Source organism: Sorex araneus, chromosome 1 (assembly GCF_027595985.1).
Source record: "Sorex araneus isolate mSorAra2 chromosome 1, mSorAra2.pri, whole genome shotgun sequence".
NCBI classification, from domain to species: domain Eukaryota; kingdom Metazoa; phylum Chordata; class Mammalia; order Eulipotyphla; family Soricidae; genus Sorex; species Sorex araneus.
Genome location: NC_073302.1, coordinates 233,354,076 through 234,507,508, shown reverse-complemented (window position 1 = coordinate 234,507,508; position 1,153,433 = coordinate 233,354,076). Strand labels below are relative to the sequence as shown.

Sequence of the window (1,153,433 nt, the reverse complement as noted above, 5' to 3'; positions counted from 1 at the left end):
AAAAGATATAATAATGTATCAGAAGCAATACATGAGGACAGGCTGACTTAACTTTGTAAAAGACAAAATGACATAAAATTATAGAGAAATGTTTCCAGAACCTCTACCAATGTTAAGCAAGTTTCAAAAATCCAAAAAGAAGTACATAGATGAGAGTAAAACTGTGAAAATATGAAGTCAGTCAGACAAGGCTTATTACATCCAGAGAGAAATATAAAATTTATGGTTAGTTTTTCAGTGGAAACTACAGACTAGTTTTCTAAAAGACAATGAAATGACGTTAACTATTTAAATAGAGAAGCTGCCAACCTAGAATCAATCCTATAGAGATATAGATTTCAAAAATAAAAGTTCAAAATACATTTCTTCTTATTCATGCCATACATAAAAATAAATTCTAAGTAAATTATAATTCTGAAAGTAAATTTTAACAGAAAGGAAAGAAGGAAGGAAGGAAGGAAGGAAGGAAGGAAGGAAGGAAGGAAGGAAGGAAGGAAGGAAGGAAGGAAGGAAAGAAGGAAGGAAGGAAGGAAGGAAGGAAGGAAGGAAGGAAGGAAGGAAGGAAGGAAGGAAGGAAGGAAGGAAGGAAGGAAAGAAGGAAGGAAGGAAACACCTTCTGGAAATGAGCATACAAAAATCTCTTCATGACTTTAATGGTAGGCATATTTTTCTTACACAAGAAGCAAAGGTTTCTAACTTAAGAAAAATACTTAAGAGTTAAATTTCATAAATTTAAAAACACGACTGAAAGTACTAAAAAACAAAGAATTCAGAATGGGAGAAGATATTTGCAGTAACAAAGGAATCATATCTATAACCATTAAAGAACTCTTACTAAACAGTGAGAAAAAGAGACAGAATAAAAATTTTAAATTGGGATCAGCAGACCTATTCAAGTATTTCACAAAAGATATCATCCAAACAAATCTAAATGCATTTTAAAAGGTTCTCAGTGTTGTTAATGATCAGGAAAATTGCATCTAAAATAGGAAGTTGAGGAGTCCGAGAGATCGTACAGCAGGTTGGATGCTTGCCTTGCATGCAGCAGACTCAAATTCAATCCCTGGAATCCCATATGGTCCCCTGAGCCCCATCAGCAGTGAAATCTGAGTGCAGAACCAGGCACAAGCCCTGAGCACTGCAAGGTGTGACGTTCATAAAACAAAGTAAAATCCAGTAAGATAAGAAGACTGGACAGTAAAAATGTAAGTATATAAAACATTGTGTTGAAAGGATGAATAACTACACAGAATTTGGAAAATTGGTAAGATGTTCTAAAGCTCAATGCATACATACATTGTTATCCAGAAATTCCACTTATAGGCATATACTCTAAAGAAAGACATGCCAAAAAAAGTTTAAGGTGTAATTATAATAGCATTCTCATAATAGTCAGCAAGCAGTAAAGTCCAACTATTGAGCTCTGTGGAGAGCCTCCACAGGACCGGGTGCTTCATAAACAACACCTGTTCTTGTTAATTTCACCGTGCTTTGAAAAACAGGATATCCTGTCATGCCCACAAGGTGTAAGAAAACAGGATGTCCTGTCACGCCCACAAGGTGTAACTAGCCTATCAGCTGCAGACACTTGGGCGTAAACAAGCAGCGAGAGGTATATAAGGAGGGAAGCTGCCTAGCTAGGGGGTTCCCCCCTGATTCCTCTTCCTTCGTTCATCCTTCGTCCAGTCTTCGTTCGTCCTCTTTCCCGTTTGCATGAGAAGGTTTCTTAATAAATCCCTGCAAGAAGAATCTCCGGGTTGCGTGTTACTTTACAACCAACAACAACAACAAAAAAATACATAAATAATTTGACCTTTACAGAATTCTATGGCTATACTCCCAATTCATTTTCATCTCACCTAATTCATATAACTTATATCTATCAAATAGAAACTGGTTGAGAAATTATGGTGACATTTAAGTTATTATATTGTATTGTATTGAGGGAGATAATTCCTAAAGACATAAATATGCCAAGTATAAAATAAGTGCTGAATAATAGCCAGCATTATTATTATTATGGTCACTTATTAATAACTGTGCTACCTGTTTTTAACCTTCCTGATATAACCTTGGGCTATTTGCAAATAGTAGATAAATATTTGTGGTTGAAGGTAATGAAATACATACCAGTATTTAGAGAAAACCAGACCTCTTTAACAAGAGAAGAAAGTATCTATTAAATCTCTTTATATGACAAAATATTATTTATTACATAAGTATATATCAATATATAATATGCATACTAGTTGTTTATGAAGAGTATGTTTAGTGCTATAACTATTCCTCAAATATCTTATTTAACCATATTTTATAAAACATAACACTTAAAAATATTCTCCATTAAATTTTATGCAAGTTTTCCTGATATTAATGAAAATTTGGTAAAATTACTTACACTTTGGAATTAACTTTAAAATATTGATTGAAATTAAATAAAAAATCAGACATTTTGAAAGGTTTGAAAACATATAATCTTTCCCAAATTTGTTATCATTCTGATGGGTCACTGAGTATTTAACTTGTGAATATATCTATAACAAATTCACATCAAACTAACTTAAATATGCTACTTAATAAATCTAAATATTTTATTATTAAAGCACATATATATGTACCACTTAAAATTAAAGTGGAATATTAGCAAACTAATATTTATAATGTACACATATCCTCTTAGGCACATATTATCCATGCCTTATAAAAGAATAACAAATAAAAGTAAGGAGAAAATTCAAAGGACTTGTTCAACAAGTTTTTAACAGATTGTAATGAAAGTCAACAGTCAAGGGCTAGATCTTCATGGCAACAACTACTCAGAGGACAATAAAGCAAATAACAGCATTTGAAAACAGTATTTGGGACTCATCATGTTTCAGGCCAGTTAAACCTTTCATACATTCCTCCTTTTCAGCTTCTCAAGAGTCTTAGAGTCATATTCCATTTGAAATATTTTAGGGTTTTGGTTTTTTTTTTTTTTTTTTTTTGCTTTTTGGGTCACACCTAGAGATGTACAGGGGTTACTCCTGGCTCTACACTCAGGAATTACCCCTGGCGGTGCTCAGGGGACCATACGGGATGCTGGAAATTGAACCCAGGTCCGCTGCATGCAAGGCAAATGCCCTACATGCTGTGCTATTGCTCCAGCCCCTGTTTTAATGCAATGAGAGGCAACATGAGTCCATCAGCTAACAATTTATATGAGGGGATTGGGGATGGATGGGGTTTATTAGCAGAAAAAAATTTCCCATTATTCTTATGTTAAATTTCTCGTTTTTTTTTATTTTGTGAGAAGTTAGGTTTTTCTATTCTAATTGCACTTTATTTACAGCCCTGAAATAACTTGCTTAACCAGAGTTTTATAAAAAAATTACACTTTAAAACAGTCTCAAACTTTTTTTATACCAAATGGTCTTGTCATTTTTTAATCTGAGAAGTTAAAATTGAATTGGTTCTTGAAGAATCTCAGTACAGAAAATGAAACTTCTAAGAAATCAAATAATAAAACATAAGCAACGACTAAGCAGTATCTATCAATGCCCCCCAAATGCCAACAGTATACACAGTGACTCTAATGAAGTGGCACATGTTATTAGCATTCTACAAAAGGGGAACCAGGGATGAAAATTGCCCTGTGATGCTTATACCTCCTTCATAATTTTTTTTTACAAATTATTTTATTTGTTTTTGTTTTGTTTTGCTATTGTTTAGGTGACTCCCCTCACTGTGCTTGGGGTTAGCTCCCATGGTGTTCAGTGGACATTTGCCTTCCTTTGTTTTTTATTTTGAGGCCTTGGTTACATAAATACCAGTGAATGTAATCATTCTCAATAGTACAGTGTTTTCCCTATACTTTTCCTCTCTCACCAACCTCGATGACTCTCATCTTGATGGGCCCCTGTTGTAGTTAGATGAATACTTGGCTATTTATTTATAAGAGAAAAGACATGTACTAAATATGAAAGTAAGCATAAAAAAATCCTCCCTATGAAATTTAGGAGATCAGAAGAACAGTCCTTATAAGAACAGCAGATAAAAGTTCTGGTTCTGATTTCAGAAGAGAGAAACTTCTATTTCAGACCTTTGAAATTCATCAGAAGCTATTTTGTAGAGTCATAAGCCTCCAAAGGAGGCTGCAGTGGGAAACGTGCTCTGGGGACAGAGTTCCTGGCGCACTATGACAATAGAGCCACGTGCACTCCTAATTGCATGAAGGGAGCAATAAACTGGCAATCAAATGTGTATCTAAGAAAGCCATCTTAATTTCAGTACAGGTTTTTTTAATAAACCAGGACATAAAGGTTTATCTTCCCCACCCCAAATAAAAAAAAGTAAATAACAGCAGAGGCAGTATAATGCCTTTGGTTAAGCTCTGCTTGAATTAAAGTATTGCCCACAGCACCATATCTTTTATGCTGGTAGATAGCTATGCTTCAACTCCTCAAGATCTTAGGCAACATACATTTAACAGCATGGCACGTTAAAGGGAGAACAAATTTCCTTTCTTCACAGCAGATGGGAATAAGAAACGTGAGTGTTGTGCACAATGAAACAATATCTATAAATCTGGCTTTTTATCATTCCCTTTCAGACTATAAAATTAGAAGATTCATCAGTCACACCATCACTCACGAAATATACCTGATGAAGTACGGGGTCCCTGTGGGAAGACTGATGTGGATAAGGCATTCAGAGGGGTGAAGTCATACATCAGTGAGCATCACGAGATTAGCAGGAACTGGGACCTCCTATCTGGCTGCTTTTGCGTTATGCTGTATGGTGTCAGAAGGATGCCAGAAAGCAGAATTATTAAGAATCTGCTTAAAACCAACTCTCAACGTCACGGGCCCCACTGAGATCTGATTTTATATCTTTTTCTTGAACAAAGAATTAAGATAAAATATTAAGGTAAAATTCAAAATATTAAGGTAAAATTCAAACATGATGGGAAAATAAAGGCTTTCAGTTATTTCTTTAGGGAAAGAAATAGTTTTCCACTTATTTATTCTATTTCTTCTTTTCTCAGTTTCTAATTGTATCCCTCAGCCACACTTTTTATCCTCATGATTATAACCATGACATGTGATATTTGTAAGGTGTTGAAAAATTTTAGAGCCTTTACTCCTTCATTATCTCTTGTGATCTTTGAGGAAAACAGGGAGTTTGAAACAGAAATGGTTTAATGATTAGACCAGGGTAAAAACACAGATTGTGAATAATTTTCTAGTGGTCTCTTTTTCTCTCTCTCAGTGTGCCATGTTACATCCCTCCACCTCTCCCCTTCTGTTGCAGTGAAATTAGCAAACTAGATAAAATGTCACATAGTCTTTGTTTTCTGTCCTTTTCCTTTTTTTTATTTCTTGACAAGTACCTGTAGGACACAAGGGAAATAATACACATTTCTCTCTTTAGTTTCTCTATCATAGTAACATGACATTATAGCTATTACAGGTATGGAAAGTTTACCTGATTTAATTGACTTAGTAGCACATGCAAATTAGTTACCCATACTGAATAAACAACTCCAAAGCCCACTCACTTACAAAAATTAGCAGGTATTATCTTTGATATTTATTGGGTAAAAAATACTGTGGATCAAACAACAACAGCTGGAAATTTGAACTTGGAGCTGTGCTGTGCATGAAACTATGGTCAGATATCAGCCACACTGTAATTATACAAAGAAGAAAATCACGGTTTCCAAAAAACTTCTCAAATGACTGGCATAGCAGTGTTGTCTCTTGTAAGAGTCCTCAATTCTTCTCTTCTTGCACTTTTTCCAGGGCTGCTTTAATATCCCTTAAAACCAGAACAAGTAAGCCATGAAAGCAAGTGGAAGTCACACTGCTATTTAGAGACCCAGCTTCGAAGTGATAAGCTGTTTACTTCACTGAGTTCTATTTTTCAGGCAGACCAGCCTAGATTCAACAGAGGGGAGGCCCACATGTCTAGTGAATTATGGGGTCAATTTGAAAGGCAGGATGATTACTACAGAATTCCCTGAGTAAGACACCAAATGCCACAATGAACACAGGAGACTAGAATGTCCTGGTGACAGCTGACAGAGCTCTAAAGTCAAATTGGTGTCTGGTTGGTACTTTCTTTGGACATTACCCTCAATCTTGCTTTCGTTTGGAAACTGTCCTCTACATACGGATGCTAGGGGCCTACCATGAACACTGTTATCACTGACTCATTGCAGTTTATAGGTTCAGGAGTAGACACTGAACAAAAATGGAGGGGGAAATTGGAAAAACTAAGATGGTCCAAATGGGATGTTGATGCAAACTTAATTTTGAAATTTATTCCAAACAATAATAATAAGAAACCATACATGCAAACTTAAGGGAATCTCTTTTCCCTAATGGTCAAAGTGTAAAAGAATACAAAAATGTTCCCACTTTGGAGCTGCTCAGAGTGAGAAAGTCAGTAGTGAGCAAAGCAGAGATTAATAATGAGGAGAGGAAGTTGACTTCCTGATTTTATTCAGTTAAGATAGTCTCAGTTTAGATGGTCTCCACAGCCTTTAGAATATGTCAGCCAGCAAGTCACCACCACACCCCTACCCCGCCCCACCACACCCATAAGCACCAGCACATTATTACAAATGAATATGAGTTATTAAATGATTCCCACTCAGATGTAGATGAAACTTTCATTTTGCTGAAAGAAATTGTTTTTTGCTTTTTATTTATTTATTCATTAATAGTGAATCACCATGAGGTACAGTTACATACTTACAAGCTTTCGTGTTTGTGTTTCAGTCATACAATGATCGAGTACCCATGCCTCCACCAGTGCCCATTCTCCACCACCAATGATCCCAGTATCCCTCCCACCACCCCTACCCCATGTCCCCCCACCTCACCTCTGTGGAAGGGCATTCACTTTTGTTCTCTCTCTCCTTTTGGGTGTTGTGGTTTGCAATAGAGGAATTGAGTGGCTATTGTGTTCAATCTATAGTCCACATTCGGCACACATCTCCCAATCTGAGCGAGCCCTCCAAACACCCTTTACTTGGTGTTCCCTTCTCTATCTGAGCTGCCTTTTGCCCCAGCGTGTGAGGCTGGCTTCCAAGTTATGAGGCAAACCTACTGGTCCTTACCACTACTATTCTTGGGTGTTAGCCTCCCATTCTACTACTTTATACTCCACAGATAAGTGCAGTCTTTCTTTGTCTATCCCTCTCTTTCTGACTCATTTCACTTAACATGATACTTTTGCTTTTTTAAACTCTGGGATAGTTGTTCAATCTTTCCTAAATCCTCAACCCTCTCTCCTAGTGCTGTTGGATTGAATAAGGAAAAGAGGTCTCACAGGCCCTTGTGGCTCAAGACCAGAGAGGTTTCAGAACTCCATAATGCTTCTGGCTTCTGGACTTCTATTCCTCATTTACCTTCTTATCCTGTCAACATTGACCAAGAATATGTAATTCCTGATCCATTCTCACTCTGCTAGCATTTCACTAGCCCCCAAAAGTCATGCCAAGACCTCACCTCAGGCCTTGCAGTCTCTAGGATACATTAAGTTTCTGCTGCATTCTCTTTGGGACTCTGAGAATATGAGGTCTGACAACCTCTTGTAGCTTCTGCATGTAACAACCAATAAACTGTCCCTCTCAGACATGCAGATCTTTTTCCATCCTTCCCACTTGACCTATAGCAGGTGGGGGTGGTTTCTCCTTGTATCTTCTCTGTGAGTTTCCCCTTACATAAAACTTGCATTAATATCTCCCCCAAACCTAAATTTTAAGCCCGTTATAATACTAAAACAGAATGACAAATTATTTTCCTCTTAAGCCAGTACAGAAAGGGTAACAAGGTTTTTGAGTAAGCTTTAGTTCTAGTACATCAGCACATGTTCCTAATTAATGCCACGACAAATAGTAAAATAATTAAGTGACAGCAAGCGGTGGCTTCCAGGAATCTGGTAGTGGGGTTTAGGAATAAGTAAAGGAGTCAATAAGTTGGTAAAGGACGGTTGACTAGACTTTATTCATGGATTTGGGATAACATGTCCAGTTTCCATGGTGAGAAACTATACACCAAAAGCCTACACAATTTTGTAAGCCAGTATTTCCTCAATAACATTATACAAATTAATTTTTAATGGATCAAGTGACATTCATTTAACTTCTAAATTTGTCAACAATCTCTTGAGTATTTGCTGAATTTGTAAACTCTGAGTACAATTTATCTCTATTCATTAGATTTTCTTGATCTAGAAAAATAAACAGGTATTTGTTAAAACAGAAAAAATAAAAATGTAATGTATTCAGCAACATCCCCTAAGAGAAGGATCACTAAGAGCTTGTTATCCTCCTCACATTTAATTACTGAGAAGGATGTACCCTCACCAAGTTGAGGAATGACTGAGCTCTATGAACAACAAAGATATCCACTCCACAGTACCAGATTTATTTATTAAATTTATTTGGAGGGAGGACACACCTAGCAGTGCTCAGGGGACTATACGCATATTTGAACTGTTGTCCTAGCTTCTGTTGCATGCAAGGCAAAAGCTCTAACCTCTGTGACTATCTGGACCTATTTATTAAATCTTTGAATAAGTTACTTCATAATCTCGAATCATAAGTGGGCCAAAGGTAGTAAAGGGTTGTAACACTCTATTTTTTTTACTATAAAAATGCATAATTAGTTGTGCAGCACAATTATACTTCTGATTCTTGTTTCTGTCCACTTCCAAGTAAAATATGAGTGAAATTATATTAGGATGTGTTGACAAGGGCTTCTGGACACATGTGTGCCACACACTCCAATGGCTTCAGGCTTCCTCTTGCATGACATTCATTACCGCTCTTTACATATTCAATGGCTAGTTATATCAGGACATGGTTGTGTTTGGCTTATTCACTGCTCATATATCTGTTTCGTAGCACAACTCTGGCGCCAGAAAGAGCAATTAAATAGAGAAGTTATGAAAATGGTATGATGAATGAATACAACTTTTTAGAAGAGTGATTTGATTCTATGTATTAGAAGTCTAAATTTTTATTAGGGATTAATCCTAAGGAAACAATGACACATGCAAATCATTTATTACAGAAATGTGGTTTAAAATAAGAGAAAATCAAGGGCCAGAGCAGTAGTAGGATGAGCAGGGTGCTTGCCTTAAATATGACCAACACAGATTCTATCCCTGGCATCCCGTCTGGTTCCCCAAGCACCTCAGGAGTGATTCCTGATCTAAGAGACTGGAAAAAATCTCAGAGCCAGAAGAAATCACTGATCATCACCAGGGGTGATACCAAAATCAAATAAAGATATCACGAATCAAGAAATCACAAAATCCTGTTAATCACCGATTTCTCAGGCAGGCTCAGTAACATCTCATTTTGTCCTTTCTCTGAGATCTTAGAAGTCCATCTCGACTCGGCCCTGCTAACAATGTTGCACTGGGGGCTCTTCAGGGTCAGGGGAATGAGATCCAGCTTGTTACTGGATTTTGCATATGAATACACCATGGGAAGCTTGCAAGGCTGTCCCATGTGGGCAGGAAACTCTCAGAAGATTGCCAGTTTCTCCCAGAGGGAGAAGAAGGCTAAAGGTATTGTGCGGGGCCGCATGCTTCTAAGAGCTTGCTTTTAAGTCTCTCTCTGGATATTGGCCGTTGATGGGATTATACACACCTGGGTTCCTCTACCGGTACCTTCATTCACGAGGCCTGTCCGAACGTGTGGAGAGGGGCCTCCAGCATGGCTGTAGTTAGGTTCTGGTGGTCTTTGGCCGCCGCGAGTTCTGCTCGGGGTGGGGAGGGAAGCTGGAGCCCATTCCCTCTGAGGGGCCCCGGGGAAGACAGCCAGGCGTGCGGGCAAGAGACTTTCTGCATCACTCTCTTCTGAGAGCTTGCTTTTAAGCTGGATCTCTGGATGTTGGCCATTCATGGGATTACACACACCTAAAGATATAAATAATAAAAAATAAACTAAGAAAAAATCATAAACAATAGAAATGCACGACAAAGGAGTGCTGTTTAAATAAATTCTTCCTGGTTAATGTCCCCAGGGCCCCTCTGAGGGGGTAGGCATCATTTTCCCTCCCCGCTCCAAGCAGAGCTCCCGCAGCCAAAGACCTCTGGAGCCTAGCCACAGCCATGCTCAAGGCTCTTCTCCACATGTTCGGATGAGCCTCAGGAATGAAGGAACAGGCAGAGGAACCCAGGTTTGTGAGACCCGGGACTGAGACCTCCAAGCCTGCTCGGATTGGGACCGGGCCTCTTCTGCCCAGATTCCCCATTTTCCAGTAGCTAGGCGGTTACACCCAGGGACTGGCCCTGGTGCTGTGTAATCTACCAATGGCCAGCATCCAGAGACTATAAAACCAAGCTCCCAGAAGCGATATCTTTTAGCCTAGTTCTCCCTCTGAAAGAACCTGGCAAGCTACCAAGAGTTTCCTGCCCACATGAGAGAACCTCTCAAACTCCTCATGGCATATTTATATACCAAAATCAGTAACAATAATGGGTCTCATTCCCCTGACCCTGAAAGAGCCTCCAGTGTGGCACTATTGGAAAGGATGAGTAAAGAGAGGCTTCTCAAGGCTACTAGAACAGATGACTGGTTGAAGAAACTCTGGTACATCTATACAATGGAATACTATGCAGCTGTTAGAAAAAATGAGGTCATGACGTTTGCATATAAGTGGATCAGCATGGAAAGTATCATGCTAAGTGAAATGAGTCAGAAAGAGAGAGACAGACATAAAAAGATTGCACTCATCTGTGGAATATAGAATAATAGACTAGGAGACTAACACCCAAGAATAGTAGAAATAAGTACCAGGAGGTTGACTCCATGGCTTGGAGGCTGGTCTCTCATTCTGGGCAACTCAGAGAAGGGAACACCAAGTAAAATGTGATCTCTATTTACTCACTATTATAAAGTAATGTAAACTTCTTTTGTTGTATGAGTAAAGAATGATGACGATAAAATTGTTTAACAATTTTTCAGCACATGCTTTAGACTGGTGGTTAACTAAGCTTGACTATCAATGTGTCCTCACTTCTTTATCAAGGCCTCTTATGTTAAAATCATATACAGTGTTTCTCCAAGTTATTTATAACAGAATTTATAGCATCTCTATTTTCCTTCCATCCTGCTTATCAAATCAGTTTGGTGGAAGTTTATCCAGCAAGATCCAAACAAATTTTTGGTAATCCTCCTTTTTATTGAGCCCAATATTGTTTTGAGCAAAAACCAAGCTAGAAATGCCTGGTACACACAAGTACCAAAATTTATGCATCATTCCTAAAAGAAATTTCAAAGAGATTAAAATAAGAACACTGGCTCATTTCTAAACAATTCTAATCAGGAACACAGAATTCCACATCTGTTAGTCTGGACCTGAAACTCACTCTTTCCAAGCTAATTGTTTTTATACTTGAAGGTGTGTGTGTGTGTGTGTGTGTGTGTGTGTGTGTGTAGTGTAGTGTAGTGTAGTGTAGTGTAGTGTAGTGTAGTGTAGTGTAGTGTAGGGAGAGAGATACTCAGTTGTGCTCTGAACTTACTCCTGGTTGTGCACTCAGATAATTCCTGGTGGTCCTCAAGGAATCATATGCAGTACTGGGGATCCATATGGCTGCCTAGAAAATAAGCATCTCTAAAGAGTTCTACAAACCATCCAAGTACTTGGTATATTATTTCAGTCATAAAAGTCACAGTATTCCAAAGTCACAAATATTAAACATCACACCGCTTTTCTGGGATGAAGGCAAAGGAAAGATGGCAAGGATATTTTCTCAGCAGAAGAAGTAACTATTTCAAGGGTACAGCCATAGATAAGAGATGCTCTATGTATGTACATTCGAAGTTCAGAATAGAACTCACCTAAGTCTGCGTCCTAGATAAGTGTAATTTACTTACACATTTCACCTTGCCCTGACCTCAAAGAGTTCTAACCTGATAACTCATTTTCGAGTCTATGCCTTCTTCTATAAAATCTATTTTAGCTCATCTTTTCCTAAGGAATTCATTTTTAGAAAAAAATAGCAATAACATTCCTAATGAAATGATTGTTTCTGTAAGTGATACAAATGAAATGCCATGACAAATTTGACAAGCTAATTGTTTCTTGGGTAATATTTACCATCATTACATATCCTGAATTTCATATGCTGCAGCTTTCACCCCCAGTACAGAACAGCACAATCAATATGATTAAAAGGGAAACATTTATAGTTACAAATTGCCTTCATCTCAGGTTATTCAAAGCACTCCATTAGTGATAACTTGTTCTGATTCACTCTTTTGGCATTGCTCATTACTAAGTGCCTTAACTCTTATTTATAGCTTTGGGGGTTGTGTGTGTGTGTGTGTGTGTGTGTGTGTGTGTGTGTGAAAACTGGGTTGCAAATTGACTGTTACAATAATGTTCCTTAGGATTTAATTTTTTTCATATTCAGCTTTCAAAATGATAACCTTATGCTGGAATCTTCACTGCTATTGTCCCTGTCAGAATTCATGAACAGTAGCACAACAAATAGAAAATAGAAATGATTTGGAAAGTGTTGAGGGGTGGAAAGAAGGAAAGATGTTACCAACTTAAAATCTGCTGTGAAAATTTTAGTTATATATTCTAAGTTTTTTAAAAAAAATGACTGACTCTTCTACACAAATACTAAAATGTAAAATACATACTCCAACTTAAACAATGTTGTAGAAATTTTACCCAATGCATAGTATCCTGACATTATTTTTCTTTTTCTTTTTTTTTAAATTTATTTATTTTTAATTAGAGAATCACCGTGAGGGTACAGTTACAGATCTATACACTTTTGTGCTTATACTTCCCTCATACAAAGTTCGGGAACCCATCCCTTCACCAGTGCCCATTCTCCACCACCCGTAAACCCAGCGTCCCTCCCACCCTCCCCAATCCCATCTCCCCCCCACCCTACCCTGCCACTGTGGCAGGGCATTCCCTTCTGTTCTCTCTCTCTAATTAGCTGTTGTGGTTTGCAATAAAGGTGTTGAGTGGCCGCTGTGCTCAGTCTCTAGCCCTCATTCAGCCCGCAACTCCCTTCCCCCACATGGCCTTCGACTACAATGTAGTTGGTGATCGCTTCTCTGAGTTGCCCTTTCCCCGGAACGTGAGGCCAGCCTCGAAGCCATGGAGTCAACCTCCTGGTACTTATTTCTACAGTTCTTGGGTGTTACTCTCCCACTCTGTTATTCTATATACCATAGATGAGTGCAATCTTTCTATGTCTGTCTCTCTCTTTCTGACTCATTTCACTCAGCATGAAACTTTTCATGCCCATCCACTTAACTACAAAATTCTTGACCTCCTTTTTTGTTCAGTCCTTCTGGAAAACAATTTGGACGATTCTCAAAAAATTAGATATTGAATTCCCATTTGACCCAGCAACACCACTGCTGGGAATATATCCCAGAGAGGCAAAAAAGTACAATCAAAACATCTGCACATGTATGTTCATCGCAGCACTGTTTACAATAGCCAGAATCTGGAAAAAACCCGAATGCCCCAGAATGGATGACTGGTTGAGGAAACTTTGGTACATCTATACAATGGAATACTATGCAGCTGTCTGACATTATTTTTCTTAAACGATACTTAATGCGTGATTGCCTTATTGCTGTCTGCTTGTCACACAGATTATGTTGTATTGAGTGTAAACAAAGTACTCATGAATTCTGTGTATTCATTCTATCCCACAGTACTCTCTGGGCAGTGCCCCTGTTCTCCAGAAGTTTGATTAAAATATTGAATTGAAAGCATGGACTAGAAACATTTCTTCTATACAAAAAGAATTAAAATAAATATCTACTATGCCCAGGGTACCTCTCCACACACTCAGGCCGAGCCTAACCCATGATTTTAATCTCTGAAAAAAATCAGGTATGCCGGACTTTGTGACTGATAACTCTGGGTTCAGTGGGATGGGGAACGGAGATCCTCCACCTGTACCCCCCTATCTCCCGCAACTCAGCAGTGACACTCATAAGCTACCTCTGCTGGAGCCAGATAATCTCATCATCAGCCACCATCCTAATCACATGTTCTTCTCTCCCAGAAGGGAGCATAACATGACTCTCACCATAACCAGCGGCCACCATGCCCACGACCTCTCTCCACATGCTCCAGCAGAGCATCACCCACGAGTGAATCTATTCCTGGACCATGCGGCCACATTTGTAGCAGTGTGATACTTCAAACCACACACCTTACCCACACTCCAAGATTACCACACCACATTTGATAGCGTTGAAAGTGGTAGGCAACCACTCTTAGAGAGAAATATACATATTTTTTTACAGATACATATATAAAAAAAAAGCACACAAGGCTCAACCTTCAACAACATGTTAGTGATCTCTTATAGAAGGGTTTAATGGACCCTGGGAAAATACAACAATCTTTACACTCTTTCCTCTAAGGATTCTTTTTTGTAGTGTTTTCAGTGGTTTTTCATAACAAACAATACAAAATATATTATTTCAGTTCTGCTCTAGGGCAGGGATTGGGGTTTGGGATGGAAACACCCAAAATATGGTGGTGGGAAGGTGTAATGGTGGTGGGATTTTGTTTGAATATCAAATGTAATCAAATATTGTGAACTACTTTATAAAATAGAAAAATTAAAAGCATTGTAAAATAATAAAATAAATATCTAAAATTAAGCAAACTTATTCTAACTCTCACAATATCTAAAATGATTTATATTACCAAATACTAACCACACTTTATGCCATGCTCAAAATCTTTTCCTAGATGAAGGAGAAATTCTGAACGATAAGGGGATAAGGACAGAAATGGATTCCCCTAGCCTGAAAGAGTCAGTACTGTGTGCAAGGAGCAAGTTTTCATTTTTTCTGTATGTGTTTCCTAATAGAGTTTGACTCCATTTCTCTTATGTCTTCTAATTAAAGAAGCCCAAATTAGCCAAATGTTGTTGAAACTTAAGTGGGATAATAATGTTCCCCAACAATTCTAAGGAAAAAAGAAAATGGCAGACTTCTTTTTCCAGACTTCAAATTATACTGTGCAGCTGTGCTGACCAAGACAGTTCAGTACTTGAAAAGACAAACTCTCAGACCATTGGGATAGCTAATATTTGATAAACTAAGAATATGTAGTGGACCAACGAAAGTCTCTTCAAGAAAGGGTATTGTAAAATCTGGCCATTTACACATGAAAAATAAACTTAGATCCCTATCTCACATCATTTACAAAGTTGTTAAAAATAGATTAACAACTCTATATCAGTTCTGAATCTATAAATTATTTTGACCTAAGCAGGCATATCCTCTCATGACATTGAATCTAGAAGCAGCTTCAATGATTCAATGTGTTGGCAAAGCAAACAGAAGCAAATATAAGTGGAACTAATCAAATTATAAACTCCTATAACACAAAAAGAAACAATGGCCAGAATAAGAACACACCCCACAGATGAGGAGAAAATATTAGTCCACCACTCATCTGACAAAATATTAATATCAAAGATAAATAAATCAATGGTAAAACTTAACAAAAAAGTTAACTCCATCAAAAAACAGGGAGAGGAGATAGAAGCTTCCTCAAGGAAGACATGTAGATGGCCAATAGGTATATGAAAAATTGCTCTGCAAAATTTATCAAGGAAATGCAATCAAAACAATAGTGAGACATCATCTTAGAACAGTGAGACTGTCACATATTACTGAAAGAAAGAAAGAAAGAAAGAAAGAAAGAAAGAAAGAAAGAAAGAAAGAAAGAAGGAAGGAAGGAAGGAAGGAAGGAAGGAAGGAAGGAAGGAAGGAAGGAAGGAAGGAAGGAAGGAAGGAAGGAAGGAAGGAAGGAAGGAAGGAAGACAGACATAGTTGGTTTGTCCTAAGACCTCTTTCCTGGGGTTTTAGATGACAGCTTTCCTTGAAGGTCTTCTTACATTTTCCCTTTTGTGTGTATTATGTCATAATTTCTTCTTATAAGAGTACTGGTCACTTTACATTAGAGTCACTTATATGAACTCAATTTATCTTAATTAATTTTTAAAGCCCCTATCTCCAAATATAATCACATCCTGAGGTCGAATAAGCTAGAACTTCAGGGACCATAAAGGTAGTACAAAGGTTAAGGGTTGGTCTTGCACATGGCCAGCCCTGGTTTGACCCTAGACACACATATGGTTCCTCATGCTCCACAAGAAATAATCACTGAGCACAGCTGGGTGTGGTTTCAAAAACCATAAAAAGAAGAGAAGAAGTTAGAACTTCAAACAAATGTGAAATAAAGGGACACACAATTCAACCACATCAGATTTGATCTCATTTTATAGCCTAGAAACTGAAAATTCAGAGGGAAAGAACTTTATTACCAAGTTTGTGTAGTCATTAGATGATATGGTTTAATTTGGATTACTGAGGATCTGATTCTAAATGCCATGTTTTATCCACTATAATCTGCTGTCCCTTGAATAGTTACCTTGCATTTAAGTATTTAACACTTACCTACAGCTCATTATCTCACTGAATCTCCGTGGGAAAACCAATCAGATATTACCCTAGGAAACCATGACCACTTTTTCACACACCTTTTCTTTGAAAAACATTGAGGGGCAATGGACAGAGGGTCATGGAGAATTCTCAAGCAGCTCACACTACCCACAGTCTCCCCATTAACCAGAATTTGATAATGGAATTCACCAAAGGGCTCTTTGACTAAAGCTTCATTCTCAAAAGTGCCCCAGGTTTGGACTGCATTTCTAGAGAAAATTTGTTCCAAGAGAGTAGAATGTAGATGTATCATTTTTCTCACTGATTTCAGCCAAACCTCGGGTATTAGCTAATTCTGAAACTAGAGTAACCAATCTAAGAACGAGAAATTGAAAAGTGTGCCAGCATTCCTGGTTCCCTGGTGGAATCAATTAATGATGAAAGAATCGGTTCCCATTACTCCACGGTAGCAAAGTTGTTCTTTACTTATAGGACTGAGATCACTCTTTCCTCAGAATGTGAAAAAAAAATATTCAATTCTCACTGACAGTTTCCTCAAAAAATAAAAACAATGTATAGTTTATTTATTTATTTATTTATTTTGTTTGCTTGTTTGTTTTCTTTGGTGGCCTGGTGCTCAGAGTTTACTTCTGACTCTTTGGTCAGGCAGTACTCAGGGACCAAACCAGAGTTTGCCTGCAAGCAAGGCAAGCCCTCTACTCTCCATACAATCTCTCCAGCCCCAACAATACAAACTTGAAAGTGTGTTGCTAGTGACTACATGTCTGGCATTTGATGTGAGTGATTTTTTTTCCCAGCGTGTGTCTCCAAAGAAGCCAGGTGACTTTAACAGAAATGTCTGGTGCTAGGATTGGTGAGGAATTTAGGAAATTGTTTTTGGCCCTTAATTCTCTCACAAGTAAAATTCAGGCTGGACTAGCTAAACTTAGGACTCTTATCATTTTAACATTTTACATTGGAACAAATTCAACTTTTGTTCTTCCCTCCTCCAACCCCCACATTATCTTCATCAACTCTTCAAAGATGTAATTTGTGTAATATTCAAAAACTATTTTTTTCCCTAGTACCAGTCATTATCATACCTCACCCAAATCTTCTATATCACTCATATGGGCAACAGGATCTGACCAAATAATGTAGAGGAAGGGAAAATTTCCCTCTGGAGCAAGGGCCAAGGCAACAAACACACATCCGGGGAGCTTATATGAAGCTGATATCTAATTTAGAAAAGATATGAATATCGGAGGGGCCAATTCTTGATTTGCACCAAATCACAACCAGGAAAATATTCTAGAATTCTGGAAATTCTAGGTTTCCACAAAGATGGAGATTTCTACAAAATTAAAACTAGGAAATGCCCACAAGCCAAAGCTTCCCCTTAGGATGAAGAGAGATGGAAGAGAAAAGAGGGGGCATGAGAGGTGTATTGCCTGAATGGAAAAGTCATGGCTTTGCTTTCTCTGCTTTTACAAGCTTTTTGTGACGCCTTGTACTTCCCCAAGGCAATGCAAGAGTGCAGGAGTCCTATTTCTGTGTGGCCTGTGAGGACGAGGTGGGTGTTCCTCTGTCTTCTCTTTGTCCAACAGCCTGCCAGTCCCAGGAGTCAAGGCAGCAGAGGAGAGGAGCTAGTAGGGGATTTAACATTCTGGGCTGGAGCTGCCTCCTAACAATCTGCCCTCTAGCTCGCTAGCAGTTTTTGGATTCTCTCAGCTCCCTCCTTCAGCCACCTGCAGTCTTAGGTCAAGAGCAGACAACTTGCTCTGCCCTCTCTGGGCCTTACTCAGCAGGCAGCAGCTCCCCGGCAGGGAAGGGGGCCCCAGCTATCAGCTCCTTAAGCTGACAGCCTTCTGGCTCCTTCTCACCCAGGGGGCGGGGGCCCTTCTGCCCAGGGCAGGCTGTCTGGGCTTATCTTCAGGGTAGCAGCAGGGAGCCCTCCCTCATATGGCTTTCAGAGCTTTCTGAAGGGGCCGCTGTGGATCTGGATTTCTTTCTGGAGTGGGGAAAAGGGAGTCCCGTTCATAAGCCCCAGGCACTGAGTTCATTGCAGGGGGCAGACACTATGGCACTGACATCGCTAGAGGCAGCACCCATAGGGGGCCACCTCCACAGTCTTAGAGCATTCACATAGAGGGAAGGGCACAGGCCGTTGTCCGCCCTCTGTAAACCTGGAGCAGAAAAGTACTAGCAGTACTGTGGTCTTGTTACTTTTCCCTCCGTCCCATCCCCAAAGTCCCGCCCACGCGCCTCCTATTTTCCCTAGGCTTAGCAAACGCACAGGAGCCATTGCGTAAGCAGACTCTGGAGGACTCACTGAGCCTGGGTCCTCAAAAACGCCATCAGGCATAGAGCCCTTTCAGGACAAGAGCTGTGTTAGTGTTGGAGCAAGGCCTAAATTTCTACCATAAGCCCTGCAAAGCCAGGTGACCTTGACCAAAATGCCTGGTATTTCCTATTCTGAAGCTTTTCTAGAAATGTGACACTGCCCTAACAGGAGATGCTTTCTACTACCTCTTTCCTTGATTAATCAACAGGTTTGTACATAGTTATAAATATCAGAACACAGAAGAAAGGACACGGTGATTTCTGAGATTCATAATATCCATGCGCCTTGCTCACTGGAACATTAACCCTAAAACTACCATGTCAGCTGCCACTTGTGCTTTCCATGTGACTAGGAAGCCCAAAAGTCACCTGTGTGAAAAGCTCATGAGAAACATTGGAATTTATGCTCTGAAACACCCAGTTCTCTGCGAGTTGGTCCAACATCCCTCCTTATTACAACTCCCACCACTGAAATCCCATATCAACAGCTAAGAAGGAACCTCGTTCCTTCCTTACTTCCCAAATCACAAAAATTTTCAAAATGAATAAGATGATTTTTAAGCCTCTAGGTCCTGTCGTGATTTATAATGCTTTCACATGATCCTTTATTCTCCACCTGCTCTCCCTAGTTCTGCTTCAAACGTGAGTGCTTAAAATTAGGCCTATAAACTCAGAGCTTTCCTCACCAGAAAAGGCCATGTTGTGTTGTCTCTCAAGAGAGAGAAGAATTAACTCAGGAGAACCAAGCTGGGAGAGTGAGAGATTTTCTTAGAAAAAACAAATAGAAAGAAAAATAGAGTAGTCTAGGAGGTGGCAGAACAGAATGACCTATGAAATAGGTCTTGCCAAATACTCTGCATAGGTTTTTATTTAACTATATTTCTTTGTTCGTAATGTTGGGTGTTTCCCTAATTTACCTTCCTGTGTTATTGCTTCCAGGGGAAGAAAGTCCTGGCATCATATGGTCTTGTTTCTGCAGGATCAAAGACTCAGTGAAGAGCAGCACACTCACCCCCAGGAAGCATTACCTGTATGGTTCCTGTGTGTTGGCATTCAGAAACTTAGAGATCCTACACGGCAGGAGGCTTTGTCTGGTTCAGCATTCCCCAGGGCCCAGGGTAATCTCTTCTGGTTGCATAACCCCAACCTCCTCACCCACCCACCCCACACCCCACACATTAACTCACGCCTGACTTCCTTCTCTATTATTCTCCCTTGATGGAAACATTGGAGTAGAAGCTGAAGCATCCAGACACACTGATCACGACTTAGTACCATTTTTGTACTCTTTTTAAGAAATAGATAACCCTAGCATGTTCATATCTATTCATGTGTATGTGAAAGTATTTTAAGCACTAAATTCATCCAGTGTTTACAATTGCATGCACATTACTCCAAACAATTCAAAATCCAAAACTATGAAATAAAAATCAGTTGATATATTAGCCTCAATTTTCTCTTCTCCCATATTCTATTAAACAGACTACATTATATTGAGTTTCTCCTTAGGAGGAGGGGAATGTTTATTTTGTTTTAACCTTTTTCTAATTTTGGCTATTAGAATGGATTATTTGCCAAATTGATAACTGACATCTAATTGCACTTCACTCATTAGAAAAGAAAAGGCTAAAATAATAATAGATCAGTCTGGGGGAAATGCAGTGTAGAAAGAATCAAATTTAATAACATCATGATCCTGTAAGTAGTTGATGTTGAATGTGTTTATCAAATCTTTGAATATAGATGAATACTTTCAAAGCTGAATTTTCAGACTGAGAAATGATGGCATATCCTTACTGATCCTGGGGAAACAACTGTATGTGTTTATGAAGAAGAAATAAGTGGGAGTGCATGTGCCATGTGACTCTTCCCTAAAACATTTGCACACCATTTCCATAAAAGCAATTACAATTATAAAAAGAAAAAATACCATTTAAAACTACCCATGTTAGATCTTTATAAAGAAAGGCACAATCATTTAATGTAGTATTTGTAGTGTCAAAAAAATTCTCAGTCAAGAAAATGTGCATTTGCCCTTGAAATTGTTTTTGCTACCACTACATGATGAATTCTGAGGAAAAGCTTGAATGTATTATTGAATCAGTGTTGATTTAAACATAGATCAGCCTCCTACATAGCCACTATCTCTGAGTTGTTTTGAGAACAGAGAGAAGATTGGTAGGAAATGATCAAAATTCCCCAAAAAGAATTGATTAGCCCTCTGCCCAAATTGCCTTGAGATAGAAAGATCTGTCCAAGCTCCAAAGAATGTCAAGTAATTTCATCTACAATGACCTATAAAATATTGCTCAGGGCACCTTTTCTAATTTTTAGAATTATTTTTACTTCTATCAAAACTCTCTGCTATAAGAAAAAGGACAAAGTTGTGCCTTCCCCTGCTCAGGATCTTTCTCCCTTGGCCTCGACATTTGGGGCTAGAGATACTATTTGTGGAATGAGGCTGAGGAAATGAGCCAAAATGAATTTCAGGCTTGCCAGAGCTTACAATCTTAATGCAAATTCAACAATTAGCAATGCCTCAGCTGTGAAAGCTGGAAAAATATCCACACATCAGATGGTGAGAAAGGCTGGTGAGGAAATCACTTCCATTTTACTGTTGCTAACCTGTCATCTTCTAACTTAAATCACAAAAAGCAGACCAGGACCCAGTGGGTCAGAAACTCACTGAGGTGGCTCAAGAAAGATAAACTTGTTAGTCCAAACTAGAATGAAAAAAATTGCAAAAGCTTTAAGTTGAGAAAATGTTTTAAAATATATGAAAAGCAGATTATATCATCAGCTTAATTTTTTTTTTGGCTAATGGATATCAATGAATGCCAAGGGAATCTGATTAAATTAAGACACTCATTATAATAAATAGCTAGTGTGTTCTTATTTACCTTAAGTATATGGCAGATGTCATTTTGTAATAAGGCATCTTGGTTATCTCCAATGATCTTGAGATGTTTGAACAGAGAACAAACATAGATCCATATCATAGACCTGGGTTCAATAAGTGCCTCCACAAATACCAGGATTACCTAGCAGTCATTTCCCCACCTTGATATTTAACTAAAAGAAAATTTGTAGGTATAGGTATACATGTGAATATTCTATTTACTTTTCTTTTTCTTTTTTTGTGAGGAAAAGGGGCACAGTTTGAAGTTTTTAGGACTCACTGTTGGCTTTGGGAGTGCTCGGGGAGCCATATGTAGTACCAGGTATTGATCCAGGACTGGTTGTATGTAAGGCAAGTATGTTACCTCCTTGCCATCAATCTCCTTGCCCTCTGCATGCAAATATTTTGATTAATCCTATTAGAAATAATATAAAATCTCAACTTTAAGGAAAGATCTAAAATTTTAAGGACTTCACAGTTACTGTTCCTTGCTGGATTTTCCAAAAACATATTTATTTTCTTTCTATTTTCACTGCCAATTATTATAGGTAACACATCCTTCAAAGTCTCCCCAAAGCTAAAAACCGTGTTCCAAGGCACATTTTCATTACATCATATAAATTATATCAATACGTGCCTGGGAGTAAGCTTCTGATTTTCTTCAAACATTCCTCTCATCAAAGTACTCTCAATTTCTATTAAAATATCACCTTCTAAATGATCTTCCGAATCAAATAAAATTGATTTTTTTTTTAAATTGTCTCAGAACTTTTCTGCATCAAGTATTTAATCAACACATATCTTGGTTTGGATTCTCCCCAAAGCAAGGCCTGAGAAAGAGTTCAGGGCCAAGTAGTTCATTTGAGATGTGATTCTGAGAAACTGAGTGTTCCTTTATAGGCAAGACAAGGAAAAGACAAAAGCAAATGCAAAGTGTTCTAGTGAGTGGTTACCTCCGGGGCAACTTCACCAATTCCAGTTAAAGACTTGCATCTCACATAGAGAAATGTCTTATGAAGACACATTTATCTACTAAGTCATATCCCCCATGGTTTGAGGTTCCCTCTAAGACTTGCCTAAGTCTTCATGACTTTTGACCTACAAAGTCCCCAAGCAGATTACACTCAACAATCTCTGGCAGAAAGACCTGAAAGTTCAAAAGGTCAAGTCTCAGGATAGGCTTCATCTGCAAAACAGATGGCCACTGACCTTTGGAGAGTAGTAGGCTTACAGGTAGGACCCCAACAACCAAGTTTGACACAGCATGTGGCTGAACTCTACACATTCACAGCTATTCACACAGTAGAGAGTTGGGCTTTAAATACATTTTAAAATAGTATCAGCCTTTTCATATTCTAACTGAATTATGATTTGTACCATTTCCAGGATATGCCTTGCAGGTTGTACCTTTTGCAAGCTTTGAACCAATCATTCATTTACACATCTTTTAATCTGTATAAAAACATCCTGCTTCCATTCTCCAAACACTTGTTTAAAATTCAATTATCTCAGTGCCCCTCTCTCTCTTATGAACTGTCAGAGCAATTTACTTCAAATGAGCAACTAGCTTTAGCTCTTAGACCTTGGCTTTGAATCTTAATTTGAAAAAGAAAAAGGAAAAAAAGAAAGAAACTAGAATATCTCTCTTAACCACAGTTTTCTTCCCTCTACAATTATAAAAAAAATCTTATTTTATATTAAAATTTTTCTTCTACTTCAGAAGTAAAAATTAGATGGTTCCTTTATAAATTAGCCCTGTATTCAATCAATGTGAAGACAATGATTTTCATTACAACAAATTATGATGACTTTATATTTAAATCACTGTTGTAACTTTGTAAAAGCACTCACAGTCTATTCAAAATTAGGGGACACTGAGCTAGAGCTATAGTACAACAGGTAGGGAGTTTGACTTGCACGCGGCAGACCTGAGTTCATCCCCCCACATCCCATATGGTCCCCAAAGCACTGCCAGGAGTAATTCCTGAATGCAGAGTCAGGAGTAGCCCGTGAACATCACTGGGTGTGAACCGACAAAGCAAAACAAAACAAAACAAAAAAGCAAAAATAAATTAAGGGAACAAAAAGTACCCAGATTACATATGTAAACTATTTTCTCAAAACTCAATTTATCTTCTACATTAGATATTGCCTATTAATATTTCTGTTTTTTCTGTTCTCTTTATCTTCTTTTTGTAATACAGGATGAATTATGAACAGCACTTTTGACAACTGTGCCACTGATCCTAAAAAGACTTTTCAACTCGACAGTGAATTTTACAATGTTCTTGTGATACCTAAGAATTTATGAGTGTTAGGGTTTCAGAGGTTAGAGGTTTATCACCCCGGGCATGACCGAGGAGTCACATTTTCTTGAAAGTAGGAAAAGTAGCCATAAGGGTTCTTGGTGGGAATATACTCTAGTGTCCCCTGTCTGACTTATATTTGTAATTAACCTGCTTTTGGATTGCTGGCAATAAAAAGGACATAATCTTTAAGTAGGTCTCAGAGAAGCTCTACTAATTTATGTGTCAGGTTTCAATCTCATGTGAAAGTTTAATTAGAGTCTCGAACAGTGAAAAGCTAAGCCTGGCATCTGTTTTTCTGAGCACAATTCAGGAAGATCAGAGGATTGCCTTGTGAAGAACATATATCCAGACTTTTTTAACTGACAAAAATGACTCAAATAGGGAATGAGGGAAATGGGAAACAACCATCACAAGCACAAAAACAAAAAACAGCAGAGAAAATCCATTATGCTTTCTGGTTACTGTAATAGGCTCCAAATGTTCCCCCCAAAGGAAAGCATGATGTGGATAATTTATGTGCCTATTGAAAGTAATCTTCCGAGCTTGAATGGCTGAAGGATTATCATTTCTTTCCCTTGATCATCATAGGTCTCCCAGAGGTCGTACAATAACCAGCATCCTTTCATCCCAGACACTACTAAGCCAAGGTTGAGATATGAGCCTATTAAAATTAGGTTTTAAAAAAGAATTTTATTTTGTCAATGATCTCATATATTAATTGCTGACTGCCTCTTGAAATCTTTGGTGGGAGACAAAGAGACCTTCAAATCTTTTCTTGAGAATAGAACTTTCATTTAAGGATTCCAGATGGACTGTATTTTAACTATTAAAGTTCAAATACTTTAACTACCAACAGATGAAAGGAATTTTATCCAGTTTTGTTCAGCAATTGCCACCCAGTCCTTCTTTAATCCTGGCCAAATTGAGCATCAATTCAAATTAGATTTACTCATGGGACCCCGGCAATCACAATCAACACAAGATATTAGGGAGTTTAGGAAATGGGTCTATTAAATGACAATTAAAGCTGTCAGCCTTCCAGAGCTTATTTTCAGTTAATTTTATCCCTAGTAGACAGTCTTATTTGACTATACTAAACAAAGAGGTCTGATTGAATACGCTTGCTAAGAGATCTGAAACTGGATGTTAGAGCCTTGGTGATGGTAAGGATCAGTGGGTCAGCGTTTTGCAACCTTTTTCTGACTATGGCCACTTTCCAACCTAATTTTCTTGTTTTATGGAATTTTTTCCTACTGGTTGTCCTTTATTCTCATGATGTGGTTTCTCAATTCTGTATGTTTTCACCATGGCACTCTTAGAATTTCCTGGGAATATCCTAAATGACCGCCCCTCCCCCCAACCCCAGTGAGGAACTCTTAAGGTGACTTCAACTGGTTCTCTGAACCCGTGACCTCAAATTTACTCTAATTCAACTGTGTAAGACCCTATGTAGGTGCTAATATTTACCAAAAAAGAACTTAATTGGCCTCCTTCAGGCAAGCTATCAATAAAGCACTGGAAAGCAAATAAAGAATTTTTATCCTTTTTATACAAATCTTATGGGACTTCTTTGGGCAGATAGCGAAAGGTGAAAATATGCCTGAAATAGACTATTAAATGTCTTAAACTATGCACAAACTTTGATACAGTATTTTTATTTCCAATGTCCTCACATTCTTCAGAAATAACCAGATAAGTGTGCAAAGATGAATGAGCAAGGAGTTTGCTACAACATGAAGTGTGAGCAGTATAGAAAGAAAATTTGTTTTTGCTACTTGTCTGCCTCATTCTCCTTTACTCTCCTTGTATTCCAACCATTTTCCTTCACTTTGAAAGAAGCATGATGTCATTGTCCTCTCAAATATTTATTTATCTAGAAAGTTATGCCCTCCAGGGATCAAAATTTTTAAGACATGGGCCTCTCTTCATTGGGATTCACATGTACATCACTATATAAATTTGGTTTTAAACTATGCCTATTAAAATTGGAGATCTCCTGGTATTGGAGATCAATGAGACTAATGATGGCCAGTCCAGTGACTCAGAGAGCTGTCACAGCCAACGCTTCTGAGGAAAGCTATGAATTCCTGAGAATCCATTTCTATCTTCCTGCCACCCTTTGCAAGACAGATGTGCTTTACAAGACAGTTCAGTCCCCATCCCACCCACCTCACCCAACTATTTGCTGTTGAGAAGGTGATTTCCAATCCAGTGGTGGCTGAGGACCACTAGGTACACAATGTAAGGTTAGAAAATTAGAGATATTTTTTAAATTTTTTTTAAATTTATTTATTTTTAATTAGAGAATCACCGTGAGAGAAAATTAGAGATATTTTTATACTGATGTGTTAGTGGATTAATATTACATTCTACTCTGTGACAATTTTTAATTTAAAACTAGATCCTGGGCTGGAGCAATAGTACAATGGGTAGGGTCTTTGCCTTGCATGCAGCCAACCCGGGCTTGATCTTCAGCATCCCACATGATTCCCCCAGAACTGCAAGGAGTAATTTCTGAGTGCAGAGCTAGGAGTAACCCCGAGCATCGCTGGGTATGACCCCAAAATTTTTAAAAAGCAACCTAGATCTTCTGAAGTCAATGCATGTGATCCAAAATGGAATTATGAGAATTCCTGACTTCACATAAACCCAACAGTTAGAACTTCATAGCTTAAAATAATTTTTAAATATAATTTAGTCTATGTACGTGTGTATATATGTGTCTCAGTTGATTATGTTTCATTATGAAAATAAACTCACACTTATTTTAGAACGTGTGAGAACTTTGAAAAGTGAGAAGTGGAATTCATCCATATTCCAACCTTGCTGAAATAATATTTTAACATTCTTTTGTGTACAAATTTTTTAAATCATAGTGGGTTATTTCCTATAGTATGAATTTTCTTATTTTTTTAGTTACCATTGCATTATGGGCATGATTTGCATTTCTGTTTTAGTTTCCATGATTTTTTTTAACTGTTAGTATATTTTACCCTCAAATGGCCTTTTATGGGGCCATACATAAGAGTAGTTCATTCTTTTCTTTACTGGAAATTTTTTTTTGCCTAGAATATTTTAAATGTTGTATCATCCAGGATTTCTCATCTGCTACAACCTCTAGTTTAAATCGGAAGCTAAATTAAATTAGCTTCCTCATAGCTAGCTGGTAAGTAAATATCCCAAGATAAAAGCACTCAAATTCAGGCCTAGAAAGGGTAAAGAACTGGAATGCGTTTAAATAATGTGACCCAGAACTGCTATAGGACACCAGTAGGAAGTTAAGATCGGGGTTTGTGTCTTCAGTGGTAGGGCTTCAGGGCCACAGATTTTCCACAGTGTGGGTCTCAGCCCTCACCCTAAACAGCCTGTACTTCCCTCTGCATTCAAGGGCATCTATTTTAGTTTGGTACAAGTACCAAATACCAGAATCTGTCATAGATTAGTTATGATGGCACACAAATAACAGTAACTTCCTATGTAGAGCAATGTGACAAAATATTTTTTAAATTTTTATTAAATCACCATGTGGAAAGTTACAAAGTTCTCAGGTTTATATGTCAGTTATACAATATTCAAACACCCATCCCTTCACCAGTGCCCATATTCCACCACCAGAAACCCCAGTATACCCCCCGCCCCCACCCCCTACCCCCTACTGTATAACTAATGAATTTCACTTCATTTTTTCTTTACCTTGATTACATTCCATAATTCAACACAAAACTCACTATAGTTGACATAATTCTCTCTCTCTCTCTCTTTTTTTTTCTCTTTTTCCTTTTCCCTTTTTTTTTTTTCTTTTTCCTCCTCATCCCCCTTCCTGCGCCTCATAGTATGGTGTACGCCACGCCATGTCGGCCAGCGTGGGGCTTTTGCTTAGTTCACAGTCCAGAGGTGGCTGCTACATTAAAAACCTTCAATATTTTCAACAAAAACTTACTGTTATTATTTGGAGTTTCCCCCCCAAGTCAGACCTGTTCAAATGGAACCAATTCACATTGCTGAACAATTATGGTTTTGGATTTCTGTATAAAGTCCAGGGAGAATTCTGCCAGAAATTACATAGCCCAGCTCACAGTCCCAGTGCATTGCTGTAAGAAGTCTCTGAATTCAAAGTCTTTAGGCGCAGAGGGTCCGATTCGTGCTCAGCGGCTCCGGGTTTATCTGGGCCGAGGGCGTGCCGGTTACGCCCCCTTCCCATGAGTTCCTGGGAGCCCCCAAAGTAAAATCCGAATACCTGTGGGTCTGGAATCAGAAGATGGCGCCTGCCACATGGTGCCGCCAGCCCGCCGCTTTCCATGCAGGAAGACAGGGTTGGGAGGAAAAAAAAAATCCACCCCCAGCAGCACCGAGTTGTAGCCCAGTTTGGTGTCCCAATGCATTGCTCTCGGGTGCTACGCTGGATGCCCGAATGTGTTACATCTTTGGAGTCAAAGTCTTTAAGCGCCGCAGAGGGTCCGATTCGCGCTCAGCGGCTCCGGGTTTATCTGGGCCGAGGGCGTGCCGGTTACGCCCCCTTCCCATGAGTTCCTGGGAGCCCCCAAAGTAAAATCCGAATACCTGTGGGTCTGGAATCAGAAGATGGCGCCTGCCACATGGTGCCGCCAGCCCGCCGCTTTCCATGCAGGAAGACAGGGTGGGGAGGAAAAAAAAAAATCCACCCCCAGCAGCACCGAGTTGTAGCCCAGTTTGGTGTCCCAATGCATTGCTCTCGGGTGCTACGCTGGATGCCCGAATGTGTTACATCTTTGGAGTCAAAGTCTTTAAGCGCCGCAGAGGGTCCGATTCGCGCTCAGCGGCTCTGGGTTTATCTGGGCCGAGGGCCTTACAGACAAAAGTGAAGGGGAGATTGACAGCTCTTATGTTTATGATTTGGTGAACACATTCAAAATTCTCCCTGAACTGTTTATTCCTAGTGTTGCAATTCACCATGTAACAAGTGGTAGCATTTACTTTATATAATCCTCTTTGGTTACTGATAAATCATTTTTATGGAAGCTCAAATTAAATAGAAAAAAAGTACAGCCAAAAGTTTTTATATGTGTTTATTGGAGTTGGGGAGTGATTTCTTAAGCAGTCCTCAGGAGTCACTTCCTGCAATCTCTGCAGAGTGGTTGTTTCAGGGTTCAACCTGGCAATGTGATGCTACTTAGGCCCAACAGTAGTCCTAGTGATGCCTGAGGACCACCAGGGTACACACAGTGATGCTAAGGAGACCCTTGCTATTCCCAGCTTACTCCTCATGTTCATGCTTCCTTTAGACGGGGCCTGGGGGCCACACTCGGCAGAGCTCTGGGATCACCCCTGGAGGGTGCCAGGGATTGAACTGCGGATGGTCGCCCACCTGGCAATGCCTTACCCGCTGTCCACCTCTGGTTCCCATGCACTGCTGATGCCCTCCCCAGGGCCTCTGTCCATCTGCCCTTCTGAGACAGCCTGGAGTGAGTGTGAAATGCTGGGCCAGGCCCAGTGACTGCGGAGGGAGAGAAACAGGTTCTCGGCATCCCTGTGACTCCCTTCTCAGCAGCAGCCTGAAGGAGAACCCGCTGGCCCTGCACCCGGGCAGACCCTCCTCCAAGATCCATGATGACGCAGCCTGATGCCAGGGACAGCTCCCTGCTCTGCCTAAATCCTTAAACTTTGGGGGAGTTGCGGGGGTGAAGTCACCCAGCGATGCTCAGAGATTCCTCCTGGCTCTGCACTGAGGAACCATACCTGACATTGCTCAGGGAACCATATGGGAAGCCATAACCTATGTCATACATACGCTCCAGCCCTTTGAACAATTATCCCTTTCCTCAATTGTCTTATGAAAGCAAGAAAAGAATTATCTAATAATGGTAGATCCATATCTTTTGAACATAATGCAATGTTCAAAATAACATTTAAAAAGTATATTAAAAGGGGGGAAAATAATGGGAAGGGATAGAGAGAACTATATAGACCCCAGATGTTGTGAGTATTAATTTGTAAATAGCATGCCATTTTGCTAATGGAGTTGAGCTTCATTTAACCTTTTTTATGAATATTGGTGTAAATTCAATTTAAGCAGGTTATAAAGATGCTTTTCCTCTTTTCAAACAAAGTAAGACTGCCCTATCTATTAATTAACACTTATGAGGAGTATTGAATTTCCAATAGCTGAAAATATGTTTACCTATCTAGAGATTCGGAAGGAACTACATTTATAATGTCTAATAACTGACATGTTTGCTGTCTTTCACAGGGACTGCTAAACACAGCACGTGATGAAACACCAGGGAAACAGTGATTGCTCACCTTCTCAACAGCAAATGGGTGGATGAGGTGGGTAGGGTGGGGACTGAACTGTTGTGTGAAGCACATCTGTTTTAAAAAGGGTGTTGGGAAGATAGAAATGGATTTTCAAGAATTCGTAGCTTTCTTCGGAAGCCTTGGCAGTGACAGCTCTGTGAGTCACTGGACTGGCCATCATTAGTCTCATTGATCTCCAATCCAGGTCCATTCAGCCTTCTAACAAAAACAGATAAAGGAGGTGGCCAAATCAGCATAGAAAGGAAGAAAGAGCTCAAATAGACCAGAATGTGCATTAGTATGCTCATAAATCATGTGACGGATATATAACTCAGCACAATAAAATTAATGGTATATTTCTTCTTACCATTATCTTACATAGAATAAGAATCAAAGCTCCACTGAAATAAATAACATTTATTCCATAGCATCTTTTATAGATATCCTGCATTGTTTTTTCCTGTTTCTGAAAGTTACTCCCCTGAAGGAGTTCCTGTTTAGAAATGTTAATATGTATCTATCAAAATATTATTTCAGTGTTTTATTTGTTCATACTCATAGGATAAAGTGACCTTTTCAGTGTAAACATTTTATAATGTATTTTATCTGAAAATAATGCTTTGAAAATGCATGAAGATATGCATCAAATTCCTTTTAGATATTCTGAGAAATGACAATTGGAGAAACTCTTTGAGTTGCCAAGAGCAGAAAAATCTATCATATACTGGTTAAAGTTGACTTTATAACTTAAGAGACTCTTTTGTTAACCATTTGTAAGGCGTAACATATTATCCAGTGCCTTTTCTCAACAATTGAGGTTTGTGTCCAGAGCAAACCTCTAATTATGACCCAGCAACATCAGAAAGGATAGTCTCCTAGCTCTCCATGCACTGACTCTCTGGGCACTCTCCCTCACAGCCCACGTTTGGTGCTCTCAAGCCGCTGTGTATGGACAGGATCGGGACAGCTGTAGGCAATAGGCAGGCGAAGGAAGAACGAGGACCAGGCTGGTTGCTGATTAGTTACCGTTTATTCAATCTCTCTCTCCCTCTCTCCACCTCTCTCTCCCTCTCTCTCCCCCACCTCTCTCTCTCTCACCTCGCACTCTTCTTTCCTAGCTTCTCATTCCTCGATCCCCGCTCTCCGGATTCTACCCTCTGGATCAGACTCTCTGGACTCAGACTCTCACTACTTCTCTTGGATTCTGACCCCGCCTTTTCTCTCCACGTCTATTTATATCTCTCCACTTTGTCCTCCAGGCCCAAGCTCCACCTGGTCTGGAAGCAAAAACAACATAAGAAAGCCCTTCCTGACGGCCCACAGGCAAAATACTACTTAAGGTATTTTTCTTCTTTACTTATTTTTGTAAAAAGAAAAGGGAGAGATGTAGGATAACATAGCCTCAGGTAGTTTAGGTTTATTGTGTTGTTCCCATCACAGTGCTCCCTTTCCTCTGCGTTTATTTATAACTTCTTTCTTTGTGCTCGGGTTGATTTGCAAATATTGTTTTTCTTTTCTCCTTAAGTTCTTAGTATATTATATCCAGAGCAATGTCATTTTTGTATGGGCACAGGGAGACAGTAGTTAATGCTATGCTTTTGTTATGTGGGAGTCAGTTGACTCTACATGATACTTTCCTCCTGGGCATCTGTTCTCTCGACTGCTCTTACTTCCTAGCATCCCTAAAATCAGGGTCCCGACGAGGGACTGGATGGACCCAAAGTAAGTGGTGAGCTATGTGCTACCCTGGCATCGAGATGGGCCTGGCCAAAGTGCCTAATGCTTAACTATAAGTTAAGAGCTTAGTCATGGACAGATGCTGTCATGATACAAAAGTAATAATTAAATTTGGACCCTGCTAGGGTTAGGAATCTGGCCTGAGCTTTGTAGTCTGAGTCTGTTGCAAGATGTTCCCAGGAGAACTGCCCTACAAGTTTCAATGTGTCTTTTACTGTGTCCATACAAAAAAAGACATTGCTCTAAATATACTATACAAAGAACTTAAGGAGAAGAGAAAAACAATATTTACAAGTCAACTGAGCACAAAAAGAGAAGTTACAAATGAACACAGAGGAAAGAGAGCATTGTGATGGGAACAACCTAATAAACCTAAACTACCTGAGGCTATGTTATCCTACACCCAACCACACGTGCATGCTATGGAATTTTCTGTGTCTCACAAGGAAACATACCTATGTGAACATGTTCATATTCAGCACATGTAATTTTTCTTTTCTTTGTAGAAACCAGAAACTCTAAAATCTTAACCAGAACCTATAGCAATAAAAGTCAGAATGCAAAATCTATTCATTTAAACCTCTGCATTGGAGCTGGAGCGATAGCAAGCGGGTAGGGCATTTGCCTTGCACATGGCTGACCGGGGTTCGATTCCCAGCATCCCATATGGTCTCCTGAGCACCGCCAGGAGTAATTCTGGAGTGCAGAGACAGGAGTGACCCTTGTGCATTGCCGGGTGTAACCAAAAAATAAAAAAATAAAATAAAAAATAAACTTCTGCATTAAACTTCATTTCTGTCAGATTTCAATCTTTATTCTAATTTCACTTCAAATCTTTGTAATGAGCGTTGGCTTCCATTTTGTAGTTTCCAGATAAATAAGTTTTAAGGGAACAAAACTTTTCCCATTGTCCTTCCAGGTTCTTGGCTGAGACCCTTGTAAACAAAGTGCAGGTTAATAGGGGCGAAAAGAAGTCAATTTGTTGTCCTAAGTTCCCATGAATATACAAAATGAACTGCACAGATGAACAAAGCTGTTAGCATATATATTCATGTGTTTATACATGCATATATATATATACACATGTACAAAATCTTTCAGACAAAAAGTCAAATAATTTGTGAAGAACTCAGACTGAAAATAAAACCCAATCCTTAAGCTTCTCTAACTACTAGCAAATATTAACTGTTATGTAACAACAAGTCTCACAATGGAGACATTACTGGTGTCCACTCAAGCAAATCAATGAACAAAGGGATGACAGTGATGCACAGTGATCCGCAGTTATGTTTACATAATTTGGGGTGAGCCAAATGCCCTTTCTGGAATAATAAAGCTATGTCTCTATCTCAAGTCCAGTGAGGATATAGTCTGCGTGTGGGAGCTTCACTATTCCTTGCGTCCAGGATAGAGGGAAGGACCTGAGTATATTCCTGCATCCATCACTTCTCAAGTTACTTTCTTTTTTGTGTGTGTGTGTCTTTTTTTTTTTCTTTTATTAGTTCACCATGTGGAAAGTTACAAAGCTTTCAGGTTTAGGTCTCAGTTATACAATGCTCAAACACCCGTCCCTTCACCAGTGCACATATTCCACCACCAAGAATCATAATATACCTCCCCCCTCCCCCCCACCTCCCCAGCCCCCCACCCGCATGTGTAACTGGTAAATTTCACTTTACTTTCACTTTACTTTGATTACATTCAATATTTCAATAAAAAATTCACTATTATTGATTTGGAGTTTCTCCCCCCTAAAGTCGATCTGCTGAAAAGAAAGCATTTGGTAATTTGTTTTCCATTGCTGAGAATGAAGAGATATGAGGTACGGAGGCCGCACTAGCAGCAGCATAGTTTTGGATTTCTGTATTTTAGTAACTAAGTCTAGTGAAATGTCTGCCAGGAATCACAACATTGTAAGCTTGTACCTTTCAGCTACTTTATATTCCACATATGAGTGCAATCTTTCTATGTCTGTCTCTTTCTTTCTGACTCATTTCACTCAGCATGATACTTTCCATGTTGATCCACTTATATGCAAATTTCATGACTTCATGTTTTCTGACAGCTACATAGTATTCCATTGTGTAAATATACCAGCAGGCTATAGAATCAATACCAAAAAGTCCATGGCTTTCCTATATGCAAATATTGAGAGAGAAGAAAGTGACCTGAGAAAAGCAATCCCGTTCACAATTGCGCCTCAAAAAATCAAATACCTCGGAATCAGCTTAACAAAGGAGGTAAAGGACTTGTATAATGAAAACTATAAAACACTACTTCAGGAAATAAAAGAGGACATGAGGAAATGGAAAGACATCCCCTGCTCATGGATTGGAAGAATTAATATTGTCAAAATGGCAATTCTCCCCAAAGCATTGTACAAATTCAATGCGATCCCTATAGGGATACCCTTGACATTCTTCAAAGAAATGGAGCAAGCGCTCCTGAAATTCATATGGAACAATAAGCCCCCACGAATAGTTAAAGCAATCCTTGGGAAAAAGAAAATGGGGGGAATAAACCTCCCCAACTTCCAACTCTACTACAAAGCGGTAGTCATTAAAACAGCATGGTACTGGAACAAAGGCAGAGCGGCAGACCAATGGAACAGGGTTGAATACTCTGACATACACCCCCAAATATATGATCATCTAATCTTTGATAAGAAAGCAAGAAATGTGAAGTGGAGCAAGGAAAGCATGTTTAACAAATTGTGCTGGAAAAACTGGACGGCTACATGCAAAAAAATGGGCTTAGACCTCCATCTATCACCATGTACAAAAATCAGATCAAGTTACTTTCACCTCGTATCACTTGTAGTCCCGTTGATCTTCGATTTGCTCAAGGGGGCGCCAGTAACATCTTCATTTTTCCCTGTCACAAGCTAGTGTAGCTCAATGATACCTGCTCGCTCCAGGAACAGAAAGAGCCTCAAATCGTTCATTCAGAGACTTTATGGAGAAATCTGACTATCTAGTTGGAGGGTGGCCATGGGGTCTTCTGAGGTCCCATGGAATCCAGTCTGTAACAGCTCTAGTCCAACGGTTGTCTCTGAATCGCATTACATGACCGGCCCATCTGATTTTTGATGCCTTGGCAAACGAGACAGCATCCCTGATTTTTGACCGTTGACGGAGGTCAGAACTCCGGATTCCTTCTCTCACTTGAGTGAGACATGATATTCCAAGCATAGCTCTTTCGATTCCTCTTTGGGATACCCTAATAGCATTTTCATCCTGCTTGCGTAGGGCCCAGGTCTCTGAGGCATATGTTAGTGCAGGAAGAATGGTGGAATCGAAAAGATGTGCCCGGAGTCAGAGGTTCTTCGTTCTCTTAACCACCTCTTCGACACTCTTGAATGCATTCCACACTGCTCTCTTCCTCCAGCGCAGTTCTGGCAGCAAGTCATTCCTCATGTTGATTTCTCGCCCCAGATACACATAGCTGCTGCATTCAGAGATGTTTGTTCCATTGAGAGCAAATGGAGCTTCAGGGACCGGTTCGTTTTTCATGAACATCGTCTTGTTGAGATTCAGCTGCAATCCGACCTTTCCACACTCGCGGTCAAAGTCGGCCAGCATTTGTGCCGCCTGGCTAATGTTTGGTGTTATGAGAACGATGTCATCAGCGAAGCGGAGGTGGTGTAATTGCCGACCATCTATCTTCACTCTTATTCCTTCCCATTCCAGTCATCGCATGATGTTCTCAAGAGCAGCACTGAAAAGTTTTGGTGAAATGGTATCACCTTGCAGCTTGCGGAGGATTTTGATATACTGAGTTTGAACGCCCTGTTTGGCCAGGACTTGATGATCGCCTCAGTCTCAACAGAATCGAAGGCCTTCTTTAAGTCGATGAACGTTAGACAGAGCAGGATCTTGAACTCTCACGAAACTTCAATGAGTTTGGTCACTGTGCGGATATGGTCGATCATGCCGAATCCTCTTTGGAACCCGGCTTGCTCACATGGTTGCGAAAGTCTCTCACTTTCACCTTAAGAAATCAATATGCAAAAAAAAGAAAAAGAAAAAAAAGAAATCAATATGCAAAGGAGCAACATGACACCCGCCATGGCCATGCCACCAGGCTCTATGCTAGGCTGTTTCACTCAGGGCACCCCAAAGTGTGGTGGGTGAGAGTACCCCTGCCCCAAGGCACCCAGCCCCAGCAGCTGAAAACCTCCAGAACCCAACTGCTGCCACACTCAAAGCTGCAACCCACACGCTTGGGCTGAGCCTCACACATGAGTGAATGTATTCCTGGACACCTCATAAAGCACTCTCTACCCATTCTCCATATGTACCATGCCATATTTGAAGTGGTGCAAATAGTAGGCAACAAATCATAGAAGGAATCATATCACACACACATCACAATATCCCGTTAATCACGGATTTCTCGGGCGGGCTCAGCAACATCACATTTCGTCTTTCCTGAAGATCTTAAAAGTCTATCTCGACTTGGCCCTGCTAACAATGTTGCACTGGGGGCTCTTCAGGGTCAGGGGAATGAGATCTAGCTTGTTACTGGATTTTGCATATGAATACACCATGGGAAGCTTGCAAGGCTGTCCCATGTGGGCAGGAAAATCTCAGAAGATTGCCAGTTTCTCCCAGAGGGAGAAGTAGGCTAAAGATATCGCTTCTGAGAGCTTGCTTTTAAGTCTCTCTCTGGATGTTGGCCATTGATGGGATTACACACACCTGGGTTCCTCTGCCGGTACCTTCATGCATGACGCCTGTTCGAACATGTAGAGAGGAGCCTCCAGCATGACTGTAGCTAGGTTCCGGTGGTCTTCGGCCGCCGGGAGCTCTGCTCGGGGCGGGGAGGTAAGCTTGAGCCCATCCCCTCTGAAGGGCCCCAGGGAAGACAGCCAGGCGTGCGGGCAAGAGACTACTATTAGCGGTGCAAACAGTAGGCAACAAATCATAGAAGGAATTATATATATACATATATATTTTCAGATATGTATTTACAAAGGTATATATATATACACATATACATTAAGACATCCTTCAGGATATCACTAACATGTTGTTAAAGGTTGAGTGATGTGAGCTTTTGTATATTTGCTTGGGACAGGGATTGGGGCTTGGGATGAAAATATCCCAATATATGTCGGTGGGAAGGTGTAATGGTGGTGGGAGTGGTATTTGATTATTAAATGTAATCAAATACTATAAACTACCTTATAAAATAAAAAAATAAATAAATGTGCCACTTTGACATGACCTTTCCTGACTCCAAAAGCCAGTACTTCTAGCATGCAATCTATGTCTCTGCCACCCCATTACTGTTAGCATTGCATTTCTTGAAATTAGGCCCATGCTTTACTCACTTTTATGTATTTTCCTGGAAAACCCTATTATGGAAAAAGAAAGAAAAGAAAATGGCTCTAGATATCTAGAATATATATACACATATATTCAATTTAACTTTGGAAATAAATAGCACTGCGTATACACTGATGTCCCACTGTTCATGGATTTGCTTGAGTGGGCAACAGTAACATCTCCATTGTGAGACTTGTATATCATTATTAATGTACCCTATGTTGGAATCTTTTTATACTCCCCAAAATAATCTAAGAAATATCAAAGATTACAGACAATAGCAGTGACAAGAACACGGGTCAATAAGAACAATATCAGAATGGGATTTGGACTCAAAACTTTGATGAGCCTGTAATTATTTACAATATACAAATTTTAAAAATTAATAAAAACCTAAGATCTAAACAGAATACATCTCTGAGTGCATCGGATGCCTTTCTGAGGAAAGGGAAAATAAAGACTGCAAAGTTGCTTGCATTTACTTAAATTACTGGGTGACTAGAGCATTTTGGCATTTTAATTAAAGAGAAAATGAGGTACAAGGAGCCAGAAAAGACAGTGAAAGAAATTCTAAATTCACAAGTCTATCTGATCAACGTACTGTAAAGAAGAGCAGGGCTTCATCTTAAAGTCACACAAGGTGGCCATTGCTGTTTCAGTCACATCTCCATCTGTGCTAGCAGAATCAAAGGCAGGATTTTCTCTGATTGGTTGGGTCAGGCTGCTAATAAGAGAAGGTCAGGGATTAGATCCGCTCTCTGGGCCAGTGAGTGCCACTCTGTCTCCTGGCGTTTTGCTGATCACAAAGGAGCCGGCTACAGAAGCTTCACTGCTTCCCTGTTATGAGTGTTCAACCACCGCGAGTTCAGTTCTACTTCGGGGAAATAATTAAAACACACACCTCCCTAAGGTCACCTCTAAACATAATGGACACACTTGCACAGAAGTCCTGTCACCAAAATATGCTTCTAAAAATAACTGTGCCAGGAAAAGCAACTCTTATTACATTCAAGGCCCCCGTTGGACCCCTAAGAAGGAGATCTGAAAAGGTGACCCTGATGGGCCTTTTGGACGATGGATGGACACCCTGAAATACTTGAGCGCTTTAGTCAAAGCATGTGGGAGCTCCGCAGAGCTGCTTGCGGATTGAATATCACTTAGGCAGACACGGAAGTCATAAAGAATGAGGCTTCCCACCTTGCCCCTGACAGACATCTTCGGCTTTCATGCTTCCAAATTATCGAGAAGGGGCTTTTTATAACAATTTCCCCTCACCCTCTCCCTGCAGTGCCATTTGTTTACTAGGAAGCTTCCCTGTGCTGGGAGACAGTATGAGACAGAAAATCCTCCACTCCAAATTTCAGTCTGTTTCAGAGCCAAGAGCAGCTAAGGAATTGGAATGAATTTAAACATGAGATTAATTTGGAATCATAAACAAACACAGCAATTTGAAAGTAAATTTGCATTTGTGATAAAGTGAAAAAACATTAGCAAGCTTCACACACTTCTTCCAACACTTAAAGGACTTAACTTTGTCCTATATGAGAGGTTGGCCCCTTAAGATTCAGTGTGAGGAGCTGGATACATTACATCAGGCAAAGTCCTCGGTGGCAATGCTCCCACACTGCCTGCTCCTTCCCTAAGCTGTGGATTTTGAGGCTCTCCCTCAGCACCTTCTGATCAAGATTTGGTGTGGGAATAGGCAAACAACAGCTACCAAAACTCCATTTCCATCACACACACACACACACTTTGCTTTTTAAATCTTTCTGCAAATCTCAGGGAAACAAGCTGTTTCACTAATTTGAGACTTGTCAGATGCTTCATGATCATAGAAATAAAATAAGAACTAGGAACAATCTTCATCGAAAATTTGTTAAAGTGCAGTCCACCTGTGATGAGAAAAGGTAAGGAGAGTGAGCAAAATCAATGTTAGAAAGCCATCAAGTGTGGAGTAAAATCTCTCGAGATTCCAGAAGCACTGAGTTGTAAATACTCTTAAACCCAGGTTTATAAGAGAAAGATGCCAACCCATATTACACTAAAACGGTTGTGTCATTTTTAGATGAAGCAATTCACATTCTACCACTCTATCTTGATCTACATTTTCCCTCAGGCCAACTTGAATAGACATCTTTGTGTTCCTTATAGATTTTTACTGTCTAAAGAATAGACTAATTTTACATTTCTATCACCTACATTCTTTCATTGCTATACCAGATTGAAGGAACAAATAGTCTGAATTACATTTCTCTCTGGTAATAGAGATAAAATTTATTTCATTGCATATATGCATTTTGCACAGGAAGGTGGGAGAAAAAAAGTGTACTGATGTCAAATTGATCCATGAAATGAGATAACAACAATGCTGTCTCTGAGAAAATGATAGAAGAAGTTAAGGAAAAAATTATTCATGACACTCATTACAGAGTGGTAAGGCAAATGGGTTTTGTTATAAGAAAGACTGCTTAGACTCAAGTCAAAATACGACAGGAAATCATAGGAATTTGTAACCAAGGAGCATGTGATAAGAGAGGGAGTCTTTACGTGTGTGATCATGCTTACTTGCTTCACTAGTTTTCAATCCCCAGTTTGTAGTCTGGCATAGGTGTATAAGGATTGGAAATAACTATGGAAGCTAAGGTAACAGTACTTTTACTGCTGTAGGCCACAGGGCTATAAAACCTAAATTGGCGAAGAAGAAAGCCCTGTCAGCTATCAAGGATGATCAGACATGGAGAATGGAAGCTCCTGGGAAAACTAATTTATAAACATTCTTGTTAAAATTGTGTTTTGGGTGCACTAGTACAGGGTAGGGTGCATACAAGTTTCAGTCCCTGGTATGGTACATCTCCCTGAGCATAGCCTGCTGTGCTTCAAGAGGTCCCTGAGCACCACTAGGGTGACCCTGATGGACCCCAGCACTGTGGACTGACAAGCACATGACTGACTCTTAGCACTGAACCATCAGCCAGCCCATCCAAGAATTACTGAGTGTGGCTCCTGGACCTCCTGAGGACTGCTCAGAAGGACAAAGCAAAAACCAAATCAGACCAAAAATTGTGTTATACAAAGAAGCTCCTAAAAGTCTCAAAGTTGAGTTTGGTTGGGAAGACCTGATGGAAGTTCAGTCGAGGAGAGACTCACAGTGAGGCCTCAGCCTCCCTGAGCCAACTAGGGTGCAGGGGAAATCACTTTCGTTCTTTGAAAGGGGGTACTGTAATGAGGATGTTCAATCAGTGCTAGAATCAACCCCTCTGGGTAACTCTCTTAACTCCCCACCACATCTCTTTTAGTCATTCATCCTGTGCTGGGAATCAAGAAGAATTTCTTTTTGCAGTTTATTCAGTACATTGCACAAATGAGCTCATTGAAAGAGGAGAGTGACTGCAATCTTACATAGGAGAAAGCAGGGACAAAGAGCCTGGGGTGACTATGGAGTCAGAGGCAAGCTAAGAGAACTGTGCCCTACTCCATGAACCCCAGATCACCAACTGTTTTTCTTTTTTTTCTTTTTTTTTTTTGGTTTCTGTCTATACTCAGTGGTGCTCAGAGCTTACTCCTGGCTCTATACTCAGAGATCATTTCTGGTGGGCCTCAGTGGGTCATATGCAATGCCAGAGATCAAACCTGGGTAAGCTACATGCAAGGCAAGAGCCTTGCTTGCTGTACTGTCCCTCTGGTCCATCCTTTGAGTCACATACCAGAGTTTTTCCAGTCAGAATCATTGTCATGCATTGTTTGTCTAATGTTTTCACTGTCCCTGTGTGCTTGCAACTTGCATCTCTCCTTTCCTGTCAAAATTCACATTTGCCCAAAGAAACCCTATCAATCCCACTAAACTATAGCCTTAAAATGAATGCAAAGTGTCCTTCGCTCCCCAAATTATCATATTAATTATATAATGACCTTGTTGAAGATAGAATTGATTTAGCAATCTTATTTTCAATTGTGAAATTTCAACCAGCTCAAAACGCACATATAAACACAGTGAATACATTACATATAAGCTTTGAGAAAAGCACCAGAGCATTAGAATTACAGAATAAATTTTTACTCCGAGTGGACAACCTCCATTATGTTCAAGTACTCAGGGAGCTACCACAGTATAAATAGTATCAGGCATCTCTGTGCAGAGATTACTCATACTTATTTCTTACCTCCTGGAGTAGCTCCCTGACCTAGTAGGATTTTATAGTTGCAGAGCCTAGACACTTTGCCCCATTTACTATCTCACACACACACACAAACACACATACACACACACATACAACTCGAATTTGTAGGACAAGCAAGTATAGGGGCATAGAAAAAACTCTACCCACCCTGCTGGATTATTCTCAAGATATTTGAAAAGCCAAATTAACACCAGAGCGGAAAAAAAAACAATTATACATGTATGGAGAATCAAAAGTAAATAGGACAAACTAAACATTTTCATCTTAAGTAAAGGAATGGTATAGGGCTCTGGAACTTCAAGAAGAAAGTATTATGTTATATGGCAAAAAAAGTAGCTGTTTTCTAGATATTTGCCCTGCCATATAGCTAGGTTTCTCTAATAGGAAAGCTAATTCTAGAGATAACCCTACATCTGGGTCAGAGCCCCAATTTTCATTCTCCTAGCTAATTAAGGGAGTGGTGATGGTTTCATTTGAAGCCTCCAGCAGTCCACTGACCTTAGCTTAAATAATCCACATGCAGGTGGAAGTGATACTGAGACACAGCGGAATCAGTATAGTCAGACTGGAGAAAAACTGGATATGAAGAAAATTACTGGATGTAAAAATGGAATGTCAGAGAATGGGCCTGATAGACAATGAATAGAAGATCATTGTTTCAGTATCCTGCTTTAAGCTTTTATAAGCTTTCCTTGTTTTAACAGAGTTCCTGAGTATTTAGCCCCCACAAAAAAAGAAAAGAAACTTCACCCTTAGCGCTGAGATAATGTGAGAATGTTGCTGCCTTAAATTTTTCTTCCAAGAAGTTTCCAGGCAAGAAAGAGGTTGACCATAAACATTAGTACTTTGATGAGGAATTGTGTTTTCATTGCCCTTCCCTATTACACACACACACACACACACACACACACACACACACACACTTATTCTGCTAATATACAAATCTTTGATTCTGGGAAGAGACATGCTGATATGGTACTTTTGGATGTCTGTGTTTCCTATTTATTTATCTTGCCAATCCCTTTAGCAAGGTTTTATCTTTTCCACTCCACCTGATTTGCTCTAAGAAAAAAATTTCCCCTTCTAGAAGTCCAGCATCACCAAGTCACTGAACCAAACTTAACTCCACTCACCACTAAGATTCCCTGTTATGAGAGAAGCAGTATACCTTCATTTGATTAAGGCACTGTGGGTTGAATATTCTGCAAAACAGAAAGGAGAGCTAACTAATGTATCCTGCTCATTCTCTTGAGCTAGCCCTCATGATCATTGTCACCCATCTTTCTGTACCAAACTGCTTATAGTTCCTTATAGGAAATTCCAGCAAACAGAATAACCTAGATTGGAGGAACAACCATTGAGACTCAAAACACAGTTTCTAGACCCCAGAAAAATTAAAGCAGAAAGGGTAGCAACATCTGATGTAATTTAAGTTTTAGCTCTCACCTAGCTCACTCCATAAGTCAATGCAAATCAGCTTCTCCCACTACTTTCTTAAATAGCTTCAGGCAATTCTAGACTAATCTTGTAAGACAAATAAAAAGTTGTTGTTAAACACTTTCATGCTTTCAAAAAGTTTTTTTTTCATTAAAAAAGCAGATATGAGAAATAAAAACCTACATGTTTTCTAATTTGATGACACTCTTCTCCAAAGTCTTGGGTAGTTTGGGGAAAGTTGGAGGTAAGGGACCATAAAAGATTAAAGGGAGAGGGAGCCATTGAGCTGACATCTCTTCCAGAGTCTGCGCAGGAGAGGAGGCAAAGGTGGGAGGGAGTTGAGCTGAGTTCTCAGTTAGTGACTTGAGAGAAGCAGGAGGAAAGGGTGGGAAACAGGGAGAACCACACCCAGACCTAGACCAGAGAGGGAAGCATTCCTCAACTGTGAGAAATTCAATGGGAAATTGAACTACAAAGCCCAAACCTTTAAATTAAGTCAATTCTTACAAGACTCTGAAAAAACATTCTTTTTTTCCAATCTAAATCTCAATATCTTCATCCACAAAATTAAAAGGGTGGGGAAAAAGTGGGTTTCAGGACTCTCTGAGATCTTATTGTTCTACACTCGGTCTTCACAAGAGGAATCTGGCCATGGCTATGCCTGTTAAATCCAATCTTAAAAAGAAAGAGTAGGAGTAAAAAAAAAAGAAGTTCTTAGAATAGGTAGTGCATTTGCTTCTTGGCCAATAATTGAGCCTCATAAATCAACAGCTTTGGTAATTCATTTTGTAACTTTTATGGAGCACTCACCATACATATATCAAACGCTGAAGTTGTACTCAGAATACAAAGTGATAAGACAGAACAGCTGCATTCAAGTTACATAGTTTAGCTCAAGGCAACAAGTCTTGCAAAATCTATTCCAAATTTTATCGACTAAGTAAGTTGGTATTGTGATGATTGGAATAATTTTGCTGAGAGGAAAATTCTTCTTCTCTGTCTTCACCCTCTAAGCTTGGTAACAGAAGGATAAATGTTTTTACATATTATTCATCTACATGCCTTGCATCCAGTATCCTAAAGTGAGAATGTAGAACAATGTTTGGTGAATACAAAATCACCAATGTATCTCCACATATCATAAGTGCTTTCTTGCCCAAATACTGCCAAAGACTTGTTGAAGAGTGAGCAGTTATTTGTTGAAGGATTCAGGAGTTTTCTCTAAATTGACAGTAGTGGAGAAATACAAAATTTTTACCCAGTTATTATGCTAATAGTCGCCTCCCTTTTAAAGTACCAAAAGGAAGAGAACCCTCCACCTAGTCCTTTCGAAGCTGTCCTACATGGATGATTCATTTTCTTTTCTAATTCCCTTTCTTCCTATAGTCTTCCCATGTAAATCTCATGCCCAATTAGTGACAGATTACAGCCTCCTTTTTATGCTAGGAATCTCCACCCCACCCCTTTATAAAATTAAATAATCAATACTTGGGACAATTCCTGTTTTCTTGGAGATTTTATAGCCTCAGACATCCATTGCATAAGTGATACTTTCTTCCAGACACAATTCCTGCTGATATACAAAATTAAAATGATGTTTTTTTTCTCTTCACCGTAGAAAATTCTGAACTCTTAACTTTTTCTTAGATGTAGGTAGGTTGTGAAAACAGTAGTGTTTTTTTGTTCTGAGCTCGAGAACTTTTTATCCTAAAGGATCTAAATATAAAAATAAAAATAGTCCTCCAAAAAGAAGTATAAGTGAGATCATTTCCTTCCACGAGCAGTGTGTATTCCTCCTAATAAACATACCTTTAAGAAATAATTAAAATTTTCCATTATGCTTGGTGAATAAAATGTACAATAAGGTACTAATAAACAGAGCAAAGTGACTACATTTGATGAGATTGAGGAAGACTTTATAGACAGTGCAATAGTTAACTTGATATTTGAAAGAAGTTTGCCAGAATAGAGAAGATATATGGGTAGAAAAACATAGGGTTATATTTCCAAGCAGGGGAAAATGTGAGCAAGGAACAAAGGCATGAATCTGTCAGGTGTATTGAAAATATTATTAAAAATTGACCATTCTAAGGCATTTTGGGAATCTTAGACCTATAGCTCCCTCCTTAATTTCTGTTTTATGAAAATATTTCTGAAGGCCAACATGACTTTTGAGAAATAGCAATGGGAGACTCCGAGACCATCCCCAACTAACTTTATAAAAATCCTACCAGTATTAAATGAAGCTGTTGAGAGGATAACAGATGCAGTCAGGACGGAAAGAACAAAGCCATGTGTAATGCTATTTGTTCATTCTATGTCCTAAATGGAAAACATAAAATCCAATTCCATCTGTCATTCCCTCTCTTTTTAAAGTAATTCACTCAGATCTTTATATTTTTTTTCTAAACTTTTACAAAGAGGAAGGTATCTACAACAGGAAAGAAAAAATTGTAGAAAGGAAGGTACATGTAAACAAAGAGAAGGAGTATGTAACTAGAGGAATCAGCGAAGTCTTCCTAAGAAAGCCAGCTCAGGACTGCTAGGTAGGCATTTGGCAGGTTAAAAATGTAGAAGACAATTCAAGCAGAAAGTGCAGCATATTATTGGAAATCCCTAGTCATGCATATGGTTGTCCAATAAAATTTTCTTAGATGATGAAAACGTTTCATATCTACACTGTCCAGTGAAGCAGCCACCAAGTAAATGAGGAGACCGAGCACTTACAATTTGATAGTGCAACTGAAGAACTAAATTTTTATTTGCATGACTTTAATTAATTTAAATTTATATAGTCACTGTGAAAATAAACAAAGACTAACCAAATGAAAATATGCTAAGACTATTTACTCAGAAGGTGCTCTAGCACAAGAATCAGTTGGTTCATTTGGCTTTTGGCAGAGACTCAAAGGCAGGCAGAAGAGAGGAAAAGCTTGATGGTAGAAAAAAGAAGACTCTCTGTACCCTGATGGCATAGTGAACCCAAAGTGGACCAATCAGAAGCAGGACATCAAACATTACTAGAAAGTGGTACATATTTGATTTTCTCTGATTGGTTGCTCCTAAATTGTACATATGGACAAAATTAAGAAAGTTGTCAATTATGAGTCTAGACCTTATCACTTTTGGATGATTGTTTCAAATGTTATTGTTTTGCTTCCAGAAATGTTCACTAGAGATAATGGTCTTGTTTTATACATGTCTGACTGCTCAGTGTGGGCTGGTTACTGTAGATTATGTTTTCTAGATTGCTTGATGCACCTGGTGGACAGAGATCTATTTTCAATTGTCTTAATTTAATTGTTTTACCTTAATTCTTTTAAGTTGCATGACCTATATATTTGTGCTCTAACTGCTCATAGTGACATTAGATGGTACTGCTCAATACTAATAAAAAACTCCAATTTGATGGAACAAATGCTGTATCTTAGGAAACAGTAGGAAGTAAACCTAAGAATAGAGATAAGACCCACATGCAGAAGCCACAGTGGTAATCTAATGAATTGTTTTGAAATAGACAAAGTAGAATTTGAAAGCAGGAAACTATATGATTACAGTTTTGCTGCTAAGGATTACTTTAATTTTAATACGTAAAATATACCTGATAAGGAAGCTACTAGAAATCAGGGGGACCGTGTTAACATATTAAAATATGTAGGCAAAGGGAAATTAGACTGAAGGCTGATGGAATGTGGATGGAAACAAGAGACAGAGTGATAATACAGCAGTAGTATACCTGCCTTGCATGAATGTAGCAGGTTCAGTTGAACACTGACACCACATTATCACATATGGTCCCCTGAAATGGCCCGAAATGATCCCTGAGAAGGCATAAGCCCTGAACATAGTAGTCATGTGGACTACTACTACCACATAGTAGTCATGTGGTCCAAAAACAAAGAGTTGGAAAGGGAAAGAAAGGGAATGGATGGGGAGGAGAAGATATGGGAAGGGAGAAGAAGGAAAGGGAGAAGAGAAAGGAAAGAAAAGAAGAGAAAAAAGAAAAGAAAAGGAAGAAATGAATGGGGGTAAAAAGAATTCAAATAATTTGTATATAGAATTAGAGTTCTTGGAATATGGTTGGATATAAGAATTTAAAAATGGTCTGTTAATGGCTTTTGAGACTGGTAGGTAGAATATCATAGATATTGTCAGGTTAAGGGAAGGAAGGAAATAGCAAGATTAGAGGACAGCACAAAGTAAGGAAAAATGAAGTAATAAGCTTCAACAGATTAAGAACAAAGAAAAAATGGAAATGCAAATCACAAATAGATTTATAAAAAGAATGCAAATAACAGGATTGTTTCTCAACAAATAACATCATTTAATTTATTTAAAAGCTGTGTATTCTACTTTGAATCATAGATTGTCTTTGAAATCTGCTTCAGATGGTCAACTAAATTTTAAAAGCTTTGTTCAACAGAAGTAGTAATACCAACTCTCTCTCTCCCTTCCTCTCTTTCTCTCATTTTATAGAAAATAAAGAGCCAACATTTCTCCCTGCTTTATCTGAAAATTATTAGTTAATTAGAATAAACAAAATCTAAACAAGGGTTCCTAGTAGCATTCTCTGTTTTTAATTAACAAAATCTTTTTAAGAGGACGCCCACTCTTCAAGAGATTGCAATCACAGTAATAGGCTCTGGATCATAGGACAGAATGAATGCTCATTAAGGCTTTGGGGTCCCCTAGTTTCTCTTATTTCTAGTTAATTAGCCTAACTTGTTTCACAGAAACTTTCTTTTCTCCTTTCTTCTATCTACCTTTATATGAAAGCTTTGTTTCCAAAGGTATTTAAATTCAAATGCTGAATCACACACCACTTCTTGTGTAGCAGTCAGAACCAAGACTACCTCAATCAAAACTCACAACTATCATCTCCCTGTGACATCTATAACAGAGGAAACCCAATCAATGAAGAACCAGATCCGAAAGGTAAGGGCTACTCTGACTCAATACCACCTGTAAGTCTTACCAAATGCTGTTTCAACCATCTTTGTAAATCAATTACTAAAAGGACATGGGAAGAGTAGGCTGCAAGCCAACTTGAAAACCTGACATATGCTACAAATGCAGAAAATCATTACATTCATTTGTTTAAATATTTGCTGAGTGCCAACTACATGTCATAGAGCATGTTACTCAAGTACTCCAATACAGAGATGAATGCTATACATAGCCTTGTACTCCAAAGTACACAGAGTCTTTGTTTTCTATAGCTTTATGTGTAAAGCACCTAATAGGCTTTATTCCCAGGTTGACATATGACATTAAAAATACATGTAGGGGAATAAGTCAGTGAAGCCCCTGTCTGGTTCTTCCTGTATTCCAGTTCTCTCATGTCACAGATTTTATTAAAAAAGGATTTGATTGAAAACATAAAAACACAATTCAGTTGTTTTAAACTCAGAAAGTAAAGTCATTGGTTTAGATAATATGTCTTATGATTCTCATAACAAAATCCAAGCAAGTGAATAAGCAAGTGTAAGTTCCTCATCTCACTAACTCTCTAATATCATCTCTAACATGATTTTTTCCTTCATTCTGCCTTGAATAAAGTTCCAATACTGGATATTTGATAAAATGTTATGAAAATACCCTTACTCTCAGAAAAAAATGGTTAAGGTATACTTATAAATGTTAAACAATAAAATTGGGATCATTTATTTTTGGTTGCCTTTTCTTTCAATATTCTGAATACTTTATAGATAGCAAAGATGTCATTATTATGATTCGCTTTGAATCTGTCACTATACATTTTTAGAGCAAGTTCAACTATCACTGGGTATAGTATATGATAATCTGGAGTTGAATATTGCCTCAGGTATTGTAATGTTCTTCTCAGCTTGAAGGAAAGGCTTATATTAACCAGAGTTCTGATTCCTAAGGGCCAAGCAGAATATTTCTCTGCTGCAATGGTCCAGGAATCACTGGATTTCTATCATTGCCTCTTTGAAATTCCAAAGGCGTCTTTAAAACTGATCACATTATAAATAATGACCCAGAATCACACTCAGTGGTTAAATTCTATAATTTTTGCTCATCCTGCAAGATCAATACAACATTCTGATATATTTATTTCCAATAGACAAATAACTCGTGTATGGGAAAGTCACTTAATGCAGTATTGAGCTTTCAAAGTTATCCACATCATTCAGGTCCTATGGACTGCGTTTCTTGGAAGCTGGACAGGCCTTAAGGGAAGTTTCTGATGCCCTTGGATGTACCTTCTGTGTCCTGTTCTTCACAGTATTCTGCTTTCAGACTCCTTGAGATCCCATCATAAGAATAAATGTTTATCTCTCCCCTTAAGGAATGAGGTCAGCACTTTCAGGAAGCAGCATGCCTGGGGAGGCCAAGAAAAGTGGACATCTGCTTCTTCGTTATTTCAAAGAAAATATCTACTGGAAGGTTTTTGGCAAGCAATGCAACACAACTCAGCCTAATGTAGGCAGAAAAAAGATTTAATCAAAGCCCACAAGCTCAGAGAGATCAGAAAGCCAGACATGAAGATATCCAGACAAAATAGTCACCCACTTTCTTGCACAGGGAAATACCTATGAAAACAGCAGTAAAGGGCATGGAGAGAAAACTCACTGCTGAATATGACTAGTTTACAAGGGCATTCATGAGTGTAATCCCAAATTAGGATGACTCTGATATCCACTACAAAAAGTACAGTGACAGCAAATATGCCCAAGGTGAGGCAGAGGAAGGTAGTTCCATAAAAGAAACCATAGACAAAACTAAAATAAAACATATATAATGACAGCAGCAGAACTGAAATAGTCACAGGCACATGGAGTCTGAGATAAAATTTAAAAGGCCGTTTATTCACAAACTTGCAACATAAGAAATAGTTCAGCCTTCATTTTCAATTCATCAAGATTTCCAGGTTACGTGCCTCATAATATCAAGTACTTTGGAATTAGTTTAACTAAAGACGTGAAGGACCTATACAAAGAAAACTACAAAACACTACTTCGAGGAATTAAATAGGACACTAGGAAATGGAGACACATCACTGCTCATGGATTGGGAGGATTAACATAATCAGAATGGCAATACTCCCGAAAGCATTGTACAGATTCAATGCAGTTCCTATAAGGATACCCATGACATTTTTCAAAGAAATAGAAAAAACACTCCCGAAACTGATGCACTGTAGCACTGTCCCACTGCCATCCTGTTGTTCATCGATTTGCTCAAGAAGGCACCAGTAACGCCTCCATTGTGAGACTTGTTGTGACTCTTTTTGGCATATTGAATACGCCATGGATAGCTTGCCAGGCTCTGCCATGTGGGCGGGATACTCTTGGTAGCTTGCCGGGCTTCCCGAGAGGAATCAAACCCATTTTGGCTGTGTGCAAGGCAAACACCCTATCCGCTATCTTTCCAGTCCATATGGAATAATAAATCCCCACGAATAGTCAAAGCAATCCTTGGGGAAAAGAAGATAGGTCGCATCACCTTTCCCAATCTCAAACTTTATTACATCTCAGCAATGGAAAACAAATTATCAAATGCTTTCTTTTCAACTGGTCAACTTTAGGGGGGAGAAACTCCAAATCAATAATAGTGAATTTTTTGTTGAAATATTGAATGTAATCAAAGTAAAGTGAAAGTAAAGTGAAATTTACCAGTTACACATGCGGGGTGAGGGGCTGGGGAGGTGGGGGGAGGGGGGGAGGTATACTGTGATTCTTGGTGGTGGAATATGTGCACTGGTGAAGGGATGGGTGTTTGAGCATTGTATAACTGAGACTTAAACCTGAAAGCTTTGTAACTTTTCACATGGTGATTCAATAAAAGAATAAAATTTTAAAAATTTAAAAAATAAAAGAACAGGGGGCTGGAGTGATAGCACAGCAAGTAGGGCATTTGCCTTGCACGTGGCCGACCTGGGTTCAATTCCCAGCATCCCATATGGTGCCCTGAGCACCACCAGGAGTGATTCCTGAGTGCATGAGCCAGGAGTAACCCCTGTGCATTGCCAGGTGTGACCCAAAAAGCAAAAAATAAAATAAAATAAAAATAAAAGAACACTTTTTAAAAAAAAAAACCTGTATTACAAAGCAGTAGTAATTAAAACAGCATGGTATTGGCCTAGAAGTAGACCCGCAGACCAATGGAACAGAGATGAATATTCTGACACAGCCTTTCAAATACGCGATCATTTAATCTTTGATAAAGGAGCAAGAAATATGAAGTGGAGCAAAGAGAGCCCCTTCAATAAGTGGTGCTGGGAAAACTGGACAGCACATGCAAAAGAATGAACTCCGATCTCTGTCTAATGCCAAGCACAAAAGTTATATCAAAATGGATCAAAGACCTCAATATCAGACCTGAATTCATAAGATACATGAAGAAAGATGTAGGCAGAACCCTTCATGATATTGATGGTAAAGACACCTTCAAGGATGAAATGCCACTGGCCAAGCAAGTGGAAACAAATATAAACAAATGCGACTACATTAGGGGCTGGAGAATTAGCACAGCGGGTAGGGCATTTGCCTTTCATGTGGATGACCCAGTTTCGATTCCCAGCATCTTGTATGGTCCCCGGAGCACCACCAGGAGCAATTCCTGAGTGCAGAGCCAGGAGTAACCCCTGAGCATCGCCAGGTGTCATGCCCTCCCCCCAAAAAATGGGACTACATTAAACTAGAAGCTTCTGCATCTGAAAAGAAACAATGACAAAATTACAGAAAGATCCCATGGAATGGGAAAAAATATTTATCCATTACCTATCAGACAGGGGCTTAATATCCAGCATATACAAGACACTGGTAGAACTTAACAAGAAAACACATACAACCCCATCAAAAAATTAGGAGAAGAAATGAACAGAAACTTCCTCAAAAAAGAAATTCAAACGGCTGAAAAGCACATGTTAAGTGCTCTACATTGCTAATTATCAGGGAGATGCAAATCAAAACAAGAATGAGATATCATCTCACACCACAGAAACTGGCACAGATCGATAAGAACAAGAAAAACCAGTTCTGGTGCAGATTCGGGGAGAAAAGGACTCTCATTCATTATTGGTTGCAATGACAACTGGTCCAGTCTTTTTGGAAAACAATACAGACATTCCTCCAAAAACTAGAAGTTAAGCTCTCATATGACCCATCAATACCACTCCTGAGAATATATCTCAGAGATGCAAAAACAACCCAGTAGAAATGACATCTGCACTTGTATGTTTATTGCAACACTGTTCACAATAACCAGAACCTGGAAAAAACCTGAGTACCCGAGAACACATGACTGGTTAAAGAAAACTTGGTATATCTACACAATGGAATACCATGCAGCTATTAGAAGAGATGAAATTGTGAAATTTGCATTTATGTGGATGGACATGGAGAGTATCATGCTAAATGAAGTGAGTCACAAAGAAACAGACATAGAATGACTGCACTCACTTGTGGAATATAAAGTATTGTAATATGAGACTATCATCTAAGGACAGTAGACATAAGGGTCAGGAAGATCAGTCCACAGTTTGGAGTGATCTCATGTGCCAGCCTCATGTGCTAGGGGAAAAGGCAGTTGGGATGAATGGAGAAGGGACCACGAAGTAAATGATGGTTAGAGGGATCGCTTGGAATGGGATGTGTGTGCTGAAAGTAGTCTAAGGACAAAACATGATGGCCTCTTAGTATCTGTATTGAAAATTACAAGATCCAAAATTAGAGAAAGAGGAAGAAGGAATGCACCTGCCACAGTGGCAGGGAAGGTGGCAGGAGGGACACTGGAAACAACCGGCACTGCTGGAAGAATGGGTGCTCAATCATTTTATGACTAAAAAATAATCATGAAAGTTTGTAACTATATCACATAGTGATCCAATAAAAAAGATAAATAAAAAATATTTCTAGGGTACTAGAATAGGAGCAAATTTTATCAAGTGAAAAAGGCCAAATAATGAGAGATGTCTGATTGGCAAGTGTTCCATTAAAGTGATATTTTGGGAAGTGGAGAGATTTTTCGATTTGATTACTTTGGGTGCATCTAAAAGTCCTTGCCCTACTGTAAGCACTCAGTCTGAGAACGTTTCAGAAGGAAAAGGATTATTTAATGCCAAGGGCAGAGAGGTTCTACACAAGTTCAGGGAGATCAGAAAACCAGTCATGAAGATATCCAGATTGAATAGTTTCCCACTCTCTTGCACAAGGATGGGCCTTTTTATTTGTATGTTTTGGTTGTGGGGACACATCCAGCTGTACTCAGGGCTTACCCTAGCTTTTCACTCAGAAATTGCTCCTGTAGTGCTCAGGGGACCATATGTGGTACCCGATTAGCCACATGCAAGGTAAGTGCCTTAACTGGGCCCTCAACACTAGTGGATAAAGTGGAGATCAATAAAATCAAAGTGGGTACTTTTCACAGCATGGTCTCAGGACAAGCTATCAGCTATCAGCTATCAGAATGGGCAGTTTCTGAAAATTTAAAAGAAAAACAAAGTCAGGAACCAAAGGAGCAAAGGCGCAGACATAATGAGAAACCAGGTGAGAGTGGTGCTGACAATGGTTTCCAGTCATTTTCTGCCATTTTGGAAGGACGTTTCTAGTCCTACCCAGAGAGCAACTATTCTCATAGTTGGTTTTGATCCTCACAGCTCCTGGATCCCTTGTTTCTTGCTGTGTTCTCAGTTATTGCCAATGCAGTATTCCCATACTTTGGAATTATGGGCTTCTGTTCGGCAAAACTACAGATTGCAGTTTCATTGCATTTCCTTCAGGCAAAAAACTGACTCAAAAGCTTGTGTTGTAAACTGAACATCAAGTCTCCTCAAAATTCATATGGTGTAACCTCAACCCCCACTGGATTAGCAATAGATGTGGTCTTAAAGGAGTTCATCAGATTATGGTCAAGAGCTGGAGTGATAAAACAACTGGTACTGTACTTGCCCTGCACGCTGCTGACCAGGCCCAATCCCAGCACCACAGACAGGCCCCAGAGGCTGCCAGGATCATCCCTGAGTGCAGAGCCAGGAATAAGCCCTGAGCCCTGCTGGTGTGCCCCCTCAAAAGAGGGGGGAGTTTGTCAGGTTTAAAGAGGTTATGAGGGTAGAACACTCACGAATGTCTCTTAGAAAAGACATGAGAGTATTTCTCTTCTTTCTCTAACCTGTCATTTCTGCACAGCAATTTGAATCAGAAAAAGTATTCTGGATTATCCTGAAACCCTGTTCTTGAATGTCCAACCTCCGGAACTGTGAGGAATTCATTTCTATTATTTTTAACTCTATGGTATACAACATTTCTGTTACAGAAGCCTAGATAGATGACAACAGTTTTGGGTTAATACATCAGTGAGGATACTATTAAAATGATAAAAGACATCCAATACTAGGCCAAGGTTCTAATAATATAACATTACCAGAACTCACTCAGTGGCACTAAAATTCTTCTGAGATAACAGTTCAGTTACTACCAACTCCACGAACAGGAGGAAATACCTAGAGGGAAAGTCTAAGATTTGTACATAGCCTGACTAAAGCCTCAAATTACCTGATGAAATAAATAAACTTGATTCCTATGTGGCTGTAAATTAAATCAGGTAATAAGTTTTCATTATCCTTCAAATACCATGAATCTTTTATTTTGTTCTTTAGGTTACACTCTTAAATACATTTAACATTCTCATGCAACACTCATGTTGAGTTCTTAGTACAAACTCTCTAAGTTCCTTGGGGCTGGAGTGATAGCACAGGGGGTAGGGCGTTTGCCTTGCACACGGCAGACCCATGTTCAATTCCCAGCATCCCATATGGTCCCCTGAGCACCACTAGGGGTAATTCCTGAGTGCAGAGCCAGGAGTGACTCCTGTGCATCACCGGGTGTGACCCAAAGAGCAAAAAAAAAAAAAGCAAACTTTCTAAGTTCCTCCTATAAATATAACAAAGAAAAATAAGGATTGTTCAATCTGTTCACTTCTTTACATTAACATTCAAATTTTTGGAGGAAATAAATATTTTTATAAACACAATAGAATTTTTAATAAATTTTAAACTATACTTGGGCTATGTTGTGATGACAGATCATATGGCTCATGTGTGGAATATCTGGGGACAATGCCTGACACCACAGTAAATAAATACATATACATATAAATATTAAATGGCACTAAGTATGAAATATCTTCAGAGAAAATACCAGAATGATTTCACATATGTATTCAGCAGAATTTAATATTCAATGTACAGTTTGAATGGCGTCTGTTTCTTTTATAATATAGAAGAAAATATTAATTTTTGCAAATACATCTTTCTTTGCTTACCAGCAAAAGTTCATTTGAACAAAGCAGTTTTTCATGTTCTTTTTTTATTGAATTCACATCTCTATAAAAATTGTCCTTCTCATTAGATTTGGTATTCCAATTATTGTTGCTTTTCCCTGGTTGTTTCACAATTCCACAATGTGATTGTTGCCTTGGTAATAGGAAAGTGGACTCAAATCCTTTCAAGTGATAGCCATCTCTATTCCATGTTATTTAATATATATCATTCGGGGATATTATTCTTTCTATTTTTTCTTTTTAATTTAAACTATTTTCCTCCTTTGTCATCCTGATTTCCATTTTCTAAATGCTTCTCAAATTGTAGACATTTCTTGCCCATCCAATTTTAATGAAAAATTAATGCTCTTACATGCATCTCAAGAAATTCACATTCAAATTTCAACTTATATTGTTAATCAGCACTATATTCCTCCTGCACAAAGTTTAGAGTCACTGTTTCAGTGGGATTTGCTTTTGTGGGATTCCAGGATTAAGGTACTGAATGCAGCACAAAGTGATGGAATGGAGTAACTGGTTAAGGGATTCATATAGTTCTCAGCCAATTGCATTCCTCATATGGGCATTGTTACTGGGAACAGCTAATTTCTGTTTGCAGGTGCCATGTGATTGGAAGTAAACTACTTCAGTGATAATATGATCTCGCCCTTTATCATACAAAACAGTATAAGGAGATTGCTCTTTAATAATGAAGCAATACTGGAGACAAGTATTTAAACTGAGGGTTGAAGAGTTATTAATGTGGGAATTATCCAGAATCAAATATACTAACCCATGATCATTAACACATTTACTGTATTTCAAATTTTTAGAAAGAACTTAGGGTAGTTTTGCCTAGGAATTCTTTCTCAGATCCTTAAATTAAATATCACAGATAATCAAAAGTAAGTTTATAGACTGCTTCATTTATATGTGAAATTTAGGGTGCATGTATATGAGAAAATCTAAATTTTCATTACATTCTCTTAAAAAACTTGGACAAGCAAAACACATACGAGAATTCATATGGATGGCTAATTTCTATGCTTGTGTCCTGGAATAATTATAATAATGTCTCATTTTACTCTCACAAAGGTAATTTATTGATGGTTTATCTGTGAAATTGTGTCCTTAGATTGTATGCCATAAAAGAATAGGTCTCCTCCACATTTGTTCTAACATTCCACTTATACACAAAAACTGTTGCTATATTGCCTTATCACAAAGAGTGTCAAGCTATAAGGGTTCATAAGATACAAAAGAATTATACATAAGAATTTATACTTAAGAATTCATAAGAATACCTACATAAGAATTCATAAGATACAGATGTATTTGAATAAAAAAGCAAAATTATGTTACACAGATATTTGAAAATTGAGCAATTTTTTTAAAACTTTAAGATAAACTAAACATTTTATCAGTATCATGATTATTGCAAAGTTTAGAGACACTTCTAAAAGTAAGCAGCAATTTGTGTCAATATTTCGGGATTGTTTAAAAATGATAGAAAGCTATAGAGTTATTTCATTAATTGCATTTCATTATCACTGTATCACTGTCATCCCATTGCTCATCTAATGCAAGCAGGCACCAGTAACGTCTCCATTGTAAGGCTTGTTACTGTTTTTGGCATATTGAATATGTCACGGGTAGCTTTCCAGGCTCTGCCATTCGGGCAAGATACTCTCGGTAGCTTTCCGGGCTCTCCAAGAGGGGTGGAGGAATCGAACCTGGATTGGCTGCGTGCAAGACAAACGCCCTACCCACTGTGCTATCACTCCAGTGCAATTGCATTTCATTAATTTCTCAAATTCCTTTTAATTACATTAACAATTTTTATTGTGTATATAGCTCTAAAAAATGACGTATTCACTGATTGGCAATAAGTGGGCTAATTCAAGTTAACATACACAAAATGAGTATTGACTATGTGCTAGATACTTGTGGAACATTTTCAAGGACCTTAAGGTCTATATAGTCAAAAAGAAAAAATATTACAATGAAACACAACAAATATTGTAATGTATGTTCACCCAAATTTGGAATAAAATTTTAAGTTATAGTGACTCAACAGGGTTACATTTTATTTTTTATACTAGTCAAAATATGGAATAAGTTCTAGAGAGATAATACAGAAGTTATTTGTCTCCCATATAGTTTATTGTCCTTGTTTATTGTCCAACACTATATGTGCTCCCTGAACTTCATCAGAAGTCACTCCTGACCACAGAGCCAAGAATACCCCTTGAGCACTGCTGGATGTGGCCTACAAATCCATAAAAATTAAGATAAAATATGGAATTATATAGGAAAAGATAAGTTCATCCTTGTGCTAACAGTAACATTATTTAAAATAACTTAGAGCTAAAATGACAAAAATACCCATAGACAAATGATAAAAGAAAATATAGTATATATACAAAATGGAGTACATATACGCAATATATACATAAAACTACATAGGTCCTCTTTGACTAATGATCATTACATTCCCATAAGCCCATTGTAAATTTAAAATATGTTATATCTAAAATGCATTTAACATATCAAACCTACCAAATATCATAGCTTAGCTTTGCCTATGTTAAATACATTTTGAACACTTGTATTAGCCTATTGATGAACAAAATCATTGCGAAGGCAATGCTAATTTTATAATGACATACTGAATACTGCCCTTCTCAGGGAGCCCAGCAAGCTATCGAGAGTATCCCGCCCGCATGGCAGAGCCTGGCAAGCTACCCATGGAGTATTTGATATGCCAAAAACAGTAACAAGTCTCGCAATGGAGACATTACTAGTGCCCACTAAAGCAAATCGATGAAAAACTGAACAACGGTATGACAGTGCTACAGTACAGTGTTATATTGAATACTGTATATTCATATATTCTAGAGTACTAGTTATTGACCTTTGTGACCCCTTGACTGCTGTGGCTCACTTCTGCCCACCATCATGATAGAGTGAGATATGAGACAACAGTAACTTGTGTTAAAACCAAACTTTAAATTTTGACATATCAATTTCAACAGAAACCATAGCTTTTGTGTGACTTTGTGACTGTAAAGTTGAAAACTGTAAGTCAAACTATCATTAAGTGAAGACTACCTAAAACATGGAATCTCAGGTATTTCCACTGTACCTGAGTGTATTTGTAAAGGGTTATAGACAAATGGAAGACAAGAATGGATTGAAAGTAGATTACAAATAGCCTTAAAGAGTTCATTAAGTACCTTGATTTATACTCTAAAGCTAGGCAAAAGCTTCAAAGATTTTGAGACCAAGGAACTATCAATGATAATTCTTGAAAAGATTATGTAGAGAGTAATTGTGATAATATATTGATGGGGATATTATTTGAGTTGAAAAGATATGTTAAAAGTCCTGATACCCACAACTGTGAATAGTGTTCTGGATTTGAGCAGAAATCCTGAAAACAGAGAGCAATCAATGCATACTGAAAGGCTAAAGTAAAAGATTTGTTAACCAGTTTCTTTCTTTTACAAAGGTTAAAACAGAGAATTAGAATATTTGAGTATTTCCCAAAAATGTAGATTTCATTTTGTTTTTCATTTTGGCTTGGGTTTTATTTGATTGATTTTGATTTGGAGAGGGTCCTTGAGCATGGCTGTGGCTAGGCTCCAGAGGTCTTTAGCCACCTGGAGCACTGCTCGGGGTTGGGAGGAAAGCTGGAGTCCATCCCCTCCGAGGAGGCCCTGAGAAAAACAGCCAGGCGCTTGGGCAAGAGACTCTCTGTCATGTGTGTGGACCCGGGGCTCAGCCTTGGAGAAGGCTGCTTGGATCGGGACTGGGCCATCTCCACCCAGATTTCCCATCTCCCAGTAGCTAGGCGGTCACACCCAGGGACTGCCCCTGGCGCTGTGTAATCCTGTCAATGGCCAGCACCCAGAGACTTAAAAGCAAGCTCCCAGAAGCTTTGAGGCGGCCGCAAGATATCCTAGAGTCTACTTCTCCCTCTGGGAGAACCTGACAAACTACTGGGAGTTTCCTGCCCACATGGGAGAGCCTGACAAGGTCCCCATGGTGTATTAATATGCCCAAACCAGTAACAAGCTGGGTCTCATTTCCCTGACCCTGAAAGAGCCTCCAACATGACTTCATTGGAAGGAAGAGTAGAGAGAGGCTTCTAAAATCTCAGGGCTTGGACGAATGGAGATGTTACTGAGACCGCTCAAGAAAGTTGATGATCAACGGGATGATGATGATGATGATGATGATAATGATGATGATGATGATGATGATGATGATGATGATGATGATGATGATGATTTTTATTTGGAAGCCACACCCAGGAGTGCTCAGAGATACTCTTAGTTTTGTGCTTAGGGCTCCCTCCTACCTGCTCACTGGGGACCATATGTGGTCTCAGGAGCTGAACCAGGGTTTCAGCTGAATGAAGCAGGTGTTTTTCTTCTGTACTATCTTTCTGGTCCAGAAATGCAGATGAGATTAATAAAAATTAAAGAAAAGTTTGATATGAAGGAAAGGTTTATTTTTCATATTCTCAGAGAGGAAATTTGGACTACAAATATAGACCATAGAGGCATGATAATGAGTTCTGACACAAGAGTAAAGAACTGGGAATTCAGTGGTGAGCAATTCCAAGACTCTGTTTCCATACTACTTATGTGGATTAAACAAGCAACAAATAAGTTTTAAAAGAATAAATCATAATAACATTAGTGTCTTATAAAGTAAAAAGGGAAAGTGATAAAATGAAGTTCCCCATGATGCCACATCAGATATATAAATAAGTGAATGTATGACATTCAAAGGTAACCTTTGCCTTGAGACTTCAAAATTAAGAAGAAATGGGGCTGGAGCGATAGTACAGTGGGTATGGAGTTTGCCTTGCATGCGGCTGACTCAGGTTCGATCCCCAGCATCCCATATGGTCCCCTGAGCACTGTGAGGAGTAATTCCTGAGTGCATAAGCCAGTAGTAACCCCTGTGCATTGCTGGATGTGACCCAAAAAGAAAAAAATTAAAAATAAATGGAAAAAATATTCCAATCCAAAGATGAAAAAAAAGCTCCCCAAACAATAAAAAGACCCAATGCATTTAAGCCACATAAGAAGATCTGGATATTGATGTTTACTTTGTATATAAATTGGAGAGTAAAATGAGGTAGAACTTTCTAAACAATAGCAATTAGGACTTCAAAGTCTGAAGAAGTGCAAAGTAGAAACAGTTAATCTGATTAATTTATGGTGTGTTTGTGTATGAGTATGTGTGTGTGTGTGTGTGGAGAGATAGAGAGGAGAGAGAGGATTAGGAAAAGACAAAAATGAAAGATCAAGCATAAATTATATTGGCAGGACAGAGAAATAAAATCTGTGACTCTTATTGATAATGAAACCAATAGTGTTGAAATACTGTTGAAAAAGGAAAACTAGGGAAGGAAAGGAAACAAGGGAAATTCCCACTTTTGAAGCTTAAGAACATCTGTGGATAAAGGTAACTCAACAAAGAAGAGGAAGATTGAAGAGGAAGCAGCTAAGCAAGCAGGGATACTGGGAACATAGGAAATAGTTTGAGCAGATGACTATCAAAGTCTTCATTTTTGAAATATTAATATTGAAAAGGATATTAGATATTTAAGTACAATTGTAAAGTAGGTGACTGTCAATATCTATAATTATAATATTGAAATATAGAATGGATTTAAGAATGTGAGTTAAACTGAGTAAGTTTGTAAAGCAGAAAGAGAATGGATAAGGGAAAAATATCTAGAATTGAGTTTCTAAAAGTAAACAATGAGTATTGTCATCAAAAAATCTTACAATGTATACAAAATGAAATTTTTACTTTCAAAGACTTGCTTTTGAAGAATTGTGAAAGAGGCATGACCTTAAGAATAAAACATATCAATTAAAAAAGTTAATAATGTTTCATATAACATTAAAATATTTTTGGATGACATCTTAACAAGTGAGTAAATGTACATTGAATTGGACTTAATATGAAAAATTCTTTTGTTTGTTATCTTTAGATGCAAGATTGAATAATTGAAAATGACATTCAAGTAAAATGCTAACAGGCTATGAAACAAAAGCAATGGGGATTATGAAGAAATTAACAGAAGTTATACTAACCTCAAAATACAAATAGTAACAAAGATAATCACGAGGTCATGAAATCCCGTTGATCATCAAATTTCTTTTTTTTTTGTTTTTTTTTGTTTGTTTTTGGGTCACACCCGGCGATGCACAGGGGTTACTCCTGGCTCATGCACTCAGGAATTACTCCTGGCGGGGCTCGGGGGACCACATGGGATGCTGGGAATCGAACCCGGGTCGGCCGCGTGCAAGGCAAACGCCCTACCCGCTGTGCTATTGCTCCAGCCCCCAGATCATCAAATTTCTTGAGCTGTCTCAGTAACCTCTCCATTCGTCTTATCCTTGAGATTTTAGAAGCCTCTCTCTACTCGGCCTTCCCAATGATGCCGCATCGGAGGCTCTTTCAGGGTGAGGGGAATGAGACCCAGCTTGTTACTGGCATATGGCATATGGCATATGAATACACCATGGGAAGCTTTCGAGGCTCTCCCATGTGGGCAGGAAACGCTCAGTAGCTTGCCAGTTTCTCCCAGAGGGAGAAGTAGGTTATAAGATATCGCTTCTGGGAGCTTGCTTTTAAGTCTCTGGATGTTGGCCATTGATGGGATTACACACACCTGGGTTCCTCTGCCGGTACCTTCATGCATGAGGCTTGTCTGAACATGTGGAGAGGTGCCTTGAGCATGGCTGTGGCTAGGTTCCGGAGGTCTTCGGCCACTGGGACCTCTGCTCGGGGTGGGGCGGGAAGCTGGAGCCCATCCTCTCCGAGGGGCCCCAGAGAAGACAGCCAGGCATGCGGGCAAGAGACTCTGTGCGTCACTCTCTTCTGGGAGCTTGCTTTTAAGTCTCTGGATGTTGGCCATTGCAGAGAGTCTCTTGCCCACATTCCTGGCTGTCTTCCCTGGGGCCCTTTGGAGGGCATGGGCTCCAGCTTCCCTCCCCACCCCAAGCAGAGCTCCCAGTGGCCGAAGACCTCCAGAACCTAGTCACAGCCATGCTCAAGGCCCCTCTCCACATGTTCAGACAAGCCTGAAGCACGAAGGTACTGGCAGAGGAACCCAGGTGTGTGTAATCCCATGTAAACAAAGATAATACCATATATTAAAAGACAGTTACTCATTAAGGTGAAAGAAATTTACACTAGGTGTAAAATGTAGATTTTTTAATTGCTTATAATACCATTAACAAAGAAGAGTAAATCTTAGAATAAATTGAGGCTTTTGCTATTTGGAAGGATATACTAATGATGTATAAGATAACAAAATTCTCATACTATCACATTATAGTGAAGATAATGGTAATAAGGGTATCATTTCAAGGTAATTATGATGAACTACTGCATAAAAAACTTGCAATGTCATAAATTCTTAGAGGGTACATAGTAAAGAAACTTGACATAATTTGCACAAGTTGATCATCCTAAAATTTTACGTGGTACTATCAATAATATGTTGTAAAGGTAGAAGAAATCACTAAATAAAAAATAATATAAAGTAATTTTGGTTAGCCAAAAAAATATTAAATTAACTTTCTAGTTTCTGCATAGAAGATAATAAATATTAGAGATTAATTGTTATATGTATATAGGTGGATGAAGATATGCAGCTCAAACAGTATTATCCAGTAATATAATACAGTTAATTTTGAAACATATGTTGCTGCTTTGGATTTCATGTTTATGGCAACTGTAAAAGTTGTAAAATTTGTTGTAACTATCTCATTCTCAATATTTATTGGGTAGATAATACTTGAATATTTTTTACTTAAATAATGAACTGTACAGATAAACTTGAGGACCTAAGGCTGGATCCACTTACATATTTAGATGTTGGATAGAGAAAGAAACTATAATATGTTGCCTCAAGAGGATCTTTAATCATGCAAAATGCTCCGAGAAGTGGAATATTGCAATGCTTTTATAATTCAGTAGCAAAGAGCATGCTTGTGACTTTGAGATGCACAGATTCACTGACATGAGGAAGATGAAGCCATAATGGAGGAGGTTGAAGAGAAAATTTATACCATCATGATTATTCTCTGATTTCCCTGCTGTATAAATTTCCTACACATCCCTGTCCTGTTGTCTCAAACAACAACATAGTTTGAGAATACTAACGTCTATCAATCACTTTTCCAACCATGCTGGTTTCCTTCGGATAGGCCAGTTGAGGTCCTGAGAGAAATCAGTTTGGGGCTGAACTCTATATATAACTCCTTAGCATATAACATGATAATATATGCTAAGTGTGGCCCCTCCCTTGTATACTGTGCTCTTTTCTTATCCCTAAGATGTAAGAAAAGGAATAGCTGCTAAGTCCAACTCTGTGTTCTTTAAGATACAATGTTGGTTCCCTTGACCTTTCCAACTCCTTTCTCAATAATTCCTCATGATATTTGATATCTCATTAAACCTTGAAATGGGGTTAAATGGGTCAAGTCGCTTTGCCAGGACCTGAGTGACTTACACAGGAACTCTTCTTTCAATCAATCACAACTGTTGGATGGGATATATTATTAAACAGACTGGCACACATTCTTCTGGTAGCCTGGGTTCAATCTCCAGCATCATATGATCCCTTGAACCCCACCAGAAGTGAGCCCTGAGTAATGAGCTTGAAAATAATTCCTTAGCAACACTGGCTGTGGCTCAAAAACTAGAACAAACAAAATAAAACAAACCAAACAAAATAAAGAAAAAGAACCTGAGAGCTAGCTCAATGGATTGGAGTGCATGCTTTGCATGCAGACCTGGATTTGATCCCTGGACTCACATGATTCCCTGAACACTGCTAGAAATGACAATGACCACAAAACACTGAGCTGGAGTAGCCCATGCACACCATGAGGAATCCTCCTCCTCCTCCTCCAACAACAACAACAACAACAGCAACAGAAACAACAACAACAACAACATAGTTTTATTATAATAACCAGTCTATGTAGCCTGGAGTTGCACAATGTTATGAGTAGGTTTTGAATTTTGCTACATGCTTAGACTGGAGTGATAGCACAGTGGGTAGGTCATGCAGCTGACCCGGGTTCGATTCCTCCGTCCCTCTCAGAGAGCTCGGCAAGCTACTGAGAGTATCCCTCCTACATGGCATAGCCTGGCAAGCTACTCATGGTGTATTCGATATGCCAAAAACAGCAACAACATGTCTCACAATGGAGACGTTACTGGTGCCCTCTCAAGCAAATTGATGAACAATGGGTCTACAGAGCTACAGTGCTTAGCTCTGAGACAAGGATAGTCAACTATGAGTGCTTAAAATCTCAGTTGGGGCCAAGGAGTAGGATTTATATTTACAAACCTAAGAGAGTATCTGATACTTTCAATTGCTACGATGACTCCTGAGATTTTATTCTCAAATTAAAAAGTTAGACATTATGACTAGGATCTGTATGGCTTTCATAAATTCCAGTTTTTACACTTTTTGAGGAATACATATATAAATATGTATATTTTTATTTTATGGATAAGTCAGGAACCGATGCCTTTGAATATATTTCTGTAATAGACTTGAGTGTACTCTGGAAGATAAATAATATTGCAGAAGACTTTTGTCTCAACAGCAAAACTCTCATTTGAAAACACAAAATTGCCATGCATGTCACTATGAATATAATCAACTCAGGTCATCCTGCCCAATTTTCTATCCACAGATACAGTTCTGTTGTCTGTCTTCTAGTGGATCAAATCAAATTCTTTCTAATAAAATTTTGATTTTGTCTACTATGAAGAGTGAGACCAATAGTTAAGTTAGTGTCTCAGGCTTGGTTTTCAGCAATCCCAAGTGACTAAAATCTCTCCACTGACAATGTTTCCTATCACAGCTGACCCTTTCGTGTACTCAAAACCAGTGATCAAATCATTTAATTGCAAAAGAATGAAACTGAACTTCTCACATTTTCACATACACTAATACAAAATGGTATAAAAACATAAATGTGAAAAATCTGAAACCATTAAATGAAACAAAAAATACAGAGAAATAAATTTGACACTGGTCTTGGCAATTATTTTTGGTATAAATACAAAAACACCATACAACACAAACAAAAATGAATCAAGTAGAACTATAACAAACTTAAAAGAAATTAGCAACATGAAAAGTCAACCAGCAGAGGAAGAGAACATATTTTCAAATCATGTATCTTATAAAGGTTAATGTTCAAAAGACCATGTACAATTCCACAGCAGAATAAAGAATGAGGAAAGAAAGAAGGAAGGAAGGAAGGAAGGAAGGAAGGAAGGAAGGAAGGAAGGAAGGAAGGAAGGGAGGGAGGGAGGGAACTGAACAGATATTTTCAAATATATACATTTTCATATTTTAATAAATATATAACACACTGATGGCTGAAAAGTTTCTTAAGTTTAGTCAATAGGCAAATATAAATCAAAACACAATTAGAGATAATGTCACACCTATTAACAAAAAGGTGTGAGGTCTTGGCTATTAACAAATATATAAGATTCTTAACATATTGGTGGGAGTATAAATTGATACAGGTACTACAGAAAACACCAACATTCAAAAGATTAAATATAGAACACCATATGCTCTAGAAATTTCACTTATGGGTATATAGAAGAACTGTTACTTCATTCTGTAAAATCTCTGTGCACGCCCATGTTCACTGAGATACTGTTTACAATAGTCAAGGTAAGGAAAATCTGAGATCACATATATAAACAAAATTTCTTAAAAAAAGGAAATTCTACCTTTTATAACAACATGGATAATCCTGGGGGCATTATGTTAAGTGAACTAAGTCAAACAAAGAAAGTTAAGCACTGTATGATCTCTTTATTTTTATGTGAAATTTCAGGGGAAAAAACAAACTTATTGAAGTTTAGTAGATTTTTGATGGCCAAAGGCAGAGGAAGTGGAAGAAATGGGCCAAAAGAGATGGATTTCATAGACTTTCAGTTACAAAATGAACAAAGACTGGGAATTAATATAGAGCAGGGAGATTGCAGTCCTGCCTTGCTAACCAATAGGAATCTATCTGAAAACTAAATCATATCATCAAACAACTTTACCTATAGGAAAACATTATAGAGGAAATGTAAGTTGGGTCCAAATTCTTGTTCAGCATCACAAACTTTCTTTGGTGAAAATTATCACTGAACTAAGAGAGATAGGTCGTTAATCTAGGTCATTAGAAGTTTTTCCCTCCCTGACATGTGATTTTCTCAAATTTTTGTTATTCTTACTGCCTTCAATGATTCTTCACTGGCTCTAGTCACTTTTTAATTGTTCTTCAAGATGGTAGTTATAGTGGAATGAGACCTGCTTGTGACAAGCAATTCCCAACACTGTTTCTTCTTTCATAGTTCTCAAAAATTTTTTACTTATTTTCTGTTTTTATATAGGGGTCACTCTCAGTGGAACTCAGGTGGGGAGAGGTTGTGTTCTAATAGAGCCATGCCTAATCTAGGAAGAGGTGGAATACAGATAGTGATGAAGATCTAACACAAGCCTCAGATAAACAAGGTACGTACTACACACTTTGAGTTCACTTGCTGGCCACTAATTTCTCTAGGTCATTGGTCAATGTATTCTTTTTTTCTGAAGAATTTTCTTTTATTCATTGTGTTATACCAAGTAGTAGCTTTATGTATAGTTATAATTCAGTTATATTTTATTTACTGTTTTTTTAAAACACACAACATTTTTTTTCTCTTCAACAGTCTCATCCTGTTGGCCTTGGTCCAGAGTTGAATCGTTTTCTCCTCAAAGCAGGAGGTCAGAGTCCACTAATACTATATTATCTTAAGACACATGACACAGTTGGCCCTTCTAAAATTCTTCGACAAACCAAGATTACACTATCTGAAATATGCAAGGAGCCATATCCTTTGTGAAAGCTTTGTTTTTAACATGGTCTATTCTAAAACAGGTAAGACTTTATTTGGCAACATTTGTGTGAATTGTGCATACACAGGAGCCATGATAAACTAAATGACACAAGGTTTCATCAAACATAAAGGAAAGTAATGTTTCCAAAAGTCATGGTAAACTTTAAATATATGAGATTGTTATCATAAAAATGTGACTATGACTTTAGGCCATAAGAATTTAAGAATCGCCATTATATATATGGTTCATCATGGACTGAAATGTCATTATGTGGTTTATGAAGATATATTAAATAGTTTACATGGCAGATGTTTAGTCTATACAATTCAATTATTGCTTATTATTATGGGGAGAAAATGGTTGATTTCTACAAATAGTTTCTACAAATAGCTTCCATTCTAAATATAATTTCCCTGCTAATGTCAGGAAGTGGTATGGTATAATTATTAATATAAAAATGGAAAATGTCATCCTTAATGTTGTAAAACATTAGAAAATGTAGCAGAACATTAGGGAAAATAAAGTAAAATATCTTTAATGTTTCCTGATACTTTCTCAAAAAGTTTCTTAGAAACAAGCTACCTTGTAACATCACTAACCTGATTTAAATCTTTCTCTTGTCGTGCAAAGTTTTGAGGCTTAAGTTTCTATTCTCTATTGAATATATTGGCTGTTAATCTCTAAACTCAGATCCCCTCTCTTGCTTCATTTTTTAGCATTTCTGATATGTCTTCAAAGTGTTCTTTCCCAACTACCTGCTTTATATCCTGATCTGCTGGGTTTGTTTTGCTTTAAATGATGCCCTGAATTTCCCAAATATTCTTTCTCCTCTTCTCCCTCCAAGATTCATCTCAAACCTTCATTTCTATGTAGAATGTCCCCTTTTTATCTGATGAATGATAATTAGTTCATTTTGATATTTGTGTAGCATATCTTAGATAAAGTCGTCATACTTAATTTTATATCAGTTGTTTGTATGTCTTTAATACTAGTCTGTCCATTTCTAGAGGAATTGGACATTTTTATATTTCTGGCATTTAATCACAATCACAATATCCCGTTAATCACCGATTTCTCGATTTCTCGGGCGGGCTCAGTAACATCTCATTTCATCCTTCCCCTGAGATCTTAGAAGTCTATTTCAATTTGGCCCTCCTAACGATGTTGCACTGGGGGCTCTTCAGGGTCAGGGGAATGAGATCCAGCTTGTTACTGGATTTTACATATGAATACACCATGGGGAGCTTGCAAGGCTGTCCCATGAGGGCAGGAAACTCTCAGAAGATTGCCAGTTTCTCCTAGAGGGAGAAGTAGGCTAAAGAGAGCTTGCTTTTAAGTCTCTGGATGTTGACCGTTGATGGGATTACACACACCTGGGTTCCTCTGCCGGTACCTTCATGCATGAGGCCTCTTTGAACATGTGGAGAGGGGCCTCCAGATGGCTGCAGCTAGGTTCCGGTGGTCTTCGTCCATTTAATACATGAAATAGCACTTTGAGGTAAACACACAATATTCATATGTAATTTAGTGTATATTGAAAAAATAAACGTATACATTTTTTACCAGAGATGTTAAAAGGAGAAAATGGAAATTGCAGGGAGGAGAAATTGCAGCAAAGCTATTAGAAAGATGAATATTTGTGAAGGTAAAAGAGGAAATTGTTCAGAATAATTATCCTAGAAAAGATAGGCTATAAGATAGCCTATTTTTCACTTAAGTAACACAGTGTCCCAGTTATAAGTAGGCATACTTAAAGAGATGTTCTGAAATTAGATCAAAAATATCTATTTATACAACAAAGGTTTTTTATTGTAACTGTTTCCCCAATACGTTTTTGCAAATAACAAGATTAAAATCCATCTTTTCTACTAGTTTGGGTAGTCATTTCCTGGAGGAAAAAATAGTTTCACATCATTTTAAAGCTGAAAATATAAACTAATACACCTACCTGAATAAGAACATCACAGAGATAAAAAGTGCAAACTTAGAAACTTAAAGAGCTGTTGACATCCTAATTTGTTACTTATTACTTGCTTTATAAGACTTGTTAGCTAAGTGGTTTCATTATCCTTAGCATTATTGTTACATAAATTAGCAAACTATAGGACTGGGAGATGCCACCAAATAACCGGTGTTGTATAACTAGTTACAAGTCAAACTGGAACTTGAACTGGCTATTCAAACCTTCATCTTCTATTCTTCTGATAATGGTAGGGTAATGAATGGAATCAACTGAATTTTTTATGCTTTTGAAGAATTAAACACTGAAATAACGTATTTCGGTATTACTGTATCACTGTCATCCCATTGCTCATCGATTTTCTCGAGTGGGTGCCAGTATCATCTCCATTCGTCCCTGTCACATTCAGGATCAGAGGAATGAAGCCAATGATTGTTACTGTTTTTGGCATATTGAATATGCCACGGGGAGCTTGCCAGGCTCTGCCATGCGAGATTCTGCATCGCTCTCTTCTGGGAGCTTTGTTTTATAGTCTGTGGATCTTGACCATTAATGAGATTACATGGCACCAGGAGGTGGTTTGTGGGTGTGGCTGCCAAGTTACTGGAAAACGGGGGACCTGGGTAGAGGAGGCCCAGTTCCAATACGAGCAGGCTTGGATATCTCAGCCACAGGTCCCACATACCTGGGTTTCTCTGTCAGTTCCTTCATGGGTGAGTCTCATCTGAGCATGTGGAGAGTGGCTTTGAACATGGCTGTGGCTGGATTCTGGAGGTTTTCGACTGCCTGGGCTCTGCTTGAGGCAGGGAGGGAAACTCAACCCGCCTGCCCTCTGAGGTGACCTGGTGAAGATAGCCTGGCACGGGGGCAGGAGATTTTGCCCTGTCTCCATTTGATCCTCATTCACTATGTATTTCAGTAATAAATGATTACTAGAATAAATATAACCTATGTTAATGAAAAGACTAAAGAACTATGTTTATTTGCCTTCATTTTTTAATTACAAAAAGCAACACACTTCTCCTGGCAGACTACTTAAACTGCTCCTTTCAAAGTTAAAATGTTAACATTATTTTCTTATTTAAAGCTAGTTATTTTTTAAGTCAATTTAAGTTGAATTGACAAGATGATCACCTAAGGAAAAGTGGTGAAAAATTTGACCTTCTGCAATTTATTCCTATAAAGAGGCTTCTACTATTATTTTGAAAGAAACTGTTGATGCAATGTTCCAGCTTTCAGCTTCCACCTGGATGTTTGATGTCAAGTAGATTGAAGAGAAGCCATGTGGCTACAATTTGTACACTCCCTTAGGAGATGTGTGCACTTTGTTAAGCAGCTGGAGGCCCTGAGCTAGGAGGTTTAGTATTTAATATTTTTCTTTTGCAGAATACATTTGGAACTTTGGATCATGGCCATCTTTCTAAATTTTACTTTTACTTTTAAGATTTTTTTCTTCTAGAAATAAAAGGTAGCTAAAATTTAACTGTAATATGAAAGTTCAAAAGATTACAACTAAAAAGCAGAGAGCCTCATGGAATAATCATCCCATTCATATTTATAGAGTTCTCATGTCTCTAGTATTTTTAAAATAATGATTTCCCAGAAAGTATGGTAGTTTCCACTTAGTAATCTCTGCCCTCGAAGATTCAATTCACAGTAATCTTTACCTTCCTACATTACATGGATTAAGTCTTCTCCACTAGTTGATGGACTTTTAAAAAAAACCTAGTGGCTAGGTGATTGCAAATATTTCTGCTGCTATCACAAATAACAATGCCTTATTTTTGCCTATATATTAAGAATTTGCACTGTGCTTGCCACCTATAATAGCTTTTAATGTCCACAATTGAATTAATGCCTTATGTTCAATCATGAACCATGAAATTATTTGGCATAACTAATCTTCTGCAACTTAGACTTCAAAAAGAAAATAAAAAATGTTGCAATACAAAATCAGAGAAAAAAATCTCGACTGATTTTTTTGTGCTTTGTGCTCTCTAAAGGTCCTGACTGCATCACTGACTCTGTCAAGACATAAAACCGAAGGACAGAAAATGAAACAACAGAAAATACATACTGTTTTGTATTATAAAAACAAAAAATTCAAACAGAGTAAAAATCACTTAAGGTGAGAGAATGTCACAAGCTTGTCTTTTTTTTTGGTTCAGTTTCCTAATGAGAGTAAAATTTTTGATTACTCACAAATGTCCGACTGTTATTGAGGTAAATTTTTGTTCCATTCAGTCAAGTACTCAATATTTCACCCAAATCACAAGCAACTATATAGTGATCAAAGAGATTACTTCAAAAACTGAGTTTAACTTGAAATCCAGCCAGTCACTGTAACAGGAAGGTTGACCAGTGACATTCTTCCTGTTACAAAAGCAATGACCATGATTTGGTTGTTGACTATTTAAGGGAGGTCTCTGGTATACAGACCTCACATTTCATGAACATGCATTGGAGCTTTTCTTCATGTTTCTTTTTTTTATTTTTTATTTTTGGGGGGGTCACACCTTTCAAGGCTCAGAGCTTACTCCTGACTCTGTGTTCAGAAATTACTCCTAGTGGTTCTCCAGGGACCATATAGGGTGTGGGAAATCCAACCTGGGTTGACTACAAGCAAACAAGCCCCCTATCCACTGTAGTATCTCTCTAGCACAATGGAAATGCATTGGAAAAAAACAACTTCAGGTCCAAACCCAGGCCTCCTGAAGCATAGATCAACATTTAGCCAAGATACTGGGTAATCAAACATATTTACCCAGGTTTGAGGAGCGTTTATTAAATTAATAGCTAAATGTGTTCCATTTTATCCTTAATTGCCAAAAATAATACTTATTAAGAAATTTTAGCAATACATTGGGGAAATAAGTTTATAGCACATGCAGAGTTTTAGACTTTATCTCATTTGATCTTCATTTAAAACCTTGCAATGTAGAATTTGTTCCATTTTTTACATGGCATGAATTAAGTATCTTGTCAAAGATTACACGGCTAATAATATTGGAGCCCAGATCCAAAACAAGGTCAGTCTGGCTCCAATGCTTCCCATCTCTTTTCCATTATAAAGCACCCTACACCTTATCTTGCTCATTTTTCATACTACTTAGAACAATTAAATGTCTTCAGTATGACCCTTCTAATATACTATACCACCAGAATGCATTTATTAAACTCACTTGATTTGTCACTTATATTTTTGCATTTTGTGTTAAAGGCTGCCCTGTGTTAGTCACAGCCTTGATATAACAAACTAAGCTATTTGGAACACTGTCTAGGTTTCATTGATGGTATATACTTCCCCTTTATCTAAGATTTATCTTTTCATTAATTTATTAATGTAATTATTTGTAAGGTCTATTAAATGTTAAATTATCTCAAACTTTTAAAAATTACATAGAATTCCTGGAAGTGTTTTACTAATTATAACAGTAGAATTAGGGGCCGGAGTGATAGTATAATCACTTGTATCATGTGTCATCCATTGTTTGTTGATTTGTTCCAGCAGGCTCCAGAGACATCTCCATTCGTCCCTGTCGCAGGCTAGTGTGGCCCAATGGCATCTTCTCACTTCAGGAACACGAAGAGCCTCAAACCTTTCATTCAGAGTCTTGACAAAAGAAGCAACCATCTGGTTGGTGGGTGGCCATGCGGTCTTTTGACATTCTGTGGAATCCATTCAGTAACAGCTCTAGTCCAGCTGTTGTCTCTAAATTGCATTACGTGTCCGACCCATCTGATTTTTGACACCTTGGCAAATGAGACAGCATCCTTGATTCTTGATCATTGATGGAGGTTGAAACTCCGGATTCCTTCTATCACCTGAGTGAAACATGATACTCCAAGCATAGCTCTTTCGATTCCTCTTTGGGATACCCAAATAGTGTTTTCATCCTGTTTTCGTAGGGCCCAGGTATTTGAGGCATATGTTAGTGCAGGAAGAATGGTGGAATCAAAAAGATGTGCCCAGAGCCAGAGGTTCTTCATCCTCTTAAGCACTTCTTCGATGCTCTTGAAGGCATTCTACACTGCTCTCTTCCTCCTGCGCAGTTCAGGTACCAGGTCATTTTTCATGTTGAGTTCTCAACCTAGGTACACATAACTGCTGCATTCGGAGATGTTCGCTCTGTTGAGGGTAAATGGAACACCAGGAACTAGTCCATTTCTTATGAACATTGTCTTCGTGAGATTCAGCTGCAGTCTGACCTTTCCACACTCATGGTTGAAGTTGGCCAGCATTCGTGCCACGTGGCTGATATTTGGTGTTATGAGAACAATGTCATCAGTGAAGCGGAGGTGGTGTAGTTGCCAACCATCTATCTTCACTCCCATTCCTTCCCATTCCAGTTGTGGCATGATGTTCTTGAGGATGGCACTGAAGAGTTTCAGTGAAATGGTGTCACCCTGTAGAACCCCTCTCTTTATGTCGATGATCACTTCTTTGTTTTTGTTTTGTTTTGTTTTGTTTTTTATCACAGTATAATTTTCCACTTCATTATTAGATATTTTTTAAATTTTATTAAATCACTGTGATATAGTTACAAGCTTTCACATTTGGGTTACAATCACAGAATGATCGAACACCCATCCCTCCACCAGTGCACACTTCCCACCACCAATATCCCCAGAATACCCCCCTTTCTGACCCTCCCCCTGCCTCCACGGCAGACAATATTCCCCATAGTCTCTCTCTACTTTTGGGCATTATGGCTTTATACTATAACATAGACAATGAGAGGTCATCATATTTGGTCCATTATCTACTTTCAGCACACATCTCCCATCCCGACTGATTCCTCCAGCCATCACCTTCTCTATACCATCTGCCTTCTCCCCTCCACTCATGAAGCAGGCTTCCAGCTATGGGGCAATCCTCCTGGCCCTTGTTCCTACTGTTCTTGAGTGTCAGCCTCATGTGATGTTATTCTATACACCACAAATGAGTGCAGTCCTTCTATGATGATCACTTCTTTGAAGAATGGTGAGATCCTGGTGGAGAATTCATAATACAGCTCGCAGAGGATCTTGATGTATGAGTTTGAACACCCTGTTTGGCTAGGGCTTCAATGACCGCTTCAGTCTAAACAGAATCATTGATTCTTTAAATCAATGAACATTAGACAGAGCGACATCTTAAACTCTCGCGAAACCTCAATGAGCTTGGTCTCCATGTGGATATGGTCGATCATGCTGAATCCTTTTCAGAACCCAGCTTGCTCGCATTGTTGTCCTTCATCTAGTGTTCTGCCAATCCTATTCAGGATGACTCGAGTGAATAACTTGTAGATGACGGACAACAGGCAGATCAGGAGATAGTTGCCGATGTCATGAATGTCTCCCCTCTTGTACAACAGGATGGTCCTGCTGGTTTTCCATTGGAATGGAAATTTGCATTCAGCAGGTAGCATTTGAAGAGCCAAGCCAGTGTATTAATGAGTACTGGTAGCAGATTCTTCAGGTGTTTGGGTATGACCTTGTCTGGACCAGGTGCTGTATGCTTTTTTTTGCTGACGAAATGGCATGTCGGATTTCAGAAGGGAGAACGCTGGGAACAACATATCAGTCCTGCAGAATTTGGTATGTGGGAAGGTGGACATGGCTATCAAAGAGATCTGAGTAGAAGTCATGGATAACCTTTTCCATTGCACTTCTGGAAGATGTGATAGATCCATCAGGATGTCAGAGGGCATTCATCTTGGTCCTATTTTTTTTTTTATTGAATCAGCATGAGAATAGTTACAAAGCTTTCTGGTTTAAGTCTCAGTCATACAATGATCAAGCACCCATCTCTTCACCAGTGCACATGTTCCACCACTAAGAAGCCCAGTATACCCCCCATCCACCCCTCACATTCTGCCTCTGTGGCAGATGATTTTCACTTTACTCTCTCTTTACTTGGATTACACTCAATTTTCAACATAAAACCCACTATTACTATTTGGGATTTCCCCCCAACAATCAGACCTGCCAAAAAGGCATTATTAGATAATTTGTTTTCTATTGCTGATAATGAAGAGCATATGATGCCGCACGGCTGCAACAGTGGTTGCACAGTTTTGGAATTCTGGTATTTTAGTAATTAAGTCCAAAGGTATTTCTGCCAGCAGCCGCTGTGTCCTGAGATTGGTTTGTGTGCCTCTGGGATCATGGCCATTCAGGAGTGGAGGAGCCATTCGTGAGTGGCCGCTTGGGGTCTCGTCTGGGTGGGGAGCAGGGCTCGTTCCACCTCCCCGCCACCATGGCTAGATTTCCCATGTGCTCCATCACTGCAAGCTCATATCTCTCTGTCTAGGCTCTGAAAGGTGGCGGTCGCCATACTGCTGCAAAGGGGAAAAGGCACCAAAGGACAAAAACCCTTCCCCTCCCGGGGCAGCACAGGGCTGTAGCTTAGTTGATAGTCCAGAAGCCTTTCTGCCAGCGGCTGCTGCATCCTGAGATTGGTTTGTGTGCCTCTGGGATCATGGCCATTCAGGAGCTGAGGAGCCGTTTGTGGGCAGCACGGTGTCTCTTCTGGGCAGGGACCATCTTGGTCTTATAGTTGGCAAAAGGACAGGGAGATGTTGTGAATACTTTTCCCGGCTTATGCCGCATCGGCCAACACTGTTGCTCTTGTCTCTTTGAGGTCTTCCTTTATCGTTTCTCTGCACAGCTCTGCAAGCTTGGACATTAACCTGTGATTGCTGCAGGCTCATGCCAGACCACGTTGGCAAATGAGCTCGAGTTTCCAAAGACAGGCGAATTTTTGTGTCTTTCTCTCTCTCTGCATTTCTTGCACAATCAGGGAGGTGCTGAACTAGTCGATCATATTCCTCGTCAATGTTGTCAACAACAGCATCTTACCATATTGCTGCAATAGTGCCAAAGAGCTCCCAGTTGGCCTGGGAGCCACGCTCCAGGACGCTTTCCAGACACATCATAAACACTTCCTACTCATTTTCCATCATTACCGCACCATATTTGATGTCATTCAAATATGGAGTAAACCATTGGAACACCTATAATGGTGATTGGAGGCTGCCCTAAAAGCCTCTATCCCTCTCTAAGAGCCCAGCAAGCTACGAGAGTATCCCACCTGCACGGCAGAGCCTGGCAAGCTACCTGTGGTGTATTCAATAAACCAAAAACAGTAACAACAATGGCCTCATTCCCCTGACCCTGGAAGAGCCCCCAATACGGCAGCATTAAGAAGGACAAACAAGGAGAGGCTGATAAAAATCTCAGGCGAAACTAGGCTGCCAAAACAAAGAAGGACTAAAATGGCTGTTTGCACTTTTAATGCAAGTACGCTGACATTGGAAGCATCTATCGAGGACCTGATGGTGCAAGTGCAGAAGATCAAGTATGATGTCATTGGATTGACTGAGATGAGAAGGCATCGAACACATCACGCCATTTTCAACACTGGAGAAGAACTGTTCCTCAGAACATGTGACAGTAGAAGTGTTGGTGGTGTCGATGACCTTGTCAACACAAACTTGGCCATGAGCATTGATTTGTTTGAGTGCCTAAAAATCCGAATCAGATGCTTACATTTGAATAGATATGGCTTGTTGACGGCAGTTTCTATCTTCGTCGTCTATGCACCAATATCCAACTATGACGAAGAAGAAATTGAGAAGTTCTACATGGAGTTGGAGAAATTCTATAAAGAAGACCACACCTTCTACAAGGTCATTGTCAGTGATTTAAATGCCAACATAGTACCTAGAAGGTCACCCAAGGAATTCCACATTGTGACCCACGGTCTAGAATGCAACGAACCAGGTGAGAGACTGTCTGAGTTCATCATGTTGGCCAAGACCATCCATGGTAACTCGCAGTTCTAGAAGGCCGGATTTAAACGCTGGACATGGGAGTCTCCCAGTGGACAGTTCCATAACGAAATTGACCACATAATATTCAATCGATTGTTTAGCCTGGCCGATGTTACTGTTGTCCCAAATTCCAAACAAGATCAGACCACTATCTCCTTCATGCTAAATTCTACTTCATGGAGTGGGAAGAAAGGGCTGCAAAGTTTAAGAAGAAAACTCCCAGAACAAAAGCACAATAGGCAGAATATTTGCCTCACATGTGGCCAAACTGGGTAAAATTCTTGGCATCTCATATGGCCCCCCAAGTACTGCCAGGAGTCAGGAGCACAAAGTCAGGAATAATCCCTCTGCACTACCAGGTGTGGCCCCAAAATGAGGGAAAACAAACAGGAATTAGTGGGGTTGGGCCATACCTGCTGGTATTCTGGCCTTATTCTGGCTCTGTGCTCAAAGATCACTTCTGGCAGTGCTCAGGGAACCATATGGGGTGACAGAGATTGAACCCAGGTCATCACATGCAAACAAGCAACTTACCAAACTGTACTATCTCTCCAGAATTATTATTTTTTTTGAAGTACAATGGTATGGCATGCAATATGGGTTAACCTATTCACCTGAAATGTCATTTTTCCTTACCATCTTCAAATAGTCATATTATCACCTACTAATTAGTTAATCTCTGAATTTGTTTTTTAAGAATTCTGAGTATATAAAATAAAAATTTTTTTTTTGTTGTTTTTTTGGGTCACACCTGGTAATGCTCAGCGGTTACTCCTCGTTTTGCACTCAGGAATTATTTTTGCTGGTGTTCAGGGAACTGTATAGAATGCTGATGATCCATCCAGGTCAGGCACATGCAAGGCCAGTGTCATACCCACTGTACATCAGGCTAGTCTGAGACAAGAAATCCTTTCAGAGAAAACATAGAAGATTTCCAGTAACTTTTTTGCATTTTTAAATCTCTGAGCTCATCATTTTATTTCTCAAAAAGCATCAAGTTCACTAGTGAGTGAACTTAGAAGCAACAATAATACTTTTTATTCATAATAAAATATTCTATAGGAATAAAAATGTGATGACCCAAAGGTTTGTCCTCTTTGTATAGGGACTTGATTACAAGAGGAAGTCATTTCAGTAATTGTTTTTCCCTGCAGGACATGACCCCTAGTATGCCCTCAGTTTACACATGAAAACAAGGTCATTACTGCCTTTAAATTTAATCAAGTTCTTACAACCCAGAGTCATTTGAGGCCCTTCCCTGCTTAAGGATTTTTTTCCTCTGGAAATAATTCTTGTACTAATTTCTGCAGCAGTTCTGCTTTAATCAGAAAAGCACAACCACTCAAATGATATACACTAAGAGATTTATTATAGGATGAGATCACGCAATTGTGGAAATTAATAGAGCAGTGCCTAAGAGTGGATTTTCTCTGCATCTAATATTGAAAGGAAAGGTTCTACAAGTCAGCCACCATAGCAGTTGGGAAAGAAAACTGGGTATGGATGAAAACAAAGCCAAGTTAAAACCCACAGGGATGCACATAAATCCACATATAAATCTAGAATTGATATTTCTAACCACTTCATTTTCAGGCTATGATACCTAAAAGAAAATTTGGCAACTGCTGGCAAGTGCATGAATGTGCTCAGTATTTGAGATACTCAATAGCTTTTAAAACTGCAGGTCCAGGTGCATCTAATTCCAGTAGTGATAAGAAAATGACCATAAATATGTGTTAACTGCCTGAGTATCTAGCTAAAACTAATCTTTGGAACAGTAAAAACATGCTTTCTCTACTTCCATCTTCCAAATAAGTGCTAAATGATTCTATTGCCAGAACAATACATGAAGGAAAACTTCTGGGAAATATAATTAATCTAAGTTCAACACTAAGAGTCAAATCTAGGTTCCATCTTAATTGACAATAAAGTTCAAGCCAGTAGAAATACGGGCCAGAAGGATTGGTCACAGCTAGGGGAGATGGCAGTTGGGATAGAGAAGGAATCACTATGACAAAGATAGCTGAAAATAATAACTCTGGATAAGAACTGCATGCTGTCAGTAGGTAAAGGAACAAACAGTATAATTTCTAAGTATCTGCATTGCAAACCATAATGACTAAAAGGGGAGAGAGACAGAGAGAGGGAGAGAGAGGGAGAGAGGAGAGAGAGAGAAAGAGAAAGAGAAAGAGAAAGAGAAAGAGAAAGAGAAAGAGAAAGAGAAAGAGAAAGAGAAAGAGAAAGAGAAAGAGAAAGAGAGAAGAAAAGTACCTGCCATAGAGTCAGGCTAGGGTTGAAGGGCTGGAGGACGTAAGGGAAACTTGGGAAAATGGTGGTGAAAAATGTACACTGGTGGAGGGATGGGTGTTGAAACATTGTATGACTGATATCCAAATATGAACAGTATTTTTTTAAATTTTATCTATTTTGCCTTTTTGGGTCACAGCCAGCAATGCTCAAGGGTTACTCCTGGATCTGCACTCAGAAGTTACTCCTGGCTGTGGTTGGGGCACCTTATGGGATGCCGGGAATTGAACCCAGGTTGGCCACATGAAAGGCAAATGCCCTACCGGCTGTACTATCACTCTAGCCCATGAACAGTTTTGTAATTGCATCACAGTGATTCAATTTTAGAAAAAAAATACAGTAACCATTTCTCAGTATTTTAAAAACTTTGAGTCACAGAAAAATGTTATTTTTGTTAAAAGTTTAAACTATCAAATAGAGGATTTTTTTCTCATCACACTTAAGAATAACAGAAGAAACAAGAATGACATTTATGGAGTAATTTCTATGTACCAAGAACTTTGCAAAATAATTTATAGGCATTATATCATTTCATCATCTGTATGATGGCATTGTCATTGTGTTCATTATGTAGTTGAGATAAATAAATATTTTTTAAAATAATAACCAATATACAGTGCTATGGCAGAGTCTCTTGCCCCGGCGCCTGGCTGTCTTCACTGGGACCCCTCAGAGGGGGTGGGTTGAGTTTCCCTCCCCGCCCTGAGCAGAGCCCCGGCAGCCAAAGACTGCCAGAACCCAGCCACGACCATGCTCAAGGCCTCTCTCCACACGTTCAGATGAGCCTCATGCATAAAGGAATCGGCAGAGGAACCCAGGTGTGTGGGACCCGGGGCTGAGATCTCCAAGCCCACTCTGAAGGACATCTCCAAGCTCTCAGAAGTGTGGCTGCAAAGCAGCTGCACGACATCTTATAGCTTAGTTCTCCCTCTCAAAGACCTGGCAAGCTACTGAGTTTCCTGCCCTCATGGGAGAGCCTGGCAAGCTCCCCATAGCGTATTCATATGCCAAATACAGTAACAATTATGGGTCTCATTGCCCTGACCCTGAAAGAGCCTCCAATGCAGCACTGTTGGGAAGGACAAGTAAAGAGAGGCTGCTAAAATCTCAGGACTAGGATGAATGGAGAAATTATTGGGCCTGCTAGAGCAAATTGAGAATCAATGGGATAATAGTGATAGTGGTAGTGATACAGTGCTACTGATTTTCAAATTAAAAAAAATTAAACTATAGCAAAAAGTCATTAGCTGATTTTTTTCTACAAATACTTAGAATGATTCACATATATTAACACAAAAGATTTTAAACTATTTTTCCCTAAATATGTTTTTAAAACCCTAGGTCTTGGGTATTTTCCTTGCATCATAATGCTTCCCAAACACTCCCATTTCCTTGGTATTCATTTTTAACTTCTTTGGGCTCTGCTTTCTCTACCTATTAATCATTCATTTCCCCTAAGCCGTTCCTGTGACTTGTAAAGTCAAATTTCTCAAAAGTCTCTGATTTTGTATTGTAATGTTCTTTTCATAGTTTACTTCAGAGCGATGTCATGTTCTTTTCATAGTTTACTACAGAGCAATGTCCTTTTTATATAGACACAGGAAGACAGCTAATGCTATGCTTTTGTAACTTGGGAGTTAATTGACCCTGAATAATATTCACTCCTGGCTGTCTGTTTTCTCCACTTAAGCCCCAGTTGCCCTTCATTCCTAGCTTCTCAAAAACAGGGGTCCCAATGAGGGATGGATGGACCCAGGGTAAGCTGTGAGCTGCCCTGGCATCGAAACAGGCCATGCCAAGCACCATAGGCTATATTCATGACCCTTTTCTTGGAGTGTTGCATTCGACATTAATTTATAAAAATTCTATGAAAACTTCATTGCAATGTCCATGATTTAACCCAGTGTCACCCAAGATTTTTGTCCATAAAATTCTTTATATTATAGCTTATAACATCTATGCATATTAATGCACTTCAAAAATGAACATTGGAAAAACTACTAAAGAGTTTTAAGTCATAGATGATAAAAGTTGTCTATCTCAAATGCAAATCTAACTCATTTATAGTGGGCCCTTGAAATGTGGGTGAGAAATCCTAGTAATCTGAGTGCAAGTTCAATTGGGAAAAATCATGATTAATTAGCTTTTTCCACAATGTCAATATTATACAATTAAATAAATATTAAATAACACTGACCTCAACTAGCATTACAATAATAGTGCCAAATCTTTAGCCAAAGGGAAATACTAAACTCCCATAAAACTTAAAAAATACATGTAGATTGTATATATACCATGTAAACTAGCTTTAAACTGGTTTACTATACCATATTATTCCTTTGTTCACTGAGTTAAGTTATAGCTAAATACTATATACTATTCTATAACAACCTTTTGGACACTTTCTAGTAAAACCATATTTTTGTTAAACTTACTTAAAGTTTTATAAAACTTTCAATTATGTTTAATTTTTAATTAATAAAATTATGTTAATTAATTATGCTTATTAATAAAAGTAATATGTGTCTCAAGTATTGACTGTGAAGAGATTTATTCAGAAATGCATTTGGAGCAAATATTTTATTTCTAAAAACAAAGTAAAACAAATTAGATTGTTTTACTTATGAAATTAAACAGGTATGTTTTATCTTCTACTATAATCAGTGCCAATAAAATTAATTTTAAGCAGTAATAAGTAACAATATTTGTATGGTACAAAGTAGTATATATGCTTCATCATATTAACATTTTAAGTACTACTTCACGTGTTTTATAGCTTTTTTATTTTAACTAGAAGCAAGTCTAAGAAGAAATGTTTCTACTTCAGTTCCCACATAGTAGAAATCTGAATGAATCTAAACAGACAAAAATATAAAGCCCCTCTGGAGCTATTCTAAATGAATGTTCACTTGTGCATATGACAGTATCCCTAATAAACAGATGCTGCTGCAGAACAATGAAACACTATGCTTGCCGCGTTTCTTCAAAGAGACACACAATTCTATTTTTCATCTTATTCAAAGTGAGCTCAGAAATTTAGATACAGATTAGAGCACTAAGAAGCCCTCTTGTTGTCCACTATAAAAGTTGAATTCGTGGACCAGAGCAACAGTACAGCAGGTAGGGCACTTGCCTTGTACATGGCCAACTGTGTTTAATCCCAGGCACCCATATAGTCTCCTGAACCCTCCAAGAGTGACCCTGAGCACAGAAGAAGTAAGCCTTGAGCACTGCCTGGTGTGCATGCCCTCCCCTCCTCAATATTTTTTAATAGAAAGTTGAACTCATTATGAGACATTGCAAGCAAAGACTCACACCAAGTTGAAAGCTAATGATCCCACAAATATCTGGTTTAGCTTCAGGTAATTGATCACCAAAAATTTAAGTTGCCCTATTTAACTTTGGATTTCTAAAAGCAATGGAAAAACAATATGGCTTTAGGAATAGTTCTTGACAGATAGCAAATAATTGCATCTTAACTAAACACATTGTTAATAACATAAATCACCTTTCATTTGCTTATTTATCACTTTAAAATACTAAACAACTTTGACCCTCCTCTTAATTATAAGAGGTACATACCTTAAGAAAGCAAATGTAGGGCCAGAGAGCTAATGCAGTGGGTAGAGGACTTGTCCTACCTGCAGATAGCCTAGGTTCAATATGCGGCACCCTGCATAGTACCCTAGTCAAAAATAAATAAATAAGTAAATTAGTATGATAAATCGCATCTTATCAAATTGATGTTTATTCTCTTCAAAGGACACTTAATAAAATTACAAGGAAGCCCAAGACTAAAGAAAATATTCTTGGTACATATTTCCAATTGAGAATAAATTGAGAATTCAGCATATACAAAGAGCTTGTGTTATGAAGAACACCTGATAAAATAATTGGCAAAAGATTTAAACAAATTGTTTTAATATATATGCATGTCCAGTAAGAACATAAAAATATATTCAGCAACATTGTCATTAAAAAACCAAAACCAGGGTTAGAGCGATAGCACAAAGGGTAGGGCACTTGCTTGGTACACGGCCGACCCAGGTTCGATTCCCAGCATCCCATATGGTCCCCCAGCACTGCCAGGAGTAATTCCTGAGTACAGAGCCACGAGTAACCCTTGTGCATCACCAGGTGTGACCCTAAAATCAACAAAACAAAACAAAACTGTAAAATATCATCAGAGCCTCCATAATAACTACTATTGAATATGTTCTAAGAATTGCAAGTATTTTTGAGAATATCATACAACTGGAATTCTCATATATTAAAATTGAGAGTGTAATTAGTTTTACCATGATGGGGAAAATTTTGTTTCTTATTAATTTAAACGATTTGCTTGAGCAAATCCATGAACAACAAGACAAGAGTAATGCAGTGCTATTAATTTAAGCATATACTTAAAACTGAAATCTATACAACTTTGTGTTTACTTTAGAAAAATCAAAACATTGTTTAAAAAGAGAAGCAATTTGAATGAGTTTACTTTACTTGAATTTTACTCAAAAAGGCCAACTGAAATTTTCATCAGTAAATGTAGGGGCCAGGATTACAGTTGATAAAAATGGAATACATTCTCTTAAGCATGGGGTCCTTGATTAATTCCCCACACCAAGAGTCCTCCAGCACTACTAGACATAACCTCTTGGTAGCTTTCCGTGTCACTGGGCCCAAGAAGCATGAGTCAGTTCCAACTGCATTGCCAATTCTAAGCACCAAACACTTGAGCCAACAGTTCCAGGTTAGTTCCTAAAAACAATTGAGAAGTGCCCCACCCCCCTTAACTCCTGATTAAATCTTGGTAAGTTTAAACCTAATGGAGCATACACATATATGAAGAATAAGATAAGACATAGAAGCAGTAGAAAGTTGATCCTTGTGTAAGTTGAATGATTGACACATGAGAGTTCACTATACTGTTCTGTTTATTTTGTATCTGGTTGAAAATTTTCATCGTAAGTTGTTTTTTTAATTTTCCACAAGTATTTTTAAAAATTGACAGTAATGACTTTGAAAGAAAATACAGGATCTACCTATTGAACTATTAATTTCTCGCTTCAAAATATGCTTAAGAAAGAAATGAGGAAGTAATATATACATAAAAATAATGACCTAATTTAAGTTCAAATGTTTCATCAAATGGAAAGCAGGCAGGAGAAATACTATAGAAGTTAAGGTGCATGCTTTGCATTCAACACATCAGAGTGGGTTTCTGATAAAACATGGTCTGATGGGTACCAAAGAGTACAACTCTGGGGGCCTGAGCATAGTCAGGTGTGGTAATAAGGTCCCTGAGTACTGAGGACCTTCAGAATTATCTGCATGATTCCCAGAATGGCAGAGGCCAATCAGTACCAAATCCTGGGGCTTTTGTGTTGGATTGCTAGTCTGGTTAGCCAGGAATCCTCAGGAGAGACTTACTGGAATCCTGAGCAACCTTCAGGAGACAACGGACCCTCTCCCAAATAATAAATAAAATTGGAAAGAATCCAACCATATAATAACAAAGAAATGTTTGAGGAGTAGTTTATAGACTATGTATCATTTTTATTATTATATGAATAATAGCTAACCTTATTGTGTACTTTTGATACACTGGTCCTACTATATGTACTTTAGTTGATATGATATATTTAATATAAGTAATATGTACTAATATTGTTCATACTAAACAAATATAATTTATTACACACACCAGGACTACCCTATGCACTAGGAATACAAGAGTGAGGCACATAAAATTTGCATATAAGTGGATCAACATGGAAAGTATTGTGTTGAGTGAAATGAGTCAGAAAGAAAGAGACAGACATAGAAAGATCGCACTCATATGTGAAATATAAAGTAGCAGAATGGGACATTTACACCCAAGAGATAAGAACCAGGAGGTCTGCCCCAGAGCTTGGAAACTGGCCTCACATGCTGGGGAAAAATGCAGCAGAGATAGAGAAGGGAACACCTAGTAGAGAATGTTGGGAGAACCCACTCGGGTTGAAAGCTGCGTGCCGAAAGTAGACTATAGACTGAACATGGTGGCCACTCAATATCTCTATTGCAAACTACAACACCCAACAGGAGAGAGAACAAAAGGGAATGCCCTGCCACAGAGGCAGGGTGGGGTAGTGGGGGTTGGGGTGGGGGTGGTGGGAGGGATACTGGGAACATTGGTGGAGGAGAATGGGCATTGGTGGAGGTATGTAAGCCAAATGCAAACATTAAAGTTCAGAAGTTTGTAACTGTATCTCATGGTGATTCACTAATAAAAATTTTTAAAAAATAATAATGTTGATAATGTAAGCCTAATCAATAAAAACACATTAAAATGGAAAAAATGAATATTATTTGTCATCTCATGAAGAAATAAAAATTTTGTTGAAGGACGTGTAAAAGACTAAATGTTTAAAAAATGCAATGAAGGGCTTCCCGCCGCCTGGACTCCCCGAGACCCTCCAGCCGCCCCAGCCCGTGTCCTCCGCGCCCCGGCTCCTCACCGGGCCCCCTAACTGCGGCCCGCCCTCACAGGAAGACACTGGGGGCGTGTCCCGTATCTTAGTGGGCGTGGTCTAAAAGTGGGCGTGGCCTCCTCTCAGAGCGGCCAACGCTAACGCGGCCGCAGTTTTTCTTTGTTACCTCAGCTCAATCGGTACTTGTATTTTTTTGAAAATTCACTTTTGCGATCTCAAACACGCAAAATAGCCATTAGCTTAGTCTGACACTATAAAAGCTGTCAGTTAATAAGGGAAGTTTAGCATGATCAGAAAACCTTCTTTCCACAAGAAGAAAAAGGAATAAATAACTACAAAGCTCCAACTCTATACTTCCGTAACAATATGAAGAAGCAGCGAAAATCCCCTCCACCAAGAGAGGGAGAAGAAAAAATTCCAGAAACATCAATGGGGGCTACTCACATCTACGACCTCTCAGATAAACAATTTAGAGAGGAGATCTGTAGGAGAGTCGACCTACTCCAAGCAACCATGGAACAGACATCCAATAAACTAAGGGAGGAGATGAATGGAGCACTGGAACGGTCCACCAAGAAAATACAGGAAGAAATGAGAACAGAAATCTCAAACCTACGAACGGAAGTCACACAAATAAAGGAATCGGTAGACGAATTAAAAATCTCTCTAGATGCCCTCAACAGTAGAATGACTACAGCTGAAGAAAGAATCAGCGACCTGGAAGATGAGCTGCAGAAAGCTTATAGACAACAACAAATCATGGCCAAAGACCTCAAAATGGCTATAGAGCGAATCAGAGCCCTGGGGGATGACTTCAAGAGAAACAACATAAGAATCATTGGAGTACCAGAACCACAGGGAAGTAACCCCAATGAAAAAAACATAGTCAAAGACATCATTGCTAAGGAATTCCCAGAGCTGGAGAAGGCAGGCATCCAGATACAAGGAGTCCGAAGAGTACCAGCAAAAAGAGACCCGAATAAAAAGACCCCAAGGCATATCATAGTCAGAATGACGGATGCTATGGATAGAGACACAATTCTGCAAGCAGCAAGGTCAAAGAAGGAAATTACATACAAAGGAGCACCCCTCAGATTTACAGCAGACCTGTCAGAGGAAACCCTCCGAGCCCAAAGACAATGGTGGGACATAGTGAAAAGACTCAACGAAATGAATGCCTCACCAAGAATACTTTATCCGGCTAAACTCTCACTCAAACTGGAAGGAACCATACACTACTTCTCGGAAAAAACAACAGCTCAGGTCCTTCATAGACTCAAAACCAAACTTGAAAGAAGGTCTAAAGGGGCTACTGAAAGACAAGGTGGAGCCACATAAAAACAACAAATACCACAGAAATATGACACAAAATCCTATCACAATAATCTCTCTCAATGTCAACGGCCTAAATTCACCCATAAAGAGACACAGAGTGGCAAAATGGATCCAGAAATTAAACCCATCATTCTGCTGCCTGCAAGAAACACACCTGAACAAACAGAGTAAACATAGACTCAAAGTCAAAGGATGGAAAACAATCCTGCAAGCAAACAACCCCCGTAGAAAAGCTGGAGTGGCCATCCTAATATCCGACAACATAGATTTCAGGTTGAAAAAGATTAAAAGGGACAGCGAAAGTCATTTTCTGTTTATCAAGCGATATGTACAACAGGAAGAAATCACACTCTTAAACATATATGCACCTAATGAGCGACCAGCTTAATATTTAAAACAACTCCTAGCAGACTTCAAAGAGGACATCACTAACAGCACAATAGTAGTCGGAGACTTCAATATGGCCTTATCGCCTCTACATAGATCAACAAGAACAAAACTCAACAAGGAAACACTGACTCTGAAAGAAGAAATTGAAGAGAGAGGCCTAATAGACCTATACAGGGCCTTACACACCCAAAAGAAAGAATACACATTCTTTTCCAGTGCACACGGAACATTTTCTAAAATAGACCATGTACTGGGCCCCAGAACATACCTCAAGAATCGGAAAAATAGAAATTGTATCAACCATCTTTTCAGACCACGATGTGCTGAAGATAGAAGCTAACCACTCACTGACACGGAGAATGAAGTCAAACACTTGGAAATTAAACAATTCAATGTTGAACAATGAGTGGGTCAGGAAGGAAATCAAGGAAGAAATCAAAAAAATACTTAGAAACAAATGAGAATGAAGACACGAGCTGCCAAAACCTATGGGACGCAGCTAAAGCCGTGTTAAGGGGAAAATTTATAGCTCTCCAAGCATTCCTCAGGAAGGAAGAAATGGCCCACATAGACAGCCTGACTTCACGACTCAAGACCTTAGAAAAGGACCAGAAAAAGGAACCCAAACCAGATCGAAGGAAAGAAATAATAAAAATTAGAGCAGAAATTAATGACATCGAAACCAAAAAGACAATCCGAAAGATCAATGAAACAAAGAGCTGGTTCTTTGAGAAAATAAACAAGATTGATAAACCGCTAGCAAGACTCACAAAGAAAGAAAGAGAAAGAACCCTAATAAATCGAATCAGAAATGAAAAGGGGGACATCATAACAGAAACCAGTGAGATTCAAAAGATCATTAGAGACTACTTTGAAAGTCTATATGCCACAAAACAGGAGAACCTAAAAGAAATGGATGGATTCCTCTATTCTACAATCTCCCAAGACTGAACAAAGAAGACTTGGAATACCTGAATAGACCCATCAATGTTAAGGAAATTGAAACTGTGATCAAAACCCTCCCCAAAAACAAAAGCCCAGGCCCAGATGATTTCACTGGCGAATTCTTCCAAACATTTAAAGAAGACCTGCTGCCTGTTTTCCTCAAACTTTTCCAGGAAATTGAAAAAACAGGAACTCTCCCAAACAGTTTCTATGAAGCACACATCTCCCTAATACCAAAAGCAAACAAAGACACCACTAAGAAAGAAAATTACAGACCAATATCCCTGATGAACACCGATGCGAAGATCCTCAAAAAATACTGGCAAATAGGATCCAACAACTAATCAAAAAGATCATACATCACGACCAAGTGGGATTCATCCCAGGGATGCAAGGATGGTTTAACACTCGGAAATCAATCAACATAATCCACCATATCAATAAAAGCAAAGATAAAAACCATATGATCATATCAATAGATGCAGAGAAAGCATTTGACAAGATCCAACATCCTTTCATGATGAAAACCCTCGCCAAAATGGGGTTTGGAGGAACTTTCCTCAAGATAGTCGAAGCCATCTATCACAAGCCTACGGCAAGCATTATCCTCAACGGGGAAAAACTAAGGGCCTTTCCTCTGAGATCAGGCACAAGACAAGGATGCCCACTCTCACCACTCCTCTTCAATATAGTACTGGAAGTACTTGCGATAGCTATTAGACAAGAAAAAGAGATTAAGGGCATCCAGATAGGAAGGGAAGAAATCAAACTCTCACTATTTGCAGACGACATGATACTATATCTAGAGAAGCCTAAAACCTCTACTAAGAAACTCTTAGAAACAATAGACTTATACAGTAAAGTTGCAGGGCTACAAAATCAATAGCCAAAAATCCATGGCCTTCATATATGCAAACAATGAGGCAGAGAAAAGGGACATAAAAAAAGCAATCCCATTCACAATCGTGCCCCAGAAAATCAAGTACCTCGGAATCAGCTTAACCAAGGAAGTAAAAGACCTCTACAAAGAAAACTACAAAACGCTACTCCATGAAATCAAAGAGGACATGAGGAAATGGAAACATATACCCTGCTCGTGGATAGGGAGAATCAATGTTGTCCAAATGGCAATACTCCCCAAAGCATTATACAGATTCAACGCGATCCCTAAAGTATACCCATGACATTCTTCAAATAAATGGATCAAGCAATCCTATAATTCATATGGAACAACAAACGTCCAAGGATAGCTAAAACAATTCTTGGGAAAAAGACGATGGGAGGTATCACCCTCCCCAACCTCAATCTTTACTACAAAGCAGTAACAATTAAAACAGCATGGTACTGGAACAAAGGCAGAGCCGTAGACCAATGGAACAGGGTGGAATTCCCTTACACACAACCCCAAATGTATGATCATCGAATCTTTGATAAGGGAGCAAGAGATGTGAAGTGGAGCAAGGAAAGCCTCTTTAACAAATGGTGCTGGCACAACTGGACAACCACATGCAAAAAAATGGGCGTAGACCTTGACCTGACACCATGCACAAAAGTCAGATCAAAATGGATTAAAGACCTCAACATTAGACCACAAACCATAACGTACATTGAAGACAAGGTCGGCAAAACCCTCCACGATATTGAAGATAAAGGTATCTTCAAGGGTGACACAGAACTAAGCAATCTAGTAAAAACAGAGATCAACAAATGGGACTACATTTAACTAAAAAGCTTCTGCACCGCAAAAGATACAGTGACCAGAACCCAAAGACTATCCACAGAATGGGAAAGGATATTTACACAATACCCATCAGATAAGGGGTTGATATCAATGGTATATAAAGCACTGGTTGAACTCTACAAGAAGAAAACATCCAACCCCATCAAAAAATGGGGCGAAGAAATGAACAGAAACTTTACCAAAGAAGAAATACGAATGGCCAAAAGGCACATGAAAAAATGCTCTACATCACTAATCATCAGAGAGATGCAGATCAAAACAACCACAATATACCACCTCACACCACAGAGACTAGCGCACATCCAAAAGAACAAAAGCAACCACTGTTGGAGAGGATGTGGCGAGAAATGGACCCTTCTACACTGCTGGTGGGAATGCCGACTGGTTCAGCCCTTCTGGAAAACAATATGGACGATTCTCAAAAAATTAGAAATTGAGCTCCCATTTGATCCAGCAATACCACTGCTGGGAATATATCTCAGAGAGGCAAAAAAGTATAATCGAAATGGCATATGCACATGTATGTTCATCGCAGCACTGTTTACAATAGCCAGAATCTGGAAAAAATCCGAATGCCCTAGAACGGATGACTGGTTGAGGAAACTTTGGTACATCTATACAATGGAATACTATGCAGCTGTTAGAAAAAAGGAGGTCACAAATTTCTTATTTAAGTGGATCGGCATGAAAAGTTTCATGCTAAGTGAAATGAGTCAGAAAGAGAGAGACAGACATAGAAAGATTGCACTCATCTATGACATATAGAATAACAGAGTGGGAGACTAACACCCAAGAATTGTAGAAACAACTACCAGGAGGTTGACTCCATGGCTAGGAGGCTGGCCTCACATTCTGGGGAAAGGGCAACTCAGAGAAGGGATCACCAACTATAATGTAGTCGAAGGCCATGTGGGAGAAGGGAGTTGCGGGCTGAATGAGGGCTAGAGACTGAGCACAGTGGCCACTCAACACCTTTATTGCAAACCACAATAGCTAATTAGAGGGAGAGAACAGAAGGGAATGCCCTGCCACAGTGACAGGGTGGGGTGGGAGGAGATGGGATTGGGGAGGATGGGAGGGATGCTGGGTTTACTGGTGGTGGAGTATGGGCACTGGTGAAGGGATGGGTTCCCAAACTTTGTATGGGGGAAGCATAAGCACAGATGTGTATAAATCCGTAACTGTACCCTCATGGTGATTCATTAATTAAAAATAAATAAATTTATTAAAAAAAATGCAATGAAGTATAATAAACATGCAATAGAAAAAAGAAAATGCTTATCCCTTGATTTAAACAACAAAATAAATGCATAATATAGTTTCTATTGATGGTAACTGTGTAAGGAAACTAGGGATTTTTTAAGATCTATTTCTTCAGTTAATAAAATTATAGAATCTTTTAACTTTTCATTTGAATTTCATTAATTTTGCTACATTACTTCAGTGTAATACAATAAAATCACCAATGTAACAAAAAACAATTTATAGTGAGCAGGGTTTGTTACATTTAAACTTGTCATATTTAAAATCTGTCTCAGGCCTTTCTATTAATCAGTATAATAGAAAAAGACACTTATTGTGGCATGTATAACCTTATACATAATGCTGTATATACTTATATAGAATCTAATTTCTCTGCTAAAGTGTTTCTAAACCTGGCTGCATATTAGAGTCTTCAGGGGAACTTCAAAAATGCAATGTTGTCTAGACCACACCCCAAGCCAATTAAATCCATTTCATTAAGGAAAGGACCTATTGATCGACAGAAAGAGCAATGGGTCACTTTTCAGCTTTTTCTACATCCTTGGTGATTTCTTTTTATTTAGAAAGTACAATATGCATAATTACAATATTTTTGGCTGAGAATACAATTAAATTTATTAACAACGACACTTCAAAACGTAATTAACTAAGTAAGACTTTCTTTCCATTTTATCATGGTTGGAAAGAGTGTGCTTTGAGAAGTGCACAGGTGCCAAGTACAATTAAGAAAACAAAATTAAGTTATTCTTTTCAACCAGTAGCTTCATCATTGCTCAACATACAGTAAAAGTATCACTTACAAAGTGAATGGAGAATGCACACATGCAAAAGGAAGTATCAGCACTCAGAGAAAAATTCATAAAAATTCAGAAAAAAGTCCAAGCTAAAGTGCATAGTCTTGTAAGTGAAATGATAAAATGGGCAAATCTCCCTGGGCAAGCCACTCCCTCTTTCTCTCAAAACTTGCAGTGTTTGGGGAAACTTAGGATACTGGTGCTGGGAAATTACACTGGTGGAGAGATGGGTGTTGGAAAATTGTATGACTGAAACCCAATCATAAACAGCTTTGTAATTGTGTATCTCATGGTGATTCAATAAAATTAAAAATTAGAAAGAAAAGCTTGTGGCGTATATAACCTTCCACATAAAGAATCTAGAGGGTTGGTTATGCAAAGGGGTAAATAATGCCAGTACTTCCTTGTTTACTGTAAGCTCCTTTCTTGGCATACCTTGGTTTTCTCAGCACTGGTTACACGGAAACCAAGAAACATGGAACCAGAGCTTCCTATCTCTCCTGCCCCTTCTACACGTTGTCATGGTGAGTTTAGGGTGGTTATTTCATAGACATAGACGCAGGAGTAATGTCTATTTAGCTTGCTAGATACAGTATTTAGCATAGTAACACATGCGTGTGGATGCCTAATAAGCCATGCAGTCAAATTAGCCTAATTCTGCTCAGATTCCTTGTTTCATCAGCCTTTGGGGAGACAATGATAATTAGCTGAAATAGCTGGAGAATAACACTTAATCATAGAAAACCAATGCAGAACAATTACCAAAAACAAATTGTCTTTGCCTAGGGTATATTTCTATCTAAGAAAAACAGCAAAATTAAACAATCTGGAAGTCTTCCAACCCATAAATGCCAAAATGTTGGGATTCCCCAACACCCCCTAAAAGTCTCTTTAATATACCTGCATGGGGCTGATATTTGATTCAACTTCTCAGCTGGGTCAAATTCTTCTCTGACCTTTCCAAATAATGAATGTGGATTTTTGTAGAAACCTTCACAGTTTATTATATTTATTAACATGAAGTAGAATTAAGTGCGTAGCAATGAGTTAACTAATTGTTTGATATTTTCAAATTCAGAGATAATCACTTCTTCTTATCATATACATACAGAACCATATTGTTTTTGACACACTGACTTGCATAACTTTCAACAAGGTCATTAAAAATAAAATGAAATAAGGTTGCAAATTTTACCTAAGGTAATAAAGCTTTCAGCTGCTTGAGATGAAATTAAGCACCTTTCTGGAAATAAAAAACATGACTAACTAGAATGTGGTTAGAAAGTGTGTGTGGTTACATAATTAGAATTGCATAATAGTTAGAAGCTGTGCCCTTCCTATCCTGGATAGCCCTTTAAAGCTTGTCAAATATCATTAAGGTGTCAATTACTAGAAAACTGACTCAGTGGCAAAATGTATATCCCAGGTAGGGAAGCTATTCCTTACACTTCAAAAACAATAGCTTTCTAAAACCCAAACCCAAAGAATATTACCCGTAGCACATTTGAAATAGCTCTTCTTTTTCATTTCCACGCTGTCATTTTGTAACAATGCAAACTTCCCAGGGCTGCTGCTCACAATCCCACACAGTGTAGGTGTGAGAATTCAGGCAGCTGTATCAGCTGACGCCCTCCACGGGTGTCACTTCTGTGGCTCACTTCTTCCAGAGAAGACCTGCCTGGCTTTAACTGCACATAGAGTTCTCTTTCTTTGGGGAAATGGTTTTAAAAGATTAACATCTGCTTTGGTCTAAATAGCTACGTAAATTCATGATTTTTGTTTTGCCTGTTGCCTTTTTAAAATCTTTATACCTGATCTGTAATAAAGTCATATACAGCAAAGATCAAGTCAAGGAAAGAGGTGAGGAAATGTGCTTCTAGAGCATCTATTACTAGGTACTTCTAGGATGCAAGATCCAAGAGTAATAGGAAGACGTGCAGGATGTAGAAAAGGAAATTAATTTTCCTCTTACAGAGAACTTGCAACCATCTCAACAGTGAGAAGTATTTAAGGAACACGGGCTGAAAATCAGCTATGACCCCTCAAGAACAAAGATCATCACCATTTCTCATTCTACAGCTAGTTCAGTGTAACCCACAAGATATGTTTTCCAAGTTCTATCCTCTTTATTTTGACTTCCCACTTTCTTTTGTCGTTGAGGTATGAAATATGCCAAACTATCGGAAGCCTGCTTTTTAAAGGAATGTGAATGAAACACTCTCTTCTCCAACCTCTCTCTATATATCTATATAAATATAGATATAGATATATCCTTTCTCTCCTCTCTCTCTCACTTTCCCACTCTTTCTTTTTCTCAGCTCCTTCATGTCTTCAAATTGGAAAACTTGCACTCTTTACTGTTGTCAGATTGCTATGGGAATTTGTATTTCATATTTAAGTTAACTGATTATGTGAGTATACAACGTTTTGAACTAAAAGCTAAAGTCTTAACTAATGGTACTGGTTCTGAAGAGTTTGCACAAAATCTGAAACATAATTGCAGACCAAAGTTTATTAATAATGAGTAAATAAATTACTTCCATTTAAAGGAACTTATCACATTCACCTTGCCTTACCATTCCTGTATGTTGGGTTTAACTTCTATAAGAAAGTTCCTGGTCTCCTTTTTCCTCTTCTATGCCCACGATAAACCTACATCTTTGTATTTCAGAATGTTTTTCTCCAATTTTTATTAACCTTCTCTCACACATTATATCTTCATCCTGTTTTCTAAGTTCTTAGGCTCCTTCCCCTGAAACCAACTGAGTTCACCTCACATAAATGCCTACAAAGGCTATTTAAAAAGTTGATCACCTCTGGTTTATCAGATTTTAATCAACTTAAATGATAAGGTCAAATCATAAATCATAGTTTCTGCCAGTGCTTGTTTCATTCCCAACCATAATTTCCTCTCTATTTTCACCTTTATAAAACTATTTTAACTTGCTTTTATAAAACTATTATATATATGGTATATATATAATATACATATATACATATATATATATATATATATATATATATACCTCCGCACGGGCTGATCCTGGCAAGCTACCAATGGCGTATTCGATATGACAAAAACAGTAATGATAGGTATCATTCCCCTGACCCTGAAAGAGCCTTCAATCTTTGGGAAAGATGAGTAAGGAGAGGCTCCTAAAATCTCAGGGCTGGGAGGAATAGAGACATCACTGATGCCCTCTCAAATAAATCAATGAACAACAGGATGACAGTGACAGTGACAGTTATTTATAAAATACTCATTTATTATTTGGGCATTTTTAAGTAATGACAGTATTTATCTGTGTAAACTATAATTTTAGTGATCCTTTCATTATTTTAAGAAAGTTATCTGTTTCCTGCGGTGTGATCCTAGTTTAGTGCTTTCAGAAGGGAGAGCAAGATTCCACAAAATATTATAAAACTAAATAAATAAATAAATAGAATCACTGTATTGAGACAGTTACATGAAAAGAGAGTTCCAAAAATTGCAGCTCAGCTGTCTTATTTATTTGTTTCATTTTGTTTTGGGGCCACACCCAGCAGTTCTTGGTGCTTACTCCTGATCTGCACTCAAGGATCACTCATGGTGGCCTCAGAGGATATGGGGTGCCAGGTATCAAACCCAGGTTGGCTGCATGCAAAGGTAGTGCCCTACCCACTGTACTATTGCTCTGGTCTCACAATTGAGCTGTCTTTTACATAATACATGAGCAGCATACTTTATCTTGATTGAATAACTGCTAAACCACAAGTGTAGGGGGACTGAGGGTAGGTAAGATAGAGAAGAGATGGTATGACAATAAAAACTGGGAATGATCGTGCTGCACAAGAACTGAGTGTTACAAGTAGGTAAAGGGATATTCTTGATAACTTTTCAGTGTTAATATTGCAAACCACAATGCCCAAAAGGGAAGAGAGAGAAAGAGACAGAGAGGGAGGGAGAATTAAAGTGCCTGAAATAGAGGCAGGCAGGGTGTAATGGGAAGGAACCTGGAAACACTGGTGCTGGGAAATGTACACTGATGGAGGAATGGGTGTTGGAATACTGTATGACTGAAATCCGATCATGAACAACTTTATAATGGACTATCTCACAATGATTCAATAAAAAAGTTAAAAAAGAAAAAGATTTTTTAATTTCTAATATCAAATCCTTCAAAAAATTCCATGGTTCCTTGTTCTCATTCTAATTTGAAACTAGCATCAAATAGAAGAATTTCTTTCAAGGCAATATTTTTTTTTTTGCCTCAAAATATTACTTGAGGGGCTGGAGCAATAGCACAGCGGGTAGGGCGTTTGCCTTGCACGCGGCCGACCCAGGTTCGATTCCCAGCATTCTATATGGTCCCCTGAGCACCACCAGGAGTAATTGCTGAGTGAAGAGCCAGGAGTAACCCCTGTGCATTGCCAGATGTGACCCAAAAAGAAAAAAATATATTACTTGAAAACTATGTCTATTCCAATGTCATTCATGGTTTTGACTTGATTGTAATTCCTCAGAAGTAAGCTAGAAAAGGAATAAGTGAAATAAGAAGGAGCCATCCTCATAAGCAGAGAACATGTATTGCATTTTCTGTGAGCTAAGAGTTTGGTATCCTAAACTTAGCTCTCTCTTTGACTCACAATTTTCAGCGCCCACTAACATCAGCAGTGTGAAATGTCCCAAATAAAACATAGGCATGTCCCAGCAAGGCTCCTAAAGTTAGAGTGAAACCTCAGGATTATTGACTTGAAGATTTGAGGTGACTTGGGCCAGATATAAGGAATAATGAAAACTAATACTTAGAGGAAATAGAGAGGAAGTAGGAGTACAGAAATTTGATGCAAAAATTAGAGGCCAGTCAGAGGAAAAGCAGTACATCATCTTAAGAGTCCTCAGACCAAACTTCCAGAGACTTAGCAAAAGAGCTTTGGTAAGAGACCAGATAAAAATGAGCAATCCATTTCCTTTTTGACTTCAATTTCATTTGATATTAAAAGGACAGTGTTATCTTTATATTTATGCCAGAAACTGCTACTTACATTTTCAGACTAGAAATTAATCCAAGCCTATAAAACAAGTATTATAAGGAGAATATTATTTGGCCATTTATGTAGTTCTAGGCAGTTTAATAAGCTCTTTATACATGGGTTTATTTAAAAGGCATAAACTATCTTGGACTTTCAGGAGTTCTTAGAATCCAGTAAGTTGTCAAACACAGCTTCTAAGTCTTGTTTTGGTTTATTTGGGAAGCCACAGGAGAAAGGCATCTTGAGTAAACATCAATAGCATGTATTTGAAATTTTAGTAGCCAGTCCAGGATAGTCTCCAATTATCTTCCTCCTCCTGCTATTCATGTCCCTGCCTTGAATGGGGTTCATTCATGCAAACCAGAATACTATTGCAGAGATCTTTACTGTTGCAATGTTTAATTGCTCAGAAAAAAAGTAAAAAAATAAATACTTTGCATATTCTTTCTCCTCTCTTGGATTATTTGCTTTGTGAAAAGCCAGCTGCTATGGGCACTCAAACAACCCTTAGGATAGGATACAAGGTAAAGAACTGAGAGTTCCTGCCAAAATGCAAGTAACAAATTGAGGTTTCCTGCCAACAACTTTGTACATGAATTGTGTTGGAGGCTTGTCTTCCAAACCCAATCAAATTTTGGTTGATTTCATCCCAAGCCAAAAAATTGACTTTAGCTTCATTAGTGATCTTCAGTCAGAATCAACAACTAACTTCTCTAGATTTCTGATTCACAGAAGTGATGGGACTATAACCGTTCATTAATTTCAGTAACTAGATTTGGGATAATTTGTTACACAGCAGCAGATAACCAATATAGATTTCAATACTTTGTTACTGGAAAGGGAAATAATCAGAGTAACAAATAATGAAAAATATGTAAATGGCTTTGGAAAATGCAGAGGTCAAAAGTTGCAAAACATGTGGAAGGAGTGTTAGATAAAACCTAAAGTATAGACCGAACATGAAGGCCACTCAATACCCACTCAATACCTTTATTGCAAACTACAACATCCAAAAGGAGAGAGAACAAAAGGGAATGCCCTGCTGCAGAGGCAGGGTGGGGGTGGTGAGAGGGATACTGGGATCATTAGTGGAGGTGAATGGGCACTGGTGGAGGGATGGGTAAACGATCAATATATGACTGAAATGCAAACACCAAAGTTAATAAGTTTGTAACTGTACATCACAGTGATTCTCTGATGAAAAATAAAAAATAAACCTAAAGTATAGTGAATATACTGATTTTGAGCAGGGTTTGAATGGGAGTTTACAGTGTGATACATGAAATGTTATCAAAATTGGAAAAAATGTATGCTCTTTTGTTGTGTTCTTATGTTCTTATATTCTTATGTGTTCCTATGTATGTTCTTATGTTATGTTGTGTTGTCACTTCCAGGAATGATCCCTGATGGCAGAGTCAGTTGTCAGCACTGAGCATCACTAGGTATAACTCAATAAATAAATTTAAAAAGGACCTAATAATAACAAAAGCCGTGGCTATAAACTCCTATGGAACCCTAGAAAATTATTGATTCCAATTAAGCTCTTTTTTTTCTCCACATCTCATTCTTAGGGAATTACATGGTGGAAGGCTTGCATTCAGCTCTTTGAACAATTTCCCCAGCTCAAATAATAGAGCTTTTAAGAAGCTTAGGGCTAAATTTTTTCAGCACAAATCAAAGTTAGAGAAGAACATATCTCCAAAAGATTTAAAGACATAACTTTGTAAACAACTATAATGACAGAAACATTGCTATATTAAACTGAATGGGAGACATAAAGCACAAAAAATGAGATAAAAGGTTTTTGAAGTTCAATTTACCTGGAACAGTCTTGTAAATCTGGATTAGCCTTTCATTGAAAAGCATTAGTGACTCAAACAATACAATTACGAGACTAGAGGGAAGATATAAGAACTATAGTGATGTAGGACAACATTCAAATCAAGCAAATTCCAAAATACATCCAGTTAGATTTCAACTATGCTTGCTTGTGTGTCTCCTTCTTTCCATAATGTAACCAGGAATCACAATAAAGTTATCTTATATCCATTGCTTCATTGCCTATTCAGTGAATATAGGGAAATCATTCCTATCTCTGTTTACTGGTGTTCAGATAAGAGAAGTTGTAACTCAAAAAATTGTACTTAAGAAACTTACACCAGAGGAACTCTTTGTGAGCCTGATATAGTTCATAGAATTCTCAAGTTTAATTTGAGGTTGTAAAGATAATGAAATTTCTAGAGTGCTCAAGAGGGTCTTATTTGCACGTTGGAGATATATATATATATCCAATTATATATATATATAATTGGAATCAGAAAGTAGTGAGTAGTAATGAGCCTCCAACTTAGGCCCCAGTATTGCTTGACATTCTGGAAATTATATCTTTACATACTCCTATGTTGAAAATGGCTCACTATGCAGTAACCAATATATTAAATGATTTCTAAGACCAGATTTATGAAAAACTGCTGCTTCCATTCTTGTCCTCTCATAGGATCACTCCCTGACTTAGAAAAAGTCAGCTTCCATATTGTGAGGGCACCCAATTAACCTTATGGAAAATAAACTGGGAAGTAGTGAGCTAATATGTACTAATATGGTTAATATTGGGAAAACATATATAAAAGTATACCTATATTTTATTAACATCAAAATGATCAACACAATATATCAAGTCCTAATTTCTGTGTTTGCTAATATATGTAATGTAAATGCCCTTACCATGATGATTCTAGTTTCAGAAATTACTTCTAAAACTTGTCAGTTTGAGTATAAAACATAGTTATAGCAAACCAAGTGTTAAATTTTAGAGCATAAATTATAATGCTGATAGAAATTCAAAATTTGCTAGTTTTATGTTAGTCTTTCTAGTTTGAAGTTAAAGGCAAGGAGATATTTAACATGAGCAAGTTCATATGGTCAATAAGTACAGGTAATGTTTTAAAGACTGATTAAAATTCTTGTTCAAAACCAAAATCAATTTTCTTTCTGGCTATTTCCAGTTTGACTCAGGACTAAGGAACTATATTAATTTGCATAATTGCCTTATGCATTGTTAATATATTTTCAAACTCTTCAAATTATTCACCTCAACAGCTTTTCACAAGCTCTTCAAATGAATAGTTACATGGCTTTGTTTCCCAGATGTTACTTCATGTGTCTGAATCATTCTACCCAGACATTTGTGATTACATCAATTCAGAATAGCAAGAACAAACACTAAATTTAACTTGGAACAATTTTAGCAAATTCTGTATTTAGTTTCTTCTTAAACTTTTACTATTTATATATTTTGAAACTGTAAGTTTAGTGATGGATGCTGCAGCAGAATATGAAAGACTGGGATGGTCTTTGGAATTTAGTTTGAGAAATACAAAACAAATGGCCAGAGAGAGCAAATACAAATTTGTGATGATAAAAGAAACAGGATGTGGGGCTGATTAAATAGTACAGCAGGTCAGGCATTTGCCTTGCAGGATGCCAATCTGAGTTCAATTCCTGGCATGCCATATGATCCCTAGAGAACCACCAGGAGTAATTCTCAAATGCAGAGCTAGGAGTGACCTTTGAGCATCAGTGGGTGTGGCCCAAAAAGTAGAGAAACAATATATGTAAAATTCACTCCCAAACCAAATTGTGACAATAATTCAAACTTAATGAGAGTATAATCTCAGGAAAGCATAGAAAAGCTTTGTGGTAAAAGAAATTACATCTAAACAATTTTCATGTAATTTGTAGAAGAATGATTCAACAAAACTGGGATGGTCATCACAAAAATCTGGAAAAAGAAAGTAACAACTCAGAGAAATTAGAGTATTGAAGGCAGTTTCTAGCATCAAATACACTCATATTATACATAATAATCTTTCAGCGTTTGTATTGCAAACCATAATGCCTAAAGTGTGTGTGAGAGAGAGAGAAAGAGAGAGACAGAGAGAGGGACAGAGAGAAAGAGAGAGAGAAGAGAGATGCCTGCAATAGAAGCAGACTGGGAGTGGAGAAAGGAGGAAGAGAAACTGGGAACATTAACATTAGTGATTGGAAATTACACTAGTGGAAGGATGGGTATTAAAACATTGTATTACTGAAACTCAATCACGAACAGCTTTGTAATGCTCAATCTTATGGTTATTCAACAACAACAACAACAACAACAACAACAACAATAATAATAATAATAATAATAAAATAGTCAGCAAATACATCCATATAACCCAGCAATTCCAATTTTTGAGTTCTATCCCACTGTCACTGTCATCCCATTGTTCGCTGATTTACTTGAGCAGGTACCAGTAACGTCTCTATTCCTCCTAGCGCTGAGATTTTTAGCAGCCTCTCCTTATTCATCTTTCCCAACGATTGAAGGCTCTTTCAGGGTAGGGGAATGAGACCTATTGTTACTGATTTTGGCATATCGAATACTCAAATACACCACAGGTAGCTTTGCCAGACTCTGCCTGTGTGGGTGGGATACTCTCGGTAGCTTGCTGGGCTCTCCGAGAAATATATATATATATATATATATATATGTGTGTGTGTGTGTGTGTGTGTGTGAAGTATATATATATACACACATATACATATATATAGATATATATGTATATATGTATGTATATATGTGTGTACATATGTGTATGTATATATATTTATTACTCTCTATGATTTGTTGCCTACTGATTGAACTCAGTTCTCACCCCGCCCCCCGGGACGCCCTGAGTGAAAACAGCTTGACGTGGAGTCCCCAGAGTTCTATCCTAAAGGTTCAAAATGCCTATTCTGAAAAGATATTTGACCTCCTATGTTCATTGCAGCGAAATTTACAATAGCCAAAATCTGGAAACAACCCATATGTCAAAAAAACCTAACTGTATAAAGAAACTATGGTACATATCACAATAGAATTCTACTTAGCTATAAGAAGAGCTATAAGAAATCATGCAATTTGCTGCTACATGAGTGGATCTGAAGAGTGTCATGCTGAGTAAAATTAGAATAAGGACAAATAGAGAATGATCTCTTTCACACGTAAGATTATTTTTTTTAAAAAAAAGCATAGTAAGGAAATAAATGTTCAATAGAAACTGAGTATTTTTCTTCAGTAGCAATCTTACCATGGAAGGGGAATCAAGAGGATTGGATGGGGAGTTCCACTGACACAGTGACAGAGGGAACTGAGCACTGTAGTGGAGGATGTTGGCACATTTTATGCATGAAACCCTACCACTAACAGTAATGTAAGTCACAATATCTAAATCAAAATTTGAAGGAAAAAATGTAAGCAAACAGAAGTTGACAAACAGTCCCATTCAAGAACGAGAATGATCCCACTAAATTTTTTATTAAGATAGCAGGATTTCAAAGTGTTAATATCTATGCATTTGAGACATAATATGGAACTGAACCACACCTACAAATTTCCAGCACTCTTCCACCACCATCTTATCCTTTCTCCTCCTCCTCTCCTTCCCCAACTCTCCATTTCTCAATCCTTGACCACTGCTCAATAACTTTAGTTCTATTGTCAGAGTATAAGGGTTGATTTGATTGGCCATTTTCTATTCACTTGCTTTTTTGTATTCCACATGTGAGGGAGAACATCTTGTACTTATTTTTCTCCTTCTGAACCATCTTGCTGAACAAATCACACTCTAGTGCAATCAAAATTACAGAGAAATGCTTGGTTTAGTCTCTTCCTATAGTTCAGTAGAATTCCATTGTGTATACCACAACATTTTTGTTTTTTGAGCCACACACTATGGTGCTCAGAGCTTACTCCTGGCTCCATGCTCAAGAATCACTCCTGGCAGGTTCAGGGAACACTATAGGGTACTCAGGATCAAATACAGATTAACTACATGGAAGGCAAGTGTCTTATCCTCTGTTCTATCTCTCTAGTCCCTAAATACCACATTTTTAAATTCACTCATCTACGTATATTTGGATTAATCCATATTTGGCTATAATAAATGGCACTGCACTTAGGTAAGTGTATTTCTTTCCAAATTAGTGTTTTTTGTTCTTGGGATATATGCCATGAAGTGGAATTGCTAGATCATATGGTAGCCTAATTTCATATTTAAGAACTTGCCATACTGATCCCATACAGATGGAATCAGATTACATCCCAACCAAGAGTAAGTGAAGGTTCCTTTCTCACCATATCGCTGCCAATACTGGCTGTTTCCAGATCTTTTTTTAGACACCATTCTCACTAGATGATATCAGTTAGATGACATCATATCTTTTTGACTTGCATTTTCCTGTTAGGGAAATGAATATATTTTTGAGACGAGGGCACACCTGACAGTGCTTAGGGCTTACTTCTGGCTCTTCAGTTAGGGATCAGGCCTCACCAGGCCTGGGGAACCACGTGGGTGCTAGGAATCAAACCTCATGAAAGGCTAGTACTACCTCTGTACTAGCTTTCTATCTTAGTAGGCAGTTTGGTCAGCACGTTTTCCTATTTTATTTTTCATTTTTGTTTTATTTTGGGGGCAGCACCAAACAATGATCAGGGGATACTCCCAGCTTCAGGCTAGCTATAGCAGAAGTTTTGATATCCTCTCTTCTTTTGTTGAGTAGCATTCCACTTGTTCATATATACTGCCATTTCTTTATCTACTTAACTGTTGTGGGATATTTGAGTCAATCTTGGATCTTCACTATTTTCAATAGTTTAGTGATGAACGTAGATGTGCATACACATTTTCAATTATTGTTTCCTTACATTTTTAATCATAGATTCCAAATAGCGGAATTACTAGGTCATATGGAAATTAGGTTCTACATATTTTTTAAAAAAATATTTAAATACTGTGGTTTATAAAGTTGTTCATGGCACAATTGTTATGGGCTTTCAATATTCCAACATCAATCCCACCACCAGTGTGACCTACTTTCCACCAGGAACAAAATAATTTATTTTCTATTGCTTTCTACAACAAAATACTAATGTAATTATTAAAAAATATTTAAGTAATAGAACTTTTTAAAAAATTGATTATATTACACAATGGTGTTATTGAAGTCACTGTGTGAGGATGTTCTAAGCTCTTTATTGCTAGTTGAGCCTTCTGTTATTGGTTTATTTGTTTACTTGTCTTCCAAGTTACTTTCCCATCTCATTTGGTGTGCTCCCATTGGAATTATAACACTGTGGAATTTGGTGTAGCACACCTCTATATGTGACTGTCAATCCAGAAACTTCAGGATCTGTAGAACTCAGCTGATGAGTTGACATGGCAGCAACTGGAGAAGGTGGGCAAGGCTGTGGGGGTTTCCAAAAGTGAAGGAGATGGCAGAAGTTGCCCACTCCTATTCCAAGAAAATCCCAGAGTTCTCAGCCTGAACACTGAGTACTTAGAATTTTCACAGTTAGGTGTCTCTGCAGAGATTATTGAAGTGTGGAGTTGGGTCATTGGCACGGTGACAGTGGTGGGTTGTAGGTGTGGCTGTTAGGGCTTTGGTGGTGTGGGTAGTTGGCCCACTACCCTCCCAAGGTTTTCAACTGTGTGAGTGTGTCCGTGAATTTTAGCTACTTGGCTTGTGTCTCTTTGGAAATTTAGTTAGTGAATCTGAAAAGCAGGGTCAGTGGGTGAGTGGACATGGCAGTAACTGTGGGAAGTGGGTGTATCTGTTTGAATCTGGAAGAATGGAGGGCAAGGGATATTTTGACACTTTTGAAAAATTTTCATACCATTTTCCAAAGATGCTTATCCAGATGGGCTAAAGCGATAGCACAGCGGGTAGGGCCTTTGCCTTGCACAAGGCTGACCCAGGTTCGATTCCTCCGTCCCTCTCGGAGAGCCCAGCAAGCTACTGAGAGTATCCTGCCCACATGGCAGAGCCTGGCAAGCTACCCGTGGTGTATTTGATATGCCAAAAACAGTAACAAGTCATCTCACAATGGAGACGTTACTGGTGCCCTCTCGAGCAAATCAATGAACAACAGGACGACAGTGCTACAGTGCTTATCTAAGTGACAGACCCATCAACAGTGAATAAATGACTCCTTCACCACATCCCCACCAACACCGGCTGCTTCTGGACTTGTTGAGATAGGCTATTCTCACTAGTGTAATATGATTATATATTGTCACTTTAATTTGAATTTTCTTGATACCTATGTTTGCTCTAAGATTTTATCCTAGAGTTTGTCACCGTCATCCTGTTGCTCATTGATTTGTTTGAGTGGGCACCAATGACGTTTCTCATTGAGAGACTTATTGTTACTGTTTTTGGCATATCCAATACGCACGGGTAGCTTGCCAGGCTCTGCCTCATGGGCTCAATACTCTCGGTAGCTTGCCGGGCTCTCCGAGAGGGGCGGAGGAATCAAACTCGGGTCGGCCAAGTGAAAGGCGAATGCCCAACCGCTGTGCCAAGTCTCTCAATGAGAGATGTTACTGGTGCCCGCTCGAACAAATTGTTGAGCAACGGGATGACAGTGATGATGATGATGATGAATTTTCTTGATAATCAGTGATAATAAACTCTTTCATATTCTGTTGTCCATCTGTATGTTTTTTTTGAGGATCTGTCTACTCAATTCCTCTCCCCGTACTTTGATGGTTGTTTATATTTTTGTAGCTGAGTACTGTAATTTTTAAACCTAATATATCAGCCCCTGTCAAATGTACATTGTGCAAATATTTTCTCTTATTAAGTATGACTTTGGTTTTAGCAACATTTTTTTCTGCATTTCAAAAAATTTCAATTTGATGTAGTTTGTTATTTTTGCTTTTGGTTTTTTGCTAGTGGGGTTGAATCATTGATGATAATTCTGAAGCCAATATCATAGAGTTCTTCATTTTATCTGATGGTGTTTTCTAGGAACACTTATAATATTGAGAACTTTTTTCCATTTTGCATTAACATTTGCACGTGATGTGAGAATAGGGATACAATTTTATTTATTTGCATGGCTTATCTAGTTTTTGTAACACTGTTTGCTGAAGAGTTTTCCCATTCTTCACTTGATGTGCCAAGCTCCTTTGTCCTAATTAAGTATTAATACAGCTGAGAGTTTGCTTTTGGGCTCTCAATTCTATTCCATGACGTGACTGCTTGTATGTATCCTAGCACCATACTTTTTTTTTTATTTCTACAGATTTATAGCATAGTTTAAGCTCAGGGTATACAATATCTCTGGTCTTTTTTCTCAAATTGCTCTTGGCTATTTGGGGAGTTTTATGGTTGTAAAAATTTTAGTAGCATTTGCTCTATGTCTTTGAAAATGTCAATGAATTTTGATAGGGATTGCCTTGAAACTACATAATGCTTAAGATAGGATGATCGTTTTAACAATATTAATTCTTCTGAGTCAAGATTCAGATTTTTAAAAAATTGCCTTGAGTACTCTTCTATCTCTTATAATAGTGATTATAATTTAAAACATATGTTTTCAAAACCTCTTACTAACATTGACACCAAGCTCCAATCTGTATCAATTAAGCCACACCCATGTGAGCCATCAGCGTCAATATGTTGATTCATGCCTTTTCACATAATTGTAAACTGCCTTTCCTTTCTCTTCCACATCATTGTTTTTCTATAAAATTAAAAACTAGTTCTGTGTATTGAATTTATAATCTACCACTTACAAATATGTTTCTAGAAGCTTTTGGTTGATCCTAGGATTTTCAGTGTATAATAATAACATGCCATCTAAAAATCATGATAATCCTTTCCACTTTTAATTGCTTTATTTTTATTACTTATTTATGTGGCAAGGACTTTATTTTTTATTTTTTTATTTTATTTTATTAGTGAATCACCGTGAGACAAAGTTACAGACTTATAGGTTTTCATGCTTACGTTTCAGTCATACAAGGATTGAGTGCCCATCCCTCCACCAGTGCCCATTTTCCACCATCAATGGTCCCAGCATCCCTCCCACCACCCCCAACCTGTCCCCTTCACCCCACCTTGCCTCTGTGGCAGGGTATTCCCATTTGCTCACTCTCTCTTTTTGGGTGTTGTGGTTTGCTAAGAGGTATTAAGTAGGCATCTTGTTTGGTCTATAGTCTATTTTCAGCCTGTACCTCCCATCCCTAGTGGGTCCGTGTAGCACCCTTGTGGCAAGGACTTTAAATACTATGTTTAATTATAATGGTGAAAATGGAAATCTTTGTCTTGTGCTTGTCTTAGAGGAAACACTTTCACTTTTTCACCTCTCAGTAATAGTTTAACTCTGTATAAGTTCCTTCAATAGCTATATTGTTGAGAGTTTTTAATCCTAAATGAGTACTGAATCTTATTAAAAGCTTTCCTTGCATCTATTTATATGATTTTTAACAATTCTTTCATTATTGTGATATATCACATGATTTGATTTTTGTATATCCAGCCATCCTATATCCCTAGATTAAATCATGCTTTATCATATCCCTAGATTAAATCACCCTTTATCATAGTGTCAGTTTTACAATGTATTGCTGAATTCAGTTTGCTAGATTTTGTTTAAGTTCTTTCCATCTATGTTCATGAATAATATTGATTTATAATTTTACTTTTAGCAATGTCTCTCTGATTTTGATATCAGAGTAACATTTGCTTCATAGAAATTGGAGGAATTTCTGTTTAAAATTTCTGGAGACTAAGAAAGCCAGGTAGTTGATTGTCTTTACAGGTTTTGAAGGATTTGGTAGTAGACCTGTCTGGACCTGAACTTTTGGTTTTGGAGAATGTTTTAGTTGCTTTTTGTTTCCCAGTCATATATTTGGTCTTCACAAATTTTCTACTTCTTACTGATTCAGTTTGAGGATATTGTAAGATTATCATCATCATCATCATCATCATCATCATCATCATCATCATCATCATCATCCCATTGATCGTCGAATTTCTTGAGTGGTCTCAGTAAGCGTCTCCATTCGTCCTAGCCCTGAGATTTTAGAAGCCTCTCTTTACTCATCCTTTCCAATGGTGTTGAATTGGGGACTCTTTCAGGGTCAGGGGAATGAGATCCATAATTATTACTGGTTTTGGCATATGAATACGCCATGGGGAATTTTGCAAGGCTCTCCCATGTGGGTAGGAAACTCTCGGTAGCTTGCCAGGCTCTCCCAGAGGGAGAACTAGGCCATAAGATGACTCAAGGCCGCAAAGCTTCCCAGCTTTCAGGAGCTTGGTTTTAAAGTCTCTGGATGTTGGCAATTGGTGGGATTACATGGTGCCAGGGGCAGTCCCTGGGTGTGACCTCTTAGCTACTAGAAGATGGGGAATCTGGGCAGAAGAGGCCCAGTCCCGATCCAAGCAGGCTCGGATTGTAAGATAATAAAAATTGTAAGATCATAAGATTATAAAACAATTATTCTTTTCTCTATGTCCTCCACCTTTTTAGCATAAAATTATTCATAGTAACCTCTTATGACCTTTTGTATATGTGTGTTATCTGCTATAATGTCTCACCTATTTTTCTTACCCAATTTATTAGAGTTTTATGTTTTATCATAAGTCTCACTAGAAAGTTTTCAATTGAGTTTACTCTTTCAAAACCATAGGTCTTGGCTTCATTGATCTTTCAAATTTTAAAATTTCTATATCATTGATTTCTGCTTTGATTCTACATTATATGTAATATTTACTGTTTTTATTTTCTCTTTACTTTCACCTACTTTGAAGTTTGTCTGGTTTATCATTTCTTAAATTGTGAAGTTAGATTAGTTGAACCTTTTATTAGCTCTTGATGAAAACCTGTATGGCTATGAAGTTCCCTTTTAGTAGAGATATCATGTGTCCCATATAATTTGCCTTTGTTCTCATTAGTTTATATAAATAATTTTATATTTTTTGTTCCCATTTCATCTAATAGTTGTTTAAAGCATGCTGTTTAGTTTCAGATTATTTGGACTTTTCCCAGCATTTTAAATATCTTTATCTACTATTAAATGACTACTACAAATGACTATTTCATAGCATAGTCATTTGAAAAGGTATTTGATATAATATCTATTTTTGTGATATTATGGGCTCTCTGTCCCAACACATCTTCTATCATGAGAATAGAAGAAGAATGCACTGAAGAAGTATGTGTACCCAGTTTTTGAGGACTGAAGGGTCCTATACTTGCCTATTAATTCCAATTATTCCATAGTTTTCTTTACGACTAATGTTTCCTTATTATTTTTTTTTATTTCTGGTTTGGTTAATCTATTCAGTGGTAAAAGGAGATTTAAGAAATCTCCTACTTTTGTGTTGGGGACAATATCTTTCTTCAGGCCTATTTGTAGTTGCTTTATATATGTCTATGCTCTTTAATTAGCATATATGTTAATGATTGCTAAGATTTCCTGGATATTGATTCATAATCATTATATAATGCCTATTTGTGTTTCTTACTACATATTTTTATTTAAAACCTACATTGTCTAACATAAGTATAGCTATACCAATCTTTGATTAGGCTACCATTTCCCTGTCTGATTGTTTTCCAACATTTGATTTGAGCCTGTGTTTATCTTGACAGTTCAAGTGTGTGTTTTGTACACAGTTAAAGGTTGGGTTTTGTTTCACCCACTCTGTGTCTTTTAATTTATGAGTCAGGCCATTGTTCTTGAGTAAAATTTTTGAAATAAGGGAATTCATTACTACCTTTTTATATAGATTCTGAATGTTAATTCTCATTATAATTTAGTTTGGTATGTCCTATCTTCATCATTTTAGGGATGGTAACATCAAAGGTTTAGATATTCTAGATCATTTGGCACATAAAAAAACTGAAATTTGAGTCTTTAATAATAATTACTAGAATAAATTGTAGCTGAATACATTATATTTGTAAAAATGGTACTCTCAAAACCCTATGTGTTTTACTTCCCAGAGAAATACTATACACTTGATGGCATAGTTAATTACTCACTTATTTTTGAGAGAACTGAAACAAACAAGTTGAGTGAAATATGCAGAACTCCACAGCACATAATTTTTAGGCCTTGAATTTTACTGAACCCAGACAAGTCTCAGTCTATATTCCACATTGTTTTTTTTTATGTATTTGCTTTAGCCACATTCAAAAAGGATTTATTTTTATGAAAAGGGAATGAAGAAAAAGAAAGCAAGGAAGATCTCAGATTATAGGAGGGTCTCCTTAAGCAAGAGTCAAAAGAAAGGCAGAAACCAATTCACTTTTGGATCTTTTTCACAAAGGGGAGGACGAATACTTTTCATTGTGTTTAAGAAGGCAGACCATAGGAGTTACAATGTTGACGTGATAAATTTTTGAAATCTCTGTCCTTAACGCCTAACTTCTTCCACTTCTCCACCTTACTCATTTTAAATCTATGCTCTTACCCTCTTTGTTATTGCCCCTGCAAAAGTTTTCCTAGTAAAGACTGCATAGAGAGGCACAGTCTTCTGACTGCAAAGTATGTACTAAGGCCAACAAGATACAATAAAATCATCTTCATAACCTCAATATATGTAAATAAAGCAGCAGTTAATATTTAGGAGTAAATACACAAAATATATACTTGTTCTAATAGAAAAATTATTGAGTAATTTTGAAAATGTATTAAGAAATGGAAAAATCTTGCAGAAAGATTGAATTTCAGAACCTAAGAGTTATAATAAAGTCATAGTTAAAATGTAAGTAGAAATTACAGATAGAAAGGAGAAATTGAATTTAAGTTGAGTTTTAATCTATCTGCCTCCATATTACCCAGGATAAATAATCCAAGAATTTGTCAATAGGAATAATTTAAGGGCACTTTTAAACCAACCCCAACCCTTCCAGAAGTACGGGTATCTTTGACAAGATTTTAAATGTCCATTTGTTTTATGGTGTATTTAAATTCTGAACATCTATACAGCCACTTAACTTTTTTATTGTGGGCCACACCAGGCTGTGTGAATGGCTTATTTCTAGTTCAGACTTCATTCCTAGCAGTGTTCAGGTGACCCTATGCTGTGACAGGGACCTAACGTGGGTCAACTGCAAGCAAGACAAGTGCTCTACTCACTATCTTATATCTCTGACCCCTTGACTTTTTTGTTTTGTTTTGTTTTGGTTTTTTGCTTTTTGGGTCACACCTGGCGGTGCAGAGGGGTTACTCCTGGCTCTGCACTCAGGAATCACTCCCTGGAGGTGCTCAGGGGACCATATGGGATGCTGGGAATCGAACCTGGGTCGGCCGCGTGCAAGGCAAACGCCCTACCCGCTGTGCTATCGCTCCAGCCCCCCCTTGACTTTTTTTTAATTATTATTTAGACAGAACTTCACATTCAGCGATGTATTTTATGGCTATATAATTTTTTAAGGATAGGAGGAAATTTTTTGAAAGACTTATTTAGTATATTGCACTTTGTTTCCACTTATATGGTTACTTAAGCAATTGACAAATCTGGTGGTTTATTGCTCTGAACTCTTGCTGAATGAAACTCCATTTCCATTAATAATAGTTCCACATTAATGTTTTTCACTGATGTTTGAATAGAAAGTTGAACTTAGAAGTAATTCCTTTGATACTCTTTAATAACTGTTTCTAAAATGGAAAGAATTCAGAATCAGTACTTTCTAACTGAAAAAAAAATAAGGTGGCAATGAGAACTGATTATACCTTCCTGACCTTCTATGACATTTAAAACTGATTCTTTCTGCTCAACTCCCTTTGTGTTAACAAGATAGAGACTTGGCCAGATTCGATAAGAGAAACCATGCTTCATGGCATTCATTGTAGCATTATTCACATGTAGCCTTATAAACAAAACAACTGTCTCCATCTTTTTCTCTCTTCCCTCCATTTTCCCCTCTCTCCTCTGATTTTTTGAAATTCCTGAATTTTGTTCTAATTATCAGTTAGATTACTGGTTATAGAAAGAAGTGTTCTGTTCTTATGTAAAGAGTGAAACTGTGAGTAGGATGATATCCTGGATACAACTAAGCCTATCTTATTTAACAATGAGTTGAATCCCTTTTGATGGGGTTTGGCGAACCATAGGTGGTACTGGGAATCAAACTTGGGTCTGCCATGTGCAAGGCAAGCATCCTATCCATTGCACTATCACTCTGATTCTTCATGTCAGTTCTCAAAAATAATCAGTGGAAACCAGAGGTATGGTTTAAAGGACCAGGGTGCATGCTTTGCATATGGGACTCCTGTTTCAGTCCCTGAATCCTGACATTGCATGATACCTAGATAAAAATAGGAAGAATACAGAGCATTTGATCAGGAGTAGCCTCTGAGCACCACTAGGTGTGGCCCAAAAGCAAAAAAGAAAAAACACAATCATTTCATCACATTCCAAGCATAAATGAGAAAATTCAACATGCAGATCGTATAGAAAACGTTCATTTCAAAATTTTAAATGGAGCTTGGTTGTGCAATTAATTATTCAAATGGCTGCAGCTGATAAACCCAGAATAGGAAAGAGTTCAAAAGGACCAGGATAAACATGTTTGGGTTTATAAATAGCATCTATCTTCTATTAGTTTTATTTCATGAATATAGCAAATCAACACATGTCCCTAATATGAGTTACTTTTGTCCCAAAATAACTCTCATGCCAAAGCACCTGGGTACACTTTGAAGATAAAGAGGCAGAGTGCATACTCTTAAGTGTTTAGTTTCTGAAGTTTCTCTATGACACTACATGATTCTCATATCACTGTCACTGTATCACTGTCATCCCTTTGTTCATTGATTTAGTTGAGAGGGCACCAGTAATGTCTCTATTCCCCTCAGCCCTGAGATTTTAGCAGCCTCTTCTTACTCGTATTTCCCAATGATTGGATGCTCTTTCAGGGTCAGGGGAATGAGACCTATTGAATTTTTGGCATATCAAATACACCATGAGTAGCTTGCTATGGAAAATGGGTAGGAAGTGTCTTATAATATGTCCAGAAGAAGGGCCAGAAAGTGGTCTGGAGCATGGCAGCAGTTGGGTATGGATAGTGGAGGTTGGCTTCTGGGTCTGGGTCCCTTGAGGCAGGGAAGGTTCTCACCCGCCCCATTCTGGGGCGCTCTGAGAGAAAACAGCCTGGCTTGGAGTCCAGTGGCATGGCTATGGGGGCCTCATTTTATACTCCCGTCTGGGAGGAGCAGCCTTTGAGATCTGGAGGGTGGCCGATGAGGAGATTATCTGGTGCCAGCAGGGTGTGGCAGGGTGTGGCTTATGGATGTGATCCCTGGGTCATGAAAGATTGGGGATAGCAGGCAGAGGATCTCAGCTTTCCGGTCCCTATGAGTCCAGAGTGCAAGGTCACAAAGTTCCGCATTTTCTGATTCTCATATCACTGTATCACTGTCATCCCATTACTCATCGATTTGCTTGAGCAGGCACCAGTAACATTTCCATTGTGAGATTTGTTACTGTTTTTGGCATGTTGAATACGCCATGGGGAGCTTGCCACACTCTGCTGTGTGGGATTCTCATATAACCTCAACAATAAAATTATAAGTGCAATGTGCCATTGACCAGCAATTTCCAACCTATAGGTTGACACTGCATTTTTCAGGCTGCTAGTGATACTTTACAGGGTTTCAGAGCCTGGGGCGCTTGGATGCCGTGGAACAGGTTAATGACAGCAGTGCCTGAAAAAGAACCAGTTGATTCCACAGCAGAATATGCTGTCTATGACTAGCAGGAAATTTATGAATGAAAGATTTGAAAAGGACTAGTGACACATGTTCTAAATCAGGGTCTTGCCATCCATTTTAGACAATGATTATGTTATATCTTTTTTAATCTATCCTTCACATTGCAACAAATTTTGTAGTGTTTGTTTTCTGCTTTAAAAATACTTTCAGAATAGTAACTGAAAGGTTAAATAGAAGTAAAATATATTTCTATCTATATTTCTGTGTTGAATTCAGTAGACATGTATGGGTACCATACGTAATCTAAGAAGCTAAGAATATTTTGCCAAGATGCTCAGAGACTAGCCAGAATACTAACATATTAATTATCCAGTTCTGCATAGCAATTTACCCCAAAGTTAGGTACTTAGTTTCTATAATCTCACAATTTCTATAGACCAGGAAGTTGAGGTTGGCTGCATCTGGTCTATATTATGTGAAAAATTTGCAGTGACACTATCTCTTGAGAATGCCCTTTCTGAGGTCCAAGGGTTCAATTAGGAAAGGCTTTAACTTCAATAACATCACTGGTGTCTGACCAGAGTTTCCCTTGACTGCTAACTCGTCACTTCTTACTTTCTGTCCCACTCCACACAAATTGGACAGTTGGCTTTCCTCACAGCAGGGATAGGGTTAATGGGAGAGGGAGAGAGACAGAGGAAGAGAGAAAAATAAAACCCCCAATAAAAGACAATAGCTGAAGTCTCTTACAAACCTGTGTTAATAGAGAAGACATATGCCATCTATTGCTCACACCCCTCTCCTGTGTGGAAGTGAACAATATGTGTCAAACCAAAAGGTTTGCACCATCTCAGAGTCTGGCAAGCGCAGATTTGTCTTTTCAAAAAGTATAAGTGTAATTCAGAGAATAATCCTTCTGATTAAGTGATTAAGCTATACAAAAATAACACAGAAGACTTGGACTAACAAAGAAAGGGTCATGGGGCTGACAAAGCTTCCAGCAAGTTTTGAGGGGTGGTTAGATTTTAAACAGATAAACAAAAGCTAAAAGAACATTCTGTTTAAGTAAAGGGCCTAAGAGGGTAGACAATTATCTATAAAACATTCTGGAGAAGCTAAGAAAGCCAACTAAGTTTGTTCTGACAGCCTTGCCCTTTGGGGGGGCCAAATAAAAATTTCAAGAGTGAAGAATGATGCGCCTTCCTGCTTAGAATTCTAATTTGTAATTTTTTGACACCACAAACCGCAAGCCACTGAAGTTCATGGAAAATCATGTTACAGACAAAAATGTGGAAGGAGCTGCCAGGAATTCTGGGATTCAATTCCTAGGATGTCTGTAACACTATACAGAAAAATTTCAACTTTACTGTTTAATAGGTCAGTGCTTGTATGAAGCACAGCATTATGTGACCAATGCTAAAAGAGGCCATTATTTTTCACATTAAAAATATTGTCCAAAATGAAATTAACAAAATATTTGTACATTGTAATAAGCTGTATTCTCATCAATTAGGTAATATTTAATACCTTTTCAATGATATATTCCTCATCTCATTTAGCCTTCAATTTATTTATGTGTAAATTAAGCAAAGGAAAATGATACATGTATACTGAACATTTTCTTTCCTCTTTGAGTTCAGTGTTTGATGGCAAAGGGAAGGCTTGGAAATTCTCCATTGATCTATTTCTTTTAGGGTTTGTGTGACACAACTGTAATTGGTATATGGATACAATAGAAAACATATAATAAAATTCCCTGTTATAACAAAGCATGGGCTTTGGTTATTAAGCAGAAGTGATATGTACCAACTCCAGGGTACTCACCCCATTGTAAATCTACTTAGTTGTGCTCTTTACCGTCTTTGGGGGAGGGGATTGTGGAATAAAATATAAATAAAAAAATTACCATTTCTTGTTCACAGTTCAGTGTCATTAAGTACCTTCATGGTTTTGTATTCCTATCACCTCGATTGAATCCTACAAATCTCTCATAATCCCCAATTAAATTGTACACATTTAAAACAATAACTATATGTCCCTCTCTCTCCAACTCCTGTTACTCACCATTATACTTTTACTTAATATACATTTTATAATTTTAAATACTTCATGAAAGCTAAATTATAAAACAGTTGTCTTTTTGAAGTATGGCTTATGTCATAGAGAATATGTTCAAGGTATACCTATTTCCGTTTTGCTATCTGAAATATACTTTGACAACAAAGGTCATGTTCTCTCTCACACATATAGAATTTGTTTATATCTTTATGTAAACTTAGACATCCTCATAGTCTGTTAATACAAAGACATCATAGATAGTGTGTAACTTTCTGATTAAAATAAGAGAAACAGGGTCTATCAGTTGATACTGCTTTCAATATGTGGACAAAAATTTGATAATGAAGTGCAAAAGTAATTTGCAGGATCCAGAAGTGAGCAAGTTGGTAGGTGTTTCCCCTTAACCACTGATTTGAAACTTCTTTATACGCTAATAAATAAGAAACAAAAATTAGGTTTCTTTTTCAATTGGAATGTCTATTGTAACCATATGAAATGATTTGCCTTTAGTCTTATACATTTGCTCTCATTACAGACCCTCTGCTCCTTAAGACTATGATCCAAGAGGTCTTTTAGCCCATTTTGGCACCCAGAGCAGCTTCTTACAGAAATGCATATAGACTGTGAGCTGTACTATGGCTATGTGCCACCTGGGGAGGGAATTTCCCTCTCCACCCTGTTTTTCTGCGCAGAAAATGGCAGCGGCAGCATCATCCACGTGGTGAGAGCCACCCCCTAAGACTTCCACCCAGAGGTAGGAACTTTGCAATATTGTGGCTTGTAGGAGATCATGGGAAGGGGGCATTACCAGCACACCCTCGGCCCAGATAAGATCCGGAGCTGCTGCTCGTGAAACAGACCCTCTGCTCCTTAAGACTATGATCCAAGAGGTCTTCTAACCCATTTTGGCACCCAGAGTGGCTTCTTACAGAAATGCATCTAGACTGTGAACTGAACTAAAATATCAGAAATACAAAACCACGCGGCTTTTATCGCGGCCACGCAAGCTCATAGAATCTTCATTCTCAGCAATGAAAATAAATGATTAAATGATGCCTTTTCAGCAGGTCTGATTGTTGGGAGAAAATTCCAAACAATAATAGTGAGTTCTCTATTGAAATATAGAATGTATTCAAAGTATAGAGAGAATAAAGTGAAGATTATTAGCTACTTAGGTGGGGGCTGGGTGGGAGTGGGGTATACTGGGGTTCTTGGTAGTGGAACATGTGCACTGGTGAAGGGATGGGGGTTCAATCATTATATGACTGAGACCTAAACCTGAAAGCTTTGTATTTTTTCATGGTGATTCAATATAATAAAATTAAATTAAAAAAAATCATTTGATCTGAAGCCCCCTCCCCGCCCCCTGCCCGCCGCGGCTCGGGGCTTCTCCTGAAGCCCCTGCCTGGCACCTTTCCGCCGCCGCCGTCGGATCCTGACCAATCCCCACTCTGCTGCTTAGGGGTGTGTCCTCATCTCAGGGGGCGTGGCCTAAAAAGTGGGCGTGGCCTCTTTCCGGAGCGGCCAACGCTAACGCGGCCGCAGTTATTTTTTTTTTACCATTCCATGCCTTCTCCTTTGGCCACAATTGATAGAATTCATTCCTTCAAAGAACTCCCTGAGGCCCTCCCTTTCCCCCACTTCCCGCTGCCGTCTGCATCTCCCGAGTTTCTGAAGTCACTCCCTGCTCGCCCAGCGGCGCACCCCGTCTCCCGAACCGGCTTGTAACTGCGCACATCCCCCCCATCAACAGGAAGACACTGGGGGCGTGGCCTGTGTCTTAGTGGGCGTGGTCTAAAGTGGGCGTGGCCTGCTCTCAGAGCGGCCAACGCTAACGCGGCCGCAGTTATTCTTTGCTACCTCAGCTCAATCCCTACTGTGTATTCCTTTGAAAACTCACTTTTGCGATCTCAAACATTTACCCAAAATAGCCATTAGCTTAGGCTGACAGTATAAAAGCTATCAGTGAATAAAGGAAGTTTAGCACAATCGGAGCCCCTTCTTCCCACAAAAAGAAAGAGGAATAAATAACTACAAGGTTCCAACTCTGCACTTCCGTGACAATATGAAGAAACAGCGAAAATCCCCTCCACGAAGAGAGCGAGAAGAAAAGATACTAGAAACCTCAAAAGAGTCTCCCAACATCTAAGACCTCTCAGATAAACAATTCAGAGAGGAAATATGGAGGAGAGTCGACCTACTCCAAGCAACTATGGAACAGACATCCAATAAATTAAGGGAGGAGATGAATCAAGCGCTGGAACGGTCTACCAAGAAAATACAGGAAGAAATGAGAGCAGAAATGAGAGCAGAAATTTCAAACCTTAGAACGGAAGTCTCACAAATAAAGCAATCGGTAGATGAAATAAAAATATCACTAGATGCCCTCAACAGCAGAATGACTACAGCCGAAGACAGAATCAGCGAGCTTGAGGATGAGCTGCAGAAAGCTTACAGACAGCAACAAATAATGGCCAAAGACCTCAAAATGGCTATAGAGCGAATCAGAGCCCTGGGGGATGACTTCAAGAGGAACAACATAAGAATCACTGGAGTACCAGAACCACAGGGAAGTAACCCCAATGAAAAAAACATAGTCAAAGACATCATCACTAAGAAATTCCCAGAGCTGGAGATGGCAGGCGTCCAGATACAAGAAGTCCGAAGAGTGCCAGCAAAAAGAGACCCAAATAAAAAGACTCCAAGGCATATCATAGTCAGAATGGCGGATGCTGTAGATAGAGACACAATTCTACAAGTAGCAAGGTCAAAGAGGGAAATCACATACAAAGGAGCACCCCTCAGATTTACGGCCGATCTGTCAGAAGAAACCCTCCGAGCCCGAAGACAATGGTGGGACATAGTGAAAAAACTCAACGAAATGAATGCCTCACCAAGAATACTTTATCCAGCTAAACTCTCACTCAAACTCGAAGGAACCATACACTATTTCTCGGATAAACAACAGCTCAGGAACTTCATAGACTCAAAACCAATCTTGAAAGAAGGTCTAAAGGGGCTACTGTAAGACAAGGAGGAGCCCCATAAGAACAACAAATCCCACAGAAAGATGACACAAAACCACATCACAATAATCTCTCTCAATGTCAATGGCCTAAATGCACCTACCAAGAGACACAGAGTGGCTAAATGGATCCGGAAATTAAACCCAACATTCTGTTGCCTGCAAGAAACACACCTGAACAAACAGAGTAAACATAGACTCAAAGTCAAAGGATGGAAAACAATCCTCCAAGCAAACAACCCCCTTAAAAAAGCTGGAGTGGCCATCCTGGTATCCGACAACATAGATTTCAGGATGAAAAAGATCAAAAGGGACAGCGAAGGTCATTTTCTGTTTATCAAGGGATATGTACAACAGGAAGAAATCACACTCTTAAACGTATATGCTCCTAACGAACGACCGGCTAAATATTTAAAACGACTCCTAACAGACTTCAAAGAGGACATCACTAACAGCACAATTGTAGTCGGAGACTTCAATACGGCCTTATCACCTCTAGATAGATCCACAAGAACAAAACTCAACAAGGAAACACTGACTCTGAATGAAGAAATTGAAGAGAGAGGCCTAATAGACCTATACAGGGCCTTACACCCCAAAAAGAAAGAATACACATTCTTTTCCAGTGCACATGGAACATTTTCAAAAATAGACCATGTACTGGGCCCCAGAACATACCTCAATAGAATCAGAAAAATAGAAATTGTATCAACCATCTTTTCAGACCACGATGCGCTGAAGATAGAAGCTAACCACCCACAAATACGGAAAATCAAATCAAACACCTGGAAATTAAACAATTCCATGTTGAACAATGAGTGGGTCAAGAAGGAAATCAAGGAAGAAATCAAAAGATACTTAGAAACAAATGAGAATGAAGACACGAGCTACCAAAACCTATGGGACGCAGCTAAAGCCGTGTTAAGGGGAAAATTTATAGCTCTCCAAGCATTCCTCAGGAAGGAAGAAAGGACCCACATAGATAGCTTGACTTCACGACTCAAGACCCTAGAAAAGGACCAGAAAAAGGACCCCAAACCAGACCGAAGGAAAGAAATAATAAAAATTAGAGCAGAAATTAATGACATCGAAACCAAAAAAACAATCCGAAAGATCAATGAAACAAAGAGTTGGTTCTTTGAGAAAATAAATAAGATTGATAAACCGCTAGCAAGTCTCACAAAGAAAGAAAGAGAGAAAACTCTAATAAATCGAATCAGAAATGAAAAGGGGGACATCATAAGAGAACCCAGTGAGATTCAAAAGATCATTAGAGACTACTTTGAAAGTCTTTACGCCACAAAAAAGGAGAACCTAAAAGAAATGGATGGATTCCTTGATTCCTACAATCTCCCAAGACTGAAGAAAGAAGACCTGGAATACCTGAATAGACCCATCAATGTTAAGGAAATTGAAACGGTAATCAAAAACCTCCCCAAAAACAAAAGCCCAGGCCCAGATGGTTTCACTGGCGAATTCTTCCAAACATTTAAAGAAGACCTATTGCCTGTTTTCCTCAAACTTTTCCAGGAAATTGAAAAAACAGGAACTCTCCCAAACAGTTTCTATGAAGCACATATCTCGCTAATACCAAAAGCAAACAAAGACACCACTAAGAAAGAAAATTACAGACCAATTTCCCTGATGAACACCGATGCGAAGATCCTCAACAAAATACTAGCAAATAGGATCCAACAACTCATCAAAAAGATCATACATCACGACCAAGTGGGATTCATCCCAGGGATGCAAGGATGGTTTAACGTTCGGAAATCAATCAACATAATCCAGCATATCAACAAAAGTAAAGATAAAAACCATATGATCATATCAATAGATGTAGAGAAAGCATTTGACAAGATCCAACATCCTTTCATGATGAAAACCCTCGCCAAAATGGGGATTGGAGGAACTTTCCTCAAGATAGTCGAAGCCATCTATCACAAGCCTACGGCAAGCATTATCCTCAACGGGGAAAAACTAAGGGCCTTTCCTCTGAGATCAGGCACAAGACAAGGATGCCCACTCTCACCACTCCTCTTCAATATAGTACTGGAAGTACTTGCGATAGCTATTCGACAAGAAAAAGAGATTAAGGGCATCCAGATAGGAAAGGAAGAAATCAAACTCTCACTATTTGCAGACGACATGATACTATATCTAGAGAAGCCTAAAACCTCTACTAAGAAACTCTTAGAAACAATAGACTTATACAGTAAAGTTGCAGGCTACAAAATCAATACCCAAAAATCCATGGCCTTCATATATGCAAACAATGAGGCAGAGGAAAGGGACATGAAAAAAGCAATCCCATTCACAATCGTGCCCCAGAAAATCAGGTACCTCGGAATCAGCTTAACCAAGGAAGTAAAAGACCTTTACAAAGAAAACTACATAACGCTACTCCATGAAATCCAAGAGGACATGAGGAAATGGAAACATATACCCTGCTCGTGGATAGGGAGAATCAATGTTGTCAAAATGGCAATACTCCCTAATGCATTATACAGATTCAATGCGATCCCTATAAATATACCCATGACATTCTTCAAAGAAATGGATCAAGCAATCCTAAAATTCATATGGAGTAACAAACGTCCAAGGATAGCTAAAACAATTCTTGGGAAAAAGATGATGGGAGGCATCACCATCCCCAACCTCAAACTTTACTACAAAGCAGTAACAATTAAAACAGCATGGTACTGGAACAAAGGCAGAGCCGTAGACCAATGGAACAGGGTGGAATATCCCTACACACAACCCCAAATGTATGACCATCTAATCTTTGATAAGGGAGCAAGAGATGTGAAGTGGAGCAAGGAAAGCCTCTTTAACAAATGGTGCTGGCACAACTGGACAACCACATGCAAAAAAATGGGTTTAGACCTTGACCTGACACCATGCACAAAAGTCAGATCAAAATGGATTAAAGACCTCAACATTAGACCACAAACCATAAGGTACATTGAAGACAAGGTCGGCGAAACCCTCCACGATATTGAAGATAAAGGTATCTTCAAAGGTGACACGGAACTAAGCAATCTAGTAAAAACAGAGATCAACAAATGGGACTACATTAAACTAAAAAGCTTCTGCACCGCAAGAGATACAGTGACCAGAATCCAAAGACTATCCACAGAATGGGAAAGGATATTTACACAATACCCATCAGATAAGGGGTTGATATCAATGGTATATAAAGCACTGGTTGAACTCTACAAGAAGAAAACATCCAACCCCATCAAAAAATGGGGCGAAGAAATGAACAGAAACTTTACCAAGGAAGAAATACGAATGGCCAAAAGGCACATGAAAAAGTGCTCTGCATCACTAATCATCAGAGAGATGCAGATCAAAACAACTTTGAGATACCACCTCACACCACAGAGACTAGCACACATCCAAAAGAACAAAAGCAGCTGCTGTTTGAGAGGATGTGGGGAGAAAGGGACCCTTCTTCACTGCTGGTGGGAATGCCGACTGGTTCAGCCCTTCTGGAAAACAATTTGGACGACTCTCAAAAAATTAGATATTGAATTCCCATTTGACCCAGCAATACCACTGCTGGGAATATATCCCAGAGAGGCAAAAAAGTACAATCGAAACAACATCTGCACATGTATGTTCATCGCAGCACTGTTTACAATAGCCAGAATCTGGAAAAAACCCGAATGCCCCAGAACGGATGACTGGTTGAGGAAACTTTGGTACATCTATACAATGGAATACTATGCAGCTGTTAGAAAAAAGGAGGTCAAGAATTTTGTAGTTAAGTGGATGGGCATGAAAAGTTTCATGCTGAGTGAAATGAGTCAGAAAGAGAGAGACAGACATAGAAAGATTGCACTCATCTATGGTATATAGAATAACAGAGTGGGAGACTAACACCCAAGAACTGTAGAAATAAGTACCAGGAGGTTGACTCCATGGCTTCTAGGCTGGCCTCACGTTCCGGGGAAAGGTCAACTCAGAGAAGCGATCACCAACTACATTGTAGTCGAAGGCCATGTGGGGGAAGGGAGTTGCGGGCTGAATGAGGGCTAGAGACTGAGCACAGCGGCCACTCAACACCTTTATTGCAAACCACAACAGCTAATTAGAGAGAGAAAACAGAAGGGAATGCCTTGCCACAGTGGCAGGGTGGGGTGGGGGGGAGATGGGATTGGGGAGGGTGGGAGGGACACTGGGTTTACGGGTGGTGGAGAATGGGCACTGGTGAAGGGATGGGTTCCCAAACTTTGTATGAGGGAAGTATAAGCACAAAAGTGTATAAATCTGTAACTGTACCCTCACGGTGATTCTCTAATTAAAAATAAATAAATTTAAAAAAAAATCATTTGATCTCATTGATATACAATGTGAAAAAGGATTGATAGAGTGCTTAGCCTTCAATATGCTTCACTGCTTATAAAAATATATGGATATTTTGCTATTAATGAAACCAGAGACTGGATCAATTATGTGTCACAGGTAACAGTTTTAATAAAATATTTTATGACCTCAGAGTTTTATATATTTAACTATTTTTAAATCACACAATACAAAAATGTATAAATCATATGTGCATGAACAAGAAGAATAGGATTTCTAGAGGAATATGAAGGACGATAAAATAGTAAGTGTCTAAGGAAATGTCTGATAACTATGACGAGAAAACTGCTCAATCTAATAATGTCTCTTATGTCCAATACCAAAAAAGCAGTAAGAGTAATATGGTAATTTCAGTAATCTTACCCCAAGATCCAGTACTCTGAAATATTTAAAAACATAGGTGGAGTGAAAAGGAGCTTTTAAAAATTCTTTGGAGAGATAAACTGGATTCTTTTTAATACTTTCACTATATGCAGGTAATATGTCAAAACTCCTTTTAAATGTATTTGGAACTGGGCCAAGATGGCTGAATAGAGAGAACCTGTATTTGCATCCTCTTCATCACAGCAAACCTACAATAAAATTAGGAAATTTTTACAGAAACCTGTGTGAACAAACATTTTATAGCAAGGAATTGAAAGAGAGACTCCAGTTTCACCAGAATGTTCCAGGAACACCCTCACAAAGAAAGAAACCCCACCTGACCAACAAGCTGCAGTCTTTCTAAGGGGTAGAGCTTTATCTGGGGGACAATGTAGTGGGTATGGATGTGCCAAACATCCTGGGAATATATCCCGGAGAGGCAAAACGGTATAGTAGAGATGGCATATGTATTTCTATGTTCATTGCAGCACTGTTTACAATAGCTAGAATCTGGTAAAAACCAGAGTGCCCCAAAACAGATGACTGGTTAAAGAAACTCTGGGACATCTACACAATGGAATACTATGTAGCTGTCAGAAAACATGAAGTCATGAAATTTGCATATAAATGGATCAACATGGAAAGTATCATGTTGAGTGAAATGAGTCAGAAAGAAAGAGACAGACATAGAAAGATTGCACTCATATGTGGAATATAATGGAACTGAGAAGTACAAGTTGGCAACGATGCAACTTCTGGCAGATATCTCTCTGGACTTAGTTACTAAAATACTAAATTACAGAAACCCAAAACTGAGAGGCCGCTAAGTGTGGTCACTCGACCTCATACCTCTTCATCCTCAGCAATGGAAAACAAATTATCTAATGCTTCCTTTTCAGCAGGTCTGACTTTAGGGGAGAGACTCTCCAAACAATAATAGTGAGTTTTGTTGAAATACTGAATGCAATCAAAGTGAAAGTAAAGTGAAATTTATTAGTTACACAGGCCGGGGGGGGGCTTAGGGTGGGGGGGCTAGGGGGGTGGGGGGGCTAGGGGCGTGGGGGGGGTTAGGGGTGTGAGGGGGCGGGGTGGAGCTATACTGGGATTCTTGGTGGTGGAATATGAGCACTGGTGAAGGGACGGGTATTCGAGCATTGTATAACTGAGATTTAAACCTGAAAACTTTGTAACTTTCCACATGGTGACTCAATAAAAAATTAAAAAATAAATAAATAAATAAAAATAAAATAGCATGCTAAAAATAAAAATAAAAAATAAACCTGTACTTACAATGCTGTGGTATGAGGCAATATATGGGTCAAAATCACTGTGTCACCAACTTGATGATGTATCAAATCTTTGCTTATAGTAGTATTGTTGCATAACATATGGGATACCATTTTTCATAATAAAATACTCTAGTAGAAAATCCCTCAGGAGAGTTTTATCCACCCCTATCAAACATCAGGGTAAGCTGGAGGATGAGAGACAAATGGCAATAGTGTTTGTTCTTCCCAGACATACAGACCCAGCCATGCAAGTTCATTTAGGATGCCAGCAAGCAAGACATATGCTTTAGAGAATGACAATGAACCCTCAGCATCAGTTGAGAGGTCTCCAAAACTGATCAAGTTTAAGTACATGTATTATATGACTAGAAGTATTGTTCAAAGAAATAAAAGACATGAGAATTGGGAAGATATTCTATACGCTTGTATTCGAGAAACCAACATTGTTGAAGAGATCATATTATCCATAGATTTATACAGATTTGGCACAATTCCTGTTCAAATTCTAATGCTATTCTTCAGAGAACCAGAACAAGTAGTACTGAAATATACATGGAACTACAAAAAAATCTGAATTGTTGAAGCAATCTGGAAAAAAAGTAGAATAAGAATAGAGGCATTACATTCTGTGATTTAAAACTATACCACAAAGTTAAAATAATCAAAACAGTATGGTACCCAAAAAGCAATCCCGTTCACAATCGTGCCTCAGAAAATCCTGTACCTTGGAATCAGCTTAACTGAGGAGGTAAAGGACTTGTACAAAGAAAACTACAAAACACTACTCCAAGAAATAAAAGAGGACACAAGGAAATGGAAAGATATCCCATAATCATGGATTGGGAGAACTAACATTGTCAAAATGGCAATACTCTCCAAAGCATTGTACACATTAATGCGATCCTTATAAGGGTACCCATGACATTCTTCAAAGGAAAGGAGCAAACATTCCTGAAATTCATATGGAACAATAAGCCCCCACGAATAGCTAAAGCAACTCTTGTGAAAAAGAATATGGGAGGAATCACCCTCCCCAACCTCAATCTCTACTAGAAAGAAGAAATAATTAAAACAGCATGGTACTGGAACAAAGGCAGAGCCGCAGACCAATGGAACAGGGTGGAATATCCTGATACACACCGTCAAATATATGATTATCTAATCTTTGATAAGAGAGCAAGAAATGTGAAGTGGAGCAAGGAAAGCCTCTTCAACAAACAGTGCTGGCAAATCTGGACAGCTACATGCAAAAAATGGGCTCAGATCTCTACCTACCACCATGTACAAAAGTCAGGTCAGTGAATTAAAGATCTCAGCATCAGACCAGAATCCATAAGGTACATGGAAGACAAAGTTGGCAAAATCCTCCACGACATTGATGCTAAAAGTATTTCCAAAGATGACACGTCATTGGCCAAGCAAGTGAAAACAGAGATAAACAAATGGGATTATCTTAAACTAAGAAGCTTCTGCACCTAAAAAGAAACAGTGATCAAAATACAAAGACAGATTCTGGCTATTGTAAACAGTGCAGCGGTAGAACAGATGACTGGTTGAAGAAACTCTGGTACATCTATACAATGGAATACTATGCAGCTGTTAGAAAAAATGAGGTCATGACGTTTGCATATAAGTGGATCAACATGGAAAGTATCATGCTAAGTGAAATGAGTCAGAAAGAGAGAGACAGACATAGAAAGATTGCACTCATCTGTGGAATATAGAATAATAGACTATAAGACTAACGCCCAAGAATAGTAGAAATACGTACCAGGAGAATGTTTCCATGGCTTGGAGGCTGGTCTCTCATTCTGGGTAACTCAGGGAAGGGACCACCAAGTAAAATGTGGTTGGAGGTCATGTGGGGGAAGGGTGAGGCGGATGGAATACAGACTAGAGACTGAACACAATGGCCACTCAACACCTCTATTGCAAACCACAACACCTAATCAGAGAGAGAGAACAAAAGGGAATTCCCTGCCATAGTGGCAGGGTGGGGTGGGGGGAAACGGTTCTGGGGAGGGGGGGAGGGATGTTGGGTTTACGGGTGGTGGAGAATGGGCACTGGTGAAGGGATGGGTTATTGAACTTTGTATGGAGGAAGCATGAGCACAAAGATGTATGGATCTGTAACTGTACCCTCATGATGACTCTCTAATTAAAAATAAACTAATAAAAAATAAAATAAAATAAAGATGAAAAGTGGAAGGGAAAAAAAAATACAAAGACAGTCTACAGAATGGGAAAGGATATTCACCCAATACACATCTGATAAGAGGTTGATATCAAGGATATACAACTTGAACTCTACAAGAAGAAAACAGCCAACCACATCAGAAAATGGGGGGGTGAAAATGAACAGAAATTTTCATTTTTTTAAATTTATTTATTTATTTTTTAGTGAGTCACAGTGAAGGTACAGTTACAGATTCACACCTTTTCGTGCTTGTTTTTCCCTCATGCAATGTTCGAGAGCCCATCCCTCCACCAGTGTTCATTTTCCACCACCAATGATCCCATTCCTGATCCCATCCCCCCCACCCCACCCCACCCCACCTCTGTGGCAGGGCATTCCAATTTGTTCTCTCTCTATATCCTTTTGGGTGTTGTGGTTTGCAACAGGGGCATTGAGTGACCATCGTGTTCAGTCTCTAGTCTACTTTCAGCACGCATCTCCCTCTCCGCGCAGAATCTCCAATCACATTTTACTTGGTGTTCACTTCTCTATCTGGGATGACTTTCCACCAACATTTGAGGCCCGCTTCCAAGCTATGGAGCCAACCTCCTGGCATTATATACTACTATTCTTGGGTGTAAGTCTCCTACTCTGTTATTTTATATTCCACAGATGAGTACAATATATCTATGCCTGTCCCTCTCTTTCTGGCTCATTTCACTTACATGATACTTTCCATGTTGATCCACTTATATGCAAAGTTCATGACTTCATCTTTTCTAACAGCTGCATAGTATTCCATTGTATAGATGTACCAAAGTTTCTTTAACAAGTCATCTGTTCTCAGGCACTCGGGTTTTTTCCAGATTCTGGCTATTGTAAACAGTGCCGCGATGAACATATAAGTGCAGATGTCACTTCAACTATACTTTTTTGTTTCTCCAGGATATATTCCTGGAAGTGGTATTGCTGGATCAAATGGAAGCTCAATTTCTAATTTTTTGAGCATCGTCCATATTGTTTTCCAAAGGGACTGGACCAGTCGGCATTCCCACCAGCAGTGTAGAAGGGTCCCTTTCTCTCCACATCCTCTCCAACAGCGGTTGCTTTTGTTCTTTGGGATGTGTGCCATTCTCTGTGGTGTGAGGTGGTATCTCATGGTTGTTTTCATCTGCATCTCCCTGATGATTAGTGATGCAGAGCATTTTTTCATGTACCTTTTAGCCATTCGTATCTCTTTCTTGGAAAAGTTTCTGTTCATTTCTTTGGCCCATTTTCTGGTGGGGTTGGATGTTTTCTTCTTGTAGAGTTCAACCAGTGCTTTGTATACTCTTGATATCAATCCTTTATCGGATGGGTATTGGGTGAATATGCCTTTGTATTCTGGTCCCTGTGCCTTTTGCGGTGCAGAAGCTTCTTAGTTTAATGTAGTCCCATTTGTTTAATTCTTGGACAGAAATTTTCTCAAAGAAGAAATCTGAATGGCTAAAAGGCACATGAGAAAATGTTCTTCATCACTAATCAGGGAGATGCAGATTTAAACAACAATGAGATATCATTTCATACCACAGAGACTGGCCCACATCCAAAAGAGCGAAAGCAACCGGTGTTGGCGAGGATGTGGAGAGAAAGGGACTGTCCTTCACTGCTGGTGGGAATGCCGACTGTTTCAGCTCTTTGGGAAAACAGTATGGACGATTCTCAAAAAATTAGAAATTGGGCTCCATTTTGACCCAGCAATACCACTCCTTGGAATATATCTCTAAGAGGCAGAAAGATATAGTAGAAATGACATCTGAATTAGTATGTTCATTGCAGCACTATATAATAGTTTACAATAGCCAGGATCTGGAAAAAAACAGAGTACCCCAAACAGATGACTGGTTAAAGAAACTTTGATACACTACACAATAGAATACTATGCAGCAGTTAGAAAGGATGAAGTCATGAAATTTGCATATAAGTGGAAAAGATCATGTTAAATGAAATGAGTCAGAAATAGACATAGAAATGATTGCACTCATCTGTGGAATATAAAGTAACAGAGTGGGAGACTAACACCCAAGAATAGTAAAGATAAGGACCAGGAGGTCTGCCCCACAGCTTGGAAACTGGCCTCACATGCTGAGGGGAAAGGCAGCTGAGATAGAGAAGGAAACACCATGTAGAGGATGTTGGGATTGCCCATTCGGGTTGAAAGATGCATGCCAAAAGTAGACTATAGACTGAACATGACGGCCACTCAATACCTCTATTGCAAACCACAACACTTAAAAGGAGAGAGAACAAACGAGAATTCCCTGCTGCAGGGGCAGGGTGGGGTGGTGTTTGATGGGGTGGAGGTGGTGTGAGGAACCCTGGGAACATTGGTGGAAGAGAATGGGCACTAGTGGAGGGATGGGTAAACGATCACTGTATGACTGAAATGCAAACACGATAGTTCATAAGTTTGTCACTGTACTTCACGGTGATTCACTAATAAAAATTTTTTTTAAAATCATCCCAAAAAAGAAAGGAAGCAAGAGTACAAAAGGGAGAAAGAAATTCTTTTTAAATAGTGTTAGAAAACTTGATAGCCACATGCAAAAAAAAAAAAAACCCACTAAATCACTCTCACTGTCTATACAAATTTAACTCAAAAGAGTACACAAGACAAAATACACAAGACAAAAAAACACATTGAAAAAAAATCTAAACATAACACCCCTCCCCAGCAACCGAAAACTCCTGAAGCCAGGCCCTGCCATATTCACAGAAGCTCTCCACATGCTAGGGCCAAGCCTCACCCATGAGTGAACTCCCAGATAAAACCAGGTGTGCAGGACTTAGTGGCTGAGAACTCTGCCCATCGCCCCGTGCCTCTGGCAACTCCACAGTCATGCCCATAAGATACCTCTGACTGGCACCAGACAATCTCATCATCGGCCACATGCAGATCGCAGTCCTTTACTCTCCAAAATGGAGCATAACATGATGCTCGCCATAACCATGCCACCGGACCCTACATCAGGCTGTTTCATTCAGCGCGCCCTGGGAGGGGCAGGTGAGACCCCTCCCAACCCCAAGAGACCCAGTCCTGGCAGCCAAAAACCTCCAGAGCCAGCTGCCACCATGTTCACGGCTGCTCTCCACATGCTCAGCCGAGACTCACCTATAAGTGAATCTATTCCTGGATCCAAAAACCTAAGCACACCCTACCCATACTCCAAGATTACTGCACCATATTTGGTACAGTACAAAGTAGGAGGCAAGCAATCTTAGAGTGAAATATGCATTTTTTACAGATATATATATATATATATATACACACACACACATATATATATGAAGTACACAAGTCTAGATCTTTAATAATATGTTAGTGATCTCTAATAGAAGGGCTTAATGCCCCCTGGGTGAAATATAACAATTTCCATACTCTTTCCTTCAAGAATACTATTTTGGTTCATTTTCAGTGTTTTTTCAGAAAAAACAATATAAAATATATTATTTCAGTTCTGCTTTGGGGCAGGGATTGGGATTCATGATGGAACATCCAAAATATGGTGGGGCGAAGGTGTAATGGTGGTGCAATTGGTGTTTGAATATTAAATATAATGAAATACTGTGAATTACTTTGTAAAATGAAAAAATTAAAAATCCAAGCAAAATATTTATATTATTGACTTCTCCACAGTATGACACTGAGCACACTCATGGACAAAAATGTTCTTGCTCTTCTTAGTATCACTCATCTTAGAATCTCTCTTTCATCGCATGTGACACAGGTGTCTCTGCTGAGATATCTGTTATTTTTGTCTATTTGAGGGACACACTTGGCTTTGTTTAGAGCTTACTCCAGATTCTGTGCTCAGGGATCACTCCTATTGATGCTCAAGGGACCATATGTGGTGCCAGGCATTGAATCTGAGTCAGTTTAATGCAAAGCAAGTATCTTACCTGTTTTACTATCTCTCAAGACTGAAAGCTATCGCTAAAGTGAAAAACTATTCTACTGAATGAAAAAAATTCACACATATTTCATATAAAGAGGTAACATCTAAGATGTATAATAAACAATTAAAATCAATTACAACAATTAGCCCACTAAAAATAGAAACATTGAACAGATCTTTTGCCAATGAAGGTCAAAAAGCACATGCAAAAATTCTCTAATTATCACTTATCAAGGATATGAAAATCAAAATGGCAGTGAGATGTAATGTCACACTTTAAATATAACCAATACAACCAATATCAAAATATCCTGAAAAGGGTGTGAAGAAAAGTGAACCCATATTCACTGTTAGTGGGAAATGTAAATTGGTCTAGTCTCTAAGGAAAAGAGTAAGATCATTTACCAAAAAAAGTGAAAATGGGCCTTTCACAAGTTCTAGCAACTTAACTCCTAGCTGCAAAGCTAAGAATGAACCAATAAATTTCATCAAGATATATGCTCACCATTGTTTACTACAGTGCTATTTATAAGAGTTGAGATCTAGAAACAACCCAAAAGCCAAATATAGATCTAGTGAAAAAAGACATTAAACAAAGAAGACATAGATGATAGATAGATAGATAGATAGATAGATAGATAGATAGATAGATAGATAGATAGAAAAATCATAGATACATAGATACATAGATGGATGGATGTCTTACCGTACAAGGTTGGGGAATGTCAGGCCCATGATCCTTATACAATACATAAAGTCTGGCCCTGGTGCATGACAAGACTGACATGCTTCTAGGCAGCTGCCTTTAGTCCATAAGTCCACAAATGATGTTATAAATGTCCAAATGGCCCTTAGCACACACACAAAAAAAAATGTTTTTCTACCCCTGTAACCATTACAATATATATAGCTGGTAAGAGTCATTGTAAATGGAAAAAAAAGTCAGAGAGAGAAAGAGAAACACTTAATGTTATCACTAATATGTGCTACAAAGATAACGGAACAATGTTTCATAAAACTGAAGTCATTAGATGCTGATTACAAACTAAAGTTACCAGTTGCCAGAGATGGTTGAAAGAGTGTAGGTGATTCATTGCAGTGTGGCTTTATTCTGATTGTTGGACTATACATTAAGTGCAATTACATACAGAAATTAGATTATGTATTATTTTATATATTTCTTTATTAGAGTTCCATATACTTTACTTAATTAGGGATCAAAATTTACTGTCCCACATTTTTCTTTCCATGTTGATTGAAAACATCACTTATTGTTCACATCTGAGTGTATTCTTAATTAGTCACTGTTTTGTTATCCTGGTTAACTGAAAACAACTGATACAATAGAACTCTCAAATCTTATTAATAGAAATATTTCTCCATAGATAAATTCCTATGTGGATTTAAGAGGCTCTCTTAGAGAAGCAAGATTCCCTCCATCTGTAGCACTGACATCTCAGACTTTCTTTATGACTGCAATTGACATTTCTTTTATTTCACAAATATTTCTTTGGCTTGATCTAGTCTATTGTTGATGCACTCAATGTAAAAAGAGAAGAGACTGATGGAGAAGATACACATTTTTGAATAGCCTTTTCCAGGTAGTGATTTTAAGTGGTGTTGGTGGTACAGTGGTGAGCATAGCTGCCTTCAAGGTAATAATTCTACTCAGCAGCTATTTTATTCATTTCTCCTTACAGTCAAATCCCCAAAATAAATGAAAAAGTGGTTGATAAACACATTGCAGCTTAATCTATATATATATACATCTGTACACATATATATACACAGATGATCTGTATACCTATACAGATGTGTATATATATACATACATATATATATATGTATATATATATAACTGGCTCATAGGTATCCACATTTCTCTCTCTCACATACACACACTCACACTCACACAAAGACACATATACAAACACACACACATACAACCTCTTGATCAGCTCTCTGTACATGTTACTCAGGACAAGTATGTTTAAAGAAACTGCAAAAGGCTATGAACCTGGTCAGAAAATTGACCCACATCTGTAGTGCAAGTATAAAGCACACAACATGAGCATTTAGTATTTCCCTATTCTAGTTTTGCAGGATCAAGAGAAACCAAACAGTCTTAAGAATATTCCTCTAAGAGACACCAAGTTACATCAAACAGATGTCCACTGACTAGGTTTTAGAATGTTTTAACATCTCTAGCAGAACAGGTAAAGGTCTTTCTTTCCTGAAATTCTGAAGTAAAGCCACAAGGATATAACTCACTCAACAAATATACAAAGAGCAATGCAAGATTTCAAAAGCATGGAAAATCTAAGGAATTGTGTAATAAAAATAACAGTAATTTTCTAGTAACTGATGATTAGTAAGTGTGATCTTCAGTTTTCTCAATAAGGAATATTTTTAAATGGTTTTAAAGAACTCAGTGATGGGGCTGGAAAGCTAGTACTGAAGCTAGGGTGCTTTCCTTGCATGCACTGACCCAGGTTCAATTGCTGGCACCACATAACCACATATGGTCCTCTGCGCATCATCAGAAGTGATTCCTGAGCACAGATGAGTGTGGCCAAAACGACAATAAATAAATGAGAAAGCTCAGTGAACTACAAGAAGGAAATAAAAGGCAATTCAACCTAATCAGGAAACCAACACAAGAACAAAATGAGAAAATTAACAGAGAGATCTGTCTCCGTCTCTGTCTCTCTCTCTCACTTTCTCTCTCTCTTTCACACACACACACATACAAAAACATAACAGATTCTAGAGTGGAAGAATGCAAGGAATAAAATTTATAAAGTACAACAGAGATTAACAGCAGACTGAATTAAACAATGTGAATGAAAATAAGGGTGAATTGAAATTATCCAATCAGAAAGAGCAAAGAAAAGGAAATGAAGAAAAGGAATAGAGATAGCTTGAACTATGGAATTCTTTTAGGAAAACATTCTCATCTTCCAGAAGGAAAGGAGATGGTGATAGGGGAAGAATGTTTTTCTAAAGAAATACTGGTTGAGTAGTATCCAAGTCTGAAGAAAGAGTGGACATACAAATTTACAAAGCTTGTAAGATCCTCCAAAATGCAACCTGAAATCATATTTTGTGATGACCATTCTAATAAATCTTTCTACAATTAAGAATTAATTAGCAATTTAAAAAACATTTAGGAACCATGGAGAAAGTTCAGTACATGTGCTAATCCCTATGTTTGATACCTGGCACCACATGGCACCTCTGAACACTGCCAGGCATAGCTGTAAAGATCCCTGAGCACCTCTGGGTATGATTCTATTGACCACCAGAATTGCTAGGCCTGAATATTTTTCTCTCTGTCCTAGTTGGCCAAATATCAGTAGACTGATGTCCCCTAGGCATTTCTTAGGTGACCCCCTCAACAGAAAAAAAAAAATCAAGAGCAATCAAAGCTCCTTATACTACAGGAATCCTAATAAGACTATGAGTTGAGGTAAAGAGAATAATAATGATGTAATTAAAGTATTGAAAGAAAAAAATCTGCCAACCTAGTATGCTTCACTTTGTTCAATTAATACAATTGAATAAGAGAAGGGGGTGGGACAGAGTTTGCTTTAGTACATACTAACAAATAATGAAAGTCTATACTCAGTTGAGAATGCTTTAGCTAAATTCTTCCATTGGCATAATTAAATCAGTGATCACTGAAAATACCCATCTAATCATTTACAAGAAAAATTCAAACACTTGGTCTATAGAACTCAGTTATAAATCAAAAACACAGTCAAGAACGTGATACATATAGTCCCTCCAAAAAGTCACTCATTTCACTTCCTCTCTTTGCCACTTCTGAGAAATGAAATTTACAGAAGCAAATAAACTATTTCAAAAGGATAACCCACAGACAAACAAAATTTTCTTTGAATACGAATTACATAACACTGCACAGTAGTGCTTTCATGTACCAAAGGCAAATGCTAATAGAAAAATGAGCTTTGGGACTTCAAAGACTCACACACACATCTGATGCATTTTAGGTTCTAATATCTCTTTGGTTGCTTCTCCCAGGAATCAAGGAATTAACTAGCCAAAGTGCCTCGAACCGAATCCTTTCCTGGACTTAACTAGTACAATACTAGTTAAGTTTCCCCCCTATTGAAGCTTATTTTAAAACACCACTTTATAAAGGTAGTACAGAGAACATGTTATATATATATTAATTAGGCACACACAATGGCTTACCAACGCTTTTCTTCTTTTCCACTTTAACTCCAGTTTTCACTTTATTGTTTTCCTTACTTCTCTTCTACCATCTTGGTTTAATGGACCCCCTGAGAACTATTCATGGATATTCTTAAATCTAAGAGAAAACTGATTACTAAGATTTATGAGGTTGTGATGATTTATTCAGCCCTCAAGGAGAGAGGTAATTCATCACGTTTTGAAAGGCTGGACAATCAAGCTCTGCCTGTATTTATATGATATCATAAAGCTGTTTATTTGAAGAATGACTAAGTCACCAACTTAAAGATGTGGATAACTTATTCTGAAAAAGACATTTTTAACAAGAATGTTTTAGAATACAGTGTATTTATTTGCCACTGAGGTCATTTTCAGTGGAAAAGAAGTGTTATACTGTAACTACTTTGACTCCACATTACATTGCTTTTAATAACATCATTTAGAATAAAAGTTTGCTAAATATATACTGTGGATTAATACTAGGGTAACAAGTTCTCTACCAACCAAGGGCTCACAGGTCTCACTGTTTAATAGTAAAAAACAAACTCATCACTACATCTCATTAGTTTTAGAACATGAAGCATTGTATTACTTTTAATTCTAAATCAAAATATTCTCTGTTTTTTATTCATTTTCATAATACAATGAGCCTTTATCAGCTGTATCTAGATCAAACTCTGGTCTTCTCCACTTAAGAAACAAAAATATTTAGTAGACCAGTTTTAAATCAAAACACTTGACCTCAATCAATCAGACTGGCTGGCTCCTGTTACCATAGGGTAACTCATTTTGTCTTGCCTTTTGATTTAAAGGAATACTTTGACCATCTGGAGATCTGCATATTGCTCTAGGCACTTAATTCTTAGTCTTTCTTACAGTCTATCTCATCAGGGTTTTGTTTTGTTTTGTATTGTTTTGCTCACCCTCCCCAAATGTCTCTTAACAACAGGAGTGCTGATCCAGTGTGTCCCCAAAGCAGCCTTGCCTAGAGGCATTTAATTCTAGCAACTCTTCACCAAATCTTGGCATTTATGTGGCTAAAGAAAAGGAATTTTCTTTCTTTTTTTCTTTTTTTTTTAAGTATAACAGATTTTATTTGGAAGTTTTGAGAAAAGAGCAGGTGGATTGGGAGAGAGAGAGAGAACGTGCTCAAGAGAGAACATGAGCTTCTTTAAGAGGGAGCTCCTGTACACATCCCAGCATTAGACATGGAAGTATGAAAGTTCCTATCTCAAGAGGGGTGACACGGGTGCTGGGACTTCACATGCACTCAGCAGCAACACATGGACACAGGCAGCATATGGGCTTGGGCAGCATATGCGCCAGTTTCCTTTGTCCAAGTTGGCTTTCATAGGGTTTCTCCCAAGCTGCCCCACCTGGGGCTTTCTATCTAGGTAAGAATCCATCACTATGGTGGTTGCCTCAGAGATGGAGTTAGGTGCAGCTGATGATCTTGTTTGAAATTCCTTTCCCGGTCTTTTTCCTGTGCCAGAGCTTCTCTGTGAGAAGGTTCCAGCCTTCTCTGGGTCTGTGCTAGTTCCAGGTAAAGGTTATCAGGCCTTATATACTGGAATCTGTGAAATAGCTTCCCAGTAATCAGATCTAGAGATGGTCTCTTCTTTTCCTTCCTCCATGGACCTACTGATTCAGGACAGCCAGGATTCTCCCACTAGTCCCCGAGTGGAAGAGCTTCTTCAACTTCCACGAGGCTCAATGAAGAAAGAAGACCATCAGATCCTGGTCAAAAAAGCAGAAGTGCAGAACTATGCTTCACAGACAGCTCAATGCTGGAGCCTCCAGCAACAAGAGCTTTCCGCATTCCTGAACCTTAGCTATGAACAGTGAAGATCTGGTTGCAGATCAGACACTGAACTATAAAAGGTGGCAGAAAAATAGCTGGCCTGAATAGTGACAGTGTTACTTAGATGATATATACAGGAACAGAATACCCTGGCCTCTGCTCTAGAGCCAGAGGTGCCTGGTAAACATACCCCTTAAAGTCTCCCAACATGGAGCATCCAGCCCAGCACAAGGCAGCCCATCAGGTTAGCATTCGGACATGGAGCAGTCAGTTCCACAGTTAAAGATTGAGCACACCCACTGCCTCCTTTTTTTATTCCAGCAACTTCTCATGCCAGTGATTTGTATAGCTTCTTGGAAACTTCTGAAAGTCAGAATACAGTCCAGCAGATTGAAGTACTTTATTACTCAGCAAATCATGGATGTTTACCCCAGTTACTTCATGACTCCATGAACATGAGGGTGGGAGATGTGTCAAGACAGGGATATTGTTCATCCACACTAAGACTGTGTTCTTTAATGGTTTTATTTGGGATTATTTTTTTATTACTTTGGATCCCTGCCTTGAGATTCTACATCTCAGCATTGCGTGCATTTGTGGAGGGTAGTGATTGAAGATTTTGGAACCTTGCTACCTAGCGCAATATAAAATATCTTTGCTGTGAATAGTTTCATAGAATACCTGCTTGGTATCTGTAATCTGGACTCCAACCTTATGAACAGGAAATAATAGCACAAAGAGGTGGAATATGAATGATTTCTATTTTCCAGGATCAGAAGGTTAATCTCAATTGATAAGGTGAATGGTTGAAATCTCTACAAAGTTTGGTTGCCTCTGTCACTTTTGTTCTGTTCTGCTAGGACTCCCAATTTCTTCATTATAATAATATTTTCAGAATTATGTTTGCATTTTGCTATGCTGTGATATCAGTAGTACCAGTTCCACTGGTTGGTTTATAAGTTTAAATACAAATAAATTTACATGTTTTCCTTTAAAAAAGTAAAATCAAAAAGTAAATCCAAACACTGGTGATATAGCACTTACAATTACAAAAAAATTATATGAAACTGCTCCATCAAAAATTACTCAGAGTTAAAATCACTCTCTCAGCTAAAATCACTATCTCTCTTTCTATATCCCTCCCTACCTACCCCTCTTTCTATGTGTGTGTGTGTGTGTATGTGTATAATGTATCTATATGCTCCCATATGTGTATATTTGTATGGATCATATCTATGCTTCTATCTTTTCATTTTTTCTGATAATGCTAAAAATAATTTTTTCTGAGAAAACTAAAAATAATTACACAACTTTTTTAAAAGCATGCCTTATAATATTCACATTCTTATATGATTATATGTTCACATGCCTCAATTAATTATAACCTGTGTGTGGTAAATTCTTACTTTTTAATAGCAAAGTATCAGACTGGCAGTGAACAGTATCTTATTCATGCACCTGTTATTAGTAAAATATTTAATAAATAAATAATAAGAATAAGCTAATGAAATAAAAACCATTATTTGATTTATAGACCAGAGTGGTCTGAGTACCACAAAAAATAGAAATTGAATTAGCAGGGGCTTACAGATCATTCAAGGCCAAGGGTTCTCTTAAAAAAAAAAAACATTCTAGTATAAAACAAAGATGAACTGAATAGTTTTTCTTCTGAAATATCTAAAACTTAGGCCAAGAGTCTAGGAACTTGACAAAGGTTGGAATACGTGGGTCAGAGTTGTTTAAACAGAAACATGGGGTTGATGAAAGAAAATTCCTAGGATAGAAGAATTTTAAATGTCTATATCAAGCAAATCACAGTCACGGACTCAAGCCCTGTAGAAGCCCACAAGATAATACAGCGGGTAGAGCATTTTTCTTCCACATAGCCAACCTGGGTTTGATCCCCGGCATTCTGTACCACCCCCACCTCAACACACATACACACACACACACACACACACACACACACACACACACCAGCACCACTAGGAGTCATTAGGAGTGATTCCTGAGTGCAGAGCCAAGAGGAGTCCCTGAGCTTTGCTGGATATGGCCCCAAAACAAAAATAAGCAAACAAAAAAATCCCCGTAAAAGAAATTGGTGTGTCACTCCAAGTACGAAGATTTGTTCCTCCAGGCAACAAAGCAAAAGTGTTTGAGAAAAAAGCTGAAACTTCCTGATATGTCTCTTAATAATGTTAAACTTTACTGCATGGGACACAAAAGAGCAAAGAAAGAGAAGATTTCATTAGAGGGAAGACTTCAACCAGAGGTTATACAGCATGTGTGTGCACTGTGGGGGCAGGGAAGGCTTTCCCAAATTAAGATATGGTGAGATACTAAGGGCAGAGGCTGAGAAATCAAAAGAGACACAGTGAATATTAAAGTGCTCTCAATGGTGTTCAATATACTTCATTTCCCAAAGTGCCAAATTATTTTGGTTTCACTAAACTTAATCCCAAACTCAAAGTTTGAGTTCATTAAAATAGCAACCTCTAATGCTCTCTAAGGCTAATTCAGCCTGTTCCAAACCTGCAGCAAAATCCTTTTAATAGTTTCAAGCAAATTACACATCAAAATTGCTATTTTTTAGAGGGGCTGCCTAGCAACAAAATTAATTGCATAACATGGACTCATTGCACACCCTTAGTAAAACAGTTCTTTTTTCAAATTATTAATGTCTCTCCCAGCAAAAGTATAATTCAACTGTGGATGATGTGGAAACATTAGACTTCTTTGTCTGGAGTGATATACTCAAATATGTGAAAACTGAACTGACTTGTGGAAAACCATTATCATCAAACATTTTACCAAACATTTTATTTTCTCCACCCCCTACATATTTTCTGATTTATTGACTGGACTTCATTACTTTTGGAACCTCTTAGATCCTTTGTGGCATCATCATTTTATGTATCCTCATAGTGGCCTAGTGCTACCAGCTTACTTATGGCAATGGAAAGAATAGAAGAGGTATTAAATTGCCAAGTCATATGCTTTCTGTATAGACTTATGAGAATGAAGACCACAGTCTTCTCTGTTCCAAAAGGTATTTATGTACATTTAACAAGATTACAAAAAATAATCAGGAAGAATCTTTAACATCCCATGTCTCTGGACTATTTTTTACACATGATTTAAATTAACCCTAAAATCTAATTAATTTTATCATTAATATGAATAGATCATTTTACACTAGTGATTATGCCTTCATAAATATCAAGTACATTTTAATGAATGTTCACCACCAAGAAAACACCACTAAAGTAGAAAACAAGATTTAATTATAGCTTTATATAGGGATATTTCAACCATAGATACTTCTTATATGAAAACTTTGAAGATTAGACATTTCTCTCAGCAGTGTGTAAGTTATTACTCCAGGATCTACATGTTTTTGAAATAATGATAAATGTCTATGAAGTTATTATGCTGAATATTCTTTAGTATTCAATAAACACAAATTGATAATATGTTTTGTCTTGTTTCTAAATGTCTCTAATAATTTCACTTATTTGTTATCATTAACTTAAAAAGAATTTGTAATAAATAAGTTTATTTTATTCATAATAGTTTCAATACATAAAAAATTAATTTTATTCTAAAACATGCTTTACAATTTGATGTATTGATTTTTCTGCATGCTTGTAGTTACTGTGGAACTGTTCACTCTACCTACAGTTATTTACTTATTTGCATAAACTAGTATGAAAACTACTCACTATGGTGTTCAATTTATTGTCTAAATCTGTAGTAAGATTTATCAAAATAACCTCATACCTTAATTCTGGCAGGCTTATACAAAGCTTCAAATAAGCAATTAGCAAAAGGCAACACTATACACCCAAGCAATGCTCCATGTTTTAGAAACAGTTATGATATGCAGAATCCAGAAAGTAAGATGTGTATCATTTCTAGACATTGCAGAAATCCCCAGTACATTACATTTTCTAGTTGATAAGCTAAATAAGGCACTTAAAAGACAATCACAAAACAACCTGATTAGATTATGAAGAGCCAAGATGACCATGAGGAGACAGATCACTTCTAGTAAAACTCAGAGGAACTCTTTTCAAACACAATGGTGGGAAAATAACTGAGCTTAGTAAGCAATTTAGAATTGGTTCAACAATTCATAGCTACCCATCTACACATACTTTTGAACACAATCACAATATTAAAATGCTATAGAAATTAACCTGGAAAGGCCAATATAAATGTCTATCATATTCTGTGGTGGTGACCACATAAGGTCAGAAACATTTTTTTTTTCCACTGATGAGAGTGGGTGTTAATATTTCATTACTACTGTGTTGCCAAATGGTGAAGGTCAGAAACATTTTTAAGTCAAAATAATATAAGACTGTTTCCGCTTTCAAAATAGTGGTGCCATAGTTATCATCATTCCAAACTATCACTCTGACAAATACAGAAATTGAACCACCTCACAGCTTCCTGCACTGTCACTTGAGCTTACAAACTTATAAAAACAAATATAAATTCTAAAATATTAGGCCTCTTATACATATTAAAAGTCCTTTATGTATAAACCCCATTTTGGCATAATACAACAAACTATATCAGAAGGAAATTTGCTCAAAGGCTATGAAAATCAACAGCACAAAAATCCACAGCATCAATCTAACAAGTGAAAAATTCCTTAATTACTTGAAAAAATCATGAGTAAAGGGACTTTTAAATTCAAGGAAGAGTTCTGTTTCTTTTATTTGTGGTTACTGATATATTATTTCTTGTACTATCTCTGCTATATGTTCAAGGACATGAAGTCAGTGGAAGCAGAGTATTAAATATTTAAGAGAAGTTCTTGATTACCTCAAGAAGAGCCAAAATATGTGTATTTAGGTACTATTATGTATAAAATACTTTAATATTATAAATAAAAATATAAGTAATACACAATGATAATGACCTTCAAAATGTATAGTTTTAAATAAAAAGACAGTGCTATCAAATGCTAATTACTTCATGAAAAATATGGATATCTTTATACATCACCCACTTCTTGATCATTGATTCAGGGAGTCTGGGATAGGGGCCAAAGGTCTACATTTTTGGCAAAATTTGCTGGACTGATTTCCTTAGAGCACACCAAGACAAGAGTTAGCATAGATGTAGCTCCAGGAACAAAAAGGAAAATTTCTGGGAAGATGATTCCTAATCTAACTGGGTAGGAGAATCAGTGGTGATTACCCAGCAGAAAGAGTAGCAATGAGGACATAATTATTTAGAAAGAAATAACCAGAATTGATAAAACTTTTGTTACATGAAATCAATTTGAAAAAAGAGAGGTTAATCATGTATACCTTAAAAGAAGTAGAATTAGGAAAAACAATACCTATACACAGGGGTTGGGCCTTGAGGTACAGAAGGTTTGGGAGCTAGGGGAGCTAGGGTCATAGTCAAAGGACACCTAGACAGTTTAGGATAACTAGAACTTTGACTAAAGAGCAAGTGGTATGAACAGTAGTTACTATCTCTAATTCCTATTATGCAGAAAATTATAAAAGTTTATTCCTGAATAATTAAATTTTTCTTGAAATAGCATGTTTCAGTTAAAATGTATCTCTAAGGAGGATTTAAACCATACCAGGAGCAAACTTCAATGTACAAAGCACATATTTTAAGATGAAATAGTGAATCTTCAAATTATATTTAAGTCAATATAAGATATAAAGCTAATGACAGTACAGCAAAGGCAAGACCCAATTAGTAGTTCTTAACCTTCTGTGCTTTGCTGTACTAAATCTGAAGTTCTTTTCCCTGGTGTATGTTGAGTAAATGTAAAATCATTATGCCAAAGACCTTGTCCTGCTTAGAAAACTCCTTAATATAAACCACACTTGATATTCCCCAGGTTCCAACTATTAAGAGCAAGTCTCTTACACCATGTTTTTTCCATTTTCCATTTAAATCAGACTCAGTGGTTTAAAGAAAGAAGTATATGTATATGTACATATGTACATATGTGTATATATGTATGTGTGTATACATATATATGTACGTGTACATATGTGTGTCTGTATATAAATCACTGTATCACTGTCATCTCATTGCTCATCTATTTGCTCGAACAGACACCGGTAGCATCTCCATTGTGAAACTTGTTGTTACTGGTTTTGGCATATCAAATACTCCATGACTGGCTTGCCAGGCTCAGCCGTGCGGGCAAGATATTCTCGGTAGCTTGCTGGCATATCTAGACAGATAAGGAAAATGGCATCAAAACAGAGAAACTCACAGTGTAGCATCAGTTTGATACTGATCTATAAAGAAAGACAGGGGGGCCGGAGCTATAGCACAGCGGGTAGGGCGTTTGCCTTGCACGCGGCCGACCCGGATTTGATCCCCGGCATCCCATATGGTCCCCCAAGCACCGCCAGGAGTAATTTCTGAGTGCAAAGCCAGGAGTAACCCTGAGCATCGCTGGGTGTGACCCAAAAAGCAAAAAAAAAAAAAAAAAAAAAAAAAAAGAAAGAAAGACAGAAGGCCAGACTTATCAGTCGAGAAAATGGAATGATTCACGTCAAATAAATGGGGATAGGCAAAGCAGCAGCAAAATCCAACTGTAGCCAAGGTTAGAAGGCTGTGTCAGTCTATTAAAGGAATCCTGTCAAAACCCTCACCCCATTAAGAAGGGTGATGAGGAGGAACCTGAGTGATCTAGTACAGTGGGAAGGACACTTTCATTGCACACAGGTGACCTGAGTAATATCCCTGGCACTACACATGGTCTACTAAGCCCACCAGTGGTGATCCCTGAATGTATCACCTGAGAGTCAGGAGTAAGCCCTGAACACAGCTACATTGGGCCCCAAGAACAAAAACAAATGGAAGGGAGGAAGGGAGAGAGGGAGAAACTTCAGAAAGCTAAAAAATCACATGACCAGTTTCTTCTGTGTCTCACAGTTTCTCATACATTAATTAATACTGACTTCTTTGTTTCTGGATAATTCTTTCTTTAGCAAGACTTGTCCCATTTGCTCTAAGATATTTGTAATCCCTAAAACATGCATACTGTCACTGTCACTGTCATCCCGTTGTTCACCAATTTGTTCGAGTGGGCACCAGTACCGTCTCCATTGTGTGCTTTCCAGGTGAGATACTCTCAGTAGCTTGCCAGGCTCTCCGAGAGGGGCGGAGGAATCAAACCCAGGTTGGCCGCGTGCAAGGCGAACTCCCTACCCACTGTGCTACCACTCCAGCCCAAACATGCATACTGAAAGACAAAAGTGACTTACAGTGACTTTGCTCTCCCAAACAATCATCAATTATGATGGAATTTTTCCCCCTCTCCCCAAATCACTCCCCCCACCCGAAAAAAAAAACACTTAGTAGCAATTCAACTTTCCCAAAGGAGCCTTAAATGTCACAAAGACTTCAGGGCTAGAGATAGTGCAGCAAGTAGATCTCTGGGTAGGTAGGGCTCTGGCCAATCCTGGGTCAATTCCTGCCATTCCAAACTCCACGAGGAGTGAACTCCCTCTAGGAATAAGCCTTGAGAACTGTTGGGTGTGGCCCAGAAGCCAACAATGAAAAAGAAAAGAGAAAGATGTATGACTTCACTTCACAATTTTGCAGACAGAGAAAGTGAAATCCATTCTAGTTAGTTAAGTAAGAACAGGTTTATATCCAAGTGTTTGTGTGCTTGAGATAATGACCCACAACTCTTTGGTGCTGCCACCTCTTTAAAAATGTTCCCACTCTGATTCTGACAGCTCTTATTTATCCCATCTAAAATCTCTTTTTTGACCACAAGGCAAATGGAAATCTCAGGCAACTTCATCCTTTAACAATATGTGTCGACTTACTTTTTCTTGGACTTAAGGTAGTACTGGCTGATACAAAAGAGCAGAAACAAGGCATCAATGTAGGGGATAAACCCAGGTATCCAATATTTTACCTCATGAAATTTCAGACTGTCAAGGACAAACCTGAATTTAAAAATTTCCAAAATATGAAAACATGATTTTCTTCAAAGGAAAGAAATCACACCGACACCATAATTATCAAAAACACTGAATTATAATACAAATAGTATCAGTAGACACTAATACCTGATAAATAAATAAACAAATCTTGAGAAACTTCCAGAAAAATGGAGGAACAGATACAGGCAGACACAAATTCTCAGTAAAACACAATCAGAAATAAACTACATCTTACAGGAAAACATCATTATTTCACAGCCTTATTCTTCTGAGAGATGCTTCTACCACTGGTCAGGCAGTAGCTATACAAAACTTGCAAGAAGGTTAGAGAAGGGATCTGGGGTACAGAGTTCAAATCCACCAATGTTGTTCTTCCTGAATGTGTAGGAGGAAAACAGAAATAGTAGAAATATTATGACATAAAATCTGACATTCCAGATAGGTATGAAAGACAGTGATACCAATGATAGAAACTCATTTATGAGACCAACTGACCAAACAAACAACAAAACTGAAAACATAGTACTTAGGTATTTAGGCCAGCAACTGGATCTCCGAGCCCACTCATACCCATTCCAGAGAATAACCTGGAGATCCAGCCATGGTCTGAAGGGCATAGCAGGATTTTATTAAGCTGTACACCAAAATCATCTTCAGTATCTAACCATGTTGGTGAAATATGGGGGCCAAAGATATGGATAATACAGCAGTTGAGTCACTTGTCTAGCACACTGACCAGGGTTAATTCTAAGTATTCAAGGTGAATTCTAAGTATCAATATTGTATAGATTGGATTTGGTTCTCAGCACTACATGTGGACTTTCTTGGACTTAAGTACTAGCTGATTCAGAAGCCAAGAGCAGAAACAAGGCTTCAGTTTAGGGGATAAACCCAGGCAATCAATATTTATCTCAGTGAAACTTAAGAATGTCAAAGACAAACAAGAGAGTGCCAGGAGTAATTCCTGAGCAAAAAGCCAGGAGTATGGCCTGAGCACCTCCAGATGTGACCCCCCAAACATAAGATAACAACAAAAACCAACCAAAAGAAATATGGCTATATTTGTTAACCACAACCACTGATGATCAAATAGATAGAAAAATTGTTGTATGTAACAACCATGGAGTATCAGCTGTATGACTCAAATATCTAGAAAAATGATGGAATCACATGCCTTTCAATTTCATTGAACTGACAGAAACTTTTAGGATGTGGCAAAGTCCTCCACCAAAAGCTAATACTGAAATGAAGCGAATGACTCAATTGCTGTTTTATCAGGATAATTAATTGTATGTATAGAATGGTCAGAGATTTAACAAACATGAAAACAGACCAGTTGTCAGGTTACTATGTCAACTCATATTAGAGTTGCTGATATTAATACTCATATGATAGTAGTTTAATATCAAAGATATATAAGGTACCAGTAGAATTTTGCAAGGAAAAAAAAACACCAAAACCCATCAAATGCTGGGAAGAAACAATGAACAGAAATTTCCTCAAAGAATAAATGCAAAGATCAAAAGACACAAGAAAAAATTTTCTGCATCACTATCACTATTTATCACAGAGATGCAAATCAAACAATGAGATATCATCTTAAGACCCAGAGACTGCACACATCAAAAAGAACACTAATTTGGGCACCCGATTGTTTCCAGATTATGGCTATTGTGAACAGTCCTGCAATGAATATATAGGTGCAGATGTCATTTCGACTGTGCTCTTTTGCACCCTAGGGCTATATTCCCAGAAGTGGTATTGTGGGGTCATAAGGAAGCTCAATTTCTAGTTTTTGGAGGACTGTCCATATTGTTTTCCAGAAAGGCTGGACCAATCAGCATTCCCACCAACAGTGAAAAAGAGTCCCTTTTCCCCCAAATTTACGCCAAAACAGGTGGTTTTTATTCTTTTGAATGTGTGCCAGCTTCTGTGGTGTAAGATATTTCATTGTTATTTTGATTTGCATATCCCTGATGATTAATGATGTGGAGCATTTTTTTCATGTGCATTCTGGCCATTTGTATTTCTTTTTTGAGGAAGTTTATGTTCATTTATTCTCCCCATTTTTTTTGATGGCATTGGAGGTTTTCTGCTTGTACAATTCTACTAGTGTCTTGTAAATCCTGGATATTAATCCCTTATCAAATGGATAGACATGGAGAGTATTATGATAAGTGAAATACAGTCAGAAAGGGACAGACATAAAAGGACTGCACTCATTTGTGGAATATAAAATAACATAATATAAGACTGACACCCAAGGACAGTAGACACAAGGGTCAGGAATATTGCCCCATAGTTGGAAGCCTGTCTCATTAGCTGGGAGAGAAGGCAGCTGGAAAAATGAGGGATCCTAAGTCAATGATGGTTGGAGGAATCACTCGGGATGAGAGATGTATGTTGAAAGTAGATAAAGGACCAAACATGATAACCTCTCAGTATTTTTAATGGAGACCATAATGCCCAAAAGTAGAGAAAGAGAGTATGGGGGAAATTTTCTGCCATGGAGGTAGGGGGAGGGTTGGAAAGGGGCAGTATACTGGGGACATTGGTGGTAGACAATGTGCTAGTGGTGGGATGGGTGTTTGATCATTGTATGATTGAAACTAAAACATGAAAGATTGTAACTGTATCACACAGTGATTCAAAAATAATAATAATAATAATAATAAATAATTTTAAAAAGAACACGAACAACCAGTGCTTGTACAATGCAAAGAGAAAAGGACTTTCATTCACTGGTGGTAGAATTGTTGACTGTTCAGTCTTTTTTTTGAAATTTGCAAAAAAGACATCTGCACACCTATGTTCCTTACCGCACTATCCACAATAGCCACTTTCTGGAAAGAATTCAAATGTCCAAGAATAGATGATCATATAAAGAAACTATGGTACATACACACAGTGGAATAGTACTATAGTACTTGGCAATAAGCTCAACATTAAGTCATGAAATTTGCTGGTACATGGAGAGACCTAGAGAGTATCATGCTCTCTAGGTGAGATTAGTCAAGGTAGGAGTGACAGAGTAATCTCATATGTGGATATAAAAAAATATAATGGGGGGACAATCGATACTCAAGTCAGTAGAAATAAAGAACATGAGAACTGATATTCAATAGAGAACGTACTACTTGAAGGGGTTGGGTTACGACAGCAAGTGAGCAATATCTATGGTGGATATCAGCAGGGAGGAGGAAGTGGTCCTGAACAGTGATAAAGTATTGGCTATTAAACCCTAACAGCAATAGTACAGCAAGTCACATTGTAAAAATGTATTTAAAACAACAAGTGCTTCTTAAGAGCAGGGCAGAAACCAAAGAAGACAGAGGATACTGATGGAGGGAACTACATACTGATAAAGGGATAGTTGTTGAAACATTGCCTGAAAAAAATCATGAATAACTGCAATTTTTTGGTGAATACATTTTTACAAAAGAGAGATGCTATTATTATAAAGTGTTTAGTAGTCATCAGAGTTTTAAATGGGGATTTGCAAACATTTTCTGCAGGACAGATGCTAGTCAATATTTTAGGGGTAGCAGGCCAAATGTCTTTGTTGCAGCTACTTCACTGCTGTAGCATAAAAGCAGCAGTAGACAATAGGTAGAGTGTGATTATGTTCCAATAAAATTTTAAGTCTCTAGAATTGGATTTTTCAGCTTGTGAAATATTATGTTTTAAATCGTATTAATCACCTGAAAATGTAGAAACCATCCTTAACTTAAAAGGTGAACAATTTTTTTTGCATGTGGTTGTCCAGTTGTGCCAGCACCATTTGTTAAAGAGGCTTTCCTTGCTCCACTTCACATCTCTTGCTCCCTTATCAAAGATTAGATTAGGTTGTGTGTGGGGATATTCCACCCTGTTCCATTGGTCTGTGGCTCTGCCTTTGTTCCAGTACCATGCTGTTTAAATTGTTACCGCTTTGTAGTAGAGTTTAAGGTTGGGGAGGGTGATGCCTCCCATCATCTTTTTCCCAAGAATTGTTTTAGATATCCGTGGACATTTATTGTTCCATACAAATTTCAGGATTGCTTGATCCGTTTCTTTGAAGAATGACATGGGCATCCTTATAGGGATCACTTTGAATCTGTATAATGCTTTGGGGAGTATTGCCATTTTGACAATGTTTATTCTCCCTATCCATGAGCAGGGGATATGTTTCCATTTCCTCATGTCCTCTTTTATTTCATGGAGTAGGGTTTTATAGTTTTCTTTGTAGAGGTCCTTTACCTTGACCTGACACCATGCACAAAAGTCAGATCAAAATGGATTAAAGATCTCAACATCAGGCCACAAACCATAAGGTTCATTGAAGACAAGGTTGGCAAAACCCTCCACGATATTGAAGATAAAGGTATATTCAAAGATGACACAGAACTAAGCAATCTAGTAAAAACAGAGATCAACAAATGGGACTACATCAAACTAAAAAACTTCTGCACCGCAAAAGATACAGTGACCAGAATACAAAGACTATCCACAGAATGGGAAAGGATATTTACACAATACCCATCAGATAAGGGGTTGATATCAATGGTATATAAATCACTGGTTGAACTCTACAAGAAGAAAACATCCAACCCCATCAAAAAATGGGGTGAAGAATTGAACAGAAACTTTATCAAGGAAGAGATATGAATGGCCAAAAGGCACATGAAAAAGTGCTCTACATCACTAATCATCAGAGAGATGCAGATCAAAACAACCATGAGATACCACCTCACACCACAGAGGCTAGCACACATCCAAAAGAGCAAAAGCAACCACTGTTGGAGAGGATGTGGGGAGAAAGGAACCCTTCTACACTGCTGGTGGGAATGCCGGCTAGTTCAGCCCTTTTGGAAAACAATATGGACGATTCTGAAAAAATTAGAGGTTGAAATCCCATTTGACCCAGCAATACCACTACTAGGAATATATCCCAGAAAAGCCAAAAAGTATAGTCGAAATGACATCTACACTTATATGTTCATCGCAGCACTGTTTACAATAGCCAGAATCTGGAAAAAACCCGAGTGCCCTAGAACAGATGACTGGTTGAAGAAACTTTGGTACATCTATACAATGGAATACTATGCAGCTGTTAGAAAAAATGAGGTCATGACGTTTGTATATAAGTGGATCAGCATGGAAAGTATCATGCTAAGTGAAATGAGTCAGAAAGAGAGAGACAGACATAGAAAGATTGCACTCATCTGTGGAATATAGAATAATAGACTATAAGACTAACACCCAAGATTAGTAGAAATAAGTACCAGGAGGTTGTCCCCATGGCTTGGAGGCTGGTCTCTCATTCTGGGCAACTCAAAGAAGGGAACACCAAGTAAAATGTGGTCGGAGGTCATGCGGGGGAAGGGTGATGCATGCCGAATATAGACTAGAGACTGAACACAATGGCCACTGAACACTTTTATTGCAAACCACAACACCTAATCAGAGAGAGAGAGATCAAAAGGGAATACCGTGCCATAGTGGCAGTGTGGGGTGGGGGGAGACGGGACTGGGGAGGGCGGGAGAGATGCTGGGTTTACTGGTGGTAGGGAATGGGCACTGGTGAAGGGATGGGTTCTTGAACTTTGTATGGGGAAAACACGAGCACAAAAATGTATAAAACTGTAACTGTACCCTCACGTTGATTCACTAATTAAAAATAAATAATTTTTTAAAAAAAGAATAAAATAAATCTAGACAGGCTAAAAAAAAAGGTGAACTAAAACAGGAAGGAAGGAAGATTAGACCAACAGGCTCTCATTTTCTAAGTTCTGATTTTAAAAACAAAGATGCAACACAAAAGATTTTATTGTTAATTATGGCACCTGAAGTAAACTTTATACACCTCAATGTAAAATAAATTTCATCATAATACTGTTTAAATCTAAGACCTTAAGAGGTGGACCTGAAATAAGCAAGAAACTTTCACTTGTGACTTCAGAATTAGATGGTATTTAAAGTTCCAAAAACTAAGAATAATTGCAGGTAATGTTTATGAAGTGTTTTGAAATCCACAGGACATGGAACTATAGAAACATTGAAAAGTGAATGATATCAGCATGATGTATTTTTATTAACTGAGTATACTGAATATGATGAGCTGTTATGGAATATTTATCAGAACTTTGAGATATCTTGCTTAATTTAAATGAAGTTCTCCTCCAACACATTCTAGATAAACAATAACAAAACGATAGAAATAAGAAGAGTATTCCAGGAGAGGGAGAGATAATACAGAAGTGAAGTTAAGGTACGTGACTTACATGTGTTTAATCCTAGATCTAGACATCTCGGGGTCCCCTGAGCCTTGCCAGATGTGCCTTTGGAAACTGGAGTGTCCCAGGTAATCAACAACACTGCAGGGCCCAAGAAATACCATGTCCTTAAACCTGCACATTGAACCGCAGACCTACCAAACCAACGATTGTCCAGAGTGATGGTCAGGCTTCCTGATCACTGTGTGGGAGGCTAACAACCCCTGTAAAATAACATTGGTTTGTCCTTTATGCCTTGCCATACAGAGCTTAGGTTTATTGGGTTATTCCCATCACAGTGCTCCCATTCCTCTGTGTTAATTTGTAACCTCTTTCTTGTGCTCTGCTTCCCTAAGTGGTCAATTACCTTTATCTCCTAATCAGACTATGTTAACTTGTAAATATTGCTTTTCTCTTCTCCTTAAGTCCTTTGCATAGTTAATTCAGAGCAATGTCCTTTTTGGACACAGTAAGACAGTTAATGTTATGCTTTTGTAACTGGGAAGTTACTTGACTCTGAATGATATTCACCCCTGGACATCTGTTCTCTCAACTTAAGCCTCAATTGCCCTTACTTCCTAACAACCCCAAATCAGGATCCTGGTGAGGGACTAGATGGACACATGGCAAGCACTAAGCTACCTTGGCATCAAAATGGGTCAGGCCAAAGTACCATAATATTTAACTGTAAGTTAAGAGCATGGTCATGGACAAATTATGTCATGATACAAAAAGTACAACTAGATATAACCCTGCTAGTGTTAGGAAAGATTAATCTGGCCTGAGCACTGTAGTCTGATATCTATAGTGAGATGTCCCCAGGAGAGCCACCTTACAAGCTTAATGTATCTCTTACTGTGTTCATACAAAATAATTAATATTAAGAAATAGAATTAAGATGTTAATTAGGTTATAAGAATAAGAAGAGGAGAAACACCCCTAGGTGGTATTTCCACCCTTACGTGGTGTCTACCCCCAATGCGGGAGGTTGGTGAGAAACTAAACAGAGACCAAGGCCAAGGCGGAAAGTTGGAGGCAGAGGCATGAGCGAGAGAGACAGGAGGAGACAGGAATGAGGGCAGTGTGATACTCTAATGAGGGGCTCAGTGAAACTGGAACAGGCACGTCGGGAGAACAGAATGGCCCTCGTTTCCTCCTTCCTCTGCCCATGGCATTGGCAGTCCCAGGTGGGAAATGGCCTGAAACTACTTAACGCAGGCAGCGAGAGAGAGTCACAGGATTTTTCTAGCTGCCTGAAGTTACACAAACCCTATCCCCAGAAAAATTTTTTAAAAAAAGAGAAAAAGGCATTCCACTGCTGCTACCTAAAAAAAGGTGTAATCTGGAAATCCTGTCTTCATTTCCATTTTATGTAAACCCAGAAATGGGATTGCTGCATCAGATTACAGTCAAGGAACTTCCATAACATTTTCCATATTGTTTGATGATAGTCCTTCAAACAGATATGAATGGACATCTCATTGTGGCTGTGAATGGTTAAAGGAGATGAACGATACACATGCAAATTCATAGAAATATTATCCTACAACAAGAGAAAAAAAATCCTGTCACTTGGGACAAATTTGATAGGCCTTGAGGGCATTTTACTACGAGAAATAAATCAGGCAAAGACAGAAATTGTATAATATCATTTTGTATTGGGAATTTTGAAAAGTCAGACTCAAAATAATACTAAAATGTTGTACAGAGTGTAGAAGCAGGGAGAATGCACAGGTGCTGAAGAAAGGGAACAAACTTCCATCTGCAAGACAGCAAAATTCTGGTAATCTAATAGATAGATACAGTGATTGTACTTAAGAAATACTGTATTCTGGGGCTGGAGCACAGCAGGTTGGGTGTTTGGCTTGCACTCGGCCGACCCAGGTTCGATTCCCAGCATCCCATATAGTCCTCTGAGCACCGCCAGGAGTGATTTCTGAGTACAGAGCCAAGAGTAACCCCTGTGCATTGCCAGGTGTAACCAAAAAAGAAAAGAAAGGAAAAGAAGAGAAAGGAAAAGAAGAGAAGAGAAAAGAAATGAAAAGAAAAGAAAAGAAAAGAAAAGAAAAGAAAAGAAAAGAAAAGAAAAGAAAAGAAAAGAAAAGAAAAGAAAAGAAAAGAAAAGAAAAGAAAAGAAAAGAAAAGAAAAGAAAAGAAATACTGTATTCTATGGGCTAAAGTCAAAGCACAGGAGCTAAAGTTCATGCTGACATCAATCCCTGGTCCCACATGGTTCTCAAGCATTGTTGAGCACAGCACTGGAACCCCAGGGTAATCCCACCCCCATGGAACCTAGGAACCCAGGCAACAAGACATCCACAGGCTTCACCCCCTCCAAAAGAAAGCAAAACTGTATCATAAAATTAAAAGTTGCTAAGAGAGATCTTAAATGGTGTCATAACAACAAAAGAAATAATTCTGTGATGTGTACAGTGTATTAATTAATGTTACAGTGGTAATTATTTTATAATAAATACATGTGTCAAATCAACACATTATGTACCTTAAATTTACATGGTTATATGTCAATTATATTCCAACAAATCTGGGTATGGAAACTCAAAGCATTCCAATCCAATGATTATAAAAATAGCAAGGAGTAGGGAAGCAAGCATAAGAGAGGAAGAATCAGAGTAACAGTTCCCCATTTGTGGGACTGGATTAAGGTCTTTATTGCCATTTCAAGAAGTCTATAAATATAGATGAGAATCTAGCTCCTGGGAGAGAGGATGGTACCAAATAACACACCCACACAAAAATAACATTAGTATTTTTCAAAGTGTATTAGGTTCTATTGTGATTATGCAAATATATATGTTAGGTACTATTTAATGCATTTATCATATTATAGTTTTTCAATGTGATAAGTATTAAAATCCTATATTGTGAGGCTCACTACTAAAATATTATGAAAATGATATTCCCATACTTGGAAAGTTAAGAACTTATTCTTGCTTTGACAGCACATATACTAGAGTCAGCAAGATAGTTCAGCAGATAAGGCCTCTGCCTTGCATGTGGCTGGTCTGCTTCAGTCCCCAGTACCCTATATCGTCTCCTGAGCACGCCCAGGTGTGATTCCTGAGCACAACCGAGTGTGGCCCAAATGCCTCCTCCAAAAAAAGGAATGTAAGGAAGTATTCCACAAATCAAATCTTAAGTAGCATTTTAAGAGAAGCAGGACAAATAAAACAGCCCAGCTAAACAACAGAAAATTATACATTCTTCTTAGAAGCACTTGTACTAAGAGAAAAATAAAACATAGTAAATAAAACAGAAGGAATATTTCATATAAAAACCACTAAAGTTTCAAGGCAGTTCATAGACTATACTGGGAAATAGAAATTGCCAGAGTTGATTTTTAAAAAAACAAAAGTAGTATTCTTTAAATACAGTTCTAGAATACACACTATAAAGGGTCTCCTCCTTCAAGGAACATATCATTGCTGCCATTTTCAAACTGTTACAGAATTGAAATAGATATTTTCCAATTTTTTTGAGACTACAATAACTAGACATCCAAACTGCATAAGAACAAACACAGGAAAAAATAAAAAGAAAATATACTACCTGATGCATGAATGCAATGCAAATGCATAGTGAATTAAACAATAAATTGTTTATTTCTCTATCTAAAATAATATAAAATTAAAAAATTAAGGTTTATTGCAAGCTATCTTACCATTAGAAAACCTACATAAATGGATGAAATATGGATAAAACCGTAGATCAATTTGAAAAATGACAAAAAAATTAAATGTTTCACCCTACTATCATGATAGAGAAATTATACCTAAACACTAATTGATTGAGAAAGTAAAAGATAAGACACTATCAATGAATTCAATCACACTTTTAAATGAGTTTTACTTTCCTTAATCATAATCGCTAATCTGATAATGGGAGACTGGCAGACAAACAACCTAAAGAACCAGAAGGGATGTTATTAATTTGGGGAGCAAATTAAGTACTCATATACCCCATGCTGTGCTGGGCTGAAAAACAGATCCACATATCTAAGTTGCTGATAGCATGCATATATTGTTCACACTTCAAGACAATTACTTGTCAAACACAACTTTGCATCAGATTGTATTTAGGACTCCACAGCTATATTTCTTTGATCTTTCTCATACAAATATCCCTCAGCAGCACAAATACTGTTGTGAGAAAATTACCACTGAAGCATCATTTATGATAACAAGATTTTGGAAACAACTTAAAATCTGTTCATGAAAAGCTTTTAAAATATGCTAAATGCCTATCTCAGCCTGTTTATCTTATGAATTAATGAGATTTGTGAATGCTTTACAAAAGGTTTGAAAGGGATGGAATATGGAAAATATAATAGAATGAATCTTTGGGCAGGTTGTAGAATTGAGAAAGTGTGATGAAAATGCTGTTTTCTTTATTTATTCATTAATGCACTTAAATTTATTATCTGAGAAGCAAATATATCTGCATTTGAAATTAAAATGTAAAATAGTCTATATTCTGTCTTTCATTCTCTTGCTTGTGCTCACACCCAGCCAATGCTCTCATACTATCTACATTGCACACAGAGTTCCTCCAGTAGTGCCATGCGCCACGTGGGACTCTGAAGCTCTGCCAAGCTTTAAATTCAGAGCTCCTGCCTACAGGACATGATAACCCTTCTTGCCACCTTTTTGTCCTCTTAATTTGAGTTATGATCTCCACTACCCAGCCACTGCCACGCTCTAGGCCTCTTTCCAGACACTTGGGCAGAGCCTCATGCATGAGTGAAGCTCCACAGAACCAGGTAAAGCAGAACTTTGTGACCCTGAACTCCAGGCTCAATGAGACCTGGAGACAGAGATCCTCTATCTGCCTTCCCCAATCTCCGGTGCCCCAGGGATAACACCCAGATGACCCACCCTACCGGCACCAAATAAATACCTCATTGGCAGACCTCCACTACTTCCACTACCCAGCCACCCCCACATTCCAGGTCACTTTCCAACACATCATAAGATACTTAATACCCATTTTCCATAATTACCCCACCATATCTGATGAGGTTCAAATATGATGTGAACCATGGAGACACCTGTAAGGGCAATTACAGGCTGCCCTAAAAGCCAACATCTCTCTCGGAGAGCCCGGCAAACTACCGAGAGTATCCCACCCACACAGCAGAGCCTGGCAAGCTACCCATGGCGTATTTGATATGCCAAAAGCAGTACAACAAGTCTCACAATGGAGACATTACTGGTGCCCGCTCAAGCAAATCAATGAACAACGGGACAACAGTGCTACAGTATTTTCTGTTATATTGTTTTTTTAAATGATGATGTCTTTGAGAATATATTATCATCGTACATTGATTCTCTATATCTGACTTAAATCTTTGAGAGTTGATTTCGTTTCAGAATTGCATAATGTCATTTCTGCTTTTCTTGTGATTGCATTTGCTGAGTAAATTTTGTCTCTCGCTGCATTTGTTCTTTTTTTTCTGTTTATTTGGAGTACTTCTCCAAGAAACTACACAACCTTTATTTTAAAAGTATAACCTGAGGACTGGATAAATACTACAGTGGGCAGGCTGGTTGCCTTATATGTAGTGGACAGAGATCGGATCCCCAGCACCATAAAATGATCCCCTAAGACCCACCAGGTATGATACCTGAGTCACAAAACCAGAAGTAGATCCTGACCACCACCACATGTGGTCAAAAAAAAGTACAAATGAAACCAGTCTTACAGAGTTAATGAACATTTTGTAGCAATAAAATATGGTTCAAATAGGTTTTCTGAAGGTAATGGAATTATTTTCTCACCATTATGCTTTATATGAGATGGGGAAAAGTTTAGTAAAATTAGGGAAATTAGCATAAAGAACTGAGTACAAGCTTTGAATGCATGAAGTTTGGCTTCAATCCTCTGGAACTGTTCACTCCCCCAAGCACCATGAGGAGTGACCCTCAAGAATCATCATCATCATCATCATACCACTGATAGTCAAATTTCTCGAGCGGTCTCAGTAACATCTTCATTCGTCCTAGCCCTGAGATTTTAGAAGACTCTCTTTGTTCGTACTTCCCAACAATGCCGCATAGGAGACTCTTTCAGGGTCAGGGAAATGAAATCCAGCATTGTTACTAGTTTTGGCATATGAATACGCCATGGGGAGTTTGCAAGGCTCTCCCATGTGGGCAGGAAACTCTCGGTTGCTATCCAGGTTCTCCAAGAGGGGAGCTTGGTTTTATATTGGTTCCAGGAGCTTGGTTTTAAGTCTCTGGATGCTGGCCATTGATGGGATTACACGGCGCAGGGGCAGTCCCTGGGTGTGACAGCCTAGCTACTGGAAAATGGGAAATCTGGGCGAAAGAGGCCCAGTCCTGATCTGAGCAGCCTTGGAGGCTCCCAAGTCCCACACACCTGGGTTCCTCTGCCGGTACCTTCATGTGTGAGGCTTGTCCAAACGTGTGGAGAGGGAGCTTGAGCATGGCTGTGGCTAGGCTTCGGAGGTCTTAGGCTGCGGGAGCACTGCTCAGGGAGGGGAGGGAATCTGGAGCCCACCCCCTCTGATGGGCCACAGGGAAGACAGCCAGGCATGCGGGTAAGAGACTCTCTGTGTCGCTCAAGAATAAGAACTATTAATCAGGGCTGTAGCAAAAGCAGAGTGGATAGGGCACTTCCTTAAATGCAGCTGACCCAGGTTCAATCCCCAGCATCACATGTGGTCTCCTGAGCCCTACCTGGATTGATCCCTGAGCACAGAACCAATCCTGAGCACTGCAGGGTGTGTCTGGTCCATAAAAAAAAAAAGAACAAGAGCCAGGAGTAGCTCTCCAAAAATTGGGGGGGGGGAAAGGAAAGAAAAGGAGATTAAGGTTCATGTACATTTTATCCCCAAATCTAATATATAGGTATAGATAATTCTTTAGGTTTCGTATCAGCCTATTTGCTAACAAGGGAAATTAACTTTTCTAATAAGAACATTTGTTTTATAGTTCTAGGAATTATTTGTGTGTCACCTTGACCCAGAATTTTCTATAGGAAACTGCCCATTTAAACTATTTATAGTTACAAAAAAAAAGAAAAAGAAAAAACACCGTGCTTTGTCATGTAGCAGACCACATGTTCATAGGAGGCTAATTTTAACTACCAGTTTTCTCATTATGATTTTACCAAAATAATGCTTTGGATTCTATGTCCTAAAAGAACTGTGCTGGGGCTGGAGCTATAGCACAGAGGGTAGGACATTTGCCTTGCACGAGGCCGACCCGGAGTTCGATTCCCAGCATCCCATATGGTCCCAGAGCACTGCCACGAGTAATTCCTGAGTGCATGAGCCAGGAGTAACCCCTGCACAATGCTGGGTGTGACCCAAAAAGAAAAAAAAACTGTGCTGATTTCTTAATACAAAACATACTAAAAGAATTGTTATGTGTGTGCAAATTACATTAAAATAAAACACAAGTGATCCTAATAGATTACAACACAAAGCATAACCTTAATTTGCTATGTCAATATAATATGTTGAAAGTGAAGAGCTGGAGAAGAAATCCCTTTAACCCCATTTCTCCTGGTTCCTTTTAGGCTGATAAAGCAATCAAATTTAACATCTTACAAATTATTAAGGTGAGATGAACAAGTTTAATTTCACACATAGGTAGATTCATAGGATAAATAATATTAATATATATTTTATTATTATATATGTGTCTATCTCTATCTGTACTACATCAACATCTATATCTACATATCCTAATCTAAGGAATAGGATAGAAGCTGGGCTTCAAGGAAAGAAGACATTCACGTGAGAAGAAGAGAAGTATTGGGGCTAAAACAATAGTACAACAGGTAGGGCATTTGCTTTGCACACAGTCAATCAGGTTCATTCCCCAGCAACCCATTTGTCCTCCAAGCAATGTTAGGAGTAATTCCTGAGCGGACACAGGAGTAACCCCTGAGCATTACCAGAAGTGGCTCAAACACACACACACACACACACACACACACACACACAGAGGAATTTATAGGATAAAGATCAGGTATCTATAATTAAAACTTTGTCTTGCCATAACAAAAAAGTCTTCTATGATAGAACTGTTATTTCTGATAAAAACTCTAACTCTGGGGATGAAGTAACACACACAAAATCAAACTCTGGGTAATATCTGATTTTTTTATCCTAACATATAATTAAGGGAGGAGTAAAGTTTTCTCATGAGTTTGTAGGGCCTCAGTTAATTTTGACTTGAAATATTTCATATGCTAAAGTGGATCACATTGAAAAGACCTACTTTGAATATTTTAATAAGACCTTTCCTTCAAAATAATGATTTAATAAGATTCTTTATATTATATGTCTAAACTTAATTATCAATAACTTTGTAAATCATGATCAATTAATAAAATTAATTTTTAATTGCTTTGTGAGTTCTTTTCAGAGAAAATGTAAAGAAGATGGGTGGAAATCAGCAGCAGCAACATATATCCATAGATAAACTTAGACTTCTTTCACCTCTAGACTTTAACCTGTCACCAGAGTAGCTGAGCTAGAAGTTTAAGTACACGAGATACATTCTTACTAAACATTGTTGCCCCTGCCCAGACAAATTAAAGTTTGATAGTCAAATCTGAGTCAATCATTAAGATTTAGATTTTTAAAAAAAAAGCCATTACTCCTCAAAGTTCAGATGCCATGAAAGATAATGAAAAATGGGGAGGTTTGGGAAACATGTAAACTCAGTCCCTGAGTTCAGTATATCTGCCTACTATTCAACTTTACACTGTCTAATATAGTACCATTGGCCACAGATAAATATTCATATTTAAATTAAACAGAATATAAATTTAGTTTATCTGCCTTGCTAGCCAAATTAGTGCTAAGGGGTACAATGATTCTAATCTAGTCCAATGAGTCTAGATCACACTAGGAAGTATAGATAATGAACTTTGTCATCATTATAAGACGTTCTATTGGCCAGTTACATTTTAAATGAGGTATTTGTGACTTGAACTAGATTTTAAAAACAACACTGATGGTGATAAAAAAAAGCTACACAGTGAAAGAAACATAGTTTCTAAATAATAAGCATTCAAGGCACTTCAGCTCATAAACCTGAACATTCACCTTGAAATTTATGTGAAAGAGCCTCACCATCTATGCAGGCAGTGAATTCTGGGATGCCTTTGTTACAGCCACTCCTCATCAGCTCTCAAATTCACATGCACTTAACATTTGCTTGACCTAATGAAAGCAATGCAAGGCCTCACTTCTGTCCACCCATCATCCCAGAGAATAGCCATCTATCAAAATGTTACTAAGTAATTTTAAAATATCTTCACTCTATCTGTTTAGCTTACTAATTTATTAATTCTTCTTGCCCCCCCCTTTATAGTGGTTGCTGTCACAATGCCTAAGGGGTCACACACATGCCCAGCCATGATGCCTGCACATTGAAGGTGTCATTTTTTTGGAGATTGCCCATCTGATTGCAGAATCCGCAACTCTGCTGGATTACACTCATTCCACTGTGTGCTCTCCAGGGTGTGGATGTGGTGCTCCTGCACATCCTGGCTGTGGCCACCACTGAGGTATCTGCAGCACACACATACACTACAGGGGTCACACTCCTGAACACTCTGCTCATATATCTTTGCAGTTACCTTGGTCTCTATAGTTGTACCGTTCAGCTGTGGCGTTCCAACACACTCGGTTTCAATGTTGCCAGAGATACCACCCTCTTGATGTTGCCAGGAAACAGACAGAGGAGTCTGATCCCATAGATGCTTACCACTCATGCTTACCACATGTGGCAGGCCAGGGAGCAAACTCACAGTTTCATGTTTGCAAGGCAAATGCTTTAAGCCACTTGGTCACCCCTGGTTTACAGATGTACTTATATATTTTGATTTTCAGAGCCACACTTGGCAATTTTCACACCTGGCTCACTCCCACTCTGTGCCCAGGGATCTCTCTGATGATTTCCAGGGCTTAGGATCAAACCAGGAGGCGGTCAGAAACAAGGGAAGTGCCTTAGTACTTATCCTATCTCTCCAGCCCCATGCTTTGGTTTTAAAGACTAGATTCTGAGTGGCTAGAATAGATTGTGTTATCCTCTCAGAGGATAATGTTCTTTGTTTGTTTTGGGTCATACCCATTGATGCTCAGGGGTTTCCCCTGGCTGTACACTCAAGATTTACCCCTGGTAGTGCTTGGGGGACCATATGAGATGCCGGGGATTGAACCCGGTTTGACGGTGTGCAAGGCAAATGCCCTACGCTCTGTACTATCACTCTGGTCCCCTCAGAGGATAATTTGATTCTAAAAGAGAGCTCGTCTACTTCCAGGACACAAAAACATTTATTCAAAATAACATATGAACACAATTATTCACTGCACACTTAGCACAATAGCTAAGATATTAAATCAACCTAGGTGCCCAATGACAGATGCGAGACTATAGGGAAGGCCACATTACATTAATACTCCGATTAGATCCATAAGAAATTTGGTTCATGCAGGAATTTTAGGTCTTTGTAAAACACAATACCTTGCATAAAAAATTGCTTCAAATGTGTTTGAACATACCCACAGGGTGTCTTATATTCTTAATTAGTCCAGATCTCAGGTAACCTGCTTTGTCCTGAGTCAAGATGTGCTGCCAACTAGCACTGTTTTCGTGAAGTCCCTAACCTAACCACGGTTATCGCTGATCTCCATCTTTACAAGTCCATTAGCTTACTTAAAGTAAGAAATCCCCTTGTTCTGTACTTTATTTGGGTGAATTGGAGGATTCCACACAGCAGGATTTTTGAAGTCCATTTGCTTTTATACTGAATTTGAGTCTGGTTATATTAACCACACCTTATGTGGGAGCTCTCCCTTAGGAATTTCATCATCCATTCCTGCAATCTGACTTCTGCTGCCCAGCTCTTAATCTCATACCCCCATTCCCTTCCTTAGATATACCCACTCTTTCTTCATGAATATGGCTGAAACTTGTTTTTCCCAAAGAAATTATTTATCTCCAGTGTAGGCCTTGCCTTGATTATATCTTAAAATAGCCCTTAGTCATTCGTGATGTAGTTCTTACAAACTTGATCAGAGATGTTCATGTTGTCATCAATTCATTTCAGTAATGTGTGCTACTATATTAACTACTGAGCTGAATTGCCCTTTAAAATGTTCTCAGGAGGAAGATGATGTCATGGTTTGGCATTGATGTGAAGATTATGATCTATAAACTAAGGAACATTAATTAGGTCTGAGAAGAGCAAATATCTGTCATTGAATAATTGAAATTCTGTATTTTCTTTATAAATAATAACCAAGATTATGTTGTAAGAACTAGTATTGTAAGAACTAGGAGACAGAAAACATAATTTCACATTATGCTCAAACCCATTAGGATGGATAAAAGAAATTTCAAAGTGATGAAAGTTTTCAGTGAACTGTTCACACAACCAATGAAATTAGCATTAAGGAATTGAACAATATCTTATCAGAGATACTAATCTAGCTTTGAAGAGCAGCTACTAAAATTCCAATAAAAGTGATTTACTTTTTGTTAAAAAGAAGCCTAATAAAACCCTAGCAGTATTTGTCAGTATTGTTTTAAAATTATATTGATAATGTTATAAAATCAAAAACTAAAAATAACTAGGTTTAATCAACCTAAAGCTGCCTGTCATTCTGATACCTACAAAATTACCAACGGCCAAAAATTTGATTCCAAATTTAATTGTAAGATACAGAAGTCTTAGAAAAAGACATTTTCCCCTCACCCTAAAAATTACTAACCCTACAAATAGTGAAATATAACTGGACATATGGAGGTCTGTAAGCTAAATTTCAGAGGCCTTAAAATATGACAAAACCCATGAAGATAATTAGTATATGCTTTTGAGACTTGTATAAAGAGATTCAGTAAGAACAACAAAATAGCATCAAACTTGTTTGTAGATTGAACAAAAATCCTAGAGAAAAAAGTTGTACTAAATCATTGAGGCTTTTAATGGCATAGATAGTGAAGGAATATAGGTATTGATGAATCTGAGTCAAAAGGCTCTTATGAAAGTTAGACCATGAATAAAAGAGTTTTAGGAATACTTTAACCATCTTGAATGCTTTTCCTCTTCAAAGAAGTAGTAATACATAATTTTTAACTATGTTAAATAATGACAAAAGAGACATTCAATACATTAAATATAAAATATATTTTTAAAAACCATACAGAAGTATTATGTTAAGGTTTAATTTTAAGTGTTTCATGTTTCTTATTAGTATATATGATAATGGTAAAAGTATTAGTGCATTGCCCAATAATAATCATCTTCAATTCATGAAACTGAATCACTTGGAATCATTCCTTTTCCAAGTGACTGTAATAGTTTAGGACATCATATCTATGCACAATGGGGGTAGTTTTTTATAATGGTGAAAATTTAACTTCCAAAAGGGTGTCACGTCCAATAGAACAGAGTGGAATATCCCAACACACAACCCCAAATGTATGAGCATCTAATCTTTAATAAGGGGGCAAGAAATGTGAAGTGGAGCAAAGAAAGCCTCTTCAACAAATGGTGCTGGCATAACTGGACAACCACATGCAAAAGAATGGGCTTAGACCTCGACCTGACACCATGCACAAAAATCAGATCAAAATGGATTAAAGACCTCAACATTAGACCACAATCCATAAGGTACATAGAAGACAAGATCAGCAAAACCCTCCACGATATTGAAACTAAAGGTATCTTCAAAGATGACACAGAGCTAAACAATCAAGTGAAAACAGAGTTAAACAAATAGGACTACATTAAACTAAGACGCTTCTGCACCACAAAAGACACAGGGACCAGAATACAAAGGCAATCTACAGAATGGGAAAGGATATTCACCCAATACCCATCCGATAAAGGATTGATATCAAGGGTATACAAAGCACTGGTTGAATTCTACCAGTCTAGAAGAAAACATCCAACCCCATCAGAAAATGGGCCAAAGAAATGAACAGAAACTTTTCCAATAAAGAGATATGAATGGCTAAAAGGTACATGGAAAAAAATGCTCTGCATCACTAATCATCAGGGAGACGCAGATCAAAACTACCATGAGATACCACCTCACACCACAGAGAATGGCACACATCCAAAAGAACAAAAGCAACTGCTGTTGGAGAGGATGTGGAGAGAAAGGGACCCTTCTACACTGCTGGTGGGAATGCCGACTTTGGAAGACAATATGGACAATATGGGACAACCCCTTTGGAAGACAATATGGACGATTCTCAAAAAATTAGAAATTGAGCTTTCATTTGATCCAGCAATACCACTACTGGGAATATAGCTCAGAAAAGCAAAAAAGTATAGTCGAAATGACATCTGCACTTATATGTTCATTGCAGCACTGTTTACAATAGCCAGAACCTGGAAATAACCCAAGTGCCCGAGAACAGATGACTGGTTAAAGAAACTTTGGTACATCTATACAATGGAATACTATGCAGCTGTTAGAAAAGATGAAGTAATGAACTTTGCATATAAGTGGATCAACATGGAAAGTATCATGCTAAGTGAAATGAGCCAGAAAGAGAGGGACAGGCATAGAAATATTGCACTCATCTGTGGAATATAAAACAACAGAGTAGGAGACTAATACCCAAGAATAGTAGTATATAATACCAGGAGGTTGGCTGTATAGCTTGGAAGCTGGCTGACCTCACACGCTGGGGGAAAGTCATCCCAGATAGAGAAGGGAGTACCAAGTAAAATGTGATTGGAGATCCTGCGCGGGGAGGGAGATGCGTGTTGAAAGTAGACTAGAGACTGAACACGATGGCCACTCAGTGCCCCTACTGCAAACCACAACACCCCAAAGGAGAGAGGGAGAGAGAGAGAGAGAGAGAGAGAGAGAGAGAGAGAGAGAGAGAGAGAACAAATTGGAATGCCCCGCCACAGAGGCGGGGTGGGGTGGAGGATGGGATGGGGGGTGGGAAGGATACTGGGTTCATTGGTGGTGGAGAATGGACACTGGTGGAGGGATGGGCTCTCGAACATTGCGTGAGGGAAAAACAAGCACGAAAAGGTGTGAATCTGTAACTGTACCCTCACTGTGACTCACTACAAAAAAATAAAAAAAAAATTTAGAAAAGGGTGTCATGTTCCTTCAGCACTGAACTATGATATAACCAAAATATTTTTCTTAAAGAATCAAAAGGAATGAGAATATATGGTTAAAAATGTAGTGAAAATGACCTTTATATTGACTACAAACGTACCCAAATAATTGATAAATGGTCTTCCATTCATTGAGAGTTTGAGTGGATGCTTACTATAATCTAGCTACTCCTATAGGTCGTCTCATTTGAAGGAAACTTGTTTTTGGTATGATCATGCTATTTTTTTTACTCTAATTAGCTATCATCAAAATATCAAACCTTAAGATGTTAATTAGAAAGACGTTTTCATAGTTTTATAATCTGTATTAGAACTCAGATCACATAAGGCATAACAAAATATAATCATTCTTTTATTTAATGTCATAGTACCCACAGAAGCAGCTTTATGACAAGCAAGATAGGGCTATCTTTAGCACATCACCTTTCTAGAACATTTGTGATTGTTAATTATGACCATTTGGAGTTCACAGATGGTATATGAAATTGAAGTGTTCTGTTTTAGATAATGAAGGTGGTGGTATAATAAATAAAACATTGTGAAATCAAAGGACATACTTGTTGCTCAGCACAACCTACTGGTTATTTGTTCACTGAATAACTTGATTGTTAATAGTACTTACAACTTTGTTACTAGTCAGTATTTCTCCAGTTACTTTGTTCTCCCTTTCAGATGACTTTCCTCATGTCAGCTCTCTACCCCAACCCTGTTGCATATACTGATATTGCACTGGTTCTGTCTAATGGAGATGTGGGGACAATTCCAAGGGAGAGATTTGTATCAATTAAAAAGATAACCACTTGTTTACAAAAACACTATAAACTGACATACAGAAAGGCAAAACCAGTTCAAAATTTGGTCGTGTGGTCACCCGGCTCAACCTTTAATAACATGTTAGTGATCTCTTAAGGAAGGGCTTTATGGCCCCTGGGTGAAACACAGCAATCTTCACACCCTTTCCTTTAAGTATACTTTTTTATAAAATTTTCGGTGGTTTTTCATTAGTAAACAACACAGAATATATTATTTCCATTCTGCTTTGGGGCAGGGATTGGGGTTTGGGATGGAAACATCAAAAATATGGAGGTGGGAAGTTGTAATGGTGGTGGGATTGGTGCCTGAATATTAAATATAATTAAATATTGTGAACTACTTTATAAAATTAAAAAATAAAAAACTTGATTATGCAGAAAAAATCAATTCACTTAAATAAAAAATTAACAGGATATCCTCATAATGTACCACTGAAATGCAGTGCAAATTTAAGCAACAAATTGAACCAATATGAGGGAACTTCTTGACACCAAACCCAATATTCCAAAGAATTCTACAGGTTTGGATTAAAAAGCAACTAGTAACTTTTGCTCTGAAAAATGAACTTTCCCTTCCCTGTCAAAAAATATTGTTAGGAATTCTCCAGCTTTAAGCATTACCATTCTATGTACTGATCACTTGCCAGGCCAAATGATCCACCAAGTGTCCATAACTTATTTTATTGCCAATAAAATTGTTTGCTTCCAGTGTTTTAATGTAAATACCTCATAATAAAATTACCCTTATTATATATAATTGGTTGAGTTGCCAGTGAAACCTTCCACTTTGGTAGAAGTCAACACTTCTGAGGTTCAAGCCTCAAATGACAAATCCATCTCTCTTTTTCAATCTTCCATTGATCCTATAGCTGCTAGATTCCATAACCAGCCACACCTACTGAATGAAATTCAACAAATTCCAACAATTTTCCTCCAGTTGGTATATTATTTTAATCTTTATTCCTTATAACTTCTGTTTATTGTCAGTCATTCTTCAGCTGATCATATTTACATAGATAAAGATATTTTTTTCACCAGGGCTGGAGACAGAATACAGCAAATAGGACAGTTTCTTGTACATGGCCAACTCTGGTTCTGTACCCAGCACCACATATGGTTCCCTAAGCAATGCCAAGAGTAAACCCTTAGCACAGAACAAGGAGTAATCACTCAGCATAGCCAGTGTGCCCCATCCGAAAAAAAAAATCAAAAAACTATTTTTTTCTTCTGTCTATCAATTATATTCCAATTGGAGCTAGAGTGATAATACAGTTGGTTAGGGTGTTTCCCTTGCATGTGGCCAAATGTGATTTGATCACCAACATCCCATTTTGTCCCTCGAGCCTGCCAGGAGTAATTGCTGAGCACAGAGCCAGTAGTAAGCCCTAAGAACCACCAGATGTAATCCAAAACAAACAAAAAATTATAATCACTTGAAATACAACTACGATAAAAGGTATACACAGAAGAATACCATTTTTTCCCTAAATTACAGGTACAAATATAGCATCATATTTTAAATGATTTACTACCTGATTATGCCACTGTGTAGGTCTTAACAAGATAGAAATATTGTAAGCAACAGAAAGTCTGACATGTTATTCACACCATCATATCAACTAAAGTTATAGGTAAGACAAAAACAAGTGATTAAAAATACATGCTCAATGACATTAACCCAGAAATTATTTCTAGAAAACTGTCCATAGATAACATCTGCAGATTTATTCTCTTAAAGAAGATGGAAGAAGAAAAGATGAATGTGAGAGCTTGGCTAGAAAGTTGATTTTGATCATGTGATTTTAAAATATCTATATATTTACCTGGTTCCATAAAACTATCAAGCATATCTCCAAGTTGAATGCCACAGGACTCTGAAGTTTTAAACCTCAAATAAGTAATTTCACACTTAAGACTTTACAGGCTGAAAAAAATTTGCAAATCCAAAAAGATCTATTTTTTATGACCCATTAGCTCTTTGTTAAGATATTCAGAGCTTCATTTCATGTTGACTCAAGTATTTAGCATAATGTCTCAATTATCTGTTATTTACAAACACTTTAGTATTCTTAACTACTAAAAGGAATGAAAATCATTTTAACATAATGAAATATAAAAAAAGCAATACTTAAGAACAAATTGTTAGGCGGGTTGATCAGCTACAAAATAATTTGAAACACATTTAGAAAACAAAAGTTAAAATCTAAGCTAATGGAGATTCAGGAAACCATATGAATGATCTGGAAGAAAACTTATAAATAAATTATAACATTTATCTGTGAATTGTTATGAACCATAATAGATTACCTCTCTTAATGACTCTAATTTTGTTGGTCTAGAAAAAATGTTCTATGGATGTACTTGCTCTCTTAGTGTGTTGATGCAGATTACTTCTTTTATTCTGAAGTTGGTAAAGAAGGTGAAGACTTACCAAAAAAATAAATATGATAGTTGAAGTGACAGGAAAAGTCAATGAAGCTTGTGACTACACAATTTTATTTCTTTAACGATTTTAACAGCTCACGTAAGTTCAAAATTTCCCAGATGATGGCTTTTCAGAAAAGTCAGTGGCAAGAAGGTAGGACCAACCTAAAGAAATCTATTCCCCATTGTATATGTTGTTTCTCTTCTCTTATGTTCTACTTCTATTTGTAATACTATTTTTACCCCAAATGACATGAGCATCTCAAAATAGAAATTGTTTTCTATTCCTTTGTCCTTGTCCTACAAAATCAGTACTTTGTCCTACAAATTGAAAATGTGAAACATAACAGTGATTGTTTCCTTAATAGAAATGAACAAATTGTGTGTATAAGGAAAATTTGAAAATTATCTTCCTATTGAAAATCTAATTACTTATAATTAGTCCCTAGCTGGAAGTCATCTTAAGATACCAATTTATTTGAGAAATTTGAAATTTTTCACTCAGGATCTCATATAGTGATGTAGATAACATATTTTATGATGGGTGTAATTTATTTTATTTTTATTTCATTTATCCCTTGACTATGTTGTTTTTTCATACTATCTGTGTAGGTATTCATAATATTTAGTTGATTTTTCTCAATATTCATACTTTTAGTTAGTTCTCGAGAAACACTGTTTAAGAATATTAGTTTAAGCACTACACATGGCAGTAACAAAATGGCATAAAGTGTCTTATATTAAGTAGCACTGGAGAGTTTGTGCGCAGTTAAACGATAGCAGAATTCTTCCTACAGGAAGCTGACTTCACGTAGAAGCATTTGATAAGAAATCAGGGCTGTTGAAATGTTATCAGTTTCCCATTGTCTCAAACTAACATTTTCCCATATAGTTCCAGTAATTCTTTAGAAAACAAAAGAAGACCAAAATGGAATAACAGGTGTGTAAGTGCGATGAGAATTATGTCCTAATAGATATTTCCTTTGCTATAAGATTTCTAATGATTAGGTTCTTGATGTGTGGTTTGTTTAATTACAATCAATCATTATCTCCTTGAAGTCATTCTGGTAAGTATCTCTGCCATTATATTTTGATCTATAACAAATCATGTATTCTGCATTAATTGAGAAATTAATATTCTACCCAATAGCTTCCTGAAAATATTATAAGCTTTATAAGAAAATACAAATAACAGCACAATTTGTCTTAGGAAAGTGTAAAAATCTTATTTAGTACCATAATTATCTGTAAAATGTCTGTTCAATAACTAGTGATTTTGAATATATAGAGCTAATCCTAAGGCTTAGTTCTATGTCAAAAAAAGGAAAATTAATTAGCACATTAAGCTATCAGTCAATGGTATTTTAAGGGTTAATCATTAAAAAGTCTATTTTAAGACACTGCTATTGGGAATAGGCCACATCTCCAAAATACCTCTCACACACATTTATTCTTTAATTTCTCAATAAAATGGTCTTTTCCCTGACCTCTTAGTTACATGCAAATTGTTCTGTACAATCTAAATTCACATCAAAGTAAAAATAATTAATATCAAATAACTCTTTCCTAAGACAAATTGTGCATTTAACTCTTAATGATCTGGAAAAAATTACCATGAAAGGTAGAAGGGACACAACTTATCAAAGATGCTGAGGACACCTTTTCCCTTATTTTCTATAGTTCCTACTGGTTAGTAACCTAGACTAGAACCTTAGGAGAATTTCTCCCAATATTCCCAGTCTTAAACCCAGTTGTTCTACCTGTTAAATTATTTGAGTTTCAGAGAGAAAAGTTCGTAATTGATATCAAACTAAACAGAAAAGCAAATTATTACAGAAACTATAGATTACCACATGCATACTTATTATAGACAGATAAATATAGAAGGTTTATAAAAGTTTAGTCAATAATGTAAATTCAATTATTCTCAACTCAATCACATTTTGATGAGCAAGGAAAGGAGAAATAGAACTACAAATGGTTTTGAACTCTGCTGCATAATTGGGCTTCCAAGTAATAGAGGCATTGCGATATTAAAAGATTATAGAAAAGAATATAGAAATGAACATTGGAAAGAAGTCATGTGGGTAGCAAAAATTTTATTTAGTACCATAATTCTCCAAAAGTTGACTGGTCGATAGCTATTGATTGTAAATATAACCAAAAGTTCTTTCTTTGCTTCAGACTTCTTCTTTTTTTTTTGTTTTTTGTTTTTGTTTTGTTTTTGGGTCACACCCGACGATGCACAGGGGTTACTCCTGGCTCTTCACTCAGGAATTACCCCTGGCGGTGCTCAGGGGACCATATGAGATGCTGGGATTAGAACCCAGGTCGGCCGCGTGCAAGGTAAACGCCCTACCCGCTGTGCTATGGCTCCAGCCCCCTTTTTTTTTTTTTTTGCTTTTTTTTTTTTTGCGGGGTGGTGGGGGATCACACCCGGCATTGCATAGGGGTTACTCCTGGCTTATGCACTCAGGAATTACTTCTGGAGGTGCTCAGGGGACCACACGGGACGCTGGAAATTGAACCCGGGTCTGCTGCAAGCAAGGCAAATGCCCTACCCACTGTGCTATCACTCCAGCCCTGCTTCAGACTTCAGACAGGCTTGCTAAGCTAAGACTCCCACCAAGCCACAAATGTCTAGGAGCAGGGATGGCATGCATTAAAATGGAAGAACTTCCCAATCATCTCCCCTAGTGGTGTGAGTGTGCCTGTAACCTGGCCTCCTGGTATTTCTCAGCCTTCTGGTTCATTGAATTGAGATTTGAGACTTGATGGGGAATGATTGATTGTGTGGTGGTGTAAGACATTATTGGAAAAGCACTCGTGCTTCATTGTGTTTGCTTTTACTGGCATGTGGAAAGTGAAAGCATTGCCCTTATGTGGTCCTCCTGGTAAAACCTCTCATTTCACAGAATATTTGTGTGTGGATTTCAATCAGAGGAGCTCCTGCTGAACAAGAGATGACTGCTCCGCATGACTTACCCTTGATTTACCATGTAAGGAATCAAGGTCACATTCTCCATAAAATACACAGCAGTTTTTTTTGCCAACTAAAGTTTATCCTACCAGACTACAACAAAATTTGATGAAATTCTGCCAGAATATTTTAGCAAAACAATTATTCTTGTCTGAGTTATTCAGTATAAGTGATTTATCTCCTTAAATAAATATTTTACCAGGCTATATAGCTCTATCAGAATTTCAAAGTAAGACCTTCTTTTAACAAAGACGAAAGATTTCAGAAAAGATCAAGTTTTAATTACTTAGAAAACAAAATGATTTAAAATAAAATAATATTTTAATTCAGTTATACAACACAAAAAATACTAATGATACAGATCTTTCAGTATCATAAAATTTTGAGAGGTACTAATTTACCTGAAGAATCTTTTTGTTATCACTTAAAAGACTTTTATGTAGTGAAAAATCAATCTCTCACACTCCCTTGGAGCATTTTGTTGATATTTGACAACCCATATATGTAAAACCATTTACTTAAAGTGACTAGAGAAGTGGAAAAAATTAGAGTTTCATGGTTTACAAATCGGAATTTATACAGGTTTTATGGCTTTGCTTTTAAAGAAATAAAATGTTTTCTTCAGTTAAGAAGTCACTCCAACAGATGGGCCTATCTTTTCTATTTTTATTTCTGGTTGGCTTATGGCTGAATTACCCTGGACATGGTTATAAATTTGAAATTATAGGAACTGCTGAGGGGTGATTTTTTTTTTCTTGCTATGAAATACAATGAGGACACAGCTGCAGTATCTAGAAAGTGAGGGAAACTAAAGCCATAAAAAATAAAACTGTTTCCTCTTCCTACTTTGAATGCAAGCCCTCAAAGAAGAGTAAGCCTATCTGGTTTCCCACTACTTATAATGATTTAATCTAAAACCACATACTCAGGAGAAGAGTGTGCCAGTGACTTCAATGTGAATCCAGCATTTCAGGTTAAGTGTAGCTTTAGAAGTATAGATTGTTGAACATTCAATGAACCTTAGTTCAAGGTATTCCTTCTACATTAAAGGGACTTGTGGGAGAAGGTACAAGTATGTACCTTCATAACTGACTGTTTGATAAAATTCTATTGGAGATGTCAGGACAATTATAAATCTCAGATTGAGCATGAGTCAGAGCTGAAATATTTTCTACATTTTTTCCTCTATATGTCATTGTTGGGTTTTATAGTGTGTTGTTACTATATGCTTTCATTTCCATTTGCTTTCAATTCAATATACAGATATGTGCTCAACCTGTACAGACACAATTTAATCTTGCCAGAGATTGCATTTGTAGGCTATTTTTCTATTTCACTTATGATATCCTATTTGCTGTTATATGATTGCTCATAAAAATTTCTCAAAATCTTTTTAATTCTTTAGAATTGGTAGCGATGTCCCCACTTTTAACTTTTAATTTAATAAATTGACTTATTGAATATTTTTTTTGTGTTCTGGGGTTAGATACCCAAAAGTAGAACTGCTGGGTAGTATGAAGCTCAAATTCTAAGTTTACTGAGAATCCTCCATAATGTTCCTCACAGGCACACCATTATTTATCTGCACATATTATATTGCACATAGGATAGTATAATAGTTTAGATATTGAATCAATGTAGATGTCCAACAACAGAAAAATGAATAATGAATATATGGTATTTATACTCAATGAAATACTATGAAGCTGCAAGGAATGATGAAATCATGCAATATTTGGATGAAACTAGAAAAGATGTCATTAAGTGAAGTAAGCCAGAAGAAGGAAAAACACAGTATAGTATCACTAATATGTGATTTAAAGAATAACTGAACATGGGAATGCAATGTTTTAATTGCATTGGTTATATGCAATGGTTATATCACCCTTGACTCCAAAGTATAGGGAGTAGAAAGGCAGAGAAGGAAATAAATCAAAGACAAAAGGGACAAGGTGATAATGGGTAATATTGGGAATATACGGGTCAGGGGGTCTCAGGCATACAGGTAATGTGGGGAAGTTGTATAGTATATAACAAAACACAGACTCAACAACACTGAGAAACTGAGGTCCAAATTACAACCACCAAATTTTAAAATGTGCCTATTTTGGTGACAGGCTATGGAGGAGAGGGGTGGCAGGAGGGAACATGAGAACATTGGTCCAAAGAAGTTGACACTAGTGATAGGATTGGTGCTAGAACATTGTATGCCTAAAATTTAATCAATAACTTTAAATCATGGTTCTTTAGTTTTTTAAGAAGAATAATACTTTGAGTAATCTCTCTAGCTCTTAGTCTTTCCTGCTCCAAGTTTGTCAATTTTGGTTTTTTTTAAAGAAACAACAATTTTTTTCTCTTCAGCTTTGCTCGAATTTTTAACATATATTCTAACTTCTTATTTCATGTTTAATTTATTATGTATCTGTCATCCCATTGTTCTTCGATTTACTTGAGCAGGCACCAGTAATGTCTCCTTTCGTCCCAGCCTTGAGATTTTAGTAGCCTCTCCTTACTTATCTATTTTCTCAAATTGTAAACTACCAATATTTTCTAAAATAATTAAATTTATAATTAAAGTTCTCACATTAAAATCTCTAGACATAGGTCCAGAGCAATAGTACAGCATATAGGGTACTTGCCTTGCACATGACGAGGTTTGAGCCCTAGCACCACTACGGTCCCTGGAGCCCAGAGAGGGTTATCCTTGAGTGCAAAGCCAGGAGTAAGCCTTAAGCATTGCTGGGTGTAGCCCTCAAACAGACAAAAACTCCAGGCCTAGATGATGAATTTTACCTAATCTCCAAAGGAAATAAAACTTTTTAAAAAATCAGACAGCGGGAACTAATTCACATCTCATTCTATAAGGTCAGCATTAGTCTGATACAAAATCTACCAATTTGTCTTTTTCTCCCCCTTCAGGGCTCACAGACACTGGAGATGACAGGTTTGCCATGACCCATGACATGACATGCTGAATTGAAGTCCCAGTCTTTTTCTTGCCTCCATTTTAAGACACTGAGTCATCTTCTAGGTCCTTCATGGCCAGCTGTCCCAAAGAGCAGTGCTGTCGGGATCATCCTTGACCATGAAGGCAGCATTGTGGGTTGACTTGTAGCCTTGCACTTTCCAGACAAAAACAGTCTTCCGATTTTCCCCAAATCCAACAAGTTAAAGCCACAAGATATAGCTCCTCTACAAATGAAAAATGGACTATGAAAAACTGAACTAAAATATCAAAGAATTAAAGTGTACATGTGTTTAGACCAAAAAAAAAGAAACCCTGGCGGCGACGCCCATGTCCCTTCACTGCCATGTAAGCTCATCTACGGGCTTTGTTGCAGAGACTCATGAATAAATCTCAAAAGAGAAAACCACCCACAAAAATTTCTCAGACAGCTGTTCCTAGCTGGGACCTCCAGCACAATCTCAGGAGGGAGACAGGCCAGCTCCCTCTCTACCAAAGGCTCAGCAGCTACACACTCGCCCCAAAGCCCATGTTTCTGGCTGGACTGTCCAGTCAAACATTTTGAATTTTCTGGAGCAATATCTCTAAACTCTACAACACTGACTCCTAGTAACACACCGGATTGGAGGGAATGTAACATAGAAGCCAGCCCATCTCAACTAACAAAAGCACTGACACAGAAGGCTTACCTTGCAACAACAGTTGAGTAAATCCTCAACAAGAACTTAACGTCTTCATGGTGAGATATAAAAATTTTTATACATCTTCTTCTACATAATATTTTTGTCATTTCGTTAGCTACTTCATAGTAATAAACAATAGAAAATAGATTATTTGGGGCCTTCTATGGGGACAGGCTTGAGGAGTGGTTGGGAAAATGTTGATAATGGTGGAGGAAATGTCACACTGGTTGTGGGATTGGTGTTGGAATATTGAATGCCTGTAACAAATCATTACAAACAACTTTGTAAACCATGGTGTTTAAATAAAGTGGGGGGAAAAATAAAATTCACATGTGCTTCTAGTGGAATGTAAAATTGTCAAATTATTTTGAATAAAATTTACTAGCTTATAACATATAATCCACCCATCTTATACCTAGGATTTTATCAAATATAAATTAAAGTATAAATCCATACTAATACTTCGATGCAAATACTTATAGTTTTATTTGAAAAAGATTAAAACTTTAAAGATACAAATATCTATCAATAGATAAACAAGCAAATTTTCATGTTGTGTAATTAAAAAAGGAATTAGTTTTATGTGCTTTGTATCCCTGAGACAATATAACTGAATAGCAAAATAATTTAAAAAATTAATGATATAAGTAGGGAAAAGTCAGATGCATAGATGATTATAATATATAAAATCTTAGAAAAGTCTAATTTACAATCACTTTAAGCAAATTAATGTTTGATTGAGTGGGGAGGCCAGGAAGGGGGAAGAAGAGGAAAGAATTATGAAAGAATACAAGAGAACTTAGACAAAGCATATTCTGATGTGGCTATTGTCTCAAAATTGAAATATGTGTCATTGATTATAATGAATAACTGAACAAACCTATAAAAAGTAAAGAACTAACTTAAAGAGGTTGGAATAATGTTAAAGATAGTATGATAGTCCTAAAGTCTTTTATGTTTTTAGTATACACAAATGCAATTATCTTTTTACTTTGTTTTTAAACAGATGACACAGTTAAAACACTTTAAATTTGCTATATGAGATAAATATGATTGATGAAAACAACTAACTATGTTTAGGAGAGCAGTTAGATTTTAAAACGTCACTTGTCACTTGTCTTCCTGTTGATCTTTTTTTTTTTAAATTTTTATTAAATCACCATGTGGAAAGTTACAAAGTTCTCAGGTTTATATGTCAGTTATACAATATTCAAACACCCATCCCTTCACCAGTGCCCATATTCCACCACCAGAAACCCCAGTATACCCCCCGCCCCCACCCCCTACCCCCTACTGTATAACTAATGAATTTCACTTCATTTTTTCTTTACCTTGATTACATTCCATAATTCAACACAAAACTCACTATAGTTGACATAACTCTCTCTCTCTCTTTTTTTTTTCTTTTTCCTTTTCCCTTTTTTTTTTTTCTTTTTCCCCCTCATCCCCCTTCCTGCGCCTCATAGTATGGTGTACGCCACGCGCGTCGGCCAGCGTGGGGCTTTTGCTTAGTTCACAGTCCAGAGGTGGCTGCTACATTAAAAACCTTCAATATTTTTAACAAAAACTTACTGTTATTATTTGGAGTTTCCCCCCCAAGTCAAACCTGTTCAAATGGAACCGATTCACATTGCTGACAATTATAAATGTTAAGTCGCGCGGACGCGGAAGCGTCAGCACGGTTTTGGATTTCTGTATAAAGTCCAGGGAAAATTCTGCCAGAAATTACATAGCCCAGCTCACAGTCCCAGTGCATTGCTATAAGAAGTCTCTGAATTCAAAGTCTTTAGGCGCAGAGGGTCCCCCTGTTGATCTTTGATTTGCTCAAGCGGGCACCAGTAACGTCTCCATTTGTCCCTGCCGTGAGCTAGTGTAGCCCAAAGATATCTGCTCGCTCCAGGAACAGGAAGAGCCTCATTCAGGGTTTTGACAAAGAAGTCTGACCATCTAGTTGGTTGCCGGCCACGCGGTCTTTTGACATCCTGTGAAATCCAGTCAGTAAATGTTCTAGTCCAGCGATCATCTCTGAATCGCATTACATGTCCGGCCCATCTGATTTTTGATGTCTTGGCAAATGAGATAACGTCCCTGATTCTTGATCATCGATGGAACTCCAGATTCCTTCTCTCACTTGAGTGAGACGTGATACTCCTAGCATAGCTCTTTCACTTCCTCTTTGGGATACCCGAATAGCGTTCTCATCCTGTTTGCTTAGGGCCCAGGTCTCTGAGGAGTTTAAAACGGAGATTGAAGTATACTTAGCTAGAGCTAAAACAAATTACAAAAGTAATGTTTTGCTTATGATACTGGGAGATATTGTTTATGTTACTGGGAGATACTGGGAGATATTTGTTTATATTACTGGAATGTTTTGCTTATGATACTGGAAGATATTTGGTTATGATACTGGGAGATACAGCAGAGCCTGGCAAGCTCCCTGTGGCGTATTCGATATGCCAAAAACAGTAACAAGTCTCACATGGAGACGTTACTGGTGCCCACTCGAGCAAATCAATGAACAACAGAGGACTGTGCTACCGTGATACTGGGAGATATTTAAATTTAAAGAGTACTTAAAAGACTCTGAACAAGGCTGTTTTCACTGGGATGCCCCAAAGGGAGTTGGTGAGAACCCTCCCCACCCCAAGAGACCCAACCCCAGCAGCCGATCTCCACTACCCAACCATGGCCACGCTCCAGGCTGCTTTCCAACACATTATAAGACACTTCCTACCCATTTTCCATGATTACCACACCATATCCATATTTTATGGAGCTCAGACAATAAGCAACAAATCATAGAGTAATATATATACACATATACACATATATACTTATATACATATATATATATATATGCACACACACATGCATACCTCTCAGAGAGCCCAGCAAGCTATTGAGAGTATCTCTTCCGCACGGGCAAATCCTGGCAAGCTACCCGTGGAGTATTCGATATGCTAAAGATAGTAATGATAGGTCTCATTCCCCTGACCCTGAAAGAGCCTCCAATTCTTGGGAAAGATGAGTAAGGAAAGGCTGCTAAAATCTCAGGGCTGGCGCATAAATAACTTGACTTCACAGCTCAAGACCTTAGAAAAGGACCAACAAAAGAAGCCCAAACCAGGCAGAAGGAAAGAGATAATAAAACTTAGAGCAGAAATTAACGACATGGAAACCCAAAAGACAATTCGAAAGATCAATGAAACCAAGAGCTGTTTTTTTGAGAAAATAAATAAGATTGATAAACCACTAGCAAGACTAACAAAGAAAGAGAGAGAGAACACTTATAAGTCGAATCAGAAATGAAAAGGGGGACATCGCAACAGAAACCAATGAAATTCAAAAGATCATCAGAGACTACTTTGAAAATCTGTATGCCACGAAACAAGAGAACCTAGAAGAAATGGATAAATTCCTGGATTCCTATAATCTCCCAAGGCTGAACCAAGAAGACCTGGAGTTCCTGAATAGTCCTATTAACATCAAGGAAATTGAAACGGTAATCAAAAGTCTTCCCAAAAACAAAAGCCCAGGCCCAGACGGATTCACTAGCAAATTCTTCCAAACATTTAAAGAGGACCTATTGCCAGTTCTTCTCAAGCTTTTCCGGGAAATTGAAGAAACAGAAACCTTCCCAAACAGTTTCTATGAGGCTCACATCTCCCTAATACCAAAAACAAACAAGGACACCACAAAAAAAGAAAACTACAGGCCAATATCCCTGATGAACACAGATGCGAAGATTCTCAACAAAATATTAGCAAACAGAATTCAACAACTCATCAAAAAGATCATACACCACGACCAAGTGGAATTCATCCCGGGGATGCAAGGATGGTTTAACATCCGGAAATCAATCAACATAATCCATCATATCAACAAAAGAAAAGATAAAAATCATATAATCATATCAATAGATGCAGAGAAAGCATTTGACAAGATCCAGCACCCCTTTATGATGAAAACTCTCGCCAAAATGGGTATAGAAGGGACCTTCCTCAATATAGTCAAAGCCATCTACCACAAGCCTACGGCAAGCATCATCCTCAATGGGGAAAAACTAAGACTCTTCCCTCTGAGAACAGGGACAAGACAAGGATGCCCACTCTCTCCTCTTCTGTTCAATATAGTACTGGAAGTACTTGCAATAGTGATTAGGCAAGAAAAAGATATTAAGGGCATTCAGGTAGGAAAGGAAGAAATCAAGCTCTCACTATTCGCTGATGATATGATATTATACTTAGAAAACCCTAAAACATCTACCAACAAACTCCTAGAAACAATAGACTCATATAGTAAAGTTGCAGGCTATAAAATCAATACTCAAAAGTCCATGGCTTTCTTATATGCAAATAGTGAGAGAGAAGAAAGCGACATGATAAAACCTATCCCGTTCACAATTGTGCCTCAAAAAATCAAATACCTCGGAATCAGCTTAACAAAGGAGGTAAAGGACTTGTATAATGAAAACTACAAGACGCTACTTCAGGAAATAAAAGAAGACATGAGGAAATGGAAAAATATCCCCTGCTCATGGATTGGAAGAATTAATATAGTCAAAATGGCAATTCTCCCCAAAGCATTGTACAAATTCAATGCGATCCCTATAGGGATACCCTTGTCATTCTTCAAAGAAATGGAGCAAGCGCTCCTGAAATTCATATGGAACAATAAGCCCCCACGAATAGCTAAAGCAATTCTTGGGAAAAAGAAAATGGGAGGAATCAACCTCCCCAACTTCCAACTCTACTACAAAGTGGTAGTCATTAAAACAGCTTGGTACTGGAACAAAGGCAGAGCCACAGACCAATGGAACAGGGTTGAATACTCTGACACATCCCCCCAAATATATGACCATTTAATCTTTGATAAGGGAGCAAAAAAGGCGAAGTGGAGCAAGGGAAGCATGTTTAACAAATTGTGCTGGCAAAATTGGACAGCTACATGCAAAAAAATGGGCTTAGACCTCCACCTATCACCATGTACAAAAGTCAGATCAAAATGGATTAAGGACCTCAACATCAGACCAGAATCACTAAGGTACATTGAAGACAAGGTCGGCAAAACCCTCCACGACATTGAAGCCAAAAGTATCTTCAAAGCTGACACTCCACTGGCCAAGCAAGTGAAAACAGAGATAAATGAATGGGACTATCTCAAACTAAGAAGCTTCTGCACCTCAAGAGAAACAGTGACCAAAGTACAAAGACAATCTACGGAATGGGAAAGGATATTTATGCAGTACCCATCTGATAAAGGGTTGATAACAAGGATATACAATGCACTGGTTGAACTCCACAAGAAGAAAACTGCCAACCCGATCAAAAAATGGGGTGATGAAATGAACAGAAGCTTTCCTAAAGAAGAAATCCGAATGGCTCAGAGGCACATGAGAAAATGTTCCACATCACTAATCATCAGTGAAATGCAGATCAAAACAACCATGAGATATCATCTCACACCACAGAGACTGGCCCACATCCCAAAAAACAAAAGCAACCGGTGTTGGCATGGATGCAGGGAGAAAGGGACTCTTCTTCACTGCTGGTGGGAATGCCGACTGGTTCAGCCCTTTTGGAAAACAATATGGACGATTCTCAAAAAATTAGAAATTGAGCTTCCATTTGACCCAGCAATACCACTCCTGGGAATATATCCCGGAGAGGCAAAATGGTATAGTAGAGATGGCATATGTATTTCTATGTTCATTGCAGCACTGTTTACAATAGCCAGAATCTGGAAAAAACCAGAGTGCCCCAAAACAGATGACTGGTTAAAGAAACTCTGGTACATCTACACAATGGAATACTATGTAGCTGTCAGAAAACATGAAGTCATGAAATTTGCATATAAATGGATCAACATGAAAAATATCATGTTGAGTGAAATGAGTCAGAAAGAAAGAGACAGACATAGAAAGATTGCACTCATATGTGGAATATAATGGAACTGAGAAGTACAAGTTGGCAACGATGCAACTTCTGGCAGATATCCCTCTGGACTTAGTTACTAAAATACTAAATTACAGAAACCCAAAACTGAGAGGTCGCTAAGTGTGGTCACTCGACCTCATACCTCTTCATCCTCAGCAATGGAAAACAAATTATCTAATGCTTCCTTTTCAGCAGGTCTGACTTTAGGGGAGAGACTCTCCAAACAATAATAGTGAGTTTTGTTGAAATATTGTATGCAATCAAAGTGAAAGTAAAGTGAAATTTATTAGTTACACAGGCGGAGGGGGCTAAGGGTGGGGAAGCTAGGGGCGTGGGGGGTTAGGGGTGTGGTGGGGCGGGGTGGAGCTATACTGGGATTCTTGGTGGTGGAATATGAGCACTGGTGAAGGGATGGGTATTCGAGCATTGTATAACTGAGATTTAAACCTGAAAACTTTGTAACTTTCCACATGGTGACTCAATAAAAAATTAAAAAAAAAATCTCAGGGCTGGGAGGAATAGAGACGTTACTGGTGCTCACTCAAGTAAATCGACAAACAACGGGATGACAGTGATGACAGTGATACTTAAAAGATAAAGAGAAATACTTAAAATATTTGCAAATAACTTTAAAACAAATAAAATTTAGAAATAATATACTTAAAATAAAGCAATCAGCTGACCTATTTTTCCCCCTTTCTTCCATTTATTCTTATTCTTTCTGGGAATAAGAATTGCACCTATCTGGGAATTGCACCCTTGATTGTGCTGCTAATGGAGAATCAAAATCTTCTTTTGGTGCTTCATGTGGTGCCCGGATTCATGCCAGGAGTGAATCCAGGGATTTTGCTCTATGATGCTGTGCCCTGGTGGAGATCTAACTCTGTCTCATATATGCAAGACAACACTGTACAGCTAAGCCACATCAAGGACCTTCAGCTGGCTATGATGATGTTTCATTTTATAAACATAAATTTATAAACATATAAACATATAAGAATGACTGAGTTACTGAATTCTACCATCAAAAAAATCTACCATCATGAATTCTACCATCATATTATATTCAGAAATATACTACTCCTTACCAACATCATAATACCCCCCCCACCACTCCCATTTTTATAGTAGTCTTATATCAGCTCTCCTTTGCCTGTGTGATAGTCAATTCTTAACAGAGCCTTCAAACCACCTGGGACATTTTTTACCTTAAGATTCACCAATAGAGGGACAGAGCAATAGGACAGAGGGTAAGGCTGTTTGCCTTGCATGAGACAGACCCAGGTCTGATCCCTGCATCGCATATGGTCTCCCGAGCACTGCAAGGAGTGATTCCTGAGTGCAGAGCCAGGAGTAACCCCTCAGTATCACTGGGTGTGACCCAAAAAGAAAAAAATTCACAATAGTTTCCTCCTAAGCACTCAAGCTCTTATCGTTTCTTTGACCACATTGTCCATACTCCAGACACAGGACTCCACATGCCAGTCAAACTCTTATTTCATGCTCTTTGATTTGCTCTACCAGGCAAAGTTCTACTCAACCAAGACCTTTTTTAAATTAAATCACAGTGAGATACACAGTTATAAAATTGTTCATGATTGGGTTTCAGTCATATAATGTTCCAACAATGGTCCCTTCACTAGTGTACATGTCTTTTTATTTCTTTATAGATTTAACTAAATGTCATTTCTCTCTATTCTCTATACCATTTTTTGCCTTGTTTTTCTGCATTCAACATTATTCAAAATGCTGTTTTATTTTTAGATTGTGTTGATTACACTGACAACCCCAATTTTGGCCCTATGTATTTACATATTAGTAAAGTGAATTAACAACTCCTCTACTAGGAAGAAGAATCTATCTCTCAACCCCCTGGAACCTGGGTTGTTTTGGTCATTTGTTTTGTTCATTTGGATGCAAAGGAAATCAGAGTAAGTCCATTTTAAGTCTCTAAGACACATTATGTTCTTGGGGTTTCTTGCTTCAATTTTTGCTGTAAAATCAAGTTTAAACTCAGATCAGATCTACACACAGGAGTAAAATTAGGTGGAATCAGGCAAGTTTAACCCTGGCAACCATTACATATATGAGGTATACTAATAAAGAGTGGTAGCTTCAAGCTTTTGGCTTTGAAGGTAGTTGTTACACAGCATTATTATCACAACAGACAACACATGTTTTCCTATTATCTTTCTCTTCCAAGAAGAATATAAATTCCATGGAGACAAAGATTTATTTCTCCTTTGTTCCCTGCAATATTCTCAGGGGCTAGAAGAGTGTCTGGCTCAGAATATTATATAATACATATTAATAAATTGATTTAACACAACTCAGATCAAATTAATTCAACTCAATATCCAAAGCTACTATGGGCCCTCAAGTGAGGAGAAACCAACTGAAGGACAGACTAATAAATTCTTTATTGTTCTCACCCAACTGGAAGACCTAATATTCACATGTTACCAATTGTTGGGCAATAAATTGCTTCAAAAGAAAGCCTCTTTAACAAATGGTGCTGGCACAACTGGACAACCACATGCAAAAGAATGGGCTTAGACCTTGACCTGACACCATGCACAAAAATCAGATCAAAATGGATTAAGGACCTCAACATCAGACCACAAATCATAAGGTACATTGAAGGCAAGGTTGGCAAAACCCTCCACGATATTGAAGCTAACGCTTTCTTCAAAGATGACACACAACTGACCAACCAAGAGGAAACAGAGATAAACAAATGGAACTACATTAAACTAAGAAGCTTCTGCACCGCAAAAGATACTGTGACCAGAATACAAAGACAGTCTACAGAATGGGAAAGGATATTCACCCAATACTCATCAGATATGGGGTTGATATCAAGAGTATATAAGGCACTGGTTGAACTCTACAAGAAGAAAACATCCAACCCCATCAGAAAATGGGCCAAAGAAATGAACAGAAACTTTCCCAAGGAAGAGAAACAAATGGCCAAAAGGCACATGAAAAGGTACTCTACATCACTAATCATCAGGGAGATGCAGATCAAAACAACCATGAGATATCACCTCACATCACAGAGAATGGCACACATCCAAAAGAACAAAAGCAACCACTGTTGAAGAGGATTTGGGGAGAAAGGGACCCTTCTACACTGCTGGTGGGAATGCCGACTGGTTCAGCCCTTTTGAAAAACAATATGAACGCTTCTCAGAAAATTAGAAATTGAGCTCCCATTTGACCCAGCAATACCACTACTGGGAATATACCCCGAAGAAGCAAAAAAGTATAGTAAAAATGACATCTGCACTTATATGTTCATCGCAATACTGTTTACAATAGCCAGAATCTGGAAATAACCCATGTGCCTGAGAATAGATGACTGGTTAAAGAAACTTTGGTACATCTATACAATGGAATACCATTCAGCCATTAGAAAAAATAAAGTCATGATCTTTGCATATAAGTGGATCAACATGGAAAGTATCATGCTAAGTGAAATGAGTCAGAAAGAGAGAGACAGACATAGAAATATTGCACTCATCTGTGCAATATAAAATAACAGAGTAGGAAACTAATATCCAAGAATAGTAGAAATAAGTACCAGTAGGTTGGCTCCATGGCTTGGAAGCTGGCCTCCCATGCTGGGGAAAAAGGCAGCTCAGATAGAGAAGAGAACACTAAGTAAAATGTGGTTGGAGATCCTGCCCAGGAAGGATATGTTTGCTGAAAGTAGATTAGAGACTGAACACAATGGCCACTCAATACCCCTATTGCAAACCAAAACACCCAACTGGAGAGAGAGAGATCAAAAGGGAGTACCCTGCCAAAGAGGCAGGGTGGGGTGGGGGTGAGATGGGATGGGGGGGAAGGATACTGGGTTTATTGGTGATGGAGAACGGGCACTGGTGGAGTGATGTGTTTGTGAACATTGTATGAGGGAAAAACAAGTACTAACATGTGTGAATCTGTATCTGTACCCTCATGGTGATTTACTAATTAAAGAATAAAATAAATTTTTTTAAAAAAGACTTAAAAAAAAGTTAGTGGCTAAAAATATATAATTTGTTGCTTAATGTTTTCCATGGATAAGAATCAGGGAATGCCTAAACTGGGTGTCTAAATTAGGGTGATGCTAATTTAGTTTCTTACAGAAACCTGTAAACCAGGTGTTGAACAAAAATGTTATATCAAGACTCAACAGGGAGAGGAGGATTCCCATTCTATACTCATGCACATGAGTCTTAAATAGGCCATGGCTTTATGCCAGGATTATTTGCCAGCTTCCTCCGGAGTGAGCAATATATGCGAGAACTAGAGAGGCTGGAAGAAAGCCCTAAGGGTTGGAGCATGGATCACGTGTTTTGCATAAACCAGGCACTGGTGGCCCTTAGCACTGAACTCTCAGGCCTACAGTACTAGGTTGAGTATTGCTGGCAGTATTTCCCAGGTCCCCTGAGTATTTCTTGGATGTTCCACTTCCAAAAAAAAAAAAAAACAATTAGAGGGAATATATGACTTGATAGTCTAGTTAGTCTCAGAAGTAAATCCCATCATGCTCTTTTGTTCATTAAATCTAAAACAAACTAATGGGGAAATTAACTCATGGCAGATATACTAAGAGGTGAGAATTTCTGAACCCTATCTTACAGACTATTTACTACATGTACATAGAGACCTTTAATTTCATTCTTAAGAGTATAAAAAAGCTATTAGTAATTTCTACGCTAGATTTTTTCAAGTTGCATTGTATAACAGTATTTCATTTAATAATCTTAATACCAAATGAACCTTTCCAAATTTCTGCAGATTGAAAAAATCTCAACACTAGATTTTTCTGCATGCCCAGACTATAAAGGAGATATTTAATTTAGGTATTATTGGAGGAAGCAATTTTATATAAAGATATCAAGTAGATTTTCTTGACAAAAATTTCTGCCTTTATTATATCTAAATTTTTGCTATTAGACATTTATTTTGTTCAGAATTCCTATTCATACTTAACTTTTTTAAGAGTCATAAATTTTATCAATTAATATTCAAGTAAATAATAGTGATTAGGTCTTAAAACATGAGTTAACAATACATTATTTTCCTCAAAAGTTTAGAAAATAAGACACAAGCAGCCCAACAGGGAAGAGGTCCAAATGATCTTCAACAAAGTACACCTTATCTGTTTCAAATAAAGGACTGGAACAGATATAAAATATATCTTATTCAGTTGAAAAGCAACTCTTTCATATATCTACTTTTTTCTAGATCCAGATTTAAGTGGTTCATGAAACAAAGATGTTTCTCTACAATAACTTCCTATTTCCACTGACTTGGCAGAGACAGCAGTCTATCCATCACCAGCATGTCCTCAGTGAGCTCAGGTTACCTGACTCAGAACTGTTCTACCACTGTTATCTTTAATTACACTGAATTCCAGAAGATTCAGTAGTGTCACTAGGACAAACATAAAAGAGACAGAGAGAGACAGATACAGAGCACAGAGGAAGAGGGGGAGGAAGACAGGAAAGAGGAGAGCAGAGAACAGGGAAGGAAGGAAGGAAGGAAGGAAGGAAGGAAGGAAGGAAGGAAGGAAGGAAGGAAGGAAGGAAGGAAGGAAGGAAGGAAGGAAGGAAAGAAGGAAGGAAGGAAGGAAGGAAGGAAGGAAGGAAGGAAGGAAGGAAGGAAGGAAGGAAGGAAGGAAGGAAGGAAGGAAGGAAGGAAGGAAGGAAGGAAAATAGGGAGGGAGGGAGGGAGGGAAGGGAGGGAGGGAGGGAGGGAAGAAAGGGAAGAAGAAAGGAAGGAAGAAGGAAGAAGGAAGGAAGGAAGGAAGGATGAAGGGAGGGAGGGAGGGAGGGAGGGAGGGAGGGAGAGAGGGAGGGAAGAAAGGGAAGGAAGAAAGGAGGAAGGAAGGAAGGAAGGAAGGAAGGAAGGAAGGAAGGAAGGAAGGAAGGAAGGAAGGAAGGAAGGAAGGAAGGAAGGAAGGAAGGAAGGGAGGGAGGGATGGAGGGAAGGAGGGAGGGAAGAAAGGGAAGGAAGGAAGGAAGGAAGGAAGGAAGGAAGGAAGGAAGGAAGGAAGGAAGGAAGGAAGGAAAATAGGGAGGAAGGGAGGGAGGGAAGAAAGAGAAGGAAGAAAGGAAGGAAGAAGGAAGGAAGAAGGAAGGAAGGAAGGAAGGAAGGAAGGGAGGGAGGGAGGGAGGGAGGGAATAAATGGAAGGAAGGGAGGGAGGAAGGGAAGAAATAGGAAGGAAGGAAGGAAGGAAGGAAGGAAGGAAGGAAGGAAGGAAGGAAGGAAGGAAGGAAGGAAGGAAGGAAGGAACAAGGAAGGAAGGGAGTGAAGCAAGGGAAGGAAGAAAGAAAGGAAGAAGGGAGGAAGAGAAGGGAGAGAGGGAGGAAGGAAGGAAGGAAGGAAGGAAGGAAGGAAGGAAGGAAGGAAGGAAGGAAGGAAGGAAGGAAGGAAGGGAGGAAGGGAGGGAGGGAGGAAGGGAGGGAGGAATAGAAGGGAGAGAGGGAGGAAGGAAGAAGGGAAAAAAGGAAGGAAGGAAGGAAGGAAGGAAGGAAGGAAGGAAGGAAGGAAGGAAGGAAGGAAGGAAGGAAGGAAGGAAGGAAGGAAGGGAAGCAAGGGAAGGAAGAAAGAAAGGAAGAAGGGAGGAAGAGAAGGGAGAGAGGGAGGAAGGAAGGAAGGAAAAAAGGAAGGAAGGAAGGAAGGAAGGAAGGAAGGAAGGAAGGAAGGAAGGAAGGAAGGAAGGAAGGAAGGAAGGAAGGAAGGGAGGGAGGGAGGGAGGGAGTGAGGGAGGGAAGAAAGGGAACGAAGAAAGGAAAGAAGGAAGGAAGAAGGAAGGAAGAAGGAAGGAAGGAAGGAAGGAAGGAAGGAAGGAAGGAAGGAAGGAAGGAAGGAAGGAAGGAAGGAAGGAAGGAAGGAAGGAAGGAAGGGAGGAAGGGAGGAAGGGAGGGAGGGAGGGAGGGAGGGAGGGAGGGAGGAAGGAAGGAAGGAAGGAAGGAAGGAAGGAAGGAAGGAAGGAAGGGAGGGAGGGAGGGAGGGAAGAAAGGGAAGGAAGAAAGGAAGGAAGGAATAAGGAAGGAAGGAAGGAAGGAAGGAAGGAAGGAAGGAAGGAAGGAAGGAAGGAAGGAAGGAAGGAAGGAAGGAAGGGAGGAAGGGAGGGAGGGAGGGATGGTGGGAGGGAGGGAGGGAGAGAAGAAAGGGAAGGAAGAAAGGAACGAGGAAGGAAGGAAGGAAGGAAGGAAGGAAGGAAGGAAGGAAGGAAGGAAGGAAGGAAGGAAGGAAGGAAGGAAGGAAGGAAGGAAGGAAGGAAGGAAGGAAGGAAGGAAGGAAGGAAGGGAGGGAGGGAGGGAGGACTTCAAATTTAGGTGCACCGCCTGTCATAAATAGTGAAATCAATGCATAGTAAGTGTAAAACCAAATGATGCGTATTACATTTCTTACTAGATAAATGTGAATTCTAATCTTACTTTTCTAATCAAATATGCTACTCATGAGGGAAATGTCGTGTTTATTTGTATCAATATCCTCTTCAAACAAAGCAATATTTAGTGGCTACAAGAGAAGACCCTGCAGTCTGAAGATTTATTATCCCTAGTGCAAACTCACCTCAAGAGATGTAGTCTTGGACAAATGGACAGTGACACAAGCAGATCTGGAGGCAATTAATCAAGACTCTATTAAGTTACCATACTGAAAATGACTTATTTTACACACACACACGAAAACACAACACAAAAGCATGCACATAAATTTTGCTGAACATTGAAAAAGGAGAGAATAATGTATACATTCTCTGGATGAAAACTACTTTATTTTTCTTAAGATTAATGGGAATTGGAACTGGAGAGATAGTATAGCTGGAAGGTTTACTATATATACTTATATATAAGGGTATACTATAGCTATACTTGCCTTGCATACAGCTGACCTGGATCCAAATCACTATGCTCCATATCATCCCTTAAGCATTATCAGAAGTAATGCCTGAGTGCATAGTCTAGAGTAAGCTCTAAGTACCACCAAGTGTGACCGCCTCCCCCCTCACCCACACACACACAACAGATTTAAGGGGGATTGATGATTCTTTTCATAGGACTTTAAGTTGTATAGAATCATTAGATTCCTGAATAATGCACCTATTATTTAGAACTATTCTTGCTTTCAAGTGAAATAAAGTATACTATACAATTAACTTAATTTAATCAAACACTAATTTTATGGTATAATCTACAGCATTTCCTCTTTACAGAAACTAGTATTCTCACCTCAATAGAGTAAAAGTGTAAGATTTTCTTACTTGTTACTAGAAATGATTTTTCACTTCCAGACAAAGTTTCTTGAGAGTAGAACAGAGAAGTAAGCTTTTATATATATATATATATATATATATATATGTAAACTGAAACAAAATTAAAACAACTTTACATCAATTTTCTTACCAGAATAATAACCAAAATTCTCACTTCATACCTGTGGTGTGTTTCTCAAGATATAAGATTTTAAAACAGGGAGTACGGTGTTGCCTAGCAGGTTAGCCTGTATCTGCAGGGCTGGTACAGGCAACTATACTATGTACTACTGTACTATGGTGACTTCAGGCTTACTGACACCCTGGATTGCTGCTGGGCCTCTAACTGGACTTCAACAACTTGGGACCAAGTTTCCTGAGAAATTAAATGGTCAAAACTTAGGTATGTGGGAGTTATGCCCACAAACCACCTCTGACTCAGCTATACAAGCTCATTTATCAGCCTTGCTTCAGAGACCCATAAGTAAATCTAGAAACATATCAAAAGCAGGCCATGTAAGACGATTAATGGCCATAATTCAGACTCACATACAAGTCTTAGAAAAGTGTAGCAAGCCACAGAGATATCTCCTCACCTTGGCATAGGCTGAGGCACTGGGGCACCTCGGAATGGGGCAGGTGTGTCCCTCCATCTATCCCAAATGAACCCCGGCCACTGCAAACCTCCAGAGCCCAATTGCTTCCACACTCATCACCAACCTTCACAGGCTCATCCCAAGCCCTCCACATATGAGAATGAAATTGCTGAAAAACCCAGGTATGCGGGACTAGTGACTGAAAACTCCAGGCTTCATAGAATTAGGGATGGGCGACCTTCCCCCATCTCCCTGCCCTTCCAGTTTCCTGGCAGTCACAGCCACGAGCTGCCTCTGGGCACCTGTTTATTTATTTATTTTTTAATTTTTTATTAGTGAATCACCGTGAGGTACAGTTACAAACTTATTAACTTTTGTGTTTGCATTTCACTCATACAGTGATCATTTACCCATCCCTCCACCAATGCCCATTCTCCTTCACCAATGTTTCCAGTATCCCTCCCACCACCACCACCCCATCCCCCACCAGCCCACTCTGCCTCTGCCGAGGGCATTCTTTTTGGGTGTTGTAGTTTGCAATAGAGGTATTGAGTGTCCATCATGTTTGTTCTATAGTCTACTTTTGGCATGCATCTTTCAACCCAAATGGGCACACCCAACATCCTTTACTTGGTGTTCCCTTCTCTATCTCAGCTGCTTTTTCCCCAAAATATGAGGCCAGTTTCCGAGTTGTGGGGCAGACCTCCTGGTACTTATGTCTACTGTTCTTGGGTGTTAGTCTCCCATTCTGTTACTTTATGTTCCACAGATGAGTGTGATCTTTCTATGTCTGTCTATTTCTTTCTGACTCCTTTCACTTAACATGATACTTTCCATGTTGATCCACTTATATGCAAATTTCATGACTTCATCTTTTCTAACAGCTGCATATATTCCATTGTGTAGATTTACCAAAGTTTCTTTAACCAGTCATCTATTTTGGGGCACTCCAGTTTTTTTTCCCAGATTTTGGCTATTGTAAACAGTGCTGCAATGAACATACAGATGCAGATGTCGTTTCTACTATACCTTTTTATCTCTCCAGGATATATTCCCAGGAGTAGTATTGCTGGGCCAAATGGGAGCTCAATTTCTAAGTATTTGAGAATCATCCATATTGTTTTCCAAAAGGGCTGAATGAGTCGGCATTCCCACCAGCAGTGTAGAAGAGTCTCTTTCTTCCCACATCGAGCCAACTCCAGTTGCTTTTGTTCTTTTGATGTGTACCAGTCTCTGTGGTATGAAATGATATCTTATTATTGTTTTAATCTGCCTCTCTCTGATGATTAGTGATGTAGAGCATTTTCTCATGTGTCTTTTAGCCATTCGGATTTCTTCTTTGAGAAAATTTCTGTTCATTTCCACACCCCATTTTATGATGGGGTTGGATATTTTCTTCTTGTAGAGTTCAACCAGTGTCTTGTATATCCTTAATATCAAACCCTTATCAGATGGGTATTGGGTGAATATCCTTTCCCATGCTGTAACTGTCTTTGTATTTTGATCACTCTTTCTTTTGAGGTGCAGAAGTTTCTTAGTTTAAGATAGTCCCATTGAGGGCATTGGTGAAGGGATGGGTTCTCGAACTTTGTATGAGGGAAACATGACCACAAAAATGTATAAATCTGTAACTGTACCCTCACAGCGATTCACTTATTAAAAAATAAACAAATAAATGTTTTAAAAAAGAAAAGAAAATCCCACAGGTTAAAGGTCAGTGCTCAGTACCCAGACTAAACCCAATTCAAAGCAATCTCAGTTACTATAAATGGATTCAAACATCAAAAAAAAAAAAAGATAGTCCCATTGTTTATCTCTGTTTTCACGTGATTGGCCAGTGGCGTGTCATCTTTGAAAATACCTTTAGCATCAGTGTTGTGGAGGGTTTTGCCAACCTTGTCTTCCATGTACCTAGAATAGATTCTAGTCTTATGTTGAGATCTTTAATCCACTTTGATCTGACTTTTGCACATTGTGGTAGGTAGAGATCTGAGCCCTTTTTTTGCATGTAGCTGTCCAGTTTTGCCAGCACCATTTGTTGAAGAGGCTTTCCTTGCTCCACTTCACATTTCTTGCTCCCTTATCAAAGATTAGATGATCACATACTTGAGGGTGTGTGTCAGGATATTCAACCCTGTCATTTGGTCTGTGGCTCTGTCTTTCTTCCAATACCATGCTGTTTTAATTATTACCACTTTGTAGTAGAGATTGAGGTTGGGGAGGGTGATTCCTCCCATATCCTTTCTCACAAGAGTTGCTTTTGCTATTCATGGGGGCTTATTGGTCCATATGAATTTCAGGAGTGTTTGCTCCATTTCTTTGAAGAATGTTATGGGTATCCTTACAGGGATCACATTGAATTTGTACAATGCTTTGGGGAGTATTGCCATTTTGACAATATTAATTCTCCCAATCCATGAGCAGGGGATATCTTTCCATTTCCTTGTGTCCTATTTTATTTCTTGGAGTAGTGTTTTGTATTTTTCTTTGACAAGTCCTTTACCTCCTTTGTTAAGCTGATTCTGATGTACTTGATTTTCTGAGGCATGATTTTGAGCGGGATTGCTTTTTTCATGTCACTTTCTTCTCTCTCATTATTTGCGTATAGGAAAGCCATGGACTTTTGGGTATTGATTTTATCACCTTCAACTTTACTATACAAGTTTGTTATTTCTAGGAGTTTCTTGGCAGAGGTTTTAGGGTTCTCTAAGTATAGTATCATACCATCTGCGAAAAGTGAGAGCCTGATTTCTTCCTTTCCTACTTGAATGCCTGGGCACCGTTTAAGCGCATTAACGGCCATGATTCAGAGACTCACAAATGAATCTCAAAAGAAAGCAACATGCCGCAAAGATGCTCCAAACCCTAAACTAAATTATTTAGCATCTGCCTATGGGGTAGTCTTGGGTGATGGTGGTAAAATTCTAATAATGGTGGTGGGATTGGTGGCGAAATGTTGAATCTAAATAAATTATTGTGAACAACTTTATGGAAATAAAATTTTAAAAATTAAAACCTTAGAAAGGTTTCATATGAAATAAAATATTTTCAAACAAATGAAGTATTAAAATGCCTCCCCTGGTGTCCAAAGGACAGCACAGAGATCAGGAGTACAAGCTTTGTAGGAGGAAGACCCAGGTTTCGTCTACCAAACACTGATAGATGCAAGCATCAAGTCGCTACTGAGCACTATAGGTGTAGCCCCAAACCTAAAGCTAGAAAACAAAACAGAGTAAAAAACACAAAACTCTATTTAACGGAAGCTTGTGAAAAGAAATACAATTTATATTTGAAAGAACATGCTTAGGTTTCCTAGAATTTGGCTACACTAGCTAGTTAACCCCATAGCTTGGTAAAAAATATGCCATGGGACCCACAGATGTAGTATGGGTCATTCAGAGATCAAGGAAAAATAGTCTTTTTCTCATTTACTAAAATTTCCTTCTGTAAAACTTCAGCAAACATATACTGAGCACCTTGTGTGGAAGAATCCTGATGTACTGTTCAAGAGAGATTACACACAAGTATTAAACTCAATTCTTCTGTGAGTTCCACTGAAAACCCTGGCTTTAAGTCACATGTGCAGAAATTCTATAATCCTTATATGAGAAAAAAATATTCTGCGCATATTAGGTTAGAAAAAATATACCCAGAAAAAGGAAGTTAATAGATTCGCTGAGCAGCAGAATCATAGAAGTTGAGCACAAGATTGAGGATAGCCAAAATGTGAAGGAAACTTCTAGGAAACAGCAAATGGTGAAAAATAGTCTGAAACAAAATGAACAGCATATTAGAAAACTATGAGATGAGTTCAAGGGGAACAATATAAAAATCAGTGGAGCACCTCAAAAACAGGAAGGCAAATTGTGATGAATACACAATAGTTAAAGACATGACCAATAAATACTTTCCAGAGTTGAGGATTATAGGCACCAAGATCCAAGACACTTGAAGGATTCCATTAAAAATAGACCCAGTTAGGAAAACTCCAAGATGTATTATAATCAAAATGACAAAATTCAAAGAGAGACATAATGTTAAATGTAGCACGTTCAAAAAAGCAACAGATACAAAGGAAAACCCGTAAGATGTACAGCTGATCAAATGAGACTCTACAAGCCAAAGAATATGTAAAGATACAACAAAAAATACAATGAAATCAACACCTCATCAAGAATACTCTATCATTCCAGTTTATCATTCATATTTGAAGAAACTAAAGAGAGCTTTATGGACAGGCAGCAACTTAGGGAATCCATCACCTTGAAATCAATTTTGCAAGAAGCCTTAAAAGAGCTCCTTTAAAGCACAGGAGAAACTTTCTATCATGTGGCATTGAGCATGGCACTCACTATGGTGCATGTGATTGTCCGCTACTAGATTAAGAAAGATAAAGAACACATGCAATTAATGGTCACAAGTTGACTTTATTGATTTATTGTTTGATGATTTTATTTGCCATCCTTTTAAATTTTATTAGACAAAGTAATATGAAATAAGTTTGTCATATTCTTACCAAGAAGGCAGGCTGAGGAGTGGGAGGGAACCCAGGGATATTGGTGGTGGGATTGTTATTGGAATGTTGTATGGGCTGAAACAACTCTATTATGAGCAATTTTGTAAGTCACGGTGTCTCAATAAACAAGCCTGAAAAAATAAAAGAAATTCTATAACCCTTAATATGAATAGCAATCAAAACTAGCACCTTTCATTAAACTACATATTATTGTAAAAAAGACTAGCAAATAATGATAATATTAATACCTTTTTTGATAATATCCTTGTTTGTAGTTATTAAAAGCAATCCTAGGACACTCTGAATGCTGTCTTTGAACCTCAAGCTTGAAAAATCTTTTCATACACCTCTAACATTAAACCTTAATTGGATACTGGCTAAAATTATGAATTTGAATAACCTGTCTGTGACACTAGGACATAGATCTTTCTGGCTATTCGAGGTTTCTGCCCATATTTCACTTTTATCAAGTTCTTCTATGACCACTGTGCCTTCCCTAACTAAAATCATAATTTTTCAACTCCTTGCTTGTTTTATTTTATCCATAATGTTTATTATCAACTCTTCTAGATGCTCTTATCTGTTTGTTGTCTTTTTTTCTGCATTAACATATAAACTTTTTGAAGTTAAAAAATGTGTTCTTTTTCTACTGTGGCCCCTAGTACAGAGAGGCATTCAACATAAAACTGCTGAATGCATTAATACAGATAAATGAGTAAGTGAAAGAATGAATAAATAATATGAAAACAGACTGGAAAATACATCACAACTATCCAAGGAGTTGTAGTGCTGGGATTTGCTTTGCATGCCACTGAAGAGGTTAGATTCCCAGCACTGTGTGTGGTGCCTTGATGATAAGTCCTGAGTACCACCAGCTGTGGCACCAAATCAAGCAAAAATAGAAGTGCAGTGTAAGCAAAGATTCTCCAATGGTCTTAAGAAGATTCTGATCTTGAAGCTGAGTAAGAGGACAGCAGGTAGCGCACTTGCCTTGCACAGCATTGAGCCAGGTTTGACACCTGGCACCACATATGAGCCCTGCCAGTGGTGATCTCTGTGAGCCAGTAATAAGCCAGAAATAAGCTCTGAGCACAATTGGGTGTTTCCCAAGACAAACAAACAAAAGTTTGATCTTTTTTTAGCTTTTAATCTAACCAGGGCTAAGTAAAAATTTTGCAGTAGGCTCTCAGGTACCTCTCTACGTCATATTTGTACATTCCAGACTGATGATCACCAATCTTCCAAGTGTTTCCCCCTGCATCCAATTGCCCTGCCTTTTTCCCTCACACTTTTGTCAATGAATCTTCCAGCCCCTGGATTCATACCCCTATCCAGGATTAAAAACCCAATGTAGTTTCAGAATCAGAAAGTTGGGGATGATAATGAGGACTACATATTTTATCCATGGAATGTCAGCTTTCAAGTATTCTTTCTGATAGCCTTATCATGCCACAAAACCCTGGTGTAGAGGTTGAAACTCTTGTAGATTGCCTGCCTACCTTGACCACCTGCAAAACCTATCACTCAGCACTCTGCCACTGCTTGTATAAATATCTAGGCCCTTGGTATCTGCAACATATGTCAATAAGTGTATTCATTGTTCTTTTGTTTCTTATTCCTCACTATCCTATGGTTTATGACTCTATAACAATCCCTGTGCACATACATTGGACAGAAATAATAATTTATTTATTATCCTAGACATATATTTGGAGTGAATACATTTCTATCCAATGAAACTGTGACATGATGGACATGTAACTTCTGAATACTCTAATATGGCATCAGTCAAATATGGGTATTGAACTCTGGAAATGTGGATGTGGTTAATACAGCTAAATTTACCAATGAAAGTTTTTAATTAGCTTCAGCTTGAATAGCCACATTTAACTATTGGCTATTGCACTGGAGAGTTTGACTGGAGAATTAATAAGCCAGCCTCACTCCAGCTACTTCACAATTTTTAGTACACTACCACTGAAGTCTGTGTTAATTTACCTGAGACACTAACTCAAAGTTTTTACAATACAAAGATTATCTGCATTTTGACAATGACTTAACTGATTCAGGGATGGAGGAAAGAGCAACTTTAGACTAAGCAAATAAAGAAAAACGGAATTATTTCCAATTATTGTAATCTTTTAAAAAAGTTATTAACTTTCCAATGAAATTTTATTTGCATCCAATTATTAATCATTGTCCACAAAAAGAAAAAATATTTTGTTTCTTGCTTCTTCTAAATATCTTTGCTTATTTTGAAAGTAACTAATCCTTTCTTTTTAATACTGACATTTTAATGCGTAAATTATCAGCACTTCAAACTTAAAGAAAATTGATCCAAACATTTTAAATGCAAAAATATTCATGTACAACTATTGAACAAAATGGACTGTCTGCACTGTAGCACTGTCATCCTGTAATTCATTGATTTTCTCAAGCGGGCATTAGTAATGTCTCCGTTGTGAGACTTGTTGTTACTGATTTTGGCATATGTAATATGCCATTGGTAGCTTGCCAGGCTCTGACATGTGGGTGGGATACTCTCAGTAGCTTGCTGGGCTCTCGGAGAGGGACGGACAAATCGAACCCGGGTCTGCTGCTTGCAAGGCAATGCCCTACCCACTGTGCTATCGCTCCAGCCCTTACAAAATGGACATGCAAATAAAAAGACTCAAAAGTTAATTACTAGAGGCAATATAAAAATTTACTTATATACTGAGAATGATTGCAAAAGCAAATCTTGAAATTTAATTTAAAACACATTCCAACAATTTGTAGTTTATCTTTATAAGATGTATATACACATATATAAGTGAATGAGTTGATCTGAACTGAGAATCAAAAATTCCTTAATGCATAATAGTATGAATAAAGATCAGGAAACTTAAAGCACATGCTTTGCATATATTAGTCCTGGGTTCATTTCCCAACAATGCAGGAAATGAAACATATGTGTGTAAGTGTATTCTCCGTTATACAAAAAATAAATAACTTCAACAATGAAGGGGTGAGATGTGGCTCAGCATAAGAGTACTTGTCTTGCAGGTGAGTTACCCTAGGTTCAATCTCCAGCTACAATACTTCATATTTATATTTAAAACCAGGAGATGAGGAGGGCTTCATTTTTTAAAGTCTCAGTGCCAGAGTGATAATATAGCAGATAGGGTTGTCTTTCACATTCATCCCTGGCACCCCCAATGATCCCTCACATCCCAACAGGGGTGATTCCTGATCTTGGAGCCAGAAGTAAGCCCTGAACAATGCTGGGTGTGTCCTTCCTACACACACAGACACACACACACACACACAAAGTCCCACAAACATATTGAAACTGGTTATACTCATAAAAACCATTATGACATAATAGCTATATAACTGGATAAGTTTATGCATTCTTGGTCAATTAATAAAAATTCATAATAATGAGTTATCTGTTTTCTAATCAGTACATAGCCCAAAGGTTTCTTGGAGGTTTACATTATACAGCATGACCAGCACTCCTACTGAGAGCCTCTCTCTCTCATCTCATCCCTTCCCCTGAAGCTACAATTCAGTGCTCAAAATATTAGCCTCCCTGCTCCCTGGAAGCCTAAGTCATGAAGGGCCTGCAGCCCATCATTACTTGAGATATAAATCCAGTTTTATTTATTTTTTTTATAAATCCAGTTTTCATCTCAGGTGAACACACTATCCCCTAGGATGTAGCTGATTATCTGAGGATGCTCCCCAAGAGGTAGCCTTGAGATGTCTCTGCAGCAAGAAAGTCCTTCCTGATTTCCTGTGTCTTCGTATTTTCCTGTCACTGGTCCACCATCCTCACCACTTTTTAATGACGTGAAATGATATTTTTTAAAAAGTATTTCCCTTGTTTATTGATCCTCACAGCAACATAAGGATTTTATCTCTCATTTTATTGGATATAATGTCAGGCCTAAGGTCCTCAAGCTTAGTCAATGGCAGAGTCGATTTACACAGCAGTAGGGGGATCTGGAAACGTGTTTCCTTCTCCACGCAAATTTTTCACCTCCCAGATAATGGGTGTGAGGGACATTAGAGCTCATCTAAATATCTTGCTTCGTTTCCTCTTATTTCATCGTATTCCTGAATGAAGAAAAGGAACAGCTGGGTTAATTCCTAGGCAGCAACACCCAGGAGAGCTTTCAACAGAAGTCTAATTTTATAGAGAAATGCTACAAGATCACTTACAGCAGAGACATCCCCCAAATGAATCCATCTCAAAGTGAATACATCAGCAAATTAGATTCATATTTAAGGAAAGAGGGCTTGTGAAGACACTCCCTAAAATATGCTGTTGCGTTTTCTCTTGGAACATGTTCAGGAGGTGAACATAACGAAAGAAATTGGCCCGCTCTCCTTATCACACTATATTCCTAACCATCTGCCGCATGTGCCTGTGAAGACAGGGCTCCGTGCTTAAAATTTTCATCAAAGAGAATATGAATAACCAGTTTACAACCTGTGAGGGGAAGGCAAAGGGATGCCTCCTTTCCATTGCCACAGTTCAGATTTACAGTTTGCACGTGTCGTTGTGGGTGGCTGTGCTTGTTTCTTTAAAGAAGATAATTGCACACACCGCCAAATAACAAAACAAAAGGGGAAAGTGTGTGTGGGAGGTGGGAGTGAGATGTTAGAATAATTTAATTACTGTCAGGTGGTTTTCAAGCTGCACTAAAGGAAAAAAAATAAAGCCTGTAAAAAGATCTGTTCCCCAGAAAACAATGTGAGCTTCTGCCTCTCCTCATTTTTATCAAATGATCCCCAAAGCACTCAGGAAATTTGACCGACTTGTTTTGAATCACTTTCTATTTGCTCCAATCTCAAGTCTCAAGTTCAATTAAAGCCAATGATGTTCACTTCAAGACCAGTAATGATCACTATCTTCTATGATTACTAACAGATTACACACTGGGGTTGTTATATATAAGAACAACTCTCTAATCTGCCGTGAACATCTTGTGTGAGTTAGAGAGTGTAGACTGTGTTTCAACTTGGTTTTGGGGGGACATGTTTTAGGGGTACACCAAGCGGAACACAAGACTCACTCCTAACTCTGTGTTCAGGGATCACTTCTCGCAATGCTCAGGAAACCATATGCATATGTGGTGCTGAGGATCAAACTATGGTGTGCTTCATGAAAGGCAAATGCTTTTTCTCTGTACCTTTTGTCTACTATCTCACTAGCTCAAGCCTGGAAATGAATCACTATTTGTGTGAGGTCCTAAACTTTTGGAAGGAGGGAAATCCATCTTACAGAGTTGGGAATTGTGCATGAACTCTACTACAGCAGGAAATAAGTTCTTTAAAAAGAGAGAAAATGAAAGGACATATCCCTTAGCATCCCAGTTAAGACCAATATCTGTGTCTGACTGTAGTGGATGTCCTTGGACTTAGAGGATGACTCTGAAATAAAGCACAGGCAAAGTATGTGGCTCGTTTGGTCTGTGTCTGTACTGCGAGGTACAACAGGGTATGTAATACCTCGTGAGGCCTGTGGAGGTGAACGGGATGAGAGGGCAGATAATGTAGATGCTTGGGAACAGAAGCTTAGCCCTGTGCCACAGACATGGGGAGCCCTGAATCCCCACAACAGCCATGTTCATTCTGTGGCCTGACTTACATTAGTGTGGAGATGAAAGTTCCAGGACTGACTGAAATAGCAACAAGGGCCAAAGATATAGCTGAGGGGCTAGTGGTGCTGGTCTTTTATACAAGGTCCTCAACTTTGACCACTAGTACCAAGTACCCCCAGACCTTCCATGGTAGTCTGGGGGTACTTGGTACTAGATGGCTGAGTATTGCTGGGAGTGACTCCTGAACCTCAGTCCCATCCCCCAACACTGTTTGGGAGACCAGAAATACATACACACATACATAAACATGTATGCATTCATGCACATATATATATACATGGACAGATATACTTACATATACACACTTGTGTGCATGCATGCACGTGCATGTACATGTATGCTCACATATGCAGGCATGCACACACATACATAAATACATAACAAATAAACCTGCAACAGTATCAATGCTCTAGTGCAGTGTTTCTCACTATTTTTATGACCTTGACCCTCTTCTAATCTTGTTTTCTTCATATGACCAACATTTTACCAGTTGTCACCCTGACTCATGTCTTGACCCTTTCCAGCCCCTTAGGTATACACTCTTTCACTTGTGGTCCGCATAGAATATGTTGGACCAATAGCGAGGTCATTTGGTACCCGGTTGAGAAACACAGCATATGGGTCCCCTGTGGGTCCTGGGACAGTCCAAGGAAGCCATAGATAAAAATCCCTGAAATGGGAAGGGGGTGGTAAGTGATGGCATATATTAAACATGAAGGCACTAAAATAAAGCTAGATCACAAGGGATTCATTGCCAGGAAAAGGCTGCGAAACATTGCGAGAGTACTTAGGAATTAGCAAGGAGCTATCATAAAGGAAGGTGACTAGGGTCCTCAGGACTGACCTAGGGAAGGAATGGTTCTCATATCATCTTTGGAAGGAAAGTGTACTGGCCGGCCCAGGTTTTCACTCAGAGCACCAGCTTGGACGCCCAGCCATGTTTCCCCCTCACCCGTGCTGTAGTTATTTCTAAATTCCACACAGACTCTTTCTTTGCCTCTGAACTTCATACCAGGTGAATATTTGATTAATTCTTTTTCATAACATGCAAGCTACACTGGCCCACCATCATTCTGATCACAGATATTAGCCACCCAAGTGTGGCAGTATCTAGTGAGAGTGTGGCAGCCTGTGAGCATGCCCGAATATAAAGAAAATTGCAACTGTCATCTTGACACACTACAGGGTTAATTACGCAGTAATAAAAGTCAACAACTGTTATACCATTACAGTTACTAAAATCCAAATGGCATTGCTTGTTTGTGAATCATTGAATTAAAGATTTTCGAGCCACTGAATTAATCTTTGCATTCTTCCTCTTAGACATAACACAATCAAGTCTTGTTTACTTGGCATGTTCCCATTAGTCTGCGAAGCACTTGGGCTGAACTGAGTCCCTTGGTTACAAGTACGTCATCAGCTACACTTAAACCAGGAAATACTCAGCTCTCAGGAAGTGTGCTTGATAATGAAGTACAGGGAGCCAAAATTAGCCAATGATGGGTTTACTCTTCATTCTGAAATGATGCAATCATTTTACCAGGTAGTTGAGTGGAAGGGATCAGTCACAGAACATATTAGATTCCTTTCTTAGCTCTCTCACAGGTTGTGTGCTTCTAAATAACCAAATTTAATAACCTCAGTATTGCAGCTACTCTTTTTCAAACTCTCTCCTACAGTCATCCATGATAAGATGGTAAAATTTCTATGGGTGGTAATTAAGGTTGTTAATGCTAAGGATATTGTTTTGTTGTTCTTTTCATCTACTGAGCACAATGTTTGGCAGTAAGTGTTCAATTAATGTTTGCTAAATTATTAACAATGAGAAAACTCCATGCTGAAGTAATTAGCTCATGGATAGGTTTTCTTGTTGCCTGCTGACTCTACTAACCAAAAGATGGGAATCACTAGCTCAGATTTGGACCCTAACCCATGGAAAACCTGATTGGCATTCTAACACACAAAACCATTTATCAGCCTAAATAATACCACCCCCATAATTCCTGCTCTTTTCCTCCCAACAAAAAGCAAAAAGTAGTTTTGTTAGATTCTCAGGATTCTCGGGCCCATTTATTTCTGGTTTCTTGCTTTTGGCAGGTACTGCATAAATTCCAAAAGAAATAAAATGGTAGTGAAATTGAAGAGATTTTTCATTTATTTCTAAAATATTCAGAGTAATCATATCTTGTGATTGATGAATGTAGCAGGAAGACATATTTTATCCTAAAGAGTATCTTAAATATGAAAGTGTGAGGCACCATTCTCTGAGAAATGTAGAATTCTGTTTTTGTATTTGAGTGATTCACAATCTAATTTCTGAGTGATTATTAAAAACACTACCACCTGTACTTAGCATTAATAAACTGTTAGCAGCATGTAAGGTTGTACAGGATCTGCAGTGAAACAAACTAGGTTTGAGATCTAGATCTTACTTTAGCTGTGTGGCCCTGGGCAAATCACTTAATCTTTCTAGGAACTGATTACAATAATTTTTCCCACCTCTCAGCTTTCCTATAAGACCCAAATGAAACTATTTAAGTCCCAAGAGCTTCTATAACCCAGTGTATACAAACTGTACACATTCTTCTGTATTGTTTTATAGCTATTTCTTTCTGCATATTTGAAAGGTAAAAACTTAAAGCTAGGAATCAGCCCAATTTGAAAGGAGTAATTCAGAGTGCTATCACTGCAAATTGAGAGGGTTCGTTCCAGTGCAATGGGGTGGCTGCAAATCAAATCTGGATTTAGTCAGCAATACCAGTACACACCAGAGAGATAATCATGCCTTTCATCTAGAAAACTAAAGAATTTGGCATTAATTCTAGTGTCTCCAATCTCAGAGTGCTTTTTGACCTGCAGAATGATTTTTCATTTTTTAAACTTTATAATTATAACCCAACACTGGGCCAGAAAGGCAGAGCAGCAGGCAGGGAGTTGGCCTTGAACATGCCTGACCCAGGGTTTGATCCCACATGGTTTCCCATGCCCTGCCTGGAGTGATCCCTGAACACAGACCCAGGAGTAATCCCTGATCACTGCTAGGTATGGCCGAAACAAAAGTGAAAACAAAACAAGTAGGCAAACAAAATATTATCCAATATATTTGCAAGTTAAGTCTTTTCTTCAGATTAAAAACCCAATAATAAAAATTTCCAGTTGTGCTTCCATGCAGATAGCACTGGTAGTAGCATACGGAACATGTGAAACACAACCCAGCAATAGGCTTTAATGAATTTATGCCTTTCTATAAACCTGTGACTTCTCTGTAACATCAGCTCTTTTCTTGACTTTCCTATTTGAACGGCCCATTTCCTTTAGACATTAAGAGATAATTTTTTTAAGGATTTTAGTGCTCTTTATGTTCAGAATAATTGTGTACTTTATGGAGAACTATATAAACAGTTACCATATCTATTTCTCAGATTTGTTTCCCCTTGCACAGTTGAATGGCTGGTATATATGTTTGTTAGTAGACATTTAATTTTATCCTTATTCTCTTCTGGGCCTTTCTCTTTCCTTTTGGGTCCTCCCTGGCATGATTACCACTCTTCTGACATTGAAACAGGGGAGCAGATGGCACAGATGGCACCAGTCCCTCCTCTCTGGGTTTTATCAAGCTTCATCTGCAGAATCACATGGAAGGAAGAATTTAGGTCCCAAATACATTCTAGGACATCTAGAGATGGGGTAACTTCTTTTTTGAACTGTGCGAGCCTGGGAGTGACCAAGGAGGTCCTGAGCTAGAATCCATGCAGATCTCCTCTTCCTGAAGCAGTCTGTTTCCGTGGAGACAGACACAGACAAACAGACAGACACACACACATACACACACAAAGTTTAGAATCTCAATCAGGACACACGGGACCTGGAGCAGCCTCAAATAAGAGATTAGATTGCTCGGGTGAAATCACTGAACTACTAAGTGATTTGTTTAATGTTTCCTAATCTAAAATAAATAAATATAAGACTGTCAATAGGAAAAAAAGCTAAAGCTTTAACTGTCTATTTAATTACACATCATTTCCTTGGGATGATAATATTCTGTAATTATGTCCCTGTGTATATCTGTGGATCCGCTCAATTTTCATTAAGCAGCAGTCATGAGAAAGTAGTTGATCATGAAAACTGTCGTCTTCCCTTGGTCAATAATTTCATTCATGTTTCAAACCTTCATCAAGTTGCACACATGATCTATTAAACTCTTGGCTTTCTCAAGCATCTCATTAATTTCAGAGTGATTTCTAATGATCACATTTCAGAAATGTTTTTCTCCATTTGTTGCTGTTGCCAAGCGAGAACAATCTTGTAATGACACCACACGTTTCAACATGACGTTTCATAATGACTCTTTTGGGGAAAATTTAAGTTATGAGAATTAGGAGAACAGTCTGCTGCTTCCCATAATATCAAAACCAGGTTTTACATACATAAAATAATGAGACTATCATGCCTGTACTAGGGATAAAAATACTCTATATAAATTAGCTGCCCTTACCACTGATCAATATAAGTGTAGGAATACTTGAACAGGCCAATAAGTAAATTTTGAAATCCTCAATAATATGAAATTTGTTACCCACTTCTAAAACTTAAGGAATAAAAGGGAAATTAAAATACTAGTCTTTAACAAACCTAAATTATCAGCTTTACCTCTGAACAACTGTACCTTATCCCAGAGGTCATAAAAAATAAGTAAATTTACTAAGTCATACAGCTATTAGAAAGGCAGGAATCTATGCCATTTCTTTTACTATCACTCAGGATGAAAAATAGTCATTGATATTGTTTGTTAGTAATAAATGAAGAAAAAATAGGCTAGTAAATGTGTTGCATTTATATAAAATGCACCTCTGTCCTTAGAAACTAAGGATGACATTTATCACTTGGGACTTGAAGAGCAGAATGACAGACAATGTCACAGGATTCAAAAGTGAAATGATAGAGAAAGTCTTCACGTTCCCAAGAAGAGGCTTTTTAAATAAATGTCATTTCAGTTTATGTCTATAATATAACATATTTTATGATATTGCAGTGTTATTCTATATCAATGCCAAGCATCCTTGATTGTATAGTGTCAACTTATTATATTTTCAAGATCTTTCAAAGGGCCTAATAATTCATATTATTTATGAGGCATGTTAATAACAAACATGAAAGGAATGTGCTAAATGAATAGTTTAATTTAATTCATGATAATTAAAACCTGTTTTTCTGTATTATTCATATAATGTGAGAAGACTTGCATTCTCTCTCTCAAAAACACTAGAACCACCCACTTCGCCGCGCCCACCGCTCCAGTATGACCGAGGAGGACAAGGGAGCTGCTTTGGACACCAGCAGCCCACTGAACAACTTGCAGTATGTGAACTGAGCGTTTCCGCCAGGCCGACTGTGCGGGGGCCCGGCGTTCCTCTTATTTTTAACCTCTCTCTCTCTCTCTCTCTCAATCTCTCCTGGGCACAGCACAGCCTCCACCCCACTTCTCTGAGCACAAAATGGAGACACACATCCAAATGCGGCGCGGCTTGCGGGAGATCGAGGGGCGGGAAAGTACCGGTCTCCGCCCACCGCAGACACTTAAGGACAGTGCAGCCACGTGGGCTTCCACTTTGCCACGCCCGCTGCTCCAGTATGACCGAGAAGGACAAGGGAGCTGCTTTGGACACCAGCAGCCCACTGAACAACTTGCAGTATGTGAACTGAGTGTTTCCGCCAGGCCGCCCCTGCGGGGCCCCAGTATTTCTCTAGGTTTTCCCGTCTTATGAGCACCATAAAAGGGTAAAAGATTGTAGCGATAGAATTTCAGGCAGAATTTTCCCTGGACTTTATATAGAAACCCAAAACCTAATGTCATCTAATCATCAGCAATATGAAATGGTTCCTTAGTAATGGGTTGGACTTTGCGGGGACCAAAAAAGGGTAAAAGTTTGTAGTGACGTGTAATTTCTGGCTATACTTTCCCTGGACTTTATACAGAAACCCAAAACCACGCAGCCGCTGCCGTGGCAGCACGACCTAATATCATTTAATCATCAACAATATGAAATGGTTGCTTTTTAACGGGTTGGACTTTGGTGGGAAACCCTAACAAGAATAGTAAGTTTTTTGTTGAAATATTGAAGGCAACCAAAGTGGTAGCCATCTCTCTAGATTGAACTAAGCCATATCCCCACGCCAGCTGAGAAGAAATATCCTTTTTTCTCAGGAAGAAACGCAGCGTGGTGTTAACCATAGTATGATGTCCATTAAGTTGACACGGACCTGGTGGCATGGGAATGGGATACAAGGGAATAAAGTATTATGTACATGGAACAGCGGGACACTGGTGGAATCTCGAGCCAGGGCCGATACCAGCGCACTACTTTTGGTTCCAGAAACTGCAGACTTTCTACCAGACTATCAACTAAGCCAGAGCCCCACGCCGGCTGATGACGGGAAATAACCATCTTTTTCGGTTTTTTTTCCCTTTGTCAGGCAGCGTGGTGAATACTAAACAGGCGTGAACTCGGTGGCGTGGGACGAGGGGGAAAAAAAATAGAAAAGTTATGTAACAAACAGCAGGACTTAATATCTCTACATTCTCACAATGGAGAACTATCAAATGATTCCTTGACAATAGGACTGTCTTTTTCTTTTTTGGGGGAAACCCCAGCAACAATAGCGAGTTATGTGTTGAAACATAGAATGTAACCAAGATAAAGTGCAAACAAAGTGAAACTTATCACTTACAAGGGCGGGGACGAGGGGGGCGGGAGGGGGCGGGAGGTATACTGGGGTGGTTGGTGATGGAATAGGGGCACTGGTGAAGGGAAGGGTGTTTGAGTATTGTATAACTAACATAATCCTGAGAACTATGTAACCCTCCACATGGTGATTCAATAAAATTAAAAAAAAAAAACACTAGAACCAATCAGTTTGGTGTGGTTATATAAAGAAAAAAAAAGAACTTCCATTCCTATGAAAAGAAGTATGGAGAGTTCTCAAAAAGAGAAAGAATGGAGCTCCCATTTGAACCAATTCTTCCACTTATTGATATTTATCCCGAAACAAACAAACAGACAAAACAAAAGCACTAGTTTATTAAATATATATATATGCACACCCATGTTTACTGCAGCACTTAGTATGATAACCAGAACATGAAAACAACCCAAATGTCCAACAATAGATTAGTGAATAAAGAAGTTGTGGTAATGTACACAATCGAACTCAATGAAGTCACAGTGGTGGATGAAATCATGAAATTCATTGCAATATGGATAAAACTGAAGGGTACCATGCTGAGCAAAGTAAGTAAGAGAATGGACAAAGACCAGATATTCTCACATACCTATGGTGTAGTGAGTAGCCTGACAAGTGAATAAAAGGTATCAATGCAGATGAACTTTTAGCCCTGGGTTACAGAAATGAGAACGAACATTGAGCAGGGAGTGAATGAGAGGAGAAAAGAATACAGACTGATGGTAACAAAGGGGCATCAAATAAGGACATCTGAACCCCAGAGATGTACAGGTGAGGTAGCATCAAAACTGGAGGAGTAAACACTCTTGTCAACATGGGTTCCAAACTATAAGAATTAAAGTTTTAAAAATGAGTTTGATAAGGAGGCGAGGTAAGGGATAGGAGGAAACCCCAGGATCAGCAGTGGAAGGACTCTGTCTCTGGTGGAGAATGTGGTATTGGCATGTTGTATGTCTGAAGTTTTATTATTAATAGCATTGGAAATCTTGGTTTCTAAATGAAAAAACAGTATTTTAAAAAGACCTGCATGCATGCTCCAAATATTACATGTTGTGTCTGTTGAAGTCCTAACATTAGAGTCATAGATTCTGACTCCAGGAGAACTTATTAAACTTACAATTCTATTTTCACAAAATAAGTTACACTCATAAATTAAAATTGTAATTGAATAATGATCCTTGAGCTGATATGAACAATAGAACAGAAAAAGAAGAAAAATTCAGGGTCTGGGATTAAAAGAGTGAGAAAGATCAGTTTGGCAGTTGTTGAATACATGTTATATATACTGGAATTGAGCACTTTCCATGCATTCTTTTTTTTTTGATCCTCAGCTTAAATTATGTCTGCTCCTATAATATATAATAGAAGCGAATAGAAGCAGAGCCTGAATCCAGCACTATTACTTAGGGAATAGTGGTAATGGTTGTGGAGAGACCCCTGTCCTCAACATTCTAATTTTTCTAATCCAGGGCTAAAAGTTCACCTACATTAAGAATACGTCTGGAGGCCACTAGGCACTGCCAGCTACTTGGAGCAGGTCCTGGGACAGAGAAGAAAGAGGCATTCAAACTGAGAAGGGCAAAGGATAACGCTCCAGAGATAGAGTCCACAGAAGACTTGATGAACATAAGCCATTGATAGTCCTTTGAGAAGCCTCCCATTAGTTGTAACTTTGGTTTTTAATGACATTAAATATATTTGAAGACTGAGAGGTATGTAGAGGTTGCAGCATAGAAAAATTACAATATTTTTTTATTTTATGAAGTAGTTCACAATATTTGATTACATTTAATATTCAAGCACCAATCCCACCATTACACCTTACCACCACCATATTTTGGATGTTTCCTTCCCAAACCCCAATCCCTGTGCCAAAGCAGAACTGAAATAATATATTCTGTATTGTTTGTTATGAAAATCTGCTGAAAATACTATTAAAAAAGTATCCTTAGAGGAAAGAGTGTGAGGATGGTTGCATTTCACCCAGGGGCCATTAAGCCCTTCTGTAAGAGATCACTAACATGGTTAGTGATTAAAGGTTGAACCTTGTATTTTACATATATATATATGTGTGTGTGTGTGTGTGTGTGTGTGTGTGTGTATATATGTAAAAATTGCAGTGTTATTCTATATAAGATTGGTTGCCTTTTGTTTTGAACCCTGTCCAATGTGGCACAGTAATCCTGGAGTATGGGTAGAACATTTGGTTTGAAGTACTGTGCAGCTGCCAATGTGGCTGCATGATCCAGGAAAAGATGCACTTGTGGATGAGGCTCGGCTGAACATGTGGGGAGCAGCTGACTATGGCGGCAGCTGAGTTGTGGAAGTTTTCAGCTGCCAGAGCTGGGTGCCTTGGGGCAGGGAAAGATCTCACCTGCCCCCCTCCAGGGCGCCCCGAGTGAAACAGCCTGGCGCGGGGTCCGGTGGCATGGTTATGGAGAGCATCATGTTGCTTCCTTCTGGATGGTGGCCAATGTAGCAGCAATATTTTTACATGCTTCATCAGCAATGGTAAAATGTAGGGAGGTTATTGTAGAAAAATTAACTGGGTTCAAGCCTATATGTGTGCTGAATCTATTAAGCAAGTGCGTGCCCACATATGGGATTACAGACGGCATGAGCATGATTGTATCTCTATGTGTGCATGTGGAAAATCATCTGCAGAAGATGGTGTCTCCCAAGCCATGCTACTTTGTTCATTTGTGCCACACCCAGTTGTGCTCAGGGCTTACTCCTGGCCAGGCTCAGGAAACTACAAGGGGTGCCAAGGATCAAACTTAGGCCAAGTCAGCAATTCAACGCATATGCATTACATAGGAAGAGACTGGAGTTGAATTCCTGGCACCACATGCTCTCCCCTCCCTCAGCACTGCCAGCAATACCTCTGGAGGTGCCCAAGCACGGCCAGCTGTGGCCTTGGTAATTCCCAGTCCTGCTCAACCCAAGGAGCCTCACACTGCCTGACCCTGCAATGAAATTCCAGACCGATAGATCAAATTTCACTGGGAAAAAGTCAAGAACCTCTGAGCAAAGTGTAGGACACCTAAAAAGTGCTTTGTAAAAAGATATAGCTTATATTGTTTGGACCTCTGGAGATACATTGGCACTTTAGTAAAGGGAAATGTGGTAACATTTTACTCCTAACACATATAAACATCTAGACTGTTTTAAACCAATGTTAGCTTAATCTAAACGACTAAAATAAGTAGAATTAACCTTTAGAAGGTTTTGCTTTGTTTTTCACTTAAGTTCAACACAATGAAAATGTTTGATTTTAAACATATTTCTACATCTACTCTGTGGCAGGCGTATCTCTCTGTCATTAGATAGCTGTCTCATTGAATTGATGTAATGATTTTACTATCTGACACAAAGAGGTAATACAATGTAGCTTTATATCTTCCAAATCTTATTAAATATTAACAAGAGTAAAATAAAAACAAAAATTTAAAAAGCTAATAGGAAAAAAAGTGCCCTACAAATTAAACAGCAGGAATCTATCAACTCTAATTCACATTGTCAAATGACAAGTTCTAGACATTTTGTAGGGCAGGGAAGTTGTAAAAGGAAGTTCTATTTAAAACTTTTAAATAGAAGTGTTATTGATCATTTATTTATAAAAATAGAAGGTGAGTATTCTCAGATACATAAGAGCTCTGACAAGCTGTTACCCAGGTAACATTATTTCAAAATTACTTGAACTCCAAATATCCAAGGGAGGTAAATTAAGAACACAAACACGAAGAAATTAGAGTACTAGAAGTAAATATGTTTTCCCCAACCTTCCCAAATTATAACCAATTTCACACTATTGGTTCTCCAGAACTCCTACCTTCTGGATGACACTTGTCACAGTTGCTGGTATCTACAGGTTGCTATTACTACTTGATGAATATTGGTGGCATATCTCATTACTCCAGGTGGCACCTGTGATCAGGCTCTGTATTAGTCACATTTGCAGGTATGACACCAAACAATCCAGGGCCTGCAGCAGAGCAAACACTCACCTTTCTGAGAACAAATGAGCAAAAGCAAGAAAATGATGATTATTGCCTTGTGACATATAATACACTCTCCTTGCATTAAAATTTATAACATATCTCCTTTGCTGCTTTCTCAAGAACCAGAACTAAACTCCATTTATTGCTCTACTTTAAAATCTGTGTACCATGGGGCTGGAGAGATAGCACAGCGGGTAGGGCGTTTGCCTTGCACGCGGCCGACCCGGATTCAAATCCCAGCATCCCATATGGTCCCCTGAGCACGGCCAGGGGTAATTCCTGAGTGCAGAGCCAGGAGTAACCCCTGTGCATCGCCAGGTGTGACCCAAAAAGCCAAAAAAAAAAATCTGTGTACCATGTCCCAGTTACTTAATAATCACTGAACAACTGAATAGATTTTTGTTTGCGTTTTTTTATTTATTTTTTTTTAGTGAGTCACAGTGAGGGTACAGTTACAGATTCACATCTTTTTGTGCTGTTTTTCCCTCATGCAATGTTCGAGAGCCCATCCCTCTACCAGTGTCTATTCTCCACCACCAATGAAGCCAGTATCCCTCCCATCCCCCCATCCTGTCCCCCCCAACCCACCCCGCCTCTGTGGCAGGGCATTCCAATTTGTTCTCTCTCTCTCCTTTGGGGTGTTGTGGTTTGCAACAGGGGCATTCAGTGACCATCGTGTTCAGTCTCTAGTCTATGTTCAGCACGCATCTCCCTCCCCACGCAGGATCTCCAATCACATTTTACTTGGTGTTCTCTTCTCTATCTGGGATGACTTTCCACCAACATGTGAGGCCCGCTTCCAAGCTATGGAGCCAACCTCCTGGCATTATATACACTATTCTTAGATGTAAGTCTCCTACTCTGTTATTTTATATTCCACAGATGAGTGCAATCTTTCTATTCCTGTCCCTCTCTTTCTGGCTCATTTCACTTAGCATGATACTTTCCATGTTGATCCACTTATATGAAAAGTTCATGACTTCATCTTTTCTAACAGCTGCATAGTATTCCATTGTATAGATGTACCAAAGTTTCTTTAACAAGTCATCTGTTCTCAGGTACTCGGGATTTTTTCCAGACTGAATAGATTTTTTGACACAAATTTCACCTCACCTTTTTGTTATAGACACACAAAAACACCAAAAGTCCAAACACTCTTTTGTATAGGCATATCACACATGGCTTGCTCAGCCCCAACACCCTTCCAGCCACTTCAACACCATCTCTTCAACAGAGCCCGCTTTCATGGGAGAGGAACTAGTTGTGCAGAAATGGTTTATTCATTAATTTTACTTCCACTTTATATGGTAGGCCTCTGAGGACCATGATTTTGACTCTTTTTTTAAGTTCTGGTACCATGTTATCTAACTCATGGTAAAGATTCATCAAGCATTTGCTATACATATGAATCTACAAAAGGAAAATTATGGGTCTGTGTCCAGACTTTAATGTAAAACTCATCTTATTTTGCAAATAGAATAAAATAAAAGCTTGAGCTGATATGTACAACAAAACAAAGGGGGTGGGATGAAGCAATAATACAGCAGGGAGGGCATGTGCCTTGCAGGCAGTCGACCTGGGTTCAATCCCCAGAATCTCATATGGTCCCCCGAGCACCACCAGGAGTAATTCCTGAGTGCAGGAATAACCCCTGAACATTGTGGGTGTGACCCAAGAAATCAAACAAAACAAAACAGAGTGAAAGAGGTATTCAGATTCTGGAATTAAAAGAATGGAAGATACCAGGTTAGCAAAGAGATGATCTTGACATTAGATGCCAAAAATGCTCAGAAAAGGCCTCATGTCAAAATAAAGTCCCACTTCAAATGCAATGAGCTAAAAGGAATCAAATAAAAACTTGAAAATAAATAATAAAATCATTGTTCAAATTCTAATGTAAATTATTTATTCAGAAGAGTTTCATTGGGCCATCTTGGATATGAAATAAAATAGAATACAATAAGTCCAGAAAGGGTGTACTATGTTGGGATTGTACTGGGTAAGCATTCCCTGGTCTGGTGTTAGTATGAAGGATTTGTCATCTCTGGGTCTTCCTGATACAAGTTCTCAAGGTTTGGGAAATGAAGCTCCGTTCAGTGATCAACATCACCATACTGAAATCACTTTCAATCGTTTGATTGTAGTCATAAATTTCTCATACACTTTATTTGTGCTTCCCTCAGATTAGAAGATTAAACTGGAAGTAAAATTCTTTTGTGTCATCTTAAACTTTTAACATTAATTAATAGCTAAATCAAGAAATGTCTCATCAAAATTTCCTTTGGTTTATTGTACTAGACTATTAATTTTATCTGTCATGTGAAAAATCCATAATTTTTGATACTTAAAGAACTCAAAGAATTTTAATGGAAACTTTATTTCGTATCTTAAAATCTTTCTTAAAGAATATCTTCTTAGACATAGACATTATAGTTTGATTTTCTAACTCTATGATTTGTCTCCCTTGAACTTACTTTGGCTGAGAAATCTTTTTCTCCTATAAAATAAATAAGTTAATCTGGTTTAACCTGCCATCTGTTTTGTTTTTGGATTGAGGACCATACCCAGCTGAGCTCAGGGCTTATTCTTGGTACTGTGCTCAGGAATCAGCATTGCTTAGTACTAGAGAATCAACCTTGGTCAACTTCATGCAAGGCAGGTACCTTACCCACTGTACTATCTCTCTTGCTCCATCCAAATTCCTATTGATGAGGGATTCCATATACAATAGTCATAACCAGTACACCTTAGGAGAAACTGTACATAAGAGATCTTAATTGTACAGCCTTGCCTGAGGGAGCAATTCATGATGAACAAAGATACAAAAAAGAGAGAGAAGTAATTTAACTTTATAGACTCATAGATCAAAATATACTAAAAAAATTCAAAATTGCTGTTATATTAATCTGGAGAACATATTCTATAAAGTCAACATATTGGATCTCATATAAGGCTTTATGAAGCAGAAAATGTAAAAATACTACAAAAATAGCTGCATCATTCTTTATAGTCTAACCAGAATGAGGATGCCTTCTAAAGCCATCTTCAAATTCTATTTTTCACAATGTCAAATCCATATTTTATAAAATTTGAAAGGTTCTAGAAACCTTGAAAAACTGCAGAAATATTGCTTAGAGTACATTTATTTTTTTGTTTATTTTTATTTGGGGGCCATCCATGGCTCTGCTCAGTGTTTAATTCTGGTTCTGCACTCAGGAATCATTCCTAGTGGTGCTACGAGATCATAAGACATGCTGGGGATTGAACTGGGTCAGCATGAAAGTGTCATACCCAGTGAACTATCTCTGTAGCCCAGGATACCATTTCTTTATATAAGTTTTGGGGAATAGTAATAAGAAAAATCTCTGATGAAATTTGAATGGACATTTAATTAAAAAAATTTAATACAGTGCTGCCATGTACCCATCTATATATCAAAGACACGAAATGAAGCATGGAAAGACTTTAAACCAAAAAGGACAAACATTGTTCAAGGCCTGTGAACTCATCCTAATTGATAGAAGCTGTCTGTAGGGAATATAGAGGATCTGTTAGTCAGGTCTGAGTTCACTAGGAAAGAAATCTGTGATTTACTAATATATCTGTTGAGGTGTCAGAAAGGTTGGATAGAAGCCTACTCAAAAGACCTCAAACGTATATTTTTGCAGGACTGTATAGATATGAGGCGGGATGAATCTTCAAAAGGAATTTTAACTTAAGTATATTTTTATTTATTTTTTTCAATTTATTTTATTGAATCACCATGTGGAAAGTTACAAAGTTCTCAGGCTTATGTCTCAGTTACACAATACTCAAACTCCCATCTCTTCACCCATGCCCATATTCCACCACCAAAGACCCCAGTCTACCTCCCAACCCCAGCCCACCCAACCCCCATCCCCGCCTGCGTAATTGATAAATTTCACTTCATTTTCTCTTTACCTTGATTACATTCAATAATTCAACACAAAACTCACTATTGTTGGAGTTTTCCCCCAAGAAAGGCAGCCCTACTGCCAATGAAGCATTTGATAATTAGTTTTCCATTGCTGAGACTGGAGAGATATGAAGTCCCACTGTTTCAAGTACATAGAATTTTTTTCCCCTCCTTCCCACACCACCAAGTTCATGCCTGCATAATAAATAGTCCTCATATTATGGCTGACACCACTCTGCCCGACGAGAAAAAAGGATATTTCCCATCCTCGGCCGGCGTGGGGCTATGGCTTAGTTCACAGTCTAGAGACATGGCTGCAAGCAGTTTCTGGAACCAAAAGTAGTTCCTCCGGATTCTGGTTGATCTGCAGCAACGTGGCCGCATAAGAGTGTGGCCTCCAGGGTCGAATCTCGGCAGAGCATGCGCTGGTATCGGCCCGAGATTGCCCAAGTGTCCCGCTGTTCCAAGTACATAATAAATTTTTCCCCTTCCCATTCCCGCACCTCTAAATTCGTGCCTGCTTAATAGACCTCATAATATGGTGGACGTCACACTGTGTTTCTCCCAGAAAAGGGAAAAGAACCGAGAAAGGAGGATATTTCCTCTCCTCGGCCGGCGTGGGGCTATGGCTTAGTTCACAATCTAGAGAAGTGACTGCTACTTTGGTTACCTTCAATATTTCAACAAAAAACTCAGTATTATTGTTAGGAGTTTCTCCCCACAGTCAGAACTGCTAAAAAGGAACAATTTCACATTGCTGACAATTAATAGATAGCGGCCGCGTGGTTTTGGTTTTTTTGTATGAACTCCAGGGAAAATTCTGCCAGTAATTGTATCCTTGCAAGCTTTTACTTCCCTTTTGTGGTGCTCATATGATGGAGAAGCCTGGAGAGAAAAACCCTGCCCCGCTGGCGTAGCATGGGCCAGGGTCTCCCATCACAGCCTTGAGGCCTCTCCTGGAGCTGCTCGTGTCCAAATTAGTTCAATTGCCTCCGGGGTCGAGCTCTTGAAGCCGCAGAAAGGACTTTGCCAGCGTGGCGCTGTTTAAGCGTATTTTTAAATGGAAAGAAAAGGTGAGACCAATGGAGGATATTTTCCAGTCTCAATAGCAGTCAGATAATCAGAAAAAAAATATTGTGTGTTTCTAAAGGTAAACTGAAAAACACACCTATGAGAAGTGGACATCCAAAGTTAGAGAAAAACTTTGTAACATTAGCTCTACCCTTGTGGACCATTTTAATTTTCACTTTTTTAATATACTTTTAACAGACAATACTAAGAAATATCTTGAGCCATTCGGAGAGGGAGAAGACATTGAGGGAGTAAGGAAAAGGGAGGGAAGGGGAGAGAAGGAGAAGGGGAAGGGAAGGATAGGGAGGGGAGGTGTGGGGAGGGGAGTTGTGGGGAGGGGAGAGGATGGAAGAGAAGGGTAAGAAAGGGGAAAACCAGGTACTGATCTAGACCACAGAGATAACTCAATGGATTGGATTCCATCCCTGGCACCACATGGTCTCCTGGATACCACGGGGACCAGCCCCTATACAAAGATCTAGGAGTAGTCTCTAAGAATCATCAGGTGTGGTCCAAAAATCAAATGACAAAAAAAAAATTAACTAATAGTGATCAATCATAATTAAGACAGAAATTCAATCAACTTGTGTGCATAAATCCATACCCAAAAAAAACTTGGCCCATATTTTCTAATGTAATTTTAAATTAAATTCATTTCATCTACCCATCAACTCTAAAAGTCTGTCTTAACACCTGTGAGATTTCAGAATCTAATTAAAATCAGAATATTTATGATCAGAAAAAAACAACATTGTTGGAAGTGTGAAAAGTTTTATAATTATATATAGTTCTGTATATAATTAGAATGTGTGCTAGTTTATTACACTACACTTATCTTCTGGAATTGGGTTATCGAAGCTGGTAAGTACAAACTGTGGTTTCAAGGGCTATTCAGCACTTGAAATGTGACATCCAAATAAAGAGATCGTTAGATAACCATTCAACACTGAAGATTTAATACAATTTTCAAAAGAGTATAAAAATCTGTATTTCACTTTATATTGAGGTGGCAATATTTTACATGGGATTGAATAAAATGTACCAAAAATATGTATTTTTTTGTCTTTTCTACTTTAGCTACCAGAAGATTTTAATTATATTTCTCTTAGACAGTAATGCTAGTCTGGAGTACCTCTGAATATGGTCTTCCCAAGAGACAATTCTCAGCTTTCGAGTGTGAAACCTACCACCACAACACAGGTAAACAGTGAATGTAAATATTGTACTAGACATTTGGGCAAGAGTAAAAAAGAAAAATTCTGCCTAACCCAAAGTACATATTTTTCTTTGAAAAATCCAGTTCGAAATACTGAAATAAAATATTTTTCAAACTCTATTGTTCTCTTGTTCTTCTCAATTTGATTTTATTGATTCTGCAGGGGAACATTTGAGATTGTTTTGTTGGAGCACAGAGCAGGGTGTTCTAGTTAGCTATTGGTAGTGAAAGAAATGATCCAAAACACCAGAATTGACAAGATAATGATGATGTGTAGATATTAGTACACATGGAGTGAAGTTTGACCAAAAAAACAGTCATTTTATTTGGGGGGAGGGTCATATGCAGCGATGCTCAGGGGTTACGCCTGGCTCTGCACTTAGGAATTACTCCTGGAGGTGCTTGAGGGGTCATAAGGAATGTCAGGGATCAAACCTGGGTTGGACACATACCAGGCAAATGCCCTACCTGCTGTACTATTTCTCCTGCCATTTTAAAGAACAAAAGTTTAATACCTTTTTGCCTTTCCAGGATATATTTCCGGAAGTGATATTGCTGGATCAAATGGGAGCTCAATTTCTATTTTTTTTCTTTTTGGGTCACAGGGGCTACTACTGGCTCATGCACTCAGGAATTACTGCTGGCAGTTTTCGGGGAACCATATGGGATGTTGGGAATCGAACTCGGATCAGCTGCGTGCAAGGCAATTGCCCTACCCACTGTGCTATCGCTCTAGTTCCTCAATTTCTAATTTTTTGAGAAACATTCATACTGTTTTCCAGAAGGGCTGAACCAGTTGGCATTCCCACAAGCAGTGAATGAAAGTCCCTTTCTCCCCACATCCGCACTAACACCGGTTGTTTTTGTTCCTTTGGATGTGGGCCAGTCTCTGTGGTGTGAGATGATATCTCATTGTTGTTTTGATCTGCATTTCCTTGATGATTAGTGATGAATAGAAATTTTTTATGTGCCTTTTGGCCATTCGGATATCTTCTTTGAGAAAGGTTGTCACTTCATTGCCCCATTTTCTGATGGGGTTGGATGTTTTCTTCTTGTAGAGTTCAACCACTGCAGTATCTGTACTTGTGTGTTCATCGAGGCACTGTTTACAATAGCCAAAATCTGGAAAAAAACTCGAGTGCCCAAAAAACAGATGACTGGCTAAAGAAATTTTGGTACATCTACACAACGGAATACTATGCAACTTTTAGAAAAGATGGAGTCATAAAATTTGCATATAAGTGAATCAACATGGAAAATATCATGTTAAGTGAAATGAGTCAAAAAGAGAGGGACAGACATAGAAAGATTGCACACATGTGTGGAATACAAAGTAACAGAATGGGAGACTAATATCCAAGGATAGTAGCAATAGGGACCAGTTGGTTTTTTCCAGGGCTTGAAAGCTGGCTTCACATGCTAGAGGAAAAGTCAGCTCAAGTAGAGAAGGGAACACCAAGTAAAAGGTGTTTGGAGGACCCTCTCAGGTTGAGAGATGCATGTTGAAAGTAGACTATAGACCGAACATGATGGCCACTCAGTACCTCTATTGCAAACCACAACACCCAAAAAGAGAGAGAGAACAAAAGGGAATGCCCTGCCACACGGGGTGGGGTGGGGGTGTTGGGGTAGGGGTGGGGGGAAGGATATTGGGATCATTGGTGGTGGAGAATGGGCACTGGTGGAGGCATGGGTACTCAAGCGTTGTATGACTAAAACACAAGCATGAAAGTTTGTAAGTATGTAACTGTACCTCATGGTGATTCAGTAATAAAAAATAAAAATTAATTAAAAAAAAGTTAATACCTTAGATTCTTTAAAGGAGCACACTTTTTTTCAGTGTTTCCCTTTCATAGTCTAGGGTGCTAGCTATGGATCATAGTAAGTAGGAAAAGGCATTGTTAAAGAAATCCTTTCCTATGTTCTGAATCAATATGCTCTCTACGCATGATGAAAATAATCTCTTTTAAAATTTGATCTCGAAAACAACTTACCACAAAGTACTTTTTTTTCACTGCACCAGTGCTAAGCTGCTGACTTACTTTCCTGATCATCTAATTATATCTTAATGAATTACTTTATTAAATGAATCACTATTTGTGTAAATTCTTCCAAAGAGAACAGAACGTGATAGCAAGCAGCACGTGCTGGCTGACATGCCCACTTGCCTCCAACGCTGTTGCTTGGAATGATTTACTCAGGATGGAGGATCTGACCCTGCAGAAAAGCAGTCTTTTGGAATTTGTCCTAACGCTCTCTTGAACATGTTTCTCACTCTCACAGATGTCAAGACTTGCCAAGAATAAGAGTGCTGTGTCACTTCTTTGATTATTACTTTTGTCCCTAAACCAAAGTCCTATTTTCTATTTTAAGATGTCAGAAACCAAAAAAGAGAAAAAAGTCATTCCAATGTCCAAGAAGTAGAAATGTTGTGTGGCCATTTTCCAAAAACACCAGTTGTTACTGAAGTAAAAAAGACATAGAGTCAAACTCTTCTTTTTCTCACTCAAAGATAAATAAATGCTTCACTTGTATGCACACACACAAATGCGTGCACACACGCATACTTATTCATTTAATTTTTTAAAGTTTAATGAAAGACCAAAGGCAAAAAGAATCTGTATTAAATGTTCTGAGAATCCTGGGACTAGAGAGATAGTACAGTGGGTAGGGAACTTGCCTTGCTCATGGCCCACCCAGGTTTGATTCCAGCACCCCATATGGTCCCTGGAGAACTGACATAAGTAATTCCTGTGTGCAGAGCCAAGAGTAATCTCTGAACATCTCAAGGTGTGGCCCGAAATCTATTAAAACAAGAAAAAGAATAACAAACCTTCCTCCTACTTCCAACTTAATCAACCTGTAGAAGGATCTCCCGGCTGTGCCTAATGTACAATGTCATGAGGAATGACAGACATGGTTCTTGGTTGGGAGCTTGTTTGGTTTTGGTTTTCAGTATTTAGATCACTAGAGACCAGAAGAATGTGTGCTGTGATCTCAGAAAAACAGAAAATTGGAAAACATATATACACATGAATGTAAAGACAAGCTTTCATCTATTCTCAGCCAATCTCTGGAACTAGGTCTCACCTTGCTCACAAAAGAATGGGGAGGCCACTTGAATGAGCAAAGTAAGAGACTCTGAGCACAAGCTTGAGAGTATCAGGGACAAAATGTGTCTTCAGCAAGTTCTGAGCTACAACCAGGTGACAAGATAGAGTGGAGGAAAATGCCAGAGGAAAAACTGGCGGGGATGAGGAGGGGGGCCTCTATGCTTGGTAGTGCTGGCTTTCATATCCAACACATGAAAGGTACCACATTTTGGGGTTCCTGCTATCTGTACCAAGGTCTGGACTTCAATTTCTTCATATTCTTGCCACAATAGCCTAAATGGCCACAATGTCAAGATAATATCTTTTCCTAAAACACCTTCGGAGAATGTAGTGGGATGAAGTCACTGTTTCTTCCACCCCTCTGTGCAGTTGTGACAGTGTTTGGATAAGGACAGACATCAGCAGGAAGTGTTCTCAATGTCCAGGACAGCAATGCAGCAATGTCCCCACAAAGGGTACAAACAGGGAACATTATGACCAAGTAACTCCTCCTGGAGGATTATTGGGATGGGAAATAGATGAGATTTTGATCAAGGGTTCAAGTAAGAAAAAGGAGGCTTTGAGGAAGGATTATGGTCAACCAATGTGTTTTTGTGGCCTCCTCATCCATATTCCAATCCCAAAAGGCCCGCATGCATTTGATCACTTGAAACTTTGATACCAGAGAATGAAGCTGGAGACAATGAACTAAGAAGAGCCAGAATCCTCAATATCACCAGTATGTTCTCCATAATAGGAACAAAAAGGACAGAGAAAAAATTTTTTGTTTTGGGGGGGCCACATCTGGTGATGATCAGGAGTTACTCCTTACTCTGCACTCAGGGATAAATCCTGGCAGTGTTCAGAGAACCATATGATTGTTTGGGATCAAACCCAAAAAGGGCATGTGCAAGGCAAGCACCCTTGCACTATCACTCCAGCACAATAAACAGAGAATTTTAAAGATTTTTATTTTCCATTGGATAATTTTTTAAATATTAATATCATATTTCTTAGCAGACATGTTCACAAACATGATAATGATTATTTTTTTAAACTGACTTAATTTTAAAATCTCTAAAATATGTTATGTTGAAATTTACAGTATCTCTCATTACAACAATACACATTAGGTGCATCTGGTTGGAATTGGATGGTTTTATCCCATTTTCTTTTTGTTTTTAAATGTAGGAGTACTGCTATTTATTCAGCCATTGATTAAGCTGACTGAATTGGGCATGAACTCCACATTATTTTTTTTCTTTACTCAGAATGTTAATTTTATTTTATTATCTTATTATTATTTCTCCCCTTTATTTTTTGATTTACCATAAGATGCAGTTACAAAGTTTTTATGTTTGAGTTCTGGTCATATAATCATCAAACACCCATCCCTTTACCAGTGCACATTTTCCACCACTAAAATCCCCAATATTCCCCCAGTCCCCCATTCCAACCCTTCCACTGCCTGTGTGGCAGACAATTTCCCCCATACTCTCTCTCTCCTTTGGTTACATTTGATATTTCTATACCAGTCCCACCACCACTCAAACCTGCCGAAAAGGCAATACTAGACAATTTGTTTTGTATTGCTTGTTATAGATAGAATATAATGTCAAGGAAAATCTGTGCCATTCTCTTCTGGAAGCTTTAATTTAGTCTCTGGGTCTTGGCCGTTGATGAGATTACATGGTGCTGGGGGCAGTTTGTGGATGTAACTGCCAAGCTACTGGAAAACTGGGACCTGAGGGAAGGAGGACCAGTCCCAATCCAAGCAGGCTTGGATATCCCATTTTCTTAAAGTGAAGAATAATCTATATTGTTTATCACATTTTTATTGGTTGCTTATTATATACTGTGCTAGGTAGATCCCAGGAGTTAAGAGATGAATAACATGGTTTCTGTCCTCATGAGGTCATGGTTGTCAGAGAAGATAACTATGATGCCAGATGGAGTGAAAATCCATTCCAAGGAGGAAGTGATTCATTTAGCACTGAGGAAGAGAGTTTTGAATTTTATGATATCAAAGCTGAATCTTAAAGAATAATAAAGAATCACTCAAGTAATTAAGGGAAAGAATAAATGTTTTGAACAAAGAACATATAGTTGGGAAAATTGGAAAATAAGATTTTATTGTGTCATTTATGCAACTTTCTGTGATTTATAGCTTAAATAGTAAACAATTTGAATAAGAAAAGATCATATGGCTAAATATGTATCCAGGACTATAAAAAAATACAAGCGCATACGTAGAAGGGATGCAATGATGTGTGTTCATGGGCTCTCGGTGTGGCGCTCTCTCCTTCTCTCTCTCTCTCTCTCTCTCGTTGCATGAATGTTTGTGTGGTCGGAGGCGCTGAGATAAGGAACGCAGAAGAAATATGTCTCATGGAGGTCCAAGGCTCTTGGCAAAGGCAGAGGGCCTCGTGGATCTCCTTTTTTTGATCATGGTACCTCTAAAGGGCGCAATACAGTGACATCACCAAAGGCATCAAAAGAAGTTACAGGAAGAACATTGAGGCAGTAGAACATATTGTTTCCTTGTACCTGTAGACCTGTAGCCTGGCCTCCAGAAAGAAGATACAAAACCAAAACTGAAACCTTTCTTGGGCTACAGGCACCTGGATTTACATCCCAAAGACTAGACGGGGCTGCCACTTCAAATACAAACTGGGCAGGACAGGTGTCTGAAATCTACATCCCAAAGACTAGGCTGGGCCAGAGCCTGCATTTTGCAATCTCAAAGGTCAGGCCTGGCTAACACCAGAGATCTGCATGTCAAAGACCAGCCAGGCTTCTGTGAGAGAAGGAAAACTGCTCTTTTCAATATACTGAAATTATTTTCTGAAGGCAACTTGAAGGGGGAAAATGTTCCTGTCTGTAGTACAGTCTATGTGGGCTCGCCCTGATAGCTCAGTCCATCCCCAACACACTCTCTCTCTCTCTCTCTCTCTCTCTCTCTCTCTCTCTCTCTCTCTCTCTCTCTCTCTCTCTCTCTCTCTCTCTCTCTCTCTCTCTCTCTCTCTCTCCCTCCCTCACCACTCTCATTCAGTGCTCTCTTGAGCTGCTGTGTATGGGCCAGATTGGGATGACTCCTTTGTGTTCTGCTTCTGTGAGTGCCGCTGTGCTCTCTTCTGTCTGTCTCTCTATCTCTGACTCTGTCTCTGTAGTCTCCTCTGATCTCTCCCAATCTCTCTACCAATCTCTCTCTCCAGAGCCCTTCTGCTTCTCTCTCTTCTGACTCTGACTCTTCTGACTCTGACCATTTCCACTCTTACAGTCTTAGTTTATATAGCACTCACATAGGGTGATGATACAAAGGTGGGTTTTACAGTCTTAGTTTATATAGCACTCACATAGGGTGATGATACAAAGGTGGGTTGAACATTAGCAAATCAATAACTAGGGGTAAGACCACTCCTCCAGGAGATTAACTCAAGGATAAAATCTCATCTAAGAAGATTACTCCAGATTACTAGGAGATATGTTTTGGGTAGGATCCCATTCAGGGTGTGTTTCTTCTTTACTCAGGTAGTAATTAGTTAATTAGTTGTAGTAAATCTACTTCTAGTATTTCTAGCAATGTCATTCTGTCTGAGCACAGTAAGAGATATATCAAACTTAAAGTTTGGTTCTTCTTGAGGACATCTCACTGTATATTCCAGACCACAGTCCTCAGGCCAGGTTAGTCTTTCTAACCTCAGCAGGGTCCTAGTCTTGTCATTACCTTTGGATCATGACAGCATTTGTCCATGATCATGCTCTCAACTTATAGTTGAGTATTGTGGAGCTTTGGCCTGGCCCATTTCGATGCCAGGGTAGCTCACAGCTTGCCCTGGGTCCTTTCAGTCCCTCGTCGGAACCCTGCTTTTGGGGTGCTAGGAACTAAGGGCAACTGACTCGAGAAAGCAGATGTCCAGGAGAAAATATTACTGGAGTCAATCAACTCCCAAGTTACAAAGCATAATATTAACTATCTTTTTGTGTCCATTCAGAAAGGACATTGCTTTAAGGTAAATTCCCTGCGGCAAGACTGAAAGGACAAACACAATGTTATCCTACACAGGACAAAAAAAATGACTAAATGGAATGGAAAGATCTGGATAGAAAGTCAAAAGTTGTCTTGATTATAGATAAATAAGGTTGCAGCTGGTGGAAGTCTTGGAATAGTGGAAATGGAGAGATGATAAAACATTTAAGATGTGAAGTAAAGGCCTCTGATGATTCTGATAAATGGAAGAGGTAAAGAAAACTTTAAATTGAGATAGAAATTCATACCATTACTCTTTATAGAATAATCTCCAAGGCAGTTTTTATAGTGTCCAATTTGCAATTACTTGAATTGAATCTCAATATCTAGATGGAATATGAGCCTAGAGTATAAGAATTAGAATCTTTAATGTGAGTCATCTTATTTTAGAATATTTAACTGTTTCATGGAAAACAACAAACTGGGTTCTTTGAATGAGGTAAACATAGTATTAGTTTGTATGTCTGTATGTATAATGTGTAAGCAAGTAACAGGTATAGACAGTTAATTGGAAATCTATAAGAGTAGTAACAACAAAAAAGATAAAGGTCTCAATGAAACAAACAAGAGTTTTATTTTGAGTTTCTAGAGCAGCTCTATACTATGGTATAGCAGGTGGGATGGTTCATTACAGCTGAAACCAGGGTTTAATACCCTGTACCTCACATGGTCCCCCAAATCGTACCAATATAAACCCAGGGATCAGGAGCAAAGAGCCAGAAGTAATTTCTGAGCATCACCGGCTATGGCCTCAATACAAAAAGTTTTGTTTTGTGACTGTTTAAAAGATTGAATAAGAAACTATAGGTAAAATCAGATGTTCTTGGTCTTGAGTATCTGCAGTGAAATATGTACATTATCATTTACCCAGAGCCTCTTCAATCTATTAACCTTAACTTCAGATCTTAATTGGGACCCTCGTAGTGTACCATTAACAGGGAGATATATGTGGGAGAGAAAGAAAGAGAGACATAAATAGAGATAAAACCAGAGACAGAGAAACAATCTTGGAGGACCTGTGAATCTATGAGCCTTGAAGATCCCAGGATTTAGGAATTGTGATTCTTCGATCTGCTTTTATCCAAATCCAATATTAACTTTAATTTATCTCATTTTTATACTTTTTTGTGTTTTAAATTGATTTATTAATTCCTGTGTTTTGATCATTTTTAATTTGATCTGTGAGTCTTTCCTCTCATGATTTCTGAAAGTGTTCATCGTTATGCCCTTGAAAGATAGCAATGCTTGTGCAAAGTAATTCAGCATTAGATAGGTCTGAACTGGGGATTATTACCATTAAGGTGGTTGAGATAATCCACCTTGACTCTAATTACTTTGATTTAACAAAGTTTTTGTTACATATAAGCTTTTAACAAATGCAAAGCCCCTTAAGACACAATCAAGACTTCATCTTGAAAAAATTTAAATTATTACCACTTTTCTGAATCTAGTTCTCAAAGCTTAGTTCAAATCCTTTGAGGACAAAAACATGCCCTATTTATCTTTATATCTCCCCACAAGACCTATTAATATTAATAGCACAAATACTTAATGTGTTTTCTGAACTGAAAATAAGTTGCAGTGCATTTTCATAATGCAGGTATATACACGCTAATGTTTAATGCTGACTCTGACAAAGTTCGTCACCAGAACTAATAAGCAATTTTACTGAAACTTTTGTGAATTATATCATACATCCAGACTCTGACTGTCATGGAAAATTACTGAACTCTACTTGGACAGGGCTGACAATGTGAAAATCATTGTAGTGAACAGTGTTTCAGGATTCTAGGACCAGTGAACCTCAACTTGGAATTCAACAGATGACAAAGATCCCAAATGTTCAAATCATTATAAAAGTACATTGGCAAACAAAATTTGAGATGGTGGGAGTATAAGAAAATAAACATATATCACGTAGATTGTTTGTTGAGACCTAGTAGAGCTGAGAAATGATGCAAGTTAAAATGTGTCAGAGTCTGACATGAAAAAAAAAAGAGAGAAAAAGTCTCTATTTATCTGAGGCGATTGATTGAATAAATTGTGATTCATTCATACAACAGAATATTTTGCAACTGTTTAAAAAGACAAGAGGACAGAGAGCTAATAAAGGAGGTAACAAATTTTCATTTCAGAGTCATTTCTGGTTATTTATAACTGGTTCCATCCCTGGTACTGCCCCACATATGGCCCCCTGCACACCACCTGGAGTCACTCCTGAGCACAAATCTAGGAATAGCTCCTTAGTATGGGGGGGGGCCAGGAATATGGGCCAAACCCTGTGTTGCTCCAAACACACCCAAAATAAATAAAGTTAAATTTAAAAAATCATTAGTTTATGAACTGATATAGAACAATCTGCCACATACATTAATAAGCAAAAATTAAAAATCAAAGTGAGAAGCAATTTGCATAGAATGGTATTATGTTGTATGTGTTTTAATTATATGCAAATGCCCATACATATCTAAACGTATATAGAAGGGTACATGGTACATCAGCAACAGTGGTTAACTTTAAGAAGGGGAGCTGGATATTGTGAGATACTTGAAAGCAAATTTGTTTTTTGTTTTACAGCATTTTGATATTTCTGTAATCATGTAATATGTTTTTCAAAAATAAAAATGGATACAAATTATTTTTAAATTTGTTTTTAATTTAAAGTAAGTTTGGTCATCCTGGCCTCTCAGGATCTGTATTACAAACCATAATGCTCAAAAGGAGAGAGAGAGAGAGAGAGAGAGAGAGAGAGAGGGATGCCTACCATAGAGACAAGTTCACAGGGGGAGGTTGCAGAGGGGATATTGGTGGTGGGAAATGGGAAATGTACACTGGTAGAGGGGTGAGTGTTGGAAGATTGTATGACTAAAATCCTACCAGGAAAGCTTTGTAACTGTATCTCACAATTATTCAACTTAATAAATAAACATATAAACAAATAAATAATAAAGTTTTTTTTAATACTCTCATCAGTCTCTGGGAAGGAGTTCAGCAGCTCAAAGCACCTACCTTGCAAGCATGAATCTGTGAATTTTATCACTAGTACCCAAATACCACCACAGCATCACAAAAGAGAGTGAAATGTCCAGAGCACAGCGACGGGCGTGCAGGCACCATAAGTGCAGTGTGGAATCCTCACTCACTGCCACAGCAGCAGCAACACACTGAGAAGGATAAGAAAGAAATTAAAGGAGACCTTTTTATCCAAAAATATGTAAAACTCAATGCCATAAGTATATTTTCACCTATATTGATAGAAACAATATATAAATGCTTATTCATGTGCAATTCCCCTGCTCAAGTACATTCTTAGGAAATTTATATTCATTTATTTAGAACATTTATATGTTGGGACACTTCTCTTTTCAGTTTTCTTTTCTGTTTTGAAGTCACACCTGGCTGTGCTCAAGATTTACTCTAGGCTCTGTGCTCAAGGATCACACCTGTCACACTCAGAGGACTATATGTGGTGCCAGGGATTGAACCCAACTCTCTCATGCACGACAAGAGCTATGTATATATATTATATATATATACTATACTATCTCTCCTGTTCCAGACATTTTTAAGTTAATAAAAATATCACAAGAAATTATTACCTGGCAAAGCCCTGCTCAACCCTCGAGGTAAGAGCTCAGCTGATTTCACAAATTCCACAAATCAAAGAAAAGCTTTCTTCTCAATAGTAAGTAGTACTCAATAGATGATCCCATGAAGTCCCAAATAATGAATCCAATTTTTCAGAAACAAGATTAAGAAAAATCAGAGATGAACCTTGGTTTTCTCACCTATAAAAAGGGATTAATAAGAGTAACTGCTTGAAGATCCCTATAAAACCCACAGTTAAAGGAAGTTACAACATAAGTTCAAAGTTCAAATAAAGATACATTTGTTCTTGGTAAATATTTTTTTCTGGAAACACAGTATTGCTTTATTTTAGTAAATGTGTAAATGCTAATAATGTTTGCTATTATCTTCCTGTTATAGATTGGTAAATGTCTCTCCCAAGTATCTATGATTGCCCATCTGAATGGGAAATGGCTCGGCTTCCAGTGCATTCAGAATCAACAGCCTCCAACAGCTCTCCTAAACAAAATCACTCAGTTACTGTTGGAAAAGTTTTCATTGCTACAAATGAAGTAAATCTAAAATGACTTTTTAAAATACAGAAGTATTTTTTAAAAAAGGAAATGCATACTTGATATTTACCTCTTGGAGATTATGAACTGAATTACAGTCAGAGAGACAATAAGAACCCACATTTGGGAGGAAAGAATTACATCCATCTTTCTCAAGGATAATATAAAGAATAATTTCAAAACAATTCATACTGACTTGGTTAAATTAACTAGCTAATCGCCCGTAGACCATTTTTTACTGTCTTCATAAACACAGGCAGGACACTACTTATTTTGAGTTTTACTGTGGTGTCGTAAATCTTCTAAGGGCTTTATATTTAAATGACTAGTTTCTGAAAATAAAAAAAAAAAACAGATTAAATCACCTTTGGGTATACATGCTGTCAACTAGCAATTATCTGATTGATTTTCTGGTTATGCCTGTAACACAGCTAATTACTTTGACAACGAACAGCCATGGTTGTTTTATGAACAATCATATTCTCTTATCAGGGAGGGAAAAACAAATGAATGCATCTAGAAAGGGCTGCAGATGTACTATTGCACAAGAAGGTAACAAAGAGCCGTAACAGACAGCCAGTAGACAACAACGAGCTTCCAAAATCAAACTGGCCACAACCTCAGGCTTACTTCGGTTGAAACAATTAAAAGCTACTGTTGCTTCTAGAAATTGCAACTTCCTGTCATAGACCTGTCAGAAGTCAACTCTCTCTGTGTGTGTGTGTGTGTGTGTGTGTGTGTGTGTGTGTGTGTGTGTGTGTGTGTCTTTTCATGTCTCTGCATGTCTGTTATGCAAAAGGAGAAGGGAAGGGGCTGGAGTGATAGCACAGCGGGTAAGGCATTTGTCTTGCACATGGTTGACCTGGGTTTGATTCCCAGCATCCCATATGGTCCCATGAGCACCACCAGGAGTGATTCTTGAGTGCATGAGCCAGGAGTAACCCCTGTGCATTGCCAGGTGTGATTCAAAAAGCAAAAAAAAAAAAAAAGAAAAAAGAAAAGGGGAGAGGGAAATGGAAGAGAGAGACGGAAAGGAATAAAGAGCATGAGTAAAGAAATAAGTTTGACAGAAGATGTGTTTATAACTCTGAAAATAATCAGAATGACTTTCAAATAGAGGTGTTTTTTTTTTTTTTTTTTTTGCTGATACCTACATTATTTTAAGTCTGTAGAATTCCAGAGCTGGAGCAAACAAATAATGAAGGCTGTTTAGGTTAACAATGAAATAATATCACAAGTATATTCGTTCTTAAAGGACATAACAACAACAAGCAAGAAAGCAATCAAACAAACAAAAACACAAGCAGTCTCATCAGAGTTCTGGATCCTGAAAAGGAAAAAAGAAAAACGTATCTGGAATGAGATACAGCTGTCTTTGCATCATTGAAAGATCAATCAAAAAGTGGTTATATTTTTATTTCATAAATCTATCTCATCATCCATTTAATTAGCACTTATCATATATAAAGATATAAATGTTATATGATAAAATTCCAAGCTAGGGATAGAATAATAAACAAGAAGGTAAGACTTCCTTTCTGGATAAAGATGTTACCAGAGCCAAGAGGAGCAGAAGGAGAATATATCCTAATATTTTCAGTGAGAGAACAAGAGTGGGGGCACCAGTCCAGAAAATGTGGAAAATTTGATCTATTTCACCAACCATATAAGTGGCCAGGTTTTCCTGTAGGAGACGGGAAGTTCCAGTTGAAGTTACTTTTCCTATACAACTATAAGAAAGTAGAATTGTTGGTGGAATCCTTACTTTATAAGAGGGAATGTGAAGAGAGAAAGTAAAGTAACTCTCTTTATGGGCTCTCTTTTAAATTAATGAATCTCTTATTTTTATCAATCTCCACAACCTATAAATCATACCTTAAAATATAGCAGGCATTTTTCAACTTGGCATTTTTATTCTTGCTGTTCCCTTTGCCAGAATTCATTCCCACCAATATTGCTTCCCCAACTGTTGAAATACTATTCATCTTTGAGGTTTCCTAGAATATTCTCTCCTTTTAGAATCATTCCCCAACTCTACATACCCATAGGAAAATCAAGTATGTTGCTTTGTGGCCTCGAGCAATCTATTCTAACTTTCCTCCTGTATAAAGCAAGAATAATAATACCTTACTCCTCAGGGTTAATGTAAGAATTTAAAGAATACAGTAATTCAGGGTTGATAATGTTTAATAAATGTTTATTCCTTGCTCTACTCTGAGACTGAAACTAAATTAATTTCTGTTGCATTGTTAAATAATCCCAGGACAAGCCTATTTTCTTGTGACAATGTTAAAAATATTAAGACAAGCAAAAGTAACTGAGCTGTTTGCTCCAGAAAATATGTGTTCCTGGAGATACAACCATGAGCCTATTAAAATAGTTTACATATAAAGACACAATTTGCTCATTAAAATTTATATCAGTACCCTCATCTCATTGTGCTTACCAATCCAAAACTATTAGTGTCATAAATTTCACCCTGGTCTTTGAGTCTGCCTAATAAATTTAGCCTTGCTTAATCCCAACATCTCTTTGGAGAGTTGACAGTTGACACCTCTTTGATTTAATTGTGATTCCATAGCACTTTGTTTCAACTTCCATTATATTACCAAGCTTTAACTTTGTTATTGATAATTGCCCAATTATATGCCTTCCTCTGTAATATGGTAAGCTGGAAGAAAGCAAGACCATGTCTTTTATTGTTTGTAATCCTAATACCTGTCAGCACATTTTGCCAATAGTTAAAAGAGGCGGGTAGGAGAACCAACACCATTTTCCTTGAATCAGGGAATGCACAAGATCAACCTGGAGTTTAGAAATCTACTTCAAACATACTAATCTAGTGGCTATCACTCAGGTTTAGCTTTGTTCCCCACAGAGTATATGACACTGTTTGGAGACATTTTTAATGTGTCACATCTGGAAAAAGGCAGTACTACTGGTATCTAACGAGTGAAGGCCAGGAATGGCCCTCACCTTGTAAAATGTGGAAGACAGTCTTCCAGCTCCCCCTGACAGGAGCGAGCGTGGAATAACCAACCCAAAATGTTAATGGTATCAAGAGGACAAATCCTGCCTAAGCCTGAAACAGGGGCACTTTGGCTGTACCCTCACCCCATCCCCCGCCAGCCACAAGAGCCTCAGCAGGAATGTGTCATCCATACAATTTCCAAATTCCCTCCTTCTACTCAGATTCAGTCCATTGGAATTCCCATCAAAAGAAACGAGTGTGATAGGTGAATCAAATTCAGGTTTGCAGTCATAACTCCATGTTCTGATAAGCTTCTCTTCTCTTTGCTTTCATCTGTCAAAAGCTCCTAATGAAAATTTTGAGAACTTAGTTGGTTTTCCTAATCTTGCTCATCCTTCAACATTAGAGCCCCACCCCCACCCCCACCCCACTATGGGTTCCTCAACTCCTCTGTTTGGGATCACCACTCTTTTATAAAGTATATTGACTGATAACAACTTGCTAGGGCAGGAACCTTGCAGAAATACTGTTTAGCTGGCAATGAGGGCTCTAATTATAACAGAGTGTCAGGACTCCTCAGGTGAAATATTTGTACTTCTAAAGAAAAAATTATCTTAATTTATACCTGCTGAAAAGTACTTGTATTATAACCAATAAAACTAAAGGCATATTTCAAGTTGATGCTGAAGGAAAAAAATAATGCTTCACTTTTGAACTTGGTTTTTGGGTTTTTTTCTTTTTTTTGCCTTTTTTTAGGTCACACCCGACGATGTACAGGGGTTACTCCTGGCTCTGCACTCAGGAATTACTCCTGGCAGTGCTCAGGGAACCATATGGGATGCTGGGAATTGAACCTGGGCAGGCCACATGCAAGGCAAATGCCCTACCTGCTGTGCTATTGCTCCAACCTTGTCTTTTGAACTTTAGAAAGGTTGCTTTAAAGCAAATCAGAACATTAGGTTTTAGAAAAAAATCAACTTCATGAAACAATAACATTTGTATTGAGTACTGTTCCAGTAGTCCATAGGAACTACATTAAGCCTCTTTGCACAATTTAGCAATTGTTGAAATTCTTAATTTTCTCCATGTTAGAAGAAAAATCACAGAATAAGCAAACTTTTCTCATAGTTCAAAAGAACCTGAAATTTACTGATTTTTAATGAAATATGTATCTTATAAACTGTTACCTTAATTAAAATACATGTATTTTTATTTATTATGGTGCTCTGTATAATGCTCAGAAGAAAACATTTGACATTGGAAAAAGCAATCTTGTATTTTAGTAATATATGGAACTGTAACACCAAGTCTAAACCTTATGAGTACCGTCTAGTTTTCAAAGGGGAGGATTACATAATAAAATATGTAAGAAGAGGACTAAGAGTACTTAATGTAGGTGCAATTGATTAAAATTAGCACTTCATGAAATTTACTTTTGTGATATGAAAAGTGATTTTAACTGGGGCATGGTTATAAACATTAAAAGTACTTAATTTTCCATCTACACTAAATATTCTATGACCTTATTTGACGCTTTGAAATTATAATATTCAAAGAATTTTTCTACTTTTTCCTTGTGCTTGTTTGATTCTTAAGAAAAGCAGCCAGGAATATCTTAAGGCAGAGTAGCTATTGAGTTGGAAAGAGGATTCAAATCTCGAATACTGAATTTAGAAGAGCCACTACAGCTTTGGACAAATCAGTTATCTTTTTTAGCCACAGATTCTAATTTAATGTTCAGTTTCAACGCTGCTAAGAGAGTTAGCTAAGAGCACACCTACAGAGAACTCTTTCCAGTGTCTAGCAATGTACACATGACATTCAATGATAGTCATGATCATGGTCAGTGACCATGGGTGGCATTTGACTTAGTGACAGCACTGTTACTCAATTCAACAAACAATTGGCTGCCTATCTACAATGCACTAGTGTATTCCTTAGTAGTACCACACTGTAGCACTGTCTTCCTGTTGTTCATCTATTTGCTGAAGTGGGCACCAGTAACGTCTCCACTGTGAGACTTGTTACTGTTTTTGGCATATCGAATATGCCACAGGTATCTTGCCAGGCTCTGCTGTGCTGGCAGGATACTCTCGGTAGCTTGCCGGGCTCTCCGAGAGGGATGAAGGAATCAAACCCAGGTCAGCCGCGTGCAAGGGAAATGCCCTACTCCCTACTCGCTGTGTGATCGCTGCAGTCAGTGCAAAAATCCTATAGTATAAGTACACACACAATTAGTGTCTACTTGTTTTTCAAAGAGAAGAGGCTGATGTCAAGTAGGAATTTTAATTGAAATTGAAATTCCTCTTGGACCACTGATTCAGAACTGTAACTACAGAGGCTGTCATCTAGTGCTTCTGAAAACTAGGAATGTGTTAAGATTGCATTGCTCCATCTGTATGCCTGAAATACTATCCCCTCTGACATATCTAACTCATATTAACTAGTTAATTAGCATACCACCCCCCCAAACGTCACCAGTTACCCTCTGGTATCTTCTCTCAATTGTTGTTGCTATTTAAGACTGTTCTGCTGACTCACCACTTTCATCAGGACACTCTGCCTATATCTGACATTTCTCAGAGACACGCCGATTGAACTGAAACATTGGCAATTAATATTTCCACTCTTTTCTGCAAGACAAATACAAAATTGTAAGTGGTTCTTTTCTTGCATAGAAAATGAAATATAATTGTGGGAAAAGATGAGGATTTTGAGACCAAAATCAATGCAGAGGTACTTTACTTTCACACAAACTCATGAAGGAAAGGAAAAAATTAAGGCACTGTGTAATTTAAGATGTTTTTCAATCACCATATTTCTTCTCCCCAAAGAGCTTAAACAGAAAGTGAGGACTACTCATGTGATTATAGTTTTCAAATTCTAAATAAAGATGCCACTTATCTTTTACTTAAATGTTTTCATTATTTAAGGGTTAAAGAGAGAGTACAGGAGCTAAGGATTTGCCTTTCATGTCACCAATCCTGGGTCAATCCCTGGCACTTTATATAGTCTCGTGAGCACCTCTAGGAGTGATTCTTGAGTCAGGATCAAGCCCTGTGCACTGCAGCATGTTACTGAAAAACCCAAAAGAAAAATGTTTCATTATTTAAAATTAACCAAATATAGTTTACAATTCTAAAATTAACTTTTACTAATGTGACTTGAAAATCAAGCCCAAACTCTAAGACACCTTAAAATCATATAGTAGCACTTATTATGTGTGATTGCCATATGCAGCCCCACACAAGTTACAACTGACAAAAATACATCAATTACCTTTAATTCATGCTAAAGTAGGATTTTTCAACAGAGGTACTATTGACATTTGATCTAGATAATTCTCTATTGTGGATGGCTGTCCTGCATCCATGGTCTCTACTCACTAAATGCTACAACCATTTTCTACCCCCTCAAGTCATGACAATTAAAAATGTTTCTGATCATTAAGGAGTATCCACAAGAGTAGAAATTGAGAACTATTGTAATAATCAAGATGTTGCTAGTTTGTCATATCGGCAATATGATAAAATGATCTGCAAGACTTGGGGAGTCCTATTATATTTATTTTAGTGGTTTTCTGTAATGCACACTTTATCAGTTCCACTCCCTATAGCTCTATCATTTTTCTCAATAAAGAAGTTCATTGCTGCAATTAAAAGTTAAAATTAGTGTGGGTAATTTAGACGTTAGTAGAGGGCCCAGAGAGATAATTCAGTGGGTAAGGCACTTGCCTTACATGTGGCTAAGCCTAAATCAAATCCCCACCACCACATATGGTGCCCTAGTACTGCCAGGAGTGAACCTTAAGCACCATCATGCATAGAAGCCACCTTCCCCACCACACACACAAAAAAAAATTTAGTAGAAACAAGGACAGAAAAACATTACTGTGTATATTTTTTTCATTTATCTTATTGTATAGAACACAAATTTGCTTGACTTCTTCATATCCTGTTAAATATTAAACTGATGATAAAATCACATTCTAAGTTGACCTTTCTCTTTCCTATTTTTTAATTGAATCACTATGAAGAAACTGAGAACTATAAACTGTGAGATACACAGTTAAAAAGTTGTTCATGATTGGGTTTCAGTCATAGAAAGTTTCAATACTCATCCCTTCACCAGTGTACATTTCCCAATGCCAACGTCCCCAGTTTCCCTCCTGCCACGCTCCCTCACCTGCATTCCCCACCCTGTCCCAGCCTGCATCTATGGGTGGCACTTTGCTTCTATCTCTCTCTATCTTACTCTCTCTTTCTCTGTCCTTCTGGGCCTTATGGTCTGCAATATGGGTACTAAGAGTTGACTATATATGTTACTTTACATACTTTCAGCACACAGTTCTTGTCCAGAGTGATTGTGTCCAATTGTCATTGTCAGAGTGGTCCCTTCTCTACCCTAACTGCCTTCCCCAACTCCTCCACTTGTAGCAAGCTTCCATCCATGAACCAGTCCTCCTGACTCTTGAATAGAATCTTTTTAAGAAAAAAAAAATTGTACTAAAATTAAGTATTTTATTAAAGAATATAAAAGTATCCTATTAAAGAGTAATAAAAATAGTGAAGGTGATTGAATACACAAAATTTCAGAAGCACAAAAATGATACTGTTGCAGGGCTGGAGCGATAGCACAACAGATAAGGCCTTGCACAAGGCCAACCTGAGTTCAATTCCCAGCATCCCATATGGTCCCCTGACCACCACCAGGAGTAATTCCTGAGTGCAGACCCAGGAGTACCCCTGTGCATCACCGGGTGTGACCCAAGAAGTAAAGGAAAAAAATGATACCGTTGCTTTGGTTTATGATAAATACCAACAAATCTGAAATATTCAATAACAGTTCAAAATTTGGCAGACTAGCACCATTTTGATAAAATAACAATTTTATCAAGTTCCCAAGGGTTTAATGCAAGTATACTACTGTAAATTTATAATAATTTTTTTCTTTCTGCTAAAATTGATCTTAGAGCATTTTATCTGCTCTTAACAAGGAATAGGAAAAGTTTATTATTTTCCATCTGCAATCTGCTCAGTGGTTGAGATTCCATATTTTCTAGAATAATTTTCTATGCTGACTTATTTTTAAGTCCTTACTAAAAGATCTAAGGTCATGATAACTTGTGCATTTATTCCAATATATACCATTTTTAGCATATATGATTAATAGGTAGAATAACTGAAACCGTTTATGTACTCAGACATGAATGTTTTTCTCAATAAATGATCAAATTTTTCTGAGTTAATTTTTGTCTTTTCAAAATCAGATTTCTAAAATTGAGGGGGAATGTGGATTTAAGATATTTTATCTTTACCTAAAATATCCTTAGGAATTTTTATAGAACTCTTAGGAATCAACAAATTTCTTAAACTTATACATTAATTTCTTTAGTTGCCAGTGTAACTGATCATCACAAACTTAGACACTTATCCATATACAAATGTATTTGTTTAAAGGTGAAAAGTACAAATGAAAGTGTATAGAGGTTAAGCTGGTTACAGTGCATGTGGCTGACCCTGGTTCATCCCTGGAACCACATATAGTAACACCAGGATGATTCCTCAACACAGCCAGAAGTAAGCCCCGAGCACAGTCCAGTAGTGCAGTGTTGCCTATCCACCACACACACACACACACACACACACACACACACACACACACACACACACAACACACAGAGTAGGAAAGAGCTATGCCAACTGTTATTAATATTGCTATTTCAAAAAATATACTGATTGGTCTAGGCCTTGGAATTTAATTCAATATTACTTAGCCAACCATGAAACTGTATTAGAGAACTAAGTCTTTTAATTCCTGGAACTGAATTATATTGAGTCAAGAAGTAGAGGAGTTTTAGGAAAATTATTCTGCAGACCCAAATCCAGCAGAACAGTTTTCAAGTGAAAATAGGATGTGCTGAACTAATGAGGAAAATTCCATGAACAATTGTTTTGAAAATATTCTGGGGATTATTCTTAATGTTCAACTTTCTAAAATATATGTAGGAAACCCTTTGTCTTTAAAGTATATTTCTAATCATTAAATCATGCTTTACAAACTGGTATTTAAGATTTTTTAAGTGGAATATGGTTACTACAATTCAACACTTCATCATTTATAGCAGTTTTATTAAATATTTTCTCCTTATAGCAATGTATTTATGTGTATAAAGTCAATGTGAATCCTTTCACCCCAATACAAAGAAATGTCTTAACAAATGCTTGCAATCAGAACTGTATCCAACATACCATATTTGAGAATAAAACACATTTTACATTCTTTGACAATCCCATCATTAAGGAATAAGAATTCTACGTTATGTGTAATACCAATTCTACAGTTTGAGGCTTGGATCTCAATAAGTGTTGACTCCTATCCAAGTGAAAAGACTTCACTTATGCATAAGCCAATCACATATAGTCACAATGTTATTTTGCTGGGAAGAAGCCACATGATAATGTAAATATACAATTTGAATGGCAGTTAGAAGTAGAGAGGGATATGAATCACCAGGCCAGGCTCCAGAAAATGGCACACAGGTGGGGGTAGGCAGGTCTATAAAGTTCCTTGCAGTATCTCTTCATTAATATGGGAGAAAATGAGATGACACTGGGGAGGAGAGAGAAATAAACTATCTACGGGCCATCTTGGAGCCTGGTTCTTCCAGTTTCTTTGTTCCCCTGGCCCTTCATTTGTCCATCTACCACCACCGTCATTCAGCCTGGGGAGGTGGCTCTCAGCCACCAAACATTCAAGTCACCTGTGCCCCAACACTTTCCTTGGAAACTTACACTCAAGATCATTAAATATCAATGCATACAACAAATACAAATCATTCCACAAGCCCCAAAATAATATCACATGTTCTATGGCTTTCTGGTTCATAGACTTATTAACAGTATATATATATAAAAAAAGATGGGGGTCGGGGGTTGGAAATAGGGAACTAAGCAAATTGTAGAGATTTTCAGAAGAAAAGAATTCAACCTAATTTATATGATCTGTAGATAAAACTGTTAAAGTTATTTTCTTGGCTTTGGTTCTCTAGAGTCAAAAAAACCAAAATTTATAAGACTTTTTTAAAATTTAATCTCTGGGGTAACAGAGGCTATTGAAAATGCCACCTAAGTTTCCCAATGGAACTACCAGACAGAACTTATTTTTCTGTTTAGGTTTAAGGATATAGCCTATACTTGCTAACCATACTCAAAGATACTCTTATGTTTGAAACTGCTTGCTGAACTTAAATTAATCAAGTCAAAACACAAATGATCAGTCTCAATTCTCAGTGATCAAGATTACTTAAGTTATTTTATAGACACATTTGAAAATTCCCCTGACCTGTACTAAAGATATCTTTCATGTTTCCAAGATAAAAATCAAAGCTCTTATAGAAATGCAAAATGAAAATATATGAAAAAATTTATATTATGTATTCGTTAGCGAGAGGTACAGCAGCATATTCCAGTAGTGCCAAAGGAAAGTTACAAGAAAAATACACATGCAGAAAAAAAAGGATGCTGATCAAGAGATAGAAATTGGCATTTGTTTTGCAAATTGGCTTATTTGGGAGGGGGGATAAATGGTCTCTTCACTAGACCAAATTTGTTTTCATGCTTATAGACAGAGTCATTTGTATTGCCAGCTATCTACAACTTAAAGGGTTCTATTTCAAAGTCAGTGAAAATAGAGGTAATCCTGAACGGTGCACTAGGCAAAATCATCATCACATTTATTTATTCCATTTCTAAGCCTTTCACAATTTTTTCTCACACCTCTGACATCCCACTTTCCTCTCCTAACTTTATCTCCCTCAGCCTCTCTTCATCTCATGAGTGTGAATTTCTTTTCTCTTTTCCCTAAAAAGACTGCTTAGTACTAAGAAATCCCAATAGGAGCAGGTTCTTTCACACTAATTTTTTTTTTTTGAACGAAGCGTGGTTTCCCCAGTGACTGTTTCTGCATCATGTCCCCTTATGAGACTCTATTTGGATGAATCCTTAACCCAGAGCCACAAAAATAAATATTGACATGAAATAATATGCCTCTTAATCAGACCTGAAAGGCAGCTCATGTTTCAACTGAAAGGAAAGAATTAAATTCAGTGTTACTATAACCTAGTTCAGTCCAAGGACAATCTTGTTTCACAAACTCCTGAATGGTTGGGCTACTCCAGTGTCTGGTTTGCAGACGAGTGAAGAGACTCTGGAACTCCAAACTCTTGGAGAGACTATCAGAGAAGAACCCTTGATCCAGTGTCATATCTCTGCCCTAAGGCACTTCCTTTTGCTCTCTGTAAGCTATTTTTAAAGGCCCATTCCATTTCAGAGATACTCCAAGGAAATTCCAAGGAAGGCTTGCAGTCAGCCTAAGTCATTTCTTAAAGGCATCACATACACACATGCAAATTTATGCAAATAAAGCACACAATAGAATAATTAAAATCTGTTAGCCTTAAATAGCCTTAACGAACAATCCTAGGAGAAGCAATTAGTTCTATTGTTTACTACCACCCCCTTTGTTAACTGATTTTTTTCCCCAAATGAACAAACAAATCATTTTCCTTGCTTCTTGAAAAAGAAAAATAAATAAATAAATAAACATTGCATTGATGATCTGCCTCATTGTTGTCTGGACCAATATAGCCTAACGGCATCTACTAAAAGGAGAAAAAATAATTCAGAAATAGGGCCAATCGATCAGTTTCTTTTCATCCTCCAACTACTCCCTCATCTCTCAGACCCTTTTCTACTAAATGTCTCACAGTTCATTGGTCTTACCAACAGTTCTTTGGTCCTACCAAGAACAGGATGTGCATGTTATGTTCTCTGTCAGAAGTCAGAATACAGTCTCTGCCCTCAAGAGTATATAACTTAATGGAAACTTTAGTTGACCTCACTATGGTTATCTAACTTCGGGGAAATCATGACTCAATTTCAGGAATCTGCACTCAATTCCAGGAATTCTGGAACCCAAACCTAGGCCTAGCTTCTTCTAGCTCCTTTATTGAGCCTGTCATGACTCGGCCGTTGCTTCTCTATCTCTCTGGTCAGAGCCCTGCCAGCTCCACCAGATGACCATCAAGCCACACCTGACGTCTGCTTAGTCTTCTCAGCATGGGACTTGATCCCCCACCACCTAATTTCTCAGAGAGCCAGAAATTCAGGCTGGAGCAAGGAATTGCATTTTTCAGGAAAGGAAAGTCAATCCTAGGCCTTACCCAGTGTTTCCAGATATTTTGTCCTGTCTCATAGCAAAGAATTTCAGGAGTAGACAAGCAGTGAAGTAAAAACAGATTTTATTTGGAAGGCATTTAAGAAGAGGAAGGAGGGAGAGAAAGTAAGAGAAAGATGCATTCAAGGTGCATTCAAGAGAAAACACAGGCTTCTCCAAAGGCAAAGAGAGCCCAGTACACATTTCAAGAGGGCCTATATGAACCACACATGGTTTGGGTGCCACATGTGCTTGGTCACATGAATGCAAGCATCCCATGGACTCAGGCAGCATATGAATGTGTATCCTTTATTCAAGGTGGCTTTTATAAGGTTTCTCCAACCTGCCCCATATGGTAAAAATATGTAGCTAGAGTGGTTGCCAAGGGAGTAGTGTTGGGAGTGGTGCATGGTCTTCCTTGAAATTCCTTCCCTGGCCTTTGTTCCTGCTGGGGCTTCTATTAGAAAAGGGTCTATAGTGATGGGGCACATGGGAGATCTCGGGATGGGGGTGGTACCAGTGCCACTTTCCGCCCAGATGAGATCCCAAGCGGCCACACACAAATTGCTCCTCCGTTCCTGAGCGACCATGATCCTGGAGGCCCACTAACTACTTTCAGCACCCAGCAGCTTCTTGCAGAAATGCCTCTAGACTGTGAACTAAGCTATGGCCCCATGCCGCCCCGGGAGGGGAAAGGCTTTTCTCTCTCGGCCTATCTTTTCGGGGCCGGCGTGGTGACCGCCATCTTTGAGAACCCACTAAACAGAGGTACGAGCTTGCAGTGATGAGACTTCTGGCAGAAATTTCTCTGGACTTAATTACTAAATACCAGAAACTCAAAACTGTGTGGCCGCAACAGTGGCTGTGTGACCTCATATGCTCTTTATTCTCAGCAATGGGAAACATATTATCAAATGGTGCCTTTTCAGCATGTCTGATTGTTGGGGGAAAATACCAAATAATAATAGTGAGTTTCCTGTTGAAATATTGAATGTAATCAAAGTAAACAGAGAGCAAAGTGAAAATCATCAGCCACACAGGTGAGGGGTGGGGTCAGATGGGAGGTATACTGGGGTTCTTGGTGGTGGAACATGTGCACTGGTGAAGGGTTGGGTGTTTAGTCATTGTATGACTGACACTTAAACCTGAAAATTTTGTAACTTTCTCATGGTGATTCAATTTAAAAAATAAATGTTTTGGTTTTTTTTTTTTTAAAGAAGAGGGTCTGGTCTTCTCTGGTTCTGTTGCTGGTGTCAGGTGAGAGTCTTATCAGGTCTTAGTTCCTGTGCTCACAGGTGAGATTTCTGCAGCTTTATGGCTTTGGTTTTATTACCACATCCTAGGAATTCCATTGCCATAGGGGCCCTTCCCTGTTTAGTGGATAGTTGTGTAGATAGAGGTGTAGATAGTTGTGCTAAGGATAGATGGCAATTCATCTGAAATACTGAGCAGTACGGTAAATAGATTGAGAAACAAGTGCTTAATATTGTTTAAACAAGTAGATGCAAAGACTTGACATTAGAAAAGTCATATAATGTACACATTTAAGGAGACATGGTTGTAGAAGCAATGGGAACCCTAAACAAGCTAATAGGCTCAGGGAAATTATCGGAATGAGCAAAGTAGAGCACTGACAGCCAGCAGGGGTTTAGAAGTGGCAGATTCAACAAGTAATTAGGGGGTAGATTGTGTATTTTCCCCTCTTATGTTCATTGCTTTTATGGAATGAGAAATCACAAGCTATAAAATTTTGCAAGATGTACACTTTGGCTTATGTTGTGGTTAATATCTTTTTCTATTCTGATATGATATCAGCCTTCTAAAAGTTCATGCAATAAATATGTCAAAGACATATTCCAGTCTTCTCATTTTGTGAAAGTAATTGGGTATTTTATTGAGGTTGCAAAGCTAATTTGTACTAGAGCTAGAACTAGATACTTTCTGGTCTTTTAGCTGTATACTTTTCACACACTATGCTACTGCTAATTCTCAACTTGGCATCTACTTGTAAATATTTAAAACAGCCTGTAAAAGATCTATAGAACATCAGAGAAGTCATGCTTTAATCCATCTTAATCCCCAAAGGTGCATTAGAGTTAAACCATGAAATTAATAGTTACTCACTTACCCACAATCGATATATTCCCAGGCTAAAATGAGCGATTATTCTCGGCATAATGCAGAGATATGGAGGAAAGCAACCAAGTGCTCCTGATGGATGAGAAAAGGAAGCCCCAGGGAGGGTGAGGAGTCTGCAAGATAAAACAAAGTGCAACGAGGCAGTTTCAGCAGAGCCAGTCCTTACACCTGTGCCCTGGCCACTGCCAGAGAAGGGGGAAAAGAGGAAATGAGGGGCTGAGGTCTTGAGATTAAACAAATTTGAACACATAAATGCAGTTTCCTAGTCTGTAGTCCTACATTCTAGGTGCCCTCTGACTTTGGAGCAGCATCTTAATGAAAAAATTTCAAATTGATTAGCCTTAAATACCCCAAGTTGCCAACAAGACTCTAGCCAATAACCTAGATTGGTAAAAATAAATTCTATAATCAAAGAACATTACAGACTTACTTTGTGAATAAACTCACATGCATACTATATTTTGATTTCTAGGGTCATAAAATTCCCTAAAACAGGTCCAGTTTATTTGTTTTATCATGTATTGAAAAAAATCAAACAGCCACCCTAGTATAATGACTCTAAATTGAAACGCTATGTTTTTTGTTAGTCACTTTTACTTTCAAACTATGTCAAGAACAAGTGCTCACTAAATGCATTCCTTTTAGAAGCTGCCTTAATGTGGAAGTGAAAAATACCATGTACACTCTCCATTTCCATGGTAACTATTTTCTTACTAAATGGAACTAGCATAATCAACATTTAAAATCTTCTCTTTCCTGAAATGTTCATCTTATGTGAATGTTCTTTATACATAATTTACATGAAGTGTCTTCCCCTTTATTTTCTTCTTTTATTAAAACTGAGCTTGCTCAATTTGATTGCTATATGAGAAAAGTAATGTAGGGCTGGGGAGATAGCTGAAAGGGCTGGAGAACATGCCCAGCATGTTATCACTCTGAATTTAATCCAGACCACTGCGTGCTGGCCCCCCTCGCTGCTAAGAATGACTCTTGTGGGCCCTACCACCTTTCAGCCATGCAGCACTGCCATACCAGCATGAACAGTGAGTCATTAGCTCCACACCGCTGGGTTGAGTATTGCCAGAAGTGACCCCTGGGTCCCTCAAGTACCTCTGGAGAGTCCTCGAAATTTTTTTTAAATAAATGTAACTCAGCTGTTGAGAAGACATAGTCATTTAACACTTGATGATTTTGTCATAAAACTGAACATACCTTTTTTCCTCCTTTTGTTGAAATAGCAGAAATTTTTAAAAGATAGTACTGTACTGTAGCACTGTCATCCTGTTGTTCATTGATTTGCTCTAGTGGGCACCAGGAACGTCTCCATTGGGAGACTTGTTGTTACTGTTTTTAGCATATCAAATACACCACATGTAGCTTGCCAGGATCTGCCATGTGGGTGAGATACTCTTGGTAGCTTTCCAGGCTCTCCGAGAGGGATGTAGGAATTGAACCCAGGTCGTCTGTATGCAAGGCAAGTGTTCTACCCGCTGTGCTATCGCTCCAGCCCTTAAAAAAATAATTGTCTTATATATTATTGAAGTATTTGGTAAGCTACAAGAATTTTTTTTCTTACTGTATTAAAGATAATTTGGAGGGAGGGAGTGTGGAGAGATAGTGCAGGGGATAAGGCATGTGCCTTGTACATGGTCGATTCAGGTTTGATTTCCAGCACTCTAGATCATACCCTGAGTGCCAGGAGTGATCAATTGTCCTGAGAACTTCTGGGTGTGGCATAGATAGATAAACAGATAGATAGATAGATAGATAGATAGATAGATAGATAGATAGATAGATAGATAAATTGATAGGGCTGGAATAATAGCACAGCAGGTACAGTGTTTGTCTTGCACACAGCAGACCTAGGTTCAATTCCTCCCTCCCTCTCGAGAGCCTGGCAAGCTACCCGTGGCATATTCAATATGCCAAAAACAGTAACAACAAGTCTCACAATGGAGATGTTATTAGTGCCCACTTGAACAAATCAATGAACAACTGGACGACAGTGCTACAGTGCGACATATATATAATTTTAATGGGGCTGAAAAGAGTAAAGAGTGCACAGGGACTAAGGACAAAGAGGTATGTTTTCACATGGCAAATCCTGATTTGATCGTTGATTATACACAGTTCCCCAGGCACTAGATGCACCCCTGAGGGGACTCAAGTCCAGGGAATAGCCTAAATATCCAACTAATTCTACTGACACAAACAGTAAAATCCCTGGCTTCTCGGAACCTGAGCAACACAATATCCTTAGACCCTCGCATTGATCTGCTGGTCTAGTTTATCAATAATAATAATAATAATAATCACTGTCACTGTCATCCCATTGCTCATTTATTTGCTCAAGCGGGTACCAGTAATGCCTCCATTGAGAGACTTGTTGTTACTGGTTTTGGCATATGCAACATGCCACGGATAGCTTGCCAGGCTCTGCCGTGTGGGCGAGATATTCTTGGTAGCTTGCCGGGCTCTGCGAGAGAGATGGAAGAATCCAACCCCACTAGTCCATGTGCAAGGCAAACACCCTACCCCCTGTGCTATCACTTCAGCCTAATAATAATAATAATAATAATAATAATAATAACAGCAACAATAGTGACGATGATGATCTTCAGAAAGTATGAAAAGATCAAGTCACTCATACTGGTATAAAAATGAATGTTCTGGTTGGAATCTACAAGAAGAAAACTCCTAACCCAATCAAAAAATGGGGGATGGAAATGAACAGAAATTTTCTCAAGGAAGAAATACGAATGGCAAAAAAGCACATGAAAAAATGCTCTTCATCACTAATCATCAGAGAGATGCAGATCAAAACAACCATGAGATACCACCTCACACCACAGAGACTGGCACACATCCAAAAGAACAAAAGCAACCGCTGTTGGAGAGGATGTGGGGAGAAAGGGACCCTCCTACACTGCTGATGGGAATGCCGACTGGTTCAGCCCTTTTGGAAAACAGTATGGTTGCTTCTCAAAAAATTAGAAAGTGAGCTCCCATTTGACCCAGCAATACCATTTCTGGGAATATATCCTGGAGAGGCAAAAAAGTACAGTCAAAATGACATCTGCACTCGAATGTTCATTGCAGCACTGTTTACAATAGCCAGAATCTGGAAAAAACCCGAGTGCCCTAGAACAGATGACTGGTTGAAGAAACTTTGGTACATCTATACAATGGAATACTATGCAGCTGTTAGGAAAAATGAGATCATGAATTTTGCATATAAGTGGATCAGCATGGAAAGTATCATGCTAAGTGAAATGAGTCAGAAAGAGAGAGACAGACATAGAAAGATTGCACTCATCTGTGGAATATAGAATAACAGAGTAGGAGGCTAATACCCAAATAGTAGAGATAAGTGTCAGGAGGTTGGCTCCAAGGCTTTGAAGGTGAGCCCACACGCCGGAGGAAGTGGCAGCTCGCATACAGAAGGGAACACCAGGTAAAGTGTAGCGTGAGGTCCTGCAGAGGATGGGAGATGCGTGCTGAAAATAGAATATAGACCAAACACGATGGCCACACAGTGCCTCTGTTGCAAACCACAACACCCCAAAGAAGAGAGAGAACAAGAAGGAATGCCCTGCCACAGAGGTGGGGTGTGGTGGGGGGATGGGGTGGGAGAGGGAGGGATACCTGGAACACTGGTGGAGGTGACTGGGCACTGGTGGAGGGATATAAACAAAATGCAGACATGAAAATTCATAAGTTTGTAACTGTAACTCATGGTGATTCACTAATAACATTTTTTTTTAATTTTAAAAATTAAAATAAAAATGAATGTGCTTTGAGGTTATACTCATCATGTGACCACATTTTAGTCAAATGCCTCTGAGCCTATATATTCAACTAAGCTTCAGTTCTAATGCTTGCTGGACTAGCAGCATCACATACAATTTCAGCAAAAATCCTGCAAAGTCCATTTGGAAAAAACCCTCACCTTTGGTAGCTCATTTTTCTTATCTGCCGCCAGCAAGAATTCCTCAGCAAGATTCCTCTTAAATTGGTTCACAAGAATACCTTGCCCTTACTGTCTCTCCTTAGCAATTGTTGATCTACCTATCTCTTCAGTTAACTAGTGGACTATAAAACCCAGTTGTCTTTGATGTAGATGGAAGTGTTCTCCATCTTTCTCTCCTATTGCAATTGCTTTGACACCTATCACGATAGTCATGAGTACAATCTTCCTTACCATTTTAAAATATCAAGTTTTTTTTTTGTCTTTAACATAGGCAGATGTTATAACCAATTCAAAGGGGAAAAAAAGGTTGACACTTACTGGGATTAAAGAAATCACATTCTCGGGGCTAGAGTGATAGCACAGCAGGTAGGGCATTTGCCTTGCACACAGCCAACCCGGGTTTGATTCCCAGCATCCCATATGGTCCCCTGAGCACCATCAGGAGTAATTCCTGAGTGAGTGCATGAGCCAGGAGTAACCCCTGTGCAACGCCGGGTGTGACCACAAAAGCAAAAAAAAAAAAAAGAAATCACATTCTAAATAAAAGTAAAATTGAATTATTTTCTTTTTTTCCTTACAGGAATAGAAAAGGATACTACACAAAACAGTTTGTGTAACGATCAGTTACCTCCTGCTTACAAACACCTCCACCATAGAGCAAAAAACATCAAATTAAAGTTTGCGCTGTGGCAAGCAAAAGATCACACAGAAGGCAGAAAATAATTTTCTGTGGAAGCCTTTTGTTTCTACAGTAAAGCATTGCAAGCATACAGAACATGAGTCATGTTGTAAATTCCTTTGAGCATCAACTTTGCAATCATACTCTCCTAAGTGCAAAGCATGGTTTCTCATAATTCAGGCTCAGAAATAATTAACTGTAACAACGTAGGAGAATGATTGATACTAAATTCAGGTTCTCTACATAGCACAGTTCATGTACTTTTGGAAAATGTTTTTTCCAGTAATAGTCTTCACTTTCAAGTCTGATTTAATAAAAACCAAAAGGATCAATAGAGGTCTAAACAAATATGGGGAACAGGGTGTGCAAAGGGTGGAAAATCATGATACCAAATTAGATCTGACACCTCCTGACTCTTCAGGGTATAGCTCTCAAGATTGCTAAGCACCACTGGGCCCAAGAAGCTCCACATCATTGGTCAGTCACAAAACTCTCGGGTTCATATAACTGTGTCAAGTGTAACTGGTGGTGGTCTCTGGAACCCCTGAGTAATGATTGGAAGGCCTCCTAAAAAGTTAAAATTTAAGAAGATGAAAAATAGTTTTTAAAAAGAGTTCTCATCAGCAAGAAGACCATTTTTTAAAAATATTTTTTTAATGAAAACAGAACATTGAAACCTAGCTAAACAAAAGTGTGAAATGTTAGGACAATAAACTTAAGGAGTTCTTCAAATTCATAAATTATATTGTTTTAATTATACTTATTTTATGTGGTCTTATATATACCTTTCTGAAACATATTTTGACCTCTAAATAGGTCAGCACAAGGACTATTTCACCATAATTTCTTCTCTAGAACCTAGTATTTGACACAAAATATATGTTGACTTACAGACTGAAAATTGAATGATACACAGTGAAGGACTCTCTGTATGTGAAGTGCCATTTCCCAGACATTTGCTTTCTGTTGCCATAATTTAATTTAAAACATCATTTTAGATACCATTACGGCTATCATTTACTGAGCACTGATTATGTGCCAGACCCTGTGCTAAATGTTTTACATTCATTATCTTTTTAATCTCTAAAACCCTATGAGTTTATATCCTCATTTTGCCAGCTATGAAACAGGACTAAGTTTGACTATTGTGCAGACCAACCCAAATAGACACATTCATTTCATCTCTTGTTTTTATCATCTTTCTGGGATGAAAGCCAATCTTCCCAGCCTCACTTACCCTATGCAGTGGGCCATTAACAGAGAGGGGTTCAAGTTTGAAGTCCCACTGTCTTGAGATATGCCTGGTGCAGGACATCCTAGCTGTGGAAGGAAAGCCTCACCCAAAAGAGGAGAATAGCCCACATGATCCACATCATTATGAATTGACTTTTATAACTGTTGGTGTAGTTTAAAAGACCAATCACCTCTAGGGGTAGACCACACATACCCCCCTAGCACAACCCAGTGTTCTTGGTCTAATAAATTGTTACCAACCCTCAATTCTCTCCATTTTGTTAAACTCACAATGACCCAGGGCCACTTCCAGCAGGACTTCACTTAGCACAGCCAGAGGCCATAAAAAGTCTGGCCCAGTTGTCCTGAGGGGATTATCAAAGCTACCTAGTAGAAGTCTGGGAAAACTCAGTGCTGAGGATTGAACTCTGTGTCTCACATGTTGTAGGCACGTGCTTTGCCACTTGGGTTAGAGGTAAAACACCTTCATATTTTAAGAATGCATTTATTTTTTTAAAAGACATTTTATTTATGCCTCAAATAAATAAGACTTTAGTGTCGAAAATATATTATAGTGAATAAGGTGCTTGCCTTGCCTATTTTTCCCATATGGTTTCTTGAGTACCACCAAGAGTGATTCCTGAGTGCAGAGCCAGGAGTAACCCCTTACCACCACCAGGGATAGCCCCCAAACTGATAAATAAGTAATGTTTGATATTTTTATATATTGATTTTGAAAGTTCATGAAATCTTGACAAAGCTAAGTCCTTAAGCAAAAAGGTTTAATTAATATGTAAAAGATAAATTTAAAAAGTTATTGGGCTCTAACCTCTTTTATATGTGTAGCACTAGGCATTAAGCTCTTCGCTTCACACTTGGTGCTTCAAGTGCTACTGAACCATCATCCTGATTCTCTCTCACTGGGATTTCAGAGAGCACTTTTCACCTTGGTGTTTGTGGGGGGAACAGGGAGGAGAGGTGGCAAAGGGGAGCAGGGATTCCCCTGAGGTCTAAAGTTACAACCTTGGTGCTTGCTAAGGAAGTTTTTAAGTCACTGAATCACTTCCTGGGCCTCATAATCTCCTTTGTGAGCCTTTAAGTATGTTTATACATGTTTCCTTTTTTGTTTATATTTCTATAATTTGGAAAACACTATATTTCATGAAGAATGTTAATAGGTTTTAAAATCATTTTAATTTAGTGAGTTCTATTCTGATCGACAATAGGGAAAGTAAGTATTTCATACATAAAACAATCCTAAAAAATCCCAGAAAGCATGGAAACCAAACTTATTGTAATTTTAATATACTGAAAAATATTTTTAATGGCATGCTTAATAAAACTAGTTCAAAGTTTTCAGAAATCCAAGTTCAGGACCAGAAAGATAGTTCAATTGGTTGAACACTTACTTTGCATATGGGAGGTCCTGGATTAATTCCTGGTACTATATGCCAGGAGCAACTTCTGAGCACAGAGCCATACACAAACACACACTGCTGTAGTGCTTGTGCATTTGATTTCAGTGCTGCCTCCTTATATCTGGTGTTTTGGACTACTTGCTAGGAGTTGAACACTTCAGTTGTGGTGCTTACACATACTTGATTGCTATGCATCCGAGAATGCACACTGTTGTGGTGCTGGGTATCACAAATAGCAGCACCTTTAGTATGTCACTGAGTATGTAAGGCTCTAAGGATTCAACTCAATACTGCAAGCCTGGCAAGCTACCCCTGGTGTATTTGATATGCCAAAAATAGTAACAACAGGTCTCACAATGGAGATGTTATTGGTGCCCACTCGAGCAAATCGATGAATGGGACGACAGTGCTACTTCAAGCCTTCATCACTCTACAACTGAATTACCCGTGGGCTCTACTGTCTAAAACAAGTTTTATAAAGAATTTCTGATATTAAAAAAAAGAATTTCTGATATTGCTTTGCATTCTACAGAAAGGAATTTTCTTGTCATCTAGTTATCTTTATGAACTCTCATTCACTATTTTGAGAGGATCTGGGAGATTGGACCACACCCATCTCTGTTCTTGGGGATTACTTCTGGCTCTGTGTTCAGAACTTGCATTTTAAAACTAATTAATGATAACTGAACTGTAGAAATATTAAGTCTTTAATCATATATAGGTTTCTCATTTACTCTTTGTTTCCTTAAAAGCCGGTGCAAATCATCTCTGGATCAAAGTGTTTCTTTTGTCTTTACCAAAAGGAGTCATCTTTAAGCAAAGGGAAAGGACTGTATCAGATCCACTGGGGCAGAATTGTTTTAATGTTCCCATTGAAACAACTTGGGGACATAGATGAGGATGAGTCCAGATTAACAGAAGGATAGTCCAGAAACTGATTAATTCGGGAGATAGCTAGCCTAGACTCAAGCAGAATAAGTATTAGTTACAAAAAATTAAAAGAACTAATGAGGATAAATTCTGAGTTTTTCTAGAATACTGTTGCTATTTTAATATTCTGGTTATGTAGGGAAGCCCTTTGTTTCCTCTTCAGTATCTATAATTCATAACAATTGTGTAGACACTGCTCGTATAAACTAACATGAAACATTCATCGATGATCTCTTACTCTCATTGACTAGCCCTTTCATATTTTAGAATTTCTTATTGAGTATACTTGTTTTTATAAAGTCATTCCAGCAGATTTGTCCTTTTTTATCTACAGTTCAATAAAAATCTGATAAGAGTACATAGCCAGGATACTGGTTAAGAAACCATGCTGTGCATAAAATTTTCTGCATCATATTTAAGACTGGTATTCATTTCATCACTGGTTTACAATTTGGGCATAAATCTGCATTATCATCCTTTTTCTTTTATAATTTAGAAAAACATCATCTTGATGTTCCCAGGTGCTATGGTAAAGCCAACTGTCACTTCTTTTCTCTGTGTCTTTTAGTCAGGTTAATTAGCCTGCTATGCAAAGATAGTTTCCACCTTTAATATGTTTTCTGACTAATTTTATTGACAACTCTTATCATCAGTATGATACTTTGCTGCTTTATTGTTCTTGGTCATACAAAGGGTCATTCTGTTATATCATTTTATTTTCATTTGGTGGAGCTTGTAGAAAAAACAGATAAATGTCTTTATTTTGTGTGTTTGAATAGTTTCTGTATAATTAGTCAGCTTTTTCTGTAATTTCAAAGCCTTCATCATTTTCTTGTTCAACATCTTATGATTTTGCCATCAATACATTATTTAACTTCTATGTAGAGTGTTGTGGGTTTCAACCTATAGAATTTCTATATCAGTATAAGGAGACCATTGAATCCTCTTCATAGTGATATTTTTTAAAACTACCGTAGCACAGCGGTTGGGCGTTCTTTCACGCGACCGACCCAAGTTCGATTCCTCCACCCCTCTCGGAGAGCCCAGCAAGATACTGAGAGTATCGAGCCCACGTGGCAGAGCCTGGCAAGCTACCCATGCATATTAGATATGCCAAAAACAGTAACAATAAGTCTCTCGATGAGAGACGTTACTGGTGCCTGCTCAAACAAATCGATGAGCAATGGGATGACAGTGACAGTGACAGTACACTAAAGTCATATGAACAATTATCTAGAGCTATTGCTAAGAGTTGATTGATTTATTTTTAATTTTACTATATCACTGTCATCCCGTTGTTCGTCTATTTACTCAAACGGGCACCAGTAATGTCTCTATTCCTTTCAGCCCTGAGATTTTAGCAGCTTTTCCTTACTTGTCTTTCCCAACGACTGGAGGCTCTTACAGGGTCAGGGGAATGAGACCTATCATTACTGTTTTTGGCATATCAAATACCCCATGGGTAGTTTGCCAGGCTCTGCCCGTGCGGTCAGTATACTCTTGGTAGCTTGCCATGCCCTCAGAGAGATATGTATATACTGTCATTTCATTTATCAAAGATTAGGCATATGTAGTGTGTGTTATTATGAGTATGTATTATGTATTATATTATATTATGTATTATATGTGGCATGTCTTATTACTACATTTGGAGTGAGTCATTTCGGGGGATGACGATGATGATGATTTAAATTTTTTGAAACTTCATGCACTGCAAACTTTGGCAGACTTTACATTCTCATATCAATTGCTTCTACACTCAAATAACATACCCAACACCCTGGTTTTAGGACTTATAAACCAAAGATACCATGAGGTTTTCACACCAACATTCTATTCTCACTTTGATATACCAAATGAGGCAGGCAGGTAGGCAGGTACTAATGAGATTTAGGAAGTAAAAAAAAAGCAAAAGATGATCTAAAGAAAATATTCTTTTGACAGCTCCAAATCACAAGTAATGGGACCCCTTTGAGATGCATGAACTAAGATTTGGTATGATTCTGGATGTTGCCAGAACCCACCCAGAGGAGCCCAGAACCCCTCAGGATAAGACAAATTTTGACAGGAACAAAATACTATCTAGAATATCAACAAAGGACCAAAACAACAGCACAGAAGGTAAAGTACTAAGCATCTGCAGTGACCATGACCTAGTTCAAATCTCTGGCGCTACACATCGTCCCCTGTGCACCACCAGGGGTCACTCCTGAGCACAGAGCCAGGAAAGGCCCTGAGCATTGTTGAGTGTGTTCCCCTCCCCACCTTCACCCCTGCAAGGGAAAAAAAAATGAGATGAAATAAGACCCCAAAAAGTTCAAAGTCACATCCCTTGGACCACACTGGAGACAATGCTTAACTGCACAAACCACTCCATACAAGGGCAACTTGGAGAAAATCCATATAAACCCTTCCCAAAAGCCCTACCAGTGTTATAAAGCCCTGTCCTCAGCGGAGCCTGCATCTACTCTTTCTCTTCTTAATAAAATTTCTTTTTTTTTTTTGGCTTTTTGGGTCACACCCGGCAATGCACAGGGGTCATTCCTGGCTCATGCACTCAGGAATTACCCCTGGCGGTGCTCAGGGGACCATATGGGATGCTGGGAATCGAACCCGGGTCGGCCGCGTGCAAGGCAAACGCCCTACCCACTGTGCTATCGCTCCAGCCCCAATAAAATTTCTTTTATTTGACAATATTTGCTAATTTGTCTCCTTTTGAACTTGATTTTTGTAAGAGTGTTCAGCATTCTGGGAAGCCTAAACGGAGGTTGAGACTAACTTTCTTTCCCAACAAAAAGCAACCCCCCACCTGCCTGAGTCCACAGTTCTTTCAAACAGAGGCCGGAGGGACGAGTTCCTATCTAGTTCAAGTGAATCTTTCGTGTTGGTTGATGGCTGCTTTTATGAGGCTTCTGGGACTCTCTCTAGTGAACACACAACATATAGGTGCTCCCACAGATTTCTGCCAGCCCAAATTACCTCCACTTCAAATACCAGTCTCATGTTCAAGTTGTTCCCAGTACTATAAAACAACTTGCTATATGCTTGTTTATACAATCTACAAGGTCCTCCTCAGATCTTATAACTTACTAGAACAGCTCAAATAATTAAAAATATATATATATAGTTTATTGCAAACTATATGGTAAAGAATACAAATGTACATCTAAAGCCATACAGATGGTGAGGCCCATAAGAATCATATGCTCAGGTGTACTGTCCCACGAAGCTGGGCAGCCATTACCCTTCCAAATGCACTCACTAACTTGGAGGCTCTTTGAACTCGGATTAGCATTTTTATTAAAGCTCAATTGGTAAAATAATTGTCCATTGGTAATTAGGTCACATTCTAGCCCCTCTCTCCTGTAAAGATAGAGCAAGGTGGAAAGTTCCAGCCCTCTCATCATTTGGTTCCTTTGGCAACCAGCCTCCAACCTCCAAGTACCATCTCATTAACATAAGTTCAGGTATCTTTGAAAAGGGCTGATTCTGAAGAACAAAAGATGTTCCTCTCTCCCTGTTGCTGTAGAAATTGGATTTCAGGAGCATGCCTCATATCCATGTGATACACCCCCAGAGTTATAAATGCTCTTCATAATTTTGGCAGATAGTAAAATAAAGAGAAGGGGAAACCAGACAGATTTTGAACTAGAGCAACTGAAAGTCTTTGATATGTGTCAGGAATAATGTTTACATTACTGTAGAAGGTAACCAATGAGGATGTTACCAAAAAGGCAAAGAAGAGACACCAAATCAATGACAATGCTATTCAAAGTCACTACTAGACCCTTGAATGAAAACCTTGCTATCAAATGAAATAATTCTGACTAGTAAAACCATAGAGATTAACATGCAAGCAAGCACTCCAAGCAGCCCACATGAATTCTGCAGGAGCAGGTAGTGTTTGGGGTGCTCATTTGCATGTTGGTACTTATAATTCACAGCCAGTTTAAAGAACTCCTTGTCAGAGTCTGGGAACAAACTGAAGTGTCTGAACAAAGATGGCCAAGCAATGAGTCCCCTTCGTCATTCTTGGCAAGACAATATGCCTTCTATCAAGAACATAAATATTCTTTTCGATGTTTGCCACACAGAGAGGAGCCTACTAACTTGTGTGAATATCTCTTGTTAAAGTAAAGCTCTCAGACCACATCGACCCCTTTTTGGCCTTAATCTCTGGATTCTAATGTCATGGAGCTTCCAACTGAGCTCCTCTTCCCAGAAAGAGAAATATCTCACTCTTCTGTTGCTGCATCTGCTGCCTATTTATAAAGAGTGCACTTTGAGAATAGAAATGTTTCTTTCTTTAATCCACAGAATATTTATTGCTTCGGGGGAATTCCAGTCTTGTCCTTTGGCAAGCTCACAACTCTCATTTTAAATAAGCAGAGCAAATGCATTTTCTCTCCTCCATCTGAGAAAGGCTGTGGGTAAAAGGACATGGTCTCTGACAGTTGTCTCATCATTTTTTAAAACAAACAAATAAAATATAAAAAGAATATTATTTCAAGCTCAGGAATCACCTCTAGAATTATCTTTACCATAGCATACTGGCAATCGGCACAATTTGGTTTCCATCACTGTGCTATTATGGGTTTCTGTTTCAGCATGCTCATCTTTGCTTCCAGAAACTAAAAAACTATTTAAAAATATAAGGTGGGTTCATACTATAAAATACATCAAGCACTTTCTATAGCTCAGAAATGGACATAGCATGCTTCTTAAAAACAGAATACCAAGAGGACCATATGTTATATGATGGAAATGAAGATGTGATCCAAGATGCTGTACTTGAAATAGGCTAAAACAGGGCAATGATAAAATCTTTTCTTTGGATTAAGGGAAGGCTTTTCAATGATGGCCAGGTTTTGGCAGTGAATTCAAATGAATTGCAAGAGCCCCCAGCTGTCTCTGTCTCTTTGCTATGTACAAGACTGGTTCTTCAGTAATGTGTTCTTAAGAGTAGAATAATTATTTTTGATATGCTGGTATAATGGACTTCATCAGTCTCATTCACAAAGCTCATTTCTATGTGGATCTATTAATGACTAGACTCAGGATTCTCGGGAGTTAAATATTCTAGTCCTTTCTACTAGACACTTAAAATACAGCAATGATTTCATTTCTCAACTTCACAATTATGGACTATGAAAAAAGCGAATTTAGATACTCAATAGATAGCATAATAATAACACATATAATGAAATCAAATAACCATCTCCTTAAGAAATATAAACTTGTGTATCTACTGTTTTCAGTCTTACTTGCTTTCTATCTGTAATCTTTCTGCTTCCCATAAAAGTAAGGCAGTTTTCAGTATACAAACAACAGTAAATCAAATTTCCCCAATCTTTGTGATCCAATGAATATAGTCAACCCATCACACATTTTTTTTACTATCAATTTTTCAATTTGATTATCTATGAAAGCAAGTTTGTTCATCTAAGAGCAATAAGTTTTAGTTTATTTACTGTATAGAAAATTTTTTAAATATGCATTGAGAAAAGAACTGATTTAAGGTCAATGGAACATAGATCTCTGAAATAACTTAAATTTTTCGTTGTTTTGTTTGTTTGTTTGGTTGGTTGGTTTTGTTTTTAGGCCATATCCACTAGCGCTCGTGCTCAAGGTTTACACCATGCCTCTGTATCCTAGGCTTACTCCTGGCAGGGCTCAGTGGGTCAGACGGGCTGCTGGAGACGGAATCTAGCTGCTTGCAAGGTGAAAACCCTACTCACTACACTCTTTCAGGCCCAAGAGAGGAAAAATCTAATTCAAAAATGTTAAAGATCTTCCCATAAGTATGGCTGGAGCAATAGCACAGCAGGTAGGGCGTTTGCCACATCCATGAATATGGTATGAAGAACTCTTAATCGACAAAAGCACAGAATAAGTGCTACCTAGTTAGCGTAAACTGCACTTCATAAATACCAGTACCTTTTCCCAAAATTATGTATTCCTTCACCAAAAGGCTTAAATAAAATAGAAAAATAATTACTTAAGATTTCTGAAATATTTGAAAAAATTCTGATAAATGTATTAAAAATTCCAGGTTTTTTTCCAATGAAAATCATTACTATAATTTGGTTAGAAGAGAGGTTTTTATTGATTATTATTAATCATTCTTAAATACAAGGCAGAATAATTAGACTTTTCAAGAAGAGTTATTTCATAATGCTTACCTAGGCCAAAAAAAATCACAGTATTCAAATTTTAAATAGTGATAATAATTAAGATAAATATATGTTGGTTCAAAAGAACTAAAATTTCTACATAGCTAATATTTATATGTACCTTAGTCATTATCAATGTATTGTGCAATTTTGAAATCACATGGCTTAGAGATTAGTTGTTGGTTAAAAAATAAAATCTAATTTTAAGATGCCGACCAGTTCATTTTGCTAAGTTTCAGCTTCATCTCTAAGGCAAAATCCTATCTAAAACCACCAGGATTTCTAACTGCATTGTTTAAATGATCCTGTCTGATAAAGAAATGGGTGTGATTGAAGTGGGATAGGTGGCTAGTGAGAAACAATGGCAACAACTTGTTTCTGTGTGCACTAGTAAACAGATATCCCCAGGGAAGGACCTAAAACAGCTGCTGTTTCAGGGGACCCAACCCCAAATAAAATGAAGAGGTAACCTCATGATCTCCCCTGAAAGTGCCACCCAGAATGCAAAGGAAGTTGCTTTATCTAATCCTCCATAAAGAATTTGACTGACATGCTTGTGTGCTGAAACCACTGAAAGACTTTATTGTTAGGGAACTCTTTTGAGTGGGGAGACAGAGCTGGGTGGGATGGGGGGTGTGTGAAAGGAACCCAGGAAAAAAGTCAGTCCACACTCCCCACATATGTGGTTCTGGATTCTATTGTGTTCTGAAAGGGGCCAGCCTTACAGTCTCACTCAGGTCCAATCAGTTCCCTTGTCCTGAATGCACTTGTGTCTTTTTGGGAAATCTTCCCAGATGTTAACTTCTTGCTTATGTCACTCCTGTTTCCCATCAGCAGTTCCCATGTGTCTTATGTAGATGGTACTAAGAGTATCTGCTGAGTGAAGTCGACCAGAAAAGGAACAGATTCAGAACTGATTCCAGAGGTGTGTGCAAGTGACATGTGAAGTGGGGAGGAGAGAGGTGGCAGTGTCAAGAAGGGAATTTACTATTTTCTCTCTATCCACCTCTGCCAACTTGGGAATGACTGGGGAAATCTAGTACTGTGACCCTCGCTCCTTGCAGGAAAACAGTCAGTCCTAGACCGTACCCAGGCCTTTCAGGCTTTGTCTTTCTCTTAGGAAATTAATTCAGAAGAAGACGAGCAGCAAAGTATAACAGATTTTATTTGGAAGTTTTTGAGGAAGTGGAGAGAGAGAGAGAGAGAGAGAGAGAGAGAGAGAGAGAGAGAGAGAGAGAGAGAGAGAGAGAGAGAGAGGAAGGACATGGATTTCTCCAAAGTAGAGAGGGAGATTCAGTAAATATCCCAGCATTAGATATGAAAATACACATCTCAAGAAGGGAGATGCAGGACACATGTGCTTAGGCATCACATGTGCTGGGCAGCAACACATAAACACAGTTAGCGCATGACTTAGGGTGCATATGTGTGCACTTCCTTTGTTCAAGTTGGCTCTTACAGGGTTTCTCCCAAGCTGCCCTAACTGGGCCTTTCTACCTAGATAATAATGTTGCTAGGGTGGTTGCTAAGGAGTAGAGTTGGGAGTAGTTGATGATCTTCTTTGAAATTCCTTTCCTGGACTTTGTTCCTGCTGGAGCTCCTCTCAGAGGGGGTGGGGGGAAGCCTTCTCTAGGTCTGCAGTGTCAGGTAAAGATCTTATCAGGCCTTAGTTCCTTTGTCCACAGCTGGGCTTTGACAGCCTTGGGGCTATTGGTTGCATTGCTTCCCAGCAATCCATTCCCATGGGCTGAGGGTGCCTTCCCCACCTACCTGTCTGCTTCATAATGATCACTCATATATGGGATATGAGTGATCCCTAATCTATGAAAGAAACCTCATATATATGAATGGCCAAAGACAACACAACTGAGCGTACCAAGCATCTGAGTGAGCGTGGGCAGCAGGAGGTGAATGGGAATGACTCTGAGACAGTGATGGAGGGAAGCAGACACTCTGGTGTCATGATGAGAAATTATTCGTGTGGAAACCATATCATGAACAGTATTGTAAACCACACTGCTCCCTCAAGTTATATTTTTAAATAGAAAACCCCAATAAATATCAAAATATTTCATATGTAACTCTTTTTATCAGATGTCATTATTTCAAATAAGATCTCCATCTTGGACCTGAAAATATTTTAGAACCAGCTAAAAAATGATTTGGATGTAAATTCTAAATTGGGTACTTATTAAGTATGTTCTATGTACCCAATAGAGTTCTCAACAACTGTTTGTGGGAAGTACACAGTGATGTCATGAACAATAAAAAAATATTTAAATCAAAGTTACATTATTTCATGTGTGCACTGTTGAAAATCAGCATGTGGACACATACTATATATACTCAGCACTAACAGTCCAATTCTATCCTTCACCATAAACCAAACTGAGGTTTTGGGCAATTAGTTTAAATTATAAGTGAAACCTTTCCACCCAGGAGGAGGAAGAGAAGCCAGTAGAATCCAAACCCTTTATTACACAATCTCTAGAGAAAAATCAATCCCTGCCAAAAACTACATTACTCTACACAAACTTATTTTGTAGGGAACTCAATATAAGTTTTATTAGTTGACCAGAAAACAACACTTATGAAAGATCAGTGATAAATACCAGGAGCAAAATGAAACTAAGTACAGGGTTTACTGGGGCTGGAGAGACAGTACGGCCGGCCAGTAGGGCACTTAACCTTGCTTGAGGCTATTCTGGGTTCCACCTCTGGCACCCAATGGTTCTTTGAGCATGCCAGGAGTGATTCCTGAGAGCAGAGCCAGGAGCAAGCCCTGAGCACAGTCAGACATGGCCCCAAAACAAAGCAACCAAAAAAAGCCCCCAGAACAAGGCCCCCTACAGAGACTTTTAAGAGACATGAAAGTCAAGGAATAAGAAGTCCAGGTGCTCCTTATGGAACATCTTCCCTTCAGGTAGGCTGATGTACTCATCCAGGTCTTTCCAATTCTCTTAGGAAAAGCCTGGTGTCATCAGCTCTGGATTGGGGTGGGAGTGAAGGATATTTCGTGTCAGACCACCTGGAGTGTATCTGTTGAAATATCTAGGTGGGTCTGCTCAGTACGAGTTACCAGTTTAGAGGAAATAATAAAGGGGCAGCAAACTGAAATGTCAAGTTTCGTCAGCAGTAGTGAAAGATGAAACCTCAGTTTGTCCTTGACAGCTTCAGTGAAGAGTTACATTCTACATTTTTTTAATCCAAAGAAAAGAGAAGAAAAGAGCCGACATCAAAATCCCTTACCTTTAATATCCCTGCATTCTCTGAAACACAAAAACCCAGTCTTCCTATAAAAAAAAACCCATAAAAAGAGCCATAGTTAACTAGGTTAAGTCCTCCCCATGTGGGGGAATTCCTTTTTCTTTCTCTTCTACTTTCCAGTAAATTTTCTATTTTCTTACTCTGAGTCTGAGCATCTTTATTGCTCAATATTTTTATACCGTGTCCATGCCTGCATCACTAGTTTCCCAGATTTCTGTAACTATCTCACTATTTCCAGATGGTGCCCTATAAGTACAGCCCAGTTCACGTGGGGCAGGGGATTGGAGTAGAAGCTGCTCTAGACCTCTCAGAACCACATGACTTCTTTCTATTCTGCTTCTCTAGCCTGGCCTCTAGGTTAGTGAATTTCTCCTTAAAACGCTTGTTGATTCTTTCCTGAATCACTGATTTGTGTTGATCTATATGTTCTGTGGTAAAGATTCCCACACTAGCTCTTTAAATTTGATGCTGTTGTTTGTTTTGACAATGGTGGGAATCAAACCTAGAATGTTACACATGCAAGACAAGTACTCTATCATTAAGTTACATACCTAACCCTGGACTTTATAGCTCTGGAGCTTGAACATAAGATCTCACATATGTGAGGAATATCTGCTGTTCCTGAGCCAAGGCCATATGAAATTATTTGGGGATTTGAAAGATAATACAGTGGATAAGGATTTTGTCTTACATGTAGCCTACTTGGGTTAAATTCTTGCCACTGTATATGGTTCTCTGAACAATGCCAAAAGTAATTACTGAGCACAAAGGATGGTTAAGGCCTGAGCACAGCCCAGTATGGCCCCAAACCTCCCCCACTAAAAAATTATTTTAATACACAATTAGATTTACATCCCACCCTTTCTTTGTTAGTTTGGTCAGGTACATCATAATATTGCTCCTAGATTATATGGCAGGAAAAATAGCTGAAATGGCATGGTAAGTAATTAAAAAATAAACAGCATTTGCATACTCTGGAAGGAATAAGATCTGGGATATAAAAACATTCACTTGGCTTATTAGATATGATTTTTGTATTGATGCCTGATTCCAGATTGGGTAATGAAGAGTGAAAACAATGAGAATAATGTTACAAAGTAATGGATTAAAATATCAGTATATCAATAGAATTAGTCTTTGGAGAATAGCCATAATCACTGTGTCACTATCATCCCGTTGATCAATGATTTTCCTCGGGCACCAGTAACATCTCCATTTGTCCTAGCACTGAGAATTGAGCAGCCTCTCTTTACTCGTTCTTCCCAGCAGTGCTGCATTGGAGGCTCTTTCAGGGTAAGGGGGATGAGACCCATCGTTGTTACTGTATTTGGCATATCAAATATGCCCCGGAGAGCTTGCCAGGCTCTGAAGTATGGACAGGATGCTCTTGGTACCTTGCCATAAAATCATATTGATAGGAAAACATGCATATTATTTCTTGGAATAGAACAATAACTGTAGTTTTGCATTTTGAATACAGTAAAAATTGAAAATAAACCAATGATTATAGTTTGAAAAACCACTGTAATTCTTATTGATGCTGGTGAAGTGACTTATGTGAAGTGGAGGAGAGGTGGCAGCCTTGAGAAGGGAATCTGCCATTCTCTCTCTGTCCAACTCTGCTGCCCAGGGTACAGCAGGAGAAATCTTGTACTATGAGCTTTGCTCCTTGCATGAAAGGAAATTCAGTCTTAGACTTTATTCAGGCCTTTTGGGTTCTCTCTCACAGAAAAGAATTTCAAGAGGTGACAAGCAGTGAAGTTAAAACAGGTTTTATCTAGAAGTTTGGGGGGAGGGGGAAGGGGGAGAGATGGACATCAAATAAGAACATGAGTTTCTCCAAAAGATGCAAAGAGCCCCAGTATACAGCCCAGCATTAGGTATGCAAGTATACATCTCAAGAGGAGATTCTGGCGACACATGTCCTTGGGCACCACATACACTTCACTTGGCAGCAACACATAGGCACAGACACCACATAGGTTCAGGCAGCGTATGCATGTGCTTCCTTTGTTTAAGGTAGCTTTTATAGGGTTTCTCCCAAGCTGCCCAATCTGGGGCTTTCTGCCTGGGTAAGAGTCTGCTGCTAAGGTAGTTCCAAGGGGTAGAGTTGGGAGTAATTAATGGTCTTCTTTGAAATTCCTTTTCTAGCTTTTCTTCCTCCTGGAGGTTCTTTCAGACTGGGGTTCAGCCTTCCCTGGGTCTGTGCTGGCATCAGGTAAAGTTCTTATCACACCTTAGTTTTTCTGCTTATAAGGTGGGATTTTCTTAGCAGCCTTAGGGCTGCTTTATTATTTCCCAAGAATTCATTCCCATGGATTGAATTCTCTGTCTACCTGCCTGGCTGCTTCATTATATTTTATATTAAATAAATTGATATTTGCAGAATACCATATATAAAATTAATATTATACATCTAATTATGTGTCAGAGATAAGGCATTGATATTGCAAATTCACAGACCACCAACCAATTTGCTATCAAGTTGATCAGGGGCCACAGGAAGAATGCAAGGTTGGGAAGGGGTGCAGTCAGAAATAGGTTGGCAAACACTGTTCAGGGAACCAACCAGGAAGTGCCAGGATTGAATCTGGGCATCCTGCATATTTGACACATCATTAATTGAATATAAAAAGAGATAGAAATCTTTCTAAATAATAAATTATTAAAATCTGATGGTCTAAAATAATTTTATTTTGTATATAAGACACAGATTTATAATGAAGCAAGACAACCATGTTAACTCTTGCTTAACTCAGCATTCATTCAGTTAGAAATTTAAAATTTAAATTAACTTCTCATCCTGAGTTTCTGCAGTTTAAAATTATTTTAAGCACTAAGAAGTTTTGTCTAATATATTAGTGAAAAATCTGATTAAAAGAATCTTTCTCTAGAATTCTTTCCAGATCGGTATATTTTAAAATGTCTTAGACATTTTACGTTACCCTATATATATGTAAATAATTTTGTGTATATATTTATGTATTTGCACATGCAATATACCTACAGATAATTATACAGATAATATTAACATGACCAAATGTTACAATCATTATCTGCTCTTTTTAGATATGATATTCCCTGTAAATTTTTATACTCTTTTCTATTTTGTCCTTTTAAAAAACTTTGATCACAATCCATTTAATTTATTTCAGAAGCCACTAATGAGCTGCAATCTATAGCCTGAAAGAGTTCTCTGCTCCGATTAACTGTTGTACTTTACCTCAGTTTTCTTCATTTAATTTGATACACCTAGAGACAGACTGTCATTAATAAAGTAATAGCCACGATCAATTATATGACGTATATTGGTTGACTAACCCATAACTATTATTCCTTGTAATCCATTCAAAGCTTTCTAGATAAATTACTGTGATTTTTGTCACTGTAAATCTTCAGGAATTTCTTTTATCTACTGTGAGTATCTATTTTCAAATGGAGAAAAGAGTCAACCATTGAAAAACAAGCTAAATCACATAGTAAATCTAACAGAAAGTGATTAATGGAATTGGTTGCCAGCATAGTCCAGCTTCCTTTCCTCAAGAAGTATGAATAGAACCTCAAATTCATCTTCATTAATATAATACCACTTAGTGTGGTATTCTAGAGATGCATTTGCTTGTTAATAATTTATCAGAATAGTTTCTAATAATAGCAGCAGAAGAGAAATATTTGTCCTGCACAGAGAAAGATTTCCAATGACACCATCAATTAATCCATTAAAGATATAAAAACAATAGCATTTTTGAAGTTTGGGTAGGGAACTCACTGTTATATCTCTCTGGCACAGCATGATAAAGTTTTTAAATATGGCCCTCATTAGAAAAAAATGATTTTTAGCTGCCCCATACCGATAATTCTCACTATTTCACAGCATCCCTTCTCTGGTTCATAAATCCTAGATTTTCCATGTTGTATAACTTTATACACTTATCCTTCATGGTGTTCTTCTTTACTGAAATTAATTACTCTGTTATTATTTGGTTTTTGTCTGCTCTCTTACTTAGACTGGAAGCAGTCTATTTCACCATGAAATCCTCAATGCCTGCTCAGTGTCAACCAAGTAATGGTATTAAAAAAATGCTTGTTGACTAAAGGACAGATGGAAGAAGAAAAGTAAGTGAATATGTTGAATATAGATTATTATGGTTTTTTACTTTTTACTTTATTTTTACCTTCTTACTGTTGGACCAAGTGAAGAATTCTTGTTATATTAAGCTTTATCCCCATTGAATTCCTTTGAGCTAATGTTTATTGGACTCCTGCTGTGGCCAACAACTATGATATTTCTATAATACATCTGCTCCTCTCCATGATTTTTTCCACAATGTCACCATTTTTCCCTCAGATTAATTGCTAAAAGCTCTTAAATCTTCTCTAATCCTATTACCATAGTGCCCCCCACATCTACTCCACCTCCACACATGAGTGCCCAAATAATCTTCATGAGACATATGATATTCCTCTTAGCTCCCTTACATCACTATATCCCACATGCATAACAAAACATACATCTTAATTGCCCTATGTTATTATATAATTCTATAGTTTAAATCTAATTTTCTTGTAGTATCTTCCTACTTTCTCTGCTAGAAATACTTCCTTCCTAGTAGAAATTTTTTCAATCCTCTTTTAAGTTTTTTGTTTTTAAGTACTCACTTGGTGGTGCTCAGGGCTAACTCCTTGTTCTGAGCTCAGGGATTGTTCCTGACAAGGCTCAAGACATAGGGCATTGACAGAATCTCCTGACCCCGTGCCAGGCTGTCTTTACCAGGGCACCTCGGAAGGAGGTGGATTGAGTTCCCCTCCCCACCCCAAGAAGAGCCCCGGCAGCCAAAAACCTCTAGAACCCAGCCACAGCCATGCTCAAGGCTCTGCATGCTCGGACAAGCCTCACCCACAAAGGAACCAGCAGAGAAACCCAGATATGCAGGACCTGTGGCTGAGATCTCCAAGCCTGCTTGGATCGGGACAGGGCCTCCTCCACCCAGCTCCCCAGTTTTCCAGTACCTTGGCAGTCACACCCACAATCTGCCCCCCCCCCCATGTAATCTCATCAAGGCCAAGATCCAGAGTCTATAAAATAAAGCTCCTGGAAGAGCATAATGAAGTATTTCCTGGAGCGCATAGCTGTATTTGCAGTCACGCGACCCCTTATACTTTAGCCCAGTGATGTACCTAAAGTAGCACACGTGTGTTTGGTTTTAAGATACTTGCTTGTATTCTCTTATATATGGGCTTAAATGACTCCAGAATTAAACAACCTTCACACACTTCCCTCTTATTGTGGTGGGAAGATGCTCCATGGTGGGGTGGGTATTTGAATATTATCTGCAATGAACTACTGTGAACTACTTTATGAAAATAAAATGTATATATATATATAAAAGACATAGGGTATTGAACTCGGATCAGTCTCTTGCAGCATATGTGCTATATTATCTACCCACCTGTAGTACTATTTCTCCGGCTCCCCGACTCACTTTTAAAAACATATGTAACATAAATGATACTTTTTCTATTAAAACGGCCTTGGTTCAATAGCTTTTCTTGCTTTTCTTGTTTCATCTGCTCCACTTTTATTTGGGGGGCTAATTTTTGTCACTGTATCGCAAGTTTATAACATTATTAAATTGAACTGCTTTTATTTATTTAATTTATATTACTACCTTCCTCCGTCCACAAGACTCCACAGTCTGTTATTTTATTTTTTTATTTATGTTTTTAATTTTATTGAATCACCGTGAGATAGTTACAAGCTTTCATGTTTGGGTTACAATCACACAATGATCAAACACCCATCCCTCCACCAGTGCACATTCCCCACCACCAATATCCCCGATATACCCTCCTTTCCCATTCTCCCTCTGCCTCCATGGCAGACAATATGTCCCATACTCTCTCCCTACTATTGGTCATTATGACTTGCAACAAGACACTGAGAGGTTATGACATTTGGTCCATTATCTACTTTCGGCACACATCTCCCATACCGACTGATTCCCCCGGCCATCATTTTCTAGTATCCCTTCTCTATTCCATCTGCCTTCTCCACTCCGCTCATGAAGCAGTATTCCAGCTATGGGACACTCTTCTTGGCCCTTGTATCTACTGTCCTTGGGTGTCAGCCTCATGTTATGTTATTCTATATGCCACAAATGAGTACAGTCCTTCTATGTCTGTCCCTCTCTGACTCATTTTACTTCGCATGATACTCTCCATCTCTATCCACTTATAAGCAAATTTCATGACTTCATCTCTCCTAACAGCCGCATAATATTCCACTGTGTAGATGTACCAAAGTTTCTTTAACCAGTCATTTATTCTAGGGCACTTGGGTTATTTCCAGATTTTGGCTATTGTGAACAGTGCTGCAATGAACATATAGGTACAGGTGTAATTTCTACTGTCCTTTTTTGCATCCTCAGATCCACAATCCATTAACTTAAAATTTTTACTAAGCAAGAATATTTATCATAAAGTTTGTCCTGTGCTTACCCAAGTGCAGGAGCTAGTACAGATGTTGACCATAATCTGGGTGTGTAAAAGTCTTGAATTGGAAATTCATTTAAAAGACAAATAATTTGGGATTTGATGTTTGGTAGATAAATAACTGGTCCTCATTCCCTATCTTCCACCTCCACACAACCACTTTTATGTATTCTGTCTCTTTGAATTTAACTGCTCTAAGTATAAGTGAAATGATGCAGTTCCTGTTTTATTGATCTGATTTCTTTCACTTGGATAATATCATTAATGATCATGAATGTTGCATCATTTCTCAGAATTTTTTTCCTTTTAAATGTTCCTCTTAGTCCCTAGTAACAGTTGTCCTTAGAAAGCCCCTCTGCCTAGCCCACCTTCCCTCCCTCCTTCACTCCTTTCTTTCCAGAAGGCACCCCAGTTTTCACTGAGCCTGGAACTTAGTTTTGGTTTCATCGATTTGTTCATGTCCACACTCTCATTTTCATCCATAAGTGTTTCAGATGGTTCTTACCTGGCAGAAGCCCCAGGGCCCAGTTTGGCCTGGACCTTTGGCATCCAGTCACTGGCACAGAGGTATGGGACAGTCCCCAGAATCCCACTCATCCCGGACGTCTTCCTTACAACTTGTGCACTCTGGCGTCCCAGAACTTGATGTGGCGGAGAAGAACATGGGCCCTTATCCTCAGAAGTGGGTTACTGCCCAGCCAGGCTGGGGGCCCAGAGCAACTGGTGCATCATCTTCCACTGCTCCTGTGTCTACCCTTGGCTCTTAAAGCCCTTAAAAGCCATCTCAGGGCTAGGGAGTTTGCTTAGGGGTCAGAGCAGGCCCTGGTTCCATCCCTGGCATCAAAAGTTCCCCTGATTAAAGATGGCTGCTTTAGGGGCCGGAGCAATATACAGTGGGTGGGGTATATACACTCAGATGACCCGGGTTCAATCCCCGAAATCCCATATGCTCTCCCTAACCCCTCCAGGAGCGATCCCGGGGTACAGAGCCAGGAGTAAGCTTTGAGCACTGCTGGGCATAGCCCCTGAACAGAAAAGAAATCCCCCCAAACAACAAAGATGACTTCATTAAACAAAAAATTTTGCAGTGTTAAAAGAAAATATAGGGAGAGCTGGAGCGATATGACAGTAAGTAGGGTGTTTGCCTTGCACATGGCCCAGCTGGGTTCGATTCCTCCACCCCTCTTGGAGAGCCCAGCAAGCTACCAAGAGTATCTCACCCGCACGGTAGAGCCTGGCAAGCTACCTGTGGTGTATTTGATATGCCAAAAACAGTAACAACAAGCTTCACAATAGAGATATTACTGGTGCCCACTCAAGCAAATCGATGAGCAATGGGAGGACAGTGACAGTGGTGATAAATATTCCTCTTAAATGTATAACTGAAATTCAAACATGAAAGTTTTCTAACTGTAGCTCACGGTGATTCAATAATAAAAAAGTGGGAAAGGAAAAAATATTTTTTTCTTTTTAAGGGTTATATAATATTCCATTATATTGTTTATGTATCCATAGGTAGACACTTGAGTTTTTTTCACCCTTATGAAATAGTCTATTGTCAATAATGCTACTTCAAATATGGGCTTACCTTACTAGTACCTGTTTAATACACTGTCAAATTATATTGACTATTTATACATCACTCATCAATTTTTATGTACCAATTAATTTTCTGCATTGCTGTAGAGCTTGGTCTATGGTTAAAAAATACCACTATGATAAAAACAATACCCAGTCCCATGATAAAAAGTAAATTCTGAGTAAGAAAAACAAACAAAAAATAAAAATCATGAACAAGACCATTTCCAAGAAAATAAAAGAAATTGCCATAGACTAGAGTATGACTGGGACTGAGAATTTCTAGGAAGGAATCAGTCATCAAGGACAGCTAGTAAACACATTATAATGTAGGAACCCAGGTAAAGATTTTCAATTACAGTTTATGGAAAGTTCAGAGAGGTTAAATGGATTGCCCACACAACTAATAAATTTTTCAGACCATGCTCAACCCATTATCATTGCCTCTCCTTAACATACAGATATTCTTTGAAGCTACAAAGTTGAGTTGAGACATGTTTATCGGAGACAAAAATCTGCACCCTACCTCTCAAGCATCTGACCTTTCCCATCTTCTTTTATGATGGCCTCCAGAATAAATTCTGAATGGCCGAATGGTAAGTAGACATTTTAGTGCTCTACTTACCCACCTACATTTTATGCCCAAATTTGTTCAAATTGCTTAAAGAAATTGTCTACAAGTACAAGACAAAGTAGTGCTGATTCTAAAAAGAAATATATCACACTTTCCCCATAGCCAAGCTTTTAACAAATCAACTTCTATTACATTTAAAAATTATTTATGACCCATGTAAATAATATTTAACAAAATAGTGAAGTATTCTGCTCAACAATAAGAACACTGTTTCTATTAATTCTTGCTTTCAATCAAGGTCATATGCAGTTTATATAAATATTACATGAAACCTGTTTTGCAAAGAATCACTGTCTATGATGATTTATAGAGACAGGAGTCCATTGGCAGAGTCTGACTTTAAAAATATAACAGGCTTTATTTTCTACCAAGAGAACAAATGTGATCCTTTCTTGTTAAGTAAAGAGTGATATTTTTTATGTAGGATTAAGATCTTAATACAGTTAATGTATACAGTTAAGATTTTTCATGAAAGAATATGTAGGTCACATGAGGTGTTGATCAATTAAAAATTCAAACCTCACTGGTTAGATCAACATATATATGTTATAACATAGTGCATTAGAAAAAATATTAGGTATTTAAGTTTTTACTTTCATTTGACCTTTTATTACTACATGAGCCATTATAGAATTAAATGGTGAGTAGATAGTCTTAGTTTTACATGTTTTATAAAATAAATTTTGCTAAATTCATTTGCTCTATCAATAAATAGTAGATGAACACGTTGTGTGTACAGCACTTCTCTATATGTAATTAAATTTGCTATATTTCATTGTAAAGCTAAACATTTTCCTGCATATGCTACTGATTGCCTTAGTATAACAAAAATGTACCCTGAATGGAAAGACTTAACTCTCATGAGAGAAATTTTTCATTTTTTCATCCCATGTTGCTGACAGGGAAACTTTATTTCTATCACTTAGAATTGGACTAAGCCATAGTTCTAAGTTCTAAGACATGAAATAAGACACATTATAATAATATGTGTATAAAGTTTATATAGTAGAGTAGAAATATATAGAACTTCAGATTACAGTGATCAATCGGTGTATGAAGTAATATGTGTATGAAAGTCTTGTCTTTTTGTACAAAATATTTTTGTACAAAAGGAAAGAGCACTTTCACTGCTTTGCTTTTTGCAGACTTTCTACATCTCTTATAAACTTCTAAGCCTCCTTTATGTCTATTCAATATTCAACACTTTTTAAATTAAATTTCAGACACTGTGCATGAAACTTAGGACATAGAAATAGACAAGAAAAACAAGGTCACTGCTTCATAAAGTTAAGAATTTGATTGGGGAGACAACATATAAGATGAAGTGTGGAGGTGCCAAGATAGTGAAAGTAAAAGTTATTATTGCAGTACCTAGCAAGAGAATGAAGTATCTTATTCAGTATAGATGAAGAAATGGGTAATGGGTAATGGAAAAGAAAAAATGAACGAGGAATATAACTTTTCTTCTCCTTTAAGAATTTCCAGAGAAGAATCCATATTTGAATCCATGTTGAAAACCCCAGGTCTATACGTCTTCTAAATTATGATGTTAGCCACCCTCATTTTCTCTTCTGATTTATTTATATTGTTCTTGCTTTTTTAAATTCACTGCTTGGGGAGCTTAAGGGAGTCCAGGAATTATGTTATTTAAGCTATACTGTCATCTTGATCATTTCTCTTAATTTGTTGCCTCGATTTTAGAAATGAATTTTAATTTCTAGTGAGACTGGAGAACTCTTAGGAATCCCAGATGGTTTATCTAGGATCTGGATCCTTCTCCTAACTCTTGCCAAATTCTTGCACAATCATTACCAACTTAACCCAAGAATTAAAGAGTCAAATTCAGGTAACTAAAAAAAAAAAGTAGTAAGTATGTTCTCTAACCACACTTCTCAAATCACATCCCCCAGAAAATACCATTTCATTAGAAAAGTAGTCGTGTTCCCCTGGACCTGTGGCACAGCAACACTGCTAGTTCATCCCTCACTTGAGGTAGGAAGTGCCTCACTGAGTTCTTCGGTTCCAAGTGACACAAATCAGTGGGGCTTGTTTAATGATTTTTTTAACATTAAAAATATGTTCAGTAGCTAATAAAGCAAAATATATATATAACCAATGCTATTTCTGACATCCAATTGAATCAGTGATTTTTTGATGTGAGATTATAGTTGTAAATGGTATTGAGATGTAGTTACCACAAAAATGCTTGTGTTAAGACTGGGGTCCATGATGCTGGATGAGACCCCTTCCATATGTGGGATCCTAGAGTACCCTCTCTACGTTTATTCCCATAAAATTTCAGCATGTCTTCTAATCAGTTCCACACAGTTTCTAAAATTCTTTACATAACTTCAAAACTTCTGAAGATACAATCTCAAATAGAAACTAAACACAAATTATGTAAAATTAATTTTTTTCAAAATAACAAATCTTTTATACCTAGTCCTGGAAATAATGAATGAGAATTCACTTGTAAATACCCAGTTTATAAAAATAATAAAGCTATAAATTTTAAAATCACTCCTTTAATATTCCTGAGCTTTTCCTAACATTTCTCAAATGTAAATTATCAATTCCTCTCCTTTCACTGATTGTAAGCCATTTTTTATAATTTTAAGATAACTCTAAATAATTTTCATGATAATTGCACTTAAAAGTGGAGTTTACCCATTACCCATTATCAATCACATGAGCATAGTAAGCTTATTGGAGTTTATCCATTACCCATTACCAATCACATGAGCATAATAAACTTATATGGTCAGTTCATTCTGTCTTCTGGTTTCCTAAAAGAATACTCACATATACTAAGTTCCTGTTCCTTACATTTATTCTTGAGTGCCCAAATGGTGGTACAGGCTAAATATTTGCATTGACAATGCAAAGTCAAATACTTATCACTAAGACAAAGACTCTTGTATGCCGATTCTGAAGAAGACTATGATAGTAGGATAGTATTAATAATTACAATGCACTAAGCCCTTACTACATGCAAGGTCTCTTTAGTTACGTGAAGGCATAGTTTAATGTAGGTGAATATAGTCTAGGAGAGAGGGAGATTTACAAGACAGAGGAGCTGAAAAGAAAAGCAATAACTAGAGTCGTGTTCGTGAGTTAATGGAAAGAGATCAATTTAGAAGTTAACCTTAAATAGAAATTGAGGGAGTTCATTTATAATAGTGATAAGAAATAATAGTGGTAAGAAAGAGATTGACATGGTTTTGAAAGGGCAAAATAGTTTTCTTATGATGACTTCTAATTTATCAATGAAATAAGAAAACTGTAGAAAAGGGAAGGTGATTATTGGAAGTCTGCACAAAATTATATGCAACAGATCTTACGTTGTTAAACTGAGTAGAAAAAGAAGCCGCTGTCACTATAAAGGGAAAGAACTGTGGATTCCACATGAACAGATGCAAATTATCTCTGAGATTTCAGTTAATGTTGAGACCTCTTAGGGAATAACTCAGTTCCTACAAATCATACTAGGATAAGACAAAGAGAATTTATCTTTTACCAGTATTATAGTCAAATCTCACAATAGATAGACAGTAGGCAGATTTACAATAGACTGAGCTTGACAGAGATAGATAATGTAATATTTTCTCTTTTGATTCCACTTAGTTCAAATAACCAGGTCAGTAACACTCCAACCCCTCTTAATATAGAATCTATCTGTCTTGTTCGTGTTTATATCTTTGGTTGTTAGCACAACGCTTGGGATGCAGAAGACACTTTACAAACATATATGCCTACAATGACGAACAAATATGTATATTGATGAAAGGGAATTTGTGAAATTTTATGAATAATCCACATTTCTGGTTTTACCTCTTGAAATTCTGCCACACATATGCATGATAGTATTATACTTGGTTTTATACCAAGTACCCATTTAGAATTTGAAGGAAATCTCAGAAAAATGTTTTAATAAAGACTGAAAATGAAATGATTGCTATATATCCTCTGGCATATTTATGGCCACCTAGATATCCCCAATATATCTTAATAAGTATACTTCATTTACTTGATGACTTAGTGTGAGAAAAACCTTCACACTTCCTTGAGTCCAATGTCTGTTGAAGTGGTCACTCTAGGACTTATTCTAAAACATTTTTCTTGAAGAAGTTAGACCAGTTTACATGTCCTCTGTTTTTCAAATTCATCGTCTTTCATTTTGTTATATTTTTATTATAAAGATACATATTATACCCCTTAGATTGAGCAAAAGGTTTCTGATTCCCCTTCTAAACTTATGCTTAAAATTCTGTTTTAACAAAAATCCTATTTATACAGACACCCTAGCTGTTGCTCTCCTATTTCACATCAGTGGAGTCCTCTTTAATTGTCCTAACCACGCCACTCCTTCCATGTAATATTTTCAGGCATAAAAACTTATCCTCGAAGGGAGAGATTGTCTTTTATTCTATGTCCTCAGTGCTCAACACATACAGTGCCTGTTAAAGGAACAATTGATTGACTAATGAATATATATTGAATTATTCTGAGAGTGACCCACCCTAGTCATTATAATTTAATCTCTGTTCCATTTTGGAGGAGAAGCCACAACATTGAATTTTTATTTCAAATGTCTCCTCTGCCTTTCAAATACAGCATTCTTCCCACCCCATAGTAATTGTCAACACTTCACAATTGGCAATTGTCCTTCAAACCCAATTTACTTCTACTAAGAAGAAAATATCAAATCAGTTAAGGGAACCTCAGTGTCTAGCACTGGCTGATTATTCCCAAGTTAAAAAGGCAAAATACACTTACTGTTTCTTTGAACTCTACAATCTCTAGAAGTTACTTTGTTTTCTTATAGCTTTCCTTTAGTAGTTATAATAATTTTATGGAATAATCATAATAGTAATTATAATAATCTCTGTACACAAATTTTCTCTCCAATATTTTAAGGTTTACTTTCTTTGTTTGTTTCAATTTTTGCTTTTGGGCAAATGCCCAGTGCTTAGGGATCACTACTGAGGGCGGTGACTACAAATGCTGATGATCTGATCAGGTTCAAACTGTGCATGGCAAGCACCCTTCTCTTCACCACCTCTCCAGTACTAACATTTTTATCTGTAGTCTACATTAAGTTTTACTGATTTTAAGTAAGTCCCTGAGGAAGTGATTGGGTACAAGCCCCTGGAAACTTTACTTAATACTATAGTTTTTTTGTTTGAGTTACAGATTTTATTCACTCTCGTCAAATATCAAAATTGAAATAAGAATTACCCAGTCCTAAATTGTAAAATAATTAAAATCATCTACTTTCCTACTTTCCTATTAAGTTCAAACATGAATTTAATGCAAATATTTTTCCTATGGAAGCCAAGTATAAATGCAGACTATAAACCAATAAAGACAGTTTCTATTTAAATATATGATTTGCTTTGATTTGGGGAAAAGATTGCAACCTTTCTCATTTTTTCCATATTGAAAATAAGGTACTTTCTATTTGATAAAGAATTCTGGTGATTTGTGAGATGATGGTCATGAAGCGTTGTGGGTCTTTTTTTTTTTTTTTAGTGAAGCAAAATAGTTTCTATTGAAAGAAATTTACATAGAAAAGTATAAGAGGAGAAGAGAGAAATAAGTGTTCAAGAGGACATGGGGCATTGTGAGTCTTAATAACACCGAGTATCAGGTTACTTGGCATCTCCTGCACACAATCCTCTTTCAAACACTTTCTACTGCAGATCCTACATTAAGGATAAAAGGCTTTTTACTAAGTGCACAGAGAAAAGATACAGCCTTTTAAATCATTTATGAAAAGAAATTAATAACAAACACCTTTAAAACATCCATAAACATAACAATTCATGCTCTGGGTTGGGTGGGGGGGGTGGAATAGCATTCTATTATCCAGAGAGAAAGGAAAAAAGCAATAAACCAGTCTTGAACCAGTATCTATCAGACAGACCTTTCTCATAGACTCCATTCAACCATCTAAGTCTTTTTTTGAATTCTTTAATAATACTTTGAGGTATGATTATTTGTCCTGCATTAAACAGCTTAGAGGCTAAATCTTCAATGCGCTGTGCACAGTGTTTTGATAAAATACATTCAAATAGTTTAATATAATTATTTTTAAAGTGTAAATGGTATAATTTTTCAATCACCTATTATTAAAAATCTGGCTTCTTTTTCTGAATTCTAATATTGTAGTCCAAAGGCAAGAGAGTAAATGTATTTGAAGGAAATAGAGACTATGATTCAAAGTCATTGTCATAAAAAAATAAAAGAAATGAAGCCAGAGAGGAGACCTGAACCAGAAAACTTTCTAGAAGTTACTATACAAGAATACAACTGCATCATCCCTAGAAATGCAATGAGGCAAGGAAACGTGGACATGGCCCGTCACAGGGAGGAGCCACTGAGCCCAGATATCTCAACATCTCAGGTGCTTGAGTATAGCAGAGATATTCTAGCTAAATACCCCACAGATGCCTGCAGCAGATACTCCAGGGCAGAGTCTGGCTGGCAGACAAGAGCCCTATAAAGGCACAAAGGGAGTAGAGATCCAGAAGGTAACACATTGACCTATATCCTGAGTCAGTAAGACATTTATAGAGAAGAATTCTAAAGTCTGAACATTTATTTACAACAGCCTTTACAATTATTCATAGAAATAAGTTAACATAAGGCTTTAAAACATCATAATTAAAATCATCCATGCTCTGCAGAGACATCACTTTGCTGATAGTGATACATTAAACCTACAGAAAATGAGAAATCATGATCACTTAGAACTTTCTTTGTATCAGAAGACTCCATGTTGACTAGATCAACGTGTGAAAGTAACAATTTTAGGAGTAAATTACTTTTTCTATATTTTCTACCAGCAATAGCACAGCGTTAGGGTGTTTGCCTTGCATGCAGTTGACCTGGGTTCGATTCCTCCGCCCCTCTCTGAGAGCCCGGCAAGCTACAGAGAGTATCTCGCCCGCTCGGCAGAGCCTGGCAAGCTACCTGTGGCATATTCAATATGCTAAAAACAGTAACAACAAGTCTCAAAATGGAGACGTTACTGCCGCTCGAGAAAATCGATGACAGTGATAGTGACAGTGATATCTATCCTTTTAGAGCATAAGTAAATATGATGACTAACTAAAACATGATTACAAAACCTGTAAATTCTCTAGGCATGATTCCATAAAGCCAAAAGACCACCTGGAGATTTTCCTCCTAAGAGCTGAGTCCATTGGACCCAGAAAAATAAGTCAGTGGCAAAAAGGAAAATGTCATGACTCCTTTCCTGAAGCATGGCTTTGGGTTATGATACAGACATCTCATTTCTGTCATCTAAATGACATTTTCTAAAATCATTAGAAAAATGATTTTTCATACAGAATATTCTCTCCCAAGACCACTTTCTTAGCAGTCAATTCTTTGCATGTATACCATCTCATTTGACATTGTACAAACTATTTCTTAATCAAGTATTTGAGATAAATTAAAATTCTGAATTAAAAGAAGTGTTTTACATCTGAATTAAACTCTAGAGATAAAATTTGTTATGCTTAGAGACATTTATTATTTAACTGTGACCAAAGGAAGATTATGTATTTACTCCAATAGAAAATTTGACATGAAAACAAAGGACACAAGAATGAAACCACGTGTCTATCAACAGACACAAGGATCAAAGATAGGAAATGATGCATGTGTGTGTTTATAAGGACATTGTGGATACATATGCAAGGACATTTATCTATATATTTTATGCATCTATTCATTCAATAAGCACTTATTGAATCTCTGTTGTGTTACAGGTATTTCTCCAGACACGACAATATAGCAATACACATCTAGAAAGCACCTTCTCTCAAGCACACAAGTAGTAACCATAGAAAATGCATGTCAAAGTACATACTATGAAGACAAATTAAAATAAATGTAAGAGAAATTAGAAGGTGGACAGGAACCATAGAAATAGAAAATGCTCAGCAAATCCTCTTGATGAGTTAATAATTCAATAGTTCAATTTCAAGAAATCTACAGTAAGTAAGAAAGATATTCATGCAAAGATTGAGATTTTAAAAGGAAGATGAGAAATGGAAGTATAAGGGAGAAGGAGTTAAGGGCCTCAGGCACATGGGTAATGTGGGGGAGTGGTATAGCTATATATCCAAAGCACAAACTCAACAACATTTAAAAGTAAAATTACTTTTTAAAAAGTAAAATTACTACCATAAAACTTCAAAGTGAGCCTGTCAAGGTGCAGGGGGTGAGGGAAGAGGGTGAAGGGAACTTGGGAACACCGGTAGAGGGAAGTTGACATTGATGGTAGGATTGGTGCTAGGTTATTTCATGTCTAAAATTGAACTATCAAGCAATAACTTTGTAAATCACAGTTATTTAATAACATTTTAAAAGGCCCACCCGGAGAAGCGCTCCCCGTGTCCCGTGCCAGTGCTTGCGGGCCCGCTCGGAACACCCCAGCCCAGCCTGGCAGGTCTCAGTCATTCGCCCACCGCGCCTGACCCCTCCCTCCCGTGTCCGACAGGTAAATTGGCATTTCCCCTTGGAGAGCCCGCCCCACCTGGAGAAGTACTCCCCGCGCACTGGTGAAGGGATGGGTTATTGAACTTTGTATGGGGGAAACGAGCACAAAAATGTATAAATCTGTAACTGTACCCTCACGTTGACTCACTAATTAAAAATAAACTATTAAAAAAAAAGAAAAAAACAACATTTTAAAAGAATTATTTTTTGTTTGGGCACCAGACCTGGCAATGCTTAGGGTTTACTCCTGGCTCTGCACTCAGGGATCACTTCTTGAGGGTTTGAGGGGACTATACGAAGTGCCGAATATTGAACCTGGATAGGCTGTGTGCAAGGAAAATGCCCTACCTGCTGTACTATTGCTCTATCCCCTGATTTTTAAAAAACACCCTTTCATGCAGTGGCAATAGTTGGCACAAAAATTCTCCAAGAGATAGACATAAAGAGGCTATAGAAGATGAAGTCAGATAGCCAATCTCTATAGGCTCAGGAAAGCCTCATCCATGAGTGAATCTGCTGAAAAATTCAGATATGAGGGTTTTGTGACTGAAATCTCCAGGATCTAATGGAGTTGGAGTTAAGCAACCTCCCCAATCTTCCTCTTATTCCAGGATCCTGGTAGTCACACCCAGGAACTGCTTCTGGAGCCATGTAAGCTTATTATGGCCATGATTCAGAGACTCACAAATAAACCTCGAAAGAGAGCAACAAGCTGCAGAGATACCTCTGTACATGCCCAGATACATGTACATATCTGGGTAGTTCAGAAGTGGGCAAGCAGAGGGATTCACCATCCCAAACAGAGCCCTGACAGCCCCAAACCTCCAGAATTTAATCACTGCCATGCTTACAACTGATCTCCAGAGGCTTGGAAGACCCTTATCCACGAGTGAATCTGCTGGAAAACTCAGATATGCAGGTTTTGTGACTGAAATATCCAGGCTCTAATGGAGTTGGGTATGGGTGACCTCCCCTCATCTCCCTGTTCTCCCAGGAACCTGGCAGTTACACCCATGAACTGCCTCTGACTTCATATAAGCTCATTAATGGCCATAATCCAGAGACACACATAAATCTCGGAAGAGAGCAACAAGTTGTAGAGATGCCCCTGGACCTCAAAGTCACCATCCAGTTAAAAACTTAACTCCAGCTGTATCAACTATTTGAAATTTTAGAATTCCTGGAGTTCATACTCTGCACCACTGATATGCCAAGAGTAGCATACCACATTGGATGTAGAGTAGAAGGCAGTTGATCTCAATTAAAAAATATATATACACGTATATATGTATATATAGTAGGCAACAAATCATAGAGAGTAATAAATATATATATATATGTATATATATATACCTCTCGGAGAGCCCGGCAAGCTACCGAGAGTATCCTGCCTGCACAGGCAGAGCCTGACAAGCTACCCATGGCGTATTCGATATGCCAAAAGCAATAGGTCTCATTCCCCTGACCCTGAAAGAGCCTCCAATCGTTGGGAAAGACGAGTAAGGAGAGGCTGTTAAAATCTCAGGGCTGGGAGGAATAGAGACGTTACTGATGCCTGCTCCAGTAAATCAGTGAACAACGGGATGACAATGATACAGTGATACAGTGATGTATATATATATATATGTATATATATATATATGTATTAGCACACAAGGCTCAACCTGTAACAACATGTTAGTAAATCTCTTTTATTAGGACTTAATGGCTCCAGGCTAAGCTACAACAATCTTCACACACTTTCTCCTAAGGAAACTTTTTTGCTCATTTTTAGCAGATTACTCATAACAAGCAATACAAAATAAATTATTAAGTTCCCACTATTGGGACAGGCTTGAGTGGTGGCTGGGAAAATTCAAAATATTGGTGGTGTGAAGGTATAATGGTGATGGAAACAGTGTTGGAATATTGAATGTAATAAATTATTGTGAACAACTTTATAAAAATAAAGTAAAAATTTAAAAAAAGAAAATGAAGTCCAAAAGTATTGTTTATATTATATTTGCAGACAATGTTATTGTGTAAATAAAGCAAATATATAAAGAATTATAATCAGAAAATAATTCAGCATTATTTCTAGATATTGTAATATTTATACAAGAATCATTAGGGTTGCTATACACAAAAATTAATGGAAAATTAGTTTTCAAAATCCATTTGCAATCTCAACAATGTTGAGACATCATTGAAAGATATTAAGGGCCCAAATAAACCAAGAGATAAACCATGCCTATGTATATAAAATCAGGATAGGAAAGATGCTCTTTCATATATGTGTGTGTGTGTGTGTGTGTGTATGTGTGTGTGTGTGTTTTGGTGAGAGGATGAAACTCACAACTATCAATGTTCAGGGACTGCTCTCAGTTCTTTTTATTAGTTTTGATTTTTTTGTTTTGGGGGGTCACACCCAGTGGTGCTCAGGATTTACTCTTAGCTCTGTGCTCAGAAATTGTTCCTGATGGAGATCAGGGAGCCTAGGTACTTGAGTGGGCTGGGAGCAAGACAAATGCCCTATCATTGCTCCAGCCTCGCTTCTGGATTCAGGAATAAATCCCAGTGGTGCTCAGAGGACCATTTGGTCCTGATGATTTGACACAAGCTTCTCACATGCGAAGCAAGCATTGTGTTCAGCCAGATGAGTTATCCCTCTGTTTCTGCATATTCACTCTAAATTCTCAACAAATTTTCTCAAAGAACATGCAAGGCTAATTATTTTTAAGTGTATCTGAGATAAAAAAAATTCAAGAATTACTAAGTTATAAAGACGGGGCTGAAGCGATAGCACAGCGGGCAAGGCGTTTGCCTTGCATGTGGCCAACCCGGGTTCAATTCCCAGCATTCCATATGGTCCCAGGAGCACACTAAGAAAAGAAAAAAGAAATGAAAAAGATGGCATGACTCATAAAACTGTAATTGTTTTGTTTGTTTGTTTGTTTTTGATTTTTGGGTCACACCCGGCGATGCACAGGGGTTACTCTTGGCTCTGCACTCAGGAATTACTCCTGACGGTGCTTGGGGGACTATATGGGATGCTGGGAATCCAACCCTGGTTGGCTGCCTGCAAGGAAAATGCCCTACCCGCTGTGCTATCGCTCCAGTTTTTTTTAAAGGTATGGTAATAATGGGGAAATGGAGAAATAGATCAGTAAGTTAGAATAAAGAGTTAGAAACAGAGTAGTTAAGGATGGATATGTGATATAAATCATTATTGATAAGAAAATAAAAAAATAAACCACTTACAGTACTTGGTCAAAAACTAATCAAAGTTGGAAAAAAAACAGATATCTGACTATACACAATAATCAGTTTCAGCTACAGTGAGATTCAACCGTGAAGGAAAATTTTAGGCTCTAAATAAATTGTGATAATATAATTGTGATTTGAAGTCGAATGTATGAGCAAGAGAGAATATAATTCTCAGCATACAGTGAAAGTAAGAGAGAAAATCAAAGGAAAAGGCTAAATCAAAAGAAATCAAATCTACTTTGCAAGTGTGAGGCAGTAGATACAATCCCTGGTGCAGCCTGAATTAAAGATGATCCAGCATGGTCCTGGCATGGGCTGGAGCTGTAGTAGAGTGGTAGTGCATCTGCCTTGCAGGCAACCCACCCAGATTTGATCTCCTTTATCTCAGAGCACCGCTAAGAGTAATTTCTGAGCGAGCAAGCATCGCTCTTAAGCATTGATCGCCAGGTATGGCCCAAAACCTATTTTTTAAAAAAGCACTACCCTAGCAGTTCAGTTGTTTGTAGCTTGTTGCTCTGCAGTCTGAGATTCCCCAGAGCCATGAGTGAGTTTTAGCCACACCAGGTATGTGAACGTACCACATTTAAGAGGCATGAGTTCCTTTAAGCAGCACCACAACGAAAATATTTGTGAACAGTGTGTGCGACCATCTCTGGCAAACATGTCAGTATCATGACGAAAGCGAGCAACCGAGCAACCCTCAGAGAAAACGACAATTAAGTAGTGTGACAAAGTAGTTTGGCAAGCACTAAAACCTGATATGTGACCCCTTGTGAGTACTACTTCCAAGAGTGTATGTGACTTCCTGTCAGAAGGGAAGAAGGAAAAGTAAAATAAAATCTGTTGCGACATTAAAAAGACATCATAAACAAAGTGAAAGACAGGTCATGACCAAAATAATATGACTGACAAAATGTTAATATGCAGGTTAGGTAAAGAATTCCCTTATAAAAAAAAGTTTTGGAAGAGGGTCAGGGCTGGGCTGGAGGATATCTGGAAAAGCCTTTCCTCCGTGTTCACACAGATAAAACCAATAGACAGAAACTGGAAGTAATGACCACTTCAGCGAGAGAAGGTGCCGGCATCCCAGCCTCTCTCCTTTCAATCCCTGCTCCCACTGGATATTCTTAGTACAGAAAAAACAAAACTAGAAAAATACATTGATCTTAGTGTCTCTTTATACTTCACTGAGGAAGAAAGACGGAACTCTCTGAAATCTTAGAGCTTCTGGCTGGTCCCTTACCCCAATTCCCTAGATAAAATGTTGATGTTACTCACGAAAAAAAAAAAAAGGAGCAACCTAACATAAAAAAAGGCAAAATTTTCAATAGATGTTTCAAAGCTGTTTCAAATTAAAGGAGACCCAATGGCCAAAACACACACACACACACACACACACACAAACACACACACACACACACACACACTAAGATATTCTAACTCACTAATAATCAAGAAAATATACATTAAACCATACTAAGAAACTTTTTTATCTTTTGCTTTTAGAAGCCACACCTGTTTTTTTTCAGGACTAGCTCCTGCCTCTGAGCTTAGGGATCACTCCTGGAGAAGTGCTCACGGGCCTACATGTAGCCCCAAGGATCAAACGTAGGCTGGTTACATGCCCAACAAGCTACTTATCCACTATACTATTGCTCTGGGCCCTAAGAAAACTTTCATTAAAAGAAAAAAAGCATCCTGACATTTCCAAAAAATGTCAAGAATTTAAAGAAACAAGATCATCTAACATACTGATATCAGTGAAAATTAAAATAATCACTTTGGAGATAATAAAAAATTTGTGTAGTAAAAATTGCAAGCACTGTACTCATTACATTATAATAGCAAAAAGTATGAGAAACACAAGTGTATTAATAGAATTATTAATTTTGTATATATACTATATAGACATAGCTGTAAAATAAATTGCTTAACTCAACAGAGAGTAATATTAATAAACTAGCACTGTGCAAAAAAGAATATTACGGATGGTTATGTACAATGTTTAGTAACATAAAACAATAATATTAGAGAGAGAGAGGAAGAGAGAAGGAGAGAGAGAGAGAAATTGAAAAACTGGCGTGAAAGGAAATAACCCAAATCAGAAGTGTCTGTGTTACTTGGGAGCTTCAAAAAGCAGATCCCATTATGGAATTGGAGGCATATAAATAAGTCAATCAATAAATAACTATTTAGGGGAAATGGCTGTGAAGCCTAAATAAGATGAAGCAGAAGAAGAAAGAAAACCAGTCACAGGGCTGATACCCAGGATAATCAGATGAATAAGAAGGAATTGCTGCAGAAAACAAGTTCTGAGAATTAGAAAGAGAGGATGAGTCCTATGGAGAAAAGGACTTGGGCCGAGGCAGAAACCAGGTGCCTTTGTCCACCCTTGATCAGGAAAGATGGCCTTTTTGATGAAGCAGAATGTAGAAGTAGAGATAGTGCGATGGGAAGAGAAGGAAACTCTTTAATGAATGCTTTTATTTTCTCAGTCAAATGGGAAAGGAGCTAATCAGCTGTAGTGAAGTAGAGGAAAGTGGTCATAGAGGTTGGAGGAGAGTGAAATTGCCAAACAGTCCCAAGAGCTGACTTGAGGTTTGTGGTCAGAGATTCAAAATGAAATCAATAGCACGGATGTGTGGTTTCTATCAGCTATAAGCAATTGCTCAGATGTAGGTACAGTTGGCCCAATAGACAAAGCACTGGGTTTATCCAAAGTAGGGTGTTGCCAGGCAAGTAAAATGAACAGAGATAAGGTTGAAGGGGGTTGGCTGAAGAAAAAGACATTATTATAGTGATGGGTGCTGGAAAGTAAGAATACACAGTATTATGTAATTATTTTTCCTTTCCCATATTCACCCAATACCCATCCGATAAAGGATTGATATCAAGGGTATATAAAGCACTGGCTGACCTCTACAAAAAGAAAACATCCAATCCCATCAGAAAATGGGCCGAAGAAATGAACAGAAACTTTCTCAAGGAAGAGATACGAATGGCTAAAAGGCACATGAAAAAATGCTCTTCATCACTAATCATCAGGGAGATGCAGATCAAAACAACCATGAGATACCACCTCACACCACAGAGACTTGCTCACATTCAAAAGAACAAAAACAACCGCTGTTGGCCTGGATGTGGGGAGAAAGGAACCCTCCTACACTGCTAGTGGGAATGTCAACTGGTTCAGCCCTTTTGGAAAACAATCTGGTCGATTCTCAAAAAATTAGAAATTGAGCTTCCATTTGACCCAGCAATACCACTCCTGGGAATATATCCTGGAGAAGCAAAAAAAGTATAGTCAAAATGACATCTGCACCTGTATGTTTATCTCAGCACAGTTTACAATAGCCAGAATCTGGAAAAAAACTGAATGCCCAAGAATAGATGACTGGCTAAAAAAAACTTTGGTACATCTACACAATGGAATACTATGCAACTGCTAGAAAGCATGAAGTCATGAAATTTGCATGTAAGTGGATCAACATGGAAAGTATCATGTTGAGTGAAATGAGTCAGAAAGAAAGAGACAGACACAGAAAGATTGCACTCATATGTGGAATATAAAGTAGCAGAGAGGTACAAGCTAGCAATGATGCAACCTCTGGCAGAAAGCCCTCTGGACTTAGTCACTAAAATACAGAAATCTAGAACCTCACAGCCACTACTGTGGCCACACGACCTCATATCTCTTCATTCTCAGCAATGGAAAACAAATTATCAAATGCTTCCTTTCCAGCAGGTCCGACTCTGGGGGGGAAACTCCAAACAATAATAGTGAGTTTTTTTGTTTGTATGTAATCAAAGTAAAGAGAAAGTACAGTGAAATTCATCAACTACACAGGCGGGGTAGAGGGCTGGGGGGCAGGGGGTGTGGGGGGGGAGGTTTACTGTGGTTCTTGGTGGTGGAATATATGCACTGGTGAAGGGATGGGTATTAGAGCATTATGTAACTGAGACTTAAGCCTGAAAGCTTTGTAACTTTCAACATTGTGATTCAATAAAAAAATAAATTAAAAAGAGATTTTAGGGGCCGGAGTGATAGCACAGCGGGTAGGGTGTTTGCCTTGCACACGGCCGACCTGGGTTCGATCCCCGGCATCCCATATGGTCCCCCAAGCACCGCCAGGAGTAATTCCTGAGTGAAAAGCCAGGAGTAACCCCTGTGCATTGCTGGGTGTGACCCAAAAAGCAAAAAAAAAAAAAAAAAAAAAAGAGATTTTATGTGTATTATTCTGTTATCTGTAAATAAATTATATGAAATAAATTGTATAGTTTCTCTCCATAGCAAAAGAAACTCATAAAAAATTATTTTTCCTTTCCCCTATATTTAATGTAAAGTAGAATTTAGAACCAAAACCTTGATTTTATTGATTTTATTCTGTTAAACAATTTTTGACAAAAATGTTTTGTGGCAACACTCTGTATTTCAGATTGCATTACATCAGGAAAGATACATCTGATTACCCACTATTTACTAATTCTTAGATTGGTCTTTATGAAAACAATAAAAACAAGAGCAATACCTTGCCAAGAGACTATTTTGAATATGCAAATTTATTAACATGTCAGGTAAAAATTCAATAATTAAAACACTTAAGATGGGAGACTTCCTGTTTTCTGAGGTTATAGAATTCTGATACCAAAGAGCTGACAAGTCAGAATTTATAATAATTACTTTTGGGAAATGTAAGACTTTGGCATGGTTACAATTGTGGAGAATATGAAGAATTTATGATTATTTTTTCCTCACTCATTATTTTTGAGGGGAGATTGAGTTATATCTGACAATATAAAGGGATTTCTGGCTTTGTTCTCAGGGGTCACTCTTGGCAATTTTCTAGGGATCAAACCGGATATGGGCACATGCAAGATGAGCACCTTAACCACTAGAGTATCTCTCTGGCCCTTCCTCATCCATTCGGACACTCAGAATGAAATTCAGTGACTGAAATACATATCTTTCCACCCAAATGTATCTGTGGACAAAGCTAAGTATAATTTTGCATTACTACTGCATGCTGGTAAATCAACTAGTTCTTGGATAGCATCTTAAAAGCAAGATTAAATATTTGTGGATGCTCCTGCTGTTCTTTGTAAAAAGACTGGGAGGGCAAAGGCCAATAAAAAAATGCATAATTAAAACGTATTTTATAGCATGTCAAGGAACTCACTGGGAAGTACCAATGATTCCTTAAATACAGAAAGTGATGTCAGCATGCACTCGACTCACATGGAGAATGAAAAATAGCTTTATAACATATATTTTCTGTATCTTTTTTGTCTTTGGCAAGTCAATTTAATTTAGTCAATATAGTGTAGAGGTTTGCTGCCTACTTGCAGTAATTCTAAAATATTTTGAGCCCCTACTTTTAGGAAGCAGAAGTATACTTTCTAGTTCTGCAGCCTGATCCTGGCAGACACAGTGCAATTGTCAACTATCATGCCAGAAAGATATCTAGTCTCTTGCCAGGCTGATGCATGAGACATGTCTCCTGTATATGCTAAGCTGAAGGGCATATTCTTGAATTGTCAAGATTACTCATCTACAGTTCAAGTCAATGCCATTCCTGTTCTATATTCAGTATAACATACAGTACTGACATCATCTTCACTCAACCAAGAGGAATAGTTTCTAAAACCAAACTGAATTTGTGAATCATCATGGAGCTTATGAACATTACCAATTCCAAACTTTTATCTGAACATGATCAATGAAAATTTTTATATTCAAATGTAGAAATATAAACGTTGAAGCCCCAGGCAGAATTCTCTATTAGTGAAATTAACTGATAGAATAGATCTCTACATAAAAATTGATGGTTTAACTCTACTTTACTTTTCTCATCTACAGGATCTCTGATTTGTTTCTACACCATCTGGTCAGATTAAGCGCTTAGAATTTTCAACATTAAATTGATATCTAGGACTCTTTTCAAATTAGTTGTTAGTATTAGAGTATCTTGAATAACTTATGGGAATTATTAAGCACAAATAGGCAATTCCTAGTACTTTGAAAGGGAGAGAAACACTGCCTGATTTTTCCCTTTTCCTTTGCTGTACTTATAATTGTCTTTGCTACGGTGCACCAGGGATCATATACTTGGGCAGGCTGTCAGGAATCTAGTGGCCAATCAAGGATGACATTTGGCTCTGTGGGACAGTGTCTGATCAAATTTAAACCTCACCAAGGCAAGATAAGGGCACTACCACTGAGTCATAGTCTCCAGACCCTAGATCGTGCTGCTGTTTCTTAATTAGATTTATGTTTGGCCTTTCTTTAAAACTTTGATCCATGCATGTTATTTCAAAGCATCACGATTGGCTTTACTGCTTTGTCCCAAATTATTCTTTTCTTCTCCAAATTTGTAAGTGCATTTGATTAATTAGCTTATATTCGAGGTAATATAATCCATTTTACTTTTCATCATTTTATGTTTTTACAATCCACTTTTGGTTTTTTCTTTTATCAAATTTCTTACTTTTGTTATCTGAATCAATTTTTTGTTGTTATCTTTCCTCACCCTGGATAGCAATTTAGAAGTTCTTCTGTGCTTTTCAAAGGGGCTGATGATATATAAAATGTAATAACCATTACCCCCACCAAGATATTTTATCTATTGTCCCACAATTTTAAAAATAATAGTGCTTTCCTTTACAACTCAAGCTCCCTTTTCTTTGTTGTGCATTCAGCGCCTTCATGAATTTTGCCAAAATGCTGTAGATTTTCTGATCTAGTGGTCATTTAGTTTTCCTTAATTTATTTTTTTTAGTTTATATTTTACTTAGCATTTTCATTGCTAGTTTCCAGTAACATGAATTTATCTGTTGAGCTAGATAGCAGATATTGGTCTTTTTTTCTTGTTGAGACAAAAAATATTTGTTTTTTAAAACCTATCACTTATATCTGACAGATTTTTTTTTCTAATAACGCAATCTATTAAGTGAAATTAACTCTACCTTTCTTCTTGATACTTTTATTAAGACCTCTCTTCAACTACTGTACATAAGAGGTATATCTTCAATTTTCCCTGATACTTTATCAATGTATACAAAAGTTCCATCAAAACCTATTTTTCTCTAGAGTCCTTGCCAGGGGCCAATGGGTGCAAGCATATGCTTCAGGTCCCCAGATTTGATCTCTAATACTACACAGTAGCCTGCTGACCCATAAAGCAAATTTCAAAAAAATAGTTTTCTCAGCCTTTAGTGTAGAAAGTAAGATTTTCTGATACTAGTTTTTCATCCTTTAAATCTAGAAATCTAAATCACATTCTTGGAATTCAGGAATTTTATTTATTAGGGTTTGCCTAGAAAAGTATTTTTATCATTACCTTATAAATCCTTTCCTCTACTACCCAGCCACCGCCACGCTCCAGGCCACTCTCCGGACACTTGGGCCAAACCTCACGCAAGAGTGAAGCCCCACAGAACCAGGTAAGCAGAATTTTGCAACCTTGGACTATAGGCTCAATGAGACCCAGAAACAAGATCCTCTGCCTCCTCCAATCTCCAGCACCGTAGGGAGGGGGTCAAACCCAGACACTCCACCCTACCCAAGCCAGATAAATACCTCACTGGCCGACCCCCACTACCTCCACTACCCATCCACTGCCATGCTCCAGGCAGCTCTCTAGACCACGTGACACACCATAAGACACTTAATACCCATTTTCCATAATTCCTGCACCATATTTGATAGGGTTCAAATATGGTATAAATCATGGGAACACCTCTAAGGACGATTGGAGGCAGCCCTAAAAGCCTCCATCCCTCTCAAAAGCCCTGCAAGCTACTGAGAGTAAAACCCTGCAAGCTACTGAGAGTACCCCGCCTGCATGACAGAGCCTGGCGAGCTACCCGTGGCATATTCAATATGCCAAAAACAGTAATAACAATGGGCCTCATTCACCTGACACCAAAAGAGCCCCCAACATGGCAGCATTAATAAAGATGAGCAAGGAGAGGCTGAAAAAAATCTCAGGGACAAACTTGTAGGATAACATAGCCTCCCTCAGGTAGCTTAGGTTTATTGGGTTACTCCCGTCACAGTGCTCCCATTCCTCTTTGCTTATTTGTAGCTTCTTTCTTAGTGTTCTGTTGACTTGTAAATATTGTTTTTCTCTTCTCCTTGTGTCCTTTGCATAGTTTATTCAGAGCCATGTCCTTTTTGTATGGACACAGGAAGACTTAGCAAATGCCATGCTTTTGTAACCTTATGTCATTTGACTCTACATGATATTTTCCTCCTGAGCATTTGTTCTCTCAACCTAAGCCTCAGCTGCCCTTACTTCCTAACACCCCCAAAAGCAGGGTCCCGACGAGGGACAAGACAGAACCAGGGCAAGCGGTGAGTTGTGTGCTACCCTGGCATCGAGATGGGCCTGGCCAAAGTGCCTAATGCTTAACTATAAGTTAAGAGCTTGATCATGGACAAATGTTGTCATGATCCAACAGTGATAACTAAATTTGGACCCTGCTAGGGTTAGGAGTGATTAATCTGGCCTGAGTGTTGTAGTCTGAGCCTGTGGCAAGATGTTGCCAGGAGAGGTGCCTTGCAAGCCTCAATGTACCTCTTGCTATGTCCATACAAAAATAACTAGTATTAAAATGTTAATAAGTGTTTGGACTAAGGAAAAGACAAAAGCCTTAAGAGTCAGGAAGAGCTTTGGAATGCCCTGCCCTCAGGAAGGGCTTTCTTATGTTGATTTTGCTACCTGGCTGGGTATAGCCTAGAGGGCAAGGTGGGAGAGACAAGGAGGAGGAGAGACTAGAGAAAGAGATGCTGCAGTAGATCCAGAGAGGGGCCGGAGCTAGGAGTGCGGGAGAAGGGAAAGATGGAAGATTGAATAAACGGTAACTAATCAGCAACCAGCTTGGTCCTCATTCTTCCTTCGCCTGTCCTTGACCACCAGCCGTCCTGATCCAATCCACACACTACAGTTCCAGAGCACCAAATGCGGGTGGTGAGACAGAGCCCCGCGGAGAGCCCGAGAGTGCACACGCCCATCAGCGTGCCTTAGATTTTTACACGAACTAGACTGCCAAAATGAAGAAGAACTAAAATTACTGTCCATACGTTCAAGGCACATACATTGGCATTGAAAGCACCCATCAAGGACCTGATGATGCAAGCACAGAAGATCAAGTACGATGTCATTGGTCTGACCGAAATGAGAAGACATCAATCCCATCATGCCATTTTCGACACTGGAGAATTATTCCTCGGAACATGCAAAAACAGAGGTGTCAGTGGCATTGGTGTCCTTGTCAACACAAACTTGGACATGAGCATTGATTTATTCGACTACCTAACAACCCGAATTGGATGATTACGCATGAATAGATGTGGTTCACTGCCTGCAGTTTCTATCTTCGTCATCTACGCACCAACATTCAACTACGATGAAGAAGAAATTGATAGGTTCTACATGGAACTGGAGAGGTTCTATAAAGAAGACCACACCTTCTACAAAATCATTGTTGGTGATTTTAATGCCAAGACAAGAATGAGAAGGTCACCCGAGGAACTCCACATTGGGGCACATGGCCTAGAATGGAAGGATCGGGGTGAGAGACTGTCTGAGTTCATCATGTCAACCAAGACCATCCATAGTAACTTACAGTTTAAGAAGGCCAAATCTAAATTCCGGACATGGGAGTCTCCTGGTGAACAGTTCCTCAATGAAAGTGACCACATCATATTCAATCAAAGGTTTTGCCTGACTGCTGTCACTATTGTTCCAAAATTCCAAACAAGATGGGACCACCGTCTCCTTCCTCCTAAAGTGGAAAGTTTTACTTTACAGAGTGGGGAGAAAGGTCTGCAAAGATTAAGATTATGAAGGGAACTCCCAGAATGACCACCAACTGGGAGCACTTTGACACTATTGCGGCAACGTGCGATGATGCCATCCTTGACAACATCGACAAGGAATACAATCAACTGGCTCAGCAAGATGGATATGTTGTTCCCAATGTCCTCCTCTCCGAAATACGGCATGCCATTTTGTTGGTAAAGACACATACAGCACCCAGTCCAGACAAGGTCAGACCTGAACACCTGAAGAATCTGCCTCCAGTACTCATTAATACACTAGCCCGGCTCTTCACACACTACCTGTCTGAACACAAGGTTTCATCCCAGTGGAAAACCAGCAGGATCATTCTGTTGTACAAGAAGGGAGACATCCATGACCTCGGCAACTATTGCCCACTCTGCCTGCTGTTTATCATCTACAAGTTGTTCACTCGTGTCATCCTGAATAGAATAGGCAGAACACTAGATGAAGGACAACCATGCGAGCAAGCCTGGTTCCAAAGAGGATTCAGCACGATTGACCATATCCACACAATGACCAAACTCACTGAAGTTTCATGAGAGTTCAAGATGCCGCTCTGTCTAACGTTCATTGACTTAAAGAAGGCCTTCGATTCTGTTGAGACTGAAGCAGTCTCTCATCGAAGCCCTAACCAAACAGGGCATTCAAACTCAGTACATCAAGATCCTCCTCGAGCTCTATTATGGATTCACCACCAGGATCTCACCATTCTACAAGGAAGTGATCATTGATGTAAAGAGAGGGGTTTGGCCGGGTGATACCATTTCACCAAAACTCTTCTCTGCCACCCTCAAGAACGTCATGCGACGACTGAAATGTGAAGGAATGGGAATGAAGATAGACGGTCAGCAACACACCACCTCTGCTTCACTAATGACATCAGTCTCATAACACCAAACATTAGCCAAGCAGCACAAATGCTGGCTGACTTTGACCGCGAGTGTGGAAAAGTCGGACTGCAGCTGAATCTCAACAAGACTATGCTCATGAAAAATGAACTAGTCCCTGATGCTCCATTTGCTCTCTTTTTTTTTTCAGTAATCATTTTCTTTTATTTTTAAATAATTTGTTTATTTTTTAATTAGTGAGTCACAGTGAGGGTACAGTTACAGATTCACACATTTTCGTGCTTGTTTTTCCCTCATACAATGTTCGAGAGCCCATCCCTCCACCAGTGTCCATTCTCCACCACTTATGAACCCAGTATCTCTCCCACCCCCCTATCCCATCCCCCCACCCCACTCCGCCTCTGTGGCAGAGCATTCCAATTTGTTCTCTCTCTCTCTCTCTCTCCTTTTGGATGTTGTGGTTTGCAATAGGGGTATTGAGTGGCCATCATGTTTAGTCACTAGTCTACTTTCAACACGCATCTCCCTCCCTGCTCGGGATTTCCAATCACATTTTGCTTGGTGTTCCCTTCTCTATCTGGGATGACTTTCCCCCAGTGTATGCGGCTAGCTTCCAAGCCATGGAGCAAACCTCCTGGTATTATATACTACTATTCTTGGGTATTAGTTTCTACTATGCCATTTTATATTCCACAGATGAGTGCAATCTTTCTATGTCTGTTCCTCTCTTTCTGGCTCATTTCACTTAGCATGATACTTTCCATGTCGATCCACTTATATGCAAAGCTCATGACTTCATTTTTTCTAACAGCTACATAGTATTCCATTGCATAAATGTACCAAAGTTTCTTTAACCAGTCATCTGTTCTCGGGCACTCGGGTTTTTTCCAGATTATGACTATTGTAAACAGTGCCATGATGAACATATAAGTGCAGATGTCATTTCAACTGTACTTTTTTTGCCTCTCCAGGATATATTCCCAGAAGTGGTATTGCTGGGTCAAATGGAAGCTCAATTTCTAATTTTTTTGAGAAGCATCCATATTGTTTTCCAAAGGGGCTGGACCAGTTGGCATTCCCACCAGCAGTGTAGGAGGGTTCCTTTCTCTCCACATCCTCTCCAAAAGTGGTTGCTTTTGTTCTTTGGGATGTGTGCCATTCTCTGTGGTGTGAGGTGGTATCTCATAGTTGTTTTGACCTGCATCTCCCTGATGATTAGTGATGCAGAGCATTTTTTCATGTACCTTTTAGCCATTCGTATCTCTTTCTTGGAAAAGTTTCTGTTCATTTCTTTGGCCCATTTTCTGATGGGGTTGGATGTTTTCTTCTTGTAGAGTTCAGCCAGTGCTTTATATACCCTTGATATCAACCCCTTATCAGATGGGTATTGGGTGAATATCCTTTCCCATTCTGTAGACTGTCTATGTATTCTGGTCACTGTATCTTTTGTGGACATGCAATAATTTTGAAATTCATTCTGAAAGCGATTTCAGCTTCTCTTCAATATAGTACTGGAAGTACTAGAAATAGCCATTAGGCAAGAAAAAGATATTAAGGGCATTCAGACAGGAAAGGAAGAAATCAAACTTTCACTATTTGCAGATGATATGACACTATATCTAGAGAAGCCTAAAATCTCTAGTAAGAAACTCTTAGAAACAATTGACCTGTATAGTAAGGTCTCAGGCTACAATACCCAAAAAACTATGGCTTTCCTATATGCAAACAATGAAACAGAGGAAAGGGACATGAAAAAAGAAATCCCGTTCACAATTTTGCCCCAGAAAATCAAATACCTTGGAATCAGCTTAACTAAAGAAGTAAAGGAACTCTACAAAGAAAACTATAAAACACTACTCCATGAAATAAAAGAGGACATGAGGAAATGGAAACATAGCCCCTGCTCATGGATAGGGAGAATCAACATTGTCCAAATGGCAATACTCCCCAAAGCATTATACAGATTCAAGACGATCCCTATAAGGATACCCATGACATACTTCAAAGAAATGGATCAAGCAATCTGGAAATTCATATGGAACAACAAACGCCCACGGATAGCTAAAACAATTCTGGGGAAAAAGATGATTGGAGTTATCACCCTCCCCAACCTTAAACTTTACTACAAAGTGGTAACAATTAAAACAGCATGGTACTGGAACAAAGGCAGAGCCGCAGACCAATGGAACAGAGTGGAATATCCCAACACACAACCCCAAATGTATGATCATCTAATCTTTGATAAGGGGGCAAGAAAAGTGAAGTGGGGCAAGGAAAGCCTCTTCAACAAATGGTGCTGGTATAACTGGACAACCACATGCAAAAGAATGGGCTTAGACCTTGACTTGACACCATGCACAAAAATCAGACCAAAATGGATTAAAGACCTCAACATCAGACCACAATCCATAAGGTACAACGAAGACAAGGTCGGCAAAACCCTTCACAATATTGAAGCCAAAGGTATCTTCAAAGATGACATGGAACTAAGCAATCAAGTAAAAACAGAGATAAACAAATGGGACTACATTAAAACTAAGAAGTTTCTGCACCACAAAAGACACAGGGACCAGAGTACAAAGGCAATCTACAAAGTGGGAAAGGATATTCACCACTAACAAAGAAAACTATAGACCAATATCCCTGATGAACACCGATGCGAAGATCCTCAACAAAATACTAGCAAATAGAATCCAACAACTCATCAAAAAGATCATACACCATGACCAAGTGGGATTCATCCCGGGGATGCAAGGATGGTTTAACATTCAGAAATCAATCAACATAATCCATCATATCAACAAAAGTAAAGATAAAAACCATATGATCATATCAATAGATGCAGAGAAAGCATTTGACAAGATCCAGCACCCGTTTATGATGAAAACTCTTGCCAAAATGGGTATAGAAGGGACTTTCCTCAAGATAGTCAAAGCCATCTACCACGAACCTACAGCAAGCATTATCATCAATGGGGAAAAACTAAGGGCCTTTCCTCTAAGATCAGGGACAAGACAAGGATGCCCACTCTCACCACGTCTCTTCCATTTGCTCTCAATGGAAAAAACATCTCCGAATGCAGCAGCTATGTGTATCTGGGTTGAGAACTCAACATGCAGAAAGACTTGGCGCCAGAACTCTGTGGGAGGGAGAGAGCAGTGTGGAACGCCTTCAAGAGTGTCGAAGAAGTGTTTTTAAGAGGACCTCCGACTCTGGGCACATCTTTTCAATTCCACTATTCTTTCTGCACTAACGTACGTCTCGGAGACCTGGGCCCTATGCAAACAGGATGAGAACGCTATTCAGGTATCCCAAAGAGGAATTGAAAGAGCTATGCTAGGAGTATCACATCTCACTGAAGTGAGAGAAGGAATCTGGAGTTCTGACCTTTGTCAATGGTCAAGAATCAGGGACGCTGTCTCGTTTGCCAAGACATCAAAAATCAGATGGACTGGACATGTAATGTGATTCAGAGATGATCAATGGACTAGAGCTGTTACTGACTGGATTCTATGGGACTTCAAAAGACCACGTGGCCGCCCACCAATGAGATGGTCAGACTCCTTTGTCGAAACCCTGAATGAATGGTTTGAGGCTTTTCCTGTTCCTGGAGCGAGCAGATATCACTGGGCTACACTAGCATGCAACAGGGACAAATAGAGACATTACTGGTGCCTGCTCTAGCAAATCGAAGATCAACGTGATGACAAGTGATACAAGTAACAGTAATACATGCTTTCAATATATAACATTGAATTTTTTCATACTTTTTTTAGCAATGGGGGGCTTTCTTCTAGAAAAGATTTTATTTTTCTCCCCAACCCCCATCTATATCTTTTCCAATATTTGGAATTCTATTATTCACAAAATATGTTCATTGAACTTATTTTCAACTTCTATATATTTCATTCCAAATCTTTGTGTTTTTATCCTTCCGAATAAGGTTATCTTTCATTTGTCTTCCAGAAATTTTAGAAGTAGGTAATATCCTCTTTAGAAAATCTATTAATTGTTATTTTGAAAATATAGGTTGTGTTTTAATATCCAGAAATATCTTTCCTGTAATCTCACTACATATCCTGAGAGTTCTTATTCATTTTGTATCACTATCACTGCCATCCCATTGCTCATTGATTTGCTCGAGTGAGCACCAGTAACATCTCTATTGTGAGACTTGTTACTGTTTTTGGCATATCGAATACCTCACGGGTAGCTTGCCAGGTTGAGAGGGGTAGAGGAATAGAACCTGGGTCTGCCGTGTGCAAGGCAAATGCCCTACCCACTGGAGCTATCGCTCCCGCCTATTTTGTATAAAATATTTTTTTTGTTTGTTTTTTGGAACACAGCTGTTGGTACTCAGAACTTACTCCTGATTCTGAACTTAGGGATTACTCCTGGTGGGGTTGGGGAACCATATGTAGTACTGGCAATCCAACCTGTGTTGGCTCATGTAAGGCAAACACCCTACCTGTGGTAATATGGCTCTAGCGCAAATGAAGTCTTGTTTTTAAGTCATCCCTTAGCTCTTGTCCCATGCTTGAGCACAGATTTTCTCTATCAGATCACTGTAACTTCTACATAAATATTTCTAAATGCAGCCATATCTTGCATTTGCTGTTGCTAACACCCTAGCTCAATTCATCATTTTGTCTCCCTTGGGTCTGGACTGGTCTCTACAGAAGCCAGAAAGAATCTTTCAAATTTGAATTTAGAGCATGATACTCTGCTTTTCTTTTCCCTTCAAAAATTTTTCGTTCTACACAGAATGAAACACCAGCAGAACTTTAGGACATCTGACCTGGGCTATGTCCCCTTTCTATTACTCTGACTTAAGCCTGTGCTGCAAACAGTGATATGTTCTTGCTTATCTGAAGGGCACTAGAAATACTCCTGTCCTAGAGTCTTTGTGCATGATACTTTATTGTAATGGAAAACATGTTGACTAACACCCATTCATTATTTAAAATTATCAACTCAAGAAGACTTGCCCTGATATCCCATCTGAAAGTATAATTCATTTTTGCTTCACTTACTCTGCCCAACATTATATATTACTTTTTATTACTTTATGTATTCTATTTTCATTTTACCATTTTTAGATAAACTGAATACTCATTATGCTTATTATTTATTTATTGCATATATATCCTGCTAGAATATAAAGTGCTGAGTCAGAGATATTTGTTTTATTTACTGATGTGTTTCAAAGGCTACAACAATGCCTGGAAGTACTTCACAGCTACAAACGTTTCTTTTTTTTTTGCTTTTTGGGTCACACCCAGAGATGCTCAGGGGTTACTCCTGGTTCTGCACTCAGGAATTACTCCTGGCAGTGCTTGGGGGACCATATGGGATGCCGGGGATCGAACCCGGGTCGGCCGCGTGCAAGGCAAACGCCCTACCCGCTGTGCTATCGCTCCGGCCCCTACAAACGTTTCTTGACTGAACACCGAATAATTTTTTTTAGCTTTTCTTTGCCCATGTCTTTTTTGTTTGTTTTTGTTTCTTTTGGCGTCCCTTGGTTTTGCTGCTTCTCCTTTGTGCTGTTTATTTCCTCACATTATCTGGCAATCCTGAAATATCCGTTTGTATTTATAAATGAAGACAGCTGGTGGCACACCCGAGAAAGGACAAAGGTTGGTTTCCCTTAATGGGGCGACTGGCTGCAAGCAAGCTTTCTGGGAGGTGCTTGGAAATGGAACAGACTGTTCATACTTTTACCACACCCAACCTCCCCCCCAAATCAGCCCCCTGACCAAGATAAAATGGCTCACCTCCATGAAATAATTAATCTTTAAACTGCAATTCTCTGACTTTCACTTAAGGAAAAAGCCAGGAACTCTATTTATTATAGAAGAAAACAGAAAGAAAAGATGGTGGAGACAGACAGGGCTAACATGCCTGTTCTAAAGATAATCACTTCAGCTAATCATTTCTGTGAATACACACACACAAACACACACACAGAGTGTTCTGTCAGTATGGTACCTCAAAGACCTAGTATGAGGGACTGTTCTTCTCTCCAATTTAGGCTTTGAGGCATGGTGAGATGAGTACCCAGCAGTCTAGTTTATTCCTCAGTATTATCCCTCCACTTTTCAAGCTTTCAGAAATCCTCTACTGAGTTGCCTCATTATTAATTCTCCCAGCCTCCCTTACCTTCTTCTATGCATGTAATAACTATTCTCTTTTATATGCTTTAACTAGCATCTTAATGCAATTTAGTGAGGGCATGAATAAAGGAATGTTTAGTCTTCTCTCTTGAGCCAGAGCCAAAATAATCTCTAAGGAAATGATAGTGTTTATTAGGAAGAGTAGAAAACATCTATCTGATGTAAAATGTTTAAGTTTTATCTTAGTTTATTTTCTTTTTAAAAATCCAAATGAATTTGCACAAGTATATTGACTTTTCATTGAATACTTTTAAATGTTCAAGAAGAAATTTTCCTTGTACATGCTAGAGAATTAATCCATTGATTGTGAAGTCATTTTTACATAATAGTTCTCATTCACACCATCTTTAAAATAATGGATGAAAAATTGCTGAGGATTAATAAAGGCATTAGGATAATTCTACCATTATGTACAAAATGAATGTATGACATGTACATCAAATTCTCACATATCTGACATACATATCATACCAATTATCTATAAAAGTATACTAACCTTTTACTTTAGTATAATCTTTGCAAGTAACATCCAAAAGGCAATAAGAAAAATTGATTTTTATAATGAGCTGCCATTTAAAATTACGTTGCATTTTATCTTGATAATAATCATAAAATTATAAACTGTTTTTAATAGGTAGAAAATCTTTTGGGCCACCAAATTTTTAAATATATTTTTTAAAATCCCCGGGTTATAACTAACAACAACTGATGTTTTCAAATCCTTGATTCAAATGATGTCAGGAATTTAATTAAATCCACAGCAGAATAAATTTCTTAAGATGAAAAATTTCTTATAGATTTAATGCATTCTAGTAGTTCAACTGTTCCTTGTTTCCCCATGTCAATTGTAAAATAGAATAAACATGAACTGGATTACATTACAACAAAAGTGATACAAGAGTCTATGATGTTATACATGAGCAGTTACTGCAGGCTCCTTCTCTCTTGGAAAAGCTTTGGTTTTTACCAAAGAGAGAAATGCTGCTCTTGAAAGACAATAGGATGCTCTCCAAGTGATAATTTACAATTTTGCTTCAAAGCATTTATCTAAATTATACTTACCTTAAAGCCAATGAAATAGCAGTGCTCATCAACACAGTTAGCTGTAGCCAGTAGATGACTGCATGTGTGGTTTAAGTTGAAGATTATGTCAAGACTATCTTTCAGTGCTTTGGTGCTTAGAATCCGCAAAATCTGACATAATCTGTGAGCCTTTCTGGGAAAGTCAAGTACATATTGAAGATGTTCTGAGAGAAACAATGGAGCTTAGTTTTACTTGGGAAAAATATTTTTAATTCATTTTTAGGTCATACTTGGTAGTGCTCAGGGCTTATTCCTAGTTCTGTGCTCAGGGATCACTTCTGATGGGGACCAGAAAATAATAAGGTGTGTGGGGATAAAGCCAGGTCAACCACATGCAAGGCAAGCACCTAACTGGTAATAATATCTCTCAGTCCCCAGAGGAGGGTGGGGTAGGACAGAATTCTGTCCCCTGATGATTGGCTTTAAAATCTTCAGCTAAAATCAATTTTCTGTTAAAGGGTCTTAAGAGTTAAAATAATCATTCAAAATCTCTTGAGAAAATAAAGACAACTTATTTTAACATCAGTAAAATATAAGAAGTCAAGGAAAAATACCCACTCAGGTCATAGGCTATATAGAATCCAGGATAAATTTGAGAAGCAAACACTTCCTAATCTCTATTTCAATAGCGACTTTTGTGCTTTTGCCTTAGCAGTTGCTGGAGCTCAGGTTCTTATCCTCAAGGCTGAAAGCAAAGGACTGGAGAGCCAATGGACAAATTCAGAAGAGACTTCATTTAAGGCAAGAGAAAGGAAGAGAAAAGAATGCAGGAAAGCTCCTAGATTGTAGGAAGGGTCTGCTAAAGAAGGGTTCCAGAGAAAGTCAGAAACCTTTCCCCTTTTGTACTATTTTTTTAAAGGGAGGAAGGGATGAGCAATTTTGTATTGTGTTCTGAGAATGTGAACCATTAAAACCGGGGAGAGGATGCTGAGATGACCATCTTCTGGTCCTCTATCCTATAGTGTTTATGCTGTTCAGGTTATCAGCCGTCACCTAGGCCCCCCTGTGCCATTCTATACTGATACCTCTTTGGGCCATATTCTTAATCTCACCCTGTCTGTTCCCTTTTTGTCAGTTTCTGTCTCTTTCCTATCACTTCCTAGGTAGAGCGTCTCACGCTCCGCCTCCAGTCCGCTATGCTTCCCCGTCTCTTTTTAGCCATCTTAAAATTACTATAAATCACAGCCTCCTCATTAGGCTAGAGAACATTGTGACTTCTTTTCTTTTCTTTTCTTTTCTTTTCTTTTCTTTTCTTTTCTTTTCTTTTCTTTTCCTTTCTTTTCTTTGCTTTTCTTTGCTTTTCTTTGCTTTTCTTTTCTCTTCTCTTCTCTTCTTTTCTCTTCTTTTCTTTCCTTCTCTTTTCTTTCCTTTTCTTTTCTTTTTTGTTTGTTTCTAATTCCAAATCCACATTGTGGTTGTTCAACTTGTCAAGTTAGAATATTCACTCAAGCCCCAAGTCATAGGCATGTTCTGTATGGACCAATCCTGAAGCAGATATTTATCTTGGCCCAATACCTATGGCAAAGGGTCAAGTGAACACACAGGGCATTGCAAGTGGGGCAGGCGGTAATGAGGCAACAGGAGATAAAAATTTCCAATACACTTTCTTCATCTCATTTTCTCATCTGCATAAAATACAGACACTGCTTCACAAACTACCCTTGGAATTGAGATATTTTTTTACTTAACTAAACTTGGAATGGCATATAGCCTTTCAGTGATTTTCAGCAAATGCCATTACCTAAATTCATTTGATATTGGTAGCATCACTAATGCTGATGGCTTCACATTTGATTTTTATTGCAATATTACCACCTAATTAGCTCCAGAGTCAACACAACTATCACCTGAAATTTTGGAACATCTAAGTAAAACCAAATTACTTATTTTGGTTTTATTTTTCAAAATTTTTTTAGTGAAGCAAGGCCATGTTTATTGAACAAAATTTGCTCTACTATTATTCCTGTTGCATCTCCATTATCCTGAGGTCAGTAGCCTGCAGAAACCAATGTTTTTTTTAAGACAAAAGACGTGATTCATAATTTCATTCTGATAAAAATCACTCCATAGGAATTCCATTGTTTGCTGCAGGAGCGTAACTTAGGATATAATATTAACTTATAGGATCCTAATAAGTTAGGATGGGTAGCTAAGAAGTCAGGGGACTGGAGAAGCTACAATCTAATCCTAAAGAAAAGGAGAAAGACAATGAGAGCAATAAAATTCAGAAGCTCTCTTGTTTCCTCGTGATACAAGCTTAGAAGATTCTACTTTTGTTTGCTTGGTTTGATTTTATTGGCGGTGGGGAGCACACCTTACTGTGATCAGGGCTAACTCCTGTCTCTGTGCTCAAGCATCGCTTCTGACAGAGCTCAAAATGACTCTACATGAAGCTGAGAATCAATCCAGCGTCTTTATGGACAAGATAAGGGCCTTGTCCCTGTACTATCTCTCTGGTCTCTAAAAAGACTATTATCTTTCCTCATTTCAAACATTTTGAGATCTCCACCATGGATAAAATTCTTGAATGATTGTTATCACATTTGCATTACCTCAGAGGGGAAAAATTAGCCTAGTCTAGTAGTTTTCTTACAGCATCTTAAAGAAACAGATACCCGGTAAAAGGTCACTGTTTAAAGACCAATCCAGAAATCTTCGCTTCCTTTGCTGTGGGTTCTTCTTATTTAGAAAAGAATCCTCATGTATAATTAGAGGCAGGAATTCTATCTTGAATTCACCATTAAGTAAGAAGAATTTCAGAGAAACAGCCATCTAATGTCAACTTGTATTGAAAGTGTTTCTTATCAGCTTCTCCGTTTCTAAGCTTATCAAATATTGAAGTTCTTGGAGCAAAAACCAGCCCTTCAGAACCTGAAACATTTATTGGGAACTACACTCAGAATATAAAGAGCCAGGACAGGAAAAGAAAAACAAGTCAATACAGCCACGATGTTCTGTTTCTCCCAGAATGTGTGTTCTGAAAGAGAATTACTGAAAAGCAGTCAAATGGAGTTCTGCCTAGCAGTGTCTTTTGTTCTGCCCTTCAAACTGTCTCTAGCCCTGTGTAAACGGTAGCAAGTGTTGAATTACCACCCAAGGTGGGAAATCACCATCAGAACTAAAGGGTAGGTTTGCATGCACCATTTGCCCCTGGAGAACTGTGACTTTTGCCTGACCTCTTGATCTGTTTATCTTAATGGAATCATAAGTAATAGCTGAACTGCTTGCTTCAATCTGCTGTTCAGGTACCAAATAGGATCATACATCTGAGACTACTTGCGAAGTTAAGAATTGCCATGTGATATCAGATTGGAATGAAGGCAAGGTACTTTTGCTCAGAAATCAAAAAAAAAAAAAAAGAAAAAGTATTGCTTCTGTATTGCTTCTGCTTTTAGCCACTGAAAAGAGGCCTAAGTCATTTTCTTTTCATAGATTTAAACCATTTGGGGGCTGGGGGTGCTTTTCCTGCCGCCAGGTCTCCTGGACTTCTGCAAACACCATCTCCACACTCCTGAGTATTCTGTTGACATTCCTTCAAGGCCTTTTCCACTGCTTACTGCATGTCAGTCCCAAAGCCAATCCCACATGAGTTTGTTTCATTAGAGCATCACCCTTCTCTAGGCTGCCAAAATTTGTTCTGATTACCCATTGTGGTATTAATAATTTACTTCAATATGGGTTGCTTAGAATAACAAACAATTTTGCTCACAATGGGGCCTTGAAGACATGGTTCTCTTTTTAAAATTATTATTGTTTTCAGTCACTGTGAAATTACAAAGTTAATTGTGATTGGGTTTCAGGCATACAATATTTCAACACCAATCCCTTCTCCCATGCCCACTGCCATCCATCAATGCACCCCACAATTCCATTTGCTTCCCTCCCAACAGTCTGCCTCTGTGAGAGTGGTGCTTTTTTTTTTCTTTTCTTTTCTTTCTTTCTTTTTTTTTCCAGTTTTTACACTATGGCTTGTAGTATTGGTAGGGTTTCATGCACAATGCTTTACCACCTTTCAGCAGCCTGTCTTCCTCTGAGTTGAACACTTCTCTCCACTGTAGTTATAGCCCCCCTCCCCTTTCTATCACCCAGTGCCATGTGTGTATTCTCCAAATGACATGTTTCCTAATGAAGACCAGTTTTCATGTTCTTTGTTTCCATTGTCTATGGACATTTGTTATTCCACTGTTATCTTTCTTTATATCCCACTTGAGAGAGATCATTCTGTGTCAACTCTCCCTCTGAACAATTTCTCTCCGCAGGATGCTCCCCTGGTCCTTCCACATCCACAGCATCCTTTGGGGCTGCTTAACTGAAACATGGAGGAATCACTTTGAAGAAGAGAAGTTGGTAGTGGCCACCAGCTCGTCTTGGAGTGTGGCCACAATCATGTCCATCTTGCTGCAGTTGGCTAGACCCTTCTTCATGGTCCAGGAGTTGGATAAGAATGTGAGCATTCAGGAAATAGGGGTGGAGGGTGGGGAGTTGTTGGTTTCTGATGGCTTGGATCTGGAAATTGTCATAGTGTTCTTTCCACTTATTTTGTTGACTTTGTAGGGTTTCCTAGAGTAGTTACATACATTAATTATAATTGTGAAAATTCTTGGCCTGGAGTGGTAGCACAGTGGGTAAGGAGTTTGCCTTGCACACAGCTGACCCGGGTTCGTTTCCTCCATCCCTCTCGGAGAGCCCGGCAAGCTACTGAGAGTGTCCCGCTTGCACGACAGAGCCTGGCAAATAACCATGGCATATTCGATATGCCAAAAACAGTAACAAGTTTCACAATGGAGATGTTATTGGTGCCTGCTCAAACAAATCAATGAACAACGAGACGACAGTGCTATAGTGCTATGGTGCTACAGTGAAAATTCTTAGTTTATTCCTGGCTTTAATATTTCAAATAACTCTTAGTGATAGAAGAAGGATTATCATGTATACTTAAAGTTAAAAAGCATCCATATATTACATTTCCTTTTTTTAACCTTCACATTAGACCAGTAATGTTTCAAATGTGTAACAAGATTTAGGATGGCACATATCAAACAAATGTGTGAATACCCAATCATCATGCTTATGAACAGAAAAAGGATCCTATTTTCATTTTCTTAAGACACCTTTTTTTTTTGTATTTTCCCCTTACTTAGGCACTATGGTTTATAATATTATTAATATTAACTTCTAAAACTAAAGTGTTTATAATATTATTAATATTAACTTCTAAAAATAAACTATTGCCATGCCACACTCACCCCTAAAGTACCAGCATCCCTTCACCACTTCCTCTGGGTTCCCTCACTCAAACCCTCCCCACTTAGTAAACGCAGTGCTATAGACAGACTTTCAGGGTCTGTTACCTTTGGATATCATTTATTTCCTAATTATGTTTCTTAATAGCCTGTATGTGAGTGGGATCATTTGCTATTTGTCCTTCTCTCATTGACTCGTTTTGCTCAGCATGATACCCTCCAGTTTCTATAAAGTTGTAGTGAATGGCAGGATATCATATTTTCTTATAGCTGAGTATAATTTCATTGTGTTTATATCCCACACAGCTTCTTTATCTAATCACCTATCCTTGGGCACTTTGGTTGTTCCCAGATCTTGTCTTTTGTAAATGGTGCTACAGTAAACATAGGCTCCTATAAAATTCTTGCCTAATTTCTGTGGCAAGAGCAATTCTATGCTGAATAACAGTGATGAGACTGGATATCTTAGTCTTGTGCCTGACTTGGAAAGGGTATCAAATTCTTACTGTTGAGTTTATTTACATTTAACTTTATCTTATGTGTCTGTCTTTTTCACACTAAAAGTTTCTTAAGTCAAGAGATATTTCTTATTTGTTATTATTTCCTCCAAATCAACTATAGTAACTGTCAGTTGATACTTAGAAATAATTATTAAATGAATTTAATAAATTATAGGAATTTAATTTGCCTTGCACAGGGCTAATATTCTTTTTTTTTTTTTTTTTTTTTTTTTTTGCTTTTTGGGTCACACCTGGCGATGCACAGGGGTTACTCCTGGCTCTGCACTCAGGAATTACCCCTGGCAGTGCTCAGGGGACCATATGGGATGCTGGGATTCGAACCCGGGTTGGCCGCGTGCAAGGCAAACGCCCTACCCGCTGTGCTATCACTCCAGCCCCAGGGCTAATATTCTTTAATATTAATTAAATAACTAAATATTGAGGCTTTCTTAATTCCACTTATGTGAAAAACATTCCTATTGTGATCAGCACAGTTTTGATATATAATATTTGGTAGGATAAACAGTAGTATTTTTCCTCTTCTTTTGCTATGTACATTAAATGATTATAGTTAATGCATCAGCAATCACAATTCTACAGATGGGCACATAGCCATTCCTTAAGATTCTAAATACAAAGAGTCAAAGCAGTATATTTGCAGTTTATTACACACACACACACACACACACACACACACACACACACACTCATGACCTAAAATGGCAGAGTTTTGTAATAGCCCTCCTTTTCATATAGTTTTTTATGTTATTGATTCACTGTGTGATATAGTTAAAAGCTTTGACGTTTGAGTTACAATCACACAATGATCAAACACCCATCCCTCCACCAGTGCACATTCCCCACCACCAATATCCCCAGTATGCTCCCACCTTTCCCACCCTCCCCCTGCCTCCATAGCAGACAATATTCCCCATATTCTCTCTCTACTTTTGGGCATTATGGTTTGCAATGCAGATCACAGTATCACTGTCACTGTCATCCTGTTGCTTATCAATTTGCTCAAGTGGGCACCAGTAATGTCTCCATTGTGAGATTTGTTATTGGTTTTGGCATATCGAATACACCACAGGTAGCTTGCCAGGATCTGCCTTGCAGGCAAAATACTCTCAGTAGCTTGCCGGGCTCTCTGAGAGGGGCAGAGGAATCAAACCCGGGTCAGCCGCGTGCAAGGCAAACTTCCTACCCACTGTGCTATCGTTCCAGCCCGCAATGCAGACATTGAGAGGTTATCATGTTTGGTCCTTTATCTACTTCTGACACACAACTCCCATCCTGATTGATTCCTCCAACCATCATTTTCTTAGTGATCCCTTCTCTATTCCAGCTGCCTTCTCCCCCGCACACTCATGAGGCAGGCTTCCAACTATGGAGCAATCTTCCTGACCCTTATATCTACTGTCCTTGGGTGTCAGTCTCGTGTTATGTTATATTATATTATATTCCACAAATGAGTGCAGTCCTTCTATGTCTGTCCCTCTCTTTCTAACTCATTTCACTTTACATGATACTCTCCATGACCATCCACTTATATGCAAATGTCATGACTTCATCTCTTCTAATAGCCGCATAGTATTCCATTGTGTAGATCTATGAAAATTTCTTTAACCAGTCGTCTGTTCTTGAGCACTTGGGTTGTTTCTAGATTTTGGCTTTTGTGAACAGTGCTGCAATGAACATATAAATAGAGATGTCACTTTTACTGTGCTTTTTGCATCCTTGGGATATATTCCCAGAAATGGTATTGCAGGGTCGTTTGGGAGCTCTAGTTTTTGAAGGACTGTCCATTAAGCCCACCTCAATTAATACTTCATCAAAAGCAGAATAGTAAGAGTGAGTGTGAAGATCTAAACCACGCAGGTTACAATGGTAAAGCAACGCAGAAGGCCACCAAACTTACTTATTGAAGAGGCTAGCCCAGAAGACCCCAACAGTAATGAAGTGCTAGACAACCATTCTGACAAGGAATTCAGAAAGGAGCTACTGAGGATAAATAGGGAGCTAAAAGAAGCAATGGAAAGCACCGTCAATAAAATGTGACAGGAGTTGAAAGTAGAAATGCGGAAAATGCAAACAATATTACAAACAGAAATGTCAGATCTGAAAAACCTGGCAGGCGAATTGAAAATCTCAGTGGATAGCCTCAGCAGCAGAGTAACAGCTGCTGAGGACAGAATCAGTGAGCTCGAAGATGAAGTCCAGAGACTCTCCAGACAAGAGAAGAAAATGGAAAAGAGACTCACAATCCAGGATGAAGCCAAGAAGAGTAACATAAGAGTTATTGGAGTCCCCGAGGGATAGGAAGAAAACCTTGATGAAGAAGAAACCATCAAAGACATCACTGCTATGATATTCCCAGAGCTGAAAAAACCATGCAACCACATTCAGGAGACCTGAAGGGTACCAGCTAGAAGAAATCCTTTTCTTATAGTTAATGTGACTCATAGATTGTCAGTAGCCCCTAATAATTACTACTGGAAAGGTGTTCTTTAATATTTCATTCTACTACTGCTTATCCTACCAAATACTAAGATTTTGACTTTAGTATGTACATAAAATTCTACATGGTTTTATGTAAATCCTAATAAAACTTTTCAAAAAAGATCATTTGATTTATAAAACTTAGAGCTACTTTTATGCTTTTTAATCAGAATAAACATTAATGGCTAACTAATGTTATTTGGAGAAATTAGAGCCCCTACACATATCTGTATTTTATATCAAAAACATCTAATAAATTAACATTCCCAGAGTTAAAATGGGTTTTGGAAACACCACATGAGCACTAAATAAGATAACATATATGAAAGACATGTATTACAGCATAATACAGAACTTGCTTTGCTATAGCTATTCAATAAGTACTTAAATTATAGTTATTTAAGTGGCCTCTGATTGAAAACAAATATTTTATATATCCCAAGTAAAACAGCCATTTTTAATTATAATTCTAGTAATTCAGGAAAGCAACCATATATATTAAATACCGTTGTAGTATCAAATAAGTAGGCCAAAAAATACACTGGATTTAGAGTGAGAAAACCTAAATTTAACCCCAGTTACATTACTTAGGGATATTCAACACTGGAAACTTCAGATGTTTGTATAGTCATTTTCTTATAAGAAAGTGAATGATAATACTTGTCATATGTAGCTTGTTATAAACGCATATTAAAAGATATAAGGGTAAATCTACTTTGTATCAGTATAATCTTATCTTGCAAGTACTCTAAAATAAGAGGATTTCAAATGTGACATGCAAACTCATGTAATAGTATAGGATATTTCTGCAAAAAATATAGAAATTAATTTATTCTTGTAGCTTTCCAGAAGACTCCATGGCTTTTCATATGCTCTATTGTAAAGGCAATAAATTGTATGAGTCATAGGATCCAGATGAGTTTTACACTGAATAGAGTTATAGTTTAGGGTTAGTACAGTTTACATCAAAAAAGTACACCGAACCAAACAGCTCAATAATAGCAAGTAGAGAGAATTCTAACAATGATTTTGAAACCATTCAGTGACTCACTGGGAAATTCTAAAGTCTTGGAAAACTTTTTTATATATTTCAACATAACAGATCAATTAGTTAAGGTGTAAACTATAAATCAGCCTTTGTGTGGTTCATACAAATAGTCTTTTAAAAGATGCTATGCATCACCTAATTGATCATAAAATGACTTTCAGAAAAACATGTGAAGGTTTTAAACATAAAAGGCTAATCACACGGCAAGATACCTTCGCAATAATTGGACTTTTATTTTTGCAATAAAATGCTGAACTATGAAAAGTGGTCTCCTGGTAACAGTAATACTAAGTAAATAAAACAAAATTCAGATTGCTCTAATCAACAACCATTCAGCTTCCAAAGAGGGGTTGAAATCACTTGGATGCTTGTTTGTTTCATTTCCATCACCATACAAATGGAGTGGGGGAAAGAAATTGGCTTTCTAAATGCAGAATAATTTTTTTCAAAATTTACAGGAGTTTGGAACATCAATGTTCCTCAGCAATCAGGGTCTTTCCTGGTCACTGTAAGCATCCTAAATGAGATTATCTCTATTCAGTGAGTACAGAAGGTGATTGTTATATAGTGTAAGACTAAGGCCAAGCTCATTCTTACTCACTGACATCTCAAACTCTACACTTTAGAAATAATCTTTGTTTTACTTTGAGGTTTTTGTGTAACTTGATGCATGCTTTATAAGCCTTTATTGTTACAAATGTTAAAAATCTCTCATTCTTATATATGCTAACATCCTAAGTATAAAATCTTCAACTAAACATAATGTTGGGTCTTAAGATCTTTGCTGGGCAAAAGAAGCAGTTGCTTATAAGATATAATAATTATTAATAAATAACTATCTTATAGTTAATACTGCTGTAATATGATGGGCCAGTATTCTATAACACAAAAAATTTTGCTACTGGAATCATAAAAAAATTAGGACAACAGATAGAATTTTTCTACTATATGTATGTATATATGTACAGTATATATAATTGTATTAGATATATAATATATATATACAAAATTCCTTGATGCCCATAATCAGTCTTCTACTGTCAACCCCTGGCAATCAAAAAATATTAATAAATATTAGTGGGAATATTCAGAAATATGTTTTCTTAATTTTTTCATACTTATTGCTATTGACATGTACAGATAAACAACAATTTATTTTCTAGTAAAACATTTATTATTCCTTGTATATAATTACATTCGTTCCACAAAACTCTTCACATTATATAGGAAGTACACCATTTGTTCATATTTGAATACATGCTCTACTATGGGCATAACAAATCCTGTGCTTCTTCTCCAAAAATTTCACTCCTTCTCAACCTTAGAAGACCCTTGATTTGTTTCATTAGCCAACACTACTTTTTCTAGTTACCAGCTTAGAAAACATGATGTCCTTAAGAGTAAGTACCAATATACGGCCAATCATAATAACTCCCTTGACTGACTAGTTTAGAAAGAGGACAGTTTAGATCAACAGAATATCATATGAAAGTCCACTTGGTACCTTCTCAACAATTTAGAAAGGACACACTCTTGTATACTAGATAGTGTTTGAGTAAAGTGCCTACAACTACTGCAGTTGTAAAATGCCTACAACTACTACATCTTTTGACCAAGATGAAAGCTTGAATGCAGAATGCAGAATCACAAAGATGAATGCAGACAAAATCCAGATTCCAACACCATTGTGTTGCTGAATTAAACTACCTTGTTTCTGGATTTTTGGTTATTAAAGGCACTCCCAGCAGTGTTCAGGACTTACTCCTGGCTGTGTTCTCAAAGATCATTTGCAGTGGGGTTTGGGAGATCCTATAGGGTGCCAGCTATCAAACCTAGATCAGCAGTGTGCAAGGTAGACACTCTACCCGCTGTACGATCTCTCTAGCCCTAATAATATGGATTCTTATTATTTAGCATAAATGAATTGTGATTTACTATCATTTTCAGCCAAAGGTATTCTGATTACTACCAAACATATATTTATCACAGAAAAGCTTTTGAGAAGCCTCTAGTAATATGCCTGATGGAGAAATGTGGATTGAAGGATAATTTCATTTGGAAGACTGATTAAATAATGGAGGGAAGTCTATGGTCATAAGGCTCAGTTCATTTTGCTTTTAGCTTCCCCTTGTTGAATATTTTTGAACAACAGATAAATAGGTACTAGACAGAAAGATCACTGAACAAAAGGGACACTATGCTGGATAACAAAATCAAAACTGAGATTTTTTTCCCCAAGGTATAATGTGAATACCCAGTAGGTCTCCTATATTTCAAAATGATCTTAAAGGGAATGGAGAAATGGCTCAGAGGGCTAGAGCGAATGCCTTGCATGTATTAGGCTCAAAGTTTGATCCCTGGCACTGCATGGTCCATTGAGCACTATCAAGTATAACCCTGGTGGACCCAAGCACTGGTTGGGCTGAACACTGAATTGTCAGGCCCAACCAAGCTGAAAATTGCTGGGGTTAACCTGAGCCTGCTGAGAACAGATTGGGAGAGCCCCTCCCAACCGAAAACAAAATTCTCTTCAATTCTTATGCAACTCAGCTCTTTAATTTCTGCAGTTTCTTTAACCTATCGTTTCTTGGTCCAGTGCAACACAACAGAAATATTCAATCCCATTTCTGGTCTTTGTCTCTATCATCATTGCTCTAATGCATATTAATGTACTTTTTCACTAAGTAGGTTAATTATTTTGAATTTATCTGATTAATATATATATACTTCTGGAAAATAAAACCATGTCTTATTTATCTTTGTACCTTCAGTCTTCCATTTGGTAGCATTATCTGGATAAACATATGCATGACTATCTGAGTAAATTCATGAACAATTAAGTGGGTTGCTAAAGAAATATCTTTACTTATTTGAAGCTAATGGACAAGAATGAAAAATATAAAAGTAAAAAGTTAATGGAAACTCTTTGAGACCAGAAAAATCTGATTCACCTTATTAAACAAATTATAAAGAAACATTATGATACATATTTTGTTCTCCTGCTCAAACCTCCTGGCCTTCTTTAACATGTTCACACACATTAGCAAGCCAATGCACAAACACACAGTGTAGCACTATAGAGGCTTAAGGTATTTCATGCTCTTCATTTACAAGTCCAGTTAATGTGCATTAGCTTGAAATGCACTAAACAATAATCTTTGTGCATTGGTTGAAATCTCTGTAGAAATCACTCATAGCCTATATAAAGTAAACTTGCAGTTCGGTCTCCATGTAAAGCCATGTCGTATGATAACTGAATACTTGACTCAAATTTTTTAATCCCTATGTCGTTTTGTCTTAATAGATTTAATTTTCCAGTGCTTCCTCTAGTGGCAGTCTATGTTCATTTGGACAACTTATGCACATAAATATATTAAGATTATTTTAGTATAGCTATATTATATAATTACATATGTTATGTATTATCGTTTATAATACAAAATTAATTATTTTAAAAATATATTTTTAACTCTATACATGTAAATCTCTATGTTGTCCTAAAAACAGCAATTCAAATGAAATAATGTGTTAAGAATTAAAGAGATTAATTCAGTTAACTTGAGGGAGAAACAGTGATGCATTGTTTTTAGAGCACAGAAAGCAATGCTAATGAATTATCTACAAATGCTTTATTTGAAATCCAGAGGCTATTTACCAGAAAACAAAATAAGGAAACAGAAGCATTTGTTTAATAGTAAGAACAATAACACTAGAGTTTTCTTTCATTGTGAAAACAAAGCCCCAGGTTAAATCCAGCACATGGAATGAGTTTCTGGTGCACAGTTTTGAACCTCCTCATTTAGATTGTGTTGTAAAATCAGACTGAGAACTAGGATGAAAATGGAATAGCTGAAATTCATGTATAAGCCCTAGAAAAGGTAAATATAAATTGCTACCAAGATTATTTCTAAAACGTGACTATAAAATACTTTTATTTTATTTGGTTTTGGGATCACAGCCTGCAGTGTGCAGGGTTTTCTCCTGGCTATGCCCTCAGGGATCACTCCTAGGGGGCTTTTGGAACAGTTTGGGGTGCTGGAATCAAATCCAGGTCAGCCATTTGCAGGGCAAATGACAATATCCACTGTATTCTCTTTCCTGCTCTCTATATAAATGCTGTATCATCACTAAAATGGTCTTGGAATTGGTTACTAGTGTCTGTTCTCCCAGATTGCACTAATTTAGCTGCCTCCCTTTGACTGACTCTGTAAGTAAATGCTCTTTATAGGAAATACAGCATTGAGACAGAACTAGAACAGCTTCTCTACATCATGTGTTCCACAGTTCAAAAGAGACTGAACACTTCACCAAAAATTCTCTATCCAGCTAGTTTATTCTGATTTGAAGAAATGATAGATACAGAGCTTCAGGGACAAAGGCTTGGGTTACTCATAGCCTTGGAACCAATTTTACACAAAGCATTAAAGGGGCTTCTTTAAAGACAAGACAAACCTCTCAAGCACTTAACACTGAGTACAGCATACACTAATGGTGCTTATGGTTGCCCTCTACTAGATTAAGAATGTTTTATTTTACACTGGATGTTTCAATATAAATTCATATTTCATTTGTATTGAAAGTTCTACATCTGATTAGATGTTTTTGGCTTTTTTACATCCATAGAGATTATTATTAGAATTTTTACTTATTAATGGAGATCCTTAAGCACTATCGAAAACATGTTTTCCAACATAAACAATTTTATACTTTTATAGGACTATTCATATATTTCCATTAATTTTTTCTTAATTTTTCTTACTTTCACTAATTAGAATTCAACTATTCATGAAAATATTCAAGTGTAATACCTTTAAATTACTCATAATATTAAATTTTCATTTATATAACTGTAAAAAAAGACATACAGTCATCTGAATTTGATATTTTGTCCATAGAACTGAGTTTGTATGGGGCAGGCATGGGGGAGCCCTTGGGACACCAGTGGTGAGATGCAGGTTCTCTGGTGGTGGGTGCAGTATTGGAATAACGTATGAAAAAAAGTATAATTAACAGTACAAAAATTCCCAGTACCTCAATAAAAGCTCAAAGAGAGAGAGAGAGAGAGAGAGAGAGAGAGAGAGAGAGAGATTTGTACTTTGTTGCAGTTTGGTAGATAGGGGGAAAAGGGGCCAGAGCAATAGTCCAGCCAGGAGGGCGTTCAATCCTTGGCATCCCATATGGTTCTGCTAGCACTTCCAGGAGTAATTCCTGAGTTCAGAACTAGGTGTAACCCCTGAGCATTGCCAAGTGTGAGGTAAAAATAGAAATAAATAAATGAATATAGAGAAAAGAATAAATATTATACAAAATTACATGGATATATGTCATGAAATATGCAATTATAAACTTTTACAGAATATTTCACTGAACTTGCATACTATTTTTGTGACTTTTGTGATTTTTGTATGCTTCATCTATGGGTTGATTCTTTAAAAATATTTTATTAGGGCATTTTGATTTACAAAGTGATTCATAATTGAGTTTTAAGCACACAATGTTCTAGCACTGATCCCATCACCAGTGACAACTTCAGTCCACCACATCCCCAGGCTCCTTTCCACCCTTCCTTGAGAGCGACATTTTTAAGTTGGGTTAAAACATGAAACTTATATTTTGTGTTTTCAGAGTTGTTGCTTTATGGTCTAGCTACATAGATATTCCACGCCTCTGCAATGACTGCTGTGCCCAGGGCCAACTAACTTCTACTTCTCTTACCATTTGGCTCTTCTTGCTCTGCCTCAATATTTTGCCTTCCCTGTTTTTCTCTTTTCTATATTCCAGGATCAAGGGTGATATTTATATACCCCTTTTAGTACCTTGAGTTCCACTTTCTGTTATTCTATATACCACAGATAAGTAAGCTTCCTGTGTTTGCCCTTCTTACACTTATTCTTTTTAAGTTCGATACGTCAGAGTGTCACACTCAAAAATATTTTATCTTCAATGACTCATGATTAAACAACTAATAGAAATGGTTCTTTATATATTTTCATTTGTTTTGGGGGCCACACACAGAAGTACTCAAGGCTTACTCCTGACTGTTCAAGAAATCACTCTTGGTTATACTTGGGTGACCATATGTAGTTTTTTGTTTGTTTTGATTTTTGGGTCACACCTGGCATTGCACAGGGGTTACTCCTGGCTCATGCACTCAGAGTTACTCCTAGCGATGCTCAAAGGACCATATGAGATGCTGAGAATCGAACCCAGGTCAGCCACATGCAAAGCAAATGCCCTACCCGCTGTACATTTGCTCCAGCCCTGACTATTTGCAGTTTCAGTGATCATACCACAGTTGGCCATATGCAGGGCTGTCTTTATACCCTGAACTATCTCTCTTGCCCTTTATCTTTTATTGTTACTATTGTTTAGTTGTTTTTAGCCACACTCCGTGATGCTCAGGGGCAATTCCTGGCCCTATGCTCAGGAATGACTCCTGACTGTGTTTGAGAGACCATATGTGTTGCCAGGGATTCATATTGGATCAGCCACATGCAAGGCAAGTAGCCTTATCCCTGAACTGCCTTTGGTTCCCTCCATCTGTTTATAATCACAATATATTCTTGATGAATTAGACACATCACATTCCTTTGGGCCTATGTGAAGTGCCACAAAACTTTGAAATGCTTGGAAAAGTATTAACTTCAAATTGTATTTACTACAGATTATTTTATTTTTCTCATGAAAAATGGGTTTTCATTCCAAACCATCTCAACCTGGGGCAAACTGGGGTAGCTTCATTCAATATCATAAGATGAGAGTAACACTAAATTATTTCCGAAGCTAGATTAAAGCATCTGATTTGCTTTTGAATTTTTTCTATCCAAGGTAGACTTTCTGGAAACCCTCTCCAGAACCCCAGGAACCCCACCAAAGAAGGCCTATCCTGGGGAGAGAGAACACATATATGTGCTCAAACTGAAAATCTCTAACTCGTTAGAGTCATTCCAGTTGGAAAACTGAGATATACATGAGAGAACATGCCTCTGTACCAGTGGTTCTCAAATTTATGTATCACAGGCAATGGAGAGCTTGCTAAAAATCAGAATAATGTTCTCCAGAGCTATAGTACAGGGAGTAATGTGCATTCTTTGAATGCTGCCAACCGCAGTGTGATTTGCACACTGCATGTTCCACGGAAAGCAACCTCTAACTGGGGCCAGAGCGATAGTGTAGCAGGTCAGACATTTGCCTTGCACGTGGCTGAACCGGGTTAGATCCCCAGCATCCCACATGGTCCCCCAAGCACAGCCCATAAATAATCCCTGAATGCAGAACCAGAAGAAATCTTTGAACATCACCAAATCTGGCAAAAGAGAAAGTAAGAGAGAGAGAGAAAGAAAGAAAAGAAAGAAAGAAAGAAAGAAAGAAAGAAAGAAAGAAAGAAAGAAGAAGAAAGAAAGAAAGAAAGAAAGAAAGAAAGAAGGAAGGAAGGAAGGAAGGAAGGAAGGAAGGAAGGAAGGAAGGAAGGAAGAAGGAAGGAAGGAAGGAAGAAGAAAGAAAGAAAGAAAGAAAGAAAAGAAAGAAAGAAAGAAAGAAAGAAAGAAAGAAAGAAAGAAAGAAAGAAAGAAAGAACGAGAGAGAGAGGGAGGGAGGGAGGGAGGGAAGGAGAGAGAGAAAGAAAGAGAGAAAGGAAGGAAGGAAGGAAGGAAGGAAGGAAGGAAGGAAGGAAGGAAGGAAGGAAGGAAGGAAGGAAGGAAGGAAGGAAGGAAGGAAGGAAGGAAGGAAGGAAGGAAGGAAGGAAAGAGAGGAGGGGAGGGAAGAAAGGAGGGAGGGAGGAAGGGAGAAAAGAAGGAAGGAAGGAAGGAAGGAAGGAAGGAAGGAAGGAAGGAAGGAAGGAAGGAAGGAAAGGAAGAAGGAGGAAGGAAGGAAGGAAGGAAGGAAGGAAGGAAGGAAGGAAGGAAGGAAGGAAGGAAGGAAGGAAGGAAGGAAGGAAGGAAGGGAAGAGAAGGAAGGAAGGAAGGAGAGGAGGGAGGGAAGAAAGGAGGGAGGGAGGAAGGGAGGAAGGAAGGAAAGAAGGGAGGAAGGAAGGAAAGAAGGAAGGAAGGAAGGAAAGAAGGAAGGAGGGAAGGAGGGAAGGAAGTTGATCCCAGTATTGTAAAGCAGAAATATGCTATCCCTTTTCTGACCTGTGAACTTTTGGTTCACAAAACTGAGCAAAATTTCTCTCCCTTTTATCATTCAAGAAGTATATTAGAAAATGGGTAAAATGACATTATAAGAAACATTCGGTTTTTCCCAGTTGATAATAAAAGTATAATATTAACCAAAATTCATACTGTAATGATGAGCTTTAATCAGTATGTGATGCAACACAATTCACAAGTGTTAGTAAACATCACGGCTTCTCAGTGCATCTGTTCAGCCTCCCCTGTTGAAAAGCTGGCTGACCTGACTTTGAATCTAAATTTTCTACTTATTAGCACAACAGCTTATGTGAGAAGGCTTCAGTCCAAAAAGTTGGTATATGTGAAATTAAATCCCAATTGTTACATCTTCTAATTATGTATGATGAGAAGCAAGATACTTATCTTCCTAAGCCTCTAATTCTCCATACCTAAAAAAGCCTAAGAAAATTGCTGTGGACAATATAGGAGTTAATATTCTTAAACAGTCCTGGGATAGGAAGACATACCATAAACATCTCAAGAAATGTGTTATATACTTTTGTCACTCTAAGAATCAAAAATTTATGTGCAGAATCAGGACAATAATATCTACCACATAGGTATTATGAGGAATAAATGAAAAAATAAAATCTAGATGAATAAACTATACTAAATCATCACAGAGTTTGTTCATTGTTAAGTAAAATAAGTTGCTACCAGGTTGAATAAAAACATATGCTTTTGTCATTTCCCAAATTCTAGCATGTATTTTATTACGTGTATAAAATATTTATATATTATAAGAATAAACACCCATGAATGATCACTTTTCTCAGTTTTAATTGAACTTATGGTGTTTTCTAATAGTTGAAAGTATCAATTTTTATGTATACCAACTTTTATATCTTTTACTTTGGTGTTTATTTAACATATGGTTAACTCTCATTTCTCTTGGTAATAAAAGTTCTAGGTATACTTTTTAACTAGAACCAGCACAACTAAATTACTAGGTTGGAAGAAAACCCCTTAGTTTATTAAAAATATAACTGATTTGTTACCTAATAATTCTGAGTGGCTAGAGAGATAGCACAGTGGCTAGAGAGCTTGCCTTGCCCTGGGGCTGATCTGGATCTGAGCAGCCCTGTATATGGTCCTTCATCCCCCACCAGGAGTGACCCCTGAGTACAGAGCCAATACTAAACACTGAGCATTGCTGGGTGACCCAAAAAAGAAACAAACAAATAAAAAATCTGAAATGATATTTTCAATAATGAATGCCTAAAATAACAAAGAAACTCAATGTCTCAAAAAATAATGCTGTAGTAATGTAATGACAGGTACGGAGAGTATCATTTCAAAGTAAGAGTTTTCCAGTTCAGTTATTACAATACAGTGGAGGCTACTTTCTCCCAGGAACTGACTACAAATTGACTACAAATCTACTATACAGAGGCACAATTTTCTTTTAAAAATACTTCATTCATGCAACTAGAATATTGGAAGAAAATATAGTTATGTATATTTCTTCTCTCTTGAGGGGAAAATTTCTAAGAATAAAGGAACACCAAAATAAAAATTGACACTTTCCAGCTGCTAGAAAACACCATAAGTTAAATTAAAACTGTGAAAAATTATCATTCACAGGTGTTTATTCCTATATTTCACAAATATTTTATACACATAACTAAATTAGATGTTAGCATCACAAAAGAAATATGCTCTAAAATATATATACAATGTGCCTAATTAGTAGAGTAAAGAAATCAGAAATTTAAAGTATATACCATTTTCCCCCTCAGCAAATTACCAAAGATTTTGAAACATGGATTTGGTGACAATGGTGTAGTATCATTAAAAGCAAGGTAGGTATATCTACTTATGACAGTGGTCCAATTTTCCTGGAAGACACTTTGTCTACCAAAATATAAGTTTATTGATAATGTTTCCATAGTTGATTCAGTAGAAGCTTGTAGAAAACTTAGAGATTTTCTTCAGAAAATAACCAGAGTTTTAGTTAAAAGTTGAGGTGTAACAATAGCAGTTTTACTTAATAACAAGTGTTTTGAAAAATCAGTTTAACATTGAGGGTTGCATTGTTTTACATATCTTCGAATACTATACAATTATTAAAGCTACAATAGCTCATAATGATTTAGAAAAATCTAGATCAAAATAGATAGGAAAAAATCCAAGATACAAGGTGTCATTCAAAAAACAAAGGAACAACTATATAGAAAAGAGGGACTTTATTGACAAACACATAGCTCGCGAAGCATATCTAATCAGCACAGGTTGCAGGGCCAGCTTCCAAAAGGTGAAATGTTGACCTGGCTCTATGCCTGATAGAGTTGGTATGATATAGCAGCCTACACATACTCAGTGATGTTTTAGGAAAATCACTCATGCTTATGAGTATAAACAGTGAGGCTGAGCAGCTAAAGAACACACAGCGGGTATCAGCACTTGTACTGATCATGGTGGAGAAAGGTCACCAGGATGTTTCAATGAGGAGACACATGACTGTTGGTGGAGAGGGGCTCCTTTGTTCAGTCTCTCTTGATGATTATTGTCAAGCTGGGGTCCTTTTCAGTACAAAGGTAGTGCAAGGCATAAGAAATAGTATATAGAAAGTAAGGCACTTGTCTTATATGTGGCTGATCCAGGTACTTTCCCTGTCACTACATATGACCTCCCAAGACCTACCAGGAGTAAGCCCTCAGTACCCCCCCTAAAAGAATACATAAAATAGAAAATTGTATATGTAAACTTCATCTTGGTTCAAAGAATGTAACTAGGTAGCTTCTTCCAAAAAGAAGTTGTCACATCCTCCAACATCCTCCAACTCAAATCAGTCTATTTTTGCTATAACTTTAGACACTCCTAAAAATAAGAGGGAAAGAGAATAGGTCAAAATTATAGAAAGTTTTTAAGATTTTTTTCCTTTTATTGCAAGGACTAACTTTGAAAAAAATTGTTAAGTGCTGTCTAATTTTCCATGATGGTGTCTATTCTGAATAAGCATCTCAGCTCAGCAAGAAAGACCATGATCTTTCTAATAGCATGGGTATTGAAGGTGGCGAGCTGGAACATTCATGCATAACATCTACACATCTGCATTATGTTTCCTCCCATTTATCAGGAAATACATGGTGTGTGTGAGCTGTGTTGTTCATTATAACCTTGTTGATATGTAAATGTGACATTAGTGTTAATTTTTTAAAAATATTTTTCAAGTTTTCTACATTGAGAACAACATGTGTGGCATTAATCTCTAATTTTCAGAATGTTCCAAGATTTTCTTAATTAGAATATTACACTTGTACTAGGACATGGGTAGAGACCTAAAAACCCAGGCTAATATATTTAAGATTTTTAGGTGATTACTCCATTTCTTTTTCCACAAAGTAAATATACTATTCGAGTTAGGACTATTTTTCTGAGCATAGATTAGTGCTAAATCACTTCAAACTTGGTTTTGAATAAGAATGTGACCTTTTTGTGTGCTGTGAAAATCCAAGCACTTGAAAGAAGATTTCTGTGAATGACCTAAAAAAAGAATCAATTTTTGCCAGTCTAAATAGCCATAGGGCCTGGAACTAATCAGACCTTTGTTGAAAGTGTCGGTTTTACAATGAATTAAATTTTCTGATTTTCTTAAAACTAGTTTACATACTGCTGAGTCATCCCACTTTTCAAGCTCTTTTTTTTTATATTTTTGAATCCCTACAGTTATTCAGTTTTTTGCTTTTTTGTTATTTTTGCTTTGCTAAGAGTAATTATCAGGTAAACAAGAAGGAAGGGAGAGTGGCTTTGTGCCAGAATTTCAGTGTGCATGAGACTGAGTCAGAATGACATCAGAAGCTTCAGGAGGAGAGAGACAAAGAACCCAGGTGAAGACCTGCCTGTAATTAGCTCTGTGATGAGAGACAAGTTGTTTTCTCCAGTCTCATTTAGTAGTTGTAATATGAAAATATCCTGCAACTCTCCTCTACCAGTTCATGCTGTCTGAGGATAAACTGAGTTAAAAAAAGCAAGATGTGTAAGACAGAAGTCAAGTCTTCCTCCTAGGTTTCACTCCAGAACGACAATATACAAATCTCTCCTAGTGTTCACTATTGGGATAGTAAGCAACAGGCAAAAAGCCAAAAGTTTGAGTTTCTAAAATTAAGGTCAGTGGGATTGTCCAAATTTCACAAGTGAACAGGATGAGCAAGAGGTTAGTGCTGACTTTAGAGAGCCTTGCGGGAGATGATTACCTAGAGCCTTGCCTAGTTTTCTCAACTAAAATCCATTCTGATCATATCGTTGCAGTTAATTCACACTTGACCACAGCTAAGTGAGGTTGTCACTTTACCCGAAGTTGACGTTTGCATTTTTCTGCTCCTTTAATCTGCATTCACATTCCTAGGAAAATTGAGGTAAATGTTAGGGTAAAATGAACCAGTAGTCCCTAAAGTGAAGATGATCTTTGTTTGAGATCTAGGTATTTGATGGGGTTTACTAAGAAAGGGATTTTTGTGGGCTGAGCAAGATAATCTCATCATCGGCCACCATCCACAGTCGCATGTCCTTCTCTCCCGGATAGGAATATACCATGACACTCAGCATAACCAACTCACCCGACCAAGCCTCACCCATAAATGAACCTATTCCTAGACCACACAGCCTATCCATACTCCAAGAGTACCTGCACCACATTTGGTGGGATTTAAAGTAGGAGGAAACTGTCTTAAAGCCTGGCAAGCTATATATCCGTGGCGTATTTGATATGCCAAAAACATAACAACAAGTCTCACAATGGAGACGTTACTGGTGCCTGCTTGAGCAAATTGATGAACAGGACAACAGTCACTGTCATCTCGTTGCTCATCAATTTGTTCGAGCGGGCACCAGTAATGTCTCTCATTGAGAGACTTATTGTTACGGTTTTTGGCTGGAGTGATAGCACAGCGGTTGGGCGTTTGCCTTTCACGTGGCCGACCCGAGCTCGATTCCTCCGCCCCTCTTGGAGAGCCCGGCAAGCTACCGAGAGTATCGAGCCGCATGGCAGAGCCTGGCAAGCTACCCATGCGTATTGGATATTGAGACAACAGTGCAATATGTATATATGTGTGTGTACATTTATATATATGCATATATATATATATGCACACAAGGCTCAACTTTTAACTACATGTTAGTGATCTCAAAGAAGGGCTTAATGGCCCCTGGGTGAAATACAACAATCTTCACACTCTTTCCTCTAAAAAAATTTTTTGTCACATTTTCATAGTTTTTCATAACAATACAAAAATATTATTTCTGTTCAGCTTTGGGGACGGGTTGAGTTCTGGATGGAAGCATCCAAAATATGGTGGTGAGAAGGTGTAATAGTGGTGGGATTGGTGTTTGAATATTATATGTAATCAAATATGGTGAACTACTTTATAAAATGCTTAAAAAATTAGAAAAAGAAAGACTTTTTGTGAGGAGAGATCTAAATAATCCAAGGATATGCCCCTACTCTAGTTCAGTACCCCTAAATATCATGACATTGTCCCTTTATCCTTCCTTCCTTGCACATAGTAATATCTCTAGATGTCATTTAACAAATGCTTACCTTCTGCTGCACCTGGCCATTCATAGAAGAACAAAAGTTCAGCAGGAGCAGATTTTTAGTGGACCTCATGGAATCACTTCTGTTTCAGTTAGCAATAATTTCACTTCAGATAAACCTCATTGGCTACAATACGACCACTGTGCAAAACAAACTTTTGGAAATATCTTTATTTCCAAGTTATTGACTTAAATTTTTGTTTCTAGGAAATAATAGCTAAAAAAACTGGAGCATGTGCTTTGGGATACCCAATCATAGAACCATATGAGTCCCTGAGCTGGTCACCTATGAATGTGTCCCTCCCAAACTAATCAACATAAAACTGCTAAGCTCAAGAACCCTATAACATGAAAGGGCTTGGTCTGTGTTTAGTTAAAAGTTTATTGAAACATATAAGCTAAATTATTATGCCTTATATCACTGTCACTGTCATCCCGTTGCTCATTGATTTGTTCGAGCGGGCACCAGTAACATCTCTCATTGAGAGACTTATTGTTACTGTTTTTGGCATATCCAATATGCTTTATATAAATGTTGTAATTGTGTTAACATTGTAGTTCATTTTTCTTCATTAGGTGGTAATTTTTCCTTTGGAAAAATTTAGATTAGTATAAATAGCGCCTCAAATATATGCATACAAGAAAGAATGTGATGTGACATGGTATAAAAAAATTAATATTTTGCTAAAACCTGATTATCAGCCCCAATTTGTTCATGACCAAAGTTCAGTGTCAACATGGAGTATTAAAGAAAGAGAAATAAACTAAAATCAATTTGTTCAATTTTATATTTGTTTTTAAATGTGTTATGTTTCCATATGTACAGTCTTCTAACTGATGAACATTTTTTCCACATAAAAATCATAAAACAATTATTTCTTTTACTTTTTTTTCTCTTAGTTCCATATTTTCTGGGGGAAGCAGGAAATCCAAAAATTTTTTCACATTGAAATTTTTTCTGCAACATAGGTTGAAAAAGTCAAATCTTAAACTGTATTTTGATGTCTCACAAATGATTCTTAAATGTATTTGTATTGCTCACTTTATATTTTTTTCTGTCAGTTGATTTTACACTTATGAGTATGACCATGTTCAACTTATGATCATGTTCAACTCAACCAAGACTTAACCTCTAGTAAGTTTAGTTTACTTAAACCCCTAAGCTTACTGTCCACAAGGCACCAATTAAGCTCAGCAAACAACAGGAAGATGAACATAATTGACAGCAAACTTCTGAGTGCCCTGGATGCACAGAAAGATACAGAAATGGAATAAACAGAAGTTAAGCCTAGACTGTACAAACAGGTGTGGGGCTACATTTTCAAATCAGTGAATAGATTCTTGATGAGACAGAAACTTTATTCTGCCTTGGAATAGTAACTTCTTCATTAGAATGTGCAACACCTCTGTATGGTTAACTCAGAAAGTAAAAAAAAAAAAGGCTTTATTTTCCTGCATGGACAAATGATCACTATATAACAGGCCTCCTTTACAATATAATTGTGACACTATTAAGGCAGATCTAAGGAATTAGATCTCTGCCTCCTTTCTGTTTTAATCCTTATTCTGATCACATCCGACCATTTTTCGTGAATAGAAACGAGTGAACTTAAGAATTGTTATAAATTCCACACTAAATTATAGATTAATAAATTTACAGAATACAGTGACTGAGAGAGTAGCCTTAATGAGAGTATTTTATAATATTTTATGTAGCACTAGCACTGTCAGCCCATTGTTCATCAATTTGCTCAAGTGGGCACCAGTAACATCTCCATTATAAGAATTGTTGTTACTGTTTTTGGCACATCGAATATTCCACGAGTAGCTTACCAGGCTCTGCTGTGCAGGCAGGATACTCTTGGTAACTTGCTGGGCTCTTCAAGAGGGACGGAGGGACTGAACCCTGGTTGGCCACGTGCAAGGCAACCACCCTACCCACTGTGCTATCGCTCCAGTTCAATATAACAATTTAACAATTAACAATTTAACAAATTAACAATCCAATATAATAATTTATATTGTATATAAAATTAATATAAATATTTGTATATTCTAATAATATTTAACAATAAATATTATTTGCATATTAAACAAATGTGTATACACATATACACAATGTATATGTATATTAAATATCATAAATATTTAAGTTAACATTTATTGAATATCTACTATTATTGTGTCAGTTTTCATATAGCACTCAGAGAGACTTCAATTTAGTAAAGGACACAAAATTTTAACAAAAATTTAACAAGTCTGATGAAAGCAGTAAAAGAGATAATAACACCAATGGAGTGGCAGACACAACAAGATTTGGGAAGATTCCTCAGAGTGAATTTTGAGTCGAGTCTTTGGGTTGAAGATTTTTGCTATGATGATGACTACAAACTGGAGCAATAGCATAACGGGTAGAGCATTTGCCTTGCACATGGCTCACCCAGGTTTGATTCCTCCGTCCCTCTCAGAGAGCCCAGCAAGCTACCGAGAGTATCCCGTCTGCACGCAGAGCCTGGCAAGCTACCTGTGGCATATTCAATATGCCAAAAACAGTAACAACAAGTTTCACAATGGAGATGTTACTGGTCCTTGCTCGAGCAAATCGAAAACACATCCATTAGTTGAAAGCCACTGGTTCTCTTGGAGCTAACAGTTTCAATGAAAAAGTAAGAATGGAAATGAAATTTCACTATGAAATTTTTCTATGCATTATGGGAACAGAAGTACAAAAAAAGAGAAACCAAGTACATAAATGATTTACTAACTTTTCCTGTGATGAAAGAGACCAAGAGTGGTTGAGGTAGTGATGAAGAGAGATAGTATGAGAAGAGTAATCGATAATCAGAGAGAATTTTTAAGTCAGCCGTAAAAACCAAGGTGGAGCAGACACATGGCACTGGGGCATAAAGAAAATATAAGAAATATAAGAGATTACCTGTAGCAGCTCTGAGCAAATACAGAACAAGTACCAATATACCAACACACCCTGGAAGCCTGGTGAGCTCAGTTCAAATTCTTGCTATGTAACATATTAACATTTCTATATTTGTAAAAGGGAGAATATAGTAAAACTTACTCTTTTATATAATCACTATTAAAGCACACTTAGTATTTAATAAATAATTTATATGTGTTTATTTTGTAGGCTAAAACATAGGAGTATGAAGACATTAGTGATCAAATATAGACAGATCATATATAGAAACCTCACATAAAAACAAATTTTGGGCACTGGTGGAGGGATGTAAACTAAATACAAACATGAAAGTTCATAAGTTTGTAACTGTACTCCACGGTGATTCACTAATAAAAAAATTTTTAAATATTCTTGTATTTTTATATTTAAAATATACTGAACTATAGTCTGTGGTGATGTAATACTTTATCTTACTTTAAATTTTATTTGTTATTTCATTTTAGTTCCACAAGCCCGTAAAGAAAGTAGGACAAGTATTCTTATCCCTTGTTAAAGATGAAGAAACTGGGGCAAGCTGAGGTTAAAGAACAGCCCAACCTCAGCTGTTAGCAGTAGAGACTGGACTTGAACCAGTCCCTGGAGTTTAGTCTCTGTTTTGTTTAGTAAACTGTAATATGCAGATAAAAGCTAACTGCAGTCTCAGTAGCATATCTAGAATAATGTAAGGTGCAAAGTTATTTAGACTTGTTAATTTTCAGAAATATATACGTTAGTTTTACTGACCTGAATTCCATACCTTCAATATTAAGAACTATTCCTTGTTATTGAATCCTCTTTGCTGCTAAGACTGACTGCACATTTATCTTGAAAGTTAAGGAGACTTGGGAAGAGAAAAGTTCACTCTCAGTGTCCCAGCAATAGGACCTGAGACCCAGTGAGTGGGCAATGAAAATAGTGAAGTATGATGCAGCAGCTAAGCAGAGGAAGCTTGCTTACAGTCTTCATAAGAAAGGGTTTCTAGCAAAATGGAACTACAAAACAGGACAGAGGTCAGCCCAACTCAAAATACTAGTGGTGGATATAGAAGTAGAAGAAAGAGAAGAAGTGGTGGGAAAAGAGGAGGGTTCTATGATAAAACTAACAATGAGTAATAGTAGTACAGAGAAATTTCCATTTCAACATATATCAAAGCAAAAAACATTTGGGAATTAAAATCTATAATTTTCATAATTTTTAAATAAGGTAAAATGAGTATCATGGGAGATAAAGTAGAAGGAACTGCTGGTACAAAAAAATCGCAAAGTCAGAAATATATGAGACATGGTAGACTGATCCAGAAGACAAATCACAAAGAAGACAGGAATTCCAGGAAGATAAATTTACAGATTGGGAAGAAAAACTTAATTATTTACATAGATGTGAAGTAGGAACAATGCATAACCAGGAGTATTAATAGAAAAAAACACCCTTCAATATTTGATGACTAAAATAACTGGAGCACATCCAGCTTTATAGAAGACAGAAATTTTAATGAAGGAACCCCAAAAGGATTTATAACCAAAAGAGAGGTCCAAAGAAAAGGCCCTAAAAATTTATGAGTGGAGAGTCCCTAAAACTTGTGAATGAAGTATCTACACATGAATGGTCTGATCTTTAAAATCACCCACACTATAGGCCAAAGGGGTAGTGCAGCAGGGTAGACAGTTGCCTTGCATATAGCTGACCCAAGTTCTATGCTCAGTACTATATCTGGTCCCTTGAGTACTGCCAGAAGTGACCTCTGAACACAAAGCCAAAATTAGCCCTGTGCACTGCTGAAGTGACCTCTGAATACAAAGCCAAAATTAGCCCTGAGCACTGCTGGGTACGCCACCCCCAAAAAATAAATCACCAAAATTAATAATAAGAAATGCTCCTTTAAAATGTGCATCACCTTTATACTAACTTCCACTGGGGTACTTGACTGCTAGGAACAAAAAGAATGTGAAAGAAATCTCATCCCCTCAGAAAACAGACTCAGTGGACATGTGGCTTCCCAATTTAGGTATGGCAGCATTTGTGATTATTTGGGCCCTCTGAATGCCATTCCAGAGGCAGAACAGTTTGGGAACAGGAAGAAGTCCACAGATGTACTAGTACATATATATAATATATAGTCTTACATACGTACATATATACTCATATATAATAAATGTGCTCGTGTATAATACATATGTACTCTTACATATAGAATATATGAGTATATATCTTATATACACTCATATATATAACACACATACTCTTACATGCAATATATACATATATATATATCCTTACATATGAGTGTGTGTATATATTCCTAAATAAGGGGGAAAAATTGGGTCTTTTCCCCTCTATAAAACTTACTCACCTTTTACTCACCTTTTTTGTAAGTATACTATTTCTGTAACAAATTTTCATTTTTTTCCACTTTTTTATTTTTGTTTGTTTGGTTTGAGGCCACACCCAGCTGTGCTCAGGGCTTTTATTCCTTTCTCAATGCTCAGGAATTACTCCTAACAGGGCTCGGGGACCTTATGGGATACTGGAGATTAAAACCAGGTGGGCTACGTGCAGATGCCCTACCCACTGAACTATCACTCTAGGTCCACATTTACCCCCAATTTTAACTGATCTGTCCTTACTATGAACACTCAGAAACGATTACTGTCTCATCTCCAATTCGACATAGTTCTTTAGTTGGAGAAAGCAAGGGCTATGAAGTCAAGGAGAAGGAAGCTTCTTTGCCCGAAATCAGAAAGAAGCTCAAGTTCCTGAAATGAGAGAATAGAATAAATGTGAAATTCTCATTGAAAAGCAGGACATATATTTAATACCTCCCAGAAAAAAATTGAACTCCCAGAAAAAAATCTCCCAGAAAAAAACTCCCAGAAAAAAATCTCCCAGAAAAAACTCCCAGAAAAAAATCTCCCAGAAAAAAATCTCACATAAAAATGTGAGAAACTTATGAAAAAGTTTTTAAGAAAAAAAACCTAATAAAATCTGACTTGTCATCTGCATAAACCAGATGAAAATGAGAGTATCCTATAAACTACCCTAGAGAATTAAGGACTACAATATGAAAATTCTGAAGCTATCCATGAAATCATTTATTAGTTTGGTTAAGAAAAATATCAAAAATCAGGAATTCAGAGAATTATTCAAAAGAGTACTGGAGATATACTTACAGTCAGTCAGTAAATTAATAAGAAAGACTTCAAGGAAAGAAAAGTTGACTCTGGATGAATGAAGCAGTGAATATTTAACCTGTAGTGTGTATTTAAAATTAAATGGATGTCTCATTTTCTATCAATTTTATATTGCTTTTGTTATATTTGATCTTTTTATTGAATCACCTGAGATACACAGTTACAAAGTTGTCATGATTGGGTTTCAGTCATATAATGTTCCAACACCCATCCCTTCTAGATATCAACAGAAAATTTATGAAACATGTAGCCTAACTGAGTGTTATGGCACAAGAGAAAGTTTATATGCTCTTGTATAGAGCAACTCTTTACATAAATAAGAGAAGGGCAAAAGATTATTTTTACAGCAGATGCTGAAAAGCCTTTGATAAAGTCAGCAGCTATTCTTAATTAAAAACTCTAAGAATAAAGGGAAGGGTTTAAATATGATAAACACTACCTACTAAAACTAATTGCAAAACATCATTTCAAAGTTATGAAACAAAATCATTCTCATAAAATTCAGATAGAAATACTTGACACTATTCTTACTTAATATGGGTGTTAAAGTTTTAGAAGATGCAATAACACAAGAAAAATAATTAGCATAAATTGGAGAGGAAATTATTTAAAACTTCGTTTTTATTTGTTGGTAATAATATTGTGTGGGGTTGGAGCAATAGCACAGCGGGTAGGGCATTTGCCTAGCATGCAGCCAACTTTGGTTTGATTCCTCCACCCCTATTGAAGAGCCTGGCAAGCTGCCGAGAGTATCTCACCCAGACAGCAGAGCCTAGCAAGCTACCAGTGGCGTATTCGATATGCCAAGAACAGTCACAACAAGTTTCACAATGGAGACATTACTGGTGCTCGAACAAATTGATGAGCAACGGAATGGCAGTGACAGTGACAGTGACAGTTTTGTGCGCCTAAGGAATCCAGAAAATCCCAGTAAAACATTACCACAATTTATTGAGAGATTTAGTAAAATGGTTGAATGCATAATAAACATAACAGAGGAAATTCATTTTTAATCTATTAGAAATACTAGTGGAAATATTCCATTCACTGGAGGCTGAAGTGATAGCACAGCAGGTAGGGTGTTTGTCTAGCACGCAGTCAACCTGGGTTCGATTCCTAGCATACCATATGGTCCCCTGAGCACCACCAGGAGTAATTCCTGAGTGCAGAGCCAGGAGTAACTCCTGTGCATCACCAGGTGTGACCCAAAGAGAAAAAAGAGAAATATTTTATTCACCGGGATGACAAAAACTAATAAATAAAACATTCCAAAAGTTGGGCAAAAGCATATGACTTTCATGAGGAAACTATAAAATGGTAGTAAATCATACTTTAAGTGATTTTAGATCTTTGGACAACAGCACTTAATATCATTGAAATGTCAAACTCGAGTTAATAATTACAGAAAATGTAATTCAACTTTTAATTCAAATTCTTAAAGGATGAAGAATTTGGGTAATATAATATCAAAGTTAATATGGGCCAATTAATGTCCTGGAGTATGAAGAAAATTTATATGGGCAACTAGGAGGAGGGTATGTCTAACTGGTCACTGTCATTGTCATCCCGTTGCTCATCGATTTGTTCGAGCAGGCACCAGTAACATGTCTCATTGAGAGACTTATTGTTACTGTTTTTACAGTACTGTTTTAAAAACAGTATTGTTACTGTTTTTAATGTCTAGTTAGACATTAAAATATATTGTAAAGCCATTATAATTAAAAAATATAGTAATGACATAGAAATGGTAAACTAGGGGAGGCACCGGCCCCTCCTGCCGCTGCTGAGATGTGACCCCGGGGGCCGCACACACGTGCGGCTCCTTTGCAGCTGCACGAGCGTGAATCCAGACCCAGCTGAACCAAATTCAACATGGGCAGCTACTTGCAGAATGTCTCCAGCCTGAGAAGCAAGCCGCGACCCCATGCCCACCCAGGAGGGGAAAGGTATTTCTCTGTCTCGCCTCTCCCTTCCCGGGGATAAAGGGCGTGGGGACTGCCATATTATGACGACCACAGATGGGGTTTACAAGCTTGCAATGATCCAATATCCGGAAGAAATCTCCCTGGACTTACTTGTTAAAGTACAGAAATCCAAAACCGTGCGGCCGCGGTAGCTGTGAAGGGACCTCATTTCCCTTCACAACAGGTCTGACTCTAGTGGGGTGCTCCTAACAATAATGGTGAGGATTGTGTTGAAATATTGAATGGAACCAAAGTAAATAGAAAGTAAAGTGAAATTTATCAGTTACAAGGGGGGGGGCGGGCAAGGGAGGCGGGATGGGAGGTGTACTGTGTTTTTTTTTTCTTTTTTCAGTGGTGGGATATGGGCACTGGTGAGGGGATGGTTGTTTCAGCATTGTATAACTAAGACTTAAGCCTGAAAGCATTGTAATTTTCCACATGGTGATTCAATAAAATAAAATTTAAAAAAAAGAAATGGTAAACTAGAAATGTGGAACAGTAAAATATTTAAATATATAAATTATGTAGGGTAATTTAATACATTATAAGCAGCCATTATACATTAAAATTCTGTGAAAAAGTAAACTAATAAGAATGTTTATTTTTGTTATTTAAATATAAGTTTGTTATTTGATTTTGTTATTTAAATTCTTATTTAAACAAATAAGAATGTTGGAACTTTGATCAAGCATTTGGAAGGAATAAACTAAGATCTATCTCACACAGTCCTTATACAAAATTCTAAATGGATGAGAGACTAAATGTTAAGAATAACATAAAATCTACTTTTATAAAAGTAAATTTAATGTTTATGTACAAAGGAAGGTTTCAAAAGACTTTTTTTAAAAAACAAACTGAAAGTCCAATATTCTGAAAGTAAAAATATGTGTATTTCACTAAATATCATGATTTTATTTGGGGGGCAGGAGGTTTCGGCCATATCCAACTGTGCTCAGGGCTTATTCCCAGCTCTCCACTCAGGGATCACTTCTGGTGGTGCTTAGGGGACCATATGGGGTGTCAAGGATCAAACCCAAGTTAGGCCCTTGCAAGGCAAGTGGCCTACCTGCTACTATCTCTCTGACCCTGTGATGATGATTACTTTTATGCCAATTTAACCAATCCAAGGAATGTCAAATTTGAGAGAACATTATGTCTGGATCAGAGAGATAGTACAGCCCCTGAACACTGCTAGGTGAGGCCCAAATCCCATTACCACCACCACCACCACCCACCAGGGGAAAACAAGGGACTATGTCTAGGTCTGTGAAGAATGCTTTTACAAAACAATTCGTATTTGAGTCAGAAGATTAAGAATATCTACCCACCACCTCATCAATTTAGTAGATTTATACTACCAAAAGGATCAGAATAGAATGAAAAATCAAAAGAAAGGCAAGTTCTCTCTTCTTGATCCAAGATATCCATCTTCTCCTGCCGCCAGACGTTCAAGAGCCTGGGCAGTAGGTTCTGACTGAATTATACCACTGGCTCTGCTACATTAGCAGATTATGGGACTTTTAGCTACCATTACAGTGTGTAGTAAATTTTTACACTGTATTAATTATATGTCTTTTCATCCATCTATCTATCTCTTCTTGACTCTGATTTTCTGGAGAAACCTAAATATATAAGACAGATTAATACTTTCATGGGGCTGGAGCAATAGCACAGCGGGTAGGGCATTTGCCTTGCACTGCGGCCGACCCGGGTTCGATTCCCAGCATCCCATATGGTCCCCAAGCACCGCCAGGGGTAATTCCTGAGTGCAGAACCAGGAATGACCCCTGTGCATCGCCAGGTGTGACCCAAAAAGCAAAAAACAAAAACAAAACAGATTAATACTTTCATTAACAAAGCACACATAAAAATTCATGAATCACAAATGAATAGACTATTTACAGAAAGGAAAATTACTAGCCTGGCTATTGAACAGAAGTTTAACTTCCAATGAAGATAGGGCAATACAAATAAAGTAACAATCACTTAGCACTGTAGTATTATAACACTGTCATCCCATTATTCATTTGCTTGAGCGGGCACCAGTAATGTCTCCATTGTGAGACTTGTTACTGTTCTTGACATATTGAATATGCCGCAGGTAGCTTACCAGGCTCTGCCGTGCGGGCAGGATACTCTTGGTAGCCTGCTGGGCTCTCCGAGAGGGGTGGAGGAATTGAACCTGGGTCAGCCGAGTGCAATGCAAATGCCTACCCACTGTGCTTTCGCTCCAGTCCAACAATCACTTAACTGACAAACATTTGAATTGTTGACTATATCCAGTGCAGTCGGGGATACTGTTTTTTATAAAAGCTGACTTTCTGATTTGGGAGATAACTGAAGCGATAGAGTATATACAAGGTACTGAGTTCCGTCCTACATCACTTGGTCCCTGCCCTGGAACAGCACCATGGGTAGCTCTGGTAACCTCCAAGCACTACCAGTTATGTCTGGTGTCTCCTAAGTACAAATATCTTCAAGTATAACCATTCAGAGCTCTGATAGAAGGGCCTTGCTTCCAGCAATACTGTTATATGTGGCACAATTTTTTAAACAGGTACTTTCAGGGGGAAATGGTGAAAATATCAATCGTTATTTAGGGAAGACAATTATTCTATTTGTTCAATATTTACATGCACATGTTGTGGTCCCAGCAATAAGAAGATTCTATGCCACTTTTGATTTTTAAAGAAATGGGAGCTAATGGGTAGGACTTGCAGGCAGAGGGAGGGACCTGTCTTATTTACTAAAGTCTCATTTGAGACAAAGATACCAAATCACTCTTCCTTCATAGATACATTGGTACTAAAAGATAAATATACTTATAAAATTGTACAATTTAATTGGAGCTTGTGATTGTACTTCATCACTCCCATCTGCAATCTCTTAGACCTGGAAACCTGATCAAAATATATCTGATTTTATAAATTCTCTTTCTTTAATTTGAAATTGGGGGAAATAGGAGATTTTATAGTCAAAAAATAAAACAGGACAATCCCAACAAAAACCCAGAAAAATTAGGATCAAACCATTGCTACAACAGGACCAAGTCAATTACAACCATATCTCAAGAGACCAGTGGGACTCTGCATGGAAGGGTGCTGCAGATAAATGGAATACACATAACACAGAAATGGCAGATCATTGGGTATGATAAGAGATGGAAAATATAACTTCATTCATATACCCAAAATGATTCCATTCAAATGTAGCTGAATCTACCAACATCCCATAAGTGCTGAGGACTCAACACCAAATGGATCGATAAAATTCCATGTTTCATAGGACTTCAAGTCCTATTATAAGAACTGGTCAGTTCTGGTTATCATGAAATGACACAAGTGTTGTGACAGTAAAGTGTGCTATGGAATCACAAAGCCAGAGAGTCCAACATACCTAAACCTTACGGTAAACTGTCACTTGGAATGGCTTGTGGCTCAGCTGTATGTTATTTCCTGTTCTCTGATATCTATGAAAGCCCTCTTTACTTTTCCAAGTATAAGCACTTTTCTACCTAAAACCAAGTATACCTTTGTGGTACTGGTGTTTCAAGAATTACACCTTTTCTCCCTAGTAGGAGGTGCACACACAAGCAATGCTGAGTGACTAAGAATCCTTTTGTGGGAAATTTTGATAGGAAAATTGAGAAAATAATAGACCTCTTAGAACTCTAGCAAAGGGCTTTCTTTGTAAGTATGGAGCTGAGAAAATCATTCCTCTCAAAATTTAAACTTGGAACATGAAGATTTAGAGGAAAGAAGCAAAAAGAAATAGCAGAGGTAGAGGATGAGAAGGAGAAGAAAGAGAGAAATAAAAGGAGAAGGAAGAAGGAGAAGAACGGAGGAAGAAGAAGGTAGAAAGCAGCAGACGCCTGATGGTATTTTTAAAAGTGTATGTAAGACTTTCTAATTACATGAATGACTAAATTCCTTACTAAGTTACATGATTTACTTGAGTGAACAATTAAAAGGATGTACATTAGGGGTGAAGAGAATATAGAGACTAAGTCACATGCCTTGCATGCTGCTAAACCTAATTCTATTCTTGGCACTACACTGTGCCCTAGGCATCACCAAGAGCAGCTGGAGGCCCATGCACATCTGTTTGTGGCCCTGGAGGCCCTTGGACACTGCCAAGGAAATCCCAGACACCAAAGGTCTCCAGCAGTACCACCTTCCCCAACACTTGCATTAAAACATCAGCTGAGTTTGATATTTTAGTTGAGAATCTCTGGGAGGAGCCCATGGGTTTACTGAGCATCACTTGGTAGCCCCCCTATCACTACCAAAACAAAGTATCCTCATTAATGCAGCAATTCTAAATAATTCTATGCTATCCATAAAAAATGCCTGACCAAGATGGCTTAACAAAGTGGGGAGTTTAATAGGATCAGGACAGCAAAATTGATTGCTCTGTCTTTCCCAGGGAATCACTCATTTGCATAATGTTTGATTTGATTGCTACTTACACAGCTTCTTTATGGGTCTCCTGTATTTTCCATGAAATGGGTGCTCTTAGTTTTCAGTTGTGAACTAAAGTTGATTAAGAACAAAGTGGCTGAGTTGGTACTTGGAATGTGATTCTAGCATCGTTCCACATCCCAAATTCCTATTCTCCTTGAATTTTGTTCCCCACTGCCAGCCCCATTATAATCAGTCTCCTGCTCCAGCCCTAGTCCTTTGAGCTGCAAAGTGGAAAATACCTATTAGAAATTATGAATACATTTAGCTATTTTTTAGGAATTAATATCATACATTTTATTTCCCAGTTAGACTTCAATTTTCATATGCAAATTTAATGTTAATAGCAGCACACTTTCCCATAACTTTAAATCACACCAAGTTATATATATTTTAATGCAGAAGATAAATAGATATGTTTTGAAACTAAAAAAATATTTGGAAATAGTTACAGTAATAATCACAAAGATGTAACATAATATGATAGACAGATTGTTGTTATCCAGATTTCTTTTCTTAAATATACTGCAGTCCTGAGCTAAAAATAAACACAGAAACTCATGTATTTATTTTTTCAAGAAAAATTTTCCGTATTGTCAAAGATTAGTTCTTAAAGCTGTAGATTCTAGAAGGTAATCATTTTTGTTGCATTACCTTAAAACATTTCGAGGAAATATGACATTTGAATTGTACTATTTAAAACACTATTTATTTTTAAATTTTACTGATGATCAAATTTATGATAAATCACTGCACTTTATTTTATTGACAACCTATAAACTAAACTCTTTCCAGTTTCATTATCCCTTAGAAATCTATTTGAATACTATCTTGTTATTTTTATCAGTTTGAAGAATGACACCAGATATTATGTATTTGCAGACCACCACTAAGTCACCTGCTAAAATAAGCCAGAGATCCACTTAATACATTTCTACTTTTATGCACTATTAAGTCTTTATTTAAAAAGTTAAATAACACAGACTGACATTTACTAAATCTTCCAAGTTAAATACATTTATTTGTGCCATAATTTCTTTATTAAGACATTTCTCTTTTTAGTATATGATGCAAAAAAAGAAGCTAAATATTTTTAAGTCTATTCTGTAAAACTTCTTACTTTATTATAAAACAAATCTAATTCAAAATTTTTCTGAATGTATTACCATCTTACATACACAAAGATTAAGCATGATGTAAACTATAAGCACTGTGGAATCCATTCTTCTCATACTCTAAGAAACTGGCCAGTCAGTGTGTGTTTGGTGATTCCCCATTTCTCAAAATTGAAATCTTTGAAAACCACCTGAGATCAGGGACATTTATTGCTCCTTGGCCTGTTATCCTCAACTCTTACCACCTGGCCATAGACTAATGAATTTGATTTTCTAGGAAAGTAAAACACTAAAAGAATAGAACAGGAAACCATTGTGTTTCTGTAGAAAAGAGAAGATAGGTGTAAAGAAGCATATGACTTCAAGGAGCTCTGATGAGTATAAAAAAAAACCCTGGGAGTAGGAAAGGGACTAAGAAAGAGGGACCTTTTGTGAAAGGACGAAAAAAGAAACCTAATGAGTAATTTTACTGGCTCCATGTTTCAGACAGCATTAGCTGTATTTAATCATATTTTCAAAATATACTAGCAGATTATGACATTGAAAACAGACTGTAGAGCTGAGGGGAAGGGGGCAGGGGTAAGTAATAGATTCCCTTAATTAAGCTCATGGAGATAGTTGGCTGACTTTGGCAATGATATCTAATTCATTCTTCCTATTCTCTCCTATGCACACTCTGCTACACCTTGCTGAACAAGCTGAGAATTCAATAAATAAATGCATTCATTAATGACTTAGTATAACCCAAAAGGAAAGGAAAGCTGCCAGAGTCACGCCACAGGTCCCCACTTTGCCAGAAACGATTACAGTGGTGCAGGACTGACAACAGTGTGAACCTACTGCAGGGGGTTGGATGCTGAGGCCTCTGCTGTTCTTGCAGCTGTGCTTTTTGAGAGCTCCAGAATTAGCTGCCTCCCTGGCCTCACAATCTGCACACCCACAGTGGCAGAGAAAAGAGATTTAAAAGCATTCAGGTTAAGGGTTCCCCTTTCTTCCCCTTCATTATGCACCAAGAGATGTTCGAGTAAAATTCAAGACATCAGCTTAGAATATGTTAATGCTCATAAATTAAATTGCTCACAGAAGGTGATCAATTTTTAATGTTTACACTCAAGATGTTCTTTTTAATTAACACTTAGCTACATTTGTACTCTCTGTTCACTGCAGCAAATGTCTGAACTTGCAGCGAACTGCAAGAAGTTAGAAGACATTAAACTGCAGTAATTTTCAAAGTCACACCCTTCAACTAAGGCAAAAAGCCCCTAGCTTCAGAAGACTGACTTCACAAGGAGACCTGACTTTCTCTCCAGAAGTAGTGGGAGGCAACTCTGTACAAAGATATTTTTGGAAAGTCACCACTACCCCTCATCTGGAGATGGAAATACTATATTCTGAGACATGTGGAAGTTAAGGTGATCTTCCAAAATTAATTTAATAAGCAAAAGTTCATTGACTCAGAATTTACTGATAATTAATGTTGATTGGTCACTTGTTTGATATATTGTTTCAAAAAGATATTACTTACTAGCAATGTGATCTTGAGATGTTTCTTTCTTTTTAAAAAAAAAATAGAAAAGCTTTTTTCTACTTTCAGTAACATGTCCACTGGGGTACATTTGGAATCCTTATGGTAAAATTTCTGCCTCTGAAAATAGAACAAAACTGAATGTTTATGATACAAAGGTTTTTCTTTATTATTTTTATTTATTTATTTATTTTAATTTTTGTTAGTGAATCACCATGAGGTACATTTATAAACTTATGAACTTTCATGTTTGCATTTTGTTTACATTCCTCCACCAGTGCCCATTCTCCTCCACCAATGTTCTCAATATCCCTCTCATCACCCCCACCCCACTCTGCCTCTGTGGCAGAGCATTCCCTTTTGTTCTCTCTCCTGTTGGATGTTGTAGTTTGTCATAGAGGTATTGAGTGGCCATTATTTTCAGTCTATAGTCTCCTTTTGGTACGCAGCTTTCAACCCAAGTGGGTCCTCCCAACATTCTCTACTAGGTGTTCCCTTCTCTGTATCTGCTGTGAGGCTAGTTTCCAAGCTGTGGGGCAGACCTCCTGGTTCTTATCTCTACTACTCTTAGGTGTAAGTGTCCCATTCTGTTACTTTATATTCCATATATTTGTGTGATCTTCCTATGTCTGTCTCTTTCTTGCTGACTCATTTCATTCAACGTGATACTTTCCATGTTGATCCACTTATATGCGAATTTCATGACTTCAAGATGTTTATTTATTATCAGTAAAGAGGGAGATGATTCCTACATAATTGTTTCTTTATGATGACAAAGTAACAGGCAAAGTGTTTATCAATATTTTGTATATATTAGATACTACATAAATATTTAGGATTTTCCTGGTGTGTTGCATACTTGATTATTCTTTTTATTAAAAAATGGAAATATTTTATATAAAAATATATCACATATATGGACTAGAGGGATAGCACAGCGGGAAGGGCATTTGCCTTGTATGCGACCAACCTGGGTTAGATTCCTTCGTCCCTCTTGGAGAGCCCAGTAAGCTACTGAGAGTATCCCGCCCACACAGCAGAGCCTGGCAAGCTACCCGTGGTGTACTCGATATGCAAAAAAGAAAAAAAAAACAGTAACAAGTCTCACAATGGAGACGTTACTGGTGCCCACTCAAGCAAATCGATGAACAAAGAGATGACAGTGCTACAGTGCTATATAACATATATAATTTTATATAGCATACATAGCATGCTATATGTGTATATATTATATGAGTGTATGTTAAGCACTATAAACATGTAATATATTATATATGTGTGTATATAATATATATATATATATATATATAGCTTCTGGTAGAGTCTGGGCTTCTGTTTTACTACAGGGACAATTCAAGGAAGCAGATGTAACAGCTTTAAGTATTCTGTTAAGGAGAAAGTATGACGTGCCTTTGAAAGAAAATTTAATTACAGTAAGAAACATATTCATGAACCACGATGAGAAGAATGAATATGGTGGCCTTGCCAACTCTATGTAAAATAAAATCAAAAAGTATAAAGTATAAAATACAATTTTAAAATATGATGAGATTTTCACTTTTATAATCTCTCTATCTGAATTATATTTTTAAGGATCTGTAAAAGTATCAGTAACACAGAGATTTTCATGTTTTCCTTATTTGATGAGAGAGAAAATGTCAGACTTAGATGTGGTAGTAACAAAAGATTATTTCAACAAATCATACAGCAAAAATTTCCATAGATATCTGCATGTAAGATCTGTGAGAATAAAATTGCACAAGTCAAAAGTTGTTAATAGACAGGGAGACTCACACTTTCAGATGCTTACCCAAACATATACCTGAAAGACTACCGAAGGAGGCTAATACACCGTATTTATTATTTAACTTTTTACAGCCCAACAGCAACTTTGAAGCATCTGTGGGGATGAAAATTTCCATCCATTTTGCCAAAATCACATTTTCATCGTCTGAAAACTCTGCCTTGGCCCCACCCACCCTTTCTAATGCCAATTGGCATATGATTTGCTAAAATAATTACTTAGACCTAAAAAAAGTTAATGACATACTGGACACAGAGTGAGAATGTATATCCTTAAGTCACTTAAAATCAGAGCTCTGAGAACTTTCTGATCTCTTTTTGAGAGATCCTTTGTGGGGTGTATGTCACTGTCACTGTCATCCCATTGCTCGTCGATTTGTTCAAGCGGGCACCAGTAACGTCTCTCATTGAGAGACTTATTGTTACTGTTTTTGGCATATCCAATATGCAGGGTAGCTTGCCAGGCTCTGCCACGTGGGCTCGATACTCTTGGTAGCTTGCCGGGCTCTCCGAGAGGGGCAGAAGAATCGAACTCCAGTCAGCCGTGAAAGGCGAACGCCCAACTGCTGTGCTATCACTCCAGCCCTGTGTGTGTGTGGGGGGGGGGGTATATGTTGACTTTTTTAAGCTAAATTTTCATGTATCTTACTCAATTTCCCAAATATACTCCAAGAATCATGATGTGAGAATAAAATTTTGTAAGCATAGCAAAATATTATATTATTTTCTGAACTAGATGCTTCAAGAATTCTAAGATATTAGACATAAAAATTAAGCAATTTAAAGCTTTTTGTAAATCACTTTTTGTTACACTTACAATTTGCTTTAAATCTGGATATTTGTGAAGGGAGCATCTTACTTTACGAACAATACAATTAGATCTATAAAATTTCTGTTGTCTGGGGATATCTAGAGGGTACATCCCCTCTACAGTTAAGGGAACATTCCTTTTTCTTTTTCATTTTCCATTTGGCTATTTTTTTACTTTAAACCTACCATATGTGAACCACTACACATCAAATTGTGTAGTTATACCACATAACATCTAAAAGAGCAAATAGATAAAGTGCAAAATACTTAGCTCTGATCATTGCTTTGGAACCATACAGCACACTAGATCCTACTGGGCAGCTTTCAAAAAAAGTACAATATCCATGTTCCCATAGAGGTTGAATTCCAGTATTAGTAATTTTTGAGAATTGATTTTTATGTGAAGACGGATTAAAAAACAAAATTTTTCTTACAGACTTTTTTTTTAAGATAGAAAAGAGTCCTTAAAATTACTGTCTATGCCAATCATAGCTCTGAAAATGGAGAATGGTCAATACATATCGAGTAAATGATTGCTAGTCATTTCAGTCCATTAAAGGGTGCACAATTTTTATTTTATGAGATGCTGTGTAAGAACTATTTCAGTTTTTACAGTCCAGGAGGTCTCTGTCACAACTATTCAACATTGCTCATCTCTATTTCATCCACTCTACCCTGCCTTTGAATACATAGCCATAAACAAAATGAAACAGATGGCCCCGTACATTTGAATACATAAATTATTCTAATAAAACTTTAGTTATGAAAACATGTGGCAGTTTTGAATTTGGCCCTCCAGTATTTGGCTATAGTTTTCCAGTACTGAAACACATCATCTCTCAATTCTATTTTTTTTTGTTTGTGCTTTGCCCAAAGGCTAACTCCTGACTCTATGCTTAAGGAAAACTCATGCTGGTGCTCAAGGGATCATATGTGGTACCATTTGATTTAGGGATTGAACTGGAATCAGCCACGTGAAAGGCAAGTGCCTTAACCCTTGTACTGTTTCCCCAGCTCTTGATTCCAAGTTTAATAAAAATATCATTTATTGTCAAAACACTGCTATGATTAAATAAGGAAGAAGCTATGAAACATAACTATTTTTTAAATTGCATAAATTGAAGTAAACAAAATATAATAATCTCTGCACTTTTAGTGCCATCTCTAATGATGTTAGTTATTAGCAAATTTCATTATACTCTATCCATACTAGCTAGTATAACTTTATAAACCACGCTATAAGGTAAAAAGTGATTAAACAGAAATGCCCTAGTGCATCTAGCACTGGATGAAAAGAACCGTTTAATTGTTTCCATAGAAAGTACAATGGTCAATGGTAGAAAATACTTGGTATTTATAGGGTCATTTTCTGCTTCAGGCAAGCCATTGCCAATCAGTTATAACTGATCCTGTATGTGGCCTTGCATTATTTCTTAATATTGCTGCAGGCAGTCACCACAAATCAGAGTTAGAAGACAAGATGAAATCTGTGACATTCTTAACACAATAGGAGCTGTGTTTTCAGCTCAGACACCAAGCAGGAAATTATTCTTTTCTCCAAGGATATAAATAACCTTCCTATCACTACAATAAAATGTGTACATATCCTGCAAAGGGAATATAGAACTATGTGTTTGAGGTACCCCAAGAATCACAGAAGACCATAGATTACCCTACTCTGGTTATTCATATCTTAAAAAAGCATATTCAGAAGAAAACCAAGATTTCCAAAGAAATCAATCAATAAACTTTGATTAAGGACTGTCATTTGATCTTCTACAGAATGAAACTTGAGAATTTTTTAATAATATATAGAAAATAAAACCTGAGGTAGAGCTGCTGGGGAACCTGGTAAAGGACTAAAGTAATATGGAGCACACACACACAAAAAATCCAGATGGGGGCTGGGGAGACAGATCAATGGGGGAGACAATGTGCTGACATAGCTCCAGAGAATCAATGTGTGGCCCCCAAACAAGAAAACAGGGGCAGGAGCTAAGGCATAAGGCATATGATTTACATGTGGCTAATCTTATTTTTATCCCCGATACCAAAAATTCCTCTGAGCACGTCTGGGGTCCTCCTGAGCACCACGAGGACTTGACAGCACTGATAAAGCAGAGCAGCATCCTCCAGGCTTTGCATTTAATGGATTCTTTTTTTTTAAATTTTTGTTAGTGAATCACTGTGAGATACAGTTACAAACTTATGAACTTTCATGTCTGCATTTCGTTTACATCCCTCCACCAGTGCCCATTCTCCTCCACCAATGTTCCCAGTATCCCTCCCACCAACCCCACCCGAACCCCCACCACCCCACCCTGCCTCTGCAGCAGGGCATTCCCTTCTGTTATCTCTCCTTTTAGGTGTTGTAGTTTGCAATAGAGGTATTGAATAGCCATTATGTTTGGTCTACAGTCTACGTTTGATACTCAGCTTTCAACTCGAGTGGGTCTTCCCAACATTCTCTACTAGGTGTTCCCTTCTCTGTATCTGCTGTGAGGCTAGTTTCCAAACTGTGTGGCAGACCTCCTGGTTCATATCTCTACTGCTCTTGGGTGTTAATCTTCCATTCTGCTACTTTACATTCCACCAATGAGTGCGATCTTTCTATGTCTGTCTCTGTCTTTCTGACTCATTTCACTCAACATGATACTTTCCATGTTGATCCACTTATATGCAAATTTCATGACTTCATCTTTTCTAAGAGCTGCATAGTATTCCATTGTGTAGATGTACGAAAGTTTCTTTAACCAGTCATCTGTTTTTGGGCACTCCGGTTTTCTCCATAGTACTCAATGGGGAAAAACTAAGAGCCTTCCTCTATGACCAGGGATGAGACAAGGATGCCCACTCTCCCCACTTCTGTTCAATATAGTACTGGAAGTACTTGCAATAGCAATTAGGCAAGAAAAAGATATTAAGGGCATTCAGATAGGAAAGGGAGAAATCAAGCTCTCACTAGTCGCAGATGAAAGTAGACTATAGACCGATCATGAAGGCCACTCAATACCTCTATTGCAAACTACAACACCCAAAAGGAGAGAGAACAAAAGGGAATGTCCTACCGCAGAAGCGGGGTGTGTGGTGGGGGATGGGGTGTGATGGTGGGAGGGATATTGGGAACATTGGTGGAGGAGAATGGGAATTGGTGGAGGGATGGGTAAATGATCATTGTATGACTGAAATGCAAACACGAAAGTTTGTAAGTTTGTAACTGTACCTCACGGTGATTCACTAATAAAAAAATGAAAAAAAAAAAACAGAGATCCAAACTTTTCTTCTATAAACAGCCAGATCATTCAGACTTGTCAGGTTAAGAACCTTGTCACAACTGATGAACTTTGTCACTACAACACAAAATCAAATAGAGTTAATACATTTTGAGTGAGCATGTCTGTGTTCCAATAAAGGTTTATTTATAATAACCAGTAGCAAGACAAATCTGGCCCTTGAGACACAGTTTACAAGTCCCTATTCACCATATAAACTTAAACTATCAAGTAATATTATTAAATTTTGGGGATTCTAGCAATAATTCAGAAGGTAGGGGATTTCCCTTTCACGTGGAAAAATTGGGTTCAATCTCTGGCATCCTATATGGTCCCCTGAGTCTACCAGGAGTGATCCCTGAGCACAGAGCCAGGAGTAAGAGCAAACCCTCAGCACCACTGGGTGTAGCCCAACATCACCACCCCTCCCCCAACAATATTATTAACTTTAAATTATTCAGGCCCCATTCTTTAGTTTCGAGCATCTAAATTCTTGCCATGTCTTTTTATAGATACAGTTTATGATAACTCATTTACTTTGGACTCTATGGTGTATTTGGGTTAAACTGTGACCTCTTTCCCACTTAAAAGAAAATTCAATGGGCTAGAGTGATAGTACAGGTAGTAAGACACTTGCTTTGCACATGGCTGTACCAATTTGCAACCCTCGTTCAAATTCCCTACATCCCATATGGTCTCCTGAGCACCACCAGGGATTGTTCCTAAGCACATAGCCAGGAGTAGCTCCTGAGTTCCAATGGCTGTGCCCTGCGCCCTACACTTGCACATAAATTCACAAATTGAAGTCCCCTAACTCTAATACCTCAGAAGGAATCTTTACTTGGAGAAGACTTTTTACAAAGATAATCCAATTCAAATGAGGTTTCTACGATGGTCCCTAAATTAGTATAATTGGTATACTTATAAGAGGAAATTAAAAGACAGTCATGAAAACACAGCAAGAACACAATGTAAATTTGAAGATGACCATCCATAAACTAAGGAGAGAGGCTTGAGAGCTTTTCTTCCTGACATTCTTCCTTGAATTTAAACTCTTAAACTCTATTAGCAAGAGACAGTATATTACCATTGTTCTAACACCAAATGCTTGGCACCTTGTTAATAGCAGTCCTAGAAAAATAACTCACAGGTAATTTGCTATACTCAGTGACCCGTGACTGGAAGAAGCAGTGCCAGTACTCTGTCTTTAGAAACTTTACTTTTCCCTTTGAACTCAAACCTCTTCTGTTGAAAACATGCTCTAAAGCATTTCTGCTGGTTTAACTAATAGGAAAAACACCGTAACCTAAGTCACCCCAGTCAAACCCAATCTCCCTCTAACCTGTAGATAGAAGTGTCAGTTATTTTACTAATCCTCTGGGTTTTAAAATGAATGTTATAGAACAATAGCTAATTGATTGGAGTTTAAACTTAACATTCAGTAAATTCTGCGCTAGGCCTATTAATATTGAATACAGAGCTATGGATTTTTTTCTTCTGCTCAGTCTTTGCCCATTACATTGAAAATTTAAGTCAACTACTAAAAGCACTCTTCACCACTTTAACTCCGCCCCCATTCCAGTGGGGGTAATGATTGAGCACAGGAAAGGATTAAGGGATTACCTGTCTATTTTCTTTTCACTCAAGTCAGCAAAATAGTTATGTAAGCCCCATCACTGCAGTTGCAAAGATTTTTCAGTTTCCAGAAGTCTCGTTTTATTAAGCAGGCTATTTATTTTTCTTCCCTCAGTTTTATTGAGTTGTCATTGGCAAACTTGAAAATGTATGCATTTAAGGTAGTCTTAATGATTTGGTAAGAGTTGTTTCTTAGGAGATATATCTATAAAAAGTTATTATTAACTAATGCAATTCACTTAAAGCACCCATAATTATAAGATGGTTTGCCTTTTTTCAGTTTAGTGTATTAATTTTCAGCTTTTATTTACAAGACTGTTAAAAATAGTTTCAGACATTCAACGTTCCAACTCCATAGCACCAACTCCATAGAGTATCAGGGTCTGAGATCCCTTTACAAACCTCCACCCAGCTCCCTTGGCAAATGTAATTCTTTTTAATTATTTACTTATGTTTGTGTTTGTGGCCACACACCAGTGGTACTTAGTGTTGACTCCTGGCTCTGTACTCAGTGATCACTCTGAGCAGGTTCAGGGGACCATGATCCAGAGATAAAACCTGGTTTGGTCACGTGTTAGGCATGATTCCTTCCTGCTGTACTATCACTCTGGCCCTCAATAATTTTGTAATTTTGTTTGTTGTTTTGGTTTGGAACTACCTCTGGCTCTATGTTCAGGGATCACTCCTGGTGGGACTTGTGGGACCATATATGGTGCCGGGGAACAAACTAAGGTCTGTCACCCACAGGGAAAGTGTCCTGACTACTGTACTATCTCTCTGGCCCCTTAATTTATTTTTAACAAATAGACAATAAATTATTAAGAAGGGGGCTCCCAAAGAGTGCTCAGGGGACTCAGTGATCACTCTTAGTAATACTTGGTCAACTGAGCCAGTTCAATGCAAAGAAGACCAAATCTTTTAGTCTTGAAGTACTTGGGACTACTAAAATGACCTTAGACGTGCTTGGGTTCTCTAGGATTTTAAGCAGCAGTGCTCAGGGGACAAGTGTATGTTGCCAATGTTTGAACTTGAGTCCTAGCTCAGGCAAAGCATGAAGCACTAATGGCTCTCTCCCTATTCTCCGTAAAACAGATTTTTAACCTCTTTGTTACAACCAGTACCCAGAATGTTGTCTAATCTTTTTGGTCCTAGTTTGGTCCCTCTCCCTATTCTCTGTAAAACAGATTCTTAACCTCTTTGTTACAACCAGTACCCAGAATGTTGTCTAATCTTTTTGGTCCTAGTCTGGTCCTTTTTTGGTCCTTACTCTGCAGATTGATATGAAATGAATTGCTGCATTCAGTTTTGAAAGGTTGCCTTAACATGTATTGTTAGGGTTCAGTAGCCGGCCTGACACTGACTAAATCCCCTGTCCCTGAAAGAAAGAGCCAGTCCTGTTTACAGGGGCCCAGGGGCTTGCTTCAGCACTCCACACATGCAGGCATTCTGGTTGAGGATGAGGGATGTAACAGTTACCATCTGCCTGAGCTAATACACCTGGCCCTGAGAGCGAGAGATGTAAATCATTAACATCTGTATTGAGCCTAACAAGGTAAATGTGATACATGTGGATTGCCCCTGAAATGTATGTATAAAAACCCCTGTGTGAGAGCTAATAAAGGGATTGCTGATTGACCACCAGCTTTCCCCCCTCCACGTGATCCTTTCTCTGTGGCAGCGGGAGTCCACGGGTGTGTGGAGGGTCAGGGCAGAGGCTTCTTCCCTTCCCACTTCCTCTCCTACAGGTAGTAAGTTTTGTGACCAGGGGGATCGTACTCCAGTGTGCTGGGGTTGACTGGCCAGGACCCTGACAATGTATTATAAATTGGCTGTCTTGAAAAAAATTGGGCTTGAAAATAGTTCAAGTGATAATATGCAAGGTTAGCATGTTCATTCAACACATTGGGTTCAATGTCACTGCATAATCCCCAAGTACTGCCAAAAAAGGGCCTGATGGAACCAATTTTCATGGAGTTTAGCAACACTGTATTAACCAAGCATTGTACCATCAGGCCTCCACTTCCCAATGAGCAAGGTTGTAAGGAGCCCCATGTAAAACTATTTACTATAAAAGTGATGAAAATTTCTCTGAGGGGGACCAGAGTGATAGTCCAATAGGTAGGGTGTTTGCCCTTTTATGTGGCTGAACCAGATTTGATCACCAGCAACCTATATGATCCTTAATCCTGCCAGGAGTGATTCATAAGCACAGAGCTTGGATTAACCCCTGGACACACACACACACACACACACACACACACACACACACACACACACCACCACCACCACCACCACCACCACTACCACCACCACCAAATTAAAAAAAAATTTAGGGGGTCAGAGAGATAGTACATCGATAAGGTGATTATTTTGCATATGGCAGACGCAGGCCCAACTCCTGGCACCCAACATGGTCCCCCAATCTCACCAGAAGTGATGCCTGAGTATAGAGCCAGGAGTAAACCCTGAACATAGCCAAATATAGTCAAAAAACAAACAAAATAAAAAAATAGAATTTTTAAAATAAATAAAACAAACAAAAAGCAAATACAAAACAAATAAAATTTCTCTAAGAAACTGTGTTATCCTGGGTTGTTAATTTTATGTGATCTAGTTTCTATCTAATAAGCTGTTAGAGCTATTTAATTTCAAGCTTGTACCTCTCTGCTACTTTATATTCCACATATGAGTGCAATCTTTCTATGTCTGTCTCTTTCTTTCTGACTCCTTTCACTCAATATGATACTTTCCATGTTGATCCACTTATGTGCAAATTTCATGACTTCACCTTTTCTAACAGCTGCATAGTGTTCCATTATGTAGATGTACCAAAGTTTCTTTAACCAGTCATCTGTTTTTGGGCACTCCAGTTTTTTCCAGATTGTGGCTATTGTAAACAGTGCTGCAATGAACATAGAAATGCAGATGTCATTTCTACTATACCTTTTTGCCTCTCCGGAATATATTTCCAGGAGTGGTATTGCTGGGTCAAATGGAAGCTCAATTTCTAATTTTTTAAGAATCGTCCATATTGTTTTCCAAAAGGGCTGAACCAGTTGGTATTCCCACCAGCAGTGAAGAAGAATCCCTTTCTCCCACATCCACGCCAACACCGGTTGCTTTTGTTTTTTGGGATGTAGGCCAGTCTCTGTGGTGTGAGATGGTATCTCATTGTTGCTTTGATCTGCATCTCCCTGATGATTAGTGATGAAGAACATTTTCTCATGTGCCTCTCAGCCATTCAGATTTCTTCTTTGGGGAAGTTTCTGTTCATTTCTTCACCCCATTTTTTGATCGGGTTAGCAGTTTTCTTCTTGTGGAGTTCAACCAGTGCCTTGTATATCCTTGATATTAACCCCTTATCAGATGGGTATTGGGTAAATATCCTTTCCCATTCTGTAGGCTGTATTTGTACTTTGGTCACTGTATCTTTTGAGGTGCAGAAGCTACTTAGTTTAAGGCAGTCCCATTTATTTATCTCTGTTTTCACTTGCTTGGCCAGTGGCATGTCATCTTTGAAGATACCGTTGGCTTCAATGTTGTGGAAGGTTTTGCTGAACTTGTCTTCACTGATGTTGAGGTCTTTAATCCATTTTGATCTGAGTTTTTTATATGGTGATAAGTGGAGATCTGAGTCCATTTTTTTGTATATAGCTGTCCAGTTTTGCTAGCACAATTTGTTAAACATTCTTTCCTTGCTACTCTTCACATTTTCTGCTCCCTTATCAAAGATTAAATGATCATATATTTGGAGGAGTGTGTAATATTCAACCCTGTTCCATTGGTCTGCACCTCTGCCTTTGTTCCAGTACCATGCTGTTTTAATTACTACCGCTTTGTAGTAGAGTTTGAAGTTGGGGAGGTTGATTCCTCCCATTTTCTTTTTCCCAAGAATTGCTTTAGCTATTCGTGGGGGCTTATTGTTCCATATGAATTTTAGGACTGTTTGCTCCATTTCTTTCAAGAATGTCAAGGGTATCTTTATAGGGATTGCATTGAATTTGTACAATGCTTTGGGGAGTATTGCCATTTTGATAATATTAATTCTCCCAATCCATGAGCAGGGTATATCTTTCCATTTCCTGTGTCCTCTTTTATTTCCTGAAGTACCGTTCTGTAGTTTTCATTATACAAGTTCTTTACCTCCTTAGTTAAGTTGATTCCGAGGTATTTGATCGTTTGAGGCACAATTGAGAACGGGATTGCTTTTTTCATGTTGCTTTCTTCTCTCTCATTATTTGTACATATGAAAGCCATGGACTTTTGGGTGTTGATTTTATAGCCTGAAACTACTATACAAGCCTATTGTTTCTAAGAGTTTCTTAGGAGAGATTTTAGGGTTCTCTAAGTATAGTATCATATTGTCTGCAAATAGTGAGAGCTTGATTTCTTCCTTTCCTACCTGAATACCCTTAATACCTTTTTCTTGCCTAACCACTATTGCAAGTACTTCCAGTACCATATTGAACAGGAGTGGAGAGAGTGGGCATCCTTGTCTCTTCCCTGATCTGTTAGAGCTATTTTAACTATGCATACAGAGTTCACTTAGTAAGTTTGGCATATTAAAATTGTGCAACTTCCAAAGAACTGACTGACCAGTTCCTAGAGAAAACCTCTAAGGTTTAAAATGTTCTTAAGAGCATATTTTAAGTCTGGAGTGTACTGCGTACATTGCCAGTTAGTTGATAAGCAACGTATTTATGGTGAGGTTTGGAGCCATACTGTATCAGAGCAGCTGGAGATTGAATAAAATCAGTCAGATAGATACTTTATACCTACGTGACCAACCCCCAAAAAATCCTAGATGTGAAGGCCTGAGTGAATATCCTAGTGGTAACAGTGTGCATAATACTGTATATAATTTCTGTGGAATTAATAATAATTCACGGGGAAAGTACAACTAGTAGGGCTTAGATTTTTTTTGTTATTTCTGGATTCCATCCTATGAGCCTATTCTTTGAATTTAATCTATATTTTTGGACTGTAATAGAACAGTTTTGGATATCTCAGCTTTTCTGAGTTTCAAGATCCTTTTTGTAAACCACTGAAGCTAGGTCTTGGGAACCCCCAAATACGTGCAAATATACCTGGATTTAAAAATATAAATTTGTGTTTAATGACTTCTCCAATGAGTCTGTGTGTAATTGCAGTTGCCTTGTACATTAGATTCTTTCAGGTATATGTAGATGTGAAAGGTCAACAAGAGCATGTTTAAGTGGAAAATTATTGAAGTTTGTGACAGCCTTACCCAGTTCCCCCTTATTTTGATCGAAGGACATCATCATCACCATTGGCTCTTCCAGTCTTTGTAGGCATAGATCTGGCCTAACCAGTCTCACAGTAAACTTGCCCTTCTGGATCTCTTTAGACTAGGGTTCACAATTCCAGCTAACTCATTTGCTACTTATGAACTGTAAGCAAATTCAAAAACTCTCTCAGCTTCATTTTCTACTTGAAGACAAGACAACAATAAACATCACACTGAGTACTGTGAAGTCTAACAGACAATGTATGTGGTTGGGTAAAATTTAATAAGAGATGACTCAGCCACAAACTGCTATGCTGAAAAGAATCTTGTTTCTCTATTTCATTTTCCCTCTTCCTCACCTTCCAAGGATGTGAAATTTTATCTTTGCCAGATATATTATTTGGAACTTGTTATAGAATCAAAAAAGAGAAAAGAAGAGAATAAGAAGCATGTAGACTAAGGGTGGGGAAAAGTGTTTCAGGAAAACTTGAGAGATTTTAGTCCAACAGCATCAGCAGTAGAGGAGACAGTTACAGAAGGTGAAAGGGAGAATAGAAGGAAGCGGGTGTTCATAATCTGGGGGAATCAGAAGTAGAGATGTGACTAACTTCATACAGTTTGCTAATCAATTTGTGTCAAACTCTTCATTGAGAGAAATAATATAGAAGACTGCTTTTTAAAAAAGTCCTTCATTTTTCTGTATATTAGGTAAGATCAGAGCATAGAAAGCTTCATATGCTGGTATTAGTCTTGTTCCTTAAGAATATTTTACTAAGCTATGCTTGAGCTTTATCTTCTCAATTTATATTGAAAGAATAATAGAGTCAAAAATCTACACTGTACTTCGGGACATCTTCTCAGCATAATTTTCAAACTCAAGAAATGTTGCTCACAGGCCAGAAAGGTAGAATAGCAAGGCAGGGTGCTTGCATGTGGCCCATCTGGGTTTAACTCCTGGCACCCCATATAGTCCCCTGAGTCTGACCAAGATGATTCCCTGAGTGCTCTTAGAGTAAGCCTTTAGCACAGCTGGGTGTGACAAAAATTTTTTTCTCAGAAATTAATGCCAGAAAAAAATGCTTCCTTAAATAAAGATATAATATTCCCCCCTTTACAATGATACAAACATAATATGGCTATCTTTACATCAGGATCCTCCGTGAGCTGTATAATGGATTCACCATCAGGATCTCACCATTCTACAAGGAAGTGATCATCGACTTAAAGAGAGGGGTTCAGCAGAGCAACACCATTTCACTGAAACTCTTCAGTGCCACCCTCGAGAACGTCATGCGATGACTGGAATGGGAAGGAATGGGAGTGAAGATAGATGGTCAACAGCTACACCACCTCCGCTTAGCTGATGACATCATTCTAATAACACCAAATATTAGCCAAGCATCATGAATGCTGGCTGACTTCGACCATGAGTGTGAAAAGGTCAGACTGCAGCTGAATCTCACAAAGACAATTTTCATGAGAAATGAACTAGTTCTGAGGTTCCATTTGCTCTAAAAGGAACAAGCATCTCCTAATGCAGCAGTTATGTGTACCTACATCGGGAACTCAACGTTACGAATGACCTGGCACCTGAGCTGTGCACGAGGAAGAGAGCAGTGTGAAATGACTTCAAGAGCATCAAAGAAGTTGTTAAGAGGACAAAGAACCTCCATCTCCAGGCACATCTTTTTGACTCCACTGTTCTTCCTTCACTAACATGCCTCAGAGACCTGGGCCCTATGAAAACAAGGTAAGAACGTAATTCGGGTCTCCCAAAGCAGAATCGAATGAGCTATGCTTGGAGTATCACATTTCACTCAAGTGAGAGAAGGAATCCGGAGTTCTGACCTCTGTTGACGATCCAGAATCAGGGATGTTGTCTCGTTTGTCAAGGCGTCAGAAATCAGATGGGTCGGACACATAATGCAACTTAGAGATGACCGCTGGACTAGAACTGTTACCTACTGGATTCCATGAGATGTCCAAAGAACACCTGGCTGCCCACCTAGAAGATCTAGGCAAAATTTTTTTAACAATGTAAGCCATTATTTCTCAACTGTAGGCCCTATGGTTTTGGGGCCTCTTGTGGATTCCAAGGATAGTCCTAGAGGGTCACAGGTGAAAACTATGTGAATGGGGGACAACAGTACAAGACTAGAGATTAACAGTAGGATGAAGCCGGGCAGGGGAAGGGGGCACAGAATGGTAACAAGGTCACGAAGCAGCGCAATAGGAAAAAGGTTGAGAAACTTTGATCTACTCTCTTAAGTTTTATCTCTGCACTTAATCTGTCTTCTTCATCCTTTTATGATGGCCAAATCAGGCCACTGGGAGTGGAGGACTAGATAAGACCAGAGAAATAGAAGATTTTGCAATTTGTTGAAGGAAATAAAGAGTTGATAAGCTTCTTTTATAAGTGAGGAAAAGTATATTATCGCTGAAGGTAGCCTTAAGACAAGCAAAAATAAGCCAATACAAATTTAGAGCTATAGTAAGCCAAACAGAATAAAGGATAAAGTATTGTGATAAAGTCTCAATACCCAAGGTTAAATGAAAGATGCTCTTTATGTAACCTGACCTAGATTTTAAAATCTAAGTACTAAAAAGTTGTGTAGCATTTGGCTGAAGATAGCTGTAAAGAATTCAATTCATGATCACTAACTAAAAGTATAAATTTTTATTCTTAAATACAAGAGATTTAACCCTGGAACCTAACCAGAAAAAATAAAATGTGTTTAAGGATTTAAAGAGATTTAAGCAGCTAAGGGAGAAAAGTTTACAACTAAGCAATCTAGATGATTATATTAAGTACTGTGTCCCATGGATATTTGCAGAGTATCTGTGATTTATCTCCATGTATACAATAGCAGTCCTAGACCTTTATTTGAAAAGATTAGGCTTGATTTGTCACTGATACCAAAAAGCAATTCAATAGCCTTCCTTCAATTAATTTTTAGAAAATATTTATTATAGCTTCGATAATATGGCTACAGTCATGTTTAAGTTTTTACTATTGATGTACAAAATGACTCCCCACATGATTGCTTCAAAACTTTTAAGCTGGCCTCACATGCTGGGGGAAAGGCAGCTCAGATAGAGAAGGGACCACCAAGTAAAGGGTGCTAAGAGGGCCCACTTGGGATGGGAGATGCGGGCTGAAAGTAGAATATAGACTGAACATGATGGCCACTTAATACCTCTACTGCAAACCACAATACCCAAAAGAAGAGAGAGAGCAAAAGGGAATGCCCTGCCACAGAGGTGGGATGGGGTGGGGGTGATGAGTGGGGGTGGTGGGAGGGATGCTGGGATCATGGTGGTAGAAAATTGGCACTGGTGGAGGGATGGGTACTCTATCACTGTATGACTGAAACACAAGCAAAAAGTTTGTAAGTCTGTAACTGTACCTCACGGTGATTCATTTAAAAATTAAAAAAAAATTTAAATGACTCCCCACCACCCCAGCAAAGTGCCCCACCACACACAAAGACCTCTCTTCACCTCCACTGTTTGTTGATTAAAAATAAACCTCCATTTGAAGGGTCATTTATTGATTTCATAAACAAAGTTCAGTATGTTCAGCTCAGTTCTTTATATCATCTAAAATTAAATGAGCTTGTTTAAGTTTAGTCAAATGATCAAAAGACAATATATATCATATATACATATATATAACACTGCACCCAAGAAGATCCTTCTAAATCATCTACCTCTATGCCTTTATTTTATATGCTTGAAATTAAAATTCAGAAATTCAGATTCAGTTAATGCAAAGAGTCAAGTTCAAAAATTTCTCAAGCTCCTTTGTCTATGAGAATAATTTAGGTACTCTGCCCAAAACAAGTTGTAGAAAGAAATTTTATAAATATTTCAGGGCAACAAAGGCACATGAAAAAATGCTTCACATCACTAGTCATCAGGGAGATGCAAATCAAAACAACAATAAGATATCATCTCACACCACAGAGACTGGCACACATTCAAAAGAACAAAAGCAACCAGTGCTGGCGTGGATGTGGGGAAAAAGGGACACTCCTTCACTGTTGGTGGGAATGCCGACTAGTCCAGCCTTTCTGGAAAACAATATGGACAGTCCTTCAAAAACTAGAAATTGAGCTTCCATATATTCTGGGAATATATCCTGAGGATGCAAAAGAGTACAGTAGAAATTATATCTGTACATATATATTCATTGCAGCACTGTTCACAATAGCCAAAATATGGAAACAACCCGAGTGCCCTAAAACAGATGACTGGTTAAAGAAAATTTGGTACATCTACACAGTGGAATACTATGCAGCTGTTAGGAGAGATGAAGTCATGAAATTTGCTTATAAATGAATAAACATGGAAAGTATCATGCTAAGTGAAATGAGTCAGAAAGAGAGGGACAGACATAGAGGGACTGCACCCATTTGTGGAGTGTAGGGTAGCATCACATGAGGCTGACACCTAAGGACTGTAGATACAAGGGCCAGGGGGATTGCCCCATAGCTGGAGATTGCTTCATGAGCAGAGGGGAGAAGGCAGATGGAATAGAGAAGGGATCACTAAGAAAATGATGGCTAGAGAAACCAGTTGGAATGGGAGATGCATGCCGAAAGTAGATAATGGACCAAACATGATGACCTTTCATCGTCTGCAAGCTATAATGCCCAAAAGTAGAGGGAGAGTATGGGGAATACTGTCTGCCTTAGAGGCAGGGGGAGGGTGGAAAAGGGGGGGTATACCCGGGATATTGGTGGTGAGGCATGTGCACTGGTGGAAAGATGGGTGTTTGATCATTGTGAGATTGTAACCCAAACATGAAAGCTTGTAACTATCTCACGGTGATTCAGTAAAATTTTTAAAATTTTAAAAAATAATAATAAAAAAATAAATATTTCTGTGCAAAAATGAAAACTTACAGCTCTACTATTCCTCATACCACAGTTCATATTTGCCTTTTTTCAAACATAAATTATCTCAGTATTGAACACCCAAGAATAGTAGAAATAAGTACCAGGAGGTTGTCACCATGGCTTGGAGGCTGTTCTCTCACTCTGGGCAACTCAGAGAAGGGAACAGCAAGTAAAATGTGGTTGTTGGTCATGTGGGGGAAAGATGATGCGGGCCAAATATAGACTAGAGACTGAACGCAATGGCCACTCAACACCTTTATTGCAAACCACAACACCTAACCAGAGAGAGAGAACAAAAGGGAATTCCCTGCCATAGTGGCAGGGTGGGGTGGGGGGAGACGGGACTGGGAAGGGGGGGTGGGATGTTGGGTTTACTGGTGGTGGAGAATGGGCACTTGTGAAGGGATGGGTTATCAAACTCTGTAAGGGAGAAACATGAGCACAAAAATGTATAAATCTGTAACTGTACCCTCACGTTGACTCACTAATTAAAAATAAACTATAAAAAAAAAAAAATTATCTCAGTATTAACTTTTTCAGTCTTCAAATTTCAGTGTGATTTTCCTGATTTTTTTTGTTCCCAACAGGCTTTATTGAGCATATTTGTTGACAGTGTAGATAGACAAATGTCATGTTATGACTTGTTGCTACATGTTTTCTTTATGGATTTCCTCTGTATTTCTTTTATTACTCAATATTTTCTTATGAATCCCTTTGGAATAACATTTCTAAATTTTCACTAAAGTTTTGCTAGCTCTTTTAAATTCAAAAATGCAGTTTTCTTTTTTGCATTGTCAGGATATATTCCAGAAGTGGTATTGTGTGGTCATATGGAAGCTCAATTTCTAGTTTTTGAAGACTGTCCATATTGTTTTCCAGAAAGGCTGGACCATTCAGCATTCCCACTCCATGGCTGGACGCCTGCCTCATGAGTGGAGGGGACAAGGCAGATGGAATAGAGAAGGGATCACTAAGAAAATGATGGCTGGAAGAATCAGCCGGAATGGGAGATGTGTGCCGAAAGTAGATAATGGACCAAACATGATGGCCTCTCAGTGTCTGTGTTGCAAGCCATGATTCCCAAAAGTAGAGAGAGAGTATGGGGAATATTGTCTGCCATGAAGGAAGGGGAAGGGTGGGAAAGCGGGGGGGAGGGGGGTATACCCGGGATATCCGTGGTGAGGAATGTGCACTGGTGGAGGGATGGGTGTTTGATCATTGTGTGATTGTAACCCAAACATGAAAGCTTGTAACTATCTCACGGTGTTTAAATAAAACAAAAAAAATGCAGTTTGCAACTATATGTTTTCCTCAACAGGATAAGTATATATTGTGTTTCTTTGGCAAGTTACTTATTCCATTCAGCTTCTTCCATCTCATGGTATTTTCATATCGTATTTTTCCTAATTTTTATTCCTGTGTACTTTCTTCTATCTGCAGAGAATTCTCAATCTAGGTTTGGATAAAAACAAAACAAAATGAAAGGTGTATAAAAGTATATAAAAAAGCATTAAATTTTTAAGGGTTATTATTTTTATTTTATTTACTCTAGAAATTTTGCTTATTCTATTTTGTAATATCTATCATTTAAGAGCAGCTTTCCTAAGTTAATTCTTAGTGTTTTTTCTTGATTATAACAGTTATAAGAACACTTGTCATACCTTGTGTAATTGACAAATAAATAAATGTACAATGATAATATTGGACTGGAGCAATAGCAAAGGTAGGGCTTTGCACCCGCCTGGCCCGGGTTCAATTCCTCTGTCCCTCTTGGATAGCCCGGCAAGCTACTGAGAGTATCCCGCACGCACAGCAGAGCCTGGCAAGCTCCCCGTGTCATTTTCGATATGCCAAAAACAGTAACAACAAGTCTCACAATCGAGACGTTACTGGTGCCCACTTGAGCAAATCGATGAACAACAGGACGACAGTGTTACAGTGCTACAAAGATAATAAATTTTTCTTGTAATCAAGGATTTTTGAAACAACTATTGTCTTAAATCATACATCAGATTCTATAGACCAATCCTCAGTTTCTTTTATTTTAGCCTTTTGGAGCTGAAGTTATCAAGGTGGAAGACAGGGGGATGAAGTAGGTTGAGGAGAAAGACACCCTGTTATTAGGATACTATATAAATGAACCCTTCTCCTTAACCATATTATAAACCATGATGTCCAAAATAAAAATAATAATAGTAGGTGGCCAGAGAGAAAGAGAGTACAGTGAATAAGAAACTTTCTTTGAATGTCACCAACCCAAGTTTGATCCCCGGCACCACATATGGTCCCACAAGCAGCATCAAGAGTGTTTCCCTGAATGCAGAGTGGGGAGTAACCCCTGACCTCAAACAGATATGACCCTCCCATCAATAAATAAATAAATAACAAAAATTAAGTATAAAAATACTTGTGGTATAATGTCATTAGAAAAGTAATATCTCAGTGTTGCAAGCCATATGCCCAAAAGTAGAGAGAGAGTATGGGGAATATTATCTGCCATGGAGGCAGTAGGAGGGTGAAAAGGGGGGGTATACCAGGGATATTGGTGGTGGGGAATGTGCACTGGTGGAGGGATGGGTATTTGATCATTGTGTGATTGTAACCCAAACATGAGCGCCTGTAACTGTCTCACAGTGATTCAATAAATTTTTTTAAAAAGAAAAATAATATGTGCTTTGCTAATATAAATCATGACTTCAATACTTCTGTAAACTATTATGTCTCAATTTTTTTAAAAGTGAAATGAATCATTAAGGTGAATTTTAAGGGTCTGATTTAAATCATCTCAAGAATTCTTCCTAAAACATTTCAGGGATATTTGCCTCAGGGAAACATGTTTTCAAGTCCAGTCAGCATGGCCATCACCCAAGCAGTAATATAGTTATATTTGTGTTCTGTGACATTTTCATCCATATTCTTGCCCTCCTTTCCTATATTATTGTGTTCAGAATTATAGCTAATGCATAGAGGACTAGGAAGTGCCAATGATAAGTAAATCTTAGTAGAGTAAAGCCAAAAAAGTTTTTGAAGTATTGTTATTTGCATTGTTTTCTAATAATGAAACATCTTATTGTGTATAATTGTATATACATCACTTTATTACTGTATCACTGTCATCCCATTGCTCCTCGATTTGCTTGAGTGGGCACAGTAATGTGTCACATACACATACAATGTAAACATATGCATATATACATAAATTTACCCATTTGTAATGCAAATACACTTCCACAGTTCTACATGTTTATCATTGACAATGTGCTTTCAAAATAATATTGTTTTATTAATTTTGTAAATTTATTATCTCTTAAAACTGTCAATTTACATATTAATAGTTATAAAAGCATACACTTTTTTTAACATTTTGTGCCTAATTTTTCTTGTGTCAAAACCTGATTTATTTTTCTCTCTTTATAGCCACCAACAACAATACAACCTATTTCCTTCACAAATTTCTCTTCCTGTACTTGTGTTTGTCAAACTGCTGGGAAGAGTTCTGGATAAATATTTTAAAGAACCATAATGCTCAAAGTAGAAAGTAATAAAGAAAAATGTCTGCCATAGAGGTACAGGGTGGGGTGAGATGGGGGTTGTGGGATGGGTACATTGTTGGTAGAAAATTACACTGGTGGAGGGATGGGTGTTTGGTCATTATATGACTGAAAATCAATAAAACTTTTTAACTGTACCCCATAGTGATTCAATTTAAAATAAATAAAAATTTAAAAAAATTTAAAAAATATTTTTGAAGAAGATCCAGACCTAACCTTTCTTTTTCATAACAACTGAAAGTTATTTTATAAACTGATACCAGACATCTATAACACAGATGCCCTAATCTTTTCTCCTCCCATTTCAGGTATTTGTGTCTACACACACACACACACACACACACACACACGGAAACATATCATACATATCATTACTCTTTGGTTAATTAAGATTCTGAGATTTATTGATTGATTTATTTATTTTAAATTTTTGTTAGTGAATCACCATGAGGTACAGTTACAAACTTATGAACTTTCATGCTTGGATTTGGTTTATATCCCTCCACCGGTGCCCATTCTCCTCCACCAATGTTCCAAGTATCCCTCCCACCACCCCCACCCCAAACACATGAAAATTTTTTTTTATTGAATCACCATGTGGAAAGTTACAAAGTTCTCAGGTTTATGTCTCAGTTATACAATATTCAAACACCCATCCCTTCACCAGTGCCCATATTCCACCACCAAAAACCCCAGTATACCTCCCGCCCTTGTCCCCCCACCCCCTACTGTGTAACTGATGAATTTCACTTCATTTTCTTCACAAATGAAGAATTTGTGATTACATTCCATATTTCATTCCATATTTCAACACAAAACTTACTATTGTTGTTGGAGTTCCCCCCCAAGAAAGACAGCCCTATTACCAAGGAAGTATTTGATAATTAGTTTTCCATTGCTTAGAATGAAGAGATATGTAGCCCCACTGCTCCAAGTACATAACTCTTTTTTTTTCCTTTTTCCTTTTCCTTTTTTTTTTCCCTGTTCCCCCTTTCCACGCCTCATAATATGGTGGATGCCATGCCGCATTTCTCCCCGAAAATGGGAAACAACCGGGAAAGAGGGATATTTCCTCTTCTCGGCTGACGTGGGGCTATGGCTTAGTTCACAGTCTAGAGAAATGGCTGCTACTTTGATTACCTTCAATATTTCAACAAAACCTCACTGTTATTGTTTGGAGTTCCCCCCAAAGTCATACCTGCTAAAAAGGAACCGTTTCACATTGCTGACAATTAAGAGATGTTAAGTTGCTTGGCCACTGCCATGGCCGCACAGTTTTGGATTTTTGTATAAAGTCCAGGGAAAATTCTGCCAGAAATTGCATAGCCCAGCTCACAGTCCCAGTGCATTGCTGTAAGAAGCCGCTCTGGGTGCCAAAATGGGTTAGAAGACCTCTGGAATCAAAGTCTTTAGGAGCAGAGGTTCTGTTTTGCGCTCAGCAGCTCTGGATTTATCTGGGCCAAGGGCGTGCCAGTAACGCCCAGTTCCCATGGTTGCCTATGAGCCCCAAATTGTAAAAACCGTATACCTCTGGGTTAGGAGTCTTAGAAGGTGGCTCTCACCACGTGGATATTGCTGCCGCTGCCATTTTCCATGGAGAAAAGCAGGATGGAGAGGAAAAATCCATCCTGGGCAGCGCGGAGTTGTAGCCCAGCTCACAGTCCCAGTGCATTGCTGTAGGAAGCTGCTCTGGATGCCAAAATGGGTTAGAAGACCTCTGGAATCAAAGTCTTTAGGAGCAGAGGCTCCTAAGATTTATTTTTAACCTCATTACCACTTTTGAAAAAATTTCTTCTAGGGCCCCACCCAGCTGCACTCAAAGTTTACTCCTGGTTCTGCACTCAGGGATCATTTCTGGAAGACCTCAAATGTCCTACTGCTATACTGCCTCTCTGGCCTAATCTCGAACCACTTCTTACATGGACTCTAAGTATTAAAGTTTTCACATATAAAATTGGCATAAATCAATTTTTTAAAATAATATAATCATACATTCTTTTCTTTGGAGGAGGACGGGTGTGGGGAGATACACCAGGTAGTACTTAGGGATTACTGTACTCTATACTCAAAAACGACTCCTGGAAATCCTGAGAGACAAGATGGGACTCTGGTGATTGAAACCAAGCCAACTGCACACAAGGAAAACGTCCTACCCACCCACCATACTATTGCTCCAGCATCTAAATAATTCATGCTTATCATTTATATGAACTATATGTGGTTGTTACTCTTCTTTCAATATTGCTTATGTTTCAGTTAGGTATTCAAAAACATTTTGTTTGTCTTTAATATTTTCAATAAGTCTAGATACCTTTTTGATGTGGTGTTCTTCCATATCAAGAAAATTTTTTTTAATTATCCCTTAAATAAGACTTCTCAATTTTTTATTTTTTAATGGGTTTTGTTTTTGCTTTTTGTTTGTTTCTTTGTTTTTTTGATCACACCCAGCGATGCTCAGGGGTCACTCCCGGCTCTGCACTCAGGAATTACCCCTGGCCGTGCTCAGGGGACCATATGGGATGCTGGGAATTGAACCCGGGTCGGCCACGTGCAAGGCAAATGCCCTACCCACTGTGCTATCACTCCAGCCCCCAAATCTTTAATTTTTTTATTTATATTTTTAAGTTATTAAAAAATTACTGTTGGAGAGATAAAATAGCTAAGGCACTTACTTTACAAAGAGTTGACCCTTTATCAAATATCTGGCACCATATGGTGTTTTCCTTGAGCATCACTAGAAGTGGTTCTTGAGCACAAAACCTCAAGTAAGCCTTGAGCACCATCAGATTGTGCCACCCCACATAAAAAAGTATTTCATAGAACTTTATTAAATATTATTTTAATACTTTAAATATTTATATTATGTTCATAATATAAATAATAATTATTAGTAATAATTATGTCTTTTAATAGAAGTTCTTTTAGGTTGTGTTTTTTTGAGGTGGGCCATAGCCAATAGTATCCAAGGATTACTTCGGGTCTGTGCACAGGGGATCAATCCTGGCAGTGCTTGGGGAACCATACACAATTCCAGGATAGAACCTAGGGTCAGTCATGTGGCAGACTTGTATCTCAACCCTTATCCTCTCTCTGGTCTGAGAGTTTTTGTTGTTTGTTTTCGTGGTAGAAAACTTTCTAGTTAGTTTATTTTTGTTCTTTGTGCATCAATGGCTTCACAAGCCATGCCTGGGAGATCTGAGTCTCCACAAGTAATTCTCAGCAGCCAACTAAGTCAGCAGTTCAATGTTAGGGTTTGAGGATATGATTCAGCTGCGGCTGGGGATTTAGAGTGCTCAGAGACACTCAAGGGACTAGGCAGTGCCAGGAATCCATCCCAGACTGGGCATATGCTGGACAAATATCCTAACCACTGTACCATCTCCTCACCACTCTAAGATTTTTTCATTGCTTTATTACTCCTTTTCAAGGACTCTGAAAGTTCATCCTTAGTATTACAGTACAAGCAAGTGGTAGTTTATAAGCAGTAAGTAATGTTTGTCAAAAACATCTATTTCAAGGTCGTAGGTAATTTGGAATCGTAATCCTCCTTTTGTCATTTACTACTTCCAAGTACAGAAAGTCTACCATTACTTTAAACACAGGTCAGCCTTCAGAAATCATTTCAGCATCACAGTTTCTTCCTTAGATGGTTGTCTCGGCATTTCGAAGTATACTCTATGTTACAATACTCAGCATAGGCTCTTCAACATGCCTATTTCATTGTGGATCTTAGCTGACACTTTTAAAGACCAAATATTAATAAAAGGAAATCCTGATGGAATGATTTCACTTCCTCCACTGTACCATCTTTACAGAATCTAAGAGCTTGAAACACCAAATGCAGTAATTTCTTTTTATAGTCATGCTTGATTTTTTTCTTGTTAACCTCTTACTATGATCACTGCACAGCATATTAAAATTGATGAATATATCAGTTTGAGTCTATTTTTCAGTCCTCCAAAAGGCTTTACCTGCTGCTTGAGGGTTGGATGCCGAATTATTACAACTTATAAAATAAAATAATTCACTTTCATAGATATGTCCAAGTATAATTTCCAAATAAATTAGAGGCAATCTTTTTTTAACGAAGTAACTTTTCTTAGCTAAAGCACAGTATAGCTACCACTTTGACCTTGATGAGAGAAACTGCAGTTTCTGAGGTTAAGTACATTACAGAGCAAGTAAAAGATAAAACTTCAGACTCCACATGCAACTTCAGCCCACAGCTACCCAGCCAGGTAAGCAGGAAAATTAAAATGACTTTTAGTTTGTCAGTGGCCTTTCTCACCACAAAAAGTAACTAAAAGAGAACTCCCATGCTTTGATTTTTTTCCTAATGTTTCATTTTATATTTCACAAACAAACCTCCTGTCCCTTAATCCTTTAAAAAAAGGAAGCAGCAACTCTCTCTTGTAAGCTTCCTCCCTGTTATTCCCAAACCAATTTAAGCTCCGGTAACCCTCATCTCTGTTTTAAGAAGTCTTTTTTTATATTTGCAAAACTTACAACTGTCTCCAAAATTAAGTTTGTCTGGAAACTGTATTGAAGTTCCATCTCCCAACTAATAAAAATAGTTCTGAATGTAAGAGATTGAGATTAATTTATTATGCCTGCTCCTATTCTTTTTTATAAAAAATGAATCTGAAAAACCTGGTATAATCTCTAAGGACTAATAACATGCATTTACTGCATTTGAGCTTTGGTTCCATTCAATAACTGTTTGGTAAATGTTTACTTTGAACTGACTCTTTCTGGAAAACATCTGTGAACAAGAAAAATCTTCCCTCATGAGTGGAAAAAACACTTCCCTCACAAGATACAGAGGGTAAATTCCCCCTTACCCTCTTCTCAGACAGGTTGAACAAAAAAAATATTCACATAAGAGAGATTAATAAGAGAAAAAGAACAAATTAATTATATACATGTACAAATTTTATATGCCAATAGATTTTTAAAGTAAGATAGGCAGAGTTAATATTCTGAGTGAGGAATGGAAAGGGAACATGGAATATCATGGAGAGAAGAAAGAGGGTGACTTTAAGGACAAAACGTATGACTGTAGTTGTTTTTCCTGCATTACGGTAACTCTGTGTCATTAAAAAAATGTTATCTCACTCATCTGTGGAATATAGGGAGAGCGAGAACAAAGGAATTGACAGTATCAAACAGTGATAAACCCTTGTCCTTGGAGTTAAAACTTCATTAACAGTTGGCAGGGAGGGAAAAAAGATAGGATCAGAGGTGACATGGGGACAGTGGTGAAAGGTTATTTGCACTTTAGTGGTAGAGAGGTACAGTAACCTTGGACATCACTGGTGTAACCATATTACCTAAACTATAATATAGAACCTTTGTGAATATAATTTATTTTTGAAGAAGACCCTAAATCTGGATATTCTTCTTTAATGTAGCATAAGTTTCTTTGAAAGCCACAAAGCTTATTTCCTTATGATAATGTGACACATACTCTCTGGACATCTTGAATGAAATCTACCTTAAATTTACCTGAACTTTTTGGGGGAGCCTATATACTTCAACACCCACTGTAAATTAAGTGAAAAAGATATCTAGATAGATGATAGATAGATGATAGATAGATAGATAGATAGATAGATAGATAGATAGATAGATAGATAGATAGATAAGGCAGGTAGACAGATGGACAGATAGATAAGACAATTATTCTATGGGAAGAAAAATTAAGTAGAAATGGGAGATGGAGAGAGCTGGTGATATTTCTAATATACTATACTAAAGGAAGTGTGAAATCACACACTAACACTCTAAGGGAAAGGAACTGCAGGCAACAAGAGAGCAAGTGAAGGTTTTAGACAAAGCATACTTGGAAGTTAGATCAGAACAGTAAGGGCCAAAAAAAAAAAAAAACCCAGAAGCCAGCACTTAGGTCTCTCAAAAATTAATGTTTTACTCAAGCAAAATATGATTGAATATAAAAGTACAATGTGTCCTATTTTCTTAAGCTTTCTTGACCAGTATTGCATCTAAGGTCACTGAGCTGCCTTAACTCCCTAGCACATTGAAGGTGTAAGAAGTTTCTATTAACTTCCCTCTTACTTTTGGCCAGTTTATTCTTTTTTTTTTATTTTATTTTATTAAATCACCGTGTGGAAGATTACAATGCTTTCAGGCTTAGGTCTCAGTTATACAATGCTGAAACAACCATCCCTTCACCAGTGCCCATATACCACCTATACCACCACCAAAAAAAAAAAAAAACCCACACAGTACACCTCCCATCCCGCCCCCCCACCCCCTACCTTGTAACTGATAAGTTTCATTTTACATTCTGATAAGTTTCATTTTACATTCTGTTTACTTTGGTTACATTCAATATTTCAACACAAACCTCACTATTGTTGTTAGGAGTACCCCACTAGATTCAGACCTACTGTGAAGGCAAATAATGTCGCGTGGTTTTGAATTTCTGTACTTTAACAAGAAGTCCAGGGAGAGTTCTTCCAGATATTAGATAATTGCAGGCTTGAAAACCCAATCTGTGGTCGTCTTAATATGGCGGCCACCGCGCCCTTCATCCCCGGAGAGAAAGAGGCGAGAGAGAGAAATACCTTTCCCCTCCTGGGCGGGCACAGGGCCAAGGCTTAGTTCTCAGGCTGGAGACATTCTGCGAGGAGTTGCCCATGCCGAAAGAGTTTTTGCTGGGTCTGGATTCACGCTTGTGCAGCTGCGCAGAGGCCGCACATGCGTGCGGCCCCCGGGATCACATCTCGGCAGTGGGAGGGGCCGGTGCCTCCCACCTTCCCAAGAGCACCCTCGTGTCCTTTTGCTGCAGTTTTTGTCGTAAATCCCATCTGTGGTCGTCTTAATATGGCGGCCACCGCGCCCTTCATCCCCAGAGAGAAAGAGGCGAGAGAGAGAGAAATACCTTTCCCCTCCTGGGCGGGCACAGGGCCGAGGCTTGGTTCTCAGGCTGGAGACATTCTGCGAGGAGTTGCCCATATTTGGCCAGTTTATTCTAAGGGCAATCATTGCACACCTTTGGGTCAATTTTGTTGCTTTATTTTTTCAACACCACCACCATGTCTTGTATTGCTTAAAGGTGGCACCTCATTTATAGCTGCAAAGCAACAAACCCTGTGCCAATCTGACCAAAATTAAATCATCCAACCACTGAGAGGATCTTGGCCTTAGGGCCCTTGGTGCAGGCTGAAAAATCCATGTCCTATTTTGATAGAATTAACTCTAGCTTACAGGAGTTCCTATTGCTATTATCCCTCTTATCTGTAGCTGCCTTGCTACACAAAGGCGCCAATAACATGACTCCTTACTCTCCATCCCCAGGTCCTGAGATTAAGCAAAGTGAAAAACCACGGGGATGTAGAGTCATTGCAGAACAAAGAGGAATGTGCTGTTTAAGTCCATCACATCCAAGCCAAGTTGGATCAATGGAATCTGCAGCAACCTTGTGAGCTTGCATATCTTTATTTTTTTAATTAATTTATTCTTTTATTGAATCACCATATGGAAAGTTACAAAGCTTTCAAGTTTAAGTCTCAGTTATACAATGCTCGAACACCCATCCCTTCACCAGTGCACATATTCCACCACCAAGAATCACAGTATACCTCCCTACCTCCCCCCCACCTCCCCAGACCTTCACCCCACATGTGTAACTGGTACATTTCACTTTACTTTCACTTTACTTTGATTACATTCAACATTTCAACAAAAAGAGCTTGCATATCTTTAAAGAAGAGTGATTACAATAGAACTCAGTGTTGCCAAAAATGACAAAAATTTGACTATTTGTATAAAATTATCTGATATTCTAATGTTGACAATCAGAAATTTCAAAAATCAAACAAAACCACTATTTGATTAGACCAAACAAAGATCTGTCTGCAGCCTGAGCTCTGCTTGCAGTCTCCTGTGACTTCTGAAACAACAATCTTTGATACCATCAGTCATTGCCTATTTCATGAAATTCATGGGAGATAAACTCAAAAACAAGAGCTGGCGCTAGAATGGTGAATGATTTCTAAATGCATGCCAACTCTGATTTATTAGTCATGGCTGTCCTAAGTATTTAGGGTTTATGACGCTGAAGTTATTTCTGGGTCAGCAAAAAAAAACAAAAGGCCTGTATTAAATTATCTATGTTGAATGATAGTTCATAAGGCTTGTATTTGCCAGTCCATGGACAACTCCATGATGATTTAGTACCAAGAGTGATAGAATAAATATTTTCAGCTGCCCCTACTTCTTTAACGTTTTAATTTAGGGACGTTTCTCTCATGTTTCCAAAAGTCTAGGTAGGCTGGAGTGTGACTTCTGATTAGCACACTGTCCTGCCTATCAGGTGTCTTTGCTTCTAACTCATGATCAGACCAACATATTCAGCTGTTGGATGGACAAAAGGATGACAAAAGGATAAAGATAGGTAGAGATACGTATGTCTGGTGGGGCTTTTGTTTTTTTGTTCTGGTTCCGTTTATTTGTTTGTAATGGGGGGGGCACACCAGTGGTGCTCAGGGCTTACCCATAACCCTATACTCAGAGATCATGCCTGATGGTGCTGGGGAACCATATGTGATGCTTGAGATTAAATTCATGTTGCCTGAGCGCAAGGCAAGTGCTTCAACTCCTTTGCTATCACTCTAGTTCCAAGGGTTGTCAATCTGAGCCATTTGTCAGATCCCTGAAATATGCGTCATTGAGTCTTTTTAATGTAAAAATATCAGAGCAAAGTTTCTCAGTATTCTAGGCCAATCAGGTTTCAAATTATTATTTTAATCTTTATTGATATTTTATTATTTTAATTCACCAAATGAGTTTCACTTTATAATTAAAATAGTCTTTAATACAAAGTCTAGATATTTTTAAAGATAAACAATAAAGCCATCACTACAAAAAAAACCCTCGAAGACTTAATAATTTTTAGTGTTTTAATTAATGATGCGTAAACAAATTATTAACTGTGTAGAACACATTTGCTTATATATGTATTAGAATTATAATTTTATCTCTATTTAAAAATTGCCTCCAACAGTTCTTACATATCAAATCATTACAAATGCAATCCTTGGCAATTAATATTAATATATACCCACATTTACCAGAAGATAGCTTATCAATCCTAACTATTTTTGTAATTTTACTGATCTTAAAAAAATTAACATTCAGGAATTTGTTTCCAAATAGCATATTTTAGAGCTACCAGGTTATCTTTTGTTTCTCTCTTTAAAATATTACTTCATAGTTTGAAAAAAAACTAGCAAAGAGGAGTCAGAGAGGTCAGAGACAGTACAGTGGCTAAGGTATTGCCTTGCATAAGGACAACCCAGGTTTGCAAACCTGATATGATCCCTAAAGTGCAGTGATCCCTAAGTGCAGAGCCAAGAGTAAGTCCTGAGAGCCACTAGTTGTAGCCCCCAAATAAACAAGAAATAGTAAGCAATACAAATAATTTATGTAAAATAGTAAAACAAAAAATGTCAGCGCTTGCTCTGTTTCAGTTTTATTAATTGTTATAAAATGAGTAACCCCCTTAACACTATCCCTATTTTGGAGTCCAATCCCAAGTACTTCATAATTTAAGCATATTTGGAATTACAGAGATAATTCAGTTAAATGAATTCATTTGGTCAGTGGTCTAATCTAATATCTCTATTTCTATCATTATAAGAAGAAAGCTTAGGGACACCTTACACAAACAGTTGATCCAAGAAAGATACAAGAGTTACAGGAGGCAAAGAAGAAAGACTGATACATATCTTTTTCTTATGGTTCTCAGAGGAAACTAACTCTGATGATTGTAGATCTTGGACCAACAGCCTCAGAACTGTGAGAAAAAAATTCTGCTGTTTAGGTCACCCAATCTGTGGTATTTGGTGATAGTAGCCTAAGCAAACTAACACATTTGTTTATCAAACCCTAGATCTAGTATATGTCTCACTTTTGAAGAGTGCCTTTAATAGTTATCCAAGCACAAATTGACCTCCCTAAAACCTAGTCTCAGGGGCGGGGATGGGGGTGGGTAGGTGGAGAACTATAAAGGCAAGGGTTATATCCTCTCAGAGTTTCTCCATTGTTAACAATGTGATTAGATCAGTGCCCCAGCCTGTCAGTTCTAAGGCTGGTTCCTCTGTAAACTTGTCTCCTAAGTCCTTTTAACCTTTGCCCCTTCAACTTGTCCTCAGTACTGCAACCAACACCACTTATCACCTGTCTTCCAGTGGGGAGAGAACTCTAGATTTAGGAAGTCTAGGTCTTTGGAACAGAGGTGAGTCGGAGTATTGTGAAAAGAAATTGTAATGGAAGACTGTCTACTCTTCAGTCACCAAACGCTGAAAGTTCTCAAGGGTAAAGCAGGACTAAAGGTAAAGAAGAAAGACCAAAGCCACACAGGTGGAATATTTATCATGAATAAGAATAATATCTTCAAAGTGAACACAGAAAATGGAAGACAGAGTTTTGCATGGGAATTGAATCGTCTGAAATTAGATATTGAAGCAAAATAGAAAAATAACAGCTCTACTCTCCTACCCTTAAGATGTTACAATCTTAAGGAGAGATATCTGCAAACAGACAATTAAAATATAGCCTAATGTGTAGATGATTAAGGAATACCAAGAGGTCCCATAAAAGGCATGTAGATTTCCAGTCTGGGTCCGGTGGAGCATAGGGAAAGGCTAAGAGGTAACTGGACAGTAAGAATTCTTTTGGATCTGCAGAGAAATAGCAAAAGTGGCCAATATGATTTTTCTAGTCATGTGTAACGCATTTCTGTAAGTGAGGTGCAGATGACAGGCATATTGGGCCTTGCCACTGACTAGAAAATCTTCCCATGCTCACTAATCAATTCTCTAATTATTAGTTTATCTTCTTAAATGCCCTAATTCCAGCAAAAGAATGTCTCAGATGGGAAATACATTCATTTCAGCAACGAGAATTGATTATCTTACACTGTAAATTACTTAGGCCTCTTGTGAGTAGAACCCATGCATCATCTTTTTTCAGAGCTTTTCAGCTCTAAGAAATTGACAGGACTGAGAACTAGACAGGGGATCTTGCTAAATTTACCCAAGGTAATGTCACCTATAAGACTTTTAGCATTTTCTGGGAGTCCTCTAGCTTTTTCAATAGCCTCTTTGCAACTTTTAACAGTGGGAATAGTGAGTATGAATTGGATGTCACCAATCAGCTCAGCAGGAACATAAAACCCATTTTATTTTTATGAGTACACATGCATTTCCTTGACAAGACCTGTTTCTGCTCATAGCAGAAGAGCTAAATTTGATCCAATCAGAATACAATCCAGACTATTACATTTTTCTGTTGTTTCTGATTTTAAATTGAGCATTGCTCAAGTACATGCTCAATCAAAAATAGGTATCATTATTAACAGTTACTAGTTCAGTACTTTCTTTGTCTATAATCCTCCCTGTCTATAAGGAACTGAATATTTGGGGCCCCACCTCAATCATCTTTAAAACCTTATCCCCCTGAGTGATGATAGTATGAAGTCTAGTCTTTGAGAAGTGATTAACTCTTGAGGGTAGAGCCCTTGAACATTAGTGCCCTTATAAAAGACACCCCAGAGAATTCTCAAGCCCAATTATACTATGTGAGGAAATAGAGGATAGTTATCATAAATCAGGAAGAAGTTTCTCACAATGCACCCACCAGCACCTTTATCTTAGACTTCCCAGCCTGCAGAAATATAGGAAATAAATGAAATTTCTGCATTTAATAAGCTTCCCATACTATGATAATTTATGCAGCAGCCCATAAATCTGCTAAAACATTATCTAACAGTCTCCCATGAGATCTCTGAGAGGTCCCTGACTTATCAGCTGTGTTGTGTAAGACCTAACATAAGACTTAATATCATGTGTGCGTTGACATCTGGTGAAGTTGTTCCTCAGCAGCCTAGAAAGGCCTTGCACAGCTTCTTATCTTGGACTGTCCTGTAAGGTGGAGTTTTGGTCAGTGATCACCCCAGTACATGAAGGGGTCTTTGCTTTCTCTTTGTTTGTATGATCCCCCGCATCAGTCCTTTGTGCTCTAAAGACAGTAAGAGATCTACATATCCTGTTCCTCTATAGTCTATAAAATTGATATAAGTAGTTTGGACTGGAGAAATAGCACAGTAGGTAGGGCGTTGGCCTTGCACATGGCCGACCCGGGTTCGATTCCTCCACCCCTCTTGGACAGACTGGTAAGCTACCAAGAGTATCCCAGCCTCACGGCAGAGCCTGGCAAGCTACCTGTGGCGTATTCGATATGCCAAAAGCAGTAAGAACAAGTCTCACAATGGAGATGTTACTGGTGCCCACTCGAGCGAATATATGAACAGATGACAGTGCTACAGTGCTACAGTTTCTTAATAATTGGCCTATACAGTCAGGACGCTTGCCTTGAGTGCGAGCGACCCAAGTATAATCCCTGGAACCAATCCCCTATACCACATGTGATCTGAGCCTCTCCAGGAGAGATTCTAAGCAAAAATTCGGGAGCAATTCCTGAGCACTGCCAATGTGCCCCCACTAATAATAATAATAATAATTGTCCTATAGCTTCAGAACTAAATATGATATCTTGAAATACTTTCTTTGTTTAGCCATGGTCAGAATAAAATATACACTTCTGTTCCTTTCATCCTTTTCTACTCTCTTTTTCTTTATGAAACTGCTTATTTTAATTTTTTTCCTTTTTGGGTCACACCCGGTGATGCACAGGGGTTACTCCTGGCTCTGCATTCAGAAATTACTCCTGGTAGTGCTCAGGGGACCATATGGGATGCTGGCAAACGCCCTACCCTCTGTGCTATCACTCCAGCCCCTAAGAAACTGTTTAGAACAGAGTAGTTCTTTCTTTACTTCCTCTCCTCACTGTCACTCATTGTTGAAATTTGTCTCCAGGACCCCTTCCATAAAGTCATCATAAATCTCAATATTGTCAGATTCAATGACAGTTTAAGTACTGATCTCTATTGACCCCATCGTGGCATTTGACACTGCTGTCCACTCCCTCCTGAATGCTCACCTTAGCATTAGTGACACCATTTTTGCCTAACTGTCCACCTCCTGCTCTGATCATTTTTCAACTTCTTGCAATGACTCTGCTAATGAAGACTCAATGATGCTGCCATGACTGCATCAAAGTATCAAGGTCTGATTCTTTGTTTTGAGCCCTTCTACCATTGACTAACCCTGACTCAGTCCCTATTTTATTTAGCAACACTTTGTGAACCAGGTCTCTACCTCCTGATATATGGCTCAGTCAACACTTCTAGACTATGCTATATATATATTATATATATACATATATAATATGCTCTATGTTTGACATATGTACTTGAAAGTGCCCAACAACTTCTTACTTGATTTAAATTTAACCCCCATTCCTTCTATTCTGTCCCCCTGGTTTATGGCATAAACAATCATCCAATGACATAGTAAATACTCCAATCATCCTAGACTCCAGTCCTTTTAACTCGTGTATAAATGTCTTATTTTACTTCTCAAATATACATTAAGGTTCTATTTTATTCTCTTGTCCCACTGCCATAACTTTAGGTTCTCAATATTAGTATTATTATTCTGCCCAGATTATTGAACTCTAAGATTCCAAACTACACAACTCTTTTCTCCTACCCTCTATCCACAGTGATTTTTTCCAAAACTCTATATCTTCTTATATAAGGTCACTTCCTGTTGAAAACACTTCAAGTACCCATCAATTTTAGGATAAAGGTTAAATTCCTCAGCCTCACACAGTGGCTGAGAGCTATAAGAATGTGCATGATTTACTTAACCTTTCTAAGCCTTGGTTTCCTCCTTTGCAAAAAGAGGTAGGACACAGGAGAGATTACACTCACAGAACAGATGAGATAAAACACAAGTCATAAACCAACAAATTACGTAGCCACAAGAGAAGCTGAAAGGAACGTGGAATGGTCTTAGGAACCCTGATCTGCCTCTAGGAAAGACTGCAGAGGCTACAAGCTGACATGAAGAGAGAAAGCCAGCTGTCCATTACCCTCAGGTCCAGGAAGAACTGCCCAGTTGAGTTGAACTCAATTAGAGACATAAAGAATTAATTTTTTATTTAAACCACTATATTTTAGAATGTTTGTTATGAAATACAAGGTAATCATAAATAATACATAGTAATATAGATGCAGACTATTCTGAAATTTTCTTTTTAAAATTAGTATTAGGAGATAAGAGACAAAAAGATATATTGAATACCTCTCATATGATGAGACTATTGTGAGGATTAAGTGAGACAGGTGGATAAGGTACTTAGGGCTATAGTGGGGAATATTTTTGATAGTTTCTATCATTTTCCCATTCTTCTAATGCTTCTCTTATTATCTCTTTTGCCATATTGGTCTAGTTATAAAAACTCATAAAATCCAAAAGCCTTTTTATTTCTTCCTTTTGGACATTCTTACCATGTTTTTTCCTTTTTGTAATGGCTTTGCCCCTAAATACTAAGTTTTTAAAGCTATTGTATTACATTTTCCAGAAGATATTGTTTCACTTTTCCACTTCAGTCTAATTTAGCTTCCCCTGTGCTGGTCTGAATAGACATTGCCCTAAAGAAGACATAGAAATGGACCATACAGAGGGCTGGAGCGATAGCCCAGCGGGTAGGGCGTTTGCCTTGCACTCGGGCGACCTGGGTTCAAGTCCCAGCATCCCATATGGTCCCCTGAGCACCGCCAGAAGTGGTTCCTGAGTGCAGAGCCAGGAGTAACCCCTGAGCATCGCCAGGTGTGATCCAAAAAGAAAAGAAAAAAGAAATGGACCATACAAATGAAAAATAAATGATGAATATTCACTTATTATTTGAGCAGTGAATGTCAAAACCACTGTTAGATGCCATCTTCCATGAAATAACAGCCCAATTCAAAAAGACTGAAAATAAAAAATGTTATTACAGAGAAAAGAACCTTCATATAATCTTAGAGGCAATGTAAATTAGTGTAGCCACAGTGGAAACCATGGTGAGATTCATTTAAAATTTAAAATAAAAATTTAATTTTATCCAGCGGTATCACTCATCATCACTTATCTAAAGTCTTTGAATATACAAGTTTGAGATAATATTTACAACCTTATTTTAGTAGCAGCAACATTCACAGGACCCAAAATGTGGGATCAATCCAATGACCAATGATATCTATCAATTGGTAAAGACACTGTGGTATTTACATAATAAATGTCATATCACTCAGACGTTTAAAAGAAAACATTTACCCTTTGCATTTTTTAAAAAAAAATTGATTGAGTACCATGATCTACAATTATTCATGACCAAATTCCAGGCATACAATAATACAATACTCTCCACTAGTGAACACCTTTCTCCTCAGTTTGCTTCCCACCCATCAGCCTATCTCTTATGACAAGCACTCTCTATTTTTTCCTTTGAGGCTTTGTGGTTTACAATACTATTATTGATAGAGTTTCATTCATAATACTTTATCATCTTTGAGGATGGCAGTAAAAAATAGCATATATCAAAAGACTGGAAAAAATCAGTGTTGGTGGAAATGTGGAGAGAAAGAAACTCTAGTTGGTGGGAATTTCATCTTACTCAGCCTGTCTCTACAATAGTAGGGGACTTCCCCCCAAAAAATAAAAACAGAACTATGATATGACTCAGAAATTTTATGTCTTGGCATCTACCCCCAAAACACACAAAAAAGTAATTAGAAAAAAATATGACTTCTTATATTTATCTCACCCTTAGTACAATAGCCAGAAAATTAAAGCAAACCAAATATCTGAACACAGAATAAGAAAAAATTGTGGCATATATATACACAGTAAAATGCTATGCAGCTTTAATAAAGGATAAAATATTGTAGTTCACAGCAACATGAACGAAACTGGAGGATAGCATAGTAAGCGAAATAAACCAAGGGAGTAAAACAAATACCACTTGATCTCACTAATCTGTGAAATATAGAGAGGTTAGACAATGAATAGTCACTCTCAATGACAAAGCCTTCACCTTCCTTCACAAAATTTACTAAAGAGTGTCTGGAAAAAGGGGAAAAGTTCATGCTATTGGTGATGTATGATCACTGCTAGATGTCATATGCACATTGGTTGGACTGGATGCAGTAATGCTATCAAATAAACCATTGACCTTAACACTATTATAGCAACCTAGAATATTTTTTAAAAGAGAAAAGACAAGAAAAGTAATTTTGTAGTTAATATAGAATAATGGAGGGCATGCTGGAGCGATAGCACAGTCGGTAGGGCATTTGCCTTGCACGCGGTCCACCCAAGTTCAATTCCTCTGTCCCTCTCGGAGAGCCCAGCAAGCTACCCGTGAAGTATTAGATATGCCAAAAACAGTAACAACAAGTCTCACAATGGAGATGTTACTGGTGCCCACTCAAGCAAATTGATGAGCAATGGGATGACAGTGATGTTACAAAAGAGAGAGTATCAAATTGACAGTGTGATGCCTACAACTTTGTCAGCGTGTAGGAAAGACTTTTTACATAGCAAATTATGAAATTATATTTCAGATCATATTATCCTGAAAATCAATAACATTTTAAAGAAATTTGGGTTTTTCAAGTACAGGATAAAACATTGTGCCTTCAATTCTATGAACAAAGTTTGGCATTGGTGAATGAGAGATCAAAATTATTGTGGGGGGGAGTAAAATCATTTCCTCTCATCAAATGCACAGATGTCAAAAGCCACTTTTGGTTAGGAAAGAACTTTCTCCAAATTTATTTTTATCGCATTTATTTCTTTCTTAAAAGCCCTAAGTTCCAAGCAACACAGTTAACAAACTGTCAGTGATAAAACTGAACTAATCAACTTATGATTACAGTTCAATATGCTTCTAAAACCTTTATATTTTCCAATGAAGCTCTTTATCGCTACAGTGGAGCGATAGCACAGCGGTAGGGCATTCACCTTTCACACGGCCAACCCATGTTCGATTCCTCCGTCCCTCTTGGAGAGCCCAGCAAGCTACTGAGAGTATCGCACCCACACGGTAGAGCCTGGTAAGCTACCTGTGGCGTATTGGATATGTCAAAAACAGTAACTATAAGTCGCTCAATGAGAGACGTTACTGGTGCCCGCTCAAACAAATTGATGAGCAACGGGATGACAGTAGTAATTTTTTTAATCATGGAATTAAGGAGTATTGCTGCAGGAAGGGATGCAATACCTTAAAGTGAGGAAAATATTTGCCCTAAATTTTTCAGCATTTTTCAGAAAAAAATAAGTTGTGTACTGCTGTATATGTCAGAATGACTGAGGACTACTAGATAAGGGGATCCAACTGGGGGGGAAATCAAGAAAATTATCATCATTTAGTTATTTTTTGTGATATTCACATAAAGTCAGTAGTAGTAAAAAATGTACTATGATTTTATAGCACTGTCATCCCATTGTTCATCGATTTGCTCGAGCAGGCACCAGTAATGTCTCCGTTGTGAGACTTGATACTGTTTTTGTCATATCAAATATGCCACGGGGAGCTTGCCAGGATCTGCTGTGTAGGTGGAATACGCTCCGTAGCTCTCCAAGAGGGATGGAGGAATCGAACTTCAGTCGATGGTGTGCAAGGCAAATGCCCTACCCGCTGTGCTATTGCTCCCTCCCATGAATGCCTGATCATATAAAGAATTAAAAAACTGATATGAGTTGTAACGTGCTGAATAAAAGAGTAGATATAAAAGTCCTATTTACTATAATGCTACGTATATTAAATGTCCAAAATAGGCAAATATGAAACAGAACATTGTTTTTTGGTTGACAGAGACTAGAAGAATGGGGAATAACTTTGATGAGTACGTGTTTGTTTTTGAACTGATGAAAATATTCTGGATTTATATTTTAGTAATAGGTGCAAAACCTTGTGAATTTACACTAAAACTAGCTGAATCATATACGTTAGACAGGTCAGTTTTATGGCATGTGAATTATACCACAATAAAAATATATAAGAAAAAGTGATATAAAAATATTGCCAATAAAAGCAACATGAGTTATTTGTCATTGGTATTAGAGGGTCCACAAATAAAATCACATGTTCTAAATATGAAGGATTGTGCACCCAGCCATTTTAATAGCTTATATAAAGCATTTTTACATCTTTTTTCCTGCAGATCCCCAGTCCTTCGCTATACAGTATCCATTCAGTTTTAGACTCCAAAAACTGTAATTTTCAGTAAACTCGTATTTTTATTTTTGTTTTAAACTTTCAATTTACTATGATATAAATTATATTAGTTCATAATGCTCTCAATTTAGCTTATTCAATAAAAAGAACTTATACTACTTTAAATTCAATTCAAAGGTTTCTTCTAACCATTAGTTTCACTTTTAGGATAAGTACTTTTAACTATTCTCAATCTGCCAATATAGGAGAAGCCCCCTCCCCTCCCCCTGCATGCCTCGGTTTGAGGCTTGTCCTGAAGCCCCCGCCTGGCACCTTTCCGCCGCCGCCATCGGTTCCTGACCAATCTCCACCCTGCAGAAAAGTCCTTTGTCAAAGGAGCATAGCCAAAAATCTTCAGTTGAGGTTCCTCCCAAGCTAACGAGAGCTCCAGATAGTAAAGCCCATAACAACATGAAGAAACAGAGAAAACCCCCACCACCAGGAGAGAGCCAAGAAAATATCAAACTAACCCCAGCAGCGACCTCCCAGAAATACATCCTCCTCTCAGATAAAGAATTCAGAGAGGAAATTTTGAGGATGGTTCACGAACTCAAAGAAACTATGGAACGAACATCCAATAAATTAAGGGAGGATATGGATGCAGCGTTGGAATGCTCCACCAAGATAATCTAGGAAGAAATGAGAGCAGAAATTTCAAAGCTACGAACAGAAGTCACACAACTAAAAGAATCAGTAGATGAAATAAAACACTCCGTAGGAGCCCTCAATAGTAGAATGACTACAGCCGAAGACAGAATCAGTGAGCTTGAAGATGAGCTGCACAAAGCATATAGGCAACAACAAATAATGGCAAAAGATCTCAAAATGGCTCTAGAGCGAGTTAGAGTCCTAGGGGATGACCTCAGGAGAAACAACATAAGAATCATGGGAGTGCCGGAACCACACGGAACCAATCCCAATGAAAAAAACACCATTAAAGACATCATTGCTAAAAAATTCCCAGAGCTAGAGAATGAGGACATCCAGATCCAAGGAGTCCGAAGGGTGCCAGCTAAAAGGGACCCAAATAGAAAATCCCCAAGGCATATCATAGTCAGAATGATGGAGGCTGTGGATAGAGACACAATACTGCAAGCAGCAAGATCAAAGAAGGAGATCATATACAAAGGCGCACCCCTTAGATTCACAGCAGACCTATCAGAAGAAACCCTCCAAGCCCGAAGACAATGGTGGGATATAGTGAAAAAACTTAATGAAATGAATGCCTCACCAAGAATACTCTACCCGGCTAAACTCTCAGTTAAACGTGAAGGAACCATACACTATTTCATGGACAAGCAACAGCTCAGGAACTTCATAGACTCAAGACCAAATTTAAAAGAAGGACTCAAAGGGCTACTATAAGACAAGGAAAAAGACCTATAAGAACAACAAACCCTACAGAAAAATGGCACAAAACCCCATGACAATACTTTCTCTTAATGTTAACGGGCTAAATGCACCAATCAAGAGGCACAGAGTGGCAAAATGGATTCGGAAACTAAACCCAACTTTCTGCTGCCTACAAGAAACACATCTGAATAGTCAGAACAAACACAGACTCAAAATCAAAGGATGGAAAACAATCCTGCAAGCAAACAGCCCCCTCAAAAAAAAGGCGGGGGTGGCCATACTAGTATCTGATAGCATAGATTTCAGGCTGAAAAAGGTCAGAAGGGACAGCAAAGGTCATTTTATATTCACCAAGGGATATATACAACAGGAAGAAATCACACTCCTAAACGTATGCGCACCTAATGAATGACCAGCTAAATATTTAAAGAACTCCTAACAGATTTTAAGGAGGACATAACTAGCACCACGATAGTAGTTGGAGATTTCAACACTGCCTTATCACCTCTGGATAGATCGACAAGAACAACACTCAGCAAGGAAACGATGGCCCTAAAGGAAGAAATGGAGGAGACAGGGCTAATAGACCTATACAGGGCTATACACCCCAAAAAGAAAGAATACACATTCTTTTCCAGCGCACACAGAACGTTTTCCAAAATAGACCATGTTCTGGGCCACAAATTATACCTTAATAGAATTGGGAAGATAGAAATTGTATCAACTATCTTTTCAGACCATGATGCACTGAAGATGGAAGTTAATCACGCACAGACGCGGAGAACCAAATCAAACACTTGGAAATTAAACAACTCACTATTGAACAATGAGTGGGTCACGGAGGAAATCAAGGAAGAAATCAAGAGATACCTCGAAACAAACGAGAATGAAGACACAAGCTACCAGAACCTATGGGACGCAGCTAAAGCTGTGTAAAGGGGAAAATTTATAGCTCTGCAAGCCTTCCTCAGAAAGGAAGAAAGGGCATATATAGATGGCTTGACTTCGCAGCTCAAGATCTTAGAAGAGGAACCAACAAAAGGAACCCAAACCAGATCGAAGGAAAGAAATAATAAAACTTAGAGCAGAAATTAACGATATGGAAACCCGAAAAACAATCCGTAAGATCAATGAAACAAAGAGCTGGTTCTTCGAGAAAATAAATAAGATTGATAAACCGCTAGCAAGACTCACAAAGAAAGAAAGAGAGAAAACCCTAATAAACCGAATCAGAAATGAAAAGGGGGACATCACAACAGAAACCAAGGAGATTCAAAGGATCATCAGAGACTACTTTGAAAGTCTGTATGCCATGAAACAAGAGAACCTAAAAGAAATGGACGAATTCCTTGACTCCTTCAATCTGCTGATATACAGTAATTAATAACATATTATGACTTTTATATTTTTATAGAAACAATTTTATTGATCACTAGATAAATCCAAGGCAACATTGAGATTATGTTGTGGTAAACATACACAATACATTTGCCCACAAACTTCTAGCATTCTGTGAAATTTTTTTAAAAAAAAATCTAAGTTAACTCTGTTCTACCTCACATACTTTGGCAATGCTAGCTTAATCCCTTTCATTCCATCAATATCCCTGTGCTTCTAGAGGTGCACTTTTTCTTGTTTGCAAACTGCAGGAGCCTTATCACTATTGTTTGACAGTGAACGACTGTCACTTCTATATCAGTCGTATTCAAGCAAGAATCGAATTAACTTACCTGAATTAATGTGTTAGTCAATTTGGGTTGCAATTGGATGGCTTACACAGCAGAAATTTGTTTTCTCACATTATTGGAGGGCTGGGTAGTGTAAGATCAAGATGCCAGATGATTAAATTCCTTTATAAGATACCTTCCTGGCTTCCAGATGGCTGTTGTCTGACATGTGCTTACATGATGAAAAGAGAGTTTTGGTGTCATTTCTCCCTTTAAGAGTACTAGTCTTCTGAATTAAGCACTTGCTCTTGTAAAACTATTTAATCTTATCACCTTTCACAGCCTTGGATTCCAAAATGGTCACACTGGGAGTTTTATTACACATGAATTTTGGGCAAACACAATTCAAATCATAGCGTTTCACCCTATGCCCCCCATTCCTATGCCTTACATATACAAATTAGTTTCACTGTACCCCCAATAGTCCTAGAAATTTAAGACTCATTCTAAGTTAGACCTTGAAGTCGAAAATCTCATCTAAATAGCATCTAAATTAGGTTTGGATGTGAGTTAACTTGAGTTTCACTTCCTCTCTAATTGAGAATCTATAAAATCAAGCAAGTTATAGGCTTCCAAAACTTAATGGGGGGGGCAGGTTTAAGATAGATATTATAATTTCCAAAAAGTGGCATTGTAGAAAGAGATAGTATGGACTCCAAGCAAGTGTAAAAACTATCAAGGCAAATCCACTTGATTTTAAAATCCAGAATAATACTACTGTTTAGCTCTGCCCTGAGCTGCACTGACGTAGTAACACCAACCCCATGGCTCTACAAAGGGGTGACCTGAAATCTTTGTCTGTTTCAACCTAAAACCAAATCAAAGAAATTGCTCCCTGTTCTATGTGTTCTCATTAGGTCAAACTGGCAGAGTTTCAGCTCATATAATCACATAATCTCTTTCTCCAGTCATACGCTTGGTGTCCTCTTCTGATCATGTTGCCAAGTTTTCTTAACTTTTGCATATCAAAAGATGATTTTCTCAAATCTTTAAGTTCTTGTTCTTCTTTGCTTGATTTATCTCTCTGCCTTCACTTTACTATAATGTGTCAGGAGGAGCCTGCCTACACCTTCAAGTTTTGCCTAGAAATCTTCTGAGCTAAGTATCTGATATAAATAATGTCTACCTTCCACAAAGAAATAGGACACAAGTAGGCCAATTAATTGTCATTTTATAACAAAGATAGCCTTTACTTCTGTTCTGATGACCTATTCCTGGAGACTGAGATATTGCCAGAAAGTTCTTTAAGATCCATGTTTCTATCAATAATGTGTTGGTATAATGTGAAAATCTAGACATTTCTATATTAGATATTATTTTAGGCTATAATTGTGCAATTAATTTATACAATTTCTCTTCAATTATATCTTATTCCATGTTGTAGGCATTATCAATTATTTCCTCCGTAAGCATTACCATGTCATATATTCTGTTACAGAAAAAAAAGTGATATAGTGAAGATTTGGTGGCATATCTGTCAAGGTTTTCAGCACTCCAGCTGAGAACCTCTAAGGTAGAAGATCATTCCAAGAGTGACAAGAAATGCAATAAATAATAAATTAGTGTTTACTTTCAAAGGGCTTCTAATTCATGTTAGGAATATAAAACCTACATATAAAAACTTACAAAATAATACAAGACTGAATGTGTACAACTATTTTTTCTCTCTCCATTCAGACTTTTTATTTTAGTTAATTCTAAGGCAAAGACTCAGAGATCCAGCTCTCCTCTATTTTCACAGCGAAAGTCCTGTGAATACAACTTCAGTAATTATAGGCTGGATTTGTTCTAGAATCTCTTTGTTGGAGACTTTATATCTTGTTAGTGCTGCTCATGTAATATGAATAAAAATAGGCATGTCAGCCTTGCAGGTTCAAGAAATACCTCTATAATAGTAGGAAAATGGTTAGAACATCTGACAGAACCATATGTACTATAATTGTTGCTGCCTCCAGTAAGACATGACCAAGGCACTGTAGCATTCTGACTACACAGTTTGTAAATTGCCTAGTTAAATCTGGACTCAAACTGTGCTACCCACTCTTAAACTGTGCTAAATTTCTTAATACTTTAGAGTTGCTAGGGTGATCCCATTTGCTGTGACAAAGGATTAACTATAAGTTGGGCCTTTACTTTAAGTAAGTAATATTTCTTCTTTAATGATTCTAACAAAAAGAGGTTATAGTTTATTGCCTATGGATAAGAAAAAAAAACAACCTTTGAGGCACATTGGATTCTAAGGAAAGGCAACATGGCATATGTGTCTCACAACATATAACATTAGAAACAGGAATCTGGAACCTTCAATAGATGTTTAAAAATAGTTTCAAACACTTAATAAAATTAAATTTAAAATGCAAATATATCTTCTAACTTATAAAAGTTGTAAATTTAGCTTTCTTTAATAAAATAATATGTTTGGGATTGGTACTTATGAAACTACGAATCTTGATGGTAGCTATGAAAAACTAATTTTCCTAAATATTTTTAAACATTCCTTTCAAATTACATTTATTTATTTACACTTTATTTTGTTCGTGTTGTTTCTGAGGCCATATCCAGTGATGCTCAGGGCCACATTTCTGGCTCTGTTCTCGGGGACTACTCTGGAGATGTGCAAGGGCCATATGCAGTACTGGGATCTGATCGTATCGGGGTCGGCTATGCAAAGCTATCAATCTACCTCTGTACTATCTTTCATAGATATCTTTCATTCTTCAGTGATCTCTTGGGACTTTTGGTGTCCACTTGATTTTCCACTTAATTTTTCTTTAGGGTTTTTAACTAGTGGTTTAGTCTCCAAAGGCCCATCAAGCTACATGTGTCTTTACTGGCAAATAAACATTGGATTTATCATTGATCTTACAAATCTCTTGAGAGAGTTGGTCCCTGAATATAGCACTTTATTTTCTCTGAAAGAGCCACAGTTAAGTGCGATGGGAAAAGCATTTTTAAATTTTAAGACTAATTCTAAAATTGGCATTGGTCACTTCTCCTTAGAGAAAATATTCTACTTTATTTACAAAGTAACTTATTTTATTCTTTACAACAGCAAATCAATGGTAGGCTTTTCTGTTTTATATATTCAGTTTACCGCCCTAGGTCAAGTAGATAAGTTCTTAAAAGAGAAGTTCTTGTAAATATACTTATCTTGTGTACAATAACATGACTGGGATTTGTTTAGAGGCCTTCTTTCAAGAACTTTGAGGGAGGACAATAGACAACACAAAATAATTCTGTTCTGGTATTATTATTTTGGAATCCCCATTGTCACTTATGCTCTTCAATGTCATCAAGGTATGTCTCTGTGAGTAACATATAAATCAAACATTTTTTCCTTCCCAAACCTTTCACTCTGGCTTTTGGGAACCTCATCAATGGCCATGCACTCAACTTAATTGCTTTCATTAAAATTCAGTTACAAAGACATTGCTTCCCCTGAAATGCATTAAAGTGTAGGTGATCATAACCCAAAGACTATATTATCACAGGATTTGCATGCTTTTTTCTTTACATTACTTATGAAAGATTGAAAGGCTTTCCATTTGGCTAGGGACTCATAATTACCATCACATTAAGTTTCTGAACTCCCTATTCATCCAAGTCTACTAATTTGGCTTGCTTTCCAGGACTATGTGATTTTACATCTAACTTAGTTTCTTAAGTTCTTTATAATCTGAGCCTTGAGAACATGTACTTCCTTTTTTTTATTGAATCACTGTGAGATAGTTACAAAACTTTCATATTTGAGTTTCAATCATACAATGATCAAATACCCATCCCTCCACCAGTGCACATTTCCCACCACCAATGTCCCCAATATCCCCCTCCCTCTCCCTCTATGGCAGAAAATTTCCCCCATACTCTCTCTAATTTTGGACATTAGAGAACATGTACTTCTTAGATTCAATTTTGCACTGACTGTATCACTGACTATATGTTAGACATTTATGTTTCAAAGTTTGTTGCTGTGGAGACCAGACTTAACAACGCTTAAGACCACCAAAACCACACTCAGTGGTACGAAGGGGTAGGATATAAATGCTGGGAGTCAAACCTGCAAAGCATGTGTTCCACCGCTTAAGCACATGCCCAGACCCTTAGACATTTTTGTTTCCAACTTTTTAACATTTAAAAAAAAATCAGTGTTCTTAGTCTCTGTTTAGATGCTCCAAAATATTTTATTCTTTTCTTCTATATTACTTGTTCTGTGACTTTAGAGTAATTTATACCTCATTTACTTTCCACAATAATCACCATATAGTTTAAATAAAATAATTAGAAAGACAAATTATTCAAAATATTGTGATTTTTCTCAATTTACCTTTTAGGCATTGAACTTTCATTCCTATGACTTTTGGTGCCAAAGAAATAGAGAAGCAGTAGGGCACTTGCCCTGCTCATGGCCAACCTGTGTACAATCCCCAGCACCCCATATGGTTCCCACATGCCCCATCAGTTGTGATCTCTGAGCACAGTGCCAGGAAGCTCTGAGTATGACCCAAAAGCCATAAAATAAAATAAAATAAAATCATTTCTATAATTATTAGAGGTCATTACCAGAAAAAATTAAGAATAGATGGTATTAGAAGGATATTTGCATTCTAAAATCTTCATTTATCCATAAATAACATCAATGTTGGAATATTGTCTTTATTTTATGTAGCGCAATAAGTATTATACATATTATATATACACACCCTCTCCACACGTTCAGACGAGCCTCACGCTTGAAGGAACCGGCAGAGGAACCCAGGTGTGTTGGACCCAGGGCTGAGACCTCCAAGGCTGCTCTGATCAGTACTGGGCCTCCTCCGCCCAGATTTCCCATTTCCCAATAGTTAGGCGGTCACACCAGGGACTGCCCCCGGCACCGTGTAATCCTGTTAATGGCCAGCGTCCAGAGACTTAAAAGCAAGCTCCTGCTATATCTTATAGCCAACTTCTCCCCCTGGGAGAACCTGGCAAACTACTGGGAGTTTCCTGCCCACATGGGAGAGCCTGGCAAGGTCCTCATGGTGTATTAATATGCCAAAACCAGTAACAAGCTGGGTCTCATTCCCCTGACCCTGAAAGAGCCTTCAGTATGGCATCGTTGGAAGGATGAGTAGAGAGAGGCTTCTAAAATTTCAGGGCTTGGACGAATGGAGATGTTACTGAGAAATGCTCGAGAAATTCAACAATCAATGGATGGTGATGATGATATATATACTTTGTTATGTGTTATATATGTACATATAAAACATATGCATATACACACATGTATCTATAGCAAATAGATATTTATTTAAAAGTGGTGATCTTTTTCCTACAAAATTATTTGAGGGTGCACCAGGGATACTTGGGGAACCATAAGACTCCATAATCTGAACCCAGGATTCCCTCATGCTAAGAATACACTCTAGTCCTTTGATCCATCTCTCTTGCCCTAAGTGAGGCCAATTTTCAATTACTGAATTTGTAACTTTAAGGTATACAATTATGTTTTCATTTTCCTAAGTTTGCCATATAACCAAAATAATATAGCCTTCCCCAAACACTGGAAAACTTAATATGAGAAGTTTCTGCCTTAATGAAGCCTTTCTAGTGAAATCTGCCATTTTAAATAGAATGTTTGGCTGATTTATTGAATATCTAAATTAACAGTAAGTTTTATTTTTAATTTTTTTTTATTTATTGAATCACTGTGAGATAGTTACAGGCTTTAATGTTTGGGTTACAATCACACAATGATCAAACACCCATCCCTCCACCAGTGCACATTCCCCACCACCAATATCCCACCACCGATATCCCCGGTATACTCCCCCCTTTCCCACTGCCCCCTGCCTCCATGGCAGACAATATTCCCCGTACTCTCTCTCTAATTTTGGGCATCATGGCTTGCAACACAGACACTGAGAGGTCATCATGTTTGGTCCATTATCTACTTTCGGGGTACATCTCCCATCCCAACCGTTTCCTCCCGCCATCATTTTCTTTCTTCTTTTTAATCTTTTTATCTTTTTTTAATTTATTATTTTTTAAATTAGTGTATCAATATGAGGGTACAGTTACAGATTTACACATTTTCGTGCTTGTGTCTCCATCATACAATGTTCTAGAACCCATTCCTCTACCAGTGCCCATTCTCCACACCAATGAACTCAGTATTCCTCCCACCCCTCAGTCCCATCCCCTCCACCCCACCCTGCCTCTGTGGCAGGGCATTCCCTTTTGTTCTTTCTCTCTTTTTGGGTGTTGTGGTTTGCAATAGGGGTATTGAGTGGCCATCATGTTCAGTCTATAGTCTACTTTCAGCACGCATCTCCCTTCCCGAGTGGGTCCTCCAACCACATTTTACTTGGTGTTCCCGAGTGCCCAAGAACAGATGACTGGTTAAAGAAACTTTGGTACATCTATACAATGGAATACTATGCAGCTGTTAGAAAAGATAAAGTTATGAACTTTGCATAGAAGTGGATCAACATGGAAAGTATCATGCTAAGTGAAATGAGTCAGAAAGAGAGAGACAGACATAGAAAGATTGTGCTCATCTGTGGAATATAAAACAACAGAGTAGGAGACTAACACCCAAGAGTAGTAGAAATAAGTACCAAGAGGTTTGCTCTATGGCTTGGAAGTTGGCCTCACATGCTGGGGGAAAAGGCAGCTCAGATAGAACAGTAAGAGTTTTTTTGTTTTTTTGTTTGTTTGTTTTGCTTTTTAGGTCACACCCAGCGATGCTCAGGGGTTACTCCTGGCTCTGCACTCAGGAGTTACTCCTGGCGGTGCTCAGAGGACCATATGGGATGCTGGGAATCGAACCCGGGTCAGCCACATGCAAGGCAAACACCCTACCCGCTGTGCTATTGCTCCAGTCCCAGAACAGTAAGTTTTTAACATAGAAGTTTGCTTCTTTTTTTGTTTAAACAAATGCAAGTTGGTATTAGGATTATGTTTCATAGTTATAAAAGGAGCAAGCCTTTAATTGTTTCTCTGTGACTTTGCTATTTTCCTTATCTGCAGGGCCTGAGGCTCTCTACCTTCCTACTGGCTGTTTCGGCTAGGAAAAGGGAAAAGTCATCAAAAAACTCAACAGGGTGTCGAAGTGATAGTACAGCATGTAAGGGGCTTGCCTTGCCCATAGCCAACCTAGGTTCAATTCCCAGCTTTCCATATGGTCTCCTGAGTCTGCCAGGAATGAACCCTGACCACACAGCCAGGAGTAAGCCCAAAGCACTGCTGGTGTGGTTCCCACACATCCCTATTCCCCCCAAATATGAAGTTGAACAACTTAGAAGCTCAACAACTCACTTATGCTCATTTTCAGTAGATTTGTGGGCTTTTGGTATTACAATTGCAAAAAGAAAAAAAAGATAAGAAGAGCTAGTACATTTTAAAGGGCCAGAAATCTGACTACAACTAAAACTCTACTACTATAAAGAAAAGGGGAAACCAATAACAATGGACACTTAACTATCTGTCATATACCCTCTTTAACCTCTTTAACCTTTAGCCTTTTCTTCTTCCTAAACTCTACATACTTTTATGTCTCTTGTAGTGATGCTATTTCTCTCTACAAAGTGTAGAGGAGGCTCTTTATAAATTAAAGAGAAAATTACCAATTTTTCCACACAATTCAACCATATACCATAATCATACAATACAGGTTTGCTTCTGTATTAACTTTTCATTACTAGGGAATAAATAAAAACTTTGTTTTGGAGAAGGAATGCTAGGAAATATACACATACCTCTGCTGTATATTAATTGTATAATCCTGGAAGTTATCAGATTTTCTGAATAATTTCAATAAAAAAAGATCACATTTTCTGAATTTCTGTCCTGGATGTATGTATATATGTGTGTATATGTGTGTGTGTGTGTGTCTATGTGTATGTGTGACTCTGTGTGTATGCATGTGCACATGTGTGTTTCAGTTCAATTTCTAGATCTGTTCTGTTCTCTGAGGAACTTGCCTATCAGGTTTTTTTCTTTGTTTGTTTCAGAGTCACACCTGATGGCACTCAGGGCTTATCTTGACTCTGTACTCTAAGGTCACTCCTAATGGTATTCAAGGAACCATATGCAGTCCTGTAAATGAAACTGGGATTTGCTGCATACAGGGTAGTGGAGTAACTCCTGTGTTAGTTGTCAGGTTCCTCCATGATTTCATGGTTTGCTTCAAAATAAAACTGTTCTAATGAAAGTCCATTTCCATTATGACCATATCTGAATTAAGTATAGGAACAGATCCTTCGGGGCTAATGCGATCACACAGCTTTTGAGAATACCTCCTGGCAGTGCAAGATTGTCATCTAGAGCTTGCTTTAGTAATCTAATACTCAATTCAGTTTTCAAAGGCATGTTTGTTATTTCTTGGGTCATAGATTCGCTCAAATTATAGTGGATTCCAAATATATTTTCTTTTGATGATTTTATAAGCAAGTTGACAAACCAAACACTTTACTTAAGTAAAATGTATAAGCCTGAGAAATTTCTGATTTTTCTTGTTGGACCTTAGACACTATCCCACGTCTGCCCTGCCTCTGACTTAGCAGCCATTTCAAGTCAAGTGAAACAATTGTCTTGAATGAGAAAGCAACATCCTGAATCTAGTTCTTTACTCTTGAGCTAGATCTTACTCTTTGACTGCCAGCACCTGTAGCTACAATTTTATCTTGGGCTCTGTTGGCGTCTTATGCACAGTATCTGTTTTAGTGTACAGAAATATTGACAGGGTGACTGTGAGGTTCTCCCACTAGGTTCTCAGTCAACTTAAATGGCAAACCCAGCAAGCCTTCTCTTTTGGATTGTGACCCTTTCCTGCTCTGCTTCTCATTAACCGCTGTGGCCAGAACTCTCTTCTCTTTTGAAATCTGTTGAAAGTGGTAAGAAGTGGCCACATGAGAGATCTGAAAGATACCTGTCCATTTTCTTTGGAGTTTCAGGATCAGGTGGGTATGATATTTACTAAATGATATCTTTTTCATGATCAGCAAGTTTCAGCAGCTATTAGCCCAATCACCTTCTAGGAAACTCTAATGTATAGATGCACATTTCAGATTCTGTTCTGTTTACCTCCTATTCAAGGTATCAGTTTCTGTATTAGTTGTGATGTAAGTTTAATAGCTATTATTGAGATTCAAAATAAGATTTTTTTTTTTTGCAGGGGCAAAGCAGAGCTTAGAAGGTGTGTGGGTCCCACGAGCATTTCTTTTTTTTTCTTTTTTCTTTTTTTTTTCCTTTTTGGGTCACACCAGCGATGCACAGGGGTCACTCCTGGCTCTGCACTTAGGAATTACCCCTGGCAGTGCTCAGGGGACCATATGGGATGCTGGGAATCAAACCTGGGTCGGCCTCGTGCAAGGCAAATGCCCTACCCGCTGTGCTATCACTCCAGCTCCCATGAGCATTTCATTACCAACCAGGTCATAGGTTCAGCTTAAGAGCCTGAGGATGTGATGCTGTGGGCATTCTTCACTTCCAGCAATATCCAAGCCACCACTAAAAAGCACTGGGGGGCCTCCAGGGCCACATCAAGTGGTTCTTGGTCGGGGACCTCCAGAACTACACTTGGCAATCCTTGGAGAATCATGTATACTGGGAATCGAACTGTGGCATGTACCATTATCAATATACTATCTCCCAGACCAGAGAATAATTTTAATGAGGATAAAATTATTCTTTCCCCACATATATACATAATAGAACAAGCTGGCAAGGAAGTACAGCTTTATGTGGTTGTCAATATTTGGCCCAGTTTTGTTTTTACCTCTCACTGAACTAACCATGGCTCTGTGCTTCAGAGGGGTTCACTACTACATCTGCTTCTTAGCCAGAGAAAAGAAAAGGGTCCAATTCACCGACATTCACACACCAGGCACCAAACTGGGTCACATGATTACTGAGAAGTCATGTGGGAAGCAGAAAACCACACAAAACATTCTGGATTGGCAAGATTTGGTGATTGGCTTGAGAAAAACTTTCAGCCAATCACACTTTCCTACTTTGATGTAGAAAAGTTTGTGTGATAACATTAATTTTCATTTAAAGCTTATACGCATTGGAGAAATGAATAAAATGTATATATATTTATACTCCCTAAAGCATTATACAGATTCAATGCGATCCCTATAAATATACCCATGACATTCTTCAAAGAAATGGATCAAGCAATCCTATAATTCATATGGAATAACAAACGTCCAAGGATAGCTAAAACAATTCTTGGGAAAAAGATGATGGGAGGCATCACCATCCCCAACCTCAAACTTTACTACAAAGCAGTAACAATTAAAACAGCATGGTACTGGAACAAAGGCAGAGCCGTAGACCAATGGAACAGGGTGGAATATCCCTACACACAACCCCAAATGTATGACCATCTAATCTTTGATAAGGGAGCAAGAGATGTGAAGTGGAGCAAGGAAAGCCTCTTTAACAAATGGTGCTGGCACAACTGGACAACCACATGCAAAAAAATGGGTTTAGACCTTGACCTGACACCATGCACAAAAGTCAGATCAAAATGGATTAAAGACCTCAACATTAGACCACAAACCATAAGGTACATTGAAGACAAGGTCGGCGAAACCCTCCACGATATTGAAGATAAAGGTATCTTCAAAGGTGACACGGAACTAAGCAATCTAGTAAAAACAGAGATCAACAAATGGGACTACATTAAACTAAAAAGCTTCTGCACCGCAAGAGATACAGTGACCAGAATACAAAGACTATCCACAGAATGGGAAAGGATATTTACACAATACCCATCAGATAAGGGGTTGATATCAATGGTATATAAAGCACTGGTTGAGCTCTACAAGAAGAAAACATCCAACCCCATCAAAAAATGGGGCAAAGAAATGAACAGAAACTTTACCAAGGAAGAAATACGAATGGCCAAAAGGCACATGAAAAAGTGCTCTACATCACTAATCATCAGAGAGATGCAGATCAAAACAACCATGAGATACCACCTCACACCACAGAGTCTAGCACACATCCAAAAGAACAAAAGCAACCGCTGTTGGAGAGGATGTGGGGAGAAAGGGACCCTTCTTCACTGCTGGTGGGAATGCCGACTGGTTCAGCCCTTCTGGAAAACAATTTGGACGACTCTCAAAAAATTAGATATTGAATTCCCATTTGACCCAGCAATACCACTGCTGGGAATATATCCCAGAGAGGCAAAAAAGTACAATCGAAACAACATCTGCACATGTATGTTCATCGCAGCACTGTTTACAATAGCCAGAATCTGGAAAAAACCCGAATGCCCCAGAACGGATGACTGGTTGAGGAAACTTTGGTACATCTATACAATGGAATACTATGCAGCTGTTAGAAAAAAGGAGGTCAAGAATTTTGTAGTTAAGTGGATGGGCATGAAAAGTTTCATGCTGAGTGAAATGAGTCAGAAAGAGAGAGACAGACATAGAAAGATTGCACTCATCTATGGTATATAGAATAACAGAGTGGGAGACTAACACCCAAGAACTGTAGAAATAAGTACCAGGAGGTTGACTCCATGGCTTCGAGGCTGGCCTCACGTTCCGGGGAAAGGTCAACTCAGAGAAGCGATCACCAACTACATTGTAGTCGAAGGCCATGTGGGGGAAGGGAGTTGCGGGCTGAATGAGGGCTAGAGACTGAGCACAGCGGCCACTCAACACCTTTATTGCAAACCACAACAGCTAATTAGAGAGAGAAAACAGAAGGGAATGCCTTGCCACAGTGGCAGGGTGGGGTGGGGGGGAGATGGGATTGGGGAGGGTGGGAGGGACACTGGGTTTACGGGTGGTGGAGAATGGGCACTGGTGAAGGGATGGGTTCCCAAACTTTGTATGAGGGAAGTATAAGCACAAAAGTGTATAAATCTGTAACTGTACCCTCACGGTGATTCTCTAATTAAAAATAAATAAATAAATAAATAAAAAGAAATATGGAATGTAATCAAGATAAGGCGTAAACAAAGTGAAACTTATCATGTACAAGGGTGGGGACTGGGGAGGTGGGAGGGGGCGGCAGGTTGGTGATGGAAGATGGGCACTGGTGAAGGGAAGGGTGTTTGAGAATTGTATAACCGACATAATCCTGAGAACTATGTAACCCTCCACATGGTGATTCAATAAAATTTTTAAAAAAATTAAAAAAAAATGTATATATATTTTTCATTCCAGCCATGGGAACCAAATCATTGACAGAGTTGTAGTCTGATAGAAATGAGAAGCAGCAGTCAGAGAGATAGGAAGAGTGGGATTTGATTTTCTTTTCAAAATACTTCTTAATAACTGAACTTATAGAAAAATAGCTTTTTAATCATTTCCTCTAGCTCTAGACAGGCCTGCATTTTAAGATGTCATGGATAATTTTCATTTAAATACTGCCATGAGAAGCTACTTTACAAATTTCCTCTATTGAATTTAATGTCTCTCAGTTTTCTAGCCAAATGAATCCCTCAATCTATATTTCCCTGGGCACTCATGATAAATAAATTATACATGGGACTGACATAATACTAGAACATAAACTCTTTGAGAATGAAGATTGTACATTTTGTATTAGAGGATGCTTGTAATTTTCATTTAAGTTAACGACCTTTTATACACTTAGAGTTACTTGGATTCATACTTTCTCATCTTCTGTTTTAGTCAGTGCATGTATCTGAGAAAAGATAATGGGCTTCAATCAGTAGCAGGAAACTATGATTATCATGTGCAACACTTCACAGCCTGTCTTCATCCTGTCCTGAAGTGTTGCAGAACTAAGCTGGGATTGTTTGACTATTTTTAACATCCAAGGACTGAAGGGACAATTGGGCAGGGCTGGGGAGGGTGTGGCATGGGGAAGTGTTGGATAACATTGGATTGTCCTTGCTTTTCTCCTAGGGAGCTTAGGTTTATTGAGCTACTCCCACAACAGTGCCCTTAAGGCATACCCAATTCCATTAGGCACTAATAATCCTATATTTCTTTTCTCTTTCCTTTGTGTCATTTGCATGGTTTATTTAGTAATGCCCTTTTTGTATAAACATAGGAAGAAAATGTTATGTTTTGTAACATGAGAGCTAATTGACTCCAAAATAAGATTTTTTCCTGGGCATCCAGTATATTACCTGACTTATGCCTCAGTTGCCTTTACTTCCTAACACCCCCAGAAGGAGGGTTTTGGAGAGGGTTCTAGAGGATGATGATGACTGGAAGTAGAGGACTTTGAGGTCAATGAGGTCAATGAGGAGACTCAGATGATGAAACTATGACAACTGGGACTATGAACAAAACTACAACTATGATTGTGCTGTAAGGGGAGAGATCGGACTATGCTGGGGAGGAGAGAGAAAAAAATCTTGAGTACCAACCAGCCTGTGGCCCTGTTTCTCCATTCACCCAGTCCTTTGTCCATCCATCGCTGTGGGCCAATCAGGGGGACGGCTCTTGGCCACTGAACGCTCAAGTCCCTCACCCTCACACACTTTCTCCTGAAACTCACAGGAAGTAAAGATTTTATAGTGGATTTGTACAAGGCTTCATAGTAAAAAAGTTTATACTGGGAATATAATGGATGGTTTGAAAAAAAAATACCCAGAAGAATATACTGGAGAACCAGGCATGCAGTTCATAGGAATTTTGCTCCTGAATTCACGTTCTTACTATAGACTTGTATGAGAGGCTATTCTTTTTTTTTCAAATAATTTATATTTTAATGTGTTTACATAGTCAAGTTACATAAAATTATTTTTAGAAATTGTGATCAATTTCAACTTGTTGATGGTTATCAATGGCTTATTCCTGTGAAAATAAATTAAATGTGTCTGAAATGTAGCAGTGAGATTTCTTATTTTGAATATATCTAACTTGTTTGCTCATTTATAATGACCTTCCCTGCCTTTTCCTCTATGTCATCTTCTAGGAGTAAATATCTTGGGTGCCAAAGTTCATCAATACACAGTGCCTTGGTGCATAGGCCATGAGAGACAGTATCTTAACCTTACCTAGGGAAACATAGATACTTTCATTACAGATAGACTGACATAAGTTCTCTGGGAGTCTGAATCCGACAAGTAGATACTATTCTGAAAGTCTTTTTAGGCAATGAAAAAAGGTATGTAAAGACATGATGGCTTGTGAGCAATGTCAAGTTTTTGGAGTTACAACTTAGAACATAAAAGACACTAGATTCTAGACTCAAATCCCAGCTTCTATACTTCATGGATGTGTAACTTTGGAAAGAATTTGGAATTTATTTTCCCCCTTTAAAATACAAATGGATGTACCTACCTCAAAGTATTTGAGGATTCAATAAAATAAGTTATGTGAAGTACTTTAGCACAGAGGCTGAAACCTAGGAAAAGTGCCATGAATATTACATCTAACTATTATGAAATAGTTAGAATGAACCAGAGAAATTATGGCAGGAGATATTTATACTGAATGGTCAAGATCAGTTCCTGCAGAACCTTCATTTTATACAATTGGTTACACTACTAAAGGTTTAAAGTCAATGTTTATGTATGCATTTGCTTGTTTGCTCTTTTTTGAAAAGGAAAATTCGCAGTGTTAAGAACAGATAAGAAAAACTGAGACATGAGTCAAGTAGACCAAGTCTGATTAGTGCCAACTTGGGAAGATATTATAAGAATCTAAACTTGAACTGAGTCAGTGGTGACAAAAAGGAAAGGTAGGTCTAGTGAAATATTTAGGAATCAGTAACAATAGGACCTGGTTAACTGGAAGCAGAGGTAGACTAGAATTGGTGTCAGGTGCAGAGAAAGGTATATAGGAGAAGTAAACTTGGGAAAAGGAACATATATATTTGTTACAACTTGTTAGAAACAATAAAATAAATTGATATATACAGCTATTCAGAGAGTTAGCATAGGAGGTAAGATATTTGTCCTGGATGCATTCAATCCTATTTCTATCCATGGCATTACATATAATCCCCCCCCCCCCAAGAACTGTCAGGAGTGACCTCTGAGCACAGAGTCAGGAGTAGATCATAACCTCTGTCTTACAGTAGTGTGGCCTAAAGCCCTTTTCCTCCACTCCAGAAAAAGAAAATTAATATGTCCAGTCACACATTACTGTACTTTTTTTTTTAAAGAGTCACTTAAATAATCTTGCGTAACTTAGTCACTGTCACTGTCACTGTCATCCTGTTGCTTATTGATTTGTTTGAGCGGGCACCAGTAACATCTCTCATTAAGAGACTTATTGTTACTGTTTTTGGCATATCCAATACGCCACAGGTAGTTTGCCAGGCTCTGCCATGTGGGCAAAATACTCTTGGTAGCTTGCCGGGCTCTCCGAGAGGGGCAGAGGAATTGAACACAGGTCGGCCATGTGAAAGGCAAACACCCTCTGCTATGCTATATGAAATTTTTTATTATTTAGTCACAAAACTGATTTTATTGGATAAGTCTAATAAGTGATTTAATGCTATTTACATTCAACTATTATATATTAATCCCTCAAAATTATGATAGGGAAATCTCCTATTTATAACAGTATAACATTTGAATAGAGGTTAGATATTTATGGGTGTGGTGTTGGAAAGATGTCCATGGGAAACCATTATTAATAGTTTTGTAAACCACAGAAATTCAACCAATAAAAATTTTTAAATAAAATGAACAGAAGTTACAATTTGTGGATTTATTAATCAAGAGTGAAGAATTGGTTGGTCATACTAAGCAGAAACATATGTGGTACATCCTAGCATAGAGTTTGTCCCTGGGATCTCAAAATATAAAAGTGGTCCCGCAGATGCAGATGGTATTGACAGAAAGATGTAAGATTATGTTAGGTCTATAATTTTATATTCTCGCTATGCTAATGACCATAATTTATTCTGGGCAGATATACCTAAGGGAAGCACACCAACTCTTTATAAAACTTCTATTTATGGGAATATATAAAAGCATAACCATTTCCTGGCTTGTGATGCCCAACTCAAAGTTAAGAAAGCAATTCTATTGTAGAAAGCCCATTTTATCATAATTCTAAGGTATTATAAGCACTGAATAAGCACTAACTACCTGTAATCAAGTGGGTTGTAATAGATTCAGAGAATTTGATTGCAGGTATTTATTTTTAAAACAAATCCTTTAATTCTGACACATTAGATGAAATGCTAGTTAACATGAAAAAAGTCAGCCTTTGAGTATAGTAATATGTGTAAAGCATTTCAATGTCTTGTGTACTGAATTTTTTAAAACTGCTAATTTTCCTCTAGAGGAAAAATCCAATTAAAAGATAGTAAGAATAAGCAGAAGCTTAAATATTTATTTCAAAATCATTAATCAAGATGTTAGCATATGTGAAATTTGATAGTTCCTTTAAAACATAAACATCTATTCAATTAATAGTTTCAATAAAATTGTATACCCAAGAGAAACTGTTGCATAAGAATTATACGGCGATTTCAGCACCAGGGATAGTAACCTTCCTGGGTATAGTGTCAAAGTAGTGTCAAAATTGAGTGTAACTAACTTCAATTATTTTTTCTTGTTTTTAGAACGCACGGTGATAGCACAGCGGATAGGGCGTTTGCTTGCATATGGCCTGACTAGGGTTCGATTCCTCTATCCCTCTCGGAGAGCCTGGCAAGCTACCGAGAGTATCCCTCCCGCACGGCAGAGCCTGGCAAACTATCCATGGCATATTCAATATGCCAAAAACAGTAACAACAAGTCTAACAATGGAGACGTTACTGATGCCCACTGGAGCAAATCAGTGAACAATGAATGACAGTGCTACAAGCTACCGGCCACAACCAGTGATGCTCAGGTCTACTCCTGGTTCTGCACTCAGGAATTACTCCTTGCAGTGCTCGAGGACCATAAGGGATGCTAGGGAACCCAGGCAGGCATCAAGTGCAAGACAAGCACCCAACTTGCTGTACTATTGCTCCAGCCACTCTTCAAATTTATTGCTCAGTTTGTATGATATCATACGTGTAATATCGTAGTTAGGAGCATAGGCAAAAGGCAAACATTTGATAAGAGTTTTTCATTGTAGTTCTTGCTGTTATTCTTGCTATATGTGAATGCAGTAATAGAAAGTATTTTTTCAAAAAAAAGAAAGTATTTCTTCTTAGTTATACACATTCAGAAAATGTGAATAATTGTGACTATAAGAAATTTTCTATTTTGCGTGTATCAATTTATAATGTATGATAACACAAACCTTTCTCAATTTTTAAAAAAGCAAAAAAATACTAAACTTAATTTCTCCAGTCAAAGTAACTTTCACTGTAATGATTTATAAAAGGAAAAGAAGGCAGAAAGACAGGATAAGGATTGAGGTAATTGCTTTGCCTGTGGTTAACCTGCTTTGATCATAGGCACCAAATAATGGGTCCCCTGAGCACCATCAATATCCACCCCTAAGCACAGAGCCAGGAATAGTCCCTGAGCATAGCAAAGTGTGACACAAAGCATTCAAATTTAATAAAAATTTTAAAAGGTAAACAAAAATATTTGTCTGTTGCTTCTTTTGGGTAGAGTTGGCAGTCCTCAGGATATTACATCAGGGATCACTTCTGGTGGTACTCATATATAGTCTTATAATCATTACCACCTCAATAAAATAAACTAAGACAAAATTTAAAAAATCCTTTCTAAACATAACTATTGGACTATATATTATTTCTTTTGTTATAGGAATTTTTGAGAGTATATATTTTAAACATATTTTACAATATATTAGTTAGCTATTGACTAACATTTTATTTAATATATCTTTCCAACAGAAGGTGAAAAATAGTAATCAAGTGCTTAAAATTATATTCAACAGAAAAATTATTTATGTATACCCCCAAAAAGGTCTGCAACCCAATACATAAGAATTTTCTTCTATTTTAATTTTAAAAGTTTAATGGTTCCCAAAACATTGGTTAATATGAAGGAAAAGTGACTAATATGTAAACAGATACAATTGGATAAACACTTCCTATTCTTTATAAACTAGATGATTCTGTACAATGGCCATTTTCTCAGTACCATTATCAGATATTAAAAACAATTTGAGGTCACTAATACCCAACATAAATATATACGCATATATAATTACTGACTTTTTTGCTTATGGCACCAATTTATAGTTACTATGTATTTATGTGTGATGCTGGAACAGGGTCACTACTACTCAGAGGCTCAATTACGAGAGAGACATATAGTGTAAAGGTCAAAATTTATAAAATGCATGTTTATTAGCCTTTCATTCATTAAACTGACACCAAGCCTGAAAGAATTCCCAAGAATTCCCAAGAACTTAGAGAGGAAAAGTAGTCTTGAAGAAAACAGCTTAATACTGCTATGCCACTCCTTGTCAGAGAAAATCAGTTCTTGACTGAGCTTGATCTGAGGTTTGTTGGTGATCACTGCAAATGTCAGTGACATCTATTTATTGAATATAGAGATAGACTGCAAGTGGTTACCTGTTGACATTAATTTGCCCCCATCCACAAGGCAAAGGTTTTTTATTGCATTCGCACAAACATTACTCCATTACAGCAACTTATAGAGCAATTAACTTTGGCCAATAATTCAGTAAACTCAGGTCATGGAAATAATAGTAGTCAGAAATTTCAGTCCCAATTGAAATCAAACATGCTGAGAAAATAATAATGAGTGTATGTCAGCAAGGGCTGGAGCGACAGCACAGCGGTTGGATGTTCGCCTTTCATGCGGCGGACCCGATTTCGATTCCTCCGCCCCCCTCAGAGAGCCTGGCAAGCTACCGAGAGTATCGATCCTGAGAGGCAGAACCTGGCAAGCTACCCATGCATATTGGATATGCGAAAAACAGTAACAATAAGTCTCTCAATGAGAGACGTTACTGATGCCCACTTGTATGTCAGTAACCTACAATTTTTTAATCTTAAAAATACATATAAAGTGGTGGGAAATATACATTGGTAGAGGAATGGGTGTTGGAACACTATATGACTGAATACCTACAATCAGTAGCTTTGCAACTGTGTATCTCACAGTGATTTCTTTTTTTTAAAAACCTTCTCAGTATTCTTAAAACTTGGTGCAAATCTAAGGAATATTTTTCCAAATATTTGACAAACCTTTAACTTGCTATCCAATTAGAAAATTAACTACAGGAAAGGGTTCTAAGAAGTAGACAAATTATTTATTAACAGAATCTTCTTGAAAGAAGCTAGCTGATTAGTTTCACCTATAGTCCCTTGCCATGTACTCCTAAGCATCTATCCCTCTGGGACCAAAGCTTTCCTCCAAAGAAACCATAATAATGAACTGACACAGGCTTAAAAGTTGCTTTAAAGCTTTTGGAGATCTCAAGTTCAATATCATATTTCTTTTTCATTTCATTCTTATTTGCAGATTCTTGACTGTTTGCCCAACTTTGCATTGCCTTCTTGTTAGTTTCTGGGGATTCTGAGAATTCATGCTGGCTTTGACTTTGCTTTTCAAGTTTGTCTCAACTACAGCTTGTCTCCCCTGTTATAGCCCTCATAATTTGATTTCTGTCTAGGAATAGTGAGCAGCAAAGTTCCCCATTTTCCTCACAGTGACCCCCAACATGTAATACACTTTTTAAAATGTAATTTCTTCTTCTCATTCTTCAGTGATGATACTCTACTGCATTCCTAGAATTGAATGCAGATCGCTGCCAAAATTATTACTATTGCTTTCTCTGAAACAATATATTTTTGAAATAATTTTCACGGTATATCTTTTTCTTATGCTTATAATAATATCATCATATAACAAAGTTGTTCATTGCTAATTGAACTGATACTAAAATAGAACAAAATAGCTTTGTAATTCTAAATAGAAAAAGATTTAAGAATCTGACTGCTAATTTTGAAGAATTTAACACCTAAAAATAATTTCAAAGAACAGTCCTATAGAGGAGTGAATTTATTCTGACTTAGTCTTTTTACTTTTGCAAGTGAATTGTATTAACTTGTTCAATTTACTGAATTGTTAAAAATATTCCAACTAAGTTATATTTCCTTCATTTTTCTAAACCTTTTTGAGGACTTAATATTCTATTCATTTTGTCACTACCATTGTGTTGCTGACAATTTTGTTTAAAAGGCAAACATAGATTCTGACTTCTAGTGATTGTCAATCTTATGAGGAATAAAATAACAACAAATAAGTGACTGAGGTACCATTTGGGGGACTTATTCAGGAGTGGTCAGGGGTGACCAGAGATGCATTTGGTTATGCTGGGGTGAAAGGGTGGATGGTGATCTGGGGATTGAACTTGAGACCACAAGCATACAAAGCATGCTTGTGATTCTTTTGAACTATCTTCCCATAACCAGCACGTATAACTATATCAAAATCATAAACACTGGGGTCCAAGTACAGCAGTAGGGTGCTTACCTTGCACATGGCCAACATTGAGCAACACCAGGAGTGATCTTTGAGCACAGACCCAGGAATAAGTCCTAGGCACCATCAGGTAGCACTGTCTGTCACTGTCCTCCCATTGTTCATCAATTTGCACCAGCAGGCATCAGTAACTTTTCAAGTGAGACTTGTTGTTACTGTTTTTGGCGTATTGAATACTCCACAGGTAGCTTGCCAGGCTCTGCCGTGTGGGTGGTATACTCTCTGTAGCTTGCCGGGCTCTCCAATAGGGATGGGTGAATCAAACCCGGGTCGGCCGCATGCAAGGCAAACACTGTGCTATCGCTCCAGTCCAGGCACCATTAGGTATGGCCCCCAAATTTAAAAATATATATATAATCATATTACCTACACTATGACAACACTAAATAAATAAACACATATAATTTTCATCTTAAAATTCATATGTAAATCCATTCTACTAATTGGTTTTCTGTTATACTAGACTGTTAGTTCCATGAAGATAGGGACTTTAACTATGATGTTTCTTTTGCCTTGGGGTTATATGCCCTAGGATATAATTTATGTAACTTGCAGATTATATTCAATAAATATGTGTAATAAGGAATAAAAATTTTCTTTTATCAATAACAATTCAATCAGTAAGTTTCTAGTAGTTAAACATTACTTTTGGTGTGTATGGGGAGCATATCAACTGTGCTCACGTCTGTGTTCAGGAATCACATATGGTGGGGCTCAGGGAACCACATGTGGTGCCAGAAATTAAACCCTGGTCGACTGCGTACAAGGCAAATCTTATCACTTTACTAGTTCTAGGGGCCAAGATTGTTTATTAAATAGATGGATTTAATGCATTATTCTTAGAGTTTTAGATTTTTTAAGTTAAACTTTTTTTTTAGTCTCCCAAATAATTCTCAGGGCTTGGAGGAGATTCATTCCTGGTAGTACTTTACCAATGGTGCTAGATGGTTCAATGCTTGGGCTCAGAGACACGGTGCTGCTAGGTTGAGTAGTTGGATCATATGGAACACTGCAATGCTCAGGGTTCATCAGTGCCATACCTTGGTAGCATTTGGGGGTCTCCAGATATATACCTGGTGGTGATTGGGGGCCCTTGTGGGATCAGAGAAAGAATTCAGGCCTCTGCTATATGAGTATGATCTAACCCTTTAAACTGTACCCCTAATCCCTGAACTTTTTTAAAAAATTGAGACTTATCAAACATCTTTTGTTTTATATTATTTAATAAACATTTCTTTTAATGTATTAAGCAACAAATAAGTACTTTCAGAAACATTTGAATTCTCTCCAAATGTGTCATATTTCAAGAATTTTCATTATCTGAGATTCCTTAGTCTTCTGATGAACCTATAAGGAATATTATAGAACTATTTATGCAATAGTATTGGAGCAAGGAGATCTTAGTTTATTGACCTATATGAAACTTCATTTTAAGCTATTTATTGTGAAGATGATTAGAAACTTCAGAGTATGAATCTTAATTTTATTGAATTTTATGTTTATAGTTGCTGCTATAAAAGTTCCATTACATTTTTGCTCTTCATCTGTTATAGGTAATTCTATTTACTCAAATATCAAATATATAACATTTTAAATTTTATATAATTGGGACGATGTCTCCTTAGTTTTAAAAATAATAAGCAGGTGCTAGAGAGATAGTACAGCAGTATGACACTTGCCTTGCAGTGGGTGACCAGGGCCTGATCCCTGACACTGCATATGGTGGTATTAGCCTGCCACGACTGATACCTGATCATAGACTCAGGAGTATGCACTGAGCACTGCTGGGTATGGCCTCAAACAAAACAAATGTCTTTTGACATAATAAATAGTTCTATTTATATCTTGTGTGTGTGTGTTTACAGAGATATACTGTTTATTGAACTGACTCCATAGTAATAAGAAAATCCAAGTGTAGGTGAGTCTCAGCATTTGAAAGGTGTTTTTCAAGGATGAACTCTATTATGTAAAATAGAAATCTGAATAAAAATAAAAATAAAAAAGGAACTATAGATTTAACATAAAATTATATTTATTTTTTTGGTTGGTTTGTTTTTTTGGGGGTTGGGGGCCACACTCAGCGATGCTCGAGGGTTACTCCTGACTCTGAGCACAGGAATTACTCCTGGTGGTGCTCAGGGGACAATAGGGAATTCCAGAAATTCAACCTGGGGATGTGTTCAGGGTATCCCCCTACCCACTGTGCTATCTCTCTGGTCCCACCTATTTATATCTTAAAAGTCAATATGTGTTGGGCTGGAGCAATAGCACAGCAGGTAGGGACATTTGCCTTGCACGAGGCCGACCAGGGCTTGATTCCCAGCATCCCACATGGTCCCCTGAGCACCGCCAGAAGTAATTCCTGAGTGCAAAGCCAGGAATAACCCCTGAGCATCTCCGGGTGTGACCCAAAAAAGCAAAAAAAGAAAAAAAAGTCAATATGTGTTACAATGACTTAAGACCTTTTTAGTTTAATGATTTGTAGAGGTATTGAGATAATAAAAGATATTATAAATTTTATAAATATTCTATGCCATGAAAATAATAATAATGATAGATAGGAAATGAAAGTAGAGATAAAAGGATATTCACTGTTAACTGACATTTTAAGAACTCTAAGTTATATGAATAATCTTAACAGCAAGGAAGTTTATGTCAGATATATGAGATTATTAGTGTTGCGGTGTCCTGCCAGTCAACGTCAAAATTAAATAAAATTAAACATTAAATTTTATGTTTAATTTAACATATTAAACACACAAAATTAAGAAATGATTAGAAAAAATTAATCCCACTAAATCTCACTTTCCATTTAAAATAAAAACTTGTAGTAATGTGTCTTGGAATGAACTTAAAATAATTTAATTACATAGAAAATTTTAATGGAAATGTAACAAGTAGAGAAACACTGAAACAAAAGGAATAAGGTCTGCTTTAATCCTTAGCTTCATTTTAACAGACTGTTACTTCTATAGGTATTTTAATTAGAAAGGATTGTTTTGTTCTTGTTATCTGCATCTTCATTTTTTTCATCCTTATAAAGTTTCAGGAAAGAATTCTGGTTTATCATATGCTTTTTCTCCTTATAGCTCATAAAAAAAAAATTCATTGCTAATTTTATGTAGTTAACAGATAAAGCTTTAACGTTTGACATATAATAAGAATTGTTATAATTCTTGGGACAGAGAGATAGTACAGCATGTATGGCACTTGCCTTGCAAGTGGCCAACCTGGATTTGAGATTTGACACCTCATATGGTTCTCTGAGCCCCACTGGGAGTGATCCCTAAGCACTGCCAGGTAGGACTAAGAGCAAAAATAAATATAAAACAAAACAAAAACAAGGAAAAGGATTGTTATAATTCTTGTAAGCAAACAATATACCTATAAAATATCGTTATATAATTATTAAAAACTAAAGAAGATAATGCTGTCTTAATTTTTCTTTGTAGGAGGAAAAGTCTGGCCAATAAATGAAAAGAAAGTAAGTAGATATTGTAGCACTGTATCACTGTTGTCCCATTGTTCTTCGATTTGCTGGAGCGGACACCAGTAACATCTCCATTGTAAGACTTGCTGCTACTGTTTTTGGCATATCAAATTTGCCACGGGTAGCTTGCCAGGCTCAGCTGTATAGGCAGGATACTCTCAGTAGCTTGCCAGTCTCTCTGAGATGGACAGAGGAATCAAACCCGGGTTGGCCACATGCAAGGCAAACTTCCTACCTGCTGTGCTAAATTAATTTTATTGGTATATCTAATTAAATCATTATTGAATTGAAAGCTCAAAACTCTCAGTCTTTTTTGTAGTGATAATCACAATTTCTATCCTAAATTTTCTTTTCTTAACTCCAAAAAGCAATATATATGAGGTTGTCAGGGTTATTATTATATTTGGATCCAAGATTTCTGATTTCAAAATTATTATTTTACATACTATGTCATACTTCAAAGAACTATGTGGTATTAGGATTAGAATGGTAAAAGAAGGAAGCAATAAAATGTTTGGAAGAAATGTTGTTTCCCAATGAAATTATGAGTGCTTATGGAAGAAAACACGATAGTATGAATTATGAGGTTGACAATTATGAGGCTGAATGCAAATGCAAATATCTCCCAAACATGTGATATCTTCTTATCATGATAAAAGAAATCAGGCAGTCTTCTAATATGAACAAAGAAACTAATGCTAACTATGTAGGCAACATATGACATTCCAGCTACTTCTCACAGTGTGAACAAATAGAAACGAGGTTCTATACACATCATTTATGTGTATTTTAAGTTACCCAGTCAATGTAACTTTGATACCTTAATGTTTCCATTGACCTTATGATTAGTAGTAATAATCAAGATTTATTTTCATATTATCAATAAGTAGGATATAAAAATAGTACATGCAAAAATAAAATGAACAAGATTAAACTCTCAGGTAGGGCTGGGCACTTGACTGCCCCAGGTTATTGCTGGCCATGTGCCAGCAATCATTCCTGCATGCAGACCCTGCAGTAAATCCTAAGCATTGCCAGGGATGCGCCCCCAAAACGAAACACAAAACAAAGCAAACATAAAGCCCAAACTTGCAGGTAGAAGGTGCAGGTCTAGATACTCTTATTTTTACTTCTCTTCTTGGATCATGACCCTTTTTGTGTCTGTTGAAATATTTTATAGTCAGAGGAAATCAATGTGTAAATTTCAGGTTGTCTCCATGTACCACCTGATAGTTTATCAATGAAGTAACAATTTCAAATCATTCTTCCAGTGCTTTATCTCTGCTGGCATCAGTAGAGAAAGGCTCTACAAAACTTCATGCCTCAGTATTCCATGAGCTTTATCTTAGGTAGGTTAAAGTTTAGTGAAGGGGTTTTTCCTCTACAGTTTGGGGGTTAATTTGTCAGATAAAAAGAATTACTGATGACTTATTTTTATTTTTTTAATTGACGATTAACACCTATGTTGAAGCTATCATAATTAATAAAGTGAAAATTTGGATTTATTAAGTGTACCAACCAAGATGGAGCTTTCAGGACTATTACTCAACGTATAGGATAATCTTACTTTTTAGCAAGTAGAAGACAAGGGACCTGTTAGCGTATGAAATAACTAAGATCTGCATCAGTATTATGACAAGAATAAAAAGAATGGATGGGGTGCTAGAGGCACTGCCATAAAAGAATGGGCAGAAGTATGACAAATCTGATGATGAGTATATGTGAGTGAGTGGATGTTTGAAGGAATTTGTATGCTTTCAAGGTGTTTGCCTGATCTCTAGTTCTGGTGAAGTTTCAAAGAACTTATTATTTCTGTACAATTCATTTGATATATTCACAGCTATTGACCATTTGTAAACATAACAGTTTATCCAGTCTGAAAACTGGATCGAATTTGTTAATAAGTATTTGTTTTCTAATCTGTGTCTATATTTTCTGTTTAGGGGAAAAAGTGGAGTGGAAAAGGTAGAACTAATAGACATTGGAGAAAACTGAAGCTTAAGTGTGGTGAAGAAATTGTAAATAGGCACCTAGCTAACTAAACGATTTCAAGTCCCCAAGGCATGACAAATTATATCCATTGATCCAAAAAGAATCTGAAAACTAGATCACTGAACAACTCTTAATGGTCTTTGAGGAGTCATAGAGAAGTAGAAGTGCCAGAGGATTAAAGTAGCAAAGAGGAGGAAGCGATAAATTCTTGAAAACACACTGCAAGAAAGCTTCATATTACCTCTAGGTGAGATTGTAGATGGTTCATTTATTAGCAAAGGAAGCAGTAAGCTGTTTTATCAGGTAAAACACATTTTTGGTTTTTGATAGTTATTGAAAATTGATAATAATTCACATCTTTTTCACCTGGACTGGAGTGATAGCACAGCAGGTAGGGCATTTGCCTTGCACTCGGTTGACCAGGGTTCGATTCCTTTGTCCCTCTTGGAAAGCTAGCTATCGACAGAATCCAGCCCCCATGATAGAGCCTGGCAAGCTACTCGTGGCGTATTTGTTTTTGGCAATATGCCAAAACCGGTAACAAGAAGTCTCACAATGGAGACTTTACTGGTGCCCACCGAAGCAAATCGATGAACAACGAAAAGACAGTGCTACAGTGCTATTTTTCACTTAGTTATATCTTATATCCTAGTTCAGATGTAGAGTCACAGCATACCCAGAGTCTAACTAGACAGTTATCAAATTTCCTTATGATAAATATTTGGACAAGTTGGTGAAATAATGGAACTATCTATTAACACAGGACGGTGGCATTTAAGAGTCTAAGGATTATATAAAAAGGTGCTTAGCAATGATGTGAAAGAGTTTTCCAAATCTTTTTTGATTTTTGCTTGGTTTTGGTGTCTGGAACATATCCTGCTGTGCCCAGGGCTTACTCCTGGCTCTGTGCTTTAGGATCACTCCTTGTGGTGCTCAGGGAACTACATGAGATGGCAGAACCAAACCTAAATAAGTGCCATCAAGGCAAGCACTTTATCTGCAGCACTATTGCTCTGTCTTCCCAACCCTTCATAATTTTTATAGGAAATGCGTTTGCTATCACACTTAGTTACATATTGCATGTACATGTCTTTATATGCATGTCTCATAATTAAAATAAAAGCACTTTGATATTTCTAATTTTGCATTACTCTATTCTTTTTTTTTTAATTACCAGTTGCAAACTGTTAAAACCATTTCATGACTGTTAATAAGCTGGAGTCTATAATTTGAAATATGGGAGCCTGTTTTAATCAGAATGTTTCTAATTATTACAGAACTATTTTTATCCTGTTTAATCCAATATTTGAATGAATACTACAAGGAAAAGTCTCAAATTCGTAGATAATAAGAGTAAAGCAGATTGTTCAGAAGAAATAATCAGGGTTAAAATTCCTCTGGGTAAAAATTATGTCAAATTTATTTTAATAAAATAAAAATAAAATTAAACATAAGCAGATATGTAAAATTTTGCACTTTTTTAAAATCTCAAGATGCTCATGTAGCTATTTTGGACCTATGCTGATGTTTAGCACCAGCACAGCTAGAGACAACCAAGGAACAACAAAACCAAACTGTGGTGTTTCAGCTGATATTAATGTTAATGTGTTAAGAGAATGGATCCAAATTATCTGAGAGGCCATTGTGGACCAAAGATAAATCATTATAGCCATTATTGTTATGTAACTGAAAAATGTAGAAACAACAACCAAATAACCTGATCTGGCCTTACATTGTCAAGAATCATATCTCCTTGTCCAGAGCTTTAGAACAGCCTCTAACCAGGTTCAATTCCTCCACACCTCATTTAATCCCCTGAACCCTGCTAGGAGTGATCCCTGAGGGCAGAGTCAGGAATAAGCACTGAGCACAGCAGGTGTGGTCCCCAAACAAAAACAACAGCAACAAACATCTTACTGATCAAGGTTGAGTTCAGGTAAGAGTTTCCCTCTCCTTCTGTTTGTTTGGGCCTGGGCCTGGAGGAGCTGGGAGGGTGAGCCCTCCATCTGCAACACTCAGTCTACACGATTTGTATTCAGTTCTAGGGTCTGAGACAGGGGCTCTGATTCCCCATGGACCACAAGGTTACTCCAGGATGCTCCAGGGACCCTGTGATACCTGCAAACCTGAAACCTCATCAGGCACATGGTAGGCATCATTCCTTCTGGTTTTGTTTTGTTTTTTGGACTGGAGTGACAGCACAGTAGGTAGGGCGTTTGTCTTGTACGCAGCCGACCTGGTTCGATTCCTCTGTCCCTCTCAGAGAGCCCGGCAGGTATCCCACCCACATGGCAGAGCCTGGCAAGCTACCCGTGGTGTATTCAATATGCCAAAAACAGTAACAATAAGTCTCACAATGGAGACTGTATTACTGGTGCTGGCGCAAACAAATCGATGAACAATGGGACAGCAGTGCTGCTACAGTGTTTATTTTTGTTTTGGGGTCACAAAACAGCTGGACTCAGGACTGCCTCTGCTCTCAGAGTTTACTCCTGCTGGGCTCCGGGACCATATGGGGTGCCTGGGATGAAACTCGGTTCTGCCACTTGCAGGGCAAGTGCTTTACCCCACGGTATTCTCACTCAGGCCCCTCCTTCTGTTTTATACTCGTCTAAACCTACCTAGATTTTGGAGTATTTTAACTCCTTGCTTAATGTCAGGAATACGTTCCTGGAAATTGCAATTTCAAGCAAAATCATACATCAATGAAACAAGTCCTCAAATAATGGTGTTCTGTTCAGCCTCATTCAGGATTTTCTTTTTCTTCATTATCCTTGTAACAAAATGACCCTGAAGAAAGTGATATTATTTGAGGACCTTTTTGTCCTCTTTTCAAATTTTCAGAAAGCAATCTGTTTATTTAAAGAAATCTGCTATTTCAAAAGAGCAGGTGAAGGGAGTGAGAATACTTAGCTTGGAAAACTGCTGATTTCATTGTTTTGGAACAAACATTTTGAAATGTAGCTCATCAGCCAGTTGGGTTAGGGTCTAAAAACACACACAAAAAAACTCTAATATTGCATTTTCCCAGTCAATACAGGGAAATTAGTGGCATTTGCTAGCATACTAAGCACCTTAAATGTATTCATTTCTTTTATCCTTTAATCCTATGATCTATATAGGCTTAGGTAAAAGAAGTTCTTTGCACAAGATCACACAGATAAGTGGTGGTGGAACTGATGCCATCTTAGGCCCCACATGAAGTATATTCAAGCAATAGGCTCTACTGAGTCTTGAAAATGGCCTCAGAGCTGTGGGCTAATCCTTTAAGAATTGTGTTTTGGATGCATGATGGCACATATCTTCTAGAAATATATATATACATAGATATATGTAGATATATCTATGTATATACACACGCAAAAGTACACATTAACTATACCCTTTCTTTTATTCTGGAGATTTTTAAATGATCCTTTTAGTTAGCTTGTATTATTGTTTTATTTCAATATAGTCTTCATGCAAATGCTGTTGCTTATATGTTTGCCAGGAAAGAGGCTCTGTTGACTAAAAGGAAACATCTGTGATTGTCTTTGTAACTTTCATACTTTTTGTAAAGAAATTTTATGTTTTGAAAACTTTTTTGGGGGGAGGCACAGTCAGAGGTATTCAGGGATGACTCCTGGCTCTGTGCTCAAGGATCACTCCAGGCATCCAGGCATGATCCTTGATCCATATATAATGCGGGGATGGAACCTGGGTCAACCATGTGCAAGGCAAGCACCCTACATGCTGCACTGTAGGTCTGGTCCTGTATAAAAAACTTTTAACTGTGCGAATATAAAGATTTGTATATGGTTATAATTGGTCTTGTGTCACTTATCTGTCAGTTGAGAAACTCGGTTACCTGTATACTAAGAGTTCAAAGACATATTCAATGCTATTTGCTGAACTGAAGTTATTTAATGGAATGTACACTTCCTTAGGGATAGGTATTATTTCCTGGTTAGTGAATGAGGAGATTGAACTCACTAACTTGAGTGAATAAACAGGTAGGGAGTTGTGAATATGGTTCAGAATTCTGTGCATTTTCCACAGTATCCCAGCGGAGATATAGATATACTGGAGAAAGCTTTGAAATCTGTTTAAGTATTTCTTGTTTTGAATTAAGTATACAACAGAAAGGGAATAGGGAATCCTATCTTGAAATAGTATCTCCACTAAAGGAAATAAACAAACAAGGAAGAAGCCATAGCCAACACAAACACATACACACTCAAACACACACATGCACTTGTACACACACACACACACACATTTCACAAGAGCCCTGTCAGGAAAAATACAAGTGAAAAAAATATAAATTATATTATCTATTAAGAAAGGAAACAGTATAGAAAGTTGGACTTGTCATTGTGTCTCAAGGACTCATTCAAGAAATGCAGAAATAAGTGAAGCCAGACACAGTACAGGGTGGAGGGCGATTGTGTGATTGTGTTGTGTGATGCTGGCATCTGTGGCATCCTAAATGATCTCCTGAGCAGCATTAGGAGTGACTCCTGAGTGCAGAGCCCCAGAGAATCACAGGGTGTGCCCCCAAAACAACACAACAAAAAAAATATAAAAAGAATAAGAGGTAGAATTTGTTGATTTATAGATCTCTATATATTATATACAGGTACACATATATACAAGTGAAGTGAAAAAAAAAGTGAAGAACTCTTGAATTCACCGATTTAAGATATCTAATTTCAAATATGTAAATGAAAATAGTTCTAGTAAAAGTAGTTAATAGTTGGGAGTGACAAAATGCTACCTATAGTTTCCTATATATGTCACAGGATTTTTCAGTTCTATCTAGAACATCTATGACACACTAATAAGGCTTTTAGATTTCCCATAAAATTTCAATTATTGTTACTTTACCATTCAATGGCTTTTATATTTAAATGGACATACTAGTTACCTCTCTTTCAGAAATTGTTACTTTATTTGATTAGTTTGTTGGTTTAAATGAACATATACAATCAGTAACTAATCCTAGGCATTGGCTTTGAGGCAATTTGTTATATGTGCTGTATGTGCTTCAGAATTTGCCATGTTTCAATGTTAACTGATTAGTTGGACCAATTAAATGTGAGTAATAACAAAACAGATTATAATAGAAGTGCAAATTGCCTGCTTTCACTTTTGATGACAATTAAAATGATTTGAATACACCTCAAGATATTCAATATTTTTGGTGTGACATAATATATCAACTGAAAAGGGCATCTTATGAAATATTAAAGAAAATTATGTCCTTCAGTTTGAGGAAGAAAACAGCAGTCAAGTCTATTTATTTTTAATCCAATACTAGCGGTAAGATTACAGTGCACATTTTAATTCTTTTTAACTGTAAGTATTTTTATTCTATATTTGTGGAGTCAGAAATCTAATTTTATCACAGATCAAGACTAGGAGAGAGAATTATCTCTATTTTTAGATAATTATAAAATTCTATAAACTGTGCATGCCTTAGAAAAAGTGAATTATCTTTTATTGGCATCTTACATGAAGCCCAGAATGGATTTTTTAAGTGTAGGATTTGCTGCTCCCATCTAACTGCCCCACTGCATCCTCCGTCCCACCGTGCAGATGTAGCAGGCTGAGTGATGAATTCAAGAGCTGTTCGTGGCTCAAAGCTGCATCCAGAGCGGATCACTGCTGGACAAGTTCTATTTTAAGTCGTGCCTGTGAGTGCAGGTGTCAGCTCTCACTGGCAGTAGAGAAAGACTGTTCCATTCACTCTGTAGCCCTCTCCCCCAGAAGGCAGGCACTCTCCTCACAGTTGGTTTTCTTGCTTTGCCAGCCCCCTCCGCTCCCCCGTTTTTTTTAATCTCCGGGAAATTCCAGGGGGGCAAAGTGGGCAGGACTGAGAGGAAGGGTGAAGACGGACAGAAAGAGGTTGTCTGCAGCGCCCCTACTTTATAGGGCACGTGGCCGCTGGAAGAAGCTGCTGCTGCTGGATACAAGGAGGAAGATGATGACCCCCCAGCCAGCAAGTAGATGGAAGGGAAAGAGAAGGTGTCAGCACAGACACACACACACACACACACACACACACACACACACACAGTGTCTTTCTTCATAGGGAAATAGGGAGAGCGCGCGTGCACACACACACACAGACACAGACACAGACACACGCTGTTCTTCCCCATACAGAGAACACACACAGTGAGTGTCCTTCTCCATATGGAGTGCACACACACACACAGAAGAACACACACACATTGTCTTTCCCCATAGGGAGAACTCACACAGACAGGCACACACACACAGAGATATACACCATCATCCCCCGTCGGGAGAACACGCAGACACAGACACACACACACAGACACACACACACACACACACACACACACACACAACAGAGACACAAACACCTGGACCCCGAAGGAGGAACACAGACACACGGACTCACTCTGTCCTTCCCCTCGAGAAGTCAACCCTGAGGGAATCTAGGAGGAAGCACCAGCCGGCCCGGCCCTGCCAGCGCGGCCGGGTGTCTGGCAGCGGTCCCCATGCACCTGCTCACCTGTCTATGGGCTCGGGGGGGGGGGGCGGGGGGGGCGGGGGAGGCGCGGGGGCGGCCGGCCGGGGAGAGGGGGAGGCCGGCCGACGAGGGGGTGCGCGCGGGGCTCCGCCCCCGGAGGCTCTGCGCAGGCGCCGCGCCGCTACCGCAGGCAGGGGGCGGCAACATGGCGGCGTGAGTGGCGGCGTCGGGGCTTCACAACAACAGTGGCGCCCGGAGCAGCGGCAGCGGCGGCGTCCGTCGCCTCGGCCACCGCCTGAGCTCCCGCGCCGGTCGCCCGAACCCCAGCACCCTCGGGAGCGGCGGCAGCATCTCCGCGCGGGGGGCGGGCCGGGCCGGACGGCCCCGGAGGAGGAGAGCGGCGGCGGCGGCGGCGGCGGCGGCACGGCCACAGCAGCTGGGCGGGCACTGCCGCTCGCCGGGCAGCGGTTCGCGGCGCCGCCACCACCGCCGGGAATAAGCTCGGGCAGAAGCCGCCGCCTCCGCCGGGGAGGGCGCCGGAGCGGGCCGGGCTGAGGCGCAGGAGGCGGCGAGCGGGCCCGGCGCCGCGGCGCTGGTGGATGCTGGAGCTCCGAGGCGCCGGCTGGGGGGCGGGGGCCGAGGCAGGTATAACGGTCCCGGCGGAGGCAGCGCCTCGGCTCTTCCCTTCGCCCCAGGAGGGGGGCAGATGGCGAGCGAGAAGCCGGGCCCGGGGCTCGAGCCCCAGCCCGCGGGGCTCATCGCCGTCGGGGCCGGCGGCGGCGGGAGCAGCGGCGGCGGCGCGGGCGGCGGCGGGGCCAGCGCGATGGGAGAGCCGAGAGGGGCGTCCGGGCCCGGCTCGGTGGTGCTGCCCGCGGGGATGATTAACCCTTCGGTGCCGATCCGCAACATCCGGATGAAATTCGCCGTGTTGATTGGACTCATACAGGTCGGAGAGGTCAGCAACCGGGACATCGTGGAAACCGTGCTCAACCTGGTAAGGGAAGAGGCGCTCTGTCCCCCTCGGCCCCCCGGGGGCACCCCCCCACCCCCGGAACCTCCGTCCCCGCCGCGCGCTCCCACCTTTGCAGCCCCCGCGGCGCCCCTGCGACCCCCGAGCCCCGATCGCCCGCCCGGGGCTTGCCCAGCGTGTGACCTGCCTGCGCGCGGCCGCCGCGCCACCTCCCCGCTGGCCAGTCCCTCCGCCACCACCTGAGCGCCGTGCCCAACTCAACCCCGCTCAGGGGCACTTCGCGCAACTCCAAAGGGTCGAGCTTTTCAGCCCGGGTAGTTTCGGGGCGACTTGAGAGTTTAGTTACCGGAGGGGAAGCGGCGGCCTCTTTTTTCTCTGGGGGGAGTCTTTCTCCCACACTCTTTTAATTGTGCCGGGAGTCGCTCTCCGGGGATCGTTGCCTTTGCCCCTGGAGCCTTGATTCCCTGGTGCTGCTGAAACGCGAGAAGCGCGATAGCTCCGACTGGAGCAGCTGGGGTGTGATGTTTTTCCGAACGAGAAGGGAAATGATGCAGTTTCGCATCTGGCATTGAATAATATCCTGAGGCTCTGATGGAGAATGTTGGGACTGTCAACCTTTCCCCGCCCCCGTCTTATTGGAAAGGCGTTCTGCCCCCCTCCATTTATTTATTTATTTATTTATTTATTTATTTATTTATTTATTGGCGCTACCCCGAATTTTACTGACCTCTTCTAGGCATGTTTTGTGCACATATGGCGTTGAAATGTGAGCATACCCAATCATACAGGTTGGTTTCTGTGGTTGCCTTCAGAAAGCCTGGCAGGGGGATGAAAGACTTATGGGAAAGGTGCTAAATGCAGCCCATAGGTTTGGGTTTCTTTCATGCTAAGAAAGAGTTACTGCAGAACTGTGTATGACTTAATGTTTTGCGCTATCTTCAGATAGGCTAAGGAGCTTTCAAGATGTCAGGGGAAGGAACGGGAATAAATAAGAGGAGAAGCATAAATTGAGAGTAATTGGGATTAGTTCATTTTTAATGCGCTGGGAATGCAGTTTCTGCCGCAGCAAAGCTTTTTTAAACAGTTTATTCTGCAATACTGTACTGTAAGGTTTGGCTTTAGGGAAGGCAGGCAGGGCTTACATCCGGAGCAATCAGTTGACTATTGTATTTGGTGTGGAGTCAGTAATAGAAATATATGCTTGCTAGGGGATTTTATAACCAAGCTGTCTTTTTTTTTGGGGGGGGATTCTAAACAATTATTTTTATTTGATTTGTTGGAAAACTGAAGAGAAAAGCTGCAGCTACAGCAGTGTTACCCCACGACATGGATTAATGTCGACTGTTTAGGAACCTCTTAAATTCACCAACAAGTTAAAGCTGATTATTCCCCCCTACCCCTTTTTGACTCGTATTTCAAATTATTGATAAACACTACTTCTTTTTGCTTTGTTATTTTTATTATTAAGTGCAAGATATGTCATTTTATTTTTTGTGTACCCTTCTAATAAATCACAAAAGTCAACATGAGTTTTAGGGAATGTCATCATGTTGATACCAAATTCTTTTAAAAAATGGTAGAAATTTCTGGACAGAATAAATAGTAACCAGCTGTATATGGGTTAGTACTTGCTTTTTTTTTTTTAAATTGATGAGGTCTAAAAATATATTAATATGGTAGCAGGCACTGTATGTCTGTAATTGTAAAAGAACACATCTTTTCCAGGTGTTGCTCAACTCTTTCCATTTTTATTTTAGAGATTGTGCAGTTAGATTGTTGTAATAAGTGTTTATATGCTTTGTACATTTAAAGTGATAGGAGGCAATAGAGCGCTCAGAATCTTCAAGCTGATTTGAATGTGTAACTAGCTTGACTCTGCAGCAGTGGCCCCGTGGGCTGGAATCAGTCTGTAGCTGTACAGTAGGTTAAGAAGGGTTGGAGATAGAAAAGGAATTTAGCTCTCTTCAACACAGTGAAAGTTTGGCATGAAGTCTCAGTATGTAAACATTGAGTCGAGATAATTTCACCGTTAAACAGCTTAATTACAGTGAGAATTAATATGGTGTTGAAATGTCGTAACCCAAATCCACTCCACTGGTTGTACTTGCATTACTTTTTGGAATTAAAAAAGTTAGGTTTTAGATTTTGTGTTTGTGTATTTAAAGCTTGCAGTGTATCTTTGAAAAATTGTTTGAGGCCAGGGTATGGATAATAGGTGCCAGAAGAAGTTGTTAAGTATATTACAATGTATTAGAGTTTGTTTATTTGAAGTGTAAAATATCTTGAATTGTTGGCTTAGGGCTTCTTCTTTTCAGTAGCCTCATGACAAAAATATATGAAAATTTAACATGATCTTGAACATACTTGGTAATAATGGCCATATCCAGAAAATACTTATTAATTCTTAATTTAGTTACTTAATAAGAAAAAATCCAAATTCATGAAGGGGACCCAGTGACTTGATAGAGGTTGGAGTCTCCTATTATCTCTAAAATGAGTTTTTCCAATTTTGAATCAATTTAAAACACTTAAGTAAGTAGTGGAGATAGTGGAAATATTGATTGTAGGGCCCTATATCACAGAAAAGAGTAATGAATAAAACTTCAGAACACATCAGCTTCTACGTTAGGAGTATCCCTCTCAGTCACATTTGTCTTAAGAGATTTCTTTCTTTCCCCCTGTATGGCCTTTCTATTAAGAGAATACTGATACTTGCATTTTAAAGTGCTATTTCTCACATACCTTGCCCAATAAATTAGAGGTTTGGCAGAGTGGAGTCCAAGAAATCAGTAAGATACTTAGGCAACGTAGCCCAGTTTGTAATTTTTCTCCGTTTGTCAGAGGTAGTAATCTGATTCCATTACTTGGTGGATTGTGGGAGTTTGTATTAAAATTACCAGTGCATCAAGGAATATAATGTTTTTTCTATTGTAGATATATATTTCGTTTAATGATATCTTTGATTCAAATATGAGCTGGATAGTTATCAGGAATGTAAAGAAACCACTTTGTAAAAATAATGGTACAGTAAGTATGTCTTTTTTTGCAAGGTAGTTTTACCTGTGAAAGAAACTGATAACTGACAAAATTTGACTTTAGGAAGAATTAGTTAATTAGAGGTATATTAGAGTCTTAATAGCGGAGGGATTTTGTTGGTTGTTTCAGTTATAAGACATAGTACTTAATCTGGTGCTTCCTTTGTAAATACATTATTGCATGTTTATGTAAGGATTTTCTGTCCTTCCAGTAAATGCTACGTAAATATCCTGTATTTCTGTTTAAAGCATGAATGTATCTTTGTCCCTGGTTTTATGTAAACATTTTGGAAAAGTAGAACAGATGCTTAATATTTGCTTAATGAAAAATTTCACAATAAGGTTTTTGAACAACTGTATGTCTTAGATTGTATAATTCTATGGCTTCTAATTTGGATTCCCCCCCCCAACTGCCGCGCCCCCAACCATCCAACCATGTGTTAGTGTGTACTTTGTCCAAGTATCTTCAGTTGTAGGAAGTACTATTTCCTGACAGTTTATATATTTTTTACATTCCAGGTGGTATACTATGCCATATATCTTGAGAGGGTTTTGTGGATTCCTCTGTTCTGTTGCCATGTAGATCATGGTATTTTTGTTAAAGGGAACTTTTGTTACTTTCTATCTTTGTTATTTTCTATCTGAATAAAATAGTAACCTTTCATCTTTAGAGTTTTTTCATTTGTAGATAATTCCTAAACTATTTTTCATTAAAAATTACTCAAAATTTCACAAGTAAAAGATGTTTTCCACATTTGAATTAAATTATTTAAAAAAGAAATGGCTGCATCTTAGAAGTTTCAAACCTTAAGTTAATAAAACCACGTTTGTAGTAATAATTTTCTACATTTAATATATGACATGTCAGACTTTTTGTTCACATATTATCTTATTCCTATTATCAGTTATTAAAATTTAACAATTAATATTTCAGTATTGAATATATAATAACTATATTAAAGAGTCCTGAGTTTTCTTACAGAAATATTGATTTAGTCAAGTAATTATACTAAAGCAGCAAATTTTAATATCTAGGCTTAGATTAAGATGTATTAATTTTAGTCAAGTGCACTGGGGTATGCATTTTAGCATTATTGACCTTGAGAACCAGCAGTTTTTGAAATTTTATTGAATAGTTGGGTTTCAACCAGAGTCAAGAAGTGAATTAGACTCATGTGAAGATAATATCATTGCCTCTTTCAAAAACTATTGAGTGTGTTGAATATGCATGGCTTTTATGTAGGTGTTAGTATGTATGTAAATTCCATATTGAAGATGGCTCATGCACAAAGTAGGAGTCTGGTAAAGACTTTCCAGTTAATCCATGTGTATATTAAAGATATAAGCACACATTTGTCTATAATACAGATATACATTCACCCATGCTTATAACACATGAATAAAATTGAAATAATATTGTTGGCATTTGTCATGTAAAAATAAATATAGACTCCATTGTGTTTGTGTAGCATATACTTTCCCTTGATTGTCCTTTGATGAACCCTTCAATATCCCTTCTGAGTTCTGCTGGTTTGGGCAGTCTGGGCATATAACCCAATCAAAGCTCGAATCAGCTGATTGATTTAGGTGTGAACTTTTAATCCCTGGGGAGCCACCGGGTCAGTCACAGGTCTTGTGCTGAACTCTCTGTTGGAGAGGCTGAACTGGTATACTCGTGTTCCCGCTCTGGGTACCAGTATCAGAATTTGATGGAATGTGAAATTCAGAGGACATTCTTGATTCTGTTTGAGCCCCTGGAATTCTCTGGTGATTATCTTCTAACCATTAAAGTCTCTTTTTACGGTTTATTATTATTGCTATTAGCTACAAGTCAGTTTAAATTGGATTGTTGTAACTTCTAAATGAAAACAGTCCATACAAACAGTCATTTGTAATTGGAAATGGGACACTCTAAGAAGCATGTTGAAATGGAGTACAGGGCACTGAGGACTTTGCTTTTTTCTAGCTGTTCCTTTAATTTTTTAAATGTGTTGTTGTTGATTTGTCTTTGGTTTACAATAGCAAGGAACTTGAAAGGTATTGCTTCACACTTTAAATGTATAATAATCATCACTCTTCCTACCAAAGTTCTTTTGCCATCACACCACCAAGAAGACCCCGCTACTCGTACTCTAAGCCCTCTCCCTTTCTGTCTGACAACCACCTTAGTTTTCACAGCGTCTAGGACTTACTTTTGCAGTTTTTCACCACATGAGTGAAACCATTCAGTAGTTGTCCTTTGCTTGCTTACTAATTTCACTTAGTGTTTCTTCTTACAGCAAAGCTGCCTAGATTGTTAATTGGCATTATCTTTTTCCATGCAACTCTTGAGGCAGGAACTGTAGGAATGGTGGAGTATCTTGACCACATTGTGGGGAATCCTTGATGATTATTTCTAGAGAAATCGACTTTGTCTCTTGCTACCATGCTTGAAAGCAGACAGGGCAGAAAAAACTAGTCTTTAAGGGGCTCTTTCTGCCTCTGTTTACCTTCTAAGATAGTTGGGAATCAAAACGTCAAGTACTTCGAGGCTTGGAAAGACCATTATTATTATTATCATAGTTTTTACAGTTGAAGTTAAAATTAATAAGAGTACAGCAGGCAGTTAAATTAGAAATAGGTACAGTTCTGTCCTACTCTCTTCCAAGCACCTTTTGATTCCTGTGCTGAACTTTCATGACCAAAGAAACAGTCTGGTTGTCCAATTGACACTACATGGTGTTGGTTGCCATGCTGTTGAGAGGGGAAAAGGATGAGGACAAAAGCCCTTTCCCTCCCAGGGCTGCACGGGACCGTAGTTTAGTTCAAAGTCCACGAGTGGAACTGCCAACAACCTCTGGGTTTCTGTGCCTCTGGTATAATGGCCACTCAGGGCTGGCGGAACTGTTCCTGAGTGTTTGCTGCTGGCAGAAATACCTCTGGTCTTAATACCAGAATCCCAAAATTGGGCGGCCACTTTCACGACCGTGCAACATCATATGCTCATTGTTATCAACAATAGAAAACATACGTTCTAATGATACCATTTCTGACAGGTCTGACTATGGGGGGGAAAACTCCAAATAATGATAGTTTTCGGTCAAAAATTGAATGTTATCATAGCAATGAGAGAGTTACTTGAAAATCATCTGCCACACAGGCAGAGGGGGAGACTGAGGGAGGGTCTCTGGGGTTCTTGGTAGTGGATCATGTGCACTGGTGAAGGGATGGGTGTTTGATCATTGTATGACTGAGACTTGATCCTGAAAGCCCTGTAACTGTTCTCACAGTGTCTCAATTAAAAAGCATAAAATAAAAAAATAAATAAATAAATTTTAAAAAAAACCAATCTGGTTGTAAAGAGGGTTGGTTGGTTGGTTGGTTGTTTTATGGGTCACTGTTTGTATTTTTGGCCTCACCTCATGGCATCTGGGCTTGCTTTTGACTCTGTGCTCAGGGATCACTTCTGGCAGTGTTTGGGAAACCGTATGTGATGCTAGGGATTGAACTGAGATGGTCACATGCAAGGCAAGCACGTTTTCCCCTCTACTTCCAGGTTATCAAGAGTTTTATTTGAAGGTGTAGCCAGGAATAAGTAATAGAAAAGCTGTGTCTCCTCACCCAAGTTATTGTTTCGTATTGCTTCAAAGAAATTATTAAGTTGAGGGTTTAGGAGACAAGGATGCTTATTACATTAAGATTCATTATTGCTGTGAATCTGAAAGGGCAGAGATTTAGATTGGTATACTGACTCCTGAAGTCATCTTTTGCTTTTGTTTCTGATTCATAAGTATATTGACCAAATGCTTAGGAAAACCACTACCAGAGAAATCTGAAGCCTAATCAAGGAAAAGTCAGTGTTTTCACTCTTAAGTTTCTGAAGCGGCATTGGACAAAGTAGAGCTGCTCTAGCACTGTGGCTGCTGGAAGGGAACAATGAGAGCATGCTGGATAACAAGTGAGGTCTTTCTGAAAAAAAAAAAAATTCAGGTTCAGTGCATGTTTTACTTTCCTTTTATTTATTTAACACGGATTTTTAACATAGCACTGTATCAGCATCATCCCGTTGTTCATCGATTTGCTCAAGCGGGCACCAGTAATGTCTCCATTGTGAGATTTGTTACTATTTTTGACATACCGAATACACCACAGGTAGCTTGCCAGGCTCTGCCGTGTGGGCGGGATACTCTCGGAAGCTTGCTGGGTTCTCTGAGAGGGATGGAGGAATTGAACCCAATCAGTAGGGTATTGGCATTATGGGTTGTTTCTTACTCTTGACTACTGTACTAAGATGGTATTCAATGAATAAACAGTTATCTCTTTGTGTTGTATTCTCTAACTGGCTCATTTAGTGTTAATAATTTTTTGAGGACTCTACTTGTTTCCATAATGGCAGCAATAATTTACATTCCCACCAACAATATATAAGAATTCCTTTCTCTCCATATCCTCTCCAACACTTATTGTTTTGGGAGAATAGTTACATTAGTAAGGTATTTTGTGATGATAGTAATGAGTGCAAGCAACTTGACTCTCCAGAGCTCCACTGCCAGAATGAAGAGTCCTTGTTCTGCTGGTCTGTGCTTTCAAAGAGTGACATTGGCTTACTCTTATTCTTCTAATCATATTTATTATTGTTATATATGTGTATATATATGCTCGACTTTTGCCTTTATATATTAGAAAATCATATCCAAATTAATTTTTGTAGCTATATATTGTCAGAAATAAAACACATTTAGATCTGATGAAGAATGATGTTCATAACACAGATTTCAGACTTGAAGCTGGATGCAGTAAGTTGATATCTATGTTTACTCCCCCAGTGCCACCCCTCCATCCATGGTGAGTTGATCAGTGTATAATTCATCGTGCCTTGTGCCTAAGATAGTGGTATTACTAAACATGATATTTAAAGGTGTATAAATAGAAAGAAAAGGTATATAAGGTGAAGGGGCAGACAAGGGTTAGGATATTACAAGTTTCAGTTGTTTTTGGCTGTAAACAATTCTAGTTTTGGGTATACCTTTGGGGTGTTAGAATCTCTTATTTATTCTTGCTTTGTACAGTTTAGGATTTCTGTGGATGGCATTATTCTTCCATGGACTAAACTGAAAATAGACTTCGCCCATACATAATATTTAGTGGCTGAAAATCAAGCTGGACATCTGAGACAGCCTGATAAGTTCTTTCATTCTTCTGCAGAAATAAAAAGATGATTATCATTGGAATTGCTTAGAAGTTAGAATGTAAGTGTAGATATGACTAGTGAAGGCAGAGCATAGTTTAAGGATGGAACTAACACAAAAGTACCTAGAATCAAGAGATGGATTGCAGATGGCATTTTGAAGTCTCTCCCATCCATTGTATTCATAGACTTTTCAATGTTTAAACACACTTCCTATTTTTCTTAAGTCAATTTGAGTCAGGTTTCTTGCACTTGAACGCCAAAGATTTTTGATGAATACTCTACGTTAAACCAAAACTACCTCAATTAAAATGAGGATAAATTTAGTAGTTAACTAAACCTTTCAGATTAAGTATCAAAGGATATTAGCTTGGCAAAAAACTTGAAATATACCTATTATAGTTTATAAACTTAATTTTCACTATATGGGGCAGGAAGTAACAATGAGATACCTTGAAAAAGAAATGTTTAGGTGGAAAATGGAAGTTTAGGCATGTGAAATGTTAATAGCTAGACATATTTTAATATATCAAGAAATAGAAAAGGATTCTTTACATTAACCCATAATTTTTATATCAAATAAAAATTATCTGTGGACACATATAAGGGTTAAATGTAGTATTATTCAGAAACAGAACTGGTGACAACCTAAATTTTCAGCTATAGAAACAAGCTAAGTATATTACTTTACATTCACCATAAGGGCTATCAAACTGTCCATGTGTCTCCCAGCACATATGTAAAGGGGGTTATCTATTTACAAAGTGGTTGTGCACAGTGAGTGAATTGATTTATATAAAGTGCTTGGTACAAATCCAACTCATTTAGCATGTTTTATTTACTGTGGTTGCTTTTACTCTTGTCTCTCTTTCCTTTTTGTTGTGGTTGTGAGGGGGTGTGGCCCCTTTGATTGCTGTGGTTGAGCACTCTTGGTTTTGGTGTTTACTGGGTCTGGGCAATTGTACACTTGCTTGTGGTGTGCACACTTCTAGTTGTAGTGCTGTGTAGGGTTGAATTCCTTGGTTGCTGTGCTCACGTATTCAGTTGAGGTCTTGTGGGGGCTAGTCAGACCCTTTAGTTATGGCATCCGTGCATACTTGGTTGTTGAGTGCTAAAGATTGCATAGTTTTGTTTTGGCACTAAGCACTTAGCCTGTGGGGTAGTGCCAGGGGTTGAACAGGAGATCTCATTTTATGAGGGAGGTGATCTTCTATGGCACCAAATTCCTGGGCCCTGTTATTTTTATTCTTATTTTAAGTGTTAAGATCAAATCTCTGATAATACAGTGAATATAATGACATAATAAGGCTGAGCTGTTGAAACCTTGAAACCCTTACCTTGAAGTGCCATAGCCTAGTGAACTTGTTAGAGAGGGTATCTCAGGTCAGACAGGATTATGGCCCACAGACCATGATCATCAGATGAAATATAGGAGGGCTGTTCTTTTGAGTTTTGCAGAGTCTTGAACAGTGTCAGGGTAGTTGTCTGTACTTTCCTATATTGACTAGAGAATAAAAACGCAGACGAAGGAATAGGGTGATGTCTTTTTGTGGCTGGATTTCTCACATAGACGTGGTAGAACTTGGATATTTTTCTGGTTAACTAGATCATCCTTTAGGAGTATTAACTTACTGGTTTTTTTTTTTTTTTTTTTTTTTTTTGCGTCACACCCGATGATGCTCAGGGGTTATTGCTGGCTCTGCACTCAGGAATTAATTCCTGGCGGTGCTTGGGGGGCCATATGGGATGTTAGGAATTGAACTCGGGTTGGCGTGTGCAAGGCAAACACCCTACTCGCTGTGCTATTGTTCCAGCTCCCTAGCTTACTCGTTTAGGTGTCTTCTAAACAAGTAAGTATTGAGTATTAAGTCTAATAGAGTAAGTCAGAATATTAAAAATGATTTAAGTTTTTATTTTTTTGGTCTTACAATCAGTGTTTTCACTCCTGTGAAAGCAAAATATGAGCCCCTAACTCCTTTACCATCTCTCAGACGTTAAAACTGTTTTTGCATTAATAGGATAGTTTCATTGTATTTGATGAAGCAAAAATTACAGCACTCCCTAATGACAATTACATCATTCAAACTGGTTAAATGTCACTATCAGCAAATCTCTATGGGGGTAGAATAATCCTGTAACTGAATTGCAGTGATGGTTATTAGAGTGTCTCCATGTGATAAGATGGCATAGGACTTCAATTTTTAGATATCCTTTCATTAGGTACTATGTAGCCATGGGGGAAACTGAGGAAAAGATACATAGAATAACTCTACTGCCTTTTGCAACTTTCTGTAAGTTATCATTATTTCAAAATAAAACATTAATATTCTTATGAGATAAAAATTTAGTGTTGTTCTGTAATATTCTCAACATAATTTTTAATCAGTCATTCTAGAATATTATATAGCATATATTTAATGGTAGTTAATTATTTATAGTGTACTTGTGAGATTGTTCTGTGTAATCAGACCTCTAAAGAACCCCCTTTTCAGATTCCACTCATTTTCTACAGATGTGGAAAAGTGTGCAGGAAGTGTGAAATAAGACAGCATTGTGTATAAGGTAGTAAAGCTGGGACCCAGGCCTTCAGATACCAGAATCAGAGTCTTTTTCACTTAATAAGCAAAATATATATACTTATATTATATATATATATTTAAATAGCTCCCTGTGGCGTATTCAGATCCAAAATACAGTAATAGGTATATATGTACCTCTCGGAGAGCCTGGCAAGCTACTGAGAGTATCCTGCCCGCAAGGCAGAGCCTGGCAAGCTACCCATGGTGTATTCCATATTCCCAAAACAGTAACAATAGGTCTCATTCCCCTGACCCTGTTAGAGCCTCTAGTCGTTGGAAAAGATGAGTAAGGAGAGGCTGCTAAAATCTCAGGGCTGAGTGTAATAGAGACATTATTGGTGCCCGCTCAGAGTAAATCGACGAACAACGGGATGATAGTGATACAGTGGTATATACTTAGAAAACTATAATAAGGGCTAGCATTTGGGAAAAAAAGAGTTATTCTTGGAAAGGTAGGGACCAGCCAACCTTTGTTGCTTCTATGGTGGGGAATGCTGCCCATAAAAAATCTTGGGGTTAAGGGGTTGATATCAATGGTATATAAAGCACTGGTTGAACTCTACAAGAAGAAAACATCCAACCCCATCAGAAAATGAGGCGAAGAAATGAACAGAAACTTTACCAAGGAAGAGATACGAGTGGCCAAAAGGCACATGAAAAAGTGCTCTACATCACTAATCTTCAGGGAGATGCAGATCAAAACAACCATGAGATACCACCTCACACCACAGAGATTAGCACACATCCAAAAGAACAAAAGCAACCACTGTTGGGAGAGGATGTGGGGAGAAAGGGACCCTTCTACCCTGCTGGTGGGAATGCCGACTAGTTCAGCCCTTTTGGAAAACAATATGGACGATTCTCAAGAAATTAAAAGTTGAGCTCCCATTTGACCCAGCAATACCACTTCTGGGAATATATCCCAGAGAAGCAAAATAGTATAGTAGAAATGACATCTGCACTTATATGTTCATCACAGCACTGTTTACAATAACCAGAATCTGGAAAAAACCCGAGTGCCCTAGAACAGATGACTGGTTGAAGAAACTTTGGTATATCTATACAATGGAATACTATGCAGCTGTTAGAAAAAAGGAGGTCATGAATTTTGCATATAAGTGGATCGGCATGGAGAGTATCATGCTAAGTGAAATGGGTCAGAAAGAGAGAGACAGACATAGAAAGATTGCACTCATCTGTGGAATATAAAATAACAGAGTAGGAGACTAACACCCAAGAATAGTAGAAATAAGGACCAGGAGGTTGACTCCATGGCTTGGAGGCTGGCCTCACTTTCTGGGGAGAGGGCAACTCAGAGAAGGGATCACCAAGTATATTGCGGTCAGAGGCCATGTGGGGGAAGGGTGATGTAGGCTGAATGTAGACTAGAGACTGAACACAGTGGCCACTCCACACCTTTATTGCAAACCACAACACCTAATTAGAGAGAGAGAGAACAAAAGGGAATACCCTGCCACAGTGGCGGGGTGGGGTGGGGGGAGATGGGATTGGGGAGGGTAGGAGGGATGCTGGGTTTATTGGTGGTGGAGAATGGGCACTGGTGAAGGGATGGGTTCTCGAACTTTGTATGAGGGAAACATGAGCACAAAAATATATAAATTTGTAACTGTACCCTCACGGTGATTCACTAATTAAAAATAAATTTAAAATTAAAAAAAAATCTTGGGGTAAGCTATTGACAAGAAGGAAAAATGCGGGAATGATTTCATAGGTTTATACACAAATGACTTAGCAAGAATTACAATATGGATTATTCATTTTTGAGTTGGTAGGAATAATTGATTATATAGTTTTATAAATAATGGCTGTTTTAGAATTTTATGCGTTTCACTAGGCAAAATGTGGCTTCCAAAGTATTACTTTGAATTAGAATAGATAATAGTAAAATAGAATATAATTTCATGGACACATAATTATTATGATTCACCGTTTAAAACACAACATCTACATTTGCTTTGATTAAGAATGAATTACAGAAGCCAAGTTAGCTCTGAGGGCTGAGTACATGCTTTGCATGTGAGAAGGAGACCCAGGTTCAAAACCCACTTCTATTCGGTCCCCACACTGGGGGCAACTCATGAGCACTGCTGAGTGTGGTCCCTAAACAGACAGACAAATGAATATTATTGGAGGAATTATACCAGAGCTTAGGTACATATAATTTTGATTCTCAAATTACTGATGGGGAAAGCATTGATTAATGTAAATTTTATGTAAATGTTTAGATATATTTCTCTTTAACAGATACTTTAATGTTATGTAGGACATATTCTGCTGCTGATAGAGATTGTTATTTTAAACTGAATATTTTTTTCAAATATTTTTTCAAATTTGTCATTTATATGTCAGATTTGCTTTCATATGATAATGTTTTTAATATCCTCTTACAACCTCTTTAAAGTAATTTGTGGGTATTCATAGTATAATTAATACATTAAGGCTGAATTTAAGGGGTTGTTCAAGGTTGAAATACCATTAAATCCTTACAGGCCAACTTCTATAATAACCATATAGTATATGTACTCTCATTTTATCATCTTGTCCGGGAAGTGTAAAATTTTCAATGAAAAAATAGCTATTGTCTTTTTTCAGTTAAACTGAATATGATATCTTAAAATGTTTTCAAGTCTAATTATTTAAGTAGTATTGTGATGCCATAGAATTATTTTATTTGCACTAATTTCCATACTTGATTACCCTTTCAAAGTCCTTGAATTTAAATTAAGTACTTAAATTAGTTAACAAAAAAAAAAACCCAAACCCTGAGGTATATGTCATTAATGGAATCATTTTTTTATTATACTGTATTGATTGTACTTGCTAAGTAATTGCCGCTTTTCTTATGTAATTGTTCTCCCATCTTTTGTATAAAGAACTCCTTTCAGTACACAGCTCTTTGCACTACTTACGTGAGAACTTTCCCATCTCCCTCTGTAAAGTTTTCTTATCTTTTCCTAATGTTCTCCCATTTCATTTTGCATTTGTCTCAGATTTAGCACTTGCTCACTTCAGTTATTTGTTTACTTCTCAGATTACTTTACAGACTTTGAATCTCTTGACATCAGAACAAAGCCTTTTTTACCTTGATATCATGAATATATAATGTAGAATCTGGACTTCTGTGCTGCTTAGTGAACTTTTGTGTGAATAAAGATTTTTATGCCTTTAGTATAGTTTGTTTTGGTCACGTCTGCATGGATAAAAATCTTGTCTATGCAGGACACTCTGGTTCTTTTAATATGTAGTATTAAGTGAGCAGTTTTGATGTTTTCAGATCTGAAAAATAACCTATCACTTGTGTTGATGGTGAGAATAGCACCAGGTTAAGATTATCTGGACTTTTCTTCATCTAAGATTTAGCATCTACATCCCCAACTCTTAGTCCAGTGTTCTCTTCATTTTATTTTAGTGCTATAGTTTTACTTTGTCTCAGCTTTGAGGTCAAGGTTTTTAATTTTTAGAGAATTCTATAACCCTTACTCCCATCCTTGGGACCCACCCATTGCCATAGTAAAGTAATGGTTAAGTAAGTTGGTAATGCTAACCTAGTTTATATGAATGTTAGGATTCGTGGACTTGATGGATAGCTTTAGGACAAATATGCATAAAAAGAGTATTTTGGGACCGGGGAAATACAGGGGTTGAGGTGACTTCTTTGTATGCAGCTGACCCCAGTTTCTTCCCTCTACCACATTTTGTCCCCATGTCATCCCCAAGAAGAACACTGTATGTGGCCTCCCTCCAAAATGTTCATCTACAGGTCTTTATTTAGTTGAGTTCTTGCTAGAGGAGTTCAGCTTAAAACTTTGTATTCATATGCATGAGAATAGGGTAGTAGGATCGAATCCAGGAGTGATGCTCTTAAGGTATTTTCTAAAACCTATGGTTCCTTTTATTTTAAAATTGCCTTTTTCTTACTTTCCTTCCTATTAATTGGAAACAGTAGATAACCTCTAGCAGATAGAACATTAATTTAGTAGTTTCATGAAACAGTAACATTTCAAATTATTGTTCTTTAGTATATCACCAAGAGTGAACGTAAGTGTTGTAACTGGTAAGTGAATGTCTCCAAACTAATGGTTTTATTACTTCTATGCTATATGCTGTTTTATCATGCAAGTTGTTTTAAATATTGTTACACATTCAGTAAGCTTGTTATCAATAAACAGAAGTGAGATAATATGATAAAGAAATGCATTTTTAATATTAGTCATAAATGTAGCTCAAAAGTCAATATACAATTTTTTATTCCTATTTCAAATGTTATTAATGCGAAGTTTACTTTAAAGCTCTCCCAGCTTGTTCAAAGCTTTTGTCTTTTATAACGTTTTATGGCAAAATAGACAGAATTTACCAAATCAACCATTTTAAAATGGAGTTCAGTAGCACTATGCATATTAACATTGTTGTGCAACTGTCAGCACTCTCGATTTTCAGAATTTCATCCTTATTGGAAGATGTACATAATAGCAATCATTCCCCAGTCTTTCTCTCCACCCCTTGGCAACCCCCATCTTACTGTCTCAAGGAATTTTACTACTGGAGATGTCTCATCTGTGTGGAATCATTTGATATTTGTCCTTATTTTACTGAGAATATGTCTTCAATGAGTAATAGGCTTTGATTCAAAGTAGTATCTATTCACAACACATGTCATGTACTCTGAGGCTGTAGTTTTATGTTAACATTTACAAATTCGTCATCACCATTGACCAGTCTCTGAGTTGTGGAACTCAAAACAACTTATCTGTGATAAGCAAAAGTAATTTTCATGTGGCTTAGGGTCTTCAGAGTTTTTGTGACTTAGGGATGTATATAACACACACAAACGATATGTATGCATATGTATATATGATATTTCTTTAAAATTTGTAATTTCATTTTGTATACTTTTTGTTTCTATAATGTGATCTTGATTTTCTTTTTTAAATTTTATTTTATTTTTATAAAGTTGTTCACAATAATTCATTACATTTAAAATTCAAATTATCCCATCAACATGCACCTTCCCACCATCATAAGAGAAAAGTGTGTGAAGATTGTTGTATTTTATCTTGGAGCCATTTAAGCCTTTGTATAAGAGATTACAAGCATGTATGTTAAACCCAAAAAATGTGTGTTACTTTTGGTACATCGATGGGATAGAGTATGACAGGGCATGCACTCCAAAAGTTCTGAGTTTTAGAAAATGATTATAGAGCAGATTCACTCATGGGTAAAGCCTATGTCACTCTCTTCTTGGCCGTTGATGAGATTATGTGGCGTCGGGGGCAGTTTGTGGGTGTGACTACCAAGGTACTAGAAAACTTGCAAGCTGAGGGGAGGACGCTCATTCCCACTCTGAGCTTGGAGATCTCAGTCACGGGTTCTGCATACCTGAGTTTTTTTGCAAGTTCTCTGGTGGCTGAGGCTCATTGGAGCCTGTGGAGAGTGGTATTGAGCATGGTTGTGGTTGGGTTCTGGAGGTTTTAGACTGCTGAGGTTCTGCTGGAGCAGGGAGGGAAACTCAACCTGCTCCCGCTCTGAGTTTCCTCTGTGAAGATAGCCTGGCACAGGGCAAAGACATTCTGCATCGCTTTTCTGGGAGCTTTATTTCAGAGTTTTTGAATCTTGGCTGTTGATGAGATATTATGGTTCGGGGAAGGGGGGGGGTGTTGTCTTGATTTTCTTACCTTAAGACTTTTGTTTTTCCATTTTGGGTCACACCCGACAATGCTCAGGGGTTACTCCTGGCTCATGCACTCAGGAATTACTCTTGGCAGTGCTCAGGGGACCATATGGGATGCTGGGAATCAAACAAGGTTGGCCGTGTGCAAGGCAAACACCCTACCCGTTGTGCTATCGCTCCAGCCACACCTTAAAACTTCTTTGAAAAATTTTCAACACCCACTTCTAGTTGTGTAAATTCCTGGTATTTTTATCTTATATCCTTAAAGTTTAAAAATAATCTTCATCTTAAACAGGAATTTAGTTCCAAGGTGGAGTAAATAAAAGAGGCTGAGAATGCCAGGCTGGAATTCACTTGAGCTGACCTAGGGAAAAGTACATGATTAGTAATTTTTATCTTACCACTTAAAAAACTATTTATGTAAGGTAGTAATTAGTTTGCTGCAGTGATTTGTTTCCTAATTGAATATTCACCAGTGATGTTACAGCAGGCTTTAGATCATCATTTAAAAAAAAAAGAAAGAAGACAAACCTGTAATTCATTTTTGTCTGAGAGGTTGTTAATGTACTTAGTCTATTAAAAAAACTTAAAAAGCTGTATGTAAAACTTGTCTTCATCTTTAGTTGCAAGTTCTACTGAGCATACACATAATGTTTGAGCTCAATTTATGCAGTAGTATCTAAAGATAAATTTTCATTTTAATATTTCATTCTGTACTTTTAACAAATAATTTATCACCTTTTTACTATTACTGTTGAATTATTTTGGAGGGTCATTTTGGATAATATTTTATCAAAGGGACTCTCATTTTTATTTCAGCAAATTAAACTCCTTTATATACTAGTATTCAGACATTGAAACAATGGGGACTGGAGTCATAGTACAGCAGGTTGGGCATCTGCCTTGCAAATACTTGCTGCGAACAGGATTGGATCCCTAGCACTTTATATGAACCATCCCCCCAACCCCAGCCCCACCTGGAGTGATCTCTGAGCACTTCTAGGTGTCGCCTCCAAACTGGAAAAACAGTTGGAAGAATGTGCCAAGAAAATGTTGGTGGTTAGTTCAAATAATAATAATAATAATAATAATAATAATAATGTAAAAATAGAGAAGCTACGATTGAGGTAATATATGAACTTACCATGTTTCAGTTGAGATTTAACAATTCATCTTTACCAGGGCATGACTTTGACATTGCATGTTTCTTTGGAATATCTGTTCCTATCTGGTAGGGATATCTATGGGAGCAAGATAAATACCTCACCGGCTGACCTCCACTACCTTCACTACTCAGCCACCGCCACGCCCCAGGCCACTTTCTGCAGCCTCTTGACACACCATGAGATATTCAATACCCATTTTCCATAATTTCCACACCATATTTGATGGGGTTCAAATATGGTGTGGACCATGGAAACACCTGTAAGGGTGATTGGAGGCTGCTTTAAAAGCCTGCATCCCTCTCAGAGAGCCTGGCAAGCTACTCAGAGTATTCCGCCCACATAGCAGAGCCTGGCAAGCTACCCTTGGCATATTTGATGTGCCAAAAATAGTAACAACAATGGGCCTCATTCTCCTGACACCGAAAGAGCCCCCAATACTGCAGTGTTAAGAAGGGTGAGCAAGGAGAGGCTGATAAAATCTCAGGGTCGAACTAGATTGCCAAAATGAAGAAGGACTAAAATGACTGTCTATACTTTCAACGCACATACACTGGCATCGGAAGCATCCATTAAGGACCTCATGGTGCAGGCGCAGAAGATCAAGTACAGCATCATTGGTCTGACCGAAATGAGAAGGCATCGATCACATCACACCATTTTCGACATTGGAGAAGAACCCTTCCTTGGAACATGCGGCAGTAGAGTCATCACTGGTGTCAGTGCCCTTGTCAACACAAACTTGGCCATGAACATTGATTCATTCGAATGCCTAACAACCCGAATCGGACCATTACGCTACAGTAGATGTGGCTCACTGCCAGCAGGTTCTATTTTCGTCATCTACGCACCAACATCCAAATTGAGAAGTTCTACGTGGAGCTGAAGAAGTTCTATACAGAAGACCACACCTTTTACAAGATCATTGTCAGTAATTTTAATGCCAAGATAGGACTGAGAAGGTCTCCCAAAGAACTCCACATTGGGACTCATGGCCTAGAATGGAACGAACAAGGTCTGAATTCATCATGTCGACCAAGACCATCCATGGTAACTCACAGTTCCAGAAGGCTGAATTTAAATGTTGGACAGGGGGGTCTCCTGGTGGACAGTTCCACAACGAAATTGACCACATCATATTCAATCAAAGGTTTTGCCTGACCAATGTCGTTGTTGTCTCAAAATTCCAAATGGGATCAAACCATCATCTCCTTCATGCAAAATTCTACTTCACAGATCGGGGAGAAAGGTCTGCAAAGTTTTAAGTTTAAGAAGAGAACTCCCAGACTGACCACCAACTGGGAGCTCTTTGGCACTATTGCGGCAACGTGGGAAGATGCCGTCGTTGACAAGATCGATGAGGAATGCGATTGACTGGTTCAGCACCTCCATGATTGTTTGAAGAATGTTGAGAGTGGGAAAGCCAGAAGCCGACGCCTGTCTTCGGAAAGTCTCAAGCTCATTCGCCAATGTAGTTTGGCATGAGCCTCAGGCAACCACAAGCTAACGTCCGAGCTCGCAAAGCTGTGCAGAGAAGCAATAAAGGAAGGCCTCAAAGAGAGAAGAGCAGCAGTTTTGGCCAATGTGGCAGAAGTTGGAAAACTATTTGCAACACTTGTTTGTTCTTTGGCAACTACTAGACCAAGATGACTGCCCTCCAACGTCCTGATGGATCTATCACATCTTCCAGAAGGGTAATGGAGAGGATTATTCATGACTTCTACTCTGATCTTTTCGACATTCGCATTCACCTGCCCACATACCAAATTCCGCAGGATGGGTATGTCGTTCCCAATGTCCTCCCTTCCGAAATCTGACATGCCATTTCGTCAGTAAAGACGTATATAGCACCTGGTCCAGACAAGGTCTGACCCGAACACCTGAAGAATCTGCCATTAGTACTTGTCAAAGAATCTGCTGTCAGTACTTGTCAATAAACTGGCTCGGCTCTTCACATCTACCTGTCCGTATGCAAGGTTCCATCCCAATGGAAAAACAGCAGGTACACATTCCGTTGTACAAGAAAAGAGACATCTACGACATTGGCAACTATCACCCAGTCTGCCCGTTGTCTGTCGTCTACAAATTGTTCACTCGGGTCATCCTGAATAGAATTAGGCAGAACACTAGATGGAGGACAATCATGTGAGCAAGCCAGTTTCTGAAAAGGATTCAGCACAATTGACCCTATCCACACAGTGACCAAGCTCATTGAAGTTTCGTGAGAGTTCAAGATGCCGCTCTGTCTAATGTTCGTCAATTTAAAGAAGACCTTTGATACTGTTGAGACTGAAGTGGTCATCGAAGCCCTAGCCAAACAGGGCGTTCAAACTCAGTACATCAAGATCCTCCGAGAGCTGTATTACAGATTCACCACCAGGATCTCACCATTCTACAAGGAAGTCATCATTGACGTAAAGAGAGGGGTTTAGCAGAGTGATACTATTTCATCAAAACTCTTCAGTGCCACCCTCAAGAACGTCATACAATGACTGGAATGGGAAGGAATGGGAGTGAATATAGATTGTGGGCAACTACACCACCTCTGCTTCGCTGAAGACATCATACTAATAACACCAAACATTAGCCAAGTGGCACAAATGCTGGCTGACTTCGATCAAGAGTGTGGAAGGGTCGGACTTCAGCTGAATCTTACCAAAACAATGTTCATGAAAAATGAACTAATCCCTGGCATTCCATTTGCTTTCAACGGAACGAATATCTCCGAATGCAGCAGCTATGTGTACCTGGGTTGAGAATTCAACATGCGGAACAACTCAGCGCCAGAACTGTTCAGGAGGAAGAGAGCAGCGTGGAACACCTTCAAGAGCGTCAAAGAAGTGGTTAAGAGGACAAAACCTTCGGCTCTGAGCACATCTTTTCGACTCCACCATTCTTCTTGTATTAACATGCCTCAGAGACCTGGGCCTTACGAAAACAGGATGAGAATGCTATTCGGGTTTCCCAAAGAGGAATCAAAAGAGCTATGCTTGGAGTATCACGTTTCACTCAAGTGAGAGAAGGAATACGGAGTTCCGACCTCTGTCGATGATCAAGAATCAGGACTTTCCCCAGCGTGTGAGGCCAGCTTCCAAGCTATGGAGCCAAATGTTGGCTTTGTCTCTGAGAAAAATTTGGAGCCATGGGAGAGTTTGAACGGAAAGGGGGTAGGATCTCATGTTTTTTGTTTGAAAACAACATTATGGTGGCTTTTTTTTCCTTCCTACTTTAGGGTCACAAAAAGACAGTAGAACAATGGAATATTATGTAGCTGTCAGAAAACATGAAGTCATTGAATTTGCATATCAGTGGATCAACATGAAAAGTATCATGTTGAGTGAAATGAGTCAGGAAGAAAGAGACAGACATAGAAAGATTGCAGTCATATGTGGAATATAAAGTAGCTGAGAGGTACAAGCTTGCAATGATGCAATTTCTGGCAGATATTTCTCTGGACTTAGTTACTAAAATACAGAAATCCAAAACCGTGTGGCTGCTGGTGCGGCCGCTTGACCTCATATCTCTTCATTCTCAGCAATGGAAAACAAATTATCAAATGCTTCCTTTTCAGCAGGTCCAATGTTAGGGGGGAGAAACTCCAAACAATAATAGTGAGTTTTTTGTTGAAATATTGAATGTAATCAAAGTAAAGTGAAAGTAAAGTGAAATTTATCAGTTATACAGGCGGGGTGGTGGGCTGGGGAGGTGGGGGGTGTGGGGAGGTATACTGTAATTCTTGGTGGTGGAATATGTGCACTGATGAAGGGATGGGTGTTCAATCATTGTATAACTGAGACTTGAACCTGAAAGCTTTGTAATTTTCCACATGGTGATTCAATAAAAGAATAAATCTTTTAAAATAAATGAATAAAAATTTTTAAAAAAAAACACAGTAGAAAAATCAGTTAGGATTGTTGCCACAAGATACATTGAGGTAACTACATGCCATAAAAGCCACTCATAAAATTAGTAGGAGATTTACAAAACTTTTGGGGAACCCACACTTGGTGCTCAGGGCTTACTTCCTGTTCGCAGTGATTACTCATGGAGGCTCAGGGGACCATATGGGATGCCAGGTTTTGAACTTGGGTCAACCATTTCCAATACAAGAGCCCTACAAGTGCTTAACATCTCTTAGATTCTTTATGAGCATCTAGCTAGTCAATTCCCAGTTTCAACATAAGATCATCTTACATTCCCTTCAGTGCTCTCTATTATTGTAAAGCTGCATTTTGGGGAGTCACTATACTAAAAAGCCAAAATTGTTTGAAAATCAATGTGGAGCAATAAACAAGGCTGGGCCTGTCTAACTTAAATCCATTTCTAGACGTTGCTATCTTCGGAACAGCAACACACGTTCCATTAACAAGTATTGTGTTTATTTAAGAATGAAATAGAAATGGCTGGAGCGATAGCACAGTGGGTAGGGCGTTTCCCTTGCAATCGGCCGACCCGGGTTCGATCCCCAGCATCCCATATGGTCCCCTGAGCACCGCCAGGAGTAATTCCTGAGTGCAGAGCCTGGAGTAACACCTGTACATTGCCAGGGTGACCTAACAAGCAAAAAAAAAATGAAATAGGAAAAGATGTAAAAATTTTATATGTTGTTGCTGGGGCACTGTACTTTTTTTTTTACAAGCTATTATGTTATTGAAATGTTATGTTTTTTTCTTTCTGTGAGTGCTCTAACAAATCACCTGGAAGCTTAAACATCAGAAGAAGAAAATATCCCACACTCTCCTGGAAGCCAGAAATTTAATATGCAGATCACTGGGACAATGGTGTCAGCCGGGATACATGGCTTCTCTAGAAGATCTTTAGCCTATATGTTTCTTTTAACTTCTGAAAACTGCCATGTGGCTTGTCTTGTGTCTAATACACTCACTTCTTGGCCGCCATGGTCGTGACCTTATCTTCTATCTGCATCATCTTCTTCTGCCTCCATTTTGTAAGAACAAATGTTATTCCAAGTTTTTATTAAACAAAGGAACATTTGCATGTTTAAAAAAAAAAAGAATCAGGGACGCTGTCTCGTTTGTCAAGTCGTCAGAAATCAGAGGGGCCAGACACGTAATGCGATTCAGAGAGGACCGCTGGACTAGAGCTGTTACTGACTGGATTCCACGGGATGTCAAAAGACCTTAAATGGCCGCCCACCTATGAGATGGTCAGACTTCTTCATCAAAACTCTGAATGAATGGTTTGAGTCTCTTCCTGTTCCTGGAGCAAGCAGATACCATTGGGCTACACTATCATGGGACGGACAAATGGAGATGTTACTGGCACCCGCTCGAGCAAATCGAAGATCAAGGGGATTTCAAGTGATGCAAATGATCTGTTCCTATGAATAAATTATGCTAGGATGTAAATTTTGTATTTTTCCCCCTAGATGATTGCATGCTTGTTTTATTGCTATTCTTGTGGCAGGGATTCACCTGTTGGGGTGCAGCCCCTAGTTAGTGGGAACTTCTGGTATAATCTTTCACGTTGACTGTATACTAAGTTTAAACTGAAATGTAACTGGAGCTCATTATCTTGGTTTCATTAGTACATTGGGAGATTGACTATTTTGGTCACAGTTCAAAAAAATTGCCTGAATGTTCATGAAATAGTCCTGACTATGAATACTTTCTAATCTAGCTTTTATGATAAAATACATTTAATTTAGAATGTTTGACTTCCTATAGTGTTAGGACTGGATTAATTGGCTGTGAAGGAACATTTTTCTCTGTGAAAGTACTTAGATTTGTAAAATAGAAAATATGTTGAATAGATCAAGTTTTTTTCAGATTTGCTGATTTTTATTCATTAATTATAGTGGGGTTTTTATTCTAGAAATAATATTTATCCTGATTAGTGAGCTGCACTCTGAAAGGTAAACTAATTTATTTTAGATACTGCATGACAGATTGTCATTTAGCATGACAGTTGAATCCTATTGCACTGAAAATTTTGCTGCCAAACTTTCAATTAAATGGAAGATAACCTGCTTAGAATATATAGAATATAGACATCTTTCAGTTTCTCTGATAAGAGTGGTTGGGATTTCATGGGGCTGGAATGATAGCACAGTAGTAGGGCGTTTGCCTTTCACGCGGACGACCCGGGTTTAATTCCTCCGCTCCTCTCGGAGAGCCTGGCAAGCTACCGAGAGTATCACACCCACACGGCAGAGCCTGGCGAGCTACCCGTGTCGTATTCGATATGCCCAAAACAGTAACAATAAGTCTCACAATGAGAGCCGTTACTGGTGCCCGCTTGAACAAATCGATGAGCAACAGGATGACAGTGACAAAGACAGTGACAGTGATAACATATTCTGTATATTAGACTGTTATTTTTGTATGTAAAAGAAATGAAAATATTTTAATGGGCAGTTTAGGTAATACCAGTTAAGTAGATGTCTTACTGTTGTGACCTGATTTATTAGCTATTAGTTGAAAGATGATCTTAATATAATCTTTATTTTGAGGGGCACACCCGTTGTGCTCCATGGCTAGTCCTGGCTGTTTGCTCCATGGCTAATCATGCCTGGTGCTGTTTCCAGGGAATCTGCTTATTCCAAAGAGATGTTTTGAGAGTTTATGTAAGATATTTATGTTTAATCTGTTATTAAAATACATAATTCTGTAGTTGACTTCATTAGCATTTCATAATTTTTCAAGATCTACTATTATATTAAGTTCAGACATTATGTGTTCGTATACTTATGAGTGCTTTCCTTTGAATTTTTCTTCTCCCCATTATTTAAATATCAGTTTTCTAAGTATGAATATAGATTCTCATTTTTGGGGGAAGGGCCTCCCAAGATATGCGCAGGATGTCCGGAGATCCCTCCTCGTAGCACTCTGCCAGTCACTCTGGCGGTTCAGTACAAGGGCCTGATGATGTAGCATTGTTTGTATTCTGTGTGGCTGAGGGTTACGTGGGCCATCTTGGGGGTGCTCACAGTTCCCCGGGGCTACAACAGAAATGCTCATTGTTGTGAGGAGCAGACCTCTTGGTCTTGGGGATTGGACCAGCGGCATCTGCATGCAAGGAATGCAATCCAACCTCCTGGACCATCTCTCTATCCCTCCTCATTTTTATTCTCATCCTTTACTTGACCAAATACTTTTTTTTTTTTGTTTTTGCTTTTTTTGGGTCACACCTGGCCATGCACTGGGGTTACTCCTGGCTTTGCACTCACAAATTTCTCCTGGCGGTGCTCAGGGGACCATATGGGATGTTGGGAACCGAAACAGGGTCAGCTGCATGCAAGGCAAACGCCCTACCTATTGTGCTGTCGCTCTAGCCCCGACCAAATACTTTCTATATAGTCAACAGTTGTGTATTAAATACTTACATGTGTATGTATGGTAGGTGCTGAGGTGGCAAGATCAAGTCCCTCCCTTGGAGTTTACAGTACTCTAGGGGATAACAGATATGCGATATGTATTGTCGGGATGAAAGATGTACATTGAAATGTGTAAGTTTTTTTTTTTTTTTTTTTTTTGTAGAAATAGGGGTATAGTGAACCTCAGTGAAAGGAGGACTGACAGTGGGATTGAGAACAGTTTGATAAAGGTGGTGCTGTGAGAGTTGGCTTCTTGAAAGTGGTTAGAGCTTAGCAACTGTGTGGTAGCCATTGGTGCCATGTCCTCAATGACCATTTGATATGTTCTGTCCACATACATGCTTGATTTGAAATTTCAGTGTCAGATATCTTAATCATTAAAAGACTGATTACATGTCAAGATGTTATTGTAGATATAACTGGTGAAATAAAATACAAATTTCATTTCTTTGTGCATTTTTATTTTAATGTAACAGAAGAAAAATAACATTTGTCTTACATTATATTTGCATTAGATGTTCACGGTTTAGAATTGGCATTTGTTAACAGCAAATGTAAATGAAGCATTTGAAATACAGTAATTTGTCTAGCATGGTTCCATTATGTAATTATGTACCCCTTGTGTACACGTATAGTATATATGTGTGCTACAGAGCTAATGTTCACATTGTTTGAGTCACCACATTTTGTCTCTTCTTCACAGTAAACCTCACTGTAAGTAATGCATTGACATAGAGGCAGCTTAAAAACCACATATCACTGGGGAAAAACCTTGTTTTACTTTCTGGTAAAACTTTACTTAATAATTCATGAGAATCAATATGGCACCAAATTAAAATGCATTTTATTGTGGGCAAATACTTTAGAAGACATTATGAATATTGTAGAGTTAAAGAGACAATTAGAGTGAAATGTAGGAGTTTGTAATTGAGAGTACTGTTATTTTCAACACATTTGTATATATTACTAGCTATATTGTTTTATAGTAATTCTTTTGTGTTTGTTACTATTTTAAAAAATATGTATGAAAACACTGTTCCTGGAAATCCATGTTTGCCCTATTTGCCAAAATCCAGACATTGCAAAGTAACCTTTTTTATGAAAGCATGTTTGTGTATATGTGTGTGTGTATGTGTATACATATATATGCATATATAATTAAGATTAATTTATCAGAATAAATCCTTACGTATTTAAGTTGTTTATTTTGGTCTCAACTACCAAGACTTGCCTTATTTTTAACAGGATTCTGAGTTGAGCACTTGAATTCTGAAAAGTCATTGATAAATTTTTGAAAACTATTTGGTTTTCAAAGTTTGGTATACTTGATACAAAAATGTCACTCATTTACAATCTGGACTACTGAGTTTTTATGTTGCTGTGCGGTGGGACTACACTTCAGGTCCCTGATTTTTCTAATAATTTTCCCTTCTGTTAACTTGAGTCTCTTGGGTTTGACTGGCCTATTAGTTGCTAGAGCTGCTGTAACAAATAGCACAGGCCGCATGGCCCACATAACAAAAATTAGTTTTCTCACCATTCTGGTGACTGTAGGAAGAGTTGGTTTCTTTTAAACCTTTATCTTTGATGTGTGGATGTCTCATTTCCCTCTTTCTGATGTTATTATTAGTTTGTTTTTTTGTCCTATCCGGCAGTGCTTATGGCTACACTTGGACATCACTGCTGGTAGTAGGACTTGGGGGACAATATGGAGTGCCAGGGATCAAACCCGAGTCAACTTTGTGCAAAGTAACACCCTACCTTCATACAGTCTCTCCGGGCCCCTTTTTCTTATGTCTTTACAAGATCTCTCATCTGTGTGACTGTGTTCTAATTTCTTTTTTTTTTTTTTTTTAATAAGGACCTGGCCTTTGTGGATTAGAAACCTCCCTTAGGATATTGTTTTATTATAATTTCTTGTAAAGGGTCCTATCTTTATATAGTTGTAGACTTTGAGAATTCAGGGTCAGTATTGAAACATTTCCAGAAAACTGGTCTTAACAAAAGTGAAATTAGAATAAAATAAATGATGGTGACACAGATGTATAGTCAATTGATTATGCTTTACCTAAGTGTTGTTGTAGAAATTTTTTATCTCCATATGTAAACTTTTTCTTACTTTGAATTATTTTACCATTTCCCTTTTTTCTTCTTCATGTATTTCCCTTATTCCTGTTTCTGCATACCAAGGCTTTGCTTACCTGCACGTGTCACTTAAAACCCCAATACATTTTGACCTTTTTTGCCAGCTGATTGCACAGAATTCAAATTTGTGTGTATATGTTGCAATGTTTGTTGAAAATTGTGCTCTTAAAAATGAAAAAAAAATGTGGTCTTCTTTCTCCTTTAATAATAGTAATAACAAAAAATAATGTGCTTTTGTTCTGTACCAGGAAGGCATCTCACAACAGTCCTGTGTGCCTAAGTAGTATTTTACAGATGAGGAAATTAAGGTTTAAAGATAAATAATGTTTCCAGGATTTCAAAATTAGTAAGTGTTAAATTTGGCTCAGACAGAAGCAGTACTGTGCCTACAGCCTCTTTCCCCCTCCAGAATTCTTAAGAATTTAATTTGCTGCTGTCTCAAATCCTCACTGTAGTGTCCCTGAAATTAAGATATGGAAATAGCATCATGTGCTCATAACTTTTGAGGTGACTCTGAAAATCATTCAGCACATTTAACTTGGAATGTTTAAATATATTGGAGTCTTGATTGGTTAGGCCATCAAACATCTGTCTGCATACAGTAAGTCATGCAGTGTCTCCTCCTCACTTAACACAGAAGCACCATGGTTGATAGTATGGTATATAGGGTTTATCATGATCTGCCTCTGACTCTTTCTAGTGACATTTTATTTGTTCTCTAAACCCAATATATTTTTTAGCAAATTGCTACTTTTATCTGTAGAAGTGTTCTCATAGCTATGAAGTGTTCTTATAGCTCTTGCTCTACATACTCCTTAGTTCCCTTCAGAAGCTATTCTTTTGATCATTTATCCAAATGAGTTTGTTTTTGTCTCTTCAATTTGAGAATATCAAGGCCCCCAAAATAACTATGCTTAAATACCAAAAATAGAAATATTCACAGGCAGGCATGTGCTGCTTTGAAAAGAATCTTTAAATTGTTGTTTGCATCTTTAAAGGAAGCGCAGTTGTGAAAGGGAAGAGCTTTAGCGAAGGCTCCTGATTGTTAGCTGGACATTTGACCTTGCTTAAATCAAATTGTTAGCCATCCAAGAGAGGTGCTGGGCGCCATGGATTGGGTAAAGGACTTCTGATAGTAGCTTCTGGGTATTCTGCAGTAGTGTCCAGAGTGGAACTGGCAGCAAAATATTTTAGGGATGACTGACTTTGGAAGCTTGGATTTGGACACTTGTTTAGTTTTGGTGAGTTGGTGCGTACTTTTGGTCTTCATTAATTTGAGTGTATACTTAAGCATTACTCTTGGTCTTTTTTTTTTTTCTTTTGGGCCACACCCATATGTGCTTAGGGCTTACTTCTGACTCTACTTAGTGACTGATTACTCCTGGTGGAACTCAGGGGACCATATTATTGTGCTGCGTTGGTTGTGTACAAGGCCACACAAGAGTCCTATCCACTGTACAGTTTCTTTGATGCAGGTTTTTTTTTTTTTTTTGGATGGTCTTAAATTGAAAAGATTTCTGCAAACTTGATGGAGAGAAGATGCAAATATGCTTTTCATGACTTGGTGATGGTTGGAAGTTAAAGTTTCCTGTTTAGGCATTATAATTCATACCTGGGGAGGATGAGTAAAATGATGTTTTTCCTACAAGACTTTAAATTTTTATGAGATCTCATTTAGTAAACAAATATTACTATCTGTCTAAAAATGACTGACCTGAATTTAAATCCTGACTCTGCTTTTTATTTTCTTTGTGTAGAAGTTTATACTAGTAACAGTTTTTCAGCAGGAACTGTGGCAGCCATTTTGCATGAGTCATGAAAGACTTTTAAGTGGAGCTATTGGAGTTGACTCTGGAGGATGAACAACTGGGAAGGTGTTTGCTGGGAGGCAGGGTAAGGGAGGTAAGGGTATTTCAGATAGGGACATTTCATTCAAAATAGTATATTAGGAGTAGCACTTTCTTTTCTGTCAGATTCTTGCCTATCCTTCAGCATTTAGCTTAAGCTTCTTTCTCTGTTCTGTGTCTTAAATTTAAAACAGAGTTTTGAGGCTAAGCATTTTCAGTTTTGCATTCCATTAGCACTTTGTAAATAAATTAATCTCTCAACAGCCTTGGGAGTCATGTGAAATGTAATGTGGTTAGCAAAACTGTAGTTGGTAAAATCAAAGTCTTGGACTGCAAAGGGTCAGGAGAGAGAAATAAAATAAATGCTTGAAATGTCTTTGTATGTGAAAAGTTCATAAAGAAAAGTTCAGAAGAGCAGCTGTTTACAGAACAAAGCAGAATCATATATTGTTTATTTGCATCAAGTAGGATTATGATAGTTAACAAGATATTGTTAGGTATGCTGCTAGTCTTTTGCCTATTACTAATTTAATAATAGCTGATGATGAGAAAGAAGAAACTACTAAATTAAATGTACACATCAATTTTGAGTGATGTGTTGATTTCAGGAATGTTATAGTATAAAATGTGTCTCGAAAAATAAAGGAAATTAAATGTTAGTTAAAACACTAACTTGATTATATAATCTTGGTAATACCATCCCCATATTTTTCACCATAAAAAAAAAGCGACGCTTGGGTGAATCTGACGCTAAGGACTCTGGATTGTCTGAAGCAAATCGATATATCCATTCCTTGTGTTGATCTGATAAGATAGACTAGTACTCTCTTACTCTTCCAGTGCATCTTGTGATCCTTCCCTGAAACACAGGATCGGGCAGAAAGGAAGGAAGGACGGCCTGTTTTGTGAAGTTTATCTAATTAGTGAGTGCTGCTTCTTGACCACTCCAGCTCCTGCCTGTTTCTTTTAGGCTTTTCATAGAGCTGATGCATACAACTCTCTGAACTTAGATTTACATATTAATGTGTGAATGCTTTTTGAGGACAATCAATTTGGTATCCTGATTGTCTGTGAAGAGTTTGGCCTTTGGGTTAAGACTTATCTCTTGCTCTGTGGCCTTGGGCCTTGTATTACTATATCTCCAGAGCTGCTCATTCTATCTGTGTTTATATCTATATCCACTTCATATAAATTTATATAATCTTTATATATGAGAATGGAATAAAGATAATTCTCCTCTTCTCTGAAGTAGGGTCTGTGTATGTAAATTATTTTGTACACAAATGTCACTAAGTACATTTTATTTCCAGTAAAATTATTTTTCTATAACAGAACTTCCTTGAAGAAGGATGCAGTGTGATGCTTCATATTCTTTTTTGCTTTTTGCTTTTTTTGGGTCACACCTGGCCATGCACAGGGGTTACTCCTGGCTTTGCACTCAGGAATTACTCCTGGCTGTGCTCAGGGGACCATATGGGATGCTGGGAGTCGAACCTGGGTCGGCCGTGTGCAAGGCAAACGCCCTACCTGCTGTGCTATCACTCTAGCCCCTGCTTCATATTCTTTATCCTCCTCTTTAGGTGGAGTTCTGAGTAGCATGGAAGGAGAAATTTCTGGAATTTAATTTTTTTGGGGGGGAGGCATAAGGCAAGCACTCTAACCATTGTGCTATTTCTCCAGCCCATAGGGTATCCTTTTTTTAAAGATTAGTATATTTTGTGTGTGTGTTCTTTTTTTACCCTTTATTATTCTTTTGTTTATTTAGTTTTTGGCCACACCTGGAGTAGTGCTCAAGCTTTATTCCTGGCTCCGTACTCAGGGATCTCTCCTGGTGGACTTGGGGAATCATGTGTGGTACTGGGGATTGAACCCTGGTGGCCATATGGAAGGCAAGCACCCTACCCTGGTACTATTGCTTCGGCCTTTTATAGTTTTGCTGTGGCTAGTGAAACTGGACATGTGTTCCAATGCTATATTTACTACTGATAGTTGGAGAAAGACAACTCACAGCTCCTAGCCTGCCTCTTCTCTTCATTAGACATGTGTTCTAATGCTATATTTACTACTGATAGTTGGAGAAAGACAACTCACAGCTCCTAGCCTGCCTCTTCTCAGGTTGGGGTTTGATCGCCTGCTTTCATTGTTACTGACTGTGGCTTAGATGGATAAACCCTTGGCCCCTGCCCCAATTGCTGCCTACCCGCCTATTTTTACTTTCTCTCTTGATTTCTTTGCTGTAAGTCCTTTTCCCTATAATCTGGGGTCAAGGGTGATTTAGGAATGCCTCTTGTCCAACTATTATCTAGAGGACAGATAAGTGAGACCATCCTGTATTTTTCCTTCTTCTGCCTTACTTAACACGGTACCTGCCCTTCTGGTTTCACCCAAGTTGCAGTGAATTACATTTCACCGTTCCTTACAGCTGCATATCATTCAATTTTGTATATAAACATAATATTTCTTATCATAGTATTTTGAGATAAAGCCTTACAGTTCATATCTGAGAAAATAAGATTAAGTAACTGACCTTATATAATATAGATAGATGCCCAGGTCTTTTAAACAGAGACAGATTTCATATATCCTATAAAGCAGTACAAAAAATTGTGCACTTTTAAAGGAAAACACAACATTTTTTGAGTGGAGCAGAACCGCAGGGAAAATGTGAAAAGTGTCATACAGATTATCATATTAAGAGTTACCTGAGTCATAAAGTTGATATATTGATTTGTCGTTGCCTATCACAGACCATTTACTATTATTGTTTTCTCTAGGAGAAATGTGTTATTTATTTATTTTTTATATTTCTAGTTTTGGCGTTTTGATTCTAGAGGACTTTTGTACCATTGTATTTTGCCAACTTTGTGTTTATGCTTAAGTACTTAAGAGAACTCCATATTATCATAATTACTTCATTTTTAATTTTACTTTTGTTGTGGTTCTATGGCTGGAACCCACTGGGCCTGAAATACGTATGTGAGGCATCAGGTTAGTTCCTTTAGCCATTCTGATAGATGTTTTGCTATGTTGTGATGTCTAGTATCGTGAAGCATTTTTATAGGGGCCACTTTTAGTGTGGTATAGGCCAAGAGTCACTCCCAGTGATGCTCGCTGGGCTCTGCAGTGAGCCCTGACAGCTAAGTGCTTGATCTGGTAGTATTTGAGTCACCAGGACTACCCCAGGAGTTGAGGTGAGAAATGGTTTGTGTGACACCAGGTGTCAAACTCAGGGCTCATCTCATGCTTATCTATGCTTTACTGATGAGTTGCTCCTCCTGCCCTGTTCAGCAATTTTTCTCTTCTCTACCATTTAATCGAATATCATCTCACAATGGAGTCATTACTGGTGCCCGCTCGAGCAAATTGATGAACAACTAACTTACCTTGGAAATTTGAGCCAGTTTCCTTTTAGGAGAAAGGTTCACAAATTCAGAATTGGGCTTCATGTTTTGAATATGGTCATGCTGTGTTCCTTCAGTCAGTGTTTGTGAAAGGCTGGAGGGGAAATGTAGAAGGAACCAGTTTAAAGTTGTTCTTTGATCTGGTGATTTTCAGCTGCCCTCTTGTGGACTGGTGTTGGTGCTCTGATACAAAAGGCTAATAAAGTCATGGTCAGGGGCCGGAGAGATTGTGCAGCTCTCATGGTGCTTATACCAGCTTCATATATGGTACCTTGAGCACTGTCAAGAGTAACAGTGCCCCTGAAAATAACCAGGAGAGTGGCCCCTAGGCACTGCTGGTGTGTCCCCCAAACCTTAACCTTACCATTGAGGTTGTTAACTTAGTCTATCACAGGGGAAAAACTGGTGCTGGTTTTCTGGTGTTATAAAGGTTGAAAATCTCTGCTTTAATTACTCTCCTCATCTTTTGGTGGGCATTTTCTCAGCAGTGCTGCTTAAAGAGTAATGCATTTGAGGAATACTCAGAACCCACTCTGAATCAGGAATAGCTGTTAAGACAAGCTTTAGTGCTAGCTCACATGCCTATGATGGTCAGTTTTCACTGGTAAAAAAATTAAGATATTACAGTGGAGACACATACTTATCTAAACCCAGAGTCTACATTTCACATTTTATCAGAAGCATGTTTTATCATGCATCCATCAGTCAGTCTTGGATTTTTTTTTTCTGTATGTGTATGGAGCTGCATTTCAAGCTAAGTTATTCCAATATATGCATGTTAGTTTGAATTCATTATTTGGTTACAGTCTTTCACTACCTACCTCTGATTCAATTTATATACGATGAAAAGAATAGTATTAACAAAAAATTTAATGAGTTTGGGCAAATGTGTAAACCTGGGGAACCCAAATCTGTCCAAACATTATAGTAACATCAAAGAAATTTTTCTTATTTCTCCAGAGGTAGCCAATCTGTAGATTTTTTTTATAAAACACGATTAATATTGGCTGTTATAGAATTTTTTATAAATCTCATTTATCAGTGTGCATGAATTCTTGAGTAGTACTTTTTTTTACATAGTGCAGTTTGTTCATGTTACTGTGTATATCACCACATTGTTTCTCTTTATTTCTGAGTAACAGATTATCGGCTGAATTTACCATAGTTAATTCATTTTAAGATATATTGATGGGACTCTAGACTATATCGGGTTTGGAACATTATGACTAAAAATTACTTGAATATTCTTAAACAAGCTTATTGGGGATCTTACTTATTTCTTTTGAATCTGTATCTAAGATATAAATTGCCGGGTCAGAGAAATGGTATATGTTGGATTTAACAAGATCCTTCTTGAACTTTTTATATTGTGGCCATATATTTGTGCTTGTGACTGTGAAGATGCCACTCTTACCAGCTTTTTCTAGTGATGTGGTTCTTTTATCCATCCTTGATTTTTTTTTTTTTTGTAATATTTAGTTCGGTTTGAATTTGAATTTCTGTGGTACCTAGTACTGTGTAGCACTTTTTTTATGTCCTTATTAGCTATTTTAAAACTTTTAACAAAATGCTTTTTAAACCTTTTACCACATTTTGTTTTGTTTTATAAAGTTGTTCTAATATAGTTGTTTCATTCAGTGTTCCAACACCAGTCCCACCACACCACCAGTGTGACCCTCCCTCCTCCATTGTCCCCAGTTTCCTCCCACCCCACCCCCAATCCTGCCCCTTAGCAGTCACAAAAGTACAAATTTATTTTATATTGCTTATTGCAACAAAATGGCTGATAGAATTATCATAAAAATACTTAAGTAAAAAAAATTGTTAAATCTCACAATGGGGTCTTAAAAGTCCTTGTCTGAGAGTTTATTGTGTTGCTTGTTGATCCTTCTCTGTACTGTTTTTGTGTATGGAGCTTGTTTGTCCCTGTGCTGCTTTCCTGTCTCATTTGCTGTACTCCTACTGGACTGTCAGTATTGTGGAACATGGAGGTGTTGCTCCAGGTACTTGGGAAAATTCTAAGCCCCTCCTGAGGGGACCCCTGAGTGTTCAGGCCGAAGGCCAGTGTACCTTGCATTGCATCAGCTTGACTTGGCATTTCTTCTGAGGTTATGCCTAACGCCTGCTTTGGGGTGTGGGTGTGGCTGCTGGGGCTTCCACTTCCACTCATTTTGGGGGAGTGGGGAGAGGCTCCCTGCCTCACTCTGAGAAGGCCCCAGAGTTCTTAGCCCGAAAATGACCTTTCACTACATTTTATTTATTATTATTATTATTATTTTTGCTTTTTGGGTCACACCCAGCGATGCTCAGGGGTTACTCCTGGCTTTGCACTCAGGAATTACTTCTGGCGGTGCTTGGGGGACCATATGGGATACCGGGGATCGAACCTGGGTCGGCCGAGTGCAAGGCAAATGCCTTACCCCCAGTGCTATCGCTCCAGCCCCTCACTACATTTTAAATAAAAAGTTTTATATCGTTTAATTCTTTGTTTAACATGCTTTGGGTATAACCATTTTATTCTTTATCTGTCCTCAGATACTCTACCTTTGTCAGAGAAGTGTTTTTCTGGAAATGTTTTAGTTTTAAATTTTTTGTTTCCCAAAGATATCTTTGAATAAGTACTTTTAAATTTCGATAATATATTATTCATCAGTTTTTAATGGCTATTTTTAATGGCTATTCTTTTTGTAATTCCTTCCCGTCATAAGGAAACATTGTTTTGTAATTTACAGCTTGTATTTTTTGTGATGCATTTTTCTAAGTTAATAGAATTGAAAAATTTTTGAATTAGTGTGCATATAAAATTGATTTTTCTGTATTGATCATTGTTTTCTGACTTTGGTAAAATCACATTTTTTTTAGGTGTTATGTAGCTGAAACTTTAATATAAACTGATTTCTCTATATGTCTTTAGGAAAAAGTTTTGCTTCTTACATAACTGTTACTTTTTCCTTGCCTTATTGTACAAGCTAGGGTCTTCAATATTAGTGTTGAATACATGCGAGGAAAAATAGCTTTCTTAACTTTTTCAGCTTTTTTTGTTTTTTTAAATAGTCACCATTAAGATGTTAGAAGTTATCTGGGTGAGGAAATAGTGTGGTAAAGAGTTTCTATTAAGCATTGGTGGTTTTGTCATATAATTTTTTTTATGTTGATTGAAGAGTTCTCATGGTATTATTGTCATTAATATGCCAATAATTATGTTTTAGCACAACAGCCTTTTAAAGATATAGTTTATATATTGCCGAATTCCCTAGTTTCAGTTTGTAAGTCAAGGAGATTTAGTATTTTTACACAGTCATTCAGTTGTACTGGTAACATGCTTTTAGGACATCTTTCTCACCCCTAAAAGGAAACTTTCTCATGTTTGCCACAGTTACTCTTCATTTCTGTCACCAACCTTCATAATCACTAATTTATATTTCCTGAATATTTTGTATAAATGGAGTCATCCTGTATGCCTGCTGTCATTTAGCAGGTTTTTGAAACAGTCATGTCCCTTTTTATTGCTATGTAATCTTCTATTGTGCATGGATTATCATATTTTTATTATCCTTGTGGAAATTTGAAATGTTTGCAGGTTTTTGTCTTTTATTAATGTTTAATGACTTTCATGAATACTTATGTATAAATATATGTATATTTTTACACATACATGGATTTTTATATATTTTCTACATACACAGAATTTTGAGGGACCCGTATTGTTAGATCATGCAATAAATCTTTAACATGTGTTTGGAGCTGCCAGATCACTTTCCGGAGTGAATGTGTCAGTCATGTTATTTCCCCAGTGGTAATGTTACATTGATTTTAGAGTGTTTTCATTGTTTGGATAATTCTATATTTTTCAACTTATGTGTTACTAGACTGGGCTTCCGTTTTTTTTTTTTTTTTCTAAAGAATTTCTGAATCCATGCTCCTGAGAGGTTTTGGTTTATATTTTTTTCTTGTAATTTTCTTGTTTGCTATTTGGATTATCATAAAATGGGTTAGAAGGTGTTCTTCTTTCCCAATTTTCTGAAAATATCCATCTGGGTTTATAATTTTATTGTTGGAGTATTTTGGGCAATTAAATACGACTTTTCAGTAAATATAGAGAATTCGTGGTTTCACTTATCTTGTATCTTGTGTCTGTCTAGGAAGTTGTGTTTTGCAATGAATTTGTCTATATCATCTAAGTAATCAGATTTATTGGAGATCCTTCATAAACAGTTCTGTAATGTCTTTTTAATCTCTGTAGGATTTGGAGTGATGAATCATTCCAGATAGTGGTAATATTTGCTACTTATTTCTTTCATTCAGTCAAGTTAGCATCTTATCAGTTTATTTAATCATTAAAAATGCAGTTTGGCTTTGTAATTCTACTTAGTCAATTGATTTCTTCCTTCTACTTCATTCATCCTCATTTAACTTTGTAAAATTTAATCTTTAAAGTGAGGTTTTTAACTTTGTCATACATTTTGTTATGAAATGTTTTTATTATATAATGCTGTCTTGAATCTACATAAAAGTTATATTGTATAATCTGCTCTTATTAGAATGTGCATAGTAAGTTTTTTTCTATTCTGTTACTAATTTCTGAATGGTTACAATGAATGCATATAGCTAGTTTTATTTTTTAATTTAAAATATATTCTGACCACAGGCTTTTTAAATGGAATATTTATTTCCAGTATAACTTAATGCTGCTGTCATATATATTTTACAAGGAAGGCTATGCTGAAATTGTTGTTTGTTGAATATTTGTGTACTTTGGTGTTTTTACCATTTTTTGTATCTGTTTTTCCTCTGCCAACTTATTTTTAATTGGATTTTATAATTTTATCTAACAGCTTTTTTAGGCTTGCTTTTTACATTTGCTTTCCTTATTTTAGTGGCTTCTTTAATTGTTATTAATGTTCATATTTAGCTTTTGACAAGCTTTCACTTAAAAATAGAAATCTTCATGTTAAATTTTACAAGTGCTTTAAATATCTTGGTTATTAGCCCTGTGTTAGATGAGTGATGGAAAAATACAAAATACTTTCTCCCAGTCGGGGAGGTGTCTTATTATTCCGGTACAGTTTCTTTTGCAGTGAGGAAACTTATTAATTTTAGGTCTTCGTTTTTTTTTTTTTTTCCTTTGCATGCATTGAATCAGTGAAGACGCTTCTTAACTCAGTGTTTTGAAGGATTCTATGTTTCCTTCAATATAGGTTAAGGAATCAAGTCTGATGTCAAGGTCATTAATTCATTTTGAATTGACTGTTATACATGGTGTGAGATAAGGATCAAAGTTTATTTTACATTTGACTGACCAGTTTTCCCAGCACCTTTTGTTGGAAAGGTTTTTCTTGTTCCTCTTGATAATCTTTCCTCCTTTGTCTCTTAGATATAAGTTTTGTCTCTTAGATATATCTGAGAACCTATCTCTGGACTGCTATTTCTATACCATTGGTCTGAGTCAGCTTTTATTCCAGTGCCACACTTTTTTGGTTACTTTATGTTAGTAGTATAATTTAAAGTTGGGGAAAGAGAAGCCTCCCATTTTCTTTGTTCCTCCCCATTTCCTTTTTTTCCTTCCCCCCCCTTTTTTTTTAAAAAAAAAAGAATTTTATTGAATCACTGTGAGATAGTTACAAGCTTTCATGTTTGGGTTACAATAACATAATGATCAAACACCCATCTCACCACCAGTGTACATTCCCCCCCCTACCAATATCCCCAGTATACCTCCCCTTTCCCACCCTCCCCCTGCCTCCATGGCAGAATATATTCCCCATTCGCCTCCCCCTCCCCTCCCTCCCCCTCCCCCTCTCCCTCCTCCTCTCCCTCCCCCTCTCCCTTTCCCTACTCCTCTCCCTCTCCCTCCACCTCCCTCTCTCCTCTCCCTCTCCCTATCCCTCTTGGGCAGTATGGCTTGCAACACAGACACTGAGAGGTCATCATGTTTGGTCCATTATCTACTTTCGCACACATCTCCCATCCCGACTGATTCCTCCAGCCATAATTTTCTCAGTGATCCCTTCTCTATTCCATTGCCTTCTCCCCTCCGCTCATGAAATAGGCTTCCAGCTATGGGGCAATCCTCCTGGCCCTTGTATCTACTGTCCTTGGGTATCAGCCTCATGTGATGTTTGTTCTATACTCCACAAATGAGTGCAGTCCTTCTCTGTCTCTCTTTTTCTGATTCATTTCACTTAGCATGATACTCTCCATGTCTACCCATTTATAATCAAATTTCATAATTTCAGCTCTCCTAACAGCTGCGTAGTATTAGATTGTGTAGATGTACCAAAGTTTCTTTAACCAGTAATCTGTTCTAGAGTACTTGGGTTGTTTTGGTTATTGTGAACAGTGCTGCAATGAACATATAGGTACAGATGTCATTTCTACTGTGCTTTTTTGCATCCTTGGGATATATTCCCAGAGTGGTATTGCAGGGTCATAAGGAAGCTCAATTTCTAGTTTTTGAAGGACTGTCCATATTGTTTTCCAGAAAGGCTGGACCAGTCCGCATTCCCACCAACAGTGAAAGAGAGTTCCTTTTTTCCCACATCCATGCCAGCACTGGTTGCTTTTGTTCTTTTGAATGTGTACCAGTCTCTGTTGTGTGAGATGATATCTAATTGTTGTTTTGATTTGCATCTCCCTGATGACTAGTGATGTGGAGCATTTTTTCACGTGCCTTTTGGCCATTTGTATTTCTTGTTTGAAGAAACTTCTGTTTATTTTTGCTCCCCATTTTTTGATGGGGTTGGAGGTTTTTTTCTTCTACAATTCTACTAGTGTCTTGTATATCCTTGATATTAATCCCTTATCAGGTGGGTATTGGGTAAATATTCTTTCCCATTCTGTGGGCTCTTTCTGTATTTTGGTCACTGTTTCTTTTGAAGTGCAGAAGCTTCTTAGTTTGATGTAGTCCCATTTGTTTCTGTTTGCTTGCACTTGCATCGTCAGTGTTGTTTCATCCTTAAAGATGCTTTTAGTTTCAATATCATGGAGAGTTCTGCCTACGTTTTCCTCTATGTACCTTATAGATTCATGTCTGATATTAAGGTCTTTAATCCACTTTGATCTGACTTTTGTGCCTGGCATTAGACAGAGGTCAGAGTTCATTTTTTTGCAGATAGCTATCCAGTTTTCTCAGCACCACTTGTTGAAGAGGCTTTCCTTGTTCCACTTCACATTTTTTGTTCTTTTGTCAAAGATTTAGTGGCCGTATATTTGTGGGTCTGTGACAGGATATTCAACTCTGTTCCATTGGTCTGCAGGACTGTTTCTAGCCAATATCAAGCTGTTTTAATTACTACTGCTTTGTAGTAGAGTTTGAAGTTGGGGAAGGTGCCGCCACCTGTCTTCTTTTTCCCAAGGATTGCTTTAGCTATTCGTGGGGGTTTATTGTTCCATAAATTTCAGGAGTGTTTTTCCAGGAAATTGAAGACTCATAATACACTTCCAAACAGTTTCTATGAAGCAGATATCATCCTGATACCAAAAGAAGACAGAGATACCACAAAGAAAGAGAATTACAGACTGATATCCCTGATGAACACAGATGCAAAGATCCTCAACAGAATATTAACAAATAGTATCCAACGACTCTTCAAAAAGATCACACACCATGACCAAGTAGGATTCATCCCAGGGATGCAAGGATGGTTTAACATTCTCAAGTCAATCATCATAATTAATCATATCTATAAAAGAAATAATAAAACCATATGATTATATCAATAGATTCAGAGAAAGCATTTGACAAGATCCAGCACCTGTTTATGATGAAAACTCTTGCCAAAGTGGGTATAGAAGGGACTTTCCTCAATATAGTCAAAGCCATCTACCATAAGCTCATGGCAAGTATCATTCTCAATAGGGAAAAACTAAAAGTCTTCCCTCTAAGATTGGGCACAAGACAAGGTTGCCCACTTTTGCCACTCCTATTCAGTATAGTACTAGAAGTCCTGGCCATAGCAGTTAGACAAGAAAAAGATATCAAGGGCATACAGATAGGAAAGGAAGAGGTCAAGTTATCATTATTTGCAAACTGTATATAGTATCATTATATGATACTATATTAAGAAAACTCTAAAAACTCTACAGAAAAGCTCCTAGAAACAGTAGGTCGATATAGTAAAGTGGCAGGCTTCAAAATCAGCACCCAAAAGTCCATGGATTTCTTATATACAAATAATGAAAGAGAAGAAAGAGACTATAAAAAAACAATCCCACCACAATAGTACCTCAGAAAATCAAGTACCTTGGAATCAGCTTAACCAAAGAGGTGAAGGACCTATAAAAGGAAAATTACAAAACACTACTTCAAGAAATAAAGGAGGACACTAGGAAATGGAGACACATCCCCTGCTCATGGGTAGAGAGAATTAACATTATCAAAATGGCAATACTGCCCAAAGCACTATACACATTTAATGCAGTCCCTATCAGGATATCCATGACATTTTCTCCTTTCCTTTTTCCTTTCATTGCTTTGGCCATTTGGAAGCTTCTATTACTCCATATGTTACAGAATATAATAGACGTTTACATTTTTCTGGCGCTATTATTTTTTGTTTTGGGTCCATACCCAGCTATGCTCAAGGCTTACTCCTGGCTCTTCACTAAAGGATCATTCCTGGAGTTGCTCAGGGGACCATATACAGTTGCCTGCATGTGCAAGGCAAATGCTCTACCCTCTGCACCATCTCTTAGGCCCCTGGAGTAGGCATTTTTTATAGGGACTGTATTGAATCTATTTAGTGCTTGGGGTGTATTGTCATCATGACAATATTAATCCATTTCTAATTCAGGAACAGGAGGTGAATTTCCATTTCCTATGTTTGTTTTTTTCTTTAGTGATTCAATTTTTTTTTTCTTTTTGGGTCACACCCGGCGATATACAGGGGTCACTCCTGGCTCTGCACCCAGGAACCACCCCTGGCGGTGCTCAGGGGACCACATGGGACGCTGGGAATCGAACCCGGGTCGGGCTGCATGCAAGGCAAACACCCTACCCGCTGTGCTATCTCTCCAGCCCATGATTCAATTTTTTTCTATAAGTTTTTTATGTCTTTTGTTAAGCTGATTCTCAGTACTCGGTTTTTTAGAGGTGCAGTTGTAGAATGGCATTGATTCTCTTCTGTTTCACTATTTTCATATAGGAATGGCAAGGTTTCTTGTGTGTAGAATGCCATGTTACTGTATAAGTTTGTTTGTAAGAGGCTTTTTTTCTTATTCTTTTTATTTTGTATTTAGGATTCTCTAAGAATTTCTAATGTGTTCTAAGAAATTAAAGGACTTAAAAAACTGCTGTATACTGAAAAATCTTCACTTTTTTCTCTTTGATTTGTTTTTTTTGGGGGGTGGGGAGGGGGCCACACTTAGCAGTTGTCAGGACTTTCTCCATGTTTTACCCTCAGGGGTCACTCCTAATAATGCTTGGCTGAACATATGTTGTGCCAGGGATTGAAGCAGGCTTGACTCTTATTTTTGATGGCTTACATAAATTTCTTTCCTAATCTTTTCATAGCTCATTTAAAGAAATGATTTGTTCAGTTTATAGTTCTGATTGCCACGGTTCAACCACTGGTCCTCTGCTCTACCAACTGAACTATGGCTGGTCTAGCGATAGCACAGCGGGTAGGGTATTTGACTTGCACACAGCAAACCCGGGTTTGATTCCTCTGTCCCTCTCAGAGAGCCCGGTAAGCTACCGAGAGTATTTCACCTGCATGGCAGAGCCTGGCAAGCTATCCATGTTGTATTTGATATGTCCAAAACAGTAACAACAAGTCTCACAATGAAGATGTTACTGGTGCCTGCTCGAGCAAATCGATGAGCAACGGGATGACAGTGACAGTGACAGTGATAGTTCTGATATTTGTTGTATTAAGAACCACTCCCATCCATTTTCACACTCCTGGCTGTATCTTGAACTGAAAAACAAAAATGTGGTACTAATATTATACTCAATAATTATTACATAAAACATTGTATGTATATGAAAAGCCTTTTTAAAATTTTGTTTTTATAAAGTTGTTCACAATAGTTCATTACAGATAATATTCAAACACCAATCCTACTACCATGAACCTTCCCACCACCATAAGAGAAAGTGTATGAAGACTGCTGTATTTCATCCTGGAGCCATTGAAAACCTTATATGAGATTTTAAGCATGTATATTAAAACCAAACAAATATGTGCTATTTTTGGTACATTAATGGGCTAGAGTATTTGTGGTTGTACACTCCAGGATGTTCTATGTTGCTTTCTTCTGGGAGCTTCATTTCATAGTCTCTGGATATTGGCTGTTGATGAGATTATGGGAGGAGGGGCAGTTTGTGGGTGTGACTGCCAAGCTACTGGATAGCTGGGGAGATGGGGGAGGAGGCTCAGTCCCGTTTTGAGTGAGCTTGGAGATATCAGTCATGGGTCCTGCATACCTGTGTTCCTCTTCAGCTTCCTTTATAGGTGAGGCTCATCCGAGTGTGGAGAATGGCCTTGAGCATGGCTATGGTTGGGTTCTGAAGGTTTTCTGCTGCCAGGGTTCTGCTTGGGGTGGGGAGGAAATCTAAGACCACCCTGCTCCGAGGTGCGGTGAAGACAGCCTGGTGTGGGGTGAGGACATTCTGTCATGAAAAGCCTTAATATGCAAATATTAAAGGTACAGACCCATTTATTGGGAACTTTATGTTATTGGAAGCAACAAAAATAGAAAAACGTGATAAATACAATAGCAGAAATTTGTATTTGGAAATAAAGTAGCAAACATAAAGTATATTTGATTCCTGCTGAGCTAGGGAATATTAATATGGCAGTGATACTGGGGAGGGTTTAAACAATTTGTTCTTCTGAAGCAGTATATTCTGCTTGGAATTGGAAGTATTAATTGGGCATCACCAGGTAATTCTGTATGGTGAGGGAGGCTGGGTAGGAAGATAGCTATACTGTTAGGCTTCATTTTTTGTGTAAGGATGAAAGAGAATGAAATGCCGAAATGTGAAATAGTGTCAAATATTGATAAAAATTAAAAAAATCTCTTATCCTTTCTTCTATTATATCTAATTTTATAATTCATTTCACTGAAATCATTGGGTTATTTCCCCAATATTTCATGACATTCAGATGTGAAACAACAAGGTTTATTTTTTGTTCTACAAATATTTTAAATTGGTAGGCACTGAGAGAAGAGTGACATAACTCTTGATTATGTCACTTTTGAATTTTTATGTGGTCGTTTGATTTTTTTTATTTTGAATTTTTTATTAGTGAATCACCGTGAGGTACAATTACAGACTTACAAGCTTCCGTGCTTGCGTTTCAGTCATACAATGATCGAGTACCCGTCCCTCTCCCAGTGCCCATTTTCCACCAGCAGTGGTTCCAGCATCCCTCCAACCACCCCAACCCCGTTGTCTCCTCCACCCCACTCTGCCTCTGTGTCAGGACATTCCCTTTTGCTCTATCTCCTTTTGGGTGTTGTGGTGTGCAATAGGGGTATTAAGTGGCCATTATGTTTGGTCTGTAGTCTACTTTCAGCCCGCATTTCCCATCCCGTGCGGGCCTTCCCAGCACCTTTTACTTGGTGGTCCCTTCTCTATCTGAGCCGCCTTTTCCCTCAGCATGCGAGGGCAGCTTATAGGCTGTGGAGTAATCCTCTTGGTACTAATCTACTATTCTTGGGTGTTCGTTTCCCATTCTGTTACTTTATATTCCACAAATGAGTGCAGTCTTTCTATGTCTGTGCCTCTCTTTTTGACTCATTTCAGTTAACATGATACTTTCCATGTTGATCCTCTATATGAAAATATCACGACTTCATTTTTTTCTGACAGCTGCATAGTATTCCATTGTGTAGATGTGCCAAAGTTTCTTTAACTAGCCATCTCTTCTGGGGCATTCGGGTTTTATCCTGATTCTGGCTATTGTTAACAGTGCTGCAATGAACATATAAGTGCAAATGTCATTCCTGCTATACATTTTCGCATATGTTTTTCTGGGATATATTCCCAGAAATGGTATTCCTGGGTAAAATGGGAGCTAAGTTTCTAATTTTTTGAGAACTGTCCATACTGTTTTTCAAAAGGGCTGAACCAGTTGGCATTCACCAGTAGTGAAGGAGAGTCCCTTTCTCCCCACATCCATGCCAACACCTGTTGCTTTTGTTCTTTTGGATATGTGCCAGTGTCTATGGTGTGAGATGGTATCTCATTGTTGTTTTGTTCTGCATCTTCTGATGATTAGTGATGAAGAGCATTTTCTCATGTGTCATTTGGACATTCAGATTTCTTCTTTGAGAAAGTTTCTGTTCATTTCATCGCCCCATTTTCTGATGGGGTTGGGTATTTTCTTCTTGTGGAGTTCAACCAGTGTCTTGTAAATCCTTGATAATCCTTATCAGATGGGCATTTGGTGAGTATCCTTTCCCATTCTGTAGACTGTCTTTGTATTCTGGTCACTGTATCTTTTGAGGTGCAGAAGTTTCTCAGTTTAAGGTAGTCCTGTTTGCTTATATCTGTTTCCACTTGCTTGGTCATTGGTGTGTCACCTTTAAGGATACCTTTACCTTCAATGTTGTGGAGGGTTTTGCCGATCTTATCTTCAGTATACCTGATGAATTTCTGGTCTGATGTTGAGGTCTTTAATCCATTTTGATCTGACTTTTGTGCATGGTGTTAAGTAGACTTCTGAGCCCATTTATTTTGCATGTAGCTGTCCAGTTTTGCCAGCACCATTTGTTAAAGAGGATTTTCTTGCTCCACTTCACATTTCTTGCTCCCTTATCAAAGATTAGATGATTATATATTTGAGGTTGTGTTTCAGAATATTCCACGCTGTTCCATTGGTCTGCGGCTCTGCCTTTGTTCCAGTACCATGCTGTTTTAATTATTACCGCTTTGTATTAGAGTTTGAGGTTGGGGAATGCGATTCCTCCCATCTTCTTTTTCCCAAGAACTGCTTCAGCTATTCGTGGGGGCTTATTGTTTCATATGAATTTCAGGACTGTTTGCTCCATTTCTTTCAAGAATGTCATGGGTATCCTTATAGACATCACATTGAACTTGTACAATGCTTTGGGGAGTATTGCCATTTTGACAATGTTAATTCTGCCAATCCATGAGCAGGGGATATCTTTCCATTTCCTCATGTCCTCTTTTTTTTTTTTTTCATGAAGTAGCATTTTGTCGTTTTCTTTGTACAAGTCCTTTGCCTTCTTACTTAAGCTGATTCCCAGGTATTTGATTTTCCGGGCACGATTGTGAACAGGATTGCTTTTTTCACGTCACTTTCTTATTATTATTTGCCTATAGGAAAGCCATGAACTTCTGGGTATTGATTTTATAGCCTGCAACTTTACTATACAAGTCTATTGTTTCTAGGAGTTTCTTGGTAGAGGTTTTAGGGTTCTCTAAGTATAGTATCATATCATCTGCGAATAGTGAGAGCTTGATTTCCTGCTTTCCTACCTGAATGCCCTTAATCTCTTTTTCTTGCCCAACCATTATTGCAAGTACTTCCAGTACTTTATTGAACAGAAGTGGTGGGAGTGGGCATCCTTATATCATCTCTGAACTTAGAGGGAAGGCTCTTAGTTTTTCCTCATTGAGGATGGTACTTGCCATAGGCTTGTTGTAGATGGCTTTGACTATATTAAGGAAAGTCCCTTCTATACCCATTTTCGCAAGAGTTTTCATCATAAACAGGTGCTGGATCTTGTCAAATGCTTTCTCTGCATCTTTTGATAATGATCATATGGTTTTTATCTTTTGTTGATATAATCAATTATGTTGATTGATTTCTGAATATTAAACCCTCCTTGCATCCCCAGGATGAATCCCACTTGGTCGTGGTGTATGATCTTTTGTATGAGTTGTTGAATTCTATTTGCTAATATTTTGTTGAGGATCTTTGCATCCATGTTCATCAGGGATATAAGCCTGTAGTTTTCTGTTTTTGTGGTGTCTTTGTTTGCTTTTGGTATTAGGGAGATATGTGCCTCATAGAAACTGTTTGGGAGAATTTCTGTTTCTTCAATTTCCTAGAAAAGTTTGAGAAGAACTGGCAACAGGTCCTTTTTAAATGTTTGGAAGAATTCGCCAGTGAATCCATTGGACCTGGGCTTTTGTTTTTAGGAATACTTTTGATTACAGATTCAATTTCTTTGATATTAATAGGTGTATTCAGGTATTCTCTATGTTCTTGGTTCAACTCTGGGAGATTATAGGAATTCAGGAATTTATCCATTTCTTTTAGGTTCTCTTGTTTCCTGACATACAGACTTTCAAAGTAGTCTCTGATGATCTTTTAAATTTCTTTGGTTTCTGTTGTGATGTCCCCCTTTTCATTTCTAATTTGGTTTACTAGGGTTCTCTCTCTTTCTTTCTTTGTGAGCCTTGATAGTGGTTTATCAATTTTGTTTATTTTACCAAAGAACCAGCTATTAGTTTCATTGATCTTTCAGATTGTTTTTTGGGTCCATGTCGTTAACTTCTGCTCTAAGTTTTATTTTTTTCCTTCTGCTGGTTTGGGCTCTTTCTGTCGGTCCTTTTCTAAGATCTTGAGCTGTGAAGTCAAGTTACATATGTGGGCCCTTTCTTCCTTCCTGAGGAATGCTTTCAGAGCTATAAATTTTCCCCTTATCATGGCTTTAGCTGTGTCCCATAGGTTCTGGTAACTCATGTCTTCATTCTCATTTGTTTCCAGGTATCTTTTGATTTCTCCCTTGATTTTTTTTCCTGACCCACTTGTTCAACATTGAGTTGTTTAATTTCCAGGTCTTTGATTTGCTTCTCTATGTCTGTGTGTGATTAACTTCTATCTTCAGTGCATTGTGGTATGAAAAGATAGTTGATACAATTTCTATCTTCCTGATTCTATTGAGGTATGTTTTATGACCCAGCATGTGGCTATTTTGGGAAATGTTCCATGTGCACTGAAAAAAAATGTGTATTCTTTCTTTTAATGCAAAGCCCTGTATAGATCTGTCAGCTCTCTTTTCTATTTCTTCCTTTAAGGCCAGTGTTTCCTTGCTAAGTTTTAATCTTGTTAATCTATCTAGAGGTGATAGGGCAGTGTTGAAGTCTACAACTACTATTATGTTGCTAGCAATGTCCTTGTTAAAATCTGTTAGCAGTTGTTTTGAGTATTTAGCTGGTCTCTCATTAGGTGCGTATATGTTTAGGAGTATAATTTCTTCCTGCTGTACATATCCCTTGATTAGTAAAAAAGGCCTTCGCTGTCCCATCTAATCTTTTTCAACTTGAAATCTATGTTGTTGGATACTAGTATGGCCACTTCGACTTTTTTGAGAGTGTTTGCTTGCAGGATTGTTTTCCATCCTTTGACATTGATTGAGTCTGTATTTGCTCTGACTGTTCAAATGTGTTTCTTGTAGTCAGAAGAATGTTGGTTTTAGTTTCCGAATCCATTTTGCCACTCTTTGTCTCTTAATTGGTGCATTTAGACCATTGACATTGAGGGAAATTATTGTCATGGGGTTTTGTGCCATCTTTCTGTAGGGGTTTGTTGTGTTTGTAGAGGTTTATCTTGTCTTACATTAACCCCTTTAGTCCTTTTAAGTTTGATTTTGAGTCTATAAAGTTCCTGAGCTGTTGTTTATCCATAAAATAGTGTATAGTTCCTTCCAGTTTGAGTGAGAGTTTAACCAGATAAAATATTCTTGGTGAGGCGTTCATTTCATTGAGTTTTTTTACTATATCCCACCATTGTCATCGGGCTTGGAGGGTTTCGTCTAATAGGTCTGCTGTAAATCTAAGGGGTGCTCCTTTGTATGTGATTTCCTTCTTTGACCTTGCTGCCTTTAGTATTGTGTCTCTAATCGTGGCATCCATCATTCTATGATATGTCTTGGAGTCTGTTTACTAGGGTTTCTTTTAGCTGGCACTCTTTGGGCTCCTTGGATCTGGATGCCTGCATTGTCCAGCTCTGGGAACTTTTAGCAATGATATTTTTAACTGGCTTTTTCATTGGAGTTGTCTCCCTATCTTTCTGGTACTCTGATGATTCTAATATTCTTTCTCTTAAAATAATCCCCTAGGTCTCTTGATTCGACTAAGAGCTATTTTGAGGTCTTTTCTCATTGCTTGTTGTTGCCTTTAAGCTTCCTGCAGCTCATCTTCAAGTTTTTTGATTCTGTCTTTGGCTATAACCATTGTACTATTGAAGACACCCACTGACTTTTTAAGTTCATCTACAGAATCCTTTATTCACGACACTTATTTTTGTAGCTTTTTAATTTCTGCTCTTATTTCTTCCTGTATTTTCTTGGCTTTCCATTCCATTGTTTCATTCTTGTCCTCCTTTAATTTACTGGATGTCTGTTGAAACGTTTCTTTGAGTTCATTGAACAGCTTCAGCATTTCATCTCTGAATTTTTTATCGGAGAGATCGTATTAGTGGGTAATGCTTGTAGAGGTGTCTGGACCCTTTTTATCATCTTCTTGTCCTGGTGGGGATTTTTGCTGTTTCTTCATGTTTTTGTAGTAATATGGAGGTGTAACCTTCCAGTTCACTATTGGTATTCCCCTCTAGTTGCAAGAAAGGGTTCTGGATGAGCTCGGTTGATGGTGGTCATCTTTTCCCCCTTCTAGAATTTCACCTTCTTCTCAGGTGCTCCTCAGTGGCTTATATGCGGTCTCTAGTGAAGCTTCAGAGGATGTGTTCTTTTATATTGGGCTTGTAGAGCTTCTAGTGACATCAGTGTTATAGTGCAATTGGAATAGGCTACTGGACTGTTGGCCTAATGTGTTTGAGATGGCAAGGATATTCTCCACAGAATTAGGTGATGGAAATGAAAATGTAAGTCCAGAGTGCCAGAGAAGGGGAAAATAACTGTGGCCAAAAGAGAATATGCCTACTTCTGTGGAAGCCATGTCCCCTACCATGATGTGGGTGGGGAGCAGGTGGAGAGGCATAAACCTGGGAGAGGGAGCAAACCTGGCTCAGAGCTGGAGGGTGGCACTCAGGGAGGTTGGGTGGCTCAAGGTCTGAGGGTATGACTGGGATGCAGGCACAGGGGAAATGGCAGCCCGGGTCTGGTTCACTGACCTGGGAGAGGGAGAAAACAGGGCTCAGCGCAGGAGGATGGTGCAGCAGCGGACAGGATGGTGCTCTGCTCATTTGATTTTTAATTTTGTCCTTAAATTGGCTAGATATCAATCAGCTGATACAACACAGGGAGATTGTCTCTGTATTCTTAGGAGTCGTGGGAGCTAAGTTCGGCCATACTAGGCATCGTTCAGGATTTACTCCTGGCATTGCACTCAGGAACTACTCCTGGTGGTGCTTTGGGAACCGTATGCTATGTCAGGGATCAAACCTGGGTTTCCTGCATGCAAGGCAAATACCCTACCTTGTGTATTATTGCTTGGTCCCAGTTGTGGCTGTTGATCAGTATCAAGCTCTTGGTAAAAATTGGTAGTTTTAGTATTAGTCAGCTGAGCAGTCTTTGTCAACTAATTTAATCAAACTATTGGCATTAAGAATTGTTGCTCAATTTGGATTGTCTCAACAGTTATTTGAGATGTACATTTCTTGATAGCTCCAGACTCATTTTACTGGCTAGATTGAGTATCCGTGTTAGTGGTGCTGGACTGCTCAGGAAACCAAAACTAAGAACCAAACATGTGAATTTTCTGTTCAAGGAGCCCTTATAATTTTGAAGTCTTAAGAAGAACTAGAATGAAATACACAAATCAAAGAGTGATCAGGGCAGATTGTCTGAAAAAAATATATGACAGTCACTGTAGACACTTAGTTGTTTGTTAATGCTATTTTTTTCTATTCTGTATTCCATCTGAAGTGGAGGCAAGACCTCTGGCCTTCAGATTAGGAAATGGATATTCCACTTTTGTTACTTTTACTGTTCACTTTAGGTTTTATGATTACCAAGTCTGAATCATAAAGGATCCCTTTGTTACTCTTTCTTCTCTCCTAATTTCTACTAAATTATATTTATAAATAAATATTACTTTGATTTCCAAGGAGGTAAATAATGCTGTATTTACCTACATTAAATCCGGAGAGAATGGTATATTATATTTTTGTAAAAATTCAAAGTATATTGAGTTTTGCACATTTGACCTTAAAGACCTGGTGTCTCTATGAAGGAGCAACTGAAATAGATAATATAAAAGACTCTCAGATTTAAAATGGTGATACTCTGTTTCACTGCAGATTATTATGTAAAGCCATTGTTTGTTATTATCATTATTCTCCAAGTGGTTATTATTTTGCTTTTATGTGGACGAGCAAGATAATACATCAAAACTCTTGAATATGAATATACTTATTTTAATATATTTGTACTGTGTAGCATAAATAATTTATGAACTACAGAAGATATATTCTTCACATATTTTTGTCTAATAGTCTATTTATGAAAAACAAAGGAAAGTGTTCTTTGTATTATTGTTTTTCTTCCAACCCTGTAGTACTCTTACCCCACGTTAGAGTCCCCTTGCCCCCGCTTGTTTGTCAGATTATGATTTTGAGGCTGACCGAAGGCTGTTCAACACTGATGCCATCATTGTGTCATTGTTGTAACCACAGGTAGTCTCTACTCTGTCCCTACTGCAGGTGCTTCAGTCTTTTACCAGTGGCATTAAGTACTGCCAGAGCGTTGTTTAGAATCCCCAGAGTTTTATATTTTCCTGTTTAGAGCTAACTCCAACTAAAAATGAAACCAGGGTGATAATGTTATCTTTTTTGGAGAGACAGTTGGATTAATATTTTCTTTATGACAAATATGACCCAAATTTTTCTTTTTTAGTGACTATGAAAGCTTGAGAACGTGATAGAACTTCATCAGTCTTAAATAATCAGAGTAGCTAGTGACAGATATCTTCTATTTTATTTTCTCTGGTTTGTTTCCAATTGATCATCCCCCCCACCCCCCTCTGTGTCCCTGTCCCTTTCCCTTTCTTCCTCTCTTCCTCTCTCTTTAATTTTTGGGCCACACACCCTGCAATGCTCAGGTCTGTTCTACTCCTGGCTCTGTGCTTATGGATCACTTAAGGTCGATTGGAGTCAGGGATCAAAAAGGGGGTGTGCAAGGAAAGTACTTATCCACTATGCTGTTTCTCAGGCACCCAGTTTGAATTCTTTATTCTGTTTTATGCTTATGCAATTATCAGCCTTCTGCTTATCAGATTTTTTTTTAGTATAATTCTTATAGTCAAGCATCTAAAAAATACTTATCTTACAGTAGGATTAGGAAAATACTGTAAATACTTATTCTGAAAAATGAAAGTGGAGAAAAATTTAGTCTATATATTTTCAGTAACTTACTTAAAAAAAATTCTATTTAACATTTGTGGGATAGACCATTACAAAGCTGTTCATTATTGGGTTTCAGTCATACAATGATCCAACACTGATCCCTCTACCAGTGTACATTTTCCACTACCAGTGTGCCCCGTTTCCCTCCCACCATTCCCCAACACCTCCTACCCCCAATCCCTACTCCAGCCTGCCTCTATTGCAGGGATTTTTCTTCTTTTACTCTCTCCTTTTGTGCATTATGGTTTGCAACAAAGGTATTAAGAGGTCATCGTGTTTGATCAGAGCATTCAGAATTTTTATCTGGAAAGTAAGGTTGGAGTAGCTTTTTTAACTAGGTGGCAGATTTGGGGTGTGGACGTGCTGCTGAGGCTTCTGGAAGGTGGGGTGAGGTAGCCCATGCTAATCCTGAGATAGCCTGAAGATTTCAGTTTCAGTCACAAATCCGCATAATCAGAATTTCAGCAGATTGTATCTCAGTGAGGTGAGGGATAGTGATTTTGTATTATGGGAGCAAGCAGATGCTGGGGGCTCTGCTTGGATGGGCACCAGGCTGACCCGCACCCCCTGCAGTTTACCCCAGTCTCTCCTGCTTTGAGTGGGTTCAGGATTAACTATTGCTTTTGATTTCCTTTGAGATTTATTTATGGGTCTCTGAAACAAAGCTGGTAAATGAGCTTGTGTAGCTGAGCCATAGGTGGTTTGTGGGTATGACTCCCACATACCTAGCTTTTGGCCATTTCATTTCTCCAGAAACTTGGTCCCAAGTTGTTGGGTTTTGACCAAAGGCACAGTGGCAATTTTTGCGTATAAGAAGCCTGAAGGCACTATCAGACTGCTGATGCACTTATGGGTACAGGCTGACCTGCTGGGGCACCACATCCCCTTCAATAACTTATTTTTAAGAAAAACATTTTAAATGTCAGTCAGCACATAGGAATTAAGCATATTATTTTAGTAATTTTAATACAGTAATGGATATTGAAATAAATGTATACCTTAGTTTTTGTTAAGTTTAAAATGTAGTTCATTTCAGTGTAGTGCATTTTAAATATATGGATTTGAGAATTAAAATACATTATAATTAAATTGAGTTTGACAAACGCTCACTGCTAGACTTGCACTCTGCAGCTAATTCTGTGTCTTCTTGTCACCTCATTCCATTCTCAGTGTCACTCTTTCATGAGCATTTTGAGGATACAAACCTCTAAACAACTTTCTTCTTCCATAATAGTGCAGTGATTCAGCATATGGTCATGTTTTATTTAGTACTTGTCAAGTGATGTGATGGGTCAAAGCAATTAATATGTGGTATTCACCCAAGTTGTATTAATTGAATCTTGTTGACCAATAATCAAATGGTAACATTAAAGTCTAATAAATGCTTTCATAAAGAAAGGCATAAGATATGTGCTCAGGAAATTAGTTCAAAAATAGTTTCAGGAGAAGTCACTCCTAAGCTAAATCTTGTCAGCCAAATCAAATTTAAAAAAGAACCTTTCAAACATGTACAGCTTAGAAATGCAAGATAACATAGCCTTTTCTTTTACTATCCTGTTTGTTCATTATTGGCTTTTTTTTTTCTTAAAAAATTGAGTATGCTCACCCTTTTCCTCTGGTTTTTATAAGGTAGCAGGTATATTTGGCTGACCTCAGTTCTGTTCCTGGTACACACCCCCTCCCCCACCCTGTATGATCACCTGAGCTCTCTTGGGATCCCAGAGCACAGAGCCAAGACTAAGCTTTTAGCATTGCCAGGTATGGCACAAAGTAACAACAGTAACAACAAAGAAATTTAATATTTTCTTTTACCTTCTTAACTGTAATATAAATGCTTTTACATTATTTTCAAGTTTGTTGTATTTTAAGATAAACAGTTTGTCTATATTTGCCTCTAGATTCTTGTTTTAAAAAAACATATGCTTTTAGCAGTTTGTCTTTAATGTGCTCTATCTCCTTTACCATGCCTCCTTTACTATGCTTATTGTCATTGCTTAGGATTTTATAGAACTTTTTCTACTTGGTTCACAGGTTTTCTTTGTAACCTCTTTCACTAGCACAGTGGATAATCTCATCTGACCTGTTTCTTTTGTTTCTTTTGTAATGAGCCTTTCAATTCATTCTCATCCCAACAATTTGCATTTTCACTCTACTTTAGAAAGCAGCATATATAATTAGACACTGAACATGGACTTACCAAAACTATTACTTAAAATTATTTTAATGTTATAATTGTTTGTTCTGATATCAATGTATCAGAGCAATCAGTATTCTATGACTCATTCCCAATAATCTTGCTTTTGTCCTCATTGGAGCATCTGGTTTCTTTAAATTTCTTTCTTTCTACTGAGTTCAGGTCCAGTTGAAAACTAATTATGCACATATGTCAGAGTTACCAGTGTATTTTGTATGATACTCCTTTTTTAAAATAAGACCACAAAAACACATTTTTCTTTTTACTTCTCTTTTCTCTCTCATCTCCACAAGCTATGTTTGCCTGACAATACAGGGTGAAAAACACATAATCGTTGTAATTGAGTGGTTAGGAATTTATGTTTTCAAGTTTTTAGCTTTGTAGTGTTTCAGTAATTTTCAGCGATTGCTTCTTATTATGCACGTAGTCAATGTTATGGAAAAAATAGAAAATACAAAAGAACATGTTACAGTTTCTCAACTGAGAGTGCCTCGTTTATGTACATGCTAACATACTTTTAAATTTAGGTATTAATTTCCTGTTTATTATAGAAAATCTCTTTCTTGGAGATAAGACAAATCCTATTCTATAGAAATATCACCTATGTGTTCTGTAATTAATTATCTGTTTCTTACCCACTTCCCAGTGTCAGTAATAAACTCAGGGCTCTCCCTGCCAAGTTGTGATGTTGAATAATACCTATATTGTTTAGGTTGCTCATTTTACCATGTAGATCCATTTTTCTCATCATCAGTGGTTTAATTCTGCCAATATTATCTTCATAATTTTTAAACATGGTTTACCAAATATGTATATCTTAACCATTTTGTTAATTAAAACCTTAAAATAATAAATGCTATAAAAAGAGAAGTCTGCATGTGAATTTTTTCTTCTTTTTTTTTCTCTTTTGATTAGCATCTTTGGGTTTGAATGAATGATTTGTCTCCCTTAAAGCTCACCACATTAATGGGATAGATAATTATCATTATCTACACTGCACAGATGAAAAAGCTGAGCACAGTTTTTGTTGAAGAAAACTTCTAGGGTCAGAGAGATAGTATAGTGGTTAAGACCTGTGCCTTGCTTCCCATCAACCCATGTTCAAATCCTTAACACCACAGATGGTCTCCAGAGGATTGTGAGAGATCACTCCCGAGCATGGAACCTGGAAAAGTTCTGAGCACTACTGGGTGTGCCATCCACAACTGCCCCATCTTTCCCCAAAGGACTTTTTGTAAGCTATTGTATAGTAAGTGCCAGTTTATGTAATTCCAGACTCTTCATCATTACAGGACTCATGTTCACTGGTTATTAAAAATTTGGAATTTAGGCCCCATTGCCTACCATCCATGGGCATGACTATATCTATCTTTTTGTCTTTCTCTATGCATAATGCCAACAACTTTTCTGTATGAGTCTGAGAATCAGATGAACATCATATTTCATACAAACACAGTACCAGCAGAACATAAGCGCATTTCATAAGACTACACCTCTGGGGCCAGGAAATAGTGTATTAGTTAAGATGCATGCCTAGAATGTGCTAGACCTGGGTTTAATTCCTGGTACCAAATGGTCACTCAGTCATTATTGGGTAGATCCAGGAGGCCGACTCATAGCATATCATCAGGCATAGTCCTAGGAGCCTAGCCCTTGTCACATTCTGCACCTCCTGGGTAGGGTAGAGCCTTTGAGTCCTCCAACACCATCTGGGTGGCCCAGGTATCTACTGGGGACCAGAGCAGAGCAGAAGTGTACCATGAGACTCTTGCTTTGAGCCTTTGGCCAGCTGAGAATTGCCAGTGGGGCTCCTGGGCATCTTGCTTACTGCTTGGGAAGCCCAACATAAAGACTGATCCCTTAAGTGGCTGGGGGACAGTAACTGCAAATAGGGCAATGTTTTATCTAGATTAATCGACATTTTAGAACAACATAGATAGAATAGACAGTTTCAAATTTTCAGTTACCCACCCGGAGTCTGTCCTGTCCATTGATCATTTCTGAAATAATTACTAATGTGTACTCTAGCATGAAGAACAGTGAACCAACATGAAAAGAGTGGGATGTAAGATGTAATTATGCACAAAAAAGTAGCAAGGCATATTGTTAAATCTAAATATAATTGAAAAATTACATGGGACTTAGAGAAATGCAGTGAAGAACAAAATAGAAAATTATCATTTTAATCCTTTTTGGAAGAAGATATACTTGCCAGCATTAAATTGAGCTAGAAAATTACAACTGTTACTACCTTTACCAAGACTTTATAAACATATTTTTAAAAATATGGAATGCTTCACAGATTTGTGTGTCATCCTTGCTCAGGGGCCATGCTAATCTTTTCTTTTATCATTCCAATTTTGGTATATGTGCTGCTGAATTTAGTACTTTATAAACATTTGATATGGCATCTGTGTGATCTATGATTCACCAATTTATCTGTCTCCTTGAGTGTGAGAATACATGTAACTGTAAAGTTGCTTAAGTTAGCTTTTTATGCCTTTGTTTCTTTTAAAAAAAAATTAGAACCAAGTTGTTTTTATTAGGATATGTGTATGTACAATTATTCATTCTGTTAAAAATATTTTAAAATTTGTTAAAACTTGCTTTTTTACATCATTAATTTTTAATTTGACATTTCTATTTTATTCTTTTAAATTTATATTTTTATAAAGTAATTTTTTACTCAATCACTGTGAGATATGTAGTTACAAACTTATGACTCAGTTTCAATCATACAATGTTCCAGCACCTTTTATTTCTTTTCGAGAATCATTGTTTGAATTGAGCATTCCAATCTGTCATACCCAAACTATTGTTCTTAAGAGCACTACCCATAGTTTGCTAGTATGGGTTATAAAGCATATTGTTTGGCATGAAGAAATGATGGGAAGCCATCCAAATTAGTGCATTTCCTTATCTCCTCCTTCCCTCCCCCTGGCCCCTGAGTTTTTCCATAAATTACTTGGTAGGAAGAGTGCAGTGCAGGAAGTGTGTATATCAAGAACTTTTTGTACCTCCTTTTCTTGCCACCCCATTAACACCAGTCTGCTTTGTGAGCCACATGAAGGGTTTTCCAACAAGGGAGTTGGTCATATTGTCATTTTCCCTCTGGTCTCTCATGCTGTCTCATAGTCCAGTGCTTAGTGGTTTTGAGCCTCGGAGTTTACATGAGGAATAGGTCTAGATTCAGCCCATGTTTCCACTGCCACAGTGCTACTTGTCTACTCATTTCAGTGGTCTGCCATTCATGGACTCACAAGGTATTTGTCAGTTCTTGTTACTATCTAAATCTGAGAGTTCCGATGAACTTTAAAGTACCTCTAAAACACCAATAGGGTTGTGTCCCATTTGAGCATCCATTTATTAGGCTGATTTGCATTGCTCTTCTATCTGGACATATGGCCATAGAGTTGACCATTGCTCAGAAGTTAGTAAAAACCTAATTATAGCAGCTTTTAACCTTTGTTCGGTTCTTCCATCATTACTTGCAAAAATGTTGCTGTTTCCCAAGTGATGGCAAATTCCAGCAGCTTCTTTGTTCTCATCATGTTGAGAGAGAAGATGTTCTCTGCGTCTGAGACTTGCCTCCTTGCTTCCTTAGGCAGCAGAGTTCTGCACAAGACATTTCTGTTTTATTATGAAACCTTTCTGATCACTGCCTTCCTCATTGTAGTGTTTCTCTGTGATCATCCTCGATGTTATGGCTATTTTAGGCTTGAAATCATTATATCTTTCAATCACAGGTGTACTTTGAGTTAATATCCAAGTGCACAATGGTACATAGTCTTCAAATGGAAATTTTCTAGTCTAAAACTTGAGTTGTTGCTGGGTAAGATGAATAGGTTCTTTTCTTAAGCCCCAACTCTCCTTAGAGTTCTTTCATACAGAGAATTTGAAGGACAGATAAGCAATGTAGAATTGCTGTTCTCTTTCATTTTCATGGAAAATGTTTTGAGCATTTATTACTTTAGCAGGGAAATGTATAGGGGAAACAGTTCCCATCCCTATATTACCCATCCTAATGTAATTAGATAAGAGATGCAGACGCTTTGGGTAAAACCTGTTCAAACATACCAGTTCTCTTGTGGGCATTAGCCTTAATTCTATCACTTTTATGTATGGCCACAATAATCTTCTATTAGGACTTAACCTATAGCTTTGTTTTTTTTTTTATACTAGATAGAATGTGTCTCAGCCTAGATACAATATACATTCCCATGAAACATTGACAGAGTACAATTTCTTTATATAACACTTACTTAAGTAGTTCAACATTTATAGCATATGTAGCTTGATATAAATCATTACATATTTATATTTTCTCAATTTCATTTTGGTTCATGTTAGGGCTTTACCAGTATGTTTGGTACACCTTACACAAAGGAGTCTGGTTAACTTTTGTTTTTCACCCCCTGATCATTTTACCCACTCTTAGTGCAAATTTCAGTTTGGGTTCTTGGCCAGGAATTTAACCAAGGGCTCCCAGCCTATTTGTACATCTGTTCTTGATGAATCTACTTAGTTACTGTCTCAAGACATTGTGGGAAAAGTTTTCCACTATAATTCCTACTATTTGGGTTTTAAGAATATTCCCCAAATTGTGGTAAATGGACTTGTTTGTGGCACTTTAACATTGAGGGGTCAACAAGGGGTCTCTTTGGCCGCCAAACTTTTGATTTGCTGAATTAAAATTTTTGTCTTTAATTCTTTTATTTTTTCTCATTTCTAAATAACTAGTTAAAAATTACCATCTTGCTGGTATTAATGCAATGATTCTTTCCTTTTTGTTTTATTTTACCACTTTCTTAACAACCTTCCTGTTCTTTTGGTTATAACTTCTTTGGTTATAACTCCTCTGCATCTTCCCATTAGCCTAATACTCTTATTAGATCCAGTAGGGATCTAATTTAGAAAATTTCCTGACCTGTTCTCTTTTCCACCTATAGGTTACATCGGGTTCCCAAATGAAATGGTGCCTCACATCATCACACACTTCCAACCTAGGTAATCCGTGTATGCCATGGAGCCTGGCCTCCCTAAAGCCGTCTGCCACGACTTGCATGTGATTCATATCAGCTGCTTCATTTGGGGTGTTTTGTCTTTTCCCTTAAGAATAACCTTTTGTATATCTGGATCACAAAGAGCCATCTGTGACTGTTCTATAGAGAGCTATATCACTATGGAGCTCATGTGTCAACTCAGAGATGCTTTTCCATTTTGCAGTATTCACAACCAAAGCCACTCCTATATTAGTCACACTCAGTCTATTTTCGTATAGATGCTACAGGAAGTTCTTGACACTGATTCACAAAAAGGACCAATCCATTGACGCTATAATCCTGCACATTTAGTTCTTTCCATTTTTGCCCTTCTCCTATGTTGAGTGCCTTTATTTTTTTAATTTTTAATTTTAATTTTATTTTTGTGGCTAGAGGTTTTAGTGTTAGGTTTTCTGTTCTCCCTGCATAATTTTCCCTTTAGAACATTAGGTTTATGTAATAACATAACAATAGTGAGTTTTGTGTTGAAATATGGAACATAATCAAGGTGAAGAGAAAATGAAGTGAAATTCATCAGTTATACAGTTGGGGTGGGGCGGCGGGGTGTATACTGGGGATTTGGGTGGTGGAATATGGGCACTGGTGAAGGGATGGTGTTTGAATACGGTATAACTGAGACATAAACCTGAAAACTTTGTAACTTTCCACATGGTGATAAAATAAAAAATAATAATAATAAAAAAAGAAAAAAAAAGAAAAAAGCTGGGATGGACCAATAGCACAGCGGGTAGGGCATTTGCTTTGCATGCGGCAGACCAAGGTTCAATTCCTCTGTCCCTCTTGAAGAGCCTGGAAAGCTACCGAGAATATCTCGCCTGCACAGCAGAGCCTGGCAAGCTACCCGTGGCATATTCTATATGCCAAAAACAGTAACAACAAGCCTCACAATGGAGACATTACTGGTGCCTGCTCGAGCAAATCGATGAGCAACGGGATGACAGTGATACGGTGAAGGAAAAAGCAAATTTTATAATTTCTTTGTTATTGTACTTATAATAACTAAATTAAAGAGAGTGCTGAAAGACACTTTATGGTAGACCAAACTCAGATTTCAGTCAGAGTTTTAACCCCCAAACAAGATAGCCCTACTAAGGAAGCATTTGATAATTAGTTTTCCATTAAAAGATTGTATGTTTTCAGGTTTTATAACTCGGCCACGCGGCTCGGATGTGTCCCAGTCCCAAATCCCGGAGCCGTGTTAGTTGCTGCTCAGTGTCGCCAGGGCTCCATCTGGAGAAGGTGTGCAGGCTGCACCTCCTCCATCTGGCTCCCCGGTGTTGTTGGCCTCAATTCAGGTCTGGAGCATTTTCCGGGCTGCATTGCTCACCAGAATGCCTGCTGCTTCTCTGTTGAATGTGGCAAGATGGCGCCGAGGGTGGGTCGAGGGCATGACTTCCGGCGGCCGGGACCACTTGGAATTTGGGTTGGCGCTGCCCCACTCCAGTGCCCCCCCCCCGCGACTCGGATGTGTCCCAGTCCTGAATCCCGGAGCCGTGTTAGTTGCTGCTCAGTGTCGCCAGGGCTCCGTCTGGAGAAGGTGTGCAGGCTGCACCTCCTCCGTCTGGCTCCCTGATGTTGTTGGCCCCAATTCGGGTCCGGAGCATTTTTCCGGGCCACGTTGCTCACCAGAATGCCTGGCCGCTTCTCTGTTGAATGTGGCAAGATGGCGCCGAGGGTGGGTCGAGCCCAGCTTTTTTCTTATTAGTTTAAATTTTCTTATTCTTCCAGTGACCCAGGTCTCTGGAAATTGGAACAATCTCTAAATTCATTAACTTTGTACTAATTGTAGTAAAGGGTGCTACACCGTAGAATGCATGAGCACTGGCTGTTTAGGAATAACAGTCCACCTCATGTTCTTCCTTCCCCTCCCAAATGCTTTTATTCATTCTGGATTTCCCTAAGGCAGAGCTATTCCAAGAAGAATCAGACTGGTGGTGATAACGGAGCATTGATCATGGATTTTGTACATTGTGCTAGTGTAGAGGTAACTATATATCAAAACTGTAAGGACTGACACTATTATAAACATGTAACCCAAGCTGTAATAACTCCATTTGAAAAATGAGTTTGCTAAAAAGGCAGGTTGAGGAGTGGGATGAAACCTTGAGACATTGGTGGAGGGATGCTGTTATAGGTTATGGTTTGAAAGATGGAAGCGTGTATGCCCAAGTTATTATTAACAGATTAACGGCTTTTTAAGTATGCCTAAAAAAGAGGATATTTTAGCAAATTTCACTTCTCTGCCACCATCTACAATTCTCCCATCAGTTCTCATGTCTATTCCCCCATTACCTACTACCCCCCTCCCCATACCACCAAGCATTTTACTCACATTGTCTGGAGACAGTGTTAGAACCTACATGTTAAGGGCTTTGTCCACAAAATTGTCCCCTTGAAGATAATCACAAGTTCAGGTTGTCACTTGAGTTTCTAAGAAATTGTAGGTTGAAGGTCTCAACAACCCCCTCCTTGGTTTGCATGGTCACTCACAGAACTCAGATATCATTTTCACTTCTCATGGAAAGTAAATATATAGTTACTTATAGTTACTTATCATGAAAGAAACTATCCAGTGTTCCTCTGGTTATGTCAGATGTATATTGATAGGGGAAAAATACAGAGAACAAGCAACAGGCAGGTTGATAAAAGAAAAATTAAGGAGGGGGGTGGGAACATGGCATAGGAGTTTGTGCAAGCCTTACACATGCCTTACCTAGGTTCCCTCATGCACATATGGTACCCTAAACACCACCAAGTGTATCCCTGGAGGTCCCAAATGGTGCTTGGTGGCCCTTGTGATCCCTTGCACTTGTGGGACTAAGCAGCATTGCATCCATCAGTTGTAGCATTAACTAAATCGCCTAGTTGGCTGAGAATTGCCAGTTGTGGTCACCAGGTCCCTTCAGCACTGCCTGCAGTGTCCCTACCCCCTAAAATTACATTAATTACACCTGTAGATTGTAAGTGACCACAACAACTGAGTAGCTCCATGCTGCTGGAGAAGCCATCTGTCTGTAAGATTAAAGCAGAGGATATTGCTGGGAAAGGAGGAAATAGACCTCAGGGAGGTTACCAAAGAAAGCAGAATAAAAACAAGGGTATGCAGATCTAAATTGGATAAGATTAGGTCTTTCTGAAGTAAATATAAGAGATGTTTATGTGTAAATAGTCTTTTTATAAAGGCCACATTTGCATCTCTTGCAATTCAGGGTTACTTCCATGAAATTGACCTTTACTCAAAGACCTATTTCGTAGTGACACATTTTCTGAATTTACAAGATTGTTGATTATTTTAAAAGGTGTAATTTAGGAATTGCCACATAGATGATAGGGCAAGGAATGAGAAAATATTCTGGGTGTTTGAAGCACTCAGATTTAGAAGCTCTTGGAATCTTGTTCAAGGTTTTTATTTTTGGAGGCTTTATTAACACAAAAGTGGATTTTCCTGTGTTGTTGTGTTCTTAACTATTGTAGAAAGATTTGCCTCAGAGAGCTAAGAAGTTAGAGTTCATTGTAAAGTTTAAGCCATGGGTCAGGGTCTCTTCAAGGGTCCAGGTCACTTCTTTTACCTGTGTACAATGCCACTCATCCTGTCTCTTGATGCTGGTCCAATCAAAGTACTAGTTCCTAAATAAATTGTGTTTCTTGTCATCTGTTCACTTTTCAGCATGTGATGCCTTGGTCTTGTCCCCATCCTGTTCTGGAGAGTGAATATCCAGTATTCACTTTCCTAGTTTGCAGTCTTGTTGCTGGGCCTCTCTTGGACTGTACCTTGAAGTCTCAGCTTTCCTTATTCACTGGCCATGACCATGTGCATGTGGGCGAGTTCCTATTCTTTCTCAGAGCCTACAAGCTCTGACTGATTCTGCATCTGTTGGGAGGAAGGGAGAGCAGGAGAGGAGAGAGGGAGAGGAGGGAGAAAAGGAAGAGGAAGGAAGAGAAAGAGGAGAGAAGAGAAGGAGAGGGAGACTGGTGAGAGGGAGACAGAGAGAGTGAGCTTGGGTGGGACTTCCTTTTATTTGCTCTCATCTCCCACTCTCAACCATCCCATCATTCAATGGGCAAGAATTAAATTGACCTACTAAATTAAGTAGTTCACCAGGTGCTCCAACCTTTAACTCCCACTCTGTCAGCCTAATTACAAAGACATGATTGATTATAAGCTGGCAGACTAGAATTACCTTAAGGACATTGGTGGTGAAGAATATTTCGCACTTTAGTGGTGCTGTGGTATAGTAACTGGACACAAAGACCCCAAATCTTAATACTATATAAACATGTTACCTTAACTACAACACAATTGAAAAAAAGTTTCCTAAAATGAAGAAATTGATAATCAGACAATTATTGATGCAGGAGTAGTAACAGTGCATTTGTGTGGTTCATGGTTGCAGGTTGCTCAGTAGCACTGTAGCACTGTGGTCCCGTCCCATTGTTCATCAATTTGCTCAAGCGGGCACCAGTAATGTCTCCATTGTGAGACTTGTTGTTACTGTTTTTTGCATATCAAATATGCCACGGGTAGCTTGCCAGGTTCTGTCGTGTGGGCGGGATACTCAGTAGCTTGCCGGGCTCTCTGAGAGGGACGGAGGAATCAAACCCAGGTGGGCCACATGCAAGGCAAATGGCCTATCTGCTGTGCTATCGCTCCAGTCCAGTTTGTTCAGTATTCTCAAGAATTAAAAATACTGAGTAATAAAGATGCAGACTCAGAGTTAGAAAATTAAAAAGTCTATTGGAAAGTAGAACGGAAAGAAACTCCCTAGTTAGGGAGGAGCTTAGTATAGGACTAAATTAAATATGGCGTGTGTGTGTGTGTGTGTGTGTGTGTGTGTGTGTGTGTGTGTAGGAAAACTGGGCCTTTATGTTACTTATCAAGTGACAAGTGTGTTACAGAAAAAATGCAAGGATTTTACAGAATGTTCTAACTAGTTTAGGACCTTTTAGGTTCTCTATTTGTCTAAGTATTGCTCATTATCTTTTGGTCTTATGTGAGTGTAAGGTTTGGGGCAAAATGTATGATCTTGGAGAATTGTTAACTTCCCACTAGTCAGAAAGAACCAGGAATCTGTAGGAATGTAAAAAATGTAGGATGAAGACAACTGAAATGGAGCTACTCAGCATCTGGTAATGAAAAATTGAGGCTTCTTTCATTATTGTACATTGGAAATTTTATATTTCAAATCACTATTATTTATTTAAAATAACAAGTTAAACATTTAGGAAGTGAAATCATTACAATAAATAAAACAAAAACAAAAATATGCTTGAAAATTGGCTTCTCTCAACGTGATAAACTAAAAGCCTTTTTTCTAAAATCAGACACCAGATGAGGTCTTTTGTCATCATTATTTCTCAACATAATATTGGAAGTCCTAATCGCAGCAATTAACCAAGAAAAAGAAATGAAAAGAATTCAAGTTACAAAGATATAGTTACACTGTCACTACCTGAACATGACATGCATCGAAAGTACTAAAAAATACTTAAAACCTATTTTTAAAAAGTTTTTTTAAGCTTCTTTTACAGATAACAGAAATAAACAAACCTCTAATAAAATAAAGGAGTCTACAAAATCAACATGCAAAAATAAGGTTGCGTTTTTTTTTTTTTTTTTTTGCTTTTTGGGTCACACCCAGCGATGCTCAGGGGTTACTCCTGGCTCTGCACTCAGGAATTACTCCTGGCGGTACTTGGGGGACCATATGGGATGCCGGGGATCGAACCCGGGTCGGCCGCATGCAAGGCAAACGCCCTACCCGCTGTGCTATCGCTCCGGCCCAAGGTTGCGTTTTTATATGTAAACAGTGAACTAGAAATTTTAGAAATCCAGTTTGCAGTTTCTCCTAAAGCAATCAAGCAAATAGGAATCAAAGAAAATGAAAGCGTTTTATCTCTGAAAAAAAATTAGTTTGCAAAGAAATAGAACCAGGGGGAAAGGGACAAACATCCCAGATTGATAGATAGAATTGGCACTGTTAGAGAATGAAAGGTTAAACAATTGGCACTGTTAAAATTAGCACTGTTACAAAGACCAGAGCCTTGATTTGAATGCTATTTTTCAAGAATGTGGAACAACTGTAACTAAAATTTGTATTGACCCTACTACCCCAACCACTAACTCCTCTCCCCACAATAGCCAAAGCAGTTCTGGAAAAGAAAAAACAAAAAGAAGAAAATAGAGAACAATAGTCCCCAACTTTCAATTTGAATTACACTATAAAGCTATGGTAATCAGAACAATTTGGTAATAGAATTCCAGCAGATCCTCAGATTAATAGACTAGAATCAAGAACGCAGAAATAAACCCTTAGATATAGGGATAATTAATTTACTACAAAGAAGTGAAGGGTATAGAGACAAGATGTTTTTTATATGAAGTGGTGTAACTTGGGAAATAGCTTAAAGGACTAGAGTACATTTTGTGCTTGTGGGAGTGGCGGGATCTAGATCATCCCTGATTACCCAATTAGGAGTAGCCCCGGAACACAGTTGTGCATGGTGCTCTCCCCCTTCACTCATCTCCGCTTTCACAGAAGATTGACAAACAACCCCCCCCCCCAAAAAAAAACAGACAAGAGTTGATGATGGTAGAACTGGATTGTTATATAAAAAAATGAATGAAATTAAACCACTATCTGAAACTGTGCTTGAATGTTAAAATGTGTTAATGATTTAGATGCTAAATCTTAAAGTATATTGAAGAAAATATATGCAAAATGCTCCTTGTTATTGGTGTCAGAGGTGTGATTTGATTCTTTTGGCAAGAAAAATGAAAACAAAAAAAATTGAATTACATCATTATGTAAATGCTGCACTGCAGCAGAAACTCACTGAAACAAAAAGACATCCTGTTTTCTCCCGGAAAGACAATACAACATACATAGACAAAAGGCATACAAGGCATAGAAAAAAATTGGAAGATGGGTGGTACAAATGCCCCTATATAGAAGACATACATCTTACCAAAAGGTACTTGAAAGAAATGCTCGCCATAAAGGAAATGCAAATGAAAACAGCAACTATCTGTCCCCTCAAACCAGTTTGAAGGACATATATAAAACAGCTCCCCCCCAACCAAAACAGATCCCCCCACCACCAAAAACCATAAACAAAAACAGACATACTGGCAGGTATCTGAAAAGAAAATCCATTTTGTTTCAGTGACAGTGCCAACTGGTTTAATCTCTATGAAATCTCAAATAATTAAAAATAAAATTACAATGTGACTAGTCTTCAATTTTCTGTCTAGAATTGAATTCTAGAATTGTATCTCTCCTAAGAACACAAAACTGCTAATATAGAAGGATTTCTTTGCATGCATGTTGATTCTGGCACTATTTTAAATACTCTAGATCTGTAAAAAACACATTTTCCGTAACAGATGAGTTAGTAAAGTCAATTTGGCACATACAAACAATAAAATGATACTTAATTGTAAGAAAATATGAAATCCAGCATTTGGCTGCAACGTAAAACTAGAGCGACTCTTGTTGCATAAGTCAGAAGGAGAAACACAAACCAGCGTGCTTACTTCTCAGTAACTAAGGACTGAGCATCTATACAGTAAGCCAGGAGTTCTAGTTCTTGGTATCTACCCCATGGACCTCAAAATGCTTTTTTAAAAAAACATTTGTGCATCTATCTTCACTGTGATACTATTTATAATCGCCAAGATACGGAAATAACCCCAGCTACCAAGAACAGACCTCCACCCAGCTATAAAAAAAGATAAAATGCAGTTTGCTTTTATCTGAATGGAACCGGAGGAAAAGCCAAAGACCAACCAACCAAACAAACAAACAAAACACCAGACAAGAGTTATGCTGGTAAAACTGGATTGTTACATAAAAAATGAATGCTGGGGGAAATGGCAGCTCAGAGAAGAGACACCAAGTAAAGGGGCTAGGAGGGCCCGCTCGGAATGGGAGAGGTGGACTGAAAGTAGACGATGGACTGAACATGATGGCCACTTAATATCTCTACTACAAACCCACAACACCCAAAAGGAGAGAGAGAGAGAGCAAAAGGGAATGCCTTTCCATAGAGGCGGGGTGGGGTGGGCTGGGGTGGGGGAACAGGGTAGGGGTGGTGGGAGGGATGCTGGGACCATTGGTGTTGGAAAATGGGCACTGGTGAAGGTATGGGTACTCGATCATTGTATGACTGAAATGGTACCCCCACGGTGATTCACTAATAAAAAAAAAGAAAGAAAGAAAAAAGACAGTTGCACTTAATTTCCCTCACTGACTTTACTCTGCATTGTTTCCTTACTTTAAGGTCATTTCATAGAAATTGCATAAAGTTGCATTTCTTAATTTGAAAATACAGCTTGGAGATACTTTGCCTCTAAGTTGGGGTGTTAGATTATAAAATTGAGCACACCAAGTGACATAAAATATCAGAGGACATTGAGGATAGAACCTAAAGTTACTGGAAGATGAGAGGTTGGGGTTGGGAGAAGAAAAGAAGTTGGCAGGGGGAAGGGGCTGTGAAAAATGGTAGTGGACTTGACTTAGAAAACTGAATAGGATTTCGAGTGATAGTATAGCAGGTGAGGTGCTTGCCTTTGAACACCAGTGTGTGGCCCCCAGACAAACAAAAAATCTAACCAGGAATTAGGGCACTTTCAGTATGTGCTTCCTCCCTTCCTCTTTCCTTCCCTCCCTCTCTCCTTTCCTCTCTGCTTCCCTCTTTTCCTTTTTTCATACCTTCCCTTCATTCCTGATGTAAAATTTATGTTCTAACCATTCCACAGTATATATACTTGAGTGGCTTTTACTGTATTTAATGTTGTTTAACCATCACCATTCTTTGATTAGAGAATAATTCCTCATCACCTCAGGACTCTCCCATCCACCCATCCTTCCCTCCCCTTGGGTGGATTTTCCCATTCTAAGTGGAATTAGTTGGGGTCTATCCTGACATGTGAGCCCGGGGAATGCTCCATCCTCTCCCCATTGAGTAGGTTTCTATGGTTGCAAATAAAAAGGTTGGGTGTGTTTGCAACACTTCTTTCCTTGTAAGACTCTGAACCATATTTTTGTTTCATGGTTTGCATAGGTATGATTTTAACAAAGACACATACTGAATACTTCCACTTATCTATGGTATGTAGAATTACAAGACAAAGGTAGTAAGAGGTGGAGATACCTCTGCCACCTTGGTCCCTGGGTTGTAGAACTGAAGATAAGGAGGAAAGCAATCTAAAGGCAGAGGGCAAGTAAGAAGAAGTGGACAGAAGATCAAGGGCAGAGGGCGAAGCTTTCAGGCCTATTCACAGTGTAGAGGTGTTAACCTAAATTGCAGATCCAGCAAAACTGAAAGCATGAGATCCCAACTACAAGGTCTGGACTAAGCAGACTTAGGTTCTCTCCTACCTGGAGGGTAGGAGAGAACCTAAGGGCACTGGTGGAGGGAAGTTAACACAGGTGATAGGATTGGTGTTAGAGTGTTGTTTACCTGAAATTCAAGTATGAATCACTTTGTAAATAACATTTCCTCAATGGAAAAAAAAAATCTTACCTTTCTAGGTTCTCAGCCTTTTAACTGTTTTCAATGGGCATTGCCTTGAGGGGGTATAGTATTGGAGCCTATCATCTCCAAGCTTCCTATATACCTCTATATCTGTTTTTTTTTTTGAATTCCTTATTGTCTTGCAGATACTTTTAAAGATGTCCATCTCTTTTTATTCCCAGCAGGTCTCTAGTCAATTTTCCTGAAGAAGTAAAGTTATTTAGGCATTGTTTATTGAATGGCAAATATGTGCCAGGTGCTGGAGGGATAGTTGTATGAAACTGACAAAAATTTTGGTCTTAGAAGGCTTTACTTGTGGAACATGTGCTGTGAAATAAACTTAAAATTCAGAGTATATCAGGAGCTTTTTATGGAGAAAATAATATTGAGACAGAGGAGTGAGTTCACAGGTATTGAGAATTATTATTATTATTCTTTTACTTTTTGGGACACACCCAGCGATGCTCAGGGGTTACTCCTGGCTCTACACTCAGGAATTACTCCAGGCAGTGCTCGGGGGACCATACAAGATGCTGGGAATTGAAACTGGGTCAGCTGCGTGCAAGTTAAACGCCCTACCCGCTGTGCTATGGCTCCAGCTCCCTGAGAATTTTTTTTTTTTTATTTTATCAAATCACCGTGAGATGGTTACAAGCTTTCATGTTTGGGTTACAATTACACAATGATCAAACACCATTCCCTTTACCAGTGCACATTCCCCACCACTAGTATCCCCGGTATACCCCTTCCCTTTCCCCCTATCCCCTGCCTCCAAGGCAGACAATATTCCCCATACTCTCACTCTGCATTTGGGCATTATAGCTTGCAACACAGACACTGAGAGGTCATCATGTTTGGTCCATTATCTACTTTCAGCACACAACTCCCATCTCGACTGATTCCTCAGCCATCATTTTCTTAGTGATCCATTCTCTATTCCAGCTGCCTTCTTCCATCTGCTCATGAAGGTGTATAGCTACCTGCAAAAAAATGAACTCTGACCTCTGTTTAATGCCAGACACAAAAATCAGATCAAAGTGGATTAAAGACTTCAATATCAGACATAAATCCATAAGGTACATAGAGAATTATTTTAAGTAAAATAGTTTAGGGTAGCTCTTGTTGATATGAGAACATTTGGAAGGACTTGAAGAGAAAGAGCCATCTGGATATTGAAGTAAAGGAAATAGTAAATATAAAGACCTTGAAGCATGAGTGGAAAGTTTTAAGACTGTATAGCTGGAGCAATAGGTTGGTAGGTAAGAAGGGGCATGTCATGTCAAATGCTAACAATTGGATTTTTAATAGAACTAACTTGGGAAGCCATGTTGTGTTTTGTGCAGAGGAGAAGCATAATCTGCATAATCTTGTGTTCAGTATGTTAAAAATATTGCTAATAAACCCTAGGTCTTGAAGTTGAGGTGGAGAAACTCTTGTCAGGGTTCTTGCTGTTTCCCAGGACTGAAAGATGATTTCAGTTAGATTCCTCCACCCCTCTCAGAGAGCCCGGCAAGCTACCGAGAGTATTGCGCCAGCACGGCAGAGCCTGGCAAGCTACCCATGGCGTATTGGATATGCCAAAAACAGTAACAATAAGTCTCACATTGAGAGATGTTACTGGTGTCTGCTCGAACAGATCGATGAATAACGGGATTACAGTGACAGTGACAGAAATGGACCAGATTATATGTATGTATATATAAATATATGCATGTATATATTATATACATATAGACACACATATGTATCACTTGTCATCCTGTTGATCTTCGATTTGCTCGAGTGGGTGCTCGAGCGGGTAACATCTCCATTCATCCCTGTCGCGTGCTAGTGTAGCCCAGTGGTATCTGCTCACTTTAGGAACAGGAAGAGCCTCAGACCGTTCATTTAGGGTTTTGACAAAGAAGTCTGACCATCTCGTAGGTGGGCGGCCACAAGGTCTTTTAACGTCCAGTGGAATCCAGTCAGTAACAGCTCTAGTCCAGCGGTCCTCTCTGAATCGCATTACGTGTCTGGCCCCTCTGATTTTTGATGACTTGGCAAATGAGACAGAGTCCCTGATTCTTGATCATCGATGGAGGTCGGAACTCCGGATTCCTTCTCTCACTTGAGTGAAATGTGATACTCCAAGCATAGCTCTTTTGATTCCTCTTTGGGATACTTGAATAGCATTCTCATCCTGTTTGCATAGGGCCCAGGTCTCTCTGAGGCGTATGTTAGTGCAGGAAGAATGGTGGAGTTGAAAAGATGTGCCCAGAGCTGGAGGTTCTTTGTCCTCTTAACCACTTCTTCAAGGCTCTTGAAGGCGTTCCACGCTGCTCTCTTCCTCCTGTGCAGTTCTGGTGCCACGTCGTTCCTCTTGTTGAGTTCCTGACCCAGGTACACAGAGCTGCTGCATTTGGAGATGTTCGTTCCATTGAGAGCAAATGGAACGTCAGGGACTAGTTTGTTCTTCATGAACATTGTTTTGGTGAGATTAAGCTGCAGTTCGACCTTTCCACACTCACGGCCGAAGTCGGCCAGCATTTGTGCTGCTTGGCTAATATTTGGCGTTATGAGAACGATGTCATCAGGGAAGTGGAGGTGGTGTAGTTGCTGACCGTCTATCTTCACTCCATTCCTTCCCATTCCAGTTGTTGCATGACATTCTTAAGGGTGGCACTGAAGAGTTTTGATGAAATAGTATCATCCTGCTGAACCCCTCTCTTTACGTCAATGATCACTTCCTTGTAGAATGGTGGGATCCTGGTGGTGAATCCTTAATATAACTCACAGAGGATCTTTCTTATTTATTTATTTATTGATTGATTGATTGATTTAATTGAATCACCATGTGAAAAGTTACAAAGTTCTCAGGCTTATGTCTCAGTTATACAATGTTCAAACACCCATCCCTTCCCCAGTGCCCATATTCCACCACCCAAAACCCCAGTATGCCTCCCACCCCCACCCCCCACCCCCGCCTGGGTAACTGATAAATTTCACTCTTCTCTTTACCTTGATTACATTCCATATTTCAACGCAAAACTCACTATTGTTGTTGGAGTTTCAACACAGACTCACTATTTTTGTTGGAATTTATCCCCGAAGAATACAGCCCTATTGACAAGGAAATATTTGATATTGAGTTTTCCACTGATGAGAATGAAGAGATAAAAAAGACCTAGCGGCCGCGTGGTTTATAATTTCTCACAGAGGATCTTGATGTACTGAGTTTGAACGCCCTGTTTGGCTAGGGCTTCGATGACCACTTCAGTCTCAACAGAATCAAAGGTCTTCTTTAACTCGATGAACGTTAGACAGAGTGGCATCTTGAACTCTCACGAAACTTCAATGAGCTTGGTCACTGTGTGGATATGGTCCATCGTGCTGAATCCTTTTCGGAACCCAGCTTGCTCACATGGTTGTCCTTCGTTTAGTGTTCTGCCTATTCTATTCAGGATGATTCAAGTGAACAACTTGTAGATGACAGACAACACATGTATATATAATATTAAGATATATATTAAATCACTGTATTACTGTTGTCCCGTTGTTCATAGATTTGCTTGAGTGGGCACCAATAATGTCTCCATTGTGAGACTTGTTACTATTTTTGGCATATCGAATATGCCATGGGTAACGCCCCAGGCTGTGCCTTGTGGGCACGATTGATACTCTCAGTAGCTTGCCCAGCTCTCCGAGAGCGGGGGAGGAATCGAACCTGGGTTGGCTGCGTGCAAGGCAAATGTCCTACCTGTTGTGTTATAACTCCAGCCCTATATTTTAAATACATAAACTAGATATACAGATTTAAGCTTATACATATATTAAAAAAATATATATAGGTATATAAAATAAATACTTTTTTTAAAGGTACAGCTAACAGAATTTGATACATATTTGATAAGTGTACCTAAACTTTTGAGGTAAAAAAGAGTCAGGAATGATTCTGGACTTTTTGATATGCATCCCTTTGAGAATGGGGAGTTGCTATGGATTGAGAGTGGAATTTTAAATAGTGAAGCTGTGAAACAGTCATATTGGAAAAGAAATAGGATAGGGAATATAGAATGGCAGAGAAGCTCGCTTAACTTTCTTATTTATAAATGGTAGGAGATTAATTTAGCTTAATTATTAAACTATTTTTTTATAATTTTGTTGGGGAGGAAAATCTTTATTTATCCTGTGAGGCTTAATGTTTTAGGTCTGGAAGATTTCAAGACAAAGAGTTTAAATGGAGCAAAGGAATACTAAATTTTTTGCACACACAAACACATGCACATGTATATCTTTCAGTGTTTATTGTAGTTCAGGTAACATGATTACAATAATGTAAACATGTATTTACTTTTTTTTTTTTTTTGGTCATACCTGGACAGTGCTTAGGGCTTACTCCTAGTTTCTCATTAACCTAGGTAGGCTCAGGGGATCATATTGGATACGAGGGATTGAATCTGGGTTAGTCCCATGTTAGGAAAGCACCTCATCTACTATATTAATCTCTTTACCCCCAACATTCATTTTTTTTCTCTTTACTGCCAACATTTATGTCTTATGCAGTAAGAGTATTACTGCACTTTCTCCACCATTGTCCTTTTGTCATTTTTAATCTGCTTCTTCCTTCCTCTCTTATTCCCTCCCTCCATTGTTTGTTAATCTCAGTTATTACAGCCCAAGGTCAGAATCTACATTATTTATTATATCTATTCCTTTGTTTTTTTCTATTTATCATAGATGAGTGAGGTTATCCAATATTAACTTTCTCTCTGACTTTCAGTATAGTGCATTTCCTTTCAAGTTGCAGCAAACTAAAAGGATTTCATTTTTTTTTTTTTTACAGCTCTGCAATATTCCATTGTGCAGGACCTCAGACATAATATGAGCATGTAGGTTCTTGACTTGTATGCAGCAGAGCCCAGTTCAATTCTTAGACCTGTATGTGGACCCCAGGCACTGCCAGGGCCACTGGGCACTGCCTGGTATAGCAAAAACCTTCTTAAGTGGAAAAAAACCCCAGAAATCTCATTTTACATATATATAAGCCATGACTTTGATCTGCCATCGGACATTTATCCATGGCCCTTGATCTGTCACTGGACATTTGGGTTATTTCCGTATTCTGTCTATTATATTTCGTACTGAAATATATTTTTGTTTAATTGGATGGAGTATACAGAAAAGAAATAAACTTCAGAATTTACAGATACTTCTTAATTAAGAGGTTAAGAACTCCAAGGGCTAATACTTTGTGGGAGTGTATTAGGAACAAAATGCATTGAGAATGAAAGAAAAGATTTCTTTTAGTAAAGTTTCTCTGTGTCGACTCATTTTATGTTGGGTAATGATCTCCAGTGATAAAAGTGTGCTCTTCTCATCTGGGGAGAGGGAAATGTATGTCCTACTTTTAGGCAAATAAGGAGAATACACTGAACTCTACACTTACGTGCTCAGTTTTAATTGCCTTCAGTTTGAAATAATACTTGTGTAAAAGTAGTTTATTTGGGGTACAAATCCTGATCCCCTTTAATATTAATTATTGACTATCCTGAATAAGTTACATTCTTTTCTATTGTTACTTAATTTTTAAACATTAACACTTTTATATAGGTTTAACATTAATAAGACATTCTCAATTTTATGAAGACATACATTTGTTGATAGAAATAGGATCTAAAGCAGGCAGCTGATCTAATAAAAATTGTTGCTAGTGATTTTTATATATAGTTGTAATTAAGGATAAAGGCAAACTATGCATTTAACTCCCTAACTGCTATGGCAAGTACTCCTAGTACTGTATTGAAAAGAAGTGGTGAGAGAGGGCAACCTTATCTTGTGCCTGATCTTAGGGGGAATCCTTTGAGTTTTTCCTCATTGAGAATAATCCTTGTCATGGGCTTGTGGTAGATGGCTTTGGCTATATTGAGGAAAATTCTTTCAACTCCCATTGTTTCGAGAGTTTTTAATCATGAATGGGTGCTGGATCTTGTTAAATGCTTTCTCTGAATCCATTTGTATGATCATATAGCTTTATCTTTTCTTTTTATTGATATGCCGTGTTCAAATAATACTAATTCTGCTGCATTCTCTCTTGCTGCCTGCCTTCAGTGGTCTCGTGCTGCTTCCCCCACCCTGGGGCTGCCAGTGTAGCACTATGGGTGGATGAAGGAGGGAATGAGGGCCAGGCTGGTTGGTACCAGTTGCAGTTTATTCCAATCTCGTCTCCATTCCTCTTCCTCATCTCTCCTGCCCACTCTCACTGCCTTAGTTATATCTCTTCCCTCAGGGGAAGCTTCTAGGGTAGATTCTCATTCAGTAAGAGACCACCCAGAGATCAGCGTGTTTCTCCTTTCCTTAGCCCAACAAACATAAACATTCATAATATTAGTCATTTTGTATAGACACAGTAAGAGATACATTAAGCTTAAACAATGGCTTTCCCGGGGGCATTTTGCTATAGATCTCAGACTACAGTGTTCAGGCTAGATTAGTGTTTTCTAACCCTAGCAGGGTCGTAATCCAGCTGTTACTCTTTGTATCATGACAGAACTTGCCCATGGCTGTGCTCTTAACTTATAGTTAAGTATTATGACACTTGGCCTGGCCTGTTTTGATGCCAGGGTAGCTCACAGCTTGTCTTGGGTCCATCCGTCCCTCATCGGGACCCCGCTTTCAGGGTGTTAGGAACTAAGGGCAACTGAGACTTCAGTTGAGAAAGGAGATGCCTAGGAGTGAATATTATTCAGAGTCAGTTAACTCCCAAGTTACCAAAGCATAGCATTGACTGTCTTCCTGTGTCTATACAAATAGAATATTGCTTTGGAGTAACTATGCAAAGAACATAAGGAGAAGAGAAACGCACTATTTAACTTACGAATACAAGTCCAGTGTCCTTGGAAGAAGCTGACCTTACAAGTTAACAGAATCTGATTAGGGGATATGGGTGATTGGTTGGGGAAGCAGAGCACAAAGAAAGAGGTTACAGATAAACACAGAGGAATGGGAGTGCCTCTGGAGCATTGTGATGGGGGTTGCCTAATAAACCTAAGCTCCCTGCAGCAGGAAGAAAGGACAAACCAGTGTTAAGCCTGAAAATGTTTAGAGCTATATTCCAATAAAAAAAGGAATGGGAGTGTCTTGGGAGCACTGTGATGGGTGTGACCCAATAAACCTAAGCTCCTTGTGGCAAGAGAGAAAGGACAAACTAATGTTATCCTATAATATAATGATATCCTATAATATCCTATAATTAGGTGTATTATGTTGATTGACTTGTGAATGTTCAACCATCCTTGTATCCCTGGGATGAATACTACTTTGTCATGGTATATAATATTTTTGATGAATTGTAGCAAAATGCTGTTTGCTAGCATTTTGTTGAGGATCTTTGCGTCTGTGTTCATCAGGGCTCTCGGTCTATAATTTTCTTTCTTTTTCTTTTTCTTTTTTTTTTTTGTCGTCTCTGCTTTGGGAATTAAGGTGATGTTTGCTTCATTGAAACTGGTGGAAGTGTTTAGGTTCCTTCATTTTCCTGGAAAAGCTTGAAAAAGATTGTCAATAGGCCCTCTTCAAAGGTTTGAAAGAATTCACCAGTGAATCCATCTGTGCCTGGGCATTTGTTTATGAGAAGACTTTCTATCACCATTTTAATTTCCTCAATGGTGATCTGTGTTTTCAGTTATTCCAGATCTTGGTTCAGTCTTGGAAGGTTATAGGATCCAAAAATTTATCTGTTTCTTCAAGGTTCTTCAATGCTCTCTTGTTTCATGGTATAAAAATTCTCAAAATAATTTCTGATGATCCTATGGATTTCTATAGTTTATGTTATGATATCCCCCTTTTCATTCTGATATGGTTTATTAGGATTTTCTCTCTGTGTTTCCTTGGTATTCTTGCTGGAGGTTTATTGATCTTGTTTATTTTCTCAAAAAAAACAGCTCTTGGTTTTGTTGATCTTTTGGATTGTTCTTTGGGATTCCAGCTTGTTGATATCTGCTCTAAGTTTTATTATTTCCTTTCTTCTGCCACTTTTTTTTTAAGATGAGAAAAGTATTTGCTAAACTGACACAAAGAAATGATGCATATTGATTTGGATTATTAAAATCTTATACATGTTCACAAGTATTCTGTTTATCTTAATCTTATACCAAGGACAGTTTAGTAATAAATGATTTTTATGTAATACACATGCGCGCATGCGTGCACGCGCACACGTGCACACACACATGATTCACAATAAAGGTCGCGGTCCACATACCAGTTAAAAAAAGTTTGTAGTGATTATGCAGTGAAGTACAGAATTTTAGAAATCTTTATATACCTGAATATGTTGTTTTTATGTAAGGCATGAAGCAGATTAGGGTCTTAAATAATGGGCCGGGAGTTAGAATGCAAAACCATGTAGTGATTTGGAAATTAATACTTTTATTTTTTACTCCAGTGTACTTGTCATCTAGTAGCTAGGTATACTTATTTATTATATCATATAAAGTATTTTATAAGTGGTTATGCTTTTTTTAGTAAACTACATGTTTATCCAGTTGTATTTTATATTTTAAGCAAGGCACTTACTTGTCTGATAGTCATTCCCTTTGTTTTCTTCTCTCTTCCCAAGAGCTTTTGTGTACTGTATTTGTAGTAGCATTTGTTATACTCATGGGTATAGTTAATTCTGTGCAATAGAGAGATTGCAAGTAGGAATGAATTACTTGTTGAAAGGACTGGTGTGAAAGAAATTGGAAACTAGCAAGAAATTTTCCAGTTTTTTCCTCTTTAGTTTGTCAGCTAGCTTTAGGATCATTAACTTTGATTATGTTTATATTCAAATAGCATGTTTCTAATATTCATAAAAATAAAATACTTTTATTATACATACTAATGTTCAACAGATTTTGAAGGTTAGATGACTGGTGAATATGCATATTTATATTTTCTGGATGTTTGTGGCTAGGATTGAAAGAATTCTTAATTCTGATATTGATGCTGTCGACAAGAACAGTTCTGTTCTTGTCAACATTGCTGACACTAGCTTTGGGACTTTAGACAAATTATTTAGCTTAAGCTAATTATATGTTTCCTTTGAGATACTTATATCAGAGACACTTGAGTTAAATGATTCTATATACATTGATTACTGGATTCCCAACAAGTATTCACAAAATGTGTGCTCTTAATGATCATGTTTTCACTTTTATTCATAAAACTGTAGGAATAATAGCTTCATCTTGAGGACTCATTGTTTAGAAATCAGTGATATGATAAATTTATAATTTGCACTTAATTTGCTTCTAAAAATAATTTGATTTTCTTTCAGCAAGTGACTTCAGTGGAGAAAGAGTAGGGAAATAGAAATAGGAAAACAGAATAGAGGAAGAGAGTTAATTTAAACTTATTAATTTTTTTCTATTATCCAATAGTTTTGATTTTGTTGGAACTAAACATTTTGCATATTGTAATGTTGTATGTTTATAATTCAGAATTTTGTACCTTTTTCGGTTTTGTCGTGGGTTGCGGTTGCTGTTTGCTTAGTGACTGTTCTGAGCTATTTTTATTATTTGTATTCTTAGAATTCTAAATTATATTTTTCAATAATAATTTTACTCAGATATCATTTATAGATAACACATTACCATGCTGTTTTAGGGTTACAGTGCTTCTGCACCACACCTGTCTGGCCCTCTGCCATTCTTCTTAGGTTTCTTTTCAATCTTCACCTTCCAGTTTCATTTTCTGGGGCTCATGGATCTTCCGAAATGTGCTTGTGACTTCCATAGCATTGATTTCACTCAAATTTTTATTGATTCCACCCTCTCTTTGGGTTTCATTTGTTACTATTTTTCTAGATTATTGATATTGATATATGAAGTTTTATTGATTAATTGAGGTTTGTTTGTTTTGTTTTGTTTTTGTGGTGGGCCTCTTGGCAATGCCTGTGTTACTATTGATACTCAGGGAAATTTCTTGGCTGTAATATTTTCCACCAGTAATATTTTCCACCATTCTCCTTTCTCCTTCCTTATAGGTTGTTAACATTATCTTCATTTTTCTTGATTGTTTATTCTCTCTTCTGCTTTTTTGGATGGTTTCATCAATCCTGTCTATTAGCTAACTGGTTCGTACCTCATGTTCTATAGCTTGGCTAATTTTTGTTGTTGTTGAAGTTTTTCATACTTTCTCTTTTCCTCATTGGAACTATTTTCTGTTTTTCTCATTTAGTGAATTTCTTCACCAATTGTACTTTGAAAACTTTTATTAGTCAGTGTAGAGAACTCTTGTGTGCTTGGGTTTTGCGTCTTTCCTGACCTTTTTGTCTTCATCCAGTGCATATTCATTATTACATTTCCTCATTGCATCCATTGTGTTCTATGGCAGATAAGGTGAGAGTCTGGTTTGTGCAGGCCTGAATTGCAGTGGATGATTTCTGTTCGAAGATGCTGACAGATTGGCACTGATTTGTGTGCCTCTGAACCACTGCTAAGGATTTGCTGTCACAGGGCTTCTCAATTAGCTTTAACCCTGTGGTCCACTTAGAGCTTGCAATTGCTTGAGCCTGATTCATCTTTGCTATCTTTCACCCTATTTGTACAACAACTGGGTTCTGGTAATCGAGAGTTCACAGAAGTCTACTCTATCTGGTAGACCTGATTTCCCTCACGATTCCTGCATTTACCCACACCCAGCCATCCTTATGGCTTAAAATGACCAGGGTAGTGCCACTGACTAATCCTGATTAGGCCTGGACTCTTGCCAAATGTCCATCTGTTTAGTGCATGGCTGTTTAAATGCAAACAGGAGCAGATGCTAGTGATGATCTGCTGCTGCTTATTCACCCTTGGCCTTTGATGGCAGTACCTGCACGTGGGAAGTGGTCTTTTGTCCAGGGACACATAGCTCCTGGCAGCTTGCGAGGGGGCACCCGATAAAGACGAAGGCGTTAGACTCAGTGTTACTGCCTGGTTGGCTTGCCACATGTCTGTCTCTGGCCAGTGTCCAATTATAGTCCTTCTGCATCCGACTCCCTTTTGGGGAATGTGCTTGTTAGTATGTTTGCAGTTTATCTATTTTCCACAGCAGAGAATCTGTTGGGAATGGCAGCTCATCTTTCTAGGTTTACCTTTTTATCAGAATCCTGGGCAATATTCTGTGCTTAATTCTGATTTTATCCCTGCATTTTTGTTTAAGTTGCTGGCCTGCTTTCTCACTTTATTACCATTCCTGCTCTCTTTGCTCCAACATTCTGGGTCTTTCCCACCTTGTGACCCATATTTGTGAGGTCTGCATTCTTTGTCACCTTAAGGCCTGCTCTGTTAATAGGTGATCAGCTGATGTTTCATCCTATTATACGCGACTAAATCCAAAGAGAAATAATAAAAGAAAAAGGAAAAAAGTTTGTTCTTCGTAGATTTTCCTATGACTACCTATTATGTAGATATAGTAAAATTGACTTGTTTTATTTGCATTCAAAGGGCCCAGCTACCTTATTTTGTATAAATTGAATTATGATTTTGACCAGTTTTTGAGTTGAAGGACTGTTGTAATCCAGTTTTCTTAGCAGAAGAAATACCTTTTAAAATTATGGAATGGTCTGGAGTAAGGAGAATTCCTTAATTGTGTACTTAATGTACCAATAAGGACATAACTCAGACATGCAAGAAGTCTCAACAGATTCATGAATCTGGTAACAGTGATTTTAGCTTTTTCACTTAGGTATTTTGAGTTTGTCATTTTCTTTGTTGAATTTTTTTAAAAAAAAATTTCTGTTTTTAGTATCTGTTGCCTAATTTTAGTCTTCAAGATATTTTAGTTATTTCTCAGAAAAAGTTCAAACTGTTGTTATCAGATTGCTTTCAGAATGCTATCCTCAGCTCAGTGATTCCCACAGTGAAACTATACATGGCCCTGGATGGTCCTGAAATGATAGGGGCTTATGTGATAGCCTTGGGCACTGTTGTGGGGTGCTGAATAATTTTTTTCCCTGAAAAGTTGGTGGTAGACTATCACTGTATCACTGTCATCTCGTTGTTCGTCGATTTACTCGAGTGGGCACCAGTAACATCTCTATTACACTCAGCCCTGAGATTTTAGCTGCTTCTCCTTACTCGTCTTTCCCAACGATTGGAGGCTACTACAGGGTCAGGGGAATGAGACCTATTGTTACTGTGTTTGGCATATCGAATACACCACGGGTAGCTTGCTAGGCTCTGCCGTGAGGGTGGGATACTCTCCATAGCTTGTCAGGCTCTCCAAGAGGTATGTATATATCTGTTACTGTATTTTGGATATGAATACGCCACGGGAGCTTGCCAGTCTCCCATGTAGACAATAGACTCTTGGTAGCTTGTCAGGTTCTCTAAGAGGGAGAACTAGGCTATTCAGTGTCTAATTACATGTCCACAATGTGGCTGTGTGCTTCCGGGAGCTTGGTTGTATAGTCTCTGGATGTTGGCCATTGATGGGATTACACGGCGCGGGGGGGCGGGGGGGAGGGCAGCCTCTGAGTGTGACTGCCTACCTAGTGGAAAATGGGGGATCTGGGTGGAGGAGGCCCAGTCCAGATCCAACCAGCCTTGGAGATCTCGGATGGTAGATCAGGGGTGGTAGACATTCCTAAAAAATAAATCTAGAAAATTCTGCTTTTGGTGTTTCATTTCTTACCCACTGAAATAATTTCTTTCCTTGTTGTATTCTTCCTAATGTTCATAAAACACTGATACTTAGTTTAATGAATTAATTATTTTTGTTTGCTTTTGGGCCACACCCAGTGGTGCAGAGGGCCATACTTCTGACTCTGTGCTCAGGGATCTCTCCTTGCAGGCTCAGGGGACTATATCAGGTGCTGGGATTGAACTCAGGTCTGCTTGTATATAAGGTGAACACCCTACCCACTGTGCTATCGCTCCGGCCCTCTGTTTGTATATAAGGCAAACGCTTTAGCCATTGTACTCTCATACACTAATATTCTTATAGAGTGAGTATTAAATGTACTTCCTCTGTTTTTATAATTCTGCACCTCAGACTTCATAGCAAGGTGTTTACTTGTATTTTCTAATGTATATTAAGATCTTGCTACCCAGAAAATAATGGAAATAGGTAGCACACATCCCTTACATGTGCAAGAACCTGAGTTGAAGGCCCAGCACTTCATAGTCCCCTCACCACCCCTGGGGTGTAGCTTTGTTGTCCCCTGAACACTGCTCAGTATGGCCCTTGTGACCCTCACTGAGTCTGAGCGCTACCAGTATACCTGCAATCTATCCAAAGAAAGTAATACATGTTGCATATAAAACACGATGAGCCTTATTCTTTACCTTCTATATGAAAAAGTTACTATTTAATGAGTGTTTCATATGTGTTCAGACTGGTGTTTATGCAAAAAAACTCCAGAGCTGCCCTCTCTATTGCATTCTCCTTTTTTATAGAGGAGGCATTAAGTCTTTGGACAGGGAAATTGGTAAACAGGACAGACATAGATTTACTTCATATTGTTGACTCCAGTCCCAATGATTCCATGTTAGGACTGGATCGATAGCACAGCGGGTAGGGCGTTTGCCTTGCATGTGGCTGACCTGGGTTCGATTCCTCTGTCCCTCTCGGAGAGCCCAGCAAGCTACCGAGAGTATCCTGCCCGCATGGCAGAGCCTGGTGAGCTACCCATGGCGTACCCATATGCCAAAAACAGTAACAACAAGTCTCACAATGGAGATGTTACTGGTGCCTGCTCGAGCAAATTGATGAACAATGGGACTGCAGTGCTACTTAGTGTTACTTAACCTCATTTATATTATTTTCTTAGAGGACAGTTCTGCTTTTTCTTTAAAATATTGCTATAAAATTGTTTAAAGGGGAATTATTACTATTTTGTGTTATGCTTAAGTTGATATATATTGAACTTTAATTGAGCTATTTATTTTAAATAGTTAAATTCACATTAAGATGATCCTCATGCATGGGGGAGCCAGCGGAGAAACCCAGGAGTGCAGGACCTGGGGCCGAGATTTCCAAGACAGCTCAGATCTGGACTGGGCCTCTTCCACCCAGATCCCCCATTTTCCAGTAGTGAGGTAGTCATACCTAGAAACTGCCCCTGGCGCCATGTAATCATCAATGCCCAAAATCCAGAGATTATAAAACCATGCTCCCGGAAGCTTGGACATCTTACAGCCTATTTCTCCCTCTTAGAGAACCTGGAAAGCTACCGAGAGTTTTCCTGCCCGTATGAGAGAGCCTGGCTAGCTCCCTGTGACGTATTGATATCCCAAATACAGTAACAGATATATACATACCTTTTGGAGAGCCCGGCAAGCTACCGGGAGTATCCTGTCCACATGGCAGAGCCTGGCAAGCTACCCGTGGCGTATTCGATAATACCAAAAGCAGTAACAATAGGTCCATTCCCCTGACCCTGAAAGAGCCTCCAATCTTTGGGAAAGATGAGTAAGGAGAAGCTGCTAAAATTCCAGGGCTGAGTGTAATAGAGACTGGTGCCCCCTCGAGTAAATCGACAAACAACGGGATGACAGTGATAGTTAAATCCAGATGAAAAATTTCTCAGTAGTGAGCCTCATTTAACACTGTTGTATTAAATGTTATGATAAAGCTTGGAAAGGACATATAAAATGATATAACTTATTTTATAATATGTAAAATATTTTAAATAAATTCTGGCAATGAAATGAGAGCCATTTTACTCCTTAATAATTGAATATGGGGCTGGAGAGAGAGCACACTGGGTAGGGCATTTGCCTTGCATGTGGCCGACCCGGGTTTGATTCCCAGCATCCCATATGGTCCCCCAAGCACTGCCAGGAGTAAGTGCATGAGCCATGAGTAAGCCCTGTGCATTGCTGGGTGTGACCCAAAAAGCAACAACACCAACAACAAAGAAATTGAATGGTTAATGAAAGATTGGTGCAATATGGAAACTTAGATGTCATATATGATAGCATGATTTTTAGAATTGCACATATTGCTAATTACATTAAAACCAAATTATTTATGGTGCCAGTGAGATGGTGCAGTGGATAAGTCTCTTGCCTTAGATGCAGCTAACTCAGGCTCAGTCCTTTTCATCCTGTATCGTCTCTGTACACTGCCAGGAATGATCCCTGAGCACAAAGCCAGTAATTAGCCCTGAACACTGCTGGGTGTGCACCTGCCCCCTCCCCCCTAAAAAAAGGCATTCTATTTTTATTTTCTCTGAGCCCATTTCTCTTACTGGTATATTTTATAGTGGCTCTTACCTGTACCAAATTCAACTGAAGGCACTTAAACTCAGTCTAAAAAAATTCTTCATAGTTCACCCACTTATTACATAGAGTTACTCATAAGATCATAAGCATAAACTTGATTTCTGCTTCTCTTACTTTAGTAAGTATCCTTGTCATTGATTTTCAATTTTTGTATTCCTTTCTGTGGTTCAGCTACAGAGAAACCCTTCTGAATGACAAAGACTACCTTTGTATCTTTGGTCTACAAAACTCATAATAGTAACTCAAGTCAATTGGACATAACTAAATAGTTTAAGTAAGATGAAAATGATGTTAGAGTTTGTTTTGGTGGATGACAACTAAACTCTGAAAAAAATACACAATTCTCAGGAATTTAGCTGTTGCTCTAAGTTAAGATTTTAAGCTGGCCGTTTCATTATACTTAAGATGTATTTGCTCTGAGAGCTACTGTTTCAGTTTAAAACTTGGGGTATAACTAACTGATTATTACCTACATGACTAACTGTACCTAGTTACTTAATTTAGTACTCACAGTTACTATATGAAGTATGATTGTTAGTTCCATATAGTAGATATAGTGACTGAGAGAAAGTGGTGCCATTAAGGCTCGATAAGTAAGTGTTGTAACTAAAATGTGAATCTAGGAAGTTTGCATTCTGAACTAATCCCTTAACCAGTTATCTTTGTTTATTACTTCTAGTCATTTTGTTTATTACTTAGAAATAGCAAGACTGATGCTTCATACACAGATATATAACTACCGTTAACTAAAGAATCTGTCATCTAAAATATCAAATGTTAGCTTAAGGACTAGTTGTCATCTCCTTTACTCCCTGCATCCTTTCATTTAATTTCCCTTCCTACTTCCTTTCTTCTCCTTCCCCTTCCTCACTCTCTCTGCTTTCCTTTCAGCAAGGGATTGAACCCAGGGCCTTACACAGGCAAAACAAGCAGACAGTTGCTCTACCACTTTACAATATCCTTTCTCCACCTTTCCATGGGCTGGTATTTCAGGTTGATGTTTTGGAGTTGTTACATGCAGAATATGGTATTGAAAATTAGAGACAAATACCTTTAAGTTATTGACATTTATTTATTTATTTATTTATTTATTTATTTATTTATTTATTTATTGTTTGGGGGCCAATCCGTAATTCTTTGGTGTTACTTCTGCCTCTGCACTCAGAAATTACTACTGGGGGGAATTGGACCATTTGGGATTTGGGATGCAGAGGATCTTACTGACTCAGCTACAAACAAGGCAAATGCTTCACCCACTCTACTATTTCTGCAGCCCAATTTCTGGAATTTTAGAGGACAGTTCTTGAGATTTTATTATTTGCACGGACTTGTATAGAGACACATTTACTGGCCCTGGGCTCTCTACCTTTGTAGATTGTCTATGATATGATTCCTTATCTGTAAAATGAAAATAATAGCTTCTTTCTCATAAATTTGAGAATTAGAATACTTGATATATGTAAAGTATTTAGAATAATATTAAATGTCATGTAAGGTTAGATGATGTATTATTTATTCTATTAATAGTCATCCATATTTATGAGCACTTTTTATTGAAAGAAAATTAATTCTACTCCTTGAATCTAATTTCTTATCCCTAATTATAATATTTTTATATCTTCTTTCTCAATTACTGAAAATTCATGTCTTCTTTTATATTTTATATCATTTGTAAGCCCTCTTTGCACCATTTTTGGAGTAAGATAAAAGTATATGCATTTATACATTTATTTCCCCCTGTAATTTAGTTGTGTGGCTTTTCCTTGTCCAGAAACATCTTTAGTTTCTTGGATAGTAAGTGCTAGTGTCTAGTAAATAAACTAGTTGGTGAATGATGGAATGAGTAAATGACTTCAACTTTGTCACGTATTTTGTATTTAATGTTATTTTTCCCAAATTAAAAAATTTTCATATCTATAAAGATAACCTGTCATTTCTTTTAGAATCAGGTCTCTAACTAAATAATGGTGATTCATGAATTATTTGATCAGTAGAGAATATGAATATCTTTATACTTCTAGTCTAAGTGAATTTGTTTTACATCATGCTGGATGTATTTGGGGAAGGCAGTAATGGAAGTACTAACTCATTTGGAATAATTCTACAAGTGAAATATGCCGCCATTACATCAGCTTTCTTAATCAATTCATATTTTTTGAAAGCATTCTGAGATGATAAGTACTTATCTTTTGAACTTTTTTTTAGTTTTAATTTTTGTTTGTTTTGGGGTCCACAGCCAGTGATGCTACTGCCAGTAAGCCAGGCTTACTCCTGGCTCTGCACTTAGAGCTTCATTCCTGGTGGTGTTCAGGGACTATATATATATTTCACTTCTCTAGTGGTGCTTGGGGGAATCAGGGGCAACTCCCGTTTGATCTTGGGCCAACCAGACATCATGGCAGTTTGTAAGGCCTGAGGATGTGGTAAAACTCGGTTAAGCTCAGGCCTAGTAGAGCTGGGGGACCACTTGGGCTCCATCAGAGTGCAGAGAGCCTCCCAGGGCAACACCCTGCTCTGGTAGGGATCTAGTAGTGTTCTAGTCCCTGTGCTATTTCCCTGGTCATGATTACAACTTTCAAATGCTCAAACAGCCTTTTCCGTAGGGATTTTCCCTGAGTTACACTCAGTAACCATATATGCCTTGATAATTTCCACATTTGAAGTTACTCTTTTTCATCTAAGGTAAACTTTCTTTTTGCTAGTTTCAGTTCTTAAAGCACCTTTTACTCCTGTGGAGTTTTCAGCCTTTTTTGTTATCTTCATTTCAAACTAGATGCTTGAAATTTTGTAAACTGCTTTATATATATATATATATTTATACACGTATATATATATATACACATATACATATATATATGTATGTTTGGTTAACTTTGAAGGTTTGATAGTAAACACTAAGTCAACATTATTGTTCTTTCTGTTTATTTTCAGCTGGTTGGTGGAGAATTTGACTTGGAGATGAACTTTATTATTCAGGATGCTGAGAGTATAACATGTATGACAGAGCTTTTGGAGCACTGTGATGTAACATGTCAAGCCGAAATATGGAGTATGTTTACAGCCATTCTACGAAAAAGCGTTCGTAATTTACAGACTAGCACAGAAGTTGGACTAATTGAACAAGTATTGCTGAAAATGAGTGCTGTAGATGACATGATAGCAGGTATGAGGCTATCTGATGGGAAAGTATAATTTAAGTGTTTTTCGTTATCTCTGTTAATGTATATTTATTGAAGGTACTTGTCTTAAAATGGATTGATATACATTGATGGGAAAATAGGCATTATAGTAAAGGGATATGTGGAAAATCAAAGGTGCTTTTTTACTAGGCAAACATGATCACTAGTTATGTTTTTCTTAGTTTTAGAAAATCACAGTTGTTTGTAGTGAATGCTATTCAATCTATTCAGATATGTATAGGAACAATTTACCAATTTATCTGAATTTCCTACTCTTAAAATCAGATCTCTATGGAAGTATGTGACAAGAGGTGCAATAAATGCTTTAGATAAGTATGCCATATTTTTGTAAGTTTCCATTTCATTTTGATAACAATAGCACAATGGGTAGGGCATTTGCCTTGTACGCAGCCGACCCGAGTTTGATTCCTCTGCCTCTCTCAGAGAGTCCGGCAAGCTACCGAGTGTATCTTGCCTGCATGGCAGAGCCTGGCAAGGTACCTGTGGCATATTCGATATGCCAACAACAATTACAAGTCTCACGATGACAGACATTACTGGTGCCTGCTCAAGCAAATCGATGAACAGTGAGACAGCTGTGACAGTGACAGTGATTGTTTATTGAAACTTTTATTAATAAAATGACACACCCCCAAAACACCCAAACCCCAAATTGGAGACATTAGAATATAATATTGCCTGAAATTTTAAAATGCTAATTCTATACAATTTTCTAATAATAATTTGAATACTTGATTCTTAATTGTTGTTTCTGTATTTCCCTGCAGATTTATTCTCCTCTTTGATTAGGTGCTCTTGGTAGAAATTTTTGGAAAGATGGATCCAGGGCAACAGCTATTCCCCAATAACATTTTTTAAAATTAATTAATTTACTTATTTTTGCTTTTTGGGTCACATCTGGCAATGCTCAGGGGTTAATCCTGCCTCTGAACTCAGGAATCACTCCTCATGGTGCTCAGGGGACCATATGGGACCATATGGGAATTGAACCCGGGTCGGCCACGTGCAAGGCAATTTCTCTACCCGCTGTGCTATTGCTTCAGCCCTCATCACGTGGTCTTTGAATCCTACTAGAATTTCAGTCTTTAATCTTTTGTTTCTAAGTTTGATAAATACAATGACTACCACTTTATAGAATATCTTACAAAATGAATTGAGCCATAAACGCATGCATTGTAATTCCACAAACATTGAGATGTAATTGAGATTAAGGAAGTAATTCTTGTGGGGTTACTTACTATTTGATGAATTATTATATATAATAAAGCAGGTGTTTGTTAGTTATTTTTATTATTATTATCACGGAAGTTCTTATTTTCACAAACTTCAATATATAGTTGCTCTTGATTCTCTTATCCCCAATAATGAAAATATATAAATTATATATTTTAAGTATTGAATGTCAGAAAAATGTCTTAATTTTCACGAGAAAAATTAAAATTTAGGTAACATTAGACTGATACAATATTAACCACTAAAATTTACTCTCTTGATTGCATGTTATGTTCAAACAGGTACTTTTTATTTAATAATGACTACGAAATGGTTAAAAAAGAATTATAAGAAGATAATATGGTTATAGAACCTTTTGAATAAAAATCTTGTACAAAAAAGACTAATGAAATTAATGAAAAATAAAACTGAACCAAGCTTTTAAAAGTAGAGTAGTAATTTAATGTGCAGTTATTAATTATTTAGTTCTAATATTTATAACTACAAATTTGTTAACTCATTTGTCATACAAGTAATGGTTTGTGAATGAAAGTTCAGTTTTTGAAAAACGAAATATGTAATTAAGTCTTGAAGAAATTTTCTTGTTTCTTTTATGTTCATTAAAAATAAATGCTGATATTTTTAATATTAGCCCATAATTTACATAACTTTTAACATCAAGTTATTTTTTGTCATTGTCATAAGTGTTTGATAACTATTTGGAGAATTAAAATTATTTAAAAAAACAATAAATGATAAAATAATCTTATTTTAAAAGTTAATATTACTTTTCTTACACTTTATACTAACTAAAGACTGTAACACACTTAATTTTTATTTGGAATGTTTTCTATAAACCAATCTCTGACTATTATGTGGTAACTAAATATTTTTTATTAATTGAATGACAAAATATTTTGTTAAGGTATCCCCCAAAATCCGCACAGCAGAGCCTGGCAAGCTCCCCATGGCATATTCGATATGCCAGATACAATAACAATAACAGGTCTCATTCCTGTTAAAAGGCCTCCAGTCATTGGGAAAGATGAGTAAGGAAAGGCTGCTAAAATCTCAGGGCTGGGACGAATGGAGACGTTACTGGCGCCCGCTAGAGTAAATTGATGAACAAATTGACATAGCTACAATCAAAATTTTATTGTAGAGATTGCGTATTTTTTTGACCACAAATGAAAATCAGTTAAGTCTTTCTTGGAGTTTTAAATTTGAAATATGTACATTATAACTTGTGAAAAAAAGGTTTTGAATATTAGCTATTAACCTGTGACATTTTAATCTGGATAAATCATATATAACTACTTCACCATATTCATCACCAAATCTATTTACTGTAAATTGTTTAGAATGCACAGACATTTACATTTTAATATATCACTGTGTAGTATCTTTAAGTTGGGAAATGTTTTAGAAATGAAAGAAGCGCAAATACTTCAATATTAATTTTTTGTAAGTAACCGTTGATAGTGGTACTACTCAAAAAATTTGGAGATGAGAAATTAAACAGGGACAGAGACTAAATGTGTAACTTACCTATTTGGTGATTTTCAGGTAAACCCATTCAAATAATGAATAGCATCAGTAATGCATTTAAATAGGTACTTCTACTTAGGAGTACTAATTTGGAAGACTGATGGCTCTAGAGTGATACTGTCTACTTTGAATCCTGAGTTTCTCTACACTTGCTATAACATGTTTTTAGGCAATGTTTTTGTTACATTTTTTAATATATTTGTGAGCTAAATTTCATAGATTTGTAAACCAGGGAAGAAGAGTTAGAATGATTGTTTAATAAAACAAGGAACATTTTATTTTATTGAAACCATAACTTTTAAAGAAAATAAAAAACTTTTTCATTGAAAATAGGTAACTTATAATATTACATCATTGTACCTTTGAATACGTTCACTCTCTGTCTCTGCATCCTGCACATTTGTGTCTTTTTATAAAGTTTGTTTTCTGCAAATTCAGAGACTCTGCCTTCTTTCTTTATCATTGATACAAACAATTATAATGGAGATGCTAATGGGGAAAAATCCAAAAAATTATGTAGTATTTTTTGTTATCTCATGACAAAAATTTGTTGATAAACATGTCATTAATTATGACATTTAGACATATTAGAAACACATTATAAAGAGAAATGCTAACTGCTAATGTTTGCTTGTTTAAATAGTATGTTATTTTGACTGATGGCAGCTCACACTAGAGTTCAGAATAACTTTGTTTTCCTTTGAAGATCTTCTAGTTGATATGTTGGGGGTTCTTGCCAGCTACAGCATCACTGTCAAGGAGTTGAAGCTTTTGTTCAGCATGCTTCGAGGAGAAAGTGGAATCTGGGTAAGCTGTGGTCAGAGGGCAAAGGTGTTCAGTATCAGAGCATCTGTAAAAAATTACAAAGGTGCGGGAGGGGGAGACTTGATGATGTATCCTGTTGTTCTGTGGTCAGCAGGCAGTCGGGGCAGTTCTCTCTCACACGCGCTGCTCGCATTTGGTGTTCTCGAGCTCCTGTGTAAGGACTGGATCAGGACGGCTCCTCCTTGTGCTCTGCTTCTGTGTGTGCCGCTGTGCTCTCTTCTGTCTGTCTCTCCATCTCTGTCTCTGTAGTCTCTCCTCTGGTCTCTTCCAACCTCTCTCTGTCTCTGCTTCTGTGTCTTCTCTGTTCTTCTCCCGTGTCCTCTCATGTGTCTCCTTCTCTGTCTCTTCTGTCTTCTTCTTCTGTCTCCCTGTCTTCCCCCACAGTTTTAGTTTATATAGCAAATTCCTTAGGGCAGTAACACAAAAGTGAGTTGAACATTAACAAATCAACAAAGAAGGGTAAGACCATTTCTTGAGGAGATTAACAAAATCTTATCTAAGGAGATTACTAGGAGATCAGTTCAAGGGTGGGGTCAGAACAAGGGTGTGTCAGGGTGTGTCCCTTTCTTCCTTCCTCAGCTAGTATTTTAAATTTACTTCTAATATTTCTAGCAATGTCATTCTGTATGAGCACAGTAAAAGATATACCAGACCTAAAGTTTGGTTCTTCCTGAGGACATTCACTATATATTCCATACCACAGTCCTCAGGCAGGTTAGTCTTCCTAACCCCAGCAGGGTCCTAGTCTCGTCTTACTTTTGGATCATGACAGCATTTGTCTATGACCATGCTCTCAACTTATAATTGAGTATTGTGGCGCTTTGGCCTGGTCCATTTTGATGCCAGGGTAGCTCACAGCTTGCCCTGGGTCCATTCCATCCCTCGTAGGGACCCTGCTTTTAGGGTGTTAGGAACTAAGGGCAGCTGAGTGGAGAAAGCAGATGCCCAGGAGTAAATATTATTGGAGTCAATCGCTCCCAAGTTACAAAGCGTAACATTAACTGTCTTCCTGTGTCTATACAGAAAGGACATTGCTTTAAGGTAAACTAAGTTCCCTGCGGCAAGGCTAAAAGAACAAATCCCATGTTATCCTACAAGCATCAATACTTTATGTTTAACAGTTTAGAGAATTGTAACTTTGAATTTGTAATAGAACTTATTCCCTCAATAAATTTATTAAATGATTTAAAATTTATTTTTTCTAGTTAGAAAAAAGGGTCTAGTGGCTAATGTGATATATTAGGTACTAGTGATAAATTGGTACAGTGATACTTCCTTTATTTTCTTGTTTCCTCAGCCAAGACATGCAGTAAAATTATTATCAGTTCTTAATCAGATGCCACAAAGACACGGTCCTGATACTTTTTTCAATTTCCCTGGTTGTAGTGCTGCGGTAAGTTTTAAATGCTCTGTATATTTGACGTTTGTTAAGGTATGTTTTACATATAATTAAATCCACCAATATTAAAAGTATAGTCTGATGTGTTTTGAATCACTTTACAGCTACAACAGTCATTCCCTGAAACAGTTCTACTCTGCTAAATGCTTTTGTGCTTTTGAAGTCTGTCCCCTCTCTCTAGCCCCTGCCCCTTGGTTCCTGTCATTTTGCCTTTTCTAGCGTTGTATAGTAGCACCATGTAGTATGTAGTCTTTTCTATCAGTTATTTTCACTCAGTCTTGATACTTTTGAGCTTATGCATGTTTATACCTTGTCAGTAGTTCATTCAAAGTAGCAATATTATATTCCATAGTTTTGCCAAAACCCGTTAGTTGATTGATATTAGAGTGTTAAGTCTTTGGTTTAATAATATACTGATGTGAACATCAAAACTTAGATCTTCTGTACGTGTGTGTACATACATATGTGTGTATACACACACACAGAGTGGGTTTAGAAAAAAATTGATGGGGGAGGTTGTTTTGACCATACCTAGCAGTGCTCAGGTCTAATTTCTAGTGATGTCTAGGGGACCATATGTGGTGTTGGGCATATGAACTAGGATCAGTGGGCTGCAAGGCTAGCATGCCTTCATTCCTGTGCTTTCTCCAGCCCAGACACACATATATATCTATATATCTATATCTATCTATATATACACATACAAAGGCAAATGTATTCTATAGTGAAAAATTTTGCGTTTGCATCAGCAACATATGAAAATTGCCTCTGTTCTCTGTTTTAGTGGGGAGGGGACCCACCCCAGCAGAGTTCAGCCTGTTGGGTGATCCACACTGGTGATAGACTGGCCCAATTTGGTTAGGCTGGCCAAATGGGTCAGTGCCCAGACAAGGAAAGGTTAGGTTCTATTCCTGCCTTTTTTAATTTGAACATTTAAAATTTTGTGTATTCTTCATGATTGATGGTATTGGGTATTTTGTATGTATGTTTATTGACGGCTTTTAATCTTATTTTTCTGTTTGCTTTTTATTTGGGGTACAAATTGATCTTCAGAGATGTATTTGTCAAAATTTTTCTCCCAACCTGTGTCCTGCCTCTTTATTTTCTTAGCACTGCTCTTTGAAGCATAAAAGATTGTAAATTTGGTGAAGTAAATTTAGTGATTTTTCATTATGGTGTTTTAAATCTAGTAATAGTTCTATTATTATGTTTTTTCACTTGATGATTTTTTTTGTGTAAATTTTGAGAACATGTGAGGAAGATGTGAGGAAGATTGGAAATTAGGTATTTTTTTGCATGGGAACTCCAATTGTTTAATAATTATTTGTTGACGAGGAAACCCTTTGCCCATTGACTGCCTTACAAACTTTCTTGAAAATATGTTTGGGTCCATATTGTTCTTTTATTTTATAAGTCTTTACTTATCTCAGTATCTTTTTCCACATTATCCCAGTTCTTTTTTTGTTCCTTTGCTAGAATATGGAAAGGTAGTTGAGTTTTAAAATACATTTGCCCTCATATATCCTGTATCCTTGCCAGTCTTGCTGTTCCTAGCGGTTTTCTTTTCTTCCCTTTTTTCTTTTTTTAAAAACAAAGCCGAGTTACTAGGATTATTTGTAGAAGTTTTTATTATTTATTTATTTATTTATTTTTTATATTCTGTGAACAAAGCTATTCTTACTTCACACACTCTGTATGTCTTTTTTATTATTAGCTTTTTGTAGTAGCTAGGACTTCCAGTGCATTATGAAATAGCAGAAAACCTGACTTAGTCTTAAGGAAGCATTGAGTATTGTACCATCAAATATGTTATTAGCATTAGTTTTAAAACACACTTCGTGTCGAGGACTTGTGTTTTGATTTCAGTTTATTATGGTTTATGTCATTAATATGATGATAGAAATATTAATATGTTTATTATAGTTTTAAAATGTCAGATTTCTTTTTCTTCTGTCTGTTTCTCTTTCTCTCTCTCTCTCTCTTTCTCTCTCTCTCTGGGTCATTTCCAACTGTGCTCAGGGCCTGCCCCTGTGGGCTTGGGACCATATGGAGTGCTAGGGATCAAACCTGGGTCATCCACTTGGAAGGCAAGCACCCTACCTACTGCACTATCTCTTTGACCCCTCATTCCTTATTTTATTGAAATGGTGGGTTATTCGTGAATGTATTATTTTAGCATAATACAGGGGCCAGAGCGATAGCACAGCAGGTAGGGCGTTTGCCTTGCACGCGGCCGACCCGGGTTCGATCCCCGGCATCCCATATGGTCCCCAGAGCACCGCCAGAAGTAATACCTGAGTGCAAAGCCAGGAGTAACCCCTGAGCATCGCTGGGTGTGACCCAAAAAGCAAAAAAAAAAAACAAAAAAAAAACCAAAAAAAAACCATAGTACATGTAGATTCTTTGAGATGGTTTAAATTCTTTAATATTTTTCCTAAGTACTTTGACTTTTTTTATTTATAAAAGCCTATGCTTGTCTTATCTACCATCACATCTTCTCAAAGTATTATTTTTTGTATCTTCTTTTCAATGTCTTGCAGGCAATTGCATTGCCTCCTATTGCAAAGTGGCCTTATCAGAATGGCTTTACCCTAAACACTTGGTTTCGTATGGATCCATTAAATAACATAAATGTTGATAAGGATAAACCTTATCTTTATTGGTAAGTAAGCAATAAGTTTTAATTTATAAATTAATATCTAATTAATATTAATTAATATTTGATAAATTTTAGTTTTAGGACTTTAAAAATATTTCAGTATATTTAAAAATATACAGGTCAAGATGATAGGGATATAAATAAATTAAAAATACCCATGTAAAATTTAGAAATAGATTGGTTATATTTTGCTATTGATTGTAGGCAACTTGCTTTTCTGTTTTAAAAATAATTTTTTTCAGTTACAATTCAGAAATCAAGAATTATAGAACTTCTCTTTTTGTATACTTCAATAAGAATTATTTGGGGTTTTTCCAAATAGATTTATCAAAACTCCTAGATCTTTTTCTTTGCCTTTTTACTTTACTCTGCGCATAATTATGATATACTTAAAAAATACTAAAAGTAATCATTAAGGAATTATAATCAGATAAAATGAATTACTTTGTGATTACTACTGGAATGGGTTAATGAACTTAATAGTGGGTTGACATGTAAGGACTGACATGTAAATTATAACATGAAACTTTCATTGGCTGACCTTTGTATAGACAGTTGACCTCTGGTGAACATGGCTTTGAGTGTACAAGTCTGCTTATGTAGATTTTCTTTTAAACAAGTGGCATACTTATGAAAATAAAAGAATAAAATAAGAGCTATAAATGCATTTTCTTATTTTTAAAGGAACATTTTCCATCCTTTAGCTTTATTGTAGCAATACAGTTTATATTACTTATAATATACAGGATATGGGGGGTTGTTGTTATTTTTGCTTTTGGTCCACACCTGGCACTGCTATGGGACAGACTTCTTTTACAGTACTTGCAAGAACATCTGGTGCTAAGGATTGAGTCCTTTTTCCCTTCTGCATGCAAAGTGTGCCCTTCACCCCTTTGAGCTATCTCTCTGGCTTCAAAATGTTTTGACCAACCATATGATCAGTAAAGTTTGTAGTTAATAGAAGCTACAAGTAGTTAGGATTGTTATAAGTAGTTTACCAAAACTGTGCTTTGGTGTCTCCAGTTATAGAATATTGATAATTGTACCTATTATGTATAAGATATTGAGTGAGAAAATAATATTTAATGTATTTTTGTTATAGTGACTGGTTCAGAAATTTGACTAAAGAAAAAATACTTTTAGTACTAATAGTAGCCATTAAATATTAGCAAGTACTAAAATTTAAAAAAATGACTACTACTAACTGGGCAATTACCTTCTATGTAGGTAATAATGAGAGAGGTTTTTATTTTTTTTAGATTTTGAGGTTATACCTGGCAGTATTCAGGGCTAACTCCTGGCTCTGCATTCAGCAATTAGTCTTGGTGATGCTCAGGGATGCCAGGAATTGTATCTAGGTCAACTGCATGGAAACCAAGTACCCTACCGTTGTGGTACCTGCTCTGGCCTGCGAGAGAATTGTAAACAAATAAACCTCTAACCGTTAAATGGGTTGTTCTTCAGTATTGCAATTTGGGAGATAATACATTTATTTTAATAATGTCTTATTTTTTCAATGTATTTTAAAATGTGATTGAATATAAAACTAGGAATAGAAAAAAAACTGTATTTCATAGTCATGTCTTTTTCCTTTTGATTAAAATGTTCTGATTACATAACTATTATTTATCAAGCTTGACTGTTTTTAAATTTTATTTTTTAAGGTAAATAGAATTAGAAAACTTTTTGAAAACATAAGCCATATGAATGATTTGGCTAAGGTTTTTGTCTTTTCTAAATCCACATAATCCTTAATGGTCGATGAAATCAACTTGACTGTTGTATTTTTATATATTTTTGAAACTGTAAAGTGTTTCATAGTTTTCTATTTTCTGAATTTCTAATTTCCAATTTCAATTCTTTATCTTTTAGTTTACCTAAACTTGCTATTTTAATCTTTATTTGGTTAAAGATTAAAAAGAGAAATCCTTTTTCTCTGCAAGGAAGTAAATATAGCTACACATATAAATATGTATGAAAAGAAAGTTCTGTGTATTAAGAAAATTTTATATATGTATATGTACATATATATGCTCTTATGTATGTGTATTCTATACCTATGTATAAATTTGTTCTAAAATATATGCTAATAAGCTTTATATATGTAGTTCTTGTTATTGGTTATGTTATATTAGTCTTGGTTTTCTTTCCAGTTTTCGTACTAGTAAAGGAGTTGGTTATTCTGCTCATTTTGTTGGCAACTGTCTCATAGTCACATCACTGAAGTCCAAAGGAAAAGGTTTTCAGCACTGTGTGAAATATGATTTTCAACCACGAAAGGTATGTATAAGTATATAATTCTATAGAGAATTACCTAATTTTCCACTCCCACTGATTAAAAAAAACCACCTGTGTGACAGGTAATATTTTCTTTTGTTTTCTTATGATTTCTAATGCTTACCTTTTAATCCTATCTGCATTATTCACCAACTTCTTATGTCTAACTTTTCTATTCTTTAAGATGTGGGCTATAATTTCTCCCTTGCTGTGGTCTATTCTGTAGAATTTATACAGTAACTTTTATATTATTTTTATGTACCTATAGTTATTATAGTAACTTGTGGTATTGGAGGTATAAGAGTATCTCAGTTTTTATGCAGTTTATATTTTGGGCAAATTTTTGTTCAGTGTCATGATAGTGTTTTTATTGTTAGTATTTCTAGAATGTTCTCAGTCTCATCAGTGTACTAAGTACTGCAGTCTTGACAGTACTTTCTGGCTTTTCAACGTTAGAGTCAAAGAGCATTCGAATTTCCTGTCTCAAGTCTGATTTCCACTGGTGTTACTGAGTCCTCTGTTTGGACTAGGAGGGCTATCATCTTCATAAGAAGTCATGCCACTTGGCTTTGTTGTCATCTCTTCTTTGATTCTTTTCTTATCAATTTTAGCTCCTATACTTTTTTTTTTTTTTTTTTTTGCTTTTTGGGTCATAGCCAGTGATGCTCAGGGGTTACTCCTGGCTTTGCACTCAGGAATTACTCCTGGCAGTGGTTGGGGGAACCATATGGGATGCCGGGGATTGAACTCGGGCCTGCTGCGTGCAAGGCAAATGCCCTACCCACTGTGCTATCGCTCCGGCCCCCATTAGCTCCTATACTTTTTCTGTAATAAATTTGTCTCTCTTATTATAAGTATGCTATTTCCTTCACTTGGGGGCATACAGGAATGGGCTTTAATAACAGCATATGAAACTACATTTTTTATTTTGTCTGATGGGCACAGTAGTTGATACAGGTCAATATTATATAGTAGTCTTTGTATTATTTTGTTTTATTTTAATGTTTAACTTTATTTTCATGAAGTTGCTCACAATAATTGATTACATTCAACATTTCAACACCAGTTTCACCACCATTACACCTTCCCAACACCATCACTTCAGATTTTCCCACCACCACTCAAACCTTCCCTACAGCCAGATTCTCTCTTTTTTTAATGGTGACACCTTCTTATATGTTTATTCTAATCCTAAAATTCAGTACATATTATCTAAAGTTTATATATATCAAAATATGTACAGTTATGAGTTTGCTTTGTGGTTTATACAATTTATGCATGCCGTTTAAGTATTCAACTTTGATAATAATAAATATTTTAATAATTATATTAATTCAAAGCTTATAGGCAAATTTTTATATCAGTTTATGTTACTTGAATTGTACTTCTGAGGAATCATGTTTGAAGAAAATTAGTAGAAGTGTTATAATACTTTTATTACTTTTATTACTTTTCTCCCTTCTCTTCCCCGTTCTTCTCTTTCTTGTCTATTTCATCTTCTCCTTCCTTTTGCCTCCTTTTCTTCTACCTTCCTTGTTCTTTCTCTTTTCCTCTTTTCCTAATCTGATTTGGATTAAGTAGAACAATCAGGCTGTAGAATCAGTTACAGACTGGAGAAAAGTAATTTAAGCATGCATATATTTCTTGCACTGTTCACAAATAACTTTTTTTCCCAAGACAAATGCAAAACCTCCAGACTTGGTGGATAGCAAGTCTGGACTTGAGAGTGATTCCACTAATACTAATGGACCTGAATGTCATTTTCTATTTTATAAATATCTACTTCATCAATAATGGCAGCTTCAGGGCAAGGGATGTTGATCTACAATTAATATTTCAGCCTATGAAATATATCTTTACTTACTATCTACAAAAGTAGGAAAGGCCAGGTTAAAATATGTTTTTAATTTTAATTTTATTTAATTTTCTTTTGGTATACAAATGATGTGTAGGACTTATTCCTGGCTCTGTGACTAGGGAATATTCCTGATGGAGCTCTGGAGACAATGTATGGTGCTAGGGATACAATTAGGGCTCACTGTGTGCAAAGCCAGTGCCTTTAACCTCTGTACTATCTCTCATTGGTGGTGGAGAATGGGCACTGGTGGAGGGATATGTTGGCGAACATTGTATGAGGGAAAAACAAGCTCAAAAATGTGTGAATCTGTGTCTGTACCCTCATGGTGACTCACTAATTAAAGAATAAAATAAATTAAAAAAATAACTTGTTTTATAGATAAGCACTGTAGCACCGTTGTCCCATTGCTCATCAGTTTGCTTGAGCAGGCACCAGTAACGTCTCCATTGTGAGACTTGTTACTGTTTTTGGCATATCAAATACACCACAGGTAGTTTGCCATGCTATGCCGTGTGGGCGGGATACTCTCGGTAGCTTCCTGGGCTTTCCGAGAGGGGACAGAGGAATCAAACTTGGTTTGGCCACATGCAAGGCAAATGCCCTACCCACTGTCCTATCGCTCCATCCATTCTATAGATAATATATAATAAAATAAAGATAAATGTACAATTATATAATTAGATTTAATTCTAATATGTGTGTAAGATAAAAAATTCACTCATCATTGGATAGAGGTTTCTAAAAGAGTTATTTCCTATTTACAATACTTTACCTGAATCTTTATATCAACAAGATCAGACTTTTCAAAGTGGTTGAAACATAGGACAAAATAATATGAATACCCATAATCCAGGTATCCCTTCCAGGATCCAGGAGATAAGACGATCAGATTATGCATCTTTTCCAGGAATGATTCTACCCTCTTCCCATGGAATATTAATCCACAGGAATAATCATAGCAAATATGAGGAGTCTACATGTGTTTGAGGAAGTTTTTTTCTCTTCTTTGTCTTGTTTTTGATCTAGATTATTGTGTTTTGCCACAGAAAAATACTATTTTAAATTTTCAGATCCATTTAAAAATTTTTTGTGGGTCAAATAAAACATCTTTTATGCTTAAGGTATAATTGCTTTTATTAAAGAATACAAATTTAACAATCATTCAATAATGTATGGTTGGAAATAGCTTAAAAGTATTGATTCTAAGTAAATTTGTTAAAAAGGTTTTTTTTTTCCTTGATACAGATTCAGGTATCTTCATAGAAACTCCACTGTCTCTCTAGAAATTCTAATATATTAGATGTGGTGTTGTTTCCAAGTCACCAGACAATTTTGAATTTTAGTGGGACTTGAAATACAGAATTTTGAAATTGTAATTTTCATCTTGGAAATAGTAGGTTTTTGACAAATGCTGTAGGTAATTTTTCTCACCAGATTATTTAGGAAACCATGGTTTAAAAGTATGAGTAAGAAAAATCAGAAAAAAATTTTAGGTGCCCTGCAGACTTCTTTACAGTTTGGACTTTGTTTTTTCCGCTGAGCCACCCACTCAGCCAGAAGCCCAAGAAAAATGTTGCCCAACCTCTGTGCTGTCTGCACGGCTGCTTTAAGTTTGCTCTGCTGATGGTGTCTGTGTCTTACCTTCCACTGAACGGCTCCTAGTTGTTCTTTGAGCTTATTCTTGATTTAATTTTACTCTTTCAGTGAGTCCCTTTTTGTTAGTCTTCATTCTCCATTTGTGTCTTTAACCTTTATCCTCTTACTCATTACTTTTTTAGCTTCATTCTGTGTTCAGTTATTCTCTATTGTCTATAATTGTTTTCTTACTTGTTTCTATAATGCCCCCCTCTTACATATTATTGTGGTATTTCTCTAATTATGTTCATAATCCTGGCCAGGGAGGTTGCTTGCTATCAAGTGGATTCTCAGGAACATCTGTTGCGTGAATGAATTACTTTGAGAGTAAATTAATTTTGTTTCTTAGCCAAGAAAGAGAGAGGGGTAGACAAAGGACATAGAAAAAGAAAAAAAAAATCAGATTTTTTTCTATTTTCTTTGAGGAGATAGAAAAAAATGAAAGCTAATAAAATCTTAAAAATGTGACATGTATTACATTGAAATCCATAATTTTTTGAATTATGTGTAATATCCACTCATTTCACAAAGTATGACATTTTTACTCTTTGTTAATAGAAAAGTAATGTGGTGGGTTATAATTCCAATAACTTGTCTTTATGAATTTCACGGTTATTCTGCCTGATAAACAAAGTGATCTAATATAGAGTAAGAATGACTCAATATTCATTTATTGAATGGGAATTTTTCTATATTAGTTGTCTCAGTATTGTAATAAGACCTTATGATAGTAATATCGATATAGTTTAATTCTTGTATATGTTAATTTTTATAATAATTTTGTTTGATTCGAAGCTTAGTTTTTATGCTTTTTTCTAAACAGCATTGTAATATTTAGAAAGAAGCTTTTGAATGACAAACTAAAGTTCTTGTTTCGATTTTATCATTTTTTTACATCAAGGTTAACGTGTGTGCTAATTTTTGATCCAGTGAAAGGCTGAACCAAATTTAAGGATACTCACCAGTAAACATTTTTAAAAAGATGGATCTTAGGGTTTTACCTGACCTCTCTCCCCACCCCCACCCCAGTTCTGGGGATTAAGTGCAGAGCTTCACACATGCATGACAAGTACTGTACACTGAGCTAAATTCCCAGCACCACCCATGGACCTTTTCTTTAGTAATTGAGAAGCTATTGTTTTGTAGCTTATTTTCACCTGTGAGTTGTTTACTGCCCTGTTCTTATTTTCAAATCAGAATGAGTGAAATTGAATTTTATTCAGGAGATTTCATCTACTTAAAAAACTAATATTTTAATAGTTGAGAATTGCAATTATAGTTGTATATTTCTCAAAATATGTATGAAATGATTGAATAGAAGAGCGTTTTCAAGTAGTCTGGGGACAGTTTATGTTTTATACTTTCATGTTTTGAGGGAGAAATTATTTTTTCCCCTTGAACTGAATTCATACTGTTAAAAATATCTATAAATGGGGCTGGAGCAATAGCACAGCGGGTAGGGTGTTTGCCTTGCACGCGGCCGACCCGGGTTCGATTCCCAGCATCCCATATGGTCTCCTGAGCACCTCCAGGGGTAATTCCTGAGTGCAGAGCCAGGAGTAACCCCTGTGCATCGCCAGGTGTGACCCAAGAAGCAAAAAAACAAACAAAAAAAATCTATAAATAATTTACCCTTTTTTCTTTTTTTCTTTTTGATTTATGGGCCACACCCACTAGTGTTCAGCAGTCACTCACTCTGGGCAGAATTGGGTGTCCATGTTGGCCACCGGGGATCGATCCCCATTCACTTGAACTTACAAGTCAAGCACCTTACCTGCTATGTTATCTCTCTGGTTCTCTCTCCCTCCCTCTCTCTCTCTTTCTCTCTCAATAAAAATTTCTTCTATAATCTCTACTTTACAGTATTTTGAACAGACTGACTACACAAATAGCTGAGGATTAAACTGTGGTCCACATATGCAGGCAAGCACCTAATGCCTGTTCTATTTCTCTACCCCAAATTTCTTCTTCTTAGTTGCTGTTCTTCAAATGAGGGTGAACATGAGGGTGAACGTTAGAACCTGTAGTGGATATTATTATTTCCTTCAAGCATCTCTCATAGTGTGGTATAAGTATTATGAAGCTTTATAGGCATTCATGACTAAATATTACATGTTGATATATTTATTTTTTTTTAAATCCAAGTGGTATATGATCAGCATCGTTCACATTTACAATCGATGGAGGAACAGTGAAATCCGGTGTTATGTTAATGGACAGCTGGTATCCTATGGTGATATGGCTTGGCATGTTAATACAAATGATGTAAGTTTGTTTTTTTTTAAACCTATGTTTCAATGTGTTGGATGATACAGTCTCTCAGTTTAAACATTAATTGAATAATAAAATAGTTTGAGAGAAATATTTTTACTTTAGATGTTTTTTCCCTAGTATGTGGATTTCTAAATTTTAACTTTATTATAACAAAATTGCTAAAGGACTTAATTGGTAGTCAAAGAATTAAAGAAAAATTACTTGGAAAGATTATTAAGTAGTGATTCAATCTATTAACTTCAGTATTCTTTTCTTTCTATAAACTTAAATTTTTTCTTTTTTTGGATGTGAAAGGGAAATCTTAATTTGAATAAGTATTAATAGTACTTAGACTAATCTGTGAATGAAAATTAGGTGTAGAATGAATATAGAAAACATATATGTTGGGTGGCTATAGAAGACAGTTCGAAGATCATCTTAGTGAGAAGGTTAAGGGATTATTTCATGTCAGTTTTTGTTGGAAATATTCCCATTTAGTGGAATGAATGAGTACAAGACTTTGGAGAATAATTAGAGAGTGTATTGAACATCAGAACAACCAGTTTGCCTGGAGTAGAGGAAGACAGGAAGGAACAGACTTTTAAAGAATAAAATTAGGCATCAGTGAGTCAATTCTATAGGGCCTTATGTGCAAACATCATAAAATCTAATCTTTACCATTTACCTGGCAACCAGATCTTCAGAAGATTCTTAGCAAAATTGTGCTGTGATACTAGCTTATATATATATTTTTTTTTAAAGGAAATTCCAGTCTTCAGTGTTGAAAATATTCTGAAGAAATAACAATAGAACCATTAATATAACAACTGTGTATATTTTGTGTATACAATAAAACAATATAACAAAATAACAATGGAACTAGGGAGATCAAATTAATTACTCACTGCAGTAATAACCAAGGAAGGATAATCTTAATTTTAACTAGCAATTTAGCAGTAATCTAGTTAATACAGTTGGATTCTGTTTAGAGGAAGAGTTAAATCATAAGAACTTTATTTCTTTAGTTTCCTTTTGTTCCTTTAGTTTCATTCTGTCCTAGAACTACAGAAAATCATCACCAATCTCAATGGTATACAGTTATTTCAGCACTAAATTTTACAGTGACTTTTCTCATTTTAACAGAATCCAGTTTTGGGGACCAGAGTGATAGTACAGTGGGAAGCTCAATCCCCAACATCCTATATGGTCCCCCGAGCACTGCCAGGAGTAGTTCCTGAGTGCAGAACCTGGAGTAATCTCTGAGCATCTCCAGGTGTGACCCAAGGAGCCAAAACAACCCCCCCGCCCCCAAAACCAAAAAATCCATTTCTCAGTTTTGTCTGTGTGTCTTTAGACTATTGTCTCCTAAGGGGGAGAAATTGGTTCTAGTTTTGTATTTGTTTTCCTAAGTAGCTTTATGGCAGAGTCAGGATCTGACCCTTGACCTTTATATTTGTTTTATCTGCAGCTAAGTATATTGGTTTTCACATTTTTACAATAAATTTTTGAAGACCCAAAATAAAAATAAAAATCATAAAAGAATATGAAACACAAACAGTATGTGGCTTATACAGATTGAAATATTCAGTATCTGTAACTTTATTGGGTAGTGTTTTTTTCTGCTCTAGAAACTCATAGTTGGTCTACAATCAACAATATGTATGAGAATAATTTTGCCATAAATTTTGTTGACTATACAGCTGAAATTCTACTTCACATTTATGTTCCACAGAGGGAAGAGTCTTTTTATTAAAGATTGCAAGCAACCCTAGTAGCTTCATTGACTCTTATTAACTCTGCAGTTATACTTGAAGGAAACCTTTAACTTACTAAAAAAATATTTTTTTTGCAATACTTTCCCAAGAAATGGAGAGGTTTGTACAATAATATATCTGCATTCATACATTATACGTGAATTTCAGTTTTCCATACTGGGAGTTTCTGATTTTGTATTCCTTTCACAAATGAATTATTATTTTATTGAATGACCACACAGATTCCATACATAAATAATGTCAAGGGGTAGGCCTTAAGAAAAACAGATGACAGGTGATCGCACTCATATGCAGTAGATAAAGAATTAGAGAGACGGAATGGACAATGTAAATGAAAATAAGTACTTGAGCTCTCATGGAGTTGGGGTGATCAAGGTGTGAGCAAGAAGTGAAGAAGAGAAAGGGCTAGAAAGGAGATAATATTAAAGTAATTAAAACTTCAAATATGTTTAATGAATTAAAAAGTTATTAGGCCCTGTATATTTATAATGAATATTGGAATAATCATTTTTTAGATTCAGATGAATTCAGATTCAGATAATCATAAACCATTAGTTTCAAGGTGAGTTTACTTTTTAAGTACATTGTTATAAACCTTTTTCTTTTTAATTATAAAGTTTAGGAAGTATTCTAGTTGTTACTGAGTACAAAGTTACTGTTTCTTTGCTTACCCACAAATGTGAAATATTTGACTGAATTTTATTTTTCTAAAAAATCTGACTTATTGCATAAAGCCTTGATGCAAGGTATTCGTGACAGTGAAGGTAGTAATCCTTAAATATTTGTCATTGCAAAATAATTTTATTTTATTTATGTGTCTTTAAAATAGAGCTATGACAAGTGCTTTCTTGGATCTTCAGAAACTGCGGATGCAAATAGAGTATTTTGTGGTCAACTTGGTGCCGTGTATGTATTCAGCGAAGCACTCAACCCTGCACAGATATTTGCAATTCATCAGTTAGGACCTGGATATAAGGTAGTAATAACTATCTCATTACAATTCTAAAGAAAGTTTTAGATGTCAAATGTGATATCAGTAGTCTTTCTTTCATGAGTTTCATAGTCATCTCAATTTTTTGTAATTCAGGTGTTTAGGATACACCTTAATTATCAAAAGGTTTCCTTTTGTTTCAAAGATGCCTATTCTCTGGTTTTCCTTCATGGATTATTTTTATTCTTTAGAATTTTTTTTTACTCTTGAAGATATTAGGTATTTTACTAACAGGATTATGAAATAATGGATTTTATAAACCATAATTCTTAATGTATTTAAAATACCAGCTATATAAATCATACTCTTAAAAGAGGAGATAATTACATTTCAAATTCGAGAACTTGGAATATTAACCATTTTAGTGGACAAGGGAGAGGCTCGAAGGTTAGAGGCATGCTTTGTGTGAGGAAGACCTGGGCTTGCTCCCTGGTGCTGGTACTGATGTGTAGTGATGCCTGAGCACCAAACCGACGACCAGTACTAGTGTGTCCTCCCTACTCCCATTACTGCCTTCCCACCAATAAAACACTAAAACAAAAAAGAATAAGGATTTGGAAGGAAAATGGTATAAAACATTTCTGATATCTTTGTTTTAGCTAAAACAAATATTTAAATATTTAAATATTGAATCATTGTTTTAGCTGTCAGTTTGTTTATTTTTTGTAATGGGTGATGAAATAGGTGCAAACATAAAATCCGAGTATTTAATAGAATCCATCATGTTCTTCCCTTAGCATTTGAAACAATGACATATTTAGGTGAGAAACAACATATACATAATTAGCACTTGTTGCCCAGTACACATAGCTAGGGAAATAAAATATCTAAAGATTATTATATAAATCATATTAAAATTGTTTCTTTGGAATTGTTATCTACCCAACCTCTTTGGAACTGAGAGAAAATTATACAGAGTAAGTCAGAATGCTTATAATTCAAAAGATATACATGGCTTGCATTGTATAGAAGTGCTGTGATTTTAAATTAGTGTTTAATGACTAGTATGAAAAATATGTTATGAAAAAGGAATTAGAAACATTAAAATTATTGCTCATTTTTGTTTTATTTTTATTAATATTTCTCTTTCTGTTTTCTACTTTGGCCATAAAAGTAATATTTGAATTTATTCTTACTAAAAGTAATCATAATGATAATGACAAATGATTGTAGTTCTGTGAGTTTTCTATCAAATTGGTAATACGTGATAACATTTTTTCATACGACTTTATTTGTTTATTACACTTAGAGATAAATGTGTGCTTGTTGATCAATTTTTTTTCTTTCAAGGAGTTATTTTGTAGAATTTGAATCTTAGTTCTTCCATGTACTGTTTTCATGAGAATATTTCCTGTATTTTATAGTTTTGGATTGATATGCAGTCTACTTTTTTTCCTAATTCTTTGCCTCATTCATACCATAATTGAAATGGAATATTTCAAGCACTTAATGGAAGAATAATATTAAATGGAATAAGAATCAGACAGATGAACTATAAATAATTATATAAGACCAAAAAAAAATCCCACAAATGCATAACAAATAAACTTATATGCTATGGTTAAGTTTTAGAATTGAGGCTTTCTGGCAACTAAAATGAAAATAAAAAGGCTATATCTGTAAGCAGCATATAATTTTCATACTCAGAAAGGATCAAACATTGTCCTGAACCACTGTGTACTTCTAGTATATTGTTATATATTTTCCGTGAACATTGTTTATAAAATAGTAAAAATAAATAGTAAGTTTGTTACCAAGTTGTACAATTACTACATATGAACTGAAACTACTCTTAGGATATAACAGAAGCAATAAAGTGCTTTCAAGAAATTAATACTTCTAAACAAAATACCTCCACATCTTTGATATTACATGCATAAATATTTATGTTTTCAAGTTTGGTCTATTAACAACACAGTCCCTTGTTACTGAAGGTTACCTATAAATTCATGGATCCATACTTCCATACTTTCTTTTTTCCCCTTGTTGGTGCTATGGGTTCAGTTACTAACATTATGAACATCTGCAAAAAACTTTGAATGTTTCTTAATTAATTAATTTAATTTTTGCATTTTTAGTCACACCCAGCAATGCACATGAGTTACTCCTGGCTCTGCATTCATGAATTACTTCTGGTGGTGCTCAGGGCACCCTATAGGATTCTGGGAAGTGAACCCAGGTTTGCTGCATGCAAGGCAAACGCCTTCCCTCCTCTACTATCACTCCAGTCCCTGCAAAAAACTTTAACACTAAAAATTTTTGTGGAAATTAAGAGATGAAGGAAAGGAAGAAAAAATCTAAGTGAAGATTATAGTGTATTAGGAACAAAGCTGAAGTAGTTTACGCAGTATGTTCCTAATTTTCTGATTGCATAAGAAGACAATTCATATTTTATGAGTGAGAGGATTGCAGTAGAATTTTAAAAATGTATGCGATATAATAATTAGTTGATATTCTATTTAAGTCACAAATTAAGCTTAAATTGCTTGTGTAGTAACATAGTCTTCGACCTTTTTTGTAATTATCTTGGTCACACAGCATTCACTTTGGTTCTCAATTTAATGTAGATAGCGTATCTGGGCACCTAAGTCCTACCAATGAATATCATAAAATTATACCATGAGACTATCCAAGTAATTTCAACTTGTGGGTCATGATACTGCTGCATAATTTTAGTTCTCTGTTTTTGATCAGCATAGCTTGTCAGTAAATATTCTGTAATTGGTAATTTTTTTTAAATGGTAAATAAGAGATGGCATTGCTGGTCAGTTAATTTAGAAGATATTTGCAAAATGTAAAATTACTACTCTGACTTCATCTAGCATAATAAAATTTACTGAGTTAAATTTATTGTAAAAGTGTGATAAGAGCTTGTGAAACAGATTTTAACACTTTTCATATCTTTTGATTATTATTAGACATTTCCTGTTTTTTTTTTGTAACCTTATGTTTCTGGTAGTTGGGCAATATTTAGCTTTTGTTCTGTTCTCTATTTAAAAAATGATAACATAATGATTTTTTTAATTTATCCTATAATGGTAAAAAAGGCCTAACTTATGAGAAAAATAGATAAACATTTCAAATTAAAATCACCTTGAAGGAATTATTAATATTGGAAAGTGAGCTTCTAAGAAACTGATCTTCTCTACAGTAACCACTTAAAAACTCTTGGAGATGATACAGAGAACATGTCTCTGAGGGTTGTGAACACTGCATAGAAATAGGTATTGAAAGTAAGACATTACAGAAAACAAATCATCAGATTATGTTGAATTCCTCACCCTCGCTGTTTTTTTTTTTTTTTTTTGTCTGATAAAGTTTCTGTCTCAAAAAAATAAGGGTAAAAGCATGGGAGAAGCCATTCTATATGAAGAATTATGGACTACCCTGGAAAAGACATTCTAGAAAATATGTTCCAGGAGGGTCTTTGAAGTCTGTCTTTAAAAGAATTTAGTCCTGGCCAGAGAGATAGATAGTATGGAAAAAGGCACTTACCTTGTATGTGGCTGGCCTGGTTTCAATGCTCAGTACCACATCTAGTCCACTGAGCCTACAAGGAATAAGCTCTGAGCACCTCTGGGTGTGCCCCAGATCCTACCCCACAAAGAATTTATTCCAGACCACACACTCTTAAGGCCCAGGGATTGCAAAGACTGCTGGGAACTTTTCTGTACCTGCCCAACTAACAGCCATTGGGACTGGTCCAGCTGTTGCTAGTTTCAATTCCCCCAATCCGAAGTATCCTGTTGAGGCCTGGGAACCTGTCCCTTCTTTCGCATGCCAGGGAGAAACAGAGCCCTACCCTGTGTACCTGCTTTGCTTTACTCACCTCATGTACACCAAGGCCAGCTGGGAAACTGTAGGGTCTTAATTTAGTACCAGCAAAGGGAGGAACTAGATCTCTACCTGTTTGACCCACTAAAATACCATAACATAGGAAAAAGAAAAACAAAGGCATACCAGTTGCTGGTTAGTGTAAAATAATGAACTTGATCAGTACTTAGATAATCAAATCTAAAGTTTCACTGTCAGCACAAACAAAATTCTAAAAGCAATGTGAAAAGAAAGAAATTCAGTTGCATTGCTAGACAAGGACAAAGTTCCAGAATGGTCAGTAATTATATTTGTATGGAATCCTAAAACACTTTGAATAGTTAAAGCCATACTAAGAAATAAGAAACTGGCTGATATTTCATTACCTAATTTGAAACAAAACTGTAAAGCTACAGTGATCAAAACAACATGAAACTGTAATAGGGACGGTTTCTCTGATCACTGGTTTAGAGTCAAGTACCCAAAGACACAGTATCCAGATCTGTGGTCGACTAATTTTCAACAAAGGAGCTAGATACATGAAATAGAATAAAGATAGCGTCTTTATCAAACAAGTAAAATGGATAACCACATGTAAAAACTGAAGCTGGATCAGTATCGCCTTACAAAAAAAGTCAATTCAAATTATATCAAGGACCTTGAGATTAGACCAGAATCCATACTACCTGTTGTGAGAAATATTGGTAGAGTAGTCCAGTATTTCGACCTTAAAGATTTTTCAGTGATTCCATTGGCAAAAACAACAGAAACAAATAAAATGGGAATGCATCAAATTAAAAAGTTTCTGCAAGGCCAAAGAAACACAGCTTAAAACTAAAAGACTTAAAGGGAGAGAATGTTTATATCTAACACATTACATGATGGGTTTATCATCATCATCATCACCATCATCATCATCATCATCATCATCATTCGTTGATCGTCGAATTTCTCAAGTGGTCTCAGTAACGTCTCCATTCGTCCTAGCCCTGAGATTTTAGAAATCTCCCTTTACTCGTCCTTTCCAATGGTGCCGCATTGAAGGCTCTTTCAGGATCAGGGGAATGAGACCCATCATTGTTACTGATTTTATTCCCAGAGGGAGAACTAGGCTATAAGATGTTGCTTCTGGGAGCTTGATTTTATAGTCTCTGGATGTTGTCCATTGGTGGGATTACACGGTGCCGGGGCAGTACCAGGGTGTGACCACCTAGCTACTGGAAAATGGGGGATCTGGGCGGAAGAGGCACAGTCCCAATCCAAGCAGGCTTGGAGGTCTCAGCGCCAGGTCCCCCACACCTGGGTTCCTTTGCCAGTTGTTTCCTTCATGCGTGAGGCTCATCTGAACGTGTGGAGAGGGGCCTTGAGCATGGCTGTGGCTGGGCACCGGAGGTCTTCAGCTGTAGGGGCTCTGCTCGGGACGGGGAGGGAAACTGAAGCCCATCCCCTCCGAGAGGCCCTGGTGAAGACAGCCAGGTTTGGGGGCAAGAAACCCTGTGTCGCTCTCTTCTGGGAGCTTGGTTTTATAGTCTCTGGATGTTGTCCATTGGTGGGATTACATGGTGCTGGGGTTTATATCTAAAATATATACAGCAGTCAAAAAAACCAACAAGAAAATCCACAAACTTTGAAAATGGGAAGAGGAAAAGAGCAGACACGTTTCTGAAAAAGACAAATGGGTGATAGATATATAAGCAAATGTTCATAATCATTTATTATTGAGAAAATACAAATCAAGATGACATGAGATATCATCTCACATCAGTGAAAATAGCACATTTCAATAAAACTGGGAATAATCTGTGTTGTTGGAGATGTGATGAAAAATACACTGATTTACTCTTGCTGGGATTGTTGCCTGATTCAACCTCTATGGAAAACAGCATGGAGATTTCTCAGAAAAAGTAAAAATGGAGCTTCCATATGACCCAGCAATCTCAGCTTCTAGCATCTACAAGCAGAACACAAAATATTCATTCAGTCCTTCTGAATAAAATATGTGCAAAAAATAATCATGATAATGATAATGCGAAAAATAATAATGATATGTGCAAACCATTATTCATTCCAGTACTTAGGATATGAAATGAACTCAGGCCTTCAGCAACAGATGACTTAGCTAACATTTTGTTTGTCTTTGGTCTCTGACCATCTCTAGAGTGCTCAAGGCTAATCAGACTCTGTTGTCATGCTTCACCAGAAGCTAGACAAGTAATAAAAGATGCACCAAACAGAGTAATAGGAGAAAAAGTTTGGAGAAATGTATTAACATTATATACATGTTCTGTGTATATGGGAAAAGACTCCGAAGAGCTGAGTAATTGATCTGTTTAACTCCAGGAGCTGTCTTTAATTGATTTAGGTAGAGCAGGCAGGTCAGTTAGGGATGCTAGGAAGGGCAGCATTGTTAAAGCAGGGGTAAATGGACACTCAGGGTTTGTTTTTTTCCATTGGAAAGAGATAAGGCAGTAATTTTTTTAGGGAAATGCCCTCATGTAAGAGATGTACATGTCATGATGTTTCCAAGGCAGCTTCTTCTCTGACCTTCAGGTCGTTGTTATAAAATTGACCTTTTGCTAAAACTGTATTTTTGGGTGGCAGATATTTGCCTCCTGATTTGCTGCAGACATATTTCAAACCAAATATAACCTGTATTCAACAAAGACTCAACACAAAGTTAAAAATAATGCACACTGTAGGAAGACAAGGTTCTTGGAAGTGATCTCATTCTTTTCAACAAGTACCCATTTCTCTCTTTTACGGAGAGAAGTTAGGTAGGTGTAAGTTATGAGAGGGGGAGAACAAACAAGTGACACAGAATGTAAAGATACTATGTATTGTGCTGCCTGGGAATGAGTGTTAACTGGAAAAATCAAGCAATATAAAAGGGAAAATGGCAGAATTCAATTTTAAGAAAAATGATCAAAGAATTTCTCAATAAAGTCCTCAGTGAATGAAATTGGTGATGGGCAGGTGGATCTTTGGTAGAACTGTCAAAGCAAATGGGAGACTAGATATATTTTAGCAGGCCCTTAATTGGTAGATTAACTGCTCGGGGTTAAAAAAATGAAAATCTGCACCAGTTGTCACTTGGGTTTGCTCCCTAGCAGCATGGCCTACTGGCTTGTGTTGTCTCCCCCCCTCCTTCTCCCTCTTTCTTTCTCTCCCTCTCTCCCTCTCTCTCTCTCTCTCTCCCCCCCCCCCATCTCGTTATCAATTGTGACTCTTTAATTGTTACTAGTATAAGGGACTAAAGACCTGGCACTTCAAAATATCTGTTGTGGAAGGTTCATTTACTGTAGGGTCTCTGAAGATTGCTTGAAGTTGCCTTTGAACATGACATTTTCATATATAAAAAAGGAAGAGATCACCTTCACTTTATTTGGAAGGTCTGCTCTCCTATTTTTTTTTTTTTTAAGTGGGGAAGGTAGAACTTTAGTATTCCTACTCTGTCTTCCTGGCACCTTTCCTTTTTCTTCTCCAATATCCATTTTTAAAAGCTGGGTTTAATTAAAAGTGGTGTAATGCTATGTTGGGTGAGTTACTCAGTTCTTATGGATCTCAATTATATGAAGGGAATTTGTATGTTATTAATAAATTTATTTTTAACTTTTTCTTATATGAATCTGTCATGTGTTTGATTATTTATCTTAGTTTCTGAAGAGCCTAGAGAGGGATGCAGTGATTTCCTTTGCATCCTGGTACTAGGATAGATGGGATGTGGTCTTGAGTGTGAGGGAAAACTCTTTAGAGAATTATGAATGGTTTGGCCTGATACAATTTAAAAAGACTGATACAATCTAAAAAGTGTCATTCAGTCTCTGTCTGCGGTGTGGAATACAATGAAAAACTGGAGATATATTGGTTATTTCCTACCTAGTAGTATAGCCAGTGTTTTTCCTACCTGTTCATGATAGTTCAAATAAAATGCTAGTGGAAAGTAATGAGACTTCTTTGGACATTTGATAAAATAAACCTAAATTAAAATCTAGAATGAATAGGCTTTTCCATTACCATGAATGTGGGGCTAGAGGACTAAGAGGGGGTTCAGAGATAACCTTTGTTTTTGTCTTAAACCATCATATTGATTGACATAATATTCTAAGACATGGAAGACTTGTAAGGAATACTTTTATGTTTGTGGGTTTTGTTGTTATTTGTTTGTTTGGGTAGCACTGTAGCACTTTCGTCCTGTTCATCGATTTGCTTGAGTGGGCACCAGTAACGTCTCCATTGTGAGACTTGTTACTGTTTTTGGCTTATCGAATACGCCATGGGTAGCTTCCCAGGCTCTGCTGTGCAGGCGGGATACTCTCTGTAGCTTGCCAGGCTCTCCGAGAGGGAGGGAGGAATTGAACCTGGGTCAGCCACATGCAAGGCAAATGCCTTACCTGCTGTGATATCTGTTCAGTTTGTTTGGATAGGTAAGAGTAATGTGGAAGATTAAGTTTAGTCTTGGGAGCCAGAGAGATAATACAGCGGGTCGGACACTTGCTTTGCATGTACATGTTCTGGGTTCAATCCCCGACACCTCATATTATGGGTTCCCAAGCACTGCCAGGAGTAATTCCTAAGTGCCAAGCCAGGAGTAATACCTGAGCACTGCTGAGTGTCGCCCCAAAATTAATAACAAAAACCAATAAAAAGAGTTTAGATTGAGATGAATATTAGTCATTTAAATTAGTAAATTAGTAAGTGTGGCAGTTAGGGGGAAGAGTCTAGCTTGTTATAGAATTCAGTGTTAGCAGGATATAGAAAGAATTTAAAGCCAAAAAACTAATTGAAGTACCATTGAAGGAAGTTTAGTGCAATAGATGACTGAATAATGGGCCTTAGAGTTGAAGACTGAGATTGACTAGACTGAGGAAAACTGCAAAATAAAATAAGAAGAGAACAAGGGAGTAAAGAGCAAAAGACGGAGACTTGTGTCCAGAAGCATTGCTTCTCAACCTGTTTCCAGCCTCGGTACCATCTTTCCTCGTGTTTTCCCTGTGGTCACCCTGTCATACTAATTGCCGCCTGTCACACCCTGTCTTATGTCGTGGTCCTCCATTTGTGCACTTTTCACCCGTTGTAGTCTTGGACTGTGTTTGGGGTTACTGGGGGAATATGTCCTAGATAGTTTCTGTTTGAGAAACATCTCTCTAAATATTTAAAGGAGAAGTCAAATACTGCTGATAGACTGAGTAAATTAAGGATCAAGATAAGGCTTTTGAATTTATTAGCAGCATATAAGTCATGGGTGATCCTGATTATGACTCATAATTTGTTAAGGAGGGGGGCTTTTCATGTAATGGCTTTTGTTGAATAAACATGTTAGTGGCCTTTCTGTTTCAAAGAGAAACATTATAAATGTTTTGTGACTGTTTTGCTTTGCTTGTACTGGTATAGTTTATTTCATAATGGACATTATCTCTTTCATTGTTAACATTCCTTTACTATTTTCATTATATTTTCCTTTTTATAACTATTAGTAGCTGTTTTTTTCCTGATCTCATTTAATTTTATTTTATTATACATTTATGTATAATATATTTGTAAATAAAGACTTTATGTAAATTAAAACCTATGCATCTGTACTTATTTGCCTGTTAATTTGTTAGTATTATTTTTTTTTCTGAAAAGTCATGAGACTTTCAAAATTTTTAAATTACGAAGCGGGCTTTGGGGCCACACTCAGTAGTGCATGGGGCTTACTCCTGCTCTGTGCTTAGAGATTAGTCCTGGTGGTGCTCAGGGATCACTCCCTGGGAGAGCTTGCTGCACTATATGTGGTGCTTTAGATTGAACATAAGTCTGCCGTGTGCATGGCACCACCTTATATGTTGTAATGTTGCTCCTGGCACACGAGACATTCTATTTTTGGATATCATATTTGAAAAAAAATTCGATTTTAGCCAGTGTCTTTTGGAAAACATTGGCATATTTTTAAAGTTGCACTTTTCCATTTAGTTGCAGTTCTTTTTTAATTGCTTGCAAAGTAAGTTTTTAATTGAAAAAAGGAGACTGGTTTTTATTAACTTGTATCACTTGTATCACTTGTCTTCCTGTTGATCTTCGATTTGCTCGAGCGAGGGCCAGTAATGTCTCCATTTGTCCCTGTCACGTGCTAGAGTACTCCAATGATATCTGCTCGCTCCTGGAATAGAAAGAGCCTCAGATTGTTCATTGAGGGTTTTTTTTTTTTTCTTAATTGAATCACCATGTGGAAAGTTACAAAGCTTTTAGGTTTAAGTCTCAGTTACACAGAGCTCAAATACCCATCCCTTCACAAGTGCACATATTCCACCACCAGGAGTCACAGTAAACCTCCCTCCCTACCTCCCGAGCCCCCCACCCTGCCTGTGTAGCTGATAAATTTCACTTTACTTTCACTTTACTTTGATTACATTCAATATTTAAACAAAAAACTCACTATTATTGTTTGGAGTTTCTCCTCCCAAAGTCGGACCTGCTGAAAAGGAAGCATTTGATAATTTGTTTTCTCTTGCTGAGAATGAAAAGATCTGAGGTCGAGTGGCCACAATAGTGGCCGTGCGGTTTTGGATTTCTGTATTTTAATATTTTAGTAACTAAATCCAGAGAAATTTCTGCCAGAAATTGCATCATTGCAAGCTTGTACCTCTCTGCTACTTTATATTTCACATATGTGTGCAGTCTTTCTATGTCTGTCTCTTTCTTTCTGACTCATTTCACTCAACATGATGCTTTCCATGATAATCCACTTATCTGCAAATTTCATGACTTCATGTTTTCTGACAGCTGCGTAGTATTCCATTGTGTAGATGTACCAAGGCTTCTTTAACCAGTCATCTGTTTTGGGGCACTCTGTTTTTTTCCCAGATTGTGGCTATTGTAAACAGTGCTGCAATGAACATAGAAATACAGATGTCATTTCTGCTATACCTTTTTGCTTCTTTGGGATATATTCCCATGAGTGGTATTGCTGGGTCAAATGGAAGCTCAATTTTTAATTTTTTTAGAGTTGTCCATATTGTTTTCTGAAAGGGCTAAACCAGTTGGCATTCCCACCAGCAGTGAAGGAGAGCAACCTTTCTCCCCATATCCGCGCCAACACCGGTTGCTTTTGTTTTTTGAGATGTGGGTTAGTCTCTGTGGTGTGAGATGATCCTGAAATAGCGATTAGGCAAGAAAAAGATATTAAGGGCATTCAGGTATGAAAGGAAGAAATCAAGCTCTCACTATTCGCAGATGATATGATACTATACCTAGAGAACCCTAAAACCTCTACCAAGAAACTCCTAGAAAAAATACACTCGTATAGTAAAGATGCAGGCTGTAAAATCAATACCCAAAAGTCCATGGCTTTCCTCTATCCAAATAATGAGAGAAAAGAAAGCGACGTGATAAAAGCAATTCTGTTCATAATTGTGCCTCAAAAAATCAAGTACCTCGGAATTGACTTAACTAAGGACGTAAAGGCCTTATATAATGAAAACTACAAAATGCTACTTCAGGAAATAAAAGAGGACACAAGGAAATGGAAAGAGAACCCCCGCTCATGGATTGGAAGGATTAATATTGTCAAAATGGCAATACTCCCCAAAGCATTGTACAAATTCAATGCTATCCCTATGAGAATACCCTTGACATTCTTCAAAGAAATGGAGCAAGCACTCCTGAAATTCATATGGAACAATAAGCCCCCATGAATAGCTAAAGCAATTCTTAGGAAAAAGAAAATGGGAGGAATCAACCTCCCCAACTTCAAACTCTACTACAAAGTGGTAATAATTAAAACAGCATGGTACTGGAACAAAGGCAGAGCTGCAGACCAATGGAAGAAGGTTGAATACTCGGACACCACTCCCCCCAAATCTATGATCATCTAATCTTTGATAAGGGAGCAAGACATGTGAAGTGAAGCAAGGAAAGCATGTTTAACAAATTGTGCTGGCAAAACTGGACAGCTACATGCAAAAAAATGGGCTTAGATCTACACCAATCACCATGTACAAAAGTCAGACCAAAATGGATTAAAGACCTCAACATCAGACCAGAATCCCTAAGGTACATTGAAGACAAGGCCGGCAAAACCCTCCATGACATTGAAGCCAACGGTATCTTCAAAGATGACACGCCACTGGCCAAGCAAGTGAAAAAAGAGATAAATTAATGGGACTATCTTAAACTAAGAAGCTTCTGCACCTCTAAAGAAACAGTGGCCAAAATACAAAGACAGTCTACAGAATGGGAAAGGATATTTACCCAGTACCCATTCAATAAAGGGTTGATATCAAAGATATACAAGGCGCTGGTTGAACTCCACAAGAATAAAACTGTCAACCCGATAAAAAAAATGGGGTGATGAAATGAACAGAAACTTTCCCAAAGAAGAAATCCGAATGGCTGAGAGGCACTTGAGCAAATGCTCTTCATCACTAATCATCAGGGAGATGTAGATCAAAACAACAATGAGATATCATTCAGGGTTTTGACGAAGACGTCTGGCCATCTTCGTCGGTGGGCGGCCCCGTGGTCTTTTGATGTCCCGTGGAATCCAGTAGGTAACAGCTCTAGTCCAGCGGTCCTCTCTAAATTGCATTGCATGTCTGGCCCATCTGATCTTTGATGTCTTGGCAAACGAGATAGTGTCCATGATTCTTGATCATCGATGGAAGTGGAACTCCGGATTCCTTTTCTCACTTGAGTGAGATGTGATACTCCTAGCATAGCTCTTTCGATTCCTCTTTGGGATACCAGAATAGTGTTCTCATCCTGTTTGCGTAGGGCCCAGGTCTCTGAGGTGTACATTAGTGCAGGAAGAAGGGTGGAATCGAAAAGATGTGCCCAGAGTCGGAGGTCCTTCGTCCTCTTAACCACTTCTTCGACACTCTTGAAGGCGTTCCACGCTGCTCTCTTCCTCCTGTGCAGTTCTGGTGCCATGTCGTTCCTCTTGTTGAGTTCCTGACCCAGGTACACAGAGCTGCTGCATTTGGAGATGTTCGTTCCATTGAGAGCAAATGGAACGTCAGGGACTCGTTTGTTCTTCATGAACATTGTCTTTTTGGGGTTCAGCTGCAGTCCGACCATTCCACACTCTTGGTCAAAGTTGGCCAGCATTTGTGCTGCTTGGCTAATGTTTGGCATTATGAGAACGATGTCATCAGCGAAGCGGAGGTGGGGAGGTGGTGTAATTGCCGACTGTCTATCTTTACTCCCATTCCTTCCCATTCCAGTCGTCGCATGACTTTCTCGAGGGTGGCACTGAAGAGTTTCGCTGAAATGGTATCGCCCTGGCGAACCCCTCTCTTTATGTCAATGATCACTTCCTTGTAGAATGGTGAGATCATGGTGATGAATCCGTAACAGAGCTCGAGGAGAATCTTGATGTATTGAGTTTGAAAGCCCTCTTTGGTTAGGGCTTTGATGACTGCTTCAGTCTCAACAGAATCAAAAGCTTTCTTTAAGTCAATGAACATTAGACAGAGCAACATCTTGAAGTCTCTTGAAACTTCAATGAGTTTGGACACTGTGTGGATATGGTCAGTCATGCTGAATCCTTTTCGGAACCGGGCTTGTTCGCATGGTTGTCCTTCATTTAGTGTTCTGCCTATTCTATTCAGGATGACATGAGTGAACAACTTGTAGACAACAGACAGGCAGATTGGGCGATAGTTGCTGATGTTGTGGATGTCTCCCTTCTTGTCCTGCTGGTTTTCCACTGGACGGAGCCTTGCATTTAGACAGGTAGCGTGTGAAGAGACGAGCCAATGTTTTGATGAGTACTGGTGGCAGATTCTTCAGGTGTTTGGATCTGACCTTGTCTAGACTAGGTGTTGTGCGTATCTTTACCAATGAAATGTGTTGGATTTCGGAAGGGAGGATGTTGCGAACGACCTATCCATCCTGTGGAATTTTGTATTTATTAACTTAAATATATGCAATATTTTTCATGAACTCTTCTATCTATGAATTCATCAAGCATTAACTTCAAATCGTTTTTCTTTATCCAAAAATTAAATGCACCCCCTTGAGGCTGAAAGTTTGTCTACAAAAGTATAATGAAAAATTCTGTTGCATTTAAATACTAGAGAAGTCACAGAGTCCTCTCTTATAACTGAGTTTACTTACCAGTACTCTGTGCTTGATCCTACTTCCTGCTGTCTGTTGCCACCAATGCCCACAAACCATGAGATGTTACAGAAAAAGGAGAAGCTAGGGGGACCTCACATCTGCAGGAACCAGAAACTCCTTAACAAAGGAGGTTTGGAATAGTGGCTTGATGTAAGAAACTGTAATGGTTTCAACATCAGGAATGTATCCAAGGATAATGTATTTGTATATTAGGCTCCTGAAAGAACAGAAGCATGTCTTTCCACTCTAACAACCCTGCTTACTAGTTGGAGGGTGACTGTGGGCAATGAGTTCAATATTCCAATCCTTCTGAGTGTTGCGAAGTGATGGAGGGTGTCAACAACCAAAATACAGAACAAGGTTGAACAGTGAGGCAAAATATGTATTTTGGAAATAGACCAAGATTTCTCGGGGACTTTCTTGCTAAAGACAGACAGGAGAGGACATGGGATATATGGATAAACAGCAGATCGGATCCAAAATCAGCAGCTTGTTTCAAAATGAGTAGCACTGTAGCAGTGTCGTCCCGTTGTTCATCAATTGCTCAAGCGTGTACCAGTTAAGTCTCCATTGTGAGACTTGTTGATTAAAACATGAGTACTTACACAAATAATAATTACACATCAAGATACCCAGAAATCTAAACTACGAAGACAACAGCAGCCGGTTCCCAAGCTGCAAACTTATTTTCTCCCAAGGCTCAGAATTAGGATGGCAGAGCAGATACCTGCCTACCATTTTTTATAAGCATCTGATTGAGTCATTCAACAAGAAGTAATGATTATGAAAATCTATCAAAAAGAAAACAACTCTGGATTGACACTACAAACCTCTTATCCTTGACCTGATAACTAAAACTATCTGCGTGATAAATACAAGCTGTGGTTAGAAGTAAACAATGAAGAATTGATTATTATTTCGTGAATAATGTGAATTCACGTATTTTGTGATTCTGTGAATTCATGTATTTTGCATTCAAACTCCAGGCTTAGTGTGTTTGAACTTTACTTCCTATGAAGAGGTGTCTCCATGTACATTTATCTATATGCAGATTTCATGGCTTCATTTTTCCTGGTGGCTGTATTGTATTTCATTGTGTAGATATACCGTAGTTTCTTTATCCAGTCATCTGTTCTCAGGCACTTGGGTTGTTTCCAGATTTGGGCTATTGTGAGTAATGCTGCAATGAACATAGAAGTACAGATGGCTTTTCTGCTGTGTGTTTCTAGGCCCCTGGGGTATATTCAAAAATTGTATTGCTGGGTCATGCAGATAAATTCCTGGCGTTTTGAGGAATGCCCGTATTTATTTCAAGATGCTGAACCAGTCGATATTTCCACCAACAATGAAGAAGAGTCTTCCCTTTTTCCCTGCATCCACACCAGCATTGGTTGTTCTTGTTTTTTTGGATGTGTCCAAGTCTCTTCCGTGTGATATGATATATTATCGTTGTTTTGATTGCATCTCCCTGATGATACGAGATGGGGAACATTTTTTTTTCCATGTGTTTTTTGGCCATACATATTTCTTTGAAGAAATTCCTGTTCATTTATCCTCCCCTTATTTTGATGGGTTTGGAAGTTTTCTTCTGAGTGAAACGATTTAGATGGGGAGGGGCACAAGTAGAATGTCAGGACTAGTTCGTTTTTCATGAACATTGTTTTGGTGAGATTCAGCTGCATGTGGACGTGGCTGTCGAAGAGATCCAAGTAGAAGTCGTGAGTAATACTCTCCATTGCCCTTCTGGAAGATGGGATAGATCCATCAGGATGTTGGAGGGCAGTCATCTTGATCTTGTAGGTGGTGAAGGACAGGCGAGCGTTGCGAATACTTTTCCTGGCTTCTGCTGCATCTGCCAATGCTGCTGCTCTTCTCTCTTTGTGGTCTTCCTTTATTGCTTCTCTGCACAGCTTTGCGAGCTCAGACGTTAGCTTGTGATTGCCTCAGGCTGTGCCAAACCACATTGGTGAATGAGCTTGAGCATTTCCAAAGACAGGCGTCATTCTTAGAGCAGTCATGGAGGTGCTGAACTAGTTGATCGTTTTCCTCATTGATGTCAATGATGGCATCTTCCCACGTTGCCGCAGTAGTGCCAAAGAGCTCCTAGTTGGTGGTCATTCTGGGAGTTCTCTTCTTAAACTTAACTTTACAGATCTTTCTCCCTGCACTGTGAAGTAGGATTTTGCACGAAGGGCATGATGATCCGATCCTATTTGGAATTTTGGGACAACAGCGACATCGATCAGGCAAAACCTTCGATTGAATATGATGTGGTCAGTTTCATTGTGGAACTGTCCACCGGGAGACTCCCATGTCCAACGTTTCTGACATATAGCCCCTAAATATCAGAAGTAGTCCAACAGCAAGTCTATCTTGTGTTCCAGGGATTGCTTCAGCTTTACCCCCTGTATTCTGTTATTTGAGAAAAAAACAGTATTATTTTCTTGCACAATGACTGCTGTTTGATTATCTGGTGAAGACTTACTGGGGTCATAATGTAGTTCACCATCAGGGTATTATCAGCTTTCTGTGATCAGTATGGATATAAAAATAAATTGGTGCCTCCTTCTACATTGAGACTTTTAGTTGTCATGTACATAGAGAATGGCAGTTAGAAAAGTTCAAGAACACACACAAGATTTGTACATTACTGTATCGCTGTATTACTGTCATCCCGTTGCTCTATGATTTTCTCGAGCGGGCACCAGTAATGTCTCCATTGTGAGACTTGTGAGACTTGTACTGTTTTTGGCATATCGAATATGCCATGGGTAGCTTGCCTGGCCCTGCGGTGGGGAAGGTTTGTACATAACATCTTTTTTTCCCCCCCTTTTTATCGATTCACCGCGAGTTACAGTAACAGAGATTTCATTTTTGAGCTTTGATCATACAATCGTCAAACACCTATCCCTCCACCAGTGCATGTTTTCCACTACCAAAGTCCTCAGTACCCCCCCTACCCCCATTCCACACCTACCCCTGCCTGTGTGGCAGACAATTTGCACAATACTCTTTCTCTACTTTAATTACCTTGATATTTGAGCCCAGTCCCACCACCACTAATACCTGCGAAAAGGCAGTGCTAGACAATGTGTTTTGTATTGCTTGTTATGGATACAATGTAATCCAGCATTGTAGCACTGTCGTCCCATTGTTTGTTGGTTTGCTGGAGCAGGCACCAGTAACGTCTCCATTGTGAGACTTGGTGTTACTGTTTTTGGCATATCGAATACGCCATGGGCAGCTTGCCAGGGTCTGCCGTGAGGGCGGGATACTCTCGGTAGCTTGCCGGGCTCTCCGAGAGGGATGGAGGTATAATCTAGGAATTCTAAAATTTTAATAATTAGTGTCTGGAGAGATTTCTGCAGCAAGTTGCTTGAGATTCATTTGTGTATCTCTGTATCATGGCCGTGTGGGAGCTTAAGTAGATGGGGGCCATATGTGGGCGTCATCTCAGAGTCCCATCCGGGCACAGGGGAATGAGAAGGATCGACTCTTCCCCTGTCCTGTGAAGTGTTGCGTTTCCTGCCACCGCCATCCATACCAGGAGCTTCTCACTGAGTCCTAGAAGATGGTAGCCGCTGGGATTCCTAGAGGGCAGGTGGAGGGACGGCACCTGCCCCCAACTCGAGTCGCCCTGCGAAAATGGCCTATTGCAAAGTCCAGAGCATCTCTGCAGCAAGTTGCTCGGGCCTGAGATTCATCTGTGCGTGCTGTGCGTAGGATCTTTAAGGGGCTAATTAGGATTAAGTGACGTCACTAGGTTGGCTCTGATTGAAATTGGTCTTCTAAAAGGGTGAATTTGTTTTATATTTTGATGCCAGGGATTGAATCTTGGGCCTCACCCACGCAGAGCAAGAGCTCTACTACTGAGCTATGGCTGCTGTTGTGAGACTTATGTTGGTTTGTTGGCTTGTTGGCTTGTTTGTTTTCAACACCAGGGCCTTTTCAAGGCACAGCGAGTGCTTGGGCATTGAGCTCTCTTCCTGCTCCCAGAAGATGAAATTATGACCAAATTAAAAAAAATACGGTGCCATCTAACAATATAGGGAGAAGAAGGTAGTTATTTGAAGCCTAAGGGAGAGGCATTAGAAGAAACCAACTTTAAGAGCTACTTGATCTTCCACTTCAACCTCCAAACTTAAAAGAATCACCCCCCCACAAATAAAAGCCCTCAAACCCAAATCTGCTTTAATGTTACCCAGCTCTGCTTTTCTTAAAGCAACCTGGACAAGGTTTGTCATACCTACTAAGACAAAGTATTACCTGATTGCACATTGCTATTGATTACATTTATTTTTGAGAGGTGAGGGCTTATTCCTGGCTCTGCAATTAGGGTTCACTCCTGATGATGCTTGGGACAACATATTCGGGGCTGGGGGTTGAACATGTGTCAGCTGCATGTAAGGCAAGCACCTTACCTGTAGTACCTTCTCTCTGGCCTCTTTGTTTTAATTCTAACTTTGTTATAGTTCTCTTAATATATAGTTTTATTATATTCTATATATTGATGAGTTTTGTCTATTTCAAATTCTTTTTATAGTACATTTCTCAGGAAGGGTTTATGCCAATCTTTGCTTGAAAATTGCATTTCAGTTTAGTTTAGGGGCACTTTAACACTTGTAAGTCATTTACCTGGCTCTAAGATAATTGAAGATCTTAGTTTTTCCTCAGAAAATTTAAGCATCTCACTGATTTTTTTCTACATTAATGCATTTTTGTTAAAAGTTTGATGATAATTTATCCTTTTCATTAAAAGCCATTAGACTTTTAATATACACGTTAAGAGGAGTTTTTCCCCTTTTTCTTTAAGTTAAAGCTTTTCACTTCAGATACTAGTCATTCTGAGTCATCTGGGGATAAAGAGCGAACATTTTCTGTATGTGGTTTTGCATCTGTTTATGTCTTAAGAAATTTTGTGTATACTTTAGTCCTCTATTTTCATTTCTTTGATTTCAGAGAATTAACCATGTACATTTGATTTATTTTGTACATATTTAGGACATTACTTTAATTCTTTCTCACTTTGAATTTTAAAATAGAATCAAGTGCATAGTAAGCCATTTTGTCTCAGGCCATTTGAGAACCAGTTTTTGCATGTCTCATTCACTCTGTATGTTACAACCCTACAAACAAACGTATTCTTTCACACAATATTAACCAGTGAACCATTTGATTCTCAGATTCTACTATAACTTTGCTAATGGTCAGTCCTTTATAGGAAGATTCAATTCATCACTCTACCTGCGTTATGATGTGTCTCATCTCTGCTCAGTGAAGTGGATTCCCTGTTCCTCATTTTTCTTACAGATGTCCTTTTTTACCTCAGCTTGGCTTTGCCATCTTTTGCTGGCGCCTTCATCTCCTCTGCTCTGTCTCCGCTCCAGTCTCCCACACTGTGCCTCATTCATCCTCCTTTTTCTTCTTTTTTCCCTCTTCTTTTCACATTTTTTATTGAAGCACTATAATTTATAAAGTTATTCATAATTGAGTTTTAGACATACAATATTGCAGAACCAGTCCCATCACCAGTGTCAGTTTTGCTTTCCCAATGTTTCCAGTTTTTCTCCCAATATCTCCCAATATCCACCCCGTAGCCTGCCCTCTTGACAGACACTTTTCTAAGTTCGGTTGCTAAAGTCTGGGTCCTTGATTTCAGTGTTGTTGACTCTGTGGTTTGGATACTAGGCTCTGTCATTCCTTAACACCGCTGTTGTGGCCGGCTCCCCTGCCCCGGCTCCTGCTGCTTCTCACTGTCTCTTCACCCCCCCACCTCTTCCTATCCCTCTCCTCCCTATCTCTGGGGCCCGTGTTGATCATCTCTCCTTCTGGAACTTGACTATTCTCTAGTTGCCTCTAGGTAGCTCATTTGTGATTTTTGTGTTTGCCCCGGCTGCCATCCCCTTCCACTCCTCCAACCCCCATCTCCTATCTGTGTGTGTCCCTCTTCCATCCTGCCACGTGGCCCCTGGCCACTCACTAGGCAGATGTGCTCCTGTACTTCTGGATTCTTCCAACTCTTGCTGTCTGTCTCTCTGCCTCACGTGCTCCTCATCTTCCCAGGCCATATCAGTTTATGCCAGGTAGCCTCCTTTTGTCAAGTCCACTTTCTTTAATCTGCTCCCTCAGCATGCCACACTATCCCTTGCATCAGATGCTTTTCCACTCTATTTTCACTACCTGTGTTGACCACCCTTTCAGCAAGATAGATGCCCTTCTCCCTTTTTTGGTATTTCTTGGGCTTGTTCCACATTCAGTCAGCCCTGCAGCCCTGTTACATGAGTCCTCTTCTGACTCCAAATCCATACTCGGAAACTTGATCTGACGTTGACTCACTCCTACACGCCAGTCTCTCACAAAACCCTTTGACTTCCTTCGAACACTGGCAACCTCAAGGGCCTTCTTTAGGATGTCTGTCTCGCCTGCTTCTGCTCTATGCCGGCAGCCAGTTGCCCTTCCCCTTCCCTTTCCCCCTTACTCCTTTGTTGCTCTTATCCTCATTGCTGACATCCAGAACTAATTACTGTGGTGTTGATACTTATCCTTGGGCTTTATTTGCCCTTTGCAAGACTGCCTTAACTTTATTGCTGTTTGTCTCCACAGTCTGGCTAACCCTTTGCTAGTTGTTGTAGGGACACCCTTCTCACCTTTATTGAATATTCACACCATGATTATCCTCTGAATATGCTATTCCTTCAGCTCTGGACGACTCCACCTGACTATTTACTCCAAGTCTTTCACATAAACCCTAGTGCTGGCTCCTATCGTACTTAGGAGCTAAGTCGGCTATGGAAGCTGGCTTTGTTTATTACCAGAGAGGGAGGAAGGATAGGAAAAGGATGTTTGATGGCTTTACTCACATATATAATATGTATATAATATGCATATATTATGTTATATATGCTGCATATAGTATATGTATACTCAGATACATAACTCATGTATTCATCTGTTAAAGTAGATATTAAAATAATTTCATAGTATATTTTATTTCTTATAGTCTAGCCCACTGATGTGCCTAAGGCAGTACACATGTGTTTGGTTTTAACATACTTGCTCGTATTCTCTGATACATATTCTTCGTCTCTCTCGGAGAGCCCGGCAAGCTGCTGAGAGTATCCTGTCCTCATGGCAGAGCCTGGCAAGCTCCCAGTGGGGTATTCGATTTGCCAAATATGGTAACAATAACAGGTTTCATTCTCCTGACCCTGAAAGAGCCTCCAGTCCTTGGGAAAGACAAGTAAGGAGAGGCTGCTAAAATCTCAGGACTAGGACAAATGGAAACAGTACTAATGCCCACTCGAGCAAATCGATGAGCAATAGGATGACAGTGATTTTATTTCAAGTATTTGATGGGCTTTTTTTTTTCCTTCTTGGGTTACACCCAGTGATGCTCAGGAATTACTCTTGGCTCTGCACTTAGGAATTACTCCTGGTAGTGCATGGGGTACCAAATGAGATGGTGGAGATTGAACCTGGGTTAGCCATGTGTGGGGCAACTTGCAAACACACTAATGGCTGTACGTACTATTACTCTGATCCCTGGAGGCTTTTTATTAAGATTTTATTGAGTTAAAAGTTTTTACTACAGCATCATTTCCCCCCTCCATATCACTACTGGTTTATAATCATGATGCTACTCTTAAGTCCAAAGTGATAATTGCTCTGTCACTGTCCCCAATACCTTTGTCTTCCACCTCCTACTCTTATCACCACTGTCTAGCTCTATTAGCAGTATAGATCACGGCTTGTTTCCATTGGTCTTTATCTTTCTTCCTTTTCATGTCTTTTAACTTTATATATGAGTGAGATCATCTGGAATTTGTCTTTTTTCTTCAGACTCTCTTCATTTAACATGATGCTTAGTTCAATCTAAGTTGAAGTGAAATGCATGATTTCATCTTTTATCATAGCTTGAGTAAATTTAGTAAATTTCACTATATATATACATATATGTGTGTACATATATATATATATATACACACACACACACACCATAGTATCTTTATCCACTCATCTGCTGTTGGATGTTTGGATTGTTTCCAGCTCTCCTATTTTAACTAGTTCTGCAGTGAACACAGGTGTGCGTATATCCTAACTGAGTAATGTTTCTGTGTTCTTGGGTTCAGTACCTAGGAGGGAGGTGTCTGGGTCACAGGGAAGGTCTATTGAGAGGTTTCTTTACTGTTTTCTTTAGAGAATGAACCCGGTCGATCAACATTCCCATGAATAATGCTTGTAGCTTCTTTTTTCACCACCGCCTGGCCTATGACTTAGCTTTTGAACAATTTTTGTCACCGTATTTTTGATATAGATCATTCTCATCAGTGTGAGATGGTATCTAATTATTGCTTTAATTCGTATTTCCCTGATTATCAGTGATGATAAAGACTTTTTAATAATCTACTGGCCATCACTACCTCTTGTGGATGTGTCTGTTTAGTTCTACTACTCACCTTTTGATCTTTTTTCTTTTGTTGTTGAATGTCAGACATTTTCCTAACATTATAAGGGAAACCAATTACAGTTTTGCTATTGTCTTTCCCTTCCTCCAGTTCCTACACCAGACTTAAACAGTCTCTTGTGCTTATAGGTTATTACATTAATATATAATATTGGATACAAGTTTATAGATATATACACAAATAAGTCATGATTCAATTTTCTGTCATCCTGTGAGAGTTTCATATGCATTTTGAAGTAGGGAACTATATTTCACATTTTTTCTTTCTCAAGCTGTTTTCTTTTTTATGGAGGGTCATTTTTAATTTCCCCATAAATTTTTGAGTCATTAAATCCATTTCCAAAAAAACACCTAAACACACACAGACACATACACACACATACATGCGAGTGCACACATACAAAGCACCTTGAATTTTGTTAGATTATGTTAGTTCTGTAGATAGATGTGTGAAATGTTTCCGTCCCAACAATGTTAAATCTCATAATCCATGAGCATTGCATGTCTTTACATTTGTGTGGGTCTCTATAATTTCTTTTACAGATGTTTTGAGTTTTTTGACATGTCAGATGCCCAAAGACTTAGATTTCTTTTATTAAGTTTATTCTCTAACATTATTTGATGTCATTTAAAAAAATCTTGCTTTTAATTTTGGACCATGCTCGGTGGTTTTTCAGAACTTAGTCTTGGATCTGTATTCAGGAATTCATGGTGATGATCAGGGGACAATATGTGTGGTTCTGGGAATCAAACTGGTCAGCCATGTTCAATGCAAGGGTTTTGCAGTATCTCTTTGGTCCCTAGATATAATCATTCTTAAATTTCTTGTTTCTGTTTTCTCTATTGGTATAAGACATGAAATAATTTTATTTTGATTCTGTGTCCTGTAATCTTGTTTAATTTATTAGTAATAAATGAAGATTAATTTGCATTTCAATACTTAATGATTATATTTTCTGAAAATGAGATTTGATTTCTTCCTTTCTAATATGAATGCCTTTTATTTCTATTTTCTTGTATAATTGCCTAGCTAAAATGTCTGCCGTAATATTGAATAGAATTGAATAGAGCAAGCACTGCCTTGTCTTATTTCTAATCTTAGGACAAAAACATTCAGTTTTTCTTTACCAATGAGTATATTATTTCTTATGGGGTTTTCGTGAATTTTTTAAATAAGTTTTATTTTATTCCTCATTTTCTGGAGAAGTTGTTTCTAGATTTTATTATCTTTAATGAATTATTTTTAAAATTTTGCAGATTTTCATACTGTGAGAAATTTCAGCAGTAAATATTGTAGTGATGACAAATAGTAGTCTAGGGAGACATGAGTAACTCACTCCTTTTGTAAATGAATATGTAACTTTGAGGTTTATTTTTCTAAAGAGCTTTTGGGACATGATTTGACCTCCAACTACCCAAAACTCTGTAACATACATTGATAGCAAAGGATTCAGGCTCACCAAAGTGATATGAAAAGTGATTCCCAAAGCAAAGAAGTGTTTTATTTCAATATTACTGACCTTGGCATGCATTTGGTACTCTACGTGCATAATTCTTATACAGTTTCATAAAACCATAAATTTTTTTAAAGTCAAGATTATAATTTGTTTCCTAAAAGACAATGAGCTGTGCTTGAGTAAGTTAGTCCATCAGTTAATTGAAGGACTATTTTGCTTTCAAATGTTAACACAAATGTTAACAGTCTGTGACCAGAATTCTCCAGGATTATATTTACAAAAATTTTACTTTACATTTAAAACTCTTTTAGAATCAAAGGTGTTGGATTTTGCCAAATGTTCTACCTGTAGTTACTTTTGCTATTATTTACACATTACTGCATCAACATAAGGAGGCAGCACTGGTATATGTGATCAAACTACTGCTTGCCTTTGGCTTATCCAATTACTGTGATTCTCTTCTAGTTTTGGTTTTTACCCCATATCTTAGTGTCCTCTTCCCTCAGACTCCCTAAGTTAAATAATTTTGTTTTTACAAGTTAACACATTATTTTTAATACTCATGCTAAGTTCTTTCAGTCTTGATCAGTGCTCTGCAATCTAAGAGAGCATTCTAACTGGAATTTTTCTTTAAATAATCCCATAAGAAATGTGAATATTAAGCATTTCAGGATTCATTATTACATACTGAAACACAAAACAGCTAGTTAAGAAGGCAATTGGATATTTTTTATTGTGAACATTATTTTTTGTTTAATATATTACTGAATATTACCATTCAGTTATTTTTTTCAAATGTTCTTTGCTTCACTTTTCTGTTATAATTTTCACTATTAATTTGCTAGGGACTTAAATAAAATCTTTTTTTTTTTCTTTTTGGCTCACACCCAGTGAAGCTCAGGGGTTACTCCTGACTCTGCACTCAGGAATTACTCCTGGCGGTGCTGGGGGGACCATATGCAATGTCGGGGATCGAAATTGGGTCTGCTGTGTGCAAGGCAAACACCCGACTGACTGTACTATCACTCTGGCCCTTAAATAAAATCTTTAATTTAAACTAGGAAATAGTTATTATTTGATTTATTATTAGACATCCTATCCATGAAAGTAGAGGAGAAAATAAAAAGGATACAAATTGGAAATGAAGAAGTAAAACTGTCGTGTTTTATAGATGACATTATATTATGCTTAGAACATTCTAAACTCTACTAAAATAATATTTTAAATAACAAACTAATATGATAGTTACAGATTATTAAGTCAGTACACAAAAATATACATTTTTACTATAAGCAATGAAAACAACAGATCCAGGAGTAAATCCTGAGCAATGCTGGGTGTGGCTCCAAACCTCTCCCCTACTCTGACCTTCCCAAAAGCTAAGTGTTTGGATTAAATTTCCGAATTAGCTGATGTTTAATATGCTATAATGTTTAAAGTGCTAACATGTTTAATAAACCTTACTTTCTGCATGGCTTTTTGAAATATCATTGGTGTTCAGTATGTTGATAGGCTTTTTAATCTGGACAAGTATTTATTCATGTAGACGTTTTGTTGTTTTATAATCATTTTTAACATAAGTATCTCATGTGTCAGATAACTGTTTACTTATATATGCTTTTGAAATGTTAACAAAAAAATTAAGATTATGTTATGAAGTCTTAAAGTAGGAGCTCTGCTTTAAGTTTTATTATGTTCTATTTAAAGAGTGTTCAATTTAGTTTTATTTTTTCAGAGCACCTTCAAGTTTAAATCTGAGAGTGATATTCATTTGGCAGAACATCATAAGCAAGTTCTGTATGATGGGAAGCTTGCAAGTAGTATAGCATTTACATATAATGCTAAAGCCACTGATGCCCAGCTCTGCCTGGAATCATCACCAAAGGAAAATGCGTCCATTTTTGTGCATTCCCCACATGCACTAATGCTTCAGGTGGGTAGCAGTGTATTAATTATTAATTTTTTAATCATAGTGTGATTAAAATAAAATAAAATAAATTAAAATAAAAAGTTACCTTTTTATTTTTCACACTAAACACTTTTCCTTAAAATCGATGGTTTCTGTATTTTTCTTCAATTTTTTTCAGTTATTTGTATGACAACGTTGTCTTTACTTTTATAGTCTGCTTTACTTAAATTTACTTCCTTATCAGGGAGTAATGTCATTTCTCTTACCTTATATAAATCCTTTGAAAAGCCATTCGATCATCTTGACAGATAGTTGTTAGAAATAAAAAATTGCTTTGCTTCTAGAGTGTATTAGCATAATTCTTTTAACATAAAATTACCCGAATGTCCTTAAATCCATCAATAAAAGTTCCTGTTCCAAAATATCTTTTGATACAGAACTTCATTGTACAAATGAAGTGGTGGGAGTGAAAGGCTGAGCTTCACTTGTGGACCTCCAGGGCCAGTGATACTCAGGGCTCAGCCATGTGCTGCTCCCAGTAAACCATGTTAGCTGCATGCAAGGCATGTACTCTCCCTTGCCCCTGTTGAAATTTTTTTACTTTGGATTTATGGAATGGTGACAACAAAAGTAATTCATTTTTCTTAAGTATATTGAGAAATACATCATTTGAAGATTTGTAAGTTGTCTTAACTGTTATTCTCTTACAAAGATACTTGGAACAGAACTAATAAAATGATGCTACATAAATATACTATTTTTGCTTTTGAATATAGGATGTGAAAGCTATAGTAACACATTCAATTCATAGTGCAATTCATTCAATTGGAGGAATTCAAGTGCTTTTCCCACTTTTTGCCCAACTGGACAATCGACAACTCAATGACAGTCAAGTGGAAACGACCGTTTGGTAAGTTTTCTTAGAATATGTAATTGCTGATACCTCCTTTCCACTCAGGCTACACTCAATACGGTGTAAGTGTATCATAATATTTGTTTTTTTCCTTATATGTGTTAATTAGAGGACTAAGGCTGATGTATATGTATATGTACATGTCTATATATTTACATGATGCAAAAGGGAAAAGCACCCCTAAAAGAGTTTTTAACCATGAATGAGTTACTTCCTTCAGAATAAAATATTATTAACAAATGTAGCATAATAGTTATTATGCAGCTGAACTTTAGTCCTAACTTTCTCCTTTGAAACGTTCATGATTTGGATTGTGTATGAAATCTTATCAGGTTAAAAGAAACTATTAGAATAAATTTTATTGGCAAGAATTATGTTTAAAAAAGTACAAAATTTATATCCTAAATGATGGTATGGCTATGTGGTATTATTATGAGAATACTAACACAATATTAATTGCTATTAGCTTTCCTTTTTATGAGGTTCATGTTTGAGAACCCAAATCTACTGTCATATTCATGATCACTAAATTTAGATATTTCCTAATAAAGTTCATTTCATCTACAGCTTTTAGCTTTGGTCTTTTTAATTAAAAAATACTTCAAGCATCAAGCTCTGATTCCATGTTTCATTTATGAACCTTACCTATAAGAAATTAAATGTGTATTTTAACAGCTGTTTTGACTGTATAGTTTTAAGTTTGGATAGTTAATGGAAGTTATATAGTAAACATTTGTTTCTTCATAAAAGTAATATGGATATTTTATTAATATGAACACATATACATGAAATTCATGGATCATCCAGTTTTGGATTGATCTGAGAACTGGTGAATGTAGTGTGGCAAAATATTGAATCCAATGAAATGTAATAAAGTTTTGTCATATTACCTAAATTTGCTCTAGCTTTGATGGTAGTGTTGCTAATCAGGTTCCTCTATTTAAATCATCTTTATGGAGAGGACAGACGTGAATGTGACATGTGTTGTAAGCATGAGTTGTAAAGCAAGCCATGGAACATGCTTGCTTTCATTCCTCTTTTTTTTTTTTTTAACTTAATACAGACGGTGTTGGGAGTTCTGGAGTAAAAGGCTTTGAAGTGTGAAAGTAATGCCCTGCTGGTTGTGATGACTCTTTATTTTGAGATCTCAAATCATTTTATTAGGAAACAGATCATCAAAGTAAAAAATTAAAATTTTCGGAAACTTAATTTTATTTATGGGTCATTGGAACCACACGTGGTAGTGCTTGGTTCCTGGGACCAGACCTTTGCACGTGCTTGGGGCTGCCAGGGTCTTACCGAATGACACCCATTAGCCAGAACTCTAGGAATCCAACTCTGTGCCTCACCTAGTCTATGGTGGGACTTAAGGATGTAGCGGTACATGAATGCAAGGCATGCATTCCACCAGTTGAGCTACTCCCCCACCCAAGCCTTTTAATTTTCCTTCTGTGTTTTAATTACAAATGTTTTGCTTTTTATCATCTTAAGTAAACCAGGACACATTATGATCTATGGCCTAACACTTAAGGAATGGCATGGAAACAAGTTGGAAAAGATATATCCAGTCACAAACTCTATATGCAGTTAGATATTCCTTGTGGAATTAAAATAGTATTCATAATTATTTTAACCTAAAATGAAATTTGTTGCTTCACAAAGAGCAATTGGTACGACTATGCAATTCCTACCAATTGGAAATTTTATGATTAAAATTACCATAGCAATTTATATTACCATGAATAGTTATAAAAAAGTATTGCCCAAATCACTGTAAATATATTATCTGGTCCATTCATTCCAGACACATGGCTATTTTTATTTCAAATCTCATTATGGTGTTTCTGCTGTATTTAGATTATATTTGTTTTATTATGTAGTTAAAGGGAATTTGATAGATCTACATTCTGATTTTCTCTCAGATTTGTACTTAGTTTTTAAAATGCCATTTATATATCTTCCTGTACAAATCACGACTTTTTAGTGGTACATGTTTTTTAGTTTATTATCAGTTGAAAAATATGAAATAGTTTACTGTCCTCTTTAATAACAGGTATGTAATTCTAAGATGCCATGTTTCTCTTTATTGAACTTTTCAAATCCTTTCAACTGACATTGGATTGGTTGTGGACTTTTGCATCAGTAATATGATCTTTTGGTATTTTAAAATTGGAAGGGTTGTATAAAAGCTTTTGCATCTGCAGTGCTCTTTTGACCTTCCTCCCTCCCTCCCTCCCTCCCTTCCTTCCTTTCTTCCTTCCTTCCTTCCTTCCTTCCTTCCCTTTCTCTTTTTCTTTTTCTCTTTCTCTTTCTCTTTCTCTTTTTTTCTTTCTTTTTCTTTCTCTTTTTTCTTTTTTTTCCCTTCTCTTTTTTTCTCCACCCCCCCCAAGTAGTGCTCACTGTACCTGAAGGCTGGCACTCCCAAGTGATACTCAGCCACCTGGGAGATTAGTCTATGGTGGGACTTAAGGATGTAGTTCTCTGGGCCCTGTATGCCAGGTACCACTTGGACTAACCTGGTGATGGTCAGGGCTCTCCAGAACTTTTTACACCTGGGGATGCTCGGGAGCATATGTGGTGCTGGAGACTTAGCTCAGATCTGGTGCGTGACTGGTGCACGGCCAGGTATCCTGGCCCCTAGACTGCGGATTTTTAAAATATTAAAGATAAATTTTTTAATGGGAATTTTTTCTCTATTCAAAAAATTTTGCATTTCTTAGATGTAGAAAATACAGGAGAAAGGTTGCGGAATTTATCTTTTTGATATCATAAATTAATATAGATGAATGAGACATGAAATAGGACATATTGTCTTATTTTTAGTCCTTATCATCTTCTTCCAAATGAATAATAATTAATTTGAAATTATTTACTCTCACTGTTACACATTTATTTGAAAGATATGTTTGCATAGTAAATAAGTGGTGCCATCTCTGTTTCAAACTAAAACATTTCTTTCATTAAATTTATTCAGTATTCCCTTTCTGTGAATTCCTGTTGTTTCTTTGAGGCTTACCTCTGTTGCCAGATTCACTAAGGCTATGAACGTTAATGAGAAGGCTTACTATTAAAATAATTGATTGATAAAATAGTCCTATATTCTGGAGTCATTAAAAATAAACTTATTTGTGCAGGAGAATACTTATGCCTTTGTTTTGTTCTGATATTTCATATTGTAATTGTTACTATATAAACTTATGTTAGAAAGATGGGTTCAAGCCCTACTCTTGAGTAGCAGCAATGATAAAATTATAATAATATGTAATATTATGAGTATAAAATTAATTTTTTCTACCATTATAACATTGCAATAATAGGTCATAGAAACCTGGAAGAATATATAGTGACCTTTCCTTTGTCTGGTGTTTGAATTTTGTATAGTTAAGAGTATTTATATCTCAGGAAAAATGCTTTGTGTTGTCTTTCAAAATTGGCATGCAGCTATTTATCATGGTATAAAATTTAGCCAGCAAAATAGACTAGATAATTGACTTGTGGTAAAAGCAAATTTTTATTTTTGATGTGATTTGTTTGGAGGAGGAGATGGGATGGGATGGTAGCTCTCTAGCTAGACAGAGGACCACTGGCTGCAGTACTTGGTTAGCAGTGCTAGGAGCAGGGGCACCAGCAGGGCCACTCCCAGTGTCCTCAGAGGACCACAGAGTGTTTGGGAGTATTGAACTTGGGGGCTGCTCAAGCAAGGCATGCACTCTAGTACTTGAAGCATTTTCCGCAGTTCCTTTTGAACAAGGAAACTAGGGCAGTGTGTAATTACTGTTGTGAATCACAAGCACAGTGATTACCTTGATTGTTAAGCCCAAGTGATCTAAACAGTTGAGCTGTTTTGTCATTGCTCAGTAACTACAACACTATTACATATTTATACTGGCTGATCTCAGTCCAGTGTCTTTGAGAGCAGTAATTAAATTATCGTTCACTAGATATTTGATAAGTTTTATGATGAAATATAAATGATAGGGGCCAGATAGTACAACAGGCAAGGTGCATGTCTTGCACGGAGCTGATCCAGGTTCAACACCCAGCACTCCACAGGGTCCTCACAGCTAGCCAGGAATGATTATTGAGTGCAGAGCCAGAGGTGACCCAGGAGCTCATCAAGTGTGGTACACTGTAGCACGTAGTACTGTTGTCTCGTTGTTCATCGATTTGCTCAAGTGGGCACCAGTAATGTCTCCATCGTGAGACTTGTTACTGTTTTTGGCATATTGAATATGCCATGGGTAGCTTGCCAGGCTTTGCTGTGCAAACAGGATACTCTCGGTAGCTTGCCGGGCTCTCTGAGAGGAATGGAAGAATCGAATCCAGGTCGGCTGTGTGCAAGGCAAATGCCCTACCTGCTGTGCTATTGCTCCAGTCCAAGTGTGGTGCAAAACCCAAAAATGAATAAAAAGAGAAACTGATAAATTGTATCATGAAGCATAGCTTAATTGAAGAATTGATATATTTTGAGTTTCAGGATGAGTAAATAAATTAATAATTTAATTTGATATGGGTAATCATACACATATACTTCTCAAATTTGCCTCTGTTCTCTTTTCAAAAGAATGCATGCAAATTCTGTAAGTAAGGAAAAGTATTTAAAAAAGACAACAAATTCCTTATTGTGTCAGGAATAATTTGCTTCGGAAAAACATGTTTTCAGGCAAAAGGTTTAGACAAATTTTGTATATAAGACAAATTGGACTAAGATGAGATCTCATTAGAGACAGTGTGTTGTAATAGAGAGGTATTCTTTCAGCATCAGATTGATTTTGATTCCATTACCCTATTTTATTATATATTATTTGCTCTTTGTTGAGGCCGGGATGGCAGTGAGTTCGTAGCAGTAGCTCAGTACCTGCTGAGTACTTACTACATTCAGTAACCCGTTATGCTGATGTTCATTGCGTAGCTCATCTCATCTTTGCTGAAGAGGGGAGGAAACTCTAACTTGCTCGAGGTCACAGAGAGATAAGTGACAAGTCAAGTGTTCTAATTCTGAATACCTAACTTCAGAGCCTTCATGGTAAAGAGAAAGGACAACCATGAGAATCACTTTTTGTAGTAAGAATAAAATAGAATTGTATGTTTAAGTATGCTTCATAGTTTCATAGTAGGCAGTTTTCTTCCTGCTGTCTTCAATAGGCAGTAGTCTATTGATTTGACATAATTTTGCATTACTACAATTTATTTTTAGGCTATTCTGATGCATAATTTACCAGCTAAAATTCCAACTGGTGGGTGGTTCAGTGTGATGTTGTTCCAGCTATGCGGTGTTAAGAATTACTAGGCTGTCCTGGTGTTGCTGGGGTCTTCCGGGGCCACACCCAGTGGTAGTTGTGTGACCTTCAAGCCTGCACCTGTGATTTTTGGGGGACCTTCTGGTGCCAGGAGTTGAACCAGGGTTAGGGTCTTTAACTGATATACTAACTCCTGGCCCTAAAATGAATCCTTTCTTTGTCTTTGACTTTGGGTTACACCTGGCGGTGCTCAGGACTTACTCCTTGCTCTGGGGTCAGGGGTCACACCTTGTGGGCTCGGGGACCACATGTGGTGGTGGGGATTGAACCCGTCAGCTGCATGTAAGGCAAGTGCTCTACCCACTGTACTGTTGTGAAATTTAAAAGAATAATTATTTATTGGGGGAGGAGAGGTTTCTCTTAAACAATACTCAGGGAACCCAGGGCTACTCAGTTGATACTAGACCCAGACAAGATAGTTTGATGCCAGGAATGACCCACTTCTCAGAGCATTCCTGGAATACGCTCTCGTGTCTTGGTAGACCCTGTAGAGCTGGGGATTGGACTTGAGTCCCTCCATACAGACCTGTGACCCCAGAGCCTGCTCCCAGGTCTCCAAAATGAATTTTATGGCTAAATATGTCTCTCAGGAAGGTAATATTTTTGTTTCTAGTTATGATGTATATGGATGGTCTGCATGCTTGGTGGAACATACAATATTTTTAAAAATAGAGACCTTGTAAAGTCTGTATATTATTATTAAAATTGTCATTGATAATTTTTAGCCACAGAAATATTTGTGATTCATGTATTTGCTTGATAAATTTCAGCAGTTTTTTTCAAAATCATGTCTTAATTATTTCAGCAGTTATAGCCTTTTCAAAATCTAAGCAGCCCCTATGTAATTAAAAAAGTCATTGTAGACTTGTGATTAGCACAAATTATAAATCCATAGAATTATCTGGTTTTAGTGTTTTGTGTTTAGCTACTTCCTTATATTTTCTCTACAAAAAATGTTAAAACCTTTATGATATAGTTTAAGTCCAACTGCTGTAAAAAGTGAAATGTGATTACTTTAAAGATATATTAGTGAAATCAGCACTGTATATAATAATCGCCTCTCCTGTGCAGACTGTTCTTACATTTTGGTGATATCAGGTTATAGTTTTCCAGGTTTCCCAGAATATGCCTTTATTTATTTTACATTTTCCAGAAAAGAACTAACATCTTTTACTTCTTAATTATACATATTGACTGTTTTGCTTTGTATTTCTATTTTGGGTCTGGGGCATGCCTAGCAGTGCTCTGAGCTGTTCCTGTCTCGGTGCTTGTGTGGCAGCCCCACCAGTGCCTAGGGGGAAATGCAGGGGCAGAGTCGGAACCCAAACCTCTGCACATGTTGCGTGCACTCAGCCCACTGAGCAGCCACTCTGGCTTATTAAACTGGTTAAAGAAACATTGGGATGGGGTAAGATTGAAACACGTCTGGCAATGCTCAGGGGCTGTTTCTGGCTTTGTGTTCAGAGTCGCTCTTGGCAGTGCTCAGGCGAGTCTCTCAAGCATTGCTGGGGATTGAAGTCAGGCCTCTTGTGTGCTAAGAATGTGCTTAATTTGTTGAGATATCTCTTCAGCCCCCAGAGAAGCATTCTTTGAAGTGAAACAGATATGGAGGCTGTATGTGGTTTGCGTAGAATACTGCTATTAGTGGAGAGAAACTATAATGATAAACGAGTAAACTGGGACTTTCTCTTAGGCTACTATACAATTTCTATTTCATCTATTTTGTGGGAGTTCTTCCAGCTGAATTTGGGATCCCAAGGTTGAGTGGTGCTCAACCAGTGATTCGATGCTGCTGGAGCCACCAGGGCACATACATTTCTAGTCCCGAGGGCTCACTGTGGGTGCTAGAGCTATATCTTGTATTGTTCAGAGAGCCAAGTGGTACCAGTTGCTTGGTTCCTGTAAGACATGACCTTTACCCTCTGAATTATCTCACCAGCCTGGAAATTAATTTTTTCAGAGTGAAAAATAAAATCCAGTAGATTTGAAACAGGAAAAGTGTAATGTGTCAAATTTCCTATTCTTTGCCAGAGAAGTTCCTTTTTTTTTATGGCAAAACCTGTACAAGTAATGCAGTCACAGAGTTTATAGAAAATACCTAGACATTTAATGAGTGTGTCAGTTGCCATTAGAAAAGAAAATTTTATTTTCTTTTAGATTTGTTACTAATTCACTGACTTTTCAAATAACCTATTTCCCTACGATCTGCTAGGAAGTTATTTCCATAAGAAGTGGTTGCTTTAAAAACTATGTTATTGTTATTGAAGTAACATGGTTCCAATAGCATTGATTTTTTAGATGTGTAAGGCTACTGTATACTTTCAAGGCCATCAGTGTTTCAAAGACCCCCCAACACTGTTCTTACTACTTACACAAATTATTTCAGATTTTGTAATATCCATTTTATTGTTATCTTTGTGGGCTTTTAGCTTTTTAATACTTAACTTTGCTCTATAATTTTTTAAAAGCATGGCTTCTAATTTAACTGTGGCCTCAAATTCATAATTAAATCATTTGGTTGCAGAAAATTTAACAACCATGAGTATATCTTTATTGAATGTGTAGTCTTGGTATTCTTATTATTTGTATGTGCGTATCTTCTGTTCTTCACTTATATAAGTCCTATATCCTAAGTTGCAGGTACTGTTACTTTATTCCTAGACTACCTTTCAGTTTTTTATAAACCTTTTTTTATGTCTTTGCATTCCTTTTAAAGAGAAGTTAGATGAAGTCACGGAGCCCCTGAATATTTCTCTTTTGTCAGGGTTAGTGAGGTGGGCACAACTAAAGATATTGAGGGTCTGTGCTCTGGTCTGTGCTTGGGAATTCTTGCACTGCTCAGAAATAGTGTTGGGGCTTGAATCCACACCTCCTGCATGCCAGACTATATCCAGCCTTTTGAGCCTCTTTCTGGTCCTCCAGAATATATTAATGGAAAGTCCTATGATGTACAAAATGTCTCTAATATGTTTGGACTCACTTCTCTTTCTCTTCTTTGAATATAATGACTATTAGGCCAGTAAGTGGAATCCTTAACAAATTATAAAGCACCAATAGCTGTCTGGGTACTTGAGTATTGCTGTATATTGTCTTTTATTTCTGATGGTGCTTAAGTTTCTTGGTTTGTAGTCTTCTTACCTAGGTCGAAGTACCAGAAATTTTCTTCTAGCTGCTTTCTACTTAGGCTTGCTCTCTGAAATATGTTTAAAGTGTCTAAAACAATGTTCTCTAAATTAAAGCTATTTCTATTTCTTTAAATGTGTAGAATGTGGTTTATTGAACCACACTGAAGTCTATCTTAGTGAATGTTCAAATGTTCAATGTGAGTTTGAGATGAGTATCTGTTCTGCTGTTGTTGGATAAAGTACTGAACAAATGTAATTTATTTGCAGTTATTTATTGGTATTTTTCTAGTTCAACAGTGTTTTTGTTTTTTTTGACATCTGGGTATGTCCATTTTGGAATGAAGGGTGTTGAAATATCAGCTCTGTTAGCATATTCATTCATTTCTCTCAGCTGTCATCATGGTTTTTACTTCATGTTTGATGCTCTCTTACTAGATGCTTTATACTTTAAGAATTTTTATGTCTTCTTGAAACTTTGATCCCTTTGTATAATAAACTTCTTTATTTCTGATGACTTTCCTTTGATGTCTACTTTGTTCAAAATGGCTATTCATCCTTTTGATTAATGAATATACATTTGTGTGTATTATACATTATGTGTGTATACATGTGTATAGGGGTTGAGGGGCACATACATCCATATTTGTTACTGCTTCTATTTTATTTAGGTCATGGGGAAGGGGAGATTTAGGCCACTCCTGACTGTGCTCAGAGCATAGTCCTAGCTCTGTGCTTAGGGATCACTTCTTGCAGTACTTGGGGGACTGTATGTGGTGCTGGGAGTTAGCTGAGAGTCACCCATGCAAGGCAAGCACCTAGCCCTATATATATCTCTTAGGCTCTGGACTGCTCCTGCACTGAACACCATGTGGTATCAGGGATCAAATCCAGGGCCCCAGATACATAGCTTGCATTCCACCCTTTGCATTCTCTCCCAATTTTTAAAATTACTATCATGGGTTGGAGCCATAGCACAGTGGGTAGGGTGTTTGCTTTGCATGCGGCCAACCCATGTTCGATTCCTCCATCCCTCTCAGAGAGCCTGGAAAGCTACCGAGAGTATCCCACCTGCATGGCAGAGCCTGGCAAACTACCCATGGCATATTCGATATGCCAAAAACACTAACAAGAAGTCTCACAATGGAGATGTTACTGGTGCCCCCTCGAGCAAATCGATGAGCAACGGGATGACAGTGACAGTGTGGTATTGTTTCCAGCAGTACTCAAGGGGCCAATATGATCTGGGTATCAAATTCTAGACCATGCATATGCAAGGCATGCATTTTTTGACTTAAGAGTTATCTCTGACCTGTATGGTATATGAGTTTTCTCATCCATTTACTATAATTGTGTGTACTTTTATATTTAAAATGAGCTTTTTTTTTTCTTTTTGGGTCACACCCTGCGATGCACAGGGGTTACTCCTGGCTCTGTACTCAGGAATCACTCCTGGCGATGCTCAGGGGACCATATGGGATGCTGGGATTCGAACCCGGATCGGCTGCATGCAAGGCAAACGCCCTACCCACTGTGCTATCGCTTCAGCCCCTAAAATGAGCTTCTTATAGCTAACATATATTTGTGCTGTGGTTTGGGTCTACTTTCTGTCTCTTGTAAATTCAGATACTTTACAACCTAAGTGATTATGTTTGTACTGGGATTATTATCTACCATATTATTTACTATGTTGTTTGTTGTCTTGCTACCACTTTTGGCTGTGGTGAGGGCTGTTGGACCATACCCGGCTGTATTCAGGGCTCACTCTGACTCTGTGCTCCAGGATCACTCTTGGTGAGCTCAGGAGATTATATGTGTGCTGGGGATTGAACCTGAGTTAGCTGTTTGTAGGCCTTAACTGCTTGTCTATATCTTTTATCTCCTCCTTGTTCCTGTTTTTTTGTCTTATACTCTCTTCATTCCTTTTATGATTTTGATGAACATTTTTTATAATTCTATTTATTCCTAATAACATGAGTTATTATTTTTATTTTTTAATTTTTCGGGGTGGGGGCTTTTGTGCTACTCCTGGCTGTGCTAAGGGATTATTTCTGGCACTATACTTAGGTGGATCATATAGGATGCTGGGAATCGAACCCTGGTCGGCTGCATGCACAGCAAATGCCTTACTCTCTGTAGTATTTCTCCAGCCCCATAGTTCTGTTTTTAAAAATTATTTTAATAGTTCTTAATATGGTTTTAAGTAGCTCAAGTTCACTTTCAATTAATACTACTACTTTATAGTTATAATCAGTAATATATAATAACAAAGTAGTCCTAATTTTTTTCCAGGCTTCTTGGTGTCATTGATGTCATTCATTTCACTTATATGTAGGTATATAAAAGTATGTACACTATCATTAGCCATTAACTGGCAAATACATATAAAAATCATAATGCAATAGTTCTGCATACTTGGTATAATGGGCAAAATAACAAAATATTTATTCTTCCAAATGCTGCTAATGCTGAGGAATTATATTATATGGAATACATAATTGGTGATTTTATTGTGTGATCCAGTATGTTTCGCCATTTTTCAACAAAATTAAATATACATTTAAAAATTGATTCATCTTCTGGTTTTATATTTATGAGGAATAATTGGTAACTTTTTATTTTAGAATCAATATGCAGATATTTATTTATAATTACTAAAACTTAAAATCTATTAATACAAAGGAATACTATTAATCAATTGAAAGGAATACATTCTTGAATAAATTGGTTGAATCTTAGTGACAATATGCTGAGGTCAAGAATAGAGTCTCAGAAGAATTCCATTTATGCAGCTTTCTAGAATAATCAAAACCTAATGGAGAAGAGATAAGCAATTAACCAATATTATTGGTGTTGGAACGTATCAAAGAATAAGATAATGAGGTGTGTGGGTGAGTGGGTGTGGGTGTGGGTATGTGTAGGTGGTATGTATGTGTGTGTATTTGAAAGAGGGAGAGAAAGAGAGATGGTTATCTGTATCTTGATTATGGTGGTCCTTGTATTAACATTCTTAGTGTAATATATGCATTTAGACCGAAGTATAGATTTAGTTTTAATGTATGATTATTTTATTTAAAAATTTAAAAGTAATTTAAGAACCCTGATTTACAAACTTGATAACTTATTTTTAGTTACATAATACTCTAGCACTAATCCCACCACCAGTGTTCCTAATCTCCCTCCTGCCCCAACCCCGTCTCCTTCTGTTACCTTGACAGGCACATTTCAGAGTTTGGTTATTATAGTTTAGATCTCATGTTTTTTTTCTGTTGCTGATTCTCTTCTTTGTGTGTGTGTGTGTGTGTGTGTGTGTGTGTATGTGTGTGTATGTGTGTGTATATATATATATATATATATATATATACATACACACATATATATCTGTACCACTCTCCCATATCACGGGTTTACTTGAGATCCCTCTTCCCTCTTGCCCCTTCACTTTTGTTTCTCTTCTTGTTTCTTCCCACCTTGAAGTCGTTCCTTTTCTTTCCTTCTCCCTATACCCTGGGGTTGAGTGATCTAGGTATCCTCCTTTTTCTACATGACATTTTCTTGCCAGGTAATCTCTGTAGCATAGAAAAGTGAGATCATCCTGTGTTTGTCCTTCTTTTGGCTGATTTCACTCAACATGGTATCTACCAGTTTCTACAGCTTGCCGCAAATTTAATGTGTATTTATAAAATACTGCATAAAAAGAGTACAAAAAGAGTAACACCTAGGGGTTGAGTGATTCTTTCAGCGTTCTATATAGTCAGCTTGTTTTCTAGTTACTTTCTGTTTTTCCTAATTGTAGTACTTCTAGGGTTTATTGTTGGCTGTATATCTATTACATGGGTTAAGAATCAGCTGAAAGTAGAGCCTGCTCCAGAATAAAGGAATGACCAGGGGCTGGAGTGATAGTAGAGTGGGTAGGGTGTTTGCCTTGCACGTGGCTGACCTGGGTTCGATTCCCAGCATCCCATAAGGTCCTCTGAACGCTGCCAGGGGTGATTCTTGAGTGTAGAGCCAGGAGTAACCCCTGTGCATTGCCAGGTGTGACCCAAAAAGAAAAAAAAAAAACAGAAGGAATGACCATTTGGCCTTCCCTCTTATGGCATGTTTTAGCCTAATAGTTACTCTTATTTATTTGAATAGGCTGCCTGGAAATTTTTCTTTCATGGCATACATACCAGTGGTACTCAGGAGGACCAGGTACTTCTGGTTCTGTGCTCCAAAGTTATTCCCTGAGCTGCCTAGGGACCAGGCAGTGCTGGGCTTGAAACCAGACCTGCTGCCCGCAAAGCATGTACTCCAGCCTGTGGAACTGTTACTCTGACTTTGAACTTCTTAGTGACTTGAAAATTACAGCAGTAACATTTAAAAAAGATTATTATATCAATGGGTTATATACTGTTACTACAATGATACTGTCATTAATTATCAGTAAATACTCATAAAAGTAGGAGGATAGTTCAAGTATTGTACCTGGTATGATGACCCGTGTTTTATTGCAGAACTGTTAGAAACAGATTTATTTTTAACACTGGTGCATTTTCAGTAACTATTGACTATTTTACAAAGGCTTATAGAAGGACCCGATCAACAGGTTGTTTTATTCTCTAGTAGGTAAATAGTAGTATATATACTAACATTTATTATAGTTGGTTTAGAAATAACTGCTTAATTTGTACAGAGCTTGAAATTAATTAATAATACACATTTTGATACATTTTTATTTTATAAATTGATTTTTGGTGCTATACTTTGTCAAATAAGAATGGGCTGCTAAAACATAAAATTAAAATCCTGTCACCAAAACAAGGAGGTGTGGGATGTGTAATAACCTATTTAATTTTTAATAGGATCACTAAAGAATGCTGTTTAATATCTATGAAAGCGAATTGAATAGTCATTGTGTAGGCTACCTGTCTCCTTATCAGTCTAAAAGGCAAAGTAGGAATCACTGAGATTTCATGGCTGAGGATGGAGTTGGTGATTTTATGTGCTATATATACTGTTCTTCCATCTGTATTTCTACTTTCCTGTACTGCATTTCACATTTTCCTTAACTATCTCTGACGATAATTGCATTTTAAAAATTTTGATGTGTATCTCCATTTTTTTCTGAACTGATGAATGTGTCAGTTTGTTATAGCAGGACCAGTTGTCTGGTAGGCCTTTAGATCTTGTCTTCACAAATACACGGTCCCAATTTGACTTTAAAATGTGTCTGGAGTTAGAAACTTTTGTTTAAGACCTTTCTAAATGTGAAGATGGGTGTGTGTCTCCTGTGCATGTGTGTGTGACTGTAAGTCATCTCCAGTGTAAATTTTCTTAGGTAGGGACTGCTGATTTTATTCCTACTATGTTCACTATAATCTAGAATTTTATAATTAAAAAAAGCATAAAACCTGTGGGATCACATTTTTAAAAAATAATTTTAATCATCTTTTTCAAGAGTTGAGTGTATCTTTCAACACAAGAATACTTCAGAGGTGAAACCTTGCAAAAAAGTTAAAATGAATTTACCCTCTTAATGATATCTTAAATCTTATTGAAATGATATACTAATGTATTAATTTTGACAGTTACTTTGTAATGTTTCTGGAGAGATGAAAATGTCTCTTTTTAAAGAAGAGAGGGTGTTGAATATGGGAAGTCTTTTAATTTCTGCATTATTTCCAGTTTCTTACTAAACCTTTAAACATGTCAGGTACTGTTTTGCTTTACTCATTTAAAGACAAAGCAAATGGAAATGCTAGCTTTTGTCTTTGAAGAGTTTGGAACTGGAAAACAAAACAAAACAAAAAACCCTCTGTTCTCCAATGAGGTTTTATATGCAATCTCAGCTATGCCAGTTATAAATTAGTTTTATGTGATTTATCTTTAAACTGTTTTTCAAATTGACAAGAATTTTGGGGGCATGTTCCATCTCAGTTATTTAAAAGTTAATTAATAAAAATTTAAATGGATAAAGTCTAGAAAGCTTGGGCCAGAGCAATACTACAGCAGGTAATACTCTTGCCTTGCATGCAGCTGACCTTGTTCTTTCTCCCGCGCCACAAATGGTCCCCAAGCCCTGCCAGAAAGGAGTAATCCTTGAGTGCAGAGCCAGGAGTAAGCCCTGAGCATGACCAGGTGTGGCCCAAAAATAAACACACACACAAAAAAAGAGAAACTCAAGTCAAATTCTTTATAAAATTTGTATTGGAACTTAAATGTAGTCATATTTTTAAATAAACAGAATTTAGTTATCAGTTGATTTTTTGTTTTTCTAAGCTTTAGCTCTTTTTTAGTATAAATGTTAAAATAAATTTTCTTTTATTTAATTCAGACTTGTGAATAATTAGATGTTTGGTAATTGATTTCTAGAAATGTCCCTTTAGATCACCTGTAGCATTTACATTAAAAGGAGACAGGATTCAACACCTTAAGCATTCTTGAAGTAGAAATTGCTACTTTCAGAAAATGTGTTTTAATTTTGTCTATTGAAAAGTTTAGCAATTTTATATTATTAGATAAAATCCAGTGTACATTTTACTTATTAAGTGAAATATTTCTCTGAAAATCTGTTTGTAGGTCTTGCTATACTTTTCAAGAGAGTGTCTTATGTTGTGTATACTAGCTTTGGCTGAAACAGATGCTTGCTTTTTGGTTTATCCTATACAATTAGATCCTCTGCAGATTGACTGATGTGTCTAGACAGGAAGTGGCATGTAGGAGATATAGGAATGGGCTGAAGTATCCTTTATATTTGCCTTTGTATCTAGGGGAGTTGGAAATAGGCAAGAATGGAGAGAAATTTTGTATGGCAGTACACAGAATTTTGCAAGTTTATTGTGAGCCCTGCAGCAATCCGATGCATTTTAGTTACTGGTAAGTTTGTTAAATTCTGTTTGAAAATGTACCTCTTCGAAGATGGCCATCTATTTACAATTACGTCCACCATGTCAAATATTCCTATTTTAAATAATATTTTTTAAAAAGATTGCTATTGCATTGGGTTTTAGGTATAAACTAAAAATACTTTTCTTAATGAATGAATATGACTAGTTGCTTTTGAAGTGGAATAAATAAGCTTTTGATACAATAATTATTTTTGGTTTTTAATGGAACTTCACTCTGTTTACAAATCTGAGATAATCCATTATTATTAGAAATAGCTTTCTTCTTAGAATTAGCATAGCTATGGCATCCTTTTATATAGTTCTATATAGGAGGGTGATTATTATAAGAAAACTTTTCTTTGCTTTTATTTTTATTTTTGTATGAACTTTAGGGACTACAGCTAGGAATTTTCAGTCTTTCATTTTGGTTGTGCTGATGTTTATAAATTCTAGTAAAGTTTTCCCATATTCAGTAATATAGGAATATGACAGAATTCCATGAACAGATTAGGAATTGTGCAATCCCTATACAGTAGTTTTCTTAATTTTATTTCAGATATTTGTGTAGAGGTATTGTGTGTAAAAAACCTTAAACAATTATTTGTGAAGTGGCATTGACTGATGATTCGATTCATTAAAAATGGACTAGTTTGCTTAGTAGCTGTTCTTTTTATTATGGACACTACATTCAGGAAATCTCAAGGGATTCCTTGGGAACTGTCTTTTTCTTGTAAATACCTATCTTTACCTCCTAGGACAAAGTAAAAAAAATACTGATTTGTAATACTAGTTTATTTTCTTTTGTGGTTGAAGGCTCTAGGACAGTCAATGTGATGGAACTTTCATTTTATGTAACTGAATGCTTTTTCACTCAGTTGTACTATATTTTTAGTTGATATCACGTAATTCATTAAACTTAATCTTTATAATAATGAAATTATTTTGCTATGATTATTTTTATGAGAATATTTATGATAAGAATAGCCACCTTATCTGAGAAGTGCATTATTTGTCAAATATATTAACTCCAAATGACTTAGAATAACATCAGAAAATAGATAATAATAGAATTCTTTCGAGTCTATTAATTTTCAAGTTTGCTTTACTATCCAGTTTACTTGCTTTCTTGGAGAATGGAGTACTTATGTGTTAAAATGTACTTAGAAACGTGTGGGTCTGCCTTTTCTTGTGGCTATAAGTAGGCAACTTAGGGGGACAACTTAAAACAGTGCACTGCTGATAAAACTAACAATTTTTATAAACAATAATATATAATGAAAGAACATATAGTTTTCTTAGAATTCTTTGAGAGTTGCTGGTTGGAATCTTTCTGTGACTTTGCAGAGTAATACATTACTATTCAATGCAATCATTTGTTGTCCTTTTGTTTCTTCCTGCACTTAACAGACATACGAAAAGTTTTATCTTTGTTTGGCACACATCTTTGTGTGCTTTTATGTGTTTGTGTATCTGTTGTGTAATTAATTGCCACTTTTAATTTAAATATCACATATAACTCTTGCGTTCTGTGCTCTCGTTAACTTTTCTGAGGGCATATATAAGTATAAGGATTATATTGCAAAATATTTCTAGAGTTTTTTTAGACAAATAACTTTTTAAATGCAGATCTAACGGAAATGTTTACTAAATATGTTCTTACAGTGAAATTTTGTGTATATATTTAAATTTTTCTGTATTCATGGTTCTTTGAAGATATTGTGAAAAATTGTTGTATTTGTCAGTTTTGTTCTTTGAGATTAATTGAAGCCGGTAATACATTTGTATGTAAACATTGAGGCTTTGCCTTGTAATATAAAATTTATAGTTATATTTCAATTCATGATGTTTAATTTTCATAGTGAGAAACCTAGTTTTCTTATGTAAAATTTTATGGAGATAAACATAGTTTTCTAATGTAAAAGTGGGAAAATATATTTTTGTCTGGATTTAAGTTGCAAAAGTTAATGTCAGCAAAATAGAGATTAGTTTCGAAATGGTCAGAATATTTTAGCCTAATAAAATGTGGAAATATAATGCTGTATCTGTAATCAAATTTGGTAATTACATAATGAATTTTCTGTACTTTACATGCAGTGCTACTCTTTTGGCATTCCTCGTTGAACTACTTAAAAGTTCAGTAGCCATGCAAGAACAGATGCTGGGTGGAAAAGGCTTTTTAGTCATTGGCTACTTACTAGAAAAGGTAAGTAATATATATTTATGATCTGACTGTGTAGCCTTCAAGATAGAATATTTACAGTCACTTTAGGTTCTCTTTCCATCTATCGCACTGAGACCATACTCTTGCTAGTTATCACCGTCATTATTGTGCTCTTAGGTTAAATGTAGACATTGAACTTGATCGGTGTTAGAAATCTGTAATGTTATATGAAATTTTGAGTAAATATTGAAACTGAAGATAGTTTCTTTCAGCTGCTTTTATTTATTTAATGTTATAGTCCAGGTCTTGTATATTATATTTTTCTAATATTTATCATGTTATCTTTGTACCTTTTTGTATTTTTAGAAACTTCATTAATTCACAAAATTTTAGTAGTTTTTTCCTTTCATATTTTCACTATCTTTAAATATTAAAACTGTTATTTTTTAGTAACATAAATGTTATTTTGTGCTCTTTGTCCCTGTCTTTAGTATTTTGAGGTATTTAAATTAGCTTTTCTATAATCATGTCATAGTATAAATAACATAAATTAAATGTACTTATCTTCTCATATTTGTGTCATTTGTGTTCTGTGTGGCCACCTTTACTTTAGTTGCAGCTGTATTGTTATAGTAATGAATACTGGATTTCTGTTAGAATCTCGCAAGTGTTTTATTATTTACTTTAAAAATAAAATGATTTTATGTATGGCAGTATTGTGTTTTTTTGTTTTAAAGAGGTATTTGATACCCTCATTAAGCAATTTCTAACCTTTATGAAAATGAATTGGTGAAATAAAGGAAAGAGCAAACTTATTTTTTCCTTTAGAAGTATGAACAGAAAGGACTTTTGGTGATTGTTCTGTTTCATCTCTTTCTGTAGTTGAATTCCTTGAACATATTTTTTATTAGAAACTAGTTGCTCTTCTTTGTGGAAAGATTAGTGTTTTCTTTCAGTCTAATAGTAATTCTGTAGTTAATTCCTATGCTGGAGTGATAGCACAGTGGTTAGGGCATTTGCCTTGCACGAGGCTGACATGGGTTTGGTTCCTCCGTCCCTCTCTCGGAGAGCCTGGCAAGCTACCAAGAGTATCCCACCCACACGGCAGAGCCTGGCAAGCTCCCTGTGGCGTATTCGATATGCCCAAAACAGTAACAACAATGGAGTTGTTGTTACTGGTGCCCGCTCGAGCAAATCGACGAACAACGAAATGGCAGTGCTGCAGTGCAATTATTTCCTTGAACATATTTTTTATTTGAAACTAGTTTCTCTTCTTTGTGGCAGGATTGGTGTTTTCTTTCTGTCTAATAATAATAGAATATATGGGCGGCAAAGTATTTGGCCACATTCTCCAGTGCTTAGGCGCTTCTCCTAACAGTTCTCAGGGGTCATTTCTGGTAGTGCTTAAGGACCTTTTGCACTATAGGAGATCAAACTATAAAGGTCACAGGTAAAGCCTGTACCTTAATTCCTATCTCTTTAGCCTCAGTAGTAGATTATTAAGAAATCAGTAATTGGCTTTATTTTCTTATTAATAGATTTTTCCCAGTAGCATTAAGAACTAAGCACTAAGATTGGTTAATTCTTTAATCATGGGAAGCTATTTTCCTTTCCCCTTGCATGAATTAAGTATTAAGGAATACTTTGTGAACAAGTATTGTAGCTTTACTGTGCTTAGTATCATAACCATTAAATGTGTTTTATAACTTTGCTGTACTTTAAAGATTACCATGAGGACTCCTCTTTAATATAACTTCTCATCCATTTCCCGAGGTTTTTATCACAGCATGATTTTTTATGTGAAGATTTATTACACTTAAATTTTATATTAAAAATAATATGAAATCGCTTTAAATAAAAGAACATAATCACTTCTTTATTAGAATTATTGTGTTTAAATTTCATTGTTAATTTAATGGGTAATAAAAATGTAACATACATTTTAATTTACTTTTTTAATGGTTTTGGACAAAATTTGTTTTATTTTCATATGTATTTATTGAACATTCATTTTTTTTCCTGTTTTGTGATATGATTGTGTATCTCCTTATGCCATTTTTAAAAATTTCCATTTAAGTAAGGTCCATACTCCTAGGCAGCCTGTAATCTTCTTTAATCTGCCTGATTATGCGTGTTAAAATATTTTTTCTAATTGAAATCATGATTTTTTATTTCTGTATATGGCTTACCTCACTTAGCATGGCATTTACAAGATTCATGTTGTTACATATATCAAAACCTTTTTAAGCTGAGTACTATAGACTTGTATGCATATACACATTTTGCTTACTCATTTATCTTCTGCAGACTTTTCTTATCTTTGGGCTAATATAAATGTTAATGAATGGGCATGTGCATAATTTTGTGTGGATATATTCTATTTTGTTTCTCTTGGGAAGTTATTTAAGAGTTGACCCAGTAGGTCCTATTGTAATTCTTTGTTTAGTCACTTACCTTACTGCTTTCCAAAGTGGAAAATGATTTATATTATACTTTCCATAATCAGTATTTTAACTTCTAAATAATTTACCTTTAATTAAAATTAGTTTTTTCATTTTGAAAGATGACCTTTAAAATAAATTTACATGGCCTTGCCAGAAATTTTAGTCTTCTCTATTCTAACTTTCTTGTTGGATATGATATGGCATAACTTAAAGTAAAAGAAACCTACCTTTCCTTTTCTGTTATATTTAATGATGTTGAATACCTTTTCATATCTGAATTGACTATTTGTACATATTTTTGTGAGACAGAGTTTCTTTTTGTCTTTGTTTGGGGGCTACATTTTGTAATGTTCATGGATGACTCCTGGCTCTGCACTAAGGAATCATTCCTGGTGGTGCAGATGGGTGGGGGTTGGGTCCTTATGGTACAGAACGCAGGGATCGAACCCAGGTCGTTTGTGTGCAAGGCAAAAACCGTATCTACTGTAGTATTGATCCAGCCTATTGCAACAGTTTTAAGAGAAGTTTGTGTTGCTTCATTATATCTAATTAGATATTTTATTTAAATGGAATAAACTTTAATTATGCCTGCTAGTATAAATGGGAATCTGAGGGTAGATCGCTTATCAAGAATAGTTTTATCCCATAATAGATGACATCATATTCCTTGATTGAAAAGATTAATATTTATTTTATACAATTGTTAATTTTGTTAAGGAAAATTAGAGAAGCTTGGTGGGTGTGGAGGAGGAACCTGAGCACTGGTAGAGGGAAGTTGACACTGCTGTTGGGACTGGTTCAGCTAAACTGTATGTCTACAACTCAACTGTGAATAACTTTGTAATTCAGGGTGTGTTAATAAAGTAAATTTCAAAGAAAAAGAATAGTGAGAGTATTAGATTAACTCCCATGGAAAATGATTATAGCTCCAGAAGAAGTACATCTATATGGGATGTGATTTTGGATAAAGAAATATATTGTATTTACCAAATAGTAGTGCTAGGAAATGACAACCTCCCTTTCTGTACTATAATTTCCTGCTGATGTCTCCAGCTGGTAATACACAAATCGAAGCAAACAGGCAAGGGATTATCCCAAGGATTGAAATAGTAGGGCTGGAACAATAGCACAGTGGGTAGGGCGTTTGCCTTGCATGCAGCCGACCTGGGTTCGATTCCTCTGCCCCTCTCGGAGAGCCCAGAAAGCTACTGAGAGTATCCCACCGGCACGGCAGAGCCTGGCAAGCTACCCGTGTTGTATTTGATAAGCCAAAAACAGTAACAACAATTCTCACAATGGAGATGTTACTGGTGCCCGTTCGAGCAAATAGATGAACAACAGGAGGACAGTGCTATTGAAATAGTAAGGAAAAGTGGGGGAGTGGGTCAATACAGACAGTAAAAGTATTAATATATTGGGCTTCTGGAATGTATAATTTGTGTCCCAAGTTCATCAAACACACTTATTTTGCCTAGATCTCTGTTTTGCTACCTGCAGTGTTGATTTTAAGTTAGAGCTAGTATCCTTTATGTCCTGATGATCTGATGAGAAGTTAGTAGATATTAAAGATCATTACTTTTTAATATATCTTTGCTAATTAAAATAGGTTCTTGTATTTTTTTGGGGGGTGCACAACTGATAGTGCTCAGGGTAATTCTAGTTGTGCTTAGGGTACTCCTGGCAGGGATTGGGGAACATACATGGTGCTAGGGATCAGACCTGGGTTGGCTTCATGTAAGGCAAGCACCCTACCTGCTGTACTATTGCTCTGGCCATAAAATAGTGTATGTGCGCACACACACACATATGTATACTATGTAATTTATTTAATATTGAATTCTGAATGGTTTCTACAAGAAAAAAAAAGTCCATTCCATTGTGGATTCCCAGGATATTCCAATAGGCCCACAGGAGAAAGTCCAGTGATTTATGGCATGAGACTAGGGGACCGCTTAGTAGGAGGTGGGGGCATAGAAAGGAAGGAGCATCCAGAAGGGGGCTCTGGTTGGAAAAAGTTGAGAAGCACTGTTGCCCAGCACCATGAGATAACTCCATTTACAGCTCTGTAAAAATTGTACAAATTCTGTCTCAAATGATGCTAGTTTACCTTAAGTATAAGTTGTTTCAGAAAAATTTATGAATGGTCCTTCTTCTAGATTGCTCTTTGAAACATATTTAGTTATGTTTGACATTGAACATCTTTTAAATTATGTGACCCAACATCACACAGAAATAATGTAATATTGTTTAAATCATACTTTACTGATTTATAACCATATGTTATGATTATGAATTTATTTTAAAAATGGATATTTTTAAGAACATAAAAGAAAATGTCAAAACTGCACAATATTTGAAAGCAATCAGTTAAACAATTTTCAGTTTGGATAGCTATTATCTTTCATCATCTCCTAATTGGTATTTTCCTATGCTTATTTTATCCTTATTCTGTTCTTGAGTTTAATATAAGTTCACCAAAACATTTACTGTGGGATTATAGTAGGTACCAGACAGAAGACTCATTTGATCATTTTTCCTGTTCAGAAAAACTAAGGGTATAATATGAATGTAGGGCAGAAGGAATATTTATCTCTTCTACTGATGGAGATATAATTTATTTTATGCCTGGGTTTTTTTAAATTATTTTTTTTGTTAATGAATCACTGTGAGGGTATATGCCTAGGGTTTTGAGATCAATAAAAAATATATAGGAAAAAATACTTCCAAAATCACTATAGCATTATACTCTGAGAAATCAATTTTATAAATTTTTGTACATTAATTTTAATTGAGATAACATGTATTTCTAAATATAAATAAGTTTTAGGGGTACAGTATTGTTACCATGCTGTGCAGTGTATCACTGTACCTTCAGTGTCAGTATCCATCTTACAGCCTTTTTTTTCTTAAATTTATTCTTTTATTGAATCACCATGTGGAAAGTTATAAAGCTTTCAGGTTTAAGTCTCAGTTATACAATGCTCGAACACCCATCCCTTCACCAGTACACATATTCCACCACCAAGAATCACAGTATATCTCCCCCCTCCCCCCCACCACTCCTTCTCCCCACCCCGCCTGTGTAACTGGTAAATTTCACTTTACCTTTACTTTTACGGTCTTTTTTAATGAAAATAATTACACTTTTATTTATTTTTTGTTTTTGTTTTTTAAATGTCAGATATGTTTTATATTCTGTATGTACAAAGACTGTGTTGTTGATATACTCTTTTTTTAATTGAATAACCGTGACATAGTTAGAAAGCTTTACTGATTGAGTTTCAGTCATACAATGCTCAAAGGCCCATCCCTCCCCCAGTGTGCATTTTCCACTACCAATGCCCCCAGTATCCCTTCTGCTACCCCTTCCCCATCCTACGCCCAGCTTCTGTGGCAGACAATTTCCTTCTTACTCTCTCTCTACTTTTGGGCATTATGGTTTGCAATACAAATACTGAGAGTCCATTGTGTTTGGTCCTTTTTCTACTTTCAGGACACATCTCCCATCCTGTGTGATCCCTCCAACTCTCATTGACTTAGTGATCCCTTATCTATGCTAGCTGCTTTCTACCTCAGCTCTTGAGCCAGGCTTCCAACCGTGGAACAATCTTCCTGCCCCTTGTCACTACTGTTCTTGGGTGTTAGTTTCATACTATGTTATTTTATATTCCACAAATGAGTGCAGCCATTCTATGTCTGACCCTCCCTTTCTGACTCATTTCACTTGTTCATCCACTTTTAAGCAGATTTCATGATTTCATCTTTCCTAACAGCTGCACAGTATTCCATTGTGTAGATGTACCAAAGTTTCTTTAACCAGTCATCTGTTCTCGGGCACTCTGTTTGTTTCTGGATTTTGGCTATTGTAAACAGTGCTGCAATGAATATATAGGTACAGATGTCATTTCTACTGTGCTTTTTTGCATCCTCGGGATACATTTCTAGAAGTGGTATTGCAGGGACATATGGAAGCTCAATTTCTAGTTTTTGAAGGACTGTCCATATTGTTTTCCAGAAAGGCTGGACTAGTCTGCATTCCCACCAACAGTGAAGGAGAATCCTTTTTTCTCCACATCCACGCCAGCACTGGTTGCTTTTGTTCTTTTGAATGTGTGCCAGTCTCTGTGGTGTGAGATGATATCTCATTGTTGTTTTGATTTGCATTTCCCTGATCATTAGTGATGTAGAGCATTTTTTTTCATGTGCCTTTTGGCCATTTGTATTTCTTTTTTGAGGAAGCGTCTGTTCATTTCGTCTCCCCATTTTTTGATGGGGTTGGAGATTTTTTTCTTATGCAATTCTACTAGTGTCTTGTATATCCTGGATATTAATCCCTTATCAGATGGGTATTGGGTAAATATTTTTTCCCATTCCATGGCATCTCTCTGTATTTTGGCTTCTTTTGAGGTGCAGAAGCTTCTTAGTTTAATGTAGTCCCATTTGTTTATGTTTGTTTCCACTTGCTTGGTCAGTCCTTCACAATGCCTTTAACTTCATTGTCATGGAGAGTTCTGCCTACACTTTCCTCCATGTACTTTATGAATCCAGGTCTGATATTGAGGTCTTTAATCCACTTTGATCTGACTTTCGACCTTGGCGTTAGACAGAATCTGAGTTCATGTTTTTGCAAGTAGCTGTCCAGTTTTCCCAGCACTGTTTGTTGAAGAGGCTTTCTTTGTGGCACTTCACTTCTTGCTCTTTTTTTAAAGATGAGGTGATGACAGCCCTTTTCAACCAGATTCTTCACTCCTCTGTAACCTCAACTCTGCAGCCAGAGTGTTAAAAGTTATTTTCACTTGGCCTTGTCTGTTCCTTTTTTTTTTTTTTTAACTTTTCACATTTGAGTGGGGCTGGAGCAATAGCACAGCAGTAGGGCATCCGTCCGCCATTCACGAGGCCGGCCCGTGTTCAATTCCTCCGCCCCTCTCGGAGAGCCTGGCAAGCTACTGTGTGTATTGAGCCCACACGGCAGAGCCTGGAAAGCTACCCATGATGTATTGGATATGCCAAAAACAGTAACAATAAGTCTCACAATGAGAGGTGTTACTGGTGCCCACTCGAACAAATCAGTGAGCAACAGGATGACAGTGACAGTGACATTTGAGTGAGATCATCCAGGATTTTTCTCCTTTTGTCTGATTTCTCTGAACAAAACCCATTTAATTTCAATTATTCACTGTCACTGTCATCCCGTTGGTCATTGATTTGCTCCAGCGGGCACCAGTAACATCTCCATTGTAGACTTGTTGTTACTGTTTTTGGCATATCGAATAGGCCACTGGTAGCTTGCCAGGCTCTGACATGCGGGCGGGATACTCTCGGTAGCTTGCCAGGCTTTCCAAGAGGGGCAGAGTAATCCAACCTGGATCAGCTGCATTTTAGCAAAACACATTTTAGTTTTTCATACAGTTGAATAGTATTTCATTGTGTACAACATTGCACTGTTGATTGGAGCGATAGCACAGTGGGTAGGGCGTTTGCCTTGCATGATTCTTTCGTTCCTCTCGGAGAGCCCCGCAAGCTACTGAGAGTATCCTGCCCACATGGCAGAGTCTGACAAGCTCCCTGTGGCACATTCCATATGCCAAAAACAGTAACAACAATTCTCACAATGGAGACATTACTGGTGCCCGCACAAGTCTCACAAGAGAGACATTGCTGGTGCCTGCTTGAGCAAATAGATGAAGGACAGTGCTACAGTGCTACATGTAATACAGTTTCTTTATCCACTTATCATTCGGAAATTACTTTGTTTCCAAATATAGGCTATTATAAATAGTTTTTTGCAGTTAATACTAGAATGTATTCTTTTGGATTACCATTTTTCTTTCTTTGAATCAATAAGTTGCAGTGGAATTTCAGCATCATCTTGTATATTTATCTTAATTTTTTGAGCAATTTCCATGAAATTTTCTAAATGTTGAACCAGCTTGCATTCCCACCAACAGTGGTTTCATTTCTCTTCCAACCTCACCATCAGTTGTAGTTTCTGAGCTTTTGATAGACTATTTTCGGTGGTATAGATACCTTAATAGATTGCTCACTCTTAATTTTAATTTATATTTTCATGGTAATCTGTATTGGCATTTTTCCCTGCTGCCTTACCATTTTTTGATTGGTGGTTTTGTTGTCATTTTGTGAGTACCCTATATATCTTGAATATTAATCCTTTTTCAGAAATATGTTGTAAAAATATTTTTTTTCCTGTTCACTAGAATGTCTTTTGTATCCCATTTGTTCAGCCTTAGCATTGTTTCCCTTATTGGGGCCAAATTTCTGCACTGATCACAGAACCCAATATAATATTATTTGACTATTTTTTTTCTGTTTGTTTTATGGATCCTTGTCTAACATTTAAGTCTTTAATTCATTTTGCAGTAATCTATGATTGGCATTACATAGTGCCATGATATTATTCCTTTGCAAGTGTCTATCTCTTTTTTTCAGCATCATTTATTGAAGAGGCATTTGTTTCTTGTTTACTTTATTGGCCCAGTTATCACAAAATAATTGTCGTTGTTCGTAAGAATTTAATGCTTGACTCTAAATTATTTTCCATTGATTTATATTTGATGTATTCAATATGCCAAAAACAATTACAAGAAGTCTCAGTGGAGCAAATTGATGAACAATGGGGACCACAGTGCTACAGTGCTTATACCTTACTGTTTTGATTCCTACTCTTAAAGTTGAAGGACATATAGTTGGGGAGCATATTACTTCAAACTTAGATGCTAGCTCTTTGGTTAAATTTTCTTTAACTACTTATCCACAAATTTTGCTATCCTCTTCAATTTCTAATCTACTTATTGACATCTAATTGGTCATATAATTTGCATTTTTATTTTATGTTTTATATGTCCCCCTATTTCCGTTTTTAGAATATTGAGTTCTCTGGGCAGGGACTTATCTTAGTTTTGTTGGTTTCTCTTTCCAAAGTACCTAGAACAATGTGTGGCAAATACTATGTACTGAACATGTATATTTAATGAATGACAAAAAGTATTGAGTTCTTGAAGGAAAAAAATGCATGCACAGTATTTATTACAAGTCGTGGTATTTCCCTTAGGAACATTGAGCAGACTACCCCCCTTTATTGTTTTCTATTCTAAATCATACAGGATTGCCAACTACTTGCATATTGTGACCATATAAGTTTCTTTCATGAGGAAGTATGGAAGTGCACTGCATTTATATTTCCATCCAACAGCTATTTTTTATAGGAAGATCCGGTTTTGACATTTAAGTTTAAATTAACCATTTTTAAGAAGAGGTTTGCTCTGTAATATTTTCATATGAAATACATTTTTAACCTGGAGTATATAAAATTTTATCATTTCAGCATAATCTCAGTTAAAAGGAAAATATAGATGTTTTATGTTAATTTTTGTCCTAAACCTTAAAAATCAGTGTATACATAGAACAGATATCACTTTGCATTAGTCACATTTCAAGGACTAGTAGTAATTCATAGGGATAGATGACACTGTTTTGGAGAGTGCAGCCTTAAGTTTTGGAAGCTCATTTGTTTATCTAAATGCTGTTGATAATAGGTAATCATTCCGGTAACTGTGAAGTCCTGCAGTTTTGCACTTCGGTATTCTTGATGTTTTTAGCTTGAGTTTCTGTTTTCTTTCCTTAGTCATCAAGAGTTCATATAACTAGGGCTGTGCTGGAGCAATTTTTATCCTTTGCAAAATACCTTGATGGCTTATCTCATGGAGCCCCTTTGCTGAAGCAGCTGTGTGATCACATTTTATTCAACCCAGCCATCTGGATACATACACCTGCAAAGGTATGATTTTTTTTTCTCACTCATTTTTGTGAAATTCTGTGAATTATAGTTATTAGATCAAAATTATTTGTTAAAAACATTGATATTTTGAGACATCTTGTAGTCAGTCCAAAGAGTTTTATTAGATGGGATCAGAAATAAAATATTTTAAAATTGCATGTACTAAAGTAAATTAAATTTTCAATAAAAATTAAGGTTGATGTAGGCAGTGCATGGTTGCAAAGCAGGTTATCCAAACTACCCTTGACTCGTCTCAGAAGTAGAAAGGATAGGGAAGGAGAGAGCCAGGAGAAGTATAAAGAGATGACCAGCAGGTAATGGGTAGGACTCAGTGCCTTGATCATACTTGAGCATATCTGTGGTATATTATAGGTATTCATATATAGACTGTAGAACCAACAGTATAGCAAGCATGAGATGCTAAAGTACGGTAACCAAACTTAAAAGTGTGCCTGCCAAAGAGACTGACTCAGGGCAGGGACGGAGTCCAGAGATATAGTTGAAGGGACGTTGACACTGGTGGTGGGTTTGGTGTTGTAATGTTGTACCCCTTAAACTCAGCTAGGAATAACTTTGTAAATTATGGTGCCTTATTATTTAATAAGTAAATTAGAAAAAATTAAGGTTGATATAATACTGAATTCTAAAGTCATTAAATAAGATACATAATGTACAAAATTGAAATTTTGTTAAAGTAATAATTAAACCAAAGAAAAAACATAATACTTACTATTGGGATAAAAAATTGCTTGCATTGTGATTATAGTCAACATCAAGATATTTAAATGTTATTTATAATAAAGTAAATATAAACATTATGTAAGTTTTTTGGAAGTGAGCATAACACTTGTACAAAGATTTCCTACTTAAATTTAGTCTTGGTGGGCCAGAGGGATTGCCCCATAGCTGGAAGACTGCTTCATGAGCAGAGGGGAGAAGGCAGATGGAATAGAGAAGGGATTACTAAGAAAATGATGGCTGGAGGAACCAGTTGGGATGGGAGGTGCATGCCTAAAGTAGACAATGGACCAAACATGATGACCTCTCAGTGTCTGTGTTGCAAGCTATAATGCCCAAAAGTAGAGAGAGAGTATGGGGAATATTGTCTGCCTTAGAGGCAGGGGGAGGGTGGGAAAGGGGGGATATACTGGTGCTGGGGTATGTGCGCTGGTGGAGGGATGGGTGTTTGATCATTGTGAGATTGTAACCCAAACATGAAAGCTTGTAACTATCTCACGGTGATTCAATAAAATTTAAAAAATTTTTAAAAAATTAGTCTTGGTATAACCTAGGGAAAATCAGCTATGAGATACATTTTTCATAAATTTCAGCTTCCTTTTTAGAATTTTAAAATCTTACAGTGTTGGTTCAGCAGTATTTAATTTCTCATATTTATTCTTTCTGATTTAATTGTTATGCTTTATTAGTTATCATTAGACATAGTTGTGTATAAAACTGAATTAACCATTCTTGAAGTTATGCTTTAATGGTCCTTTCTGTAGGCTTGTGCTTAGATTCGTATTCTATGGTATTAGATTAAGAAACAATGAAACCCAGTGAACTTTTATGATATTTGAGAATAAAATGTATTTCCCATATATATAGCTTTGGAATTATGTTACTGTGAAGAAATTTATACACTTTGAAGTGTTGAAATATACTCTGATTTTTAAGATAATTTTTACCGTAAAAATTATCTTAAAAATCAGGGTATATTTCAACACGTATTGTTGGATGGAGCGATAGCATAGAGGGTAGGAAATTTGCCTTGCACACGGCCAGCCCAGGTTCGATTCCTCCATCCCTCTTGGAGAACCCGGCAAGCTACTAAGAGTATCCCGCCCATATGGCAGAGCCTGGCAAGCTACCCGTGGCATATTCGATATGCCAAAAACAGTAACAACAAATCTCACAATGGAGATGTTACTGGTGCCTGCTGGAGCAAATCAATGAACATCTGGAAGACAGTGCTACAGTACAACATTATTATTAACATTTGTGGTTTTGATGTACAGAGTTACTGAGCCCGTCCTTAACTGCCACCAAAGTTCCTGGGACTCTACATCACTTTAGTCTAGTTGGCTTTTTACAATGTTTGATCTATCTACCAGAAACCTTGATTGTCAATTATTGAATAACTTTCAATTTTTGGTTAATAACATTTCTTTAGTAAAATTTTTATTAAAATGTATTGACTGCAGATTAGTTTATTTTCTTTTAAAGTAATACTAAATAGTTATTTTTGATCTTCTGTTAATGGTCCTTTCTTGTCCTTTCTAAATATACATGTAATTTAGAATACAATACAGATTTATAATTCAGGCAGTTGAGAAATCATAACTACATTTATTTTTAGTGCTCTAATTCTCTTAATATTCTGTGTTAGGTTCAACTTTCCCTGTACACGTATTTGTCTGCTGAATTTATTGGAACTGCTACCATTTATACTACCATACGCAGAGTAGGAACAGTATTACAGTTAATGCATACCTTAAAATACTACTACTGGGTCATCAATCCTGCTGATAGTAGTGGCATCACTCCTAAAGGACTGGGTAAGTATCCAGTATACCTGTTTCATACTGTTGCTATGATTATTCTGTGTTTTGAGTTATGTTATAGTGACCTAAGGTGAAATACTGTAAAATTATCACTGACACAATTTTACATTCAAAAGGAATGTAATTTTACATTCAAAAGGAATTCAAAAAGGAAAACTTATTGTGCGTTTATGTGTGCATGTATGGGGTGGGCGTGGAAGGTGGTGGCACTCTTTGAGCCATACTGACAGTGGTCAAGGGCTTATCCTCGCAGTGTTCAGGAATTGCTTCTAGTGGTGCTCAGGACATAAGGCAGTGCTGGGATTGAACTCAGTCTTCTGAAAACAAAACATAACTTGAACTTCATCTCCTTATTGAGCTGTCTCTCCATTGGGTTCTCTTTCTGAGTCCATAAACTGCTGTCTCTATTCTATAATACTATTGCCATAAATAGAATATTATGTTGGTATATTAAGAATTTTTGTGGCAGAGTAGAGGTTCACATCTTTCTAGTTTTAAATTGTTTTTAGAATTAGGGGCATGATATTATAGACAGAAGGCTGAGAATCTGTTAAAATCTGTGAGTACATACCTGGAATAATTATTTTAATATATGTTTGGAGGCATCAGACTAACATCTAGAAATTTCATCTTGTACTTGAATTATATTATAATTTACTAAAAATTAATATTTTTAGTTGCTGTTTCATAATATTCTTTGTTTCTGGAACAAAGAACAAAGAACAATTTCTGGAATAAATGGTTTTCTAGAAATAAAGTTTTGGAATGTAGATAGACAAAATAAATTATATTATTCCTTTTAGTTTCTATGTTATTGTAATTCAGGAGGATGTGTTTTTAATTAAAAAACAAGAGTAGAGGCTAAAATGCTGTATAACACCTGGGCCAGCTCATGTAGATCCTGGCATCACAGTATATTTCTCCAAGAGCTGCCAGGAGTGACCTTTCAGCACAAAGCCATGAATAACCACTTAACACAGCTAGGTATGGCTCCAAAACTCAAAACACAAAGTCAAACAAAACAAACTAAAAAAAAAAGGCAGAGGAGTGGTAAGTTATACGTAATACATGAATGATTTAGGTACCATGAACATGCCATAAAAATCCTTTTTGCTTCAAGGAATGCTTGATATTTAAGTAATTTTATGGTCTAGTTACCTGTTTTAAAAATTATAATATTATTTTACTTAGTTTCTCTGTTTATGTTACACAAATTGTGCATATTGTTGTTTTTATTGTTAACTAGGTATTTCTAACTATTTTGTTAACAGTTATAATGGAGTTTAAGTGTATTAACTGTTCATCTTATCATTCGTTGTTTAATTAAAATTTGAGCATCAGTACTTTTTTGCATTTATAAGTGGTTTAAAGAAAAAAATGTAAAAAAACTATTTTGTAATTGTTTTGTTATGCTTGTATGTAATGTGTGAAAGGTAAAATTTTAAAGAAATTTTAAATAAAGTGAGAATGAAAGATTATTAGGATAAATTGCATTTGAGGGAGGAAAAGGGAATATACTAAGTTGATGAGTAGGGAAAACTGTCCTTATGGTTATATGTTTATCAGTGATAGTATTATAACTTAAAATATTGTCCCAAATCTGACATTTTGCAATAATTTGAAATTGTCAAATGTCCAAAAATTTATTATAACGGTTTTCCCCTTATTTGTTTTCTATTTTATTCTAGATGGTCCTCGGCCATCACAAAAAGAAATTATATCATTACGGGCATTTATGCTACTTTTTCTGAAACAACTTATACTTAAGGTAAATTAGAATGTTATATTTTAGACATAATTTGTAGAAATAAATTTTTAGTTTAAAGTTTTTTAATATTAGGAGTAAATAAATTATTAATTAAATTTTTAATTTTTAATTAAATTTCTTACAAGAGTAAGTCACACTATTAATTTTCATTGAATTTAACTTTTAAGTACTCATTGATACCTTCTCTGATAGAGTATGTAGAGGTATGGAGACGGAACATATGCATGAAAATTGAACATAAAGATTTATTCTGAAAATGTTTTTTTATTTCTATAGAAGGCACATATTAAGTGCCATCACAGTAGAAATTGTGGAAGATTAAGATAAACACAAGAAGATAAAAATAGAATCAATATTGTGTGTGCTAATTTAGATGATTTAAAGAAAGAACAGATATTTAGAAATGCCATTAGATGAAATTGTGAAGTATATTGAAATAATAGCAACTTTAAAAGGAACAGTGTCCCTTTCTGTTTATTCATTCATCTTAAATAAGACTGAGTTAAAACTGTTCATATATTAATTGAAACAACCCCTTAAATTGTTCTTTCTATTTAAAATGGTCATTTTGATGCCTAACTTGGTTGATTGTCATAGTTAAATTAACAATTTTTTAAATTTAGGATCGAGGAGTCAAAGAAGATGAACTTCAGAGTATATTAAATTACTTACTTACAATGCATGAGGTAGGGCATTTGAGTCTTCTATTTTAATTATATAATTTAAAGTCTTAGAATAAAAGTTTAAATAAATATTTATCATTTTTATTATCCAGGATGAAAATATTCATGATGTGTTACAGCTACTGGTTGCCTTAATGTCAGAGCATCCAGCCTCAATGATACCAGCATTTGATCAAAGAAATGGAATAAGGTATGATTATGCTGGTATGATTAATAAATTTTAATTAAAGATAGCTTTGCTTCCTAAAATAAACTCTTTTCCATGAAAAATTGAATATGTAGAAAATTTTTTATGCATAAGGGAATAAATAAATGGAAATATTAGTTATTAATATTTAATACTAAAGGAAATATGAACTATATAGAAAATGAGTTTCGGTGTTAAAGAGAATAAATTGCTGTATACTAAAGACATTTTAAATAGTGGGAAGAACAACAGTTCTTTTTTTGCAAGAAGATGAGTGAGCAAAAACAAGAACCCAAGAAAATTCTGAATTTAATGCCTCTCAATATACCTAGTAGATAGGCAGTTTTGAATAGTCCCTATCATGGCATGAAGTTTAGATTTTATTGCTAGTATAAAAATTTTCTAATGTGAAAGCAGTTTAGTTGGAGTTCCATTTTGTAGATTTAATGTTGGCATATGGAAAATTGGATGGAGAGGACAAAGTTGATCTGGCTAAATCGGTTTGGTGATAATTTTATTAAATGTTATTAGGAATGATGAGCTAAAATATTAGCAGACTATGAGAACTCTAAAAGAATTCATGTCTACAGATGAAAGGTGCTTTTTATAGGAGACTATAACCAGAAGAATTGGAAAAATATTTTATGGTAATTATATGGTAATTTTCATCATCATCATCATCATCATCATCATCATCATCATCATCATCATCATCATCATCATCATAATCATCCTCCTCCTATTATTGTCGAAGTTCTCCAGTGGTCTCAGTTACGTCTCCAGTCGTTCTAGCCCTGAGATTTTAGTTCTGCTTCTCTTTACTCGTCCTTTCCAATAGTGCCGCATTGGAGGCTCTTTCAGGGTCAGGGGAATGAGACCCATCATTGTTACTTGTTTTGGCATATGAATACGCCACAGGGACATGGGGAGCTTGCCAGGCTCTCCCATGTGGACAGGAAACTCTCAGTAGCTTGCCAGGTTCTCCCTGAGGGAAAACAAGGCTATAAGATGTCTTCCAGGAGCTTGGTTTTATAGTCTCTGGATGTTGGCCATTGGTGGGATTACACAGCACTGGGGGCAGTCTCTGGGTGTGACCACCTAGCTACTGGAAAATGGGGAATCTGGGTGAAAGAGGCCCAGTCCCAATCCAAGCAGGCTTGGAGGCCTCAGCTCTGGGTCCCACAAACCTGGTTTCCTTTGCCGGTTGCCTTTTACTTTGTCGGATGCGTGAGGCTCATCCGAATGTGTGACGAGGGGCCTTGAGCATGGCTGTGACTAGGCTCTGGAGGTCTTTGGCTATGGGAGGTCTGCTCGGGGTGGGGAGGGAAACTGAAGCCCACCCACTCTGAGGGACCCCGGGGAAGACAGCTAGGTTTGGGGGCAAGAGACTCTCTGGTAAATTGTTAGATAAATAAAATTTATTGCTTGATATTCTGATGAGCTGAAATTTATAACCTTAAACCTTGGGTATTCTTTATCTTACATTTCTTTAAGTTTTAGTTTTTTTAATGAGCAAAAAATCTAGGTAATGCCTTTAATCAAATACCTTATATAACACAACAAATTTCCAGTTTGTAAATAAAATTTGGTGATAACTTGTCAGTAATTGTCAAGGGATTATATTTGTGCTATTATCATGTGTCCATTAATAAATGAACATTATTAATGTCCATTAATAAATACTTTCCAGTCACAAAAGACTTCTTTAAATGATTGAAACAGTGACTTAATTTTTATATTGATATTCAGCTACATTGTTAATGTAGTGACAGCACTATATAATCTTTAAATTTATAATGTATAGGGTTGTTAACGTAGTTAAAGAAGAAAAGTATACATTTAGTTGTTAACAAAAACTTTGTAATCGGGTTTCTTAATTTTTATTTAAATATTTTTAATATCGCTAATTATAGGCTTTAGTAATTATACTAATTGATCTGTTAAATCAACTGTGCATTTCCACTCTACTTTTATAATATCTTAGATTAGATAATATATTGAGATGTAGAGGTAAATTCTTATTTATTTGGAATACTGCAATAATGATCATAGATTGCTATTTGATAAGATCTTTACGGTTCACATTGTGTTTTAAAGGTATGTTTGACATGTTTAATTAGTCACAGTGGATATAAAGGCTTCTTATTCGTGGTCAGTTCCTGGACTAGTTGAACACATCTGATTGTTCCAAGTGTGTTTAGAACAGGACATGGAAGATGACCTTTCTTTGCTATTGCAGTTTTTCACTTTGCAAAAAAGATGTGGATAAACTGTAGGCTCTTTTTCTGCTAAGGGTGATGATGGTGGTGGAAGTAGGCCTTTTAAACAGATGATTGAAAAGTTAGATCCTAGAACTTAGCTTTTTAAACTGTGGTTTGAACTGATGAGTAAAATTTGAAAAATGTGGCAACAGTAAGATATTCTGAGTATGCAGTTGCCAAAACTTAATACAGAAGCAACACACTCTGAATCTGCTTGCCTCTGTTACATCAAGAGAAAAGGGATTGTGGGTGGAAAATTTTAAGAAATCCCGTTACAAATATAGACACTAAAGGACATTATACAAAATATCTACTAAAGAAAATTCTAATGAGTTATAATTCATCCAAAGTGATCAATTATCAAAACTAATGAATTTAATAACTCTAATAATAGTTTAGCTAAATTTAAGGAAACTGTTGAGAAGTGAGTTGCTTAAAATATGTGTCTTAAGGCTCGATATAGATGAAGAGACAAATAGACAACTACACTGTAAGGAGCTGAGATTAGTGTCTCTCGGTCAGTGTCTATATGACCCCCATGTGGCCATCCAGAAATTCTGAGAGGGCCAAAGGTGAGAATTCCATAAATGGAGAGGCAATGCCAGGATACTAGGGCCAGCCCCTGCCAGGACAGCGTCCACATGAAGGAAACAAGGTTTAAAGGGGCCGTGTTGGAAAGGGGTTAAAAAATACTCTCTGTATGTGTGCGTATGCGTGTGTGTGTGTGTGTGTGTGTGTGTATTTTATCATGGTAAGCTCAGAAATTAGGATTTATGAAAGTCTTTAACTATGTTGCAAATAACCATTCATTAAATAAAAGATTCCACACAGTGAGGTAGCAACAAAGATCTAAAAGCAATATAACAATGGAACTGATTCACAAAATTTAATTGAGGAAGATAAGAAATATGGTGGACAGGTTCCTTGGGAGAAGGAGTGTGGTACATTGTGATGAGTGTGGTGTTGGAGTTATGCCCATAAGAAATAAAGCAAAAAAAAATGAAAAATGAAAAATAAAGATATCAGTAAATTAGCTCTTACTAATATACTGCAATTCTTGGTCTTCTTGCTTTACAATAACCATGTTTAATTATTTTTTTTTTTTTTTGCTTTTTGGGTCACATCCGGCGATGCACAGGGGTTACTCCTGGCTCTGAACTCAGGAATCACCCCTGGCGGTGCTCAGGGGGCCATATGGGATGCTGGGAATCGAACCCGGGTCAGCCGCATGCAAGGCAAACGCCCTACCCGCTGTGCTATTGCTCCAGCCCCCATGTTTAATTTTTATGTATAGTTAAAATATTTTTTCATGTATATGTTCTATGTTTCAAATGATGATCATAATTTTTGTTGATGCACTATTAATCTTTTTACAAAGTTTTTCTCTACCTCAAAGTTATACCCAGAGAATATGGATTTTGATTCATAACTGACTGTAGTCAGTTTTTTAGGTTGTGATCTTTCACTTTGGTTTTCATGATGTTTTATTTGTTAATATTAGTTTCTCATGATTTCCCACATATTTTTATGTGCACAATATTTTTATTCTCAAACTCCTTGTGTTCATTGTTGGTTGTGATCCATTACAATTCTGAACTTGGGGCTGTGCCATAGTAAAGCAGGTAGGTCTTTTGCCTAGCGTCTTATGACCACAGGTTTGATCTCTAGCATCCCCATAGTCCACCGAGCAGCGCCTTGAGTAATTCCTGAGTGCAGAGCCAGGAGTAAATGCTGAGCGTCACTAGATATGACCCTAAAAGTAAAAAAAATCTGAAAATTAATTTTATTGTTAAATGCATTGTTATTTGAGATTTCTTTTGGAAAAAAATGTTCTCTGCTCAAATAATCACTCTAGAATTTTCCTCTTCTTGTAATCTGTTAGATTACATTTTAGATGACAAAGAACACACTATCAACAGTATATATTTTACCAGCACAGTTTACTGGGTGTTTACTGGCTCATCAATCACAGGGAAAAGGTATTGGGAGGCGCAGCTGTGATCACTGGCCCAGTTTGAGCCCCTGAGGGGTTTCCAAGTACCCAGTCAGGGTTAGCTCCTATTTATCATTGGTTATGCCCCTCTGCAAACATAAATAAACTACATTAAAAAAATAGTTTTCATTAGCTTAATTTTGTTAACGTCACTGGAAATTATACTGTAAGCTCTATTATCAGCATATTTTTCTTTAGACTATTTTACCTTAAAAATAGAAAATGACATTTTATTTGAAAGGATAGTAAAATTAAAAAAATAAAACATAACCAATTTTGCATCTACAAAACACCCTAAATTCTAACACTAATTGTGAAAGAATATGATTAGCATCACCCTTTTGTAGAAAAAGTCCTTTTATTTCCTGAAAAATACTGGGTAAAAATTTCAAGGTACTTATACATATTATAATGAATATTATAGTTAGAAATTTAGTTAGAAATTTAGCACTGGAATGACATATTTATGTGTACACTTAATTAGTTTTGGTGGAAAATTTTTGTTTTAACAAAACTTTTCAAACTAAATCGACAGAAAAATATGTTTGTTATGAAATACCAGTAGAGTAAGAACAAGGATCAGAATGTTATCAGGAAATACGTTTGATTTTTCTCGTGTTCTTCATAGGTATTTCATTTTTCCAGGTATATATAGGGTTGCTTGTGACCAACACAGGATGTGCTGTAAATTTTCTTAAAGCATTTCCTCATTGAAGAGCTCAACAAGGACTGCATGATATTATTCCTCATACCTCATTGGAATGTTCAGGAAGTTGTCTATCCATTTTCTAAATAGCACTATCAAGTGGGGAAAGGTCAAATTAAAATGTTAAAGACAATTCTGAAAGAAGAGATGTGGCTCAATTTAGTTTTTATTTTATTTTATTATTTTTTAAGTTTGTATTTTAAAAATTGAAACTTGTTTGGTGTGCTTATAAATAGCCAGTAACTGATCTTTTCTTTCTTTCTTTCTTTCTTCTTTCTTTCTTTCTTTCTTTCTTTCTTTCTTTCTTTCTTTCTTTCTTTCTTTCTTTCTTTCTTTCTTTCTTTCTTTCTTTCTTTCTTTCTTTCTTTCTTTCTTCCCTTCCTTCCTTCCTTCCTTCCTTCCTTCCTTTCTTTCTTTCTTCTTTCTTTCTTTCTTTCTTTCTTTCTTTTCTTCTTTCTTTCTTTCTTTCTTTCTTTCTTTTTCTTTCTTTCTTTCTTTCCCTTCCTTCCTTCCTTCCTTCCTCCTTCCTTCCTTTCTTTCTTTCTTTCTTTCTTTCTTTCTTTCTTTCTTTCTTTCTTTCTTTCTTTCTTTCTTTCTTTCTTTCTTTCTTTCTTTCTTTCTTTCTTCCCCCCCCTCCCTCCCTCCCTCCCTCCCTCCCTCCCTCCCTCCCTTCCTTCCTTCCTTCCTTCCTTCCTTCCTTCCTTCCTTCCTTCCTTCCTTCCTTCCTTCCTTCCTTCCTTCCTTCCTTCCTTCCTTCCTTCCTTTTATTGAATCACCATGAGAACAGTTACAAAGCTTTCCAGTCTGACTCTCAGTCACACAATTATCAATCAACCATCCCTCACCAGTGCACACTCTCAAGAACCCCAGTGCCTCCCCCCATCCCACCCCTCCCCCCCACCTATGTGGCAGGTGTTTCCATCTTTCTCTCTGCTTTGATCATATTCAATATTTTGATAAAAGATCCACCATTATTATTTGGAATTTTCCCAACAATCAGACCTGCCAAAAAAGCATTAGATAGTTTGTTTTTTCTGTTGCTGATATGAAGAGCATTTTGGATTTTTGATATTTTGGTAATAAGTCTGGAGGGATTTCTGCCAAAAGCTGCTGGGTTCTGAGATTGGTTTGTGTGCTTCTGGGATCATGACTATTCAGGAGTCAGGAGCCGTTTGTGGCAGCAACTCGGGGCCTCGTTGGGGTTGGGAGAGGGGCTGGTTCCATCCCCATCCTTTTCATGATCCTTTTCTTAGTTGTATTTGAAGGATAAGTTTAAGAGAAAATGAAATAAATAGTGCTTATTTCCTCAATATTTTAAATTGTGAGATATTTTTATACGCATAATTTGTGTACAGTGTTTATATTTTTAACATTTTAGTGGCAAAAAAATTAAATAATTTGCTTATGTAATTGCAGGGTAATCTACAAATTATTGGCTTCTAAAAGTGAGAGTATTTGGGTTCAAGCTCTGAAGGTTCTGGGATACTTTCTGAAGCATTTAGGTCACAAGTAAGTTGACATTTTTTATAAACATTTATAAAAATAGCTGTTTTATTTTATGCTATGTTTTAAGTTTTATACTTAGTGAAATGTGATATTTGGTCTGTAAGTGTAAAAATAATAGCCTTCTATGACAGAGTTTGAGAATGTTTTGTAAATTTATTAATAGGTGTAAAACTAGTCATAATTTAAAATATTTTTTCTATTTTCTTTCTGAAAGAAAACTAATTTAATTGTGTAATTATATACTTATTCAAATAAAAGAATATATATTTGCAACAAAATTTTTTTTCACAATCAGTACTATGTAAGCCAAGATCTCTCTGGTAGATGGTTTTTATTTTCTTATGTGCTGAGTCAGTATTTTATTGACATTGAGAAAATGATTTCTTATGAATCAAATATCCTAGAATATCTCTTTCTCCCCCACTGTTCATCAGTTGTCGGGGCTGGAGTGATAGCACAGTGGGTAAGGCATTTGCCTTGAACATGGCTAACCCAGGATTGATTCCCAGCATCCCATATGCTCCCCCGAGTACCACAAGGATTCCTGAGTGCAGATCCAGGAGTAACTCCAAAGCATTGCTGGGTGTGACCAAAAAAATGGGAAAAAAATCAGTTGCTTATTTGTTCTCTTTTTACATTCATTTTCATATCCTAAGCCAAGAGGTAGTAATTAAACAAGTATATTTAGATGTTGCTCCTCTTAAAAATTCACTATACCTAATGATTTTTGCTGTTTATATTGTAAAAAGAGTTCAGTGATAACTCTGATGAAACGACACAAAATACAGTTAAAACTTATTTTATGGGCCAGAGATATTACATTGAATAGGGCACTTGCCTCGTACGAATAAGTGTGTTGCCATTGAGCTTATAAAACAAATAATAAAAATAAAGAAAACCTCACTTATTTAAAAAAATCTGTGTAGTTGAGAGAGGTAATATTTTCCTTTTGTCACCAAATTAATATTCGGACAAAGACAGGATTGCAGAGCAGAGTTACGCGTATAAGAAAAACTTGAAGCATACTTACCAGCGATAGAATACTCAGCAAAGCATTGACCTTTTTTGTCTTTCAGTAGTAAATGAGGCACTCATTTAACTTTAGTTAAATAAAAGGAATAGAGTAGGAGAAAGTTCAAGGACTTTAATCCTATGGGTAACCTTTTTAAAACACAAACACACACACAAACACAAGAATTGTGCTAGAAGGTAGTATAAGGAGGGTAAGGAAATCACCCTACATGCAGTTGACCCTGGTTTGGTGATTTCTGTCATTGTTCACTGAGTTGGGAGGAAGCAGTGAGCAAAGTAGATGTGGACCAGTTCACTGTGCTTCAAAGTCAAGACTGCATTTGTTAAATAACAAAACACTCACTCACTAGTAGATACACACTCACTAGGAAAATACCACTGTGAAATATGTCGTCATGATAACTTTAAAAAAAATTTTTTTTATTGAATCAGTATGAGATAGACCCTTACAAAACCGTTTATGATTAGATTTCAGTCATATATTCCTCATTCCAATATCCATCTCTCCACCAGTATACATTTCCCAGCACCAGTGTCTCCAGGTTTTTTCCCATCACCCCCTAACCTCACCACCGTTGCCTCTATGGCAGAAGCTTTTCTTCTCTCTGTGTGTGTCTCTTTGTCTCTCTGTCTCTGTCTCTCTGTGTTTGTGTGTGTGTGTCTCTCTCTCAGTTGCAAATATGAGGAGTAAAGGGCTGAGAGAGAGAGATATTTGAGCAAGGAGAGCATTTGCCTTGCACGTGACTAACCCAGGTTCAATCTCTGCACTAAGCATGAGTAAGCACTTATGTGTAATGTGTAATGTTCTGTCTGCTAAGCATAAGTAAGCACTGAATCAAGTAAGCCCTAAGCACCACTAGTTGTGGCCTAAAAACCAATAAAAAAAAGAAAAAGAGTGAAGAAATTGCCATTAATAATGAACAGCTATTTATATTCACCAGAATTTCAAAAGGTTAAATAAATTATAAAAAAGTGTTGAAAATGTTGCATCATTTAGTTTTGAGCTGACAAAAAGTTGGGGGAAAATTTAAGGAGAGAAATATCATCCATATAAAGTTGAAAATGCAAGAAGTTCAAAGGAAGATAAATTGTGGGTAGCATAATGAGATATACAGAAGAAAGCATAAAAACTAGATAAAATGTTTAAAGGAAAATACGAGTTTAGATTAATAGGATAGAAAATGACTGATATGATTTGTGCCAGAGATTTTCCTGGAATGGTCAGCAAGAACGAGTCTATTAAATTTGAAATAAGTAATGAATTTCTTGTTTGGCAGTGTTCAAATAAAGGGAGAAAATCAATCTGACTTTCAACTTCTCTACAACTTAAATTAAGAAAATGACAAGTAAAAACTCTAAGGCAATATGTTTAAGGAAAAAGGACTGAAAAGGATGCTGTAAAAGAATTTTAACTACACAAATATTATTTTTCTGAATAATTCTTAGAAAATTACAGGTCTGAGTAAGGGCAATTCTTGTATACCAAGAAAGGAAGTCACTTGCAATGCATGATTTACTAAAAGGCAAGAAAATTTTGAAAGGAGTTATGCAGCTTTAGGAAAGTAATGGGAATAACTCATAAATGAAAAGTCATAAAAATTAACAGCTACATTATAAACCATGAATATATTTAAAAAACAATTGTGAACTAGGAGTTAAAAATGAGGAAATTACTTAGACTGTAGTGCCAACGATGAAGAAAACAATCAAAAAAAGAGGTTAGAGATATAAATAAATGCTTTCATAGGATTAAATACTGAGAAATAAATTTAGCTATTAAATGAATCATCTGTACTTACCCTGAAATCTACAAGACACTGATAAAAAAACCGAAGTAGATATTAAGAAATGAGAGATATCCCACACTCTCATTGGAGCAAGATGAATGTACAGGCTGATTTTCATTGATAACAACATGTGTGATAATATAATGGTTTAAAAATAGGAAAATTCTTCTGTTAATACTGTTTAAATGTCAAAGTGGTCTTACAGATTAGGTGCAGTCCTAATAAATTTCCAATGACACTTTAAATAGAAATATCCCACTAGTTCTAAAATTTATATGGAACAACCGAATATCATAAGCGTGCCAGGAAAATAAACTTGAAAAGAGAACTGGAGATGTGATACTTCCTGATTTCAAACTTTTTTGAAAGGTTATAGTAACTTGGGATAGAAGAGATAGTACAGTGGATAAAGGCCCTTGGTTTGCATGCAGCCAACCTGGGTTTAATTCCTGACACTGTATAATCTCTCAAGCCCTCCAAGATTGAATCATGAATGATCCCTGAGTACAGAATCAGGAATTAGCCCTGAGGTGAAGGGGCTTATGCCACACTTCAGTTGGTGTGGCCGCAAAACCAGATCTAGTAATCAAAACATTATTGACATGAAAACAGATACAGAGATTGATCAACTATTATAGAAAGCCTAGAGAAAAGCCATTATATGTAGAATCTGCTACATTATGACAAAAAAGTAGAGAAGGTAAAGTTGAGAGGGAACAGTGTTTAACAAATGATGTTGGCAAATTGGATACCCACACACTAACAAATGAAAGTGTACTTTGTGTTAGGCCATACACAAAATTGAAATCAATGGCTTAAGACTCCAAATCATCAGATTTTTAGATGATAACATAGGGTGTAAGCACCTTCACTTCAGTCTTGAGTGTGAATTAAAAACAAAAGACATAAAAAACAAAGAAATAAAAGTGAAAGTAACTAACTGATACTGTATCATACTGAAAATATTATACAAGCAAAAGATAACAAAATGATAAGACAACCTATGGAATAGAAGATATTTGTAAATGGTAAAAGTTTCATACAGTATATAAATGATTGATTTAACAGATGCTCATACAGATAGTCTTTGAAGAATCCCATTTAAAATGGCCGAAGAAGGGATGGAGGGATATGGTATCTACTTTGCATGTGGCTGACCTGGGTTCAATCATGGCATCCCTTATGCCCTCCAGCCTTTTGTGGGGACCATATGAGTATAGAGACAGAAGTGAGCTTTGAGAACTTCTGGGTATAACTTCAAAATAAAAATCAAAACAAAACAAAAATATATGGGCAAAGGAATTAAATAGATATTTTTCAAAAAAGGACAAATAGCCAAGGGAATATAGAATGGTATTCACCATCATTAATTATCAAAGAAATTGTTATCAGATAATATAGAGATATTACCGAAGAATGTCTGTCATCAAAAAGAATAGGCTCGACTAAGATGTAAGGAAAATAGAATTTTTGCAAAATATGCCTGTGTTCTAATTAATTGATACATTGTTTCCAATAGCCAGGATTTAGAAGTCAAACCTAAGTATCCAGTGATACAAGGAAAATGTGACTTAGATAATATGGAATATTATTTAAGCATAAAAATGAAGGCTAAGGTTAATAAGTCCAAGAATGATATAATAAGTGAAAGCCTCTGTTAACTACCTCTGTTCAGTATAAATCCACAGAATTTTGACATTTATTGGCAGGTATGTGCTGTGTTCTCAACAGCTTATGATGTATTGGATTATAGAACAAGTCTCAAAAAATTTAAAGTAATTAAAAGCAAACAAAACATGTTTGTTGACAACAATGGAATTTACTTAAATTTAATAATAGTATAATATAGGGAGATAGCTTCAAAAGCTCGGGACACGTGTAAGAGGAGCCAGGGTTCAGTTCCCAGCACTGCCCGATCCCCCAGGCACCAAGCCCAGAGTAAGTCCTGATCACCACATTGCATGATCTAAAAATAAGACAGAGAGAGAGAGAATCAGAGAGAGAGAGGGAGAGAGAAAGAGAGAGAGAGAGAGAACGCTTGAGCGAGCAGTTTGGAAAACTCCTAGTGTAGGTATATGGAAAGGAACCACACATTTCTGAGTAATTACTGGATGAAAGAGAAATCATAAAGAAAATCAAAGTAGCGAATTTAAATAAAATTAAAACTCAAAACTACAGTATGCAATAATTTACTGAATTCTTATAGCTTGCTGATAATGATGTAAAATGCTCCAACCATGCTTTAAAAGGCTATTTGAAATTACTAAATTATTCAAAAATAAAATGACTAGGATTGAGAGATTACAGGAGATACGGTGCTTGTCTTGTACTGTTGCCAACCCTGGTTAGATCCCCAGCACTACATCTGGTTCCATGAGCACTGGCAGAAGAGCCCACTAAGCACAGACCAATGTGAGTCACTGAGCACAGCAGGTGTGACCCTAACATTTAGAAAAATAGTTAAAAAATGATATAACCGGGGCTGGAGTGATAGCACAGCGGGTAGGGCGTTTGCCTTGCACGCGGCCGACCCGGGTTCGGATCCCAGCATCCCACATGGTCCCCTGAGTACCGCCAGGGGTAATTCCTGAGTGCATGAGCCAGGAGTAACCCCTGTGCATTGCCGGGTGTGACCCAAAAAGAAAAAAAAAATGATATAACCTGGCATTTCCAAACTTAGCTACCTACCAAAGGAAACCACAGCCATGATGTTCACACCTAGACTTGCACTTGAATGATTTTAGTACCATTATTCATAATGACAAAAACTGGAAGCAACCCAAACTTCATCAGTGACTGGAGTAAAAAAATTATTATGTATGCGTATAATGGACTAATACTGCATAATTAAAAGGAAATGGCTGACTGATGCATACTATGGCATTAATAAGGTAGAGAAATATTCTGCTAAATGAAGGAAACCAAATGAATATTGTATGGATTCTGTTACATAAAATGTTCACTATGCAATTTACTGATTATGTGATGTTAGCATTATGAATAGGGATTGATGCCAAGTGGACACAAGGGAACTTTTTAGTTGATGAAAATGTTTCCTAATTGGACAGTGGTGATGGATGTATGACTCCACAGTCTAAAAAGCTAAGCTAATTTTACATTTACATGTGATTGAAGTATTTTTATTTCATTGTGACCAAATATACATTCTGACCAAATATAGCCAGTGAAAATTTGGACAAAAAATTGGAATGCTTAAAAAGTATAGGACAGGGCCACAGTACAAGACAAGCACCGTATGATAGTGCAGCGGGTCTGTCTTGCATGAGGCTGACTGGGGTCATCCCATGGGGTCACCTGAGCATGAACAGGAATAATTCCTGAGTACAGAGCTAGGAGTAGGCCCTGGCTCTGGCCCAAACACAGAGACAAACACATGCGCGCGTGCACAGAGTAGGGCAATAGTGTGATTGATCAACTTTGATTATGGATTCCTAAAGTAAGCATAAATTACACAGGAAATGAATTGGCAGATTTCACATTTAAAATTAAATGTGCTTTAAATGAGAGTTTAAAAATAGTTCCTTTTCAGTTTATCTAGAGTACAATGAATATGTATTGTGAACATATGAAAATTATGCATAAAATAGAAAAAAGGAAATTTTTTTTCAAAGTTTTAAGAATAAAACTGAGGGGAAATGAATTAATGATGAACATATGGTATAAGGTTTAATTTCAGGAGCAATCAAGAAAGTGAAAATGAAACATACTATATTTAATGTTCATTGGGATAGTAAACTCAAAAAGATTTGATAATTTTGTCAGTAAGGATGTTCTAAAGGAAAAATTTCAAATTATAGGTAGAATTAGATAAGTAGTTCGATCATTGGAGAATAATATTGACAGTTTCCGAATAGTTGAAAATGCTCTTCCTCTATGATTCTTTCCTTTGCATTATTTCTCTCCTTTGTATAAATTGCATAGTATGTTGTACATTGTATGTTTAATACATTGTCTCTGTTCATTGATTTGCTGAGTGGGCATTTCCATTTTGAGACTTGTTGTTACTGTTTTTTGGCATATCGAATATGCCACTGGTAGCTTGCCGGGTTCTGCCGTGCAGGCAGGATACTCTCAGTAGCTTGCCAGGAGGGATGGAGGAATCGAACCCGGCTTGTCTACGTACATGGCAAACAAAACGCCCTACCCTCTGTGCTGTTTAATACAATATAGTATTAATAAAAAGTTGGAAAGAACAGAAACATTGTAGTATAAATTGACTTGGATCATGTATCCGTTTGTTCATTCACTTAGTTTATGTCCCCCCATTAACTAAGATGAAATTGGGTGTGCCAGTATAATCAGTATATTTTGTTTTCAAAAGAATGTGCAAAAAATAACTTTTGCAAACCTAATAAGCACTTTGCATAAGAACTTGTCTTTTGATGCCATTTATCTAAATTTCAAAAATACCGCATTGTAATTATTTGCATCAGCTGACTATTGTTATTTACATTTGCTAAGATACCAAATTTACTGAGTGTACATTAAATGCTGAATTAATAAAGAAAATGTGACCTACAACCTTATATACATGCCTTATGCAGCAGGAGGCAGCCATAAAAAAATGTACCTTTGCCCATGTGCCCCTTAAGGATTTAAAAATCACTAGGTGGTAGGTAATGTTGCAGGTAGCTAGGCGGGGGGGGGGGGGGTGCAGATAATGAATTCTTCCTTTCTTCCTTTAGCAATGCCCAGTCATTAGCGGAGGTCACTCTGTAGCTGGAGAGCTGCATCTCCTTAAACAGGGGGAAATGAGATGCCACCAGCAGCAGAAATTGAGTCATCAACCAGGGTAGGTGGATCCCTTCTCTGGAGAAGTTCCAAGCAGAACCACTTAAGAATATGAAAAGAGCTTCCCAGGCTCTTCCCATTAGCAATGCCTCAGAAACCTTCATAGAAAACCCCTGCAGGGCAGTTGGGAAAAGCTCAACTCTGAACCAGTTTTGTAAAAACAAGTGTAATGAATGCTGCATCTCAGCTTGATACCTCAACTTGATCATGGTGCATTTTCCATCTCTGAGAGCCATCTGCATCACAGCTTGAGAGAAGGTGTTCTCTCGTTTTCACCTTACGGACTGTTCGCCATCATGGAGATCTGCTGCAACTCCACTGGAGATGTGTGTGCTCAGCTTTCGTTTACTCGGAAAAGCTCGTGTTCTCTCTTGAACACAATTTTTTTTTTATTCCCCATCATATTTCTCTAAATAGAACTATTTTGCTTCAAAAATGAAGTTTTATATTCACAGTAAAAGATACTGTTCTTGCCTTTTGTGGCAACATGTGTAAGCTTTATGAGGATTTATGTTAGGGAAATAAATCAGAGGAAAAAGACAAATGCCTCAAGGTTTTACTTATGTGGGATATAAACTAAGCAAATGAACAAACACATTAAATAAAAACCTAAACAAAACTCAACTCTACAGATAACAGAATAGAGCAATTTTTATAAGGGAAGGGAATTGGAGGTAGATGTAATAGGTTGTGAATCAACTGCATGGTGATTCATAGAAAGTAGATTTTTGTGATGATCATGATGTAGTTTACAGATCTGCATAGTAGTGTTAAGGTATATATATATGTATATATATATATATATAACTTTAAATCAATGTTAATCAAAACCTCATTAAAATATGAAACGAGGCCAGCTAACTATAGTGTAGGAGATGAGATGATGGCAGACCATCATCTGCAAATGGCAGACACAGGTTTGATCCGAGGGACCCCAGTATGGTCCTGCAAGTCCTGCTAGGAGTGATTTCTGAGCTTAGAGCCAGGAGAAAGTTCTGAGAACTGCTGGTGTGACACCCCCCAAAAACGAAACAAACAAAAAGAAACAGAATGGATGCATATCTAAAAAAAAAGAGAGAGAAGACCTGTGATACTGTTTGTCCAAAAATAAATTCATACCTAATACAGAGATTTGGTCTGAGAAATGCTCTTAGGCAGTTTCATTAATGTGCAGACTCCATAGTCTACTTAAAGAAATCCAGATAGTATAGATTGCATAATGAGGCCAACTTCACAATTGAGTCCTGTTATTGACAAAGCCTTAAGTGGCTTATGGCTTTATTATGAAAAGAATGGAATTGTGAAGAAGTATCCAGAGGTATTTGTTTAAATACTTCATAAAGTTTTCAGTGACTTTGTTAGTATCTTAGATTTTTCTCTCTTATTTAAAAAAAAAATGTGGTCAAGGGGAAAAAAAGGAAGAAAATATTTGTTGACTGTATAAAAACTCACATGGATTTGAAAGTACAGGAAAACATGAGCTGAAATTAAAAGTTCAAAACAGGACCTGGGAATCGAGTCAACTCACTGGCATTTGGTTTGGTCCCCAGCACTATAATGACTCCTGGGCATCACTGTGATCTTGCTATGATAATCACAGAAAGTTCAAGCAAAGTCAATTTTTGATGGAAGACTTTTGATTTATGTAATTGATGTTTTGTTCATCAACCCTAAAGCATCAAATATGTAAAGCAAATCCCATTTAAAATATAATACAAATGTAATAAAAATATAGTAAGAGTATAGGCAAACATCTTTCTTGGAATAGCACCAGTTGGATAAATAACAATAAAGAGATTGATTTTGTTTCTATAAAATGACTTAGTAGAGATACATCTTTTTGGGAATAAAATTTGTGACCTTAGAAGTTAAAAAAAAAGTCATGGGGCTGGAGTGATAGCATAGCGGGTAGGGCATTTGCCTTGCACGCGGCCGACCCGGGTTCAAATCCCAGCATCCCATATGGTCCCCTGAGCACCGCCAGGAGTAATTCCTGAGTGCAGAGCCAGGAGTAACCCCTGTGCATCGCCGGTGTGACGCAAAAAAAAAAAAAAAAAAGTCATCCTTGGCTATAACGTGAGTAATATAGACACAATTTTACTGGCCGTCATTTTCTGATCATTATGTAATAAAGTTAGAAATCATAAAAAGAAATAAAGTAAAAGTTTTTAACTATAAAGAAGTTAAGAATTAATCACAGATATTGGCTTAGTAAAGAAAGTAGAAAGAATCAGAAACCTAAAATTACTTACATAAGAGAGCAGACTCTTATTTTGGAGTTATAACTTTCATGATTCAAGATTTCTATGAATATGTATATGGATGACAGTGATGATACTCAGTAATAGCTAAAAGACTGCAGAGTAAACTGTCCATATTAAAGCTTTAATTCTAGGAAAAAAATCCATAGGATATGAAAAACTAAGCCCTGAACATAAAACTCAGTTGTGAAAACAAACATCTTTTTTTAAAATTTTATTTTTTTTTAAATGATTTTTTAAAATTTTACTGAATCACTGTGAGATAGTTACAAGCTTTCATGTTTGGGTTACAATCTCACAATGATCAAACACCCATCTCTCCACCAGTGCACATTCCCCACCACCAATATCCTGGGTATACCCCCCCTTTCCCACCCTACCCCTGCCTCTAAGGCAGACAATATTCCCCATACTCTCTCTCTACTTTTGGGCATTATAGCTTGCAACACAGACACTGAGAGGTCATCATGTTTGATCCATTATCTACTTTGGGCATGCATCTCCCATCCCAACTGGTTCCTCCAGCCATCATTTTCTTAGTGATCCCTTCTCAATTCCATCTGCCTTCTCCCCTCTGCTTCTGAAGCAGTCTTCCAGCTATGGGGCAATCCCCCTGGCCCTTATATCTACCATCCTTGGGTGTCAGCCTCATGTGATGCTACCCTACACTCCACAAATGAGTGCAATTTCTCTATGTCTGTCCCTCTTTCTGACTCATTTCACTTAGCATGATACTCTCCATGTTTATCCATTTATAGGCAAATTTCATGACTTCATCTCTCCTAATAGCTGCATAGTATTCCATTGTGTAGATGTACCAAAGTTTCTTTAACTAGTCATCTGTTTTAGGGCACTTGGGTTGTTTCCATATTTTGGCTATTGTTGCAATGAATATATAGGTACAGATATAATTTCTACTGTACTCTTTTGCATCCTCGGGATATATTCCCAGAATATATGGAAACTCAATTTCTAGTTTTTGAAGGACTGTCCATATTGTTTTCCAGAAAGGCTGGACCAGTTGACATTCCCACCAACAGTGAAGGAGCATCCCTTTTTCCCCACATCCATGCCAGCACTGGTTGCTTTTATTCTTTTGAATGTGTGCCAGTCTCTGTGGTGTGATATGATACCTCATTGTTGTTTTGATTTGCATCTCCCTGATGACTAACAATGTGGAGCTTTGTTTCATGTGCCTTTTGGGCATTTGTATTTTTTTTTTTTTTGAGGAAACTTCTGTTCATTTCTTCTCCTCATGTTTTGATGGGGTTGGAGGTTTTTTCTTGTACAGTTCTACAAGTGTCTTGCTTATCCTGGATATTAATCCCTTATCAGATGGGTATTGGGTATATATTCTTTCCCATTCTGTGGGCTCTTTCTGTATTTTGTTCACTGTTTCCTTTGAAGTGCAGAAGCTTCTTAGTTTGATGTAGTCCCATTTGTTTCTGTTTGCTTCCACTTGCATGGTCTGTGCTGTTTCGTCCTTAAAAATGCTTTTAGCGTCAATGTCATGGAGAGTTTTGCCTATATTTTCTTTTGTGAACCTTATAGATTCATGTCTGATACTAAGGTCTTTAATCCACTTGGATTTGACTTTTGTGCCTGGCATTAGACAGAGGTCAGAGTTCATTATTTTGCAGGTAGCTATCCAGTTTTCCCAGCACCACTTGTTGAAGATGCTTTCCTTGTTTCACTTTGCATTTCTTTTTTTTTTTTTCCAAATACTTCTAATTTTTTTATTTACTGAGTACCTATAAACATAAAATATTCCTTAAGGTAGTGCAAATGTGATAGCAAACTCAAACTGCATGCCCCAATCTCAGACTCTTCCACTGTCCAATCAATACTTATTTTTACACTGCCTTAACTCTTTACATCCATGTCACCCCCTCCCTAAAATTTAAAGGCATTTTGAAAGACAGCTTGATTTATAATATGTCTTTTTTTTTTTAATTTTTATTAAATCACCATGTGGAAAGTTACAAAGTTCTCAGGTTTATATGTCAGTTATACAATATTCAAACACCCATCCCTTCACTAGTGCCCAAATTCCACCACCAGAAACCCCAGTTTATCCCCCGCCCCCACCCCCTACCCCCTACTGTATAACTAATGAATTTCACTTCATTTTTTCTTTACCTTGATTACATTCCATAATTCAACACAAAACTCACTATAGTTGACATAACTCTCTCTCTCTCTTTTTTTTCTCTTTTTCCTTTTCCATTTTTTTTTTTAATTTTTCCCCCTCATCCCCCTTCCTGCGCCTCATAGTATGGTGTACTCCACGCCACGTTGGCCAGCGTGGGGCTTTTGCTTAGCTCATAGTCCAGAGGTGGCTGTTACATTAAGAACCTTCAATATTTCAACAAAAACTTACTGTTATTATTTGGAGTTTCCCCCCCAAGTCTGACCTGTTCAAATGGAACCCTTTCACATTGATGACAATTATAAATGTTAAGTCGCGCGGACGCTGCCGCGTCCGCGCGGTTTTGGATTTCTGTATAAAGTCCTGGGAAAATTCTGCCAGAAATTACATATTTCCTCCGTTAGCCGGCGTGGGGCAAAGGCTTAATTCACAGTCTCCATACATGGGTGCAGGCACTTGCTGGAACCCCAATTCCTAAAGCTGTCTCTGGTTCCCGCTTGTTCCACATCCACCGGCTCTGCAGGGGCATGGGCGCCCGGGCCGAAAACCCGGCCGGCCGGAGCCGAGCACGGGCCCGACTAGGTCACTTTGCATTTCTTGCTCCTTTCTCAAAGATTAAGTGGCCATATATTTGGGGGCCTGTGACAGGATATTCAACTCTGTTTCATTGGTCTGCAGGTCTGTTTTTATCCCAATACCATGCTGTTTTAATTACTACTGCTTTGTAGTAGAGTTTGAAGTTGGGGAAGGTGACGCCACCCATCTTCTTTTTTCCAAGGATTGCTTTAGCTATTTGTCGGGGTTTATTGTTCCATATAAATTTCAGGAGTGTTTTGCCTATTTCTAAAAAATGTTATCGGTATCCTGATACACTCAGGCTTTTTGAGTCATTTCTTACCCAGTAAATGTGATTTGTAGGAAAAACTTGAGAAAGTGAGGACAGAGCATCTAATCTAAAGTTTACTAGTTTCTTTGGAGGACAGAACCAAAGCGAACAGTAAGACTTCCATGAAATGAAGTATTGATCTGTATATAAGAAAATAATGTTCAGTAAGGTTTGCCACTAAGAGATAATGGTGTAAATTGATGCTTGGTAATAAGAATTTCTGATAGAATCAAAATAGTGTCATCCTCACTAATTAAATAGTTGTTAGTAGCAACAAGTTCTGAGAGATGTGACCCAAGAGTGTTCTATCTTGCCATATATAGATGAAAGTATATAGACGAAAAATCAGTTTCAGGGGACCAGAGCAATAATGCAGTGGGCAGAATATAGCCTTGCATGCAGTCACACCAGCTTTATCTCTGGTTTCCTATATGGTTCTCCAAGCTCACCAGTAGTAATTTCTGAGTGCAAAGCCAGGAGTAAACCCTGAGCACCACCAGTTGTGACCCAACCCTCCACTCCCACCAATTAAAAAAAAATCAAATTCAGAAGACAGAGTTCTTTATCGCCTCTTGATCTTCAGTTGCTGTTATATCTGATTGTTATGAAAATTCATGGCAATATATTGATATATGCAAAACTGCAGTTTACCTTATATAAAATTTTATATTGCCATAATCTGTTGCTCTCTGTCAGCATGTTTATATACATCACAACTAATTTTGAGTAACAACTTTGAATTTATAATATCTCTGGGTTATAGAGTTGTTTCTTTTACTTGACTAAAGTGTTTAATTTGTTACAAGACGTACTTCATTGAACAGTCTCCAAGTTTTGTGAGGAAACTGGAAAGATTTTTTTATGAGTTTGGAAGATTTCTCTTAAATAGATTGTTGGGGCTGGGGCAGTAGTATAGCAAGTAAGGTACTTGCCTTGTCTGTGGCAGACCCAGGTTCAATCCCTGGCATCCCATATGATGCCCTGAACACTACCAGGAGTAATCCCTAAGTGCTGAGCTAGGACTATTTCTGAGCATCACCAGTGTGGCCCCAAAACAAAACAAAAAATAGATTGCACTATTAGTTGGCAAAAATTATGTAAAACTGAAAAGATAAAGGGTAAATACGCATGTTTATTTTATTAATTTTTAAAGGTAAGCCATGTTTAGTTTGTTACTTCTTTCACTGTGTGTCCTAGTGAAGTACTCTTAAATTGAATGTATCAAGCTCGATCTTTCCTTAGAAGATTCATTCATTAGAAGTTCATTTTGGAAACACAATGTTTTGTTCATAACCAACATGCATACTCTTTGCCTTAGATATGAATGACAGTCTTGCTTATATTCCAACTTGTATTCCGAAAACTTTATAAGTAAGCAGTATTTTAAAGCAAACTGTAGTAGGAGATAGATTCATTTCTGCCATGGTATATTGATGTGAATATTATTTAAACCATGTTTCCCAAAGGTAGAGTTAAACTGCTCTGTGAACATTCAATTTGAGCAGTTTGAGGAAATGATCAGGCGAGTATCAATTTTTTTTCGTAACTCAAGTAGTGACAGTTGAAAGATCACTGTATGAGAGGACAGAGAAGAAAAGAAATTAAGGGGGAAGAAGAGAATGAGAAGTAATAGATGAACAGGCATCCAGGGCTTCCGTTTATATCCATTAGATGAGTGAGTAGTATAGCTATATATCCAGAACACTAAAACACGATCACGATCATGAAATCCCGTTGATCGTCGAATTGCTCAGCGGTCTTAGTAACCTCTCCATTCGTCCTATCCCTGAGATTTTGAAAGCCTCTCTCTACTCGGCCTTCCCAATGGTGCCGCGTTGGAGGCTCTTTCAGGGTCAAGGGAATGAGATCCAGCTGGTTACTGGCTTTGGCATATGGATACACCATGGGAAGCTTGCGAGGCTGCCCCATGTGGGCAGGAAACTCTCAGTAGCTAGAAGTAGGTTATAAGATATCGCTTCTCGAAGCTTGCTTTTAAGTCTCTGGAAGTCGGCCATTGATGGGATTACACACACCTGGGTTCCTCTGCCGGTACCTTCATGTGTGAGACTTGTCCAAACATGTGGAGAGGGGACTTGAGCATGGCTGTAGCTAGGTTCTGGTGGTCTTTGGCCTCCAGGAGCTCTGCTCGGGGCAGGGAAAGAAGTTGGAGCCATCCCCTCCGAGGGGCCCCAGGGGAAGACAGCCAGGTGTGTGGGCAAGAGACTGCCCACACACTTTATCCAAAACATAGACTCAACAAAACTGAAAACATGAGATCTAAGCTACAACCACTCAAACTTTCAGTGTTTCTGTCAAGTCGACTGGCCTGGGTGGGTGGGGATTGGGATAGGAAGGGAGTATAGGAACACTTGTGGGGGGAAGTTGACACGGGTGGTGGGTTTGGTGTTGAAGTATTATATGCCTAAAACTCAGCTACCATTAACTTTGCAAATCATAGGTCTTTAATATTGAAAAACCATGGGAAATGAATTAAAATTTTTATAGATAATGCTAGGCATTTTTTGCACAATACTCCAAGCTAGTTGTCATATAATAAACAAGTATATAGTAAGTTTGGTTAATTGATCATTGATAGTGCTGTTGAACAACCGTCAAAGTATCCAAATGTTATATAAAAAGAAAATATTCTAAAATAATAAAAAATTTAGCATTCAGATTTGTCATATGAAATGCTAACATTTTTATTCTTACTCAAATTTTTATTCATATTCTACATTATGGGCTGGAGCTATATAGCACAGCGGGTAGGACATTTCCCTTGCACATGGCCCACCTGGGTTTGATTCCTCCACCCTTCTCGGAGAGCATGGCAGGCTACCGAGAGTGTCTCACCCACAGGGCAGATCCTGGCCAGCTACCCATGGCGTATTTGATATGCCAAAAACAGTAACAAGTCTCACAATGGAGACGCTACCAGTGCCCGCTCGAACAAATTGATGAGCAACAGGATGACAGTGATACAGTGACAGGTTTTTATTAAGAAAACATTTTTTTAAATCCCTCTAAACCCAATTTAGATACCTTTCCACCAGCTTGTATCAATGGATAGATTTATCAAGGTATATTCTTTGACCTTTATTCTTTCCCGTTCAGAAGCATGAAAACTCTGGTATTTTCGTGGACATTGCAAAGCATCAACACTTTTTCCTCCATAATTACTTAATAGCTTTCATTCTGATTATTATATTATATATTTTTGATGACAAGTTGGCCTTTCTCAATTGTATTCAAGCCATTAGACAAATGCCCTGCTTCCTCTTGGGTTAGGAAATTTTGTTTCCTTCCCTGGACTAGGAGAATTGATGAGGGTTCCATCAGACCTAGGGTTTTGTTCTCCTTGTGGAGTGTGGAGGCTGATATTAGGAGAGAGGATTGCTGGGTATGTGTGGTACACAGACAAGTGACTTTGTATTTCGTTCCTGTATTAGGTAATAACAATTGGTGCTGTAATAGACCTACGATGAAATTTTTATTATTTATAGAACTAGTAATATTTATCTTACTCCCTTTAGATCTAAATGAGTGTTCTTCAGCAGTTGATTGATTCTCTGCGGGCTGTGATAAAAGGCAGGGCTGTTGCTGCCATGCTTTTTTCTTGTTCCCTGTGTGTGGCTTGTATGCTGTTTTCTTTGGGAAAGCCATGGAATACAAACTTTTTCTCTATTGTTGACCTTAAAATGGCTGACAGCTTTCAAATTCCACTGGCTTGCACTCAGTTCAGTGATCATACCTAGCCAATATAGCCAGAGAATTTTGTGATTATCCAGTAAGTTTACTTGATGGTTGCAAAGTCCAAAGAGAGGACACTAGAAAATCAAGGTAAGAAATGAAATTACTGAGGGTTGTTAGCTAGGGGGCTCAAACCTTGATATAAGAAAGTTGATACAGTATCCACAGAAAGATTGTACCAGGTGTAAGGCAAAATTACATTGCTTGCCGCAGAACCCGATTCCATTCCTAATACCACATACATTCCCTTGCACAACACAGGAAAGAAAGTGATAGAGATGAGAGTAGCATAATAGTTTGCTGAACTAAAGCTAAGTGTTCCAAACTTCTTTAGTAGATCCTTATCTCCCAATTATGATTTTGGTGGGTCAGCAGTTAAATGAGTCAACATTAAGTGAAGTAAGTGAAGGGTTTTCTTTATGGTTTGAATTCAATAGCACTAGAACTTGGGTGGTTGGGGGCAGTAGGGCTCATATATAGAAGGGTAAAACTTTAGAATTGTTATGATGTAAACAAATGGTAAGTTACTAATATTTAAAAATCCACTATGGAGAGGCTGTAGTGTAGACCCACAATGTAGGATTAGAATACGTTGGTTGCCTTGCACATGGCAGACCTGGGTTCAATCCCTAGCACCCATATGTCCCTGGGCCCACCAGGAATGATCACTGAGTGCAGAGCCAAGAGTAAGCCATGATCACTGCCAGGTGTGTCCCCCACTCCACCATCCCCCCAAATCCAGGGAAATATATCAAAGGCAAACAGTAACAAATCTCTTACAACTCCTGTCAAAAGTAATTTTCATCTGATGCCAACCTCAAGGCACTCATTTACTTTTTAACCATGATTTGTGATTATTGACACCTAAAGTTTGTCACAGACTGATGATTTTTGAATTTATATTGAATGATTTTAAAAATTCTGTGTATCAGTTTTAGCAGTTCCAATTATTTTAAACTGATTAGAAATTTGAAAATAATAGCCGTTAATGTTGATGTTTCACAAGTTGTATATGTCACATTTTAGTTTACAGGAATAGTTGAAACACTTTTAGTAGTCTTGAGACTTTAGAAAATAGTTGCATATGCGATTATTGCTTTTATGATTCTCTGTCTGTCCATAGATTATATTTTCTTATCCCAAACTTGTGGCTAGGAAATCCATCGTGTTTCATAGCATTTTGTTTCCCCCCCTCTCTTTCTTCAGGAGAAAAGTTGAAATTATGCATACCCATAGTCTTTTTACTCTTCTTGGAGAAAGGCTGATGCTGCATACAAACACTGTGACTGTCACCACATACAACACACTTTACGAGGTAAAAATGAAAAAAAATGTGTTATTATAGTTTTTAAATGTATGTAGTGGGACCCCTATGTATGATGGAGACTAATAGTTACTAAATGTGAACATTACCGGGTCTTAAAGAAAATGAACATACATTTTAAAACATACTCATGTTGATTCTTTGTGAGTTTTTTACTATTGGTCCAAAGACTTTCCCTCTTTCTCAGTAGCTCTGATATGTAGCAACTACCAAGATTAACCTAGAGTTAATTATATATAGAAATGACTTAAACCTTTACATGTCATCATTTCAACTCAGAGACCCCTGTCATCATTTCTAACAGATTGATTCAACTTGAAGTCTTAATTTTCTGTGAGATGGGTAGTACCCCCTAAAGTAGTATTTTTCAAAAACAACTAATAAGATATAAGAAATTTTTATGTTAATCTTAATTCTGCTTTCCTGATACTGATAAGCAGTGATCATAGCTCTTAAATGCTTAGTGTAGTAAACTTCCTATAGAAAGATAAAAATCACCTTTATTCATGTGATCATGAGCTAAAGGATAAGTTTTATATTTTAAGTTGTTTCTGATTTTGAGTTATAGTGACAGAGTTGACTAGTTGCAACGAGAAATGAATCTCAGGTCCTCAACATGCACTCTCTTCTCAGGTGCAGTATAAATCACAGCAAAACATAACCTTCACCATATTTCACATATTTCAGGTATTGCCAAATCTGACTTTTTGGGACTGCCATTGTTTATTCACTTTTGTCAGCAGACTTAATGTCTCTTGCAGCTTTTACTTAGTTTATGAAGCATATTTTGTGTGTCCCACCTGACAGAAAGGGCATTGGAACTCTTTAGGATGTCCCATGTGGGATACTGGTTCTGTCATGAGGACATTTGGCCCTTATTGCCTCCGAAGGCCCTGCCTCCCCATAGCATACCATTGGAGATTACAGAGTTATCTACAGCTTCATTGTTTTTATTGCTCACCTCATCTTCAAATTTTTATACTTACTTTCTTAAAGATTTGTAGTCTTTTGTAATATTTTTAAGAACTTTTACTATGCTTAAATTCTTAAGTATAGTAACAGGCACAAGATTTTTAAAAATTTATTAAATTTAAAAATATTTAAAACTTTTACTATACTTAAGTTCTTAAGTATAGTAACAGGCACAAGATTTTAAAATTTATTATGCTTGTATATTCCAATAATACTATGTGATTTATTATTTCATTAAATGCGATGTTAATTTCACTTTATAGGCTTGGCTTTATTAGTACTCTTTACATCCAATTCCAATAATTCATTTAACACTTAGTTTAGAGACAGAGGCACTCAGGTGTGAGACCTTGTCATAAGATCTCAGTTTCTTACCAAGATAATGACATGCTTTTTTAAAAAGGATATATCATAGTTATAGTATCTTCTACTATAATGGTATGATTTTTTATTGTTTCATTTTTTGGGCCATACCCAGTGGTGCTCAAGGCTTAGTCCTGGCTCTGCCCTTGAGGATCACTCTGAGCAGGCTTGGGATATCATGTGGTGTCAGGGATCAACCCTGGGTCAGCCACATTCAAGGCAGGCACCTTACTGATTGTACTATCTCTCAGAGCTCTAAAATATATAATTTTTAGCATCAGTGTTGGGGGGCTACTAAATAATGCTCATTATGGCTCCTTCTGGTGATGATTGGCTAAACAGCCCGACAGTTCAGTGAGGGCCTTTGAGGTGGCACTCCTTATGCCCAGCAGTACCAAGGACCACCATGGCTACTCCATGGTATTTGGGGGCTTTACCCTGAGGCTACATCTGGAAGGGGAATCTGTTAAATCACGGATCAAACTTAATCCTTGTACATGCTTAGCATGTACTCCTGACCCCTGCACTATATTGTCAGCCCTAAGCATGACGTTTTATGAGGTGGTTTTTATCTGTCCAACCTTCAGGCACATGCATAAAATATCTTTTTCAAGGTTAATAGAATCTCCTAGGTGGGAAATATGTTATCCATCATCTTTTCAAACATTTTTTTCACAAATGAAGAAACTTGAATGTCAAAAAGTGAATTGGCTTGCACAACTATAAAGATAGATTCTCTGAGTATTGGATTCCTGCAGTAGCAGTTAGACTTAATGGTGAGGTCAATAGTTTGCCATTTCAAGAAATGACTGGCACCACTTTTATCTCAAAGGTTGAGGCTACTAAAACCAAATGATTTATGTCTCCATGATGATGCTCTGGAACAAGTAGCTCCAAGGGGAAGCTTCCAAAGTCCCTGCTCTTAAGCCTAATATCTCTGTGGCCCATGAATTAAGAGATTATGCTGTTTATAAAATGAAATTATAAGGTAGAATTCTTGGATAAGATCTGTGCCTATATATAGAACATCCATCGAGTTATTTCCATATTTATAATGTATTGTTGTTTTCGAGTGCTGTCCAGTATGATAGCCAGTGGCCTCTGAAAACAATTAAGCTGAGACTGGTAGGAGCTGTGATGTGCTGTAGTATCAGCTACATATTGGACTTCAGTCCTTGTCTGCTTCTGAACTATCTTGTTTTGTGTTGAGTGAAGATTAACTCCAGTGCATGTCTGAGCCCCCTCAAACCACCTACCCTTCATTCAGCTCCTATTTCATTTTAAGGGTTTGCAGCTGGGGCTGGACAGATAGTCCAGAGGCTAATAGTGCTTGCCCTGCCTGTGGCCAGTGACCCTGCATCACCCCCCCCCTTTGGTCACTTCCAACCTTTCCACTCCCCAGAGTCAGCCCAGAGCACGGATGATATTGCCGAAAAAACAGTAAAGAGGTTGCATTTGTGTTCCTCTCTGTATCTCATGCTCCTTCACCAGTTTTAAAAACTTAAGATCCTTAACAGTAGACTGTCTGCCATGTTTTATTACTTAATGGGGCATGCCTGTCTCTGTCATGTTAACACTAGAAATACAACCGTATGTAGTTCCCATTTCTAGACATGGACATTCTACTGGATTTTACTGGGGATTTTACTGGATTTACTGATTTAGTTTCAAAATATGCTTTAGTAATTTGCTTAACATAACTTACATTTGAGTATGTTACAGTTTTTAATTTTTACATATTGAGCCTTATTTGTTGTTTTTAACAGCTTGATTGGAGAGGCAAGATATTTATTATGCTCACTGTTAGATAATCACACAGGCACTGATAAGGTCAAAAATATAAATGAGATTCTGGGAAATAAATTTTGTTTTCTGTGCACTGAAATGTATTCTATTTGGTGTAAAAATTTCTTGACTAGTATGTGTCATGGACAGGTCTGACCTAATCTCTTCCAGACTTGACTGTGATTATCTTGAATATTTTTATTTATATCAAGAATACTTTTGTGTTTTGTTCACTGGGTTTAATGTAGATACTAAAAAAGATTGGACATATTGATTTCAAACTCTTTACAAGCTTATGTGAACATAAATTGTTCTATGGTTTCAAAAACATTTTTTTCTGTGTTTTGACTTCATCTTTTTAGTAGTAATGCATGTATGGAATTCCCCATTTTAGGAAATTCCAAGACACTTTAATAAGAAAATATTTGGTTTCAACAATGATGTGGCAAATTGCCTCACATTTATCATTTAGTAATAGTTCGCATTTATATCAAGTGAATACCACTTTGATGTACATTCCTATTGCACTTAATCACATTTCCTATGTTTTTTGTCCTTTTTTACAAGTTTGAGCAGAAAGGTAAGAAGTATACTACTAGGTGTCATGTTTAAAAGATATATTTTGTTGAGCGGGACAGAGTGATAGTGTGGCGGGTAGAGCATTTGCCTTGAACAAGCCTAGCCGGGTTTGATCCCTGTCATTCCATATGGTCCACTCCCTCAAGCACTGCCAGGAGTGATTCCTGACTGCAGAGACACAAGTAACCCCTGAGCATCGCTTGGTGTGGATTCCAAAAGAAAAACAATTTTTTTTTCCTTAATTAGAGAAAATGACCTCTGTTGCTTAATAAATTAACTTTATCCCAAGCTAACTCTTATCTTTTCCCCAGATTTTTTTGACCTTTAGATTAAACTGTTTTAAAAGGAGCATCATAGCTTAGCTTGTTAAAAAGGAAGTTAGGCCCCTAATATAATAGCCCTTTATTAAAAATAGCCTCTTCATATTTTTTTACATTTTCAAGAATAGTGGTAAACACAGACTAGAGGCTAAACAGTCATGTATTCATTATTTCTACATCATTCAGTTATTTTTATATTTAATAAATATTTATTGAGCACTGGCAGTAAGTATAATATCAGATATTATGCTCATAGGTAAGAATTTTGCAGTGAAGAGATTAGAGAATTCTGTGAGATGTAAAGTATAATAATAAATTCTGCCATTTTTAAATTGGTTTTGCCAGTTTTTATTATCTGAAAGTTCATTTAAAATTTAAAAAAATATATAAGTATTTGACAAATGAAAATGAGACAATGCATTATAAAGATTTTCCCTATTACTTCCTTCAGAAGCCAGGATATGCATAGGTTTACATATTACCTTCATTTTTTTGAAAAATTTTTTTATTATGTTGTAGACTGTAAGCATTTGTTTACAGTACAGTGTAAGTCTGTTAACAATTTAAACTGAAAGGGGATTTCAAACAAAATACTTAGATTTCCTATTTAATCTTCCTGTGTATATAATAATAATAAAAGTTGATGACTATAGATTTAACTTAGAAATACATGGAATTAACTAGAAGCCCCATTTCAATGTTTTCTTTGGGAAGAATTAGCTATTGTTGTAAATTCTTTATATAGATTTTTAAAGTACGGTTTAAATTATTTTCTAAATAAATTCTTTTTTTATCTTTCAGATCCTGACAGAGCAAGTGTGTACTCAAGTCGTACACAAACCACATCCGGAGCCAGATTCTACTGTGAAAATTCAGAATCCAAGTGAGCAAACAGCAGTTTTTCATTGTCATGTGGTAGTTCCATGACAATTAGTGAGATTGAAACATTTCCTAATCACACAAGTCTTGATGACCTTTACATAATTCATGACACCTACAACTCATATACTGTGGTGCATTTAACTAAAGTCATTACTTTTTGAGTGTAATGTGTTGTGCATTAATGAAATTTTACTGTGTATGGTTTATTGTTCATTTATAGTGATTCTTAAAGTGGTTGCAACTTTGTTAAAAAACTCTACGCCAAGCGCAGAACTGATGGAAGTTCGTCGTTTGTTTTTATCTGACATGATAAAACTCTTCAGTAATAGCCGTGAAAATAGAAGGTAAAAAATATAAAAATTATAGCAAATCTTTTTCCATAATAACTTTTATTTTCTCCCATTTTTCATTGTTGCTGTTTATATATCTTTATTTTTGCATAACTTCTTGTGGTGCTCAGGACTTCCTCCTGGCTCTGTCCTTAGGCATCAGTTCTGTGGTGCTTGAGCAACCATATGGAGTAGCAGGCTTTCAGCTGGGGGTGACTGCATGCAAGGAAAGTGCCTTCATCCCTGTACTTTTTCTCAGGTCCCTCTTCTCCTTCATTCTTCATCTTTTAAAGAGAATGTTTTAAAATTCTATACTATAAAATACTTTTAACCTTTAGAAAAGGTTTTGTATGTTTTCTTAATATAAACTTATAATACCTGTTCTATATGCTTTTATTTAATTACATTTGTATGTTTTAATCACATTTCATTATCCATATCTATGCAAACATATTTCCTTTTGTTGATACCTATTATCTGCTTTACTTATTTACTCATATTTATCAGTAATTTCCTTAAATTTCCTCTTGACAGCTGATTATTGTCATGCAATTTTAAGGCAGTTTGGATAGGAAAAGGAAGTTCTTAGAAGCCATGTTTGCTGTCTAAATCCTTAATTTAGCAAATTTTAGTTGAGTATCTGTTGTACATAAAACTCTTCACAGCACAGATTGAATGTCATTGTACAGTCATGCAAGAAACAAAATGAACAAAACCATTATTAAATTTTATATAGTTTTTAAGTACAGTATGAGTGTCACATGTCATGAAGCGGTAGAGAAATAACTAAATTGGACCGTGAAAGTTAGGAAGTCACTTTCAAATGTAATTTGAATTTTTCTGGGTAGAAGAAAAAGGGAAAATATCTTTCCATGTGTCAAATACAGAATATGCGGATGATAGTATGCCTTTCTTTAAAAGTCGAATCATATACCACTGCATGTTTAAATTTCAAAATAGTGAATTCAGACATAGTTTGGATAGTTCAATTAAATGTGTTTTTTCTACTAGATGCTTATTGCAGTGCTCAGTGTGGCAGGATTGGATGTTTTCTCTTGGCTATATAAACCCTAAAAATTCTGAAGAACAGAAGATTACCGAGATGGTCTACAATATCTTCCGGATTCTTTTGTACCATGCAATAAAATATGAGTGGGGAGGCTGGAGAGTCTGGGTGGATACGCTCTCGATAGCACATTCCAAGGTAACCAGGGGTGTAGTACTAACTCCATGGCATGGAGTATTTTAAAAAATAGTGGTAAACAGACTTAGTTTTTGGATTACATAGTTCTACACACTCATTTGGTGCCATCTTGTGGGCATCTTGCATTATGACTGATTCTTTTATCCCAGCTTTCTCCCTTGTGTTATTCACTCCTTTGTTACTGCAGTATTAGATACTGAAATTTTTTACAGGTCATTTAATTTAAAATTTTAGTGTATAATACTTTAAGGCTTTCATGATCCCATGGATGTCTTATAGAAGATCTGAAGACTACTTGCCCACACTAAATTCTCTTGATTAAAATGCACCTACTTGGTTTTTATAAACATATTACATAAAATATTCTGAAATGTTCTTTGATCAGTATTTTTAACATTTTCTACATAATCATTCATACATTTAAAGTTTTAAAAAAATTATTAGTGTTTTAAGTTATATTACCTTATTTTTAGTATTAGTCTACATGACTATATTTCAAAAATCATGTTGGCCAAAATAATAAGATTTATAGTTTTGCCATATAAAATTCTGGTTATTCAGAATTATTCTTTTGTGTGATATCATGAGAAAAATGTGGTTTGCTGAAGTTTGGCTTTTAATCCAATCTATGCTGCAACCCAGTTTGTTACTTTAATTGGGATTGGAAATAAATGCTCTTTGAAGGTATTGATAGTATTTTTGATTTTGTGGGTATATAATTTCATGGCTACTATTCAGTTTTGCTATATAGTAGGAAAGTAGACACAGACAGTGTAAAATAGCATGATTGTATTCTAATACTTTATATTTTAGTATACCAAAACATCTGATAAGATGATATAACTTATCGGGGCTGGAACGATAGCATAGCGGGTAGGACATTTGCCTAGCACGCAGCTGACCCGGGTTCAATTCCCAGCATCCCATATGGTCCCCTGAGCACTGCCAGGAGTAATTTTAATTTCTGAGTGCATGACCCAGGAGTAACCCCTGTGCATTGCCAGGTGTGACCCAAAAAGCAAAAAAAAAAAAAAAAAGATGATATGACTTATCAGTTCATCAACCTCTGTGTTTAGAATTTGAATTTTTTTATTTTTTTCTTTGGTAATATGAAGGTGCATTTTTATTAACATAATTTCTAACGGAAGTTTGCTAACTTGAAGTCATGTTAATTTTAACAATTATGAGTTAATACATTTCACATCTGTGAGAAAGGATTTTGAACCTTGCTAATTTTAGAGGAACTATTATTTTATGTGAATTTATATTTTATAGTATTTTTTTCATTTTCCAAGTCACTTGTGTTTTTTAACAACTTTAACAAATTTTTTTAGGACAAGACATTCCTTTTTTTTTATTCTTCAGAAGAGTATATCTTGGATCATTGCTATTCAAGCCTGTGTAACAAAGCAGTCTTTGCATAGAGAAAGCTGTGGGTTTTTTTTTCTCCCCTTTTTTGGCTTTTTGTGAGCTCAGAGATTACTCCTGGCTCTGCACTTGGAAAATTGTGGTGTTTTATCGATTGACATTTGTGTATATTTGTAGATACATGAGGTTTTTATTCTCTGTTGCAGCAGACACCTGTGAGTAGTTGATAAAGTGATAGTACTTTGAATATATTTTTTTATTAGTCAGCTCTCTCTTTTGTGTTCAGATAATATGAAAGCATTGTGTCCAGCTGATGTATAAATTACTGGATCTTATTGAAACAAGTAAAGTACTGCATTATTTAAAACTTTGGTTTTGCTAGTTTACCTGGGTCTCTTTGGATAAGTCATAGAATAGAAAGTCACGTATTTGTGCTTTCTTTGGTTTTAACCAGCGCCAGTACCTGGGTGGCCGGGGTACCAGACTGCTCCCTGCAAGCTTGCCTTGCCAGGCTTGCGAGGCTGTGTTGCTCAGGAGTAAGCGGGGTCTCTGTGCCCAGAGGAGCTGCCCCTGTCAGGGTGGAGGTGCCCGTCTGAGCCACTCTGGCAGTGTGGTGGGTGGGCCAGGCCTGCTCTGGCCAAGCCTGTGCTGGACCAGTCTAGCTGTTTCTTCAGCCTGTAGTTGATACATTTATATATTTCTCACTGCTTGACAGAAGGGAACATTTTCTTTCCTTAGAATTAGTGTTTGCTGTATGTGAAAATTTAAATTTCTTTACACCACTTTGCTCATTGTACCATCATTATATTTGTGATATTTAAAAATTCTTCCTATATCCCTTCCTATTCTCTTCCCTTAATTCCTAAGGTCACATATGAAGCACATAAGGAATACCTCGCCAAAATGTATGAAGAATATCAGAGACAAGAGGAAGAAAACATTAAAAAGGGCAAGAAAGGGAATGTGAGCACCATCTCGGGTCTCTCCTCACAGACCACGGGAGCAAAGGGCGGGATGGAGATTCGGGAGATAGAAGACCTTTCCCAGAGCCAGAGCCCCGAAAGTGAGACCGATTACCCCGTCAGCACAGACACCAGAGACTTGCTCATGTCCACCAAAGTTCCTGATGATATTCTCGGAAATCCAGACAGGCCAGGGAGCGGCGTGCATGTGGAAGTGCACGACCTGCTAGTGGACATCAAAGCCGAGAAAGTGGAAGCCACGGAAGTGAAGCTCGATGACATGGATTTATCACCGGAGACTCTGGTGGGGGGGGAGAATGGCGCTCTTGTGGAGGTCGAGTCCCTGCTGGATAATGTCTACAGCGCCGCTGTGGAGAAGCTCCAGAACAATGTGCACGGGAGCGTGGGGATCATTAAGAAAAATGAAGACAAGGATAACGGCCCCCTGATAACATTAGCAGACGAGAAGGATGAACTGCCTAACAGTAGCACCTCATTTCTCTTCGATAAAATACCCAAACAAGAGGAGAAACTCCTTCCCGAGCTTTCTAGCAATCACATTATTTCAAATATGCAGGACACACAGGTTCATCTCGGTGTTAGTGATGATCTCGGGTTGCTTGCTCACATGACTGGTAGTGTAGATTTAACTTGCACATCAAATATAATAGAAGAAAAAGAGTTCAAAATCCATACAACTTCAGATGGGATGAGCAGTATTTCTGAGCGAGACATCGCGTCATCCAAAGGGCTAGAATATGCAGAAATGACTGCGACCACTCTGGAGACAGAGTCTTCTAGTAGCAAAACGGCACCAAATATTGATGCAGGAAGTATCATTTCAGATACGGAGAGATCAGACGATGGCAAAGAATCAGGAAAGGAGATCCGAAAAATCCAGACAACAACTACAACACAAGTAAGTTGCCTCATGTCAGTTCTAAAGAAAAAACCAAAAACCCAAACCCCAGACATTGATTAGACAGAGTTGTTAGCAAGGCAGATGAATTCCTTACCAGTTAGACCCTGTTATTGTCCAGTTGTGGTGGAAGAATAATTTATGCCATTGAGTGGGGTGGTGGTGTGTAGAAAAGAAGTTTATCATTTTGAATTTCGTTTCCAGTTCCATCTCATTTGGTCTGTGTCCCTTCGCTTAGCCTCGCAGGGCTTGAATTTCCTCATGCAGGACAAGAGGCTGCACTGGAGTTAAATTCAAGGTCTCCCAGTTCTGACATTTTATGATTCTGGGACTACATTTACACATTTTATATTCAAGGTCTTTATTCTGAATACTTGATTAATTTTAACCTTTTAAAGCTTCAGGCCCAACCTTGTTTTGTGGATTGTAGAAAAGAGGACTTGGAGCCCAGATTGAACTGCTAAATGAAATGAAGGGGCAGGGGAAAGGGAAGTGTTATTTACCAAGTGCCTCCCATGTTCCAGGCACTGTGCTGTATGTTTCAGATTTAATCCTCACAGCAACTCTGTGAGGTAGGTAATAAGGCTAAGAAAATTTGAAATTATTAGCAGGAAGAATTTTCTTTACAACAACCGAGTTGGGAGGGTTTTTTGTGTGCTTTTTTTTTTTTAATGAGATAATTCAGTGCTCGTGGGGCTGGTGATGAGGAAATGTTAGTGTTGTTGTAGTTTTGCTATCAACAGATCAAGCTAGGAAGAGATGATACTTAAAATGGGTTTTAGGAGTTGTGCTTGGAGTTACAAGACTGCCTTATTTTCTAGGCTAAATATAATAAATTATGTCTGAGTTAAAGAAGTTATAATGATACTTTACCTTATTGATTTGCCTTTCCATTGCACTTTTAATAAGTTTAATATGTTTCATTAGAATTTTAAGGAGTGAACTTTGCCTTTCTTTGCCTTATTTCTTTACATTCATGAGAATCTTTGCAGATAATCTTTGAAGATTTTTAAATATTCAATATGGGAAATATTTTTCCTACTGACTCCCCATTTCCATATTTTGCGGCCATTGTGTTACAGTGATAATTGTGATATTGTGATAATTGCTAGGTGATGGCAATATTGAATTAGGCACAGATATATACTACAGAAAAGCATAGCACAGTAACAGTAATTACTAGACTTTCCTTGTTTCTGCTGAGTTCATAATCATTTCTCTAGATTTTTTTCTTGTCACAGGCATTTCTTTTCTAAATGGAAGTATTTTGAGTGACAAGACTTTGAAGTTAGCTTGAATCTTTTCAAGTCATGCATAGTCTAATCTAGATGATGACATACATCCAGTATGCTTGGAGTACTTGCTCCTGCCACGTGCTGTCATGATATGTGGGTAGATTATATAAAATTCATTACAGTGAGAATTTTCCATTTGAACTTTTGTATTAACTTAGATATTTGATTGCATCATTACTTTCTAAAGCAGTGAAAGTCACCTGTTTTGCAACTCAGGAGTCCTGTGCAGGAACCAAGTTAATGATTTCTCGCAGTTGGATCAACTTAGTTACATCACATGCAGAAGGCTTTACTCACTTCACTATGACTATTAACATTCTGAAATTAGTTAATTCTTTGCTTGCTGCAAAAATTTACCTTTTCTTTTTTTAGGCTGTACAGGGTCGGTCTCTTACACAACAAGACAGAGACCTCCGGGTGGATCTAGGGTTTCGAGGGATGCCAATGACTGAAGAGCAGCGACGCCAGTTCAGCCCGGGTCCACGCACCACCATGTTTCGGATTCCTGAGTTTAAGTGGTCTCCAATGCACCAGCGACTTCTCACTGATCTGCTCTTTGCCTTAGAAACAGATGTCCATGTTTGGAGGAGGTAGAAGCTGTTTTTAATTTCTTTAAACAAGAGGACTTTCACTTAAGAAAATGAGTCTTTTTAATTACTGGCATTAGCTTGACTTGTAAGAGAATTGTATCACAAATTCAGTTAATTAGAAGTAATCAGACATTGAAATTTTTGGTAGGAAAGCATCTTCATGAAGGGTGTGTTGCTGGGTAGAGGAATAGTGCAGTAGGTACTGTGTTTGCCTTGCATCAGCAACCTGAGTTCAATTCCTGGCATGCCACATGGTCCCACACGCTTCCCTGGGGTGAGCCCTGAGTATAGAGCCAAGATTAAGCCTTGGCCACAGTTGGATGTGTCCTAGAATTTCCCCACTTCCACTCCCTAAAAATCATATGACCTAGGTTTCAACTAAAAAAAATTTAAGGGGGCTGGAGCCATAGCATAGGAGATAGGGCTTTTGCCTTGCATGGAGGTTGATCCAGGTTCAAGTCCAAGCATCCCATATGGTCACCCGAGCACCGCCAGGAGTGATTCCTGAGTGCATGAGAGCCAGGAGTAATCCCTGTGCATTGCCGGGTATGGCCCAAAAAGAAAAAAAATATATAAGAACTTACACTTAAGCAACTAAAGGGAATTCTGCTATGACTTAATAAAAACTAAATTTTGAAATCCTTCATTGTAGAAATTAAATTTTCAAACACACAGATTCAATTGTTAACATGTTTTCCATTTAATTTTGTAAGAGTTAATATGCATAAAAGTATAAAATTTGGAGTAATTCACCCTATGGGCATGTACACAAATTAGAGTTGATGGTTTTAAACAACTACCCTGCCATTAATGACAATCCGTGACACATACATGTTTTCAGACTCAGAAGGGTTTCTCTGCTTCAGCTTTTATTCCCTTAAATTCCAAGTTCTTCAACGTTCAGCATCATTTAACATAGGAAACTTGCCAAAACAAAAGTTAGGCTGCTGCTTCCTTTTCAGCCCTTCCTTCCTTTATCCTTTCCTTTTTTATTCTTCTCTTCTTCCTCTTTCCCTCTCTGCTCCTCAGTTTTCCTTTTCTCCTGCCTATTATTCTCCTTTTTCTCTTATTGATCTCCTAAGGGAAGCCCCTCTGTTGATTCCCCGCTTCTCGCGTGCCAGCAGGTTAGCATGTTGTCTTCCATCACAGTTAGACAGATCGGGATGGCAGGGCCTGTCCCACTTGGAATGATCCTACTCCTGCTTGGTGAAACAGGACTGAGCCGAGGTCAGCCTCTCAGTTGAGCTCAGTGATTGAACAGAGTTCTAGGTTGTGTTAACAGGAACTGAGGAATCTTTGTCTTGGAAGCATCCAGAGAGACCTGTCAGAGAAAGTTTTACTTTTGATTTTGCTTGAAATATTTTACAGTCATTGTCCTAGTAACTGTTATGAGCAGTAGTTTATCAATTTCCAATACTGTCATGTACTAAATTTAAGAACTGTTAGAGAAGCTAGAATTCCATGAAATAATTCTGGTTTACTATCTCAGTATAATGGAACTTATAATTTGCTAATTGTGATATTATTATCCCCAAAGTGAATGGCATTTAGCTCCCTCCGTTAGAAGTTTTCTTTCATATCTATCAAATTTGAACAGTTTTCTGTAACTTAATTAATTTTTAAGACAGCATTTTGTTTTCAGTTCAGAGGAAAATATTTTGATAAATAGATAATATTTAACAATTCTAAAAAGATAGAATTAACTGGCTTAAATTTGTTCATTTGTTCATAGAACAATATATTTTTTAATACATATTTTTGTCTGACACTAGACTAAAATGGTATTTCTTTGGGTCTCCACATTGTATGTTTTATATAGGGAAGTTGTACTGTTTACCTACTTTGAGATCTATTTCCCCTTCTACCTCAGTAAATTATTCAATTTTTATAGATTTATTTATGTCATACCCATGATCTTTAGAACTAACTATGCATTTTCAATGTCACTGATCAAATACATTGTTGAAGCCTAATAATACTAGAGATGCCCCTAAAGGTAAAAACTATCCAATTATTTTGCCTTTTGCATAAAATAATCATCTTTGAAAATACAAAACCAAGCCAAACAAAATAGTAACTTTTTAGCCAAAGTCATTGATCTTTATCTTGTTATTGACTCTAATTAATGCAATGCATATCCAGTCAGAATATTAATAATAGTGATGATGATCAGTTAATATAATTGTACACAAAAGTACCCTGAAGAGGTGAATACTAGGTATTTTATGTATATTTCAGATAAAAGCATTGTCTCTTCTAATGACTTTGTTTCAAAATTGCCTTGTTCCTGTTATCTTTCACTTAAAATGTTTGTATGTTTTTATAAGTATCTTAGTCTTACTCCAAGGAAATAAACATTTATGTTTTGTTTTTCTGCTGTTCTAGCCATTCCACAAAGTCTGTAATGGATTTTGTCAATAGCAATGAAAATATTATTTTTGTACATAATACAATTCACCTCATTTCCCAAATGGTAGACAACATCATCATTGCTTGTGGAGGAATTTTACCTTTGCTCTCGGCTGCTACATCACCAACTGTAAGTACTTTGCTTCCATCTAGTGGTTGTACTCTGTAATTACAGGAGTAGACCATCACAAGGATTTGAACACTGTTTACCTAAGGAACCTTTTAGCCACATAAACATACATTTGAACATGTGTGTGATATGTCCATACCTATATTTGAACTTAGATCTGTGCTCCAGCATATTTTATCAGAGGTATTATAAAATAGTTCTCTAGTTATTCTGATGAATACGTGTTGAAAGAAGTATAACTATTTTACATTTTTATTTATTACCTAAATAAATGTCTTCAAATATATAGTTAGTATAATAGTTAAATTTTTTCTCTATAAATATTGAGGTTATAAAACCAATCACATGATTATTTTATAATATCTTAAATATAAATTTAGAAAAATTAGACATGCAGAGTCACATCAATTGCTTGAAATTAATTTTTCACTGTATCACTGTCACTGTCATCCTGTTACTCATCAATTTGCTCGAGCGGGCACCAGTAACTTCTCCATTGTGAGACTTACTATTTTTGGCATATCGAATATACCACGGGTAGCTTGCCAGGCTCTGCTGTGGGGGCGGGATACTCTTGGTAGCTTGCCGGGCTCTCCGAGAGGGGTGGAAGAATTGAAACCCGGGTCGACTGTGTGCAAGGCAAATGCCCTAACCGCTGTGCTACAGCTCCTTTACATAATATTATTTAGAACTTTGAGTTGGGAGGTAGCACAGTAGGTAAGGTGCTTGACTTGCAAACTTCTCAGTTTGATCCCCAATATAGCCAGCAGTGAGCCCTGAGTACAGATGGGTGTGGCCTCAAAGCCCCTCCCCTTAAAATATCATTTAGAATTTTATATAGGACTGATACATTCCTCTTCTTTGGAATTTACTCTTCACTCAGTTTTAACTTCCTTCAAAAGGGAAACCAAAGTAGTTCTTTGAGTATTTATTAAAATGTGGGTACCTCCACATAGAAAAGTGACAGTAATAATATTTTTACTTTGTCTGAAAAACTTGACAGTTCCTACAAACCTTGAAGAGGTTTTTAATAACATTTAATTTCACTTTAATGATTCGATATTTATTTCTTTATAAGTGTCCTATATCTATATGCAAAATGAAAATACATCAGTATTTATTTCAAGAGCATCTGTATCATTTAAAATAAAATAAGTCAATATTAATTTTATACTTTATTTGCCTAAGTAAATATCTCTGATTCATATTAAAAATATACTTTATAGTTACTTGCTCCCATTGAAAAGGTTAGAGGGGCCAAAGATATAAAGCAGTGGGTAGTCAGTCTGCCTTGCATGTGGCCCTCCTGGTTCGATCCCTGCTACCTGGTCCCCTGCCCACCAGGAGTGACTCCTGAGTGTAGAGACAAGAATGAGCCCTGGCCACTGCCCTGTGTGGCCAAAGAAGGTTCTTGATGAAAAACAAATAAACACAAAAAGACAAAGAAAGGAAAGAAAAGAACGAAAAGGATAGAGCCCCTCGCTTTCCCTGTTGGCACTTTTGTCTTGCCTTGTTGGAAGCCTGTCTAGGAGCCTTCGGATTTCCCCCAGGAGAGCTATCTCCTGCTTTCTTGGGACATCTATAACTTGGTGCAGGAACATTTCCAAATTGATCTCTAACATTATTTCGACATTAACATGCTTTCTCTATGCAACTTTCTCTCATGATGCTCTTGCCAGTCTTCCCAAGGACTCCCAAGGTAACACCAAGATGGAGCAGCCCTCACGGAGCCTACGCCGTTCTCCTGCCCTTTCCCAGGCACTTGGACTTCTCTTTCCCTCATGAATTTCTTCAAGAGCTCACAGAGGCAGGCAGGCAGGCAGAGGCCAGGAAAGCATGTGACCCTTAGGGCGTTAGTGGAATTAGCAGCTAACCCAGGAAACACAACAGGAAGAGTATTAGTTGAAAGTGTGCAAAGAATGGAGGAGGATGAATTAATCCATAATATATCCTCCTTTTTTCTTAATAATTGATTTTTCTCTGGTGATTTGCACCAAACTGTAGTAAACTGAGATCTGATTTATGAATTTTAAGCTGCAGCATTCTACTAATGAAGCAGGGAAAATGTTTTTTTTCCTTTCACTATACTGTAGCACTATAGCACTGTCATCATGTTGTTCATCGATTTGCTCGAGTGGGCACCAGTAACGTCTCCATTGTGAGACTTGTTGTTACTGTTTTTGGCATATCAAATATGCCACGGGTAGCTTGCCAGGCTCTGCTGTGTGGACCGATACTCTCGGTAGCTTGCTGAGCTCTCCAAGAGGGACAAAGAAATCAAACCTGGGTCAGACACAAGCAAGGCAAAAGCCCTACCCCATGTGCTATCGCTCCAGAGCTGTGTGCAATATAATACATGGCATAAAATTAGTGTGAATGCATAATATTTTATTGCAAAAACTTGACTACTTATTACCACTGAAAATTCAAATTAGAACTTAAAATAAGTGCATTCCTTGAATTCAATCATAACTTGAATTTGACTTAGTGTATATTCATTAAACATTTCAGAAACAGTTTTACTTAAATTATGATTATTTCAGTAAAATTTGTGGCGTTTTATTAAAGACCTATAATTTTTTGCAGGGAGCTACAAATGTACTTTTTTCGTTCTTGTTTCTAATGTTGAGACTGTATTTGAGAGACTCAGTAAGTGTTTACTCTTCCTTAAGCTGTGCATTTAACAAAGCCAGGCACAAGGACTTGAGCCACCTATCTTTTCATCAAATACGAGTTATTCTTTGCCCTAATTTTGGTGAGATTCAGACAGTGACCTCCGTGGAGTTATAATTTAATGTATGGTTCTAGTATGAGCTATTTTGATATGCATTTTACCCGAGTTCTTCCATTTATAAGCTATAACCTCAACCTCAGTTAGTTGTTATTTAAAGTATTACTTGTACTGATATCAGTGGAAATTGTACAAATTCAGATCCATATAAATATGTTAGATTAAAAAGTTTTTGATGAATAAATAGTTCCTTCTATTTACTTTTTTAGATTATCATGATGTAATTTTTCCATTTTTAAAATAGGTATCATATTCAGATTGTGATGTTTAAGATATTTGATACCAATTCATTTATTATGTTTTATAGCAGAAGACTAAATTGTTGTGATTTGGTAACAATAAACTAAAACATTATCATTTTTATGTTGGTAATAAGATTATTATTAATATCTTTCTTGTGTGAAAATACTTTAATGGAAGCCTTTAAGAATACAAGGATATCTTTGCAGTGTTTATGTTGTAGGAAAGCCTTGAACTTAATATTTATTTTGAAAAAGTGAACAGTAATGAATTTTCATTTTTGTTTGTTATTTAAACTCACATATTTTATAAAGTAAGTAGTGAAAGAGGTTTTTAAATCTAAACTAGATAAATAGGGGTTACTTTACCACTCATGAGCGGAAAAAATCTTAGTGTGTAATTTGACCAATCTTTAGCTTTGGTAAAGTGACATTCTTTTTTGGTTTTGGCTTTGGGTATTTAATGTTGCCATGATTTGATGGATGAATTTAATTGTTTTTTATATACTGATCAAATTGGTCATTCATGGAATTAGATTAAAAGAATGAAGACAAGCAATGACCGTGGGTCAACCACGATTGTATATTAATTTGTGGTTCCAGTTGGTCATTTAGTTATTCAGAACAGTGAATGTTTAAATTTTAATTTGGTATCATGTATGGTTTGGTTTCACGGTAGATAAAAATAATAGACACCTATATTTCTGGCTTTTTATTTTCTCCCAAAGTGCTTTGTTAAGGGTCTAGGAGTTACCTCAGTGAGAGCTAACTGGGCTGGGCCGTTCAATACTTTGACTCAATGAGATAGCTCAGGTGCAGTGGTACTCGGGCTACAAAGGCCACATCAGGGACATATGATACTGGGGATCGAACTCTGGGCCTGCCACATGCAAGGATGTATTCCACCTCTCTGAGCTCTCTCCCAGCCCGATGTTTGTGGTTGTTGTAATAGTTTTATAACTAAAACAGAAAGGTACTTACCTTGCACAACCAACCTGGTCCCATTCTTAGCACCACCAATGGTTCCCAGTGCCCTTCCAGGAGTGGTCCCTGAGCACTGAGTAAGAGGAAGCCCTGAGGAAGCCCCAAACACTCCCTGCCCCAAAAGAAAGAAAAACAAAGAAAAATAAAAATGAAAGAAGAGCTGCTTCTTTTTCCCAAAAGTAATGACTAGAATTTAATCTTAGAATCTATTGTTATAGGGTAATAAATGCATAACTTAGATTTTGGGAAACCATTGATTTTTTTTTACATTTTCAATTTTATAACTGATCATACTTTGATAGTCTTAGGACACTTCTTTTTGTTTTTCTATCAACTATTATGAAAAGAATGTCTTTTGAGTTTTGTATTCAAATATATTCATTATCAAAAGTCAGAATAAGAATAGGTAGTGACTTTTATTGTGAATCTTACTCTTACTCAGATTTTTGAATATACTGAGAATAATTTTTACTAAGACTGAAATTTAGCACAGTATCTAATTATAGTAATTATATAATTATCTTAGTTATATGGAGACCTCATTTAGTATATTTATAAAGCTTTTTCCTAGTAAGGAAAAATTATAGCCACTAATAATTTATTCTTTTAAGGTTTTAGAGGGGTTTCAAATATTTGATATTTGAAATTAGATTTTGGAATTATACAATTCCCTAGTGAAAATTATTGATGGTTAATATTAATAGCTTGTTTTTCAGAGTCATTTCTGTCCAGACAAGTAAAAATTATTTTCACAAAATCTTTCTGTTTATTATTTATTGTTCATTATTTATTAAACGTTTTTTACAGCCATTTGCTAGAGAAATATACTCATTTTGTCAAAGACCGCATGCATAGTTTCTATTATCTGTATTATATTTTTGTATATTTGGGGGTCAAAATACTCATGAAAAATAGATGCTAAACATTTGATATTTAACCTTAGTCATGTAATTTATAAAATTAATATTTCCTAAAATTTTGGTTTTAATAAAGTATCAGTGTGATTTTAAAATATATTATTTTTTGTTTTAATTTTACATTGTATTTTCATTTAATTTTAATGATTTCTTTTTCTTGTACTTTTTTGGTCTGTGTCTGTTTTGTCTAATGCATGTCCAGGGTTCTAAGGTTAGTATTACCTCAGTAATTTTCAGGTTTTCAGTTTTAAATTTTATTTTTGCTCATTTATGAAATTTTTGGGTTGGTTGTATTTTGAGTTTTCATATCATCTTTAAATTAGTCATATCTTTGATACATTTAAAAAGTTCTATAAATCCTTTTCTTAAGAATTAACCTAAACCTATTATTACTCATAATATCCACACTAACTTGTGATAATATAATGAAATGCTATTTTAGTCATATGTACACTCACTTGTTATCTGGCTCCAATGAAATAAAACTGGATGGAATATTCACAATGGGAGGAATTAATAATAATGATTATGAGTGTTCTTTATTTTTAAACCCGTTATGTTTATATGACATTTCATAATATTTATAAATTAAATTTAATTAGTATGTAATAAGAACTCTTTAGATTATTGCTTTATGAATATATTTGTTTTTACAATTTTATTTAAATTGCTACTATAATAGTTGCCTATAAATTTTGTAAATTCATCTAAATTTAAAAACACTTTTGAAGCCTTTTAGACATCAAATATTAAAAAATAAGGCCTACAACTAACAAAGTAGTTATTGTTCATAAAAATTTAATAATTCAAAGCATTGTAGTATTTCTTTAGGACTATAGTTATAACATTCCAAATGTAATGTTCTGAAAATTTATTCAGGTAATTTGATAGCAATGACAAGATCTTCAACCCTATTATAAAACACTTATATTGATAACATGATAATTGATAATAGTTTTTATAGTACTTTATCATTGTCACAGATTTTTAGTTCATATGAAGTAATGCCATCTAACAGTACAGTGTTAGAGGACATGAAATTTGCATTTTAAATGCAATTAATTTATGATAGTTATAGAACCAGAGATACTGAACTGTTGTGATTGTTGTAAACCAGCTTTGAACACAATTTTGAATAGCTTTGAACACAAGGATACAGTTATTAAATGTGTATAAACATTGTCAAACCAAAAATATAAATAGGAGTACCTCCTTATATGATACCTTATAGTTACATTCATCATTTTGTAGATTAAGAAGGTTAATGAGTATAGCTAGTGTGCACAGTTCCAGAAAATTTTAAAGTCATGTTTTTATTTATAGACTATTTGCTTCCTCAGATTGTTAAGGCATCTCAGTAATGGGCTTAGTCATACTGAAAAAAAAAATTGAATGTTAAATTAATACTTGATGCAAAGTAAAATCAGAAAATACTGTTTGTTGCTTATATAATAAGAAATTGTATATTTTAAGGAACAAACTTTGTAATATTCCTTTGGAAAGCAGGAAACTGTTTTATCATGACAGTATTTTAGTGAAATTTTGGTTTTCCAATCTAGATAATTTTCAATTTTTCTTACCAACTGCTCATGTAGGTTGCAAAATAATATCTGTGGAGGAATTAATGATCTTGATAACTTTCACCTTGAAGTTTTAATGTATATAGTTAATTGGTAGTTTCAGCTTACTCTGAAATCTATAAGGTAATTGTCATACTCTAACTTGATTGTCATCAAATTTTGATACAAAATATATATTTTATATTATACATTTATATGCTAGAAAGATTTTGAAGTATGTATTTTTATGAAGGAGAGTATGGATTTCAGGAAATAGCATTTTTTATATATTTCTATCTAGGGATAAGTATATAAATATTTTGTTTAATTATTTCTAAATATGTTTGTGAGATGATCTTAAATGCAGAATGTAGTTCTTACAAATAATGATATTTAACCCTAACATTGACTTTAAAAATATACTTTTCCATTTTTGAGGGATAATTCATAGGTAAATTTAGTTTGATAACCTTTATCACATATGAAAATATGAAATTATTTGTATTTTTCTTTAATAATTTACCAGCATATTACAAGTTATTCATAATTTATTTTGTTTCTTTTTGTTTTGTCTATAATATGTATTGTACAAAGGTATTGTATTTTTGAATATTATATTTTAGACTTTTTTTTTGTTTTTGAAGACGGAGTTGGAAAATATTGAAGTGACACAAGGCATGTCAGCCGAGACAGCAGTGACTTTCCTCAGCCGGTTGATGGCCATGGTTGATGTACTTGTCTTTGCCAGCTCTCTAAACTTTAGTGAAATAGAAGCTGAAAAAAACATGTCATCTGGAGGGTTAATGCGCCAGTGCCTGAGGCTTGGTAAGTTTGTTAAGAATGATACAAACAATTACCTACAGATTGGTTTTATGCTGCTTTATGATACATAAAGTACTAATGCTACAAGGCTATTTAATATAGATATTATCTTTATTCAAAAATTACCAAATAAAAAAGTTAGAGTATCTCCCCATGACACATTTTATGGAATCGCTCACCTTTAACAGGCTATAATTTAAAGTAGTGTAAAATATGTTTTAGTTTTTTCCAGATGAATAGGCCTGTAGCATTTTTCATTTAGGTGATTTTAATATAAATCCATCTTTGAATTCTTTTTGGTCAAGTAATACTGAGAGTAGTTGTCCTGCTCCTTCAGAACATATCAGCAAATGAGTGGCATCCTTTTAAATCCGGAAGGATTTAACTTATATCTGTGTTTCTCAGGGCCAACAGTTAACACTTATAAATATTGCTAGTGTTATAACAGTCTTGTGTTGCAAAGAAAATTTAGCCTGAAAAACCCTCATTGTATTTGGACCAGCTCTTAAGGTGGGGACCATTTTTTATCTGACCTTCTATTAAAGGAGAATTATTTGTATTATTTACACTTTACACGGAAATGATATTTGCTTGCTTTGGAGCAGGAGCAAACTGGAACAAAATAATGCATTAGATAGGGAGTAAATCTCTCTAATATAATTTTATCCATAATTTTAAGTTATGTAAAAATTTACACATGCATAGTCTCAATGGAGGATTTGTTTTTGCAGTGAGGAAGGATTAAACTCTTTAAGGGTGGTAGAACCTACTTTTAGTTTCTTTGTACTTTTCTCCCTATCAATAGGGATTACCTGTTTATAGTAGATTTATGCAACATAAAATTAATAATTTTAAAGTGAACACATAAGGGATATAAAACAGATTTCTGTATTTTGCAGCCATCTCTGTCTAGTCCCAGAACATCCCACACCTCTCCCTAAAATGACTCATTTGCAGCCACCCTCCTTCCTTCCCCAGACCCCGGTCCTCCCATCTTTGTTCTGTGTCCAGGAAGGCGCTCTTCCTGATAGCTCTACTCCTTGGACCACCTTCTCTGAGCTCCCCTTCAGCAGGAGGGAGTCACAGTTCTCTGCACAGTCCTCAGGCCTCACTTGTTTTCCTTATGAACGATTTCCATTTAGTGGCTCATCCCATGATGAAATTTTTGCTGGTTTCCGTGTCGGGTTCATGTGGGTCATGGGGTGGCCCAAATTCACACAGCCTGGTGGAAAGAGTCTGTCAGTATGACAGACTAACAATGGTGAGCAATTACCTACTGGTTGGTTTTATGATGCTATATAATACATATCAATAAAAAAGTTATAATATCTTCCCAGGACACGTTTTATAGAATTGATCATCTTCATGGACTCTAATTTAAAACAGTGTAAAATATATTTTGTTTCCAAAGGAATAGCTTTATAGCACTTTTAAGTGATTTTAATATAAATCCATTTCTGAATTCTTTTGGACTCTAACTCTGAGGGACATGGGATAGTTAAGAGAGGGACATCACACATTACTATTTAACAGTACCAGACAGATTGCCTTTTATAACAGAAAGTGAAAATATCTTAAATCTTGGAACCAGCATTTGTCTGGTCATCCTAAGCTCTTAATTTTTAAAATATATTCAGAAACTTTACTGCTGTGTTTATTTTATTCTAATCATTCCTTTATTTAGAGTTTTATTTTTTTCTAATCATTTAGAGTTTTAAAGACATTTTTAATTTATTATTATTACTATTATTATTATTTTGGTTTTGGAGTCACATCTTCAGTGTTCATGAATTACTCTGGCTTTGCTCTCAGGGATCATTCCTGGGGTGATGAGAGTCAAACCCGTGTCAGCTGTATGTGAGGCAAGCTTTTAATCCCTGTACTGTTGTTCTCACCCCAAGGGGTTTTCTTTTGGGGGTGGGAGATTGGATGCTTGCAGTCTGTGCTCAGGAGCCTCAGCAGCACCTCAGGAACCGACCAGGCAGTGGTTCAACACAGTGACCTAGTGCAGGCATATGGGGACTATATGTGATTCCAGGGACTCAGCTGGGAGTGTGACATCACATACTCCCACTATTGAACAATTCCTGACAGATTTCACTTCATGGAAAGAGACTGAAAATCTTGCAGTCTGCACTTACTTGCGTATCTTAAGCTTTTATTTTATTTTACAATACATTCAGAATATTTACTATTGAATTAACTTTATCCTAAAAATTCCGACTATTCTAGGGGCTTTGTTTGGGGTGGGTGAGGTAGGTGCTTCCAAGCTTTGCTCAGAAGCCTCTTCTGGTGATTCTTGCCAGCCACGAAGTGGGTCAGTGCATGGATCTGATGGGAGACCACGTGTGGTGTCAGGGATTAAACTGGTTCAGTTGCATGCGTTGCTGGTGCCTTTTCCTTGAAAAGCTCTCTAGCACTTAGGGTTCTTTTTTTCAATCTCTTATAGGAAGTTTTATAAGAAATGAACATAAAGTAATATATAACTAAATGACATTTGCTACTCTAAGCACTTTACATATATTAATTAATTATTATACCTGTCCTTTGGGGAGTTACTATCTCTATGATTATTTTACCTTGAAGGAAACTTAGGCACAAACATTTGAATCAGATGCTCCAAATCGTGCAACTTGTAAGTGGGAGAGCCAGGATTCAAACTCAGGTGCTTCAATTTCAAAATATTTGCTGTTTATTTTTATACGGCCTTTCTTTTTCTATTTTTTGTTTTAGGAATTATGATTACAGTAGGAACAAGACCTCTGAAGTTTCTAATACATCATTTCCCATTGTATTTCCCTTCATCCTTCACGGTTATAAACATCACTAAATAAATAAAACTTCATAAAAATCAGTATTTGACAAAAATATTAAGGCCTTCCACATAAGCTAATTATCATGATATCTAGATGGAGTACAAATCCCATTTCCAGAAAGAATGGAGAATATCATCAACACCCAATATCATTTCCTGAGTCCCAATGCCCACCCTTCTTTGTGTCTGTGGGCATTGGGAAATGATGTATTAGAAACTTCAGAGGTCTTGTTCCTACTGTTTATTCAGCTGGTTTGTGGTCTAGGAATATTTTGTTTCTGACTTGCTATTGTATGTTTTGAATGCCTGTCCCATGATTTAAAAAATATTTATGGCTATAGTTGAAGGAATGGAGGAGGGAAAAGAAGAAAAGAAGCTAGTGCCTTTACTCAACACATTATATTCAGAATTACTAATGTGTTTTTTAATGTTTTTAAAACAGTTTGTTGTGTCGCTGTGAGAAACTGTTTAGAATGTCGACAGAGACAGAGGGACAGGGGGAGCAAATCTTCTCATGGAACCAGTAAACCGCAAGAAGCATCCCAGAGTGTGACGGCCAGTGTGGCTTCAAAGGTAACTGAATATTTTCTGTCATAAATAAGACATTTTACGTTTATGAGAACAAAGGAACTCTGGTCTGACTTAATGAAAGAGCAAGGGCTTGGTAATCAGCCGTCTACGCTCTGCTGCCTGCTTCTCATCCTAGTAGAATACATAATTTCTGTAGACTTAGAGCCTTTAATTTATTAAATAACATCTAATTATTCAACAGACACTAATAATTTCTGTGTCATTGAGCTCATATATAAGTTTAGTTACTGTTTTTAATACTTATGTGAATTTTCAGTTTAATATATATATAATCATGTTCTTTTAAGTGGCTACACCTTTGCTGATAGACAATCCCAGTATATTTAATCTAAATATATGAATTGCACATCTGAAGAGCATTGTAGATTAATTTAGAATATACCATTAGTCCTCATCCTAAATCGCTATTTCTAGTCTCTGTCTCTACTTCTCTATCTCTGTTTCTGTCTCTATTGACTCACCGTTACTCATCCAAAGTTTAACTTCCTGCTGCTGTAAGCCTGGCCCTTTTTCCTTTGCCAGCTATAGGCCTTATCAGACATTTCACCAGGACTTTTTTTTTTTTTACCTTTTAGACTTTTCATACAAATTCTATGTACTTGAAATGTCTATTTCTTGCATTTTTAAATTTTTACACCCAGCTAAAATCTATTCAACTTTCTTGTACCTTAAGGACTGTTCTCTGAAGGGAATGTTTTCTAACATCTTCTTAGGTAGATGGAAGTTTCCTTTCCTCTCTTTGATATTCTCATAAAAATCTTATATGTCTCTATTGCTTACTATTCTTTAATAAGATGCTTGATAAGAACACAGTGGTTTCTTGCTTCCTGTTATGCGTGAAATGGAAGTTAACCATGTAAAGAGTCTATGACCTCACACTTAGATTTTCTGTTTTGTTTTGTTTTTCTTCTTCTTTTTTTCTCTGGGCTTCTCAAACAGTGCTAAGGGAGGCCCAGGGTCACTCCTGATGGTGTTCAGTGGGCCGAGTTAGATGGTTGGAAAGGCCAGGGCTGAGGCGGCAGTGCTGCACAGACCCTGCAGTGGTGGTGACCCCAGAACCACCTTGGCTAAGCTAGAAAACCTCTAGGACAACCTCCAGAATTACGACAGGCCCTGGCTGTTCTGGGGATAGAGCCAGGGTCCCATGCATGCGGTGCATGCCCCCTTAGTCTTTGTGATACTCCCTGAGCTCTCAGCCATATTGCAGCTTATTTCTTTTCCACCAGTTTTAGAGAAGGGAAAGTCCTATAGCTATTAAGAATGGATGGTTTTACTGTTTACAAGTCTCAGAGACAAATCCATTGCTGAGAAAATAAATTAAACACAAGTACAGTGATGCCTGTGTTACTTTTGTAGGCAGTATAGACTAAATAATTTGAAGAAATATCCATGTCTTAGATATCTTTGTAATTCCAGAGCATTTGTAACATTCATCAAGAAGGATGCAAACTCTGGAATTGACTTTTGCGTTGATATCCTGTAACTACTGCTTATTGGTTTTGTGACATGAGACAAATTTCTCAGTCTTCTATGTCTCAATTTTCTTATAATAGGTATAGGTTTTAATTAATATGTTATTTGTTAATTGCATAGGAAGCAATAACATATTAAAGTATTAGAAATTCTTAAAACATTGGACATTTAATTAATACTCTCTTCCCCCACAGTTAACAACTCAATATACATATTTATATGTACTCATAAAAGGGATTTATAAATTAAAAATTTCTAAAACCTTTTTTCTTAAAGCTGTTTTAACTTAACTCGTTTCTTGACTATCAACACAAGTACAGCTCCAGTTGTATGTAATGGACAAAAAAAACCAATGAAAATGATATATAATTTTAGTTGAGCAATGCAAACTGTCTGTAGAGTATTGGCAATGAAAAATTGATAAGATGTGAATTTAAAATATTTTGGAGAAAATTGAGTGGTTAGCAAGACATATTTTAGGACACAGAATTAAAGCACTAGGTGGGTGAGATATGTTCTTCTTTGTGTTCATGTATCTTTTGTATCACTTTAGTAAGTAAATTATTCTTCACTTTTGGTATGGTACCAACCTGTTGGAACTTGGTTCTCTCTTTTTATTTTTTTGTACACTTTGTAGAAGGAGCAACACAAATTTTTCCTATAAAGAAAATTCTTTATAAGGATAAAATTATCCTTATAATTTTGTAAGGATAAAATTAGATAATAAATAGAGAAATATGGGTAAGACCCACCCCCCAAGTAGAGAAATAATTTTGTGAAATGGAATATGATATATAAAATATTTCTAAACATTCTCAACTATGTTATATATAATCTCCCATTTTCTTTAGTCCTTCTTTAAAATAGTACTAGCCTGTTATTTAGATACATAATTTTCAGCCTGTTGGTCTGTCGATCAGAGCCATTTCTCAGGAATACAAAGTTTGACTATAGTCAGTATTAACTGCTAGTACAGAGATGGGTACATGAATATATAGTGGCCCACAAGTGTACAATGGTTGAAAACCAGTGATATATATGATTTTATTGACATTCAGAGGGAGTAAGTCTCACATAAGTTTGTATGGTTGGTAGATTGTAGAATTATAGTGGAACTCAAGTTACTCTGCATCTTCAAATACCAAGTTCTTTTCTCTACTCAGTGTTAAAGTCACAAGTTACTCTCTTTGCAGGAATTGTACTCAGTTTTTTACATATATTAGCCAATTTAAACCATAGAATGTTTGGGGGGTCTCTGCTGCCACTGGGGATTCATTGGCATCTGTGGGGTCCAGAGATACTCCCAGAGATGCAGTATTGCTTGGACCAGAAATTGTGGGAGTCACCATGGCTCTACCAGGCATTTCTTGCAGGGCTCTGTGACACCAGGTGTTTGCATGAAGTTTTGAGCATGCCTTCCATTCACCTCTGTGAACTCTATGTATCCCAAGCACTGCCATTTTGTTTAGCCATACACAGCAATAAGGACTCCTGCCATCCTCTTCCACAAAACACCTCAAATCAATTAATCTGGCTACCTCTATTTTCCATCCAGTAACCACCATGAATTTTAATATGTTTTTTTTATTTTAGTCTTCATAGTGTCAATATGAGGAAAACTGTCTTAGCAACTGCCTTTCATTTTATTTTTTATTTTGCTTAGCACAGTTATCTCAAGAGCTTTGCATTTGTCTCCAAAAGGCACAATTTCATATTTTTAATGCAACAGTAGTATTTCATTGAATATATAGAAGGGTTTCTTTATCAAGTCGCCTGCTGGGCATTTATTCTGTTGGCTATTATAAATGGTACCAGTCGATTGGTAGTTGTGAAGAATACTACTGTGAACATAGAGGTGGAAGAATATTTCAAATTGCTACTTGCATACCCTTGGATATGTGCCTAGAGGTGGTATAACTGGATTATCCATTTTAATATTTTTAAAGGAATTTTTATGTCATTTTCCATAAAGACTCAGTCCACTCCCTTTGTGTGTGTGCTGGTGGATTGGAGGCTAATAGAACAGTGGAAGTGTTGTTGAGCCACATTCACCAGTGCTCAGGGTTACTCCTGGATCTGTGCTCAGAAGTCATTCCTGGTGGTGCTTAGAGGACTATATGTTGTGCCTAGTATTGAACTAGGGCCAATATTATGCAAGGCAAGCACCTAAGTCTTTGTATTCTCTCTCTGGCCCGTCACACACACAATTATCTGTACTATCCTTAAAGTATTCTGTCCATGGAAAAGTGCTAAATCAAGTTTTATGGATACTGTATCTCTCTCTAGTTTGTTGTCTCATGATTCCTGATATGAATGAATTTTTCTGTCTTCAACTGTATAAAATTCATTTGGTCATAATGATCTTTAATGGATGTCTTTCAGCTTTAGTATTTAGACTATTCCTGATTTATTTGGGGAGAAATTTGTCTTACAAAATCTTTGTACATATAAAATTTTAATATGATCATATGATGTCATATATTATGAAACTATTAAATAAGTGAATCCAGTAATTCAAAGTAATAATTCTAGCCTTACCAACTAGAAATTGTAGAATATGTTAGGCTCAACATTTTTTAGTAGATAGTGCAAGATCACATAACAGACTGGAACCCCATTTACTATATTCAGAATAAGCATTCTACCACATATTTTTTCTGTGGTGACAGTAACTATACTGACAACGAAGCCAAACCTTCGGAAATAATAAATAGTGATAAGAACAGAAAACAGAAAAGTACGTAATAAAAGAGTGGTGTCAGTAATGAATATTTTCAGTAGCGGATGAAACAAACTTGATCAGTTTAATACCTACAATAAGAGTATCACAAATCTGCTACTATATACATTTCAGTACTGTACTTTTTTTTTGTAACTCTCGATTGTCGTCTTCTTTTTTTTTTTTTTTAAGGCTCCATTAGAAAATGTTCCAGGAAACCTTTCTCCTATTAAGGACCCTGATCGACTACTTCAGGATGTCGATATCAATCGCCTTCGTGCTGTTGTTTTTCGGGATGTGGTAAGTTGTGACAAATTGACTTTTGGTAAATCCCTTAACACTGTCATTCATGTGAAGTATTTTAAATTTCATAAGAAAATTTAAATTCATACCTAACGTCCCAGTGTGACAGATCATGAGTATGTGAAGTACTTTCAATTGTTAAATGCTTGACCTTTCTCAGTGATGTAAAATTTGGATGTCATTTACATGTAGTATACTAGGAATAAGGATAGTCTTGAAAAATTATAATTTACATTTTTCATGAACTTGCCTACTTTTTAGAAACTTTGTTTCATCTCTAGTTACTGACTACTTTTGTTATTACATGTTTCTTACATTATTGATAAAAACACTTTAATTAGGTGTCATTGACAATTACTTTTTGGAGGTGAAATAATTTTGATGAACAACCTGTATTCTAAAAAATACACAGTGAGGATCACTGACATAAGATCAGTGAAAATAGCAACAGCTCATTTTTTTCACAAACTGTAAAGAAACATATTAAGTGATACAGTATTGACAGTACTACAAATGCAGTTAGTGTTTCCCAGTAACTTTTTTCTGTTCTTCTTGCTTTAGTTGATAATTTACGAAACATACACGAAAGTTTAAATTTATATATAACAATAAATTGAGGATCTTGTGCTTAAAAAAATTGTCGAATAAAATAGGCAGTATGTGTGAAATATACAAGACAAAAATGACAAGAAATTTTACTGCCAGTATTTAAATGAATGCAAATTAAAACAGCAATATGTTTTTGACTATTAAATAAACTGAAAACTTTTAATAATAGTTTTCTTCAAGGTATATTGAAGTTTGCTCTGTCATTTATCAACTGTATGTAAGTCAGTTCTACAGTTCTACAGTTACTGTATGTAACCCTTTATCCAGTTCTTCATCAGTATTTGTTAAAATTCCTATAAATGTTGTTGTCCTGCGACCTATTTATTGTACTCAGAATTATTTATTCTCAGTTCATCAGAGATGCCTAGAGGAAAATTGGCAATATTTTACATGTCCAACAATAGACTTTTATCTTAAAATAGCACAGTGTATTCAATCAAAAGAACACTGTTCAGCTCAGCCATTAAAATCCTATTTTGGAGGGAAATTTAGGAAAACTGATAAACTATCCACAATATGTTTTAAAAATACTGGCAGCACCATACAAACATACCTATATAATGTAAATCTTGTTACATCAGTATGCTAGGTTAACATGCATAGGTACACCTTTATTTTAAAAAAAGGTTATAAATGTATACAGTGATGTCAGTTTAATTTATTCTCAATAAGCCATTTTTATTTTGTGCTTTGTCTATTTAAAATTTGTATATTTTTAAATTTTCTATAAAGAACCTATTTTATAATAAACCTGTAATAAGCCCATTATTAAGTAGAGGTGCATCTAAATAGGTAAATTCATGGTGATATAAAAATGTGATATAAGAGTCTAACTAATCTGGATTTTAGTCTACAGTTTGAAAAGATAATTAATTGTCCGGCTGAAGCAGTAGTACAGGGGGTATGGCATTTGCCTTGCATGTGGCTGACCCAGGTTTGATTCCCAGCATCCCACATGGTCCCCTGAGCACCACCAGGGGTAATTCCTGAGTGTAGAGCCAGGAGTAACCTCTGTGCATCTCCAGGTGTGACCCAAAAAGAAAAAAAAAAGAAAAAATAATTAATTGTATTTGTTTTGAATTGAAAATTATTTATTTCTATTTTGAAAAAAGGACCAGAGTGATGGTACAGTGAGTAAGGCACTTGCCTTGCACACATCCAACCTGGATTTAATTCCCAGCATTCCATATGGTCCCTTGAGCAACACTAGGAGTAATTCCTGAACACTGCTGGGTGTCGCCCCCCCCCCAAAAAAAGTTGAATTAAAATAGATTTTTTTTTTAGGTTCTGTGAATGTGAGTCAGCATTAGAGCACTTCTCTTACATATGTGAGGCTCTGGATTCTACTACTGACACTGCAAAAAAAAAGTTTATGAATGATTATCTATGATTATCTATGAAAAATAGATTTTTTATAGATACATGGACATAGTTTTTTCCACCTAGTTATTCTAAATTATAAGCAGTTTATAACTGGTAGTATTTAATAGACAAGACCTATATATTACTTTGATATTTTGTGGTTATTTTGGTCACTGTTTCTAAGAAATAATAATTATTTTTAAGAAATAGTATGTATTTTATTTATTGTATATATACCTGTATGCTTATTACATATTGCATAGCAATCATTATGTAAATGTATATTATAGTGTATAATGGAACATGTGTATATTCATAGTGCTATATCATGTCTGCTGTGACATGATGTACAATGTACTATATGCAATGTATGCAAATATTTATACACAGATATATATCCATGTTCTATTTATATGCAGATAAGATTACCAATTGGTACACTGTAACCTTCAGGTTAAAAACTTTCTTCTATAATATTTTTCACGGTTTTAATTTTGTGGGGGTGGAGATTGTTGGACCACAACCAGTGGTGCTCAGGGCTTACACCTGGCTTTGTGCTTATGGATACTCCTGGTGGACTTGGGCACCATATGGGGTGCTGGGAATTGAACCCTGGTTGCTCTCATGCGAGGCAAGCGCCTTAACCCCTGTACTATATCTCTGACTCCTACTGTTTTACTTTTTACGTTTATAATTTTCTAAGATCTCTAACACTATCTCTTGAATTTAAGAAATAAGATTTTCATGGCTTTCATGGACTTTTAGTGTCATTCATACTGAAGACAGTGAATATTGGCTGACATGGCAGGAGGAACATAAGATAAAATGTCAAAAATTTCCTAATCTTATTCTCATTTTTTTCTGTAATGAGCCTGTTTCTGATTTAAATTTATATATACTGTCAGATATAGAGGAAAGAGTTGTATGACAAATTTTGTAATATGTTAACACTAACACATAGTTTATAAAATAAAACTTGAAAGGAAATTTATTGTTTCTCTAGTTTTTGAGAACCTATACTATACTAAATCACTTCAATTAAAAATTGCATAATTTGCTCTAAGTTTAATATTTAAAAATTGAATTGAAAAGTTTTACAGCATCCTGGTTGAATTATTTAGATTGTTAAAGAATTTCAGATTTAATTATATTACTGACTCAAGATTGAATAGTGGAGACATCATTTTTTGAGCAGATCGGAGAAATGTATTAGAATTATTCCTTTATAATAAAGTACCCAGTCAATTAATTGGTAGTTCTCCAGATGTTTAGCTTCTATGTATATTGTGCTTCATATCCAGAGATAGAACTGAAAATAAGAAGCACCAGCAGATTGTGAATCTAGATTTAAATATAAAAGACAACTGATTATTGGTTTTTGGGTTTTCCATATTTCAGGGATATTTTAGTTTAATTGGCCATCAGTTGACAATACCTATTATTTTTAACTCTGTTTTTGATCTGGTGTACGTTCATTGCACACATATTTGTTGAATACCTCCTAATTACCTAATGCCATTTCCAGTGCTGAAATTGTTGTGGGATATTGTGTCTATCCCTGTTTAGGCTGTGTTTAAGTTTATTCAGTCAGTATCTTAGACACCTTTTACTGGCTTTATTTTACTTTCTAATTGCTATTTTAATATTTTGTGTTGCCAAATATGTATATTCTATGAGCATAGTAAGTCAAACATTACGCTTTTCACACTTACCAAGAAGTTTTATCTCTAGAAGTTATCTGTTACCCACAAAACAGAAATACTAAATTCATAGTATTTCAGAACAATTTATCTTGTTATTGGCTTATTGCATTGGCTTAGAATTCTCTTTCATACTATTATATAATCATTAAATATTTCTCACTTGCCCTTTTCCTTACAGATAGCACATAAATCCAAAATCTTATTTATATTGTACTGAAATGAAGTAATTAGTACAACAAATGCCTAAAATGGTTTAATAGAGTTGAATATACATTTGTTTTCCTTATTTGCATCTATTTTTACCTCTAGTTCATGGTAACCATAGTTTTGACTTGAAGTGGTACAGTTTCCTCAATTTATAAAACAGAATTAACATATGAAGCCATAGATACAATTTAGTTTGGAAGTAGCCTTGGTATTCGTTTTTTTTCTTAATGCTTTTTTCATTTTCAGTTTTCTAGGCTTTGTAGATAGAACTCTTAATAGTTCTTGCAGTTCTTAAGATTTTTACAAATCACATTTATTTTAATGATTATCTTTGCTCTTTTACTATATTCTGCTTTTTAAAAATATTGTTTCTTAATTCTTATATGGCTCTCCTGTTTTGTAAAAATTCCATTTTCTATTTGAGCTTTAGAATAAGGGGCCTTAGATATTAGCAGAAGTTGTAACCCGTACAGAATAGTAAAATTGCCTCATTTTATCTGTTTACATTTACTTGCTTAAAAATTATTACATTACATTTTCTTAAGCTGCCATATTGATTACCTCATTTTAGGTTTGTATGAAATGTGCTTTGACCTTCCTTGTTGATAGTCCTTCATTTTGTACTCATGGAGTAATGGAATTACATATTTATTCCAGTTGAACTTTTATTTTTTCAGCTAAAATATTTGAAGTTCTTAATTTTTATGTAGACAATAAATTATTATTTGTAGACTTTCTATCTTCATCTTACCAATATACATACTATGTTCTTATGAAAGCAACAGAAAATAATGGCGAGGAGACAGAATTTAGTGGCATATTAGAAAAAAATTTTAGTGGCACAGCTGGTAGGGCATTGGCCTTGCATGCCCTGGGTTCGATTACTCTGTTACTTTCGGAGAGCCCAGCAAGCTACCGAGAGTATCCTGCCTAAACAGCAGAGCCTGGCAGGCTACCTGTGGCATATTCGATATGCCAAAAACAGTAACAAGTCTCACAGTGGAGACGTTACTGGTGCCTATTCAAGCAAATCGGTGAACAACGGGACTTTCAGTGCTACAGTGCTATTAGAAAAAAATGTGAACATTCTTGTATTTGTTTTGAAATTATAATTCAACCTATAACAATAGTATCTTTCAGGGATTTTATATATGTACTTATATGGCACCTGGTAAATGTCAATAGATACTTAATAAGCTTTAATAGAAATACACTGTCATATTTTCTTTCCATAAAGAAAATAATAATTGGAATTGTTCCTTATGCTCTAAGGACTTATCCTTTAAAGTCTTTGAGAGTCAAACTGCCTTTTTACTTCATGCAGGATGATAGCAAGCAGGCACAGTTCTTAGCTCTAGCTGTTGTTTACTTCATTTCGGTTCTGATGGTTTCCAAGTATCGTGACATCTTAGAACCCCAGCGAGAAACTGCAAGAACAGGAAGCCAAACGGGTAGAAACATCAGACAGGAAATAAATTCACCAACAAGTACAGGTAAATGCTTTTAAATTATTTAAATTTTCATCATTTTCTAGATTTTGATATCCACATATATAATCAGCCCTATTCATAGCCACAACAAGATGTTTATAAATAAGGGCTATGGGAATACCTGTTTAATACTATTTAATGATTGTTTCCATTAAGTTGATGCGTTCTCATTTTACCAGTGTACTTTTATTTTAATGCTTTATATTTAATATGCAGATGATTTATTTTACATATATTTTTACCTTTTATAATCTAGAAAGTTGTAGTTCTTATAGACTAGTTGAAGACCAATTATAAGTGAAATTAAAAGTTTTTATAGCCAAATGTAACAATAAAACTCTCCTTCACCTTTTTTTAAATCTTTCTTCCTCTCTCCCTCACCCTTTTAACTTCCTTTTTTCTTTGTGCATAATATTTTCAGTATCAGAATATTGTAGTATAGACTCATAGATAAACATACCTGCCAAATTTATACCAACACTGCTTCAATTATCAGACATGTGGAAAGCTAGCTCTTCTGGAGAAAAATGAACCTTCCAGGGTTACATTCTTCCTCATTTACAGAATACACTCGTGGTACAGGATTCTTTGCACCATTATCTTGGCCTCTTTTCTTGCAAATAATAAACATATTTTCTGGCAGCTATTATTTTTTTATTACGGGGATGGCTTCTACCAATTATATTTCTTGCCTGGTGTTTATATCAAGATTGTTTCTTCGTTTTAATGTAACCTTGGTAACCCAGAGGTTATTTTTCATAACACTGAATCTATAGTTGGAATGGTCTTGGCTAAGAAGTGAATGGGATATATATTCATATACACACATGTAATGGATATTCCAATGGATAAGTCATACACACATGTAATGAATATTTCAAGAAATGAAAAAGAAATTAGTGGTCAAATCTCTGCATTATGTTTTCTGTAAGCATATCACATCTCATTTACCTTATATTGCTGCTCCAAATTATGGATTATGTTGTAATCATGATGCTTTGCTGTTGCATGTTATATTTACTTTTAGTGCAAAAGATACCATATAATTCTAGTATATCCTTAACTTTATTCTTCAATTGAACATATCCTCCCATTCCAGTTTGTCTTTGACATATAAAGCACTAAGCCTTTATTGTAAATTATAGCTACTTTTTTGTCACTTTAAGTACTCTTATGTGTCATCTCTGTCTAAAATGAGAATTACTATATTTGAACACTCCCTTCTGATTTTGTTTCTATGTCTCTGTGTACATTGTGAAAATTGCTCTATACAAGTATATTGTTTTCCTTCTCTTACTACATAATCCCTTTGCTTCCCTCTGATATGCTGTCCTTATTACTAGTATTGTTTGCATGTTGTAACAATATAGACTTGTCATGACTCTGCTAGGCCATGTTGCAGACTGTTAGATGCTGGCTCAAATTTGATTCCATGATTTTCTTCACAGTTGTGGTCATACCATCTATCCCTCATCCAAGTTTGAACCATGGATTCCTTGCCAAGTTAATTCCTGAGCAGAGCTTTGCCCACTCATTTTACAAAGGTAATATTGACCTCATCTCTGGCCTGTCTGAATATTTTCTTCTCATCAATTATTATGCAAATTCCATAGTGTAATTGATTTTAAACAAGTATCTATCTCAGGTTTCCTGGAGATATATGTTATATTTTACCCCTATATATATTGAAAACAAAATACAATTTTTTATTGGTTTATTCTTAAAGTTCAAAAACGGTAATGGTAGGTCTCATTCTCCTGACCCTGAAAGAGCCTCTGATGGTTGGGAAAGACTAGTAAAGGTGTCTGCTAAAATCTCAGGGCTGAGTGTAATAGAGATGCTGGCTTAAGTAAATTAACAAACAAGGGATGACAGTGATACAGTGATACAGTGTTTCTTAAAATGTCACATAGTGTTAAGGCTACCTAGTAATGTGTATACTAATATTCCTAGTTGTAGCAGTCATAAGAGACTGTGGCAGACTGACAACTTGGTAATAATTTAGTGGGAGTATTTCTAAAATGAAGGCAATGTTAAACTTTCAGAGTAAATATTTACAAATAAGCTTTGATAGTATGAGAAAACTCATACTATTCTATGAGTTTCTTAACCTTCAGAATTCTATCTTCCTTTAAAGGAGCACAAAAAGTCATTTACCAGACATAATAAAATTTAAGTCATCCACTGTATCACTGTATCACTGTCATCCTGTTTTTCTTCGATTGACTAGAGCAGGCACCAGTAACATCTCTATTCCTCCCAGCACTGAGGTTTTAGCAGCGTCTCCTTACTCATCTTTCCCAATCATTGGAGGCCCTTTCAGGATCAGGGGAATGAGACCTATCATTACTGTTTTTGGCTAATTGAACTCTGGACTCTTGACTCAACTCATCCAGTAAGAAAATATTAAGCATGATGGAGGATATTAAAGATAGGTGGGACAAAAATATAATCCACAGGAAAAAGAGACTATGGCACCCATAGAGATGGTGGAATTATCACATGAAGACATAAAAGCAGGGACTTTATTATGTCTTTTTCTCTTTACATTTGTGTAGTTTGTAGTGCTTAACTTAATAAAAAAGTTGAGAAAGCTTTTTTTTTTTAATGGCTAATGTGAATTTGTTCAAGATGTTTTTTAATTTAAAAACAAAAGTTAACACACTGAATAAAAAAAGGAAGAATTTAACAAACTCATTGGAAGTTTTATTTTTTAAGCAGCTTTTACTTTTCTTATTTTAATTTATATTATTGTAGTTTAGGTAATGTGATCATACCAATGTTAGCATTCATATATTTTTGTGCAAAGTTACTGTACCTCACTGTCCTGAAAGTATCAAATATTCCCTGCCAGTGTCCTGTGATACTTCTAGCTTGATTTTTCACCTCCCACACCCCTTTCTGCTCTTCCTACACTGCGTCGTTGCGTGGTAATACAGTTTTGTAATCTAAGGCCAAGGATTTGTCACTGTTCAGTACTATCTGTTCTCTCTCTTGTTTCTGCGCTACTTTCCACAGCTCAATAAGATCATCTGGTATTTGGCCTTCTCCCTCTGATTTATTACATTTACCATGAAATCCTTGAGTTTCATCCAAGGTGTAGCAAACAACATGATTTTATCTTTTCTGATATCTGCATACTATTCCATTGTGGATATGTAATAACACAATGTTGTTTTATCCATTTATCTGTCATTGACATTTTTCCTATATCCTAGCACAGCATCATGCTAAGCAGAGCATCAAATATTGGAAGGCATTATATTAATGTTTTTGTAAGAATGAATGCCAAGAATTGGAACTTTTGGGTCTTATGGGAACTATATTCTTACCTTTTTTGAGGAATGAATCTCTATACTGTTTTCCATCGATACTTAACTAGAAAGCATTCTCTGTAACAGTAGTAAATGAGGGCTTTTTTTTTTTCGTTTTACCAAATCTCAAACACTTTTTTTTTTATTTCTAATTTTTGTTTTGTTTGTTTTTGTTTGGGGGTCATACCTAGTGGTGCTTAGGGATAACTCCTGGGTTTTTCACTCAGAGGTCATTCCTGGTGGTACTCGGGCGACCATATAGGATGCTAGGTATCAGACCTCACTCAGCCACTTGTAAGGCAAACACCCTGCCTGCTATACTATCACTCCAGCCCCAGAGGTTTTAAAGATGAAAAGTTAAAATAGTATCTTTGGGTAAGATTAGCATTAAATTAGTATTTGCATAACAAAGGATGCAGTAAGCAGAATTTTGTGAAACCACCCCTGACCCCAGACTTTCCTAATGTAGTCAACAGACATAATTCCTGAGGCAATACATAGAGTAGATTTTACTTCTATTATTAGTTTATATAACACTATTGCCTTTAAGAAAAGGTGATTATTCAAGTAACCCTGACTAATCTCACATGGACTTGAGAAGTATAGAGGGTTTTCTCAAGTTGGAACTCAGAAACACACGGAGTATGAGAAGTTTTAAAAGATCAGGGGGCAACACCCACTGTTGCTCAAGGGCTATGCCTAGCTTGTTTCTCCCATCCCATTCCTGGTGGTGTTCTGGGATCACATGGTGCCAGGAATCTGCCCCGGCCTCCTGCATGCAAAGCATGTGTTCCAGCTCTTTGAGCTGTCTCCTACTACATGAGGGATTTGACAGGAAAGAAACAAGGGAGGTGACCCTGCAATAGCAGCAATACTGCCTAGTTCACAACCAACCGGTAAATGAGGGGATATCAGTCCTATAGCAAGAAGAAACTGTATTCCTCCACTAACAGGAGTTTGCATCTGGTTTTCAAATTAGGTAATGGATCTTAGTTTTGATTTGCTTAATGTGGTAGATGAACACATTTGGTTCAAGGACACCTAGCAAGAGAGAGGCATCTGGTCTCCGACTGCCTGGTTCTGAGAACTTTCAGATCAGTGAGACTAATGTTTCTGCTTTGTTTGCTGACATGGGCTATTGCTAAGAACTTGCTGAAAACCATTAAAAAGTTTTTATTCTGCTGTCAGTGATGTAACCTGCATAGATACAATCACTTTTTATTTCTCTGCTGTTTATGTTTAACTTTCTGTTTAATTCACATGTATGTAAACTAAGCTAAATTTTTTGCTGATGTTATTGAAAGCATTTCTGGCCAAGATGTAATTGTATAGTAAGTGTCTTGGCTATTGATCTGTTTATTTTCATTTATTACTGGATTTTTTAATTGATTCATTACTGTAAAAATTCCATAAATTTTAGTGCACACTTTTATAGTATTTATTTTTTAATGAAAATCAGTTAAATAGAAAAAGAAAATGAAATATGGAAGCATACACGGGCTGTGCTCAAGGAATATATTCCTGGAGGTGTTTAGGTAACTAGATGCCATGCCAGTATCAAATTGGAGTTGTTAGAATGCAAGGCAAGTACCCTAATCCCCATGATATCCCTTCAGCCTTTTTTTTAATTTTTTATTCCTGAAAATACGTTATTTCATCAACTTTCAAAGTTTCTGTGTCGTCTGTTTGAGTGTTCTCATAGTACATGAGTATACTTACCTTGACCAATAGATAAAAATATCCCAAGATTTTATTGATTTAAAATTTATTTATTTTATATATATTCATTATTTTCCCAAACAAATCATTTCTTTTACTGATTTCTTCCTTGGTTAGTGATCTATCATAATTCTATTTTTCCCTTCAAGCTAGATACCTGAGAATTATGATTCTTTTCCTTTTATTTCTAATACTATTATTTATGCTAATATTTTAAGTTGCACCATTCTATAAAGCATTATGAACTGATTCTTTACCTTTTACATTTTTCCTTTGCAATGCCTATAGTGTTATTGAAATTAATCTTCTCAGTACTTTTATTTTTGTGTCACACCTGACCATGCACAGGGGTTACTCCTGACTTTGTACAAGAATTACTCCTAGCGGTGCTTGGGGGACCATATGGGAACTTGGGTCAGCTACATGCCAGGCAAATGCTCTACCCACTGTACTATTGCTCCAGCCCCTTCTCAATACTTTTTAACTGTTATTTCAGGCTGTAGGCTTGGGAACAAAAGAACAAATTTTTTTTTTTTTTTTGCTTTTTGGGTCACACCCAGCGATGCTCAGGGGTTAATCCTGGCTTTGCACTCAGGAATTACTCCTGAAGGTGCTTGGGGGACCATATGGGATGCCGGGGATTGAACCCGGGTCAGCCGCGTACAAGGCAAATGCCCTACCCGCTGTGCTATCGCTCCGGCCCCCAAAAAGAACAAATATAAACTCATCACAATGGTCATCCAGTGTAATAGTACAATATTGTTCATATTACACCTTTCTTTTTTTTTAATGAGTAGCATCCTTTTCTACAAAAAGCAAGGCTAAAATCTGCTTAATAAGCGTGAGGAAATTGCCATTTAACACTGAATTATGAGAGATGTGTGTCCACTTTTGTTAGTTTAAATGAACATTGTGTATTGGAAAGGCTGAATGACATGAAGATGTTGTTTACAAGTTAATGTGTACATTTAGTACAATTTTAATCATAAAAATGATGTGAACAAAACCAGAAATGCATTTTCTTTAAAATTTTTGAGAAAATTATTCTGAAATTAATTTGGTAACTTTAATAAATTCAAATTTTCAGTAAACTTCAATTTTATGGCATTTAAAAATAAAATACTTTCTAATAGACACTAAGATTTGGATGCTTTTACTAAAGAACTCCCTATATAATATCTTAATTATTTTAGCACATTAGTATAAAAATTTCAGGAAGTTTTAATCCCATAGGACAACAGTATTATCAGTGCAACTTTTCTTAGAGTTTTCCCTGCCTGGTAATTTCACCAAAGGTTTTGTTAGATGTCTTTTAAAATCCAAAACATAAACGACTGTAAAACTACCTCCAGATTCTAGTAACAAATTTTCAAAACAGAGAAGCAATAAAATATAAAACATTGACAGCAACAAAAATATTAATGGCAGTTTTATAGGACTAATAGATTATAAGAACTCACTTGAGGACATCTTGGAAGTAATTTAGATTACTGTTGTTATTAAAAAGTTTAACCTTAAATATGAAAAGAAGTGCAAATGACTACCATTTGTTATCTTATTTACATTTTGCATAACCTATGAGTAATTTACATGTGTCTTATTTTCTTTATATATAACTTTCATTTTTTTTTTTCTCCTTTGATCAGTCAGCTCTGCTCAGGACTTGCTCTTAGCTTTGTACTCAGGGATCTTCCTGGTAGGGCTCACGAGACCGTATGGGGTACTGGAGATCAAAACTGGGTTGGCCACTTGCAAACCAAGCACCCTACACACTGTGCTATATCTCTCTAGCCACATCAATGTTTTTCTTAAGGCCTATTAGTATACATAGATCAGACATATTTTTCATGACAGCATTTATTAGTAGCTTTTTATTTCGTAGCCATTATATTGAATCATATAGTGAGATTTGCTAGGAATTTCCATTTTATAGATTTATTTCAATTGGCAATATTATATATATTTCACATGTTTATGTCTACATAGATATTTTATATCTAAATATAGGCATTTATAACTATACTTTTTATTCACTTTTTGCGAATTATACCCAATTTACAAAATAATGGCCATGACACTTCTAAAATATTTATAAAGGAACATGTAGGTTACAATAGAAGAGGACATTATTCTACAAAATATTTATCCTTTTTAACTAATCATTTTACTTACCTTATGCAGTTAGCTCTTCAGAATTTTATGAATTATGTGTATGTAATTTTAATGTAAAATATTAATAGCTAAAATATTTTAATTTGATATTTAAATTACTGTTCAAGGAGATACCCAAAAAGGTATAAAATGACTTTTTTAAAGGAAGAAATGTGTAAGAATTTTTTGTATGCTTTATAGTTAGGAACAAAGAATATAGAGAGAACTTTTTCATTATTAACATTTATTTGTATTTAAGTTTCTGTATTCGGTTTCTTTTGAAATTGTTTCTCCATGTTTATAATGTCATCAGATTTTAAATGCCAGATGATTTATAAAGCAACAGACTGAAAGATAAGTCAGCAGGCTGAGTGCATGCTTTGCTTGTGAGAGGCCTGGGTTCAGTCCTAGCCACTGCATCATCCCGGAAGCAGTGCAGGGAGTATTCCTGAGCTCAACTGGAGTAGCCCCAAAACAAAATGAAATGGTTCTCTGTTAATGCTTATTGACCAAATGATACTTGTATTTGGACAATAAGTTTGACAAAACCATATTGCTATGTACATACATTTAGTAGAAATTTTTGCTGTTGAGGGCTAAAGAGATGATTCAGAAGGTAAGGCACTTGTCTTGTGGCCAACCTGGGTTCGATCCCTGGCATTCCGCATGATCACCAGAGCGCACCAGGAGTGATCTGTGTGTGCAGATGCAAGAGTAAGCCCTGGTACAGCTGGGCTTTGCCTCCAAACAAACAGAAAAGTAGCTTTTTATATGTTTTTATTTTCCGTAATATGTGAGAATATTTTATTAATGATACTGGATTTTATTTGTGAGTCTTTTTATTCTAAATCAGTTTCTTTCGTTACAGAGACACCTGCTGCATTTCCAGACACTGTTAAGGACAAAGAAACACCGACTCCAGGTGAAGAAATTCCAGTAGAAAGTTCGATTCCTCATACAGATTCGGGAATTGGAGAGGAACAAGTGGCAAGCATCCTGAATGGGGCAGAATTAGAGCCTAGCGCAGGCCCAGATGCCATGAGTGAACTGCTCTCTACTTTGTCATCTGAAGTCAAAAAATCCCAAGAAAGCTTAACTGAAAACCCCAGTGAAATACTGAAGCCAGCCCCATCCATATCCAGCATTAGTCAAACCAAAGGCATCAATGTAAAGGAAATACTAAAGAGTCTCGTGGCTGCCCCAGTTGAAATAACAGAGTGTGGCCCTGAGCCTATCCCGTACCCAGATCCAGCTCTGAAAAGAGAAGCGCAAGCTATTCTTCCTATGCAGTTTCATTCCTTCGACAGGTGCGTGCCAAACTTAATGTTCTCAGGGCTCATAAAATAAAAAGATTAATTTATTTAATTTGAAAATATTACAAGGGTCTTGAAATTTGTATTAAAATATTTAGGAGTGTTTTGGAGGGAGGAGTCATATAGGCATACTGTAGGCAGTGCTCAGGGTTTACTCCTGACTCTGTTCTAGGAACCACTCTTGGCAGTGCTTAGGGGTGCTGGGGATCGAACTTGGGTCAGGCACATGAAAGGCAAACATCTTACCTGCTGTACTATTTCTCTAGCTCCGAATATGTAGTTTTATATTATAAAGAATATCAAGGTGCAAGGTTAAATTAATTGCACTCATATAAATGCCTTACATGAATAAATCTCAAAACAAGGTGTTTTTATGTGATATATACACATTGAAGTGGAAATAAGGAAATGCGAGTTATGATTCAAAACCATCATTTAATGACTCCAATACATTCAGACATTTCTTTTTTTGGCTTAATTCTCCTGTGATTAAATATGTGAGTGGACAGGTGAATATCTAGTGTCTAATCTAGTTCTAAAATTCCATTATAATATTATGGAAAGTAAAATAGTGGGTAATGAAAATAGCTTCCATTATGTAGTGAAACTTTTTAGTGCAAGTATAAGGGAACATTTTTCATTATGCACAGTCCTTTTTCTTAGGAAAATTGAGGCATTAATGTAAGCTATATTTTGAGGCATGCATTGAGTAAAGATTACTGAAAAATTTTAGCCTTCAAAATTTTACAGTATATTTACATTTAAATGTTAAATCTTACAAGGAACTTTAAATTATGAACAATGATTCTTTAAATCCTAATGTATAAAATATTTTAAACAAGTGACTTGTATATAAACTACATCCAATTTTAAAAAATGCCTGCAGTATTAGAAAATAATTTAGATAGTTTCTAATTATTGACCTAGTGCTATGACACCGGGATTGAAAAAGTTTCAGTGATATTAATATGTTATTTTGTGAAGAATGTAGTTCTTTACCTTCTGAGTTAGACCATTATTGACATTTAAAACACTTTTTCCCCTATAAAACCCTGCATGTGTATGAGAAGTAGCTAGTTGTTTGTTTTGTGGAAACAATCAAATTAAGAAATCAAATGATTCCCAAACTGTATTATCCAACATATGTCTATGTAGTCAAAATTTCATGTCTGTTTCATATTATTTTCTCATAAACCATTAGACTTCTCTTTTCCAAACCCAACACTATGATTTTTTGGTGCTTACGGGTACAGAGGTAGGACAGTAAAGCCATTTTCTTCTAGAATAAATCATCCTTATCATACATAAAAATATTTCAAACTTACTCTGCAAACATTTTAAACAGTGCTGTATGAGAATCTCATGAACACCTATGGTAAAAGTAAACATGGCATGAATCATGTCAGGTATAAAGATGATTAAAATCAAATCTGCTTTCTATACATTTAATATATAAAATATATACATATATAAAATACATATATGTGTTTACAAGAAATAGTTATTTAAGACAAAATGTGTTGTGTCAGTTTTTAAAAGCTAAAATGGAGTGACCACACAGTGTAAGAAAATACTTCCTTTAAAACTAATTTGTAGTAACTATTTTCTAGGATATTTATTTTGTTGTTATTTCAGTGTTCCATATTACCATTTTATATTAATGTCTTCTATTTTATCTATTTGGCTTATGTCCCCAGAAATTGTTATTTGCATTTGTGACGTAAATATGTATCTGTAAAATTATATAACTACCTATAAATAAATATAGTAACTTAATTTAGGTTCATGAAGTTTTGTCTTATTTAATCTTTACTCACATTTAAGTTTTGTTCAACTGAAAATTAGGATTTTCAAATGAGAATTTTGAAAAATAAAGATTGAAATATTTTGAACTTGGACTATTGTTAGAACAGATTTTTTTCATTAAAACTTAACAAAGCAGTTACCCATGTGCAGGTTCTCCTCAAAATGAATCATGCTTTTGAGAATTCGGCTTTAGAAAAATAGAGAACTTTTCATTTGTTCCTGATAGCATTTATGCAAAATAGAGCACGTGGAATCACTTTTGTAAATTACATAAGTAGGAATGAGATCGAGGTACACAAAGCATATTTGAGTGCTTTTTAGGAAAGGGCTCTCCAGCATAGTTTAATGTATGCAGTTGCTCCGGTACTATCAAATGTAAATGATGAGGTGATATTGATGAAAGGAGGGGATTGAGGTCTCTGGGGGCGCCGGTGACGGATTGAACAGAAGCGGCCTTGCACTGTGCGTAACTCAAGTCTGTCGTCTTCACCGCTCAAAGCCATAATGGGAGGTGGCAGACTGAAATGAGTTGCCACGGCAAAGAGTATTATTTTTGAAATGCTTTCACACAAATCACTAGGCCCTGCATACAACTTAGTTTCATGCTTTAATGTCATCAGGAGGCACAAATTGGTGTGTCTAATTGTTTGCCACCTGCCAGCAAAATGAGCTGCCAGCGAGCCAGACGGGTTTGATTGTCTGTCAGCTATTCAATAGATTGAGAGTGACAACATCAAAAATTTAACTTGAAACTCGGGAGCTTTGAGCAGCTTTTCTGAGGCATCATCCCCACCAGTGCTTCTGGACAACTGCATTTTTCAATTATGTTTCTAATATATTGCTACCATTTGCCTTATCTGTCTTAAGCTGCCTATAATTATATTATAAAGTATATAAACATATTTCTGAAGCACTGAAGTATGAAACCCAAGTTATGACATGTCTTTTAACATCAGACTGAACTCTTGGAAAATAGGAATCAAGGTGACAAGCTATAGAAAGCCAAGTCTCAAAGACTACCAGTTTCAGACACAGAATTATCCTGGGTCTTACTCCACCAATAATGTATTTTTCTTGTTTGTCTTAAGCTGGAACATAGATATAAACTCAGTGGCTCATTTCTTTGTAACAAATCATAGTTCCTATAATATTACACAGTCTAGTAGAAGTCACCTGGGATTTTACTTTTGTTAGCCAGTAGTTTATTGGTTTTCTTTGTGCCGATAGGCTAACAGTACATTCATTGTACTTATTCTAGATTTTGAATTTATAAATAACTTCCTTAAACTACCAAATAGGGTGTTTCATCTCACTTAGGATGGAGTATTGATAAATTTAAGTGTCTTGAAATTTTTAATACCATTTTTTAGGTAAATTGCAGCATCCTATGTTAGAAATATTTCTACTTAAGCCTTTTTTCCCTTTTGTATTATCTCTTATCAGATTGTATACTGAAATTTATAGTCATATCTACACAGGTGCATATTCTTTTTCTTCAACTTCTTCCGGTTACCTATTTAAACTAAAAGAATTTGCCTGTGATTTCTCCAAGTGGTCCTTAACAGCTGTATTTTTGTGAATTGTTAAGTACTGAACCTCTGAGAGGTGCTCTAGTACTATTCTATGGTCAAAGAAAACCATCTGAATAGAAAAACTGAAAATGTGAAGCTATTATCAGCTTTACTAATATTATGACTTCATAAAGCAAAGAGAAATATGTTTGTTTTTAACAGAAACTCGTAGTACTATGAGAGAACTCAAATTAAGTTACACTCACCTAAAAAATTCTCTCTACTGATGAATTCTACACACCTATGATTTATAAGTAGTCTAATTGAGCTATGCTTTTATTTAAGAATCACTTTTTAGGCAGTTGTTTTCTATAAAAACACTAAATCTCTATCTCTGTCTCTAGACTTTAAAGTAAAAGGTTAATATAGTTTGTTGATATTGTTGACTTGTTTTAATATTCACTGTCACTGTCACTGTCATCCCGTTGCCCATCTATTTGCTCAAGCAGGCACTAGTAACGAATCCATCGTGAGACTTGTTGTTACTGTTTTTGGCATAGCGAATATGCCATGGGTAGTTTGCCAGGCTCTGCCATGCAAGCGAGATACTCTCGGTAGCTTGCCAGGCTCTCTGAAAGGGGTGGAGGAATCAAACTCGGGTTGGCCAGTTTTAATATTATGAGAGTTATATATATATAAAATATGTAATACAGTTATTTCTTATAGAAATAGTGGTACTGAATTGTGATATTTAAATAATATGAAGCCTTCATATCATAGAGCCTAAAGTGTAAGCTCAGTCTAGGTATTTATGTTTTAAAATAGACATTTTCAATATTAGCATTAGGGATGACAATTTGAGTTAATAATAACTATAGTAGTGATGATGTGATTCTCTTTTATTAATTTAAACCATAAATTTCAATTTCTGGTTTTTTTTCAAATTTTGAAAAATTTTAATTATATGCCCTAAATTATGCACAAATAAATGTAAGCCAGATTTTAAAACTGCTAATCTTTACAGCTCAGATTCTCTTTGTCTTAACACTGAAATTTCAGGTTTGATTGTATTTGAGTACCCTGGGAGTGGAGCGATAGCACAGTGGGTAGGGCATTTGCCTTGTACGCGGCCTACTGGGTTTGATTCCTCTGTCGCTCTCTGAGAGCCTGGCAAGTTACCAAGAGTATCCACCCGCATGGCAGAGCCTGGCAAGCTATCCATGACATGTTTGAAATGCCAAAATCAGTAACAAGAAGTCTCACAATGGAGACGTTACTGGTACCCAGTCTATGAAAAACAGGATGACAGTGCTACAGTGCAATCCTGGGAATATTTGGTTTAAGATCAATTGTTACACAGTGTAGTTTTGACCAAGCGTGGTGTACCCTCAATGTCCCACTGTTGTTCTTTTGTCTCTTATAACGTTCACACATTTTAATAAACTAAAAATGGTACATTTCTTTTAAAGTATAAATCAATAAAATAATTGATCTGCATACAGATCAGTTTCTGTCTGGGATGAATGGAGATGTTATTGGCACCCACTTGAGTAAATTGATGAGCAACGGGATGACACTGTTACAGTGATTCTAAATATTTTACAGAGGGCTGGAGCGAGAGCACAGCGGGGAGGGCGTTTGCCTTGCACGCGGCCGACCCGGGTTCGATCCCCGGCATCCCATATGGTCCCCCAAGCATTGCCAGGAGCAATTCCTGAGTGCAGAGCCAGGAGTAACCCCTGAGCATCACTGGGTGTGACCCAAAAAGCAAAATAAATAAATAAATAAATAAATAAATAAATAAATATTTTACAAAACAGACCAACAAAATGTAGTTGCCTCTTGATTTCTGATGAAATGCAGTGAGTAAATTGTGACATCACATTAAAATCAGTAGCAACTGTTTTCTCCAATTTTTTTTTTCCTTCAAGATACGTGTTTGAGATCCTCAACAGATGGGAGTTGTAATCTAGAAATTAGGAAAACTGTTAATTGTGGGTCTTTTTGTCATTTGTTATGTAGCCTTATTTTTTTTTTGGCTCCCCAAGATTCAACTTCCCAACATGTAGAATAATGTGTTCATTATTTTAATATATTCTGTAAATCTATCATGTATAAAAGAGTTTCACAATCCTGTAGTAGATGAGATAGTTTTGTATTCAGTCTCATAAAAGTCGCCAGTGGCTGTAAAGTATCACGCAACCCGGAGATTCTTCACGGTCCCGTGGAGGCTCCACAAGTGGCTAATTTTGAACTTGACTGGACTATATATACCTCAAAAGATATAATTTGCCCTTTTCAAACGTATCGCCTCCTTTTGTGGCAATGGTGGGGAATATTTTTCATGAAAAGGGCCATTTGGATATTTGTAACATCATTCAAGGGCCACACAATAGAGACAGATAGGCCACAGGCAGCCATCGCTGTGCACTCGTGTCTGTTCTCTCATGTACAGCCCGACCACATGATTCCTCACCCCTGCTTTAGGGTCTTACCTCTCTCAAGTAGATTCCTTCAGACCTCCTAACTCACCTCATTATTTTCATATGTTCCTCTTAATGTACTACTAAATCACCCAGAGACATTTTTTCTCAAATGAAAAAACTGATCAAGATTCTGAACTAATTTTGTATTATTATTATTATTATTATTATTATTATTATTATTATTATACATTAGGTTGTAAACTTAGCAGTTTAGAAGAGAAAGTCCTCATTTTCTTTTCTTTTTTTTCACCAACTGTTAGAATCTATTGGCAGTTTCTTCATTCCACTCTTTGGTTGCATTTCTTTTTCTGTTGAACTTTTTATTGAACTTTAAAAAAAATTCTGTTAGCTTATTCCTGCTGATCCTTTCACTCATCGCTGATAATGTATATCCTTTGTATTCCCAGGAGATCCTGCCTGGAATTCTGATTAGAAGAATTATTGAAATTAATTGTACAGTTGATTTGTCTGTCTCTTTTATTTTCATCATGTGTCTCATTAGGTATGACTTATGTATTCCCTATACTTGTTGATGTGCAGTTTTATTTCCTTAACCTGTGAGTTTGCAGTGTTACAGAAATGAGAGAGCAGAAAGAATAAAGTGATTTCTAGTTGGTTTCATGTAATTTTATAAAACTCACTTGCTTTAATGTATCATGATGTAGGAACACATTTCTGACTATTATCACTTTTCATACTTAGAACAGATAATTAAGTAGTATTTTTACTGTACTTATATTAACTAGTTGACATATATTCCTAAACGTAGAACTTAACCTCATTCTTTGGTGATGTATCTCTTTTTTTAGCATTAAGTAGAATATAGTGGTTATCGAATTTATGACTCAGCTCATACCTTTTTCATTAACTATAGAGTCCCCTACTGAGAGTTCTATTTGCATACTTAATAACAACAACAAGCCCTGCACTTACCACAACCACTGTCTCTTATAGTTATCTTAAGGCCAAAATTGTTACATTATCTTTCCGTTTTCTCTCACACTCACATACACAATTTTACAAAACCTTTTGCTCTCTTTTCTCAGTATTACCCAAATTTGACACACCTTTTTTTTTTAATCAGTTTCACTTTGTATCTGATCCAAACATTCAAACCAAATTACCTTTCCTTGCTTAGATATTTCTATTTCCCTAACCAATGTCTGTCTTGTCATTGCACCTTAATCATATTCTCAAAATATGTGTTATATCTCACAACGACCCTATTATAATCTGAGACCACTCTTGGTTAAAACAGCTTATGTATTTTACAGGATATAACCTATTATTTCCTAGAGACCCTTTGTATAAGCTTTTTAGTGCTTCTGATCCCAGTATGAGGGAAAAGCTTTGACTTTGCAAGTGAACTGCATGGACCGATTGCAAACAAATCAGATGCTTCTAGATTTGTTTGTTTGTTTTTCTTTTTTTTCCTGGGGAGAGGGTGGTGGATAGACCAGCATTTAATCTTTTTTGCTTATATTTGCCAGCTTTTATTGCAGGTTATTGAGATTTAGAATTATTTCCTTTCCGTGTAACTTTTGTAATACGATTTCTCATAGTTTTGCTCTATAGACAAAAGACCTACAGTAGTTTGTTATTAAAGTTAAGTTCTAAAATTGGTAAAGACCCATTAATTAGGATATTTGATAATAATTTTTCTCCTAGCTAATAATTTACATAACATGATCTGCAAGCCTGTGTGTTATAGGAGCTAATGGAGATACAGAAGAAAGTACCACAGTTTTTCCTCTATTTTCAAATATAAATTGATCATCTTGTTTTGCCTTATGACCAATGAGATATACATCTCAACGTAGTATAGAACTTTGGAAAACAACTTATGATAAATCTAAATAAAAATTTCTGTCAAAAACCTTGTTTTAATCATTACAATTCAGATGCCTTATCTATTTTAGATAGATAATTATTTTCCTTTCGTGTTTCCCAAAGCAAGCAATATGCCCCTGGGTCTTGGAATGATGGGGTTGGGAGAGCTTAGTCATCTCGAGTACAGTGGGGGGTGCTCTGTGATTATTTGCTTAGAGAAGGTAGATTGAAGAGGGGCACTGAGTATTTTCTTCTTTTTTTAAAGAAAGTAATAGGTCAGAGATTTGGAAGTTTCTGCTTTAGACAGTGGTAACAGTTATTACCAAAGACATTTTGAAATTGAGCAGATCTTTTAAGTATAACTTCATTGAATCTTAACCAGTTATACATGACATAAATGCACTTATTCTGTCCTTTGTACAGTGTAGACTATACAGAGAAACTGAAATTTATGATCTTAAAACTTGAGAGTGATTTGGTTCTCAAGCCTTAGGTTTTTTTCTTATTTTTTCTACAATGTCCCATGATTTCTCAATGAAGTAACTTTGCCTTCTATCTTACCCTGCTACCTTTTATTTTTATTTTTTCAAAATGGCAAGTGAGCTCTGAAGGAGATAAATGCGAGTTTTACATGATGTGATTGATGAAGAGATTGATAGCATAATCTATTCTTTTGGTAATTTAATAGGTAATTGAGATTTTAAGGTTGAGTTTAATGAATTCTCTTGTCCACAAAGAGAAAAATATTCACAAATAATGGGAAAAATTGGCACACAAATTACATAAGATAATTATCCTAGTATGCTTAAAACAATAAAGGCAATTAAAAAATAAATTTAGGTTTATGATGCTATAAAAGTCATTAAAGATATTAAAATGTTCCTTTGGGAAAAATGACAAATAAATTTGGATCATCAACTTGTTTTAGAATTATATAGTTTCCTTTAGGTTGAGCTTTATAGTGAGGAAAATAAAATACAGATACATTTAAAAAAAACTTATTTAAGGATTGGAAAATGTACTGTGACTCATCTGTTTCAAGCTTTATATTTGAATTTTCATCTCATACTTCATTTTCTAAATTAATATATTTGTTGATGATTGAAACTTGGAAGATTATTAAAATTACAGTCTTACAGATTTTGAGAATTGAGTTTTATTGAAAGGAAGCAAAGGTAGATTTTTATATTAAAGTTACTATTTTAGATTGATACTCACATTCTTTTATAAATAACAAGTTTAGATATTTTTTGAAACACTTAAATATGAGGCCTGGATGATAGTACATTGCTAGGTTTTCTGCCTTGCACACTGCTGACCCAGGTTCCATTCCCAGTACCACTTACGGTCCCCCAACCCTGTGCCAAGAGTGATTTCCCAAGTCTTATTGGTTACTCTTATTGGTCCCCACTGAATGCCATCAGTGGCCATGGTGTTCTCAACACCACAGATCTCAGGCAACACCTTTTTCTCAGACCTTTATGCTAAAAAGTGCCTGAGTGTCACCTGATGTGGCCCCATTGCCTGGGAGACTCCCTGCAAAAATTTTAAAAAAGAAAAGAAAAAAGAAGCTAAGCAGACCATTTCTCAGATATCTCGTATATTGTAATGCGTTGTTTCTGGTCTGGTTCATTGTAATAATATTTCTACTGTGAAAAACAACTGTTTTGTTCAGTAAAATCAAATACAGACTTCAGGCTGTTTGATGCTGTTCAACAAATTCCTTTATTTAAGTTTTAGCTATGAAGAAATTTTATAATTTAGCTTTCAAGCATCCTTAAAAATATGTTTTACCATTTTACACATGGTATAATTTAGTTAAGGTAGAAAGTTTATATACATTTTACCAAAAAAGTCTTTAAAAAATGCAGAATACATTTATCTCAATGTTTCTCAACCCTGGCTCCTGCTTACCTTGTTCCTTCCTATGGCCCCTATTCTTCTAGCCAGCCACCTAGCCTCGTCTGTGACCCTCATTTACACACTTTTCACCTGTGGCTCCTATGGTATACCTTGGGGACCAACAAGGGGCCATGGGCCCCAGGATGAGAAATATGACCCTGACTTGAGCATGCATTTGCCCACGTTTCCTGGATCCATGAGTATTGTCCACATACTGCTTAAGTTCAAAAACTCTAGATACTTATTTATGTCTAAGTAAGCTGCCTCTGAAGTCAGCGCACACTGTATATGACTCTGCGTATAGGACTCTGCGTCCTTTTCACAGATGAAGTTTAACTCAAAAATTAAAAACAAACACAAGAACAAGAACTGAAAGGGAAATCTGATGGAGCCTGCTTGTGTCTGCTCTGGCAGGATTGCTATTCATGGTAAACCTTGTGTTCTGTTTGTCGCTTCTTCCTCGCAGGAGTGTTGTGGTGCCTGTTAAGAAGCCGCCGCCTGGCAGTTTAGCTGTCACCACCGTGGGGGCCAGTGCTGCTGGAAGTGGGCTGCCAACAGGCAGTGCTTCTAATATATTTGCTGCTACTGGAGCTACACCAAAAAGTATGATTAATACAACAGGTATTGTCCTTATATATTTTTGTGATACCTCATCTTTTTCTTTCTGTTTTCTCTATCTTCATTTTTTTTTCTGCTTACTTGATCTTTAAAATAAAAAGTCCCTGATTGTTGGAGATTTTCTTAACCTATGAGAAGCTTTTACTTCATGTTACTATCTTTCAAAATTGTCTGTAGTTCTGGGGTCTCTTTTTTAGTGGTCGTTTTAGAGGATAGTTTTTGTTTTGACTTTTCACAAAACACAGTAGTGTTTGTCCTCAGAGTGAAATCAGATACTTGCAAGGTATTTGGGGAGCAGAGCCAAAGATAATTTGAGCATTGCAATTTGATTTGTAAAAAATTAATGAATTGAAGAATATCAAGGTGTAGTGAATCAGTTGATGACAAAATAGATTAGTGTTATTTACCAGTTTAATCAAGTGTATATTTTTTTGCTAAATTCTTGAAGGGAAGTCAGAGCTCCCCTAAGAACATTGACAATATTTAAGCACCTCAATTTGATGAAAGTTGCATGTTTTAAAAAAACATTGAGATTGAATTACATACTTAGATTATAATTGTATTCAATCATTGTCCAACATTTTCCTGTTGATTTTGTGAACAGAAAATTCCAAATCACTACAAATTTTAAAAGCCTGAGTTAACTATATTTTTTGTAAATTTCCAGAAATGTTCCTGTTGATTATTAGCAAAATAAATCCTTACCCAAATCTTTGTGATTCCGTTTTAGGTATTTATACAACGCAAGATGATCCCTGACTTTTCTTCCCTGACTATAGTAGTCTTCTCTTCTCCAAACTGTATAGCACTTTTCCATCTATTATCATTACTTAGATTCTACCCATTCTTATTAATTTCATAGCTCTCTTTTGTGCTTGCTGTATCTATCTTGTTTATCATACCACCTGAGTCTGACATATCATGAACAACACATTTATGAGGTTGTAGTAAGTAGAATGTACTCTATCAAGCATATTTATACTAGTAAATAAGCATCATAATTGGCTTGTATTAAAGAACATAGCATCTATGGTTTTTCTCTTTATAAATAAATGTATTTTTATATAGAGTTTACAGTTTTACTCTTTATACTTCCTGTTTCTAAAAGTAAAAGTGTTTTTCTTTTGCTAAAGTATGTATGACGGAAAAAAGTTAAGATTTAAATTTGTTAATGCATTAGAGAATAATCTGTATTTGATGTTTTTTGAATAGATTCTTATTTTTAAGACATAGGTAAATGAAAATTTTAGTCTTTTTATCTGAAACAAGTTACACATTTTTAAGTTTCTTTTTCATAAATTCATGAGATGTAAGGAGTGACATCTGGCAGTCAAGTGATAGGATAAAGTTTATAATGTAATGAAAAAGGAAATGTGAGTAATAAACATCCACTGTAGAAATATTAGAAATTCACACACATTGTGGGCTAACATCTATACTGGGCCCAATTTACAGGATGATGCCTCACTTCTCTACACATGCTGTAGTGGAATCTCAATAAGCAGTATCTCTTATGTGAATTTATATAAGATAATATTTAGGAACACTAGATGTCCCTCAACTCCACATCTACTTGATGTGCTTACATAGTATGCTATAGAAAAGTCTGCTCATAAATTGTTCTTCATATCATTGTAAATTTATTATTTTTGAAACTCAGTTATAATTGTTCCAATTATAATTATTCTGAAGCAATCATGTGTAATAACAAGTTTTGATGTTGTAATGCCACAAGTTTAGGCCTTTAACAATTCATTTTAAATTTTATTTTAGATGAAATGGAAAAGTTAGTACTATATGGCAGTATATAGTTTTCACATTTAAATTTGCATATTAGCTTCATCTATCTAAATTTTCATTTATCAATGTCTTCTATTTATAGAATGTTTGTAAAATACAGTTTTGCTAGACCAGTATCAGTAAATTGGCTATGTTTTAATGCACCCCTGGTCATTTATAATTGTAGAGTTTATAAATTTTATAAATCTAGATGATATTTAATTGTTAAAATGTTTTAGATTACATGAATAATCCTTTTGAAATCAGATAGTAATAATGATGTCATTCAATCTATCACATTTATATTTAAGGCTAAAAATTATTATTTTGGGAACAGGTGCCGTGGATTCAGGGTCCTCCTCCTCTTCCTCTTCTTCTAGTTTTGTGAATGGTGCTACCAGCAAAAACCTTCCAGCTGTACAGACTGTTGCTCCGATGCCTGAAGATTCAGCTGAAAACATGAGGTATATGGAACTATTAGTCTTTACTCCATTTACTTCCTTGCTCACTTCATGGTTGAATTATTTTGATATATTTAGTGAGTCATTTGTCACATATCAATCACTTGTTATATTTCAGGTTCTGACTGCAAGGTCTGGAGCAATTTTCAAGTGCTGACTCTCCTGAATTCACAAGCTTTGTTTCATAAGACATGTTACAATTTCTAATAAAGTTTTTTTTCTTTTTTCTTTTTTTTGGTTCACACACAGCGATGCTCAGAGGTTACTCCTGGCTCTGCACTCAGGAATTACTCCTGGTGGGGGACCAATGGGATGCTCGGGATTGAACCTGGGCCGGCCGCATGCAAGGCAAACACTTTACCCACTGTTCAATTGCTCCAGCCCCGCTAATAAAGTTTAAACACATTCAAATAGTAGCATTTTGGGAGTAATGCTGAAAAGTTTTATGTTTTCCTAAATCAACTGGCAAAGTATAGCATATATAGTTGTAACTTGAATAATCTAACATTATCTTTTCCATCATAGGCATCAGACATAAAAGAGCATTCCTAGAGATAGGCTTATATTTTTGAAGTTAAAATTGCATATACACGCAAGCACTTGAATGTCTTCATTTTTTAATGCAGTTATCTCACAAATGTAGGTGTGGCAATCCAGTGAGAGAATAACCATAGTCACGAATCATCACCCAAGCCAAAAACAAATTTAAAAATCCCATCCCTCACCTTTTGTTCCTTATCCTGTATTCTTGCTCTTTTTCAGATTTATAACTTGAATAGCATTTGCTGCATCCGTTCTGGTTGTAATTTTTAAACTTTGACCTTTTTGTTGAGCATTTGATTTTTATTCACTCATGCACATGTACGAATAGTTTATTTCTATTCAATTTTTTATTGGTATGTATATTATACATTGGTATGTGTATTCCACATACATACCATCTATACAGACCATTATTGTATACTGAACCTGGGTTGGTTGTATGCAAGGCATGTGTTTTGTTGTAGATGAAATTTTTGTGTGTATATGTGTATGTATATTCTAATCTGTTGTGCTGTTGATAATCTTTAGGGTTTTCCATTTTAGACATAACAAATTGACAAACTGATGCTTTCTTACATACTGATACTTGTACATTACTCTTGGGTGTGTTATGAATTCGTATGCAGATCTGTTAGATAAATACTTTGTACACGAATTGCTGATTCATAGTGTTTGAGTATGGCCTTTTAGGAGATTATGCTAAATGAGTTTTCAGAGTGCTTATGCAAGCTTAGTAACTCGGCAGCAGCAACATCTAAGAATTTCTACAACTTCATATGACTTGGCAATACTTAGAACTGTCATGCTTGCATATTACATTTTGTAAATGCCTAGTGTGTTCCACTGTATTTTATTTTTATTTATTGATAATTAATGAATTTGAGGATCTTAACTTTTCATGTATATCCTATTTTTTCAATATAATAGTTATTAGATATTTTAAACAGAAATTAAGTCATTTAATTATTATATGTCATGTATGTTTTTCCAAGTCTATGAAATTGAACATTTTTATGACTATTTGTATTGTCTAGGTATTTTGTTTGTTTGTTTTTGTTTTGGGGTCATAGCCAGCAATGCCAAGGGGTTACTCCAGGCTCTGCAGTCAGGAATTTCTCTAGGTGGTGCTCAGAGGACCATATAGGATGTCAGGGATTAAACTACGCTTGGCTACATGCAAGGCACTCGCAATGCCCATTATACTAGCTCTCCAAACCCTGCATGGTCTGTTTTGATCTTGATACAGAGTAAATGAATTCAGTTCATACAGGTTTTTTATGGGGTTGTTGTTGTTGTTGTTTGGTTGATTCTTTTGGAGCCACACCTGTGATATTCAGGGGTTGCTCCTGGATCTGCCCTCAGGAATCACCCCTGGTGGTGCTCAGGGAACCATATGGGATGCCTGCCTGGGATTGAACCTGGGTTGGCTGCATGAAAAGCAAGTGCTCTACCCACTGTACTATGGCTCCAGCCCCTCATAAAGTTTTTGTTTGTTAGTATTTTGTTGTAGATGAATATTTTTTCTGTGATGCCTCATTCTGTGATTTTAATTTTTACTCAGATGCTCAGTCCATTAGAAATTTATTATTGTGAATTTAATGGGGTAGAAGTGATAATTAAACTTAAGATGATCCAGTACCATTTATTGAAAAAACTTGTTTTAAGGGGGTCAGAGAAGTAGTACAATGACCAGATCATTTGCCTTTCAAAAAGTCTGACCCAGGTTTCCAGTATAGTCTCCTGAGCTAGGAATGATCTCTGAGTTCAGAGCCCAGGAGTATTCCCCCAAGAAAAGCAAAAACAAAAACAAAATCAAAAAAAACCTTTTCTTCCCACCTCACTGTAGACCACACAGATGTGGGGAATGGTGATGGGCGAGATCAGGGATGGGGGTGGTAGTCTTGTACACTTCGGTGAGATGAGTAAGTTGGTGCATTGAAGAATAGTTTTGGTGTTTATTTTCACTCACATGTATCTCACTATTTCAACACCACTGAATGACCTCATTGTGTTTAAATTGTGCTTAAATCAGATTGCCACACATGTGAATACATTTCTTGACTCTGTGCTGCTGCATGAGCTGTGTAGCTATTCTTTTGCCAATTCTGTTTCAGACCAATACTATAAACCCTTTAACTTTATTCTTATTTGCACTATTTTGACTTTTTTTTTTTTTTTTTTTTTTTTGCTTTTTGGGTCACACCTGGCGATGCACAGGGGTTACTCTTGGCTCTGCACTCAGGAATTACCCCTGGCCGTGCTCAGAGGACCATATGGGATGCTGGGATTTGAACCCAGGTTGGCCGAGTGCAAGGCAAACGCCCTACCCGCTGTGCTATCTCTCCAGCCCCCCTATTTTGACTTTTCTTGAGAGACTGACTTTTTCAAATGATTTGTCAATTTCTAAAAGCAGCTTACATCCTGCTAAAATTTTAAGAATGTTGTTCTGTCTTTAATCTAGGAGATGATCAATACAAATAATATTAAGTCTTTGAATCTTTAAGTATTTTATATGTTCATTATTCAGTGAGATCCTTCACTTAGCAATTCATCTCATTTTTTTGGGGGGGAAGGTTTGTGAGAATATTAAGGTTCCACTGGGCAGTGCTCAGGACTTCCTTGCTCCTTTCATCTCAATGATCACTACCAGAGGTTCTTGGAGGAACCAAGTTCAGTGCTGAGGACTGATCCTGGGAAGCATGTCAAAGCAAGCAATATCTGCTGAACTCTCTTCAGCCCTAATTTCACTTTGAGTTAAAAAAAATATATACTTCTTCTTGTTATTACTTATTTCATGCCCCTGATTATTTTTAAGATAATATCTTTTCTACTTAAAAGTCAGAGATTGCTTTCTTAAAATTTAGTACAGGAATTGCAAATGATTGCTTTAATACTTCCAAAAATTGTGGTTAATCTGAGTTACCAGAAAATACACAGAAATGACATTCAGTAGTTAAAACCTATCACCATATAAGTACTTTTTTTTTATCTCTTTGGAAGTTTTGGGGCCACACTTTCTAGTGTTGAGGAATTATTCCTGATTCTGCATTCAGGAATCACTACTGGTGGCCCTTCAGGGATCATTTGGGATGCCTGGGGTCAAGGTCAGGTCAGTTATGTACAAGGCAAGTGCCTTACCTGCTGTACTATCTCTCTGGCCCCAATCTTTTTGTATTTAAAACTAAAAGATAAAATTGTCACTGTCACTGTCATCCCGTTGTTCATCGATTTGCTCGAGTAGGCACCAGTAACATCTCCACTGTGAAACTTGTTGTTACTGTTTTTGGCATATTGAATATGCCACAGGTAGCTTTCAGGCTCTGCCGTGAGGGCAGGATACTCTTGGTAGCTTGCCGGGCTCTTGGAGAGGGATGGAGGAATCAAACCTGGGCCGGCCGCATTCAACACAAAGGCCCTACCTGCTGTGCTATCGCTCCAGTCCACCATGCTATACAAATCTAGTTATTAGTAGAATGTAATTTGAATTTCTCTCATTGTACTTATAAGCTCTATACTCTGCTACCCCATATGGTCTACTAAACCACTCCAGGAATGGTCCCTGATGGCAGAGCCACAAATAAGACCTGAACACCAGTAGGTGTGGCCCCAAAGAAACAAGCAAAAAGGGGTCCAGGGTAAAGGGGAATGGTGAGTCCTAAAATAGAAGTAAAATATGTTGAACTGTTTCAGGACACATGTACTCCTATAACGATACTAGTGTGATCGTAGATATTATTTAAGAAATATGTTGGAGGGGCCGGAGAGATAGTAAACTGGGTAGAGTGTTTGTTTGCCTTGCACTCGGCTGACCCAAGTTCAATCAATCCCCTGCATCCCATATGGTTCCCCCAAGCCCCGCCAGGAGTGATTTCTGAGTGCAGAGCCAGGAGTAACCCCTGAGCATCACCACGTTTGACCCAAAAAGAAAAAAAAGTGCCTGTTGAGGTGGGGTGTTGAGAGCAGCTGACCTGGTTTCGATCCCTAGCACCCGATATGGTCCCTGAAGCAGTGCCAGGAGTGATTCTTGAGTATAGAGCCAGGAATAACTCTGAGCATTGCTGGCTCTGACCCAAAACCAAACAAAAACAACAACAGTACTTATTGGATTCATGACATTTTTGTTCTTATTACATTAAATTTTGCTCTAGTTTCTCATTTATTATTTCAGATTTGCTAGCTCTTCTCTTGATAGATTCTTATGTGTAAACTTAAATCGGTAGTTCAGAAATTACTTCTTAGGCCAGCGGGGCCCAAACTGTCTCTTGGCAGTATTTGTAAATATTAAGTTTAACTGTAATATAGTGACACCATTATTTTACATATCATCTGTGACTACTTTTACATTCAAGTGGCTGAGTTAAAATAATTGTAACAGATTATTTATATACCCTAAAATATTCAAATAGCTACTCTTATTTTATGAAAAACATTTGCTCACCTCTTGCTTACCTTTTCTTCTTTCCTCGTATGAATATTTAAAGCTGTAACTATAGTCTGAGCACAATTTTAGCTGTATTTCACAAATATATATATATACATATATATGTATATATATACTGCTTTAACTTTCATTTGATATTTTTTTCTAAGGCTGGAGCAATAGCATAGTGGTAGGGTGGTCGCCTTTCACACGGCCAACCCGTGTTCGATTCCTCCGCGCCTCTCGGAGAACCTGGCAAGCTACCGAGAGTATCACGCCCGCACGGCAGAGCCTGGCAAGCTACCCGTAGCGTATTGGATATGCCAAAAACAGTAACAATAAGTCTCTCAATGAGAGACGTTACTGGTGCCCACTCAAACAAATCAATGAACAACGGGATAACAGTGATTTTTTCTAATTTTTGTTATACCCTTTTCCACCATATGCTTATTTTCTAACTTCTAAGATTATTAGGACATAGTTGAAAAATCTTAGAATTCACTCTGAAAATAGGCTGTTTTTATTCATTTTCCTTAAGTCAAAGCAATTAATACATGTAGAGGTACACACATACTACTTGTTGCTTTAATTGAAGTTTCTATTTAATATTAACTGAATAGTCCTCGAAGATCATTATTGGAGACGGGATTGTCGCTTTTCAGCAGGGCATCAGCCTGTCAGATCTGAGACCCTGGCTCAAGGTCCTGTACACCACTAGAGAAGAATTAGTTTCTTTGCAATTTCAAAGCCTTTAATCCAGCAAGACAATATAAAATGTGGGATGGGGGATAGTAAACCAAGACAAGACGTATTCCTGGCCTTAATCCAACAGTAATGAATTATAATTGCCATATAGCTGTAGTGTGAACATTTATAAATCTAGAATTTTCTCATTACTTTTGATTAACTTTTCAAAAGTTATTTTGGGCCACATCCAACTATGCTCAGGGGTCACTTCTGGCTCTGTACTCTGGAACCACTCCTAGCTGAGCTTTGGGGACTCACCGTATGTGATGCCAGGGATGGAACCTGGCTGCATGCAAGGCAAATGCCCTATCTCCTTGCTATCACTCTGGCCCATCTCTTATTAATTTTAAATAAAAACAAGCATCCATACTTTGTTGCCTTTTTCAGAATTCAGTTGCAGTCACACGCTACATGCCAGTAATTCTCTAAAATTTTCTCTACTTACAGGTCTAACCATACCATTCTATCTTGTCTTTCTTTGTTAGAGAGGATTGATGTAGCTGGGAATAGCTATAGGACAAGATCCTGGTGATTGAAAGGGGTAAATGGAGTAGTGACCCAAAAACATTCTGTCTCTATTTACTAAGTCCCAGATATCACAATATTGATGATGGTGCCATCATATAAGTTAGCCTTTTCTGGCTACTTTAATATAGCTCATTATTAGTAAATATCGTCATTAGATCAATTATTGTTAAAATGTGTTTCCTAGATTGACAGTACAGAGATTTTTTTTTTTAAATTGACTCTCATAGCACACTCAGATCTGCAAAAGCTCTGGGGTTAAGGTTTTAGTAGTCTGTATGTAAACCTGCCCAGGTGATACTGGACTCAGACACAGCAAAATAAGGAAGAACATTGAAAGCCATCTTTACAAGTGTCTGTCCCACCCAAGCCACTTTTTTTCTTTTTTTCTTTTGGGCCATAACAGCGTTCCTCAGGGGTCACTCCTGGTGGGCTCGGGAACCATAAGGGATACCTGGGATTAAGCCTGGGTCTACTGCATGCAAGGCAAACACCCTGCCTACTTGAACTGTCTCTCCAGCCCCTAAGTCTCTTTTCCTTGACTTCAGTTTTTGGTTTGTGGTGATATCTAAGTCTCTGTTTTCTCCTTTCTTTAATGTTGTTGACCCAGATTAGAGAAGACAAAAGTTTTTCTTTTGTGGCATACACAATGCCAGGGCTCAGATCATGTTTCCAAATTAGGCAAAATCTGCTGTGCAATTCCCAATTTCCCATTTACTCACTTAAAAGATGTGGCCACTGTTGTAAGTGATAGCTATGGGTGGCAAATTGTTCTGTGACTATCCTTTTGTCTCTAGTAAGGTATATTTTATTGGTAAGGCAAAAAAAAAAAAGCATCATGGTGAAACTGTTTTTGAGACACTGCTTGCTGCCTTATTGCATTGCCTTCTGTGTAAAAGTATCTGTGTTCATCTAACATATTAGTACATTCACGAGTGTGGTTTTTGAGCCACACCTGTGTTCTGGGCTTACTCCTGAGTCTGTGCTCTGGGATCATTCCTGGCAGGGGCTTCGGTGGTGGACCATATGTGATCATGGGGATCGAACTCTGAGCTACCTGTATGCTAGGCAAATGCCCTATCTATTGCACTGTTTCTCTGTAACAGTGGAGTCATTAAAAAAATATATATATCAGGTTGATACACTTTTTGAGAATTAAAAAAAAAGATCAATTTAAAGTAGTTGTTAAACAAGAACTACTATCATCAATTTCTTACATTTTACCTATTTTTAGCACTTTACTTGCTTTAGTTCATTTAACCCTTGCCAGATAGGTATAGCACTCACTTTCATTTCTCAGCCTTAGGAAAATCTAGTATCTTAAGCACCTTTAGGTGGCATATTGTAGAACCAGAATTCCAATCCAACTACTAGAATACTAAAAGTACTCGTAAAAGCAATTTATAGATGTTACCAGATTTTTCACTTGACCCGAGAAGAATTTTTACATATATATATTATATATACATGTATATAGATTTTCAAAGTGTCAAGTAGTGCTTTATAGAAATAGTATAAACAATAATGCAGGGGTCACAAAGATAGTACAGGGGTTAAAGTGCCTGCCTTGAACATTGTCAACTCCAGTTTGATCACTGGTACTGCTCATGGCCACCAAGCACCACCAGGCGTTATCTCTGAGCATTGAGCTAAGAATAAGCCCTGAGCACCACTGAGCTTTGCCCCTCAGTGGTATTATTTTGATATTTTGATATTATTATTATCAAAATAATAATAATAGTCAAATAATTTAGAATTGATAGAGAAAAGTGAAAGGATTTATGAAATAGAAGTCATTTTCTTTGGCAGAGTAATTCGGTTGTATTTTACTGAATTATCTTTATTTCCTGATATGGCCAACTCTTGAGAAACTTTTCAGGGAACACTTTATAGCAAGGGTTGGTTCTTTGTACCTGGCACAGTGCTCCTTGGTATGCAGACTACACAGTTTTCCTTACTGGTAGATTATCCAGTGAAGATATTTCCAGACACTATCTCTTTGAAGCGCTTAATAGCTATGAAGAGAGTCTTGGACCCTTGAGAGTAACAGAACCTGCATTTATTTTCACAGTGTAGTCTTAGATTTGGTTTTGGTCCTTTGGTCACTTCGTGGCGTATGTTATTCTGTGCAGGACATCCCTTCTACATGAAGCTCTATTTATTTCATGGATTTGCCTTTTACTTTTATGATAGTTTTAAAAGTTTTTGCTTTAGCGATAAAGCTGATTTGACTTTCCATATTTATTCAATTGTATTTACTAGTCTTTATATTTTAATGTTGACAGCATCACTGCAAAACTTGAACGAGCTTTAGAAAAAGTTGCTCCTCTTCTTCGTGAAATTTTTGTAGACTTTGCTCCATTCCTGTCTCGTACACTTCTTGGCAGTCATGGACAAGAGCTATTAATAGAAGGTATGATTTTTCTTATTATTTTAAAATAATTCTAATTATTTTAAGTTTCTATAATGTATCTATAATCATGCCATGATATGTTTCCAGAGGAATATTCATTAACAAACGAATCTAAGGGCTTTTCCTTGTGAGTATTTTGTAAATTACATGTTGCAAGTCAGACTAATAGCAGTATGAAAAACTTTGAGAAAGTTTTGAAGGGAGAGACTTTCACTCAAGGTATTTGCCTGTTAAAGCTGCTCCATTCAGATGGTGTGTTTACTAAGAAATGTCTTCACAAGAGCCTGCTTGTGAAGAAGCAGAAGAAAAACAGGTCAAGTGACTTGTTTTTGGTCACATAACACCTTATTTGAGTGTTCTTAAAGAGCTATTAAAATATAAAGAAATACTTTTTGAAATTGAATTGATAAAACTGTCTTAGAATCAGTGGCAGTTTAAAGATCAGGGTCAGAGTGATAGGGTGCTTGTCCGGCATGCAGCTGGTCCACGTTTGATCCCAGGCATCCTGTTTGGTCACCCCAAACTCGCCAGAAAGGAGTAAACCCTGAGCTCGTCTGGTTGTGTCCCCAAAACCCAAGAAAAACGAAAAATAAGACTTGTTTATTAATACTGATTTAGAGTCTAGTTGTTTATAATCTATGTCAAACCATGCTGACAAATGCCCCCACGAAGAGCAAATATTACATTAGCTAAAAGCTGAAGCCCTTTAGTTATGAACTCCAATTATAGGTTATCGGTTGACTCTTTTACTGTCTTCCTTTCTTTTGAGTTTCTGAATCGCTGGTCAGTGATATATGTGTTTTCGTACATTTCTGTGTGTTTCATTTTAAAAATTCAATAAACATTATTGAAAAAAATCAATTTTAGCCATTTCTTATTCTCTGTAAGTCTTGATTTTCTGTAACAAAGTATCTCTTTAAAATTACTTAAGAAATCTGAAAAATAAATTTCTAATACATAAAAGATATGTTTAAAAAAACAAATGCACTGAGCAGTCCTATCATGATATTAGGTATTTGTGCTTCTCTGACTCTGCTTTGTCTGTGCTCTGTGGTATCTTAAATATATATTATATCAATAAAGCTATTTTTCACTATCATAAGTAAGAAATATATATCTATACATTATATAGCTTAATTGGTAATTATATATTTTTCTCTTAAGTCGAACTTTGTATGTTGTTGAAATTTTTGAAAATACAGGAAGATAGGTAAACTTTTGTTTTTCTGGTGACATTATTGATCAGTTACTCATGCTCATGTATTGACTACTATTGTTATCCAAGGTCTGCTGTTTTCTCTGCACCTTAGTCTGGGCAAAATTTTTTTTCATAAGTTTTAAAAATATAACTTGATTATTCCTTCTTTTCTAAACCTCATTTCCTTCTTTCTCAAATTTTGTTCCTTTTGTATGAGAAGGAAAACTGTTGAATTGTTGTGATTGATCCTAGAACATTTCTTTGCTGTAACTCTAAAGTATTTCTGTTTTTTAAATTAGTGATTGGGGCTGGAGAGATATTATTGCAGTTAAGGTACTTGCCTTACAAAAGAACAACTTCAGTTTGATCCGTGCTGCATATAATCCCTCAAGTACACCAGGAATGATTCCTGAGCACACAGCCAGGAGCAATTCCTGAGGACTGCTGAATATGCTCCCCTGCAAAAAACAAGTCTTGTCATGAATGCATTTCATTACTTTTGACTTCCTACATAAATGTATAATAGAGAGAAGCTGAATTTAGTAGATATTTTAGTGTTATGAAAATAAACATTTACTCCAAATTTAATGTAATCAAATTATATTTGAATTACAGCTTCATTATTATGTTCATTTTTAATTCACATATGTATTTGTTGAAGAATTACCTTATCAAATCAGTACTAGTTTTTATTGTCTGATGTTATTTAAAATATAAGCTAAAATAAGGTGCATCTTTATGTGTGTCAGGGAGGTCTCTTCAGCAGAACATGAGGTCCTGGTTCCCCTCTCTAGGTACTTACTTGATTTAGCATAGTAGTCTTGAGTTTGTTGCTTGGGCCTGTTGATGTGGTGAGAGGTGCTGAGGGCCACCAGAGGTGGTGTCAGGGATTGAACTGGTAGCCTTGTAGATGCCTTAGTATTATTCCAGCCCGCTGAGGTCACTGTGGCTCCAGGGCCAATCTTTTTTTTTTTTTAAATCTTTTGTTTAAATGTAGGAGTACTGCTATTTATGCAGCCATTGATTAAGTGGATAGAATTGGGCATGAACTCCACATTCCTTTTTTTTTTTATTGAACCACCGTGAGATACAGTTAAAAAGCTTTCACATTCGAGATTTAGCTGCATAATGATCGAGCACCCATCCCTCCACCAGTGCACACTTTCCACCACCAGTGTCCCCAGTATACCCTGTCTCTATGTCAGACAATTTCCCCAATACTTTCTCTCTACTTTTGGACATTATGTTTTGCTTGAATTTTCCTACCACCATTCAAGCCTGCCTGCCCAGGGCAGATACAAGATCATTTATTGTCCATTGCTCATTTTGAATATGTTGGGTGTCATGGCCGCACACTTCTGGAATTCTAGATTGTAAATGGTTGGGTTCCAGAGACATTTCTGTAGGGCACCAATCCATTTGGGGGTTCAGTTGGGCATCTCTGAACCAGGGCTGTTGGTGCGTATTGTTGGTTTGACAGCCAGCCGGGAAGGGACCGCCTGGTACCTCTGCCATCATGCGGCATGGAGGTTTAGTCCATGCAGGAAAGGAACCCGCATACCTGGGCCTTGCTTGTGGAAGTTCTTGGTCTCCGGGATTCCATCTGAAGTAAGCGGGGAAAGAAAACCTGCTCCATCTGGGGTGCCCTCGTGAAACTAGCTTGATATGGGGCCCAGAGGGAGCTCCGGTTCTGTGGTGTCTTCTGGGACTCGCTGCTGTATCTCTGGCTTTTGACCTCTTTTGAGATTTATTTATGGGTCTCTGAAGCAAGGCCAGTAATAGAATTTACAGGGTGGCACTGGAGTTGGTTCGTGGTGGTGACTGCCAGTTCCGTGTGTTTTGGGAAGCCTGAAGATTTCAGTCACAAAACCTGCATACCAGAATTTTTAGCAGATTATATCTTGGTTGCGAATGAGTCACCCCAAGGAGGCTTCTGCTTCCAGCCTGGCCGGCTTGGTGAGCTGGAGCAACAGCACAGCAGGTAGTGTTTGCCTTGCATGTGGCCAACCCGGGTTCGATTCCTCCATCTCTCTCAGAGAGCCCGGCAAGCTACTGAGAGTATCCCACCCACACAGCAGAGCCTGGCAAGCTACCCGTGGTGTATTCGATATGCCAAAAACAGTAAAAAGTCTCACAATGAAGACGTTGATAGTGCCTCCTCACGCAAATCGATGAACACTGGGACGACAGTGCTGCTATAGTGCTATATCTTGGTGAAGTCAGGCTGGGGGTATGGTGGCGATTTTGGATTTTGGAAGCAAATGGCTTCTGGGGGCTCTGCTTGGGCAGGCACAGGCCAACCTGCGCTGCTTTGATTTACCCAGTCTGTTCAGCCATGCACGGGTCCAAGATTAACCTTGGCTTTTGGTCTCTTTTGAGATTTATCTATGGGTCTCTGAAATAAGGCTAATAAATGAGCTTGTATAACTGAGCTGGAGGTGGTTTGTCGATGTGGTTCCCACATACCTAACTTTTGGCAGTTTAGTATCTTGGTAAACTTGGTCCCAAGTTGTTGGGGTCCAACCAAAGGCACAATGGCAATTTGGGGGTATCAGAAAGCCTGAAGGCACCATCAGGCTGCTGATGCACTCGCTCCACAGGTACAGGTTGACTTGGCGGCATCATACCTCCCAATCTTTTAAAGATTATTGTTATTTCCAGATAACTTTTAGGGTGTATTTGTATTTGTGTGTATAAATAACGAACTTTTATAACAAAACATATGTAACTTTGAGTACATGTGCATTTAATGACATTTTTATTGAAAGTATCTGTAGTGTGTGTGTGTTTGTGTGTGTATGCATGTGTGCATTCATTGAACATTATGTACAACCTCCCAAACTATGATAACAAAACTGACAAAGCAACCATGGATTTCACTTGTTGCAGCATTGCAGAATTTAGTCCCAGAGAAGCCTGAGGCTTCTCTTTAAGGAGCTGTCAGGAGTTTGTCTATGTTTATATTTAAGGAAGCATGATGAGCCATCCTGACTGGAAGTGTTTAGAAGCCGAGAGACAGTACAGGGGCAAAGACACTTTTCCTTAATAACAGCCAACATTGGTTAGATTCATTGAGCACTGCAAAGAGTAAGCCCTGAGCACTGCTGATTGTGGTCCCTAAAAAACAAAATTTTATTTGAAGAAATTAATTGCTGTGTCTTAAGTCCAGTTGTACTCTTGATCAGCCATTTGCAAACCTTTAAATTCAGGGTTTGTACTGTGAACCGGCAGTCCTTGGCATGCCTTTTTGTTTCCTCTTGTGTTTGCAGCCTTCTAACAATATCAAGTCTATTCTTAGTTTTCTCTCTTTATAAAAATGTGAGCCAAATGTGGCCTTAGATTGCCAACTCGATTACTAGCAAGCAATAATATTTTCAAAAGAAAAAGATAAATTTAGAGACAATTTATAACAGTATTTTATGGGTTTTTTTCAATTGATGTGATTATTATATGGTGGAAAATTTTGCATGCAATCAGTAATTCTGTAGTAAGCACTCATGAAGTTTTTCTTAATAAATGGTTATAGGAGGATATGTCCCTCTATTTTAATCTTTACATTTATCCTGAATACATTATATCCTTGAAATGTTGTTGCTCTCTTTAAAAAATATAGATGCTGTTTGCAGTGGGGCTTGGATGGTGGGTGGCCATGCAGTATGGGGGATCAGATTTAGGGCTTAAGGCGTGCAACATAAGTGCTCTCCCACTTGAGCACTTGACCTCACCCTTCCTTCCTCCCTCCTTCCCTCCCTCCCTCCCTCCCTTCCTTCCTTCCTTCCTTCCTTCCTTCCTTCCTTCCTTCCTTCCTTCCTTCCTTCCTTCCTTCCTTCCTTCCTTCCTCCCTCCTTCCCTCCCTCCCTCCCTCCCTCCCTCCCTCCCTTCCTTCCTTCCTTCCTTCCTTCCTTCCTTCCTTCCTTCCTTCCTTCCTTCCTTCCTTCCTCCCTCCCTCCCTTCCTTCCTTCCTTCCTTCCTTCCTTCCTTCCTTCCTTCCTTCCTTCCTTCCTTCCTTCCTTCCTCCCTTCCTCCCTTCCTCCCTCTCTCCCTCCCTTCCTCCTTCCTTCCCTCCTTCCCTCCTTCCCTCCTTCTCTCCTTTGTTCCCTCCCTCTTTCCTTCTCTCTCTCTCTCTTTCAGCTCAGAACCAAGCTCACTTATTTTAATCTCCAGTCTTAGCACAATTCATTGCTGCTATTTTAATTTCTAAGCTTAGCACAATTTGGTACTGTATTGACTTAATACTGAACTGTAATGTGGGCCAGGGAGGTACTCTGGTGTTAAGGTAAATTAATAGCTTGCATGTGCCCAAACTGGATTTGATTTACAGTACACCCTTAGCCATCTGAGCGGAACAGATTATGTGGCCCTGGAGGGCTCTGAGCACGGCCGGGGATTGCCTGTAGTACAGGGCCTGAGCAGAGTAGCACCTGGGCATCCGGGTACCTGATCACTGTGTCTCTTGGCTGAGTATCACAGGAAGAGGCCTGTGGACCCCCTGAGCTCCAGTTAGGAATCCTCCTACATCCCCACATCCCCAACCACCAGAAACAATTGAAATGCATTAAGTATAGAAAGTATTTATCTTTTTTGTTGGAATATTAATTACCTTTCACAGATTTTGTTAGTGACACAAAAGTACTATTCTCTATTTGGCATAATTTGCCTAAGTAGTAACATGTATTCTTACTTCCTAGATTTGTTCGTGATGTTCTTTTGCAGAAAACTAACATTTTAGAAAAAAAAATTCAGACAATAATGTTGTTTTATATATTCACAGATGCTAGCTGTAGTTTACATGTGTATTTAAGAACATCTAATGGAATAAATTTATGTTCCCATCAGTGTATTAAGTATTGAAGGGGAAAATATTTTATATATTCCAGTTATTGCTTCATATAAGCTCAAAAACATTTTAGGAATTTATAATCAATCATTTACTGAAGTAAAGTATATTGTATGTAGAATTTTAATTTTTCTAAATGTTTCTTTAGATTCATTGGTATATGAACAGATAATCACTTGGCGTGTATTACAGTATGTTACTGTAGTGATACTCTAGTAGAGCATCTCATTCCAGTTTTCAAGTAACTATTGTAGTTAGCTGTGTCACCAGTTAAGACAGTGGCCCTATGTTAGTCTCAGATCTGCCTATACAGTTTCTTCCTCATGACCTTGACACGTTAGAGACAGCTCAGCATTTGTTGCTCGGCTGTTCAGCATTGGCACAAGGCTATTTCTAGACACGTGTAACTTTGTGCCTTCTGGATGCTGCCCAGACATACTCAGCCTCAGCAACGTTCTCAGTACAGGCAGCAAAGACATGAAACACGGGCTGGGATCAGAACCACTCACAACCAGGGCCCTGTCCCTGCATAGGCGCTTGTTGAGCCCCAGACATGAGGAGACAGAGAACTTCTCCCCCACCGATGCATTAAGTTCAGTACATGAGAACTAAGGTCAAAGAGTTCCCTGGGGATGTTTTAAAAAACAAAACAAAACAGCCCCAAGGATGCTCACTTCACGATAGTGAAATCAACAGATGAGATGTTAAACAAAGAGAAACTGAGAAAAATGCAAACAGAAATCATACAGCTAAGGAATAAAGTAGCTAATTAAAAATTGGTGCCTATGAAGTCTCTTTGTCTGCTGCCTCTCAGCACTTAGCCCCAAACCAGCAGCAAGAAAGCTGTCTAGAACTTGGAGGGAAAGCACTTAACGATGACATTTGGTTCCATGTTGACGATTATTCCATCATTCTTTTTTATTACATGAGGCTATTCTCAAGTGCTGGAAGTTATCACCTTCTTTATTAATTTTCTGTTGGTGACTGTGTCCCTCTCAGAGAACCTGGCAAGCTACCGAGAGTTTCCTGCCCACGTGGGAGAGCCTGGCAAGCTCCCTGTGGCGTATTCATATGCCAAAACCAGTAACAGTGATGGGTCTCATTCCCTTGACCCTGAAAGAGCCTCCAATGCGGCACTTTTGGGAAGGACAAGTAAAGGGAGGCTTCTAAAATCTCAGGGCTAGGACGAATGAAAACATTACTGAGACTGCTTGAGAAAGTCGACAATCAATGTGGGGGGCAGGGGGAGGGCTGATGAACTAAAAGATAAGAGGAGGAAAAGACTGCAAATTGCATCAGCAAACTCAGAGGAGTGGTAATCATCTAAAAAAGTCCAGCAAAAAAGATGAACAAATTTTAAGCAATGATGGTATAAGACTTTTTTGGACCATATTAGAAGACTACACCATTAGCGTCATAGGGGTTCTAGGAGAAGAAGGAGAGAAAGGAGTAGAATTCTTAAATAATAAGATAAAATAAAATAACTTTAAACTCCTCAAGTTGAGAAAATATTTTTACACATATTCAGGTAGCTCCAAGAGTTCTAGACCTAAACAGTTATATGCCAAAACTCACTGTAATTAAATTATAAGTATTAATGATAGAATCTTAAAAGTAGCTGAAGAAAAATAGCGAATTATATGTATAAGGGAACCTCCACTTGGTTATCAGCATGTTTCTCAGCAGAAACGCTGTTGGACAGAAGTAGCCTTACATATTCTGAGTTCTAGATGTAAAAGACCTCTAACCAAGAATATCTACTTAGCTAGATTATCCCTTGTAGATGTGGGAGGAATAAAGAATTCTTTAGACAATTTTTAAAGAAATCTGTCAATACTAGACTGACCACTCAGTAAATACTAAATAGACTTCTATAAAAGGAAAATAAAACTTAAGGAAGGAACAGGATACCTAAAAAAACACAAAATTTAGGAGAGAATGAGTGCAACATTAGGGACTCAGATATTAAAAAAAATGTTTAAGATTAATGCAAGCCTTGTAATTTCAAAGTAGAAATACTCAAGGTTATCTTGATTTGCAGTGAGATTGGCATACCACAGAGAAAAGTGATATGGTTAGGAAGGGATGTGGATGGGAAAAGAAATCCTCTTTCACTGTTAGTGAAAATTTTGTCTGGTTTAGCCTCTAAATTTTTTTTAACTTTTTGAGATATCTCCATACTGCTTTTAGTATGGAGATATCTCAAAAAATTAAAAATTGAGTTTGCATGTTACTTGGTGATTACACTTCATGGCTTCTGTGTAATAGCACAAAAATATAATTTGGAAAAGCTTTTACACTCCTTTAATTTACTGCAGCACTATTCACAGTAGCCAAGACCTAGAAACAATGCAAATTTCTGATAACAAATGAATGGACAAAAAAATTTTGCTGTGCACATGGCTCTAAGAAACTTGACTATAAGTAAAGGTGAAATCGTGCAATTCACACTACATGGATGAAACTGGAGGGGATCATGAGAAGTTAAGTTAGTCAAAGGGAAAGGGATGGACAACGAATGATCTCTCATATGTGGAGTATAAACATACTTAGAGTACTCAAAAATATTCAAGAATACAGCACTCTAAGTCTGCCTATGGAACTGGGCTTATTAAGGGGAGGTCAGTGGGAAGTGAGAGAAGCCTAAGTAAAGTAGCTAAAAAACTAATTTTGTTTGTTCCTTGTTTGGGATTCCAGCAGTGGTGTTTGCATGCTGTCTGCAGGGTAGCCTGGGGCTGCTCTTGTGCTCAGGCCAGCGAGCAGAGCATGTGTTGCTCAGCCTGTTGAACTGTTACTGGACCAGAGCCAAAAAATAAATAAATAAAACATTTAAATAACAATAGGGGGACACTGGGGTGTAGCTTAGTGATCCAGCACTTCCTGAGAGGTCCAGCGCCTCTAGCCAGATTGCCAGATCCCCAGATCGCTGGTGCCACCAGCCTGTGTTACTGTGGCATTCCAGCAGCGCTGCCATTGTGATCCCCAGAGCCAAAACAAGCGTGTTATTCCTGGCATACTGTGCCAATATGCAAGAGCAGTTGAAGGGCATGACCCCCGCCCCCACTCCGGGGATGACCAGAATCTAAACTGCATGGCACCATTCATGCACCGCAGTTAACTGTGTGAGCCCTCCAGCCAGCCTGTGACCCCTGACAGGCATGACAGCCATGTGCAAATCATTGTTACAACAACAGATGGAAGGAGAGGGGAAAAATGACAACAAAAATTGGTGGTGGTGGACTCACTCTTACTTTACCAAAAAAAAAAAAAGATGCCAATGTGATTAAAAGTATTTTTAAAACTCCTATAACTCGACTCCATAACTGTACTATGAGTATAATTGAGTAATTGCTCACTAAAATCTTACAGTTTAAAAACATTAGGAAAAAAAGAAAATGCACACTGATGATCGCACCAAATCCTGATTCAAAGTAAGAGGGAGAAGATGAAGAGAATAAAGATTTATGCAGCTTTAATACCCAGACTAGACAGGGAAAATTGGCACTACATAATTTTTAATTTAATGATTCCCCCTAAGCATCAATGGGATGAACTCACAAATCAGAGGACAGAGAGTTGCTTTCAGTGGATCAAAAAAACACAATAGAGCAATTTGCTTTCTATGGAATACTCTCTTGATATCCAATGTTAAACAGATTTAAAACAAAAGTTTTTTAAGCAGTGATGGGCAAGTGATAACTTAAAAAAAGACATGAGTAGCCACCCTTGGATCAGAAAAAAATAGACTTTTGAAAAGGTAACAGGGCACCAGAGAGGTAATTCATCAGATAGGCCATGTGCCATGTAAGCAGCTGACCTGGGTTTGATCCCCAGCAGCACATATGATCCCCTGAGCACCACCAGAAGTGGTGCCTGAGCACTTCCGGGTGCTCAACAGCAAAGTAAAACAAAAGACTGGAACTTACAATATATAATAATTGTCATTAGTTTATCAAAAAATTTGAACATACTTGAAGAGACAGTGAAGCAGTGAAGATAAACAATAATCATAGGCTAAGACCTTTCACCCTTCAGTAGATGAATCCATCCAGAAAATCAACAAGAAGGGGCTGCAGTCATAGTACAACTGGCAGGGCACTTGCTTTGCATGTGGCCAACTCAGGTTCAATTCTTAGCATCACATATGGTCCCCTGGGTCCTGCCAAATGTGATCTCCAAGTGCAGAGCCAGGAGGAAGCCATGAGCATCGCTAAATCTGGCTTCAAAGAATTGACTTTTTATAAAATAACGTAGTCCTTAAATGGGGTCTAGCTCTGGGGCTCAACAGTGCTCTCCACACCTCAGAACCAGAATATGTATTCTCAAATACACATGGATCATTCTCAAGGACAAATAATGCAAATGTTTAATAGATAAAACAATGCAAATGCTTTACTGTATTTGGATGTAAGCAAATATTGTTCGTTTATAACTTCTGACACAAAGCAATGCCCTATAATAATAAAAATCATACTTTTACCATAATTAAAATATATCAGAATGCAATTTAGTATTCATGTATAAAATATCCTTTTAGTATGTTCTTCAACAACATAAAGCTTTTAATAATATTCCCTGTTTACATTGCTCTCAAGTACTTTCTCTCATGGATTAGTAGAGATAAAACTATATCCTGTCAATCTCATACGTAACCAATATGGATAAGACAATCTGAATTTACCAGGAAAGTTTACTTAAAGACATTGTCTGGGTTATCATCTGTTCCTGTTGTCCAATGAGACTATTTAGAAATAAAATACTTCCTCATGAAGGAAAAGTTGGCCCCCCTCAAGCCAAACATTTTAAACCCTGTACTCTCTTTGTCCCCTCATCCTATTATTTTTAAAATGGAACAATCGTTGCTTTTGTTCTAAAAAAAAAAGTGTTTCTCTAATTTTTAAATTTTTCCTCTAGAGCTTTTTTTTTTTTTGTCTCTTCTCTCTGAGGGCCTCCCAAGCAGTGCTCAGCTGGCTGAGAACGTTCCAGGTAATTCTCAGAAGATGGGGACAGATGGTCCAGTGTCAGGGCCAGCAATGCAGAGCTGCTCTGGCCACATGCCCCTGGAGCCCTCTGGCAGCCCTGGCATACACACCTAGCGGTGCTCCCCGCATCCATGTGGGGTTCAACTTAAACCCCCAGCCTTCTGAGCTGCCTGCCTTGCTTTAAAGCCAGGACCATTCTGAAGGAATAAAGGTTTATATTTAAAATGACAAGTGTCCGCTTGGACAATCTTAAAAATCCAGACCTATGTACATAATAAATAGAGTTAATAACATCATGAAAAGATCTAAATAGTCCATGAAATGTAAGACATTGAATAACATTTTTAGGGGTGGTCTGCTTGAAGCTCATAGAAATAAGAGATTTTTAAGTTTAGAAACGTATTTGAATCATCACTATTTAGATAAGAAACTGCATGTTATCTTCTAGAAACTTAGCTTTAAGCTAGCGTATTTCATTGTACCCTCAGATATATTTATGCACACTACTAAAAGATGCAACAAATTATGAAAGTAAAACTACAAGGGAAAGTTTAGAAAGTGGTAATAGATTATTTAGTACTTCTGTCACTGTATAATAGGTTTATTTTCCAGCCACCTTATATTTTTATAGACACAGTGCTGTTCTAAAATGTGTATATTAAAGGATTTAGCCTGATTTTATTTTGTAGTTGATGATTCTTTGTCTTCCCTTGAGTTAAGTTAAATTTCAGATTTTTATTTAGCTTCTGTTACTTCAGTGTAAGTCTGTTATAGATTTGTTTTAATTATTTTTAATGTACCACATATTCAAGCATTTTTATATTTACCTGTTATCTCCTCTTTAATAGATTTCCTAGGAAGACTGTATTTCTAAAAGTTACAGTGAAATAAAAGCCTTTGAGCCTTGAGGAGGTGAGGAGATATAGGATGATGGCATAAACTTGCATGTTGAATTTACCAATTGTTGACAGAATTATTACAGAAGAACAGTTGATTCTGAAAACTTATGGGGCAAGGGATGTAGCTGAGTGACAGCATATTTGTCTTGCCTGTGTGAGATCTGGGCATGATTCCTGGCATCAACACCAAAAATAAAATTATGAGTAACCAATAACCAAGAATAGGGCTAGGTAGGGACAAGTCTAAGTATTCTTGAGAGTTGACAGTTTCTGAACCAGGCAGTGAAATAGAAATCACCTTATGGGTCATATTTGCAGTCTTTTAATTTCAGTTATAGATTAAATAAGAATAAAGTTTTATATGCATTCAGTGTTAATTTAATTATAACACAGATCAATTAGATTATTCCTTTTGTTGATTGATATGTTTGCACACTATATGGTATTAAAAATATCAGATAATTTCTAGTCTTTGTGAAGAAGATATGGGATTTAGAAAAGGCTTTTTATGATCCCTATTTGAACTTGGGTAATTTGTACGAAACACAGTGTATGGGCTTGAGTGTTTGTGAACTATATTAATCTGAACCTGAGGAATATATCTTGAAGGTAAAACTGTATATAAATGTGGGCTGATTATATTGTGTGAAACTGTGCAAAGTACAATAAATAATACTGAAAGGTTTAAAAAAACATTTGTCAAGACACAGGGGCAAAAGTGGGAGGGATTCTGAAGTCATTGGTGGAGGGATGTGGACACTGGTGGTGGGAAGTTGCAACATTGTATGCTCAAAACCTTATTCTCTATTGTCAACAACTTTGTAAATCACCAGCCTTTAAAAAACAAATGTGTCCAGAGAACACTTGGGCATGGATCTATGGACCAGAGAAAAAGTAACATTTCTTATGTAGTTAATAAAATTGCAGTAATTTGTTATAATGATTTAAGAGAGGATGTCATTTATTTAATTTAAACAATCTAAAGAAGTAAAGATTCCTTGATAACCATGATCCAATATTAAGCCTTTTAAGGATAATGGTAAATAGTTTTCAATATTTATGAAATATTTTCCGTGTGAAAGTTTCAGATTTATTATATGAATGTAAAGTTTACCCTGAAGCTGCTTTAACTGTCACCTCTATTCCTGAAACAACATTTTGTGAAATAACAGTGTAACACAAAACCCACAGGGTGGCCAACCTGTCATAGTCAGGGTTAAATCTACCAGGGAAAAGATGTATATCAGGAATGGCAGTACCAATGCCAAAAATGACATACTTGTTCATGATTAAAACTGAAATTTGTGGGAAAACAGCATGTACAAACCAGAAAAGGCAGAACATTGATTTTTGCCAAATATGCATCATTTTAGGGAGTGGGAGTAGGTCCTAGAGAATACTAGTGTTCATTATGAAAAAGGAGGCAAAATGAAAATAGAATTAAGAAACAGCCTGTCAGTTTTTATAGAGAAGGTTAAATGGGAAAGTTTAGAGAAGAAAAATAGCTCACTGAACAAACTTAGAGTTTAAATGTAAATCTAATGTGGGCGAAAAGGGGGAAAAGCAGGGCAATTGGAAGATAGTTTGAATTCAAAGCACAGTAAAATGAAAAGCCACTGTCATCTTTTTCTTCACCTAGTACCTATTACAAGAATTTGAAACTTAAATACCAGTATAATTCACTTAAAACAAGTAACCAACCTTTACTGGACCTTTCAGGAAAAGAAACCTTATGCCCCAGTAAATGAACTGGGAACCTGTACTTCACATTGTTTCATTTTTGTGATAATCAGGCCAGAAAGAACAATAAATACTCTATAATGCAGAAATCATCAGCAACTTTACTGCAAAGCGTCATAAACTTTAGTTTAATTTTACAAAGTTTAGTATTACCAGTAGCCATACAGCTCTGTCATAACTGCTCATTTTTCCATTGTAATGTGATAGTAACTGCAGACAATAATCTTGCATATATTGCAGTAGTGACTTATTAACAGTCAAACATTGTGAAGTCTTTTTCTCTTCCTTTCCCCATCTAACCGTATAAAAACCTAAAAGCTGTTAGTTTATGGACTATATAAAAACTGGAAGTAGAACAACTCTGCTACTTTTTTTGCATACTTGACTGCAGATTGTCACCCATTAGTGGTATGACATAAGCAGAAAATCACATCCTGATGATGGTTTTTAATCACCTGACATGTCAAATGGCGTAAAACAGGGTACCACACACAGGAAGAGGAAATACTGCACATTGAAACATTTGCTTCCGTTGTATACACTCAATCACAAAATAAAAGTATTTGCCTCAGTTATACACATTCAATCACATTGTAAAAGTATTCCTTTAGATTATCATAAAAAAGGTTCCAAATTGTTCATCAAAATAATTATCCATTAATTATTTTTACCATAATCTAAAGCAGAGATTTCTAGTATTATAAAAGCCAGTTTAGTTGCCCAGGTTTGCGAGGCCGTTTACTCTGTTCAGGCAACCCGTAAGCCAGATCTTCTCATTTTTTAATATAGATCTTTTTTTTAATTTTATTTATTTTTTTGGCATTTTGGGTCCCACCCAGCGATGTACAGGGGTTACTCCTGGCTTGCATTCAGGAATTACTCTTGTCGATGCTCGGAGAACCATGTGGGATGCTGGGAATCGAACCTGGGTTGGCCCCGTATAAGGCAAACGCCCTACCCGCTGTACTATTGCTCCGGCCCCTAATGTAGATCTGAAACTTAAGTAAAAACTAGATCAAGATGAAAGAATTCTAAATACCCTACCCGCTCTCCAAATGTTACCAGATTCAGAAGTTTCAGGATAAATTCCCAAGTGAAAATATTTAGAAAAATTTTAAGAACTGATGTGTTGGTGACGAGTAGGCCATTGTAACACTCATCTCCATTTTGTTCAGAACACGGACAATGGAATGTAGTAGACACAGGCAGATATTTTCTGGCCTATGTTGTTGCTGTCCGGATTCGTTGTTTCCTGTCTCTAGTTTCAGAGTTGGAGGTCAGCCCTAGGGCACGTCACCCTTGACCATCAGTTCCTAGTCTGTCTTTCTCAGGTATCCAAACAGAGTTTGCCATAGTACAGACACCCTGTAATTGGTCTGCTAACAAGACAAACGATTCCTTTCTGCAATAAATTCCAGAAAGTTTCACAGTCACCTAGTGAACATCTTTGGTTCTATAATTATTTTCTAGACTTCCCTTCATATTATTCTAATTTTTTCAATAGATGAACTATATTTCATTATGTCCCTCAAAAGTGTGCTTCTTTAAATTGTGTTTGGTACCATTATTTTAAAGAATGGTGCAATCATGATATCTTTTTTTTTTTAACTCCACAGTAAAGTGAACAAGGACTTAAAACTGTGAGATTTGAGCCAACAAGTGTTTTTCTCTTTCAAAATCATTTTCTTTAAAAGTTATTTTTTAAAAATGTAGTTCAGGTATATTACTGCAGTCGTTTTAACTTTCTTGATTTTGATGAACAAAAATACCGCATTTTCACTACCACCTGGAGTCCCAGACCCTCCATCTCTGGTTTGTGTCCACCACCTCCTTGCTGCATGCACCTTCCCCCTTCCATCCACTGACACTCAGCTCTGCAAGCAAAGGCCAAGGGTTTGTCCTCATTGATTATTGCCTATTCCTTTCTTTTGTTTCTCTGTATACCACAGATTCATGAGATCATCCTGTATTTGTTCTCTCTTTGATGTATTTCACTTAACATGATGTCTTCTAGTTCAATGCAGATGACAAGAATTCATCTTTTCTTTTGGCTACAATGTATTTCACTGTATACACACACAGACACACACGTAATCTCACAATTTCTATATCCAATCACCTGTCATTCAACATTTGGGCTGTTTTCAGATCCCAGATGGTGAACTAAATGTGTCAGTGAACCTTGTTACTGCTGCTATATTGCTTTGAATTACTGTGTTTTTGCTCTTGGGATACATGCCAAGAAGTGGAATTGCTGCATCACTTAAGTTTTATTCTTAATTTTTAAAGGTTTTTCCATACTGTTTCCATAGATGCTGAACCAGGTAACATTCCCACCAATAGTGAATGAAGGTTTCTCTTTCACTACAACTCCGCCAACATGGTTGTTCTCGTCTGTTTTAGTCTCATTAGTATGTGATGATATCTCATCGTTGTTTGGTTTGTACTTCCTTGATAAGTGACAGTGCGCATTTTTACCTCTGTCTCAACTATTCTTAAAAGTTGGGGCCAGAGAAGGAGTCTGTGGTTGTTAAGTATTTGCCTTGCACTTCGCTGACCCAACTTCAACACCAGATATATCCAGAGCAATGAATCATGAGAACTGAGCCAGGAGTAATTCCTGAGAAGTGTTGGGTGTGCTCCTCCAAAATATTACTTTTTATGTAACTTGTGATAACACAGTGGGTAGGGCATTTGCCTTACATGCAGTCAACCTGGGTTCGATTCCTCTGTCCCTCTCAGAGAGCCCGGCAAGCTACCAAGAGTATCTTGCCCACATGGGAGAGCCTGGCAAGCTACCCGTGACATATGCCAAAAACAGTAACAACAAGTCTCACAATGGAGACATTACTGGTGCTCGCTCTAACAAATTGATGAGCAACGGGATGAGAGAGACAGAGTTTTATGTGTACATTGCCATTCAACACTGGTCAGTACTTTGATTTTTTTTTCCTTTCCTTTTATTTTCCCTTCTTAACAGAATATACTGGATTAAATGTAAAATAAAAATCAGCTCTTATTGTGTCATAAGATCCATGAAAGCTGCTTTTAGAGCCCAGCTGTTCTTCCAGCCAAGTAAAAAATACAGTCTGTGACATAAGATACGCATCATACTGTCCACACCTAAAATGTTCTCTGTCTACTCAAAATGGCTATTCTAGTTACACTCAACTCAACATAAGTAGTCTTCTGGTTCTTCATATTAATTTTTATTTTTTGTGGGGTTTTTTTTTGGGGGGGCTGGTGTCACAGCTAGCAGTACTTAGTGCTTACTCCTGGCTCTGTGCTCAGGGATTACTTCTGGCAGTGCTCAGAGGACCATATCCAGGTGCAAAGCAAGCACTGTACCTACTGTACTACATCTGTACCCCTGAATCACATTTTTTAGTATTAAAACTACTCCTTAAGTTTATACAGGTTATACAGCAGCACCTTGCAGCATGTGAAATAGAAAATACTCTCACTTTGAATACATTTTCTGTTCCTGTATTTATTTTGATCAGAGAAAAGCCTCCAGATTCATTTCATTCTGAGTAGAGGAAGATGGTTTTTTTTCAAGTAAGAGATTTTATTTTACAAATTGAATAATATCATTTGTAATTAATGATCTTGGAGTGCTCTTTCATTTTTCCCTGGAAGTTAATAACCATATTACTACAAGCCAGATATTTCCTGTTGTTATTTCTTAATTCCACATTCTCTTGTAATCACAAGAGGAATTGCTTTAATGATATCATTTATCTCGCTTACCAAATCAGCTTCCTCTAATGGCTTCAAGATAGCACTTGCCCTCCTCACATTGGACCAATCTATCTGCCTGTGTCCATTCTGCATGTAGACTCCTTGAGCACACAACATGTGTGCATGTGTCTGTTTCATATTTGTGTCCTGGCAATGTTGCTTTTAGAACTGACTCATTCAATATCTGTACTCTTTGGAAAGGACTGACTTCTCACTCTAATAGCGGACAGACATTTTTGTGGCTTTTATTGATCCTATTATGTATTTCCTAGTTTTCACTTTCCCCAGTTCATGTTACCCTGAAAAGATAGCTGTTATTTTATTTTTCATAAAAAGGGCATAAAAGTGTGTAAACTTTATTTTAGATCAATATGACAAATATTTAAAAGGGAAAAGATGAAAAGTGATAACTGCTCATTGACTCCACTCCTTTAATTTCAGAATCATCCTGGAAGTAGAGAAAATAGTCACAACTATACTTTTCCCTCATGATAATTTATATGTACCCAGATGAAATTATCAACATAAATGGCCAACAGTAGATTCATCCTTTACCTATGTAATACATAATATATACATATATATAGCATGTATATGCTAATTTGATAGACTATACTGTAACTATTAATTCAAATGTTTTTAAGAATTTTTGATAACATACTTTATGTTATAAATAAAAAATAGCAAATTAGTGAATTTATTCTTTTTAAGCTAAACTAAGAGCATCATGAAGTTCTATATGTTTTATAAGAGTACCTCAACAGTGAAATGAGTCAGAAAGAAAGAGACAGACATAGAAAGATTGCACTCATATGTGGAATATAATGTAACTGAGAAGTACAAGTTGGCAACGATGCAACTTCTGGCAGATATCTCTCTGGACTTAGTTACTAAAATACTAAATTACAGAAACCCAAAACTGAGAGGCCGCTAAGTGTGGTCACTCGACCTCACACTTCTTCATCCTCAGCAATGGAAAACAAATTACCTAATGCTTCCTTTTCAGCAGGTCTGACTTTAGGGGAGAGACTCTCCAAACAATAATAGTGAGTTTTGTTGAAATATTGTATGCAATCAAAGTGAAAGTAAAGTGAAATTTATTAGTTACACAGGCGGGGGGGGCTTAGGGTGGGGGGGCGAGGGGCGTGGGGGTGTTTGGGGTGTGAGGGGGCGGGGTGGAGCTATACTGGGATTCTTGGTGGTGGAATATGAGCACTGGTGAAGGGATGGGTATTCGAGCATTGTATAACTGAGATTTAAACCTGAAAACTTTGTAACTTTGTAATTTTCCACAATAAAAAATTAAAAAAAAAAATCATATGTGGTACCAGAAACTACCCAACTCAACTGTATGCAAGGCAAGCACTCTATCCGCTATATGATCTCTCTGGCTCTAAGGGATGACACTCTTGTTCTCTCTCTATTGTGTTTATAAATTGTCTCACAAAGAAGTAAATAGAGTCTAGGGTACTAAATCTCCAGCCTGTTGAGTCAAACCCATTGTGATACTTATTGTACCAAGCTAGTCATAAAAGCACAGGCAGGGACAAGGGAGATAGCAGACCCAGGTTCGATTCCAGCACCCGACATGGTCCTCAGGCTCTGCCAGGAGTGATCCCTGAGAGCAGAGCAAGGAGTAAGCCCTGAGTTCTGCTGGGTGTGGCCCCCAAACAAAAACTTAATAGGAAAGCACAAGCAATCTAGTGATGGGTGGAACCATTTATTACAACTTCTTACAGAGCCAGAAAGATTGTAGAGGGTGAAGCATTTTGCCTTGCACATGGCTGATTCTGGGTTTGATTCCTGGCACCCCATATGGTTCCCCAAGCATCAGTAATGATTCCTGAGTATGGTGAGGTGTGCCTCAGAAACAAGCCAGGCTATCTAAAAAAAAAAAAAAAAAAAAAAAAGAGTACCTCAACAATTTAGGCCTACAATTATTGGGTAAAGTTAATATTTTTACAAAGTCTAAATGAGGTTTTCTTTTGATCATCTCTGTTTGTGCATAATCCTCACCTGAATCCATTATTGCTCTTCATGAATGCAGTAATGAGTGACATGCATCACTTAATGCTGCATTCAGGTATTTCAAAGAAAATTATGCCAGTATTTCTATGCTTAATGAAGTTAATTATATTTAATTTTATTTAAAAAGCACATTTTAAAATTGATTTAATATGCATACAAATAATTAATAATTTATTAAAGGATGTTAACTGAAACTCATATGTTGAGTAGTTTGGAATTAGAACCCTACCAGTTATACACTCCATGTCCATTTTGAATGATTATAAAGCTTCATTTTACTGTTTACTTTTCTTGGGGCCACACCTGGCAGTGACAACAGGCCCCAAACCCCCTGATAGTGCTTTAGCCCAACAGCATCCAGACCTGGCGATGCTTACAAGTCCATGTAATACAGTGGATCAAACTCAGGCCATGCTTGACAATTTGCTTTTTAACTTGAATTTACTCCCTAATACCTTCTTTTTGTTGCTTATATAAAGATATTAGTATAGACATTCTTATTCAACTGTAATTATTTAATAGTATGGTTATTTGACTTTATATTCCTTTTTTTTTAATTTGGATCACTAACACTTTTAGTGATTCATGTTGTTAGAACATGTATTTTTTTGTCTATTTTTAATTTATTTTTTTATTAATGAGTCACCATGAGGGTACAGTTACAGAGGTTCTTACTTGTGTTATAGTAATACATTACTAGAGTGAGTACCCATCCTTTCACCAGTGCCCGTTCTCCTCCACCGATGGCCCCAGGGTCCCTCACACACCCCCAGCCTGTCCCTCCCACCCCAACCAGCCCCTGTGACTGGAAATTCCTTTTTGTTCTCTCTCTCTCTCTCTCTCCTTTTGGGTGTTGTGGTTTGCAATGGAGGTACTGAGTGGCTATTGTGTTCAATCTGTAGTCTTGCTTTCAACTCGCCTCTCACATCCTGAGTGGATCCTCCTCCACATGTTAGTTGGTGTTCCCTTTTCTACCTGAGCTGCCTTTTCCCCCAACATGTGAGGCTGGCTTCTATGCCATGGAGCAAATCTCTAGGTACTTATTGCTACTATTGTTGAGTGTTAGTCTCCCATTCTGTTGTTTTATATTCCACATGAGTGCAATTTTTCTATGTCTGTCTCTTTCTTTCTGACTCATTTCACTTAGCATGATACTTTCCATGTTGATCCACTTATATGCAAAGTTCATGACTTCATCCTTTCTGACAGCTGCATAGTGTTCCATTGTGTAAATCTACCAAAGCTTTCTTAACCTGTCATCTGTTCTCGGGCATTCGGGTTTTTTTTTCCAGATTCTGACTATTGTAAACAGTGCTGCGATGAGCATACAGGTGCAGATGTCATTTCGACTGTACTTTTTTGCCTCTCCAGGATATATTCCCAGAAGTGGTATTGCTGGGTCAAATGGGAGCTCAATTTCTAATTTTTTGAGAAGTGACCATATTGTTTTCCAAAAGGACTGAACCAGCCAGCATTTTCACCAGAAGTGTAGGAGGGTCCCTTTCTCCCCACATCCACACCAACAGTGATTGCTTTTGTTCTTTTGGATATGAGCCAGTCTCTGTGGTGTGAGGTGGTATCTCAGTTGTTTAGATCTGCATCTCCCTGATGATTAGTGATGAAGAGCATTTTTCCATATGCCTTTTAGCCATTCACATTTCTTCCTTGAGAAAGTTTCTGTTCATTTCTTTGCCCCATTTTTGGATGGGGTTGGGTGTTTTTTTTTTCATAGAGTTCAACCTTGGTAACAACACCTTATTGGATGGGTATTGGGTGAATATCCCTTCCCATTCTGTAGATTGCCTTTGTATTCTGATCACTGTATTTTTTTCAGTGCATAGTCCCATTTGTTTATCTCTGTTTCCACTTGGTTGCTCAGTTGTGTGTCATCTTTGAAGATACCTTTAGATTCAGTGTACCTTATGGATTCTGGTCTGATGTTGAGGTCTTTAATCCATTTTGATCTGACTTTTGTGCCTGGTGTTAGGTCAAGGTCCAAGCCCATTTTTTTTTTTGCATGTGGTTGTCCAGTTATGCCAGCACCATTTGTTGAAGAGCCTTTCCTTGCTCCACTTCACATTTCTTGTTCCCTTATCAAAGATCAGATATTCATATATTTGGAGTTGCATGTAGGGATATTCCACCCTGTTCCATTGATCTCTGGCTCTGTTTTTGTTCCAGTACCATGCTGTTTTAATTGTTACCGCTTTGTAGTAGAGTTTGAGGTTGGGGAGGGCGATGCCTCCCATCATCTTTTTCCCAAGAATTGCTTTAGCTATTCATGAGCAGAACATGTACATTGCTTTTTATTCATCACCAGAGACCAGAATCTTTCTTGAATAAATAAGACTCTGAACCAGATATATTTGAGTTTTTTTAGAATTGTGGCTTTTTGGAATGTGAAGGAGCATCTGAAGAAAAGAAAATTGGAGCAGACGATTGATGTAGGAATAGCAGTTCTGTAGTTAAATTTAACACAAAGAGAATTGATGGATCCAGATGATTTATAATATTGAAAATGTCTCTTATTTCTTAGTCCTTGCTGTCATGATTTAATCAGGAGGTCAAGACAGGGGCAGGACATTCAGGTCAATCACTTCTGTGGTGGAAACTTGATTCTATTACTATAGAGAAATATATTCTAAAAGCAAAACAACTATTTTTAGCATTTTTACACATATTGCTTTACTTTAATTTTTCAAGTAGTGCTTTACACACCATAGCTATGTACTTATCTGTCTTATTTTTACAACTGAGTCATAAGCAAGTTGAGGACAGAAAGTGCATCTATCGCTGCATGCATTTGCAGTTCTCTTTTTTTTTTAATACTTTTACATATTTATTTAAAGCCATTTTGAATAAGGCTGCTTATCTATGGAAGGTCTCATGGTGTCAGTAGAGAAATGTTTTCAGAAAAAGTCAGTACAGTAAATAACAACAGAAATATGACTTTTCCCCTCAGGAGAAGCCCATGTTCTCTCTTGAACAAGGATCTCTCTCTTATTTTGCAGTTCTCTTATAGTTGCTTAAATTGAGTGAAATTGTTTTAAAGGACAGCCATCTCAAAATGTAATTAGCCCTAAGTAATATGGTAATTGTTTGAGCGGGCATCAGTAACGTCTCTCATTGAGAGACTTATTGTTACTGTTTTTGGCATATTCAATATGCACGGGTAGCTTGCCAGGCTCTGCCGCCTGGGCTCTATACTCTCGGTAGCTTTCCCGGCTCTCCGAGAGGGGCGGAGGAATCAAACTCGGGTCGGCTCGCGTGAAAGACAAACGCCCAACCGCTGTGCTGTCACTCCAGCCCAATATGGTAATTAACTTAATTTTTAGAATTTGTACATGAAGCATGATATTTCTGTAGAGTGTGTTCCTTCAAACAAGGAAAAGCCATGTGAAGACAGAAAATGAGTGGCAACACTTCAAAAAAATATAGAATTTGCTAGAATAGCTTTCTATCACTGTTTTGTGGGCTAGAACAAATGTAATTTTTTAAATTTATTTTATTCTTTAATTAATGAATCACCATGAGGGTACAGATACAGATTCACACATTTTCGAGCTTGTTTTTCCCTCATACAATGTTCGCAAACACATCCCTCCACCAGTGCCCATTCTCCACCACCAATTAACCCAGTACCCCTCCCACCCCCAAACCATCTCCCCCCACACCCCACCCTGCCTCTGTGGCAGGCATTTCCTTTTGATCACTCTATCTCTAATTGGGTGTTGCGGCTTGCAATAGGGGTATTGAGTGGCCATTGTGTTCAGTCTCTAGTCTACTTTCAGCATGCATCTCCCTTCCCTCGCGGGATCTCCAACCACATTTTACTTGGTCTTCCCTTCTCTATCTGAGCTGCCTTTTTTCCCCAGCATGTGAGATCAGCTTCCAAGCCATGGAGCCAACCTACTGGTACTTATTTCTACTATTCTTGGATATTAGTCTCCTACTCTGTTATTTTATATTCCACAGATGAGTGCAATCTTTCTATGTCTGTCTCTCTCTTCCTGACTCATTTCACTTAGCATGATACTTTTTAAAACATTAGGAACAAGAATAAATTTGTGAGTAGCATTTCATATTTATTAGGTGCTAACCATAATACCATTAGAATTTGTAGTACAGATTACTAGTGAATATCTTTCTAGTGACTATCATTATATTTGAGTTTTTATTGTAATCTATCATTCTGTGCAAGAAATTTTGATGGGTTTTAACAATTTTAGCTCTACTATAATACTAAACATCTTAGCAAAAGTATAAAGTATTCAAAGCTAAAAGTGAATTAAAATTCCTAGACTGCATCAACCCAGTGACTAAGATGGGGAGAGAAGGAAGGGTGTAGTTAGAGTTTATTTCAGTAAATCTGACCAAAAAAAGATGATTGTGTGGTTATTAAGTTATTGCAGTTACAGTTAATCCTGTTTCTGGGCAAACTATAAACAATGTAGATTTGCAGTGTGATAGCCAAATAATCACAGACAGACATTGATATTTAGTTGATCTGAACATTAACAATATTTCCATGGGGGGAGGGGTATAATATCAAATTACTTTTACATTGCAGTTTATTGCAATAACCTTACTATGAGTACTTTCAAAATATTTCAAGTAAGAAAATAATAGCAATCACTGACTTCCTAAAGCTCAGTCACATTTACTTTAATAAATCCAAGAAATCACCCACTTAGAGCCAGCTGTGCTTTGAAATTCAGACAGGAGGGAATTTATGAGAGCACTAAGGTGAAAATACATGCCCTTCATATACCAAACTTTGTTTCTGCCTCCAGCACCGCATTGTCACCTATGCATTGCTGTGATAGCCTAGGAGGCCCCTCCAGCTGCCGAGATACTCCTGCTGGCCCCTGTATTGCAGGGCCTAAGCAGCAGAGCTTCTGCAGGCCTGGTGTCCGATCAGAGGAATAGCTCAGTTGGCCCAGAACTGCCAGACTGGCCTCCAGGCTTCCTCAGCCTTGCTTGAAAGATAGTCCCAATGCCGGAATAAGAAGGAAAAAAGAAAAGTAGGGGTCTGGAGCCAGTAAGTAGGGCATGGTGCCAACCCAGGTTCGTTTCCCAGCACCCCTGTATGGTCACTGGAGCACTGTCAGGAGAGATCCTTGAGCACATAAGCCCAGAGCATCACTGGGTATGCCTTCCCCCTGAGTCCAAAAGGAAAGAAAAGTAATAGATACCACTATGTGTGTGTCTGGTTTTTAGCAACTTTGGGGAGTCAGTGGTAGTTCATTAATCGAACACATTACTATGTCTCCAATAAAACGTAAGAATATCTACACTTGTAATGAGAATAAAGGATGAATATGACATAACATTAGTATTCAGATAAAAACTTTGTTGATAATTGATTTGATAGCATTCTTTAAGAAATTTTTCTGTAGAATTAGTTTTGAAATTAAAAAGCATAATTGACATGCATTTACTGTAATTTAGTCTGTAGTTCAATGAATTGTTGATCTGTATAGTAGTTTGCACGTGTAAATGTTCTCTCATCCTGTGTACTAGTAAACAGGAATCATGGAACGAGCACAAAGTTTTTACTGGAAGGCAGCTCATTTATTTCAGTGTTGTCGTGTTGTTTTAAAGTACAATGACAGAGTTGAGTATGTGTAACAGAAATTTATGCCCCTTTCCCCAGCAAAGTATAAAAATATTATTTGATCTTTTACAGAGAAATATTGATGATCCACGGTTTATAAGACATCACTAGAAGCATCAGTAGCCATCCTGTACTACAGATAGTATATCCATCCTGAATTTATGAGAACTTACTGAACTGAAACAGAGCAAATAATGAATTCTCATTGCTTCCACAGTGAATAGTTTTCTCTGAAAATATTTTTCACTGAAATCTCTGAAAACTTTTTTACCTCCATTTAAAATGTTTAATGAGAGAGCTGAAGAATACATTGGTTAAGTCTCTTGCCTTGCATTCAGCCTATGCAGATTTGATCCCCAGCATCCCAAGTCCAAAGGCTCCAGAAGCTCTAAATTAAATTTTGGCATATATTCTAAGTATGGTCCGAAATGCATCTTCTTTTCTTTCTGTAAATCTTCCCTGCATTTGCATTCCCTGTCTCAGTGAAGAATACCATGATTCATACCTTGTTCTTTTAACCTTGAAACTCATATCCAGTCATAAAATATTTATTGCCCCACTCCAAAATGCCTTTTAAATAAGTCATAGCACCTTTACAAACTGCCAGCTAGACTTTGCCGTTGTGTTCCTTTGTGTTTCACTGACAGTAATCTTTCCAAGACAGATCTGATCTGTCTGCCTTCTGCTTGAAATACTCCTGATTCCTGAGTATTCAGGAATTGAATATTAATTGAATATTAATTAGTATTAATAATTATAATACTGGAGCCTTTGGACTTGGGATGCTGGGGATCAAATCTGCATAGGCTGAATGCAAGGCAAGAGACTTAACCAATGTATTCTTCAGCTCTCTCATTATACATTTTAAATGGAGGTAAAAAAGTTTTCAGAGATTTCAGTGAAAAATATTTTCAGAGAAAACTATTCACTGTGGAAGCAATGACAATTCATTATTTGCTCTGTTTCAGTTCAATTAATATTAAGTAATTGATATTAATTAATCAATATAATTAATAATTAATTATTATTGATTGATAATAATTAATGTTATTAATTATTACTTAATTAGTAATTAAGTAATAGAATACTAAGTATTCTCCTTACCCAGGAACAGTGTGGGCGTTACCTGTCACCCTTAATTTCCACTCCTTTCCTCCCATCTTCTCTGCTCCGCAACACAACATCCCAACTCAGTTTTGCTAGACATTTCATTTTTTTATGCCACTAAATATTTTTTCTGTGACTTTGGGAGATATTCCTTGTCTTTGTTTTATTTTGTCTCACTAGGACTCATATTTTCCGACTCCTTGGGCCCCTTCCCTATATAGTTCTTCTCGGTTGATTGTGTGCTTCTGTATGAGCTTCTCTTTGTGCTCAGTGTAATTCCTCGAGTATCATGATTGTTTGCTTATGAAATCTCTTCCATTTTCTTTGGTTCTTTTTAAATTTAGTACCTGGCACGGTGCCTGGCATGTTAAACATGAAGCTTAATAAATACTATTTGAATGAATTGGTCTCTTGTTATTTCGGGGGGTGGGAAAGCTCATACTTGGATATGGTGTTTTGGGATATGACTCATTTGCTAGAGCACATGCCTAGAGTATGTGTGGTCCGAGTCTGAGTCCCGCCACTGTGTGGCCTCCCGAGCACTCTTTAGTCTGACCCCGGTGGCAGGAACACTCCTTGTTATGGCCCCTATAAAAACAGTAGTCATTTTCACTCAAATTCTTAGTTATTTATTTTCTTTTTAAATTACAGTAATGAATGATGGTTTCTAGATTTATTCATTTGATACCTATTGAAAATGTACTTAGAGCATTGCCTTAGTCAGAGATTTCCTTTGTGAAAGAAAACTCAGTTGTCACTTTAAAGATAAGTCATTCCTCTATGTCTTATTCTCTCCTTGTCATTGAAATCTTTCTGACCTCTCACTCCCACTGACAGCCACATCCTATCAGAGAGAGAAATTCTCCCCAGTATTCCAAAATGTAGGAGATCTTAGTTTTTTCCTTAATCTCCTCTAATACTTACATATGCATAGTCATACCCACCAATTGGCTCAAAAGTCTGACAACTGTGTATTAAAATAGCATCACTGTATCTTTCAGTGTTCCCGTGTTAAATATAGCTTTGTCCCAAGGTCAGACTCTAATGAACTGCAATTTCACCTTGACAATTTATTGGGATTTTTTTGTGTGTTTTGTTTTATTTTATAGTGCAGAAGTATAGTTAGAAAAGTTCAGGCTGACTTCCTACCTTTAAAATATTTGAACCCCAAATACCATTCATATTTTGTGATGGCTTACTAAATTATACCTATTCTTGATATTCTGCCTTCTCTGGCTCCCCCAAATTTGTCCATCTAATTAATCATCTCAAGTACTTCTATCATAGACCCACTCAATTATCCAACATTGTCTTTCAGCAGTGCAGTACATTTTATGCTGAAAATCCCTAACCAGCTTCCCCCCTCATTGGAGTACCTCCCATACACACAGCTGCTTTCCTCACACATTTATTTTCACAAGCCCAGGCTTTTAATTTGTACTGATATATGGGGTGATATGCACTATTAATATTTGTAGTCTGACTTTACCATGGTGAATATATCATTTTGGTGAACGTGTTCTATTAATTGGCCAACATTCCCAAGTCAGTTTTTGTTGGAGAGGCAGCTTATTACAGGTCTCTTGGACTTTCTCATAATCAACAAGGTGGAAATAGAATAGTAAAGTCATGTCTAATCCTTAGTATTATTTCTCCATTTTGTAATTTAATCTGCATTCTTCCTTATTAACTTTCAAAAGCAGTTATTATTTTATTTCTTTTTACCTTTCTCTTTAACCTCTCAATTTTACCCATCTTCCAGTCCACTTTCAAGAACCACATTCCCCGCCCTGCTCTCTCAGCTCTTTTTGCTTAACTTTATGTTTTGTTTTGTTGTTTTTTCTTTCAGTTTGGAGCAGGGGATCACTCCCAGTACTGCTTCTGGCTTCAGCCACTCCTCCAGGGACCATGTAGTGTCAGGGTTCGAACCTGGTCTCCTGTGTGCAGAGCATGCCATTAGCCCTTTGAGTCACTTTAGCTCCAGAACTAATGTTTCTTGTGCAGAAAACATTTTCAAAATCTTACCAGTTGAAACCAACATTGTGGCCTTTCTTATTCTTCCTTAGTTACTTACTGCTGTCATGAATGCTAATTATTGGTGTTGCTCTGCAATGAAAACAAAGCTGGGCTTTTTTTGAATTGGATGCCCTAAGTTGAGGTTCTAGGTTCATTAAATAATGAGTGAAACATTTTGGACTAGATGATGAATCTTAAGTTTTTAAAAATCTACCTCATTCTGTGATAATACCTAATTCAAGGAGTTGAGAGGATCAAATAATAAGGTACATATAAAAATTATTTGTAAAGAGCAGAGATGTAGCACAGGGTCCAGGAGCTTGTCTTGCACACAAGCCCTGAGCGTCACTCCACTAGACTCCACCGATCTCCCAAAATGATTTTTTTTCTTTGTCTTTGGGCATACCTGGAAGTGCTCAAGGCTGGCTGTGCACTCAGGGATCACTTCTGGCAGTGTATAGGGAACCATATGGGATGCCAGGGATCAATCCTGGGTCCGCTGTGGGCAAGGAAAGCACCACACCTGCAGTACTGTCTCTGCAGCCCTCCCCTCAAATAGTTTATAATGATAAAAGCTTAAATTAAGTGCTTGAAAATTTTAATTTTGTCTTAAAATATGAATTTGGGGGGCCGGAGCAATCGTACAGTGGGGAGGGCATTGCCTTGTATGTAGCTGACCAGGCTTTGATCCCTTGTATCCCCTATGGGCACTGCCAGGACTAATTCCTGAGTTCAGGGCCAGGAGTAGTGTCTGAGCGTTGTCTCCAGGTGTGACCCAAAAAGTGCCCCCCCCAAAAAAAATTAAAATATGAAATTTTAGGGAAGTGTAGATAGTCTAGTAAACCCTTGAATACTAACAATATACTTTGCTTATTAGAGGAAGTACCAAATAACTTAATCTGATTATGGATTAATTTTCAAGATACAAACAGGGAAAACTCAAATGTTTGAAGCATACTGTGTATTTACCAAAGGGCAGAAACTCTCTCCTGCCACTTGCATTCGGTGCTCTCGGGCCACTTCCCCCACCCCAGGGAGGCCAGTGGCGATGGGCAGGCGAAGGAAGGAACAAGGGCCAGGCTGGTTCCTTTTAGTTGCAGTTTATTCCATTCCCATCTCCATTCTTCTCTGATTCTCCTCCTACTTCTTTCTCCCCCATGCTACTTCATTCTCCTTCTGGATCCCCTTTCATTCTGCTTCTGGCTCTGGTTCCCTTCTACTTTTCTCTCTCTCCCTCTTCTTCTCTCTCTCTTTCTCTCTCTTTCTCTCTCTTTCTCTCTCTCTCCCTCTCTCCCTCTCCCTCTCTCCCTATCCTCTCTCCATCTCCCTCTTGTTCTCCTCTCTCCCTCTCGCTCTCCTCTTTCTCTCTTCTCTCTCTCTCTCTCTCTCTCTCTCTCTCTCTCTCTCTCTCTCTCTCTCTCTCTCTCACCCCCTCCGATCTTACAATCTTAGTTTATATAGCAGTCACCAGTCACATATCACATAGGGTAGTGATAGAAAGGTGGATTGAACATTAAAAAATCAACAAAGAGAGGTAAGACCACTCCTCCAGGAGATTAACTCAAGGACAAAATCTCATGTAAGGAGGTTACTCCAGATTACTGCTCAAGGGTAGAATTCCAATGAGGATATGTCCCTTTCTTCCTTCCTCAGCTAGTAATGCACTTAAATAGTTGTAGTAGATCTACTTCTAATATTTCTAGCAATGTCATTCTGTATGAGCACAGTAAGAGATATATCAAATTTAAAGTTTGGTTCTTCCTGAGGACATCTCACTATATATTCCAGACCACAGTCCTCAGGTCAGGTTAGTCTTCCTAACCCCAGCAGGGTCCTAGTCTCGTTGTTACTTTTGGATCATGACAACATTTGTCTATGACCATGCTCTCAACTTACAGTTGAGTATTGTGGTGCTTTGGCCTGGCCCATTTCGATGCCAGGGTAGCTCACAGCTTGACCTGGGCCCATTCAGTCCCTCATTGGAACCCTGCTTTTGGGGTGCAAGGAACTAAGGGCAACTGAGTTGAGAAAGCAGATGCTCAGGAGTAAATATTATTCGGAGTCAATCAACCCCCAAGTTACAGAGCATAATATTAATTGCCTTCCTGTGTCCATACAGAAAGGACATTGCTTTAAAGTAAACTATGCAAAAGATGGAGAAAAGCAATATTTAACTTACAAGTTCAATGTCCCAGAAGGATCTGATCTTATAATTTAACAGAATCTGATTAGGGAAAAGGTGATTAACTGGTTGGGAAGGAGGGTGCAGAGAAGAGTTTACAGATAAACAAAGAAATAGGAGTGACTTAGTAGCACTGTGATGGGTGTAGTCCAATAAACCTAAGTTCCCTGCAGCAAGGCTAAAAGGACAAACCCAGTGTTATCCTACAGCATACATTTTAAAAATATTTCTCTTATACATAATATAACTAATGGGTACAAAATGATGGGTTTTTTCTTTGATCTTAAAATTATAAATGTGGGTGATATTTTATTCAAAAACAATAGATTATGTGTATAAGGAATATCTGAACATGACTGTTTCTAATATCATAAAAATGTTTGACTTTTACTTATTTGGTTTAATAATAATTTTGTTAAAAAATTACAAATATACTGGGCCGGAGCGATAGCACAGCGGGTAGGGCGTTTGCCTTGCACGCGGCCGACCCCGGCATCCCATATGGTCCCCCGGGCACCGCCAGGAGTAATTCCTGAGTGCAAAGCCAGGAGTAACCCCTGAGCATTGCTGGGTGTGACCCAAAAAGCACACACAAAAAAAATTACAAATATATTTGTGTAAATACAAATCTATATAAAAACTCACATTTTTCCTCTGCTTTTGGGGGGCCACACTTAGTGTTCAGGTGATCCCGGCTCTGTGCTCAAGAATCACTCCTATCATACTCAGGGTACCATATGTGGTGCCAGAGAGCAAGCCCAGGTCATCCATGTCATGTGCAAGGCGAGCACCTGACACACTGTACTATCTCTCCAAGAGGCCCATAATTATGTAATTATTGATGTCCTACATTTTCCAAAATTGACTCAACTTTTGTTCCCATTGGTCCCCCCACAGCCCCTTTTGAAGAGGTTGTTCATTCGCTCAAAACAGACTAGAGGTAGCAATAAAGATGTGTCTGTGGCGTTGAGGTCACTGGCCTTTTTTCAAAGTTCTGGAGTAGTGTTTGAAGACTACATTTCTGCTAGCTCTTTCATTTGTCATTTGCTTTCAACAAAGCTCCAGGGAAACATCTGTTTACATTTTCCTAGGATGTCACGATAGTATTTGTAAGATTTGTGAGCGTTCTTCTTACAGAGGGCTTTTTTAAAAGTCCATTTAAATGTGTAGTGTAATTTGTTTGTAATTTTTAACTTCAAATTGGGGTGTATTAAAATTATTATGGTGAATAATAGTTCTTTATATAGTATGTAGCCTTATAATTTAATTACTCTTACATAGCCTTAAAGTCTAATATTTAAATCAATAATGAGCAAATATGTTCGGTATGACACTTTGCTTTTCATACTTTGAATTTTACTTAATTTTTCTATGTTAGACCGTTGAGTAGTCAACTCAACAGGTGATAAATGTCCCCTTAATCATTCTGTCTCTGGGGCTCCTGAGCTTCAGGATTGTCAGTCACTTAAAACAGTTGTTCTTAAATGAGCTTTTCACATCTACCTCGGATTTCATTAGTTAACTGTCCAAAGATCTGAGAAGATGGAATACTAGTACCATTTTACTTGTGTCCATCTGTACAATAAGGATAGAGTTGTTAGCAGAGTGAGACACGAGTGGGCATTTATTCACTACCTACAACACAGATACCTGCGAATAACAAGTTTCAATGCTTTTGAAACTGGTTATTGAAATTGCTTTTCAAGCTGGTTATTGAAATTGCCTTAAGAAAAAGAAACTGTATCACTTTAGTTCCCCTTCTAGTAATCATTAGTGTGAGACTTTATCATCCTGTCTCTTACATTAATTTCACTTATTACATTTCTCTGCAAAGAAAGAAATGTAAGTACTTTTTGGAGGGGAGTGCGCCTCCCCCACCGTTGCCAGGAGTCTCTTGGCATTCCCTGCATTATCACTCACAGCTGTGAAGTTTCAAGGACTGGGCCAGTGATTGGTGCAGCTGGGGGGCCTTGGGGGCACTCTAGGGCCACACTGGAATGATAAGGGTAGTCTCAATGATAAGGGTAGTTTCAATTAATTATGACTTGAAATTAAGGAAAAAAATGTCAAAATTAGTAGGCATCATTATCGGTATGATCTTGTCCAAAGATTGTTAACAATAGTGGTTCATCTTTCTATATTGGCACCTTAAAAAAAAGAAGAAAGAAGAAAAAACCCAGTAATCAGTTATCTTTTATGTGTAACAGTTATGCAGCAGATATTCTTTTAATTGAAAAAAATCTCAACTAGCTAATGTTTTAATTGCTTATAGAATTTTTTTTTCATTTTTTAAATACTACACGCAGTAGTGCTCAAGACTTACTCCTGACTCCATTCAGGGATCACTCCTGGTGGGGCTTGGGGAGACAATCTGGGGAGTTAACCCTGGTCAGCCACCAGCAAGACAATCTCCTTACCCGCTGTGCTGTCTCTCCAACCCCCAGCAAGAATATCTTCTTATTAGCACAATGAAACCGATGCTATTACATCAGAGTATATGTGAATGTTAAATATGACCATATGGATGTGACACAATCCATAATGCATAACATGTCGCAAATGATGAGTTGCTAGTAGACATTATAACATACATATTATTACAAAAAAAATTATTTTTTTCTCATGTCTTTTTGAAGATTTGGAAGCAGAAGAATGGGATTTTTTAAAAAATAAACATTAATAAACTGTTAAATTCATTTTCAGTTTTTTAAAAATTATTCAATAACTGACTATATATGGGATTATCTAATAAGGTATTTGAGGTTTGTTTCTTAGAAGAAAATTTAGGCAGATCTTCTATACTCCAGGACGTAATCAAATGCCAACATAGTATAACGCAGCTCTAACTAGACTATCAATTTTGATAAATATGCTCCACTGTGCATAAGTGTAACAATGCCCTGACCCAGGCATGAAGTGAATTGCTGAGTATTTTGAACACCTTCTTGAATCATACTATTTAAAGGTTAATTCTAAAAACCATGTGTTAATGTTTCCATTCATTTTATTTAGGAGTTATAGTTTAAAGGAGAGTTTTTGTAAATAAAAATGTGTGCTCAATTGAGTTGAATGACTGATTTCTACTATTGTAACTGATTTTGCTTAAACCTTCTTTTGTTGTAGGCCTCGTTTGTATGAAGTCCAGCACATCCGTGGTTGAGCTTGTTATGCTGCTTTGTTCTCAGGTACAGGAATCTCGTCTTAATTACTTGAGGTTTTTCAGTGGCAGTAAGAATAGAATGTGTATGTTTATTTAGGGCTACTTATGCCTTACACACACACACACACACACACACACACACACACAGAGACATTATATAATCTCTAAAACTAAAGTAGATAATCTAATTGATATATTTTATACATATTATCTTCCCACGTAATTATTATCTCCATCTTTTTTTTTTGTTCCCCTTCACTATCTTACTCTTCCCCACCGTCTTTATGCTTGTCTTTCAGGCTCTTCAAATATAGACACATACACATACTTTTGTTACGTCCCACCATTCAAACGGCATTTAGTACAATTTAAATTTTGATTTTTATTGCTAACTACATGGGTTGATCTCTTGGATTTGAAATAATAAAAACTAATTCTCCCCCCCATGCAATAGCCAAAGTATAGAATAAACTTATCAATGACTGGTCTTTGGTATGATTGATCCTTCTCCGCTTTTAGGTAATATATGTGTGTGTGTATTTAAATTTTAAAAGTCTGCATATGTTAAATACTTTATAATTACTACTAATAATTAAAAATGAAAACTGTTGTTATATTGCATTACTTTTTTTAAGAAACTTAAGAAGCTCTATTCAGATATGTGCTTTGTTTTTCTGATAATTACCCACTATAGAGACATAATAGAATAATCCACATTTTCACTAGTTCTGTCATGACTCACTATCTTGATCTTTATATACCAGAAATTTTATAGCCTGAGATTGTAAAAGTAGCTTATATGTGTTTACAGAAAAAAAATTATGCCTATCATTTTTCCAATACAGAGGAAAACATTTTTAGATATTAACAAAGATATAAACAAACTCTTACTAGTGACCACCTTGGAATCTGCCTGGAACTCAGTTACCTCCCACTAAACAGCATATTTAATCCTTTAAAATATCAGCAAAAACAAAGTAACAGAACTCACCAGTGTATTTCCGGTGTTCAGGGACACTTTCATCCAGAATGTGTTCATAGGGTGGTCACTCAGTCCACTGCTCACATTTTCTTCAGGAAGAATATGAGTAAGGAGAAAGTTAAACCAAACAACATCACTGGTTCATATGTTCATGTGCAGAGCATTTGAAATTCGTTTTCTATTAAAGGATCCTGAGTTCAAGAGATGTTCTGAGAAATATGTCTGAGCCTTTTAGGTTCTTGGTGATGCACATTTTATAAAAATATTTTGGATAGATATAAAATTTCTTCTTCCTTAGCTCTGGGTTTCACTGAAGTTCAGAGAAATAAAGAGGAATTTAGCATCAGGCTCTAGTGTCTTTGATGGCCTCATCATCTAATCATAGGTTTAACATTACTCATTTGCTGGCTCCAGGAATTCCTGCCATTAAGGGCCCTAGAGATGCAACTTTGCCTCAGATATTGATTGAGAGGAAGAGTGAGAAATTTAAGCTCTCTGTGCAGTGCACTTTCTTGCAATGTTTCAGCAGAGCAGTGTTATTATAAACATGTCTCTAGTTTGAGTTTTTCATTTGAAATTTTTAAATAATTTAGTGTGTTTAATATTTTAAGTGGCCAACTGATTAAATATAGCTTATTTAAATTACCCAAAATATGTGTTTGTAAATTAAAAAGTAATTTATATTATTTTATTTTTTGTTACACTGATTTTCTTGTTTCCATAAATAATAAACTCCACAAAATACTGTTAAGGAAATAAGTGAGCATTCTTTTTTCTATAATATCCAGGTGTTGGGAGGTTTATTATTATACTATAAAGTTGCTTTATGAAATCATCCTTGTAGGGAATTAATTGTCTCAAAACCTTTGGTTTGGGACACACAGAAAAATAGAAATGTCTTCGATAAGTTTTCTCAAATTGTGTGCTACTCAAATTCAAGATGATTTAGCTCCTTTTTTCATGCATTAGCAGGAAAACCATAGCAGTAGCTGATATCTGATAAAGAAGGATAAGTAACGTTAATGGCCAGAGATTGCTTGGCATAGCACTTTCCAAAGTTGGGTTTCTTCTGTGGACCTTAATGCCTCCCTTCCGACGATCCCTGTAGAGTTAGCTCAGCGCCAGGAGCTCTTTGTGCCAGGGCAGAAGCATCCTGAGGAATCTGGACAGCTTGCCAAGTTCTCAATTGTTTTTCTGTTTCATGTAGCCCTTGTAAATATCAATAGCTTGATATTATCATGGACAGTTATTTTAAAATAGTATCAAATTCGAATAATGATCTTGATAATGCTACATATATGTAGTTTAAATATATTCTATCTTCCCACATTAAAAAATATATCTGTGTTTTGTTTCTTGGTTAAAATAAGCTTTCAATGCAAATGGCATTTGACCATTAATTTATTTGCTTAAATAGTGGGTATTTTTGTTTCAAATTTAGACAAACCACTGGAGGATAAAATTTTGCTTGGAAAAGTTATGCAGCTAAAAATTGCAATGGGAAAGAAAAATGCAGCAACTTTTGAAATTTTTCTTTTATTTGCTACAACAAATTAGATGATTTTTATATTTCATGTTTTCCATTTCAAAATTTTATATGAATAATAGTGTATTCTACCAAGAGTATCACATTTTCATCTTATCTGAGCTTCTCAATAAACTTACTGTTGGTGAAAGTTTGTGTGCAAAATATGGTCTAAATTTACATGAGATCATCTTACAAGTGTCTGAAGGTACTTGTCAAGGATAATGCAGTTCATATGGGTAGCCTTTTACACTCCAGGGAACATGCTATCCAGTCTACTCCCCAGTGGAATTTTAGGTCTCTCTAGAAAAAAGAATTAAGTTTAAGAAGCTACTAATATTTAATAAGAATTTAATTTCTTTTACTATATTCCCTATTTTGTATCATCTTCTTTTACAGGTAGATCTTATGACACAAGATTTACTATTCTTCTTTCTGTGTTAAAGTTGCACACGGTAGCGCAGATATATATACATATATATATATGTGTTATATACATATAACGTATATATGTGAAACATTTCCCTTTATTTGGAATTAAAATGAGCTGAAGCAAAATTTTATGTGTGTGTATGTATTTTTTTTTTTACAAAATCAGTCACAAAGTTATTTACTGGATTCTTGGAAGTGCTGGTGCTGCATTCTGACTTTTAAATCGTTTACAATCAGATGTGCTTCAGATACTTTATTATGCTTGAGATACATTATTATGATTGTATTGTGTTCTTTGATGAATAGCAGATTTATTTTTCAAGTAAACTTTTGTAGGTACTATAATAGTTTGTAATTATTTCCAGATTTTTTTAGGAAGTCTCCATCATAGGTACTCCAGGAAAAATTGAGTGATGTTATCCCATAGGATTTCTTTAAGTTTTTATAAGTAAAGCTTAGCAGATGTCACTTGCATTTTTCTACGCCTTATCTGTCAATAGAAAACTTTTTATAAATTGGGAAACTTTTATGTAAAAATTAATGTCTCAGTACTTAAGTACTTTCTGACTTGAAGCATTGATTAAGCAACTGTATGCTTAATAAATCATTTTTATTCATATTGAAAAAATCCAAATGTATAAGTAACATAAAATAAAAGTCAGCCTTGAAGTCTCCTTGGAATCTGTGTATGAAGTTGCTAACATAAATTATTTTGTGGCTTTGTTTGATTTTATTCTTTTTTAAGTATTTAGTAGACTTAAATAAAAGAGATTTTGGTGATTTCACTGATGTGATCAAGACCAGGACTTCTGAACACAGCACTTAAAAAAGAACCACAACTGAAGAATAGTCTTCCTTTCAAATGATTTGGTCTTTGAACATTTACATTTTTTCATTTTTCTCCAATTTGATACAGTTTACTCGTACAGCACAAAAGAAAAAACACATATTTTTCCCTATGACAAACTGAAAGTTGAGATACAAAAACATAGAAAAGATAAATTTTCAGGCCTTCTAACCTTTTTATTTCATAAGTTAAAACTCATGAATTGAAAAGATTTTTGTTGTGTTTAATAACCATGTGTTTAGGGATCAAACATGTAAATAAATTAGGGGCAGACTGGATTTTTCCCAAATATTTTTGTAAATATTAATCCCAGTTATGTGAAATTACATCATCTTTAATTTTTAAAAACCTAATGATTGCTTTTTGCATATATTTGTGATAGCTCTACATTCTTAAATTTTCTAAGGTCTATAAAACATACCAATGAATTAGAAATAAGTAAAGAATTTGAAAGTTGTGATATAATATTTTTGGTTTGTTTGGTTTGTTTGGCTATTATTTTGTGGAGAGAGCCACACCCTGAAGTACTCAGGGCTTACTCCTGGCTCTGTGCTTATGAATACACTTGCCAGTTCTCCAAATAATATGTTTATCTGAATGTCTTTTTGCTGAGAACTGCCCACTTCCTGGGAATACTTGGAACGAGTATTTTAGTATAGTGTGTTAGTAACATTTGAATTAAGCCGGATGAGAAATTTGTAACTTGTATTTATTGTGTTTCTTTTACTGTTGCTCTGCCTTTTTAGAAGGAATAAAACTATGCTTCATTCTTGTATCTCAAACAATTTTGAGCATTTGCCCCTGATGCCTCTTTGGCATCAGGGGAGGAGGTAGAGGGGCATGGATTTGAAAGAATCCAATTCCAATTGGTGGCATAATATCATCTCAAAGTTAAAAGACCAAATTGGTTGTTTTCATTTAAAACTTTTTGAAGTTATTGTGATTATACTCTACTACAAACTATAAAGTTTATAATAGCTCCCGAGTATAAGCAAACATTAAAGGAGATTGAAAGTGGGATGGCACATAAAAATTGTCAGTATGGATCATAATATTTTTATTATATTTTATAAAATTCTTAGAAAATATAGAGATAATTTATTGTAGATACTTTGAAAGAATAAAGAGCATAAATGTGAAGCAAACAGAAGATTTCTCTTTCATGTGTTTAGAGAGAATTCCTGCTGAATAATTGTGGCAGGAGAGGAGGGCAGACTCAACTCTCTTACTTACACAACTATTCCTAGTATTTCACTCGGAAATTTGAATCTTTATTTAAAGAGAATTTAATTCAGGTCACTTTTGATTATTATGTTTTGTTTTTTTGTTTTTTCGGGCTGGAGTGATAGCACAGCCGGTAGGGCATGTTGCCTTGCACTCAGCCAACTAAGGTTCGATTTCTCTGTCCCTCTCGGAGAGCACAGCAAGCTACTGAGAGTATCTCGCCCGCACGGCAGAGCCTGGCAAGCTCCACGTGGCATATTCGAAATGCCAAAAACAGTAACAACAAGTCTCACAATGGAGACATTACTGGTGCCCGCTCGAGCAAATGGATGAACAACGGGACGACAGTGCTACAGTGCAATACTGTTCTGTATTCTCTTGCTTTCGGTAGATTTGTTTTCCCTTTTGAGTGTATATTTCAGTGTATTTATTTTCATTGACTATTATGTAACACTCAGGTGACCTTTTATTCTTCCACTGCACTTTCCACCCGGAAGATGGTGTCCTGTAGTTTTGCAGTTTAAATAATTATTGGCTCACTAAGAGCTGCCAGTTTGTACAGAAAGTCCCATGTACCTTTGCCGAGGTTCCTTTACTGTGCTGTCATATATGAATGAAATATAGTGTGAAAACCAGGAAAGTAATATGGGGACATTATTGTTAAAAAGATTGCAGTGCCTGGTATGTTATAAAGTGGATAGGGCGCCTGCCTTGCATGCTGTGGCCCAGCTTCATCTCCTGGCATTCCATTTGGTCCCTTGTAAGAAAATCTACCAGGGGCAGCCTGAGGAGACCCCGAAGGCTCTCCCCCTGGCCGCTCGGGTTCGGATGGGGGGGGGCGGTCCCAGGCCCCTCAGCCAGCCAGAGCAGCATAGGCCATGGGGCAGACAGAAGAGGAAATGAGTGCCAAGCCCGTTGATTGATCAGTTGCTGTTTATTCCATTCTCTCCACGCACCTGTTTCAGTCTCTATGAGCCCCCCATTCTAGTCTCACACTGCCCCTCATTCCCATCTCCTCCTGTCTCCTGCTCATCTCTCTGAGCTCCCTCTCGCAGCCTGGGCTCTCTCTCTCCTCTCTGGATCCTTCCTCTGACTGCTTCTCCTCCAACCTAGCCCCTCATTCCTCCATCCCAGCTCTCCAGATGCTCCTCTCTCCACTGGTCTCTTCAACCCTAATTGTCTCTTTCCTCGCCCTCTGGGCCCAGGTAGCAAAATGAATGTAAGAAAGCCCTTCCTGAAGGCCTACCAGACTCAAGGGAAACACGACCTAGAGGTATTCCAAAGCCCTTCCTGACTGCCCACAGGCAAAATACCTCTTAAGGTGTTTTTCTTCTTTCCTCAGTCCAAAAACTCAAACATCTTAATACTAGTTATTTTTGTATGGACACAGTAAGAGATACATTGAGACTTAAAGGGCAGCTGTCCTGGGAACATCTTGCCACAGATTCAATACTACAGCACTCAAGGCTGTAGTATTGATCATTAATCATACCTAACCCTAGCAGAGTCCGGATCTAGTTATTGCTTTTTGGATCATGACAGCATTTGTCCATGACCAAGCTCTTAACTTACAGTTAATCATTAGGCACTTTGGCCAGGCCCATCTCGATGCCAGGGTAGCATGTAGCTGCCCTGGGTCCATCCCTTTCTTCATTGAGACCCTGCCTTTGTGGGTGCTTAGGGAGAAGAGGAAAACAATATTTACAAGTAAGTCAACAGAGCACAAAGAAAAAAGTTACAAATTAACACAGATGAATGCCAGCACTGTGATGGGAGTAACCCAAATAAAGCTAAGCTACCTGTGGCAATGTTATGCTACAGTCCCCTGAGTACTGCCAGGAGAATTCTTGAGTGCTGAGCCAAGAGTAATCCCTGAGCATCTCCAATTGTGGCTGAAACAAACAAAAGACTGCAAATGTTTCTCATTTTTCATTACTTTTAACATGCTTTCATCTATTTGTGCAGTTCTGAGTGGCTTGCGTTGCTGTAACCAACCACTGTTATAAAAATATAAAATTACTGCTGTGATTTTTTCCCCCAATTATTTCAAACCCTTTGTTTCATGAAGCCTTGACTGTTTATTATTATTTGGATTATTGTTATTTGGGTTACTCCATCTATTCCCTTAATATTTAAAAGACATATGGCTAGGTAGAAAATACAGATACCTGTTTATAGATAGAAGAGAAGGCATGATGTTTTTTATATTGTCTCATTGTATACTTACTTGGTATTTCTTCAGAGTATTTTAAATCATAGAATATTTATTAAAAAAAATTCAAAAAGGAAGCAACTTAAGGATGCTGTAGAGCTTTATAGTTGCCCAGGGTAACTTTGTGGATGCCGTTCACTTCAGTTACACATTTGTACCATAGCAAAATTTATGTTTATTTATGCTCAAGACCTGTTGCCCCTGGCATCTTCGCTAGCACATACACTGCACAGATATTTATTCATTCTAGATGACTTTTTCTGAATAAAAGGAAAATGCAGTCCTTAAGATGGTTTAATAGAGTTAGTGTTTTGTTGCCTTGTGGCCACCCACCATGCTTGGTTGCCACTCTGGCCTACACCCTGCTGTGTTCAGAGGGCCTGTTATGACTGGGGTCCCTACCCGGGGCCTCCCGCATATGAAACTGCTTTGTAGTGACTCAGCCCCTGGCTGAATAGCTTTTATAAATATATATTTTTTGCCACAATATATCTATAACATGAATTGTGCCCTTTTAACCGTCTTAAGTGTATAACTCAGAGGTCTCATATAGTCTTAGTATTCTTTAATATTTTCCATTTTTATTTCCAAAGCATTTTACCTTCCTTATTCAAAACCTCCTTATCACACAGTACTAAGCCCCTCAGCTTCCCTGCTATCACTAATATATATTAGGGGGACTCTGTGTTTTCCCTATTCTCAATATTTCATGTGTAATCCTATATTTGTGCTGTTATGTCATTTATTTCACTTAATATCTTTGGATTTATCCAGCATGTACACAAATTTTATTACTGTTTTCAGAATTATTTTTATGCCTTTACCATTTTTACCCCAGCCTACTTCTTTTACTCCCAGCTCCTCCTTCTACTGTTACCGGTGTCTCTGGGATATATTTTTAATTTGCCCGTCCATCAGTTTTATATTCTTGTATTGCATACATAGGTAAAATAATCCAAGAATCGGCTTCCTTGTTTTGCTTTACATAATTCTCATAAGCCTCTTCCATTTTGTTGGAAATAGCAAAATTTCATCCTTTATATAGCAAAAGTATTCCATACTATAAATCTTTACTCAGCCATCTATCAGTTGCTTCCATATTTTGTTCCTTTCTATAATGTTATCTATAATGTAAACATAGATTTATATAGTTATTTGTTTAGTAATTTGTAACATTCAGTTTTACACCCAAACGTGGGGTTTCTGGATCATGTGATAATACTAATTTTTGTTACAATAGGAAGCTTTATAGTGTTTTCCAGAGTAACTGCAGAAGTTTACATTCCCAAAAGCAAGTTAGAATCTTTTTCCTCATATCCTGTCCAAAACTTGAGTTATTGCTGCTTGTGATAAAAAGACTTTACTCTTTTTCATGGTAGAGTGGTATTGCACTCATATGTAATACTACATTTTGTTCATCCACTTTTTTATGAATTCAAGTTGTTTTTACTTTCTGGCTACTGTCTCTAACTCTGTTAATAACACCCTGCAAATATTTGAGATACTGTTTTTAATTCTTTTGGACATATATCTGGGAGTACAGTCCTGCTGTGTGATAATTGTTTTATATTTTTCTACAGAAGCATCCCTATTTTGTTTCTTTTGATGGTATTGGGTTTTGGGGACACACACATCAGTGCTCAGGGTTTACTCCTGAGCCTGTGTTCAGGGGTAACTCCAGTCAGCTTGGGGACCCTATGAGGTGCCAGGGATCGATCCTGGGTCAGCCATGTGCAAGGCAAGTGCCCTGCCTGCTGTACTATTTTTCTAACCCCATGTATCTATCTGCACAGATTTAAAATTTTATTAAGAATGAGCAAGTTCTCCAGTTTATTCACACTTTTGTAGTTTTCTATTATGCTTTCAAAACGTAATTGGTATTGTTTAGCCATTCTGGAGAAATGGAATGGTCTCTAAGTCCAATGAGTGTATATCATATTATGGCTTTAGTATAAGTTGTATTTCCGTAATGTTCAGTGATGTTGATCATCTGTTAACCCTTATCTGATATATATTAGTTGAAAAGATTTCCACCTATTCTGTGAGTCATTTTTATTCTCTTGACAGGATCCTTTGATTCATTGACATTTTAAAATTTGACAGCATTTAATTTATCTCTTTTGTTGTTGCTGGTGCTGCATATGTTTATAGCACATCGGTGAACTCACGACTAAATACTGACTCATGGATGTGTATCTCCAGTTCCCTCATAGATTTTTGGTTTTAGTTCTTAAATTTGGATTTTGGTCCATTTTCAGTTGATGTTTCATATGGTGTGAGACAAGGATTCAATTTCATTATTTCATATTGTGGATCTGTAGTATCATTTTCAAAGAGAGGAACCTTTTCTCTTAATGTGCTGAGTATTCTGACATCATTTAACAATATATTAGTATCTTGTGAAACCTCTTTAAGTTTATTCTTTCTTTATATAATTTACCAACTTTTCAGTCACTGACCTTGTTATCTAATGTTATTTTATGGTTGATCTTCATATAAAAAATTTACTGTTTTATTAGTGTTTTGTATTAATTTTTATACTGCTTTTTATAAATTTATAAAATAGGCTGTGGAAATTTTTAAATGATACTTTACTAGACTACATAGAATGTAACTTTCCTCAGTTTTATTATTAATCTCTAAATTTCTCCACAGAATTTTTAGTATGTGAGTTATTAACTTTCAAAATGAAAACTTTGATGATCAAACTTCTTTTATGGCAGTTTATAATAATTAGTCATTAAGAAAATAGGAAGTGCAATGTCAACTGGTGTTCAAGAAGAATTAAGATCTTGAATTAACCTCTAACTTTTACCTTCAGATATTTTCTGTATTTTCACAAAATTTTACATGGATTGAATTTCTAAAGATACATCAAATTGGCTTACTGAATTGTAAGCAAAGCAAATGGAATTAAAAATGTGCATTGAGTTGATGTATAGGAAGAACAACTCATGGAGAAAAAAATGTCCTAGATCTGAGATTTTTGCTAGGTAATCTAACTACCACAGAGTGATTGTGAAGAAAACATAGGGAGTTCATTGTCATCCTTCTGGAACTTATTTCTCTTCAGAGTATTTAATTTCAAAGGATCTTTAACTTGATACCCAATTCTTTGAAAAAGTCCTTCATCTTGAGGAAATTTTCATGCAGCCATGTAGGAGACTTAAAAAAATTGTGACACAATTGTCTAAAAACTTGGCTGCTCTCTACAAGCACTCACATGCAGTTTACTGTGTTTCCTCATGAAAATAAAACTATGATGCTTATGTTTAATTTATGCTTTTTTATGAATATACGTTTTCTTTAGTAGTAAACTGAGGATATAGTATGACTGTTTTCTCAAGTGGCAAAATCTTTCTGAAATAATTTGCACTTTGGGTTTCTGAATGGTTCTTTTTTTCTGTCTTTACGAAGGTGTTTTCTTTATCTATTTGACAATAATTTTGATTGACTCTTTGTATCACTTCTTAAATATTCACTTTCCTTGCTCTAAGTCATTCCTCTAAGGCTACACTCAGACCTAATGGAGAACTGTGATTTCCGGGAGTGTTCTATTCCTGTGTGTTTAGGAGCTCTCACTGTAGCTTATATCTCAGCAGTTACAGAGAAGACAAATTATCAATTCCCCATCCACCATACACTATGCTTTTCATATCATAAAATTTTGCATAGCTCCTCTTTAAATATTTTACCTAATTATTCCTTATAGATTCCTAGAAGCATGGACCAGGAACCATATTATAACATTTGCTTTGTATATGACTGACCTGGGTTCTATCCCTGGCACCTCATATGGTCCCCCGATCCCCACCAGGAATGATCCCTGAGTGCACACCCAGAAGTAAGCCTTAAGCACAGCTGAGTATGACCTTCCCAAACACAAATGAATGAAAAATCAAATTCCTGAAATCAGCTGCATAGTGACATCATTTAAGAAAAAATTTTTCAGATTACAAAAACAAATGTTTGTCAGTATAAATAAAGTGCCGAACCTAATTCATTTTTTCACATTTATACATTCATTACATTTAACATTCTTGTACTTACTAAAATTATACTAAGAGAATGCAAGGGAATTGCCAAGGTCTTAGGAATAATCTTATTCTAGCAGTGTCATTATATGTAGTAGCATACTATTTTACAAATTAATAGAAGGAAATTATAATAACTGAACAGCTTGAAGAAAACTGCACATCATTTTGTAACAATGATATTAGCCTGTTCTTTTTAGCAACTCTGAGTTTACATATGTACAGTCCAACTGGGAGGAAGAAATGACTTATCTCAATAGTTCTCAATACTGTCTTCACATCAAAATCATTTGGAAAATTTATGCTAATCCCAATGCCAGGAACACTGTCTTTAGAGATTCTTATGATAAAATTTCGTATTTCAAAAGTTCTTCCTTTGACTCTCATTCAGCCTGAAATGAGAGCCAGATACTGTCAATGTGAAATGATTTTAGCTCATTAAATGTGTAAGAGCCTTCCCTTCATTAAGGAACTTATGACATAGTGAGGAAACAGATATAAACAGAGATCTCTACAAATGACAAACATTGTTTCGGAGGCAACTTTCTATGGATAATAAGGCTAATACTACATACTGAGAAAAATACCTATCTAGACTTGATCTCATTTCCAAAGTACTAGACTTGTATTACATGCTCTAGTATCTATTAGGATATCTAAAATGCTAAAATAAGTTGTTATGGTATTGCCCTTTCCACAGGAGTAATGAAAAAAACATCTGTTCCTTGGGATTAGAAGGAGACACATTTTTATCAAAAATTTTAATGTACTTTTCTCTAGATTGCTTTTTATTTCACATCCAAGTTTTCCTTTATACTTGCGCATTTTTATTTACTACTCTTTTCTGAGGGACCAGCAAGCAATCGAGAGTATCCCACCCGCACAACAGAGCCTGGCAAGCTACCCATGGTGTATTCGATATGCCAAAAACAGTAACAAGTCTCACAATGGAGATGTTACTGGTGCCTGCTCGAGCAAATCAATGAACAATGGGACAACAGTGCAGTGCAGTGCTACTCTTTGCTGTTCACTGTGCTTTAAATACCAAGGACTGCAAATACATAGGTCATTTTAACTAATCACTTACCATCACTCAGCAATTACTGAACAAGCTTTACAGACCATATTAGATCTAGAAGGAAATATATACTCTATTTATTTTTAGGAATGCCTTGTTTTCCTTTATATTCCATTTTAATTTTATAGTTAAATAAGCTTGTGTTTTATTTGCCTTTCAAGATCCATTTAATTAAAACTCACGTAAACAATGAGAGCCTTCAAGTGAAATCCCAGAAAATAGCTAATGGGGATTGTTTAAATGTCTAGTTTTGATAATATTCATCTGACTTATGGTCCCTCATCTACTGAAGGAGGGACCTGGAATGTGGTGGATTATGAGAATGACACGAACTCTGTCTCAAGGTTCATAACCCCCAGAACTATGAATACTCTGCATTCTCATGCTTTAAAATCTATACTTTGTTATTACAAGCTTGCTAACTAGTGTGAACAAAATCACTTCATGTTTTCCCCTTTCTGATACCAGGACAATGTACAAATCTGTACATACAATGACAAAGGAAGAAGGGAATCGGGCATGTGGTGGCGAGAGTCTTACCACTTCATCTCCATGGACTTGTATATCTTATACTATAGTTTTTAAAATAAAAATGCTAACTCTCTTTCTTAAGAGCAATTGTCAACACTTTTAAAACTTGAAAGTTGTTAATTATTTAAACAAAATTGACTTAATGAGTTGAAATTATGCAAATTGGCTAATTTTGAAAACATTCAAAAACTGACTTACACTCTATTACTATGTATAAAACTGCTCTGGTATTCCCAGCTGATCATATTAATGCATTACACTGTAGACTTTCACAGTAGGAACATACTAATGTTTGGCAAGTAAATAATGAATAGAACCTACAAAAATAATACTACATGAGATATATTTTTTATTTAAATTTTAAAAATAAGAAACTTTTCTTTTATCATGAGGAACTTTTCTATTTAAAATCAGCAAACTTATAGGATTAATTTTTGTTGCCTTAATGCTGTGATATATTTCCTGTGAAATCATGTCAGCTATTTCTTCTGGCCCTATAGTTACCCCAGATGAATATAAATTGGCTCTTCCTTAACCATATGGTACCTAAAATTTTATCATGCAATGTGCACATAAAATAAAAAGCAAGCAGGTTTTAGCGACCTCTGAGAAATAGTATTAAACTAGTTAATGTCAAATTTTTATATTTGAAAATCAGTATATCAGCTGATATAAAGCTAGTCTACAAGCATCCCTAGTAGAAACATTCTTTTATACTTATTTTATTTGAGCTACTGTGAATTGCAATACTGTTCATGATGTCTTTCATGCAATCAACATTAGAACACCTCAGCTTCTGCTGGGTGTTCCCTGCAGCCAGCCCTACTCCCCACCATGGTAACGGTTTGTTTTTTAATTGAAACACTGTGAGATACACAGTTACAAAGCTGCTGTGATTTAGTTTCAGTCATACAATGTTTCAACACCATCGCTTTACCAGTCTACATTTCCTACCATCCTCAGTGTCTCTCCCCTAGCCTGCCTCTATGGCAGGCACTTTTCTTTTTTTCTCCCCCTGTGTCTCTCTGTCTCCCTCTCTCTACTTTCAGGCATTATGGTTTGCAATACAGATAATGAGAGGCCATCACGTTTGGTCCTTTTCCCACTTTCAGCATATATCTCCCATCCACAGAGATCCCTTCCAACCATCATTGTCTTAGTGGCCCAGCAACTGCCTTCTTCCCCAGAACTTGAGGCAGACTTCCAACACCAGACAAATCCTCCTGGCTCTTGTTTCTACTGTCCTTAGGTGTTAATCTCATACTATTGGGTTTCTTTTTATATCCCACAAATGAGTGCAGTCATTCTATGCCCATCTCTTTCTGACTCATTTCATTCAGCAGGATACTCTCCCATGTCCATCCATTTATAAAGTAATTTCATGACTTCTTGTTTTCTAAGTGCTGTTATAGAATTATGTGGGGAGAATGCAGATCTCATTCGTTGTTGGTGGGAATGCTGACTGGTCCAGCCTTTTTGGGAAAAAAATATGGGTGTTCCTCAAAAAACTAGGAATTGAGCTTCCATATGACACAGCATTACCACTTCAGGGAATGTAGCCCAGGGGTGCAAAACTACACAGCAGAAATGACATCTGCTCTTCTATGTTCATTGCAGCACAGTTCACAATAGCCAGAATCTGGAAACAACCCAAGTGCCAAAGAACAGAAAACTGGTTAAAGAAACTATGGCACACCACGGAAACATTTTAAGAAACTTACTGTTTATTGGATCACCTCTCATCTCTGCTAATAATGAGAGGTGAATAGCTAGTACAGATTCTCTGTATGTTTATCTTCTGGCTTCCAGAGTAGGAGGTGATGAAGAAGCATAGCCCAAGGTCATGGATGGAACCCGGGCTGGAAATGTAGTTTTGCTTTTAAGCCTTTGATATTGGGGGAACTGTGTCACTTTTACCAGATCTTTTTTGTTACTTGTATTTATTTTTACATTTTGAGGAAGCACACCATCAGAAGTTTATTGAAATGAACTTAATAACTAAAATACCAGAATTCCAAAACCGCTCAGCCACTGTTGCAGCCATGTGACATCATATGTTCTTCATTATCAGCAATAGAAAACAAATTATCTAATGATGCCTTTTCGGCAATCTGATTTTGGGGGGAAAATTCCAAATAATAATTGTGGGTTTTCTGTCAAAAATTGAATGTAATCAAAGTAAAGAGCGAGTAAAGTGGAAATCATCTGCCACACAGGCAGGGTGGGAGGTGGGAGGGGGGTATACGGGGTTCTTAGTGGTGGAACATGTGCACTAGTGAAGTTAGGGGGTGTTTGATCATTGTATGACTGAGACTTAAACCTGAAAGCTTTGTAACTGTTCTCACGGTGATTCAATAAAAAAATTAATTTCTAAAAAAAAAAAAAAAAAAAGATTGTTATTGTGTCTTCCTTAATTCTCCGATAGAATCAGCATGAAATACACCTAAACTGAAAATTTTCTTTGTTGGAAGATGTTTAATGACAAATTCATGTTCTTTAATAGACATATGATATGACTATTTAGGAATGTGAGTAGTAGTTAAATTATGTGTTCTAAGGAATTTGTTTTCAAATTATAAAAATAAAGTTGTTAAGATTTTTTCTGGTTGTTAATTTAAAAAAAAAAAAAGAAGTTTATTGAAGAAGTGGATGGAGAACAAATGTTTATCCATGTCCAAAGATGTAATTCTTCTTTCCATCTTTTGATCAGATTATGTGTCCTGAAGTAATGCTTCATAATTTCCACATTATTCTCTTTCTTCTAACATCCAGCTTTACTATTCAGGAGTCTAGCATCATTGTGATTCTTGTTTTGTTGTATATATAAATATTTTTCTTGCTAGCTTTATCCTGGTGTTATAAAATGTTATGACTGTATGCTGGTGTGGTTATATTAATATATTTTAATTAGGAGAGCCTGGCAAGCTCCCGAGAGTATCTCGCCCGCATGGCAGAGCCTGGCAAGCTACCCATGCATATTCGATATGCCAAAAACAGTAACAAGTCTCACAATGGAGATGTTACTGGTGCCCTCTCGAGCAAATCAAAGAGCAACAGGATTACAGTAATACAGTGATATAAGGTCTAATCTGTATTTTGTGAAATATCTTCTTGAAGTCTTCATATTATATATTTATATTGATAAAAAAAGAGCTTTGAGAAACAGTAATGTCAGGTGGAGGGGGAAGAAATTAGGATAGATAAGGGACCACTGTGACAGTTAGAATTGGAAGTGGTCACTCTGGATCATTTCATTGAGTGAAAGTAGGTAAAGGCATACACGATAACTTCTCAGTAACTGTATTGCAAACCATAGTGCCCATAAGGAAAGAGAGTGTGTGTGTATGAGAGAGAAATAGAAGTAAAGTGCCTGCAATAGTGGCAGACTAGAGTGGGGGCCAGGGGTCAGGTGGGGAGGGTGGCAGGAAAAAACTGGAGACGTTGATGGTCGGAAATGTACACTGATGGAGGGATCGGTATTGGAATATTCTTTGAAACCAAATCATGAACAGCTTTCTAACAACATATCTCACAGCAATTCAATAAAAAACAAGCAAACAAAAAACAGCTAAGTAATACAGTGAATCATACTCAGGAAGGTCTAACTGGCATTGGTGTTGGTAGGTAAGAATTGTTTGTTTTTAAAAAAAAAAAAAACTAACATCACAGTAGTATTCCTAAGAACTTTTTACATTTGATGTGCTTACTGTGAGATTGTAAATTATTATAAACAATATGTAATAAACATGTATATATATCTAAAGATATTAAGTCACTTTTTTTAAATGCCAGAAGGTTCTCTATAATTTTTTTTTAATGATGGAAAGCTTAAAAGAGCTTTGCAAGGTACAATAGCAATCTTGTTTTTTGAAGGATTTTAGTTACATACTATAACAGATAGAAAGCAGTGACTTTGCTACAAATGGCATGGCTTTATCTCTTACGGGATCATTACTGTCCCCAGGCTGCTATATCTCTCTTTTCCTAAATTCTTTGTTCTTCATTGGAAATGCAGGTTTATGATTTGTTCTTCTATAAATTCTTCACACTTTTTCTTAGAGCAGAAGCTATTTACATACAAAGTAGCTGCTGTGGGTATTGCATTTGTTCTTACCTCGTGTTCAAAAACTAAACGGGAAGGTGAACAGTAGTAGAGTGACTTACTGACCTGGAAACTTTCCTGTAAAGCTGAATTGTGTGTAGGCAGCTTATAATCTCTCTGTAGCCAGCACTTTAGCTGGTTGAAAAAACATGCAGAAATGCATGTCTTGAAGTGTGGCATGGGAGATCAATACTATTTTTTTCATAGATCATATTAGGGAAGTTAATGAAATGATTTTCAGTTTAAATTTTTAATTTACCAGCTTTGAAAATATTTTAAAAGTTTATTTACTGAAATAAGCCATTCATCCTTCCCCCAAGTAGTGTATTCTAACTAAGCCATAGAAGTAGTGAGAAACAAACAATATCCTTGCCTAACCTATAACACTATATAGCAGTCACTTACAATAACAAAATAATAGAATGGACAGATTCTCAAATAATGTGGGTGTGGGGCAGCAACCTGAAACATAAATATTTACTCTTGTGAAGACACTGGGGCAGTTGAGATGGTACAGTGGGTGTGGATGGTGCTTGACTTGCATGCTGACAACCCAGATTTGATCCTTGACATCTCATATGGTCCACTGAGCCCAGCTAGGCATGATTCTTGAGTGCAAAGCCAGGAGTAAACCCTGAAAACCACCAGATGTGGCCCAATTCATGACCCCCCCAAAAAAAATTTAAAAAGCAATGTAACCATAATTTGGAAAATAAAATTGGAGTATAATTCAGAAAATAGAGATTTCATGGGTCTATACAGTTTTTGGAGGTGGGGTTGGGCTGCACCCAGCAGTGCTCAGGCCTTACTCCTGAGTCTGCTCAGGGCTCCTCCTGTGGTGCTCAGCCCTGGCTGCTCCCGGGAAGGCAAAGGGCTACCCTCTGTGCTAGCGCTCTGGTTCTGCTGTATACTTTTTTTTTTATTCACTTTTTTTAAAATAAATTTATTTATTTTTAATTAATGAATCACCATGAGGGTACAGTTACGGATTTATACACATCTGTGCTTATGCTTCCCCCATACAAAGTTCGGGAACCCATCCCTTCACCAGTGCCCATATTCCACCACCAGTAAACTCAGCATCCCTCCCATCCTCCCCAATCCCATCTCCCCCCCACCCCACCCTGTCACTGTGGCAAGGCATTCCCTTCTGTTCTCTCCCTCTAATTAGCTATCGTGGTTTGCAATAAAGGTGTTGAGTGGCCACTGTGCTCAGTCTCTAGCCCTCATTCAGCCCGCAACTCCCTTCTCCCACATGGCCTTCGACTACATTATAGTTGGTGATCCCTTCTCTGAGTTGCCCTTTCCCCAGAATGTGAGGCCAGCCTCCTAGCCATGGAGTCAACCTCCTGGTAGTTGTTTCTACAATTCTTGGGTGTTAGTCTCCCACTCTGTTATTCTATATGTCATAGATGAGTGCAATCTTTCTATGTCTGTCTCTCTCTTTCTGACTCATTTCACTTAGCATGAAACTTTTCATGCCGATCCACTTAAATAAAAAATTTGTGACCTCCTTTTTTCTAACAGCTGCATAGTATTCCATTGTATAGATGTACCAAAGTTTCCTCAACCAGTCATCCGTTCTAGGGCATTCGGGTTTTTTCCAGATTCTGGCTATTGTAAACAGTGCTGCGATGAACATACATGTGCAGATGCCATTTCGATTATACTTTTTTGCCTCTCTGGGATATATTCCCAGCAGTGGTATTGCTGGGTCAAATGGGAGCTCAATTTCTAATTTTTTGAGAATCGTCCATATTGTTTTCCAGAAGGGCTGAACCAGTGGGCATTCCCACCAGCAGTGTAGAAGGGTCCCTTTCTCGCCACATCCTCTCCAACAGCGGTTGCTTTTGTTCTTTCGGCTGTGCGCTAGTCTCTGTGGTGTGAGGTGGTATCTTGTGGTTGTTTTGATCTGCATCTCTCTGATGATTAGTGATGTAGAGCACTTTTTCATGTGCCTTTTGGCCATTCGTATTTCTTCTTTGGTAAAGTTTCTGTTCATTTCTTCGCCCCATTTTTTGATGGGGTTGGATGTTTTCTTCTTGTAGAGTTCAACCAGTGCTTTATATACCATTGATATCAACCCCTTATCTGATGGGTATTGTGTAAATATCCTTTCCCATTCTGTAGATAGTCTTTGGGTTTTGGTCACTGTATCTTTTGCGGTGCAAAAGCTTTTTAGTTTAATGTAGTCCCATTTGTTGATCTCTGTTTTTACTAGATTGCTTAGTTCCGTGTCACCTTTGAAGATACCTTTATCTTCAATATCGTGGAGGGTTTTGCCGACCTTGTCTTCAATGTACCTTATGGTTTGTGGTCGAATGTTGAGGTCTTTAATCCATTTTGATCTGACTTTTGTGCATGGTGTCAGGTCAAGGTCTACGCCCATTTTTTTGCATGTGGTTGTCCAGTTGTGCCTCTGCTGTATACTTTTAATGTGACTTTTTTTTCTTACACATTTTAAAACAGTTTTTTTTAATAACTTTTTCCTTTGTAGTTTTCATTTATTTGAATTGCTCATATAAGGTAATTTGATTTGCAAATTAATATAAATGAGGTTGTTTTTGTTTCAGCTTTTCATTTCACTATTTTAAAAAAATTTGTATTAGGAAGTTAAGTTTTCTGTCCCAGGTAGATCTGTAGGTTGCATCGTTACATTGGCAATCATTTGTTATCTTTTGGAAGAAAACTGGTTGGTGTGGTCTCACTTTTCGTCTCAGTCTCATCAAGTTATAGTTATAGGAAATTCAAAAGCACTGTCAAAACTAAGTAAATACCGGGTTACATTTGGTGTTTTATTTCTCATAAAATAACAGTTGTTTAAAATATTGAGAAAATATATAGGAATAATAAGTAGCAGTCACTAGAAATGTCAACGTGTTCTTTAAACCAGATGTTACTTCCATGTACATACTCATTTTTCTTACACTTGGTTTGATTTTTCCTTTTAGGAATGGCAGAATTCTATTCAGAAAAATGCAGGACTTGCATTTATTGAACTCATCAATGAAGGAAGGTAATTAATTTTACAATTTTTAATCAGTGTACATTTTATTCCTTTGGGTAACTAACTGTTCTTTCCTGCCATCTGTTCCAAAGATGTGTCTGAAAATATAGTTAAGTAATTTCCATATAGGTAGTTAAATTTTAAAGGAAAAATAAGTTATACATGTTAAATATTTTGGGGGGGAATAGAAAACAATATGAAATACAAGTTTAAACTTAAGGGCTTTTTTTGTGTGTGTGATTGGAGCCTCATCTTACAGAGTAGGAAAGTGGTTTTATACAGATCAAATGAACCCAGTCTGCAGCCCCATCTGCCACTCCATCTGTTTTTAGAGCCATACTCAGTGTTTACTTCCTCAGCATATATCAGCTCATGTGAAAGAGTTTGATCTGACAATGTCATGCTCTCTGGTATCCAGCTGAAAATGTCAAGGATGTTAAATATAGGAATCTAGCAGTCTGGTAAGGAAATTGCATGTATCATTGTTAAAATGATGCTGTAAGTAGAATTATGTGAGAGCACATTACTGTATTTATCACTCTCTGACAGTTGTTCACTATGATATTTCTTTATTTTCTTGGCAAAGAATAGATTAAGATAGATGTAATGCTCAACATTTTGATATGTAGAGTTTCTGTGAGCCAGAGGCCTGCATCCTTAACAACCTGGGTTTCTTGTCTGCCATAGACTCTTTGAAAAATAGAATTTATCTATTTATCTATTTCAGTTTATCTATTTCTTACTTGAAATAGATAAATTTATCTATGTCTTATTTGAAATCTGATTTAATGAAGTTGGTAAAAAATAATGCTCATTGTATATAAGTTTATTAAGGAAGGTGTCATGAAAAATATGGTATAAGATGTTCCTTGAAGTCAGAGAGATAAAGTTTTTTCCTTTGCACACAATCTACCAGGGTTTTATTCCCAGAACCTCATATGGTCCCTGGAGACCACCTGAGCACCCCTGGGTATTTCACACAAACATATATGTGTGTGTATGTGTATATATATGTATATATATATAACCTATTTAAATAGTTATATACATTGTTACATAGAATTGCAAAGTAGATATGCTATATAATATTTTATTAACATAAATGCTTCCTAATATTAATTTTTATCAATATTCTGAGAAATACCCTGTTTTATAAAAAATTATCAGAATAGAGCTAAAAAGAGAACAAAGATTAAGGTACCTAGCATGTGGCCAAGTCACTGATTTGAATCTTGGCACCACATAATCCTGGTGTGAATTTTGGCACCATATAAACCCTGAGCACCACAAGACATGACCTTGCAGCACAGAACCTGGAGAAGCAGGAGAGGCCAATTCCTTGGACATGGTGTGGTTCCAAAACCAAAGAAAAAATTCATATACCTATTTTGTAACAATCACCTTATTGTCATTCTGAAAATTGTAAGACCTTTTGCAGGAAATAAAAGGCTTTATAAAAAACATAAAATTGTGAATCAAAATAACATGACCTGTTTTAAAACATTTTTGACTTAAGAGTTTATAAGGAAGACAAAGATGTGGCAAAGCTGCAGGTGCTTTCCTGCCTTACATAAGACTCTAGTTTTATTCTCAGCACCACAAAGAAAGAAGAATCCCATAAGAATTGATAATAATAATTACTCATGTTTAGGTCATTAAATAAGTACTTCCCAGACTACTCATATTTGTAATAGTTTTATACTCAAATATCTAAATTTACATATTGTTAATATCATTAATTTATTTATTGAAAAGTAAAGAAATGTCTTACTAAAGAGTTTAGACTAAACATAGAATGCTAGAGATCATTTTGGATTATATTTATTGTTTTAAATAAAGAGGAAGGAAATATGCTAATATTAGAAGTTTGCTTTTGTTACTGTATTTTTCACTGTAGAGTTAGAGTTTGTTTTCTTTTTTTATATTTTATCTTTCTGCTAAAGCACCGTGATGTACGAAGTTATTCATAGTTGAGTTTTAGACATAACGATATTGTAGCACCAATCCCACTACCAGTGCCAACTCTATCAGTGTTCCAGGTTCCCTTCCATATTCCGCCACCCCCTCCAGCCTGCCTTCTTAACATGCATAATATGAGACTAACAACCAAGGTCAATAGAGACAAAGGCCAGGAAGATTGCTCCATGGTTGGAAACCTGCCTCATGAGCTGGGGGAGAAGGCAGCTGCAAAAGAGAAGGGATCACTAAGAAAATGATGGTTGGAGTGATTGCTCAGGATGGGGAGATGTGTGCTGAAAGTAAATAAAGGACCAAACATGATGGCCTCCCAGTATCTGTATTGCAAACCATGATGCCCAAAAATAGAGAGTAAGAAGGAAATGATCTGCTGTAGAGACAGGAAGAGGGATTGGGTGGGGTGGGGGGGAGTAATGGGGGACATTGGTGATGTAAACTGTGCACTGGTGGAGGGATGGGTGGATGGTCTATCATTGTATGGCTAAAACTCAAACATGAGAGATTTATAACTGTGTCTCATGGTGATTTAAGTTTTTGTAAAAAAGAAAAAAAGCACCTTACTAAATAGGGTTGCTAAAGCTTGGTTCTCTTGATTTCAGTGATGTTGACTCTGTGATTTAGATATTTGACTCTGTCATTCCTTAACGTCACCTTTGTACCTAAACCTTAATCCCCTCACCTGGCCCCCATTGCTTCTCATCTTCTTCTTCTCATACTTCTCTCCATTCTTTCTTTCCTCTCCTCCCTTATACACTGGGAGTAAGGTTGATGTAGGAGTCCTCCTTTTAAAGCATTATGTTCCCTCATCCAGTTATTCGGAATACCACATATAAGTGATATCGTTCTGAGTTTAACCTTTTTGTTTGGGCTTACTTCATTTAACATGTAATACTACACAGCTGTAAGGAATGATGAATCTGCTTGCTGCAACATGAACGAAACTGGAGTTTGTTTTCTTTGAGTAAAGACGTTTTAGGCGAACATGTTTCTGTACTTTGGAGAGAAAACAAATAAGATGAACAAAGAAATTAATAAAAATTTACTGTATATATATCACAATAAATTTTTACTAATTTCTGTGTTTGTCTAATTTATATAAATAAATATATATACACATATGTAGACAGTAATAAAAACTGGGCACTTGATTTTATGGTTCATATTATAGGTGATAGAATTATTAGAATATTCAAAAAGTACATCCAAGCAAAACTAATACAATGGAACAAAAATTCTCCTGTCAACAAATAGCACTGGAATAACTTAACATTTAGTAGCAGAAAATAAATTAAGAAAGAGTAGAAAGTTAGATTTTGTTTTTTGATCTGATCACTCTGCCTTTGGCAACTTTTTGCTGCTTACAAAAAACACTTGACCTTCAATTCTAAACAAACATAGGTCCAGAGTAGAAAACAACAGTATAGGCAAACAGTTGGCTGGATAAAAGGCATCATAGCCATACTTGCATGACAAAAGAGATTTTAAATTGAAAAATTCAGTGAGACAGGGATGGATTTTATATATTCATTAAGGGATCAATACTACAAGAGGATGCAATACTTATTAACTAAATATACCAAATAAATAAGCATCAAAATATATTAAACAACTGTTAACAGGCCTAATGAGATACCTTGAAGACAACGCAAGAATAGTTGAAGACTTTTATCTCTCACCACTAACCAGGTCAGCTAGAGAGAAAATCAGTAGCAAAACTGTATCACTGTCATCCCGTTGTTCATTGATTTACTTGAGTGGGTGCCAGTAACGTCTTCATTCATCCCAGCCCTGAGATTTTAGCAGCCGGTATAACTCATCTTTCCCAGCGATTGAAGGCTCTTTCAGGGTCAGGGGAATGAGACCTCTTATTGTTACTATATTTGGCATATCGAATATGCCACGGGGAGCTTGCCAGACTGCTGTGTGGGTGAGATACTCTCGGTAGCTTGCCCGGCTCTCCAATATATATAGATAAGATATCTATATATATATATATATATATATATATATATATATATATTTCCCTGTATGATTTTATGTAAAATGGGTAGGGAGTGTCTTATGATGTGTCCAGGAATATGTTCGCTCATGCTTGAGGCTCTGCTCGAGCGCATGGAAAGTGGCCTGGAGCATGGCAGCAGTTGGGTAGTGGCAGTCGGCTGCCGAGGCTGGGTCCCTTGGGGTGGGAAAGGCTCTCACCCCCTCTCCTCTGGGGCACCCCGAGTGGAAACAGCCTGGCACAGAGTCTGGTGGCATGGTTGTAGGAGCCTCATTTTATGCTCCCTTCCAGGAGAAGCAGCTGTGAAATCTGGTGGAGGGTGGCTGATGAGGTTATCTGGCACCAGCAGGAATGACTTATTGGTGTGACCCCCGGGCTGCTGGAGACTGGGGGAAGCAGGCAGAGTATCTCTGCTCCTGGGTCTCATTGAGCCCAAAGTCCAAGATCACAAAGTTTTGAATTACCTGGGTTCCATGGGACTTTACTCATGCTTGAGGCTCAGCCCAAGCGTGTAGAAAATGGCCTGGAACATGGCAGTGGTTGGGTAGTGGAGTTTGGCTGGTAGGTAGGGCTCTCACCTGCCCCCCCCTCTGGGGTGCCTCAAGTGGAAACAGCCTGGCTTGGAGTCTGGTGGCATGGTTTTGGGAGCTTCATTTTATTCTCCCTCCCAGGAGAAGCAGCTGTAGCAGTTATAGCAGAACAATAACCTTAAGTGAAAAGTTGCAATATCTGATCTTAATAGACATTTATATGTCCCTTTTTCCAAAAGGCCACATATGTAGAAGCAAATTAGGAGATTCATATGAAAACTTCTCACTGCCCACTTGGCAGATACTAATTTACAAGGGGAAAAATGACAGAACACCAAAAAATATTTATTAAAACTTCATGAATCCATATAGAAAATTACAATGGATTCCTTTATATTGATAGTTTTAAATAATGTGAATAGCCAGAATCAACTACCCAAACTTAGTTCACTTTATAAAAAATGACTCAACTCTGCTGTTTATAAGAAACCTACAAATTTCAGTCATAAAACTTATGCTTTAAAACAAAATATGTTCAAAGTAAAATTATGGGAAAAAATACAGACATATGACAACCTGAAAATGGAAGAGACAGCCATACCTATACAAAACAGAATCCGGGTCAGGGATGGGCATTAAATAATAAGAGATCAGTATGCCAGAGCTAGAGTGATAGCACAGCAGATAGGACATTTGCCTTGCATGTGGCCGACCCGGGTTCGTTCCTCCTTCCTTCTCACAGAGCCCAGCAAGCTACCCGTGGCGTATTCGATACGACAAAAACAGTAACAACAAGTCTCACAATGGAGACGTTACTGGTGCCTACTGGAGCAAATTGATGAGCAACAGGACAACAAATCGATAAACAATACACGAAGAAGATTTAACTATCATTAACATATATGTACAAAATGAAGCGATATCAATATACATAAAGCAAATACGACAGGACTAAAGAGAAACATTGACAGCAACACAATAGCAGTAGAATATTTTAATACTCCACTTTCACTGAACATTGAACAGATCAATCAGAAAGAAAATAAACAACAACCTTAAGGAGTTTAAAGTTGTTTAAAGATGTTTGTTTAAAGTTGTTTAAAAAATGTTTCAGTGATCTTCCCTATCCCAAACCCAAATCCCCTTCTTGTTACTGTTTTTGGCATATTGAATACCCCACGGGCTGGAGCGATAGCACAGCAGGTAGGGAGTTCCCCTTGCATGCAGCCGACCCGGGTTCGATTCCTTCGCCCCTCTCAGAGAGCCTGGCAAGCTACCTGGAATATCTCGCCTGCACAGCAGAGCCTGGCAAGCTATCTGTGGCATATTCGATATGCCAAGAACAGAAACGAGTCTCACACTGGAGATGTTACCGGTGTCTGCTCGAGCAAATCGATGAGCAACGGGATGACATTGACAGTGACAATAGAAGAAAGGAAATAAAAATTCTAGCAGTAATAAGTGAGGTCAAAAATTTTTGTAAAAAAATTTTAAACAGAGGTCTGTGCATCCCTCTGCATGCCCCCTCTCTATCCAGCCCTTTGCCCCTCAATGCCAGCCACTGGGACCAGCCCTAAGGGTACCTGCCCTGACTTCCGCTGAGAGTGCCGCCCAACTAGCCTCTGCTCTTCTCAACAGGTCTATGGGCCCGGGGACTAGCGTCCGGACCACCTGGGGGTTTGTCTTCCACTGTAGGGTGTGGTCTCCTAAAAGTAGGTGTGGCCTTCTGTGGCCTGAGTTATAGCTCTCATTCCCAGCACTCTGGACTCACATCCCAACCTTTATCACCTAATTCTGTGGAAAATGACCTGGTCACCTCAAACACAATACAACAGTAATCCACTGGCCTACTCTAATTCCAACAAAAGACCAGTGTACGCAAGAAGCTATACAAGCCCAATATAAAAGAACACCTCCTTCAATGCTTCACTAGATGCCTATCATAAGTCATAGAATAATGTCTGAAGGGAAGGAATTATTCTAGAAGGGGAGAAGGGTGACCACCCACAATAAGAGGGAACAGTGCTAGTGAAATTGAAGGTTTTACCTCTATACAACCACAAAAGCATGGAGAAACAGCGCAAATCTCCACTACGAAGAGAGGACAAAGAAAAGAGTCCCAAATCTTCAACAAGGGTTACCCACAAATAAAGAATTCTCCGATAAAGAATTTCGAGGTGAAATGCTGAGGATGTTCAAGGAACTCAAAGAATCAATGGAGCAGACATCCAGAAAATTAATGGAAGAAATGAAAGAAACAGTGGAATGGATAGCCAAGAAAATACAAGAAGAAATGAGAGCAAAAATAAGAAAGCTACAAAACAAATGGTCACAAATAAAGGATTCAGTAGGTGAAATTAAAAACTCAGTGGGTGCCCTCAACAGCAGAATGACTACAGCTGAAGACAGAATCAGTGAGCTTGAAGATGAGCAATAGAAATCATACAGGAAACAACAATGGGAAAAGACCTCAAAATAGCTCTCAGGCAATTAAGAGACCTAGAGGATGACTCCAAGAGAAACAATATTAGAATCATTGGAATATCAGAAGAACAGTGAGGCAACCCCAATGAAAAGGCCACTGTTAAATCATTGCTGTAAAGTTCCCAGAGTTCGAGAATGCAGGCATCCGGATCCAAGGAGCCAGAAGGATGCCAGCTAAAAGAAACCTTAATAAAAACACTCCAAGGCATATCATAGTCAGGATGATGGATGCCGTGGATAGAGACACAATACTGCAAGCAGAAAGGTCAAAGAAGGAAATCACATATAAAGGAGCACCTCTTAGATTTACAGCAGACCTATTTGAGGAAACTCTCCAGGCCCGAAGACAATGGTGGGATGTAATGAAAAAACTCAATGAAATGAATGCCTCATCAAGAATACTTTACCCAGATAAACTCTCACTCAAACTCGATGGAACAATATACCATTTTATAGAAAATAGCTCAGGATCTTCATAGACTGAAAACCAAACCTAAAAGAAGGACTAAATGCGCTCTTGTAAGACAAGAAGGAAAACACCCATAAGCATAGCAAACCCTTACAGAAAGATGGCAAAAAACCCATGACAATAATCTCAGTGTCAATGGTCTAAATGCACAATTGAGACACAGAGTGGCAAAACGGATCCAGATACAGAAACAAACATTCTGCTGCCTACAAGAAACACATCTGAACAATCAGAGCAAACACAGACTCAAAGTTAAAGGCTGGGAAACAATCCTGCAGGCAAATGACTTCCTCAAAAAAGCTGGGGTGGCTGTACTAGTATCCGACAACATAGATTTCAGCTGAAAAAGATTAGAAATGACAGTGAAGGCCATTTTCTGTTTACCAAGGGATATGTACAACAGGAAGAAATCACACTCTTAAATGTATACGCACCTAATGAGGGACCAGCTAAATACTTAAAACAACTGCTAACAGATTTTAAGGAGGGCATTACTAGCAATAAAATAGTAGTTGGAGACTTCAGCATCACCTTGTCACCTCTGGATAGATCAACAAGAACAAGAACAAAACTCAGAAAGGAAACACTGGCTCTGAAGGAAGAAATAGAAGAGAGAGGGCTAACAGACCTATACTGGGTTTTATACCCCAAAAAGAAAGAATACACATTCTTTTCCAGTGCATATGGAACATTTTCTACAGTAGACCACATGGTGGGTCACAAAACATATTTCAATAGAATCAGGAAGATAGAAATTATATCAACTATCTTTTCAGACCATGATGCGCTGAAGATAGAAGCTAATCACACACAGATGTGGAGAACCAGATCAAACACCTGGAAATTAAACAACTCAGTGTTGAACAACGAGTGTGTCAGGAGGGAAATCAAGGAAGAAATCAAAAGATACCTGGATACAAATGGAATGAAGACATGGACTACCAGAAACTATGGAATGTAGCTAAAGCTGTGGTAAGAGGAAAATTTATACCTTTGCAATATTCCTCAGGAAGGAAGAAAGAGCCTACATAGATAACTTGACTTCACAGCTCAAGGTCTTAGAAAAAGACCAACAAAAGGAACTCAAACCTGGCCAAAGGAAAGACATAATAAAACTTAGAGCAGAAATTAACGACATAGAAACCCCCAAAACAATCTGAAAGGTCAATGAAACCAAGAGCTGGTTCTTTGAGAAAATAAACAAGATTGATAAATCACTAGCAAGACTCATAAAGAGAGAGAGAACCCTAATAAACCAAATCAGAAATGAAAAAGGGGACATCACAACAGAAGCCAGTGAAATTCAAAAGATCATCAGATACTACTTTGAGAATATATATACCACGAAACAAGGGAACCTAGAAGAAATGGATAAATTTCTGGATTCGTATAATCTCCCAAGACTGAACCAAGAAGACTTAGAACACCTGAATAGATCCATTAATATTAAGGAAATTGAAACTGTAATCAAAAGTCTTCCCAAAAACAAAAGCCCAGCCCCCGAAGAAATCCAAAACATAAAAAAAGCTCTTCATCACTAATCATCAGGGAGATACAGATCAAAACAACTATGAGATACCACCTCACACCTCAGAGACTGGCACACATCCAAAAGAACAAAAGCAACTGCTGTTGGCATGGATGTGTGAAGAAAAGGACTCTCCTACGCTGTTGGTGGGAATGCTGACTGGTTCAGCCCTTTTGGAAAACAGTATGGACACTTCTCAACAAATTAGAAATTGAGCTCCCATTTTGCCCAGCAATACCACTCCTGGGAATATATCCCGGAGAAGCAAAAAAGTATAGTCGAAATGACTCTGATGGCACTAAAATAGACACAGACCCTATTCTAAAAGTACTTAAGATTGCGGTGAGGACAGTGGACTTAGATGAAGCAATTACTTATGCAATAAATACGACAAAGGACAAGCAGAAATGCTTTGGGAGCAGAGAGTTGAGATAAATGCATTTTACTTATTTTATTTTTAATTAGTGAATCACCTGAGGTACAGTTAATTTTCGTGTTTGCATTTCAGTCTAACGATGAGTACCCATCCCTCCGCCAGTGCCTATTCTCCACCACCAATGATCCCAGGTACCCTCCCACCACCCCCATCCTATTCCTCTCCACCTCACCCTGCCTCTGTGTCAGGGCATTGAGATGAATGCATTTTAAAAGAGTGATTTAAATAGATTATTGGGGATCAGAGCCAGATGGCCTTAAGAGTGAATGTAAAATGAGTCCACCCACACATAGCAATGAGACTTCTGACCAAAAAAAGTTAAGGGGGGTTGCAGGAGGGGGATAAGGCTTTTAGTTTTATTGGTTAAAGACAGGAGGTACATATTCACACACAGACACAGATACACACACACACACACACACACCCCTCCCTAAGTGGTGTTTTTTTTAAAACACTATGGGGAATAAAAGCCAACTATGATAGGATATGGATAGAGGAACTTTTTCTGCTCTGCTGAGAAAATAGACTTTGAGAGGGTAAAATGAAGCTTCAGGGATGGGCTTTAATGGAAGGATAACTGGAAAGAGATGCGGTAGTCCAGTTTGTGTCAGGGTGCCGAGGGGTTCTTTGATCAGGTATCCCCCATTTTTCTCTGCAAAGTGGCAGGCAGAACCACTTGCAGAGAATGAAGGAAGTTTGGGGAGCTGGATGTGCTATTGGAGGATATTGAAAATGAATAGTGAAGAGAAACAGGGAAGGAAAAAATGCTAAGAAATCTAGGGGACTTGCCACAATATTTGGGGAACCTGATTGAAGGCATCACTCGCTACCTTTCCCTTCAGCATTGTGCAGTACTAAAATGGCCATTTGCTTAAGACACACTCTGTTTGGGTGACATTTTCCTTTTCTCCTGGTTTATGCTTATTATACGTTAGTGTAGTACTTATTAATTAGTAGGGAATTTAATTCCCTTAATGCCTGTATAGTATAGGGTATATTTATATGACATGTATCAAATGTAAGTGCCAGTCCTCTTACAGACCAGAAGCAAGTATCTGTCTCCCTCATTGTCTCAGTCTGTGGAGTTGGGTGACATCTTCCTTGCCTCACTAGAGCCAATACAATAATACCTATTTAAAACTGGAAGATCTTTTTGTTACTACATATCTCTGTGATTTCACTGACTCTGTCCTCCAGTTGGGTTTATTTCTCTTCAGTTTAGGTAGTTCTTTCATAAAGTTTGAATTGGAATGTTTAGTTTAAAATATGTTTAGGTAGTTGAGATGTCTTTATTGTAAAGGAACACCATACTCTGCTTGCCTGACCTTTACTTTCTGCAGCCTGCTGTTAGCATGGAGAAGATACTTTACATTTGCTTTTGTTCCATTTACATGCACGGGTATCATTTTAAATTTTATTTTCTAGTTTAAAAAAAAATCAATACTTGGTTGTTAGAATATCAGCCTTTAATTTGTCCTTGTGGATAGGAAGATAAAAATCTTTAAGTGGAAATTGTTATAAATGTTTATCCTGCTTAACAGGAATATAATTCATCAATCATAGCTGGAAAAAGCAATTGTGCAGTTGACTACAATTAACAGGACAAAAACAGTTGATGAATGTGCAGCTGAATTAAAGTACTCCCTAGGACAGGCTGAAATTATAACTGGATCATTTAAAGGAATCTAACAAAGGATCTTTATAATTAAAACAAAGCAAGGTTAATGGGATGTAAAATTGCCTATAATATCTTGGCAATAATAATTGGATTTTAAATTATTAAAATATGAATTGAACTATAAAGCAAATAATAATGACTTGGATTATGGAACTTGAGTGATATTTTGAAATAAATTAATCATTTACTAAAATAAACCTTTATCTCTCTGAAAGCATAGAGAAGATAATTAGTGAATACCCATACAAGACATGATAAGTTTGTGTTTAGCACTGAATTTAACCAAACATTCACAAGATTTCACAAGATTTTCAATTTTGTTCTTTAAAGTAAGGAAAATATATAGCTTTCCTATCTTAGTTTTTTTTCCTGAGAAAGAAACATAGAATATCCAAATAACATGTTCAAATGGCTTATTTAATTTAAAAAGACTTTTAACAATAAGCCTTAAATAAAAAGGCTTTTATTTAATTTAAAAAGGCTTTTTAGGGGCTGGAGTGATAGCACAGTGAGTAGGGTGTTTGCCTTGCATGTGACTGACCTGGGTTTGATTCCCAGAATCCCATATGGTCCCCTGAGCATCACAGGAGTAATTCCTGAGTGCAGAGCCAGGAGTAACCCCTGTGCATTGCTGGTGTGACCCAAAAAGAAAAAAAAAAAGGGCTTTTTAACAGTAAGACATACATTCTGGTTTGCTTGTCTGTTTCATGTCTTCACTTTGACAAACAACAGTACTTAGAAAACAGTGACTTCCATTAATAAAAGAAAGAGCTCTTTTATTCTTGAATTTAATAAAATTTTGCTCTTGACTTGAAATTCTGGCTTAATCTGGAAAAGACTCTCACACAATTTATATGCTTTTACTACTCTGTTGTTGCAATAATTAAAATAATCAATTTTATAGATCGATACGATTTTAGAAAACCTGTAATTCTTGTTCAAAATTATTTTTATAGCTTGTAAACATAATGCTGTTTTATCGACATGATTGTGAATATTCTGACAAATCTAATATTACTTTATCTAAAATCAAATAAACAAGCACCATTTAATATTGACTGGATTTTAGCAATTTGGAATATACCTCAGACTTTAAAGGTTCTTTATTTTATTTGTATTACATTGTAACTGTGTTTAAAATATATTTGCTTAAGCATATTTATTAGGGTGGGGTTTTTTTTTAATTCTTTTATTGATTCACCATGTGGGTTTTTTTTTTTTTGAGAGAGAGAACTTCATACTTTCTTCCTAGATAACATTTTTTTAAACTTTGGTAAGATAACCTCTCAGTACTAGTATTGTAAACTATAATGCCCAGAAAGGGGGGGCAGTGTTGGAGGAAAGGATGGGGAGGGGGGACGGATGTAGGGAGGGGGGGCAGACAGGAGGGGGAGAGAGAGAGAAAGAAGAAAAGTGCCTTCCATAGAGGCAGGAGTGGGGGGAGGGGTGACAGGAGGAAACCTGGGGACATTGGTGGTAGGAAATGTACACTCTTGAAAGGGTGGGTGTTGGAAAATTGTTTGACTGAAACCCAACCATGAACAGCTTTGTAACTGTGTTTTTCGTGGTGATTCAATTAAAAATAAAAAAAAAACTAAAACTAGTGAGTCAAGTTGAAAGATTATCTGTTTCTTACAAGGGAAAATTTGTACTATATATGTTGATGAATATTAACTAAATTTACTATGATAATTATTTTGCAACATATATAATGTATATTGTGGCTAGAGTGATAGCGTAGTGGGTAGGGCTTTTGCCTTGCACGCGGCCAACCTGGGTTCGATCCCTCCGCTCTGCTTGGAGATCCTAGCAAGCTATCGAGAGTATTCCACCCGCACGGCAGAGCCTGGCAAACTACCCGTGGCGTACTCGATATGCCAAAAACAGTAACAAATCTCACAACGGAGATGTTACTGGTGCCCACTCAAGCAAATGGATAAGCAATGGGATGACAGTGATACAGTGGTACATATGTACTGTTAAACTACTGTGCTGTATACTGAAAAAAATCAACAGTTTATAAAATTCTAACATTTATTTTAATATTTTTGTTGGGTGGGCATACCTAGTAGTGTGCTCAGGGCTTCCTCCTGGCTCAGTGTCACAAATCTCTCCTGGTGGGCTCAGGGAACCATATGTGGTGCTGGGGATTGAACCCAGTCAGTTGTATGTGCAAGGCAAGTAACTTGTCCACTGTACTGTTTCTGGCTCCCAAGTTCATAGCTTTTGTAATTAAAAATTTCAAAAGCTACTCAGTGAGAATGATGTGTATTTGTATTTTTCATTTGGGTCCTTGAAATTTGGGTGGCCATACCCTTCAGAACTTAGTGCTCTCCTTGGCTCTATCCTTTTAAATGGCTCCTGATGGTACTCAGGGGACCTCTGTACCCGGGATCACAGTGCAGTTAGCCACATGCAAGGCAAGTACCTTAACCTCCACTCCCATCTCTCCACCCCTTGGTGTTTTCATTTTTATGCTACATCCTTCTGTTTCTAATTTTTACTATTGTTCTTTATTCATTTATTTCAAGGAATGCCAAAGTACAAATGAGCCGTGTTTTTATTTTTATTTTATTTTGGCAACTGCCTCCCAGTCACTGCTCAGGAATCCAGGGGCCGCTCCTGTGATCCTTGACCAAACTATCTATGATTCAGTGCTTGAGCCTGTGGAAATGGTGTTGTTTGATCTGTAATATGATGATTACTAGCGCAATCCCAGGAGATGTTTAGGGACACCTTGGCAGACCACATGGTGCCAGAGATTGAACCTAGAACCAGTGCATAGACCTGAACCCTTGTGCTGTCTCCTTAGCACCCATGCCTTTATTTTAAAAACTTTGTTTAGAATCTCTACCATTCTCCAAAGAATATGAAATTTCAAAAAAAATTTGAATATCATTTATCCAAAGAATATAAAATCACTAATTTGCAAGGATATTTATATCCTTATATTCATTACATCTTTATTCACAGCAGTCAGAATTTAGAATCAACCTAAATGCCTATCAACAAGTGACTGAATAAAGTGATAGTAATGATATTACCTCCAGAGATATTTTAAAATACTTGAAGTGATTGGCAAAGAAAACACGCAAAAATAAGCAAATGGGACTATATCACACTAAGAAGGTTCTGCACAGTAAAAGAAAAGATGGCTAAAATTAAGACTTTCTATTGAACATAAGAAAATGCTTGTGTACTTTCATATACGATGAGGGACTAAATCCATGTTAGACAAGCACCTTAGCCACTGTATGTCTCTCCACTGTCCACCTTTTTTGTTGTTTATTTGGGGGTAGGGATATGGGGGGAATGTGCCAGGAAGTGCTCATGTTTTACTCTGGATCCATGCTCATTAATCACTCCTGGAGGTGCTTGGGGGGACCATATTTAGGGTGGAGATTGAACCATGGTTAATGCGTACAAGTTAACTGTTTTAACTGAAACCTACTTCACAAAACTCAACAAAATAACAGACAACACCATCAAAATATTGGGAGAGGAATTGAGACATTGATGGCCAACACGCATATGAAAAGCTGTTTAGCAACATTGACTTTTACAGGAATACAAATCAAAATGACAGTGAAAAATCACCTCACACCAGTGAGAATGGCCTTTATCAAAAACCCAGAAGCAACCACGGCTAGCTGGAAATTTGATGAAAAAGGAAACGCTTGCTGTTCGGGATGACATCTGTTTCAGTCTTTATGGAAGACATTATGGAAACTTCTCAAAATTGTGAAAATGGTGCTTCCTCATAACTCAGAAATTCCACTTCTTGGCATCTAATCCAACCCAAAACACAGTGACATTAATTCAGAGAGATATATGTCCACTGTGTTTATTGCGGCACTAAATGAAGTAGCCAGGAAATGGCAACAACCCACCAAGTGTCCAAAGATGGGTGAATAACTAAAGAAGTTGTGGTGAAAATACACAACTGAATCCTACTGAACTATAAGAAAGGATGTAAGCTTGCAGTTGGTTCCAACCTGGATGGAACTCGAGGAATCGTGCTAAGCAAAGCAAATCAGGAGGAGAACAAGTATCAGATGATATCACTTAGTTATGGAGTATAAAGAAAGAAAAGAAGGGTATGGATAGTGCCTATGTCTAAAGTCTTTTTTTTTAATTATATTTTGTTTTATTTTGGTAAAGGGACTGGGGTACATTCCAAACTGTAATTTTGTTTGTTTTTGGCTTTTTGGGTCACAAGCTCCACCAAGAATGATTCCTGACCTCAGAACCAGTAGGAGCCAGTAGGAAGCCTGAACACAGCCAGGTGTGACCCCCAAATAAAAACAAACAAAAATATTTTAGGGACAGAAAGATAGTGTAGTGAGTAAATCACTTGTTTTAAACATGGCTTACCCAAGTTTGATCCCTGGCATCCCATACTCTCTCCTGAGCAATACCAGGAGTGATCCCCAAGCACAAAGCCAGGACTAAGCCCTAAGCACAACCAGGTGTAGCCCGAAAATAAACCAAGACAAAAAATCGAAAAAGGAATATTCTTGCCAATCTGGCCAGACTGCCTTGGCAGGTCACCAGAAACACAAATTGTTTTGAGAATTTGAGGCCAGAGGAAGTGACACTGAAGTGTGACACTTAATAATGCTTGTCTTTAATTAATGAAAATTTCTTTTATTTATTTTTAAATTATTTGTTTCTTTTAGTCAAAATTAATGAAAGATAAAGAACTTAAATATTATCTAGTTCTGCCATTTGTCCCATCATCTACAGATGCTGAGATTACTTTACCCAGTGTCTTTTAATGACCATTCTATTATCATTTTTCCATCAAATGACAAAAGTTCTTTGTGTTTAAAATTCAGGATTTCAAGAGTGTCATGTCAAAAACAAGCAACTTGAAATAAACTGCATAACATTTGAATTTTTGGTCTTCTGACAACTCTATTATAATCATAACAATTACTTTAGAATAAGAATGAATAAGATTAATTTTCTTGTCATTTTTTTCTTTAAAAAATAAACATATTAAAAGTTGAATGCCACCTCTAATTTACTGTGTTACATAGATTTTGCAGGAAGATTTTGTGTTCTGTTACAGATATTGTTAAATTATTTCATACTTTAAAAAAATAAATTAAATAAAAAATAAAAAGTAAAAAAAAGGGCTGGAGCTATAGCACAGTGGGTAAGGCATCATTTGCCTTGCATGTGGCCAACCCGGGTTCGATTCCCAGCATCCCATATGGTCCCCTGAGCACCACCAGGGGTAATTCCTGAGTGCAAAACCAAGAGTAATCTCTGAGCATCACCAGGTGTGACCCAAAAAGAAAAAAAATATATTTCATACTTTTGTTTGCCTCATATTCTACATGCTTAAAGTGTCCAAAATATTATAGTCCTAAGAAACTACCTCACAGTCTGGGGAAAGCATATAGAGATTAAGGAGCATGCCTTGTATGTGTACCACCTCACTTGGATCTCTTGCAGCACATGACCCCAAAAACTTGCCAGGTGTAGCCGTAGAAAGCTCTGTGTATTACTCTGGTGGCCCTGGTGGTCCCTGGGACCTCAAGATCCAGACACTGCACTTTTGACCCCTAGCATTCAGCACAACAGCTCAGTTGTTGCCAGATCCCGAGCAATGTTTGAGAGTTCCCCAAGAAAATAGAAAGAAAAATAGTACCTCTGCACTAAAATTCTATTTCTTCTTCTTTCTAAATAACATACTGTAGCACTGTCGTCCAGTTGTTCATCGATTTGCTAGAGCGGGCACCAGTAACATCTCCACTGTGATACTTGTTGTTACTGTTTTTAGCATATCGAATATCCCACAGGTAGCTTGCCAGACTCTGCCATGCAGGCGAGATACTCTCGGTAGCTTGCCAGGCTCTCCGAGAGGGACAGAGGAATCAACCCAGATCAGCCGCGTGCAAGGCAAACGCCCTACTTGCTGTGCTATCACTCCAGCCCAAATAACATACTATCATCTACTTATTAACTATTTTTCTGTAAAATATTAGTGATTAGTGACCTCATAATTCAAAACAGACACAGTACAGATCATGTGGATTACATAAATAAGTAAATATTTATTTGAAAGAATAATATTTATTTGAAGTTCCTCTTTGAAGGACCTTTGTTATCTGAGACAGAAAGAGATTTGCCATCAAAGAAAGCCAAACAATTCATGAGATAATCTGATTCGTATTACATTGTCTAGATCATTTGAGAAATTGGGAGATCTCTGCACTCTTTTTGAAAGTCAGTAAAGAATATTTTTGGACCCAGGCGTTTAATAGTGTTCCTTCTTCAAATGGGGAGGCAGTAATTACCATCCCAAAAGTTATCAATCAGTTTTTATTACTTAGGAGCTGAAAAGACTGTAAAGTAGGTAAGGCACTTGCCTTGCACGCGACAGATCTGGGTGCAGTCCCAGTACCTCATATGACCCTCAAACCTTGCCAGGAGTGATCCCAGTTCAGAGCCAGGGGTAAGCCTTGAGCACAGTGATGTGACCAAAAACAAAAACAAAACACAACAAACTTTTTGTTGCTTAAACTGAGGGGAGAGAACATTTCTCTCTAATGATTAGCTCTTCACAAACATAATAGAACTAGAATTATCACTGGCTTATCATGAAAACTAATTCAGACTGAACAAAGCTGGTTCAGGAAAATCACTTAACAAACAGAAAATAACAGCAAAAACAAATCCTGAGGGAAAAAGTCATATTTAGACACCAGTGATGTTATAAGATTCACACTGTTATGTTTCCAACAAAAAAGTTATAAAGCCTTCAAAGAAAGAAACTAGAATCTCTGATACCTATTTCCCAATAAATAAAGAATAGATGGTGAAGGGACAGGTATTCGAACATTGTATGTTCAAAACCCAATCATGAACAACTTTGTAACTAATTATTTCATGGTGGTTTAATAAGAAAGAAAAGAAGGACAGAGAGTGGAAAGGAGGGAGGAAGGGAAACTTTGTATTTTGGAGAACTAGGAAAGATACTAAACTTCAGGCAGACTGTCTCAAAAATGTTCCATGAGTTAGAAATACATATAAAGAAATAAGGAAACATGAGAGTTGCCTAACCAAATTGAGCTTATAAGTGAAGAGGTGGGAAATATTAAATGAATAGAAATTTTGGAATTTAAAAGTTTAATAGGCAAAAGTGATTTTCTATTAATGCAGTTCACAATGGATTTGAATCTCAGGATAATTATTAAACTGGAAAATGGTAGACTTTCCTGTGCAAGAAACAGGAAAATACGGAAGTACGAAAATTGGATAATGCTGTATCGTCTTGTGGAATACATTGTCAGGATACAAACACAGAATTCAGGCCACACAGGTAAATAGAAAGTATGGAGGATGATTATTTGGGAAATATGATCCCAATCTTTACAAATATGAAACTCTTAAATAGGTCCAGACTCATTTTTTTTTATTTTTAAAGAAATATTTTATTGAACCACCGTGAAAACAAAAAAAAAAATACAAAGCTTTCAGGTTTAAGTCACAGTCAAATACTGATTAAACCACCATCCCTTCACCAGTGCACCCGTTCCACCACCAAAAACCCCAATACACCCCCCTCCCACCCCACCCCCCATCTAAGTAGCTGATGATATTCCCATTATTCTCTCTGTATATTGAGTACATTTCATATTTCCATACAGAACTCACTATTGTTGATTGGAAATTTTCCCCAACAATCAGGCCTGCTGAATAAGCATCATCTAATAATTTCTCATCCTTGGTAAAGGTGAAGATTTTGAGTCCGCGCGGCCGCAATAGCGGCCGCGCGGTTTTGGGTTTCTAATATTTTAGCTCAGTTCTCAGTCAAAATGCATGGCTCCAAGAATCTGCTCTGGTGCCAAAATGGGTTAGGAGACCTCAGGATCACAGTCAGTAGGCGGGAGGCTCTGCTTCTCGTGCCGCGGCTCTTGGTTCATCTCTGGGCGGAAGGCGCGCCGGGAACACCTCCCCTCCCAGGATCACCTACAGGCTACGTCACTAAAGAAAGTCCTACCTCCTGGTGTAGGGGTCTTAGAGGGTGGCTCTCACCGCGTGGTTGCTGCCGCTGCCGCCATTTTCGCTCAGAAAAATGGGGTGGAGAGGGAAAAAAAATCCCTCCCCGGGCTGCACGAGGTTGTAGTTCAGTTCGCAGAGGTCCAGACTCATTTTGATGCAAGCCTAAGACAAAGAAAATCTTAAAATCATCCAGAGACGTTACTCACATACAAAGAATCTTCCATAAGATTAAGAGCTCAGTAGGAGCCATGAAGGACATAAGGCAGCAGGATCACAATGTCCAAAGTGTTGAAAGAAAGAAAAACTATATCCAGCAAAACTATGAAAATAGAGATGTTCTCAGATAAACAAAAGCCAAGGGAGTTTTAGATATATGAAAGAAACCCTTCAGACTAAGAACAAAGGACCCTATACAGTGACATGAAGATAGTGAAAAAATAAAGAACACAAGAAAACTGTTTTTAAAAATACCATATATATATATACATATACATATGTATATGTATATATATATAGTTTTCAGTGTTTCTCCTGTATAATTTAAAATAAAATTACATTACGTGGTATTTCTGAGACAGATTTGGGAGGCGTACAATAGAAAATGCTTATACTGTCTCAGTAACATATATGGAGGTAAATAAATCTACAAAAGCAAAATTTAATAACTGTTGTAATTAATTTGGTATTAAACCAAAGTAGAATTTTAAAAGTTATGGATTGAAATCTAAAAGATAGCCATGGAGAAAATAAGAAAAAAATTTTAAAATGAGAAAGAGCTGCAATTTCTCATTATAAATATTTACATATTAAAAGAATTGTCAGAATATTGTAGTGAAGGAGTAAGACACATAGAAAATAGCAAAATAAGTGGGTCCTTGCTTACTAATAATCACTTAAAACTAAATGGAATATGAATGAATTGTTAGATCTAGACTACAAATCCCATGAGTAATGATTTTTTTATTGTTCATTAATTTATGTCCTAGTTTTAATACAATTTGGTACTGTATTTATGCCTTATTTTTTTTTTAAGTAGTGGATTATGTTTTACAACAGAAACAGAAATGCAGGATCTTAGACGTAGAGAGTTCAGATCCTAACAAAGGTGACTGAGATGAATGCTTCTCCATGTTAACATGGATGACACTCAGAAATGACAGGAAAAGTGAGATAAGTGGAAGGCTAATCTGCTTGGAAATAATGCTGCAAACTTGTAATGGGTGTACATAGACAGGGTTACAGACTTTAAGATGAGTGATGCAGTTTCTCTGACATTTCTGATGCACGTGTTCCCCATTCACCCCTCTTCTTTCACCAAGCCCCTTTGCTTTGCCACGCCAGCGTTTGGCTCCTGAGAATAGTACTCGCTAAGCAGCCAGACCCAGGCCAGCCATCTCCCTTTCTGCCAATTTCTGTTCATCTAATCAGATTTCATTATATGCACTGATTTGCTGCCGGGCTTTCTTCTGTCTCCATGTACTGCACAAAGCCATTAAAACAGTACCTCAATCACTTTTGAAACCTTAGATATAGACCAAGCAATAATTGAATCAAAAGCTAGCGTTTGCATCTTACTCCAGTTGTCTTCGTAGCATGGCGGTTGAGGGAACTCTTCAAGCTTTGCTCAGAAGGTCCAGGCCCTGCAACAGGTGATTCTCAACAGTCCAGGCCAGCAGTTCCATGTAAGGGTGCGAGGATACTGCTTGGGCCTGTGATGCTGGGGGCCTCCCGGCAATACTCAGAGACATGCTCAGAGACCATGTGTACCCAGGATAGATCCCGGGTTGGTGGCATGCGGTTTCTAACCTCTATTTCTAATTTCCAGCCTCTGCAGTCTTTCTTAAAATTCCTTTTATTTATTCATCTTTCCCAGTGATTTATATTGACGATCTATGTGACTCTCTGCCTTTTAGCATTACTTATAGAGGAATTTGGGTCTTCCCCCAGCCCCAAGTATTTTGGTTTCTAACATTCCTCCAATCTCTGTGTTCTTTGATGTTAACTTTTGTGCTGAAAGCTAGGCAATATCACCACTGAAATATGCCCTCTCAACTAGCAACCAAAATTGCGGCTGTATGTCTTATATTGTGTGTCCCACCTATTCTGCTGTGTAAAATTTTATTGCTATGTCACGTACTAGGCTGTTTCTGCTTGCGGAAGAGTATGAGTCTTTACTTAATCCAAATCTTATCATAGCATAGCTAAACCTGTCACAATCCAAACTACAGTTTCAAAAGATGTCTCTGAGAATTTTCTTGAATTCAGTGCTACTTAGCAATTATATCATAGGAAAGATAGTATGGCGGGTAGAGCGTTTACATTCCATGGCATGTACCTGGGCTCAATCTCCTAAGCACCACCAGGAATGAGCCCTGGGCACAGAGCCAGAAGTAAGCACTGAGCACAGTGTAGCCCCAGACAGACAGCTGGAAGAATTTACACCATCACCTCTAATCAAGAGATCTTTCTGGGGCCCAAGTGAGAGCACTGAGAGCATTTGATTGCACACAACTGACCCAGGTTTGATCCGTGGCACCTCACGTAGGCCCCTTGAGCACTGCCAGAGTGACCCCTTTGTGCAAAGCCAGGAATAAGCCCCGAGAGCACTGCCTGGGAGTGGCCCCAAATCAAAAATAAATAAAATTGAAAATATAGAGATGATTCATGTGCAGTTTTTGTTGTAGATGTTATGCCGAAACCCAAATAGTTTGGTTAAAGGGTATTAAACTTCAGGGCCAAGCAATAGTTCAGTAGGTTGCTGCTTCCATTGTACACAGCTGACCCAGTTTCCAGTCCCGGCATCCCATTTACTCCCCTGAGCACCACTGGGAGTAATTCCCAAGCACAGAGCTAACCCTGTGCACTCTCACCAGGCGTGGCCCCCAAACCATAATTACTAAACTTGAGCACTATATAACTCAACCTGAGCATGGTAGAAAGAAGTGAATTCAGTATTGGCTCCCTTAAAAGCTTTGAAAATTGTATTTAAATAACAATTTAGAAATTTCAAGACAAATAATTTCTTTCCCCTCTTCATTTTTGCAATTATACGCAGAGAAAAACAAGTTTGCCATTGTAAAGGGGAAGGTCTGGCTCCACTCTGCCTGAAAGAGCCAGCCTCTCTAGAGACTGGTGGTAGGAAAAAGACTGGTAGCTGCGAGTGGCTGTTCGAAGGCCGCAGACTCACATCCTAGACAACTGTCATCTCTGTGTGGCCACACAAAGCTATAAGACATAAGACATAATATCTTACATGAGACATAATCATCTAGTATTGGGAAGGGCAGTTTTCCCTACTAGCTGGTACTAAGGAGTTCAAGTTTGGGACAAAGTTCCTCTGAGGTGCAGCCATGCAGGCAAGCACCTTATCAGCTGCACTGCCTCTCTGATTCTCAGATAAGTCTTACTGATAAAATTAAGTTGCCCTTCCCCATGGTTATTTTTTTTTTTTTTAAATTCTTGTTCCAACTTAGAATTCAGGATCTTGGAATTTAAGTGAATTTTAGGTAGCATTTAGTTTCGTCATCTGAATTGATTCTAGAATATACTAGCAGTTCCCTAATGTTTAGCCTTATAGCTTTTGCATAAAAATTATTTACAAATAGTATGTCCGTTTTTTAATCTTTGAAAAGCACTTCCTCTAACTTGTTGATTTTTGTTGTATTATCTTTAATTGAATTGAGTCTTTCTTTGATGAAGCACACTACTTAAAAGCATAGCTGAAAAATTTTGTGAAATTTAAGACTTTAAAATGTCACTTATTATAAATTAGATTATACTTTTATAAAAGTTACCTAAAGTTTGTACATAATATTTGCAATAGTAATATTACTGCAAGTGTTGCATTAGTGGAAATTATTCAAGACAATAATTCAAAAGATATTTTTCTTTCTAGGTTACTATGTCATGCTATGAAGGATCATATAGTTCGTGTTGCAAATGAAGCTGAGTTTATTTTGAACAGACAAAGAGCTGAGGATGTCCATAAACATGCAGAGTTTGAGGTAAGCTTTTGGGATAAAATTAAGTACATTTGGATTACAATGTACTTGTTGATTATTAGTCAGCCGTCATCAATGGTGACTTTACAGTGTAAGTATTTTTAAATAGGAGAGTTGAATGGAAGGGCTGTCACTTCCTGTGTTTAAAACCTAAGTGAGGGGCTAGAGTGATAGCGTAGTGGGTAGGGTATTTGCTTGCACACGGCGGACCTGGGTTCGATTGCCAGTATCCCATATGGTCCCCTGAGCACCGCCAGAAGTAATTCTTGAGTGCATGAGCCATGAGTAACCCCTGTGCAATGTCAGGTGTGACCCAAAAAGCAAAAAATTAAAATAAATAAAACCTAATAGCAAGCACCTTTAAAGCACTAGTTTATTTTCATCTCTCTTACAGCATAAAGAGGTACGCCTTGTGATTAATCACTTGGAATACTAAAAGTGTTTTAACTTACTCGTAAAGACATATGTGTTTTTCATTTCATCACTTTGTAATCTTGTTTAGTGTGCTCATGGCTGGAGAGATAGCATAGGGGTTAAGATACCTGCCTTGCATATAGCATCCCATCCTGATTATATCTCAAGCAGCTAAAGAATGCTAAAATGTGGGGCTCGAGTGATAGTGGGCAGGGTGCTTGCCTTACATGAAGTGAACCCAGGTTCCATCCCTGGTAGCCCATATGGTTGGTTCCTCAAGCCCCACCCAGAGTGATCCCTGAGCACAGAGTCTTGAGTAAGCCCTAAGCATCACATTTAGGTGGCCCTAAAAACAACACAACTCTTTTAAAACATTTTTTTAAATGGTAAAATGCTATATATTTCATGCTAATAGTTTTATTGTGGAAAAAGTATTTTTATGCTTATTGCATGTTAATCATGTAAACAGATTAATGATGATGATTGCATGTTAATAATTATTTGCCATTATTTTTATTGCTCTCATTTAAAAAATTTCCCTGATTTCAGTGTTCTTAATGCAGTAGTTACTTCTGGTTACTTATTTCGCAAAATGAAATTGAATTTAGAAGCATTTAGGTAACCTGACATTTGATTTGTCTCAGAATCAAAAAAAAGAAAAGTGGCCTTGAAAATTATAAGTCACTCTCCCAGTTTATTCTCCTGATGCAGTACACAAGCAGCATGCTTGGCTGGAGTAGGGGACTCACAATTTCAGTTCTGATGAGGATTTGATCTCAGTAAACCCGTCTCTTAATCACAGAAGTTGGTGCCGGAGGTCTGGTGACCTCTGACCTAGCTGTGAAGGTGGAGGCAGGGAAACAGCTGTTGTTGCTTTAATATTCATCACTCTGTTTAGCTTGTTACATGAGACAGCTCACACTGTCATATGGGATGGCAGCATCCTTATTTGAAAAGTATAAGAGATTTTTCAAAATTTCTGATAGAAATGTAACAACAGTTAATCATCAAGATAAAGTTGCATCTTGATTCTATGGTGGATAATCCTGTATTGGCCAGACCACCCAATAATCAGAATAATCCAAAAAACATTAGTGCTGTGTTCATTGGGAATTATGTTTAGATATAACAAATGCCAATATTAGAATATTAATATTAATAAATAAATTTAACTTTTGACCACACATATATAAGATTCAGACTGTTAAAAAAAAATTCCCTCAGAGACAATATTAAGTAAACTATTTTTCCCATGAAAATCAACATATTTGAGTGTGTAAAAAAGATCTATATTTGTTATGTGAAAATATTTAAAATAGGTTTTCAAGAAGGTAAATATTCATTACGAGCATTCACACACATCTTAACTAGCCTTAAGCTAAGGCCAGTGTTTCCCACCCTTTCTTTTCTTTGTTGCCTCACTAAACAATTTTAAAACAATTCTTAAAGCAATTTCTATTTCTTTTAAAACAATTTCTGTCCTAATTGTTGCCCCTCTCCCAGTAATATTTTTGTTTTTCGTTTGTTTGGGGGTCACAGCCAGTGTTTCTCAGGACTGCTCCTGGCTCTGTGCTCAGGGACGGCACCTGGCAGAGTGCAGGGGACCATATGCATTGCAGAGGACAAAACCCAGTAACCCAGCATATAAAGGAAGTGCCTTACCCACATATACTGTATTTCTAGCTCCACATCCAGTGATATTTTATTGCCTCCTATGTGCTACATATGTATATATATATATATATATGTATATATATATATATGTATATATATATATTGAGTTGCATATGCATCTGGGCTTTATACAGAAAAATAATTTCTTCACCCCCTTCCACAAAATTTGTATTTTCACCACCTAGAGCTGTTTATTGAGGATGGAAGGTCACGGCTGACAAGAAGCCATGAATGCCACAAATAGACTTTTTCTTTTAGATTGTGTACACATTAAATACTAATATAAATCTGGTTTTGAGAGTATTATTTTTGATAATGAATGTATATTTTAATGAAAATTGTTCCATCTTTTCTTTAAAGTTCACTGATGTGTTTAGTTTCCCAAATACATAGTACTTTGAAATTACAAAATATTCATTGAAGTCCTTGTCTTTTACTTGGACATTTCAAGAATTTTTTTCCTAGGTCCCATATAATACTATAAATAAAAGAAAAAAGTATCTGGAATCAGAAATGGGTACTTAACAGTTCAGTATTTTTGTAGTTAAACATTGTAATAATTAAAGAAGATTAATGAAAATTTGATTTTAGTCTCCAATGAGCGAATGAAATATTGACCTCATTATGGAGGCAGGTGATTGTACTAATTGGTGATTCCCTGTACAAAAAGATAAATTGGAGAATTAATTCTTCCTAGATTGCTGTAGGGTTATTTTTCTGAAAAGGATGACTTGTAGTCATGGTCTATATCATTAGATTAAAAGGATATGTTCAAATATCTTCCACGAAACAGATTTTTATTTAGCATTGATGGATGTACAATAGTTATGTGTATTGTTAAAGTATTTCAAGCCTCTTTTCCTACTAGTTAAGTGACTCAAACTACACACTTGATAATTCAAAATATACATAATACAAATCAATTCACCCTATACAGATACTATTATATGGCATATAATAGTTACTATCAAAAGCAATATTTATATTTTTAGAGATTTTGTGTTTGCGAAGGGATTCCCAGCAGTACTCAGGGGCTACTCCCAGAATAGTGCTGTGGGAGCTTGTGGCAGTGCTCACGTACCCTGTGGTAATGGGGCTCAATCATTGGCTTCCACATTCAAAGCTGGCACTGCAGCCTGATGAACTTTCTTAATTTAGCCCAAGAAACTTTCATCTTTTTATTTCTGTTGTATGTTTTGATACAAAAGATATTGATTTGTTCTGTTGTTAATAGCAGTGAAAATGGCAGGACGAGTGATTACCGTGGAGATAGGGAAAATGAGAATAACATAATAGCTGTCAAGAAGCTATTAAAAATATTAAATTCTATAGTTGGGAAGTATTGTAGAGAAAATCTTGCCCCTTATTCTCATCTTACAAATATAAAATAGTACACTGATAAAAAAAGAGAGAAAGAGAGAATTTGCATACGTGAAGTAAAACTCCTAATATACTATATTTCTGTCAAAACAGGTTACTGGCCTTCAGTAAAGACAAGGGGAAATTTTCATTTGAAATAAGTTTTTAAAAAGAAATCACGGAGTTTCTTTTTAAAGAAACTGGCTCCAAAACCTTGACTGCATATGCCTCTAGAGTTTACTGAAGTAGGATGTCCCCTAGGTGTGAGAGCAGTGCATACCCTGAGATAAAAGTCAAACATGAGGGGCCAGAGAGAGTCCAGCCTGCCTTATATGCAGCAGACCACAGTTAGGTCCCTGGCACTACACATGGTCCCGAGGGCACCACAGGTCTGACTCCTGAGCACAGCGCTGGAGTAGACCCCAGCACAGGTAGGCGTGCTCTCCCTCCCAAATTTACCATTGCGACTATGTTCTGAACACATGCAGACTCCCACTACGAGTCGACCTACAGAATAGGTAGGAGTTGTAAACTGAGTGAAGGCTTCTACTCTTCTGGGCTCATGGAAAGATTTCTAGGTTCATGGAAAGATTTCTTCTTTAGAAAGAAGAAACCCTTTGGTAAAAATCACCTCTGCACAGTGAAAACAAGAACTTTTTAAATGAATGGTCTATGTGTGTTCTTTTTCTTATTTCTGAGATATATAACTTCTGACTTTAGACAGTATAAAATGCAGTTGTACTTTCTTCCACATGTTTGTGTTTTGATTTTTTAATTTTCGTTTTTGTGCTACACTTGATGATGCTCAGGGCTTTCTCCTAGCTCAGTGCTCAGGGACCATCTGCAGTGCCAGGGATCAAACCCAGGTCAGCCTCTTGTAAAGCAGTTGCCTTAAATTCTGTGCTGTCTCTGGCTATCACTTGTGTTTAGAATTATTGTTTTTGTTTTCTTAGTGGGGGAGGGTCTGGGGGTTTGTCTTTGATTTTTTTTCTTCCATTAGCTTTCAAGGATAAAAATGTTATATTTTTAGGTTACAGTATATATACTCTCTAAACCTTCCAAAGATTTTATCACCTATGATTGTACACTTGACTGTTCAACTTTAGGTTCTGTTGCTTTCCTCACACATCTCCCACGTGTGTCATTTCTCAGCCATCATGCATTATGTTTTCTGATAGTCACAGTGCGCCCAGTATGCAGCTGACCGCAGAGAGGAAGAGAAGATGTGTGACCACCTCATCAGCGCCGCAAAGCATCGAGATCACGTGACTGCAAACCAGCTGAAGCAGAAAATACTTAATATCCTCACAAACAAGCATGGTGCCTGGGGAGCAGTTTCGCATAGGTGAGCAGTGAGGACTGTCAAGTGACTAATTACCCACAGTAAACTGTAATAGAAGAAAAAGTGACTATCCGTTTTTTTATTCTTGTTTTGGGGACCACACCCAGCAGTGCTCATGGCTTCCTCCTGGCTCTGCCATCAGGGGTCTTTCCTGGTAGAGATTCAGAGGATCATATAGGGTGTCAGGGATCGAACCCAGATCATGTGCAAGGCAAGCACCCTACCTACTTATATACAACCCCATAACTATCCATTTTTAAATGATTTGAAAAGTGCTTTAAACTATCTCAAGAAGGCATGACCTTTCTCTGAAGTCTTTTATAATGCTTCTCTAGAATGGGTTAGTAGAATGCCTCAGCTTTTAGAATCACTTCTAATGGTAGTGAGCTCTTTTATAATGGTACATGAGAATATATTTGGTATTTCCGTAAAGAACTCCTGCTACTGTCTCTTGTATATACCATGCATGCATGTTAAAAAAGAAGGGGTGGCATTCTTTTTCATCTCTTGGGTTTTTGTTTCTTACTAAATTTGTATCATTCTTTTTGGGTGGTGGCCTCCAAAAAGATGCTTAGGAGGACTAAGGGCCACCAGTGATTCTGGGCCAACTGGACAATTCAGGGAATGCTAGTGCTCAGGGGTGAGGTTCTGCTTAGCCGGATGTACCAGGGATCCCTGCAGACCTGCTGATGGCTCTCAGGGAAAACCCCAGTGTTGGGGGGAGGCTTCCTCGGATACCCCCACAGAGGTTCCCAGCGATGCACAGGATTGAACCCAAAAATTCATCTCTAACCTTTTTATTATCTTCTTGGCCCCAAACTTTCATCGTTCTTATTTTCTCATATAATAGTAAAATAATAAAAATCTTTACAATGAAGAAGTGATTTTATTTAGAGGGTTTTTGTTCTGTATTATTTCTAATCAGTCTTTATTAGGAAGTTGTTTTTTTTTTTAACTCAGATTATTTATGACATACACTGTGGTGCAGGTAAAGCCAAAATTGGTTGTTTTTGAATTGCAGTTGTCTTCCTAAACTGTTTAGGCTTTTTTTTTTTAACCTCTGTATTTTGAAGTTATCTAGAAGAGTAATGCATCAGGACCCTATCTACATATTGCTTATACTCTTCATTTTTAAAACCCTGCATTATGTAACCTCAATGCAATTTGGGGGGAGGTGGAAGGGAATTGGACCACACCTAGCAATGCTCGGAAGCTTTTCCTGCCTCCCTGCGCAGGCAACACTCTTGGCAGTGCCCAGGCCGCCATATGCAAAGCTGGTGTTTGAACCCGAGTAAGCCTCGAGCAAGGCAAGTGTCTTGCCCACTGACAAGACATATGTACTGAGAGGCCCCAGATATGGCCTCTCAGTACATATTTTATTATGTCTACTAGTGTCAGTTAGAGGTTAATTAAATTTGGGTAGATACAACAAGAATAATCTGGGAAATGTGATTCTATTAGTTAGGGAAGAATGTCTAAAGATAGTATGTATCCAGCTGTCCTGGAGTTTCAAATATAGATAAGGAAAAAAGTTACTGTTTTTTATTTCAAGTAAAATTATAGTGTAACATCTTTCAAAATAGTCAATCTGGAAATCTATCATTTATTGAACATTTATTATATGCCAAGCACAATACTAAGAACTTTCTACGTGTATTAATTTAACTGTCTAAAGATCTCTGTTAAGATTGATACTGAAATGTTTTACACAATACTCAAAAAAAACTGATGCTTTCATAGGTTTAGTAAAGCTTAAATAATTCACCCTTGCACAAATAGCGGTAGAGGATTTCTTTAGACTGTCTTCTTTCTGGAGTAAAAAAGAATCAACCAATAGGATATGTGGACTTTGGATTTGTGAATAAGACACAGGCATAGATACAGTCATCTTGTTGGTGAAGAATTAGCTCGAGTGAGTGTGCAGATCACAAAGTCTGTGGGGCAGACTGTTAGGTTGCAGACTTATGCAGACTTTCGTTACAAGCTTGAGGCTGTATTCCTTCCTAGGAAATTGCAATCTTTTTAGACTTCCAGTTAGTTAGATAAGTCCGTCCACATTGTAAGTCAAGCATCTTATGTGAAAGTATTAAAGCATAAAATAATTAAAATATTTGACTTATTAAAGTACTACTAATTGCATGTCCAAATCACCTTCACAACAACATTGGGAGTAGTGTTTACCGGCATTTGAGTATATAGTCTAGCCAAGTTCATAACTTAAAATTTATCCATCATATATAATATATATCCATCATATAGAATGGCTATAATATAAGCAATGTGAACATGTAGGGACTGGAGAGATAGTAGGGGAGTTAAGGTCTTACATGTGGCTGAGCCTGGTTTAATCTCCAGCATCACCTTTGGTCCCCTGAGCACAGCCAGGCCTAATCCCTAAACCAGAAATAAGCCCTTAGCACTGCAGAATTAGCCTCAAACTCAAACTAATAGTAAAAGAGTATTTAGCTCCGCTATAGAAATTTAGTGTAAGTTTTTGTGTTATATAAATTGGATGTGTCTGCTTTATTATGCAAAACTAAAGAATATAGCTTTGTATTAATAATAATTCAGCTAGAATATTCAGAATGTTGCTTTAATGCAATAGCCCATCCATGGTTAGGCTTTTAATTCGGCATGTAATTGAAATACAGCTGAAATAACTTAAACTACATCATTTAAAGATGGTCATGTAGCCATGTCGGATGCACCCTCTGTCTTATCAGAATATCTTTTAGGTTCAAATACTGGAGCAGGATCACTCAGTGCAGCGGCCAGGGAGAGAGTACAGCAGGCAGGACCCTTGCCTTGTATGTGGCTGACTGGGGTCCAGTCCCTGTGACCTCATGTGCTTCCTGTGAGCCCACCAAGAGTGATCACTGAGCTCAGATCCAGGCATAAACCAGGAGCACCACTGCGTGTGACCTCCAAAAAGCAAAAAAAAAAAAAAAAAAAAAAAATTCTAATGCTGATTAACTGAAAAACACTTGACATTCTTAGTCCTAACTGGGTCGCTAAACTCTATCTTTAAAGGTCATTTTTGTACTCCATAATCTCTTTTGTTCTTTGATTAATAAATCTTCTCTCTTTTTGCCTTATTCACTTTTAGGCATTATTTTCCCTAATTTGGTACTATAAAAAATAACTACTTTTGGTTCAGTAACTCCAAATATATTGTCTCTACTCTGGATTTACCTTAACTCTACACATTTTACGTCATCTACCTACTTGGTTTCTTCCACTTGGTATCTCTTTAGATTGCCAAACCAAACTCCTAAGATTACTACCAAACAGCTTCCATTTGCCATTCTATGCATCTCAACCAAGGGAAAATCTAATCTTACCAGTTGTGATCAGGGTCGCATTGGGGACCAAAGAGGTAGTACATTTCTAGAGAGGGAGTGTCCTGCCTGCCTCAGTCTCCCTAGGAAGTGACAGGGAGGGTGTTGGGGCATGGAGGACAGGGAAATTGTTTGGATGGAAAAAGTCTGTCACAAGCACCTGCACAGCCTGGACACTAGAGCCCCCCAGTCCCCAGGGCAGCCTTTACTCTGTACTGTACCTGAGGTCCAGTTGGTCTGTGTGACACGTTCACATCTCCAGAGGTTTGGGGCAGCAGTAGCCTCAGGGAAGAGCGAGGTATTGCTCTTACAGGAAAGGCAAGTCAGTCCTGACTCCCAAGATTTAATCCTTAGAGATGAGTGGTTTTCCATTGTAGATACCCCACATTTTCTTCATCCACTCATCAGGGATTGGGTGTTTGGTTTGTTTGCCAATCTTGGCTATGGTAAACAATACTGCAGTGAATTTAAGTTTGTGTATATATTTGCAATTCAGTATTTTCATGTTCTTTGGCTAGACATCTAAGTGGAATTTCTTTATCATATGGTAGATCTATGGTTAATATTTTGAGAATTTTTCATACTGATTCTCTGATAGGCTGAATGAATTTACCTTTCCACTAATAACATCTAAGGGATCCTTTTTCTCCTATACTTATTTTTTATATACTTTGGTTAACAGTGCTCTAACAGATGAATCTTTAGCATATAGATTTTTCCGCTCTATGGTTTCCTTGATACTTTCCATTTCCTTGATATTGTCTTTCAAAGAGCAGTATTTTTTAATGCTGATGAAGTATAACTTAGTAATTTTTTTCTTTCAATGTGCCTGTCCTTGGTGATGCACCTAAAAATGTATCACCAAACCCATGATAAATTTTCTTATAATGTCTTCTAATATTTTCATAGTTTCATAATTTTCATATTTTCATAGTTTACTTTTATGTCTGTGATCTGTTTTGAGGTTTTTATAGATCATTTGCATGCACATATCCAGGTGTTCCCACATTATTTGTTGGAGTGCAGTTTTTTTTCCCTTTCCTGCTTTGTTTTACTCATAAATTGACTAAATAACAATTTATTTGGTTTCTTTGTTATCATCTTTTGTTGTTTTATTTTATTTTGGGGCCACGGCCAGCAGTTAGTGCTCCTTCCATCTCAGTACTTGGGGAACCATATGGTTCTGGGAAACAAACCCAGGGCTTCCTGTAAGGCAAACACTCTACCACTGAGCCGCATCCCTGGCCCTTGTCTATCCTAATTATTTTATCTTTCAATTAATTTTGAAGTCAGGTTAACATAGGCCTTAACACTTTTATTCTTCCAAAGGGCCTTTTAAGAATTCCCCTTGTCATTTAATCATTCTCTAACCACAATTTGTAGTTACAGCTTTAATATTTAATTTAGTAAATGAACAGATACTGTGATTTCCTATGTGCTAGCAAAATGGTAAACGAAACAGATGCTCTCTGCAAGTCTGGTAGCAGAGACTGATAAAAGATATAAATATGATCCTTGGTTAATACTTGTATAGAAAATTGCAAGGAGTGCTAGAGAAATGATATGAGATTTTTGTTTTAGATTAGAGACCAAACAAGTCTTCTTTGATAAAACTCTGTAAGATCTGAAGGGATTAGGGCTGGAGAGAGAATACAGTGAGTAGGGTTCTTGTTTTGGTTTGATCCCTGGCCTCCCATATCATACACTGAACCCTGCCAGGAGTAATTTCTGAGTGCAGTGCTAGGTAGTTTCCCTGCCCTATCCCCCTACCCCAAAAGAAAGTCTGAAGGTTGAGCAGTGGGATAGAGCGAAGGGTAGAATACAATGCATTTGGAAGAAAAATATCACAGTCAGAAACAAAATATAATAAAATGAATGAAAAGGAGGCTGATGTGACTGGTACCTAGTCAGCAATGAGGATACTGGCTTAAAGTGAGTTTGGAAAATAACATATAAACTAGATGATTTAAAGATTTGTATGTTACATTAAAGATTTGTGACTTTATCCTAAAGGACATGTTTTACTCATGCTTTAAGGGCCTTATAGCATGAGTAACATGGTCTAATTTATGTTTGAAAGGATGAGTCTGCTATATGACTGTTACTTGCTATTTTGCAATTGCTTCAATGTTTTATAGCTATGGGAATGTGCTTATCTCTTGCAATGGACATGCAGCTACTAGAGTGGGAGTATTGAATGATACTTCTGTTTATGCAGACGTTCAAACTTTAATATGAAATTTAAGTATTGGATGATTGTTACCTTTTAGGCTAATTGTTTGATTTTGTCCAAGACTCGGTTAAGATTACTGTAAGGTTTGGGTTAGAGCCATGGTTATGATTCGAGTTAGGGTTTGGGTTCCTGTTAGGAATAGTTTCCAGGAGCCTATAGTAGTAGGATGAGAATGATGATGGAAAGAATACAGTTTTCACTATTTGGTGTATCCTTTTGGATTATTAGACTGAAGAGTGAAAAAGGATAATTAGGGTTTCTTAACTAGAATAATTAGGAGAATATATTGTCAAGTAGTGAGCACATGTCCTAAGGAAGGTAGAGTGCTTTAACTTGGTCACAAGAATGCTTAGCGCCAACTGCCTGGTGCCCTACCTAGCAGGGTAAGGAGCTCATGCACCTTGAGGCCCTGAGCTGAAGTTGCTCTGAGCAGGGTTTCAGGGTTCCTTCCATCCTCAGTGAGAGGCGAGAAGGTGATGACCAGGTGGTAGAGCTTGGCATTGTTACTGTGAAGAACTAACAAATAGGGACGGCTTCTCAGAAACAAGTTTATGCTTCAAAATGTTTTGTTACTACATTGGTGGTGACTTTTTTTTAATCTTTTTTTACCAGAAATGGCAGAAGATGGCCTTCTCTCCCTGTGATTTCAGGACTATTGAATTTGATTAATGGCATTATAAGATAAATGGGCAACAAGAACTAATAGCGGGGAAAGGAAGGAAATTAGTGTAAATACAGAAAAATGCCACAGGAAGCATATTGTGGAACCCAGTTCCTTGCTAGCTTGCTAAAAAAGTACTAAAAATTATAAATAAATAAAACTCCATTTTTGTTAAACTTGGCAGTGGGAAAGAATTATTCTTTTGGAGTTATCATTTAACAGGACATCCTTTCTTCATTTAGCCAGTTCATTTAGTCTGTTCTCAGGAGTTTCTATGGTAAATTTCCTCTAACTACAAATGTTTCCAGATTTTTATATCGGAAACTCTCATGCTTTCTAATATGCCTCTTATTGCCATAATCTTGTGAAACTTTTCTAGTATTTTTTTTTTACATTAAAAAATCCTTTAGCTCAGGGGCTGGAGAGATAGCACAGCGGGTAGGGCGTTTGCCTTGCACGCGGCCGACCCGGGTTCGAATCCCAGCATCCCATATGGTCCCCTGAGCATGACCAGGGGTAATTCCTGAGTGCAAAGCCAGGAGTAACCCTTTGCATTGCTAGGTGTGACCCAAAAAGCAAAAAGCAAAAAAAAAAAAAAAAAAAAATCCTTTAGCTCATATCCCAGCTCAGAGTGACTCTTGCTTAGTAAACCTTCTAGTTGTCTCCAATATTTATGCTGTTTTCTTGGTCTGATTTTTAAACTGCTTTTTAAATATATCATCTTAGATGTCATTGGCTTCTGCTTCACAGTAATTTTATAATAAATTCCAATGCTCTCCGCTTTTCTAATTGTATCTCTATGACCTCTCTTTCACATACTGTTCTTTTACCTAACAAATAAGTCACAGATTCACACAAGTACACAAACTCACTTCCTTCCAAATTTAAAACACTCATTAGATATCTTCATTGGGGTGTCTTATTCTAGACCTTAAAAACTCTCCTGAATCACTTTAAGGAGCAGTTCACAGGTCAGGAATTTGGATCAAAGGGCTGGAACTGGAGCCTCAGGTTTGATTCCCTGCACCATGCAGTCACTTGAGCATCAAAAGAGATTCCTAATCACTAAACTAAGAAACACACACACACACACACACACACACACACACACACACATAAGGGTGTGGAGAGGGAGGAAGAGGGAGAGAGAGGAGAAGGAGGAGGAGAGGGAGAGGAGAGAGAGAGGGAGAGGGGAGAGGAGAGAGAGAGAGAGAGAGAGTGAGAGAGAGAGAGAGAGAGAGAACGAGAACACGCAGAGAGAAACAGATCAAAGTATAACCATTGAGTCTTCTTTTTTGAACTTTCGTGGGTGGGGGGGGAGGGTGTTAGCCATGCCTTGCAGCTCTCCTGGACTATGTCTGAGGTGCATGAGGACCAGGAGTTGCCATGGACTGAGCCTGTGGCTCCAGCCCTTTGCAGCACCTTATTAGCTCTAACGAATCTAGTCTTCAGAACAAACAACATCTAGATATTTGTCTATATGTGACTCATATACCTAGGAATGGACAAATAGTAATTAATCTATTTTTGCTTCATTCAGAAGCATCTCTTTCCAGAAGGGTTTTTTTGTTGTTGTTGTTCAATTGACTGGTATGACCTCTGAGAAACAAAACTCTAATAAACTGTCTGTCCTTCATGCACAGTCTGTTTCACTAGCAAAGTCTAAGAGCTAGAGACAGGTTGCTAATTCACAGGAATGAACCTTTTGAAGCTTCTGGAAAAAACTAGAAAATATATTTGACCTTTATGAATATATTTTGGAGAATGCCTGGTATAATTAAACTGTATTATGATATTGGCTGATAATATACCATCTCCTGCCTGTAACATTAGCTAGATTGAGTCTAAAGAAGCAAACTTCATCATTAGAGATAATGGAGGGAGATGCATACCCTGTCAGTAAAGTATTTCAAAAGTCAGTTGAGTTTCAACTCTTGAAGCTGATCAGTTACATTTGGGTTGGTAAGGTTTTCAACTAAAAGTCAGATTTGAGGAGTTCTGGGATAGATTATATTTCATTGCAGATCGCATTGATAGACTGGAATTTCAAATAATCCAATGAAATAGATCAGGTATTAACATAGTGAAAGAAGGTAATCTATAAGACTTAACTAATTTTGTTTTTATTTTTAGTTGTGAGACATACAAAAACTAAATATATCATAATTTAAAGGTTTAGGTAAATTTCAAAATGGTCATTTACATGCATTTATTGCTCTAGATAAGGAAATATGGCATTTTGAACATCTTAGCAGTTAACCTTATATTCCTCACCTGACCACAAGGAAAGACATTAGCATAAATCTTAATGACAAAAATCTTTTGCCTATTTTCATTTTGATATACATGGAATTATATAATATCAACACTTCCATGTGATTTATTTTCCTCAGTATCACACATATGAAATGTACTCATATTATTTAGTATAGTTTTATTTATTTTTAATTTTATAGTTTTAGATGGTTTATTCACAATGTTAAATAGTAATTAGCCTTCTAAGTATACCCAAATGTGTCTATTTTGGATATTTTTGACTATTATGATTATTATTGCTGTAGGCATCTTAGCATGTTTGTTTTCATTAAAATGAATATATTTGCATAATCATGATCTAGGATTTGAATTGATATGTTGGTAAGCTTGTTTTGTTCACTGTTTTAACAGTCTTCCAGCATGTTCAGTTGATTTGAAGCTTCTCAGTTACTATTTTAGCCATTTGGGTAAATGGAAATAAATCATATTAGCATTACAGTTTGTTTTATTAGCACATTTTATCAGATGTCCATGCTTGTCTTTTGCTCATTATTTTATTAAATCTTCTCTTCTTACTTATTTATAAAGCCTTTTTAAGTATTCTGGATCTGATACTAGTGTGGAATATATATATATATATTGCATAGGTCTTTTCCCACTGTAGATTATATTTGATTTTTTGCTTCTCATTCAAAATATTATATTCAAATACTATGTTTTGAAGTTATATTCAAAACATGATATTGGCTGATATTGAAATTCTCTTCAAAATATATTAAAATATTATATTTGAAATATGGACTGGAATGATAGCACAGCAGGGAGGGTGTTTGCCTTGTATGCGGCTGACCTGGGTCTGATGCCTCCGTCCCTCTCAGAGGGCCCGGCAAGCTACTAAGAGTATCCCGTCCACACGGCAGAACCTGGCAAGCTACTTATGGCGTATTCAATATGCCAAAAATAGTAACAAGTCTCACAATGGATATTAGTGCCCGCTTGAGCAAATCAATGAACAACGGGACGACAGTGCAGTGCTACAGTGCAGTGCTTTTAACATATAAAAATTTCATCTTTTTGGTTAGTGACTTTTGTTTCAATCATCACAAAGATGTTCTCCTTAGTCTTCTAAAAGATGTATTGCTGTGATTTTTACACTTATATTAAAATCACATTTGGAATTATGTATGTCCAGTCGTATAGAAGTCAAGATTAATATTTTTCCTAATCTATATCCATTTGATCCAAATATTAATTGCAATTGTCCCACCCATGTGAGACAACACACACACACACACACACACACACACACACACACACACACACCCCTGTGTCTGGATCTGTGGATTTGTCTCTGTACTTTTTTGGACTTTCTCTTCAGTTCTTTTCACTCATTGGTTTGTATGTTCTTGCACTCCCCCATACTGTCTCCCTTAGTATTGCTTTGTAAATAGGTTATAATAGACAGGAAGGTATTATGTATTAAATCACAAAGTATGCAGCTTTGTGATTCTCACTGATTATTGATGTGGCTGTTTTGTTGTTTTGTTCTGATTTTTATCGGTAGTATTTCCATTTTATTTTTTTCAATCAGCTTGCTAATTCCTGCGAACAACAAAAGCATCAGAATTTTCTATGGAAACTGCACTGTATGGTAGTATAAGTTGGAGGGACTTGATATCTTTAAAATACTGAGGTTTAAATTACGCAGTTTATATGATAAATGCCTATCTGTCACATAGTCGCCCAAGCACTGCCAGAACTGGTGTCTGGAAACCGAGCAGGGAGTAAGCCCTGAGCACTGCCAGGTGTAACCCCCAGTAAAATACCAGACATTGACTGTGAGCTTTATATGGATAGTTAAAACACAATTACATAATTCCACAGGGATTTCCAATACCTTTGCCAGACCTGCTAGTTCTTTATGAGTTCCTATGATTGTAATCATATTATTTGCAAATGATGATAGTTTTCTTTTTTCAGTATACATTTTCTTATGTTTCCTCTCTTATTGTATTGATTAGGGCCTTCCTTTCAGTGTTTCTTAGCAGCCATTCTTATTTTGTTTCTAATGCTAAAAGGAAAATTTTACGTATTTTCAAATAATTGCGATATTTGCTACAGAGTAATTCTTTTTGTTTATTTATTTTCTTTTTGATGAATAATAACTTCCAAAGCATGTTTCCTGTCCATTTAAGGTTTGTTAAAAGTTATTATCCTAAATAGGTATATGAATCTTGATATGTTCTTTCTTTTTTTAAGTGTTTATATAATGTTCCTTCTTTTCTACTGCTATAGTGATTCAGTTGATGGGTACAATCATATTAAGCTATGAAGGGCTGGCCAACCAGAAAGCTTTTTCAAATTCTCAAGAATTTAAAAGCTTGCAGTCTGACAATACACTTGGCACAGAGATTGTTTTTGTTAGATGATAAATACTTCATTAATAAGCCATTGGAGGGGGTTTGCAGGTTATCTTCTTTCATCTGAATTAATGTATATTATGACAAACAGGAGACTACTTTGCTGAGATTATGTAAAATACAAAAATATGTACAAACCAGTCTTGACCAAAAGAACTATATATTCTAGTTTTTGAGATCATAACATTTTCTTAGGCACTTCTCAGATTAATAAAACGTAATATGTTATAAGACTGGAGTTGAACATTAACACGGATATATGCCTTCTAAAGAAAGGAATAGATGTTCAGACTTTCCAGTTCCAAGCATTAGCATGGGGTTGAATCAGACTTGTTTCGTTACACTAAATTATCCGGAATAAAATAGTAGAATGGTAGTAGTTAAAGATAAGACTGCAAAATAGAGTTCAAATTCAATCAGGTAAGATCTTGAATGCCCAGCTAAAGATTAGACCTGGTTGTGTAGGCAACTCAATTTAACAGATAAAATAAGTCTTGAGGGGTCATGACCTGTCTGCACTGATATTGAATCAGTTCTGGGACTTGGTAAGGAAAATGATGTAATCTTCTTGATCCTTAATGAAATTTTCCACCCCTCCCTAATGGTTTATCTGACTAATTATTTTAATAGTGCTACTTTATATTCCTGAAATCATTTGTTACTTTTTTAAAAAAAAATTATATTCCTCTGTGTAATTGTGTTTTAAAGCTCAGATGTAAAACTAAATTGATGAGGAGTGGGGTAAGAGTTGTTCTTTAGCCATGACATATATAACAGGCATTCATGTCATATGATACAAATGTTAAAGTGAGGTCAGAGGGCATAAGTGAAAAGGAAACAAGCAATATAGTATCTCTGGGTGATGAATGTGAGGGGAAACATCTTATAAAGGGTACTAGTCAGCATATTTATCATTGTGCTGAAACTTTGATGACATGATAACTAGGTTTTTCTAAAGTAGCCATGAGAATCTGCATAGAATGTATTCATGATGATTTTTTTTATCCCATTTTCTCAGTGTTTTCTTAAATGATAGGCATATGAACATAAGTTTCTTAGTAAATTAGGTGGTCTTATAAATGAGGGACATTAGCTGCATGGTATTATTTCTTAACAGATAGAGTTGAGGCTAGAAGAGAGTATCTTGTTTAATGTCAAAAATAATGTTAGTGGGGCTGGAGCGATAGCACAGCGGGTAGGGCGTTTGTCTTGCACGCTGTCGACTGGGGTTCGACTCCCAGCATCCCATATGGTCCCCTGAGCACTTCCAGGGGTAATTCCTGAGTGCAGAGCCAGGAGTGACCCCTATGCATCGCCAGGTGTGACCAAAAAGCAATAAATAAATAAATAATAGTTAAAAATAATAATCTTAGTCTAAGCAGGCTTTAACGTATTGTCTAAGTAACATTAATTATGTGAAATGGCATAGAATAAGACTCAAAAGCATATAGTTTTGTAAAAGAGCATAATCTCCACAAATAATAAAAGTACATCACTGGGGTCAATTATATTTTTAAAAATTTAATCTAATCCAGAGAATGACAGAGCCCTACGGGCTCGGGGAAATTGTCGGTGTGTATGGTGGGAAAGAAGGTCTCTAAATGAACTTTCAGACTGGCCAGGGAAAAGAAGAAGAAAAAATGCCCAGGAGACCACCATGGGTGAGAGGGTCAAGGTGATCAGGTGTGACTTGTCCTAGAACAGACAGGCTCTGAACCTAAAGACATCATCAAACAAGCTATATTATACATCGCTCGATTGCTGGGAAATGCATGGGTAGAAGTAGTAAATATAGAAAAGCAGAGAAAATGATCCAAATTCTTCCTAAATTTCACCTTTGTGAGTATTGATAAAACCTTTTTTGTCAGGGTCTGGGGGTCATGAGGAGCGAGACCCTACCTTGTGTCAGGGATCCCTCCTGGCTGCTCGGGGTTAGGGCTGTCATTGTGCTTGGTAAGCACATTCCCCACTGTTCCATCTCTCCAGCCCAGATGAAACTTCTTTCATTGAACAGGAAATTAATTTTAGAGTCATTAAAACATTCTTATGTTGGAGAGAAAGAGATATTTTCCTCTATATTTGCGATCAGCAACCATGCAGAGAGAGACTGCCAGGGAATAAGCTATACACTGTGAGTCCCACCTAAAAAAAGTAAATGAAGCCTAAGGATTAGGGCGGTTCCTAGAACCAACTGAAATAAGATTGGGGGAAAAAAGAGACTTGAACACTGTGAACCAATTTTCAAACATATTATTGACTAGGACCACATGTAGCTTGCTGAGTAAGACTTAAAGGAAAAGGCCATGAGCATTGTAAGTATGAATTTTAAATGTCAATGTGATGTTGGTACTTCATGCTGTGTTTTTTATGTTCTGAAGATTATTTACTCTTGCTTCACCAAGTAGATTCTACTTCTAGCAGAAATTATTAAACAGTAAGTTACATCTCTGAGACATAAAGCAATACTCTTGAGATAAATATTGCATAATTCCCAAAGTGTTTGATACTTATGGAATAACAGTTTGTCTATGACTTGACTCTTTTTAACAATCAGTAATATTATATGTGTCCCAAAGCCCCTTCAGTCTGAAATTATAGCAGGTATATGTTCATTTTCAGTCATGTCCTTCCAAAGTCATGTCCTTCCAAAAAAAAAAAAAAACAGATTACTTTTTCTGATGATAGAAGACTGTAATTTGGGGGGCCGGGGATCTCAGTGATGTAGATCTTGCCTTACAGCCATGTGGTGACCCCCACACACATGCAGAGTGCAAGCCCAGCAGAAGTGCCATCTGCAATCCCTGACACCGCCATCAACCTGTGCTGTCTCCAGCACACCACAGCTCATGCAGCACCACTAAAGCATGCAGTTCCTCACGTACACCACAGCCAAGGATGTGAGCTCTAAGCCCAGGTGCAAATGATCCCCAGCAGTTATTCCAGCTACACGAGCAATCAAAGTAACTTTGCCATTCCCGAATTTAGTGATGATTTTACTAGAGTAGCACCAAACAAAATGGGATTTGAAGATTTTTCTTTATTTTTAAGTTACCTTTCAGTAGCCCCGCTGCTGTTGTTTCAGATGTCTTATGCTCGAAACTCTGCACTGATATACATGTTCTTTTGACTTTATTTTTGTTTGGGATTAAACATTGAGTCTGCTGTACTACAATTTTGTATGTGTTCGGGACTGGAAAGGTAATACAGATATTAAGGCTCCGGCCTTGCACACAGCCGGCCCAGGTTTGAGCTTAAGCCTCACATACCCCCTACACGCTAGGCCTGTCAGAAGTGACCCCTGAGCACAAAGCCAGGAATAATCCCTCAACCAACATTCAGTGTGCCCCAAAAGCCCCTCAACAAATTCTTTTGTGATATTTCACAGTAGTATGACTTTATGCATTTAGACTGTAGTAAGTTAAAGTTGGTGTGAATGTGTATATGTAATATCTACAGGCTACTTTTAACAGTCAATAATTATTTTTTATTTTAATTTCACAGAAATTTTTTTGAGTAACTGATTTTGTCTTGCCTGTCTTTTGTTCAGCCATTTTACTTATACCTGGTTAAAGTATGCATATTATGTTTCTAAGTTTCCAACTTTAAGATATAAGCCAAAGAGCTAGTATAGCTGTAGGTGCTTGCCTGGGTTTGATCCCCAGTGTCCATCTGTCTCTCTGAGTCCTACCTGGAGTAATCCCTGAGTACAGATCCAGGAATAAGCTGAGAGCACAGCTGGGTATTCCCCTCCCAAACCAACACCTCCCAAACAAAATAAAAAGGAAATTAGTATTTTCTTTTGCCTAATATCTTACTTGGAAGTTTTTCATCTTCATTCTTTACCTGATACAATAAAGTTTCCTTTGCTGTTTTGTCTGTTTCAGACAGAACCTAAGTCCATTGGTCTGACTTTTTATAAAGCCCACCAACGTTGCCTACACATTTGAAACGGAATTTTTTAATAAACAGCAGCTAATGTGTTGGTTGATATAATTTTCTGCAGCCCCATGTGGAATGCTGCATTTTTATAAACTATATGAATGTCTAAATATGTAACAAAATACATAATTTTTCTAGATACATTATTTGAATTTGAAAGCAGTTATTTAGAAAAATGTAAAGGTATTGCATAGATATACTCCCTTCTCATTGCCTCTAGGTTAAATAATGTTCATAAAATATACTATTAGTGTGGTAGCACCTGCATTTTGTTTGCAAAGTGTATTGAAGTGTATGTTTTGCTCTTTTACTTTTCCAGAAATGGTGAAGAAAATTCCTATTTGATTAGTAGAATTTTTAGTCATGTATTTGTGAAGTAAAAAATCTTTCTCCTCTGACCCCCCAAAATATTTCCACAGCATAGTCTGAAATTCCTTCAATATTTTTATTGCTCTCTGACATTACTTTTCAGCAACTTGCAAGTAAAAGTACTTTGTATATTAAATAATGATGTAGTCATTATCCAATTCATTGTAAATATTTAGAGTAACAATATACTAAGTCTAGGCTACTTTGACACTGGAACTAAATGAGAAACCTAGGAGATGATACTGGTCTAGGTAAAACTGAGAACAAAATACAAAGTATGATTAGTTCCTAAAATCTTTTAAAAAGGGTTTTACTCAATTTTCTTATAAACTAGATTAAACTATTTTTGGTACTGGTGATTAATCAACAAGGCAAGTAAACCTGAATTTCATTTGAGCATTTTATTTTCTGAACCTTTGTTCAAAAACTATTGATCTTTTTTATGATTGTTGATAAATGTGACTGCATTAAGCTTATAGCAGAAGATCAATGTTTTAAAAATTGAAACAGTATAGGTTTGTATTGATTAATGTGGCTAAATCAAAATGAGAGGTTTTGTAACGGCTTTCTTAGACAGGCTACTCCCACGTAATGGCAACCTATCAATTTTAGCTTTCCACTGATAAATCAGCTTGAAAATTGGATGTCAAAATTTTTTTCACTGAAGGAGTGATTTTTTTTCATGCCCTTTAACCTTTTTTGATGTATTAGATTGGTTTATAAGACTGAGTTCTATCTTACTGAAAGCAGTTGTCAAATTGGCATTTGGGTAGATTTTCAAAATGATTGTCAACATCTGTTTTCATCCAAGGATAGAAGGTAAGCATGCTTGTTTATCAGCCTTCAGTTTTCATCTTGAGAAAAAATTCAGTTGTACATAGGAAATTAAAGATTGTTCTCTTTCTCTATATGAATTTCTGAAGCTCAGCAGTCAGTCTTAACTCGAAGATCCACAAACATGTTTTCAGTTGTATTTCAGGTTGTGCTGAGCGAAGATATCCACTGCTTGTTCCTCTTGAGCTCAGTCTTCTCTTTTTCTGTTCGTGAAAATTACAATGGGATAATAGTTTTTCTAGTGTTAGGACCCTGGTGTGCTTTAGTAACAACAGTAAAACCTGGTAATGACTTTGTTTATAAGAAACCAATATAAAGGACTTGAAATAGCATGAGGAAAGATGTGATTAACAGCACAGAAAAAATGGACTTAATTTGGATTTAATGGGGTAGACCTTGGTGACAGCTGATTGTGCCATACCTTCCAGCCCATGCAGCCTACTTTAAGTTGTCTTGAGAAGGTATTGATTGTGAACTTTCTGTTGTATAATTACTTTTAGCTAGGAAAAAAAGAATCACAGCATATTGATTTAGTTGGGAGTATCTGAGTAGCAGTTTCTCTTGGCTAGCAGTGAGTGTCATCTTTCAGCCATGATAAATGGTAATGCTCTGGCTCAGCATAATTGCTTTGTGGTGAAATGAACCTCCTCTAGCCTTCTCCTCTTCCCGTCATGGAGATAGACTAATCATCTGTATCTCAAAGCCATGATTTACTGAACTAATCATCCTCTTAATAGAGGACAGCCCCCCCCCCCGCCCCCGGCCAGTTTGTCCAGTTTTTGCTAACTGAATCAGAAGTGTATTATCAAATAATGGAATTTTAAAAAATTAGAACCCACAAGTATATATCTTTTCAATCAGCTATCAATTATTCCTGACCTATGGTTTTTCCTACTCCTTACCCAGTCTGCAAACTAATCTCTATTCTTACACTGAATGTTAATTTAAAAAAGAAAAGAAAAGACTGAGGTGGTCAAACATGGCTATTTGATAGTAGCAGGAATCCAATAAATGATATTTAGTGTTATAAAATTTTCTGTACCAGGAAAACAAAGTTTTGACTTATTTAATTTAAGCATGTTTTAGAGAATATTCTCTGGCCTTTTCTTCTATAATGTTAGTATGGAACTATTTTACTTTTTAATTTTTTTATGTTTTATGTGCAGTAAGAGGAAATAAGATGTCTTGGGTGTAAGGAAATTATATTCCCTATGAGTTCTGAAACATTTAGATACTTTGTATTATTCCTTAGCTTTTGACAATGATATTTTAATGTGTTATCAATTTTTCATTAACCCTGTTATATTTTGCTGAAGATAGATCTGTATTTACTTACCAGTACTTTAATATTGCCCTTGGGTAATGACTTTTGGTTAAGTAATGTTATTTAAAGAATATCTGGCAGTCATTTTAGATCATTTTAAGACTGCTGTGAAGGGTTTGGATAAAGGTCATTTTCAATGATTGTGCTTAGCTAAATAAATGTGAAAGGTTTCACAAAGGGAATCTTGCTTTTCATTGTGCTGTCATAAATTTCCTCTTAGCTCTTGTGGGAATACAGAGTAAAATGTAGTTGTTTCTGCCTCGAAGGCAGTGTATTTTATATTTTCCTTCTGTTTATTTTCTTTTCATAATTCTGTTTATTCCCTCAACTGAGCAAAAATGTTTCATTTTGTCATAAATTAGATCCATCACTTTGACAGTTTGTGAAAACTGGTGTGTGTGTTGGGGGGGTATGTTTCTCTAAGCAGTTATAAAGAGTAGATTGGAGTTTGTGTGTGTATGTGTTTCTATAAGTATAAAGAGTAGATTGTGTGTGTGTGTGTATCTATGTATTTTGCTATGTCATTAAAAAACAAACCATCGCTTTAAAAAAAAAAAATCCCCCTCTAGTGTAACCCTACTTCATAGTTTGCTCCCATTCTGGCCACAGCTGGCCTCTTGCTGTTCACAGCTGAATAGTGAAATCAATGCATGGTCTAACAAAATGCAGATGAAAGTCATTCTGATCATCTATAGTCATTTCCTGTAACTTTATCAGACTTCAGTTTCATACATGATATTTAGAAGGTAATTTTTTATTCAAAGTAAATAAAGTCCCAATTTCTCTGTTTTGATGTGCTGTCCTAGGAAAAATCATCCTTCCTGAAAGCTGTAAGCATTGTGAATGTTTGCCACCAGAGCTTTCTAAATTAATTATTGCTTTTGTTTTCTTGAAGAGAATGATGATCAGTTTAAAACTAGAAATTAATACTCTTAAGCAAAGATGCCCCATTAATGTTAATACACTTCCAAAACAGATAATGCTGAAATGCCTCAATCTAAATTCTCATTGTCCTACTAGTATTTTTGTAAATATCTTTTGAACAAGATTGTGCTGAAAACTGTACTGTAGCTGAATGCTTCAAAGATCACAAAACTACAATGAGTTTGATGGAAAACAGCCTTTCTCCTTCCTATTTTAAATGGGGCCTACTTTGATTACAAGCATTTATTATAATTATCAAGAGATTAGGCGGCTGTTATAGAATCTTGTAATGGAACCATTTAGAAGGAATATAATGGCAGTTTATTGGATTCTGCAGAAGAAAAGAGCACCGATAAAGTGGTCCTGGTTTATAAATGGTTCCATTGCTAGTTAAGCATATTAATTTTATTATTTTATCTTAGTTCGTTTCCCTTAGTAAATTTTGTGATTAAAACTATAATAGTTTAAATAAATAACCTGTCTGTTTGCTTTTCCTGTGATATGTTTATTGTAGGGTTTCTGTATATATACACATGTATTAACATTTTCTGAAAGAAGGAAATTTTGCAAATAAGTAATTACTGTTATTCTCTGATAAATAGCCTTTGTTTTAGAATTTTCTTCACATCTGTACACTGTCTTCCCGAAGATAACATTTTTATATTAATTTACTTTATCCTCAAAACTTTGACTTATAGGCTAATTGATTCATCATTAATCATACTCAATACATGTGTACCTACTCTTCTAGTTTCATTAAAATAGTTCTGATTGGCAGAAGATTAGCAGACTCAAGACCTGTTCAGGGCTGATATATTCTCTGTCAAAATCAGACTAGTTAACACTCAGAGTAAATATATTTTATCCCTTTCCTAATTTCTCAAAGACAAAAGTAAATGAACTTGAAAAGCACTTCAGTTCTTTTGATATATTCATTTATTTGGAGCTTGACAGAAAATAAAGAAAAATTGATTGTGGGGCCTGAGTGATACTATAGCAGGGTGGACATTTGCCTTTTGTGTGCCCAACCTGGGTTCAATCCACAGCATCCCATATGGTCCCCTGTGCACTGCCAGAAGTAATTCCTGACTGCAGAGTCATGAGTTACCCTAAACATTACCGGTGTGACCCCCCAAAACAAAACAAAAAAAATATAACTAATTTTGATTATAAGATATAAGTTTTGTAGATTTTCATGTTTTTTTCTAGACTGGTAACAAGCGGAGTTGCAAGATTTGTTAGATGAAATAAAAGATAAAATCCATGACTAAAAAACAGAGTTTTGAAAAAGAACTGAGGCACTTAGTGTTACAAGTGATAGCAGAGTGGATAGAAGTCTGAAGCACTGAACTGAAGATGGTGAAACTATTTTAGAAATTGTCAACTTCCTGATAAGTAAGATGACCTAATAATTGTGTTGTACTGGTACGCATCTTGAGCATACAAGCCTTGAAAAAAACTTTTGGAAAAAAAAAAATTTAATGAAAGTTACAAAGGAAGCAATACATTTTAAATTTTGGGCTTACATTCCTTTTTAATTTTTCAAGTCACATTATTATTGCTTTGTTGTATTTCATGTTATCAATGTTCATGTTGTTCTTATATTGTCATTATACAAAAGGGTCTAATTGAGTAGCAGCAATTATTTCCAAGTTTTAGATCACTTGTCATATATCAAAAGAAAGCTTTATGTATAGTTTAAGGTTTCCAGGGATAACTCAGTACAAGAATGTGCCTATTCTAATTATTTTTAATTAATGAGCTTGTGCATGTCGTATGTATCAGAGAATTGGTTATTGAAGTTATGTGCTGGTTTATATAGATACAGAAGGATCTATTTTCGGAGGAGAAACAAAAACCTTCTGATTTAGGGTATTGAACACTGCACATGGGCCTGGAGAGACAGTGCTAGCTTTGCATGTAGCTGACCCAGATTCAGACCCCTGCACCACATATGGTCCCCTGGTGTGGTCAAGATTAAGCCCTGAAAATTGCTGTGTGTGACCTAAAAAAACACAACAAAAGTACAAATTTATGATGCATTCTTCAAGTTTACCTTGTTTCATTAATTATCTCCACATTCATTTAATAGCTAGTTTTGATTAAAAATAATGTAATCAGTATATCTGTGCCTTTATAGTTTATGTGGGTATTCTGACAAATAAGAATAGCATATATACATAAAGTATTTGTAGGTAAATAAAAATTGTGGGAAAGTGGAGCATGAAGACATTTCACAAAAGAAGTTTTATCACTGAGTAATTATTTTAAGAATTATTGTTAAAACATCCAGAAATTTTATCATTGTCACTGGTTCTCAACCTAAGCCATAAGGACAAGGATATTCTTTTTCTTTTCTTTTTGGGTCACACCCGTTGATGCACTGGGTTACTCCTGTCTTATGCACTCAAGAATTACTCCTGGCGGTGCTCAGGGGACCATATCAGATGCTGGGAATCGAACCCAGGTCAGCTGTGTGCAAGGCAAATGCCCTACCCGCTGTGCTATTGCTCCAGCCCCAAGATATTCTTAATTCTTGTTAAATCTTCTTTAACTACTCATATCTGTTAATCTTATAAATTATAGTATGGAGTTTATTCCTTATCTTGAATGTGTGAATATCACATGTAAAGCCATTTTTGTTAATATTCTCATCAGTGTTGGAAATAGTACACTATTGAAAAGTCTATTCATAGTGATTTGTTATATAAAATCCATGAAAAATTGTGTTTATGGGGTTTTCTACTAAGTTGACTGCTCTGCTTTTAGGTCTCTATAATATATACATTTTTAGAAATGTGCCTGACATGAGTTTTGAAAAATTACCATTTATGTGCTAAAAATTATTTTTATTATATTAATGTATGAAATCACTATTTCCAGCCATAATCAATGTGCACACAACCTGCCACCACTATCCCAACTCCTCTTCTGTCTTGGTGTTCTCCCCACCTCCCCACACTGCTTGGAAATTGATTCTGTTTAGAATATTTTTAAAAGATCTTCAGCTTCTTTGTTGAAGAAATCTGTGTGCTCTTGTAATTCTTTTTGATATATCAGAACTGGTCTGGATCCATAGCATAGCGGGTAGGGCATTTGCCTTGCATGCGGCCGACCCGGGTTCAATTCCTCTGTCCCTCTCTAAGAGCCCAGTAAGCTACCAAGAGTATTCCACCCGCAGAACAGAGCCTGGCAAGCTACCCATAGCATATTTGATATGCCAAAAACAGTAACAACAAGTCTCACAATGGAGACATTACTGGTGCCCGCTCGAGCAAATTGATAAACAACAGAAAAAACAGTGACCAATGATATCAGAACTGCTTTTCTGTATTTAGCTGAGATACTGTAGGTTTCCCAATATATAAAAAATATGTATATGAAGCATATTTTAATGTTAAGGTCCTATCATGATGGCTCTTAAGCCTCTTTTATGTTATCTTCAACTTTAATTTCTATTTTTTGCCATTTTCTTTGAGGTGTTCTATTTCTACAACTGTTGGCAGAATTTTTCTGCTGATATATTTAAGTTAATTTTTTTTTATTTTCCTGCAGGTGGCAGTGCAACATTAGTGTTGGGATTAGCCTATATGTAGCCATGGTGGGGAGGGGAAGAGTAATAGTGATGAGGTGAGCAAAAATCTGGATGAATCAATGTGTTTTCAGGTGGACTGTGTGTAGGTAAGAGGACAGGTGAAGTGGAGCATCCCAGAGGGTGTCCCATGCCCCTCTGGTGATGTTGCAGTTAGGCCCGAGCCCCATTTCTACCAAAAGTCTGCATTACAGTTCTTTACTTCTGGCTCTGCCCTGGATTCTGGGCACTCTGCAGGGTAGAAGGGTCTCAGCTGGTCCAGCTGCTGCTAGCCTAAACACCAGAACTCAGGTTTTCTTTTTGTAGCCCTTTGGTGGGAAGGACATGAGGGGGGTGTGGAGGGAGGGTTTTTGCTGTTTCCCCAAAGTTCTGCCTGCTGACATAGTCTTTGATCAGCATTCTTCTGAATTTTATTTCACTCTGCTAGTACAGTCAGGTGAATCAACAGTAGTGATAGCTCTTGCATGTCAGTACAAGATGATCTTCACAGGCTAATTAAGCATCCCCCTCCTCCAGTTCCATGCCTCAGGTACCCACCTTCTAATGTATACATGTGTGTCTCTCAGGAAGAAAACAGGCTCGTGCTTTTTTTTCTATGACATGTAGGTTATTTCAGGTTGAACTTAAGCAGAGGGTTTCCCTCTATGCCTCTGCGCCAACATTGCTGTATTTCCTTTACTTGTCTCAGCTTTTCAAAGGTTATCAGTTCTGTTAATGCTTTCTTCTCCTTCTCCTCTGCTTGCTTGTTTGTTTTGTTTTCTTTGCTTCTTTGTTTTGGGGCCACAGTTGGATATGCTCAGGGCTTACATTCTGGGGTCTGGCAGTGCATTCTGGAACCACTCTTAGTGCAGCTCCAAGGACCATGTGTGGTGCTGGGATCAAACCCCAGCAGGCCATATACAGGAGAAGCACCCTACTCTTTGTCCTTTCTTATGGCCCTCAGTTTGCTTTTGGAAAGATAGTAACTGGTTTTATTGATAATTTGTTGTTTTTGTTGTTTATTTGCTTTGGGGCCATACATGGACATAGTTGGGACCTACTCCTGACTATGCTCAGAGATTACTCCTGGTGGTGCTCAGGGAATCGGATTAGGGTCAGCCATGTTCGAGGCAAGGAGCATAATCCCTATACTATCTCTTTGGTCCCTCATCAGTCTTTTGTTTAACCCTTTAAACATTGATTATATTTCCTCTCTAAATTTATTCTTTTCTTCCTGCGGATTTTTTATATTGTTCATTCTTTTTCTGGTTCTTATAGAGTTAGATTGTTTATTAAGGATTTTTCTTTCTTAGTGTTTTTCCTGTTTGCCTATCGCTGTGAAAATCCCTCTTCGTGAGTTTCCTATATCCTATAGGATCTGTTAGCTCTTCTCTTCATTTTTATTGTTTTAGAGTAACTTTTTCTCATTGATTTAATGATTTTACAAAAGCATGTTGGTAAGTCAACACTTGTTTGAATTCTTTCCAGTTTTCCATTTGTGGTCTATTATTTGTTATGTGTCATTGTGGCAAAACGTTGCTTGCCAAAGTTTCAGTGTTCAGATTATTTCTTGAAAATTGCTTTATTTTATTTTTCTTGTTTGGGAGCCACACCTAGATATCCTCAGGGCGTATTGCTGGCTTTGTGCCCAGGGATCACTCCTGATGGTGCTCAAGGGACCATATGGGGTGCCAGGGATCAAACCCAAGTCTGCCGTGTTCAAGGCAAGTGCTTGCCTTGCACGTGGCTGTATTATCACATTGACTCACGGTCAGTCTAAACAATTTGTCTTTTTCTTTCCCCTTTCTAATTTCTTATCATAATCTTATTTTTTTCTTTTCATGTTTCTGATTCTGTATTGCTATTTGCCACCATGATCAAGGTTTTAATCCTTTAGTTTTATTCTTTTCACGTAAAAGAACTATGTACATTTCTTATACTGGTACTGGAGGCTTGGTATGGTAAACTCAGCTTTTGTTTATCAAGAAAAGTTGGGCTGGAGCAGTAGTACAGCAGGTGGGGCATTTGCCTTGCATTCGACCAACCTGGGTTTGATTCCCAGCATCCTATATGGTCCCCTGAGCACCGTCAGGAGTGATTCCTGAGTGCAAAGCCAGGAGTAATCTCTGTGCATCGCTGGGTTTGACACAAAAAGAAAAAAAAGAAAAGTTTTTTTTCCATCATATTTGAATGCTGAGAGTAGAGTATTATTGGGTGATTTTTTTTTACCTGTTAGATATTTGAGTGTATCATTTCACTTTCCTCTAAAGAACAGAAATTTTGCTGAGAACTGTGATAATAGCCTTGTTAGGATGTTGTGGTATGTTATTATTTCTTTTCTTTAGCAACTTATATATTTTTATTGTTGGCTTTTTAAAATTTAATAATGATGTGTTTCCATGTAGATCTTTTTACATTCAGAATTCTGGGTGTTATCCCTCTTCCTGGATTCCCATGGTTAGTTCTTGCCTTAGGTTTGGGAAGTTATGGCTATTACTTTCTTTGAATAGGCTTTGTTTCCTTCTTTTTCTCACCTCAATTTTCTGATATAAGCATCATCCTTACGTTTTTTGCTTCTAATGGTAGATGATAATTCGAAAAAGTGTTCTTCATTGTTCATAAATGATACTTGCTCTTTTTTCTGTTTGAATCATTCCTGGAATTCTATGGGAAAATGTTGTCATTGATCAAATCCACACCCAATAACAGACAACTGGTTAAAAAAAAAAAAAAACTATGGTAAATCTACACAATGGAGTACTATACAGCTGTTAGAAAAAATGAAATTATAAAATACACATATAAATGGATGGACATAGAGAGTATCATGCTAAGTAAGTAAAATAAGCCAGAAGGAGAAGGACAATCATAGAATGACCGCACTCCTTTGTGGGATATTAAAAAAAAAAAAAGACATAGTATGATCAAACCCAGAGCCTCATATGTGCATAGAATGTGCTCTACAATTGAGCTAAATCTGTGTCCCTGTCATTATTTAAAATTTTATCTACAGCTTCCTGAGCTTTCCTCTCAAATATTAATCATTTTTGCTATGCTTTCCATTGAACTTTTCATTGTATTCTATAGACTTTTCATGTTTGTTGTTTTTGGATTATTTTACACTCTAATCTCTTGGGTGAAGAATTTTCTTTCTCATTTTATCAATATTACCTTCAGTGTTGGACTGGAGCGATGGCACAGCAGGTAGGGCATTTGCCTTGCACACGGCCGACCCGGATTTGATTCCTCCGTCCCTCCGAGAGAGCTCAGCAAGCCACTGAGAGTATCTCGTCCACACGGCAGAGCCTGACAAGCTACTCGTGGCGTATTCAATATGGCATAAATAGTAACAACAAGTGTCACAGTAAAGACGTTACTGGTGCCCGTTCGAGCAAATCAATGAACAATGGGACAACAGTGCTACAGTGCTACCTTCTGTATTAGAATGCATTGATTTTCTTCACAATAATTACTCTCAGTTTGCTGTTCATTATACTGCTGTGTGTGCGTGTGTGTGTGTGAGAGAGAGAGAGAAAGAGAGAGAGAGAGAAAGAGAGGTTCAGAATGATCTGAATATCTTCCTTCTCATTTTTCTGACAATTCTTTCTGTCACAGGATTTAACCATTTTTGATATTTGCTTTAGTTTTTAAGTAGGAGGCACTATGGCTCTAGGTCTGTGTTTCTGTTCTGTTTTTAAGGACTTTGGGTTGAGTTTGAGAGGCATCAGTCTGTATTAGGAAAGAGGAGAGCACCTAAGTATAAAAATCTGTGGTGGCCCCATTTCTCACTAAGATCAGACTGGTTTCTAGTTTCAGAATCAAATCTTTAGTTCCAGATATATCTTTCAAGCAGGTCGAACTGTAGCACTGTCATTCTGATGTTCATCAATTTGCTCAATGGGCACCAGTAACGTCTCCATTGTGAGACTTGTTACTGTTTTTGGCATATTGAATACACCACGGGTAGCTTGTCAGACTCTGCCATGTGGGTGGGATGCTCTCAGTAGCTTCCCGGGCTCTTCCAGAGGGAGAGGAATCGAACCGGAGTCAGCCGCGTGCAAGGCAAAACCCCTACCTTTTGTGCTATCGCTCCAGTCCTTCAGGTATCTAGTAAAAATTCCCTCCAAAGCCAGATGCATTCCGCTATCTAAGTCAAGGGCTAGGGTACGTGTCCTCTGTCCAGAATCTCTGGGACTCAAAGTCTTGCCACATCACCCACATTGGGTGGAAACATAGATCATCTACTCTGTTAGGCAGCTTCCTTGAATTTGGAAAACTCTAGTGGCCCCAGAGTTCCCATCTTCCCTGTGCTTCATTTACTATTTGTACTGTTGGAACACTATTTTCCAGTGATTCTGGGCTATCAGGCACATATCTATAGATTGCAGCTACTGTGGTTTTGCTCTTAAGATAGGCTGCCCCAGATCACCAGCAAAAAAGGAAAAGGGTCCCAGCCTCATTGTGCCTGCCAAAAATCTCAGGAATTCAGTGTGCAGTTAGAGCATCAAACTTTGGAAGGCTGTTTCTCTGCCCATTTCCCAGTAGCCGAGATCTTTGAATTCAGTCCTTGAGACTTGAGTAAAACTCCGGCCTTGGCATCCCACTTACTTGACCCAATGTGTGTGCTGTTTGTGTCTCTCCAGTTTGCCTTGACTGTGACTCTGAACTCAACCACACTGTCGTCATTCGACCAGCTCCATAGACTTTGGGCCACATAGCTTCAGCAGCTAAGGTCGATCAGGCATCCTCCTTCATAAACCATTGCAAGCTGGACAGGATATTTAGTTGGTTTCTATTTGTCTTTTAAGTGTTTTTTCCATCCCTGGTAAAATTTAGTCTGTCATATTTTCTAAGTGTGTCCTCAGGCTTACTCATTTTCTAGTGTGACTGTGTCACATGGTGAGTACCTCTGCTCTCCCCATTCACCTGCAGGTTCTCCTTTATCCTGCAAAGGATTATTTCTCCCTGATCTGCAGCTGAATATTTTAGTCTTTAACATGAACCTGAAAACAAGTTGTGTGAACTTGTAACTTTAATTCACAACATAATAATATTGTCTGTGTATTTTCTCTCCTTTTCACAAGATTATAAGCATCTAAATGAGAATATTTTTTCACTAGTGTCTGTTGGCTTAACTCCAAAAGTTCTTTTAAAAACATGTTTTCACTCAAAATAGGTGCTATGACAAGCATTTCTTATAAGCAGTGGCATGTCAAGCTAATGTTTGCAAGTGAAAAAATTTGTATAGTGCAACAATGTATTCTAAAGCACAATCCAGGTATAGACAGTGAGCATGACTAGACTAAGTATTGAATTAGGATGTTGAATATGTAGTGTTAAAGCATGAGTTAATGCAGGCTTCACTACATATAATATTCTTACCAGTTCCTCCCAACATCTCAGTTAATTGAGTCTTTCTGTATGATATGGTGTTCTAGAACATTCAATAATAGTCTCTTCCTATTCCTTGAGACAGTTGTAAAAGATAGATAGGTTTGGGTCTGAAGCAATAGCACGGCGGCAGGGCGTTTGCCTTGCACACGGCTGACCCAGGTTCGATTCCAGTATCCCGTATGGTCCCCTGAGCACCGCCAGGGATAATTCTGAGTGCAGAGCCAGGAGTAACCCCGGAGCATCGCCAGGAGGTGTGACCCAAAAAGCAAAAAAAAAAAAAAAAAAAGAAGATAGATAGGTTCTTGATATTTTACAAATAGTTATTACCATATTGAACTATTTAAGTCATTAAAGAATTATGTCTGTAGCACCTATAGCACTGTAGTCCCATTGTTCATGGATTTGCTCGAGTGGGCACCAGTAAAGTCTCTTGTGAGACTTACTGCTACTGTTTTAGGCATATCAAATACACCACGGGTAGCTTGCCAGGCTCTGCCACGTGGTCAGGATACTCTCGGTAGCTTGCCGGGCTCTCGTAGAGGAACAGAGGAATCGAACCCAGGTTGGCCATGTGCAAGGCAAACGCCCTACCCACTGTGCTGTCACTCCAATCCAAAGAATTTTATCTATACTTTAGAAATAATATTTTTTAGTAAAAATTGAGTTCATTTGTTATCAGTTCAGTATATATCATTTTTTGTTCATTGTTAATATTTAGACTTAAAAACCCTCTGATGGCCAAATCATTGGATATGGATGATGCAAAAGAGGATAAAATTGGTGAACTATGCAGTAGCAGTGCCCTTCTCTGGTAACATAATGCTTCATTGTGTACAGAAAAATCTTTCCAGCCCCTGAATGTATTTCTTTAAGTAATTGCAAAATTATTCCTCTGTTGTGAATGCAATGTTTATAAAATTCTCTACATTTATCTATGTCTTAATGAGAATGGACTGAGAAATAGCCCAGGGGGTAGGGCGTTTGCCTTGCACGCAGCTGACCCGGGTTGGATTCCTCCATCCCTCTCGGAGAACCCAGCAAGCTACAGAGAGTATCCCGCCCGCATGGCAGAGCCTGGCAAGCTACCCGTGGGTTATTTGATATGCCAAAAACAGTGACTACAAGTCTCACAACGGAGACATTACTGGTGTCCACTCAAGCAAATTGATGAACACCAGGATTACAGTGCTACAGTGCTTGTGAGAATGAGGATGTATGTTTATAATGAAAAGCATGGGTAGAATGTTAAATGTGTTCTTCTTTCTTGTCTGCTATTGCTAGATTCATAGTGTGACAAGTATAAATCACTTTGAGAAAATTACATTAAATTGGCCTTATATTTTTAAGGGCTAATATTTATGTGAGAAGAGCCAGAGTGGAGGAGGGTTGGGTGTACAATTTAGTTGTTTTCTGAATGGAAAAAGTTTAGCGTCAACAAACTTGAGAGCTTTTATAAATAGAAAGTTAATTATAATACTAGTAAGCCATGTTGTTTCAATTAGTTCAAAAGTAAATATGTTAGGTAACTTTTTGGATGGAAACATTTTTCTTTGGCATGCCTCATAAATGTCACAAAGAATCAAATACAAATGGACCAGCTTGCATTTGATTACTGAAATGATTACATAGCCTAAAGCAAACTTTACAAAGGCAGACTAAATTGTCACCATGTTCTTAATTTACTATGTTGTATTTTCCTATTTGGGTTAAATATGTTCGTGGCAAATCATTCCCTCCTGCAGAGGAATGCTAAGCTACTATGAAAGTGATACTTTTAGTTCCATTATCGGTAGCGTGTTATATAAATTTACTCCCACTAAGTGTGTATTAAGGAGAAAGCCAAGTGCATCATATATGGTTTTGTTAAAATTCATCCACTTGCTTAATAATTAATAACTTTTCCTCCAAGACTTGTCTTTGTCTTAATTTTGTTTTAAATGTTAAATCTATTTTTAGTACATAGAAATGCCACATGTGCCTGTTATTTTCAAATGCTGTTCGAAGTACTGTATGGTTGCAGAGCTGCATAAGCAGATCTTCAGATTCTGTGTTGTTTTTCAGCCTAGTAAATGAATCCAGGTTTAAGTGTCTGAGGTGTTAAAGTGCAATCAAATGATTAGCTTCCAGTTTACATAAAAGAATATTTTAGAAGATACACTATAACAGAGAACCATAGTGAAGAACAGTACACACTTGATTGTCAGGTGGAAAAACATGAAAATTTTAAAGAAAGAACACATAAGAGGGTTGAGGAGCATAAACTTGCAAGAAAGGATGCCATGAAAGTGATGATGTTGCAGTTGGGACGGCCTAGAGAACCTGAAAGGCAAGGTTAATTCTTTGCTACATTTTAATAGTTTTAAAATATTTGCTGTATTTTCTTCTATCTATCTACTACCTATATATCTATCATCTCAGTCAAATGTTGCATTGAAAATTTTAGACCACAAGAAGGATTTACATTTTTGGAAAGCTTATATTTTTTGTTTGATAGAAATGCCAGAGCAATTGTACTTGTCTTGTATAATGAATATTTATATGATTATCATTTGTAGACTTATAACAAGCTTTAGACTAAGAGCATCAGTAATGAATACTACTCTGGAATAGATAAGAATATATTCAGATGATTTGTCATTTAACTAGCAAGCAGCAGTGTTGGAAATTGAATTTATTTCTGGTTGTTCTTCTTTTTGTTCCTGCTGACGCCTACTTACATGTACCCAGCACAGGACTGAATACTTTACATGCATATTTTACCACAGTTCTATGAAGGAGTCTCTAAGTGAAGGCTTTGAGACTTAGAGAATAAAGTAGTGAAAATTAGACTTATATATTTTAAGCTATACCAATTAAGTAAATATTGCATAAACAAATATCTTTTACATAAGATATTTTGTGGTAAGATTTAAAAGGCACGTTTTTAACATTAGGGCTAACTTTAAAATGATTGAAAATTAGGTGACTTAACATAATGATAATCCTCAAAGTTATGTAAATTCTTTTCTGCAGACTGCCTTATAATGATAAATTCCTGATGTCTTCTGGAGAAATATTTTTAATTATAATGCATAAACTTATTTAGGCCTATTCACCACAGCAGTTATTAGGATAAAAAAGAAAATCTGACTTTCTTGAAGTGGGATAATTACTGTATAGAGTAGACATTTCACATTTACTTTTGCAGTTTTTTTTAAGTTAAGATTAAAGTAATTATTCTTCCTTGAGATTGTTTTAAACTGAGAGTCAGGTTCAATTGTAAGAGGACTGAGAGTGGGTAGGAAAAGGAGTTTTTAGCTCTAAAAAGTAATTACCTAAAGAAGAAGTAGAGGGATGTTCAGGAGAGAAGTTGCTTACAAAGACAAAAAGTGAATATTTTGCTGGTTATTTGGGTAATAGCTCATGGAATAAGATTTGCTTTTACATTTGAAAACTCGGCAGGTAGGGCCTTTGCCTTGCACGCGGCCAACCCGGGTTCCATTCCTCCGTCCCTCTCAGAGAGCCCGGCAAGCTATGGAGAGTATCCCTCCCGCACCACAGAGCCTGGCAAGCTATCCGTGGTGTATTCGATATGCCAAAAACAGTAACAAGTCTCACAATGGAGACTTTACTGGTGCCCGCTTGAGCAAATTGATGAACAATGGGAAGACAGACAGTGCTACAGTGCTTCTCTCTCCTCTGAAGCCTCACTCCAATCAAATCTTTTATGCAATCACACGTGGCAACCTCTTTAAAAAACTTGACCAACATTGTATGACTCTCTGTTATTAGTAGTATTGTAAATTATAATACCTAAATAATAACCAAAAGGAAGCTTGACTAGTATAAGAAATGTTTCTTGGGCCTCCTAAATGACCATTACTTGAAACTCTAAGAGTGAGCTTCCTCTTTGACAATAATTAAAGGGGCTGGAGTGATAGGATAGTGGGTCAGGAGTTTGCCTTGCACATTTCCAACCTGGGTTCCATCCTCGACATCCCATATGGTCCCCCAATCCCACCACGAGTGATCCCTAATCAGAGCCAGAAGTAAGCCCTGAGCACCACCAAGTGTGGCCTCAAAACAAACAACAACAACAAAAAGACAACAGTTAAATGAAAATTCACAAAGCAGCGCTGCTGCTCCATCTCTTATGCATTTAACTCTTATTTTTTTCCCACTCTTGTTATTCAGAATTTACATTGTGAGAATCAGTGTTTGTTTCCTAGACAGACCCCTTCAGTAACTAGCTGCCCTCCGTCATTCAGCAACTGACAGATTCTGACCCAATACTTATGGACTTAATTCCCTCAGCTCTTGTTTACACGTTGAGTCTTAAACACTCAGTGTATTCCTGTTTCAGATACCAGAAATTCTGGCTTCTGGAAATACTGACGTTGGCCAAAAGGCAAAACAAGACACTTCTAAGCATTTTTTAGTCTCAGAAATCCACTTTTCCTGGAAACAAAATGGAGTAAAATCAAATTGAATGATTAGACCAAACAAACCTCCAGTACTTAAGCAAGGACTATTATTTCTGTTACATTCAAAAAGAAGTCTTACGTGGCTAATGTACTTCATTATACTACAGATTTTTACGAGTTCTCTGTAAATAGCTGGAAATAGTTTTGTTATGTTTGTATGTTTTATGCCAAAAGATTTAGATTTTCTTGTTAGGTGACTGAAATCATATTGTCATATTTAAGTAAATGTTACTACCTTTTCTCTTTCTCATAAAGAAGTAAATTAGAGCAAAGGTGATACCATGAAGTGTATTGGATCGTTGTTCATGTAAACAATATGGGGAAAGGGGAGGGTCATTTCAGAAAGCGTCAACATAAGCAAAAAATAAGATAATAACTCAGGTTAAAATTCAGATGCACATAGTGAAAACAAAATTTGAGGCAAAAAGTTCTCTTTTTTTCTTTTTTCCTGTGCTGTGTCTAACTATATGATGGTAGCAAAACTTCTCATTATTAAAAATAGCTCATGCAGAGGCCAGAGAGATAGTACAATGGGTAAGGTACTTGCCTTGCAGGCAGCTGGCCTGTGTTCTATCCCTCACGCCACATGATGCCCCTCAAGTCCCTCCAGGAGAGATCCCTGAGCACAAAGCTAGGAGTAAGCTTTGTGCACCACCAGGTGTGCCCCAAAGCCAATATTAATAAGTAAAAAATAGCTAGTACAGTTTGAAATTTTAATAGTATTCACTATATTTTAGATCTCAAGTTTCATTGTGGTATGTTTGGAGCCTTGTTCCATTCACACACATTCATCAATCTCTATATCTCTTGGGTCTGTGAATCCAGATGCTTCAGAAACCTGATTAAGTTTCATCTTTAAGTCTAACTACTTCCCACTGGGAAGAAATGATGGAGGTAAAAAATTTGATCACCTCCTGTGATGTTCTTTGGAACCCTGGGTAAGGATTCCTGTCTTTCTTTCCAGTTTCAGTACTCCCAGGAAAAGAGAAACATTCTGGCCCGGCTTTTAAAGACTGTGTAGAAGGATTTGCCTTTCTGAACTGTGACTTTACAGGGTCAGACTGAGAGGACATCTGCCAAGGGCAGGGTTGATGGATTTTTTCAGGAGTTTCACTTATCACTTTGTAATTTAAATTGCATTCTCATACAGGATGGAAGAGTGTGAGAAAAACAGAAGTCCTTGGACGAAGTATGCAGTGGTATTTAGAAAGAAAGGTTGAAAGTAGGAATCAATAATGGTACATATCAAACCAGTAGATAAATAGGACTGATAAATAGGACTGATAAGTGTGTGTGTGTGTGTGTGTGTGTGTGTACACACACGTGCACATATGCACTCAGGCACACACACTTTCATCCGAAAGTTATTTGTCACTAGCAATTGACTGAATAGAACAGAAAACATACTAAATAAATGATGTTTTTTCCACGTGCTGTATACTAGTTTGGATTTTTCAATGGGTCTACCCATAATTCTTTTAACTAAGAAAATCCTTATTTATTTTACAGTTTTGATTTAATTTCTAAGTGAGGTTTTCAACTTGTTTTTGTTTGTGACTAATTTCCATTTTCAAATCATCATGGTATCTGGATCATTGATATACTATGTATTTTCTTGATTTTATGGATGTATGTTTTGTGGCCCAGCATATGGTCTGCCTAGAAGAAAGCCCCATGTGTACTGGAGAATGTATATTCAACTTTTGGGTGATGAAGGGCCCTGTGTATATCTACCAGCCCCTCTGTCTCTTCCATTTCTTCCTTCAAGGCCATCGTTAAGGGTTTTTTTTTTTTCTTTCTTTTTTTGTTTTTAGTTACACAGGTGCCCGTGATTGGGTTTCAGTCATATAATGTTCTAACACCCATCCCTTCACTAGGGTACATTTCTCACCACCAATGTCCCCAGTTCCATCCCCCTCAAGCCCCCCCACCACCACATCTGCCTCTGTGACAGTCTCTCCCTCTCAATCTCTTGTGTGCTCTCTCTCTCTCTCTCTCTCTCTCTCTCTCTCTCTCTCTCTCTCTCTCTCTCTCTCTCTCTCTCTCTCTCTTTCTCTCTCTCTCTCTCAGGCATTACAGTTTGCAATATAAATAGTGAAAAGTTATCATGAATATCCCTTTACCTACTTTCAACACTCAGTTTTTGTACAGAGTATTATAGTCATTTCTAAGTATTATTGTCATACTGATCCCATCTCTACCCTAACTGCCCCTTTGCCCCCACACACTTGTGGAGCTTCTAACCATTGCCCAGTCCTCCTGCTGGCCTCTGTTTTTCCTAGTTGAGTTTTTGCCTAGATCATCTATCTAGTGGAAATAAGGGAGTATTAGTCTCCTACTCCTATTGTATTGCTATCAGGATTCCCCTTCAGATCTCTTAGCAGTATTTTAAAATATTTTGATGGTCCATCCTTAGGTGCATATGTTTAGGAGTGTGGGTTTTTCCTGTATTTATCTCTTGATCATTAAGCAATGACCATCTCTGGGGCTGGAGCGGTAGTACAGCAGGTAAGGCGCTTGCCTTCACAGTGTTGATCTGGGTTCAATTCCCGGCATCCCATATGGTCCCCCAAGCACTGCCAGGAGTAACTTTTGAGTGTAGAGCCAGGAGTTACCACTCAGCACCACTAGGTATTCCCCCCCACCAAAAGAAAAGGGAAAAAAGACCATTCCTGTCCCTTATGAAGACTGATGGTTTATTTTATGAGGAAAATTAAGTTTCCAACAATACAAAGTTTCTTGCATCAACACATTTTGTACTCGTGTTTAATTAACCTGTTCATATGCAGACAGTTAAATTTTGACCTGTTTGATGTCAGTTTCCCCATTTTCAAGACCATGCCTCATCTTTTTTCTTCTTGATATTTAATAAAATCACAAATCTATAGTTATTTATTTGTATTATGAAATACTCAAAGTTATGCTCAGAAATGTCGCTGTATTGGCAGAGCACTTGCCTTGAACATGGAGATCCTGAGCTCCATTCCTGGCAGTGCAGAAAGAAGAAGAGGAAGTGACTGAAAGCTTCACATATGCAGGAGTCCTGTTGGTTTACTCACTCATGCATACCCACAGCCTCACTCGTGGGAGATGCTCCATATTGTGTTGGATATAGGATGAGCAGACCTAATCAGTAGTTTCTCTGTATTTCGTAGTTATCATTTTTCATTGAGTAATTATTGTGTTTCCAGAGAAACATAAAACTGCTATTCTGGTACTTGCAGTGTCTTGTCCTCTAGATAGTTACTTTGTGGCTGCCTTTTTTAATTGGAGGAAGTAGACATAAGCTAGATGGTTGCATGGCCTGAGAACAAAATCTTACTCTGCCACCTACTGGTTGCTTAATTTGGGGCACATTCCCTCTCAGCATAGATTTCACTTCATTTGTAAAATGGTTTGATAGCTGTACTTACATCCAAGGGAGCTTATTTTATCACTTGAAGGAAGCCACATAGGCATGCCTAATGTCAAATGTGTCCAGAAGAAGAGAGAATAATTAGTTTTAACAATTAACTCTCTTAGTAACTTGTTTTCTTTGAGAATTGTTTTTGACTGAGGCATTTTTTTAAAGTATTTGGGGGATATTCCTGCTGTATTTCTGGCATTTTCTGTTTTCCATATCTATAAGAGAAATCATGATGGTTTCAATTCTTTTGTGGTATAGCCAAGAGTATGATCTACTTTGTTTTCTACTCATAGGTACTTGGAAGCAGTGAATATTCTTTTGGTGGCTGGAGTATTCTAAAAATGTTGATTGATGGTGATGGAGCTTTTTCTGTATCTTTGATGAGGTTTTTTTTTTGGTCTAGATGTTCTACGGTTTAGATGCTCTATTGTTTAAAAATGGGAATACACATATCCTTACACACTGTACTTCTTTTGCTTCTATTAGTTTTAACTTGATAATTGTATAGCTTCTGTTTTCATATATATAGGGAGAGATGTATATACATCTATGCATATTTCTGTATTTCTGTATGCATTGGAGACTGATATCTCCACAAAATTACCCTTCTCTAATTACTTACAATCCTTACTTGTCTCTGGAAGTTTTCTTTTTTTCTTTTCTATTTTTTTGAGCCACACCTGGTGTTTTTGTTTTTTAGATTCACATATAAGTGAGATGTATGATATTTTCTTTCTCTAACATATTATTTAGCATAATGCCTCCAAGTTGGTACAAATGCCAATACATCCTTCTTTTAACTGCCTAATAACATTCTTTATCAGATAAATGATTTTAAAATATTTTCTCCTATTCTAAAGGTTTTCTTGGTCGTTTTGCTGATGGTTTTTATTTTGCTGTGCAAAACCTTTTTTATTTTTATGTTTTGTCACTTCTGTTGCTTTTGATTTTGGTGTCAAATCTAACATCATCACCAAAACCAGTGTGCAGGGGTATTTTCTAGGAATTGTATGATTTTTGGACTACCATTCAAGCTTTTAATAAAAGTTTAGTTGACTTTTTTGATGATGTATGAAATAGTAGTTCAGTTAATTAATCTGCAAGTTACTGTCAGGTTTACCCAGCACCCTTTGTAGAAGACTGCACTTTCCCTGTTGTATATGCTTGACCCTTTGTCATAAATTTACTAATCCTAGATGTCTAAATTTATTTCATTTGTTTGGTTTCTGGACACTTTTTTTTTTTGGTGGGGAGGTGTGTTTGGGCCACACCCACACCGGGAGTGCTCAGGGGTTACACCTGACTTTGCACTCAGGAATATCTCCTAACAGTGCTTTGGGGCCTGTATGAATGCTTGGGATTGAATCCAGGGCAGTCACGTGTAAGAGAAGCGTCCTACCCACTGTACATTCTCTCCCATCATTGGACTCATTATTCTATGGAAATATTTTAGAATCACCTGTTAGTGCATTGAATATGTTTAAGAAGGATAAAAGTTATATACATCTGTCTTGGTATAGTGAGAAGATAGGAAATTATTAAGTACACAAATATCTGCAAAGTCAAGACTTTGAGTGTCATCAGGGGATATAATCTGGTCGGTGAGATCAAGGAAGATCTTCTAAGAAAGTGATTTTTAAAATATCTATTATATATCTGAAGAGATATTAGAGAAGGTAGGACACTTGCCTTGGATGCTGCTGACCCATTTTCCATCCCCAGAATCATATATAGATCCCTAAGTCCTGCATGGAGTGATCGCTGAGCACAGAGCCAGGAGCCCTGAATACCAGCAGTTCAATTTATAGAATATTTATTTTAAATACAGCTGTTTAAGTCATTTTGCTACAATGATGATGAGCAAAATTGATAGAATTCTTGACTTAATCAATGCTATTCTACAATAAAACATTCAGATATAAAGTAAAACAAAATCTAGAAGGCATTTTACAGGTTTTATGGATAGTACTCCTTATAAAATTAGAAAATTATCTTTTGAGTGTATTACTCCAAGTCCTATAGAAAATTAGACTTATTAAGCAGTGACATTTATCACCATGTTTATTGAAATTAAATTGAAAATCAAAATGATATCATTAAATCTTTTGTTGATATACAGTGAGCATACTTAAGTAGTTTCTGACATATCTTGTGGAATTTTAACACATTTTAGAATGTAATGTTTTTGGCACTGTTACCAATGATGGCCACAATTGTTAATGGTTTATATTAGCTGAAAGCTATAAAATCATCTTAGGACTCTGCTAGTGCTAGAGTAATAATTTACCAAGACAATTACCATATACTGGAATTTTTTGCAGCCCTAATTTAGTATTATTAATAATGGATAAAATTGCACTTTTCTCAGGTTGCTGTGGGCAGCAGGGAATTATTTCAATGAATATTTCAGCACATTATTTTAATCATTGTTCCACCAAATCTAAGGGAGCAATATTTTATAGTTCTTAATTCAGTCTACTAAGAAACCATGGTCATTAAGTTGGAAACTGTTTGTAGTGAGGTCTAGTCTATGATTTACAAGCCTTGTTAAAAACAGTGTAAAAGAATGCAAACTGTGCCATTAATACTTGTAATTTGATGCTGCATTTGTTACTAAACTCTGTGTGATTAATGGTTTTAGTATAAGGAGAAAATTGTACAGAAAGCAGAGTGAGTGTTATAATGCCTAAAATATGGGAATGGTGCTATTTCAAGTTTTGCTCATTTTTAGGGGAAACATTTATATAAGCACAGTTATAACCTATACATAATTATCAAAAATTATCTTAGTTTTTCAATGGAGCAAAACAATTAGAGCTTTAATTTTTTTTAAAAAAGTGTTTTCAGTTATGCACTGTTAGTAATAGTGACTCTCTTTTCAATTTTCCCATCATTAGCCAATTGCATGATTTCTGGCGTTTGGATTACTGGGAAGATGACCTTCGTCGAAGAAGACGTTTTGTTCGTAATGCATTTGGCTCTACTCATGCTGAAGCATTGCTGAAAGCTGCAATAGAGTATGGTCAGTACCAATGCCCTTTATCAAAAGAAATTTATGGCTAAGACATGATGTTTATGAATGACAGTTCATTTTTCCCACAGTCTTGAAAAGTCTCCTTCAACATCATTTAGGTTATATTTAGGCTACAGCCAGCCTTGTATTTCCCCAATTTGAGAACTTTCAACTATTTTTCACTAAAACACTTCACATTAATTGCTTTGTACCAAACATCATTCTCATATATTCTTTTTTTATTCATTCTTGTATATTCTAAACAAGATGAAAATTAGTTCTGTATATCTTTTGTATTTCAAACTTCAATGACCCAGGTAGGTCCTAGGTGAAAAAAAATAATATTCAACCTAAACCCTATACTGAAGCTTACATTTTTGTTTATGCTACAAAATATCCACATTAATACATATGTATACAGTACGTGTGTATATATGTATACAAACATATTTGTATTTTGATATAACAAATGTTTAATCACTAACATTATTGTTACTCTAATCCTATTCCAGTCTGTTCTTTCTAATCAAAAAGTAACTTGATTCAATATGCCATTTAAGTTCTCAAACTTCAAACTGGTTGCCAATAAAGTTTTTAATAATGGTTTGTATTAAATATGCCATCAGATTTTACTGTAGTAGGACTATGTCATATGCTGTCTTTTATTATATGTGTATGTTGATTAAAAAATAATTTTATCAAGACTGAAATGAAGTTCAGTGGGTAAGGTGTTGCCCTTGCAAGAGTTCATTTTCCTAGTAATTACACCTTTTCACCAATTAGTCTTGCATTCATCTTGAAATTAGAATAGAAAACTGGATAACGAAACTGGTACCTATACACAATGGAATACTACTAGGCCATAAGAAAAGATAAAGTCATACAATTTACTGCAATATGGACGGGTCTGAGATTATTGTGTATAGGGATATCAATAGGCAGGAGAGAAACAGACCCAAAGGGATCTCATGTAGGACATAAAGAAGTCTTGTAGTGGAATATCAGATGGCCAGTGGCAGTAGGAATGAAGAGCTGGAGAAGTAGGAAGATGCCTCTGGGGTGGCAGTGGGGATTGATCCCGATCCTCTCCAACTGTTACCACCTTTCAAATCTATTTCACTTCTGTGTCCTTTCATCAGTGCGTTGTGAAGAGTAGGAAATAGAATATAGTGGATGTAATGAGTGTGAGTGCAAGTGCTTCAAAAAATACAGGAAAAGGAGGAATTGCAAACTGCCAAGAGAAAAGGAGTTTCATACCTTCTTGCATCCTCCTTTTGTAACTTGTAGCCTAGTTATGAAATATTTCTTCATACAGTATAGAAAATAACTGGTAAAGCATTTCATCCAATAAAAAAATGGATATAATTGCAAAGACATGTATGTTTTAAAGCATTTACAAATGTTTTAAAACATTTACATTTGCAAAACTACCAAGGTTTTCAGTAATAGTGGAAAAGTAAGGCACCCATCAGCTCTGGTCACTTCGCCTGCCATTAACTTTAAACTTGCAACTACCTTAAAATTTGGAAGTGTGCAGGTTGTTATACAGATAATTGAATGTTTTGGTTTGTGTGAATATAGATAAGAGCTTTATTTATAGCAAAATGTATGGATTTGAGAAAACTTCTGTGATAAGTTAGTACTCATTTTACTTCTTATAATAATAATAGCATATGCTTTCCTTGGAATTCTGTATGGAACATTAGCATAAAAGTCACATAAACTCTCCTGTCAACATTTTTTATACTCATATATATTGGATCAACAAAGTAACTTTAGGAAAAAATGAATATTTTGCAAGTGGAAGTTTAGTATTGCTCTAAGTCTTTGAATTGGTGATCAGAGTTTTCAAAGATTTTAAAGGAATTGTACACACTGAGGGGATTATCTTAATTTACTTAAATAGGGAATATTTTTATAGCTGTCAAGGCAATCCCTAGGATTTCAATTCTGTTGGTCAAGTCTATCTGATTATGGAGTATACTGTGTTTCAAGGATGTTAACCTATACTTAATGGAATAGAAATGAAACTGATTCAGCAGATTTCATCTGTTAGTACAAACTGAGTCATTTGATTTTGTTCTAAATTTAGTCAATCATCCTGTGATGTATAGAAACTTTTAGGCATAATTTAGATTTCAGGAATTCCTTTCAGGAAATTTATTTGGAACTACATTGAAACTGCAAACAGATATAAACAGTGCTTTTTTTTTAAGGATTGATCATAAGTGAATATAGCTTCAAGGATATATAAAGGATAATAATCTTATATCATATTTTCTTTGAAAAGCTTTCCTTTTGATTTTGTTATTACAACTTTTGGTTGCCCTTTTTCAGTTAGAAAACATCCTTAGCACTGATGGAGATTTTTATGCTTCTTAGTAAGACTAATGAGTTGAATAATTTATGAGCTTGCCATGTGCAAAAGATTTGGTGTGATTTGATATTCTTTTCAGCCTCTGGTGTTGGAATGTGATTAATAAAAACCTAGAGGCATATAATTGTTCCCTGGTATCCCATGTTCTGATTTTCTATGTATTGAATGTGTTATTTAGGTGTTTTCTAACAGTAAAATCTCATGTAAGTCTTAATGATTGTGGGAATTTTGTAAACCTTAGCAATGAAAGAATATTTTAAAGCTTATACATTCAGCTCCTGTCCTTGAGGTTTTCTTCTTACGGACAAATGAGCTAATAAGTAGAGGATGGAAAAGGAGAGAGGGGGGTTAAATATATTTAAATAAATTTATACTTAAATAAAATATAAATAAATATATTTAAATAAAGGTATTTAAATAAACCCTAGACTAGTCAATTTCTGTTGCATTTCTAGTACTTGAAATTATGCTGTTAACGAATAGTACAAATTTTAATAACTTTGGTTGTCATTGTTGACTGTCAATTATCATTTAAGACTCTATTTCCATTCCATAAAATTGCAGTGGAACAGTGTTTCATCAAAGCCTGACTACATAAGCTTCCCCCATGCCTGTGATCAAACACGTCATCTTAAATAGGTCTGATCAGACATCACAAAAGAGGGCAGGTGGCTTCAGCCTAAGAAAAGAAATTTTAAAAAACAGGGAGCAAAGATGACAAAGTTAATCAGTCATTTCTATGGCAATAAATAATAAGATATGCTGAGAACTGCAAATGAGAGCATCCGTAGGTTCCTCAGAGATGTGTCTGCTTAACACCTGATTTATCTAAGCTTGTGAAGCCATCAAGATATGACCTTGATGAATAAAAAGCAGCTCTGTAATGAATCTGAGATTAAATTAGTTTTGATGGTGTACGCATGACTACTGGAATGTGCTACTAACAGTCATCAAGATAAGGAAAAGCTCTAAGAGTAGAATATGGATGCTTCTGTTCTGTATATTTCTCAAGAAAAAAAAAACTAGCAAATTAGCTGGCTTCATTTTTCTTTAAAGTATTTACATGTATTCCAACATTTGAAAAAGATTGTGTATTTTTCCCTCATAACCTATTTTATATATTAGAATTCTTAAGGTATCTTATTATTGTTAATGGCTTCCCTTTAGCTGCTGTATTGCTAATTGAATCTCTGTACTTAGCATGAAATTTGTGACTTACTTGTAGTTAGGTAGTCTTTTGAAAAATTTTTAATACAGGCATTTAAAAATTTTATTTTGGGGGAGGGCCTGTAACCAGTGGTGCTGAGAGTTCACTCCTGAGCATGTTCATGAAATCTTGATGTGCCAGTGAACAAACCCAGGGCTTCTGCATGAGAAATGCATGCTTAGTCATCAGAGCAGCATACCACCATAATGTATTTTTTAAAAGAAACTTGGGAGAGTAAAACATACAGAGAACTCATCTTGCAACTCTTGGTGCTGGCATCAGACTTTAATATAACAGTCTTGTCTTCACTGCATGGTTGACATAGTCTTAAAATAAATGAATTCTATTAAATGTCATAACGTGCACTTATGAAACATATAACAGGTTTTAGACAGCATTTTCATAAAATGCTCCAGATGCTCCAACCACTTCCCTGGTCATTTTGTCTCTAGTGGGGAAGGGTAGGGCGAGCCTCCCAAGCAGTGCTTGGAAGCCATGGGCCACTCCCAGCGATACTCAGCCAACTGGCAGACTGTTGAGTGTCAGGCAGAAGGATGTGCTACGCCTGTCTGGCAGTGCTCGGAGAGGCCATGTGATGCTGGGACTAGAACCAAGGACCTGCACGTGCAAAATACTGTCTCCTGGTTCCCATGCTGCCTTCCTGACTCCAGTTCCCATGTTCTTAGTTTGTAATAGATGGCAAGAAATTCAAAAACCTGTATTATTTAAAAGCACTTATTGATAAAGTATCTCTTTATCTCCTGTGTGCACTGTCTGTGCTGGATTCGGAGACTGAGACACAGCTTTGTCTCCTTATAGCACAGGTTAGTGTAGCGCTTCTCCACACAGGTAAAGGCAGAAATGCACTAGTGTGGTGTGGCTGTTTATCCTCCATGCACAGGATGGTTCCCCAAAACAGCGATAACAAAAATCTGGCTCCAGTGTACAAAGTACTTTCTTTGGAAATACCTGATACAGTGGCAGTGCGGAGTATTCTTAGAAGGAAAGAGGCAATGGTAGTTCATATAGAAAACAGTGAGCTCACGTGGTTGAGATCCTAAGATTCCTTAACCAGCCACCTAGAGAGATTAGGAATTCTCCAGGTGAGCAGGAAAGAAAAGAGGAAACAACAGAAATTACCAAGATGCCCTGGTAAAGAAGAAATGGAGAAAGGGTCAGGGTACATAGGTGATGTTAAGGAATGATATAGCTGAATACTGGAACCACAGAGGCAACAACATTGAAATCAAGAGACCCAAACTTTAATAATCAATCTTTATAAAAAGTGCCTGTCAAGATGGCAGGCTGGAGATTGGGGGGTGAGGGGCAGTGCTAGGAGGGTTAGGAGAGGAAACCTGGGAAATCTAGTGGAGAAACTGGACCCTGGTGGTGGGATCAGTGCTGGAATATTGTCTAAAACCCAACTACAGAATCACCTTTTATATCACGGTGCTTTCATAAAATAAAATATAGAAAAAAAGAAAAGGTGAGGAGAGCTATCAGCCTTTCAGAGGGCTCACCCGGTGTCTCTTTTCTAAAATTTTCCTAAAATACTTAGATTTAGATGTTTTACAATCTGAAGTCAAGAAAATATTTCAAGGAATTGTTTCTTCTGTCAATTCTGTTTAGAGCATCTGTGTTCACTAAATTCTGTACACTTAGAAACATTTGCTATTTTTAAAATGTAATTGATCATTGGCTTATTTTAGTAACATACATTAAAATTTAATCCTATTTAAGTCTATTCATTCACCAATTTGGTGGCAGCACTGAATGATGGGTAAACTTCGTATAGCAAAGACTGCACAGGGTATTTTCAAATTTGGGAGAAAAAAAATTAAGTTGTACTTTATTTCTAAAGTGCCAAAGTAACTAACAAAATTACATTCAGGGAACATGAACTGGAAATACTACAGGGCTTAAGGCTCTTGCCTTGTCTGTGACTGACCCCATCCCATGCATGCATAGGTCCCCCAAGCACTGCCAAGAGTGTCCCTGAGCACAGAGCCAGGAGTAATTCGTGAACACTGCCAGGTATGACCCAAAATCTAGCAAAAAATATGTAAGAACTGACAGTTGTATATTGCTGAACTTACTCCTGAACAGCAAAGAACTCTTCAGAACCTTAAATTCTTTTAAGACTAGTTTTCATAAAATATACATACAATTGTATTTGTGGTGCAGTGTGATACATATTAGTCCAGCATGACAGATACTTTTATGAAGTGTTTAATGGTGCTAGCTGGGACTGGAGAGATTTTACAGGGGTTAAGGCATAGGCCTTTTGTGCTGATGAGCTAAGTTTTTATCCCTGACCCCCTAAGTATCATTGGGCACAGTTCTGAAGGTCCCCAAGCACTTCCGGGGTCTCTTGGCCGTATTGTGTCCTCAGGTCCTTGCACGGAATTCCACCAATCAGCTGAAAATTCCTACTCCCCACCTGCCTGTTGGGTCTCCTGACTGCTGCTTTCAAGAGCCTCCAAGAGCCATTTGAGATTAGGGAAAGAATTTACCTAACTGATAAAGCACAAGTTAACCTTGCTTGAAAAGTCGATGGAAGATTTTTCTTACACCAGTAGGTGAAGTGGTGGTAATCTGGAGAAAGGAACCATGTGGCACAACACAACTTTCTAGGGAATGGAAAATGGAGCTGGAGAGTGGAGCACAGTGTGTTGTGAGAGACACTGCAAAAATGAAGCAACTGTACTGTGAAAATAGTGTCAACTGAGAGCACTGTTACCTGAGTTTTAGTTGAGATGATGACACACCTAGAAGTAAGTGACATGTCGAAGATGGAAAAGAAGCTATTTAAATACTACTACTTTGCTATGATGAGTCACTATGACAAATTTAGAATTTTTGTACAACTATTTTTAATTTAGGCGACATGATTTACAGTACAATTAATGTTATGGTTTCATGCATTCAGTGTTGCAACATCACACTCTCCACCAGAGTGTCCACTTCCACCGTTGTCCAAGGGACCCCCTTAACCTACCTACCCTTGCTTTTTGAAATTTTCTTGACTGCAAGAGAAATTATGGAATATTTCCACCATTTTAAGCTTATGTTAGAATTTTAAGTAGATTTTATCTTATTATTGCAACCAGTAATCCATAAAAATACGTTGATGTTATGGATCCATATAAATGAATTTATTCATATGGTGTATATTCCGTGAATTTGTAAAAGTATTGTAGTTACTTAGGTTTTGTAATGATTGAAATAATAAACCTGGACTGTTCCCTGATTATTCTGTTTTTCACTGAAAACAGCATTTTCTTAGTCGATTCTTTCATTCCTGTCTCAGAAATAGTTGCTCTCTAACTGGCTGAACTAGTCCAGACCACGCACACTTCCATTTCTCATTGTTTTAAAGTCATTTATTTCCCACACTGAGTTTTGTGACAGGCTTTATAACAAAACCTTCATGTACTTGGATTTAATTGTCAGAGACAATCTGGGAACTGTTTGGACGTAGTATATAAAACACAAACATTGCAGAAAAATACAAATTCCTAATGTGTGAATTGAGGTTGCTCATAAGCTAATAATAAAGGGGCCCCAGAGACGTCAGCCGACCAGTGCAGATGCTCTATATGCAGTGAGCTCATATTTGATCCTTGGTACCACGTGATCCTCTGAGTTTTGGGGTGTGTCCCCAAAAACATGAATATAAATGAAGAAATTTTTCTGGTTAAGGCCACACACTGCCAAAGGACTCACCCCACTCACTTGTTATTCAGATTGCTCAGTTGTTCTTTAATTCAAAGAGTTACCAAAAGGGGACTGGAGCATAGCACAGCAGGTAGGGCATTTGCCTTGCACTGGGCCAACCCAGTTGGATTCCCAGCATCCTTTATGGTCCCCTGAACAACGCCAGGAGTAATTCCTGAGTGCAGAGCCAGGAGTAACCTCTGTGCATTGCTGGATGTGACCCAAAAAGAAAAAAAAAAAAAAGAATTACCAAAAGTCTGTTCTTGCTGCTACTTATTGGCCATCAATTCCTCTTGGTTAAGGTTACAAGGCTTCTTTGTTTTTTCTGTTCCTTCTTTCTGGAAAAGAAATAGACTTGTGGTAACGCTAAAAAAATGTCAAAAAGTAAATTTAAAGGAGAAACTTTTTCTCCCAGAGAGAGCTTATAGACAACCACTGAAAAATAGGATGCATTTATATTTAAAGCTGTTTTTTTTCTAAGCAGGTGGACCAAATACTATGCTTTGTATCCAGTCAGAGAAATAATTCATTTCCAGTGCTCTTTGATATTAAAGGGCCACAAACTGGTCTAAGTTTTCTGTGTTTTAGAATTTAATGCTCAGTTTTTATTATAATGAAATTCTGTTAAAATATTTTAAAATGAGACTAGCTTTGTGGCTAATACAATCTTATCAATTAATATCTAGTCTTAACTGCAGAAAGACTACATTTGCCACATATATTTTTAAAGCAGTTTATCATATATACTTTAAAAAGCATTTGAATGCAGTTTCCTTCTTTCACTTCATTAAAACAGTTAATTAAATGAACATTGCATGCTTAGTAATTCTGCACTTAAATTCAATAATATTTTCTTGCACCTTTTTAATAACATTTTTAGTTTTAAAATATTGTTTATGAGTGCCCCTTTGTTGGTCTGCTCTGAAAAATATTGCTTACATATGAATATTTTGAATTGGGAATAAATGAAATTCCATTTTTGCTGTCAGAACCAAATTGTAAAACTGCATTGCATGTCTTTGAAAATCAGTATAGTCTATTAGCAGGCCTGTCAATATAAAAAGTGCATTCCATTTCCACCTCTTGCTCTAATAACCTTTTCTGTGTTACTCTGAGGCAGTTCACATAATCAGAGTATATTGTCAGCTTACTGGAGTTGGGGAAGCATGAAATGAAAATCACGTTAATATTGATCCAATTCTTTTACTTGCAAGTGTCCTTGATGCCCTTTTCCACTGAGCAATAACTATTGATGTTAGGTAGCCATTTTCTCCCTTTATTTCTTAGATTCCAGTAAATCATCTACAAGGATAGATAATCTGAATAAGAAATTGCCACTTACAGTAATTTTTGTGAACATTTCATCTTAATTAATGCCAGATTGTTAATTCTCTAAGTTAACTATATCATGTAAATATTTTCCTCCAGCTGTTTAAAGAACAAGCTAGCACAGATATACTATTTATGTGTAATTCGTAAAAGATCAGAAGCCTATACAAGTTTCTCATTAGTAAAAAAACAAAGGATTCTATATTCTAAGTTGGTCAAATGATATACTTAAAATTAACCATAAAGTAGCTTGAATTATTGATTCATTTAAAGATTAAAATTTCTGATCAAGTTCAGTATAAATGTAAAGCTCTTATTTTGGGATTTTAATATTATGGTAGTTTAGATAGTATATATTCTTCATGATTTAATCATTCTTTGCCAACAACAACAGAAATCAATTGAGGTGGGAGTCATAGTGAAAGCAGTGCTTTCAAACAGAAAGCCTACAATTAATCGAAGAAGAATTTGATGCTTGACCTGCTGAAATTCTAAGTGCTTTTTGAATTCAGTAGCTAATCAGATTTTTACTTAAAGTGTGCTTAAAACAATAAATAAAAACCATTTATTTATTAAAAAGTTCATTTTATTTATGGAAATACTTGTTTTCAGAAAATAGTCCTATATTGATAAAGTCAGACACTTGGCTTGAGATTTATCATTGCTGTTTCTTATGTACTTTTATTCATTATTACTAACAGTTTTTACCAGTAGGACTTTTTGCTGCAGAATCTCTTCTCTTTTAAAAAACATCTGTTCCATATAGAATATGAATTTATTTTCATCCTTAATCTCCAGCAGATATTTACCTTTATGTTATCATAACTTATGTTTCTTAAAAAGGAAATAGTCTTTTTAAAGGCAAAAACATCTAATTTTGAGTATATAAGCTACATACCAAGAAAAATATTCACATGAAAGTGAGTCATAGTAAGTTATTTATATTATATATACTATCATATGTAGGATATCTATATACTGCTTTTATCTCACATTAAGTTCAGCATTTAATATGCTAAGTGATGACCTCTCTGTATAATAAGCATTCTTTCATGGTTTACAAATTTTTCAAAATTGTAGCTTAGCGGTAGATTAATCTGTAGGTTTATATATATTATTGCATGAAATATGTCACCATATCTAATGTAATTTGTCAAGGATTTATTTATCTTAAAGTCATTTTTAGTGTAAATTAAAGTGGTATAGGGGGCTGGAGCAATAGCACAGCGGGTAGGGCGTTTGCCTTGCACACGGCCAACCCAGGTTCGATTCCCAGCATCCTATATGGTCCCCTGAGCACCGCCAGGGGTGATTCCTGAGTGCAAACCCAGGAGTAAACCCTGAGCATTGCCAGGTGTGACCCAAAAAAAGCGCCCAAAAAATTAATTAATTAATTAATTAATTAATTAATTAATTAAACTGGTATAGTTTAAGTTTCTAAAATATGTCTGGTAAAGCTATTTGTTATTTTGATTTGAGCTTTAGTGAGAAAATAACCTTTATTTTTAAAATTCCCATAGTACTCTTATGTTTCATACTTCGGGATGAAACATCTAGGTTTGAAAAATGAATTGCAACACTATCTTACTTGCATAAAGTTACTTTATTTAAGAAAATATTTTACAAATTAAAAATATTGTGAAGGAACTGGAGAGATAGTGCAGCAGGTAGGGCACTTGCCTTGCACACAGACGACCTGGGTTCAATCCCCTGACATCCCATGAAGTCCCTTACACACATCCAGGAGTGATCCATTAGCACAGAGCCAAGAATAATCCCTGAGCATCACTAGATATGGCCCTAAAACAAAAATAAATAAAATATTGTGAGATGGTATATACTGAAAAGATTTCCTTCAAAAAAATAATAACTTCTTGGGGCTGGAGAGATAGTACAGCAGGTTAGATATTTTCCAGGTGTTTCCCAGAAACCGATAATAAAATAATTAATTACATTCTTTTATAAAACTGATTTTCTGTGTTAGAATCATTGGGGTTTCTTAGTAATACATTTAACATTTTGAAATTTGTAATATTAATATAATATATATAGAATATATAAAGTATTTATCATCCATGTGTCTCATATTTCAATAAACCAATAGCTCTGTGGGAGTCAAATTGATAAATATATAAATATTTATTTTTCTTTCATGGTTTGAAAGGCTGAAATTATAAGATTGATCCAAATTTTTTAAAGTATGTTCATTTTAAAATTAAAATAATTGTTTTGGTTTTGTGGCCATACCTGGGCTTAATCCTGCTCAGGGCTTAATCCTGCTATGCACTTAGGGAACACTCCTGATGGGGCTCATGGGACCATATGGGGTGCCTGGGATACCACCTGGGTCAGCCATGTGCAAGGCAAGCACCTACCTGTGGTGCTATTGCTCTGGTCTTTGTTCTTCTTAATGGATGTTCAAGAAAAAACTAAGGAATTTTGTAGGATAACATTGGGTTTGTCCTTTCAGCCTTTCTGCAGGGAACTTATTTTACCTTAGAGAAATAGCTTTTATGTATGGACACAGGAAGACAGTTAATATTATGCTTTGTAACTTGGGAGCCTATTGACTCCAAAAATATTTACTCCTGGGCATCTGCTTTCTCGACTCAGTTGCCCTTAGTTCCTAGCACCTCAAAAGCATGGTCCCGACAAGGGACAGAATAGACCAAGGACAAGCTGTGAGCTACCCTGGCATCGAAATGGGCCAGGCCAAAGCTCCACAATACTCAGCTATAAGTTGAGAACATGGTCATAGATAAATGCTGTTATGATCCAAAAGTAATGACGAGACTGGGACCCTGCTGGGGTTAGGAAGACTAACCTGACCTAAGGACTGTGGTCTGGAATATATAGTGAATGTCCTCAGGAAGAATCAAACTGTAAGTCTGATATATCTCTTACTGTGCTCATACAGAATAACATTGCTAGAAATATTAGAAGTAAATTTACTCTAACTATGTAAGCGGATTACTAGCTGAGGAAGGAAGAAAGGGACACACCCTGACACACCCTTGTTTGGACCCCACCTTTGGGTGGATCTACTAGTAAACTGGAATAATCTCCTTAGATGAGATTTTGTTAATCTCCTCAAGAAATGGTCTTACCCTTCTTTGTTGATTTGTTAATGTTCAACCCACCTTTGTGTTACTGCCCTATGTGATTGCTATATAAACTAAGACTGTAACAGAAGTAGGGAAAGCCGCAAAAGCAAAGGAGACAGCAGAGACAGAAGAGGCAGCAGGACACAGACAGAGGCAGCAGAAGCAGAGAGAAGACACAGAAGCAAGAAAGAAAACACAGAAGCAGAGACAAAAGAGAGGTTGGAAGAGACCAGAGGAGAGACTTCAGAGATAGAGACAGAGATAGAGAGACAGACAGAAGAGAGCACAGCAGCACACACAGAAGCAGAGCACATGAAGGAGCCATCCTGATCCAGTCCATACACAGCGGCTCTAGAGCACGGAACTCGAGCACGGAACTCCGAACAACACGACACAACACAACACATACACATCACCCCCTTGTGCGCACATTTGTACTTTTTACAGAATTTCAAATCACATATCCCAATTTCCTCATCTGTGAGGAAAGTGTAAAGGACATAAAGAGAAAATTAACTTAGGTAATATCTGTATATTAATCATACAGATGTATACATACTTATATTCACATATATTCATGTATTTTATGTACCAACTCAGCAAACATTTTTATCATCTTTGACACTTGACACAGTGAATGTAAAGTCTAATAAAATTACTAACTAAAATATCCCCCTAAATCATAATAGTTAGTGTGACTAATTTCTGAAATACAAAGGTTATACAGAGAAAGAAGTAATAGACTGAACGTTGAAGGACAAGTCAGGTAAGAGAATTCCATGTATAGGAAATTACATATGTCAGAATTACAGGTGTGAACATCATTGCATGTTTGGAAACAGCACTCAGCTCTTGAGGAATATGAAGGACGAGGTAAAATATTGTGATTCGTAAATATGCAGGGTCTGTATCGTGAGTTGTTAACTATATTTGATGGCACATATCAAATAACATTAAAAATGTATTTTAATGTAAGTGATGCACATAAAATGTAGTTAAATAGATGTAGTTAAATAGAGTATATATAGAAATGTATATTTCTTTTAAAATATTTTTTATTGAATCACCATGAGATACAGAGTTACAAAATTGTTGGGTTTCAGTCGTACACTGTTCCAACACCTGACAAATTGTATATATCTATTTCCATACTCAGTGAAAATAAATAATAATGCAAAACTATTAAGAAGTTAATTCTGTGCTAAAATGGCTTGTATCGGTTTATATTTTTACTTTTAAGCCACAAAAAGATATTTGGCTCATAATTTCTTCATAAGTATCATGTTTAAGAGTTGATTATAGAATAACTCCTTTTAAATAAACTACTATGTAATATTTTTCTTTAAATGAGCTTTTTATATCAGTAGGAAAGGACATTCGATTAACAAATGAAATTTTTATTTCTTTGCTCTCTTTCTTTGATTATATAGACTTAACCAAGTACATAGCCTGTGAGTAGTGTAAAGGAATTGTCCAATTTATCATTTCTGTATTTTAACTTATATTCACTTAATACAAAAAGGTTATTGTAAATGACAATAAAATACAATTATAGTATTAATGATGCTAGGATATAACATGATAGGAATATTTATTTTCCTGTTAACTTTTAAAATATTTTTATTTCAAAGATCCTTTTCATTAATAGAAATGTTATGGAAAATAAACTTTATTTGGGTTCATGTAATTGTATTGTATGTAATTGTATTGCAATAATTTAAAATGTTGAAATTCAAGCACACACACACATGCACACACACACTAGGAAGCATGATATATATAGAAAGATTTTTCTGTATTCATACTTTGTATCATTGTAAATTTAGTCTTTGCTTCATTTATCCACACTGTGGTAGTATTTTTGAATTCTAATCCTTTAAGTTTAAGGCATTTTATTATATTCTTAGGATATAGCTTTCCGTGTTTCCTATCCAAGTTTACACATACTTCACATTTTCACATGAGGCATTCCGGTGGTTTGTGGTATTCGCTTGTTAATTTCTTGATGAATGGCTGAAGAGGCCAAGCAGTGCACACAGTCCAGCATGTCTTCGGAAGATAGATGATCTCAAATAAATTCTCTTCCCAATCAGATTTTGATTTGTTGGGTGTTAAACCAATTCTTTCTAAGGACAGTGTTTATAAGCCTTGTAATGAGACAGCCCTGTGAGACCTTACCTCTTTTTGCCTGTAATTTTGATGAATGAAACTCTAATTCATAAAGGATATTGTGATTGAAAAGCACCTTTGGATCTCTCACACTTTAATTTAGATAAATGTTTGGTGCAGTACCATAAAATCAGGAAGTTTTAAACTGGTAACACTTGAACACGAAGGATCATTTCTGTGTTTGAATGGATTAGTTTTGATCTTTTAAAGGTATAGTGGTTAGACTGCTTTAAAACTAGAGGGGACAAATTGGAAAACTTAATATATGTTCCAGAGCCTATCTTACTTGAACATGTTTTTTTTTATTAGAAGGCTTTAATATTAATTGCATAAAAGTAACATGCTCTTTTTTGAAATGACACAAGATTTTACATGTTTGTGATTCAAGGTAAAACTTGCTTTGTCTGCCCACTCATCAATTTAAAGTCTCAAATGCCAGTTTCTATAAAGAAATGTCTTCCTTTTGTATAAATGTATGGGGTTTATTAATCATTAGTTGACAAAAAAATTGAATGCAAATCTTAGGTATTCTAGGATTTTCATTTTAATAAAAATTCCAGAGGTCATTTTTTATATCTAAATTTTTTAATTTGTTCAGCTTAAGTACTTGTTGTGAGCCAGGTATTGTCATAATTACTGAAAATACAAAAGGAGGAGCATGTCCCATTCATCAAGGAGCTTCGGAGACAGTTTTGTAGTAACCAACAAGCAAGCAGCTATAATTCGTCCACTGTAGCAGCAGTGTGGTGGAGAACTAAGGAAGAAAGCATGACCACCTTCTTTGAGAAGCCAGAGAAGGGAATTGGGGGCAGTAGACTTGGACATCAGTTCAGCGGGTGCCTGTGGCCTGCCCAAATGGTGCCCTGCATTAAGTTGCAGAAGTAGACCGTTGATAAAGTAAATAGTGGAGTAGCTAAAACACATTACAAGTAACACCAGTAACCCATTACTGAGACTGTGAGTTTTGTGAAAGTATAGTGGAGTTAATTAGGAAATGTTAGGAAATGCATCTGGAAGAAATGAACTTTGAAGGCATGTATAAAGTAGCTAAACAAAAACGGAAGGAACATACCACTTAAGTGGTATGATAAATCACTATTTTTTTTGAAGCCGTAAATGATAAAGTTTCACTTGTAGAGGAAAAAAAATTTAAAAAGAACATAATGAAAATGTCCTTGATCAGTCATGCTAAGGAGTTTTAGTTTTCTGTAGCATCAGCCTTGCATTGAATATTAATTGATTGAGGGGGGGTAAGAGTCAGGGTGATGTTTCCTGAAAATCGCTTCAACAAAAGTCTGGTAGGGCAATTGAGGGAGACTTGGACGCTCTCTTAAAAAAAAAAAAAATTACAGTGATGGCCTGAGCTGGGGCACTAGCTATTACCTCATTGAATGTTTTCTTGGTTTGTGGATTAAGTAAGCAGGTTGTCAAAAAGGATGATAAAGCAACAAGTGATTTGAAAGTTAAATTGGAATTGAAAAGAGCCAGTTAAAGGGGGCTAGTAGAACTATGACTGGCAATACCTGAAGAAATGTCTGGTGGGTCACAGTTCAGTTTGCTTATTCCATTCTCAGATAATGTAAGCTCTGAGTTTCTCAAATTAAGTTACTACTCAGGAAGCAAGTATGTTTAAAGATAGCCGGCCCCTGAAGATTACTGTCATCATCATTATCATCATCATCATCATCTTCCCGTTGATCATCGAGTTTCTCTAGCAGTCTTAGTAATGTCTCCATTTGTCCTAGCTCTGAGATTTTAGAAGCCTCTCTTTACTCGTCCTTCCCAAAGATGCCACATTGGAGGTTCTTTCAGGGTCAGGGGATGACACCCATCATTGTTACTGGTTTTGGAATATGAATACACCATGGGGACCTTGTGAGGCTCTCCTATGTGGGCAGAAAACTCCCAGGGGGAGAACTAGGCTATAAGATGTCTCACGGCCGCTTCTAGGAGCTTGGTTTTAAGTCTCTGGATGTTGGCCGTTGGTGGGCTTACACGGCCCCAGGGGCAGTCCTGATCTGCCTAGCTACTGGAAAATGGGAAATCTGGGCGAAAGAGACCCAGTCCCTATCCCAGCAGGCTTGAAGGTCTCAGCCCCGGGTCCCACACACCTGGGTTCTTCTGCCAGTACCTTCATGCATGAGGATCGTCCGAACATGTGGAGAGGGGCCTTGAGCATGGCTGTGACTAGGCTCTGGAGGTCTTCGGCCGTGGAAGCTCTGCTCGGGGCGGGGAGGGAAGCTGAAGCTTCCCCGAAGATTACTGTAACGGTGGATATTAATTGCTAAATAAAGCACCAGAGAGAAGCTATGGGAGTTAAGGCATTTGCTTTGCATGTAGCTCTCCTTAATCCAACCCCCTGTGCACTACCATTAAACACGTCTTTGTATGGCCAAGCACACCCCATGAAAAATCAGTAAAATCAGTAAAATGAAGAAGTTCTGATGCATTAAAGTAATCTATATACAATAGTTATTTCAGGAACAATATTCATTTTGAATCAGTGAAATAAAACAGAACCCATTTATCCGTATCAATTCTCACATAGCTTTGATTTTTTTTTAATAATTGTCCTGAAGTATTTAGCAAGCTACATATTTAACAACCTATAGCTTTATATCATTGAGCTGTATTGAAACCCTGCTTGCTTGCTTTTTTTGTTTTGTTTTTTATGTTCTTTTGTTTTGTATTTGGCCACACACACCCAGTGATGCTCAGAGGTTACTCCTGGTAATGCTCTGGGGACCATATGGGATGCTGGGGATCATACCCATGTTAGCTATGTGCAGAGCAAGTGCTCTTCCCACAGTACTATCTCTCCATCCCTGAACTCATGCTTTCTTCTTGTTGCTATTCTTAAGAACTAAGATGATAGATGGCCTACCTAATGAATGCCTTTCTCAGTGCTACCAGACCAATACCATTGCCCAACTTGTGCTTTTTGCTCTTCCAAGACAGAAGTAACTCTGAGTTGTTCACAGAAAGAAGAGTGCAGATCATAAAGAAGCCAATATTATTTCACAATACGAGTTTTATGACAGCTTGATTCACTACCAGGAAAATGGTTGAACAGCATCAACAGGGTGGTTGTGGACTATCAGAAGATCTAAGCTGAGATGACAGTTGACCTAGAAGTATTGCAAAGTGTTAACTGGAGACAGTTTTAGCCATAGATATGATAAAATTTGGAGTAAGATATCATATATACACATCAACATAGCATCCTGTAGAACTATAATGGAAGAAAAGGTGTAACTGATTTATCAGGCTCCTATTTTCATGAATGAATCTACCATATCAAATGAGATAGAAAATAATTTCCTATTTCATGCTAAGAAGTGCAATTTCTTGAAGCCTGTTACATTTCTTTCATCTTGTTCTCCAAACTCAAGTGATATGAAATACAATATGAAATAGAAGCATTACTTAGGTAGAGACATAGAACAGAGAAAGGTACTTGCTTTGCACAGGGTCAAACCCAGTTCAGTCCCTGGTACTCCATATAGTTCCCTGAGCATCATTAATTGTTACCTCTAAATACAGCTAGGAGTAAGCCCTAAGCACTTGCCAGGTGTGGCCCCAATCAAATTTAAAAGAAAATAATTTATATATAATTTTAATTGCATTTCAAATTGTTTCAGATTCATTTACTACCCAAAGTTAAATGTTACTTCCCAAAGCAGTGTTTAAATGTAAATATTGAAGTATTTGATGGCCCTGTTAATTCTAGGTGAAATTTTTCTGTACTTCTATTTTATCTTTTATTTATCTTTTTTGATTTGGGCCTTTTGTTTTATTTTCCTTAGCAACGTACAGATATTATTGTAGAAAACTTCTATTTATTTCATGGACCACTGAGAAAATCACTCTTGTGAAATAGGTTTTATGTTTGCACCATTCTTAACTCCATTGTTCTGTAGCTTCCCTAGGACAGCCATGTCTCCCTTCAGATGTGGAAGCTTTCTTATTTTCTTCATATCTGTTCTAGCTACCTTTTAATGATCTGACCTATTAATGATTTAAGAAACACCAAAGTATAATTGTATAATACTGCATGATTCTGTGGCTCAGACATAAAATCCGTGGTGAAGGTGCACATGTTTAATAAAATGCAGTGATCCCAGTGTCCATGAGATGGATTATAGGTCATTCTTTCTCTATCACCAGCCAGTGAGTAGGTAGATCACTCAACAAATCACATAGCATTATTATCGGTTTCCTTCACTGTATCACTGTCACTGTCATCCTGTTGCTCATCAGTTTGCTCGAGTGGGCGCCAGTAACATCTCCATTGTGAGACTTTTTGTTACTGTTTTTGGCATATTGAATACACCACAGGTAGCTTCCCAGGCTCTGCCATGTGGACGAGATACTCTCAGTAGCTTGCCAGGGTCTCCAAGAGGGACAGAAATCAAACCCGGGTCAGCCGCGTGCAAAACAAACGCCCTACCTGCTGTGCTATCCCTCCAGCCCTTATTAAGGGTTTCCTTATTTATTAAAATAAAGGCAGGTGATTACATAGGCCCTACCTTTCTTACTTTCCTGACAGTGGTTGTTAACCTTTATAGACCTGTAGACCAGCACTTGTCTATGGAACAGTGATGAAAATCTAGTTAGACTGTGTAGATCAGTGGCTTTGAATTCTTTTACACCTGTGTACTGGCTGGGCTCCACAGACAGCAGCTGAAAACCACGGATTTAGAAGACCAAAGGAGATAAGGAGGGTAAAACCTTCTAAATTTATGAAGCTACACACACACACACACACATACACACATACACACACACACACACACACACACGAGTAAGCAGCTGTTTCTAATACAGGAAGCAAAAAAAATCCCAGTGATCTAAGTTATTATATTTTCAATGTCATTAGGCACTGAAGAAGATGTAATAAAGTCCAAGAAAACTTTCAGAAGTCAAGCAATAGTGAATCAGAATGCGGAGACAGAACTTATGTTGGAAGGAGATGATGATGCAGTCAGTCTGCTGCAAGAGAAAGAAATCGACAATCTTGCAGGTAAGCCTTTAATTTCTTTCTATTGGTTATTATCTACTGTATAGCCACAAAGTTACTGAATCTTACTTCAGTCTGCTAGGTGAGAAAGTGCTAGTGATTGGTACAATTCTTAATTATGTGAATGTTGATAATTTACCTTCTCTCATTTTGGGTATTGAAGAAAGGACATTAACTTATGTTATGAAAAAGAGGAAAATATACATCAAAAGTCATATTTTAAGTCCTGGAAAGATGGTACCCTGAGTAAGGTGCTTGCCTTGCACATATTCCTTGCTGGTTCTATCTCACATGGTCCTGGGGCACTGCCAGGAATCAGCCCTGAGCATTGTCCAAACAAAAAATGCATTTTACTAAGAATAAACAAAAAACATATACTTTCTATGAATGAAGAGCAACATTTTATAGAGGATAATGTAGAACAAAATTGTTTTCATCTAACTGCCTTGAAAATCAGGAAGGGAAATCTATGCTAATTAGTCACTCACTTACATCTAACCCTGATGTGCTAATAGCTATGAAAATTACCTCCACAGTCATCTGATCACTGAAATTTGCTCTTTCCTTTTTGCTTGTCATTTTTTAGAATATCCTTTTCCTTCCTATCTTAATGTCCATCTCCACACTACTAGTCTCCACCACCTGAGTCCCTTCCCACTTTTAGTTTTCATGCTGGCCTGGTCTCAGTTCATTTCAGCGCAGCATGTGTAGTGAGCAGATAGGATTTGGGATGCTTTATGAAGGCCTCAAATGATATTTCTACCAGTGAAAAAATTATCTTCTTTGCCAAAATGAAGAAATTATCGATAATGTCCAACAGGAGATACCAAATTATTCTTCCTTCTAGAAGACATTTGTAATTTAACTCTTGGCATCAGTTCCTGGATATACACAAGTTAATAACATTTCTGTTTTCAGAAGTTTACTGAAAGTGATCTGAGATGCTTTATGAAGACCTCAAATGATATTTCTACCAATAAAAAATTTATCTTCTTTGTCAAAATAAAGATGTTATTGATAATGTTCAACTGGAGATAGGTAATTATTCTTTCTCCTAGAAAAATTAGTAATTTAACTCCTGACATCAGTCCTGAATATACCCATGTTGATAACATTCCTGAATCATAAAAACATTTTGTTTTAATTAAAAATTTGAATGAATGTCTGCCTTGAATTCTTAAGTAATTTTAAGTTTTTTTCTTTTGTATTTATGTGTGTTTGTTTTACTGAAGCCACTGGGAAATTTACGCAAATTAAATTTACCTAAAAAAGAAAAGAAAATCCCTAATTAGTAACAAAGGGTACTTGAGGTAATTATTTAAAATTTAAAATCAAATTTCCCATTTTTGTTTCTGTCCACCTGATTTTATTCTTGAATTTAAGGAAAATCACTTGGGGGAAAAGGCAGCTCAGATAGAGAAGGGAACACCAACTAAAGTGTGGTTGGGGCAGTGCTGGCGTGGATGTGGGGAAAAAGGGGCACTCTTTCACTGTTGGTGGGAATGCCAATTGGTCCAACCTTTCTGGAAAACAATATGGACAGGCACTGGTGGAGGGATGGGTTAAAAAAAAAATAATAAAGTGGGACTGGAGTGATAGCACAGCGGGTAGGGCGTTTGCCTTGCACGCGGCCGACCCGGGTTCGATTCCCAGCATCCCATATGGTCCCCTGAGCACCGTCAGGGGTAATTCCTGAGTGCAGAGCCAGGAGTGACCCCTGTGCATTGCTGGGTGTGACCCAAAAAGCAAAAAAATAAAAAATAATAAAAAATAAATAAATAAAATGTGGTTGGGGGCCGGAGAGATAGCACAGCGGGTAGGGCGTTTGCCTTGCACGCAGCTGACCCAGGTTTGATCCCTGGCATCCGATATGGTCCCCCAAGCACTGCCAGCAGTAATTCTTGAGTGCAAAGCCAGGAATAACCCCTGAGCATCGCTGGGTGTGACCCAAAAAGCAAAATAAATAAATAAATAAATAAGTAAATAAATAAAGTGTGGTTGGAGGACCCACTTGGGATGGGAGAGGCATGCTAAAAGCAGACTATAGATTGAATACGATGGCCACCCAATACCTTCGTTGCAAACCACAAAACCCAAAAGGAGAGAGAACAAAAGGGAATGCCCTGCCACAGAGGTGGGGTTGGGGGAGATGAGGTGGGGGGTGGAGAAGGATGCTGGGTTCATCAGTAGAGGAGAATGGGCACTGGTGGAGGGATAGGTACTTATGACTGAAACACAAGCACGAAAATATGCAAAACTGTAACAGTACCCTCACGATGATTCATTAATGAAAAAGTAATAAATTAAAAAAAAGAAAATCACAAAGATGGCTCCTTATCTACTCCTATAATCTGTGGTCTAGTCTAATTCACATATGCTGAGTCATTTTCAATATTTACAAGATTTACTTTAGACTTTTTAGCCCTTAGTTGCCACTTAAGATAATTAATTAATGAAAAAAAATTTGGCTTGCCCCTTGAAGTTATAATAAAATCTGCCCAATTATACCAGAGGAAAAATCCAGTAAAGACTAATAGGCCCATTAAAGTTCTTATTAATTCATATCTATGTATAAAATTCCCCAAATAATTAGGGAAAATACCTAGTAAGTGGGGCCAGAGAGACAGGACAGTGGGTAGGGTACTTGTCTTGCTCACAGCCTACTTGGATTTCAGTCCCTGGCACCACATACAGTTCCCCACGCCTGCCAGGAGTGATCCCTGAGCAGAGCTAGGAATAAACCTTAAGCACTACCAGTTTGGCCCCAAAACAAAAAGATAAGCAAAAAAGAAAACAAGGGGAATAAAAAGAAAATTTCTAATTAGTAATGAGGGGCATTTGAGATAATTATTTAAAAATTAAAATCAAATTCTGTAAATGTTAAATCATTCACGCTATCAGTATTGATTTATTTGGGGGGGGCCACACTGGAATTGCTGGAATTTAGGGAACAGGTGGTGCTCCTGCCTTCAAGGCTTATCCCTGGCCTGCAGTTCTTTCCCCCCCCCCTTTTTTTTAATGCTTTTCTGTTACCGTCATCATCCTCAACATCATCATCATCATCATCATCATCATCCCACTGATCGTCGATTTTCTCAAGCGGTCTCAGTAAAGTCTCCATTCTTCCTGCCCTAAGGAGCCTCTCTTTACTCGTTCTTCCCAACAGTGCCGCATTGGAGGCTCTCTTAGGGTCAGGAGAATGAGACCCATCATTGTTACTGCTTTTGGCATATGAATATGCCATGGGGAGTTTGCCAGGCTCTCCCATGTGGGAAGGAAACTCTCAGCAGCTTGTCAGGTTCTTCAAGAGGGAGAACTAGGCTATAAGAAGTAGGCTTCCGGGAGCTTGGTTTTATATTCTCTGGATGTTGGCCATTGATGAGATCACACGGTGCAGTTTCTGGGTGTGACCGCTTAGTAACTGGAAAATGGGGGATCTGGGTGGAAGAGGCCCAGTCCCAATCCGAACAGACATGGAGATGTCAGCCCTGGGTTGCAAACACCTGGGCTTATCCCCCAAACACTGCCAGTCCCTTCATGCTTGAGGCTTATCCGAATGTGTGGAAAGAGGCCTTGAGCATGGCTGTGGCTGTGTTCCGGAAGTCTTTGGCTACAGCAGGGAGGTAAACTCAACCGACCCCCTCTGAGTGGCCCCAATATTTATAAATTTTAAAAGCCTCCTAAAACTTACCCATTTTTTATTATTCTTTTTTAATGGATCCCCATGAGGTACCGTTACAGATTTACAAACTTTTGTGATTACCTTTCAGTCATATAATGATCAAGTACCCATCCCTCCACCAGTGCCCATTCTCCACCACCAATGATCCCAGTGTCCCTCCCCCCACCCCCACCCTATCCTTCCCATCCTGCTCTGCTTCTGTGACAGGGCATTCCCTTTTGCTCTCTCTGCAGTTCTTTCTTTTCATAGAATTTTCCTTTGAGGATCTGTATCTATTCATATCCCCCTGGTTCCAACGTGGGTTTGTTTTGTTTTTTGTTTTTTGTTTCTTTTGTTTTTGATGCTTATATATAAAAATCCTTACAGTCTCTTAAAATGTTTTCTGTACTTTGAGTGGTCATTTCTAAAAACAGTTGGCCATAAGTGTTCCCCCAAACTTTGCTTACAGCAGAAAAGAAGGGGTACAGGGAATGTATGTTTGAAAGAAAGTAATAGGGCCATAGAAATGGTTTTCCTAGTTATAGGAATATATCAATTCGTTTTGTAAACACTGAGGCCTGTTTATCTGAACTGGTAGAATGGTGACAATGTCACATAATAGTCTTTTTATAAGTTAATTTTAAAGCTAAGATGCTATAAATAACATTTCAACCATATAAATATGTAACTTTTAATAATTCTAAAAATGTTGCTCAGATAATTATTTCACTACCCCCAAATTTTAAGTTGTCTTTCTTGTTTTTAATTTGCCATTCTAAATAACTTGTTGTAATGATGACAGCCTGAAATGAGCTTCGATATCTTTGCTAAAGAAGATAAGTATAAATCCAAATTAAATCCATGTAGTCATAAAAATCTGAGCACAATATTAACAACATATTAAAAATTAGAAAATACTATCCCCTTCCAAACTGAACACCACTAGGTGTGGCCTGGGAGGCCCTACGGGCACCACATTCCCTGACCAAACATTGAACACTGGCCCTCTTCGTTAAGTGTTTCTGAGAATGGCCCCACAGCTACTCGAGCACTGCTTAGGAATCTGCCTGCAAACATTCCGATATACCTGTCTTCGACGAAAAGTACCTATTAACTTTTTAATAAAGCAGTGATATGGATTGCTTATATTTTATAAAAGAAATGCATTTTTAACATCTAAAAGTGGGGTCAGGGAAATACCATATAGGGGTAAAGCACGTGCAATTCATATGTGAGGTCTCAAATTCAGTCCCCAACGCCATTAGGCAAAGGGGCAGTCAGGCCCACATTGCGGAGCCATATGTTACTAGGATAGCCCCTCCTTCTCCTGAATGGGGCTAGGAAATTCCCTCCGAAAATATACTGATGTATACTAAAACTGATGTATACTATATATATTATATCTAACTAATTTCTTCAGGTTCATGAATAAGAATAAACCTGGTGATTTCCTAATTCACTTTCTGTTTTTTCAAACCCTGGTTTGGGGACCAGAGCAATAGTCCAGTGGGCAGATGCTTGCCTTGCACACAGTCAACCCAGGTTCAATCCCAGGCATCTCATACAGTCCCCGAGCAATACCAGCGGCGATTTCTGAGTGCAGATCAGTTTTTGTTTACAAAATGAAGATGAGAAAGGAAAATAGTTAGCCTTGCTATTTAAAAACAGCAAGCTAGGAAGAAGGCAATTCAGTAGAATTTATGTGCAAAAACTAATCATTAGAACAACTGTATTATTGACTTTTTTTGTAAGTGAAAGTATAAAAGTTATGAGGCTAAGTAGTTTGTTATGAGTATTATGTAAAAATATTCCCTTAAAATATATTAGCTGTATAGTTTGAACTAACATATAACAAATAATATATTTTAATATGTTTCTATATGTGCATATAAGACTTTCATATTAAAACAATGTTCTAAACTCAGTTATGACATGGCACATATTATACTTTTAATAGAACTCTATGATTTATATATGTGTATGTGCGTATAATTTATTTTAATATTGTAAGTGTGCTGTGCCAAAAATTACTCTGTCACACTAAAGAAAATTCTGGTAAGTAAAATATTTTAGCACAATTTAAAAAATATATTAGTGCCTTCTCATTTTTCTCCATTTACTTCGGAGTTCTTTAGTTCTAATCAAGGTAAAATGTTTCATAAAGTTATACAGCTTTGAATGTCACACAGTTTTCTCTTTCACTTGTAGTTCGCTTACTTCCCAAGCTGTTCATCTCAAGAGGCAAGTTAAATATGTTATTGTTAAATAATCAAATTCAGCAAATTTCTAATATAATTATAATACATAAGGATTCTAATCACTTACATAATTATTATATTGATAACACCTAACTTCACTTATTTTGCTTTTATTAGTTCATAGTTATTCACAAATTAAATTGGCAAAACAATTTCATATATAACAAAAATTTTCAATTTACTAATTGTTACTTTAAAAGTTGAAATTGGTTACCATAACTGATTTTAATTTAAAATCATTTAATTTCAACTGTAGCTTTTAATACATCTTCAAATAATTGTTGAATAAATAAAATTTAATATTAACTAAAATGTGTCTGAATTGGCAAGGGAATGATTTAATTCAACTAGGGGAATTGTGTCCTAATAAAATGTATGTTGTCTTTTAGAGATGTAAGTTCTGTACATACATAGAGTGACAGTAGAAAATTTCACAAAGGATTGAAGTTCACACAGCTTTCTTCATTATTATATCAGATTTTGAGAATTTAGGGAATTTAGAGTTAATGAAGATGTTATCATCATTGGGCTGGAGCAATAGCACAGCGGTTGGGCTTTCGCCTTTCACGAGGCCAATCCGTGTTCGATTCCTCCGCTTCTCTCAGAGAGCCCGGCAAGCTACTGCCCGCACGCCAGAGCCTGGCAAGCTACCCGTGCGTATTGGATATGCCAAAAACAGTAACAATAAGTCTCTCAATGAGAGACGTTACTGGTGCCCGCTGGAACAAATCGATGAGTAACGGGATGACAGTGACAGTTATCATCATTATCAGTTCTGTAAGTTATCAGTGTATTTTTTTGTGTACATATGTATTTGTATTCTGTAGATATATATAATGCTGATTTAATTATTACCAACGTTTCACCCATCCATTTAATGTGAAGAAACTGTGTTCAGAGGGGCAAGGCCTTTGACCCCTGTCACTGCATGTTGTTCTCCAAACATCTCTAGAGGTAAACCCTGAACACCTCTGACTATTAGCCAAAGACATTTCAAAGAAAAGAAACCTAAGACTCTGGACTGTTTCCCAGTTTTCTCATCCCCACAATGTAAAAAGCATGTGCGGGGGAGAGGGGGTGCCCAGGGGAGAGCCCTAGCAGCTCTCCCCATCTGCAGCCCAGGTTCCGGGATCGGTCCCCAGCCCCTCGCCCAGCCAGGGTGGCCCAGACCACGTGGTAGATGGAAGAGGCTCAAAGGCCAAGCCAGTTGATTGATCAGTTGCCTTTTATTCCATTCTCTCCCCATGCACCTATTCCAGTCTCTCTGAGCCCCCCATTCTAGTCTCACACCGCCCCTCATTCCGGTCTCCTCCTGTCTCCCCTGCATGGCATACATGCTCCATCTCACAGCCATCCCACACTCCATCTCACAGCATGGGCTTTCTCTCTCCTCTCTGGATTCTGACTCTGACTCTGACCTCTGGGTTCTGACTCTGACAGCTTCTCTTCCTTCCTACTGCATTCCTCCATCCCTGCTCTCCAGCTCTCTGGATTCTGCTTCTTCCCACTATTCTTTCCACCTCTACTTGGCTCTCTACACCAAGTACAGAACAAAATCAACATAAGAAAGCCCTCTCTGAGGGCCCACCAGGTTCAAAGGAGGCCCTCTCTGAGGGCCCACCAGGTTCACCTAGAGGCATTCCAAAGCCCTTCCTGACTGCCCACAGGCAAAATACCTCTTAAGGTGTTTTTCTCCTTTCCTCAGTCCAAAAACTTAATCAACATCTTAATATTAGTTATTTTTATATGGACATAGTAACAGATACATTGAGGCTTGTAGGGCAGCTCTCCTGGGAACATCTTGCCACAGACTCAGACTACAGGGCTCAGGCCAGATTAATCATTCCTAACCCTATCAGGGTCTGGATCTAGTTATTACTTTTTGGATCATGACAACATTTGTCTATGACCAAGCTCTTAACTTGTAATTAAGCATTAGGTGCTTTGGCCAGGCCCATCTTGATGCCAGGGTAGCATATAACTCACCTCTTACCCTGGGTCCATTCCTTCCCTCATCTGGACCCTGCCTTTGGAGTGCTGGAAGTAAGGGTAGCTGAGGCTTAGGACAGAACAGAGGCCCAGAAGGTAAGTATCATGTAGAGTCAAATGACTCCCAAGTTACAAAAGCCTAGCATTTACTACTATCTTCCTGTGCCCATACAAAGGGACATTGCTCTGAAGAAACTATGCAAAGGACCCAAGGGAAATAGAAAAACAGTATTTACAAGTCAACAGAGCACAAAGAAAGAAGTTACAAACAAACAGAGGAAAGGGAGCACTGTGATGGGAACAACCCAATAAACCTAAACTACCTGAGGCTATGTTATCCTACACTACTCAATCTATTTTAAATTCTATGGTTTTCTTATTCTAGACATTTCATATCCATGGACTGGACTCTCAACAAGCAGTCTTTCTGACTAGCTTCTTTTAATTAGCATAATGTTTTCAAGGGCAAGATTTCATATTTTCTTAGAGCTGAGTTGTGTTCCTGTGTATAAGTACCACAATTTCATTATTCATTTATTTACCATTTGGCTGCAATAGCACAGTGGGTAGGGCATTTGCCTTGCACGCAGCCAACCTGGGTTTGATTCCTCCTCCCCTCTTGGAGAGCTGGGCAAGCTACTGAGAGTATCCCGCCCGCACGGCAGAGCCTGGCAAGCTACCCATGGCGTATTCGTTATGCCAGAAATAGTCACAACAAGTCTCACAACGGAGACGTTTCTGGTGCCCGCTTGAGGAAATTGATGAACAACGGATGATAGTGCTATGGTGCTATCATTTGGCACTTGGGTTGTTTGCAGAGCTTGTCTCTTGTAAATAGTGCTACAATGAACGTAGGTGTGCAAATATACTTTAGAATTAGTGCTGCTTTGTCTTTTGAATGTGATTTAAGAGAAGAGTTACTGGATTATATGGGAGATCTATTTTTAAAGTCTTTAGAAATACCCATGCATTTTCCATAGAAGCTGAACCAATTTGCATTCCCAACAAAAGTGTATGAGAATTCTTTTTTCTCTGCAGTGCTCCACTGTCTCCTAAGCACTTGTTACTTCTGGCATTTTTCCCTCATAAAATGTATTTTTATTTTAATTTTCTTTCCCCTAATAATGAGTGATATAGAGCATTTTTTCATTCCCTGTTGGCCATTTCTACTTCTTTAGTGAAGTGTCTGTTAAACTAATCCCTCATTTTAATGGAGTTGTTTGTTGTTACAAGACTTTGAGAATTCCTTATGTAGCATATTTGCCCTTTGTCTAATGTTGATTATGTGAATTGTTTCTCACATTCACCAGGATATCCTTTTGTTTTATAGTAGTTAATTTCACTGTTTGGAAACTTTTTTTTTGTTTTGTATCACTGTATCACTGTCATCCTGTTGATCATCGATTTGTTTGAATAGATGCCAGTAAGATCTCCATTCATCCTAGCCCTGAGATTTTAGCAGCCTCTCTTTACTCATTCTTCCCAGTGTTGCCACATTGGAGGCTCTTTCAGGGAAAGGGGAATGAGACCAATCATTGTTACTGTTCATGGAATATCGAATACACCACGGAGAACTTGCCAGGCTCTGCCATGCAGGCAGGATGCTCTCAGTACTTTGCCAGGTTCTCTGAGAGGGAGAACTAGGATATAAGAGGTCCGAGAGGATTGTTTTATAGTCTCTGGATCTTGGCCGTTGATGGGGTTACACAGCACCGGGGGCAGTTTGTGGTTGTGACTGCCAAGCTACTGGAAAATGGAGGATCTGGGTGGAGGAGGCCCAGTCCCGATCTAAGCAGGCTTGGAGATCTCAGCCCCGGGTACCCCAGACCTGGATTACTCTGCCAGTTCCTTCATGCGTGAGGCTCGTCCAAACGTGTGGAGAGGGTCCTTGAGCATGGCTGTGTTTTATATAGTGCCGTTTATTTATTTTTGTTTTAATTCTCCTACTCTTGGAGTTAAAGTCCCCTTGACACAAATGCTAGTATCATGTAGTATTTTGCCTGTGTTTTAGTCAACATACTTTATGGTTTCCGACCCAATGTTATTCAGTTTTCTCAGTGAGTTGGAATTTTTATGTGGGTTTTACAAAATGGTTGATTTATCAACTTTTACACACGTGTCCTCACATGTGCACATGCGTACAAACACACACACACAGAAAAGCACATGTACACAGTTGTCAACATCCTTGTGGAAATCAAAAGAAATGCATTCTGTGAATTTAAGAATGAGAAATACAGAGATACAGAGTTTTACTAATAGAAGCGCGGAGTAGTTAATCGGTAGTTCTCCTGTCTGCTCTCCTACTTTCCTCACCTTAAGGTTCATCACAGTTCCCAGCTACACATTCAATGTTGTCTAGAGGACAATCTGTTTTCAGACTTTATTTTTGAGGTAAAGTGATAGAACTGTTTTCGTTTCTTTTCATCCTTTTTCTGCTAAGTCAAAGTGAAAGCAACTTTCAAATGATGGGAGGTGCATGCATCTCCCTGTTTTCATTCACTCATTTACTTACTATTGTTTATTGAATAAATCATGAGTATTTATAAAGCAGAGACTTTTACTGATTAAAAAGACATCATCAGGAGAATTGGCCTAGCTACTGCTATCTCCCAGCAACTCAGTTCTAAGGCAGAGAATATCTGTGCCCTAATAAACTTAAGTTGACAAGATGATCAGATCTTTATTTTAGAGGCGTCCAAATGTTCTTACATTGAATGTTTAGGTAGCAGAAATGAATTTGTTAATAAGCAAATGAATTTTTCCTATAAACTGAACTAACAAACAAGTATAAAACAAAGTAGAGATCAAATATGAAAGAAAAATTCAAGATTTTGAAAAATGGAATAGAATTAAAGAAACCATAAATTCAAATAGCTGAGACTTTTCCAGAGAACTCTTATTCAAAAAAAAGCTATAAAGCAAATGTTATAGCAAAGCTATAACATTTTGCTATAAATGTTAAACATACTAAGAAAATAAATACCACAGAGAAAGAAATTCTGTGCCATAATGATGACTAAACTCTGACTTCATTTCTGTTTTAGGTAACTAGTCTATGCAAAGAAATTCTAATATAACTAATAAATAACCTTTCAGGATAGTACTTTGTTTTTATCTTAGAGATTTCCCCCACACTATTTTTATAAAGTTTTACTTACAGAATATAGCTAGGATTGAATAACTCTGACATAAAAGTGTGTGGTGTGTAAATGTGCATGTATATGTATAATATATATACACATATACACACACAAACACACATATATGTATATATGAATAATGTAAAAATGTCTTTTAAACAGTTTTGAATTCTGGAAAATGCATTTTACTCAGAATTTTTCCCTTTAAATTTTAAGCCCATGTGTATTTCAAGGAAAATTTAATCCATATGTCCCTGACTCACTCACACTTAACTCATCAAAATGTTGTTTAGTAAAAGCCATTTGATGTTGAAAAAGCTTTATGGGGCTTTATAGTTTTTTTTTTTCTTTCTCTCTCTTTGAATTAGAAAGTCTCTTTGCCAGTCATAAATAGTATACCCAAAAGGTTCATGCTCAGCTTCAAACAGAATTCACAAAGCTCTTAGAGATATTAACACAGCCCTTTTTCTTGTAAAAGTTAAAATATTTAAATTGCTAACCTAATTTTTAAATGTTATCATAGTTATAAAGAAAAAAAATCTGGTCTTCCTAACCTCTTCATTATGTTAAGTTTCTATATGCCATTTTAGAATCTTACAAATATTTTATTGTATTCATATTTCTGTATTTCAAAAAAAAAGGCTCTTTCAACAATGGATTTTATAGTCAATAAAAAGTTTTAAAGGACTGTTAGTTGTAACAACATCCCTGCTAACCGAGCTGTGTGAATTTAAAACATAATAAAAGGGCGTATTTCAACTATATTTATTAGACATCAGCTATAGTTAAGTATATGGTATTTTAGCATCATTTTCTTTTTAAGAATAAACTATCCTTTCTTAGGCTAAGAGAATTTCACAAACCACAATGTTGAGATTTATTCTGTTGAGTACAGTATTCCAGTTGAAAGTCATTTTTATTTTTCCTTGTTGCTCCATACTGAGAATTTCCGACAAAGTAATTATTCTACACATTTATAGTTCTACTTGCTCTGAACCTGAAAAGTCGGGGCAGTAAACAACTCAGCTAATTCATCAATCAGCCCTCTTTCTCTTATTTGTGGAGAACTAAACTTTCATGGGCCATGTTTTAGAAAAGTGAATGGATGGGGATATTAATCACTTACTGGAAATGTGTAGGCCATCTCGTTTGTCACACTTGAGGGGAAAAGATATAGATAACAAAACTGTTTTCTTACCGCCAAACTCTGATTGTCATCAACTTGGAGAGGAGGTGGAGGAGAGGCATTTGTCACCCTGTCACTGCCACACACGCGAGTGGGAGCCCGGCTGCTCTCTCTGAGGACCGTGGCACTGGATAGAGCCAGAAGGCAGACTGATTCCACCACTGCCTTAGAACAGTGCAGTGTGTACAGAGACTAGTAAAGCTTCCTACATTGTGGAAATACTCACTGCATTTATTTCTGTGGCACTGTGCTCCAGAAGAATACCCTGACAGTACACTGAAACATAAGCAGTCATCAGTAAGGGTGAGTATTTAGCACCATCAGTTTAATAAAAAGGAAGCCCTAGAACCTTTCATCAGCATAAAGAATATGAAGTCAGACTGATCTTGCCCTCCACATAATTGTTTACTTTTTCTAGATAACATGCATGGGCAATTTTATTCCGTAAAGATGACTGATTGCCATGTGTTAGGTTATTTCATTCAAATTTCTAGGGGTTTTTTTTTTCCTTGATTTTAAGTCACTGACTGATAAGACTACAAAATACAGTATCTTTGGGGATGGACAGATTGTACAGTGGTTAGAGCACATGCATCCATCTGGGTTCAATCCCTGGGGCCATGTGATCTCTCAGTTATATCGAGGTACATTTCTGCAGGCCTCTGAGCACCATCAGCTATTAAGCTTGGTTCAAGGATCACCACATCATTGGGCCCTAGCACTGAGCTGCTGGTAGACCCAGCCAAGTCTCTCGCTGGGAGTGACTGGGGGTAACCTTTTCCCCAAAAATGCATATGTGTGTGTGTGTATATACATACATATGTGTGTATATATATATATTTGCAATGCTATACCACTTAATTTTTTATATAAAACAGAAATTCTAAGTACCATTTGCTACAGAAAACTAAAAAAAAAAAAATTCTTTTTACATCTAAATTCTCCACTCACCAGTTTTCCAAGCAGAAAAGAAAAGAAAACTTAATAAAGTAATAAAACACTAGCATGGATGACCAAATAAACCTAGAATATATAGTTTATATATATGTTGAGAGAAAATAGCTCAAGGTAATTACAACAAATGAACAAGGCATTTTTTCCATGTTAAGATGTGAAAAATTATGGTTCAGACATTAGGGTATATATTCTTAGTCACAGACAAAGAGACAACTCTTTTTCTGTGTACCCAGAAGACCTTATTTACTTCACAACATCAGTGTATTTTTTTCTTTTTCTCCCTTTTTTTTTTTTTTGCTTTTTGGGTTTTGTTTTTGTTTTGTTTTATTTTTGTTTTTGTTTTTGCTTTTTTGGGTCACACCCGGTAATGCAAAGGGGTTACTCCTGGCTCTGCACTCAGGAATTATTCCTGGCGGTGCTCAGGGGACCATATGGGATGCTGGGAATTGAACCCGGGTTGGCCGCATGCAAGGCAAACGCCCTACCCACTGTGCTATCACTCCAGCCCCTTGTTTTTGTTTTTGTTTTTTAGGGTTTTTTTGCTTTTTGGGTCACAGGAATGCACAGGGGCTACTCCTGGCTCTGTGCTCAGGAATTACTCCTGGCGGTGCTCAGGGAACCATATGGGATGCTGGGAATCTAACCAGGTCAGTCCTGTGCAAGACAAACACCCTGCCCACTGTTCTGTCGCTCAGCCCCATCAGTGTATTTCTTACTCCAAGTTGTAACTCATTGATGGATTATCAAGTCACCTATGTGAGTTATTACAAGCATTATTTGTAAATTAAATAAAGCAAAAATGAATATATTCAACTAGAAAATGTCAGAAGTCATCATAGTAAAGATAAGAACTGGAAGGGCCTGTTAGTTCCTGCTAATCTGATCCAAATCCAAACTTGACTCAGTTCAGTGTGGTTATCCAAGCAAAACAAATACACATATTGAATGTCTACTGTATACAGAGACATTCTGCTGAGCGCTTACAATAGAAAGGCAAATGATTAAAGTTCATGCTTTTGAGGAAGTTTTAGTCTAGAGGAAAAATAGATAATGGAAAAAACAAACAAACATAGATATACAGAGGAAACCACGATAACACAGAACAGGGCTCCTGGCTGCCATGCAGATTCTAAAAAGTTTTCCCAGGAAAGGGGTTTCCAGTATTGAGTCTGGAAGCATCTGTCAAAGATTTAGAAAGATTTAAAGAATTGTGGCATTCAGTGAGAAATGTCACCTTCTACATAAAGCTACAGTAGTTCTAAACAATTCAGTTAAAGTATGATGGAGGCAAGGAGCTGAAACTGCCAAGAACACTTTTCATGTGTTAGGGCGTCCGGATTTTATCCTGAAGACCACAGTAAAACCATGAGGAGTTTTAGAGACAATGAAGTGTTACACTTACTTTTTTTTTCAAATGGTCACTGTATAGATTATGTTATGCAGATGTTCAGAATTGAAGTCAGAAGATAAATGTCCAAGTCGCTGGTAGTGAGAGCCAGGAGTAACCAGGTGTAGGAGCCACTCCAAAAATAAACAATGGTGATATGAAAAGAATAAGAACACTGTAGCACTGCACTGTCCTTCTGTTGCTCATCGATTTACTCAAGCGGGCAACAGTAACATCTCCATTGTGAGACTTGTTGTTACTGTCTTGGGCATATCTAATATGCTACCAGTATCTTGCCAGGCTCTGCCATGTGGGTGGTATACTCTCAGTAGCTTGCCAGGCTCTCCAAGAGGGGCAGAGGAATCAACAGGGTCAGCCGCATGCAAGGCAAACACCCCACCCACTGTGCTATCGCTCCAGTCCATGAAAAGAATAATAAGAGAAAATAGGTAGAAGATTGTGATAGTTGATCAGTCATGAGGAGTGAGGATGAGGGATTTCTGGGAGCAGAATTATGCTGTTAAATATGTTTAGAAGATCATCCAGGGTTTTTAGGGAGAATTGAAGATGATCAGATCAGCATCCAACAATGTTGAATATCCAAAATTATTTCCCAATTGATGCAAATTTTTGAAATTAAGGGACAAATGATCCTAGAGTTGCCAATTAAAACCACTGAAATTACCCAAGATATTTAAGAAAGCATAAGATAGAATATCAGTGGGCAAGATTTGGAGCGCCTATGGGACAACAAGGTTAATGGCAGCCAAGCAGGAGAGACCTTCAGGATACCTTGAAGCAAGTCTCAGAGCAAAGGGACAAGAGTATCTGATGCCCCTGATGAAAGTTGTGGAGTTCTGAGTTCATGTGTTTTGAATGGATATTTATCATGTTCCATGATATTAATAAAATATTAAAATATTGAAACATCAGCATGTTTTCCCTCTACTTTGGTCTAAGTAGTACTGGGTGAAGGTGAAGGCAGAGAAAGTAAAAATGAGTGAAGAATTAATGATGCTGATGGGCAATAATGTATAAAAACCAAACCAAAATAGACAGATAGTTCAAGGAGATAGAATAGGATAGGACTGATGCCCAGATAAAGAGAATAATGAGCTTGAAAGAGATGGAAAATTTATTTTCTTAAGGGAGAAATTGGCAGAGCCTGGCAAGCTACATGTGGCGCATTCGATATGCCAAAAACAATAACGATAGGTCTCATTCCCCTAACCCTGAAAGAACCTCCAATCTCTGGGAAAGACAAGTTAAGGAGGCTGCTAAAATCTCAGGGCTGAGTGTAATAGAGACGTTACTGGTACCCGCTTCAGTAAATCGACGAACAATGGGATGACAGTGATACAGTGAAGGTAGAAACTAGAGAATGATGAACACAGGTGCAGAAAAAAATTTAAAGACATAAAAATTGATGACATTTTAATTGTTCTGTAATACAAATATTTTTATTACATATTGAATGGCATGTGTATGTGAACTTTTTAAGCATAGTGTCATATATTTCTCCGAAATATGTGTGTGTGACCTTCCCCCAAAAAAGATACTACTGCTATCCATTTTACTGTTTCAGTGTTTGCTTAAATCTTAAATTAGAAAGTAACCCTCAGAACCTGTGTACTTTGTGGGTAGGGAACAGAGTGATTGTCCAGCATGTAGAGCACCTTACCTTATATCTGACCAACTTGAGTTCATTCCCTGGTACTCCATATGGTTCCTGATTCCTGCCAAGAGTGATCCCTGAGCGCAGAACCAGAAGTAAGCTTTGAACACAGACAAATGAGGCACAAAAACAACAGCAAAAAATTAGAACCACGTGTGCTTTTTTGAGGTTCATCTCACACTACTTCTCTTCACAATCCTAATCCTTGGTCATCTATTTACTCATGTTTATCCAGCAGGTCTATTTTTGTTCTAACTCCTCTCTAACTATGCTCTTCTTCCCATATACCATCCAGATCCTTCTAATTCATCATATGCACTTCAATTACCACTGCTATCATCCTATTCCAACTGTATCTCAGGTCCAGCCAATAAAGAAAGGACAGGACCATCACAGCTCTACAAATGTCAGATTTTATTTTTCTCCATTTTTTTCTAAGTTGGTAATGGTTGCATTTTCTGGCTAGAAACCATCATTTAGTAGTCATTTGACTTCCTATCAATTACTCTGCCATTTTCTCATTTGTAATATAGAGACAATAGCATGCCATTCTCCAATTTGTTACAAGGAACAATTGAGAATAATTTATAAAACATGCTTTAAGCAACACTTGTTTTTATTGGGTTTTTTTGGGGGGGTTGTTTTTTATTTTAAATTTTATTGGATCACTGTGAGATAGTTACAAGCTTTCTTGTTTGGGTTACAATCACACAATGATCAGACACCCATCCCTCCACCAGTGCACATTCCCCACCACTGATATCCCGGGTATACCCGCCCTTTCCCACCCTCCCACTGCCTCCATGGCAGACAATATTCCCCATACTCCCTCTCTACTTGTGGGCATTATGGCTTGCAACACAGACACTGAGAGTTAATAATGTTTGTTCCATCATCTACTTTCGGCATGCATCTCCCATCCCAACTGGTTCCTCCAACCATCATTTTCTTAGTGATCCCTTCTCTTTTCCATCTGCCTTCCCCCCTCCGCTCATGAAGCAGTCTTCCAGCTATGGGGCAATCCTCCTGGCCTTTGTCTCTACTGTCCTTGTGTGTCAGCCTCATGTGATGTTATTCTATAAGCCACAAATGAGTGCAGTCCTTCTATGTCTGTCTCTCACTTTTTGACTCATTTCACTTAGCATGATACTCTCCATGTCTATCCATTTATAAGTAAATTTCATGACTTCATCTCTCCTAACAGCTGTGTAGTATTCCATTGTGTAGATGTACCAAAGTTTCCTTAACCAGTCATCTGTCTTAGGGCACTCGTGTTGTTTCCATATTTTGGCTGTTGTGAACAGTGCTGTAATGAATATATAGGTACAGATGTCATTTCTACTGTGCTTTTTTGCTTCCTCGGAATATATTCGCAAAAGTGGTATTGTGGGGTCATATGGAAGCTCAATTTCTAATATTTGAAGGACTGTCCATATTGTTTTCCAGAAAGGCTGGACCAGTCGGCATTCCCACCAACAGTGAAAGAGCATCCCTTTTTCCCCACATCCATGCCAGCACTGGTTGCTTTTGTTCTTTTGAATGTGTGCCAGTCTCTGTGCTGTGAGATGATATCTCATTGTTGTTTTAATTTGCATCTCCCTGATGACTCGTGATGTGAAGCATCTTTTCATGTGCTTTTTGGCCATTTGTATTTATTTTTAGAGGAAACTTCTGTTCATTTCCTCTCCCCATTTTTTGATGGGGTTGGAGGTTTTTTTCTTATACAGTTCTACTAGTGTCTTGTATATCCTGGATATTAATCCCATATCAGATGTGTATTGGGTAAATATTATTTCCCATTCTGTGGGCTCTTTTTATATTTTGAAGTGTAGAAGCTTCTTAGTTTGATGTATTCCCATTTGTTTATGGCTTTAAACAACACTTGGGAAAATATTTTCACCCTTTGACAATGATTTCTCTTGTATATTTCTTATCTGTACAACTTACTATAGAACTGGAGCGATAGCACAGCAGGTAGGGAGTTTGCCTTGCACACGGCCGACCTGGGTTCGATTCCTCTGTCCCTCTCAGAGAGTCCAGCAAGCTACTGAGAGTATCCCGCTCACATGGCAGAGCCTGACAAACTCCCCGTGGCATATTTGATATGCAAACAACAATAACAAGAAGTCTCACAATGGAGTCTCACAATTACTGGTACCCGCTTGAGCAAATTGATGAACAACGGGATGACAGTGCTGCAGTGCTACAACATACTAAGTTTTTTGTGGGTAAAATTATCATTTTGTATATTAGTGCATTTTCTTTTCAATACAAAAAAATGTGAATAACTTTTTTTTAAATGTCTAAATGAGTACTACGTTAAGTATGTCTCTCTACATATGTAATTTATAAGGAGGGAGCAGTTTATATACTAGGGAAAATATGGAAGCTATAAAATTAACTTTATTTAAAAAGATAATATATAGTACTGTAACTAGATGACCAACTATAGTAAAAAATTCTCATTGCTTTTCAACATGTTTTTAATTTATACTTTGTTTAAATGCATTGTCCTTCATAATTTTAAGGAATAATTGAAGATCAATTCCAGAATAATATAAAAGTTATCATCTGTTTCTTAAGTCGCCCTTTGTACTTTACATATAAATGCTACAATGGTGTATATCAATTTCAATACTCAGTCTCATAAACAGAGATCGCATATCGTAGTATGTGACAGATACTGTGTTTGATGAAAAAAAGAAAAGAATTCCCCTGTCTTCAAATAACGTGTGCCAAGTGGGAGAAACAGACTTCTAAACAAATGGAGCTGGAGCCAATATATTCTAATGCTGCAATAAGGATCTGGTCAAGAAGCGAGGATCAGTAAGGCAAGGCACTGAGTCCAATCAAAGGCTACAGAGACTTAGTTCTCTGGGTTCAGTGGACTTAAATCATATCTTCTGGTTTATTCAATCATCTAGTCTAGTAGAAATTTACTCTTCTTGGTCATTAAATGATATTGCAGTACCATAAAAGAGTCAATACCTTTCTAGAAAGTGAAAAATGTCTTCCATATGTCAAACTGAATGTGAAGAACTAGAAACACAGATCTCAGCAGGCTCACCTAGTGGATCAGAAGATAGTGATTGCATGGAACAGTGAAATTATCACTGATTTGTCACTGTCACTGTCATCCCGTTGCTCATCGATTTGCTCGAGCGGGTACCAGTAACATCTCCATGTGAGACTTCTTGTTACTGTTTTTGGCATATTGAACACTCCACAGGTAGCTTCCAGGCTCTGCCTGGGGGCGAGATACTCTCAGCAGCTTGCCAGGTTCTCTGATAGGGGCGGAAGAATTGAATCCCAGTTGGCTACATGCAAGGCAAACACCTTACCCGCTGTGCTATTGCTCCAGCCCACAGTATGTTTTTATGCTAGAAAGTAGCTGATATTCTAATCAGCATGATTTGAAGGTTTCTTACATGAACTCATAGCCTTGGCTGAAAACACTGTTTTTCAAAACTTTTATTTTAACATCAAGGACTTTCTAGGACCAGGATATCATAAAGAGGATCTCTGGGGTGGCCCGGGTATCTCCTGCACCAGAGGGCCCAAGCAGCGGAGTATTCTTCAATTGAACCTTCAGTCCTGACCTCTGGAGCCCTGGTTGGCAGGTCCCCTGCAAGCCCCCACCCCACTACAAATAAGTTGTTAAACATAAATTGTAGGTAAAAGAGCCTATCCAGTTGTCTGGGTACTTCAAAAATTATAGATTATAGACATGGAGCGATAACACAGCGGGTAGGGCATTTGCCTTTCGAGAGGCCAACCCGGGTTTGATTCCTCCGTCCCTCTCGAAGAGCCCGGCAAGTTACGAAGACTATCCCGCCTGCACGGCAGAGCCTGGCAAGCTACTCATGGCATATTCAATATGCCAAAAACAGTAACTACAAGTCTCACAGTGGAGACGTTACTGGTGCCTACTTGAGCAAATTGATGAACAACAGGACAACAGTGCTATAGACATATTAAGGGCACATTTGCTCACATTTGTTCTTGAGATGTGGGCTTTCATGTTTTAGGTGCATTTCCCTGTTCTGGGGAGATGGTCTGCACATCCCAGCATGGGATGTGTCCTTTGTTTTTCCCAGTCTGGAGAAGCCCATGTGTGCCAACCCCTGCTTAAGCCCTCCCTCCCTCATGTCCTCCTCCTTCCCCCTTCATCTCCCTCTGCTTCTCTCCCCAGCTACTTTTACTCCCCTTGTTTTCCAAATAATCTTTTCTTTTCATACGCACACAAATGCTCAGTGAGATAATGCATTTGGTAGTATTGATGTTACTACACATGAGTAGATGTTCTGCTATCATGAACAGATGTTACATTAATTTTTTATCTTCAATTGCTCATGCAAAGAGAACTCTATTGTTTTATTTTTATTTTCAACCTGGGTAAGTTGAGTTTTTTCAGAGTTTGTTTTATGCATATAAGAAATGATTACCATGCTTTTAAGCTTCCATAGAATTTATGAATTATGTGCTAAGAGAGACATACTCTATTTTGTAGACTAGTAGTCTAAGGAAAACATTGCACAATAGGGGTGATTATTTTAATTCTCAATTTAAAGACAGATTGGGACTAAAGAGATAGTTCAGTGGACTTGAACACATGTTTTGCATGAAGGTGACCAGAGTTCTACTTCTAGTACCTCATGGTCCCCCATCCACTCCCTGGAGTAACCACCAAGCACTCAGACAGGTATAGCCCCACTGACCATCAATGGGTATGTCCCAATATCCAAAAATAGAGAGGAAGTATAGCCTACATTCAAAAAGTATCCAAAGCTCATATGGAGATCACGTCTTGGGCAGAATGAACATGTTTAAAATTTAGATTTAGTTTGATTTGCTGGTTTGTGAGGAGGGGAGAGGGTTTGGGGGTATAGTAGGGAGAGACTAATGCTGGAAGTCAATTTCATTTATTTACCTGATGCTCAGTTATATGTGTGTATGTGTGTGTGTGTGTGTGTGTGTATGTGTATGTGTAGGATAGCTTTTTTAAATTTTTATTTTCAAGGAGTTGTTCACAGTAATTGATCACATTCAATATTTTGAATTAGTGTTGGAATATTTTTTGATTCATGTAAAAACATTCTGTAACTATATCAGGCAAAACACAGTTTTTGAAAATTCCACAAGATCAGTCTTCTGATAATGTAGTTGGACCACAATCAATGTTCTTTGTATAGAAAGTAGAGATTTTATTACTATGCTTTCTTTTTCCTTGAGGCATTTCAAATGTCTGAATCCCAGAGAACTATCCTGGATAATAGAAATCTAAGATCTTGAGCAGTATTTCCTCCTAATTTTCTTCTCATTCAGTCTTCTATACAAACACGTTTATTTTATTTTAATATCTTAAAGCTTTCCTTGGATTCAAACAAGTGTACCATACCAACTTTCTTATATTCTTCAGTAATTTGTTTAAGATGTTTTGAAAAAAAATAAAGCATTTTCTTTTAATTCTGTGGGGGGAAACATTTTTCTTTAAATTCATAGTGGTATGCTTAAAAACAATATAAATCCAAAGAAGTTATAAATATTTTATATCTTGTTTTAGATCATGCTGTTTTCTTTCTGCAAATTTTTTCACGACACAGAAATTATAAAAACTTGCTTTTTTAGGTTTTTGACTACAAGTTTTTGGAGGGAATGACACCCTTTTGTATAAAACAAAGGATTTTAGGTTCGCTTCATTATTTTTAAAAATTAGGAAGACTTTAAGTTTAAACAGTTTAACAAAGGTTTCTCTATTTATTACCTTAAAATAATGATCTTTCTTTGTTTCAAAAGCAACCAAGGATAGCTTTTAGAGTAGTTAAGGTGGGACAAAAGATCCACGTAGCTATTATGACTATTAGTATTTAACTCTGCTTTGAAACTGTTCTAAAATACATGATAATTCCATTATCAGTAATTATAATTTACCCAATTAAAAGCCATTGAATAATTTGTCATGATGCCAATTTTAAATTTCAACTTTGTGCCAGTTTCAGTTCATGTTGACAGTGAAAATGTAATTGCCACACTTATTTTTAATGCCTACATTTACTGCCTTTCCAACAAACTCTATTTCTTCATTAACCCTATATGTGAGAAAAAGGAAAGCAGCCCTGACCTCTGGAAACTGGCTTGATGCTTATTAAGAGTGTGTGTCTATGTGTTACTGGCCTGGATCTCCCAGTCAGAGGGTGGTGTTCTGTTGGACATCAACAGCCTCAGAGAACAGTAACCTTCCATGAGTACTCAATGATGTGATGCAAAAAGTCAACTCTGTAACTTGTTCTCAGCTCAGACAAAAAGAAGGTCACTCTGCATAGTACCTAGAAACCAAACATCCCCCACTCCTGACAGATGTGAGTGACTCTGCTGTACTTGGTGAATCCTAGCTGTTGCTAAGATCTAGGCTTTCCTCTCTGATAAGATTTATCAACGGCTCAATCACAGAACTATCTCCGGCTTCCTCACAGATCCCCATACAGTAAAGCCCTACTTCCTTGAACATTCTCTAAGTCACTTAACCAAAACCCAGATGGATTCTACAACCAGCCCTTTCTGCCATGCTCTTACTCAAGTAGGCTAGGGTTCTCAAATCTCCTTCACTGCAATAAGCAATAATGCAATTTTTCCAAGGATGGATTTGTTCCTTGCAGACCTTGACCAAAGGATATTGCCACATTCCCAATCCCAAGGTTTCAAGCACTGAACTGATATTTAAGTAAAGGAGAGCTTTACAAACTATAAAGTTCTACTTAAAACCTGACGTATTATTGCTTTTAAAATTTCTGTGCCTGGAATTTTGTTTTCAGCAGAAACATCCAACCCACAAGTATTTTTGACAGTCTGCTTTTTAAATATATGTGAAAAATAGTTCCCTTTTCAAATATAAAACATATGTATTTTCTACTCTAGTTTTGTCATCTCAAATGATTAAAAAGCAATGGCTCTATAGAGAATCTCATACCCCTTCAAGGTTCTTTTCATTATACTTGGGTGATATCCTATTAGAGACTTCATACTGGCATTTAAAATAATGGCAAGTAATATTCCTGTTCTTTCAAAGTTGTAATTGGTAATACTTTGACATTATATCCTCAAATTCTATGCAGTAAAAAACATTAACTTTTCATCGTAATTCCCCATCTGTAATTGGTGGGATTTTAAACTGTTGTATGCATCACAATAAAATCCCTTCCACTTGTTAAACTATCCTTTAAAGTCCAATTCTTTGCAGAGTTATAGTGGTTTCAATGGCTAATGTATCTGCATTCAGTCCCCAACTTTCTACACCAAGCAAAGTTAAGTGAAATTAGTAATTTTGTAACCAGTTGGTAAAATTGTTAATAAAGTAAAATAACTTGGTTATCTTCTGGAACACAGTCAACAACAACCTCACCAACTCTGGTGCAAGAGGCAACGCCCTTTTTAAAACTAATTTTATTTGAATGAAGATCCACTTTTTCAAATAACCAGATCCATATGGAAAATCTCTTGGTCTGTGATTGTGGCTTATGTAAACATTTTAATATTGGTCCCCAAATCCAAAATCTCCTCCAAAAGGGATTAAACATAATCCCCTCGCTCTATTACTAGAGTGGATTAACTCTGAATTCTCTCTGGGGCTGGTTTGCTCCCAGAAGGACAAAGATCCAGTGCTCCTGAAACATTCCATGGAATTGGACATTGTAATTGGAGATTTCCAAAGCACAGGGGTAAAAATGACACTCTTAAGGCTGAATATTTTACAAGGTGACCTCTTTTTTTAAAGGGACACCATACTTTGATGAACCCCCAGAAAAATCGCGATGAATCAGTAGAACGGGATTGAATGAAATCAAAAGGAAGCATAGGCTCTCCTCTCAGAAATGAAGACAATCGGGGAGGGAAAATGTGTTGTCTATTAGATGTGTGTATTCAGAGGCCTTGATACAGATCCTCAGTTCTGTGCGATATTGATCATGTGCTTCATTAAAATTTTTTCTTTTATCCTTAGTTCTATATGTGATATTGATCATGTGCGTCATGATTTTGTTTGTTTTCCCAGATTAATTGTTTGAACATGTTAGATTCTTTCAAGAGAATGATACAGTCGCGCGTGTGTGTCCGGCCGTGCGTGTGTGTGTGTGTGTGTGTGTGTGTGTGTGTGTGTGTGAGAGAGAGAGAGAGAGAGAGAGAGAGAGAGAGAGAGAGAGAGAGAGAGAGAGAGAGAGAGAGAGAGAGAGAGAGAGAGAGAGATCTTTTACCAAGTTCGTCTTGGACTGAAGTCACTTAGTTTCCAAAGGGAATGGGGTCACGCACTTTCTCCCTGAGGTGACCCGCCTGGATTTTCCCAGAAAGCGGAGAGTGAGCATGCCGGTGGCTCAAGGGTTAAAGGAGCGGTTCGAACCGGTCCGGGCGTTAGGGGATTCCGCGGAGGGCGCGGGAGGCAGGAGGCGCCGCGGAGCGCGCACACAGACTCTCCAATAAACACAAAGGAGGGCCTGGGGAATAGAAACCCAAATCCACTTGTAATCGTACAAGAGATTCGGGCATAATTACTTGAGCAACCTAGATTAAGATTGATGAGCCTTTAAAGTGGCGCTTCAGATCGACCGCCCTCGCCTTTGCAAAGAAAAGCCCTGTGGAGCCCAAGTGGACCCCGGTTCTGCGGTGCGGGGCGCGCGGAAACTGCCAGCCCGAGGCCCCCCGGGCCGGCGAGTCCGGTGCCCGGGGACTGACCCCCCCCCCCCACGCCACGGCGGGCTCCTGGGGGCCGGGGAAGCAGGGGAATTAAAAGCCACGGAGGATTCGGCCTCGGGTCTGACCCAGTGGCGACCACGACGGGGTGAAGGCTGACCCGGATCCGGTCGCTTCCCCCCGCCCCGACCCCCGTTTGGGGGCCGCTGAAGCCGGCCTCTGGCTCTGTCTGTCCCCAGCAGTGAAACGGCCGGGCTCCGTGCCGGGCCGGGGTCCTGGGGTCCGGAAGGCGCCTCCAGGTCACGAGTATTTAGCACTGGGCCTCGCCGGGCCTGCTCGCCGTGGCCGTGGCCATGGCCGCGCTTGCAGACTCGACTCCCGGCGCGGCCACGGAGGGCCCCGGGCCCGCATCTTCTCGGGTCCTGGCAGTTTGGCGGCCTTTCGCCTGCTCATATCCCGACTCTGCACGACGTGCCTAGTCGGCGTGTGAGGGGGAAGGCGGGGTGGAAGGGATTATCCTGAGCCCTCGCTCTGGGAGGTGGGGGGGAAAGACTTTAGGTTCTTTCCGATCGCCACGTCAGTATTTGAAGTCCCAGATAGCCAGATAGCAAAGAATACCTCCCCTTCGAGGAATCTTAAAGGGGCAGATAATCCCTTTGAGTGAACCAATATCCCAAGACGTGAAGCTCATATTTTCAAGGATTCCTAATATGCACCTTAATCCGGTACTCTCTCAAAACCTTTCTCCTCCACCCCTCCCCACTCCCCTATTGACACCGAGTCCCTCTGGTTTCAAAAGTTGGGAACCCGCATTGAGGAAACGTCTTTTCTGACCATTTTCTTCCCCTTTGGCTCTCTCGGTGAGCATTTCTTCGGGGCTAGGATGGGCGCCTTTTCGCACCGGAGAGGTATTCCAGGTCGGTGCGCGTGTCTTGGCGAAGGCGGTGAGCCCTGGGTCGCGGATCTCTCTAAAGCTGCAAGGTTGAAACCCGTTAGTGCGGTGGAATTTAGGTATTTGCACTCTGCACCCCTGCTCGTCCTCCTGCCCTGCCTCGGGGAACGCCTCTGGAGTGGAATGGCTTCACACAGGCACTGGTGTGGGGGGCTGTGCTGACTAACGAGGTTCTTTCAGGAAACTGGTGGTGCTCAGTGGAGAATCCGGAGCTTTACTGAGTCGTTCTGCAGTTTTAAGTTGAAAGGCGCGTCCCAACCGACCCTGTTTCTAGGCTGAGGTTGCAAGCCTTTTTAGGAAGGATCTCTTATGGGCTGTCCTGACCGCTAGGATTTTTTTTTTTTTTACAGAATTATTTCTCTCCAATTTCGTTCAGTGAAAAAATGTGGCATGAGCCAAGCAGAATGTATCGGACCTGAAAAGGACTTTAACAGGCACCTTTTGTGTGTCTGTGTGTATCTTTAAAAAAAAAAAAATCTAAAGCGTTGGTACCCTTCTGGAAGAGCGCCCAAGGGGGCAGAGGGGGTCAGCCTGACTCTGGTGCCCTTGTCTTTCAGGCCCAGTGGTTCTCAGCACTCCTGCCCAGCTCATCGCTCCTGTGGTGGTGGCCAAGGGGACACTCTCCATCACCACGACAGAAATCTACTTTGAGGTAGATGAGGATGATCCTGCCTTCAAGAAGATCGACACGAAAGTGAGTTTAAGTGATTCTGTGTACAGTGATGGCTTTTGTGGCCGGAAGTGGTTTTCAGTTTTGCTTGGTTTTTAATGATAGTGGAGGGTTGGGGGGAGGGGAATCCCATTCTCTGAGAAAATAAAATGAATGAAAATAACACAGGCTCTATTTCATAGCATCTAAGAATATATTAAGGATTGTTAATTTCATGTCCGCGGAGCATCCATATTTTAAAGGTCTCTCTGTGAGTGCCTTTGTGTGCACTTAGCTGGATTTGGTAGTTAAGCCAATTGCTCCCCAGTCCCTGGGGTAAAACATCTCAGGCTCTCTAGGAAACATAGGAATAATCTTAAGGAATTTTTTTACTGGGATCACATATAATTTCCAAAAGTGTAGACTGTAACATGAATTATTATTCACTGAGGTTATGAAGAAAGAAGGGGCCATTTATGTATAAATTTGTCTCCATTATTACAATCATATTTCATGTACTGAAATAAGAATAGGTTTTGCATAAGAATTTAAAGGAGAGAAACTGATTCTCTGAGAAGTGTCAATTCAAAATGTGTGTGCATTGTATATACTAGTAATCAATGTTTGAAGGTTATATTTTTCTGTAGGTGTATGGCAGGGAAATATGTAAGTTTGGATGAAATGAAAAAAATAACTTTTGCTTAGTGTTCAAATTTGTTACAAAAAATTTGAAATCCAATGCCTGTTCACTTTCTTCTGAAGTCAGATTTTGTCCATATTCCTGTGTAATTTGTTAACTTTATTCCTGACGTTAAAAATCAAGAACCTAAGTGTCATATTAGATATAATCAGCATTATTTTGCAATGATTTTTCTTTAAAGTTTTTTTACAGAGCAATTATTGTAGATGTACATTCTCATATTTAGAATTTTATTCTGCTTAATTTATATAGAGATAAAGCATTATAAAGTACTCTGTAGGATATCAGCTATAATTCTAAAAGTGACCTACTTCTCAGTGAACTTCCTTAATACCCACATTCGATCAGCTTCTTCAGCACTTGTTGACTATTAAAATACTCCAAATTCTAGACATGAAATTTCCTTCACTTCTACTTCAAAAAGAACTGAATTTTTAAAGATTAGTTTAAACGTAGTATATTTGGGTTTTGATAATTTAAGTTTGTTTTTTATTAGCTTTACCTAGAAAATTAGAAAGAATTTTGAATTCCTGATTTAGTAAGCAGGTCCCTTACTGCATAAAAAATAAGATCTGACCAGAAATCAGTAAGAAATTATAATTATTTATTCCATTAGCACAGTTAGTTTTCATTTGCAGTTTTTGGAGGTTTCCCTATGACCTCATACAGTCTGTTCATCTGGTTTCTAACTTGGCATTCTTTACTGTCATGGTATATTTTTCCTTATATTATCAACAATGCTACAGACATATAGCCCAGAAGGGCAAGCTTTTGAAGGGTAACTTTGTGTTTGTTATGGAACGGAGTTAGTCTTGTATGTTAGAATCTGAGAGTGGATCATTATCTGCTGGCACTATACAAAAATTACTTTTAATAATTTAAAGTTTCATTTTTAATAATTTCATAAGGTTATTTCTCATAATGTATGAAGTATTCAAGCGGGCTTGATTTCCAAAATGAAACATGACAGTGTTTTCTAGAGAAACAATTTAAGACACAACCAACTTTTATTTTACTCATTTATTAGCTTCTAATTAAATAAAAACCAGCAACAGAAATTAAAATCTAAATCACAAAAGTAATTATCCAGTGTATTTCAAGTGCATTTTTTCAAATATATAATTCAGCTATTCAAGCGTTATTATATAAGCTGAATTCAAATTTCTTTGATATATTTAAATAACATTTCAAGTATATCTATGGAATGTTAGAAATAGAACAAGCAATATATTTGAAACAAAATGTAAACTTTTTAAAAGTTCAGACAATTTCAAAGACAGATAAAAGTACCAGGAGGAAATCTACCTTTCAATGGTATCTTGTTAGTGGAAAATGTCTGGAAGTATCCAAAATGGCAATTTAATTGAATTCTGTTCACCAAATCACAAAACACCAACATCCACACTTGCAAAGACAATGTGAGATCACAATATTTGTTACAAATCAAAATATACATTACATTTTCCCTCCTCTGATGGTATTTCCAGATAGTGTTTACTCACAGACAGATGCCCCTAAATCACAAGGATTGCTCTAATCCTTTGATAGTTAGGCAGAATGTTCACTGTGGTCTTGCATTAGAGCCGGATTGTTGTCTAGGTGTCATTGTGTGTTTTTCAGGGGAGATATGAAATCCTTTGTAAAGAATTCTAATACTTGTGGGCTTGGGTTTTTCTCCATCCACTGCCTCTGCTTCTTTAACCCCCTTGGAGGGGTGGGAGAGATGGTGCCTAAACATTGTATTATTCTTCCTTTTCAAGGAAGAGATTGGTTGCACTGTCAAGTGGAATCTTAGATAGGAGGTCGGTCAATCAGGGAAGCATACAATTGAATCAGGACTCTGAGAAGCTGGATCACATTTCGGCTGTTGATTAAATTGCCCTCTCTAAAGTTTTTCCAAACTTTTCGGGTTGGTTAGGATCTCCCTCGCCAGGCGCCACGTTTGTTTGGCAGCGTTCTCCAGCGCCGAGTGAGGTTTGCCTTGGAACAGATCTAAATTGGGTAGAAAGTAGTGGGGGCACCGCCGGCACTGCAGGCAGGAGATGAGCTGCAGCAAAATCCCGTTCAGCCGGTCACCCAGGCAAGACTCGTCCCAGTCCGACTCCCGGGGATGCTTCTCACACTCATAGGAAACCAAAGTCTTCATGTGGTAATTGTTCAGGGGCTGGCCGGGCAGTTCTAGGTGGCGATCCCGTAAGGTTTTGAGGATGGAGAGGCATTTCTTTCTGCAGCCCCCCATCTGCAGTCTGTTCTCTGCTTCCGCGAACTGCAGCACCCAGGCGTCGCTCTCGGCCGAGCTCTGCTTGCCGGCCAGGGAGTGGCACTCCTTGGACAAGAGATTGAAGCCTTCCGCTTTGACCTCGGCCACCCGGTTGGGTCCCGGCCAGGGGATGTGGGGCAGCGGCCAGTGGGCAGCACTCCTGGGCCATATCCCGGTGCATTTGAAAGCCGGCGTGATCTGCACCACGTACCTATCTCGGATTCTCAGTTTCACTTCGCTGGTGTCGGCCACCATCTTTACCACGTCCCGGTAGCTACATTTGTCCACCGCCTGAGCCACCAGCGTCTGAAACCGGGACCGGATTTTGCGCGCCGAGAGGTAGCCGGAGGCGGTGATGAACTCCACCCAGAGGGACATGCTCCTCTTGCGCCCGTCGCTCAGCTTCAGCACCGCGCAGCCAGGCAGGGAGCCGTCGTCCACAAAGTTGAACACCCCCATTTGGTTCAGGTAAAGCACCACCTCGAACTCGGTGGGGGAGATGACCTCGAGGCCCTCGTAGCGATTGTCCATCTCGTTGAGGGAGCTGATGAAGCGCGGCTCCTGCACTTCCACTTCCTTCAGGACGTCGGAAACAACTTTGCAGACTTCCCGGATAGTTTTGGCAATGGCAGCTTTCCTGGCTTGGCATTTCTCGTTGTAGTATTTGTTCAGATGATAGACCAGCTTGGCCTGCGCCGCGATCATGTTGGGGCAGAGATCCGGATTGTACACCGGAGTCTCGCAGTAGGCTGTGGGATCCAATGCGGCTGCTAGCGCTGGAGCCAACTTCGGTGGAGAAACGGGCCGCGGCGCACACGAAATGTAGCAGAAACGCCTTTGCGAAGTGCTGCAGCGGCGGATTCCGAGCTGCAGCCGTTCCCCTTCCTTTAATCTCAGAGCCCAGCCGGTCTCTTAAAGTGAAAGATTGTTCTCCCCTCTCTCCTTCCTTTGGAGAATCCTTGCGTGCGAGAGACACTCCCGAAGAGATCACCTTCCCAGTAATAAAAACAAAAGTTGCGCGGAGACCCAGCAAAGCTCCTCCAGTAGTCAAAATAATCAACCCCTTTCCGTATTTATTTATGTTTCTCTGTAATCATTGTGTGTGCAGGACTGTTCATCAGATGGAGGAAAAGTGTGCAGCCTGTGCCGGGGCGGGTGTGCGTGTGTATATGTCAGAAGAAGCTGCTGTTGGTTTGTCTAAGAGCCCAGATGCACTCGTGTGGAAATTATAAAGGCAGGGCCAGGCAGGCTGGCGGCCAATCGCCACTGGGCTCGTCACGACAGCCTCCTCCAGCTCCAACCCAGCTAATTAATCCCCCTCGTGGACATAGGCACACAGACCCAAGGTAGGAGTCTGCTTGCCGGCACAAAACCACCCAGGCCACCTAGACAGTTTTGGAAATCAAGGGGAATCTCCCGGCTTTGGTATAACTTGAAGCATATTGACAGTTTGAAAAGACTTGCCAAAGCGATTCTCTTCTTGGGCTGAAAACCCTGTTTGTCTTTTTACCACGGAAATGCAATACAGGTGTATTAATGCACATCCATCAATGAGTGAACTAGAGGAGGCTTTCTAAAACAAAAGTCACTAACTTGCATTTACCATAGGATAATTAATGCCTGTTAGTCCTAGAGGTCTTTTTAAATGTAGGTTTCAAGTTTGCCCTGTCAAGTATATGCAAGGTGTCTTTAGATAGAAGGGAGGGAAATACCTGCATACTTTTCTGGATGTGCCTATTTGTTAGAATGATTTAAAAAAAAAAATCACCCATTAGACAGTGTTCTGCTTCTGCTTTTTTCTCATTGGCAGTGCTAGAAAGGAATCTGAAAAAGGTAGCTGCGTGTTAAATGCGATCTGTCCAGTTGAAAGGGGGATACTGAAACATGTTTAGAACCCCTTCTCCCCCATCCGCTGTTCTCTTACTCTTTACTAGCCTCGCCCAGTGTTACTAGTATAGCGCTGCTTTTACAGCACTCTCAGAAATGTTTGAGAAATAAATGATCTTTGTGATCAAGAGCTAATTTTAAATGTGAGTTCCTGATGAGCTGCGTTGGCTTCCGGAAGGGTCCCTGAGATGAGACCCACTGGCAGACATCGATGTGGAAATGTACACGTGTGGGCGGTTGGGCTTGTTTACAGACATACAGATAGTATCTTCACTGGCGACCTGACCTTTGCTCTTCTAGGGTTTCATTTGATTAAGGAGAAACATGATTTAAAAATAATAATAATTGGTAGCCCAGCACAGGTTTTTACGTTTTAAATACGTAAATTTAACAAAATTTTAAAAGAAATCAACATTTGTTGAAACCTTGAAATCAGATTAGGGAGATGCTATATCTTTTATGTAAACACTCCTCCTCCCCTTTTTTGACCAGATATATTCAGCAAAGTAAAGAACAGATAAGTAAGGGGTTCTGCTGTGGTTTTAAGACCTCGGTCAATTTTTAATTTGCCTACCTTTCATTTAGTTACTATCTCTTTCGAATTAAGGAATTTACAGAAATTTCCGACAAGCGGGTTGTAACCACTTTCAGAGTCGCATGCAAGCTTTTGTTTTTATTATTTTTATTTAATTTATTTTGCTAGCGGTACAGTATCACACCAAGTGCCCTATTTTCTGCTTTCTCGTTACCAAGAGTAATAGATTTCAATTTAGCCTAAAAGAGAGCGGTAGACTTGGGGCTCCTGGCAAGTCTCCTGCATTGCCTTAGGCGCAGGTATGGGGACCTGCCCCGCCGAGCCCCTCCCCACCTTGCAGGCGCTGCGGGTGAATGCACCGCTACCTTTCCGCAAGCAGTGGCCAGAAGAGGAAGAGGAGGTGAATCAGAGCCTAGAGATCCGTAGCTGCGAAGGCGATGTGCAGTAGGGGCAGACCACGTCTGGACCTCACCCTGCGCTGGTCCCCACGGGTTCCCCTTGCCCCTGCCCCGCGCTCTCCCGGGCCATGCTCTGCCTTCTCCGCTCGCTCCCCCCTGCCCTCGCTGGCACTGCCCTGTGTCCGAGCCCTCTTCAGATCTTACTCGCTGTCCCCGATTTTTCCAGATTTGCACCAGACCCTGATTTCTGCGCACACCCCCTCTGAGCCCTGACCCCCAGCCTGCCCCGCGTGGGGTCCACAGAGCCGCCGATTTCCCTACGACGGCGAGCCGGTGCAGCCCGCGCGCTCTCTCCTTGGAGTTGCCTCCGAGGGGGTTCCCGCCGCCGCCCGGTCCCTAGACGTCGGGGTCGCGGCCGAGGCCCCGGTGCGGACGGCGGACAGCGCGGCTCGGCCGAGCGGGCGGTCTCGCCGGAGGACGCGAGGGGACGCCGGACGGACGGCCTCGCCCGAGCCAGGCGCGCAGGTGGCGCATCTTCGGGGCTGACTGTGCGGCTTAATTGGGTTAAAGCGAAGCTAAACACCGAAGCACTCGGTGCAAACTAATTGGTGTAACTGGGGCCTTTTCACTAACGATTTACACTTTGAAGAAGAAAAATGGATGGTGCGAAAAGAACAAAAAAAAAAAATACTCGTTAACCCTGGAGTGTTGGAGGGAAGGGAAATCATTGGGTCTCTAGGAAGCCCGGAGTGTTGTGTTTTTTCCCCGGGGCTGTCTCCCTCGGCACCCTTCACCCTGGGAGTTGACAGTGATTTACATAACAGAGGATTCACCAGCCCGCTGTTCTCACAGTGGGTGAACCGGGCGCCCTGGAATAATACTCGGGCGCAAGTGCTGCTTGTTGCAGCAACACGGCGATTTTCTATTACACTGAACACGTGAAATGAATTGCCTCTGTAGCTGCATCCTTTCAGTGACGTTGGCCGTCTCATTGTTGAAGGGAAAATTAAACTATTCCGGGGAGTGTGCTTTCCGTCTTTAATTGAAATGACCTAGAGAGAAATTTAGACTCTCTGGCACAATTTGGGAGGCGGGGCTGTAACTCCGCCGACCTCAGCCTAAGTTTTGGAAATAGAGTTTTTCAAAGGAATCACAACTATGTTCTAGTCAAATTTTTGGAAATGATCCTTGGACCCATTGAACTTTTTCTTTCAGATGGTTGTAAATACCTGAAGAGAGTGGAAAATCAGTTTACCGACGTGAAAAGTTTAAGAGACGACTCGAATGACCCCAGTTTTATATTATTTTTTAAACTATAAATAGAATCGCATAGTAGTTCCTGCTAGAAGCTTGTGTGGGTTCCATGCTTCATAAGTGCCTAATTGTTTTCAGTGTTGTGCTGTGCAGGCATTTCTGACATGAGCTAATAATAGAAAGATAATTGAAGAAAACTGACCTAATTGAAGGGAAAAGGCCCAAGAATCTCTTGGTTTAATGATACTTTGAGATGCTCGCCATTTGAATGGTATTTGAGACTTTCAGCTCTGAAGGGGTTTTGTTCTTTTTTATTTTTCGGTTTCCTTAGTTTATTAGTAGCCTTACTATAAAATGGCATTTAAAAGAAAAAGAAAAATCAAAAAATGACTCAAGCACATGGTGACTACGATTTCAGTACTACTGTGATTATTTAAGAATTGTAGTCTTTAATATGTTGATGGACTCAAAATAATGGTAGCAAAGAAATCTTTCCTGAACTGTGAATTCTTAGGTAGTAACTCCCTCTCTAAACCTACTTAGCTCTCGTTCGTTGGTTACCAAAGTAATGGGCAGATAGTCACCTTATTAGGTTTAAAGAAAGTCTCTTACGTTGACAAATTTAGGATTGCAAGGTTCTGTGTTTTTTAATCTAATTTAAATTTGAATTACAAGTTCATAAATTTAAGCAATTGTGACCATTTGTCTAGACAATATTCATACATATGTTAAATGCTCACACAGATATTGTTTTGTGGATTAGAAAAAATTGGCTGGCTGCTATTCTATTCACGAGTATTCATGAACTTAAAGTTTTATTTTTTTAATATGTGCTTATTACACTGGGGAGATGAAAAAAATATGAAGTTGAGTTTATTAAATTATTTATCTCTACTGCTGGAGTGGCTTTGAAGGCTCATTGTATGCATCTGATTTCTCTCCCCTCCTCCTTTTTTTGAAAAATTCATCCAGCCTATTTCATCTGTTTCATTCTGCCAGACCCAATATATTTCCTTTTTTACACTAGAGAAATTAAAGGCAGATATTTGTGCTAGGTTTTCTTTATGTGTCACATTAAATAAAGTAAAATAGAGAAAATTTTTCTGGTAATCTAATTTGATGGCATCCTTACCTTTTTCTTCCTGTTGTGACTCCTTGTATAAGAATACTTGAAGCAAAATAGTTGGGAAACTTCAAAAGTTTCAACAATTGCTTAAAAATATTTAATATATAATATCAGGCTCCTTCCAAAGTGGAGATTTGAGGTCACTGTTTGCATAATTTAAGCCTCGTTCTATTCCTTTAACCAGAACATCCTGCTAATTGTGATTTTTTTAAAAATAGATATCCATCATTTTTATATTTATAGTGGGAACTACATTTTTTCCCTAAAGTGTTACCCAGTAAATGTATGATAGGTATTAATGCACATGGGAAAGAAAGTAGATTTAAGATTACATGTGAAGTTAGAAACATACCTTACCAGAATTTTTACCACTGCCTAATTTGCAGATTTGAGGTAATTCTGAACAATTCTCTTTTGATATCCAAGGAAAATTAAACCGTGGATTATTCAGAAAATTATTTTAGTTGCCTCACTTCATTTAAACATCTCACTTCATTTAAACACATACATCTAGGATATTTTAAGTACACAAAAATTGGGGTGGGGAATCACCAACCGAAAGATTGTCTTATTACTTAAAATATGTTGTGACAGCTAACCCTTCTCAAACGCTTAAGGGTGCTGGAATCCACCATCATTTTTGAGTATCAATGAAGCTGAATCCAATGTTCCAGTTTCTCAGGTACCCTTCAGAACATCACCGTTAGGTTTACACTCTGTAAATCTAAAACTCATTTTACCAGTTTTTTTGCTTATATTTTTCATTTAGATATTAAAGAAAGAGGATTATTTGGTTCATCTGCATCTTTTCTACATGATTATGTATGTGAAAGCCAGATATTTCTTTATCTGTAACTAACCTGGATTTATGGGCGTTTGCATGTATGAATACATGCCTCGTATTCTTAGCAAACTACAAGTTTTATTGCGCTTAGAGAAAACAGTGAAATCAGTTGCAGTTAGTGTTTGTTAATCTATATAACTGTAATAGGTCATCAGGCCTACATTGCTCTCATTACAGTCTCTTACTGTATGTGATTAAGCCACTGAAAATATTCAAAGTGACCTTGAGACTAAAAAATGGTATGTAGATAATCAGCTTCCAGTGATTGTACGTCTAAAATAACCTCTCCTATTTCTAATTTATGACTTTGAAGCTCAGTTTTGTAATGAACAAAGCAGTTCCTCTAAACTGAATTTATATTTTTAATGATCAGTGACTGGAGTTACAATTTAAAGTGATAATTACATTAAATAAAAGACCTTTTAGCTATATATAGGCAATGCTTCATAGAAAAAATAAGAAAATTAGGTAATAAATAGAAACTTCCTTTGTACCTTTATAGAGAGAAATTACAAATATTCTATGAGAACAGACCGCTTAAATAATACTTTATTTTCACTTATATATTTTCACTATTCTACACATTGTAATAATATGTCAACATATACTACTTATTAAAGGTACATTATTCCTTATTATGGTGTCAGAAATATTGAGCCAAAAATGGTAATAAGTAGTGAATACCTTTTTTTTGTCTTAGATATGTTCATTCATTTATCAACAACCTAAATCAAATCAAAAGCATGGAGAGAATAATTTATAATATATTCTGTTTTTAATAAAAAAAACTGTGTTGAGTACATTAAGTAGCGAAACCAGTAAAATAAGTACAGCTTTATTTTTAGATGAAACACAGTTTTCATTAGTTGAACTCAGGTTTATTGCTATATAATCTGTGTATAGTACTCTTCTGTGGGGTTTTGGTTAGATTGTCACCCTCCAAATTCTGACAAATATAGTTGAATCATATCTGGCACAGACACACAATGCTACAGCCTTCACAAAAAGTTTTCTCATGTTCCTGTTTTCTTTTTTGTACACTATATGATTCTTTATGAGTACCTAAATTATTCTAGTTTGATACAAAAATCTGTAGATTTATAAAGCAAGAATTTATTTTATTATTCTTTTATCTTAAGACCAGCTTTAATCCAAACACAGTAAAAGGCAAGATATAAAATGGTAGTTTAGATATACAAGCAATAACCTTATCAATTTTACTTTACATAAAAATTGCTTAATATTAATTTATATGAATGTAATGGTTGGTAAAGATCTAGTTTCAAGTTAATTTCCAATTTTATGTTATCAAGAATATATTGTACCTGTGAATATAGTTTATACCTTGCATATCAATCAATATTGTAAAAACAGGGACTAATATATGTTAGCAACTTTTGAGCAACATCTAGCTTTCTGTCACTAGAGAATTAAATCTGCTCAGTATTTAAATTATGTGTGACTTTAGATTTTCAGTAAATTCTTCCTTTGAGTTAGGGGATGTAAGGAATTATTAGAGCTAATATTAATTAATACATATATAATCTTGCAACATATGTTTATAACCTTAATTTTATATAAATATGCTGTATCACTTAAAGTTATATGGTTATAAATACTCAGGAGAATTCTTAAATTGGAAGAATACAAGCATTTTCATAATAATGTTGCCCTTTCAAGTTTTTTCCCTTTTATACCTTGGGATAATACAACTTACCTTCTATGTCTTCCCCACTATGTGTAAATGTTTTCTGTTTTTTAATTTGGTAGCTACAAAATAAATTTTAATGTTATCTCTGTTTATAGGCCTGTTAAGAAAGAAGTTATTGCTTTCTAAATAATCTTAAACCTTCTTTCGAAAGTATCTTTATGATTTGCAAGACAGTCTGTGCATGCAGCCTTTATTTACATACACACATATGAACATAGACACACACACTCAACACATATACATATACAAACACACACAGGGTTTTAGTCAGTAAATGACTGAATCATCCTCCATGTTATTTTTGCCTTCACCTGTTAAAGGAAAACAGCTATTCAACATAGGATTCTTGCTACCATCAAGAAGTAATATTACATCTGTAATATTGTTGCATCTTATAGATTTCAGTAATGCTTTAAGAGTTCCCAACAGAATGGGCTTTGGAAATACAATAACTAGAAATTCCAACAGCATTTATACTGGAACATATCATATGGCAGTCATGAATGTCATAAGCTTTTAATTGTGCAATAGAAAAGTTTAAATATTGCTAGCTATATAAGCAGAAGATATCGCACAAATATTTTATGCATAATATGTTTGCATTTTATATAAAAACATTTTTCTCATTAAAAGTCGGTTTTCACTTTTTTATAACAGACCAAGGTTAAATTTTTTGCAACCTGAACCTGTATTTGATAAGCAAATTGCATTACTCACAAGAGGGCAGAGAAAAGACTAGGGGGTGGGGGTTGGTGTGTTTTTGTTGTGGTTTTTTTCCCCCTTTACTAGCAAATTCAGTTCTTCATTTGTTTTGCTCTCCACGCTGCATTAGCACAGTTTTCCCCTGTGTGCATCTGCCAGTGTACAATTTAGCCACGGGCATCTGTAGACCTTGTGGTGATCAGTATTGCAGGCAAAAGCCATATGTGTTTAAATAAAAAAAAATCTCTTTATTTCATTTGCTGTTTTAACTGGATGGATAACTTTTGTGCCTCAAGACAGAAGAAGAAAAAATACAGAAATAATTAATTGCCTCTATTCTTGAGGCAGTTTCGTTTCCCCCTCCAATATGGAATGCTTGTCAGCTTTCCTGATAAATGACTGCATGTATTTGCATAGATTTTACATTAACACAAAAATTAGTTTTATTTGTGGAAAACTAGTTTACATAATAATATAAAGCCGAGTGTTATTGATTATGTTTTCAAGCATTGATGATTTTTAAAGGGATTTCAAGTATTCTTATTTTTTGAAGAACTGGTCAACTTATTTCTTAATTTAAACTTTCTTTTGTTTTATGTAGCTTGGTATTAATAAAATAAACACTTATTAAGCTTTTAAGCTTAAGCAATTCTTTTTCAGTACATAATAAGCATGTTGTTTCAAACAAATAGTAGAACGTTAGGGGTTAAAAAATATTCAGCTCTTAAAACTTCTGCTGAGGGATATTTTAAAATATTTATTTCATCCATTACAGACCCCTCAAACTACTGGAATAGTCACCTGTATAAGGGATTTAAGTTTCTTAGACATGCTATCAAAAAGATAGGTCTTATATTGGATGGGTGCAATCTTGCCTGCTTCCTGGTGTCTTAATCACTTTTTGCTACCAAATTTTAAATATGTCTGTTTTGTCCATTTTCTTGTGTATCCTTAATTAATTGATCACTCTCATCCAGCCTTGGGAAGGAGGGCTCAGGAAGCATTGTGCTGGAATTATTTGGGTGCTGAAAACAGTGCTTCCTAAGTGGCAGGCAGTGGATAAACCATTCATACCGTAGTCTGGCATCTTGTTGTCTAGAGGCAACCTGCTAATTATGTGCTATCATTGTATTATCCATGTTACGGAAAATTCAAATATGTTCACTGCTGTTACTTACATCACAAAGCTTTTCATAAAGTAGACTTGATCCTCCAGAAACCTACTGTACTTACTGGCAACCTACACCCAGAGCGTCTCTGCCACTTCTTGATTCTGGGACACCCTGGGTACCAGCTGTCACAGCTCAGCTAATGATGACAAATGCCCCTCTCTATGCAGATTGCAGAGCTTGCAGGCTGCTGTGAAAGGCAACCAGATTACCTTTCTTCAGATAGGAACTTAACCTTTTAAACTCATGTCAGAATGAAATTATCGGCAGTGAGAGTTTCAATATCTGTATCTTGAAGAAACAAAAGTCAGAACCGTATCAGAAACACCGACTTGCTTCCCTTCCGCCCCCATTTTTGTATGATTTACACTGCTTTATCCTTGAGTGCTATAAATGTTCTTCATCAAGAAACTCCAGGTAAACTAGACTTCACAATCAAATTAGACTATAGAGTTAAATTCTGCATGTAGGGCCAGAGAGTGAGTGCAGCTGGCAAACGCTTGCCTTGCGTAAAGCAAACCTGGGTTTCATCCCTGTCACTGTACATGGTTCTCCAAACCCTGCCAGGAATGATCACTGAACAATGCCAGGAATAAGCCTGGAGCACAGCTGGGTGTGGCCCTAAAACAAAACAAAATAAAAACTCCACATATAACCAAGTGGAGTGAATAGTTGAGAAAATCTTCCAAATTGTATAGGCCAGAAAACAGGCTAATCAGATCTTGAGGGAACATGTATAGTTCGCTTCTCTTCATTGAAATGGTCAAGTATCTATTTTCCTGCTCTGTCCGGCCTATTTCAAATAAATGTTTATTTCCTTCAATATCTGTGAATTATTTCAACATTAAGAATAATGGTTGCTAATGATTGTTTTTCTATTTTCAAGCTTGACCTTTTGCTTTAAGTTTCTAATTTGTTCATTAGAAATTTGCTTTTATGGTACACTTAACCTATACAGTTTATTCGGAACAATTACAGCCACTGTTAACCAGAAAAAGCACACGTGAAATATACTGTCTGTTAGATGAAATAATAGTTGAAAATTCCAGCATTCATTTTTTTTGTTTACGAAAGACTTTAATATATATTCATTCATTTGATAAAATAATTCGGAGCTGATGACTAGGATGATATGACTCAAGAATATGCCTCGAATGTTCAAGGCTCTGAGTACAGTTTGGGCCCAGCTTGTCCCATCTACCAAATCCAACACCACTGGACATGGTTCCAACACAATGGGCCCTAGAACCAAAACTTTAGGCATCCCGAAAACTTTCCTTGACCCTCCTATCACTGCTGGGTTGGCCCCTAACTAAAACTAATAGTAATAACTCTTAAGATGAGAGAAATAGATGCTAAAGAATAGTGGTTAAGTTACACATGCGGGGTGGGGGGCTGGGGAGGTGGGGGGAAAGGGGGAGGTATACTGTGATTCTTGGTGGTGGAATATGTGCACTGGTGAAGGGAAGGGTGTTCGAGCATTGTTTAACTGAGACTTAAACCTGAAAGCTTTGTAACTTTCCACATGGTGATTCAATAAAAGAATAAATTTAAAAAAAAAAAGAATAGTGGTTATAGCTTTGTAAGTCTTTCATTTATTGACCCTCACAACGTTAGTTCCCATTTAGCAATAAAAAGAATGAGGTTTAGAAAAGTTAAATATCTTAATAAGGGTCACACAAGTAAGTACAGAACTAGCCCTGTCTAACAGGAAAAGCTGTAGGCCCTATAATATTTAGACTATGTGCAACAGAGTTAGATGTGTATATGCGTGTGCATGAATGCATATGTGAGTTTCTGTCTTTGTCCAGAAAAATTTTTGAACAGCTGCTATTGGTATAAGTATTATTCTAAAAGAAAAAAGTCAACTACGGGACTGAACTTACATTAAGAATATGATTGTATTTTAAAGATTGAGTGCTTCAAGGATTGTAATTATATATTGAGACATCCTATAATTTTCATGTAACTAGTATAATTCCCTGTGAGTTGTTATATATTCTTCCCATGAATACGAAGAGACTCTGAAACCTCTCTATAGAGACATAGAGATACACAATTTAATAAATTTCATATTAGACTGATTGGACTGAAGAGCCATTTTATTGTCAATCCCGTTAACTTTAATCCAGTTATAAAAGTGTTGGATCACTTCAGCAGTTAGTTGAGTACTTTTTTCTGCTTTTGTCTTTAGTCTGTGACATTAATACAGATCATAATGATGTATATATTATGATTTGAAACATCTTACAAACATCTTATTATCAAGAATGTCAATACATGGAAATATAGTGATTTCCAAGACATTTTTGTGAATGTCAGTTGTTTTCATTTCTTACTAAACTTTTCTTTGGGAGTTTAGTGTAAGATATTTTTTAGATAAGATATTTTTCCTCCTGCTGTATATCTAATTATAAATTCTCTGTCCTTGCATATTTTAATTGTAAAATTGTTAGTCATTAATCAGTACCAATGTTTAATGAATTATAACTGTTTAATCATGTATAAATTTTATAGAATTAACAATGAGCACTTTATTAAAATTTATCTTGCAACTAGCAATGGAAAAAAATCTATCTAAGCCATTTTAGATCATGGCTGGTGGGAACTTCAGTACAGAATATAATGTAACTCTTGGCTCTCTTATCATTCCAGACTTTACTGTTGAATTCCTTGATGAGAAATCCATGAGAGTACATGAGAGTACTTGCACATTAAGACAGCTTCAATTTTAGAAAGCTTGTCCTAATATTTAACCAAATATTAGGTTGAAACTTTTTTTTTTTTCCCTTGAAACTTTTCTCTTTTCTGCAAGGGCAGTGGGTTGGCCTTGGTGCACAACTCTTGGTACTCAGGGCCTGCTTCCATCTTGGTGCTCCAGGGTTGTTCCTGGAGGGCTCTGGGAGCCCATTCAGTGCTGACTGAGGGACTACATGCATACAAAACATGTGTTCCAGCCCTGTTAGCTGTCTTCCCTGGTCACACATGTTCATCTTTAGATGTCTATTTGTCTTCTGTCTCTTTCCTTCTTTCATTTTGTTTGTTTGTTTGGGGACCTCACCCACTGGTGCTCAGGATTTACTCCTGACTCTGCACTCAAGAATTATTCCCAGGGTTGCTCAGGGGATGATATGGCATGTGGGCGATCAAACCCAGGTCACTGCGTGCAAGGCAAACGTCCTACCTGCTCTACTATCTTTCTGACTCTCTTCTTTTAACAGAAAGAAGTAGCGTCCTTAAGTTCAGTATTTAAGATACCAAATTGGATATTCTCACACCCATAAACCCTCTTATCTATAGGCTAGTTTAAGTCACTTCACATTTTAGGTCTGACTCTTTCACCACTTTTACTTCAACAGCTGTATCTAACTCATTAGCTCCAGAATACATTGGTGGATGAACATAGAGACGTTGCTTAAATGAAACAAAACACATTAGGTTGCTTTCTTTTGGGGGTGGGGGGATTGAGGGGCCTCTATAAATAAATAAACAATAAACAAATAACAAATGCTGAGCCATGTAGCAACCAATATCCTAGTTATTTCATTAGTTGCATTAATCATATGTTACTGGAGTCCTAATTACATGATTTTTATTTTTTTCTCTCTCATTTTATCTTTTCCGTCTAGCTAATTTTTTGTGGCTCAACGGGTAATAACAAATTATATGTTACAGTTTTGAATAATAGTAAATAGGCATCAAGTTTCTTTTAAAATATTTGCCATAAGCCACATATGCAGCACTCATAGCAAGGCAGAATTTAACTATAGTGAATTTTCAGTTCTATCAAGCCTAAATATGCCAAGCTAATGCATTTAATAACATAGATTAAATTTACTGTTCCATATTTTGTAAATTTTTTAGTCAAACTCTTAAAGGTCTGTGATCAGGTATGTGGCTCAGTAGTAAAGTACCCGCTCCTCATGTGTGAGGCCGGAGTACCATCTCAACTGAACAAAAGGAGTAATAAATAAGCATTTAAAATGCTAATGCAAATTTATTATGATTTTATCCAAATAGCTAGTATCTGAACCCCATTTGGAATAAAATAAATACTTAATATAGTTTTACATTTATCTTTTTTCTCATAATACATATTTTGTATGCAAATGAAGTACAAATGTTTTCAAACTGCTTAAACAATGCACAAAAAATATTAACTTAAATGCGAATAACTTGGATAAGAGGATTTTACAGTACTATAGGGATGATTTTTATTTTCATGAATAAATTAACCTTTTGATGGTAAAAGTGACTTCTATGTAGTAGAGCAATGGTAAATGCTGTAAATTGAAATCAATATGAAAAACGTTTGTTCTTGAAGGCTTGCCAATAAGATCTAGTCTGCTCCTTTTTTTTTCTTCAACAGGAATAATTGAACTGCACCTACTGTAACTTAGAGGGAATTAGTGAATGTAAAAAAGAAAAAAGTTTTTCATTCAATAACAAAAAATAGTTTTCTGCAAAATATACTCAGAAGATTAAGGAATCTAAAGTAGCCAATATTAAGTGAGGAAATGAGAAAACACAAAGTATTTTTTATTTCGCTGAGTTGTAAAATAGAAGATCTATTAATTTTGTGTTATTTATTTTGAAGCCTTAAATTTCACTAAGTGTAGGCACATGTTTTATTTGCCAACTTTTTTTTCCACAACGAGGATTTTTTTTCTCGTTCATTTCATTAATTTCCTATTGCTGTGACATATAGCAAGAGAACACAAAGCCAGCCTGCCTTTGACTCGGCTTTTATGCATTTTGTGTCTTGAATGGAGAATAAGAAGTCCAGTGCTTTTTACAAAAGGCACAATCTCAAGTGAAGAGCTGCCCCATCTGTTTCATCTGGTGGCTTATGCAATAAGTGGTGTTATCACATGCATCTAAATGTGCAAGCAGTTGTTTTATGAACTCTTTCTGAGCTTTGAGGAGTTTATAAGTTGCCTTTTCCATTGTGTGTCAGTCCCAGCTGACCCCAGTGCATTCTACCAAGCATATTTGGGGGATAATTAGAACTAATGAAGCCTGGAACACAGTTAATGATTTGTACTTACCCTCTTGTCTAATTCCTAAGACTGCCTCCAATCATAAGCTATTTTCCCCCCAGCATTGTGTTGACACAGCTACTCTATTTTGGTGCATGTTTGATAGGCGTTTAGAAATAAGGGAGGTATTTTGAAGTACTGAGGAAAACCTGTTTAAAAGTTTATTTTCTCATTTATTCCCCAGGGCTGGCTGAAGGGTTGTCAGTTCTTCACCACCTTCATTTTGTGTTTGTCTTTAAAAATGTTTCTGCCACTGTAAGTAGCTAGTAGGATAGAAAACATCACAGGATTAGAATACCCTAAGAAAACATACCAACTGGAAAACAAAACCGGACAAACAACATATTTGAGAATTATTATTATTGATAGGTTTCTATTTCTGAATGAATTTTCATAGGAAAATCCGAAAACTTTTTAAAAATCTCGATGAATAGGCATCGTGTTTCAAAGCTGCTTCGTGAATACTGTTTCACTGTCCTAGCAGTGTTGAGAATGGCATTTCCTGCCTGCTTTCACCCTCTATTCAAGTTATTCCCCAGCCTGTATCATTTTAAACCCCATCAACTTACTTTCCTGTTCTAACTGTTGCCGCAGTGGCACTTTGTTGTGAAGGTTAAGATCTGGTAGCTTACTGAGGGCATGCTAGAATGAGGACAGATACAGCTGCCAACATAGGAAGACTGTAACTTTATTAAAGCCTTTTACACTCGGTAAATAAGATACTGAAGTCTACAGGTAGTGGATTTTTGTTCCCTATCTCCTGTCTGCTCTCCTTTTGTCTTAGCAGTATTTGCCCTTAGAATTTTTGCTTTGGGGTCTGCAGAAATAGTACGGCAAGTAAGTTGCTTGCCTTTCACACTGACAACTTAGGTTCAGTCCCCAGTACCATATATGGTCCTCTGATCTCTGTCAGGAGTGATTCCCTGAGCACAGAGCTAGGAGTAAGCACTGAACACAGCCAGTTGTGGCACAAAAGCAAATGAAAATGTGTTCATCTATTGACCTTAGTATTTAATATCCAGCATGCCCTAGAAACCAGATAATAAATGTCTTAAGAACAAATTCTCCTTATAAGTTCACTTAGATACCTTAAATAGAGTACAGGTAGCTGCTGACTTAAGTATTGACCAAGGAACCAGTTGGAAAGTGTTAATTCTCATTATACAGTATTCATTGCTACGAGCTGGAGAGATAGTGCAGCAAGTACGGGCTTGCCTTACATGCCTCTGACCTGTAGGTTTGATCTGGCACTCCAAAGGGTTCCCTGAGTATCACCAGGAGTGATCCCTGAGCACAGAACAGTGAGTAAATCTGAGCACCACCAGGTGTGGCCCCAAAACAAACAAACACAAAAAATCATTGTTTGCTCTGGTAGAATCTACTCATTACTCTTTCACCGTATTTGACTCATTGCCTGAAAGTCAGCTAAATACTCAAATTAAATGCCTTAGAATCTCAAGGGAATAAAAAAAATTTTTTTTCAGGTTATTGTTTCTTATACGTCTAGACATCATTTAAAGGGACCATAAGATGAGTTATAAAATGAGTTTATACTGAGTTCTTAATATATTCTAGGTTCCTGATATAGATTATGCTTTCATTTTCTGAACATCAGCTCAGAACTGATACTACCATTCTTATTTGTTTCAGTCTTAGGAAACTGAGAAAATGAGAAGTTCAGTAATGCCTCTCACTTTAGAATTCAGGGAGTTTATAAATCAAATTTTTGAGGCAGATTTTTAGAGTTCAAATTACAGTGCTCACTCACCACAATAAGCTTATCCTCTCTAAGTTTATTTTCTAATATGTAAAGCAGGAATATTAACCCCTATATCATAAGGTGTTTGCAGGGATTAAATAAATTAATATACATGAAACATATTTTTAACTTGTATTGCTTGCATGTGTTTATTACTCAAGACCATATCGCTTTTTCTATCCCTAGGCCCCTGAGCTTATCTAGCGTAGTGCTTAGGGATATATTTGTTAAATGAATAATTAAATGAGTATCATCTGTCCTGCACTTCCCAGTGGAAGAATTTGTTAATTTTGCTGGTTGCTTTGACAGCTCACAACAGATGCTCCATGGTGAGTGAGTGAGTATTCCTCCTATTCTCCCAAATAAAGTACATTGATAAATTCCAAATTTATATTTCCAGCCAAGACCTCTCCCCTCAACTCCAGACTCATCTATCCAGCTGTCTCCCCCGCATCTTCTCCCAATATATCCATACTGAATACTGGCCTGTCAGCCCAAACCTGCTCCTCTTACACATCCAGGCCTCAACTAATGGTGATTCTTTTTGCCCAGTGGCATAAGCTCACAGCTTCCCTTCCATCTTTGACTCCTCTCTTACTTTTTGTTTCCATAGCCCACAGCTAATACATCAACACATTCTCCGTAATATGATCACCTCTCACCAACTTAACAGCTTCTTCCTGTTCAAGTTACCATGAGTTCTAGTGTGTATGGCTAGTTACTCAAGTGGCACCCTGACTTCCTTCCTTCGCTCATTCCTGCAGTACACCTGACATCCTTCTCTGGAAGTGACAACCAAAATGACCCACCAAAAATGAAATTCAGATCATGCCACCCTGACGTTCAGAATTCCCTAATGGTACCCCATCAGAGTAAATGTCTAAATTTTGAAATGACCAATTAGCCCTACAATTAGCCTCTTTCCACCCTATTTTCCATCCTTGCCCTTCTGACATCATCTGCTGCTGTCACAATTGCTTTGTCTCCACTGAGCACACTGGCACCCACTCTACATTTTCTGGTACCTCTGTCGGGAACTTTCTGCAGTATCTGCCTGACTTTCTCCTGTATGCCCTTCAAGGGTTTGCCCTGTTCAAAATCGCAGTACGTCCTCATCTAGTCATTCTCTCTCCTCTCTCTTTAACTTCTTCCCTCCTCCCACTATCACTGTGTACTTATTTATGTACTTAACTGTGTTACACATTTAACATCTCTTTTCCCAATTTAACTTATGCTTTTTATCCTTGTGACTAGAAACATACTTTTTAATATAAAGAAACAGATTGAAATGAAAGACATGAAACAGATTGCATTACACAGGAGGTACAAAAATGAGTGGCAGTAGTAACATCAACTAAAATAAATAGTTTTCTATCTACAAAATAGTGATTTCATAGAAAGCAAGAAAATCTAAGTTATTTGGTGGGGGTTTTTTGTGCCACATCCTGTGTTCAAGGCTAACTCTTGGCTCTGTACTCAGGGATCACTCCTGGTGATGCTCAGAACATATGACGTGCTAGGGATCAAACCAGCATTGATTGACCACATGTAGGGCAAGTGCCCTCACCACTGGACTATATCTCCGGCCCATTCCCATAACAGAACTTTCAGGCTATTTAGCCACTTCAAGCAACTGGGGATACAGCTAGAATTCAGTGGATCAGGTAATGAGTGTTTGAAAAGAGGAAATTACTAGGTATACAAAAGGAGAAAACATCTAAAACCAATGCAACTTTCTTAATAAAAAGCCTGAAATATCATTATTATTATTGCCATAAGAAAACACCAGGCCTTTTTTCTTCCTTCTACCCTATATTTTCTACCATTATGCTTATAATTGGTTTTTGGTATGTAATGCTCACAGCCTCCACTGTAAAAGTCAAAAAAGATAGAGAAATCCTAGAAGTATCTTTGACTTACAATTAGATCATTTATCCTTCTCTTCCTGCCTTGAACACTGAGAAACAGAACTACCAATTGAGATACAGAAATCACTGAGTAGGTTCTGAGTAGATTGACAAGTTCTAATTTTAATCGTTAAATACAGCAAGGGTTTTTCATATGCAAAAGTCAAGAAGGCAGCTAAGTGTATTAACTCTATCTTTGCAGAAGTATCTAAAATCTGTCATAGTATTTTCTAGAGTTAAAATCATTTTTGAAAGACACCACAATGACAATGTAAAATGAGAATTGAGAACATTATCAAGGAACACCAACCATGGAAAATGGTCTGAGAGAGAAAATTGATGAAAATTGATGTTCAGTGAAGTAAGAGGAAAACCAGGAAATAACACTGTTCTAAAAGACCAAAAAAAAAAAAAAGAAAGAAAGAAACCAAGCAACAGTTGTAATAGAAAATTGTGGATAACAGTTAAGCTATCACATCAGTTTCAGTATTACAGAGAAAAAGCTGATTTTAGTGGAGTTGAAGAGCAAAAAGAGGGGAAAGTGAAGTATAATTTCAAGAAAACTAAATATAAAGGACATACAAGAGGCATTGTGATAATAATAGAATTATATACACTTTAAGAGATTTGTGCATAGAGAGGACATGGGGGAAGAAACAATTGAAGAGAGGCTAAAAAAATATGGAAAGGATGAGTTCAGGAGTACCTGTCTCCAGGACTTCAAGAAGGAAATGGTACAATTCCCCAGACTATAGACAATTGAGAGATGACTTAGTTTTTCTTGAGAGATGACTTAGTTTTTCTTGAAGGTAAACTCCATACAGTCATTTCTGTTATATTGTTTATTATATTCCACATGAAATAATAAATATAGAGGTAAGAATGTTGAATTGAAAAAGATGAGATCTAGGGCTGGAGAGATAGCACTTGGCCTTGCACTTGGCCAACCTGGGTTCAATTCCCAGCATCCCATGTGGTCCCCTGAGCACCGCCAGGAATAATTCCTGAGTGCAGAGCCAGGAGTAACCCTTGTGCATTGCTGGGTGTGACCCAAAAAGCAAAAAAAAAGAAAAGAATAGAAAAGAAAAGAAAAGAAAAGAAAAGAAAAGAAAAGAAAAGAAAAGAAAAGAAAAGAAAAAGATGAGATCTAGAGAAAGGCTGTTGGGCTGTGAAAGATAATTGTGGACAAAGTAGAGTAAGAACAGCTTATACAGGGGCCGGAGCGATAGCACAGCGGGTAGGGCGTTTGCCTTGCACGCAGCTGACCCGGGTTCGATCCCCGGCATCCCATATGGTCCCCCAAGCACCGCCAGGAGTAATTCCTGAGTGCAAAGCCAGGAGTAACCCCTGAGCATCGCTGGGTTGTGACCCAAAAAGCAAAAAAAAAAAAAAAAAAGAACAGCTTGTACAGAGTGGTTAATAAAATAAGAGAGTATGTTTAGTTAGGCTTTAAAATTCTTTGGTTAAAAAATAACATGGGGACTTAGATAAGGATTGAGGAGGAACTTGACTGTTTAAGTGATTACTAAGAATAGGATGTTATATCCTGATCAAAAAAAAGTAAAATATTGAAGAGGAACATTCAAGATCCACCAATATGAAAACCATGAATTTGAAATGGTTTCAATTTACTTGAAGTAAAACTTACCTACATTAGAGAAGGGACCAGTATGACAGTAATAGTTAGAAATGATCACTTTGGACAAGAACTGAGTGTTGAAGTAGGCAAAGGGATATATATGATAATCTTTTAGTATCTATATCACATAACATAATATCCACAATGAAAGAAAGAGAAGAAAAGTGCTTGCCACAGAGGCAGGTGGCAGGGGGCTCTGGGGGTGGGGACTGCAGGCAAGAAACTGGAGATATTGGTGGTGAAAAATATACACTGGTGAAGGAATAAATGTTGGAACATTATATAACTGGCATCCAATCATGAACAACCTGTAACTGTGTATCTCACTGTGATTCAGTTCAAAAAAAAAATTAGTTACCTGTATCACTCATCCATGTAGTAGAGGGTGAGAAAGGTAATTTCAGCATATGTTGTGGTGAGCCTGTAGCAGAAAAAATAGTGTATATATCCAACAAACTGAAGATATATAATGTATACATATTTATACATGCATTTGTACTAGTAGACTAATAGACTGCTAATTTTGAACTAGAGAAAAGAAAGTATAGTCAAATTGATAAACCTGAAAGAAAATAGAAGGATGGGGGCCGGAGTGATAGCACAGAGGGTAGGGCGTTTGCCTTGCATGCAGCCAACCTGGGTTCGATCCCCAGCATCCCATATGGTCCCCCAAACACTGCCAGGAGTAATTCCTGAGTGCAAAGCCAGGAGTAACCCCTGAGCATCGCTGGGTGTGACCCCCCCCCAAAAAAAAGCAAAAAAAAAAAAAAGAAAATAGAAGGATGAAGAAATTTAAAGTTTTAACTGAGTTTTGTATATGCAAATTAAGGACTTCCAGTTAACATTTAAAGGGGCTTTTTTTTCCAATTCTAACCCAAATCTTAGCATATGAAAACACAAGACTGTCACTTAAATTTTAATTTCAAATAAATATTTTATTGTGTGTCTGAACAAATGTCCTACACACTAGCTGGCAGACCTAGATGAGAGTGAATAATACATGTAGAAAAACTCCATATATTGTAGTTACCAAGACAGTTTAAAGATAAGATACAGAAAAATGTCATAAAACAGAATATGGCTAGTGATGGCCATAACACACCATTGGAACTCAGAAAAAGAGATTTTAGATTAAGCTGTGGAATAAGTGGAATAGAGACTGAATATTGAATTGCCAAAAAGTGATGACAAGATTTTGGATGGAAATGGAAAGGAGAATTTTTGGGAAAGCAGAACCACAAAGAACAGAATGAAAGGAAGGAGAAGAAAATTATTGGCTGAATCTCAAAAGTATGCACAAAAAAGTAAGCTAGTAGGCATAAGAGGAGTTCCATGTATTGGAATCTAAAAGACAACTTCACAAAACCATTCCTCTTTTTATTCTAAGTATTTTAAAACTACTTAATGAAAGTTTTATCATTGGCAGCTGACTAAGCTTAGATCTGTAACGGGGGTAATTATAGATTTCTAAAAGTCTCTGATGCATACGAAAATATATTTCAGGCCAACCCAAATATTATCAACATTATCCATAATTCCGTTTCTTGTTGGTGGGGTTTTGAGGCTACACCCAGCAAGATTCAGGTTTTACTCCTGACTCTGCTCAGGGATTCATAGTGGTAATCTGGGATGTTATGTGTTGCTGGGAATTGACCCTGGGTTGGCGACAAGAAAGGCAAGAATCCCCATATTATCTCTCTGGTCTCAAAGTTTCATTTTGATAGGAGTCAGTTATAGCTGTTTCGTTTGAGGTTGTAAAACTGCTAACATTAGACTGTAAGTCTTTGGATATTACTTCATTTCCCTTGGTTTTTAGTAGAGTGATTGGTTAGTAGTAATAGTGGTAGCCTGTGAGTAGAAATTGAGAAGACCTTGGGTTAGTCTCTAGTAATACATGACACACACACATGCACGCATCCATGCATGCATACATGTACCAAAATGCTTGGATTTTAGAGATTTTTGTATTTCAGATGAATTACCTGATCTTAGTAATGGGTCTATTAGCCTCTCTCCCAGATTTTCTGTCATATGGTCAGAATACTGAAATAGGTCATTTCTAAAGCCTGATATATCCTTCCCCTTCTAATATTATTGAAATCTCTGCATTTTCAATTTCAGTCGCCCCCCCCAAAAAAAATACCAGAATTACTTTGGAAATTAATTTCATCAAATACAGCAGATATGTTTCAAAAATATAGCAATTAACTATTTTATTATATGAATTATATTGAAATACGTTGAATTTATTCTTGAAAGATCCCTCCTCTTTTACACACAAGTTATTGTATCATACTATTCATAATGTTATAAAGTATAACTTTTAGCTAAATTTTTAGTTTTTTTTTTAGAAGACAGGTGTCTATTGATAGCTTTGGGATTGGCAAATGGACAGGATTAGAACAATATTAATTATTAAGAAAATAGGAAGTAATTCATCACATGAATAAGTGTCCATAAGGCACTAGAAGGACTTAGGGATTTCAGAGAATCAGAAGACCAAATAGGGGCAAATATTAAGAAATATTTTACTCAGCACCCTTGTGTTCAACCATGTTATCAATGACGTGATGAATAGTTAAAAGGAAAACTTCAAGACTTCCTCAAACCCTGTTGCTAAACAAAGTGAATATAAAATCTGTAAATATTTTTTTCTTCTGATAAGATATATTTTTACTAGTGCCCACTCAAGCAAATCGATGAACAACAGGACGACAGTGCTTCAGAATAAGAAAATAGCTAAAATACAGTTTTAAAAAATTACCAAAGGGAGCCAAAAGAGAAAGTGCAGTGGGTAAAATGCTTTATTTGCACGAAGCCAACATGAGTTCGATCCCCAGTATGCCTTATAGTACCCCAGTGTCGCCAGGGATGATCACTGAGCAGAGCTGGAGAAAGCCTAAGCACCACCAGGTGTGACCCCCAAAAAATCATCAAAAGGATCAGTTTTTATAATAAAGTATTTATTTAATACTAAGAAAATATTAAATTAACAATAGATGAATAAAAAAGACATAGACCCTGTATAAAACAAAGCAAAGTGGCAAACAAAAATCCAACCAAAGTGCTGGAGTGACAGTACGGTGGGCTAGGGTACTTGCATTGCATGCAACCAAACTGGGTTCCATGGCATCCCACATGATCCCCAGACACTACCAGGAGTGATCCTTGAGCACGGAGCCAGAAATAAGCCCTGAGCACTGCCAGATGTGGCCTAAAGCCAAAGAAACAAAAATTCAAATCTTACAGATACAGTGAAATGTGAAACAATCTAATCAAAGGGCACAACTCACAGACTTACCACTGAAACAACATATGATTATGTGTTCTCTCTCTATAATCTATTGATTAAATAGATCCATTGACTTGATTTAGATCCAAACATAAAGATAGATTGAAAATAAAGTAAAGGAAAAGATAGATCATGGAAACAACAGCTATAAAAGAACTGGAGTGAGTAATACTAATGTCAGAGCAAAAATATACTTTAAAGTAAGAAAAAACAAAAATCACTAGAAATAGAGATGTTTTGTAACATAGTGAGTTAATTATGTAGGAAAGTCATAACAGTTATTTAAGTATCTAATAAAATATAAATGCAGAAAGCAAAAACTGACAAAATTAAAGGAAGATAATTTCCAATAACATTTGGATAGTTTCAACACATTATATTTAGAGTACTTAAACACATAAACCAGTCAGATCCAACACATATGTATATGACAAACTCCGTCCATCAACTTTCTTTTCTAGTGCATATTTACATTCAGCTAAACCATCCATTTAAATCACTTTTTGAAAAGCTTTTATGAATGTAAAGGGATTTTGGTCAAACAAATAATTTTCTCCAACACAAGGAATTTAGTAGAAAATCAATATACAGGTATACAAAGCTGAGTTGAAATACTTCAACAGTAAGATTCATAAATAATACAGAAACTGTATCCTGGGACTGGAAGAAACTAAGCTAGTTTAGCTGACTGGAGAGACTTAATATGGATTGTAAAAATGGGAATAGGGTAGGGCTTAATGGATTCCTCTAAAAAGCCTGCTCCTTATAACAAGGAGCGGATTTCTGTATAACCACCTGAGTCCACAAGTCAGACCAATAAACAGATGCAATTTATAGCACAAATAAAGGAATAACATGCCAATAGAATTTGCCATTAAGATAAAAAACAATCTTGTACTTTCTTTTGTTGTGTCTCTTTAAATGTATTTCTAAAAGAATATTCAAGCAATCACTATCACTATCATCCCATTGATCCTCGATTTGCTCAAGCGGGCCCAGTAACATCTCCATTCATCCTAGCCCGAGATTTTAGCAGCCTCTTTTTACTCATCCTTCCCAACAGTGCCACATTAGAGGCTCTTTCAGGGTCAGGAGAATGAGACCCATCATTGTTACTGTATTCGGCAAATGAATACACCACAGGGAACTTGCCAGGCTCTCCCTTGCAGGCAGGAAAACTCTTGGTAGCTTGCCATGTTCTCTGAGAGGGAGAACTAGGCTATAAGAACTAGGCTTCCGGGAGCTTGGTTTTATAGCTCCTGGATTTATAATAAAATATCTATTATATAAATATAATAATTGAAGTAATGTTTAAAATTAATTGATCATAACCAGTTACAGACTCAAGCAGTAACTTATAATAATGCCTTAAAATGGATTCCATCTTGAATATGTAAAAATTAACATTATTTCTGTAAAATATCTTTTTTTTTCTCAAAAGGTCAAGTAAAAACAGCATCAATAGCAGCAGTAGTTTGTGTGCAGGCTCTTCTGACCCTTCCAAGACTGTATGTGGAATTTAGAACCTAAGTCAGGCCATTTCTGGGGTTGGAACCATAGTACAGCAGGTAGGGCATTTGCCTTGCACATGGCCAACCCTGGTTTGATTCCCAGCATCCCATATGGTCCCCCAAGCACCACCAGAGTAATTCCTGAGTACATAAACAGTGTCAGCAAATAAAAACAAGTGTCAGCAAACAAAAAAAAAGAAAAACAAAAACAAGTCAGGCCATTTCACTTCACTTCATGGTTTCCACCCCCGCCCCCAAGACTTTAAGACAGTTCTGGGGGCAGAGGGGTGATACAGAGGTTAAGGTGCTTGCCTTGCCTTGCATGTGGCTGACCCTGATTCTATCCTCAGCACCACAGATGTGCCCCCACTCCCATCATTGCCAGAGATCACTCCTAAAATCAAAGCCAGTATTAGCTTCTGAGCAGTGCTGGGTGTGCACTCTTCCCCCCCCCACACACACACACTGGCCCCCCAACAGATACACAACAAAAAAAGAAATTGAGCATCTTCCTCATGTTTTACAACTTGGCCTTAATTTTCTTTTCTAAACTTGTTGCGTGAATATTCGTGTGGTCAGAGGTGCTGAGACAAGGAAGGCAGAAGAAATGTATGTCATGGAGGGTCAAGGTTCTCTCTGACTCTGTGACAAAGGTAGAGAGCCTGTGATCTCTTTTTATTGGTCATGGTACCTCTAAAGGGCGCAATATAGTGACTTCACCAAAGGCATCAAAGGAAGTTACAGGAAGAACACTGAGGCAGTAGAACATGCATTATTTCCTGCATCTGCAGGCCAATAGTTTTGTCCTCTGGAAAGAAGATACAAAACCAAAACAGAAGCCTTTCTTGGGCTATAGGCACTTGGATTTACATCCCAAAGACTAGGCTGGGCCAGAGCCTGGAATCTACAATGTCAAAGATCAGGCCTGGCTAACACCTGAGATCTGCATGTCAAAGACCCGCCAGGCTTCTGTGAGAGAAGGAAAACTACCCCTTTCAATATTTGTTCCAGCAGGCACCAGTAATGTCTCTCATTGTGAGACTTATTGTTACTGTTTTTGGCATATCAAATACACCACAGGTAGCTTGCCAGGCTCTCCGAGAGGGGCGGAGGAATCGAACAAGGGTCAGCCGCGCGTGAAAGGCAAACACACTGCGTGAAAGGCAAACACACTACCGCTGTGCTATGGCTCCTGCCCCTTTCAATATACTGAAATTATTTTCTGAAGGCATCTTGAAGGGGGAAGATGTTCAGCTTCATCCAAACCAGTCAGGACACATAAGAAATCTCGCCCATTTTCATGGGTCTCTATGTTCCTGTCGGTGGTATGTTATAGTCTATATGGGCTCGCCCTGATAGCTCAGTCCAGCCCCAACACAAACTGCCATTTCTTCATTGACTTTTTCTTCCTTCCCTTCTGAAGCTAGTCCCTAATTACCTAAATTTCTAGAGAATCAGATGAGCAGCTCTTAAAAGGCTATATTCCAATCATACAAACTATGAATTAAGTTCAGAAGCAATTCAATGTTTCTGAGTATTAATGTACAATCTTAAGAAATGTAGAATGAGTGAATGTTAATGATAGGAACACCCAAAGTCACCTCAAGATCAGATCATCATCTCGAGATTCAACTTGATCTCACGAGATAAGACAATGTATAAGGCACTTGCCTTGCATGCAGCTTGCCAGGTTCAATCCCTGGAATCATGCATGGTTCCTCAAGCTCGAGTAAAAAGTGATTCTCCCCCCCCCCCCCCCCGGGCACAGCCAGGTGTGGCCCAAACCCTCCTCCCCAAAAGTCATCATTCTCATAAGTAGCAGACACTGTCACTTAAGTTAATCAAAATTCAAAAAAAATTGAGGGGTGATTGAGGAAGTGTGCCTCTTGCATGTGATTTTATGTGTACACACACACACACGAACACAAAATGTATATCTATTTTTCCAGACATTCCTGACTTCTTGTCACTCTTCCATAAGACATTGTTTTCATAATTGGAGACGAGAATTTTCAGAAGGATTTCAATAATACGTTCCATTTACTGTATACTCTCAATATGAATTACACTCTTGGAGTAAATTAGGCTCACTCTTTCGTGATTTTTTTTTATCATATTGTACTGGTCAAATTGATGCTCTTGGATATAGTTAGTATCCAAATGGTTTACTTATAAGCAATTGATGTATACATCAAAAATTTCTGTAATAATCCAGGTACAACATCTTTTAGTCATTTCTCTTTCCTACATATTTTCCCAGAAATTTTGATCTACACTGAACCTCAGAAATAAGGAACATGTGGTTCTTAGTCTCTTTAAGTGATGAGCATTGAAATTTGCCTTAGCTCTGTTGAGAAGACTTCAGATTATTTATTCATAACCTAACCTAATACTCTGTGTCTCTAATATTCCTACTTTTCTATTAATTTTCACAAATAGTTAAAAGAGATATTTATTTAAAATCTACTTGACTTAGCAGTGGAGAATCCTGGCTGGTGGGTACTCAACGCCAGAGAATGCTCAAGTCCCCAGACTGAGCCGATAACACTGGGGTGCCTCAGATGGAGCAGGTGCAGTCTCCCCACCTTCTCCAGATGGAGTCCTGGCGACCATGAGCTTCTACAAACATGGCTTCGGTATGCTGGGATCTGGACTATTTCTCCAAATGATCCATGATCCCAGAGGCACATAAGCCAATCTCGGAATGCAGTGGCTGCTGGCAATAATGCTCCTGGACTGTGAGCTAAGCTACAGCCTTGTGCCGCCCCGGGAGGGGAAGGGTTTTTTTTTCCCTCGGCCTTTTCCCTTTTGCAGCAGCTGGGCAACTGCAACCGTTCAGGGCCAGTTGGAGAGAGATAGGACCTTGCAGTGATGGGGTGCGTGGGAAATCTCACAATGGGCGGGGGGTGGAACCGGCCCTGCTCCCTGCTCAGACAAGACCCCTGAACTACCCATGAATGCCTCCTCTGCCCCTGAATGACCATAATCCCAGAGGCACAGAACCAATCTCGGAACACAGCGACTGCTGGCAGAAATAACTCTCAGCTTTCAGAGCCAGCTGGACAGAGAGGTAGGAGTTTGCAGCGATGGGGCGGGGAACTGGCCCTGCTCCCTGCCCAAATAAGACCCCAAGCAGCTGCCCACGAATGGCTTCCCCGCTCCTGAATCGCCATGATCCCAGAGTCACACAAACCAATCTTGGAACACACCAGCTGCTGGTAGAATAACTCTGCGCTTAATTACTAAAATACCAGAATTCCAAAACTGCGTGGCCGGTGTTGCAACTGTGCGACATCATATGCTCTTCGTTATCAGCAATAGAAAACAAATGATCTAATGATGCCTTTTAGGCAGGTCTGATTGTTGGGGGGAAAATCCAAATAATAATAGTGGGTTTTCTGTCGAAAATTGAATGTAATCAAAGCAAAGAGAGAGTAAAGTGAAAATCATCTGCCACACAGGAAGGGTGGGGGTGGATAGGGGGGTATACTGTGGTTCTTGGTGGTGGAACATGTGCACTGGTGAAGGGATGGGTGTTTGATCATTGTATGACTGAGACTTAAACCTGAAAGCTTTCTCATGGTGATTCAATAAAAAAATAATAATAATAAAATAAAAATAAAATCTACTTGACTTTAGGGAGATAGTTCAAAGGGCTACTTGACATGGTCTTCTGAACACCACTTGGGAGTATCCTCTGAGCACTGAACCAGGAGTGGCTCCTGAGCACCTTCTGATGTGTCCAAAATCCAAAAGTAAATAAAATAAAATCCACTTGAAAATAATATTTGTGTTGTGACTTACTAAGCTTTCTTTGTAAGACGGCTGTTTTTCCTTGAGTATAGAATGTTACGTATTTGAGCTTTATGTATCTTCTGAACATGACTATTGCTTTAGGAGCAAAATAATTTAATGATAAGTTTATAACATTGCAGAGCTTAGCATATAATGATTAATACAAAATTTCTATTTTTAAAAGATCATGTAAATCAAATGTAATGAAAGAAATGCTCTGGAGCTGCTTAGAGACACTTTCTTGGACAATAAGAATTACTTGCAAGCCTAGAGAACTGGTGTAAAGAAGGAAAGTTGCCACTGGGTGGGGAGACTGGAGCAGGGATGGGCAGAGTACCTCGTTGACTGAAGGAAGTGGTCACTCTGAAGGAGACCAAAGGATGAAAGAAAATGAAAAGTTCCTCCCTGGGGACATTGGTGGAGAGAAGTGGATACTGGTGAAGGAAGTGGTTTTGGAAGATTGTACGACTGAAACTAAGTTATGAATAACTTTGTAATTTTGAAATTTACAGTGATTCAATTTTTTGAAAAAGGAATGACTTGCAGGCCAGGGATATAGCTGAGATATGCACTGCAGTTGCACATGTGCAGCCCTGGGTTCAAACCCCAGCACCAAAATAAAAGAAAATAAATCAGCTGTTTATAAGGAAACGTGAAAGTATTTAGCTTCCAATACCAATTCTTCCTAGGATAGCTTTTTTGATTGCTAAACTTGTCTTGTAGCCATTAATACCAAAATATCTTCCACAAGGTGGGGCAAACAGTGGTTCATTGCTGTTGGTTCTCTTTGTCCTCGGAACAGTTCAGTCCAGTTCCTGTGCATCCCCAGATACAGGTTGCCAGAAAGAAGCCCTCTGGGATAGCCTGGTGGAGACACCTCAGTGCGACATGCAGTAAGCAAAAAAGCATCGACATTTGTTTACCTGAGCAATGGTTAAGTGAATATTCGATCCCGAGCTACTCTTCCTTTAAACACTTACAGTGAACAGGGATGCCACTTAGTGTTTTTAAGAAAATCTCCTTCACAGTAATTTAAAGGGGGTGGGGGGGATTAAGTTTAAAAACAAAAGTATGGCTCCCAAAACAATGTACAAGGGTTGACAGGTTGCTTGGCATGCACCCACCCCAATTTCAACCCCTGACACCCACCATGATTTCCTCAGCCAGGAGTAAGCATTGCTGGGTGTGGCCTAAAACCCATGGTGGTGAGGTGGGGTGCGGGGAGGGGGGAGTGTTTCATCTCTAGTAGATGACACATTCTCCTTAACTAATTAACTTAGCCATATGTACCCCCCCAAGATTTTTGCTTCAAATATGAATCTTCATTGGGAATTTATACTTTAAAAATACTAGCATCTTAAATCAGTCAACTAACTACATGAAGTCTTGGTTGTTATTATAACTGATGTTAATGTAGCTCCATCACCAGAGGGAGATGGAGTAGCCAAATGCTCCATTCATTTTCTTCCCAGAATATCTCCTGGCCAGCCCTGCCTGGTACCAGCAAGAGACATTTACCCAAACACATTTCCAATAGTATCGGTGAGTGCTTATAGGCCATTTGATTGAAATTTGTGTGTTCTGTTGTTTACACAAAGAGTACTTGGTGGACTTTGCACGACCACCCCAGGCCCCGCTTGACAGTAAGCGTTCATCCCGGCCCACAGCTTCGGCCCATCCTAGTCACTTGGAGGAAATACAGTTTTGTCATAAGCAGGCAGTTTTGTTTTGTTTTCCCAAATGAGAGAGAATTGATGTAATGCTCTTTACGGTGTCTTTCACAGAAAAGCCAAAGATGGATTTACCTGATTGAAATTCCAATTGTTTTATTATGGTGTCAATGCTTTGGCTTTGGCAGCACCTCAAAAGTGTCTGTTTACAAAAGGACGACCGTAGAGAATGAATGCTAGTGTTGACACCGCCCAACACGCAGGGATTATGTGTTTACAGAAGGAGTAAGATGATAGGTCAAGTCTAAGAGGCACTTCTCAGGAGCACTGCAGCACATAATGAGGGGCTGACGAGAAAGTGTCTCGCTGCCACTCCTGGCTCCCATCCGCATTGATGCCCGCCTCTTCTCCAGAGCCCTCTTGATCATGTTCAGCTGCTCTGTTCTCATGTGGGAAATAATAGTAGAGTAAAGCTGCTTTTCTGTCTCATTTTTCTTGCTAATTTACACATTCAAGTCTTTTTTTTTTTCTTGGTTTGCTACCCTTATTTGCTATTCCCTTTTGTCAAGGCACTGTTCTCTCTTTGGCCTCGGGCCTCAGAACTAATTTGAGCTTCTATAATTACTTCATGTTTTACACCTGTCTGCATATCATGCGCCGCCTGCCCCCCCCCCTTCCCCTGGTCTCTGTACTTAAGCTGTATATTGCCTTGTAGAAAAGCGAGTTTTCATACACAAGGAATCCTAAGTTTCTTCCCACAGATCTCGCCCAGAAGAAACAATTAAACCGTTGGGATATCTTCAGCAATGCCAGCTGACCCCAGGAGTTCATAAAGGACAAATGAACGCTGTCTGCTCAGACAGTTTGTGTTAAGACATTGTTGGGCAGAGAGCGCGCGCTTTGTTGCCCGTGAAAGAAGCGATGGTTGTAGTCATTTTAAAATCATTAAGACTCTGAATGCACGGCACCGTCCCCAGTGTTTGCGCTACAGCTGCCCTTCTGCTTAATAGCAGCTGATTAAATTTGGGTCAAGCGGACTCTGAAGAGTATCACAATGAAGAAACTGTGCTCAAAAGTTACCTGGTGGAAAAAGGCAATTGATTAGATTTTTAACTTAAGTGACAGCTGCAATTCATTGCCTATTCTTTGTGATGTCCGGTGGCCACCGCAGCCCATTGTAATTTGGCCTTCGTTTTGGAGAGTGCTTGCCCGCATAATCCAGGCTTGCTCTCCACTCCGAGCCTGCTCCAATCCAATTAGGAGTTTAACAAGGGTCAAATTAAGGAGACTTTACACTTTGTGTTTGCATCATTAGCCGTCTGGCTGTTATGGGAGCGCACGGCTGTGGAGGAGGGGCCGACCCAAAGCTTCCATCCGCCATGGCCGTGTGCCGTGGCCCTCACCAGTGGACGCTTAGCAAGCAGGCCCTGTTTTCAGGAATGTGGGGGTCGTTGCTTCGTCAAATCTGCTGGTACATAGTTGTTTGGAGGTTACAGGTGCAAGCTGGAGCTGATGAAGAGGGGCATTGCTCCCACACTCTTTTCTCTTTGGGTCGCCTATTGTGATTGGACCAGTGGCTGGGAAGACATGAAGTTGAAACCTCTTGAGCATTCATTATTTTTGATGAGCTGACAACTATCTAGGTTTGTGTTCACACCCCTCGTGTGAGTTCCTGCTTCCTTCTTTATAAAAAAAAAAAAAATTGTCACTCTGTAAAGTGTTATCATAGGAACTGGAAACTAAATGCAGAGTCGTTTGTTGGAAGCCTGGCAAAGATCAGTTACCTGTTAGTCAAGAAAACAAACTGCTCATCCTAGGCTCTTTAGCAGTGCAATATTTAGAATAACTTTGGTTTCATTTTGTTCCTGCCATCCCAGTTTTATTTATATATGTCACCGGTCCCTAGCTTTGTCACCCTGCAGAAGACGACCTATTTCTTACAAGAAAGGACAACAAGACTCTGCTAATCAGCACTTCCATGCTGGGACGGTGCTGGGAGCTGCTTGCTGGCCGTGCCCTTCGGTGGAGCTGTGCTCTGCACCACAGAGTAAAGACTTACTAAAAATAACACTTTCATTGTTCCTTTCTTACCTCTTCAGCCCATTAATAGGTACTTTAGTATCATGAGAGTTTTCATAGTTTAATCCCCTTTCAAAAGCTTTTCAGAATAAAGGCTCTAAATGGTCCTCAGTATTAATTTGATGTGACTTCTGTACAATATGGTTGAAAACTCTCAGAAGCACTTTTTTTTTTTAACCGCTTACCCTTTTCCATTTGGAGCAGTGTGTGGAAACACCAGCTAAATATTTAGTCTGTACTGTGAACCATTTTCATTGCTTCTAAATAATATAGTTTTCCAATTTCAAAACTTACCGTCATGGTGACATAACCATTCTAAAAAATATTATTTGGATTTCTATTAAAATTTTAAATGTTTTCTCAATGCTAATGTTTTTCCCCAGCATCATATTTTTAGTGTTCTATTTCCTGAGAACTGAGAGACAAATAGAGTGAGTCTGGTAAATAGTAATCAGGCTAGATTATATGCAATAGCTAACTTACATCTTTATGTTTGAACCAATGTAGCCTTAAACACAGGAACTTCTAGTGCTAATAATCCACTTCACCATTTTTTTCATGTTTTGCTACTTTTGAATACCACCTGCCATTCTCAAGAACCAGTATATGGTAAATATAATTCTTGCTATTGACAGACTACTTAATACTAGCCCCATCCATTCCAAGCTAGTTCCATTTCCTCAACTTCTCTCCTATCTACCAAGCTTCTAATATCAGGAAATGGGGGTGGGGTGGGGCTATTAGTTTTTTTAAATTCTAAATTTCTTTTCTTTTAAAATTTTAATTTTTGTGTTTTCTACTGGGCTTTATGGTGTGTGTGTGTGTGTGTGTGTGTGTGTGTGTGTTCTAAGCTGTGGGTATACACATATAAACATCTTTCTACAGTATATATATACTGTAGAATACATATATATTTAAAATAAAGTATATATATATACTTTAAATATATATATATATATATTCAAAAAATGAACTTTCATTTTTAATTCTAAAGAACTAAAAATATTTGCATGCAGTGCTGATTCAACATTTACAAACATATGCAAGAATATATTTTACAAGGAGTATATTAAGTAAGATAATCATGTAAGAAAGGCACCTAAAAAGAAATTTTTTTATATTTATTATTTTTTTATTAGTCACTGTGAGGGTACAGTTACAGATTTACATATTTCATGCTTGTGTTTCAGTCATACAATGCTCGAGTACTCATTCCTCCACCAGTGCCCATTCTCCACCACCAATGATCCCAGTATCCCTCTCAACACCCCACTCCTGCACCCCTCACCCCACCTCGCCTCTTTGGCAGGGCATTCACTTTTGCTCTCTCTCTCCTTTTGGGTATTGTGGTTTGCAATAAAGGTATTGAGTGGCCATCAGGTTCAATCTATAGTCTACTTTCAGCACAGATCCCATTCAGAGCGGGTCCTCCTACCACACTTTACTTGGTGTTCCCTTCTCTATCTGAGCTGCCTTTTCCCCCAGCATGCGAGGTTGGCTTTCAAGCCATAGAGCAAATCTCCTGGTACTTAGTTCTACTATTTTTGGGTGTTAGTCTCCCATTCTGTTATTTTATATTTCACAGATGAGTGCAATCTTTCTATGTCTGTCTCTCTCTTTCTGACTCATTTCACTTAACATAATACTTTCCTTGTTGATCCACTTATATGCAAAGTTCATGACTTCATAGTTTCTAACAGCTGCATAGTATTCCATTGTGTAGATGTACCAAAGTTTCTTTAACCAGTCATCTGTTCTCGGGCACAAGGGTTTTCCTAGATTCTGGCTATTGTAAACAGTGCTGCAATGAACATACAAAAGCAGATGTCATTTCGACTGTACTTTTTTGTCTCTCTGGGATATATTCCCAAAAGTGGTATTGCTAGTTCTAAAAAGAGAGAGATTTTGAAGGGAACTTTCAGGCTAGTTTTAGGCTCTCTTCATGAAACAATGACAAGCAAATTATTTCACTGTTTCTTGATTTTGTTTTCTTGGCTATGTTTTTGGGTTTTTATTTTTCCCTTGCCCAACAGTCATTTCTTTTTCTTCCTCTTTTTTTATTTTAACCTGATTTATTTTCCTGCCACATAAAGAGACTGGCCTCCCAATGCTCTGGGCTTGTGAGGGCCACTGTCTCTAGCTCATTCCAACTCCACAGCAAGGACTATACCATGAGAACTCAAAATCCACCAGTCGCTCTGGTGCAAGAATCTATAAATGTGAAATAGACAACCCCTTTAAGCCTCACTGTGGTCCCTAGTGAGTTTTTCAGCACATTCTTACTGTGTCTGATATGGAACACGCTTGCAGAGCCAGAAATAAACCTGAGAATCATGTGTATTGCCCAAAAACTCAAAGAAAAAATTAAAAGAATCAGATTTTTGAGGGAGATTATAAGTTTTTTTTCACGCACAGTGTGTAGGGCATTTGCCTTGCATGCGGTTCGATTCCCAGCATCCCATATGGTCCCCCAGCACTGCCAGGAGTAATTCCTGAGTGCAGAGCCAGGAATAATCCCTGTGCATTGCTGGGTGTGACCCGAAAAGCAAAAAAATAAATTAATAAATAAAAAAGAATTGCTCAGACGAAGGGAACACCAGGTAAAATGTGGTTTGAGAACCCGCACGGGATGGGAGATGCACACTGAAAATAGAATATAGCCCAAAGACGATGTTCATGCAGTACCTCTGTTGCAAATCCCAGCACCCAAAAGAAGAGAGAGATAAAAAGGGAATGCCCTGCCACAGAGGTGTGGGGGGGATGGGGTGGGAGGAATACTGGGAACACTGGTGGAGGGGACTGGGCACTGGTGGAGGAATGTGAACAAAATGCAATCATGAAAGCTCATAAATTTGTAACAGTAACTCATGGTGATTCACTAACAAAAAAATTATTTTAAAAAAAGTGAGTACCAACCAAATGTAAAGTATATAAAATAAAAAGAATTACTCAGACTATGCAGAGTGAATTGGAAGGCAACAATGCTGCGGGAGTTTGGGATAGCTTACCCTAGAGTTATCACAAAGAAGAGGAATTATCCGAAGATACTGTTTGCAAATAGTTACTCAAGAATGGTGCCTGGGAAGTTGAAGATTTGAAATTGCTCCACCTAGAGATACCTGTACACAATGTTACAATCATGTCCACAATCCACACGTTAATACCTATACATGTATGTCTTTATTATACTGATTCTTTATTGGACACAGAACATGTTATGACTATTTGCTATGGAATTAAAATGTGAAGATGAGAACAAAAAAATTGGCACCATAGCCAGCGGTGCTCAGGACTTCCTCCTGCCTCTCAGCCTCTCAGAGCACGTGCACTAGAGCAGACTCAAACTTAATTTAACCAGTAGAAATCAAGTGATTTTCTGTTTAGACAGACAGGGTTGGTATTTCCAGAAAAATTTGCCAAACACACCCCTCCTTGTCTTGAACTGTCAGTGAAAGCAGTAGTTTTGTATTTAAATCATAACACATCAGCAGTTCCTCTTACAGATGCATGACCAGCAGCAAAATCTTCACTATCAAATAAACTTTTGGCCAAGGAAAACATCTTTATAGGGGATTTCCTAAAGATTTGGTCATTCTAAATTTTCTGAACTCTTGGATTAAAACTGACATTGAAAACTATCATTTTTTTAGTATCATTTTTTTTTAATTTTATTGAATCACCATGAGATAATTACAAGCTTTCATGTTTGGGTTACAATCACACAATGATCAGACACCCATCCCTCCACCAGTGCACATTCCCCACCACCAATATCCCTGGTATACCCCCCCATTTCCCACCTTCCCCCTGCCTCCTTGGCAGGCAATATTCCCCATACTCTCTCTCTGCTTCTGGGCATCATGGCTTGCAACACAGACACTGAGAGGTCATCGTGTTTGGTCCATTATCTACTTTTGGCACACATCTCCCATCCCAGCTAATTTCTCCAGCCATCATTTTCTTAGTGATCCCTTCCCTATTCCATATGCTTTCTTCCCTCCACTCATGAAGCAGGCTTCCAGCTATGGGGCAATCCTCCTGGCCCTTGTATGTACTGACCTTGGGTGTCAGCCTCATGTGATGTTATTTTATACTCCACAAATAAGTGCAGTCCTTCCGTGTGTGTCCCTCTCTTTCTGACTCATATCACTTAGCCTGATACTCTCCATGTCTTTCCATTTATAAGCAGATTTCATGACTGCATCTTTTCTAACATCTGCATAGTATTCCATTGTGTAGATGTACCAAAGTTTCTTTAACCAGTCATCTGTTCTAGGGCACTTGAGTTGTTTCCAGATTTGGTCTATTGTGAACAGTGCTGCAATGTACATATAGGTACAGATGTCATTTCTACTGTGCTTTTTTGCATCCTCAGGATATATGGAAAGTCCTTCAAAAACTAGGAATTGAGTTTCTATATGACTGAAAATCTGTGAATTTCAACTGTCCTATTGTTCTGTGCCCTGCTAGCTTCTTTGAGTTAGTTAGACTTAGTTCCAGCTACTTCAGGAGGCCTGGACCATGGAGAGCTGTGTGCATGTCCATCATGCAAAGGGTCTCAGATTGATCCCCAGAGCCACATAGCCCTAGTAGTCACAACACCACCAGGCCCAATTGCCTAGTTAAAAGGACTTTCATTGGTGGGGCCCCTTCAGGCCCTTGAGCTTCTCTAGAGACAACCCCAAAATAAATAAGCACTTGCATAGGGATATCTATGTATATCTTGTCTAAATTTTAAAAACTGAAGAACTTAAGTCAACTCTAATGATGTTTTGCTTCCTCTATCACTCTGTCTTGACTCAGTTGGTTTGCTAATCTCTGAATATTCTTTTCTTCTCCCTCAGCAGATAAGCTTCCTGTCTTTATACAGAGATTTGGTTGTTCTGTATTTTCAGCTTACCTGTGTTACATCTTGGTTTCCCTGACTTTGTATCATGACACTTCCAGAGCCTACTCCCATCCACACAGTTTATTCTCTTCCGATTTCTACCACTCTGTAGAGAATGTCATTCATTTTGTTCCTATTCTTGAGCCAGGCTATGAACCGTGGAGTATTGGCAGAGTAATCTATTAGCTGCTGTTGATTCTGCCTAAAGGGAAGTGCCTCATCGGCCAGTGCCATCCCAGGAAGCTGTGCCTGAGTCTGTCTCTCGGAAGACAAGTGCAGTCCCTTATGCTACCTCCCTCTAGGACTTACTCTCTGAGTTGTGCTTCGGGATGTGCCGTAAGCGTGGAAACGGCAAGGACACTGATGAGACAATCCATTATACTGTATAGTCCCCATTTGGTGAAAATCCTTGACATAAATTCATTTTAGCTTTAGTATGGAGAATAATTGTGCATTTTATTCCAAAATTGGTTTATTTGTTAACCTAGGGAGATTACTATTTCTTTTTTCATGTTGGCAATTGGAAGCCTAATATAAGGTAGTTTAAAGTCTCCATGGCTTGTTTTAAATATTTTTTAGCAGTCTTACCTCTAGGTTTATTTTTTTAGATATATTTTGACCTTGTTTATCCATATATTTCTAAATTAAATCCTACATTATCTAACTAAGTTACTTATGGTCTTTCTGGAATCAATATATAGAGATAAACAATATCAATTTTACTATAATCAGAAACAAATGAAGATTCCTAGCTAGTTTTTATTTCGATGTGAAATAATTTTAAAGAAAGAGATAAATATTTGTACATATGAACATGGTGTATATTTTGATATTTACATAATTGTTACCTAGATTCTTTCTTTAAAAATTCCATGACATTAGAAATATCTTTGAAATCAAATTTGAGAAATTATTTTAATATACATTACTATTTTTTCTTACACATGAATGACTACAGCATATTATCCTTGTACAGAAGATAGATTTGTAATAAAATTAATATTTAATTGTTTTCATATAAACCATTTCTAAAAATGCAGGCTCCCCTCCCCCTACATAATAGCATATGAAATATCACCTGAAAATGATATTTTTCCTCTCAGAATTTACTTCTCATCTAGTCCCCTTTTTAAAAAAAAAAAAGAAACTGACATCAATTTTATATAAAAGAAGCCCTTGAGGTGGAAAGTTGAGGAAAGCTGCGTGAGTTTATAGCAGACAAAATGTCGCTTACATTTTGCTGCTCAGTTGTTTGATATACTCATTTGCTGATGTGAAATGACGAGGGCTTACAAAACAGGGTTTTGTTTTTTAGCTGCCTGTAGACCTAGTGGGGCCTAACAGAACCTAGTCAGCAGGTCATTAACTCTGGCGAAAACAGCTTGCATTAATATGCTCTAATCCGGGATAATTAGTCAAATGACTGCACGCAGACCAGCTTGTCATGTGTTGTCAGACTTGGCATGCACGCTAGATTGCCTGGGTCCCTCTGGAATGCCACCTTCAATCAGGGAAAACTGCTCATTTGTAGTGGTCTTGAACTCTTGCTAGAAAAAGCTAACGAAAACAACAGTCATAGAGGAACTTGGACTAATTGTTTGACTTAAAAATATTTTTTTCTCATTCAACATGCAGCGCTTTGAAGATTCCACTGAAATGCAACATTTTGCTGTTATTTTCAGTAGCATCTCTATATGATACTCCAAGTGAAATTAGCATTTAGGTGTGGGAGGGGAAGGTTTTAGATAATTACCAGTTGATCAGCCATCCTTCCAATATGGGGTGGGGGAGTTTTATGCATCTGTATATGTGTGGGTCTTTTTCCAGCAGGGTAAGAGGTTATTAAACTCTAAAAGGGCCTGATTAGCATAAATTTACAAGAGCTCTTGTTCTGGTGGCAGGATAAAAACCTGTGTTACCTTTACATTAACACTGAATTGCTTGTTGTGCTTTTGGCAATGACAGATAAGTCAGTGTAATTCCCCATTGCAAGGGAAATGATGCTCCAGATTCCAAACGCATCCTGAAGATGTCACTGACAATAATCTTCAAAGACCGGCCAGTGAAAGTGGGCTGTATGTTTGTAGGATGATATACTGCAAATGACAGGAAGAATTATGTGAGTGAAGACGAATCTGTAACATATTATTAAGCAATTTCACGAGAATAACAGGGATAAAAGGATAATGGATGAGGGTGTCATTATTACCTTCATGTAGAGGGAAAGCAAAAGCAAAGGTAGAGAGACAAGATTAATTGAGGAAGGGTGAAGCATTCATTGCTCATCAGCTCTTTTGTACTCTTTGCTCCCGAAATTCCAGACTGGCGGGGAAAGGTGCTCAGAGCTGCATTTTAATGCATCTGGCAAAAGGAGTAGAAAACTGACAAGGCACTTTTTAGTCACCTCCCTTTGTATCAGAAGCCACATCATCACCACCCTGCAAATACTCTGAAGCCACCATTAAATCCAGTGAACTATTTATTCATTTGTATGGTAGCAGCTTTCATTATCAGTTATGCCCTTAAAAGCAATATTTAAGTATATATATACATACACACGTATATATGTATATATGTATATGTGTATATATTTGTGTGTATATGTGTGTACATAAATATATTCTTTGTGAGAATTGCATATTTCAAAGTCTTCATTATAATTTCATTTATTTTCTGTATTTTCTTCCCATTTGATCAATTATTCCAAAGGTCATATTACATCACACAGTAAGGTGTAATTACAGTATTGCAACCATTATCCTTCTGGTTGAAACACAGGTGTTCTGCTAGAATTTAAGAAACCTTTTGGGGCAGGAATTCCCTACTGACTATAATTTATTTTTGATACAGAGTTAACTTTAAATGGAGAAACTCTAAAAGTGTGTATTTCCAAGTACTGAGTTAGTAATACTGAGTCAGGTGGTCAAATTACAAATGTAAATATGTCCCCAAAGGAGACACTCAGAGATGAAGATTATCTTGGGAACAAGAGGTCTACATTTTATCCTATCTACACAGCGGATTTATATTCAAGAAAGGTAACAAGAAACTGGAATTTGGATGTAAGGAAGAACTGAGAATCATTCAGCGCTAAAACCCAATTAACAAATAAGCATTTAATCTCCAGATACACTATAAGCATAGATCGCAGTGATGATACCAAGTCCTAGATGTGTACTGACTTTCTATCATACAATAATTGTCAAACTTTCTTCTTCTGTACATGATCATATCTGCCCCTTAAAATAATAATTTTTTGATGGACAGAACTAGAATTTCTATTTCAGGTCAATAAATGGGAAAACTAAGGAACAGAGAAAGTTAAATGAGTTCATTCAAGAAATTCCATTGTAAACGATACTCCTAGAAATAAAACCCATCTCTTTCAAAATTCTTATTTAGAATATCATTTTTCAATTGATTATTTGTGGCACACTCTGATCTTTTTCATATTTTGCTACTTTTCACATGCATCCCTTTTATTACCCTTAATGTTTCTTCACAAAAGTGTCTTTTGCCCTTTAATTTCCACAAAATAGGGGGAAAGAAGTGAATATTTGTCATCTCCTTCATATGGACCGCGCCCTGTATGAAGTACTTGTCGTACATTACCCATTCTTGATACATGCAGGCAAATGAGTACCATCCCCTAGCTCCACTTTACCAGAAGGGAGCTAAGGTTCAGAGAAGGCATTTGTCCAAGATGCCTTTTGCCGACCAGCCGACCTCATTCAGCTCTGCCTCTACCACGTGAACAAGTCCTTCAGTCCAAAAGTTTCCTCTTAGTCACGGTCATTAGTGTACTTTTCACGCAATGTTTAAATAAAATTCATCTATTGTTTTGTTTTGTTTGGGGAGCAGGGGTGCCAAACCCAACAGTGCTGGGGTTTACTCCTGGCTCAGCAATCATGTACCACTCTTGACAGATCCTGGGGACCGTGTGTGGTGAAGGGACAGAACTCAGGTTGACCACATGCAAGGCAAGTGCCATAACTGCTGTATATCACTCTGGTCCCTGAATCAAATTTAGTACATATGTAGCATTCTCAGGCAGTTATTTATATTGATGCTCTCTGTAAACCTTGGAAAAGAGAAATAGAGAGCACTTCATTTTGCTTTGTAATATCTACATCTTTATTATCTTTAATCCTAGCATCTAACAAGGTAGTCACTATTGATCCTCATTATACAAATGTGGAAATAGGCTCTAGGGTCAAAAATACTTGCACCGTGGCACAGAAGCAATGAAGTAACAGGGACCTGAGTAGATCCAACATTTATTTAATACTCTTTTACTTTATGCTTTTCTGTGATTCCATATCGTTCTTTATGTGTTCTTTATGTGACATTTGCTTTGCATGCAGCGACTCAGGTTCGATTCCCAGCATCCCATATGGTCCCCTAAGCACCGCCAGGGGTAATTCCTGAGTGCAGTCAGGAGGAAGGAAGGAATTGTTTTCTTTATTCTTTGGATTATTTTGTTGACTTACCATTGGTGTACAGTGTTACAGCAGTTCAGAGATTTAATGTCATGCCTCTATGTGTGATGTTAAATGTGTGACATTAAAGTGGTTAGTGGTACCACCCCCACCACTGATTCTCATGTCATCCCACCCCACAGAGACCTCTGTACTTATTCTCCCATTATTCATTCCACTCTCCCCTTTACGCTGTAATCAGCTGAGTTCTCACTGAGTCTAGCAGTTAGACTCATTGTTTCTTGCCAGTTCATTTATATTTGTGCGAAATATCCATTGTCTTTCATTTCCTTACTTCACTTAGCATAATCACTTCAAGTTCCACCATTTTCTCCCAAAAGGCCCTGCTTCATCTTTTCTAAGTGCAGAGTAGCGTTCTGCTATCTCCTTATCAAGTCCCCTGTTGGTTAGCTATTTAGGTTAGTTCCATATTTGCACCATTGTGAGTAACCCTGCTATGAACATAGGGGTGCAAATATCCTTTCTAATTAGCATTTTCCAGGGCTGAAGCAATAGCACAGCGGGTAGGACATTTGCTTTGCATGCAGCGACTCAGGTTCGATTCCCAGCATCCCATATGGTCCCCTAAGCACCGCCAGGGGTAATTCCTGAGTGCAGTCAGGAGTAAGCTCTGTGCATCACTGGGTGTGACCCGAAAAAGCAAAAATAATAATAATAATAATAATAATGATTAGCGTTTTCCTACCGTTGGATATATGCCTATGAGGGGCACTGTTAAATCATATGGATTTTCTATTTTAAATTATTTTTTTGAGTCTCAAGTAGTAGTCAGGGTCCTGGGGGCTGCTACCAGTGATGTTCATTTGGGTTATGTGGGACTCATAGTTCAGTTCTCAGGCCTTATGTTCCACTACTCGGAATCAGGGATGCTGGAGGCCACCATGATGATACTGGAAAGTCTTTAGAAGGGCAAGCAATGCCAGGGATCAAACTCAGGACCTCACATGTGAAAGGTAAGCACTCGAGCCTTTTGAGCTATCTCACCAGACCCCCATTCTAATTCTTCAGGATGACCGAAAAAAAAAGAGGGGTGGGAACAGAATCAGTTCTCTTCTGGCTTTGTACTGAGCAATTGCCATTGTGAAAGTGTAAAGATCAACAGATTGAGAAATGCAAGTTTTCTTTACCTTTCAAACTGTTACACTTAGATTTTTTTCTCCTTCTTTGCTGTTAATATAAATGTCCCTGAATTATTAAGGCTTGTTTTGTTTTATCTTCTTGTATGCTGTTGTCAAATCCAATCTTTTTGGAGAGGAAATGTAGAAATTTTCACTTGGTCTCAGATTATTTAAATTTCAAAATTCTTGTCTGCTAATTAATGCACTGAAGAACACCCTTTAGAGTCAGGGAAGTTAGAGTTGTAGTCTTGTTCAACTGCTTACATTACTGCATCTGTTAGATCATTCTAATCTTATGGTTCAATTTATAAAAATTTAAAGGTGGAATCATTTTGGTCCCTTTTAATCAGTTTCATTTGTGTGTACCATACCCACCGTTCCCTTTAATCGGTTTCATCACACGGACTTTCCCAAATATTCATAGGTGATGCTTTTGATAATCTCATTTAACTTTCAGGTTTCATAGTCACCCATGAATAAAATATTAGTTACATTTATTTTTAAAAGACAGTTTGTCTTCTAAATTGTATGCAGTTTATTATAGACATGAATCAGTATGCTTTGCAGAGGAAATGAAAAGCATAACTTAATCTGATGACTTAGCTAGGTGGGAAGTCCTGCATAAAGGTGGCTAATATCCTAACAGAAGTACAATCCTTGTACATAACAACACTTAGGTGATAAAAAAAAAACCTATTAGGCATCATTGTCTACTGGTGGGATTGGAACATTTCTTCCCCTTGGCTCCAAGGCCCTGAGAGGTTTTAAGCAGGATGAGGTCTGAGAGAGAGGTGGAAAGGAAAGATGTCTCAGTGGTGACAGTAATGGCTTACCTGAGGCTGCAGTTGCATGATTCATTCAGAAACACCAACTGAATGACCAGTTTTCTGTTTTCCCTGCCAGCTTCCTAAAATCTACTCCTCTCTCCCATGTCCAGTGGTATTATGTTTATTTTTCCTGATTCTCTCTTTTGATACCACAGGGCAAAAAAAAAAACAGTCTTGTAGCTTCTCAAAATTCTAATCTCCCTTCCACCAGAGTAAAATCTATGGAAATGTATAATTTTTTGTTTGTTTCATTGATTCTCAACTTTTGCTTCTTTATTTTTGTTTTAAGGTTATTTTTTTCTGTGTTTTATCTGTTTGTTTTTTCCATATCACCGATTGTTGAGGCTTAGTCCTGGCTCCACACTCAGGGCTCACTCTGGCCAGATTCAGGAGGAACTTTGTGTAGTGTCAGGAACTGAACTTGGGTCAGCTGTGTGGAAGGCAAGTACCATATCCACTATACTATCTCTCCAAAGCCAACAGTTTCTAAATTCTAAATGTTGTGTTGATTTCAGCTTAAGATTCTGCAGCTAAAATTCCTTGCTTATAAGTAGTATAAACCTAGTTTGTTTGTTTTTGTGACAAGTTTTACAGATGAGAGACTTCTGTTGGAGAAAAATAAATGTAACTTCTTTTTGTTTAGTTTCTCTTGTCTCAGCTTTGTTCAGAGAGAATAAGAAACTTCTGCTCCAGTTTTTATACTCCTCACATAGGAAAGGAATTCCTATTCTTATTTCCAGAACTTGAAGTGTTCATTAGTCCAGAAACATTCACAATGGATGGGGTTAATATACTATTTCATTGTCAATAATCCAATGAAGGAAGAACATCTGGATATAAGCGACCCCTTTTGGTGAGCTGGCTAGCCTGTTTTCTTCCATTTTATTCTGTGTAATTATCAACTTGAATTGGGTCCTTAAAGCGCAGCCAGAATTTTCCACACAGGGATATTTAGGTGTGTGTACACCAAGATTTCTTGTTGTGCTGAATAGTACCAGCCTCACTCTGTCCTCAAATCCACACCAACTTTTCAATCCAGTACTTGCCAGAGATGTTTTCCAGAGAGAGTCAGATCAGCTATTAAGTGTATTTCTAAGTTCTTTGTTTCACACTTATCATCATTCTTTGTCATGTATTAGCAAGTCAAGAACCCTAGAGGAGAAAGCCTATTTGAAAGATTCAAGCAGAGAAATGCCACCCACCAATTCTAATCCTCATTCCTTTATTAGGACAAGTATGAGCTGCCAGGAATCACTTGGTTGTAAGAAATAGAATTAACTTAAATGAAAATATCATTTATGTTAAGCTATCAGGAGTAGCTCAGAGCATTCAGCGACAAATAAATACAGCCAGAATGCTATGAGAGACGGGAACTCAGCATTGGAAAACCAAGATTTCTAGGATAGAAAGCCTAGACTTTTACCTTTCTTGCTCATCTCTTTTCCTTGCTTCTGCTTCATTGTTTCTCGTCACAGATCCTGTTTCTCTGAATCTCTCATAGAATGCAGAAGTAACTGCCTCAGCTCTCTAGAATTGACTAATACAACCAGAGCAACTCACGTTCTAATTTCAAATTCCAGGGAGATAGAATCTGTTTGGCTATCTCCTGCAGCAGGCATTTACCCCGAGCAAAGTTACAACAGCTACTGGGGAGAAGTAACCTAGCACATGACACAAGCTTGTCAACATGGTGTACAGGGACCCCTCTCAAGAGTATGCAGAATTTTCTCAGACAAAAGAGATATACTTGGGATCTATAGCTCTTAAGAACTTAGTTCCAATAATGATCCTAGTGCTTCTTTCCTTATGAAGGAAGCAACACCGCCTGGCTTCATGGATGGCAGGACCTCCAAAGATGAAGTAGCCAATAGTCAGACCAAGAGGGGAGAACATCCCGTACAGGTAGAAGGAACAAGAGTGCCAACAAAGCGAGGCAGAGGGGATCTGCACATGGGGTTCTGAGAAGGATTTAGGAATGTGTGAAGGAGTGGGTTGAGGGGAGTTGCCATGAAGACTGACATCCAGCAACAAGGGGGCTAGTGAAAACTAGGGTGAGAATCTAGAGTGTTCCAAAAGCTGGTTGGGCACTTGGAAACCAGTCAAAAGACCTGCAGTAGCCAACTTGGCGGCATTAGTAGTGGAAATAATGGAGAAGAGGGCAGATTTGCAAGATATTTTGGAAGTGTTATCAACAAGATATAGCTGTCAGTCAAGTATAAGACATAAAGTAGCAAAAATATTTAGATAAATTTTAGATGTTGTTTATTTTGGTGCTCTGGTGTACTCCTGGCTCTGTGCTCAGGTGTGACCCACTGGAGCTGCTTGGGAGATTTACCTGGTGCTGGGGATACAAACTAGGCTCAGCAGGATGCTTGACCCCTGTACTGTCTCTTGGACCCAATCCCTGACTTGTTACTTTGATTACTTTATGAGGAGTGGTGTCACTCTCTGAACTAATAAGAGCAGCTTACTGTTTCTCAGCATTTTTTATGAATACTTCCAGGAAAACAAAACATGTGAGAGAGCATTGCATTCATGGTTTTATTTAATCAATCTGTCCCTCTGAATTTGTATCATCTGTGCTGCTTTACAGGTCAACACAAGTGTCAGGCCTGGACCCACAGAGGCTTAGGAACTTAGACTGTGGGACCCGTAGCCTGCTTTCACAGTTTTTCTTTTTCTCTTGTGGAGCAGCCAATTCTTCCCAGGAGTCTCTGTTCAGGAGTTGAGACAACAAGACGTCAGCTGTGAGGGAGGAATCTAACCTCTTTATTGGCTCTTTACCAAAGCCGCTACTTTTTTTTTTTAATGACCTGTCCACAACTAAATGCCTAAAAGCTCAAGGACCTTCTGTTTGCCTGAGTTTCACTTCCAAAGTCCCACCCACTATTTGTTTTTTTTTAATTTATTTATTTATTTTTAATTAGTGAATCACCGTGAGGGCACATTTACAGATTTATACACTTTTGTGCTTATGCTTCCCTCATACAAAGTTCGGGAACCCATCCCTTCACCAGTGCCCATTCTCCATCACCAATAAACCCAGCATCCCTCCCACCCTCCCCAATCCCATCTCCCCTCACCCCACCCTGCCACTGTGGCTGGGTATTCCCTTCTGTTCTCTCTCTCTAATTAGCTGTTGTGGTTTGCAATAAAGGTGTTGAGTGGCCACTGTGCTCAGTCTCTAGCCCTCATTCAGCCCAAAACCCCCTTCCCCCAAATGGCCTTCAACTACATTATAGTTGGTGATCCCTTCTCTGAGTTGCCCTTTCCCTAGAATGTGAGGCCAGCCTCCAAGCCATGGAGTCAACCTCCTGGTACTTATTTCTACAATTCTTGGGTGTTAGTCTCCCACTCTGTTATTCTATATACCATAGATGAGTGCAATCTTTCTATGTCTGTCTCTCTCTTTCTGACTCATTTCACTCAGCATGAAACTTTTCATGCCGATCCACTTAAATAAAAAATTCATGACCTCCTTTTTTCTAACAGCTGCATAGTATTCCATTGTATAGATGTACCAAAGTTTCCTCAACCAGTCATCCGTTCTAGGGCATTCGGGTTTTTTCCAGATTCTGGCTATTGTGAATAGTGCTGCGATGAACATACATGTGCAGATGTCGTTTCGATTATACTTTTTTGCCTCTCTGGGATATATTCCCAGCAGTGGTATTGCTGGGTCAAATGCCCACCCACTATTTCTTTGTTTGTTTTGTTCTGGGGCCACATCCAACAATGCTCAGAGGTTACTTCTAGCTTTTCACTCAGGAATTTCTCATGACTGTGCTCTGGGGAGAGCTTATGGGATGCTGTATGGAACCTGGGTCAGGCCTATGCAAATGCCCTACACACTGTAATATCTCTCTGGCCCCCTCCCATTGTTTTGAATCCCATGGGCTCCCAAACTTACATCAGGCATGTTATTCTCTTCCAGGTCACAGGCCCCTCTCTGCTTTGCCTTACAACAAACGTTAAAACCTAAACACTGCTGCTTGTATTGACATGATTCATAAGGTGTAGAGTTGATTTTCCCCTCCCATTTCTCTCAGCTTTAGAATGATCGCACACTTAAGTTTACTTTTCTTCAGAAAAAATAAAAAAGAGGTAGTCTCAAAGCAAACATGTTTCCATTTAGGCATCTTCATAGAATTTTCTGTGTGACATGCTGCTGCAGTTCTCTAACAGACACTGGCCCGTGGTCTGTAAACTGAGGGTGGGAGAAATCTCTTCAAGAGGCCACTCAGTGGCTGAAGCGTTTGCTGTTTCTGCTGAGAGTTGTATCACATCATAAACCAAACTACTTTTAAATAGTTACCATTTTTAGAGTATTCCTCTCTAATGGGAAGTGCTTTTCACAGTCAATTGTAATAGCCTCACTTTTGAGCTGTGAGCTCTTTATCTCTTTGTAAGAGATTTTATTGGGGATATAATCATGGCTGTTCTGTGTTCCTGGTCTTTCCAAAATTCAGGCTTTTAAAACGTTGACTTTTTTTTATTTTCTTAGAATATTTTATGTTCAAATTTGTGGGCTACACCTGGGTGTGCTCAGGGCTTACCTCTGGCTCTGTGGTCAGGGATCACTCCTGAGGTGCCTCAGGACCATGGTATCAGGGTCAGACCAGGACTGACTGTGTCTCTCTGTCCAGTCCTATTTTTGAAATTCTGTTTTATTCTGTAGTTTCCTTTGACTTTTTTTTGTTATTTGGAGGTCTCCCTTGGCGGTCAGTGCTTGAAGGTTCGGGCCTCTGCTGTGCCCCAGACAGAACTCAGAATTCCATGTGCAAGGCATATGTTCTCTCTCTCTCTCTCTCTCTCTCTCTCTCTCTCTCTCTCTATCTATCTATCTATCTATCTATCTATCTATCTCACATACACACACCACCCCTTCTTTACCCCTTATTTCCTTTCTCTAAGATTTAGTTGAGTACTAAATCCAGATATATCCTTTTTATTTTCTGATAGTTGAAAGGATTTAGAACTAAGAACATATTGATGTTCTATTTTTTTTTATCACATTTCTTGGTATTGTTTTGATACACATTGTTTCAAAAGGCTTTGCCATGCTCATTGCTAAAAGAATGACAATAGCGCAAATGCACCTAATTGGTCAGATGTCTGTGGTAATAAGGTCCTTCTTTGGGACACAGTTGACAGGGAAATGCAGGACCTCTAGGTTCTTCACAACATGTCGCCTTGTGAGCCATCCATAGGCAGAACTGTGCTAAAGATGAAAAAAAAAAAAATACTACATACACAGAAAAAAGATTTTCTCTTTGAAATGTATTCTGTAGGGACAAATCAGATCCTATAGCTGTGTTCCAAATAACTTGGGAGAAATGAGCAATGCGGTCGGCGTGAAGAGCAGAGCACCTCCACCCACCTCCTGTTCATCCCCTTTCTCCCATCCTCTGAGTACCATGTTGTAGCATTTCCTATATAGACTGCTTTTTCCTTTGAACCTAACACCGTGACACCATATTCATGTCTTCAATTATTTATTACAATTAGAGGAAGTTTAGGTGTCAAGTTCTATGGCATCTAACAATGAAGTAAATATTTTCATTTTATTTCAGCCAAATGTATCACATTGGGTGTGTCATCCTTAGCCATCAAAGCCAAGAAAAGCAGAAATGCCAACATAGATTTTTGTTTGGAATTTATATTATTGAATTTTATGATACTGAAATTGGCATGAATTAGTATATCCGGACTGGAGCAATAGCACAGTGGGTAGGGCATTTGCCTTGACCTCGGCCGACCCAGGTTAGATTCCTCCGTTCCTCTGAGAGAGCTCTGCAAGCTACCAAAAGTATCCTGCCCACACGGCAGAGCCTGGCAAGCTACCTACCTATGGTGTATTTGATATGCCCAAAACAGTAACAAGTCTCACAATGGAGACGTTACTGGTGCAACAGTGCTACAGTGCTAGTGTATCTGAATATGAAGTTTTTTTTTTCTGGTAGCAATACTGACAGGTGTGCCTATTATAGAAAAGTGTAATGCAACTCTCTTCCACCTCAGTGTTTACTTGGTGTTAAACAACACTGCAGAGAGAGTTGTCTGGATGTGTCTGATCAGTGTATTCTCAAAATAGGCTATTTTGAGGATAGCTTCCTGGATGAAGATTATGAAGTCTTTATCTAAACAGTGTTATAATGATAGGGCTCAATATTGCCTAATCCCAATTCAAATTCCCTTTTCTTTTATAGAGAAAATTGCTATCATTTATTAGGATGCTGAGTGACAAATTTTATTAATTACTCTTTATTTTTCTACAATATTTCAGAAAAAAAATGTTTAATAAAGGAGTCCAGGAAGAATAACCCAGAAGGCTGGAGGATATATACTTTGCATCCAGGAGCACAGGGTCAGTGCATGGCCATTCATGGTCCTTTGTGCATTTCCAGGAAAGAGCCCTGAGCACTGCCTCAGAAGTAGTCCTGAGCACTGTGGTGTATGGCAAAAGCAAACAAACAAAAAGACAAAATATTTTAAAGCAAACTAATGCTCACCTAAAATGAGGTGCTAGCAAAAGCTATTAAATATAATTTTAATGCACTTATTTTGCATTATCACCTTGTATGTCAAATTATCAGATATTTTCCAAGACATACTAAAATGCTTATTGAAATCCTATTACATATTACTATATATATCTCACTGTTTCACTGTATCACTGTCATCCCGTTGATCATCAATTCACTTGAACAGGCACCAATAATGTCTCCATTCATCCTAGCCCTAAGATTTTAGCAGCCTTGGGGCTGGAGTGATAGCACAGCAGGTAGGGCGTTTGCCTTGCATGCGGCCGACCCGGGTTCGATTCCCAGCATCCCATATGGTCCCCTGAGCACCGCCAGGGGTAATTCCTGAGTGCAGAGCCAGGAGTGACCCCTGTGCATCGCCGGGTATGACCCAAAAAAGAAAAAAAAAGATTTTAGCAGCCTCTCTTTACTCGTTCTACCCAGCGGTGCCACATTGGAGGCTATTACCCATCATTGTTACTGTATTTGTCATATCGAATACACCATAGAGAGCTGTGTGGGCAGGATGCTCTCAGTACCTTGCCAGGTTCTCTGAGAGGGAGTACTAGGCTATAAGAAAGAGGTCACTTCCAGCTTTGTTTTATAGTTTCTGGATCTTGGCCATTGATGGGGTTACACAGGCGTGTGAGGGGGATGGGGGGAGGCTGTTTGTGGGTGTGACTGCCTAGCTACTGGAAAATGGGGGATCTGGGTGGAGGAGGCCCAGTCCCAATCCGAGCAGGCTTGGAGATCTCAGGCTCAGGTCTTAGGAAATGTGCCCCAATGTTACTGGGAGAGCATATTCTATTTAGGAACCCTGAAGCAGGATACTGAGCTACTTCAGAATTATTTTTTGCTGTTTTGATTGAAATAAGCTTACGTAACTTAAGTTTTTATTTTTCTTCCTCACAGATGAACTATAAAGAATATTTCTACCTCTGCCTCTTATATAGTGATTTACTGATGATTAAGGCTGAATATTTAAAAATGCTTTGTAAACCTATAAAGATATAAAAATGTGGTCTGGAGCCATAGCACAGAGGGTAGGGCGTTTGCCTTGCATGCGGCCGACCTGGATTCGATTCCTCCCTCCATCCCTCTTGGAGAGCCCAGCAAGCTACCAAGAGTATCCCGCCCTCATGGCAGAGCCTGGCAAGCTACCCGAGACATATTTGATATGCCAAAAACAGTAACATCAAGTCTCACAATGGAGACGTTACTGATTATGCATTTTTTAATTTTAACAATTTTAAATGCTCTCACTTTAAAATAATATTCAACAGAAAATACATCAGTTGATCGTGTATTGAACATCTAACTTTAAATTATCTTAAAATTCTTCCTGTATTTTGATCAGTTCATCCTTATAAAGTGAAATATTACAGACACAGCTTGTAGCATGTGGCCACTCTCTTGTGGCTACATTATGCTTATTTGAACCTTTTAGGTTCTACTTTTAGAAACTTCTAGGTTCTCATTTTTCAGAGTTTGTTTTAATGCAACAATTTTACTTGGCACATGAGTTACATCTATATGATAGTTTTATTAGAAGAGCAAGCCAGTTTTCAGAAACACTGTATTTAGTCATCATCAAGTAATCCTGTAATCAGGCACAATGCCTTGGTTTGCTCTACTTTTTTATGTAACTTGATGGCAAAACAATACAGAAGACATTTTTTTGAAGAACATTTACTGTAATAAAGATAGTTTATTGGAAAAAACTATACATTTCATCTTTTCTTGGGGATAGAAAATATGATAAAATATGAACAGAAGCAATTTTATAACTTGATTAAAGCTGCAATTGTAAGCAAATCTGGATGACAAATATAAATATTTACTATAATAGGAATAAGGTTAATATTTTAAAACAAGGTTGACAGGAGAAAAATTGTCTTAGTTTGCAGAAAGGAAATTTGTTTCTTTAAGTGAAAATTGAGGTCAGTAGGCCATAGCTCTCCTTGCTCCTACATGACTGAAATGAATTACATAATGCTATAAAGCTGTACAGAGCAAACTAATGACAACATTATACATGAAAGCTTGAATACAATCATTATATACTAGAGGCATGTATTTTGTATAAGAAAATATGGAATTTTAAATGCATGTCCACTTCCCCTCAGTTATCTTAGAAAAAGTAAAGCTTTGAGGTCAGAAAAAAGGACAAACACAGGATGATCTCACTTATCTGTGGTATATAGAATAACAGGACAAGGGAATGCAAGGTATTAAAGGGGGTGGGGAGATACCTCTGTCACCCTTGGCCCTAAACCATAAAAAGGAGAAGGACAGGGAAGGATAGAAATCAAAGAGGAAGTCATAAGAGGCAGACAGAAAGTAGCAGCGTCAGTCGGGGCAGGGGCTGTGGGCACATCTGTTATGTAGAGGTGTGGTATATCTGTATATCTAAACCACAGAGCCAGCAACACTGAAGGCACAAGATCCAAACTACAACAACCGAACCTTGAAGTGTACTTGACATGAAGGCAGGTTGTGGGGAGGGAAGGAACCTGGGGATAATGAGGGAGAAAAATTGACAGTAGTGGTGGGGTTAGTGCTAGAATATCCTGTGCCTGAAACTACCATATGAATAACTTTGTAAATGACAAAACCTTAATTAAAAAATTGTTTTAAGAAAAAAAAGGAAGACTAAAGCCTGTCTTGTATTTTTATTAAGGACCTCATGATCCTCTTGGGAAGAATAGGGTGCTTAGCTTCTTTTAGACATATTCCCGTCTTCGTTTACACATTCTGTTTAATTACGATGGTGTAACTGTGGTCAGGTTATTATGAAAAACCTGTTCTTTAAGTGGTGGAAGTAATATCCAGCCTCATAGTGCTCCATGAAGAGTACTGTCTGTAAACAGGATGTCTAATTTGAACTGTAGTCTCTTCTGTTAAGTTCCTTCAGTAAAAATGTTCACCAGGCACTATGTTCTTAACATTGCACTTGAGTGATATTTTCACTGTCTAAGCTACAGCACCTCGAGAGACATCATTTTCCATTTTGTATATCAAGAATAAACTTAGGCCATGTAGGCTGACTGAATTGGCTAGGTTAGTAAGTGACTGTTACATGCCAGCTCAATGTTTCAGTAGTAAATATTTCCAATAATGTGCTTATTTTCATACAAATTTGATACATTTGTATTTAAAAACATCAATGTTTAAAGTGATGTTTAAAATTGATACATTGGTAAAGTATCATTACTTCTATTTTATTAAATTTTGCGTTTTATAACTTCAAATATAAGTGGAATTTTACTTCCAATAATCAGAATGTGTTATTTTAAGCCCGGTTAATGAACTTATACATGTTCAAACACACTTAAGAGTATTATATTTGACTATTATTTCGGCTTCAGTGCCAGTTATCCTATAGTCAAGTGAAATATGTTATGGAGATATAAGATATATTTTATTATATAATCATTCATTTTATGGCAGCATACAGTGAACCAAGCAGTTATAGACTGAGTGAATATAGAGTAAACATGGAGTATTTTCAGCTTTACTTTGAAAAGTGTGTGTCAAATGATCATATTTCAAATCTCTATGATCGGGTCATAGATTGAGTGAACCTACAAGTGAACATAGATTATTTTCAACTTTACTTTGAAAGTTATATATAAAGTGAGCCAAATGATCAAATTTTGATGATCATTTGCATAATACCAAAACATTCATCTAATTCTCAGAACTTATTTAAGCAGAATTTGGTATTTTTTATCACAGTGCTATATTCATTAGTCCCTTGTGTCAAGTTTTGTAATCTAAACGTGGTCCAAAAAGTAAATCCTTTCCACCAACATGACAAAAGGCAGAAAATAGGCAATTGCCAAGTAAAAATGCTAATTGCACCCTATCACGGTCCTCATCCATATTGGTTTGTAATAAATTCAGCAAATTTTAACACTGGTGCTTCCACCCAATGATTTAATTTTTTACGAGAATTCCTTGAAAATAAGAGATGAGAGGATCAATCTGAAGAATTGAAAACAAAGTTAAATTTTCCATGAAAGATAGCTCATGTACAGAACTGGTCTTCAATTTCTTTTCTCTGTGGCGTTATTAGAACTGCTCTCTATCTCTCACTCTCTTTTTATCTCTCTCTCTCATAATATTTACACTTTGCTGCTTTAATATGAAATAAATTGGATTGTGTATTGGTAGATACCTTTTAATTACTGTGCAAAAATCATATGTAATTGAAACCCAAAGCATTGTTTCCCATCTTCTTTTTTCCCCCCTTCTTCTTCCTCGAGTCCATCCTGTCAAGCTGAAAGCGTGAAAGTTATTTTCTGGTGGTGTGATTAGATTGGGGCTGAACTCTCCAGCTGGCAGGCCTGTCTCTGACTGGCGGCGGTCTGTCCCCAGTGCTTGTCATTTCCTGACATGCCTGACAGGATAGGGACAGCCGCTCCAGACAGGTTCATTAGATGGTGTTTTCTACAGCTGGGCTAAAAATAAATAAATAAATAAAAGCTGGTGCTTTGTCAAGGCCAGGCTGTATGAGGGCCCTTCTTGTTGGTTTAAACCAGGGCCTTGTTTTGACAAATTTTGATCTGTGCGGTTTTTAGATTTTTCTGACAGATTTTGGTTGCCTTTACCCCCTTTGGCCTGCACTTTGTGCATTCTGCCTTGTTGCTGCTTCAAAAATCTTAACATAGTCTTCCCAAGAGGAAAAGAACCCCAGGTATTGAGATTTCTGTTCAAAGGCAGCCAACGAAAGCAAAAAAGAAAAAAAAGAAACCTGCACAAGACCCCATAAAAGAGCAATAACTAATTTATTTGCATGGGGATCCGTACAATTGGTGGGGTAAACAAGCTTGGGACTTGCCGTAAACCAATGACAAGAAAGGTTCTGTGTTTGTATAGTGACAGAAACATGCCATCTACATGTGAACATAGGATCATTCTTCACATTCTGCGCTGGCAGATGCATTGCTAAAATGTAAGCTATCTTCGTTCTTAGACTTTACAGGAAGCTGACAGGACCCTCCCTTTAGACCCCCCACCCCAGTGTTGATAAGCTTTGATGTCAGTGAGAGAAATTATGAGGATTATAGGATACCTGCTAATTAAAACAAGAAATAAATTCAAAAATTAAATTTGCAACCGTGTTTCTTTGTCATTGATAAGGACTCCTTTTTAAAGGCTAATTGGATTTGCCAAATTGGTGTGCATATGAAACATACATACACAAACCTGATTTATCCTTTTCCAGCCCAGATTTAAACTTTTGACAGTATAGTGTTGGAAAACAACAACAAAAAAAAAAAAAAGGAAAGAAATTTTATTCTTTCTGTGTTGAACCTAAAATTACAAAGTAGATATTGACATCTTTCTACTACAGGCATGCTAGCCTGTTTACTTTATTATCATAATTTCTGATAGCTATTTTCCACTGGGATAAACGCTTGATCGTAATTTCTAGTAAGAACATGCCCATTTGAAAACATTTGACCTTCTATATTGACATATTAGTGTTGTTTCCATTCACACACAGAGATACAAAATGTAAGCTGTTTATGGCACAGTGTATTTTGTCCTGGGGGTAATCAACAGAATTGCTGGAATAAAGCAAGCTCCTCTTTCACAGAAATCTTAGCTCTTACCTTTCCTTTTCATTGTTGGTTTCTGCAGCTTTAGTTCCCTGTCTCTATGACAACTGTTTAAATTGGGATGGGCAACTGTCATCTGGAGTATTACTGAGAGAAAAGTGTTAGTGAGCACACAGTTCCCATAGATGGAGCATTTCAATATAATCCAATTTTAATTGAGCTCCAGAGACTTTGATGTGCTGCAGAAGGTTGGGAGAGCTATTCCAGGGAGAAATTAGAGCAGCCAGCAAGGCTGCGCTCCCCCAGACTGTCACCATTTCTAAGTCAAGCATTAGCATCAGACTTACCTGCCCCTGAGGAACATCTCATTTCTTTCTTTTAGTCTCTTGCTGATTTATTTTGCCATATGTAAAAGTGAAGCACTTGTATCTGTATATATATATATACATATATATATGTATATATTTAGAACCATTTAATTAGGCTCGAGAAACTTGAACTGGACCCAAGGTTCATCTTAGACCACCTTAAGGACTTTGCAATTTGTAAAAGGAAAAGAAAGCAGAGTGAGGATTAGCCTGAGATTGTCAGTCGTTTATCATATTCTAAACTTCCATTGTAATATTACTTTTCAAAACCTTATCATGAAGCTAAAGAGTTGAAAGAAGAGCAGTTTTTTATTTAGTTTTGATTTTCCATGGGATTTCGTTTTTGTTTAGCTGATTGGGCATTTATTACAAGGTGAATTTTTTTATTTCAAAAGACTTTGAGATCTATTTTCCTCATCCCATGAAAAATACATTTCAGGCAAAGGTAGTTCAGAAACCTGAACACAAGCATGTGAATCTTTTCTATTTTTTTAAATGGGGAATAAAGTCTTTTTCCATGTATAGCCAAAGATCTTTTACATGTGATGAATGTTGAATGTTATGTTAGGTATTTTTTTAATTATAAACAATTTTTTTAATTATAAACAGACAGGAACAATTATAAAAGCATGATTTTTTTAATTATAAACAATGTCAGGGTCATTTAGTCAAAGGCTTTTTTAACTTAAATATAATATTGAATATTAGGTATTTTATTAATTAGAAAAATAATGGGGTCAGGACCAGAGAGATCCTGAAGAATACAGAAGGCAGGGTGCTTACCTTTCACAGGTCCAACCAGGGTTCAATCATTGGTACCTCATATGGTTCCTTAAGCCACACCGGTAGTGATCCTTGAGCACCATCAGGTGTGGCACAAAAACTAAAATAATAAAAAATGAAAAACAATAACGGAGCCAGAGCCGGCGATTATAGGGGTTAAGGTTTAAGACACTTGCCTCACATGCAGTAGATCCTAGTTTAATCCCTAGCACTATATCAGTTCCCTTGAACCCAGCCAGGAGTGATCCCTGAGCACAAAGTAAGGAGTAAACCCTGAGCATCACTGGGTGTGGCCCTAAAACAGTCAAAGACACTAATAAGAAAGTGGGATCTCAGTTTACTTACTTGGTTTGGAGATCTGAGAGGAAATATATGTAACTAATTTTCTTTCTTTCTTTCTTTTTGTTTTTGTGGCCACACCCATACTCAGGATTTACTCCTAGCTCGGTGCTCAGGGATCACTCCTGGAGTTGTTTAGGGGATCATGTGATATGCCAGGGATCAAACTCTGGTTGGCAGCATACAAAAATAGACTTATTTTTTCAGGCTTCAATATTTGCTGTGACTTTATTTTCCCTTAACCTACACAGCTAACATTTTACTTGTTAATTTGAATGAGTTTATTTTCAGAAAGGCAGCCCAAATAACAGACACCTTAAGCTTATTTCATATTTTATTTTAACTCTCCCCCCTCAGTGGTCATTTCATTCCATTCTTTACTTACTTAAACAATGCTGCAAAGAATACTCTCATTCATTCTTCATCTTGCCTTTATGAAGGGATAGATTTCTAGGATAGATTTCTAGAAATGAAATGGCAGGGTTAAAGGTAACGTGTATTTGAAATTTTGATAGTGAATGTCAGTCAGTTTTTCTCAGCAGAAGTCTTGCCAATTTGCACTTTTACTAGTGCCTCATGAGTGTCTGATCTCCTCACAACAGGCTTAGTATTATCAAACTAATAGTTGCAAATCTTAAGGACAAAAGATAATGTTAATTCATTATCCACTTAATGTTAATTCTTTTGTTGTGGATTAAGTTTAATCATAATTTTAGTCAAGAAAGGCGTTTGTCTTTTTTTTCTATGATTTATGTTTCACTTTTTTTAAAAAAAATTTATTTATTGTTTAATTAGTGAGTTACCTTGAGGGTGCAGTTACAGATTTATACATTTTCATGCTCAGGTTTCCCTCATACAAAGTTTGAGAACCCATCTCTTCACCAGTGCCCATAAATAAACCCAGCATCGCTCCCACCCACCCCCAATCCCATCTCCCCCTACCCCACCCTGCCACTGAGGCAGGGTATTCCCTTTTGTTCTCTCTCTCTAATTAGGTGTTGTAGTTTGCAGTAAAGGTGTTGAGTGGCCATTGTGTTCAGTCTCTAGTCTACATTCAGCACGCTTCACCCTTCCCCCTAGTGGCCTCCAACCACATTTTACTTGGTGATCCCTACTCTATCTGAGCTGCCCTCTCCCCAGAATGTGAGGCCAACTTCCAAGCCATGGAGTCAGCCTCCTGGTACTTATTTCTACTATTCTTGGGTGTTAGTCTCCTACTCTGTTATTCTATATTCCACAGATATGTTTCACTTTTTAATGCCGGGTATGTATAGCAATGTCTGTATAAAGTGACTGAATAACTTGTTCAGTGTATCTTATGTATATATTTTTGTGCGTTAGGTATGTACTATGAGAATTATGCATTTATGTGCATATCTTGCTTTTTCTCAGCTTCCCGTCCTGATTAATTTCTTAACCCCCTGTGGAATGCCCTTCCAGACTTTAGTGGTATTAATGATGCAGCTGCAAGTCTTTTCAATTCACAGCCCTGCACAATAAGCATCTTTTTGCTCTGAGAGGGAACTTGGTTATGGGACAGCTCTAAGGGAGAAAACATGCCTAACGTGTGAGAGGTTGTGCATTCGATCCCTCCCATTGATTGGCTGAGGAGTTTGACCTGGTGCTCCCCAAGTTCAGCTACGCCAAGTGCTATGTCACACCATGAGCTTTGCCATGAGTTTCCACTATCAAAAAATTCAAAGACAACTTATTTGACCACATTTAAGATATCAGATAATTGATAAAAGATTAATATTACATAGTTTATTTGCGATATAGAATTCTCTGCCAGAACTACCTCATTATAGTTTTCCATGTAGGTGTCTGTTGTAAATTTTAATTTCTTACAAGCGATAGCACAGTGGTAGGGCGTTGGCCTTGCACGTGACCAACCCAGGTTCAATTCCACTGTCCCTCTCAGAGAGCCTGGCAAGCTACCGAGAGTATCTCGCCCGCATGGCAGAGCCTGGCAAGCTACCCGTGGTGTATTTGATATGCCAAAAACAGTAACAACAGGTCTCAAAATGGAGATGTTACTGGTGCCCGCTCGAGCAAACTGATGAGCAACGGGATGACAGTGACTAAAATGTGAATATTACCCAAACATACACTGGAGTTTCACCTCCTTCCTGTGCTGAGTCATGAGGGGAATTTCATTGTTGACTGAGATTGAGACCCAGACTTCCCAGAGAGGAGGCTATTAACTAGGTTTGCTTATCTTATTAATGGAGAGAAGTAATAAATATTAAATACTTCAATTTATATATGCACTGATTTTTAGTTCCTTAAGGTGTCCAAATGTAAATTGATTCATGGTTGTCTTTGTGCAAGTTCATTTTTATGGGGATGATACCATGCAAGGTGACACCACATCCCCAATCCAGTGTGAAGCAGTGAACCTCCAGTCTGTTTTCTCTTTCCAAAATAGTGCTGTTTTGTTTTGACTTCAGCACCATCATTTGCAAATGTGTTCATAATTTATAAATGTGACCAGGCATAGTGTCCCAACACCAATCCCACCACCAGTGTCAGTGTCCCACCAGTGTTCACAGGCTCCTTCCAACCCCCTCCATTCGGCCTCCCTAACATTTTTAAGTTTAACGATTGTGCGCGGGTCCTATGCTCAGTGTTGACAGCTGTCTGGTTTACATATATACATATACACCTAGTGACCAGTATGTCCAGGACCCATCTCTCAATTCCTCCAATCCTCCCCTCTAATATCCGCTCTCTGTTTCTCTCCTTCACTTGCCTTTTCATTCTGAGTTTCTAGAGTCGGCCTTTACTATATTCTTCATAGTCTACTGGTAATTCTGAACCTAGACCATGGCAGAGAAAACCATTTACTTAGTAGCTGGAGATATTTTTTTTTCCTTTTGTTTTGTTTTGGGGGCAACACTCACCTGTGTTCAGGTCTTACTCTTGCAAGGTATCCCTGGAGACAAATTCTTTTGATTTCTTTCTCTCAGCATAAAGTCAGACAAAACTACTCAATCCTGTTCAGTCTGTCTCATAATTATGTCTACTATCTTTCCCTTTCTCTTCTTGCTAGTGCAACTCTGTGAAATTAGTCATCCTTCACTTCCTGCTGGCTTAACTCAGATTTCCAGTGTATGCCCCCTCTCATTTTCAGAGTGCTTTTACTGAAAATGCAGATGTGTTCTTACAACAGGAATTGAAACAGTATTATTTTTCCCTCTAAACATAAAATCTGAATTACAGCAGACAAAATAGTTTAAACTCACAGTGTAACTAGTATATAAGAACAAGTTCTAGGAAAGAAGCAAATTTACTGAACCACTGGGAGCCACAGAGTTTGGCTCAGTGACTAATGCCACAGAAACAGGTATGGGCTGAGAGCACAGTCGGACAGTTCTCCTCACTCCTGACCCAGGGCTTCAGGACTGCGCAGTCATTTATTCAACACATGTGAGTTGTTCTGCCTTTATACAACACTGTATATTATATTCTCGTAATACCCAAAGCAACCCTATAAAGTCATCCTGATTGTTCTTGTTTTACTGAAAAGAGACTGTGCCACAGGTGTACTCGGGAATAGAAGTTGCTGGGAAGTATTAGGGATTATATGTCCCTAGGTTCCTCATCTTGAAACTGGCTGCATCAAACTTCTGCTTGTCTGTCATCCTCTGGTGTCCAAGTTCTTGCTTCCACAGCATGGCCTACGTACACATGAAAATGATCACAGTTCATCAAGCTACAGTGCTCAGTTTGTATGGCTCAGGTTGCACCCAGGCTGAAGGAGGAGCAGGGCTCACACCAAGAGTCAGTTTAGAGTATGTCCAAACCAGAAAGGCTCTGTGTGTGTGTGTGTGTGCGTGTGTGTGTGTGTGTGTGTGTGTATAGAGATTGGCTCTCATTCTGTGCCTTTTTGGGGACATAATTAGTGTGTGGGAAGAGAGAACTTTAAGAGAAAGAAAGACAAATTATCATGTACCTTAAGGGTATACATACCAGTTGGGCTGGGGAAATATTACAGCAGGTAGGACACTTGCCGTGCACACAGCTGACCAAGGTTTGATCCCTGACTCAGATACAGTCCTCTGAGCCTCATCTGCATGATTCCTGAGTGAAGATCCAGGAGTAAGCCTTGAGAACTGCCAATTGTGGCCCCAAACAAAACAAAAACTATCGGTTGAACTGGAATTAGAGATCAATTATCACTGATAATATACAGTGAGTAAGGCAGTTGCTTTGGACTTGGCTGACCCGCATATGATCCCAGCAACCTGTATTTTCCTCCAAGCAGCCCTGTCAGTAGTGATCCCCAAAATATCTAAATGCAGAGCCCGGAGGAAGCCCTGAGCATTGTCAGGTATGACCCAAGCACCTCTGCCCCTGCCTACCTAGGCAGGAATAGACTGTAAAAAGGTAAATAGTTGTTTCTCGACATCTGCACTTATATGTTCATCGCAGCACTGTTTACAATAGCCAGAATCTGGAAAAAACCCGAATGCCCTAGAACGGATGACTGGTTGAGGAAATTTTGGTACATCTATACAATGGAATACTATGCAGCTGTTAGAAAAAAGGAGATCATGAATTTTGCATATAAGTGGATCGGCATGGAAAGTTTCATGCTGAGTGAAATGAGTCAGAAAGAGAGAGACAGACATGGAAAGATTGCACTCATCTGTGGTATATAGAATAACAGAGTGGGAGACTAATACCCAAGAATTGTAGAAATAAGTACCAGGAGGTTGACTCCATGGTTTGGAGGCTGGCCTCACATTCTGGGGAAAGGGTAACTCAGAGAAGGGATCACCAACTATAATGTAGTCGAAGGCCATGCGGGAGGAAGGGTGTTGCAGGCTGAATGAGGGCTAGAGACTGAGCACAGAGGCCTCTCAACACCTTTATTGCAAACCACAACAGCTAATCAGAGAGAGAACAGAAGGGAATGCTCTGTCACAGTGGCAGGGTGGGGTGGGGGGAGATGGGATTGGGGAGGGTGGGAGGGATGCTGGGTTTATTGGTGGTGGAGAATGGGCACTGGTGAAGGGATGGGTTCCCGAACTTTGTATGAGGGAAGCATGAGCACAAAAGTGTATAAATCTGTAACTGTACCCTCACGGTGATTCACTAATTAAAAATAAATAAATTTTTTTTAAAAAAGGTAAATAGTTGTTTCTATGCAGAATTCATTGCAGAAAATGGTAAAGAAATATGATTGGGAAATTTTAGGGGGATGAAAGGTTGAGTTATACTCAGCAGTGCTCAGGAGCTACTCCCTGCTCAGTGCTATAAAATCACTCCTGATAGTGCTCAGAGAATCATGCAAGGTAAGAGATTGAATCTAAGCTTTGTGTCTGCAAAGCATGTGCTCCAGCCCTTTTGAGTCATCTTCCTAGACCCTAATTGGGAAATTCTTTTCAGAAAAAAGTGGTATTTCCAGTAACCCTGTCTTATTTGAATTTTTTAGTACTTCTGTCCTCCATGGATAGCCACTATCACCACAGTGTCAGTTACCCCTTTGTTTGTCTCATTGCCAGGTCAGAGTGAGTGACCCTCCATATGCCTCCAAGTCCATTCACCAAATTGTTTCTTGAGCATCTATAACATCAAGTGTCCCAATGCAAAACAACAGGGGTACAATAATGAACAGAAACAAGTGATCAGGGATAAATAATAAATGTATTAGTAACACAATTGGAAAATTATGCCTGTGTTCATCATTGTGATGCTAAGAGAGTGCAGTGGAAAAATTTTACCTAGCAAAAGAGGTCAGTCGATGAAACAAAGTTGAAAAAAGTTGAGGATGAGTAGACATGCAAGTTGGGAAGGAAGATGCTCACAGAGAAAGAGGAACATGAGTGTTGGTTTGGCAATGGAGAACAGTCTGCTACAAAGAGAGACAGAGACCTTCATGTTGAGAACCGGGAGAGAGGGAGAGTGGTGTGACATAATGACGTGTGTCCCGAACCCGGGAGAGGTGACAGCACTAGAGCTATCTCTTCCTGCTGCTGTGGGATTTCTGGTAAACTGCCTTTGCCCTTCAAGCTTCTTCCCATCTTTCTGAGATGCTAATCTCCTTATATTTCTCATTCAAATCATTACAGAAAATCGTCTCTTTGGGTTAACCAGCCCATGTTCATGACAATATGGCTCTGATGGACATGGGTCTCATAGCCACTGTTGCTCTTCTACCTAGTTATGGCTTTCCTGCCTAGGTGACTAACATGCCAAACCTTCATCCAGATTGAGTCCATCGCGGCCACCACAATAATGTAGTGAGCTTGGTGCAAAGGCAGTCAAGAAGGAAAGACAGCTTCCATATCCAGGTCAGTACTGAGTGAAGTGAGCATCAACTCCAGAGTCTTTTCATATGAGTACTTTCAAAGAACACAAGTCATATAAAATGACAACTTTTCTGCCTGTTTTATTACTAAATACACAACTACTAATGCAACCAGAATTAATTACTACTGTTAACTTACTGCTATGAGCTGGCTTCTTCTCAGAATAAAGAGGCGGAGATGTTCTGGGAATTCTGCCTCCCGTGAGTTCACAGGTTACTGAAAGACCAACAAGTAAGCCTATGATTATAGTAGGATTTGGTAAGTGTGGTGAGAAGGAGGGCACAGGGTTCTCCGAGGGAGCAGCAGGCTATTCTAGCTGAGTCATTAATAGGAGTTAATCAGAGGAACAGAATAGGAAGGAATCTGCCAGGCAGAAGAAAGACCATGTGCAGAAGCATAGAAGCGTGACAGAGCGTGGAGCATTTGGGACCTGAGAGTGTTCAGGGCGGCTAGAATTTAAAAACTTGGCAGAGTACACATTTGTGGCTAAACAGTGGATCATATGCTACTATTAATCATAGTTGCCACTTCTTAAATACCTACTGTTTACCAAAAGCACATATGCTCTATATACATTCTGTAATGATTTTTGTGAAATAATGGGGTATAATATGGCTTAACTCTTGAAATTCTGATATGAATTGAAAAGTGCACCGACTTGTATTTCACGCAATTATTTCCAGGTTGACAAATACAGAATGGAAGAAAAATAGTTTCATCCATAAGTTAAAAAATTTAAGAATTATCTCCTCATTACGTGCTTTTCCAAATTTTGCATGTGTTGAAGTTTTTCATAAAATGTTTTTGATGTTTCAAAAATTCATCTTGTAGCATAATTAGATCTCCAGTGAAAAGCTTCTTTAACATCTGCTCTGTAACGTAAGAATGATTTCACTATTGCATTAATAACACCGCAACTCCCAACCCCTAATCCTGAATCTTTTGTGATTCTACCTGTCACTTTGATATAAAATAGTTCCAAAAAAGAAAACACATTTATGTAGACAGTTTACCATAGCTACAAAAATCAAACTCTTAATACTCTATTGGTTTGAGAGAGAGAGAGAGAGAGAGAGAGAAAACTTACACAGAAAAAACAAATGACCTAATAAAGAAGAAAATAAATTTAAACATAGGATAGGCAGAAAGAATAAAAAATGGTCACTATGCAGAATAAACATGGGGAATTTGTATGCTCAGTTTGGAAATGAAAGCAAGTGCTAGAAGTCAGAACTTTCTTTCTAGTTATGCACACACACACACACACACACACACACACACACACACACACACATATCTTCTTTTCCTATCAAAAGTGGTAGCAGAGGAAACAATACCAGATTTTCAAGTTTACCAGTTGAGGAAATAAGAACATGGTCCAATATATGATTCTTACATATGGGGACAATCCTGGGAGAACAAAGCACACTGACCAATGCTATTTTTAAATTTGAGAATTTGACCATAATTTTGAGAATGCACATTTGAAGATAAAATGGATGCAAAGGACTCCTGAGGGGAACACAAAGTTTGTTTATGTATATATAAACAAATATATCTATTATATATAAATATATATGTTTATATATATTCATAGAAGTTGATTGTTTTTTTTCCATGTTCAGATTCTATAAGAAATACAAAGTAAATTACAACCTCATCCTCACCCTCAGAGCTCAACACTTTAGCAACCTCTTTCTGACTTGGGTCCCCTTCAGATCTTATTTTCTACCCCCATTCCTGTCCTATCAGTTGATTATTCAAGGGCCCCTCATGCATGGGGTTTTTGTGAATTGTTGTAAAATCTGTAAATGAAATGAAATTTATGGAATTTGTAAAATGTTCAGGAGGAACCATATGGCCCCTGACTCCTTGGAATATCACTGGAAATTTTGACTGGCCCTTAGTTGAGAAATGCAGGTTAAGAGGATGTATGTAACTTCAATAGATGCATTGATTAATACATATCACTTTCAGAGGGATGTTATTGAAGAGGCACAATAACATTCTCAGGACTTTTGATTTTATTTTTGAGTAACATGGCAATGCTGAGGGGTTCCTCTAGGCTCTACACTCACTTATTACTTCTGGTGGTGCTGCATGCTAGCAGGACCAATACATGCTAGAAGGGATTGAATCTGCATCATCCAAGGGCAAGGCAAGTGTATTACCTGCTGTACTATCTCTCTGGCCCCAAATAGCATTTTTTTTGTGGTAGCCACTGAATACTTTAAATAACATCTGCATAGTGTATTGGAGCATTGCACTCCTTCTCTAGTCAAATTAATTAGCTTCTACACTATTCCTCCAACCCTGGTCTCTAATGCTTAATTATCCACCTCTTCTTTGATGTAGTGGCTCTCCATTGTTCTCAGCCCAAAATACACACGCTTTAATGAGAATAATAATGCTGCTCGTGTCCAGGCGCACCCATCTCTATTACTCTAATGTTACTTTTCACTTCTCTCCTCTTGACATTATGTGGAGACAACCTAGACCCATTCTATAAAGAACCATGTGGGAATTTTTAATGTTCCTTCTTCGAGGGACAGTTTTTTCCCTGCTGCTCCCCCACCACCAGCAATACACATTGTTCACTGTATCTCTATCATCCCCCATTGCTCATCAATTTGCTCGAGCGGGCACCAGTAACGTCTCCATCGTGAGACTTGTTCTGTTTTTGGCATATCGAATACGCCACAGGGAGCTTGCCAGGCTCTGCCTTGCGGGCGAGATACTCTTGATAGCTTGCTGGGCTCTCCAAGAGGGACGGAGGAATCAAACCCGGGTCTGCTGCATGCGAGGTGAACACCCTACCCGCTGCGCTATCGCTCCTGTTACTCTCCACTAAATGATTTCTTACTGTTGTTTGCTATTACTGTCTCGTTTTCTGCTTCCTTCCCTGCAGTAGTGTTCATGTGTGTATTTTCTGTTCACATGCAAGGAAGGAGTTTATAATCACAGTCATTAGGTGTTGTTCATCTGTTCTTGTGGACCAGGCATGGTACTAAGCATTTAAAGAGAGAGAAGGGGGTGAGTGTGTCATCTCATCCAATTCTCATAAACTACCCAAGAAGTTTAGATACTGTTGTTTTACTAATCTTATGATAAGAAAACTAAAGAAGTGAAAATTGACAAATTGCCTGAGCTCTCACAGCTACTAAGATGAGAGGCTGAGTCTAGGGAGCCTCTAAATCTATCCTATTCAGGTACGTAAATAGGTGAATCAGAGTAAACTGCAAGCTTTTTAAATAAAATGCCCTCAATGAGCAGCTACTAACATTTCTCTCCATTTTAAGGTATTTTGGGGATTTGGAAAGAGAGTATGGTAGGTAGGATGCTTGCCTTGCATGTGGTCAACCCTAGAATAACCCCATAGCACAGAGCAAGGAGTAAGCCCTGAGCACTGCCAGGTATGGCTTCCAAAAAAAAAAACTATAAATAAATATAATAAGGTATTTCAACCCTAAAATTCAACTCACGTGCTAATCATGACTTTATGTATTCTCAGAATTTTAGCAGCATTGTTTCATTTTGACTGAGAATTTACTTTGTAAAAAATCTTAATTTTGTAAGCTTGATTTCTTAGTCATTTTTTTAAAGAAATTTTATTTATTTATTTTTCTTTTTGGGTCACACCCGGTGATGCACAGGGGTTACTCCTGGCTCTGCACTCAGGAATTACCCCTGGCGGTGCTCAGGGGACTATATGGGATGCTGGGAATTGAACCTGGGTTGGCCACATGCAAGGCAAACGCCCTACCCGCTGGGCTATTGCTCCAGCCCCAAGTCATTTCTGTTTTCCTCATGTTTAAGTCATTTCTCATTTCATTTTATATTACTGAATTATTTGCTTTCCTCATAGCTCATCATTTTCTGTGTACATTTTGGACTGTTTAATTTTTAAAAAACTTGTTTTGCTTTTATAGTCTTTGTCCATTTGGTTTGTAGTTTTGGGAATACAGGCAGTTTTGGGGTCCCTCCCAGTCTGCTCAGGGGATCACGCTATGCCAAAAATTGAGCCCTCCTCATGCAAAGCATGAGCTCCAGCCCTTAGCTTGATGGTTTATTTTCAATGACTGCATTCATTATGGTCAAGTAATAACTAAGGCATGGCTTTAGCATCAGATACCAACAAGCTTCTTTAAAGTGTTGGAAGTAATCTGTTGCAGCTGGTCACTAACACTTTTTATCCAGTAAAAATTAAAAATTATAAACTATAAATTTATAAACTACATCACACATATTTAAGGTAGTATTTTTCACAAGTATAAACATTTTGAAAAATGTGACATACAGTGATTTCTAAATATTGACCTAGTAAAATTATAACTTTTCATATATACTCAATGGAATCAACTATATCTAATGGTGATCCGCATGCTGTTGTTCGTTTTAGAATTTCCTCCTTGTAAGAAACTGTTCTGTTTATTTTTTAAATTTTTTAATATATTTTTTATTTTTTTATTTTTTAATGAATCACCGTGAGCTATAATAACAGACTTACAAACTTTCATGCTTGCATTTCAGTCATACAATAATCGTGTGCCCATCCTTCCACCAGTGCCCATTCTCTACCACCAATGTTCCCAGTACTCTCTCTCTCTTCTTTAGCATGTTGTGGTCTGCAATGCAAGTATTGAATGGCCATTATGTTCAGTCTATAGTCTACTTTCAGCACGCATCTCCCATCCCAAGCAGGCCTTCTAAACACCCTTTGCTTGGTGTTCTCTTCTCTATCTGAGCTGCCTTTTCCCCCAGCATGTGAGGCCAGCTTCCAAGCCGTGGAGCAAACCTCCTGGTACTTATCTCAACTATCCTTGGGTATTGAAACTATTCTCTTTAGAGTCATGTTTTCATTTGGCTTCCTCTTCAAATTGTGTCTAATATAAAATATTTGTGATTGTAAGTCTTCTGTTAGTCTTTTATTGATCACTCTATTATCATCTGAAAATGATATTTATGGTTATAAAATGAGCATTTAATTTTTTAAAACACTAGGATCATAGAAATCTAACTACAGTAATTTTATTAAACTGCATACATTACTGTTATAAGTATCTTGTTTATGATCAGACTAAATAAGGGAACTTTGAGGAATTAATATTAAACACAAAAAGTAAAGTGCTGTTAGAAATTTATCTCAGTGAGATGAATAGTTAATATAGACATATATGAATGTTATTTATTACTAGTATCATGTGGACCATCATAGAGCTGTTTTTCATTTTATTTTTTTAGTAAACATTTTGAAAAGTCTTATTTATATAAATAGAATAATATTGAAGTGTTACTGTGTTGATGTTCTTAAAATTTGTTGAGCCACTTCTAAGTGGTAAACTGAACTCAACTAGAGACTATAAAAATATTATTTGTAATTCTCTCATAACTGACAGCCCAATTCAATACATTGAAATCTTTGAATTGAGAAAGAACAGAGTTGCAAAAAAGAGTGTTTAAAAAAACATTTTTTCAGCTTGTAGCATCCTGGCGCCCCTCGGCTCTCAGCCAGTCAGGACAGCACTTGCATGACAGGGCCCAGGGAGACGCGGCTGCTCAGGCACAGAGTGTGGGGAGACCTGGGCCACCCAGGGGTGCTAGGAGCCTCCAGAGCTGCACCCACAAAGCTGGGGGACCCCGTGATGGAAAATGAATTCAGGCTGGGCTCGTGTAGGCAGGTGCCCCGACTACTGTATTATATCCAGAGCCCCAAAAGGACTTTAAAAATCAAGTCTTTGATGGCATGTACACAACTCCTGCATCAGTAGTCTGATTTGTCCCTCACTTGCTGCCCCCTCATCCTCAGGGAATTGTGTCACATAAGCAATACACCATGAAGAGTACTTTGTTTTGTTTTGTCTTATTTAAGCAGAGTTAAGACCAGGAGACAGGAGGATGGGATAGAGAACTTGTTCTCTGGGGGCTCAGTGTCAGTGGATCAGTTTTCAGAAGTCAAGGTTCTGGAGACTTACTCTGTTAAGTTCCTGACTGATCTCTTGAAAAGTTATTGCTACACTTCTTATTGCTTTGTATATCTTTTTTTTTCTTTTTTTTATTGGGGGGTGGGTCACACCCGGCAATGCACAGGGGTCACTCCTGGCTCATGCACTCAGGAATTACTCCTGGCGGTGCTCGGAGAACCATATGGGATGCTGGGAATTGAACCTGGGTCGGCTGTGTGCAAGGCAAATGCCCTACCCGCTACCCGCTGTGCTAACTTCTGCCCCTGCTTCGTATATCTTATGCATACTTTTGGTGAAGAAACCTGTGCTGAGAATCCTTTGGGAAGACTTTTGAGTAGCTCACTCTTTGCAGCGCCCCACGTCCTCACACTATCAGTGAGAGTTGATCACTTGAGAACCTCCACGGTCACTTGAGAACTCCAAGCCCTCTCTTCTCTGCTGGCAGATGGGGAAAGAGCATGGACTATCAGACGTGGATGCCAACCTTAAATTACTGTTGAGCTAATCCATCTCAAATACATTTCTTGGATAAGTGACCATTTATAGGACTTACTTGAGTAATGAGCATTTCTAGCTTTTTGTTACATGTAAAACCCTTTAATGAAGCTGTTCAAGCTGGAGGTGTCTGGTGCCAATGACAACCTCGTGAACTCACACGGTATCTCTGGAAACTGCCTCGTTTCATTAGTTCTCAACAGAAACTTTTCCTTGATGCAAAAAAAAGATTTTCCTATTCAAAGATAGAAGCACTTGTAATTCTTGTTCAAATGTACATTTTAGATGATTTGAGATCATAGACGCTATTGCTAAATGAGTACTTTTGGGGACTGTACAATATTAGCTGACTTAAAACGGAAATAAAAGATGAAATCAATTTGACAGCCAAGTACATGTTTCTGACAACATGTACACGTCTGATACACATGAGTGCACAGAAACCTTCATTTTCTTCAACAGCATCATCAAATAATATGTGTTAAGGGCACATTTAGGTGAAGTGGTTTACAGGAGCCTCTGGTAACTGGGGATTTGTTTGTTTGTTTTATTGCTTTCCAGTGGGCTTCAATTGATAGCGAGTGGGGCAGACCTTGGGGTATAAGGCAATGTGAACATTTTCTTCCCTAATTTCTTTGGGACATTAAGCTATTAGCTCAAAATACCTTAGTGTTCACTTAAGGAAACTGCAAAATCTGTAAGATTTGAGGGCCTGGAGCAATAGCACAGCAGGTAGGGCGTTTGCCTTGCATGCGGCCAACCTGGGTTCGATTCCCAGCATCCCATATGGTCCCCTGAGCACCGCCAGGGGTGATTCCTGAGTACAGAGCCAGGAGTAACCCCTGTGCATCGCCAGGTATGACCCAAAAAGAAAAAAAAATCTGTAAAATTTGAGATCAAGGTTCTTTAGGGTTCTTTATCAACTATATGATGTACTAAAAATTGTTTTTAAAATATGTATATGAAACTGGGGGAGCTAGCTAGTATTTATTGATTTGATTTTAGAGCATATTAAATGATTTGGAGAAAGAGACCAGCACAATCCAGATAATGTGGAAGTATTGGCTGAAGAAGGGTAACAAAGCCATGATCTCTCGATGATGAAAGTCTTTGCATGGTTTAGGAAAAAATGTGAACAATAAAATACAGTGTTTGAGTGTATTTCACCTCTGGGCTTATGCCCCAATTTTCAGAAAAATGTGCCATAAGCCGAGTACTCAATCAACTATAAGTGATATTTCTTTATTTTTTGAAATAGAAATAAATTGAAGACCTGGAATTGTATTATACTGAGCATTGTCTTTTGTCTAAACCATTTTACTTCATCCTTCACATGCTTTTCAGAAATATGCTAGTAATATCTCAGGAGGTAAATGAGGACTTCCCCTGTGTCCATCAACAGAGGTTAAATTTGAAGTCCAAGGTTGCCCATGGCAATCACAAAATGTATTTGAATCTTAATGAGTTTTTCCCCCTTAACAACTCTCTTTCTAATTGTATCTCTGTTAACCTTACTATTTTAAGTGGTAGTTATTTTTTCAGAAATAAAACTGGTTCAAAAGGAGTCACATGAAGAAGCTAGTGACAGTGATGAGGGGAAATTCACCCATTGGCAGATCGTATATAGTTTAGCATTGAAATGTATGGTCAAAGGACGGACATGTATACTACTGTAAACCATGTTCCTTCCATTGTAGAACATCTGATGATGTTCTGTGACAGACCTCAGCAGCTGTGTTTGCTTGAGTGAGAGGCATAAATCTATTATAGAAGAGTCAAAATGACTGTCTTAATGCCCTCCTAAATCTTACAGATTGAAGTCTGTTTGTTTGGGTTTTGGTAATGACAAAATCTTGCAGTGTGGATTATAACAAGTCTAGATTTCTGTAGGGATGCAACATACGATAAGAGAAACTACTTACTATTATTCAGTTGCTTATTTTAGGTGTTGATTAAACCTAAAGTTAGAAATGTGGTCTAACTATGAAGAAAATAAACATGAGAAGTCTATAAATCAAATGAGAAAACAATTTGTTTTGCAAAGGAGTTAAAAATGCACACACTTAGTAAGCTTTCTTTGCAATTGCCCCCACTCCATGTATTCTCTCTGTTCATTTCTTAGATATTTATTCAACAGGACAATGTGTGTGAGTCCATATGTTCCAGATACAGTTATTGGTGCTGTGTGTTAGATCCATGAAGGTCCTGTTCTCATGGAACTCTCATATCAGAGGGAATGGACAGACCCAAGCCCTGCAGAATTAAATGTGGTTAATAGGCCAGACTGGGGGTTCATAAATTGGATTCCAGGAAAGGCAGCTCATAGGGAGGACTATCAAACCATTCTTAAATTTTAAAAAGTAGGGGATACTTTTATTCTGTAGTCATTCTTAAAAGAAAATCAGGAGACAGATTGAAAATTAAAGAAAATACTTTTGGGTTTTCTATCATGAATTATTATCTGTTCAGAACATTAACTTTTATTAGCCTGTTTAAATAATTTTTCTTCTTTTTTTCAAAATTTGTAGTACCAGAGATTAAACACAGGGCATCATACATGCAAATCAGGTGCTCTACCACTGAGCTACATTCCTTGGCCCTCTTAGAGAATTTCTGGCACTTAAATATAATGTGGGTGATTGTAAAATTGCTATATTTTATAAAGTGATATAAAATATGCATATTTAAATAATTTTTCCCATAGTGCTTTTGATAACAATTGTACAGTTATTCAGATACGCTGCCCTTCTTCAAAAGAGCCTTGGACTTGAGGATTTATGTCTTAGAATTTGCTTCCTGAGCTATTTTACTAGTTGCTGGGAAAAAATTGTTTTATTTTAGTTTTTTCCCAAATTTTATTTCAGTAAAGTTCTTTGAGTTGCAAAGTTATTCATAGTTTGACTTTTGACATACAGTGCTCCACCCATCAACAATCCTGACACAATGTCAATCAACTACCCCCCACCAGCACTCCGGGTTCCCTCTCCTACTCTACCTCCCACCCCACACCTGCCACCTTGACAGGCTTCTTTTATGTCTGGTTATTAAAGTTTGGATCTTCGATTTCAATGTTGTTCACTCTCTGGTTTGGATATTTAGCTCCATCATTCCTTCACATCACCAATGTACCTGATTCCTTTCACCCCTGCTTTCGTTGCTTCTCATCTATCTCTTCTCCCCTTCCCCTTCGCTCTATTTCTTTCCTTAATTTAATTTATCTCCTTTTAGTCCTTGCTCCAGGTTTTATTGACTTTCTTGGATGATCTCAGTTTCCTTTTTATTGCTCCCAAGGTCCCTGAGGACTATTGTGGTTCCACCCTGGAGCCAAGAAAGTGGTAGTCGGAGAAGTGTCTGAGTGTGTGTATCAGTCTGGATCCGATCAGGGGCACAAAACCACATCGCAATTTAGACAGAAGTTTAATATAATTAATTACAGTATCAACTATAGCAGGAGATTGGAGTGACAAGGGAATTATTAATAAGAAATGAAAAGTACTCAAAGGAATCTCGAAACAGCATATAAGGTCCAGACCCTGCCATGAGAGCTGACACTGAATCCAAGGTAGAGGCCCTCCAGGCCTTGCGGGGGAAGCCTTGCTCATGGAAAAATCATCCTGGTACCCAGACCCGAGAGCTTGCTGGAGCTCTGACTTCTCCAGCAATCCAGTATTCATCAAGCAGTTCGTGGGGGAAGATTCAACGAAGACGCTCGGCTGCAAAGCTCCCTGGGATAGGAGTTGTTCTGGGAAAGCGTGCTAGTTAGTACTTTTGTCTGTCCCAACCCTTCAGGGCTCTGTTGAGCTACAGGAACTGTTGAATGGATAAACCAGATTCAGAAAGAAAAGTCCCTTCTTCCTGCATTTTCTCTTCAGTATCCTTCCCCAAGCTAGCAAAAGAAAAACAAAAGGAGTAAATTCATTTTCACGGAACAGGCAATTATAGATGGATTTGAAAAACAATCAGCTGTATCAACTGGCACACTTGGAAAGACAATTTTATCTGGAACATTAAAGAAGTCTTAACTATCTGGTATTTGTGAGCTACCTTCTGCTATAAGGAAAATAAGCTAACATGGTCATGGAAAGGGTACTGGGTCACAGATTAATTGCTTGATGCCCCCCACAGAGGGAAATAAGAAAGAATATGAATATATGTGTCTTTGAATATGTACGTACATATGTCTATGATTATATGTATATTCACATATGCCTGTGCACAGTGTCAGCATAACTTTTATGGGTAGGGTCTTCATTTTTGTGAGGTTGTGCCCATTTTACTATTTGGGTTTTCACATGACCTTTATAAATAAATATTATATGCCGTATATGGTCGATAATTGTGATCGTGGATAAAGTCTGTTTTTGTTACTATCATATTTTTCTTAACATTTTTCCTACTTGACAAAAACCAAAATTATCAATCCCATTAGTTCTCTTTCCCCTTTTGAATATTAGTTTATAAAATTCAATCCTGGAAAATATTGTACTCAAGTAAGAATTTATAAATATAAATTGTATGATGTAATGCTTTTGTTAAATATCTAAAATATTTGGATTTAGAAACCAAAAACCAGCTGTCCTTTTTGTGCAATAATAAGACATATGCATTTACAAACAGAGCTTAAATATAATAGGCAAGGATATACTTTACATTCATTCTCTCAACTTAAACTAAGAATAGATATTATTGCCTCTTTTTCAGATGATGAAAATCAGATGGCATTAAATAATTTTCAAAGGCTTCTAAACAGTAGAGCTAAGACTTAAATGGGAGTCTGACCTCAAAATGTTTTAGGATTTGAATAGGTACCTAACATCTTCCAAAGATCTTCCTGTACCTAGAGAAATACAGAAACTGGTTTGGAAAGTTAGAAAATGCAATTTTCAAGGAATAAAAAGACCAATATATCATTTGTATAGCAGTAGGTAGATACTGATATATCTATATACACACATATGCATGTATATGCATATAGAATCATAGTTAATAAATATATAATGTGTGAAGAAAATACATGTAGAAAAGGAATTTATAACTTATTTTCAAAATATATATGAGCTTAACACTAGCTCAGCAACTAATTTCCATTTTTATGAAATTAGTTTCATAAAAATTAATTAATTTCCATTTAATTATAGGCAAGCAGATTATACAGACTATACCATTGCAAGTGAAAATGTGTTCATGTATTATTACCCTATGTTGGCCTATCAGAAAAGAATGAATTTGTTGCAGATTTGACTACAGTGGTTTAATCAAATGTGACTTATCTGTATCATGTAACAAGAAGTCCAGATATGGGTGATTGCTGAGATTGTTTCAGTAGCTCAATATTAGAGCCATCCTATGTGCTATTCCCTTGGATTTCCTCCTCATTATTAGAGCCATCAATCCATCTGCCATCACATCTCCATTCAAGCAAAAAGGTGAAGGAGAGTGGACCAACTACATATGACTTTATATCAGCTTTACTGAAACATCCTGACTGACTTTGGTTTTCTTCTCATTATCCAGTGCCTAGGTCAAAAGTCTTTAGCCCTAGTGGCAAGGAAATCTGGGAAAGCAGAAAATAACCTTGCCATCCATTGGTGTAAGCCCTGGATCAGCCACACTCCAGAATTAAAGTGAAGCCACTTCTCTCATTGTTAATAAAATTTCATGGGAACACTACTGTGCTCATTTTTTTCTTCTCTGCACATTGTTTATTATTGCTTCCACACTACAGTCACAAAGTTGAGTAGTATTTGGCTTGGATAAAATCATAGTCCGTTTCATGGGTTGATCACATGGACATTTGTGGGTGATTTTTCCTTTAAGCAAGTAAAGAGAAAGGTATACTTGGAAAGAACATGAAGTCCCATCAGATCATCTGATTCAACCAACTAATACAAGACCAAAAAGTTATAGCACATATTCTGTTTTGCATTACTGGGTCACCTTGAATATGTAACTTTCCCCCTTCGTTTTCTCAAGAGGCAACGAAGAAAATTTAGAAAAGAAAAAATCTGCAAATGCATAGAATCAGATGATTGACAGTATTGTGATACGTTGTGAATTCAGGGAGCTAACCTTTAATTGACTGACTTTTACATGGTGCTGTCTAAGATATTGTCAGGCTAAGTCTTAGAGACATCTTTTACTGACTGGCACTTCCTTTAAAACTGTTTATTTTAGGTTCTTGCGTACACGGAGGGACTTCATGGGAAATGGATGTTCAGCGAGATACGAGCTGTATTTTCGAGACGTTACCTTCTACAAAACACTGCTCTGGAAGTATTTATGGCAAACCGAAGTAAGTCCCTTATATATTTGAGGAAAAATGCTCTCATATTTGGATGTTATTCATTTTCATAGTGCAGTACTGACTTACTTTTCCCCAGCTCTATCTCTTTGATATGCCTTTATAAAAATTAAAAAGAGTAGCTTTAGAATGTTAATCTTGGACTTTTCATGGAGTAAGTCATATTCTAACACTGACTTTCCATGAAGATTCATTACCTTACAAATAACTTATGAAATTCACTTGAAAATTATTTCTGAAACTAATGGCTAGCTCTCCTATGGTATTCTAAATCATCTTTTTTTTTTCCCCTTCTTACAACAGCCTCAGTTATGTTTAATTTTCCTGATCAAGCAACAGTAAAAAAGGTTGTCTATAGCTTACCTCGGGTTGGAGTAGGGACCAGCTATGGTTTGCCACAAGCCAGGTAATTATATCATATTCCACTTTATCTGTGATTGTTAACATCTTTCAATCTTAATATGCCATAAATGTCAATGGGCCGTATTATTATAATTATTTTGAACTAAGGAATTGTCTTTCTCTGCAATGCATTTATAGGAAAAAGGTTATGAAAAAAGATATTCTAAGAATTGCAGACTAGTAAAGGCATAATTAATTTAACACATACATGGGAGGAAGTAAAAAAATTGATTGCATAGCACAGCTAGCACATAATTAACACATTTTTACTTAAAATCTTACAAGAAGCATTCCAAAGTCTCATGTTATTTGTGATTAATTGTTGTGTTATAGCAATGTTATTCTTATAAATAGCATATGTTATTCTTATAAGAGTCTGCATACAAATACTTCAAGTAGTAAAACTCTTAGAGTTTATAGTAATTGATAACGCCAATTATGATGTGGCTTTATTCATTTCATTAATCTCTCAACTTTGCGTTTTATTTCTTTGTTTTTTACTTTATTCACACGGGTGGTACTGGGGTCCACTTCTGGCACAGTGCAGGAAGGGTCACTTCCAGCAATGCTCCCAGGAATATGGAGTGCCAGACTTCCTTGTGAAGAATATTCTCTCAGCCCTTTGAGCCATCTCTCCAGCCCCATTTTGGTATTTTTAAAGCATCATTTTGAATCTTGTTTCATTCAAAGACACTAATCTCTTAGTAGGAAATAGAAAATGTGGTATGTCAGGTTTGGGATTCTAGGAACTGAAAACTTAACCAAACATGTGTTTCGCATAAGAGCTTTTCAGCCTTTTTTTAAAATCTAAGTGATCCCCAATATGAGAACTCTCAATTGGCAGCCGAATGAAGGTATTCAGATAATCACCACCACTGCTCATATCATTTCACATAGCTTGAATGCAAGTACAAAGACAAAACATTTCTCCTCGAACTTCCATTTGTTAAGAAGGAATATATATCTCAAAACCCTCAGTCCCTTTGACCAGAATGAGGTCACCTTCCACATCGGAAATAATCACTGCCAAATTCTAATGAGTTTACGGGCTTCGTGTAATCGTCCCCTGGAAATCAGGGGAAAATACAAGCCTGATCTCCTTGCGAACTCCTACCAGAACATAATAGGGTTTCTGTTGACAAGGAAGAAAGAGATAATCAGCTTTGGGCAAACAAGCACAGATCGTTTCTTCCACATAGATCATTTGTCCCTAGTTATTATTGAGCAGCACTTTATGAATGGAAAGGCAAACTAATCTTTGTCTATCTTCCCTTAAATAGGCTATGGACACTTAAAAGACAGGGACTATATCCTACTTATCTTTCAATCAGCAACACCTAGCCCAGCTGCTAATAGCAGAGGTGCTTTCTAAGTGCTACTTAGATGGAGTTGACTTGCATTGCAACGAATCTCTTCTCAAATTAAGCTTCCGTGTAAGACCAATTCACTGACATGTGTGTACATGCTGAGAGTATTTGCTAGCAGAATGACAAGATTAAATTAAGACATTAGTAGATAATGAAGTGCTTATTAAAAAAAAATAGGTGAAAGGGAAAAATGCACTCAATCTATCAAACAAAGAAAAGTTAATTTTGCAAGACTTGACTGTATTGAACCCAAACGGATATGTAGGAACCTCTGCTTCTTTTTCCAAGTGCTTACTAACTGGTTCCTCATCAGTCCAAGAATATTTCCAGGATTGCCATTAAAATTTACAAATAAGTCTGACTTTTTCATTTTGGAAAATAAGCTCCTGCCTCCAGATATCTTTCTTAATGGTTATGATTATTCAGAGATTACGAAAGGTATTTTTTTAATAGTATGTGCAATTTCCTCCCGCAGTCTTGGACTTGTCTGAGCCTGCTTTTTCAAGACAGCCAGAAGCTTTTTTAAACTGTCATCCTTACAACATTATTAGTATTAATTCCCTTATAACCACATTTGGTCTAGGACTGATTTTGAAAGATCATTTATCTCAATGGAAAAACTGGAAACAAATTAGAGATTCAGCATTTTGGTTTCTGACGTTACTTTATACAACCATTCTATAGACAGTTTCCTTCAGTATCTTTGTTTCTCTATTCAGAGGCTCAGCTCATTCTTTGCTTTCTAAGAATATTCTCACAAGTTCAGTTTTGTGTATTTTCTGTGATCTCATTAGAACTCGCAGTTGGGGGTCAGGCAGTGAGTGGGAGAACAACGGGGCTGCTGAGAATAGGGTTAGGACTGCCATTACTTTCTGGAGAATAGTTACCAGAGCCACGTACTTGGAAGAAATGCAGTACGTCTTAGTTGAAAAAATGAATAACATGTCACAAGAGGAATGATAATCATTTGCTCTCAACTGGAACTTGTATCTTTGAAAAGAGACATTATATATAGCTTGAGACTGTATACCAAGGACACTTCGAAAACCATAAGCACACATGTAACAGTGTATACACATATGTGCGTGTACAGTTAAGAGTTAAGAGGTAAGGTAGGCAGGTCTGTAAGTGGATCGATCTACAAATGTGTCCATAAACTTATGGGCGTGACATGTAAGATCTTGATTACTTTTTGGTTTTATATTATTCCATTTGGGAGGCTCTTAAACAGTGCTCAGGACACTGGGAGAGGAGCCGCAGCCGTATTCGGCCCCACTGAGTGGTTCCGTGCTTAGTGTGGTTAGCTCACGCTGCTCGGAAGTTGCCGCAGCCACCCCAACAGTGTTCAGGGACTCCTGGTGCTGAGCACCAAACCAGGGTCCTCCACTCGCACGGCTTGTGCACCCGTCATTTTGAGCCATCTCGTTATTTAGAGAGGTTAAACGAGGGGGCTCTCTCACTGGCTTGCGTAGAAGCCCTCAAGCTGAAAGGACCTTGGCAAAATCACCAGCAGCTTCATTCTTTGCTTTGTTCCCTAGCCCTTGGCTTTTGTCAGTTTAAGCAGTGTGCCGCCTGCTCGAGCGACCTCGCTCTAAGCAAACCCCATCAGAAACAGACTCTCACATGAACAAAATTATCAAACTTAAAGGCAGCTTTACTGCCAGAAATTCACTTCACAAATATTGTTGACCACTTTTTGAGCCACAGTTGAACAAAGAGATCACATGACAAATTAGATTGTTGCTTAATGAGCAAAGATTCAGAACAAAGGACAGTTTCCATTAGGCTATCCTAGCATAATGAATGTCCCTTTAATTAATAAACCTCCATAACTGAGTTTTACTGAGCACATTCCAGGTACCAGGGACTATACTTGTTTTAGTCTAGATGTTTTAGTTTAGTTATCACATTATTTTCTTTATTTTTTGACTTATAAACAACAACTATATCACAGTTCTGGAGCCAGGGAAATCTAAGAGTAAGGTGCTTGCAGTTTGGTGCCTGAGAAGCGTCAGTTTCCTGAATGATAAATGACCGAATTTGACCACATCCTCGCATAGGAGAAGAAAATGCTGGCTTCTTAATTCTTAAAGTAACCGTGTTCTCAATACAGTTCATTCTTATCCCATTTCACTAGTTAGAAAATTTGGATTGGGTTAGTGCCCAAGAATAGAGCCCACTCTTCATTTTTATTTCCATGTCTTTTGTCATGTTGACCTCCAGTGGTCTTAGAAACTGTATCTTCAGCCTTGCTTACCAATGAAAAATGTTGGCACAACACAAAAATGTTGGTTGGACCATTGTCTAGAGTTCCACTGATGACCATTATTTGGTTAGTCTGTTTTCTGTTCTATCAGTATAATTTTGTACCTAATTATATTTTCACTCATGAAGGATGTACCATGATAACCATAAAGCTGATTATTATAAAGGGTCACCATTTGATATAGTGCTTGATATTTTTTATTGCAGAGGGAAACTGTCTTCCTCTTGTGCCCCAATTCTAAATGTGTTGTAATAGCCTAAATATATACCAATATCTTCACTCCAGTGTCTAAACCTTCATAGGATATTTTCAACAGTCCCAGTGATACAGTCTTCTTAGATGACTGTGTTACTTAATATTTTCAGGTTTATATTTCCCCTTAGCCATGTTTTCTTTTATATAGTTGACCAACCATTCAACCCATTCAGCGTGTGCTTATTGAGACCCCACTATATGCCAAGCTTTGCTAAATGCTAAGCAGTTAAGAGTAAATAAGTGAAAGTCTATTTGTCAGTGAATTCACAGTGGGAAGGATGGATTCGTAAATAGGAACTGGTCCTTTCCCTGAGCTTGCTGACAGTCTGTTTTTCTAAATATTTCCTGTGCCTATATTTTTCCTTGCTCTTATGCACTCTAAGCATGGCATGACACTTTCTCTTGTGATTCCCATTATTTATGACATCATGACAGCTTTTTTGTGGGGGAGGGGGTACCTGGGTGTCGTTGTTTTGGTCCATATTTGGTGGTGCTCAGGGCTTACTCCTGGCCTTGCACTGAGGGATCAATCCTGGTCAACTTGGGTGGAACTCTCTGGGACATCTGGGATCAAACCCGGGTTGGCTGCATGCCAAGCAAGTGTCCTCCCCACTCTGTTACCGATCCAGCCCTCCAATACTGCTTTAACTCTCGAGATTTATTGGGTTTTTGGTTTTGAATGTGCTTCAGGTGGTCAGAATTATTTCATGTCTAGGTTCAGAACACCAAGAAAGAAGTCCAAAATTTATTAAACCCATTGCCTTTAGCAGACTGAGCATGAACCAGATAAGAATTTTAGTCAGATTAGCAGAAATAATGAATTTTAATAGCACTGAAATTTATTCTAGGCATGGTTCATTAATTCTTTGATAATTCAGAAAACATTTTAGCTTGTCTCCATGACAAAGTAAACTTCAGGCCGACATTTTTTTTTTTAAAGAAATATTTTATTGAACCACCGTGAAAACAAAAAAAATACAAAGCTTTCAGGTTTAAGTCACAGTCAATAACTGATTAAACCACCATCCCTTCACCAGTGCACCCGTTCCACCACCAAGAACCCCAATACACCCCCCTCCCACCCCACCCCCCATCTAAGTAGCTGATGATATTCCCATTATTCTCTCTATATATTGAGTACATTTCATATTTCCATACAGAACTCACTATTGTTGATTGGAAATTTTCCCCAACAATCAGGCCTGCTGAATAAGCATCATCTAATAATTTCTCTTCCTTGGTAAAAGTGAAGACTTTGAGTCTGTGCGGCCGCTATTGCGGCCGCGCGGTTTTGGGTTTCTAATATTTTAGCTCAGTTCACAGTCAAAATGGATGGCTGCAAGAATCTGCTCTGGTGCCAAAATGGGTTAGGAGACCGCAGGATCACAGTCAGTAGGCGGGAGGCTCTGCTTCTCGTGCCGCGGCTCTTGGTTCATCTCTGGGCGGAAGGCGCTCAGGCCGACATTTTATGACAAAAGAGTTTTGTGGACTGTGGAAGTGGACTGTGAATACTGGTGTCAGGATAGATAAGAATCTGGAAACACTTTAGGTTGCCCTGTGAAAATCTTGTTATCAATTAATGGTAACAGGCATGGAATTATAGAATTGAAATGTAATGTATATATGTATTCTCATATACCATTTGCCATTGTAATAAAATGTCATTAATTTAATGTTTTTGGAGAGTTAATAGGATCTGTTTTGGCAAATACAGGAAAGATCTTCAAAGTTTTTAATACATGAAGATTATGTTACAATTTAGTAAATTAAATAAGATGCTTGTCAGCACACACCCAACCCGGGTTCAAACCGGAGCACCTCAGACGGGATCATGAGCCCTGACGGGTGTGATCCCTCAGCACAGAGCCAGGAATAAACCCTGAGCAAAGTCAGGTGTGGCCCAAAGCCACCCAAAATATTTTAGATGTTCAATTAGATATGCTTAATCTTAAAAAAAGCTTGGTTCAAATTTAAATTGGAAATAACAGATTCTGTCCCATCTTTCATGTGTCTCATCTTTCCTTTAACTTCTGTTATGTACAGGACAAATTGCTCAATAAAATTTTCTGTGAACAGAAAGATTTTGTATTAATCTGTGAAGGGGTCAGGTGGAGCAACAGTACAGCGGTTAGGCACTTGCCTTGTGTGCTGCCAACACAGATTCAGTCCCCTACACCCCAGACAACCTCCGGAGCCCAGACAGGAGTGATCACTAAGCATAGAGCCAGGAGTAAGACCTGAGTACTGCTAGATGTTGCCCAAAACCAAAACAAATAATAATAATAATAATAATAATAATAATAATAATGTGTCAAGTACTGTCCTTAGCTCCCAAACTCAACATGTGAGAGCCCTAGATACAGCAGGCTGTTCTTTGGTGGGAAACATACCAACATCTTTCAGAAATGGCAAAGCCCCTTAGCTTGAGATCTAATTCCCAGGATTAGCATTCCATTTTTTTCAATGGCATCTTTGAAAACTAGATTTGGGAGGTGGCGGGGGGGGCGGTGGTTCTAGATAAAAGGAAATACAAGTGTAATAGGAATAGAAGGTGGTGGTATCTTAGTATTCCAAGATTTAGGAAGCTGTACCTCAACAGGCACACCCATCCCATGAGTATGATTGTGGCTTTTCAAGAATGAAATAAGTATTAGAAAGGGTAAGGAACTTGCCTTGCATTTGACAACCTAGGTTTGACCCCTGGCATCAGATTTGTTCCCTGGAGTACTTCCAGGAGTGATTCCTGAGTCTATAACCAGGAGTAACCCCTGAACATTGCTAGCTGTTCACAAAACACAAAAAGAAAGAACGAATGAAAGGGAAGGAAGGAAGGAAGGAAGGGAGGGAGGGAGGGAGGGAGGGAGGGAGGGGGCTGGAGAGATAGAACAGGAGTTAAGGTATTAGCCTAGCATGTGCCTGACCCCATTTAAATCCCTGTACCATATAAGGTCGCTTGAGCACCACCAGCTGTGACTTGGAGGCCATCAAGCACACAGGGGTATAATTTTCTGCACTGCACCCTCAGACCCTCAGACCACCACCAGGAGCATTGCTGGCTAGGTCACCCAGACCCAATGAGCATTGCTTGAGAGCACCCATCTACTTACCCAAATGAGAATGAAAGAATCAAAGTGATAACTCACATGGATATACTTAGCATGCACAAGGCCCCAAGTTCAGTTCCGCATACCACACTCCTGATGGACTCAACCAACGGCCTATCTCTGTGGAAGAGGCAGGAAGCTTAGGAGAGAGGGGGAGGGAGAGGGAGAGAGAGGTGGGGGAGGAGGGTAGAAGGGGAGAGGAAGAGGGAGGGAGGGGAGAGAGAGAGAGGGAGAGTGAGGGAGGGGGAGAGAATCAATTGAACAACTGAAAATGGCCTTTTCTCTGTCAGATTCTGAATATTATTTTTTCAAACCTCTACTAAATTGTTAAAAATTATATTACCAAATGTTAAAGACAACTGAGTTTATTTGCAATACCTAATTGTCTTTATTAAATGATTCGTGATTCGGCAGTGTCCACCTCTTTAGCAAGTAGAAAGGTGCCCCGAACAGGTGTCCATGGTGGAAGGTTTTTACAGGCATAATGAGGACAGGCTAAGAAGGGGAATTTCTTCCTACCTGTGGGACTGGGAAAAGTCCTATGGCAGATGGTCTCCTCTGAGGAATAAAAAATTGACCCCGTATTGGTGCTATCCAGAAAATTCCACATAGACTGGTTAGGACTGCCCTCCTTGGGGGGTCTGGGATTTGAGGGCCCCTTTGTAGGGAGCAGAACCAGAGTTAGGTGTGAAGTCTCGGTTATCTTAGCGCGTCCATGTGGTGCCTCTGTGTTTCTATTTTTTTTTAAATAAAAATTTTCTTTTATTAAATCACCATGTGGAAGATTACAATGCTTTCAGGCTTAGGTCTCAGTTATACAATGCTGAAACAACCATCCCTTCACCAGCACCCATATACCACCACCCAAAAAAAAAAAAAACCACACAGTACACCAGTACACCTCCCATCCCGCCCCCCCACCCCCCGCCGTACTTTAACAACTAAGTCCAGGAAGATTTCTTCCAGATATTGGATCATTGCAGGCTTGAAAATCCAATCTGTGGTCGTCATAATATGGCGGACACCGCGCCCTTCATCCCCGGAGAGAAAGAGGCAAGAGAGAGAGAGAGAGAGAGAGAGAGAGAAATACCTTTCCCCTCCTGGGCAGGCACGGGGCCGAGGCTTAGTTCTCAGGCTGGAGACATTCTGCGAGGAGTTGCCCATGCCGAAAGAGGTTTTGCTGGGTCTGGATTCACGCTCGTGCAGCTGCGGAGAGCGTGTTTCTATTTTTAAATAGTGATTAGTAAGCTGTTTAGACCAAACTGTTTCAATTTTTTAAAAAAGGTCAGGTTTGGGGGCCGGAGCGATAGCACAGCGGGTAGGGCGTTTGCCTTGCACGAGGCCGACCCGGGTTCGATCCCCGGCATCCCACATGGTCCCCCAAGCACTGCCAGGAGCAATTCCTGAGTGCAAAGCCAGGAGTAACCCCTGAGCATCGCTGGGTGTGACCCAAAAAAGCAAAAAAAAAAAAAAAAAGTCAGGTTTGTTACCTCAGTCTAAGGCAGGGGTGGGGCCCTGGGGCTGGAACTTAATAAAGTTCCTACACCTGAAGGTAGGAATTGAAAAGGTCAGGGAAGCTTGCTCTTAAGTAGTGATCGTATTCAAAACAGCCTGTGACCAGACTTTCAGCAGAATACCCACCTTCCATTATTATTTTGGTAAGCACACTGAAGCTCAGACATTTCGCCACTCACACAGCCATCCTGTTTATTTCTTTTAATATGGTCTCATGGACTTTCTTCAGAGCTTTCCCATATTTTTGAAGTTCAGTTGTTTTTTTCCCCCAGCATGAGGGGGCTGTTGGGGAGGGGCTGTTATATGCATGTGCACACTGTGAAAAGGCTGATGATGCTGCAAGTTCAGTGGCAGTTGTTATGATTTACAATCAAGTCCTCTGCCTGTTAGCAGGTCCAACCACCTTCAAACCTCTACTAAATTGTTAAAAATTATATTACCAAATGTTAAAGACAACTGAGTTTATTTGCAATACCTCACTGACAGCCATGAAGCAGATTTGTTCTACTATTTAAAAGTTACTTTTATGTATTAGCATTATTTTATGTTTGGTACAGGACTGATAAAAATCCCTCAGTGTGGGGGGCTGGAGTGATAGCACAGCGGGTAGGGCGTTTGCCTTGCACGCGGCCGACCCGGGTTCGAATCCCAGCATCCCATATGGTCCCCCGAGCACCGCCAGGAGTAATTCCTGAGTGCATGAGCCAGGAGTGACCCCTGTGCATCGCTGGGTGTGACCCAAAAAAAAAAAGCAAAAAAAAAAAAAAAATCCCTCAGTGTAGCCATATTATGCAGTTGGGAACTTTCAAACTGGTTTGTCCATTTAATAGCACTGTGTTGCACTGTCATCCCATTGTTTGAGCAGGCACCAGTAACGTCTCCATTGTGAGACTTGTTTGTTACTGTTTTTGGCATATCGAATATGCCATGGGTAGTTTCCCAGGCTCTGCCGTGCGGGCAGGATACTCTTGGTAGCTTGCTGGGCTCTTTGAGAGGGATGGAAAAATTGAAACCGGGTCAGCCGCATGCAAGGCAAACACTTACCCAATGGTCTATTGCTCCGACGTACATATATATATATATATTCATATATATATATGTATATATAATTTAAGTCTGTAATGAATATTAAAATTCCTAACATCTGCAGATACAATATATTATAATTTATCTAAAAAGGAAAAAAATATTTTATATTGAATCCTAGTAAACTAATGTATTAGTTAAGATTAGCATTCTTAAAGTCATGAAGTAAAAGACGCTTTGTTTGTTGTCACTTATTTAATTGCTAGGAGGATATCACTGGCCACTCCTCGACAGCTTTATAAATCTTCTAACATGACACAGCGTTGGCAAAGAAGGGAAATTTCAAACTTCGAATATTTGATGTTTCTTAATACGATAGCAGGTAAGACATCTCATTCTTTAATCTCATGCTTATGTTCATCAAAGTCATTGGTAATGTGACTTGATGGGATATATTTTTCTCATCGGAATTCAGATAGCCTTAGGAAAAATATTGGAGCACTCACATTAAATGTTATCAGAAACTGTATAAGCTCGTACCGAGGTTTTAGATGCATTTGTTGTTGAAGAGTCTTTTCCTTGCTCTCCTTCTGCCATTTCCTTTGCTGACAGCTTTGTCTGAAGGTTTATTAGAGTCAACAAACCATTGCAGAGAGTGTCTGGAAATAATAATGGGAAAATGTAATTTCACTACTTTGTCATTCTCAACAATAGCAGCTAGACAGGAGAATAACAACAGGATTCTGCCTAGTACAGATGTCACCTGGATTATGGCATGATTGGGTTACAACATTTTTTTCCTTAAATATCTTCAAATAAAAATATAAAATCAGATTACGTTTCTAGGTGATGAGTAACTGCCAACAACTTCAGCAGCACCATGCTTATGAATTAAAAGAGAGAATTACTTTTGTTTTTCTACCATACCATTGTTTGTAGTAGTTAAACATGTAGGACGTCTATGGACCTCTTTTTTCCCTATATTTTTCTCTAAAAGCCATAATTTATGTTTGGTTCTGAAGTTTTATTAATAAGGGCTTACAAAAAGCTTTTTGCGATCAGAGAATTTTAACCACTTGGAGCCATAAAGTCCCCTTTGGTTATTGTTTAATTGTATATGCTTAGCAGCATGAATCTAGAGCAGTTTTCTGAATCATTGCTCAAGCAGAAAAGTGTATAATTTTACCCTTTAGGTTATTGTATATGTGTGTGAATGTGGTACTAACATGTAGATGTGAAATATATGTAGTAAACATGAAATAGGCTTTTACTTTGGGGGTGTGGGTCTATCATACCCAGCAGAGTTCAGGAGATTATATCGTGCCAGGAGTGCATATTCACTACCAGTTGAGCACTTGCCTTTGTTCTTGCATTTTAACCATTATTTTCTACTGTTAATTCTTTTGCTAATATAAGAGTATCCTAGATGTACAATCAAAGCATGTTTATTCCATGTGTTAATTTTATAATAGATTTTCATATACATTATAATGTGTTATATTCATATGACTTTATGGTGTATTTTATAGATACTTATTGACTGTATCATGTATTTTTCTTAAAGAAACCCATTCATTCTCCTCAAAGTGTGTATATATACATATGTATGAATGTATATGTATGAATGTAAAATATATTATACTATTAAATACGTGTGATTTGCATATAAAGAGAATGAACTTAAATATCTGGGTTTTTTTTTCTTTTTTCACTTTTTGGGTCACACCTGGCAATGCACAGGGGTTACTCCTGGCTCTGCACTCAAACATCACTCCTGACGGTGCTCAGGGGACCATGTGGGGTGCTGGGAATTGAACCCTGGTCGGCCGCATGCAAGGCAAACGCCCTACCTGCTGAGCTATCGCTTCAGCCCCTGAACTTAAATATCTGAAATATAAAGAACTTATCTGGTTAGCATGTTTAGGTAAACAGTATAGTAAAAATAACAGAAAGAGCATACGATCAAAGCTAGGAATGATAGAATCTCAAATCTGCCGACCTATTTTGTTTTGTTTTGTTTTGTTTTGTTTTGTTTTGCTTTGGTTTTTGGATCATACCCAGTTGTCCTCGGGGCTGATTCTTGATTCTGTGCCCCAGGAACACTCTAAACAGTTTGAGGGGCATTTGGGGTACTAGGGATTGAACTCGGTTGGCTGCATGCAGTGCAAGTGCCCGACCCTCTGTAGTACTTCTCCAGTCCAGACCTGCCAACTTTATATTCTAGAGCAGAGGAGGAATTCTTAGTTGTAATCTTTTAGGAATTTCCTCTTTCAACAGCTGTGTGTTTTATACGTTTAGTAATCTGTTGTAACAGTAGATATGTTTGGTTTAATAAAATTTCATTTTAATGTTGATTTTAATGTTTCTTCCTATTTAAATTTTGTTCTCCTTGGCCATATGAATTGTGCCGACATTAATTTTTTTAGTGATCTGGAATTTATATTCCTGTTATTTATTCTCATATATATATATGCTATTTTTGAATCCTCTAAATGTTTTTCTCACATTATTAACAAAAAGAATCAGTTGACATGTCCAGTCACTCCCATGTGAGATAAGATCTTTCACCTCATTGCTTATTCTTGTCAATGTTATTACCCAGGATTCAAACTCCTTTGCATATTTAGAAGGATTAATGCTATTGAAATTTTCTTGTTGTTAACTCGGCATGAAATTATAAGCTTGATATATCTTCTTCTGAATTTTCAGAATAGCGTTATCTTCACATTCTACTGCAGTATCTTTTCTTTTATATTCCCGGTGTTAAATCTTTCCATTACCTATTCATGATCTTTTTTTTTTTTTAACAGGCTCAGTATCTACTAAAAGTCACGGATGAGCATAGATCTCTTTCTCTTTTGGTTGTACTAGAGATATTGGGAGTTTGAGCAGGCACCAGTAACGTCTCTCATTGAGAGACTTATTGTTACTGTTTTTGGCATATCCAATAGGCACGGGTAGCTTGCCAGGCTGTGCCGCGCGGGCTGGATACTCTTGGTAGCTTGCCGGGCTCTCCGAGAGGGGCGGAGGTATCAAACTCCGGTCGACCACATGAAAGGCGAACGCCCAACCGCTGTGCTATCGCTCTAGCCCATTGGGAGTTATCAATGTAAAAACCGAAAGATGGAGTGTCACAGCTCACTTCCAGCTCAGCTTCCAGTCCAGTTGGTTTGACATTAAATGGTTATCGATTCTAAGATGCGATTCTCTCTATGCTTTTGGATAAGACTACAATGTAGTTTGTTGTTTTCAAGAACTTCTCTGTCTCCATCCCTTCCAATTGATTTTATTGATGACTGAAATTTGATCCACAGTATATTGTACAATACCACTTGTAGGTACCACCTACTTCATTTCTCTTGCTTTCTGGGAATCTCTTTCTCTGACTTTAGAAAGATTGTACTCTGCACAGAGGTCATATTATAACCTCTCTGAAAGGTAACCTATGAACTGTATGTGCACCCTTTATTCTCCTCCATGACTGTATATACAGCTCTTATTCTCTGATTGGACAGTCTTTGGGGTTTTAAGCCAGAGAACACAAATTGTAAAGGAAATTTAAATATCTTCTTACTCTCTTTAAAATCACTGGAGTCTATTTTATTTGAGGAAGCAAATAAAATGTAGCCATTGATTTTTTTAAAGAATGTATATGTATTTTAGATACTACCAAGAGTGTTTCGCCCACACAGCAGAGCCAGACAAGCTACCCATGGCGTATTCGACATGCCAAAAACAGTAACAAGTCTCACAATGAGACGTTACTGGTGCCCACTTGAGCAAATCAATGAGCAACGGGATGACAGTGACAGTGATACAGTGATGTATATTTACTTTACTGTGATAAGTAAACATTAAGTCTACCAATTGTGGAATAGAAAATAAGTATGCAGGAAGATTTAGGAACTCAGAGCACTTACAGTTTGATGGGTAAATTAAATATATGTAAGGACATATTAAAACAGCTGATATTAAGTGTTGAGTAAAATCTATAAATAGTGAATGTTGCAAAAGCTAAAGAGTGTATTTAGAGAATTCAGAGATTAATATAAGATAATCTAATCAATGGAAGCCTCATAGAAAAGATAAACTTTAAATTAAGTTGTAAAGGCTTACTGTCATCTGTAGGTGACTATCCAGGCAAAAGGAGCCTTTATGAAAAGTAGAATGGAATTGGAGAAAGTTGTGAATTTAAATATCCTGAAGTCATCTCTGGATGTGTTTCTGAGAGTTCTTCTGCAGCTATTGTCCTCAAGGTTTAACAGGATTGCCGTTTGTACTGAGTGCCAGCATTGATGATTTGGAGGATAATTTTTTTTTCTTTTTGGGTCACACCCAGCAATGCATAGGGGTTACTCCTGGCTTTGCACTCAGGAACTACCCCTAGTGGTGCTCAGGGAACCATATGGGATGCTGGGAATCGAACCCGGGTCAGCCGCATGCAAGGCAAACACCCTTCCCGCTGTGCTATTGCTCCAGCCCCAGGAGGACAATTTTTACAGAAGTCTTGGTAGCGAATGCAGTGACTGAATGCTTGTCATGAACTACTCGAATGAGTACTTGACTACCTGAATACCAAACTATGAATTCTCTAAAACAATTTATATAAGTTTTGTTTCAACAAAAGAATCTTCTGAGTGCACTTAGTTCTAAGACTCTTTTAGATTCTGATGCTCTAATTCTAGAGCTGGGCTTGCAGTTATCAGCTCTAAAGTGCTACTTGTTTTTCTAAAGTTGTTCACAGTAATTTACATTCAATATTCCAACACCAATCCCACCTCCTTTACACCTTTCCACCACTGCTATTTCGAATTTTCCCACCATCACCCAAGCCCGCCCCAAAGGCAGATCCTAAATAATTTATTTTGTATTGCTTGTTAGGAATAATATGCTAAAAATGATCCAAAAAGATTACTAACATATTATTACAGGTTGAACCTTGTGTGCATGTAGATAGATAGATAGATAGATAGATAGATAGATAGATAGATAGATAGATAGATAGATAGATAGAGAGATTGATTGATATTGGTTGCCTTCTGGTTTACACCCCATCAAATGTGGTATACTACTCCTGGTACAGTAGTGGCTTAAAGAATGAATGGGTTGCAGGATCTGGGGGAGCAGACATGGCCTTAGGTGAGGGGGCTATCACAGGACAGGGACCTGGCTGGGCATCATCGGCCACTACACTAGCAAATACTATCAACACAGACCTAGAAGTGTTCCTGAGACACAGATGATGTCCACATTATAGAGGTTTAGGTTTAGAATGCAAAGATTCATTCCTGACAAGTCCCCACATGTCTGGTACTATTGGTCCAGCACCTACATTTTGGAAATAACTGCCTTACTCCTATATTCTTTTTTTTTTTTTGGTTTTTGGGTCACACCTGGCGATGCACAGGGGTTACTCCTGGCTCTGCACTCAGGAATTACTCCTGGCGGTGCTCAGAGGACCATATGGGATGCTGGGATTTGAACCCAGGTCAGCCGCGTGCAAGGCAAATGCCCTACCTGCTATGCTATCACTCCAGCCCCACTCCTATATTCTTTGAAAAGTCTGAAGAACATAGTGGCATGGTCTTACATATGGTAAGGTCCTGTAGCCTTCTTCTTCTCTAGCACTGTCTGGTTGGCAGTTCAGCACTGTGTTCTGAATGAATACCTTAAAGCTTTGTCTTATCATGTTCAAGTTTAGTATGGTACGATGGAAGGGGAGGGCAAATTTTATCAGTAAATACCCAATCTAATGAGTGTATGTGTGTACTCTTTAAGCATATACATGATTTCATGGATATATTATGTGAATTCACTAGAATCCTTTAAGCTTTTTAATTAAAGATAGAAGATAAAGAATTGGAATCTGATTGAGAAGACAGTATTTTCTGTTTTCATATTTGGATGAGGATTTTATAATATATATGTTACACATGAATTATACATCCCTGTCACTGTCACTGTCACCCCGTTGATCAACAATTTGCTTGTGCAGGCCCAGTAACATCTCCATTCATCCTAGCCCTAAGATTTTAGCAGCCTCTTTTTACTCATCCTTCCTATCGGTGCCACGTTAGAGGCTCTTCAGGGTCAGGGTAATGAGGCCCATCATTGTTACTGTATTTGGCATATTAATACGCCACTGGGAACTTGCCAGGCTCTTCCATGCAGGCAGTAAACTCTCGCTGGCTTGCCAGGTTCTCCCAAGAGGGAGAACTAGGCTATCAGATGTCCCTCGGCTGCAAATGCTGCCACTCGCTTTAGGGAGCTTGGTTTTATAGTCTCTGGATGTTGGCCATTGGTGGGATTACACGGCGCAAGGGGCAGTTTCTGGGTGAGACTGCCTAGCTACTGGAAAATGGGGAGTCTGGGTGGAAGAGGCTCAGACCCTATCTGAGCAGCGTTGGAGATCTCAGTCTTGGGTCCCACACACCTGGGTTCCTCTGCCAATTCCTTCATGTGTGAGTTCCTCAGAATATGTGGAGAGTGGCCTTGAGCATGCTTGTGGCTGGGTTCCAGAGGTCTTCAACTGCCGGAATTATACATATATAACTTATATACATTGTAAAATCTTTATACATGCTTTACATACATTATACACATAAAATGTATGTATGTATATATACATCATATATTATAATGTATAATGTACTGCACATTATATAATACTGTAGCACTGTTGTCCCGTTGTTTATCAATTTGCTCGAGTGGGCACCAGTAACGTCTCCATTGTGAGACTTGTTGTTACTGTTTTTGGCATATCTAATACATTATGCTCTATAATGTATATGTGCATGATATGTGTATGTGTGCAGACATACAGTAATTGTATATATACATATAATGTATGTAGGTATATAATGCATATAACATAATTTTACTTGAAGCATCTTGATTTGAAATACTGTTAATAATAGTGTTTTATTATATTGTTAATAATAACATAAGGTGTTCAAACACATACCCTCAGTCAGAGTATCCCCTTCCTTCCACCATTGTCTCAGGGTCTTTTTTCCAGCCACCCCCATCTTTGTGCCCTTGGTAAGCTCAGTTCTGTAGACCACTCCTCAGGTTTCACTGCTCTTGGCAACTTGTTATTCCCTTACTATGTTTTTATATATTCCACATATGAGACATATCATTCTGTGTCTGTTCCTCTCCTTCTGACTGACTTCACTTAGCCTGATGCCATCTGGTTTTTTCCACAAAATGGAAAATTGCATGATTTTTTCTTTTCTTACAGTGGAGTAGTATTTTATGTTGGTTTCATGTTTTTTAAAGATCATCAATATAAGTTAATCCTCATTTTCTATGAAACTATTTTGTTTACTATACCATACCCTCTGATTTATCTTTACAGAATGAACTACAAAGACATATTACAATCCTCATATTGGTTTCTATTTGTTGGTATTTCTCATGCTTTATCAATTTTGTTTTTCTGTTTCTAGATGCTTTCAGTGAAAACAAATGACTAGAGAAATTCAGTAGGGATACAAAATGGATATTGGAATACTTCAAATATAAATATTAAAGAGTCAATAAAGTGGATTTTGCAGTAGTGAAACATAGTAGAATGTATTAATCATGTAGGACATACTGTACAGTATAAAATGAGTGGCAATCTTATAAAAAGTAATGGTTAAAAAGTTAAAGATCATAATGAAATTCATCAAAATACCACTGTAAAAGCAAAGGTGTAAAAATATACCAGACAGTCTCAAATGTTGCAAACATGTGAAGCAGCAAGAACTCTCTGCTGTTTCTAAGGGAGTATCTGGGAAAGTGGTATGTGTTCCCACTCTGAAACCTGGCATTTTCACTCTTAAGCATATACCCAACAATAATGCTGGTCTATGTTAACTTAATGAGCACATCTTAAAAGTATGCACAACAGCACATGCTGAGAGCACATTTGCAATGTTCATGATGCTTCTGTTTTACTTCCCCCAAGTTGGAAACTACCTAACACCAGTGTAATGGCGTTAGGCAGTGTAGTGGTTCAGTAAATTGTACATTTATGCAGTGGAACGTTATGCAGCAATAAAATTAACCCATATGAATCTATATGGATGAATCATTCAAACAAAATGTTGAGCAAAAGAAGTCATATATAAAGTCTGCATTAGTATGAGATAGGGATGCATACTTATTGATCTTTGGTTTTAGAAAGTGAAGATTGTGATCATTTTTGTTAAAGGTCCAAGGCAATGACCAATACAAAGAACTGGGGACAGTCAGTGGGATACTGGTGATCCTGCCTTTGGTCTGGGTGCAGGTTGCACAAGTCTTTTCACTTTTCAATATTCAGTGTACAGTAATGCTTTAACAGAACATTTGGATCTGTTGGGCGGAAAAGGAATGCTTTATAAAGCATGCTGTAGTAGCGTCCTGTATTAGTGCATTACTTTTAGACTAGTTTTAGACTCTCATAATATGCACATATGTGTTACATATATATATATAAACACTTGTATATAAACAAACAAATTTCACTATATGTGTGAAGGCTTTGTAATGACATATTCAGGTAGTTGAAAGTTTGTTAGGTATACAGGTAAACTACTTTTTTAAAAACACAAGATGTTCATGGTATTTTATTTATAAGATTAGATTAATAAGTGATTACTGTTAAACGTAAAGTATGGAAAAGTATAATTTTAAATATTAATTACACATCAGCATAAACACCAGAATAAACATTTTTAGTGCTTTTTTTGTGTATAATTTGTCATTGAGAAACTGCTATACATAAAATTTCACATTCTACTTTTATACTTCATTTCATTCAGTATTCTTTAATGATGAGATTTTTTTTAACTGCATGAGAGCTAAGATGCTGACATGATTTAATTATCTTGAATTTGGGGTTTTGCTTTATTTTTTCTTTTTACTTTTCAAAGAACAATAAGTTTTTGAAGATTCTATGAAAGAATTTTAATGATGCTTAGAGTTTCACTAAAATTGTAGTTTCAACCACCTAATTCCTAGAGTTGAACTAATTTTGTTTTTATTGTATTCTGATAAAACCTATACCTCATTTTAAACTTTATTATTTATACTATGAAGAAGATATTAAAATCTGACACTCTTGTTTTAAAAAAAATTGAGTGATTGCTAACATAGTGTAGTGTAAATTAGGTTTAAGGATTTTTTTTTTTTACGGTTTTTGAGTTTTTTGGTTTTTGTTTTTTTCATATGATCAGCTAATGAATTCAGCAGAACTTCTTCAACCCCAACCTTTTTCTCCTGTTTAGCATTTTCCACTTTTTTACCCCGTGATGTACAAGCCCTCCCTGGTTAATTATGTATATATTTAGCTACTGCATGTGTTAGGCTTATTATTGTCATCTAATTAGATGTAACTTGAACTGCTTGCTTCTAGAAAAATCATTAAAAATTCTTTCCTAATGACCTAGAGATGACAAAATGTCTGTAAAGTGTGAAGAAGCAGACAAGCACAGGAACATCGCTCTTAAAGAGTGTTAATCCAGATGCTGCAATCATCTAATTAAACAATATTTTGCTGTCATTAACATTTTCACCAAGGAATTGCAGTTATAATTTCTTTGTCAGCTGTCTCTAGATCACTTTACCTTCAAAACTAAAGTGCCATATAAAAACATTAAATTGGATGGTTTAATTAAAAAGTTTTTTTTTAAATGGAGGAACATACCCAGTTTCTGAGATCTCATTTATTGTGCTTCACTTTTATTGAGTAGATTAATGTCATAGGCTTGCAATATTTAATATTCACCTCCTAAGATATATTCTTGTAGGTATAGTTAGAGAGAAAGAGAGAAAGAGAGAGAAGGGGAAAGAGAGAAAGAGAGAGAGAAAGAAATCTGTACATTTACTGCTGAGAAAGAAAACAATTCTACCAATTACAGCACAGAGCTATTTACTAAAATTCAGTTAGCCTAAAGAAAAATTTGACAAAATTATACCCAGCTGTGCCAGCACCTAGAAGACATTACTTTGGAAATGACTTGCTTTTTTTTTCCAGGAGCTGGGGTGTTAGTTTCATAAATAGCCCTTTTGTCTCACAGAGATGTTCAATAAAATAAAGCGATAATACTAATTAATGCTAAGACTTATTAATGCAAAATTGAAAACACCTAATTATTTTTTAATCTATGTGATTTTTAAATACGTTATGCACTTTTATTCTAATATATAAATACATTGGGCTTTTTAATTCTAATGTACATATATTATATAATAAATTATAATGTACATATTAACTGTATATTGTAAGACTTTTATGTAGAGATTTTTATCTTAAAATGATATAATGGCACTATGTGAGTACATTTATTTACAAAGTTCACTGTATTTATTGTAAATGGTTTCTTGAGATTTGGTGTTTTTTAAGTGCTAAATTTTACTTAGCATTTATTTTCAAAGAACCTTTTTAGCATATTAAAAGTAAAGGACAAAAATGTGGGACAGAGCAATTGCCATGAGCTGTCACTGCATCAATTGATTGCATGTTTTAAAAAATAATGCTTTTTCCCCTATGCTATATATCGTCCCCAAAACATCATTATATCTTCTTCTTGATTAGAAAGTAGTTTTTATCAAAAGACTGGTGTTTTCAAGTATGCTCTTTATTTTTCTGCTGTTAGTATTTATATGATACACTTAAATTCTCATTTAATGAAAATTGTTTATTTTGACAGTTCTTCCCTTAGCATGTGTTATAAAACAAAGGTTTAAAAGTAATTACTGCATTCTAATTTTCATCTATTGATTTTTAGAACTAAAATATAGGTTATAAAATTAATTTATCCTAATAAAAATATTGTTAAATAGTATAAGACTTACTTTTCATTAAAAATCTACAGATATTTATATAGAATGGTAAACCAATAAAAATGACAAAACATGCTACGTATATCATAGACTCGGTTAGAACACAAAAATATAATGTCTTTTAACCAAGCCAGGCATTCTCTGTATTTACACATAGAGCAGAATGCTGAGAATAATAATATGCTCTGGAGTAATACATCCCCGACTATCAGTAATAAATTTTATAATGTTAAGTATTATATTTTATAATGTGGCTTCTTTAGCCTAGCACTTTCATGTGCAAAAGAACTAGTTCTATTTTATTTTTCTCAGCATTATTCCTCATACTTGAAGAGTTCAATTCTCCGAGCTACTAGCTGCAGACATTTCCTTCTCGTCTAACTACACATTCATAATGTCATTATCCCCCTCCCCCTCCCTCTCTTATATGTGCTTCTGTGTTTTTGCTATCTTACCTCCTACTCTGCTGATATTTTTTTCTCTATCTGACTTATGTTTGTTTTATTTTTTTTTAAACTTGGCTCATTTTCTTCCTTTTTATCACATCATCTTCACTCTTTTAGTAAACATTAATGGGCAAACAGTATGTACCCCAAACAGAGCTTTAAGAACAACAAATACCCAGACTCTACATGAATTTATAAACCTTTGAAGAGACAGACACGTAAACAGTGACACATATTAGCTCTCACACATCTGCCTAAGTGCCATAGTGGGAGAATGACGAGAGGACAAAGGGACCAGCCTAACCTTACTGTTACCTCATGTTAGGAAACGCAGAGTGAAAGCAGCAGTCTGCCCTCTGTCACCACCAGCATGTGCAGGAGATACCTGTGTTGATGTACACGCTGAAACTATCTGTGATTTGTTGGAAACTCTCAGGCTAGATAGTCACCAAATACGTGTTTACTAGATAAATGGGGATTTCATTTGATACTTATTACAGCACTGAGCTATGACTTAGGTTGTGGTTTGTTTGTTTTTTTCTATTCCACAGCCACATTTCCTAGGTGCTCAAAAAGAGATACCACACGATGTCAGATGTTGACAATGAACAAGCTATTGCATGCATTATCTGTGTTACTGTTAATGCTATACGTGATGTGTGCACCAAGAATAGTAGAAAGCCTTGTCAGTAAATATTGATGAGATACAGTACCAGAGCAATAATGTAGTGGGTAGGGGCTTGCCTAGCACACAGCAGATTTCCTTTCAATCCCCAGGACTGCATATGTTCCCTGACACACTTCTGGAAGTGATCCTTGAGCATAGAACAGGAGTAATCTCTGAACAAAGCTTCATGTGGCTCTAAAGCAAAGTAAATAAAGCATTAAAATAAATATTGGTGATATAGCTTTTTTTGTAGGAATCTGATTGAAAATTTACAAAGTTACCCAAGAGCCGATCATAACGCATTTTTACAAAGTAAATAATTTTGTCAGCCTGCCAGGTGTGGCCATGCCTGGCACTCATGCTCTTCAGGGGATGACTCTGGTAACCCCCAAACCCTGCCAGCTCAATACCAAATCATTGAAAACATTAGGCCCACACCAACCAGCACTGCAGGTAATAGCCCCAGAAGAGAAGTAAATAAACAGCAGATCCAAATGTACCCCTTTAAAATGAAACAACACAATACAGAAAGAAAATTCAGTTTGAGCACTTAAAAAAGTGGGTTCAAAGTGCGTGTGGCATGTACATCTCTACTTTAATGTACTGGCACTCGAGTATTTCTATGTCTACACTGATAAGTGCCAAACTCACTGTGAAATGCAGTTGCCAGCGGTAGAGCTCTTAGGGAGATGCTCACCGTCAGAGAGCACTATCACAGCTGATCAGTGTGCAAGGCAGCCGAGCAACTTCCTCCCACCATCACCCCCAGGACCCTTGCCATAGCTTGCAAGATGGCACTGTTTCACCTTAGAGGGAGAAAAGTGGAACCTGGCAGGACTCCTGGGCCAAGTTCTAGTGGCCCGAGCCTGCAATTGTCACTTATAACTTCTGCTCTCCACATGTAGCTTACAACTAAACCCCATGGCCATAGCTTTTTGGAAGGAATGCTAAGCAATGTGTTCTGTCCTTAGGAGAGAACTAAAAGATGTTGAACAACTAGCGGTACTTACTACAAACTTACATTCCGAAAAGTAATTGATTGCTTCTTCAGGCTTTAAAGAAATCTCTTATTGTTGGAGTACTTTTTCATTAAGCTAAAGTTCAATATGCAGCTTATTTCTGATATTCCGTAATTGGATGAAGAGGAGGAGTTTTATAAGCACTTAGTGCTAACCCAGTTGTTTGTCTCTTTTTTAGGACGGACGTACAATGATCTGAACCAGTATCCTGTGTTTCCCTGGGTATTAACCAACTATGAATCAGAGGAATTGGACTTGACTCTTCCAGGAAACTTCAGGGATCTATCAAAGGTAACTCTAAATATGTAAAAGTCCGTTTATTTTCATAAAACTATATGCTTAAAAGCATTACTAGCAGAGTATATGTATATGTTTATTTAAATTTATATGCTCGTAAATATTGGGATGAAATCTTCTCCTTTTGTATCAGCATCTATATCAGAATCCATCGGTCCTTAGTGTATATAAAAATAGGACTTCGAAACTGGCTCCAGGAGTGGGAAATGTGCCTTTGAGGATCTAGGACCTGAGTTGGGTCCTCAGTATGATCTGCTGTAGCACCTCAGACACTGTTGGCACAGCAGCGCCCTAGTAAGCCAGAGACTGCGGTAGAGGTCCCTACTACTTTTTTTTTTATTAACCTACAAGATTATAAATTAATACTAGCATCAGTAAATCAGATATCTGATATGTGATTATTCATAAATCAGATTATTTAATGCTTTTCAGTACAAGATAGAAAACTAGTACACAATAATGAGGTGAATTATTTCTGTGGTATATATGAGGTAATAAGACGTGTTGACTAGAAAACACACACATGTGCGCACATACGCACACACATACAAACCCAATGGGATCTTCACTGTCACTGTCACTGTCATCCCGTTGCTCATTGATTTGCTCGAGCAGGCACCAGTAACGTCTCCATCTTGAGACTTGTTGTTACTGTTTTTGGCATATTGAATACGCCACGGGGAGCTTGCCAGGCTCTGCTGTGCAGGCGGGATACTCTCAGTAGCTTGTCGGGCTCTCCAAGAGGGGCGGAGGAATCGAACTCAGGTCTGCCACATGCAAGGCAAACAACCTTCCCGCTGTGCTATCGCTCCAGCCCCAGTGGAATCTGAAATTCTAAAAAAGAAAAGTGGACCCATGAATTGATAAAGGGATAATGAGGTTTATTTTTTAAAAGAACGGTTTGGCCTTGAAAAAAATGACAAAAAAATAATTGGAGATAAGAATCAAAAGCAAATTTGTCATTCTCTCACCTCGTTGACTTGGAGAAAATAAAGTGAGATACTAAATTATTTGAAATGCAGTGAAGAACTAACAGCTGAAAACCCCAAAGCCTCTCTCCAACCTCAATAACTAACATAACCGGGTCTTAAAGCTTCTATGCTTTAGCCATGTTAAGTTCAAGCAACATATACCTTAAAATATTTCTTAAGTTCGCTCTCTGTTCTCTCACACTTAGTGGTCTGGTTCAGCTTTCCATAGGAGTAAGAGTTTATGGTTGGTTTTGATGCGGAGTGGCCTGAGGACTCATGGACTGTTGCAGCATCATAATCTGTGTTCAGGGGATATACATTTCGACAACTTTTAAATTATTCCCACAGTGCTGAGAAATGTACACTGGTGGAGGTGTACACAAATGTACACTGATGGGTGTTGGAATACTCTGTGACTGAAATCCAATCATGAACAGCCTTGTAAGGGTCTATCTCAATAGGTTGATTCGATTAAAAAATAAAAATAAAAAATAAAATTATTCCCACAGATGGCTTTTAATCCAGCACACCTTCTCTTGCCTCTTCTCTTTCTCTGAAGAACTAGATCTGCCTACATGAACTTCTGTTTCTCTGCTCGCTCTAGCTGTGGTGTGAAGCTCCTTCACCTTAGGCTCATTTTTCCCATTGTAATAAGAGAATAATACTATCTTACCAGGCAGTTATCAAGAGTAAATAAGAGCCTTTAACACATTGATGCTGGCATGTACCACCGTTGGTTCACATGTAAATGTGGTTTGATTAACATAGATTGCAGGCTGTTGAACATAACATATGGGATATGTTATGTGGAAGCACTGCATTTGGCCCTTTGTTGCTATCTTGTGTTGGGGTCCTTGTGGAGGCGTGTGGGCACCCTGGGGATGGGTGTGGTATTGGAATTATGTGTAGGAGACCATCACTAACAGTATTGTAAAATGACATGAACTCAGTCAGTTAAAAATATAAAATAATAAAAGAAGCAGTGGAATAATGTTATCTATTCTTATTAGACATGGAGAGTTTCTTAGCTTGTCTTTGAAACCTATGTACTAAAGTTTGCACCACTAGAAGTGGCCTACCCGAAAAAAGAATTTTGTAACTAAGTTGCCTGAATTCAAATCCTAATTTTGCCTTGGCTTTGGTGTTTTAACAGGATTGTTTACAGTCTCTTTTACTCAGTTTCTTCACTGTTTAATGGGGACAGTGATAATTGAATTGTGAGCATTTTGTGAGTCAATAAATTTGAAGTAGCACCTGGCATACAGTATTATTGTATAAAGATAATGCAATAAATCACTGATATGAGTTATGTGCATTGGACTGTCTTCCTAATGATGATAAGAATATGCTGTTACATACATTTTAGAGGGTTTAAATGGTCATTTTTAATATGACTTGCCAATATTGCACTATAATCTTTGGGTAGAAAACAACCAAACTAACTTATCAATGTAAGGACAACAACTGTTTGTGCATATATTTTATGTTAATTGAATAACCATCAACTAATAGGTAATGTAAAATATAATCACAATAATAAATTCAAATATAAATTTAAATTTATAAGTAGAATGAATATAGTGTTGACATTTAAAGCTATTACTTTTTGAGATTTTTTTAAAGCGGGAAACAGTTCCTTTTTCTTCTAAATAAACTAGGATATCATGTTGAAAAGTAGTTTAGAGGCCAAAGTTTCTTCTACTTATTTATTCTTCTTTGTGCCATTCAGTAAACAACAGCAGATATATACATATATGCATACATATATACATAGATAAGTGAGTATATGTGTGTGTGTGTTGTGTGTGTATCAATCACATACTTGCTATGTGTTATAAACGGTATGTGTTATAAACGGAACAAGTGTGAACAATAGTTAATAGAACAGAACTAGTCATTGTCTCCTTGGAAAGAGTCCAGTACATAACTGAGATGAAAACCAAATAGTCACCCAGAATCTGTGAGGCAGCATTAATGATGAAAGAAATAGTGAATATTCTACGGGGAGTTAATGCTCAAGTACTCTAAGAAATTTGACTCAATTATTATTGAAACACTATCTCAACTAAAGTATATATGGTCTTTATTATGACTAATACATATTATAAAAGTCATGGAGTAAAAGATTTGCTGGAAATTACAGATTTTTAGATGATTTTTGTAAAAAATATAAATAATGCAGTTGATTTTTTCCAAAGTAATTTAAATGTATAGATTCTCCAAGTTTTTTAAGTTGATCTGTTTAATCAGTATTCCTTTCAGCAGGACTTTCTGCCTTGTGATTACATGTTCATCCTAATTTTATAGCCTTAAATTAATAGGAGTGGCTAGATAGTAGTGTGAGCATTAACTATACTTTTACAAGAATAAAATTCTTTATGTTGTGAATATTTGAACCCATAGCTCTTTAAAAAATGAATTTTTTCCCAATTGTATTATGTTTCATGCTTCGGCAATTTGTTTTTTATATTCTATGAGACTACCGTGTAGGAAAACGTTAGCAAATTAAATCCTCTTGATATGTTAATAAATTACTCTTATATTGTTCCCATGCTTCATTGAATTTCTTAATAGGAACTTCTTACGAATGGACTAAAAACCCAAGACTATCCTGTACAAAAATCATTGCTAAACAAGATTTTAATATATGAAAATATATCATAGTATGTACCTAATGGGAAAATGAATTTTGAAGTATAATAATGTAATTACAGGGAAAAACTACCAATTATGAAATATTATTTGCAGTTAATAGATGTTCAGATAACATGACATTTTTATAGTTTTAATCAATAGTATTGAGGTGACTTGATTACAGTAATGTTGATGGTGTGCAGTGTTCCTGCAACACCACCACCACTTTAGTGTCGAAGACCCTCGTCTACTGTCCTTAAGTTACATTAGACTGTATCTCCTTTACCTCCACCATAGTCCTCCTTCCACCTGGCTCTGTGCTCAGGGCTCATTCATTGCAGGCTCTAGGGACATTTGCAGCCAAGATCGGCTGCGTGCAAGGCAAGCACCCTACCATTGTACGTTGCTCCAGCCCTTCCTCTTCCTTTTTTTTTATGGTATTGTTAGGGTTTTTGTTATTGCTGAGCTTTGTGAATATTTTATATATTTTGATTTTTATCCAGATATAAGATTAGCAAATACTCTCTTTCAGGAAGATGTATTTTTCTTTCTTTCAGCCATATGTATGGTAACCAGGCTGGAGGTTCAATACTTGGGTCCAGGGATGCAGTTCTGTTCAGTCCCTGCAATGCTGAGGCTCACTAGAGCCAGCCAGCCGTCTTTGGGAGTCTCCAGGGCTGCACTGAGCTATGCATCCATGCTGTGCCGGGCATTGAACTAGAGTCTAGGCACATACATACAAGGCTGTAGTTTGATGTAGTCCCATTTGTTTATTTTTCTTTGCCAGTGGAGTTGAGTCATTCATTGAAGAAACTTCAGAGGTTGAACTCATGGAAAATTCTGCCTGTGTTTTCCTCAATGCATTTTATGTATTTGGATTCAGTACATATATCTTTAATACATTGTGTATTAATCTTTGTGTATGGTGATGTGATAATGATCAGTTTTCCTGTCTTGCATGTAGCTATTCAGTTTTCCCAATACCTAGCTCCTTTGTCATTAATTAACTGTCCATACATCTGGAGCGGGGGGGGGGGGGGGGGGGGGCGGTATTTCCAGGGTCATAATTGAATATCAGTGGTATAAAAGTCTGCTTTTCTTTTTATTTCTTTCTTATTTTAATTTTAGGCATTGTGATTTACAGTACTGTTAGTAATAGGGTTTAACATTCCACTACATTCAACAGCAGCTTATCCCATTCCCTTCACAGTTATCTCAGGTTACCCTCCCAACCACACTCACCCCTTGCCTTTGGCAAGCTCAGTTCTGTAAACCAGTTCTCAAGTTTTGTTGTCTTTGACCCCTTGCTACCCCCATACTGTGGTCCATTTGAGAAACTATTCTGTGTCTGTGCCTCTCCTTCGACTGACTTTATATCAGCATGATATCCTCCAGTTCCATCTACACAAGGTCAAGTTGCATGATTTCCTATTTTCTTATAGCTGAGTAGTATCCCTGGGTGTATATTCCTCTTTGTATATTCCTGAATGTATTTCAGTTTTCTTTGTCAAGTCATCTGTTCTTAGACACAAGTTGTTTCTAGATCTTGGCTCTTCTAAACAGTGCTGCAGTGAACATCAGAAGACAAATACCTTTTTGAAATAGTGCCTTTGGGTAGATTCTGAGAAGCAGAATTGCTCATCGGTGAAGTTTTAAGTCAGTATTTTTGAGAAGAATCTATATTATTTTCCAGAGATTGAATCAGTCAACATTCTCATCACAGTGGATGAGGGTCCATTTCTGCCACATCCATGCCAACACTAGTTGTTTCTATACTTTTTTTCTGCGTGCCCATTTCAGATTTGAGGTGATATCTTAAAGTTCCATTTCAAGTTAAATAGCACACAAATAAAATTTTAATGAAAAATTTTCTCCAAAAGCTTTAGGAAGAACTGGGTAATTTGATGATATTAGGGACTGGGCAATTTGATGAATCAGGAACACTTAAAAAATTGTAACAAAAGAAGTCTTTCCAAACATTGGTTTGAAACCCAAGTAATAATTCCTAGCAACATTTAGAGACCAAATAAATAAATAAGGAGATAGTGTTTGCAAAATAAAGTTTTTTAAATCACTAAATTTAGCCCAGAGCAAGAGTATAAGAGGTAAGGTTCTTGTCTTACATGCTGCTGACCCCAGTTTATTCCCAATTCCAAATACGGTCCCCCAAATATCTCCAGGGCACAGAGACAAAAACAGCTCATGAGTACCTATGCGTGTATTTCCCCCCCACGTAGCAAGAAGTTATTAAATGCAGTAATGTAAGAAATTATTTATTATTATACCCATTACATGGGCATGGCATGCAGTGACTAGTAACCAAAAGCAAATTTCCATAATTTGTTAGCTAATGATTCACTGTCTTTAATATCAATGAAAATCAAGTTAAAGTTTAATATTTAACTTTTCTAACACAAGTAAAAGCAAATATGCAATGACTTTTCATTTATTTAATTTTTTATTTTATTCAATTATTAAATTATAGAAACCTTAAATATCAAAAACCTAAAGTTAAATTAATGTTTGTTGGCACTTGGAAATATGCATTTATTTAAATTTAAAATTTATTATATTTATAATACTTTATTATTCCTTAGCTCATTTAACTGAACAATTAAAGTGCTCATTTGATTAGAAATCATAAGGTCAAGCTTTATTTACAGAGATAATTTTTATGTAACTTTGATATGGGCTACAAATGAAATAATCTGTGATTGATGTATCTTTTAATACTCAGTCAACAGAGGGTATAGAGGTATCTTCCTCTCATTTACCAAATTTTTCATAGTGGTGAAATCTATCTTAGAACATGGCATATATTATCGGTTTCCTTAATTGCATACACTTTTCTCTTAAATTACAGTGGTTACATGACTTTCACATGAAACTTGCATCCTTTACTCATTAAAGTGTAAGTGGTATTTTCCTATTTCCCAGTCATGCCCTCTTATAAATGAAATAGTTTCATCACAAAGGCAAGTCCAGCTAATACTGACATGCGTGTAAGACATTACACGCACCCACGCCCATTCATTGAGTGGAAAAAATAAATTTTGTTAACACTGAAGTTGTTTGACTGACAGATGATGATAAGCATAACCATTTTCCCAAATTATTATGCCATTTAAGAGAAGGAAGTGATAATGCCTTGAGGCTTCAGAATGTGAGAATGCAAATAGATGCACTGAAGTGTGAACACTGTCCAACTTTCTACTGTTGTCACTGCCAAATGTCTGTATCGCACAGAGAGAAGGGTTTGCATGGCTAAGGTGTGTGATGCTTTGCTGGGCAATGCAGCGAAAGTTTCTACAGATATTTCTATCTCCCTTTACATCTTAAGTAAACCTAAAGTATGATTCATTTTAATTCCTGTAGTATATAATCTAGCCAGTACTTATGTTTGAGCTAAGAACTAATAATAAAGCTGAAACAACTATGTCTATCAGGAGATCACCTGTGATTGTATCATGCTGGAGAAAACTGTGAATATTTAAATTGAATCATTTACCACACCAACAGTGGAAAAATATATTCCCAAATTGAAAAGGTTCCTTTTTATAAATATGTTAACTAGTTCCTTGACATATAACCCAATGTTAAAAAAAAAAAGAATTTGTCAGCCATGCTTGTATTGTGACATTGAATGAGAAGTACTATGTTAAGGCAATGTATTTATTGACAGTTGTTAGGTACTGTTTTGATTTCCCAGAGTAATGATACCTTACAAGCAGAAAAGACTAAGAGGCACTAGGTTTAGAACTTATGAAGATTGATAGGTTTTTTTTTGTTTTTTTTTTTTTTGTTTTTGCTTTTTGGGTCACACCCGGCGATGCACAGGAGTTACTCCTGGCTCATGCACTCAGGAATTACTCCTGGCAGTGCTCTGGGGACCATATGGGATGCTGGGACTCAAACCTGGGTCAGTCTTGTGCAAGGCAAGTGCCCTACCCACAGTGCTATCGCTCCAGCCCAAGATTAATAGTTCTATTCATTCATTCCATCTTTCTTTTTTTACCTTCCACTCTTTTTTCCTCTCTTTTTATTTTATTTTTTTCCTTCCTCTCTCATTCTTTCTTTCCTTCCCTCCTTTTCTTTCTTTTTCCTTCCCTTCTTTCCCCTTTCACTGTTTCTTTCTTTTCCTTCCCTCCCCTCCTCCCTTCCTACCCCTGTATCCTCAGTTTGGCCGTGTTACAGATGTTATAGCTTTGAAGGCTATGAAATGTGAGAACAAGCCTTTGTTTTATTTTATGAATGAGACTTATCCACTAATGGCTTAAGATTTTAGAGGGATCTTCATTTAGTAAAACCAACACAAATCTAGTGCTCAGAAACAGATTCTGATATAGTATCTTCTGCTGAAGTATTTAAGATACGTGGCACTTTTGTTGAAAAAGTGAGAAGTAAAATAGCCAAAAGTGTGGGAAAGAATTGCAGTAATCATGAACTAAAACATCCTGGTTAGGGAACCTCAGATTAAGCTCATACCCAAGGAAATTCAACACCAAGTCCTCAGGTGCTTGGATGCCCTTCCAAACTATATCTTAGTCTTTGTAATTTGTCTAAAGCAATGAATGAGATGATGTTTTCAATATTTTAAATCAGTTCCCTGGTTTCAAGAAAGGATGTGTGGTATGTGCAAGGCCTGCCATTGTTTTTGTTGAAATTAAAAATGGTAGTTAGGCTCTAGCTGTCTGGGAAATAATTTAGGGATTTTGTTCTTATTTTTGTTTTTTCTTCCTCTATGTTTCTGCCTTTTTGTTTTTGAACCTTTTTATTGAATACAGTGAGATAAACCCTTACAAGGCTGTTCATGATTGGATTTCAGTCATACAGTATTCCAACACCCATCCCTCCACCACTGTACATTTCCCAGCACCAGTGTCCCCAGGTTCCCTCCCATCACCCCGTACCTCCTATCCTACCTGCCTCTATGGTAGGTACTCTTTCTTTTCTCTCCCCCTCTCTCTCTCTCCCTCTCTCTCTCTCCTCTCTCTGCCCCTCTCTCTTCTCTCTGTCACTCTCTCTGTCTCTCTTTTTCTCCCTCTATCTCTTGTTCCAACCATTGACCAATCCTCCTAACCCCTGATATCCATGGCCATGGATATTAGACTTCAAGCGATAGCACAGCGAGTAGGGTGTTTGCCGACCTGTCTTTAATTCCTCTGTCCCTCTGAGAGAACCCAGCAAACTACCGAGGGTATCTCTCCCACTCAGCAGCACCTGACAAGCTACCTATGGCATATTTGATATGCCAAAAACAGTAACAACAAGTCTTGGGCACTCAGATTGTTTCCAGATTCTGGCTATGGTGAATAGTGCTGCAATGAACATAGGAGTGCAGAAGGTGTTTCTGCTGTGCGTTTTTGCCCCTCCACCCCGCCCCACAGGGTATATTCCCAGAAGTTGTATTGCTGGGTCAAATGGGAACTCAATTTCTAGTTTTTTGAGAAACGTCCTTATTGTTCTCCAAAAAGGCTGAACCAGTCGGCATTCAGTATGAGGATTTTGAACCACACCAATCCATACCATGAACATCACCTATGCCAAGAAATAATATTGGAGATAGTTATCTTTAAAGGACTTGTTTTTATTTAGAGTGTTTATTCTGACACCATTTGGCCAGGACATTTTTCATAATTAGTAGGGAGTAGGCCCACCAGAGAGCTGGGATAGGAGATAAGGCTATTGCTTTGCACACAACTGCAACCTTAGTTCAAATCTCCGCCACCACATATCATTCCATGAAAACTGCCAGAGATCACTTTTGTGTTCAGAGCTGGAGATAGTCCCTAAATGTCACCTGTGGGACCCACCCCATCTCAAGTTATAATAATTGGGGAGGGGGAGGGAGGAGTGAAAGTGAAATTTTGGTAAAGGAGTACAATAGCCTTCTCTTTGTCATGCCTTAATGCACTTGAAACATTAAGGCGTTCATTTTGTATAGTAAACATTCACTTGTATTCTAAAATAAAAGGTTTTTTTTTTAAGAAAAGGTGAATTTTTCTTCAAGATGCCCTGAACCTTTCAGGTGTGCCCTGTGCTGTGGACTGTCATGTCAGGTATGAGCAGAAAGACCAGAGAAATGCATTGAGTCAGTCACTCTGCCCTCTAAAGGTTCAGCTTGCACCTTGCATAGACCTGTAGGAGACGCTAACGAATCCTGCAAATCAAAGTGCAACTTTGGTTGAATGTTTCTTTCTTCACAGCACAATTGATTGTGTTTGCACTATTACCTGTATAAAAATAAATGCACACAATTATAGGTAGTAAAATACAAATCTTAATATTTCCTTTTACTTATTTAATTTACTTTTTGTTTTATTTTGGTTTGGGTTCTCACCCCGAGGTGTTGGGCGTACTCCTGGCACTAAGCTCGGGGCTCGGGGGACCACACGGGATCCTGGGATCAAATCTGGGTTGGACACATGCAACGCAGCTGCCATTCCCATTGTCCTCTCTCTCTCTGGCCCGCACTTCCCTTTTTTCATACTTCATTACATCATCCCTAAAGAATAAGGAAAGTGTTTAATAGTTAGGTGAAGCTTATATAATGATTAAAGGCATAAGCCTTGAGCACAACTGAGTGAGGCCCAAAAAACAAACAAGAAAACCCTAACATTCTTCTCTGTGAAAATAACGTCAAACATAAGCATCCTAGGAGGGACATGAAAATTTTATATTATTTTTATTTTTTGGTTCTGTGAAAGTACCAATTATAGTTTTCACTTATACAATACATTAGATGATATAATTACTAGCACTTTTATTATTTTTGTGTCGTTGAAATGTCTTAAGGCAAATTAAAGATATTAGACTTTATTCATAGTACTTTAATATGCAACAAATGTTTTAATATGCAACATATGTTTCCTATGTAATCAAAGTACCATCATCACACTTAACAAGCTTTTAATAATTCCCTGATATTATTCTACACTATGCACATAATCACAATTCTTCCAGCTATCTCTATTATGTTTTTAAAATTTGATTTGTTCAAGTCAGAAATCTGTTAAGTATTGCACAATACATCTCATTCTTGTTTCTAGAGTGTCTGTTTAAGATGGACTTTCTCCCCACCGCTACAACCCTGTTTCTGTGATATACTAACTTACTGAAGAGAGTATATTAGTCTCCTATAAAATATCTCACCTCCTGGATTTGTCTTTTTTAATCCTTCATAATTGCCATTTATCTTGTTTTAATAAGTGGTGATTCCTATACCAGGGAAAATTGATGGCAGAAATTTTACTTGGTACTATATTGACTTTATTGTTTGCTAAATAATGACTAAGTCATTATAATTTTGTTTATTAAAGCTTTAAAAATTCTTTAAAGATATTTCTGGATCACATAATTTAAGAAGCAATCAAAAATTATCAACTTAAGTTGACCCAAGTTTTTAATCTTACAGTAAAACTGACAAAGCATTAAAAGTCCTCATTATTGTCACTCCCCAGAGGTGTTAACAAAGCTAGAACTTTATTCCAATTTTGTATATAAACTTTAGAATCTTTTCTGTGAAAATTTTTAGCAAAAATACATTCATGCTATGTGATTTTTAGGAATTTTATAATGTTATATGGTAATTTTTTTTTCAGCAGAAACTTTTTCAATTCCAATACTGGTGCTGATAATTTATATTGCTTATAATCCCTTCTCAAAGAAACAAAAATTTGGCAGTACCTTCCTGAAGTCTAACAGATATCTTGTTTTCTTCTGCTTTAAATCACTCAGTGATTTAGCAGAAGCTGTATTTCATCACCATGGTCTACAAAGCCAATATGCCTCTACCTGTTTTGTCACTGAATCTTATAAAACCTTTTTCTTATCTACTTTGGCACATATCAGACAGCTCACCTCCCCCTGTAGCCCCCAATATATGTCACCCATTCATTCCCAGCCCTTGTACTAGCTTCCTCCTCCATACTGAATTCTCTTACTTCTAAATATCCTATGACTGTCTTCTCAGTTGCTTCAATCTTATTGCTTTGTATTATTTATTTGTCAGGAGAACATTTTTTCTGGTATTTTCTCATTTGCTTAATATATGGCGATCGTTATTATTTGTTTCTGCCTCTGTAGACAGGCAGATGGCACATGTATGCATACACATAGTTGGAACACATATACTCACATATATTTGAAATCAAGTTTCATCAGAACTGTTTTATCCTATTTAGGAAGCTAGAATAATTTGTTAACACTTAGCAGACACTCTTTCAATAAGAATAAATCTACCCTGAAATATTTTCATGATAGCCTTCTTGATTAAGCTTCATAGTAAATAACAGTATGACTATCATCATTGATAAGACATTTAGACTCATTCCAATTTGAGGTTTTTGCCTTGCTTCTTGCCATTTCAATAAATATATAGTGGAATGGAGAGACAGTATAGGACTAAGGTACTTACCTTGCACTTACCCTATTCTTGACCCTAATATCACATACAGTCCCCTGAGTGCTATCAGGATTAAGCCCTGAGCACTGTTGTGTGTGGCTCCAAAACAAACAGACAATTCCTCCACCCCCCAAAAAAGAAAAAAGTTCTGAGATGAATATTCTCTAATTTCTTGGATCAAAATCAAGTGTGTAGTTTTAAAAAACATTAAGCCATGAGGTTCACTGTATCACTGTATCACTGTCATCCCATTACTTATCAATTTGCTCGAGTGGGCACCAGTAATGTCTCCATTGTGAGTCTTGTTATTACTGTTTTTGGCATATCTAATTCACCATGGGTAGCTTGCCAAGCTCTATCGTGTGGGCAAGATACTCTCGGTAGCTTGCCAGGCTCTCCAGGAGGGGCAGAGAAATCGAACCTGGGTCGGCCTCGTGCAAGGCAATGCCCTACCCACTGTGCTATCGCTCCAGCCCAAACTAAGAGGTTACATAATAGGATATTGTTTAGATAGACAGACAAATAGATAGATAGATAGATAGATAGATAGATAGATAGATAGATAGATAGATAGATAGATAGATAGACAGAGAGATACACAAACATACTCCTATCAACAGTAGTATGATATACCGTCTTTCAATACCATGGCCAATTTGGAGCTTAATTTTTAACAACTTAATGAATGGAATTTATTTTTCTTTGACATTAAGAATTATCATTGAACTTGTAACTCTTTGTTACAAGTAATGGAAGATCAACCTAAACTTCCTTTAAATTTTAAATACCACATTTTAATATGTCTGAGTAACTGTAAAGAAATGTAGGGGTAGGGTGAATGTCCCAGGAAACTTGGATTAAATGTGCTGCTGTCAGGGGACACAGCTCCCCGCTACTCTCCTTCATGGCATTATTCTCACAGTCAGCCTCTGCTCTCAGTCGTGAGACGTCAGGAGTCCAGCTGCATGGAGAGAATGCTGTTGTCTGAGGATGTACTATTCAGGGAGTCATATAAATGGAGTCACCCACCTGAGCAAGGTAGAGCAAGACTTGGAAAGAAGTATAAGAAAGGACAGAGAAATGAATGCTAGCCCAGATGTAGGAAAGATACACATCACATCATAACAGCTGGTGTGATTTTTTTTCCTACATATACTGAGTTTCACCTAAGTTCTCTCTTCATCTCATTAAATTCACTTATTTTATTAAACTGCTCATTACTCTTTTTTTAGTTGTTTTATCTTTTTATTTTTTAATGAATCACCATGGGGTACATTTATAGACTTACAAAATTCTGTGCTTACATTTCAGTCATACAATAATCGAGTGCCCATCTCTCCACCACTGCCCATTCTCCACCATCAGTGTTCCCAGTATCCCTCCAATTCCTTCGCCATGTCCCCCCATCCTCCCCCCCTCCACTTCTGTGACAGGTACATTATCTTTTACTCTGTCTCTCCTTTAAGGTGTTGTGGTCTGCAATGCAAGTATTAAATGGCCATCATGCTCAGTCTATAGTCTACTTTCGGCACACATCTCTCATCCAGAGTGGGCCCTCTAAACACCCTTTACTCAGTGGTCCCTTCTCTATCTGAGCTGTCTTTTCCTAGCATGTGAGGCCAGCTTCCAAGCTGTGGGGCAAACCTCCTGGTACTTATTTCTACTATCCTTGGGGGTTATCTCCCATTCTGTTACTATATATTCCACAAATGAGTGCAGTCTTTCTATGTCTGTCCCTCTCTTTCTGACTCATTTCACTTAACATGATACTTTTCATGCAAATTTCATGACTTCATCTTTTCTAACAGCTGCATAGTATTCTATTGTGTAGATGTACCAAAGTTTCTTTAACCAGTCATTTGCTCTTAGGCACTCGGGTTTTTTCCAGATTCTGACTATTGTAAACAGTGCTGCAATGAACATATAAGTGCAAATGTCATTTCTACTATATATTTTTTGCATCTCCAGGAATTACTCTTTATTTTAAAATTTATTTATTTAAAGAACTGTTGTTTACAAGGTTATTGATAGTTGAATTTTAGACATAAAATATCTTAGCACCAGTCCCACCACCCTCCCGGCCTGCCCCCCCCCCCCCACATTGAAACCTGCTAGCTCACAGGCACATTTTAAAGTTTGGTAGTTGTAATTTGGATTTTATATTTTCAGTGTTGTTGATTCTGGGCTTTGTATATATAGATATACCACTCCTCTACCCAAGACCTGTAGCCCGTATTCCGCAGTTACTTTCCTTTTTATCTATTTTCTTACCTTCTTGATTCTCTTCCTTCTCTCTTTTTATCCTCCCAATACACTGGAATCACAGGTAATCTAGGCATGCCCCCATTATTACACTGTATGCTCTCATCTACACTCTTCATTACTCCTACTATTTGTTAAGAACCATTTTTGAGGAAACTAGCCCTTTATTATGTTTCTGTAAATATAGTTTGCTTTGATTTTGCCTAAGGCTTCACATGGAAGTGTAAAATATGGTATCATCAGATCCATCTGTCTTCATTCATTTCTCACTTATTACACATCTGAAAGAATTCAAATACTGTATTAGGTGCTGAGAATCCAGAGGTGAATCAAATGGGATAATCTCCTGAAGGGTTAGTCTACTAGATAAAAGAAGTTACAAACTGACCTAACTGTTCCCAGATGGTGTCATATAAGGCTTCACAGATGAAATTTGAGCTGCTTCCTGAAGAATGAGTTGAAGTTAGATAAGAAGGGGGTGGGGTAAAAAATTTACTTGAGCACAATAATCATCTGTAGATATAAATTTATATTGTCATAGCTGAGAATGTTATGATGATATGTGACTCATGATTGAATAAATAACATTAAAGGCAAGTATTCTAGAAATCTTTCTGAAGTATTTTCAAGCTCCTTAATTATTATTTTTATTTGTTTTTGGCTTAGAGGCCAGACCCGACAGTGCTCAGGGATACTTCTGGCAGGGCTCAGGGGACCATATGGGATGCTGATGATTGAACGCAGGTCAGCAGTGTGCAAAGCAAGCACCCTACCTGCCGTGCTATCACTCCAGCCCCTTAAGCCCCTTGATTATTATATTGAATGATGACTTAGAAATGTTAGAAACTCAGACATGTTTTTAACATATGTTGAGAGAACTAAAAAAATATTAATGAGAAACCAAATCAATCAGTATTACTCACCTTGACTGTGTTTAGCACAAGGTTTTATCTTATTCTGTAAAAAGTGTAGGCACGAACAAGGTAATTTTGATATGACTTTTCTTTGTTGTCCTCATCTATAATATAATGCAGCAAGACTATAAGTTTCATTTCTGAGAATCTCTGATAGAAGAGTATTAAGTAGATGGTAATAAAAACTCATCAAGATCAACATTTTCTAATTTGCAATGAAAAAGTAATGTAGTGTTAGAAAAAGAGTAGAAATCGAGGTACTTGTTTCTTATCATGAATTGAGGTTCATCATAATACCTTGCCCAAGTCAGAAACTTCTCAGTCTAGAAAATGAATGTGAGGATGGTATCTTATGCAGTTATCTATTATCATTAGCAATTGCTAAAATAATAGTTAATCTTTGAACACACCAGTATATATTAGAAACATTCTATTAGCAACGTGCCTAATTTCAAGATTTTAAGTAAATAAGAATTCAGTATTATTACTTTAATTAGAACTATGATTTCTCCCTAATTCTTTTTTCACAAAATTGAGATCTTGAGGCAGGAGAAATAGTACAGGGATTAAGGCATTTCCCTTGCATTGGGCTGACCCTGTTTCAATTCATATGGGCACTGCATATGGCCCCCTGAGCATCTCTAGGACTAATCCCTGAGCACAGAGCCAGGAATAAGCCCTGAGCATCACTGGGTGTGACCCAATGCTTGTAATCTGGTTTAATATCATTGACCATGACTCAAATGGTCACATTTGAGGTCCTCAGGTTTGTTCACATTTTAAAGTTTATTTATAAAAATCAACCTCTGACCTTTGTGTTCTCTAAAGTAGTTTTAATGACTCTGACAGTTTAACTTATCCACTGTATAATTTTATTTAAAAATTGTATTGTTTATTTTTGCCTATCCTGGTTAATGTACAGACTTATTCCACAAACATCACTTGCTAAGGTTTATAAAATAGAAAATAGAAATGTAAGGTTTTATAAAATAGAAAAATATGCTAAATGTATTCTAATCATAATTTTCCAAAGTGTATTACAAGGATTACATTGGTTCCATTACATGTACTAGTTCCATTACATGTAACCGCTATTATGAAATAAAAGAAAGGATACAGTTCAAGTAAAAAATAAACAGGAAATAACCATGAGGTATATTGCAAAATAAATTGATAAGTCTAACAAAGTACACATTTACACTGGAATTCTTACCTTATTGATTTGCCAAACTTAGATAGAACTGACATTGTATTAATTGCTCAAATTTCAAAAGGAAAACGACTGACACCCATCTCAATTCATACATACAAGTGATTCAATGATACATACATGATGATCATGATAAAGATTGACAATAATTTTATATGTTGATATTCCATTCATACTTTCTTGTATGGAAGTGTGGAATACATCATCTATTGATGATATATCCTCATGTCCCTAATGGACACTTGGATCATTTTTCCATCAGAAGGTTTTGCTTGTTGATTCTTTGCAACAAAAAATGATGCTGATGAGTACACATCAAATCATTTCCATTCTGTTTTACAAAATTTATTTCTAACAGGCTTAAATATTTCAAAATGAGACATGTCTCAGCTAGTTATTAATATGGATTTTAATGCATTGAAGCTCTTTCTACAAAGGTTTATTCTGTAAAAGACAAGTAAAATGACTTTGGTAAAACTTGAATGAAACAAGTCCTTTATCAAAAGGTTGGAAGAGATCAAAGGAAAACATAAGAACATTTTGTGAGGGCATCCTGACTAAACAATAACAAATTAAACTATTCCCTAGAGGTTGAGCAATTATTTTATGCATGTGAAAGATCTATTAATATATAAAATAGAGCAAAGTATAAAACATGCCAAATGCTTTGAAAAATATGATGCTTATTCAGCTACTAAATGCATGTCTGTGTATGTAAAATGTATAAAATATGTTGACAACCCTAAATTAATGACTTATTTTTTTAGTTATATAACTCACGTGTACTCCACTACAATTACAATTTGCTCCCTCATTTTTTAAATATTATTATTTTACATAACAGTTAATGAAATTATAGTTCCATTTTTCACATGTAAAAATATGAGCGATAATCAGTGAGATTTAACCAAAATAAAATTGAAATCTTAAAAAGTTTTAAGGATATATTTAAAACAGAGTTTAAAAAATTATGTTATTTAGTCTTTGTTAGGTTATAATTAAGTTAAATAAAAAGTGCACACAATATGCAAATAATTTTTATATTCAGAATAAGGACCCTCGCAAATAGGAGTTTATTATGGAAATTCTAACAGACTTTTAACTCCTGACATCATTGTGTTCTTTGAATTAGTCCCTGGAGACCAAAAGAAAAAGCTTACAAGCAATTTATAAATGAATCTTTCCCTCTTGTGTATCATTATTTGTCCCACTGAAACACTAATTCTCTACTACCTCTCTTGTTAAAATTAAGCCTTGGGGGAAACTTTATAGTTAACTAGTAATATTAAATTTTGAAATAAAGGAGTTGTATATCATACTTAGTATTCATCTTTTATTTTCCCTGTAAACATGTTGTTTGCATAGTATGCAATCTGAAGCAAAATAGCTTAGCTACGAGTCTTAAGAGTGGACGCCATGTCCCATTAAACCAGAATCAAAACAAAAGCTTAAGGTAGTTTGCTATTTAAAATCCTAGAAATTGTTAGAGGTAGATGTTATAAGAAATCTGAAACAGTGATCCACATATTTTTTGTTGACTACTTATATATGTATATTTTATATTTTGAGAAATGTAATGTAGGTTCTGTTGTAGAATCTGCCCTTGTAATTGAAAGTGACGTAGTACTGATAGGGAAGGTTTTATGACCTCAGCAAGTGCTTTCTAGTTCAAATTGTCTAGAGTACTTCCTTCAGCCTAAGTTGTGTAATTTGACTTGAAAAAGATTCATGCTCCATCAGTGTAATAATATAATGATCCTGACATTCCAACAGCTATTCCATGTGGGTGATTATTCCCTTTCACACTCTTGAGAGCAGGTAATTCAGGCAGTGTTTACTCTAATATCGGTCAACTGCTTCACCTTATCCTCATTGGATATCCTATGCTTACGCTAAATGACTGTTGTTAAGTAAGGAGGAAAACATCATAAAATACTGATTCTTATCTTAATAGTTAACACCACTTTAACCCTGGTAATGCAGTTTGCTGAAATTTTTAGTAAAATACAGAAACCATGTCTACATAAATCATTATCTTGGGTTATTTTATCAAGTGTAATAATGATTTGTAATTAAAGGCAAAATCAGATCTGAATATACAAAATAATTTATACTTTGTGGTTAAAGTAAATAAATAATGCATCTTGCCTGCACGGGAGAGCCTGGCAAGCTCCCCGTGGCGTATTCGATATGCCAAAAACAGTAACAAGTCGCTCACAATGGAGACGTTACTGGTGTCCGCTCGAGCAAATCAATGAGCAACAGGGTGACAGTGACAGTGACTTTCAGAATAAAGAGTTATACCATTGCTGTATTTTAATGTAGCAACTAATTTTCTATGATTCTTTTTTAATATAGCAACTAAACTTTTTAGTTTAGTTCTTAAATGTTCTTCATTTGTTTTAATAGCCCATTGGTGCGTTGAATCCAAAGAGAGCTGTGTTTTACGCAGAGCGCTACGAGACATGGGAAGATGACCAGAGCCCGCCCTACCACTATAATACTCACTACTCAACAGGAACGTCCACCTTGTCCTGGCTTGTTCGGATTGTGAGTATCTTCATTAAGTTACACTTCTGAGACTTTGCTTATTTGAGAGTGTCCCTCCCATACACAGTTGCTCGGAAAGGGCTGTTCCTGGCTGTGCGCTCAGGAGTGTCCCCTACCTCCACCCCCGGCACTATGGGGGCAGGGAGTTAGAGGCATGGCAGACACCTTAACCCCTGTGTTGTCCCTCTGATCCAAGACCTTAAAATTTTTACCATACATTGTTGGTGATTAATCTGAAGATGAGAACTGTGTGCTTAAAGTAGATAAAGGAACAAATATGATAACCTCTCAGTAACTGTATTGCAAATGATAATGCCCAGAAGAGGAGGGAGGGATACAGAGACAGAGAGCAAGCCTGCTATAGAGACAGGCTGGGTAGGGGGACATTGGTTGTGGGAAATGTACATGGTGGAGGAGTGGGCATTAGAACTTTGTATGATTGAAATCTGACCATGAACAACTTTGTAACTGTATAGCTCACAGTAATTGGATAAATAAATAAATAAATAAATAAATAAATAAATAAAGATTAGCAGGTATACAAAGAGCTGAAAGTTTCTATATTGCAATTTTAGCCCCAGATCAAAATTAAACATCGGGGCTGGAGCAATAGCACAGTGGATAGGGCATTTGCCTTGCACGCAGCCGACCCAGGTTCGATTCCCAGCATCCCATATGGTCCCCTGAGCATGGCCAGGAGTAATTCCTGAGCGCAGAGCCAGGAGTAACCCCTGTGCATCACTGGGTGTGACCCAAAAAGCCCCCCCCCCAAAGAAAAAAACTAAACATAGAAACACAGAAATTTATGAGGCAGGATTCAAAAGGCTGGCATCCTTTACAATAGACCAAAATAGATTCTTACATGGGCTCACCAACAGGCAGATTATAAAACAGAAAGATGAATAAATCTGATTCTTCAATCCTCAGAGGTTGACTTATAAAGTCAAATTCCCAGTAATTCGTGCCCCAAATGGTAAAGGATTTATTAGCCGGGTGTGAAATAGAAAGAAACAAAAAATCTTCCAATGAAGTGAAAGAGAAATCTAGAAAAATTAAATTTCTGTTTACTGCATATGCTGTGTGGAGACCAGAAGACCCATCTGGGCTTGCGTGTCCCAGGAGATAGAATTAATAAGCTTTGGGGGTGGTGTGACTTCATCAATATCACTTTAGAACACTTTGAAGATGGTTAAAGAAGGAAATTTTTAGAAAGCACTTAAACACAAAGACACTAATTCAGAAAGGTCTTTCCATTTCATCTCAGGCTCCAGTGGGGATAGACAGAGCCGGGGCCTTAAGCAGAGTTGGGGGATAGAGCTATATAAAAACACTTCTCATAGGTAAACTGAGTTCAGAGTGTGTGTGTGTGTGTGTGTGTGTGTGTGTGTGTGTGTTGAAATACGTAAACTGACTTTTTTGTAATTAAATAAGCCTCATGTCAGATACACAAGGTAAGGCCTTAAAATTACTTGTCAGTTGCTTGATTTGATTTTATATTCATCCACGCCTTGCCTGAAAAGCTAAGCATATTCAGATCACAAATCATATAGGGCCGAAACATTAATACAGTGGGTAGGGTGCTTGCTTTGCATGAGTCTGATCTGGGTTCGATCCCTAGCACCCCATATGGTCCCCCAAGCCCTGCTAGGACTCATCTCTGAGCACAAAGCCAGGAGGACACCTGAGAACTGCCAGGTTTGACCCAAAAACAAAAACAAAAATCACAATTCATCCTTAGGTTTATTTCATTTTCCAGTGAGACGGTATATGAGTCTGTATCTATCCACAGTACAGCCAGAGTCCTGCACGTGCCTTTTTAGTACTGCACAGTAGAAACAGAACATACACTGCTTCCTGGGAAGTTTCTGTTGTCTGCTAGCCATATTAAGGGCTTTTAAAGGGTGAGATTCAACAGATTTGGTAGAGATTTGGTAACCCAGTGTATTCAAAATGTTATCATTTTGAACATATGACCAATATAAAATTATTAAAGAGATAGTTACATTTGGCAAGCCCAAGTTTTTTTAATCCAGAATAGACCTTTAATTAGTAGTACATTCAGTTTGAATTCACCAACAAAAGCCAAGCTGGTGGGTGATCAGTTGCTGTTTATTCCATTCTCCCCGCATGCCTGTTCCAAACTCACTAAGCCCCTCATTCCCATCTCCTGTCTCCCTCGCTCATCTCTCCGTGCTCTGACTCACCGCCTTGGACTCTCTCTAGTCTTTCCCCAGCTCCCAATTTCTCCCAGCATTAGGGGTAGCAACAAAACACCCAGGTCCAGTAGCACAGTCAACATATCAAAGCCCTTCCTGATCTTCTGCGGCCAGGAGATCTGCTCAAGGGTGAAATGCCACATAGGGATTTTTCTCCTTTCTTTAGTCCAGTAACTTAATTGACATCTTAATTAACATCTTAATTCCATTTATTAACATTAGTTATTTTGTATGGAGCAGTAAGAGATACATTAAGCCTACAGGGTGGCTCTCCTGAGGACATCTCACTATATAGATCACAGACTATAGTGCTCAGGCCAGATTAGTCTTTCCTAACCCTAGTAGGGTCCTAATCTAGTTGTTACTTTTTGGATCATGACAGAATTTATCCATGACCGTGCTTTTAACTTATAGTTTAGCTTTATGGTGCATTGGCCTGGCCCATTTCAATGCCAAGTTAGCTCACAGATTGCCCTGGGTCCATGCAGTTCCTTCCTCGAGACCCTGCTTTTAGAGTGCTAGGTGTAAAGGCAACTGAGACTTAAATTAAGAGGACAGATGCCCTGGAGTCAGTATTACTCAAAGTCAATTAACTCCCAAGTTACAAAAGCTTGGCATTAACTGTCTTCCTGTGTCTATACAAAAAGGACATTGCTCTGAATTAACTATGCATAGGGCTTAAGGAGAAGAGAAAAACAATATTTACAAGTTAACAAAGTCTGATTGGGAGATAAAGGTAATTGACTGGTTGGGGAAGCAGAACACAAAGAAAGAGGTTACAAATAAGCACAGAGGACTGGGAGCACTGTGATAGGAGTAACCCAAAAAACTTAAGCTCCCTGTGGCAAGGCAGAAAGGACAAACCAGTGTGATCCTACACTTAGTGGCCACTGTGATTAGTAGCTATACTGGATGGAACTGTATACTGATGGGAAATGGCCATCACCAGCTCATTTTTTTATGGGAATTCATTTAGCTAAACAGCTATTTTAAATAGAACTATCATATTCTAATCGCTTCCTAAGTGTTTGACCTAATGATCCAGGTATTTGTGATTTTTCTCAATCTCGTCTCAAGAAGTTTATGAAGTAGAAAGTGCATTAAAATTTGTGTCACTAAGAATGAGTTCATGAAATCAAAATACAGATTAAAATAATTCTCTGTCCATTGCCTTTCAAGACTTTCAGACCCAGAGTCTTTCAGTTCGTTATTGTTTTCCAACAGTATACTTAATGTGACAGTGACAATGATTGCTTCAAAAGGCCAGTTAATTTTATATTCAGGTCACTGTATCACTTGAAATTAAGCTTAGTATTTAGACAAACTTCTACTTAAGTCTAAACAAACTAGAAGACTCTGAAAAGACTGCTTCATTAATTGGTACCATTAGACAAGTGGCAAAGAAACTATTAGAACAGTGTTTGGAGTTTTTTTTTGAGATGCTAGTTAGAATAGAAGGATATGTTTTACTTGGAATTATCTTACTTTAATCTTATGCAGAACATATACTCACAGAAGTAATTAAATTTTACTCTCTGATCTGTATTATCTTTTGGCAACCTAATCATCCTTCCATTCAGTTTATTCAGCCTATTCAAAACCCATGTGTGAAATGTCAGCTCATAATTTTTAGGAAGTTAAATAGCTTGTACAACAAAACTAATTTATCAATTAGGTTGCTGGTTGTGTGTGTAAGTGGGCAGTTTTTGGGTCACAACTGGCTGTGCTCAGGACTTACTTCAGGTATGTGTTGCCAGGGATCAAACCAGCATCGGCCACATGCAAAGCAAGCATCTTACGTGCTGTACTGTCTCTCTAGCCCTATAAATTAAGTTCTTAAATTTGGAATTTTTCAAAGTTTGTGATTTGAGAGCTTATGAAAAACCATTGTAAGCATAATATCTTGATGTGTGTATATATATATGTATATATATTTGTTATGCACAGATAACACTTTTGTAAGTGCTATAATTAAAGCCAAGAAATAATGCTGCTGAATAAAATACCATGTTTATCTTGAATAATAATGCTTTAGAACAATGCATACTTTACCAAGAGCCAGGTGTATAGGAACCCAAATAGGTTTATTGAGAGTTTCAGAGGATTCTGAATGATGCATCTGGGTTCTTTCAAAAGCAATACTAGAAATAAACATCACGAGTTAGGCAAAGTCCAACGAAATGCCCTCCCCAATTTTCAGAAAATGATCCTCAGTTTTTTCCAAAATAAATTAAGAATGAAGGATAATATAAGGATGGAATTGGCTGCAATAATACAATGCTGAGCACAAAAAAGGACTCCCATGAACCATTAGTTCCTTTCCTTCTAGTCCTTATTTGCCTCGGATGGTGTCAAAATACATCTTTTTTTTTAAATACATCTTTTCTTTGAGATAGTTATTGTCCCAAGCTCCACCAATGTTACCCATAAATGGAGTTTGTTTCAAGTGAAGGAGAAGAGCTAAAAGAAAAAATATTTATGTGCTGAAGGAACAAAACTCATGTAAGCTCGAAGGATGAAAGAGTTGGGTAAAGAGAAGATGGGCTGGGGAATGGGATATGATTGTCCAGGGGAAAGAATGGAATTAACAGGTCTGTGAGCACTAAAAGGAAACAGACTCTTGTTCTTAAAGGTTCTTAAGAAACTCAGTAGACAGCTTACTTAGCACAGTCCAAGTTAACTCTGAACTGTTAACCTCTCTAGCTCTGAAAGGGGATTGGAAGATATGGTACGACCTTAGGGAAGGTAAAACTAGGAAGAATCCTGTCATTGGTCATTTATATTACAATTCTTGAAGTCCAACCAGTATTTTCATTTCTAAACTTACAGCTTTATATTTAGTTGTTTGGGCATCTTACCTTTCAAACTGAAGTCTTTCTTGTACAATTCTGGCTTTTCAAACGTGGTGATGCACACATAGAAAATAGTTCAGTCAACATGTGTTAAGTGAAGTAGTAATGAAGTTCCCTAATGCTTAACAGTGCTCTGGATCATCCTATTAGTTATGAGTCAAGTGAAAAAATAAAACCATGAAGTTAATGGGAAAAAAAACACATAGAAAAAGGCAATTTTCTCAGTAAGCTGAGCTTAAGAGATCAATACTTATAACAAATAGGTTATCAATTCCTATTAGTATTCAACCACCTTAGCAGCTAGAGGCTTTCAAGAATCATGAGAATAGATGTCAGTGATAACTCCAAAAGCAGTTCAGCAGATGTCTTTAAAAAGCTCCTTAAGAGTGTGAAATGTGGGATTTTGCAGTATGCCATGCTTTGGGGTACCACCAGATGTATAAACTTCATGACTGAAAATAAAATAATTATTTGATTTCAGATACTGTTTCACTATACTCATCCACTTACCCATCTCTGAAATTCTTGGCATGTCTTTGATCAGAACTGAAATTTTTGGAGGGGCACATTATTATCTAATTTGGAGTAGAGCTCAACTTTTTGTGATGATAAGTGTTACAGGTTCTTCACTCACATATATTCAATCACATATCAGTGGCTCACATATATTCACTCATATATATTCACTCACATATATATTCACTCGGTCTCATTCCCCTGACCCTGAAAGAGCCTCCAATCATTGGGAAAGATGAGTAAGGAGAGGCTGCTAAAATCTCAGGACTGGGAGGAATAGAGACTTTACTAGTGCCCACTCGAGTAAATCAGTGAACAACGGGATGACAGTGATACAGTGATATATTCACTCACATATCAGTAGCTCTTCACTCACATATATTTACTAGATTTAAATTTTTAGAGGTGTCTGATCCCTCTAAGTTCATCTTTTCCTACTGCCTATATAGATGAATAAATGCGGTACCTCAGCATCCTAGAATGATGAAGAAGTAAATTCCAAGGATGACTTTTTAGCCAAACCACTAGTTATTAAGGACTAACAGGAAAACTATATCTTATTCTTTCCCGGCTATTCTCCATATCCTGACAATGCCTTGTCTGCTTAGATGTGCTCTGTGAGTATTTATCAAATGCTATAAGCCAAGTACTCTGCTTGGAGCTCAGGATACCGCGATGAAGCCGCCAAGTTGCTCAGTGTTGCACCAGTGCCTGGTGTGTTGCTCAGTGAACCAGCTATTTTGTGGTACTGTGCATTAAGCTGGCAGTGAGTTTCATAACTGAGTCGTTGAGCTACTCCAAGCTTTCTCAACATCATTTAGCCCTGTTTAAATCACATAATTGCCCTCAAGGCATTGTCATGCCCAATTAACATAGATAAAGGTACTGAGATACAGTTACTTAACACAATCACTCAAGGTTAAGTAACTTGCCTAAGAGGTAAATGGTTCCACCAAGATTCAAACTTAGATCTGTCAAAGCCCATTCAACTTATCACAGCTACATCTAGAAATTTTATAGGCCCATCTTAATTAGTGTAATTTCATGATGAGATCTACTTCATCTACTCCCATATCGGAACAGTGAATTTAAAATCTATGAAGCTAACTAATAGTAAAGGCATCTCATGATTTTTTCCCCTAAGTTACTTTTGATGACATTTATTTATTTTTTATATCACTTAAAATCTTCAATAGTAATATGAAGTTTCTGACTTCTCAGATGAATCAGTAATATCCAACTCCCGCTTACCTGCATGGTGATGTATTATTCTTCATCTGTCTCTTCTGTCATTCTGTTGTGTCATTCAACACTGAAAAAGAGTCCTGGGTGATGCATTACACACTTATGAAATTGATGTCATGAGGCCTCAGAAACTTCATGAAGATACCAAACAAGAAGAATATGTGTCACTATTATCCAACCACCAGACCTTATGACTACTAGCAAAGGATGGGAATAAAGAGGAATTGGTTTAAAGAAGCCTTCTAGTATTTTACAGATACAAAATCTGACAAAGAATTGTATATTTAAGGGGAAAAAAAATCTATGAATATTTCACATATATGTATTATCATTATTGAACCTAAAGGTGCATGCCATTCATTTTATGTTTGAGATGCTTGAGGAAGAAATACATACTTATATTTGTTATAATTATTGTTCAGTAAGAAATTAGAACAATTTACTTAATCCTTTTAAATTTGGAAGCAGTTTCCTTGACATCAGAAATAATCACAACAACATAAAAACTATAGAAAAAGCATTAAAAATAAATGCAGTAGGATTTTGTGATAAAACTATTCCTAGGTTTCCACAGATATATGTTATCATAAGCTAATGGTTACAAACCTCTAGAAGGATTAGTATTTAGTGCTATTTGCTCTTAATGTATCTTATTTGTTCTCACCACAGATTAGACATAAAGCAATTTCTGTGGACCAGCAGTGCCTTAAGTATCGGGAGCCTATTCAGGGGAAAGGGGCCTTTCAGAGGAAAGTTAACACTAAACTGTAAAACCATGCGACAAAAGCTTCTGTGATGTTTGAGGAAATATAGGCTGCTCTCTGAGCATACTGTAGAACTTTGCAAATCCAGGAAAGCTTTTCAGGAGAAAATAACATCTTGGCCAAGATTTATAGTATAAGAAGAACTTAGCCAAGTAAGGATAATTAATCAGAGCTATAAACATTACCAGGGACAGGAAGGGACAAAAAGCATGACAAGACCATCCATGTGAGGTCATGGATGGTGAGAGAAGTTAAGAAGTTAAGAACTCCTTAACTTCTTAGGAGTTAAGAAGATTCCTGATCATTCAAGATCCTATCAGACAAATTAAGTCATCTGGACATTCTCATGATGGCTTGGGAGTCGCTTCTGTGGTGCATAGGAGCTCGTCCTATCTCGGAGCTCAGGCATTACTCCCCGTGGTACGCAGCTGACCATGTAGATCAATCTAGACCCCCTACATGGAAATTATGTTCTCCATACAATAGGATTTAAAAAAACTATGATGCATCTACATAATGTAATACTATGCAGCCATAAGGAAAATGAATTCATAACATTTGCTTATAAATGGATGGACGTGGAGAGTATCATAGTGAAATGAATCAGAAGAGGAACAGACATAGAGTGATAGCACTCATTTGTGGGATATAAAAAAAAAATAATATGGGACTAATATCCAAGGACAGAAAAAGCAAGGCCCAGGACAGCTAGTCCACATTTTGAAGCGTGCCACAAATTGTGGGGGATGAGGGGGGTGTGGGAGGGATGAAGGGCAGTTAAGATAGAGAAGGGACAACTATGACAATAATAGTTGGAAATGATCACTCTGGACAAGTACTGAGTGCTGAAAGGAGGTAAAGGGATGTACATGATAAATTTCAATACCTGTATTACAAACTATAATTTCCAAAGTGGGAGAGGAGAGATAGAGGAGAGGGAAGGCAGTCACAGGGGAGTGGGGTGATGGAAGGAAACTGAAGACATTGATGGTGGAAAATGTACATTGGTGAAGGAACAAGTGTTAGAAAATTGTATGACTGAAACCCAATCATGAACAACTTTGTAAGTGTGCATCTCACCGTGATTCAATAAAAATAAATAACAATACCAAAAAAATCATCTTCTCCAATCTGTTGACCTCTCTGTTCTCCTAGTTTTGAAAAAAATATCTTTGGTCCAGAAAGATAGTACAGAGGTTAAGGCACTCTCTTCCATGTCTGTGACTGACCCAGGTTTGAATCGCCAGTACCATGTACTACTCCCAGAGTCCCACCTGGAGTGATTCCTGAGCACAGAGCCAGGAGTAAGTCCTAAGCCCAGCCAAATGTGGCTCAGAAAACAAACAAATAAGCCCAGGGCCAGAGCAGTAGCCCGAAAGGTAGAGTATGTGTGGCGTTTTCAATAACCCAACTTCAGTCCTGGCACCACATGACCCTCTGAGCACCAACTGGTGTGGCCTGGTGGGTCCTGAACAGCCCTGGGTATGGTCCTTTGGTCCCCAGCAACACCACATCACCAGGCTTAGGTGTCTGTCAAGTCGGGCACGGCCTGGGTAGCATCAGGAATGCCCCCAGCCATTATGTGCCACAGAGAAGTCTCTCCACCCCAAACTAGATTGCAGCACCATGAAGTGGTACAAGCATCTGAGCTGGCTTTCACAGACAGTCTCAGAGGGGGCATTCCCTAGCTGTTTCCTCGGTTAGTGAAATGGCGGGTGACTTCCTTACTGCAGTGCCACTGTGTACAGCCTAATTGAGACAGAGCACCTGAGTTATTAATTGGCCGTGTCGCACAATCAGCATAAAAGCTTAGTGCACTTGAGTTCTGATGACCAAAATGTCACCATTTTACAGATCCCCTGGAGTCCACAATGCAACATGGTGGGCCCGAGAGATGGTACCACCAGTTGGCACTTGCCTTGCACACAGCCAATCTGGGTTGCATCCTTGGAACCCTGTATGATCCCCTGAGTACCAAGCACAGAACCAGGAGTAAGCTCAGAGCATCACCGTGGTCTCAAACCCCTCCAAAATGAGAAGGAAGTAAATGACACCATAGTGTCAGTGTGGTGGGGACTAATGTGGTGTTCCTGACTTTGTGGTGTGGGTGTATTCTCAGAATCCTGCCCATTCTGCCACAAAAGGCTTTCAGAGACAGCCATCTTTCACAAATGATGGCTGTGTTTAAAGGATCAAACACTTACATCTATTTTTGTTTCTTTTACTTAGGAACCTTTTACAACCTTCTTCCTCAACGCAAATGATGGAAAATTTGACCATCCAGATCGAACCTTCTCGTCAGTTTCAAGGTCTTGGAGAACTAGTCAGAGAGATACTTCTGATGTAAAGGTAGGCACTTTGATTTATTGCTTTTTTGCTATTAATTTCATTTAAAAATAGGTGGGAAGTTTCATTTTTTTTTCTGCAAGTAGTAATATATTTTCTGCTACAATTCTGTTTTGTTGTATTGTAAAATTTTATGGTCCATCTAAAAGGAAATAATTTTAAATATCACAGAAATTGATTCAGGATTCTTCTATTAATTCAGTTAAAGGGATTTTGTTATTTTTAAAAATCCCTATCTAAGTTAGATTAAATAATCAAGAGATGGAAAGAAAAGCCCATAAATTGCCTTTCCTGCTGTTAACTCAATATTTGGCCCCTTCCATAAAACACAGCAGGAATTGGATTTGACCTTAATGTGTCATATTGTTATAGCTTGCCCAGCTTTGGGTTTACGTAGCCTGAGGCAATTAATAAAGCATTAATGACAAGACCCATTTAAAATGTAGGCTTTCCATACAGCCTTAGCTTTTTCTTGACTGTGCCTGGGGGTGCTACACAACAATACACATTAGATTAAACCAGCACAGAAGCGTGTACGCACAATATTCAGGAATAAGCCAGACACACAAACATACACACACAAAACATACACACACAAAACACACACACACAAAACACTCAATATTCAGAAATAACACAGGAGAATAATTTTATTATTGATGTTACCCCTCTGTTGTTAAAACACGAAGATTTATCATCCATTTATATGGGCTTTTGTTTTGTACAAGGGTTGTACTTACAGCAGTAAAATGCATTTCTTCTTTTGTGTTTTTCATTTTGATAATAAGGTATTATCAAACTGCTATGTAGAAATGTGTTCTTATTATAGATACTTTGTTGAAGAAAAAAAATTCCTGTTTACTACCACTTCTGTGATAAATATACCAGTGTAAGCAACTCTCTGGTGGTAGGTGTGGTTTTGAAAACTGGTGTATCTATGGAAAGTATGAGTACCAGTTTTCTAAATCCCAGTACCTCAAAAAATGGCATGATAAATAAATATGCCAGTGTTATGACATTGTGGTTTTCAGGCCCCAAATTCAACAAAAGGAGGCAAGTAAAGTCTATTTATAGTTAATAGTTTTGCGCTTATCTATTGCAAACATATTTAAAAGTCAGTTGTAATTCTACTGAACTGTTTGAAAACTTGCATACAATTTTTTTAGTTCTTTTTCAAAGCAGAAAAAAAAGAAAATATGTCTAAATTCTGTGTAGTAGATCTGCCTTTCATCTGTTATCATTAAAGTTTGCATAAATAAAAATGTTATATACTGAATATTCAAATAGAAAACTAAGATCATGTAACATACATTCTTACTACATTAAACTCCCAAACACCACATATTTCTCTTAACTGCTTTCTAACTTCCTTAGGAAGTTCAACTCTAAGATACCCTTTGACCATCATTTAAACAGATGAAATCAGGAGGGGATCCATTTCTTATTAAATAACATTTTGAGATTTAAAGGAGCAAAATGGGAAGTCTGTGGCTTCTTGCATTAGCACAAGACTTACTAAAAGTCTTCAATAAATCCTTTATATGTAAAGTAAGTATTTTATCTCTTTTTTTAAGACTTTTTTAAAGAGAGAAGCCTATGTAAAGTATTTATATCTAAATTTGGATATAATTTCATTTTATCAAATTATATCAAACTATACCAGACAAAAATGTTTTCTTGCTCTAATTTGACACCACACATAAAAAAATCCTAATCCACTCAGATGAAAGATCCACCCTCACAGGCTCCAATTTACTGAAGTCGGTCATTCAAATTCTCGAGTGCAGACACAATTTGGACTTCACTGTATTCTGAGAACATCATTGGTGCTTTTGATCACCAGATACCTCAGTATGTGAGCTTCATGTGTGTATTTGATGACCAATGCTAGTTCCAGTCTTTTCTTCGAAAAGTGCCAGGAATTCTTCCAACAGTTTTCCTGTTCTGAAACTTTTCAGAAATTCCTAACTTTTGTTTTTGATTATTTTCCTTTGGCTCCTTGATCACATAATCAAGAACAAAGGTCACTAACTTGGAAGCTTTTTTTTTCATCCTCAAGCAGCTGCCCTGATCATGAGCTAGTACTATTTCTCACCCACCCCTACTTCAGAAATTCATAAGAAGCTCATTTCCCAAGCTTGGCATTGTGCAGATTACTCTCTTTTACAGCTGCCTCCTCCCAGTATCCCCAAACTTACATATTTTGTATACACCTTAAATAGTTTTCATGCCTACCCTATCTTTTGAACAGTTGCATATTGCATGTATACAGAGTTATCATGGAGATAATCCCACTTGATGAATAGATTATATACACATAGTAATTTATGGAGATAATCCCTATTGATGATTGATGACTATCGTCTCTATATCTATCTGTCTCTCTCTCTCTCTTTCTCAGCTCAATGGTAGTTTACCTGGATTCAGTCCCTAGGACACACAACAAATAATCTTATCTAAAGGACAGTTGCTATTAATGGGAAGGTGACTCACTGGCTCTCTATATTCCTAATTTCTAATTTCTAACCTTACTTGAGCTTCATTCCTGAACATGCTAATTTGTTCCCTAGAATAGTGTATGTGGACACCTTCTTCCTATCACTTTTATAATAAATAGTGTAACTTTTGCTAATCTGGTAAGTGAAAAGATGGGCTTGTCTTTGCTTTGGCCTGGTTTTTATTGAATGAGCTAAGTGAACACTTTTACTTATTTATTTATTTATTCTCATATCTCTTGCCCATTTTTTCAGTTGAATTTTTAAAAAAGATGTAATTGCCTTGAAGAACTTTAAAACTTATAGAAAGTTGCTTTGCAAGTATGGTTTCTTGGTCCTACTTTTTTATATTTTAGTTTTGTTCTTGTAGGTTTTGTATATGTTTGTCCAGATGTACTAATCTTTTCTTTTAACACAAAAGCATCTTGGGGTCTTCAGTAGGATTAGTGGGAGCTTAAGAGTTTTTAAATTTATGTAAATAGTTTATGTTTATTATGGTATATAGTGTTATCCTCACTAAGATAATTGTCATATTTTGCATGGATGATCAGGTTACAGAAACTAAAGATAGTTTGCTAATTCTTTGTTTCAACCCTTTTGATTTCTTAGCTTCAGTTGTAAAAATAAGTGACTTGATATGATTTGAAGAAAATATTTTCCATTTTTGATGAAAAGCATATCCACAGTATCTCCTAACTTCTTAAATAATGGTTTTCTGGAGTAGCCTAAAGGGGTAGAGAGTTTTATTCTGCGTCTCTTTATCGCTGTTGGTCTCTTCCTGTGGTCATGAATACTCACTGGGTAGAGTGAGGGAGTTGGTGAAATGGTCTTCTCAGAGCAAAATGTCCTTTAAGTCATACCAGTAGCTTTCATCTTTACTTTCTTCTGTTCTCTAGCAGTCTCTTGGTAACAATGATACTGAACTTACTGAAATTCTTTCACTAATTTTCTTAATACCTTCAAAAGTTGTTATATCACTTTTGAATTGCCATAAAGATGTCTGGAAAGGTAGCTGTGACAAAATGTCATTAAGGTGACACAGTGTAAATTAATACAGTTAATGGAGGTGCTCACCACTGACTTGGTGACCCATTATGAGCTCCTGTGGAATTAACGAATGCCAGGGCATCAATCTTTGGAGAGGAAAAAAAATCTAGATGGCAGCTTTAAAACCCTTGCAGTGAATCATGTTAGAAAAGTGAAAATGTCTGGCGTGGATTTGATTTCACTAGGAGGCCATAAAATGGTATGCTCTCTCAGCAAAATATATTAAACTGAAATGTCAGATTTGATGCAATAGGTATACAATTATGATAGTGTTAATAGTGGTCTTCTATCATTCTTAGGCATACTTTCAAGTCCAATTTCTCAGCAGCTTGAACTTGTCATAAGCCTGTAAATTAGAAATTGTGTTTGAGGATATTTTCTTATTATTTACAGAACGCATATGATAGCATTAACTGTACCTTGGGGTTTTAGTATAGCTGTTAAAATAAACTAGAAATCACATTTACAGACCCAAAATGCCTGTGTTAATATTCATCTTGACATGCTTTTGATAAGACTTAATGTCTTTCTGCACTGTTTTTCATTTAGGAAATTGTAAACAAGTGTTCCTTAAAGAAACACCAATTAACAGGAATCTTTCAATGAGAAGGGAGTAGGCAGGCAAGCTGGTGTTTTAAGAAGGCCAGCTAATGTCTAATAGCTAGTGTTATTTTATTTGTTTGTTTGTTTGTTTGTTTTAATTGAATCACCATAATATACACAGTTTACAAAGCTGTCTATGGTTGGGTTTTGGTCACACAATGTCCTAACACCCATCCCTCCACCAGTTATATTTCCCACCACCAGTATCCCTTCTCCCACCCGACACACCACCCCAGCCTGTCTCTATGGTGGGCACTTTTCTTGTCTCTCTGTCTCTGACTGTCTGTCTGTCTGTCTGTCTGTCTGTCTGTCTGTCTCTGTCTCTGTCTTTGTCTCTCTCTGTCTCTCTGTCTCTGTCTCTCTGTCTCTCTGTCTCTCTGTCTCTCTCTCTCTCTCTCTCTCTCTCTCTCTCTCTCTCTCTCTGTCTCTCTCCCTCTCTCCCTCTCTCTCTCTCTGAGCATTATGGTTTGCAATACAGGTACTGAGAGGTTACATGTGAGAGGTTATGTGTTTGTTCCTTTACCTACTTTCAGCATGCATTTCTTATCCAGAGTCATCATTTCAAATGAATGTTTCTGTGTCTTAGAGACAGACACCTAGGAGTTAAATAGCTGCATTTTATGGGAGCTCCCTTCTTACTTTTAAAGAAATCTCCATAGGATTTTCCATAGAGGCTGGACCAGGGGACATTCCCACTAGGAGTGACTTGGGTTCCTATTTCATTGCATAGCATGGGACCCCCAGCCCTGCTGGGAACAGCCCTTGAGCACCTGGTGGAATGGCCCAAAACAAAGTAAGCCCCAAAAAGGCAAAGTAGGCATGTAAGAGCTCAGAACCCTGGATTTAAAGTGGTTAGGACTATCTCTGGCTATACCACTTGTTTGCAGTTGTTAGTAAATTATTTGCCCTTTTGGACTCTGTTCTTGTTTGTTTGTTAAGTGGAAAGAATGAGAACATCTACCTTATGCAGCTTTTGTGAAGATTAAGAAAATTAACGTAAAGCATTTTGAATAGTACTGTACTACTTGCTCTTTTGAGATTAAATCACCATGTGTAATATTTCTCTACTAATGGGGCCCCGAGCACTGCTGGGAATAGCCCTTGAGTACCTGGTGGCATGGCCCAAAACAGAACAAACAATAATAAAAAAAGGCAAAATAGAGAATGTAAGAGCATGAAGCATAGAGGCCATAGAACAGTTCAGCAGAATAGTTGAATCTGAGAAACACTCTTATTACACTATTATTTAAAATAAGCAAATGTTTAGTTGAAGTGGGATTTGAGCCAGAACTGGAAATACTGAGAGCTTACTCCTTGTTCAGTGCTCATGGATCATTCCAGAGCTCTAGGGAACATATATGGGGCTGGGGATTAAACTCAGATTGGCTGCATGCAATGCACATGCCTTGTGCCCTGTAATTTATCTCTGGCCCAACAAGCAAATCTTTTAAACAATATATGTGCATATAAATCATAGCATAATAGTCTGCATTCACATACAAGTTTTAAATTAGAACTATTTGAAATGAGGTGTTTAAAGAGTAAGACCAAAACACTGAGTTGACTGGCTCTGCTTCCTCAGTCACTTCTCCCTTGAGTTTTTGTGATTTTCACTCTTATTCTTCGTCTTAGGGAAACAACCTTTGCACTTCCCCCAGTTGCAAACTTGACTTGAGGGTCAAAGAACCAGAGGTCCTTAGAAACTGTTGTGTTTCCACACATAGAAGAGCTTTGAAGTAAGCTATACTTTGGGTCTTTCTTGATATTTGCTTTCAGAATATCTCTTGTGTGACCATTAGCACTTTTAGAATAAATCTGAGTGTTTCTTCATCCACTGAACATCAAGCCTCTAATAGCTTTGGCCTACATCTTACTTAACACCATTCCTTGACATCAGAGTCTGATCATACGCTGCTGGGCTGATAGGCTTCAAGAAATTTCCTGCCTCCAGGGGTTGTCCTGAAACCCTTAGCATTGCTGCTGCTCAGCATGTAGCCAGGCCCAGTGACAGCCTTGAGGATAGTTCTCCTCAAGCATCTCCTCAAGCATTCCTCTTCCTCTTGCTCCTCTGAATAGTCACCCAGAGGCTGAAGAGAGAAAAGGGGTGAGGGTGCTTGCCTGGCATGCAGCTGAGCCTGGGTCCGTCCCCAGCACCACTTGATCCCCCAGCACCCCAGGGTGCAGATCAGAAGGCCACTGAGCACTGCAAGGATGGCCCAGGTAACCCCCCAACACTGCAAGACCAAAGCCACACCACATCCTCACGCCCAGTTATCCAAGATGGCAAAGGGGACCCCAGGCCTCCTGAGCACAGATTGGAAGGTCCTCTGCCAAACAGACAAACAAACAAATAAACAAAAAGAACAAAGAAAAACCTGAGCGATCATTCCCTGTTACTATGTTCTTGGTGACAGTCAGAAAAGTCCTTTGTTCCAAAGTACAAAAATTAAAATAGATTCTCCACTTACATAGTTTGGGGACATTTTGCCAGCAACTTTAAAGCCAGCTTTGAATAGATTCAGATAGAACTCTTGTGACCCTCGTGTACACACAGACTAACAAGATGATATATTTTTTTTGCAAGATTATTTTTTAAAAATCATAACTCCTATTTTATTACAGTATGTCCAATATGGTTAGCACTGAGTTAATATGAACATCACTTTTCTTTTTTTGCTTTGAGTATTTAGTGCAATAATGCATATAATAATGCATATTAATGCTTAATATAGTATCTGAAACAAAATAAACTTAAACTCTACTCATTAGCAAGACCATTTTTAAAGCTGCAAAAATTGTCCCCTGGGAAAGGAACAAATTTTATCTCTGGGTTCATTCTTTTATCTATGAAACTGTTTGACCCTTTTCTGATCTTTAGGCATTCGTTCAGCCATCCGCATATTGTGATATTAAAATAATTGTAACCATATCTGCAATGGTTTAATATTTAATGAGTACCTACTTCATACAAAGTATAGCACCAAGAGCCACAGAGATTTGGCAAAATATAAACCCTACAAAAGTAGACTTACTCTTGCTCAAGCCATTATTAGTACAAAATCCTAGGTTCCTTCTGCCTTTCTGAATTTAATTGAATGACATTTGGAGAAGTATCATTGTGGCAGTAGGTAGGTAATGGTAGCCATGTGCTCTGTAGGGCGCTGGATCAAGGAAGAAGGGGCTCACAGTCAGCATGTAAAGCATTGAAGACCTTCAAGACAGTGAAAGACAAATGGAGACTCTTGGAGCTGTTTAAATAAAAAATACATCTATGTTGCTATGTCCATGTGGATATATATCTCTCTGTCCTTAAGGAAGCTTATTTAGTCTAGTTCCAGAGCTAAGGCATGAACACAAATAACTGATGAAAGGCAGCGAGGGAAATCCCTGACTTATGAGAAGCTATTCCATATAAATCACCCTCCACATGGAGCAACTGCGGGTGCAGACACTTCTTTCCTGCTGCTGGAGTATTTGCACTCCTGTTGCTACGCAGTGCTACAGATGAAGCAATAGACGATATGCAGCTAGCAGTATTTTCGTTTTTCCCTTTGCTGACTTCCCATGTTTTCCCAAACAGAGGGAAAAGAAAACAAAATGGTATGTTTCAGCCTAACACATGGGAATCATTTGAAGTTACTCTGGTAGTGAACTGGGGCTTCCCTGCTAGTTTTTTCCATGAACCAAGTAGCCTGCAAACCAAGGGAATCTTTGTTTCAGTGCTCTAGAGACTGGAAGTCTCTGATCGAGGAACCCCATGGTTTGGGTCTCCGTCCGGCAAGGGCCTGCCTCCTGGTTTCAGGAAGGCTGATATCTTTGAGTCAAGAGCTTACCTGATGAAGGGATAAAGCAGACTCGTTTTGGATGCTCTAAAGAACACTGGTCATGTTCCTGAGGGCTTCCCCTCTGAACTCACCTAACCCCAGTGTCTTTCAACAACCTCCAGCCCAGATTCCATCAAGGACAGGGATAGGGCTTCAGCATTTGAATTTTCAGGGCCACAGGAACATTCCTGTGTATCTTGATTGAGTAGAGAAGTGTGAGGCTATTGGTGATGCTTGACATCACTTTCTGGTCAGTGACCTCACACCCTCCCAGACTGCTGCTTTGGTCCTCTCATCGACCTTCTTTCACTTATCCAGCCCAGAAATCAAACTCATTCATAGTCATTGTTAATTGAATAGTACTGAGGTATTTCTTATTCCCCCAGAGCTATATACCAACCAAGCTATGTTATTATTTGCAAGTAAGGATGTATATTTACCAATTACTTTTTTTTTTCGGAGGGGTGGGGATGGAGAAAGATAATGAACATACTCCCTGATTCTGTGCCCAGGGTCCTGGCAGTGCTAGGAGACTAAAAGCAGTACCCAGGACTAAACCCAGTAGCCATTTGCAGAGCAAGCACCTTAACTTTTGTGCTATCTCTCCACCAACACCCCCAACACCCCTCTTAGTTTTTTTACTTTCACATCTAAGTCACTGGAAGTTTCTTTTGATTTATATGAATTTCCCTGTACTGCCGCACTTTTTTTTGGGGGGAGGAGGTGCACACCAACTATGTCCAATATTTACTTCTGACTCTGGCCTCGGGGATCACTCCTGGCAGAGCTTGGGGAACTTACTGGGATGCTGGGGATTGAACCCAGGTCAGTCAGCTGTGTGTACAAGCAAGTGCCCTACCCACTGCACTATCATTCCAGCCTCACTGCCTCATTCTCATGATTCATCGTGGCCCTGATGTCTTGCACATAATTTGAGCCACCTAATTCCCTCTTTTTTCATACTTGGATTCACAGTTGCGTTTCCTCGCCCTTACCTCTGTTGTAAAGCACCTTTCTGACATAGTTCCACAATGTTCCTTCTTCCCTCTCACCTCTCCCAGTTGCCCTTCACTCTTCCCCACTATTTTCCTCACTACTGCTGTTTCCCAACCCTTCAGTTCCCACACGCATATACCTAATCTCTCCCCTCATTTTTACCGAAAATCCTGTTATGAAATTTTTTTTCTAAAATCATAACCTACAATACAAAATCTAAGTAATCTAGCTGGGCATAAGCTTCATCATCTGTCACTATATACGACATATTCTCATTTCCCATCATGATCTGTGTCGTGCCCCCCCTTCCATATATCTTTTCCTCCACCCAAACTCAGTTCTTTGCGCTCTTTGATAATATCCCCATAGAGTCCCATGTTCCTTCTCTGTCTATAGATTAGCTGTGGTCAGGCCGAAATGTCCAGTCTCCAGTGGAGTCTTTGTGACTTGCTCAGAGGTTCCTCCTCTCTCCTGTGCACTTCCTTGCACTCTGCATATTCTTTCACAGCAGTAATAATCTACAACTATAGACCACACAGGGACTTTCCTTGTAGGCAGTGCTTTGTCTTGTTCATTTTTTGTTTCCTTAGCACTTATCACGGTGCCTGACACTCAGTCTTTACTCCGTAAAAAAATATTTTTACACACATACATGTACATTACCTCCCTTCTATAATATATAAATATATATGAGGGATCACTTATATATGTATATATATATATGAGGGAGGTATGTAATGTATTTTAATTTCATTTTGAATGATTTACAAAGAAAAACTGCAGTTCCTAAGAAACTTAGGATAGGTTCCACTTATTCAGAAAAAAAATAAATTTTTTAACTTTTTAAATTTTTAACTTATTTAATTTAACTTTAAAAAAGTTAATTTATATGAATCTGTTGTTGTTCCATAATGAGAAATAAAGTAAATATTGCACATTCTTCTTATAGTTCACATTTATTATAAGAGTGGGTAGTGAAAAAGAGTGAGCAACGATTATAATGATTATATTCTTAAACCGCATCACTAGGTCAACACCTACAAATGCAATAACTGATGAATATTAGTTTTAGCAGGAGAGAGAACTTGTGTGTGTTTTTCTTAGAAAGTTAGAAATCGATTTTGTTTGAAGATCTCATAGTCTATGTATCCCTGGCAAAGACCACAGGGAGATTCAAATCTCATATAATATGCCCTTGGTGCTGGTCAGACTACACAGAGAAATGTCCTTATGCTTTTTCACAATATACTAAAACTCATTAAACCTTAATCACTAGGAATTTCAGTCATTTTTTCATAGTACATATGTTATGCATAAAAACCACCATGACTTTTTAATTTTGTTTTCTCACAACTATTTCTTAGGGGTCAGCAAAACTTTAGAGACATGGAGTGAGTTATTTTCTATAAAATATTCATCCTAAAGTAACCTAAACCTTATATTAGACATCGTGCACCAAGCACAACTTTGCCTTGAACCCAGCTGCTAATAATGTATAAGTAACTCAGCTGAATAGATGATACAGTAAGTCAGGCACTTGCCTTGCACATTGCTAACTTGGGTTTGATTCCTGACACCATGTATGGTCTCCTGAGCACTGGGGCCCTGTCAGGAGTGATCTATGCACAGAGCCAGGAGTAGGCCCTATGCACCACTGGTGTGGCCCACAAACAAAAGCCAAGAAAAAAATAAAACTAGACAGTTCAGTTAATATTTTTAATTTATTAACATATTGCATGAAGTTTCTTTATTGTGTTACATATAACTACAAAAGTAACCTACTTTGCCAAATAACAAAATAAAACTGAATATCTCTGTAAGAGATATGGATCATAGTTGCCAGCAGAGCTGACCACCCAGGTCTGGCAGTTCTGTGCTAAAGCCAGAGCATACAGGACTACTCAAGGTGTGGTGGGTGTCAGGCCACTCCACAGGAGGCCGTTGGGGGTACATGATGCTGGAACTCAAACTCAGAATCCAGAATGTGTGCCCTCACCACTGAGCAATCAAAAATAAGACACTGCATTATTTTTAACCAACTACTGGAAGAGCTTTTTAAAATTGCTTATGGTTTCTGTCATTGTTATCCCGTTGTTCATCCATTTGCTCGAGCAGGCACCAGTAACGTCTCCATCATGAGACTTGTTGGTACTGTTTTTGGCATATCGAATACACCATAGGTAGCTTGCCAGGCTCTGCCATGTGGGCGAGATACTCTGGGTAGCTTGCCGGGCTCTCCGACAGGGGTGGAAGAATGGAGTCTGGGTTGGTCACATGCAAGGCAAACACCCTACCTGCTGTGCTATTGTTCCAGCCCACTTACGGTTTATTAATAATTTTTTTAAAGATTATGGGACAGCATAGACTTATGTGCCTATATATTAGATTTACATATTTATCCACTAATGTTCTGCAAACTGCTGATATTCTTATACATCTTTCTCTCGGCTGGTTTCGATAAGTGAGATCTTAACTTAAGCACCATTGTCAAGTAAATGTTTTTGCTTCTTTTCCTAAACTCTTAACTACAAAGAAAAACTGAAAAAGAAGTAATAAGTTATTTTAAAGCAAAGACATTTTTTAAATTCCATTTATGGTGAATAGTTTTATTTAACTGATTTTTAAAGTGGTTTCAAATGCTGCACTTTTCATTCCTGGCAGGAACTAATTCCAGAGTTCTATTACCTACCAGAGATGTTTGTCAACAGTAACGGATATAATCTCGGAGTCAGAGAAGATGAAGTAGTGGTAAATGATGTTGACCTTCCCCCATGGGCAAAAAAACCTGAAGACTTTGTACGCATCAACAGGATGGTAAGAGAGATTTTGCTTTTGCTTGAATAGTAATCAAGAAATAAAAATTTTCAGTTATTTTGTTTCTAGATATTAACAAGTTGTTATTTAATAAATAAATGTAGGGTTAAATTTTTAAGGAAAAAAAGCATTTTATTGTTTTTTTTGCAGTGTTTTTTATTGTAAAGTAGATTTTCCTTTCATGGGGACTAATTAAGGAATGGTAATTCAGTTAAATTTGTTCCCTTAGGAGAAGACCATCAGTGGAGCATCTGTTGACTAATATAGCATACTCTAAAATGCCTAAAAGTAAATGCCCATTTTTTTCTTTTGTCTACTGACTAAATCTGTACTATTTTCCACTTATAAAATATTCAAAGGAAAATAATTCATATTTAGATCATATTTGTATGTAGGAAATTAGAAGCTATAAGACATTATTTTAAAACATAACATACTTGACTTACAGCACCCATCTCGCAAGCATTCATAGATAGAAGACATCATTACTTTTTAAATCTGTATGACAGATGTCTTGGTATTCACATAAGAAGTGTGTAAATAGAATGTTTGCACGTGGGAATTTTATAGGTTTCAGTTTATCCATATTTAAGGAGATTTTCATCTCAATGTGGTTTTAAAATATAGAACTGAATCATTTTATAAGGTAACATCACCTCTCTAGTATATTACTGTTCTTGATCAATTGAAGGATCATATCAATAGAAACAGTAACCCAATATAGATTTTTAACCCTATTTTACTCCCAATTTTTTCCAGTTATCTCATAAATAAGGTCTTATTTTGATTTTTACAGCTTATTTATTCAAATCAGAATTCCAATAAGGTCCACATATTGCAATGGAATTCACATATCCCTTAATCCCATTTAAAAATAAGATCTATATAATTCACATATATCATACAAATGTAATGCACATGCCATATAATTCACCATTTAAAGTTAAAAAAATCATGAATTTTAGTCTTTTCATGGGGTTACACAACCACTACCACAAAGAATTATGGAACTTTTTTATCACCTCATAAAGAAACCCAATACCCTTTAATGACTACCCCATTTCCTCATTTCCCCCAGCCAGCCCGAGGCTAGCAATAATCTTTCTGTCTCTACAGATTTGCCTAGTCTGGACATGTAATATAAACAACTTCATAAGAGATTCCTCCCTCAGCCCTCTGATTTTTAGATCTCTTTCCTAGACTTCACTTTCAGTCACATGATCTCTTCTGTTTGGGGCCTGTATTTTCTTTCTCTGAGAAATACTTTACTTTCAATAAATTTTATCCTAGAAAGCTACTGCTGATATCAATGTTTTCAAGCACCATGCAATCTGTAATCTAGTCTTTCCCTACAATGTATATGCAAATTTTGTGTAAGAGTGATCCTACAACTCAGTGTATGAACTGGCACCTTCAGGTACATGCAGTTATTTCATATTGGTTCCTTAATTTACATGTTTAATGTGAAGGATTTATATTTCCATTGTATGAACATCCGAAGATCTAAGCTTAGCTTTAGAATTGGCATTCCATTACCAATTGAACCTGGCAATTGGTTATGAACCAGTTCCAGTTGAAGCATCTCCTGCCCCACACTGTCTGTATTAAATCTCAATATCTCATACTTTAAATGGCTCCTTATGTTTGTTAAAGCTTTGGATATGGTTGATTTGACCTTAAAATAAATAAAACTTTTCTGTTGAGTAGGAAAAGAAAAAGAATTGGTAGTTCATTACCACCCTAACCTTACATATGTGAATGTTGGTTATAAATCATCATAAGGAAGCCATATCTCAAATGCAACCCTAGAAAATCTCTGTATATCAGTATCTCTTAGTTACATGTATCTCTTGAAAATTCCCAGGGCTCAAAACTGCATGACACAGATATTTATGCCAGTTTAATATCTGTGGAGTGAATGAAATCTCAGTGTAATCAGCCATTGATTACAATATGTTGTCTCACTAAGTTCAGATTAATCAAACGGGATGAATCCTCATGCCGTTTGAATTCATGACTGAATATACATTCTCATGTGGGTGCTAGTAATCCATTCCAGTTGGTATATTGTACAGAGAAAGATGTGGAGTTTAAAAACATTTTGCCCTTATGCCTGCGAAATTGCTAAAAGGACTGGAGTGTATGCTTTGCATGGTCCCTGGAGAGCATTATGGCCCTTTAGGCTAAGCTAGGTGTAACCCCAAAACCCTGTGCAAGGAGTTGTATTCTACTTCCATTTCTCAGGGTGACACATAAACAAAGAAACAAAATGGTCTTACGCTTGAATTTGAGCTCTTCCACTTATTAACTTCATTATGCAGAAAATATTGAAACATCTCAGGACCTGTTTTTTAAATTATGTATTATAAAATGTATTTATTTCAGTATACAGGTTAATTTTTTTAAACGAATGTAGAGTCTTATATTTAAATTTAACATAATCACCACAATATGTTAGAGCATTCACAACACCCTGGAAACGTCATTTGCAGACACTACCTGTGTCCCCAGGGAAACATTTATCAGTTTTCTCCCTCAGAAGGTTTCCCTTTTCTAGAGATTTCACTGAAGTAGAATCGTAGAGCCAGAGAGAGTACAGTGGGTAAGGAACTTGTCTTGCACAGTAATTTTCAGGAGTAAGCCCTGAGCACAGACAGATGTGACCCCAAAATAGCAACAACAACAGCAAAAAAGCATGGGCTCATAAAGCATGCATTCTTTTATGTTTTACTTCTTAGCATTGCTTGTGAGACTTATCCTTCTGAGAAATCAGAATTATCCCCTGAATGCCAGCAAAGTAAATTGTCTTGCCTAATAACACTTTATCCATTGTCCTCATCCAGTCTGCAGGACAGAAGAACTAGGGAAAGGTAGGGGGTAAGGAAATAGGTTTTCTAACACAAATCAGTCCTTTGAGGTCAGTCTGAGAGAAGAAAAAGATGGGTGGGAATTAACCCCTAACCAGTATGCTCTAGCTCCTACAGCTGTCCAGTTCCCTCTGATACCCCCACCTCAGCCCTCATCCTGCAACATTGCCTTCCTCAGCCAGTAAGTAAAGCCTTAGCTGCATGGCTAGGAACCCACCTCCCAAAGCCCAGTAGCTGTTACCGGTCCTCCAGCTCTAGCTCTGGAAGAAATGACATTAGTTTCCATTCCCACTTGATAGTCACATATAGGACTTTCAAACAGGAGTGATTTTAATAAGAAGACTAAGCCCAAGAGGTCCATGGACCCACAAATTCATAAGCTCAAGTACTTTTTTCTCACCCAGCCAGGCACCTAGACGGCACTGTCCCTCAGACCCACAATAGTCTTTGACACTTTGTATTTTGAATTAAATAAGGTTTAATAGATAAAAGAGAAAAGAAAATTGGAGTACATAAGTCAAATTTCATTAAGAAATAATAAAATACATGAATGAAAATTTTTGAGTAACAAATTATTTCTATTTGTAATCACTTCAAGTATGTCTGTCATCCCATTGTTCATTGATTTGCTCGAGCAGGCACCAGTAACGTCTCCATTGTGAGACTTGTTACTGTTTTGGCATATCGAATACGCCACGGGGAGCTTACCAGGCTCTGCTGTGCAGGCTGGATACTCTCGGTAGCTTGCCGGGCTCTCTGAGAGGGATGGAGGAATCAAACCCGGGTCGGCAGCATGTAAGGCAAACGCCCTACCTGCTGTGCTGTCACTACAGTCCAAATATGTCTATTGCACATAAATAAAGTATGAGATCATTTACTCCTGATACTACATTGTCAGTTCAAAAACTGACTTGTGTATATGGCTCTTATAACTTGCCTTTTTTTCAGCTGAAATGTTGGCTAAAAAAAACTTCAACTAAGGCAAGAAAATCAGTTCTTGAAAATATCATTATTTCTTGTCTCTGTAAATCTATGTTCTTCAAGTTAGGTGTGTGCATGAACTAAGAACTATAAAAATTGCATATGGTATAACATGGTGAAGTGACTATTTTACAAAGATTTGCTTTCACAGATTCCAAAGAATTAATAGCTGACTGAATTTTAGCTGACTGAAATGTGACAGTTACGTACTTATGTACCTCTGAAAATAGCAAAAAACACTCAGAAATGAATAGTGCATCATTATTATAAAAAATTCAAACTTGCCATGTTTGTTTTTGTTGGGGGGGCATAGCAGGCAGTGCCCAGGGGCTATTTCTTTCTCTTTTCTCAGGAGTGACCCCTAGTATAATCAAGGGACCACATCTGGTGCCATTAATGAGCCAGGACTAGCAAATGCAAGGTGGTACCTTAACCCCTGTCCTACCTCTCCAGCCCTCCCATTTCTAAATAAATTAAAAAAACAAGACACTGGATTTTTTTCCTACATTTTAAAGCAAATTCCTGTTTTTTAAGTCAGTGGATCCTATAAGTCTTATGAACTGTATTTTTGCTTTTATACCAAAAATATTTATATTTGGAAAAGGAGACTACCATAATCATAGTTCTCTGCAGCACGCAGTAGCACTGCTGTGTTTTGCAGTCATCTAAAGTGCTTGACTAGCACAAAACAGGGGACTTGGGAAATAGCTTCTTTGCCTGGGTTTTCCTTGGCGGTACTTTGCAGCTTAGAAAAAGAAAATCGTGCATATCAGTCAGAATATGCCTCTGTAGCCCCCATTCTTAGTTGTGTCAAGGCTGGAGCTAATGGACAGACCACAGCTGCTGCTGATAGTAATCTTAGACCTCAGGGTCTTAAGCCACACACTTCTCACCACACCTTATAAAGTGAACTCCACGTCTCTCGAGCAGCTCTCCTCTCTCAGCTTCCTATGCTACTCTTTTTTCAGCTCCAAGTTTTGTATTCTCTTCATAGTTTCCTTTGTTCTGGCTAGTGATTAGTCAATCATCTGATGGGAAATAGTCATACTGTGGTATGTGGGAATTATGCCAGGCATCTGTGTAAAGACTAGAAAATTTTCCCCCAATTTTGCATGTATTTTTTTTTGCTGCACGAACATTTATTTGATGAATATATCACTAATATACGAAGCTAAGTAGTACTAGAAAATATGAAAGTGTTTAAATTTTCCATGAACTCTGGGGATACCGTTTCCATTTTAAAGAATTGTCTTATAGAAAGTTTCTAACTCTCTGCTGGCTGAGTAGCTCATGTAGGATGTAGTTCTAATGAAACAGATTTAAAGAAAATGTGCTCTGGTGTATTTATAATTTATACTGGGATCATCTTCAGTTATTTGAAACATTTCTTTGTAATGAGCCTAGGGTATAGAAGGAAAATGTCATGTATCCTGAAGAAATGACGTTTACAGGTACAAAGCTCTCAACTCTGTATTAGTATTCTGTCTCCATCATATCCCCCCTTGTTCTTGCAAGCTGTCATTAGGAAAGTCAAGCCAAACAAGACAAAATAATATTTTTAAGAGGAAAGATCACATGATTGGTTTATTATCCCATACCTCAGTGAGAAATTCTCACTTTTTTTGTGCTTTTGTAGAAGCTTTTACATATTAACAACTTAATTCCCTGTCATCATTTTTAAAAACAAGAAACAGTACCTTAACTTTTATTGAAATGTTTTAGACCAGTATTATTTTTTAATATGGACATTAGTATATGTAATTGGTTATAGTCATTCATATTTTGTGGACACAATGATAAGAATTGTGTTTCACTGAAAAACTGAAATTAAAATTTGGTCTCATTAGAAGCCTGGGGAAATGCTGTAGATACTTTTAGTGGGCCTTTTAATAAAACCTAAATGCACTGAAGTTCATACATCAAAATTGGGTTTAATTTCTCCACATCCAGCTAGGCTGATTGCAACTGACTTACTCATGAAACATCAGTAAGATATTGTGTTCAGTTCTAACACAATTACAAGCTGACCTCCTTACAAAGGACAGATATAGAGAGTATCTCTGATAGCATTACCCTAATACTGGATTCATCAATCATAATCTGCCCCTTTTTTTTTTTCAATCTCTTTTCGAGAAAGGCTTTTCATGGCTGTGCACAGCTAGTCTCGACCAGGCCCAACCCATCAGAATCCCATAGCTCCAGACCAAGTGCGACCATCCTCCGTCACAGAACACTGAAGCAGAAAATGTGGACAACACTGTGGTTTTGCTTTTACTCAAGCTTAGTTATCAAATTGTAAAATAAAAGTCTCTTTGAGATAGGTGACATTCTTTGGGACACATTGCATTAAAACATACCTTGCTTAAAAGGAAATTTTAGGGCTGAAGCAATAGTACAGCGGGCAGGGTGTTTGCCTTGCACGTGGCCGACCTGAGTTCATCCCTGGCATCCTGTATGTTCCCCCAAGTACCGCCAGGAGTAATTCCTAAGTGCAGAGGCAGTAGTAACTTCTGAGCATCACTGGGTGTGACACACAGGCACACACACACAAAAGAATTTTAAGTAAATAGCACAATGTAAGAATTGTTGGTCCTGGACTGGAGATCATACTGTGATTAAGGGTCTTGTCTTGCTTTCTGCCAACCCTGATTTGAATCCCCAGTGCCATGTAGGATCACCTGAGAACTGCCAGAGGTCACACCTGAGTATAGAGCCAGGAATAATCTCCGAGCACTGCCAGATCTGATCCCAAAACCAGAATTTAAAAGAATAGTTGGCTACCTTTTGCAGTAACTCCTGATCTTGAGATAGATACCTTGAATTTGAAAGCCTCCTTTAAGTCCCATCTTGGAAAAAGAGAGTGGATTTAAATCACCTTTAGTGTCTTATCTCAAACACTAGAGTTTTGCTCATTTCATAAACCACTATTGAGAGCAAGCTCCAAAAAAATTCAAAAGGAAAGCCACCAAGCAGAGATTAACATGGATCTCCCCTTTAAAAAGCGCTTAGAGGAATTTCTTCATTTTTCTGTCATGAGGACCCTGTTACACACTTCATTCTGCCCTGGCTTCAGAAACTCAAGACTGAGCCATGCCATGCATAACTGACTCTCAGCGTCTCATACAACAGTTAACAGTTCAGACAAGCAAACAGTAAATGCTGAGATTCACTGTCACCCATTCACATAGCAGATAATTATTTTTTTTATTAGTTTATTTTTAATTAGAGAGTCATCATGAGGGTACAGTTACAGATCCATACATCTTTGTGCTCATGTTTCCCCCATACAAAGTTCAATAACCCATCCCTTCACCAGTGCCCATTCTCCACCACCAGTAAACCCAACATCCCTCCCCCCCTCCACAGTCCCGTCTCCCCCCACCCCACCCTGCCACTATGGCAGGGAATTCCCTTTTGTTCTCTCTCTCTGATTAGGTGTTGTGGTTACATAGCAGATAATTACTGAGTATTCCAGGCCTTCTTTCCAGGATAAGATCCCTGCTCTCAGAAAGCTTACGTTTGCACCAAGGGGAAACAGACAACCAACAGCCCCTAAATAAGTAAAATAATAATAATAATAATAGTAATAATAAAGTTAAAACAGTTCCCTCCCTCTGCCTCTTTGTATCTGGGACCATTTTTTCTCAGACTACTCTAGGCTGGAGTGATAGCGCAGTGGGTAGGGCATTTGCCTTACATGCTGCCGACCCGGGTTTGATTCCTCTGTCCCTCTTTAAGAGCCTGGCAAGCTACCAAGAGTATCCCGCCTGCACGGCAGAGCCTGGCAAGCTCCCCGTGGCGTATTCGATATGCCAAAAACAGTAACAAGAAGTCTCCTCTCTGTTCAATGTAAGGGATTTTAATTCTTTTATTCACTGCTGTAACCCTAACTCTTAGAATACACAGAGAAGATGGTTGGTCAATATTTACTGAATGAATAAATAAGCTCTTTCCCCACTCCACCCTCACTTCCTAACATTTCTTTCTTCCTCTTAGTAATCAACACATTTTCCCCATTGCTTAATTATCCAACCGATAAATATTTATTAACACTTATTATTTAACCATGCTAGGTTACGAGCTATGGGAAAACACAAAAGTATTAGCTATAATCCCTAAGAAGTGTATTAGGTATAAACCCCGTCACAAAAATTATATTCTAATTGAAAATACATTATTGAAGCTCTGAAACAATTATGTACTAATTGATAATAACCCCATTTCTTTGTATAGCACTGCACAATTCATATGTAAATGGATTTGCACAAGTAAATTTGTATGCATTATCTGACTACATTAAATAGGAGGGTACTGATGATGGATGTCATAGAAATTTATAGAAGAAATCAGCGTGAGGTAAAGAATTCAAAAACCAATATTAGACTTGAGTAAGAAGGATGGCTGTTACTTGAAAAAGAAGCAAGAAGATAAAATGCTTTCATCTTAAAGAGAAAGGCGCAACAAAGCCTCAGAGGTCACAGCAGCTGCTCGTGCCCAGGCTGGGAATGACCTGTGCTACTGGAGCCAGTGATATGTATTAAAAAGCTCTAAGAAATAGAGGGGGAGGGTCAGATCAAGGTTCGAATGGCCTTAGGGGTCAGGTAAAGTTTACACTGCGTGTCTTATGCTAGATGGAACCCAGGGAGACTTAAATAGAGGATGTCAGTATGAGCATGATGGTTTTAGAAGTCTGTTCCACCTGCCGTGTGCAAGATGGGTTGGATTAGAGAAAGAAGTTGGCCCACGTAGAGAGCACCAAGAGCAAGGGCTGGGGTAGTGGGAATGGGAAATAGTCCTGCACAACCCCCTCCCACCAGAAACTGTCACATAACTGAATAGTTTAAGCCCCCCCAAATGAGAATAAAAATCGTGATATCTTTATTGTAAATAATTGACTCATTTTCTGATAATCTCCTTGAATATAGCCAACTCTATTTAGATAATATTTTTGTATATCAAGCGCTTCTTTTTGAGGCAAATGAAGAAAAGGAACACGTGGGAAATATTCTTGCTCTAATCTAAAAGAAGGGACAGGAGCTCAATATTCTTAAATAAAAGGTTACATTATTTCATACATGTAATTCTATGAGCCTAGTGTCAGCCTAAACCTGCCAATACCCACAGGACAATATAGAAATTGGAATTAGGTAACTATTATCCATCTAAGAGATATCCTCTCTGCTTTAAATCTCTATTTCCTTCCTCCCAGGGTCCCCAGGGTAGAGTTATGGATTGGGAATTGGTTTATCTGGGCTTAAAGCAATTGCTTCTGTTTTTAGATAGACAAGTAAGGAAGGAAGCAAGCTATTAAAACCATTATAACCCTAATAGCTAAGTGACTGAATACTTACTTATATTTTTCAATCATAAGATTTTTCACTGGTCTTCAAAATCCAAAATGGCTTGTGCATGAAAACAGCCAAAGCAAAAAACAAATAAGTAGATCACTATATTTAAAACAAATTAATAACTGAAATACTATTGAGTCTCAGGTTTCAATTTTATATGGGCCTTTATGCTATTATTATGTGAACCCTAACCTTTTTTTAATCATCATACTTTTATAATGTGATTTTTTAAAACATTTAATTTTTTAGTTGAATCACTGAGATACACAGTTACAAAGTTGTTCACCATTGGGCTTCAGTCATAGAATGCTCTAATACCCATCCCTTCACCAGTACATTTCCCACCACCAGCATCTCCAGTTTCTCTCCGCCACCCTCCCCACCTCTCCCGACTCAGCCCCACTTGTCTAAGTTGCAGCAGCTTTTCTCCTCTCTGTCTCTCTCTGTCTCTCTGTCTGTCTCTGTCTCTCTCGCTCTCTCTTTCCTTTTAGGAATTATGGTTTGCAGTTCAGGTGCTGAGACATTATCATGTATATCCCTTTACCTACTTTCAGCACTCAGTTCTTGTCCAGAGTAGCCATTTCCAACTATCATTGTCTTAGTGGTCCCTTCTCTATCCTAACTGCCCCCCCAGGGGGCAATCTTCCATCCATGGACCAGTCCTCCTGGTCTTGGCCCTTGTTTCTACTGTCCATGGGTATTAGTCTCATATTACACTTATTTATGTCCCATAGATGAGTGCAATCATTCTATGTCAGTCTCTCTCTTTTTGACTTACTTCACTCACTATGATACTCTCCATATCCATCCATTTATAAGCAAATTTCCTAACTTCAGTTTTCCTGCTGGCTGCATAGTATTCCATTCTGTAAATATTTTATAGTTTCTTTATCTAGTCATATGTTCTAGGGCATTCAGGTTATTTCCAGATTCTGGCCACTGTAAATAGTGCTGCAGTGAATATAGAAGTGCAGATGGTGTTTCTGCTATATGTTCTTTGGGCCCCAAGGTATGTTCCCAAAACTGGTATTGCTGAATCAAATAGCTCAATTTCTAATTTTTTGAGGAATGATCCTACTGTTTTCCAAAATAGCTAGAACAGTTGGCATTCCCACTTTTAATGAATGAATGTCCCTTTTTCCCCACATCCACGCTAGCACTGGTTGTTCTTGTTCTTTTTGATGTGTCAGTCTCTGTGGTATGAGATGCTACCAGACAGACCCACAGACCAATGGAATAGAGTTGAATATCCTGACACAGACTCTCAAATATGTGATTAAGTTAATCTTTGATAAACGAGCAAGAAATATGAAGTAGAGAAAGGAAAGCCTCTTCAACACGTGGTGCTGGGAAAACTGGGCAGCTTCATGCAAAGAAATGAACTCACCTGCGCGTGAGGGATGTGTGTTCGTGGGCTCTCCGAGCAGCTCTCTCTCATCGCCCAAGTTTGGTACTTTCTAGTCACTGTACGGACAGGATCAGGGACGGTCATAGATGATGGGCAGGCGAAGGAAGAATGAGGACCAGGCTGGTTGCTGATTAGTTACCAATGACTCAATCTCTCATCTCTCCCATCTCATGCATTCTTCCTTCCTTGTCCCTCATTCCTCTATCCCAGCTCTCTGGATTCTGCCCTCTGGCTTCAGATTCTCACTATTTCTCTTGGATGCTGGACTGACCCCCTGGACTGCTCTCTCTCCCATCTCATGCAATGACACATCAGGGTAGTCCATATTCTGAATCCCAAAGAAACACTCACAAAAATTAAGAACAAGGAATGCAAAGGACAATGTTTATCACAGACCTGTTCCCAATTCATATTCTGAGTTCCAAAGAAATACTCACAAAAATACAAAAAGGGATGAAAAAGAGAATGTTTATCACAGGCTCCTTCTTAGAAGTTGCAGTGTTCCCTGTCAGGGAGCTCTCTGTAGCCATTACATGCTGGGGGTTACTGTGTAACAGTATAATCTTGGAAAGCGATGCTACTCTGACAGTAAGAAATGTCTGGAACCACACACCATTTTATAAGTCAAAAGTAGACACAGATAAATATTGTCTTATTAAAACATGCAGACACATGGAGAAGCATCAGAACACATTACAATTCTTATCTGTGGTGGAGGAAATAAATGAAAGTTGAGTTGTAGATGGAGATAAAGAGAATAGAACATAAATTTTCAAACCTCAAATAAGTGAGATATAACAATGATCAAAAATTGACTTCTGTTGATCTACTTTATGATAATTCCATTTGCCTCCTTTCTTGTTGTAACAAATAATATGAAGTAGATTTGTTTGTGCCTGCTAAGGTTTGGGTGGTGGGTGGTAAACTGGGGACATTGGTGAAGGGAAGGTCACACTGGTGGTGGGATGGTGTTGTAATATTGAATGCCTGAAACAACTGTATTATGAACAACTTTATAAGTTGTGGTGTTTAAATTTTAAAAAATAAACCTCAAATTAGTGAAAAGCAATTTCCTCCATCCCTAGGGATTTTTAGGCTTTTCCCCTCAGTACTGGGTATCAGACCTAGAACAAGCAAGGCAAGTGCTCTATCAAGAAGCCTCACCCCACGCTCAAAGCATTTCATCCAATAATTGTCTCACTCTCTAACAGAATGGTGAATTTTTGTCAATCTTTTCTTTTGAAGCATGATTGATGGTTTCTTTAATATTTATTTGAAATAATTTCTACTTAACTGATGAACTTGTAAATCTTACTTAAGTAATATATCTGATTTTACAACTATTTTGAATTCCCATAAAAGACATACATTTACTCATTCTCTTCATTCTGTCATTTGTTAAATCAAGCACTGAAACTTCTACTAAATGTTTATTAACTGGCTAACCCTGAGTAGACAGAATCATGTATACAAACTGACCAAAGCAATACTATGTGTAAATATAGATTTATAACCAATATTGATATAATGTGAGACTTGTTTATTGTTTTTGGCATATCGAATATGCCATGGGTAGCTTGCCAGGCTCTGCAATGAGGGTGAGATACTTTTTTTTATTACTAAACACAATTTTTTTAATTTTTTTTCAGCATAATGATTTTTTTATTAAATTTATTTATTTTTAATTAGTGAATCACCGTGAGGGTACAGTTACAGATGTATACATTTTTGTGCTCATGTTTCCCTCATACAAAGTTTGAGAACCCATCCCTTCACCAATGAGGGTGAGATACTCTTAATAGCTTGCCAGGCTCTCCAAGAGGGACAGAGGAATCGAATCCAGGTCGGCCGCGTACAAGGCAAACGCCCTACCCGCTCTGCTATCGTTCTGTTACTGGTGCCCAATAGAGCAAATTGATGAGCAACGGGATGACAGTGATACAGTGATAGATATAATATATAACCAATGTAACCAATCTCTCTCTTTTTTTTTGTTGGTCTCATTCCCTATGTTTTAGTCTGAAGTGGAAAATGTCCTTCAAGAAAAATCTTCATTTTTTTATATTTAGGAATAAGAAGTATTCAGAGTAATTATAAATAAAATACCAAAAATTTTGAAAGGAAGAGATATGTAGAAGAGAATAAATTATTAGTTAAATTTAATAACAGAAAAGGTTAAAAATTATCATCCACATATAGATTTTTTAAATAAAATGCAATATTCTGAGGACTGATTTCAGAAATAATTATAAATGAAGTCAACTTCAGATTGATTTCTTTACCTTAGAAATAAGGGACATGCAGTCACATTAAAGACTTTATTCACATATTTAATTGCAGCTATAATTTGGAAAATTGTTTATTTGATTACACAGTTATAATTTAAGAGCTAGCTCTATAGTGTTTGTTCATGTTGCTGAACTCAGCATGCTCTTAAAATCAAGAAGGAATTGATGATAAAAGTTGCAGCTTATGATGGATTTTTAGGAAATAGTCTTTTTCTGACTCTATTGGGTAATCATTGACTTAGAATGGTCATTAACTCTCAGTAATTTACTAGCAAGGGGAAAATACAAGTATTTACAAGTATTAGCTACCAAACATGTAAAATTACACATTGATTCAAAAACAGGATAACAGCAGAGTTAATTCAGAGCAGAAGGAAGGCATTCCCTACTGTAGAGGTAAATTTGAGGACTTGGGGAGGAAAATACACATATAGAAACTTTTCCAGCAAAATTATTTAACTTAAAAAAAAAGGCATTGAGGGGCCAGAGCAATAGTACAGCGGATAGGGAATTTGCCTTGCACACAGCAGACCCAGTTTCGATCCCTGGCATCCCGTATGATGCATCTAGCACTGCAAGAATAATTCCTGAGCACAGAGCCAAGAGTAATCACTGAACATTGCCAGGTGTGACTCAAAAACAAAATAAAATAGTTAACACTGGTTTTAAATTTAAATGAAATGAAATTATTATAAAAGTGCTTTACAGTAGGCATTCAAAAATATCTTTGTTTTAAGTATTAATGTCTGTAAAATACCTATGCAGTATTAAAATTTATATCGTAAATATAAAGGAACCAAGAACAAGCTTCACCATCTGGAAGAAGATTTTCATTTTGGTCTTTGTTTTAATTTGAGGTGATATTCTGCCATTTCTAGAAAAAGAATAGCTAATGCATATAAATGAAATATAGGCACCATTGCTAGCTCGTACCTCTCACTAGCAATGATGCAACCTCTGGCAGAAAACCCTCTGGACTTAGTCACTAAAATACTAAAATACAGAAATCTAGAACCTCGCGGCCGCTATTGTGGCCACACGACCTCATATCTCTTCATTCTCAGCAATGGAAAACAAATTATCAAATGCTCCCTTTCCAGCAGGTCCGACTGGGGGGGGGGGAACTCCAAACAATAATAGTGAGGATTTTTGTTTATATGTAATCAAAGTAAAGAGAAAGTAAAGTGAAATTTATCAGCTACACAGGCGGGGTGGGGGGCTGGGAGGGTGAGGAGGGTGGGGTGGAGGTTTACCGTGGTTCTTGGTGGTGGAATATATGCACTGGTGAAGGGATGGGTGTTCGAGCATTATGTAACTGAGACTTAAGCCTGAAAGCTTTGTAACTTTCCACATGGTAATTCAATCAATCAATCAATCAATCAATCAATAAGAACAATCTTTTAAAAAAGATTAAAAGAAATATAGGCACATAAATCATGTTCTTATTTCCATAGAATATTTCAAAGCCACAGAGAGATAGTAAGCTTTGCTAAGTCTGTTTGATGTCTTATTTCTTGCTTGACCCTTTTTAGGCCTTGGAAAGTGAGTTTGTCTCTTGCCAACTCCATCAGTGGATTGACCTGATATTTGGCTACAAACAGCGAGGTCCAGAAGCAGTCCGTGCACTGAACGTTTTCCACTATTTGACCTATGAAGGCTCTGTGAACCTGGATAGCATCACTGACCCCGTACTCAGGGAGGTAGGTACTACGCCGCAGATTATTCCAAAAATCTCTGCCAGCTCTTAAACACAAGCATGGCTCTCTGTCTCTTTCTGCAAATTCCCTTTCAACATAACTTTTCACAAAACATAGGATTTCAGGTTCTTGACAGATGTGGAAAGATGAATGTTATGTGTCAAAAACAAGTGGAGACCAGAATGTAATCCCTTTTTAAGCTGCAGATGTATATCATGCACTTCACTTGCCCTATTTTCTTTGTTTTACTTCATCATCTTCGCTAATCTGCTTAGTGTCTCCTGAGTGTTGGGAATTAATGAAACCTCGTTGAATATTTAAATAAGAAGAGCTCAGTTTCAAATAATCTGCCAGTGTGTTTTTTAATAAAAACAGAATTACAGCCTTTTAGACTGAATACTTTAAAATGCAGCTATGAAATAAATGAGGTTATCATATTTTATTTCCATATGTTCTTACTCTGAAGTGTTTATAGCAAACAGTTGGGAATTATATACTATAATGTGCACATACATATTTTCAGTGAAAATGGTCATATAAAATATTAGTTAAATCACTTCCACATTGCTGCAAATGATTTCGGATAGGTGAAAAGAGTAAGAGGCAACAGCTGCTATGTCCTTGTTGCTTCAAGGAAGCTATATCCTGGTCTTCATTCTACCAGATAGCTGCCATCTGCTGTATGCAAAGCAAGTCATCATTTCTACATTTCTAGTCAGCGGAATGCGCTCTAAATTTGTTTTTATTTTCATTTTAAAGGTGGAGAACTTTTGATTTGAGAGATTAAGCTGTACACGAAAAATTTGCATCCATAAAGTTATTTCTTATATACCGCTATAAAAGCAAAATGAATCCATTCATATGGCTCCAAGCGGAGAAGAGGAAAAGATAGGGAAAAAAACCTTACAATCATTGATCATTGAGCCCTTAGGGCTAAATATTCAGAGAACAGGTTTCAAGCACATTATTAGGTGCTGTATTATACCATATTGTATGCACTGGAAATGGAGTTACTGCCTGAAGCTAGGAGGAAAATAGAGACAGAGAATGACTGAATGAGAGAAGCCAGATATTATAAAATTGGTTCATGAAATAAGGGATTTTTTTAACTGCAAAATATTACACTAGCCCGGTCCTTATTGTTTACAAAGTATGCTCTGATTATTTTATTTTATGAAACATAATTCTGAGCTTAATTATATTCTTGATAATAAGCCTTTGCTATTATTAAGTCATGCCCCGTTCTATTAATGCTCTTTGAACTATGTTCTTTTTTTTTAAAGCCACTACCTTTAGAACCAGAAAAGAGAAATTAATTGGAATAACTTATCTTTATGTGCCAAGACTAATTCTAAATTGTTTTTTGACTTTCAAGTAGTATGTACATTTTGTTCCTGACAGTTTTTTCATAATTTATAGCCATTGTGAGGTTTTATTCTAATAGTGAAAACTGGGAGTCAGTCCTCCTTGCAGGTGAAATAGAAATACTTTAAATATAATGTCCCTAACAGAAGTGCAAGGCTACATTGGACTTTGCAAAAACAACTTCTTTTGTATACATAAATGAATAAATGGAAGAGAACTCAAAAAAACTGGAACATGAATTTGCATTTTGTTTACCTCTACATAGTATTTATTATTTGAATCCTCTGAAAATGCCTGCTTCAAATTCCATAGGAGCCAGCAGGACACCCCTGAGCATATAGCCAAGAGAAATTGAAACACTGAAATGAAAGCATATTGTTAGTAGCTACATTATTCACGGTAGCCAAAACAGGAGACCAGGCTGCTTGCCCTCTGAAAGGTAACTGAAGGCACTGTGGTGGGGCTAGGGGGAGAGCTAGGGACCCAGGTGTAAGCCCCAGCACCCCACTCTCCTGCGAGCACCGCCACATAGAGCCCTCGAGGCTCACACACACTGCAAGGTGGCTCTGCTGCTTCCTAGAAATGCAGGACCTGAGCAATAGCACATTCTTGAACCCAGGCATTGAACTTTCTGGCTCAGTATTGCCAGGAGGGGCCCCTGGAGGCTCCCTAAGAGCTGCTTGGGAAACCCCATTAAAAGAAAAAAAAAAATAGAAGCAGCAGCTGTGAAGTCTGTATCCTCAGTGGAATTATACTCTGCCATTAAAAACGATTGTGCCTTTGGGACAAAGTGGTTGGACCTTGAAGTGATTGTGAAGTAAGTAAGAAAGCAAACGATAATTGCCAGTGGTTTCGCACATATGTGGAATATGAATAGCTAAAGCAAATGAGCAGGCAAAAGTCAACAAAGCTAAGGCTAGAATTAGTAAAAACTGATGGTTACTGAAAGGAAAGGGGTGCAGCGGGAACAGGGGTCTTGTAGGTGATGGACGGCCTAGAACTCCGGTGGTAGATGTAGCAAGTACTGTATACCCTATAAACGCGCGAAGCGTCAGTTCCTGAAACTTCATAATTTTTAAACCCAGGTTATCCTTGGTTTAAATTTAAAAATGATTTAAAAATTCCTCCTCCCACAAGACTGTCACTGTCATCCCGTTGCTCATCGATTTGTTCGAGCGGGCACCAGTAACGTCTCTCATTGAGAGACTTATTGTTACTGTTTTTGGCATATCCAGTACGCACGGGTAGCTTGCCAGACTCTGCTGCGCGGGCTGGATACTCTCGGTAGCTTGCCAGGCTCTCCGAGAGGGGCGGAGGAATCGAACTCTTGTCGGCCTCGTGAAAGGCGAATGCCCAACCGCTGTGCTATCACTCCATCCCACTCCTACAAAACATCACACCATTTTTTTGGACATGGGGGGGTGGGGGGGAACAGGTTTATTTAGGCCTTAGTCAGGAGACAGCAGAACTTCCTAACAAATAAAACATTACATGAAAACATACTCTCTGAAAACCACTTTCTGGATGGGAGTAGGCCAGCCAGTTTTTGCATCCAGGTGGTCTGAGCCAAGTATTTTAGCTCCCGGTTACCTTGCAGGGAGGCAGAGTGGTGAGTGCAGCTCCTCAAGCCCGTGCTCACTCCTACCAGCACTCTCACTCTCTGATATTGTTCTTCCTCTCCAAGTCCTTCACCTGCCTCTTCAACCCAGTAACGCATGTGTCAGTTCACAGAATACCAGGTGAAGAAGCAGCACAGAATGCCGTGAACTCTGCTACTTACGCTCCCAGGCAGCTGCACACACCAGCAGAGATGTTTAGCCTGACCGTTGGCCCTGGGTCAACACAGGACTGTTTACAGAGATAGCATTCTCTCTTTCTGGACACTGGGGAATAGCGTAGTGTGTGTAGACAGAACAAATTACATTATATTATCAAGAGTGATGAATTAGTCGTCCTTCTCCCCCACTTCTGCCTTTTATCAAGAACCTACCCTTTTCACACGCGAAAGGTTTTGCACAAACATCTAAGAATCTGCCCCAGGGGGCTGGAGGATAGCACAGCGGGTAGGGCGTTTGCCTTGCACGCGGCCGACCTGGGTTCGATTTCCAGCATCCCATATGGTTCCCCCAAGCACTGCCAGGAGTAATTCCTGAGTGCAGAGCCAGAAATAACCCCTGAGTATCAGCAAGGGTGACCCAAAAAGCAAAAAAAAAAAAAAAAAAAAGTCTGCCCCAGAGGAGAAGCCCCCCATGAGAATAGGGTACAAGTGAGTTATTGTAGTGTGGCAAAGCCACTTTATCCCTCTCCATCTCAACGGCTCTCTCGCTCTATGTAAGGGACGAATAATTTAGACCATATGTTTGCCAGCATAAAAGCATTTGGTATCTCCAGTCACAAGAAAGTAACCCTGTAGATAAATGGCATGAAGTATAGCTTCTTCGTTAGTTGGTTGTCATTCTACTCCCTGACGTTCTCACTCCCCCTATGAGGAATCCCACCGGGAGACATAGCCCTTTTATGGAAACATCAAAGGTGAGGTTCTCACCGTCTGCAGTGTAGAGCGGTAACTAAAGCTCTAAGGGTCCAAATCCTCAGAAAAATCAGTGTTCAAATTGTTAACCCTTACAGTGAGTCCAAGGCGTTCCTTCCGCTTGATATTGTTTATTGTAGCATTTTTCCAGTTCTAAGACCACGACTTACTGTGAAAGATCATTTCACTGTAAGAAAACCAGAGGAAGGTTAGTTATTCTTAGCTTATTGCGTTATGTGTTTTGAATGCTTATATGCTTCTTTGAAAGATAAATATTTAATATATGAATGTCTTTTTTGTTTCTTAAAAAAAATCCACAAACAGCCTGTTACTTTGAGCTTTAGAGTTAGAGCTAAAACTTGAAAAATAGCTTTCGGTTATTGATTCATTCTTCCTTGACAGGTGAAATCATGAGGCCGTACTAACCACAGCAATTATGGCATTAAAATGTCACAAAATTAGAGGTCAGAAAACAGATTATTTTCTTCTCCATGTCAGATTTTAAATTGACATTCTTTGACAGCTTAGGATTTCTGGCTGAGAAAAATATGACAGCTTAACTGATTTTATAACGTGTAAAGAAGTAATTGATAACAAACTTTATCATGACAGCTTTTAGGCAGAAACATGACAGAATAGTTCTGGAACAAAGCTCTTCTTAATATGTAAACACTAGATCTGTTGGATATTAGATGTTAAATTGTCTTAAGTCTTGGCTTACATCATAATCTTTCACACATTTTTTTCACATATGAGCTCAGCTATTTGAGGAGTATTTTTTTTAAGCATGGTAATGAATAGTCTTTCTTTATCCATTTCACATAAGAATATAAATTATGGGTATTTTCTTTATGTATTTACTTACTGAATGGTGATTGAGATAATCCATCCTGTGATCTTAGGAAGTAGGATGTTATTATAAAATTATCTGTTCCATGGTTTTCTATTATTATCATTAAATTATTTCTTGCTACTCAAATGTGATGTGTAGGTCACCAGTGTCAGTCTGCCCTGAGAAGTTGTTAGAATTTCTTTCAGGCCTTCCTGGGTGACTCAGTCACATCAGGTGTTTGGGAAGATTTTTCCAGGAATCGGAGCACTGATTAGCCAAGGGTGCATTAAAATCTGATGGAAACCCTTTATATCCCCCCTTCAAAAAATAAAGTGCTGTAATGAAGGTCCATGTAGCTACACCCAATTTCAAAATTTTAATTCTTCCTTCTTCTATATCTCCATTCCTCCTCCTGCTTCCACTTTTAAATGCCTGTGCCAGCTTGACTCCTTGAAACTACCAGTTCATTTCATTCTCCCCCTCCTTTACTGCCATTGCCCATAGAATTATGCAGAGAGGATTCAAACAGATTTATTTTGTAAAAAAAAAAAATCTTTAGGCATTTTAAATACACTTTAGCTTACATACAGTAATATAACCATACACTGTTATTAAATAATGTTTCCAAGTACAACAATCTGTGTCAGATTCAGCCAGATTTAGGGAGACATGTCCTAGTTCTTGAGTCAGGATTTCTTTCACCCCTTTCATTACATTTTTTTCCCTTTCATTACATTTAAGGAATTTAAAAATGACAAAAGATTTACTAAGGCTTACAGTTTTATGAAGCATAATCTTTCATTTATTTATTTATTTATTTTATTTTATTGAATCATCGTGAGATAGTTACAAGCTTTCATGTTTGGGTTACAATCTCATAATGATCAAACACTCATCCCTCCACCAGTACACATTCCCCACCACAGATATCCCGAGTATACCCCCCCTTTCCCATCCTCCCCCTGCCTCCATGGCAGACAATATTCCCCATACTCTCTCTCTACTTTTGGGCATCATGGCTTGCAACACAGACACTGAGAAGCATAATCTTACCTCCAAAATGATCCTTAAATTTTTTAAGGAAATCTTACCTGTATTTCCATTTCACTATTTTAATCAACGGTAAGCTTTTTTATATTTTTCCTACTACGTTTATACTTTTGAATTTGTTGAAACTTTAAGCAGCTTTTTTGAGAGAACTCAAAGAGCTGGAGCACAGGCCTTCCCTGCAGAGAGCTCAGGGTCATCCCTGGACCATGTGGCTCCCTGAGTATCAGCGGGCGTGACTCCCTTAAAAAAATTAAAATAAAGAAAAAGGTAATGCATGCCCACACACCATTTTTAACAAAATGAACTGAAAGTAAAACAAGTTATTTGTATAGAAAAAATTAAGACAATCTTAAGAAATCTGTATCAGGGCTGGGGAGAAAGCTCAAAAGGCATATTTCACATATTTCATATATGTGCATATTTCACATGCCAGAGGCCTATATTTAGTCCACAGCACTGGTGATCCTGCAAGTTCCACTAGGAGTAACCCCTAATCCCTGAGCATGGAGCTGGGAGTAGCCCTTGAACACCATCAGGTGTGGCCCAAAAACTAAACAACAAAAAAACCTCCATTAATCATTTTGCTTATTATTTGCTCTAATCGCCTAAAAGGAATCCTAGCATGATGCCCTAGTCAGAAATTACATAGGAGAATTTACTAATTTTATACCACAGATGTCTTACTGTATTGTTATAATAAGTAGAAAATAATTTTATTCTAAAACCATGGTGATCCTGGTACCCCATAATCTGAGGTTTCTAATGAGGGTAAATGAAACCCCAAAAAGTGACCAAAAATTTTAATCACACTGAGGGTAGTAGATAAAAATAGCCCTGGTCTCTGATTGTATGGTCTGTAGCAAACCATTTCTATCTTTCAGTCTAGGTGATAGAAAGATAGAAATCAGATAATTGATCTTATCAGAGTCCCATGATTATTATTTGAGTGATGTTAATGGAATCATTTCCTTTTATGTCACCCTTATTTACCCTAACCAAGAAATGATAATAGTAAAGATACCCAACTTATAGAACTGTATTTGAGGATAATATGAGAAAAGAAAGATATATGAAGATACTTGTTATACAAGAAAACATAATATAGATATTGATCATTATTACCTGAAATCCCCATCAAATGAACTATCTTGGTATATCTTCAGCTGATATTGCTAAACTTAAATGTGATTTAAATTACTTCTATTTAATAGTGAATGGTTTGCACATAAAATTGTCATGAAAGACTGCTTTACTGACAAACTAGTATAACATATGGGCCACACAGTATTATTTTGTTATACATACGTACACATTTATCTAGTCTAGAAATATTTAAACAGTTCACTATATTTCAATATTACTGGTAGTCATAAAAGTGTGATGTATGTGATGTTTTTAGACTTAATTTTCTGTTATTAATATTACTGCATCTTCTTAGATTGTATTTTCTCTTTTTCATCTTTCTTTGACTTTCCTATTCCTTAGTAGGAATAGTGAAGCATTCATTCGAATCAAGTATAGTGAAAATATGCCCCTGGGAAGGAGGATAGAGCACTTCAGCTTTGACTTTATTTTCTTGTTGAACTATTCTTTGCTACTATAGGAACTGACATGATAGGGCTGTCAAAAAGCTTATAAGACAGAAGTGGCTTTAACCTGATAGCTGCAATCTTGATTTTCCTTAAGGATAAATTCACAAAGTGTGTAAGGGGGAAATCTTCATGATATGGATGGTGTATAGTGACAGTGTTGGTGGCTTCCAAAATCATTACTATTCTTTTTGTGAGTTCTTTATCCTGGTCTTTTCCTTTCCCCATTTGAACTTTGATCTGACAAGGGATACCAACACCCTTGGTATCCTTCTGGATTGTAGGATTGGGTTTGAAGCCCAGTGATGTCCATTTACTACAGCCATGGTGCTTAATTAGTGGGGGAATATCCAAGGTTTTTCTCCTGGAAAATTATTCTGAAATATATTTATAAATAATTGATAAACAAAATGACCAACCAGGATTCCGAATACCATCTTTTTTTTCTTAGTTTTTTTAAATTTTATTGAATCACTGTGAGATAGTTACAAGCTTTCATGTTTGGATTACAGTCGCACTATAATCAAACACCCATCCCTCCACCAGTGCACATTCCTCACCACCAATATTCCCTGTATACCCCCCCCCTTACACTCTCCCCCTGCCTCCATGGCAGACAATATTCCCCATACTCTCTCTCTACTTTGGGGCATTATGGCTTGCAACATCTAATACTGCACACACACACATACACACAAACACCAAAGCATACAAAACTTCTTGGAAGCTTACAGAATGAAAAGTCTTAAGAAATTTAAAACAAACAAAAACACTAAGACATTTTAAATTTCAGAGTCTAAATAAACATTACATATTCCTTACATTAAAAAAATCTTAGCAGACACAAGAGGAGTATGATCCTTAATAGCAACACTGCCTGAATTATGAAGATCCAATGAATAAAGTTTCTATATATAAACTAATATCAAGGAAATTAATGACACCCATTTAATTTTGATTAGTGAATAAATCTTTAATTTAGGTGTATCTTTCTCTCTGTAATTACTGTAGGCTTTCTCCAGTCTATAGTCATCAATCGTCCACGAGAAAAGCATAAATAATGCAGCTCATCAAAATGGGAACCATGTCATTTATGTGTGTTTGCTGTCCTTTGTTACTTTTATTTTGTGGTGTTGAGAGGTGCTAATTATTGATTTTCAGAAATTAACAGCAAATACTTTCACAAGCATCTATATTTTTCACAAGGAGAAGGGTGAAAATTGCAGCTCGCTGCTTGTAATAGAAAGACCCTGGAGTGAGTGCCTTATCTTATATTAACATAAATTTTAGTTCTATTCTACAGTTATTACTGAAGCATAAATTAGCAGATAATCAAAACATATTTCATTCTTCAGTTTGTTGACAAAGGTTTTACTCAGTCTAAGTGTCCAAAAGTTTCCGTTAGATCCTTAGGACTCATTTTTTTTTTAATTTTATTAGTGAATCACCGTGAGACAAAGTTACAGACTGACAGGTTTTCATGCTTACGTTTCAGTCATACAATGATCCAGTGCCCATCCCTCCACCAGTGCCCATTTTCCACCACCAATGATCCCAGCATCCCTCCCACCATCCCCACCCTGTCCCTTTCACCCCACCCTGCCTCTGTGGCAGGGCATTCCCATTTGCTCACTCTCTCTTTTTGGGTGTTGTGGTTTGCTACAAAGGTATTAAGTAGGCATCTTGTTTGGCCTAGTACTCATTTTTAAAGGCTTTAAACATACTAATAATGAGACACACTAGCAGCAAACTACTTAAATTTGAAATCTTAATCCAATGTATCTAAATTATTTTTCCCATTACATCAGAATCAAAGAAGAGCATTTTGTTCTGCTGCATATATACAGTCTGAATTTTAATCTCAATTTAGATGAATAAAAATGTACCATTTCGTTTTGGAATATCTATACCACCACCTGCTGTACTTTTGTCTTGATTTCCTTCTGTATGCCAAAGAAGTCGGTATCAGCTCACTATTTCTATGATATTTTTTACCATCTTTAGATGTACCAAAGGAACTGACTTCACATGGTACAGGAAAACTACCTGTACTGCTGCTTCCCTCTTTCTGCTCCCCATCACTAGCTCCCAGTCTTCCTCATTTCCACTTCAGTAAGCCAGCAGTGAGTTTGCTTTACATAAACTTGTTCAACCAGGGAGAATTGGCCACAGATGCTGTACTGATTCCTCTCAAATAATCATTAAGCACTTCTGAATTGAGCCCTCTACTTGTGTACTACTTATGCTTAGCCCCCAAATAAGCCAAGAACCAAAAATGTGGAAGAATCCTTAGAAATCATCTACTAAAATCCTTGCTTCCCTTCATCATCCAGAAATGAATGTCTTGGTTTCCTTCTAGCTTATTACAAGAGAGGTTACAAAGAGAGCCCATGGCCTTCCTCTGGAAACTTAGAATTGTGTTTTATTCTCCTTAATATTCTCAGTTCTCAATAAAAATGTGTCCTGTATGTGATCATATTTTTCCAGTATTCAGATTAAAAAGCTAGCCATTGTTACCCAGTGCCAGTTCTGTTAGTATCAGTCAGGATCTCAACCTTTAGGAAGACTTCAAAGAAGAAATACAGGATAGGGCAGGTATGAAAGTATTTTCCTTGCATGCAGCTGATCCAGGTTTGATCCCTGTCATCCCATATGGTCCTGCAGTAGCAGCTAGGAGTGATCCCTGAGTACATATCCAAGGGTAAGTGCAGATATTGCTAGGTATGGATCCAGGACAACAACAAAATAGAAATGCAAGTGGCCAACTAACACCTGGAAAGATGTTCAACATCACTAACTATTCAGTAACTATTCAGGAAATACAAATCAATACAGATCAATATGAACTTATATAGGGATATGTTTATTTAAGCTTATAGAGTTTGGGACACACCAGTGTTTCTTAGTGCCCACTCCTGGCAGTGCTTAGGGCACCATATAGAATGCCAGGGATCAAACCTGAGTCAGCTATGTGCAAGGCAAGCACCTTATCCACTGTATTATCTCTCCAGCCCTGTTTATGTAAACTTACATTAAGCAGATTCACTTACGGTACCTATCCAAAAAAACTGCAAGTGAGATTTTAAGCAAGTGTTTGTATATCCATTTTTAATTTAGCATTATTCTAGTCAAAGTAGTCAGAGGGTAACATCACATTAGTCAAAGGAGAGAGGCAAATCTTACTCAGAGGACAAACAACTAAAGAAAATGTGGTTTATATGTACCAAACAATTTCCTTGAGTACATTAGACCAGGTGAAATAAGCAATTTGGAGCAAGACCACCGCTGTAAAATTCCAATTACTAAGACACTCATGTAAGGCAGTGTTCAGGGACTTGGCAGAGGTAGAAGTAGGGAACTGTTTACTGGCTCTAGAGTTTCAAATTTGCAAGATGGAAAGAGTTCTGGAGATGGTTGTTTAGCCATGTAAATAGTTGTGCATTTTTATATGATGGTAAATGTTATGTATTTGTGTAATGTGTGTTTTACCACAATTCAACTTAAGAGGTAATTAAGTAAGTTTAATAATGCCCCCATTAGTACAGCTATGGATGGGATAAAGTAGCCAAACAAGGACAGGTGACGGGCCAGGGATATAGTACAGGGGTTAAGGTACTTACCTGCCTTGTATAGGCCTAATTCCATTTCAGTCCCTGTCACTGCACATGGTCCCTCAAGGCCTTCCATGGCTTCTAAACACAGAGCTGAGGGCGCCAGGTGAGACTCAACCCTCCCTCAAAAAAAAGAAAAGAAAAGAAAAGAAAAGAAACAATTTATATAAACAAAAAAATGGGGGACAGTGGGGGGGGCGGGGGGCTAGGTTAACCATCCAGAGACTATCTTGTAATCTGACATTCCCTCTGGGGCTGAGGGTACAAGACAGGGAGCCCCTGCTAGAAAGGGCAAAAGCACCAGCCACTGCCATCTGTGATCTGACCTGGAAGGGTCCTGCAGTGGAGTCTTTGCTTCCTTCCCTGTCCTGAGCTCCCCTTGGCTGGAACTGGTGGGGAGCCAGGCAGGTTAGCGATGCGGAGCTGCAGCCCGGGAAGGCCAGCATCCAGCGCTCCTCTCTGCTGCCCCTGATGGAGCACTGCTCTGGGAACAGCGAACTCACCTAAGGCATCAGGGTTAAACAAACATTCCATATTGTGTTGGGGTACTCGCGCTTGGGCAAGAGAGAGCACAGATGGGCCGAGTGCTTACAGAGCGTGCTTGCCTGTCTGAGGCCTGGCTTCCAGCTCTAAATGGTCTCCTGAGGCCTACAGAAACAGCCACCTGGAGCACAGTTGAGAACAGCTCCCGCACTACCCCAGAACCAAAACAATCAAGTACACGCACTTTCCCAGCCTGGGCGGATTCATGTTTGTCTCTCAGTAGGAAAATTGAACAAAACAGATTCCAATGACACTGACCTACTTTGAAGAGAACATCTTCCAGACAGGGCTTTCTCTCCTGGCGGGGAAAAATGGTGCTCATTTTCTTTTCACATGCATTTGTTAAATCACTTATGTGGTATTATTATCGTGATTCATCATTCCAGTGCGGAAATAAGCAGGAGGACTCAGTCCTCAATTTATTTAGGTTAATACTGCCAGAATAAAACCAAACAGTGAAGCTGGCAAACGAGCTCTAAGCTAGCCAGAATCCCTTCCTGCAAGTATTATCTGACAAATACTGCCTTTTCCACCACTGGTCCACCGATCACTGCTGATCTGAACATGGCGAAAGGTTGAGAAGTGCTGATGTGAGATAGTTTGGGTTATTTGTTGCTTTTAGTTCATGGTGCTAAGAATCATACCCATTGCCTTCAGCCAGGTGTTCTGTCACTGAGCTGTGTCTTCAGGGATGGCTAAAACATGTTCATTTACAGATCCATTTTTAAAGTTTGTTACAGAATATAATGGTTGTCATTCTCATTTCACTGCCCAGGGTCACAGTTTTTTTTTTTTAACTTTAGTTACCAAATATTTGCTACTCGGATAACTTTGATAGCATAGATGTAGCCTTAATGCAGTTGATTGCTAAACAAGAGAAAAATGTTTTTTATTTTGTGCTTTCAATGAAAAACTAGAAGCAGTTGAGTATAAAAAACATTTTAATTTTTCATATAGCTTAATGCTTATAAAGCAGGAAATAAAGTGCAGATATTATTTGCTTGATTCATTTTTCACTGGATTTTTTCAGCATTAAAAAGTAATGCTTTATAAGATCTTGTTTTATTATAACAATAAACCAGACGCAAAGTTTATCGGTTAAAATACAGTCTGCTACTAAAGAATCCTTCCTTTCATCATTTCAGACTTTTTAAAATTCCATTTTTTTTAATGTTTTTCTATTTGGTACTGAATTAATAGAACAGAAGATGGCAGGGTTTTTTTTATTGTCAAGGTTATATTTTCTAGCAAACACAAAAACAAATCTCTACTTTCACACGTGAAAATAAAGTTATTCTAAGGAAGTGCTGTATCGTGGAGTAAACAAGCATTGTAGCACTGTTGTCCCATGTTCATCAATTTGCTCAAGCAGGCACCAGTAATGTCTCCATTGTGAGACTTGTTACTGTTTTTGGAATATGGAATACGCCATGGGTAGCTTGCCAGGCTCTGCCATGTAGGCAGGATATTCTTGGTAGCTTGCTGGGCTCTCTGAGAGGGGCAGAGGAATCAAACCCGGGTCAGCAGTGTGCAAGGCAAACGCCCTACCCGCTGTGCTATCGCTCCAGGAAATAAACAAATCTAAGAAAATTGAAACTAAAATACTTTCCATATACCCAGATAACTACTCTTAAAACTTTGCTTGTGTTTCTGAATATTGGTCAATAATTGGTGAGTAAACTGGATATTAGTCTCACCAGTGTGGTTAACATAGCCTATGGTACTCTACAAAATTCTTATGTTTCTGGTAAATAACTTAAGAGATTGTACAGACCAAAGGAAATAATTAATATCAGTCACTTCATAGCCTTATTAGCCTCCTCATACTGTTTGTCTTGTGACACTTATACTGGACGACATTTCATCTGAAAGATGATGATAAATTTCATTTACAAAAAATCAAAGACTGCAATGGTAAAACTTCTGCAGGAGAAAAATGTGCCTTGGTTAAAATTGACCTGCACTGTGGAAGAGATAAGATTAACTACAGTTTTTGTTTTCCACCTTCCAGTACTCTGTATAAGGATTTCTCGTGAGCTCAAAGGGAGAAAGAAAGCACAAAAGTTCACCTAACGTCTTCTTTCCTTTTAAAATTTTATTGGGGGTGCGGGAACGTAGGAGGGTATCTCTCAAGTGATTCTCAGAGAGCCCAGGCTCCTCCCAGAAATGAGGTTCAGAGTTCAATGTGAGGGTCCAAGAGTTCTTTGGCCACACTGGTAATGCTCAGGGGAACGTGTGGTGCTAGGAATGGAACCAGGGCCTGCTGCATGTAAGACCTACACCTTAACCCCTGGACTCTCTCTCTGGCCCCCAGATTTTTTTTTTAATTTATCATCAGTTTGAACATTGTCCTCAACTATGACTTGCCTATTGCTGCATTTCGTTTTACCTCACCTTTGGAGTCTTTCAAATTAGTAGGCATACCAGTAATATAATAATACCCTCTGCATCTTGCTTTGTCTTTGAGAAATTAATCCCAGCTCTGTATCTTTATCAACAGAAGAAGCAGAAATTTCTTGCTTGGGAAGAAAAAGCCAGAAGGTTTAAGAGAAAAAAAAAGCAATAAAATTGCAGGAGGTGGAGGTTGTCAAAGGAATAAGCACTGTGCCACATCTATGGCCAATCTGGCCCCTCAGTACAAATGAGAAGTCACCCTCTTTCCAAGGGTGGATTACTAAAGGTGCTTCCTCCTCTCCAGTTGGGGGAGAATCTATTCCTGATTTCCTCCACAACAGGGTGCCTTTGTTTGTAAAGCATCCTGACCTGTGGAGCAGGGGAGGGATTCAGGAGCTAGAGAGGGAGCAATATAAGGAGAGCTGGGCAAAGATGGAGCTGCTTTTCTAATTTGCTGGGTTGCCTTCAAAGAGAAATATCAAGACTAAGGAAAGATCAGGAAGAAGGGAAGAAACAAAAGAAAAACTAAATTTAGGAACTTTTTATAGTTGTTGCTTTCTCTACTTATAAGCAGGTCAGTTGTTAGGAGTCACTTCTGTGAGTGTGAAACGTGAAAATCCTCTGTACTGTTGAAATGCATGTATTTTATACCCCTGTGCATAACTCAGTTCCCCTTTTCTTTACCTGTCTGTCTGCCCCTGTGCACTTCGTATTTTAAAACCTCCCCCAAGATGTTTCAAAGGAAGAGCCAGATTGACAGTGCAACGGGTAGGGCATTTGTCTTGTACTCAGCCAAACTAGATTTCATCCCCAGCATGCCATATAAAACAACACCCACCCCTCATCCCCCAACCCCCAAAGCCCCATGCACCACCAGGTATAATTCCTGAGTGCAGAGCCAGGAGTAACTTTACCCCTGAGCATCACCAGGTGTGACCCAAAAAGCCAAAAAAATAAATAAATAAATAAATAAAGGATGTTCCAAAGGGAAAAAACAAAGACCTTCTTTTTTCTCATTAGTTTTATCACCTATTTCTTGTCATGTCCAGGAGAATAAATGCTAAGAACATGATAGCTACTTACTAAAAATATGGAAAAACAAGTTTTGTAAAAGTCTGAATCCATGTAGCAAATAAAATTTAAACGACTAGTCAGGGTACTTAAATTTCATTCTTATCTGAACAATTCCTGGTAAAGGAATAAAGTGGAACTCTTTCATTATTTTATGAGAAATTTTGAGTTTGAGATGTAAGACTCTCAGCCAATTACAGTCTGCCCATTGCACTGTGTTCAGAAAGGCACAGAATAAAGACTCAAAATCAGTACAACCACATTGCAGGATAATCTGCCCTACAACAGACTTGTATCCCCTACAGCTGCACCCCATAATCTGAAATACACACCTAACAGAAATGACTGCTTATCTCCACCAAAAAATATGCAAGAACATTTATAAGGAATTATTCATATGAAGCAAAAACTATTCAGATATCCAGGAGGAGAATTGATGTATTGTAATAGACTAATTCAGTGGAATACAACACAAAAGCAACAAAGAAACAATTGATGCATAAAATAGCAAGCCCTAATGTCACTGCCATGAAAATTGATCCGAAACAGGCAGGCATAGAAAGGGTCCAGGGAGGTAGATTTCATGGTAGAGCACGTACCTGGCCCGTGCAAGATCCTGAATTCGACCCCCAGCACTGCATGTGTCCCTAGGCATCACCACATGTAGCTGTGGTGCCCCCAAGCATAGCGAGGCATGACCATTGTTGCATACACACACAACACACACACAAAATAGGGGATGTGTGACTTTCTTTCCTGTAAACTCCAGACAAGAAAAGAACATGAGGATGAACATTAAAAATAACGTGGTTGGCTTGGCAGATACTGGGGAGTAGGAGTGATTGGAGAGGAGCAAGAGAGAATGTTTCTCTATGTAAACACCTACAAAACTGCCACTCAGATCATGAGATGGAGCTTACAGTTCTATAGCCCACCCGGTTGGTAAGGGTGGTAGCTATTAAGGATTAGGAGTTCACTCGAGCGTATACACACACACACACACACACACACACACACACACACACAACTGTCTACTCAAGATTCATATACTTTAGTATTGTAAAACTCTTAAGTAAATACAAATGAATAAGGATGCACATAAGGTAATTCCAAGGTACAGAATACAGCAGTGACAAAGCCTAAAACAGAATTTTATTATTTAATTATGAAGCAAATGCATAGTCTCCTCTCTCTCGGCTGCTATGCACCACCAGCTGCAGGATGGACTGCACTTTAGAACATGCGGCTATTTTCCCATACAAGGATCTTTTTCACTGCCAAGAAAGATGCCACAGAGATGTCCCAGTAGCAGGGTGCTGAGCAAACATGATGGGAGAGCAAGTGAGGATCATTATTGGGTACTCAATCTGTCTCCCTTCAGACATTTTTGGAAATAGAACTTGGAGGACACAAAAATTCCTCCTCAAGACCTGAAAGACTTACACATTTGTAAATCAAGGGGTAGGAAATATTAGAAGGCAGAATTATGCTAAGATAACTAAAGGGTAAATTTTAGAATAAGAACCTTGACATCATGAAATCATATCATATAGATCACAAAAAGAGTTGTTTTGTTTGTTTTTGGTTTTTGAGCCACACCAGGCAGTGTCCACAGCTGACTCCTGGCACTGTACTCAGGAATCATTCCTTGCATTATTTTGGGGACCATATGCAGTGCCAAGGATCAAACTGAACCACTGTCAACTGCATGCAAGGAAAGCACCTTAACACCTGTACTCTCTCTTTACCCCCCCACCCAAGTTTAGTTTTAAAAATTAATTAATATGGCTGGAGTGATAGTACAAAGATGAAGGTGCTTGCCTTGCATGCAGCTAACCCTGATACATTGCCCAGCACCATATATTGTCACTTGACTATTGACAGGAGTTACTGTTTCTGAGCATGGAGCCAGGACACGAAGCCTGAACACTGCTGTGTGCCCCAACCTTTCCTCCACTAAAAAAAAAAAAAAAAAATACAGGAAGCTAGAGCAGGAGGGAGAGAAGGGAAGGGAGGGAGGGGAAAGGGAGAGGAAGGAAGGAAGGAAGGAAGGAAGGAAGGAAGGAAGGAAGGAAGGAAGGAAGGAAGGAAGGAAGGAAGGAAGGAAGGAAGGAAGGAAGGAAGGAAGGAAGGAAGGAAGGAAGGAAGGAAGGAAGGGAGGGAGGGGGGAGGGAGGGAGGGAGGCTGCATGATTGGGATAGAGTGTTAAGGAAAGTATGAGATTGAGCACAAGATTAAATTTATGAGGAGACACTTGGGAGTCATTTAAATATTATGCTTGCATACTTTGCTTGAGTCCACTAACGGTCAGTGGCAGGACATTCTGAAATGAACTGTACAAAAGATTTCTAGAAAATACATGTTGCATAACATTCTCTAATACAGTTTTCATATTTACCTTTCAGAATCAAAATACAAAGCAAGCAAAACATGTTTGTGACTCCTTTTATGAATAGCTAAAGGCCTCCTATTAAGGGAAACACACTGATCCAGATATTAAAATACATTGCATTTTGACCACCTCCACACTGTCCTCTTTCTAGAGGATTAAAAACACAAACATTACTATCTGTTCTTGAAGATAGTATAATTGTGCCTGATACTTAAAGTACATAGTAGATTTTTTAACCACTGGGGCCTTTAGCAATAAAGTAACTGATGTTGGTTTTTTTTATCAACAATCCTCAAGAGCTTATTGTTAATAATGTGGTTCGATCCATAAATGGTCTCTTCCCCTCTTTATAACCATAAATCTTGCATTGGGAAACAAAGTATGATGATTGTATGAGAGTATAATTCAGTCAAATTTTGCATATCAGTGGACAATATGAAAATATATGTATACATTAAAATTGGACAGCACTTAAATTGATTTAATAATTCATCTGATTGCTTCTGCAAATAGAAAACCCAAACTCCATACATACAGATGCTAAAATATGGCACATAATGATGCATTCGTGTTTAATATTGCTAATAAATTTGAAAATTCACGTTTTTATTGATAAACATTTTCTAGAAATGCAGTCTAGGAGGACAGATTGTTAAATTTAAGCACTATATAAATGAGAATTGTAGAGAGTAGTACTATTAGTGGCGGTGCCGCATGGAGACCCATCTACCAACTTACCTGCACTCTTAAGGGCTCTGCAATGAGTTTCGTATTTCACTTTTATGTGCAACCAAATAGCACACAATTTTAGAGGAAAAATTAGCATGGTAACAGAATAATGATCATTGTAAATATTATGCCTTTCTTCATTGACTTAAATTACATATTTAACAATATTTCAGAGAAATACTTCTGTTTGTCTAGCTTAATATATCGAATTTTTTTTTGCCTCAAATTTATGTAGAGAAGAAATAAGTAAATATTTTTTAAGATTTCTTCTTTGTGTCAAACAACATGCACACACACACATACACAGTATATTATGCAGTGCAAACATTTTGAGATCTAGAATTGTTGTTATTCATTGGGCACTATAAAATCTCGTTATGTCTCTATCTACATTGGCTTAAATAATATTACATTATGTAGCTCAGAATGTCCACACAATTTGTGCCCCCTTTTTGGTACTTCTAAAAGTCACAAAGTGAGAAAAACTTTGAGAGAAATGAATTTGTGCTTTGCAAATAACATACCAGCACATACCTTAAAAGAACATAGCATGTTAAAGTGCATTTTCATAGTGAAAATGTTGACATCATAGTGAAAAGAAGGGAAGGAAGGGAAATTGATATGCAAAGTCTCGTGTTGTTTTTTTTTTTCTTTTTTACTGGTGGCCCTCTGAATTGGTTGGAGCAGATTTCTTGAATTTTATTTTGCATCATTAGTGGACTATTGTTTTTCATATGCCATTCTTTTTTCCCATGAAGATTCCAGAAGCATATTTCATTAGAGATCCCCATACCTTCCTTCTTACAGAGGATTTTATTAAGGTATATGTGTTGAAGTGAATGAGGAAAGTATTCTTGACTCTTTAGCTGCTTGCATGTCCTCACAGGTTAACCTTTAACCCCAGCTTCTACTTAAGAATAGTGTCTCAGTTAATAGAAGCATGTTGGAAGGAGAATCAAAGCTTGCCTCCAGTATACTAACACTTGGATAATTCTGCACTCTGAGAGAAGAGGCCCTGATGAATTTTCTAGACTTTTCATGGCTGACTTGGGATACACTAGCTCTGTCAGATTGTGCTGACTTCTGTTGATGCGTATTGATTTGTTTGTGACAGTCACTCTCCTGATTGATTATGACATCACTCTCCTCCCACCACAGGCCATGGAGGTACAGATCCAAAACTTCGGTCAGACGCCATCTCAGTTGCTTATTGAGCCACATCCACCTCGGAGCTCCGCCATGCACCTGGTAAGACCATCAGCTTGTTGAAATGTTTTCATCAGTTCCATCTGGATGCTGATACGATAGAACTATGATTTTTCAGCAGAAATGCTGTTACTCTTAGTTAACTCTTCACTCCTAAGTGCACACTGTTTAATCTTACAGTCAATTTGCATCCATGAAGTAGTCGCCGTCTCTAATTGTTTATGCCTCTGCTTTTGCTCATTCATACGCTACAGAGTTCCAGACATCGACATCAAAAATAAATTATGCTTATAAACTGGAGTGAAAATATGAACAGAAAGTGATTTTTCCCTATTTAATTTTGGGGAGCAAAGTCAGGCAGTAATTTCCTTTGAGATGGAGAAAGTAGTAATTTAGTTCACTGAATGGTCACAGTCGAACGAAAGGGCTGTGAGCAAGGGCTTCAGAGTTAGACTTAAGTCAAACCCCAACCCATCATCTGAGCCATCATCATATTTCATCATCATAAGTGTCTTACACAAGATGTTTAACTTCTCTGTAACCTAGAGGCACTATTGGTACCAACCCTGAGGATATAATGATTCACTACGGTACCACCATTTAGACCAACACCTCCGGGGTCTTAGCTGATGTGATGTCATCATCAGTTACTTTTATTCACATTTTATGAGAAAAACAGTTATTTTTTAAAAATGCACCCAATCCTGGTTTTATCCCCTGCACTGCATATGCGCATATATTCCTTTGAATATTACTAGGAGTGGCCCCTGAGCACAGAGTCAGGAGTAAGACCTGAGCACAGTTGGAGATAGCCTCCCCACTTCCAATTTTTTAGGAGTGGGGGCCACACCTGGTGATGCTCCAGGGTTATTTCTGGCTCTGTACTCACAAATGACTCCTGGCAGTGCTCAGGAAACCTTACGGGATACCAGAGAGCAAACCTGGGTCAGTGATGTGTAAGGCAAGTGCCCTGCCTACTGTACGCCTCTCCACTGCCACCCTCAATTTTTAAGAGAAACTTCTTTTTTATTTTTTTTTAAGTTGGGGGCATATTTCTAAGTGGTATTCAGGAAGCCTGGGGCCCTTCCCCACAATTCTCAGCCAGCCAGGTTGGCTGCTCAAGATAAGAGCCCAGAATGTGATACTGCTCAGGCTTTGTGGTGCCAGGGATTTTCCAGTGACGCTGGAAGTGTTCAGGGACTTCACAGCTGCACCCAGTGATGCTCAGGGATCAGGGACTGCCAGACGTCAAACCAGGGTGGCCACATGCAGGCAGGTGCTTAGCCCTTGTGCTATCTCTCTAGAGTTAACTTTATTAATTAAATAAGCCTTCCAGAGTTTATTTTTTAAATTATGATTTTTGATTAAATGTTTACTGAAGTGAAAAAATGCTTGAAAAATTTAAAATGTCTTTTAAATTTTTATTTATTTTTTTTGGGGGGTGCACAGCTGGCATGTTTAGGGCTTACTCATGGCTCTGTGCTCAGTGATCATAGTTGGCAGTCTGAGGGATCGAACTGAGGTTACCTGCATGTTGGACAAGCTCTCTTCAGACCAGAGAGTAAAAGTGTCTGCAGATGGTATTACGGTTCATTAATTTTTCTAGACTGGCAACAAGCATCCTAGTTTTAGAATAGAGACTTTTTATATGTGTAAACAAATGTTCTAAGCTGTACTTTTGTAATTATATGATCTTGTGGTGTCTATCATTTTCACACCTTTCCTTTATTCTACAAATTACTTAACAAGTTTTGGCTTAAGGCCCATGTGTGTGTCAGATGATGCTCAACATTGCCCAAACAGAGAAAAGTGTATCCTCTCCGCCTCCAGGGCACAGAGAGCCAAACTTGGAGTAAAACAGAAGTGCCATGTGTGAAAGCACTGCCTGCTCTCCAAAGGGTGGAGGGCAGCCCCGCGGTCTCCTGCACTCTTCTTAGTCACTAATGAAAGCTCCTGGGCTCAGCCGGTTCCTCTGTGTGTGGGGGCAGAAAGGTTGACACCGAACATGCTGTTCCCACACCAACACCGAGTCACAGCTGAGACTTGAAGATGTAGCTGGGAGCCCCGGCACTGAAGATGAGGCATTTCCAATGAGCTGTTCAGAAGAATATCACTAACACTTTGTCTTATGAAATGGCAGGAGAGTTTTATTCCCATGTTAGTTTTCTCTGTTTAATAATAATAATAATAATAATAATATTTATCCTGGAGGAATGCCCAGTCAGAATTCATTGCTCTCCTAGGGGAGATTGTTAAGAAACTAACTTGGCATGAAACTGTTTATAAAGAAAAGCCAAATTTTTTAATGTTCATGTAACAGAGAGTTCATATGTACAGAAAATAATCACAAAACAGGTACGAGTGCTAAATAGTGACAGTTTTTTTGTTTCGATAGTGTAGCATTGGTTGTGTTTTATTACTCATAGTTATAATTATATGAAAGGTGTTTGAGAAACAAAGATTCATAAAGGAAAAAAATAGTATTAGCCATCAGTAACCTTAGCAATTCACAGTTTAGAAGGGGAAAAAATGGTGTAAGCCATAAACCCAACAGGAGTTGACAACAAATATGTGCAAAGTTTTGTCCTGGGAGCCTGTCTTCATTACTTAGACAGGCGCGGGGATCCCAGATCATTGAAGAATGCCAGTCAACCCACTTTATGATTCAAGTAAATAAACAATGTCAGCAACTGCTCAGACCTCTTTTCCCACCAAATTGGTTTTAAAGTTGTGTTGCACCTGGAGAACAGACCCTGGGCTGAGCTTCTTAGGCTGGGACTGAGAGTGAACCACTGAATGTCCATCACTCAGCGACTGCACAGGGTTCTTGGTCCCACCACTGCAGGCAAATGCAGGCTGTTCTCTGTCTTGTCTCTCAGCCTCATCTGCTTTCATCACATTTCTTTGCCCAGAGCCTCCGCTAACCCTTCTCCCGTCTCTTCTCCCCATTTCTATTGAACAGTGTTTCCTCCCACAGAGCCCACTCATGTTTAAAGACCAGATGCAGCAGGATGTGATCATGGTGCTGAAGTTCCCATCGAATTCTCCCGTCACCCACGTAGCAGCCAACACACTGCCCCACCTGACCATCCCCGCCGTGGTGACCGTGACCTGCAGCAGACTGTTTGCAGTGAACCGATGGCACAACACAGTGGGTATGTGAGCTCTGCCTGTCCCTGGCGGGGCCTTCAGAGTAACCACTAATTCATGTAAGATAAGTGAGCTGAGGACTAAATTGTATGCCAGACTGTCAATCAAAAGAAATCAGCCAAATGCATTTTAGTGCCTCGCAGAACTCAGGGTTTGGCGGTAGCTGTCCCGCTAGCATTTGCCAGACTAAAGCCGTTTCTCTCACCTTGCTCTGCCACTGTGCCACACTACCCCGCCCCCACCACTTTCTTCCCAGATTGAGTAAAAGTGAGTTTGAATTTGAACTATCTGGATGGTAACTTTAGTTCCTCTTTCTTCCATCTCAGTAGAAATATTTGAATCATCCAAGTGTCCTGAGCGCTGGGAATACAGCGGTGAACCATATAAACATCCTCCTTCTCCTTACAAAACTAAGAGAAAAGACAAACTCTAAACAGTGTGGTGATTTCATGTGTGTTTTCACCAGCCTTTTTCCTGAGAGTTCTTTCAACTATATTTTGAAATGATACAATAGTGTCTTCTAAAGTAGGCATCCTGGTGTTTGTTTAACCAGGACAGAAGTATCTGTGACCTGGGATTTAGCTGGCCCAGTCAACCACCTACGAGCTCTCAGGAGCCCCAGGACTCCTGCTATCTTTAGAACTGAGCAAGCAAATGCCAGCAAATCAACCTGAATCTTTCTCCATTGCTGTTAAAAAAAAAAAAAGCATCATGGGACTAGAGAGATAGTATAGCAGGTAAGGTGTTTGTACACCTTGCATGCAGCTGACCTAGATCTGATCCTTGGCACCACATAAAAACCCCCAAATCCCTCCAGGAGTGACCCCTGCACACAGAGTCAGGAGTGAGCCCTGAGCTGACAGGTATGGCCCAAAAACCAAAAACTAAAATAATAAGAGGTGATTTATACCTTAGCTCAACTTCATAAGAGCTTCTAAGTGAACTTAGTTTATAAATGTGTGTCATATTATCAACTTGGGGTAGAACAACTTGCTTTTAACCTGACATATACAGCAAATATCTGAAGGGGGGAAATGTGACTTCATTATTCACAGAAGTCTTCGCCTCTAGAGATGTTTTGCATTGGGAGCAAACTGGAAAGAAATAATTTTTTTTTTTGCTTTTTTGGGTCACACCCAGCGATGCACAGGGGTTACTCCTGGCTCTGCACTCAGGAATTACTCCTAGCGGTGCTCAGGGGATCATATGGGGTGCTGGAAATCAAACCCGGGTCGGCTGCGTGCAAGGCAAACGCCCTACGTGCTGTGCAGGTACTCCAGCCCCAAGAAATAATTTTTTTTTCTTTAGAGTTGTTCAAAATCATCATATATGTTATATAATCACATGTTAAAAAGCGTGACTCAGCCTAGTCCTAAGTACTAATCTGCTGCAAGTAGCTCTTACTCAGGTAAAAACATTAGGTGTGGCTCATTTGTATGCATTCCACTGCCTCGTCCTGTATCGGGGAGTGTTCACTGGGGCAGGGAGACCCACTCGCCCATGCTCACAGCAGTCTGAGGACTGCCGTGAACTTCGCTCACTATGGGCCCAGGACACGATGAGGTCTTCTGTTTTCCGTGGTTTTCTCTTGTTGTTAGGATGAGGCAATCCAGTCTAACATGGCTCCGCAGAAACCCATCATTGGAATTGTGATGGAGTCTGAAGACGCTGTATGAAAGCCTATACTATAATGCAGTCGTCCTTACAGTTTTGTACCTTTTTTATCAAAGAAATTTTGAAGCACATATATATTTTGTCTAACCACCACAAAACACTTCTTAGGCGGAATTTCTCCTTTCTGAGTATTCTGTAGTAATGTTCTCTTCTTGTTGATTCACCAGGCCTCAGGGGAGCTCCGGGATATTCCTTGGATCAAGCCCATCATCTTCCCATTGAAATGGACCCATTAATTGGTAGGTTAACAACAAAATACATTTTATGGATACTGACAGTCCACAAATTCCTTTGTAGCTGCTTATCACAAAAGATAGCTGAAGCATACTTGTGCTGCCACAAATTTAATGTGCAGATGATGTTATCAAATTACCATCATGGAGCTGTGTAAATAAATATATGAAGCCGTCTGTGAAAACAAATAATATGGTCACAACATGCCACACATTTGTCATGTAATCATAGTATGCATTGCTGACTGGTATTTTTAGTATTAAAGCAACTATTTGTGTCATTTTCTTGATACTTTAGGATGTCATGTAAGAAGATTTTAAACAAGGAAGGTAATTCCAAACTGCCTATCTTTCAGCATAAAACCCAATTCTGTTTTATTTAAAATACAAGAACTTAGATATTTAAAGAAAACTAATACTGAAAAACATCTCTAGAACTCTTTATTTCACAGCATTAAAACATGTTCATATAAATAAAAAAATCAGAGCTATGCCTCTCAGCTGTAAATATTAAAAATATTTTAATATAATAACATTAATTTTATTAGCCATATGATGCAGAACAAATTTCTCATATCTGTAAGAGGGCTTATTAAAAATTTCTATTCTGCCTGTTTCATGTGATCATGAATCTGATTAAATAAAAAAATTGAGATGTTGAACCATCTACAAGTTACGATATTTTCGAATCTTTGTTAATTCTAAACAAAGAATTAACTAAATTAATTATTTATCAATTAACTAAATTAATTCTAAACCTAGATTAACTCACCATTTGTCTCTGAACTCAGAAATAAGATGAAAGGCAAGCAATTCAGTTACCCACATATCCATATTATATATAGGTGAGGATACAAGGTTTGGAAGCAGGAATCTTTTCAGTTATTTTTCTCTTTGACAGATATCACAGTGTCCCTTGAAGATAAGCTATAACCATGGAAAAATTAATAGCTGTATTCTAATTAATCAAGGAAAAATTGTATAACTTTTAAGTGACTCAAGAACTTTAGATTTTCTTTTTCTTTGCTCCCTTTTTTGGGGGGAAAGGAGTATAATTTTATTTTTGGTGCATTGACCTTCTCTGGAAATGATTCTGTGGTTCGAGTGGCGATTTACAAAGAGTAGTACACTTCGATTTAATTGATGTTAGAGAGTCACGGTGATCTTCTACATCTGCCTTTTCTGTTTAAGAAAACCGTCCAGGGATTTCGCCTGAAAGGATGGCACGGAGCAGGGGACAGGCTGGCGTATAGACAGGCACCAGGGAAATCAGACTGTGTCTCTGAGTTCCTGACTTTATTCAGATTCAGTCCCAGTGCTCGCCTCTGATTCCTTCCCCCATCCCCTCCTCCCCGAGCCCCCTCCCACCCATTCTATTCTTCTCCTCCCCTGCCAGCACATTCTGGAAGTGCCTGCTGTTTGTTGACAATCCAGATCTTTAAAGCTGCTGACCCTGAGTTCCCTGTGGGGCTGCCCAGGTAACAGCATCCCTTGCTCAGATCGCTACCCTGCTCACATCTCTTCACAGGAACAGTGAATGCCATCCCAAAATGACAGGCTGGGGCAGATACATATTCCAGGCATTTGTTTCCTTATTTAACATCCTGTGGACAATTTTTATTATTAATGAATTTGTTGGACACGAATAAACTTGGTCACAGTCTACATCTATAGAATTAAATGCATTTAAATATTTGTTTAAATCCATTACCTTGAATTCCTTAGTTTATTTAGTAGTAGAGGAAGAACTTTAATTTCAAACAGTTTTTTTAAACATTACTAAAAACATTTAATAAGATATTAAATATTTAATACCTGATTTAAAGTGGAGCTGAAGCAATAGCACAGCAGATAGGGTGTTTGCCTTGCATGCGGCCGATCCAGGTTCAATTCCTCTGTCCCTCTTGGAGAGCCCAGCAAGCTACCGGGAATATCCCGCCCACACAGCAGAGCCTGGCAAGCGCCCCATGGAATATTTGATATGCCAAAAACAGTAACAACAAGTCTCACAATGAAGACGTTACTGGTGCCCGCTCGAGCAAATCAACGAGCAATGGGATGACAGTAATAGTGACAGTAATGATTGAAAGTGTGGGGATTTTTTTCTGGTGTTTTTATTTTTTAATCACTGTGAGGTACACAGCTATCATGTTGTTCATGATTATGTTTCAGTCATACAATATTCCAACACCCATCCCTCTGCCAGTGCACATTTCCTGCCACCAGTGAATGTTCTGGCAGTCTTTTAATCAGTGGTATGCCTCTTACACAGCTACTAAGAATCTGTATGTTCTTATAGGGTAGTGCTAAAATAGTCATCATGCAGCCTTAAAAACATGAATCCAGGTAAGTGAATAGCAGAAAGTATCCTTTTGCAACTGATTGGTGGAACTCTTGTGGGCTCTTTGTTGAAATGCTTTGTTCTGTTTTATGTTTAGCCAATAACTCTGGCGTGAACAAACGGCAGATCACAGACCTCGTTGACCAGAGCATCCAGATCAATGCGCACTGTTTTGTGGTCACAGCAGATAATCGTTATATTCTCATCTGTGGATTCTGGGATAAGAGCTTCAGAGTTTACTCGACAGAAACAGGTAACTTTAACAATGCAATACCTTATTCGCTTCAAAAGGCCTATTGTTACAACTGAACAACATAAACTCAAATATAACAATGTATGCATTTTTATCCTGAGTGACCAAGTGTCAAATTAATGTTTATGTTATCCATAAAGAATTATAATGCATTCCATCCTGAGTCTTAGTATGAGCCCTGAGTTTGGAAAACAATTGGGCCTACTGTCTCCTTCCCCCAAATAAAATCCAGGAAAACACCTTTAAATCTCGCCTTAGTCTGGCCCAAACCCTGAAGAAAAACAACTTGAATGTGCTATTTTATAGGTCTTTTCCCACCCCCCCAAAAAAATCCCATGACATGCATGGGTCATTTTTAAGGACCATCTCTTGCTAGAGTCAAACCACCTTACAAATTTGCAGTCTGCAGAGTCAAGTTTCATAAATCTAGTAAAATTAAGTTAAGCTTATCACCGTGTAAGAAAAATAGCAAGCAAATTCACCTGCCACTTCTGTGTTTCAGGAAAGTTGACTCAGATTGTTTTTGGCCACTGGGATGTGGTCACTTGCCTGGCCAGGTCCGAGTCGTACATCGGAGGCGACTGCTACATTGTGTCTGGCTCCCGTGACGCCACCCTGCTGCTCTGGTACTGGAGCGGCCGACACCACATCATAGGGGACAACCCGAACAGCAGTAAGTGTTTGCCCCATGGCATCTCATCAAACTCCAGATTCATTTCAGTGTATATTGCCTCTTTTATTTTCCTAATTGTTTTTCCTGGGGTGAAAAGGACTTTAAATTATAAAAGCTTAAGTGACAGAAATCCTCACTGGACTTGGCTGTGTTCAGAGTGTCAAAAAAGAGTAACAGCTCTAACCCTTGGCCTGGAGCAATACTGTTTCCCTCCCACCCTGGCTTTCTCCAAACTCCAGATGTCTCCATGCTGTGGACGTTTCCCTCAGCATCACCTGGTCTGATAAATCTTTTATATTTTCTCTCAGTTGAATACATCCTCTTTCTTCTCTGGATATCTGTCGGGTTTCGTTTGCTTGAGTGAGGACACCCGCCACTCTGTGCCTTATAGAATAGTAAATATGCACTGTAGAAGCAGGAGAAATGGTGGTAGCTGCAGGGAGGCATTCTAGAGTCATGTGATTTTCAGAAAACGCTGCATACAGTTCTTACTCTCTATGGTAAATGCTAAGGCTTTCACAAAAAAAGCTTCAAGCAAATTGGTACCAGATTAACTCAGTTTATGACAGTGCTTGTCCAGGGATTCTTTTCTTTATGGAAGAGCTGTTCTTACTCCTGAAAACAATTTTTCTGAGGAAAACCTTCTTCTTTTCTATCTGAAGTGTCTGGTTCCTGGCACATCGGCACCAGGGCTTTCCAGAAATCCTGTTAGATGTCTGAAGAACTCACACAATACGGGACAGCCTGGAAATGATTACTGTTTACACTTCAGGGCCTTCTTGTAGTTTAATGTTCATCGTTCCCAGAAAATAAGAGAATTGGTTTCTATAATGTGTTGATAATGGCAAGTCTGAGGCAGGTTATTCAAATTGTAATTCATATATTTGTCCTGACAAAGTAGCTGGTACTCTAGGAAATTTGAGGGACGTTTATGACACAGCAAAGAAGAATTTCTCAGGAGCTCCATGTGTCTGTCATTATAAATGATCTTTAGAGTAGATGTTGGCGAGATGCTGTGTGGGTCCCAAGTGCATGACTGGAGGCTGTCTCCCCAGTTCTCTGCTAGCCAGTGAGATGTATCTTCAGGGAGGGTCCCCTCTGGCAATGCTTAGGAGACCCTGGGGACCTTCCCAGTGGCTCTCAGCCAGCCAGGCCAGTGTCAGCAGGAACACCTGGAGACAAAGTGCCACTATGGCCCTGCTACCCTCAACTCCCCCCCGCCCCAATGGTGCTGTAAGACCCCTAGAGCTGAAGTCATGGTGCCAGGAATAGAAGGATAGAACTGGGGCCAGCTACTTGCAAGGCATATGCCTTGACCCCTGCATTATCTCTTCAATCCCACCTAGGAGGTGTCTTAGAATAGACACAGGGCCATATATTTGCTCTTCAATTCCCAGCACGTGCATTTTGCCAGAAATACAGAAAAGGATTTTTTTTAAAAAGAAAGAGGGAAATGGCTTTCAACAAACGAAGAGTAAAGACTCCATCCAAATGCAGAGAAAAATATAGAAATAGAGACCATTAAAGTACAGAGGAACATATGGAAAAGGTAGATAGTGAGAGATAGAACCAGGTGGTCACATTAAAGCTATATCAGCGTTTATTCTTGTGACCCAAAACTAAAGCCAAAGAACTGTGGATGAAGAAATTGAAGTGGCGTAGAAAGTAATGTCGCTGAACATAGACGCTAAAAAGAATAGTACGTTTTATAGTTCAGCCTTTGCTGTAAATTGTGAACTAAGATGGGGCTTCAATTTGAAAAGAAAAAATATTCAGCGTAGCTTCATTTCCAAATAATTCAAAAAATAGCTACCAATTCTTGGTTATAGCTAACATCATACTCTATACTAAGTTAACTTCCTTATTTTCCATCTTTAAAATTCATATCCAAAAAGTCATCTCTGGAAGAATGTGTGTGTATATAAGACACTTGATCCACTACCTATGGCTTTATTAATCTCAAATATAATATGTTATATATAGATATAGTATTATAAATTTTCACATTTTTTAAAGTTTTGCATTTCTGTGGTACTATATCTTTTATTAGGAAAGTTAGAGTAAGCTGCTAATCTATACTGTCTTGCATGTATATTGAGGAAAAGTAGTATTAGTTTAAAAAAATTAAAGCAGAATAGAGATCTAAATCTGATTAACTTTTTTAAAAATGAAACTTAGAAATGCAGAAAATGTTATTTTCCAAAATATTATTTTTTTAAATTACCATCTGCTAGCAGCAATATTTCTTATAGTATACTTTTATATGAGTAATTTTAAAGAAAAATGCTAAATTATTATAATTTTAATATTTAGGCATGTATTTTCTAATAATATTTTAAACTTACAATGGCTAAAAATTGATATTGGTTTTAGCCCATTGGCTGGCAATAAAATGTTAACTATCTGTAGTATTTTAAATTCTTTATAAAGGAGCTGTTAAACACAAATGTTCATATTATTTATTCCTTAAGAACAAATTGTGAATGTTGTATTTGTTAATACAGAGCTCTTTATTTAAACATTAAATAATATCCTTAAGGAATTACCACAATATATTATCAATAGATATTTGTCGGTATCTCTACTCTGTCTTTAGAGGTTTATGTTTTAGTCAAAAACTGGAGGCTGGATATATAATACAGTGGGTGTGCACTTGTCTTGCACACTTCCAGCCCCAGTTTGATGTTCAATACTACATATGACCTCTCAAATAATGCCAGAAATAATGTCTGAGCCCAGAACCAGGAGTAAGCCCTAAATGCTGTTTGGGTGTGGCCCAAAAAACCCACCTTGGACATAATAATGTGGAAATATAGTAGCCTTGTTTCAGCCATTATCTTTAATATAAGGGGGAAATACTCCTATAGAATAACAAGGCTTTGTTACTAGTATTACTGTTAGTCTTGAACAACAAGCATAGTTTGAATGTCTACTATGTGCTGGCACTGTCTTAAGAACTGAACATAATAGATAAAGTCTCCGACTTTCTGAAATTTTCAAGAATCTCTATTAGAAACTGATCACAAAACTACTTTCCTTCTTAAATGTTCTGAGTTGTATTCATTATCTGAGTCATGAATTGCTATCAGATAATATTTGGTATTGTAAGCACATTAGTGTTACATTGTTAAATTTTGGTACAAAATGATGACTCTTTAAAAATTTATTTCAGCTTCTTGCTATAATGGCTGTAGAAATATCCAGGTTTTTTAATTTTAAGAATCATCGTGAGATACAGTTACAGACTTAAAAATTTTTGTGATTACGTTTCAATCAATGTTCGAGTACCCATTCCTCCACCAGTGCCCATTCTCCACCACCAATGTTCCCAGTGTCCCTCCTGCCACCCCCACCCCTTCCCACCCCTTACCTCTGTGGCAGACACATTCCCTCTTTCTCTCATACCCGTTATTTGACTATGGCAGAGTATATTCATAATCAGTCACATTAAATATTTGCTTGACTGGACTGATTTATGACTTGGTCTCTTAAAATGGTCAACCTAGCAAACATATGCGTGACTGAAGAGGCTGTATATATTAGTCAATTTGTTTGTAGTGCCTACAATGGAACCCAGGCCCCTTGCATGCAAGGCAGGTGCTTTACCATCAAGCTCCATTCCCAGCCCATTAGCTCACTTCTCTGGAAAGGCAGCACAGTTCACTGTCACAGTAGGAATCGGCTGTGGGGCTGACAGAGATACAGTCTGCCCATCAGAAAACCCACATAATGAAAGAAAAGATTTTTTTTTCTACTCTAGTTTAATCTGTTCTCAGTACCAATTCACAGGTCAGAGAATAAGACTCAATATGTTTTCTGTATCAAAATACATGGCTATGCAACACCAAAAAGCTAGTAATGTCTAAATGCATATTAAAGCATGTGACACAATGCCCTTAGGTTTTGAGGGTTGTATGTATTAACCTAGACTTGCAGGGAGAAGTCCCAGCATGAAAAAATAATGTCCCAGTAGTTATTAGAGTGCACAGTCTAGTCTTGGAGTGGACACTGAATTGCTCTGTGTGGCTGAATTATGTACATTCAGTACACCTGTGTGAAATGATAGGATTCATTGACTTGTCTTCTGAACAAGTTACTGAAACTTTCCCAAGATCAGTACAACTAGCTTTAATGTCCTTATGTTCCTTTTGCATTGGCATGACTCTCTATAATGTATAGCTGTATTAAAGCCACAGAGAGGAAAATACAGGTAATGTCTGTAGATTTTTAAGATACATATAGAAAGAGTTTACAGTGCCATTGTGCCAAATATATTGTTGGACTGAGTCCTCTCCTAATTGTTTTGAGAGTTTGGATGAACTTGCCACAAGACAATGAAATTTTTTCAGATTATCATAATTTCATGCCATAAAAGAAATCAACAAAGGGTATCAAGCACAGGTTCCAATTGAATTATAGTTGGGTATTTTTGAGAGTATTTTATAAGACTATCTTGTTTCTTTGTTACTCTCTCTAAGTTGTGGCTTTGAACATAGAAAAATCTTCTTGGAGATTTAAATAGGTCCCCGACGAGATAAAAGACTGCAGAGAAGTGAGGGACAGATGCTTTCATCTGAAACAGACTTTTACACAAATTCCGAAACTAATTTAGAAGTGATAAAAATTAATTTGCGCAGTTTAATTGGAAGCAGCCCACTGCCCGGAAGAAAGGCAAGTGGTGCAGGCAATTTGTGTGGAAAGCTGATTGAATTTTTTGTCAGGTAGGTATCTTGGACTTGGCCGCCCACCCTCCAGAGCCCCTTTCGCAATATATCACAGCCTGTCCCTGACTGGTGTCTCTGCAAGGATCAATGCTGTTCCTGTTGAATCCCCAGAGCCCCGAATTTCATTGATCTTGGGACTTGACATTTTTCATTATATGCCATAGCTTCCAACAAGATAGTCACAAGATGAGTACACCAACATCGTCGTCTCCCACACAGACACTTAGACTGTATCTGGACTGACCTCAGCTCAAAATCCAATCTGCTTTTAGATTGTGTGCTGTTGCTGTTTATATCAGATATGAAGCGCTCCAGAGAGAGCTTGTCAAAGCATCCATATGACATTTCAAACCTCATAGCAATAGGAAACTTGGAAGGAGAATTTACTGTCCAAAGAAACATACAAAGATTCATTCATTCATTCATTCATATATCTGACTTTGTTAGTGTGCTTATGCTGCTGTTGTGCTCTGAACAAGTCTTTCAGCTAATGTGTAAGCATTATGCAGACTAAGAAATGAGAAGCCCATTGAAAGGGCGACTCCAGCTGTACACACATCACTTCCCTGGGCTCCCATTGTCTGTGCTTCAACGCTGGACACTGACTCTCCTGCCAACCACAACCTGTCACTAAACATCTGCCAAACCACATCCCTCTCTTTGTTCTCACCCACCCTGTTTTTAAAACAACTCTCCTGCTACCACTACGAACCAGTGGTACCATCAGAGATGAAAACACAAAGTGTGGGACGTGTGTGTTTCACTGAGTGTAAATCCATACACATGTCTCACTTTGTCTCACTTCTCAGAGTGAAGAATTTTATCTAGGATTTAGTAAATGTTAAGTCAGCTTTTCCCTCAGTGTGAGAAAAAGCACACCTTCACCATGGCAACTCCAGAAGAACAGATGACATTGTCATATCCCATGAACAGGCCAGCACTGCAGTTGAACAAACGCGGCCCTATGCCTAATATTAATAGACTTTCCATGAATGAGACTTTTGACCTGGTCCCTGCTTTTCCTTTGCACCGATGGAATGGAGGCTGCAAAAACCTTTGACCTGGGTATGAAGCAATAAGGGAGTAGGGTGGGGCTGGGAGGGGAAGAGAGGCAAAAGGAGGGGATTATATAGAGCCCCACTTGCAACCCAAATTCAGGTTTAGGCCTAAAGGCTGAGAAGAAATGTAGTCAGTATTATCTCAAGAAGGAAGAAAGAGAAGAAATCAATGAATGAATGAATAAACAAAGAAGAAAGAAATTGAGATCTATCTTCTCTTTGTGGAATACTCTATCTATGCACGTGATAAATGAAATATGGGAGATTTTCCAGCCCAGCCCCTGAAATGCCTTTTGTTGTTGTTGTTGTTTTCATGGTGCCAAAGATTAGACTCCAGGCCTCACAGATGGAGAGCATGCTCTGTCTCCCACTGAACATGCATGCTTGATCGCCGCCCAATGCCATGTTTTCAGGAGAGTCGCCTGATGATCTGTGGGTACCTGGGCCCAGTTATGTTTGGGCATTGGCCAAGTCTTTGCAAGTGGCTGAGGTCACAGGCCCTGGAGAAAGCACTCCTCACAGGCATAGTTCAAGCTGTGCAAGCACCAATCTAACAAGATATTTTTAAAATTTAAATCAGGACATCCAGCAGTATCAGGAACAATCAGGGCTATATGTCACAGTATTTGGTGTGGAGATTGAGGTATGTAGCTCCATGAATCCAACTCAGGACTTTATTTTGCATGTCATGGATTCAACCACGTGAACTCTCTCGATAGCCTTATACAATATTGTAAGATAAATCTTGGAATATGAGTAAATGAAACTACTACACCCTTTGATTAAATCTCCTGTTCTGAGGTTAAAAGTCATAACTATGACTTCAGATAGGGAGGTATAGACAGAATGAACCTATTTTCAACAGTTATTATTAAATGACTAAAAAAGTTCTAGCTGAAATTTTAATTTTGTACACAATTAAGACGTTCATCGTCCATCTCCAACAGAAGTACTTTGAGGACCAGGGACCACTGAGACTCTATTATTTTTGTTCAGTTCTAATTCAGAAGAACCAAAACTCCCCTTGCATATTATTAGCCCCACACATGAATATTAAAGTAACAGGTACAGCAGTAACCACTCTGATTATTTCTCTAAAAGGCAGACAGTCTCACTTGAATACTTTCTCCTTGTCAGTTCTATGTGAATAGCAGCATTAAAAGCCTTAAAAGTCTTTGTACATTTCCCATCAACCATTTAAGATATGTTGAAATGGCTAGATAAAAATGAGATGGGATCTGCTTATTTAAAACCTCTTCTATTTGAAGTTTCCAAATGCTTGCCCTAAAAGAGTCTCAAGATTGGATGTGCTGATCCACATAGTAATCTTTTTCTTTCATAGTAATTCCTTCACACAGACATTCTCTGGGGGTAAATGGCTAGGGAGGGAGGGGTTTTAGAGCTGGGGCCCTTCAAGGGGGCTTCACCTGCACCTCCCTCTGCACTGGGCCCTTTGACCCTCAGCTCCATCCATCAATTGGGATGTGACAGTGACAGAATATTCCCAAGATTTTCAGTGATTGTTGGGGTGTGTGACATCTGTCCCTGGCAATGAAAAAAAAGATAGAAAATACACTTTTCCCTGCTGCATATTTTTCATCTCCAGAGCACTAAATTGCATTTTTTGTGGTCTTCTTTAGCTTAAAGACAGAGGCATTGCTTTCAGAAGCCCTAAACAATATACTTGATCATCATTCATCCAAATAATCTGGGAACTTGTAATGAAAAAGCAAACACACTTTTTTAAACATTTTATATGAGTGGCAAGTTACAACAAGGCTGTTCGTGATTGGGTTTCAAGCTTACAGTGTCCCAACACCCTTCACCAGTGTCCATTTCCCACCAACAGTGTCCCCAGTTTCCCTCCCGCCACCCTCCCCACCCCAGCCTATCTCTATGGCAGGCACTTTCTTTTTCTTTCTCTCTTTTTTTGAGTAAAAAGCCTGTTCAAATGTGGAACTAGATTTCTTTTTACTTTTTCTGTAACATGTTGGAAAGGTGTAGATAATCCTTTGGGGCTGGATCGTACAAGGATAAGGTATTTGCCTGGCACGTGACCAAGCCTGATTCTGCCCTGCGCAGTGCATATGATTCTCCAAGCACTACCAGGCATGATCCCTGAGCACAGAGAACCCTTTCTGTAAACTTCATCAAGCTCGTGATTTCAGGGTTTTTCTCTCAAAGATAGATATTATCACTTAACAAATGATAATATTATTATGAAATTGTACCGGTACCTAGTTTTATCAGGGAACTTGGGCTGTCTTTGAAGAATAATTTCACAAATCATACAGATGCATTTCAGGAAAATCCAAGATGACTGACAAATACAAATGGCTCCTCTACCATGTTTAAGTACACAACAACAATATCCTTACATGTAGAATAAATAGCAAACTAACTTGGGCCACTGGACCCTTTTCTCCCATCCTCCTCTGAAATGATGCTACAAAAGCAAAATGGACGCTGATGAATCTGAAAAAAAAAAAATTAAAACCTTTTGAAATTTTTCTGAGGAGATAATAGGTGGCTAGGTCTACAGCGGGCACAGAAGGACATGTTGACGGGCTGAGGGGAGAGTATGAGGTGCCTTTCTGGGTAAGGTCCTGGGTTATACATTTTTCTACTGAGTTTCCCCTGCACTAGAATGGCCCTTCCTTGGTCACTGTTTCTTTTTGTTTGTTTACGTTTTATTTTAGTCGTAATGCTTTACAGTTTTACTAATGCTGTCAGTGGTAAGGGTTCACGCATACAGCATTCCCACACCACAGCCACCACCAGGCTGCTCACTTCCCTCCACCATCGCCCCAGATCTTCCCTTACCACTTCATCCCACTTGCCCTTATGCATTCTCACCTCTGTCCCATCCCCTCCACAGTGGGGGCCACGGGATTTCAGAGACAGCCCTCATAGAGGAGAGCCAAGACGAAAGTACAAATGTTTTTTTTGGGACATGGTGGGGTGTATGGAGGTCAGCCCCAGCAGGATTATAAGGTCATAAGGAAAAGCAAACTAAGAGAGAGAGGAACCTCAAGCACTCTGTGTGAGAGATAAACTCAGCAACATGGTGAAGGAGAAGGTACCAGAGAAAAAGTACAGAACTTGGCAATCCTGGAGATGCCCCCCACACCTTGTACTCTGAGACTGCAATCCCGTTGTGGAGTTGGCAGCATCCAGCTTAAATCTTGAGGTATTTTATTTCCTTTACTTCATGTGCCCACCCTTCTTAGAGTTAATGTCCTCCCCCAATAAAACTACTTTATCCCCCCCCAAAAAAAATATAGAACTTATTTTAAAAGGCATAATATTCCCTAAGATAAGGAAAGGGAGCATTAAGGTCACTAGCAACGTTATGCATTTCTCAATCTAAGCAGATTTATAGAGAACTTCATTATAGTCTCTTAATCTTACACAGTTCTTATAAATAGTCAATGTGTAATTAATTTTTTAAAAAATCATTTAATTCGAACAGCAGAGGAAAATCCAGCAGCTCTGCAGAAATGCCAACTTGAATTTGTGAACTTGGGAGAAAAATAAAATTGTCCACAGTAATGTTCCTCAAATTTGACTAATGCACTGACCTCTTTAAGAGAACAAAAATAAAATTAACAAAACAAAACCCTGATATAAGGAATGTTTTGGGGCCATCTGATCTGTATCTTAAGAAACACTCGATTAACTTACCTTATATTTAAAAAAAAATAATTCATTGTTAAATTGTCACAGCATAGATTTTCAGAGAAAAGATCTTTTTATTTTTCTGGTTAACAAATGGTTTATCATATCATCAAAGTAAAAATCTGAAATACAATTTTTATAGAACTTTTTATTCCTTAGAAAATACCCACAGATACCAGAATATCTAGAGTGTAGTTTAATAAATTCCAATAGTTTTATTTTTTTTATTTTTTTTTCTCTTTATTATTTTTTTAATTTTTTATTGAGTCACCATGTGGAAAGTTACAAAGTTTTCAGGTTTAAATCTCAGTTATACAATGCTCGAATACCCATCCCTTCACCAGTGCTCATATTCCACCACCAAGAATCCCAGTATAGCTCCACCACGCCCCCCCACACCCCTAACCCCCCACGCCCCTAGTCCCCCCACCCTTAGCCCCCCCCCGCCTGTGTAACTAATAAATTTCACTTTACTTTCACTTTGATTATATACAATATTTCAACAAAACTCACTATTATTGTTTGGAGAGTCTCTCCCCTAAAGTCAGACCTGCTGAAAAGGAAGCATTAGATAATTTGTTTTCCATTGCTGAGGATGAAGAGATATGAGGTCGAGTGACCACACTTAGCGGCCTCTCAGTTTTGGGTTTCTGTAATTTAGTATTTTAGTAACTAAGTCCAGAGAGATATCTGCCAGAAGTTCCAATAGTTTTAGTTATAAGACCAAGTTACCTCACACACAAATGGAATGATCAATGATGATGGCAATTAAAAATAATGGCATCTTATATAGGCACAAAGGCAAGCTTATATGTGATACTCCTTGTAAGATGATACTGTACATCATCAACTTAAAAATTTAATTTTAGTGTTAATAAGTTCTGATAACCCACTACCATCGGGTTGGGGGTGATGGGAGGGATGCTGGGACCATTGGTGGTGGAAAATGGGCAGTGGTGGAGGGATGGGCACTCGACCGTTGTATGACTGAAACACAAGCACAAAAGTTTGTAAGTCTGTAACTGTACCTCACAGTGATTCACAAATAAAAATTAAAAAAAAAAATTTCAATTTTAAACCAATGCGTCATGGAATACATGAGTCAGCTAGAAATGTTTAAAAATTTAGAGATAGACAACATATGACTTCAATAAGTGTGATATTAATGGAAAATGGAAACTTTTTCATTTGGAAAGAATGGAGTAGTGCATTGCATCAGGAAGAATTTGTTGAATTAGACTGAGTGGTTCCAGGTCCTAATTGCGTTGTGAAGAAATGGCCCATCGCCATCACCATGAACATGGAGCCTTCAGAGGAATGCAGCGTCTGTGATCCTTCCCGTCGTCATCTGTTGCCCAGTTTGTGACCTTTTCTCCTTTGCTAAAGAAACACTCAAAACCCTGCCCCGAGTGGCACTATACCCTGTTCACAGTCTGAAGTTCCTCTCTGTCTTTATTGGTTCCTTTTCTTCTGTACTTTCTGTGCCCCGTGATTTTAAAGACTCCTTTCTTCCATTCCATTTTCCCCACTAAAGTGATGTTGAGCATGACACCTTTTCAGCTTTGCTGATCTTTCTCAGATCAGCAGTTGATTCACCAAATACTCTGATTGCCTTTTTATTCATATGCAGCTGATTTCCCCCCTACCTAACTGCCTGGCAAGCTACCTGTGGCATATTCGATATGCCAAAAACAGTAACAATAAGTCTCACAATGGAGACATTACTGGTGCCTGCTCAAGCAAATCGATTAATAACGGGACCACAGTGTACAGTGCAGTGCTGCTTAACTCTGCACACATAGATGTGTTCTTCCTCATATTTGTTGAGTGCTTCCATGGTAGTTTGCTGTGATCTAAACAGTTTATATTCTGCCTTTTCCAAGCCTTCTTAGGAACCTCTTCTAGCATAGAATTTAGTTGTTCCTTAGTTTGGTTTGCACTCATTAACTCAAATGGAAAATTAAAATAATCATCTCTTTTCTTTGCTGCTTTACTCCATGTTAAAATCCGATGCCTGAGCCTGTTGTCTGGGAGAACTTAGGGATCACTTCTAAGTGGATGAGTGTGGGTATCAAAATCAATTAGATCAGAGCTCACTAATCTCAACACTTAGAAAAGTGAACTTGTACATGTTAATAACCTTTATGACCTTCTGTTTCTAGACTTTGAAATTGAGGTAATAGTATCCACCTCATATAAACGTTGCCCTAGCTAAATAGCATATTTGTAAAGTCTGGGATGCGTTTGGTATCTGTTTTATAACAAGAGGGATAAAAATAGCTGTCATCACTATCGTGTCCTAAGCTTGTCACATTTGCCAACTTACCTTGTCATTCAAATAACTTGTGTGGCAGATATTTTGTAGATGAGAAAATAATAACAGATTAAGTAACTGACTCATAGTGTTGTGAGTAAGTACATGTCCTTAATAAACAATAATGTTAAGTTTTGGTTTTGGCATTGCCAGCAACAGACCCAAGCTGTCCCACATACAGTGAGTTATTGTAAGTGACTGATCTGATGGTGTTGTTCTTTGTTTCTGCCACTAGTCAGGAGTGACTCAATAATGCCATCTCCTTGCAGGTGACTATCCTGCACCTCGAGCTGTCCTCACGGGCCATGACCATGAAGTTGTCTGTGTTTCCGTCTGCGCAGAACTTGGACTTGTCATCAGTGGTGCTAAAGGTCAGAAGATATTTCTTCCCTTCTGGATGTTTCAAAATGTTACCATCTTCTCAGGCTAGCCTTGATTGAAAATTTATTCCATTTAATTTGTCTTGGGGCCACACCTGGCAGTTCTCGGGGCTTACTCCTGGATCTGCACTCAGGGATCACACCTGGCAAGGTTAGGGGACCATATGGATGCCAGTGATCAAACTCAGGTCAGCCACATACAAGGCAAATGGCTTAACAACCATACTACCATCCAACCCTAATTTATTTCATTTAGGAGACTCATTATAACCACTGTTCCCTTGACAACAGTTGGGCATTATTATTTGTATTTACTAGCTCTGTGTGTTTGTCTGTGAGAGAGAGAGAGAGAGAGAGAGAGAGAGAGAGAGAGAGAGAGAGAGAGAGAGAGAGAGAGACAACAAAGAGATTTTATGTGGTACTTTGTGGTCAACAGCCTTTTTAACCAGAACATTGATCAATTTCAGTATGGCCTGTGATACAGTTATTGAAAATAACTTTTAAAGACAAGAGGAAGGTTGGTGTGAGACTGTGGGGAGTAGATCAGGTTGCTCATGAGACAGAGTCTTGTTGCTTTCCTCCACAAGTCATCCTTAACAAGCATGCACTTTGTGAAGGTAGGATGGGGAAAGCGTGATTCCTTGATTCCTCAGACTTCTTCCATGGAGGAACTAAGGATTCAAGAAGAAGCAGGACCGTGGATTCTAATTCCAACTCAAATACCAGTTCTCTCTGGGAAGGCTGAACAGGAAGGATGCTTCCAAGAAGCTGAAGATGAAGGGGCTGCATGGGGAAGGGGATGCAGAAGGAAAGAGTGAAAGTACTGAAAAGGTGAAGGGCCAGTCGTGGTGTTTGTGATAGTTATTTTATCACAGTAGTGGTGAGAAGCCATCGATTATTTTTACACATGGCGATGAAAGGATCAGAATTTCGGTTTTAGACTCTTATTCTGACTGAATAATGAAAAACTGATCTAGTATCTGAAAGTAGGAGTATCTTCCTTCCATTTTTGTTATATAAGAAAAAAGTGAGCTGTATAGAGGATCAGGTAGGGAGGACAGTGGCCGGCGCTTGTGTTGCAGGCAGCCGCCTCAGCTACATTTTCCACCCGGCCTCCATACTCTGACCTCACTATTCATTTCTTTAGCGACAAAAGTGTTTTTGTGGTCTGGATTTCTTGATCAACTGATCAAACAATCAATTGATCAAACACCTTTTACAATTCATGTAGACAATAGAAAAAGTAAAACTTACGATTTGATAATAATGTATTTGTGTGGTACAAAGTTAACATTTGGATGATATTAAATAAATTAGCAATTGGTTCAATAACTACTGAAACTGGAAGAAACTTCTGTAACCATATTAAAAGCAAACATCTAGAACAGATGATCTTTCATTTTCATGTAAGCTATGAAATATATAGTTTTTTTATTCATATTATCTTATGAATGAAAGACCAAGCGTTTACTAAGATAAAAAGTTGGTAAGGGAGATGGGCTTGAGGTATATAGTACAGAGAGAAAGGCACTTACTTTGCATGCAACCAATCCAAGGTCAACCTCCAGTACTGCTCCCTCCAAGAATGATGCCTGAGTGCAGTCAGAAGTAGACCTTGAACACTGCTGGGTGTGGTCCCAAACAAAAACAAAACCAAGAAAGTTGATAAGTGTGCTCTAGTTGACATCAGCTCTTGATCCTTGCCATGTCTTTTTTTTTTTCCTACCTCCAACAATATTTGTTCATATTGTGGTATGGTTTGAGGATTTGTAAGAGCTAGTGTATGATTCTGGCTGTGGTGTCTCCTCTCCCGCAGAGGGCCCTTGCCTCGTCCACACCATCACTGGAGATTTACTCAGAGCCCTCGAAGGACCTGAAAACTGTTTGTTCCCACGCCTGATCTCCGTCTCCAGTGAAGGCCACTGTATCATATACTACGAACGAGGGCGATTCAGCAATTTCAGCATTAATGGGAAACTTCTGGCTCAAATGGAGATCAGTGATTCAACACGGGTAAATCTGCATGCTGTATGCTAATTTGGGCCCGAAGGCAGGAGTTTATACCTACTTTACCTTAAATGATTCGTAATGGAATTTCCCTGGGATTCCAGGCAAGTGTATGCTGGTTTTAAAAGCATGTAGGTAACTGCTTTACACAACCCAAAGTCTGTATAACCCTAAGTAATGAACCAAATGAATTAGATTTTGAACATCTAATTTGTTTGTTTGATTAGAGATTTTTTTCTTTGAAGTTCCTTTTTAAAAACAACTGTTTCAACACTGCACCCCAATGATATTAAAGCACCCCACTGCTAAAGAGTCTTATCTCTTGGACCCTTGACCAGAATTACATGGGCCAGTTTACCCTGTATGCACAAATGATTTTTAGTTGTTGGATTATGATTAATAAATGGTGTTAAGGGGGCTTCTACATCTGTTCTGCAAGTCTTAACATTGTTAATATTTTGAACATAGCAAAACAGGTTGCTTTTCAGGTTTCCTGGCGTTGATGGGTGATCTCCTTGGGATTTCTGTTATTCTGTAACATAAATTAGTTTTAATCAAATCCTTTATTGATGTTAGCAGTTTGATGAATTTCACAATGGAAATTCTGTGAGCTGAATTTTAGAGAGCTTCAGCAGATGGGGTCATAATTTGAAAGGAACAGCACTGGGTGCTTTTCAGTAGTGACCATTGACCACATGAGAAAATATGAGAAAAATGTCCACCTTCCTTTATTTTCTGAAGGCCATTCTCCTGAGTAGTGATGGCCAGAACCTGGTGACTGGAGGGGACAACGGCGTGGTAGAGGTCTGGCAAGCCTGCGACTTCAAGCAGCTGTACATTTACCCTGGATGTGATGCTGGCATTAGAGCAATGGACTTATCCCATGACCAGAGGTGAGTAAGGAACAATGACATTTGGGAGCCATCCTCAACAGCTCCTGACACTCTGTCCCACAGGACATGCGTGGTAAATAAAATTTCAGCATTTGGATGGAAGAATGGCTTCATAGAAAAGGGCTAATGGAGGCTAAGAAATGCTATGAGAAAGGATTCTGGTCAGGAGGAAGCAGAGGAGAAGAATATGGGTGAGGAGGAGAGAGAAATGGGTGTAAGAAAGAGTAGGTATGTCCAGATGCTGCCCACAACAATGTAGAAATGCCCCAATTTCTCTGTTCTCTAATCCTCACCGAGCCTCAGACAGGCTTCCCTGGGCTACGGTGGGTGAGGGAGATGCACTCATCACCATCGCCTACTGGTGTTTGGGTCAACAAATGCCACATATGTGACAGTGATCCAATATCCCAGGTGTCTCATGGGCCGAAGCATCTTGATTTGTGGAATTAATCACACCGTATGATCACAATAAAATCACCTAACTGTGAACTTCTCAGAACTTATCCTCATCATTAAGTGCTCCACACAACTGTTTCTCAGTAGAGGTTGAGAAACCTCAGTAGAGATTCCATAGAGATTGAGCCAAATACATTCAGCCACCTTTTTTCCAGCAAAATGCAGAGCGTCATTCACCTTTGATTTTGCTTGTTTGGTTGACTTGATTTGGGGAGCCACACCTAGAAGTCTCAGTTGCTGCCTTCCCAGCTCTCTGCTTGGGGTCACTCCCAGTGGTGCTCAGGGAACCAGGCATTTGGAGCCAGAGATCAAAATCAGGAAACTCCACCATGAAAAGCTTGCTCTTGGGCCTGTTGAGTTATCTGGCTTGTTACTTGAAATAACCTCCATCTTCCCATCCATATATGTTTCATTTGTGTTATTGTATAGGTTTTGTGTATTTTCCTAAGATATGAACTCTTTTCTTGGGAATAATTAATAACATTTTAAATTTATTGACATGATTTTCTATCTTTCTCCAGTTTGGAAAGGACTTTTGTCTTTCCGATAATTTGCCTAGAGACATTATAAAGAGAAAACAATATTTAGCGTATTAAGTCTGGAGCTTTTAATTTTTTTTATTTTGGTCACAGCTACTGGTGCTCTGGTTTGTTGGGGGGTGGGGGGGCTTTATTCCTGGCACACTGAGGATTGTCAAAGGCCCATATGCAGTACTGGAGATCAACCTGGGCTTCCCACCTGCAGAGCATGCCCTCAATCCATTGAGCTTTCTCCATTCCCATCAAATTTCTATTTTTTTTTCCCTTTTGGGTCACACCGGGCATTGCAGCTGGTTCATAGACTCAGAAATTACTCCTGACGGTTCTCGGGGGACCATATGAGATGCTGGGAATCGAACCTGGGTCAGCTACGTGCAAGGCAAACGCCCGCTGTGCTATTGCTCCAGCCACAAATTTCTAAATTTTAAAAGTGAATTTTAAATGCAGGCAATGGCTCAGTTTTTGCCGAGTGAACTACATATATATGTAATTTATAAGCATATTGGTCTTAAAATATAACTATTGGGACTTATGTAATTAATTTAACAAAGTAGCATCAGAGTCTAGTAATGGTGTACTAAAGTTATTTTAAAAATTACTAGACTAGGGGCTGGAGAGATAGCACAGCGGGTAGGGCGTTTGCCTTGCACGCGGCCGACCCGGGTTCAAATCCCAGCATCCCATATGGTCCCCTGAGCACGGCCAGGGGTAATTCCTGAGTGCAGAGCCAGGAGTAACCCCTGTGCATCACCAGGTGTGACCCAAAAAGCAAAAAAAAAAAAAAAAAAATTACTAGACTAGTTATTTTTAAAATTACTAAAATATTTTAAAAATTACTAGAGTACATAAGGTTCTTGCCTTGCATCCAATCTCTTGCCTACCACATGGTCCCCTGAGTATCTCCATAAATAATTTCTGAGTGATTTTACTCCTAGCAGACAGCAGAGCCAGGAGTGAGTCCTGAGCTTCACCAGGCATGCCCCCCTCCAAAAAAATAATAGTGTGATTTAGTTTGGAGAAGGAATGTCCAATTTATAGCAAGCCTACAATTTAATGAAAATTTATGCAGGTCATTTAGACTATTCCAGAATACGGTGGGTCATATTCATGAATAAATGGGGATGGTTTGTTGTGTGTTTGTGTGTGTGTATGTGAGTTTCTAATTTTTTTTTTCTTTTTGGGTCACACCCGGCAATGCACAGGGGTTTCTCCTGGCTCTACACTCAGGAATTACTCCCGTTGGTGCTCAGGGGACCATATGGGATGCTGGGAATCAAACCTGGGTCAGCCGCGTGCAAGGCAAACACCTTACCCGCTGTGCTATTGCTCCAGCCCCCAAGTTTCTAAATTTTTTAAAATAACTTTCATAAAGTAATTTGTATACTCTCCCTGACATTATTATTTACTCGTGTGTTTGTGTGGCCAGCAATATAGATTGAGCACTATACATGGTATTGAGACTATGTAATGATATTAATGACACAAAAGAGATGAAATATTTAGGATAATTGCAAGTGAGGAAAACAGGAATAGAATAACAAAGAAGTATGTGATTAACTCTTCTTGAGTTGGAAGATAAGAAAGGCTCTGGAAAAATCTTTATCCATTAAGATCAAGGAGTTTTTTGTAGATTTTGCAGCCCAGAAACCAATTAAAGAAAAAAATGTTGAATACTATTCAACAATAAAGATTAATCCTGGGCCAGAAAGTTGGTACAGGGATTTCACACAACCAACCCACGTTTGGTCCCTGAGCACCAGCAGAAGTGATGCCTGAGGACAGAACCAGGAGTAAGCCCTGAGCACTGCTCTAGGATACTTAGTTCATTTTCAATGATATGCACCAGAAACATGTAACTTTGTAATGCAGTATTACCTCAGTAAGAGAATAATGATCTTAGAGGCCAGAGAGATAGCACAAGCAGCTGGAGCATCACTTTGCATTGGGTAGGCCCAGGTTTGATCCCCAGCATCACACAGTCACCCAAACACTATGAACAGTCACTGCAACCATCTCCCTAATCAACAGGCCAGAGGTATCCCTAGCCACCACACACACACCAAAAAAAAGTAAAAAACAAATAAACTTGGGTGGTAGCGTTAGGCAATATGCTTTAGATACAGAAAAACGGGCTCAGATAAATAGAACAGTGGGTATGGCATTTGCATTGTATGCGGCAAACTGGAGTTCAATCCCTGGCACCACATTCCATCCCCCATGTACCACCAGGAATGAACCCTGAGGATAGAGTCAGGAATAAGTCTTGGGTGTGACCCAAAAATTAATAACTAAAAAATAAATTTTAGGAGCTGGACCCATAGCACGGCGAGTAGGGCATTTGCCTTGCACTCGGCCAACCTGGGCTCGATTCCCAACATTTCATATGGCCCCCTGAGCACCACTAGGGGTAATTCCTGAGTGCAGAGCCAGGAGTAACCCCTGAGCATCACCGGGTGTGACCCAAAAAGCAAAAGATAAAAAAATAAATAAATTTTAAAAGACATAAAAAGTAAATTTTCACAGAGTAAGTATAAAGTCTCTCAGAGTTAGGGAATATCAAAGGGAGGTGAAGAAAAGCTACTGATCCCATTTCTACTTCAGTTTTAATCTCATCCTTCATCTAAATTCCTGTTGTTTTATAATGCCCTGGCATGTTGCAATAATAATGCATGCACATAGGTACGAATTGGTAAATATTGAAGCTATATATGCAAAAGGTGGTTACTTAACAAGTTCTATGCTATCAAGTTAAATGTCACTTGGTCTAACAGTCACTCAGCTGTATGAGAGATGAGTGGGCTTTTCTCTGGAGAGCTGGGACTCAGTTTTCGTCCTGCAAAATGAAGATGTGGTGAACATAGATGTGTTTGGCCCAGTGTCAGGTGACCACATGACAGTGGCGATTTTGTGTCCCTCTTAACTCCTCTGTCTCTACTTTTCCAGGACTCTGATCACGGGCATGGCTTCTGGTAGCATCGTAGCTTTCAATATAGATTTTAATCGGTGGCACTATGAGCATCAGAACAGATACTGAAGAGAGATGATGAACCAAAAGCCAAGTCGAAGCCGAGAGCACAAGAGCTGCATGGAAAGGCAATATCTCTGGTGGAAAAGTCTCCATCGCCCTCCGTTTGTACATTCCATCCCACCCAGCAATAGCTGTACATTGTAGTCAGCAGCCACTTTTCCTTTTTGTGTTTTTTCTCGACTGAACACCAGCTGCTACCAAGCCAGCTTATATCATGTAAATTATATGAATTAGGAGATGTTTTGGTAATTATTTCATATATTGTTGTTTATTGAGAAAAGGCTGTAGGACGTGTCACAAGAGACTTTCAGACAGTTTCTGAGGAACCTTGTGTCCAGTTGTCACAAAGGTGAAGCTTTGAACCGAACCTGCATCCCATTTCCAGCCTCTTTTCAAGCTGAGAAAAAAAACAAAACAAAACAAAACAAACACGTTTGATACTTTGTACATCAGATGCATCTTATTTAAAGGGATACTTTTGTAAAAGTAAAACCTTGTATAAAGAACAAAAAACGTTTCTTAATTTTACTGTGGAGTTACAACTTGCATGTTCTTGAATCCTGATGTCTTGATGGCGCAGGGCTGATCACACTGGAAACAACCCGTCCAAGGGCAACTCGTATGGGGAAGGGTCAAGTTTGGGCTCGGCGGTTTTTGACATTTTCACCAAAATATAGTTTGCACTTTTTAACTCTAAATTCATCCCTTCTAAGTGAAAATTTGCTCACAAAGGATTTGGATACTAAGCCATTATTTGCCATTGGGGGTACTTTATACAAAGAAAAGTCAGCCCTGCCCTTCATCATTTGACGAGACAGCAGAAAGGGGGCTTGGGGATGAGCTTCTGGGTTTTTTCTTGTATAAATAGGAGCCAAGATCCTTAATTCCGTAGAAATGACTTCCTAATCCTGGACATATCTTCCAGTGTGAGGCTACTGGCATCATGTGTGTTCATTAGGAGAGGAGAATCCAACGCTAACTTTTTGGAGGTCCCCCCACCCTCTTTGGTTCTTAAATAGCTTAGTTTCTTTAATAACAAGTTGGACTTTATTATAACAATAACTGATTATTCTTTTAGGTTCTTGTGAAATTCTCACCTAAAGCCACATTCTTAGCCTAAGGCACTTCATCTTTTCTGATATAAAATGATGGCTCTCAAATGATTTTCCATACATTGTACTGATCAAGTTATACACCCAGGGGTATATACACTTTATTCATGTTTCTTCTTTGTATATTTGGTGACTGTATTGTCATAGATGTACATATCGTGTCGGTAGGGCTATGAGGCATGTTACAGGAATGTAATTTTCTCAGAATTTACACTCACTTGCAGTCATTTATTTAAAAAGATAAAACAAGATAATGGGTTCTTTGTATTGGCACTTTGCACCAGAAACATATCATTATTTATTGACGTGATTACTTCTTTGTTATCCACCTTGTACTAGTAAGTTTTAGCACTGAATTCCTTCTTCATCGTTGTTTGTATTTATGAGATTCTGAAATTCTGGGGAATCGGCGTAATGATTAAGTTATTCATCATCAGGCTGTACGCAATATCTTGAGTTTGTAGCTTAGAATTGGAAGGATACTGAACATCTGGAAGACAAGTTCATTTCATCTTGAGATCATGGTGAAATATTTTGGATATATAAATTCCTTAAGCTATTGTAACCATGTTTTATTGCAAAGATGTAAAATATGCCAGATGTGTGTGAGTTGGAAATCAAAAAAAGAAAAATAAAATATGCAAAGAATTCACTGATTGTTTCACATGTCCTCGGCCATATCATTCGTGTGCACTCACTGTGTTCTCGAATCTCGAATATGTTTTAAGAAGTCATCATCACCTCCTAGAAAGACCAACAGCAGCCTAAAACCATGAACTACAGTCCTAATGAGGTTCTGTAATTTGCTGAAATATGAGCCACTGTGTTTGACCATCTGGCAGAGATTTGGGGCAGTAGTGACCAGAGGGAAACAACCTTTGTTGTTTCTACCACATAATCCACTTTGGAGGCTATTTTCATTTCATTCCCTTTTATTTATCTAGAAGGAACTAAGGGCAGGTGATGGTGAAGGGTGTAATTGCTTGTTCTGTGAGGGATGCCTGAGACAGCCCTCTGAATCACACTTCTCGAACCGATCAGCAGCAGAGACCCTGAGGAGCAGGGCAGGCCTGCAGAGGAGCTTTAGTCTCCAGCTAGTGGTGGGGACAGACAAGCCTGCAAGTGCCTTCCAGACACATTCTCGGGAAAGAAAGGGCAGGGGCAGCAGGAGCCCAGAACTGGGTGAGTCTCCAACCCTCCCCCGTACCTGTCAATCACCCTAGACCAGACCCACCCCCTCCACGAGCCTTTTTCAGTCACCCTGGCTTCATTCTAGGGCCTCCACCCATCTTCCCTCTCCCAGCCCATCATCTGGACTTTCACTAAACCCTCTTGCCTAGTGTCCAGGCATCCAGCCTGCTACTGGAAACTGGCTCCATCCAGCTTTCCATCTGCCGCTGAGTGGTTTCCCAACAGTTTTCAATGCTGGCAGGTGAAAAGTCACCCCAGGAGAACACTTTTTATTTGGGGGAGCGGTTGAGCCACACTTGGTGGTGTTCAGGACTTACTCTTGGCTCTGTGTCCAGAGATGGCTCCTGGAGGGGCTCTGGGAACCATCTGCAGTGTTGGGGATCAAACCTGGGTTACCATGTGCAAGGTGGTCGTCTTACCATGTGCTCTCTCCAACCCCAAGTGAGCTTATGTTTAAGAGCAGGATTGAGGGCTCCCATCCCTTCACTGATGCTCTGTGGGTCATCTCTGGGCACATTTTTACCCATACTAGTTGGGAACACTGTCCAAACTCAATAGAACTTAGAAATCCTTCCAGAGAGAAACGTTCTTCTCACCCTTACCCCTGGGTCTAGCAAACCTACAGCTTAGAAGTCCTTGATGACCCCAACCCTCACACAACCCCATCCGCCATGCCTTCTGCCCTCAGATGTTTTACCAAAAAAAAAAAAACCTCATCGCCTGAATCTTTGCTTGGAATTGTTGCAAGTTAAACAAAATTGCTTTGGTGACACACAGGCTCCCTAGTGCATGAAGGTGGTCCTCAATCCACAGCGCCCGACAGTGACTATGAAAGCAGGATTAATTCCCAGGATTAATTTCTGACCCCGTTGGTGATACTTTGTCATCAAGTACCTTGACATTTTAGCAACCAAGTAAAAAATCACTCAAGAAACTCTCCCATGAGCATGAGGAAACCCAGTACCATTTTCAGTGATCTGTTGGCCATTTTCACAGAGAATGGACTCAGAAGACAGATAGACTGAAAGGAGAATCCTGCTGGTCATTAATTCCCTGATACATGCATCATCTCTGACCAGTGTAGGCTGCCTAAGGAAAGGGTGCAAAATATGATCCTCACTCAAACTAATTAGTAAGAATTAATCTGTCCATTAAATAGGGGGGCAAAAATGCCAATGGTGTTGTTTTGGGCATCAAAATTCCCAGCTTGTGTCAAGTACCTATTGGAGAGAACTGGTCTTGACAGCATCCAGCTGCCAAGCCCTCCACCCTTATGTCTCAGGTTTTGTTTTTTGTCCATATCTGACAGGCATCTTTGGGGAGGTGATGCTTCCTCCCCTTCCTTAGGTGGTTCACTCCTGCCCCAGTCCCTTCCAGGCCACATGCTTGGACCTCTATTCTGGTGGCCTGAGATCACCAGTTCCCATGGCCCAATGTTGTATAAAGCTGTATGCTCTCTCTCTTTTCCACCATCCCTTTCCCATCCTTTGTTTTTGGGGGCCACACTGGCATACTCTGGGCCTACTCTCAGCTCTATGTTGAGAGGCCTTGAGTACCAATAATGAACCCAGGGCTTCACATACGTGCAAAGCAAGTGCTCTTCCTCTAAGACACATTGTGATTCTGAAATTTGTATATTCTGAAGTAAGCAAGAGGCATCATCTCTTTCTTCTGTTGTAATTACTCTGTACCTTAAAAATCAGGACTGCTGAGCAGCCACATTCTCTATCCCGGAGAGAAAGCAAATTTGCAGTTGATAATGATAAGGTCCTGCAAAGTAAAGGAACCCAACATTTGTCAACCAGACATCTCTTTGGGCCCCAACTCTCATTTGGTACAAATCTATCATTCTCTGTCCCCCAGAACCACAATGGACAACAAAGGAAACATAAACCAGAAAAATGATTGAAAAGGATCCTTCCCCACCTTCAGGCTATGTGATGGCCAGACCCAGGGAAGACCCTTCCCAGTGAAATATCTGGAATCCTTTTTTAAAATTCTTTTCCAAATTTTATTTTATTAAAGCACTGTAGTTACACCGTTATTCATAATTGGGTTTTTAACATACAATATTCTATCACCAAACCTGCCACCAGTGCCAATTTCCCTCCGCCAGTGTTCCCCATTCTCCCTCCTAGCACCCCTCCACCCCTCCTCAGCCCCAGCCTGACACCTTGACAAGGCAAACGCCCTACCCGCTGTGCTATCTCTCCAGCCCCTAGTCTAGTAATTTTTAAAATAACTTTACATTTGGTCATTAAAGTTGGGTCTAGTGGTCTTATGATTTCAGTGTTGTTGACACAGCAATTTAGATATTTAGCTCTATCATTCCTAAATACTACCAATGTACCTGAATTCCCTTGGACTCTGCCCCTTTTGTTTCTCGTCTATTTCTTCTCTTTCCCTTTCACTCTATTTCTTTCCTTTTCCTTCCTATACTCCGGGGCCAGAGTGACGTAGGCATTCCCCTCCCCCCTCAAACCATTGCATGTCATGCACTTACTCAAAAAAAACACATATAAGTGATATCATCCTTTGTTTGTCCTTCTTCTGGCCTACTATATTTAACAAGATATCTTCCAGTTCCATCCATGCTTAAGCAAATTCTATAATTTCATAATATTCCATTGTGTATATAGACCCATCTTCATAATTCACTGATCTGTTGTTGGACATCTAGATTGACTCCAAATCTTAGCTATTGTACTGAGTGCTGCAATGAATAATGGTGTAGCTATGCCCTTTTGAATTATTGTTTTTATTTGGGGGATTTGTTTGTTTGCTTTGGGGCCACACCTGATGATGCTCAGGAGTTACTCCTGACTCTGCACTCAGGAATTATTCCTGATGGTACTTGGGGGACCACGTAGGATTCTGAAGATTGAACCCAGGTCAGCTGCATACAAAACAAGTGCCATATCCACTGCGCTGTGTCTCCAGCCCCAGAAGCTGGAATCTTTAATATACCTGAGTCATACTTTAAATGAATTGCTGAGCTAGCCAGAAATAAAGATTTCTCCCAGAGACTAAGCACAGAGTAGAAGGGAGTGTCCTGGTGCACTTACAAAGAATTATTTGGGGAACCAAGAGAGAAAAAGGCAAGAATCCCCAGCCAATGGGGGCCTGCGGCCCTGGCCAGATCCCTGGGTCCATGGGGCCATGATTGTTAGAGGGTTCCATAAAAATTTGCATTTGATTTGGCTTTGTTTCATTGCTTTCCTTGTTGGAGGAGAAGACGTTCCAATAGAGGGCCTGGGAGTCAGGATAACACATTACACATAAGACTCATAAGACAAAGATTTAGGGGCTGGAGTGATAGTACAGCGGGTAGGGCGTTTGCCTTGCACGCAGCCGACCCGGGTTCGATTCACAGCATCCCATATGGTCCCCTGAGCACCACCAGGAGTAATTCCTGAGTGCAGATCCAGGAGTAACCCCTGTGCATCGCCAGTGTGACCCAAAAGGCCAAATAACAATAATAATAATAATAATAATAATAATAATAACAAGTACCAAGAAGACAAGCCACCTAACAGGATAACTGCATCACTGAAGCTCAGCTTAACGTCTCATTCATGGTGAGCCCTCTGACGCCGCAGACAAAAGGGAAAAGCATATCTGGAACTGTAGGGTATTATAAACAACAGTCCGGCCTTAAGGGGCACCCATGGCTCTGTGACCCACATGCATTACGTCTTATCCTCAACCACATGCAGGAGACATTCTCATTCCCTTGGAAAACTCAGGCCCAGAGAGATTCAGCACACACACATACGTTGCCTCCCAATAAATTCCTAAATGTATTCAACTTTCTGTGAGGGACACTAAGAACTCAGAGGAGCACAGCTTGTAGAGCACAAAGCAGACACGGCTTTGCATGTCTCCTCCTGTCCTTTGGATCAACACCAGCCACAGGTGCTGGAAGCTCGGTTGCAGTGTTCACTTAGCAGGACTGAGGCTTGCAGCCTGCTAGAAATATCATGTGCTAGTTGGTCTCCGTTGGGACTCTGTGAAATACAGGAAGGCAGATAAGCCCCACCATTGACATGGAAAGGCCTTGAGGGTAATCCCCCACACATAGGTGCTAAAGGAGAATCCAGATTCTTTGGAAAGCATGACCACAAAAAAGGTCTCCCACTAAGGTTGAGACTGGTGTCTTTCAACAAACGCTGTGCCACTCCAGCCATTTCCTGACTCTTGTGATGACTGAGGTTCTGGATCCTGAGTGGGAAGCAGGTCTTTAGGGGACAAGAGACCCGTGGGGAGTTTAAGGAGTCCCTATCCATTCCTGCATCAAGTGATGCCTGGAGCACTGAGCCAGGAGAAAGTCCAAAGCACCTTAAACTGTGTCCCCAAAACAAATAATGGAACCAAATCAGGCTTCAAGGAAAATTTTTAAGTGCATTTAGTAAAATAAAAAGCTTAGTAGAAAGTTTACACTGCAGACAAGAATCTTCTGAAGACAGAATTAGCAAACTGAAATATAGATCTGAGCAATTGCCCTGGTGTGCAGGACAGACAGTAAAAGAGATTGTCAAAGATTTTTGAAACTTTGCCCCTTCACTGGAGCTAGAGCAATAGCACAGCAGGTAGGGCATTTGCCTTGCACACGGACAACCCAGTTCAATTCCCAGGATCTCATATGGTCTCCTGAGCAATGGCAGAAATAATTCCTGAGTGCATGAGCCAGGAGTAACCCCTGTGCATATCCGGGTGTGACCCCTCAACCCCGCCAAAAATAATATTTTGCCCCTTCATTTTGCTTCACCCTATCCCTCTGGGGTTAGGAAAAACTGAAAGACCTACCTGAGGGGCCTGAGCCATAGTATGGCAGGTAGGGCTCTTGCCTTTCAGGATTGGGTTTGTTCTGGCACACCCTGTGGTTCCCCAGAGCATGCCAAGAGTGATCCCTAAGCACCTCCAGGCACAGCCTAAAGATATAAACTACAAAGACTGACCTGTGACTTGGAGTTAGAGGGAGTGACCAACCATCTCGCTGTTTTCTATTGGCTTTCATTGGGCCAAATCCAATTTTAAGAATATGTTTGCTGATGGGGGCCAGAGCAATAGTACACTGGATAGGGAACTTCCTTGCACTCAGCTGAACCTGGGTTCGGATCTTCAGCATCCCATCCCTGAACACTGCCAGGAATGATTCCTGACTTCAAAGCCAAGAATAATCCCTGAGCACCTTGGGGTGTGGCACAAAAACCAAACCAAAGAAGCAAGAATATGTTTGCTGGCCTAACACTCTAGTACAACTTGTAGGTCATTTGCTTGAATGCAGCCAACCCAGGTTCTGTCACCAGCATCTCATATGGTTCCCAAACACTTGAACACAGAGCCAGGAGTAACCTCTGAGCATTAGTGGTGTGACCTGAAAAAATAAAAAAACATATAAAAAGAATATGCTCACATCGATGGGAACTCCAGAGCACCAGGGCTCCTGGTGGGACCATATTAACCTGTAGAAACTGCGCTGAGTTTTCCTCAACCTCCAGCCTCCCTGCTCTTCACCTCACTCAAAAACGTACTTGGCTCCACTATCTCTGGACATGTGACATGTGTTCAGTTGTGCATGGGAGCCTTTCTTCAAGTGAATATGTATTTGTTTTCTGGAAAAATACTAGAATCTACAACAGCTCTTACTGTAACTTAGAAGGTCCCTTTCTGCTGCCACTCAAGGGCAGTTCAGGAACATAGCTGGGGACTGCTGCACGAGGGCTGAGAAAGAGCTTTATTGGCAACACACAGACTGGACAGAAGATAATGGACTCCTGTGTCCTCAAAACAACTGACTTGACTGCACAGTCACAAAAGGTTTTTTCTAGGGAAGAAAAGAGGGAAGAAAGGATGGACTGTAGAACAGTTGTGCCCTGAGTATAAAATCTACTGTGGGCTGGTCCCCTGACTCACTGAGTCTTACCTTTGAACCTAAACAAAGTAAGGGGTAGACTTTGAAGAAGGATACAATGAGAGAAGGATACAATTAGCTATAAATCTTTGGGGGGAAAGTGAACAGTAGACAAACTAACTCTTTAGCTTTGGGACAAAGACAGTTTTCCAATGTGTAATGTTGATCTTTGGTTGGTTGGAGTATGAGACACAAGAAGAAATTATGATTTTAATATACACATACCATGGCAGAGCCTGGCAAGCTCCCCGTGGCATATTTGATATGCCAAAAACAGTACAATAACAGGTCTCATTCCCCTGACCCTGAAAGAGCCTCCAATCGTTGGGAAAGACAAGTAAGAAGAGGTTGCTAAGATCTCAGGGCTGGGACAAATGGAGACATTACCGGCGCCCGCTCAAGTAAATCGATGAACAAGGGGATGGCAGTGATACAGTGATACAGTGAATATACACATACATAAATCTAAGCATATCCAGTTTTAATAAAGCAAGAAAAATGTCCAATGTGTGGGGGATGAACATAAACATGAAAATCAACTACTGGACTATTATATTCTGTTAAGTGGGAGAGGGTTTGATATAGTCAGGTAGACAGAGAAAGACCCTCTGCAATAAAACTTAGATCAACAAAAGTTCTGGGAGGAAAATCCTAAAACTGATCCACCCTGTGGCACTTGTCCCATTGTTTCATCGATTTGCTTGAGCGGGCACCAGAAAGGTCTCCACTGTGAGACTTGTCGTTACTGTTTTTGGCATATTGAATACGCCATGGGTAGCTTGCCAGGCTCTGCTGTGTGGGCAGGATACTCTTGGTAGCTTGCCGAGCTCTCCAAGAGGGACAGAGGAATCAAACCCGGGTCGGCCATGTGCAGTCACTACCCACTGTATTATCATTCCAGCCAAGTCTGTGGATACGGAAAACAGACCTGATAAGGCCTTCAAGCAGACCCTGAGGAGGTTGGACTCCTCCCCATGAAGTTCCTCAAACCCTCGAGCCTCTCCCTTAATCTGATTAAAATGTGATCCAGCCTCCAGAAGACTCAAGAATTTCTGGATTAAGACAACCTGAGAAGAGCCTAACAAAGGAAGGGGGCACATATGCTGCCTGAGCCCATGTACTGCTTGCCCCCACGTGGCCGAGCACATATGGTGCCTGAGCACATGTATCGCCCGCATCTCCCCTCTTGAGATGCGTACTTTCATCTTTTGTGTCTAATGCTGGGGTGTGTGTAGGGACTCACTCTACCCTTGGAGAAGCCGTGTTCTCTCTCAAGTACATTACTCTGTCTCTCTTACTCTCCACTTTCTCCTACTTCCTCTCCATCCTTCCCTTCAAAAAACCCTCCAAATAAAATGTTTTACTTCACTGCTTGTATACTCCTGAAGTTCTTTTCTGTGAGCGAGACAAGAACCCAGTAACCCTGGCTCCCAGGTGGCAGAGACGGATCAGGAGAAAGTGACTGTTCTCTCCTCCCGGCTCATGTGAGCCTCCCGTGGGGTCCACCGACATCAGGTTCTGAGTTGTGTCTGTATTGGCTTGCTCCAATTTCAACAACAAAGTACCACAGACGGGTGTCTATACAGGCTTCACTATGAATGTTTTTTGTGTTAAATAGACATCCTTTCTCTTATAGTCCTGTGAGCTGGAATGAGAGATGGAGCTGTCTGGAGGGTTGGTTCCTTCCTGGATTGTGAAGGAACCGGTGACTACATTATCTTCTCTGTGTGGGACACAGACACCTATGTGGAATCCTCAGGCCCTTGCACTGAACAGAAGGTCTGCTTGGCTGAGAATTGCTAGTGGAGCTCCTGAACTTCCTGCCACAAGCTCAAGCCCCCCATTTAAAATGGAAATAAAGCAAGCCACTGAATAGTTTAAAAGGACCATTTCTCTTCTCAGGATCTGGTGCAGTTTGAAGTGCTGATCAGCTGAAAGAAGCTTCGCTTCTGGGCTTCAGTCCACCCTCATGGTGGTCATTGAAAATCTCTGTGACCACACTCTCTGTTCCTGAAACTCTGCTGCAGCCTACTGTGCCTCCAATTCCACCTGATTTATTTTGTTTTTTAAAAAACCCAGGATATTGGTGGTGGGGAATGTACACTGGTGGAGGGATGGGTGTTTGATCATTGTGAGATTGTAACCCAAACATGAAAGCCTGTAACTATCTCACGGTGATTCAATAAAATTTAAAAAAAAAAAAAATCCAAAGTCAAGGGCTGGAGCATAATATAGCAGATAGAGTATTTACCTTGCACATGGCCAACCCTGTTCATTCCTCAGCATCCCATTTGGTCTCTCAGCATTGCCAGGAGTGATCCTTGAATGCAGAGCCAGGAGTAAGCCCTGAGCTTCACCAGGTGTGCCCCCCCCCCAAAAAAAATACCCCAAAACAAAAACCTTAGGGTCAGGCTTCTCATTGCCATGTATTAGACATTTTAAGTTGTCTTAGGAAAAATAATTAGGAGTTCTAAACTGCTAAGCTTCCTGGGTGATAAACCTGAAGTGTCATGGCCTCTTACTCTGCTCCCACTAGCTTTTTTGTCTTGATGTTACTAAATCAAGAACTAGAAGACTGAGGTGCATGTTTGTAAGGAGAAGGCCTTCTGGACTGGAAAGGAAAAAACATCTCTGTGCAAAACTATCATTACTTTGGTTACATTTTCCACAGCTGTTCAGAGAGTAGTGAGGATTTATAAAAATTGGGTTGTTTTCTGGATTTTGTCACGAGGAGCCCATGGAAATATGGGTACACAAAATGGGAGAGAAGGAAAGTGCCTGCCAAAGAGCCATAAGGACAGACAGGCTGGGGTGGGGGGTGGCAGGAGAGAAACACTGGTGGTGGGAGATGGACACTGGTGGAGGGATGGATGCTGGATCATTGTATGACTGAAACCTGATCATGAACAGCTTTGTACCTATGTATCTTATGGTGAGTCAATTTAAAAAATTAAAATTATAAATAAATAAAAATTAAAACCCCCTCAAAGTGCCTGAAGAACTCAGAAATAATGTTGAAACAGGGACCAGAGCAATAGTGCAGGCAACCAGGTTGGATTCAATCTCCAGCTAGGCCAGGAGTGATGTCTGAGCACAGAGCCAAGAGTAAGCCCTGAGCACAGTCAAGTGTGGCCCACAGACTTTAGGAAGAAATAAAGAAATAATGTTGATATGATGAGTCCTAACAATTATATATTTTCAGACTGAATTCTTTTGCCAGAAAAACATATTCTTATATCAAACCCTGCCATTGCTTCTGTGTTGGTCCAGGTGTCTAGATTGAGGTCCAAATAGGCAAAACTGAATATTTATCAGAGAAATAGCCTAAATCCCACCTGGGGAAGAATTCTTGTTTTTCTTTTTCAACCAATTTTTAAATTACTCAAGAACTAGAAGTCAATGTTATTGTTTTATCGTTAGTATTTTTAAAAAATTATTCTAGGCAATGCTTGGCTGGTGGTTAGAGACCTGATAGCACAATGCCATGGAGGTCACCAGGGCAACATCCAGAAGTGCTCAGAAGTTATCCAAGACCAGGGGTCAAACTTAAGACCTTATGTATTAGAGTTATATTCTCCACCTCTTTGAGCATATCCCTGGCCCCATTTCTCATTTTTTGATTATGATGTTGTAGTTATGGTTTTCACTGACATATGTCTGTCTAATCATCTAATGTCTGATTTCTCATTCCATTTCTACAAAGTTAAGTTTAAAACCTTCTTCAGGAGCTGAAGAGATAGCTCTGGGGGCTGAGTGCTTGCTTTGCTTGCAGGAGGCCTAGGTTTGATCCCTACCACTACATGGTCCCCCAGTATTGCGAGTGGTGACCCCTGAGCACAGAGTGAGGAGAAAGTGTGAACATGCCAGATATACCCCCCAAACAGAAATACCCTTCAGGTTTAGTTTGGAAGGCTTCTGGCATACATGAAGGCCTCGTGCTCAAGGTGAAATGTGGTAGACTAATAAGAGCAAGGGTCTGGTTTCTTCCATGGGCTGAAGTTTGCGGAGCAGCCTCTAGCCAAGATTCTCCAGCAGAACTCTGTCAGTCAGGCTGATGAGCCAATCTTAGTCCAGTGATTTAGCAACAGAAATATAGTTGTTCAAGTTCTGGAAGCTTGAAGTCAAACATTGAGTCTCCAGGTGCGACTTGTCTTCCAGGTGTGTAAGAGGTTGAGTGTCCTTTCATGGCCTTTTTTCTGGGTGTTGGAGGTAAGCAGAGGGTCTCTGAGCATATTCCTCCCTCACCTCTGTGGTGCCAAGGAAACCATATTTCTTGTGGCCTAAGTTTTCACTGATTGTAATCCCGACAAGGTGCTAGGATGACACCCAACTCTGTTGGATGATCCAAGGATTGAATTCAGGTCATCACAACACCAGGCATTTGGCCTACCACTGAGTCTTATTTCCTGCATCCTTTTACAAGGATGCTAGTTCTCCTAGATTATTGTCCCATCCTTCTCATCTTATTCACCAAAAGTACCACTTTAAAAGCTTATTATCTAAAACATAAAAAGATACTCAAGAAAAAAATTAAGAACTACAAAAAAATCAACTTTTGAGAAGAGCAATTAAGTCAATGCTAAATTATTAGCACCCTTTCTTTCTCCAAATTATTTTAAGCATTGTTATATTATCATATCATCTGCTTAATTGTTTTACTTGGCAAAACAATTTGCAATGGATTGTAAAATTTACTCTGACAGGATTAACTATTGTCTCTAAATGATACCAACATATCTCAGGTATGTCTTGGTTCAGGAAACCAAGCAGACTCCTAGTGGCATATATCAGCCATATGATGTACATCTTCGTCCTCTACCTCTTAAACAGCTTCTTCAGTACATCGCAGTAATTCTGAGTACTCTCAATTATTTGAAAGTCAGAAGAGAACAATAACATCTCATTTTACCATCACTTTTCACACCCAAAGATTCACTTTTCAGTTGTTTTCTTTCTCCTAAACATCAAATTGATACAACCAATAACATGTTTGTTTTTCAGATGGATGGAATTCACTTGCACATGTTTGGATCTTTAAGGTCAACATCCAATGTAAAAAACTAAGGCACACTGAGGGGCGTGTGCACTCGCGGGCTCTCTGAGTGGCTCTGTCTTATGGCCCACGTTCAGTGCTCTGGAACCGCTGTGTATGGGCTGGATCTGGACGGCTGTTGGCCAAGGACAGGCGAAGGAAGAACGAGGACCAAGTTGGTTGCTGATAAGTTACCATTTATTCAATCTTCCATCTTTCTTATCTCCCACACTCCTAGCTCCGTCCTCTCTCTGATCTACTGCAGCTGTGGATTCTCCCTCTTCACTAGTCTCTCCCCCTACTTGTCTCTCTTCACCTTGCCCTCTCTACACACAGTCAGGTAGCAAAATCAACATAAGAAAGCCTTTCCTGAGGGCCAGGCATTCCAAAGCCCTTGCTGACTGCCAGCAGGTAAAATACCTCTTAAGGTTTTTCTCCTTTCCTTAGTCCAAGAACTTATTCACATCTGAATACTAGTTATTTTTGTATGGACATAGCAAGAGATACATTGAGGCTTGCAAGGCAGCTCTCATGGCAACATCTTGCCACAGACTCAGACTACAGCACTCAGGCCAGATTAATCATTCCTAACCCTAGCAGGGTCCGAATCTAGTTATTACTTTTTGGATCATGACAGCATTTGTCCATGACCAAGCTCTTAACTTATAGTTAAGCATTAGGCACTTTGGCCAGGCCCATCTCGATGCCAGGGTAGCACACAACTCACCACTTGCCCTGGGTCCGTCCTGTCCCTCGTCGGGACCCAGATTTTGGAGGTGCTAGGAAGTAAGGGCAGCTGAGGCTTAGGTTGAGAGAACAGATGCCCAGGAGAAAAATATCATGCAGAGTCCCAGGTTACAAAAGCATAGCATTTGCTAAGTCTTCCTGTGTGCATACAAAAAGGACATTGCTCTAAATAGACTATGCAAAGGACTCAAGGAGAAGAGAAAAACAATATTTATAAGTCAACAGAACACTAAGAAAGAAGCTACAAATAAACACAGAGGACTGGGAGCACTGTGATGGGAGTAACCCAATAAACCTAAACTACCCGAGGTTATGTTATCCTACAATCCAACATCAAATTTACTGAATGGGAAAGAGAAAAAAGTATCACAGACTGGTAAACCAAAGATACATCTTGGGATATAAACTTGTCAATTATGTTCCATTGATCAGGAAAGTAAACAGAGTGCTTAGTATAAAAAGAAAAAACCAAGTTTGATGGCAAAATACAGTCACATAGGGTTAGAGCTTCAGCTAATTAATTTGGGAAGGAAACAACTCAGGTCACAGCACAAATATTGCTTCATGGGGAATTATTTGTGACACCAGAAATAGGACAATAACTCAGTTGAAAAGCATTGCCCTCTTCAAGACTTAGAATCTACCACTTAAGCTGCTAATGTGATCTTGGGCAGGACTGAAGAATGGACTCAAGGGATGAGGTGTTTGCTGGCCTTGAACACTGCCAATCTCACTTGGACCACAGCATAATTTATGGTGCCCAGAGCACTGCTGGGAATGATCCATGAGTGCAGAGCCAGGAATATGAAAATTATAAACACAGCCCCATACTAACAAATGAAATCAAGCAAAATACATTTAAAAAAAATAAAACTGGAGTTAGAGTGGTAGCACAGAGGGTAGGGCATTTGCCTTGCATGCAGCTGATCTGGGTTTGATTCCCAGCATTCCAAATGGTCCCCCCAGCACCACAAGGAGCAATTCCTGAATGCAGAACCAGGAGTAACCCCTGAGCATTGCCGGGTGTGACCCAAAAAGGAAAAAAAACCCTATCTTGGGTAAGCCTCTTTACAGGGTTCTTGTGAGGACCACAGAAGATACTGCATCAAGATGTGTAGTCTAGAGCCTTAAAAGTACTAGAAAGGAATTCAATAATCAAAAACTTCAATATGTGCTTTTTTATTATTCTATGTGCTCCAGAACCATACAACAAAAATCATGCTATTAGGTGACATTAAATAAGGAACTTAAATGACTACAATGCATTAATAATTTTTTTATCTTTTTTTTTATTATCATACCCAGCAGTGCTCAGGACTTACTTTTGGTTGTTTGCTCAGGGATCACTCTTGATGGGGCTTAGTTTGGATGCTGAAGTTTGAACCCAGGTTGGCTGTAGTGCCTTATCTGTTGTACTATCACTCTGGTCATTTTAGAACAATGTGACTTTTATCTATTTCCAGAATTTTCCAGAATAAGTTAGGGTCCTAAATTTAGTTTTTTGTTACCAAAATATGAACAACTACACTGACAGAAATTGTGCTTGTTGTCCTATCTTCCAAAATGCATTGCTTTTCGTTCCAAAAATGAAAAAGAATTAAAGCTAGCAGTTAAACAAACCTCTATTGTGAGACTTGTTCTTACTAACTGGAGTGATAACACAGCAGGTAGGACGATTCCTCCGTCCCTCTCAGAGAGCCCAACAAGCTACTGACAGTATCCTGCCCGAATGGCAGAACCTGATAAGCTATTCGTGGCATATTCGATATGCCAAAAACAGTAACAAGTCTCACAATGGAGACATGACTAGTGCCCGCTTGAGCAAATTGATGAACAATGAGATGACAGTGCGACAGTGCTACAGTTAGACAAACTAGTGCACATGTTTAATTGATGGAGAGAAAGTAGAAAGAAATTACTTCTTCAAATAGTCGTTTTTATAATAGTCTGTACCCCTTAAATTGATATTTGGTTGGATGATGTCACAAATGTTAATTGACAGTTTGGTGGAGAATGTCTCTTAAAAACTCTCCATTTCTTTTCAACATCTATTAGTTTTATTACAGAAATTAGAAATCAAGGAGGTACTTCCAGAAAGAAAGAGTGTGTGTGTTTATGTGTGTGTGTGTGTGTGTGTGTGTGTGTATGTGTGTGTGTGTTCAAGAGCATGCATATGTTCTGGCCTTTATACCAGGAAGGTCATTTGCAAGAGAGAGAGGGATGAAAAAAATGAAACAAGTAGAAATGAAATTAGACCTGTGTTTATACAGTTCTCCACATTGGCCCAGGACTTATTTTTGAAAGTTTGTAAACTAGCCTTCCAGTTTAAATTGAATAAGTAGGTGCAGCTGAGTAAATGGAGAGGCCTGGGCTTGCCACCATGTGTTTTCACTTTAAAATTACATTGAAGAGGAACAGAGGGGGCCAGAAACCAAAATAAGAAAGAGAGATATAACACAGGCTAGGTTTAGAAGGAAAGTGTGAGAAAATGAAGAGTCAAAACAGAAGTCCTCTTGGCTGAGCCCTGGAAGCCAGGAGCCACTCCTGACAGCCAGGAGACAGCAGGCCCTTAGCCCCATCCCAGGGGATCTGGGCACAGGAGAACCTGTAAGGAAGGAAATTCCACACGCCAGGAGGGCCTGAGCTAGGATGCCAGAAGGTCAGGAGCCACTCTGGACAGCTTACATTTGCGACACCTCTGTAAGATACCTCCCTCGAGCCTTTCCTCTGCTCATCTGAAATACCCACTGAAAACTACTGCTCTGAGCCTGGGGAGAGGATTCAAAGGGCTGGGACAGTCCCCTGTCCCCTGCACCACAAGGTCTCCCAGCACTGCTGAGAGATTTACCCTGAGAACAAGTCAAGAAATGACTGGCCTGTTCCTCAACAGCTGCCTCTTCAGCCACACTCTATTGGCTGACTGGTGCTTCCCAAGATTTCTGGGTGGAATCCAAAACTGCCGCCATAGTTGGGGATACAGGCTGTATTTGTGATGGGATTTCTGTGAGCCTGTAAGACCCTCATCCAATATGACTGCGGTGCTAGGCAGAAGTAAATGGGATGGGGAGCGTGCAAAGGTGCTATGCTTGGGGCGGGGGGGGGGGGGGGCGGTGGGAGGGAGGAGCAGCAGCAAAAATCCCTACTGACATGGACTTCTTGGACTTCCAGAATTGTGCATTTCTGTGGGTGAAGGGCCCTGATCAGGAGTGCTTTGTCACAGAAGCTCCAAAAGCTAAACGCAGCCCTCCTCACTGGGTTTCTCCTCTAATCTCAAGGTGAAGAGGTGGTACGAATTGCCTGTTTCAGGTTACATTCACAATGGCTAAAGGACTTAACAATTCAGAATATTTGATTATTTTTTTGGAGTCATTTATTTCTCTCTTTAGGTTTGGGGGCCACACCTGATGGTACTCTTGACTTTGTGCTCAGGGATCACTCCTACCCATGCTCGGAGGACTAGAGATAGAATCTGGGTCCATCATTTCTCTAATTTCCTTCCATGCAAGGCGAGCACCTTATCTTCTGAGTTAAACCTCTGACCCGAATTTGACCTCTTTGGTCTACAAAGGCCTGGCGGTCCCCTGCCCCTTTCCCCTTCCAACAACTCTTCTCTTCCTCTTCCTTCCCTCCACACTCCTGATGACTCTGCATCCCTCCACTGCAAGTCTTCCTCCTTTCCGGCTCTCTCCCACAGACACATTAGCATCTCCTCACTTCCTTTGTAAGTTTCCTTTCATCCTTTCTTACCCTCCCAAACTGGGGCCTAAGGCTGTTCTTCAGCTCTCCTAACCTAAGCCTGACATATAATAGGTATATGATTAACATTCGGTGAAAGAACACATCAACAAAAATGGTGTTGAACTCTTGACCCCAGAGATTAGGGAGAAGGAAAGAAATAGAGTGAACAGGAAGAGGTGAAGAGATAAATGAGAAGCAACAAGGGCCGGGGTCAAGGGGACTCAGATACAGGGATGGTGTCAAGGAATGCTAGAGCTAAATATTCAAACCACAAAGTCAACAACAGTGAAATTGGAAGACCCACATTTTAGTAACCAGATTTAAAAGGTACCTGTTAAGTTGGCAGACTGGGGCTGGGTTGTGGCAGTAGGAAAGGTAATCTGGGCAAAGGTAGAGGGAAGTTGACACTGGTGGTGGATTGGTGATGTCAAAAACCCAGCCATGAGTAACCTTGTAATTCATGGTGCTTTAACAAAATAAAATTTTGGAAAATATAAAAACACAACCAAAAATGGTGTTGAATGGAGAACACCATTTTTCTGAAGAAAATGTGTTCCTCTATGACTACGTACTAATGACACCAAACTTTGCATTTTATTTTATTTTTTATTTGTTTATTTTTTAATTAATTTATTTTTTAAGTTAGTGAGTCACTGTGAGGGTATAGTTACAAATTTACCCATCTTCATGCTTGTGTTTCCCTCATACAATGTTCGAGAACCCATCCCTCCACCAGTGTCCATTCTCCACCACCAATGAACCCAGTATCCCTCCCACCCTCCAATCCCGTCCCACCCCACCCCACCCCGCCTCTGTGGCAGGGTATTCCATTTTGTTCTCTCTCTCCTTTTGGGTGTTGTGGTTTGCGATAGGGGTGTTGAGTGGCCATTGTGTTTAGTCTCTAGTCTACTTTCTGCACGCATCTACCTTCCCACGCGAGATCTCCAACCACATTTTACTTGGTGTTCCCTTCTCTATCTGGGCTGCCTTTCTCCCAGCATGTGAGGCCAGCTTCCAAGCCATGGAGCCAACCTCCTTGTATTATCTACTACTATTCTTGGGTGTTAGTCTCCTACTCTGTTATTTTATATTCCACAGATGAGTGCAATCTTTCTATGTCTGTCCCTCTCTTTCTAACTCATTTCACTTAGCATACTTTCCATGTTGATCCACTAATATGCAAAGTTCATAACTTCATCTTTTCTAACATCTGCATAGTATTCCATTGTATAGATGTACCAAAGCTTCTTTAACCAGTCATCTGTTCTCGGGCACTCGGGTTTTTTCCAGATTGGGTCAACGCTTCTGTATTTCTGCCTGTTCTGCCTAATCACATATCTGACTGGTGCCAGATGAAATTGCTAGACCACTTTCCTTTTGAATCTTGGACTTCAGGAGAGTTCTGATGTCTGATGGGGCTATGATACAATTTAAAGAAAGAGGTGGTAATATCTGGAAAAGAAGAAGCCTGCAAGGAGACTTTCCTGTCCAGGGCTTGAGCCCCTTGCAGTATCTAGCAATCACAGCTACTAAACAAGCTGGGAATGGAGTGGGCACCTCTGCCGGGCTTGCTTTTCCTCCCATCCCTTAGGTAGCAAATTCTCACCATGATCAGATCATCCTGCAACTCTCTCTCTCTCTCTCTTTCTGTTTTATTGTGGCATAGATGACAAATTATATTTGTGTATTTTAAGGAGCCAGGGAGACAGTTCAAGTGGTAGAGCACACATCTATCATGTTCAAGACCTGGGTGAGCCCTGTACTGGATCACTGGATCAGAGCATCGAATTATAGTTGGCACCAAGGCAGTGTCTGTGGGTGCTAAGAAACAAAAACAGAGCTGGAGAGATAGTCCAGCAGGTTGCCTTGCATTAAGCCGACCTGGGTTTGATCATCAGCACCATGTGTGGTTCCCTGAGCACCATCAGGAGTGAGCTCTGAGCACAGTCATTTGTGACCCCCCCAGACAAAACAAAACAAAAATAAGATAATTGTGTACATATTTTAAAAACTTGATGTTTTGATATACATTGGGAAACAATCACCATAGTTACATTAACTGACTCCACTTCACGTCATTAACCTGGGTATGTTCTGTGAGCACATGGGTCTTCCCTCTGGCAAATTTTAAGTATGTAGCATAGTACTGTTAGCTATAATCACCCCACTGTAGGTTACATCTCCAGAGCTCATCTGTCCTACACAACATCAATTTGTTGTTTGGTCAGTTTTGGAGGGGGAGTATAACTAGTGGTACTCAGGGGGAGCATCTGGGGCCAGAAATAGAACCCAGGCCTCCCAAATGCAAAGTGTTCTCTTGGCTAGTGAGCTCTTCACCGCCCCCCAACAGAAACTTTGTCCCCTTTGGTAAACACCTCCCCACTTTCTCCACTCCCAGTTTGTGGAAACTACCCATCTACTCTGAGCAGCAGACTCCTAACCCCATGTTGTGAATCACATAGTTTCACTCTTCCTGTGAAGGTGATACAGTGTGGGAAGGGATTGCACAGAGGTAAATGCTAGAAATTGGGCATTACTGGGGCCATCTTGGGAGTTGCTCAATCCCTTAAAAACAGAAGGCTCATATCTGTCACCTTATGCTAACTGGTTCTGAACCAGGTTGGCCTAAGGATGTTTTTTATTTGTGTTTCTCTGCAAAATGACAACTCATAATTGCAAAGTGGTTGGTTGAAGAACTATTCAAGTCATGACATACTTTGCCTCATTGAACCTGTGGGGATTGCTCTTTCTTCTTCACAGATGAGGAAGAGCTGGAAGTCAGCTGGATAGCAAAGCAGTAAGACTTTGAGTGGAAATCAGATCTGCTTCCTTCTGGCAGCTACATGGCCCCACCACAAAGCGCTGGGCTCCAGAGAAAGATCTTTCTCCCCGCCTTCCTGCAGCCATGAACACCTTTGCCTTTGGGAGCCCAAGGACTCCTCCTGCAGCACACACAGGAGACTGTTTCCTCTGAACAGGTGGACTAGTGTGTCTGTTTAGGGGAGCCCAAGGGATCATCTCAGAGCCATCTGTTCTCTTCTGAAGCTGTTGGGGTTGTGACATTGGTGTGTATAATGGATGCCTATGGCAGGTCACAAGCAGTCACTCATCAAGCCTTTCTTCCCTAACATTTACTCCTGCTTGGTTTGAGGAGAGGATTCTAGGTTGAAGGAGCCTGTGGTTTGGGGCTATTTGTCATCAGTGAGGGGACAAGTCAGCCAGTCACCATCTTCTGTGCCAACTGAGCAGGATATAGGAAATTCTGTTTATAGCAAGAGCCCTGAGTATGGGTTTATATATCTCAGAAGGACCCTAGATACCCTATGCCATGTAATCTTGATTTGTTTCTATCTGTGTAGTTTTGCCTTGGGGGGGCATATGCCTAGCAGTGCTCAGGGGCTACTCCCACCAATTCATGCTTAGGGGTCATGTCTAGTGATGCTTTAGGGACCATATTATACCTGAGATCAAATCTGGGTCTCCCACATGCTCAGCCTGTGGAATATCCTCTCCAGCCCTAGGACTCTTACATCTGTTCAGAATCTGTTCCCTTCACAGTCTGGGTCATTAAAGTTGGTTGTTGACTAAAACTGGGACTGTCTTTATTTAATTTTATTTATTTTGCTTTTTGGGGTCATATCTGGCAATACTCAGGGATTACTCTTGGCTATGCTCTCGGTAGTAATTCATAGAAGTGCTCAGGGGGGGCATATGGGATGACAGAGATCAAACCCATGTAGGCCACATGCAATGCAAAAGCCCTACCCACTGTACTCTCACTCCGGTCCCAAAGTGGTACTGACTTTAAGAGCAGGATTGATCTCTGTCAACAGTCTTCCTGGTATGACTTGTCAGTCCCACCCACAAGGGAGCCCATTCCTTGGCCAGAAGAGAATGATGTCTGTGGACCTCTAGAGTGAGAGTTTGGATTGTTGACAAAGTTGACATAGTGCTGCCTTATCACTTTTATCCTTCCCATCCCTCCTTCTACCACCTGAGTCTGAGTGCTGTTTTCAGGAGCAAACAGCAGGTACACAATATCAACTTCCAAGAAAAGTAGGAGACTGCAAAGATGTGGGGGACCTTAGCTTCATTGGCTTCATCAATCTCTTTCCCCAATGCTCTTCCCCTGTCCAGTACTCAAGGTGGAGGTGAAAGGCTGTCTGTGATCACCTGAGGAATTCTGAAAGGTCAAGGTTATTGGAGGCAATTTTGCAGACAGTGCCTTCTATGCAAGCATTTTCATTGGAAACGTTTTTGCCATAGAACTAATTAGCTATAAGGCCCGTTTTGTTTCATCAACAAGAGAAGAAATAACTGGCTGACAGTTTGGCAGCATTTCTCTATTGACTTATCAATCATCCACCTACAGCAGACTTTATTTAACATATTTAAGCTAGTTGTTGGTTGGTTTTATCTCTCCATTAACAAAATAAGAAACAAACTCTTTGCAAACCAACATGTGATCATTTTCTAGTTGAATAGTGTGCCATATGGCTCTGCACTCACATTTCACACTTGCAGTAAATCTTCTCACATACACATACACACAGACAAATACACACACAAAGTATAATCTACGAATGAATAAAAAACTTGGAAGAAACGTGAGTATATAGAATTATCAGAAGAATATCAATTCTTTGCTTAGTATTGACGTATTTTTAGATGTGTTTGATTCTAATCAATTGCCTTTTTAATTTTGTATTAACATTTCATGTTTTGTGGGGTCTTTTTAAATGCCCATAATTTCTTTTCCTCCTTTTCTCTTTTTCCATGGAAGAGTACCAGTTCTTTTACATAGTATTGTCATAAATCTGTATACATAAAAATTATCCTGGTTTTATTGTCATATTTGTCATGCTTTCAGATTTTTCTTTCTAATTCCCTTTGATGGCAACATTGTCTCCCAGCCAATTAGCTATGCCATTATGAAGATGCCACAGGCAAAACTGTGGTACACATTCATGGTAGCCTACAGGAATGTTATCAGAGTCCTTGGGTTCGTGGGAGAGTCCCCTGTGAGAAAGATTTTTAGGGAGGCATGGGGTAGAGTTCATTCTGGAAGCATACTGCATCTGTAACAAAGAGGTTGAACAACTTCAGAACTCAGCATCTTTTATACTACAGGGGCCAAAGCAGCCACTGAGCTAATCACAGGGTAAGGATTTAAGATTCTCCCAAATGGATACAAGATGAATTTAGATAGAACTGGTCCCAGGGTACACCCCACTCTTCCATACCTCACAGTTGCCAGAAGGCATGGCTCCTTGTCCTAAAAAGTCTTTGTTCAGTAAGGAATGATGAAATCATTCCACCATGGATGGAACTGAAAGATATCATGCTAAATTAAGTAAACCAGAAGAAGGATTAACACAGAATGATAACACTTATATGTGGTATTTAGGATAACTTGATGAGGAAATGCAATGTCTTAATGGGGGGATGCCCAGATCAACTTTGGCCCCAGAGTATAGGGAGGAGAAATAAAGAAAGAGTGAAGGGGAAACAGGTAAAAGGCAGATGAGAAACAACGGGGGCCAGGTCAGAAGAGTCAAGTACAAAGTGGTGTCAAGGAAAGATAGAGCCAAATATTCTTTTTTTTAAATTTTTATTTTTTAATTTTTTTTTCTTTTTGGGTCACACCTGGCAATGCACAGGGGTTACTCCTGGCTCATACACTCAGGAATTACCCCTGGCAGTGCTCAAGGGACCATATGGGATGCTGGGAATCAAACCCAGGTCGGCAGCGTGCAAGGCAAACGCCCTACCTGCTGTGCTATTTCTTCAGCCCCAGAGCCAAATATTCTTAAGGAATGACAAAGCCAAATATCCAAACATAGAGTCAACACACTTAAATCAAGAGACCCAAACTTCAACAACCAAACTTAGAAAGGGGTCTGTCAAGAGAATAGGCTGCAAGGGAGGTGGGGATATGGGAACATTACCAGAGGGAGACTGATACTCATGGTGGGACGGGTGCTACAATATTGTATGTCTAAAACTCAATTATGAATCTTTGTAAACCACAATGCTTTAATTTTAAAAAGTGGAAAAAGAAAGTCTTTGTGTGCTATCTTCATTCCTGCCTTTCAAGTCAGTGCACCTAACCTACTAAATTCTCTTGTGTAATAGGATTTATGCTATAAAGTCAGATCATTGCTGTGCTGGTCCAAGTGGGTCCCAAAGGCCAGCTCCTATGCCAAGGTTTGGCTGGAAAGGGGAACGAACAGGTAAAGGAGTCCAGTTCTCATAGCCAACAGGCCCTGTCCACTACCCCGAGTGACACTTTAAACAAGCTCCAGAAGACAGTTGAAATCTATGACTTGCCTCTACAGTGGAACCATAGGTTCTGGAAGGACAGTACAGTGGGTAAGACCCCGGGCCTCAGCAGGAGTGATTTCTGAGTACAGCCAGGTATGTACTCCCAAACCCAAAATAAACAAATGAAAGGGATGGATCATCATCTTGATTTCCAAGACTATTGCAGGAGTGTGGTGGGAGTGGAGGAGGTGTGGAAATGAAACGTTCAAGTGGTTATTTTTGGTCCTGCAGGTGGGGTGAGGAAGTGGCCTGGCTGGAAGTCACCTGGGCCTTGACAAGTGCAGCCGTCCAGGCAACTTCTGTTCTTGGCCCCTGCTGGGTGCAAATTCCACAGCCTCAGCCCCACACCCTGGGGGGTGCAGGACACCCTCCAGCCCGGCAGTTCAGAAAAATAAAAGTTGCACCCCCAGAATCCCTCCCACCCCAGTTGTGTAGGATCCCCACATAATGAAATGATTTTCTTTCCTTCTTTTCTTTCCTCCCTTTCTTGCCTTTTGAGACAAATGGAAAAATAATTTGATCCCTTGAATCTTTTCACCCCTGGTATTTCCCCCTTCACACCCCGCCCCGCCTCGTGATAAATGGGAACACGTGTGCTGAAAGCGGCGCGGAGGTCCCCCTCCTCTCGGGATGCGGGTTTCCTTTCAAACCTCCAGAATAAATTTATCACAGCAGGAAGAACATTGTTTTCCTTCCAAATGAGGGGCGGGGAGGGAGTGTGCAGAGCCCAGGGCCCCTATCACAGCGATTCCGTTTCACAGGCTCCGGACTGCCCTTTCATCTCCGACTTCTCTCTGGCTCTCGAGGGCTGTGGCCGAGGTGACTTGCAGAGCCCGGGCAGCTGCTGGTTCAGGCGGCGTGATTCATGCCTCGCGGAGCCAAGGGCTGACGCATGCATACTTCCACTGTGACCCCGTGTGTCCGTCAGCGGCGTCGTGGCGCGACTCAGGGGGGACCTTCTACTCTTGCTGTTTTCACGAACTGTTGCTTAGCCTGTGGCTGCTTGGTTTTATTTGGTGCTGCGGAAGAATGAGCCCACAGGGTGCTCCAGGCAGGACACACACAGTCTAGCCCTGCATTGTGCCCCTTTCTCCTCCCCTGTTTTAATTTTGTCTTAAAACACAATCCTACGGGTGGGAGGGGTAGTACAGTGAAGAAGGTGCTGGCTGTGCATGTCGCCGACCCTGGTTCCATCCCTGTACTGCACAGGGTCTCCTTTGCCCTGCCAGGAGTGATCTCTGAGCACTGTGGGTGTGGCCCAAATACCAAAACCCAAACAAACAAAAATCCTCCAGGGGTACATGTTGAGTGAAATAAATCAGAGGGGGACAGATAAATACAGCATGATCTCACTCATCTGCAAACAGAGAAGAGTCAAAGTAACAACATCGTACTTGACAATGAAGAACACTTGACATTGCAATCACAAACTAACAACCGAACAGATGGGTGAGGGGCTCCGAGAGGAGGATGGTAGGAAGAAAAACCAGGGCAGAAGAGATGGAAAGATAGTGGTGGAGGGTGGCAAGTTTGTTGTGAGATGATGGTAAGTTTGTTGTAAGTTGTCAGAGGTAGGAAATTTGAGTGTCCATCAAATTTAACACTATAGTAACTTCCTAGACTATAATAAATACAATGAAAATTTAAAAAAATCCTCCTATAGGGGCTGGAGCCATAGCACAGCGGGTAGGGCGTTTGCCTTGCACACGGCTGACCCGGGTTCAATTCCCAGCATCCCATATGGTTCCCTGAGCACTGCCAGGAGTAATTCCTGAGTGCATGAGCCAGGAGTAATCCCTGTGCATCGCTGGGTGTGACCCAAAAAGGAAAAAAAAATCCTCCTATAAGTCTTTCACTGGAAGGCTTACATATCTGAAAATTAGACCATGTGTTCTTCTATTGTTGCTCCTCTCCCATCAATAGCCGCTAAGAAATTAGCCCCTTGTTCCTCTGCCTTTGCCATAGCATGCAGCAAGCAACGCTGCCACGCAGGGCTAGCGCACAGAAGCTCTGGGAGCCGAGCACCTCCCAGAGCCGACAGCAGAGAAGTGAGCTGTCTTCTGGAACCAGAACATCTGCTCAAGGATCCCTATCAACTCCCTCACACTTCATTTTAAGAACTCCTGGGCACTAAGCATACTTCGCCCGCCTTGCCAGGTTTCGTTCTGCTTATGAAGCCTTTGTTTACATGTACCCCCATTATTAATAAAAAAAAAGGGAAAGAAATCTATTTTTAAGAGATGTACTCAAGTATCTTAGAAATGAATTTCCTTGCAAAACTGAAGCCCTTTCTGGGAAGGCATAAAAGCAGCGGCGAGTCGGGCTGGCCGCCCTCCCGCGTGTGACCATTTATTGTCATGGAATGTAGCAGAAGACGGCTCCTGCTATTTCCTTTTGATTTCGGTGTGTAAATCTGCTCTCACCTAAAGCTTGACCACATGATGGTGCAGACACACATTAAACTGATTATTTCTGTCTGAGCTGTGTGTAGAATGTGCACTCTAAATTGCACATAAAAATGTTCACCAAAATAATACCACCTGCCTATAGAAGTATCACTTTCTTTCGCAAAGACAGGCCCAAATGTGTTTCTGGGACTCTGCCGCCTCTGGGCTGGTGAGGATGGTCTCCCTGTCTGGGCTGCGGATAAGCAGGAGCTGGCCTGGGACCTCCCTCTAATGGAACCAAGGCTCCAAGGGACTGCCAGGAGCTGTGTGGATTCTTGCTGGGAAGACTGTCAGATATTAGGGGACAATATCACTTCCCACATCCCATCAAAATGAGAGACAATATAGGGGAGCTGGAATGAAAAGCTTAGAGAATAGGGAAGCGGGAGATTTGAGAACACTACAAACCATCCTAACACAACAAAGACTACTCTGCTTGAGGATAAACAGACCTCAAGAAGGAAAAGAAAGAAGTCAAAGCTAACAAACAAAAAGAGTTGTTTGCATTTTTAAGCAGAACAGAATTTAAACCCTGGAAGGCAAGATCAAGTTGTTACGATGTCTCTTGAGGTAGGAGAAAAGTTACAGAGCTATTACCTTCCAAACAGCCATCACACTCTGTGCCCATGTCAACCTGAAGAAGGAAATGGATGTCGGGCAGGAGAAAGGTACCTTTTGTGAGCTTTATACGCACACCTTGTGCTTCTAGTGTCAAAATTTTGCTGCTGACACTAATTCCCTAGCCCAAAGCAAAGGGAATCATCCCTCCCATCTTTAGGTCATGATTCACAATGTCTCCTAACTTCCTGATATTTGGGGCCATGCCAAGGAACTCCCTGAAAATACTCAGGATTGTTTGGTCCCTTTGTGCTCTGGACACATGGGTTTCACAAACCCAAGCACTGAAGAAAGCAGTTAGAGAAGTGTCATTCTGCATCTTATCTGGTCCACCACTGCCTTGCTTAGCTACAGGGCTTACGCGGTGCTGCTTTCTCTCAGGCATTGGCTTTCCTTCCATTCCCAACTGCCAGGGCTCCTTGCTTTTACCCCCAGACTATGCTTTGGGCTCCTGTGTTTTATTTGAATCAAAGTGTGTCATATATAACTTCCACTCCAACAAGCCCCCAGCCAGTGTTATTCTTAATGATGAAAAACGGAAAAAAAAATCCCTCTGAGATTTGGTACAGGGCAAAGTCGTCCACTGTCGCCACTTTTATTTAACATAGGATGAGAAGTTCTGGCTACAGCAATGCAGCAAGAACCACGGTGAAGGGAAGTTGATGGTGGTGGGAATGGTATTGAAATTCTGTATGTCTAAAACTCAACTATCAATGCTTTCTAAATCACTGTTCTTTAATTAAATAAAAATTATTTTCAAAAATAACAAAAAAGAAATAACTTCCATCCCTGCTTCCACATCCTCAGCTTATATCCGTGTATCTGACCCCTGTATGCCAGCTTCCCTCCCCACATTCTCCCCCTGTCCCATCCTGATAAGGTTGGCCAATGACCTCTGACCGCCAGAAGCACAGAAAGGCACCTTTTTAGTCTGTTCCATGGTGCTTGTCGATGCCAACCTTCCCATTTTAGAATGTCCCACCTCTCTGAGTCTCCTGACACACTCCTTTTCTCCTCTGCCTTTTGTGATTCTTCCTCAACCTTGCAGATGCCTTTTCCTTAGCTCATCCTGAACTCCTACTGTATCCTGCCTGACATTTTCTCAGTCACCAGTTGTAGGGAAACTGTAGTGCCAAATATCTTTGGCTGAGTCATAGTCCCCAAAGATGTTCATGCCCTCATTCCAGGACACTGTAGATGCTGCTTTCTATGCAAAAGGAGGGCTTTGCAAATGAGATTATGGTTAAGAATCTTGTGATGGGGAGCTTATCTGATATCACTCGGGTGGACCCTAAATATCATGTTCTTATATAAGTGAAATAAAAGAGATTTGACCCAGAAGAAAGAAAGACACTATGATAGTGAAAACAGAGACCAAGTCCCGCAGGACAAGGAACACCAATTGTCTCAGGCTAGTGGAGGTGACTTGCACACCCCCTGATCTCCATCCAAACCCCAGAATTTGCACAGGATCCCTCTATCCTTAACTATACCTCGGTGAAATTCATCTCAGACTCTGGCCTCCAGGTCTGGTGGAAAATCAGTGTGTCATTTTGCAGGCACACAAACAGTTTATAGCAGTTTGCTATGACGCCCTAGAGTAGGATCTCGAATTGAGAGCTCTGGTGTACATCTTTCAATGTCACCTGGAAAAATGTTCAGCACTATTGACCTCTGGAACCGCTGTCTCTTTGATATCAAACACCCACATTTTTTTAACATTGAAAATTAATTTTTATTAAGATGTAAATAAGTGAGTGAAATTTAGTTGTGTGCTTAGAAGTCACTAACACATTTAAAATGTTAAAAGAGAAATTTGTAAACATTTTCAGTGTGTTACTATGCACATTTGATACATTTATAAATTTACATATAAAATAACTCAGTAGTTTAATGAATGAAGTTAACCTATGATAGTGCTGAAAAAAAGGAAAGGACTTTTTAAAAACATAATTAAACTCTTTATTATCAATTTTTCAATGAAATATGCATAAACTTGTTTTCATTTGGGAGATATCATAGAAATGACTTTTAAAAGTTATTTATTTTTGTACCTTGATTTATAATATCATTAATGATAGATTCTCATACAGCAGTATTGCAGATGCACACCAGAGTGTCCTCGAATCTAACATATACCCACAACTCTTGTCAGCTCAGTTTCCTTTGGCCATTTGTCACTTGGGCTCTGTTGCCTTTGGCCATTTGTTACTCCCTTAGCAATTTTCTCTCTATGCATGAGGGAGAATGTTCTGGATCTGTCCTTTTCCTTGTGACTAACTGCCATGAAGTGGAACTGCTCAGTTATATGGAAGTTTAATTCTCAGTATTTTGAGCTATTCATATGCTTCCTAAAAAGATTGAGCAGTCCACATATCCACCAACAGTGGCTAAGGGATTCCTTCCCTCATTTCATGGACACACTTGGTTTTGCTACTTTTTATATGTGCCAGCCTCACTGGTTTGAGGTGACATCTATTGTTTTGATTTGCAAACACCCACATTTTTAGCAGCCAATCAGGAGTCACTGACCAGGGACTCACCACTAGCAGTTTTCAGTTCTGTTTAGCTCTCACTATCTCATGCAGCCCCCTGTCTCCTACCTATAAAATTTCTACCTTCAAATGAGATGTCCTGGACATCTCAGTTTCATGTGGTTATACTCAGTAAAGTTGTAACTATGCTAATGAATGAAAGAAACTGTAAACACTTAAAAATACAGTTATGGTCTCTGCAACTGCTTGTGAGTAGGGGTGCCTGCTTTATGTCCTTTCTCCTCTCTGCCCCACACTTTCCATGACAGGCTATGGTTTTCAAAATTTTAGCTCCTCAAACCTCTGTTCAAAATGATTTTCACTAATCCATGGAAGCGGCCAGACCATTTCTTGCTCTTTATGGACAGGAACTTGCTCATGTGTCTGCGGGGGCCTGCAGGAGAATCCTTCATTCTCAAAGAACCTTCAGTTCCCTGTAATGGAATATCTGGACCCTGTAGAAAGACCTTATTAGAATTGTGAAGGAAGCCACTTCCTCCACCATGTCCAAACATTTCATTTTGACCCCTGCCCACATAAATTCCCCAGTTCAGTGAGTGTTCGCTGGGAGTGAGGAGTTATTTTTCTAGATATAGTCATCAGGAGACTCTCTCTTCTCCCCCCCCTTTTTTTATCATTCCGGTTGTAATTTTTTTAAGTCTTCAATACAACTAAAGGAACCATGAATGACATGCCTGTCCAAAACAATTTTTCTCTGCAAGTTCACAGAAAATTATATCTCTTTCCATTTGTAGCATTCTCTTCCACTCATCTTTCAAAATTACCTATTGTTTCTTTGACATCTCTCAAATCATCTTTCAAAAAAGCCAGTCAGATCACCTCTAGTCAATCTCTATAACTTTCCATAGCCTTCCACTATCCTTACTGTGGTCAATCCAAACTTCCTTTCCAGCACTCAGAAATTCAACCATTTATAGTTAGTTGGCAAAAATACTGGGCTCCGGGCCTTGGTTTACATGCTTCCCTTGTTCTCAAATATGCATTTTGTTTTTTGGGCCATACCTAGCAGTGCTCAGGGCTGACTGCTGACTCTGCACTCAGGGATCATTCTTGATGTGGCTGGAGGACCCTATGTGGTTCCAGAGATCTAACCTGGCTCAAGCACATGCAAGACCTTATCTGCTATACTATTTCTTCAGCCCTGAAATACACATCTTTCCTCTTAATATACCCCATTTTCTCATAGTTTCAAATGATTTGAACTTTTCATTTTTTAATAATAATTTCAATATAAAATAGGATTTAGTGCAAAGAATTTCCCAAATATTAGTGTCTTACATAAAGCGGTACCAGTGTCTACATGAGGAAATTAACATTGATTCCAGGCTATTATCTAATTTGCAGGCATACTTCACAGTTTAATCATTTATGCACTGTAATTTTTGTGTTCTATAACTTAGGATCATAAATGGCATTTGGTTGTTAGGTCAATTTAATTTTCTTTACTATGGAAAGTTTTGTCCTTTTTCTCTTTGTGTTTCAAGGACATCAGATTTTTGAAGACTACTGTTGGCTACAATATGAAAGGGAAGGTGGAGAGATTTCCTATATAACTCCTGCCCACTCCCCACCCCCATATGCTTGGTTCTCCATTGTAAAGTTTCCTCAACAAGAGAGTTACACTTCAATAGACCTAGACTGGACCTTTGCTGGCCATCATAATCCTCAAGGTCTACAATACACATGCAGTTCAGTATCTGGCTTTATACATTTATGGGCCTGAGAAAATGTGTAATAATTAGTATGTACCATTAGACTATCGTAAAGAGCACTTTAACTGTCTTAATAATCTTCTGCAAGAGTGCAGTGCGGCCAGCAGGTCAACCTGTACCTGTGGGGGGAGTGCATCAACAGCCTGGTGGTGACTTCAGGCTTCCTGATACCCCAAAATTGCCACTGTGCCTCTGGCCAGACCCCAACAACTCAGGACCAAGTTTCCCGAGAAATTAAATGGCCAAAAGTTAGATATGTAGGAACCACGCCTACAAACCACTTCTAGCTCAGCTATACAAGCTCATTTATTGGCTTTGTTTCAGTGATCCATAAATAAATCTTGAAAGAACTCAAAAGCCACAGTTACTCTTAGAACCGCAAAAGAGTGAACAGACAGGGGTAAATTGAAGGGGGGGAGGGTCAGTATGATATCCACCCAAGCAGAACCCCTGGTAGCCACTTTATTCTGCAATCCAAAATTGTCACCATGCCCCAGGCCAGACAGCACTGTTTCAGGAGATATTAATTTGCTAAAAATTTGGTTATGTGAGTTTTATGACTGAAATCTCCAGGCTTTCTCGGAATCAGGATGGATTACCTCCCTCCACCTCCCTGTACTTCCAGGAGCTTTGGCAGTCACATCCACACCCCAAAGCTGCCACCCAGTTAAAAAGAGCTACTCCAACCTTACCATCCTAATAAAAATACTGAACGCCTTGAACAAACACGACAACCTCTTAGTAACTGTATTGCAAACCATAATGCACAAAAGGAGAGAGAGAAAGAAAGAAAATGCCTGTCACAAAGGCAGACTGCAATGAGGGTGGTGTTAGGGGATAGTGGAAGGGAAATGGGGGACATTGGTGGTGGGAAGTGTACACTGGTAGAAGGACGGTTGTTGGATCATTGTATGACTGGAACTCAATCATGAACAGCTTTGCAATGGTCTATCTCATGGGTATTCAATAAAAAATTTAAAATAAAACCCCCCTGCACTTTACCTAATCATCCCTCTCCATACCATCATCCTAATGCCTGACATTTTCTAAATGTATTTTTTATCGTAGTTTCAGTACCATGGTTACAATTGTGTTTACATTTATGGGTTTGATGTAAGTAACATACATTTAAACATTAGCAGGTTTGGGCAATTATTAACAAAATTGTTGCAAACTTTGATGTGCAGGGTTTTGTGCGGATCTAGGTTTTCAACTCTTTAAGTGCCTTCCAAGGAAAGGGATGGCTGGACCACAAATAAGAAAGCATTAATTTTATAAGAAACTGCCAAATCCTTGCAAACTGATACTACCATGTTACATTTCCACCATTAATAAAAGAGAATTCCTGTTGCTTTATAGTCTTTTTATTTTGGTTTTGTTTTGGGGGCCACACCCAGCTGTATTCGAGGCTTGTTCCTGGCTCTGTGCTTGGGATCACTCTTGACAGGACTCAGAGGACCACACGAGGTGCCTGGGATTAAGTCCAGGTGAGTTACTTGCAAGACAAGCGCCTGACTGGCTGAGTTATCTCTCAGGTTACTCTGCTACTTTCCATCTTTGATACTTAATGTGGCCTTGTAGTAATTATATCATGGTACCTCATTGTTTTAATTTGCATTTCCCTGATGACATAAGCAATGAATTTTCCCCTCCTGATTATTCGCTTCTGTCTTTTATGCTGAGATGTCACTAAAGATTTTTGGCTCACTGATTTTTGGGGTGTGGGGTAGAATTGGGAAAAACCAGGGAAAACCCATGGCTCTGTGCTCAGGAGTGATCTTCAGAGGTGCTCAGAGTACCATATACTCTGTCAGGGATAAAGCCGGAGCTATCCATGTGGAAGTCAAGCACTTTAACCCCTGTACTATCTCTCCAGTCCCCTCAATTTAAAAATTGGGTTCTCTTCTTACTATTGAATTTTAAGAGTTCTTTGAATATTCTGGATAATACTGCTTTATCAAATGTGGTTTTTGGAACTATATTCCAATTGATTTCATCTTCAAAGTCTCTTGACATTGTCTTTCATGGAGCAGAGGTTTTACATTCTAATAAAGTTTAGCATGAGAATGAGCTGCAGAGATGTCCCCAGGCCCCGCTCTAGGCTGAATTTCAGATCCAGGGCACTCCCGAGAGGAACAGGTGAGTCCCTCCATCCACCCCAGCAGAGCCTTGGCAGCTGAAGATCTCCAGAACCCAATTGCTGCCATGCTCAAAGCCAAACTTTATAGGCCTGGGCAAGCCTCATCGTGAATGAATCTGTTAAAAAACTTAGGTATGCAGGCTTTATGACTGAAGTCTCCAAGCTTCCACGGAATTGGGGAGGGATGATCTCCCACCACCACACTGTTCTCCCAGGAGCCCCACCACCACACTGTTCTCCAGGGAGCAGTCACGCCCATGAACTGCCTTCGGTGCATGCCAAATAAGCTTTATTAAACATGATCCAGAGACTCATAAAAAAATCTCGAGATCAGCAAGTTGCAGAGATGCTTCCGGAGTCCCAAGTCATCATATAGTTAAAAATTTAACCTGAGTTGTAACACTCCATCACAATTTTAGAATTCCTGGAGTGACATCTCATACTCTAGACTACTGATATACCAGAAGTAGCACACCACATTGGATAGGATGTAACATAGAAGGCAACCACAAGGCTCAACCTGTAAACAACATGTTAGTAATCTTTTATGTCACTGTCACTGTCATCCCGTTGCTCATCGATTTGTTCGAGCAGGCACCAGTAACATCTCTCATTGAGAGACTTATTGTTACTGTTTTTGGCATATCCAATATGCACAGGTAGCTTGTCAGGCTCTGCCGCTCGGGCTTGATACTCTTCTCCCTAGCTTGCCGGGCTCTCCAAGAGGGGCGGAGGAATCGAACTCCGATCGGCTGCGTGAAAGGCGAACGCCCAACCACTGTGCTATTTTGCTCAAGAGCTTAATGGCTCCAGTTGAGATACAACAATCTCCACACTTTCTTTTAAGAAAATCTGTTTTGATTTTTTTTTTTTGAGCTTCTTGGGTCATGGGTCATACCCGGTGATGCACAGGGCTTACTCCTGGTTCATGCACTCCGCAATTACTCCTGGCAGTGCTCAGGGGACCATATGGGATGCTGGGAATCAAACCCAGGCCGGCCCTGTGCAAGGCAAACACCCTACCCACTGTGCTATCACTCTAGTCCCAGTTTTGATCATTTTTAGTGAGTTAATCATAACAAGCAATACAAATAAATCATTTAGGGCTGCTATTGGGGCAGGCCTCATGGTGGTTGAGAAAGTAGGAGATATAAGTGGTGGGAAGGTGTAATGGTGGTGGGATCACTGTTGGAACATTGAATGTAATAAATGAATGTGAAGAATGTTATGAAAACAAACTAAAAAATTAGAGAAAAAAAGGTTAACATATCAGTTATTTTTTGGAACACACCTTTGGTGTTATAACTAAAAAGCTATCACCATGTCCAAGGCCATCTTGGCTTTCACTTGTGTTATCTTCTAGTTTTACCTCATATCTCATCTTCTTTGTAGACAGTGATAAACTGATTTAAAGTTCATATAAAAATTCTAGGTACCAGAGCTGGAGAGATAGTACAATGGATAGGGTGCTTGCCTTCCATGTGGCAACCCAGGTTTAATCATTTGCTCTTTATATGGTTCCCTGAACACTGCCAGGAGTGATTTCTGAATGAAGAGCCAGGAGTAACCCTTAACCGTTGCTGGGTGTGGCCTCAAAACAAAACAAAACAAAGTTTTTGGTATTCAAAATAGCTAAAATAATATAGAAAATAAGAAAAAAATGTAAGACTTATTTCCCAAATTAAACTTACTGCAAGAATATAATAAAGTTATTTTTGATACATCAAGACTATCTGTGGTCTGCAGAAATATTGATCTAAAAATCAATGAACTATCGTAGATAACCCAGAAATAAACCCATACATCTTCTGTCAATTTATCTTCAGCAAGGGCACTCAGACACTTCACTGTGTGCAGAAATGAAGTGAGAGTCCTTATCTCACACAATACATAATGAAGTACACAAACTCATTGACTTAACTGAAAAAGCAACTAAACTATATAACATTGAAAAGAAAACAGGGTTATAAATAATTGTGATCTAGCACTAGAAAGCAGTTTCTAGATATAATGTCAAAAGTACATGGTCCAAAATAAATTTCCTGAACTACTCAAAACTTTTGTGTTTTACCAACAGGTGTGGTGACTGTGGTGAGCATCAAGTGTGGGCCTGGGACCTACAAGTTCCACTGTGCCTGAGCAACATCACATTGCCAACTAACCACTGAATCATCAGATCCACATCACCAGAGAGTGGGGCCCAGGCCCTGAGCACTAATGGGAGGGTCTGGTCCCCTCTTTTAATACTCTCAGTTTAAAAATAATCTTTGTGCCACAAATGCCATTGTCACAAAAACAAAAAGTGAACCCATAGAACGGGAGAATGTATTTGGAAATCATGTATCTGACAAATAACTTGTATTCAGACTACATAAAAACTAACAACTCAAAAATAAAGGCAGGCCAGTTTACACATTGAGAAAGCATTTTAATAGACCTCTCTCCAAAGAAAATATACAAATGACTAATAAATTCATTCAAAGATTCTTGACATCATTAGTCATTGGGGAAATACCCCTTCACATCAACTCCGATGCTAAAATATGAAGGATAAACAGTAATAAGTGTTGACAAAGGCATGAGAAAATCACCATCCTCATTCATTGCTGGTGGGATGTAACATGGAACAGCCACTCTAAAAAAAAATTAAATGCAAAGCTACCATGTGGAGCAAATATTCTACCACTAGCTGTTTTTTTTTCTTTTTGGGTCACACCTGGCGATGTACAGGGTTACTCCTGGCTCTGCACTCAGGAATTACTCCTGGCGGTGCTCAGGGGACCATATGGAATGCTGGGAATTGAACCCGAGTCAGCCGTGTGCAAGGCAAAAGCCCTAACCACTGTGCTATCACTCCAGCCCCTCACTAGCTGTTTTTTATTATTCAGTGTCTCTTATTATTGTGTCTCTCTCACTTCTCTGTCTCTGTCTCTCTCTCTCGTGTGTGTGTGTCTTTGACAAATATATATCCTAGATAAACTAAAACATGTTTATAAAAAGACTGGTATGTGAATGTTCATAGAAAGATTATTTGTAATAGCTGAAAGTGGAAAAATGCCTATTAGCTGATAAGTGACAAACAAAAGTGACTGTAGCCACCTCAGACTATTATTTGGCAATAGAAAGAAATGAAGTGGAAATATATGCTGCAATATGAATAAATCTTGAATTGTTTCAAAACATTAGTCACAAAATATTTCATATGTGTTGTACTCTATTTATATAACCTATATAAAATCTACAGAATTGGGGACTCTTTAGAGATAGAAAGTAAACTAGTGATTGGATATGGCTGGGGGAGTGGGTGGGGTAGAACATGATAAGAGGTGCTATTTATTCTTGGGTGCTCCCACTACCTCTATCAATTGAAAGAGTTTCTTTACCAGATAATGAAAAGACTACAATATTCGGTTATAGTGATGTTGATCAGTAATATAGTCATATACTAACAGCATAGCCGGCCATTATGTATTTACTAAGTTATGCTAAATCATAGCCTTAAATGGAAGATTCGTATGACATGTGGAATTTAAGTTTGTAGTTAAAAATTATGATTAGAAGCAATTTACTTTTTTTGTTTTGGGGTCACACCCAGTGTACTCCTAGAATTTCTAGGTGCCTTGTGGTGCCATGGAAAGAACCCAACGCCTTCTGCATGCGAAGCATGTGCTCCAGGTCATTAAGCAACCTCTCCAGCCTCAATGATGCACCTTTTGAGGGCATGATAGCCTCCGGAAATACACATGTTTATATGTCCCCTTATTTTTAATACTAATTTAGAGCACTTGCATAATACCAGGTTTCTCACTGTAAAGTTACAATTTTTCCATTTGTCATTAATAAGAACCTATGGGGAGATGCACTGTGATAATACATACACATCCTGATTCTCATCATTTTTCATTCACTAATTTTTGCTTTTATTGCTGAATCTTGCCTGAAACAATTATGACTGTGGGAATTGCTGAATGATGATTTCCTGTTCCATATTTCCTTCCACACTTTGTTGTGAAAATACTACTGCTCCCACTCACCCATTTATTTATTAACCAACTACTTCCTTCTGCAATAATGGTATCAATGGTTCTTACATTACTCTCTGGATACTAATGCATACTCGTGTCCATGTGCTGACTCATCAAATATTTAACAAGCACCCACACAGACCAGATATTCTTCTGAACTCCCAGACCACAGTATTAGCTAATATGTCTTGACCAGAAAGTTTCTACAGGACTAAAGTGATAGTACAGTGGATAAGATGTTTGCCTTGCATGTTGCCAATCAAGGTTCAATCTTCAGCATCTCCTTGAGCACCACCAGGAGTGATTCCTGAGTGAAAAGACAGGAGTAATCCCTGAGCATCACTGGGTGTATCTAAAAAACAAGCAAACAAAGACAAACATAAAGAAAAATAGACTCTATTCTTTAAGAAGCACCTTACTCACCAGGCTGAGAGAAGCACTATCTACTCTTGAGAGAGGTACTATTCTTGTCCCTTTTGAGCAACCTTCTGCTTGCCTTCACCTGTAGTTATCTTTGTTTCCAGATATACCTACCTTTAACCCAAAGGATCTCAAGGGCAGAACCATGCTCTGCACAGTGCCAGTCTCTGAAGATATTCATCTCTGGTTTATGGCTGGACAAGTGAGGGGGAATCAAAGCAATCAAACAGCACAGCTAATGAATGCATGCTTAGATACAAGTTGTGAAATAACAACATTGCTACAAGAGCATCTTATCTGCCTGAGGTCCAGTGTATGTTTTCTGTCCAGTACAAATAGAGGAGGAGAAAAAGGGAAGACTAAAATACACTTCTGAAGATTTTCTGGTAGAAGTCCACTGAGAGAAGGTGATATAGACACTCAACATGGTGACCTTCATGCAAAGATCTGGAGTTTAGCCAGGCTGGGTTGAGGAACTCCTGCCTTCACTACACTTCTCTGGGGAAGGAGAGAAAGAGAAAAGATTTGGAGTCCAGATGAACCTCAGGAACCTGGAACAGGGAGAGACTGGCATGGTGTGAGACAAGGAAGGAAGTGAGGGTAGATTCAGTGTGGAGAGCCTGAAGATGGTTCGGAGGCACTCTCTGCTGTGGGCTGCCATGTTTTCTCTGAGGCCACAGGTGACGTCATTTGTGGGGCAGTGGGGGAGTGGTAGCCCAAGTACTAGATGGTTCCCTGGAGAAGAGAGGGCCACAGCTAAGAAGAAGAGGGCTGTGGAGAAACTGTATCATGGAGTTGGGCCTGCAGTGGCCTCTGTGGGCATTTCTCCTGAGGAAGAGGTCAGGAGGCTGAGGTGAGTGGCTGAAGTGAGGTTTTGTGGTCTCGCTGGGGATCGAGTGGCAACAGAACAGGCAGGGAGGAGAGAAGGAAGTGTGAAAACAGGGCTTGTGGCCAGCGGTAGGATAGTGGAGTGTGGGGGTGTCTGTGCTGACAAGGCCTGTGGCTGTGTCCGAGAGTGACTGAATTCCCTGACGAGCTGAGGCACAGGACAAGAACATGGCTTTCCAGGCACCCCCCACATGGAGTCCTGAGTTAATGCAAAGCAGCATCCCTGACTTTTCAAACAGTGTCGTGGAGCCTCAGAGATGGAGCCTGTCCCTGGCAAGGGAGGGAAGTAAGAGGGAAGAAGGAGTGGAAGGACAGGGGGAGGGGCAGAAGGGCCAGAGCAGCCAGCAGCACCCCCACCCCATCCCCGCACCCCTCAGGCACCAGGCTGGGGACAAAGCAATGCAGCCTCATGGTTCCTGGGAGAGGCCCCTTTGCTGCTTAGGCTTAGAATGAGCCACTCTGGGGATTGTCATGCCCAAGGGCTTCTCTCTCTCTTGGAGAGGAGGCAACTCAAGAAAGACTTTTCAGGGTTACTGTGTAAATTTCAGAGGATGATGATTGATGGTGTAACAAGGCACATATGGTACATATCCTCCAAAGATTAATTGACCACGGACACCAGCCCCAATGACCTCAAGACAAGACTTTCTGCTCTGCCCGTGATCTTAAACTTCTGATGGCCCAATACAAACCCCTAGTCCCAATATGAGAGTGAGATGGGTTTTATTGTTTTATTTTATTTATTATTTTGGTCTTGGGGCCATACTTGGCAGTGCTCAGGGCTTACTCTTTTTTTTTTTATTGAATCACCGTGAGAAAAGTTACAAAGCTTTCAGGTTAAGTCTCAAACACCCATCCCTTCACCAGTGCATATGTTCCACCACCAGGAACCCCAGTATACCTCCCATCCCACCCCCCACCCTGCCTGAGTGGCTGATGATTTTCACTTTACTCTCTCTTTACTTTGATTACATTCAATGTTTCGACAGAAAACTCACTATTATTATTTGGGATTTTCCCCCAACAATCAGACCTATCAGAATGGCATCATATGATAATTTGTTTTCTATTGCGGATAATGAAGAGCATAGGAGGTCGCAGTTTTGGATTTCTGGTATTTTAGTAATTAAGTCCAGAGAAATTTCTGCCAGAAGATGCGTCACTGCAAGCTCATACCTCTGTCTAATGGGCTCTAAAAGATGGCGGTCACCACTCGGCTGCCGAAAGGAAAGGCTGAGGGACAAAAACCTTTCCCCTTCGTGGGCGGCACGAGGCTGTAGCTTAGTTCACAGTCTAGAGGCATTTCTGCAAGAAGCTGCTGGGTTCTGAAATTGGTTTGTGTGCCTCTGGGGTCATGGCCGTTCAGGTCAAGGCTTACTCTTGGTCCTGTTCACAGGAATCACTGGTAGACTCAGGGGATCACGTGGGGTGCCAAAGATTGAACCCAGGACTTCCTCATGCAAGGTAAGTTCATTACCTGCTATACAATCTCTCTGACCCAAGATGGATTTTATTGAACATGAGTCCATTATCTTCTAATGTTTCTAGCCCTTGAATAAATTGTTTTTTCTTGCATAAGTTTTTTTAAAAGTAGTTTTATTTTTTTAATTTATAATGGTTAAGTTAATAGGTTTATACTGAAATTGACATTTATGGTCTTAGTATACAATCACCTCCCTTCACCACTATCAAAGTGTCTGAGACTTCCCACCCATGATCCTGTGTCACATTCCACCAAACTCCCGCTGACAATCTGGAATTGTCAGTTTGTACTCCAATATCCAGAGTTTGCCACCAATTGATATTATCTATTCCCTTGTTTGGGTTCCTCCTACAGCACAGGTGAGTAATATCATCCAGGGCTTGTCTTTCTCCCTCTGGTTTAGTTTTCGCATGATGTCCTACAGATACATTCAAGTTGCAGCGAACTGCATAATTTCACCCTTTCTTATACTGAACAATATTCCATTGCTTAACTTCTTTATCCTTTGTCTCTTGTTGGACATTAGGAATGCTTCCTTATCCTGACTATTTTACTAAAAGCTACAATGGACATAGGTATGCATATATTTTTTCAAAATAGTGTTATTGTATGTGTGGGGATGTGTGTAGGTACCAGGGAGTGGAATCACTGAGACACATGGAAGCTCTGTTCTTTATTTTAAGGTATCTCCAAACTGTTTTCCATAGAGGCTGAACTAGACAACATTTGCACATATTCCCCCATGTTCCTCCAGCTCTGGTTGTTTCTAGCCATTTTTATGTTCACATTGTAGCAGTGTAGCACTGTCGTCCCATTGTTCATCCGTTTGCTTGAGCAGGCACCAGTAACGTCTCCATTGTGAGACTTGCTGTTACTGTTTTTGCCATATAGAATACGCCATGGGGAGCTTGCCAGGCTCTGCCGTGTGGACAGGATACTCCCGGTAGCTTGCTGGGCTCTCCGAGAGGGGCAGAGGAATCGAACCTGGGTCAGCAGTGTGCAAAGCAAACGCCCTACTCGCTGTACTATTGCTCCACATTAACCCTTAAAATTTTTTTTCTTGGTGTTGTGCCTATATTTGGCTGTGCTCAGGGCTTACTCATGGCTCTAGGCTCAGAAATCATACATGGAGGTTCTCAGGGACCATATGGGGAGTCAGGGATCAAACCAATCAGCAGGACGCAAGGCAAGTTGCATATGCTACTTCTTGCCCTCACATTCACACATCAATTCTTGTCTCTGAAGTGATTGGCTTTCACAGGGCAAAAATTGGGTTTAGCAACTATCTTGAGTACATAGTTATTAAGCTTATGCTTTGATGCAGCAGAAGCAGCTAAGGGGACAGCTAGAGTTAGAGAAACATAGTGGAAATCAGGTTTCCTTCAACATAAATTGTCTTCCAATCTGCCTCATCTCCTTGTCTTCCATGGCAGCAGCAATTTATTGTGTTGCATTCTGGTGCCAGGACTGGTCTGTTTTGGGGGTGGGCCTGAAAGCATAGTAGTCAGCACACACTCATCATGGTTTGGTCTCCTGTTGTTCCTGAGAACTGAGTTCAATTTGTTTGCAAGACTGTGGACCGCTCACTAGTGCATTCACACCGTGACACAGAGTGAGTTCAGTATTCCACGGGCATGACATGTCCATGAGTTTGAAAAGCAAAATCACAATTGTTCTTGGGGCTGGGCTGCTCTGCCAATCCCAGTTTCAGCAGGATGTGGCTGGGGCCATGAACCCCTCCCCTACCCCGTTGAATTTGGTTGGTGGAGAGGCTGGGCATGGGTGCCAGTGTGGAAGGAAGTGAACAATGTGCAGTAGGAATTGGGACTGCCAGGGCTCATTGTCTGCAAAGGGGCCCGAAAGGAAGAGCCACTGCCTTCCCATTTGGCAGGCAGGATTCTAGGGGGTGGTATGGAAGGCAGGATCGCATATTCCTCCTGCTGGAGCTTTCCCCAAACCCAAAACCTCCTCTGCTGTATGGAATCAAAGGCCTCCCACCGGGGGGAGCTGGCCCTCACGGACCCTACAAATGGTTGGCAATCAGTCTCCCAGCCTCATGGGACTGTGCCTCCATTTCCCCTGACATCACTGATGAAGTCATTGTGTTTTAAAAATGGGGTGCAATTGACCATTGTGTTGCTGTCTTTTGTGGGGCTAGTTTGTAGGGATGTGGGTGTTGTCGGTCTCAGAGGTCCACACACACATGCAACAGAGTAGTCAGAGCAGGTGGTGAGGATGTTGTCAGGGGCACTTGCCTGAGAGTCAGCAAAGGGTCCCATGGGAATGCTGCTGAGCTCTTGGTTTCACACACCAGTCCTGAGTTTCACAATAGGTCTCAATTATAATCTTTCCTATGAAATGGATTTTACATCCATGCCACTCTCATGATCTGCAGAATCCAAAGTAGAGGAAGTAGGGTGGTGGGCAGGGGGTAGGGGATGTAGGGCGAGGAGAGCAGGGTACCCTGCCTTCTCTCTTCTCACAGCCATAACTTGTGATGGCAACATCCCGAGTGGAGCCCGGACCATGACCATCACTACGCTTGTGGCCTCAGCAGGTCTGCAACAAGGTAAAATCAGAAACGGGTGGGGCCCAGAGACTTGGCTGGAAGCAGGAATCTGGCGATGACTTAAACCCATTAAAATAGATTAAGGTAAATCAACCCAGAGTTCTCTCTCATCTGAAGTCAACTGAAGCTCTAGGAGTTGAATTTCACCTGCAAAATCCCTTCATAGCAGCTCTCATGTTGGTATCTTATGGAATAATCTGAGAAGGATTGTGCACATCCCTTCTGGTCTCCAAGTCTCCAGAGAGGTGATTGCTTGCAGCCAATCCTTCTGACGATTGGAAAAGGGGGATTGAGGGAAGGTGGCTCAGCCCTGCAGAATGTCATTACTCAGCAACTCATGGCCACCCCAAGTCTAATCTCTGCAGCCAGGGGAGAGAACATGAGGAGGCCTGAACCTCAAGTCTGTCTTCACTAGAGTCTGCATACATGGCATCACATGATAGGGACAAAGAAGAGTGAGTAACCAGGTGAATTGGGCGTTCTGAACAACCAACATAGCTTTATTGTGGGCATCCCATGGGACTGAGTATTGCGTCCAGTACTTATGAAGCACGTGGGAAGTGTTACTGCAAAACCTGTGCTAGGACTGAACTGGTTCCTGCATGGTTTGGGGCGGGGGTGGGGGGGTGGGGGGAGTGTCTCGGCTTGTTACTACCTTTCCAATTTCCAGGAACAATTGCTATTCTCCAAGACATATTAGCTCTCTCCACAGCTGTTCTGTGCGTGTTCACGCTTCGTTTGCTCAGGATGTGTCTGCAAACACCATCTGGCCACAGGAGGACTCTGACTGTGTGTCCTGTGTTGCTCCATCACCTCCTCCCAGGGGAGTAGATTTAGAGTTTTAACCACCAAGTACAGCTCTTAAGTAGGAGGTCCTCAGTGTCTATTGGTGGCATTCAATGAAAGAAGCAAGTTGGTATCATTTGTCTCCTGTGGCATCATCCCATGGCAAAATTCTGGCCAACGAAAAAGGTGTTTATCTTTCTCTTCCATGGATCTATCCAAGTCTCCTAATCCTTTTCATTGCAGCCACACCAGCAAGAAGAGTTGCTGGCAGAGGTCATTCATCCTGGACTGCTCCCCTAGGATGCTGTAGACTGCTCAGCCAGGGTTGCAATGACTTATTCCTGGTCACATATGTCCTCGGTGCCTCAGACATCCGGCAAATGTCATCAACTTATAATGAATGAAGGGTATACAGAGGGTCAGGGTTTCATGTTCTCATAAACAGAGCTTAAGCGGAAATCATCAGTGTCCGAGCTGACTTAGGAAACTCTAAAGGTTTGTCTTACTATAAGGTAGGCCTGAGGTGGTAGGACTTGCTGGGCTGGATAATTTCCTAGCCAACTCCTTCTTCCTTTCTTTCATTGCATATTAGAGCTTGTAATTCTATATAGTACATGCATTTCATTTTGCCTCTCCTACTAGAATGTAAGCTCCATAGGAGTGGGGCCTCAGCCAGTTTTCCTCACCTGGCACTCAACAGGCACTCAATAAATAGCGTTGAATGAATAAATGGATTTATGTCATCTGGTGAACATATTTGATTCAAAATATCAGAGCTTTCTAGGAAAACAAGTGATTGTGGTTATAATCTCTTTGACTTTAAATTCTAGTTTTGATTTATGTCCAGACTTTAAATAGGTAGTGTTTATTTTATTGAGGGAGGGGTAGTTTTTATTAAGTCCCTGCTGAGTTCCAGGCATTATTCTAGACTCTTTCCTTGCATACTTTTAAAATTCTGTGTAGCAGGGGCATGGTCTAGAATGTCTGCCACTAAAATTGTCTACCATGGGGCTGAAGATGTGGGTCAGAGGTCATGTGAAAGCCTTGCATATGGAGGAGGATCTGAGTTTGATCCCCAGCAAGACCAACACACACACACACACACACACACACACACACAGAGGCATACACACGCACCCACACATGCACACAGATATAAAATGTCTTGTGCTATAAGCATGAGACTGTGAGCTTAACCCCTGGTGTCACTTAGCTTTGCCACACAAGGTCTCTGCAGTTCTGCTGTCTCGAACCCCAAACAACATCATGAGATATTCTCTGGGCATAGCCAGGCATGTGCAAATGCCTCAACTAAAAATGTGCACACGCTGAAGCCAGGAGAGTGACCCCCCCACAAGCATGTGTGTGAGCACCTCAGTGTTTCTTACTAGCACTATAATCAGAATGTGGATGGACACCATAACTTAATCACTCTGACCAGCTGGCCAGCAATTGGACAAGCAAAACAGATAAAGCATGCCCCAAGGCCAAAAGTACAAGCCCTGTAAACATCATCACATCACCACCAGCTAAAAAGGAAGGGGGAGAAGATGACTAAAATTAAATTGAAAAGACCCTTTTAACCTCTCTAAGAGATAGGCACTGTTTTGGTCTAGTTGAGGAAACAAAAGCACAGTGAGTTTATGTCCATGTCTGAGGCCAGGCCACTGCTAAGAACGGGAGTGACCTGGGAAGGGCAGGTATCTGCCCCAGTCTTGGCGTCTGGACCAACAGAGAAGTCTACTCTCACAAGGCTTGAAAAGCAGGATCAAGCTCAGAGCTGAGCTGGTTCTTCTTAAAATGTATTAACTTGGGGCTGGAGCGATAGCACAGCGGGTAGGGCGTTTGCCTTGCACACGGCTGACCCAGGTTCGAATCCCAGCATCCCATATGGTCCCCTGAGCATCACCAGGAGTAATTCCTGAGTGCAGAGCCAGGAGTAACCCCTGTGCATCGCCGGGTGTGACCCATAAAGCAAAAAAAAAAAATGTATTAACTTGATCTTTTGCATTCTGTATAAACTACCCTGCTCAGTGACATTCTTAATTTCTCCTCTTGAAAAGCCTTCTACACATTCTTGCCAAATGATCCACAATCCCACTCATGGGTCTTTCCCCAAATATGTAAAAGCACATGTCTATAAGATGGTAAACAGATATTCATAGCCAATTTACTTTAAATAGCTGAAACCTGAAAACACATCTACTAGTGAATGCATATGCAAATCTGTGTGTCCACTTAGACTGCTTAGCAGTAAAATGGGGTTGACTTTTGGCCCATGCAATAATAACGTGGATGAATCCAGGCTCCTCACTAGATGAAATCAATCAGATGCTGGAAACTCTAGACATTGTTTGGTTCCTTCTGTGCCAACCTAGAAAGGGTAAAACTATCACTATCACTGTCACTGTCATCCCCTTGTTCATCAATTTGCTCGAGTGGGCACCAGTAATGTCTCCATTTTGAGACTTGCTGTTACTGTTTTTGGCATATAGAATACTCCACAGGTAGCTTGCCAGGCTCTGCTGTTCGGGCTGGATACTCTCGGTAGTTTACAGGGCTCTCCGAGAGGGGGGAGGAATTAAACCCAGGTTGGCCGCGTGCAAGGCAAATGCCCTACCCACTGTGCTATCGCTCCATAAGGACAGAAAACAGGTCAGGGCAAACATGAGCTCACAAATTGATCTGAACCTCCACAAATGCTTAGTCTTATACAAAGTACAGCCAGTAGGGAGCTGGCTGGCCTGGGCTTGATCCAGGCACCACTGATCCCACCAGGAGTAATCAGAGTGCAGAGCCAGGAGCAAGCCCTGACCACCATTAGGTGTGCCCCCCCCCAAGAAAAACCAGCCCCAAACAGAATAGTCAATGGTTGTGGGGATAAGGGCGTGTTGTGGGGGACAAGAGCTTACCATAAGGGGATCCAGGGAACTTTGTGTGTGCATGTTGCAGGGGGGAGTGGGGCTGGGAACTTGCTTATGGGGGAATATAGAAAACCATATACATGTTTTGTTGGGGCTACACCCAGATGTACTCAGGAGCTAAGCCAGCTCTAGTTAGTAGTGAGGGGCACTCCTGATCGTGCTCATGATACCATGTGGTGCTGGATTGAAACTGGGCTTCCCCCAGAAACCCTAGTCTGTTGTTATTTTAAAACATCTGGTCCTAAATCTGTTTTTATTTTTTAAATATAAAAGTCATTGTCGGATAAGAAACAGGGAATATTGGCAGATATGGATAAAAGGGAAACTTGAAAACTGTTGGTAGGAACCTAACCCGAAAAAGATTCCTCAAAAGATGAAGAAAGGGGCCGGAGCGATAGTACAGTGGGCACGTGACTGAGGCGGATTCAGTCCCTGTCACACATATGGTCCCCTGAGCACAGATCCAGGGGGTAATCCCTGAGCACTTCTGGGTGTGCTCCTACCCCCATCCCAATCAAATAACAAAGAACAAGTTTCACTTTTATTACAATGTAATATAGCATCCCTCCCCCCTTCATTCCTCTCCTTTTAAGTTTAAGCAAAATGACTTTGTTTTTAGAATATACGTATAAATTTTAAAACAACAACCCCAAACTTGCTTGAGTATATGGTTCATCCCACAAGGAAGCTGAGCCAGACAGAGGTGGCTGGCGTCATCTCTCAGCCTGCTTCTGAGGCTTCCTGTTAATCAGATTCTATAGATTGCTCTGGCCTCTGTTCTTCTGGTGGAACCGACCACGAAGGCCTGAGAGCTGGGGCTTAACCTGTTTATTTGGAGGGAGTGTTGCCGGCAACACATTGAACTGTCTTTACTCCCAGGATTCAGATGTGTCTGAGAAAACCAGAGGGAAGGATCTAGGACTGACCTAGCACGGTTCGGAGTGAGGCGATGGGGAGGAAAGTGTGCTGCCCAGGAAGGAGTCCCTGCTGGGGCCTGACCCTCAGCCTCCCCCGTGGGGGACCCACGCCATGGCCCCAGGCCACAGAGGCAGCAGCACAAATAAACAGAAGGACTCTTTCATTAAAATCTCCTAAGATGTGACCAGCTCAGGACCTGGTCTTTTGTGACCCCTGGAACAAAGGTGGCCTCATGTCAAAGACGAGACTGACCCTGAGGTCTCTCTCTGGGGCAGGACAGGGACAGGGCAGCTGAGGGTCAGCCAGGGCAGCGCCCAGCTGGAGGGTACTGTCGAGACTCAGTAGCAAGGACGCCGGCAGCCTCACAGGAACAGGGCCAGCCGGATGCAACTAGCAAGTTTGCTCAGGCTCTCTGGGCCCTGCCATTAGCTGTGGGGAAACTGAGGCAGGAGAGAGTTCTGTAGAGAAGTTCAAGAATAAAAGGTGCTTTTTTAAATCTTCTAATTACTCTCCGTTTTCAAGAGACCCCCAATCCTGCCCCCGACACCCTGTGACCTTTAGCTGAAGCTGGCACAGGCCATAACACTACCTTCGAGTAACTTGTTCCTTTCTGTGTAATACAGTCATACAGCTACATTCCTCCTCTCCAAGTCTAAAATTCTCACCTACATAATACTAAATCTCCCTTATACTTCTGTCTCTGCATGCATTTGGGAGCTCTGGTGCATAGCAACTGAATTAGCCTCCAGGACTGCTTGATTGATAAAAAACGAAACTGTGGGTCTATCCGCAATCCTTCTCCGCAATCATGGCACCTTTCCCACTTTCCCATGGAAGTCAGCCTGTTAGGTCATAATGAATAAACAAATTCCTCTGCACCAAATGATTCATTTTAACTTTACTATATCATTTTTTTAAAAATACAAGTCGTTGGGCAGGAGCTGAAATGCAGTGTCAGAACACTTGCCTTGCAAGCATGAGGCCCTACATTCCATCTCTGGCTCTGCAAAACATAAACATAATACAATAAAGTAAAATAAAATGAATATAGGTTGCTTGGAGTGAGATCTAATTGATCATTTCATTTTATAAATTTTGCTTTCTCCGCTTGGTTCGAGTCACACCGGACCTCCTAGCAGAAAACAGAAGCCTAATAATATCTGTTGAATGAGGAATAACCTCCGTCCATTCCATCATCATTTTTTGAAGCTTAATTTTGCCATATTTAGTGATGATAATAATATTGCTCCAGGTGTGGGGGATCAAGATGAGGATTCGAGGCACTATGTATAAAATCTGGCTGGGAAGGGAGAGAAAAAAAATCTGGCTACAGGAGACATTTAGCATTTTATACATCACACTCATGCCTGGAACATTCCAGATATGTCACTACAGAGTTGATAGACTTTTATTCAGAAAACCTTTCAACCCCATTCTAACCTTTTGTAGAGATATTAACATAGTGTTCAGTAGATTTTTTTAAAAAATTAAATGAGATGAAATAGATTGAAAAGTAAGGAATGTTATTTAGTTTTCTGAATAACTGAAGATTCAGAGACTGGCAATCATTATACTTCCTGCAGGAGTAACCAGGCGGTTGCTGCCCTACAAATTAACTTCTTCTGGACAATTGAATAAATATATTTCTGTAAATGTCTGTAGCACTGTAGCACTGTCATCCCGTTGTTCATCGATTTGCTCTGAGCGGGCACCAGTAACGTCTCCATTGTGAGACTCGTTGTTACTGTTTTTTGGCATATTGAACACGCCAAGGGTAGCTTGCCAGGCTCTGCTGTGCAGGCGGATACTCTCGGTAACTTGCCGGGCTCTCCAAGAGGGACAGAGGAATTGAACCGGGGTTGGCTGCATGCAAGGCAAATGTCCTACCCGTTGTGCTATCACTCAGTCATGTAAATGTCCACCTTGGAGAATTCAACCACACATCCATCTAAATTGAGCTTAGGGTAGCATTCTCAAGCCCAGTTGTAGTGTCCTTGCACTTCGGAGAAAGAGAAAAACAGCCATATCCATAAATGAATGCCATCATCCTTATATTTATTTATGCCCCCTCCCGAATTTCTATGCACATGCCCCTCTTTGCTCTCAATATTTAAGGAGAAGAGCTTGTTTTGCTTGTCCACTGGTTGGAGATGGTTTTCTCTCTCCTCATCTTTTGGAGCTGTCACCCTTTGTAGATCATTCTTATGAAGCAGTAATGTGGTGAATGGATGAGCGTCAACTTGGGAACAGCTCTGGAATATTGCAAAACATAAAGCAGTCAGTGCAAACATCTGCAAAACTTGGCAACCTACTGTGGTTTCAATGAGCTCAGGGCCAAGTCCTTGACAAGCCTGCAGGTCCTCAGAGAATGCTGTGCAGGAAAGATTTATTTTGAGGAAAGGGTGAGAAATGTCACTTTGCACTTCAGGTATGAGGTCAAGTTTGTCAGCATTCTCAAACATGAGTTCATTGGCTGATATTAGCTTTTGTGGTTGTTTCTAACTGGACTTAAGCTTATTCCAACTAGTTCTGGGGGTGGCTTTGAAAGAAACTCAAAACCCGGGGCCATCGTGGGGAACAAACAGCCTCCTGGGCTGGGATCTACAACTCCAAGTTCCTTTGATTAGCGTGTTGCTTCTCCAACCACCCCCTGAATCAGTGGCATAGTGGGACTTCTACTCCACAGAGTGACACCCCTCAGCTCCAGTGTGGAGACCTGCTCTAGCCCACTCTGCTCAGGGAGGTCCTAAATGGCAGCAGGAGGCTGAGTCATGGCCAGCAGCCAACACAACTATGCTCCTGGGTCTCTAGCCTGTGCCCCTGAGTCACAGCAAGATTTAAGCAGATGAACGGGGCAACTGCCCTTTGCTCTAGGCCTGGCTTCCAGAATATGACTTCACTCGTGACATTTCCCGATTTGGGGTAGGAGCAAGAGCAGGTCCTTTCATAGCAACAGATTTGTACCAATTCCAGGGTCTGAGACCCAAAGGGATGCTGTTGGTTCTCCAAGGGGATGCTGGTGTTTGCAGTTTTCTTCTAGCTGTGGTATGATAAAGGGAATATTTTGTGGCTTTCCTACCATTTTCCTCTTGAGTTTGAATCGTGAGGTATTGACATCCTTCTGTGATCATTTCTAAAACATCACCAAAATTTCAGAGCATCTATTTGTATAGACCATGTATAGATGTCTTGACTTTATAAAATTTTGTGCACTCAATGGTACTACTTTGGCTATAAGAAAAAAGGAAATTCTGTCATTTACCACTATGTGGGTGGAACTAGAAATCACACTGAATAAAGTCACAAGGAGAGGGAGAAATCTAGTAAGACTATGAAAAATAGCTAATGGAGGGCAAGAGAGAGTGTAGTAGTTAAGGCAGTTGCCTTGCATGTGGTCTCAGTAGCAACAACCCAGGTTCAAATCCTTTGCACCACGTATGAGCATTACTAGGAGTCATTCTTGAACACAGAGCCAGAAATAGCCCCTGTGCATTGCTGAATGTGAGTCCAACTTCCATCCCTGCCTCCACCCGGCCCCCTCCCCACCCTACTCCCCTTGAAATGGACAATGTTAACAGTCTCTGAGAGTAGTCTAGCAGAATTGGATTTGCCAAAGAGTCAAGATAAGGAGAATAAGAGATGACCTGGGAATATTGACTCTGACGGAGCAGGGGAGGGGATGAGGTTGGAAAATTGTAGGCCTGAAACACTATTAATAGTATAATAAATCATGGTGCCTAGATACATATTAAAATAAGTCTTTAAGAGCTCAAATGCCTTGCATGAAAAAGGCTTATATCTGTCATAGCAGAAACACAGTATCACTTTCCTGGCCTCTCATCACTTCTGTTTTCATACGTTCCTCTCTCCATGAAAGCACGCATCCAGGGGCAGAGAGACAGTGCAATGGACTGAGTGCAAGTCCTGCATGCAGGAGGCTCATCGGACCCCTGGAAACCACAGCGGACTCAGAGCGCCCCTTGGAGAAATTCTGAGCATTGAGGAGATAGAAGCACCAAAATGAAAGAAACAAGGAAAGAAAACACATACAGGGGCCAGAGCAATAGCACAGCGGGTAGGGCATTTGCCTTGCATGCGCTGACCCGAGTTCAATTCTGGGCATCACATATGGTCCCCAAGCACTGCCAGGAGTAATTCCTGAGTAACTCCTGAGCATCGCTTGGGTGTGACCCAAGAAGCAAAACAAACAAACAAACAAACAAAACAAACCCCACCCCCCAAAAAAAACCCACATACATAAATACTTACATATAGACTTATTTTTTTCTTTATTCCTTCATTTGTTTTGTTTTGTTTTGTCTTGGGGCCACAAGCAGCAGTATCCAGGGTTTACTTCTCGTGGTGCACAAGTGTAAAATGGTGCTGGGGACTGAACCAGGGTAGGAGGTCTACAAGGCCAATACCTTAAGCCCCATATTAACTCACTGGCTCTGCACAATTTGTAATACCCATATATTGCATCTGGAGGCTTTATTTTAATATTAATTTCTTTTCATGATTGTTAAAGAAAAGTAAAATGTTTTTGAGGGCTCCTGAAAATGTAAAGCTCTTTTTTCTGCCCAGGATCAAGGCTGTAAGGAGCAATTAGTACCTTTTCAAGCTTAAAACCTGCATAGTGCCACTGAACTGGGTTCAGGGGGTTCTTTATTCCTTTGTATCTCCCTCTCCTCCCTGCCCCTATTCAGAAATACACCACGGTGGGGGTGAGGGGTCTGCTTATTTATCTTTGAACTCCAACCTCATTCTTCTCTCGCATCATCAGACTCTCAAGAAAGGTTTGCTGAATGAAACTGCAGTTCTAAGATAAAAGCTCCTGGCTCCAAGAGGGGAGAGGAAGTTTAGGGAGTCCAGCAGTCAATGACACAAACTAGACCATGTGTGCACCCTGTGAGGGAGTGGGGAAGAGGACGCCACCTGCTTCCCTTAACTGTTCACAGGAAGGTGGACACATAAGGAAAGTGACTGTCCTTTAGTCCAGCCATGTGGCATCCCGATTAGGAATAAGAACCCTTCATCCTGCACTTGACCCCCAGCCTCTCCACCTATGGATTCCAAGGCCAAACAAGTTCTTTAATCTTTGTAAAATCCTCTTTCTCTTGATAAGAAGAATGTCACTAAAAGAGACCATGCCTGTAAGGATAAGAGGATATCACTAGGCTGGGGCCCTGGGTTGTTTAGTATATTAGTACTCTCTGTCATGGTGATCTTGTCTGATACCCTACTGAGTAATCACCTATATCTTTGTGGCTTCCCTTTAGTTGCAGATATTTCTGCTAGTCAACTCAAACCTGTTAAAGACTGAACTCCTGAGGCTGGATATACAGCACAGGAGTTAGGCTACTTGCCTTGTATGCAGTTGGCTCAGTGTGATTCCGGCTCACTGCCTGGTCTTGTGAGCATGAATTCACCCTCTCTTGCCCCCTTCATCCCCAACCACCAACTCTGAACTGCACAGATCAGCAGGAAGTTAAGGCTGCAAAGTGTCTGAAGGGCTCGTTCTGCTTCAACTTATGAAGAGTCTACAGACCATTGCTCTGGATCCCCACAGCCACCTGGAGGGACGCATTCATCCTGTTGGGGGCCCTACAGACCGCAAATGAATCATAAAAACATCCTCCAACTCCTGCAACAAGAACAAGAAACCTCTTCGGTAGCACCACATTGGCACCAATCTTAGATGTCCAAATAGAAGGAAACATTGACATCACAGGTTGGAAGAGAATCCAAGAGAAGCTTCTGCCAGCACCTCAGACCACAGTTGCCATTACAAAGCTTGCTGTACAGCAGTAAGGTGCTTGCCTTACATGCTGACCTGGGTTGCAGCACTGTGAGGGGTCACTCCTGAGCACAGAGCCCAGAATAGCCTCCAAACACTGTCTAGTTTGCCCCCAGTCCAAGAATCAAACCTAAAATCAAGCTGATATCAGAGTCATATTGTAGACAATATGGGCCATCAAGCCATCAAGCTGTGCTGTTTTCTGTGGTCACTGAGCCATACCCATGGCTTGTGGCATTTCTCCTGAAACCTTTCTTGATCAGATTCAGGCAACTTCTGTGAGCCAGGGCTTCTTGGGGTCACTGATCTCCAGGTAGACAAATAACCAGTCCCAGGGGCACCTTATGTTACCGTGTCTCCCCTTGTTCTGTGCAGACAGACACTACTCAGTCATGCATGGACATGGTCTATAGCCCAGCACTTACTCCATGGTTCACATAGTAGCTGCTGTGGCCAGAAGTTCTGTATCGGTGAGGTCTCCTTTCCCATGAGCCCCTGCTGAAGGTATGGCTGACCTATGCTCCTGAAGGGTCTCTAAATGCAGGCCACAGGGAAGGGGTTGAGAATGGTAGGAGGAGTAGATTGTCCAGCCCCAAGTTTCCTGTCTAAGGTGGGAGAAGTGTGGGTGTTCACTTGACATAAGGCAGCTATAGCTCTCACTGCTCAGGCCACAGGGATGCTGCTAAGAACAGGGAATGGACATTTCAGCTATAGCTCTCACTGCTCAGGCCACAGGGATGCCACTAAGAACAGGGAATGGACATTTAGGGTGGTTATTCTACAGACTCTTGCACCAAAGACAGACATAAAATTGAGGAAATAATAGACAGCATCTTAAATCTGTTATCTATCATCCACTACACTACATCAGAAAGGAGAGCTCCTTCCTATCTTGGTTTCCCATTGATCTAATCCCATTAAGAATGGGAGACTAACACCCAAGAATTGTAGAAACAACTACCAGGAGGTTGACTCCATGGCTTGGAGGCTGGCCTCACATTCTGGGGAAAGGGCAACTCAGAGAAGGGATCACCAACTATAATGTAGTCGAAGGCCATGTGGGAGAAGGGAGTTGCGGGCTGAATGAGGGCTAGAGACTGAGCACAGTGGCCACTCAACACCTTTATTGCAAACCACAACAGCTAATTAGAGAGAGAGAACAGAAGGGTATGCCCTGCCGCAGTGGCAGGGTGGGGTGGGGGGAGATGGGATTGGGGAGGGTGGGAGGGATGCTGGGTTTACGGGTGGTGGAGTATGGGCACTGGTGAAGGGATGGGTTCCCGAACTTTGTATGAGAGAAGCATAAGCACAAATGTGTATAAATCCGTAACTGTACCCTCATGGTGATTCATTAATTAAAAATAAATAAATTTATTATAAATAAAAATAAATAAATAAAGAATTTTGCTAGTTTTCCCCAAAGCACACTCAAAGTTCTCTAAGGAGAACACGTCAAGGACAGAAAAGAATTTCTCGTGGCTGGAGAGATAGTACAGCAAGAAGGGCACTTGCCTTGCACGTGATTCACCAGGGTTTGGTCCCCAGTATCCCACATGGTTCCCCGAGCACCACCAGGAGTGATCCCTGACCACAGAGCCAGGGGTAATTCTTTTTTTTTTTTTTTAAAGAAAAGTTTTTTAAAAAAGAAAGGATTTCTCTTTCTGTCACCTAAGACAATGTTTCTGGGACTGGGAGTGAAGACTAGGGGTTCTGTCTGAGGAGGGACCCTGATAGTTTTCCTGGGCAGAGTCCCCAGAAGTCAAGTCCCCTTCCTCAGAATTTGCAAGCAGGACTGAACCCCATGGAATAAACTCGCTTCTCTGTTTCAGCTAAGGCAACAGGAACTTCAAAGGTGAGGGGCTATGTGGACAGATGCCTACAGGCTCACTCTCTCAGTGCTAACCACATTCATGGCACTTTAACACCAAGAACTGGAAAACATGTGATACAATCCAGGATCAATGAAAACGCTATTTCTGACCAAGAGGTAGAACAGGGCCTTGACACAGAAACAAAGCTCTAAGTAAAGCATTTCCAAAATTGTATTTCTCAAAGCTCCACGTGTTTCAGTGAGACTCATTCTGGCTACAGTAGCAGAGACCCAGGCTCAGATGTTAGCTCTGTGGAGACAATCTTCCAGAATGGCCAATGGCCTGGATCTAGAGAAGAACAAGCGGTTTATCTCTGTTGGAGTAGGAAAGCTATTTTGATCTCACTGGCCAAGGCTCTTGCGAAGAGGAATGGGGGCTTGGGAAAACTTGTACAGTACATGATGTACACTTCTTCTGAAGTATGGCTCAGTTATCTCCCACAGATCCATCCTCTCGGGCTGAGTCAGATGGTGCCTGATTCTAGAAACTTTACTGGCACATCTCAAGGTGTCCTTCACCCTTTGTTCTGCCCAAACACCCTATTTAATAATAGACCCTGGACTCTTTCTTCATTAGTCTGTAATTTACTAGAGCAGAAGTTTGTCCCCAGTGGTTGCATGGCAAATGTTTGTGAAATGAAATGACAATGTACTAAAATTATGCCAGGAGAGCTGTGCATGGCTGAGTAGCAGAAAATGGTTGCTCTGATCTGCTCCACTTTTCACAGGATGCTAACAGGATACTCGCCACTGTTATTTCCGAAGTCTTTGGGTTCTGTAGGAAGCATCTACAACAAGGAATGGACCATGTTCCCTTATGTTCAGTTCGGGGGAGTGGGGGCAGGCTGAATGCCCCTATAGAGTGAGATGTTCCTTTTGATCTACTATATACTAAGGTGTACAAGCAGGAGAAAACAGACTTAGGAGACTCTGAATAGGGAGGGATGCCTGGAGTTCAGAGAAGAATCTTAGATTCAGCAAACTCTAGACAGTCAAGCAGGTGCTGAAGACCAAATTGACTGCCTCCTTTCAGTACCCGCCCCCCTCCCCGCCTCTGAACCCCCCCAGGGATTCTGTGCAAAGGATGGAGAAAAGGACATTGATGGGCTGCGTGTCTGGTCCCTGGGGAGTGGAATGATGCACCAATGCCCCCTGGTGATAAGCACACAAACTGCAAGGTCCTGAAAGCAAAGTGGACTCAAAAAAATGTGGCCTGTCCGTCCACCCAGCGGACAGGCATCACCTGTTAGGAAAAGAAAAGAATCAATTGGGGGCAGGGGAGCTCGAGTGCCTTAATTAAGTGCCTGACATTATGGAATGTCTTCTTAGTGAGTCCAAGCCAGTTAGTCTATATGGATTGATTTTGTGATTACATCTTGAAGTTCGGCCGCCAGGAGCCTTGATAAAATCTTTACATCTACATTAATCAGGGTATCCAGGTAAGCATCATGACGTACTTGCCAGATGTGTCCAGCAGACGAAGGCATCCTCTGAGGAGATCGGTGCTCCTTGGGTCAGCATTAATTGTCAAGCTCAGTAACAGAGAGAGCCTAACAGTGCAGACGGGGTAGGGAACTGCGAGGGGCTAATGCAGACATGGTTGGAGATTTGCTGAGAAATCAGCAAAGTCAGGAGAGCCAAGCCACAGACCTCCAATGCTAGTTCCCCACAATGAAGGCCCTCCTCCTGCCCCCCTTCCCCCTCCCCCCCCCCCCCCCGGCACGGCACTCCATGAATGGGGAGGAGGATGCCAACAGGCTCTGCCAGGTAACACTGAGAGAGCATCAGGACATTCCCAAGGAGGTGGGACTAATATCACAGATTAGGCTTACCCTTGGGGAGAAACACAAGGTTCTTCTTATCCCCAAACACAGATGAATCATCCCATTCTTTTTACCACGTATGTTCCAAGTAGTTATGTGTTAACTTAATGCAATGTGTTTGCCCAAAGGGATTTTAGGAAACGAGGCATTTCATGGTTAAAGGTGGACAAGACATGAAGATGATGATTTTTTTTTCTCCCAATATAACAAACAATAAAAAAGTAATGAGCTCATACATTGACTTCTGTTCAAGAATCTGGAGGATGAGACTCTTTTTTCATTTGCATTGTTTTTAGGTCACACTTGGCGGTGCTCAGGGGTCACTCTTGGCAGCATTCAGGTGGTATGTGGTGCCAGGGAATGAACTCTGGGTCTCACCCATTCAAGGAAAGTGCTCTACCACCAGAGCCACATACCTGGACCCTACAACCAAGCCAATTGTTTTTTTTTTGTTTGTTTGTTTTGCTTTGCTTTGCTTTTTTTTTTGTTTTGCATTTTTTTCAAGGGGTCGGGGGAGGGCTCAAGGATTACTCCTGACTCTGCATTCAGGAATTACTCAAGGAACCATATAAGGATGCTGAAGATCCAACCCGCATTGGCTGTATGCAAGGCAGGAGCCCTACCTGCTGTACTAACACCCCAACCCCTCTAGGACTAAACTCTTAATCTGGGGTGCAAAATGCTGTATAGTTTGCACTGTTTCATCCCAAATTACAACTTGCATGTCCTCTCTTCTAATAGAACTGGTCAGGAGCTTGCATAGCACATGCTGACCCTGCTTTAAACCCTGACTCCATGTATGGCCCCCTGCTTATATAAAGTTGCCAGAAGTAAGCCCTAAGAACTGCTGGTGATTGCCAAAATAAGTTTCCTTTTGGAAGAGCACATACACAAGGTTTCAAAAACATGAGAAAGAAAACTGGAGAGATGGTACAGTGGTGGAGCACTTGTCTTGCACATGGCCACCAAGGTTTGATTCCCAATTCCCCATGTGGTCCTCTGTCCCCAACAAAATTAATCCTGAGTGCAGAGCTAGGAGTAACCCTGAACACAGCCCTGTGTAGCCCGCTAACCAAAAAAACTCAATGAATAAAAGCATGAGGGCAGTGAGCTCTACTTCCCTTGCCGTAGCTCTGCTGAGTGGGTGACTCAGCTCAGGCTCCTGACCTCACTGTGTCTTTGGTGATCAGGGGAAAGAATAAAGAGGCTTTCTCCCATCCACTCACATGGAAGATGCACTCTCTGCCATCTGTGGGCCTGGGATTCACAGCTCCAGCAAGTGGACTTTCTTTTGGCTTCTTGGAAAACACAGGCCTTGCAAAGTGATGTCTGAGGAAAGCAATCCCCCTCAATGAAAAACTGGCCATAAAACATAAAAGAGAAGTTCCCTCCTCTCCCTGATGGTAATGCGTCTTCTACTGTATCCTGCTTCAAACAGTGAGAGAGCCGAATTTGAAACATTTGCCGCATTAAGGCAAAATTGAGCTTAGCCAGGATCTTTATGGGTCTTATAAATATTTATACTTAATAACATCTGGGTGGGTTGAGCTTCAGTTTCGAAGCTCATGTTTGCTGAAGGAGTTTAGTTTTTTTTTTTTTTAATGAGAAACGAGGTTGGGAGGACACCTTTAGTTTGGTATTTTACAGTTTTCATATTCATTTCTCTTAGCATAGCTCACAAGAGCCAAGCTAGGGTCTATTTGATTTATTCATTTGATTACTAATCAAGAGGCACAGAGTGAAGCAGGATGGGAGAAAGGGGGCGAATGGAAGGTGGGAGCTCTCCCAGGGCCAGTGCACACAGCTGAGGGTTGCACAATTATCTGCAAATGTCAGGGCCCCAAACCTACTTTTCCCTGAATTATATGATTGACTGTCCCAAAGGTCCTGAGTTTCCTCTAAATAATTGCATAATGTTCCTACATTGTTTTAGCTGTAAGGAGACTTAGTCATGAGAATCAAACAAATGTTGTTGATCTCTTCAGGTTCTCCAAAAGCTTTTCAAGGAGTGATTTATTATTTTTGGACAGGTCAAAATCAGCCGCGTTTGCAAAGCCAGCAAGCAATTGAATTCAAAGGACAAAAACGTGTGAATGCAAATCAAGTCAACCCTCAATTTTCTGCACTGGGAGAAGAGAAGCCATTTCAAAATTCATTGGTATTTGCTTTGGAAGTGAATGTGTGCTTTTTAAATCAGCAATCAGATTTCAAGTTTTAAAATTCTGTGACTATTTCCAGCAGAGCAAGATTCTTGCTTTGAAGAAAGATTTAGAAGGGCATAGAAGAGATTTCCCTTTCTATTTTTTACTTTTTCTTTAATACCTCAATAAAAACCTGGGTTCGGGGTCAGAGCAGAGATAGAGGACTTTCTTCTTAGCTCTGAGAGGTTTTAGGGGAAATCCTACTTCTTTTTCAAATAGCTTTGGAGCAAAAGTGGTCTTGTGACTTATGTTGCATGAGATGTCCCAATAGAGATAAAGCTTGCAGAGGAAGCCAGAGAAAACAGAAAGACATCTTCCATGTCAGTAAAGACCAAACATGGTAGTGTTTCTTGCAAAAGTGAGAGCTGTGGACTCAGAAAATAAGGGAAAGAGAAGTGACCTCAATACGCATGGAAGATTTTACTTCGGCCAAATGGATGTGGAAATCACTGATACACACACACACAGCAGATATGCTTGGAGAGATGCAAGGGGGATAGTGAGACCCAGAGAAATGAAGGGACTTGCTCAAAGTCTCTTAGTAATTATATTCTCTAGGCTGTAACTATCCAGATTCAGGCCTGAAGTTCTCTGACCAGAGCTACCAGCATTGTATTGCTTTGAGTTAGTCCCACCAGCATTCTCTCCCTTGTTTTCCGCTCATAGATGCGTGGAAGTGCGAACTTTAACAATTCCATTCTTGGCACTGGCCTTTCCTAACATTAAGCTCCCTCTGGGTGTCACATCATCTCCTTTGAAAGAAGAGATAAGCCCATACTCTATTATTAGAAGCAAATGGTTTGAGAAAGTGATTTTTTCCCCTACCGTCTGCTTGTCATCCAAAATGTGATGGAAAGTGAGAGTGAAACAGAAGATAAATGTCCCAGCTCCTTGACATAGAAGTTGGTTCTTGTCCAAAGGTAGAAGAAACCTTCAGAATGAGCTAGCAGGTAGAATTACACCTCATTTTCCTAACGATATAGGCTCTATAATAACCTTGGAAAAGTAATCCTCCACATGATACCCACAGGAATATTTCTAATAAGTAATTTGAAATCATATAACATTCCTGCTGTGGTGCAGCGCAAGGGAACCGTGAGGAGATTAGATTTATTTTCTCGTATTTTTCTAAATGAGGCCAAGAAACAGGGAGTGGGGCTGTGCCTACTTAATACTAATACTCTGACATTGTGTGACTATGTTCTTAGGCCCACATCCAAATGGTCCTCAGGCTGAGAGAAACCAAAGCTGAAAGCTGAGAACCATCAATCTCAGCGGCTGAGCTTTCTCAGATGCTTTCTGTAAATCGAATACGCACATGATGCTCACTAACATCCCACGATTTCTAAAGGCTGGGGACTCCGGGAATGCACTGATGAAAAGAAATCCCTGGGGAATCGACAAAATCAAGCCTTTGAAACCCAGACTCAGATTTCAGAATGAAAACAAACGAGTTTGCGATTGCTACTTTAATTTTTCAGTTCCACACATATCCATTCCACAAGAAAGTGAAAGGGATATTAAAGAGTTCCAGTTGGGGGATTTAAATATAACACAAAGATAACATCAGTGAAATATCAGCACACAGCAACTGATTCAGGAAAATGTTGCTTTATTATTTTTCACGACATGGAATAGGAACTCCTGTTTTGATGGTTCTGTTGAATGTGTTTCCTTTGAAAGATGATTGCCGTTTATTGACTAGAGAACGGGCACAAATTAGATACTTTACAAGCATTCAATTAATCTACATGAGAGAGTAATTACTATTCCCATTTTTTCAAATAAGGAAGTTGAGGTTCTGAAGAAGAATTCATGGACTCCAAGTTTATGCCGTTGACCTCTGGAGTCAGGATTTAAACCAGGTTTTTGATTTGAGCACCAAGTAGAAAGCTTAACGCTAATAGTTCAAGGACTCAAAAGAACAACAATGATAACAAGAAGAAAGTTAATTATCAAACCAGCACCAGACTCCAAGTCAGGGGAGGAAAAATGTTTTCTGGAGAAGTCTGAGGTGGGCAGCCATTGCCGTCACAGAGCCAGTTTCTAACCAGGTCTTCATTCACAGGTCTTCATACATGGACCACAACAATTCATTCATTTTTTTTTGTAATTTTTTATTAGAGAATCACTGTGATGTACAGTTACAAACTTATGAACTTTTTTGTTTGCATTTCACTCATACATTGATCGTTTACCCATCCCTCCACTAGTGCCCATTCACCTCCACCAATGATCCCAGTATCCCTCTCACCATTCCCACCCCATTCCCCACCACCACCGCATCCTGCCTCTGAGGCAGGGAATTCCCTTTTGTTCTCTCTCCTGTTGGGTGAACAACTCATTCTGGAGTGTGAATTTGATGAGAAGAAACAATGTAGTGAGGCAAGCAGATCATTTTGAATAAGTGCCACAACACGAGCCAGAAGGGTCAAGGAGAAGATGTTCACACCAGATTAAACTCAATCTGAAAAAGCACCAGAAGAGAGGGCTGTCATAGGAGCAACTTGGAAAACAAAAGGGTGAATTTCTGACAATCTTGGTGCCAAGTTTATTTTAGTAACATATTGTATTATATTAATAAAAGAGTTGAGCCTGTTACAAAGCTCTTTTGCAGACCTAAATGTCCCATGACCAAGAGCAGGAGTGGGGGAGCAGTTAGGAGAGCAACCAATTTCCAGTAGCCTGGGGACGGAAGGGAAGAGAAGCCAACGAAATTCAATCTTCCAGGAGTTAAAGCCCTGTGCTTGTAGAGAACAAAAGAAAACACGCTTAATGGAGTAGAAAAATAAAGAGAATGCTCTGCATTCACCAGGTATTGGGGCCTCCAAAGATTTGTGCAAATAGTACAGGGCATCCCTGGCCATACACCTGTGAGGCATTATTATTGCAGGGTGCGCTCTGGAGTGAACCTGGTCATTGACAACAGCAAGAAAGCACCACACAATGACTGCATTCCGGGTCTTGAGGGGATTAGGCGCCAAAGCCACCTGGGGAGAGAACAACAGAGCCGTGGCTGGTGGCCCCCAGCCTGGTGCTCTTTTTGCCATTTCCTCAGTGGGTGGGGACTTGTCAAGTGTGGTCTCCTGGGAGATGAGGTGGAGTCTCTGCTCCCAGTTTGCTCCACTTTCACTCTCCACAAACTAGCTCCGAGGAGGGCAGATATGATTAGCAGACAGACTTGTTTCAGATGACGGGCTTTCAAAGAAGATGACTCTAGGACAACAATGAACTCTATCCTTTTGGATTACGTTTCCTCTAAAACAGTTTTCAAAGTGTTGAACTCCTGCCCCTTTCAACTGTCCCCTCAATATTTTAATCATAAATGTCATTGCAAATGATGTAACTTCTAGTATATTATAAAATTTAACAACTTAGAATGAACTGTTGGGATGGAATGATTTAATACCTGCCAAATATATATTTTAAAAACAAGGAGCCAGAGACATTATATAGTAGATAAGGCACTTGCTGTGCATATAGACAACCTAGGTTTGATCCCCAGCACCATCTACGGTCCCCTGAGTATGACCAGGAGAGATCCCTGAGTACAGATCTAGGATTAAGCTCTGAGCAATATAAGGTATGGCCCCCAAACAAAAATATAAATACAGCACAAATTCTTTGACATTGTACTTTCATTCTTGTTCTCTTAATGATCCATTTTATTATCATTTTAGTTTGTCTTTTATGATCACTCATGTTTCTGTGATACATATGTGTATATATTTTAAGTTTATGTGTTTAATTTTCTGAGGCATTATTATAACTTTCAATAAATAGTAGCACTGTGGCACTGTCATCCCGTTGTTTGTCGATTTGCTCAAGTGCGCACCAGTAACATCTCCATTGTGAGACTTGTTACTCTTTTTTTTTTTTAATTTTATTGAATCACTGTGAGATAGTTACAAGCTTTCATGTTTGTGTTACGATCACACAATGATCAAACCAGTGCACATTCCCCACCACCAATATCCCCGGTATACCCTCCCTTTCCCACCCTCCCCCTGCCTCCATGGCAGACAATATTCCCCATACTTTCTCTCTACTTCTGGGCATTATGGCTTGATTTTTAGCATACTGAATATGCCACAGGTATCTTGCCAGGCTCTGCCTTGCAGGCAGGATATTCTCAGTAGCTTGCCAGGCTCTCTGAGAGAGATGGAGGAATTAAATCCGGGTCGGCCACGTGCAAGGAAAATGTCCTACCCACTATCGCTCCAGTCCTCCCAATAAACAATGAACCCAAATATAGATGGTGCCTGTGTTTTAAAATAACATACATTTAAAAAAAATGGTTTAGGGGCCAGACCTCGCACTGCTCAAGACTTATTCAGGCTCTTTGCTCAGGGGTGACCCTTGGTAGTGCTCAGGGATCCATATGTGATGCTGGGGGACAAAACTGGGATTAGCCATATACAAAGCAGGCATCATAGCATCTGTACTCTTTCTCAGACCCTAAATATATGTATGTTAATTAGATGGAAGGAGAAGTGTCTTGAAGTTTTCCTTTCGTACCCTGGAGGTTTGATACCCACTGTACCATTAAGTGTTGTTATTGTTTGCTTTGGGTTTTTATGAAACAGAAGATTGTGGAAGGAGAGATGGTTAAAAACAAAAAAACAAAAAACAACCAAATAGCTGAAGCCATTAAGCTTTACAGGATTTAAGGCTCTTTCTGGAAATGTGTATGGTCTTCTAAGCATTGACCACTGACCATAGAGCCAGAAGTAAGTCCTGATCACCAGGAGGTGGGGGTGGTAGGGGAGACACAAAACACAAAATACAAAGGTTTGTTCTCAGGCTAATTAATTTTTGAGGAGAGGGAATTCAAGGAAGTTGAGGGATTGAAAATTGGTTTCCTTGAAATCATTTACATGTAGGTACAAATTGGAATTATCTTGTATAGAAAATTTCAGCTCAGCTGGAGCTCTGTTCTTTGTTTCTAAGAGAACTCTAACTGCACTGTGGGGTTACCATTTCATCAGCTAGGCATTAAAAACCCATCCAGGAAAAGGTGACAGTGGAGAGGGTACACAGGCTCAGGCTTTGCTGTTTTCTGACTGCCAAATTTTGGCAAAAGATAAGCCTCTCTGTCTCTCATCTAGCTCTTCTTTATAGAATAGGTATAATAGGGCCGGGGAGTTCATACTTAGTATGTGTAAGCTCTGGAGCTTGCCCCCATCCCCACCCCAGTACCAACCGAGGATGGCCTTAGGAGCATCACTAGATCCAGGATGTATGGAAGTGGTCTGCCTCCTCTAGCCCCATCATTCACCATTAGGGTGCTCCCTATCCAAGAAATGGGTATACTTCCCTGTTCATGGATTGGAAGAAATAACATTGTCAAAATGACCATTCCGCTGAAAGAATTATGCAGATTTAATGTAATCCCCATCAAAATTCTGATGACACTCTTTAAGGACTTGTAACAAGCACTAATAAAATTTGTATGGAATTGTAAACTCCCCAGATAGTCAAAGTCAGTCTGAAAAAAAAAAGAACTTGTTGTGTAATGCATTTCCTGACTTTAATTTATGCTATACAGTTATAGAAATCAAAGTGCCCTGGTCTGGACAGACTGTCTGACCAGTGGATTATTGATAATATATATATATATTTTTGCTTTTTGGGTCACACCTGGTGATGCACAGGGGTTACTCCTGGTTCTGCACTCAGGAATTACCCCTGGCGGTGCTCAGGGGACCATATGGGATGCTGGGATTTGAACCCGGGTCGGCCGTGTGCAAGGCAAACTCCCTACCCACTGTGCTATCTCTCCAGCCCCAAGTGGATTATTGATAAACTAGAGATTAACTCTGAGATCTAAGGTCAGTTAATCTATGACAAAGGAACTGGGTGCAAGAAGTGAAGCAAGAAAAGTCTCTTAAAAAGATGACACTAGGAAAACCAGATAACTACATGAAAAATAAATAAATATACATTTGAACTATCTCACACCATGCAAAAAATGATGCTTGCCTTGTCCTTAACCAACCCCAGTTTGATCTAGGCTCCACATGTGGTTCCCCTAAACACAGAGTTAGAGTTAGGAATAAGTCCTGAGCACCACTAGATGAGGCCCAAAATCAAATTAAAAGACAAAACAAAGCAAGAGACAAGAGTGGGTGGGAGCCAGAATAACCTATGACGTCTTACCTGGTTAGAACCCAAGGACTGTTAGTGAGGAATAGACTTGCTAACGAGATGAGGATCACTACCAGTGAGTACTCCCCAAAGCTGAGGGCAGGGATTTGGCAACCCAAGGCAGTAGAGCCACAGAAAATGTACAATTTTCCTGACCACATATCTCAGCAGAAAGGTCACCCTGACTATCAGTCCCCAATGACCTACCCTGGGGATAGTGCTGAAATAGGAGTATCCTGAGGGAATGAACATTACACCACTTACTCCCCATGGCTAAAATTGCAACTGCTCAAGATAAACATAATGTATTCATATTGGAATTTAAACACTTCTAGCAGCTGACTTAGCTGAAAAAATGTGAAATAAATTTCAATGTATATAAACACATGCATCCAAACTATTACCTATGGGACAATATAAAAGCTAGTTTTATTTTAACATATAATCAACATAAAATTGATGAAATATTTTATTTTATTTTACTGTGTCTTTGAAGTCTAATGTGCATTTTAAACTTAAAACATATCTTTTTATATGCACTACCCGCATTTCAAGCACTTGATTGCTACATGAGTCTAGTTGTCATAGTACAGTGAGCCAGAGACAAAGAACAGTGACTGGAATGTGACAAGCACTCTAAATGTATTCAATGAATGTACTGAATTGAGATTGAGTTCCCTAGGATTGCTGTAACAAATTACCAACAACTTGGTGGTTAAAAATAACAAATATATTCTCTCAATATTCAGGCTAGAAGTCTGGGATCAAGGTGTTGGCAAGGTTGTTTTTGGAAGCTTTAACAGGTAGTCTTCTATGCCTGTCTCCCAGCTTCTGATGACTGGAAACAAGCCTGGGTCTTCTTGCACTTGTAGGCACATCACCCCAATTTCTGTCAGTCTTCACATGGCCCCTCTTTCTCGTGTCTCTCTGAGTCTTCTTTTCTATTCCTTACAGAAACATTCTTATTGAATATAGGGTCTTCCCCAGTCTAGGGTAACCTCATTTTACTCTTTATTTAAGTTTATTTTTTTAAACTAAAATGTTTTTATTGAGCTGTTGTTACAACAGATGGGTTCTTGTGTAAGGTGTGTAAGATTAGTGTGCTAATCACCACAGATCTTCTGTTTTACAACTCTTAATACATCAAATTGGTACAGGTAAGCAAGTCAGGAAAGCAAGCAGCAAGGACAGAAGTCAGGAAGGACAGAAATAGGGCAGAGAAGGGGACAAAAAAGGGGTTGATGGTTTTTATACAGTGTCCTGGTCTTATATACAGTGCATTTTCCTGCCTTTTTAGTTGTTTCTAAAATCTGATTGGATCATCCAATTAGAATAACTAATTTGGTTGCATATGCAAATGAGAACATGTTGCTTGGGACAGCAAATCTGATCACACATGCCCTTATATGGACACGTTTGATGATGTCATCTGCCCTTATGAAAATTAGGTCTGGGAAGTATCCAATATGGTCATATATGTTGTAAATTAGGTTGTATAATAATATTCTTCAAAAGTATGCCCCCCACCGCTGTAGGATAACATAGCTTCAGGTAGTTTAGGTTTATTGGGTTACTCCCATTACAGTGCTCCTATTCCTCTTTGTTTATTTGTAGCTTCTTTCTTAGTGTTCTGTTGACTTGTAAACATTGTTTTTCTCTTCTCCTTGAGTCCTTTGCATAGTTTATTCAGAGCAATGTCCTTTTTGTATGGACACAGGAAGACTTAGCAAATGTTATGCTTTTGCAACATGGGAGTCATTTGACTCTACATGATTTTTTCCTCCTGGGCATCTGTTCTCTCAACCTAAGCCTCAGTTGCCCTTACTTCCTAGCACTCCCAAAAGCAGGGTCCCGACGAGGGACAAGACGGACCCAGGGCAAGCGGTGAGTTGTGTGCTACCCTGGCATCGAGATGGGCCTGGCCAAAGTGCCTAATGCTTAACTATAAGTTAAGAGCTTGATCATGGACAAATGTTGTCATGATCCAAACAGTGATAACTAGATTTGGACCCTGCTAGGGTGAGGAATGATTAATCTGGCCTGAGTGCTGTGGTCTGAGTCTGTGGCAAGATGTTGCCAGGAGAGCTGCCTTTGCAAGCCTCAAAAGCAGTATCTCTTGCTATGTCCATACAAAAATAACTAGTATTAAGATGTTAATAAGTGTTTGGACTAAGGAAAAGGAAAAAACCTTAAGAGTCAGGAAGGGCTTTGGAATGCCCTGCCCTTAGGAAGGGCTTTCTTATGTTGATTTTGCTACCTGGCTGGGTGTAGCCTAGAGGGCAAGGTGGGAGAGAGAAGAGGAGGAGAGAGGAGAGAAGGAGAGAGGCTGGAGTTGATGCAGAGAGAGGATGGAGCTGGGAGTGCGGGAGATGAGAAAGATGGAAGATTAAATAAACGGTAACTAATCAGCAACCAACTTGGTCCTCGTTCTTCCTTCGCCTGTCCTTGGCCAATGGCTGTCCCGATCCAGCCCATACACAGTGGTTTCAGAGCACTGAACAAGGGCGGTGAGACACAGCCTCCCAGAGAGCCCGCGAGTGCACATGCCCCTCGGTGTGCCTTAGTTTATTACACACCCCCACCCCTGGTTCTCTCTAGTCCCTTCCTGCTCATTTTTTTCAAAATAGTATCATAGTTTTTAATTCTACTGAAAAAGATAGATATGTTTCCATGAGAATTTGAATTTAGGAGGACATTATTCAACCCATAATGGGAGTCTGGGCACTTATATACTTATGGTTTTTTGTGTGTTTGTTCATTTTGGGACCACAATGGAAGTGTGAGATTATACCTATCTCTGCACTTAAAGACTCGTGGAGGGCTCAGGACATCATACGGGAAGACAGGGATCCAACCCTGGTGGGCTATGTGCGAGGCAAGTGCCTTCCCTGCTATACTATCTCCTTGGCCCTATTTATGTTTTGATTCTAAGTCTTGGGGTCACGCTTGCCAGTGCTCAATGGCTACTCCCAGCATTGTGCTCAGAGATATTACCTGGCACTTGTTGGAGAAACCATGCAGTGCTAGGAACTGAACCTGGGCCTCTTGTGAGCAAAAGCTGCATCGGATCAGATGAGCTCCCTCCCTGGAAGGATGAATATATTTACAGCCTGCAGTGAAGCGTTCAGTGTGTGTGCAGAAATCATGCCAGAATTCTCAACAGCCTTGAAATTGGAACGATTATCTCACTTTTACCAATAAAGGAATCTAAAATTGGAAATTTAAATTATTTGCCCAGATTTTCATAGCTAGTAAGTAACCACACTTGGACTGGAACACAGGTCTATACTCAAATCCAAAGTTCATATTCTTATTATTTGATACCCTGCATCATGTCTTCAGGCTCAATGCATTCTCAATTGCTCAACACAAAATCCTTTATGAGAAAAAGTTTCCTATTTATTTGTAGTCATTGAGTCAGTGACTTAATGCCACTGTGCAGTTTTCTTTTTTCCCTTTTTTTTCCTGGGGTAGAGGGCTCCCAAGCAGTGCTTAGAAGGCCCTGGGGCCCTACCTAACTGGGGTGCAGTTCAAGGCCAGAAGTTGAGAATGTGATGCTGCTGGATCTCTGTGATGCTGAGGATACCCAGGCCGCATCTGGCTATGTTCAAGGGTCCATGTGGTACCAGGATTCAAACCTGGGTTGGTGCGTGTACCAACTATTTCCTATCTCCACCATTATGTATTTTGGCATATCCAATATGCACGGGTAGCTTGGCAGGCTCTGCCGTGCAGGCTCGATACTCTCGGTAGCCTGCCGGGCTCTCCGAGAGGGGCGGAGGAATCGAACTTGGGTCGGCCGGGTGAAAGGTGAATGTCCAACCCCTGTGCTATCGCTCCAGCCCCCAAAACAGTAACAATTAGTCTCTCAATGAGAGATGTTACTGGTGCCTGCTCGAGCAAATCGATGAGCAAGTGGATGACAGTGACTTATTCACAGTCAGAATAAGTCACTCTGCAGAAGAACCATCTTTATCAGTGTAAAACACAAGTGGAATTTTTTTTTGTTTTTATCTTAAAGTGAAAGAGATTGTGGAAAAGGAGATATCAAATTCAGTATTGCATTTAGCTTCCCTTTGAAAATCATAAATCTGGGAGCAAAATCCAACATGCTGTATCTAAAGGCATAAGGTGCTCTTGGGAAGGGCTGGAGGAGAAAGGTTTATGTGATTTATACAGTATCTCCAGGAAGTATCTCAAGGGGAGCATTTGTCAATAGTAAAGAGTCATAGACAGAGACTCACAGGACAAATTAGGGAGTGATTCCATATCATTCTCTTTGTGGGACCTGGCAAAACAGAAGACTTCTGGGACTTAGTTCTCCCTGTTTTCTTTGCCACATATATGTGAGAATTAATACAGCTCATTGCACCTTTTCTTGTTCTTTCCAGCATTTTATTTGCCAAAATAAACAGAGCCACTTAAGATTCCTCACATGGCCCTGGGATTTGTGAGCATAACAGGGACACAGCCAAGGTCAGTTAAGGAAAACCAACCAACTGTCAAAGGGTTCCAGCTGAATGTAGAGAAATTTCATTGTCTTTGGTCCCTCTTGTGGCTGACAGTGGGACCCAGGTGTCACTGACCTGGAGGAACAGTTACCAGCTAGACGGAGGTTCCTTTCCTCCAATCAAAGCTGCTCTTGGCAGTACTGGGAAAAGCTGTCTCACTGTGACGTGTCAGATCTGGGCTTGGTGTCTACAGGTTTGGCTGGGGTTCAAACGTGTTGGAAAGGACCTTGAAAAGATACTGATTTCATGCCTTTGCAACATCAAGACACATGGCCAGAACCCTAACACTCCTATGGGAATAAACAAACAAAGAAAAACTAAACAAATTAAAAAGCTCCAAACTAAAAGTCTCTCAATGAGAGAGTTACTGGTGCCCGCTCGAACAAATCGATGAGCAATGGGATGACAGTGACAAACTAAAAAAAAAAAAAGTTTGTTGTGCTCCAGCTTCAGAAAACCAAATGACACAACCCATGCTTGCCCAGGAAAATATTCATTTGCGGTCAAAAAATGTGGATTTGTGTTTGCTTTGGAAAATAGCATCTGTTCTGTGCCACACGAGCTCTGCATGCTGTGTTTTATGGAGCGAATATTTGGGTGCCCCTCCCCCATTCATACATTGAAACCCTAACCTTTGAGAAATTATAGCCATAAACGCCAACTGTGTTTTCTCAGAGCTGAACACAGCGCCCAGCTTACATTCTACGCAGGCATTGTGTATTTGTACTAAGAGAGCACACATTAATATGGGATTCATCTAATGCAAGAGTGAGGGTTCATGTAGCAAGTAGCTATTATAGCTACTAAACTCAGCAAAGGCTAATTGCCATTTTGGAACTAGATAGGAGTGGTGGTTGCATAACATTGTGAATGTACTAAATGCCATTGAATTATACACTGTGGTTAGTTTGGTGTTGTGTGAATGTTACTTCAATTAAAAAAGACACTTACACAAACAACAGTAATTGCCACTTGTGCCAGATGCTTACATGCGCAAGACTCAAGGCTGAGCGTGAGTGAAAAAGGAAACTTCAAGTTCAAGATCCAGAGAGTGTCCTGCATCAGGTGCAGGAGGGCTGCACACCTGGTGAGAATGGAGACAATAGATGCAAATACAACTTCCAATCTGCACTTGTGCAGGAGATACAATGGAGAGTTGTAGACCCTTGACCTAAAAGGACCAGGAGCCCCAGGGCCTGCTCTTATCTAATCTAGGCGGGTGTGGTCAGGGGATTCTAGAAACTCCTTTACTGACACTAACTTTTACAAGATAATAGCATGTTTAACTCTTGCCTCATTTTACCTTTGTCTAATCTAGAAGGTTCTCTAAATTCAAAATGCCTAGTGCAATGTAATATTGCCTTTATTATGATAGTTGTTACCATTGGCCCTTTGAAGGCCTTGTGAAAAAATGCCGTTTCCTTAAGTGTAAAATCTTATTTTCTCACATACAGACACACCCCTTGCTTCCTCTTGGATTCCTCCCAGCAGGAAGATTAAACCCTGGTAATTTAATCAAGCAGCCTCACTGGCCCAGTGTCTATGGCCAGGATTACGTCATCATGGCCTTTCACTGAACAATGTATATTTTCTGGCCAATTCTCTTGTTTCTTTTGCTCCTGCTCTATTGTGTGAAGAGAACAGAACCAACATGCCTTTAAACTCTGGTTTCTTTTCTTTAAGGGAAGGTTCAGGCTTTCTTCTCTGCTCCCTAAATTGCTCATTTCTTTATGCTTCAACAACACTTATTTGCGGTCTCACAAACAAGACTTTCTGCTCTGTCTTCATCCTCCGTTATTCAGACTTCAAGGTTTTGTGTTAGTTTGTGCACTGCTGCCCTCACCACCCCTGCCCCCACCACCAGGAGTACTGAACTATAGTTAGATTTTTGTGTTACTTTCCTTAACCTTTATTCTTTCTGCCTCTATCCCCCAAGTGCTCTCCTGAAATTTTCAGTGGATTTAAACACAGCATTTGGGCTTGGGAATCCCTTCACTACAAAATATCAGATTGCAGATTCCTATTCTGAAGTTACTTTGAAGGCTTTTTGGAGTTTGGGCCTATTTCCTAACAGTTACTTAGCACAGGTGTGAGAAATCAATGACTGGCTCGAAGGGGCGGAGGGTAGCTCAAAGAGCTTAGCCCATCCATGCTTTGCATGTGGAAGATCCAGGTTCAACTCCCGGCCCCTCATCATTCTCTGAGCGTTACTGGGAGTAACTTTCACCCCATCTCCTTCACTGCCAGTTGTGACCCAACACTTTTAAAAAAAAAATTGTTGGGGCTGGAGTGATAGCACAGCGGGGAGGGCGTTTGCCTTACACGCGGCCGACCCGGGTTCAATTCCCAGCATCCCATATGGTCCCCCGAGCACGGCCAGGGGTAATTCCTGAGTGCAGAGCCAGAAGTGACCCCTGAGCATCGCTAGGTGTGACCCAAAAAAGCAAAAAAATAATAATAATTAAAAAAATTGTTGATTCCCTGTGAGATATAGTTACAAGCTTTCATGTCTGGGTTACAATCACACAATAATCAAACTCCCATCCCTCCACAAGTGCACAACCATCCCTCCACCAGTGCACATTCCCCACCACCAATATCTCCAGTATACCCCCACCTTTCCCACCCTCCCCCTGCCTCCATGGCAGACAATATTTCCCATACTCTCTACTTTGGGGCATTATGGTTTGCAATACAGATACTGAGAGGTTATCATGCTTGGTCCTTTATCTACTTTCAGCATGCATCTCCCATCCCGACCGATTCCTCCAACCGTCATTTTCTTAGTGATCCCTTCTCTATTCCAGCTGTTCTCTCCCCACCCACTCGTGAAGCATTGCTCCAACTATGGAGCAATCTTCCTGACCTTTCTATCTACTGTCCTTGGGTGTCGGTCTTGAGTTATGTTATTTTATACTCCACAAATGAGTGCAGTCCTTCTATATCTGTTCTCTCTGTCTGACTCATTTCACACAGCATGATACTCTCCATGTATATCCACTTATAGGAAAATTTCATGACTTATCTCTCCTAACAGTTGCATAGTATTCTATTGTGTAGATGTACCAAAGTTTCTTTGACCAGTCATCTGTTCTAGGGCACTTAGGTTGTTTCCAGATCTTGGCTATTGTGAACAATGCTGCAATGAACATATAGGTACAGATGTCATTTCTATTGTGCTTTTTTGCATCCTTGGGATATATTCCCAAAAGTGGTATTGCAGGATCATATGGAAGCTCAATTTCTAGTTTTTGAAGGACTGTCCATATTGTTTTCCAGAAAGGCTGGATCAGTGAGCATTCCCACCAACAGTGAAAGAGCGTCCCTTTTCCCCCACATACACGCCAGCACTGGTAGTTTTTGTTCTTTTGAATGTGTGCCAGTCTCTGTGGTTGAGATGATATCTCATTTTTGTTTTGATTTGCATCTCCCTGATGATTAGTGATGTAGAACATTTTTTCATGTGCTTTTTGACCATTTGTATTTCTTTTTTGAGGAAGCTTCTGTTCATTTCTTCCTTCCCATTTTTTGATGGGGTTGGAGGGGTTTTTCTCTTATATAATTCTACTAATGTCCTGTATATCCTGGATATTAATCCCTTATTGGGTGGATATTGGGTAAATATTCTTTCCCATTCTGTGGGCTTTTTTTGTATTTTGGTCATTGCTTCATTTGAAGTGCAAAAGCTTCTTAGTTTGATTGATGTAGTCCCATTTGTTTATGATGTAGTCCAACTTGCTTTGACCCAACACTTTCCTCCTACCAATAGACATTTGAACACATGGAGTTCTTAAAGTCTGGGCATACTAGGTAGGAATTTGATACATATTTGTTAGGAGAAAAGCAATTTATCTTTCATATCTTATTAAACATTTCCTCTGATTTGAATTTCTGGCTAAAATGCACATAAATAAGGATGCAAGTCAATATTCATTCACTGTGGTGGGAACATGGATGGATATAACTTTTCCAGAGAGAAATGTTACCACATATGTTAAACATACTAAAATCTCTCTCCCAGACACTCCAGTCTGAGGAACTTATTCAATGGAAATATTTAAGCTACATAGAGAGTGTGCTAGGAGATTTCATATAATCCTTGTATGTATTCATAAAACACAGGAAACACCTCTGTGTTGATTAGTAGGGATGATTTTAAAAAAAAAACATGCTATAACCACAAGCAGAATTGTGGGCTCTTATATGGGAAGTGAGTTTAACCAAGTGCACCAAGACAAAGTTTATGGCAGGAAAACAAGGAATTTTTATTCACTGGTGGGCTGAGTCCAGACAGCAGGGGTGTCTGAGAACATCAGCAGAGAGCAGTGGTCTCACAAGCCATTTTATGGTACTCTGCAAACTCATCCTTCTGATTCTTCTTCAGCATTACACAGTAGCAGTGCAGGGGCACTCTTACATCAGGGTATCAAGTATAGCAATGATATTGGGGCTAAATAAAGCAAGGACATCATAAAATTGGGGGCTATAACATGCTTACTTCAAGGGAAGTTGACAAAGTTGTTAACTGTAAGAAACCAGAAGTTCTTGTGGTTTTGTAGTTAACAGCACATATAAGTAAATTCTGAATCACACATTGCAGGACCACTACTTAATGAAGTGTTACAGAGAAGAGTGAACAAGAAGCATGATAGCCATGGCATTTCACTTGAGAAAAGTAGACTAATACACACTTGGATATTTAAAGAACAAAAGTTAATCCTGTCAATGACTTGGGATTCATCTCCCTGCCGCCTGCCCCCCCACCCCACCTACCACCAAGAGATAGACTTTTAAAACATTTTTTTAAATATATTTTTTACTTGGTTGTTGGATCACACCTGACTGTCTTAGGGACTACTCTAAACTTAGTGCTTGGGAGTTGTACCTGGGTGTGCAAAGAGTCATGTGCACCCAGACCGCCTGCATGCAAAACTTGCATTCTGGTCTGTTACTTATTGCTCCTCTCCAGGTCTTTTTGCTTTTCTTTCTTTCTTGTTTCCCAGTAAGGATTTCCCCTAGAGGTTCAATACTCGAGGGTGCAAGGACAACAAGGGCAGTGATCAGGGGTCATGCACATTGCATCAGGGCCTTTCACATGCTAGGTATTCTTTCCACTGTCTGAGCTTTGATCTTTAGCCAAGCCTGCTCCCCACATCCTCAGAGAAGGCTCTTTCTAATATGCATCACTTTGGTATATAGAATTGAGACTGTGATCTTCAAGGGCAATGGGACCATTATTTAACAAGGCAGTTTACTTAGATTTAGGGACAGCTCTATATGTAGGGTCAGTCCATGCAAGACGAGTTCCTTCACCCTGGCGCTATCTCTCGGTCCCAAGTATAATTTTACAGTTAAACATCTCCAATACTGACATGTAATGGGCAATTACACTGTCCAATTGGTTGGCAGTATTTCTCCTTTATAGTGATGCACAGAGGATGATGAATCTAAAATTGATGATGTGGTGAATTGTTCACAAAAATGATGACAAATATTTCCTTGCTGTTTCCACCCTCTTTTCAGTGTGATCTTGTAGTTTCTCTGTGTCCTTGCCCCCTTAAATTTGTCTGGGATTGTGCTTGCTTTGCTGCAGGGGTAGGGGTCAATTTTGAGCCTAGTCCTCAAGAGACCCAGTGCCCTTCCATTCTTTCCTTTGGAATGATGCCATATAGGCAACATTGCCTGCTGGGTGATGAGACACAAATGACCCAGTTGCCTCTATTTCCCTGATGACAGACAGAAAATCCTGAGCAGCAGAGCAGTCGACTATGAATACATGAGAAATCTCAGGAAAGAACACAGACAACCCCATGGAACCCAAAGAAAATGTTGGTTTATGGAATAGTGACCTAAGTAATAGGTTTTATTTCTTTCTGTTTGTTTGTTTGTTTGTTTGGGGGCCACATGTTTTTTGCTCAGAGATTACTCCCAGTTCTGTGCTCAGGGAGCATTCCAGGTGGTACTGGGAGGACCATAAGCAGCCAGGGATTAAGCCAGGATCAGCTGCCTCCATGGGAACTGCCTTACCACTATTGTCTTTCCTGTTCTTAGTATTTTTTTTTATTATATAATAATCACTGTATCACTATGTCACTGTCATCCCGTTGTTCGTAGATTTACTCGAGCGGGCATCAGTAACATCTCTACTCCTCCGAGCCCTAAGATTTTAGCAGCTTCTCCTTACCTGTCTTTCCCAATGATTGGAGAATCTTTCAGGGTTAGGGGAATGAGACCTATCATTACTGTTTTTGGCATATTGAATATGCCACGAGTAGCTTGCCAGGCTCTCCAAGAGGTATATAATACATATACATATGTATATGTATATATATTACTCTATGATTTGTTGCCTACTGTCTGAACTCAATCAAATATGGTGTGGTAATTATGGAAAATGGATGAGAAGTTTCTTATAATGTGTCCAGAAAGCGGCCTGGAGCATGGCAGCGCTTGGGTAGTGGATATCGGCTGCCAGGACTGGGTCCTTTGGGGCAGGGAGGTTCTTGCCTGCCCCCCTCTGGGATGCCCCAAGTGAAAACAGCCTGGCGCAGAATCCAGAGAAATTCACAAATACAGTTTATAGGACATGACAAACACACAACCATAGTCATCTTTGCAAAGACTGAAATCTTGCTCAGGTCTTTCCATACCACCAACACACCTTAATCCAAAATCTAATATAGAGGTAAAAGTGCAGAGTTTTTACACTGAAGCGCTGTAGCTATGGCACACTCCTCTATCACAGGAAAGCCAACCCTAAAGTAACCTTAATCTAGAATGAGCCTAGAGTGAGCTTAGGACCCACAGAGAAAATGTGACCAGAATGGAAGGCAGTCTAATCATAACAGATATTTATGGAGTCTGAAATTCGATGAAATACAATGAACAATTTTTTATGCTTGCTGTATATTTCACTCCAAGTAAACTATAACCTTCATGAGGATGGAATATCTTTCCCTCCTCCTTTCACTAACATGTGCATCTCCTTCCCCAGTAAAGAGTCCATAAATATTAGTTGGATGTTCTGAGTGTATATGAGTATGGGATAATCCATATATAAATTTTTTAACATTAAATTAAAAGTTCAATTTAATTCAAAAAAAGTATACTATATTCACACATGAAATTTTGGTTTAAAAATGGAAGGACACATGCTTCCTGATTGCGAAAGAATTCTTCACAGTTGTCACCCCCTGGTGGTAGGCTCACAGGAGTTTTTCTCTCTCTCCATCAGTATGTTTGCCTCCAGTGCCTAATTTTCTTTTATGTGAGTGTGGTTTGGAGGAGATGTTGGGCCACACCCAGGGTCAACCAAGTGCAATGCAACTCTTTTACTGACTGTACTATGTTTCTAGCCCTTATAGTCTTCAATTTTCACTCCTAAACACGCAAAGTGATAGTACAGTGAGAAAAGTGCTTGCCTTGTATGTGGCTGACCTGGATTCAATCCCTGTCATCGCATGTAATTCCCTGAGCCCAGATAGGAGTGATTCCTAAGTGCAGAACCAGGAGTAAACACAGAGCATTGGAGGATTTGGCCCCCAAATAAAACCAAAACAAAATTGTAACTCAACTACACACTGCTTTAAGGGTAATACATTCTCACTGGTATGGTATGATCTGATTTTTAATGTCTCTAGTTTCTGGAACTTCTAAGATTCATGATATAGCTATTTAGTCCATGATTAAACAATTATGAAAAACTCCCTAGTGAAGGACTTGGACCTATTGAAATTTTGATAGCCTTCAGATTTCCTGATCTGCTATTTCCGAGCCATAAATGATCCCCCAAGCTCACAAGGAGTGATCCCTGAGCATAGACCCACGAGTAAGTCTTGAGCACTGCTATCTATGACCCCCAAACAAACAAAAAATTATCTTAGTTAAAATTAAGAAATTCACCTTGTTTACTTTAGTTGTAATCCTGTTTACATTTGTTTGTTGAATATAAATCAACCTATTAATAACTAGGTTTATACTAACTGAATAAACAACTCTTAGATTGAAGAGCATGATGTGACGGCAGACAGTAAGTACAGAGGATGAAGCACTTGTTTTGCATGCATACGGTCCCGCTTGGGTCTCTGGCACCACATATGGTTCTGTTAGCACCTCCAGGAGTGGCCTTGAGCAGCAGTGTCACCTGGAGTGCTTTCCCACCATCCAAAAAAGAGAGTGGTGCTTCCTTCCTTCCTTCCTTCCTTCCTTCCTTCCTTCCTTCCTTCCTTCCTTCCTTCCTTCCTTCCTTCCTTCCTTCCTTCCTTCCTTCCTTCCTTCCTCCCTTCCTCCCTTCCTCCCTTCCTCCCTTCCTCCCTTCCTCCCTTCCTCCCTCCCTCCCTCCCTCCCTCCCTCCCTCCCTTCCTTCCTTCCTTCCTTCCTTGCTTCCTTCCTTCCTTCCTCCCTCCCTCTCTCCCTTCCTTCCTTCCTTCCTTCCTTCCTTCCTTCCTTCCTTCCTTCCTTCCTTCCTTCCTTCCTTCCTTCCTTCCTTCCTTCCTTCCTTCCTCCCTCCCTCCCTCCCTTCCTTCCTTCCTCCCTCCCTCCCTCCCTCCCTCTCTTCCTCCCTCCCTCCCCTCCCTCCCTTCCTTCCCTCCCTCCTTCCTTCCTTCCCTCCCTCCTTCCTTCCCTCCCTCCCTCCCTCCTTCCTTCCTTCCTTCCTTCCTTCCTTCCTTCCTTCCTTCCTTCCTTCCTTCCTTCCTTCCTTCCTTCCTTCCTTCCTTCCTTCCTTCCTTCCTTCTTTTTTTCTCTTCTTTTATTTCCCTGCCAGTGCTCAGAACTTAACACTGGCTCTGATGAGGGAGCCACACTCCTGTTGCTGCTCAGAGTACCCCAATGCTGGGGGTTCAGCTGGAGCTGGCTGCATGCAAGGCATGTGCCTTGACCCCTATATTTTTTCTCCAGCCTCTTAATGTAAAAAATTCTAAGTAGTATTATTATGTGCAAAGCAGTAACGACCCACTTTACTCACTTGGTGTTGGATGGAGTGGTTCTCAAGTACATAGTCTTTGCTTAGTCATATCTGATTGGTCTTTGTTTTATGTCTATCGCTTTTCACTTTTTATCTTGGGAAGTCACTCAGATGCTCTTAGCCCTATTGCACTCACCTCTCCCTCTGCTCCCAAGCCCCCAATTTTTTTTCTTTTTGGGTCATACCCCACAATGCACAGGGTTCACTCCTGGCTCTGCACTCAGGAATTACCCCTGGCGGGGCTCATGGGACCATATGGAATATGGGATGCTGGGAATTGAACCCGGGTCAGCCGTGTGCAAGGCAAATACCCTATCCGCTATGCTATTGCTCCAGCCCTCCCCAAGCCCCCAATTTTTTATATCTCAGGTTGAATCTTCCAAACTAAGGGCTTCTGGGGTTCTAACCTCAGCCTATTTCTCTATTCACATTCATGATTTTATCTAGGTTACAGTGTCCATTATGGATCCAACTACCACTGTTACTCTCCACTCCCAAGTCACTGTCTGGCCAGGACTTGTCCTTGTTGTCTGTCTTCTCCCAGCTGTTTTAGCTTCACGTAAGTCAACATATTCAAAACCATCTTATTTCCTCCTCTCCTTGAGAATGCCCCCTTTCCACTTCCTTTAAATCACACCACATTCCCTAGGAACTCAAACAAAATAAACAGATTCTGTGCATTGATATTGCATTTCTTGCTCTCTGTTTCTATTACCTCTGCTCACTTTAGGACATTATAAGCCTCTCCAAAAATATCACAAGTCCCCCAACCAGTTTTGCAGTGACCAGTCTTGTCCCTTTCAAATAACTTTTTTGCACCGTTGACAGTGCCATCTTTCTGAAAACACGAAAATCAATGCATAATGCTCTAACCTAAACATTTTGTGCTGCTCCATTATTTAACAAGTCATCCAGGTCTCCATGAGGCCCTTTCCTGCCACACAAGACTTTAAACTTGACATCTCAGCAAACACATCACCCCTTTTGGATCCCCAAGCCTGTGAAGAAAAAGAATATGCATCTTGCATGTGGTGTCAAAAATCTGGTGATAATCTGGGTTTCGAGTCTGGAGAGAAAGTGTGTAGCAAGCTGTTTGGCATCTATGAAGACATGTGTGCTTGAACAGTCATGGGCAGTGAATTAACCATGAGGCATGAACTTCAAAATTTTCTTTCTTGAAGTTTACTTGACTTCCAGGTGTGCTGAAAATAAATGGAAAGAAACCGACTTTTTTTTTTTCTAAGAAAAGGAGAGTTTCAAACTCTTGCCCTCAGTAGTTTCCAACTATTACACCAAACAGCACACAAAAAGAGCTCCTGCTTATGCTTCCAGATGTGATCCCTTTCCCTCTGGATCCAGGGCAAAGAGGGGTCAGGGCTCCTCGCACTCTCCAGGGACCTCAGCAGTGTCCAGCATTGCACTGTCAACCCACCAGCAGGCAGAAAGAGATTCAACAATGGCAAGGCCATGGGAAGATAATAGTCTGCTGACTTCTAAAACACTTTTAGGATGTCAAAAGCCAGTAGGCAGTCTTTCATGTCAGATATCTGGGAAGAATCTCAGCACCAAGAGAAGGCTGGGTGACAACGAACTCCGGCTGGGGCCCACCGAGACTAGAGGGGACCGGTACGGAGGAAAGCACTGTCTTCTTTTCCAAGGAAATGTCTTGCCTTCCCCCTTGACAGTGAGACTTTGGAGCCTGACTACTCATATCAATACTTACTGCAGCTCCTACTACAGCTGCTTCCCGAGCTTGTGGCAAGTGACAAAGTAGAAGGCAGTGAAAAAAGTAAACGGAGCTCTTGGAGACTGGTTCTGGCCAAGAATGAGGTCCCAAATCACAACAGACTATTAAGACTGACACTGGAGAAGGGGACTGATCTTTGTGGTGGATAATATGATGGCAAATATTTAGAAGCTGTTAAACCACCTACTGCAAGAGGCTCACGAAACTATATGGTAAAGGCTCATATTTTCTAACACCATCCTTCTCAGCTTGCCTCTGTTCATATGTGAATGCTCACACACATGTATTACATGCAAGCTTAACATAAAAAATGGAAAATATAAAATTTTTAAAAAATGACAAATGCACATATACACACATTCATACCCTCACAAATACATATATACACATACCCAGTCCCATATGCACTATTCATAAACACATACATGTACACAAACATACATGAACAGCACATACATAGACAAATACACATGCACACACATCCTCTATACTACCCACTTTTATGCATACACACACAGAGAAAACCCAACAAAGGCATATAGACATGCATCACACATACATACACACACGTTTTAGTATAACTGGATTGTAATATCACCAAGAACTCAGTAACAGCACCCACATCTCGGAGACTATGAGTGGAGAAGTAAATTAGTCAACTCTCACAGCACAGAAGTGAAGGGTGGAGGGTGGCATCTGAGCTTTGAATGCTAACATTTATCCAACAGACAATGAAAAAGCTCCATGTATATTTCACAGCTGTCCTGGTTCATGGTAAGTATTTTGGAGCATTTTGTAAAACATACTCCTAACCTGCAGGGCAGGAGCCAGCCACCAGTCTACTTGTCACTTGTGCCTCTGACTTCCTTGAGTGGGGTTCTGCCTCTCTCTTAAGGGGAGAGCCTCTCTAATGCAAACTAAACTTTTTGAATTTTTTTCCCCAAATCTTCAGAAGTCATGATAGAGTCAAGGCCAGAGTTTGCAAAGAGACCAGACAGATTTAGTTGCACTTTAAAGAGAAGTGAAATTTATGGTTGAGAAGTCATTTGGGTTTCAGGCAGAGATGTGCCTCTGCGGACAGGGGTAGATTGTAGCCGGAATCTGGACATGGGCAGGCTAGGGTTCATAAAGCTGCTTATGCTAAAATAAAGATATGGAGTAAAGTCAAGGTAAAGGGACAGAGATCCTCATAGCAGATGTGACTTGGCTCATGAGATCCTGGTGTCTTACTCCCCTAAATTGTTCTTGTCTGTTGAGCAGAGGTTCTCACACTCATTTATCTGATTATCTGCCCCTTTGTTAGAAACAAAATGACTAAGTGCTCCACTGGAAATCTTCCTTCCTTAATCAAACAAATGGAAACCAATTTCTTTTTTTTTAATTTAATTTTATTTTATCCGTGAATCACCGTGAGCCAAAGTTACAGACTTATGGGTTTTTATGTTTACATTTCAGTCATACAATGATTGAGTGCCCATCCCTCCACCAGTGCCCATTTTCCACCACCAATGGTCCCAGCATCCCTCCCATCACCCCCACCCTGTCCCCTTCACCCCACCCTGCCTCTGTGGCAGGGCATTCCCATTTACTCACTCTCTCTCTTAGGGTGTTGTGGTTTGCTACAGAGGTATTAAGTAGGTATCTTGTTAGGTCTATAGCTTATTTTTAGCCTGTATCTCCCATCTCTAGTGGGCCCGCCTAGCACCCTTTGCTTGGTGATCCCTTCTCTATCAGAGCTGCTTCTTCACCTAGCACCTAGCATGTGAGGTCAGCTTCCAGGCTGTGGAGTATTCCTCTTCATACTTATCTCTACTATTCTTGAGTTAGAAACCAATTTCACCTGAACGTAGTACCTCTCCCTGGCTTAGTCCCCCAATCCCACCACCATCTAAACAGGGAGTGTCTGGGGTAGCATACTCCTCTTTGGGAAACACTGCATGATAGATAGAAAGCCTTATTGGCCAGGGTGGGAGGTGGGGATTGAGCAGGATAATCTGAGTGCAAGTAATAGAGGGGATGAACTTGAGTCCAAGGGTGTCCCAGGTTCCATGAGCACAGGTTCCACAATGCTACATATTGGGCTCTGATTAGGATGGGTCACAGATAAGCTAATATTCCAACGACCTGAGGGTCATCAGTGAGTCCACATCCAACATTGCATTACTGGGTGGCTCTTTGCCCATGGTGATGTGTCTGCAGACCCAGGTTACCTCAATGATAGCAGCTCCTTTTCTCCACCGTGACTGCTCCTAATAAACTCCAATCACTTTCAGAGCAAAGATGTTGCAGGTGGAAAACCCTAAAGAGAGACCCCTTAGAGGCCATGAGCACATGTACCCAGCTCAGCATGTAGCACAAGGCACACCCAGGAGGGGGCAGCTCCAGAGAACTCATAAAGCCACCACTTTGAGCAAGACAGGCCAAATGTTGGAGTAAACAGCTCTCCAGGAAAAGTTGCAATTTAGAAAATCAGTATAGATCTGGGGTGATAGCTCAAAGGGCATGCAGGAGGCCCTGGGTTCAAGCCCTGACACCACACAGCCCACCAAACACTGCCAGAAACAACTCCCAAGAAATGCCATGGCAACATCCCCAGAATCCCATCCAGTAGGATCCCCACACTATAGAAAGAATGGAAACTATTTCTGAAGCAATCATGGTTTGCTCATCAGGAGAGCAGAGAAACTAGAAAATGATTTTTTTTTTTTAAATAAGGGTACATTGGCAATGGTAAGATGAGAGCAAGGAGAGAGAGTGAGGAAATTGAAAATGCCTGAGCTGGTTTGGGTCCTGATTTACCTGCTGAAAAATGAAAGGATATTTCACATTCTGAACAATGTGCCGGCCACGACAAGTTCACCGCTTAATCAGAAGGATCCAGCAAATTAATAGGTAATTCTGATGGAATAACGGAACCTCTCTCGGGTGGAACATTAATTATCACCCTGCGGTAGGGAAAGGTGACAATGTGTATTTGTCCAGTTAGAAGGAGACTGAGAGAGAGAGAGAGAGAGAGAGAGAGAGAGAGAGAGAGAGAGAGAGAGAGAGAGAGAAAGAAAGAAAGAAAGAGCGAGCGAGCTATTTTCAGGGTCAGTGGAGTTCTTGCTCACGCTCTCTCCCCTCACCTTTTTTTGAGAAGTGAGGCAACATAGGAGAGAAGAATGATTCTTCCCTGTGAGCAGACATGCTTCATGAATAGAAAGCTGTATGACTAAGGACCAACATGTGGTGGGCTCCTTTGTTTGCACAGGGAGCTTGCCCTCTGCCAGGGCTCTGAAAGGCCAATTAGGAGTCACAACATTTCAGAAAGTGGTTGGAAAACCTCCTCGGGAGCCAGTCACCTTGTTCCACCTCCTCCTTAGCTGGCCCCGGGGAGCCAAGCATCTGAAGCTTTCGTGTTTGAGTTTTCCTGCTGTGAAATCCTCCTCACAGAATCCCGGGCACCTTCAGTGCCTGAGGGGATGGGCCCGGCCCCACGCCCACTCTTTGGCACACCAGCTGGCACTCTGTGAGGCCAGGGTCTCTGCAGCAGCCTTCATCTTGCCATCCTGACCCCTCCCAGCTTGCTGTGGCTTCCCCTGACCAGGCACAGCACTCTGCTTCTCTTGCTGACTCCTCCCTGTCCCTTGGCTTTCAGTTAGGGGCACTTTCTTGGGGAATCTCTGAACTCATCCATCCCCAACACAGTTCATGAATGTCCCACATGTTTTCCCACATGTTTTTCTGGGTCCCAGTCCCAGTCACTCTGGATAATCCCTCTCCACTGGCTGCTTTCCCTTTCAGGACCAGGATCTCTGGGGAGGCGGTCTTTGATCGGTGGCCCCCAAACGCAGCAGAGAGGCTGGCATCTGTTAGGAGTTGCTGGCAATGGGAGTAAGCAGTTTGGCAGAGATAGGGCAGAGGTCTCCAGGAAGAAACTCTCCTTAGTAGTCCTGGTTCAGGGCTCCTCCTTGAAAGTGTCTCAGTGTGTGTTGGAGGTGAGGGTGACGGTTGGGAGGGGAGAGACTTCTAGGGAGTCTGGAAAGTTCAGGAGAGAATGGGAGTGAAGTGTGTGGTCACTGGATGACAGACAGCAATGTTCTACCACAGGGAGGAAGGGAGGAAGAATGCAGAAGAGACCCACGCCATGTTAAATCCACAGTAGGGTCTGCCCTGTAATTTCTGGATAGCGACTCTCAGACTGGTTTTGAAGAGCATATTGTGGACAGTTAGGGGATCTCTCCTTCCTTGCCAGTTCTCCAAACGATATACTAGAAGCTTTTTTCTTTTTTTTCCCCCCCCTCCAATGTTTGAGCCACACCCAGTGGGGCTCAGGGCTTACTCCTGGCTCTGTGCTTAGGAATCCCCACTCCTGGTGGGGATCAAGAGGATCATATAGGGTGTCGAGGAATGAACCTGTGTCAACCACATGGAAGAAAAGCACTGTCCCCGCTGTACTACTTCTATGGCCCCGATAGGTTTCATGGCACAGGCAACACTACTCTGAGCAGTATTCCTTTCTTGCTTCCTTTTCTGTCTCCTCTTTGTCCTTCCCTTTATTTTCCTTCCTTCTAGGGGTTTCCTAAGGGTGACATATGAATTGTTGGAATGGAAAAAGGCCATGAACGCATTTGCATGTGAGTGATGGTTGGCCTGCAGACAGCCTGCATCACCTCCCCATGCTGAGAGTGCCCGTCTCAGGCTGGTGGGGAGGCCTTACTCCCGACAAACTGGTGTTCGGCCATCTGTGAGCTATAAATCAGGTGTCCTGGCCCAGGGGCCCCTGAGATGATGTGCCCATAGAGCTGAGATTCTTCCTACTAGGACCTGTGTGGTGTTCATCTTACCCACACAGGGACTCACAGTCGGTCCTAGGTAACACTTGTTGATTAAGTGGCTATGGTTTAGTGTTAGGCTAGATCAAATTTAAAACGGCTTGCTAATTAGGAGAGTAAGAGGACTCTGGGAGGCCTTCTGCCCCTGAGGCCAGGAGCAAAGCCAAGAGTACCACAGGGTGTGTGCACCATGGACCAGGCAGATGGCAAACACACATGCTCAAGTGAGAGATCCTAGTTGCCCTAGACCCTGTACTCACTAGGTCTGAACCCATTCATGTCAGAGCTCTGGGTCAGGAGTCTCAGAGTAAAATTCCAGCTAGATTGCTCATTTCTCGTCTCTAAAATTTTCTGAGTCAAACAAAAAATGGAGAACACACTTTCCTGTTACTTATTGGAGGCCAAATGAAGTGACTTCTACGGCATTGGCACACACTCAAGAAATATTTGAATGAATAGTCTGGATGTGCAAGCAAGCTGGCAGGGACATCTGTCACAGAGCTTGTGGCCAGCATGGATCTGGCCAGTCCAGCTGGCTGGGCGGGGTTCTACATCTTCCCTGAGTGCTCCTCCCCAGGCTGGGAGGATGTGGGTTGCCATCTAAGATACAGTGAAGATACTGTTTCTGCTTAAGTTGTTATGAGACATTTCCCAGAAAGCCCCTTTACCTGTGGTGACCTTTTACCTTGCTTTGCTTACTTTCCTTATCTTTACATCAGTCCCACCTTTCCAGAGATCAAATCATTCCATCCTGGAAGGGCTTTACTCTCCCAATTTCCTGAGGCAGTGGTTTGATCGTTTTCCATCCCAGAGTTGTGGATATGTGAGGTTTCTGTATCAGGCTTTTTTCCGAGTGGCAGTTTTTTGGCAGCACTGCCAGCCTCATAAAACAAGTTAATGGTCCTTAGGAAGCAATCACTTTAGCTATTGTTTCCCAGCAGCTGCCCAAAGGGCCTAGAAAGGACCCAGTGATTTCAGTGCAGAAGAGCAGAAGGGAAAATTGCAGCTCAGAGATGGCAGGGAAGGTGGCTGCTAATTTTACAAGCACTTGGAGATATTCTGGCAGCTTCATGGGACATCAGGGGAACCTTCAGTCACTTTGCAGGGCCGACTCCTCAATTTTCTAGCATTGAAAAACTTCCCATAGCAAAGCACTTTGTTCCACGGTATAGCTTTGCTTTGACATTTTCTCTAGGGTCAGTCTTGCCGGAGGAATGCCTGACGGGAAATTGCTATAAAAATGGCAGCTAATTACAGGTTGGTGGCTAAAACCACACTTGTCTTGGGAGAACTTGTGCACATAGGTTGGAGGATAAAATGGGGCTGACTGGTATTTGATTTCTTTGTGTTTATCCAAGTCACTGGCCCAAGGCAGGAAGGTAATCTATGAAAAGGCACATTTTTGGAATAGTTGTTTTTGAATTATGCTCATGAAATATATACTCTGCTACAGAGGACATGTGGGAAAGCTACACTCTGACCGCATGACTAATTTTTAAAGCCTCACAGAGAGAGAATTCCCCTCCAGAACACAGCTGGGCCAGTCCTCTGTGGACGGAATGTGTCCTCCATTATGGTGAAGTCAACGGAGGTGTGGACACTGCAACTCCGGCATTACATAATAGTTCATACACCAAGTACTATAATTTTATTAACTTTAAGAACATGTTTTACATAAAAACAGGCAACATCAAAAAAATCTCAGTTGATAAATGAACATAATATATCACAGATGATTTCATTCCACATGAACCTACATTTATTAGCTTAAACTTAGAGATTAGGAAAAAATTTCGATCTCATTCCAGCTTTATTCATGGATACAAATCTATTGAAAGTTATTTCATTAAGATTCTGAAAATCAAAGATTAACTTATGCCATCTGATCCATGCAGCAACTGATATATTCAGTATTTTCAAAAGAAACATCACATTTTCCCCCTTATACCAAATTGAAACCTTTCAGAAACTTGTTTAAATGCTTCAAGTTCCTAGCCCACCTTTTTAGTATGCATGAGCAAAATACTATTTAATTTCACACTCAACTAATCCTTTAATAATTTTCTTTCAGCCAGAATGAAAAAGGCTATTATTAATTTCCTAATAAAATAAAAAAAATAGTTATTGAGAATATGACTCTAACCTTGGACCAGTTTCAATTTCTTTTTGTTTTTTTTCTGAGAATACATCAGAGATTAATGTCAATGGCAAGTGAGAAATTGTCCCTAGAGAACTAGTCAAGGTCTTTTTTTTTTTACCACATGTGATTGGACTGGGATGAATTGACATCACAGCATCTTTATCATTGCTTTTTAAAGCCTCCTTTCTTTTAATACCTACAGTGAAGGCTTTTAGAATCATTATTTACTTGAAGTTATTAAAGTATAGCACAGACGAAAATATACAATTTTACATTAAAGCAACATTAAGGGCCTTACTTCAGTTGACCAAAAGAGTAAGTGGAGGACATTGACAGGTATGGGTGTAACTGCAGACACTATTAATTCTTCCTTTAGGGAAAAAAGAATGAAACTAGAGTTCTCACTCTCCAAGGGTAGGGCATTGCAAACCTCATGATCAAAACACCTGCTAGTTAGAAGCTCACTCACTGAAAAATGATCACCACAGCTTCAGGGTTGAAGCCCAACAACAATAACAACAACAACCAAAAAGAAAAAAAAAACAGCAACGGAAGAAATCACCCCAACCAGAGGCATTCTAAGCCTCTACACTGAATTTCCTTTTTCCCACTAGTTTACGACCCTTAATGTTACTGGATGGATGGTTGCATATTTGAGATGATTAGAAAATAAAGACTGGTTTTAAAGCACCTCCTCCTTAAGTATGTAATTACATACAAATGAGAGATTTTTTTCTGACAGTCCCAGGGACCCCATTTGTTACTGTTTCATGTATAAGCACCATTGAGCCCATTCTTAAAGCACATTTGCAGTGATCAAATGTTTACTGTGTCCTCAGATTTGTCCTCAACTTTAGAGCATCCGATAGTTGCCTTTAAGCAAAACAAGGGTCAGGCTTGATAATCTGTTGTCTTCTAATTAAATCTGCATTGACAAAAGTGTTCATTTTAGAAGTGCTTTTAGTCATTCTTTTGCCCAAAGACTAGAATAGCTTCATGAAATACAATGATTAAATCAGAAATCCTCTCTGCAAAAGAACTCTGTCCATGACCCTCTCGCAGCTCACAAAATAAGGATATGAGTGTATTTCTCCTCAAATTTCTAAAGGAAATGGCTGACAACAGATAGCAAAGGCTAACCTCTAAACTGACCAACATAAGCAAAAATGTCTTTGCACCAAGAAATATTAGGCAACAATTTAAAAAAATTAAAGATTTACAAATGATAGAAAAGGGATGCCATCTACAGTATATTAAGCAACTATTTTTTAAACACCCATTCAAATGAATAACGGTATTAAAACTAAACTACCACTTTAGATCTTAGTGCCATCCAAAATTCTGAAAGGACAATGAAAGGGCAAGGGTAGTTGGGAAGGGACATGCCAGATTGGTTGGTTGTTCTTTTCTTGGGAGAATTGGGCAGAGAAGAGAAGGAAATGAACCCTGACTCTTCGCTATCAACACTTCATCACCTACTGCAGTCCAGGGCATCTTTATGGATAAATTAAAAAACTGTGAAAACAAAAGTGTATCATGGAAAATGCTGACAGATCCTTACCCAGGGAAGGGCTAGCAGGTGCCACAGTACCATTAAGAAAACTCTCCCTGAAGCACAATCACCCTTCAGCGCAGGGGATAGAGTTGTCTAGTGGGTGCCGTTGACCAGCAACAACTGTGATTTAATGGGCACGAGCCTTGGTCATATAGCAGCTCCTTGACCCTCTAAGCTAAAGCAATTTTTCTTTTGTTTTTCCTAACTGAAATATGCCTCAAAGGGTAAAGGATTGCAATTTTAGCTTTCATTCCTGGATATATTGCTTTCTTTCAACAATCTCTGACGGGCCTGCTAACCACCACCCGTGGGGGTACAAAGCAGGTTTGCAAGAAGATCTCATTGAATACAAAACACCAGGCATTTTCACTAGTTTATTTGCATTTGTTTTCTCTGCTTAGTTTAAAATGCACCACATGTTTTAGATGAGGGCTACGGTGAAAACATTTTCAGTGACTGAAATCTTACTCTTCCTTCTAATGATAAGGAGCAAATTACATATTTATTATGATGAATAAAATGATTTCTGCTACAATGTGGAGAAAAATATGGGTTCATCAGTTTGGACAGGTTTCATCTAACAGGTGATTTACACAATGCAAATCATGAAGAATTTTTTCCTTAACTAGTCTACTACCAAACTGAAAAGATACATCTTAAAATTCCCTTGAAAATACCATATGGTTTGCCAAGTATCAATAAAGGAAAGGAAAAACAGTCCCCATCACTGGGACACCAGCATAAAAACTATATTCAGTACTTGGAGAAAACATGAAAACAAGTGTGGTGATGATGAAATTGATCACTACAGCAATACACTGCCATAATGATACATATTTGTTCTATGATAATGTGAAATTAAAAAAAAAGATGAATTTGATTATAGAAATTCCTTAAAGAACACAACCGCTTAGTTATTTCAAACTTGAACCATCCCAAGAACGTTGTTAAAAAAATTAGAAAGCACTGGCTAAAAGCAAAGCAGTCTGGATACACCGATGTAATCAGCATGCCTTGTGCTTGTCTGTTAACCCTCTGAGTACATCCCAGACATTCAGCATCTTGATAAGTTAATGCTGAAAAGACTGCATTCCATCTGATTACTCAATATTTCTACTTGACAGGTCACATTCCACTATTTATTCAGTATATTCACATTCAACAGCAATGCAGAGGAATCCCTATGCTGAAAGGGCGCTGCTTTCCTCTGAGCTGTCCTCTACGGTGTATTCAGAAATACCCCTGGCCTCCACCCCCAGTTTGATGTGGCTTAGACCCCTCTAAGACCTGGAAGAGGCCTGAGCTGTGCACAAGGGGTACTGTAGACTAGATGCCACAGCAAAACAAGTAATGCCCAAGGGAAAAGCAGTAATTCAGAGAGAGAAAGAATGAGAATCCTCTTTAGGTAGGTCTGCCCACAGGAGTCTTCAAATTCACACATTTAGATTGAAGCCATGCCAGTACCTACTCCATAGCTGTGCTTTGAATAGTTCTTGGCTTCAGAATTCTAGAGAAGGCAGCAATTAAAATATTTCTAGCTCAGAAGATTTTACTAATACAGAAACAACCTACACCATCAACTCCCTCTCCGTTCTATCTGATTTGTGCTACTTTGGAATGCTGTGTCTTGTTTTCAGGACTCTCACAAAGCAGGGGAAACTCAATAAATAATCTTCTGTTTACACATTAGAGCATGTATTTTCAGTAGGCAATTTGCATTTCCCCCTCAGCTTATTTTTATGTGAATCACATCTACATTAGATGAGATAAATGGAAAAATGGAAAAACAAAAACTTGAGGAGACTATGTGGCAAAAGCCATGGCATATTACAATTTTTAAATCTGCTCCTATAGACCTTAACATATGAGATGAAGAGTAAAAAGCAGCAATTGAAGATAATTGTGTATTTGAAAATTAAAGAAATAAAGACCTTTTCTCTGTAGAATGGTCATCTGAAAATTTCCAGACTTCTAGATATGAACGGATATTCACAGCAGAGAAAATAAATGCTGTTCGGCCTTTCAGGCAGCACTCGATGGTTGTCTCCTGGTCACAGGGCTGAGTGAGTCTTAGGAAGGCTTGAGCTATAGCCTTGCCTTTAAGATAACTCCTGTCTAGGTGCTGCAGGAAAATGCAGAAAGTAGCCCATCCCTATTCTAAATGAAACTCCAGAAGAAACCCACCAGAAACTTGGGCCAAGGGAGAAAGATTGACTCCTGTTAGATGTTGGCCCAAAGTTGGAAAAACAACACAATCCCTCTGAATAACAGAAGACAGTGTTGAGAAAAGGTCCAAAACCAAAAGTTTTATCCTCAGGGGTAGCTTTGAAGTCCCTCATCCTGCTCTCTCTAGAAGATTCTACATAAGTGACCTTCGGGTACACATAGAATTATTTTATCAGATGTTTATTTTCTTAATGACCCCTTTAGAACATTCTGGATTATCTTCCCATAGTAATTTTTCCTCAACCATCTTGCAAAGCACTTGTCTCTTGTCCCCCTTGACCCCAGAGCTCCTCTATATGGTTGGCACGTTCTATGTGATTTTGACAAGAACTTCAGTGCATGAAAAATAAAATGAGTTCAAGAAAGAACAAAATCAAGTTGCCTCTTTTTGTTTGGAATCACAGCCCTATGGAGCACCTGGCAATTTATTGCTCTTTTCCACCAGTTGTTTCTTCCCTGAACATAGCTCACGTGGAGCAGGCAGATGCTCCCTCCCCATGCACAAGGATAGTCCTGAGGACTTTCTCTGGACTAGCAACAGCTGATGTGGCAGCAGCATATCTGGGCATTGTCAGCATATTTTCCTATGGAGCCTATTTGGTGGTGGTGGTGGGAGTGGAGGAACCATCATTTTCCCATGTGAGGCTGTTTGCCACAAACCCTGTTTCCTCGCCTTGGATGCAGGGCTCACAGCAGCTGACAGTCAGCCCTCTAAGTTTAAAAGTCACTTTTGTAAGAGGATTGTGAAGAAGAAAGAGGGGTGCCATGCCTAAGTCATAAACCTGTCATGTTCTAACCACCACCCACCACCACCACCACACACACACAATGGACAAGCGAGAAATATTTCTAGATGCCCTTCTTGTCTGGACATCTCAGCATCTAAGAGCATTCCTTGATCTGCAGCAAAATCAAGACACATATGCATATACCTCCAAAAGCCAGACACATTCCCCAAGGGTTCTCCAGACAATTCTATGCACTCAGAGGGTTAATCGTGCTATACATTACAAACTGCAGATCTTAGCTTGAGGGATGAAAACATTCATTGCTTCTATGCTTAAAAAACGTTGCAAAGTTAGCTTTAACCCTTTGAGGACCCTGTTAGCAGCAAGTAGCCATCCTCACAAACAACAGATCATCTCAGTCAGCAAAAGGGAATTGCTACAAAGATACCAGAAAACACACTTTCTGTGGTTCCATTCAAGCAGTTCAGTGCTAGATGGATCAGATGAAACTGGTTTGACATAAATTTGGGGGGAAAAATCTCAGAGTCTCAAAGGGTTAAGCTAGAACTTCGAGTGAAAGGGTGTTATTAAAAGGGTGAGTTGGGGGAGCGAACAGTCTCGGAGGAGCTTGGGGAGTAGTCTTCTGATTCCGAGTTGAGTTCGGGTGGAGCGGGCTGTGCCTTGTACCAGCTCCTCACATCCTGGTCGCGTCTTCGTCGGAAAACCTGCCTCTCCTTATCAAGAGCGGTGGTCTAGCAGGGGCATAAAATGAGAAAGAGGACAATTAGGCTGGAGGAAATGGCACCAAAGAAACTCTTCCTGGAATTTTCTGAGGTCAGAAAAATAGGCTGGCCCTGTTAATCTGTCCACGATAGCCCACATGGGTTGACAACAGTTTCCACTGTTGGGGTGCTTGCTCTCTGCTCCCCCAGACACAGCTCCACAGAGCATCTGGCTTTGACCTCAGCAGGCACAGGCAGGATGGATGATGCTCTCCCCCGTGCTTTCCACCCTTCCCCAAGCTCCACATCTCTGACCCTGGCTGTGCTCAGGCTATCGGGAGAGGCCCTGGCAAGCATGAGCCCCAGCGCTGGCGCCTGCCGTGTTCATCCACATTCAGCTGAGGGCTACTGGATAATAAAGATGAGAGGTGATGAAGTTGTCAGACTTGGAAACAGACACACAAACTCATCCTGTTATTTTAGCACCTCCTCATTCTAAATGATCTTATTATCTGTTGATGAGGGAATGTGGGTGGAACTCTGGGAATTATTGGTTTCATTTTAATGAAACCAATGCCTGCAGTTGAAAATGGCTTTGAATGTAATTAGACCAAATGAAACCTTTCCCAGGGATTTTACTTAACAGAGTTCATTTTCATCCTAGCATACGAGAATTTATAAAAGTGAGATTCACTCGCGGTGACCTTCGACTCCTGGTGCTTAGGCCCCTTTTTCTAAGGAAACTTCAGATGAGCGCCGGAATGTGCTTCCTGAGCTCTAGACGTTGTTCTGACATCATGACTGGGAATGACTTCATTACAGATTTAATGGGTGTGGGGAGGAACAGGTCATTACAGAGAAACCTTACACAGAGAACAGAAGAGCAGGTAGAAAGTCTGAAGAAATATATAGAACACATATAAAAGTTGAAGCCATCCTTGTTTGAAAGTCCCTTTTTTAAAGGCACATAGCCTGGAGGTTATTCTGCTTTTAAGAGATTACTTTTCCTCTACAGGATATAGACCACCATTTTTCCTCTTGAAAATTTACTGTTAGCTTCTTCAAAGAACAGGGATAAATTTATAGCCTGCCTGGTTCTGAGAACAAAGTGAAAACTAAGCCCCTCATACAACTGCGGTATAGCATTAGAGCCATCTTAGATCTAAAATAGGGCAATCAAAGTTCCAAAATGAAGTAATAAAGTGAGAAGGAGAAGCTGTGCGTAGAACTAGGGTAATAAATGACTTTGTTGGTTCGAGCTACTCTACTTTTAAAACTATCCACACACTGGAAAGCGGCGTTAGAAATCAATGAGAAAAATAAACTAATAATTTACTTCGCATTTCACTAGATTGTTAATACGGTAATTCAACAATTGGTTTATTGAAATATCTACCTCTGATTCTTTGAACACACACACATATAGTTCTTGGTCATAGATCCACAGCTTTTATGATATTTCCAGTATCATAAACCCAAATTCCTAACTTGATTTAAAACACTGTAAAGTTGCAGCACATGGTATTTTGCTTTCAAAGCAAACAAAAAGTGTTCTGTTTGTGTCGAGGTCAGTGTTTGTAAAAAAACAGACGTCTATTTAGTCTGCCTTACATAAAAAAAACCATTCTGTAGTTAATCTAAGGGTAATATAAACTCTCGGTGATAAAAATATTACTATTTCTACCTCCTTCAGAACAAAAACAACTCATTGGCATTGCCGTGCACGCTGACCAGTGAACTGAGGCTTTGTGGTATGCAGAGTGAAATAAGATTGGGTCTGTGCTCAGGGACTGTAGGTCTTGCAAAGGCTGTCTCTCACTGCCCTGCAACCTTTCCCCTCATTCTCTCATCTTTTCAGTAAGAAGCGTAAGTGGTTCCACTCTCTTTTGCTGGAGGTAAAAATGAATGAGCAAAGGATTTCTAAATAGCCAAGTGTCCTAGAAATGAAAGGGGTTTGTTTTTTCTTTATAATTTGAGGCAAGATTATTTTTAAATGAGGTAATTGCAGAGCAGAGGAAACTACTGCAAAACCAAGCTCGCATTGTAACTTATCTTAGAACACTTTCCGTGGTTCCTCCCTTTCACTGGCACCTTCTCCATATTGACTTCATCTGCTCTGCTCTACTCACTTGTTCCAAAGTCCTCATTTGGCTGTGGTACCTGAAATAGACCATTTCCTCCCCAGTACTGTAATCGAGTTTTATGAAGAGGCTGGGGGCACTTAGTGGTGAGCCCATGCTTAGATAGACCCTTTGCTCTCATTTTCCCTTCTCTCTCTCCCAGTCCTTCTATGGACCATTGTATTTGCTTCCTCGTTGTCCTGCTGGGACTTCAAGACTTTGCCCCTTCCCTCTGAAACTCTCAGTTCTGGTCACTTCTATTTTCCAAGTTTGCAAGCTTTCTTCTCTCCATTTGCGGATGAACCCTCATGCTCCAGGCTCTGGCACTTTCAGGTTGTGCCAAGTAACCATTATGGTCAAGAAACTTATTTCTAGAGACATCATTTCGTCACATAAGAACAAGATGATTCGAGTTGGAGAGATAGTACAGCAGGTGTGATGTTTGCCTTGCATACAGACAACCTGGGTTGGATCCACGGCATCACATACAGTGTCTGAGCCTCACCATAGTGATTCCCAAGCTCAGAACCAGAAATAAGCCTCGAGACCACTGGGTGTAGGCCACAAAAAATTTAATTAAAAAAGTTTCTTTAAAAAAAAGATTGTGATGGTTGTTTCTATAAATTTACAGACTCTCAGCATTGAGAAGGAATTTATAAGACATCCTTGCCCAAAGCTCTGCCTTTTCAATAGAGGAGACTGAGGCCCAGGCATGTGGAGAGACTTGAATGTTCTGGGGAAATACTACTTAGCTCGGGAAACCTCGAAGGCTGAAAACCCAGCATTTCCCTTGAGGAAGCCTCCGGAAGCACAACAGACCAGGAAGGCTGGATCTGTTGACAGAAAGTCAGTGTCCTACAAATTCTCCTAGCCAGCTACACATCGATGTTCTACAATTCCCAGTGCACCTGATCTCAAAGCATCTTCAGAGGCCTCTCTGCTCCGAGTGTCTGTTCACACTGCTTCCAGCTTCACAGAGTGTGGTTCGTTTGAAGAACTTCTATCTTCTCTGTTTTGCAGTCAGGACTTGCCATCACTGAGCAGCCTCTCCACAGAGCAACTGGCTAATGCATTTGTCAACTCTTTGGAGGGCAAGATCAACTCCTAAACATCCTTTTGGTGTTGGCCACAGTTCATCGCACACAACAGATACTCTACAAATGCTGTGGCTTTTGAAATATGGACAAGTATAACAGAGGTCGTATTATTTCCCTCTTGAGCACCCAACCCCCAGTCTATCTTGCACAGACCTGACAAGTCAATTATCCCCAGCTCCCATTTATATACCATTCCTCATAAAGTCCAATTCCTGGCCCTGGTACTTGCTCTTTACAATAAAAGTCTCCGGTGTCTACTTCCTGCTATTATCAAAAATTAATCCCATGATAGTGGCAGACTCATTGTTCCTCATTAGTGGACTTGAAAGTTTTTTCCCATACACATTTACTCTGTTTTTATAAACCCACTTTCTCCTGGGACATTTCCAGCTTCTGAACTCAGCAATTCTAGTGAAGCTGGGTCTTCCTCCATTTCGAGGGTGAGGAAGGGATTAGTTGGTGGCCCAGCCAACAATATTCCCAGGCTAGACACCAACTCCAGTTACTAAGACAAAAAATAAACTTTGGCTGGAGCTTTGCATTTAGAGTAAATTCTAATTTTAAGATGGTGGCCTTGGAGTTCCTTTCTCATCCTAGAATCCTGTGCCATGAGTGGAGGGATAGGAGGAAATCAAATACTGAATGAGTGCCAGATCTATGCATCACTGCTCTACTCACTTGTTCCAAAGTCATGGAGCTAGACCCAGAGTATTGAACTCTGCACCTACCATATTGTGTAACATAAATATAAAATAACAACATTCCTTGTTGTGTAAATCTGCTTGGTTTGGGGTTACGTGACCAAAGGCTTGGAAACTCATCTCACATTTGCCTCTTATTGTCTAGTTTTGTGCGTATCTCTTAGCCACCACACAAACTCCTTTACAGTAGCATCTGAAGCTTACTTGCGTAGCAATGTCCAGTGGACTGTGGCAAGATGTACACATATTTCCTAATCAATATAGAAGTAAATTATTTCAGGTGATGATGTGCTTTCTGAATAACAACAAAAAGAGCCCAAGGAAGCTATAATAAGAAGAGGAAGAAGTCACAAGTACCATAAATTGATATTTAAAGAAATGATTCATGTCTCAAGTATGACCAAACATAAAATAATGGTCTCTTATAGTCCTATATTCACCTACTTGACTACCATCTACTGTGGTACAACTCCTTATCACAGGAAGGACTGTCACATGTGACATTTTTAGAATTTGAATTGTGGTTATAAAGTTATTTTTTTCTCTACAAAAAGTGTGGCTTAAATTCTGTAGCCCCCTGTATATACTTCTGATCCAGTGAATCCCAAAAGTAAGTTAGACAATGTGCTATTACATAATTAAAAATACATTACTATACATATATTATATATGCATATGTGGAGTATATACACACATACAAATATATACTGATAATCCTCATCATCCAAAGTCACCTAAAGCAATTTTTCTTCTTAAGTGCTGTATCATAAGTATAAATTTTGGGCTCTTTCAAATATTTCTGAATTGATTCCTTAGAAATCATAAAAGATGTCCATCAACAGGGCCTCTTCTTGATGCTGTCTTGTAAGGAAAGACTGGCCCCAGGCAGAGGTCTGCTGTTCACTGAAAGTTAAGACTTCCTAATAACTAACATTTTACTACTTATTTTGCTTATAATCTGCAGTTCTGCCGAAATCAAAGTGAATGAACTTGTAGTATAAATCCCAAGTGCTTTCTCAGTAAGTATCACTTTGTTGAGAGCTTATAAGAAAATATGAAGTCTGCATTATCACATTTTTATGCTAATTATCACAGGTTAGAGGTGAGCTAGAAATTTCTTGAATTTCTGGTGTTGACCAATAGTAACTATATATGAAGTTCCTATCCAGTTATTTAATTCAGATGCCCCAAAACAACAATCATACTGTGTATTGGGCTTGAAATAAAAATAGTTGGGTAGGGAACCCTGATAAAAAGAACAAATAGACGGGCTGGAGTGATAGCACAGCGGGTAAGGCGTTTGCCTTGCATACAGCTGACCTGGGTTCGATTCCCAGCATCCCATATGGTCCCCTGAGCACCGCCAGGAGTAATTCCTGAGTGCAGAGCCAGGAGTAACCCCTGTGCATCACTGGCACACACACACAAAAAGAACAAATAGTTGATCAAATAAAGTGAGATAAACTGATTTAAACTGTCCTACAGAACAGAAACTACATATCCCAACCTCAAATTGTAACTCCCTCATTAAACATTTTGTCTTTAGAAGCTACTACTAGATTAAGTGGGAAAATTAGTGAAAGATAACACAATGCTAGTTTCCTTGCCAACTCAGGTAGCTGCATACAGAGTATTTGGAAATTTTAAAGAAATTACTACCCATTATGTTGTGGTCCCTACTATTGTGCCAGGCACACAAATATAAATGTCATTGCTTGTTTAATACCAGAAAATTCACTTAACTGAAAGATATATCTGATCAACTTGACCAGTGGTCTCCTCTGCTACAGTGAAATGACTCTACCGCTGCAGCGTCCCCAGTTATTTGAAATACACTTAATCTGACATTAAATTTTAAAATAAGCATAAATACATAGCACATGCCCATCTGGCTTATCTGTGCACTTTCATACGAAAAAAATACAACACGGAGGAAGAAAGTCAAAGATGAATCAAGAATTGTATCTGGAGCATTAGCTTTTTTAGACCACTCTGAGTCACCTACATCTGTATAATGCTTGTCGTAGCTGGTAGCTTTAGCTTAATCCTCTTGGAAACAGCACTCAGGGGAAGTCAGGTGAACTGGCTTTCTTTCTTTTTCCTAGCTCAGCTAATTATGTGACCTTGGACTTGTTTCCCAGCCACAGTCAGCCCCAATTTCCTAGTTCACAGATGGAAGGAGAGGGCTACAGTACATGATCCCCTGGGAAACATCCACCTATGAAATACTATGAATATGCTTATTATCACCATCAATCTATGATAATGGGTTATGTTTTTCTTTTAGCCAACAATAGGCTTTGCAGTCTACTCATCACAAATATTTCTATTCTGCAATACATGCAGGACTTGCGAGAGATGCACCTCATTTCAATTGCAAGCCAATGTTTTCTGTCATGGCAGTAATTATTGGATTTAAGTAACTGCATTTTTCAGAGGCAAACATTGACTGTTCTTCCTTTTTTGCTGTTCTTAATTTATTGCCAGCTATCACAAATAGTCTTCATTTCATTAATAAAAGAACATTATTGTGCATTTTGCCTTTTAGCCCATCCATTATTCATACTACCTAGGAGACTGAATCGGGGATGCAGCTGTTGGGGCATTAATCTCAGGAACCTTTTCCCTGGCTTGCCCTCATTCTGTAGGGGACTGAGTTACGGTTTGTTTGCCACTTTGGAAATGTTCTTGCTTGCTAGTAAAATTAAACTGACAAATCGATTGCAATATCCACCCTCGTCATTTCATTTGGCTTACAGTCATGCTTATTATGGCTCTGCTTTGTCTTGCTCTGACATTCTTTTGGGGTCTCAACAGGAATGGTACAGGATCAAGATCTATGGCATGCTGTCTCCTTAAAGGGAAGATGACCGCTGCAAATGGCAAAAAGAGGTTTCGTGGAATGCAACCAAGACTTCCAAGGCACTGAAGGTGCGACTCTCTTGGACGCTAAATAGCCCATCTCCCGGGTGGAACTGCCTTGGTGCCTCCACCACTGCTTAAGCATAGACTCCCCCTGCTGATCTAATTTTTAATAGAATCACAAATTGGCCTCATTGTGCCATGGATTTCTGACGACCTCCCATCAAAGGGTTAAAATGATAACTCTTGGGTGGGGGCTGAACTTGGATTTCTAAAGTATAAAACTTATGGGCTCCTTTCCTACCAAGCTTAGATTCCCTTATAGTAGAAGCTAAAATGAATGACATGTTGCCTTCCTTTCATCAAGCAAGCCAGAGACTAATCATAGGCATTGCTCGTCTTAAGAAAATCTATGAAAATTTAGAACTTACCAAACTCCTTTTATTACAAAAATAATTTTAAGCTACCCTCAAAAGATTCACTCTTGCATTTCTGTAAATTGGTTTTTATCTCAACATATCTCCTATATGACTTGATTGTTCAAACTATATGTGCTCCATACTCCTAAGAGTACTTATCCTTGGGGCCAGAAAGATAACAAGGGATTAAGTTGCTTGCCTTGCATGAAGCTGACCCTGGTTAGACCTTTGGCACTCCTGAGCACTGCAGGGTGTGGCACACGAACAAAACAACCCTCCTCCCCCCGCCCAGAAAAAAATCCTCAAACTTATCCTTATTCTCAAAAATCCAGATCTTTCTGCATTGATATATTTCCATTGGAAATCATAACCTTTATTAATTTGTTTAAAAATTACTTACTTAGGTCCACTATACAACGGGACGACAGTGTGACAGTGCAGTGCTTTCCCACTGGAGGAGGGGTTGAAATTCTTCTGAAAATTCAAATAGTATTTCTGGTTTTACAGGTATCACTGTATCACTGTCATCAATTTGCTTGAGTGGGCACCAGTAACGTCTCCATTGTGAGACTTGTTGTTACTGTTTTTGGCATATCAAATATGCCATGGGTAGCTTGCCAGGCTCTGCCATGTGGGCAGGATACTCTTGGTAGATTGCCAGGCTCTCTGAGAGGGGCAAATGAAGAGAACCCGAGTTGGCCTCAAGCAAAGCAAACGCCCTACCCACTGTGCTATCACTCCAGCCTACAGGTACTATATTTTTCTCGAAGAATCTGCCTCTAGAAAAAAGGGGGCAAAACTGGCCACATGTTACTTAATTCTGTTGCTTTTTAATGTTTTTGCTTGTTTGGATCATGTCCAATCGTGCTCAGCTCAGCTGCAGTAAGGCAAGTGCCTTGCCTGCTAGACTATCTCTCCACCGCTCAAGTAATTTATTAGTAAAGTGGTGTGGCCTGTGTATCAAGAAACTTTTATTTATAAAAATAAGCAGTGGGTTAGATTTGGTTCATTCATCCTATTCTGCCAATCTCTGCCCTAGAGGATAACACTTTTAACTTATGCTTCATCAGGATTTTAGGCTGTAGACTCCTTAAAGTGAAACTGACTGCAAAAATTTTCATGAGCAATCTATCATTAAATTCCACAGCAATTCACCCCAATTAGAGCATCCCCCCAAAGTTTATCATGTCTCTTTAATAACGAAAGTTTTGATGTGAAGAAGGATGAGTTTTCTCAGGAAAATATGCATCTGGTGCCGAGTGGATGCTATTGGAAAAGAGAGACACCTCGGCAAGCAATCTTTTTTTTTTTTTTCAGTTCCTCCTTAAGGGCTGAAGTCTGTGAAGGGAAATTTTTGCAAAGGCAGCTCATTAAATTTTTACTACACAGCTGGAAGTTTGATAACACTCTTTACATGCTCATAGATGGAGACATTTTGAAAACTTAGAGAAAAATCTAGAGAGTACAGGATGTCAGGCAGTTAGTTGCCTTCGCTGCTGCTGCTGCAGAATCCTGACTCAAGTCTCATGTACCACGTGTGTCCCTTGAGCACTGCCAAAGTTTGCTCCTCAGCATGGAGCTAGGAATGACCAAAATCCTCGTAATTTACAATACCACCAAAATACAAAAGTAAAATTAAAAACCAGAGAAAGCATATGTAGCTTGCCCTGGGTCACACTGCAAAAAGACACACTCAATTCAAACACAGATCTTCCTAGACACATAGTCTCTAGGTGCTTTGGTGCCTTCTAAAGCCAAGTTCATCTCAATTTTCAAGAATGTTTCGTTTCAAAAAGTGTCATGTGTTTGACTTGACTTTGATGAATGCCTGACATCAGCAGATTGGCCCTTATGATTATTCTAGAGAACAGTGTATCAATATTTACAATGAAGTTCTTCAGGATGCATTTTTTCCTTATAAAATCTACTTAGAATCTGTGAACAACACAAGATTGTTGTGTCCATTTCCAGGTCAAAGAAAGGCAGAATGAGTATGTAGAAAAGAGTGTAGCTGCTTACTTTTTAAATCAAATAGAGGAAAAATTATTCTGAAGCAAGGCCAAAATAAAGATCACAAGAGTTTGGTTCATGTGAAATTATCAAGTCTGAGGGAAAAGTGTGTAAAAAATCTCAGTCTAATTTATGCCACATCAATAAGTCTTGGCAAATCTTGGCAATCACTCATTTCTAATAAATGTGTAGAAAAGGCAAACTTATATTGTTGGATTTTTTTTCTCAAGGGTCTCTGGAAATACTACAACAAAGAAATCTCCAACTGTGAGTGACCTGTTTAGGTAAAATGCAATCCAGGTGTCTCACTATTTTTATTTCTTTCAACCTTCATTTGTGGAACTCGAACAGAGGGTACTGTTTAGCTTTTGGGTTTCTTGCCCTAAGAGCTCACTGCTAAAAAGCATCAAAATACAGATGTCAAACCAAATGTCATTCCTTCAGAAATGCCGCTCTCTAATCTCAGATCAGGCAATTCCAAAGTTTAAATCTCTGGCCGTGCTTGGGTGCTGGGTAGAGTGCAGTAACTTTGTCCTCCTATAGGATAAACACCAATACTATAAGAACTATGTTATCTAAACTAGAGGAAAGATAAATAAACAAAATCACTGCCTTTTTTATGAGTGAAACTTTCTGTTCTGAAGGGAATCTCAGGATTGGGGTGGGGTATGGTAGTTGATCCCTTGCTAGAACAGAAACACCTGTCTAGTTACCAGCAGTGATCAGACACTTACTGAAAGCTCCTTTTTGTTCTGCAGGCAAGGTATACTGTGGAGTCAACCTCCAATGCAGCTGGCAGAGTGTGTCTGGGTGCTGGTCGAGAAGGGTCCAGGAGCCTTTCTTGCCCTCGGAGTTCCTCTGGCTTAGCACAGAACTATTCTTTCAAACCAAGCTAAGCAAGATGCATTGAACTGACCCCATTCCTTTTAACCGCCAAGCATGACAGCATTTAATAGCCTTTCAAAGTCTATCTATGCATGGCTTCAGTGGCTCTGCCTCATTACTCACTGCTTCAGGATGGGGCGTGGATCCAACATGCACGTTTTACTCACGTCAGGCCTGGGATGCAAGCATCCTATTGTCCTAGCTCACCTGTGAGTTTTATTTTGCTTAGTATTCTGAGCTTCTGTCTCATTCTGATATCTGTAGCATTGGGGGAAGAAGGGGTGGTTATCCAGTTCTAGCTGATGCCTTGTTCTGTGTGCAGAAGATGCAGGAATTCTCTTCCATGTGCTGTTTGGACAGAACACCTGCTACAGTGACAGCTTCTCTCACTTTGAGAAAAGCACAAATGTGTATGACCACATTCCCTTTGGATTAGTATGCATTTGGGGTTTAGGGAGGGGGGCAATGATAGAGATAGACACGCTTCTCTTGCCTTGCAGAGGGGCATCAGCTCATTCTGGAGTGTGTCTTCTTCCCCGTCCCAGTCCCCACCCCCTGGCTTCTCCCCATACCACTCCTTGTGGCAGAATCAAGGTCTCACAGATAAATGGTCAAGCAAGATGCTGCTTCCTGGCCAGGAAGAGTTGGTTCAACTGCTGGAACAACTGCTACAGTTGGCCAGGAACTCTGTTAAGAGGCGGAGGAAGGGAGAGAGAGAGAGAAAACTGGTTCCCATCACTTTTCTGCCATCACTCAAAAATGGACTAAGAGGGACAGAATCATTCTGGGAATCCCAAAGAGATATTTCTCCCGTGTATGTCCTGATGCTAGTTGTTTTACAATAAAAGCAAGTGTGACTCCCAAGTGTTGTGTTTGGAGTAGTAAAAACAGCCGTGAGCACTTGTAAACATGGTTGGGAGTGGGGTTGTGCACCATGATGACTGTTTATGTTAGAAAGTTGGCTGCCACTGTTGGTAGACAAATGCTCCCACTTCTGTGGAGATAAAAGGCAAATGCTTGCAATCAGCGAGGAAAGTGTGTTCGTTCTGGGGCTAAATGGCACTATAAAACTTCCTAATTAAGCATATATGCCGATGAGTTTTTAGCATCATTTCTCCAATTTAGCTTTACATACTGGGCATGCTATTTAGTGCAGCATTAGCTATAAACATTGTTGTTACTGCCCCCAGCTGGAAAACAGAGCAGTTTATGTGTGCAAGAAAAAAGAGATTATCTCCCATCTGGCCCTGCCCATTATTCAGAGATGAGTCATTTTGTCTACTGATGGGAACCGTCACTAGGAGTTTAGTCAACTGTCCTTTTTATGGCTTACATTTACTATTTTTTTTTCTTACTTGGTGTCTTGCTCTCACTTCTCATCTCCCTCCCACTTTAGGCATATAATTGTTTGGAGTTTAAAAAATCTGTTTGCATGTGCTGGTTACACAAATATGCACAACTCTATTTTGACATCTTTTATGACCATTTACATTGTATATTGCTTTACTAATATGTTTGGTTCCTATGCCTGAGGTTAGAAGGCATACAATTAAAAAAGGATGAAGCATGGTGTGATTCAATTTATATAAAGTACAAAATCAGGCAAAGCTAATTAACGTGGTTAGACTCCAGTTCCCCTTGGGACTATGTGACACTTTTAGAAGGATTGGTGGAAGCTCCAGGTGTGCTAAGAATGTTATGTACCTGTTTGGGGTGCTGCAACTAGGGGCATGCTCAGGCTGGGAAAATCCTTAAGGTTAGCTCATCCTTCTGAATAAATATTAGCTTTCAGTAAAAAGTTAAAGATGCTTAGTTGATCTTTTACTTAAAAAGTATTCTTTTTGAAGAGTATGCCCCAAAGAAAACCATATTCACCCCACCTCCCAAAAAGGTTAAAAATGAAATATCAAATTATTTCTTCACTTATAAAGCTAACTTACTTCAACGACCAAAAAATTGCTGTGGAGCTTCTGAACTCTAATCAGTCCACAAGAGACAAATACTCTCTATGTAAAACTGACTTTAATATATTTATGGAAGCCTTACTTTAAAGGAATTGAAAAAGTTTTATGATCTTAGTATGTATCTGGATAGTTTGACATCTTATGTTCTTTTGTGCTTCCCCGAATTCTTTTTATTTTAAAGAAAAATTAGGAACAATAATAGGGAGTTAAAATAAAAGATCTTAATACTGTGTTTATTTATAATATAGGGAGTTAAATTATGATATTATACATTTATATTTATTTAAACACTACATATAAATTATGTTATCTTTAAAATTATTTAACCTACTGTTTTCTCTCATTTGATAAAAGTTGAATCCTTGAAACATCGGACAACAGAGCTATCACTGCAGATAGGCACCATCATTTGTGGAGAACAAATGTCAATACTGGGGAGGACTTTTCTTAGCAAAAACGAAGAGGTGGAGCTTTACCTGGAGATTACTTCAGAAACATTCAGATGCAAGAGAAAAGTTCCCTAGGACTTCTCAGAGTGCATTGATCAAATCATCAAAAACCATCCTGCTTGTGGATAACTCAGAGAGACACAAACAATGCCCTTCAAGGCTACGCCAGGGCAGTTGACTGGAATAGAAAATGATTGCATAGAATTCTTAACCCAGGTAAACAAAAATCAATACCACCCAGAGTCCCTTCTGCTTGAGCAGATAAGCCAGCTAAGTAATCTGACAGTTACAAAATATTGAAAGATAAATTCATGCAAGAGCTAGTACATAAAAGGGTTTCAAGGGGGAGAGAGGGAACAATAAAACAAAAACAAAACAAAACAAAAAGGTGGAGAATTGGAAAAACACAAGCTTACCAACACACACAATGCATTCTATAGCTCATTGTGCTTGGAGGAGCGTCTATTACTAACGTGTAAATGCATTGTTTCATCCATCTAAGGGGGTCGAGGCTGGGCTTAATGACTTTAAAATGACAGTATATACTTCTATAGAACATGCGCTAAGGTACTGTTGTTCTTCCATTTGATAAGGGACAGAAGAGCACTAGAAATCATTGCTTTAATTAGCAACATCAGGAAAATGCTTTGGCATTCACACTGAATATACTGTCCTTTTAACTGTAAGGAAAATTGATACTGAGCATGTGCAATGGAAAGAAAGCTGGCAAATGTCAGTGTGAATAATGGGTGAAAAAAAGGAATGAGGGGGAGTGGCATCTCAATCAAGATTAAAATGAAACCGATAAAGCAGCATATGGACTGGGTAACAAATCAAAAGCATGTTTATCCACTGAAGGAACTGGTTAATGGAGACTGCCAGCACGTTGCCATGGAAACACTGACTGTTGAGCTGCACCATCTCATACCTTATCCAATACATTCCTGGTTGTTGGTAGTAGTCCAAAGACCCTGATCTCTTGATGGTAAACCCGTGGTCCAGCTGAGCAGAGAGAAATGGGGGCAACTCAGTGGATGGACATTGTGCTAAAGAATTAAGACTCCAGACCAAGCTGTTCTTCACTGACTATGTCTGTAAATATATAGTTATGATGCCTCTTCTGCAGGGTGGCTAGCTAATAATCCTACACCTGCACATTGAAAATAAAAAGGCAAGAAAGACACTAATCTCCCATGAATATCTAGGAGGCCAATTTGTTAGAATAGATCTAATTTGTCAAACAAGTTTTTGAATGCACATTTAATAATGCCCTCTCAATTTCGAAAGATATAAATACCTCTTCATTTTTCTACAGAATGGAAATGCTTTACAATTAAATCAAGTACTGATATAAGCTTTAACCACCTAAGAGAAAGCATATTTGAACTTCCCCTCTCAAAATGTTACCCCAACAGGCTTAAATTTGAAGGTTTCATTAACATTTGAAGGTTTCATTAACATAAAAAAGGATTAAGAAAACACATAAATCACTGCAATTTGAATTGTTTTCATTGCGTTCATCTTCAGAAGGCAGAGCTACCCTAAAAGGTACATATTAATTACATTTCTGACCTGAAAATCTAGTTATAAAATAGTAAATCTGCTCCATAACAATATAGGAAAGGAAGGAAAGGCAGCCTCCACTCTATATTTAAAATGCGTATATGTATGATTAAGTGTTTATGGTTAACAAAAGTACAATAAGCAGAAGACAAGGTAAGTTCTCAAAGTTGCTCATTCTGGAATAGTATGTTAGCCCTTGGCTATATCTGAGTGAAAGATTCAGTCCTCCAATATTAAAAATAATCATCAGGCGGTGTGCCCAACCCCCTGTTCTGCTCGTGACAGGATGCAGCTTGCACACTTTTCTTTAGAGAGGCTCATGAGTGCTTTCAAGTGTGGTACCGGTGTGATGCTGATGACAGTTTCCACTTCAAAATTCACAAAGGCATTTCAAAAACATAGTAGGGTAACCAGGCATTTTAACTAAAAGATGCTTGGAGGAATTGATATTCTCATTATAATCTAGGCTACCCCAGGTGCTCATGGAACAGCAAAGTGAGATTTAGATTTAATCTTTTCTAAAAACTGCATATTTTGTTTTATTTGGAGGGGGAGTGAAGGAAGAAATCAGTTATGAGGGCCTGGGCTAGGGTTTCAGTTAAACAGGAGGGCTACTTAGTAACTAGTTCTCTACTGCCACCTACAGGCAGGGAGTCCCATAACATGTCAGACCGAGAAGGCCTCTTTGTGAAGGGTTCTCTGACCCTTGAACCAAGCAGTCTTCAGGATATCACAATTATTTGCACACTGATTAGCATGGATTTGTCCAATTAGAATGAAGTGCTCTATTTTCATGAGTAAAATGCAAAAGAAAGACTTTAAAGCATTAGGAAAATTATCGGTTAAAATAATAAACAGCATTAAATGAGGAAAAAGAAATTGGAACTGACATCTTAGTCATCGGTTCTTCATCAAGCTGAGCAAATCTAATAATGCCTCGCTCCCCTCCCTCAGCTCTCAAGAAGTCCACCGTTAAAATGTCATCTCTAATTCCATTTTATGTCTATAAATTGCATTTTAATAACCTTTTGTTTTCCTTTCTGTGTTCTGTTCCATTTTGTTTTGTTTACTTAATCCCCCAACCACTGGGAAAGGTGGAGCAGGACAATGGAGTCGCTCTGAGAGGCAGAATGTGTCGGGCTATGAGACAGGAAGGAGTTTCCCCCAACCACATTGCCTGACCTGAATGTCAGAGCACTCTTCCTCTCCCGAGGAGGGCCTATAATCCCTGTGAGCCTCCAACTGGTAATTACTCTCTGAACCAGCTGGAGGACCTCTTGCCTGCTTCATATGAAGTTATTATTTGTCCTTTCCTTTTGTCTTAATAATGCAGGGGATGGGAAGCCGAGAATAAAAAAAAATGACAATGTGAACAAAAACCACTAAGATTCCAAACCACAAGTGCATGCTAAACCACGTTCATGTCATAAATTATACCTGTGACTAGTCTATTTGTTATGACAGTATGCTCTTTTTCCCTTTGTCATTCTAAGAAAGAAAAAGTGTCATGAATGCCTTTATAAGCATCATTGATCTCCAGTGGGTAGTTTAGATATCTGACTAAAAAAAGAGCACTATTAGCTGAAAACTAATTTGGCTGCTGTAGAAATAACCTGATTCTAACTCATTATAAGCAGTGTTCAAAAAATATTAAAAGGGTATGTAGAATTTCAAAAAATACCAATCCTATGATTGAAGAAATTTAAAATTTAGCACATTATTTACAGTCTCTGGAGAGAGCATATTTACCCCTGGGGGAAAAAGTCTATCTGAATGTAATTTATTCTGAAAACAGTTTTTTCCTTTGCTATTAAAGAAGTCAGTAAGTATTAATTATGGGATTTTCTTGGGTGTATGTCATACCAGGGATTGAACTCAGGGCTTTACACATGTGGGGCATGTGATCTACGACCATTGAACTGTATCCTTGTTCCCAAATTCAGGATATATTATGATATTATGATATGGGTAAATAAATGTGGCTGGAGGAATCAGTTGGGATGGGAGATGTGTGTTGAAAGTATATAGTGGGCCAAACATGATAACCTCTTAGTATCTATATTGCAAATCATAATGCCCAAAATTAGAGAGAGAGTATAGGGAATACTGTCTGTCATGGAGGCAGGGGGGAGGGTGGGAAAGGGGGAGTATACCGGAGATATTGGTGGTGGGGAATGTGCACTGGTGGAGGGATGTGTGTTTGATCATTGTGTGATTGTAACCCAAACTTGAAAGCTTGTAACTATCTCACGGTGATTCAATAAAATTAAATAAATAAATAAATGTGTCTCATCATTAAATTGTCGAGTGGTCTATACAGAATGTACCACTTATGAAGCACATGACTTTTACCTATTACTTAGATTCTGTGCCTCATAGAATATCATTCCTTTGCTATTACACTTCCACTGGAGAAGGAGTGTTATTTAAAGATAAGGGTATTTGTCTTTCCTGTCATAGCCCTTTGTGACTTAGAATTTGTATTATGAAAATGGGGACATAGAGAATACAATGACATCCCAAGCTACTCTAAAAATTAGTCATTAGAGCAGTCCAACTGGCTGATGTCTAATACCCAGTCCCTTCCTGCGACTATTGATCCCCAAGTTCTTGTGGAGAATGTGGAGAGTTATGGAGGAAAAGCAATCTGGAGAAGGTGCATACCTGTATAGTCAAGGCATGCCAGTTTCTCCCTAAAAATCAATCGAAGTGTACAGCAATATTCTCCTTCATGCTTGAAATATCAATGAAAGCAGTTTACATGTGAATTGTGCTTTAGCATTGACAAGGCACTTTTCCCCCAGGTAATTCTCCAAAAGTCAATTAATTTGAGTCTGAGTAATGTGGTAACTTTTTTGGGGGCGTCACACCCGGCAATGCACAGGGGTCGGTCACTCCTGGCAGTGATCAGGGGACCACATGGGATGCTGAAAATTGAACCAAGGTCGGCCCTACCCACTGTGCTATCTCTCCAGCCCCATAACATGGTAACTTATCTTACAATCTTTAACGGATAAAGATGAAGTAAACACATGACTCATGTGCAACTCAGCATTACATAGTATATTTCACAGCTAATAATATTATAGTTTTTAGAGCTTCTATGGAAACATGTTAGTGATGAACTAAGAAACTAATATGAAATTGCATTCCAAATGGTCCAATTATAATATTGAGACAAAAAAAAGCCAGTGAAACTTTGATCAGACAAATCTTAACTGGAGTTTGTTGAGGTATCCTTAAGAATAAGTTTCAATAAACTATATGGATTAGGTTTCAGAATTTTTCCAGTTTTGATTATAGATGGATTTCCCCTTAAATCTGCCTATTGAGAAATAGCTTCAATGTTTCTGCTTTTAGTCATGATAATACTACCCATATTCTGTGAACAAACTATTATCAAGGAACGAAGGTAAATGCAACCAAGGATTGATTAAAATAAAAGATCAGGAAAAATGAAAATAGAAACAAATGACCAAGGTGGGAAAATAGCCTTTGAAATAGCTATATGCAGTCAGCAGGAACAGAAAAAAGTCCATTATATGGACAAACATGCTGGCAGTCCATTCCAAAACAAACGTGTGGAATTAATCGTTTTGAAACAGACTTACATCTTGAATGAATGATGAAGACAGAATCTAGGGTCTGGTTTAGTTGAGAATCTCAACGAGATTGTTATTTCACTAAACACTGTCTGACTATTCTCTGGTAACAAAAAACACTGGCAATCTACAGAAGACATGAAGGACAATGTATTTCTCCATGAACTTTCCTAAGAAAGTACTAAAGAGAGAGATCAAGAAGAACATCTTGAAAGTGTAAATTCTCAGCAGCACAAAGGGGCAGCTGAAAGCGTCTGTTTTTACTTAACACTCTCTGTATGTATGAGTCAGTTACTCAGGTAACTCGAAATTGAAAGGCACCTTCCATCAAAAATCATGAAATGCAAACAGTCCAAAGAAAGTGTGTGCATACATTGGGGCCACCTGCAAAAGTCTTGAAATTGGTAGCAAATGTTTAGAAACCCAGATCTGGCTGTATCAAATATGTCATTGATACATCTTTAATTTTATCTGAAGCTCTAAGACAACCAAGAAAAAGAAAAAGATCAAGAAAACAAAAACACTTATAGAAGAGTTATACATTCAGTATTGCTAATCAGCATGAGGCAGACTTTTGAGTAGCATAAACCCTTAAAAAATTGTTATCATCATGTCTAACCTCTTTGTTTAGAAAAGGAAAACAGATCAAGTGATTTCACATTAAATATGTGATAGAAATTTACATGTTCTGAAAAAAAAGAGGATATTATTAAACACTTGAACAATCTGGGACTTGAATACATTTATTCTAGAATATGACACCAGGAAGTATGAAGTTTCATTATTTCTCTGCCCAATTTAATCTTTGCCTAGAGCTGCTATCAAATTGCATGTAGTGTATGTCTGCATGTATAGAGCAGGCAAAAAAAAATTCCTTGCGCAGCTGCATCAATAAAATGGTTAATGTTCAAAAATATTTCAACTTTGAAACAGAAATTTCTAAGGAGCAAGACATGATGCTATTTTTTGGGTGTTCACAGCAATTCCATTTCACTGAAAATTTGACTGTGTAAGCTCTCTGCTATGTCTTGGCACTTGTCAAGGTCTCCTACAAAGGTCTATAGTGTTCCAAACTCTCCCTGCAATGCTGCCTGTCTTTCTCAGCTTCCCTTCCCTCCCAGATTCTGGCAAAAGGACATCATGAACTCTTTTTCTCTGAGCCCTCAAAGTTTGCATTGGCACAAAGTCCAGCATGGGGGAGGTTTTCTGTTTTGAAAAATAAGTCATGAAATTAATACCTACAGCAAGACACCCTGGAGGTGTTGGATAATGATATGACTCCCAGAGAAATGAGCAGCAAAACCATATTACATATGAAGCTCCTAAACCTCCCCCCATGCATCAAATGGTCGAGCTGTCTAAATAAATTCTGCTGTCTCTGGGTGGAATCTCCCGAGGAATGACTGTCTCTTAGGTAGATTGCTTTTAAAACACATAGGCGGATATTTCAGATGCTTACTGCTATGACAGAAACTCCAGCTGCTGTGCTATTCAGCTTGGGGCCTGTGTTGAAATGCTTCTTTATCTTTCCAGCAACCGACAGCTGATGTTCATTTTCTGGGAGGCCGTCATCCTGGGGAATGGAAAAAAAGGGGAGGGGGCAGAAAAATAAAATAATGAGATAAATGGGAAATGAGGCCAAGATCATCTAGCAATAGGTAGTGATATAAAATCGATAGGATTTCAGAAATCAACCCATTATAGTCTTCTCATGGAATGCGGTGGTGAAAGTACTGCCTCAGATTTTGTTTCACTGCACATGAGCTCTAAAAATCTTGTCTTGACTCTTGGAGTTTTGCTTCCCAATACATTTTTAATTTCTATTTTTTGTTGCTCGTAAAAATCTATTTTCGCCATGGCTCTAGGGATCGATGTCAAAAAGCAAATTAATCTAGCCAGCCAAAAAAAGAAAATCAATGTAAACATTTTTTTTTTGACCTGAGAGTTTTATCCTCTTAACCCATCATTCAGTCCCAGAGTCGAGGTAACTGTCAGACCAGAGCTCAGATGGAGGCCCCTAAATAAACTCAGGCTGATTCCACAGCTACTCAATCTGCCATTCTGGAATCCCAGGCAACCTTCCAGGCAGAAAGTTCTTCCTTAAGTTTTTAAACCTCCTTGCTGTCTTCAAATCATCTGTTATTATTATGACATATCTCACATTGGAGCTCATTGGAACTAAGGCTTCAGTTCGCAGTTGGAGCTCGCTAGGATGCTGGCTGGATAGACAGCTGGCTTTGGTTAAAAAAGGGCTCGAATCATAGCCAGAGTCACAAGTTTGTGCCACCACACAGTCATCATGAAAATCTGCACAGCACGAGGGAGAAGGTTTACAGGACGGGAGCGGATTTGAACAGGGGATCCCTGGGGTCATCCAGGCACTGCATAGTCTCTTGAGCATCCCTGGGTGTGACCCTGAATACTGAGACAAGAGTAGTTTCCCTGCCCCCAAACACAGGGTGTGGTCCCAGAATGAGAGAGAGAGAGAGAGAGAAAGAGAGAGAGAGAGAGAGAGAGAGAGAGAGAGAGAGGAAGAGAGGAAGAGAGAGAGAGCACGAGCGCTCTACAATCTTTGAGGAAGACTGTTTTGTTCACTATAGAATCTTCAAGTTAGCAGAGCACTTAGGGACATAGAAAATACTTCATAAATATTAGCCACGAATAAATGATAGAATGGACGCTAAAGCTCTACCTTCTAATAAAGCCAAAACCCAAATCTGCTGGCAAAACTGGAGTCTTGCTTTTATCATTTTGTCTCTTAGCTTTTACATGCAATTTCTTAGCTCCACATAGGACAGTACATTTGCATCTTCCTGAGCAGGATTTGCTCACTCTTCTGTAGAACTGGTATTTTGTTTGTTTTGTTTTGAGGTTACACATGGCTGTTCAGGAGTTTCTCCTGGCTCTGCACTCAGTTGATCACTCCTGGCAGGGCTTGGGGGACCATAAGTGGGGCTGGGAATTGAACCCGGGACAGCTATCTGTAAGACAAGTGCATTGCCCTCTGTACTATCTTCTCTGACCACTGCAAACTGGTATTTCTGCATGGGATTCATTTCTTATTACAGCACTGTACTAATTGTTTACTCAGCCAGTGTGAATTGCCGGGCAATTCACACTGAGCAAACCACACAGTAGCTGATGGGGAAATGGTGGTGGGATACAAAACGAGACATGGCAATTCCTCTTTTCTTCAAAACTTGGACTCAAATGACCCGTTTCAAGAATGAAAATGACTCTTCTGTGAATCCTAGTCATTAGTTTTCATTATCTATATTTGCACTATTTATTTTCTTTTTAATTTTAAGTGACTATATATGGCATATATATGTGTATTTCACATATGAAATAACAAAATTCATATATATTACACATATGAACATACTGATATATTTTTGTGTTTTTTGTAATAGTACACTTTTATTTACTGGAGGGAGTTTTGGAGGGGGCACACTCATTGATCGTTTTGTGCCACATTGATAGCTCTGTGAAGCACATGGTGCTAGAGATTGAATCAGAGTTGGCTGCATTCAAAACAAGTCACTTAACCCCTGTATTGTCTTCCCAGCTCTGTTTGTTTTATAATACAAGCCATTGGTGCAGTGCCCTGTACACAGTGAAAATTCAGTTTATGATACTTTAGACTCATTTATTATTATTTAATCTAATTTAACTTTGGGACCATACTCAGCAGTGCTCAGGGTCTATTCCTAGCCCTATGCTCAAGAGTGAACTATATGTGCTGGCAGGGATCAGAGGGGGTTAACTGCATGCAAGTCAAGTGCCTGGTCTCTTTGTGGCCCCTGGACTCAATTTGTTAAATGACTAGAAAGAAGACTTATAATGCTGGTTAGGTCAGATACAAAACTAGATATGAAGTAATCTTACCCAGTGGTTCAGAGCTCACTCAAAGTATAAAACAAAAACTGTTTTGGGGCACTGGACATACCTCCAAGGTATGTTTTTGAGGCAGAAGGTCTGGGTTCTATTTCCTGAGTACCACCAGGAGCAACCTGTGAGTACCACCATGTGTGACTCCCAAATTAAATCTAAAGCAACGGCAACAAAAATCTGTATTGCAGAAAGAGTTGGAAATAAAGTATAGGTCAATTAGGGGCTGGAGCGATAGCACAGCGGGTAGGGCGTTTGCCTTGCACGCGGCCGACCCAGGTTCTAATCCCAGCATCCCATATGGTCCCCTGAGCACCGCCAGGGGTAATTCCTGAGTGAAAGAGCCAGGACTAACCCCTGTGCATCGCCGGGTGTGACCCAAAAAAACAAACAAACAAAAAAAATAAAGTATAGGTCAATCAGGGCCCCATGGGATGATGTGGGGGGAGGAAATAGAAACAAGGGTATAGCAAGTGTCTATTAGGTTTGGGGCTACGTTGGGGTGGAGGTGGGGAAGCAAAGGTCTCTGCCCCTCGGAATCCTCTAGGCTAACAGAGAGACAAAGTATGCACACACCATGGCATCATGGAATAGTTACAAAACAGGTTGCAGAACTCCTGAGTTCCACTAGAAACACCAGCGGAATGGAGAGAAGAAAGCAGCAGGTTTTTTTGGTGACCAGTCAGCTCCCACCAGGTCCTCAGTGATGCTGTGCCTGTCTGTCCGCACAGAGGCGGGAGATGGGTGTTTCTGCAATTAGGGTATACGTCACAGCAGGGCTTGTCCAACTACATGTCCTCCAGTTTATCTCTGGTTTAGAATTTCCAGGGCCAGAGAGTTAGCACAAAAGTTAAGGCTCTTGCTTTGTTCGAGGCTGGCCCTGGTTTGACCCCTGGCACAACATAATCCACTGAGCACCATGGGGAGTGACGGAGCACAGAGCTGGGAGAAGCCCTCCAGCACTGTGGCATGTGGCCTCTGTATCGCTTTAAAAGTTTCTGTGGGAGAATAATGTCAGGGCAGCTGAAAGAACAGGGGAAAATGTGTCACAATGAATGCAAAAAAGAATAGAGATAGAAGACCTAGTTTTAATTAGAAAAACAATATTTTTTAAAAGAGGCATGGTGGGGCTGGAGAGATAGTACAGCAAATAGGGTGTTTGCCTTGTACATAGCCAACCCAGGTTCAATCCCTGGCATCCCATCCTCTGAGCTGCGCCAGGAATGATTCCTGACCACAGAGCCAGGAGTAAGCCCTGAGCACTGCTGGATGTGATCCAAAAACAAACAAAAAGAGGTGTGCTAAGTGTAAAAGCTACTTTCCCTTAACTTGTTTTACATTCTAGATTTTTTTTACACTACAGTATGCAGTTCCCAACTCTATATGTGAAAGAAAAGTTCCCAGCACAGTTAGATTTCTCAAGCACCCAGAGAATGGCCCAAGTGAGCACTATTCAGGGAGTAGTCCCAGAGCACTGCCAGGTGTGGACCAGCCTCTACCTCTAATCCGCCCCTCTAAAAAAAAGAAAAAGATTTAGGATGGCATGACCTGGAGTTTAACACACTGGGGACTATCAGCAGTGGAAAATAGCAATTTTTTTTTTTTAAGTGGTGAATGAAACAGCAGGCTCTTGGAATTGAACTCAGGTAACAGGCCTTGAAATTAAGTTTGAATTTTTTTTTTAAGTGGTACAAGGCAGTTTTTTTACTAACAAAACTTACTGTCTCTTGTGAACTGTCTCTGATGTGGTTTGGAGCTCGTTCGGAAAAAAGGGGTGAGCCTGATAAGTGGTACACCTCCAAGTCTCACCCAAGTACTTAGAAGTACGTTAAATTCATAGAGTGCTAGGAGACTTTAGGCAAAGAAATTTGCATAAGCTTTCCATTGTTAAACCAGTTTGAAGCAGAGTCTTTTTTATTTTTTGGTTTTTGGGCCACATCTGGCAGTGCTCAGGGGTTACTCCTGGTTCTACACTTAGGAATTTCTCGGTACCACAAGGGATGCTGGGAATTGAACCCAAATCAGCCACTTGCAAGGCAAATGCCCTACCTGCTGTGCTACTGCTCTGGAAAAGGAGGATCCTTTTCAAAATGAGTTTGAAAAAGAGGGACAGCTGGCCTAAGGAAGGTTTTCAACGAAAGGACAAAGGACATTGAGCATATTTGTATTCTTGGGATGAAAGGTAGGCAGTGCAAAAGGAGAGTTCTGAGACAGGAGAAAGATGGCTCAAGAGATATCTTTCTCAGAGATACGATGGAGGAAGGAGAGAAAGGGTGAGCCTTATTCTAAGTGAAGGGAAATAATAAAAAGAGAAATAAGGAGGAGGAAGGTAATATGTGTTCTATTATCTGGTCTGCCAACAATGGGCATACATGATCTCTGTATTCCTAGTATTATCCTCCTCAACATACATTCTAGACCCATTTTGAGAGTGGTAAAAATCAAGGCTCATTCAAGGTGAAATCACTTGCTCAAGATCACAGTTAAAAAGTGGTTGAGTCAGGTCTGAGCCAGGCTGAACTTCTGTTTGGTCCACATCAGTCAAGGGCCTTTATAAGCATTGATCAGCTACCAAAAAGGCTTCTGGAGAAGGACTCAACAAATTCTTTTTTCATGATGAAAGTTGCACAATAGCAAGGAGAAATGCGGATTGAATTAGGGACTGGAAAATATCAGAACATTTGAATGAGCTCTAGTGGAGCTGGGAGGTCAACACAAGGGGTGTGAATTGCTCCAGGGGCTGCAGCGGTATTTGGTTAGAAAAGACTATGTCAGGAAGAGGCTGAGTGTCCCAGGATGGGCTCAGACTCCAGGTTCTGGAGTTCTGCATTAGAGCAGACAGTGCCAGAAAGCCTGGCTGATACTGGATAACATGAAGATGTTTTTTGCAAATACAGAGAAAAGAGTAGTAGTGTGTCGATGGCCACTCAATACTTCTATTGCAAACCCCAACACCCAAAAGGAGAGAGAACAAAATGGAATACCCTGCCACAGAGGCGGGGTGGGGTGGGGGGATGGGATTGGAGGGTGGGAGGGATACTGGGTTCATTGGTGGTGGAGAATGGACACTGATGGAGGGATGGGTTCTCGAACATTGTATGAGGGAAACACAAGCACGAAGATGGGTAAATTTGTAACTGTACCCTCACGGTGACTCACTTATTAAAAAATAAATAAAGGGAAAAAAAAAGAATAGTAGTGTGTTCAGAGGAGCAGCCCCTGCTGAACTTCTGAAGCAAGCTCAGCTCGGCCTACACAAGTTTGCTCCTTCTCCCTTCTCTGTCTTTTCCATCCAGGCCACACATTTCCTGGCATCTCCTTGCTGCTGGATGGGGCTAAGCCTTTGTCTTTGCA

General features: G+C 38.2%; 3 protein-coding genes and 2 non-coding genes across 12 annotated transcripts in view; 1 reads left to right on the top strand and 4 right to left on the bottom strand.

Moving 5' to 3' along the window:
• Positions 1-303,798: 303,798 nt before the first annotated feature.
• LOC129401047 (small nucleolar RNA U13) lies at positions 303,799-303,901 on the bottom strand. The gene has a single exon (XR_008628073.1). It is a non-coding gene; the product is annotated as a small nucleolar RNA U13 (small nucleolar RNA).
• Positions 303,902-412,405: 108,504 nt separating this feature from the next.
• Positions 412,406-1,037,491, top strand: NBEA (neurobeachin). Of its 5 annotated transcripts, XM_055142070.1 has the most exons (58): positions 412,406-412,832; positions 499,385-499,616; positions 503,120-503,220; positions 504,536-504,631; positions 507,178-507,299; positions 509,450-509,576; positions 515,212-515,331; positions 517,924-518,070; positions 543,653-543,850; positions 544,603-544,736; positions 562,125-562,233; positions 572,278-572,430; positions 574,817-574,985; positions 576,680-576,759; positions 577,383-577,445; positions 577,535-577,632; positions 584,006-584,098; positions 601,979-602,087; positions 606,917-606,998; positions 607,218-607,341; positions 608,338-608,530; positions 610,766-611,779; positions 613,447-613,664; positions 616,050-616,203; positions 623,338-623,518; positions 626,773-626,903; positions 631,306-631,413; positions 636,622-636,790; positions 638,236-638,331; positions 644,840-645,278; positions 655,286-655,440; positions 657,554-657,680; positions 666,198-666,325; positions 699,796-699,857; positions 719,751-719,815; positions 742,819-742,927; positions 747,550-747,716; positions 785,743-785,867; positions 804,641-804,784; positions 810,651-810,683; positions 831,226-831,362; positions 910,457-910,574; positions 910,887-910,989; positions 920,785-920,900; positions 933,644-933,756; positions 952,567-952,707; positions 962,530-962,649; positions 974,273-974,425; positions 988,850-989,017; positions 1,008,279-1,008,368; positions 1,011,289-1,011,481; positions 1,013,318-1,013,389; positions 1,015,822-1,015,977; positions 1,016,480-1,016,650; positions 1,028,694-1,028,795; positions 1,030,621-1,030,817; positions 1,031,553-1,031,704; positions 1,035,643-1,037,491. In XM_055142070.1, exons 1-58 carry the CDS (start codon positions 412,545-412,547, stop codon positions 1,035,731-1,035,733), a joined length of 8,856 nt encoding a protein of 2,951 aa, XP_054998045.1. In that variant the 5' UTR covers positions 412,406-412,544; the 3' UTR covers positions 1,035,734-1,037,491. The 5 variants fall into 5 exon arrangements, with proteins under 5 accessions (XP_054998045.1, XP_054998029.1, XP_054998022.1 ...); XM_055142054.1 differs by lacking the exon at positions 810,651-810,683 and having other exon boundaries at positions 655,286-655,422; XM_055142047.1 differs by lacking the exon at positions 810,651-810,683.
• LOC129401339 (U6 spliceosomal RNA) lies at positions 468,928-469,035 on the bottom strand. Its single transcript, XR_008628269.1, has one exon. It is a non-coding gene; the product is annotated as a U6 spliceosomal RNA (small nuclear RNA).
• MAB21L1 (mab-21 like 1) lies at positions 833,042-834,982 on the bottom strand. Its single transcript, XM_004604529.2, has one exon. It carries the CDS (start codon positions 834,980-834,982, stop codon positions 833,903-833,905), a length of 1,080 nt encoding a protein of 359 aa, XP_004604586.1. The 3' UTR covers positions 833,042-833,902.
• Positions 1,037,492-1,122,778: 85,287 nt separating the features above from the next.
• DCLK1 (doublecortin like kinase 1) overlaps positions 1,122,779-1,153,433 on the bottom strand; it is a 372,695-nt gene continuing 342,040 nt past the window's right edge. For 2 of the 4 annotated variants that reach the window (XM_004604525.2, XM_055131489.1), the window contains exons 16-18: positions 1,147,648-1,147,761; positions 1,141,952-1,142,025; positions 1,122,779-1,128,546 (exon numbers count right to left, since the gene is read on the bottom strand). In XM_004604525.2, coding sequence (XP_004604582.1) covers positions 1,128,489-1,128,546; positions 1,141,952-1,142,025; positions 1,147,648-1,147,761 — 246 coding nt within the window. In that variant the 3' untranslated portion in view covers positions 1,122,779-1,128,488. The remainder of the gene's footprint in view (positions 1,128,547-1,141,951; positions 1,142,026-1,147,647; positions 1,147,762-1,153,433) is intronic. The other 2 variants (XM_055131485.1, XM_055131479.1) reach the window with 1 other exon arrangement.

Bases quoted from the DNA above. Each gene is read 5' to 3' on its own strand.
- NBEA (XM_055142070.1), top strand. From the start codon at position 412,545: ATGGCGAGCGAGAAGCCGGGCCCGGGGCTCGAGCCCCAGCCCGCGGGG. The intron at 577,633-584,005 runs GTATGATTATGC...ATGTAATTGCAG, and splicing joins GATCAAAGAAATGGAATAAG to GGTAATCTACAAATTATTGG. The intron at 666,326-699,795 runs GTATGATTTTTC...CTTTTGTTGTAG, and splicing joins ACAAGAGCTATTAATAGAAG to GCCTCGTTTGTATGAAGTCC.
- MAB21L1 (XM_004604529.2), bottom strand. From the start codon at position 834,982: ATGATCGCGGCGCAGGCCAAGCTGGTCTATCATCTGAACAAATACTAC.